Source organism: Cavia porcellus, unplaced genomic scaffold, assembly GCF_034190915.1.
Source record: "Cavia porcellus strain 051 isolate PalLab524CR breed Dunkin Hartley unplaced genomic scaffold, mCavPor4.1 scaffold_26, whole genome shotgun sequence".
Lineage (NCBI taxonomy): Eukaryota > Metazoa > Chordata > Mammalia > Rodentia > Caviidae > Cavia > Cavia porcellus.
In genome coordinates, this window is record NW_026947509.1 from 13,979,373 (window position 1) to 15,132,805 (window position 1,153,433).

The 1,153,433-nt window shown below is 38.7% G+C and overlaps 4 protein-coding genes, 1 long non-coding RNA gene and 1 pseudogene across 29 annotated transcripts; 3 read left to right on the forward strand and 3 right to left on the reverse strand.

Moving 5' to 3' along the window:
- Positions 1–271,568: 271,568 nt before the first annotated feature.
- On the reverse strand, positions 271,569–379,714 carry Cep170 (centrosomal protein 170). Of its 9 annotated transcripts, XM_063237541.1 has the most exons (21): positions 379,480–379,714; positions 357,189–357,334; positions 354,656–354,745; positions 344,003–344,084; positions 334,293–334,348; positions 334,040–334,202; positions 331,671–331,805; positions 325,185–325,661; positions 320,359–320,522; positions 319,882–320,178; positions 311,004–311,153; positions 308,142–308,265; positions 303,722–305,557; positions 297,492–297,729; positions 291,536–291,713; positions 289,050–289,220; positions 286,210–286,298; positions 276,380–276,473; positions 275,364–275,415; positions 273,710–273,835; positions 271,569–273,225 (listed from the first exon to the last, which is right to left on the reverse strand). In XM_063237541.1, the coding sequence occupies exons 2-21, from the start codon at positions 357,291–357,293 to the stop codon at positions 273,215–273,217; spliced, it is 4,638 nt and encodes a 1,545-aa protein (XP_063093611.1). In that variant the 5' UTR covers positions 357,294–357,334; positions 379,480–379,714; the 3' UTR covers positions 271,569–273,214. The 9 variants fall into 9 exon arrangements, with proteins under 9 accessions (XP_063093611.1, XP_063093610.1, XP_063093609.1 ...); XM_063237540.1 differs by having other exon boundaries at positions 271,569–273,835; positions 297,492–297,621; XM_063237539.1 differs by having other exon boundaries at positions 271,569–273,835; positions 291,617–291,713.
- Positions 379,715–379,942: 228 nt separating this feature from the next.
- Sdccag8 (SHH signaling and ciliogenesis regulator SDCCAG8) lies at positions 379,943–574,322 on the forward strand. Of its 7 annotated transcripts, XM_063237547.1 has the most exons (19): positions 379,943–380,659; positions 383,386–383,562; positions 385,652–385,819; positions 389,074–389,226; positions 390,658–390,743; positions 393,963–394,076; positions 398,366–398,491; positions 404,761–404,892; positions 406,308–406,372; positions 408,944–409,132; positions 416,315–416,453; positions 423,546–423,698; positions 434,541–434,675; positions 438,246–438,362; positions 468,749–468,891; positions 499,985–500,112; positions 502,249–502,357; positions 511,876–512,007; positions 525,672–526,830. In XM_063237547.1, the coding sequence occupies exons 5-19, from the start codon at positions 390,732–390,734 to the stop codon at positions 525,940–525,942; spliced, it is 1,965 nt and encodes a 654-aa protein (XP_063093617.1). In that variant the 5' UTR covers positions 379,943–380,659; positions 383,386–383,562; positions 385,652–385,819; positions 389,074–389,226; positions 390,658–390,731; the 3' UTR covers positions 525,943–526,830. The 7 variants fall into 7 exon arrangements, with proteins under 7 accessions (XP_063093617.1, XP_003474285.1, XP_063093619.1 ...); XM_003474237.5 differs by lacking the exons at positions 383,386–383,562; positions 385,652–385,819; positions 525,672–526,830 and adding exons at positions 566,450–566,576; positions 574,000–574,322; XM_063237549.1 differs by lacking the exon at positions 385,652–385,819.
- LOC134473370 (uncharacterized) lies at positions 420,566–463,227 on the reverse strand. Of its 2 annotated transcripts, XR_010043621.1 has the most exons (6): positions 462,913–463,227; positions 453,353–453,584; positions 432,231–432,463; positions 430,019–430,117; positions 428,479–429,626; positions 420,566–421,203 (listed from the first exon to the last, which is right to left on the reverse strand). It is a non-coding gene; the product is annotated as an uncharacterized LOC134473370 (long non-coding RNA). The 2 variants fall into 2 exon arrangements; XR_010043620.1 differs by lacking the exon at positions 453,353–453,584.
- Akt3 (AKT serine/threonine kinase 3) lies at positions 573,969–826,660 on the reverse strand. Of its 7 annotated transcripts, XM_063237554.1 has the most exons (15): positions 813,094–813,244; positions 782,832–782,887; positions 781,972–782,120; positions 709,867–709,992; positions 684,410–684,521; positions 676,644–676,788; positions 670,572–670,703; positions 657,582–657,647; positions 656,143–656,211; positions 628,524–628,646; positions 621,397–621,525; positions 611,343–611,557; positions 604,600–604,687; positions 583,987–584,089; positions 575,767–579,269 (listed from the first exon to the last, which is right to left on the reverse strand). In XM_063237554.1, exons 5-15 carry the CDS (start codon positions 684,508–684,510, stop codon positions 579,184–579,186), a joined length of 1,257 nt encoding a protein of 418 aa, XP_063093624.1. In that variant the 5' UTR covers positions 684,511–684,521; positions 709,867–709,992; positions 781,972–782,120; positions 782,832–782,887; positions 813,094–813,244; the 3' UTR covers positions 575,767–579,183. The 7 variants fall into 7 exon arrangements, 5 of the variants coding, with proteins under 5 accessions (XP_063093624.1, XP_063093621.1, XP_063093623.1 ...); XR_010043619.1 differs by lacking the exons at positions 781,972–782,120; positions 782,832–782,887 and adding an exon at positions 573,969–574,557 and having other exon boundaries at positions 578,334–579,269; positions 813,094–813,255; XR_010043618.1 differs by lacking the exons at positions 781,972–782,120; positions 782,832–782,887 and adding an exon at positions 573,969–574,557 and having other exon boundaries at positions 578,296–579,269; positions 813,094–813,255.
- A 64,106-nt stretch (positions 826,661–890,766) lies between these two features.
- LOC100724867 (receptor-interacting serine/threonine-protein kinase 1-like) lies at positions 890,767–898,288 on the forward strand (annotated as a pseudogene).
- A 124,695-nt stretch (positions 898,289–1,022,983) lies between these two features.
- On the forward strand, positions 1,022,984–1,031,546 carry Zbtb18 (zinc finger and BTB domain containing 18). Of its 4 annotated transcripts, XM_023566935.2 has the most exons (4): positions 1,024,650–1,024,667; positions 1,025,489–1,025,572; positions 1,027,895–1,028,582; positions 1,028,695–1,028,917. In XM_023566935.2, exons 2-4 carry the CDS (start codon positions 1,025,560–1,025,562, stop codon positions 1,028,702–1,028,704), a joined length of 711 nt encoding a protein of 236 aa, XP_023422703.2. In that variant the 5' UTR covers positions 1,024,650–1,024,667; positions 1,025,489–1,025,559; the 3' UTR covers positions 1,028,705–1,028,917. The 4 variants fall into 4 exon arrangements, with proteins under 4 accessions (XP_063092826.1, XP_063092825.1, XP_023422703.2 ...); XM_063236755.1 differs by lacking the exon at positions 1,024,650–1,024,667 and adding an exon at positions 1,023,104–1,023,121 and having other exon boundaries at positions 1,027,895–1,031,546; XM_003474242.5 differs by having other exon boundaries at positions 1,027,895–1,031,546.
- The last annotated feature ends 121,887 nt before the right edge of the window (positions 1,031,547–1,153,433 follow it).

Genomic DNA, 1,153,433 nt, shown 5'->3' on the forward strand with positions numbered 1-1,153,433 from the left:
GTCTCTTTACTCTGTTGGTGGTTTTTTTTTTCTGTGCAAAAAGCTTTTTAATAAGATGGGATCCCAGTTGTTGATTTTTTGTGATAGTTTCTGTGCAATTGGGGTTGCATTCAAAAAGTCTTTGCTTGAATGTCTTCAAGAGTTTTACCTATTCTGTCTTCTAGCAGACTTAGTGTTTTTTTTTAATATTTAGATCTTTGATCCATTCCAAATTTAGACTAGTGCATGTTGAAAGACAAGGGTCCAATTTTAGTCTTTAGCATATGCAGAGTCAGTTTTCCCAGTAACATTTATGAAAGAGACTTTCTTCCAGTGAATGTGTTTGGCACCTTTGTCAAAGATAATGTGGCTCAGTATGTCTGAAGTTGTTTTTGCAACTTTTAATCTGTTCCATTGATCATCAGGTCTGGTTTTGCCACTACCGTGCTATTTTTATCACAGTAGCTTTATATTATAATTTCAAGTCAGGGATTGTGATGCCCTCTGTTTTATCTTTTATTGCCTCTACCATTCTAGGTATCTTCTGGTTCCACGTGAAGTTGAGGATTAGTTTCTCTAATTCTGTGAGATATTCTGTTGATATTTAATATCCTCTTCAATCTTCTTTGTTAGACTACTGTAGTTTTCAAAGGAGAGGTCTTTTACATCCTTCATTAGATTATTTGCTAGGAATTTAATTTTTTTTGGATGCTATTGTAAAAGGTGTTTCCCTGATTTCTCTGTCAGTGAGTGTGTTATTCATGGACAGAATGCCTATTGATTTTTGAATGTTGAGTTTGGAATCCAGTTACACTTCTGAATTTCCTTGTTAAATCTACCAGCTATTTAGTGGAAATTTTGGGGTCTTCTATGTATAGTATCATGTCATCTGCAAATAATAATTTAACATTTTCCTTTCCTATCTTTATTTTTTTCATCTCTATCTATGTTCATTAGGAGAATTGGCCTGTAATTCTCTTTTATAGTTGGGTCCTTCTGCAGTTTTGCTATCAGGGTAATACTTGCTTTTAGAAATGAATATTGCATCCTTTTCAGTTTCACTGAAAAGTGTGAGAAGTAGTGCTGCTAGGTCTTCTCTAAATTTCTTGCAGAATTCAGCAGTGAATCTGTCAGGGCCTGGGCTTTTCTTTGTTAGGTTTTTATTTACATCTTTGATTTCACTGATTGATAATGGTTTATTTAGGATTTTTGTTTTCTTGATTCAGCTTTGGTAATTCATATGTGTCTAGGAATCTGTCTATTTCTTATTTACTTTCCATCTTATTAGAATACAAATTTTCAAAGTAGGTATAGATGACCATCTGGATTCCTGCAAGGTTGTTGTGATTTCACCCTTTCCATTCCTAATTGCATAGATTTGAGTGTTTTCCCTCTTTTTTTTTTTTTTTTTTTTTGAGAACACTGGATCAATTTTACTTAACCTTTCAAAGAACCAACTCCTTGATTCATTGATTCTTTGTATTGCTTTTACAGTCTCCAGTGCTTTGATTTCTGCTCTGGTCTTTATAATTTCACCCCTCATATGAGTTTTTGGTTTAGCCTGTTCTTCTTTCTCTAGAACTTTGGAGTTCATCATTAAGTTATTTATATGCACTTGCTCTTGTTTTCTAGTAGGGTATTTACTGCTATAAATTTCCCTTTTAGGACTGTTTTCATTGTGTCCCATGAGTTCTGGTATGTTATATTGTCATTATTCAACTGTGAAAATAGTGTAATTTCTTCTTCAATTTCATCTATGACCCATTGGTTATTCAGGAGGGTGCTATTAAATTTTCAAGTGTTTATAAAGTCTTTGTTGTTTCTATTGCTATGGATTTCCAGTTTTATCACACTATGGTCTGATAATATGCATAGGATAATTCAAATTCTTTTCCATTAACTTACTATGTTCTTGTAGGTAGTATGTGGTCTGGTTTGAAAATTGTTCCATGTGCAGCTGAGAAAAATGTGTATTCTAATGCTGTGGGATGGAACACCCCGTCGACATCTACTAAGTCCATTTATTCAAAAGTTTTACTCAGTTCCAATTACTCACTATTGATTTTTTGTCAAGTTGATCTTTTTTAAAGAGAATGAAACAAAACAAAATAAAGCAAAAAAAAAAAAAGCCAATCAAATTAAAACAATGAAAGTGAAGAAGACTTCAAAGCAGGATACTTGGAAATCACCAATGCTACCATAATGTTTCTGTTATCCTCAAAATAGCTGTCCATACCATCAGGCATAATAAAATCAGCCAAAGCAAAACAAAAGAAAACCAATTAAAATAAAAAAATGAAAGTGAGACAGGACTTCAAAATAAGATAATAGGAAATCAACAATGGCTACCATAATATATCTTATTATCTTCAAAATAGTTGTTGATATCATCAGACATAATAAAATCAAAAAAACAAAATGGAATAAAATCAAAGAAAAGAAAACAGAGAAAATGATACAAGACTTCAAAACAAGACAATACGAAATTAACAATGGTGACAATTATGCCTCTTGTTATTGTCAAAATGGCTGTCCACACCATCAGACATGGGCATGTAAAATCAACCAATCATAAGAACTAAGTAACGTTTTACTTCTATTGTTATCTGTTCAGAAATTTCAGTGTGTGACTTCTAATTTCTACTATCTCTGTTTCTCTTCAACTTGTTCTGCTGTAGCTCTGAGATTGTATTTAGCACCTTTGTGTTGACATTTTCCTATATTTCTCCAAATCAACCCACTGCTGCCTCCCGGGTGCCTCCTGCGTTTCCTGCTGGTCCCTCAGAGCAAGGGATTTGATTAGGCACTTAGGTTCCGCTGATTTAGGGTTTCTGGGGTGGTGGAAAGGCATTCTGTCTTCAAGGTCTGAAATTCTATCTTTTCCTTCATTCAATCTGCTGCATATATTTTCATTGGAGGTTTTAATCCCCTGGATCTCTTTTTGTGTCGGTTTCATTTCTCTATGTTAGGCATTTTTTATTTCTATCTTCTTTCTAAACTCATCTATTCTTTTGGTTGTATTATCTCTAATATCTTTGAAATTAAGCATCATTTCTTTTTGTACCTGAGAGATCATTTTCTCTCTATAACATTTTCCACTTTTTTTTTCCTGCTCTTTTCATTTCAGAAAGTTCCAGTGTTTGACTTCCGACTTCATCACGTTGTTGGGTTTCAGGCCCGTCGTGGGTAGACTGGGGGTCTGGGGCTGCACCCCACCTCTGCTTCTTGCCATTTTCCACCTTGTCTTTTTCTTTTGTTTTGTCTTGTTAATGCCTGATAACCTCCCATGAGACATAGCTCCACCAATGAGGCCTCCCTCAAGGAGGAAAGAAGAGCTATTAAACAGAGCCAGCAGCAACTCCCAGTTCTGATCTCATTTGCTCATCTCTAACATGTCTCCAGGCCAATTGCTCTCTTCTGTAGGAGGACTGAGCCCTCCGCACTCACCACCAGCCAGTGTGGACCCTCACACCCAACTGCTGTGTCTCTGTGGAGGCCTCCAGGGTGGCCAGCTGCTACAAAGGGTCCACAGGTTCAAACTGCTCCTCTCATGAAGTCCCATCTGAGGGGGAAAGTGCCACTGGTTACTTCCCCCTTTCTTGCTAAAGTCCCTTTCTTCACTCTTTCTGTGAGCCGCAGTTTACACTTCAGATTCTTCCTGGATCCAGGGGATGCACTTCCCCCTCCTCCTTGTCCGCCTCATGCCACCGCCACACTCCAGCATCTCAGCCTCTCTCCACACTCAGCCTCTCTCTGAGAGGCTCCTTCTCTGCTGCACCACCTTGGTCTCCTTCCCCATGAAATATACTTCTATTCATCCTCTGTGTTTTCCATGAGGCAAACATAACCTTTAGTCATATGATCATTTACAAAGCTACAGTGAAAATCGGCGGTTTGGGCCCAGTTATTTTTGATCCTCCAGGAAGAATCTGAGAAAACATGTATTTTTATGATACCTGTTAAAGATATTCCTTAAGATTTTGAATTGCAAATATTCCAACACATCAGCATAACTAAGTTAGTGTGAAATATGCCATTTCAGAGTTCATCAGTGTAAGACTTATGGGATAATCTGGTTCATGTTGGCACCTGATTTTCAATTAGGTGCATCTTGGAGGAAAAGTCTATACCAGAGCAATAAGAGAGAGAATTTCAAAGCAGTGTCTCCATTTGTAAATGCTATGGACATGGGATTTTAAAGCACAAAGTTGCCTTACAAACCATTTAGTTCATCTTTATTTTGCAGACAAGAAACTCAAGGAATAGTCATGATAAAGAGATTCTGTCATTTCTCCCTAATTTAATTTACTTTCTTTCTAACCATCAACTACCCAAGGATGGAAATACTATGAATTTAATTGATTAAGCATCCAAGTCGTTGATGTAACCCTTTCTCTAATGAATGAGTCTACTGTGCATTACTGGGCATGGGCACTGCCTCTTGTATGTATCTCAGTGACTAATATACTCCAAAGCTGCCTCAGCGGAGCAGGGGAAGAGGCCATCTCGGTCTCCCTCTTCTTTGACTTTCGTTTTCCAGGGAGGCTGTGTGTCAATGAAATTAGAAACCGCTTCACCTCCTGAATAGAGCAGCCCACATGCTGGTGTGGAACAACTTCCTCTACCACAGAGGCTACCAAAAGTAGCAATATTTTAAAACTTCCGTTGAAGTTTAGGGCAAGGTAAGTGGTGCACACTGAGGGGCCAGTTAAAAACTCATCCCCTAACCCACCAGAGATACTGAATGCCAGCCTCACATACTGATTCTGTCTTGGCTGCTGTGCCTTGAGGGTAGAGTGGAAATAGACACAAAGTAAATGTTAATAGCAGGCTGCGGAATGGGCCAGGGTCTCTAATCTCAATATCATGAGACATTCAGTGAACTCTAGTTTTTACCCCCTAAACTACAGTCTGCTAACTGACTTCATGATGTTTGACCATTAAACAGACACTACCTGGAAAGGAATTATCTTTGTAAATATTATGCATTTTGCTCCCTTATTCTGACTGGTTCTTTTCCTGAGAATGCAGAGGTGACTAAATAACCAAATTCAATTTTATCAACATTTACTTTCTTCTTCTTCACCCTATCTTTTCTCTCTCCCATCCCTGTTTCCTTTCTGTCTTACTTCTGTCCTGTGCATGCTTCACCTGTAAGAGTAGCTTTCTACACAAGCTGTTCTGGATTCTTTTTTTGCTCCACCTGGACCTCAGTAGACACTCCTGAAGCTTCAGGGTCACTTACCTGTAGCCCCTGTTCCACCACCTTCCTGGTCCCTTCTCTTAACCAGTCAGCTAACTCTTGCCTGCTGTATTGTCTCTATCACATCAGAACACAGGGATGGTGCCTGGGGGAGGCAGGCCAAGGGAAGGTGATCTGTAGCTCCTCCTTATCATGCCCCTTCTCATGCAGGAGGTTTTTCAAAATGAGCTACATGGCGGTTCAGGAAACATTCATGCATAGAGCCAGAAAGTAAGCATTTTAAGTTGTGCAAACCATCCAGTCTCTGCCACAACTTCCCAATTCTAGCATTATAGCATGGCCTTACTGTAGCATTTATGCAACAGTGCATTTCAGATCTGAAATGTCCCACAAAGGTTCATTTGTTAAAGGCTCAGTCCTCAGCATGGCATTACTGGAAGAGGTGGAACCTAACAAAAAGTCTTTAGATTATTGGAGATCTGCCCTTCAGGCAGGCAGCAGGACCCTTGTCTCTTCTTGCTCAGGTGATAATTTTTGCTCTATCATGTGCCCCTACTCTGTTGGTTCCCATCTGTGATGTACCTCTGCAACAGCACCAACTGGCCATGGAGTGAAACCTCCAACACTACTGAATAAACCTTTTCTCTGTATAAGTTAATTGTCACAGATATTTGTTGCAGCAACTGAAATCTGACTAACACAGATAATGTGTAAATCAGTAAGTACGGACATGTTCTGATAAAACTTTGCAGTATGCACTAAAATTTAGAATTCACAAATTTGCATATATTGCATAGCATACCTCTTTTGTCTTTCATTTAAAACCATTTTCAAATGATCTTTTTAAAAAGGTCTTTCAGTTTGCAAACAAATAAGGTTAGGTCTAGCATATAGGCCATATTTGGCCAGCCCAGACATACACGCTGTTCACGGTGAGTCTTTGAATGTGTTTTTCCTGGATGTGCGTGAGACATAATTTGAGAAGCTCATCCATGTTATAGTTACTTTTTATTCAGACTATATTAACAAATAACTCAGTAGACTTATAAGCCAGCTCAAATCAGTTTGTGAGCAAAAGAGAATATACCTAAAATACTATAACTAGTTTTATTTGGTAAATAAGATTTACTATACATCAATTTTTCCTCATATAAATAATTTACACAAGTATTAGTCTTGAAAATTTTCATCATTTGAATAGACACACGTTGATCGTATCATAGTCCTGGTTTATTCCCTACAAATACTGATCCAAGTCAGAGCTCTAAGTTCCCTTTAAAATGCTACTTGATTGCTGACATTCAAAATCTTTGTGGGCTTCAGTGTGTCTCTCCCATCATCTCTTCTTCACAGTGGTAACACAGTGCCGAAGCCGTGCTCAGACCCTGCAGAATGTCCTGTGGAAGTAGGTTATGCGGAGTGCCTTTGTGCTTGTTAGGAATCCTTCCCCATGGCTTTCAAATACCAAAATATGTAAGTACTACTGAGGATATGATTCTAGTAAAATGTACTAACATGTAGTTGAAAAATCTTAGTGACTCTTTTCAAGTCCTTTATGAATAATAAATATGGGACCGAAGTCATTTAAAAGATTGTTTATTTCATAAGAGTTCCTTCGACATAAAGAGGAGAAAAACATCCAAAGTGAACACTATCTTTTCAATAGGCCCTCTTACCAGCAAAGTGACTCAATTCTACATGTTAGAGTGCAGAAAATATTACTCAAGTTAATGTCTTAAGCCAGGTCATTTCATGAATGTTTGAGGACCACCCTGATATTGTCAACATCAAATCTATGAATGTTAAGGTGCCAGGGAAAAAGGAAAGCCTGTAATGTGTTAAATTATAGAGCAGTTGATGGTGTCACATAAATATAAATAAGAGATCTTAAAAGTTGTCCAAATATGGAATGAGTTGTCAAGGTAGCCTCTTTCTTTAGACCTTGACATCTGAAGGAATGATCCAGGAACTGGAGGGTTGAGTCAGGACAAAAACTTCTCAAGTATTCTTAGAACAATACAACCTTTTCTTAGGTATATGTACCAATAAATCCAGATAAACATAATTACTATGTACTGCAAGCATATGCTAATTTAAAAAACTTATAAAACTTTCCTAACAAAATCCTAGGGAATACACCAATGTTTATAAAACAGAATGGATTTCCTAAAAAAGCCACTATAACTCTTAAGAGTTTATGGAAGAATGAAACTAATCCTGGAAAGACCTGAAATGATCCCAATTTCTCTACCCATTTCCTGGCTCTGAGACAGGACACAAGAATTCAGAAATATCGGGGAAGATCCTTGACAAAACAGAAACAAGTGAAATCTGTGAAGCTCAAAAGTCAGCTCCTGGAAATTTGTCTTTTACTTCTTAGGAAAACATAGCTAAATGCTAGTGTCCCTTTTAACATCTGAAAGATGAGGATGGTGGGAGATTGAGCAGGAGATATTGCTCCCAGATACCTCCACCAACCCCAGGATGTGAGCGTAAAACATGAGCACCACCAAGGAGTTTGCATCCTTTGCTGAGAAATCAGTTGGTGCATTTCTACGTGTGCATAGGAGAGATGCAAACGGGAATAGGAGCAAGCGTGGTGTAAGGAGCTGCACATGGGTGCCACGCTGAGAAGGGTGGAGTTGTGATGATTAAATTTGGTGCAAAATTGGCTAAGACATCATGCTCAGATAATTGGCCAAACAGCAGCCTAAACATTGCTGTGAAACAAATTTTCAGATGAAACTAATATTTAAATCAGCAGACTCTTGGTAAGCAGATTATCTTTCATATTGTTGATGAGACTCATCCAAGCAATTAAAGGCCGAGAGAGAGAGAGAGAGAGAGAGAGAGAGAGAGAGAGAGGAAGACTGATATGTGTTAAAAAAAAGAATTCAAGTCTTTTCTGGGTCTCCAGCCTACCATGTAATTTTAAACTTGCCAGCCTCTATAATCACACAAGTCAATTCCTTCAAATAAATCTGTCTTTGTGTATACACATTCTGTCAATTCTGTACCTCTAGAGAATCACGACAGATACATCACCCCTCCCAGCTCTCTCTGAATGCTCGATTCCAGCCCTGCAAGCTCAATCTTTCTTCTCTACCATGTTAACATACCAGACACCACTTCAGGTCATTATCCCAATCATTTCCGGTCCAAAGTGTCATTAACCGTGTGTGTGTCCATAGCATGAGTTTCAGCAGGACTGAGTCAATGGGCCAGGTAGGGGAGTAAAGTTGCACGGCCCGGATAAAAGGAAAAAGCAAAAATAAAAATGACCCAAAATAACATTCAATGTTATATCTTCTCTTTAAAAGTCTCTCTGCCATAATTATAACCCTGTATTATGTTTTTGTCTATCATTATTGGCATTATTTGGCTCCTTGTTTTTCCCAACATACACATCAAATAAATTTCAGAAAGTAGAAAGCATGTCAGCTGATTCTCTCCTGCAAAAAGACACTAAAATTGAACAATAGAAGTGTTTTCTAGAAATAAATTTATTCACTTGGGACTTTGAAAACATTACTTAAGTAAATAAAAATAAAAGGAGAAACAATAAACTATGTGAAAATAATCCTATGAAAAGCAGCTGAGGCAACAGCCATGAGAATCATTATCATAAAATGAATTTTTAGGAAGTATAATAAAAATGAATAAATTCTTATAGTCAATTCAGGAATCAACTAATCATATAATAAACTTTCAAAATATAGAGGAAAGATTAATGAAAATAGCAGAGTTTAATGAACTCATTTAATTAATAAAAACATGGTAAAAGATTTCATTGCAAACTACAAAATAAACAAAGCTTGTGATATATCTGTTTAAAAAACATACAAATAAGAATTTTTAAAAATAGGTCTGATTTAGAAGTAGGAAGAAACGTTTACAATTTACGAAACTATCAAGTACAAAAGCTTAACAATAAATTTGACAATCTACATGAAATGTACAATTTTTTATGAATGTGTAAGTTGTGTAGCTACACTATTATTTATGAAATAGATTATAGTCAAAAACCTAATCATGAAACAAAATAAGAAATATCCTCAACAAATATTTATAATACACCAGACCAAGCAAGTTGTACCATTATGTAAGAAAAGAAATTTTTTTCTAAGTATTAAAATTTCTAAGTATTAAATTAGTAATTAACTTCTAAGTATTAAAATTTTTCCAAGTAGCAAAAACAGAAAACTTCATAACCACCAAAAAGTAATTTCATCTTTGAGATGCAAACATAGGAAGAACAATATAGACACATCAAAATGTTTTTAATTAGTAACTCCAATTTAACATGCCTTAAGAAATTACTCAAAACCAATTGTGGAAAGACTTGAGATGCACGTCATTTTCCCACCCATTTCCAGACTTTAATGTATGACATGGCATCAAGAAAGATCAGAGAGAACATGGTAGACAGATAGCAGCAGCTACAGAGGCTCTCTGAAAGACCCAGCTTAGAATTCAGGAATGGTGCGGAGTAAGGAATCATAAGCAAGTGGAGATATGCCCTGCTGACCTAAGAATGAACTGGGCTGAGAGAAACCAACTTGGAATGCAATCCTGGTGCTATAACAGGAACAGAAAACCCTCAGTGTGGAAGCTGGAGCCCGCGCCACTGGAAGCCGCGATTTGGGTTTCCTGCCACGCGGTGGCTGCGTCTACATCCGCTTGGCAGGGAGAGAGATGCTCGGAAGCTCTGAGAATGGGAATCGGCGAACGGAGTTGAAAACAGGACGGGCGGGGAGCTGTGCATTGACTTGCGGTGAGGTGAGTGAGAGAAACTGACACTCTTCCACAGTTTAGGAGACTCCAGCGGAGGACATTCTGGAACTGGGCAGACTTGCGGGAGCAGGGCGCTGCAGCGACTTCAGCCACGAATCCCCTTCTCAAGTGGGATTGGTGAGCAGTGCCTAGCCTATGTGACGCTGCTGGCTGAGACCCAGTAGGCTAGCACAACCCAGATCCCAGAGCCTAAGGGTGGCCTGGAGGGGCGGGCCCCGCATAGGCTGCCTGGTCTGCAACTTCCTGGTGTGCTGCTGTGGGTGGGAACACCTAGCCGGCGCAATTCCATCAGGCTGTGGCTGACAGGGAGAGAAGCTGGGCTTACTATATATGCTTGCATATATAAGGAACAAAGAATATGGGAAGAGGCAGCAACAAGAAAGGCCCTTCGGCCCCCAATCCTGAGAAACAGGCAATAGCGGACACCGCACCAATAGACATAAAGCGCCATCTAGAGAGCCTCATAGCTCAGTTCAGGAATGAAGTTATTAATGACCTGAAGCTAGAAATAAGCAGAATAGTTAGAGAAATGCTAAGCACCACCCAAGAAAAAACAGTTGGTGGAATGGAAGAACAGAAAAAGAGGGGAGAATTGTTTGATGGAGAAAATAGAGAAAGCATAGAATACGTGAAGCAGGTTCAAAGAGACTACCAGGAAACTAAAAACTCTATCGAAAACTGGCATAACAGCTTGAAAGAAACTAAGGACAAACTATCTGAACTGGAGGGCAGATTTGTAATATGGGAGAATGAAATGAAAAACTTCTTAAAAGTAACAAAGAAACAAACAGCAATAATACAAAGACTAGAAGATGATAAGAGGATCTATAACTTAAGAATTAAGAACATAAAAGAAGAAGTAGGGACACAAACAGGTGAACTACAAAAGCTACTCACAGAAATAATCCAGGAGAATTTTCCTAATTTAGCAAAAGGTAAAGATACTCAGTTGTATGAAGCATACAGGACCCCAGCCACCCACAACCCAAACAGAGCAACACCCAGGCATATAATAATAAAAATTCCAGAAATTCAATACAAGAACAGAATATTAAAAGCTGTCAGAGACAAGAAACAGACCACTTACAAGGGAACATCCATCAGAATTACAGCAGATTTCTCTGCACAAACCATCAAATCACGAAGAGCGTGGGGGGAAATAATTCAAGCTTTGAAAGATAATAATCTCCAGCCAAGATTGATGTATCCTGCACAACTATCCCTGGAAATTGATGGAAAAACAAGGTGCTCCCAGGATAAAGAGGAACTGGGGGAATATGCAACCACCAATTCAACTCTACAGAGAATACTGCAGGATATTCTAAAAAAGAAAAATACAAAGAATCCATAAATAGTGGCAGAGAGGCCACAATGAATGGAGCAGAAAACAAAATGAAGAAGACAAACTGACAACTGATGACAGAAAAGGAGCTCAACAGAAATGAGGCAGAGAAGATTGGATGATAGGAGCAGTTATTTTGGAGAAAATGACATTTTAATAGGTAATACTGATTTAGTATCATCTTGTTTTGAAGTCTCATCAAGCTTTTGTTCTTCTGTCTCCATTGGTCTAAACAGGTTGTATCTTACTGGATTTTATTATGTATGATAGTATAAGCAAAAACTTTTAAAGACAAGGAAATTATACAGAAACCATTGTTCATTTTCTGTTAGTTGATTCTAAATACCCTGTAATGCTGTCATTCTCTTAAATGATTTTACATTGTTTTGATATATTTGATGCTACAGTATACGAAGTTACACTCAAAGATTTCAAAGAAAGAGACAATATGGTACCTACTTTTATGTCAGGATTATCTTGTGGTGAAACAGTATTCTGCTTAAATGGTTATGTTTTGATCTGCGCTGTTTTGCTGTTATGCCTTCTTTTATCTCAATCTCCACTTCATTACTTACTTTTTTATTTTTATCCTTTTAATTAAGGGAAAAATAAATAAGAAATAGCAGGATATATTATAGTAACCCACTTTGACTTTCCATTATCTTGATTTAAAACCCTGTATTACTCTCACCATCTTGTTTTTGACTGATGTCCCCGTATTCTGTTTTGCTTGATAGTACCAGGTTCGAAAATTTAGGCAACAGCTGTGAAGATAGTGAGATTCATTATGACGCCCATTCTCGTTGACTATTATCTACTTTTGAAGACCTATAATGTCTCCAATGTTTTGGTTTTGTCGGTTTTGTTCTTTACTGTTTTGTTCAATTTTATTATAACTGATGATATAGGCAATTCTATTAGAGATAGCGGGAGGCATTATGGTAACCATTGTTGATCACCTTGTATTATGCTTTTACATTATCTATTATGTCCACCCTTGACTCTGTTTTGTTATGTCACATTTGGTTCTACTCCCTTCCAAAAAAGTAATAAGAACTGTGGGAGCAACAAAACCCAAAATGTGTAATTGTCATTGTACAAAAGAGAGGAAAAGAAAGTGATCTAAATGATATCACTGCATGTATATTTAAGTGTATAAGATAGATAATGATATCACTGAGTTTTGTTGGATCATTGAACAGAACTGTTTGCAGTCTCACTGTTGGAATGTCCACTTTACAAGCTTTAATTTTGTGACTTGAACAATTATTTCTAAGATAACAATATGCAATCCATTAACTAGTGATTTCCTACTGTTTATTTTTTTCTGTAAATCTGTATAACTTGTACCCTTTCTCTGTTTTTTTCTCCTTAAATAAAATTTAAAAAAAAAGAAAGATCAGAGAATGTCAGGTGCTCAGCAAGCCTGAAACAAGTTAAATCTGGAAAGCTCAGAGCTCAGCTCCTGAAGACTTATCCTTGGTTTTTAAGAAAATATCACTTAAAGCCAGTATCCCTTCCAATGTCTGCGAGATGAAGATGGATGGCCGAGTGGAGGCTGATACAGTCAGAAAGCTAGTGTTTTTCCTGCCTAACACGTTTCTTCCTTACACCAATCTCTAAGTACTTTTGTAATAATGCCACTGTCTTTAAGGAGTTATACTTTGCCCATTCCATAAGACCCACCCTCCAATCCCCAGTTTGCTTAACAGTGGTGTGATCTGACCAAAACCAGACCAATCAGATCCACTCTGCTTAAAATCTGGTTCTTAAAAAAAATCCATAAAGTAATGAAGACCATTAAGATCATTTAGATGATGGGGCACAGCCACAAAAGGGCCCATTCATTTCTGTTCCTCTGCTCCTCAGAGGAGTCCTTGCTCTTGGCCTCCTTCAGTCATTTGGGTCAAAGCATTCCCACTCTTGCATTTCAATACATGTCATTTATTTCTATTCAGTGACTGTATTTCTTTTTTTAAATTTTTATTTAAAGAAAGACTAAACAAAACAGAAAATAGGTAGAAATAATACATATGTTCAGAGAAAAACTAAACAGTAAGAAATCACTAGTTGACGTTTACATATTGTCGTTTTACAAATAGTTGTTCAAGACACAAAAATGGAACATGTAAAGTGGGAATTCAAACAGCGAGACTGCAAGCAGTTCTGTTCAAATGTCCAACAGAAACTTAGTAACATGGTTGTCAATCCTATACACTTAAACATACATGCAGTTATCCATATCTTCATTTATGTTTAGATTGAATAAACCCAAGCAGGCTAATATCCCTCCGAACAAAGAATAATATACAATTGCTGGGTTTCACATTATGATACATTATGCTGATCACATTTCACATTTTGCTGATCCAGGATCAGCACTGGGTATTTTAGTGTCTTTTTTTCTTCAAAGTATCTGTTCATTTCATCATGTGTCATAAGATCAGTTCTCACAAATTGTTTATGGATTCTACACATGCATGAGTCTTAACATGTATTTCTATCCTTTTTATATTAGAGGGAGAAATAAAACAAAGCAAGACAAAACAAAACACATTCCTATAAACACATGAAATGAAAAAACATATAAGACCATTGTACAAAGAGTTCTACCATGGTTCTTGTGTTGTCTCTTGTTATCTCCAATAGAATTGGCTATATCATCAGACATAGTATAATTGAATATATCAGTACATAACAGTACTAATAAAAACACAACTTTGTATATAGTATAGAACTTCAAAAACTGATAGTTATCAAACCAGAATGTGTATCATGGAGTCTTGTCATCTTCAGTGTAGTTGCCTATACTCTCAGACTTGATACTATCAATCATATCAGTTTTGAATAAAATCTTCTCTGCCTCATTTCTATTATGCTCTTTTTTCGCCATCAGTTGTCTGCTTATCTTCTTCATTCTGTGTTCTGCTCCATTTATTGAGGCCTCTCTGCCATGTTCCTGGAATCCTAGCACTTTTCTCTCTAGAATGCCCTGCAGTATTCTCTGTAGAGTTGGATTGGTGGTTGCGAATTCCCCTAGTTCCTCTTTGTCTTGGAAGCATCTTGTTTCTCCATTAATTTCTAGAGACAGTTTAGCAGGGTATATCAATCTGGGATGGAGATTATTTTCTTTCAGGGCTTGGAATATTTCATTCCAGGCTCTTCTTGACTTGATGGTTTGTGTCGAGAAGCCTGCCATTATTCTGAGGGGCCTTCCTTTATAGGTTATCTGTTTTTTGTCTCTAACGGCTTTTAATATTCTGTTCTTATATTGAATTTCTGGGATCTTGATTATTATATGCCTGGGTTTATCTCTGTTTTGGTTGTAGGTGGCTGGAGTTCTGTATGCCTCATACATCAGAATATCATTTTCTTTTCCTATGTTTAGGAAGTTTTCCTTAATTATTTCTGTGAATAACCTTTGTAGTTCCTTTACCTGTAGCCCTGCTTCTTCATTCACATTCTTTATTCTCAAGTTATAGAACCATTGTTATCTTCTAGCCTTTGTATTGTTATTGCTTGTTTCCTTGTTATTTTTAAAAAGTTTTCCCTTTCATACTCCCACATTGCAAAACTGTCTTCCAGTTTGGATAATCTATCTTTAGTTTCTTTCAAGCTGATTTGCCATCTTTCCATAGAGTTTTTAATTTCCTGGTAATCTCTTTGAATCTGTTTCACGTATTCTATTTTTTTTAATATTCTTCATCAAATGGTTCTCTCCTTTGTTTGAGTACCTCCCTTCTGTCTGTGTCTGCTTGACGGGTACTTAGTATCTCTTTTATTAATCTTCTTATATGTTGCTTTACTTGGCTACATATTTCACTTTTGAACTCATCTATGAAGTCCCGAAGATATCTCTTTATGTCCACTGGTGCCATATCTGATATTGCATGTTTGCTGTTCTCAGTCTCCTTTGTATTTACCTGTCCTGGGTCAGTGTTTTCAGGCTTGGGACCTGGGGACTTTTCGTCGTTGCTTTCTCTTCCCATCTTTTTTGCTTCTTCCAGGAGGCCCCAGTTTCTTTCTTTGTTAGTTACAATTCTTTTGAAGTTCGCTGGTTAGATGACCCTTCCCATTGCCATGTGCTAGTGAGCTGCAGACAGGGACAGCATATGCTGGCCCCTCCCTTCTGGATCAGTCAAGCTGCTGTGGCCTACACTGTATTACTTTGCGGCACCTCCCTTCCAGGTCAGTTAAGCTGCTGAGGCCTGCATTGTATTACTTTGCGCAGCCTTCCCTCTGGGTCAGTCAAACTTCCGAGACTTCACTGGGTTAGTGTGGTTAGTGTGCACCACCACTGTAGGGACTTGATTTTGGATAATCTATTGGGTCTCAGCCAAGTCACGTGACTCAGGCCTAGCTCACTCCCGTTCAGGAAGGCAACAACTGACTGAAGTCACTGCTCTCCCTTGTACTTGCCAGTCCTGCCCGGTCCCAGAATGTTGTCCATTGGAGCCCCCCTTTCTATGAAATGGCTCTACTCCCATCACTCACCACAGGTCAATGTAGGCACCCTACCAACTCAACTCTCTGTTCAGCTCACTGACTCCCGAACTCAATGTAACTGTGCCTCCAGTGAGTCGAAGCAGTGGGACCTCGGATGGCAGCAAGTCACGGCAGGACCTCAGATGGTTGGTAAGTTGCCCGCTGCGGTGGGAACACTGAACCTTTAGCTATTCCAATAATAGCACTGGGACTGTAGTTGGTTGGTTCTTCTCACTTTAATTTCTTCTTGGGAAGAGAGAATTCATCTCTCTCTGTTTGGGGCTCCCCACTCTGTATTATGTTGAATTCTAAGTTGACTATCTCAGGGAGCCTCTGTAGCCAGTTGTTATCTATCTGCCATCTTTGCTTCTCCCACCTCAGTGACTATATTTCATTGCTTGTCATGAGAGATAGTTAATTCAAACAATGTATCTAGATATGTGATTTACTTATATGAATAAAGATAGAGAAAATATAAAATATCAGTAGAAGTCTGAAAAACACATTGTCCTGGAATCCCTGTATAGTGCCCTAGATAAGACAGGTAAAGGTAGGAACTAATTAGGTGCAATTATTATAATGACTCTGTAACTAGAGTAATGCTTTGAAAATCATTTAGTATACCGCCTTTACCCTAATTTTTGAAAGACAAGTAGGAGCAGAGATTATAATGTGATTTTACAAAAATACAAAATGCAGTAATATTCTAACAAGCCAATAGGATCATTGTTCTTTTGGGTAGAAAACATACAGTCTTTCCATGACTGCAAAGTCATGTGAACAAAAGTTACAAGAAGCAAGTGTAAAATAAACCTTTTCTTTTTGTGGGCTTGGAAAGGAAGTAGATGCACAAGAACGAAGTTAGCAAACGCTGACCTGATTTTCTTCTCTGGCCAAGGAAAGGAAGAGATGTACAAGATAAATAAGGATGAAAGTGAATGGGATGTCATGTTTCCTCTTCCATTTCTGGAAGAATAGGGTACCCTCGTGTCATAAAAAGGGCATTAAAATGCATCAAAGCAACTGGAAGATATGTATAGTGAGACATTTTTAATTAAGTTTATTTTTAGTTGCAATCCAGTCAAGTCAACAACCAAACTTCACCATAACAACATTTGTTTTTGCTTCCAATCAGCAAGTAGAAAAAAAAGAGATCAATGATAAACAAAAGGAAGAAATTATATTTACCCTCAAAAATAAATGCCAGGATGATATGAATTTTATAACCCCAGCCCAGTTCATCAGGAAACTAAGTTAACCATAAGAAAATTATTAGAGTAAAGAGAACTAAGAAAGGTGGCTAAATAGAGACCTACATATAAGTCAGAAATTTTACTAAGTACTAGAAACAGCCAATTAGAAATAAAATTTTAGAGAAAGATCCCATTCATAATACATCACAGTCTCCCTTTACCAGATGTACTAGATATGTTTAAAGAAAATAAAATATTATTTTAGAGAGTTAAAAGAAAACCTAAATAAATTAAGAGACACAAGATGATGTTGAATGAGAAGTTTCAGCTTTTAATGTTGAACAAATTTCAATAAACACGGTGGAGTTGAAAGAATGATCTTGAAGTTTATCCAGAAGATTATTTAATAGATTTTTAGGAGGAAAAATATTGCTATGCAAAAAATTAAGATGTGTTATGCACATGTACCAAGTCCCCACTAGGAATATAATTATGTACTGCAAATATGTATGATTGTACTTTGAGTTGTGAACTTAATTCATCCCATGATTCTAGTCAGCAACCAAACTGGTTGCTAATCAAGTCAAATTTCCCTATCATGTTCAAATCACTCAGTGCAGAGCATGTGAAAAAAAGCAAAATTTTCCAGGCCAAATTGTTCTGGAATAGAAACACTAGTATTGAAAACCTCAGGTAGTCAATGGTTGGTTAAATGTTGACCTTATGGAGAAGTTTGACTGGGTTCTCATCCAATTTGGATTGTGACCAGAATCACAGAGAGAACTGAGCTTGTGAAATGAGGTGCCGCTACTAATTAAAAAATTGAAGAAAATGAAAAATAAATCAAGCATCCTGGTTCTGATGTCCTCATATCCACAGGACCTGGCTTAAGTTAAACATAAATAGATACATATTAAATTTTTAAAGATTGTTATGCAGTGAAAGGAGGAAGGAGAGTTTTACCATATTAAGTATTAAAACATATTACAAAGGAACTATACATAAAACACCTCTGATATGGATATTAGAATTGAAATATAGGTAAGAAAATAAGAAAAGAGCATCTTGAAAATGCCAGACCAGTTCTTATTTCAGGGAATTAATATCTGACAAGATTTGGGTTTTAATTAATATCTGACAAGATTTGTTATTGTTGAGGTAAGCTGAAGTTGTACCTAAAGAAGATCAGAGAGAGTTGCTGTGGAACAGATTGTTGTAATCACAGATTCCAAAAAGGCTTTAGATTGGTTTGTCAGTTTACTATTTAAAATTTAGCTGACCTTGGAAGGGACAGTCTCTCTACTGACCTTGGAAGGGTCAGTGAGGCCCCAAATGTCAAAGCATCAAAATACAGAAAATAAATCAGGCATGATGACACACACCTGTAATCCTTGTACTCTAGGAGGCTGAGGAAGGAGGGTGACAAATTCAAGTCCTACCTGAGCAATTTAGTGACTTAGCGAGACCACGTCTCAAGACAAAAAATAAAAAAGGTTAGGAAAGTAATCCAATGTGAAGGCCCTACATCTGGTCTCCAGTGCTGTAAAAACAAGCAAGCACCACCAGAAAATAAACAGACATGGTTAACACAGAAGGCTTTCATGTCAATGGGATAAGGTTCATTCATTGGCAAACTGACTTCCCATGATTAGCCATCAATTCTGTGATGCTATGAAAATGTCTAACTCTTGCAACTTAAAGAGAAATATCAAAAAGAAAAAGCATCTCAGTGAATTCCTAGGTAATGGAAATAGGGAATCAGGAATGAGCCAGAGTCTAAGCTTGAAAAATGAGCGCTTCTCAGAGGCTCTGCTGCCCTTGGCCTGCTGGGCATGTGGCTGAGCACAAGTCCCTGGAGGTGGGCTCTGAAACATGATCTGTGGGGACGATGCTGTTTCCCAATCAGTGACGTGGAACTGAACTCAGGAGCACGTGCAGCAGATGGCTGACACAGAATGGATCTCAGGACGCGTCAGAGGGGCTCGAGAGCTCCACGTTGCTCTGCCGCTCTCTAAATCTCTGTTCCTAGGTTAGCCTTTGTTTTCTAGTGGAAGTCAGGACCAGAGAAACCAATGAGCCGGCAGGGGAGGCCAAATTGAAAGGGAAATTAGAATTTTAAATAACACCTGCCAAGGATGCCCACCAAGGCCAGGAGGATATTCCTCGGTCCAAACAAGCTGATAGCAGAACATTCTCTTTTTTATGTAAGTTGTCTAATAGATGACTTTAAAATGTTCCTTTGTGTAACCCCTTTGTATAACTGATGGCCTTGTGATGTGTTAAAATGCAGCAGAACATTTTTTCTTTGTATAACTCATGCTTTGTATAACTGATGGCCTTGCAATGTAACCTAAAATGTTTAAACTCCCTTAGCAACCTGTGATGCCACCCAGCCCTCCAATCATACTGCACCTAATCTATCTTTGTACCTCCCACTCATTCTCACCATAAAAGCCCCAGACCCCCACCAGCCAGGGCTCTGACTCTTTAGAAAAGATCCCAGTGAAGCTCACCACCAGTGTAACACAGGTTGTGAGGCAGGTGAACAGGGAGCTCCTGAATTCAGCATCACTGCCTGGTGGCCCAGCTGGGCACAGTCTGCAGGCAGGGACAGAGCCAGGAGGCATCTCATAGTCTTTTCCAGGACTGGATTTCTTCTGATAATGCCTTCGATTTATAACAAGTGCTGGCCTGCACTGCTATCAGTGTCAGTGTGCAGAGCACACTCACCAAATCGTGATACCTCGAGGCCTCCTCTCCCCTTTTGCCTTGGAAAGCCCTTGTGTGACAGGTGTCCTGCCTTAAACCCAGAGAAAGAAAAGAAGATACTGAACTGCCAAGGAGAATCTGAACAAACAGACCTGGCTAAGTCTCCCTCCACTGGCTTCTGCTCCTTTCCATCCCTGCTCTGTAAAACCTAAGCATGAATCCAGCTTTCCCCACTGTGTGGGCTCCTTCCTGGAGGCACCCCAGGGTCACATAAAACTTAAATTGCAAGCAGCTGTATGCTTTTCTTCTTCTACTGTGTCTTTGCCAGTATTTTCAGGCTCAGCCAGGATCCCTGGAGGTGGTCAAAGAAACCTCCCTCTAATGCTCCAGTACATAAGTAATCAGTCAGGGTTATAAAGGCCACCACAGTGAATGCTATGGGGCAGGCGAGGGGAGTCCGAGAAACATTTTAAAATGAAATGTAAAAGAAATTAACAAATAAAGATGATGAATACTGTTTCAGTCTTGTAGCTAAATAGGAATAAAGTCTTACAGAAAAATTATTTGGAAAATGTAGGCATGTACAGGTAAGAAAGTCTGTCTCTGTCTGTCTGTCTGTCTCTTTCTCTCTCTCTTTCCCTTCTGTCTCCCCTCATATATGAAACAAAAAGGTTACCAATATATACTTTAAAAATCTTAAAAACATAAATAGAAAAAATTGGCAAAGGGCATAAACTGGTAATTCACAATAGACTAATTTTTCAAAAGCCTAATGTCTAAAACTAATGAAAATAAAAATTATCCTTTCTACAACTCAAAATACAAATAAAATGATAGTCAGTTTTCACATCAACTTGTAAATATTATAAAAATGAATAGAGGGTGCATTGAGTTTGCTCTTAAAAGATTGTATCTGTGCACTTTGCCATCACTTCTGAGGATAGCTAAAAACATTTTTTGCTACATTTTATAGGCATGGCTGGTCCCCGGCAATACTCAAAGCATTTGGAGTGGCGTGAACATACCATGAGTGGTCATGAGTGTCACCAATTCAGAATATGTAAGAATAGGCGTTAAACAAGAAAAAATCTCTAAAATCTTGCTGCTGGTATATATGAAAGAAATTTTATACAACTATTTCCAAACTTGATAGTAATTCTAAATATCCCTAGGATATTGCCAGTAGTGAGTTCTGGATCTTAATGTTTTTTAGAATGTTTAAATTATACTTGCTAGAGGAAAGATTGGACTACCTCTCTAGTTTCTGTAGAAACACTACAATGGTGTCCTAGAAAGAGATAATCCGAGAATGCAGATCAAAAATATAGGAAAGAAATATGATAGGTATATCTGGTATTCCTTTGTCATGTTTGTTGACTATTTAATACTTGAATACTAAGGGAAGAAAACAGGAAGGGCACAAATCCTCTGGTTCTATTCTGGGCAGAGACTTTCAGTCTTCTCAGTCTGTATTTTACCTCCACCCAAATCTGAGCTAAGATTTGGACCTGCCTGATCAGCAACTGGTTTCACAAAAAAGGGAGCCAAGGACCGAGAACTTTGTCTTTGTGTCAAAGGAGAGGAGCAAGAAGGAGCCTTGAACCTCATCAGTCTAGGGGACCTCATCAGCCTAGACCACCACCTAAGCTTGTGGAACATGTGTCACTTTGGAGTGTCATGTTGGCAGGAGCCCCTAAAACTCTGAAGTGAATTAAATTGATTCTCAGGACTTTCTAACACATTCAGTAGTCCTGGGATCAAGAAATCAGCTCTTAATTTCCATGTAACCTAATCTTCAGCCAATAAATTCAGACAATCACCTTGGAAGTCATGAAGGTTCACCACTGGAGATGCAGGGCATCAAAGAGGGCTCAATTCCAGGTGCATTAGAATGAAAATGACATGTGCTGTCCAACTGCCAGCCGACGCAATGCGTCCAAGGCTTTAACAGAATCAGAAGAAAAGCTTGCCCACATCAGCTGTCCTTGCCAGCTGTCCGAACTGATTTTTCCCCAGTTGAGAGAAAAGAACCTCGGCTCTTCCAACACACTGTAGCCAAATAAGAAACAAACCACCAAGGCAGAAACTCCATTTTATTACCAGGTTATCTGAAGATGCTGACCTTCATGTATTTTTAAGTGTGTCACAGATAGATGATTTCCCAACTTTTATTTTAAGATAGACACGTAAACAGTCACAAAAATAATACATTCATTCTCATGTTATTTCTTCCACTTTCCCCTAATTGCACCATGATAAATAATTGTAGTCTAGGATCACCACATCAAAGACAAGATATTCAGTTAAATTTGAATTTCAGAAAGCAAGTATTTTTAGTATGAATAAGTTCTGATGTCATGTTTTGGATCTATCTGGGGCTTAAATTCAATGACATGCCCTGTGTTTTTATTTGCTAAATCTGGCAATCTTAAAGATAGTATTGAAATCAGGAAATTTTGACATTGGTAGAATATAGACAAGACTATAGAACTTATTCAGTTTTTACCATTTTATATACATCTATTTTATAAACACACATCATTTATAATTTTTTTAATATCAACAACAAGAACCAAAAGTAACTGGGGATGTGATGCGGGGTCCACATAACTGCACCTAATTGCAGTCTTTGCTCTGGCTGGCTGAATGAGCTGTGCAAAACCAGTAGATTTGGGGTTCACTCTCATCTAGAGAACTTGATTAGCTTTGCACCTTTCTGGGGAAGGTCTTCCCCTTGAATTTCCTTTGTTTTATATCCCCAGCCCATGATTTCCCAAGTGAATAGCCACTTTCATGCTTTATAACAAGGAGAGTCAAATTTCTTCCCTTGGGCTATAATTTATATTCTGCAACCCACAATTCAATATTCAATCTCTTGGATGATTATCTTTATTTTCTTTGTGAACAGTGGTGCTAAAAATAGGAAAGGAAAGCAGTGCAGGGAAAACAAATCAAACTTCACACAGCCTACGCCATGCCACCATGCCAATTGGGTAGCTTTCTTGAAGGATCACTGGGCAGAGATACAGGGGCATTAGTAGGTAGGCCAGCAAAGGGAGGAAGGAGCCATGCCCACCGCCTCCAGCAGGCCGCGTCAGCACAGCACATCTTTGCCTCTCAGAAGCAACGTGCTTTAAATACAAGGGGATACGGCCTGCTTGCAGAGGAGTTACAGGGAGAGAATTCCATGAAAGACAGATTATAGCCAAATGGTACCCCGAGTGACAAAAAAAGAAATCTGCAAGAACTTTGATTCATGCATGACCACAGAGACCAAGTAAATCTTCTGGAACCAGGCATCTAGACCCTGCTCCTATGTCCCTGCCCCTATATGGAGAAGTCTTCCAGCAGTCAGACTGCAACGAGCCACTGGTGAACTTTCCACAGCACCCTGTAGAAAAGTGAGGACAAATGAGAATTATGGTTCTTAAAGATAAATATTTCAATTTAAAGGAATGTCCTTTGCTGTCATTTCTAGGATTTATCTGTAATAAGAAGCCCATTCTATTATGAAGTGATGATAATAATGACCAGAGTTTTTGTTTTTTGGCTGTTCTTCTTTGGCAAATAAAATCAAATGTGAACTTATCACATTTGATTATAGTTTCAAGAGCTCCGTAACACAATATGAGAAGAAGCACATATGCCCTGAACGTAGGGATTGGCTGGGGCAGCTCTGTTCCCCCCACATGCTTCTCCTTCTCCTGCATCCGCTGCACTGTCTGGGGGCACGTTCTCCCCACCATGATGGCAGAGCTGCAAGAGAGCAAGCCTGAGTCTTCTTTTAGCCAAAGCAAATCACACACTTGAGCCCTAAATCAAAGGACGCAGAAGTGCACGCCACCCAGAGGAGGGGAGAGCTGGGACTCATCAGCCATCCTCCAACTGATGGCAATGATAGCAGCTGCATTTTCTCCCAAGCTCTGCTGACGTGAGAAACACAACTGTTTGAGAATCACAGCCTCAGAGGTCATCTCTGATCTGTAAAAAAAACCCATAGAAAATAGTAGTTTATGAAAAACAGGGGAAAGAAGAATGAGATTAGAATTTATCTCTACCAGTACTGCAAGTCCCATGAGGCTCTGACAATCCAGCTGAGAGGGTTCTGTTCATGTAGCTCCCATTTTAGGAGCTCTGATGTTTCAATGGGCAACTCACAACGACTGTGCTGTATCTGTCATGTGTTTATGGCATTTTTGATCAAACAGTACTGAGTTTATTTACTCATGACCATCGGAAAGAAATTTACTCTCCAGAATTCTGACTGATATCATAGATAATGGATTAACCCAAGTGTGGTGGATCCAGTTTCCATCCAGGGAAACCAAAATCTTTAGTTCATTACCAATTCATCACCTAAATGCTCCTCTGTGAAAGATCACACTCTTTCAAGCTTGTTCAGGTTTGACTTTGTCAGTCAAATACTTAAAATACTTCAATACCTTTTAAACTTTTAAAAAACATTTTAAACAGTGACAAGAAGATGCACTGGAAATCTATCATCATAGACTTCAAGTCAGAAAGTTTAAAAAACAAACATTGAATATTCAGTGAAGCCCAGCATTTTGAAAATTATCTACTCACCTACTAGAGCTAGGGTCTTTGGAAGACTTGATGGAGACAAGTAGCTTGAACTTAATCTCAATATTTCTCTCTCTCCCTCTCTCCCTCCCTCCCTCCCTCTCTCTCCAAACTAAGCAGCGAAAATGGGATTTAAATGTATGTCTCTGTGTTTTGAAGCACTTTTGAACAAAAACAAAGCAAACCTGGAAATTATCTCTTAGCCCTGGGAAGAACATTGTTCAAACTTTAGCACAAAGCCAGGAGAGAACAACTGTCTCCTCGTAGAGGCCAAAATGCCTTCTCTTTGTCAAAAGAAAGCACGGAACAAACAGCTGCCTGTAACCCAGCCAGGGTGCTGCGTGCAATCACACCGGAAGGAGGCAAAGGCCTTTTGTGTTCTAACCAGCTGCATCTACCGTGCTTTCAAAACAGTACATGCTCCTCAGTTTGCTGCTGCACAGCTGGGGTGCCTGGCATATCTGCTCTTGGGGGCCCCAGAGGCTGTGTTCACTTTAAGAAAAGGTCATATGGACACAGTAACCTTCACCGATTTCACCAAGGATTGGCCCAAAGAGGAGTTGGCTTAGTTTGCATCAAGTAAAAGCCCTGCTGAGACACGGGAAGGGACACTGAGAGAGGAAGCAGCTGAAGAAGTGGGGCCTGATCACCTGGTAGATCTCTGGGCACCTAGTGTTTTGTTCTATTTTTTCCATAAACAAATAAACTGAGTTCCTCTCATCCAGAGCAAGTGATGTGTCCCATAAATACCAAGTGGCCCAGGTGTTTGGCTGAAACCAGTGATGGGCCTGGATGCTTGGGCTCTGAGAAAAACAGAAAGGGCATTAATCTGCCAGAAAGATGGGCAGCGGGAAGCCAAAGTTCTCTGGCTTTGCAAAAAGAAATAGGAAGAGGAAACAGGTGCATCACAATTCTGGGATCTGAGAAACAGTTGAATGGTAAGTGACATCTCATGGCGGTGGAAAAGCTGAATCCCAGCCAGCAGAGAATAAGCCAGGAAGCCCCAGGATTTTGTCATGACCTTCCCAGGCCTCAGCAATTTTCAACGCCACACATGTCTTGATGGAGGCTGGAACAAGCAGGCCGAGCAAAGGTGTCTCCACAAAACTCTAGACACACAGACAGCCCCTCCTGTCCAGGTAGCAATGCTACTGCCAGTAAATGAATCCAGGAAAGAGAGTGGATGGTTCATATTTTAATAACTGTCACTGGGCTTAAAGACATGCAGGTGTTGTATAAGTCAGGATGGGCCAATGGAAACAGGTGGTTTATGAAAGCAATGTTCACATTGCAAAGTTTTTTTTAACACTTCCTCTCGCCCCAAGCTTTTCCTTGACATTTTAAAAATATATAGGTAAGATATTATAAAAATATATTATAAGAATGTGTAATGTAAGTAAGATATTAGGAGAATTCTGGGGCAGAGGAGCGGGTCTGGTGTCTAACTGAAGAGTCTTGAAGGGCTCAGGACAAGCCTTGGTCACATAAGGAGACCTTTTCTCACACCAGGGCCTCCAAACTCTTCTCATCTCCTTCACCTATACCAGCTGCCAGGGTCCCTTTCCTAGCCACCTCTGTCACTGTTTTGTACCTATCAACCTAACCAAACTCTAAGTCAAGTCATAGCGGTGATTATCACCCATCCTGTCATTCCTAGCCTGCAGAATGGACCCTATCTCTGCCTCATCTCTGAGCGACAGGAGATGGGCCTCAAATTTTTCCTCTTTCCCTTCTTCCTCCCTGAAAGCTGGGTCGTAAGTAGAAGCTGGAAAGTGTGACCTGGCACGCTGAGGTTAACGTGCTCCATCTCCAGAAGTTATCACTTCTCTGTCTCCCATCAGTGACATAAAACTATTGTCTCCTAGGACAATATTAAAGCCTAAAGCCTACAGTCCGATGGGGCAAATAGCTGATGTTTCAGTTTTATTTTTAAGAGGCTAGGTGTCGAATGTGGGTTTAACATTTTGCTTAGAAAAATAAAAAACAAAAGACCAGACTCCATTTATTCTCCTATCTTTTCTTTTTCTCAAAAAACAAACAAACAAAAACAAAAACAAATTCACATCAGATAAAAAAAACCTAAACTACATGAAGTTTACAAAATTAACTTTTCTACAAGTAAATAGTTTTAATATTCAAGATACTGAGAACCCTACTTTATTATTCCATACCTTTGGAATAAAATATTTAAAATGTAGGATGAAATTGTTTTGAGCTGTTTCACTAAAAGGAGGTAGACCAAAAAGAGCACTTGCATATTAACATAAAATATTTATTGGGAGATCTGCCAGCCCTGTGATGAGGAGAAATGTCTGCAATTTTTATTACCAACAAATTCCATTAAATGTGTGGTTTGTGGCCATTTTTGGCCACTGTTCCGTGCTAGGAAACTAACCTCAGATTGTGGAAGCTATATTTAAAGATTTTTATCAACCATCCCTTGCAAAGAATTAGAACATTCCAGAAGCTGCCAGTGATTAGGAAGAGACGAAGGACCAAAGAGCTATAAAAAATTAATTTCATTACTTGTTTTGTTCAGGAATTGAAGCCCTGTATTTCTATAATCCATGAACTTTTAACAAAGATAACAAGTGAGAAGAAATGTTTTCAATTTTTAATTATCTTGCTCAATGCACATTTCCTGACCTAAATCCGAGTTCCCCTCCTCACCTCCTTCGGAGTCTGTTTATGAGGTACCATTTCATCAAGGTTGAATTCCAAAGGCAGAGCATCTGCCTCGGTGTTTGCCTCATAACATTGTCAGTAAATGTTGGGCCCTTAGGGTCCTAGAGGCAACGCTAGATGTATCTTTTTAAAGTTAACTCATAGAAAGATAACTGGGTTTTCATGCATCACTGGGTTCAGGAGTACTAAAAAGGCAGATGGGGGAGAAGCGAAGAATCACTGAGTCTTCAGCTGAAAGAAAATTCAGGTGTTTGAAGTTAACCCTTTCCTTTTAAAGGCACAGAGGTGAAGTGGTTGCCTAGTGTCAAACAGCCAGGTCGCTACAGCAGTAGAATTGGAGCTGAGATCCTTGACTTGCGGCTCTGGCTTTCGTTCACCACCCTTTAAAGTCATTATCTACATACTTTATCTGACTTCTTTAAACCTGCATCAGATCTTAACCCTTTGAAGTGTCGCTGTGTTCTGGCCTCCTCTGCCCATTGCTGGTGTCACTGCTTGGCTTCAGCCCCTCACTGTGTCTCGCATGGATGCTGAGGCTCCTGCTCCGCTGTCCTGCCACCAACACCCCCCTCACGCCAGCTTGCTTTCTGTGAGGCTACAGAATCACCCACCCAAGAGAACCACTGGGATCACATCGTGTTCCAGTTTAATCTGGCTTCCTGTTGTCTTGGATGTCAAGTTGAAGCTCTCTACACTCATGTAGAAAGTTGTTTGCAAATGTGTAGCCTCCCCTCCCACGTGCAATCCCCCAGGATTCTACTTCAGTCCCAGGGAATAGTTCATGTCACTTTCCTCTGTTCACATAATTTATTATAGTCCTCATCTAACTGGCAATAGATCCCACTTGTTGGATTATTGGAAAACCCTTAGTCATCCTTAAACAGCCATGTGAAGATTGCTTTCTTTCAGTTTTTGTAACACTTTGGAAAAGTGTCAACTCGCTTTGGTCACTAATAATCTCAGCTGGTCCCCAGTCCCACTCTCCGTCATGGTTTGCAGGCCCATGCGTAACCTCCTTGGCCACTGGATCTTGCAGATGCTCAGGTGGCTTCCGTGTGCCTCATCTCATTTCTGTGCTCCTCTGAGATTCAGACCTTTGCTGTCTTGATGATCAAAGCTGTCTTTTTTTCTAACACAGGTCTCCATGGATTCATGAGTCCTATGTTACATCATCTCTCTTTTGTTCCACCCACAATCCTTTTTTGGCTTCCAGAATGACCTCCCACACCAGGATTCTCCCCCAAGGGCAACTTACAGCCTGCACGACCCTCTCACTCAGGTACAAGGTCAGTGTAAAGACAAGTGTGGAGTTTCTCACACAAGGATGGATGCAGCCGTGGTGTAAGAAGTTTCTGTGATTCTTTGCTCTTCTCATTTCTTTTCATTTTGTTGTTGCTGCTGCTGTTTTTCTTTTTGTAGTGCTGGGAATCAAGTCCAGGTCTCCTGCATACTAGACAGATGCTGTATCACTGAGCTAGTGATCTCCACCACCTCGTTAGACTGAGAATCAAGGACAAGAACTATGATTTCTCCTTTCAAGAGCAGTGCATGGAGACAGAGATAGAGATAGAGATAGAGATAGAGATAGAGAGATAGAGACAGAGGTAGAGGTAGAGATAGAGGGATAGAGATAGAGATATCAAACGAAGACAATAGAGTCAAAAGAAATGAACTATAAGTTAGATGAGGAGTCAATATAATAAGAGATCCTTCTGGTCTGAAAAGTAAGTCATTAGTGTAATATTATGATTTATATGAAGCAGAAATTAGACACAGATGCTTACCTCTTATTTTATTATAACAGAATACAGTATTGACAATGACAAATCATTCAGTATTTTATTCACCATGTTCTAGTAGGTTATGCTGTGGTAACAACCCAAGATCTCAGTGGCTTAAAAGAGCAAGCATTTCCCACCCACTGTGCATGACCAATGTGGATGCATGAGGGGCTTCCAGTTGGTCTAGGACTAGCCTGATGGAGGTTTTATGTCAAACAAGGTTTGCATGAGGGTTAGAAAGTCTCTGACAGACGATTACAAATATATCATTTCCACCCAAATTCATTTCAAAAAACAGTCATGAAAAATATGTGATGGCTTCTTTTGTGGAAGAGGAATTTTTTCCCCATGCTAGTGAAACTGTTACTCTCACTACTTACACAACTATACCTAACTCCAAAGAGACATAGAAGAACAAGTCTAGACTATACCTGGAAAAAAGGAAAGTGGGATATTAGTAGACATGATAACGTCTACAACCATTCATCCATGGTGACCACAGATGCAGTTCCTCTTCCTCCTTCATGGAAACACATCTCCTCACACTCCTTTTCCGGTGCTATACCTTGGGGACCTGTGCGTTGGGGATGATATATTTCTAGTTCAAGAGGAATTACATTTGAGCTGTTATAAAATCAAATGTGAATTGCCCATCTACACTGGTTTCCTGGAGTTGACCCAGCAAAGTGCTACAAAGGTTATACCTCAGTGTGCCTTAAATCTTATACTTAGGGTCACCAGGGTTGGCCTCCCTCTAAAACCTGTAGAAGGAAATCCTTCGTTGTTTGACTTCCTGACTTCTGATGGTTTGCCAGGAATTACAAGTGTTCCTTGATTTATGGCCAGTCTCTCCACAATCTCTGTTCTTGTTATCACTTGCAGTTCTTTCCTACATCTGTTTTCTCCCCTTCTCCTTCATGTGAGGACATTGGTTACACTGGTTTAGGGTACCCTAATTCAGTGTAACCTCATCCTAACTTGATTACATCTACAAAAACATTTTTTTTCCAAATAAGGTCCTACTCACAGATGTTAGAGATCAAAATTTCAACATATCTTTTTGCTGGCAACAATTCAACAGATAACTCCTTCTGCTGACCAAAACTCCTTCGTAAATAGACCCTATTGCCATTACCTAGAGATCATGAACTATGGGTTCCATGCAATAACTGGATAAGACTTTGGTGCTGACTCCCTTTAAGAGGATGTTTATGTAACCTGCGTGGATGAAGAACAGTGAAACCAATATTTGGTGTCAAATGTGGGACTATGGTAGACATTACAGCCCCTGGTAGATGTTTCTATTTGTCTTCCATTGAGTCCAATATTAGGCTTACACTCCTCTGGTCCCATGGATCTGTGACCATGTAACTTCATTGAAACCAATGAAATGTAAGCAGAAGCGACTTGTTATTCCTGGTGCTAGAAATTAAGAACCAAAGAAATATTTTCTCCTTTGTCTCCCATGTTGACAAGTAACTTGCTAGATAATGAAAATTACAGAATGAAAGTCATTGTGTGAAGATTCCATTAAGAAAAGAACCCTAACAAGCACATTTGTACAATGAGTAATAAATGGATCCCTGTTCTAGGATGTGCATAGTCTGTAACACAGAAATTTTATGTATATATGGATAATAAAATTCTTCCATATGATCATCAGGAAAGCATATACAACTATTTTTATTACTATTATTTGCAGCAAAAAAATAAGAATCATTGCAAATGTTCATGATTTGTACAGTAAAATAAATGACTTCTATATACAAATTAATAATATAATTTATAATATAAAGAAAATGAATTATGTAACTACAAAAGGCAATATGGATAATTTTAGAGACATAAATTTAAGCAATTATAAAAGAATATACAGTTATGGTTCCAGTTCTATAATCCTGCCAGAATTAATCAGCATATTGTGTAGGGATACAAAAATATGTAGTGAAGAAGAAGAGAATAAAATTTAGCTAATTACTGCCTTTGGTGGATATGAAATATAACGTAAGGGGGCTGGGGATTTAGCTCAGCAGCATAAGTGACTGCCTTACAAGCACGCAGTCGTGAGTTCAATCCCCAATACAAAAAAAAAAAAAAAATATATATATATATATATAATAGAGGGAGGCATACAGGCAGCTCCTGGGTATGACAGCCTATTACCTAGCACAGTTGGTGAGCAGATGGGATTTACGTTAATATGGTTTTTACAGATAACTTTCTTGTACCTTTTCCCAATCTGTATTTCACAGCTGTGAAAATGAAAGCAAATATGAGGTAAAAATATATAAATAACATTATAGAATGGTCTTGTTGGAGTTTATCCATAGAGTTAATTCTGTAGAAGTTAACTCATGATTATAGAAATGATATTTTTCTAAAAATGATAATTTTAGTGTACAACTAGTGATTTATATACAACTCGCCACATATCTTTAATAAACAGAACTTACCTTTAACTTATAAAACTGTTTGTTGCTTTTCCTTTGTGAGATTCCTTTGTGAGATAGTCATGAAAAATACATGACGTCTTCTTTTGTGGAAGAGAAAAATTTTTCCCATGCTAATGAAACTGCTATTCTTGCACCATTTTCTATTTTTCCCTTTATATTTTTTAACTGTTTTAGTGGTATTCCTAAAATAAACTTCTTACCATAAATGCTTTCCTTAATAAACTGAAAAAAATCTCACCACCTTCCAAAACAATGCCCTTAGAAATTTTTATTCTCATATCTTCCCTGTTGAATTTTGAATTTCCTTGTTTGCTCTTTTTAAGGGTATTGGCTGATTCCATTTGTTAAAGCCTATAAATTGTACAGACAATGCTCGATTTACATGAAGGAATGAAGTCAACATAGCAAACTGTTTCCTGCCTTATTTCTAAAAATTTCCCTAGTCAATTTCTGGAAGCAACCACAGTGTCCAGTAGGTAGCCACTGACACGAGGCAAGATCTTCCACTGGCAAAAAGATTACAACCTGCCAAAGTCTCAACTGATCAGTACCAGTTTTTTGCAATAAATTATTTTTTTATTGAGATATTTATGTTTTCAAACAAGGTTACTGAATACTTAATAAACTACAGCCAATTGCAAATACAGATTTTTATATGCACTGGGGAACCAAACATTTCGTGTGACTGACTTTGTCATGTTAGTCCCTTTATTTCTGTGGTTTGGAACTGAACTCACAAAACATCTGAGGTATATTTGAAATTATTTTATATTCTATATTTGGTAGTTCTAGTATCAAAAGACTTTTGAATCTGAATTTTCATAGTCTGTTTACTGTTACCTTGTGCGTTCCTGGATGAACTATTGTGAGATGATATTTGGTTGCTCTTTATCCCTGGGAATCTTGGAAATCTCTTCCAAAAGGACTTGTGTTTTCTTAGGTGCACACTCCAGGTGGCACTGGTGGCCTCTGACCATTGCAGCCCCCGTGGTAGGCCAAGGCAGGAGGATCACAAGTTCAAGTCTAGCCTAGAAACATAGACTCTGTTTCAAAATTCAAAAACAATAATTTTAGAAAAGGCTGGAGCAGCTGAAGGTTTAGCTCAGTGGCACAAGTACCTACCTGGTAAGCACAAAGCCATAATTCAATCCCCAATATCCACTCCCGGCCCCAAAAAAGGCTGAAGATATAGTTCAGTGCAAAGACCTTAAGTGCAATTCCTAATGCTATCTACCCCTGCTAAAAAATCAATCATTTATGTTTGTTTATAATTATATCCTTCTCTCTGGTTAACTCACCTTTTGTTAATAGTAGTAAGGAACTTTATAGAATTCTTTAATTTCTTCTAAATGCAGCAATATGTTAAAAATTATGGTGGTTTGTTTTACATTTTGTTCCTTTTTAGCCCAACAATTCTCCACAGTATAGTTTATTGCACTACACTACTCTTTAATTGTGTTTAATTAGACTTACTTTTCATCTCCAGAAAATAAAAGGGTAGGCTAATTTATTTTGCTTCATTTGAAAGTATAAGAATTCATTAATTTCTTGAGTTAATACCCAGGGGGCTTAGCTAAACATTGTTGAATTTTTCAGAGGCAATTTAAGACTTGCTCTCTGACCTAAGTGATAATTTGTATGCTAGTCTTCACTGTACATTTTCAGAACCACCTGGCCTGTCTCATTTCTCTAAATTTGAATCTTTTTTGTTTTCCCAACTGCTTAGAATTTGTGGCACGATTCGGTGACCCTTGCCACTACTACCAAGGGCAGTAAAAGATTTTAGGAATTCAGCGTAGGTAGGGCCAGCCCATTTTAGGAATAGCTCAGGTCATGGTTGGACACTTCCCTTTCTAGTAGTTCTCTCCATCCTCTGTCCCCACCCAGTACCTCCAACAGTGTAAAAACTTAGCCCTTTAGGGACTTGAGTCTCAAAGACTCTGCCCAGCTAGACCCTGCCTCAAAACAAAACAAAATGAAAATTAAAAGTTTGGAGATATAACTCAGTGTGAAGCCTTTGGGTTCAATCCTTAGTATGAAAGTAAAATAAAATAAAATAAAATAAGATAGATGCTTCTTTTTATTCCATCTGAGTTCACTTCTTGAATTTGGTCTATGCTTTAATGAGTGTCAGTCATGTGCTAAGGATTGCTAGACATCAAGAATATAACTGCAAAAAGCTGGGCTCCCTGCCCTCAAGGGTATAAGGAAAACCTAATTCTAGGATGATAAATATCAACTCAAATCGTCAGTTAAGTTTGGAAGCTGAAGGACGCTAGAATGAAAATAATTTTGCAGCCAATAGACATATAGAAAAGATGGCATAATCTGTCACAATAACAGATTAGGAAGAAAATAATATAATTATCCCAATAGATAATCACACCATATACGTATATAGCCTGATACATACACTGTGTGGGTATGTGCGTGCGCAAACATATTTATCTATATGCGGCTCTGGTACTGAGTTCAGGTATCTACTTCTGTTCTTTTTCATATTTGCCTTCCAGTCAAAATGCTCAGGTTCATTTCCAGTAAGGTGGTTGCTGTTATTCATCTTCAGCAGATGGGCTCCATGCTACAAGGTCTTATCAGTGTTTTAACGTCTAATTTTTCAAAGACAGCTAGAGATTCATATTTTATAAGAAATGTCCCATTTTTAAAATTACAGCAAGCTATTCGAGGTTTATTTGTTTAAAATACCATGTAATCCAACAAAATGCATCTGAAGTACAGCTGGGATATCAGTCCAGGGCATACTTGCTACCCTGGATGTAGCTGATTCCATGATCTTTCACCAAAAAACTTGATGTCTTCCTGGGTCTAAATTTGAGTGATCTCTTGAAGTAAGTTGGTGCAAACTCCCAGGGTTCAGGGCCACTCGGCAGAGTTTCTGGAGGTGACAAGTTAAAGCTACTGCTTCTTCCTCATTTGAAGGTGCAAAGTGGGCTCTCACATCGTCCCTTACTTCTTGACAAGGTCCTGCCTAATCCAGACACCCATGAGGTGACTTTTGTTACTTTTCCTATTCATGCTTCACCTTGTAGCCAGAGAAGTCATGCTCATTCTCAGTTCAGAGCCTTTGAATGAAATAATCTCCTCTGGCAGTATTTCTTCTCCCCTGGAGCTGCTTAACTCTTGCCCATCCCTCAGATCTCAGCTTAAATAAGCATTTTCTCTTGTTTTGTTCTGTTCTTTGAGACAGGGACTTGCTATGTAATGCAAAGTGGTCTTGAATTCACTAAGTAAAGGAGGCTGACCTTGAACTTGCAATTCTCCTGCTTCACCATCCTGAGTGCTAGGATTATAGGTATGCATCTTGCCACTCACATCATTTACTAAACACTTTCCTAGCATCCCAGGACAGATCAAGTTGCCTTGTGACCTAAGTCAGGCTACCTGTCTATAGGGAGTTCAAGGAATTTCAAAATCAATCAAGAAGAAAGATATTACCAGAGAGGCACTAGCACACAACAAGTTTTGCATCAGATTTTGGGAAGGGACAGTCTCTCATGCCATGAGTCTGTCCAGCAGCTTACCTCTGTCCAGAGAGAAGAGCAAGTAAACTCCCAGGGGAAAGGAGGCTCAAAGAGAAACCTTAGCCATGACGCTGTTCAGCAGCATAGTGGGAGTCTCCTAAGGGCAACAGCTCTTGCTTCTCAATGGGTAACACATCAGTAATGATGGACAAAACTTCATAGGCCAAATATACAGATGCAAAATGGGTGACTTTTGCTGGTTTGTACTATCTTTTTTAAACAATTGGATGCATAAAAGTTTAAGTTTGACACCAGAAAGCCTTTGAGCTAACTGGTTTTACCATGCAATGAAGAAATAGGCAACCAGGGGCCACTGAACAGAGCCCATGGTTGTGTCACTTACATAACAGTGTTCAGGAAGGGGCATCTGTCTGTCGATGTGGCTAGCAATGCCTTTTGCGATTAAGGCTTTAAATAAGCTTCACGGGTGAATATACATGATGTCTGGAGAGCCCACTTCCCCAAAACTCTGTGTGTTCAGTCACTTACACCAACATAACTTCAAGTGGTTCAAAAGATGTTGTGCTGGAAAGATACAAGATTCTAAAGCCAAACACCATACGGCAGTTCACCCAAGGTGACCACTTCACAGAGGAGTTTTCTCATATCTTGTACAGTCTTCATTTTATAGATAACCAGGGAAGATTTTGCCTTCATGAACTGAGATGTTACTATATTTAAGTTTCAGGTTTATGAGGAAAAAACATATCTGTACAAAAGATTAGAAAGATAAATGATAGGAAGATTTATATTTACATCTCTATACTCATGTTAACATGTCAGTCGAACCTTTTGTTTTAAGTCAGCTCAGGTTACTATAACAAAATACCACAGACCGGGTGGTTTACAGAACAGAAATTTATTTCTTATAGTATACAAGCCCAAAATCAAGGCCAAACTGACTGAGGTTTACAGAGGCTGCCTTCTTATCCCTGAATGGCAGAGAGAGATCTTTTCTTTTGTGTCTCTTTATGTAAGGACACTGAAACCACCCATGATGGTGACATCATCAAACCTAAGTAGATTTTGCAGGTCTCATCTAAAATATCATTATATGGTAGATTAGGACTTCAATATATGAATTTTAGAGGAATATAAAAATCCATAGTAAGTCTCAAAATACGCAAATCTCAAAATTTGCACAAAGTATAAACCCCTAAAAAGCAAAGCTGGCTCCCCAAGAAGCACTGCTTAAAATATAGGCTCCTTAAGAGGAATAGCTAACAGCCATAAGTTTCAGGGTTTCCTGGTGGGATGACCAGTTCTCCAGGACACTGGCGTTTTACAAGGTTCTTTATTTTCTGAAACAGTGCTTTTCAAAATTGAATGTACACCGGGATCTCTTGAGCAGCTGGGTAGACTTTTTATTCCCAAGCTCAGCAGACTCTGATGCATAAAGTTTGGAAACTTGGCTTTGGAAATAGTGCCCATAATTCAGCAACCCTTGCCCCACACTGTTGTATGCTCAGGCTCATGAGCTTGTGCAGGACGCCTCTCTAAATTTAAAAAAAAAAAATTCTGGGAAAGGAAATCACAGATGCACTCTCAAGTAAAAGTATCAGAGAAAAGTGATGCATCCAAGTCAAAAGCCACATGGCAGCAGGTATAAACGGCAGGTGTTTGGTTCCATGGCAGCAGAGTATCGCTAAGTAGCCTTGTCACTTAAAATCACATCATGAAGCCAGGGTCTAAGGTACTCTATCCAGTAATACTCTGTGTTGCTATGAGAAACTTGTGAATCATTGCTGACCCAGAGGAATCTAAAATATCTCTTCCATAATAGGATGTTTTATTTTTAACTTTACAAAATTTCCTTTCCAACTATTAAAAATGATGAGTAAGGAATAATACAGTAAAAAATAAGTCAGAAAGTTATAGCTGCCCTGCTCCACAGGGCCTACCTAGCATTCCACAAGGATGGGTTTTTCTTTTTTCTTTCTTTCTTTCTTTTTTTATCAGTACCGGGGATCAAACTCATGACCCCACGCTTGCAAGGCAGATGCTTATGCTGCTGAACTAAATCCCCAGACCCGGATGGGTTGTCTCTTACCCACTTCACACAGAGCATGTTATGACAATAAGAAGAACATATTATTAATTACCAAATGAGCTATCTCTTATCCATGAAATCAAGTTATATATTCATCCACGTCATTTCCTGCAGATATTTATTTAAACAATTATTTATGCAGCCAAAACATAGCTCAATTCATAACACCATTTTTTGGAGTTCTTCTAAGTCTTCTGCCCTGAGCACTATCGGTAGACTCTTGACATAAAAAGCTTTTCTTCATTTTAAAACTGTAACCTGGCAGCCCCCACCTTCTCAAAGACATTGAGAATTCATAAGCATTAAGTCATGCCAAATGATCATTTTCTTATCTAATTGGTTATGACATTTCACTTTAAATTAGAAAATAAAAGGAATTGTCGATAGAACTGGGCTGTAGTTTGAACTTGGAACATCCCCCAAAAGTCCTTGTGATAAAGGTTTGGCCTCCAGTCTGTTGCTCTTCGGAGAAGGTAGAAACTTTAAGAGGTGGAGCCTACTGGGAGGTCTTCTGGTCCTTGGGGGTGTGTCTTTGAAGGGCTATGGCACCCCAGTTCATTCCTCTTCTTCTCTTTTTTGCCTACCATGAGATAAGCAATTTCATTCTGCCATACATTTCCACCAGGATGTTCTGCTTACCACAGGCACACAGTAACAGGGGCAACTCACTGTGCATTAAAACTTCTACAACTGGGAACTAAAACAAACCTTTTATCTATATGAGTTGATCACCTCAAATATTTGTTATAGTAATGAAAAGCTGATCAATACATTTATTTACTCAATGTGCTAAGGAAGATTGTAGATACAAGAAAAACAGGCCAATATTCAGAGTTACTTTAATCATAGAAGTAGAAATAATAGAATGTTTCCTCAATCATCTAATGTTTTTGCTTTGTACTGCAAGTTGTCACTCAGTATCTCTTTTCTGAGGTATAATACACTAAATAATTTGATATAAATTAGGCACAGTGATAGCCTAGGGAGTGGATTTCCATCTCATTATTGAGCAAGAGCTGTCTCCTATGGGCAGTAAGTTATCAACCCCAACATATCATTAGCTTCATCATCTTAGCAAATCATTTCTAGCTAATAGCTGAAAATTGATTAAATGGGATGTTCTATGTCAGGCAGCCCTAGGAATGATGAGAAAATAATGGGTTTCTTCTTTAGGCAAAAAAGAATAATTAACAAAAAAAGAGTTGCTCAAGTTCAATTATTTAATGATTTGCCAACACGATGAGTGATATATTAGAATACAGAGTGTCCAAGTCAAGATTGATCTGAGGCAACATGAATAAGCAAACTCAAAGAGAAGGACACGCATTAGTTATAGCTTTTCTTCTATTTAGTTCAACTTCAAGCCCTTTGTCAGGCAAAAACCTTAATACCTGAGAGACCAATAATGAAAATTCCCCTGTCTTAAGAAGTAGGTCTTTAGACTCTCATAGAGTTTATAAATTTTGAAAATCTATTACTAACTTTCCACCTATAAATACTGGAACAGGCAGACTCTTAAGTAACTTGAAACATTTGAGTGGCTTTAGGTATTAATTCTCAAAGAAGCCGCAAGAATATGTACTTTCCCATTTGAGTCTCCAACAAGACCATGAGAACTGATTTATTAGAATGAAGAGTTGGCTACAGAAGCTCAATCATAATCATCAAAACCTACTTTGCCTGTTCCTTTGTCCACATGTGGATATGATCTTTTTATTTTACATAGGGGAGATAAGTGTTTTACAAAGCAAGTTAATCTAAAAATTAATATTAACAGGACATATGCCAGATACTTAAATTTCTTAGAAGAAAGGCACTATAGGTAAATTGTCTTCAGCCTAGTTTGTTGTTAAGAGAAACAGAGAATTTATTCTTAAAAATACATTTCCAGGAAATGCTTCACCAATTTTAACATGTATAATATGTCCAGGAGATTTTGCTACACTTCAGGCTCTGTTTCTATAGGTTTAGGTTGAAGCCTCTGATTCTATTCATCCAACAAGCTCCCAGGAATGTGATGCCATTAGAATAAACCCTGTGAATCTTATTTTGTAATACAATAATTCTTGTAAATCTGCTTTGTAAATGAGAATGTACTTTGTAAAGTATTTCAATAAAGAGAAGTTGCATTTATTAAAATAGTCAAATTACACTGTATTTAGATATAATAAGAGCTTTAAATACTTCATCTCTTAAGAGTTTAGTATTTGCAAATCCACTGTATTAGCAAATGCTGTCTGCATGTTTTTCTGTGCCCTGCTTCTTTAACATCAGCAATCTAAGACTCATTCATGTGTGTACTTATATTTATTCACAAGAAACTTGCATTTTGTTATAAAAAAATCAAAAAAAATGAATTCAGATCTCTAAATAGCACATTCTATTGAAAAGTAATCTGTAGATTGATGTCTATAATCTAAATGTGGGGAAAATATTAGTAAAAAATGTATCAGAATGTATTTATGGCTCTAGAATCAACAAATATTTTTTAAAAGACCAAAAGTACAAATCTCTAAAATAAACACTGATTGAATTCTATCATATAACAATTTAAATTGTCACCTATTATTTTTTAAAAAACTTGAAACAAGTGACAATAGTTATAGTACATGCTTTACACAAAAAAATTAACATCTATATCTCATAAAGAACTCTTAAATTCCTGAGAAATGGTAAACAATACAATAGAAAAGTAATTTAATAACAGGCATGTCATATGAGGAAAATAATAAACTGCTAATGGTAAAAGTCAGCCTTCTCTCACTGTAACAAAATACCTGGCACAGGCTACCTGTGAAATAAGGACAGGTTTATTTTGGCTCATAGCTCTGAAGATTCAAATCCAAGATTAAGTGGCCCCATTGATTTGAGACTTGGGAGTGCATGTCCTAACAAGTGTTCACATCTGAAGCCAGGAGGGAGGGAGGGATGGAGAGAGGGAGAGAGAAAGAGACAAACAGACAGACAGACAGACAGACAAACTGGATTCCACAGTATCTTTTCAAGGGCACCTTTAAAATTTTCACAGCATCTGCCAATGCTGCCACCCTCCAGGGCAGCCTGTTCTTATGGGCATTTTAGAGACACCAATTTAAATGGTAACACTAAAGAGCAGCCAAAGGAACTCAACCACACTTATATTAAGCTACCATTTTATACTCACCAGATTGGCAAAAATGTAAAATCTAACACAAGGTGTTGGTAAGAACAATTCCATTAATTATATGGCCACAAATTAGAGATATAATTTTACAGAGCACTCTTGTACCTTCTAGTAAAGTTCTGCTCTCTTGTCCTCTGAAATTCTGTTTCTAGGCAGGAACACATATAAATGAGTGCTTGTTGCAATATTTTTTATTAAGATAAAGACAATGACCACTAAACTGAGCAATAAAGAGGTCATTTTCTTGCCAGATAAGAGAAGCTTCACAAGTCAAAAAACCCACTGAGTTGTTTACTAAGGTGGGCAAAAAGATATCCATGGAGGTTGTGCTAATTATAAATCAGCATTTCTGCTGTAAATAACATAAAATAATTCTGTATATCCATGCACTTCATTAAAACAGATTAGTAGTAAATGTTAAAAAGCATCACTGAACAGCTAAAACCAAGAAGTGGAGCTAATCAGGGGTCTGTTACATTGGTCATTGTCTTAGTTACTTTTTACTCATCGCTGAGACAAAACACCTGATGCTCAAAGTTGGAAAAGAAAAGGTTTATTTTTTAAAGTTTTTGGAGGTTTCAGTCCATACTCAGTTGGCTCCAAGGCAGGGTGGCATGGCAGGGCCACAGTTCATGGCGGCAGCAAACAGCAAGGCAGAAACCGGCAAAAGAGCAAGACACACCTTCTTCCTGCCATTACATCACATCCTGGCTCCACCCCCATGTGAGTGTAGCACTGACACCATCAGTCCAAGAACCATACAATGAACCAATCACAGATGTATAATGTAAATGCATGAGGCCTGGGGGCCACTGACATAAACTATGACAGTCATATATAATCCTTCTAAATAAAGCAAATTGCTCGTTTCATATAAGAGCCCTTTGGGATGAGTCCACATTGGGTAGTGATGGTAACAGACATAGTAATATGTTGGTTTTACTCTAAGCAGCATGGACTGTGTTAGCTGTAGAAGTGTGCCTTGTGTTAATTAGGTTGACAGAAACATCTGAACCGGAGCGAGTCTGGTGCCAACAGGTTGCCTTTCAAATCAGGAAGCTATCACCGATTGGAAATTTCTAAGATCCATTCATTCAGCTGAGATGCCACTAATTTAGCAGAAAGATTTAAAACAAATTTTGGTGTTTACTTATTACTACAGCTATTTGGCCTACCATCAAGTAAATATATTTAAGCCATTTCTGATGTACATTTATTACTTGGAAGACAAAAGAGACTACTGTGTTTCTTATTATCAGGGAAAAGATTTTAGTTAAACCACTGAAGTTCATCTTTAGATGCTTAGAATCAGTCATAGTGAAATGGCATTTAGTATGATGTTGCCTAAGCAAGGGTTACTGTTAAGTATAAAATTCTTCATTTGGAAAACTACGCAGATCAAATATATGTTTATCAATAGGGTAGATATAGTATAGAATGCATGTCATTAAAACACTCCACAGTTGTTAAAATGATCCAGATCCCAAAATATCAACATAAATCTATATCTAAAATTAAATCTTTGAGCAAGAAAGAAAATTACATAATACTACATGTACTATAATTTGTGTGTTTCTGTATGATTCACATATTCCTAAAATAAAACATAAGTTTGAGAATTGTTTTTACTTGTTAAACAACTGCACAGATAATAATATAAACAAAAAATTTCTAAAACCATAAATTATTCTATGATGCAAACATAAAACTGGAATTAAATCTGTATTGCCAATCTAAAAATAACAGCTATAGGAAGTTTTAAATAGAAGAACAACCTCCTTCCCTATCAAATTCTGTGTCATTTCTCAACTCCACTGGCTTCTAGTTTAATGGGATAAACACAGTATTCTGCGAAGACTTCTGATAGATTTTCTCTTTAACAAGATAAAAAGTTGCAGGAGGCCAAAGATCAAGAGTACAAATATAGGCCCCTGTGTCTTATTAAAATTTTTATTGAGATAATTATAGAACAGATTAACAGGAAGTTAAAAAGCATAATGCACTGAGATCTCATACACACTTTAACCCACTTGCCCCTAATGGAAAATTTTATAAAAATGTAGTGTGCCATCACAATCACAATCCAATTGGAACTGACTTGATACAGTCTACTAATCTTACTGCAAGTGCTCATTACTTCTATTCAAGACTGTGTGTGTATGGAGGAGGAGGAGGGAGAGAGAGAGAAAGAAAGAGAGAGAGAGAGAGAGAGAGAGAGAGAGAGAGAGAGAGAGAGAAAGAGAGAGAATCAGGTACTCTGTATCTAACACCACAGGAAAGCCACTGAATTGTGCCAAAATCACAAAAATCTTCCACATTGGCCTTTTATAATTCAGTTTCCCTTCCCTGAAAACACAAATCTGTTCCCCATTTGTATCATTTGTGATTTAAATAATGTTATTTAAATGGAAAAGTACAGTATATAACCTTTGCAGTTTGGGTTTTTTTTTTTACTCAGTTTAATTCTCTGGAGATTCATCCGAATTGCTGTGTGTCTGAATGGTTTGTTCCTTTTTTATTGTTCAGTTTTATTGCTGAGTTGTTCCACAAAAATACTACAGTTTCTTTAACTGTTTATCTACTAAAGGTCCTTTCGAGTGTTTCTAGTTTCTGGTACTATGAATAAAGCTGTCATCAACATGAGTATCAGCTTTTTGTGAACATAGATTTTTTATTTCCTAGGATAAATGAATGGATAATCCAGTGAGAAATGGCACAGAGCTAATTTTCCTGAAAGAAGTCCTTTAAGCCCAAGTGGACAGATTTCTCAAAAATGTAAAATACTTCAGAGGGGAAGAAAATAGAAAAATGACAAAAAATATGAGCTTTGAAATAAAGATGTCTTCAATTTAAAAATCCTTGCTTTACTTTATATTTACTGCTGTTTATTGAGTGCTTACCAATAGCTGGATCTTAGTCAGAATGATTTGTATTTCTTTATTAAATCTTCACAACAAACCATGAAGGCAAGAATGGGATTCAGGTTGTTAAATTAATTGCTCTGAGTCACATACTAAGTGTCCAAACAGGGATTGAAACCTAGATAGTTTAGTTACAGATCCAGCACTCCAACTATGCCATTTTTCTGCCAGACCACCTGGGATTAGGAAGGATACAAACTCTCCAAGACCGCCCTTTCCCAGATGTGGTCAGTGTTCCTCATTTGATTATACTGAACACCAATAATAGCATGAGCAAAATAGTATAATCTAGAAGTACTCAGCAGATGAAAGCTATATTTAATGTGAATAATATTTCCTTTTAAAAACTAAGGTCTATTCAGTTTTAAGAGGGCAAGATTAAAGTGATCAAGCAGAAACAGGTCAAATTTAGCCCTCTGACCTAACTCTGGTAAGAACAAGTGTGCTTGGTATCTGATCTCTCAATACTTCCAAGTTTTAGATTTATAGGTGTTCACGTTCCCATCTCAAGAACACCTTGCCTTATCCATCAAAACCTGGTGTCAGTTCAGCTGAGTATCAACTTTTTGTGAACACTGTGAACAATGATCTATAATGAACAGAATTTAAGCTACAAACTGAAGAAAAATCAAGAAATAAATTGCTAAATTGTGAAAGAATTCAGGTGATCTAATGTGCTATTCAGTGAAACATTATTTTAAAAAATCTCATTGCTAGGTAATCTCTCTTCTTAATTTTGAGACACAGTAATACCTTGTTTGTTGCATTTATGTGCCCCCCTGCATTTACATACCCATCACAGGTCAGTTTAATAGGCCTAAATTTTAGATACAGCAAAAATTTGAAGCAAGTACATAGAGTTAGCTCCCAAAATACGTTTCCCCCTACCTTGAATACTATTATTGATATCTTAACTGATCTATGTACATATCAGAGGCAATAATGTTTCACCATGAAACACAACCAGATGTGACAACCAGTTTAAAAAATAATTTGGCAAAATACAATAAAGTTGAAGTCACACTCTTTACTACTCAGCATGTTACTGTTAAGTGTAACTGAGTATCAGGGTCACAACTAATATCCTGCCACTTCAGTACTCAACCACTAATTTTTTTTAAAAGAAAATTGAAACAGAAATTGGCAAAGTAGTGATCAGCCACAAAATTTAGTCTCACCAAGATCTGGAATCCAGACACTTTTTGAAGAGGAAAAAAATGAAAGCAGACTACTAGGAATCAAGAAGAAGCTCACAGGGATATTAGAAGCTACAGAAAAGTTGGAGAAATGGACCATAATGTAGAGAAAAAAACAAAGCAGTGTGAACACACTGGGCTCCTAGGAAGGAGAAGCTGCTTCCACAGATGCAAGGAAAGGGCCCATGGCCAGCAGCTCCAGGGAAAAATGATGGACAAGATCAGCAGTATGGGCCCCAGGAGGATACCATGACTGCTGTGAATTACAAAAGCTGGCGTGGGGGTGGAGTTCCTCTGAGGCGACTCCTTCTACACAGTGGGCTATGGCTGGAGAGGGAATCCAGTACAGCCTCACTCTATTGCCAGAGACTGCTTGATCAGGTGGCATTTTATAAAAGAGTTGATTATTTAAGCCTGAGACTCAGAACAACTGCAAAGCAATTTCACTTCAGGGTTCCCTTGTCTAACCCTCCCACAGTGACTGGGTAAGAGATAGCCACAGGAAATAGTTATAGAAAGGGAGTGAGCTAGGCACAGAATCCCCGAGAAGTTTTAAGTCTGGCCATAAAGGACACAGGCGTCACCCTCTGTGGTGAGAAGCCAGGCCAGGCTTGGGTTGTTTACAGGCGAGCTGGATCTAAAAGTGCCAGTAATAGGAACCTGAACCCTTGTCCTGCTGCCTGCGTCCGGCACAGACAGGAAGTCAGTCTGCATTTCCTCCTTGCCAGTATGAGGAAGGATACAACTTAGCATGGACAGTGCCACAGCATGAGAAAAACAGGGGCCTCCAGAATGGGGAGGTTGTGTCTCACCAACCCACAGATTGTAAAGCAAAGCATTAAAAGCCATGACTGACTGACTTCCAAAATTGCAGATGCAGGAAAGAAATCACTCATTCAAAATTATGGAGACAATTATTTTTTCTGTTTTTGGACTCATTTCCTTTCTTTATCTCTTTCTTCTTCACTAGTTTCTTGGGACTTGGGAAATATTTCTTTCTCCCCTTTCATTTTTTTCTTTTTCATACTTTTTTTCTTTCCCATTCCTTTTTTTCCTTTTGATTTTTCTTAATTTTTTATTCTTTGTATTTTTCTTTTGTTCTGTCTTCTTTTTTTATCTTACTATTCTCAGTTTTTTCTGTTATCTTTATCTAATTTTATAAGTATCTTTCTCTTCCTTAACAGAATCCTTTATCTTATTTTTCTTTCTTTCTTCTCATCTCCCATTGTTTACTTTTTCAAAATCTCCTTCCTTCATTCTCTTGTTCCTATTCCCTCTGTCTTTACAAGTAAAATTATTGTTTTATTAATCTTTATATGGATAACTCCATGCTGTTACTATTAAATTTTTTAATTGTTAGTGGAGGTGTGGTTTTCACATTTAGTAATTATAGATATCTTCTCTCTGGTTAGGGTAGTAAATGATCGGTGCTTATAGTATGTCAATATCCAGTTTGTCATAGATGATATTATTGTTGCTGATTTACTTGTTTTGTCAGGGTTGCAGAATTGTTGCTGTTAATAGGTTTTGCCTGTATACCAATATCAGGATTACCTTTGATCATTAACAATACTGTGACCCATTCCCAAAGAACTAGATACTGGGCCAGTCACATTTCATCTCCCTTCCCCAAATTAACAGACATGGTTTGATATTGGGATAGGGGCAAAAGGCTATGCCCAGAGTACATCATTGAAAAGCAGACATTAAACTAAAGAGATACTCATACGAACAGCAAAGTCTTTCCACTATAAGTGCCTGCAAATCTCAGCATAAAACAATAAAAACATGAGAAGACAGTGCAAAATTCCCAGTTGCTCCAAAGCTGATGTACAGGGCATGAAGATGGGGGAAATTAAAATATACAGAGATGAATTATTAGAAAGAATAACATAGATGATTACAAAACAGATCAATAAGGTGCTTACTAGGCTCACCAAAGATATAACTAAAAAGATAATGGATTTAATAAAGAAAAAGACCAGGGAACTTAGAGAAAACACTAATAAAAAGGTTGCTGAGCTAAACAAAATGATACAAAATGTGATTAGTTTAGCAAAGACCATGAAAAGGTTGTAAACAGAAATTCAGATTAAAAATTATATTGAAAGTGTGCAGCAAAAGTAACCGATGTGATGGCAGGGTGTCTGAATTAGAAGATTCGGCTGCTACAAAAAACCAAATGCAGAGACCTTAAAAACAACATGATAACAAGAAAAAAAAATGGATCCAGCTCCTGATAGGTGACACAAAGACTAAGATTAATTGGAATAAATAAAAAATCAGAACACACCACAAATGATGTAAAAGAACCTCCTACAGACATACTAGCAGAAATTTTTCCAAACATAGGGAAGAAATTTACATACATAATAAGGAGGCATATGAAAACCCAAAGCCACAGTCAAAAGACAGCTCTCCATGGCACAACATAATCCAAATCCAAATCCAAGAAGTCCAACACAAGGAAAAAATCTTAAAAGCTTTTAGAAAAAGCAAAAAATATAATTACAATTACAGCAGACTTCTCAACACAAAATCTAAAGCACAGAAAAGCTTGGAGTGCAGTATTTAAAGCTCCAAAAGAAAAGAGCTTCCAATTCAGATTTATATACTCAGAAATACATGCATGATCATCCCAATATGCACAGAAAAAGCCTTTGGCAAAAATCACAAACATCCTTGAACCAAGGTCCTTTTATATCTACTTTGAGTTTTTATTTCAATGTGACAAAAGGCATTTTTGACAAATCAGTAGCCAATGCTGTATTAAATAGAGTGAAGCTGAAAGCTTTCCCTCTAAAACCAGAAACAAGACAAGGATGTTTGCAATCACCACTCCTGTTCAATCTCATTCTCAAAATGGTAGCAAGAGCAACCAGGCAAGAGAAAGAAATAAAAGGGATATGTTTGGAAGGAAAGAAGTCATGCTATCATTATTTGCAGATGACATAATCCTCCCAGATGATCATCTATAGATGATCCCAAAAATCCTGTAAAAAGATTTCAATAATTCATAATAAAAGTCAGCAGCATAGCAGGATACAAAGTCAATATACAAAGACTAGTAGAGTTTCTGTACACTAAGAAACTCACTTAGGAAACATGCGGAAACAATATCATTTACAATAGCATCAAGAAAAATTAAATACTTAGAAATTAACCTACACGAGGAATTGAAAGACCTCTACACAAAAACTCCAGGACTCTGAAAAGGGAGATGGAAGAGAATATCAGAAAAATGAAAGATTTACCCTGTTCCTGGAGAGCCAGATCTAGTATTCTCAAAATGGACAAACTTCCAAAGCTGATATACAGATTTAACACAATCCCATTCAAAATACAGGTAACATTCCTCACAGAACTAGAAAATACAATTCATGTGGAACAGAAGAGACCTAAAATAGCAAAAGCCACCCTGCAAAACAAGAGCAAAGCAAGAGGCATCACAATCCCACACTTCAAGTTATGTCACAAATCTACAGCAATAAAATCATCATGGTACTGGCAAAAAAAAGATATGTGGTTTAATAGAATAGAATAGAGGGTGTAGAAGCAACTCGGGGACCATTCGGCTACCGGATCTTTGATAAAGTTGTCCAAAATTTACACTGGATGAAAGATAGCCTCTTTAATAAAACGTGCTGGGAAAATTGGCTATGTTCAGAAGATTGAAGCTGGACCTATATCTCACACACACTAAACTAAAACCAAAACTGAGCAAGTGTCTAAACATAAGAATAGAACATCTAAATCTTCTAGACAGTAAAATAAGTAAAATTCTTGAAGATATAATACTTTCTGAACAGAACTTCAATTGCACACAAAGAACAGCAAGAATCAACACATTAAAAAGCTTCTGCACAGCAAAGGAAACAACAGATAGTAAAGAGACAATGAACATAAGGAGAAAAAATCTACCAACTACTCTTAGAATATATAAAGAACTAAAAAACTTAGACCTTCTGAATTACAAGAACCAATCAAAAAATCTGCTATTGAAATGGACAGTTCTCAGAAGAAGACATACAAATTGTCAGTAAAAACATGGAGAAGTGCCAACAGCTCTGGCCACTAGAGAAATGCAAATCAAAATAAAACTGGTATTCTATCTTACTCCAGAAAGAATGGCTGTCACCAAGAAATCAAATAGCAAAGACTGGCACAGATGCTTGGGAAAAGGAACCACCATGCATCGCTGGCAGGAGTGTAAACTAGTACAATTATTATGGGAATCAGTATGAATACTCCTCAAGAAACTAAAACCAGAAATATCATTTAGACCCAATTATTTCCCCCACTATGGTTCTTCCAGAAAGACTAAAAAACATATATCATATTATAGTGATACATGCACACTCACATTTATAGTTTCACAATGCATAATAGCTAAATTTTAGAAGTGACCTATGTGTCCACCATCCATTCACCAGGTGAACAGATTAAGAATATCTGGTATTCATACACAATAGAGTACCATTCTGCCATAAAGAAGATAGAGATGAATGATTTTCAAGAAAATAGAGATGCCTTCAGATAATAAGTGAAGTAAATCAGATGCAGTAAATTACCATGTAATTAAGTATTACATGGTTTCTCTTATATGAGAAACCAAAAGTAAATAAAGAGCAAAGTAAAAGCTTAAATATTAGAAATAGGGAGCTAGATCTTTCGTAAATGGGAAGGGAGCCAAGTGATGGAGGGAGGAAGGTGAGAGAGGAGGAGAAGGTGATAAGGAAAAGAATTCAGATATATGTTGTGCTCATACCAACTCCCCACAAGGAGTGTGATCACTGTATACTAAGAAATAAGCTGGAATAAATCTACCATAACCACATTTTTTAATAAAAATTGCTCCTAGTGAAAGACATTGCTTGATCCCAAAATAAATTCCTTCCTGGGAGAGGCTTATGCCCAATATGGGGATGTGAAGAACAAGTCTTCTTATTCTGATCTGAGACAGCTTGAAGAACAGTCTCAGCTCCAAACCTGAGGCTTCTGTTGTGACCACAAAAGTTCCCTTTCTCCCTCTATCTAATCCTGCTGCATTCAGTTATTACAGGTGATGATCCAGAGAGCACTTCCTGTTGAATATCCTGTGTACATAAACTTCAGAATCTTCTTTCTAATGAACCAAGTCTAGACAATGCCCTAGAGCAAACTCCATCCAATTTGCACCAAGATCCATACACATAGACATTGAAGCAATAACCAAAGCTTGGGAACAATAAAAATAGTCCTTAATATGAAAATGGACCAATACACTTGATACATGCAACAGCCTAAAATATTATTGAGTATCTATAAGGCACTGCCCTCTAACTAAGCATCAGTGAATGAAAATAAATATCCATACCTTGGTGGAACTTAGTTATAGTGAGAGAAGAAAAGTAGAGATGGGCAGAAGCCCCTTCCTTTGTCTGGAGGAGGAGGGATCCCAGGTTCCTGAGGCACCTCGGCCTGTGCCCAGCCCCGCCTAGCCATCGGTGTGCAGAGGAGGAGCTGCGCGGATCCGGAGCGCCTGCAGAAGCCCCTTCCTTTGTCTGGAGGAGGAGGGATCCCAGGTACCTGAGGTACCTCGGCCTGTGCCCAGCCGCGCCTAGCCATCGGTGTGCAGAGGAGGAGCTGCGCGGATCCAGAGCGCCTGCAGAAGCCCCTTCCTTTGTCTGGAGGAGGAGGGATCCCAGGTTCCTGAGGCACCTCGGCCTGTGCCCAGCTGCGCACAGCCATTGGCGTGCAGAGGAGGAGTTGGGCGGACCCGGAGTGCCTGCAGAAGCCCCTTCCTTTGTCTGGAGGAGTGAATATTTCTGCAAGCAGGGAGGGATCCCAGGTTCCTGAGGCACCTCGGCCTGTGCCCAGCCGCGCCTAGCCATCTGCGTGCAGAGGAGGAGCTGGGTAGATCCGGAGTGCCCGCAGGAGGCCCTTCCTTTGTCTGGAGGACTGTGGATATCTCTGCAAGCAGGGAGGGATCACAGGCTCCTGAGGCACTGCGGCCTATGGTGAGTACCCTAACCCGGCTGCGATCCAAGAGCTGTGGATCTACCAAGGGGCAGGTGGGCGCACAGTGTCCCTGAGGCCCAGCTTGTCTGGAAACGCGGAGTTCTGAACAAGCATAGGAGGGCCATTGGTTTTGCAGGCCCAATGGCCTGGGGTAGAGTGGTGCCAGAGTCTCAGTAGCTGCAAACATAGAAGGGGATTTTCAACAGATACTGAGGAGGCTTTCAAATAACACTTGAAACACAGAAATATAGGAAAATGACAAAACGAAAGACCGAATTACAACCTCAAACCTCCAGCCCATCTCAGGAAACCCTAGGAGGAATGTATTTAGAAGAAAATATATCCCATCAACCTCATATATCAGACACAATAGCTACTGAAGTTGACAAGCAACTCCAGGAAGCTTTAAAGAAATTCAAACTCAAAATAATTTCCCAGATAAAAGAAGAAATGATAAAAGAAATGAAAGAGATTCTAAATATAGCTAAAGAAAACACAGATAAAAAATTGGAGGAACTAAACAAAAAGATAGAATCCCTAGATGAGCAATATAAGAAACAAACAGAATACATAATGCAGATACACAGAGATATACAGGAAATAAAAAACTCCACTGAAAGTTGTAAAAACCACCTTAATGAAAGTGAAGATAGAATTTCAGACCTTGAAGACAGGATTGCAGCTAGTGAACAGGAAAGGAAAGATCTTTTAAAAATAACAAGGAATCAGGAAACAACAATTCAACAACTGCAAGACAATGCAAAGAAGAATAACATAAGATTGATAGGGATTAATGAAAAAGAAGGAGACAACATAAAGGATATCAAGAGGATATTTAGAGAAGTAATAGCTGAAAATTTCCCAAGCATGAGATCAGAAACTGACATCAGGATCAGTGAAGCATATAGAACTCCTAATAGTCATAACCAAAATAAAACTACACCCAGACATATAATAATCACCATCCCAGAAATCCAGCACAAGAATAGATTATTAAAAGCTGTCAGAGAGAAAAGACAAATCACTTATAAAGGAAAACCTATCAGAATCACAGCAGACTTCTCAGCACAAACGATAAAGTCAAGAAGAGCATGGAGTGAAGTATTCCAGATCCTAAAGCAAAATGATTTCCAACCAAGACTGATATATCCTGCAAAACTATCATTCAAAATAGATGGTGCAATACGATACTTCCATGACAAAGAACAGCTGAAGAACTTCATGAACACCAAACCAACCCTGCAAAAAATATTGAAAGACAGTTTAGATACACAAAGGAAAAAACCACTAAGCAAAGCAAATAATTAAACAGAACCGAAAGATAAAGATGCAACAGCAGAGAGATAAGATTCCTACAATTAACCAACATTTAACAGTAATAACCATTAATGTAAATGGTCTCAATGCACCAATCAAAAGAAACAGACTAGCAGAATGGATCAAGAAACAAAATCCAACCATATGCTGTTTACAGGAAACCCATCTAACCCAGAAGGATACTCACAGACTGAAAGTCAAAGGATGGAAAACAATTCTTCATGCAGCAGGAATCCAAAAAAAGGCAGGAGTAGCCATTCTGTTTGCAGACAACGTGAACTTTAAACCAACAATGACCATAAAGGACAAAGAAGGTCACTACATACTCGTAAGGGGAAAACTCCAAGAGGAAGAGATAACTATCTTAAATATATATGCACCAAACTCCAGAGCACCCAGTTATATAAAACAATTATTAACAGAAATGAAAACTCAAATTATCAGTAACACAATTGTAACAGGAGACCTTAATACGCCATTGACACCAAGGGACAGATCGACCAGACAGAAAATGAGTAAAGAAATAACAGAACTGAATCATACCTGTGAACAAATGGGTTTGATAGACATATACAGAATGTTCCACCCAACAACATCAGAATACACATTCTTCTCAGAAGTACATGGATCATTTTCTAAAATAGACCATATATTAGCTCATAGAACATATTTAAACAAGTGCAAAAGAGCTGAAATCATCCCTTGCATGTTATCGGATCACAGCGCTCTGAAATTAGAAATTAACGATAAAAGATACTGCAAAAATCCCACAAACACATGGAAACTGAATAACACACTCTTGAGTAATCAGTGGGTCACAGAAGAAATTAAAGAAGAAATCAAAGAATACCTAAAAGAAAATGAAAATGCAGATACAACTTACCGGAATCTGTGGGATGCAATGAAAGCCGTCCTGAGAGGAAAATTTATTGCACTGAGTTCCCACATCAGGAAAACAGAACGAATACAAATAAATAACTTGATGCTACACCTCAAACAGCTAGAAAAAGAAGAGCAAGTCAAGCCCAAAGCCAAAAGAAGAGAGGAAATTTTAAAAATCAGAGCAGAAATCAATGCAATAGAGACTAAGAAAACAATCCAAAGGATCAACAAATCAAAGAGTTGGTTCTTTGAAAGAATAAATAAAATCGATAAGCCCCTAGCCAACCTTATTAAAAAAAGGAAAGAAAAAGCTCAAATTCATGCAATAAGAAATGAAAAAGGAGAAATCACTACAGACCCAATAGAAATACAGAGGATCATCAACACCTATTTCGAAAACCTCTACTCTCAAAAGTTTGATAACACAGAAGAAATAGACAGATTCTTAGAAGCATATGAAGTACCAAAGCTAGATCAAGAGGATGTAAAATTGTTGAATAACCCAATCTCGGTTACTGAAATTGAAAATGTAATCAAGTCCTTACCCACCAAGAAGAGCCCAGGCCCAGATGGATTCACTGCAGAATTCTACAAGAAATACAAAGAAGACCTAATGCCGACACTCCTCAAACTATTCAATGAAATTGAAAGGGAAGCAATCCTTCCTAAGTCATTCCTGGAAGCAAATATCACTCTAGTACCAAAACCTGAGAAAGACCCAACTAAAAAAGAGAACTATAGACCGATCTCCCTAATGAACACAGATGCAAAAATCCTCAATAAAATATTGGCAAATAGGATCCAGAAAATCATCAAGAAGATTATACACCATGACCAAGTGGGATTCATCCCAGGAATGCAAGGATGGTTCAACATACGCAAATCAATAAATGTAATCCACCATATCAATAAAGCCAAAAATAAGAATCACATGATCATTTCTATAGATGCAGAAAAAGCCTTCGATAAGGTCCAACATTTATTCATGATAAAAACTCTACAGAAAATTGGAATAGATGGTCTTTACCTCAATATAATAAAGGCCATTTATGACAAACCAACAGCCAGCATCATACTAAATGGCCATAAATTGAAAGCCTTTACTTTAAAATCAGGCACAAGACAAGACTGTCCTTTATCACCACTCCTATTTAATATAGTACTGGAAGTACTAGCCAGAGCAATTAGGCAAGAAAGAGAAATAAAAGGGGTAAAGATAGGAAAAGAAGAAGTTAAGTTGTCATTGTTTGCAGATGACATGATACTCTACATAGAAGACCCCCTAAGCTCCATTGAAAGACTCTTAGATACAATAAATAAATTCAGTAATGTGGCTGGATACAAAATCAATACTCAGAAATCAATAGCATTCCTATACACAAACAACAATACCACAGAGAGGGAAATAAGGGAAACTGGACTATTCACATTAGCAAGCAAAAAAATGAAATATTTAGGAATTACTCTTATGAAAGAAGTGAAAGACTTATACAGTGAAAACTATAATACACTGAAAAAGGAAATTGAAGATGATCTCAGAAAATGGAAAGACATCCCTTGCTCATGGATAGGAAGAACAAACATTGTGAAGATGGCCATTCTCCCAAAACTGTTATACAGATTCAATGCAATCCCAATAGAAATACCATCAACATACCTTATAGATCTAGAGAAATCACTCCTAAATTTCATCTGGAACCAGAAGAGACCTAGAATCGCAAAAGCAATTCTAAGCAGCAAAGACAAAGCAGGAGGCATCACAATCCCTGACTTGAAATTATACTACAAAGCAACAGTAGTAAAATCAACATGGTATTGGAATCAAAACAGAGCTGAGGATCAATGGAATAGATTAGAAGATACAACCACAACTACAAACACACTCAACCACCTTATCTTTTTTTTTTTTTTTTTGTCTTTTTCCTTTTTATCGGTACTAGGGATCGAACTCACGACTGCCTGCTTGCAAGGCAGGTGCTTATGCCGCTGAGCTAAATCCCCAGCCCTCAACCACCTTATCTTTGATAAAGGAGCCAAGTAGGTTCACTGGAAGAATGACAGTCTCTTTAATAAATGGTGCTGGAAAAACTGGCTCTCCATTTGCCGAAAACTAAAGCTAGACCCATGTCTATCACCATGTACTAAATTAAAATCTAAATGGGTCAAAGATCTGAATATTAAAACAGAAACGCTAAATCTATTGGAAGACAAATTGGGTAGAAACCTTGGAGACATAGGAGTAGGTAGAGAATTCATGAATAGGACTCAAACTGCACGGGAAATACTTCCCAGAATCAATAACTGGGACCACTTCTTATTAAAAAGTTTTTGCATGTCAAAAGAAATCTCCAGCATAGTGAAAAGAAAACCCACAAACTGGGAAAAGATTTTAGTGAACTCTCTCTCAGACAAGGGACTCTTGTCTAAAACATATAAAGAATTAAAAAAACTCAGACCTCCAAAATTCAAAGATCCAATCCAAAAATGGGCATCTGAGATGAATACGCAATTCTCGATGAAGAAATGCAAATGGCAAATAAATACATGAAAAAATGCTCATCATCATTGGTCATTAGAGAAATGCAAATTAAAACCACACTGAGATACCATCTCACTCCTGAAAGAATGGCCAGGATCAAGAAAACCAACAACAACAAATGCTGCAGAGGCTGTGGGAAAAAAGGAACTCTCCTGCACTGTTGGTGGGAGTGTAGACTGGTACAGCCTTTGTGGAGGTCTGTCTGGAGGTTTCTCAAAAAGTTGGGATTGGAAATCCCATTTATTCCAGCTATTCCACTTCTAGGCATATTCCCAGAAGAACTGAAAGCATCATACCACAGGGATATATGTGCACCTATGTTTATAGCAGCACAATTTGTAATCGCCAGATCTTGGAAACAACCCAAGTGTCCATCAACTGAGGAATGGATAAAAAAGTTGTGGTATTTCTATACAATGGAGTATTATTCAGCTATAAAGAAGGATCGCATTGAGATATTTATCAATAAATGGGCGCAGCTTGAGACCATACTCATAAGTGAAATAAATCAATCTCGCATGTATGAATACCGAATAGTTTCCCTAATGTAAGTAATGATTCAAATATATAAAAATATGTGATAATCATGATTCCCCATTATGTGGCCTTGAAGCCTTATAAATTTTTCACTTATTAATTAGAAAGGCTTTATTCTGGGCTTTTTGATATGGAAATATTTGAAGCTATAGTATATGAAGTTTTATCCAAATATTTTAAGGAAAAAGACAGACACTATGGTAACTACTATTCTTTAAAAAAAATTATTTAGCTATTTCTTATGTTTATTTTAATTAAGGGAAAAATTTTAAAAATTAGGATATATAATAGTAACTCTTTTCGATCTCCTATTAACTTGTTTTGAAGTCCTGTAATACTCCCAAGATCTTGTTTTGACTGATTAGACTCTGTTCCATTCTGTGCGATAGTAGCAAGTCTGAGGGTATAGGCAACTAATTTGAAGGCAATAAGATTCACAAAGATGCCCATTCTGGTTTGGCTATTGTCTCCTTTGGAAGTCCTGTAATGTTCACAATGCCTAAGTTTTATTGGTCTTGTTCTCCACTGTTTTGTCCAACTTTATAATATCTAATGAGATAGACAATTCCTTTTAAGGAAACAAGAGACAATGTTGATAACCATTTTAATAACCTTGTACTCTGTTCTACATCATGTGCTATGTCTATCCTTGGTTTTGACTTACAGCTTTGTTTTGCCATATTTGACTTTATTCTCTCCCCCCCCAAAAAAAGTAATAAGAACTAAGGAGTAATAAAATCCAAAATGTGTAAATTTTGTTGTAAAAAAGAGAGGGAGGAAAAAAAAAAAGAGCTCTAACGGATATAACAGCAAGTGTGTTTAGGTGTGTTAAATAGCTGACTATATTAATGTTTTTGGATCATTGAACACAGCTGTTTGCAGTCTCTCTGTCTGAATGTCTACTTTGTATTCTTTGATACTGTGATTTGAGCAACTATTTCCAAGATGATAATATGTAATCTATTAACAGGTGGTTTCTTACTGTTATTTTTTTTTGTAGTTCTGTATTATGTGTAACCTTACACTGCTTTGTTTTGTTTTGTGTTTTTCTCTTCTTCCTCTTAAATAAAAAAAAAAGTAGAGATGGATGATAATGATGATGATGAAAAAGAATAGATTGACGGATAGGTAGAGAAATAGGCACAGGCAGGGTGTCCAATTGATGAGAGGGAGGAAAAGAGAGAGAGAGAGAGAATAGGAAGTTTCTAAGCACTTAGCAATAAAGAAATTTGGATGAAGTTCATATTTCAAGTGGTGTGGTCAGGATAGACCTCACGAAGAAGTCAAAATCTGAACAAAACTTAATGAAGGTGGGAGAGGAGTCAAATGGCTTTTAAGGGAAAGAGAAGTGCACAGAGAAAGCATACCCAAAGCCAAGGAGCTGAGGAGTGATCTGACTTGGTACCTTTGAGTAACAGTCAAGAGGCCAGAGGCCAGTGTCAGAGAGGGCAAGAAACAGGAGCCAGGAAGACCTAAATCCAATGCAGAACTTGAGCCTTTGCCCTGAGTGAGGTGAGGAGCAGTACAAGAGTTTTGTGCAGGTAAGTCTCATGATGCCTGTTAGGCTTTGAGAAGGATGATTCTATCCGTTGTGTTATAAATATGCTGTAGAGACAGTGGTGAAATCACAACAGAAGCTATTGCAATAATCTAGGCAAGAGGCCACAGTGCCTTTTGGAAGGTTTGAAGCAGTGAAAATTAAGAAAGAAGGCTGGGTATAGATGATAGGACCTTGGGGTTTACTGATGAAATAGAAGCAGCTGGGGAAAATGACTCCAGGAATGGCGCCAAGATGGTCAGGATGATGAACCAGAAGTCCAGAGTGGTCACAAACTGCATTAGAAAAAAATGCCAGGACACTTTCTTTGAAGGATTCTGATTGGGCTTTTTAACTTTGATCCATTAGGCATGTAAGAAAATGTTTCTACTCTGCAACAGGATATGGGAGTCTTGATATATGGGTTCAGGGAGAAGTCTGGGCTGGAGATGTAAATTGAAGCTCTATCAGTATGTAGATGGCATTTAAAGTCATCAGGCTGGATGAGCTCATCAGGATAATTAGTCTTGGTACAGAAAAGAAAAGGGATACAAGGGCTAAGCTCTGTGTGTGATAAAAAGATAGTATGTGTAACTATCTCGTAATTCTACTCTTGTATATTGGGTGTATATTGGGTATATTTTGAGTACACACTCAACACATGAATGAATCAGTGAGTGAGTGAATCATTATTGGGCTTCTGCATAACTTTTTATGTGAATAAAATGCTTTAATTATTTTTTAAAAATTTATAAACTACTGTACACATGTATATAGACTGACATGTATATGGAGTGTAACTAGCTTTATTTGAAGTGCTCAAATTTAATAAAATTTCACTTTTGTGTTAATTAAAAGTAACTGGAACACAAATAACATGGAAAGGAAAAATGATTCCATAGGACTAGAGAACCAGGTCAAAACAAGGATTGAATAACACCACCAAATGTCACAAAGAAATCAAAATAAGATAAGAACTGATAAATGTTCCCTTGAATTAGATAATTGGAAGTTCACTGACAGAAAGAGATACTTCCAGTGAAATAAATGAGAACCCCTAGAAAGAAACCACAATCAGAAGAAGGATGCCTGTGAATGCAAAGAGAAAAATCAGTGCATGGCTAGGATGAAGGGAATGGACACGCTGCTGATGGGAAGGAGGCAGGGGGCAGGGAGCTAACACCCAAGGTATTTAGATGATTGGATAATTGATGCAACTATGTTTGTTGATATGAAAGGGAAAAGATTTAAGTGAGATTTGCTTTATCTCAGAGAAAGAAATAATGAATTGCAAATATGGGTTTAATCCATAATTATTTAGAGAGCTAATTGAGAACTTAGATTGTATTTCTCTCCCTGAGGCAGGAGACATGTGACACAACCCAGAAGAGAAAAGGGAATTTGAAGAGAATGGCCAATATTATAAACCTACCATGGAAGGACCTGTGGAGGAGCTTCTTTGGGGGTTGGAAGGCATTGTCAAAGATTTATCTCTGATCAGATATGAGACCACAGGATGGCACCAATTCAAGTAATTTTGACACTTTTCTCAGAAATCTTTAGCAACATGGATTTAGAAACAGAGATGACAGCTGGTTTGGATTGGTTCTCAGGCGTGGAGGTTCAACCAATGATGATAGAAGATCAAAGGGGCAATAGGATGGTTGAACTGATTAAACACTGGCTAAACAAAGAAGGAATGATTTATAATTATTTATTAATGGAAAAAATGAAGCATTATAGAATTAACCTTTGTAGAACATTGAAGAATAAAGTGAGAGATAAGATTGAGAGATTTAGAAATTTGAGAGATTCTTACCTGAAAAAGTGATATTGTTCAGGTTTTTAGACATTGGAAAAGTCCTGGGCAATGAGAGAGACTAGGGAGCCCTCCAGTATGGTGGTGGTATGGGTTAGAGATGGAGGATATTGATGCTGAATGAGTTGAATATCTACAAGGATATTCATTGGATCACTCAGTTCCAACACCCACATTCTCATAAGTAATGGGCAAGACCAGAAGGATGGGGGAAATCATTACCAGAGAAGACAAGAGTGGATGGATGAGCCAAGGGTCAGGAATGTTCCAGTTCTCTAGAGAGAGAAATCTGCAGTGTCTAATGTAGTCAAGAATGTGAGGAATGCTGAGTTATCTGGTCCCAGAGATCAGGAGGAATCTCATGTATACTTCTTTACTGGCACATGCGGAGGTCCAGGATTCTTTCTGAGGCCTGATGATATCATCCCAAGATTCCAAATGGAATTATTGTTGAAGTATGTCTTGTGGTTCTTGGATGCGTTCAGCAAAGGTAGGAACAAATAGAGGAAAGGAAATCTCACCCTTGATGACAGGAATTGGCACATGATCCAAAGGATCAAAAGGATTTGATTCCAATACCAAGATTAAGTTTGTGTTCTCTGGGATACCATCAAGAGAGACTGGAGATGTAAGTCTGCAGGCGGGCACCCTGGGACCACTCAAGGGGAGCCTACTCTTAGCCTACAAATAATACCAGCAAGTGGAACTCAGCCATGGAGGGTGGAGAAGGAAGCCTGAGTCCATATTTCTCAAATAGACTAACCTTTCCTAAAGTCCACATCTGTTCAGTTATGTGAGTCAGTAAGTTCCCTGTTTCAGTTTTGGTCGGAGTTCTAACTGGTTCAGTGCTGGGCTATGAGGTGCAAACATTTCAAGCAAATCAAGGCTGTAAGGAAATATGTGGAAAGCAGAAGCTGCCTGAGCACACGCCTTTCCCTTTCAGTATCTTATTCTTGATTTCCTGTCCACTCTGGTAATACCTAAAGATTCTCTAGGTAGTTGCTATGATTTGAATCAAGGCTTTCCTCTCCAAAATCCATGTTGAAACATGGATGAACATGAAATCCATGTTAATTGTCATTACGAGGTATTAAGAGGCAAGACCAGATGAAATTTTTAAGAAGTAATCAGGACTCTGCCCTCATGAATGTATTAATCTATTCATGTAATTCACAGGTTAGTGGGGTAATAATGGATTCTCTCAAGAGTGGATCTGCTATAGAAGCCAATTTGGCTATGTCTCTTAACCACTCTTGGCCATGTGACACCCTGTGCCACCTCAGGCTCTACCAACAAGGCCATCATAGGATGTGGCCCCTCATCCTTGAACCAGAACCAGAATTCAAAACCAACATTTCTTCAAATAACTTACTCAGTCTGCAGTATTCAGTCATCAGCAACAGAAAGTTGACTAACACAGTAATCCTCCCCTTACTTCAGGAATAATGGTATATATACAGAAAGCCTGGCAGTCTACTCATATTCCTCTAGAGCTCCACCCTCTGTCCTAGACACTCTTGAAATTCTTACAAGTCAAACAGAAATGGGTTCAGAAGTTCCTCCTTGGCCCTGAACTAACTTCTTGTCAACAGATTCACTTTTCTCTGGAAAACTGAGTTTATCACACAGGTATAGAGTGGTTATTTAGAATAATAGTGATAAAACTATACTTGAACTAGAACAATGCAGTCTCACTTGATGTCCTATTGTTTACCTGTGTTTCATTTAATAGTCTAAATTTTAAAGGCAACGGAGGAGGCAAGAAAACAAAATGGGAATTTCTTTAGAATAATAGAATAATTTATCTTGAATAAAGTTTGCTTATCTTAAAGAAGATAAGCAAAAGAAGGTTTTTATATATTCTAAATATTTTATCACTACTGATAATGTCTGTAATGTAGAAATAGACCTATCCAAAATTTAGATCTTCAGGAGGACAAAAACTCGCAGGACTGGGACAGTGTTTGTTTTTATCTTCCTTTGTTTCTTTTTGTGGTGCTGGTGATCAAAGGCTTGATCTAGGCAAGCATTCTGCCCCTGAGCTGTACTCCAGCCCTGTTATGAATTTTCATGTTACCTATAAGGCAATCAGAATATGTAAGTTATGCCCTGGTTCTTTGTAGGCCACTAGAATCAGACTTTCTCCTAAATCTTTTTAGAGTGTAATAGAGAAAGTTCTATAAATTTCAGAAACGCAAGGATTACAAAAACAGAGAATTACCTAGTGGGTCAAGAGCTGTTTAGCAGAAAAGAGGCAGAGATGATTTCATCTTAAGGAAGTAGAGGTTAAGCTGCTCTTTGAAGGAAAGAGAGTGGTGTGACAAACCGAAGGGAGATATCTGAGCCATCTGTCACCTTGAGGGGTAGGTCCGCCAGGCTTGGGGGTGGAGACAGAACTGAGGCTTGTTGGCCAGTCTGCTGCAGTGTCTCTCATGCCTGGGGTTCAACTTGGTTTCCAAATTTCACCACTCCCACATTCCTCAAGCATCTTTTCCTAATGCCCAGAAAACCACCTCAAACTCCACACTGGTCCTGCATTGTCTGCTCCATTCACTATCCCCTGGGGAGTGTGAGAGAGACACCATAAAGGTGACGAATTGACAAGAGCCCTGAGGCACTGAAATTTAGGAATAAGCATGTATACAGCTAGTGGTGATGGAGATGTGCTTATTTGGGTGACTAGGTGCCTGAAAGGAACATCAGGATTGGCGTTCAAAATAGGGGTTCCCCTGAGTCTCCTGAAGGAGCAGAGACGCATTTGGGCACCGACCATGATGTAGGCCTGCCTGAGCGGGGCCAGTGAGGGCTGGAGTTGGCTATTTTTATCATCTGTGACATCGATGGTTGAAAATTGCTGGATATTGCGTGAGAGTTCCCTCACAGGATTCGGATGAATCATTTTCCCCAATCACGGTTCCGAAGCAAACATTGTCTTACACATTTGTGCCAGATAGAAATTTCATTAGAAGTCTATCCTTGGGGTGTGTACTTTAGACCAGTATATCACACATGCTCAGACCTGAAATCAGAACCTTGAGTTCAGGTCCCTGCCTCACCCCTGCTGGCTCATAAAAAAAGCTCTGTTCGATTCTCTCTCTCCCTAGGCAGCAGAGCAGATATTTCACTCTAAAAAGTATCAACAGATCCAGAGAAAATGAATAATTTCTTATTACATTTTTTACTTCTTTACTTGTAAAACATAACACACACACACCACACCCTAAAGATACAAAAAACAAAACTCACCCAAGTCCAGTAAGTGTTATTAAAATGCCACCAATGTACTTCCAAATTTTTGCCCAGAAAACACGCTATGAGTCTAGAAACTCAGTGAACATGTGTTTAAGCTCATGAACTATTTTTAAGTTTCTTGATTCTTGTTTTAAGGATAAATTCTATGGTGACTGAGATGGACGACCCAAAGGAATTATATCTGGAATTGTAAAATTATATAATTATAAAGGAATTTTACCTCTATTTTCATTCCTTCATTATAGTAGTTATTGAATGCATACTATCTTCACAAAATGCCTTCAGAAATTGTTATGACTTCCAAGGAGTGAACTCCTCCTAATGCAGCAGTTTGTTCCTGGGCCCCAGAGACATGCACAAAATGAAGAAGGTTGGGGGAAAGGAAGGTACAAAAGTACATGATCATTCTCTTTGAAAATGCAACAGAATTCATATAAATATTAAAGCTTTGAGTGATCCTAGCATTGATGGAGAATGTCTAATGCCCTAGGCATTTAAACATCATTTCATTTAACACACAAACAACACTTTGAGGTAGGTAGGTTTTGCTCCCTTTTACAAATAAAGAACTATAGCTCCCAAGCATCAGTAATTGCTCAAGGTGAACAGAGCTGGAATTTAAACTCGGATTTGTTTGCTTAGAAGCATGGGTCCTTAACCTTATGTACAGCTGCTCCTCTGTGTCATGAAAAATTAAGAGAAAAGATTGTTTTTCAGAGAAGATAAAAGCAGACACCACTCGGAATATTAAATCTCCATTGTTCACAAACTGGACATTTCTCTGGCAGACTTTTTGCCCTCTTCATTGTGAACTGAATATTCATATAAACCTGTTAGTGAGGGTGGGGAGTGGGGAGAAATGGCTGTCTGTCTTCAGTAAGGACAGTGTTTAGTTCTCAGTGAGTAGCAAGAGTTTGTAGCTAGTCATAGGAACCAAGAGGTAGGAGAGATGAAGCAAGCTTCAGGAACCCCCAGAGCCTCCAGGAACTGTGAAAAGAACAGCATCAGCTTGTGTGGCCTCCCCCTATTCATATCACCTCCTTCTTCAGTTCATCTTCTCTGAAATTTGCATAACTGACTCCTCTTCTATTCAGTCATTTGTAGCAAAATGGATGCATCTGGAAAATACAGCCTTGAGAGCAGTAAATCAGACATACAGACCTGAGCACTGTATGGTATCTCTCATTTGAGAAAGGCAAAGTACAAACTAAGACAAAAACAAAGGAAGAACAGAATGAGACAAGGTGATAGATCTCTTGCAGATGTGAAGGGTTCCTGAAGACCAAGGGCAACGGGTGCGGAGGAGGAGGAAATAGGTAGAGCGAAGATACACAAAATCCTAATAACTTCGATGAATGTAGACATTATATGTTAAAAGGATGAACTAAGATTAACAGTATCAACAGGAAGAAAAGGGGTTAAGGGAATTTTAGAAAAAAATAAGCTGTGGTATGTTCGGGTACCAGTGTTTATGGATTAAGAACTGATAGTCAACTTAATGCCAGCTGGATTACATCACCATGGTGCTGAGTGTAGATGTTCCACCTGATGGAAGTTTCTAGCACAAATACAGATGCGGAAAAGGAGAAGCTAGGCGTTGAGGCATTGAGGCATTGTGGGTTCTCCTATGAGTTGCTGTTTAAGCCATTGGTTCTCCTGGAGAAGCTCTCATGGAGAATTGTTTCCTGGCTCCAGAGAGGAAGATGTGTGCCGCTTGGTCTCCAGAATGGGCTCGTCACACTGGCTTCCTGGCATGTACCCTACTGTGCTTGTCATTGGAGGAGCGTGGGGCCTCCATGTCACTGAGGATGACTCTGGTGCCTTTCAGGACAGCCCTGGTCTTTGTTGTGAGTGTAACTTCTCGGCTCCAACATAAACCCTCATCCCACCAGCACAGCTCCTTCACCCTGCTGGCATGGACTTTCTGGCTTCTACTGCTGACTTTTGGGCCTTCTTGGCATGGATCCATAAGAGACTGGCATGAGTCCTTCTCCTGGGCTCTAGACCTCCAAATTGGACTTGTGGGAGGCATTGTCATGAGCCTGGGTTTTCATCTGGACTCATTCAGGACATTGTTGTGGGATTTAGGCCCTTGACTAAATATTCCGTCTTTGGGGTTGCGGATAGATTTCCTGCAGTTTCTTGTGTTAACTCTGGGTGACCATCATAAAACAATATTATAAACTCCATGTCCTGATTTTAATTGTTCTCTGCACAACCCTGACTACAACAACCAGATTCCCAAGATGACTGTAAAATTCATGTATAGCAAACATGTACTAATAATAATGTTAAAAAAGAAGCACTGTGACCAAATTTCCTCAGAGCTATGGTTCAAGGAACTGACACTGGTCAGAGGAATCCAACAGAGGAGGGGAAAAGAAAAATGAAACTGCAAGTTAAGAAGAACAAAGAAATAACTAAGACTCTAGGGGCTGGGGATTTAGCTCAGCGGCATAAGCCCTTGCCTTGCAAGCAGGCAGTCGTGAGTTCGATCCCTGGTACCGATAAAAAACGAAAAAAAAAAAAAAAAAAGACTCTAAATATAATTCAAGTTCTAATGAATACAAATCAAAGCAGGGTCAGTCAGGCCAGTGATTTCAATAAAAAGGGCTCATTAATGGGCTCCTGGAACATGACATGGGACAAACTTAAGTGATAAGATCCAAAAATGCAAGCATTGGGAAGAAAGAGGAGCAAAGTCATGAAGAGGTGATTGGCCATTAGGGACAAAGATGGACAATAACTCAAGAAGAAGAATTCCAGGTGGAAACCACAGGAAGTAGCAATGAAAAACCACAAAGAGGCAAGTGGCAAAAATGAAGAGGCAAAAGATAGGGTGCTGTACCTCTAAGTTAAAGAAGAACCAGCACTTTATCAATATGAACTCATTTAGTCCTTACAGTAATTCAGTGCTGTGAGGTCAGAAGTACTGTTAATATAATTCACAGATGAGAAATTAAAACACAAGGATTTGAACTCACTTGCCAAGTCACCAGGTGGAAGATGGAAATCAATCAGGAATCAGAAGTAGGGGGACAGTGGTCATAGCTTCCCCTTTGCTGCCTGTCTGTTTTATTACATATCAGAAACCAAAAAGATGCAATTATTTGATCTCAAGGGTTATACTTACCTTGGAAATCATTTTTTATTATCTAAATCCATGCATCAAAGCAAAATATATCCCTCTGAGCTGAATTTTGTCCTCCCTCAAAATTCATATGTTGAATTCCTATCCTTAGTACCTTTCAGAATAAGACTATATTCGTATATAGGGTCTTTCCAGGGGTAATTAAATTTTAAAATTAATTCCAATCCAATATAACCAATGTTGTTTAAGAAGAGATGATTAGGACACATTAGGAAGACAGGTCTACGTGGAGACACAGGGAAGAGATGGCCATCTCCTTATGTTCCCAAGAGAAGGAGGTGGAGAGGCCACAGGAGAAACCAACCCTGCCAACAGCTTGATCTCAGACTTCTTGCCTCCAAAATTGTGAGAAAATACGTTTCTGTACACTGCTCTGTTGTTTCAAGGGGGCCCCAACTCTGGGGCCATGGACTGGTGCATGTCCACGGTCTACAGGAACCAGTCCACTCAGCAAGAGATGAGAGAGTGAAGCTTCCTCCATGTTTACAGTTGCTTCCACAGCCCACATCACTGTCTGAGATCTACACCCCATCAGATCAACAAGGCATCAGATTCTGACAAGAGTGCAAATCCTATTGCAAACTGGCTGCACAGGATAGAAGGGGTGTCTTTCTTGGATTCACTGCAAACTCATCTCCCAACTCTCCACCTAACACCCTCACCTGTGGAAAAATTGTCTTCAAGGAAACCAGTCCCTGGCTCCAGAAAGGGTGGGAGCTGCTGGTTTAATCCAGTCAGTGTGTGATACTTTATTACAGTAATCCCAGAAAACTAACCTTCTACACAACTGGTGGGCCAGATATATTCAGGTTGATAAGTGGGAAAATAATTTACATTCTTTCATTTTTGAGAATGAAGACAGTAAAAGTACAAACAGAGAGGATAAATGGAATTGAGATGTTATACGAATGCTATATATTGCTTACAGAATGGTCAAAGTGATAACTGAAAATTTGTGAAATTAAGAAAAGATACATATAATCTACAGAAGCTACCAAAAATATTATATAAAAATACAAAATTTAAAACCCAATAAATTAGATACATATTTGATAGAGAATAGTTATTATAACAAAGCACAAAAGGAAAGCAACAGAGAAGAAAAGGAAAAAGGGATGAATAAAAACCAAATAGCAGTATGGGAGACCTAACCACAAGGATGCAGTAGTTACAATTACATTAACATGGGCTGCGTTTCAATTTACAATAAAAAAACTTGAAGACTAGGTAAAACAAACAGACAAAGACCACAACCATATTTTTTTTACAAAATATCCTTTAGTTAATTGAAAAATAGGATATTAAAAGAATGAAAATATATGAACCATTAAAACAGTAGCCATTGATCACACAATGTCAAGAAGTACTAAAGGGAAGCGGGCTGTCATAGTGATCAAAGAATCATGACCTGAAGTCAGAATCCTAAAACCATAGGCACAGATTAACACAGATTCCAAACACATAAAGCAAAAACTGAGAAAAATAGAAAAAGGCAAATTCAAAATGATAGTTGGAAACGTAATCACATCTCTCAAAAACTCATAAAACAACACAGGCAAAATGCTAATTAGGATACAGGAGATTTCAAAAGTAAAAACATTCATATTGACTTAACTAAGATATGTAAGACACTATACCCAACAACAGCAGAACACATATGCCTTCTAAGTACATAAGAAACATACAAAATAATAAATGACAAAAAGCCAGAAAGTTTCAACAAATTTCAAAGGATAAAGAATTATACAGGGTATGTTTTATGATCAGAATGGAGTTAAATTAAACATAAACTTTAAAAACTAATTATGAAAAAGTTAATTATGAAATTCCAAATATTTAGAAACAAATATTAGATACAATTCATGAGTCAAAAAATCACAATAAAAATTAGAAAATAACCTAGTAAGTGATAATCAAAATTCAGTGTGTAAAATTGGTAACATGCAGTACTTACTGTGTGATTTTTGGGTTTAAATCATATAGCTAAAATGAAATGAGGTCTAAAATCAAAGATCTGAGATTTTGTCATTAGAAGAAAAAGGAAAAGCCAGCAAGTTAAGCTCAAAGAAAAAAAGAGTATTAAGAGCCAAAATTAATGAAGTAGAAAGCAGAACAGAAAAACTTTAAGTTGGCTTTTGAAAAGCAGTCTTTAATACAAACATTGCCTCTGTCACCTGCAATCAGTTTGAACATTTTGGAAAGTTCTTTGCATTATTCACTAGGGAGAGCTAAACATATGACTCAGCAGTTGAATTCCTAGCTGTCTACCTACAAAAGACTGTATGTGTGCATCTTACAAGGGTTACAGAAGCTCAACTCATTAGAGCCAAACAAGAAACAGCCTCAGTGTCAATCAACAGGAGCTTGGAAAAATAATGTGGCCCATCATCCAGTGCCATGTCACAGGGCAAGTAGACTCTCAGAGGAGCCCCTGCTATGAGCATCAGTAGGAGGACCTCTACACACTTAATAAGGGGTGAAAGAAGCCACCCACGTAAGAGTATGCAGTACTGCACCATTTATACAACAGTCACAAGTCAGAGACTAGCAGGGATAGAAGTCAGAACAGTACTTACTTCTCACTGGGTAGTAATACCCTGGGGAATGGCATGAGGGCATCTTTGGGGTTCAGAATATGTTCTAAACCTGAGTGGAGGGCATGCCGATGTATATACTACAGATATATGTAAAATGCACTGAAGCGTATCCTGAAGTATATTACACACTTTAGTGTGATTATTTGATGTGTCAGTTTGAGAATTAATATTAGATACAATTCATGAGTCAAAAGGTGGGAAATACAGTCATAGGAGTACACTGAGTGCCCTCAAAATCCCACTTTTCTCCTTTTGTCCTTTCTTCATATTTACTTTCCTCACTCCCATGTAGGTAATCTACAGCCTAAGAACTTTTTTAAAGCCCAAACTGCCTAGGATTGGAATATTATTCAGTGTTACAAGTAAATGAGCTATCAAGCAACAAAATACATATTTCTAAGTGAAATAAGCCAATCTGAAAAACTTCATACTCTAGAATTCCAGCTCTTTGACACTTTGGAAAAGATAGCACTATGACAACAGCAGTTGTTAGAGGCTCAGGAAAAGAGGGGAGACAAGAATAGGTAAAGCTCAAGGAATCTTTTTTTTTTTTTTTTTTGATTGGGAAATAAACTCAGAGCTTCACATACTGAGCTCAGAGAATCTTTTGGGAGTTGAAACCATTCTGGATATACAATATGTAAATGTAATCATGGCACTTCATTGTATATTTGTGAAAGCACACAAAACTTATAATACAAAGGTAAACCACGACCTAAGTTGTAAACTTTAGTTGGTAATAATGCATCAATGTTGGTTCATCAGTGTAACAAGGGAACTACACTTATACAAGATGTGAATAAAGTAAATAAATTGTTTATTGGCAAATAAATATGGGAACCCTGTCCTTAGCCAAGCAACTTTTCAGTAAACTTGAACTATTCCAAAAAATTTTTTCTTTCCTCTTTTTGCCTAAGAGAATATATTTTTATAGGTATCAGGAATCAAACTCAGGAGCTTGTGCTTGCCACGTAGGTACTGTTGTGCTAAAAAAAAAAAAAAAAAAAAGCTAAAATACGAAGTTAAAAAGATTGTTATTAGCACAAAGAGCTTTGTCATTCTGTGTTATGCTTATCGCCCTAGTAACCATGTACCTGGAACACCGACCACACAGTTATAGATTAATTAACTGACACGTCGGCATACTGTTCTGTATGCGTCATCACCTTAGTAACCTGTTTTCTGTGTCAACCTTTGTTCCCTTTGTGAGAGACAAAGGATGCTGTGTCAACCTTTGTTTGCTTTGTGAGAACAAATGTTCCTAGAATTAGCAGACCACGGGCTATAAATTTTTTAAAAAGGGGGACTAACCACCAGCTGTGAAATGTCTCTGACCTCAAGCAAAGGGAAACAAAGGCCTTCCCCATTCTTGCTCTCATCATGTCAGTGGTTTAATCACTATAAAAATCTGTCAAAGTTCTAACCCAGTTGCACATCTTAGCGAACTCCATCTGCACTGTGCCGCTGGTGCCAGCTTAAATAAAAGTGCTTTTTTAAAAAAAGACATCTTATCCCGGTTTTTTTCTTTTTCTTGAATAACATTTTGGGGCCTTGTTTTGGGGGTACAGCAGGTTCTGTACCACTGAGCTAAATCCTTGGCATAAATTTTGATAACAATCACTGGTGGGTATTGGGGACAACATGCAGAAAGACATTAATACCACTAGCTACTCCCATTTCCCTAGCTAGTGGTGTGGGGAGGAGATATTGGGAACCCCAGGGCAAATCCTTTCCTCTCCTCCACTGCTTGGGAGTTGCTTCCCCAAGAAGCATGGGTTCCCTCTGTTCCTCCAGGGACAGGCTATGCTTCTGGCAGCAAAGCTGCTTGTAACCAGGTGGCAAAGCCTCTCTGAGTCTTGTGTTCAGTGCTAGGAAGCCACATTCCCCATACCTCCTTTATCAACAAAAAAGATATTTTGATTTTCCATTCATTCTAACACTTTAAAAAAATTTTTTCTCCATCAAAGTACAATTGAGGATAGGAATAGAGTGACCCTTCTTTGGAACTCTTTGAAACCCAAATAGTGGGAATTTAAAATGAATATTATCCTCTCATTGTTACATTTTAATTTTAATTTTAATGCATGCATCAGTGGTGGGCTGAAAAGCCTAGCTTCCAATGAAGGCATCCTATGAGTTTGCTAGAGGTGGTGTAAGCCTCAAGGGAACTGCGTGTTCCTCTGTCATGGGTTAAGTTCACTCAGAAACAGACTCTGAGAGGACCTGTGTGCAAGAAGCTTGTCAGGGACACTCTTAGGATCAGCACCCAACTGGAAGGATTAGGTCTGGGTAGGAATCAGAGATCCGGGCAACTGTCTGAGAGAGACTTAGCTGAGAGCTGTCAGCTGCTGACCATCCAATCAGCTGGGAAAGCAGAGCTTCTGTTCTGAAAGGGAAATCTGAACAGTGGACCAGGATCAACTATTTCATCCCAGATCAGACTCTGAATACAAGCTTCCACAGAAGCCTCTGGGAATCTGTTGTTTACAAGTATATAGCTTATCAGCTTGAGATTAAAGAAAACTATGAAATAAGTTTATTCCAAATATATTTATGTTAAAATTTAAAAATCAACTAGAGTTTTAACAAAATATATTTTTAGTAATATTTATATTCTTAAAGAATCTGCCTCTACTAAAAGGACTAAGTAAAATAGATTATCTTGATAAGCATCTCATTACTATGTCCAAGGCCTCATGGCTACTGTATAACATATAACATTTTATATGTTATCCTGCATGTTATCTCTCATTATTATTATGGTGCATTGTACTCCCAAATGGCAAAAAGGATTACTGACTCAAACATGGTGCACTGGTGCATCAAAATAGTGACGAAAATAAAACCTACATACAACAACTCAGAATAACATGATAAACATGAGGAGGGAAAGAATTCTAGTGCTGTGGATATTCTAAAACAAGTGTGGGGGTGCCCTCACTGGCCTCTCTGCGTGTCTGGAGGACTCTGGATATCTGCGCCCAGTCTGCTGGAGTTCCCTCAGGCTTCCAGGTGCAGTGAAGGGGAGAGGTGGGTTTGAGGCTTCCACATCAGCCTCCCCATTCCCGGCTTCATTTGGAGACCTGCTGAGCTCCCGATAGGTGGGCTGGCCCACACTACCAGCCTAGCCCAGCCTGTTTAGCTGCCGCGCCTGGCCATAGGTCTGCAGAGGAGGAGCTGGGCAGATCTGGGGTGCCCTCACTGGCCTCTCTGCGTGTCTGGAGGACTCTGGATTTCTGCGCCCAGACTGCTGGAGTTCCCTCAGGCTTCCAGGTGCAGTGAAGGAGAGAGGTGGGTTTGAGGCTTCCACATCAGCCTCCCCATTCCCGGCTTCATTTGGAGACCTGCTGAGCTCCCGATAGGTGGGCTGGCCCACACTACCAGCCTAGCCCAGCCTGTTTAGCTGCCGCGCCTGGCCATAGGTCTGCAGAGGAGGAGCTGGGCAGATCTGGGGTGCCCTCACTGGCCTCTCTGCGTGTCTGGAGGGCTCTGGATATCTGCGCCCAGTCTGCTGGAGTTCCCTCAGGCTTCCAGGTGCAGTGAAGGGGAGAGGTGGGTTTGAGGCTTCCACATCAGCCTCCCCATTCCCGGCTTCATTTGGAGACCTGCTGAGCTCCCAATAGGTGGGCTGGCCCACACTACCAGCCTAGCCCAGCCTGTTTAGCTGCCGCGCCTGGCCATAGGTCTGCAGAGGAGGAGCTGGGCAGATCTGGGGTGCCCTCACCGGCCTCTCTGCGTGTCTGGAGGACTGTGGATATCTCTGCAACCAGGGAGGGTCCACAGGTTCCTGAAGCACTGCGGCCTGTGGTGAGTACCCTAACCCGACTGCGATTGAAGAACTGTGGAGCTTCCAAGGGGCAGGTGGGCGCACAGTGTCCCTGAGGCCCAGCTTGTCTGGAACTGCGGAGTTCTGAGCAGGCAGAGGAGGGCCACTGGTTCTGTAGGCCTAATGGCTTGGAGTAGCGCGGCGCCAGAGTCCCAGTAGCTCCAAACATAGAAGGGGATTTTCAACCGATCCTGAGGAAGCTTTCAAATAACACTTGAAACACAGAAATATAGGAAAATGACAAAACAAAAGACCAAATTACAACCTCAAACCTCCAGCCCATCTCAAGAAACCCTAGGAGCGATGTATATAGAAGAAAATATATCCCATCCACCTCATATATCGGACACAATAGCCACTGAAATTGACAAGCAACTCCAGGAAGCTTTAAAGAAATTCAAACTCGAAATAATCTCCCAGATAAAAGAAGAAATGATAAAAGAAATGAAAGAGATTCTAAATATATCTAAAGAAAACACAGATAAAAAATTGGAGGAACTAAACAAAAAGATAGAATCCCTAGACGAGCAATATAAGAAACAAACAGAATACATAATGCAGATGCACAGAGATATACAGGAAATAAAAAACTCCACTGAAAGTTGTAAAAACCGCCTTAATGAAAGTGAAGATAGAATTTCAGACCTTGAAGACAGGATTGCAGCTAGTGAACAGGAAAGGAAAGATCTTTTGAAAATAACAAGGAACCAGGAAACAACAATTCAACAACTGCAAGACGATGCAAAGAAGAATAACATAAGAATGATAGGGATTAATGAAAGAGAGGGAGACAACATGAAGGATGTCAGGAGGATATTTAGAGAAGTAATAGCTGAAAATTTCCCAAGCATGAGATCAGAAACTGACATCAGGATCAGTGAAGCATATAGAACTCCAAACAGTCATAACCAAAATAAAACTACACCCAGACATATAATAGTCACCATCCCAGAAATCCAACACAAGAATAGATTATTAAAAGCTGTCAGAGAGAAAAGACAAATCACTTATAAAGGAAAACCTATCAGAATCACAGCAGACTTCTCAGCACAAACGATAAAGTCAAGAAGAGCATGGAGTGAAGTATTCCAGATCCTAAAGCAAAATGATTTCCAACCAAGACTGATATATCCTGCAAAACTATCATTCAAAATAGATGGTGCAATACGATACTTCCATGACAAAGAACAGCTGAAGAACTTCATGAACACCAAACCAACCCTGCAAAAAATATTGAAAGACAGTTTAGATACACAAAGGAAAAAACCACTAAGCAAAACAAATAATTAAACAGAACCGAAAGATAAAGATGCAACAGCAGAGAGATAACATTCCTACAATTAACCAGCATTTAACAGTAATAACCATTAATGTAAATGGTCTCAATGCACCAATCAAAAGAAACAGACTAGCAGAATGGATCAAGAAACAAAATCCAACCATATGCTGTTTACAGGAAACCCATCTAACCCAGAAAGATACTCACAGACTGAAAGTCAAAGGATGGAAAACAATTCTTCATGCAGCAGGAATCCAAAAAAAGGCAGGAGTAGCCATTCTGTTTGCAGACAACGTGAACTTTAAACCAACAATGACCATAAAGGACAAAGAAGGTCACTACATACTCGTAAGGGGAAAACTCCAAGAGGAAGAGATAACTATCTTAAATATATACGCACCAAACTCCAGAGCACCCAGTTATATAAAACAATTATTAACAGAAATGAAAACTCAAATTATCAGTAACACAATTGTAACAGGAGACCTTAATACACCACTGACACCAAGGGACAGATCAACCAGACAGAAAATGAGCAAAGAAATAACAGAACTGAATCACACCTGTGAACAAATGGGTTTGATAGACATATACAGAATGTTCCACCCAACATCATCAGAATACACATTCTTCTCAGCAGTACATGGATCATTTTCTAAAATAGACCATATATTAGCTCACAGAACATATTTAAGCAAATGCAAAAGAGTTGAAATCATCCCTTGCATATTATCGGATCATAGCGCTCTGAAATTAGAAATTAATGACAAAGGATACTGCAAAAATTCCGCAAACACATGGAAACTAAATAACACACTCTTGAGTAATCAGTGGGTCACAGAAGAAATTAAAGAAGAAATTAAACAATACCTAAAAGAAAATGAAAATGCAGATACAACTTACCGGAATCTGTGGGATGCAATGAAAGCCGTTCTGAGAGGAAAATTTATTGCACTGAGTTCCCACATCAGGAAAACAGAACGAATACAAATAAATAACTTGATGCTACACCTCAAACAGCTAGAAAAAGAAGAGCAAGTCAAGCCCAAAGCCAAAAGAAGAGAGGAAATTATAAAAATCAGAGCAGAAATCAATGCAATAGAGACTAAGAAAACAATCCAAAGAATCAACGAATCAAAGAGTTGGTTCTTTGAAAGAATAAATAAAATCGATAAGCCCCTAGCCAACCTTATTAAAAAAAGGAAAGAAAAAGCTCAAATTCATGCAATAAGAAATGAAAAAGGAGAAATCACTACAGACCCAATAGAAATACAGAGGATCATCAACACCTATTTCGAAAACCTCTACTCTCAAAAGTTTGATAACACAGAAGAAATAGACAGATTCTTAGAAGCATATGAAGTACCAAAGCTAGATCAAGAGGATATAAAACTGTTGAATAACCCAATCTCTGCTAATGAAATTGAGAATGTAATTGGGTCCTTACCCACCAAGAAGAGCCCAGGCCCAGATGGATTCACTGCAGAATTCTACAAGAAATATAAAGAAGACCTAATGCCGACACTCCTCAAACTATTCAATGAAATTGAAAGGGAAGCAATCCTTCCTAAGTCATTCCTGGAAGCAAATATTACTCTAGTACCAAAACCTGAGAAAGACCCAACTATAAAAGAGAACTATAGACCGATCTCCCTAATGAACACAGATGCAAAAATCCTCAATAAAATATTGGCAAATAGGATCCAGCAAATCATCAAGAAGATTATACACCATGACCAGGTGGGATTCATCCCAGGAATGCAAGGATGGTTCAACATACGCAAATCAATAAATGTAATCCACCATATCAATAAAGCCAAAAATAAGAATCACATGATCATCTCTATAGATGCAGAAAAAGCCTTCGATAAGGTCCAACACTTATTTATGATAAGAACTTTACAGAAAATTGGAATAAATGGTCTTTACCTCAATATAATAAAGGCCATTTATGACAAACCAACAGCCAGCATCATACTAAATGGCCAAAAATTGAAAGCCTTTACTTTAAAATCGGGTACAAGACAAGGATGTCCTTTATCACCACTCCAATTTAATATAGTACTGGAAGTACTAGCCAGAGCAATTAGGCAAGAAAGAGAAATAAAAGGGGTAAAGATAGGAAAAGAAGAAGTTAAATTATCTTTGTTTGCAGATGACATGATACTCTACATAGAAGACCCCCTAAACTCCATTGAAATACTCTTAGATACAATAAATAAATTCAGTAATGTGGCTGGATACAAAATCAATACTCAGAAATCAATAGCATTCCTATACACGAACAACAAAATTACAGAGAGGGAAATAAGAGAAACTGGACTATTCACATTAGCAAGCAAAAAAATGAAATATTTAGGAATTACTCTTACGAAAGAAGTGAAAGACTTATACAGTGAAAATTATAATACACTGAAAAAGGAAATTGAAGATGATCTCAGAAAATGGAAAGACATCCCTTGCTCATGGATAGGAAGAACAAACATTGTGAAAATGGCCATTCTCCCAAAACTGTTATACAGATTCAATGCAATCCCAATAGAAATACCATCAACATACCTTATAGATCTAGAGAAATCACTCCTAAATTTCATCTGGAACCAGAAGAGACCTAGAATTGCAAAGGCAATTCTAAGCAGCAAAGACAAAGCAGGAGGCATCACAATCCCTGACTTGAAGTTATACTACAAAGCAACAGTAGTAAAATCAACATGGTATTGGAATCAAAACAGAGCTGAAGATCAGTGGAATAGATTAGAAGATACAACCACAACTACGAACACACTCAACCACCTTATTTTTGATAAAGGAGCCAAGCAGGTTCACTGGAAGAACGACAGTCTCTTTAATAAATGGTGCTGGAAAAACTGGCTCTCCATTTGCCGAAAACTAAAGCTAGACCCATGTCTATCACCATGTACTAAATTAAAATCTAAATGGGTCAAAGATCTGAATATTAAAACAGAAACACTAAATCTATTGGAAGACAAAATAGGTAGAAACCTTGGAGACATAGGAGTAGGTAAAGAATTCATGAACAGGACTCAAACCACACGGGAAATACTTCCCAGAATCAATAACTGGGACCACTTCTTATTAAAAAGTTTCTGCATGTCAAAAGAAATCTCCAGCATAGTGAAAAGAAAACCCACAAACTGGGAAAAGATTTTAGTGAACTCTCTCTCAGACAAGGGACTCTTGTCTAAAACATACAAAGAATTAAAGAAACTCAGACCTCCGAAATTCAAAGATCCAATCCAAAAATGGGCATCTGAGATGAATATGCAATTCTCAGATGAAGAAATGCAAATGGCAAATAAATACATGAAAAAATGCTCATCATCATTGGTCATTAGAGAAATGCAAATTAAAACCACACTGAGATACCATCTCACTCCTGAAAGAATGGCCAGGATCAAGAAAACCGACAACAAATGCTGGAGAGGCTCTGGGGAAAAAGGAACTCTCCTGCACTGCTGGTGGGAGTGTAGACTGGTACAGCCTTTGTGGAGATCTGTCTGGAGATTTCTCAAAAAGTTGGGACTGGAAATCCCATTTATTCCAGCTATTCCACTTCTAGGCATATTCCCAGAAGAACTGAAAGCATCATACCACAGTGATATATGTGCACCTATGTTTATAGCAGCACAATTTGTAATTGCCAGATCTTGGAAACAACCCAAGTGCCCATCAACTGAGGAATGGATAAAAAAGTTGTGGTATTTCTATACAATGGAGTATTATTCAGCTATAAAGAAGGATCACATTGAGATATTTATCAATAAATGGGCGCAGCTTGAGACCATACTCATAAGTGAAATAAATCAATCTCGCATGTGTGGATACCGAATAGTTTCCCTAATGTAAGTAATGATTCAAATATATAAAAATATGTGGTAATCATGATTCCCCATTAGGTGGCCTTGAAGCCTTATAAAGTTTTCACTCATTAATTAGAAAGGCTTTATTCTGGGCTTCTTGATATGAAAATATTTGAAGCTAGAGTATATGAAGTTTTACCCAAATATTTCAAGGAAAAAGACACTATGGTAACTACTATTAAGTCAGGTTATAAGGTGGTGAAGTACTAGGTTATTGAAACAGTCATGCTGTGACCTCTATTGTTATATTGTTATGTCCTGTTTTATCTCAATCTCCCCCTTATTGTTTCAAAAAAAAATTATTTAGTCATTTCTTATGTTTGTCTTAATTAAAGAAAAAATTCAAAAAAATTAGGATATATAAATAGTAACTCTTTTCGATTTCCTATTAACTTGTTTTGAAGTCCTGTAGTACTCCCACGATCTTGTTTTGACTGATTAGACTCTGTTCCATTCTATATGATAGTATCAAGTTTGAAGACATAGGCAACTACTTTGAAGACAATAAGATTCACTAAGATACCCATTCTGGTTTGACTATTGTCTTCTTTGGAAGTCCTGTAATGTTTACAATGCCTAAGTTTTATTGGTCTTGTTCTCTACTGTTTTGTCCAACTTTATAATATCTAATAAGATAGACAATTCTTTTTAAGGAAACAAGGGACAACGTTGATAACCATTGTTGATAAACTTGTACTCTGTTCTACACCATGTGCTATGTCTATCCTTGGTATTGACTGACAGCTTTGTTTTGCCATATTTGACTGTATTCTTCCCCCCCCCCAAAGAAAGTAATAAGCACTAAGGAGTAATAAAATCCAAGATGTGTAAATTTTGTTGTAAAAAAGAGTGGGAAAAAAAAAAAGAAAGAAAAAGAGCTCTAACGGATATAACAGCAAGTGTGTTTGGGGGTGTTAAATAGCTGACTTTATCAATGTTTTCGGAACATTGAACACAGCTGTTTGCAGTCTCCCTGTTTGAATGTCCACCTTGTGTTCTTTGATACTGTGATTTGAGGAACTATTTTCAAGAAAATAGTGTGTAATCTACTAGCAGGTAATTTCTTACTGTTATGGTTTTTTGTTTTGTTTTGTTTTGTTTTGTTTTGTAGTTCTGTATTGCGTGTACCCTTACGCCGCTTTGGTTTGTTTTGTGTTTTTCTCTTTTTCCTCTTAAATAAAAAAAAACAAAAACAAAAAACAAAAAAAAAAAACAAGTGTGGATTTTGAAGCAGCCAATAATGAAACACATGAACAGGAAGTAAAATAATGAATACACAATGACTGTATTTTATTTGTTATTTGCATCTAGGGCTTCTGGTATCCCATCTGCTACAATTCCTTGTCAACTACTGGTACAAAATTGTGGAACAATGTTGCACGGTTTGCACAGTCAGACCTCTAACTCATAATCCAATTAAGATGTTCTGAAACAAGTGTAAAATAATGTTTTTTGTTTCAAAAGTAATGGATGTAGTCACGGAAAGACTAAAACCACAAAGCCATCATTCATTATATTTCTTAGAGCAAAAATAAGACAAGCTTCATAACTGCCAAATGTCTTCTAAAACAAGAGCATGGTTCATGAAATGATGTGCAAAAAGAATGCAGAACAGGCACAAATTGGTTTTGGCACAAATACTTTCTCAAATCGAGCTTTGAGTAAAGAAATGACTATTGATGTGAAAGAATTTTCACTATCCTATGTGTGTACAAGAAGACGGTTTCCTTTAGGTGCCACTGATGTACAAAGCAAGAACCGGAACTTGGCAATGTACACTGCATAGGTGTCTGGTTTTTTAAATATTTTCCCTGTTTATTATTAACATAGTAGCAATTACTTAGTGGCTTGCTTTTTAGATTAGAAAATATATAGAGAGATCTTAGTAAGAAAGCTCCAGTCCCCAGCACGGAAGAATAAATTTCTTGAGTAGAAGCAGTCTCTAGCTCAATTTTTATGCTGTTTTGTTAACAGAAAACAGTTGGTGATTGATGTTGAGCTAATGTTGAAGAAACTGAAGACTGTAGAATCACTGGGGCTCCTTAACATGCATGTTTGAACTTTCTGGTCAAAGAAATGAACAGCAAGAACAAGATCTTGCTACCATCCACAATTTTTTTTAAAAAATGCTCATGGGAGTTTCTGAAATGAGAAAAGAAAAAAGAAAACGTTTCTTTATGATATGACAATTGCAATAAAGATTATCTCTGGGATTTTAAGTGGCTTACTTGAAGAAATTGTCTCAAATATCATAAATAAGCTAGATCACATTAGGACCCAAGTATCATTATTTTAATCAGGATTTTTAAATAGTCCATCTAATGAATTAAATAACTCAGTTGTTAAGAATTTAAGTATGTCCTGTGTTTCATTTTTTTCTTTTACTTATTGGAGGAATAAATTAGTCATGTACTATGAAAAAACATGTAAGGGAATAAATTGTCATGTAGCATTAAAAACATGTAAATGTCTAAGTGTTATCAGTATTTTTAACCTCTGGAAGAGCATGCGGTCAATGAGTTAATTAATAATCTATTTGCTCCTATCTCCCAAGATACCTTTGACTATTCCAGCATGTTATTGTGCCCAGTTCTGAGCGCCAACAGGCCTACCAAGTGCTTGCCACCATTCTGGGTAACTATACTGTGAGTTAGGCATCTCTAATTAGAGTGAAATAAAAAGCAAGAAAGGAAGTTGGCATGGAATACAGTGATGGCCCAGGTACTCTGCCCTCAGGCTGGACTTTGTGAAATTTGGAAACATCATTCCGCTTACTGATGTAGGATTATATCATCATTTTATATTTTTAAAATATTTTAAACGTAATTTAAATTTTCATTGTTTAGAATTCATTGCACTAGAATTCTTCACAATTTCATTAAACTACATCATTGTTTAATTTTAAATATTGTAATGTACACATATTCTAAATTTGTGATGATTTCTTAAAATTGTATTCACCTGAAGCAGTGGTCCTATTTGCTTTGAATTGATTCATGTTTAGCAAACACTTGAGAGACACCATAAAAGATGATTCAGAAAATATGATAACAACTAAGTTCTGAAACACCAGCAATTAAATGCAGAACAAGTTCCTTCCATCCCATGTTAGTTCAGTTGCATAAAGTCCCAAAGATAGCACTGGCACAGACTTCATGCCTCAAAGATAATCCATATGTGCTCCTCTGCCCATCCCGGACACAAACTATTTATCCGATTTTTATATGGTGACCAGTGAGATGAGAACTCACTGGCCAAGCAGAGAGAACTTTTCAAAAATCAAACCTGATCAAATTCCCACTATTCACTATGCAACAGCCAACACTCTTCTTTGTCTTTCATGCTCCTAGCATAGCGATCAAAAGACTTTACTTGACAAAATGTCTGGTTTTGAACATCCTGTACCAGCCACACTGTCCTTTTTTCCACAAGCCTTGCTTCTCCATACAAGAGACCCTTCTTACAGTATTCAGGCTGCTTAGCAGAATCTCACATCCTCTATCCCTTCACCTGGCTTAATCCCTTCTGTCATTGCTTCGTGAAGAAAACATTGTCTAGAGAGAGCTATTTCTTTGATATTAACTCTCATAGACCCTACTTCTAGGCTAACCATTGTGAAGTATGTCTGTTGTTAAGGTTGTTATTGTTGTCAGAAGTGTTGTTGGCGTCTTCCTACAGCTTCTGATAGTTCAGGAGCTCAGTGAATACTTCGCTAAATAGAAACAATTGCTGTATTTCGAGTGGAGCGGGGTCTTGAGTTGGTGAGATGCAATCAGATTTATTGGGGCTACAGCATGTTGGCAGGTTTGGAACAGAGTGAGAAGGAAGAAAAGAACACCCAGGATATTCTTGCTTTCCTACAGGCAAGAAGTTATGATAGATTACTTGGACGATGGTGGTAGAGTCACAAATGCATGGATTCGTTTTTATTTCAGTGCAAAAAAAAACAAAAAAACAAAAAACAGATGACAGCTCTTGATAATGGTGTGAGGAGATATTCAAGGAGGATTCCTAGGACTCTGAGCCATTTATTTGGTAGAGGGTTAATCTTTACGACAAAAACCCTGGAAGAGGGCCAACATAAAGATTTGTGTTTCCTTGGCTGAAGGGGCTGAGGTGAAGCTTCTGGGTATTTGTGGACTTACTGAAGACTTAGAGAATCAGGGTTAGTTTTCTATAAGACAGTTTTTGAGTCCTGGCACGAAGGGGCCAAAACTTCCTTGTGCAGTAACTTACAGTTGTTTTTAAACTCCTGGTGATTTGCAAAGCTACTATAAGTCTTAGAAAACAATACAAATTGAGCTCAGGGTGCCAGCATTTGTTGCTTTACTTACTTTTGCCTGGAAATTGGTAATTATAAATGTATTAACGTTGCACAGCATATCTGAACTGCTGACTGTTGTCAAGGTCTGTTTTTGCAACTTGTTCCCCAGTTTAAGACCAGAGATATTAAATGATTAAGAAGTTTTTGATCCTCCTATTCCTTTAATATGTGTTAATAATAATAGCAATAATAGCCACAGTAATAATGTCTGTTTCTGAAAAGAATGAGCTACGTATGACATTCTTGAAACACTATTCTGAGTCCACTGTGATCCAATTCATTTTTTTCTAATGGGCCCTGGGAGCTTTCCACTGGGTTTCTCCTTGGTTCTCTCTGTAAAGAGACTGATAAATAAAAACCCACCCATTGTGGTATATGATATTTTGTTGGTGCTACAAGAAAGAATTTATGAGACATATATTCTGTACTCCCACAGGAATTTGGAAATAAGGCTGCCACCTTGGACTGAAGTAATTAAAACAAAATCCCTGATGAATGAGTTTATCTGTTAGTAAAAAAAATAATAATATCACAGAAATGAGCTGGGACTAATCTCAAGGACAAAATGTGTGACTGTGTTAGCTTTCCAAGGACAGTTACAGTTTGGTACCACAAACTAAGGGGTAATTTAAATAACAGATATTTTTCCCTCTCAATTCTGGAGTCTGAGTGCAATGTGTCAAGAGAGTTAGCTCTTTTCGAGGGTTCCAGGAAGAATTTGTCCCCAAACTCTCCAGCTATGGTGACCTGTTTACCTTCTCTTTTGCAGATGCATCCTCCTAATCTCTGCTTTCATCTTCTCTGTGTGTGCCTGTCTGTCTCAGCATCTAACTCTCTCCTTTTGCATTAGTAAGGACATGGTTATGCTGCATTACAATGACCATCCTAACTTGATTATCTTCCAAAATCCTATTACCAAATAAGAGCACATTCATTGGGGCACTAGGGGTTAGGGCTTTTACATCTTTTAGGAGGAAACAATTTAATCATTACAAGATAGTAAAGTTGAAATGCTAAAAGGAAAGTCTTGTATGGAGAGGACTATTGTGATCACAGCAGGACTTGGCTAGGAGCACCCAGATGGGCCAGCCAGAGGGGAAATATTCCACAATGCAGCAGAGGAGGACCCTGGGTCAGTGGATTACTTTGTAAGGGGTAAAGCCACTTTTCTCTAATGTGATCTTAAACAATAACATACAGAGTAAACCAAAATAAAGACTGAGGGTGTTAGAATGCTTGCCAAGCATGCATAAGTCCCTGAATTCCATGCCTAACACTACAAAAAAAGCAAGCCGGCAAACAAACAATAAACTTAGAGCTCTTCCAGTGGCACCTTAAGTAGAGCACCTGTCACCCATTCAGGATATCATGGCCTCCTGATAGCTTTAATCAGTTAGCTGTGACCCAAAGACCAACCAACAAACAAAAACCCTCTCATCCAAGATGCTACTGGCCCAGCCAGTTCCCCTCTCACTGAGCAGTCATCCCTGCATGTCTGAGGACCAGTAGTTCTAGCACAATTCAAATGCTCTGATGCTCAAATCCCTTGTTAAAAATGATACAGTAGGCTGAGAATTTAGCTCAGGAGTGTAAGTGCCTGCCTGCTAAATACAAGGTCATAAGTTAGACCTTTGGTACCAAAAAAAAAAAAAAAAAAAGGCACAGTATTAGCCTGTAACCTATGCATAGCCTCCAGTATATTTTAAAATATTTCCAGATGACTTATAAATGATGTAAATGCTGTATAAATAGATGTTATACTGTCTGGGAGAAAACGTCAAAAAATATATACACATTCATAGACATAATTTTAAAAACATTATTGATGTGAAGTTGGCTGAACCTGCAAATGTGGTATCATAGATTCAGAGGGCAGGCTGCATATGCTAACCAAGGAGTCTTCTGGTTATCACAACTGAAAGAGGTTTGGCCCAGGCCAGACACCGTAGCCGGTGAAGCCTTAGAGGTGGAACTAAGGAGCCTTATCTCCCCCACCCCTAGGCATTTACCTCTGGTGCCAAAAGTATACCAGCTACTTGTGCATCCCTAATGCCTCTCAGGCACCACCCCCAACCTAAGCTACATGTATGCCCGCACTCCACGTGTTCCACGGAGAGATCTCGACCCTGGGGGGAGATGCCATGCCCCAAGGGATTGGGGGTGTCTCTTCCCACATTCTCAAAATAAACGTCATTTATATTTCATACTTCTTATCTTTTCAGCCGCCACCGGTCTCCCACAGTTCTATCAATATGCGACCCTGTCAGTGTCCCCGCAGGAGGAGATTATCTTGATAAACAGTTCCAGTGTACAGTCTGTGCAACAATTGCATTTCCAGTTGTAGGGTAGAGTATTGGCATTCTGGTTTATACATTGGTTTTGCCTGCTTTGTCTGCCCTGTATCAGTGTCCTGAGAGCCCCTGTAACTTTTGATGTAGTGGCCATGTACAGAATCCATAGCTGCAAAGCACTGGAACAGACCCCGAAGACCCTATGAAACAGTGGAAGCTCAGGAAGTCTGGCTTCAATTTGCTAGACACCCCCAGAACGACCTCCATCTCATTGCTGTCAACTGACTTCCTCCAGTTAGAACCTATCCTGCCGCCCAATGCAGCTCCAGTGCCCTTTCATTTCAAACCACCATTGTTCTGCATCAGTTCTCAACCTCAGCACTACTAATATTTTGAGTCAGATACTTCTTCATGAGAGAGGGGGCTATCTGCACTTTGTAGGATGTTTAACTACATTCTTGACCCTATGCACTACATGCCAGGAGCACTGCCTAAGTCATGACAATCACAAATGTCTCCAGGCATTGCTAAATGGTCCCTTGGAAGATCATTCCCCGTTGAAAAACACTATTCTAACTGAAGACAACAACCAGGGAAACTCTTCCTTATATTTGGTCCAAAGGAATTGTTAGGTTTGAAGGAGAATTGACCTATACGTACTACAAACTACTACATGGTTGGCTAGTCTCCCATATAAATTTAATTCTAAGCCAGGTTTCACTCCTGTAAATACTCCCGAGAAATGTTGTTGTATTTATGAGGGAAAATCCTCATCTGGTTAAGAAACAGATTACTCATTGGTAAAGTACTTCGCTGCCTATGGTGGTTAGGGTAGGTTTCCTCAAGGAAGTTACATCTGGGTATGAATTCTGAAGTATGAAGAGGAATTTTCCAGGTAGCTGAGACAGAAAAGAGAACTACAAGCAAAAAGGAAAGCTAGGGTAAAGTACGGGAGCCTAAACTTAACCACTTGACAAGACAGTGCAAATACTTATGCCAATTTCAAATGAATCAGGCAAGCGAACATTTAAAAACATATAAAACTGTATGTTGTGTATAACTCGAGGACCTTTCTATACAAAATTGGAAGAGAGACAAATTGCAAGTGAGAAGGCATCAGTGATTTGGTGGCTACAGGTATGGGCTCATCTGTACAAGGAAAGAGGAGCTCCAATATCTCTGCTGTTGTTGGTCCTTGGGTCTGAGAAGTGCTACCATTTGGATCTGGAATGGTCCATGAGAGAAAGGCTTGGTTCCCAGTATGACATTGTTAGGAAGTAGTGAAAAATTTAAGAGGTGGAGCCCATGAGACATCTTCATGTCACTGGAATCATAAGTCAAGGGGATAGTGAGCCCCAGCTCCTTCTGACTTCTCTCCTGCCTTCTGGCAAAGGTGAACAGCTTTGATCTGTCTTATACTGCCCACCACAATGTACTTTTTCATTTATAAGGGCAAATACTTGCCAGACTAAGAAACAGAATACTTATTAGTAAAAGTAGTCATTTATAAGTCCAAAAGCAACAAAGACAACCAATCATGGACTGAAACCTCTAAAATCATGAGCCCAAGTACTATTTCTCTTCTTTTAAAGTTGGTTTTCAAAAGTATTTGTTGTAGTGAAGAATACTGACAAACACAGTGTGAACTTTTTTATGTCAGAATATTTATGTTTTTATTCAGAAAGGCATAAATAATAAATATAGCTCATGAGTTTGAGGTACTATAAACCATTGCTAACCCTAACCCACCACTGCTGAGGCCATAGACAGGGTCATCTCCTCCCTACCTCTCTTTCTTTCCTCCCTACCTCTCTCCTTTATCATTCCCAATTTTGCTGGTAAAAACACTTAACACAAGCTCTACTCTCTAAGCAAATTCTATAGTGAAGAGTGTTGTGAACCTCAGCACTGAGCTGCCTAGTAGATCTTCAGAACTTGCTTATCCCGCGTAACTGAAACACTGTGCCCTATGATCATCATCTCTCCACTGCCCTCTCTCTCCAGTCCCTGGTAATTTCAGTTCTATTCTCTGTTTCTAACAGTCTATTTTACATTCCAAACATAAATCAGAGCATATATGCATCCATCTTATTTCACTTAGCACAATGTTTTCCAGGGCATTCTAAGTTTTTTAATTGGCAGGATTTCCTTTTTCCTTAAGATAGAACAATATCCTCCATATGTATATAATGCACTTTCTTTAGCCACTCATCTGTTGATGGACATTTATGCTGCTTTCATATCTTGATTATTAAGAATAATGCTGCAATACACGTGAGAATACAGGTATCTCTTCAAGAGTCCAGCTTTAATTCCTTTGTGGGCATATGCCCAGCAGTGATGTTGCTGATTTATTTAGTAGTTCTATTTTTAGAACTACTATTTTTTGTGAAGTCTGTACCAACTTACATTCCTACTAAGAGTGCACTTTGGTACACTTCTCTACATTCCCACCCACAGTTTTTAAAATTCCATCTTAACAGATGTGTGGTGCCATAGTATGGTGGCCTTGATTTATGTTCCCCTGATTACTAGTGCTTTTAAGCACCTTTTCATAATACTGCTCACCATTTGTATATATTCAGATCCTTTACTCATTTTCAATAAGGTTATTTGTCTTTATGCTACTAAGCAGTGAGACTTTCTTATATATCTTGGATATAAACACCTTCTTAGGAAACATTTTAACAGCTTTATGGATGCTGACTTTATGTTTTCTACCTTAATATAACAAACCATATTGCTTATTAAAAATTTTAAAGTATTTATAGTAATGCTTATATGTTGTAAGGAATCTAATTTTAAAGTAAAGACATAGAGACAAATGATCTCAAATGAGCTTTTCCCTACAATTTTAATTACATATTGGAGAAATGGTTAATTTCTCTATTAATATAGACTTCATGAGCCAGCCTCCAAAATAGGATTTCATATGCTAATTATAATGAAGGCTGCGTACCAATAATACTGTACATGGCCTGCCAGGTCATAACGTCCCTGTTTCATTAGCACTACAAAAACTGGTGTTTATTTTCCAAAGTTTAGCTCCAAAGAACATGTCAAAAACATTAAGATAGTAACCTCGGGATCTGACCTGGTGACTCAGTGCTCTTTTATCCCTCCATGTTGATGGCCCTTTGCTACTGGACCAAACCAGTAGTTTGGCCCCAAGGCCAAAACTAACTCTTTAAACTTAGTACCAATCAGAAAACTGGCTTCCAATCCTGATGGGAGATTGCAGGAAAAGGTTATTAAGGAAAATAAGCTTTGGACACATAGTGATTTACCAATTTTATATATTTACTTCTGATTTTTCTTGCCCAGAACATTTCTAAAAGCAGAAATAGTGCAGATACTCTAATTCAGTATCTAAAGGGAATGACATTTCTTAACTATGTCAGTGTTATGTATATGAACTTTATAGTCTCCATGTATTTTGTAAAATAAGCAATGTTTAATTTAGTTGAAATTGAAGAACAAACATAGAACTCAAATTTAGTTATTTAATGAAAACCATAGAGAGAAACATGATGCCAACTCAAAATCTTTTAGAATCAACTAAGACAATCATGTGTTTTTCTTGTACAAATTAAGAGGGAAAGAAGTTAGAGAGCTTCCAGAGTGGACTTAGAATCCAAAAACTTAACATTGACCTGAGGCAGAAGTTTGACCCCATCATTACTCTAAGATATGATGCCCTTGTACATGCTGAAACATGAAATTATGTTTTATCCATCCAGCCCTAAATCATCAGTTAATTTAGACAAATAATGAAAAACAAAAATTAAATAGTTTGTTTTATTCCTAGAAGACAAAATAATTAACTCTCTGAATTTTTCATAATAGCCAGAGACAGATATATTGTACTATGCATAGACCCTCTGTGGATTTGCAGATGATCATGTCGCCTAGCATATTCTCTTTTATGCCCTTTAGAATCTCCCTGAATGACAAAACTCTTCTGACACTTAGTACCTAACAGATTGTTTCAGCCCCAAACTCAGAACACAGTAAACTGTGGTTTGAACCCCATTGTGTATTCAAAAGACCCAGTTAGTGTGTGTGCATCTCTGTTCTACTAAAACTTTAAACAATCCAGATGTTCGGAGTATGGTTAGGGTTCTGATTAATGGAATACTGTTTTTCTTTCATCCTGTATCATTAAAAGCAATTCTAAATTGTGTTGGTGCTTGCTCTGCCTTAAACATCAAAACTTATCAAAGACCTGCATTCAAACAATCTTTCTGGCATCTCAAAAAGAGAAAGTTTCTATTCAGGCTTCCCCGTTTTTTAACTGTGGAGCTGTCCGGTGGTGAAATCCTGAAGGCCAGTGCAGTCATTTTTAAATATAAACCCCAAAGTTCATCAACTTGATCTTTCACTCTCATTCAGCCTTAATTACACTCTGCATTTTTTAAATTTTTATCTCTCTACTAGCTATGCTTATTTATTGACATGGACCAACCTGAACTAGAGTTTATATGAAAAAAATCAAGTCAGACAATTTTGGTCTCTTGAAGTAAACGTGTGTGTGTGTGTGTGTCTCTATCTGTCTGTTTGTGTGCATATGTGTGTGTATGTTGCCTTTGTATTTTGTCCATAAAACTAGGCACAGGTTTATCAAACTGTGTATAAGTGAGAAAGTACAGACCACTTAGGTGCCTTGGGTGCAGATTATAACTATTTCACGTGAGGAGAAAATATCAAGGGGAAGACGACTAACAATAAATGAGAGATTTAGTTTCTTGTCCCAGCTACTTGCTGTGTTTGAGATCCTGAACAGTTATTTAACCTCAGTATGGAAGTTTCTCAATTTATACAAAGAAAGGGATGGACTTGTAATTATCTTTGAGTTCTTTGCTTTCTTGCTGTTTTTTACAAATCCATGAACTTCTTCAGCAACGTTCTGTCAGTGGGAAAACACTGAGACAAATTTCTGAGACTAATTTCAATTTCTTCAGAATTAGTTTCTTCTCTAACACAGAGAACACATTATGATTTTTATTTCTCTCTTGGAATCTTACTTCAACCAGTGTCATCTTGTCAAGAACACTTTATGAAGAGCAACTCCACAAATCCACAAATCCTGGTAATCAGAGAGATGAGGGGGATTTTTGCACCAAGGATCAAATTCAGGACCTCAAATGCTAGGCAAGTGCTATACCATTGAGCTACATGCTAGCCCAGTATAATTTTTCTATAAAGAAAAACATGAACCATTTTGGTTTTCATGTCTAAAATATTTGCTAAAGTCCAGAAAAGCATAATTGCATTTGAAAAGAGCCCATTTGGTAGATTCCACTGAACTAAAAATCTGAAATCATTTGTCCTTGAATCTACCACCAAATTGTGGAAGAATTTCTGAATAAATGGAAGTTTAATTTCAGTCTAGTGATAAGAAGAAAAGAGCATCAAAAATTATTCTGGACAAAGATGCTCTATCACTACTTCTTAGTGTCATCCACATGTTTAGAAAAAATTATCAATCAGAACAAAATAGGAAAGAGTTATTATGCACTTGATATAATAATTCTGTGTCAATTTTTATATTCTTTGGGAAAATAATGTATATAATTACCTTTCTTTATATATTCTCAGTTTTGAATTTAAATTGGTAATTTGTTAGCAATAATAAATCAAAAAAATATTTCTACCATAAAAAGTATAAGTAAATTCCAGAAAGCACATGATCTTTGCAATGATAATTTTTATGTCTGCTGTTATTGGCCTGTTAGCTTAAATCCTAAATTTAAGTGCTTTGGAGTGTTTTCACAGTAGTATGCAAACACTCATTGGTCAGAACTCAGCATCACACTCTTCCTAAGGGTGCTGTTACAGTCTGGATGTGGAATGTCTCCCAAAGTCCCATGTATCACCAACTTGTGGCATTGGCCAATTTTTCTGTCTTAAATGTCAAATTATCAAAGCCCTGATATTCACTGTTTCTGGAATTTCAAAAATAGAGTTTCAATTCAGGTTTCCCATTCCTAAATTGTGGAGCTGTCCAGTTCTGAAATCTTGAAAGCCATTGCCCAAGATTTTATTCATTTTTAAATGTAAATCTGAAGTTTATTAATTTGATCTTTCACTCTCATCTAGCATTACACTCTGACCAAATGGGCAGAGGCGAAAAAATTAAGAGGCGGGGCCTCTAGGGAGGAAGTGACATCACTGGAAATTTCCATCTCATTTTTTTTTCTCTCTCCTTCCCCACCCCTCTCTCTTTCTCTCCTCCTTTTCCTCTTTCATCTCCTTCTCCATACATTCATTCCCATTGTGTACTGTCCTGCAAGAGGCCCAAAGGTCACAGGACCAAGTGACCATTGACTGAAACTTCTGAAACTGAGAGCCAAAATAAATCTTTCTTCCTTTTAAGATGATTTTCCAGTGACAAAAACCAACTAAATCTTATGTTTTTTCAAAGAAAATTTTGAAAGTATAATCTCAATGCAAACCTAAACCACACATATACACACATGCACGCATGCATGTGTACACAATTGACTACCTTCCACATATGGATGAAGGAGAATGTCACAAGACTGTTATTCCAAGTCATTCCATCAAGCAGAAAAGGCATGAAATGTCTTTCAGGTGACTTTCATTTATATTTAACTTTCTTCTTTAGAGTACTACACATCATCTCTTTTTGCTTTGCTGCTCCCTTAATATTTTTTAAAATGAAGAAACTCAAATCTCCTCTTCCATTAATAGATATTTCTGCATTTGGATATCTGCCTGTTCCTTTCTCTATCCTCAAATAGAATCTTTTATGTAAAAGTGGGTCACAGAACACTGTTAATGTCAAATCATTCAAGAGCCATTAATTCACCTTCCAGGGTTTAGGAAACAATTCCCGAGATTACTAGGAAGCAATTTCAGGTAGGAAATGCTTGTATTTCTAGTACACTTCCCTAAGGAAATGTCTTTGTTTGAAGAAAATGTGAAATTTAAAATAGTGTGCTTGTTTTCTTTCAGTGGCTTCAAAATTCAAAAATCTTAAGACTCCAAAAACTAAGCAAATGTAGAAGTTTATTATGGTACACATTTCCCACTGAACAGTTTTGCAGATTACCTTTTTAAAATTTCTCAGACCCAGAACAGGGTGGGAAAACGTGACGCTCTGAGCTGAGCATCAGAAAATCTAGATTTAATCTCTGATCATCAGGCTGTGATAGTCCCACACCATTTATTGGCTGAATTTTTCTCTTTTCAAAATGTGAAATATAAGTTGGAAGGTTATTTAGTTTCCTTTCTGTAATTCAGTTCATTCAGCCCAAATACATTTACTGATTTCTGATCTTGCATCAGGGTGGGAAAATAACAAGGTACAGCTATGATGACCTAAGAATTCAGTGGGGTGACCAACATCCACCATATTTTAATTTCACTGAGTTATCTGGTTCAGTGGTTGAATTCTGTTGACCAACAGTGAATTAATATGAACATACTCTGAAGTACGGCGGTATCTGCTAAGGATGACCATCGTATATAGCAGCTATCCTTCTTCTCACCCTCTTGCATATATGTACCTCCATCCACACACAAGTATATGCACTCAAGCAGTTTCACATCATAAAAAGATGACTATTAAATCAATCAGTGAATTAACATCCACCATATTTTAATTTCACTTAGTTATCTAGTTCAATGGCTGAATTCTTCAACATAACCTAATTGCTAGACTTGTGGACATATTGCAGGAAATCCTCCAGTCTGATCACAGAAAAGAAAGAAAATTTAAAATTAAGTACAGTTGTGGGTAACAAGTCAAAGACATTTCAGTTGTGGCCAATTCTGAGAAAACATAACCACCTTGCCCCAGTATGTACCATATCTTAGAGGTCATCCTGTCCAAACTCAAGTATGAAGTTGAATTTCTTTGCTTTAAAATGCTGTCTCCTTTAGGAGTGCTGCAGCTCTCCTAATCACTGCTTGCTTACTGCAAATTAACTAATTTTCTTTTTTAGAAAACTGAGAGCAAAATGCAGCCTCAGTGATTCAAACCTCTCTGCTATAAGTGGGAGCTGTGAATATGAGCCCACAGAGGATCTGGGAAGGGGCTGGACTTAGGATCCAGAGAGAAAGAGGGCTGTAGAGGGTGGACCTAAGACAGAAGCAGAGGCCTCTGCAGACAAATTCATAGCTGAGACTTAAGAATCCAGCTGACAGAAGGACAGAAGGACAGAAGCCATGAGACCATGTCAAGGACCAAAAATGAAAACTCCTGAGACAGAATAACCAGGTTCAAAGTTAAGGGTACTGTTCTAGAAATTTAGAACTGGAATATAAAGGGGCATAGGCAATTCTATAGAAAGCCACGTGGGGAACCAAATTCATAAAGAAATGTGACATAAAAGAAACAAATTAAAAGGAGAGGGAGGAGAAATTGATTCAAAATATGTAAGAATATTGCAAAGATTAATTGGAAAATATTTTAATGGTCTTTTATCTCTTCCAAAGGACATGAGAGGAAGAAACACATCAGCAAAGTCTTGCATTCTGCTGTCAACTGATTTAGTGCCAAAATCACGTTAGCTCCTACTGACAAAGTGTAAGGAGCACCAATTGTCCCCATTTCTCTGGTCTAGTTTCTTCCCAGTGCTAGATCTCCATGCTCCGTGCATGTCTCCAGAGAAAATAGGATGGGAACATCGATTTTAAAGACTAGGAAAGCAACTAAATTATCAAAATGACATTTTAACTCCTAGTTTACTCACAAACATCTGAGAAGTTGCTGAGCTGAACCTCTCCCGGCTGGACCCCTTTGCACTAACCACACACTCATGAGCTGCAATTACTCTTGCTGTTTTGTCCTGTATTCACCTCTATATATAATGGTCCAGGAGGGACATTATTCAGTCTGCTCTGGTGGGTCCCTGTGCCTATCAGAATCCTTAATACATAATGCTATGGTTTGGGTCTAGAATGTCCCCCCTAAAGACTCATATGTTCAGAGGTAGTTGGATCCTGGGGGTGCTGTACTTACCCAGGAAAGTATTCATTAAGGGATTTATCAGTAACTGTTCTGTGAAGATGTGGGACCTGGTTGGAAGGGCTATGCCATCATGGAAATGTCTTTGGAGGGTGCATCTCCTCCCTTGCTCCTTTCTTCTCTCTCTGCTTCCCTGCTAATATGAGGTGAACTGCTTACCTCTACAATACTCTTCCACCATGATGTGTGCTTTGGAATGGATCCAGCTGACCCAAGTCTAAGGCCCCTGTACCAAGAGCCAAATTCAGTTTCTCCTTCTCTAAGTTGTGAGAGTCAGGTATTGGATAACAGCAAGGGGAAAGCTAACTAATACACACATTTATTAATAAAAAGAGCAAAGTATCTAACCCATCTTGTATATCCACCACCTAGGGTTGATCCACAATGACCAACCAACCAAGTTTCTTCAAGCACAAATTTTGTTCTAAAGCTGTTTTGTCTAAAAACAAGCTCCAGACAACAGAATATTCTTAACAAAAGTTCCTTACAGCTAGAAACACATGTTTTTGTGTGTTTCACTTTTTGTGGTACCTCTCCGTGTGAGGATTTTTTTCAGAGGTTTTTTCCTCACTAGAAAATAATTGCTTTTTGTTTTCCTGCCCTTCAGGAGCCCATACTTTGAGATACACTCTCCCTTTACACTCTTTTCTATCTTAAAGTGCAGCTTTATAAAGGTAGAAAAGATAAGGAAACACAAATTCGAAAAGATGATGACAGAACACTTTTGTCTGGATTTTAACTGGCAACGGACACTTGGGATTAAATCCTACTTGGAAACTTAAGCTTAATTAGTGTTCCTTACTCCAAGGGGACCCTAAAAGAGAGGATGAAAAATAGAGGTAGGAACAGTAGGCTATGGGGGGATATACATATATTTTGCTCTGTTACAGAGATATACATGAGTATCTTCTAATATAATTTGGAAATATTTTGAAAAAATGTTTTTAATTTTTTAAAACATTTTGTAGTATACCGTTTTAAATCCTCCATCACCTTGGGATACCCAGGGGTTTCAGAGAGTGAATGGACCACCTTCACATAGACAGCACTATGTGAAGAAACAGGAAACTGTCGGGTTGGCCTCCAGCATTGTATATCAGTACCTTGGGTACCCTTATTCACCTCACCTAGAGGTCACTGAAGAGAAAGGAGTAGCATCATTATATGGAAATAAGACTCAGCTTAACTAATGTTACAACAATTGTTCTGCATTCAGGGGGAGCCTCCTACACCTCACCAGAGGATCTAAAGAGCCATTTGGTACCCACAGCAGAGTGGACATCCATGGAGCATATGTGATGATTAGAGTCCTAGCCCTGGCCTATTCAGTTGCCAGGTACAGTCATGTGAAGGATGGCCATACTTTTAGATGCCGGAGTCCTCACATTGATTCCTCCACTTGTGAAATAAGAGATGTCATTAGGAAATGCCAAAGAGAAATCCTTGAAACTGTCCCCTCCCTCTCTTCAAACATTGTAAACCAAAAAAAAAAAAAAAATACCATTTCTTGGGTGGAATAGCTGAATCAGTGCAATTATTGAAGATATCAAGAAGCAGTAGTGAACTTCATTGTATTCTGCACTTAATTGTGCAATCATACCACTTAAATATATAGATATACTCTGGTCAATAATCACGGAATACTACAAACATAGTAAGAAGCAGCCCAATTTTAGCGTTGTGCTAGGAATGTTAACCTTGTTAGAACATATTAATACAGCATCTTAAATGGAATGTGGCTATTGATCTTGTAATTACATTCCTTTTTATACCCCATAAAAAAAGGAGGACCACGAAATGCTCACACTCACTCACGAAGGATAGATGTACACATCCACAGTCTTTATCCGGAGCTTTTAAGACTCCTGTTTTCTTAGTCATATTGTGAGAGAAACTCATTGTCTACACATTTTACAAAGCAGCACACTAGCCAGCTATGTTGATGACATCACATTACCTGGGTCTGTTAGGCAGGAAATGGAAGGCATTGGGGATGTCCTGATGAGACAAATGCCCTCTAGAAAGTGAAAGATAAATCCTACAAGGATCAAACCACCTGCCAGCTTGGTGAAGTTTAGGAGGTAGGCCAGGATATCTGCTCCTTCAAGACAGATTTTTAAAAAAGCTTCCACATTTGTATCCCCTGCTACTGAGAAAGAACACTGTTCTTGGTGAACCCCTTCAGATCTTGAGGTAGTTGCGCTATGACAAACTTGATAAATATGCTCCCAACTCATTGGTTAGTAAACTCCAAAGTCTGACAGCTCTGATTGGAGCCAAGAACAAGAGAGAGCTCTATATTGGACCAGCTGTTTATAAGGTGCTCGTGGTAACAGTGGTAAAGACACTGCATTGGAGATCTGGCAAACTCCCATAGGAGAGTATCAGGAAAGACTCAGGGTTCTAGAGCAAGACTATTTGAGAATAGTCCCTAGTTGGCTAGAGCTCATAGGGGCTGAGCTCTGACTTTAGATCATGAAGCATCCATGTGGTCATAGCTCTCTGTATACTATCAGACCAAGTCATAAAGCCATGTGCACACATCAGAAATGAAATGTACAAAAGAGATGATATTTCTGGAATTGGACATAATTGGAATCATCAGACACAGTAAGCTGCGTGAACAAGTGGCTGGGTTCTACCATGACTTAATCTGTTCCCACAATACCTCCCCCCTGCACCTTATTTCTCACCTGTGGCCTAATACTGGAGCGCTGTACAACCTGTTACTAAAGGTAGAAAAGTCCTGTGGCTGGTTCACAAAGGTTCAGAGCAATATACTGCTGTGAACTTCAAAAAGAAGAATTGCTACTACACTATGTTTTCATTCAAATATAGCCTTGAAAAGCCAGTGATGAGAGGAAGCTTCCCAATAAGCACAGCTTCAGGAGATGCCTCTGGCCATCCACTGGCCAACAGAAAGAATGAATATATAGAGACCACTGCCCATTAATTAAAATCCTTATCTCAGTTGTCAGAGGTTAGAAATGTGCAAAATTGCAAGATGAAATCATAGGAAACTGGATATTTCTGGATGGAATTATATGGAGATAAAATGACAGACTCTGTGTGTTGTACATTAATGCCCACCAAAAGGGCATTCAAGCAAAGAACAGCCACATGAGCAAATGATTCATTCAGTAAAATAAGATGTAGTCTTTGCCTATTCAGTACTGCACAGTGTGGGGTTTGTAGAGTCTCATCACAGTGTTACAGACAGAGACCATGCATGGATCCAAAACTCTGGGTCACTCTCACCACAACAGATGTAGCTACTGCCCCTGTTGCATGGAAAACCTGCAGAAGAGCAAAGAAACACAAATATTGCACCAGGGTATCTGATAACCAGAGTGGAATATCACAGAACATCACCTTAGATCAAAGGATCCACTTTTCAGCAATGCACACGCAGCAATAGGCAATTATAGAAACAGGAGTCCTACAGTATAAAATTGGAATGACACAGAGCTACTAGCCTGATAGGATGACGGAGCAGTCACTTCAAGGTACAACTGAGATACTAACCTGGAAGATGACATCGTGCAGTGTTGACACTATGGAGCTGGAAGTCAAGGGGTAGAAGTAGAAGTGGCATCGCTCACTCCCATCAGCAGTGCCACACTGGAACCTACCCTTCCTTGTCTCCATGAACTTAGGCTCTGAAGCCTATCGACCTGTTGAGGACACAGTATAAGTCTACACATAAAGTTATGCCTGCTTTCTGGTCATTTTAGGATTTTCATTCTGGTAAGCAAACAAATTTTGAGGTCAGCAGGTTAACTAAGCAATGGCTAGAATAGTTACAGGAGGGATATATTTGAACTCAGACATCCACTGAAGAATGTGTTGGTGTTCTTCTGACCAGTATCAACTGTAGATAGAAAATTAAGTCAACCATGTGATTATCCTATTCTCACAAGGCAATGATAAGGAGAGGCTTAGAGCTGTCAGGATAAACACCTGGATTCTCCAACGCAGCAAGGTGCCTATGTCAGCACAAATATACCACAGTGAAAGGAATCTGGAATGAGTGATAGATAAAGGAAGTAGTTTCTACAAATCACAGCACCACCTGCTGCAGCAGGTGATTAATTGCATTAATTTTCCCACTGTTATGGGATGATCTGTGTCCCCTCCAAGTTCATATGTCCAAACCCTGACCCTAGTACCTCAGACCATACCTACATTAGGGCATGTGGCATTTAAACACATAGTGGGGTAGTCAGCTTTCTGTCATTCTAACAAAATACCTCAGATCAGCTTGTCAAGAACAAAAGTTCATTTTCTCTTATGGTTCCAGTTTCCAATCCAAGATTGATGGTGAGACACTGGATTCCAATGAGGCAGATCAGGAATACATGGAGGAGAAAATACGCTGATATCACAAGCCAAGGAGAAAGGAGGAGAAGGAACAGGTCAATGCTGTGATCCTCTTCAAGGGTGCGGTGACTCAAGTACTCTAAGACCCTCCCACAAGACATTACCTCCTGGAGATCACACACCTCCCAGCACCCCAGGATCCAGGCCTTTAGCATGTGAGCCTTTGGGAGACATTCTGTATCCAAACTAGGGCACGTAGTTACAGTGAGGCTTTGAGGGGCGGCCTCAATCTAACTGTATCCTCATAAGAAGAAAGGATTGAGACCCACAGAGAGATACCTAGATCCCACATCCAGAGAAGGCACAGCAACAGCACAGCCATCTGGAAGCCCAGGAGAGAGCCCTAAGAAGAACCAAACATGCCTTGGCCATGGCCTTCAGAACCGTAAGAAAACTGACATCAGTCATTTAAGACACTCAGTCTGTGGTATGTTGTTAGGGTGATCCTAGAAAATGAACACACCTTCTAAACTCCCACCCTAAAGTTTTCCACAGGAACTGTGTCCAGGAGCCACTTTAGGGAATTTGTGACAATACTGAAGGAACTTATTATAGATGCACATGGTGAATCTGACCCTGACAAAGAGTGGACAGGGCCAGTGTCAGACTCTAGGGTACCTTTTGCTATCTTGGTGTATCCTTTAGTCCTCCTGCCTCATTGTACTTTGCTTAGAATGACTCTTGGGTTCAGTGAGTCTTCAGGTGCACACATGCACACATTTGTTGGTTACTTTCCTCTTGCTGTTGAGACACAAAGTACCTAAAGTCCAAAGTGAAGCAAGGAAAGTTTATTTAGCTTACAGTTTTTGGAGGCTTCAGTCCATACTCAGCTGGCTCCAAGGCAGGATGTCATGGCTAAGCGGCCACCCATTCACAGTAATCATAAATAAAAAGGGCAAAGGAGAAAGCCTGGCTCCTTCTGACTCTTGTATGCTGGCTCCCCATGCCTGGGTGGGTGCAGCACTCACACCACCAATCCCAGCACTACATAATGAGCCAGTCACAAACGCTAGATTCAGCCACCTCCAAGATTGCATGAGGCTTGGGGGGGGGGGTATCTGAATGCAAACCATAATAACACATTGATTTCCCATCCAAATATATTAACAGTCCAAGGAAAGGGAATGTAAGTTAACATTTCCTGGGAAAATTATGCACCTAAAACAGAAACACTTTCACCAGAGAAAATTGATATGTCAATATATTCTGATTCCAGACAAATAGAATAATTATCCCCCAACACCTCTTTTCAAAGATTTAGCTGTCAAAGACAATGAGTTAAGTGCAGGATATGGACTGGCAGGTCTTTTGTTCATCTGATCAGAACAAACAGAAGGCAGTCCTTTTATGTCACATGGAAATGGCAGCTCCTGTGTATCAGAGACAATTTGGCCAAAGATGTTTTGTTTTAAATCCCTCCTCTTTGATGCTAAGAGGCAGTGAGTTCTTGCGAACATTGACCTCACTCTGTAGAAGGCTCATGGCTATCTTCAATTTGGTCCCTTCTCTTTCCTCAAAGTATTTCCATTTCCTTATCTCTAAAATAAACCATCCCAGCTATCTCCTAGTTTTGCAGTAGGAGGAGGGGAGATGGCTTATCTTTACTTATTTAAAGATATATGTTCCAGGAGCTGGAACTAGCTCAGTTTTAACACAGAAAAAAAGGAGTCTACGAGAAGGGGAGGGCAGAGATGATATCAGCACATGTGACCACAGAACAAATTCCTACTTTCAAGTTTGCTTCTAAGTTTACTTTTTAGCTCCTAAAAGAAGGCAAACATGTTGTAGTTGCCTGGCTTTGGTTTCATAACAACGCAAGGTTCATAAATTTATCCTTATAAAGCTGTTATCATTAAATACACAGATCCCTCTGGAAATACTGTTTCACTCCCTCAAAGTACCTGGATCTGGAAAGGTCTGAGAGCCTCAGAATCATTTCTGCAAAGTCAGTGAGGAAGGGACAGCAGTGGCTACCATTACCTCCCCTTCACTGGTGGCCTAAGCCTGGCTGCCCAGGGATTGGAGAAGAAAACCGAGCTCTCTGATGTGTGCCCACCAGGCCACTGGGGAGACATTGCAAATACGTAATCAAAACAAGAAAAAGGGTAATGGTGATGGAGAAGTAACAAAAATATAAGCTTAGGTTTTCTATATTTTTCCAATTGTTTTAACAAAGTTTCTGACAACTAAGTTTCTGTCATTGAAATTCACCTCTGCACTTATGAGCAGCACCAAAAGCAGTAAATTCCCCTTGGAGTGGCTGCCTGCTGCCCTACAATGAGCCCCCAACCTATTGGATAGTGCTGCCCACACCCAGGGTGGTTTTCCTCACTCAGTTCTCTGACCCATAAGCCAATCCGTTCTGGAAAGACCCTCACGTTACGCCCAGAAGTAGCTTTACCAATTCTCTAAGTATCCCTCAATGCAGTGAAGTTGACATCCAGAATTCACCACCACAGAGGAAATATCTCAGTATGCCTATGAGCCCTGGATACCTAAGAAATGAACAGATATGACCATCCAGTGACTCTCCACAGGATTTCTCTCCCACTCTGCAGGGTGTGCCTCTTACCAAGTCCTCCAGCAGCTTAGCCTCCCCTTGTGAGATATATATATATATATATTCCTGATGAGTAAGACACTCTAGTCTACTGTCTTGGTTACTTTTTACTCATTGCTGAGACAAAATACCTGAAGCCCAAAGTTGGGAAAGGAAAGGTTTATTTCTTACAATTTTTGGAGGTTTCAGTCCACACTCAGTTGGCTCCAAGACAGGCGGGCATGGCTGGGCTGCAGTTCATGGCAGCTGCAAACAGCAAGCCAAACCAGCAAAGAGCAAGACATGCCTTCTTCCTGCCATTACATCATGTCCTGGCTCCACCCCTAGGTGGATGTAGCACTGACACCATCAATCCAAGCACTAGACAATGAACTAATAACAAATGCACAATTCAAACTCATGAGGCCTGGGGGACACAGACATAAACCATCACATCTACTGTATATGATTGAAGGCTATAGCAAAAGATATTTAAATTTTAAATCTTATTACATTAAAAATTGCTATTAACCCTCCTCAAAATAAAATCCTCCCCACTTTGCAAACAGTTATACTATTATTTTTTTTCCAGTTTCTAAAGCAGTACTGGAAATCCTCTTTCATGAGTCTGGTTGAACTGTAAGAGGCTGCATCAATGTCCTAAAACCAGTAAAAAATGTTTACCTTTTATAGTGGCTTTGACTTTGTGGAAGAGCCAGAAGTCACACAGGGCCAGACCTGGTGAATAAGGTGGTTGAGAACGCACTGTGATGTTTTTATGAGCCTGCCTTTCTATCTGATGATACTTAGCGGTGGTACTCACCATCTTTTTGATAACATCTCATAAAAACACTCACTGAAGATGGGATATTTATCCCATCTTCTGTTCTCAGTGAAGGATATATTTTGAGAAGTATCAATAGCAATGTGTCTTTTATCACTATTTTTAGTGTAAATATTCACTATACATATTTATCACATCTCATATTCAGACAAAAGGCAACAGAGTAAATGTAGTCATGCTGCAAATCTAAAATTTTTATATGTAAAATTGTTTATTCTATTAAATATCAAATTGTTTCTGATTCTCTTTAATAATTAAGATAGAAACAGAAAATTCATTGAACAAATAAATCGAGTTACAAAGTGTACAAAGTGCCTTAGGCTGTTGGAACCTGCTCTAGGATAAGCTCCCACAGTCAGGAGGTGGTGAGGGGTGGCTTCTGCTTGGTGGAGGTTACCAAACTTGTCTAGTTTCTGCAGGGTCACATCAATGAATTGCTCAGATACAATGGGGATCACCATTGCTGCCTTCTTCACATTCTGAAGCCTGTACTAATCTCTTCCATCCCTTCAGGAAGCAATATTATTTTTATCCACTTCAACTAACCTGCGGGGAGATCTGGAGCCAGCACACGCAGCAGAATGGTCCCATGTTGTGCCAAAATAGCCAGCCCTACGTGCTTCCCTGTGGTTCAGATATTAGAAGCTGACCGCCCTGAGAAAGGGTAATCTCCCCTGAGGAAGGTCACTGCCACTGAGCGGATCCCAAAGGAGCTGCCAGCCGGAGGCCGATTGCTTGCCACAGCCCAACAGCTGAGACCATAAGCCTTCCTAGAAGAGGAGTTCGGGCCAAGTCAGTTTCTGCCTATCACATGTGCCGTGCGTTGTCCACACTGAAATCCCTGTGCGGGGAAGTTCCCCTGTAGTGAAGACTTTCCTGGTTGTGGGGCAGGATGGTGGTAGAGCTATTTGTAGGCCTCATTCCAAACAACTGCTAAGACTATTTAATCTACAGCAAAAGTTACACTGAGCATCAGTGAGTGAGTTACAAACCAGATACTGTTCCAAGCATCCTGCATGAGTTTTTCTTTTTCACTTGATTTAAAGAAAGAATGAGCCCCTTTACAGTTACTATGTCACCCCAGAAGGGGAGCTAAAGGAGGGGACGTAACTTGCAATCAGAGTCATGCAATTAATAAAAGTAGATCTGAGTTAACATCTTACTATTTTGTAACATTGTATAAAATTACTAAATTTTGCTGTGATGACTCAAAATAAATAAGCAAATGCATGATGACATAGGACATAATTACACTACTTAGTATTTGCTTGCTGATTAATAACACGGAGAACTAATTCTGCTTTATCATTTTGTTATTTTCATTATGAGTTAATTATTCTTTATAATTTCTAATGTTTGTGAATGGCATCAAATCTTTTCTTATTATCATTATTCAATTAAAAGCAATGTCCCAGTTTCTATCCTTCAATAAATCCTGGAGCAGTGCCTGTTGAGTGAGTATATGTGGAAAAGAATGATAAGACAGCCTCTTATTCTAAAGTACAGTGAAGCAGTAGAAACAGGCTGTACACTAATTTTTTCTCTACAGCAGCTCAAAAATGGCCTCTCTCTCTCTCTCTCTCCGTCTCTCTCATCTCATTAATTCTCAAAACCTCCCTATGAAGATGGCTACGGAGGATCTTTGTGTGTTTCAGAATGAAGGGGAAATAAGTGGATGGATGAAGACAAATTGAAATAGCAGCAAGAGCTTGTCTTATTAGAAACTGTCTGCAGTGCGAGAGCTAAAATCAGATCTTAATTCAAAGATAGAATCAGTAGATGATTTCTCTCGTTTGGGGGGCAGGTGGGAAAAGAAGCAAAGAAGTGTTTAATGGATAACTTGTTTTTAATCTAGAGAGGAGAGTTGGCAGCTATTTGGATGGGTATTCATTATATGAGCTGTACTTGCCTTTATTTTTCAAACCTTTAAAAACAACAATAGCAAAACAAAACTTTTGGAGGAATCTGAAAACAAGGAAGGAAAAACTGTAAAGAAAAAAGATTCATTTTTATGCAAATAAATAACTCTTCTTCCTGAAAAGAAGTTTTTCAGAATCAATTTATAAACATAAGCATTCCTCAATTATTCTTCCCCTACTTCCAATTTTAGAAACCAACATGAGAGACAATATCCCAAACTACAGAGTGTTAAACGTTAGGGACCTCTGATCTGATCTCCCTGCACTTGGAGTCTTTCCTTGGTAATAAAGGCACTGAAATGTCCTGTAGCAAAAAGCCAAGGAGGTGTCGTGAGGTGAGCAGTGCGCTGCCATCCTTAAAGCAGTGGTCACATGGCATAAAAAGGACAGGCTTTGGAGCCGAAGTGACATTTTGTCACTAGTGATGTAACTTGGACAAGTGCTTAAATCTCATGCCTTATTTTTCTTATCTGCTTATGAGGGTATGAAACATAGCTTCTGGAATCTCCTTAGTGCTAAATGCAATAGTTTACATATAGTGCATGAGATTAAGTAACACAGTTAGTAAACACTTCCGCCTCCCCCTCCTTTGCTGGTAAACTGTCTTAATAAGGAAGATTTCTCTGCTGGAGAAGCTGAACTTGTGAGGTCATTTTCCAACACAGCACTTTCCACACAAGTCCTTCTCTGCAAATGAGCAGCGAAGGTTATGCCCTCTGTCTTGTTGACTGTGCACAGCAATAACCAAGGCTTCTCACCTCACAGGCACTGTTGGGAGAGGCAAGGCACATGCCGTGACCTGACTCCTAAGGTGCCTCCAACCTGCCCGGTGCCGGCCTGTGTACTTTCTCTGATCGGGTGGCCCCAAAGCAGTGAAATGAGGTTTCCTTGCCCTGAGACTCCAGGGCCGTGGGAGGCTATCATGGTAACTAAAGGCAGGCTGAGAAGGGCGTGGAGATAAGAGAGGCCTAGTGACACACTCAGAATGAAAAGGCAATAGAAGAAATCTAGTGTGTGATGAACTCAGGGCATTTTCCTAATGACCGCATTTTGTAGAATCCACAGGACCAGTTTTCTCACAACAAAATTAGGCAGAGTTTGCTCCATCACCTGAAATAAAGGAGGTTAGGGAGGCATATTTACGTGTGGCTGAAAGCTCTGAAATATTTCTGGAAGGGAGAAGTAACAGCTTTTTCACACATGCCACCTTGTTAGGTCCTCGTGGGTATGAATGACCTCTACTCTGCGGAACAAAGAAATCTAACTCTGCACACAGCCCACTCCACTCAAGCTCTCTGCAGCTCCTCCCTGCTTAGAAGCTGGGCACAAGTACATCGATATTGTCCAATGTGATTCCCATCTTTCCCCCTGGTCTCCAGTCAAGACCTTCTTCCCAAGACTAGATGTTATGCCCATGTTATTTACTCCTTCAGAGAAATTATAGCAACATCAAAAGCATTTTTATCATCGCATTAACAGGGGAGTTGACTTTTTCACACTGTCTCTCATACGCATAGCCAAAACGCCTTCCAATATCCTTTTTCCAGCTACATATCTGCATGAGGTTTAACTTTTTTCTTGTACTTCAACCAAAACAACATATTGCAATTCCTCAAACAATTATTTAACATTTGTTTAACCAATATGCTTGCCTAGCAAATTTATTTTTACTTTTCACTTGTGATGGGTTGAAAACCAATGGTCAACATAAACACCAGCTGAGCAGAATCAGCATGGTGCTGAGTGTAAAGGGTCCACCTGAGGACTGTTACCAGCATAAAAAAGGAGAAATGGAGAGGAAGAGAGTAACATTGTGGATTCTCCTAAGTGGTGCTGTTATTTGGAGCTGTTGATTCTCCTGCAGGAATCTGTCGTGCTGGCTTCCCTGATATAAACTCGGCTGTTATGATTGGAGGAGCTCAAGACCTTGTCGCTAAGAATAGCTATGGTTCACTTTGGGGGAGCTCTGGTTCTTACTTCAATTGCTTCCTGGCTCTGGAGGGGAAGATGTGTGCTATTCAGTCTCCAGGAGAAGCTTGTCACACTGGTTTCCTGATATGAACTTGGGTGTTCTCATCATTGGAGGAGCTGGGGACCTTGTAGTTGCTGAGGATGGCTGTGGTACTTTTCAGGGCAGCCCTGGTCCTTTTTTTTTTTTTTTAATAAAGGATTTTATTTAAAGAGAAAAAAAGGCAAAACAGAAAAAAGGGTAGAAGTAATACAGAATTTCAAAAAAACAGATAGTAAGAAATCACTAGTTGATAGATTACATTTTGTCATCTTAGAAGTCGCTGTTCAGGTTACAAAATTAAAGCATACAAAGTGGACATTTAAACAGTGAGACTGCAAACAGTTCTGTTCAATAATCCAACAAAAACATAGTAATATGGTTACCTGTTTTACACACTTAAACATACATGCAGTTATATCCTTTAGAGCACTTTCTTTTCCTCTCTTTTTTATAATAACAACTACACATTTTAGGTTTTATTACTCCTATAGTTCTTATTACTTTGTTTGAAGAGAATAAAACCAAATGTGACAAAGCAAAATGGAGTCAGTTAAAACAAGAATAGACATAGTATATGATGTAAAAACAAAATACAAGCTGATCAACAATGGCTACTATGATGCCTCTTGCTATCTTCAAAAGAATTTCCCATATCTTACAGAGGGTAGGATTAAATATACCAAAACAGAACAAAACAGATCATAAGGAAACAATTTTAAGAAACACTGATTTCAAAGCAAGTCCACTGGAGATCTTCACTGTCTTATTGTCTCTAGTTTTCTTCCAATTAGTTGTCCCCATCTTCACATACAGTGAATACACACTGAACATTATAGAACTAATCTGATCATAATAGGGTAATAAAGGCTTTTTAGGTCTTCAAGACCTGACAGTGGGGAAGTCAATAGTGACTGTCATAATGTCCCTCATTCTCTTCATAGTAGCTGTCCTTATCTTTATGTACGCTGAAATTGAGCATAAGAGACTAGACTAATACCACTCGGAGCAGTGAATAATAGTTTTGCTAGATTTTATATCATAATGTTACAGAATTAGCACTGGATTTCTTAGTGTCTCTTCTTCAGAGTATCTGTTTGTTATATCGTGCATTATATAATCTGTTCCTGTAAACTGTTTAGAAATTCTCCCCACGTGTGAATCTCTACATGTATATCTATCTTTTCTGTATTATAGGGAAAAACAGATCATAACAAGACAAAAAAACAAATTCTTAGAAAAACATGAAATGAAAAAGACATATAAAACCACATTATTAGGTGACATACAATAGTTACTATGCTTTCCCTTGTTATTTTCAATAGAGTTGCCCACATCATCAGACATATAATAATTGAACATAGCATTACATAGCTATTTTAATTAAAACACAACTTTGGAGATATTGTAGCACTTCAAAAGCAGTTAATAATCAAACCGGAATGGGTATGTTATTACATCTTGTCATCTTCAGAGTGGTTGCCTCTACTCTTAGACTCAATATTATCAAGCAAACCAAATTCGAATAAGATCAGTTAAGGCAAAACAGCAGTTTAGCAAACCAGCTTCAAATAAGATCAGTCATAGTAAGATAATGTAAGTAATACAGGGCTTCAGTTTAAGTTAATAGGAAATTAAGGATAGTTACCATGGTATAGCCTGCTATTTTGGGGATAGCTATCTATGCCCTCAAATCCAGTATGAGTATACTGATCTGAACAAAATAAAGTCAAACAAAGCAGAGTGATAAGATTACTGTGGCTTTTAAATCCTGACACACTATTTAACAATGTCCTCTGCCTTCTTTTTTTAGGCAATTTCTCACCTTTTCCTTTCTCAGGATGCTTTGTATATTTTGAGCCCCACTAACTCCTTTAGTTTTTAGATTAAGGGGGCAACCCCTTAATCTATCTATCTGATTGGTGCTGAACCTTTTTACCCCTGAGCTTGATCTTGAGCTGTACTCTTTTACTTACTAAAGCCACAAGGTTTTCCTTCCTTCTAGCTTTGTAATTCTATATTGCACAAAAGTGTCATAACTTTCCAACCTATCTGCTGCTGCTGGACGCGTTGTCCCTATTTCTCTTTGGTTCCCTGTCACTTAGAGCTTCATTTTCTCATCTTTGACTTTCAGTTTATTAACCTTCTTTCAAGTTGAGTATATTGCCTATTCAGAGCATCTCAGTGGATCCTGCCTCCTAATCTACTCTGCCTGTGTTTCTTTTTGTTAGTATATCTAGGCTATGTTAAAAATTATAGCTCACCTTCTCTGCCTCAACTCTGCTATTCTATTTTTCTGCTATTATTTGTCCATTTTTCTCCTTCATTCCACTGTCTGTCCCGTTCATTGAGGCCTCTCTGCCACTGTTGCTGGAATCCTGGTATTTTTTTTTCTTCTCTCTCTCTAGAATATCCTTCAGTATTTTCTGTAGGATTGGGTTGGTGGCCCTGAACTCCCACAGTTCCTCTTTGTCTTGGAAACATCTTGTTTCTCCATTAATTTTGAGAGAGAGATTTTCAGGGTATGTTAATCTTGGTTAGAGGTTATTTTCTTTCAGGGCATAGACTATTTCCCCCCAGGTTCTTCTCAATTTAATAGTTTTTGTTGATAAGTCTGTTGTTATTTTGATGATTTGCCCTTTGTAGGTGATCTGCTTCTTTTCTGTGGCCACTTTTAATACTCTGTTCTTGTGGTGGATTTCTGAAATCTTGATTATTATATGTCTGGATGTAGATCTGTTTTGGTTGTAGTTGGCTCGAGTTCTGTATGCCTCATTTATCTGGATATCATTTCTTTTTCCTATGCTTAGGAAGTTTTCCTTAATTATTTCTGTGAATAGTCTTTGTAATTCATTTGTGGTTACTCCTGCTTCTTTGCTTTCATTTTTTATTCTTAAGTTATAAGATCCTCTTGTCATCTTTTAGCCTTTGAATTGTTATTTCTTGATTCCTTGTTATTTTTAGTAGGTCTTTTCTTTCATGATCACACATTGTAAATCTCTCTTCAAGTTTCAAAAGGCTAACTTTTGTTTCTGACAAGGCATTTTGCCAGCTTTCAATGGAGTTTTTAGTTTCCTGGTAGTCTCTTTGGATCTGTTTTGTGTATTCTAGATTTTGTTTATATTCTTCACCAAAGGTTTCTCTTCCTTTTCTGGGTTCTCCCTTCATCCCTCTGTGAGTTCTTGAGAGAGGCTTGGCATTTCTTTAATTAACTTTTTATTTCTTGTCTTATTTGGGTTAGAATTTCAGTTTTAAGTTCATCTATGAAGTCACGAATGTATTTGTTAATGTCTGTTGATGTTGTGGCTAACACTGCATGATTTCTGGACTGGTTCTCTTCTGTATTTATCTCCCCTGGGCTTATTTTCCCAGGGTTAGTGGCTGGAGGTTTTGTCTTATCTTTTGCTCTTGTCGTGTTTCTGGTTTCTTTCAGACAGGTGTGTGGAGGAGGTCTGAGGCTGTCTCTGTATTCCTTACAGTTTTTCTAAAGCATGCTGGCTGGAGGCTTGCTGCTTTCTCCTATTTGCTGATATCTGAGGTGGCATGCAGGGATGCTGCCTTGGTCCTTATTTTGAACACTGCTTCTTGGCTGCAGTGCAGAACCCTTAACCTGCTGGCACAGATCCTTCATGCTTGGCATAGACTTTCTAGCTTTCACTGATGATCTTTGGGCCTTCCCAGCACAAATCTGTAAAACAGATTCTCATGAGTCATTGTCATGGGGCTCTCAGCCTCAAATTGGACTTATGGAGGACATTGTCATAGGCTCTAGGTCTTCAACTGGACTAATTCAAGACATTGCTGTGGGACTCTGGACCTCAGCTGAATTGTCCAGGTCTTTAGTGTGTGGACAGATCTCTTGCATTTTTTGTATTTACCTCTTGGGTGACTATCACAAATAATAAGATGAATTATGTATCATGTATTGTCTTGTTCTCCTTGCAATCCCTGGCTACCACACCACTTGATGTGTCTTTTAGGGTGCATTTTTTTCTTTTCCATTTCCTTGATGAAAATTCAGGCAGGCATCATAACTTACCTGGTAACTTTTGTTAATTAAAGAGAGATCTCTGGAAATTAACTAAAGTACTAAAATTTCTAGAAAGATCCATTTTTAAACAAAGGTTTTTCACCGTTCTCCATCTTGGAACCATTGTAGGCAGGAAAACAGTCTTTAGAGGAAAGTGTTTTTGGACACTTCTGTTTTCCTTTCTTCTAATCCTCTTTCCCTCATCTTGCTAATTTGTTTCTAGCCCTCTCAGGGTTGGAATTTAAGGGGAGCAGAAAACTTCTGTATATGCCAGGCCTGCTAGGTGTGTCTTCAGGGGACTCCATTGTCACCTAGAGCCTCACAGTGGAGAACGGAGGCATCTCCGCTCCAAGGGTTGGTCACTCTTTCTCTAGCCAACTTGTCAACCAGGGCACAAGTATCTCTGCAGAGACTTGAGATGTGTTCAGGAGTCTACAAGATCAAAGCCACTTTCATATTAATAGTAAGATGTGCCTTGCCTTCTTTATGTTCTTTCTGACACACTTATCCAGAGGCTAATGATGTGTCCACATTATCTAACTGTACTCTGCAGGTTGAATTTTGTTCCCATACTTCAACCAAAACATACATTGCACGATGTTAAATACAGAAGCAGAATTCTAATCCTATGGTCTTCAATTAAGCTAGACATTGAAGAAAGTTGCAAAAAGTATAAAACATTGGGCAATGAATGTGACTTAGGAGTAGAGCACTTGCTCAGAAGGTATGGACTCCACCTCCAGCATCCCCAGGACCTGGATTCCATCCCCAGAACCCCCACAAACTACAATGTCATTCTGTCTGAATTTCCCTTTAGAAAATTAGCTATCTTTTAAATTTCTGGTGTTAACATATGAGTTTATTGTTTTTAAATGAGTAAATGAACATTTTAAATGTTTTCTGGTTTAATTTCTAATACAATTAGAATCGATAGCTATAAACGTTTAAACCAAAACTGCTGTGTCCTCAGTTATTACAGTAACTTTCTTTTTCACAATATAAAGAAGCCCTGAGACTAAAAAATTGAACCTTAACATCCTCCAAACTGTCTGCTGCTGGATGCCCCTTCTAGGCAGCCCTCTGAGCAGGGAACAGGGCTGCCTCTGGCTTCTGCACTTGTGTGGCCATGTCCAGCCATCCAGAGCACACTGTACATCAGCCGATTGGCAGCACAGTCTGTACTTATGCAGTTTAATCTCCTGTGCAGCTGCAAAGAAGCTGCTTGCCTCAGATTCTGCCCCGTTAGATTCTCAGGGTGAGCAGACCCCTCAAACGGGCTCTTAACTTGAAGGTGATAGCATCTCTCCCAGCTTTCCTATCATCAGGATTGGTGACAACCCTACACTTCTCCCTCCGGGTTCTCTCTTCTTTGCCAGCACTGCTTAACACTTTCATATCTACAGCGTATGGATTTTCAACTCCACCTGCCAACTTCTTAATATGATGCTTTCATTTCAGTTTTGGTTTTGAAGTCTAATTTACTTACTGTTGTTCATACTCACAGGTACACCTTGACCATCTAAACTGCAGGCTACTTCAGGGCCTGATTTAGTCACCTTTTAATTCCCGGAACACAAAGCTGTAATGCTGATTATATATTGATGGAATTTATAGAGGATAATTCTAATCTTCTGAACAAAAAGATCATCGATCAGAAGGGAGAATCACTGTCAGCATGAGTTCTTTTTCATTTTCCTGGCATCTGTTCTTTGAGATTCACTCCAAATTATTGGTAAGGAAATTGAAACAATGTCATGGGAAAGATAAATCAGAGGACTGCCAGAGATGAGAGCCCAATCTCATGGCTTAAATGAAGCTCTCGAGTGAGGCCGCGGTGATTTAGGAACATCATGAACCTGTTCCAGGGAAGGCAGCTGTGAGTTTAAGACAAATTGTTGACTGCAGCCATTTATGCCATCCTTCAAATCACCCCAGAAATGGTACCCCATTACCTCCCATATTGCTCACAGATGTGGACATCTCATTGAATCATAGAGCATTTGCATAAATAGGAACCTCAAATGTCTTCTGTACCAAGCCCTCATTTGCAAGTGAACAGCATGTGTTGCTCAGGACTGCAGGGTTAAGCAGAAGTACAGCACCTCATTCTAGAATTCCTCTACGCTCTCAGCCAGCATCTTCTCAACCGCACCCAGTATGAATGTTTCTGGTTATCAGACAATGATATATCCTGACTGATACAGGGATTGAGTCTGAGTAGGAAGAGAAACTTCCAAGGAAAACTTGCAGAAGGAAAGAGAGGCAAGAAGACAAGGAGAGAAGGCAAGTGATAAACACGGAGAGATGGCCCCTGGGTCATGGGAGGAACCACAACATAGCTATGAGCACACAAGTTTAAGATATGCTTAAAGAAAAAAAAAACAAAAACAAAAAACATTTTTGATATGGTTTATGGATGGATGCCCCCCAAGTCTCATGTGCTTGGATGGGACTTTCAGAGGCGATTGGATCATGTGGGTGGGATACACATCACTAGATGAGTCTACTGTTGAGTTTACAGCTAAACGTGATGTTGGGTGGTGAAGTCTGGTCAGAGGTGGGGCCCTGGGGCCATGGCCCTGAAAGGTCCATCTTCCTTCCTGGCCACCTTTCTCTGGTTTCTGCTGCCATGTCCCTCTGCCAAGCCACCCTGCCTTGGAGCCAGTTGACTGTGGACTGAACCTCTACCAACTGTGAGCCAAAATAAACCTTTTCTCCTTTAAATTGTAGATGTTGGGCCCCACCTACAAGAAAAGTGCCCAAAATGCCTTTCTATCTCCCATTATTCTTTCACTAGAAGGCTGTGTGTTCATTTTTTAATTTTTGGAAAATGTTACAAACAGCACCTCTACCCACCTCTTATTTCAATTCATTATTTCACTCTCTTGCAGGGTAAAGTCAGGGTCCTGCTCCAGGCTGCAGCCAAAGTGTGAGTCAGACTGTATGCTCATTCAGAACAGCAGATCCTTCCTACAGTTCATACCAAGTGTTGGCAGAATTCAGTTCCTTATGGTTGCATAACTTATAGCAGCTCACATCTTCAAGGCAGCAAGAGAATGTCTCCACTGCATCAATTTTCTCTGACTTCAGGAAATTCCCCAGACCAGCTTATTGAAAGACTGGCCTATTTAGGGCAGGGTCATTGAGGAAATCACTTTTATTATTAATTTAAAGTCAACTTATCATGGTAGTAACCTAATTATAGGGTCAGATCCCATCATATTAATTAGTTCCACCCACACTGGAGGAAAAGGGTTATACAGGATGTGTACACAAAAGGGTAGGATTTGAGGGAGCATAATAAAATTCTGCCTACCACAGTCCACCCCCTGGCCCAATGATGTATGTTTTTTCCAAATACAAAGAAGATTCTCTTAGTGTTCCATAAGTCTCATCTCATAATAGCACCAGGTCAAAGTCCAAAATCTAAGTTTACCTTTTCACTGCTCTGTATATTTGTGGACCTTTAAATCTCATATGGTGAAACTTAATCACCAATGTAATAGGATTAGGAAGTGAAATTTGAGTAGGAGCTGTGGACAGAACCCTCATGAATAGGACTGATACTTTATAAAGCAGGCCCTGGAGAGATGCCTGGCTCTCTCACCATGGGAAAACACAATGAGAAGTACCATGTATGGCCTGGAAGTGGCTAAGATTCAAAACCTACTGACTTCCCATCTTGCAGACCTGTGAGAAAGCAATTGCCACTTTTATGAAATACCTAGCTTAGGGTACATTGTTAGATTAGCCCAAACAGAATAAAATAATCATATATGGTTTTCTAAAAATGAAAATAACAATTCTATCCAACTTTCAGTGAAACAGAAGTAGATTAACTACTTTTAAGCTAGAAGATATTTAGTCATATGGCACAGCTGCCCCACGCCTGTCCTCCAAGGTATCTCCTGCAGGTTTTCATATCTGCAATGCTTCTCCACTTCTGTCATGAGAAGCTGGAATTCCCCAGAACACACAGAAGAGGAGAGAGGCTGTCCTCTCAGGAATACACACATCCAAGATCTGATCCTAGGATTCTATCAGCTACTTGGGCTTGCCTTCATAATTTGCAGAACTAAAAGACATTGCTACAAAGAGTTTCTGGCCTCATTTATTGGACAAACTAAGCATTGAATCCAAAAGTTCCTCCAGTTTCTCATATACAAGAAAAGTGTGGCAGGAGTCTGACTAGACAACTGGTTATTCCTGAGACAGCAGGAAGAGCTGACATTTGCACCCAATGTTTAAAGGCACTACTGCACTTCCTTTGAATAAGAATAGTCTGATTTTTGTTTTATTTCCTTTTACTTTCCATGGCTGTTATTATATCATATTTAATCTTCAGACTGAATGTCACAACCACTTTTTAGAGTGGCAAAAAAAAATACTGGTAGAGTCTACTTTAGGATTGCATGAGACTTATCAAGATTTATTAGATTCATTTATACAGAATAAGCATTAAAATATTGTCTTCCTCTTCAAATATCTCTATTTATTTGGATCTTGATTTATTTTCTTCAAAAGGGTTTTATTGTTCTCTTTGTACAGATCTCATTTCTTATTTAACTTTACTCAGATATTTTATAATTTATTTACTGTTATAAAAGGAATTATTTTTTAAATTTACAAAGTAGTTTTGTTACTGTCTCAGAAAACTATTGATTTTTTTGTGTGTGTTCACTTTAGGCCAAACACATTATAGAACTCCTTTATAGTATACAATATTACTCTAGTTGGATCCCTAGCTTTTTAGTATATATAATCCTATCATCTACAAATAATAATTTTAAAATTCTGTTGCAATATTTATACCACATGTGTTTCTTTCCTCAAATTATGATACCTAGGACATCCACAATTACTCAAATAGTAATAAGAAAAAACTCAGACTGTGATTGGTCTTGTGTCATAAACAATTTGAGATGTACATTTTTTACTGAGTTGAGGAAATAACTTTCTTATTTTGTCACTGGCTAGCATGAATTGTTGCTTCATATGAGATGAAAATTACATGCAGAGTGGTTCTGTTTAAACTAAAGTGAAAGTTTATTAGTGGAATAAGTTCGGGAGTCTGTCCTAACAGTACAGGTTTACTTACTGGGCAAGGCAGGCTGCTCCATAGGCAGAACCTCAAAAAGGACACCAAAGCTGGCTACTGCCTAGACAGAACAGCCCCAAAGAGTCTATTTTATTTTTCTAAGATCTCAAAAAAATTTCATTAATTATTTTTCAAGAAAAAATTGGATAGTTCTAGTAAAAGGAGGAAAGCCTTTAGTGTGCACATGCCTACTTACACATCATCCAAAATGTGCTTGCAAATGTATTATATCCACCTTTTGGGTGGAAATCTTACTATGGACATGCATTATGATGAAGGTATGATTAGCTTCAAGGTCAGCTCTTGGTCGGGGCCAGCTTCACTTTTGCTCAAAGCAGTCGCCTCTCACTGCATCTCTCTTCCTTATCTCAAGGAATCCAGTGGCTTGCCTGCTTAATTAAGAGCTTGATTTGTTTTCTGCCTATTATTACCAAAACTTGTGTTTGTCTGTTTTTCTCTGGCTGTGGCCATAAATTTATGCCTGATCATTCTCTATCTCAATTTGATTTTATTTTAAAATCACACATGGATAAGCACTTTATTAAAGATTTTTTTGCCATCCAATGAGATGACGGCCATATACATGGATTCATTTTTGGATTTTGGACTATATTTGCACTCCTGGAATGAAATCTACATGTAATGAGGTACATTTTGTTTAAGGTTTTTGCATTCGTATTCAAAAGTATAATTCATTTGTAGTTTTCTGCACTATCGTTAGTTTTCGTTTTTTATGCTAAAATCATGCAAATAATTGGAAAGATTTTCACCTCCCTGCAGACTCTAGAAAAGTTTGAGTCACACTGCAATTATCTATTCTAAAACTTGATGGAATTTAATTATGAAATTGTAGAAGCCTCGTACTTTGGAGAATGTAGATCTTGACAACTGTTAAAATGCCTTTCAGGATAACTGGCTTATTTTGTATGTAGCATGGGATTAACTCAGCTGGCTTAGCTTGTCCAAAACTGCATATTTGCGGGTGTTCAAGACTGGCCCCTGCCCAGTGCCCAGTAGACAAGCCCTGATTTCTTCAGATATCCTATAGGGAAAGAGAGTCTTTGTGTACCCAGACGTGGTCATGCCAGACGGCTTATGCTAATACTGTAATTTGTGATGAGTGCCAGTTTTTGTTTATCTGGGACACTGGGCCATGTTGTATCAGTTTGACCTCTAAACAGGCTGGAAACCAAATAACTAAAGTCAGCCTCCTGGATGGTCCATGCTCACGTGACTGAACCTCAGATAAAGCCCTGAACACCAAGACACAGGTTACTTTTTGCATTTATCTAATTATTTTCTTCCTGCTGCCTTATTTATGTTAATTAGTCTTTTTTTAAATTTGTGAACTGAATGCTTACTTGACATTTAATCTTCTTTTTTAAAAGTCAAAAAAGAAAGTGAGTGCTCAAGGTTACACATTTTCTTGTCATTTATTTGGCCAGGTCTATAGGTAGATTATGGATGTTTGTCTAAGGTGAGATTGAGTGAGTGGCTCCAGGATTACCATTATGCTTTTTAAAATTTAACTACTATAATGTAATATACAGATCATTCGCTATGCCAAATGTTATTTTAAAAATAAAAATATTATCAAAGATTTTATTAATTACTGCTTTTCCCATCCCCTTTTGATTCTTTTTCTCCCTGCCAGCACCCCCTCTTCATCCCCAGCACACCAGAATTTATTGTCATATGCTTAACTTCTGACTTGCTCTGTTTTGGGTAAACTAATATTTTGGTACTTTGTGGCTTAAAGAATACCAAAACCAATACAACATACAATTCGGCAATATTTCAACAGCTTCAACAGTATTTTTTAAATTACTTGAAAACTTACAAAGTATTTAAACAAGGACAACAGGATAGAACACAAAATCAAATCACTTGATGTTGGTATTCTGAGATTATGCATGATAATGTTCCCTTGGAATTGTTCCTTGTTACTTCATCATTGGAATCAAAATGGAAAAATGAAGCAACAAATATAGCAGTAGGAACCTCCTTGTATATCCACGATGAAAGTATCTCACTGCGAAATTTTGTATACTTCATATACTGTGTTATATGCAGAAGCATTTTAAATTTTCAGAAGAAAGTAGGAAACAGTATCTTGAGAAGGATGACTCTAGCAGATTGTAAAAGCTTAAATTGTTGGCAAACTTGCGCCTAAAAAATTAGATGCTAATTAGCTATTTAAACACAAAGAAGAAAGCGAAGTGAGAGAAAGAACTAGAAGAACAAGGCTGTCTAAATAGTAACAACCCACAGGGATCCAGAATGCTGCGGAGCTAAAAACTTAAAGCACTCCTCCAGCTCCTCACAAACAAAAGGAAGGAAATACTCTGAAGTCTTCATTCCAATAATGTAGAGACCCATGTTTGAAAGAATGTATTTACCAAAGAAATTGCCTTTTTTAATTAGTTCATGCTTTACCGATTAGCATAAGAATGCTCCAGTAAAAACACCTGACATTTTAGTCAGCCTGAGCAGCTTTTCATGGGTAAATGCGTAGCTTTAGGATTTTTGAGATTTGAAACCTCAGGCCTGAACCCCAGAGTCTGAGGCTGGGAACACAACTGAGGGTGGACTTTGCAAATCAAACCTCCATCCGTGATAGTAAATGTTACTCTGACCTTGAGACCACTAAAAGAGTGGAGTGCAAATGGCTCACATTATTTTTAACTGAACTCTTTTTCAAATACCAATGGCTCCCTGGGATTGCCAAAATAACTTAAATGCCCTTTATAGGAAAAGTTTAGGTCATTTTTGTCAATGTGCTCACATAAGAAATGTAAAACTCTCATCCTGCTGGGCCTATTCACCCTCCTTGAGACTCAGGGTCACATTCTTTGCCTTCCCAGAATATCTCAGTTCCAGAAAGAGGCAGAATAATGCAGAACATCAAGATCCTACTCAGTCTGTCTCTCATGTCTTTCTCCCCTCCCAGGAATCAGGAGTGTGCCTCTGTTTTGAAGGTGCTAATGCAACCTCTTGTTTTGACTCAGCACCTTTGTTAGAGTATTCTGGCGCAATAGAGAAGCAAAAAGTACAAAACAAACAGATTTACTGAGGATGTGGAAAGGAGCACACAATCCATGGCAGCTAGGCTGTCTTCTTCAACCAGATACAGAGAGGCAGAGGGTTATATGACCTCTGATCGAAGTGCACATGGGGCGGATATTGATGATGTGTGAAGAACCGATTGGAATTCTCTGTGCAGGCAAACAGGAAGAGGTGTTGCAATTAGGGCTGAAGAAGCAGCAGGAAGTGGTAAGCGTTCTGCTTTGGCCTTCCGCCACATTAGACCACCGCCATTAGTGTACAGCAATTTATACTCGGGCAAGAACCTTTCAACCTTTCCTTCCAGGCCCTACCTGCAGGAACTCTGCTTTAGTTCCAATATCCTTCACGCCCTTGTGTGTTTCCTTAACATAGGTCTGCCTCCTCCATACCCAGTGTCTCTCTTGGTGCCCTGCACTGTTGGTAGAACCATGCACACCGCAGCTTTCACTCAAAAATGACTTACTGGGCATCTGTTAAACTCACGGCACTGTAGTAAGCAAGGACAGAGGATAATAAAGAGTACATAACATACCAAAACTAAATAATCTCAGCACAATGGAGACAATGAAGAGAGGATTAAAGAAAGTTCTTTGGGCTTACAGAGGAAGGAAGGAGCACTTCAAGAGAAAACAGCACAAGTTTCACATAGGAAGAATATTTTAGAATGGACAGGATTCCTGTTGAATGGATATTCCCCCAAAGAGACACAGCCATATAGCTTTGAGAGCATAAGCTCGGGGAATGCCCGGAGTTTGGTTGGGAAGATCGAGGAGCACAAGCTATAGTACACAGCACTGGATGAGGAAAGATGGGGAAGACTGTAACATCAATGTTATAATAGCGTATTATTTTACATCTTCCAAGAAATGTATTCAGGCATCTGGTCCCAGGGAAACTTGAAATTAATCACTCTCTTTTTGAATGCTACTTTTCTAGGGTCAAATTTGGTTTCTCCTTTCCAAAAGAAATGGTACCTGTGGAAATTGCTGATCATTTTTCCAGGGTGCTGCATGACTCTCTCAATGGCCTTGACCTAATTGATTTATTCCATCTTTGCTCTGGTCATTCCCCAGCTGTAATGGACTTAATTAACCATTTTATAAGAAGAAATGCATTGCATCAAACTCAACCCCAGAATGCCTGCATTATTGACCACCATCACAACAAGAAACAAAAGACATCCTTGTCATAAGAAAGAGTTACAGCACACACAGTTCTGTGAAAACACTGAACAAACACAAGAACAGAATGCCATTTAGTAAATGTGAAAGCAAATTGTGTGCTGGAAAAATCATTGATTCTGTGATAACAGTGTGCCTTACTGCAGTAAAGGGAAAAATAACTGTTGTTTTGAGGTGCACTTTGATAACAGGCGGTGGGAGGCTGATGGGAAAACAAAGCAATAAAAGTGGCTGTCTGGGAAATGGTAGAATAGTTTTAAATGAGATGTGTGAATGGACCACAAATGTCTTCTTCCAGAAAAACAGAAGAAATGTTTTATATCAAAAAAAGATGTTTCAAAAGGATTACTTGGATTACATTAATTCTACCTCTTTCTTTTAAAAGACCTTATAATAGACGGGGGAGGTGGCTCAGAGTTGGAGTATTTGCCTAGCATATGTGAAGTTCTACAAAAGACATCATAGGAACTGAACAAATTCTTTCTGTGTATTCATCTATTTGGTATTTTAAAGTATTCATGAGAATGTGACTCTTAAAATCTTGCTTTAAAGAAAGATAAGAAGAATGCTAAGAGATGCTTTCTTACCATAAAGACAGTGGTGACTCATTCATTCACAAAGATTTATTGAGACTGAATTTTGCTCAGGATTAAACCATAAAATTAAAAGAGGTACTTCCCTACTGTACAGTGGGAACACTCTTGCATAAACAGAAGTTTATGTAGAAGAAAGTACTAAGCACTATACTGAAAAAACGTACAAGGCGCTCTGGGAGCATGAAAATATTTATTCTAGGATGTGCATAAAATGATGTGTAGAAATGACCCAAGTGTGGATGAAAAGAAAGTATTTTACCAGAAAATGGTTATAAAAGGTACAGACAACACTTATTGACTGCTGGAAGTTGAATAAGTCCAAGGAAGCAGGCCAGGAGCGAAACAAGACTGACAAAGTTGGAGGCCACATGCTGGAAGACCTCATGTGTTATGGTCAATATTTAAACTTCTCTGAAAGCCGCAAGGAACCAATGAACTATTGTAAAAAAGTAAACAGCACATTCGTGATTGTGTCAGATCAGTTATGGAATGTGAAGTGTATACAGGAAAATTCAAATGTGTATTGGAAAAATGATAGAAATCAATGCTATAATTCTAATAAAATTAGTGGCAAGGAAGATACAATGGAAAGAGTCCATCCAAGAAATATAAAGAAAGTAATTCTAGAGATATTGGTGCTTGGTTTAAACATGGAGAGTGGAGCAAAGGGTTTCGTGACACAGTTAATGGTGTGTGACGAGGACAGAATTCATGCTACCCCCAAAATATGGTATTCAAGGTATTCAAGCAAGCAGATACAGGAGGGTCACTCTTCTCTTTCCCTCACCTTCTCCTCTGAAAAAGGTCATAAAACCTCAAGAGGTTATGCCCTCACTGTCTCCTATCTTTTTCTTCCTAAGCAAGTCATAAGACATGTATTTAAGAAGTATTCTCCCTAAATGTGGAGGAAAAGAATATCTTTATCTCAAAGTAACACTGAGAAGAATCTGAAAAAATAGGACTTTACCTCTGTGTACTACCATTAAACTATATATTTTTCTTTGATCATATTTTTCTATGACTATCTCCTTCTTTATCAAACTAAGCATGAATCTGCTAGCCTACCTGTATCTTGGGGTATTTGTTTTCCTAGAAAATCTCTATTACATAATATTTGTATAAAATAAATATGTATATTTTTATTTTACTAATCTCTTTATTATAGGAATGTCAGCTTTGAACCTTTAAATAAAGAAGGTATTTCTTTTCTCCTACAGTGGTCAACTCATCACATACAAGGGATCCTATTAAGATTATCAGCTAGGAGTTTAGCTTAGTGACATAAGTACCTGCCTGGCAAGCACAGCATCACGAGTTCTACCCCGGGTACAAAAAAAAAAAAAAAAAAAAAGCCAAAAATAAAGTTCAATTTCATAAAATATCATCAATGGGCAAATGGATAAACCACATGTAGTATTATACACAATGGGATATTATATCACCTTAAAAGGGAAGCAAATTTCTGTCATATGTAATTAAATGTAGCTAGGGAACGTTATGCTTAATGAAACAAGTCTAGCATAAAAAGAGAAACACTATGTGATTTTACTCATATGTTATATTAGTCAGCTTTTCATTACTATGACACAATATCCAACACTCACAACTTAAAATTGAAGAGGTTTACTTTGGCTTATGGTTCCAGGAGATCAGGTCCATGGTTAGCTTGCTGCAAGGCAAAAAAAAACATCATAACATCAAAGATGTTTAATTAATGACAGCCTGAAAGCACATCAGAGAATAGTGCCAGAAAAGAATTTGCCAAAGTCCATAGTACCCAATGCCATGCCTTGACCCACCCAGACACATACAGAAGTGTGCTTTTCTAATCTCCTGGCCATTTCTTAATCAAGTCAGGTTTACACATAACATTTAACATTATATAAACAGACAGTTCTGTTAGAATAGAAAAATGGTTACCTTCTATTCTCTGAGAAGTGGTAAAGACAAAGAAAAGAAAAATGTTGATCAAAGAGTACAGTTTCAGTTAGACTGAAGGAGTAAGTTTTAGTGGTCTGTTAACTGCACAATAATACTAATCTACTGGATAGTTTGTATGCGCTTATGTAATTTTTAAAATAATTTTATTACAAAAAGTAAGTTGGTGATGTAATTATTTAAAAGTTTGTTTTAATTTTTATGGTGATATGTAAGGCAAAGCATTGCCCTGTACTCCATGAATACACACAATTTTTATTTGTTCATTAAAAAATAATTTACTTTTGAAAAATATAAAAAGATTTTTATCACAGAATATTTTAGTCACAAAAGTTATAGAATGAAATATTTAAAGTGCTTAAAGAAAAGATCATCAAAGAAGAATATTACATCTTAAAGAATAGTTCCTTCAAAAATATGGGAAGAATTAAAAATCCAGTCAAAGAGAAGATGAGGTAGATACATAGATGAAGAGAGAAACAGACAATTTTGCAATAATAGTCAAAGATTTCAATACCATGAACCCTACACTGAAAAGAAGGTAAAAAGAGTCATGCTGAAACCAATAGATGATAGGATTATACAGCTCTGTGAATAAATGAAGCCCTCTAGTAAGGATAAATATATGGGAAATTATAACCTGAGTAATTTTGATTTGTAATTTTGATCTATAACTCTATTTTTTAAATTTTCTGCAAGACTTAAAAACATGTATAAAACTATTTTAAATGCATGTTATGGCCACACAATGAGTAAAAAGATGTAATTTGTGACCTCTGTAACAGAAGTGGGAGTCCCAGGAGCCAAAGGTATGTGAACTGATGCCCAGCACACAGGAGAAGTTTTGGAATGTCACTCAAAACCTGGAAATATAAGAATATGACAAAATGAAAGAGCAAAATGCAATCTCAGACTCCCAACTCAACTCTAGCAAGACTAGGAGACATGGACATAGAAGAAAATGTAAGCCATTCACCTGAAATTCCTGAAATGATAACAACTGAAGTAAAGAAACAACCCTGGGAAGCTAGAAAATAACTCAGATCAGAAATAATCTCCCAGGTAAAAGTAGAAATGATAAATGTAATTAAAGAAATGCTGAACACATCTAAAGAAGACATAGTTTAAAAATAAGAGGACCAATGCAAAAAGATGGAAACCCTGAATAAGCAATATAAGAAAAAACAGAATGCATGAAGCAGATTTAAAGAGATATATAGGGAAATCAAAAATTCTATTGAAATAGCAAAACCACCTCAGTGAAAGTGAAGATACAATTTCAGACGTTGAAGACAAGATTGCAGCTAGTGAACAAGAAAAGAAAGTTCTTTTAAAAATAACAAGGAATCAGGAAATAATAATTCAACAGCTGCAAGATGATGCAAAGAAAAACAACATAAGATTGATAGGTATAAACAAAAAAGAAGGTGACAACACAAGTGATATCAAGAAGCTATTTACAGAAATAATAGTTGAAAATTTCCCAAACATGAGAATGGAAACTGACATACAGATCAATGAAGCATATAGAACTCCAAATAGCCATAACCAAGATAAAACTATATCCAGACTTATAATAATCAACATAAGAAAAGAATGTTAAAAGCTGTTAGAGAGAAGAGACAGATAATCTATAAAGAAAAGCCTATCAGAATCACAGCAGACTTCTCAAAACAAACAATGAAGTCAAGAAGAGCACAAAGTGAAGTATTTCAGATTCTAAAGGAAAATGACTTCAAACTCAGACTGATGTACCCTGGAAAACTGTCCTTCAAAATAGAAGAAGAAATAAGATACTTCCATGACAAAGAACAGCTGAAGAACTTCATGACCACCAAACCAATCCTGCAAAAAATACTGAAAGGCACTTTAGATAGACATAAGAAAAAAACCACTAAGCAAGGCAAACAATTAAACAGAGTAGAAAGAATCAGCAGAAAGACAACATGTCAAAAGTAAACCAAAATATATCAGTTATAACCATTAATGTAAATGGCCTCAATTCACCAATTAAAAGAAACAGACTGGCAGAATGGTTCAAGAAACAACATCCAACCATATGCTGTATACCAGAAACCCATCTAACTCAAAAGGAAACTCATAGATTGAAAGTCAAAGGATGGGAAACAATACTTCATGCAACAGGATCCCAAAAAAGCAGGGGTAGCTATTCTGTTAGCAGGCAATGTGAACTTCAAACCAAGAATGATCCACAGAGATAAAGAAGGTGACTACATACTATTTAGGGGAAAAATCCAAGAACAGTTAGCAATCTTAAGTATCTATGTACCAAATTCGGGAGCACCCAGCTATAAAAAACAAATATTAACAGAAATAAAAAATCAAATAAGCAATAACACAATTACAACAGGAGACCTTAACATGCCATTGACACAAAGGGACAGATCAACTAGACAGAAAATCAACAACAACAACAACAACAAAATAACAGAACTGAATCACACCTGTGAACAAATGGACTTGGTGGACATGTACAGAGTGCTCCACCCAACAACATCAGAATTTACATTCTTCTCAGCAGCACATGGAACATTCTCTAAAATAGACCATATACTAGCCCACAGAACATGCTTAAGGAAATGCAACACAATTGAAATTATTCCATGCATGTTATCAGATCATAGTGCCATAAAACTAGAAATTAATGACAAAAGAAATGTGGAAATTGAGTAATATACCCCTGGGCAATCAGTGAGTCACAGAGGAAATTAAAGAAGAAATTAAACAATATCTACAAGCAAACAAAAATAAAAACATCTTACCTGTGGGATGCAATGAAAGCAGTCTTCAGAGGAAAATTTATTGCAGTGAATTTCCACACCAGAAAAGCAGAATGAACACAAATAAACAATCTGATGCTATACCTCAAACATTTAGAAAAAGAAGAGCAGGTCAATCCCAAAGCCAAAAGAAGGGAGGAAATTATAAAGATCAGAGCAGAAATCAATACAATACAATACAGAGCCAAGAAAACAATACAAAAAATCAATGAATAAAGAGTTGGTTCTTAGAAAGAAAAAATAAAATTGATATGCCCCTAGCCAATCTTATTAAAAAGGAAAGAAAAAGTCAAATTTATGCAATAAGGAATGAAAAGGGTGAAATCACTACAGACCCTGTGGAAATACAAAAGATCATCAGTACCTGTTTCAAAAACCTCTACTCTTATAGGCTTGATAACACAGAAGAAATGGACAGTTCCTAGAAACATGTGAATTACCAAAGCTGGGTCAAGATTAAAATTGCTGAATAATCCAATTTCAATTAATAAAATTGAAAATAAATCCTTGCCAATAAAGAAAAGCCCAGGTCCCAGATAGATTCACTGTGCAATTCTACAAGAAATTCAAAGAAGATTTAATGTCGACACTCCTCAAACTCTTCAATGAAATTGAAAGAGAAGCCGTTCTCCCTAACTCATTCCTGGAAGCAAATATTACTCTAATACCAAATCTGAGAAAGACCCAGCCAAAGAAGATAACTACAGGCCAATCTCCCTAATTAACATAGATGTATATTCTCAATAAAATTTTGGCAGACCAAATGCAGCAAATCATCAAGAAGATTACACACCACAACCAAGTGGGATTCATCCCAGGAATGCAGGGATGGTTCAACATACACAAATGAATAAATGTAATCCTCGATGGGTCTGGGAAGATGGCAGAAGAGTAAGCAGTAGAGTAAACAGCCTCTCTGAGAGAAACAGTCCAGGTGCTGGAATATAGCATTCTGGAGAACACAAGAAGGAAAGAAATGGGTTCCCTCAACTCAGGAAGAAACTAAACTGAGAATTGAGGCCCACTGAAAGAATTAAAAAAAAAAACAGAAAGAAAAAGAAAAACTTAAACAGAAGAAGGTGGTAGCTGGCAGCACTTTTATTAGAGTCAGAACTACTTTGCCAGAAGCATTGTTGGAACCCAGAGATGCATGGGCACAGTGAAGCTGGTGGCTAGCAAGCCTGAAGGCCTTCGCAGGGAGACAGAATGGTGGAGAGGAGCAGCAGACCAGAGAACTGCACTGGCTGGCGGTGAGTATGTGGAACTCAGTTCTCCTGTGGGAGTGGGAGATTGGCCGGGCACCACTTTGAGTTAGGCAGGATAAGACTGAAGACAGAACTTGCAGCCGGCTTCCTTCAGCCACTCCTAGCTAGGAGCAGACTAGAAATTGCTTGGACTGAGTGCCACCCCTCTGTGCAGTCCAGTAGCCACTGTGGAAGTGTCTGCAAAGCTATCCCTAACCAACCCCACCTGCCTGGCATATATTAACTTGGTGAAGACTCCCTGTGGTTAACCAGCTCAGAAGGGAAGGGCCAGCCTGCCTTGTCCCTACTTACATTCCAGTAGCCACCAGCAGACTGGGGAAAGCAACAAACAGCAGAAATACCTAGCCAATACACTTCAGAGTAATTATAACCTATATAGTAAGTGCCAGGGACCCTGCTACCTACTGGTCTGGAAGAACAAAAGGCAGCCTCTGGCCTGCAACTCAAGCAGTGCTGGTCCAGGAGATGTAAACACAGAAGAGATCAGGAGTTGCACACCTGCAGTTTTTGAAGCAACAATAATTGAAATAAAGAAACAACTCCATGAAGCTATAAAAGAACTTAAAACAGAAATACTATTACAGGTAAAAGAAGATATGAGAAACATAATAAAAGAATTGCTAAGTACCTCTAAAGAAGACACAGGTGAAAGAATAGAGGAGCATAGAAAAAGCAGAGCAACCTTCATTGAAGAATATAAAAAATTTAGAACACATGAAACAGACTCAAAGAGATTCCTAGGAAGTTAAAAACGCCATTAAAAGCTGGCAAAAATGCTTAAAAGAAACTAAGGATAGACTATTAAACATTGAAGACATGTTTGCAGCTTGCGATCACAAAAGGAACAATCTCTTAAAAATAACAAGGAACCAGGAAGTAACAATACAAAGGCTAGCAGATGAAAAGAGGGTCTAAAACTTAAGAATAAAAAACATGAATGAAGAAGCAGGGATAAACACCAATGAAATACAAAGGCTATTTACAGAAATAATTAAAGAGAACTTTCCAAGCATAGGAAAAGGAAATGATATTCAGATATATGAGGCATGCAGAACTCCAACCAGCTATAACCAAAATAGATCTACACCCAGACATATAATAATCAAGATACCAGAAATTCGACACAAGAAAAGAATATTGAAAGTTGTCAGAGAAAAGAAATAGATTACCTATAAAGGAAAACCCATCAGAATCATGGCAGACTTCTCAACACAAACACAAATCAAGAAGAGCTTGGAGTGAAGTATTCCAAGTCCTGAAAGAAAATAACCTCCAACCCAGATTGATGTATCCTGCAAAACTATCTCTCAAAATTAAGGGAGAAACAAGATACTTCCATGACAAAGAGGAACTGGGGGATTCATGATCACCAAACCAACCCTACAAAATATACTGAAGGACATTCTAGAGAGAGAGAAAAGACCATGGTTTCAGGAAGAGTGGCAGAGGGGGCTCACTGAATGGAGAAGACAGTGGAGTGAAGGGGAAAAGTAGACCACTAATGGTAGAAAAATAACATGGCAGAGAATGTTGACTATTATCACTAGTATAGATGGCCTTGATTCACCAACAAAAAAGAAACACAGGCAGAGTGGGTCAGGAGATAGGATCTATCATTATGTTCTATATAAGAAATAAAATTAACCCAAAAGAGGGTTTATAGACTGAAAGTCAAAGTTGAGAAAACAATCCTCTGTGTGACAAGGAACCAGATAAAACTGAGGGTAGCTTGCCCATCAGCAGCAGACTGGCTAAAAAGCCATAACACTTTTATATAATGGAAAACTACTCAGCTATAAAAAAGAAAACCTTGAGGCTCTTGTAGGTAAATGGATACAACTTGAGATCATGCTCAGAGGTAAAAAGGTTCAGAATCACTTAGGTGAATAGCAGGCTGCCTCCCTAATCTAAAAACTAAAGGAGTTATCGGGATATAAAATGTACAATGTACCCTATGAAAATGAAAGAGGAGGAACTGTCTAAAAGGGAAGGCAGTGGCCATTGTTAATCTTTTATCATTATTTGAAACCCATATTGTTTTCATCGTTCTGTTTAGTTTGGTTTTATTCTGTTCCAGTTTGTCTTCTTGTATTAGATTTGATGGCACGGACAGCTATTCCAAAGATACTATCATTTTTGATTTCTTATTAGCTTGACTTGAAGCTCTGTATTGCTTTCACTGTCTTGTTTTGACTGATTTTACTCTATTCTGTTTTGTTTGATAGTATCAAGTCTGAGAGAATAGGTAACTACTTTGAAGACAATAAGATTTACTGTGACACCCATTCTGGTTTGACTATTATCTTCTTTTGAAGTCCTGTAATGTCTCCAATGTTTCATTTTTATTGGTTTTGTTCCATACTGTTTTGTTCAATTTTATTATACCGGATGATATGGGAAATGCTTTTGAAGACAGCAAGAGGCATTATGGTAACCACTGTTGACCACCTTGGTTTTTTTGTTTCTACACCATGTACTATGTTCATCCTTTTGTTTTGACTGACTCTATTTTGTTTTGTCATATTTGGTTTTATTCTCTTCAAAAAAAGTAATAAGAAGTGTAGGAGTAATAAAACCCAAAATGTGTAATTGTTATTGTAAAAAAGAGAGGAAAAGAAAGTGCTCTGGGGGCTGGGGATTTAGCTCAGTGGCATAAGCACCTGCCTTGCAAGCAGGCAGTCATGAGTTCAATCGCTGGTACCGATAAAAACGAAGAAGACCAAAAAAAAAAAAAAAAAAAAAAAAAAGAAAGTGCTCTGAAGGATATAGCTACATGTATGTTTAAGTGTGTAAGATAGATAACCATATTACCAAGGTATTTTTCAGAATTAAATTTTATTTCACATTGATAGAAACCATGAAAAACATTTCCACTTTTTCACATTACAATACAGTTCAACGAAATGCTTCTTTCTATAAATAAGATCTTACTGATTTGTGTAATTGAAATAAGTCTATGTTCTTCAAGGTAAAACAAAATGACTTAGTAGATGGTTGTTTAAAATTTTTAAATCCCAAACACATGCCTTCATTATAAAAATAAAAAATAAATGTAATCCTCCACATCAACAGAGCCAAAAATAAGAATCACATGATCATTTCTATAGAATCAGAAAAAGCTTTTGATAAGGTCTAACACTTATTCATGATAAGAACCTTACAAAGAATTGGAATAGATAGTCTTTACCTCAATATGATAAAAGCCACCTATGACAAACCAACAGCCAGCATCATATTAAATGGTCGAAAACTAAAAGCCTTTACCCTAAAATCAGGAACAAGACAAGGATGTCCATTATTTACCACTCTTATTCAGTATAGTGCTGGAAATACTAGCCAGAGCAATTAGACAAGAGAGAGAAATAAAAGGAGTAAGGATAGGAAAAGAAGAAGTTAAGTTATCATGACTTGCAAATGACATGATACTCTACATAGAACACCCCCAAAACTCCATTGAAAGATTCCTAGGTATAATAAATAAATTCAGTAATGTAGTTGGATACAAAGTCAACACTCAAAAATCAATAGTATTCCTATACACTAACAACAAAATCACTGAAGCCACACCCTTCACAATAGCATCCAAAAAAATGAAAAACTTAGGAATAAATCTAACAAAAGCAGCAGAAGATCTATTCAGGGAAAATTGTAATACCCTGAATAAAGAAATCAAAGAGGACCTCAGAAAATGGAAAGACATCCAAGACATCCGTTGTTCATGGATAGGAAGAACAAATATTGTGAAAATGTCCATTCTCCAAAAATTGTTATACAGATTTAATACAATATCAATCAAAATACTACTAGCATACCTCACAGATCATTCCTAAAATTCATATGTAACCAGAAGAGACCTAAAATAGCAAAGGCAATTCTAAGCAACAAAGGCAAGACAGGAGGCATCACAATCCCTGACTTGAAGTTATACTACAAAGTTACTGTAATAAAATCAGCATGATACTGGAATAAAAATAGATGTCAAAATCAATGGAATAAATTAGAAGATACAATTATAAAAACACTCAACCACCTTATCTTTCATAGAGGGGCCAAACACATTCACTGGAAGAAAGATAGTCTCTCTAATAAATGGTGCTGGAAAAACTGGCTCTCTACATGCTGAAAACTAAAACTAGACCCACATCTATCGCCATGTACCAAACTAAAATCTAAATGGATCAAAGATCTAAATATTAAATCAGAAAAATTAACTCTGTTGGAAGACAAAGTAGGTAGAAATCCTGAAGACATAAGGGTAGGTAGAGAATTCATGAACAAAAATCAAACCACATGGGAAATACTTCCCAGAATCAATAACTGGGATCACATTTATTAAAGAATTTTTGCATGTCAAAAGAAATCTCCTGCATCACAAAAAGAAAACCCACAAATTGGGAAAAAAAGTTTAGTCAACTGTCCCTCAGACAAAGGTTTTTGTCTAAAATATATAAAGAATTAAAACAATTCAAAGACCTAATCCAAAAAAGGACATCTGAGATGAGTGCACAGTTCTCAGATGAAGACATGCAAAAAGGCAAATAAATACATGAGAAAATATTCACATCATTGGTCATTAGAGAAATGCAAATTAAAACCTCACTGAGATTCCTTTTCACTCCAGAAAGAATGGCCAGAATAAAGAAAACTACCAACAACAAATGCTAGAGAGGATGCAGAGGGAAAAGGAGCTCTCCTGCACTGTGGTGGGAGTGCAGACTGGTGCAGCCACTGTGGAGGTCAGTCTGGAGGTTCCTCAAAAAGCTGGGATTGGAAGTCCCATTTGACTCAGCTATTCCACTTCTGGGCATATTCCCAGAAGAACTGAAGACATCGTATCACAGTGATGTATGTGCACCTATGTTTATAGCAAGTACAATTTGTAATAACCAGATCTTGGAAACTACCTAAATTACCATCAACTGAGGAATGGGTAAAAAAGATGTGGTATTTTTATACAATGGTGTACTACTCATCTATAAAGAATGATCACACTGAGATATTTATAAGTAAATTGATGCAACTCGAGACCGTACTCAGAAATAAAATATGTCAAACTCACGTGTAAATACCATATAGTCTCCTTACTGTAAGAAATGGTAAGAGAACATAAGATACAAAATAATCAATAAATACAGTGAAAGGATAAGAATTTGCTTAAAGGGGAAAAAATAATATCTCAGGGAAAATGAAGAAAAAAAAGGAAAGGAAAAGAAAAAATATCTAAAATTATATAAACACACTTAGGTTATCTAAGGTGATTTGCTACAAATTCTATAAATTCTTGGAACAAAAAGCTAACATTCGTAGGATTGGAACAGTTGTGAATATTATTGCATGGTGATCTGAGGAACTCTTGAAGATCATTATGTAAAATAACAACCCTAGTTATGCTCCAACCACCTTGTTTGGAAGGCCTATTTTGTCAGTGTTTTGGGCTTTTTGGTATTGTTATTTATTTGTCTTTTTTGTTTTGTGTTACTCTAGGAATTTGTTTTGTTTTGTTTAGGTATACATGTAGAGACTCATACATGCATAGAACTTCTTCTAAACAATTTATGAGAATCGATTATATAATGCATTATGAAAGGAACAGCTATTTAGAAGAAAAAGAAACACTATGGTATCCAGTGCTGATTCCATAGCATCATGCTGTGAAATCCAGTAATACTATTATTATTTGTTTAGAATGATTTTAATCTGTTTTGTATTATTTAATTTCAACATACATGAAGGTATGGACAGCTATTTTGAAGAGAATGAGAGACATTATGGCAGCCATTGTTGACTTCCCTATCATCTGGTTTTAAGGCCTATAATGCCTTCATTATTCTGTTCTGATCAGTTTAATACTATTTTGTTTTGTATGAATTCACTGTGTGTGAAGATATGAATAACTATTTAGAAGAAAACAAGAGACAATATGATAGCCAGTGATGGTCTTCTGTTGTCTCACCTTAAAACCTGTGTTACTTACTTTGTTTTCTTCTGATCTTCTTTGTTCTGTTTTTTTTTTTAATGTTTAGTTTTACTCTCTTTAAAACAAAATTTTAAAAAATAACAGGTGGGGAGACAAAGCTGGAGAGCAGCAGTTTTAGTAGGCAGTTGCAATTAATAAGATACAAATTCAAATTAGACTAGGTAATACAACTTAGCGATGTTATAGGTAATTCCCATGGTAAGCATAATTAAAATCTCTACAGCACATACACAAGAGAAAATGAGAAGACAAGCAAAACAATTAACACAAGAATTAGCTAAACACAAAAGAAGGCAGTAGTGAAGAACATGAGAAACCAAGAAGCTATAAGACACACATAAAACAAATGGCAAAATGGGCAGAGGTAAGTCTAAGATTATTGGTAGTTATTCTAAATTTAATCAATAGGACTATCCAACTGAAAGACAGAGATTGTAGAGATGGATTAGAGAATGATTATAAGAGACTAACTTGTTGTTTATAAGAGACTAACTTAAAACTAAAACATAAATATATTAAAAGGGAGAGGGTAGGAAAAAAGTCATGTAAATAGTAGCCAAAAGAGAGCTGAAGTAGCTATATTAACAGGAAATGAAATAGAATATAAGTCAGAGTCAAAGAAATATATCATTTATCAATAAAGGGATCCTATAGTCAAGAATATACATTCTAAATGTATGTATCAAACTACAGAAATTCAAAATATATGAAGTAAATATTTACAGAACTGAAGAAAGACAGTCCTGTAATAATAGTCAAAGATTTCAATACTTAATAGATAGAATGCCCAGTCAAAATTCAATAACAATAAAGAAGACTTTAACAACATCGTAAGTCAATTAAGCCTAATAGATATATACACAACACTCTACCCAACAACAAATTACATGTGTCTAAGTGTACATGCAACATTTTTCAGCATTGGTTATATATTAGTCCACAAAACAGTAAATTTAAAATGGCTTAAATTATATAAAGCATCTTTTTTAATCACAATTAAAACCACAAGCTAGTAACAGAACATAAACTGAGAAGTTTATAAGCATGTGATAATTAAACAGTATTCTCATAAACAAGTGAGTTATAGAAGAAATCAAAAAGAAAGAGAAAGAACTTAAATGAAAATACAACACTCAAGGCAGGACGCAATGAAAGAAGTCTTGAGTGAAATTCTAGCTATGGACATACACATTAAAATAGAAGAAGGAAATTTAGGTAACCTAAATTCACACCTTCAGGAACTAAAAGAGAGTGAGCAGGCTTCACACAAAGCTAGCAGGAGTAAGGAAGTAATGAAGAATAAAGAAAGATAAATAAAAGAGAAAACAGAAAAACAAAAGAGACATTCAACAAAACCTCCCCAAGACAATTCTTTGAAAAGAGTAACAAAATTATCAAGCTTTTATTTAGACTGATTAATAAAAGAGAATGCTCATCAGAGGAAGAGTCTTTGCTTAACACGTCCAAGGCCCTGGGTTCTGTCTCCAGCAATGCAAAGAAAAGAAAAGCTCAAATTACTAAATCTAGAAATGAAAATGGGGCATTATTATCAACCTCACAGAAATAAAAAATTATAAAAAGAATACTAAGAACAATTGCACATCAACAAATAAAGTAACCTAGATGAAATGACAAATCCCTAGAAGTATACAATCTACCAAAATTTAATTGTGAAGAAACAAAAATAGATCTACCACTGGAAAAGTGATTGAGTCAAATAATCAAAAACGTCCTCAGAGGAAAAAATCATCCTAGAGACATGGCTTCACCTGTGAGTCCTATCAAACATTTGAAGAAGAATTAAACTTTCTCAAACTCCTCCAAAACATTTTGAAAAGGAGGGTCAGTTCCTAACTTTTTCTGTGACCAGCATTAGCCTAATATCAAAGCTAGAGAAAACACTGTAAGAAAAAAATCACAGATCACTATCTCTAATATTGATGCCAAAATCCTCTACAAAACTCCGTTAAACATAATTCAGAGCAGATACCAAGGGCTACACATCATGATCAAGTGGAATTTGTTCCAGGATGCAAGAATGTTCAGTATCTGAAAAATCAGTCTATTTTATATACCAAATGTTAAAAAGGAGGGCCAGAAAGCACAGAATTTTATCAACTGATACAGAAAAAGCATTTGACAACCTTTGATAATAAAAAATGCTTAATAGAGTTGGAACAGAAAGAAACTTCCTCAGTATATTGAAGGGTATATATTAAAAATTCACACAACATCATAGTCAATGCTGAAAGATCAAACTCTTCTCTCTTAAGTTCAGGGAAAATGCACAGATACATGCTTTTGCAACTTACAATCCACATAATAGTAGAAGTTCTAGGGCAGGGGGTATAAAAAGCACCAACACTGAACATAAAGAAACAAAATTATCTTTTTTTGTAGAATACACAGTCTTATGTACAGAAAGCTGGGTCACACCTGCACGCCAAGTGCTAACAAATTTAGCAAAGTCACAGCACACAAATTCAAAATGACAAAAATCAGTCGCATTTCCACACTCACAGCAGTCTGAAAATAAAATAAAGAAAATAACTTCATGTACAATAATACCAAGACCATAAAATACCTAGAAATAAATTTAATCAAATTTTCATCTTATGCACTGAAAATCATGAAACACTGCTGAAAGAAATTCAAGAGAACAGTGCACATTATGAACTGAAAGCTTTAATATTAAGAGAGAAATGCCAGAAAAGCATTCTCCAGATTCAAAGCAATTCTTATGAAAATGTGAATAATGCTTTGCAGAAACAGAAAATTCCATCCCTATTCCATTGCAGGACTTAAATTTCAAAAAGACCGCTTTCTCTATATTTTAGAAATTTCTACAGAACTGCTGACCCAACACAGCCCACTTTGTAAGAGCTACAAAGACCAACTGTTGATGTGATAGGATTTGAGAAGTCTTCCTTAAAGTTGTTCCCTTCTTCTTGCTTCAGGGTCAGCATTTAGCACCCTTAGAAGTATTCTGAGGTCATATGCATTTTGAACTCTGTTAAGACCTCCTGCTTCCTGAATGTAAATAAATCCTTTCATTAAGGCACAAATATCACTATTGCATGGCACCAAGCAGCTGCCAAGGACTTGGGTAAAAATAAAGTCTGTTTCCCAAAATCGAAAACATCAATGGGCCAAGAAGCCCCACTTGAGATTCCTGCTGGGCAGCAGGACATGAGAGATGACCTGTGATAATCTTTCCCTACGTACCCAATAAATAGCCAAAATTCAAATTCTGGTTCTACTTTTTATTGGCTTTGTGAACATGAGCAATGCCTCCAGCCTTAGGGATGAAAATAAGCTTAGAGGTCTCAATCCAAGCCCAGACTCACTAAAAACGTCTCCTGTGCTACAGGCCTGGCTGGAGTCAGTCCATTCTCTAACCCCGGAAGCCTACTGGTGCCACATGCTGTTCCAGGACCGGAGGGCTCAACAGGAAGTCCACGCTCTTATAGAGCACATTGTCTACCAGGGGAGACAGTGACAAACTAGCAAATAAAAATTTAACATCCTGGGTGGTAATGAGTGGGAGGCAGAACAGTGACAAAGTGCTACAGAATGGAGGAAGTAGCACCCTGAGCAGGGACAGAAGGGGCAAGACCTCGGGTGTTTAGACAGGATGGAGACAGTGACTTACCTAGCCGAAGCAAGTACAGTCCCAAATTCCTTACATAGATTTACTCTTTGAATAGTCATAAAAGTTGCACATTACACAAGCTTTGAGTACCCTCATTTCACAGGTCAGGAAATTGATGCACATAAGAGCTAAACAACTTGCCAGTGAAACCCAGCTAGCAAGCGGCAGGCTGGGATACTCAGGCTGCCCGGCCCAACCCCATGCCCCACCCATCATGCCAAGTTAGCTCTCTGAGGATGCACGGTCCCAGCTATGGGAACTTGAGTTTAGGCACATTCAGCAGTGAAGCGCAGGTCAGACAGACCTAAGGAGCAGCCACTGAGCAACAGAAGGAGGAATACAGAGTTACAGTCAGAGAGGTGGCTTTGCTAGATCTTATTGGGACTTGAGGGCCATTGTCGGACTCAGGAGTACTCTCAGTGGGATGGATGCTCCTGGAAGATTTCTAGTAGAGAAGCAACCTGAATTTTCCAAGGTCTTAAAAAATTCCTCACAAGCTGCAAGATGGAAAATAAACTTCAGGTGAATGTACCAGTTTTGTTTTGTTTTTTATGATTCTGGTAATGGAACCAGGGCTTGCTCTCCCCCTGAACATACTAAGCATTTTCTCTACCACTATGCTTCCCCCAAGCCCTATAAATTAAAAGTCTGACACAGATCTTACCAGAGTAAAACTCAGGTATACGCAGGGTTGCAACCTTTTCTGATGCTCTAGGCCAGGGTTCCATTCCCTGGTGGGGAAAGATCCTATCAGCCTCTTTTCTGCCTCCCTTTGCCACTTCTAAGGATCCATGTGATTACTCTGAATAATCCAGAGTAAATGATCTTAAGTAATTTGGATTATTAATCCTAAATAACCTAGGATTATCTCTCCATGTCAAAGTCCTCAGCCCAATCATATCTGCACAGGTGTAAGGATTGTAAACTATTGCAAAGTCAGGTGACTAATGCTGGAAAATTATCCAGGACATATATTGTTGAACAATGCACATTCTGCGTTTTACAAACATTATTTCATTTAAATCTTGTTTTACATTTCTGGCAGTATATTATCATAACCCCTACTTTATAGCTGAAGAACGTAAGAGTTACCATTTACCTAAAGTCAGGTCACTTAAACATAAGCTGGATTCCACTACTTCACCATATTACTGCAATAATAGAATCAAGAACAAAAGGTGATGCTTTTTTAAAAGATTATTTTAAACCTGTCAGGATAGGATCTAAGAGATATAGCAGGTACCCATGGTAAGAGGCAGGAAAGCCTAGACTACATCCAGATGATCAGATCTTTCAGCACAGCTTTGAAGGACAATGTAAAAACCCTGCAGACGAGTCAGACTGACTCCCCAGCATGCTATACTTCTAGACATTCCTGTGGTGGTGAAACCCATTATCTGCAAACATCCCTGTTATTCGTATTTATGCTCGGCTGGTAATAGGCTACAGATTGAAACTTTCCGGACAGCTAACTAGACATAAAAGATAAGTGGAGAATGAATACTTAAATATATATTTCCCTTGACCTATTTCTAACAAGCTATTTACTGGCTACTTCAGTAGAAAACTCATTAAAGATTTTTCTTCCTCCATAGACTTTCCCCATTTCTTTCTTTCTCCCCCCCCCCCCCCCCGCCTAGCCTACCCTTTTAACTAACTCACCTTTGTTTAATGTGTTCAGGCTTTAGACTGCAGTGCTATCCAAATCAGATCAGATAATGCCTCAATCACTCATTTTCAGAGACTTCCTAATGAGGACACTTATCTCCGCTGCACAGAAACGCACATTAGTTTGCTTGTTTCTCTTCCCACCAGGGAAGGTACACAGGTGGGCACTGGGCAATCGAGCTAGAGCTCCTGCAAGGACGGCTCCAGGTGCCAGGAAAAACAGTTATATTGTTTGGAAGGCTGGTGAAGAGAAGGCTTCATTTCATTTCATTTTCTTTGCTTTGTTGTGCGATATTTCTTATGCTGTGGATGTAAGTACAAATCTTATAGAGCCGCATGATCCTCCTCATTTACATATTTGCACACTCAAGGGAGTGGCAAGTACGCAGAGAATGAGGTAGACACCCCCTCTCAGGCATTAGGGTTCTGTGGTTTTCAGAGCCCTCTACTCCTCTTGTACAGTAATTATCATTCCTGAAAATTAGGGGCCACCCAGACCAAAATCACAGTGAGTGATTCTTTGTGAATTTCTTTAGAGTGAAGAGGACATCATAATTCGGCATCCTCTCCAAAGTCTTTGGAGGAAAATTCATAATTTTTTTCTGATCACAGCCAGAGAGGTAGACAAAGTGATCTCCAAGCTATCACTAGATGGCCAAATAGAAGTCTGCTGATTGTCACCCTGTACTGCCTCTTCCTTGTAAATAGGAGATACTGGGGCTGGGGATTTAGATCAGTAGCATAAGCACTTGTCCTGCAGGCATGCGGTTGTGAGTTCGATGCCCAGTACTGATTTTAAAAAAAAGCAAATGAATAGGAGATACTTCCAATGTTCAGGGGGTGCAAACACTGAACTTCGTACCTTATCTCCACAGTAAACACTGTGTTGGAAAGAAATCGCTCTTCCAAGTTTGACTCAGACTAAGCTACTAACAAACCTTTCCTCAAGGTGTCTGCTTTTCTTCGAAAATCAAAAACTACATCTAACAGAAGTCTAAGAACAGAGATACTCTTATTTCATGTGTCTTAAAAGAATCTTTAAGCGCACTGGAATACAATGGATTGGTTCTGTTTTTCTCTTGTCTTGGTCCCTGAATGGAAAGACCAAAAGAAAAGAGGCCTGCCTTTCAGAGGCTGTACTTGAAAGGACAGATCAGTGTCACCACGGGTCCATCAGGACCCTCTGTAGTCACATCTATTAATATATTTTAATATGTTTAGGAGATTCCTTCCTAGAGGGATAGCCAGCAGAAAGGTGTTTCAACTTTTCATTTTTAAAACATTGCCAGTTTCCATGGAGACCAAGGTAAAACTGCTGCATGGATTTTTCTTGTAGAAGTCAGAGTGACATCATTACGCCTGAGGAATGCAGGCACCTCTGTCTTCCAGCCTCCCCTCTTCAGGCTACCGCCCTTGGTTATGCTCTCCAGAGGCAGCAGGCATTGCACTGGAAGCTTGAGAATGCAGACGCCACTACAGCCACAGTCAAGGCCAGCCACACCATTTGTAGGACCCGGTGCAAAATGAAAACAGGAGTTTTGCCCACAAAGCAGGACAAAATGCTATTAAAGGAAACATAAAGCTTTACCTTTCCTTCCATAGTCTCTCTCTCTCAACTTGTAATGGTGCTTTTTATTTGCAATTTAATGTTGTTCTATGCAAAGCAAAATAGAAATTTTCAATTAGTAGGATGAATTTCACTGCTCACTGCATACCATTCATCTTTAGAATGCCAATTTTAGATGCAAATGCAAAGGCATTTAACTAAGGCAGAATCACAGAAAGTACAGAATTCCTACTTCAAAGCTTATGCATGCATCATGCGTGCACATTTTTTTTACCACCAGAACGAAAGTGCTGCACAAAGCTAACTTAATATCTTTTTTCACCTTTTGATTATGTACACATTTTGCCAATTCTCTGCACCTTTGAGATGCACTGATATATACACAGGAAGACTGACAGCAAAAGGAGTGATGAGTTTCCATCTTTCTTTTTCTTTCCATCGCATCTTTTTCAGTGTAAGTGGTTGGCTAATACAGAGGAGCAACATACACATGCACAAAAAGATGACATTGCTCTTTCTTCATGCATATTTCTTTAAAAGTTTTTTCCTTTCTTTGTTGGAAGAAAATTCTAATCCAAATGGAAAAAGTGGCCTTTTGGGGCTCTGAACAGTAAGCTTGCATTTGTACTTACTAATCCTCACCTTGAGTCTCATGAACTCCTACGCTTCCTGGGTCCCTGGAGATTTGTACTTGTAAGGCATGGCAGGTACTATATGTTCATGGAGTGGTAGAGAACTGTGGAAACACATGGTATACATCTCTCCTCTGCTCGTGAACAAGCTCTATCATCATATTAGACATTCCTTATACATCACAAGTTCAAGGATAAAATTACTAGAGATGTCAAGATAATAACAACAGAGTATTCAACTCCATGCACAGAGCTCTTAATAAACAGGGATTTCTATGGCTACACAGACCCATAAAACAGGTTCTAAGTTGAAGACTCTAGTTCCTTCCCCTCCTGCTTAATAAAGTACTTACTGATGACTAATTTTCTCCTCTGTAAAATGAGGGCGGAGCATCTGCTCCAAGGTGACCTTCAATATAAAGACTTTGCTTCTTGACTCACGACTAACACAAGTCCCCAGAACTGGTAGCCCAGCAACGAGCATATGATGGAACCTTCAGCTTGCGTGGCCTTCATAAGTTTTACCAACTAGACATGGAAGCACCTGACTCATATCTGTGCTTTCTCTTTCCCATCCAACTCCTACAGAGCTCAATTTGACACACATTTCTGACATAGACCTCTCTGGGATAATTATTTAAAACAGGATCCTAAATCCTTTCTCCCATCTTCCCGCATACACCTAGAATCAAATTCAAGAGTATTTTTATCTTCAAACAAGTTCCAGAAACCTAGTCTTCTAATTCTTTCAGTGAACAATGGGAAACTCTCAAAAGATGTCTATTTTAACCAAAAACTGACATCTGATCAAAGAGACTGATAATTCAGTGTAACATTCATGGTCTCCCATGATCTGTGTGATGCATGCACCGTACAAATGGAGGTAAGATCAGGTGGGCAAAGGTACAGCTGCAAAAATATGTGACTGATTAACAGGCCAGAAAGGGCCCACCTGCCTAGAGGGGAGCTGTAATCAATCTTCCTCTATCGAACTTAGTTAGTTTTCTCACTTCTGAGATAAAATACTGGACACCCAAAGTTAAAGGCTTATATTGGCTCTCACTTTGTAGAAGTTTCAACCTATAATCAGCTGGTTCCAAGGCTGGGTAGCATGGAAGAGGGGCATCACAGAGGAGAAACAGTTCACAGCAGGCAGAAGATAGATGACAGAAGGCACCAAGATGTGACTGACAAGCATCCTTCTGTCCCTTATACCTTATCTAAGCTACTGGCCCTTAGGATAGGGAGCAGTCACATCCTTAATCCTGGTGCCCTTAATCCTAGCACTGCACCATGAATCAATCCCAGTGTCACACACTGTAGATCCAGCCACCTCTGAAAAGCCTCACTTGTAAACCATCAGAAGCTCGTGGAGGGGAGCAGGCATCTAGATATAAACAATAACATCAGCCAAAATAGCTAACATAGTCAACTTACAAGGAAGAAATGTTTATTTTGGCTTACAGTTTCAAAAGTGTCAGTTCATGGTCAGTAGGCCCATTGGTATAGCAGAATATCATGGTTGGGAGTGCATGGCAGGGCAAACTGCCCTTCCCATGGAGGCTGGGAGGAAGAAAGAGAGGAAGAGGAAGGGCCAGGATCCCAATATCCTCCTTCCTGGGCATACCCCCAGTGACCTAAGACCTCCCACCCGGCCCCATCTCTTAATGTTTCCGCTACCTCCGAACAGTGCCAAAGAGTAGACTGCATTTAGCATTTGGGCCCATGGGGGACATTTAAGGCCCAAACCACAGCAAGGAGGCTCCAGGTGATGGATAACTTCAATCTGCAGTCCCAAAAAACATATCAAAACACACTGTCACCCCAAGTGACCTCTAGTGTTAGCAGTATAAGAGCATAGATGGGTTTTTACTTTTGGTCAAAACAAAACTCAGATGAAATTCCTTGTAGATTCAACCTGCCACACAGTCTAATTTCTTGACTTCTTTTCCTCTAACCTCGATTTTCGATGTAGTCAAAAGCATCTTTGTTTTAAACTGACTGGTTGATTCAGGCAAAATTTAAGTTCCTCACTGGAACAAAGTTAGTAAATTGGGTTGTTCACTCTCCCAAAGATAGAGGCTGATTGAGTGAATGTTTCACTTGGAAACCAATCATAGAGACCTCGTGTAGACACATTTTAAGATTGCTCTTTGCTAATGCCCCTTCTCAGCCAGTAATCCCTCCAGAATACAGAGGCCTATTTCCAAGAAATCAATATAAAAAAAAGTGAACAGCTCAGTGTTAGAATGCAATACATTCCCTTGAACAATCCAGATCAAAGTACACAGAGACTTGAAACCTGATCAGTTTCTGGGGCAGGGTCTATGTCACCAGCTTCTACAGATAATGCTTCTAACTAATGGTATATTGCAGAAATCATTGTAAGAGTACTTCTTATCAATTTGTCAATGCATATGATGTTCACTTTTTAAGTGAAGAGGAGCTGAGCTGTGTGCCTAAGTGTGATGTATGTGAATTAAGGAATAGGAAGGTGGTCACAAGTAATTTGCAAATAAGGGGAAAACAGACTGCAAACCTTTGTGTGTGTGTGTGTGTGTATGTGTGTGTGTGTGTATGTGTGCATGTGCATTTTGAAGATAAAATGAACCTGATGAAATTCTAATTATGTTATTATTAACAGAGCTTTATTTTTCAGATAGAATAGTAACTTCTTTTGCACCTCTGTGCTTTTCTTAAAGAATTTCAAACCTGTAGTTTGCTGTCAAAATTACAGCTGTGGTCGTTTCGGTAATTTATTACTACAAGATTTGACCTTCATTCAGCTAACTACTGACCAAGAACTGAAATTTATGGGAAGCAGAAACCTACAAGAAAAAAAGCTTATTTTTGTAGCTTGGTTATATTATATTCCCCAAAGGATGACAGTTACTATCTCAGTAAATTTCTGCAGTTTGGTTCTAGCATTAAATATTAAATAAATATTATGGATTTGCAAATACTGATTTGGCAGAAACTTGTACAGCCCCAGAGTTAGCTTATATTCAAAACTGCTGATTTTGCTGTGACTTTCTTCCTTGGAAGAATTATGTTACATTATTGCATTTACTCTATTTCTGGGCTTGTATTAGCCTTTAAATCTCTGCAATAATTAAACTTTAAGGTGCCTTACCAACAGCTGCAGGATTATCTCACCTACTCAGTGCTTACATTTCACCTCAAGTCCTAACCCAAGTTTTTTTTTTTTTTTTCAGTCAACCACTGCTTTCTTGACAACAGGGAGGGCTCATTATTTTAACAAATAAATATTGAACATCAAATATGTGGCACAGTTTTAAACACTACATGATGTACAAGGAGGAGCAAACCAAAGTCGGCTGCACTTGGTGATCAGAGGTAAAATAAACAAGTCAACAAATAGGTATATTTCAAGTGGTCATAAACACTAGGAAGAAAATAAGATCCTATCGGATCTTCAGACTGCAGGAGTGAAAATGCAGACTCTGCATAACTATAGGGTATGGCTGCCCTCCAGCTGCGGACTCACTAGGGTAGCACCTTTTATTCCATCGATAAGATATTAAGATGCACAGTCTGGAATCCCTGCTGCAGAGGTTGACTAAGAGGAGGAAGAGATGCTATGTTGGATCTTCAAGGAATGCCTTTATACAGAAACGGCATTTGAGCTGAGACCTAAGTGATGAGAAAGCTCCTGTCATATATCAACCTGGGAGAAGAGCATCCCAGGGAAACAAAACAGTAGACGCAAAGACTGTGAGGCACAACAGTGCTTGGTATGTCTGAGCAACAAAAGAGGACTAAGCCTGGAGCACTAAGCGGGGAGAATGGAAGACAGTGGGTAGGGGATGCAGAGCTCTGCACATCCAGGGCCCTGCAGACCATAGCAAGGACTTGGGATTGGCTGGGGTCGCAATGGAGAGTCCACTGGAATAAAGTGAAAAGTCTGATTCCTGCATTTAAAAGACTCATTTCTGCTTCTGCGTGGAGAAAAAATTAAAACACAGAAATGGAAGCTGGGAGACAAGTGACTGAGACAGAATAATCTATACAAAACTTGCCCAAGTTATTTAACTTCTAGAGTGTGTTTTGCAATTTATAGCATGACAAGAACAACAATCAAGGTACCTATCTACAGGAGATATTGCTAGAGTCAGGTGGAAACCATGTAAGGGGAAAAATTTTGCTGTGGCTTAAACACAAAGTATCTCCCAATGAGTAATGCAGTGAAGGCTTGATCCCTAATGCAGCAGGATCCAGGGGCGGGGCTTAGAGAAATGATTTAATGATGTGAGTTTTCCTTTCATGGTGGATTAGTCCACTGGGAGGTCATAATTCCACGGTATTCCTGGGAGATGGTAGCAACAGGAGGTGTGTCCTACCAAAAGTGGTCGTGGAGACATGTGGTCTCCAGCTCCTTCTTCTTGACTCTTTCCCCTTCTCTGAGCTTCCTGGCTGCCCTGAGAGGAGCAGCTTTCCTCTGTCACTTCATTCCACCACGGTGCTTCTTCTTCACCATGGCTTAAAAGCTATGGAATTGTCCAAACATGGACAGAAACCATCAGCCAAAATAAATCTTTCCCCTTTTAAATTTTCTCAGGTATTTATTCACAACAATGAAACACTGACTAAAACTGCTTTAAAAAACACAGAGCATGAAATACTCTACATGCATCCACAAATTAAAAAGCCACTCATTTCTAATCATTCTAAATGATTAGGAAATACTATACAACACTGCTTCTTACCCAATCCCCACTCATTCTGCCCCCTATCCATTGACTCTTTTGAAGCTGCCATGATGTATTGTGATAGAAAACATAGATTATATTATATCGTGCTGAAGACATAGAATCACAGCACGTAGTCCGAATTCACATTGTTGGGCATATGTCTCTTGAAAATGGCTAGTAGCTGGTAATCTGTTCTCCACATGGAAACTATTTGGATGAAACCCAAATACCTTTCTGAAAAATACACACACACATACCACATGCACATATATTATGTGAGCCAAAATTTCTTCAAGAGCCAGAAAAATAAACATTTCATTTAAGAACCCAGATAAGTTCATTTCTCAATATCTAATATACATTTTTTTCTTTGGGAAATGGGAAGAAAACATTCAAATGAGAAGGGGAACTAGTGAGGGTGGATGGGGAAAGGAAAGAAGGGACAAGGGGAAAATGAGACTAGAAAAAAAGTGGAAATAACCCTTTTGTAAACAAAGAGGGGAAGAGAAGTTGAAGGAAGGGGAAAGGAATGGGAAAAAAAAAAAAGAAGAGACAAGATAAACCATGTACAGGCACAAATTCCCTGTGATGAATGTTATCATTATGTATATCTAAAGTATACCAATAAAAATACACTTAAAAAATAAAGATCCACACCAGGTAAGTTCAGAAGTCAGTAGAAAGGGAAGGATGGGGAAAAGGTAGAGAAATGATTTAATGATGCAAGCTTTCCTTTCACGGTGGATTAGTCCACTGGGAGGTCATAATTCCACGGTGTTATTGGGAGGTTGTAGCAACAGGAGGTTGCAACTAAGTACTATTAGACAGGACCGAGGAGTCCTAGTGTGCTACTTCATAATACTACATATAGTGACCACAGATGGACACTGCTGTGTACTATGTGTCTCAGAAAGATAGTAGAAAGGATTTTGAATGTTTTCACCATTAAGAAACAACCAGTGTTTATGGAAACAGATGTGTTTAACCTGGTTATACAATGCATACATGCATCAAAACATCACATGGTACATCAATTTTGGTTTTTATGTATTAAAAATATATTTAATTTCTTCAAAAGAATTTAGATGACTGACCTCTTCACCAAAATCTATCTGTTTTGAGTAACAATCTGTTATTCAGGTAAAATTCATCACAACTTGTCTGAATTCTGTCACTAAACTAAGTTAAAAGGTCACACAACTGGAAATCCATTCACCCAACCAGCATGTAAGTCAGTGCCCACCCTGGGCAGCAGTTTTTCAGTTGTGTGAAGCGACTGCTATTTCCCTCATTTTACAGATGGAAAACCTAAAGCTTGAGGAACTGCATGAATTAATGAACCACAGAGAATAGCAGCCCAGCGCCCGGGTGCAGCTGTCTCTGAGGTCTAGATTATGTACTTGCTTCTAACTGAAGCCTGTGGGAGGAGGTGGTAGGCAGGCCACAACGAAAACGAATGCAAAATCGAATATCAAAGCAAAGAGAAAAATCCCTACCAGAAGAAAACCAAGATAAAAGATTTAGCCTTTGAAAACATTGTTGTCTATTTCTCCTTCAATGCACAGAGGCAACAGTTAGAATCTGAAAATAAATCCAACACGCTTGCTTGGTGATAAAGAAAATGTAATTTACTTTATATTTCCTGCACTCTGGTTTCCAAGTGAGTGGGCAGGGGGAGAGCTTAGCAAAGCAATCCGTGCAATTCGTTCTGAAAAGGTGAGTGGGTGTTCACACAACCCTCTCAGGACAGGAGACTCAAGCAGTACAGCTCCTCTTCCCCAGGGAGTCCCAGCTGTCCCACACCCTCTGCTCCATGCAGCTGGACTGAGGAGCCCAGCAGCACCGATGCAAATCAGGAAGGAAGTAAAATTCAACTTCCATCGTCTGCAGCTCTTGCCCAGTCACATCGTCACCCCTCTTTTGGGGGCCAGGCCCTCCATATTTAACTTGATCACAGGATGGGGTTAGACATTCATTCAGAGGGAGGCATCCGTGGTGCGTTAGAACGTGACGTCTCAGCAAAGGCACTTTCCTCCATACTCTTGCTCTTTGGTATAAAGAAGAGGGATTATTCAGTATGACAGAACCCTGAAAATGGTCCCTAAAATATTTCTGCCCAGCAGTTTTAAAAGATGGCTTTGATCTGTATGCCTAGTAACCCACAAACCAGCAACCTATAAACCAGTTCTTACTGGAACCAGGTGTGCAGAGTGACAACTCGAGGATTATTCATTCTTCTCAGTTCTCCCTAACATCTACCTAAATCTGCCAATATAGTTTCAGAATAACACTTCTCTCCTCCACCTCCCACCCCATCTTGCCCCATACACAGACAGACAGACACACACACACACACACACACACACACACACGCACACGCACACGCACACGCACACACTATAAATGTGTTGCAAGACCCTCGGTCTGTCCTGCTCCAAATTGCAGTCATCTAATTAAATTTCTAGTGAGAAGAAAAGAAAAAACTGTGAGCTGTCTCCACTTACTTCCTTCCCTAGATTACACACAGAGCTATCTTTTTAAACCCATGTGCCCCAGAAGATAGCATTTGTCACTTGATTGCCAGACTTACTTCAGCCTTTTAGGAGGCTTGGTCAAAGATGTCTTCGAAAAGTCACCAACTAAGTTCTTGTTTCTGACTAAAACTTTATCACTGGGCCTTAAAGAGGCAATTTAAAGTATAGATAACTGTAAAGACTCAAGAGATTGATAATGTGGCTATTTTCCCAGCAACGGGTTTGCCTGGGGGCTTTCTTGCCCAGGTCATTTAACAGGATGTGTTGCTCAGTGAGAAAAAACGCCATGAGTGATTATCACTTGAAACAACCATATGAGGGCAATGAATCCTGAGTATGTGTCACCCATGAGACAATCATTTCCAGAGAATGGATGTGATGCTTGGTATTCCTTCCCCTCCCATTCTGATCCAACATCCAAAGCTCTAATATGTAATGTATTCTTGAATGACTTCTGACTTTTTCACTGGTTTAAGAGCCCATTTGGACTATATGCCTTTTCACTTCTCCTCCAACTCAAAGGCATCATTCCCCAAAATAAAGTTTTGACCAAAACAGCACAACCCTAACTACACATGCACTGTCGCTTTAAGCTCTTTTGTCTACCCACCCTCTGCCCTGCTCAGCTGACCCTTCCATCTAGTTAGCCAGTCACCCCCAAGACCCACTGTAGGAGCACCTTCCATGTGGGAGACACTGGGAAGTTTTCAGGCCAAGAAGCTGCCTCATCTCTGACCACCAGAAGGCCAGAACCTAGACGGGGAGGCTGACGTGAAGCTCTCCAACAGCACCACATCTATGAAAGAGGAAGGTACCATTAGATGCTGGGAGAAGGCAGTGAAGGAGAGGTCGCTCAGTCTGAGTGAATCAGGAAGGGCCTTTGAGGAGAGACTATGTGGCTGGGAACAGCACAGATGCTCACCAGAGAGGGTACAAGGAACGGAAACCAATCAGTAGTGGCAACTGTCAAGCACTGGGCATTCTTACCCTTGGGATCCTGCATCAGAACAAGCTCCATCACTGGTCCACACCACATGTACACAGAGCTTAGCCTCTACACACTGAGAACCAGGCACTTACCCTATCAGGAAACCCTCCTTTAAACCAGAAAAGGATTGCTTCTTCTGTCCTCTTGGACTCCACTTCAGAAAAACAAATCTTTCCTGAGAGCACCCTTATTCTTCACTTTAAAGTTTCTCTTTCTGAAAGAAAAGCACTCAAACACCAAAGGTTCCCAGGGGGGATAAAAAACAGAAACATCATCCCAGCCAGTAATGTACACAAGCTCCTACTAGTTCTCAAGGCAGTGACCACAGTAGTTCTAGTAGAAATCACTAAAACTTAAGTCTTTTCTTCAGAACCACTAGCACATACATTTTTAGTGCTAACAAGTATCATTAAGGAGATCATAGCACAGAAAATTCCACCCAAGGCTGGAGAGTCAAGGTCTAGGGTAGCAGTTTCCAAAGCTGACTCTACATTAAAAGCACCAGGGAAGCCCTCCATATAAGAATGTATGCCACGGGGTGATGGAACCACTGTTTGGAGGGGAGCTCCCTGTAAATAACTCACCTCTCCTGGTCCCCTGTAACTTGGCTCAGATATCACCAGTCCTCTGCTATGTTCTGCTCTTTTTCCTGAAGGAAGTGACCATTAAATCTCAAAACACTGTCCCTTTATCATGCATAAAATTCAGTCCTATCTTGTTCTTAATGTCAACCAATTAGACTGTGTCAAGGGGCTTCACTGTGCAGCTCTTTAAAGGTCCCTAAAGCTCCATGGGGGGATATTCTTAAAACAATAGAACTACTGTGCTTACTTACAGATCAAAGTATGCTACTGAAGATGATGAAAGCAACTAGAGCTATCTGTGGGGAGACCTGTTTCTTCCTGCTAGAGAAAGGAAAACAGGTTGGAGTTGTTAACCATAACAGCCATCGTTTTAAAGCATATTTGATATGACGGGTGTCTTACTTGCATTCTATTGTTTGATCTTGTCAAGGAAAAAATCAAAATGGACTATCACTGGTTGGAACACTTCAAGTAGGGTCTGGAGATAATTTTTAGCCTCACCTCAGGCTCATAAGCAGCTGAACTTTTGTACAGAGCAGCAGACACTCCCACCTCCAGCTGCGAGGTGACCACTGAAACAATGTTGACCTCTGACCTTCCTTTCATACATGATCTCTCCCCACAAACCACCCAGTCTCTGAGATGTCCCCAATCCTTCTCAGAAAGGACAGTCTAACTTCTACCAGGACCAATCATAAACCCTGGCTAATAAATGATGGAATTACCAAATCCTTTATAGATTAAAGCTACTCAAGTAGTCAGCACTTTGTACAACTTGGCTACATGTTTCCTACATTTGAATATGTGTTTTTCCAGATTGCAATTCTAATTAGCCCCAAATGGATGTAGTTTGCTTTGTTCTTGAGTAAGATGGTTTTATTTCAATTGAGGATCATCACAACAAACCCATTTTGCAGAAGAAAAACCTAAAATTCAGAGAGAAGAATTTCACTCAAGGTGACATAGTTGTTGAACAGAGACTTGAGCCTTCCCAGAAGCTCCCTGACAGATGTGCCCTCACTGTAGCACTCGGGGTGTGTTGATAAATGTTTAACACCCAGCTCTGCAAATAGGAAAATATCCCCAATTTGTATAGTGTGCCAGTGACCATGGTGAAAACACAGCCAACGAGGCTAATTTCACACTCCCAATGGTCATCACCAAAGGTATCACAGGGAAGAGTGTACAGTGTGTATCACCATGTGATAACGCTGCCCATAGTGACAGTGGATCCTTAACCCCAAGAGCACAGATAACAAAGTGTGATAAAATAAATGAGAAGTAATGCATTTTATTTATTGTCTGTTTTAAAATGTTATATAATTCTGTTTAAATCATTTCATTTTTATAATAGCTACATTTAATGAATAACCAATTTGTGTAAAACTCCCCAAAAGCCGGTATAGGCCAGCTCTAGCAAACACACAACTGCCTCTTGAATGTACCTTAAATATTGTCCAGACTTAAACAAATCATGAAAGAAAACATCAGAATAAAAATAATGTAAGATATTATTCTTTAAAGAAGGCAGAAATTTTAAGAAGAAGCTGGGACTCAACATCACAGAAGCAGACATTTCTGTTAAGCAATAAGATAATGTTTGGAGAATCTAGATACATTTGTCAAGATCCAGATACAGATCTTGGTTCAATAAACAAGATGATTAGAGGGCACATGGTGGTCGCTGACTCCTATTGTGAAGTTATAAACAAAATATAAGTCTAATAATTTCTTATAAAGGAAAAATATGTAATAATAAGGAATGAATACCTTTTTTAATTCAGGAAATGTTTGGGATGGTTTGGGGAGATAGAACGATATCTAATGAATACTAAATATTTTTAGATTCATCACTGATTTTCAAACAATTCCCTGCCTGAATATTCATATGAAGATTTCATGACAAAACTTCGTGTCGGTCCCTTCTGGTGTAAGAAACAGGAACAAAGCTGCCCCACCAAGACCATGGAGGAGGTGGGACTCAGAAACCTGAGTGCTGGATTCCAGGCTCTTTTCACTTACTGGCTTTTTAATTCAGAGTCAAATTAATTTGCTCGAGCTTCAGCTCACAGGCCCCCCAAATAATGGTAATCATGTCTGCCCATCAGCCTGCTTCTCAGTGTAATACACATTCTAATGACAGTAGAAGCTGGTGTTCCTAGAATCCAGGTCAGCCTGGGACATTGACTAACCCTATAACCTTTTGTCGGGCATGGGGGCTACAATAACAAGCCAGACAGATGAGGTCCTTGACCATGAGGAATCCTCAGTCTACCATGAAGCAAAAGGTGTTCAGCAAAGGGAAAAACCTGTGTACAATGTATGAGTTTCTGTGGTCATTTCCTGTTCAACAACATCCACTGACAAAGTTGAGATTTGAAAAATAATCCATGAATATCTAGAGCTTTGCAGGATTTTCTAAAGAGCCTCTTGAAATTCAACTTTACACCACCAGGTAAAATGAACTGTGTTTATGTAATTAATGGGGCAGAGTTACACTGAGATAATGATTTTCATAATTAAAAAGACTCATCATTAGCACTAGTTCCAAGGCAAAATAACTTCTTCTTGACTTTTTTCATTGTTTTAAGAAACAAAATAGATTATTTCACTACAAATACACAATGCATAATTATATGGTGAAAAAAAACAAGATAAACGTCTAACAGTGTTTTCATTTGTCTTCTGTGACTGGGGTTCGTGACAAGGTTAGTTTTAAGCTGTCCCCAGAATATTTAGCCTTATATATCTGGCTTTCATTTGCATAACGATAGGTTTTGGTTATTGTACACACTGTCAAAAAATTCTGAAAATCTATTGTTACTTGGCTTAATGGCCCTTGTAAACTAATTTACAGTAGGAAAGCTAACTTCAGGTCTTCTCTCTTCAGTTTATGTGAAGTAGATATTAGTATATCACTGTCTTCTAGCTATCATCTATCATTTATGGGTCCTTCTAGGACAAAGAACTTGCCACATTATGGCTTTGGTTAAGAAATATCTGATTAGAATGGCCCAGAAGGAAAAGGGAATGGAGTAGACAGTATACATCCATGCTGTGAGCTTTAAAAAGCACAGATGTATATTTCTATCCAGATTCTGCATTCCCCTGATGCCTCAGTGTGACCTTAGGCACATGTCTGATGTTTGCAATCCCTTAGTTGCTTCATCTATAATAGTGACTACACCAGGCAGCTCCTGTGGGGCTTCCTCCTCTGCAAACACAGTGACATGGCTCCCTATGGGTCATGACTGTACCCAGTAATTTTTTTACCTTGCTATAACTGGCACATCCCAAGGTGATACTGGGCTCAGCATTAGGCAACTCGATTCTGTTTCCTAGAAGTGGAATATCTGTTCAGAGATACAGAATTCTGGGAAAAGAAGAAGAAGAAGAAGAAGAAGAAGAAGAAGAAGAAGAAGAAGAAGAAGAAGAAGAAGAAGAAGAGGAAGAGGAAGAGGAAGAGGAAGAGGAAGAGGAAGAGGAAGAGGAAGAAGAAGAAGAAGAAGAAGAAGAAGAAGAAGAAGAAGAAGAAGAAGAAGAAGAAGAAGAAGAAGAAGATGATGATGCAAACACAGATAGACAGGACACACCATGTGCCAGACATAGATTGGTTGTGAAAGTTAATATTTAGGGGTTACTGAGAACATTCAGTAACCCCTAAATATTAACTTTCACAACCAATCTATGTACTCAAAACCAATCTATATACTCACTATCACTGTTTAACAGATGAAGACATGGGGACCTGGAAAGTTTGAGTTTAGGGTACATTAATGGTAACCCTCTGGGGAGAAGATGCACAAAGTTCTCTCACTTGGGACCTTAGCATTGCCTCAATTCTCAGTTTTCAGGGTTTGGCTCTTTGGATTCCATGAGTCCTTAATGGTACCTTAATGTTTTTTAAAGAAGAAATCTCCTCTTGGACACAGGCAGGTTGTCTGCAAATAAAGAAGGTTGTAAACAAAATTTGTTAATGAATGTAGTATCAAGATTAGACATTGTTTAGGCAAAGAAACTAATAAAGTGCCTATGATAATTACAAGAGAGAACAAAGAATTTTTATCACTGAACCATCGCCATTACCCAGCTCTGTCTCCCACTGACTAGGCCCTCAGAATATTGCAGTAACACCATGAATGATAGCAGAGTTTGAAAGATTGTTCTGTGCCTGGCTCAGTGCTACGGGCTCTGCTTATATTATATCATTTGCTATCTCATTTGATTCCTGCAGGCCTCTGTGTGGTAAGTACTTCCAACGTATCTGTTGTACACGTGGAAGTCTAAAATATTTAGTGATCTGACCAATACCAGCAGGAAAAGTTGTCTTGTCTTGTAGGTTATACAATTTACCAAATGTAAAAGCTGTCAGTCCTCTCATGCCCGTAAATTTGTAGCTAGAAACACTGAACACAGAAGCTTGAGTTGTCAACCACATGGAGCTAGGTCCTTGAGGTGGTCAAAGGAGACTAAGGAGGAGAGATTGGTGATTGGGAACAGAAAGAAGGGACCCCCCCAGTACTATCCAAGTTCAGCTAGGGCTTGACAAGAAAAGGGAAATAATCTATTTGCCAGGGAAACTACCATCAGTTGGAACCAGGATGATTTCCTCTCTGATCATAAATGGCAAAATCTAAGAGTCATTAAAGGCAGCATTGAAGGTTTCCTACAAGACTTTGTAGGGAAGTTGTATAGTGCTTTGTCCTGCCCACACGGCTACACTGCGAGAAGCCAACTTGGAGGCCTGACTGTCTGATTCAGAAATCCGAGCCTCTAACCCACAATTCCATACAGCATCCCCTGCAACTGTGCAGAGTTGCTGATTGTTCTAATTTTCATAGCTTGCTGCCTTTCTTGTCTGCATTTTTTTCACAACAGTCCCCAAATTCTCTTCCAAATCCACCTCTGCCTTCAAAATAGGCTCAAATATACCCTGCTGTGCTAAGCCTTTCCAAATCTCTCCAGCCTTAGCTCTCCATCTCTTCTTGACCTTTGCAGTAGGCTAAATGTTTATCTTCCCCCCAAATTCATATGTTGAAATCTTAATCCCTCCAAGACGATGGCACTAGGAAGTGTGGCCTTTTGGAAGTGATTAAGTCACAAGAGCAGGACAATCTTGAATGGGATCTGCACACTTATACAAGATCAGCACTTACACAGCTCCTATCCTCTTCTACTGTGTGAGTACACCATGAGTTCACAGAGAGGAAGAACTTCTGTACTAGGCAAGATGTCCTCACCACTGAATCTGCTGACACCCTAATCTTGGACTTCTCAGCTTCCTGAACTAGGAGGGATAAATTTCTATTGTTTATGAGTTACCCAATAGAAGGTACTATTATTATAGCCAAAACACTCTTAGACACCTTCAGAGCACCTTACCTCTCTAGCCATACAAAATAAATTTTGCGTCGGGGAGAACATGGCGGACAGACAACAGCAACTACTGGAGGCTCTCTGAAAGGCTCAGCTCAGAGGCCAGGAATGATGCGGACTAAGGAGACACGAACCGGTAGAAATATGCTCTGCTGACTCAGGAACGAACTGGGCTGAGAGAAACCAACTTAGAATACAGTCCTGGTGCTAAAATAGGAACAGAAAAGTCTCGGTGTGGAGGCTCAACCCCGCGCCATTGGAAACCGCGATTTGGGTTTCCCGCCACCCCGAGGCTGGCTGCCTCCACAAGCGGCTCAGCAAGGAGAGACGCGCAGAAGCTCTGGGAACGGGAGTCTGCAAACGGAGTCGAAAACAGGATGGACAAGGAGGCGTACACGAAAACTGACTGGTGGTGAGGTGAGTGAGAAACTGACACTCTACCACAGTTTGACTCCAGCGGAGGACTCTCTGGGCTCGGGCAGTCCTGTAAGAGCAGGGCGCGGTGGCGACTCCAGCCACACATTCCCCTCTCGGACGGGATTGGTGAAAAGTGCCTGGCCTGCGTGACGCTGCTGGCGGACTCCCTAGGCTGGCCTAACCCAGATCCCAGAGCCTGACGGTGGCCCGGAGGAGCGACTGACTCCCGCGTAGGCTGCCTCCTCCGCAACTCCCTGGTGCGCAGCGGTGGGCGGGAACAACTAGCCAGCGCAATTTGATCAGGCTGTGGCTGACAGGCAGGGAAGTCAGGCCTCCTATGTAAGCTTGCATTTTATAAGGAACAGATAATATGGGGAAGGGAAGCAACAAGAAAGGCTCCTCGGCCCCCAATTCTGAGAAACAGGCAATAGTGGACACCGCACCAATATACATTAAGCGCCATATAGAGAGCCTCATAGACCAATTCAGGAATGAAGTTATCAACGACCTGAAGCTAGAAGTATGCAGAATAGTTAGAGAAATGCTAAGCACCACCCAGGAAAAAACAGATGGTGGAATGGAAGAACAGAAAAAGAGGGGAGAATTGCTTGATGGAGAAAACAGAGAAAGCATTGAGTATGTGAAGCAGGTTCAAAGGGACTATCAAGAAATTAAGAAGTCTATCCAAGACTGGCATAACAGCTTGAAAGAAACTAAGGACAGACTATCTGAACTGGAGGGCAGACTTGTAATATGGGAGAATGAAATGAAAAACTTCTTAAAAATAACAAAGAAACAAACAGCAATAATACAAAGACAAGAAGATGATAAGAGGAGCCATAACTTAAGGATTAAGAACATAAAAGAAGAAGTAGGGACACAAACAAGTGAACTACAAAAGCTACTCACAGAAATAATCCAGGAGAATTTTCCTAATTTAGCAAAAGATAAAGATACTCAGATGTATGAGGCATACAGGACCCCAGCTACCTATAACCCTAACAGAGAAACACCCAGGCATATAATAATAAAAATTCCAGAAATTCAATACAAGAACAGAATATTAAAAGCTGTAAGAGACAAGAAACAGACTACTTACAAGGGAACACCCATCAGAATTACAGCAGATTTCTCTTCACAAACCATCAAATCACGAAGAGCATGGGGGGAAATAATTCAAGCTTTGAAAGATAATAATCTCCAGCCAAGATTGAGATATACTGCACAACTGTCCCTGGAAATTGATGGAAAAACGAGGTGCTTCCAGGATAAAGAGGAACTGGGGGAATTTGCAACCACCAATTCAACCCTACAGAAAGTATTGCAGGATATTCTAAAAAAAGAAAAATACAAAGAACCCAGAAATAGTGGCGGGGAGGCCACAACGAATGGAGCAGAGAACAAAATGAAGAAGACAAACTGACAGCTACTGACAGAAAAAGAGCTCAACAGAAATGAGACAGAGAAGATTGGATGATAGGAACAGCTATTTTGGAGAAAATGACATCTTAATAGGTAATACTGATTTAGTACCATCTTGTTTTGAAGTCTCATCTAGCTTTCGTTCTTCTGTCTCCAATGGTCTAAACAGGTTGTATCTTATTGGATTTTATTATATATGATAGTATAAGCAAAAACCTTTTAAAGACAAGGAGATTATACAGAAACCATTGTTCATTTTCTGTTAGTCGATTCTAAATACTCTATAATGCTGTCATTCTCTTAAATGGTTTTACATTGTTTTGATATACTTAATACAGTATACGAAGTTGTACTCAAGGACTTCAAGGAAAGAGTCAATATGGTAACTACTTTTGGGTCGGAAATATCTGGTGGTGAAACACTATTCTGCTTAAATGGTTATGTTTTGATCTGCCCTGTTTCGCTGTTATGCCCTCTTTTTTCTCAATCTCCACTCCATTATTTACTTTTTTATTTTTATCCATTTAATTAAAGGGAAAAAAATAGCAGGATATAATATAGTAACTCACTTTGACTTTCTATTATCTCGATTTGAAGCCCTGTATTACTCTCACCATCTTGTTTTTGACTGAGGTTCCTCTATTCTGTTTTGCTGGATAGTATCAGGTTCGAAAGTTTAGGCATCAGCTGAGAAGATAATGAGATTCATTATAACGCCCATTCTCATTGACTTTTATCTACTTTTGAAGACCTACAATGTCTCCAATGTTTTGGTTTTGTCGGTTTTATTCTTTACTGTTTTGTTCAATTGTATTACAACTAATGATATAGGCAATTCTATTAGAGATAGCGGGAGGCATTATGGTAACCATTGTTGATCACCTTGTATTATGTTTTTATATTATCTATTATGTCCACCCTTTTGACTTGACCGATTCTGTCCTGTTATGTCTCATTTGGTTTTACTCTCTTCCAAAAAAGCAATAAGAACCGTGGGAGCAATGAAACCCAAAATGTGTAATAGTCATTGTACAAAAGAGAGGAAAAGAAAGTGCTCTAAACTATATAACTGCATGTATATTTAAGTGTATAAGATAGAAAATGATATCACAGAGTTTTTTTATTGGATCATTGAACAGAACTGTTTGCAGTATCATTGTTGGAATGTCCACTCTACAAGCTTTAATTTTGTGACTTGAACAATTATTTCTAAGATGGCAATATGTAATCCATTAACTAGTGATTTCCTACTGCGCAGTTTTTTTCTCCTGTAAATCTGTATAACTTGTACCCCTTCACTATTTTTTTTCTTTTCTTTTCTCCTTAAATAAAAAAAAAAAAAAGAAGCATTATGGCATGTCCCCATCCACTATATTGACTGTACATGGCACCATGTTACTTCTGAATGTTCCCCAAAATCAAAAAGACCATGAATTTAAACTTCCTGAATTGCTTCAGGACATTGGGGCATCCAGGATAGTGTACCTAAAGACACTAAGAAAACAGGACTTTCAGAACTGTCTCATAATCCAAGAACAATGGAATAAGTGTTTGAAGCAAGAGAAAATATTTTCAGATGGATTAGTGGCAATGTCTTTTATTGTAATAAATTTTAAATACTCACTGTATGTTTACATCAGACCTCATATTATTGTATACCATTCAAAAATGAACTTAGAATGGATTGTAAACTTCATGTAAGAGACAAAAGTAGAGAAATTATAGAATGTGAAATAAATTTTCTACAGCCCTGAAAAAAAAAATAAAAAAATAAAAAATAAAAAATAAAAAAAACAAAATAAATTTTGCTTGGCATAAGAGCTGGGTATGTATCACCTCTACCAACTGGAGAACCCAAGAAGTCCTCATATTTTATGCACCTTCTGCTTTCTTCTACCCACCCCCACAAACACTTCCAGCAGGGCAGTACCTTACATTTAGTAGTCAAAGAATAAGCAGAAAAAGGTCAGTCAGAGGCTTCAAACAGTCATGGACACATCATAGCCTCGGAGAAAATGCAAAGTGGAGAAGCTGCTCTAACGCCCCCTGCAGGCCAGGAGGCCAGTTTGGATCAGCCATTAAATAGGTAAGTCATCCAGTAGGGTTTCTCCACATGGTTAATTTGGTTTTTAATTTGAATGCACAAAAGAGAGACAGACAAGTTCCCCTGGTTAAATCACAGGCTTCACCATATTTACTTGGGTAATTTTCCCTGGTGCTAACTTGGTCAGGAAATGCTTTCACAGTTTGTACCTCCCAGCTTTCTGTGCTGAGTTTGGCAGTGCCAGCGCCCCCTGGTGTTTACAAGGTCAGTGGTTGCTGGGGGGGGGAGCGGGGGAGGGCGCGCGAGGGGAGGGTGTTACCCGCTGTGGGCCTGCTGGATCTCACACAGCTTCTAGGTTGGTCATCAAATCCCCAGGAGAAATCTATCTAATCTGAGAGGTAACATATTTTACAGAGAGTCCAGGGAAAACGTTATAAGTAAAGACCGTGTTAGAACTTGTTAACTCAAACCAACATTGATTAACACCAAGGGGCTGCAAGCACCAGACACAATACCTCCGAGAAACTTTCCACAAAGCCTGACAGAAAACAACCTGACAGCCTCTGCTTTCGTCTTCCTCCGGCACTTTTAACTGTGCTGCTGTTAACATTTACATGACATTAGTGGGGGTAATTGCCTTTTCCCTTGTGGTCAGGTCTCAATTTTCATAAGAAGCATAATATCCAGGAGTGAGTCAAGGTTAGTCTGGTGATCAAGTAGATTCACCCTTTAAGCCTTGCAAATCTCCCTAGATGCAGACTACATATGAAATTCCTGCTCACAGAGCTTAATAAAACATTTCCATGTGCAGAGTTCTTGGGCAGATTGTATTATTTCTTTTCTTCTACATACTTTACAGTTCTTTCGCCCTCTTAAGTGCTTGGAAATTTCAGGAGGTAAAACTAGCCTCTTTGACTCTCACAGTAATTAGTCTGTGGCTAACCCTCAGGTTTCCAATAAACCAGCTCTCCAGTTCATATTTCTATTGAACTCTATCCAAACAAACAAAAATCACCCAGAATCAAGTAGCTCAGATTCTACTTCCTTGAAAGAGTATTTTTATAGCCCATCTTAGTATCACCCAGAAACTAGCCTCCTGTGCCCAGCATTAGCTGTTTGCAATTCTCAGTAAACACGCTGAAACACAATTATATTTTTATTGCCTATCCACCTTGTGTCCAGCCCTCTCCGAAGAAGAAGGCAAACACAGGTGTGGTGCTGGTGTGTGGTTTGAGTCCACTGCAAGGGATTGCCAGACGGTAGAATCAAGGAGCTGAAGAGTTGCAAGGAGAAGGAGAAATGAATGAGGCAGACTTCTGGATGGGAGACTGAATTTGTGGTGAAAATGGAAGAATGCTCAGAATAGCAGGAAGGAACAATCTAGAAGCAGAGGAGACATGAAGCTGGGAATGCGCCCAGTGAGCTCAAGCTTGAAGAACCCTGAAGGACGGCACTGCTGTCATGGGAAACAAATTTGAGAACAGGAGCAAGATTTCAAGAAAGGATCTTAAAAGTGTGCTTGGGGACTCAAAGCCGATAAATGAACTTTTTTCAGCGTCATCACCTCGCTACACAAGTAGACTAATTCCCTTTTACATTGTTGATTATGTCTTTTACTTACATGCTGGAAACCTACTGAAGTCTTACTGGATATTTATGGAGTGTTGGCTCTGCCAGGCGCCCTGCCTGGGGCTGGAGAATCCTTCCTAGGTGAAAGTGTTGGTCTTACTCACCAAGAGTCCTCCTTTGTATGAAAGGGATGGCATTCCTACAATTATAAGCAGTGTTTTTCTTTAGGCAGTGAAATTATGGATGGATTTTACCTTCTTTGCAATTTTCTTTTTTTCCAGTTTTCTGCACAAAGAAAAGATTATATTATAGCAAAAATAACAAAAATGTCTATATAAAATATCTGATGTAATAAATAATACGACAGAGTTGATGAACAGCGTGTTTGGGGAAAAGGGATAAGATTTCCCTCATGTCAAGAAAAAAATATAAAAGCTGAAAAACAAAAACCAAATTAGTTTTGGGATGAGATTATTTTCAAAGATATTCACAGAGAGATACTGTACAGGAAGTTTCTCAATTTACCCAAAAGACAATGGCAATGGATAGTGTTCTAAATACACAAGCATACCGTTTGAGAACCACCCCAGCAAATGCCTGTCAAGGACAGTTTGAACCCCTGCTCCTTCCATTATCAGCCTCTAGAGAGCTCTTCAAATCACATCTCCCACAATGACCCCAAGCAACACAGGAACACCGAATGCTTCTCTATTGCCCCTGCCTTCCCCTTTGGCTGGCTTGCTCTCCTAGTGACAACAGAGAGTGACCGGGTGCTAGTTTAAAGGTGGACTACCTTGGCTTGCTTTCTAGTTTACCCTCTACTGACTATGACCTGAGGCTAAATATTGACCTTTCTGAGCCTCCTAAGCCTCATTATCATCTGAAAAATGGATTTGTGAAGAGATAGATAATAGAGAGACAGATAGATAACTTTCTTTCTAGTTACTGTGCTACCATGCTATCTTATCTTATATTTCATGAAAAATATAACTGCACATACTTTTTAATAATTGACTATTTCTACAAATATTCTAATAAAATACAATACCCTATCATCCTTTTACCTCTCCAACTCCTCCTCCTTGAAAGCAAAAACCTTCACCTCTTTTAACAAAAGTATTATTAGAATAGACCCTAACTGGCCAGTTGTAGGTATTATCTATTGGTCTCCCACTGTGGAGAAGGTGAAAGTGGCTCTCATCACCTACTCCCATATTCTGCCTGTGAACCATCTTATTAATCTGTCTTCACAATCTGATAATTTTAATTGAGTTAATGTTATGGTTTGTATCTAGATGCCTCCTCAAAACCTCACACGGTCATAGGTGGCGCTTTTCGTACGTGGCAGGACCTAGAGTGTGTGATGCTGGGATTGAGGATGCAATGCTGAGATTGATTCATGGTGCGATGCTGGGTTTAAGGCTGCCCCACTTGGGTGTGAGTAGTAGCCACCCTAAGGGAAGGCAGCCTGGATAGGATGTAAGGGACAGAAAGAAGCCTCTTGCCACCGCATGCTTCTTTGCTGCTTTGTTGCCTTCCGCCCACCATGAACCATTTCTCCCCTATCCTATTCCTCTGTCATGCAGGGGCACCCCGCCTGGGAGCCAACCAACTGCGAAGTGGAGCCCCTACATGCTGTGAACTACAGGAAACCTTTCCTTCTGTAGCTTTGGATTATACTTTGGGTATTTTGTTTCAGCAGTGAAAAAAGTAAGATAATTAATAATCAGGATTTATAATATTATGACTCTATGAACTAGTGATTTTTCGACCTAGCTCAGTAATTCCTCTTAAGACATTTGAAATGTAAAGCAGTATTTGGTCTGTCAGCAGATTAAGAATGGGGGAGCTACACCCCTGGCATTGAGTGAATGGCAAGCAGGACCACTAAAGTTACCCTAACGGACAGCAGGGGTCTCCAACACCCAGGTGATGGGCCTGTACCAGTCCAGGAACGGAGGTGAGCAACAGACTGGAAAGCAAAGCTTTTTCTGTGTTTATAGCAACTCCCACCATTCAGATTGCCATCTGAGTCCCATCTCTTGGCAGATTAGTAGACATTAGTTTCTGATAGGGATGCAAACTCTCCTGTGAACCACACATGCAAGAGATCTAGGTTGTGTACTTCTTAGGAGAATGTAATCCTGGAGCCATCCACATTCACATCCCTACCCGATCTGTGGAAAAACTCTTCTGTCAAACTGATCCCCAGTGCCAAGAAGATTTGGGATTGCTGATCCACAGGACACTGCTACACAACCAATGTCCAAATGCCAATGAGCCTTCCTGACAGGCAGTTAGTACTATTTCCAGCTAAGCCATGCAGTATATGATGATTAATTTTTCTTTTGGGGGACAACTTTTATTTTATCTAAGATTAATCATTATCCTGATGTTTTCATTCTTTTCCTCTAGAAGCTTTTATGATCATTGCATTGTTCCTCTATATTCTGATATTTCATAGGGATATACCTTGGCCTGTTTTGTGTTGAACTTCTAGAGAATAAATATTCTGAATATTTCTGTATTTTAGCACTCTATTGCTTTCTGAAAAACTTTTTATTGTACCAGGGATCAAACTCAAGCTGCACACTTGCAAGGCAGGCACTTAAGGTTCTGAGCTAAATCCCTGGCTCTGAAATTGTTTTTGAATGGTCTTCTTCAATTTACCATGATTTCTTCTATTAATCCGTGTTATTTAAGTTTTGAGATCTTTAGTTTTCTAATTGAATTAATATCTTATGTTTTAACATTTTTCTTTTGATCTATTTCCAGGAATATTTTCATTCCGATCCATCCACTGAGTTGGTTTTGTTGTCATTGTTGTTGTTTTTCTCCTGGTTACTAATATTTCTAGTCCCCAATCCCAAGATCTTTTTGCTTTCTCAATGTTTCTATTTTACAGTATTGTATTCCAGATTGTGAATGTAAATCTTCTTTCACTTTTTAAAACAATTAATAACAAAGAGATTTTGAGTTTCCATTTTATTTCTCCTTACATGGAAATCTCCATGCTGCTTTTATTCTGTTTGTTATTTGTCTTCTTTTCATAATTTATATTATAATTTTAAAAGTTGAGCTCAAATATCTAGTGATATCTCACAGTCTCTCAACATTAATATGGATGCTAGAAAAGTAATTAAAAAGCTTTTTGTAGAAAGATATGGACTGTATTATGCACAATGTAATCTACCCCACAATGTAATCTCTCTGTATTATTTCTTTACAAATGCATGTGTTATCATCTTACTTCCTTTTTTAAACTAGTAAAATTTCCACAATAAGATCCTTTCTGAGTACTTCCTGAGGAACATAAGGTTGGCTGTCAACTCTCCTAAGGACTCATATAGTATATAATCTTTTATTTTGTTCATCTATTCTTATACTGCCATCTCTTCTTTCCGCTGTAGCATATAACCCCAGTCTACTGACCCATTGTATTAGTCCTGTCCCTGGGACAAAAAAAAAGAAAACAAACAAACAACCAGTCAAAACATAAAGGAAGAGGGGGTTATTTTGGTGTACAATTTCAGTGGGTTCAGTCCATGACACACTGGTTCCAAGGCAGAGACAGCCTGGTGGAAGGGTCCAGTGGAGGAAAACTGCTTATCTCCTGGAAGCCAGAAAGAGAGAAGAGAGGACAGGGCACAACAATACCCTCTTCCGGGGCATTCTCCCAGTGACCACTTCTAGCCAGACCCTATATCCAAACAGCGCATTTAGCTATGAACTCATCAATAGATTAACGCGATGAATATAACACTCCCATGATCCAATCCTCCTCCAATAGACCCATCTCATAAAACAGGAGACTTTGCGGGGACATTTAATATCCAAACCGAGCACTCTCCCTAGAGAATGAATCATCAGTTGTCTGTAGAGTTCAGGTAAGGCAGTAGCTATCTGCATGGAACTGGGGACTCAATTTGAAGTTCTGTTTATTTCTTCAGCTGACCTTTGGGCAATGCTTCTGTGTCACCGAGACCTCATTTCCAGACATAACTGACCCTAATGATCCCCGAGCCCCTGCAGCAACACTAGAGGGGAAATATCTGCAGTATGTCAGGTGTTTTTCTGCTTCCTCCACTGCCATCTTACACCTGACAAGCGGGCTATTTTCTCATAGCTGACAGATCAGATATTACTCATATTTCTCTTTTTTTGGCTTCTAAGTTAGTATTCCTGTTTTGTCCTCTTATATCCTCATTATATTTGTAGGTTTCATCTCTTTGTTTAAATTTCTTTTAGTCATTTTAGTGGGATATTTGAGAAGAAGTAAAAATTAGGGGTAAATGGAATCCATCATCATCTTGGAGGTCCTATGATTCATTTTTTACACAGCAGCCAGAGTGATCCTTTAAAAATTCAAATCATATCCTAATACTACCTAGCAGCAAAATTGCCAGTGTTTTCTCATTATTGGAACAAGATTTAAGCTCTTTATCTGGCTTATAGTTAACACAATCTGGGTTATCACAATCTTTGACTTCATTTTCTACCTGATGGTCTCTTATTCCCTAGGTCATAGTAACTTTGAACTTTTTGTTACTTGACATGCCATTTGCTCCCTCAGGGTCTTTGCACTTATTATTCTTCCTCTTGGGAAGGTGTGTTTCTACAAGTCCTCCAAGTCCAGGCTGCTTTTGGTCACTCCATTTTTAGTTTAAATGTCGCTTTTCAGAAAGATCTTCTCTGACCACCTAATCTAAAATAGCCAATCAGTCACTTAGAGCACATTTCATTTAAATTTTCTGCATAGGCTTGATCATTATTTAAAATCATTCTCGTTCACCTGCTTATTTGCCTTATTTATTATGTGTTTCACTCATTAAGAATGAAAGATCCCTGAGAGAAGGAGCCCTATTTTCTCATTCACTATTTGTGTTGATAACTTTTCTCTCTTTGCTGAGACAAAATACCCAACACCCAACATTAGGGAAGGAAAAGTTTATTTAGCTTACAGTTTTTGGTGGTTTCAGTCCATAGTCAGCTGGCTCCAAGGCAGAGTTGCATGGCTGAGGGGTGACTGTTCATGATAGCTATAAACAACAAGAGAAAAAGAAGGTGAAAAGGGAAAAGCACACCTCCTTCCCTCCTTTATATTGTATGCCGGCTATAATACAATAATACTATATGTGCCCCTGGGCTGGTGCCGCACTCATGCTGCCAATCCCAACACTAGACACTGAACCAATCACAAACGTTAGACTTGGCTGCCTTTGAAGAGCTCACCAACCATGGCCATATGAGGTTTTTAGGGGACATCCAGATATAAATTATAAAACTATTTTATCTTCAATTACTCAGCATTCTTCAGGGAAACAGATCCAATAATCTGGAAGTGTGGGGACACACACACACACACACACACACACACACACACACACATACGTTGAATATCTGATTTGAAAATCCAAAATCTAAAATTGTCCAAAAATACAAAAAAATTTTGAGTGCTGTCATAATACTCAGAAATTTTGAATTTTGGATTCTCATTCAGTAAATGTTCAATTGGTAAAATCTGTATTAATATTCCAAAACCTGAAGACTTCTAGTCTCAAGCATTTGGGGTAAAGTGTGTGTGTGTGTGTGTGTGTGTGTGTGTGTGTGTGTGTGTGTGTGTAGAGACAGAGACAGAGACAGAAAGGGACAGACAGATTTACAATATCAGATTACCTCACATGATTATGGAGGCTAAGACACTCAAACCCAGGAAAGGCAGGGGTGTAAGTTCCAGTCTCAGCCTGAATCTGGAGACAGAAGATGATCCCAGCTCCAGACACTCAGAGAGAAAGAATTCTTTATTACTCAGCTTTGATCTCCTTAGTCTTCCTATAGATTAGAAAAGGCCTAAACTAGGCCTGTGCACATCAGGAGGGCAATCTGCTTTATTCTGTCTGTCTATTAAAATGCAAATATCCTCCCAACACACCTTGCAGACACATCCAGAATGCCCTTTATTGCTTCTCAACCTTTTGACTTCACAATGCTAACCAAACCAAACAAAAATTAACCGTCACAATGCCTGACTGCATTCAGCCAATATTGTTGAAAGAACAAATAAACACGTTTTCTGACCTTATCAGTGATAGACCTGTTGAGATGCACTTGCAAGTGAGTGAGAACTTCCCTTTGTGTTGCCCATACCGAACTCCTGACCCGATGCTCCTACAGAGTTTCCCCACTGCTGGCCCACATAGCCAAAGCCAGTCTTCTCCCTGGCTCACAACCTCTGCCTTGGCCCTGCTGTCTTGCTAAGCTCTTGAGAAAATTTCTGAGAACTTTGCTTAATTTGGTCAGTCATCCTCTCCCAAACTGGAAAAGAGCCTATGGAGGGAGACCTTTAGTGCCTCCGAGTTGCCAAAGGGGACTTTTGCAGAGACAGTAGGAGAAGTTCTGAGCACAGAGTTCACCAGGATTGAAAATGCCACCTCCATTACATCAGCATGTAACCTTAAACAGCCCACCCCACGGCCCTTCCCCAAAGCACTACCATAGCAATCTTCTGCATGTTCAGTGGATAGGACACTTCTAGGAAAGCTTCTGATTGGCAGCACAGCTTTTTGCACAGTGCTTTTCAACTGGTATGTTGCACATGGCTCTCTTCTTGCAGAAATTGCTGCAAACATTTGGTCCATGAGGCATATTCAAAAAGTATAGTGATTACTGAATAAAAGAAGACACATTGTCATTAATCCCCTTCAAAATAGCCCCCTGTGCTTTGAACATGCAGATCATCGCTCTTTTCAAAGCATCTCTCATTATAATAGGTTGTCTTCTACCTTAAATATTCACTGTATCTGTTGATCATCTCTTGTATTTTTGAAAGTCCATCTTCTACTGCTGTATTGATCAAAACAGAACTATCTAATTAAGTGGTTGTGGAAGAAGTGCATCATTTCTAGGTGCAAGTTCACAGCTGTTTGCTTTGACAGAATATAATCCACCTCGAATGCAGTGGTAAATTACACATCAAGTATTTAACTTGTCACAGTGACTGGGGGTGGGGAGGATGGAAGTTTCCAGAATAAGGATGACCGGAGCCGCGGAAGACAGGAGGCCAAACTCGAGCAGGATCAGCTCTCAAACTTTATTACGTACAGCGAACCGGACCTAACAAGGTCCGCCACCCTCAACGTTGATTCCTCTTCCGCCGTTGGGGGCAGGAACAACCTCTTATAAGGGGAAGCAGTATCCAATCACAGAGAAGCGCGCCTAACAAGCTGATAGGCTAGCGTCACGGGTAACTGGGCAGATATGACAATTTGGCGGGCTTGTTCAGGCCGGGAAGAACCCGGAAGCAGGAAATGGGTGCCATCATAGGCGGCTTCCCACATCTCCCCCTTTTTTATTTATTAAAATAGGATGGTCTGTGGGTTCCTCCAAGGTGTCTATGACCTTGTTGCTGTTAGACACCTAGGAGTGGGCCTACCTTGTAGGCCGAGGCATGAGAGAATGTAGAGGTCTATACCCTGCTGTGCATCACCCTGTTTTGTGCATATCCTTGCGCCAGGACCATGCTCAAGGTGAGTGGTTCATTTTTTCGCAGGGCCAGGCTTTTGTGAACCGAACCTGGATGCATATAGACATTCATTCCTGCCTTCCCCCCAACCTTTGGGGCGGATGGCACTGCAGTACCCTTGGTCTCGCATCTCAATGCCAATAATTTGACTCCGGAAGGGACCCCTGGCCTTATAGGCCATGTATATCTGAGTGGAGCCTGTCTTAGGTTGACCGGGAGGGCTTTTCCCGTCTTACCCGTCATTGGCTTGCCCACTCAGCTCTTATAGCTGATGTTCTGCAATGTGAAGGAGATATGCGGCGGCCTGCTGGCCTGATGGGCCACCTGCTGCCATTTGCATGGCTGCCATAGCTGTGATCTTAACCTGCTGCTGAGTTTGTATGAGGCGATCTAACAAGCATTTAATAACCATAAGCCCCACTAGGAAGGCCACAGCAATCAGGATCCAAATAGTCAGGTTGGGCCAGGAGAACCAGGAGGTGACGCGTTCCCACAAACTGGCTATAACACTGCCTAAAGTTGATAAATCGAACCTGACTGGACCTAGTTGGATACCATCCATATTGTCAAGTTCCTGACCGACTATGAGGGGCAAATTGTGAAACTTAGGTAGGTAGGTGTCTTGCAGCCAAGCTGTCATATTAGGAACCCACAGAATAGAAAAAGCTCCAAACCAGACATTTTAGTTTGTAGATGGTCTCGGGCGCTGAGCGTCGGTCCCAGAAGGGTCGAGTTGACTTGTGTCCGCGGGCTTATCCTCCTGTGCTTTCTCAGGAACTGGTGGGGAGTTTACTGCTCGCGTCAATCTTTCCGGGACCCACAGCGGTTCGCGACCTGGTTCCTGTGGGAAAACACAAACCGCACCTCGGGTCCAGCTAATCACTGGATCCGGGCCCATCCATTGTCCTGTAAGGACATCTTTCCATCTCACCAGCCCTTTGTCGGCCGGGGACGGGTTATTGTGCTCCATGGCAGGGGAATGATTATTGTGATTAAGATTTAAAAAATTTATGGTAAAGAGTGCCAATGATATTCTTCCTTTGGGCGTTAGGCCGTGGCCACCCAATTCACGGCACAGGCGTGTCCACTCTTCTAAGGACCTATTTTTGTTAGTTCTTAGGACATCACGGCACTCCTTAGTGCACTGTTCAAAAATCAATTGTTTTATGAGAGGGTGAGTCGCCTCAGCATCTGGAAAAATCCTGTTAGCGGCCTCAAGCATGCGGGCCACAAAGTCTGAAAATGGCTCTCCCTGCCCTTGTATAATTTTTGTAAGGTGACCCGTATGTTCTCCCTTTCCAGCCAGCCGTCTCCAGGCCTGGAGGCCACAGCGGCTAATTTGTTCATAAACCTGGCGAGGGTATTGAGTTTGATCTTCCTCAAAGGCTCCTCGCCCTAATAGCATATCCCTGTTCCACTCTCTCTGGTTATTTTCCCTGTTGGCTGCCGCCTGCTCTACACAGAATTCCTCATTCCAGGACTTCCAATCTAAATATTGTCTGGGGGAGAGGCAGGCGCGTGCCAGCTGGGTCCAATCTCCAGGAGTTAAAAGCAGACCTGCCAATGCCTCTAAAAGCGCCATGGTAAATGGCGCATTGGGCCCATAAGCTGAAACTGCGTCCTTGATAGTTTTAAGTTGTTTAATTTCTAAGGGCTTATAATATCCTCCTCCTCCCCTGCCTCCTACTTGTACCGGGAATGCATGGAGACCGGAACACTCAAAAGGAAGCCGCGACCATACCCTCTGGTGGAAGGAACGTCCTCCTCCCTCCCCAGATGGGGGCGCAGAAGGCAACCCAGGAAGTAGCTCTCCCTCTAACCAGGGCGGTGCCATAGGTTGTGGTGGCAGCCCAGGGAGCAACTCCTCTTCCGGCCACGGCGGTGCAGTGGGGCCTGGCGCCCTGAAAGGGGCGATCGTGGGTCGCGAACTTGCCAAAGGGCGGAAGGGCTTAAGCTCCTCCCGTAAGGCGGAGTAGCTCGGGCAGGGTGGTGTTTGGTTCCCCTTTTTATCTTCCCGAGCCCTAAGTTCCTTTTAACGGTGTAGGAGGGTCATGCTTAGCAAAGACGACCTCCTCTTCTGAGCCTTCCGAATCAGAATCAGAATTAGAGCCCTGAGGGTCCTCCGGAGACCCACAATCGGCAGTGGCTCCGGGCTCCTCTGAGCATTCCGATCGAGCTCTATCAAAAGCCTGTCGGGCTGTATTAGCGAAGCGAAAGCAAAACAGATGCAAAGGGAAAAGAAAAGAAAAAAAAACCCAGCGTCCACTCGTGTGGCGCTCAAAATCTGTTAGGTGCGTCCACCCAACCCAGGTGACCCAGTACTCACCTGTCCCGGGAACCGCTGTATCTCACGTAGCTGATCAGGGTGAAGAGAAGAGGTGCTCGGGGCCTTCCGTTGTCATTGGGCCAGGTCCTCCGTCGTACCGCAGGCGACAGCAATCGCACCTCCCGGCCGAAGAGGCACGTCGCTGAGTCTTTTATTCCCCGTACGGGGGCCACCAGATGACCGGAGCCGCGGAAGACAGGAGGCCAAACTCGAGCAGGATCAGCTCTCAAACTTTATTACGTACAGCGAACCGGACCTAACAAGGTCCGCCACCCTCAACGTTGATTCCTCTTCCGCCGTTGGGGGCAGGAACAACCTCTTATAAGGGGAAGCAGTATCCAATCACAGAGAAGCGCGCCTAACAAGCTGATAGGCTAGCGTCACGGGTAACTGGGCAGATATGACAATTTGGCGGGCTTGTTCAGGCCGGGAAGAACCCGGAAGCAGGAAATGGGTGCCATCATAGGCGGCTTCCCACATAAGGAGAGACTTTTTGCATGTATTTAGTGTAGCTAAGATACATGTGTCTAAATATCTAGTGACTCAGAAACTCTCTATGGCCTCAAGACTGAGTCCTTGGGTAGCTCTTTGTACGAAAGCTGGGATTCTTAGCATTAAATTCCCTGGTGTGGAAATATCTTTGTTCCTCCAAAAAAGGGCGCCAGTCCTCATACTTCCTTGGAAAAAACGGTCTCGGAGATCCTCCTCCTTTGTGCTTTTTGCCTTTGATAGTCCCATATGCACACCCAGCACAGCATTACTCCTGTGCTTTACAATTGTCTATTTTTCGCCTCCTCTGCTAGACTGGGAGGTCCTGAGTAAACAAGCTGTGCTTTATTCCTCATCATACCCAAAACCAATGTCCATAAATTAATTTATGTCCAATGACCACAGTTAATCCTAGCAATAACCATAATAAAACTAAGAATAATAAAGATGTTGGCAGTCTAAAAAAGATAGTCTGACACTCAAAACATGCAGTGGAGGTTTAAATTTTTAAAACATATTACTATAAAAGATACCTTGCTGTTAATCCCACTCACAATATCCACCAACACCACCCCCTGCCATCCTTGCTTCATGTGCAGTGGTCCTATTATTCTTGCCGCTTTCTGGATCTGGAAGAACTCCTTCCTTATGAGATCTGATCCAAGATGCGGTGGACTGCTGCTACCGAGTGCCATCCAGTGGGATGGTAGGTTTATAAAACACTAGGACTATGGTGTGTTCCCCTCCACCATATTCACTGAGTCTAGCAGTGTATGACTGCTGGCTCTCAGCCTGTTACAGAAAAACCAATATCAAACTGAAAGGAAGACTCTCCGCACCAAGGTGTTAGAAGACAACTTGTCTATTAGGCTAGCGGGCTGATGGAAATCTCAGTTCCAAATCACCAGCACTGAGGCAGTTTGGGGTTCAGCTTAAATACAGTTTGTAAGCAGGAAAGTACACGGCATTAAATGTTTGGCTACACAGATTAAATTAAGTCATATATTGTCAGGTAAACTAACTCTAAATATATTTGCCTAAAAAGAATTGTTTATCATGACAGGAACATCCTGGAGAAAAGAGGGGCTCAAGCAAAGCAAGCAGAGCTATACAGTACCTTTGACTGGGTGACTTCTCACCACTGAAAGCCCTTCAAGCCACTTAGAAGCAATGCCTTTTCTTAATTAAGGGAAACATAAGCTGGCAATAGTCCAACTGGCCCAGTGCATTATCAGAAGAGAAGCAGCTGGACCCAGACAGTCCAGGCTGAACTTAGCAGACTGGCTACAGGACAAGCAGCAAGAGCGTAGGCAGAGGCTACTATTTGATTTTGACTTTAAATTACATGTCTGAAAGTTTCTTATTCTATAACTGAGCCTTTACTAATCATATAATGTGCCCCAATAACCCAAAGTCAAAATGACTGGAAAGGGAAATGTTTCAAACTCAATTCAAGATATCGAGGCAATACAACTCACTAAGACACTCATGAAAAAGGCTTTTTGGAACCCATTTACAAAGAGGCAAGAATGATGAGACAAATGTGCTTGAAGTGAGTGGGAGGAGTATTTTTAGAAGTATTAATGTCTATCACTGTAGTGTTATTTTTTAATGTAAATGTTCACCCTTTCTTTGATCCCACTCTCTGAGTAGTCACCTGGTATACCCAATCTCAGCCACAGTAAGCAGCTCTTAGGCAACCTCAGCCATCATGTGCTAGCTATAGAGTGAAAAATAGGAAATATTTGTCAGAACCAGTATGCTCCTTTCAAAACTGCTTTGCAATATTCAGAAAGTACTGGTGATTACAGGAATGGGAAATATACTGGGTAGTTCCTGGTTTGCTGTGAGGATTTGTGTCTCTCCTCCTGCTCCCACCCTAGAGCAACTTTGCACACATGAAGTCCAGAAAGCAAATAGATATCTGAAAACACCATAATTATGTTGATATCTCTTCCTACCTTTTTTCCAACACAAAAAATCTTGGCAACATCAGACATCACCCAAAGACTGTAATGTGCTCAGTGGTCACTGTGTTTCTCAGGACCCAATGGATGTGGAATGAATTTGGGTGCAGGTTCTCCTAGATGACACCTAATTCAGATCATACTTCATTCACTTATCAGAACTAAGAATGTCTTTCATTTAAAAGGTTATATTTCTTCTCTTAGAATCTTCACATTCCACAAAGAAGCTTCTGATAGTCATTCAAAATTCTTCATGTTTTCCCAACTATGTATTTCCTATAGCTCCCACTAAAGACTCTGCCATTCATTTATTAGATGCCTATCTAGTCAAGCTCAAAATCCATAGCAATGCTAGAAAACAGAACTTTGGGACATATCCCAGTTCCCAACTTGGGTTTAGCATTAATAGATATGTAGAACCTTATCATGTTAACGCACCTGAGAAGTTTCAAAGGAACGAAGGAACTTGATATCCAGTCTGAAGTTGTGAATTCTGTCTGACAAGACAGTCTGTCTGGACTGAAGATAAGATTTTGCCTTCCTTTTCAGCAAGAAAATGAGAGTTGCTCACCCTCAGCAGAGCATGCCTTCCCAAAGTCAGCCAAGGCCAAGGAGGATGCTCTGCAACTTACAAACATCGGATGTGGAATCTCAACCTCTAAGAGGCTCCGGGGAAGAGCAGGGCAGGCAGGCATTCACCGTGTCCTGGGACAGACGAGGAGACAGACTTCCCAGTCTTACTGCTTACTCTGCTCTTCGTTATCCATCCACACGAGGCAAAAAGTCACAGACATTGTTTCAACTCTGCCATATGATTTAAAGCGTAATCCTAGAACATTTCACCTGTGTATGACTAAGCAATATTTGCTATTCTTTTCTTCTCCTTTAATCTTTATTCACTATAGTTAACACATTCAAAAGTAGCACAAAGGCATACTGAGGTGAGGGAAAAAGGAGACTACCTGGCTCCCTGCCCCTGAACAGAACATGATTTTCTCAAGTGTAGATGCCAAATGCAGACTCATTAACATGGCATCTTCCTCAGAGAACTCACCTGACAGTTCACCCAGTTCCCACCTACCTGCACAGAATTCCTGCTGCTCTTTCTCAGAAAAGGGTGATGAGATGGCAAGATCTCTCTTCACTACCAGAAGAGAAAGGTAGCGAGTCAACAAACCATCTTCAATCAAGCGAAACGTCTAAAGTCCTTCTAGATGTCATGGTGTGGATTTTAAATTTGACTGAAATCTTCTAATCTGCTTGAAGGACAATAAACAAGAGAACCAAGGAGAACAATCTGTCTCTTCTGTTTGTATGAAGAGTGAGCATGGATCTCTTTCAATTTCGTGCAGGAGTATCTAAAACGTCATGGAATCCCAGAAGGAGTTCATTTGCACAGAAATATATACTTGCCTTGGCCAAAGGGAGTGAGACAAAGAGCGTGTTCTCCTTGCAGAATATACAATTTAAGGCTAATTTGGTACCTGATACACAGAGGACAATCACTCAATAAATGCTACTGACTGGCAAATTACAATAACTTGAAAAGCAGTTTGTATGCTCCTAGATTTGATAGTTTCTTAACCCTTTTCTGTCTGTTTTCAGGTAGCCACTTGAAGCATCATCCTCAGCGCTTTTTGTTTTAAAGAATAAAGTCCTTCGAGGTTCTTTCAGCCTATTAGGATGCCTTTTAATATCACTTACATTAAGGCTTACAGTCAGTGCATCTGAGTAAATGTAGTAGCTGTACCTTCTGAAACTTAAACAATTCTCCTTCACACTGGATTGTCAGTCACTGAGTACGCAGAAATCCAAGCCATCATCCCTCATATCCCAACTAATATTTTGCCTGCCTCAGTTTGCAGAAGATTCCAAAAATCACAGAACAATCACCATTTTTTCTTTTTCTTTTTCTTTTTCCCTCATTTTTATCGGTACCGGGGATCGAACTCACGACCGCCTGCTTGCAAGGCAGATACTTATGATGCTGAGCTAAATCCCCAGCCCCTGAGTTAAATCCTCAGCCCCAATTGCCATTTTTTCTTCCCACACAGTGCTGCTACATAACTTGACATCTCTACTATTTAGATGTATTACGCAGTATGACTAGAAAAATTCCAATGTCTCTTAGAGTGAAGTATGTCTTTTCAACATTTCTTGGTCAGATTGAAATGAGCTGATCAGTGAAAGGGGAAATTAAAAGGTACAATAGTGAGATGCATTGATTTCCAAAAAGAAACTCCATATTCTTTATTTAGAAATGATACAGAATTTTTGGCCAATCACATAACTGGGCACAGAAGTTGAGATGGGGTGAGAAAGAAACAACAGGTACCACTTGGCGAGGGCTGAAAAGTACTTTTTTTTTGGTAGGGGGAAGGGATTGAGTTCAAATAAGAGTAAGAGAACTAGAAAAATAGCCATCATGTGCTTGAGATGCTGAGAAAGGCAAGTGGGAAAAACATTTAATGAGCTCACTCTGTATTAAGAATGATCACTCATAATACTGAAATTTCTTTTCAAATATTGTTATTGAAAGTCAGGTTACTGTCCCTGTGAATACCTCCCTGTGCTAGGCATGGGCCACCAGGGCCACTAGTTTTATGTGAATTTAGAAGTTTGTTACAGTTTTTCCCAACTCTTCTCTACCAATTGGAAATGTACTTCAATGTGTCAGGTTCTTCATTTGTCCCAATATTGGCTGATTAGAAGCTTTATCTTAAAGCTTTAATTCCACTGCATCTGAAAGTGGACCAGCACCTCACAGTAAATCTAACTCACCCTAATGAACTGGAATTATTTTTAAAAATGAAGGTGAAAATTTCTGTAATTTTGAAAAGTTTAATTAATTTTAAAGTTTAAAACACAACTATATAAGGGGCTGTATAGAGTCTCTTCAATTTTTAAATGTAGACGTTAACACTCTTTTTTTGTAATAGCTTCATTAAAATGTAATTCACCCACTTAAAGTTAGGTACATTGGGGCTGAAGGTCTAGCTCAGTGGTAGAGCACTTACAAAGCAAGTGTAAGTCCAGGGTGCATCTTTAATAACAACACACACACACACACACACACACACACACACACACACCATGTGTAATTAATGATTTTTGATATATTCACAGAATTATGTCATTTTCATCACAATCAATTTTAGAATACTCTTATAATTTCAAAAAGAAACCCCAGATTATTTTCCTGTGTCCTTTTTAACCCCTCAACCTTAAGTAATTAATCTGCCTCTGTAGATTTATTTACTGTGGATATTTCTTACAAATACTTTGATAATATGTGGCCCTTTGTAAATGACTTCTTTCATTTAGCATAGAATTTTCATAATTTATTCATGTTATAGCATGTATCAACTATTCTTACATACCTTTTAGGTCAAATAATATTTCTTTGTATAGCTATACCACATTGTCGTTTATTTATTCACCAACTCATGGATATGTGAGTTGTTTCCACATTTTGACTATTCCAGTTATAATATGCAATGCTACACTGAACATTCATTATAAAGTTTTTGTGTGGGAATACGTTTTTATTTCCCTTAGGTAAGAAACTAGAACCAGAATTGAAAAACCATGGGAACGCTGCATTTAACTTTTTAAGGAACTGACAGACCATTTTCCAAAATAGCTCTACCATTTCACATCTCAGCAGCATCTGCAGATTGTAATCTTTCCACATCCTCACCACCACGTGTTTTTTCCTGATTTTTAAATTGCATCCATTTTAGTGTGTATTTCATTGTGATTTTGATTTGTATTCCTGTAATGACTAATGATGTCAAGCATCTTTTCGTGTACTACTGGCTATTTTTATACTTTCCTTAGACAAATGTCTCCTCAAAACTTTCACCTATTTTAATGTAGGTTATTTGCTTTTTTAGTTTTGAATTATGGGCTCTTTATACATTCTAGATTCTGATTCCCCATGCCCACCTTGCCTCTCAGTTACTTACACTTTTGGACTATTTAGCACAGTATTTATTGCCAAATTCAAGGTCTTGAAGATTTACTAATATCTTCTTTTCTAAGAGTTTTATAGTTTTACCTCTTACATTTAGGTCTCTGATCCAATTTGAATTAGTGTTTTATATACTGTGAGGTAGAGATCTAACTTTACTTTTTAATACGGATATCAAATCACCTTAGCATCGTTTGTTAAAAGAGTTCTGCTTCCTCACTGAATGGTCTTGAAACTGGTGTTAAAAATCAATTTATCATAAGATGCATGGCTTATTTCTGGGCTTTGAATTCTTTTTTTTAACTACATGTCTATAATTATGCCATCACTCCCTTGATTACTATTCATTTATAGTAAGTTTTGAAATCAGGAGTATACGTTGTCCTATTTTCTTCTTTTCCCAGACTGGCTTAGCTATTCTGAGTTCCTAGAAATTCTGCTTGAAATTTAGAATTTGGCTTGTCAATTTTGACAAAGAAACCATCTAAGATTTGGATGGTGATTGTGCTAAACTATAGATCAATTTGGAGAGACCTATAATTGTGAAAATATTAGAATTCCTAGAAATGAAATATCTTTGAATTTATTGAAGTTACTTTTCATCTATTTCAGTAATGTTTTTTAGTTTGCAGAATGTAAGCTTTGCATTTCTGTTAAATTTATTCCCATGTATTATTTTTTTGATACTACTATAAATGTAATTGTTTTATAACCTCATTTTCAGATTGTTATTGCAATGTAGAAATACAATTAATCTTTACCTTGTGTCCTTATATTTTAAAATCTTACTGAACTCCTTTATTACCTCTGACTTTTAGTGGATTCCTTAAAATTTTCTCTGACAATGGTCAACTCATGTATGAATAGAGATAGTTTCACTTCTTCCTTTCCTATCTAGATGCTTATATTTCATTTTCCCTGTGAATTATTCAGCTTAGATCTTCCAATGCAATTCTGAATAAAGTGTCAAGAGCAAATAATCCTTTCTTAATCTTCCAGTTTTAGAGGGAGAATCAATCTTTCAACATTAAGAATGCTATTAGTCATAGGGTTTTTGTCGATGTCTTTAATTGGCTTGAGAAGCTTCTATTCTTCAATTGCTGAATGTTTTTTTATCATGAAAGGATTGGGTTTTTCGAATGTTTTTCTATGCAGTTGATCATATGAGTTTTCACTGTATTACTATGGTGTATTACATTAAATTAATTTCACATTGTGACTTTGATTTGCATTCCTGTAATGACTAATTTATCCTTCCTCTCCAGGATAAATTCCTGCTTCGTTGTACACACCACACCTTGTATATGTTGCTGGATTCCATTTTCAGGTACTATGTTGAGGATTTTTGAAGCTCCATTTGTAAGAGATATTATTCTGTAATTCTCTTTTATTTCAGTATATTTGGCTTAATATCAAGGTTATATTGACCTCATAGAATGGATTGGGAAATATCCTTTCCTTTTCAATTTTTTGGGAAAGTTTGTGAACATTTGCTATTGATTTTTCTTTAAATGTTTGATAGTAAGACATTTACTTTTTATCCGTAAATGTTTGTTTAGAGACCAGCAGGTGCAAGGTGCTAGGCCAGGCACTAGTGCTAAATAAGTTGTCACCCTCAAAAGGCCAGCCTTCTTGCCTATTTGAAGGTGTTTGTTTAGACAACTGCAGCTTAACTATTTCACTTATTTGCACCCTTCCTCATATCAATTTAAGATTTAATGACAGTCAAAAAGAGATAAGGACATCAGTAAATTTAGTTTTCTGGACCCGATCCAGGCTGCACTTAGCCTGGATCACACTGACCCATATCCCACCTTGTATACGGACACATTCATTTTATTCTTCACTCTCTCTCTCTTTTTCTCTACACAATAATTACTAACTAACTCTCTCAATCGAACCCAGGATTTTAACACCCCCTGAAATAATCCCTGCTGCCATGATTACCAGCAAACCTGTCATCTTCCTTCGAATTCTTCCATCAATGTCTTCTGCTTCTGAAAGCATGAGAAGAATGCAGGCGCCGTGCTATAGGGAAGGCACTCCTGTATCCTATAGGGACTGTCAGGGCTTTCTTTGCAACCCAAACCACAGTATCTTGACAGTTTCTACTATAAATATGACTTGTTCTGACCTTGCCTAGAGATTTGTCCCTCAGGGGTTATGGAAACTTGTTTGTGTTCAAAGTGAGACAGCTGAATCTCTGCCACAGATTCTGGGGCTGGCCGCCATGACCTGAGGTCACCAAGGCTGGACAGAGTCTTAAACTGCATCTCCAGCAAAAGAACACAATGTGTTCATCCTAGGAAGAGAAGAGAATTCAACCCAAGGCATCCATTCAACCCCCTTTGACAGAATAATTTCATGCTCTAAGTCAGGTTTCTTCCAGACAAGTCTTCCTTGGTGCCTGGCAACAGTACTGATGATGGAATATTCACAGCACACCTCTACAGAGACGACCACTCATGGCTCCAGTGGTCACATCCCATGCAGTTCCTTCTCTGCTATACATTCATGGCCTTCCACAGGTATGTGTTGACCACTTTCTGTATACCAAGGACTATGCCAACTAATTAGGACATAAGAAGGCAGTGCCCAGACTTGGTGGGAAACTTCCAGTCCAGCAGAGTGTGTAGGATAGAGTACTTGCTCATGGTTTAATCCTTATCACTGCAGAATCTAAACAAGAAGAGCTTGTGACCTCATGAAGTCATGAATTGATTAAGGCTTCAATACAATTTGACAATTTGAATGTCAGTCTTCATATGCCAATTTGGTTGGATTAAGAAATACCTAGTGTCCTAGCATGATGGTACCTGCCTATACTCCCAGCACTCAAGAGGCTGAGACAGGAGAATTTCCATGAGTTCAAGGCCAGCCTGGACTACATAGTGAGTTCAATGCCAACTTGTACTACAGAGCAAGATCCTACCTCAAAAAATAATGCATACTAGATTAGTAGAGAACACTCCTGGAAGTGTCTGAGTGGGTTACAGAGCCGTGGCCTTGGGTACCATAGATGATCCCTTAGCCACTCCTCTGGTGCTGTTCCCAACTGTGCTTCCTGGCCACTGTGTACTAAGCAGCTTTGCTCTGCCTTGCCTTTCTACCATAAGATTTCTCCCTTAAAGCCAGCCAACCATGTTCTGAATCTTCTGAAGCCATGAGCTAAATTAAACCTTTCCTGCTTTCAGTTATGGGCACTGGATATTGGGTCTCTGTGATGGGAAAGCTGACTGATACACAATGTAATAATATAAATGGGAGCATCCATATATTCCACCGTAAAGGGAATAAATATCTCTGAGCCCCTCTGTGTGCCAGACACTGTGCCCGGTATTAGAACACGACATGGAATAGGACACAACCTTTTTCATCACAGTGGGCTAAATCTAGTTGGTAACTCACCACAACTCTGTCAAAAAATAATACGTTTCTGAAGAAACCAAAGAAAACTCTAAACCAAAGGGATTGCTATTATAGAACACATAAAACCTCTGTTTAAGGCACAACTTAGCAATTAACAGTGTTCTGTAAAGACTAAAGTGTTAGCTTCTCCCTTAATTTGATGTGTTTCATTTCCAGCTGGAAGAACAACATGAAAGACACTTCCTCCAGACCGATACAGGGCAAGTCATTTAATATTTTTAATAAAGCAGAAAACACTATAAAGAGAATCCTCCTTTTGGACAAAATACTCACTTAACATAGTTTGGTCTTTTCCTGTGTTACACTATCAGTTCCGAGGTTTGCCTTGTGCCTTCTCTGTGGGGATGGTACAGCAGAATCAAGTGTCTGGGAAGAGAAACAGCCACTGGACGAAGTCCCAGCCCTGGAGATGGGAGGCTCATGTGCTGGATATAGTTCTGCCCAGATCCTGTCCCAGGAGCTCACACTCTAAGATGGGAGTGAGGACAACATTTTAAGGTATTTTAGGCAAAAAATGAAGTCCCAATTAAGCTCTGTTAGGGCAGGAAACTAACAAGGAGGAAATAAAGTGTGACCAAAACTGCATGGTTGATTTGCCTATGGCTGTAAAGGTGTCCTTCTTTGAGAATCCTGTCTCCTATGTTACAAGGTTACATGAGAAAAACAAAAAGATACTTGGACATGAAAGACCAGCTACTTAGGTATGCATACAAGTTCTTAGTGGCACTGAAAGAATTGTCCTACTGGAGCTCAAGGTAGGTGCAGGCCTGGGAGGAGAGGGCTTCAGAAACCATTTCCTCTAAGGAGGAATAGGTGAAGCCAGAGGGGAAAATCCACAGGGCTAATGAGTTCTAAAGGAGAAAGTCCTGCTCCTCTGCACCTTTCATCAGGGCCACACACTTCCCTCCCATTGGTTGTCATCTAATTTGTGGATACGACAATCACTTACTTTATGATCTTCACATATGCTGCTGCTTCTAATGGGACATTCTCACCCCTGGCTAATCACCACTCACCAATCAGGTCTCACTTTAAGTGTCAAACTTTCAAACTCCCCTCTCGGAATCTTCATCTAACCAGAATGCCTCTGTAGGTCTCACTCACGGACTCTTACACGCATTCCCTCCAACGGCTTTTTTCAAAATTGGTGCTTATGGATTTGTAATCTAGTAGTGAGGACCAAATTTATATATAATAATATGGATTAGGTTACTAGTACCAGTCCATGGTGGTATATTACCTAAACAAAAGAAAGAATCACATCTCTTCATCACCGTACATCCTATATTCCCTGCCTAACTCTACGAAAAATTTGAGATGATTAAAAGATTTGAAGGATGAGAAAGATTAAATTATTTTCCTAGATAACATCTAGGACCAGTGGGAAGAAAACTGTCCAAGACTGAGATAGAATAGAAATGCCTGATGCTCCCCTAGAAATATTTTGTATTTTTCTCCCATGGCTGCCTTATAACAAGCCTGACAATACCCATTACCAACAGTCTCTCTAGCAGGTATTTATTTTGGATACAGCAGGCTTGAGACCCAGACCTATGCCATACGGCTCCACCCTGCAGCCCCTGAATTATCCACCCTTCCGCAGCTCTCCTCTATCCACGACACCCTTACCCAGGACCAGTGTCTGACACTGTATATGTGAACCCACTTTTTCTTCCTTCTAAGCAACCTTGCTATACCCTGTTTACTGTTTTTAGCAGTTTTAGCCTGTTTATTGTTCCCCCATTACGCTGAAGCAAAATTCTAATAAAGCTTCTTCCATATAGCATATTTTTGCCTATGCATGATTTCTTTCTCACATAGAGAGAGCATGCTGAACTGAGCTTTTAGTACGACTAATGGCTTCTGGGATTAAAAGTAGCCAGTACCTAAAACCAAATAGTTACCAAACATTGCAGGTATTAGAGAGCAACACAGAGTAATGGAGAATAGCTGGGAGCCATCATCCACAAGAGACAGAACAGTTTCTGAGCACTGATAATAGCTACTTGCACAGAGCAGCGAGGAGCCCACTAACATTAAAATAGCTGATAGCTGCTGACATCTAAAGCCCAAAGCTGTTAACATTAAAAGAGCTACACTTGGCCAGCTTGTGATTTCTATACAAATTAAGCAAGAACCCTCAACTGATGGGTAAAATCTTAGAAGCAGGAACAGGGACCCTTCCAGTTAGAGACTCCCAAATAAGAGGGCAGACAATGACCACAATTATCAGCAGGCTCAAGAACCAGCCCATGTCTCATGTGAGGCTAAGAATCCATGCCAACTGCTGATAAGACTACAACTAGCAGACTTTTATTTCCTTACCTTCTAAATCTCTGTTGTATCTATGATTAATTATCATGTATACTTTCTAAATTATATGTCTTAATCATCATGCCAAGGAGTTTGCCACATCAATAAAGATGGAGCTCTCTGTCACCAGTAGTGTTTGAGCAGAAACAAGATGACCCTCCTTGAACCTGAAGATAAGATTTGTTGACCATCACCTTATGGTCCAAGTACTTTGCTAGATGCTGAGAATTCAGAAGGAAATAAACAAAGCTTCTGCTCTCAAGGAGCTCCAAGTTGATTAGCATTTTTAAAGTAAGTATCTAGACTAGAAGATCTATAATAATCCAGATGGGAATTTATGGATCAAGTTGCACTAGTTACCTAGAAAACTAAAGCAGTCCATTGTGAGAACTTTAAAACAGCATCTTCTCTGCTCCTTCCACTGCACCCCATGCAATCACACCCCACCATCTACCTGCAGGCACCAGCACCAGCATCTGTTATATGGGCCTAAGTTGGTAGGTGGTCTCTGAATTGGATGAATGACCTGCATCTGGGACTTGGAATCCTGGTGGTAGAGACAACCTTAGGTGAGCTTTCTGGAAGACACCTAGGAATTCCAAGATAATAAGATGGCCCTGGTGGAAAAAGATAAAGTATAAAAAGAAGGTTCCAGAAAGGAGAAAATATTAGTGTGCTCAAGCAGCCATAATATGGTTTAACAAGCTGGGTGGCTTACATAACAGAAATGTATATTCTTATGCTCCTAGGGGCAAGAAGTCTTAGGCTAAGGTGTTTCCTGGATGGATTTCTTTGGAGGTTTCTCTCCCTGACTTGCAGTTGTCTGCTTCTCCCTGTGTCTTTTCGTGGTCTATCTTCTGTGTGTCTGTATTCCTAAATTCTTCTTAAAGAACACTACTCATATTGAATTAGAACCCAGCCTAGTAACCTCATTTAAATTTAACTCTTCGAAGCCCTTATCTCCAAATATAATCACATTGTCAGAGACCAGATTTTAGCATATAAACACAGACTAGCCCATAACAATGAGCAAGCAGAAGACTGAGTACAAATCCCCCCCGCTTCACAATTTTTTCTTTGAAATCAACTCAGTCTCTTCTTCATAATCCTATCTATAACCCAGGCTCTTCTCATTCATCCTGTCTATTATAGTTTTATAGTAGTTCCTAATACATGGATGACTCTAAGGGTAGAACATCTGAGGGTAGAGTTTGTTAAAATCCAGATTCCTGGGCTCCATCTTAAACCAATGCATTAAAAACTATTTTCTGTTCTCATTGTGTTTCTCATGGTTAGTTAGGTATGTGAACCACTGCTTTTGACACAGCTAGACCATACCAGCCTATTTAAATGACAGCTCTACGTCGAGAAGCTTCTCAAAGATTTTTTTTAATGCTTGTTGTTATTTGAAGACTTATTTCCCACTCAGGTCTCAGTAACCCACGGAGACCTTTTGCCTGGTGGCTGCAGCAGTGACCCACTGGCCTGAGACCAACGGCAGAGGCCCAGATTTAACTAAGCTGCATCCTCTTGCTGGCTTCTCCTCACAGGTCTAGCTGCAGCAATATTTGCTCCTTTTCCAGTGATTGGCAGGGTAAATACCTTCACGCCAGCAGCCAAGCTCAGTAAAATATTCTTGCTCTTGAAAGACACCAAACAGATAGTGAGAGATGATGAAACACTAATTAGTTTCATCTGAGCTATTGTTCATCAGTGAGTTAGTGGGCGCATATTGCCAAATAATTTAAGGCTTGCTATCCAGTCCAATTGGTGCCCACAACAGGAAGAGTCTTTGCAACTAAACAACAGAACTTGCTCACTTTTCTCTTGGCCTCATGTTTATTCTTCACTTCCTCCCTTGTCATATGAAGCAGGACTATATTCCAACTTGCTTGTGCTTTAGAGCTCTCTCTCTCTCTCTCTCTCTCTCTCTCTCTCTCCCTCCCTCCCTCCCACATCCTTGCAATATGTTTTTCCCACCTTTCTAATGTACAGGCATTCTTCATGGACCAAAAAAAAAATCTATTTAGCCTTAAACTAGTGATCCAAGATGATCAGCAGTAAACACCAGAAACGGGAAGATGTCTCCTTGCACTGGCCAAGACTTCTGTATTTTTGGATGTTCAGTGGTCCAGAGAAAGACTAGAATCCCATCAAAGCTTGGGAATATATAGCTGTAGTTTATTGATGATCAGATGAGAGATTCTCTCTCTCTCTCTATCTCTCTCTCCCCTAATTTCGTTCAAATAGTTTCACACTCTAGGTGAAATATTTGAGTGAGTATCAGTTTTCTGTATCTGGGGAAAGAATTGGGTCTTTGAGACATGCTGGGATATTCTGCTCTAAACTTACCTTAGAGAGCTCTGACAATAATGTACCATCAAACATAATTATTTTAAACTCACACTTAGCCTCTGTAGAACTTGACTCTCAACAGTAAATTACTGGAGTAAAGAGCTTTCCTCTAAGGGATGAAATTGGGAATTAATAAGAAAAGAAGAGCATAGTTACTAGTTAAACTTATTTATTTTTAATCTAAATGTTCTGCTCGGGAGAATAAGGAGGCCAAAAAGAGACTACATGTGACCGAGGTTAATATTATACCTTTCTAACTAAGCAATAAAACTATAATAAAATCTCTCTATCATTTAATATCCAAAAGGACAGCTATAAATCTCAAGGCCTAAATAGCTTTGGAAATTTCTTTTAGAGAGTGTATGTCCTCAATCAAAAGGCTGTGGGCTGGGCACTTGTTCCTGTTTTATTATACTTAGTCTTATTTGCTCACATTTTGAGAACATAAATCATATCTCCATATGCCTGCTACAGGGCAAAATCAGAAAGCAAATCTTTGCTTATTAGCCATTTTAAATCTAATGAAAACCTTCTGATTAAACCCTTTGGGTTCACTTTTTGTTTAACCATAAAGAAAAAAAATGGAGGGGAGAACAGGAAGAAAAGTCCACTGCTATTTGAGAAATAGATCACAAGGCCCTATGGATCAGCTTTTTTCTTAGATCTGTTCATCTTTATACAACTAAGAACTCCTGGGCGTAAAATCTACTAGGAATCATATGCAGCAACCTGGACTCTGGCCAGAAACCATAGAGTGAATGGCTAAGGACTTGACCCATATATTTTTAAGGTACCTTGAAAAGAAAAATCTTTAAAGATGCTCAGTTCCCCCGGTGATTCATGTAGCTGGGCGATGGTCCAATTAGGCTGGCGAATATCATTTTCCATGAACCATCTCTCAGCAATGGGCAGGTACTTACTACTTTTAAAGAAAGCCCTAAAGGGCCTCTTCTTGGGCTTAAGACCCAGCAGCTCTCAAAGAATGCCATCTCTGCCTGGCAACCAGAACAAACCGTACAGTCTACAAAAGACACCACTTTCCAGCTGTTCGGAGAATTGAACTGTAAAGTAACCTAATGATTCAAAACCCGGGTGTTCCAAAGAGATGAACACACAGTTATTTCATTCACAACCAGTAGATCAGAAGAGGAAGGAATTTCCAAAAGAGGACGGAGAGAACCAGACAGGTTTAATCAACATTTCAAATTTTCCAATCAAACTAAACCACCTTTTAAAAGATCTATAAGTCACTTGACAATGGCTCACTGATAACTAATGTTCACTATATGCTAAAATTTACATCTCAATTCTTAATCCATTGACTACAGGAAATGAACATTTTTATAGATAAGGAAACCAAAGCTTAGCAAAAAAGAAGTAATTTCCCGGATGTTAACTAGTCTACAAATGCCTGTAGTCCAACTGACTCTTCCATTGCTGGTCATGGTCAGAATGAAAATTAGGGGAACTGAATTGCTAAATTTTTCTGAATATCTGAGGCAGATTTTCTTTTAAGTCCTAAGAAATTATTGGACCATTTCAGGGAAATGACAAAGCACAAAGGGTTATATATATATATATATACATATATATATATATATGCCCTCAATTTGACTGCTTAAAATCATCTGAATTGATTATTTGAAGTCTTACAGGAATTGTGTAGAAAAATTAAAGATACATGAAGATCTCTATTCCTTGAAAGAAATATTTGCATGCCTAAACTCCTGCATAATCAATCTTGGTTTCTTTTGCCTGAGGTAGTATACATCTTAAATTATTGGAAAAGTTATTACAAACATAGAATTCAAGATGTAGATATTGACTCCACGCAAACCCCCTACCTGGGGATGTTACAACAAAACAAATCTAGATTATTTATCATACTCTATACATCATTGAGAAAGGTTTAATATTTAGTATTTAACTCAATTTGTTTCACTGCTAAAAAAGAGAAAACTTATTTGCTAACATAGATACAAAAGTATTTTTGAGTGGAATTAATTGTTTTGTTTCAGTGCTTTGGGAAAAATACAAGTTCATGAATCCAATTTAATTAAAGTCCATAGAAACAAATCAATTCAGATGTCAAATACTCTGGTTTCTCTTCAGATAGTATAAATCTTTCACCTATTAGCAAGATGTCAATATTCAGATATGCATCTACATGTATAAACATAAAATACTGATTTTTTCTGGGAATCCTTATGAGACCTCCAAGTTCTTTCATTTCTGACCCAACAGAATATTCTAAACTTCATTTTAAATAGAAATTTCCCTTGATGGTGCCATTAAATACAGATCAACAATCAATCTTCAGCCTAAGAAAGCACTGAATCATACTTTCTGTGTCCTAAAATATAGACAATCATTCCAGATTCCAAAAAACTCATGTTGTAGTACAAAACAGTTTGCTTAGCATCCTAGAGATATTTTATAAAATACTATAAGGTTTTTTAAACTGCTGTGATTACTTAACAGCTATTTCCAAGAATTTCATTATCATTTCCTTCTTTGATATAAAGCAAAGACTTAAGGACTTGACTGGAGGTTACTCAAAATATGAGCCATCCCTGCTACTAACTAGACGGCAGATGATGCTGATGGTGATGGTGATAGATAATTACTAAATAGGTAGATAATCACTAAATGCTTTTCATTAAATAAGTATCTGATATAATAGACACACAGCTTTAGTAAGAGAAGATCACTATGTTTTGTTTTGTTTTGTTTTCTTAACTTCATAGATGAGGAAACAGAGGAGAAAGAATTTAAGTGACTTGCTGTAGGTCACCGGGCTGGAGAGTTTGCCCTGTAAGTAAATCCAGTCCTGCAGCCCCAGAGCTTTATCCTCTGTTCACTGTGCAGCTTACCTTAACTCCTGGAGTTTACCATCTTTACAGAAGCTTTGAAACTCCTTGTCAGACATTCTTAAACAAAAAATTTAGACCCTGGCCTAAGCTTCTGGAGTCCTAGTAAGTCCTAGCTGTGGGAGCAAAGTACATGCATAAACGAAGCACATTGGAATCCCTCTTGATCCTCCACCACGTCCAAGTATGAACCAGTAAAAAGTCTGGAACAGTAAAACACGCAAGCTTACCGCTTACAGCAGCACAGGGGCAGCCTTGAGCTGATACTGAGGAGTGTTCCTCGATCTAGCCTTTACAATTTGTTTAGGAATCACTGCCTACTACCATTCTGTGCATCAGAATTTACCTGGCAGATACTTTGTGAAGCAAATTCATATTGTCACAACAATACGTAGACATTGAGATCTCAAACACTATAAAAGATTGTTAAAAACATTACCATGTCCTTTAAAAAAGATACAATTGAACACTTACTAACTGACGTCCAATCCCAAGTTATGTAGCTGCCACCTTGAAGCTGCCTCCTGATGGATTATTTTGACGCAAGCCCATGTATGAAATCATTTTATTTGTAAATGTCTCATCTTGTGATAAAGAGTCAAGGGGAAAAAAAGCCAAAGAACCAGAATAGCATAACACTTCCAAATGTTTAATCAACATTCAATTTTCTCTGATTGACTCCTAATGTTTTTATACTTTCTTAAATGCCATTTTCGTCTTTGTGGTAATTACAGGTCATTATTTTCCAATGTCTTCTGAGATACTGATTGATTTTGAGTAATTTTTAAAGAGCACCCTATCGACTGATAAACCTTCAGAACACTAAGCTCTACTGAGTTAAACAAATTTCTTTATTGCTGGTTTTCGTAAGCCTTTAATATGCCAAGGTGCACCGAGGCCTTCAGCAGAGGGACCGGCTATGCAGTAGTTCCCAAATCTGCCTGAACATGACTTCTTCTCCTGAAAGATATCTTAGGAAATATTGCCATGGAAGACTCCACTTTCTTTCTCCTCTGCGAAATCCAGTAGGGTTGATTCTGTCCTCCTAGAAATCTCAGTGGGACTCAATTTCATCTCCAGGAAGCCTGGGTGCTGTTAACTAAACAGCGATTTCAGAATAACAGTTACAGAGTTAGCGTGCGGGTAGGGTAATGACTACATTTTCTGCAAACAAGTTTACTGCATGTTGGAATGATAACTTGTTTGAAACATGATTGAGCAAAATGCAGAACACCAAAGCCAGCGCTTCCTAGAAAGCAGACTGCAGTTAGACTTTTGGATGAAAAAAAAAAAGCAGCTCTCCATCCGGAAAATAGACTTTCTGTGTAGCAATGTTCATGCTATGCTTTTCAAAAACTGATAGGATCTATTACATACAAAAGGAATTTTGTATCACAATGACTGGAAATAAGCAGTCTAATAAATGCATATTTAAATCAGAAATAAAGAACTATTCAAGAAATTTTATCACTTTATAAAAATAACAAGGCAGAACATGTGGAATTAGGAGTCTCCCAGAGACTGGAGATGTACTAATTTTGCAAAAGGAACAGGCTCACAGAGTTACTTATTCTAGCTCCAGTACTAAGTTATCAGTTGTTCTTGAAGCTTGTGTTATATTTCTAGCATTTACTCCAAAGTCCTAAAACCAACACCAAAGAAAATGTTTCTTGTAGTTAGCCCAGTTTGTGTTTCAAAAGGAAGATAGCTATTTAATTAAGTCCCTTTCCTGTGGCTGGGACATAAAACCTGACATTCACAACTTAATGGAAGAGAGGTTTAGTTGGTCCACATTTCCAGTATGTTCAGTCCGTGGCTGGCTGGTTCTGAGGCAGACACAGCAGGGTGGAAAGGCACAGTGAAAGAAAGCTTTGAACCACAGGAGCCAGGAAGAGCAGAACAGTAAGGGTGGGCAAGGATAAAAATGTGCCCTTCGAGGTCAGGCTTCTTAGTGACCCGCCTCTTCTGACCAGGCCATGTTCCTAACAGCACATTCAGCTATGATTCAGCTAATCAATGAATTGATTCACTGATGAGTATGGCAACCCCATGTTCGATCACCTCCAAAAGTCCCACGACTAAATATGGGAGACCTTTAGGAGACAATTAAAATCTAAACCACAAGCATGAAAATGATTCCTGGTAATGAGGATGAGGGAGGGAATGGATAGCTGAAAATATTAAGCTAGCATTTCTTTTAGTTAGCCCAGATGACCCTGGTGTCTTTGTGAATCCCAGGAACTCACCTTTCAGCAGGACTAATTCTTGTATTTTGTTTTCTTGGTTGTTTTTGACTAGTCATTGTTTTGGTGGTAGTGTTGGTGATACTGGGGATTGAAATAGGGCTAGTCTCTGAAAATCACCTCCACACTCAGATAATGTGATGGCATATGTCTGCTGAAAACTTTTCCATATCCTCTTTAAGGACAATAATAAGAGTTCAGTACCCAGGGGTTTATGTGTTGTTTCAGGATTTTACTTAGCTGTCTTGCTTCAGTTTGGGCAGAAACAACAATCAACTTGAGTGATGCTAATTGGAAGGCTGGTTGATTTCTATTTTCTTTTGCATCAATTGCTGTGGGAGCAAAGTTAGAAAAGTTTGTTTTTGCTGGCAGGCATCAGGAACATGACTGCAATTACCACCTTCTCATTTTCCAAGCTAGAGCTATAAAGAGTGAAAGATGTCATGAGTCCTTTCTCTCCAGCAACACTCTGGAATTGCTAGTCTGTAGGAGTTTCTCCATTGCTTCTGGTTGTTAATGAAGTTCCTGTATTGAAGCTTTAGCACCAGAAACCTTCCACACACTGAACCCTGGGCACAGAGGTACAGAGCAGGGTTCTTGACCTTTGGGTGTTTGCAGTTTAACTGGGGAAATATGATTAAAATTATAAATCATGGCACTTGAAACTCTTTTCTTTCTGATTTTTATTAGGAAAAAAACCAACAGAGAAGCTACAGGAATAGCGTATATTGAGCACCACCTATACATCCTCATGATTAAAACATAAGAGCCACCATGATTTGCTTTATTGCTCCGTGTGTGCTGGTAGAGGTTGTGTATGTGGGAGAAAGTGAGAGGGAGATAGACACAGACAGAGGATAATGAACTAGAAAGTTGCAGGTATCAAGACATAACTCTAAATAATTTAGCTCCATCTCTTAAAAATAAGAACATTCTCTTATTTAAGCATAATTTACCATATCTGTTATGGTTTATGTCTCAGTGTCCCCCCAAAGCCTCATGTGGTCACACATGGGACTTTTTCAGAAGTGGTTACATCTAGTGTGTGTGTGATAGGATGTAGGCTGTGCAAATACTAAATCAATCCACTGCCTAAGCCCAGGCCCTACATAGACTATAAAAGGGTGGGAAGAAACTGCTATTTCTTGCTCGCTTGCTGCTTTGGCTGTCTTCTGCCTGCCATGAACTATTTCTCCTCTGTGGTGTCCCTCTGCCACCCTGCCTTGGAGCCAGCCCAACTATAGATTTAAACCTCTTTTGAAAGGCAAAATTCCTTTTCCTTCAACTTTGGGTGTTAGATATCTTGTCTCAGCAATGAAAAAAGTAACTAAGGCAATATCTAAGAAAATTATAATTCCCTAGTATCCCATGTATATTCAAATATTCCATCTTGGCCCCAAAATGTCTTTTAGACTGGTTTGTTCTAACTTAGAATCCAATTATGATTTATACTTTATTTGGTATTTTGTAATCATGACCATGTCTCTTTTTTCAGGACACTGGATCACTGACTTTTTGAAGCAATCAGGCCAATTATACATTGCCTTATTTTCTGGCTCTGATTGCTTCTTTGTGGTATCCATTAACTGTTTTTCTCTGTCAATGTTCCCTATAAACTGAAAATTAAGCCCAAAGGCTTCATTAACCAGCTTAAATATGTTTGACAAGAAAACTTAATACTTTCTTACATTGCTGGTAGGAATATAAGATAGGCATCAGCTTTGGAAAACAGTATGTCCCTCAGAATATAAACATTGTGTTACCATATGATCCAGCCTCCACTGCATGGTATATATCCAAGAAAAATGAAAACATATGTCCAAGTAAAAGTGTGTACAAAGTTTTCATAGTATCCTTATTAATAGTAATCAAAAAGTAAAAACAACTCAAAGATCTATTAACTGGTGGGTAAACAAAATGTACCTATCTACCTAATAAGAAATTATAAAAATGATTCAAGTGTTTGCTAACTGATAAAATAAATAAAATTTGATATAGCGACACCATGGAATATTAAAAAAGAATAAATTCTTGGTACATAGATGAATCTTGAAAACATGCAAAGTGAAAGAGGACAGTCACCAAAAAGTCACATATAGTATCTTAGAATTACATTTACATTTAGTGTTCAGAATAAGCAAATCTGTAGATGAAGAAAGGAGATTAGTGGTTGTCTAGGACTGGACTGGGAGAGAGGGATGTGGAAGAGACTGCTAATGGGTATGGGGCTTCATTGGAGAGTGAAGAAAATAAAATGATGATTGTACAACTCTGTAATACAAAAAGCATGCAACTGTTCTGCTTTACACAGATGGATGGTGTGATATGTGAATTATATCTCAATAAAGTTGTTGAAAAACACTTGCATTGGTGGTGATTCGCATTTTATATTGTCCCACATCAAAAGACCTTAAATTCAGGCTGTGTGTTTGTTAAATGATGCTTAGTTTTATTTCTTGGTTAATGGGTGACCTTGGCTTTCGTTTGAGGGAGGTTTCACTTTCTGCCTAGACATTGTGAGCAGTCTGTGGAATGAGGAATTAAAAACTCACACAGAGCCTGTTCCCCAGCATGTGACCTGAGGCCGGAGCACACACTGTCAAGCCTTGCCTGAATCAATCATTTCACCAGCAATTACAGAATGGTCAACACTTTTTGTTTTGTTTTATTTTACAGTTTCAAAAACTCAGATGGTTGGACAGATTTTGCAGGGCCACTAGGCAAGTTGGTTCTGTCAACCTGATGGGAAACTTTCCTAAAAGAGGATGAACAGCTGCGTGCCCTTAACAATGCCCAGGAGAGTTCCAGGTGTAGCACAAGAAAAACTCCTCCCTAAGTATAGAAAGTGGGTGAAGTTAGGGACAACTATTTGTAAGAAGCTAGAGACAGTTAGATAAGGTAGATCTCCAGTGGACTTGCTTTGAAATCTGTATTTCTTTAAATTGTTTTTTATTTTTTTTTTAAATGTTCTGTTCTGTTTTGATATGGTTAACCTTATCCTCTTAGAGATGTAAAACAAATAGGTGGGACTGATAATTATATTACGGAGCTTTTGTTTGGCCATAGAGCAGAATGGTTTGTAGGGTCATTTTTTTTTGAATGTCATTCTATATACTTTAATTCTATAACCTGAACAGCCATTTCGAAGATGACAATTTGTAACTTATCAACTGGCAATTTCTTACCTTTTGTTTGTCTGTAATTTAGAATTATTTCTACCCTTTTTTTTTAAATCTCCATGTATTTTTTTTCGTTTCCTTTTCTTTAAATAAATTAAAAAAAAAAAAAAAAGTTCAGAGGAAATACACTGTTAATGAGCAGGCAAGTTTCAACGAGTTACAATCTACTGCTGAAAACCAGGAGCTCCATAGCCATATTGCCAGGACTTAAACACTAGTGTTTGACACTTGCTACTTATTCAATCTGGTGTGAGTTGCCTAACCGTGTGGTGCCTTAATTCTTTGTCTGTAACAGAGAGACAATAGTAACACTAACTGTGAAGGCTTTTTTTTTTTTTTAATTAAATGAGTTTGAGAATGTGAGAATTGTTCCTGGCAATAGCGTCTTCAAAAATTTTGGCTGTCATTAGATTCCACAAAATGTTTGGAAGCAGTTTGCAAAGAATGAGAGTGCTGCAGAGGCTAGCAGCAGCCAGCTGGTTTCCTTCTGAAAACATGGCGTTGCTTCTGTTACGTAGACACCCGTGGGAACTGCTGCTTGCAAGAGGCAAAGTAGACCCCAGAGAAATCAGGATTGGAACCGAGAGATCTGAGCTGTAATGTCACATCTGCCACCAACTACTAGGTGATTCTTCTCGGAGCCTCAGTCTCTACTGTGCAAAACAAGAGGTTGAACTAATTCACTTCCGAGGGCCCTCCCACTTCTGGCAGTGGGATTGTAGGGCTCTTGAATGGGTACTGCAGCCAGTCTGGCCTGCTCAGGATGCTCACATGATACAGAATCAGCTTTTTAAAATTTTGCTTCCCAGACACAACTTATCAATAACATGTTGGCCAGAAAATAAAATTTGGGTGAAAAATGTAAACCTGTGGTTGCATGAAGGTCTTTTTGATGCTCATAAAAACACAATAAGAAACATATCTAAATGTGTATGTTATATTTATTACTGAGAAATAACAGACAGAAAACAGTAAACCTGGCATATCCACAACTTCATATTTTATATCTGCTACTTTGCTTTTTTTGCATGTCGTAGGATATAGCAGATACTCACTCAGCAAAGAAAACTTTGGCTGACTGATAGCACAGCCTATAGTGGAAAAAGACAGTTGGAAAAATGTCTCCAACTTGACCCATTATACTAAATGCTAAGTTTGTGATGGTGTTCTGGTGAAGCATTGGTCGTTTTCTTTGCTACTTATTTACTCTCCCTGGGTGAAGAGAACTTACATGGCCTTAGCAAGGTCCATACAATGAGGAGTCAAATCCTTCAGCCAACACTCAAGTGAATGAGCCTTCTTAAAGCACAGCCTCCAGCCAGCTGCCTTTACATAACTGCAACCAAGCAGCATCTTGGCTACAGCCTCATGGAGAGACCCGGAAGCAGAACCACACACCTAAGCCACTCCGACATTCCCTCCCTTCAGAAATTTTATGTAAAGACAAAGAATTGGCGTTGTCAGCACTAGACTTTGGATTATTCTATGATGCAGCAATAGATAAGCAATACAGATGCTTAAGTGAATGGTCAGAAAATGTCTTGCCTAAGTATGAACCCAAGGAGTGTCGATATCGAGACAACTTTCATTTCTCCCTCTTTAAATTCTCCAGTTGCTTCTTCTTTTGATTGTGTCAGGAAAAATCCTCCATGGGTTATTTTGTTGCAGAACTGCCAAAAAGGGCAATGAAGATACTAAGGAAATATGGCGTGCACCAGCTCAGATCAAGTTAGAGACCTGGGCAGTCCAGGCAGCTGGAGGAGAAGTCCCCACACATCATCCTGACTGAGACAAAGCACTCTTCCTTCTTTCCTTTGCACAGTTATAATAAGCTGTCTGTCTTCTTTTCCTTCTCTTTCCCGCTCCTTCCTTTTTGCTTAGGGGGGATAAAAAGGAAAATGTAGGTTTTTTTAGTATCCTCAATAGGCTGCAGAGTAAGCCGTTATCTAAGAGAAACAGGAACATTTCAATCAAGGCTAAAGTGATTTCTTTAAGGATAAAGAGCCAAATACATCCGAAGTAGAATTTTCCAGGAAAGGAACACATTTTGTGTCTAGCTCCCAAGTTAGTTTATTGGCTAGTCAAGAAGCTGGACCACTGATGACGTCTTTTTCAGACTAGCTTGAATAATTTGATTTGTTTCAATGCAGCATAAACAAATCCAAGCTTTTGTTAAAAGCTGTAATATTAGAAGTAACACTGATTGCTTTATTATCAAACAATTAACCCCCAAATGCAAAATGGCTCCAAATACTATAGAAGCACATTATGTACATACATGCAGCCCACAACACATGTTTGGATCACCAAGATCTCTTCTAAATCAGAGAGGCTCAAACTTTTTCCTCTTGTGGCTCCACCCTCATGCTAGTCAGCTTTCTGCTACTGTAATAAAATATCTGGCATAATCAAGTTAAAAAGAGGAAATGTTTATTTTGGTTCTTAGTTTTGGAAGTTTCAGTCCTTGAAGTCAAAATCCCATTTCTTTGGGACCTGTAGTGAGGCAGCCCATCAGGGCAGGAAGGAATACACAACAGAACAAGCTGCTCCCTTCGGGGAATACTTCAGCATAGGAACACAAGACAGAGAAAGAGAGAGAGACAGAGACAGAGATTCACAACCCACAGCCTCCCTTGAGGGCATGTGCCCAGGTCCCAGTGCTCATTGACTTAGACCTAGGTCCCATTTCTTAAAGGTTCTACCATCTTCCAATAGTGCCCAGCTGAGAACCAGCCTATGCAACACTCAGGCCTCTGGGAAATGGTCCAGATCCAGAGTATAGTAACCATCTCTCACTTGTTGCTTTCAGGCTGTGTCCTTGTTTGCACTGTGCCAATAAGCAGAGAAGGCACACAGGAAGTGCATGTTAGCAGAGTCACAGGGCAGGCCTTGAAGTAGTATGCATCACTCCTACCTATATGTTATTTGCTAAAATCAGTCCCCGGGCCTCCACTTGACCATAGAGAGCTGGCGTGCCCAGGAAAAGGGAGACAGATTCTGAAACAATCTGGTCAGGCTTTGCCACAGCACCAGTATCATCTACCTCCACACAGCCACAGATTACCTCCTCTCCTCCTCCTCCTGGACCCTCTACATACCCTTACTTGCACCCCATTCCCCTTCCTCTCTGCTCTGGGAGAACCTCTTCCCGTGGCATTACCTCCAGGTATCAATGTTCATGAGTCTCTCCGTCTGACGCTCCGTCAGCATGAGAAGGGCAGACAGCATGTTTTTTGTATGCGGATCACAATACCTAGAAAACTACAGGGACTCATTTTGAAAAACAAGGAAATAGATTGAAGGATGATAGAATTTTACAATAGGACCAAGTGAGAGAATACAGATAATTGTGTTGCGGGACCACCCTTTGATAGAATGTGAAGAGGAAATATAAGGGGCAGCATGGAAGCTCTTCGGCCTCTGTAGACTGTCCATGGAGGACTAAAGTGCCTCAGCAATTCTAATCCTGACATAGTCTGGTAGTGGACAGTGTGAACTCTGCCTTCAACACAAGTTTCTGAAATGCCCAGTGTGTACTTCCAGGACTCCCAACAGGGGGACAATTGGACTTGGAGAGAAAAATGAGAAAAGAAAGGTAAAATTTAAGAAAAGATAGTGATGTATGCTCTAAAGTTCTGCAGTTGCCCATCCTGTCCTTGATTAGTGGTGTGTCCTTGTTAAGCCATTTAATCTTTCTGTGCCCCAGATTTCATGCCTATGGACTAATGATGTCGGGCTAATTTGTCTCTCATATCTAAAATTCTAAGATTCCTTGAATTTGAGCTTTCAATCCCCCCTAGGAGGCAGTTGGCCACCTCTCTCTGAAGCCTTTGAACAAAATGAGATGACCTTAGGAGACCAGCATGGGTTGAGTGCCTGTGCTGTCAGCCAAGCTCTTTTTGCATATGGAGGAGATTCTAACATTGCCTCTATTTTATAAATAGTGAAACTGATGCTTCTAGAAGTTGACAAACTTTATGAAAGTTATTTTGCTGCTGAGGGTGGAACCAGGATTTGGGCCCTGACAGGTGTTTTTGTCCTGTGTGCTGAATTTCTGTGTTCAGGTTAGCAAGATCACTGGCTGGCCTAATTGGGTCATTTTCTACTTATAGATTTTATACATTAAAAAAAATTGTGTGACTGGCCTGGAAAGGAGAAAGAAGTAAACCCTGAGCAGAATAACATTTCACATTTTTAATATCTTAGATTTTACACAATGGTTCCCGCTTATCCATGAAGAATGAATTCCAAATCTCCCAGTGGACATTCAAAACCATGAAACCATGGATATAATAAGCCCTACATATTTTTTCCTACGCATAGGTATGTACCTATGATTAAGTTTAATTATAAATTTAGCATACTATAAAATTAACAGTAAGTACTAATAATGAAATAGGGCAATTAGAACATGACACTGTAATAATATTGCCAGCATGACTATTCTCGTATTCTGAGGTTATTATCATGTATAAAATAAGGATTATTGGAACACAAGCACTATACTTCTGCAGCAGATAACCAAAAGGGTTACTAAGTGATTAATGTGTTAGACATCGTCACATCACTGGGACAAAATACGTGATACTCACAACTCAAAAGAAGAGGGATGTATTTGGACTCCCGTTTACAGTCTCTGGCTGGCTGGCTTTGAAGTGGAAATGGCCTGCTGGAAGAGTCTGGTGGAGAAAGGTCCTCACATCCTGGCAGCCAAGAACAGAGAGAGAAGGGAGGACAAGGGACAGAAGGGAGGACCTCTCCAGGTCACACCTCCCAGGGCCTGTGTCTTCTGACAAGCCCCACCTCCTAAGGGTAGGGTAAGTCTAGTGCCCCCCCCAATCTTCCAAACACCCCAGTTCTGAGCACATGGTGTGGGGCATTTTAGCTCTAAACATAACAGGTAGCAAACAGCATAACTAATACCATCTCTGGTAGAACATGATTTTATCAGACTGCTAAGGTGCACAGTTTAAAACTTACAAATTGCTTATTTCCAGATATTTTTTCATTTAGGATTTTTGGACCATGGCTAACTGGAGATCATTGAAACCATGGAAAGGGGAACTGTAGATAAGAGGGGACCACTGGAACTGCACCAATAGGGCTCCTGTGTGTCTAAGGAGAGCTTTTGCATGTGGGAGGAGGTGTTCTATCTCTCAGCCAAAGGAAATGTCAGTTGCTTCAGAATATTTTCTGCATGTGCAGAGCCAACACGGTTTACCTGAACTTAAATAAGAAGAAAAGTTGAGACAGCGCTATTTCAATGGGGTTTTGTTTGGCTTGGGGCTGTTTTGATGAATAACATTGCCTTTTGAGGGAGCAGCAGCAGGACGACATCACAGCTTACAATCCAAGAAGCTGCCTTGGTGCTGCATTGTGCAGGGACCCACGTGGTCTACAAGCCACTGCTCTTAGGCAAGCAGTGACAGGGGCTCATGAAGAGCCAAGTTCTGCAGGTAGATCGCCTGGACTCTGTTTGGATCCAGTGATTTTAAGGGAGTGACTCTTGCTATCTCACTTTCATCACTTGAAACTAAAAATAGTGAAACAGGGGAGCTCAGTGGGGTTATTAAAGATGTGGCACAAATTAAAATATGTAAAGGGCCAATGAAAGTGGCTGGCACACAATGAATAATTAATTTGGACATTTCTTGCAGGTTTAGTGATGGTATTATATTCTTTTCTCAAAACTTTGATCTAAGAACTTGGGAGAGAAAAATTCAACCCAAAGTCATAAAGTAAAAGAGTGACACAGATAAGGTGGTGAGAGAGTGGGACTGGAAGCCAGGATTCCTCCAGGCACATCTGGACTTAGATTCACAGGCATTCACCTGGCCAGTCTTGCCCAGCCCAGGTCTGAGCCTTGACACCATGTTGTAGTCAGTGGTTGTGAAGAGAACAATTAGAATCAGGACACAGAATTTATATTATTTATGATGGTCACCCAGAGTTAACACAAGACAGTGGAGGAAATCTGTCCACAACATTAAGACTCAGAATATTCAGCCAAGGGCCTGGATCCCACAGCAATGTCCTGCATAAGTCCAGATGAAAACCTAGAGCCCAGGACAATGCCTCCCATGAGTCCAACTGGAGGCCTAGAGCCCTCGAGGACTCACACCTTTCTGTCTTATGGATCCATGCTGAAAAGGCCCAAAGGTCAGCGGTGGAAGCTAGAAAGTCTATGCCAGCAGGAGATGTGCTGGTAGGTTGAGGGTTCTGAGCCAAAGCTGAGAAGTCACGTCCAAAACAAAGACCAGGGTTGTCCTGAAAAGCACCACAGCCATCCTCAGTGACACGGAGGTCCTGAGCTCCTCCAATGATAACAGTCAAGTACATGCCAGAAAGCCAGCGTGACATTTCTCCTGGAGACTAAACAGCACTCATCATCCCCTCTGGAACCAGGAAGCAATGCTCAATGTAAGGACCGGAGCTCCCCCAAAGTGAACCACAGCCACTCTCACCAACAAGGTTCTGAGCTCCTCAGATGACAATGGGGAAGCTCACACTGGGGAAGCTAGTCATGATGAGCTCCTCCAGGGGAACCAGCGGCTCAACAGTAACAGAGAAACTCACAACACCTAGCTTCTCCTTCTCCACATCTCTATTTATGCTGGCAACTTTCCTCGGGTGGAACATCTGCACTCACCACCATACCGATTTAATTCAGTTGTTGTTAAGTTGACCATCAGTTTTTAATCCATAACACACCAGGAGGCTTTGAGTCAAAATCATAAGTTCTAACTCAGTGCAAAAGGGCTGGGTTCAATTTCCAGGAGAGAAAGACAGAGAGATAGAGAGAGAGAAAGAAGGAGGAGGAGGAAGAGGAAGAAGAAGAAGAAAAGAAAAAGGAATGAGGGAAGGAAGGAAGGAAGGAAGGGAGGGAGGAAGGAAGGAAGGAAAGAAGGAAGGAAGGAAGAAGGGAAGGAAGGAAGGAAGGGAGGGAGGAAGGAAGGAAGGAAGGAAGGAAGGAAGGAAGGAAGGAAGGGAGGAAAGAAGGAAGGAAGGAAGGAAGGAAGGAAGGAAGGAAGGAAGGAAGGAAGGAAGGAAGGAAAGAAGGAAAAGAAAGCCAGCCAGGGACAGTTTCTACCTGGTGAAACAGTTTATAATTCACCAGGGTGCTTTGTTTCCTAATGATACATCCAACTGGATATATAGCATTGTCATTGAAACTGTTTTTATCACCTTAGGTAACTTCACGAAAGCCTGGGGATGTATTAATAAATATAGGGTTGACAGACACGTAATATAAAGTAATATCAGGCATTTCCCACAGCTATTAATGGAGGCTGGATTCCAGGGACAGCACAAAATCCTATCAGAGGGAGCCGGCCTACTGTATTATTTTTATGTAGGTTCAGATGCTGGTGATTTCTCATGGGGTTGTAGAGTGTTGCTTTATTTCATTGGCTACACCCCTGGTACTCTGAGCCTCCCATTTCCTAAAGGAATACCAGCAAATAACTTTCAGGCAGCAAAGGGAAATGCATTTTCCCTTCTCTCTGTCCTTTCTTTTGTGGAACAGAAATAGCTTTCCTTAGAGTGGGCTCTGCTCTCTCAGACCACATCCTGATCCCCGGGGGGCGTGAGTGCACTGAGACAAATCCCACCACTATTCGGAGCTGGGCCACCTTTTTTGGAAAATGTCCCAAAAGGCTCATGTGGTAAAGCCTTGGCCTCCACCACTGTTGGGAGGTGATGGGTTTCTTGGGTCTCTGGGGTTATGGCCCTGAGGGGGACTGTTGTTTCCTTTCTGCTTCATTTCCAGCCATGAAGTATTTGGCTTTATGTTCATTCTATGTTGTGAGCCATACACCCAAGGCAATGGGCTCAATCAGTCATGGACTAAAATCTCCAGAACTGTGAGCCAAAATAAAACTTTCCTCTCTGTAAATTGTTTATTTCAGGTATTTTGTTACAGAAACAGAAAGCTGATGAACGTAGAGTCCCTTTCATTCATTAAGATTTAGTTTAAAAAAAAAAAAAAGGGAGCTGGGTGCCATGGCACATGTCTGTGATTCCCAGTGACTTGGGAGGCTGTGGCAAAAATACAGCCTAGTTGAGGCTGCCCTGGGCAACTTATTGATACTCTCTGTCTCAAAATAAAAAAAATAAGAAGTGCTAAGCGATAGAAGGTCTTTAGGTTCTATCCCCAGTAGTAAAAATCACATTAGAAAAAAAGACCAGGAGACAGTTTATACCAGCAAGGCAGTAGACACCAACCCTAATGGTGAGACTGGGTCCCGGATAAAGGTGATTATGACACAGAAAACTAAAATCACAGAATATGGAAAATACTCCAAAGCCTAGCTTGTGGGTGACTGAGCTCCAGGCTGAGATGGTCTGAGTAGAGCAGACAGATGCCACGAAATCCAGCTGGCAGTGAGCACAATCAGTCAGGCAGAGGGAAACACCATATAGGGAAGAGGCAGAAAGGAAAAACCCACGGCAGTCTGAAGCCATGGCAGGAAGAAAGTTCAGTCACATGGTGTCTTGCAGTGGGAGGGGATCTGAGTGTAGGGGCGCTGCTACAGACACCAGGGGAGTGTGGGTGTCCATAGCTTCTCATCCCAGCACAGAGGTTGCCAGCCAACCTGCTCTGCTCCTTTACTCACAGGTGTTCAGGGTAAACTGGGTAGCGTGCAGACCCTGGCCGCACACTGCTCCTCGTGCATGGTCTGGAAACTTCTGGGGCTCTTTGCAAGTGACAGAGTTAATGGACAGCCTGGTTTCCAGCACCCCAATTCTCAGGTATGGAGGACATCGAGTTGGTGGGTGCGAGGCAGTCCCACATTAGCAAACCAAATATTCATCTAAACCATAGAGAGACAGAGCTCAACCTCCTGGCTGATCCACGCAGTTCTCCTGGTTGGACAGAGATAGAGAAGAACTTAGGACTAAAACGCAAAAAACAAAACAAAAGACTTTTACATCCCTCTATTCTTAGGCAGAATCCAACAGCAGCAGCCTGGAGGAAGTGATTGTTTCCAGTATACTTCTGTATCCACACCTCCACAAAAAAGGATACTGGGCTTGTTTCCTTGCTGAGCAGTGTGTGTGCAGGGTGTGGGAGGCCCTCTGAATGTTAGTTATTATTTGTTTTGCTTCCATAGTCTCCGCTTGTTTTGTTTTGTGCTGTCTGCCCACAGCCACGTTCGATCCACAAGGTTTTCGCTTTGTGTTGCTGCTAGTTCATTAAGTGGATTCAACTTTCCTATATCTTCTTTCATTTTCCATTTATGTTCCCTTCTCTTCTTCCTTTCCTTCTCTTCTTCTATTCCTTTCTCCTTTCTTTTTTTGTTCATAAATATCATCATTAAGGGCTTTTGTTTTCTTTTTTCTTAGCCTATACTACTTTATGACACTCTTTTCCTGGGATAGTGAAATAGTGGAGAACTTTTTGAACAACTTTTAAATTATATGTTCATATATGGTTGATTCTTTAGATGTTGATATTACTGGTAGTTATTCTTTCTGTGCAGAGCAGTGCTACAGATTGTACCTAGTATTTTGAATAGGCTGAGTGGGTGCTTTCATCCTGATACACACCCACAGCCCAGTGCATGCGCAAAGAGAAATCCACTTATCGAAAAGGTCCCCACACAAAAGTGGCAGAGTTACTCACCCCAACTGATCTGCAAACTTCAACACAAAAACACAAGAATCATGACAAAATAAGCCAACAAGATGTTTCCAAAAATTCACAACTCCCCAAAACCTGATCTTTCAAATGATGGCGTAGATAAAACTCCAAAGAATTTTAAAAATAGATACTTAAAATGATCAATGACATGAAAGAAGATAGAAATAAATCAATTATTAAAATAGTAAAGGAGCTCAAAGAAGGTAAAAATGAATAGCTGAATGAATTAAGGAACACAGCACAGACCACTGCAGTAAAAAGACAGAGGTTCTGAAAAAGAATCACACAGAAATCCTGTAAATAAAATCCTCAATTAGTCAAAGAAAAACCTCAATTGGAAGTCTCAGCAGTAGGTAAGTTAAATCAGAAAAAAGAATATAAGAATCTGAAAACAAGGTTGATATACTAGAATACTGAGACAATATTTTTAAAAAAGAATAAGAAAAAAATAAAGAGCACTTTGACAACTCTAAAAGAGCAAATTTAAGATTCACAGGAAGAATAAGAAAGTACAATGGTATGATGTCTTTATGCTAATGACATTAAAAAAACCTATTCACTAAAATTAAAGCATAAAATTGACCCCATCTGGGGAATAAGTTGGATACCCAGGTATGGAGGCATTTAGAAATTCAAAACAGAATTAACCAGAAAAGAATCTCTCTGCTGCAGCGTATCAAATTTTTAAAAATTCAAAACAAAGAAATAATGTTAAAGAGAAACACCAAATCATTTACAGTGGTGCACTTGTCAGAATAACAGTTGATTTTTCCACAGAAACACTAAAGGCCAGGGACATTTGGAAAGATGCACTTCTAACCTGAACAAAAATAACTGACAGCATAGACTACTAGTCCTGTCTTAGTTACTTTTTACTCTTTGCTGAGACAAAGTACCTGAAGCCCAAAGTTGGGAAAGGAAAGGTTTATTTCTTACAGTTTTTGGAGGTTTCAGTCCACACTCAGTTGGCTCCAAGGCAGGCGGGCACGGCTGGGCCGCAGTTCATGGCGGCTGCAAAAACAAGCAGGAACCAGCAAAGAGCAAGACACACCTTCTTCCTGCCATTACATCACATCCTGGCTCCACCCCTTTGTGGGTGGAGCACTGACACCGTCAATCCAAGCACTAGATAATGAACGAATAACAAATGCACAATTCAAACTCGTGAGGCCTGGGGGACACAGACATAAACCATGACATAGTCCTCAGAGCTATCCTTCAAGACAGAAGAAGAAATTAAGATCTTCCAAGATAATTGTCAACTAAAGAAGTTGATGACCACTAAACAAGCACTGCATAAAGTATTTAAGGGAACATAGCAGAAGAGGAAACTCACAACCACAGGACCAAGGGAAAGAAGACATCTCACCAGGAGAGTAGACAAATGGCTGAAAATCAGAAATGGATCAACACTAGAAAAAGAGCAAAATGACAGGAATTCTACACACCTTTCAATAGTAACACTTAATGTTGCACATGGTCTTAATTCTCCAATTAAAGAAAGATGTTAGTAGATTTAATAAAAAACAAGACCCAACTATATGTTGCTTGCAGAAAACAATGGCACAGCCTCCTGAAAAGACAAATACAGACTGAAAGAGAAAGAATGGAACGTTATTCTCCAAGAAACTGAGCCCTGAAAGAAAGAAGTAGCTATATTGATAACTGAAAAAGTATAATTCAAACTAAAATTAGTCTGAAAAGGAAAAGAAGATCCCTAGACATTGGTAAAGGTAAATTTCACTGAGAACAGATAACATGTAAATATGCACACACCAAATGCCAGCATGCTAAATTTCAAAAACAAACACTACTTGACATAATAGGTCAAACAGACCCAAATATACGCACCATGGGCAATCACACACCTCGCTCTCATGAATAGATAGGTCAACCACTCAAAAAAATCAATGAAGAGACATCCATGTTAAAGAACCCCTCCCGGCATATCAAATTTTTAAAAACTCAAAACATAGAGAGAACATTAAATGATACTGTAGATCAAATGGACTTAGCAGACATCTACAATGTTCCATCCTTACAACACACATTCTTTTCCACAGTCCATGGAACTTTCTCCAAAATACACCACAATTTAGACCATAAAGCACATCTTAATAGGAATATTAATAGGAATTTATAAGAATATTAAATAGGAATTTATAGGAATATTAATAGGAATTAATAGGAATATTAAATATATTGAATATAAAAAGGTAAAATAATCTCATGGATCTTATCCAAGTGCAAAAGAAACCATAAAAACTACACCAACATATAGAGATTGTATAAATCTCTATGATACTGAAAATATCTAGAAAGAAATTTAAAAATTTCTAGGATCAGAAGCCCGTTCCTTTGTCTGAAGGACTGAATACTTCTGCAAGCAGAGAGGCATCGCAGCTTCCTGAGGCACCTCAGCCTGTGGTGAGTGCCCAGCACAGTCTGCCCAAATCTCAGACTGTTCCGGACCCCCCAGGCTTCTGGGTGCAGAGAAGTGGAACAGTGGGTTAGAGGCCACTACAGCTGCCTCCCCATCCCCCCCCCCCCCCCCCCCCCCCCCCCCGGCTACACTTGGAAGTCTGCTGAGCTCCTGACGGATGGGCGGGCCTACACTAACCCCCGAGCCCAGCCGCACCTAGCCATCTCCTGCAGAGGAGGAGCTGGGCGGATCCGGAGTCCCTGCAGAGGAGGAGCTGGGCGGATCCGGAGTCCCTGCAGAAGCCCTTTCCTTTGTCTGAAGGACTGAATACTTCTGCAAGCAGGGAGGCATCGCAGCTTCCTGAGGCACCTCAGCCTGTGGTGAGTGCCCAGCACAGTCTGCCCAAATCTCAGACTGTTCCGGACCCTCCAGGCTTCCGGGTGCAGTGAAGTGGAGCAGTGGGTTAGAGGCCACTACAGCTGCCCCCCCCCCACCCCCCCCCCCTACACTTGGAAGTCTGCTGAGCTCCTGACGGATGGGCGGGCCTACACTAACCCCCGAGCCCAGCCGCACCTAGCCATCTCCTGCAGAGGAGGAGCTGGGCGGATCCGGAGTCCCTGCAGAGGAGGAGCTGGGCGGATCCGGAGTCCCTGCAGAAGCCCGTTCCTTTGTCTGAAGGACTGAATACTTCTGCAAGCAGGGAGGCATCGCAGCTTCCTGAGGCACCTCAGCCTGTGGTGAGTGCCCAGCACAGTCTGCCCAAATCTCAGACTGTTCCGGACCCCCCAGGCTTCCGGGTGCAGAGAAGTGGAGCAGTGGGTTAGAGGCCACTACAGCTGCCCCCCCCCCCCCCCGCTACACTTGGAAGTCTGCTGAGCTCCTGACGGATGGGCGGGCCTACACTAACCCCCGAGCCCAGCCGCGCCTAGCCATCTGCCTGCAGAGGAGGAGCTGGGCGGATCTGGAGTGCCTGCAGAAGTCCCTTCCTTTGCCTAGAGGACTGTGGATATCTCTGCAAGCAGGGAGGGATCACAGGCTCCTGAGGCACTGTGGCCTGTGGAGAGCACCCTAACCCGGCTGCAATTGAAGAGCTGTGGATCTTCCAAGGGGCAGGTGGGCGCACAGTGTCCCTGAGGCCCAGCTTGTCTGGAACTGCGGAGTTCTGAGCAGGCAGAGGAGGGACACTGGTTCTGAGGCCCAATGGCTTGGGGTAGTGCGGTGTCAGAGGCTCAGTAGCTCCAAGCATAGAAGGGGATTTTCAACAGATCCTGAGGAAGCTTTCAAATAACACTTGAAACACAGAAATATACAAAATGACAAAACGAAAGACCAAATTACAACCTCAAACCTCCAGCCCATCTCAGGAAACCCTAGGAGCAATGTATATAGAAGAAAATATATCCCATCCACCTCATATATCGGACATAATAGCTACTGAAGTTGACAAACAACTCCAGGAAGCTTTAAAGAAATTCAAACTCGAAATAATCTCCCAGATAAAAGAAGAAATGATAAAAGAAATGAAAGAGATTCTAAATATATCTAAAGAAAACACAGATAAAAAATTGGAGGAACTAAACAAAAAGATAGAATCCCTAGACGAGCAATATAAGAAACAAACAGAATACATAATGCAGATGCACAGAGATATACAGGAAATAAAAAACTCCACTGAAAGTTGTAAAAACCGCCTTAATGAAAGTGAAGATAGAATTTCAGACCTTGAAGACATGATTGCAGCTAGTGAACAGGAAAGGAAAGATCTTTTGAAAATAACAAGGAATCAGGAAACAACAATTCAACAACTGCAAGACAATGCAAAGAAGAATAACATAAGAATGATAGGGATTAATGAAAGAGAGGGAGACAACATGAAGGATGTCAAGCGGATATTTAGAGAAGTAATAGCTGAAAATTTCCCAAGCATGAGATCAGAAACTGACATCAAGATCAGTGAAGCATATAGAACTCCAAACACTCATAACCAAAATAAAACTACACCCAGACATATAATAATCACCATCCCAGAAATCCAACACAAGAATAGATTACTAAAAGCTGTCAGAGAGAAAAGACAGATCACTTATAAAGGAAAACCTATCAGAATCACAGCAGACTTCTCAGCACAAACGATAAAGTCAAGAAGAGCATGGAGTGAAATATTCCAGATCCTAAAGCAAAATGATTTCCAACCAAGACTGATATATCCTGCAAAACTATCATTCAAAATAGATGGTGCAATACGATACTTCCATGACAAAGAACAGCTGAAGAACTTCATGAACACCAAACCGACCCTGCAAAAAATATTGAAAGACAGTTTAGATACACAAAGGAAAAAACCACTAAGCAAAGCAAATAATTAAACAGAACAGAAAGATAAAGATGCAACAGCAGAGAGATAACATTCCTACAATTAACCAGCATTTAACAGTAATAACCATTAATGTAAATGGTCTCAATGCACCAATCAAAAGAAACAGACTAGCAGAATGGATCAAGAAACAAAATCCAACCATATGCTGTTTACAGGAAACCCATCTAACCCAGAAGGATACTCACAGACTGAAAGTCAAAGGATGGAAAACAATTCTTCATGCAGCAGGAATCCAGAAAAAGGCAGGAGTAGCCATTCTGTTTGCAGACAACGTGAACTTTAAACCAACAATGACCATAAAGGACAAAGAAGGTCACTACATACTTGTAAGGGGAAAACTCCAAGAGGAAGAGATAACTATCTTAAATATATACGCACCAAACTCCAGAGCACCAAGTTATATAAAACAATTATTAACAGAAATGAAAACTCAAATTATCAGTAACACAATTGTAACAGGAGACCTTAATACGCCATTGACACCAAGGGACAGATCAACCAGACAGAAAATGAGCAAAGAAATAACAGAACTGAATCATACCTGTGAACAAATGGGTTTGATAGACATATACAGGATGTTCCACCCAACAACATCAGAATACACATTCTTCTCAGCAGTACATGGATCATTTTCTAAAATAGACCATATATTAGCTCACAGAACATATTTAAACAAGTGCAAAAGAGCTGAAATCATCCCTTGCATGTTATCGGATCATAGCGCTCTGAAATTAGAAATTAATGATAAAAGATACTGCAAAAATCCCACAAACACATGGAAACTGAATAACACACTCTTGAGTAATCAGTGGGTCACAGAGGAAATTAAAGAAGAAATCAAACAATACCTAAAAGAAAATGAAAATACAGATACAACTTACCGGAACCTGGGGGATGCAATGAAAGCCGTCCTGAGAGGAAAATTTATTGCACTGAGTTCCCACATCAGGAAAACAGAACGAATACAAATAAATAACTTGATGCTACACCTCAAACAGCTAGAAAAAGAAGAGCAAGTCAAGCCCAAAGCCAAAAGAAGAGAGGAAATTATAAAAATCAGAGCAGAAATCAATGCAATAGAGACTAAGAAAACAATCCAAAGAATCAACAAATCAAAGAGTTGGTTCTTTGAAAGAATAAATAAAATCGATAAGCCCCTAGCCAACCTTATTAAAAAAAGGGAAGAAAAAGCTCAAATTCATGCAATAAGAAATGAAAAAGGAGAAATCACTACAGACACAATAGAAATACAGAAGATCATCAACACCTACTTCGAAAACCTCTACTCTCAAAAGTTTGATAACACAGAAGAAATAGACAGATTCTTAGAAGCATATGAAGTGCCAAAGCTAGATCAAGAGGATGTAAAACTGTTGAATAACCCAATCTCTGTTACTGAAATTGAAAATGTAATTAAGTCCTTACCCACCAAGAAGAGCCCAGGCCCAGATGGATTCACTGCAGAATTCTACAAGAAATACAAAGAAGACCTAATGCCGACACTCCTCAAACTGTTCAATGAAATTGAAAGGGAAGCAATCCTTCCTAAGTCGTTCCTGGAAGCAAATATTACTCTAGTACCAAAACCTGAGAAAGACCCAACTAAAAAAGAGAACTATAGACCGATCTCCCTAATGAACACAGATGCAAAAATCCTCAATAAAATATTGGCAAATAGGATCCAGCAAATCATCAAGAAGATTATACACCATGACCAAGTGGGATTCATCCCAGGAATGCAAGGATGGTTCAACATACACAAATCAATAAATGTAATCCACCATATCAATAAAGCCAAAAATAAGAATCACATGATCATTTCTATAGATGCAGAAAAAGCCTTCGACAAGGTCCAACATTTATTCATGATAAAAACTCTACAGAAAATTGGAATAGATGGTCTTTACCTCAATATAATAAAGGCCATTTATGACAAAACAACAGCCAGCATCATTCTAAATGGCCAAAAATTGAAAGCCTTTACTTTAAAATCAGGCACAAGACAAGGATGTCCTTTATCACCACTCCTATTTAATATAGTACTGGAAGTACTAGCCAGAGCAATTAGGCAAGAAAGAGAAATAAAAGGGGTAAAGATAGGAAAAGAAGAAGTTAAGTTATCATTGTTTGCAGATGACATGATACTCTACATAGAAGACCCCCTAAACTCCATTGAAATACTCTTAGATACAATAAATAAATTCAGTAATGTGGCTGGATACAAAATCAATACTCAGAAATCAATAGCATTCCTATACACGAACAACAAAATTACAGAGAGGGAAATAAGAGAAACTGGACTATTCACATTAGCAAGCAAAAAAATGAAATATTTAGGAATTACTCTTATGAAAGAAGTGAAAGACTTATACAGTGAAAACTATAATACACTGAAAAAGGAAATTGAAGATGATCTCAGAAAATGGAAAGACATCCCTTGCTCATGGATAGGAAGAACAAACATTGTGAAGATGGCCATTCTCCCAAAACTCTTATACAGATTCAATGCAATCCCAATAGAAATACCATCAACATACCTTATAGATCTAGAGAAATCACTCCTAAATTTCATCTGGAACCAGAAGAGACCTAGAATCGCAAAGGCAATTCTAAGCAGCAAAGGCAAAGCAGGAGGCATCACAATCCCTGACTTGAAATTATACTACAAAGCAACAGTAGTAAAATCAACATGGTATTGGAATCAAAACAGAGGCGAAGATCAATGGAATAGATTAGAAGATACAACCACAACTACAAACACACTCAACCACCTTATCTTTGATAAAGGAGCCAAGCAGGTTCACTGGAAGAACGACAGTCTCTTTAATAAATGGTGCTGGAAAAACTGGCTCTCCATTTGCCGAAAACTAAAGCTAGACCCATGTCTATCACCATGTACTAAATTAAAATCTAAATGGGTCAAAGATCTGAATATTAAAACAGAAACACTAAATCTATTGGAAGACAAAGTGGGTAGAAACCTTGGAGACATAGGAGTAGGTAGAGAATTCATGAACAGGACTCAAACCGCACGGGAAACACTTCCCAGAATCAATAACTGGGACCACATCTTATTAAAAAGTTTCTGCATGTCAAAAGAAATCTCCAGCATAGTGAAAAGAAAACCCACAAACTGGGAAAAGATTTTAGTGAACTCTCTCTCAGACAAGGGACTCTTGTCTAAAACATATAAAGAATTAAAAAAACTCAGACCTCCAAAATTCAAAGATCCAATCCAAAAATGGGCATCTGAGATGAATACGCAATTCTCAGATGAAGAAATGCAAATGGCAAATAAATATATGAAAACATGCTCATCATCATTGGTCATCAGAGAAATGCAAATTAAAACCACACTGAGATTCCATCTCACTCCTGAAAGAATGGCCAGCATCAAGAAAACCAACAACAACAAATGCTGGAGAGGATGTGGGGAAAAAGGAACTCTCCTGCACTGCTGGTGGGAGTGTAGACTGGTACAGCCTTTGTGGAGGTCTGTCTGGAGGTTTCTCAAAAAGTTGGGATTGGAAATCCCATTTATTCCAGCTATTCCACTTCTAGGCATATTCCCAGAAGAACTGAAAGCATCATACCACAGTGATTTATGTGCACCTATGTTTATAGCAGCACAATTTGTAATCGCCAGATCTTGGAAACAACCCAAGTGTCCATCAACTGAGGAATGGATAAAAAAGTTGTGGTATTTCTATACAATGGAATATTATTCAGCTATAAAGAAGGATCACATTGAGATATTTATCAATAAATGGGCGCAGCTTGAGACCATACTCATAAGTGAAATAAATCAATCTCGCATGTATGAATACCGAATAGTTTCCCTAATGTAAGCAATGATTCAAATATATGAAAATATGTGGCAATCATGATTCCCCATTATGTGGCCTTGAAGCCTTATAAAATTTTCACTTATTAATTAGAAAGGCTTTATTCCGGGCTTCTTGATATGGAAATATTTGAAGCTATAGTATATGAAGTTTTATCCAAATATCTCAAGGAAAAAGACAGACACTATGGTAACTATTATTCTTTAAAAAAATTATTTAGTTATTTCTTATGTTTATTTTAATTAAGGGAAAAATTTAAAAAATTAGGATATATAATAGTAACTCTTTTCGATTTCCTATTAACTTGTTTTGAAGTCCTGTAATGCTCCCACGATCTTGTTTTGACTGATTAGACTCTGTTCCATTCTGTGGGATAGTATCAGGTCCGAGGGTATAGGCAACTACTTTGAAGGCAGTAAGATTCACTAAGATGCCCATTCTGGTTTGACTATTGTCTCCTTTGGAAGTCCTGTAATGTTTACAATGTCTAAGTTTTATTGGTCTTGTTCTCTACTGTTTTGTCCAACTTTATAATATCTAATGAGATAGACAAATCTTTTTAAGGAAACAAGAGACAACGTTGATAACTATTGTTAATAACCGTATACTCTGTTCTACATCATGTGCTAAGTCTATCCTTGGTTTTCACTGACAGCTTTGTTCTGCCATATTTGACTTTATTCTCCCCCCCCCAAAAAGTAATAAGAACTAAGGAGTAATAAAATCTAAAATGTGTAAATTTGTTGTAAAAAGAGAGGAAGGGGAAAAAAGAGCTCTAACGGATATAACAGCAAGTGTGTATAGGGATGTTGAATAGCTGACTATATTAATGTTTTTGGATCATTGAACACAGCTGTTTGTAGTCTCTCTGTTTGAATGTCTACTTTGTATTCTTTGATACTGTGATTTGAGCAACTATTTCCAAGATGATAATATGTAATCTATTAACAGGTGATTTCTTACTGTTATGCTTTTTTTTGTAGTTCTGTATTATATGTAACCTTACACTGCTTTGTTTTGTTTTGTGTTTTTCTCTTTTTCCTCTTAAATAAAAAAAAAAATTTCTAGGATCAATCAATAATGGAAACACAGCATAACAGAATCTGTGGGATACAATGAAAGTAATTCCATCATGGAAGTTTATAGCTATGTTTACCTATATCAGAGAAAGAAAGATCACTGACACATACCTGTAGATCCATGAAACAAGAGTAAATCAAACACCAATTGTAGCAGAAGAAAAGATACAAAAAGATCTATGTAAAAAATAATGAAATAGAGAATAAAAAAGCAATACAAAGGATCAGCAAACCAAAGTCAAGTCCACAGCCAAATCATATTGTACTGCAATAAACTGAAAACATTTCTTTAAAAATCAGAAACAAGACGAGGGTGTTCACACTCACCATACCTATTCAATACAGTACTTGAAAATTTAGCCAGGACAGTTAGGCAGGAACCTAATGGAATAAAAAGGATACAAATAGGAAAAGAAGCCCTCAAACTACACCTGTCTGAAGATATTGTGACCTGTTACATCCTACAATCCTACAAATTTCATCAAAAGACTTTTAGATTTGATAAATAATCTCAGCAAAGTGGCTGGATACAAAACCAACATGGAAACACCAATAGCTTTCCTATACACCAATAATGAATCCCCCTCAGAAAGAAATCAGGAAAACAGTTCCATTCACAATCGCCTTAAAAAACAAAATGCCTGGAAATCAACCTAATCCAGAAGGTAAAAGACCTCTGTAATAAAAATTATAGAATGCTAAAGAAAAAAATTGAAGACATTAGAAAATGCTAAGACCACCCTGTTCATGGATCAGCAGAAATTTTATTGCTAAACCGACCATATTACCAAAGCAACCTATGAACTCACCGTGATCCCTGTTAAAATACCAACAATATTCTTCATAGAACTAAAAAAATCCTAAAATTCATAAAAGACCAGAGCATAAAAAAGAAGTATAAAAGACCCAGAAGAACCAACGTAGTCCTCAGCAAAGCAGAAACACTAGAGGCGTTGAAATACCTGACTTCAAATTATGCTACAGAGTTACAGTAAAAACATCGGTGTGGGGGCTGGGGATTTAGCTCAGCGGCATAAGCGACTGCCTTGCAAGCAGGCAGTCGTGAGTTCAATCCCTGGTACCAATAAAAAAAAAAACAAAAACAAAAACATCAGTGTGAGTCAGGTACACGCCTAGAATCCCAGCACTTAGGAGGCTGAGGCAGGAGGATCATGAGTCTGAAGCTGGCCTAGGCTACACAGTGAGCTCAAGGTTAGTCTGGACTACATAGCAAGACCCTGTCTAAAAAAAAGATCAATATGGTACTGGTATAAAAATAGACATGGTCTTCCATTGGTCTACAGTGGAATAGAACTGAAGACTGTAACAATACCTAACTATCTTCGGCTGTCTGATTTTTCACAAAGGAGCCAAAGACAGCCTTTAAGACAAATGATGCTGAGATTGACATGCACAAGGTTGAAACTAGATCCTTGTCTTTCCTCCTGTAGTAAAATCCCTTCAGAATGACTTCAATATAACACTGGAAAGTTAAAAACTGCTGGAAGAAACCACAGCAAAAACAGCCGAAGCCATAGGTACAGGTAAAACTTTCAGAACCCGATCTAATAGAGTAGGAAATATAAGCAAGAATCAAGAAATGGAGCTGCATCAAGGGTTAAATCTTCCATACAGCAAAGAAAGCAATTAACAGAGTGATACAAAACGGGAGAAAAGTTTTGCTAGCTAGCTAAGGGATTAGACTATACAACGAACTCAAAAATAGCCAAAATAACTAATAAAAAAAGCTAATGAATTGAACAGAGAATTCCCAAAACAAGAAGTACAAATGGCCAACAAATGTGTGAAAAAAAAAACATTGACCATCTTTAGCCATTAAGGAAATGCAAATCAAAAGCCAGGGAGACTCCATCTCCCCCAGTCACATGGGTGCTGGTGAGGATGTGAGGAAAAGGAGCTCTTCTGTTCCGCCACTGGGAATGTAAACAGGTACAGCCTCTATGGAAATCAGCAAGGAGATTTCTCAAAAAACAAAAACAGCTAGACCCTGGCTATGTGACTCCTTGGTATTTTCTCAAAAGACTCAAGAAAATGATATGCTATAAAAGCATAATGATAATAATAGTGATATATGCATAAATGTTGATAGCATCACAATCCACTGTAACTAAGCTACAGAGACAACCTGCACTCTCACGAACACAGGAACGGATAAAGAGAATACCGCATACACACATCTTGGAATATTACTCAGCCACATAGAAGAGCAAAATCATTTAATTTGCAGGGAAATGGATATAACTGTAGACATTAAGCAAAATAAGCCAGTCTCAGAAAATTACATATCATGTGTTTCCTCTCTAAAAATAATAAGCAAAGGAAAAATGGCAAGAGACTAGGAGGTAAACTTTTAGAGATGGAAAAGAGATTGAAGGAGGGGGAGAGGAAGACAATAAGGTAATAAAAAAATCAAAATATGGTGTGCGCACATATCCATATACTAAAACAAAGCTCATTGTGCAGTATTACTAATATGCATCAAGAAAAGAGATTTAGTAAGAAAATTTAATAAGCTGGTACTGACATGATATTGAACTACTCGATTCTTTGAGGACTCGTGGAGATAATCATTTTGTATGATAAACATGTTGATGACTGACTTACTACTCAAATGTGGAACTCTGCTTTGGCACTATCGGTACATAGCCTACAACAGTTATATGTATGCTAAAATACTAGTTCATCTCTGAGGAATGATCTTCAAGAAATGAAGAACACTTGGGGATAGCTCAAATATGTTATGGCTTTTATAAAGTTGAGGGAACAGAGAAGAAATGACATGACATGTATGGAAACCCCATGTAGCCTGGTCACTGAAAAATTTTTTGATTAGGTTTCTAAAGTCCATTTGATTTTGCTGATTAAAAATAAAGGAAGTCATGCAATGAATTCAAGAAAAAACTCCCTAGTAGATAGTGTAGATCAGGACAAGAAGCAAACATAGTCTTATCTTATCCCACAAGCAAAAATAAAAACAAAAAGTGAAATGGATGGCCATGTCACGCACTGTGCTCCCACAAAGATGCAAAAGAGTCTGGCATTGCCTCCTGCCTGGACATTTTTCACTGGGTCAGATGTCAATGTGTTCATCTGGTGGGTATTCTCAGCTAATGCACTTTAAATGACTCACTCAATAATCTGATGTGTTTCTTTCTATAAGATTCTAAGATATTTCATGAAATACCATTTAAAAATTCATATTTCTGTGCACCAGATGCTTTCCTGTTGTTCACAATCGATATTGATTTTCTGGCAAGAGGACACCAAAGGTAGCTCTTCAGAAAGATCTCTTATTTATAGTCCTACATCTTCAGTAGATGGAGTAGGGAGGAAATTTGGGGTTCTTGACCTGAAATCATGGTAGCTTCAAAGTGCCTGGACCACCTGAGTTGCTGGCAACATTTACAACCAAAACCCACTGTGGGCTTGAGACAAGCTGGACAGAACAGTGACCCCTCCCCCCACCATCCCTTCCTGCCTGATGAATCTTTTATCCATTCTAAGCTGAGCCTTCAGCTGGGCCTGAAAACTTCCACAAGTGAAGACAGGGAAACTCTCAAAAGGCAGAATTGAAGGTCCTGTGGTCCCAATGGTCCTGCTGTTCCCATTCCTCAAGTCCCTTGGAAAAGCGCCTAGACCCTGAGAGGTTTCATTCTGCCTTTCGTCCATTCCAGAGGGAGAGCAGACAAACCATGATGGGTAACAAGTTTCCTGGGGTGCTTAATTTTCTGGGCGAAACAGACATATATCACTGTCTTCACCATCATTTTGGATCGCCAACTACTTGAAGCAATCCAGATTTCAATCCAGATTCCTTCCATCTTGAGCACAGTGGAAAGCATAAGCCAGCTTGGGCTCCACGGCTGCAGAGAGGGAGGACACAAAGCCAGCTGTGTGGGCCCCGTGTGTGGTTCTCTCTCTGAGCACTCGCTCTGGAGGCTGCATCACCTCCGTCTTATTCCCGGGGTGCCTGCACATCAGTCTGTAATTGGCATCTTATTAGGACTTCAGAGCTTTGTTTTTCTCTCATCTAGCAACATTAACCCCGTGAGAAATAGCTCCTGTGCAGTAGCAAGTATGCTCTTAGTAGAAATTGGTCTCACCTCAAAAGCAGGCAGCTAATCTCTACCCGACGCAGCATGGTGCAGACACAGGAGGCTCTCCTCACTGCCCAGGTCTGCTCCAGCTCTGGAATGTGGGCCAGAGCGGGAGTTCAGAGCCTGGCCTTGGCTCCCTCTTGGCTTCTTCCCTGTCATTAAATCAGCTGTCAGGTTGCAGGGTCATCTCCAGCAGGGTGGGGAGTGCATTTCCTATAGAAACAAAGCGCAGCCTCTTTTGTGCCACCCACTGTGCTGGCGGATCCAGGCTTACCCTGGCAGTGCAGCCTGGTAGGAGGAGAAGTGCTCTGATCTTGTAAGAGTTAGCATGAAATCATCTCTGACAGAGGCAAGAGCTTCAGTTAAAGAAGTCTCCGCACCCTTGGTTATAGCTCAGTTCAGATGATCTTCTCCCACTCTGGATTTCAAAGGAAATTTTCCTTTTGCTCCTGGGTTCAGATGAGTGATAACAAGTGGTCGCCGGAAGCTGGCCTCAGAGCAGCGGGGCTGATGTGGCTGAGAGGTCACGGGGTCCAGGAGGCCACAGGACTCAGAGAGAGGAGTTGACCCAAGAGAGGTCTAAACAGATGACAGAATGCTGTCAGCCTGAGTCACTGTCTGAGTCACATCATCCCTGTGCGGAGTCCAGAGTTCACAAACTACATGGGCATTTTCTGAGTGGGGATCCTCCATACTCAGTCACTCCTCTTCTGGGGAAAGCTCTGACTTTCACTCTGGAATGCACCACCCCTAAATCTCAGTCTAAATCACCACCACATCCCAGCCCATCAAAGCCAGTGCCGCCCCGCTCAGGAAGGTCCACGTGACCTCATCAGAGCCATGGCGAGTCCAGGAGACTTTGAATCTGCTGGAGTATAAAATCTAGAGCCTCTGTTGTCATTCTGCGACTGAAATAGAACCAGCATGCAGAAGATACTGCCAAGTGAGGTGGCAGAGAGAAACTGCCTCCACTGGTAAAGTATATGCACCTGGACTAAACTGGAACTGACAACAGTTTATTTACAAAATTTGATGATACATACTCTTTTCGTTTAAATCATTCTGGATTGGGTTTTTATCCACTAGTAAGCAAAGGGCACTAATGATACAAGTGAACACACATCAGAGATCAGAAATGGGGAGTACTCAGAATCATAACCTCAGCTCATCAGGGAGGCAAAGCAGCAGACAGCAGGAAAGAAGTCTAGGTCCAATATCCAAGCCCTGGACCAGTGCTCATCAACCTTTAATGTACAGAAGAGCCATGCAGAGAACTTTATAACAGCAGAGATTCCAAGTCATTCCCACAGCTAATTCTGATCCTGAAATCTGAGTTGGTGCTTCGATTACTTTTCTCTCATTACAAAAACAAAATACTCAGCATCCAAAACTAAGGAAGGAAAGGTTTATTTAGCTCACAGTTTGCGGAGGTTTCAGTCCATAATCAGCTGGATCCACAGCAGGGTGGCATGGCACTGGGGCAACATTCATGGTGCAGAAGACAGCAAAAGCACCAGGGCAAAAAAAAGGAGGGTGGGGAACAAGCTTCTTTTCCTCCCTTATATTGTAAGCAGGCTACCACCCCACACACCAGGGCCAGTGTAGCAACATACCATCTCTTTGCCTTCCTTTTGCACAGACTGAGAATGTTTACAAAGGGAGGACCTGGTTCCCTGCTGAGTCTCTTAGTTAAACTTCTAAACTTCTCAAATATAACAGTTGGGAACAAACAATCTGGTTTTTAACCAGTATCCAGGCAATCTGATAGCAGATGTTGTGAGGAAATTACTCTGCAAAATGCTACCTATACTGTGAACAATAGAGAACAGAGTTTGAGTCCCTGGGATGAGGCAAGAGCCACATGAGAAAAGAGAATATTAGGGCAGGGCTTAGAACAGGACAGCAGAGACAGACACGGCAGCAGAAGTGGGTGACTATAACACTCCATGAGCACATGGATCACAAATCATAGCGTTAGACCTGCAACATCACACAGTTCAAGGAAGTAGGAGTAGTGGCTGGATCTGAAGCACCATGTTTACAAATACTAAACTGCACCTACCAATTACCTGTCTGAAGTCCTGTTTAGGAAATTAAAACTCACAGTGTCTAAATTACATTCTCAAAGCCATAGGCCAACTTGTCCAGTAGCCTAGACTGGGGTCCCAGTCTACCTGATGTCAAACTGTAATCTATGTGTTCTTAATTAAATGCTTCAGAGAAATTTCTAGAAACATTATCTTAGGGTCAAATGGCTTGGATATTTTTTAAACTACTGGTATATAATAGAAAATCCCCTGGGCTGAAGTTATAGCTCAGTAGCTCACTGGCAAAGTGCCTGCCTGGCAAGCACAAGGTCATGAATTCAATCCCTAGTACAAAAAAAAGAAAGAGAAATTATAAAAAAAAAATCCCTTTCCCAAAAGGTTACAAAAATTTAGCTGGACCTGGGGCCAACAGACTTTAAAAAATATACAGTATCTAATATTGTACTCTGCCAAATATGAACAGCTATCTTTTCATTACACATATCGTGTCCTACCCACTTCTCAGAATCTCTTCGTACTATTACAACAATTAGCAAATGTGATTACTTCATGGTTTGCAAAGCACTTTGACACCCTTTTCATCTAACAACTGTGAAAGAGAAGACTCACTATTACTATACTCACTTGCAAATCATGCCCAGAGAAACTGAATGATTTCTACAGGGCCTCATAGACCATGAAATAAAAACCAAGGTCACTTATCCCCCAAGCCAGTGTCTCTTCCACACAGCTTCTTCCTCCAGGCTGCTGTCTAGAATGGACCATCTGAAGGATTCTGACTCAGTTCTGCTGATGGGAATGTCTGTGATGGATGATCCTTTTATGAATCTGATAAAAAATGGTAGTTTTCCCAGAAAAAAAAGGATGCATACTGGCACCCCAAAGATAACAAACGCACTTTCAAGAGGAAGGAAATCAAAAAGACCTTCATGCAACAACCAATAGATAATAGATAAAAGACCTGAAGTTAAGATTTAGTTAGTGCATTTCTGATAAACACATTTGTTACACAAAATTCTAAGAGAACTCTAATGACCCTAGCTCTTACATAATCTCTGGGTGTGATTTAAACCCATCTATCAATCCCAGGATTTTGTTATGGCAAAACAATGCAAGAGAGAAATTTTCTGGGTAGGTCCAACATAAAAACATGAACCCTTTGAATCCATATCTAAGGGTCTAAGGTTTAGAAAGTCAGATGTGAAGCATGGAAGAAATCCCACTCTATATGGTAACTTTTAAAAGGGCTGCTACCCTTTTGAATGTTACATTTGTCACGTGCCAGACCATTGATGGCAGCAGATCTAAGCCCACATATAAAAAGGAAAGTCCTGTGGGCAGTCTTGAGGACTTATCAATAATGCTAGTCAGCTCCAGGCCTAGGAGAACCGACAGGATTAGATTTATGGTTTGTGTCGTCTCTTCTGGGTGGAAATCTGATGCAAAAGCTCTAACATTCTCATTCTGGAGGGTGGCTTTGCTAAGACACCCACCTGCGTATTTGGACTGAATCATTACTGGTTTCCCTCTCCCTTGATGGGGGAGTCCTTGTCACTCACTACCCGCTCTCAGCTGGGTGAATCAGGGGACTTTTCCTATGCTGTCAGTTTCCTTCTCTGTAAATGAAATAAGAACATGGTCTGGAGATGGCCGGCTCATGCCGTGTCACAGTGGTCAGGGTTCTGTCCCTAGTATGCCATGCTACCAAAGCATCACCTGTCACACTTGTGCTCATTGCACAGAAACGTACCTGTGTTCCCCACACACACCTGTCACTGGCCTGCTTCCCCCCACAGGCCTCAAGGCTGCTCTCATCTGTGCTGACAGATCTGTGAGCCAGCCCCTTTCTCAGGACTCTTCTTGTTCTCCATCTGGTCTGAACTTTGGAATCCATCGCTAGGGACACTTTTTCAATTGCTAATGCCTGGTTCCAGCTCACCTCTGAGGTTCTGATTTTGTTGGTCTGGGTGCATGGCAGTCACTGGGATTCTTTAACTCTCCCTGGGTGACTCCAATGTGCAGCCAAGTTTGAGACTGCAGGAGCCCAGCTGGTGGTGCAGTCAGGGCTGTGAATCACCAGGCCATGGTGATTGGCCACACCAGACCTTCGCCTCATCAGCACTTGTTCGATCCATTGGAAACCATGAAGGGAGAGGATATCACCGAGGAGGCATGAAATTAATGACAAAAATATAACCCAGAACCTAGCCCTGAGACTAGACCTGAGTGTCAGATGAGGACAGAGGCTGTGGCCTTTACAGTTTCGAGCTTCCTGCAAAGAATCGAGAGGCCAGGACCATCCTGGTAGGTTCTGTGTGAGGCCTCCCCAGACTGGCGGTCCACCTGGTCCTCTGTTCCCCTGCTCCTCTGCAGAACCCTTTCCCTGGCAGGCTCCAGGACTGTTCAACAGCCCCTTGGCCTTTTTTCCCTCGCTCACAAGTGGAATGGGAGGTGAGTGTTGAAACAGTTAAAACATAGAGTTGATATTTAACAGCCTCAGTAATAAAACAAGATCTAAAAAAATGTCCTCAACACTTCAATAAGAAAAAGCAGGAGTGCTTCAAGGCCCAGCCTCCAAATTCTCCATGACCTAGAAGCTTCTGGAATCTTCTTTGTGTTTATGGCATGGGGGGTGAGTTGTTTGTTTGTTTGAGATGCTGTGTTCTCAAAGTCATTCTTTATCTTTCCTGATAGTGCTTTGCAAACACAAGTCCTACAAACAGGTGAAACAGGCTGATTATTCAGGTTGCTCTAATTTCTGCCGTGCCCTCCCCACTGAGATTCTAATTCAAACAGGTACAAATGCTGATTTTGTACCAGGAATTTTAACTTAGCAGACCATCATGCGACAGTTACTCCCGGTTCCCATCCGAGTGAAGAAACCCTTCCTGCTCTCTACAGTCACTCCAAGGAGACTCCGGGGCATCCAGCAGCTGAGGAGCTGACACTGGCTCCCAGGAGCTGACCTCTGCCTCCTCCTTCCAGGGCAGGTCAAGTGACATCCTTCTCTCTGCCTTCAGAAAGTGTGAGTAAGATTTTGGCTGCCAGCAGCGCGACTGCTTCCAGCAGCTTTGTCTGCCACTGGGCCCGCTTCTCTGTGCCAAGGACCCTGGAACAAAGGAAGTGCAGCTGTTTCTGAAAAGTCCTCCCAGTTCTCCAGGCAGAGCAACACTCAGGAATGTAGGCCGAGGCACCGTGGAAACACTGCATGGCTGGTGGGGAGAAAACATGTCCACAAACACTGTCCCTTCACAGCATGAGCTGCCACGGGGGACTTTTTTTCCTGTGTGTATCTGTCTCACCACAGTGTAAACTCCCTGAGAGCCAGGACTCTGCTTACTGCTTAATCCAAAGACCATAACATAGTGTGTGACATGAAGATGTTCAATAGGTGTTTGGGATATGGGAGAGAGGAAGGGAGGAAGGAAGGAGAGGAGGAGGAAAGGAAAAAGGAAAAGGAAAGGAGGAAAGGGAAGGAAGAAGGGAAGAAGGGGCAAGCCACATACAGTATGGAGTTAGAGAACTCTAGGTTGGAATCCTTTCTGTGAATAATCCTACCTGTGCAAAGCCATGGCTCAGTTATTTTCTGGAGCCTTTCTCCTCACCATATACCCAGTAATAGACCTGGAGTAAAATCAGTAACAAATGGAAGGGCTACTAGAACTATTAGGTAATCAAAACACAGCAGTTAATAATCTGCTTACATTATGAGTAATATTATTAATCATAATCAAAGTTCTAAACACAACTCAAGATACACGTACTGACCTCTAGACAGAGCTTAGTGGATAAGGGACATTCACCAGTTTGCCTCTGTTCATTACGCGGATGTTGGTCGCCTCTGGATCCAGAATACTCTTCTGTTTTCCCAATTAGGGAAAGGTTCAATCTTTGACACTCTTCTTTCCTCCGTTGTAAACCCAAATAGGGTCCCATCCTTTCTCACAAGATCGGTGTCTCAGCAGTTGAGTTTATCGCATGCCCCTTAACTGACCCTGGTCCAGGATCCTCTTGCCAAACAATGAACCTCATGTCACCCATCAGACACATGTCCTGGCCCTGCCCTCTTTAACTCTAATGGGAACCTGAAATTTCTCTGAATCTTCCCCAGTCTATTTGGTGAAATAGTCAAAGTACAATTTTTGAAGAGTAAAACAAAATTTTCATACGTAAGCACTTAGGGAGATTTATTTACTTCATAAAAGAGACAACCAGAGGACGGTAGAACTGTTCCAAAGGACAATCTGAAGGACAGAGATTTACATAAACCATAAGGAGCAGCAGGCTGAAGTAAGTGCACTAATTTAGAGACCACATTGGTTAATGCGCTGGAAGGCAATAAAATCTTTTATGGGAAGAAATCATTTACATCTCTACCAGACAAAAATGAGCATGTAACTTTGGAGAGTCTGAGTCTTAATCAATACTAAACAGGAACTCAAACAAAAGTGTATTTCCCTAGACAATTGAAAAATCTTTAGGAGTCAGTTAGGTAATGTTCCAGGATGACATTATTCCACCATCCTATTTTTATGTATAAGTTTGAGATAATATTTCTGAGTAATCCCCTAAACTAGTGGACATCACTACAGTAGTCAAAATACGGCTGTGTTCCAGGTTCCTGACATTGTCCCCTAAAACTCACTGTCTTGAAGAGGATACCTGCCCAGGTCAGTTCAGATGTCTATCCCTGATCCAATTATCCAGTGCCCAAGCTTCTGTGTGTTAGCTGTACACCACTATAGCAAACTACCTGGAGTGAGTAACTTATAAAGATGAAAGATTTATTTTGGCTCACAGTTTTGGCAATTTCACTCTATAGTTACTTGGCCTCGTTTTTTTTTTTTTCACCTGGTTGCTAAGCAGCACACCATGGCAGAAGCCCATGGTGGAAGAAAATCATCCTCTCATCACCAGGATGCAAAAAAAGAGAAAAAGAGAAGGGCTGGAGCTCTAGAATTTCCCTTGAAGTCACACCCCCAATGACCTAAAGACCTCCCCCGGGCCCTGCCTCTTAGAACTGCCTCCTTTACAGCTGTGGGGATTTAAAGCCTCCTCTTCTCCAGAGAGCAGAGGAAACATTCAAGCTAAGTGACAGCCTGCACCAGGGCAGGACAGCCTACTTGGTGCTTCTTGGAGGTCATGAGGGCAGGGTGGCTTCCCACCCTAGTGTGGCAGGTGAGGGAGCCCACTTAAGTGAGGATCCTGACCCTCCTCATCCCACAGGTTCACCTTGAAATCCTGTGTGGACTGGATACTAAAACTACCATTTACAAGGTTACAACAGATGGTATCCTTTGGGGAAGAGTGAATAGGGCTTTCTAGATCTAATTGGCTCTCTTAACATCTTCTGGAATGGCCAGCACTTTATCAGCAGCCTTTTTCTTCTGATTGTAACTAATGGATCTATTCTGAGTAAGGACATGTACAAATTCTTTTGTGCTTCCAGGAGGAGATGAGAAATACAAAGTATAATTATAGAATTATCATTGTCACCATTATCTCCCATCAGCACATCAGTCACAGTGATAGTTTTCCAAGAGAAAATGTAATCTGTGGTGCAAATAGCCACCAGTATTGCATCTAGGTTCTCTTTAGGATTTTGGATGCATAATCCACAGACCTTGTGGCCCCATGCAGAGGGTAGGGAGTAGTATTTCCATTTGCTGAATAGAAAGAAATTGAAATGGTATGAAACAAAGATAAGGCAAATATTCCTTGTTCTTCCATCAACTCTGTATCCAAAACCAAACCCAATCAACTTCAGTGTTTCACCAAACACCTAGAGCCACAGAAAGAATATTCAACAAAAAGGAGAATTAATTTAGGTCCTGTAAGAGTCTTCTCATTTAATCAGGTATTGTTTAATCTAGACAACTTACTTTTTCAAAGAATCTTGCCCCATCCGATTTTGGAGCATATAAAATACATGGCCACTTCATTCATCGTTTGGCTCAGAGGTTCATTGTGGGACCAGGCTGTTTTTAGATCAGAAATAGCAGGAAGTGGAGCAAGGTAAAATGCAAAAGATCTAAGGACCTAGGGTCAGATGTGAGCTAACATCCAGACGCTGCCAGGTACCAGCTCTTAGGAAAATCCTTCTCATTCTTTGAGTCTCATCTTTCCTTCTGTGAGGAAAACAAAAACAAAAAACATTTCCCTGAAATATCACGGAGAGTCAGAGATTAATGGACACAGCGCACATAAAGCACGGCAAATGTCTGAGGGGTAACAAGCAGTTGATGAATGGTCGCTGTCACTGTAATCAGCCCAAGGGGAGAGCAGTGCCATCTCTCACTCAGGAAGAGCTTCACAAAGAAGACCTCTTCTACTCTACCCTCTTCCAAGGCTCCCTGTCTGTGGTTTAGGGAAGAAAGCTATGAGGGGGTGAAGGAAAATGGGAACTTGGGCATGAAATGCTCTCAAGCCTGCAAACATGGCTTTGCATCTGTTTGTCCATGTCAGTAAGTTGGACTTGCATCCTTTACAAGATGTGCTATTTATCAGGGTGAGTGTGCACCAAACCTGCAGCTCTGGGGGATGGCAACAATGTCTCAATCATCTTCTTGCCCAAGTCCCTGGCTCACAGTGAACAGACAAAGAAAGGTAAGAGAAGTCCCAATGAGTAGAAATCTTAGCCATCCTGTCTGGATCCTACCTCAGCTCTCTGGGATTAGACCCAGCTGTGTAAACCCAAATTCCTGGAAACCCAAACTCCAAAGTCACTAGATTACAGAATTTTCTTGGTAAAATAAGTTCTGAGTGGGCTGGGGATTTAGCTCAGTGGCATAAGGGCCTCCCTGGCAATATGAGGTCATGAGTTCCATCCCTGGTACCACACACACACACACACACACACACACACACACACACAAAGTATTTTGTTAAACAAATTCTGAGCAAGGTATTTTAAACAGTATTTCTCTAAAAAGAAGGACTGAACCCTATATTTGGGGAAATATCTGACTTCTTTTATTAATGTATCAAGTCTTACAAAGATAATCTCAGTGTTCATATATGTTAGCTTGGGTAGGGGACCAAAGCACAGGAATTGTTTTGAATGATTCACACTAAGCCAGCAGAGTAGCTCAGAGTCTGGCCTAGAATGGAAGAATCGAGGAGAATAGGACTGCTGAGTGTGTTGCCTTTGCTAAGAAGCTTCTTTGAGGCTTGGCATTTCCTGCACACTAGATACTCCATAAGACTGGACACTTTTCAGGGACCTCCAGAAGGGGAGACAGTCTGCAAGTGAGCAGATCTAGAGCCTCTCTCTCTCTTTCCTCTTTACATTTAAGAATGGTCAGTTCTGGCCTGACATATCGTATGCTGTTCAGACAGGCATTAATAGAGCTGTGACTTTCAGATCTGTTTCCAAAGAGGCTCATGTGCCAGGCTGGGATCAGACTCCCCCAGGCCCGCTCCACCCCACTCTTCACTATGTCCTCACCAACCTCTCTGCCCAGTCTCTTTTTCCTCAGATGCAGCAGCTCCTGACCTATGGATTATGAATTCCAGTCATATAACTGCTATGATTTCATTAAGAAAAGAATAGTGTTGTTTTCATTTTCTTTTTCAATCAGTGCACTAAAAAAAAAAAAAAAAAAAAAATCCCCTCCCACTCTCCAGTAGACCAAAGCAAGGATGCTCAGAATAACAGCATCTATTCAATTGGTCCCTAATTACACTTTGTGTCCCTCAGCCCTCACGAGGACCCTCTGAGGTGGCCGTAAATATCCTCATTCTTAGGTGGAAAGTGGAAACTCAAAGGGTGAAGTTTATTTCAGGCTCAAATTGCTTCAGATAGCTTGAGGCCCATGCAGCTAGTGTTTGATCCCAGGTCTAGAAAAAATAGGGAGAGGCGAGAGAGGAGGAACAGGAACTTTTTCAATAAAGTAGAAATTATTTATGCAACCAGCACTTGTTAAAACCCATGTTTCTGGAAAATTTCCTGCCTTCTCATGACTTCTTTTCACACATAGGAGCAATTAATAAAAAAATCCAGAAAGATAATAACGTAAAATCACGTAGCAACAAGCACTGAAATCAAGTAAACTAGAGTAAGAGGTCACAGGCTCCTGTGCAGTGCTCTGGGCAGTCAAATGTGACAAGGCTGGTTGTTCAGACAGAAAGACCTAATAGAAAATGAAAAAACAGAAAACAAAAATATCTAACAGGAGCCATGGGACCCTTCTCAGTCTTGTGCTGTTGGCCTGGTGTCTGGCTCAGCCTTGCCGTCTCAGAGGCTGGCATAGTCTGGCACCAGTGTGGGACAGAGGGGAGCTGCAGCTGGGGACACTAAGGAGACGACTGTGCATAGCTGTTCCCTGACTCACTGTTTATCTGTTTGTGAGTGAGGTAGGGAAGATTGAAGGGGCTTGTTTTATTATGAAAGCCAGGCTACTTTGTCTTGAGGTCTAATGGCACCCTCACTAGCTCGGTCACTTGAGCAAGTTCCTTAACCTCTCTGTACTTTCATCTCTCAAATAAAATAAAATAATGAAATAAAAAGGAATAGTGACAGTATCTACGCTATTGGGATGTGTTGAAGGCTAAATGTACTGATATGTACAAGACATTTAGAAGCCGTGGCTGGTAGCTTAAAAGCTCTCAAAAATACTAGGACAATAAGCCAGTATCTGCATGTATATGTTAGTCAGCTTTCAATCACTGTAATAAAACACTTGAGGGAATCAATTTAAAAAGACAATGTGAAAGCTGAAGAAGGACAATGAGAGGAGGAGACGGGGTAAGCAAGAGTAATACGAAAAGTGAGTAGATCAAGGTATGTTATGTGCAGATATGGAAATGTCACAATGGTACCCATTGCTTTATACAGTTAATAGGTGTTGATAATTATAATAACACTGATATTAGGCACTGATAATTATAATAAACATTAATTTCTTTTTTAAAGAGAGAAGGTTTGTTTGGGCTCACAGTTTCAGAGATTTTGCACTGTGGCCATTGGACACTTTGCTTTCTGGCCTATGCCAAAGCAGCATATGATGGCAGGAATGCAGAGTGGAGTGAGCTGCTCCCTGCAAGGTGACTAGGAAGTAAAAGGAGGAGACACGATCCCATTCTTCCCTCCAAGAGCTCCCCTTGAATGACCTGAAAGCTCTACCCTACCTACCTCTGAAAATTATTCCTTACCTCTGAAAATCCCTACTACCTCCCAAGAGCACCAGACTGAGGGTCAAAGCTTTAATTCATGGCCTTTGAGGGACACTTCAGGTCCAAACTATAGCAATGTGTGTACACACACATACACACACCAGTGTGTACAGCAGTGAGAAAAAGAGAAACAATCTCTAAAATCTCTTCTAGAACTCAAAAAATTTATTACATGTTGTCTGATACTTTACATAGATAACTGTCCTGGAAAGAATCAATACTGTTTTCCAATTTCCTATCTGATTTTATAAAAAGAGAGAATACTGAGGTAAACAGTGGACTTCTCAGAAAAGTCACATTATGCTGATAATCACTGTCTATTGGAACGGCCACATCCAGGTAACGTTAAAGTCACCTAAAGTACCACATGTGATTCCCCGGTTAAAACAAACCTCCATTTCTTTGTTTCTGCTCATTGAAAAATTAGAGCTAAAGATAAACAATACAGTTAAAAAGGCATAACTCTATATTGGCTTAATAAATTCTCTTATGAAATCAACTTGAAAGCGTTATCCATTATAAACAGGTTTCTCATTCTCCTTTGAACTTTACAGTTAATTTTGAAGATCAGCATTTAGCTTTGTGCAGGAGAAATAGAACTCTGGCTTTCTGAGTCCCTTCAATCAGAAAGGAATTTATCTACGTATTTTAAATTGGCCATTATCCATCACCTCGACTGTACTGTAACTTCACTTCAGCTCGTTAGACGGAGTCCTCTCTATAAAACTGCCCAGCAGAATTCTCCAAGTGAATGCCTCTTCCACAAACATTTTTAAAATTCTAAACTTATCTTCTTTCCTTCCCAATTTGCTCTCTACCTTTGGGGCTGATCCCACTCTCCATTTATTTTCCTCATCCATGTAACATCAATCTTTCCTTTTTAATCTCTCTCAACTCTTCAAACCCATTTTCTTCTCTCCAAAATCTTCTCCATGCCCCAGCCCATAGCCAGCTCTTAAGTAGATTGGTACATCAACCGCCCACGGACCCTCAAGGTCTTCCTGTCTCCAGTCTTACCACTGGCACATCAACTGTCCACACAGTTGCAGGAATAACCTCCCAAATGGATTACCTAGCATCTCTCTCCCTTTTTTGAATACGTGGCTGTTCTTAGGACTAAGTCTACACTCCTGGCCATGAGCCATAAAGCCCTGACATTCTGGCCCTTTATCTACCTCAGCCCCAATCAACACCACTTCCCTACCCATAGTCTACTAACCACCTGTCTATGTGAATAGGATGTAAGTGTTTCATTCCCCAAAATGCTTTTTCAGTTATCTATTTCTGTGCAACAACAAATTCTTTTTCCATTATCTATTTCTGTGTAACAGCTGCCTCAAAACTAACCACACTATTTTTGTCTGGCTTCCTCATTTGGCTGCATTCCGTGGAAGAGTTAAAGGGCCCGACAAGTCCACCAGAGCTTCGCTCATGTGACTGGCTGGATGGCTCTATTCTCTTCCAGTCCATGTCCACCCTGAATCTAAAGGTGTAGGTAAATGTCTCTCAATATCCATAGTGCAGAGCTAATCAGCAGAGTCTGGTTTTGGTTTAGACCAAAAGACACGTCCATCAGAACTCAGCCTTCTTCAGTCCCCGTGTTGAAAGTTCAGCATCTCCAGGCTCCCCGGGGCTGCAAAAGTCTCAGTCTGTAGTATCTGCTCCAAGTCAGAATCATAGCCCATGTGGAGCAAATCCCAAACTTCAGGATAACCGAGGAAAGAGCAGACACTTCCCAGAACACTCAAAGGCAAACCAAGTGCATGAATTCAGGAGAAATACGCACACATTCATTATCACATGTTTTGTACTGCTTGGTGCGGCTGAGAGGAACAAAGGAGACCATGCACATTGCTGGTGGGACTCCTCCAACACAGCCTGAAAGCTGATGCTACTGCCCAAAGACTCAGGGAAGCACAGCTGGAATTTAGCTGTGTCTCCCAGCTAGACTGTGGGCCAGCTCAGACTTGGGCATGGTGATAGGTTCACAGAGAAGCGGATGTCAAACAGGAAAGTTTAATTAAACACTGGGAGATTTATAGATGCCTGAAAAGTACAAACCGCCAATAGTGAGAGGAAAATAACATCATGATGATCTCATCTTTATGTGAGTCCTTCGTTGCCTAGAAACTGGGATTTCCTTGGGGATGGTGTGGTCAGAGGATTGATGGAAGCAGCAGCCCTGGAAGGCAGCTGGGCACTCAGCCTGGGGGAGGGAGCGCATGAGGCAGGTGTCTGTGTGCTGAGATGGGAGACAGGAGCAGTGCCACAAGATCTTTCTATTCTGCCCTCATTAGATTATAACAAATGGCCGATCTTCCTAGTCAGTACAGTGGGAGGAAATCTGCAAAAGTAATTTCCAATACCCTGTGGGATGGGTGGAGAAACATACAAGGCAAATAACTGCAGGGAGTTATTGAAAAATGGCTTTCAACTTGAGTAATAAATTAGCTCAAGCACCCACTCTGAAGGGCAAATCTGAGACCTGTACTTCAGAGAGCCAGGCCATCACTTCTCCACTGTCTGAGCTGACAATAATTCAGCAAAGTCTCTAGTACCCACAACAGTGAGCTTTCAGCATATTTTTTAAATGATGAGCACCATATATGGACTTTTGGAGTAAAGGAGTTCACGTGTTTTTCTTTTCATCTGGTCTTTTGCATTGTTTTTAACATAGCTTTTTTGCAGGTTCCAGCAAGCTAAGTGGGTGGCAATGAATCTGGTTTTTTATTTAGTCTCTCTAATAAGATAGCAGTTTGGTAGTCTAATGCCTAACAAAAGCAAAGCTGTTTACCATTGAAATTGTATAGGCTACCCCGTGAGTTTGTGTTTAATCATTATGCTTCCTGCATATGGAGCAGAGAGGCAACATGATGTGGTAGGAAATGGGGTAAAAGAATAAGAATGCTCAATCCAAGACCTTCCATTTAACTTACAGTGAACTGTAAAGAAACACTAGTGCCACCTTTAGACAAAACTACATGTCAGCCTCCGTCTGGTTTCTCATGCTATGTCTGGATAGTGGGTGAATTGTAAAGGAAACGGTGAAGTCCGCGACTGAAATCGAAGGACCTGACTCCTGATGAGAATCCTTTGCAATCTCAAGGTGGTGCAAGGCATCACATAGTAAGAGGTGTACATCCAAGAAATAGAGACACTGGCTTTGATACCAGGCTTAGTGTTGAAACAATAGTCAACTTATTAACCTGTTAATCATTAACCCTTTAATCCAAGAGTAGATTAACCCATTCATGAGGGTAGAAGCCCATCCCATTACATTTCTAAATACCCCTAACGTATGACTTTGAGGATGAGATTTCTGCTATTATAGGCCCAAAATGTCCCCCAAATTTTTCATCGTGGAGGATCCCACTGATGAGTTCACAGCTAAATGTGCTATTACAAGGTAGAAGTTGGCTAGAAGAGGCAGGTCACTGTGGAAGTGACCTGGTAAGATATATTCTTGTCTCCGCTCCTCCCTCCTTCCCTCTCTGCCTCTTGACTGAATTATGTTGAGCAGCTTTCCACTGTCATGTTCTTGAATGAATGGCATTCAAGAAATGAATGCCATTTCTTTTTTGGCATCAGCCACTCATAGACTGAACCCTTTGAAAGTGTAAGCCAGAATAACCCTCTCTTCCTTTAAATTGTGTCAGGTTTTTTGGTACCACAAATTGGAAAGTGAGTAATATAGTATCCAATGCATGAATTTTGAAGGAGAAAAGTTTAAACTGTAGCACAGTCATTGGTGGCATTTTCATAATGGGGCACTGTGCTTGCTTTGTGCTACCTTTTATGTCCTAAAAAGGGTCAGCACCTATAAGAACTAGCCTCAAGCCTCGGCTTTTAGTTATTATGCTTCCAGCAAACTCTGATTTCTTAAAAAAAAAAACTTTGCTTTCCTAATAAGCATTGGCCAGGTTTCTGTGAGACATAAACTACTGCTTTCTTTCCTCAGTTCATCAAGAAATCATATCAAATACTGATTTAGTGCTCCACTGATTTGTAGATCAACTTGTTTTCATTGTTCTACAAATTATTTAATACAAAATTAAATTGAACTATGTCAATTCATTCAATTAAATTGAATTATGATAATTTAATTGTTCAATGAATTGTTTCAATTATTCTAAAAGGTTATTTAAATTTTTCCTCTGGTCTACATGATTCAGATTTTAAGCCTAGGTTTTGATATCTCATGCTATTTAGAGACTGAGTCCATCAAGAAAGACCCCCTCATTGCGCCCACCATGCCAAAGTTGCAAAGTGGACCTTTGGGAGGAAATTTACAATTATTTCTTTCCATTTAAGCTTCCACTCTGATTGGACATGTAGAAAAATCACACAAACAGGATACAGTAAAGTCTGTGAAACCAGCTATGAATGTGTGCCATGGTCTTCATTCAGGCTGATTCTCCTTTGCAGAACTAAGGTGTGACTGCAATTCCACATCGTGCTTGAAGGCAAACAAAACAATGGGGCTCATTAGGCAGTGCAACATGAACAAAAATGGCACAGCATTTTCAGAAGATTCTCTAAGAGTCTAAGACAGAATCATACTTTTCCTGCTTGTTATAGACTGATTCCCAAAAACTTGGGTAGTAGGCAGAGACCTTTGGGTTAAGCAGAGAGAGTTTAGGAACGTTGTTAACACACATAACCTAGTTCATCCTAATGAACCCAATATTAAAGCATGTAAGAAACAAATCTGTCAATGCTGAAGGAAGAGTCTTCCGAGTCCTGGGTTGCAAACCTCAGAAACTCGCCTGATGATAGGAAATCAGTAAACCTTAGTTCTAGTTAGTCTCCTCTAACTCCATCCTAACGTGACAGAACCAAGTTCCTTGCTTCCAAAGTCAGGAATTTCCCTCACAACTCAACTTGCAGATGGCTTCTTGAAGAGACTTCACTCAACTATTCTCCTGCTGTCGCTGCTGAATCATTCCAGTTTTAAAAGTTCAAATTTATCCCGGGAGCTTACTTGTAGAAAAGCCTACAGGTTTTCTCCAGAGGCAACATGAGCATCTGAATCCTTCTATCTGAAGACCAACAGCAGCAGAGAAAGGAAGTGGCAGTATCAGGAGACAGGAGGAGACGCGAAGCTGGGGGGTCACGCGAAGGTCTTTGCAAAATGTGATTTTCTGTTTGGGTCAATTTCTGTTCTGCTGCCATTCAGAAAATATTGTCAACTGGCTAACTGATCAATGTGCTCAATTAATTTCATAAATAAAAAGTCTCCATAAAAATGAGGTGATGCTTTTCTGGTGTTTAATACACAAGAACTTGTGTTCAAAATAAGGCAAGTCTGCTTCAGTTACCAGTGACGGAGGAGAATTGGGTCAATGTGAGTTCTCAGGGACAGGTTTTTAAAAAGCCAAATATAAGTAAACTTCAGGGTGTGTGTGTGTGTGTGTGTGACAAAGAACGAAGTAAGGGAGAGAGAGAGAGAGAGAGAGAGAGACCAGTGGGGTGGGGGATGGTAGGTGTCCCCAAGCCCTAAGAAAAAAGCTAAGCACCACCATCCCAGCCTCAGCAGCCTCCTGACTGCTGTAATAGCCACTCTTTGGGTACCCGCTGGCATCCCTTGGGATTATTCCGTGCTACATCTGAAAAATAATGACAAATATCCAATATTTATATTCTCAGTTTAGCAGAGCAATTAGCTAATTCTTACATCGCTTTATCTTTATGGTCAAGCATAGGCATTTCTTAAAAGATGCTTCTTTTAGCTAAGACCCTTTTGCCACATGACACTCCTGTTCCACCTTGCCAAGGACCCAGCTCCAATTGCAAGTTCTGTGTGACAGTGAGTGTTGGTCAGTGGGTCAGTGTGACTGTGAGGGGGAATTTTGGTGGAGTGTCACAGGATTCTGCCTTTCCTCTTGCAATAATCTGTTTGGAGTCTGGCTAAAAAATACAGTTGATACTGAAAATTTTAAAAAATTGTATTATGTTAAAAGACACATTGCCATTATTCCTCTCAAAATACTCCTCACTTTGAACATGCTTATTCCAGCATCTTTGCCAGTTTCTGAAGCAGTTCTGAAAGTCCTCTTTCATTAGTATATTTAGTTGTGCAGAAAGGTTGTCTTGACGTCCTGAGTCAATTCAAAACATTTACCTTCCATGACCTTTTTGATTTTGGGGAGGAATTAGAAGTCTCATAGTGCCAGGTCCTGTGATTAAGGAGGTCAGAACACACTGTAAAGATTTTACAAGCCCATCTTTCCCCTGGATGACCCTCGGCAACACATTTACCATATTTCTGATCATATTTTATAGAAACATTTACACAAGAGGACTTCCAGATCTGCTTTAGAAAGTGGCAAGAACAACGAAATGAGTGGGATCAAAGCAAAGGTCAGGATAATGTGTCTTTTACTGCAACAATTTATTTTAATTTAAGCACTCACTGGACCTTTTGATCACACCTTGTACTTAGGAGAGGTGTACAATGATACCGGGGTGCTCCAGAATGGAGTTGTCCAGAAATATGCCATCCCAGACAATGTCTTAGTGAATCCAGGAAGTATTTTTTATAGTTCTGATTCTCAACCTTGTAGATGTAAAAGTTGATTTATCAACATCTGAGAAAAAAATAAATCTTCCTGGAAGCGAAGTCATCACACTAAGCATACAGAGAATAATGTATAGACCCAAGTTATCAGATTATACTGGCTTCTTTGCAGTCTCATGGGCTGAAATGTTAGATTCTCCTACCAAGTACTTGCTCTCCTGCCAGGTGGAATTACATGAGATGCTAAATATAATCAAAATAATGTTTAATGAGCAGGGAAATACAACAGGGAAGTTAACGAGATAAATTTATAGGAATATATCACAGTCAAAATAACATAAAGCAGTCTCTCCCATCATAAGGATAGTCTTAAACAACGGGGCAGTAATACTAAAGAGACTAAAATAACTCGTTCACTTTGGACGGTTCTTGGATTTGTGTGATCCATTCACCTTCAGTTAAGACGTATACAAAACCTAAGTAAGCTGCGTGCAGGGGTGCAGGCCTGTAATCTCACCTACATGACAGGCTAAGGCAGGATGACCACAAGTTCAAGACTTAATCTTAGCAACTCAGCAAGACCCTATCTCAAAATAAAGGACTAGGGTGTTCCTAGCACAGAGTATAAAAATGTTACCAACCATATTATTTAGTCATAATATTATAAAAATAGAAATTACAACATGGACATCTAAAATCTCTTAAGTAACATTTGTGTCTAAAAGTAATCAAAATAAGATTTACAGAATAACTTAAAAATGGAGATAATAAGATCACATAAAAATATGACTACAGCAGAATGAAGGCACATATATTAGGCATTCAACAAAATATTTATAACAGATTACTCCTAGGAAAGTGGAAATAATGCATGAATAACTGTGAAAGCAGGAGCTAATAAAGTAGAAAACAAAAACATTGAACTAATGCGTACATCAAAACAGTATCCTTTGACAAAACAGACAAAGAACCCTGAATTGGAGGTGAGAGAGGACTAGAGAAGGTAAGAGAAAGAGAAAGATAAGAGAAATCAATGAACAACAAAGGCAGAAGAAAAGTCACTTCAGGTTTATCAAAGGTCAAGAAGAAATGTTCTCTGTGCCACCTTTTCAAATGACTGCGGTCCCCGCTAAAATGATTTTCCCTCTCTCTCCAAGTCTGAGGGACAGTTCTCTTCTCCATCCCCTGCCCTTTCCCACACACATCATCATCTTAGACAGTTCATGCTCTGCTCGTTTTCAAACCACGCCTCTTAAATGGCATTCTTACTTCTTTTTGATATTTGTGTTCCCTCCTGTGTAAAAAGCCACCATGTACTGAATGCTTCTCATGGGTCCTAAGGGCTTTGCGGTTTTAGGAAATCCACAAAATTCTTCTGGCATTGTGTCTATCTTGTAGATAAAGAAACTGATGCTTGTAGAGTGACTTTTCCAGTGTTGCATATTAAGTATAATTCCATCTCCTCGAGAGCTGAGTTTTCCTCGTGCTGCTATACTGCCTCTCCATGGATGGAGACAGAGATAACATATTAAGAAATCTGCACACAGCTGGAAGATTTGGGAGAGGGAAAGCAAGACATCAATAAAATCAAGAGCCAAATGATTCAGCAACTAGAAATGATTGGCTAATGCTAGCTTAAATAAGCTAGCTAATAAGCTAGCTAAATAAGCTAGCTAGCTTAAATAAGCTTTCTAAGTATTCAGTTTAAAGTACTATATTTGAGAGTTTAAAAAACTATTTTCACCATTTGGAATCAAGAAAATCTTTGCTCATGAATTTTATGTGAAAAAATCCTCAATATTTCAGTGATTCATATGTATGCTGTATCTGATAGGGTCCTGGCAGGAAATGGTTGAATTCTCCAAGCGTTAACCTGGAGTTGAATGACAAGTCTGTTTACAGAGTTCAAGGATTAACTGGACTGTGGTGAGATACCCAGGGATTGGAGCATGGCTCCCCAGCCATTGCTGAGGCCATGGGTAGCAGGGTGCACTGTTGTTATATTTTAAAACGATTCTGAACATCTTTGCTTTTACTCTGAACATGTTGGCAATAATCTCGCACTGGCCAACTTCAACCACACTCGGAAGACCCGGAAGAGCTAAGAATCGCATCAGCAAAGATCAGTCTCCTACGGAATCTCACCAGGAGGACAATTGTGCCGAGCAAAGCAAATGAATGGCCATCACATTCACTCTACTCCATCAGAGAGACTCAGATAAGAAAAATTCAGTGTAAAGTTTATTGATACATATTCTGTGCTTTGATCATTAGAAATCTAAGTCCTGTTCATCTCCATCCAAACCATCCTCAATCTGATACCTCACAAAGAAGGAAATATATACATGAAAAGTGAGTCCTAAAAAAGACAACTAATATGTCCACTATTACAAAAACTAGAGTGTTTCCTCTTGGATAGAAAAGATTCCAGGAAAGGTGAATAAAAAACACTCAGAAAAACAAGTAGAAGGACTAATTTGAAAGCAGACATTAGACACATGTTAGGGAATTATAGAAAGCAGGATTTATTTCAATATGAGGAATAAGTTCCTGATCTCTAGACCTATCCCTCAGTGACACGAATCACAATTGGTGAGAGTACTGCAATTCCTGTCACTTACAGAATTCAGCCAAGGGGTGGCTGCCATCTGCTGTTGAGGGTGCTATAGAAGAAATTCCTGCATTTGGGCTTGGAGAAAACTTCCTTTCCCTTACTGCCCTAAGATTCTGACTTAAGGACTTGATGCCAGTTGCATACACACAAAGACTCACTTAACACAAGACTGTCCTTCGCCTCAGGAGCTGGTAATACTCAAAGTCAGATTTTTTTCTCAACTACCAGCACATAGACATTCAGCTATTAATTCTTCCATACTGTTGTGATTGTGAGTACCTCCCAAGGGCCATGTGTTGAAGATCTGGTCCCTAGCCTGTGGTCCTATTGGGAGATGGTGGAACCTTTAAGAGGTAGAGCCCAGTGGGAGGAAATCTAGTCACTGGGGAAGCCCTTAAAGGGGAAATTGGGAACCAGGCCTCTTCCTAGTCACTGTGAAGTAAATAGGCTTCTTCTCCATGAGCTTTAGCCATCATGTACTGTGTTGCCAAATGTCCAAAGCACCAGAGCCAAATAGCCATGGACCAAAACTTCCGCAATCATGAGCCAAAATAAACTATTTCTCCTTGAAAAGCTGATGACCTCCAGAAACAAACTTTTAGTGTTGCCACTTCTCAGAGAGACTGATAGGAGGAGGTAATTAAACACCCTGAAACTCTTTAAATCCATGCAAAAAAACAAAACATTAATCAAAACAGAGCAGTTGTCTGCTTAAATTTAGGGATTATGTTTTATCTCATTTCCGGGCAATCACTGTGACCAGAGGAGCTTATCTACAGGCAGGGTGGAGGTCTACAGAAAGTATGATGTTTGCAGACAGAGGAGCCAGAGCCTTACTCTAGAGAAGCTTCAAGAAAAATGGTGTAGAGATTACACAGGTAACTGTGCATAGTCTATTCAGAGGGAAAAAAAATCATAAATGTATATGTGTTCTAGAGAATTGAAAAAATACATATCCAAAGAAATAATGGTCATGTATACCTGGTGGCATTGTAGTTACTTTCTATTTTCTTCATTTAATATATTTTGTACATAAACATGTATTTTAACAAGAAAAATTATTTTCTTCTGTGCTTTTAAATTTTCTTTGTTTAAGAAAGAAGGACGCTACATATTTCCATTGCTAGGTGGTCTTTTAAACTCGACTGTTTTGGAAGGTTGACCTCTTCTTATTTCTTTCACAGTTTGGATTCTGACCTAGAGGAGGACATAAAAATGTTGATTTGAGCCTGGCATAGGGGTGTCATCTTCTCTACTGGGACAGTTTCATGGGTTGTGAACTAAGAAATGACTTCAGTAATAGGAGCATTAAAAACAGAAGTGCAAGTGACCCAAGACAGATAACGGAGAACAAAGAACTAGTCAGGAAAAACAGTGGCCTTTAGAACACACACACACACACACACACACACACACGATTAATTACCTTTTGAAATGAAGCTATGCTCCATTCTGTTTCCCAAGCTCCTATATGCAATTATAATGCAATTATAATTGAAAATTACTTTCTTTTATAAAATCCAAAGGTTCCAAGTAATATACCAAGGGCAGAGTGGAGGCCTTGCTCAGGCCTATGGAAGCAAAAAGGTACTGTCTCTAAAGAATTTTTTAAGAGAATAGTAAGAGCTGAGGGTGCTTAGAAGTAGAACACAGTATGTGCAAGGTCCTAGGTTCAAACCCCAGCAATACAAACATAACTACAGTAAAACTACAATTAGATATATCTGCATTTTAAAAATTGTCTATGTATTAGCAATGCTATCCTGCTTGGGGTACATTGCTAAGAACATCATAAATAAGTAATAAGACTCCATATTGACAGAGGATTTCTTCTCAGGTCTTGATGAAAGAAAGCTTTTGTGATTTTTGGTTATTTACTCCCCGCCCCTCTTAGTTTTTGCATTTCTCACCTTAACACCTAGGCTTCTCTTTCACTTTATGTCTGTATTTTCTGTTTGTGTGTGAGGGGAAATAAACAGAAATACAAGTTAGTGGCTCACTTGTGACCCAAAGTTTTGCAAAGAACAGATTCCAAGATCAGAGAATTTCTGTTTATTTTTTTCATTATCATATTTCATCTTAACTGAATTTCTAGTCACACTGTTTTTTCCTATTTAAAACATTTGCCCCTGAATTTTCTCTGTTGTTTGAAGTCCTTGCTTGTTCTTCTCTTACTCTTTCATTTACATGCAAATTTTCTGCAAATGCTAGGGTTTGATCACACAAAAACAAACACCATCAAGATAAATTTTATTTCTTATATACTGTATGTTAATTTCCAGGTGTCTTAAGATAATGTTGTTTTTCGTGCTTTTAGAATTGTATCACACCACAAGACAGCACAAGACTAAGCACTCTATTATATCTCTGATGGCATAAGTTTAATATACCCTCAAATTTCACATGGCTTGAAATATCTACAAAATATTTGCTCCCCATTTTCATTTATGCAATTTTTAGTTTTGAAATTCTTTTCACGTAACTTTGAATGCCAAATGCAGGGGAAATAGAGTAACAATTTTATTATTGAATATCTGTTCTTCTAGTTGAATAGGGTTTATCTCATATTAACCACAATGAAATCAAGACAGAAAAGAGTATTTTGGATGTATAGACGCATAAAAACTCCAGAATTTCAACACTGTACAAATAACTAGGGAGAAGATGAAGACATTGAAAATGCTAGAACATGTTCTACAGCAGAACCCAGTTACAATCTACTTAAAAATAAACCTTTATAGCATTTTTCTTCTAGTGCTCTATTCCTTTTACATAACATATAGAATCTGTTCCCATTTAAGGTATTATCAGGAAGTTAACAAATGGAGGCACAATAAGACTACAGGTGCCTTGGTTTCGATCATCCAGCTTTTAGCCTGGCTTATTTAGGAGATTTAGTTGTATAGGGGTCCATATGTTTTTAAACAAAGTTATTGGTATAATTTCAGTCACATTATAAATTGATAACTCCTCAAAATAATCACCCAGAAAGTTAATTTTAGGTGATCTCATCACGAAAAAAATAAGTATATGAGGCAATACTTTTGTTATTGTTGAATATAGCCTCCCACATTATACACAAGTGTCAAATGTTATGCTGTGGACTGTAACTCTGGTACAATTTTTATTTGCTAATTTAAAAAATACATTTAAAATTTTTTATTATAAAACTAACAAATACAACTTATTAATTACATACTGCAAGTCAGGCACAGATTGGACAATTATCATGTTTAATTCTTTATTCTTGAAAGTAAGCTTTACTGGGCCATTTAATGTTTGGGGGAAATGAAGCACTTTTATTCATGGATACACAATTCAATAATAAATGTTAATATTTCCTTTCTCTAACAACTCTAGTATTAAATCTATTCTATATAATTTGACAATACTAATCATCACTAGACATAACTTAGTGTTCCCTACAAAAATGGTGTGTTTCTGATAGAGATGCTGAGAGACAATGTTTATTTTTAGAAAAAAAGTTTTTTTTATTCACCTTCCAGAGTTATCAAAGGTTCTTTAAATAGACATTCAAGTGACTGCCCTAAATGTTATAAGACAGATCAATGATCAATACTGGAACACAACACCCATTTCCCCACCTCATATTCAGTTCTGCAAGCTCTCAAAGCAGTGAGATTTATTTGAAAAATTTTTTAATTACTAAAAATTCTGGGGGAATAGTTCCTTAAAAATGGGATTAATAACAGTACCTCTGCAACGCTGATGATGATGACTGAGAAATATTGTTCCAGAACAGCCTAGAAAACTCCTCATATAGGTTTTTGTTTTGTCTTAGGTTCTTTTGTTGTTTTGTTTTAACCCACAATGGCAAAGGCTCTAGTTGCCTCCCAGTTGCCCCTCTTTCTTGTTTCTTGTGGATACAACCCTGAGCTCAGCCAGGTACATGGATGCAGGAATAAAAGCCTGATTTTCTAGGATCCCTTGCAGTCAGACGAAGTCATACAAATATGTTCTGGCTAATCCACACAAGAGAAGTGTTGTGAAGGACTTTATAATATAGGCACCCAGCGGGTGTATCAGATAGAAGTGTCATCTGGAGAAGTACTCGGGTTCTGGTTCATCTAGAAGGAGCACAGTTTTCCCTTTGGATTTTCTTCTTTCTCCTTTCAGTGTGAATCATAAGTGTGAAGGCTGAAGCCCCAGTAGCCAATCAGGGAACCCTAAGGTGAACATAAGGAGGAAAGCCACATGGTAGGCTAGGTATGAAAAGACAGAAGGAACCTGGTTACCTGGTGCCTGTGAAGCTGTTCTGCCAGACCTGGATGATCATGTCAAACTTGGTGAGAACCAGCAATGGTAGTCTGGGGGAGCCAAGGCAGGAATTCCATTACATGCAGCCTAGCTTTATCCTAAACAGATACAAACAGCATACAAATAGTACCTCAAGACACCAGCACAGGAGAAGTACATGCTCTCATACCATGGAAAGGTTTATGCTAAGAAATGGAGTTGAATCAGAAATCCAGAGTTATGCATTAAAAACTGGTGGTCAACTTAACACCAGCTGAACTGAATCAGAATGGTGCTGAATGTAGCTGGCCCACCCGAGGAAAGTTTCCAGACTAAATAGAGAGGAAAAGCTTAGCACTGTGGGTTCTCCTAAGTGTTGCTGTTGTTTGGAGCTGCTGATGCTCATGGAGGAGGTTGGCCATTATCATCAGAGGAGCTGAGGACCTTGTTGCTAAGGATGGCTGTGCTTCACTTTGGGGGAGCTCTGGTCCTTATTCTGAGCATCGCTTCCTGGCTCCAAGAGGGAAAGATGTGTTCTGTTTAATCTCCAGGAGAAGTTTGTCACACTGGCTTTCTGGTAAGTACTCAGCTGTTCTCAATATTTGAGGAGCTTGGGACCTCATTGTTGCTGAGGATGGCTAAGGTAGTTTTCAGGGGAGCCCCACTCTTTATTTTGAGCATCATCTCTTGGCTCCAATGTAGAACCCTCAACCTACTGGCACAGCTCCTTCATCTGCTGACACAGACTTTCTAGCTTCCACCACTGACTTTTGGGCCTTCCCAGTGCAGAAACATACAACAGACTCGCATGAGTCATTGGTGTGGGCTCTAGGCCTCCAGTTGGACTCATGGGGGCATTGTTACAGGCTGTAGGTCTTCAGCTGGACTCATGTAGGACATTGCTGTGGGATCCAAACCCTTGGCTGCATTTCTAGGTCTTTAGGGTTGTGGACAGATTTCCTTCACTTTCTTGTATTTAACACTAGGCGACCATCACAAACTAATATTATAAATTTTGTGTCCTGGTGTAACTGTTTTCCTTGCAACCCCTGACTACAACATCCAGGAAGGAAAAATGCCAGGGCGACACCCTCAGAAGTGAGCAGAAGACAGTTCTATCCTTTGGCAAAGAAAGAGTGATTTGGTGGTCTCAAGCCAGCCCACTGACTAAGAACAACTAAAACCACTGAGCAGAGTATTTTTTACGTGTTTAAGAGCACATAAAGTTATAAAGTTAGAGCTTAGAGAAGCTGAAATTCAGAAGAGGTGGGAATCCAGAAAGGCAAGTCAGCTCTACAGAGTCATTCAGGGTCATTATAGCCAGCAGTCAAGAAGCAAAAACAGCAGCCAACACACCATGGAATACAACAGAGACACCAGCAGCTTCATCCTATCAGAGAGGCAAAAGTTAGCATTCTGGGCCCTCTGAGGAGTGAACCCTGTTAAACACCTCAGGACTTTAATTGGAACCCCAAACAGCTTCTCTGGGAAATTTATCAACTCTCACAGGAAATAAAAACACACTTCAAGAAATCTCTACTCCTGACTTGATCCCATCTGAGCCCAGTTGTTTGCCTGCTGAAAATGTAAATTTTATCAGAAGTAAGCTCTTCCTGAGTTGCAAAAGTCCTCTACACAGGATTTTATATACTAGGCATACAAAGTCATACAACATAAATACATAAATAAAGACAAAGGATTAATCACAAGAAGGCAACCCCTAGAGACAAAGAGATTGAGATTATAAAACAAGAAATTAAAGTATAAAGTGGTAAACTTTGGCAGAATACTGAAGGCGATAAGAGAACAAATATAAACCTGAAAAGTCTAGTGAGTAAACTTAAAATACTAGTGGATGGGTTTAACAGCAAATTAGATAAAACTGGAAAGAAAATAACTAAACTTAAAGACAAGTTGAAAGAAAATAAAGCCCTAAGAAGTAAAGATGAAAAATTTAGAAAAGATCTTACATATCAGACATGACAAAATGTTGTAATTATATCTAATAGCTATAGCCATATATATGTTTGAAATATACATATTTAGAATACATATATATATTTGAAATTTCCCACCTCTGGTCACTGAAGGGTCTGGGTATAGCAATACCTCAGTACCAGTGAGACATCCATTACCTACATTGTAGTTTTTAATAACCATCCTCAACTAAAAGGAAATAAGGCTCATTGAAGAAATGATAAGTTTAATATGGGGCTGGGGATTTAGCTCAGCGGCATAAGCACCTGCCTTGTAAGCAGGTGGTCGTGAGTTCAATCTCTGGTACCAATTAAAAAAAAAGAAAGAAATGATAACTTTAATTGATACAAAAATGATAACAGAGAAGAGAAAGTATGAAACAAACACAGAATATCTGTCTGCACAAGGAAGTAAGGCAATGTTCAAAAAATTGGGACGATATGATAAAAGAGATGCCAAGCCAGCATTTGAGACAATTTGAACAGTAAGGTAAAATAAAAACAATAATGGAATTGTGACCTAGTGAATGATGTAGGAATCTGTGACGCCCTATTAGCATAAATAATAAATATATTGGATTTTGAGGGGTAAAAAGAGATTTGCATACTCTTACAGTCCCTTCTCAAGTTGCATATTATTTACCAAAAGTGTAGCTTGACAGACAGAAGCTTGATAGATCCACTTTGATCAAATGGTCGATATGAGAATCACTGATAAAGTAAACTTAAATTACTCAACAAAGACACTGAGAAAATAAAGCATCATTTTTGTCCTATCCCTACAAAGAAGTGTCTACAAGACCTAATGATGATGAGATAGTGGATAAACACAAAGTGAGGGACATTCTGCAAAACAATTGCCAGTAATTTTAAACAATGGCAAGGTCATGAAAGTCAAGAAAAAGTAGAAACACTGCTCCAGACTAAAGGGAAATCAAGAGGCATGTAAACTAAACTCAGAATTCTTGGCTTGATCTTTCTGATATAAGACCATTATTGGACAGATGTTCAAAAGAACACCAAAGAGATACCTATTTATCACTATTCAGCATACCAAAGAGAGACCCGCATGCTCATGTTTATTGTGGCACGTAGCAAAGGTGTGGAACCAGCTTAGATGCCCATCAACAGAAGAGCAGATAAAGAAAATAGGATGTATATGGGGTATTACTCAGTCATTTAAAAAAATGACATCTTGCCATTTGAAGTAAAATGGATGAAACTGAGGATAGTAAATAAAATAAGCCAGACTCAGAAAGACAAGATCTTGATATTCCCTTTCATGTGGGAAGCCAACAAAGGTACCTTGGATGTAGAATAGTAATTATCAGAGTTGAAAAGGGGAAAGAGGTAGCTAAAGACAGGTTGGATTTGACCAGTGCATTCTGTATGTATGTATGGAGCTATCATCCTAAACCCCTTGCATACATACAATTAATACTTACTAAAATAAAATAAATTTTAAAATATAATTTGATAAATAAATAAATTCAAAAAGAATGTTGTGGCTACTGATGAAATTTAAATGGTGCCTAAGGATTAGAGGGTAGCCTTAAGTTAATTTCCTGATTTTGATGGTTTCACAGTAGTTTTGTAGAATGTTCTTGTATCTGGGTAATAGTACTACAATTTTCAAGGATGATAGAGGATTATATCAGCAACATAGCCCTAAAAGATTCCAGAGAAAAAATTTATTCATATTATTTCAACTTCTTATGGGCTTAAAGTTGTCTTCTTCTCCCAAATGAGTAAAAATTTTCCAAGAAAATGAGGAATATCAAGTCACAGATTCAGAAAGTGCTGTAAAACAGAAGTATGAATATATGAAAAGTCCCCCTCGGTACATCATCATAAACCTAACCACAGACTCCATTTCTAGCTTCTAAGACCAATCCCCCTACTCTTTCACTAGCAGGATTCTCCAAAAATTGCTGCATGTCAGAGAGCAGTCCCAGGGACATTATTCATTCCACTGGTAGGAAAAGTTCATTCCCTATCCTCTCCCAAGGTCTTCCTCTGTTAGTTCAGGGCTTTGGTGAAGGAAACATCTACTTCACTCAGTGTCTTGAAGCACATCATCACAAGGTCCAAATGGTATGGTCACAAAGGTCCACTGAGGATGGTAAAGGCTAGGGTGTTTAGTGTTCAATATTTCTATCTTCACGATTCTCAAGGAGGAGCTGCACCAAATCCATTTCTTATCCAGGGATGTTTTCTATCTTAAGCTAAAGAGAAATGTTAAACATCTTGCTATATCAGCATGACATTACATTCATGACCAAATTTTTAGGTAAGTTGAACAAATAGCCAGCCTTTGAGGACAATAATAGTTCTTCAGATATAGGTAAGACAATCATATTCTTGCTGTCTCTGTGTTACCCTTTATTCTTACATAGCCCTGTTCAGCTATAAATTACATTGTGACTAGGAATAGTATAGATTAACATAAAACTTTGAAGGAAAATTCTTTACAGAGCAGATACTTCATAAAGTTCATTGGTTGGTGGCTTGATTGGTTGACTGGTCATTGTTTTAGTAGCCTGGGACCTGAAATCCATTCTAAGTGGGGAAATCCACCAATGTGTGGATGTTGGAATAGAACAGGACACAGACAGTCAATGGAGCATGTGACCTGAGCTTGGAAAATTACAGAATTCTTTGAACTGGGCAGAAGTAACGAGGAAGTTTTATTATGACTGACAAAGAAAGTGGCCTCCAGTGACTTTCTCGAGGGTGGTGGGGTAGCTCTGCAGCAGCTGGGCCACTGGTATTGGTGACTCATTAAGCTGGGTGTTTTGTAACCTATCAGAGATGTTAACTGTATAATTTATTTTATTTCTCAATATTTATTTTCCAAACTTACTTCTCTACCCAGTCCATCAAATCCATGAGCTGTCTGATGTTCTTCTAAGAAATTCTTCACACTGATATCCACAAAGCTTGTTTTCTACTATTTATAACAAAGAAAGTAAATACATTCAGCTTTTAATACTAAACAGTTTATGCTTTTTATTTTTTAAGGAAATCTGTTCCAACAGTGAATCAAACTCTCTACTTCAATGCATAACACAGCTCAGATCGAGAGACAGTGGGCCATTCCCACCTCTGTGCGTGCTCCAGCCATCATGGAGGCTGCCCACAATGGGGAGCCAGCAAAGGCAGGGAAAAGGAGCATCCAGCCCTGCACTAGCACACCCAATGGCCACCATCAGCTACCCATATCCATCACTAGCCAGGAGAACCAAAAAATCACACTTCAAAGAAATTGTAGCCAACATGAGAAGTGCCTGGGAACCCACTATCCACTTGTCCAGAAGAGCTCAGGAATGTGTCAAGAGAAAGAAGCCTCTGCCTCAAGCACAGCAAGTCCAAGAGATGTAAACATGGAAGAGATCGAGTGTTGGGTATTTCTGAAGTAAAGAAACGACTTCATGCGTCTATAAAAGAAATTAGAACAGAGATACTATCAGGTAAAAGAAGAAATGGAAAACATAATAAAGGAATTGTTAAGCATCTCTAAACATGTAGATAAAAAATAGAGGAGCATGGGAAAATGAGGGAAATCTTGAATTAGCATTGTAAAAAGATTCAGCATACATGAAACAGATTCAAAGAGATATCCAGGAAATTAAAAACTCCACTAAAAGCTGGAAAAACCACTTGAAAGAAACTGAAGATAGACTTTCAGACCTTGAAGACTGGTTTGCAGCTTTCAATCATGAAAGGAAAGATCTCTTAAAAATAACAAGAAACCAGGAAATAACCATTTAATGACTGCAAGATGACACAAAGCAAAATAACTTAAGAATAATAGGTGTCAGTGAAAAAGCAGGGGTCAACACAAATGGCATTAAGATTCTATTTACAGAAGTAATAACAGAAAACTTCCCAAACATGGGGAAAGGACATGTTATATAGATAAGTGAGGCACATAGAACACCAGTTAGTCATAACCAAATTAAATCTACACCCAGACATATAATAATCGATTCAAGAAATTCAATACAAAGTCAGACTATTAAAAGCTGTTAGACAAAAGAAACAGATCACCTCTAATGGAAAACCCATCAGAAACACAACAGACTTCTCAACAAAGACCATCAAGTCAAGAAGAGCCTAGAGTGAAGTATTTCAAGTCCTGAAGAAAAACAATTGCCAACCCAGTTGATGTACCCTGCAAAACTATCTTTCAAAATTAATGGAGAAACAAGATACTTCTATGACAAAGAACAACTGAAGGAATTCATGACCACCAAACCAACCCTACAAAGAATACTGAAGGACATTCCAAAGACAAATTTTAAAAAAAGACCATAGGTCCAGAAACAGTGGCAGAGGGGGATCACCAAGCAAGGCAGACAACTGAATGGAGGGGAAAACTAGGCAGCCAACAGAGGAAAATAGCATGGCAGAGATGAGCCAGAGCATGTCGGCCATAACCATTAATTTAGATGGCCTCAATTCACCAATAAAAAGAAACACAGGCAGAGTAGATCAGGAGATAGGATCTATCAATACATGTTATACGTGAAACACATTTACCTCAAAAGGGGGTCTATAGACTAAAAGTCAAAGGAGAGAGAATAATGCTTTATGTGACAGGGAACCAGAATGGTGGTGGGGTAGCTTGCCTATCAGCTGCAGAGTGGATAAAGAAACACATGACATTTTTATACAATGGAAATCTACACAGCTATAAAGAAGATAACCTTTAGGTTCTTGTAGGTAAATGAGTACAACTTGAGATCATACTCAGGGGTGAAATGGTTCAGAGTCACGTGGGTGAACATCCTGTTGTCTCCCTCATATGAAAAACTAAAGGAGTTAGTGGGATCCAAAATAAATATTGTGAAAGTGAAAAGGGAAGAAATGTTTAAAAAGGGGAAGCAGTGGCCATTGTTAATCTATTACTGTGTTTTGAAACCCTGTATTGTTTTAGTTGTTCTGAATAGACTGTTTTAATCTGCTTTGTTATTTTGATTTTATTATATTTGATGGCATGGACAGATGTTTCAAAAATAACAAAATATATTATGGTTGCCATTATTGATTTCCTAGTACCTTGTTTTAAGGCCCTATAGTGATTTCATTGTTTTGTTCTGATTGGTTTTATTCTGTTTTGTTTTGTTTGACTGTATTGTGTCTGATGGTATGGGCAGCTATTTTGAAGATAACAAGAGGCATAACGGAAGCCACTGATGTTTCCCTACTGTTCGTTGTGAGGTCCTGTATTGCTTGCTTTGTTTTATTTTGATTGGTTTTTTTCTGTTCTGTTTTCTTTTGTTTTGTTGTGCTTGAAGGTATGGGCAGTTATTTTGAAGATAATAAAAATATGATGGTAGCCATTGTAGATTTCCTTTCATTTTGTTTGAACTCCTGTACCATGATCATTATTTTGCTTTGATTAACTCTATTCTGTTTTATTTCAATTGGTTTTATTCTCTTCAAAATAAAAATTAAAAAAATAACCACACACACACACACATGCACACACACACGGCTTTTAACTAAATCTATCTGCTTAGTCACGTTTTAGTATTTCTTTGAGCTGAAATTCTCTTCCTGGGCAACTGCACATGCTCTCTGTGGACCTTAAAACCAAAAATCGTTACCTCTCTATCAGCAATTCTAAGGTTAGAAAAACAGGGCAGGCATTCTTTATGGGTTGGCTGGCATTACTTCTGTGCAATGACTTACCCTGATAACTTTGTTTCTAAATTAATGTTCTGAGACAGATTGGCCAACAAGCCCACTTGGTTAATCAAATTCCTCTCATGCTCTCCACTGGTTCCTGACTGCTGGAAGCTGTTCTGAACATTTCTTACTTGTCAATTACTGAGGAAATCTAAGTTCAGTTTGAAATCTGCTTTGGATGTGCCCGGCACCCAGGGAACTCTGAGATGCTGCTCTTTCTCCACATTTTATCTCGGTTCGCTCTACCATCTCTGTACTCATGCAATGCCCACTGGCAGCCCATTAGAGCTCGAGTGTGATGCTCAGCCTCTTGATGTCCTGTCAGACAGCACCGTGGAGTGGCACTATTTCCTGCCCATCACATTGACAGCTAGTCTAAGAAATAGTTTCTTCTTGGATCTTGATTCCAGAGTGAATGTGGCCGATGTTTTTTGTTTTTTTTTTCCTCTCTTATATTGCTCTATCTTCCCCTGTCTAGTAGAAAATAGATAAAATTCAGGAGGCAGGAGAACAAAGAGACATAATTCATATACTCCCAGTGCTTACTAGATGTTAGATTTCCAACCAGGGATATGTGAACACATATAATAATATTATCACATATTTAGCAGCTATCCTGTGCTATGCACACTGCAAATGGCTATGCATACATTCTGTAATATAATTTAATCCCCCTAACAACTCTATGCAATAAATATAGTCCTTATTTCACAAAACTGAAGCATAGGGAAATCAGGAAATGTGCCCATTTGATATAGGCAAAATTTGAGTTCTGAAACATCCTCAGGCTACTCCATGTGACTACTTTGTCAGACAAGTGTTATAATTGTATTTGTACAGAGTACCATGAGAGCATCCAGAAATGTTCCCTCAGAGCATCTCCTATTTCCTAATTCCCAGAACTTGAGAATAAATTAACTCATAAGGAGAAGGAAAATTAAGGTCACAGATGAATCTAGATTTGTTTAATCAGCAGAATTTAAATTAAGAAGAATATCCTGGATTTTTTGGGCAGACAGACTCTAATCACAGCGGTGCTTTAAGGATAGAAAAGGGACGCAAAAGTTCAGCAACAGAGAGAGGGTAGAAGATGTTAAGCTGCTGACTTTGTAGACAAAGGCAGGAACCATGAGCCAAGGACTGTAGGCAGCTTCTAGAAGCTAAAACAGGCAAGAACAGAGATGGTCCCCTAGAGCCTTCAGAAGAAGCAGTGGCTGACAAAACTTGAATTGAATCCAGTGTAACTCATTTTGGATTTGTGGTCTCCAGTGTATAAGACAATAAACATGGAAGTTTGTGATAGCAGGGAGAGAAAACTAACACAAGTCCCCTACCTCGGGGGGTCTGGGAGAATTGAATTAATAACCAAGAATTGAGAAAGGTAGGAAACATCTGGTAGTAGGAAGCTCATGCATGACACAGCATGATAGAGAATACAGGGGTTCTGGCCAGGCTGGACACAGGGCACAAGCTGGGAATGACAGAGGTGTCTCTAGATGAGTATTATAAACCAGGACAAAGAGCAGAGATTTTTTTTTAATCTCCCAACAACAGGATAACTATTATAGGAGTTTTAAGCAGATTTTGACATTTTCATTTTAAGAAAGAACACTCTGGTTATATTGGTCAACAACACCATTCAGTAAATATTTATGGAATGTGAAAAATGGGTTGGAAGAGGACCAGGTAAACTAGGAAGAAGGCTGCAGTTATCTAAGCAAGAGATGATAAAAGCCAGAGAGAGCTTAGTTGGAAGACATAATGGACTTGAAGGATATTTAGGAGACACAGTGTGTATGGTTTGATGATTTGTGGATGATTTGTGATGTGGATGTCAGCAAGCTTTTCGATCTGAGAGGATGCTGTTGCTGTCAGCCAAGATAAAAAGAATGAGAAAAGAAGGATATGGCCTATCTTTGAAAGGGGGAAATTATTACTGTTTTGAACAAATGATAGTGACAATTGCAATCTATCAAGACCATATGATGTGTTAGCTTTTATATACTTTTTTTCATTGTATATATTTAGGGTAATTCAGCATGCAATTTTGATATACATAGTAAAATAATTACTACAGTTAAGTACATTGACCCACTGATCACCTTGCATACTGTGTATCTGAGCACCTGAACTCTATTTTTTCAACAAGCTTTCAGTATATAATACAGCATTATTAACTATAGTCTTACTATTGTAAATTAAAATGAAAAATCTCTGGGCAAATAAAGCCAGTTGAGCCTTAAAAGTGACTTTAATTTTGCTTAATTTGCAATTACAGCAAAATCTAACTTGGGCTATTTCTTGTAAATATCTATGTTAAAAAATGAAACAAAGCTAACCAATAAGAAGTTATCAAGTAATCTATATAGTGAGGGACTTTCATTCTAAATTACTAGTAATCTACATATATGGACAGACCAAAAAGGCTATTACAGCTGTAACCAAGCAAATATTTTCCTTGATTTAACTTCATATTCATCCTCTAAAGATTTCTTCTTACATTTCTTTTGGGTAAAGCTCCAAGCCACTTGTGGGTTAGAGAAGTATCATTCATGAATTGCTGCTTTATCCAACAAATCCTTTATAATTTTATAGTGCCTCGGTTTACCACTTAACAGTCCTCATTATATACACTAGATGCCCAGATTTAGGCTTCTTATATAACTCTGTAAGTCTGACCTACTTCTTCTCCATTTCCTCCTTACCCCCATTCTGGTTATCATCGTTGTACTGTATGTGTTCTACCTTTGAGATTCTACACACATGAGTTTATGCAGCATTTTTGTATTCTGCAACTGGCATATTTCTCTCTGTGTAGTATCCCCCAGTTTCATCCATATTGTTTCTAGTGGCAGCATCTTCTTTTTAAAGACTGAATAACATCCCATATACACACACCACAATCCCTTTATCCTTTTGTCCATGATTGGATACTTAGGTTGTTCGCACATCCTGGCTATTGTGAATAACACTTCCACGAGAGTAGAAGTTCAGGTATCTTCTCAAGGAGATAGGCGCTGATTTCATTTCTTTTGGGAATATACCCAGAAGAGGGGTTAGAGAGCCTTATGGTAGTTCTAGTTTTACTTTTATGAAGATGCTCCATACTATTTTCCATAGAAGCATTTCCAATGTACAGTCCCACAAAATGGTACAGTTGCTCCTTTCTCTGCACCTTCACTGATGCTTGCCTCAAGTCTTGTTGATAGCAAAAAGGACACAGCAAGGTGTGAAGTGAGAGCTCACTCATTGTAGTGTTAATTTCCATTTGGTGATTAATGATGTTGAGCGTATTTTCATATACCTGTTGACATTCATATGCCATTCTTGAAAAAATATCAGCTCAAGATTTTTGCCCATTTTTAAAACAGATAATGTTAATACTCTGCTGTTGAGTTATGTGAGATGCATTACCAGTTATCTTTTGCAAATATTTTCTCTAGTCCAGAGACTGTGTTTTCCTTTTGTTGGCTATTTCCTTTGCTTTTTAGTTTGATATAGTTCCACTTTTTTTGTTTGTTTGCTTTTATTGCTTCAACTTTTGGTGGAATATCCAAGGAAACATTGCCAAGATCAATATCAAGTTGCTTTTCTCCCGTGTTTTTTTTAAGGAGTTTTATGGTTTCATATATTTAATCCATTTTGAGTTGATCTTTATGGATGTGTAAGATAATGGTTCTGTGTGACAAATGGTTCTGTCAAGTTTTCTTGACTAAGGACAAGTTTTTGTTTATTATGAAAATATATGTGTAATAGATTATATCTGCTTGGCCGTATAAAGGAGTATGATTTCTTTCTGTCACTGTAAATTACAGATCTCCTAGGAGATCGTTCAAGGTTCACATCACATTCTAGTCTAATGTTTATTTAACAAAAAGCTTTTTATTTCTCTACTTCCTTTGTGAATAGGATTTCTGTGTTGGGAGAATGTTTTTGTTTAGTTACATCTTTCCAACACATATTCCCAGAGTGGCTTGCATGGGTGAAACTCCCCCTTGTTTCTGTGACATCACTGTTTACTGTTTTGTCCTAGGTCACTGGCACAGGTTGACCTCTCCCCCTGGTGCATTTGTTAAGGGCACAGAGAGACTGCAAGTACGGGGGTGCTAAGTAATGGTGCTGAATTTTGAAGAAAGTGAGATGGGGAGTCACCAGCCAGTTGAAGGATTCACTTAGCAGCAGACACAGAGGGCTCTTCCTCTAATGGAGGCAAGAGGGTAGAGAAGGAAGGATGGGAGCTTGCAGACTTGAAGGATCCTGAAGGAAAGGGTAGATGTTGAATATTTACATTTACTGCTCTTCACAGACTATAGTAAACTGGAGGCAAAGCGATCCATTAGCAGAGGACCTTAGTTCAAGAAGCTTAGGAGAAAGCAAAGAGATCGAGCATTGTGATTTAAACCCAAAGAGATGCGTAAGACCCAGGTTGACATCATAGCATTGTTGTGAGGTTGAAATGAGTTGATGCTAAAGATGTGATGTCTTTGTGCTGCTCAGGCTGCATAACAAAATGCCCCATACTGGAAAATTTTGTATAGAAATTTATTTCTTCACAGTTCTGGAAAGCGGCCCTTGCCAGGTCAGGGTGCCAGCATGATTAGGCTCTGTCCCTGATGTCCAACAGATGCTTCCTTGCTGTGTCCTCATGTGGCAGAAAGAGATCCTCTCCCTGGTGCCTCTTCTCATAGGTACAAATTCCATTCATGAGAGCTCTACCCTCATGATTTAATGACCTCCCAAAAGCTCTGCCTCCAGATACCACTACATTGGAGATTAGATCTGCAGCACAGAAATTTAAAGGTAACACATTGTGGCTGTAAGGGCATAGTATCTACTTGACTGGTTTTGACATCAGCCCAGGAAATCAATAGAGCACATTTCTGAGTGTTTCTGGGTAGGCTGTGCAAGTGTGGCTTTAGGATCTATGTCTGATCTTTCATTCCTTCCTTTTTGGCACTGTTTCCCTGCTCCCTTCCCAGGAATCCTGAAATGAGAAGCTCTCCTCTGCCACACCCTTCCACCATGATGCTTCTGCCTTGGAGCAAACCAACCACATCTGAATCCCCTGCAACCATGAGTGAAATCAAACCTCTCCCCCTTAAAGTTGTGTGTGTCAAGTACTGGATCTCAGCAACAAGGAGACATACATTCAACCCATCACACATGCCCAGCATATGACTTAGCAAACAGACAGTCAGTAAATGGTAATAGTATCACCCAGGTTCAGACAAGCAAACACTGCAAGAAGGTGCATGGTGAAGCTTGTTGATCCATTGAACAGAATAAGAATAAAAGAGACTCTAGTGTGGAAGCCAATTCCTTTTACAATTCAGTCCAACAAGTGTTAAGTACCCAGTGCATTCCAGGTATGGTGCTAATATCTTTATACAGTTTAACCCATTTACTCCCTTTGGTCATTTATGTTAGGTTTTATCATACTCATTTAACAGATGAGTAGATTGAAACTCAGAAATCATGCAACTTTCCAAAGTTTCATGGCTAGTACCAGAGAACTAGGGTTCAAATCTTGATATATTTGACTCTTTAATTCATGTTTTAACCACTTTAACCCCAGTAATGTTCTTAACCAGCGCCTCTCTGAAAAAAAAGTCATTCTCAGGCAAGATCAAATTTGAGCTAGTAGGTGACTCAAGAAGGTGGAAAAACACCTGCCATGGGAAAATGCTTTTAACATATTAACTGTAAAAAAATATAGAGAGACACTTTGATGCTTCATGGGCATCTTAACTATCTCATCCACCTGGGTTATTCCTGTCTTTCACTGGGTCTGACCAGTCACTGCACCTGAGATATTGGCAAAAGCCACATGGCCATCTATAACTCTACCTGGTAGAAAACCAGAAAACAGGTGGCTCCCTCACTTTCTAGCATAAAACAGTGACAATTCGGGTTACAGTACTGTACACTCACTATATTTGTGTCTAGCCCCTGCAGAGGACTGCAGGGAACTTCTGCAAATTACTGATGGAGTAATTAAGTTAAACCCAGCAGCTATAATTTCTCTTAAGTGAAAACACCTGAGTCCTTCTTGCCAGGAAAAATATTGTACCTTCAACTTCACAAAGCTTTCATGAAGATTAATAAATTGAGGTTTTAAAAGGTGGTTGAGAACTCTGGATAATTATCTACATTGTAGGATTTAAAAACCAAGGAAGATTTGCATTATTGAGGCACTTATTTGAATTACAAAAAAACAAACAAACTAGAAGGAGTACTGAGCTACATATTAGCCACTTGCCCCTCGAGGACTTAAAATGTAGCTAGCATGACTGAGAGACTGAACTTACTTTTATTAATTTAAATTTAAATAGCCGCATATGGCTAACGATTATATAATACACAGTATGGCTTTAGAATAATCATTAATTAGGAAATTTAATATGCAAAGAGTCTAGCCATGGAATGGTAATCATGATAACAATTACAACGACACATGATTAAATTATCATTATAAATATTTTAACATCTAGAGGACAGTTTCCCAATTAACACTTTCTCTCAAGGAAATATGGAGAATAATAAGATGTTTGATTAAACAACACTAAGAAGGGCTTGAAATTTTAAGCCTCATAGCAGTAGTTTCAAAAAGCGCCTATTTTGGGACAAAGCATTAGAACTAGATGCTATTGTTTATGTGAGGGGTATGATAGGCTTTTGCTATCACATCTTGACTTTATTCTTTGTCCCTCAACTGCCCTGTCCTTTGTTGTTTTGCCACTGATCTGCAATTCAGATTTAATCAGGTATCCTATATTTCTACTTGCTATATCCGATAACCTCAAAGGTTATCAGAAGACCCTAAGAAACAATTTCTATGATAGAGCCTAAAGCAATTGTTCAAAAACACTTTTATAAGCATATGAGAGCTGAATTTTATTTTGCCAATACAGGGACTCAATCTCTGGGTCTTTATATAGAAGACCAAAGCAGTATATTCTCATAAATGTGTTTTAGACATCTAGATTGATATCAACTTGTAGTCATGATAATTAATGAAAATAAAAATTTCAAATTGGGAACCAATGATATTGTTTTGGGGCCTCTGTGAGGTACCATTTAATGATAAGAGATCATGGTAAATTGCTTGCCTTTCATGTCCAGAAAGCAAAGAGAAAGGATGGAGCGAGGGTCCCATACCCCTTCAAGGATGCACCTCCAATGGCTTCCCCATCTCCCAAAGGTTGTACCACCTCCAAGTAGTGCCATAGGCTAGGAACCAAAACATGAACACATGAGTCCTTGGGGGACATTTAAGATCCAAATTATACCATTCTCCCAGCCAGAGTACAAAAGACTCATATTTCATTAGATTCATAGAGGGTTTTGCCTCAATAGAGAAGCAAAATTAGCCTAGAATAAAGAAATGATACACTTAGTAGTTCATACATGCAACCCCAGCTATTTTGGAGGCCTAAGCAGGACGGCAAATTCAAAGTCAACCTGATAACTTAGCAAGGCTTTCTCTCACAATAGAAAGTAAAAAGGGCTGGGGATATGCTTCAGTGTGAAGGCTCTGCATTCGATCTTCAGTACTACAAAATTTAATTAGTTAATTAATTAATTGAAAATTGCTCTGATTACACATAAGAAAAATAAGCCTCAAAAGAATTAGCCTTCAGCCAAGCGTGATACACGCCTATAGTGCCAGCATTTGTGAATCTAAGGCAAGAGGATCATTGCAAGTTCAAGGCCAATCTGGGATACAGTGAGTTTAAGTCCTGCTGAATTACATAGCATGACCTGTCTTGAAAAAGAAGAAAAGAAGCTGGAAATAACTACAAATAACTACAACATAACTGCATCCAAGAACAAAGCTCAAGAATGTTATAGCAATGTTATAGCCACTCAAAAAAGTAAACATTCAAAATGTTTACTATCTAACCAAAAATTACAATACAAGCAAAGAATCTTGTATTGCAAAGAAAATGTGACCCATAAAAAGGAGAAAAATTAATCTCTATAAGTGGACAGCAAAATGGCAAAGATGATAGAATTAGTGGATAAGAGTAAGAAGTGCTATTAATACTATGTTCCATATGTTTAAGAAAATAGAGGAGAGATGGTATATATTAAGTAGTCATTAAAAATATAAAGACAGTTTTAAACAAGCCAGTTCAAGCTATTAAAAATGAAACCTACAAAATCCAGGAAAAATATGCTAAAAGGAAAAGGGCAAATTAGACATTACAAGAAGAAAAATTAGTCAAACTAGACTTGCAACAAAAACTATCTAAAATGAAGCACAGAGTAGAAAAATAGACTTCAAACAACTGCAGCATTGACAACTTTGAGAAGCTTAAAGTATATGTAATTAGAATCTTAAAGAAGAGGTAGGGCAACTGGAAAAACAAAATTAATACTTAGAGAAATACTAGAAAAATCCTAAAATTATGTGGAAAAACAAAAGACTCTTAGTTTCCTTGTCACTGGGACAAAATACCTGACACCAGCAATTTAAAGGAAGAGAAGCTTATTTTGGCTCATATTGACAGCCCATGGTCAGCTGGCTGCAAGTCAAGACAGTATAGTGGAGGGGCCTAGGTGGAGGAAAGCTGCACTCCTCAAGGCAACCAGGAAGTAGAGTGTGCGGGGAAGAGCCAAGGGAACCCTTCCAGGTCACACCTTGGTGACCTTCTCTTCTGACCAGGCACTGCCTCCCAACAGCAAGTCAACTCTTAGCTTCATAATCAGTCACCTATCAAAAACCCCACTTCTGAGCACTTAAGGCTCTTGAGAGTTACCTAGATATAAACCATAACAATCCTTAAAAGCCAAAACAATCATGAGCAGGAAGAGAAATGCTGGAGTTATCACCATATTTCTTTGTAAAACATACTGCAGAGTCATATTATTGGCATAAAAGCAGACCTGGAACTGAATAGAAGATCCAGCAATAAATCCATGCATCTTTAGCCAGCTGATTCTCAACAAAGGATCTAAAACCATATATTGGAAAAAGGATAGCCTCTTCAAAAATGGCATTTGGAGGGGCTAGGGAGTTAGCTCAGTGGCATAAGTACCTGCCTGGCAAGCATGAGATTGTGTGTTCAATCCCTGGTACCTAAAAAAATGGGATTTGGAAAACTGGATTATGTACAACATCAAAGCTGGAGCTGGGTATGGCTGTGCATGACTGTAGTCCTTGTAATCCTAGTACTTGGGAAGTTGAGGCAGGAGAATTGCCACAAATTTGAGGCCACCCTGGGATACAGAGCGAGCTCAAGGTCAGCCTGGAATATTTAGTGAGAACTTGTCCTAAAAAAAAAAATCAAAACTGTCTACCTATCTCTTTTCCTATACAGAAGTAAACTTAAAAAGGATACAAGACCTTGATACAAGATTGAAATGTTGAGCAGATGTGCACACACACATACGCACACAAAGAAATTAAAAACTACAAAACTCCTAGAAAAAAACATGGGGGAAACACTTCACAATATTAGAACAGATAATTATTTACTGGAAAGGTCTCCAAAAACAAAAGCAAGAATTGAAAAATACATATATGTATTGTGAGGCATTCATCTGACAGACAATTAATATCCATAATAGGTAATGAATTTAAAAACTTACACAAATAGTACAACAATAGATGAGCATGGCCACTATGGAAAACAGAATGGAGTTTCCTCACAAAAACTGAAACTAGAACTACCATATGATATAGCTATTCCACTTTTCTTAGTTACTTTTCTTTCATTGCTGAGACAAAATAACCAATGACCAAAGTTAAAGGAGGAAAGATTTATTTAGCTCACACTTTGTAGAAGTTTCAGTCTAGATAGTTGGCTGGCTCCAATGCAGGTTGGCACATATCAAGGAGGTAATAGTTCATAGTGGACAGAGGGTAGCAAATCAACAAGCAAGGGGTCTTAACAGTGTCTTTCTGCTCCTTTTATCTTATCCAGACTACTCACATTCCTGTTGCCCTTAAGCCTACCATTGCTCCATGAATCAGTCCCAGCATTCCACACTCTAGATTCAGTCACTTCTGAAAAAGCCCCACCTATGACTGCATATGGCTTCTGGGGGTTATCTAAACACAAGCTATAACATTACACCCTAGTACCTCAAGGACTTATTTGCTTAAAAAATCCAAATTCAAAGTCTCCTCTGAGATTTAAACCAAATTGTTAGCTGAAGGCCCCCATACAAATGAAAAGAAAGTTAAACACTTCCAACATTCAACAGCACAAGATGGACATTTCTATTCCAAAAGTTACAAACAGGGGTTGAAAAGGGAATCAATGCAAGTCCAAAATCCAGCAGAGTAAATGTTAAGTCTTAAAGTTTCATGTGCAATCTGTGGCAAAATGTGAACTCCAAAGGATTTGGGTGGCTCTGTCCCTATGGCACTTCTAGTGATTGCAGTTACCATGTCTTCTATCTTGAGCTAATTCTGCCCCCTCCTTGTAGTTTCCCTCAGATGATCCATGTTCCTGGCTTTTCCAAATAGCTGAGGTCTCCACTGCACCTCTGGCTTCACAGTCACACCTTCACACACTGCCCTCTCAGGGGCACGTTGCCTGGCCTCTTGGGCCTTCTGAAATCTGGGTGGAAGCCTTCCTGACCCCACAGCTCTTCTATTCTGCATGTACCTAAAACCAGCATGATGTGGATGATGCCAGTATTTGCTGCCAGCTAGAGGAATAACCAGGCTTCCTTCTCTCTTGGATGTAGGAACCAGTGCCTGGTAACCAAATCCTGAAGAATAACTTCCCTAGGCTGCCACTATTCTTGAATGGCATGCTATGGGGCTGTCTTTCTGAAGCAAAGATTTTCACCTTGGCAATTTTGAGGCTACAAAGGATAGAGTACTGTTTTTTGTCAGATCCTCAGACCATCTTTTCTAGTTTTCTATTCCTTCTCAGCAATCAAGGTCTCCTCTGTTCTATCTTTGCAGGCTGCCACTTTACTGGAGCTTCCTTTCTGTCCAAACTCAAATGTTTTAAATCATTCTGCTGGGCTCTTTGCTCTTGATTGTCAACACAAATCTGGCTAAAAGTCCCTACAGTAGCCATATCACTGCCTCAACACTAGACTGCTTTGAAATTTCTTCTGCCAGATTAATTAGTCAACTGCCCTTAATCTCAGTCTCAGGCAAAATCTCTGGACATGACCAAACACAGACAAACTTTCTGCCCAGGCATAACACATACCATCTGAAGTCTAACAACCAGTTCAGTTCTTCTTCCTAGCTAAAATCTCCCAAACTTGATCTTTACTGGAAAGATTTCTATCAGTCTTCTGATCTTCTAAGCCTTGATCAGAATCTCCCATCTAGTACAACCTAAGGCATTCAAACTCTACTTTTTCAACTGGCATCTCTAAACCTTTCTAGACTCTCCCACAAGCCAGTTCCAAAGGCTCCTGAACCATAAGGTCAGGCATAGTCACAGCAGCTAGCCCACTTTTAATACCAAATTCCATCTTATTTTTCTCTGGTTGTTGAGACAAAATAACCAATGCCCAAATTTAAGAGGAAAAGTTTATTTGGCTTCCAGTACAGAGAGTTTTCCATACTTGGCTGACTCCAAGGTAGAGTGGCACAGCATACAGGGGTAACAGAGAAGAAAGAATTCACATCAGAGAGAAGATAGCTAAGCAACAAGGAGTCTTAACAGTGCCTTCCTGTCCTTTTAATCTTATTCAGACTACATAGGGCCAGTAGCACTCACACCCTTAAGCCTAGTGCCCTTGAGCCTAGTGTTGCACCATGAATCAATTTCAGCATCACACACCTAGATCCTGTCATCTCTGAAAAATCCTCACCTATGACCATATGAATCTTTGCGGGACATCTAAACACAAACAATAATAACATCACTCCTTGGTACATACTGAAAGGAAATGAAGCAAGAGTATAGAAGAGACACCTGCACACTCATGTTAACAAAATATTTGCAGATAACATTTTCACCTGAAAAGAGAAAATTTGGAATCAGTTTAATTTGGGCCTCAGAGTGTTTCAGTGGCACTAAAACTGGTAAGCGTGGTGGCCCGAGTTCTTCAGTGACATGGTGGCAAAGGAACCCCATTTTGAACAAATAGTTTGCAGCAAATATGATTGTAGAGCCATGCTTGATGATATGAGGGGAAGAATGTGCAACACCTGAAAGGAACATCTGATGAAAACAGGTGGAAAACAGCTGGTACCAGAAGTGGGAGGTGGGCTTTGGGAATTATTATATGTGGGAACCAAGTGGGAAACCATACATCTCATATCACCACTGTGACTACCACCAGTACATCCACATGAAAGAGGCATAGGGCACTGTAGCTTCAAGTTCTAAATACTGAGAAGATAAAGGGTCATAGAGATGAAGCAAAAGCCTATGTTAGGTCATTCAAGCCTCATAAAATTCGCAAGAGATCTTCATTACTAAAATAAATATCTGTGATAATCAACTTACAAAGAGAAAAAGTTTACTTTAGCCCACAATTTTAGAGGACCCAGTCCAAAAATCATGCAGATCCACAGCTTTTAAGTCTCTGTTGGAGGTACCATATGACAGTGGAATGGGAGCACACAAGAAGAGCTGGGAAGCAGAAAGAGAAAACAAAAATCCAAATCCAGAACCAGACAGGGTCCTATAATTTCATTTTAGGGATCCTCCTCCTGTTAAAGAATTCCCACCAGTCCCCACCACTGAACAGTTCTGCCTCCTCCCAATAGCACTGCAGGCTGGGGACCAATCCTGGAGCACATGGACCTATGGGTGACATTCAAGATTCAAACTACATTCAAGAAGCCTTAAGAAATTTTTGTGTTACTGGGAAGAAGAAGATTTCTGCCTTCTATATTCCAATTCCAAATTTGTGCACATTTTCAATTTCTTATTTCCAGAGGATGCCACGACACAGATTTGGCACCAGCTTCCTATTTCCTGTAATAATTGCAGTCAAACTTTTCATCCTTGCAATGATCTTCTAATGTAATTAGAGAACCACATTTTCAGAAGGTTCAAGCTGATAAAAGCAGCCTAAAAGTGAGGACGTGCTGAGGATCACTGCATGATGTAGTGAGCCAAGGTCATCAATCAGCATCAATCAGGCAACACAGGTGGCCCACTTCTTAAGCACCATTTTGGATGGAAGACGTGCACTTAAGACATGCGATGGGCTTTCTGCCTGTTGACATAATTGCATTTGCCCAGAAAGAACTAATGGTTTCTCAGGATGAGAGGATGATGGCAAGATAGAAGTATCGGTTAGTGGGTAACTGACAATGAATGAGGTTTTAGTGCCATTTATCAAGAGTTAAATCACACATGGATGATTTCTAGGCATAAGTACATCAGTGCTTGGATTTCACTTCAGGTCTCCAGGGGGAATTTGTGATTAACAGACCACCATAGCTTTCGCTTCTTGAAAAAAAATCCCAGAGAGCCACAAAATGTCAGCACTAAGAAATCTCCTGTACTTTGCCTAAAATTATGATTGGTCTTTGCTAGTCTTATATTTGACTCGATAGAGAATTTGTAACATTTGACTCACTGTTACAAATTATCAGCAACAGTCTTTGTCAAGCACATAAAGCTGCTAATTACTCTTATATTAGGCTTCCTAATGAATCTATGATGCAAGTAATTAATTCACTGTCACACTGAAGCAAACTTACTTTCCTAATTCTGCACTCCAGCAAATGTAAAAGTTGGATCTGATTCATGAATTCATTAACTATAAGAGACTGATTTTTTTGGCCCCAATTGTTCAACACTCCCTAAATCTATAACTTTTGCCATATTCATTTCCAGCTCTTTCCACTAATTATGTAAATTGTCCTAATTCATAACTTTAGGCTCGGCCATGTAACTTTCTTTGACTAATTGGATGGGAGCAGAAGTGATAGTTTGTTATTTCTGGGCATAGATTTTAAAGAGATACACATTTTCCTTTTCCCTTTTGGGCTCCTGCCATAGCCAGGAGACTATGTGCTCACTATCCTGCAAGTCCAAAGAGGATGAAAAATGTGTGAAGCAAAGCCTGCTTCACTAGTCTAATCCCAGCCAACTTCAGCTCAACCCAGAGAAGATTGGTCCATCCTCATACTGGCTTTCAGCTCCTGGATAAGATTTAAGTAGTTGTTTTAAGCTGCTGAAATGGGGACTGGTTTGTAAAGTAGCCAAAGCTAAGTGATAAATTATTGATTGAGCACTGCGATGTGTCACACATAGGTTAGGAACAAAACCTACAGAGGGAAACAAACCACGGTCCTCACACCCCAGGAGGGGCCAACCTTACCTGAAGGCCTTGCTCTTCACCATAAGAAACTGCTGTCCAAAAGGGGAGTCTACGCAGAGTCCCCAGCTCTCAGGCTCCAGCATCAAGGTCACCTTATTCATGATTTCAACACCATTCTTGTTGATGATGACTGCCGTGGCAACAGAGAAAGCCAGTTAAAAAAAGTATAAGAATTCTTATGAAAGTCTGAGTAGATAGATTTTCAAAAAAGTTTCTTTTTTGTTTTCCAAAACAAAGTCATTTAAAGATCCCACAGATTTAATTTGAGATGCTGAAAAAGCTACATAAGAAATTCCATGTAAAATCCTTTTCTTTGTAATTTCTGAATCATCAGGGATTCTCATTTCTCCTGTCTGTGGTGCTACACCTACATCAGCACTGTTCATCTCCACGCCTTCTCTTTTTGACCCTCAGATCTGATACTACCAGCCCAAAGGCCACTGTCTGCAAGACACTGCTCAAAATGGCAAGTTTAGTCATGCACAGTGGCCCACACCACAGTTCTATTTACCCAGGAGGCTGAAGCAGGAGGATTGTTCGAGCCCACTTATTCACATTTTCTTTGGGCAACATACTGAAACTCCCCCATATCTAAGAAAAAGGCAAGGCTTTCTTGAAGCTTCTGAGGATGAAGTCTGATAGGATTTACATGGATTTATCCTCGGTTTCTCATCAGCAGAGCTTGGCTGGTTGCTAAAACTGTGCAAGCTTCTTTGCTCCATCTTTCAACAACATCTCACTTGATATCCTGATTCTTGCCTCTTGACTTGGACTGTGGGCACTGCTCTGCACACAGCAAGTATCAAGGAATGTTTCTGGAATGAACTGATGTCACTTCCCAGACCCACACCTCACTCTGCTCCTCTTGATCAGCTACTTAGTGTGGTTCTCAGCACTTGCCTGATTGTGCAAGTCCTTATCTGTCTTCACCTAGATTTGGAATACTCTTTACTTTCCTTCCTCCACTCACGTGTCCCTCTGGGGCCAAAAGTATTTAGGGCTGATCCTCTAAGCTTGTTGTTCATTGGAACCAACAGCTAGTGGGGAATCAGAATCCCAGGCAGCCTCTTTGCTATTGCTGAGAAGGATGTGAGCTCGCACAGCCTCAGCACATCCTCAGCACATCCTCAGGAAGAAGAAAGGATGTGGAGGAATCTGAAACCTGAGTTCTATCTGGGAATACTAACCAGCCGCCGGTGGCTAGGCCAAGGCAAAACAGAATCAAATGCCATCCCAGAAATGTCAATAGTCACAGTGCGGCAGGCATGTTTACAATGCAAATCTAAGTCACTTAGAATTATTGAGGTGTATTTCAGAATATGCAGCTGCTGGCTGTTTAATAGGGATCAATAAATCATTCCAGCACAGAACAAAATTAAAACTCTGCATTGCCATCTGGAGTTCACATGCTGATTAGAAACCAGCTATCTGATGTAGCTACATTTCTCCTCTTGCCCTATTTTTAAAGAATTTCACAGTATTCCAGAAGCACAAACAATTTAGTAAACCAGATTTTTAAAAAGGCATATAATGTTAAGTATATAAATCATATGCACAAATTGAAATAGCACATGGCTTCTTTTACATGAGAAACCCAAGATATAAATAAAGAGCAAAATAAAAGATAATAGGGGAACAAGAAATAGAGAGAGGGGAAAGGAGTGAGGGGGGAAAGGGATGAATAAAAGAATTGAAGGAAAAAAGGAAATAGAGCTCCTGCAAATGAAAAGGTGATTGAGTTAGGAAGAGTAGAGAGGTGGTGGGAAGGGAAAGAGATGAAAAAACAATTAAGGTGTGTTATGTACATATACCAACTCTGCACAAGAAGTGTGATCATGTAGTATCTGCATGTACTATGAAAAATAAATACTTTTTTAAAAAAAAAGACATAAGTGAGAATGCAGTTTAAGTTTGGGCTGCATGTTTAAAAGTTGTCAGACATGGAACAGGTCCTGTTCTGTTTTTCTAAATGGAATTATTTATTTATTAACCCGTTTAACTCTGGAGTTCTACCTTTTTTTAAGGTGACTTAATACTAATTGCCATTTAAACTCACTGTATGCTGGGGACAAATGAATGGAGGTTATGGAATAGTATCCTTTACCCAGTAAATACATGGCAAAGCTGTGTTGCAGGGTGAATCTAGAATGTTCCCCAAAGGGCCATGTGCTAAAGCCTTCGTCCCCAGCTTGGTGCTGTTGGGAGGTGCTGGAACCTTTAAGAACTGAGGTCTATTGGGAGATCTTCAGGTGACTGGGGGCGTGCCCTTCAAGGGGATTATGGGACTGCACCCTTCCTTGCTCTCATTTTTTTCTTCTTCACGATGAGGTGACCAGTTTTGCTCTGCTTTGTCTTTTTGATAAAGGGGCCAACCAACCACGGACTGGAAAATGTGAGTGAAAATAAATCTTTCCTTTTTTAAAATTAACAATCTTTAAGTGTTTGTTATAGTGGCAGAAAGCATATTTTAATTCAATCAGGAAAGCTGGCATGTACAGGAGTCCTATGACAAATACTTTTCTAAAATCAAGAATCTTGCCAGGTGTGGTGGCACAAGCCTATAATCCCACTGCTCGGGAGGCTGAAACTGAGGCAGGAGGATCACTCTAACTTGGGCTACACAGTGAGAAATTGCCTCAAAAAATAAAATAAATACAAATATTTTAAAATATAAATGATAATTATCTTTATGTATTATGGTAAATAAAAATTTCACATGGATACACAGAACACTTTTTTGAACCTTTCTGATGTACACATAACTCTCTATTGCTTTAGTCCTTGTATTTAACTTTACTATACCCCTAGACAGTCTATCCACATACCTCGTACAGGCCATCTTGTTAATTAAATCCTATTAATAGCTATTTCATGCTATGAACAATACAAACATCTGTATTTGTTAAGCAGATAGGTGTCTGGAGGATAAAATTTATATTATTTAACATAGCAACCAGGAGATATATACCTCTTTGGTATCAATAGCTGACACCAAATGAAAACATGAAGCAATTCAGGAAAGGGTTTAACTGTTTTCAAGAATGACAGATCCACTAATGGTATTCTCTAAATGACATTGCCCTGAATTATGCAAGACAACTAACATTTTCTATCCTAAATTCTCCTTCAATATCATTGTCAGAAAGAGACTCACATACTACACAGACCAGTGGTGGGATTGTGGAAGTCAAAAAAGCCAGTAGCCTCCAGATCTCTTTACCATTTCTGTCACCCCATTCCTGGCTTCTGTGTTTCTGCTTCAAAGGTTTCGGGCATCGGTTCCAGCGCCTCCTATGGCAGCGGGCTGAAGCAGTGAAAAGTCAGTAGATTTCCAGCCTTTGGCAAAATGTCTTAACTGGGATTGGAAAGGAATTTTTTTCCACATTAGAACACAAGAATCCTGGATCCTGAGAGAGGATTTTGGTCTTGAAAACCTCAAAACCAGACTAAATTGCTGCGGAGTTGTGCTCCCTATCCTGCCACGCATTCCTCCTCTGAGAATATGAACAAATGAGTTGCCCAAAGGGGAAATACGGGAAAATAGCTTTCAAAATACTATGATGGTCACATAGTAGCTGCCATCTAAACAGCGTTTGTAAATGTTTAATACTTTTTTTTCTGGAGATGGTGCCATCATAGTTAGTTTATAATGGCCCCACCTGAAATACGGGGCAGAGTGAAATGGTGAAGTATTAGGGTGAAGCGTTAGGACTAGAAGATCTATGAGAGAGGCAGCTCACGGACAGTAACATCTGAATGAAAAAGGGACACCTATCTACTTGGTCATTGTTCAGATAGGAAAAGAGGCATAATTACTGTAGTAATAATACAAATCTGCTACAAATCTGGGGGAAGACAGAAAACAGAGCAATAGAAGATGGCCACAGAAAATGAACTCCTACGACAGGAAAATAACTTAGAGATCAGTTACTAAGCGCCTCCTCCCCTTGCTGCATTATACAGATGAGGCCAGAGTTAAAATCACGTGCCCCAACCCAGAAAACATGTAGCTGCAGAATTCTTACCACTTCAGAATGATTGTTTGCCATCAGTAGAGTCTATTGTCCTATTTTTACTGAAACTAGAAGACTACAGAACCCTTGAGTTTATCCTGTTAGCTGACTAGTACTCCATTATATAAAAAATACCACATCTTTTTTATCCAGTCCTTAGTTGATGGGCATTTGGGTTGTTTCCCAGATTTAGCTATTACAAATTGTGCTGCTACAAACATGGGAGCACATATATTACTGTGGTATGATGTTTTCCATTCTTCTGGAAAAATACCCAAAAGGGGAAGAGCTGGGTCAAATGGGACCTACCTCCAATTCTCATTTTCTAAGGAATCTCTATACCGATTTCCATAGTGGTTGTACCAGTCTACAGTCCCACCAGCAATGAAGAGTTTCTTTCTCCCCACACCCTCACTAGCACTTGTTATCAACTGCTTTCTTTCTGGAGATGGAATCTCCATGTTTTAATTTGCATCTCTTGAATGATTAATGATGTTGAATTTTTTTTATATATTTATTTGTCATTTGTACTTCACCTGAGAAGTGCGTATTCATCTCAGATGCCCATTTTTGCATTGGAACTTTGAATTTTGGGGGCCTGATTTTTTTCAGTTCTTTATATATTCTACATGGAAGTCCTTTGTCTGAGGGATAGTTGTGTAAACTTTCCTCCCATTCTATGTGTTGTCTTTTTATTGTGCTGGTGATTTCTTTTCACAAGCAAAAATTTTTAATAAGACGAGATCCCAGTTGTTCATTCTTTGAAATACTTCCTGTGCATTTTGTATTTTGCCCATGAACTGTCTGCCTACCCTTATGTATCTTCAAGATTTCTGCCTACTTTGTCTTCCAGTGGATTTAATGTTTCTGTTTTATTATTTAGATCCTTGATGCTTTTTGACCTTAGTGCATGGTGATAGACATGTGTCTAGTTTTAGTTTTCAGCACGTGGAAAGCCAGTTTTTCAGCACCATTTATTAGAGGCTTTCTTTCTTCCAGTGAGTATGTTTGGCCCCTTTGTCGAAGATAAGGTGGCTGAGAGCATTTGTAGCTGTGTCTTCTAGTCTGTACAGTGATTGTCAGGTCTATTTTTTTGCCGGTACCATGCTGATTTTATCACAGTAACTTTGTAGTATAATTTCAAGTCAGGCATTATTATGCCTCTTGCCTTGCTTTTATTGACCAGTAATTCCTTTGCTTTTCTAGGTCTCATCTGTTCCCAAATGAATTTTAGAAATTTTTTTTAGATCTGTAAGATATGCTAATTGTATTTTGATCAGGATTGCATTAAACTATATAAGAGTTTTGGGAGTATGGCCATTTTCACAATGTTGGTTCTTCCTATCCATGAGCAAGTGCTATCTTTCCATTTTCTGATATTCTCTTCTATTTCCTTTTCCAGGGTATTTTCAGTATATAGACTGTTTACTTCCTTTGTTAGACTGATTCATCACAAACTCTCAAGTGAAGAGGAGCTTGACGTATATCAAGCCCTGAAAAAAGAAAAAAATCTTCCAATCCAGATTGAATTCCCATTCAGGATACTATAAAACTATTTTTCAAAATTAATTGAGAAATATTTCTCTAATATTTGACTAATGATTCTTATAATTCTGGGTTAAGTGAGGCAAGACCTAGTACAGTATCCATAAATAGTAGCTTTTCACTTTAGAGTGATGGTGTTGAAAACTGATAAAAATACTGACTTTGCAAGTCAGTCCTGACTTGTAGTTCTCCCAGTGTGATTCAGAATGAACTCAATTTATTCATGAGAAAGATGCCACTTTTTTCCATTAAAAAGAAAACAACACGAGCTGAGGGTGTAATTCAGTGGCACAACACTTACCTAACATGCCGAGGCCCTAGGTCTCGTCCTCCCAACCCCACCAAACACAAAACGAAACACAAAAACTCACACGTCAAAGGTGATTTTATCTATCTCAATATCTAATAAGATGGTAAAAAAAAATCACACAGGAAAACCCATCACACACATACACAGGCAAGGAGGAATGCACCTGAATGGAAAATTTGCCTCTGAATTGCACACTTCTTCCTCTTTTTTCCCTTTCTCCTACTCCTCTCTTCCTCTTGGAACAGCTTGAGATGAAGATGGACTACATATATGACACTGGTGCCATAAGGTTATGATGGCAGCTGAGGGTGTAGCTAGTGGTTAATCACCTGCCTCATTTTGTGCAAAGCTCTGGGTTCCATCCACAGCACCATAAAAGAAAAAAATCATAATGGAGTGGGGAAATTTCCTAGTGATGTCATAGCTGTCCTAACATCATGACACAACACTGTGGTGACACTGCTGTACATCTACAGTGCTGCCAGTCATAGAAACACACACACAATAATGTATAGTACATACTTGATAATGCTAGTAAGTGACTATTACTGGTTTATATACTTGCTCTACTTCGATTTTTATTATTTTTGAATATACTCTTTCTACCCACTAAAAAAGTTTGCTGTAAAGCATTTGCCAACTAGCTCTGGCAGCAGCAGTTATGTGTTCCCTCACTCTCTCACCTACATCAAGAATATATACTCAGATATTTACCATTGAGCGTGTGTAAAAAATACACTGTATGTTTAAAAGATAAAACTACCTAATGGTACATTTCTCAGAATGTGCATTCTGTTTGTTAAGTGATATATGATTACACAGGATGTAATGTGTATCTTAATAACTATATATAGTCACATAAAGTGTACAATTCAATAGCTTTCAGTACACAGCTGATTATATAGTTGTATAATCATCACATCAATTTTAAGTGGTTATTAGCCAGAACCCTGTACCCTTTAGCCACAGCTTCCCAATCCTTTACCCTACACCAGCATTGTACAGTAGGTAGTCTTTTGTGACCAGCTTCACTGACAATAGTATTTTCAAGGCTAATATATATTGGAGCATTTATCAATAATTTTCTTTCTTTTGTGGTCAAGGAATAGTCCACTGTATGGTCCATTTCCTTTTACACTACCTGTATGCTTAGTGAGTTATTTTTCTCGAGAGGTGAAATATAAAATTTAAAGTCTGAGTTTCAATTTCTCTCTCAGCAGATAATCTGGTTTATACATTTTCTACATCTAAACCATCAGCTCTAATAATTTTGTCTTCTGCTATCTCTACTTTCAGTAAAGTTATCCTGGTTAAAAGTGAACCCCAATTAGTCACTGGCTAATTTTCCACTAAATCAGACAACCAACTCCTATGAATCTCTTTAGAAAAAATAGATTATTATTAAGACCCCCAGCCAATTATGATATGGTGGCCTGGGGGCAGGTTGGAGAACACGTGCTTAGAAATGTCAAAGTAAAACACGGCAGTTTCAGCTCTTCTCAGCAAACTGTATGCTATGGCTTAAGTATGTTCACTCAGATTTTGTCTGTTGGAAACTCGATCCCCAAATACATACAGCAGTGGTATTTGGAGGTACTTTTTGGGAGATAATAAAAGCAGACATGGTCATTCCAATAAGGGCCCCCTGGGGAGTCTTTTAGTTTTATGAGACTTGAGCTAATCCATACCAGTTCTGCCTCAGCATATGGTGCCCCTGCCATGTTATGATATGGTAAAACCTTCACTAGAAACTCAGCAGGTGCCATGCTCCTCTCAGACTTGCTAGGCTCTAGAATGTAGACTGAAAAAAGTTCGCTCCTTTCTAAATTACAGAAACTGGACTAATATACTGTGGTAGATCCAGCTCAACTGATGAATGTCCTTTTACCTACCAATACTTGGGTGTTCTTAGGGCTTTTGGCCCTTTCCTTAAATAAGGGGGACATCGTAGCTGACCACTTGGTTACTCAGTGGTTCTTCCAGAAATTACATTTCTAAACAGGCACCCGAGGAAAGGCTTGATTTGTCTCCAGCAGCCCTAATAACAAAGCACTCTGTAGCATCTCCCTTTGAGATTAGAATTCTTATTTTTTCATTGAAACCATCCATCCAACCAGCATTTTTAAAAAACCAATTCAGTCTGTAAGCCACACACCAGGGAGAGGAGAACAATCTGGACCCTTCAGAGCGAAGCATCAGTGTAAGAAACCAGGAGGTCCTCCCTGCTATAAAGCACCCTGAGGAGTTACATACACAACAGTTAAGAGGAAAACATCCATGTCTGTTTTAATATAGATGAATTTTATTGAGAAATAATTTACATGTATTAAAAGCACCATTTAAAGTGTACAATTTGGTGTCTCATCAAATGCTTTTACTCCTGTAGCTACCACCGTGCCCAACTCAGCTTTTGTGCTTTTTAAGTATATTTCCTCTTCCCCAACCCCTACAAGTACCCATCTGTTATCACTGTTTTCTAGAATTCCACATGAAGTGAAACATTCTTAAGCTCAGCGTAGTTTTGAAATTAGTCCACATTACAACATCAGTAGCGTGCCTATTAGCTCATATTATGAACATACTACTAACTGCTTAATCTACTTAGTTATAGGTTATCTTTCCCACTTGGGGCTCTACAAATACAGCTTCTATAAGCACTGTGCATGTGTTTCACTGGACTTGTGATTTTATTTTTCTTGGGAACCTGTATAGAAAAGTGGAAAGGCTGTTATGATAGATGTTTAACTCTGTAAGGAATTCTGCCCCATTTTGCAAAGTGGTTACACAATATCCTTATCTTTTTAAAAATGTTGTTCACCTCACCAAGTTTATATTTAATAATTTGAGATAGTTAACAAATCTGTAAGACAATTAACAATTTTTTCCTTTTGAAAGGAAGATTTTGGGGATACAATCACGGACACAGACAGGTAATGGAAAGCAGACAAGGTAAAAGTCTACATATCTTCCTGTAGATGAGAAACAGCTGAAAGTCACGGCCAAGAATGACTCCATCACTGTGGAGGACTTTTGGAAAATCAAGTACAAAATAGGCAGTCGGAGCTCCAGATATTTGGGTCTTAGCACAAAAATTGTAATGAAAATAGAGCATGTGTGTGCATTTCTCCCACTTCAAACATAATGGAAATTTCTCTTTGGAGAATCCGATTTCTACTCCCCTCATTCATTATAGCAAACTGGCAATGCAACCCCACCCCCCATTTTATCTACATGTCTGGGTCCATGATGCTTCACCCTTGGTGGAAATACTGCACCTCATTTTTCTCTATAGAATCTTCAGGTTCATAAAAGGCTCTTTCACTGCACAAATGGTAGCATATCTTGTAATGACCACAGACATCAGGATTATGAGGGTTCTTCAGCTTTGGAGAACTTCTTGAGCTGGAAATACCACCACTTACAATGAACTTCCAAACTGGATTATTCGTAACTGTTCTCTCAAGAACCACACTGTGGATGATCACCCCATGGACTCAGTTATGATCCAGACAGGCCATCCTGAATATGCACATAGTGCCTAACATATCAAACAGGGTGAGAATCATGGAAGGTAGTTACAAAGAACATGGACTTCCAATTCACATAGAACTTGATTCCAACTGGGCTCCTTTATCTCAGGAGGCCTTAGTTACTAACTCTATCTCTAACATAGGAACAGTAACAGCTTACTTACAAGAAGTATGAGAACTAAAGCCTATGAAGTGTTTCCTATCTTTGCCCAACTCCTTCTCTGTGTTTTAACTGCCTCAAATATAAAGTGGTTGAACCACAATGTGTAATATTTCTAGATCTAATATACCACGCATCAAAACAAAACAAAAAAGCCTTCAGTTCAAGGTTACACCTGGTGGCACTTGTAATAGTAATAAAGTTAACAGTAGTAACAACAGAAGATTTCAGTTAACAAACGCCTCTACTACACTGCACTATGCACAAGAATATTACACTTAGCACCAAACATTGAAAAGAAAAAAAAAATTAGCCCCAAGTGCTGAAATGTCCTAGAGTAATGGCCCAGCACCCCAAAAAGCTTTTCTTTATGGGGAAGAGACAGAAAAAACAGTAACAAAGGGAACTGCGAGGCTAACTACATTGGGAGGACAAGAGGGAGCATGGAACACATTTCAGCTTAAGAAAATGGCTAAGCAACCTTTGAGTTGACAACGATTAACTATGGTATTCGCCACAGCTAGAAAGCCCTAGAGTTGATCCTTCCTTGGACAACCCTAGAATTCTGCTACTTCGTGGAGTCTTCTGGGGAACATGGAAACTGAAGCATGCACTTACTTAAAATCTACCATTAAGCTGTATGGCACACTGAGAGTGGCTTTTATGAAAATCAAGAGACTACAAGCCCAGAGTAAGGGGTGTGCAGCGGAAACAGGGAGGTTACAAGTCCGACCACAGAAAACTCTCGAAAACAGAATAAAACTGTACCTAACTGAATCAGCATTTACTAAGCAGTACGTACTTACTTTGCAGGATGAAATGAAGGAAGGAACTACAGGAGGAGGAAGGGAAGGAAAGGCAAGGATGTTAAGAAAAGGAAACAAGTTACACTACGTACATGTTAACTCACTAAGGTGACTGTAAAATGCATGCATTGTAAACATAAAGTGCACATACACTACAAACATACTAGCAGAATCAAATTTTAAAACATAAACATTGAGCTGACCAAAAACTAAAAAAGCAGCAGCCCAGTGAACTGATAGCTAAGTAAATAGCTCAGATGTAGGGCAGAATGTGGTTGCTCCCTAACCACCTATTTAATGTTTAGTTTTTATTGTTGATGTGAAATCTATGGTCTATGAAAGCAGTGCTTTGTTCCTGTTCAAGGCCAGGGAGGAACTTCAGTGCTGCGAATGGCTCCTGGTTAAGTGTTGGGCACTAGGTACAGGACATATCTGTATAGGAGACCTAATCTGGGCCGTAACTAGGTCCAAGGGGTAATGGGAACATGAGGAGAAGACTACATAACAAAGTACTAGAGAAAGTTTTCATCACAGAAAAGTATTTTGTGAGAGTCATTTGAACTGGGAGAGACTTAGATAAGAATTTCAGTTTTGCAGATGAAATGTTGCAAGAGTTCATTTTACAACTCACAGGAAATAAGTCTGGATCTCAAACATCTAAAACTAGTTTCCTCTTAAAAAATTACAACCCCTCATACAGATATGACAACCAAATCCAAGGACATGAGGAAAGTAAAATGCCACAAAAACTTGGAGGTCCAGGGTCTACCTACGAAATGATAATTTCAAGGATTAGATGGGAAGAAACATGCCTGTATGCAGAGTCACAGCCACTGCTGTGGTGCCGTCATAGAGGAAAGCTTTATGAAGAGGCTGATGGGATCTGGAACAATGGAAGGGCGTGGATAAGCAGGAAAAGGGAGGAAACACAAGCATATAGGGAGATTCAAAGCTCAAGATAGAGCTTGTAAATGGGGTACACAAAAATAAGACAAGGGCTGGATTGTGGAAAGTCTCAAAAGGTCTAGCTGTGACACTTGGAATGTTTAGTAAGGGTGAGACAGCCAAGATTTTTGAGCTTGAAAGACATGATGAAGTAAAATGAGGCCCAACTGATGCCTGTCAAATTTAAAATATCCACGGTATTTTAAATTTCTACTTTTCCCCAAAAAATATATCATGGCCATAACGTTTTATGATGATAAAAATTTTGTTTGTGAACACCATATCAGAGTATTAAGTTAATTATATTTACAATGATTTGCTAATATTTTTTCCTCAGTGAAAATGCAATCACATATTAATTATAGCTAGAGCCTTGAAAAATGGTAAGTTGTTATTTGGTAAATTGATGAGTATTAGTAAGTCATAGAAGAAATAAAATATATAATCATTGCATAAAGTTCCAGAAACACTTTATTTAAAAATGGAGTTGTAAATGCATACCAAAATAACGTAAGTAATAAATGTAACAAAAATAAATAAGGAGAATAATGTATTCATACAAAATAAAAATAACACAGTAAAAGGCCAAATGTTTATAATTGAACAGAACTGTGTAAACAAACAATAACATAAGCAGATTCTAATATTTTCCTGAACTCCTTACCTTTCTACTTCCATATGGATGTAATCAGTACCCAAACATTAAATAAAAGAGGGAACAATGGTGATTATTTTGTTCAACATTTTCTTAAAATGGTAGACCCTGTTTTATTTATACCTTCAAAGCATCTGTATCTTTCATGTTCTTTAAAACTTTTTTTGTCCTCCAATGAGAAATTTTGTTTTACAAAGAGAACAGTTCATTTACCTTCTTTTACTTTAAAGAAAAATAGAAGATTCATTATACAACAGACTTGTTTTTACAACTCTTCAAAAAGATTCTGCATCTTTATTAACTGATCCAACAGTACAGGATTTTAAAAATCTTGTACAGATTTCAATTGTAGAGTTACTTTGTTTTTTAAAACAAATGTAGCACAGGTTACTGCTGAAACATTAAAGACCATTCGATAAAAGTTGCAATTTAATCTTTATAGACTGATAAGGTCTGGGGAAATCTAGGTCTACTGATAATAACTGAATTAAAATTTATCCAAATTATAGTGTTCTGGAAACACAAAGATAATTACTTTCATTTTAAACTTGTCCAGGTATAAACTTACTGGAAAGAAAAAGAAAAACCAAGTTTACGGAAGATATTTTTCACAGGCTTTCTCTTTAGTAGCATAAGCCCAAAGCCTTTGTCATTTTTGTCTTGCAGGGTCCCTCTAAGCGTGGGCAGACTGAGACAGGATTCACTATTGGGTCCTAATGGGAAACACACAGAAGCATTTCACTGGTTGGGAGAGAATCTATCAACTATTCTTATGACTACCAGTTCTCCAAGTTTCCTAATGAAAAAATTTTAATCTCATGATCATTTCAAGGGGAATTTTTGTCATCACATATAAACTTGGTAACACAGACCAAGATACGTGTTCTTACTTTTAAAAATATACTCCACCTAAACAGTCTAGTTCAATCTTTCTAGTTATCATTTAATCTAAAATGAGAGAAAAAAATCTTGTTTCCATTTAAAAAAATTGAAAAAAAGGTGCCAAATCGATCTTTTTGAAAGTGGAGTAAACACTGTGGAGTTAAAACAAATACAGTATTATCTCCTATGTACAAAAAAAAAAAAAAAAGACAGTCCTTATGATATATAGATATGTCCACCTACCACTCCCAGTAAATCTTAGTGCAAACATAATAATCTCCGTAAACCCCAAGACAAGTTACATAGCAACAAAGTTCTATAAATCACATCTATGTTGGAAAATTTCAGGACACAGATGACCATTGTGAAAGGTCTGCTTTACCGTAGAGAGCAATATATCATCGTGTCCAATGGTAATGAGTACTAATAAAAATCCTATTACTAAGAAGCAAATAGAATGTTAGCAAATCTGTACAGGTGAAGAGGAAGTCCATTTCAGGGAGCAGCTTGGCACAGGAGACATGGGGGCTCAGAAATGTTGGATATTTAGTTTGCTTGTAGGTCACAGCATGGCTTAAAAAAAAAAAAAGAACAAAGATCTATGAAGGGAAAGATGCAATGGTATAATTCAGTCTGAAAATCATAAAACCACAAAAGGCAAAACTGCCACAATCTGCTTTTCCTTATGTGTTCATCAAGTGGTTATCTAAGTTGTTTGAAAGACTGATAAGACACTACAACATAGGTTAAAAAAATAAATAAATAAAATTAAGAAGACAGGGATAACAAGATTGCAGTTGATCAAGCTGCCTTGTTTTATGTATCAACACTATGGTGCTTCCAATATTCCTAGTTTTTCCACAGGTAATTCCTCTGCAACAATCAAGAGCAAGTCATTCATGTACTGTAACATCTTCCTCTTCCCCATCAGGATTGAACCTATTGAAATGTATACTGAAATCAGCCTCAGATTCGGCATTCTCAAACTCAGCTGAGACTGAGGCAGCAGCAGGATGAAGAACCCTAGCTTCTGGCTGGCAAAGTATTGGTGTCTGACCCGGGCTGCTGTGGTTATTCACAGGACTGGACTTCTGTTTTGGAGGAGATGGCAAAATAGAACTGGGAAATCCCATGTTATTCAGAGCTTCCAAAGTTCCATCTGGGTCAATCATAGCATTGATAGCTGAAGAAAAATAAAAGTAGTTGAGCAGTTAAATTTGGATATGAATATTGTTATGATTTGTGTATGCAATCTTTAAACATGGCTAATCCTTCCCATATTACATTTAAAATCCAAACTTAGTAATTCTGTGGCTAATCTATACTGCAGATTATATATAGACTGAATGCTTTTTGTATGTCCTACATGGGTTACTTATGAGCATTTCATGGACTATACAATAAGACTGTTATGTACAGATGTGGAATTCAAGAAAGATCTTTCTGAAAGCTACTCTCTTAAGAAGATGTTGAAAATATCTGTTATGATTTTAAATATACATTGCTAGCCCTACTTCTCAGTTGGAGAGTCAGGGTTTACTCGCTAAAATGGGGTTTTAGCTACCTCAAGGCTGGAGGCAGAATAGCACCCTTCAACACTGCCACAGCATGTTTGTCATTTTCACTGGCCAAGTGCTACAGCTGCAGCTGAGCACAATACTGAGCTGTAATGTTCTTCCACAGCCTAGACATCAATAACTCAGGGCAGCCCCAACTGGCCAAAGAGAGCTGCTACCTCCATAGGAAGGGCTGTGGAAATAGTGAAACCAGTTAGTGCTCCAAAAGGCCTTTGAACACACAAAGAAGTTCTCAGGCAGTGATTTTCCACTTGGCATCAAGCACAGTAAGGAGCCAGGGGAACAAAGCACCAGAGATATAAGAAGCATTTAGAAGCCCTTTCAAAAACATGCTTCTATCCTACCAGCTAACAGTGACTGTGTCAGCAGGCCACTTTTACTTATGGGTGTGGATCACAGCCCTTAGGTGTGATGGGCCTGAATAAAGGTTAGTAAGAATGTCTTAGAACCAATATATAATGCCACTACTATTCAATCAATAGAAACTCGTACAATTAGCAGATGGCTCTGGAATCTGCTTGTCATACCACTAAGGACTTCAGGGTCAACACAAATAGTCGTTAATGGTTCTAACATGAAGCAAAACAGCGTCTCTGTCAAATTTAGGGGGCAAAGAGTCTCCTTCATTTTTTTCCTCCTCCTTTTCTAATCTTTAATCAACATGCACTCACACTTTGAGGGACATCTGAACAACTACTATTTGTATCAGTATATAAGTTCATTTGAAGTTACATTAGCAATACAACTTTTGTCAAAACAAATGTTACTTATCACTAAGCATTTTCAACTGTAAAGATATCTTTTGCCATATTAGTTTATATTTCAAATTATTATTTATATATTAAATATATAACAATTAGTTTACTACAATTAGTTACTGCAATACTGTAATAACATCTAGCCTATGGTCAGACCTAACCCCTAAAATATGCTTAAGATTTAGTTTAATTAAATCTTTAATTTGTTTATATCAGATTTCAGAACAACTTTTATGAGTAATTTGGAAGGACAGAACTCTGTATTTTATACACATTATTATATTTAATCAAATATTGTCCTAATAGAATGCTTAAAGAAACATCTAGAATGCACTCCTTAACTGTTGGCTCTTTATGCTTTTGATAGTAAATTTACCTTGTAACTGTTTTTCAACTCTTTTTAGCTCCTGTAAAATAGAAGAAATCTCCTGCAGAAAAAGTAACAAAAATTAGCTTAGAGGAACTAAAATTTTTTCAAATGACAAGCAATCAATCTCATTTTATTTAAATACATTATCTATAATTTTAAATGTTTTAAATAAAATACAATATGCAATGAAAAATTATGGTACATACTAAACAAGACTCAAATTTAGAATTTTTATTAACAAAATCAAGTAACTTTTCTACAGGATAATTTCATAAAGGGTGAAAGGTATATTGTACTTTATACTGTAGAAGCAACTATCTTAAAAAATTGTATCAATGAAACCTGCAAAAACTTTAAGATAAAATGTCTAAGGGTTTTCTTTAAAACAATGCATGAAGTGCAGATTCAATGTTAGAATTATATCTGAGCAATAAAAATACATAAACTTAAAAAAGGAAAAAGGATACACGTACTATGTCATGCAAATGAAAATAACTCACGTCAATTTAATACTTAACTTTGGCTTCTATTTCAAAATCGCTAACTATAATATGTAATTATAAGATGTATTAACTATAAGATGTATTAATTACAAAGACAAGAGCAGGGCATGGTCGTGCACGTCTGTAAACCCAGCACTTTGGAAACGGAGGCAAGAGGATCAGCATGAATTCAAGCCACCCTGGAGTACATAGTGACTGTACCACCAGCCTGAACTATATAGCAAAAACTCTGCTTAAAAAAAGAAAAAACAGAAAGAAACAAACAAAAATCTGAAAAAAACCCCCACAAGAACAAGATGTGTAAAAGAAACACACACGGTTCTTTCTTCGTATCCTCTGCCACTTTGAAATGATCATTTTAAACCTTGGTGGACAGTCAGCAGAAAGAATAATACTGCTCAAATTTGTGTATTCATAATTTTCTTTTGCAACATAAACCAAGAAATACCTCAAAACAAGATTATCATTCCCTTAAAATTCTCCTACTAAAATATTTGAATCTCAAGAAAAGTTACCAACCATGCTTGAGGTTTTCACAATAGGGACTTCACTTTCAGTTCTTAACTTGCTTTCTATTTCATCCCAATTCCGATCTTTGTCTTTAAATAATATTCTGTAAGTCAAAAAACATAAGCATTTTAGTTTTCATATTTCAAAAACCAATCACACTTATGTTAGCAATAACAAAAATGAGTTTTTACAACCGCTGCATGAACTGAGAAATCTCTAACCAACAGTACTGATTATTTCATGGATGTAAGAGATTTGTTTTTGAAAGGTAACTAGTTACTAAAATATTAGTATCTAAGTAATACTTATACCCTTTAATGACTATTATGACTAATACATTAATAACTATAGTACATCAATAAATTAATGTTTATCTCATCTGTGAAAATCAAATATAAAACATGTAGATTACATCCTCAAAATGTATTATCTGTAATTAATAATATAACCATTACTTACAAAGAAAACTTCACTGTGGTAGAATATATGTAGCATAAGCATAAGTAAAATAAAAGTAAGAAAAGGCTGAATTAGGTATAAAGAATTGTATCTGTTAAAATCTCTATGCAGGAACAAATGAGCTTACTGCTGGAATAAGGTGTGAGCATTATTTACAAAACTGCAAAATGGAGTTCTTACTGTGCTAATTCTATAAAAACCTTGATTTGTGTTAATGTGTATGTATATAACCTTTTAGGAGTTGAGATATTATATACATACATATATATACTTTGGATAAAAGTAATTCACAATGAAGGTAACAATCCTATTTTAGATATTAAACTCAAATATCTTTTTAAAAACTCAAATATCTTAATGAAGGAAATACTACAAATTTTAACTTGTCTTCAAAGTGCACCCATCTTTCCAATATTTTAGAATCTCTGAAAAATAATTCAACATTTTGTAAGGATTTAAATACTAGCAAGCTTTATATTTCTTCAGTGAGTCAGTCTTAACATAAACATCACTACTACCCAACATTAAGAGAGTTATTCCTACTGGAAGTTGATCAATATTTAAGTAGTAATTATATTAATATTCCTATTGCTATTTCTTCAAAGATCAACATGCCAGCTTTTGATTAATATCAAACAAAGCCTGGAACATCTGCAATTAGACATCACTCCCTTCAGGAAGGCAACAATGAGTCTAGAATCTGATGTAATCTCACCAACAATTAAATTTTCTAAACTCAGAAGACTACTTATCCTTATCAGCCATCTTTTTTAGCGCTGTTATCCTAATGAACATGGAGTAAAAAAATGAGTGTTATGCTCCTTTCTCAGTCCGTGCAGCAATAAGGACTGGAAAGAAGCAGGAGAATAATGGTTATTTCATGGGCCTACTTAAAAACGAAATGGACGTGCATAACTGAGGCAGCACTGCTTAGCCAGGTAGTGCTAAAATTCACGGGATTCTGCCAGGGGGTTGCTAGTGAAAAGAGCGCTTGTGCTTTTAAAACTGTTAAGCCACAGACATTTCACTTTTGGTAAAAATGTGTTAGAATGGTGCCCTAAGGTTCCTTCCGACTCACAAAAAAACCACAAGAAACAAAAAATGGGTCCTGAGAAGGGATAAAAAAATTTATTCTAGAAGACAAGTTGTAAATATCAAAACACAGATTTAAGAAGCCAAATCTATAATTTTGGCTTTAGGAAATGAATTCTGATACAATCTTATATTCAACTTCTAAGGAAGCAAAAACCCACACCAAGAAATTATTTGAGACCAGACTATATTGGTTACAATTCTGTTTTTGTTTAAAAGTCATTATAAATCTGCAGGAAAACATCAATTTTCAAAGTGATCTTTACATTACATTTAGATTCAAAATAGCAGGCCAAACTTCAGCATGAAGACACATTAAATTCTAAAGCTCATTTCATCCAATGATTTAAATTTTAAGCTAAAAATCAGTTTTAATAAACATATTAGCTTTAAGGATGCAAACAAAGTCTTAGACTTTCATTCTAAGTCCTCCACAATCTATTTTCTAGCACCGTTCCTGAACACAAGCAAACAGAGGTCGCAAGCAGCCTACAGTGTGTGGCTACATTACATACCACAAGGAGTCACTTTCACATGGAATACAATGAGAATGACGCAAAGCTGTCTTTGTATGAATACTTTTAAAAATGAATCCACAAGAAGTAAACAACTTAAATATGGAGACTTTCAGGGGGCGGGTCTCAAATTCATGACCTCACACCTGACACGCAGGTGCTCTGCCACTGAGTCCTGGACACTTTTTTTTTTGGTCTTTTTCCTTTTTATCGGTACTGGGGATCGAATTCATGACTGCCTGCTTGCAAGGCAAGCGCTTATGCCACTGAGCTAAATCCCCAGCCCCTAGTCCTGGACACTTTTAAAGTGACCCAAATAGGCATTGGACAGTTTAAAAGGTCTGGCACAAATTTAAAATCCAGGCATTTCCCAAACTACTCTGACGGTTTCCATGAAAAAGGCCTAGGCCTCTCTATCTCTTATTTGGTTATCAAAAATCGTAACTCCCTTTAAACACTATTTTTTGCACAACCACTTCCCTGATTATCTAAAGTGGAAGTGAGTCTTTATTTCTCTCTTACTCTTAATGAAGCACTACTACATCATGTGCTGATCATTCACTAGTATGTTCCTCACCTTGCCACATGATTATAAATTTCATTGTGTTGAAATGATGCTTTATATCCTTTTTGTATTTTCCATGAAATCTGCCACAGTATTTTACATATAGAAAATTCAGTGCTCGAATTGTGGACAGTTCAAATACACGGAACATTAAGTATGTTATTGTGATGAACTCTTTGGTCTCAATTTTAGTGATATAGAAGCCATAAAAAAATATTTTTCTACAGATAGCTTAGTGCACTCTGAAAAAGAAGCCATGTAGCGAGCGGACAGCCTGAGTAGTACAAAGCAAGCCATGCCACAGGACCATGAGACTCTCGTGATACTTTTACAGGTAACACTAGTGTACCAAAGACACTAACTTAATAGTTTCCCATTTTTTTTACTATGAAGTCTAAACTCCTTAAATTCTGCCTACACTGACCCATACTAATTTCTCCAGTGTTACGTTTCCTGAGTCTCCAGCCCTTCCATGCCACTGACTTCTCAGCTAACTGCTCCTCCTACCCATCAGGACATTTTCTCATCATCAGTATAGAAAAGTTTCTCTTGTTCACCCATGATCTCATCAGCATTTGTTATTATTTGATTTCCTGATAACAGCAAAACTTTCTGGGGTAAGAAGGAATCTCAGTATTTTCTATTTTTATAAATTTGGATTTCTCTAATTGTCAGACATGTTTAACATATCTTCATGTGTTTGTTGGCTTTCTATACTTCTGAGAAGTGTCTATTCATTTTAGTTGCTCATTTTTTGATTGTGTTTTTTATTTAGGATGGAGTCTAATTTTTTTGAGTTCTTTACATATTCTAAGTATCAGTCCTCTATTCGAGCAATAGCTGGCAAAAAATATTTTTCATTCTGTTAGCTGTCTTTTCACTCTTTTGGTTGATTCCTTCGCTGTGAAAAGCTTTTGAATTAGGTATAATCTCAAACGTTGATTCCTGATGGTATTTCTTGTGCCACTGGGATTCTGTTCAGAAAGTCCTTGCTGACGCCCTATGTTTTCAAGGGTTTTACTTCCAGCAGTTTGTTTCTGTTTTAATATTATGATCTTTGATTTATTTTGACTTTATTTTAATACATGGTGAGAAACTTGTATCTAAATTCAGTTTTCTACATGTGTATACCTAGTTTTCCCAGAACTATGTATTAAACAGGTTACCTTTCCTCTACTGGATGGTTTTGGCCCTTCTGTCAAAGATCAGATGGCTAATTATGCCTGGGGTTGACTCTGCATAATTTATTCTGTTCTACTGAGCTCCAGGTCTGTTTTTGTGCCAGTACCATGATGCTTTTATCTCTGTAGCTTTGTAATATAACTTGATTTAGAGATTGTGATGCCTCTTGCTTTGTTCATGTTGCCCAGGATGGCTTTTGCTATTCTAGGTCTCTTCTGGTTCCATATAAATTTTAGGATAGTTTTCGCTAGTTCTGTTAGGTATTCAGTTGATTTTCTATTAGGATTGCCTTATACCTATTAGTTTTGATAATAAAGGCATTCTGACAATATTGTTGTATCTACCCCCAAATGGCCTGTTTTTCAATTTTCTGATGTCCTCTTTGATCTCTCTTTTTAGAGTACTGTAGTTTTTTTTAGAATGTTTTTATTTTAAAGAGATTAAGCAAAAGAGGACATAACAAAGCAAATCAGAACAGAACAATTTAAGCAACATAATATTTCACCAGAGGACAACCCAATATAACAGTAACTACCATAATGTCTCTTTCCTTGAAACAGTTGAGCATAACTTCATATACAATAGTATCAAACATAACAAAATAGTATAAAACCATTCAAGAAAATTAAAGTATTACAGGGCTTTGAGAACCAAATAACAGAAAATAAACAATGGCTACTATATTATCTCATTGTCCATAAAAAATCTGTTTATAATATCACACATAATAAAATCCAGTAAGATACAACATGATAGAATCAATGGAAACAGAAGAACAAAAGCATTGTAGGACTTCTAAGCAAGATGACATTAAATTAGCACTGGCTACTATGTCTTGTTTTCAAACTAGCTGTTCATACCATCACAGAAAATAAAATCAAACAAACCAGGATAAAACCATTCCAACTAATGAACGAAAACATTATAAGGCTTCAAAGCAGTGTAGTAGGGAATCATGATTACCATAAACTCTTATGTACTCTTATCATTTCTTACACTAGGGAGACTACATGGTATTTATAGATGTGAGTTTGATCTATTTCGCTCATGAGTATGGTCTCAAGCGCGCCCATTTATTTATAAATATCTCAATGTAATCATTCTTTATAGCTGAGTAGTTCTCCATTTGTCTTAGTTACTTTTTACTCGTCGCTGAGACAAAATACCTGAAGCCCAAAGTTGGGAAAGGAAAGGTTTATTTCTTACAGTTTTTGGAGGTTTCAGTCCACACTCAGTTGGCTCCAAGGCAGGCGGGCATGGCTGGGCCACAGTTCATGGCGGCTGCCAACAGCCAACGCGAACCAGCAAAGAGCAAGACACACCTTCTCCACTACATCACATCCTGGCTCCACCCCTATGTGGGTGGAGCACTGACACCATCAATCCAAGCACTAGACAATGAACCAATCACAAATACACAATACAAACTCATGAGGCCTGGGGGGCACAGACATAAACCATGACACCATTGTATAAAAACACCACAACTTTTTTTATCTATTCCTGTTGATGGACACTTAGGTTGTTTCTCAGATCTGGCTATTACAAATTATGCTGTTATAAACATGGGATTGCACATATATTACTGTGGTATGATGCTTTCAATTCTTCTGGGAATATGCCTACAAGTGGAATAGCTGGAACAAATGGGACTTCCAATCCCAGCTTTTTGAGAAATCTCCAGACTGACTTCCACAATGGTTGCACCAGTCTACACTCCTACCAACAGTGCAGGAGAGTTCCTTTTTCCCCCACAGTGTCTCCAGCATTTGTTGTTGGTAGTTTTCTTGACCCTGGCCATTCTTTCAGAAGTGAGATGAAATCTCAATGAAGTTTTAATTTGCATTTCTCTAATGACTAATAATGATGAACATTTTTTCATGCATTTATTTGCCATTTGTATTTCTTCATCTGAGAAGTGCGTATTCATCTCAGATGCCCATTTTTGGATTGGGTCTTTGAATTTTGGGGGTCTGACTTTTTTTTTAATTCTTTGTATGTTTTAGACAGAAGTCCTTTGTCTGAGGAACAGTTCACTAAGATTTTTTCTCCCAGTTTGTGGGTTTTCTTTTCACTAAGCTGGAGATTTCTTTTGACATTCAGAAACTTTTTAATAAGACACGTGATCCCAGTTATTGATTCTGGGAAGTACTTCCCGTGCGGTTCGATTCCTGCTCATGAATTCTCTACCTACCCCTATGTCTTCAAGATTTTTACCCAATTTGTCTTTCAACAGATTAGTGTTTCTATTTTTAATACTCAGATCTTTGATCCATTTAGATTTTAGTTTAGTACATGGAGATAAACATGGGTCTAGTTTTAGTTTTTGGCATATAAAGAGTCAGTTTTTCCAACACCATTTATTAAAGAGACTGTGGTTCTTTCAGTGAACGTGATTGGCTCCTTTATCAAAGATAAGGTGGTTGAGTGTGTTTGTAGTTGTGGTTGTATCATCTAATTTATTCCATTGATCTTCAGATCTGTTTTTATTCCAGTACCATGTTGATTTTATTACAGTTGCTTTGTAGTATAACTTCAAGTCAGGGATTGTGATGCCTCCTGCCTTGCCTTTGCTGCCTAGAATTGTCTTTGCTGTTCTAGGTCTCTTCTGGCTCCAGATGAATTTTAGGAGTTATTTTTCTCGATCTATGAGGTATGTTAATGGTATTTTCATTGGGATTGCACTGAATCTGTATAACAGTTTCGGGAGATTGGCCATTTTCACAATATTTATTCTTTCTATCCATGAGCAAGGGATGTCTTTCCATTTTCTGAGCTCTCCTTTGATTTCTTTTTCAGGGCATTATAATTTTCCCTATATAGATCTTTTACTTCTTTCGTGAGATTAATTCCTAAGTATTTCATTTTTTTGGATGCTAGTGTGAATGGTGTGGCTTTTCTTATTTCTCTCTCAGTGATTTTGTTGTTAGTGTACAGGAATGCTATTGATTTTTGAATAATTTTGTATACAGCTACATTGCTGAATTTATTTATTATACTTAGGAGACTTCCAGTGGAGTTTTGGAGGTCTTCTATGTAGAGTATCATGTCATCTGCAAATAATGGTAATTTAATTTCCTCTTTTCCTATCTTTACTGCTTTTATTTCTTTCTCTGTCTAATTGCTCTGGCTCGTATTTCCAGTACTATGTTGAATAGGAGTGGTGAGACAAAGGACATCCTTGTCTTGTGCCTGACTTTAAAGTAAAGGCATTCAGTTTTTGGCCATTTAATATGATGCTGGCTGTAGGTTTGTCATAGATGGCCTTATCATACTGAGGTAAAGACCATTTATCCCAATTTTCTGCAAGGTTCTTATCATGAATGAAGGCTGGACCTTATCAAAAGCTTTTTCTAAATCTATAGAAATGATCTTACTTTTGGCTTTATTGACATGGTGGATTATATGTATTGGTTTATGTATTTTGAACCATCGCTGCATGCCTGGGATGAATCCCACTTGGTCTTGGTGTAAAATCTCTTTGATGATTTGCTGCATCCTGTTTGCCAATATTTTATTGAGGATTTTTGCATCTGTGTTCATTAGGGAGATTGGCCTGTAGTTCTTTTTTTAGTTGGATCTTTCTTAGGTTTTGGTACTAGAGTAATATTTGCTTCCAGGAATGACTTAGGAAGAATTGCTTCCCTTTCAATTTCATTGAAGAGTTTGAGGAATATCAGCATTAAGTGTTCTTTGTATTTCTTGTAGAATTCTGCAGTGAATCTGTCTGGGCCTGGTCTCTTCTTTGTAGGTAAGGACTTAATTACATTTTCAATTTCATTAGTAGAAATTGGGTTATTCAGCAGTTTTACATCTTCTTGACCCAGCTGTGGTACTTCATATTCTTCTAGGAATCTGTCCATTTCTTCTCTACCTATGAGAGTAGAGGTTTTTGAAATAGTGTTGATGATCTTCTGTATTTCCACAGAGTCTATAATGATTTCACCTTTCTCATTCCTTATTGCATGAATTTGAGCTTTTTCTTTCCTTTTTTAAATAAAAAGTTGGCAGGGCTTATCAATTTTATTTATTCTTTCAAAGAACCAACTCTTGATTCATTGATTCTTTGGATTGTTTTCTTAGTCTCTATTGCATTAATTTAGTACTGTAGTTTTTTGTGATAGAGGGCTTTCACTTCCTTGCTTAGGTTAATTCCTAAGTGTTTAATTTTTCTTGAAGCTATTATGAGTGGTTCTATTTCATTAATTTCTCTCTTGGTGGGTTCATTATCAGTGTACAGGAACATTACTGATTTTTACGTGTTGATTTATCCTGCCACCTTGCTAATTCATTAGTTCTAGAAGTCATTTGGTGGAATTTTTTGGTTTTGGGGTTTTTTTTTTTTTTGCAAAAGATCATGCAGTTTGCAAATAAGGATAGTTTGGCTTCTTTTTCTTTGACTGCTTTGGCTAAAGTTTCAAGTACTATATTCAACAGGAACAGTGATAGTGAATATGCTTGTCTTGCTCCTGATTTTAAGAGGAAAACCTCTCTTTTTCCCCCTTTATTGTTGTTAGTAGGTTTTTTATAAGTTGTTTATAGCAGATTGTGATAAGTCTTTCTATACCTTTCTTCAAGGTTATGAATGGATACTGAAATTTGTCAATGGTATTTTTATATCTCTTGAGATGACTGTGATTTTTGTCTCTGCTTCTTTTTATGTAATTTATTATATGTATTGATTTGTGTATGTTGAACTATCCTTGCATCCTTAAGATGAAGCCTATTAGGTCATGATGTATGATCTTTTTTAAATGATCTGTTGCATTCTATTTGCCAGTATCATATTGAAGCTTTCTGAATCTATGTTCATTAAACAGACTAATCTGTAGTTTTCCTTTTTAGTTGAATCCTTGTCTGATTTTGGAATCAAGGTAGTGCTAAAGCTATAAAATAATACTTGACAGATATTTACTTAAGGAGAAATTTTCCCAAGGTTAACACATTGATTTCAAATGTAGAAAATTTAAATTAGAGAGGCAAAAGAAGAAGGGGTGGTATTAAGGAATTTTACAGGTTATGTATCACCTGAATGGGAAACAGCTTTTCTTCTCCTCACAATCATACTGTGGACAGTAAAGAGTATACTAGTCCTGAATCAGATGGTAAAACTGAGGCTAAAAGCAAATAGGCAAATTTCTCAAGATCACATAGTAACTGGCAAAGCTGGAACACACCCTCTTTAAGTACTCTACCTATTACTACTCATCTTCTCCCCTCATTTGATTAGATCCTGTTTTCTTCTACCTCCTGCACTCCCTAAACACTTATCTCTCTAATTCTTCTTAATCACTCTTTCCTAGGAAAAGTCAAACTAAAAAGAAAGCTATTTCTTTCAATTACTTATTTCAACTAATATTTGCGGAGTACATTCTCTATGACGAGAAACTAAAGGTCATAATGTTCAATATAATACAGTCCTGATGTACAGGAGTCAGGTTAGCGAAAGGCTCAAATATTGAAAAATACTGTATTTCAACATATTCAAATAATAAATGTTTTCTTTTTAAACTTTTATCGGTACCGGGGATCAAACTCACAACCGCCTGCTTGCAAGGCAGGTGCCTATGCTGCTGAGCTAAATCCCCAGCCCCTAAGTAATAAATGTTTTTAAAAATGTGAAACTAAAGCTGTAAAATTCATATAATGTTTTCATGTTCAAAAGGCTGTCATAAATTTAATCAGTCTTACAAGAGCTCACATACTATCACCTCTTTACAGTGACAAAGACAAAACCAGAGTAAAGTTAGAGGCCTTACAAAAGTAGTCTTAAATCTATTAATTTTAACCATTTCAATTTTTCTGTGGAAAAGAAAAACATTACTGGTTATTAATAAATTAACTGATTATAGTTGTTGAGTCTCAATTATAGAAGGGCTGCTATTGAAGACATTTGTTTAGCTTTTAGTTAGCTATACTACTTGTATCTAAAAAGAAACCTGGCAGTGACAGTACTAAGATTCAGTTTCAGAGACTTCACAGTGGTAGCAGGTAAATGAAAGCAAGGTCAGGGTAACAGGAAGTACCTGATTTTTCCAGCTGTTTTGTCTATAGATTGTCGTATCTTTCTAGAGAACTGAAAGACGGACGACAGCAGCAGATTATCTCCCATGACCTGAAACATCCACAGAGGAGAGTGGTATTAAAACATTACCACTGTACTGTATAACTACTAAGAACAGCCACACCCCTCATGACTTACAGGCATTTAATACTCATGTTGGTTTTAATTTAAAAAAACAATGAAGACTGTAACAGTAATACGTATCCAAATTGAGACAGAAAAAAATACTATTAACAACGGAATTCCTCTGTTGAATAATTTGTCAGATTTCCTTACTACATTGTCATAGCATTTTAATATATTTTATCTTTAGTTATTATCATGAATCTGTTTCTCATACTTCCATTACAATTACCACAAAAGGAAAAATATAAGTCCTTTGGGTATTAAGACAGAAGTTTTACAAAATATACTCAAACCATACAGGAAGATTTATGATAGGTGTGGTACTACCCTGGTGGAAAATTATTAGGAGAACCAGGAGTCTGCAAATTCTGCCAAGAACCAGACAATGAAGACCTAAGGTTAGGAGGGCCATTTATTTAGTCTCTGCCACAACTCAGCTCTCCTGTTGCACAATGCAAGCAGTCACAGATAACACAGAAGCAATTAATAACAGCTATGTTATTTACAAAACAAGTGGCAGCCTGGATTTGGTTGGTAGGCTGTAGTTTGTCAAGCCCCTGGTGACTCAGAAAAGCCAAAACTAGTGCAGTATACTTGAAAAAGGAGCAAATTTGAGTCTTGATGTGGCTTTCAAAATCAGCCCCTCCACACTGTCAGAACTGTGTCCAGGTTCTGTAAGAAGACGTAGGAAATAAGATATGGCCTTGTATGTCATGATGTTTTAAAGAAGGAAAGTACATAGGAAATACTATTAAATATTTTATAAGAAAGCATATACGGAAATGCTAAATTTTGTGATGCAGTGCAAAGAATTTTAAAGAAAATGACTTCAGTGAGGGTGATATGAATAAAAAAGTGATCACAGAAAAACTGTAACTGGGGGAAGATATGATTTGAATTCAGTGGAGGCTAAAAGCTTACTTAGGACAAGAAAAGGAACATAAAAGGTAAATAAAGGATAAAAAGGAATACTAATTGGCTTATAGACCTTGTGGAAAAAAGTCTGAAGTAGGGGGTATGGAGGGGAAGACACACAAATTAGGAAGGAAAGAGAAAGGACAGGGTAGTTCAAAGAATGACTGTAACAAAGAACAGGGTATCTCTCTTTTCTGCCCCATGAAGCACATTCAGTATCACAATGTGATAAATACATTTCTAGCATCAACCTTGAGGAAACTATTGATTCTAAAAAATACATATATTTACTCCACATAGTTTTTATTACATTTAAAGAAATCTGTCTTCTTAGACCTTAGGGTGGATGAGTATGAGTAGATTAGTGGATAGGCCTTTTTCCTGATTAAAAGCAACCAATCAACTACCATGCCAGCCTAGGGAAAGTGTGTTGTAAAACTATTTACTCTATTGCAACTGTAGCTTTGGAGTCTGTATATGTTTTTTCATTAGGCAGATCTTTTTCTTCTCAGTACTATTAAAAACATTCGTACTATTGTATACTAATTTTCAGATCCTTAAAACCCAAGGATCCAAGGATAATCACCTATGATCATCTCTTTTCTTGTTAACTTTTTCCCCCGTACTCTCCCTCTACATCCTCCTCTAAACCTGCATCATCTCCTTGTATTGCTCAAATAGTCCTTTCCTTGGTGCTACTTGAAATAATTCTCTGGTGAAAATATCTCTGAATTTTCCCCAAAACTCCTTTCATCTATTTTTCCATTAACCTTTCTTTCCTTGACTTCTCACTCATGTATTCATTTTTACTTATTTTGAGATAGGGTTCTGCTATGTTATCTAGCCTGGTCTCAAACTCTTGGGTTCACATGACTTCCCTATCTTGGTTTCCTAAACAGCTGAACCCTCATGAAATTGAACTCCCCCCCCTCCATATTTTGAGGGCTTCCAGTACTTGGTGAAATATTGTTTGTTTACTTTTACTTTTTGCAGATTTTTCTACTGACTTGTTTTTGCCTCGGTTACTGACTGTTATGACTATGCTCAGCTGCCTTGCTAAAGACTCATGGGATCATTGACAGGACCTTTGGAAGATGACTGGATTATAGGAACATTATAGGTTACTTATTGTTAGTATGTGGGTCTTAGTTGGAAGAGGCAGGTCACCATAGGTGTGACCCAGGTTATGCCTCCTGTCCTAGTTCTTTCTTTGACACTCTGCTTTCTGTCCACTATGCTATGAAAAGCCTTCCCTCTACCATACCTTTGTGCTGTGCAGCCAGCTGACTATAGACTGAAATATGGGGCAAAGTAAACTGCTGTTCCTTTAAGTCATGTGTATCTCAAGTTTTTTGTCCCAGCAAAAACGGAAATGGCTAGGACAGTTCTTATAAGATCAATATAATAATGTAGGCTGTATGTACTACAAAAAATGGTAACAAATCTTTTTAGATTTCTTCAATTACTTTGGTAAATAAAAGTACAAAATTTTAATATATTTAAATTTATCTTTTAAAGTTCAATCTTTTGGTGTCCTTTTAAAAAGCACCTATTAGTACTACAATGTTACATTTTTTGCTAAAATGAACTTGTTCTTATCACTGAAGAAATTCATTTGGAGTTCATTTTCTGTATGTGAGAACACATTAGAATGAAATTTCATTCTCTCTAGAAGAACTTTTCCCTCAGCCCTTACTAAATAGTTCCTCCTTTTCTCATGTGTGGGGCACACCTTCTCTGCCAAGTCTACTGTTCACTTACTTCATCCCTGCTCCAGGTTCTCCGTCTTGTAATCGTTAAGTGATCAGGAGGCTCTGCTCCTGGAGGTCTTGGGTCACCAGACCGACCATTGTTTCCTTCTGGTGTTTTAGAATGAACTAATGGAGGGATTTTTCGGAAGTTGAGACTCTCATCAAAAACACGATCAACCAACTAATAGGACAAAAGCAAACCCTTATAAGAACAAAATCATTTGGAAAAGCACAGGTACTGGCATTATAATTTTTATGATTAGAAAAGTTATTCAACTCTCAAGTAGTAACAAAAAGAAGCATGACACTGGCAATAAAGCAATTATTCTTCATAAGTACTTCACAGGTATTTCCATGATAAAATAGATGTTCATCTACATAGATCTTATTTTTGGAATCCACAGTATGCAACTATGTTAAATTCAATTCTTCCATTGAATAAAATTTTTTTTAAATGAAAAACAGATGCTAAATAGAAAAAAAAAACACTGAAAACAAAACAAAACAAAACAAAAATCCCAGAGCCATGCAGATAGACAATGAGCTCATTTTACTCACATTGCCTTACCAGTATAAAATAATGTTTCTTTTAATATTTTATCTCATTTTTCCTTTTTTTCTCCCATAATGCAGGTACCAAATTTCTTCACAAGATACATTAATTGCAAATTCCAATTAAGTTTACAAAAGAAAAATATTTAAAGCTATATATATTTTGATTTTAGTCAAACTCTGAACAATGTTACGGAAATTACACATTCTAGTAAAAATGATACACTGCCATCTACAGTGCAAATTGTGGACATAAAATACGAAGTAACTGGGGTTTACTGAAGAAGAAATAAACTACTGTAATACCCTGAAGTAAAACAAAAAGGAAAAATGGAAGTCTGTTCAATGAAATGTTAAAGTTATTTTACTGGGTCTGAGTATAATCACATTAGATAAAATTTAGTTAGAAAGCTAAGAAAATAACATCATTTTAAATGTACTAGAGTAATGTGTATGTCTTGCCACCAAGAAGATCCTTTTGTATTTTTACCAATAAGGATGATTTTATATACAGATACAACTGACCAATATAGTAGCAAAACTCTACACAGACTGATGAAGCATCATTTATTAAATTAGTCAACGTATGAAGGAAAACAAACATTAAGTGACCGTTAAAAAATAAAAAAAGAAATGTGACAGAAAGCAACTGAAGAAAAATACCAGAGCAGTGTACTGGAATCAAGTCTGCCATTTTAGGTTACTGTTTAGAAAAGCTATCAGTATTAAGGGGCTGGCAAAATTTTTCTTTAGTGACATACAAAGAATAGCTTAGGCTTTGCAACTAGTCTCTGTTTCAGTTACTCAATCTGCCACCACAGGACAGGAACAGCCACAGACAAACAAATGAGTGTGGTAATGATTGATAAAACTTGATTGATGGGCCCTGAAATGGGAATACATATGACTTTCATATTATGAATTATTATTTGTCTTCTTATATTTTCAATCATTTAAAAACACTTCTAGTTTTTAGGTCATATGAAAACAGTCAGTAAGACAATAGTTTGCCAACCCCCAAACTATATACATTCCTTTTATATGCTGGTCCTTTGCTTGCCGTTCTGATCCAGATCAAAATAGCCAAAATGGCCAGAAAGCACAGACAATCGCCATATACGGGGATTCAATCAATTGAGGAATTATTTTTTGAAGAATGAATCTAAACTAAACATGTACAAGCTTTTTTTCCTTGTGTGTCATTCCCAAAACATTTCTTTTCTACTTACATAGCATTCACATTGTATTAGGTATTGCAAGTAATCTGGAGATGATTTCAAGTGCACAGGAGGATTGTACAAGTTATGTGCAAACAGTGTACCACTTACTATAAAGGGACATGAGCCTCCCCAGATTCTGATATCTGCAGAGGGGAAGAGAAAGTACTAGCACAAATCTCCCATGGATACTGCAGGACGCAAGGTAACAACATTAATTTACAGTTAATCATATTTTGGAACAGTGTTGTGTTAATGGTGTCTCCTAGAGCTGTATGGCAGGAGGCAGAAGTTTACATATGCTAACATGTTCCATGATATTCTGTATGTGTGTGTACAATTCTTTAAGGTAGTAAAGACTGTATTCTCTCTTTGCTATTAGAGACGCTGACAGTTTAACAATGAAAGTGTCTTTTTAATAAGTATTTTCATATATAAACTTTACACAATGATTTGTCAAACTTTGGTTTGCTTTGTAAATTTATATACACGGTTCAAGCAAAGCTCTGGACCAGAAATTAGCAAGCAAAGTGCTTATTCTAAGTGACTTCACACCTTCATATTAATAGACCAAATATTAGCGTTTACTGGTTTTGTTACAAAAACAAAAGAAACTGTTAAAGCAAAGTTGGAAAATGCAGAGCTTCATGCAAATAGGGAGGGTGGACATAAGTAAAATAAACTAAGCAAAAAGCTAAAAGCAAAAGAAATAAAGAAAAGAAAGAACCTTATGCATTTCTCCATGAAGATCTCCTACCTCTTCTCTAGTGTCTATGGCAGAGCCAGGGGTGGTGGCAGCAGTGCTTACTGTGGTACTAGGGGCAGTGCCTGATGAAGTCACTGAATCTATCTCTCCTGCTACATCGTTGATCTCCCGAGCAATGAGAGCAAGATCTTGGCTGATCCTGGTATTTTAGAAAAGAAGTTTAATTCCATTAAATAGCAACTCTAAAAACAATAATTTATAACAATTATATAAATTGTGTATCTAATTAAAGATCTATACTTCAAACTCAAGTTCTTTGGAGATGCTCTTAACTATTTTAATACTCAAATCTTAAAGATTTTAAATCCAAAAATTAGTATTAATGAAACTAATTCCAAATAATCTGTAATGTGTCATCTTGAAGAACAGATAACATTCTAAAATAGAAATATGGCTTTAAATTAACTCATTATTCAGTTTAGAGGTCACAGAATTCAAAGTGTCTCCTATTGATTAATATTTTTCCCGATGTCCAACTGGTACTTGGCATTTCCTTCAACAAGCAACAAATCACAACTGCTATCAGTATCTCAAATTTACCATCATCATTTCTTCAAAATAACTAGTTCTATTCAAACCACAATACCATTTTTATCAAGATCTTAAAAACCATATGCTATTCTATTACTTTAAAATATTTGGCTAACTGCATTTCAGTATAATTGGAAGTCTTAGCAATTTTAAGTGTTTCTTTATGTATTTACAAACCGTCTGAGACAGCTCCATAAGCTTCACAAGATGGCCAAAGAGTGTATGGTATTAAGGAGTTAACAACCCTAACAGCACTTTCTACTGTACTTTATGTCATCTGAGGACCACAAGTTCTTGTGAGGATGGACTTAGCTGATTTTATCAGGACCCGTTCTCAGAAGAGGTGAGTGGGTTGCTCGTGACCTTAGCTCAGGAGTAGCTAAGGCAGGAATAGATCACAGGATGAGCATGAATTTCCATATAGTTGTTTGTTTTCAGCCACATAGATTGGTGAACTGATTAATTGCTACTGCTAATGATAATTAAAGGGGAAAACAGGTATTTTTCTTTTAGCATTTTTTGAAACAGAAACTTACAAAATCTACTACTACTGTGCCTGTGTTATTCAACAAAAACTGCTATTTTATGAGAAACACAATTCTCTCACATTAAGCATCCACTGAACATAAAACTGTAGGTGGCTACTTCTCTTGGAATGGCAGAATAGTCTTAAAAGCATAGAAAAATCTTCTGCAAAAGTAAGTTTTTAAAACTTATGCAAAACAGTTTGAGGGACAAAAATTTCAAGAAACGTATAGTAGTAATTGTGTAAAAGTTTAATCAGATTTAAAAGGAGCAGCTCTGTTGGTAGTTTATGGACCAACACAGTAATTTATGATGACTTTATTAAAAATGAGTTAATTTTTCTTATTTGCTTGGCACTATGATAGATTGCAAGGGCTGCAATGGTTAAAAAAAAAATGTGGTCAGCATCCCTGTACTTATGGAGCTTAGGATAGTGTGCACCATTGTAATACAGTAAGTACCTCACAAAGAAGCTTTGCATCTGTATCAGTCATCTTATTTTACAGGTAAGAAAAAAGTTCAGGAGAAGCCATGTGAGTAGTTTAGGGCATGGCCACAAAGAGTAGGAGGCCTGAATAGATCTCACTGTGTCATACTACATTTCACATTACTACTCCACAAATAGGTTTTCTCAAAAGTATTAACTTTGGCCTGGTTATTTTGAGAATGGATTTGAAGTGTTCCCTTAAATATGAGCACCTCTAATCTGAGAGGCTCCAAAATCCAAAACTTCTAAGCAAAAGCATAACATCACAAACTGAAAATTCCCTAAGTGCACAGGTGTACATAAAACATAAATGAATTTTGTGTTTAGACTTGGCTCTCATCCTTAACCTGTCTCATTGTGTATTTGTGAGTACTTCAAAACACTAAAATTTCCAACATGAGAAGTATTTCTAGGCCCAACTTAGGATAAAGCATACTCAACATGTATAGTCAATGCTTTCATGAAATAAATGAAGTAGGATGAAAAACAAAATAACCAAATTTTGTAAGACTGAACCAAAGAAAATCAATATATCTAAAACTCTCATTTTTTAAAGGTTTTTTTATTCTGCAGATTTATATGAAGACCTTTCTCATATTTGTAGAAAGCAGTACGAATTCATTAGAAAAAAACATGATCAATAACCATTTCCACGTCATGCAGTAAAACTGTTTAAACCGAGCACTTTCCCCTACGTATGCAGAGTGAATGCAGGTCCTCAGTGTTGCCGGGCAAGTGTTCCACACCTGAGCTAATCCCTGGTCCTTCTGATTTTGAGACAGAGTCTTGCTAAATAGCCCAGACTAATGTTTACTTTTTGATCCTCATGCCTCAGCCTCCTGAGTAGCCAAGATTATAGACATATGCCACCACACCTTCCTTTGACAATCAATACACAGGTGATACCTATTGTTAAGGCAATAAGGTATCTTAAAAGCATTCTCTTCATCTGCTAGCATGTATATGTCAGCTTTCTTGACACATGAAAATTCCTATCTTAAAGTTGACTCAATGATATATAGTTAAATTAATTTAAATTATATTGCTTTAAAATTTCAGTTTCTACTATTAAAAGAAAGTTTAAAGGTGATTAAAATTATCAGGAAAAAATTATAGACATCTTCTAAATACATCAATCTAGTGTGTTTAGTATTCACACGGTTGCTGAACCCAAGCTCTCACACTAATTTTTAAAATGTTTTCAGATTGTACTTACTGGAGCATCTTATAGCCATGTGTTTCTTTACAACTATTGTATCTGGGCCCTGTCTTTAAACTTCTAGGCTTACAACCTCTGCTTCCATTTTCACTCTCCATTCCTTTCAAATCTAAAGAAAATCTAAAATAACACAAACATTTGGGCTTTATAATCCACCTGCTTCCTTTATAGCCTCAGTAAAAATTTAAGCATGGAAATTTTAAAATGTAACACATACGTCACAAACTCCATTTTCCTTACAAAACTTTAATGAAACTATAGTACAAAAGGAACAAAATTGTTGTTAAGATCTGTAACAATGGTGCTTGTTTTTATATATTCTTGAGTGTCACAATCTCTGGTCCAATTTCAAAATTTTCACAAAAGTATACATTATTTGTTAAAAAAAAAGATGAAGGATATATTCTAAGGCATAAAGTCTATGATTTTTTAACATAAGCCATCTCAAAAGCTTCCTTCTTATTTAAATCAATTAAAGGTTATTTTTCACTTAAAAGTTGTACCCATATATACTTAATTTCATTTTCTCAGTCTCCTCAAAATAAATACTACATTATGTCTATGAGAATGCTTAAAAGCTCTTTGCTAAGTGATGGAGTCTATGGATATAAAAGATTTGTAAGAAACTTATGTATATTTGATCCAAAACAATTCTGCAGAGTTATGCACTAATCAGGACATCACTTTTGCAAATGAAACTCAGTAAACATGAAGCTGCAACATTACATTGACTCTATCTTTAACGCTCTGGGATAAAATCTACAATAAACTGGTTAATTTTTTTTTTTTTTTTAAATTGGTACCAGGGATCGAACTCACGACTGCCTGCTTGCAAGGCAGGTGCTTATGCCGCTGAACTAAATCCCCAGCCCCCAAACTGGTTAACTTTCAAAACACTGCTAACTCCTAGAAAATATAGTTGAATGATATGATGGCATGTGTAATAATGAATATGAAACACTGAAGAATCTTCAAATGCCTTGTGATTCAACTGTGAATTACATAATCTTCCAGTGTAATTTTTAGGTTTAAATTATTTGTTGACCAGTAAAGGTGGTATCTCTTTTCAATAAATGATGCTTTCAGTATGCAGGTTTTCTTTAAATGATAGCAGTAATCCATTTAAAGGAACAAAATTATTTTTCACATTTTATTTAGTTTGTTACTGAGTCTTCTGAAAACAATGTCTCACATTATGCTAACAGAACATCACACTATATTAACACTAAATTTGTGTGTATGTGTGGGGGGTAATACTGGGGATTGAACCCACCAGAGCCTTTGCACTGAGCTACATCCTCAGTCCTACTTAATTCTGAAACACGGCCTCACTAAGTTGCTCAGATGTGATATGAACTTGTGGTCTTCCGGCCTCAGCCTCCCAAAGTGCTAGTCTTACAGGCGTATATTAACTTTCTGTTTTTGCAGTGCTGCAGATTAAACCCAGGCCTTCCTGAGTTACACCTGCAGCCCAGCAATCTATTTCCATGCTTTATATCTTTCCTTCCTTTTTATCTTCAATTAAAAAAAGTTCTCTGGCTCTGAGATATGCAATTGAAAAATTAAAATTCCAAACGTGTGTTTCATTAGCACTGCACTACTGACAACATTGAGGGGAAAGAAAGATGAAAATCATCAAAAGACTGACAAGGCTGGGCCCAGAACCCTATTACACATGATTAAGCATAAAGACAAGGTAACATCGCATGCATAACGAAATGTAAACCAATGAAAATTAATGCACAGCCACTATTCCTTCTTTTCTTTGTATTATAACTCTTTTCTATTTGGGAGAAGGAAGAGGCTTTAATTTAGAAAAAGGTTTGTCTAGTTTAGGTGCGAGAGCTTGAAGGGAGGCTCCTGAGAGTGGACAGACGAACCCGCTCTAGTTCCTGTAGGCACCACTCATTTGACCTCGTGCCAGTGGGTATTTTCCTTACTAGAAAGAGAAAATGGTGAGACACGCAAAATCTGCTCTTGTCTGTGTGCTCAGAAGAACAGAAAACAAGATTCTCTCACTGCGAGCATTCTGTGAAGCCACAATGATTCACGGATCTCAAAACAAACAGAAAATCATATTTATATATTATTAAATTTAACTAGAACTTGTCTAACATACTCCAATACTCAAATAACTCTCATAAGTTATTTGCATAATAAAACAAAAATGTTTTAAGCAGTACATTGAGATCACAAGGTCATATTCTTTGAAAATGAAAACAACTACGAGTGAAGTCATGTAAAAACGGAAATAAAACCTAAATATTAAACTAATGAACCACAAAAGAAAAATCACAATTCACAGAAGTCAACAAGGCAGAAAACAGATAAAACACTATGAAAGTACAGTAAATATTTGTTGCTGTTTTTAAAACATCTGTGAACTATGAAGTATAAAGCTTGAAGATTAACATCTTAGACGCAAAAATAAATTCAGCTCACCTATATATTAAAAATGTATATATCTAATACTATAATATTAGGTAATATATCTAATACTATAATAAAATTTAATATCTTATAAACTTCAAACAAAAACTTACCTTTTAACCAGTTAATTATAATTTCTCTTCAGTACCCAACCATAATCAGTTATTAAAAATCACATTTGCAGCATGAATTTTACTTTCTACCTAATCTAAAAGTAATAGTGAATACATATTATATTCAAAGTAATCACATTTTGATTTATTAAGGGGTTGAACAAACTGTACTTACTGAACTCACAAGTATAGGAGAAAAGTCATCTACTCTAATTTGCCCCAGAGGACATTACCAACACAATTCTAACCAGTAGGTAGGAAGTTAAAAGGAAAGTAATCCTGCCTTCATGATTCTTAATTCTGCAGAGCTGACAATATCTTTCAAAAGTTACACTTTATCATCAGCAACTTTACTAGACATTTTAAATGGGTAGGAGGACCAAAATAATTCTTCAACAGATTCTACGGAATTTGGTAGCACCAGCATTAAATAAAAAATTTTAAAATAAAAAGTAAAAGCTGTGGAGAATAACTCAGCTGACAAAACTGAGTTCATCACCAGTGGATTAATTTCTTAGACCATTAGTACACAACAAACATAACTAGTTAAACTTTGGTACCAAGTTGAATGTTGAAAATTTTCAACTTTTAAAGATCCCTCTCACAACCAACCTGGCTATCTCTTCGCGATGAGCAGTCCAGTCTCGGATGTAGTCTTCCTGCTCTTTGATCCGGTGCTTGAATGAGGAGGAACTAGTAGGCATTGCTGACCCAGAGCTCTGCAAGCGAGTAGTTTTCAGGGCTGGAGAAGTACGCAGACGGGTATGTTTAGGGGAATTACGGTTTGATCCAAATTCATCTTCTGAGGTGGAAGCATAATCAGTAGGAAAGCGCCTCCATCTTGAATTTACTAAATTAGTTTAATTATTAAAAAAAGAATTATTATGTTATCATTTAAAGGAGATAAAATAAAAATCATGATTTCAAAACACCATGAGAGTGCACACACAGCACAATTTTCAGTAAGTGACACACATACCTCACATAAACTATCAGTCTACTATTCCTAAATAAAGAAACATTACACTTTGGTGATTAAAAACAATGAATAATTAGAAATAATTGAAAGACTGTGTTTTCCATAGTGTAGTGAATAAACATTGAGATGAAAAATTTCACTAATGATAAACAACTATGCAAGCTCTATTCATAAATGTTTAACTTGGGCATTTTTAAATTGCAAGTATTTCTTATTTTGAGTGAAGGTATGGAATTTTTTTAAAGAACGACAGCCACAACACCAACAACAACAAAAAAAGAAAAACAGGGAAAAGATTTCCTCATGCCACATGGACTTTCAACATGGAGATGGTAAAAACCCTCTTTTCCCAACATACAAATGTGCATAATTCCTGCAGTGGAAATTATGCCCTTATGGCAGAAAAAAAAACATTACCTCTGTCATTCAACATCCTGTTATGCTATGGTTGGAAAAAATCTTTTTACATGGTAAAAAACACAACAAAGCATCCTCAGTACAACACTGCTGCTTTGACACTGAAAGCATACGGTGAAAATAGACAATGGCATAAAATTTACAAAGAGCAAAATTACAAGCTATTCTCACAACCATTAACATTTAAGGCACAGAAAATACTGTGATTGGTCGCATTAAAGAAAGTGACGATCACTTTCTTAAAGGTTAGTAAAAACACTTAAAAATGGTAGTGCCAACACATCTGAAAAATCAGAAGACAAATTAATGCAGACATTTCACTGCTGCTGTTAATATGAGAATCAAAACATACAAATAATTTGTGAAGCATAAATAGAAGGACAGATAATGATAAACTACAGGAGGCAGAAGCTAAATCTGTTAAATTCACTAATCTTTGCCTATAAAAAATTTAGTATTTTTGAATTAATTAATTCATAGAAAATATTTTTTTCCTTAAACCTAGTAAAAAGCAGGTGTTTTTGCTACTTATGGTAATGAAACCTTGGCATTTGCTATGGGTTCTAATTATAACACTAGAAGAGTTAGAAGAGTCCGAGTTTTCATTCTTTCCTCTTCTCTTAGGTGCTCGCTTTCTCTAACTGCCTCAACTGGCATAGATGGATGAAGTTCGGAGCTTCTTCATCCTTCCCCACTACGTTTTATACCCTTCTTATTTTTTCCCTCGAAAATTATATTTTTGCATAAGGCCGACTCATTTCTAGATATAAGAAAATTCTCATAAACTGAATTTACTCTACGATTTGAAAAGTTTTATAAAAAGTTTGAAATAGAAGAAAAAATGTTTAGAAAAGTTAATTTTGATATTTTATAATATAATTCATAAATCAGAAAAAGTTCATCTTCCAGCTCTGATTTCCTGTTTTATGGGGAACCTCTGGTCATCATAGTTGTAACTGAAAAATGCATAGAAAATAAAACCAGTAACAGAGAACTGTAATTAAGCTGTAGAAAATAAAAACATAAGCCAGTAATGCGAAACTAAGGTGATGTAGAGATAATTTTGCAAGAATGGCATTAACGGCTGATACATTTCCCGAGTGGCAGAACACAGTACAGGAAAGCAGCACAGGACAGTGAGTACTAATGCATGATAAATAGTACGTCGCCACATTACAATTAAAGTTTGACAGTCTGAATCACTGGATTATAAAATAATTATATTTTGAGAAATGATAGTAAAAGAAAAACCTTTTCACAAAATTTCCACTTAACTTTGTAAGTTGTTATGTAGAAGAATACTAAAGCCTCTCATAATAACCCTTAGAAAGCAACCAAAAGAATGTAGTATATTTTAAAAACTGGAATATAACATCTTTAAGTTTGTTCTTTAAAACTGAGGGTAAAATCAGTATGAACAGGCAGGAAAATGAAATACAATTAAAAAATAGGTCCAGAGATATCTTGCCTTGCTTACATGAAAAAACAAATTTAGTCTACTGACTACCAGAGTTCAAAACCCATTCTTTACTATGCTAAGTGTTCTATAACGGACAGAAAAGCTTTTGTTCCCCCATTCTGAATGCAGCTATTTTCTTTTTTTTAAAAAAAGACATCTTTAACTTCACATGGAATGCATTTTGCTGATTTCTACTGATCTTCACAAATAATTTTCTTTCTTTTGAAATTTATTCTCCTTATAACAATTTATAGAAATCAATTTCATTTTATATGATTAGGTTTGTCTGATAGATCGATATTACCAAGGCATTTAGTGACATCACTAAAACTGAAAATCTGTACTGGAGGTGTTTAAAATGTCAATCTCTAAGAGAGTGTTAGTTGAAGTGCTTAATAACACATACATTAAAATGAGGGAAAGCCTCACGATGGTCTTAATTTGTAGCTCATCTGAAACTCAGTTACAATATTAATTATAAAATTTATTTTAGTTACAAAAGGTACAACACTCCTTCTTGTGGAATAAACTACTCTATTCACTATAAAACATACTATCATCCATAATGTTTACAGAGTTAAAAAGAAAAAAATACTCATAGCCTTTACCTGTCAGTGTTCTGACTTGTAAACTAAAATTTTACTGACCCTAAAACACATTATGACTACAGATTAAGCACTGCAGGTTCACACTATATTGGGAAATACTATATTACTCCATTGGGAAATTAGACAACTAGCATGCTTTGCTTGTATATTGAGCTCACATGAACATATAGCAATAAAATTATTTAGATAAAAAATTTCTGACAATGCTTTGTTTTGGCTTTTAACCTGGATAAAGAATTAAATTAAGCCTTGCATATATGACATTTCATTTCTACTTTTATAAATTATGAAGATTAAAAAGGAAAAGCAAACACTCTAAAAAAATTCTAAACACATTAACATAATGCCTGTACTTTTTAAAGTGGCACATAAATTAAAATCTACTGCTTTATTTTGATAATTCAGGGTCCTTAGATTTTAAACATATCAAAATAAATATGGATATTTCAACTATAAGTCAGTACGAATAATCACTGAAAGAATTTGGTGAGGGAGCAACTAAATTCCCACAGTCAAATTATATCAGAGAAAATAAATTTTACCCCAGTATTTCCAATCTTCAAATTGGATCATACACATTTACTTATAAAATGTAAGATACAGCCTAATATGGAATTATCTCTAATAATCACATGTGCTAGGTTCAGTTAATTCCAAGATCTTTAAAGTTTATAATGAGCACAGTAACACTGACCAGTATGATTTCACATTCTTTTAAATCATATTGCAAGAGCAAACACTTTTATTTTCTTTTCCTATTTAAGGTTAAGTTACCTTAAATAGAAATGTTATCAAAGATACCTCAACTATCAAAATCAAACAGGTATGTTTGGGAGATTTGTTGTTTTTTTATGCTTTTTGTTTTTTATACCACTTATTCTTAAGCAACTATTTTAGAACCCTCAGGCGGATTGAAAGAGGGTCGTTACTGTTCTTCTATTATAAGGTATAATGCTATAAAATGGACATCTTGAGGGAATCCAAATATACAACTTTGGATCACCATATGGCTTTAGGTCCACAAAATGGAATGGAAAATATAAACAGTGTGAAATACCAGAATTAGAAAGATTTTAGAAAACACCACCAAAACTGTCATATGGTAATACTGACCTTGTACATACTGATAATTCATTAGATTCTAGTTGTCTTCTGGAAAATAGAATACGATCCTATTCCTAGAGCTAGAATAAATGTGGCAGAAACGCAACAGAATAGGAATCAAAAGCCTTAGATTTTCAATCCTTCCCTTTCAGGGCTGTATGTGCAAGGCAGACTGTTTTATCTCCATGTTTCTGTCTGCACAATAATTCTTTTAGATCTTAAAATTCATAATTGTAATTATTTATTATATTGCTAAGTCAATATGAAGTGCAAAAACATGTATCTCAATTTTCATTAGGAAATCTATTTAAGGAAGCCAAGGTTCTCCTTAGACAGAAAACTGATTAACAACAGAAAACAAATTTCATGGTCTATACAGATAAACATCTCACAGCTACTTATTAGATTTGATAATCCTCCCTGGGCTGCATCTCAAATAAACCCCTATTACAAACAAGAAGAAACAAAAGTACAAATTCACGAGGCTAAGAGCTAGTCAATCAGCACAGAAAAATCATGCCGAACTACTCAGAAACATACAATTCTATGGAGCTTAAATTAGGATAGAAGATTTCTTAAATATTTTACTTTACTTAGGTAGAGAACAGGTAAGTAAAGCAATCAGTGTGATGGAAGAAACTTTTATCAGGGAACACATCATTGAACGCAGCACAAAGGAAATGTGAATTTAAAAGAGGACCCATAAGAAAACACAGTAACAATGCTGGGCACACATAAACCAACGGATGGTAGTAAAATACTTGACAATAATTTCATAAACCACTTCCAAAGTTTGAAGTGTGGAAACAAGGACCAGAGTAGTAAGAAAAATGCCACCCAGTCTTTTTGGAATGATGACTGTATGTGCTCTAACTTTAACCTATATCCACTCCTACTACACCGCCAAACACTGAACCCGCAGAGATGGAAAGGTAAATGGAGTGGAGGAAAGCAACAGAAAAGAGGAGAAAACAGAGATGAGTAAGGGTGACATCAACAACATATACAAAATACCATCAGTTTGGGGTCGTGTAGGATGTACTGTGGCAGATGTAACAAACAAAAATCGAAAGATTGTGGGCCAGCTTCTCTTCACTCGCAAGACTTGAGGTTCACTTAGATGTTTGTTGACTGACAGCAATCATAAATCTTCAAGTCTTACAACACCTGGTCTCCCTCACTGGCCTCTGCAGCCACGCCCACAGTGAGGCTGTTTATGAGGCAATAACACTGTGCTTATACAATATACTCCAAAATTCACTGTTATTCTGAGAATCACATATGTATTCTCAATGACTTCAGCTTTGACTGTGTAGCATAAAAACTGACAAGTGTGCCTAAAGCAGTTAAATTTTGGTAGGGAGTGGTTTTTGTAGTTATTACATTGAATTATTACAGTTAAACATTGTAACAGTATTTTCTGAGATAAAATTCACAATTAGTTAAATAGCCCAGTTTGACCCACATATGCAAGACTGCCTCAATGAATCCATCTTCTTCCACTGAAATAAATTAAGAGTTAGTTTTCATCCGTTCCATCTATAAAAAAAAAACTTTTAAAATGTGTAAGTAAAATAAATGACACTTTAACTGAAGAATAAAATACCAATTATTTCATTTAACTCTGAAAGGACTAATTCAGGGTATACTGCTTTCATTCACGTTCAGATGCTGTTGGGAGTACAATCTTCATTCTTACTTCATCCAGATAACTCTAATGTACTTTTGTTTTGTTTCTGGTAGTGGGGACTACACCGAAGGCCTTCTCACTGAGCTGTACCCCCAGCTCTTTTGAGACAGGGTTCAAGCTGGCCTTCAACTCACAGTGATCCTCTGAGTGCTAGGCTTTCAGGCCTGTGGCACCATGCCTAGTCTCTTTAAAATTTCTCATTTTGAGACAGAGTGTTGCTAAACTGGCTAAAATGTACTTGAACTTGCCATTCTCCTGCCTCCGAGAGTGCTGGGATTATAGGTATTAGCAACCACAGCCACCCCTAATATACCTTTGACACAAAAATTTGGCTATGTCCATCAATTAATTCAATATGTATCTAATTTTGAAATTCTATTTTGCCCCAGAACTTAACTGGAAGTGTTTTAACTTCTGAATTTTCTATATGCTAAGTTAAATAAAATTATTTTAGAGGGGAAAAAAACCCCCTCTAAATCATAATCTTTCTTTTATGTATTTTGGGAAGACCACTACAAATTTAATTTTTAGAAAAGGAGCCCCAAAAGAGAACATGCTGTTATTAAAAATTTGGACCCAATTTACCTGAAGGAGAGCCGTGAGCTGAGGACATACTTTTGACCTTGGAGTCTGACAGTCGAGAGATACTGTTAGCTCTAATTCTAGGAGAAAACTTATCTGATGGTACTAATCTGGCTCCACTTCTAATGATGGCTTCTGCTGTACGTGAAGAGGCACTACTTCTAGATATTGTGGCTTCCGAGTCACTACGAGCGGATAATGAGCCAAGCCTCGTTCTACGTGGCTGAGCCAGTAAGTCAATCCTAGATATATTCCGCCTCCCTGTGGGTGGTTTGGATGTTGAACTTGTTGTGGATACTTCGGAGGCAACAGATGCTTTGTCAGCATCTGCAAGTTCACTGTCTGAAGCTTCACCAAGTCGCGCTCTGCGTAAGAGGGAAGTCCTGGTAGGTCGTGGCCTTGGAAGAGTGGTTGATTTACTGCATGAACCAGATGCCGCAAGAGAAGTCTTAGATTTTGTTCCTTTACCTCCTTCCAGTTTGGAATGCACATGCTCATCTGTTGAGGTAAGTGGAGTCCTTCCATGAGGTTTACAAGAGTAAGTTTCCTGATCAGATGACATAATATCTGAGATAGCAGAATGAGGTACACTGGAGGTTTGGTCATCATCTGTTAAATCTACTGAAGGCTGCCTCATTCTTCCACTGGATTGGACAAATTTACGACCATCTGCTCTTGAGCCTACATCTGTGGAACGACTTTTTGTTTTCTTTTCAACTTTCTCCCTAGCACCTGAAGATGATGACCTTGTAACATCTTTAGAAGGAGAACCTGTGGAACATCTATCTTTATACAGGCTAGTGAAACTCTTTCGCTTTTGAGTTGACTTTCTTTCGGTCTCTCCAGTAACCAAACTGATTGTACTGGCTGTATCCACATCGGATTCTGGTGAAATAGAATTATCTCTGTTATAACTGGGAGTGTCTGGGCCTTCATCAGTTTTATCTTCTCGCAGTTTAGCTTCAAGAAAAGCCATTACTGCTTCCGTGTCTTTTAGAATAAGTGTTGTGTCCATACTAGAATCAGTTTCCAAAGAGTCACTTCTTTCTCGTAGTCTACTTGCAGGTATTAACGCTACAGAAGGAGAAGTAGATGAAGTCTGTTTATTTATATGGGGAATGAGTTCTATGGGTATGTTTGGGGTGGGTTTTTCTATAGTAAAGCTCCCCTGCCGCACTAAGGACTTAGAGGACTCCTTCTTATCTCCTCCTCCTTTCGTACTCTGACTTTTCACCATTTCTTCAGCCTTCCTTCTCTTGCTCTCACTTTGCATCAGTCTTTCTCCTTTGCTAGTAGAATGCCCTGGAGTTTTTTCTGGAAGCTGCGACTCTTGTTTAGAAGAATCCTCCTTACATTTCTCTGTCTGACCTGAAACATTCTTTGAAGACAATTTAATTGGTGTCCACTGAGCCTGCTCCTTTTGTTCTTGTTGTTGCTGGATTTTAGCCAAGGTCTGCTTTACCAAAGAAGCTTCCTTATCAGTTTCATTCTTCTCCTTCCCAGGAGAGGAGCTGCCTAAGTGAAGTAGGGTTTTATTATCTCCACTGGTTTTAAGAGTCTCACCATTTACTGCTCTGGCCATCTTATTCAGGGCCCTATCAGCATCTTGTTTGTCTCTCTGGTAAACCTGCGCAGGTGTTTCCTTCTCCTGCAGTTCTGTGTCCTGTTTTTCTCCAATCTCTGACCTCTGAGTTAAAACCTTCACTCTGGAGCTCTCAAGAGACCTTTCTTCACTAGGAAGCTGAGGGAGAGTTCGTCTCCTTCTCTCTCCCTGACTAGCCAAGGAAGTTGCAGAGCCAGTACTTCTCAGTGAAATGCCAGATTCACCAATACCTGTCTCTATTAAAAAAAATTAATTAGGGCAACAAAGTATCAGGCTTTATTGTATTATCAAGTATAAGTCAAAAATGACTGAAATATAAAATAAATGAACCATCGTTTTGACTAACTGGTTTAAAAAGCAACTATAATTCCAAATTGCACAAATTAATAATCTATTTACAGAGGATTCAGGAAAGCTAATGTATGAGATGAAAATTAGAGTCACTTGTGTATTTATTTTTAAAGAGAGAACTACACATATTTATGGTATAAAACATAACAATCTTTAGTATCTGTGTCTATAGTGGAATGACAAAGTCCAGATAATTAACATATCAATTACCTCATATTAAATATCCTTTTTGCGTGGGTGGTAAGAATGTTTAATATCTACTGTTTTAGCAATTTCCAAGTATACAACACATTGTTATTTACTACAGGCACCTTGACAACAAAGATAATTTGACTTAAATCTACATTTGGTTGTTCCTTTCTTTAGTTTTTTAGCAGTCAAGTTCACTATGTTCGTTCTTACTTTTGTAACTTTCTGTCCTTAAGGTTTGTTCAAAAAACACAATCTATTTATATTACAGAATTATACAAACATTGCTTAGTAAATACTGTGTCTGCTATAATTTCAATTACATAGTAGAGAAAAATAATAGACCTAGTTTTTATTAGTATTTTTGTCTACTTAATATATTTGGATTGTCTAAGTGAAATGGAAAATGCAGAACTTTTAACAAGTTTTTAAAAATTCAAAGCTGATTAAAAGTATGTAAAAAAAAACTAAGTAAAAATATAGAAACAGGGTATGTCATAATTTTACAAACTAAGCGATTTTTGAATTGTCTTCTCACATAGTAAGACCTCTTACAGAAATCCACAACCACTTGCTTTTTTCCAAGTAGAATCTACAGAAAAAATTGTAGTTTTATGCTTCAGCATGAGAGAATTCTAGACTACTTGAGGAGAATGTTTCTAATTTTTAAAAAATGGAATGTATTTGAGAAAAATGAATCTTTTTCAGGGACATATAAATTAATATATAAGGCATCCTAATGTTTTAGGAATAAATACAAAAAATACTAGCTATAGTTTCCATTGGTCTTTTTTTCTCCTTTATAATCCTAACAGTTTACTATTTAAACTTCACAACAACAGAATGGTTACAATATAAAAAAACACTTATTTAATTTTAATCATGTATCTTATTTGTTTATTCTTGAATGTATATACGCCCTATGTCTTTAGTGATAACCAAAGTATTTAAAATGCAATGGCTATTTTATTTTTTTGTACTTTTAGTATATTGCTATAACTATATTTAACAAGAACATTTTAAGTAATTCCTAAATGGATTTATCTACTTATAAATTCATTTACAATCTGACGAAACAGAAATAAGAACGTGAAAGCTAAGTAGTGTATTATTTTTATAACAAGTGTTGAATTTTGTTTTTCACAGGTAACTCTTAATAATTTCCCTATGGATCCTTTGTAAATTTATCTTGTCTCTGATATTTCCTAAACAGTGACCAGTTTATATAGAGCACCCTGCAAATACTCTATTACCCCAAAGATTATTGGTAATATCAATTACCACTACTTTTATGAAAAATGATATAGCTTCTCTACACTATTGAGTAGTTTTCTCAAATACTTGCTAATTACAAAATTTTTAAAACAGAGTTTGAGGTGCCACAAGAAAGAGACAAAACAAATTTCATTTCCAACAAGAAAAAAATTTAAGTATAGACAAAAAACCACATATAAATTTTCTTTGTAGGTCATCTTTTTAAAGCTTTTTCTTTTTTTGAAGGTGAAACCATAAATGAGTCTTTACCTTGGATTTTTAAAAAATTTAATTATAAATTAATAATTTACAATGGTTTGTTGGGTACTAACAGACATGATTTAAAAATGCAGTATGTAGAAAAATTAAATCAGCATTTCAAATTCATAATTTATATATGATATAGGTAAAATGATACATGTATTTCATATATAAATTATCTTAGGTTGTCATTATACTTTAGGAGATGTATATTATCAACCAAAATAAAATTATTATATTATACTAAGATATTCAAATACCAAAAAGAGTAGAACAAGTTTTAATTTAAAGGTAAAAGCACAGAGTTACTACCCTTGAATAGCAGAAATTTGTAACTGAAAAAACAAAAAACCTCAGATTAAACTACTGAATCCTAGCAGGTGTTCATTACTCTAGGACATTTCAACTTATTACGCACACAACCTTTTAAAGAAAAAAGACTTTTGGGGCTGACAGTATAGTTCAGTGTACAGTGCTTGCCTAGCATAGGTATGAAGGTTTGATTCTTAGTGCCACAAAATAAAAATCTAAAAAATCTAATATTTGGAAATTTCCCACTCTTCAAAATCTTTTACAATATAAAATACCTAAAAAATTTAGATTTTTACGTGTAAAACATCATGTATGTATTACAAACATGAAAACATGTGAATTGCTTATTTATGTGTAATTTACTTCATACTATACAGATCTAGATTATTTTAAAAACTGATTTATGAATTCACAAAAAAGAGCTAAAGAAAAGGTAAAGAAAGAGGAAAATACCATTTTCTAAAGGAACAGGTGCAGACAATTCCACTCTTTCTTCCTGATCGTGCCTTGTATGATTAGCAGCCAAACTAGCCCACTGTGAAACCCAACGTTTACTTCCAGATGCAGAGGTGCCTTCCTAAAGAAGAAAAACAGGAGAATTCAATTATGTCATCCAGTCAAATTTCATTCCCACAGAAGAGAATTTATTTCAGTTATATAAATATGTCATACAAAGCCACTGTTAAACCTTCTTATGTACTACTTATTAAACTTTCTCACATATACAACAGACTATCCCTTTTAACTACAATATTTTATCACTATTTTGGATATAGTATAATTCTCTATACTTCTTAAATACAAACAACAGTACCAAGAAAAATTCTTTGAGCTTAAAACTTACTTGGTTGCTAGATCAGCACATGTGTATCACAGCTTTGCGGCTAGACCAATGGAGTGCATTCTACTCCATTTTAAGGAACAAGGAGTCTGAAGGCCAACACCCGAGTTATTTGTTAGCCCTCCAAATGTCTCCAGGTAGTCAGATTCATTCCAAGGTCTCATTACTAAATCTGCTGGACCACATTTTTAGGGATTTCAAAACCCCAAGGTCATAAATTTCCCTTTATAGGCTGGTGATTTAGCTCAGCAGAGTAAGCGCCTGCCTGGCAAGTGTGAGGTCATGAGTTCGATCCCCAGTACCAAAAAAACCCCAAATAACAACAAAAAACCCCCTCTATAATAGTTCAAAATTTGCAAAAGAAGCTAATAATCACTCAATCTTGATGAATTTTTCTGTATCAGTCTGATTGTAGACCTGCTTGTGTTTAGACATGTCCTTAAGAAAAGTGTTTTACAAATCCTTCTTTTTAAGAATGAAACAGAATCCTTTTATGGCTCCATGGACTTATGGGCATACATTAGTAATTCTTAAGGGCAATCTAGGCATTCAATTTAGAAGACCAAGAGCTACAGAAAAAAAAGTATACATATATTAGTATATATACTTTATATATATAATATATATATTAGTATATATTTACATATATAATATATACTAATATTGTATATATTTTATATATATAATATATATATTATATATTATATATATAAAATTAAAAATGGTACCTCTCGTTAAAAATCTAAGTCAGGGCTTCACATTGAAATGGAATAACAATTAAGAGAATGGAGAGCTATCACAAGAAGTTTAATTTTAAACTGTTAAAAAGTGCTGGGCCTGGGGCCGAGGATATAGCTAGGTGGTACAAGCATCTGCCTGACAAACACAAGGTCCTGAGTTCAATTCCTGGTACCAAAAAGACTTCCAAAACAAAAACAAAATGCCAGGTATGGTGGCACATGCCTATAATCAAAGCACTTGAGAGGCTAAGTTAGGAGAACTGATGTGAGTTCGATGCCAGCCTGAACTGCATAGTGAGACCCTGTCTCAAAAGAGCAAAATATAAATAAATAAATAAGCTGTTAAAAATAAATCTTTCATCAGAAGTGTCAGCTTTATCATATTAAAGATGAACAGCAAAATACTGATGAAGACCTTATGTTATTTACACACTGTATAACTTCAGAAATAGGTTAAAATACCAAATAAAGAGAATGCCAAAGCCTAAGGGATACCAAAGCCTGCTGAACCTTGACTTACTTTCTAAAGTTTCGTGGTACCTGCCCATGTTTCTCAGGGAGGTATTTCACAGACAAAAGGAACTATTCCATTAAGTATTATAATGACTTGTTAGATAATTTCTACATATGAAGGAATACACAGGCATTATATAAAACTTTATTTGCTATGGATTAAGGAAACAGAGAAAAGAGGAGGAAGTCTATGTAAATCCACATTTACCAAAACCATTCCCCAATTAATTAAAATATGAGTACATCAAATAACTATTGACTGTTTTCAATAAATAAATATTTGTAAAACAAAAACCAGAATAAAATTTTTCCAAATCAAGGAAGAATAAAAACACTAAAATAGAAAAAGTTTTCAGGAAATGGCAAATCATGAAGACATAATTTTAACATTAATAAACCAGAAGTAAATAAGTCTATTTACTTCTCTATAAAATATTCTGTCTATATTTCACATAAATAAAAGAAAATGTATACACACTTTTATTCATACTTTACATATGTTTACAACTCACGTATATAAACCAGCCCTTTTTGTGAAGGGCAATATAGCACTAGAAGTAAGAGAATGGATTAAAACATTGAAATTGTTCAGGGTTCAAATTCTTGCTCCACAAACAAGCAAAATCTTGGCCAACTTTATGTCTATGTACTTTGGTCTCCTCCTTTTAGCATACTGAAAGGCTCCATCAAGTACTAGTTCCTTCTGATTTATGTATGCATTTAACATTTTTTGACACATCAAAGTGTAATAAAATTTTGAAGCCACAGCTATCCTAACCAAGCCATCTTTAATTAATCTCCTATTATTCTAAATACATCCAGGACTGTACTATGTGACACTTATCGAAGCACGTAAGCTGTATCTATCAGGAAGTATCTTTCACATGTTTTGTAGCATGACACGGTTCCCAATTCCACACACATAACTTCTTAAAAAGTAAATAGCAATGTATATTCCTTGTTTTGTCACTTAGTGCTAATTAGAACAATGAACACATAGCTTTTGCTTACTGAAATTTTTTCCTAACAAATAGTATTAATTTAAAAGAGCATAATAAAACCCAAAGAAACTTTAGTTGCTCCAGGCTTTCCTCAGAAATTGAAAATCTAATTTTTAGAAGTATTTCACAAGAGGATATGCAGCAATTACTTAAAGTAACGTACTTTACAAATGATAAAGTCACTTTATACATATAAAAAGTATACAGATACAAGGCATACCTCTGAATTGTGAAATCCAGATGTACTCAGTGGTTTTCTTTCTTCCATTATTATGGCAGCAGAACTGAGAGCCCAATCTTTTATCAGATCTTTATGCTTTTCATTGATAACAGGCCTATTATAATCCTGATTGTCATCCACTCCGAACACCTAGAAGAAAGTATTTTATAAATGAAAGGCTGAGCACCAGATTAATATATGAATATTATCATTAACCTCAACACCAAGTAAAAATATTCTAAATTCACATGTAATTTCAATAGTATGGGAAATTTGTTTAATGACAATTCAATTGGAGAGGTAACTGGAGAAGAAAACAAGTGGTTCTGGCTTATGTCAATGTGAACATCCTTTTTAAGTACACAGCAAATATTCTGGTTGATAAAAGTAACAAATATTCAGGGTATTGTATTTGGGATTTATTAAAATATCTAACAATGTTAAATATTCTGACAGTGCAAAGACTTAGGAAAGAGTACCTCTAGAGATTTTTGGTCTATTTCTTTGCTCCTTTATTTTTGAGAAATATGTTGAAAACCTAAGGACACATGAGTTTTCCTTATCTGTTATTTCCCTATCAAATGTTATACATATACTTTTCTAAGGTGCCAAATAACAGATACAGTTGTAATATTTTGGTATAGAGTATGGTATTATTCTCCAACTCTGACTAACAGTCAAGTAACTTTGTTTAAAATCAGATTCCAGAGCCTAATCACAGAGACCATTAATGGTCAACATTTCTTAAAAGTTCTAAACACAGAAACAAAGCTAAATGTGGTGGTGCGCGTCTATAATCCCAGCATTCAGGAGGCTAAGGACTGGAGTGGAAGCCCAGCCCAAGTAGATGAAAATAAATAAAAAGAGTGGGGAACGTGGCTCAGTACAAAGGAAGGATCTGGGGTCAATTAATCGTTTGCAAAAACAGACTAATATTCATGTGCTTTTTTTTTTTTTTAAATGGGAAAGACCTGAGTTTTTCTCATTTCCAGACACATGAAAGGCCTTGAATATTGCCAAATACACCAGAAAAAGTTTTAGCCATTGTTATAGATTGTCCCTGCAAAGCCTCACTCGGTGGCAGTTTTTTGGAGGTGGCTGACTCTAGGGTTCCTGATCCTGGGATTAAGCTTTGATGGACTATAAAGCACAAAAAGGATTCTGCTGTTTCTTTACTGCTGCTGCTTTGCTGCCTTCTGCCTGCTCTGCCTTGCCATGGACAAAAAGCTTCTCCTCTGTCGGGGCGCTGCGTTGGAGTCAGCTGACTACGGACTGGAACTTCCACAAACTGTGAAAACAAATAAACCTTTCCTCTTCTAACTCTGGGTGTTGGATATTTTGTCTCAACAGCAAGAAAAGTAGCTAAGGTAGCCATATACATTTTACCATGCTATTACACTATTACGTCTATACTTGGTTCCCAATACTTATTCTTTGTAGTTTATTACAAGAAAAATAAGGTCTGAGGTGTAGCTCAGTGCTAAATTACCTGCCTAGCTTGTGTAAGGCACCAGGTTTAGCTCTCAGCACAGCTTTTTAAAGAAGAGCATCTAAATTACTAACTTGGAGAAAGAATATTTAGAACATAACCAAAGTGAGTCTTCATTTTAAGAAGATAAAAAAAACTTAGATTTAAATATTTTTCTAGAAAAAAAATTAAATAGTTATATAGAAATAGCCAGGCATGGAGGCACATGCCTATAATCCTACCAATCTGGGAGGTTGAGGCCCAGCTTGGGAAATTCAGCAATTTAAAGAGAAACTGGCTCAGAATAAAAAATAAAATGATGTCGGGTCTGGCTGAGTATGAAAGCCCCAAGTTCAATCCCCAATACTGGAAAAAAAAGAAAGTGAGGCATTTGATAAATTCTGAAGTTGATATTTAGTAAAGTAGATACTGGAGTTATAAGTTTTATAAAACTTGAAAATTTTACCACTAGATGGCCTTATTAATTTTTTTTCATTAAATTTTTAACAAGCTTCTGTGTTTATTAAAGGTAGGAACAGTACTATACCTTACAGTGTGAGTGTGGAAAACTGACAGAACATAGTAGCCAATTACTTAATAATAAATATTTTCAAGGACTATAATTTAGTCTATTGAAATATTCAATATTTGATTTATCTTTAAGAGCAAATTGTATATTATTAACTTCAAATATAAACAGAAGAAAAAATATTTTCATATAAGTATAGAAAAAAATTCAATATACATATATCCTGTCTTTAATCCCATATATAAAGGTAGCAAATTATAGCTATTCAAATGATTTGTTTATATCTTTCAAAAGAATTAAATTATTCCTCACTCAAATCTGTGAATTCCAATTTTATTGATAGTTATGTCTTTGTAATTTTAAAGAAAGTAAACTTGTCTCAGATCTGGAGTAGAACATAAAAAATAACTACATAAGGTTACTTTTACTTTTGCATCTCTTTGTGTGTTAATTATCTTAGGTGATGTAATTACTTGTTGCTATTAGATTCTCATCTGTACCTAAACCTTGATTTCCTCAAATATCTAAGCAGCAGAAATTTCACATAAAGTACAGAACACTTCTCCAAATCACTTCTGACATTATTTTGAAATGACTAACAAAAGACATACAGAAAACTTATGTTTTGAGGAAGGGAAGCTGACACTGCAAAGCGCATCCTCAGATGACTTTCTACAGATTCCTTTAAAAGAACTGGAGACAGCTAGTCATATCTATTAGAGAAGTAACTTATTTTTTTCTAAACAAGTGGTAAAACAGGGAGACTATTGTACGAGGAAAGAAACATTTAGATTTTACACCTGTATTTTGATAGCATTTTGAAAAATTTATGATAGCAATGAAATTTCAGCTTGAAATACACATCCATTCACTTCTATGTCCAGGCAAACAAACATTCACGTGACAACTTTCACATGAAAACAAAAAATATACTGACTACATACTTTAAAGCGAGCATATTTTACACATTTAAAATATATACAACCAGATATATGATCTAATAATTGATAGAACTGGAAAGTTCCTCAAAGCAGAGAGCAAGTTTGCTAGGTTTGCCTATCATTACAGATTCTTTCCTAGGTGACTTTGTCCACACGTGTTACACTCAGGGTTTGCAAGGAAAACAGTCTAGCACAGGACCCCATCTTCCCCTCCAGTTCGTCTTTTCATGCTGCTGGCACAGTCCTCAGGGCACCCAGCACCACGCTCCCTCAGTACAGCTGGATGTTACAGGATGACCATCACTTGTGAATCCAATGTAAGACTTCACTTCAGTCAGCAATTACACAGACAGCTTTATTTTTCATTTCTCCTCTTAAGTGGTCCAAACTAATTCAAATTCGATTCTCTTCCACTCTAAATCAAAACCTCAGTGGATCTCTCATCCAGTTCTGACATCTTTAGGCTCTAGCCTATAGTGGGGATGGAGATGAGACTGGATAGCTGTCTAATTTTTTTCCCTCTTGTCTGGAACCTGCATTCCCAATCTGTCAGATAGTTTCCAATTTTTCCAGAATATGAGAAAAAGGAAGGAAGAATACATAGTAATAAATGTTTCTTCATGAACTGATACTATGAGAGCTCTCTGGGGTCTGACTGTTAAAAACAATTCATTCGTTTTGGGGCTAAGAATGCTCAATAGGACTTCCTTCTCCATTCTAAGAATCAGTCTTTATCTCTAGGTATGTACATATGATACACAATATCTTACACTGGGATTTCACATCTATATTTCAGTGGCTACTCTAAACAATTTGGATTCTTAGGGAAGTATGATAGGTACTTCCTAACTATGGGTTAACTTTTACAGGGGCTTTCCAAATAAATCTGTATGAGTTAGTTCTTGCTCTGAAGATCAAATTTTAAAAAAGAATTTAAAACAGGGAAGGTCACCTGAAAAATCATGCAGGTGGACCCTGTAACTAAAACTATATTTCTGTAAGAACCAGACTATACTTGCAGATTTTGGTTTTAAATTTAAGGAAACTACAAATTTTCCAGATAATATACAAACCAAGCAGGCTTGGGCATTACAAACCAGGCCTATAAAAATTTCACCTTGATTTCTTTCATGACCACTTTATTTTCATCATTGTTACTATGAAACCTGAGACTGTACAAATTCCATAGTTCCCAATTCTAAAATTAGAATGGTTGGGAGTGGGAACAGTAGTATACCAAACCTTCCATGACAGTGTGTATTTTTCCTACTGAACACTTGCAAATAGGTCAAAAATATATTAATAATAAAACATCCTGGAGGCCTACTTACTGTGACAGTAAGTAAAGACCAACAGGTAATAGTGAGGAAAAGACTGTACATCTGAATATGGCAATATACAGAGCAAAATGATGATCAAATATCTTATTTATTATATTTTAAAATATCCAGATCAGGTAGAAATCAGAACTAACTTTTCCATGGAAATGAAAAGGAAAGCATAAATTAAATACCTAGCTTTTATAGGTTTATTCTGAAAAAGTAAGTTAAGACATTTCAAAGCAAAAATATAATCAAAGTTCAGTCTCCGGTGAGAACTCTTTTCTCTAGAACAAGGAAGAACTTTCTAGTTAAGAAGAGCAAGGTCTCCACCAATTCAAATCAATATTAGAGAGTTCTATGCTCTACAAAAATACTAACACATAACTATGTAACAATGATGCAGAATTCTAGCCACTAGTGTCAAGCAAGTGAATCAAGATGATTTAAGAGGAATTTTTTAAAAGCTTCAACTTTCTATAAACATTTGACTTCATTTCAAAAAGAAAAATCCCCAAAATCCAAGGGAATAAACTAATGATTATGAATATTTAATGTGATTTTAAAACGTATTTCTAATCAACTTTTAAAACATACAATGGTGAGAAGAAAAAGCTCAGAAAAGAATTAGAGATAAATTAAATAATTTACCATGGTGCACACAATAATAAACGTACATCCATGCTCAGAGTAGCACTATTTACAATAGCCGAAAGTTGAAATAAACTAAACCCATCACTGGAAAAAGTTATATAAAAAGTGGTTTGCCCATACAATGACAATTATTCAGCCATAAAAAGGAATAAAGTACTAGTACAAGTTACAACATGGGTGAAATTTGGAAACATTATTAGTGAAAGTACCCAGTCACAAAAGGCATATACAGTATGATTCCACTGATATGGAATGTGCAGAATAAACAAATCCAGAGATCACCAGTAGTCAGGAAAGAATGGGAAACAGCTACTTAATGAGTATGAGATGTCATTTGAAGGTGATGAAATAGGCTGGAATTGTACACTTTCAATGGTTAAAATATTAATGTTATGAGAATTTTACTTCAATTATTTTAAAAGGCACCACACAACCCTATCTTCTTTCTTTATGCCTCTGTGTGGATAAACCATGCTCTTAAATGTCCACCTTCCCTCTTAAATGATCTTGTGTCCTTGATTCTCCTTATTCGTTAAGACTCATTTGTATTTTGTTTCATTTTTTGAGATATGGGCTCACTCTGCAGATCAGGCTTGAACTCACTGTGTACCCAGGAAGCCCTGCTTCAGCCTCCCAAGTATAGTCATGGGTCACCATGCCTGGCTCATAAGAATCTTACATCCAGAATCTCTTCTTTTTGTATCACTTTTCATGTTCTTCTATATTAGTGTCATCATTTCTTACATGTTCTTCTATTATAAGTGTCATCATTTCTTACATGCTGGACCATGTCATTAATCTATTTAAGTTTCCAACAATTCCTTGCTACCTTTGGCATTTAAAAAAAGGACAAAAGTTCTGAGAATGACACACAATCTACTTCATGGATTCCTGCTTCCTTTGTATTAAAAAAATAAAGGATTAATTCATTAGTATGACACACAAGGGACTTCAATCTCTAGTCTAATCTCATTTTCCCCAAAGTAATCCTGGTTGTCTGAACAATTCCAACTTGCTCCTGTTTTTGAATAGGTTATTTTGTATTTTTGGGAAACTCTATGTACCATATTTTCTACGGGATTAAGTACACATGCTCAAAATTAGCTCAGCTAGCTATTAAGCTAGTATTTACAGAAGACATCTTATACATTTGTACTAAATCTTTGTAGTCGTGGGTTTACATTTCTTTCTATTTCCCCACCTCTAGGGGAAGGACACAAAAACCAGGGAACTAGCCAAACAGTGATAATGCTTATCATTAAAATGAAACAAGCTGATGAGAGTGACTACATCAATTTCTTTGGACTGCATAGCTAAAGTCTAAAGACCCCTCCAAAGAAGCAATGTTGAATCTTAGATCTCTTCTTGGAAACTACTTTTCTTCCAACAATTTTTATGTATCAAAGCATTTAGCATTTAATTTTATTTCTATCCCACTATACACTAATTTCTTATACACTAATTGTTTTTCTTTTTGAATTACCACATCCCACATCAAGCCTGGTACATTACCAATGCAATAAACTAGTTCTCTAATTCTCCAAAAAGAAATCAAACTATATAAAAATTTTTTAAGAATTAAAATCCACTGGAATTCAGGATAGATGACAGCTGATGATTCTTATTTTCTTCACGCCCAAACTTCAAAAAGGAGAAAACAGATGACAGAGCTCATCCAAGAATCCGATATGATGCCTATATCTACTCTTCCCTCCCAAAGTACTTCTTATGCTTTGTCCTGGCCATTCTTAGTCTGTTTTTCCACAGGTTACTTCATCCTTTGCAGAGATCTGATTCCTGGTTCCCTGCTTTTCTTTCCCCGGAGCCCAACTTTAGTTAGCCTGAATCTGACTTCCAGTTCTCATCATGACTAAAGAACTCAGTTCTTTTACTTTGGTAGTCAAGAGATAATGTTATGGCTCTTATTTTCTCTGCAGTAGGTTCTCAGCTCTGTTTTTTGGTTTATACAAATGAAGAACAAATAAACTATCTATTCTATCACATACTACTGTTATTCCTTTAAATGAATTCTGTTCTACTATCTTAAGATTTCACTGCCCACAGTGTGACCATACAACTTGCCCTCAAAACTTAAAAGACTCCTTGAGAATGGAAAATGGATGTTCATGGTAACTATAGAGCAAGGTGTGAACCCAATTTTGTGGGCTCATCTCTATCCAGAAGTTTCTTAAAAGAGTTTAATCTTTAACAGTGACTTCTCTTTGGCTTTTTTGACCTAGTCAGTTTAGGATCTCACACTGCAACTTCCATTTGGGCTTCATGTTTCAGTACTGAAATAAATTTTCAGGATTTGCAGTATCCTGTGCTGGGACTGCTGTGTGGAAACACCTGATAGAGGTAACAACAAACACAGCTAATCTTTTTAGGGCTCCCATAAGATAAACATTATGACCAGCCTTTTTTTTTAATTGACTTTTTTGCAAAATCTAAAATAACTTTTTCCATTTTTACATAAATGAAATAACATTAAAGAAATTAGTATATCCAAGAGCACACAGAAGTACACGCAGTTTATGTTTAATCCCTGGTCTATGTACCTGTAAGTGCCATGCCCTTAAATACTGTACTACAAGTAGTACTATGTAACCGCTCATTGTAAAATAATCTTTTAATGGAAAAAGCATCAATAATTGAGTGAAATACTGAATGCTTAAGCTTTGTGTTTCTTTTTAACAACCATAATAACACTGCTTACAGAACACATTCCCTAGACCAATGGGTCTCTAAAAATGTGAAGTTGTATACTTCAAAAGTAAAATATTTTGAACATGTGCTCTTCAATAAATATAAGTTTAGATATTATATACATGCATAATGTAGTAATAAATACTACATACTCTAGAACTCATTCCAAAAGAGAAATAAGAAATCAAAAAATATTAATGATAAACATAACTAATATTTTTCCTGCATCCCAAAGGGTTATCTTGCCTACAACCTGAGCGATCACACTAGAAATTCATCATCTAAACTAGTGCATCTTGAGTGTTAAATTTGGACACAAGCTATCTTTTGAACTTCTTTTTAAAGCAAGTTCTGATTCAGCATGTTTGGGCCGGGTCTCCTAAATGTTAACATTGCTTACCCAAGGGGCATACTCTGAGTAGAAAGAATTTAAATAAGGGATTGTTGTGTATCCAAATTTGGGCTCTTATTTTCCAGGAGATTAAAAAAAAATAGCTGATTCTAAAGTCAACTTTCCATTATCATGGCCAAAATTGAGGAAAACTACTTTTTTTTTTTTTTTTTTTTTTTTTTTGGTCTTTTTCATTTTTACCGGTACCAGGGATCGAACTCACGACTGCCTGCTTACAAGGCAGGTGCTTATGTCACTGAGCTAAATCCCCAGCCCCGGAAAACTACTTTTTAAGCACATAACAATCCTTATACACATCATCCAAGTACAACAAAGAGTATGTGTGAAATAGAGATAACCATGCTGACTGGGCACACACCTGGCTAAAATGAACATAATATAAAAATCTTCATTTTGTTTTCATAACCTGCTTTTCTATCACCAAACACAGTACTGAACAGAAATAAAGGAAATAAAGACAAAGGTAACTAAAATACATATTTTTATCTAACATGAAATCACACAGAAAATCTGTGGCTAACATTTACATTTATATTATCAGACATAAATAAATGCAAAGTGAGAATGCCAGAATATATTATTCTTAGAGCCTATTTTAAATTTATACACCTTTAAAATATCCAAGCAGTTTAAAAGTATAAGACTTTATATATGAAACTCAAGAAAACGTGGAATATAAGCAAAATGAAATCAGAAAACATTTTTGGTCACGTTGGTCTTATCGCTAACAAAACCCCTAAATTCCAATGCCACTGACTACACAAGACTAGGTCATGTTGACTTTCCAGTAATTTCCAACAGTCAAATATACCATACAGCTACGATCATACTCAAATTTCAGTTATTTACCTTGTCAATCATTTTTCTTGCTTCCACTTCCTCACTGTTGGGGTTCTCTAACTCAATGGTATAAGTACCCTTGTCACTTTGGTCATCATCATTATCCTTTTCAGAAGTAGCAGAAGTAGCGTGATTTTTTAACATTTTATCCATCTCCTGGCTTGGTCTGTGCCCAAGACTCCCTGAACTTCTTAATAATGCAGTTTGTAGGAAGGGAATTGACACCGATGGCTCCTCTGATTTCTGTTTTAACAATTTCCCATGTGGAACACCATGCCCCCCTCCTCTGTGATGCGCAGAGCTAGTCTGTAAAGACAAAGAAACCACTTTGGCATCTGCTGTTGGAGACTTTGCTTTTTCAAGTTTTGTATGTGGTGCAGTAGGTTCCTGACACAAGATTCCTGTACTTTGAGTAAAGGAATATGACCTTCTTTTTCTGGGATTGTCTTCATCAAAGAACGCAATCATAAAAGCAGTCTGACTTACAACAGCTGGGTCTTGATGCTTTTCAGAGGCCTGGATCTTCTGCAGTTTTTTCTGCTCTGAATGGTGGCGCCTCAGATGCTCCTCCAAAGTTGCACGCTTGCTACAGCGTCTGTGAGCCCCAGCATTCTCGGAGTCACTTTGTGTACCATCATCATGTTTATTTCCTGGACACAAAAAAGAAATTGCATAATAGAAAAGAAAAAACAAAACAAAAAACCCATGTAGAACACTAGAAGCATATACAAAGGTGCTGTTTGTTTTGGCTCCTCCCCCTTTTCAATCTGAAGTCATATGTTCTTTTCAGTAACAGGCTCTGCAAACTTCCCTCGGTTCTAATGGCTACATTCAAATTTTATCAGCCAACAATGAGTTCTTTTATAAACAAATAAATAGGATTGCTGTTTTTTCTCCAAATCTTAACTTTATAATGATTCATCAATCCTTGATAGAGAAGGGAGCTCTATCATGCCATAGTTTGTATTCATAGTGCCAGCAGATATTAATTTTGTCTTCTAATATTCTGTTTTTAACAACCAAAAACCTGACTCCACCATTAGACAGCAAGACAAGAAAATGAGTGATAAATCTGAAATACTTATTAGTACACAGAATAGAGAATATGAGTAACTCAAAAATGTGATGAATCTTAATTGGCAATGATATTCAATACTTTTAAAAGTTCACCATGTCTTTCCTTTTTAGTGAGATTTAGATTTAGTATCCATTAATAAATGCACGAAGTGTTTTACCTATGAGAATTAGTAAAACGTGCATTTTGATTCTAAAATCTAGTGGCTTCAAAATGTTAAATAAAGAATGCTTATTAAGAGGACTGTCAAGAAAAGAACAGCCTACGAACACTTAAATAAATCTAACTGCCAAACAATATGGTGCTAAATATACCTAGATGTTGTCTCTAACAAACTTTTCAGTTAGAATATTCCTCAACAGTGACATATCTCCTTTCTAACAAATGTTTTTCTATATAAGAACAAGAAAAAAACCCCACTCATTTATCTCCCTTCTGTTAGGAAGTGATGTGACACTACAAAAATTATTTGATCTTTCAATGATTTAAATTTTCTATCTAAACAGTATATTAGAATAATGAAATAATTATATTATAGCATGAAATTAACAAAAAGTCAAGAGTTATGTTATACAAATTTTTTGATGGAGTCACAAATCAGGGGTTAATTGATACCTTCACTAGAAGATATCAATGAAATCTAGTGGAATGTGTACTGGTATACTCCAAAGCTTCCAGTACCAAATCTGATTTTCACATTTCCCTGAACTACAGATTTTAAGATAAAACCTTGCTAAACAGTGTGCTAAACATTATTTTGTATAGGGAAAAATAATGATCACATTGAAAGACTAACGGAAGGAAGGGACTGGGAGAAGACATGTCTAGAGAAAAAGCTCGAGTTTCAACAAACACAGGTTTGTTCCTACTGAATTTAGAGATTACCAAGTGGCAGTAATAATTGAATATGAGAGGAACAGCTGTAAAAAATGTAGTATACAGCTTACAGTAAGAGACAGCAGTAGAACACAAAAAAACACAAGGATGTGTTAGGAACATAAAGAGAAACAAAAGGGAAAAATAAGATCAAAATAATGAGATTGAAGAAGTATTCTCATTAAAGGGATAATGATTAGTATTACAAAAACCAGAAACTACAAACACATTTTAAGCTCTTAAAATTACTGTTTAAAATGTAACTGGAAAAGCAAAATAGGTGCTGAATTAGTGGACTCTGCCTCAGATAATTTAAGAGTCATGGACAACAAGTGAAAAACAAAATCCAAATTAACACCACTAATTCAAGAAAAATTCATTGAAAACATACTTAACAGTCTATTTCATTGTTATTTGGACACACTGGAGAGGTAACCAGCTTGTAAGTGCTGGAAATAACTCCAGCATTTCTTGCAGAAGATCAAATAACTCATAACAAACATGTCCAAATGTTTCAAAGAAAATGCTGCCTTCTACAGTTTGATTTTTATTTCAAAATACCAAACGTTGGCGTTCGGTGGTGTCAGGCTAACTTTCCCATAACTTACAGTATAAAACTTCTCTCACATATTAGCCATTTATTTTTGTCACATTACTACTACTGCTTGTATTTCTCAGTGTTACACAAGGAGAAACCTCTGATACATAAGTTGCCATTTTCTGTTTTTATGCAACAAGAAAGGTTAACTAGAAACTCTTCCCATCAGGTTTCTTTATTCCTTCTCCTTGTCCTTAACCATGCATAAATACACGCAAGTTCCTGTAATATTTTGGGTAGGTCAGCTGTACTTAGTCAGTAGCTGAAGCCAAAAGAAGCTGCAACTCTCCTAAAGAGTGAAAGTGTATGGGCTTTGTGAACATTATTTTCCTCACTGTCCCAAAGCGCGTGCACTTTACTCTTGTAGGAGCAAGGTGTTTTGCTTTTTATTTGTTTTTGCCTACTGTCAAATTTTTGACCACTTTAAACGTCTGCTGCCTAGTTTTTATAAAATTGGTACTAGTTGTTATCTAACTATATTTAGAACTTGAGTCCTTTTAATCATCTAAACGGTGTGAAACTATTGGCAAACTTACTCAACCATAGCAGCTCCTTTTGAGAAAGTCATGTCATTTGTAATTAAATCCAGAGAAATTAAATGGGTTTACCTTGAATTAATATTGTGCAAAACACTTTTTTGACTATCCCTAGAACAGCCTAAACGTTGAGTCCATAAGAAGAGTTCCCACAATGGAACATCCTAGAATATATCTACTTTTAAATCAACTTTGAAGAACAATAATAATTGATTAACTTCTACTAAAGCTCTAAAAATCTGCAAATAATGATTTATGTAGGGCTACAGTGTGCATGTGGACATTAATGACTTTGGAATTAGGTTTGTAAATATGCCTTGCTCAAGAGCAAAAAACATTAAAATGATACTTAAAATAACAGCTAATGTAGAAAGCAGTTATAATAACTAGAAAAAATCTGCAAATAGTTTTTAACTGTTTTAACAGTTTTTAACTGTCCAAAGGATCTTTTAAGTTCATTTTTGTATATTTATGAAGAGTTTTAAAGGACACTAAATTTTCAAGCTTCATTTGCTATCTCTTATTATAGTATTATATCAGAATTATCCAATTCACACAAATCATCAGTTCCTAAATAGGTAGCTCGTATTTGTTAGCTTTACCCACCACATATATACAAAGTTCTTAATTATGTATATTATCTAGTAGAAGGAAAATATCACAATTATGTCTCCAATTACGTACATAGGTAACTGATGACTTACAATTAAATATTTTAATAGTTGTCAACAAATAATTATGTAATCACATCACCTCCCTATCCTAAAAGGTCTTAGAATACCATCAGAAATAAGTATAAAATACTATTTCTTCATGACTTGACTAGAATGCCAGGGCATAAGGAATGAGTTAACTGATGGTACGTGTGTGACTGTTCCATCAGGCAGCTTTGGATTAACTTTATTAATGTAAAGAGACTAATAAAAGTGATTAGACCCAGTTGTAGCATCAGAGGTTTAAGCATGCGACAGGACAGTCACCCATGTACCACTGGGGTTCAAGCTGCCCAGCAGCTACACACAGGAATCAATGCTTCCATTTTGAATGTGTTAAACCAAAACCGTTCTCATTCCAGAAGGAAGCCATTCACTGTGCATTCAAATTACTCAATACCTGTCACGTGCTCGAGTCCCAGATAAAGTGTTAAGGATTCAAAGTTAGCAATACATGGTCTCTTATCTCAAAGAACACTTTTTTAAAGAGCTCATTAGTAACTAGAGTAACATAATTATTGAATTAACATACAACTGAAATTTACTCAAAATTATTCCTTTATAAATAGCTTATTAATAAATAACATAGTAACAGAAATCTGTACTCGAATGATTTCAAAAGCTGGGTGTGGTAGTGCAAGCCTGAAATCCCAAAAGTGAGGAGGAGGCTGAGGCAGGAGAATCAGTTCGAATTTGAGACCAGGCTGGGTTGCAGAGCGAGTACAAAGCCAGCCTCAATTATACAGCATGACACTGTCTCAAAAAAGAAAAAAAAATATTCAATAAATAAGTTTATTTGGCAAGACCAGATGGAAAAAAATTAATTAGCTGACACTACCAATGTAAGATATAAAGTTTTTAAGAATTTCAACTGAAGGCTAATGGAGATATATTCACTACTTCATAAATGAACATTCAACTGCACCCATCATAAAATCTCACTATGAAAGTATTTTAATTAATTTAGCAAATATCTAGTAAGTATTTCTAAACTAGCAACATTTGTTTCATCAGTATTCACTGAGAACAGTTTGAAGCACTCCATTAACAATGTGACTATAGTATTTAAGTTAAACTTTGGCCCACACCAAATGGTGTACAATTGATTTCCAATTTATTTAGATATTGATAGCTTACTGGCAGTATCATAATAGAAACAAATTATATTTTTCTTCTCATTAAATCAATAAAATGATGAGAACTGTCTTTTGAGGAATTCTACTGATGAAATGAATAAATTTCCTATTTCCACTGGCAAAAGAAACATATTTAATGGTATAAAAAACATTTACTGAACCCGTCTGGTTTTGGTTAAGAAAACGAACACAAAGGCTGTTGGAATGACTAAAGTGGACATGGCTTACAGAGGCTGTTGCTTTGGAGCTTTGAGATGAAACCTGAGTTTGAAAAAGCAGCTGTTTTTTACCACACAATTTTTAATGGTAGCTTGGTAACTGAAGACAGAAGTTTTTTATTACACAATAGGGAGTTTGGAAATGATCAATTCACTTTACCTTTTAACCTTTTCAAGTACACTGGAACGTCACTTTTAATACTTTTGGAATCATCTTCTGTTCTTTCCCACACCATCTGGGGAGGGTTGTTTTGTGCTAGCCAGTCAGCTACTTTGTTTTCTGGTGCCATCATTCCTGTCTGAATTCCTGGCAAGTCTTGAGTTCCAGGAGAAGACTTCTTTGACTTGTGGCGTTGCTCAGAAGTGAATTTTGTCACATGGTCTCTAATAGTTACCTTTCCTGGGGTACTGTCATCAAATTCAATGGTAAATGAAGCATGCCCTGCACCTGCTGTATGGGAACTTGGTGTGTCTTTTGTTGGAATTTCATGAATAGTGCTCTCTGTTATTTGTGATGGTTGCTGAAATTCTTTTGTAGGGATTTCAAAGTAACTTGGTTCCCTACAGAAAGGAAAAAGTACTTCTTCATTTGCAGCTGCAGAATGTTCCTCAACTTGCTTGGCATCTGTGCTGCACCCTAATGAGAAAAATAAGAGAGAATTCAAAATATTTGGAAGCATCTAGCATTTGAGGGCAATCAGTAATGACCAATGTATTACTTTGTAAGAATCAGAAAGCAGATCACAGTCTGGATGAAAAACAGCATTTATATCTTACAAAAAAAGAGAGAAGAAAGAATCTTGATAGAAGGTAACAGCAATAGCTAAGGATAACGAAGCAGTTAAATGATGGAACCTGTGTGGGAAGGTCCAATAATTTGCCCAACACAGATCAAGAAATCATCAAGGTGCAAAGGGACTGAAATTATATGTAGATGGAGATACATGATATATATAGCAAAACAACGATAGAAAAAGCAAGAATTTCCATCACAGTGATATATCTGAAATGTCTATGAACAAATGCAGAGCTCCAATGGAGAACTGAAACTCTTCATGAGGATATAAATACGAAAAGCAACATTCGGAAAGTAATGATTCCACTTTTCATTCCTTACCATTACATCTAGAGATACTACTTTTAGGATTACAAAAATATATGATCCTTGGAACAAGACAGGTACAGTTCATAAAAACTAAAGAGTGGTTAAAGATGAAATATGTGATGGCTTGCAGCATGCAAATTCAAACACCAACATAAAAGAAATCAGGTAAAAATACTTATTGCCAGCCAATAACTTTGAAAGAAAACTAGTTTTCATTTCTATATAGCAGAATGTGTACAAGTGTCAAAAACACTTGAAGGAAAGTTGAATCATAAAGAGCAAGATTTAGAAGGAGCAAGCAACTCTGGAACACTACCAGTATTCTTTAGTTATCTCAGAACCAAACATAAAATTATGAAAACAAAGGCTTTTATAAATAAAATGCATAAAGATATATAAATGAAAATGATAACTAAGATGCTTTAAGTATATGTTATTAGTAAAAGAACTATAAATTCTCAAGATAATCTATTTATTAAGAATGAATTCAAACAAAACACATTTCCGTAGGGCTCAAACAGAAAATTTATCAGGAAGAAAAGCAATACTGCAAAGAAAATTAAATTGATTCTAATCATTTTCTAATTAAGTATTGGTCTTTTGAAGTAGCTTTTCAAATATTACATCCTGTAGTAATTCATCAGGTACTGTAATATGAAAAAACCATAAACATTTACTTTTAGTGAGCAGAAAAATGGGATAGTAAAATCCATGTAATCAAAAGTGTGGTGTAGGATATAGAAGGCAAGTTTCATTTCTAAAATCATCATCGTCATCACCATCTATGCAGAGGGCAATAATTTTCGATGTAAATATTATTTCACTCAAAATTTACTCGGTTTTGCTTGTCATCAAACATGAAATAATAATACTGGTGGGGCTGGGGATTTAGCTCAGCGGCATAAGCGCCTGCCTTGCAAGTGTGTGGTCGTGAGTTCCATCCCTGGTACCAATAAAAAAGAGAAAGACAAAAATAATAATAATAATAATAATAATAATAATAATATTGGCAAACTCAACACTCTCAGAGTAATTACAAAGATAAGATGAAAAACAATCCAGAGCAGACAAATGGCCTCAAAAGCAGAAGTACCCCAGTATCATTCATTTTATAGAGTGGTCTTATATACTTAAAACACTGCTCAAGACACCAGTGTAAGCTACCATAGATTGAAATCAGATGTTCATGATAATTCTGAGATGTAAAGAAATAACTTTTATTCAGCCTTCTCTAAGGTTGATAATATAGGTAATGCATGCACTAGAAACTTAGTAATAAACCATTTAAACAAATGTCAGTTATAAAAGTGAAGTTCACTCATCTGGAAAATTTATTATGTGAAGGGAGACAAAATTCCTTGAAGATGATAAAAACAGACAGAGTGAGGACCAGCTAGAAAAATTATGAGAGATCTTCTAAATTGGGATAGAAAATAAAATCTTCCTCACCCTGGACACTGAAAAAACACATTCTGAAATTTACTGATTTTCATTTCTCTTCAAATCTTACTGTTTATATCAAATTAAATTACATGGTACTGTATAGTATTTGTTTATACTAGTATTTTATTAATAGCCTTAATAACTAGATTCAAAAATTATTCAATAACTAGCTCTGCTAGAATTCACTCCATATAGCTAAATATGAAGAGCAATTTGGAGACACCTGCTTATGTTAAGGTATTTTATGACTCTATGATCTTTCAAAGATACCTGCAATACATACAAACAAGCCAGAATAAATGTCTCCTTCATTCTTCTGTACTAAAGTAAATATAATATTCAACTACTTCAAGATGACAAAGACTGTGCTTATAATGGCTCATTCTGGTTGAAGGTATCTACCCAACCTAGCCTGCTCAGGCACTTCAGGTTACTAACTTACATAAGAATGAATGTGAAATTCCTTTTGCTAAAAAAGTGCTATAACTTGAAAGCCTCCAAATTTAGTCTGTTTGGATTAAAAATCAGCACGAAAGAGTCAAGAATTTACTATTTACAGTTACATGTCTTTTTTAAAAATGTATGTAACACTTAAAGGCCCTTAATTGTAATCTAAATTGATGCTGAGAACAAGTTAAGAGGTACAAGAACACAGCTGTAACTAAACTAAGGACTAATTTTCCTTAGTAAGATTCAAAACACACAACTTTGGGAAAGCACAACTGCTCTAATGTAAATATTTGTTTCTAGTTTTTTAGGCTGTATGATCAGTTGTGTTAGGAGATTCTGGAGACATGTAGAACTGGCAACCAAGAGAAAAATAAATTTAGTTTTTAACCAAAAGAACATGTTTAGAGCATAAATTATTAAACTAATATATATCCCATAACTTCAAAATTTATAAAATGTAAACCCCTAAAAATATTTTAACTTCAAAATGATCAAATTAAGTAACATCTGATATACATTATCTGACTATAATTTCTTCTGGCATCATAAATGATTTCAGGTCAATAAACATTTTCCCTCATCCTGTATTTAAGAAATCTGCAAACTTTAAAACTGGAGCAGTAGCACCCTCAAGGTAATATGAGAGAACAATTAAGAATTTCATTCAAGGGCTGGGAGTGGTAACACACACCTGTAATCCCAGCACAATAGACACCGCAGCAAGGTCACTGTGAGTTCAAGGCCAGCCTGGGCTACATAGCAAGACCCTGACTCACAAAACAACTATGACAACAAAAACATAAAAACAACTCATCAACAATTAATAAAGCTGAATCTGACTTTAAGCTATTAAATGCAAAACATAAATCACTTACGCTGACACATGTGGGACCAATTTCCAAGACCTATTTTTTTGGACAGTTTAAATTTCTGCACCCAACGAGTACATCCTTTGGAAATGACCGTGTGTGGGGGGTGGGGAGAGTTTGCACACATAAGTATAATGATCACTAAAATTTCAACTGCTCATGACTGGACTGAGGTTGAGTTCATGTCCCAGCTCTATTATTGGCTTGCAGGGGTGATACTGGTTAAGTAAATTAGTACCACTGTGTATCAGATCCTTTTTAGGTATTGCTGTATTAGATGCATGCAAAGCAGTGAGAGTGACTGAATAAAGCAAGCACCACTGAAATGCTAGCTATTATTACCAATCACAGTTACATCTCCAGTACAATAATTATACATTTATTTCACTGTATTTCAGTTGTTTTGTGAGTGTGGGGGAAAAAGAATATTCTTGATAGTTGATAAAAATCACTACCAAAATTATTTTTCAAATTTGGGAACAGTTAAATTCAGAAAACAGCTAATGGTGTTTTTTAAAACAGCTAATCAGTTAATGTTTTCCTCTCCCTGTTCAGATGGCTCAGTATAATACATAATTGGTCCTTAAGGAATTGAGAGATTGTTTAAAGAGACTGTTTAAAGAAGGCTCATATACATATACTGAATGAAAAAAATGTCACATGCATTAGCAATACATACATAGATACATCATTTATAATTTAGTATCTCTTGATGTCTGTTTGTATACCTATAGTCCACCAAAAAGTACATACATACACACACACCAGGCAAAGAAAAAACTTGTATAAATATTTTAATATTAAATTTTTTGAGACATCATGAAATTAATACAAATTACCTCCTGCCTGTGCAGTTACAAGAGGTGCTCACAGTGGTGGCCGTTCCTGTCCAGACATTTACTAGCACAGCAAACTGCTGAAGTGTGTATACATTTTTTGGGTGGACTCTGTATTTTCTAGTAAGAGAACAACTGGCAAGAATCACTGTAACTTATATGAAGATGCTTCGAAGAAGAACACTAAAACAACAGATAATCATATATGCATTTTATGATAAAATTTATGATCTTTGATATATAAGACTTAAAAAGTTTAAGATTTATTTAGAAGGCAAAAAGGAGGCACTATTGTTTCTTGAAATAAAGATCAGTTTAGACGTTTGATGCAAAATGAACTGCAAGAGGATTGAATAGAAAGTTCAAAGTTCAATTCTGATTCAGTGGAGAAAAAGGGCATCAAAAGCAGGTCACCTATCAGACAAGGTGAAGACAAGGGAATCCAAAAACTTTTCCAAATAAAGATGACATTCTTGATTGCCTTCTAATATCCTTTTCCTGTTCCTCCTTCCTCCACTGACTTCAGTATTCTATGGTATTCACTTTTCCCTGATGCAGCTCACTAGCCTTAGGGAAAACTAACTCCACAGTCAGTTTACAGGAACAAGAATGATGTCAGGATAATCTCACATGATATGCAAAGGCGTGATTCAGAAATAAGCAGGTGACCCACTCTGGAACCTGTGAGAGGCCAGTAAGAAGAAAGATGTTAAGAGTTTTGGGGAAAAGTTTTCAAATCCCAGGAACTTTCTGGAAAAATCTTTGTTCTTTTCTGTTGGATGTGATTAAAACAGCATGTTAACCTGTGTGCTGCAATCAGGCAGCCAGCAAGCATGAGGGGAAACTGAGTACGCAGCCACTGTGAACTGCAAGACCAGCTAGTTGAACGCTGTTCAGCAGATGTGGCTGGCACTGATGTCCCTGACAGGATCAGCTAATGTGAGCCAGTATACTTCCTTCCTGTTTAGCATCAGGTAGCAGTTCCTTCATTCACCTCTGAAGGCTGGATGTATAATATAGAACGGTGATTTGGGTATGAAGAAAACTGTTGGTGAAAGAAGAAAGCTATGTCAGAAATTTATTTGCAAAGTTGACAAATTGAGTTTGGGGCACCGTAAGGTCACGTTGACAAGGCCAGCTTTCTTTACTTCTATTGTGGTACAATCAGAACACATCTAAAAGAACAGTGCTTTTATTTCCCATCTAAGAAAATTGTTGTATTTATCTTGTAAAACTAGGGTCAAAGGCAAAAAATTGAGAATTCTGATGAAGTTTATCAGACTTAAGTCTTCCATACTGAGCCTTGATTCTGTACTTAATTCTTCCAGTTTTGGATCCTTATCTGCTGTTACCAATGGAAACTGGCTGCTCCATCTTTCTGTTCCGATGTCATTTCAATACCCTTAGGTGACAGACAATTGAGACCTCTATTTCCTGATAAATCTTGATTTTTCTGCTTTACAGTTTACCAGTGAACCACTCTATCAACAAAAGAATATGTTCCTTGACTACTAATCTAAGAATATGATTTACAACAATTTCTTCATTCTGGCTGCTGAACTCAGTAGTCTTGTTGCTACCATGTTTTAACACAATGAGCACCCTCAGGTTTTAAAGAAGTTGTAATTCCATTTCACATTTGTGAACACAGGTGAAACCATTCATTTTAAAATATGAGTATTTGCTTGTGAACTGAATGAAAACAAAACTCATTTATACACACTATTTTGGTCAAATACATTTTAATAATTATTTTAAAATATTTAAAATATCCCAGGTATATCATTAACCTATACGTTTTAGCAATCTAATAAACTGGAAAAATATAAAGATACTTTGTTCAGAGCAGGAGATCACCTCTTTTTTGGAGTAGACAAATTTTTGCTTAGACTACAAGTGCTTCCCAAAATATCCATGTATCACAATCACTGAGATATTTTTACCTGATGTTCCAGTTTCATGACTTTTGTCTTCAGGCTTGCCATTTGACTTGAAAGCTTTTTGGTCCTCTTCCTCATCATCTCCCCACCACGATGGCTGCCCATATAATGGCGTGCCACGGGGCATAGCAGAAACATCTGGAAAGAGGTGGGAAAATCTGTCTACAGCAGATGAAACAACAACAAAATACACTTTTACAGAATGCTAGAGCTGTCTAGCTGATTAAATGCAAATAAAGTGTAGTAAAAACAGCTGAAAAGTGCCCTCCATTAAATCAGAGAATTTGTAGAATCATATATAACGTTGGACCTGACTTAATATTTGCACTGGTTGGTATCTTAAGTAATATATCCTACCAGGTTTTTGCTAAAATATTAAAGAGTTCTAGGTACATACTGAATCACTTACAACAAATGACTTTTGACTTGAATATTCAGGAAGTCAGTGCCCTCAGCAGAACAAGACTGTTGAAACTAGGCAGTATTCAACTGGGGAAGAATAAAACCAGTCTGATCAGAACAGTCATTAAGCTAAATACAAAAGCAGAAACTAAAATTTTGGCATTAATTGCCACTTTCCAGCTTTTTAAAAGTTTAAGGGCATTGCACAGCAAACTAAATTTAAACTAATTTTTTAAAATTTTATGGAAAAAAGTAAAATGAAATTTCCTAAAATAATAGGAGAATAATGATAGTTAATATATTACATGTTGTTATCCTTAAAATAGTTTCTGAGGGTATATGGGCATAAAAATTTCTCCAATTGTCACTAGCACAAACCTTCCTTTTTAATGAACTAAGATATCCTAATACTAAAACTGACTTTCATTTTTTTCTTTTTCTGCATGCCCTTTTCTCTTTTCACCCGTCCTGGTTCTTTTTTCCTTTTGAACAATTTCTTCCCATTTCACACTATTTATTTTACATTTCATACTGTATTTACTTTTTCAGTTTCTCATACCAGGGAGACAATATTTACATGAGTCTGATGTGTTTCACTTCTGAGTATGGTTGCAAGTTTCATATATTTACCTATAAAACTCTCAAGTTTATCCTTCATTACGGCTGAGTAATACTCCATTGTAGAAAAATACCACAACTTTTTTATCCATTCCTCATTTAATAGGCATTTGGATTATTTCCAAAATTTAGTTATTACAAATTGTGCTGCTATAAACATGGGTGCACATATATCAGGGTATGGTGTTTTTAATTCTTTTGAGAAGATACCAGAAGGGGAATAGCTGGATATAACAGAACCTCTAACTCTAGTTTTTTAAGGAACCTCCACACTGATTTCAACAGTGGTTGCACCAGTCTACACTCCCACCAACAGTGGAGAAGGGATTCTTCTTCCCCATAACATCTCCATCATTTGTTATTTGTTGATTTCTTGATAATAGCCATTATTTAGGGGTGAGATGGAATCTCAGTGTTGTTTTAATTTGTATCTCTCTAGTGACCAGTTCTGTTGAACTTTTTTTATATATTTATCTGCTATTTGTACTTCTTCATCTGAGAAATGTGTATTCATCTCAGATGCCCATTTTTGGATTGGGCCTTTGAATTGGCGGGGGGGGGGTGGTGTTCCTGATTTTTTCAGTTCTTTTTATGTTGTAGAAGTCCTTTGTCTGAGGGACCACTGGCTAAATTTTTTTCCCACTCTGTGGGTTGTCTTTTCACTCTGTTGATTTCTTTTGTGGTGTAAAAGTTTTTTAGTAAGATGAGATCTCAGTGTTTGATTCTTTGAAGTATTTTCTGTGCAGTCTGGGTTTATTAACTTTCTACCTACACTTGTCTTCAATATTTCCATCTACTTTCTCTTCCAGGAGATGCAATGTTTCTGTTTTTATATTTAGATTTTTGTGCCAGGGATGCAGCTCAGTGGCACAGCACCTGCCTGGCAAGCATGAGGTCCTGAGTTTGATTCCTGATACCACCCCCCAAAATTTAGATCTTTGATCCATTTTGACTTTAGTGCATGGTGACAGACATGGGTCTATAGTTTTAGTCTTCAGCATGTAGAAAGCCATAAACTAGATTTTTACATTTGAACAAATGTGGTAATATCTAGCACCTTAAAAGTGTTTGTTGAATGAGTTTATGTATGCAAAATATATTTTATAGTTATTGAAGTAGCATTATTTATTAGCTTTTTCCTTTTATTTCAATTATAATTCAGAAGAAAAAGGCAAAAAGGAAGTAATAGTTCTATGAACTACAATTATAAATTGTATTTTCTTCAAGTATTTAAATTATGTATTTCTGTTCAATATTTACATGTAAGTGCACACGCACATAACTGCTCTGATGTAATTATGTTTTATAATACTTTCAACAAACATTGACTGTTCTCAAAGACAAAAGCTTACCCACGGCTTTTTCCTCAGATTTCAGGGCTTCTGTAGGTTTATGCTGCACTTCTGTAGCAGCATCTGTTACCTTTGACTCAATACTTTTGGCACACGCAGATTTTGGTAATTCTGATTCTGAAGATTTCTGGGACAACTGAAGCTGAATGGTAAATTTCTCGTGCTACAAAACATTTAAGAATGAAAATGAGACATCTACAAATGAAATTATCTGTAGTGAATGGCAGATTTGCAAAGGAGGGAAAAATTTTACCTTAAGAGCTTCTTCTGGGACTCTCATTTCCCCTCGTACTACAGTAAAAAGATTTGTATGTAAACAAGGCTAAGGATGAACAGAACTTCAAAATTCAGGCATTACAGTTTTAAAAAGTTAAAACATGATTTAGAAACTGTCCTGTTCAAAACAGCAAAACAGTGCTGCAGAATTACAATATATCCCTCTTAATGTTAAAATATAAACATTTTTGTTTTTAAATACTAAAACTCATAAAATCTAATAAATATTACTAACTTCAGCTATTGGTCTTTAAGAAGCAATTAACTGTGTGACTATTAGGAGTATAATATTTTCAATCATCAAAAATATGATGTGTACAAAGAAGCAAAAACACTTGGATCAAATTATGCTGATGGCTATTAAAAAAAATAAAAGAATACTAAGTGATTACCCAACAGAAAATCTTCACAGAACTTACTCAGACTTTCATAAGATTGATAAAAGTGAAGTTTATTTTGCAAGTGCAAAAGAAACACTATAATTAGGAGCCATACAACAACTACAACCTTCTCTTTTCCCATGTACTGCAATCAGGTTCATATTACATTAACAAACAACTGATCCTACTCAGATTGGAACAAAGTGCTACAGATAATGGATGCTTTCATTATTATTATAAAAAGAACAATGTCTCTGTATATTTAAAAAGATGTACTCATTAAAGAGTAGAGGTCACATTTCCCACCATTACTTAATTCTGAATGAAAGGACCTTTATAACCATATGTGTTCTAAATTCTACTCTTCTTTGCCAATTCAAAGCACTCATCACTTCAAGGGCAAAACACTGGGAATAAAGTCTTTCCAAGAATGATGGAAATAGTAAACTCTTAAATATGTTTTTAGTCTGTGGTTTTACTTGTTAAAATAAAAAACTGGATTTGTTTTAGAACTGTAAAGAGCTCTGCAGAATATACTGCTCAATTCAATTATCTTTCTTCTTGTTTTATAAAGAACTTGTAATTGGAGAGATAGAACCTAAAACAAGAATCTGATTACAGAACTCCAGAGCTTTCTTATCATTTTATATTTTTCCTATAGTTTTGAAATACTAAAAATTTTCTTTTCTGCCAAGTACACATGCTGATATGTATTTGCTAGTACACATTTCATCTTGAAACTGAGTGTATTAAATGAAAAATAAAGTCTAGTACATTTTTTAACTCCTAAGAAATTCATTAACAAATAGAGACAACGATCATACTTTCAAGGGAAAAAATTCTTTTTAAATTAACAATCATTTCTATTTTCCCAACGGAAAGAATTTCAGCTAGTGGTATGGACTTCTTGATGCTTCAGGTATAACTTCTCAGAGTGAAGGTTATTCCTTACTTGCCTGGGACTTAAACTTGCCTTGCTCATAAACTCAGACATATTTCAGGTCAGGGAGAACTTGCGAGGCCATTTATCTCAAGTTCAAACTTAACCTCCAAACTCTTGAATGTGGAAATAAAGACAACCTCAAGAAGAATTTACCTGAAGATTCTAGTATCTAATTTTGAGGATGCTATACGTGACTTTTACTGCCAAAGTTACCTAGCTTTTGGATATTCTCAATAGGATTATAATAATCTTTTTTATTTAACTAAAACTCTAGTAAGAAAATAATTATGATAAACTAGATGCCATACTGTACTAATAAGACAAATCCTAGGAGATGCCAAAGTTAAATACAATCGATGAGAGAAAATTGTCCAAGGGAAAATTTTTTTTATCTATTTGATTAATTTTGTTTTCAGGAAACAAAGTCATTTTACTTTTGGACAACTTTTCAACAACTGATACTAACTTTTCTTCTATCCCTTTTTACTCAGTGGCTCATCTCTATTAATCCCTTCAATTGCATTATTTTAAGATTTGAAAGTTATCTAGTTTTGAAATTTGGAAAGTGTGCTTAAGATTTGACGATATCGACTGCACTAATCTGTGAAGGTCTTTGGGTGAAAAGATTTTAATTTTTAATTATGCTTATCTCCCTCCTGATCATGTCAGCAGCTATTATCTAGATTGCTTAGCAAACAGTGCCACAGTGTTCCAAGTATACAAGCTATAACAATATTGGTTTATTTTTTCCACTTTCTAATACTGATTACATCATCATTTTGAATCTATTACACATTAACAAACAACTTCCTGAGGAAAAGATATGACTCCTCATTTTAAGAAAAAAGATACTAGGTTCTTATGATTTACATGTTGAAGATGATGCTAAGCAGAGATCTTGAGATTTGAAGCATTTAAGCAACATATTAAGTAATTTCTGTCAAACAGGTAAATCACAACATATGTTGATTTTACTTCTATCTCAATAGTGGTTCCTTCTTAGTCTTCTTTATTAGATCCTCACCTCTCCAGCTTCTTAGTATTAGAATTATCTTCAGTCTTTGGACATTTTATACTTACTCCCTTGATCTCATACAGATTCAAGATTTTAAATATTATTTACACAATGAAAATGGTCAAATTCTTATTAGCTTACACTTCTCCCCTGGATTCAACTGGTATATTCTGGACAAGATGAAATACAAGTAACCAGATTAATTCTCCCACTTTGAAATAACCAGAAAATGAGCAAAATATATGGCTCGCAGATAACTGGCATCAGGCTACAAAAGACAAAGATGGCTGAGAACACGGAAGTAAATTAAGATGAGTCTAATAACTGCCTTAATTGCCTACCCTGAGAGAGTTTACAGTATACCCTGCAAGGGGTGAAATTGAGGCAGAGATTGACAGACTTTCTGAGCTGTGAAGGAAACGAAGTTAGGGGACCAAGTATTTAAGAGAAACTACAGAGAACCTCAGGGTCCTTTAAAGGATTTCACTACAGCACTCAGCTGATCATGGATCAGCATACAGAAAACTCCTGAGGGCTGGGGCAAGAACCATTTGAAAGTATTAGAAGTAATCCTATCCAGGGTTCACAAAGGACAGAAACAGTACCAGCCTCTGGAAAACCTCATGACTCATAAACCACTGGGTAAAGCAGAAGTCAACAAATTTTTGCATTAAAGGGTCGCACAGTAAGTGTTTTAGGCTTTACAAGATTTTTAACCTATCAACTCTGCTATGATACAGTACAAGCAGTCATAAAAATATGTACATCAATGAACACAACTGTGTATCAATAAAACAGGTTGCATATCAGATCTAGTCAATAGGTTTGGGGATTCCTATAGAGTACACAGAAAGATTGTAACTCAGAAGAGGGAAAAAATTATTCCACAAACTCTCTCTCTGTAAATATAGTACTAAACATTGAACGTAGGATCTTTGACTGAGCTATATTCTCAATCTTTTACTTTTTTTAAGATCCCGTTGCACAGGTTGAGCTTGTGCTTGTGGTACCTCTGCCTCAGCTTCTACAGTGCTGGATTTTTAGACTCCCATTACCACATTCAACTAAATTAGCAAATTTTAATAACTTATGTCCCAAAACAAAGCTCAGAAAATTTACAGGAAAACAAAATATATGTATGTAACATTTAACAAGATAAATTTAAGAGTACTGGGAATCTAATAAAATTATCATGCTGGGGCTGGGGATTTAGCTCAGCGGCATAAGCACCTGCATTGCAAGCAGGCAGTTGTGAGCTCGATCCCTGGTACCGATAAAAACGAGAAAGACAAAAAAAAAAAAAAAAAAAATTATCATGCTGCATGGAAAAAAGAAACTCAATCAACTGTAATCAATCTAGAAATGATATAAATGTTAACAAAGGTGTTAGAATGGTTATTAAAATCATATTACATGTTCAAAAATAGAAACTTGGAAGACATGAAAAACAAAATCTAGGTTAAACTTCTAGAGATGAAAATTACTGTGTGTCACATGAAATATTTTCTGAATGGGTTAATGGCAGATTAAACTGTATCTAAGAAAGATCAGTAAACGTAAAGAGCCAGCAGTAATAACCAAATCACAGAGGAGCACCAACAAGCTATGAAATGACTTCATGCAGTCTGATGCACATTTAATTGGAGTCTTAGAAATATAGGCAGGATAAAAACAAATACTTGAATAAGAAATTTTTAAAAATTTAAATTATAAATGCATAGGTTAAAGAAGCTCAACAAAGTCCAAGCACTAGGACCATGAAGGCACATCATAATCAAATGGCTCAAAATGAAAAATTAAGGGAAACAACAAAAATGAGAATATGGTGGAGCAAAATCTTAAATGTACTAAAGGAAATGTTGACCTAGAATCTTACACTCAGCACGAATAACTTTGGATCACCAAAGTAAAACACCTTTCCAGACACGTAGGAGGTGAAAGAACTGATCACTACCAGCATCCTGACACATGTCTGTATTCCTAGCACCTCTTGGGCAGGAAGATCTGAACTATGAGGCCACTCTGGAATACAGGGAGACCCTTTTACCAACAACGATCATGAAGATGGAAATAAACACTGAAGGAATACCTTCAAGCAGGTGAAAATATGAATCTGTACAAAGGAATGAAGAGCACTAGAAATGGGAGCTCCACACATATAAGAGTACACAATATAAGAGTAAAAATACATTTAAAATAAGATCTTTATGAAGATAACTCTTTACTAACAAAACAGCATAAGGTTTATGACATATGAAACCATTGCACAGAGGTCAAGAAGAAGAAAGCATACTACTGTAATTTTCTTATACAATACGAGAAATGATATGTCAACTGCAGACATAATTCCAGGTTACAGATTTAAATCCTAAAGTTAGGTCTAAAATAACTTTAAAAGGGGAAGAAGTTATAGCCAATAAGCTAACAAAAGAGGTAAATGGAATCATTAAAATACTGAACAATCCAAAACAAACTTTAGAAAAAAGAAATACAGAACATAAAAGTGACAAGACAAACAGAAGACAAATGTCAAGATGACAGATTTAAACCTACATCAATTATCACACTAAATACGAACTGTCTCAAAGCCCAAGTAAAGGAAGAAATGATCATACTACATTTAAAAAGAACAAGAACATACTGCTTTACTTTAAGTGTAAAGACATTAACAGGTTAAAAAATAAAAAATTGCTAATTATGCTAATCAAAGAAAGCTGGAGTAACTATATTAAAAACAAGGCAAACCAGATTTAAGAGCAAGTAATATAAGGAATAACAAAGCAGGTCATTTCATGATAAAAGTGAATTTAATTTCACATAATTTCAAAGTGCATACACCTCAAAACAGAGCTTCAAGTTTCACAAAGCAAAACTTGTGCAAGGAGAAAAAGGCAAATCCATATTCAGAGGCTGAGATTTCAAGACCTTTCTCCATACAGGACAAGTAAGACAACAAAACAATAAATTTTTTTGGCTTTAACAATACTATCCAGCCAATTTGACCTAATAAGCATTTATACATTCTAACCCAAATGCAGACTGCATACCCTTTGCAAGTACATATGAAATATTTACCAGGCTAAATCAAATTTCAGTCCATAAAACAAGTCTCAAAAACTTCAGAAGGATTTGAGATAACACAGTGGAACCGAATCAGAAGTTAGTAATAGAAAAATCTCTGAAAAACTCAAAAAATATTTGGAAATGATATAAGCAGCTTACTAACCTATGACTCAAAGAGGAAATTAGAAAGTTTTCACAATATTAAAGGAATACTTACTGGAAATTTTATTAAACTGAACATCTGTATTAACAATGAAATAAGGTCTCAAGTGACCTCAACTTTCACCCAGAATGAAATGATAATGTCGGAATACAAATAGAAAACAAAAATAGAGAAAAACCCCAAGGTCATTTTTGAGAAAAATGGCTCTTCTCATGTTCCCCTCAAAGCCTATTTTACCCACAGAATTCTCTGTATCAATTAGTGATAGCTTAGTATTTCCTAACAACAGTTTTGGGTCAAAATGTTGGATTCATCTTTTGACTTTCTTTCTCACTTTACAATCCAATCAGAAAATCTAACTGGCTCCATTTACAAAATATATACAATATCATTTCACTTTTCTTACTACCATCATATCTACTGTCCTGGTTCAAACCTCCTTTAAGCACTTGGACTACTGCAACAGAACTGATGTTTTTGCCCTCCACGTCTTCACTCTCAATCTTCTGTGAGTAGGAGCAGTCTGAGGAGCACCTTAGACATAAGCCCCCATCAAGTCACTCTTCTGATTAAACACTCCAAATGGTTCCCCAATTTGTTCATAATAAAAGCTGAATTCCTTATAATAGCCTATTAGGGGTGCTATTCCCAGGCTACAATATATTAATGTCCTTTGCTGACTCCAGCCACATTGGCTTTCTCAAACATGTTTTTATTTCTTTTTCCAATTAACTCTTCTATCTCCTTGAAATGTAATTTCTCCCAAAATCTGTATGGTCAGCTTTTCTCCACATCTCTGCTCCTCTGTGGGTTTCTCACTGAGGACTTGGAGAATATTCTTTTTAAAACTTTAATTTCCCATACACCAATGCTAGTTCTCCACAGTCCTCTTTCACCCCTTGTCCCCAGGATATCACTAAAATGCCCACATTCTTTTTTTTTTTTTCTTTTTCTTTCTTTTTTTCCGGTACCGGAGATCGAACTCACAACCACCTGCTTGCAAGGCAGGTGCTTATGTCGCTGAGCTAAATCCCCAGCCCCAAAAATGCCCACATTCTGTATGCTTTGTGCTCCCACCAATCCCATTAAAGTGTAAATACCAGGACAGTGCCTATAAACTTTATATCCCTAGACCCCTAGACTATGCCTGGCATGTAGGAAACATCTTAATAAAGGTGAAATGAATAAACTTGGGCTTCCTTATTACCCACATTTTTGGCCACTAGAAGACTGACTAGAACTATAGCATTTTGGTACCCTTATGAATATACCGCCTTGAAAATTTGGATATTTCACTGAATACATGTCCTTCCATATCATTTAATTTCTCTATTATGAAAAGACTTATGGCAAATAAATAGTTTTTCCTAGTTCTAATCTATTAAGGTGACATTCTAGTTAAGAGTGAATTTTTACCAACGTATAGCAACTTTTAAATGTTATTAGAATTTTAATATGAATAGTTTCTTTAGTATAGCTAAATGTAGAAATAAACCAGATTATAAAATTTCATCCAATATAGTAAAATTTCTGCTACTGTAATAGCTTGATGTTCATGTATGTACCTAGCTCAGAATCATAAGCAGTAAGAGATGTTACTTCACAATATTAAATGAGGCTTGTCTTGCTATTTAAAAGATAATTATTGCTCCAAATTGACCATTTATAATAATCATTTGTCCCAACAATTTTAGACGTTAGAAGCTAGTACATAAGAAAATGTTTGCTACTAAGAAAGTATCTCTATAAAAGTATGAGTTATTTCTTAATAGTTCCTTTTCTTTTTTTTTTGAGAATGGGACTCTTGGGTACTTAAACACAACACACAGTATACTTGTACTTGATTTTTGCTAAAATTCATCCCAGTGATGACTCACTCATTGATCAAGGGTTTATTTTATGTTAATTCTTAATCATTTTATGTGATAAAATATTTATAAAGATCTAGGCTGGGCGTGGTAGCTCACACCTGTAATCCCAGCACTCGGGAGGCTGAGGCAGGAGGATCCTTGCGAGTTCGAGACCAGCCTGGGCTACAAAGTGAGTTCAAGGCCAGCCTGAATTGCAGAGAGAGCCTGTCTCAAAAAGACAAAAAAAAAAAAAAAAAAAAAAAATTATAAAGATCTAAAATATGTAACAAAAAACATGTATATTTATGGTGCTCTGTGTTCCCTCCAGCCCAGAGTAAGTTCTAGGAGAGGGATATAATCCTTTGGCTCTTCAAATACAAATGAGGTAAGATGTGCGTATAAAACTTTTTCTAATTTTAAATATAAATTTCAAAATTACTTCATTTGCATAAACTTTTAAGTACTAGTACATGATTTGCAAAGAATTATGGTGTCCACTTTAATGGATTAAGAAATGCCTAGGGGTTTAGTGCAGCACTGTTTCGAGTGTGTCTCAATGACTGATTCGTAAACTGCCAACTGAGGGGCAGAGTCAGGCATGGTGGTACACACCTGTAATCCCAGCACTCAGGAAGCTGAGGCAAGAAGATTGCTGCAAGTTCAAGGCCAGTTTGGGCTATATAGTGAGGTAAAGGCCAGCTTGAGCTATAAAGAGAAACCCTGCCTCTAAAACAAACAAACAAAAAAGCCAAAACCTGAAGGAGGAAGACCCAATTGAGGTGCTGATGCCTGGATGAAATAGGAAAGGAGGAGGAAGTCCTCCCTCTTGCTTCATCGAAGAAGCTTCAGTCTTTGCCACGGTCTTTCCATGTTTGTCTCCAGCTCCCTCAGGGTTCTAGCACAAACTCTTCAGCTGTCCAACACAGACCTTTCACGTAGGAGGACTCTGCAGTGAGCTCTAGGCTTTCAAATGGATCCTCCAGCTCTCCTAGGCACAGACAGACTTCGCATTTTTTCATGCCTGACTCTGCAGGCAGTCATTTGCCTTGCTTTGTAAATCCTTTATATATGTATGTGTTTCTTCTCTAGAGAACCCTAACTGATTCATAATTTTATAGTGTTAGTACTTTGAGCATCAACTCTAGTTGAAACTACTCTGCTAAAGTGATAAAGCCCATTTTGGTTGACAACATTTTATATGTTCGTTATTATCATGATCCAGATAAATGCAGTGATTCAAAAAACCAAAACTCAAGAAAGACATTCAACATAGTATGGAATATCTGCATTTTAATTAAATTTAAGTTCTTTTTACAAAGCTTCTTGCTTTGAGCAAATAGGTTTTATTCTGCTTCAATCATGTTTCTTCCCTTCACTAGAAATTCTTCATGCTACTCCATCTAGCATAATATAGCTATGTCCGTAATTCAGTTATCAGACTTAGTTTTCAACAATTTTACACACTAAATGCATAATGCACTTAACCAAGGAGTATCAATCTTAAAATATATACTTAGGCAATTTTTTAGGCAATGTTAATTATTTATTATTTAGGCAATGTTAATATAATTCATAAAACAGTAACAGCAGGTATGAAAGGAAAGATAGGTTTAAACTCCTACAAGCTTCCTAGGTATTTGTTTTGTGTCATTGTGACTCACCTCAAATGAATTCCTAAGTTGGACAAAAACTTAACACTCCTCTTTCCTCTCCCTAGTTTTTGATACCTAAATTACACATGTAACTGTAACACAGGGACTGCTGAAACCATACAAAAAGAGGGGCAAAGAAAAAACTGAGTCCATCAACTTTTCTAAGACTACTTTTAGGGACAGATCTAGTAATTTTTAAATTTTTAAAAGTACTTATTTTTCAAACCAAGAATGGTAGTGCACACCTGTAATTCCAGCACCCTGGGATACTGAGGCTGTGCTCATTCATAACTTCTAGCCTAGCCTAGACATCTTAAGTGACTTAGGAACACAATGTCTCAAAATAAAAAAATAAAGGTTCAGAGATGAGGCTCAGTGTGAAGGCACTGAGTTCCATCTGTAGTACCACACTCTCTCACTCTCTCTCTCTCTCTCTCCATATATATATATATATATATATAAATATATATATTTATATATATATATCATGTATTGTTTAGGAGAAAATCTGACGAAGAATTCTATCACATTAATATTGTAAATTCTTATGTCTAAGAAATGTTAACTTACACAAGTAAATATTTTGAATAAATTTAATAAATGCACAAAATTAGATAAGGATATCATAGCCAAATCTCAGCTTATCTTCAAGTTTCAAGGTGATGTAAGTCTGTTCTGGAATCCTTACATCATTCACAAAAGTCTACAAAGAAAAAAGAAAAACATTTATGTTAAATATAGAATATTAATTTTCACATTCCAGATATCACCTTCTCCAACCTGATACTTAAAAGTACGTATTATGTGGTAGCTTACAAAGTTTGTGTATCATTTAGATGTACCATGCATGCTACAGTGTGATAAATTATTTCCTATTGAGCCTCTTATCTCTGTTCCTGCTGACATACAAAAAACATGGTACTGCACTACCAACACGTACAAAAGCACAACAAATTCTAAAAGTGTTGGCAAACAGTAAAGACTGAAATACTGAATTCTTAATGTACCATGAGGGCTCACTGGACTCAATTTATGCTTCTTTGAAAACTCTACTTGTGAAAACTGGTATTCTATCACTTTTATTCTAAGAATTATTCCAAAAAAACAAAACGAAAATTTACTTTAGGAAATAGAACAAAATGCCCATAGGTTCTTTGCATCATCTTATGAAACCAAGATATATTATGGGGTCATAGAGAACAAAGATTTTTCTGCTATCTTAAGATTCTGTTATTTTGTCATCATGGTAATTATTTCATCTTTAATTTCTAATAATGCTAAAAATGACCAAAATACTAAAAGAGTAACAAAATTTTTAGAGTAGTATTATCCAACAAAATATATATACAGAGTCCACCAAAACAATGTATGCACACTTCAGAAAAAGAAAAATAATACATTTATTCAACAGATGTTGTTACTCTTGTTGGGGGCCACTGGAGCTTGTTGTGTATTCTAGAAAACCCACTACACTGCCTGCCCTAAGAGAAGAAATTGAAAATGTGTGTGCAGCAATTTCAATGGACCAAAGCTACCCAAGCAGCAGTTTGCCATACTAATTGGAGTCTGGAAACCAACAGCCACCACTTTGAGCATCTCCTGTAATTAAAGCGGTCAAAGGTAACTTGTTATTAATCCATGATAAATGATACACTTAGTACTAAAGTATTTATGCATGTTTTTCTTTTCCTGCAGTGTGCATACATTTTTTTGGTGAACTCTGTATACTGCAAGCCACACATCTTGCCAAATGTTAAATTTTCCAGTGGACATATAAAAAAGTTAAGAAAGGGGTAAAATTAATTTTAATAATATTGTTTTAACCCAGCATACCCAAATAGTGCCATTTTAACAATTAATATAGAGTTCCGTGAGAACATGGCGGACAGATAGTAGCAGCTACAGACGCTCTCTGAGAGACCCAGCTTAGAATCCAGGAATAGTGCAGAGTGACAAGTCCTAAGCAAGGGGAGATATACCCTGCTGACCTAAGAACGAACTGGGTTGAGAGAAACCAACTGGGAATGCAATCCTGGTGCTATAACAGGAACAGATAAAGCCTCAGTGTGGAAGCTGGAGCCTGCACCATTGGAAGCCGCGATTTGAGTTTCCTGCTGCTGGTGCTGTGTCTGAATCGGCTTGGCAGGGAGAGAGACACGCTTTAGCTCTGAGAGTGGGAATCGGTGAACTGAGTTGAGAGCGGGACAGGCAGGGAGCCGTGCATCAACCTGTGGTGAGTGAGGGAAATGGAGACTCTTCCATGGTCTAGGAGGCTCCAACAGAGGACATTCTGGGACTGGGCAGACTAGCCGGAACAGGATGCTGCAGTGACTTTAGTCGCGTATTCCCCTCTCAAGCGGGATTGGTGGGGAGTGCCTGGCCTGGGTGATGCCGTGGACTAAGACCCCATAAGGTAGCCCAAACCAGGTCCCAGTGCCTGGTGGTGCATCCTAGCACTGAATCCTTCAGTAGGTTGGCTGACCTGGAGGGGTGGGCCCAACAGAGCTGCCCAGGTCTGTGTCTCCCTAGTACACTGCAGTGGGTGGGAACACCTAGCTGGTAGATTCAAACAAACTGTAACTGACAAAGAAAAAAAAAAAAAATGGGCCTATTTACACTTGTATGGAAGAAACAAAAAATATGGGAAGAGGGAGCAACAAGAAAGCATCCTCGGCCCCCAATCTTGAGACCACTGATCCAGGAAAGGTAAATACAAAGGAAAATGAGGACAGAAAACATGCTGTATCAGACACGGCACCAACAGACATAAAGCGATATCTTCACAGCCTCACAGATGAGTTTAAAAGTGAAGTATTTAATGAAATAAAGCAAGATGTAAGTAGAATAGTTAGAGAAATGCTAAGCACTGCCCAAGAAAAAACAGATAGTGAAATGGAAGAACAGAAAAAAAGGGGAGAATTGTTTGATGGAGAAAACAGAATACGTGAAGCAGATTCAAAGAGATTACCAAGACACTAAAAACTATTGAAAGCTGGCATAACAGCTTGAAAGAAACTAAGGATAGATTATCTAAACTGGAGGACAGATTTGTAAAGTGGGAGCATGAAATGAAAAACTTCTTGAAAATAACAAAGAAACAAACAGCAATAATACAAAGGCTAGAAGATGATAAGAGGATCTATAATTTAAGAATTAAGAACATAAAAGAAGAAGTAGGGACACAAACAAATGAACTACAAAAGCTACTTGCAGAAATAATCCAGGAGAATTTCCCTAATTTAGCAAAAGGTAAAGATACTCAGATGTATGAGGCATACAGGACCCCAGCCACCTACAACCCAAACAGAGCTACACCCAGGCATATAATAATCAAAATTCCAGAAATCCAATATAAGAACAGAATATTAAAAGCCGTCAGAGACAAGAAACAGATCACTTACAAGGGAACACCCATCAGAATTACAGCAGACTTCTCGGCACAAACCATCAAATCATGAAGAGCATGGGGGGAAATAATTCAAGCTTTGAAAGATAATAACCTCCAGCCAAGATTGATATACCCTGTACAACTATCACTAGAAATTGATGGAAAAACAAGGTGCTTCCAGGATAAAGAAGAATTAGGGGAATTTGCAACTACCAATTCAACTCTATTAGAGAATACTGCAGGATATTCTAAAAAAGAAAAATACCAAGATTCCAGAAATAGTGGCAGAAAGGTCACAAGGAATGGAGCAGAAAACAAAATGAAGAAGACAAACTGACAACTAATGACAGAAAAAGAGCTCAACCGAAATGAGGCAGAGAAGACTGGATGGTAAGAACAGCTATTTTGGAGAAAACGCCATCATAATAGGTAATGTTGATTTAATATCATCTTGTTTTGAAGTCCCATCAAGCTTTTGTTCTTCTGTCTCCGTAGGTCTTAACACGTTGTATCTTCCTGTATTTTATTATATGTGATAGTATAAACAAAAACTTTTATAGACAAGAAGATTATACAGAAACCATTATTCATTTTCTGTTAGTTGATTCTAAATACCCTGTAATACTGTCATTCTCTTGAACGGTTTTACATTGTTTTGATATGTTTGATGCTACAGTATACAAAGTTATACTCAAAGATTTCAAGGAAAGAGACAATATGGTAACTACTTTTATGTCAGGATTATCTTGTGGTGAAACACTATTTTGCTTAAACTGTTATGTTTTGACCTGTGCTGTTTTGTTGTTATGCCCTCTTTTATCTCAATCCCCATTTTATTATTTACTTTTTTATTTTTATCCTTTTAAGGGAAAAATCAATAAAAAATAGCAGGATATATTATAGTAACCTACTTTGATTTTCTATTAACTTGATTTGAAGCCCTGTATTGCTCTCACCATCTTGTTTTTACTGATGTATGTGTAACAGATTTACATTTTTCTTTCTTAGGAAGAGTGAAATAAAGTCTTTAAAAGTTTAGACTTGTCACATCTCAAGTGCTCAACAACAGCTACACGTGACACAGTGACTACATAGTGAAAAGCAGACCTAAAAGGATGATGCAATAATGATATAAATCATGGTTTTATCATCCTTAGGTTTTCTTATTGCAATGCCTAAAAACACTGTACCAGGTTTCCAAGAAAATATAAAAGACCTTTGTAAGTTTTTGATGTCACTGTTAAAGAACACAACTGAAAATTAAAAATTTCTAATTTAATATCCACACAGTCAAGGAGGGAAAAAAAAAGAAGTTATTTTTCATTTATGAGATACATAACAAAGACAGCAAGCACTCTATGCTCATTTATAATGGTAAAACTAGTAACATAAGCAAAACTATCATAACATGTATCTTCAAATGAAGACAATCCTACATGAATTTTCTCTAATGCATTAAACAGGAGAATATTTCTACAGACAAAAAGCAAGGCATTTTCATCCAGTCAGTTGATGAATCTTACAATACTTTCTAGCAAGAATTTTGCTGGACATGGTGGCTCACGCCTGTAATCCCAGCACTCAGGAGGCTGAGGTAGGAGGATCATTGCAAGTTTGAGACCAGCATGGGCTGCAAAGTGAGCTCAAGGCCAGCCTGAACTGCATAGCAAGACCCTGTCTCAAAAAAAGACAAAAAAAAAAAAAAAAAAAAAAAGAAAGAAAGAAAGAAAGAAAGCAATTTTGATGATACTGCTCATCCCTTTTCTTCCTACCTACTTAGCACATTTTAAAAGTACATGATACACAAAATAGGCAAATACAAAGGTTACTAGAAACAAAAAAATGATGTAAGAAAAAATTTATCGGACTGATCTACTTGTTCATAAATTTGAAGATAAAAAAGTTTCTTAATTACAGAAGAAAGATAAGTACCCTCCTTAATAAGATTATAAGCTATTAAGTTAAAAAAAAAAAAAAAACACTTTTGACCGTGCAAGAAAAAAAAAAAAAAAGAAACAGCAATAGTAAGCTAGAATCAACTAGAGCTTGGTCTGACATCTGTAATCACTATTTATAAAACAGACACACATCCAAGTGAACACATGACAACTAATGATCAGTTAGCTGCATTCAAAGAACACTGCCTATTCTGTGTGTCATGCGCTTTTAAAATTTACGAAAATATGAAATGGAAGTTTGTAATTATTATGCCTAAATATTTATTTCATGATGTTTTCATTATCTTTTCATTCTTCTGTAAGTTATTTATAAAGATATATACAAAATTAAAAGGGGCCAACTAGACACAACTGATAAATGGTGACGACTAGTTTACCTGACATCCTGGAAGTTAAAAACCTCAAATTTGTTACAATTATAGAACACAGAAAAAAAATACTATACTTAATTGTGCAAAATGTATACAAATAAACAACAGAATGTTTTAATAAACTGAACCTTTTAAAAGTTAGTTTTCTCTTTATAATTCAAGTTTTTTACAAGTTATTTTGACTGACATGGCCATACTAGCTGGCTTAGGGAGATGAGGAAATGGGAAGATAAAGAATGGCTAGGGAGTTAGAAGGGTTCTAATGATGCATAACAAGGCACACAGGGGGACTATGTTGTAACAGTCATGTCCTCAAATTTCTGTGCATACCTAGCTCTTCGTAATGTGTCACAAAACCAACTTGAAAGAAATGAACATCTGAATTTCAGTCACAGACAAACTGATAGTTCAGTACTACTGAAACTCTAGACCATACCTTATCATGATTTATTGTTAATTTTAAATGACAAGCTTCCTTCTGCCATGATGAACAGAAATACTGTAATGTGAGGAAAATCCTAAGTCTCTCAAACTTATAAACTCTAATTTAAGGTCTGTTTCTAAAACAAACATTTAAAAGCATTTTAAAATTTATTCTTTGAGTTTACCAAAATATACTCAAAAATACAGAAATGATGAGGAAAATAAAGGAAAAGAGAATAAAAGAATATACTGATTCAGTGATATTTGGTCTGCAGAAGATAAATAAGTATACTTTTTAAGAGCCACAATACAAGTCTGAGCCAATCTTACTTAAAAGAGTATCTAATAATCTGGAACACTATCTTTTACTTAAAAGACTTACAATGACCTCTCACACTGACTTAAACCCTCTTATCTATTATATGTCTTATGTACTTCAGAACTCATCAAACATATAATGTTAACATCTGCCATTTAAGGCAGAAATATTCCACAAAGTCTATTAAAGCTTAGGAAGTAAGTCACACAGAGCAGCTCACAAAAATGCAAGTGAAAACATCTGAGAGGAAAAACAGCCTCCCCCTCGGCGTCTAAAATTACAAAGAGAAATTATCAAAGCACAGTTGAGGCAAAAATAATCACAATACTAAATCAAATATGCAGCATGTTAATCAAATACAGACAAAAGGTTTTGTTTATATTTCAACATCATTTGATCACACCTCTAACTGGTAGGAAGGATAAGTAAGAAAAATGAGACACAGAAAGGGAAGAAACAATCAATTTCAGGGTGTAGAAGTGGTAATGATGGGATTTAAACTCAAGTCCTTGAACTATTCCATGGGCTCTCCAGTTAGGTGCGCAGCCTAAACCAGTTCTCCAAACCACTAACCCCAATTGATAATATAACATAATTAATAATATAAGATCATAAAATGTATTATACATATTATGATGTGCTGCATGTATTATAATTTATAATTTAGCAGGGCATCCATCTCAATCACTTTGCCAGACTCCTCTCTTCAGTAACCCTTCCCTGTGAGGACCATTCTCCACTCTGTGCCATGCTGGCCTGGTGTTAGCAAGAACTCCAATGTGAATAGGGTACACAGTAGGAGCTGGAATAGATTGCTGGGATGGGGGTGGGGGAAGGCACACCACAGCAACAAAGGCAGGTGTTATGGTTTCTGTATGTCCCCCCCAGCCCTGCCAGCTCCATGCACTCATAAGAAGGCAGCTGAAACTAGTTTGTGATTGGCGCAGGGTCTAATGCTAAGGGTGTGTTACGGCCTGCACCAATATAAGGGACAGAAGGAGGCTTGCTTTCCTTCTTCCTTCCTCTTGTTGGTTTTGCTGTTTTCGGCCATCATGAATGGTTGCTTCTCTGCCACGTGTCACCCTGCCTTGGAGTCAACCCATTATGTACTGAAATGTACATAATCTGTGAGCTAAATCAATCTTTTCTCCTCTAACTTGTGAGTGTTGGGTATTTTGTCTCAGCAAAGAGAAAAAGTAACTGAGACAGCAAGACTGGAATAGGATCAGAGAGGTAGGGAAGAATACATGAGGGTCTGCAATGATTAAGTACTCCAGCAGGAGTCATCAGAAGGAACTAAAGGCAAAAAAAAGGGTTCTCATAGAATGAGAAGGCTTCAGTAGTCTTGTTAAAAAATGGTCCACTAAAACATCAGAATCAGTTCCAGCTTCCTTTGGCTTACATAATGTCATTTCTGGTATAGTTTAAGATCCCTTGGGAAGTACATTTTGAGATAGGGTGAAAGGAAGTAGGAGGGAATGTAATCATTTTTAATGTGAACTTAGTTGGTGTCATTCTTTAAAATATAACTGTTTAGTCACTGAAAAGCATACACACTATAGTCTACTTATTAGTAAGTAGACTATTAATAAGTCTGTTGACTTTTCGTTATAACCATAATAGCAACAACATTCACTGGATACTCATTGTGTATTGTTTGAAGTGTTTAAAATTATTATTTCTACTTTTTCAATAAATTTTGAGGTAGGATTGATTATTTATTTATTTATTTATTTATTTAGAGAAAGGGTCTCACTTTGTGTTCAAGCTGGCTTTGAGCTCACTTTATAGCCCAGGGCGCTTTATTTCTATTCTTAAAAACTGTGGAACAGATTCATGGACTGAAGGGAGAGAACAAGGCCACACCAGCAAGCAAGCCCAGTCTGGACACCAGCACCATGCACAGGCGGCCACTGGACTGAAAACAGCCATACCCCAGCCCCTTCTGGCATCCAGGCTAGTAAACAAGAAGTACCAATCCTCCCTTCCCCCATAAGCAACCAGTTTATCCAGAAAAACACAGGCTGTAATGATAGCCATTTGAGTTGAAACACAGTTGGATGCGGTAAGGCTTTGGTGCCTCACTAACATTTCAGGTCTAAGGCCAGTGATCTTGATCATAAGTTCAGAGGATAGAGTACACAGTGTGGCATCTGGGGGTAGGGGGTCTCCTGAGAGCTGGAGTCATTGTTGATTCCCTATGGTCTTGCTTTGAAGTCCTACATCGTTTCCATTGTTTTGTTGGGCTGGGTTTTATTCTCTTCTCTTTGTTTATTACATTAAGTCTGATGGCAGGAGCAGCTATTTCAAAAACAGCAACATATATTATGGTAGCCACTTTTGGACTTACTATTGGCTTGTTTTATTATTCATTGTTTTGTTTTTGTTTCTATTCTACTCTGTTCTGTGTGATATTTTTTACTATGTCTGAAGTTATCTGCAGCTATTTTGAAGACATCAAAAGGCATTATGGTGACTATTGTTGATTTTGTAATATTCTGAAGTCCTGTATCTCTTACACTGGTTTGTTTTGATTGATTTTACTGTTTAATCCTCTTTAAAAACAAAACAAAACAGAAAAACAAGTGAGGAACAGAGAAGTTAAATAACTGGTCCAAGGTTACATCATTAGATTAAAATTAGGCTCTTTACCACTACAATTTTGTTCCATCTATCTCTGAAATTACCATTTCTAACCTGACCTCAAGATTCTATGATTGCATAAATATTAAGAGTAACTGGCTATCAAATATAGTCTACAATTTCTTATGAAAAAAATGCACGATAGCCGGTACTTCATGTAATTCCAACATCATATAGCTACCAAAATCCTTTGTGGCATATTTCCTAGGCTTTCATTTGGGTAAGAATACACTTATCATTTGTGTAATGCTTTAGAGTACTGTAGTAGGCAAATATTCACATGCACCATCACACTGAATGAAAATAGTATTATGGAGCAGAATATTTCATAGCCAAAGCAGATTATCTAAATTTTGAACTGCATCTTAACTGTTATAAATGTTATTTTGTTACATTTCCTATACCTCAGGAAAAAATATCAATCTATATAATGAAATTTATTTTTAAAGACAGTTTCCCCACTTTAGACTGCTGGTAAACTACTAATCTGAGATTTAAATCCAGACTTTAAATTCAAGTTCAAAAGGAAAGTCACTCTCTATGACTTATTATCTTTTGTAAAATTATTAAGCATAATCAAATAGAAGCATGGGCCTAGAAACTTACATTTCACTTGATTTTTTAAACCACCAAATAATTTTCATATTTGATCACATTCTTTTAAAAGACATAAAGACACTAATGTAATTCTCACCATTTCCTAAAATATAACATAAGGATATATAAGAATACCTCTGTCAACAAAATGAAATTTTTTAGACAAAAACCCAGATTGTAACAGTATAAAAATATTCTACATATAGAAGCAGACTAACATTTTTCTCTATAAAGTCTTCAAGAAGGAAAATTAATTCCATTCAAATCGCATTCACTGGGCTCATGCACCATGATACGCACTTTGTACGGGGCACTATGGTTATAGTTCCAGAAGCAAAAGGTACATGAACTCTCTAGTTGCTCTCAACCCAGCACAGAGACATAAAGTAGATTTAATGTATTACTGAAAAAATACACAAAATAAGGTACTAAAGAAAGATTTATGTATAGGTAGTTTGTAAATTTAAAACAAATGTAATATTATTTACAATTGTGCTGGTAATTTTTTAAATGAACTGAACTAAGTGTATCCCAACTGCTACAAACTTCCACTGCTTTTCAAAATTGCATTTAACAGTTATAAAAAATATATGCACAAATTTGAAAACTGAGATGTAAAATACGCATTTTGTTTTCTGGTTCTGAATTGGCCTGTTTTTGTTTTTTCTTTGAGACACTTCTTTTGAATGCATGTTCTGTTGGTTTTATTCAAGCCCGTTTCTTTCTCACAGAATATAGTAAGGGTGGCAAGCCCATGGCAGGTGTGCCATAGCTGGCTGTTTGTCATCAGCGCTGAAAGGTTTGCCATTGCTGGTATATACAATCAGAAGAAAACAAAATGAGAATGTTTTAGCATTCTCTTATATTCTGTGGCTACTTATATCGTGTCAAATATGGAAAAGCCGTATGAAAAACTAAAAAAAAAAAAAACCACATTGCAGTAATAGAAAAATACTTTGAGAAGCCAAAGAAGAAAGAACAAACAATGGCACTTTGTATTATTCTACCTTTTTTTTACACTTTTTTTTTCCTTTTTATCGCTACCGGGGATCGAACTCACGGACCGCCTGCTTGCAAGGCAAGTGCTTATGCCGCTGAACGAAATCCCCAGCCCCTATTCTACCTTTTTTAAGGTAAATGGTTGTTTCAGTCTTTCACAGGAGATGCTCCATTATCTGGCATCAAACCACAGTTCCCATATATATTCTAAAGTGAACTCCTATGTTTCTGCCCTCCAAGAGTGTTTTCTGCATTCTTACTACCAGGATTTTCTACTGTTCTCCACATAATGCAGCCATACAATTAGGCCAAGCCTAGGTCTCATCTCTTTAATGAAATCTTTAACCATTATAGATAATAATAACCAACTACTTTCTTAATTTTTGTATTTATCCCTTAGTTTCTTAGGAACATGGAGCTAGTTATATATTTTATTATATGGCCCCAGAAGTGCTGCATCCAGCTAACATTTCAAAGTAAAATACAAACTAAAAAAGGAAATACATTATAAGTAGAGAATGCAACCTAACTTGTCTTCTTATTCAAATAAGGTAAAAAATAAACTGGTTACGTTACCCCATTTAGGCTGCCTAAATCTTTCACCAAATGCTCATCCGTAGAGGCATCGTAATTGATTACAGCATGTTGCTTATCCACACTGCGAGACTGAAAGGAATTTTAAAAATTTAATTAATATAAGAAAATGGTACAATAAACGCTAAACAAAAGATTTTTGCTTGTGGAAAATACAAGGCAAGAAAAAAGCAAAGTAAAAATAGATTAAATTAGATTTATACTGTGCAACTATACAACACAAACTTGGCATCATTCTGCAAACAGGACAGTAGCCAAATTTTTCAAATATTCCTCTGCTAAGTTGCTGAATGTATCAAGTTACAAATTTTAACTTTTTTGAAACTAGGTATATCTTATTATAAAAAAGTACCTTGTATATTTTCTTCTTTCAATAATGAAAATTATTAACATAAATTATATAAAGAATCCAAAAACTTAAAAGGAAAAAGGACATAATATAGCATGTTTCTAAATAAAATTTTCTTCACTGAAAATCCAAGTTAAAATTGAAATTGAAAGGTGACATACAAGAAAGTCACAAAAAATGAACTACTGACACACTATACGTTTTATACTTACTATAGGAATTATTGACAATTTTAAAAAAAGGAATTACTAACCTACCAAAAAAAATTTACTGACACTATAGTATACACACACTTCAGAACTTTGTAAGTTGTTTAGAAACAAAAAACCCTTCTTAATGAACAATGAAACTATAAAAACTGATACAACAAAGAATGACTAGTCAAAAGAAGAAAGAATATGCAAACCACTGAATTTGAACTCAACTATTTATTATAGGATAACTGCAAACCTTTGTATATTAAAAGCAAAGGTGATAACAAAATGGAAGATGTCGCTTCCAGTTTGCAGTGCAAAATGTAAAAAATTTGTAAGTCATTTCTTCCACTTTCACAGTAAGAAAAATGTTAAACTAAACATCTATAACTCTGACTGGGAATGGTGTCATGCACAACTCAGGAAGCTGAAGATGGAATGATTATGAATTCGAGTTTGAGATCAGACTAAGCAACATATCAAAACCCTAACATCAAACAAACAAAATTCCAGATCATCTTAATTCTAGCAGAGCCCAAACTGCCACTCTAAGGACAGACAGACAAGCAAATAAAAAGAACACTGGAATCACCAACTAGAATAAACTTAAACGTTAAAAGATTTGATAGACTGGAGTGTGGACCACCTTGAGGTATACAACACTCAGGGGCACAGCCTTAGGAAAGCCGTCACTCCTTCATGAGTCTCAGCTCCACGGGCTCTGTGAAGGTCCCAATGTGGAAAAAAATGCTTCCACCATGGTGACAGGAAAAGTAGAGAAACACTCCCAGAGCATTCTGTTCTGCTAATTAATTAATTGCTAATTAATTAACTGCTTACTCACCAAAGCCTAACCAACATAGATTTCACCAGACCCTAGCCCACACGAGAGAACAAAAACTCCTGTCCCTTCTAGACTTCCTGTTTCACTTAAATGTGTAGAGCAGAAAAAAGGTCACAACTTAACTAAAAGACTGAAAACTAGTGATAGCACAATAGGATGTGTTGCCTCTCTATCACCACGTGCACAGAGATTTAAACACACACACACGTATGACAACAAGAACTGCAGAGCTCAAACTCTATGTAAGGAGTTTCTAGGAAAATCTAAATAGAAGCAAACAGTAACGCTAAAAAAAATGCTAGCGACACCTCAACTATAAAAAGTACAGTCTAATTCCTAGCCAGGAAAGCAACAGATTAAAAGATCAGATACAAACCCTATTAGAAATGATAACCATTACATATCAGTACCACTTAGAATTAAAATTGCCTTCTCCAACTGGCATAACATTCCATGTGAAAAAGTTTTATCCCTTCTTCCCTAATACAAAGCTGTGAATTAAACTATCCTTAGAAAGAGATAATATATTACCTAAAGCAATCTGCCTATAAAACCTACACATTCATTATGCATGCTTGTTCCTGAAAGTTTGAAAGGTAATTTTGGGGTCTGGCTTTCTCTGAAATCTCAGTTTCTCTAGAACAATTTACTTATTTCAGTATTAAATGGAATACTACAAATAGCACTTTTACTGCCACTTCTCTATAGCTGATCTGAAAAATCATCTATTGTGGCAAATGACAACTAATTGTGACACTGGACCCAAGCCCTTTCGTGGAGCTGTAAAATGCCCAGGCTAGGCCTGAGCTTGCCATCCTCCTGTGTCAGTCTCCCAGAGTGCGGGGTGACAGGCAAGCAACCACCACCCCTGCTAACAAGTCACAGCTTTAAAGTATGTAAAATGAAATCTCCTATTTAAGAATAAACTTCTCCATTCTGAGCTCTCGTTTTTCAAAATATAGTAAGTCTAAGAAGTTATTTTTAGACGATTTGAGGGTAAAATTAAACAGAAAAAGAGTCAGAAAATTTTCAAGTCTGAACAGTGTTGTTCTCGGAAGAAGTAGAACAATACATATTTTATGCTAATTCCAAGATCTGAGCAGACACAGAGAAAGCTGACACAATTACCTGAAGCATGAGCTCACAGTCATCTCTTCCAACAAAAATCATTTCTCGTGGCAGCCTGTGGCGAGTGCCTCCACTGCTCACCAAAAACCAGGATGTTAAGCTCATTTTCTGCTTCGCTTCTAAGTCTCTGGCAAAGCTACGTCATCCTGCAGAGAAAAAAAAAACAAAACACAAATTCAGATATTTTTAGTGCCTCCTCACCAAAGCCTGTAGGTAAACTAAGAATAGAACTAACATCCCCATCAATACTTACAACTAACATTGCCCAAATTTTACCAGTGAAGTATGGCACAAACCCACTGAGAAGTCAAACTGAAAAAACGAAGAGATGAAGCCAGGTCTAATGGTTAGTGCCTGTAGTTCCAACTAGTTGGGAGAATGAGTGACAAGGACTAGTTGGGCCCAGCCCAGGAGTTTCAAAACATCCGGGGCAGCATAGCAAGATCTTTCTCTTTAAAGAGGAGGAAGATGAAGAGGAATGAAGGGAAGGAAGAGGAACAGGGGAAGCAGAAGAGTAAGAGAATTAATAGATATGTGGCCAACTAGTGAACAATACAGGCCTCTAGAAGAGCTCACAAATGTCTAGAATCCTCAAGGAGATGCCAACATTAATATGATCTGAATATAAAAAATAAAAATATTACACAAATAAATGCCTTAGCTTATCAATGGTTTGAGAGACGAAGCTAAAAATGTGTATTATCCAATTATGAATTATAGAGGCAAAGAAATTGCTTGTTTTCCAAGTATAGAACAAGTGAGTGCAGTATAAATTGTTCTTTTCTCACATGTATTTTATCTTCATAATATATTTGTTTCTTACAGTAAACATTCTTTTTTTTTTTCAGTACTTGGAATTAAATTCAGGATCTCTTATTTGTGAGGTGTGCACTGTGCACTGAGCTATATTCCCTGCCCACAGCAACCATTCTTAAGTTTTTTCTTAGGCTGTTCTTATGCTCTTAAATATTTGTTTACATGAGTTACTTATAATATTTATGATATTAAAAACAAAGAAATTGGTATTTAATTTACTTAAAATAACAATAAAAGCAATTTATAAATTTACTGTGTCTATGAAAACCTGTTATTTTCCAAAACAAAAACAATTATGAGAAAAATAGCACTATTTTAATTTTGTAAATCTTTTTAATGTCTTGCTTAATATAAGATGAAGCTTTGCATTCATTCCATTAACATACATTGTTTAACTTGAAATACAAAGAGCCAGGTGTGGTGGCATACAAGGCCGGCCTAGACTGCATAGTGAGGCTCTGTGTGGAAAGACCAAAAAAAAAAAAAAAACAGGGAAAGAGAGAGAGAGGGAGAGAAGGGAACTTTTGTTTCACAGAAATAATTGGGGAAAGGGAAGTATGTTTTAAGTCTTTTCAATAATTACAATTTTCTTGTATACTACATCAAAATTTTGTTAAATGGTAAGTTTCTTGAAGATTATTTATAACATAAAACCTGAATCTTCTTCTTTTTTTTTTTTTGTCTTTTTCTTTTTTATCGGTAACGGGGATTGAACTCACGACTACCTGCTTGCCAAGGCAGGCGCTTATGCCGCTGAGCTAAATCCCCAGCCCCAAAACCTGAATCTTAATCATAGTCATTCACACTACATTACATGAAAATCTATCTTCCAATTTGATGAGAATCTAGTATCATACACTGGCCCTTTGGAAAATATTGTTTTATAGAGCTGTGCAGATCTTCCAAATACCGGCATGTTTCACTGATACTACTTTTAAAACTCATTCATTACTATCAGCACCCATCTCTAGAAGTATTTAAATATTAGGCAACTATTAAGCTCACAGTGAAAGATTTGCTAAAATTTTAATTTCCTCTTTCTCAAATCTTATAACTGTTTTTTAAAAAAGTCATGTCATTTTTTTCCCTTGAGGCTTATTGTGTCCGACAAATACCTGAGTCTACACAACTTCATAATTCTTCTGTCAATAACTGTTTGAAATAAAAATGCATTTTATGAAACCAAATGTATGGCAAATTCAGCTCCCAAGTTACACAGTGACAGAACATGTTTTCCCATGATACTCTGGAATACCATATAAGTATTTTACTTATACAACCATCTAGCTACAAAGAATTTTTTTAAAACTGACTCAAAGGCAAGTTTTAATATGCTTCACACTTACCACTTCATCAAAGACATTTTTAAGTAAAATGAGATTTTTAATTTTTTTCTTAACTGCAAATGTGTAGCCATAATGAGTTCTACTACTAGTAGTAGTATTACTACTACTGGTATCACTGCCTTGATCTATGCTAATAAGCCAGCAACTTTACCACAAATATTTTTATGCTGTGAAAGAAAATGCCAATACAACAGAACAAGGTAAACAAAAAGTTTTGATGCTATTATAAAAAAGGCTTTGATTCCTTGAATTCTTGAAAGGGTCTTGAGGATTTCCAGAAGTATGCGGATTGCAAGCTTTGAGAATCATTATTCTAGAGAATGTGGCTTTCACCTCTAAGGGAAGACAGACCGAGTCCGAATCTGAGCTCTACTACTTTTATTCTACACAACCTTGAAAAGCTATTTGTCTTATATGCCTTAGTTTCCTCTTCTATAAAATGAGAAAAATGATAGCATCTACTCAAGTTTTGCCTAAGGAATCAAAAGAATAACAGTTTTAAGTATTCTCCCCAGCATTTGTGATGCACTTTGAGAAGTAAACTACAGTAGAATGAACTATTTTCTACAATAAGAAGCTATCTAAATATTAAAGCAAAGTCCTATAAAAAGTAGAACTTCATATTATAATAAAATTCTATGTATTATAAATCTACATATACATGATACACATTTCACCAAAAGAAGCATATAATTGTATGAAAATCAAGTCTTAACTCCCTTCTCACTTTATTCAATTAATACGGTCAACTTATATGGATTACTGTCTCCCATTTACCCAATTCCTTAATGCAGATGTCATTAGCCAGCAACCCATTTTCTGTTAATTGGTTTTTAGCATTTATTTCTCTGAATAAGAATATATTCTTACTGTGAAACACAACAAAGAATCAAAATTTTATCACAAAAAAACCTTTAATTTGCATTTGGCATGTACAAAGAAGAAAAATTTTAAAATACTATATAAGTAAGTAGGTCAATAGGCTAGTTGGTCATATTTATTCAATAAAACTGAAAAAAACCCCAAAAATATGTTAAAAGAAAATGGCTAGCCAACATGAAAAAAGACTTCTATAGCTAAAATTACAAAAGACTAAAGAAAGAAATTGAAAAGACAGAAAAAAAATTGAAAGACCACAGTTCAGCACAACTAATATTATGAAAATGGACAAATTAAGTAAACAATCTACAGATTCAATACGACCCTTATTAAAAATTCTTCATAAAACTAGAAAATATAATCCTAAAATCACATGGAAACATAAAAGACACAGAATAGCCCAAGCAGCCATGACCAAAATAAATAACTAGAACAACATAGTATTTTTAATTATAGTGTAATTCCTACAGCAAAAACAATATGGGATAGCACAGAAACATATAGACTCATAAAATAGAACAGAAAACACCAGAGCAAATTGAAGATCCTTCAGTCATCTGAGTTCTCACAAAGGGACAAAACCATGTTACAAAAGACAGTCCTCTCTATAACAAATGGTGCTGGGAAAACTATATTCATTTGTTCAAAATTTACCTTGGCTCCCCCCAGTATTGAAACTGTATCAAAATGGGTCAATGACCTTGATATACAGTAAAATCATAAACTTTGAAATTGCTGAATGAAAACTGAGAGGAAACAACTTGGAAGTTATGGGAACATGCAAAGAGTACCTGAGTTAAGACCACAATAGCACAGCAAATAGTATCAAACATCAACAAATGAGACATGCAAATTAAACTGATGGAGTAAAATGACAAATGTAAGAGAATGTTTCGTAGTTAGTCATCTGATAGAGGATTAATATAAAACTTAAGAGAAAAAAGAAACTCTTCTGTGTTGTCTGTGCAAATGTAAACTAGTATAATCACAATTATGGAAATCAGTATGGATTGGAGAGTCTTCAAAAATTTTAAAAATAGCTCAACCAACAGGTAGCTAGAATAGAACAGAAAATTCTCAAAAGAAAAACAAATAGCCAATAAGTACGTGCAAAAAAACACAACAACAAAAATGACCCAATCAAAAAATGCAAACGGAATAAACACTTTTGAAAAGAAGAAGTATAGGTGATAATAACATGAAAAAATGCTTATCTTTAGCTCCCAATGAAATTTTAAAAAAATTCTGAAATTTCATCTTATCCCAGTCAAAATGGCTCTTAACAACACAAAAAACATCAAATGCTGGCTCTAGGTTTTGGTGCAAATGTAACTACAACCACAATGGAAATGTACGGAGATTCTTCGAAAACAAAGAGTAGAAATTCTATTTGACCCAACTGTACCTCTCCCTGAGTATAATTTACAAAGTGTTAAAGACATTTTACTAGTAATACATGCATACTCACAACAGCGCAATTCACAAGGTGGAATAAAATAATAAACTTACCTCAAAATTGTTATTTGAACCTTCAATAAAGGTTATAAACGGAAGTGAACTTAATAAACCACTACATAAATTAACATAGGTTTGTACAACTTGTACCACTGTCGTTTTACCCTATCATACCCAGTATCTAGAATTTTAAAAAAATGAAGTATATAAATGCTGTATTCTTATTTCACATCTTTATTCTTACTGAATTCCTAATAGAAAATATCCTTCACAATGAAAGACTCCAGTCTTTTGAAGCCATGTCTTTCTGAAAATGACAGAAGTATTTAAGACTGCATTTCAGCTAAGGACTAAACATTAAATAAGATGCCAGTCATGTTATAAAAGCAAATACACACAATTTTCTGTAACCTTTTATTTGTAACAGCATCTTTGGCCACTAAATACCAGACATTATTCTAGGAACTCATACACATGAGAAGAATATTTATATGTAAATATGTTGAAGCATATAGTTGAAACTACAAAAATTCTGTAAGTTATGGGAAATTAAAATAAACATATACCACTTATACAAGATGACTAATTTTATAGGGTATTATAAATTGAATTCAGTTTTTCTTAATTCACAAGTTCTACACACTTAAATTTTAGGGAGAGAATAAAAAAGACAAGAAATTCTTACTCTGAAAGCAGTAAGAATAGTCAAAAAAAATGGGTAAGATAATTTCAGTAACATTTGGAAGGAAAAAACAAAAAGTATGATGCAACAGTTGTAGGGTGGTGCTCCTTAGGCTGGGTGGTCAAAGGAAAATCTCTGGAAAAACAACACTGGCTTAAAACAGTTTCACCTCTGTTGTGTAATTAATTTGATCTAGGACAGGTAATGACATATACTTTTGGGAGACAGTTATGTACTTAAATCCCCACCTTCATTTTTACAGTTACTCCAAAACAAAATAAATCCACATCTGTGCTATTTTTGGATTCTTACCAAGATACTTACTCCCCGCTCATATGAACAAACTCAGAACTGGGAAAATTTTTGCTCATATACTTATCATTATTTTGGAATGAGTACTCTGTATTTTACATTCATTATCTGCCACACATATAATGAATTTTTTACATGCATAATGAATTCTACAAAGCAGTTACAATAAATATGTATCAAAACTAAATATAATTTAGAATTTAAACCTGAAATAGCATTAAAATTAAAAGAAAGTTCCCTTACAAACAAGTGAAAATGGCATTCCAAACTTCAAGCCTCTTACTCCATATCTTATTTCATTATATCTATTCAAAAGAAGACTTGGATTTGGTAAGAAAAGCTAGCAATTTAATAAAACCCTCCTTCATAAAATTCATTTTTATAAATGTTTAAAATATCTAAAACATGCTGTATTTTCACACAAACTAGGCACTAAAAGTTATCAAGTTTTCTCTGCTAGTTTACGAACAATGTAGTCTGACTTGCTTTTGTAGGAACTGTACAATTCCTGGTAAAACATAATTCTCTTGTTTTACACAACAAATCAATTAAGCTTAGATTTGAACATGTATTAAGTTACTGTCTGTGCAGTAACTGTTGTCAGTTGTTAATTCACATTCTTCCATTTAACTCCTAAAACAAGCATGTGACAAATATTTTTTCCTTAAAAAACTGAAGTTAAAGGTCACAAACCTAGGATTACTAAACAAAAATCATCAATATTCAAATCTAAGACTTTTTTTATTTTTTATTTTTTTGTCTTTTTCCTTTTTATCGGTACCGGGGATCGAACTCACGACCGCCTGCTTTCAAGGCAGGTGCCCATGCCGATGAGCCAAATCCCCAGTCCCAAATCTAAGACTTTAGATAATATGAGTTAGACTTTTTTCCACAACCACTATCTCCTCTTTTTCTTAACTATATCTTAAAACAAGGGAGATGATACTGTTGCAGACAGCCGAGTTACTTAGAAATATTATAGGCAATGAGACAGGGCTAGGTCCTCAAAGGAGCCAGTGTATAAGCTCAGATACCTGGCTGGGGGGGAGGGGCTCTGGGGGCGGAGGCAGACACCTCCTGCTGTGGGACAGGCCTCAAGACAAAAAGACCAAACAAATGCATCCATATCCTGAGGACTGATATTGTAAATAGTTCCCTATCACCCTGAGGAAGCCTGGAGTCACCATCCCTTTCCCTAGGGAAGAGCCACTGCTCCTTAAGAATGCCCGCTTTCTACTGGACTGGCTTCCCCATTTGTCCTTAATGTATTTAATTTTACCTGAACTATTAATCTTACTGGCTAACTGTAGTTATATCCCACCTTATCCCCTTCTGCTTCGTGGGTTCCCAGTCTTTACCCTACCTTGAACCCAGCTCGTCCTATGATTTTGCTCTATAAAAGTCCCTAGAAAAGACAGAGTCCTTGGCAACCTACTAGGGACCACTTCAGTCTCACAAATGGAAACTTTCTTTCTCTCAATAAATATATTCTATTCTTAACCTCCGTTGTTACTAAAATTCATTCTTCGATCTTAGAGACTATGAACTCGCGGACATAGGAGGTTGGGAGCGTCATTTCCCTATATCAATACCAGATGCATAGTCTCAGATTTAGCTGAGTTTGAGTACGACTGGTAAACAATGTATTTTTACCTAGGAACACGTTCTCTGAAACCATCTTTTTGAGCAATATGTACTGATAATTCATGCAAAATACAGTCTCATGACAATCACCTCTTGGCCACCTGTTTTGCCCCAAGCAGGCCCCAAGAATATGTAATTAAAACCAGAGACTAAAATCATCTGACCAATCTAGAGGAATGAAGAAAATTTAGCAAATGAGGGTACAGCATAAATCAAAAACCTAGACTCTAAATGAAATGTAAATTACATTTAGGGTCAATTAACACTTATGAACCATAAAAACTCTGTTAGGTCACAGGGCATCAGAGCAGGAATAAGCAGACAAAACTATCTCAAAGAATGTATTAAAACTTTGGGAGACAGTGACAATCAGAAGATAATAAAAGAGCATCAGTTAAGGATCTATAAAATCCTGAAATCCAATTGTTTTTAATATATTGTTCTTAGATCACTGTAACAACGTCTATTTCTACTTCTGTCTGCAATAGATTTTGAGCACATTACTACCTGATGTGCCATTTAAAAATGGCTCCTGTTGTTAATACCTTTTATCCACAATGTCTTTTTTTCTCATTCCTGAGACAAAATACTGGCCCAAAATTAAGGAAGGAAAGGTTTACTTACCTCAGTTTGTAGAGGTGTCAGTCTGTAATCAACTGGCTCCAAGGCAGGGTGGGTGTGGTACAGGGGCAACAGTTCATAGCTTGGAAGACAGCAAAAGCAATAGGAGCAAAGGGTATATGTCTGTATGTGTGTAAAGCAAGCCTCTTAGGACCCTGATATGATAGGAAGACTGGGGCCAGCATAGCACTCACACCATCTTCCTGACCTCCTCTTACAAAGGCTAAGGATAAGGGCTGGGGATTTAGCTCAGTGGCATAAGTGCCTGCCTGGCAACTGCGAGATCCTGAGTTTGATTCTTGGTACCCTGTACCACAAAAAAAACAAAAACAAAAACAAAACAACCAAGGCTGAGGATGTTTACAAAATTAGGCTCCTGGCCCCCTACCTATTTAAGCTTCTAAACTTCTCAAGTTGACAAACATAGCAGGCATAAACAGTTGGCCTGTGGCATGTCCTCTATACCCTATTGTGCAGAACTCTGAGTCATTTATTTACACTTGTAGGCTTCTCAAATTGACACAATGTATCAACCGTCACAACTATACATTAACTTTGAGAATTGGGTATAAACGATTTCCATCACATCAGTTAATACATGAAAACTGAAATGGAATTTCAAAGAGAATTATACGATATTTATATACGATATTTAAAGTCTCAGAACATGTTTTAAGCAAGAATGCATCTTTGGGGCTGGAGATTTAGCTCAGCAGCATAAGTGCCTGCCTTGCAAGCAGGCGGTCGTGAGTTCAATCCCTGGTACCGATAAAAATGAAAAAGACAAAAAAAAACCAAAACAAACAAACAAACAAAAAAGAGTGCATCTTCTGTATGTATCTCCAATGCAGTTTACTGTATAATGTTGTTAACTGCAAGAGTTGTCACTATAAGCAAGATGTGTGCATGGAACACGCAGTTGTCATATGTGAACACTGCAAGCTTATGTTTGTGGTACAGTTCTATCAGTATTTTCATTGTGGTTCATACTGTAATTTGTTCTTTCAGGTTTTATAAGGAAGTACAAAACTGATGTGAAAATGTTGATGTCTAAACCCACAACACATTGAAAATTTATTAATTTATTTTATTGGCATTTACATTTCTGTTAACTAGACTCTGTATAGTGAAGTAAGAATCTCCTGAAATAACAGCAAGACACCACTGAGATGTCAACTATGCCCTACAAACAGGCCAGGAAAATAAAAGGTGTGTTGTCAGTATAAGCAATGCATACAAATGGAATGTGCTGCTGTCCGGTGTACAGACTGCTGAGAATGTGGTAACTGAAGCACATTATTATTTTTGTAGAGTGCTATTGGTATTTTCATTGTACTTCCTATAGAAATTCATCTCTGATGTTCTCTTTACAACTATTTACACCAAAAAAAAAAAAAAAAAAAAAAAAAAGGATCAGTCAATTTTTAGGTCCCCTGTCTGAGAGACAGCACAAATCATGGCAACCGTTCAAAACTGCCTTGATACTGCATAGCTCCTTCTTCCCAGAAGCCCCTATGGTTTCTCCCTCCCCAAAGTCTGTGCCAAGACTCAGACATGTAAAGGTTTACCCAATCCTCTGCACTCTCACAAAATAAATCAGCTCACATCAGTCCCAGAGCCCTACCCCCCATCAAAGCCTATTATCAGGCAGAACCTGCCCTTTGTCTGCAGGGCGAGCTGCCACAGCCTTCTCTGTGGTGACTCCTTCTGTGCCCCTCCTCATTAAACTCTTTTCTTATCTACTTGCCTCCTCTCTTTAATATTCTGCACTGCTCTAGATTGAGTACAAATCACTCAATCATCAATGTTGCATATTGTGATGCTTTTTTATAAACACTCAGTAATTAAAAATTCTATTTTTTTTTTTGTCTTTTTCATTTTTATCGGTACCAGGGATCGAACTCATGACCGGCTGCTTGCAAGGCAGGTGCTTATGCCACTGAGCTAAATCCCCAGCCCCAGTAATTAAAAATTCAATACTTTATTTTTGTGATTCTTTCATGTTAAGTACTCATTGTTTAATAAAACTCATAAAATTAAAATTAATAATTCATCAAAAGAAATATTCTAAAGACAGACTCATGTTTCTGTGCCTTATGACAAAATTAGGTCTTATGGTCCAGGAGCTAAAAGTAAGGAAAGTCTGGCATACACTATATAAGAACCCCAAGGACATTATGCTAAGTGAAATAAGCCATCACAAAAGTGGTATGATTTCACTTGTATATTTCAATACTTGAAATTATGAAGACAGGAAGTAAAATGCTAGTTGCCAAAGGTGAAGGAAGGGAGCAATGAGGAGTTGCTGCTTAATGGCTACAGAATTTGTTTTACACGAAGTGTTATGAAGACGAATCATGGTGATATAGTGCAACATCATGAATGTACAACTACTTAACCACACACTTAACACGGTTAAAAAGCAAATTTTAGGTTACATATATTTTACCTTAACATTTTTAATTGGTAAAAAATATTAGTAATTCAAGAACAATCATTAGGAAATAATACTCCAAGCTCAAATGAGTATGACCTATTTGTTTTCAAATGTTAATTTTCCAAAAACTTGTTTTCTGCAATTCTGCCTTTCTTTCCTGTCCAGCCCTGCTCTTTCTTCTCACCATCTCCATATGTCTGCCATACATATCACACACATCTGTTAAATTCCTGTGACTCTGCTACAGTCTGAATGAGGGTACCTCTTACAAAATTCATGTGGAAACTTAATCCCCCCGCAACAGTATTTAGAGATGTGGCTTTTGGAAGGGGGTGAAATGAGCTGTCTTAAAAAATGGTGGAGGTTAAAGAGAGCACTCTTTTGTCCTTTGTGCTCAAGAAGATACCTAGATGATGCCATCTCTGAGCGATGGGCCTGTATCATCAGACATTGAGCCTGCTAGAACCTTAATGGGCTTCCCAGGCTCTGGACTGTAAGAAATAAATTTCTACTGTTTTCACATTTCCAATTCTATGGTATTTTCTCCTAGCAATCTCTATCTTTACTGTATACTACACATAAACGTCAATTTCTTTGACTGTTACCCTTATTTCTTGGTGAGTCAATCGGCCATAAAAAGAAAACTAAAAAATAGCCTAAATTTTTTACATACACTTTTTTTTTTTTTTTTTTTGCCGGTACTGGGGATCGAACTCATGATCACCTGCTTGCAAGGCAGGTGCTTATGCCGCTGAGCTAAATCCCCAGCCCCTTACATACACTTTAAATAATAATCTTTGAAATTACATAAAGCAAACACTGATTTTTACAAATATGCGAAATGAGACACTAAGATCAAATGCCTTGTTCAGTGCCATGAGCTGGATAATAACAGTACCAAAGCCAGACTGGAGATCTGTCTTCGTATGCAAAATATCCTTTTATTTCACCATGCATTATGGTACATGCCTGTAAATCCAGTCGTATGGGAGTTTGAGGTAGGCTGATCACAAATTCAAGGCCAATGTGGGAAACCTAGTGATTTAGTAATACTGTCTCAAAACAAAAAATAAATCAGTTGGGGAAATAGCTCTGTCTGAAGTCCCTGGGTTCAATCCCCAGTACCATCAAAACAAAACAAACAACAAAAATAAAAACAAAAACAACTTAGTTTGTAACACACTGACACAAGTATACATCATTTTTGTCATATGCAATCTCTTATCTAGGAATAAAACTCTCAAGGTCACCTTAAACTAATGATTCTCACATACACCTTAGAAACACCTGTGAATACATTTTTAAAGAGTGTACATGTGGTCAAGAGTTAACTTTCAAGTGTTAAGAAGAAGCAAGTTGATTGCTTTTTTCAATTCTAGTCCAATCCAATCGGCTAAACTGACTATATATTACTAAGTAATCAGGAGAAAATTTTCAGGAAATTTTGTGAGTCATCTTTCTAATAAGGCTATTATACTATTATAACTTATTAATATCAAAAAATTCCACACAGCAACACAAATATCTATTAGTACTATTTGCTGCATGTTTCCTTAAGTTTCAGACACTGGCATAACTGTCAACTTGACTGGCTCGGGAACTGTCTCAGGGATTAGTAAAGCATGGGGCTGGGGATTTAGCTCAGCGGCATAGCGCTGCCTTGCAAGCAGGCAGTTGTTGAGTTTGATCCCTGGTACCGATAAAAAAAAAAAAAGGTTTTAAAAAGGATTAGTAAAGCACAGTTCAGGTGTATGAGGGGGAAGCAGAGGTGTGACTCTGAGTACTATATCTGGTCCTTGGTTGCTCTCTGCTGCTGCTCTTCTGCTGTGCTTTCTGACCATGGTAAGTAACTCTGTTCTACTACCCCCACCTCCTTCCACAATGTTTCTGTCTTGGAACCAGCTAACCACGAACTGAATCCTATGAATTGGTGAGCCAAATAAACCTCTCCTCCTTACAATTTTGGGTAGTTGGGTATTAAGTCCAGCAGTAGGAAAGCTGATTAATAATGGAATTGTATGAGGTGCATCTGATATTGAAATTAGTGTAAGTCAATAGTTTTCACTTAAACATCTAGATTTAGTACCTCAAGACTGGAATTCAATCATTACAAATTTGGATAGAGGAACGGGCACCTATTTTCTTTAAAATTTTGGATGTAAATTATGATGAGCATAGATTAAAAAGCGCTAACAATAAGATGCTTGAAATTCCATTTTCATTCTGTGGATAAGAAAGCTCAGTTTTAGAAAGATCTAAATGAAAAGAGAACTGTGGAAAATACTACTTATTCTGTATAAGGAACCTCTGAACATTAAGATGAAAAAGTCAATGAAGTGTGACTTTATATTATTTGGAAATATTACAGAATATGAATAGTGAGTTCTGAATCACAGATTCTATTCAATTCAGATCAAGTGCTCAAAACTACAGATTTTCTCCACATCAACACTACCAAACTAGAAAGTACAAAAGAGAAAAGGCAGGCTTTTTAATCAACTTAAAAGACAATGTTAACAACCCTGCCATTATGAAAATGCTATTATAATTGAAACAACTGGGTTATAGATTAAACACAGGACAAAAATGTTTCACATCAAAAATTCTTAATGTAAACTGAACTAATGGCTAAAATGTAAAATAAAAATATGTTGCAAGACTTTTTAAAGCTAATAATGAGCTTCCAGAGTTTTTTTTAAAACTTTATCATAAACATATATTTTCTAAACTTCCCACTGTATTCCTTCAAGTTGGATTGGACAGGCTGATAACATGAAAGGGTAGCAGTGTCATGAGTGGGTTCTAACTGTGAAGATTAAATAGAAGGAAATAGAAGAGATAATAGGTAGGGCAAAGAAAAAATAATGTGCTGATTTTAGCACGCAGCAACTACAGAAGGGATGTATGACTCAGCTTTCCCAACACTTCAGTAAAATACCTGACAGCCAAATCCTGAAGGGGAAAGGCTTACTTTGGCTCCTGGTTTCAGAAGGTTCAGTCTGTAGTTAGCTAGCTGTAAACTGGAACATCATGACAGAGGTGCCAGGAACAGCACCAGTGAGACATATACCCTCCAAAGGCATGTCCCTACCTCCAGCTGGAACCCACCTAATAGCACATTCAACTGCGGACATCAGTAGATTAATCCATAACACATATGATCTAGTCACCTTTCTAGGAGTTTCTTAATCTACTTGAGCTGACAATTATGCTTAACTGTAATAAGGGGCTACAAACACAGCTCCAGAACAAGAAGGGAAACGACAAGTCAGATATTAACACATTCCCATCTACTTTAACCCCTGGTGGTATGTACATGACAGTCCCATCAGTAGGTTGGGACAGAGCCATTAAATGACACAAGCAGTCCAATGGCAAGTCATGTGTATATGGCCTCACTGTGAATGTGTTAAAATTCTAGTGACTAAAATTCTACTGACCTCTGAGAGAGAAGTAAAAGAAATGGTTGTCAGACAGCATTCTTTGATAAAATATTCCTATCTCTCACTTTATGTATTTGAGGGACAGGGAATGTTAATTTGGAATTAACTTAACATCCTTGAGCAAAAAAAAGATGCCAGGTTCTATTAATGAACTATAAACACTATTCACAATAATCACTATATCTGCCTCTGCTGGCTACCAAACAGCCCCATTCCCTTGCTTCTAGGCCACACTCCCCAAATTTCCCAAGTTTGCTTTCCCCTTCATTTAACTGCGTTCTTTTTGCTCCTACCTCTTCAACTTACAAGTTGTGAAATCTTAATTCTTTACAATAAATCCTTAACAGTCTAAAATTTGTTATATGCCACTCAGAATCTGGGTAAAATTGTGTTCTCTCACTGCAACCAAAAGATCTTATTTTCACTGATAGCTAAACACAGAATTCTTCAAAAAAGGAATAGTGGAAAGTTGAGATTTTTTTAAAAACCATTCTTCTTTAATAATACACTGACCTCCACACAAACACACAAATAAAACAACACCCCTACACCAACGGAAGGGATAACTCAGTGCCATCATTGCCAACACTGTGAGCTAGCTCTTTATAGAAATGCAGAGTACACCACTATAGACAGAGTAAAAAACTTTTTCATTTTTAACTGTTGTGTGTTTTACATAGTAGGAGCTGTTGGGAAATAGTTTAACGGTGCTGTGGAAAACATTCAGAAAACTTAAAACTGAAACAATCAGCCCATAATTTAAGAATATTTTTCATACATGCTCACGCATACACATAAGCATAACTAACTACTCGTATCTGCAATTTATTTTGAAATACATCAAAATTTAACATGGACTGATAACAATAAGTGGCTAGATCCTCTACTAAAACAAAAATACTAAAGAACAAACAAGTTTACTAACTTCCTAGTCAACAAACTAGTATATAAATGTATGCGGTTTTTAAATTAACAAATTAAAAACATAAAAATCGTAAGTGGTAATTCAAAAAATTCACTGAAGGACTATAACTATAAATTTTTGACAATTTTCTTCTTTAGGTTAAAAGAATATAAACACATTTTTAAAATTTACATAACAACCCTAACTATAATTTGATCACAAATTCAAAAATCTCAACTAAGAAAATCACACAAAAAAGAAAACAACATGATTCAAATAGAAATTTAAATATACCTAAAAATACCATCAAAAGCTAGTAAAAGACAAAACATGTTCCAGTGTACTCGTTATCTTTGAAGTCAAACATCAATGTGTTCAATGCACTCTCAATCAAAACTTCAGAAAGGAAATTTTAAATGACTGATAAAATAATTTTAAAATACATTTGGAAAAAACCATAGATGAATAAATTCTAAAGTCAATGCAATGTACACATATAGGGAATCATCTGTTACTTTATAAACAAATATTGTGACTTACATTATAAAATCATAGTAATATGCATGCCAGAAAACAGGTAGATGGAATAAAAGAAATGATTCAGAAATATTACCTCATATTAAAAATCCATTTTAAATGGAGAAAGTAAAGAACCATGCAATAAATGAATTATACCAAGACCAAAGGCAATATATGCCTAAATGCATTTTAGATGAATTAATACATTGTATGCAGAAATTCTAAACACAAGAAAAATTGCATGTATTTAACAAAATTTTGTGCAGTATGATTACTTCATAAGGGAAAGGGAATGAGAAATTTGGCTATCTACACATCAACATTTTACTGAGCAAAAATAACATTTAAAAGGGAAATGATAATGTGTAAAAACATTTACAACATATATGACAAAAAAGTTGTTACGACCGTGATAAGCATTCCTTCAGAAAAAAATGAGAAAAAGGATCATACATAGGCCCATTCATGAAATCAACCAATCTCAGATTAAAAATAAAGGGGAAAAAAAGCATGCCTATGTAGGACATGTAGTTTTTCTTGTCAACATTCTCTTAACAACACTGTATGACAATTATTTACACAACATTTATATTTTATTAACTATTATAAATCTTACTAGAGATGATTTAAAGTATATAGGAGGATCCAAAAGTTGAAGCAGGAAGAGACTGTCACGAGTTCAAGGCCAGCCTGGTCTACACAGTGAGTTTAATAAAGTCAGTCTAAACTGCTAGCAGAAAGAAATTGAGAGAAAGTAAAACCTATTCCTACAGAGTCAGAATGAAAGTATTTTGTCACTTAGTCAATATATTTCTGCAAATCTAACAATGAGAAGGTAGTACCACCCTTGGTACAGTAAGTACCAATTAGTGCCACTGTGAAGATATGATTTCTTAAATAGTATTCAGGGAGTAAAGTGATGGATTAACTCCCTATCTATAAAAATTACTTCCTTGGCTTCTGCTGCACCACATTCTTTTAGTGTCTTCATACCCTGTTGGCCACATCTTTCAATCCTTTCCCATGGCTCTTTTTGTTAAGCTTTCAAAACCAGTGACACAGAATTTAAGCATCTTCAAATCTCTCCTCTTAATTCCTGGCCTGTATATATCCACTTGATATGGATGGCTAATAAATATTCCTAACTCTACATGTCTAAAGCTTTTGTAGCCTAGGTCACTCCAACTATTTAACACTCAACTCCTATGACCATACTTGCAACCCCTTCAGCCTACTTGTATTATCCATCAAACTGCCAGAGCCATTTAAAAGTGCAACCCAATTCTGTCATTTCCTTGCTCAAAACCCTCCCAAGAATCCCCACAGTATTTAAATCCATCAATAAACTCAATCCAATCTCAACTCCTCCCTACTCTTCACTGACCTCTAATTACACTGGCCTCCTTGTTCTCCAGATTTGTTCAATCTTTTCCTTCCTCAGAACCACAGTCCCTAACCAGAGTATTCTCAACCCAGATACCCACATAGCTTGCTTCCTTTCTTAATGCAAGTCTGCTAAATGTCTCTCTCTCAGAGACACCCCACCCACTTCAAAATAGCAGCCCTCTAGATATATATATATATATATATATATATATATATATATATATGGCTATCTCTTGAGTTAAAGAAGGAAGGAGGCTTACAAACACGTACTACTAGTACATGCTTATACTGTAAAAAATGACTTACTGGTTCAAAGAAAGTGATAAAACCGCACACAAAGAATGAGTGGAAGGAACTTTCAAATTACTTCTTTTGAAAACACTGAAAGAAGCTCCCAATACTGTTCCAACTAACTCTATTTTTTGTTGAACTTATTCTGAGTGCTTCCCAACTTTAAGTCCTTCCCAAATTTGAGCTCTTTCTAAATTCCAGGAACAGGGAGCCCTGTAGCTTACTGTGAGTGGAACTAAGGCTGACCCAAGGGAAACCAAGCATCTGAGGAGAACCAAAGTGCCTCCCTCAAGTGATACCTAACAACTTTCCAGGACTTGAAGAGCCAGACCTGAAATACTGGTCACCAATCACAGAGCAAGACTGTTCGAGGATGTATATTTTTTGGTCCTTCCTTTGTACTTCTACTATGTAATTCCAAAGCTCCTGTCAGTGCCCAAAGTCAGGGCACTGGTCCCCATTTCCTGTGTGGTCCCAATGAATTATAAATTCTTTTCTCACTTCACCACAACTCATCTCTCTGTGATTTGACAACTGAGGCAGCAGGTTACCAAATCTGGTGGGGATCCTGCCCTATCAGGTTTCTGGCTAGAATCCCAGCTTGACATGCACTGATTATTGAAACATTTGAAAGTTCTGGTCCCTTGCAATTTAAAACTATGATATTTAAGGGAGCCCTTCCATCATTCACTATCCCTTTATCTATGTTAACTCCTTCTTTTATTCTTAGTACAGGGAAATGAACCCAGGGCCTTTGCATTGAGGTACAACTCCAACCCTTTATATTTTTTGTTTCAAGACCAAATTGTAAAGACCAATTGCTAAATTGCTAAATTGTAAAGACTGCCCAGGCTAAGCTTAAACTCAGAATCTTTCTGCCTCAGCCTCCAAACGTGCTGGGATTATAGGCTTGTGCCACCAAAATGGATGACTAATTTCTTCATTTAAGTGTACATTTATTCATTTTACCCACCAAACTTATTCACTGCATAAATTTAAAATTACTTTACCCAATTCCTTTATTACTTAATATACCACTTTTCTCCTTAATAAAAACAAAGTATCCAAACAGTTTTCACTATTTGTCACCACCCCCTCCTCAGCATATTTTATGTAACACTTAGTCTATTTATAATTCTGCATGACTTTGTCCCTGGCTATATACACAGCCAGAATGCAGACATCAGAGGGCTGGTTTTTTAAATTTATAAATGTCAAAAAAGCCTGGAAGGGAAGCTAATTCCTTGGACAATGAAATTATGACTCAAGAAGATCTCAAAGGTTTCATGAGGTAAAATTTAATACAGAGTAAAGGTAAAATATTGCCTAACAAACATCAACCACATGTACATAAGAATGGAAAGATCTGGCTAACTGTAAAGATACTGCTTCATGTTGACATTTATCAATGGTTTCTACATGAACTTTCAAAAATCAAAATACAGAACTGCTAACTTTTTAGTGCTTAAGAACACCAATTAAATCAAAACAAAAATCCACAACCAATATTAAAAGAAACTTATCACCTACTAAAATAATCATTTCATAAAGGAAGGCTACTTTAACATTAGAAGAACGAAGTACAGAATTTCAAAAAATAATCCCTTGAGTTGTAACAATATTACTTGAATAGTCTTATTTTGCACTTATTTCTGCTTAGAAATCAGATGTCAATGTTATTAAACAGCTGCTGCATCTGTAGACTGTAAATGAAAGTGTATCTCTTGAAATAAAGGGAGTTTCAGTACACTCTGTATTCAGACCGTAACTGCAAAATTAAATATGGAAACAGGATCAGAACAAAAACAATAGCACTGACATGACTAAATCCAGCTGACAGAGATGAAAAAAGAAAAGGAGACCGTATCATATGAAATTTTAAATGGTAAAACATTTAGAAAATAAAAGCATCTAACAGAGAACTAGTATACTAAGAAAAACCTTACTGTATGTCACTCCTCAAAACAGAATAGTAACTTGAAGATGCTAAATAGCAAAGCAGAGAAGAGCTCAATTTACATAACATCTTTCTATTAAAAACTCTTGAAAGCTAAATAGGTTTTTTGCTACATGCAGGGAGGGATTCATAGGAAGTGCTAGATTCAATAAATCTCAGGAATATTAGCAGTAGGTGGCACGCTGTATGGATGACTTACAAAGCTTTTTCCAATTCTGAAATTTAATGAATCACAGGAAGGGAATAAATACTACCTCCTTTAAATTGCTAGATGAGTAGCAATAATAGATGAGTAGAAAGGATTTAATCAAAGACAAAGGTACAGTTATAGGTTGTACAACTTATTACATAATATGTAACACAAACAGATTTCACTAACATTGTGCTTCAAAATTTTTCAGCTTTAAATGTATAAACACCTTAATTAAGAAAACTGCTGCATAAATTCAGTATGTACATACATGCACCCACAAAGCAGGTAGGGGAGGGGTGAGTCTGGCATTTAGTTGAACCATACATTGTAGGCATTCACTCATTCAAAAAATTTCTCCTCATAAAAGGTAATAGTTCTATGGCATTTATTAATGACACATTAAATAACAACTTATTTTCTGCTATGTCTCATTTGTTTTTCAAATCTAAGCAATGCATGTTTCAGACTCTTCCACTGCTATGCCATCACTACTTGTAAGTACTGTTTATGATGTTTTCTTTAATCTTCCTTTTGTTGGTTACTTTGCTGCATTTTTTGACATAAACTTAGTCTTAGTACATACTGACCATTATTGACTCTGGCTAAAAAAATTTATACTGTTGCACAACCATTTCAACTAAACTGGACAATACAGATGCATCAGATTAATCAACTACAGATGTTTTTGTATTCTTTTTATACCTCAAAATGGCTTACTTATTGCTGAATATTCCTTGTGAAATATTTAAGTAAATAAAGACGCATTCATTAACGAGTACTCATTGTTCAAAATCTTCATTACTACATGTCTAATGAAAAAAGATGGTCCAAGACTTGTCCTCATTAATAATAAAACTATTTCCTACTGAAACCAATCAACATTTAATGTAACAATCAATGTTATTCAACCAAGCATTTTCAGATGGTAATTGATCTTTTATTCTTCTAGAATAATCTGCAACTGTTCAGATATTTTAGTTATCATTTAAGTACCACACATTCAGATACTTAAGAGTACATTGCTTAACACCCCAGTAAGGAAGAAAAGAACAATTACAATAATGAATATTTTTCAGGAACAGAATTTTCTTTTCGTTTGTTTGTTTGAGTACCAGGGATTGTCGCTGAGCTAAATCCCCAGCAGGAACTGACTTTTTTAACACATAGGAAATATTTAAGAAACATGTAGATTACTTACTACAATCTTTCAGAAAACCACTAAATTTACCAGTAAAGTTATATTTGAAGTTTCACTGAATATAATTCTACAAATTCAGTTGAATTACAGATTATCTTTCTTTTTAAAAACTGGTTGAAATTTGAGAAGTGAACTGTGAAGAAAATGCCTGTAATCCCAGCATTCTGGGAGGCAGAAGTAGGAGGAACTCAAGTTTGAAAGGCCTGCCCAAGTTCACGATTTAAGGAAAATTCGTCTCTAACATTAAAAAAGGTTAGGGGCTTAGCTCAGGGCGAAAGCTTGGTTCAATTCCCAGCATGGTGGTGGTGGTGAGAAAAAACCTTAATGAAAAGTACTCTATGTGACAAAACCCACTCACGTAAAAACGTAAGGGTAGTTATCTCTTAAAAGGCAAGTTCAAATGGAAAATAATTCCTTAAGGGAAGAAAACTTAACTTTATAGATTTCTATGTGAAAATGTTATTTGTAACACTTTATACAGTTGATCACGTTATCATCAACTTGAAGGTGAATTTTAAACATTAAACTCTACTGCTAGTAAATAGTAAGGGAAACATTCTTTTCCTTACATAGAAAATTACTTTATAACTGAAGTTCCATTTTAATAAAATCACTTTAACATTAAAGAGACAAAGACTAGGTCTATACAACTGTGAGAATCAAATTCATTGATACAGAGACTTAATGAGCATCTCTGCCTTCCACTAGTTTGGGGTGGAAAGTAAGTTAACTTTCAAGTTTTAGAACGTTTCTCTTGTCTCTGCCAAATGCTCTTTAAGTAAAACACAAAATTCTATTATCCTACACACAGATCTAAAAGCAGGTCTGGTTTTATTCTTACAAATGGCAGAAATAAAAAAAAAAAAAAAAAGGTTTGTAACTTGCTATTTATCAATGCAGTATTTCCAGAACTTAAATTTCTAAGTCTTTAAAGCTTAAGCAGCTAGGGTTTTATCAGTGAAGATCTAGATGCATCATGTAACTTTCATTATTTCTCCACCTGCTCCTCCCTAATGTTCTTCATCCTTTCTTCTGCTTGTTTTAAGCAGAATTGGCAGAAAAGGGCTCGAAGCTTTGTGTTTAAGACTCAAACTATTTTAAAAGATGCGTTTTCAACCACATGTATCCTCAACAAATTCCTGCCAAACACCTGAATTCTCTTTGACAGGCTAAAAATAGTTTCAGAAACATACCAAGCCTATGTCTTTTATTGTCTAAAAAAATAAGTACTAAACATGTATTCTAACCTATTCCCTTAGGAACAAGAATGCCTTGCCCACACAAAAAAACAATTCTATTTGTTCATTTCCCTGCTACACAACAGCTTCCTTGTCTGGCCTTCCTGCCCAGTCGTAATTTCGTATTGATCACCCTAATAGACTAGGACTCCAGGTATATATAGTCTCTGTCTTCTTTATATTCTTGGGGAAAAATAAGTAAAACTCTACTGAAAACTAGAAACCAGAAATTTGGGGGATTTTAAAATGTAAACCCCATGTTTTACGTAGCTGCTAGTATGTACAAAAATGGAACGAAAGTATACCAAAACGCTACGTTTCAATCTTAGGACAATGAAGCCCACAGGAAGCCACTCTCTCCTCCCCTGGGTTTACTACGGAGCCGGAGCCAAAGCAGGGTGCAGTCGCCCGGCTGAGTGCATGACACAACGTCTTTGACGCCCTCCCAACGTGGCCACCAGGCTTGTCCTCTAACCTACCCCAGACCGGCTCCCACCCCGAAACCAACATACAATGGGGACGGGCACACGGCTGGCTCCCGGGATGGGGAAAAACCCTGTACCCGGTGGCGGCGCAGCCATTCCCTCAGATGCTCCGCCCGCACCCTCCGCGAACTGCTACGGCGCAGGGGGAAGGGCTGCACAAAGCCAGGCGGCGCGGAGAACGACTCCACTCGTTGCGGGACGGCAGGGACGGTGGCGGCCGGCCAGGGGCAGCCGGGAAGAAGGTCGTGGGACAGGCAGGACCCGGGCGGCCTGGTGGAGGTGGGGGATGGGTGCCCGGGGCGGGGCGGCGGGGGCGGCGGTGTCGCCGCGGGGAGCATCCAGGCTGCGCCCCTCAGCCGCCCGGGCCGCGTCCCCGCCCCGCCGCCGAACGCTGGCCGAGCCCGATCCCGCTACCGGTCTGAGGATCCGAGGAGGAGATGGTTCGGCCGCCAGCGCCCACACAGAGCGGCAGGCGCATCACTTACCCCTCACCGCTGAGAGAGGGACCGGACGGGGGAGGCGGGGCGCGTTGCGTCCCGTGAGTCCTTAGCACGCCGTCCTCCCCCCACCCCGTCGTCGTAGTCCTTGTCGTCGCTGCCGCCTCCGGTGTTGTCGTCGCCGCCGCTACGGCCGAGCCGCAGGCCCCTTCGCTTCGCTGGGCAGTAACGTTATTCCACACACGCCCTGAACATAGCGGTAACGGCAGACAGCGGCCGCTTAGTGCGCAGGCGCCTAGAGAAAGGGCGAGGAGCCAGGCCCTATCCCCTCCTCCTGCTCAGCCCCGATGATCTTTTACTGCGCAGGCGCCAGTGCCAGACAATGAAAAGAACTTGTGTAGAGGGTCTCACCCAACACGCTTCCCCAGCTGCCCACTGCGCAGGCGTGCCCCCCAAAGACCGGCAGGAACAATGAACCGGACCCTGGCAAAGTGGGGACGGCAACCAACGCGGACTACATTTCCCAGCGGGCAATCCGCCAACTCCCAGCCGAGGTCGGATTGCTGGGCATGCTAGGAGTTGTAGTGTCAGCCCCTTCACAGAGGAGGTTGGAAAACTTGGAGCTTCTTTGCTTGAGAATTGACTTTACCGTTTAGATAGACGTCGCAACTGAAACAGGTTTAGAGTTTATTACATGCTTCCTTCAGAAGCCTCAGGGGTCAACTACAAATGAGCACACTTTGAAACGTCAAGTCCTTTAGTGAGCCCTGTCAGCTGGATGATCCAGACAACGCAAGGATGGGAAGAAGGCGGGACTCAACAGGGCTGGGCTAGAGTGAAAGGATTGGAACCTCCCACAGTGTCTCTTGGCAACAGGCTTTGGCCGCCAAACCGCCCAAGCAAATACCCTCTGGGAATTGTAGTGTATCTAGAGGGCCCGACGCTGTAGACTCCGAGCCTGTGAACTACATCTCCCGGCAGCCACCGCGCGGGCCACAAGGTAGGAGGAGTCCCCAAACGCTCAGTCCGGAGTTCCAGGCTCCCCAGTGACAGCAGCGGCAAGAAGCAGCAGGCATTCCCTCTGTGCTAGGCCTGTCCTCCGAGGGAAGTGCACTGGACATCTCCCCACGTAGCTCCCATCTTTGGGCCCAGAGTCTGTGCATGGCGAAGTCCCTAGGGAACTCTACCCTGGAAGAGAGTCTGGGGCAATATCAACGGAGTCTCAGGGGTGAGTTGCTCCGAACCTCTGTGCCTAGTGCCTTGGTACCTGGGGCCTTAGTGGGAGGGAACAGATCAGGTCCCTTCCTCACACCTCATTTGGGCTTCAGCCAGGCTGCAGAGGAAGATAGATGTGGCTCTGATTTTTGAGTCTCGTAGTAGTTTCCTGACTCAACAAGGTGTCCTGATCTTAACTGAGCATCTGTCTCAACTCGTGCCAGCAGAAACCTGTCGACGGCTCCATGCCACTTATGTCATACTTTGCCGTAATCCACTTCATTCATGATTTACACTTTTTGGACCAATTATGGTGTCACAGATTGAAGGTGACTTCAAGACCAGGGGAAGGCAATGGCAGTTATTTTAATCACAGCAGTTTGCTACTTGCATGCAGGAAGTCATTTAAAACTTACAACAATCTTGTGAATAGTTTTGTTTTACACACGAGGAAATAAAAATTCAGTGAGGCCAAATTATAGGCCAAAGTCTGCACATCTGGTGTGTAGGAGGGCCAGTTATTAAAGTTAGGGACGTTTGCCTCCCAATTCTATTTATTTTTAGTTAATTCAAATTTTCTTATTACAGTACTGATGGGTGATTATCAGCTGAAATGATGTGCTACTATACAAGAAATTGGAGAGGTTTAATGATGCTTCTTCAGAATGAGAACTGTGGCAGAAAAATTAGAAGACTTTGTTGCTGGCAGATTTGTAATATTATTCTATGCCTACAATTCCAACACTAGGGAGGCTGAGGCAGGAGGACTGATTTGAATTCAAGGGCAGCCTTGGCTACATGGTTAGTTCAAATCCAGCTGAGTTATATGGTAAGACCCTGCCTCAAAAAAAAAATGATTCCTACACAGTAAATTATCTAAAATATTGAAATAATAGGCATATCTTTGGTGCCTTGGAAGCCTCAGAGTTTAATTTAAAATCAGAGGTGATTTGGATGGTCTCCTAGCAGCATGGTTAGGTGTTTCATTTACAGTATAGTTAGCAACCCACAGAATGGCTGCGAACAACTTAGTAATTGGGGAAGTTGGCAAATAATGCCCCTCCTATAATTTAAATCCAATGCATGAAATATAAAATAAAGTAGTCTGTAACCAAAAAGAATGAGAAAAACCAAAATCATGGACAACTCAGATTCGTTTTTAAGTTCCTACATACTTGCATACAAAGATGTAATATTTTTTAGAAAGGACAGTCATCTCTAAAAATGAAGTATCTGAGCCTTAATGGCAGAATAATGTCTCCTCTATTGCTACAGTGTTGATAATAGATACAGTCTTATCAATAATACACACACACACACACATATATATATATATATATATGACTCACCTAATCTGGTCGTTCCAAGCTACTAATGTTTGCATAGATAGACATAAACAAACAAAAAATGTAGTATGACAGAACATGTAACTTCCATATACATTTTTGTAAGCTAGTTCTCTGTTTTCCTTTCAAGACTTTGATGTTTCAGCCTCTAGACACCTTCTGGTATTTATAGGGAAGAGTTTAATGCAGTCAAAGAAGACAATCTGCAACTAGGAACCAGTGATTGAACTTAACTTTGCTCATAACTGTTTGACCTTAGGTAGTTTAATAAAATGTTCTTGGACTTCCATTTCCTCATTTGTAAAATGAAAAATTTGGAATAAATGTGGAGAATTACTGCTTTTAGAAGCCAAGCAGATGACAAAATGTGTGACAGAGTCAGCAGAAGACATTAGGGAAAGGAAAGCTTATCATCAAACTGCATAGATTATACTTTTTCTAAAGCAATGTCTTTCTTACTTCTTCTCCCGACTCTTTTTCCCTCCATGACTTTGTCCAAAAAGAAAGTCAAGCAAAACACACCCAAAAGCCTAGTTCCCCTTCTGGGCACCACTATCTCCCCCTTGGATTGTGAATGTTTGTTTATTCCATCAACACTCACTTGGACTGTGTAAATTATAAAGGCTGTTTCTACCATATCAAAGTAACACTAAGGAGTTGGATTAGGGACAGCAAAAGGGACAAGGTGAATATGGGAATGAAGTATATCCAAGGAAGGCCTTTTTTTTTTTTTTTTTTTTTTTTTTTGTAAATTGCTCTAGTTCAAGAAAACCAGAGATTGAGTTGATGTTCTCTGTTGTACTGTGTCTCATTGGCACATCTTTCCAGATTCTGTCAGGAAAGGGCTCACATCTATAGAATGGTTATGTTAATCTTAGTTTTTAGCTAGTGAATTAGCCAGCAATGATATCATCTGTATCTTTGGCGGACTTAAGAAAAGGTGTACAATTAAAATGAAACTTCTTTTTCTCTGAATTACTCATAAAACAATTTTTTCTCAAATTTTTCTGGATATTGGTTATACATATATGTATAGGTGTATGTATATAGACATATACATACCAGCTTTTACTTTTTACAGTTTAATAGTTTTAACTTTTATCACTATATTTTGCTAGAATGAAAATAAAACTGTACAATGAGGTGAATTAGAAAAAGAAATGATTGAACAAGAGGAGAGTGTTTAACTTGTCCTTGAATAATCTAGAACCAAAACTAGAGTTTAGTGGCATGAAATTGTAAGGGCACTTTCAAATGTTCTTGGTTGGAAAAAGGCACAAGATATGGAGATTGATTATGTCTTCTCTTGGAATGTTCAAAGACTTACGCTTCAATCAGATCATCACTTTATGCTAGAATTTTCATCCTTTTACTTAATGCTATCTCTTTTCAGAGACCAAGTATAGAGAAGATAGCTTGAAATGCATTATGCATCTATTAAAGCAACCTTGATTTGAGGGAAGTTCATCAAACCCACAGGAATATTTAAAGGAATGGAACAAATACTGCCCCATGCTTTAGGCCAAAAACCAAAATGAAGTGAAATGTGAATTCTGGGTTCTCAATTACAGTAAGTGTAACACCTCCCTTGATATCTATATTAGAAGTACTCCATCCTGACTGTAATGTCTCAGGTTGTGCCATGGTCACCAGCTTCGCTATAGAAAAATAGCTCACTGTCACACCCATTCTTTTCCAGAGTCAAGCATAGTCACAATGCAATAAATAATGTATGATAAGAAGGATCTTTGTAATACTGAACTATAATGCTGTGTTTATCTCAACCAGGGATGAGTCTTCTGCCAAGTGAACATTTAATAATGTATGGGGATATTTTTGATTGTCACAACTGGATGTGGGGGGAAGTGCTAGTGGCATCTAATGAGTAGAAGCCAAGAATGCTGCTAAACATGCATAGCCAAGCTCTTACAATGAATAATTATCAGGTCCAAAATGTCAATAGCGGGGCTGGAGATTTAGCTCAGTGGCATAAGCGCCTGCCTTGCAAGCAGGCAGTCGTGAGGTCGATCCCCGGTACCGATAAAAAGGAAAAAGACAAAAAAAAAAAAAAAAAAAAAAAAAAAAAATGTCAATAGCACCAAAGCTGAGACACCATGATCTAGAAGCAGCAAGGCTTTGCTCATAGCTTTTGTTCCACAAGAATCCTACTTGAGAGTAATTACAGATACAGACATTATTGGCTGATGATTTTACCCACATTCTTCTGCCAGTATAACTACAGTTGCTTCTTTATCAGTGGAAGTGACAGGTGCATAAGTCCTCTCAGTTGGTGCCAAAGAAATGCCAGGTAAATCTCTCAGAAAGAATATAGCCAGTCTCTTTAATTTGCCAACTCTCATTCATTCGTCATTCATGAACTTTTAGACCCTGCTTTATTAAAGATGTGTACATTCATGTACATACACTCATAGCTGTTACTACTGATGCCAACCCCTTTAGCACATTTTCAGCTATTAAAATCTTATGATAGAATTTTCTTCGAGATTTTTTTTTCATTTTTGTACTATGCTTTTAATGTCACTATTATACTTGCTGTTTACAGAGCTGGCTTTCTCTAACTTTGGATCGTACTTTGTTTTTCTACCTATCAGTTCCCTAGTAAACTGTGAGAACAATCTTCTACAGCCCAGTCAAGTTTTGACAGACCCATGTTCCCCTTACCTTTCTGTGGTTTCATTTTTCTGCTTGTCTATGCTAGTCTAAGCTTGTGTCAGGAACTTCTGCACTGTATCTCATATCTCAGCCTAGGCAATGGTTCATTGCTTGTTTTCTTAAAAGACAGCTGGACGCTTCACAGGGTGGTCTCATCTCCATGGCACTTAGGCAGCTCTCTTTTACATCTCCCAGGACAGATGGAGGATGTTGAAATTAATAATTCACAGTATGCATGTCGTTGATGATCCTTTGTCTTAGCTTTCCATTGTATAATGAAGTACCTGAGAAAGGAAGAAAGGTTTATTTGGACTTACAATTTTAGGGATCTTAGCCAGTGATCTGCTGGCTCCATTGTTATGGACCTGTAATGAGACAGAACATGATGGTGCTGGGAGTACGTGGCAGAAATGGACCCTCAATACATGGCAGCTAGGATGTACAGTGAGAGAGTTAGAGAGGAAGGATTGAGGACAAGATATACCTACTTCCTCGAACTCAGTCCCATCTCCTATTAGCCTTTTCAGCTTGGATTCCATGGATGAGGTTAGTGTTCTCACGATCCTCTGGTCACTTCTCTCCACTCCACTTCTAGCACTATGATTTTGAGCATCAAGCTTTCAACACAAGGCCTTTTGGGAGCCAATTGAATTCCAAACCATCATATCCTGTCTAGATGCAGATATACTTGTGTGTTGTTCAGAAACGTCTTTTTTGTGTGGTTGTTCAGAAGTACTTGATGAAGAGAAGCTCAATAGTGAGCTGGGACTTAGAACTAAGGGTATAAGGAAACTGGACTAAGAAAACGAGTGAGACAGACTGAAATTCATCAGCAGTCATTAGCTCAAAAAACCTTTAACTGCTCGTTGTACAGATAAATGCTTGGCTAGTGGACTAGCAGAAATGTTACTTACATTATGTTCATGTGGTCTGTAGGACTCAAAAGTCCTATTTGTTTTCATATTCATAATTGTGTTTATATTCAGCCTGTGGTTGATGCTGGAAAGATGACTGCAAGATGCATCATTCTGAAATACCCCACTGTCCTCTGAGGAGAACAAAGGAAATGAGTATTCCTTCTATTCTTGGATAGATTAAGCTGTTCTGCGTTAACGGTGGGATAGGAAATGATAACTGGAACTCCTGTCTAAAGTGTAAGTAGCAGATAACTGCATTCAGTTGCTGTGGTTCCAGTTGAAGAGGGATGAGATTTCATCTGTCTGAATGTTATCATTCATCCCAATGTAACCCTATGTCATAGTCATAATGTGCAGTTATATGTATATTTGAAAAACACTCAGCAAGTTTTGAACTGCTATATTGAATTGACTTTAAAGTGTCATTTACCTCCTTGATCTTAGGTGTAGGGCATAGTTCTTATAAATTCCTTTTCTTCTCTGATCCTAATAATTGAGTCAGTTATTAGAGTAAAACTACAACCAAAACAAAATAAAAATCAAAGCCTGTATATTGTTATTCTTTGGAATAGTTGTTGAGTTCAGTGTCTCATTATATACATAATCTTATTTCCTTATTGCAACTTAATAAAAAACACTCTTTATTACAAGATATCTTATATACTTCAATAATTCCAAAAAATTAAGTAAGAGTATTGTAAAGAGAACTAAAACCTTATTTTGTAATCTGATGAAAGAACTCTACCTATAGGGATTTTCAACTTTTTTTTTTTAATTTTAGATACCATTTTCCTAATATAGCTTGTTAGCTTTTAGTCAAACTAGATATAAATAAATTATTATCCGTTGTCTTAGAGGAAACGTCATTTGATAGCTCTGTGGAGTGCACTTTTAATGTTAGTCAAGCCCTCTGTTTCCTTTCTAATGGATGCAATAAAGGCAAGTACTTTATTCTTAGATTTAAGGGCATAAATCAAAAGCTCTGAGAACTAAATTGCTTATTGTCTAACACTTTGATTTTCCTTTTTCCATTGACAAATCTCTTTAGAAGTGCTGAGTTACTGAAAAACTATTGCTGGTCTTCATAGTACATCTTTTTTGGGCTTCCTTACACTTATGATGAGTGAGAGGTGACCAGGCCTGGTTGGCAGATGACACTTAGTTTGTGTTAAGAGAAAGATGGGACTGGGGATTTAGCTCAGCGGCATAAGCACCTGCCTTGCAAGCAGGCAGTCGTGAGTTCGATCCCTGGTACCGATAAAAAGGAAAAAGACAAAAAAAAAAAAAAAAAAAAAGATACAGCTGTGTGGAAATAGGCTTGGTTTAGAGAAAAACGTAGTGATAAATTCAGTGCTTGTGTAGGCAAATAATAGAATTTCATTGTTTAACTTAGACCTGAAAGAGCTAGTCTCTTTATTTTAATCAAGGCAGAAAATAGGGTTGTTGTAAGTAAAGAAAGTGCATTAAATACCTTTTGGAACATGGAGTATTTTTTTTCTATTAAGTTACATCTTTTTCCCACCTGTCCTGAATTTTGAAATTAATGAGCTTAGAGAAAATGGAATCTGTTTTACAAGGTCCTGTAAAGCATAGATTTATATGTATATGTTTCCATATTCCATATATGATTGGTAATGAATCAGGTCTTTTTCTTGGCGTTGCACTTAAATGGCCCCTGGTGCTGAAGTCCTCTGGCCACTCCACAAGACTGATGGCATGGGGGTAGGGACACTGGGGAGCAAGTGAGGGACCTCTCTCCTCTACATGTAGTCTCAGGGCCTCTCTTTTTCTTGTGGCCTCTTCATAGGTCTCTCCAACAGGGTGACCAGCTAAAAGCAAACATTTCAAAGCAGAGGAAGCCAAAGCTGCCAGCCCCTTTAAAGAGGAGGCCTTGGTCCTGCATGATGATCTTTCACTGCTTTCTACTGGTTAATGCAAATTATAGGCCTAATCATTATTAAACTGGGAGGAGACAAGAAAGTGAGGCAGATTTAAAAATAGCCTTGAGGCTATTTTTAAAGATGAGCTGTCATAGCAGTATCCCTTAAATACATTTTAACCTGCAATCCCAGTACTCTGGGAAGCTGAGGAAGAAGGATCACAAGTCTGAACCCAGCCTGTCCATTTTAACAAGACTTTGTCTCAAAATAAAAATACATTTTAAGAGGGTTAGGATCATGGCTCAGTGTGAAAGTCCTACATTCAGTCCCCAACACAAAAGAAGGAAGTTAACAAAACAAAACAAAGCCTGCCTCTTAGGCTTTAAACCATTCAACAGGTGATCAAAAAGAACAGTACATGTTTACAAAAAGTATTAAAAGGCATTCCCATTAATCCCCCTCAAAATATTTCCCCTTTTTTCAAACATACTTATCCCATCATTCTTGTGACTTTCTGAATGATTCTAGAAGTCTTTCATGAGTGTCTTTGTGCAATGTGGTAATACAGGGTTGACTATTGCTACTGAGTATCAGCCAATGGAAAGACAGGCTCATAAAAACATCATTGTGTGTTGTCTCTTCCACCTTATTCACCAGCTGTGGCATCCTGTGACTTCTGGCTCTTTCCAAAGTCTAAGTGACCATGAAAGGTAAACATTTTGAATCAGTTCAAGACATCAAGGCACAATGGTGCATCTAAAAATACCAAAGAGGACTTCTGGAACTGTTTCAGGAAGTGGCAAGAACTATGGAATAAGTGTGTCCCAAATGAGGAAGAGTATGTTAAAGGGAAGTTAATGGCAATATGTCTTTCATTATAATACATTTTTTAAAAAATTTAAATAGCATAATTTCAACCATACTTCATGTATGTGTGCTAATTAGTGTCAGCCTCAATCCCCGAAGTGGTCAGTTGTACTAACCAAGACTCAGTACATAAAGTACAGTGAGTCAATAGCAAATAGGGGTTACCACCACAAGCACTTCAGCTGTTCACATCTTGATCAAAGCTAGGCCAGGCATTTTTTGTCTCCTGAAGGGGCCTGAGTATCCTCAAGGAGGAAGAGGCAAGAGGTTTTGCTCATATTAACAAGACTGAATCCCTCAGGCTGGTTTTACCTGCTCATTCTTGTGTCTCAAGGCAGGATAAGGAACATTTAGGCACTGAAAAAAAGGAGAAACTATTCTTGGGTTGGTTTTTGCTTGAGGGCAGGAAGAGTTCTGCTTTTCAATCTTGTTTGCTGGTAGCTGTGTTAAAGCACTTATCTTGCATGCTTGAGTTCCTGGCTTCTATCTCCAGCATTTAAAAAAAAAAAGTGGAAATCTGCAATTGCAGTGACGCTAGAGATCATCCTATCTAACCTCTAACCCTTAAATTTAGTCTTCTGTCCCTTATTCTGGCACAGTCCCCAGCAAGCAGGAAACAACTCTGGTTTTATGCATAAAGTGCCAGAAACAGCAGATTCTCTTTTTTGAGACTGCCTTCTTGAGTAAGTGTCCTGTGATCACTTACATTTATGGGCTCTGAGTTGCATCAGATTTTTGTTGCAGAGCGTGCCAATAGAAGCATTCACCAACTAAAATGTGCCCTGAGAGAAGGTGATGATACTGTTGAAGAAGAAGCACTGGATCCTTCCTTTAGCGTCAATGCAGGACATGAGGACACTGAGACAGCGTGGCGTGAATTGCAGCATAGCCATGCTGGTGAGTACAAGTGTCAGTCCTATCCTTGTTTTGTAGGATAGCTTTTTCTATTTTGAGACAAGCTCTCATTAAATTTCCAAGTTGTCTAAGTTGGACTCAAAGTTGTAATTCTCCTTCCTTAGCCTCATAGAGTGTTGGGATTACAAATGTGCTGCACCACCCCTAGCTAATTCTTAGTTCTTAAGAGGATGGGATTATCTTATGTATGTTTCCGACAGTAACAGAGTTCTTGATGCCTAGTAGAAATTTAAGCAATATTTGTTAGATAGCTGTAGGATAGGTGAAGAGAAACCATACTACTCACTTTTCCATCACTATAACGAATACCCAAGATAGATCAGTTTACAGAAGGTTTATGTAGGCTCTGACTTTTGAAGGTCTAATTTCATGATTCAGTGGCTCTTTGTTTTGGACTTCTGGTGAGACAGCACATCATGGTGGGAGTATTAGTAGTGCAAGACCCACTTGACTGGAGACCAGAAAGTGAACCGGAAAGAGGAAGGGACCAGAGTCCTTTTCTTTCCTTGGAGGGCATCCTTTCTATATTAGCAGGCTTTCTTGTGACTGAAACATAAATCCCAACACCTCCAATTTAAAGCAAGAGAGGTTTAATTTGCTCATGGTTTCAGGCCATGATCAGCTGGCTCAGAGACATCATGGTGGAAAGACACAACAGGGCAAAGTTACTTAGTTCATGGTGTCTGGGAAGCAGAACTGAAGGAGTGAGGGAGCAGACATAGATGCCCAAGGTCACTTTCCCAACCAGACACATCTAGAAGTGTGCTGTACCCATCACTAAGGAAGATCCCAAAGCCAATCAAGTTAAAACTTTACCCTAACCTCAATACCAACAATAACTGGAAGAAGACTCCCTACTAGGCTGTCTTAGTTACGTTTCTCTCCTTGCTGAAACAATACCCAATAGCCAAAATTAAGAAAGGAAAGATTCACAGGTTTTAGTCTATAATCAGGTAGCTCCAAAGCACGGTGGCATGGTATAGGGAAACACTTCAAGGCAGCAGGAGACAACAAAAGCAACAAGAACCAAAGAACGGGGAGAGCAAGCCTCTTTTCCTCCCTTGCACTGCAAGCAGGCCATCCCCTGGAGGGCTGGTGCAGCACTCACACCATCTTCATGCCCTCCTCTTGCACAGGTTTAGGATGCTTAAAAAGTGCGGGCCCTGGCCCTGGCTGAGTTGCTTAGTTAAACTTCTAAGCTTCCCACATGGACACTTGGTCAACCATTACATAGGCCGTGTGTCTTAAACGTTCTCCCACCTCCTATAGGGCCACGTTGAGGACTAAGCCATTGATACATGGGCCTTTAGGAACATTTCAGGTCTGAACTGTATCATAATCATGGATATCAAGCAAGGTTAATAAATAAATTTTTTTATTTGTTGTTTGTTTTGTGTGTGTGTATGTGTGTAGTTAATCAGCTCAAAGCTTTGTTGCGCCAACAAGCAAGTAAGGAAATTGAGATATCACCATCAAGAAGACGAAAAATGTCCCCTTCGGTAGGTAAAGCATTAGGTTATAAGTGTGTTTTGTACTATTTGTTGTAGACAATTTAGAATATGTAATAATAGAAAGTATTAGAAAACCTTATTTTGATTCTATTTTGATTGAGAAAGAGACTTCTATTGCAGAAGGAATATATTTTTGACTTTTAATTCATTATATGTAATTTATTATTTGTTTTAAAAGTGTTGGCAAGAGTACAGTTTCACAACTATTGAAAATATAGAAAAGAGACAATACATTTAAAAGCATAATGTTAAGTAATACTTACTTATGGTGCTGGGATTGAACCTAGAGTCTAGTGCATGTAGGCAAGTGCTATACCAGTGAGCTACTACCAGTGAGTTTCCTGGCCCATTCATTTCTTTTTTAGAGATCATATCTATATTTGGAGTTTACTTAATTAATACTTTGGTGCACCCACCTTATCATACATGATTTTGAATGTCAAACCTAGAATATGCACAGCTATTCTACATGTTAAAACACATAGTTGTAAAATAGTGTATGAGAAATCATGCTGTATTTCTTCTGAAATAATTTTTTATTGGTTTGACACAATGTATTATTCCTGATTAAAGCATTTTATATACTAAAGGCTGAGATACATGTGAGGGGTAGAATTCTGGACTAGGTCAAAATAATAGACTGGGCCTTACGTGTAAATAAGGCATGTTAATATAGTCTCTAGAAGGATTTGGGCCTATTGCACAGGAATTTTGCAGCAAAGTGAGAATCATATACATAGAATCCTTTAGATATCTATGAACTATGACACAAATATGTGCCACAGCAGCAAAATCATTATGTGTGTGATAGTTAAATACAAACTACATGCTGAAAACTGGAGACCTAACACTCTTGCTTTATTCACAGTTGAAAGGAATTCTTCTGTATTAGCACCTAACTCTGCCTGATACATACTTTTATGCTTAATTTCTACTTTATAGAAAAGCACAGGAAAAAAGAAACATGCTCAATATTTATAACTATAGGTTATAATTTTAGTAAAACATTGCATCAGTCAATGAATTTATTACGGTTAAGATCTGGTTTATAGAATGCTCTTAAGTACACAGAGAATAGCATATCTTCAAATCTGCTAGCTGAAGTTGCTGTATCTGTTGAATTTGCAGACATGCTGATTAGCTTTTTAAAGATGAAACTGAGCAGCGATATTATGGAGCTTATTGAATCAGAATTCTCTTCATGAAGAGAATTCATTTAGTATGCATATACTGTCTATTGTACTTTACCACGGCACAGATTTTTTTTTATGAAGATATGTAAAAGAATGGAGTTTAGACTCTAAGTTTATACATATTACATAATCATAATAATTATATGTAACTTTTTAGGATTATACCTTTAAAATGTACATTTATAACCAGTATGAGATATAGAAATATATGAGTATATTGAGAGTGACATTGAATCATTTGTAAGATGAAATATGTATCTGGCCATTTTAATATGTGGCTATCCAAATAATAATAAACCCTTCAAAGTATACCAAAGTATATACCAATTACTTATGCATGTTTTCTCCGCAGTATCAGCTTTAGCATCCTTATTTTTTACATTGACTTCCCTGTCTGTATATATGTGTATTAGCACAGCTATCCCTCAGTATTCATGAGGACTTGTTCCAGAAGCCCCTGTGCTTAAGTCCCTGATATAAAAGGACATAATATTTGCTTGTAACCAATGTACATCTTCCTTTATACTTTAAATCACCTCTAGATTACTTACGATATATAATATAACGTGCTATATAAGTAGTTGTTATAGTATATTGCTTAGGGAATGATGAGTAAAAAAGAAAACAGAAGTCTGTGCATAGCTTTTTTCAATTTTTTTAGTCCATAATTGATCGAAATTGTGAATGTGAAACCCATAGACGTGAAGGACTGACTGTACTGTCTGTCTTCTAGACTTATTTGTACCAATGTAGAATGATTACAGTTAATTGATTTCTACTCAGCACAGGTGGTTCATTTAATTAAAGTTACGTTGGTGTTGGTGTTATAACTCAGTGGTAGAGCTCTTGAGTAGCAAGTATGGGGCTCTGGGTTTCATCACCAGTACTGAAAAAAATAAGTAATTTTTAAAAATAAAGTTACTGGGGCTGGGGATTTAGCTCAGTGGCGTAAGAACCTGCCTTGCAAGCAGGCAGTTGTGAGTTCAATCCTTGGTACCAATTAAAAAAATAAAAAAGTAAAGTTACTCTGATTTTTAAATTTCCAAAGTCAAAAAAGCAAAAGTGTATTATTTTGCCTTGGAGCTGGTATTTATCGTTTAGAATTTCTGCTGGACTAAGAAACAGAAACTGATTAAGAAACAGAGACTAATTAAGAAACAAAGACTAAGAAACAGAGACTGATTAAAAAGTAGACTGTTTTGTCTCAAGCTTTCCTCTAAGTTTAACTCATTTACTCTCATTTTCCCCTTTTTTTCAGATTTTCCCTTAAAAAATCATTTTATTTTAAAAAATCATTTTATAAACCATTTCACAATCACTATAAGATAAGGAAAAGTATACACTGAAAATAATTCCCAGACGTGCTGCAGAGCTAAATACCATTAGAACTTTTTCTGGAATCCCTTCACTAGGATCCTCAGTGCTGTTAGTCACTAAGTTATGTATGTCTCTGCTTTAGGGCTCACATGTTGCCAGTTCTGGGCTCCAGAACAACATACTTTCAAAATCCCTTGAGTACTAGTGTCAAAAACAAGACAAAAAGCAAAACATATTTTTCAAATGAATGATTCTGAGATGGAATATTATGTCATTGACATACATTTGGCATTAAATGCTTGAGTCTCTTTTTTCATGAACTGATCTATGATATCTGCAGTTTCAGCTAGCAGACTTTTTCACAGCAGTTTCTTAGAGTTGGCTATTTTATCTCAGAATTACTAATGGGACATCACGTGGTCAGACAGCTCAAATAGGCTGTTCATTCCCAGCCAGTTATGCCACTCCAGCATTTTTCCATTTGCCATGTGCTTTTAATAACTGTTTTCACTTTCCGTCTTTAAAAATGATATTCATATCTCTGGATCTTGTATATTTGTGGAATTTACAGAGTGGAAAAATAAATACTGCTGGCTGCATTATGATATATGCTATGTTGATTGCGTATCATTGCTATATTGAGTGTAGAGATTCGCTGGTACATCTAAACATCCTTAATTTGGCTTTTTTGCCATAGAGGTCATCAGAATATGAGGAAACCAATATACCTACTGTGCACAACCTTGTTCCTATCATTAATGACCAGTCTCAATACATTCACCATTTAGAGGCAGAAGTCAAGTTCTGCAAGGTAAGTTTCTTGGTAGTTTAATTCTATATAAATTTAAACATGAATATATCAATTATATCATAAATAAACATGTGCTATTAATAGTCTTCATGTTATAGCAATTCCTTGACATTGTCATTATAATATTATTGAAAAATTGATGTATTGCAGAAACTTGTCAGACTTGGGAGTAATATTCTTGACTATGCCTTTCCAAGTTGCTAAATTTCTCAGCAGTCTATTACTATGTCTCATGATTTCATAGTATCCTCTCATATTTCAGAATTTTTTATCTCTCTATTTACTGTAGCCTAGTAGATGGCAAATGATTTTGACTACTAATACCAGTCGTTCTCCCAACATCTTCAAGCTGTGGTTCAACAATAGGGGATTCTAAGCTGGTAGACTAAATGTGTTTCCATTGTCATTACTGAAACTTTTACCTGGACTTTGAAACAGAATGAAAAATTGGATAATAATTAATATCTCGAAATCAAGTACGTCACCTATAACTTATGACACCAATTGGTTATATTGCTTGACTATATGTAGTTTACTAATGTCATTAATGCCAATTAGAACCTTTCTGCGTTCCAAATGTTTTAGGGGTTTTTTGTTTGTTGTATATTTTCTTCCTTTTATATTTTCCTTATTAGTGTATAGGTAATACGAGTATATAGGTAATATGAGTGATCTATTTAGGGGGTGTCTGGTTTGCTGCAAAATAGTGAGTTATATGACATTTTATTGAATTCACTGGTATCTTCTGTATCATGCATTACATTTTTAGTACTTTGAGTGGTCTTCCTAAGTGGAAGGCCAATATATAACTTAAGGAGCCTTTAGATGTTTTATTATATTGATTTTATAAAGGAATTCCTGATCCTAGTGTTTAATTTTCTGGTTTTTTTCTTGGAAGATGCAATCATTAGTATATAGGTTTTCTGGGATTACCAATAAAGCCAAAATAATATCCTCATAATTACTCCAACCCTTGAGGCATAAGCCTGAGTACAGCAGACCCATTGTTTGTTTTGTACTGTAAATTTGTGCTTTATCTTTACAGTAGCTGGTTGTATGTCTCAGTACCTTTCTGAGACATACAGAAAGCAATCTATGTACTTATCCACTTGGTATGACAAATGCAAGGTCTATAAACAAATACAAAATTGTCAAAACAGGATTTAAACCCATCTTTATGCCCAGCTAACTGGCTTTAAATATGTTTACCCAAGCATTACCCAAAAGACCTATACCACTTTAGGGTTTGTTTTTAAAAAGCTTTATTTTGATTTTTCTGGTAGAAGTAGCCCAGTTCAATACAATAGCACATGAAAAACCAGATTTGCACATTTCAGAGGTCAAAATAAATTATCATAACTGGCCATGTGAGCCAAAGTTCCTGTGCCAATGAGATGGAGCAGGAATCTACTGATACAGACACAGGGAATGCAGACCTCCTTACCTAAGATGATAAAAAAAATAGCAATATGAGAGCACATTTGACTAGTTGAAGTGTGAAATAGCCACACAACCAAATGGAACAAAACAATGTTAAAACTAGGTCCAAAAATATAGTGAAGGTGTTGGCATGGGTGAAACAATGAATGGAATGCCAGCACTCCCATTCAGTGTTGGAAATTGTAACAGATGAAATACTACAAGATGCTTTGAAGTACACAAAGCTGAAATGCAAGTAAAACTTTCTGTATGCACTAATCACTATATTCAAAAATATATTTATTATGACACCTCACTAGCTGAACTGAAAGCATTCATGAGTCTGCTATACTTTTTACGGTGATTGTAGAAATGTAAAAAACTTACGGAAAAGCACTGGGTCAAAATATGGCATTAAAATGTTTGTCCTTGTAGATGTGAAGACTTACTATGCTTTCAATTTAGACATTTATCTTGGAACTCAGCCAGCAAATCCTTATTCATGTAGCAATGAATCAAATGCTGTCAGTGAACAGACTTGTTGCTCCCCTCTCCCCAACTAGCAAGAATGTGACATTCAGCAATTGGTTACTGATTTCCAGTTGATGTTATATTTTCTAACAGAGCACAAGTTGACCAGTGCAGGAATCAAACACAGAAACAAAGCAGAAATTCCAAATGAAATGTTGCTATTTCAAAACAGAGAATTGTATTTAGTACAATCTTTGGAGTTCCAAAAGATATAACATTGGCCTCATATAATATGGCAAAGAAAACAAACTGGTGCTGGTGATGTTAACATTTCACCATGATGGTAATATTGATGGGGAAACCTCAACAAAATAGAAGCCTGAGATGGAAACTTTCAACAACAAATCTGAATGTGGAGTTGATGTTATTGATGAATTACACAACAACTCCGATGTCACTCAAAACACAAAATGTTGACCAACAATTGTGTTTCACTCAATTCTAAACATGTATGGCATAAATAGTTTGATAATTTACAAAAAAAACCCAATTGCAGAATAGCATAGATAAATTTTATTAGAGGATTGAGACTAGAGCTCTTAAGAGATCATTTATAGCACAAGAAAAACAAAATGTTTTTGCCCAGGAAACTACACAAAAGAATCATGGAACAGTATAGTAGAAAGTCCAGATAGAAAGGCTACTCATATTTTAGTAGCTGGGAAGTAAAGAGGGGGAAAGAGTGGGAGAAAGATACACCCTTCCATGTCATACCCACCCCCGTGACCTGCCTCTTATAGATGCGATCCCACATCCTAACAGCATATTCAGCTCTGAATTTGTCAGTGCATTAATACATCTCTGCTGTCTTAAACCACCAGTAGTGCATGCATGACTGTCCCATTAGGTGTCTTATACCAATGGTGATACATATATGACTTTCCATTAGGGAATTTGTACTGTCAAATGGCACTATCCCATGCCTCCTGAAAGGGTCATCACCCATGTATCACCAGTGGTTCAGAGCCACCCAGCAGCAGGACATATAACTCATGGCCCCATTGTAAATGTGGTAATTGACATGATCCAGTAACTTCCAAAAACCAACCTTCTGAGTGCGGGAGGCATTTGAGAGAGATTCTTGATCTAGACTAACATCCACCCCTTGGCCTGAAAAGATTCATGTCTATTTTTTTATGCAAAATATATTAGCATATCTCTAAGAGTTGCCAAAGTCTGTTACAACATTGCTGAGAAGTCCAAGTCTAAAGTCTTCTCTGAAACTCAAGCAAACTCTTAGCTGTGAGGCCCTATAAAAATCAAAATGAAAATTAAACACTACCAAGATACAATGGCACAAAGTAAATATTCCTATTCCAAAGAGGAGAAATCAGGGAATAGAAAGGAATGGGGCCAAAGCAAGACTAAAACCTAGCAGAACAAATGTAAATCCTATAACTACGTGCAGCATCCACGGCACAGTGTGGACTCAAATGGGTGGGGCAACAGCACCCCATAGCATTGCTGCTGTAAACTTCATAGTCTCTTTTTTGTGCTGGATTTTCTCATTGTCTGGGCCTTCTTCAGCTTCATATTTATAGCTTCATTCACTGTTCTCTCAGGGCCTCACTGTCTGGCATTCCAGGCCTCCTCCTAAAATCCAAGAGGAAGTCTCCTCAGCTTCACAGTTCTTGCATTCTGTATCCCCATAAAATTAGCCCCATATAGATGACACCAATGTCTGCCAACACCTTGAGCAGTCTCCAGACACTCTTGTATCATGCCTTCTTGGGCTTCTGTGTACTTGGGTGGCTGAGCACTATGAAATGAATGCTGGGAATCCAGTTCCCTTAGGCAGCTTTTCTCATGCAGGATCCCTTAGGCTGTCTTCTCAAAGTCTTTCTTTTCTGGAACAGTAAATTGCTTCACTCACTATTCTCCCCTGGCTAGAACTTCAGGAATAATCGCTGCATCTATCTATCTATAGCTTTATCTCACAGTCTTCTCTTTATCCTCACAAGTTCTTGACACTTGGTCATTAGTAGTAGTACAGTTTATCTTACTTTTCATCAGTCTACTTCATTGTTAGGAATCGCTTAGATAACTATCTTAAGGTCTTTCCACGAGCCTCAGTCCTTTGGAGAAAAAAAATGGTCAGAAACTACACATATTTGTGATACAATCCTCTTAGCAGGCTCTCAATGTGCATACCCTCCAGCCTTCTGTTTGTATATTAGCTAAAGTTTAGGTTTCTTTTCTTGTCTACATATAATTGCAATATTTTAGGAACTTTATTGAGTGTATTGTCCATACTGCATATCATGCTAGATCCTGTAGTAATCATAAAGAAAGACATAGCTTAAAAATGCTTAACATATTTGGTTTCGATTTTTTTTTAGGAGGAACTATCTGGAATGAAAAATAGGGTACAAGTAGTTGTACTCGAAAATGAAAGACTCCAGCAAGAACTGAAATCTCAGAAACAGGAGGCGACAATGAGAGAACAAACACTTCTGGATGCATCTGTGAGCATTTTTAAAACCATAAATTCTATTTTAGTTTGGATATTCCTTTACATTCTCCCCCCAGCCTTTTGAACTCCTTCTATTTTCTCCTTGATATTTGGCCAAGTACTATCTATACTGGTGTTTGCTTGATGACTCAAAAATTAGAATTCACTGTGGTAGAATGGATTCTCAAGTGAAATCATGCAGTGATACTTAATATTTACTCCAGTTTCTTCTCTGAGCACATCATTGATGCTTTTTGCTGTGTAAAGAGTGGATCTGAAAGCAGGAAGCATGTGATGTAGGAAGAACTTTGATCAGTCTAGAAAGAACCTTCCCTTAGATCTCTGCTGGATTTGTCTACATTTTTATGAGCTCTAAAATCCAATATGTCTAATCAACAATATGATATAGCAAAAACGAATATTGTTCCTAGGGCCCATAGATCAAAGTGTTAGTCTTAATCACTGTAAATAAGAAATCATTGTTCAGTAATAGGTTTTGTTTGTTTGTTAGTTTGGCAGAACTCAGAAACAGGATGTAACAAGTGGTTCTGTAGGGCTCTGCGTGGCTGAACCTCCTGAGTAATTCCTTTACTAGTAATTGAGAAGATTCACTATATCAGCAATTAAGAGCATAGATTCCTAGACTTCATGCCATGTCCTGAGAGTCTGATTTAGTTGATCTGGTTGGGTCATAGGAATATGAATTTTTATCAAATTGTCTAAGTGATTCTAAAGTCTGTTGCCTATAATTTGAAGAACAGTGGATCAGATAATTTCTATAGTTCTGTGACACAAAATTCTTGCAATAATATTTAGTGTAAACACTATTAGTGTAAACACAAATATTTAGTATAAACACTTTTTCATCTTCTTATGACTGGTCAGAGATACTTTTAGATTGTGTTTTTCATTATTTTGCTGCAGGACACAGTTAAGTCATAGATATTCCCCTTTCTGTGGCAACTTCAACTTTCCATGGGGAAGTTTCTTGCTTTGTTTTGTGTGAGGTACTAGAGGTTGAACTCAGGAAATGCTAAATGACATCCTACCTCTTTTTTTATGTATTTATTTTTATTTTATTTTGAGGGAGGTCTCACTAAGTTGACTAGGCTGGCCTGAAACTTGTGATCCCTGTGCCTCAGGCTGACAAGTAGCTGAGATTACAGGTGTGTGCCAAGGTGCCTGGCCATCGGAAAGTTTTAACACTTCCCTGTTGCGGCTTTAATTTGTAATGATTTGGGGGTTTTGATTTAGTTATCTCTAGTAAATCAGCCTTGATACTTTCTTTAGGTATCTTCTGGTTTCGCTTTTGGAAAGTTTTTTTTCTATTCTGAGTTGTTTTATTTCTAGTCGAGTTATATTTGTTAGAATTTACTTTTGAGAAGTATCTGTGTTAACTCTGAAAAATAAGATAGGCTGATTGGTATTTCAGTTTATTTTTCCATAATTCATTTAAGTTTGTAACCGGTTATTTTTCGTTCACTACTCAACTTTTTTTTCTGAAGATTTATGTATCATTACTAGTGCTTTTAAATTCTCACTTGCTTATTATTTTAATGTCAGTTGGAACAAGATATCACCATACAATGTTTTTAAAGAACAAAAATTACCTAAAAGTTTCTCCTTAAGAAAATACAGTCTTTTGCTGTCTTTTAAAATATGAGGCACACACTCAATTATTCATAATCTTCAGTATTTATACAGTGCCAAAGAAGTGGAAGAAGGGGAAGTGAAGTGAGAAAGGAAATTAGGCAGACCAGTGAATCAGAGGGCAGGAGGAGTGAGTAATTCAGAAGAGGAAGGAAATGAGGGTAGCAGCCCACATGGCTGGCAGACTGAGCACAGAGAATTTGCTAAGGCAGTCATAGCCATAAAACACACAAGGTTACAAAGAGGTTTTCTACTCTTTTCTGTGAAATTCACATGAACTAAAATATAGTGAAAATACGGATATAATTGTTGCAGATGTGTCCAGAGACGATGGTGTGGATTTTAGTGGTATTTCTTCTGTATTATTTATTATCATAGAATCGTTACTACCACTTTTTCCTGTATAACTAAAAGTGAGGCATTTCAGCATTGTATGCAGGACCTGATATGGGGACTTTTATTATCCACAAAACTTTCCAGAATTTCTTGAATATAGAGATCAAGAAAAATGATCTTTTCCAGACAAGAGAGACTTTTTTTAACGAGTGAACTAAAATGTTGGTGATAGAATTTGCCATCACTATTTCTGACTTGAGTTCTGATTTTCACCATAATGTCCTCTTTGGAAAAATAACTGAAACAGTTACATAGTACTAACTAATATTTATTGTAACCACATGGTTATGACATGACAGCACTGCATCAAACATTTTATATGATTTCAGTTTCATAGCAGGCAGATAAGGCAGTGGTATCATTTGTATTTTCAAGAAGGAAAATTAAAATAACTGGTTAAATAACTTAAATAAAAAGTTTAATGTCACAGAGCTACAAAATGTCAAATCAAAAACTTAACTGAATAATTGTCTGATTCCCCAAATCCATTTACCTAGTCTCAAATTATGCTGCCTTTCTACATAAATCGGAAGAGTTCATCAATATTGAATGAAATCACTTTCATAGCAGAGAAGAAAAGACTATTCTTTTTGGTGTCTCTCACTTTTAGCCCTGGAGTTGGACAGTGGCCAACAAGACTGTTAGCTTTTGGCCCAGTTTAAGAAGCTGAAGAAGCAAGCAGATGATTTTTCATGGTATGAGGGAACTGAACCTCAGGCTGTACACATGTGAGGCTAGCATTCTACCGCTGCACACACCAATCTCCTTTCTATTTGTGTATTTTTATTTTGAGAAAGGATCTTGTTAAATTGCCTGGATTGGTCTCATTCAGTCCTCCTGTTTGATCCTCCCAAATAGGTGAGATTACAGGCATTTACCTCCAGCTTCTAGGTGATCTTTTAAAAACTGAAATTATTCAGACTACCTTTTATGCCTATCTTCGTTTTTCACCAGTGTTCTATAAAACTTACCTTCAGGGAACTTTTTTCTAGAGTTCCAAAGTGATTTGAAATAAGTCATTTATTAGAAACTTTGACATCCTTCACTTGGACTTTTTTTTCAAAGCAGAAAATTGCTGAGCCATTTATTTTTATGTTTGGCCTCATCCCTTCCATTGCTAATACTCCTTCAGTTAAGATACATGAAGTTTTTAATTATCCTTAAGACTTAATATGTTTTTTGTACCTTAATTAAATGCATTCAAGTTAAAAATCTGTGAAAGAACAGAGTGTCCATTAGAGTATTACTTCTTCCTACAAAATAATAATATTTTATATTCTAAGTCAGCTTGGTCTATAAGCTTTCCCCAGTTTCCCTGTAAGAAATTAGAATCCCCTTCTGCAATGACTTCAGAAGTGTCTTTGAATGCACTAACGTGTTGGGAGATTGGCCTCCGCTACACAGTCGACTGTAGGCTCATTAGCGTAACACACTACACTCCTCCAAAGACCCTTATTTGATTCTCTAGCTTTATCTTCTGACTTGTACGATCTTTAATTTAATCTAGTAATTGGTAAACCCTCCTCCAAGCACCATGCTCTTTCACATCTGTATGTTTTCTCAGGTAGATTTGGTCTTCCCTCCTAGAATGATTTGCCATCTGCATATTGTATCAGGGTCAATATGAAACCTGTAAATTTTCATTTGCTCTTAATATCCCTTTTCTGTTCTGGCATAGTCCCTTGTGCACACTTCTGACGTAGAACCTACCTATTATATCAAAATCATCTACTTTGGTGTTTGTTTGGTGACATTTGGACTGTAAACCCTTCTTGGCTGAGATGGTCTTGTTCATTTCTGTCTTGGAACCTCTTGGCACAGTTTCTGATTACATTAACTTCTGTGCACATTTGCACTAAAACAGAAGAATATGAAACAGAATCTCAGATTACTACTAATGAAAGTTGAATTTACCCCATTCTAGAATGATATGACATTGTAGTATAATTCAGTGCTGGGAACCTTATGAATACTATATCCCTTATGAGTACCATAACCTTTGGTCCATAGCAAGAGTTCAATAATTATTTGAATTAAATTAATGTATTTTAGTCCTTTTTGCACATATAAATTTACCTAGATCCTTACATTGCATATTTCAGTGGATGTTTAGAGGGCAGAGAATAGCTGTCAGTTTATACTGACTGACTGAAGTTGGAATAGGTATACCAACTTCAACTCAATAAAGGCATGTTTTATTTGTTTGGCAAACTTCACACCAGTATTTAAGTGAACTAAAAGTCTGTTTTGTCTTTTGAAAAAAATTTGGTAATAAGAATTTGCATTTTCACATGGAAACCTTTGATTGGAACTTAGCAGTGACTGATTCCTTTGCATAGGACTTATTTCCTCTATTTCCCATGGCCCCTACCACTCCTTTTTGAATCGCCAAGTCACTTCTCTTTATTAGCACCTTAAAGGCATAATTGCATAATGGTTTAGGAGATTCAAGGAAAACTATTCTTACCCCACTTCTGACACCAAATGTTTGAGTTTTTTTTTTCCTACATGAAGTCATTTTACATTACTCTGTAGACACCAACTGGGTGTCTAGTGATTCAATTTTGACACTCGTTACCCATTATGGGCATCAGAATCCAAAGACTAAGGACTCAATCTCACAAAATTACCCCATACTTTAGATGCCAATACCAAGTAGTCAATCTCCACATTACTCATAATTCTGTCTGACTTAGGTACAAATTGAGAGTTCCTGCAACCCATTCCTCATACTGGCATTTTGTTATAATAACTCAGATAATTTAATGAAGCACTTTGCATGCTATTACTGATTTACTATAAAGAATTTAGATGAACAACTAGATGAAGAGGTAGCTAGAGCAAGGCCCAGAGCTTCTGTCCCCAAGGAGTTGAGGTGTGTCATCTTCTTGTCACATGGTTGGGTCCACCAACCTAGAAATTCTCTGAACCCCATCACATAGGATTTTGTGGAAGCTTCATTATGTAGAGATGACTGATTAACTTACTGGCCTTAGATAAGTGAATTCCCCAGCCCCTCTTTCCTCTAGAGAGAGAGAGAGGGAGTGATCCAAAAGCGCTAGTCCTCTCATTATGTCTTGTTCTTTCTGGCATCCCCTAAAGCTATTTAGGGACCCCGCAACTAGTTATCTTATTATCGAAATATCTTTTTTTTTAACATAGAATTGAACTCAGGACCTTGTACTTGCCAGGTAGGCGCTGTGCTGCTGAGCCATATCACCAGCAGTTATATCATTATTAGGAAAAGATACTCCAAATATTATATTAAATATTATATTTAATATATAATATAGCATTAAACGATCTCGTTCTCTCTGTCTCTGTCTCTCTGTCTCTGTCTCTGTCTCTCTCTCTCTCTCTCTTTCTCTCTCTCTCTCTTTTCTTTTTGGAGACAGCTCTCATTATGCATTTCAGGTTGGCATTACAGATTCCAAGGTGGCCTTGAACTCACAGCAGTCCTCCTGCCTCAGTCTCCCAAGTGCTGGCTCAAAAGATGTTCTTAACTCTCAGAAAATTACAATGATTTTAGGATCCAGAGACAGAGATAAAATAATACATTTCTTACAATTTCACAATCATGAATTCTGGAGCCAGATTGCCTGAGTTCAAATCTTAGTTTTTCCTCTTTTTAGTCACTTCCCACCTCTGTGACCATTCATAAGTTACGTGAAGCACATAAACCAGTGTCTGGCACATGGTAAACAACACATGGACTTGCAATCGTCATTATTATTAGCCCTGCCTCTATAAAATGAGCAAAATGAAAGACTAAGTAAGAGAAGCCTGCATGTTTCAAAAGTGTATGTCTTAGGGCTGGACCTGTAGCTCAGTGGCGGATCACTGCCCTAACATGTATGCAATCCTAGGTTTAGATCATAGTACCACAGAGAGAGAGAGACAGAGACAGAGACAGAGAGAGGAGAGGAGAGGAGAGGAGAGGAGAGGAGAGGAGAGGAACAGAAAAGAAAAGAAAAGAAAAGAAGAGTGTAAAGAATAATTCCATTTGGCAAAATTAGTGACATCCATTCCTCTTTGCTCGTATTAGGACTATTGCCTATACCTGGTGGAATATGACTATAATAAGCTGAAAATATAAAATGATTCTTGACATGTAATTTAGAAGCATATGCTTTTTTTCCCATTGAACGTGGTTGAGAATCAGTATTCCACTTGTAAAGTATGCATGTTTATTTAAAGTTGAATGCCAATTGCAGTTACTGGCACATTTTATTTTAGGGAAACATGCAAAATTCTTGGGTTACAACAGGTGAAGATTCCAGAGTGGAAGTTGCCAAGAGATCATTTTCCCATGGCGATGGAGATATTCGCAAAGCTGCCAGCGAGGCTGAAAAATGGAAGCTAGAACTGGTAAGTATTTGGATGCTTTTCTCATATACCAGCTTTTTATTTTTCTGTTTTTTACTTTTTTATCATGGTTAAATGTATGTAGGGCCAGGGATGTAGCTCAGTGGCACAGCGTCTGCCTTGCAAGTGCAAGATTCTGAGTTCAATCCAAGGTACGTATATATAATTTGCCACTTTACTTTAAATGTGTGGTTCATGTGCAGTAAATATATTCACAGTGCTATATAAATCATCTTCCAAACACCCTGCCTGTTAGTGCATGAGCCCTTGGAAAAATATTCTCAATCAAAATTGTAACAATTTCATTTTTATTCTTATTTGTTTCCCTTCTTTTTCTGTCTTCTTTTAAAGTGAGTATTTTTGTGATTTCCTTTTATTTTCTTTTATTGATCTGAAATGATCTTTTGCACCAACATTCCCTTGATTCCTCAAATCAGAATCCATGATTTATTTTTTAGTATATTTTTTCTCTCCGGTCAATCATAAAATTCAGTCATTTTAAATCTCTCTTATTTAAATATCTTAATACTTTATTAAATATTTCTGTACTTTCTTTTGGATCCTTATTGCTTGACTATTTTTGTTCACATGCAATGACTTATTTGCCATTTTCTCTTTCTCTATACTTTTGATTTAAGATTCAATTTGATAAAAAGTTGACTATGTGAGTCATGTGAACAAAGATCTCACTATATATTTTTATCCTCACAGCCCAGCCTTACCTATGTATCCTGTCTTCAACCATTTCTCCACCTAGCATTTCACATTCTGATAACACTGATCTACAAACTATCCAGAAAAATAGTGTTTATTTTCTGCATGGCTCACTGGAGCAATTATATATAATTGAAATTCTTCATCTATTTTTCTGTTTCTTCCTAAAATATAAGCTTCTTGAACTTTGGGGCTCTTTCATGTTAGATACCAAATAAACACTGATTGAATAAAAGAATAATTGAAGACCACAGTCTTATGGATGGTATACCATTTGGCATATCATCATGTAACTTGTAATTTTACCTTTTATTATTTATTGAACACATATTGTGTCAAATATACTGCAGTCACAATGGAGGATTTCCCTTCCCACACCTGTAATATTTGAACTTTGCTCTTGGGAATCTAATAGGTTACAACTTGTTTTTCTCAGTCACACTTTTAAGATTAAGATCTGATGTATGCTATTTTGAAAGAAAAAAATGTGTCAGTAATCACCTTTTTATGACTCAATAGTTTTCAGTAGGTATTTATTCAGTAAAAATAGAAAATTTGGGGTAAGATAATGTTTTCTAGGAATATTATTTTGCTTTTTTTACATAAAGGAAAACAATTGAGTTTACTATCATTAAAACTTGCTTATAAAACAAAGGACATGAAAAAACTGGACTTCTTTTTTTGTTTCATTTTCTGCTCCACAGGAGAGTCTAAAACTTACATACCAATCAAAAGGTGAAATTCTGGAATCTCAATTGACATCTTTGAGGTAAAGTGAAATCATCCATTAGCATCTGTATGCAAAAGCATAATGATTTTAAAATATTTGAATGTTTAAGGAATTACCAGTATTACCCAGTGTTAGAATTACTTGATAATATTTTATATGCAATATAAAAATTTATTCAGATTAGTGAAGGCTGAAAAGCATTTTGAGTCCTTTTCGAAATTTCGTTTCTGAGAAACAAATGATAAAGTTTATCCCTATAGTTACAAGATATTTGTATTTTCTTCTAGAATAAAGATTGCTAGCTATTTCTATGAATTTCACTTTTACAGTTAAAGTTTTTAAGATATTCTTATGCCTTTCATAGCTTACTCTGATGAGTTTTTAATTTCTGTAGAGAGTTTTACTCTTTGTTAAGAAACCTAATATTTAAAAAAATAGTCTAATTTTTGCTTTCTTGCTTTTTACCTTTGCTTTTAATACCTGTTTGATTTTATTCAGTTTTTGAAGTAATATACTTCTGGTTCATTAGACATATAAGAACGTAACATACCTCATTCAGAACTCAATTATGCCACATTTAATTACATTAAGAAACCAACTTGCAATGAATTAGACTTTGTTCTCTGCATTCTTCTGTTTCTTCTTTTTAAAATTTGAATATGATTTAAGATTAAAGAGGCATTTTCTTATAGAAAGGATAAAATTACTATTCCAAAGCTCTACCTATAAAGCTATTATTTTTAATTTTATCTTTTGCCAGTTTAGTAACTAAATCTACTTATATGTTTTGGGGCTGAACCTGACAGAAATTAATAATGGAACACTTAGACTTTAGAATATGCTTCCAGATGTCTTACTCTAGAGCCTTTGAAAATCAAACTTTGTCTATATGATACCGAAAGGAAAACTTCACTATGTTAGAGATGCTATCTTGAAGTCAGAGTGAAAACGCCCCACCCCAACTTAAAGCTATTATTACACTAGCTTTTGTTAATCCTTAGATTAGCCATAGATCTTTCCATCTCTTCTGCATTCGTAGAGAGCCCCCAAATTCCAGGAGTTTAAAAAGTGCCTGACAGCCAAGTGTCTTGGTTTTTGGCTTTTTGTCTATGATGGCTACCAAGTTAATGATAGCTATAGTCCCCTGGGTATAGAAATGCTGACAATAGGATAGACAGAGCTGAACATAAAGTGGCTAGCTTTAGCAGCTCGGGAACTTATAGTATTGGCTCCTTTTTAGGGTAGGGAGTTGGTTTTTTAAAAAATATACAACAGGAGCTGGAAGTGGTGACACACGCATGTAATCCCAGCTACTTAGAGTCTGGTTGAGGTAGGAGAATTGCAACTTCAAGACTAGCCTGGGCAACATAGTAAGACCTTGTCTTGAGAATATATCTCTGTGTGTGTGTGTGTGTGTGTGTGTGTGTGTGTGTGTGTGTGTGTGTATGTGTGCGCGCGCAAACTTACAATGGGAAAGAGACACTAGGCAACAAAGCTCAGGTGCTCAAGTTGACTTTACCAAAGCATTACTGCAGTGGTAAGCAGAAACACTGAAATGACAGTCAGATTGGAGGCAGATTTGTTTACGTTGCCAGGCACTAATCAAGATCGTTCCCAGAGTATGAGGACCTGATCTCTGGTGGGCTAAGGCTTCTACATATAAACAAGCAGGAAGTAGAGAGGCGGAGTGGCTTTTCAGTTGGAGATTGGTTTATATAATGTGCATTATAGTGACCAGCTATGTAACACAGTGACAGCTGTGTCTAAGCAATCGGAACTGGACCATGAACTATTAACTGAACAAATAAAAATGCAAGTATACTGGCCAGAGGAACCACTTTCTATGAGGAAGGAAGAAAATTCAAGTCATGTACTGGTCATGTAATTCTAAAAAGGCCAATTTGCAGAAAATTTTCATCTAGAATGAACCAAGAACAAGCAAAATTCACGCACACGTGCGAGCACATGCATACTACAACCATTTTCTCTCAGCCCTTTCTTTAGCAACCTGCATACTTCCAATTAAGAGCTGCTGCTTTTGAAATGGCTGACAAATTGTATTTGACTTCTTTCTGTAGCCTACCTTCTTTTGAAACAACTGTTTGCAGAATTTTCTGGTTAGATGATTTTTAATACTTGCCTCCTAAAAGGGAGATACTAAATTAATCACAGGTAAAATTCAAATTCTTTACACAAAAAGTTTGCATTTGAAATAGGGTATTTCCTTCATCTCAATGATGTTGTATTATATTGTCTCACCCCTTCATTAAGGGAAATATTTAGGGTTTGTTTGTGTTTTGTGGACAGTGTACCAATGAGGTAGGATCCTATTATAGGAATCTAATTTGTTTGAACATTTTACAGTGACTTGAATTAATTATTTAACACATTCAAATCTTATTCAGTGTGTCAGTTAGGATAATCACACCTGCGTTTCAGGATTGTGGTGGGAATTAGTAAGGTATTGGTATTGTATATACTCAAAGGGAGTAAGGTAGCTATCCATACAATTAATAATAGTAGTAATTCACTATGATGATTCATTTGAAAGTAGTATACTGTTACCTGGTGACCTCATAGTTGTTGGTTTTTTTTTTTTTTCCTTCTTAGGAAAGACTTAGCTGAATGTCAGAAAAATTGTGAAGATCTTAAACAGCGACTAAAGCATAAAGAGTCTCTTCTTGCTACTAAGGTCTCCAAACACGTTGGTGGTCTTTGTTTGAAGTGTGCTCAGCATGAAGCTGTTCTTTCCCAAACCCATAACAATGTACACATCCAAACCATCGAAAGACTGACTAAGTAAGTGTGCTTCTCCACACAGGGCCTTTGCCAACATAGAAAACTCTTGTCTTTAAAGGATGTGTGTTTATGCTAAATCATATGTGATTATGCTAAGCTTCAAAGAAAGTAGATTTTAAACATAACTTTATTGTAGCTTCCTTGAAGAAAGATCGGGTGGTTTCAGCTAACTGTGAGTAACCATATCACTTTAGGCCAAAAATATTTTCTCTTGGTTTCAGCCTCATGTTGAAGGAAAAGAATTCAGCTGAATTCTCTTTATAGTTCTGTTTAGTTCTATGCTGTAATTCTAAATCTACCCCAATTCTTAACAAGAAGGGGTGTGGTAGGAATTTCTCCGGCTTTGCTTGGGTTTCCCTGTCCTAGTGTAGGCGGAAGGAGTTGTTACCCTGCCTTCATCAGGTGCCTGTGGTGAGGAACATTGTGAGTACAGGAGGGACCATGCATCATAGTGGTAATTGGAGAGTCGCCCAAGGACACATTACACTTGAGCATTTAGGTTGTCAAAAGTCTTCAGCTAGGCTGAAATACTACAATTCTGTGTGCACCTTTTTTGTTCCATTTTCACTGTTCTATTAGAAGCCTTTTTCTGTGAAATTTTTATTTAATGGAACTTGAGGATTATAGCATTCAATAGTAGTTTGGAGTATGTGTTTTCTCATGCTCTCTACTTTTTTCCCATGTTCAGAAATCACCTTCTCTCTGCTCTGCTCACTTCAGTAGCCCAAACATCATTTCTTTTTGGAAGTATTTTCACTAAACACTACCCCATTTTGTCCTCAACTGACTATCATTCTCCTGTGATTTTATAACATATTGTGTACACTGGAGGCAGCAACTATGTTTTGTTTATTTCTCTAGCCCTGGTTCCTAGCCTGGCCTGCAGTAGGTCCTCAGTGTTTCTGTTTGTGCCTTAATTCCTTTATTTTAAACGTGGTAATAGAGCCAGGCATGGTGCTTCATGCCTGTAATCCCAGGACTCAGGTGCCAAAGGAGGGGTATTGCCATGAGTTTGAGACCAGCCTGGCTACGCTGTGAGATTGTGTCTCAAAAAGTTTTTATAAATAAATAAATAAAAATAGTAATAAACATACCTAACCCAGATTATATTTTATGGGCCTTTAAGGAATATAATGTTTAAAATACTTCCTGACCTATGTTAAATACTAAGTAAATACTGAAATGCCTTGGTACCTTCCAAAGTGCAAGACCACTCAGTGTATCTGATAGCTTCCATACATGGTTGACCTGCTGGGTACTATATTAAAAACTGAATCTCTAGTATGGACTGGCTGATATGTTTTATGATCTGCACAGATGGTTCTGTTTTTGTTAAATATTATATTGTAAACTAGTATTACATTACTGTATTCATATATATTTAATATAACCATTAACTATATTAAACATAATTTCTCATCCCTATAACATTTAGTGAACGTTTATTATTTGCGGGGGGCTGTGCCATGCAATATAAAAACATAATTTCTTAATTTTATCATTTTTTTTTGCGATAGATATTATTACCCCATATTATAGCGAGGCAAACTAAAGCTCAGCTAAACTAAAACTTTCCAACTTTCCTGTTTATATTTGCAAAAAAGATAATAGAATTGTATCTTATAAAAATAAATTCAAGATAGGTTATAGAGCCAAATATAATTCAGACCATCATGAATTAGAAATATAGAAGATGTGTTAATAGTCTTGAACTTGTTATAGTGCCAAGCATGACACGAAAAGCAAAGATCATAAAGGAAAAAAATGACATATTTGACTCCATCAAAAAAGAAATTTATGGGCTGGGAATGTAAGTGAGTAGTTGAGTGCTTACCTAGCATGTACAAGGCCTTGAGTTGCATCCCTAACACTGCAAAACTAAATAAATTGAATTAAAAATAAACTCACTATAATAAAATATTTCAAATTCGGTGAAGAGACTGGGAAAAATATTTGCTGTACATAACAAAGTATTAATGAGAATATAAAGAATTTCCTTTAAAACAAACAGAAAACAACAAAGTGCCCAGTTGCACAGTAAGGAAAAGAAATTAGTGAATGAGATATCAGTACACAAGAAGATATTTGTTCTGCTAATATTCAAAGAAATTCAATCTCAGGAAAGAAAAACCAGCCATCAGAATGGTAAAATTAAAGAACACTGATCATTCCAGGAGGTGTAAGTTCATAAGTAAGTGAGTATTTTCATATACTGCTAGTGGAAATGTAAATTAGTACAGCCCCTTTGGAGGATAATTTAGTACTATTTATTTAATATTTAAATTATTCATTGTACTTTAAAAACTACAATAGAGAAAAACCTTATGACATGCATAATTAGACACTTATGGGGAATGCTTTTTTGCAACATAATGGTATAAACAACCTAAATATCTTTCAAGGAGAGTAACTATGATTTGGATAAACTACATGTTGTGTATAGGGTAAAAAAAAAAGGAAGGGGGAATTTAAGTAGATCTATCTGTACTAATATAGGACTAACTCCAAAATATATTATTGAAATAAAATAGCTAAAGATAAAACCATTTGTATTTTCCATGGCCATATATAGCAATATAGCATATTTTCTTTAGTTTCATGCATATGCACAGAAAAAGATGTAAAAGAATAGACATCTTATTTTTAATAGCAGGTAGTATTGGAGAGATAGAAAAAGGCATTGGAATTGAGTTTGATTGAAATTGGCTTGTAACCATATTGGTAACTAATTTTGCAAAGACAATATAATGAAAAAAACCTTGAAGAAAAAGCACATTACATGCAACTCAGATAAAAAGAGACAGAGTTTAAAACTAGAACAAGAAAACCAACCAACAAGTGAAAGACAGAGTTTCTTCCTCCTACTGTATTTCCTTTCATATTATCCATCCCTGTAGGTCATGAGAAAAATATTTTAAAAGGAAGCTACAATGTTTATATTGGTTCCAAGTCTGGCAGTGATTTAGAAATTGGATTCTTGCTCAGTTATATTCCTTTGTCTCTGTCCTAAATTTGATCTCAGGCTCTTAAAGTTGTGTCAACCTACTTAGTTCAATTTATTGCCTTGTCAGCATATCCTTGTCTCATCTTCTGCTTTAATAACAGAATAGAGTGAAAGTTTTCTGCTCTCATTTTCATCTAATGTTTTCTTTGTCTGTATGCTTCCCTTGGCTTAAGCTAGTGTTCAGCTTCTCCCAACATGTGAATTGCACAATATTGACTATTGAGTGCCATACTGACTTTGTAGGGTAGCCAGCCCTCTGTAGGTTTAGATTTCTAATTTTATGCAGTCAGAAGCCTGACCCCTCAAAAATCTGTTATCACAGTATTTACTACAAAATTTTAATGTGAGACTAAAAAAATTGTGCCCTAAATATGGTAAATCGAAAGAGTTTGCTGTCTTGGAAATGTACTCTGGCACCACCTCTAAGCTGCCTTGTTTAGTATGTACACTTTTAAAATCACTGCATGGTCATCATAATGGATTTTCTTTTGGTATATGCATGAGTGTAATATACTTTGATCATTTCTGTTCCCCATCTCCCCCTGTTTACCCTCACCCCAATAATCTCCCTTCTTAGAATGTACTGTTTTAGCTCTATCACACAAAAATGATCTGTGCCACTGACAAGGAGGAGATCAGACATAATTTGGAGGCCAGACCACCCATATATTTGTGGTATTTTGTTAGAGCCTTAGGGACGTTTTGCCAAGTATATTAATGACTGTTGATACATTTTTATCGCTGATATTTTATACTATCTTTGTAGTGCTTCTGAACTTCTTCCTTTCACCCGGACCTCTTTAGGCCATAAGGGAGGTTAGAGTAACCCTTTTTTTTTTATTCTTTTGCTTGCTGCTCAAGTACCTTCAGTGATAATCAAGATAGAAGGGCTCTATATTGAATTCCTTGATTGTAGTTCAAAATACCTTGGAAAAAAATTCAGTGCTTTAAAAAAAAAAAGAAAAGAAAAATAATTACCATGGAACTATCCTGGGTCTTCAGGCTCTCTTGTGATTTTGGGTGGGTCACTGGCAGTGTTCTCTATAGTTGGCTTTGAAAGATACACAGGAACTTCCCAGAAATGAGGAACAAAGAAATGGGTGTTTGTTTTTTTTAAAGTAGTAGAACTCATACTTAATGTTATTTAGTGATGCTTAAAATCAATAACAAGGAATTAAGAATTATAAGGTACTCCATATTTCAAGATAAAACTCATATATATATATATATATATATATATATATATATATATCAGGCAAATTTTCTACTTAGTTTTAAACGCTTGGCTGGGATTATTAAGAGACCTTTTCAGTCTTTTTTCCTGCACCAATTGTTCCACTAAGTTCCTTAAATGTTTTGTGCTTGTTAGTGTATGTGAGTCCATGCTTTTCTACCCTAGAACTGACACTCACACTCTACATCATCTCAGCTGCCTTTCAGGAAGCTCACAGAATGCTGAGAGGTTAATACTGTGTTGCTTGCTCTGTTTCTAGAACTTCCTTGGTCACATTCATCAGAACATTCACATGATGATTTTTGGAAGAACTTTTGCCTGCCAGATGGTAATTGAGAGGACTTCCCTCTCAGTCTTCACACTGACACATCCTGTGATCCGTGCAACTGTCTTAATGATGGCCTCCCGCCAGCCTGGCTCTAGGCTGGCCTTGTGACCCTGGGAGCTCTGGGGTAGGACTACAGTTGCCTAGGGAGTTACCCTGGCTGGCTGCAGTTGACTGTTCCTGAAGAGCAGATAACTAGTAGCCTGTTAGATCCTAGGGACAAGCGGGGCTGAAAAACATGAGAGGAGTCAACAGAGTGACTGTCGGATGAATATGGGAATGGGTCCAGAAGCTAGGCATTGTGTGCCAGCCCAGGGATTCTTATTTTTTGAGTGCTTACTATTTTATATATGCTGAGTGGGTTAAAAGAAAAAAAGCAACTGCAGTGTTAATCTTAAATTGCCAAAATGGCTTTCCCCAAGCTTCCTGTATCAGCTATCGGCCACCTGGAAAGTTTTGTCAGAAAGTTGGAGAGCGTTGATCCAGTGGTTCTGCACATGTGTAGGGAATCCTTTTACACACTGCTAAATGCTGAGCTTGTTGATAATGTTTTGGGGGGTTCATTTTTATTGATTTTTTTGTAACTCAACAATTTAAAGTTGTTGAGTTTATGTTTTAAAACACTTTTTAACTAGAGTAACTAAACTCATTATTTTCCAATTCTAAATATCCAGATGACTCTTTCAGTTTCAGTGCTAGAATACTAGGACTGGAAAGGAGATTTACCTCACTTCTTTTGATGCCTGGCTGTTAGGAATCTCTTTATTCGTGCGTTTGCTCTTTTGTCACTTATTACCTTGAGCATTTACTCTGTGACAAATGCTCCCCTTGATAGGAGACCATCCTGGAAAGAGATTAAGTATCTGTCTTAAACATGAATCCCCCTTTAAAAAGCAAATCTGCCTGATTTTGACCTGTTAAGAGCTGTTAGCACACTTAGATGAGCTGAGCTATTTTATCCATTGTTTTTATTTAAGCTTTATAGTGGCATAGTATCAGGCACACAGAGAATGTTCTAGGGAGTCTTTTGGAAATGCAGATAAATATAAATTCAATTTTGCTTGCATTGAATTTATTTTTTACTTTAGCGAAAAAATTTCATTTTGCTTTGATTCTCCCACTTTTTCACATAATGTTGTGCTTAATTATAGTTAATCAAGACAATTTACTCCTTTTTTCATTTCCTTTAGAGTAAAAAATTAATGTTTCTCAATTTTAAACCAGTAATTTCTAAAGAGTGTCAGAATCCTTTGAATTTTATACTCATAGCAATTTATTCATTTAACAAAAAAGCTTTATGCAATTGCTAATAATTTTACTTTGTCCAGTATTATATGTTTCTTAAAATATGGCTGCTTTCCAAATAACACAAACTGTTCAAATTATTTTACCTTTAAGATTTTTAAAAATGGAGTCAGTGATTAATTGCAATTCAGCGTTTATAATCATCTGAAGTATGAGTCTTCAAAGTTTGCTAAATTAAAAGAAATCACAGCTGGCTGTTTTCTGATGGTTTAGAACTTGGCAGTGAAAAGGGATCTGCAAGCATTTACTCCTGTTGAATTTGAAACAGTTTAAAACCTGTACTCTTTAATAAAGCATAGAATACCATATGTAACAGCCCGACATACTTTTTCTTCTTGGCTTGTTTATATAGAAAAAGTTCCCACCTCACTTTTTCTTTGGTCCACTGGATATTTTTATTCAGCCGATAAATTCCAAATACTTTGGAAATTTTATATGGGATTTATTTAACCCATGGGATTGGATCCTTACTGTGTTACATGCCAAATCATTTTGGCATTCTGTTCACTTCTTCCCCTAATGAACAGTTTAACTTAGGGGATTTCTGAGAGTTGCCGGGGGGTGTGGGCTACTTGGCAGTGACCAAACCCAGTGGGATAAAGTTTTGTTAAATTGTGAAATTAATATGCATAACCAAGAGTTTGAAGGTTTCAACAGTACTAGCCTTTGAAAGAAAAGAATGTGTTCATAAAAGCTGAAAGAATTTAACTGAAAGAGAAGAATCTAAGAGAGGATTGTGAAAGGAGATAAAAAAAAGGAAAAGACATACTTGTTCAAATAAATGAGAGAAAAATCAGTGATATTAACAAAATCTTGATTGTTTCCTCCTCTTTTATTTCCTCCTCCTCTTCCTCCTCTTCTTCATCCTCTTCACCCTCTTTCTTTTTTAAAATGAAACTAGGGTTGGCTTCTCTTCAGATGACATAAAATTTTATTTAGTCCCTTCTTTAATCTTTGAGATAGAATACCTATTACTCTGTTGCTTTTTCCCTTTTCAGCTTCCCTTCCTTTCTCTCTAACTAATTTCCTCTCTTTAGGGCTCCCCCAGCAGCCCTCAGTATGCCAGCCCTTCCCACAGTGGGCTATTGTCCCATGCAGATGCCGCTCGGCCACGAGTGCTCTCAGCCTTTCTGGCTGCCAGGCCTGCTGCTCGCCAAGTGAGGACAGAGGCTCATTCTCCGGGCTGAGCCTTGCTGTGTGCTGAGCCGGCCCTCCCTGGCTCTCCTATCATGTACCAGTGCTCCCCCGCCCCGACTTAGGAGCACGCAATCATTTGATCATTCCTTCTTTTGAATGTTCCTTTTGTACTGACAGGGAAAGAGACGACTTAATGTCTGCACTCATTTCTGTAAGGAGCAGCTTGGCAGATGTGCAGCAGAGAGAAACAAGTGCTTATGAGCAGGTGAAGGAAGCTGTGCATATGACGGAGGAAGCCAATTTTGAAAAGACCAAGGCAAGTGTAACAGGATGAAGATAAAGGCATTGTAGAGCCGCTGTATTTTTTTCTAAATGTGTCTGCAGTTATTCTTCCATAACTAAGCTTTTCCCAAACACACAAAGAAAATACCAATATGTTAAAGTTGCTTTTCTAAACTGAACCAATTTGCTATTTGGAGAATTCTTATTTCTCTGCAAGTATTCTGTTATATCACAGTGGACCCTTGACTTATGAACCCAACTTGCTCCCAAGGGCAGGTTGTAACTCAGGTTGTCCATTGAAGGCCCAGGCTCCTTTACACAGCCCTTAAAGCCCCTCTCCTGTCTACAGGCAGATTCTGTGTCCTTTCAGAGACATTGGTCCAGGATTTCTCAATTAAGCCCAGATGGGAAAGGAAGTGGTAATGTTCCTTCCAGAACTCTTTAAGGGTGAAATGTGTATCTGAGACCATCTGGAAGCACAAGCAGCCAGCATTCAAGTCATAACTCAAGACTTTGGTTGTAAATCAAAATTAAAATTCCAGTTATAACCTAAGTTTTTCGTTATGTCCGGCTGATCATAACTCTAGGGTCCACTGTACTATTTAAAGATTGTAATACAATATGATAAAGTGCTTTGAGAGACTTGTACGCCTAATATTTTTGTCTTTTTATTTGCTCCTTTTTTCAATGCTATGAAAATCTTAACAGTCATAGTCAATCATTTGTATATTTTTTATGACTAAAGACAGTTATTTTTTCTCAGTACCTGGGAAATTTTTAGAACATCTGCATATGCCAAACATGGTAATATACATATATTTAGTAATATCTTAACTATGAGTTTGAATCCATTGTAAGCTAAGTCAAACATGTTTCATAATGATGATAATGACAACAGTAGTTAACACTAGTGATTGGATACTGTTTTGGGTTCTAGGAACTTTGAATAATAGGTTACTCTTGAATCGTCTTGATTTGTTGCTGCATTTGAGAATAATCTTCCTGATTCATTGCTGTGTTTGAGGATGCAGCTTAAACCAAGGGTGGCGAATTTTTTTAGAGCTTTCAGTGATACATGCAGCCTGCTTCAGTATGCATGCCATAGGTTTGCCACCATCGGTAAGACATCAAGCCATTAAGCCATTAAATTGCTTTGTATTTTTGCTAAATTGCTTTGTATTTTTGCTGACCATACCTCAAATGATTAATAACCACACAAGTGGCTAGTGATTACCATAGTGACAGTGCAGATATAGAATATATTCATTTGGAAGTTATGTTGGATACAGGTACTAGTTGATCATCTCTAACCTGAAGTGCTTGACTCTGAATCCCTCCCTCCCTCCCTCTCTCCATCTCTCTCTCTCTCCTTCAGACTGACCCAACTCCCTCATGTATTTCTTCATTTGTCCTGAACTCTGTCACCATCTTCTGATGATATTCTGACTCTCAATCTCAAGCAAAGGCCCGCTGCCATTCATTTCATGTGGCCATGCCGGAGAAGTTAGCATTTACTTCTCTCTTCACTGCCATTTCCAGGCCTTTGTCTTGGCACCTGCTCTTGGTTAGCTTCCTCTTTAAAATTTGCTTACCACCTCTCTTTTGAAAAAGATCAACCTCTGTTCTCCCTAATCTCAATGGAAAGTGCCCATCTAGAAAACACTCCTTGATACTTCTTAAGAGCTGTAGCGTCTGAGCCTTTCCCCTCCATCCTGTCTCCTCTCCTGAAAGGTATCAACGTCCATGCTGTTAATAAAACCAGCAGTAAATAACAGCTATTAATAAAACCAGCTGTTCATAAAAACCAACCTTCTTCAGCCTCTGTAACTCTTAATATTTAACTCTAACTCTAAAATCTCAAATTCTGATGCCGCTCTCTAACCAAAGCTTTTTGTCTTCTTCCTGGTTAAATCTATTCCATGTCCTCTGGTTCTCCAGCCTGTCCCTTTTAGATCTCTCATTTTTTCCTTTTGTGTTAGGGCTGGTCTTCTTCCCGTCTCACTTAAATTTGAATTTTAGAATCTCAAATAAAACTCCTTATATCCGCCCCCCCATCTGCCCCTCTCTGTGTTTTCTAACTCAGTGAATGGTACCTTGTCCTCTGCAGTGTCCTGACAGGAAACTGGTTGTCATCCTGGCTTCCACCTTAGTTTCCAACCAGTCACTAAGTACAAATTCCTACTTTCTGAAATTTTCTTAAATTTTTTGTATAATTTTTCTTGCCTACCAAATTTATGCCCAGCTGAAAACTACTCCAGATTACATTTATCAAAATGTATTGTTATTGCTTATTAATCTCTGTATTCTTCATTAAACTTTGAAATCTTTGACAATAAGAAATTGGCCCACCTTGTGCACTGTTAAACTGCTAGCACCTTGCACAGTGGTGAGCACATAATAGGGACTCAGTAACAGCTCCTGAGGAGTTCACCTCTGTCCCCACTAGCTCTCTAGAATTCCTCTGGCCTTACCTTGCCAGTTTACCTGCTTTGCCAGTTGCTAGGGGAATTACTCTCTTACACACATGACTTGTTTATCGCTGTTTTCAGCCTACCATCCATTGCTGGATGAATTCGTTTAAGTCACTCATTGCGTTTCACTGCTGGCCTTCGGTACTTAGTCAAAAGCTGCTTAACTGTTTTTTTTCTCTGCAACTGACTACATTATACACTCTACACACGAGCCCCACTTCCATACTCCGCCACTTCCAATCCTAGCACCTCACTCTGGACACATGACCCATTTCTCAGTGTCTTCTGATCCCTAACATGTCACTTCCACTTATTTTTTCTTTGTTTCTGGGCTTCCTCTTTCCCAAGATGAATATCTTCCTCTACGATCTTCATTTCTTCTGCTTAGAGGGTCTTGGGCCCTCACTCCCTTGTATCCACTACATCATTCCTGCATCCCCTTCCTCCTTCACCCCTGCCTTCACCCCCAGTTCCCTATAAAACTGCTGTCTCTAAAACAAGAAGCAGGCTTCAAATGACTTGCTTCCCCTGAGTTCCTACCATCATGTCACTGGCAGAACTTACAGTTGTCTACCTGGTGGCTTCCCTTTTACTTCTGATCACATTACAGCGGGTTTTCAGTAAATCACAGCGTGATTTCATGCGACTGAGTTGCTCATGTAATGATCTCTGGGCTCTTTCTGATTACCAAATCAGGTGACTTCACCTCGATCCTCACTCAAACATTCGTGTAGTGGTGGAAGACACTAACTGTCCTATCACAACACAGTGTAGCATCTTTTCCTTTCATTTAGCTCATTTTCACTCTTTTGGATCATCTTTGTATGGTTCTTACTACTCTTCTGGTTTAATTTGTTTTCCACAGCCCTTAAATAGAGACAGTCCTCAGAGGTGTTTCCTAGACTTCCACCCATGTTGGAAGTCTCTCCTGCCTCAGCCTTCTGAGTAACTTGTATCAAGTTTTTTTATGCAGCGTGTACAAACTATTGCAATTGCATGATAGTTGATTTCCCTCAAGTTTCTTCACATGTTTTACATTGTTGCTTCTTGGGCTTCTGAATTCTAAATCTCTGTATTCAGGTAGCTCCCTTCTTGCAGTAAAATAAAAGACAAGTTTTTAGCAGATCTTTCATAGTAGTCTGGCCCTGATCTATTTTCCCTAGACTTAATTTTCACCACACCCTTTCATATAAGCTGTTACCATTCCCAGAACATGAACTACAATTGACCATTTTCAAGAATTTACTCCTGCTAATGTTTTTTTTGCCCTGTGTTGGTCTGCAAAATAGCTATTTAACAGATGACGCTCATCTCTGGTGACACAGTTCCCAGAATTTTCCTCCAGCCTTGTCTTATTTGAATTAATCTTTTCCTCCTCTGTGTTCCTACTGAATGTTATAATATTTTCATGGCTGTTTATATAGCTATCTCCACCAAAAAGCCACAAAAACCAGGTCTATGACATCTATCACTGTATTCCTCACAGGACCATTTACATATTAATTGCACAGTTAATGTTTGCTGAATAGAAGCTATTCATTAGTTTTAAATATTACTGTGGAATTTTGCAATTAATGCTTTTTAAAATTTAACAGTTAAGAACAAACAAGGCATTGTATATTATGAATCTAGCATTCTTCACTGAATTAGTAACATAGGGTTGATTACTAAGCACTTTACAAAATAAAATACAAGGCTAGTAGTTTTTATTTAGATGTGTTAAAACAGGTGAATTTTGTTTTCAGAGAATATTAAAACATCAGGGTATTGATACTTTAATTTGAAATTCAACTACTACTTTTATTACTGAGCTAGGAAATAATTTGTTCTTTAGTTCCTTGACATTTGTTGCCATCTAGTGTGCTATTTGTGTATTGCATGCTAAGTAGGTAGGAGTGATAGTTATACTGTGTATTTGCATTTATAGTGGCAGAGCAAATGCCCAAGGATTTCTGTAAGGAAATAAGTATTTAATCTGAGAAGATTACAGTATGTTGATCAGGCCAGCATACAACTATCACGAATAAAGAAATCTCCCAGAAAAAGATTGAGTAGTGAGTCTTCTGAGAGGGAAAAAGATAATTTCCCAGCGTCTCAATACCGGTAGTGATTCTGATGGAGGGAATGGGAGAAGCCACCACCCCAGAACTCCAGGAGAAATGCAGTGCCGGCCTAGTGACGTGGTCATCTATGAAGATGTCATCTCACTGTAGCTGGCTGTTCACTGACCTCATTGTTACAAACTCAATCCTTTTGCCTTTGATGATGGCCAAGTCGACCATAATGGGAAAGGAGATACAATCAGCTGGAATTCTGAAAGACAAAAGAGGGAACCCTGAACTGAGTACAGGAAGAAACAGTAGTGCTGACAGCTCATAAATATTTAGTCATAAGGAAGTCCCAGATCTTCTAGTGAGGTTCATTATAAGAGAAATATTTTGAAAGGATAAATTGATTTTCTATTTCCAATAATTACTAACCATTAATATTTTGTTCATTGTGACTAGATTTAGATGTTAATTAAAATCAAAGAAAATTGAAGTAAAAGCTCACCAGGATTGTGGTCTATGTCTGTAATCCCAGGACTCTGGGAGGCTGAAGCAGGAGGATCACAAGTAAGAGCCCAGCTTGGGCAACTTAGTTATTTTAGTGAGACTCTGAGTCTCTGTCTGAAAATTTATAATAAATCACAGACTTACTGATTGGGAATATAACTGTATAACTCAGTGCAAAGGCCCTAGGATCAATCCCCAGTGCCTCAAAACAACAACAAAAGTGAGAAAATAGGAGATCACCAGTTATACATGAAGAGACACCCATTATCAGCTGTTAACCTAGTTTTTAGTTTTTTTTAAATTTTGAGATAGGGGTGTCAGATTGAGCTACTTCTCCAGTTCCTTTCAGGTTTTATACTGCGACATGGTTTTTTCCGCAAGTCACAGAGTTGCTCAGGCTGGGCTCAAACTTGCTATTCTCCTGCCTCAGCCTCCCAGAGCGCTGGGATTGCAGAGTGTGCACCACACCTGGCTTATTTTGTGCCTTCTGCAGAATCATCTTATGTAGGTATTCGGCCTCATCCTAGCAGGATCTTTATTCCTTGTCCTGAACTGAGTAAATTCTTTAGCTGCTCTTCATTGGAGCCCGGTTTTTAGTTCTTCAGCAGTCTCCTGCACTTAATCATGCTGATTCCCGAGGTGTTCTTCAGTTGAAAATTACAGATTGGATGCCTGGCTTTGCATTCAGTAGTGATTTTATTCATTTCTACATGTAGTGTTCAGTATATCAGTCAAATTAGTTGATGTAAAATATTTTTCACAAGAGTAATTGTATTTTGAAGCCCCAAAGTTACTGATTCATAATATTTAAAACTCTAAGGGCTTCAATTATGGAAAAATCATGCTTTTTCATTTCTTTTAAAATCTAATTTAAAGTTTTCTTTCCCAGGTATTATCAACTAGAATTTAGATTGGGACTAACTCCCTAGGGGGAAAAAAAAAACTTTTGTCATTTTTTTACTTAATTTGACATGATAGAATTTTATCCTCATACTGTACGTGTGCTAGGAGCATAGAATCTTTGCAGAAGAGATCAAAATTCCTTTTGACGCTTATTGCTTTCTAGATGAAGGAAAATTCATATGTCCTAGAAAATGTTTGTCTGTATCATACCATTCACCAGAGGGAAGTGTAACAGTACATAAGGCAAGTGTATGCTGAGACTGGTTTCCTCACCGTTACCAAAAGTGTGACTGTCAAATTTATAATCACAATATGTAAGTCACTGCAGACTTGTGTTGCTTTCTGCCAGCTGATGGAAAAATAAAGGCTGAGCGAAGTGGATGTTAAAGATAGGAGTGGCTGGGATGAGACTAAGATACTGTAACACCTTGTTTTTTTAGGAGTTTTTAAAATTATGATTTTTGAAGCTATATTTTACTATGGAGCATCATATCATATAGGAAGGTATTGTTGTAAATGGGGACAAAAGGACATTAGAGAGTTTTTATTTCTGGAAATACAGAGTGGGAAATTTATACTGAAGGACAATAATGAACTTTTACCAGAATTAGAATCTTTATAAAACTAAGGAATAAATTGTGCATTGAGTCTTTCCTTTTACTTTTGATTTCTACCTAATTTCTATATTAATTGTATGTTTTAAAGGAATGAACTAAATTTTATAGTTCAGGAATCTTTGTTAATATACGGTTAAGCAGTAGGAACTTTTGTGTAATAAAATACAACACTCAATCTTATTTAAGAATTCTTACATTTACCCCTTAAAGTATTCAAATAATTCTTATTTTTGAGGCCATGAAAATCAATCACATTTATATGTTTGAAATAGCACTAACATGATATGATTAAAATAATAGAACAGATAGTTTTACTGAACTGTTTTCAAATTCTGACGTGTCTGCCGCCCTCAGCAAGGGCTGTTGCGCGAATTTTCTAGTTGCTTGGTTAACATAGCCTTAATTCTGAACTTTGAAATAGTTCAGTAAATGTAACAATTGAGTACTGTGTAAGTGGCTCATAAATGAATACAAAATCAGTCTAATAGACTTCACAGTGAGATGTAACTTTTAAATCAATCAAGACTTAGTCTCATTCTGCCCCCTTCTAAACTTCTCTTCCACTCTCTTCCTCGGGCAGGCTTTAATCCAGTGCGAGCAGCTCAAGAATGAACTAGAGAGACAGACAGAGCGACTAGAAAAAGAACTTTCATCTCAGCAAGAGAAAAGGGCCTTCGACAAGGAGATGATGAAAAAAGAAATAGCAAAAGAAAGGGAAGACATGGAATCTAAGGTAACTTGTCATGCACGTTGGAATGCTCGTGATAATGGCACAGACAAATCTAGGGGCTACCATTCTTTCTTGGGTGAACTTTAGTTTTTAAAATGTTTCTAAATCAAATGTCTCATAATTTAGAGTTCATTAAAAATTGCATATTATTTCATACATTTCTCATTGAGGTTTATTATCTGACTTTTTGAAATAAAATGATCGGTTGAATTCCATATATTGAAATTCTGAATTTACTTTAACCCTGCTGTTTTGTTCTGTTTTTTTTCTCATTCATGTTTGCCAAAGAAAAGAGGGTTCTCTGAAGATACCTAAACTTTATATTTGTCTAAATGAAGGAAAAATGCCCCCCTTTTATCTCAGAACACAAATTAAACATGCATAAGATATAAAACATTTATAAGAAACCAAGTAATCAAGAAAAACTGATTACACATGTCATAGGAAATCAACTCAGACAAACGATATGATGAATAATGGCCATAACCAGATGAACAAATGGAGGAGAAAAAAATTAAAGACAAAAGGAACAGATAATAGAAAATCGGCAATGTTTAAAAAAAAAAAAAAGTAACAATTTGGAACCTAGCTGTAGACCAGGGAGCATCACAGCAAATATTTAGAAAAGGCATATTATGGGGTATATAATGCCCACATTTATTTTTAGGAGTATTTCTACTGATCAATTGTTAATTTTAATTTTATGAGTTTACTGTATTAAACAATGTGTACTTAGGAAAATAAAATATCCATAAACTAAAATATTAAATGTTTAATATGTAATAAGTATATAAAAAAACAATGTTTTTAATATAAACTGCTTACCTGCTTACAAAATCTAGAAAATAGCAACAGAAATACATTTCTATCTGAACTACAATGAAAATACACACAAAATGTATCACGGAAATAACCTTTCCTTCAGTTATCACAACAGTCGCAAGACACTGCATGTTCTGTACACTTAGCGTTCCTTTCCTGTCTGACAGATCATCCTTGTCTCCTCTCCTGTCTTCCTCTTTTATCAAGGGCTTCCTATTATATCATACAAGGTTCACTTAGCAGGAAAACGAAATATCAATAAAACAAAATATCACATATACATTGAATCTATAGAATAAACATTAACATTTTCCACATCAACTGTTTGCTTGATAAATCTAAAAGATAAGAAATAAATTCCTGTGTGAACTACAATGAAAATACAAATAAACTCTGCTACAAAAAGAATCTTTATTTCAATTATCACACCTAAGGCAGTTTTCACACAAGAATAGCATGGCCCATACACAAGTGTCACTTACACTGACAACACCTGTGGTTTGTTTTCCTTCTTTGGTAGGACATATTTGACATCTTGCTAGTCTTCCTGCTTTCTTAGGAGCTGCTTGCAATGTCTCACCTGTCTGTTCTTTGATCTGATCCAGAATTCTTTTGAGGAGTTCTTTGGGCAGATACATATGTTCTTCCTCTATTGTAACTGATCATTTATCAATTCCAGTGCCAATCCTCTAAGAACATTTCCCCATGATATTTTCTGCTTGTTATTGTCTTTGTAAACTATGCAACTATACCTGACATGTTTAGGATTGAGTGAAACCCAATCACTGGCCAATGCCTTGTATTTCAAGTGGCATCAACATCCACTCTGCCTTTCATTTTGGTGTAAAATATGATCATTTCTGACTTCATTTGTGTTGAGAATTCATTATCATTGTTTGTTTGTTTGATTTGAGACAGTCTACCTATGTGGTTCAATCTAACCTTGAACTCACTGTGTAATGCAGGGTGACCTTGAATTTAACCAATCCTCCTGTCTAAGCCTTCTGAGTGCTGGGATTACAGGCATGTGCCATCATGCCAGCCTCACTATCAATATTATCATTATAGTGTAACATTGATAGTATCAATATTGCTTTGTTTTTCTTACCCATGTAGAAGACCAATGTTATGTCTTTCTGAAATCCAAAGACTATTGTGAACTTGCAACGTTTTTTTCAGGAATGTCGGCTTTGTTTTTGGGAATAGTTCTTATGCTGGTCAACTGGTGTTCTTTTAGCAAATGTAACCTCAGTGGGTAACTAGTAAGCCAATGGGAAATGTGATGTTTGTGTTACTTTTTAAAATAGGTGCAAGGAGGCTCCTCATAAAGTCATACAGTTTATTGCTGCACAAAGAAAGGCCTGGTGGCTGAGTTTCAGGATAAATTTCTAAATTCAAGGTGCAAACTGTCTTTGCATCTACCAGGGCATGTATTTTATACCATATTTGGAAGGTTTATTGGACATACATTGCTGAAAGCTCCAACAACCATGAAATGATGAAAGTTGTTTGGCAGTTGTCACGTGTTCAGATGGTGTATAAATTGCTTGACAGTTTGAAACAAAGCTTTCAACAAATGAGTGAATCATAGCCAAATTGTTGAATATTTTTCTTCCTTGGTAGACCATTTTGAAGAAAACCAAACCTTTTGAGTGTCATTACTGTATGATGAAGTCCTGCTAGGAAGACTTTTCGTTCAGATAGGTGATCTGATAAATATATTTTTGAGGATTTCCATTGATGCGTATAGAATGTTCTACTTGTATTGCATTATTAGTGTATTTCAAAATATCTCATAGCGTACTCTATTACCAACAGTTTCCAACACTGGAATGCAATATTGGCTTCTATCTAATAGGATTCACCCTTGGCAAGAACCTAATAACATTTTCTGACCTAGTTCTAACATTGGATCATGGATCGTTCAGATATGCATGACCGTTTTGTAGCACTTTTTTTGGTGTGTGTGGCAGGGATCAAACTCATGTCCTCGTACTTGCCAGACAGGTGCTTACACCACTGAGCTAAATCCTCAGCCCATTTTGTAGCACTTTGACTAGTCAAATATTTATTTACTTTACTATTTCTTCCTCATCTGAATCAAGGTCTTCATTCTGTATTTTTCTGTCATATATTTCCAACTTCTTTGGCTTACATGATCCTCTCAGTAGCTGAAAGTTATAAAAGCAGATTTTCATGCAACATTGTACTGAATTGGACTAATTCTACAAGAGAAATCAAAAGAAGAAAACATTTAATAACAAAATGTAGTATGGTGCTTACTGTGGGTGAAGCTCAACCATGACATTTTGATGCACGTATGCTCACCTTGTCATGTGTTGCATCAAGTGGGTCAACACAAAAATTGCATGCTGTATTCCCCTAGCACAGCTACTCAAACACACAGCCAGTTATCATTACACTAAAGCACATATTTTCATTAGAAAAGTACAATACGGGTGTCTATGTCCCATTATGAAAACTGAAGTTAAAATTGCTATAACAGAGTGAAAACAACTGTTTTTAAAGTGGGTGCACAAATATTTTTTAAAGTGAACTCATAGCTTGTCCCCTAAATTCTGCGTCATCATACTCCAGTGTGTGACAATTCTCATGCAGCAAATACTTACTGAATATGCACTGTGTACAAGGCAATGTGCGGGCCTAAGGATACAGAAAAGGAAAATGACAACCTCTGTTCCTTTAAGTGTTAAGGGTAAGCTGAGGCATGTGCTGTAAACTTCTTAGTCGTCTTGATTTTTTTAAAAAGTATGTCAAAACTACCTACCTTTGCGCCGTGGATTGGTGATCTCAGCTGGTGGAAGTTCCACTATAAGTGGCCCCTCCGCTCTCAGAGTCTTTGTTGTCCATACTTCTCTCACTGCTCTCTAGCGGTCCTCCTGTGCATACCTTTCTCTCCCATTGTTTCAGCATTCAATGTGTATTAATTGGAGGGGCCAGAGTTGTGTTAGTTATAGTTGTATTAGTTAGTATCATTACCTCATGAAGTACATTAAGCAAATACTCTTATAAGTGAGTTTTCAGTTACGATTGTGATACAGCCTTAAAGATTTAAGACAAAGTACTGTGAGTGTGGGTAAAAAGGAAACCTGAAATAGTCTACAAAGTCGTAAGAGACTTCTCAGAGAAAGGCATTTTGAAATAAGACCTAAAAAGTTTAAGAAGACAATCAGATAGGGAGAAGAGACTTTCAAACACAGTAAAATGACACACCCACAATTCTGAGGATGAAAGCACTGTACTTTCTAGAAATTCAGAGCATATCCCCATGACTAGAACATAGAGGGCATCTTAATTGTCTCCTTGCTGGGACAAAATGCCTGACACCCAAAGTTAAAAGGGGGAAAGGTTTATTTAGCTCACAGCTTGTAGAGGTTTTATGCTCAGCTGGCTCCAAGACAGGGTGGCATGACAGAAGGGCAACAGTTCATGGTAACAGAGATCAGCAAAAGCAACAAGAGCAAAGGGGGAGAGGTAAACCTCCTTACCCACCTGATACTGTATGCAGGCTGCCCACAATAGGGCAGGTGTAGCACTCACACCCCCAATCCCAGGAATGGACCATGAACCAATTACAAACTCTAGATTTGGCTGCTTCAGAAAAGCCCACCCCTTATGACTGTCTGAAGCTTTGGGGGGACATCCAGACACCAACTATAACAGGGAGTGGGGGACAGAGTGGTACAAGATGAGTTTGGAGAACAAAACAAGTACCCAACCATGAATGGCTTTAAAATCTGTGTGAAAATTTTTAAATTCTATCCATTAATTTATGAATGGCTTTAAACTACACAGTGTCATAATGCCAATTATATATGAGAAGAATTATTTTCCCTAGATTATGAGGAGAACCAGAATTGTGGGTGTCTTACTTTTCGCTCTCGTTGCTGAGACAAAATACCAATGCCAAACATGAAAGAAGTAAAGGTTTATTTCTTACAGTTTATTTCTTGGAGGTTTCAGTCCATACTCAAGTTGGCTTCAAGAGAGCATGGTATGGTGAAGCAGCCATTCATAGCCACTGCAAACAGCAAGGCACAGACCTGCAAGACAGACACACCTTCTTCCCACCATGACATTGTTTCCTGGCTCCACCCCTAGGCAGGTGTAGCACTTACACCACCAATCCAAGCACTAGACAATGAACCAATCACAAATGCTAGATTTGGTCGAGTCTATAATTGCGTGAGGCTTGGTGGCCTCAAGTGGGACATCAAGTGTGAGGCAATTATAGTAGTTCAGGCAGGAAGGGATGGCATCTCGGATCGTTTTCCAAGGCTGTTGGCTATCACTTTTATACTCTTCCTCTTTACTATGCCACATTCTCCCTCATTCTCAGAAGAGAGCCTTACTTAATAAAGAAACTTGACTAATAAAGAAAAAGCCATTAGCTGATAACTACTTCAACTATTTATCTTCTTTCTCACCTTTGCCATGAAATCATGTTCACCTGCATCCTAACCATGTCAGAAGGGGAAAGCCTTAAGTCTAATATTTACCCCTGCTCCCATGGCTCAGCCCCTTTCCCAGCTGAAGGAGCTTGTTTCTTATGTCCTTCAATCCTTATCTTCAACTTTTCCTTCGCTGTAGCGTTTCTTATCATCAGGAAAATCCCAATTTTCTCCACCTGCTCAAAGACACACTCTAGTCTAGTAGATTCAATCTTTAGTACATAAGAAGGTACAGAAATCTCCTTGCCCAAACTGTGCTCCAAACCACCTACCTCAGAATATCTGCGGGTAGATCCAGGTGTACACGTTAAAGCTGCCCACATGATTCAGCATGCTGCCAAGGTTGGAAACCACCTCAGCAATCCCATATGCCTCCTTGCTCTTTCTGTTACTAATTAAGTTTCCTGCAAAACTTGTTCATACATACAGCCTCTATTTTCTTACCTTCCATTTGCTCTTTACCCCGCTCCACTGCGGCTTCTGTGCCCATAGCCATTGAGATTACCATTGCTGTATTCACCCAAGATCTTCCTATACTGCATATACTGATTTTTTCCATTTTTATTCTCCTTAAAAGTACTCTTTCCTGGATTTCATGCTATCCATATTCTTAATTTGAAAAAATGATATTGTGTACCTGTGAGACAAGGAAAGAGACACATCTAGAAAGCAGCTTGGTGGAAGGTTCTGTAGTTTAGTTAGCCGTGAGATATATTTAAGAATCTTTAGCACTACTGTGACTCCAGTTCCATATATGTTATATAGACTCCTAGATCTTTAACTTTCTACTGAACTCCCAAACCAGCTTTACTTCCTGTCTTCCTGGTTCCAGTGGAACCACTGTTCATCCAGTTACCCAGCACACAAATCTTGTCACCTTCCCCTCCTCACCTTCTCTGCACGTCTCAGCACTGCTAAATTCTGGGAGGTGCAAGCCCTCAGCATTTCACGCCACTCTGTCCCTCCCTCCGAATGCTGCCCCTTAGATGGTTCCTGCAGCCCTTTTGGTGTCCTTGCCTCCACGCTCACCTCTTTTCCATCTGTTCTCTCAACTTCAGCCAGAATGATATTTCTAAAATGAACATCTCAGTATGCCAGCTTTGAAGTTCTTTCATGTCTCTCTGCGACCTTGGATAGAATTTAGGATCTTTTACCATAACATAAGATTCCACTTCGTTTCTCTCTTTGGCTCTATAGTCTCTTCTCGCTTTTGTTTTTTGTTTTTTATTGCCTCCCCACAGTGTGGCCCTCCTCCTTCCCCAACATGCAAACATGTCAATCCCTCATAACGTTTCTTTTCATTTTTGTGATTTTGCATGTGGTTTGCTCAGGACTGGAGGAATGTCCCTTTGTCCTCTTTAAATGATCCTTTAGAGTTCTGGACACCACTTCCTTTTACAGCTTCCCAACACTGAGCTGGGATTGTCTCCATGGGTCCCCACTGCTCAATTTATTGCAAGTTCTTGAATAGTTTGCCTCTCCTAAGTTACTGTGAGTCCCTTGAATGAATAATCTAACACTGTTTGAGGGTACTCCTATCACATAAAATGTGCTCAGATGTATATTTGTTGAATAAATGAATGATATACAAGGAAAAACAAAAGAAGCCCTAAGCCATTGAAAAGATAAGCATAAAATGCTGAGAGTCAAGAGGCTCAGAACTGATCCCTGTCTGCAAGGAGTCATGGACACCTTTGTGGACAAGAAGGCATTTTAACTGAACCTGGAAGAATAGGCAGGATTTAGAAATAAGAAGTATAGAAAAATAAGTGTGGCTCACGATCAGTGTGAATATGCAATGGAAGGAGATGAAGCAGAGAATTGAGTATTGTGTGTGAGAGAGAATGGCATCGATAGCAAAGACCAGCTATTGTCCACACCTCAGAAATTTTTGTTTTGGGATTGTTAAATGCAAACCATTTATCTTGCTGAGTAGTTCTGCAGTATAAAAATATGCTGATGAAAATTCCTGATAAGAAAGGGTAAAGGAAGCCTGAAATATTCCTGGCCATGTGCCGGGTGCATTCATGAATAATAGAACCTCTCACTAAAACTAACAGTGAATAAGGTGACGACACAAATGTGATACATTTCAGAGCCTGAGTCATTCAGCTTTATTTTGCCTCTAGTAAGCTTTGATGTCAAGGCCCTGTCCTAAAGAAAGAGATAGGAATCAAGACTTGACAGTGGGCCTCGCATTGAAGTAATTGTTCTTCCAAAGAAAGCGGGTTTGTAGCAAAAGGGATTCCAGATTGAAGCCAGTTTGACATTTCTGTGACCTTGGCATCTTTTAAACTTAAATTTTAGAAGTAAAAACTAAAGCTGATAATACTTCATGAATTTAGGATTAACTAAGATGATCTTTTGAAAGTGTCATAGTGCCTAGTTCATAGTGATCACCAGATAAAATTTAGTTTGTGACTCTTATCATTCATTCTTATTTTAGAGAAAAAGAGAAGTAGCCATGTTGGATAGCTTTCTTGAAACTTCATACTGTAAAAACAGAGAAGCTTGAATATAAAACCTAGCTTTACCTTTTATTTATGATTTTGAATGTCTTGAACAATGAATTTTCTGAATCTCATTTCAACTGAATTGAAAATTAATCCAATTTCCAATTATATTTGGATTAATCCAAACCCAATATAATTTGTTATTTAAAGAAATGGAAATAGAGAATATATATCACTCTGCATAGCATAGAGCATAATCTACTAGAGTAATCTACTAAGCAGTTAACTATAACGCTGTAATGCTAGGTAAAGTTAGTGCTAGAGAAGACCTCCCGGCTTTTCTACCAGGAGGAGCACTAAAGAGACTTATTTTTCACTTATGATTTTTCCTCTTCCTTTTCTTTCTTCTTCTCTTTTTGAAAAATCCATTTGTGTTGGAAGCTTTAAGAGAGCAGGTATCGTCCACCCAGACTGTTTTGCATCATTCTGCAAACATGACTTGTTCTGAGTGTGTTTGTTCCCTTCAGCAGTGGTCCTTGGTTGCACTGAGCCCATTCAGTTATCCACAAATAACCGAGTGAACTAACAAGCTGAATGGCTACCTCCCTCCACACATTTCCTCAGTTGGTTCACTTGACAATAGCACATCGCTAGAATCCTTAATTCTGTGTCTCCTGTACAGAAAGTACCACTTTCTACCATATCCAATCCACGAGGGACTGCTTTGCAGTCTCCCAACCTGGGTGTCCTTGTCTCTTCCTTGCCCCTGTCAAAGTTTAAGGACTTACCTGATGTCACCGTCTTGGACATCCAGCAGTGTTGCAGCTGTGTCTGTGTTCCTTCTGGCTCTGCAACAGATGTGAGTGGAGAAGCTCCTGCAGTGTGATGCTGACTTCCAGATGGTGGGCGTGGGGAAAAGAAGGTGTGACAACAGGAGAGGAGACCTCAGGAAGGGGTGACAGGAGGCAGCAGACAGGTAGTGGGCAGAGGAAAGAATTGATGGGTGGCAGAAGGAGGGAGTCTAAGGAAAGATGAGTTACATTCCTTGTAATAGAAACTGACTCAGAATTTACAATTAGCAAAATAAATGTCTGCACATTTACTTCAGAAACTTTACAACATTAATGTTACCATCAGGTAGAGCTCCTCATAAATATGTAATACATGATTTTTAAATAACTAGTTATTTAAATTTGTTGTCATGATGTGGCTCCAAAGAACCTGTAATTACATTTTCGTGATATGAGTAATCATGAACTCGGATTCTTAAAAGAAGGAAATTATTTTGATACTTGTGATTTGTTCTGTTTATCTTCTTTTGACCTTTAATTTTAGGTTGAGATTTTTATGTGCAGAAGAATACTTTGTAGTTTGTTATTAGTAAGGCTAATTTTATGTGCAAATTAGATTTGTAGATAATCTTTTGTTAAGGACATGTAAACAACCATAAGTCAGATATATAATTATCCACACTCTTCAGAAAAATTAATTAACTCATCTTCCTAAATTAAAAATAGCTACCAACCTCATTTATTTTCAGATGGGTCAATTTAGCTATTTATATAATTCAAAGGCAGATACTTATCTTGGTTTTATTGCCATAAAGCTTTTAATTTATCGTAAAGGTCTTAATTTTACCACAAAATAATAGTTATTGACTTTAAGATTGAGATTTTAAAATTGTCAGAGCAGAATGGTAAATTTCCAGTATCACTATTTCTAATTTGTTACCAGATCTTGTTTTAACAGATAAAAACTGATATCCCTATGTTTTGCACTGGGTTAGTGTTTTTTTCACTTTAAAACTGTAATTCAGCTAAGAAAATTAAGAGCCTTAAACAGTTTGACTCACTGAAATAGAGTAAAATATAATTTGAAAATCTATAAAGGATAACGCTAAGATCTAGAAACCATTTTTGACCTTGAGGGACTAAAACTAAGCACCTGATAGTCACCACGTTCCTTGAAAAAGTCATTTATTTTAACTGTTAATTTTTCAAACATTTGGTACCTTTAATGAACATGCCCTTGCAGAACTTCTGTCTAATGAGGAAACAAGTGCCCATCAAAACAGGGTGAGAAGTACTGTGCCACAAACAGAAGTCAGATGACCAGGGCGTACACACTGGGTCTGCTGGAGGGCACGGGCCAGAAAGCTGTAGAAGAGGGGCAACAGCCAGCCAGAACAGGCGTGGGGGCTGCAGACCACAGGCGTGAGTGCCCGGGACGCATTAGCTGAGTGTCAGCCTTTTGGTGTGAAGCAGCATCATTTCATACTGGTAACTAGAAGTCAAGGAAGAGGAGAGGAAATAACGGTTGAGCTGAGTCCTGTAGAAAAAATAGGGGAGCTCTAGATAATGGGAGTGCAGGTGGGGTTTTCCCACCAAAGGAGCTGCATTAGAACTCTCCTTTGTTGGTATGGGGTTTGGGGAGTAGAATTCGTGTAGACCAGTAGCACTCTCTATAGATACCTTTTCTTCTCCTCCTCCTCCTCCTCCTCCTCTTACTCCTCTTCCTCCCCCTCCCCCCTCCTCCCATCCCTCCCATCCTCCTCCTCTTCCTCCTCCTCCTCCTCCTCCTCCTCCTCCTCCTCCTCTTCCTCCTCCTCCTCCTCCTCCTCCTCCTCCTCGTACTCCTCCTCCTCCTCCTCCTCCTCCTCCTCCTCCTCCTCCTCCTCCTTCTTCTTCTTCTTCTTCTTCTTCTTCTTCAACTCTCTAATCAGTCCTTTCATGGGTCCATCTGGGGCAAGGATCCATGAGTTGTGTGATTCCTCAGTATCTCCTCTGAGATTTATTGATGCTGTCTGTTCCATGACTTAATTGTATCTTTAATACATGTCATCTTAGAGAGTCTAACAAAACTTACATTTCATCAGCTTAAACACTTTCTATACTAATATTAGAGCCTAGGGGAATGAGGGGGGAAGTACACATTTCAGGTTAAAGGAGACATGATTTGAAGAAGTGGAAAGTAGGTGTACCCTGCCCACAGAGAAATGACTTAACAGAGTTGAATGTCCAAAGTGGGATGCTAATAAACTTTTAGTATGTATTTTGTCAAATATTTTTATTACTCACAACTTTTATTTCCTCTTACAGATGTTGATCTTATGTCAAAATGTTGCCCAACTGGAGTCCCAGGTTGAAAAAGTTACAAGGGAGAAAATTTCTGCTATTAATAAACTAGAGGAAGTTCAAAACCAGCTGGCTTCTCAGGAAATGGATATCACAAAGGTGAAAAAACAGATTTTAGTTTAATAATTACTTAAGTATGTATTTTATTTGGAAAGAAAACTGTTTTTGAGGCCAAGTTTCATTATGTAGTGTAGCCCAACTTTGAACCTCCCGTGTAACCAAGGCAGGGCTGATCTGAAGCTCAGTCTCCCTGCCTCGACCTCCTGAGTGCTGGGATTACAGATGTGTACCACCATGCTCTGAGAGGAAACTTTTATTAATGTGAAAAGCTCTTACTACTCTCAGGAATAAGTTGGGAGTGGAAAATGTTTATTATTTCAAGAACAGTAAAAATCTGTTAGTCACTCAGCAAATAATTACATACTCTCTACATCCCCCTTTGGTGGGCACTGAAAGTTCAAAGATGAATTAGATACAGAGTCCTTGAAGAGCGTAAGGATTAAGTGGAAAAGACAGACTGGTAAGTAAGAGTTGCCTTTTATTATTGAATATTTGCTAAAATTTGTATTCTAAATTAGGAATGTGGTCATTTCAGCAGCACATATACTAAATTAGTCAGGAGTGATTTTTTTGCCATAAATGACATAGGCTTGCTCTTTACAATAACTGTCAAAGATGTCTGTTGACACTTGAAAAGTGTACTTAAGATAAAAATTATCTTTCTCAGGGCGGGGATTTAGCTCAGCAGCGTTAAGTGCCTGCCTTGCAAGCGCACAGTTGTGAGTTCAATCCCCGGTACCAAAAAAAAAAAAAAAAAAAATGTATCTTTCCCCTACTCCTTTTCCAATTTGGCCTCTAATATCAAGGCTCTAATGTCACAAGTTTTTGTTGTATTTATGTTTCAGTGTATATACTAAAATACCATCATGTCAGTGCCATGGACATCACTAATTTTTAAACCAAGAACTGAAATGTTTAGTGTTCTTAACTGGCTAAGGTTACTGTATTAGGTTTCTATTTTAATAAATACCAGAAGTTCACCCAGGTTCCAAGTCAGCTACTTTAAAACTAAGAATCTAAATGTGGGCATAAATAATACAAGACATGAAATCACTGTTAATAGTCTTCATCATTTAGATAATTTGTTTAAAATTCAAACCTATTCTTTGTTTTCCTAAATTTTGACAGTTTATTGCCATTATTGTTTTGTATTTCAGTAATTAAAATTTATTTTAACTTACATATTGGGAAAGAGAGTTTCCCCCTCAACCCTGTCAATTTCTTTAATTCTCCATTTGCTTTCTAGAGTTCAAGCTAGCTAATGTTGAAATTTAAGAAGCTTGTATTTGTCTGTATACCTTTTTGTGGTTTGTGTGGATGGTATTTGAAGCGAGGGGATTGGGCAGAGAGATAACCTAGATTTATAGGTGAAGTCTATGGTGACAATTTTCAGTTCATTATAGAAGGTAAACTTTCTGTAGAAATAGAAGTAATAAGTGAGTGAGTTAATGAAATACAGTAACAAAGAATTGGCTCTTGTCTCTAGAACTATCTGAAAGGACTCAAGAACCCCTAGAATGATTAGAATAAAGGGTCTTGAGATTGCTTCCAACAATGAGATAATATAATTCTGATGAATTAACTTGTTGATTTATTTAAAATGAAATTTGATATTATAGTTAAACAGCAAATGCTGAACGGAAAGTAGAAAGACAAAGGAGCTTTAAAAGTAAAATTAAGAAAAAAATTTAAATAGACCCTCATATTTAGACATGTATTACATAATGTTTGTGCTGGTATTGTGTAATCGTTATTTTCTGGCATTACCAATTTGAGATTTTTCCACTTTATTCATATATAAATCAAGCAGATTGGAAAGATGAAGAATTGAAAAGGAGAGTAAGTTAGGAGCCTCTAATTTCTGCCACTCTTAGTTTTTAAATTCTATTTACCTTTAAATAAAAAAAACTTTCTGTAAATTTACATTTTTTAAAAGGGAAGGAATAAACTCACACATTGAAGGCAGCAAGATTTCAAGTAAAAAGTTTAGTAAATTTATTCTTGTTTTAGCTTTCTGAGTGCCACAGTGAAAAAGCATAGTGACTTTTTCTTCCATCTTGTCACTTGAACATAGTTTTGTTTTATGCTTTCTCGAGATGGAATCTCGCTAAGTTGCACGGGCTGCCTTTGAACCCTTCTACCCCGTGAGCAGGAGGGCCTGTAGCACGTATTACCATGCCCAGCTAGATTTACTTTTCAGATGATTTTTTTTACCTAACCATTGGAAATGCTGGTTTTATACTTTAGTATATTCTAATGCCTTAGTAATGATGACACTAGTTATTATTTTTGGAAAAGTATTAAATTGAAATTAGGAACATATGATCTTTAAAAATCTGTTTTTGTAAATCAGAAGCAGACTTATATATTAATTTCATGACAGGTTCTCAGTTATGTTAAAAGACCTATAATTTCTTCGTTAGAATTCACTAACCTATATAACCAATTTAAAGAAAAAAAACAAGAGCCCAAAAGTCACCAACCTTTTTAAGATAATGATAAATGTATGAGATGATTTGTTGGTTATAGATTGTATACTTTTATACACATTGTTTTAGTGTACCACATAAAAAGCTCAAATATCACGTGTTAATGAAAAACAAAAATAAATTATCAAAAAATTTACCTGCTAATTGCATTTTCCAAATGTATTTTTGTCTGTAGAGGCTCTGGACTGGGAAAAAGTGCAAATTATATAAAGAATGATATATAACACTTTTAAATATTATGTGTATTCATCATTTAATGGCATATTACAATTACTTAAATGTTCATTTTCGTTTTTTGTTGAATGTTCTAGTCTTAAGTGTAGAATGTGTTTAGTTCTAGTTTATGAATTTTGCCAGGAAATATTCCTTAATTTCAGTAGTACTATGCACTTAATAGAATAAGATTGTTATCTACAAAGTAGGTACTATGTACTACACACTAATTATGAATAATATAGTCCATTAGCACTATATAGAGAACATTTCCTTTATAAATTTCCTTAAAAGCCTAACTGATAAAATTATTAAAGGAAATTTTTATAATAGAGATTGAATAACAATAAAAATTTATAAATTGAGTGAATAACATAGCTTAATGTTTTATTTACTTTTTTTTGAGGTAATGAGATTGAACCCAGGAATGCTCTACTGATAAGCTACACCCCAACCCTTTTTTTATTTTAAGGCAGGATCTTTCCAAGTTGCCTAGGTTGGCCTTGAACTTGTGATTTTCCAGCCTCAGCCTCAAGACAGCTGGGATACAGGCAGGCACCACTGCCCTGTTTTTTTCACTTATTTTACCTAATTAAAATTTGGATGATAATGCATTTTGCTTGATAATACTCAATTTAAATGGTTACTTTGGGGAACGTTGCTTAAATATTCATCTTAGATTCTTTATGAGTTTATCTGTAATTTGAAACTGTTAAACTCCATGATCCCTGATAATGCCTCCAAATGTTAACAGGCTCTATTGAATATTGTAGTAGAAAATGTCATGTTTAGATGTAAGTACTCTTGCATTTCTTCTATACAACCTCTAGGGGGCACCAAAAGATCTAATTGCAGGGCTTGCGGGGTATCTTCAGCAGCTATTGATCTAGTTTCTACAATCTAACAGGTGTGTGAAGAACTGCGCTTCCAGTTGAGTAAAGCCCAAGTGGAGAAGGATGAGGCTGAAAAGGAGCACAAAGTATACAGAGTAAAAACTAAAAGGGATCTTGAAATGAAAGATCAGGTAAGGGATGGCATAATTAAAGATATCATTAACATTCTGTCTGAAGTTAATGTTAAGTTTTATCCCTAAGTTATTTATCTGTCTTATATTGTTTCTAACTAATGCAGTGACCTAGTTTATACTATTAAAAGCTTTTCATTTATAGTTGCCTAAAATTATCACCTTCCGCAGGAAGTAGTGAAAATACAACTGCATGCATAGAAAGTGCCAATCTGACAGGTCATAAATATACATTTGGATATGTGTATCTACTACTCACAAAAGTTAAGAAAATGTTCTAATGCACAGTTTGAACCTAAAATATATGAACATAAAGTTCTTGAAAGCTGCCAACTTGCATCCAATTTTAAATGAAAAAGTTTAAAATGTGTAAGATGAGACGGCTTGATGTGTAAATATGTCAATCAAATTGATTGTTGGCAGAGTGAGACCAGTTTTCACGAAGATAACCATGAATATGTTTGCTTAGGGAGCCTGAATACAGTGGAATTAGAAACGTTAGAGAGGAAAATGCTGCTTGGGTTAGCTTCAGCTTGAGCAGATGTTGTATGCTGTAACTTTATTGAGGCCGTGTAGGTGCTCCAACTGACAGCACAGATGAAGTTTTTAGAAAGGCACGCTAAAAGCCCTGTTTTTAGTTTACTATTTTTATGCTCCAGCATAGGCCTTCAAAGGTTTGCATGCTTTATATCTCATAAAAGCAGGTTGTTCATTCTGTTAAAATGATTGACTTCTTAGTGGCCATATTTTAAAGAAATTGCCATAATTTAAAAGTATGTAGCTCCAAGTAAAATGTTTTCAAGTATATTTCTAATTTGAGAGGTTTTTTTGTATGTCTCATTGTCCCCACGTTAAGCCCCATTAAGTCTTCATGACCAAATGATACGAAGACAATTAAGAAAAGTATTGAAATGAAAGTGTTAACAAAATTTACTGCAAAGAGACTTTTAAGGCATGACTAAAATCTTTAACACTAATTTAAAATCCAGACAACCAAACTAAAATTCTGATTTTGTATCACTGTATTCAGTGATGCATCTTTAGAGAATTTTTTCACCATTAACACTATAATGAAACTACATTATTTCATCCAGTTGGGGGCGTGCCTGATAACGGAATGGAAAATCCTTTCTATCTGGTTCTGAAAGCCTGGGACTACAGAGTCAAAGAGGGAGAACTTTCCTTGGCTGGTGTACTACAATTTTAAAGTTATACTAGCATAATCGCTAGCATTATTAAATACCTCTTATATAGTTGTACAATATTCTGCCAGCATAATATTTTGTACTAACTGGAAAAGTACAACAGTGAGGAATCTGAATGTTATTTAAAATTGTATTACAATGGTTTAGATTTAAAAGAAACAGCATCAATGAATATAATATCATTTGTAAATGAATAATTGTTTTAAAGTATTTTTTAGCACTCTATGGCATTGGATATAAAGACTACAGTTGCAAGACTTTAAAGGAAGAGTATTCATGTTAGACATTTCCTCACAATAGTGAATTACTAGGCATTTTCATAATGATTTTTAGTGGTACATTTTCAGATAGACACCTCATTTTTTTAGGAGGTCACAAGGTTGAGAATAAAACCTCTGAACAGAGACAATTGTGATGTGCACTTGTTACCATTTTTTCTTGGACAGAATTTAAGGAAACCTTATAGATACTCTTTGAAACTATTTTGTATTGGACAGATCCAGAAAAGAAAGTAGTAGTGTCTCATTCCATGGATGATTTGGAGTTGCAAAGCAGCAATTGTTCTTTGGTCTTTCAGCCATGACCTGACCTTCTGTCTATAAGACCAAAGAGCTATTTTGCTTGGCCACCATCTGCACTCAGGAGAGAAATTTACATTTAATTTTTAAAAGCTGGATATGTTGAGCATTTATCTGAAATACCTACAATAATGTGAAGCGTGTTTAATTTTAAAGTATTGCCTATCATATAACTCAGCTAAGGAGAAGTCTGGCGCTTGATTTGCAAACAAGTATTCCTTATGATGCACTCATTTTATTAATATTTTAGTTAATCTGACCATTCGATAGATTTTTAAAGTAGGCGGGAAGCTGTGAGATTGGAATGTGCTGAGAACAAGAGCTTTTTTGATGTGTACAAAATAGGGCAAATGGTTGACCACCAAAATGATTTTCCTTGTGACCTGAGCCTTGACTCTGGCATAATTAGATGGAAAGGTTACGAGAGTTAACAATGGCAGTTTCTTCCACCCACTTTCTTCCTTTCTTTTTTATATTGTGTCAGGAACCGATGGGCAGATTATCCTTCCCATCAACTCCTTTGTATCTCTTCCATGAGGAGGACTCCTGACAGCCTCGCAGGATGCTTTTTATATGCACACACACACACACACACACACACACACACACACTTACATTTGTATAGAGTAGAAGAAAAACTTGTGCCCTAATTTTTATCAGAAAATTTCTGTAACTATAGGCACACATATACATCATCATGAAAATTTAAAAACATTTGAGGGCAAAAAGACTATTAGAACAAATCCCTGAATTTCCGTCACCTGTGCTCAACATTTTGCTAGGCCTCTTCCATCTATTTCATATTTTTCCCTCTCAACTCCTTCATCTTCCTTGTCACTACCTTCATCTTTTGTCATCATCTTTTTCCTCCCCATTTTCTGTCTTCTTTCTTTACTTCGCTTTTTGCAGAAATTTTATGGTCAGTCTTAAACATTGTGTTTGTTATTTCACCCATGAATACTTCAGTGTGCATCAATGTGTATTTTTACAGTATCACTGTGCTATTATTATACCTGGGAACAGTAACAATAACTCCTTAATATCACATCAAATAATGCCCAGTGCCATGTTCAAATTCTTGGTTTCAAAAATGTTTTTAGTTGGCATATTAAAATCAAGAAAACAGGTATGTTTTTGCACATTAAAGTGTAACATTACTGCTCTCTTTAAAAGGAAATGAAAGGCACTCAGACAGATTTTAGGTTTTTTTGTTGTTGTTCATTTTATTTCATAATGGCTCATTGTGCTTAAGAAATGACACATCCTCACTCAAAAGGAATATGAATTAATCCTGTGGCAGAGTCTTTGAAAAAATGACTTCCTTATAGGATTCCCAATCACTGAATCCCAAAAGGAGCTCCTTAGACTCTGAAACTCAAAATACATAATTTCATGTCCTTGTATTTAACATTTTGGAATGTTGAGGAAGCCCCTGGCATTATCAGGGTTAACTGACCTCAAATAAAGGATGCATAAATGGAATTCTCTTTCTCTATTTCCATTTTGGTAGATAAATCTCAAAGATGATCTTTTATTAGGGCTCTGTGCAAAGTAAAACTACAGGGTTCTTTGTTCAGAAATAAAGAAGTGGTGCTAAAGGTACTAAAATATAAAACTTTTTTCTTTCTTTTTAGTCTTCTTCTTTCCTCTGTGTCGGTGTTTTTTAATTTGCTCTTTAACTGCTTTCTCCAGTTAAAGATGGGTATACAGATGGAGAAGTACAGATCCCAAGGGGTCCTGGGACTGCGGATGCACATGTGGCCCATCAGCTTCTGGTTCTTTTGTCCTCCAGCCCCAGGACCCACACACCAGGCCCTCAGGTAGTGGGGGAAGTCTGTCAGGCCACCCCGCGAGACTGCAGCATCCACACTGCGTCACAACTGGTGCTTGGATCAGGAAGAGATGCAAGGCTCACACACAGTCCATTGAGTGTGCTGTGTTCCTGCCAACCCGGAGCAAGGATGGTCCCTCCATGTCCATCCCTAGATGCCACAGATGGACACATTCAACCCCCACACCCCTCCCCCTAAGGCCCACATCTGGGTCCCTGTCGGGGGCAAAGGACAAGAGCAGAGCACAGTTCCCCACCCAGGACCTGGAGAGCAGCAGGAGCAGGGCAGGGGCAGCAGAGAGGAGGCTGGCGGAGAGCGTGCTTCTGAGACCGCCCCAGTGCAGCAGTGAGGGCTGAGGCTCCGTGCGCCATCACACTCTGCTGACCAAACACAAACTCCAGTGTAAAATCATTGGGAATTTCAAGACACTGACTCCAAAGTCTTGCTAGAGCAGAGCCCTTCTGAACAGTGCCTGTGTGACTGTCCTGACCACTTGCCCATGAAGCTGCTGTGATTACAGATAGAGGCAGACTTGATAGTTAGTGAGCTTATCTACGCACCCACCTACATCCGCAGACATCTGTACCTATGTAACGTGCTCACACACCCTGTGTCCTCAGAGGGGGATTCACCAGCAGTAGCCCCCAGGCCAACTCTGCCTTGCCAACTAGAACACAGCTGTGTTGTTTGTATGGTACCCATTGCTACTGTCCTGCTACAACAGCAGACTTGAGGAAGTGTAGTGGAGGCCAGATAGCCTGCGAAGCTTAAAACATTTAGTATCGACCCATTACAGAAAAAGTTTGCCAACCCTGGTCCTGGATATTTATTTTAAATCATAACTTAGGAGTTTTAGAATTTTTTACACTTCAACAATACATCACACACATCTCTGGTCTCTTACTCATCAAATAGTAATGCTGAATGAGTGTACCACTGGCTGTGGCATTATTGCCTTTTTAGTGACACATGCCTTTATAATAGCCTGAGTGAGAGCATAACGCCAATTTTGTTTTATATTTACAATTTAGTTTTGGGTTAACATCAATTTAATTTTTCAGAGATAAGAATACTGACAGAGAAAGCTTTTCTGATAGACTGCAAACACTATAAGTTTGGTGTTGTAACTGGTGTTGAGTAAAAAGCATTTAAGTTCAAAATTACCTTCATCAAATAAAGTAATTATTTAAGAGTAGAACACAGGTACAAAAGAAATAGACTAGAAAAGTTTTCCCAGAATAAATTAAGGCAAAGAAGGATTGGGAGCTGCTCATGTCTACAGGAGTATGATCCAGCACTTTAATACTGACATTAAGCATGGAGTGTATCATTGCAGGAATTATTTCCTAAGTCCAGTTGACTTAGTGAGATTGTTTGGAGAAGTACATGTACTTATAAGGCTCTTGGAAAAGATGAGAGATAGTGTTGTCTGTCTTGAAAGTCAGTCCTTTGCAAGCTAGAGAGAGAAAAGGAATAAAGAAAAGTTGAAGAGGGGCTGGGGATTTAGCTCAGCGGCATAAGTGCCTGCCTTGCAAGCAGGCAGTCGTGAGTTGGATCCCTGGTACCGAAAAAAACAAACAAAAAAAAAAAGTTGAAGAACTGTATTCTTTTACTGAGGACTGAAACATTGCTACACTGTCTTCAAGGATTTGATAGATTCTTTCAAGGAGAAAGTTAAACACCTGATCTTGATCTTCAGTATGAAAAGAGCAAGAACAAAACTATTAATTACGGCCACTGAGAACCACAATAGTCCGAAATAAGCATTTTCTGACAGAAGATTGAAACAGATTGTTGAAATAGCGTATAGAACTTTCCAGAATTTTAATTTTCAATATTAACAACAATATGATTTATCTGAAGACCCAAATAATGGGCCTCTGAGTCTTCTATTTGATTCTGGAAACATCCTAGCAATAGATCATCACATCTGTCAAACGTGGGTAATGGCAGTGTTGGTCTTTTCTACTTGTAACCTGGCACCTACAGATTAGAGTAACATCTTACTCAGATCTGTTATCTGCTTCCTGTCTGTGAAGCTGTGTACTCTCTTCAGCAGGCTGGGATAATGGGTGAATTCTTGAGAGCTAGACTTTAGAGACTCAGCCAGCTATCACCTGCAGTCTCACTTCTGTCTTTACAAAGTGACTGACTGGGAGGGGGCCACTTGGGCATGCCTTTTGCACATGCAATCACTCGTCCTGGTGATGACAGAGCTACTCTCCACTGTTCTTCACACTCTCTTTCAGTGCTGTAGGTTTAGCACATTCCTGTCCCTGCTCCTTATGTACAAACAGCAGTTCCAGAGGGCGTGGCTTACTCGGACCAGTAGACCAGACACTTGAGGGAACAACTACAAGACCAGGTCCTGCCCTTAGGGAGTTTATATTCTACTTGAGGAGTCAGAATACACATTTGAACATGGCTTAAGAATACTTGCAAAGCAGCATATTGACAAGTGCAAATTAATGTAGTGTGAACTTCATGCTGGCTACAGCCCATGAGAGGGAGAATCTGGTTCCATGTGTGTGATGCAATAAAGCTTTTCTTATAGCATCTTCTCTGAGTCTGCCCTAAAGCATTGTTCAGCATACTTAGAGAAATTTGTGTTCTTCTCACAGCCAAACCAAGAATTCTGAGAAAATTTTTAGGCCAGAGTATGTCTAATAAATCAATCTCTTTTGTTCTTATTCTGGTAACACTTCAGTGGGAAAATAGGATTTATTGGATTATTGAAGTAATTTACAATATCTGCATTTAATAAAAGTCTTACATTAATGAACCTATTATTTTTCTAAAACCATGTGAAATTAGTTTCTTCATTTTAAGTCATCATTATGTTGATAAAGTCACAAAATGAGCAGTAAAAAAGAAGTTTATTATTTTTATACAAAGAAACAATTTCACATCAATCCAGTGAAATAATACCATTTCAGAGATCCCTGGGCATTTAGTAACTTGTTGAGTTGAGTAGTTGATTTGAGCAGTACATATGTGTCTCACCATAGAAACATATATAAATTCATGTGCTAAAAAGGTATTAATTTTTACTTGTTTGAGTTGCTAGAAAATATGATAATGCTATAATCACTTTAATTAATTTTTAAATAAATTGAGTGGATAAATAAAAATATCTGAAAATGACAATTGGAAGCTATTTAGGAAATAAGAGCACAAATTGGAAACAAAATATGCCCAATTAGAAATTATATGCCTTATGAAATAAATATTTGAAATGAATGAAATATATGAAATAACATGCCTTATGAAATAAATATTTGGAAGTACACATTTGCCTCTGAACAGGAATATAAAACTATAAACTGAATATTTTTGTGTTTTAAAGTACTCCTTAACCTTAAAGAAACAATCCATGCTCTGCTTTCAGTGGATGATAACTATTTTGGTCCTTTAAAGTTTTTTGCTTGCTTCTTTTGATTTTAAAAGTTGATTCCCCAGGCTGACCTGCAAGTCTTGCCAACTACCTTCTCAGGTCCCAACGCCACAATTCTAATAGCTATCAAGTGGCAGCAGTTCTTTGACTGTGTCTCTGCAGGCCAGCAAGTCATTAGCCACAAGACATCTACGTATTTTTTTTACAGTCCAAAAATATTAGTACCAGTATCCACTGTGAATATCACTAATTACTACACGTGTACATATTTAAAAAACAATATTTATTATATAAACATAGGCATATTAACAGAAGCCAATCATTTTCATCTGTTTTACCTTCCACATTTTACCCATATGCATATGTAATATTTGTAAGTAGAAACATAGCCTAGATTTAATTTTGGTTTTTGCTTTTTTCACTTGACATTATTTTAAGCATTTTTCTGTATTGCTTCATATTCTTTATAGTGATTAATAGAGTTGTTTGCATTTTACTTTTTAAGGAAAACAATAGTCAGATTTTGAAGAAAACAAATACACATGTAGAACCTTTTTGTTCTGAACCTCACTTGTCGCATTAATTCAGCATCCCTATTTAGAATGCATTGTGCAGGCCTCTAATGAATTTCTGTGAGAAGGAAATATGAGACAGGTATACAAATAAATATGCAGCAAAGAGAGCATAGTTACTTATTAGCAAACTACAAAAGGATCTCGGGATGTAGAAGACGATGGTTAGGATGTTGCCAGGCAGAGATGGAAGAGGAAGATGAGGGTAGATGGTCTGCCATGGCAGCTGGAGTCATGGGATGGGGTTGTGGCAGTGGGAAAACAGGATACGCTCAAAGAGCATGGGTATCTTTTGAATCCTTAAGACTTTTTTTTTATAACTGACCTCAATGTCTCAACTGTCATGTGTGTTATATTTTGCCAATAGAAAAAGGGTTTCTAAAATGCTCAGCTTTTTAGTATAATTGTCTGTTTATCACATACTATATTGCTGTCCTCAAGCAGAGAAGTTAGTTATATTTTGAAAGTATTCTCATGTATTTTAAAATTTTACTTTATATTTATATGCAATGAAAGGAAATGTGTGTGTTGTTCATGCGTGCGTGCGTGTGTACTGGGGATAGAAACCTAGGTTTGGAGGATGCTAGAGAAGTACTCAATCACTGAGCTACACCCTAGCACTTACCTACCTTCTTTGTCAGTCAGGGTTGCCAGGCTGTTCTCAAAATCAGGGGATGGTCTTCCCCACCTTAGCCTCTTGAGTTGCTGAGACTATAAGCAAGCACACACCTCCATTTCTGATTTCCACATTTCAAGTAACTCACAATAAAGTATCCCTTTATTAGCAGTTGTACAGTCCAGTAGACCTAGTGTTCTAGAAATAATGAATTATCGTGATTCATGAAGGACTACCAAATGATTTGCAATAGAACAAAAAATAGATTACACAGGGTACCACTTTTCCAGTTAACTATGAGTCCAAAGGCTGGATTGATTGATTGTGTGTGTGTGTGTGTGTGTATCTTAGGAATTGAACGCAGAGCCTGGTTTACTCTAAGCACACAGTCTATCTCAAAGACTTTGAGTTCAACTCAAAGACTTACTACTTGCTTTTGCATACTTTTCAGTGCCTATTTTCCTTGAGCTGAGAGATTTAAATAAGTGATAGCTAAGGTTTTCTCTAGGTCTAAATATTTCCTAGAAATATAAGAAATATTTATAGTAATATTTATACTTAATTATGAGTAAAATATTAATAAAATCAAAAATTACATGGAGTCTCAATTTCCACTACTCTCATTTTATAAATATGACCCATTTGCTAAGATTATAAGAATGAATTTTTGTCAGCAATTTTAGATCATACTCTTTTTATTATTAATAATAATAAAATAATGAAATGGATAGTCTTTAAAACAGTTGAATTTAATTATAAGACAAGTATTGTTTAATTCACAATCAGGATGAAAACCCCACGCTACATTAAGAATTCAGTTCTACTGGAAAGATATTAGGCAGCAGAAAACTCTCAAAGGTAGTGTTTGAGGAAGTAGCTGTTCTATGCAAAACTTGTGAAATTAAATATTCATAGCCAGAGATTTTTGTGTTTTTAAATTCATGACTTAAAAGACTCATGGTGGTGTCTTTAGAAATGCAGCTTTAGAAGCTGGTGTTTTCACTTTCTGTTCTCACTTGATGCCCTTATCAATACTGCCATGGAATGAAATGCTCTGATATTTCCCTACAAGGTGACCAGAATGAGAGCACATTGAGTTTCTGGTTATAATGCTTTCTAATCATCAAAATGAAAGGAGAGCATTTTTAATCCTCGGGGATTTCACAGATCCTTCACCTATATCCCTGAACCTCACAGGGGTACAGTGTGAGATAAGATGCTTTAGACAGAAATTCTAGGTCCAGATCTAGGCTGCTATTGATGATTAATAAGTTTCAAGGTATTTAGACTTTATTACCCTTATTAATGGTCAGTTTAGTGTGAACTCTTGTTGATGTTGACTACTTAAGTGGGTTAGTTGCACTAACATTTAGGGGAAAAGATAAGAAAGTCGCAGATCTGTGTTTTCTGGTCTGATGTCTGTCATTTTCTGAGAATTATGGGGTTTCCTATGAAGAATGGCAAATTCTTCTTTTCCACTTAAAAGTGAAGTTTTGTCTTTCCTATGATAAAAAAAAAAAAAAAACAATCATGCCAATAGTAACATGAGCCAGTCCTTATGAGTTGTGCCATGATAGGAAGTTGTCATGAAAGTAAAAGGTGGCCAGACACCGTGACACGTGCCTACATGGGAAGCTGAGGCAGGAAGATCACCAATTCAAGACTCATGCGTAGCTTAGTGAGCCCTGTCTCAGAAACACAAAACCAACACTAATAATAAAAACCAGACAAACAAGGAACTGATTCTATCTTTCTGTCTCTTACAGAGTAACAGGCTCCTCTAGGCGGGTATAAAGCACCGCCAAGTCCTTTGAGTTTTAAGCTATTGCTAGTAGTTCTCTGGCGAAAGGAAAATGGGAGACTTTTAGGGGGGGCCATCAGACCATCAGACTATGAAAGAGCAAAAATTGTTCCACTGGAAAGATTTTTCCCCTTTGAAAATGCTGCTGTTTTTTCTGTTAGACTCTTCTTTATCATGTTCAGAATTTTCTGTATAGAAATCTCAATTCATTCACACTGAAAAGTGATTGTCATATCCTTGTTGTATTAGAAGAAATTTTAGACTATCACTTGCAACTTATCTTTATACCTAAGTTTATCATACAGTAATGGGGCTACCAGATGTTCATGGTATTTAAGCCACGCGAGGCTATCATCTGTGACAAAAACTGGACATGTTTTAACCTGAAGGAGGAGTCAGGTATGTTCGCCCACTTTCCTGTAGTATAGCAAATGTCTGAGATAATCAACTTACAAAGATAAAAGGGTTTTTTTTTTTTTTTTTTTTTTGTGCTCACTGTTTTAGAGGTTTCAGTCCCTGATCAGTCAGTCTTGTTGCTTTTAGGCCTGTAGGAAGTCAGGAATGTGTGTCAGAGCAAAACCATTCACCTCATGTTAGGAAGGGGAAAAAGAGAAGCAGAGCTATGGCCCACTGTTCCTATGGAGGGCACACTGCTGATGGCCGGAAGGCTTCCCTCTAGGCTCCACCTCTTAAAGATGCCACTACCTCCCTGTGGCAGCATGCCTAGGACCCAGGCTTGACCTCATGGACCAATCCTTTGTGAGGACCTTTACCACAGTTTGGATATTTAAGGGTAAGATCCAAACTAACATCAAGGCAGACTATGCATGGACCAAATCGCGTGCACATGCACGCACACATGGACACCTTTCTATATATCTTACTAACCTGGAACCAAGAAATACGATTTGGTAATGATTTTTCTTGAGCAGAACCTGAAGTTTGCGGTGTCAAAATATAGATTTTAGCATACTTTAGACTTACTTCAACAGCTAGAGGGTTAAAAGAACCGTAGAATGCCTAGCTGTAAAAAGAAAAGGAGGCAGGGGATCTGAGGAGGAAAAAATTGGGAAGATTTTAGAAAAAAGCAGTCTAAAAGCATTTACACTAAGAGTTAGGCTTTTGCCTCTATTTATCCTGCTTCATGTTCTGTTATAAAGAGGCAGGAATGACCACAGACCCATCAGTATAATCCATCTGTGTTTTCAGAAGGGAACCACAACAATGAATTAAAAAGAAAAATGAAAAAAAAAAAAACTATCATTGTTATGATCCACTTGTCCTCCACACCATTACTGGTGGTTAACAATAACTTTTTGGGGAAGTTATTGTTAACTTTTTTATATAATTTGCCTTTTTCAGAAAATACCTTTAAACAACCACATAGCAATACAATTTATGAAGGCAGCTTTTCCCTTTAGTACCTCTTATTTCAGTGGCTACATATAAAAGATTGGAGGGAGAGTCTCAGGTAATAAAGAACAATTGTTTGTTGGGGACCAGGAGGCAAGAAGACTTATCACTTAATCCACTGCATCATTTTATAGATGATAAGAATGTGAGTGAGCTGAAAGTAATTGCCTTATTTCTGATTTCTTTAATAGTTGTTGATAACCTACTATGTATCACACCTCGATAGACACAAAGGTTTCAATGAGAAATAAAATAGATTTATAACTCCTATAGTCTAGTGAGGACGTTCACTGCAACGAGGGCTCTGTAAATGGGGTGATGTACTTGGTGGGAAAATGTTTAAAAGTTTCTGTGTGTTTATAGTTGATTGAATTTCAACAAAGGTAAGAAAATAAGCAAAGTGTAGTCTAGTCTGCAAATGGTGCTTGGAGAACTGAGCACCCATGTGGAAGAATGAGGTTGAGGGGGCTCGAGGATGTAGCCCAGGATCAGAGCGCGTGCTTGGCATTTGGAAAGGCCCTTGATTCAGTTGCTGCCACCACCACCAAAAACAAAAACAAAAAAAATGAATTTGAGTTTCTATACATGTGCAAAACTTAAGTCGAAATGGTTGCACAGGCTAAGAATTCAAGCTACACTTGTAAAATTCCCAGAAGAAAACTTAGATTACATTGTGATCTTAAATTAGCAATGGTTTTATAGATATGACAACAAAAGCCTGAGATTCACATGCGCGTGCGCACACACACACACACACACACACACACACAATACATTTGGCATTATCCAAGTACTTATGAGCTTCAAAGAACACTATGAAGAAGAGAATGAAAACACAGCCACAGAATGGGAGAAAAATTTTATAAATTTTGTATGTGTATATATATATATACATATATATATATGATCATGGACTTGTATCTAGGATAAAGTATACTTAAAACTTAATTATAAAAAGGAAACCCGATTTAAAAATAGAACAAGAGCCAGGGATTTAGCTCAGCAGCTCAAGTGCTTGCCTGATAAGTGCAAGGTCATGTGTTCAATCCCCAGTACTAAATAGATAAGTAAATAAATAAAAATGGGGAAAGATCTACATAGACATTTATTCAGAGAAGCTATGCAAATTGTAGGTAAGCACATGAAATGATGCTCAACATTATTAGCTATCACAGAGATACAAAACAAAACTAAAATGACATACCACTTAGAATAGATAATATCAAGTATTGATAACAATGTGGAGAAAATACTCTGCTGATAGTATTGTAAAGTGGTGCAGCTGCTTTGGAAAACAGTCTAGCAGTTTTTCAAAATGTCTAACATAGAGTTAGCATGTGACCCAGCAATTCTCCTCCCAGATATATGCCTAAGAGAAATGAAAACATGCCCACACAAAAATGTGTGTATGAATGTTCATAGCAGCATTTCATGATAGCCAAAAGCTGGCAACAACCCAAATGTCTACCAACTGAAAAATGAATAAAGAAAATGTATATACAGCATTTAAAAATGAAAAATAGAGTAGTGATACATTTTATATCATGAATAAACCTTGAAGACATTATGTTAAATGAAAGAAGTCACAAAAGGTAACTTGCTGTCTGATTCCATTTATGTGTCCAGAACAAGCAGATCTATACAGACAGAAATGGCAGTGATTGACTAGACCAGAGGGGCTTAGGAGAGGATGACAGTGACTGCTGATCATACAGGGTTTCTTTTGGAATAAAGTGTCCTCAAGTTAATTAGAGTAATAATCGCCAACTCTGAGAATCTACTAAAAATCATTAAATTATATATTTTAAGTGAGTGAATTCTATGGTATCTCATTTATGTCAATAAAGCTTTTTTTTTTCAGAAAAAAGCTAGTGTAAAGCGAGCAGAGAGTGGGAAAGTAAGGTTATTCTAGCCAACGAGAAACCACCGCTGTGCCCACACTTGGAGAACAAAACGGGGTGCAGCAAATAAGGATGGAAGCGTGGAGCCCTGGGGAACTGGAGTTACTTGGCAGAGTGGCCCTAATGCAATGATGTTGGTTTTCTGTCTCACTCTTCATGTCACTGATACTCAGCACAGAGAAGGTGTGTCGCAAATACTTAGCTGTTGGTTAAATGAATGCATCAGTAAATGAATAAGTGAACTGCAAACCATCTCTAAATAATTGGTAATAGAGCCAAAGCTAGCTGACATCTTCTAACTCCTTGTTAATTAGATCTTTGTTGTACTTTGTCAGGTAGAAAGCTTTAGAATCAGAGTAAAAGTAGCTTTTTGTACGATGGTATTCATTTGTTTAAGGCAATTACCTCTGTACGTATCCAACCACAATATCAGCTTCATGAAGTCACTGTATGTCCTCTTCAGTCCACTTGAGTAACACGTTAGCAAAAGCAAAGTGTGAACTGCATGGCATTCCTTTTCCATTTGACAGTGCCAAGTGGTTTCCCATTTGCATTTAAAGGCATGGATCCAAATTTATTTCTAAGTTTATATGACGGCATAATCTCACCACTGCCTAGTTTTCCACTCTTACTCACCTGGTCTTCAACCAGTGGAGTCTCACTGGTTTTCCTTTACCCAGAGCCTTTGGGCAAACACCTACCTTATGCTTAGTATTTTCCTCTCCGTTTCTCACTTGTCCACCTCTTTTTCTTTTAAACTCCCCTTAAAAGTTTGCACTTCTCCAGCTACTGTCAGTCCCATAATGGTGCCTCATTTCTTTCCTTTATTAAACTCATTATAATTTATTGTTTTATTATTATTTACTTAAAAAGACCTTTCTTTTCCATTGGAATGTAAGTTGAAGGCAGAGACCCTTCTGTATGTGATTCACTGCTGTATCCTGTGCTCGGGTGCCCCATGTAATTAGGATCTCAGTAACTGGATGGATGAGTGGGTGGGTAGAGGTTGTGACTCTCAGGTCCCAGAAGTGGGCTGCCTGTAGAGCAATTCTCATTTGCTACCTACTGCTTGGTGAACTTGGACAAGGGAATTAATATATCCAAACCTGGGTTTCCTCCTTTGTAAAATGAAGGCAAGTATAACTCTCATTTTATAGAGTTTTATAAAATTCAAGTTAATATATGTAAGCCTCATAGTACAACACATGATATGTAATAATTACTTGATACATATTAATAGGTATTAGAACTAGTGTTGTTAACTTTTTTTTTTTTTTTTTTTTGAGACAGTGTCTCACTGTGTAGCTCAGGCTGGCCTCAAACTCACAGTGATCCTCCTTGCCTGGGCTCCTGAGTGCTGGGATTATAGGCATCACCGTACCCAGCCTGTTGTATTCTTATTCACATTCTCTGTAATTATTTTTTCTCTCAGCTGATTGGGTTCTACTTTGTCTAGTTCCTTTCTTGAGTTACGATGATAATTGAATGTAATTTTGGTGTGGCTGCCAGTACATGCTTACATTAACCTTACTTCAGAACAGGTTGTTTCTTGGGTTGATTATCAGATGTGTGTCTTTTTGGATGTTTATTGAGGTTAAATTCAATGAAAATTCCTAATACCAAGTACCTACTGCCCATCCTCAGTCCCCCGCACAGTAAATTTGGCATTTGCATTTACCTCTCTGAAACTTGGCTATGTTAGTTCAGGGCTCTTGTATCAGCTCACCAAATTCCTGTTAGATCTTGTCTTTGACGTACAGTCATAATAAATTATTCCCTTCACATATATCATAGGCAGATCTGACCAGCAAGTCCATGGTGTCCACTTTAAAGTCAATACAGCAGGGCTGGGGATTTAGCTCATTGGCATAAGCGCCTGCGTTGCAAGCAGGCAGTCGTGGGTTTGATCCCTGGTACCAATAAAAAGGAAAAAGACCAAAAAAAAAAAAAAAAAAAAAGTCAATACAGCCTGAAGAACAGCCGGAGCCCTGTAACTTGTCTCTTAAGACCTCCATAGAGTTTACCGTGTTCTGTTTTGTTTTCCATGTGATTTAATTGATGTTTGAGAACCAAATTGAATTTTCTTTTTAAAGAACCAAGCATTCTTTAAAAAGTTCTGGTCAAATTAAACAAAAAACCATTTATTTCTGTGCTTCTTATGTGTAAGTGGTGTGGCATTGAGCACAGGATTACATTGAGGCATCGTGGAAACTTAGACATAGATGACAAAGCAATCAAAGTGCCTTTGAAAATATTAGCATTTTTGGAGTTGGCAGGACTTGAATATGTGTGGGAAAACTCCCAGTGGAAGAAGAAAATAAGAATGGGCCTGACTTAAATTTGAGTTTGTTCTTCTAACATAGGTGAATGGGCTAAATTGGGAATATGAAGAATTAAAATTCATAAAATTTTTTGGGATTTCTCAATTGATTCTAGTGAGCTAACCATTACCCTAAATTTATCTGTTCTATGCTTATTTTATTTGTTTTTAGGAAAATAAGTAAAACAAAGAGTTATATCTTGCTTTTCTGTCACGGCATATAAATTCATTAAAATATATGAAAGTATTTTCTAAAGTATGAAAATTTATTTACATATATAGCACTGTTGTGATTGAATGTATGGTCAATAAATTTACTCATTAGCATGTGAAAGCTGGTAGTTTAAAAGAACTGGCCTCAAAGTATTTATTAACTAAAGCATCTATTTCATACTTAAGAGCTGCTTTCTAAAATTCGCTACAAAATATAGGTTATCTTTGAGTTAAAACCTTAAGTACAATCAATTCTTCAGTTCCTTAAAAAGAATTTTACAGCAATATTTACATAACCTGCAGCTATAGTGTATTTTCTAAAAACTCCACATAAGGTGAGATCACGTACACCATGTCTCAGTACGGAAGGGTTTTTTTTCAGTTATGTCTCTATAAATAAACCTAGTTTTGTTGTTAAAATTTGCTGTTTCCTCCTCACATAAAAGCATCTCATTAATTTGAGTGAAAACCCTCCAACAAAATAAGGTTAAATTGGCCAGTTTTCCAGTGGAAGAAAATCCATCTTATGTCACCAAGAAGCGGAGTAACAGCTCAGAAGTAAGTGACCGCAGTCTTGTTCAGTGGTCAGAATGTTTTGAGTGCAAGCCGAAGTGTTCAGGTAAGAGCCTGGTTCAGTGTTCGGTATGCTGTCAGTAGATGCTTAGCATTGTAGAGGCGAGCATGAATACAAATTCTGTCTGTAACCAGGTACACGAAGGAGTAACAGAAAGTGGGTGAATGGAAAGAGCTGACTTCAGAAAGGTTTATTTTATAGGGAGGAAGAGGCACTTTGTTCTGTGTTCCATTGTAGTGTTCAGTTACCCAGACCATATTAATTGGGTTTCCTTTAGTCAGCTGACTGAAGTTGATTTAATGAAAACTTAAAATAATTAGAAACAAAAAACTGGGAAAATGTGAATGAGTGAGGAAATAATATACATTGCCTTATGTAGCTAGTTTTTTTTTTTCCAGAAAACAATCTGAGTCTTAATTTTAGTGTCAGATTTTGAGAGATTGACAAGGTTTAACCAAGATAATACACAGACCAAGAAGAAAAAGTTCTTGTTGAATAACACTTGTCAGATGAGAAACAGATGATGTGTTTTCTTTTATTGCATTTAAAAAATTGATTGTTGCCAATAGACATTCTTGTAACCAAGCTAACATTGCAGTCTGGCACGAGTCCACAGTTGAAGGGAATGAGTATCAGCAAAAAGTTAGGAGCCTGGGTTCTCATCCAGCTAAGTGGACTCCAGTGAGTGGCATAATCTCCCTGGACCCTGGAGTTCCCATCTCTAAAATGGGGGTTGGGGAGGGAAATTAAAATAACGACTCATTATTTATTCCTAAGACTGCAGTTTCCTTTCCTTTTATTTTTATGATGACAGGGAATGAACCCAGAGCTGGATGTAGGCAATGTATCATTTATTTGTAAAGGCCTGTATTTTTAATAAACAAAATCTTGATATAAATAGGAAGTTAGTTTATTTCCAAATGTTTTCGGATCCTTTTGGTAGGAGCGTACTTTAGAACAAATACAACTAGCACAATATTTGAGGAAGAAGAATTTTACTTGTGAAATTAAAAAATATACATTGAAGTCTTGAAAGTACAAAATAACCCCAATGTTTCTTAGTCTGTTTAAGAATCAAGTATTTAACTGATTATTTCCCAGAGAATTCCTCAAAAGTAACATTGAGTATGTTTTCATTTGTAGCAGTAGAAAAGCAATAAAAATGTGTGCTTTATCTAAGAGACAAAACAGTTTTGCCGGAATCCTTTGTTTTTCTGGTCAGGGAGTAAATAAGCCATTTTTATACAATAATTTTTTGTTAGATGATACCATAATTGAAGACAGTGCTTACTATTGAAATGACTAATTATTTAGAATTTTCTGTTATTAATTTTTTTAAATTTTGTTTTGGTTTGGGTTTTTTGTTGTTGTTTTGCAAATTGTGGTCTTTATGGTTGTCTGTACTTTTATATCCAAATATCTAATTCTCTGAGAAGCAAACCTACATATTGTGCTGATATGTCTATAATTATAGACTGTGAGGAAATAATACATTTGAAGCATTAGTGAAAATATAGGAAAGTGTTAAAATTATACATTGCAAAGATTTTTAGGCTTCTTTAAAATAATGGTGTCGATTTTTAACAAACTTTTTCAAAAACTATTTGATTTAGGATTATAAAATGTCCTAAGGATTTTAAATCTCATAATGAAAAACTAAAATCATTGTACGTATAAGTAATAAGATATTTTCTAAACTGGAAATAAATACCTCATATATTTAAATTTACCTATACAGTTTTTCTACAGTTAAATCTGATGTATCTTTAAGAGGAGCAATGTTTTAGTTTATTTAAATCTATTTTGCTTTTATAGAGGGTGAAAACATTCTTACCTTACTTGAAAAATGGCTTTTACTCTGTTTATAAAATTGTTTTACAGTAGTTTTTTTTATATAGTCTTGTTTTTTCTGTTTAGCCACATTTCTATACATGGGGGACACTGCAGTAGCAACACTAATTAGTAAGAGGACAATGTTAACAAAGTTATTTTAATTTACATTTTAGTGTATTTTCAGTGAGTTTTTCAATTAGAATATATTAATGGCTTTAATGTAGAGGCAGAATGAGTAATACTATCTCAAGATATAATAATTTATAAAGTGACAAAATTATGGTTAGACTTCATTTAATATGAATCCTACAGACTTAATAAGACATTTGCTGTTGTATTATTTTAAAGAACTAAACAAGAATATTGGGCTGATTTGTTACTACTTACTGTAGCCCAAATGATTAAAAATTTGAGGAGAAAATATGGTAAATTACATGTATCATTGGACTTTTCATCAAGATGATAAATTTTTTATATTTTAATAATTTAAAAGGATAATGAGAAATGTGGAATAAATTGGATATTGTACTTGTATAGTGTGTATGTATATACATGTGTGTGTATATGTGTACATATGGATGTGTATATATATAAAAAATTGCCTGGCCAGCTGAAATCACACACACACACACACACACACACACGCAATGTCTTGCACATATTATTTGTTCAAAAATATTGTGTTTAAGTAGTTTTTTCTTAAGAAAAGGAATTATTTAAGAGAATAAATTAATAGTTTACTCTCTTAAATTGGAATCTTTTTTTCTTCAGATGACTTTCTTAATTGGTGATAAAACTATTTTCAAGTGTTTATAAAAGTCAACAGCTAAAGTGAACATTCTCTCTATGCCTGATAATGGTTTCTTGAATTCTGGGTTACTATTTTTAGACTGTTTTACTTCAGTAATTCTTTTACCTATCAGTTTTTGTACTTAGTATGTTATTCTTTAATGAGAGAAAAGAATATAAAACAATGTCTTGGACTGTGAAAAGACCATTCTTTTTTATTTTGGGATGTCCCACAGAAAAGAGCTTCCTGTTTTTATTACAGTTCATTTTGAGAGAAACAACTTCAAGTTCATTTTTCTTTTCAGTGTACTTCTTGTAGCAAAGAAAATACTTTTGAAATGCCTTCAAAAGGACTGAGTCAAAGTGTAGTGTAATTTTTTTTTACACAAAGTAAACTTACAGTGGTTATAAAAAGAAAAAGAATTGTGTTAATTTGTTAACAAACACAGATCAAGGTTTCCTTTGTATGGATGACTCTCACCTAGGACACAGTAGGATTACCTTCCACTAGCCATCCTTATCTGCCTCTGCCCAAGGATGATGCACTGATTTTCAGGGAACAGTGCAAGCAATCATGGTTTCTTCTGGGCTCTTTTTTATAAGCTAATGTCCCCAAGGCAACTTAATTAAATAATATGTTAATTTGAATGTATTACATATAATTTATATATGCACACATAATTATATAATATATACATATGTGTAAATGCATGTTTGTAGATATATATGTATATAAAGTTAATTTTATATAAGTGTTTTAAGTGGAAAAATGATTTCTCCTTTTATAATATTGGACTGTTGAGTACACTGATGATATAAATTTCCTTCTAGAGAGAAGCCAAACTGTGTCCTGTTTTCAGCCTTTCTTTATTAAAGTTATAGTATGGAAATTTTCTTTTTATGCATACCAAGCAAAGGAATGTAAACCTTCATTAATCTTTTAAGTTATAGTCTCTGTACACCAACACAGTAAGACAAGCATGTATAAATGTCTCAGTACAGTATTTTATGGTATGAGAAGTAGAATAGATTGGATTAGCAGTTGGTAAAACAAGGTACTGCCAAAGATCCAAAGTGTTTTGAGTTTGCCAACTTTATTAACATAGCTCTTGTGATATAGCTGTGAAGAGAGCATAGAAGCAGTCTCTTGGAAAGTAGTTCAGTTAGGAGGGTTTGTAAGTGATTGAGCATCATGCCTAAGACAGCTTTACCCATAGAAACAGAGCAGAGTAGTCCCCCAGTAGTAAGTCATCACTGGTACAGTTAATTCGCATCTGGGTGCAGGGGTGTCAGGGAGCTGTCATCTTTGCAATTGCAGTAGACCCTTCACATGTGTGGAGACAAATCCCAGTATCTTCACCAGTGGTAGCAAAAGTGGTTAGTCCTTTCCATTTAATGTAGTAAAGTATAATTGACTTGATACTCTATAATATTTATAAGGAGAACAGAAATTGTTGATGAAGTTTTGAAATAAATCCTACTGCAATAAATAGTGTATTTTATTTCAGTGGAGTTCCATTTCAGGAGAAGTTTGTATTCTAAGTTAAATGTCAAAGGTAAATATTCCACATGATCAAAATTGCTCATAAAAATTGATAAATTGATCAGAATAGCTTTGATGTTTTTGTATGTATTAATGTGTGTGTGTGTGTGTGTGTGTGTGTGTGTGTGTGTGTGTGTTTAATCTCTATCCCTCCCACATGGGAGACATTCATGCCTTTTCTCAAAAATTTTAGCTTACATCATTTTACTTCCATTGTTGAATTAGCTTGCTACTCATACAAAAGTCAGATTAATAAGTTAGCTTATGTTTGGGGATGATTTTTATATGAAAAATACACATATTTTGCAAATGAAATTACACTCAGCGGGGTAAGACACGTATAGCAGGGAGGTAAACAGGTACTGTGATTGACCGAGGGCTCAGAAAGTCAGGCCTCACAGTTCTAACGTTTGCGGAGTGCGTGGTGGGCAGAGTCACCCACACTTCCTCTGCTCCCTCTTGCCTTTGCTCATTGTTATTCCAATATTTCTCTTGCAGTAGTGTTAATTATGAACCATATGATTCTGGGGCCATGACAAATGAAGACAGAATAAAACGTACCAGGTAGCAAGGGTGATGTGAGATTGCATCCACTGAGGCCATGGACCTAACTCGGGCAGAAATGGGACCTTGGAAGTAGAAAGCAAAGGCCACAATCTGAGCAGGAAGCAGATGTGCTTCTAAACACGTGAAGTGTTTTCTTCATATCATAATGATTGGTAGCTATCTTTTTATACTTTTTTAGTTTTTGATGTATTTTCTGCTATTGCAAAATTTATTCTCAGATAATTTAAAAATGTCAACATCATTGATAGTGGACAAAAGGCATAGCCAACAATTAACATGTTCATGTATTTGATTTCATTATTTTAAGAACTTTCCATTCATTTCAACATTGTCTACTTTAATGTCACCTCTTCTTAATATGCAATTTTGGGTCATTCTTACCCATTTCAAATGTGATCAGAGCTTCCCCAATCAATCTTAGTCATGTTTACCAATAACCTAACAACTGTTGCAATGCATCACTTGAAAAAGGTCTCATTAAAGCTTCTTTTTTTAAGCTTCCCACCAATCACATTATATTTAAACTTTTAGCTCACCCAATGTTATCTTAATGCAGTGGCAACAACCCTATACTACTCACAGCAGCAGTCATAAAAGATCCGGATCTCTCTATGACCTTTACAACATGAATGTCTTAAGCATTCAATGCCTACAGCTTTGTTAATATTTATCTTATTAGAATACTGAAAGCATGATAGAATTAGGGGCAAAAAAAAAAAAAAAAGCAGCTCAGTGTTTTAAAGAAAAAAAAAAACAACTTCCTAAATGGCCTGTTATTTTATCTATGATAAATAAAAACCTAGATTCATGAAACTGCAAAGCAAGCCCTTTTTCTTCCTTGTAGCAAGCATAAAGCATTTATTGAATTGGTGCAGAAGGGAGCTATCATCTGAACTTTTATGTAAATTACCACAGAAATAGCACTGCTTCCTTATTTTGCCCTTGAATCTTTTGACATGAGAGAATAGTAGTGTAAACTTACTTAACCAAAAAGCCTACTTATAAGAATGTAATACTAGCAACCACCTTACATCTGATACCTTAACTTTGGTGTTTTACACACACATTTTGAGAAAGTCTCATCTTTTCTGCCATAGTTGCATCTCATCTGTTTGGAACACATGTTTTGGCCAAGAGCGACTTTAGTTCTGAGGAAGTGCTTTTAAGTGTTCAGTTAATGCAACTTTTCTTAACATTATGCAAAGAAAAAACTTCCTTAAAGTTCTTCAAGTAATACTTGCTTAGAAAACAAGCAAGTATTGCGCCACTGGAAGCAATTGGAAAGTTGAAAAGTTCCCCAAACATCTATTATCTGTTTCATTGGAAAGAATATGAAAGTTCCGAGTTGACTCATACAGATATGGAGAAATGCTATTGTAAAAGATGTAGACCGTAAAGCCAAGGATAAAGTAAATCCAAGCTCCAGGACTTCTTCCCAGTCAGTCATTAGCCCTAAAGTCTCATGGAAATGCTTCTTTAAGGTGAGCCATGGCCAGGGCCTTGCAAATTGTATTTGGTGGCATGCTATTTGATCCAAGTCACCTGAGTTTTATCTTCTCCCAATGGTTTTGTAGTACTTGTGTATTTTTCATATGCCAAACTGTAGGTTAGAAGTTTTAGAAAGCAGATTGTGTGTCATTTACTTTTTATTTTCTGTTACATTTAGGTTTGTGTAAGGCAACAATATGGTACAGTGAAAAGCACTGTATAATCTTATATGTTACCTAACGTCTGTGAGCTTTAATTTTCTCATCTATAAAACAGAAATAGGATACTTATTTTACAAGTAAGAATCCAATGAACACAAAATGAGATTTTAAAATACAAAATGCTTAAGTAGTGCCTAAAACATAGTAAGTATTCAAAAATAATACATGATGTCAGTGTTGCCATTAGATCAGCAATAAAAACGTTAAATCAGTGTTATATGCCATCAACAATGATGGTCATGAACAGAATTTCTAGAATGTTATTGGCAGCCTTCTACCTATCTAGTGTAATAAAGGGGACAATCATTTTGGCCATTTTTAGATGACTTAATTGTTACTTACCATATCCTTTTATTCATATAGGATGGTTCCCTAAGAATCTAGTTTTGAGAGTGAGTCTTAGATAAGTTAGATTCTCTTTTCTTATATGCTAGACCAGTACTATCCAGTAGAATTTTCTAAGGAGATAAAAATATTTTTTACGTACATTTTCCAGTATGGTAGCCGTGACTACCAGGTGGCTATTGAAAACTTCTATGTGATTAATTCAGCTAGGGAAGTGTATTTAGTTTGAATAGCTACAAGTAGCTAATATAGCTCTAGTCAAAAATATATTGATTTGATAGAATTTATCTTAGTATCTACAAGTTAATAAAATTATCAGCTGGTGAATGCTAGATTTCCAATTTCCATTATTTTTGTCCACACAGAATTTGATGAAAACTGTTATTCATTTCTCAAATGACAGATTGTTATGTTTCAATTTTCAATATCATATACTATATTACTTTTCATAAGATAGTCTATGAATTCATCTATTGGTTTCTGAGTGATAAATTCACATTGTCAAATTTTGTCAGCTTACCACAAGTTCTTCAAAGTGTGCAAGGATTTCTGGATTCCAGTCTTCTTACTGCACTGAAAAATTTTTTTTCTTTTTTCCACATTCTCATCTTGTCTTAACAAATGAATTGCTATGTTATAAATGGTAAAAGGATTTTTGAAATCTCATAATATTTAGTGGCAGGAATAAATCAACTTCATTGGATTCTTAATAGTTCCTTTTTCTTTCCAGGCAGTTATCTTTTAAGACTAAAGTGAGATGCAATTTTTCAAATAGGTTTTATATTAATTTTTGTATTTTTTTCCTTTGGAGGTCAGAAAAAATGTGTAATAGAAATTCTCAATGAAATGCTTTATTTGGTTCTATTTAATTTATATAACGTACAGAATTCTCTTTAAATTGCAGGATTATGGAATCAACTGTATATATAGAAGCCAAAAAACTTTTCCAAAGAGGACTAGAATATGAAGAAATAGAGAATATGAGACTGCACCTCACATAATAAAGATTAGTGAAATGCTTGTTATTGATATGTGTGTGAATGTGTGTGTGTGTCTCTAAATTGTGCTGTAAAGTGGGTTTCTTACTGTGGATCTTGGTTTTTTAAAAGATTGAAAGCCATTGCATAATAGATAGACTTCTTTGGACAGTCATTTAGTCTCTTTGACCCTCAATTTCTCATGTGCATAAAAAGGAATAAGTAGTTTTATCTTTTATGCAGGTGTTTCAAAGATCAAATAATATTCCAAAGTGATGTATAATTCTTAACATGTCTTATTCCTTTAAAGTCAATAATTCTTTATTAACAAACCTCAGTAGCTTACAGTAGCAATCAAGTATACTCACGTTTATGAGTCTGCAGGACAACTGGCTGGTCTAGCCTGCATTTGCTGGGTGTCTGCTTCAGGCTGTGGGTCACAGGTTGCCTGGGCTGTGGTTTGGGTTTGGTTCCTTTCCACTTGGATTCTTTCTGTGGTCCACGCTGAGGAGCAGCAGCTGCAGAGAGCATGCTCCTCTTATGGAGAATCACCAGAACATGAAAGCAAAGCCAAACCACATAAACATATTTACGACTTCTGCTTACATTATGGCCATGAAAATTCCATTAGCCAAATGAAATCATATGGCTAAGCTCAAAATCATTTGGGAAAAATTGTATACCCTATTCTCATTGGAAGGGAAATAGGAGTATTTTCAGAACAGTAGTCTACACTATTATATTACCCAAAAGTCACTGCCTCCACATTTTGTTCACTGCTTCATTTTCACACATGAATGTACAGCCAAGACCCATCATGTCTTTGAGGTAAGGCTAGAAGATAATACACTGTTTAAAATAAGTCAGCAGCTGTAGTGTGGGTGGGACCTTGCTATGTTTTGAGTGTAACCTCCCCTTCAGTAACTTACTTTTCAGTGCAGTCATACTTGGAAGTAAGGTTTAGCTCGAATGCTCTTCTTGCTTTCATTAGCCTGGACTAGGTACTGCAAGAATGGGTTGTCATAAAACAAGGTTGCCCCTGGTATTCTCTCTCTCCTGTGCACCCCGCTTGCCTATTTACTGTCCCCTGTGAGTTGATATAGCACAAGGACTGTCCAGAGGCAGCGGCCCACTCATGGATTTTCCAGTCTCCAGGATCATGAGCCAAAAATGAACCATTTTTCTTTATAAATTATCTAGTCTTGCATACAGTATTCCATTTTAGAAATGGAAAATGGTTTAAGGCATACCTGGAGGAAATTAAAGCAATATATTTTGCATAGAAGGCAATGCTTACAGAAAGATATAAAAGGGTCAGTGAAAACAAATAGATCATGAGAGTGGAAAATATGTTTTTTTTAAGTTCAGTGGAAGGTTTGGAAAATAAAATGAGTCTTCTAGAAGTTAGAATCTTAAAACAAAGAGATGGAAAATGTTAGGTAAATTAGCTAATAAGCACAACAAAGCTAACAACCAATGTATACGAGTTCTAGCAGGAGAAATATTTAACTATATGTCATCAAAATAGCTTAAAATAATTCAAGACAAGGTCCTCAAACTGCAGAAAATATGCCTTTAGATTGTTTTTTTTTTTTTTTTTTTTGTCTTTTTCTTTTTTATCGGTACCAGGGATTGAACTCACGACTGCCTGCTTGCGAGGCAGGCGCTTATGCCACTGAACTAAATCCCCAGCCCCTAACCCTTTAGATTTAAAAAAAGGTCTACTGAAAATGTTGGAAATTATAATGGCATAGGCTTTTTAATTACAATGTTAGGATCTTGAAGAAAGTGAAATGATTCACTAAAAATCCTAAGTGAAAATTTCATAGAATTGTATGCCTAGCTAAACTATTGACTGTATGCATAAAACAGCAGCGTTCTCAAAGCATTTTCAAACAAGGCATACAAATAAGAATAAAACATTTTTATATATTTTTTCTTATGAAAGCTATCTAGAGAATGTACTTCAATCCTCCCAAAAAAAGTAAACTGAGAAATAGGATGACTTGTGATCCACACGATGGGAAGTTCTAAACCCAGCACAAAGAGGGTTTAACATAAAACAGAGATCAAAAAGGCCAGATGTAAGACACAAAGGACATAGTGGGACTTATGCTTCATCTGATCTTTGACTATTTGAAAAAATAGTATTTGGTAACTGTTTTAATTCTTAAGGGAAACCATTAGTTGCCTAGAAAAATGAACTATATCAACACTAGGTTGCTGGATATAGTGGTGCATGCCTGTGGTCCTGGCTGCTGATGAGGATGAGACAGACAATTGGATGAGGCCAGCCTGAGCAACGTAGTGAGACCCATCTCAGAAAAGGCTATTAATTCCAGAAATAATAAAATAATGTATAAAAACTAACTTAATGTAATGCTTGTTATGGTAGTGAACAAATTTACTGTAAATAATAATGTATAATATTTTAACCAAAATTACTATGTGGGAGCATAAATTGTATTTAGGTGGATGATGTAAAAGGCTTAAATTGTTACTGGTTTTTCTGAGACGGGGTCTTATTATGTTGTTCAGGTTGGTCTTGAACTCCTATACTTAGAGTGATCCTCCTGCCTCAGTTTCCTGAGTATGCTGGAGTACAGACATGTGACACTACACTTGTTACCATTTTTAACATAGGAAATCAATAGATAATTCTGATATTGAAAAATCAAGAAGTAGCAATATGTCATTTAATAATATATAGATAAGTTAGAAGAGTTGATAATGTACCCTTGGGGATTAGGTTGAGAGCTTGACAAACAGCGGAACATGGGTACTGCTCTTCTTTGCCAAGAGCAGTTGAATACTATTTGACTTAAATTGAGTGAATTACTTTAGTGAGAAAATATAATCAATAATAAAAACAAAAGTACATATATCTATGATTAACGGAAAACTTTCCACAAGGTAGAGGGATATAAATAAAGAGTAACGCGGTTCCCTCTCTTCCTGTTCCATCGCTGGACCTGCTCTCCTATTTCATCAGTTTCAACTTCCGGTCACATAGTAGGCGAGCATTCTCCAGCGAGCAACATCCCCGGCCCCTGTCTGTGCGATTTGAAGTGGATCTTTTGGTAGAGCTCTCTGGACCTGCCTTTGCCCATTTGGCCTACACATGCCCACATCGGCTGGATGGTAGACACACAGGTTAACAGCGTACTGTGAGAGGAGTGCACAATTGGCCTATGACTGTGTCTGGCCTTTCATCCCTGAGCCACCATGTGCAGCCAAGGAAGTGGCCCTGACCTAGTTGGGTGAGGCGAAGGATGATCCTGCCAGTGGGAGCGTGGCGTTTCTGGCAAGCGCTTTCACTTCTAACTGTTGGAGTTGGTGCCATGGCAGATTTTCCTGACTCAGGGCATAAATGTTGAGTCCTAGTCCAGCTGGTTAGATTATTTGTTGGTTTTGATTATCTGTACCAATAAGCTCTTTTGCTGGCCTGGATAATCAGAAGCAGGCAGTAATTTTCCATCTTCGTAACAAAAATGCTTTTTACATTTGAAAATTATAAAACATATAGTTTTATTCAGTTTTTACCAGAAAGCTGCTATATAAAGAAGGAGGAAATTTGACTGACTCTAAGCAAGGACTCTTTAGGGATAGTCAAATACCCTTAGGCAGGTCATTTTTTCTACTTACCACCTTGCTGGTTTTGAAATGTATTTTATAGTTCATATGCGCGAAGCACTCAGCTAACAACTCATTATCCAGCCAATCTTTTGAGTCTTTGGAGCTTGCTAGTTTCCCTTTCATTTTAGGCTGAAGACCCTGATGATAGTCAAATGACTTGTCCAAGGTCTCACAGAGTTGAAAAGTGCCAGAGCTGTGCCTAGAGCCCTGATTTGTGTTGGCTGTTGGATCTGTGTGTTGTTTCCCTCTATATGTGACTGGCTTTCAGTGTAACCTCTGACTCTAATCACATGAAATAAGAGAGCAGTTGATCTATGCTTAAAAATGTAACTATCAATGTGAGGCATATACCATATGAGGTTATAGCAGGGTGTTTACAAAAAACGTCATATCTATATTTTTTTTAGTGCTGGGAAATTGAACCTAGGGCCTTGTATGTGGAAGGCAAATGTGACATCCAGCTCATATCTTCCTTTTGAAGAAAGTTTGGAATTTTATGATTCTTCTGTCATTCTTACTATTTTCTCAATTCTAAATGCTAGATTCATCTTTGATTTCAAGTACCTGTGCTTATATTCTCATTAAATCAGTGCGCTGTCTTTATATTTCTGTTTAAAGTCTCTCTACTCACCCTATCTGGTCTGGTTTCCCTTCTGTATTCTTTTCCACTTTAATTTGATCTTTCACACTGGAGTAGTTTGTTTTTTTTCTCTTTCTCTGTCTCTTTTTTAGCTTTGCCTCTGTCATATGGCATACTCTTTAAACCAGTTAAGTATCTTATTAAGAAAAAATACAGCTTTATTAATTCATAATTCAAGACTTTTTTTTGGTACTGGCAATCGAAAGGACTCTTTATAATGAGATCTACTGTATCATTCCACGAGTTTTTGTGCCCTCACCCTTTTTCTCTTCTTGTCTGTGCTAACTTAGACCTCATCTGTCTATGGAGGCATGGATTACCATGGATTAACAACTAATTTTTTTGTTTATATGCTTTGCATTTTGATAGTTGTTTTATGTCTATATTATTTATTTACTTAGATGAACTGTTAGCTTCTGAATATAGATATAGGAACTCTATGTCCAATGTAGTATTTAGCATATTTTTTGAACATAGCATCATATGAAAAATTTTTGAAGTTTTAAAGTCAACATATAATTGCAATTCTGTACTTTGCTTTTGTTAATTTCATAAATGTTAAACAAGTAATTTAATAGACATTATTGCTTTTTATCTCTAAACACATATGTGATTGAAATAGTATAAATTTAATAATAAAATATTTTAAAGAAATCAGTTATATTTAATATTTTACTCTGAAAGATACTGCAAGTCTACTTTGAATGAAAGTAATGAATTCATTATTACATTGTTTAAGGAAACAATATTTAAGATTTTACATAAATTATATTATGGTAATATATACTTTTGATGTGAATAACCTGGATATAGTGTTATGATTTTAAGAAAATATACAAATGAATTGTTAAATTTATCTTACATGATGTATTAACTATAGTTGGAGATCATTCAACATTTTGAGTAATGACATAATGAAATTTAAAAATATGTTTAGATGCTAACTATAAAACACTCAGCTTAGCCAACTTTTTTTTCTCAAAAGGACATTGTATTTTTGTGTATCAAAATTGTTTCTTACTTCCTCTTAAATCTGAAAATATTTTTGTACTTTTTTTTTGTTTTAGCCTATCTTTAAATGTTCAGATCTATTTATTTTCTTTTGCTTAGTTTCATAAGTGTTGTGTAATACATATTTCTACTTTACTATAAAAATGATTTAAAACTGTATCCTATATCAGTATTTTTTTCTTTGAAATACTTAAGTTTCAGTACAATAAAAATAATTTCTTTCTGAAACCAATCATTGATTATCATTTTTATATACTCATATTTATTGGTCTTACAGTGGTTTTGTTGCTTTTTCAACATGCAAATTTTAATGTAATATTGCAGTTCCAAATTTTCATACACTCCTAAGCTTAAAAGTTCTCATGTTTTATTTTCTCCAAATGATTTTTTCAAATAATACTGAACACTGTAATAATGCCTTCTTGTACATCAAACATTTTTCTAAAAGATAAATATTTTAACCTTTAATCTGGTTTTCATAACATCCAAATGAAATTGCAAATCGTATCTTTCAGAATAAAAAGCCACATCTTTGGTATAAATCTCTGAATGTATCTGATCAATCTCTTACACAGAGAGACTGCATTTTGAAAATCATGGCATTTTAAATTACAGTGACTTTTTAAAGGCAATGAGACTTAGAATGGAAGTACACACCATACATTTTGACTTCTCTCATTTAATCATTTCATTTTTAAAACCAGATTTCATCTCACATCCAAAGCAACCTTACTAATGTGCATGTCTGGATGTGCTAATTCCCTTTGTCATAAAACAGAAACTAGCCTGAATTTTCTAATAATTTTTCATCACATTAAAATCCAGAGGAAAAATTAACATGAGATAATTTTGAGTTTCAATGCACATATTTCATACAGATGCTTTTTCTCCCCCCCCCCCCTTGCTCTCCACCTAAGGAAGTAGAGAAATTGAGACTAGAACTGAGTGAAAGCAAGCAGCACGTGGAACGGGAGCAGCAGAAGGCAGCCCGGGCCAGAGAAGAGTGCCTGAAGCTGACCGAGCTGCTGGGCGAATCCGAGCACCAACTGCACCTCACCAGGTACCCCTAATCCCATTATGCACCCTCGCCCTGATTCCTTTCCACTGATTTTTTGCCACAGGCTTCCCAACAGTTGTTAGACTTGTCTTAGTCATCCAGTTCACACACAGCTTTCAGGCATATTAAGAAAAGTGGAGATGTGGTAAGCAAAACACCCAGACATGTGAATGATAAGTGTGGCAGAGAATTACTGATATATTACAAAACCTTTCATCTACCATGCTCAAATATTTAAGCAATTCTCTATCAATATAAGCAAAATGACATGATTCTCCCACCATCACGGCAACCTCTCCTGTTAATTCTTCGTCTGATAAAAGCACTGACATGTTGGATCTGAAGAATACATGTAGGGAAATAAGTGGATATGTCAGTGATGAAAGAGATAAAGAAATTCTAAAATGCAAATTGAGGTGGAGCCAATACAAAATAAGGATCTGTGTCCTAAAGGGTGTAAGATTTAGAGATCAAATAGATTAGTATTGTTCATGTTCAAATCAATATAATAACCAGGCTTTTACCATTGAGATTTTAGATTGCATTGTTTTCATCTTGAAATACTGCGATGTGATTACTGTTGTAAATTTTAGTAAACATATAAATCAACTCTAAATTAAGACCATTTACATTGCAAGCGCTGTATTTGCTGAACTAGAAAAACACACACATACCTAAATACACACACAGGGAAAAATCAAAAAGAAAGAGTAGCTATTTTACTTTACCACTTAAGTGGTTCTTTCTCACTTTGAGTTTTAGTGCAGTTTTTCAGTTTTCAGATCAAGCCTTTGGGCTTATTCAGTTCTTAGAGTTTTTCAGTTTTTAGGAGAGAATTTTGTCTAAATACACATGTAAGTTTATGATATTTGATTTAGTTTATAAAATAGAAAAACACTAGGCTTCCAATTATAGTACTATGTTGAATTTAAACTATGAAAGGGGACTGATCCCTTTTACATTAAATTTGACAATGTAATTCTAAGCACGGTATGATAACAGATGGAGAAAAGCACCACTTGAACAGCCTGCATTTGGAGAAAAAATATTCTAGAGGTTGGTGAACCTCCCAAAGTTTTGGTTTGGTGTTAAGATGCCTCTAGTTCTGTTAAAATCAAACTTTGTTAAGAAAAAAAAAAAAAACATTTTGTTGTGATAATATTCCAAATGGTTTGACACCTTCCTTTTTAAACAGTGAAAGAAAAAGAAAGAAATTAAATCCTTTATACATAATGATATTTGAAAAAAGAACTAATACTTTTATGAGAAAATATTGCATAATTATACAGAATAATAGCTATTTGTTTAATGTCTGTTTAATGTATTGCCATTGTGGAACTGAGAATATAATACTGACATAGCTCTGGTTATTTAATGTATAAAGTTTCAGAATTTAGCTTCAGCATGATAATGGTACAGTTTGTCTTTTCTGTCAGATTTGTATTGAGTACTAACCATTTGTGTGCTAAGTACTAGTAAACCACAGAAATCGGACAGCTTTTAATGTCTTTGGCTGAGCTTCAGTAAATAAATATTAATGCTGGCTTTGCCCCTTTTGCCATTTTATCTTATTCAGAGAGTTAATTACTGAAGTCAAAGCCCGTAGAGAGTTTTCCCGAGCAGTATCAATTTGTAGTGTTTGACAAGATCAATTTCTTGCAAGTAGAGTGTATTAAGATGCACCAACAGCTGAAAATGGACAAGTGGTAACTAATTCCTTTGTTCTTAAGAAAAACTGTTTTGCCTGGTTCCATAAAAAGCTTTTTCCATCAAGCTTTAATTAACCAATTCTACAAAAATTTAAACCTCTTTTTACAGAAATAAAACTAAATTACCTGTGTTTTAAATGTAGTACTCTTTGAAAGCATTTTAATAGCTTATGCTCATCATTTATAAGATCCACATTCATAAATCTGAAGATGACAATTGGTAAGGAGCCCTGTAAATCTCTACTTTGCACTGAAAATGTGACGTGATTGTGGAACTAAATACTTCTCATACACTTTTCTAAAAAAACAGTTTGTTAGTGTTCATCATTGTTTTTTGATTCAGTATACTCAGATGTGGTAGTGAAATATTGCATTTTTCTTTTTCAGGATAAACCAGCTAAAATAGCATCTCACCATTGAGTCTCAAAAATCTTAACTGGCATATTCTTGTCACAGTTTAAAATCAAATATGAAATCTATATTATAAATGAAATCCATGTTATAAAGTAACAGTGAAATCAGCATATATGTTGTTAAGATCAAAGAAAATTTAAAAATTGAAGTGGAGATCTGTAGATCAATCTGAAGGAAAAAATGTGGTGTTTTTCTTTATTTTGATTTAAATTAAATTTTAAACATAGAAAATAAAAATTCAGCATTTGCTGCAAGACCCAGTTGGTGGCATGTAATAGGCATTTAGTCAATATTTACTGAACATCTACTATCTTTGAAGTACAATTGAATCAGATTTCCCCATAAAGTCAATATTGAACCTAGCCATTGAATTTGCCTGGGTTCTTAACCAGCTTCAGTTTGCAACCGAGGTACCACTGCACTCTACTTCACCCTAAGAGCATAAGACGACTCCTTTCATATCCTTAGGCTGCTTACACTCCAGTAAAGGAGCCAAATCTATAAGTGTAGGTGTAATAAAGTGTGACAGTGGTGCTATGGTAGAAGCAAACATTACTAGGGGAGCATGGAGGAAGGAGTGCTGGCTCATTCTGCATGAGGGGAGGTGACGATGATCAAGAAAGCTGAGACTGAAAATGATTGTTGGGGTGGGGCAGATGTTTGGCAGTGATCTTGATTACTTAGTTCAGGAATATGAGTTTTCAAAGTGGAAAAAGATGGGCTGGGTGGGTATACCAGTGCAGGGGCCAAAATGTGCAAAGACCTAAAGGCAGTAGAGAACATGAACTGTACAATCAGAGTAGGTATTTAGTGGAAAATAAGACTGAAAAGGGGATCAGGATCGAGAGGAAGGGCCTTGGGAGTCTTGGCTATTCTGAGACTAATGCATTGGTCTCCATGCATTTTCAGCTGTCAACATGATGAGCTTTCTGGGGTCCTGACTCATACCGCAGTGTAGAGTGCACTTGGAAAGGTGATGTGGGAGACATGGCCGGTAGCTACAGCCCATGGGCTACATCTGCTAAACGTTTGTTTCTGTATGATTTATAAGCTAGGTTGTTTTTTGTTTGTTCGGGGGACAAATAGTATTTTGTGGTCCCAACTTTATGAGAAGCTGAGAGATAGCAGGATCACATGAGCCCAAGAATTTGAGGCCGTCTTAGGAAATAGGCTTAATAACGACAATAATAATGCTATTATGTACTTAAAATGTTATTAAATAGTAATAATGCTACTATTATTATTACTTAAGTGTTGTGAAATGTAGGTACAACTGTCCATAATATATGATATGCAACATTATAGCAAAATTAAGTATGGTCCTCAAAATCTAAAATATTTACTGTCTGGCTGTTTGCAAAGAAAATTAACCAGTCCTTAAGAGGCTGTTTAATTCAAGTAAGAAGTCAAGGGAGCTTGATAGATTCTGTGTGTTTTGTAACTGCAAAGCATTATGAAAGTAGACTGAATGAGGGAGCAGTGATTAGCAGGGGCCCTATAGAGTATAATCATAGTTGTCCAGTCGGATAGGAATAAAGCTCTGGGCTATGGGTGTACCCGTCAAATGGAAAGAAAGTCGTCTATTCAAGAGATATTTAGAGAAGTAAGTAGGAGACAGAATTAAAGGTGACTGCTGTTTCCAGACTAAGTTGACTGGATAAACCTTTAACCCAACCAGGAAACTTAAAAGAGATAGCAGAGAAAACAATACATTTTGTTTAGACCTTTAGGTGAAGATGTCCAGTGTAGGTTTGTTGTGAAGTAAAAGGTCACAACTAGTGGCTTAGATCTAGATGCTTTTACGTAGAGGTATTGGCTGTAGCTAAGGAAGTGAGTGAAAGCACGTACTGAACTCTTTAAAAAATTCTTGGCCGTGCTGGAGATTGGACCCAGAGCTTCATGCACATTAGGCAGGTGCCTTACCACTAAGCTACATTTCAGTCCAAGCTCCCTGTTTTGAAGTTCTGTAGAAGAACCAATAGGAGACTAAAATTGAGTCTTTGGACACTTGTAAGAAAATAACTAAAAATGATTCAAAAGATGCTTTAGTGAAGTAACCAAATGCTATTAAAACTGTATACTATTCTTAGAGGGTTCCCCAGGCAGCCTAGGACTGAGGAAACCTACATCTTTTCTAGGCATTCATTATCTTTGCATCTTTTGACAAATGGCTTAGCTTTCTAGGCCTACTTACTTACCTGGAAAATAAGGGAAGACTAGATGTTTCTAAATTTCTTACTAACGCTGATAATCAGTGATTGTAACATTTAAAATACCCTATTCTGTAATTCCTACATCTGGACAGTAAACATTTAAAATTGCTTTGATTATCCTTTGTGTAAGATATTTCTTTATTGGACTTCAGAGTAAATACATAGAAATGTCACTCATACCTGCCACCCACGGGTTCATCAGAACTTAGGCTCTGTGGGTCTCTCAGAAGGGTGGTGGAAACAGCCTCTGAGCACCCTTCTGATCTCTTTTGCTAGCCACTGCCCATCGGACATGCATATGCCACTGCCTTGATTCTATTGCTCTATTCTCAAAACCTTTGTGATGCCACACTCACTCACAAAGGTTCCAAATCACTCCGCTTGGCATTTCAGGTCATCCGATAGATTCCAGCCTGCCAGCCTTATTTCATCCCTACCAGTTCTCTCCTGCTGATTCCTAGCCAGAGGTGGTTCCCTCTGTAGGTTTGGACTTCTCTGTCCTTTTGCTGTTCTCTACACCTTGGTTATCCTTTTGACCTTTTGTGGCCCTCCTAAACCTTACCTTCTTTTCAGGGACTCTCTGAAATCTGAATCTTTCTACTGTAACCCTCTCTGATAACTCTGCCAGAGGGAACCTTGTCCCTTGAATCCTTCATTACCTCTGAGGGAGGTCTCTGAGGCTGAGAATATGTTCATCTTGGTGTCCCCCTAGTGTCGTGCTGCATGGAGGTCTTTTAAAAGAATGCAACGGTACCTAACCGCGCAGAGCACCAGCGTCGTGTTCCGGAACCTGAACCGAGTGCCTTTCGCTTAGCCCTCACACTAATTCCACCGAGTGCAGGTGCCTGGGTTGTACAGCTGAGGAAACTGAGGCACAGTGAAGTACAATGAGTCATCTAAGGTCACACAGCTGATAAGTTGTGGAAGCAGGTTTGGAACCCAGTAATTTGCCTGCCAAGCCTATCTCTTATCCATTACACTGTAATTCCGTGTAAATTGCTAGGGAAATAGATTAATGCAATTGTTCCCAAAAAGACAATTGAGAAAAAATCAACAACGTACATTTGTAGCAGAAAAAAGTGTGAGCTCTTTCTTTATGCACTGATATAAATACATGTCAGCGAATTTTTATCTTTTTATCTTTGGCTTGGGCTTTTCCTAAGAAATACTTTCCCCTGGCCCACTATTTACCTTAGTCATATAATGTATTATAATACAACTGTCATTCTTCTCTACTGTGTTACTTCATTCCTACCAAAAGGGAAGAGGAATTTACAAAAAAAAGAAGATTCCCGCACATACTTGTTTTTAACATGTCCAGGCATTTTTGAGGCTACAGAATTTTTAAATCTCCCTCACAAGGCTGTATTTTCACATACATGTGGATCTGTGATTTAGCTTGCTAAAACAATCATTTCTGAATGTTTACATGAATGATATTAACTACTTGGAGAGTCAGATACTCTTCCACATATCTGTTGTACCTATAGTGTAACAAATCCTTTCACAGCCTGCATCTTTTTCTCTTGTCCAGTCTGGAGGAGAACTATAAGAAGCCTTCTTTTGTTTAATTATCAGAGAATTTAGAGTTGGAATTGCCCTAAGTGCAAATGGAGACAGAATTTCCGTGAAATGTGCAGGGGCCTGCTGCTATCAGCATGTGTGCCCTTAAGATCCGTATTTCTTCTTTTACACAAATGATATTTCAGCAATGACATAATTCAAAGAATTTCTCAGAGCAGGAACCTAAGAGACCACGAAATGAGTATCCTGCCATGACTCACATTTGTGATCCAAATGGGAGGCTCTGACCTCTGACCTATAGCAATTTGAACTACCATATTGTATCATTTTGGAAGTTAGGAAGTTGTACAGCAGAGGAGTCACAAAGTTATCCTATCATGATGGGCAGATTAACTGGGGAGAGGGATTAAGGCATCCTCCTCAGACCATTCCCACACATTTTCATTCCACACAATGACTCTTGTAACTGCTTTCTAGAGTTTGATTGCTTGATCTCTTAGACTACCTGTGTGGGTTAGGACTTTTTGGCTGAGGTGTCAGAAACCCCCCACGGAAGACATGATGAGTTGTTAGGACACAGCTGTGTCCCTTCCTGGTGTGGGCCTTGGGCCTTCTTGGACCCGAGACTCAAGGCAACCACAGTGTGCTGCCAGATTCTGACTTCCCAGAGCCTCGATCCATTTCAGAATGCTGGCTACTTCTTTCAGATTTTTTACACCACAAAGTCCCATCCTTGAGTCTGAAACTGGAGATAAAGCAGATGCCTTTGTAAGAATGTGACTTCCTAGCTCCTATGTTCCAATTTCAAACCTTTCAGTTCCGGGATCACCCTGTGGAAGCAAATGGAGTCACAGTCACACAGTTCCTCCTGAGCACCCCGGCCTGCAGCCTTAGTCAGACTACGGGAAGCAAGAGCTGAGTCACAGCAAGCCAGGGGTGTCCTCACTAGGGAAAGGGGTCTGCATTCCGGACAAGTAAAAAGCAGGGGTCTGCTCTGTCACCCCATCTTTTAAAAAAAATATAATCTCTGATTTTTCCCTTACCTATCAAATGGTTCAAAGTGGAAAAGTACTTCTCCGCTCATGCCTGAACTCTCTATCCCCCTTTGCCACACGCTGCATGTCCAAGGCAGCATAGCCAGGTGTTCACAAGGGTGCTCTGTTGTTGCATGTAGAGAACTCTCCAAGCATTAAACAGGAGGTCGAGGGCACATAGATGAGTACTGAGCACATGCCAGCTATCATGCCTGGTGCTGTGCCACACTGCTGTATTAAGTGAGGTCCATAAAGAACTGGTTGCTACTGGTCTGTGACAAGGGAAGTATAAAAATTGAGAATAAATACTTGGAAACTTTTCTATCTATTTTATTTTTTCTTAGTTTGATGGTTCTAGGGATCAAACCCAGAGCCTCACACATGCTAAGCATGTGCTCTACCACTGAGCTACACCCCAGGCTCCTAACATCAATTTCAGATTACTGCTGAGCATGGTGGTGCATGCCTGTGATCTTACACGGAAGGCTAAGGCAGGAGGGTCACCGTGAGTTCAAGGCCAACCTAAACTATCCTGTCTCAAAACAAAACAAACAAAAAATCAATTTTAAATTGCTACAATTTCCAAGTGAATGATCAGTGAGCTTTTCGGAGGAGGAGGGGTAACTTTAAAAAAAAAATAGTGTGTAATTCATTTGTAATTTTTTTTTAAAAATAATGCTTTATAAAGAATTAGAAATTAAAACAAACTGATTTTTTACCACAGTTTTCTTCATCCTAAGAGTGAGCTGACAGAAGAGCAGTCCATTAGAGATGAGGATGCTGAGTCTCAGAAGTTTGATGCTGTGCAGGTGGGAGAAAGGACTAGGCAGGGCCCGAACCAGGTCCGTCAGCTGCCTCAACCACAAAGTATAAAACGTATTTCAAAACTAGACGGAAAGACCTTTGTGGCTGTCAAATCCCAGGTCAAGGGCCAAGGACCAGTCCTCTTCTATCTCTGTGTCCTCAGCACCAAGTTTGGCATCAGTTAGCAGATTTTCTGCACATGTTAAACAGATTTGCTTCTGCTCTTTATTGTTAGGGAAAATTAAGAAGGAACGTTGCTCATCTATTAGCTTAGGTCAACAAACCCAACTTTGGCCCTTTGTTCATGTGAAGAGGGTAATATGACATTGGCATGTATTCTTGTTATTCTACAGTGAACTTTATCTTTTTTTTTCTCCTGAGCTTTATTCAAGAATTTTTAGCCTAAAGTTTCCATTTAAAAGTTAAGCTCATTTTTTTCTTGTACTCTTTTCATGAATAAATTAAGCAGAGAATGTGTCAAAAATAATTTTAAATGGATATATGTGCAACCAACATCTTCAAGGCTCAAAATAGATGGCCTTGGTGCTGTTATAAATTGCATCCTTCTTTTCCTCCCCCCACCCAGTATCAGAGAAAACAGGCTGTCAGAGAGCCAGGAAAGAAAAGGCATTTCGCTTTGCTTTGGTGGACCCCACGCTGCCTGAGCCTCTCTGCTCCACCTGTCTGACAGGCGAGGCACCCCGGTCTCCATGTGGCCTGGGGTGGGCGAGGTTAGATTCAGAGGCTGCCAGGAAATATGTGTCTCCAGGTTCTGCTTAATGTTCCCTGGCTCACTCCTCTCGGTTAGGCAAAGCCCGAATGTGTGTGCAGTGAAAAGCGAGGCTGGGGATGTGCTCTTCTCCCCTGCCACACAGGCCCGCAGCCTGGAGTGTGGCGGTAGCAGCAGCCAACTCATTTTCTGAAGAAGCCCAGAGGAAACCAGGAAAGTACTGCCCACACCACTTGCCTGACACGACAACGATGAGCATCAAGTTCAATAAAACTAGGAGGAGGAATTTGTTTAAGAGACAAGAACTGGACTGTTATCTTAGTAAGAGTATTTTTCCATTAGAAAGTTCTAGTCTCCAATATTATTTTAGGATAAAAGAAGTATGAACTCTTTTATCACCCTAATGATGTTCAATTTTTTCCTGAACCAGCTCTTCCTAATTGCATGTATTCAATAGGATAGTTACTAGGCATTACTCATTTGTCATTTAATGTTTCCCTAATGAACTCAAATGTATATTCCAACTAATCACTGATAAATCCTAGAATCAAAGTTCATTAAGGATCCTGAGAAAGTAAGAGGTTTGGGGAATATTCAGTCTCCCCAGTGACCCATGCCTGATAGGGGCCAGGGCCCAGTTCACATAAGCACATTATCACATTACTACTCTGTTAGCACAAACAAGCAAGGATAAGACAATCTCCAGAACTCAGAATGGGTACCAAATTGTTAGGAGACAGCTTTGGACCAGCCTGGAAAGTCGCTGGGGGAGGCCTCTCTGTTCCACCTTGGCTCTGTGTAGCCCAGCAACCGCAGGATAGCTGGGACAGGACTGAGCACTTCTCTACTTGACCAAGCCAGGAGGGTGGAGAGGGGCAGACAGAGGCTGGTGGGTCTCATCTCAGAAGAAATCATTTCCCAGGGAGGGTGCTAGTGCGGAAGCTCTGCATGCCTCTGGCTCCCGCCTTGTGCCTACCTTCAAGAAGCCTGTTCTAACCAGGCGATTTACAAAAGAGTATATCCAGAGTTAGAGGAGTAATTCTTATAAACATAACTATATCCCCCCAAAAAGTGTACAGAAAAACAAGTCACTGCTGGAATATACTCAAGGGGTGGTGTGCATGTGTTTGAGATAAGGTATTACAAGTGAGTATTTGGCAGCTGTTTTCCAGCGGCTGATCTAAAAAGTGGTCAGAGCTTGACACTTGTCCTATTTCTGTTTCTGATTATGTTCTGTCACCCTGGGAAAAATCTTAACTGTGATTTTATGAGGATATATATGAATATGCAAAATCATTTTAGCACATTCAAGATTCTATAAGTCTGAAGCGTTGCTTATCTATTCAGGGACTCTAATGCTTTTAATATGAATTCTTGTAAAATAAATCAATTAGCAGTCAAAGTGCATTGATCCAGTCTGGAGAACTTAGGGACAATTGAGAGGATGATCAGATTATTCCAACCCTTTATGGGAAGCTTGTGGTGTTGACAAATTAGGGGCACAGAGAATATATTGTTAGACATATTATTTCCCATTTTCTAACCCTTAAGTGGTCTTCTTTGTGTCATGAAGGAAAACCACTTGTCAGTCTTGATTTTAACTCTGCATCAGAATGGCGTCTAATGGAAGCAGCTCTGCAACCCGGGGGCCCTGTAAGTTCTGCTTTGTTACACTGATGGCAATTCTCTGTTCTTAACCTATTTCTGAAACCAGGCATTTAGTCAGAATCATTCACTATTGAATTAGTCAACAATGTTTGGACTGAGGAAAGACGATAATTGCATTAAGAAATAATAAAATTCATCAACAGTGAAAAGAGAGTCCCTGTCAGAACTGTTGAGGAACCCAAATTCAGATCTTGCACGCAGAGCGATTTGTGCTAAGAATTATTTGTTGAAAGGACAAGGACAAACGGCAGCATGAGACAACTTGGGTAACTAATAAACTTTTTAGTTGCTGTTTCATATGTTTGCTTTTCATTAAACTCAGGAATGGTTGCAACTATGTTGTTGTGATTCAGTCAACATTTATTCCTATCTGTTTTTCATATACAAAGGCCTAGGGATGCCAGAAAATAAACTGTTAATGGGGAATTAACTTCGTTGGCATGCTTTCATACTTATCTTCCAAATTAAAGAAAATGAAATGGGCAGAAACAGAGTGTAGATTACCTCCTTTTTGTCAAAAATGGTGGGAATTTGAAAATTAATAATAAAAAAGGGAACAGATGCAGTAACATGCCAGAGGGAGATTAATGTGGAGAGTAAAATCTGTGAGCAACAAAACTGAAGCAAACTGAATCAGTGGGAGGTGGTTGTACAATCAAAATCAGGATAAAAGAGAAATTACAAACAACCCTGCACTTGTCAAAGTAGTAGTAATGAAATCCTGACTCTGCCAGCAGTGAGAACCTGTGTTAGCACTTTGGGGTAAGGATGGTAGCCGGGTGCCAGGTAGGAGGGCAGTGTTAGGTTGCTGGGCAGCAGCCATCTTGTATAGAACAGATGGCACCGAAAGCTGGCAGGGGAGGGGCTCCTTAGCAGAACTAATCAGACAGTAACAGATAGGGCAGCTGGGAAGACTGACCACCGAGAGGGAGTCTGCGGGGTAGCCGAGTGCCATGATGTTTGCAGTGGTGTGCCCATTGGTCTGAGATAAGACCTTGCAATGTCTTTCCCCTCTACGGGAGGACTGAAACTTTTCTTCAAAAAGGAAAATTGAGTTGCATTATTTCAAACGTGGGGTCTGGGGGGTGGGTGTTAGCAGAGCGATTGGAAAGGGAAGAGTTGTCCATCTCTGACTTTGTTCCATGGGTTTTTCAAGCCCAGCTTCCCTGGAAATTTCCTTTTTTTTCCCTTTTTATTGGCTGTTTGTATGGCTCTGCCGTTCTAGTTACAGTGTGGCACATGGAATGATCACTTTATATATTTTATGCATCAAAGAGTTTGCAGCATCAAGGCTATAATTAAAATTAGACAAGATTTTTATATGACTTCTCATATATGTCTTTCACAAGTGAAAACTAAAAAGCAACCATATGATACATGCATTTTTCCTAAATAATTCTTCATAACCTAATTTAGGCTATGTCTGATTCAGAATCGCTTGCCCTTCTTTTTTCCCCATGTAACTGTAAATTGAACATCAAAATAGAAGTGTAATTTTGAGCCCAAAACCTTAAAACAAAGTCATTCTGCAAGAAATGAAAAACTGACCTGATAAATTTAATTGTTTATTGAACGAGTCGTAGCTCTTTAAATGGAGAGTTGGGACATTATGCTAAAACTTTAATAGAGAAATCCAGATCCCCTGCATCTGTTTTTGAACTTGTATATTTCTCTGTTTTTTCATGGAAGGTTTATAGGTTGGCTCAATTTATTCATTTTGGAGGGGGAGGGGGAAACATTATCAAGATTTGAAATAGGTGGTATAACACAGCCATATGCTATTTATGCAGCAGTTTCTGCAATAAATCTAATTTGGTGCTGTCAAAAAATTAGACTTATTTGATATAGCAGCACATTAGTAAATGATTGTGGCAGATTTAAAGTTGTCATTTAGTCCCTTCTTCCCCCTAAAAGAATCTCACAAATTCATCTCCCCCTTGATCAACTCTGAAAATGTCTCAGTTCTTTGTCCTGCAGTCCTGCAAATATTCCCACATTTGAATGAAGTTCTTGCTTTACGGTGACTGAGGAAGGAGTGGGAAAATGAATATCCTCTCTTGTTAAAAGACATGAATGTGCAGGCAGAAGTCAACAAACAAGAGAAAAATAATAGTATTTTCATCACTTGTAGTTCTTAGAAAAACAGAACCACTAGTCTCATTCAAAATGTAGATAAATGAAGGTCAGCTCCTTATTAAGGAGTTTAAATGTTTTACCTTCCGTCTTACACCCATCTGCTGTTTTAGGAAAACGTGAATTACGGAACGTGAACATCAGCTCCTGTCTTCACCTAGCAGTGCCCTTAGAAACGGCTTTCCTCTTCTGTGGTGTAACTTGGCAACGTTAATTTAATGCTTCTTTTTACCCAGTCAAATTTGTTTTAGGTGTTTGTATCAAACTATCCAAACTTTTTTCCAGTTTACCTGTTTAAAAGGTAAAATAAGTATATTATGTATTAAGCAGATAAATATTCCTGTCTCTGAATTCCTAAATTACTCCATCTGTAAAAATAAGCCTCATACTGTTTCCTTTTTTCTTATGTTTGTGTAGTACGGAAAAGTGTATGTGTGTGAGCGTGTTCATGCATCCATGTGTGACTGTAAGTGATGTTAAAACCGAATGACTTTTTTTATTTGTTTATGGTCCTATCATACCAGTTTTCCAAAACAAAGAGGCCATTGTATTTTTGAGGTGCTGTTTACTAAGAATGAAAAACTCTTTTGCGGTGATTGAAGCAGCTTCTATTAAACCAGCAATTTGCTAACGCTCCTTTCTTTCATATAGCAAATCAGACCACGGAAATGATCAAATTACCAGCACTCTTTCAGTGCCATTCAGAAGCAGGGATCCAGGTGACCAACTACTGTCATCCCCTGATTACACTAAAGGGAAGAAAAGTATTAACCAACCTGCTAACTAAATAAGATAACATTTTTAGAATTTTCTGTTACACTTTAATATGAAAAGGAGTGTGCCTCTTTGAACCCCTATATTGAATTCAAGATCCACATATTGAGTTTCATTATACATTACAGAAGAAGGATTTATATGACACAGGGAATTTTGAAGGTTAATAATAAAGTGGAAATCACAGCTAAAAAGTAATACTGTACTTGGATTTTAAACGTTTATTTTTAGTTTTGTTTTTATGTTTAGCATCACAGTGATTTTCTTTTATATGTAAAATACCTGCCCTAACAAAATATTTTTAATAAATTATAATATTTAGTAAATTAGAACTTTAAGATTCAAATTTTAAATTCCATTTATTAATAAATCAGCTTTGAATTCTGTCAGCAAAAAAATGCTTTAATTTTTATATTTTTCTAAAAATAACTTAGAGAATTTTTCAGATTTTATTGGTTTTATTTAAAAGCATATCTGATAAGATTAAATCTTAGGAAAAATCTGTAAAACAAAAATACCTTGATGAATAGAGTGTCATTCGTGTTCACAATTCCAGTAGTGCTTTAATTACATTATTTTCCATAATTTTCTCTTAAAAAGAAAAAAAACAAACTTCTCTCACCTCTTAAGAAATTTGAATTGAGGTGTTGATTTTTCCTTTACCTAAAGAATATAATTATCTAACATACTGGCAAATAATTCAGGACATTGATTTCATGTCTAACTTATGAGAGCAGTGTGAGTACTCAGTAGCTGTGTATAACACAGGATAAAGCAAATTGAGAGTATCATTTTTATCCAATTTCTGTGAGTTTATTTTTTTTTTCAGAGAACTGGTCTAGTGATATAATTTATATTTCTTTAGATAGATTATGAATTTGTTTGGCAGCATGTATTATTTCAGCAGAACTATATTTTTTAAATGCTGGGATTTAAAGTATACATGAACTGATTTATGTATTATGGGTTAAGTTTTCCAAAGCAGTAATGGAGCCGTGTGTTAATCTATACTTATAATTGAAATGGTACATATTTGTACATTTTAAGCCTTTCAGTGTAAAATCTCTTAATTGGAATACTCTCTCCCTTGGCTAATTCATTAGTGAAAATATTTATTCCTCAAGTTAATGCTATATAGTATGAAGCAATTTTTACATAGTGTAAACTTGTTTGTGATATTTTGATTTCACTTTAAAACTTTTATTTTGCTTCTTATACATATAGTTCATACTCAATATAATGAGAAGAGCAGGCACACATGAAGAAAATACATGTCAGCTGTCTGGTTTTACAAATGATCATTAAAACACCATGTCTTACTACTTTGACTCCAAATTATTGTCTTGCCGAACCCAAAAGTAATTTTCACAAGTATAGTACACAACAAAACTTCATCTTCTGCTGTTAGCAGTAGAGGATTTAAATCCATGCCGACAGTTCATTTGACAATGACCTTGAGGGGCTTTGCTTCTTGAAGAAGAAAGCAGAAGCTTGCGGTAAACAAAGTTCACTTCTGACAGATGGATTGAATGACAGAAAGGTTGCGAGTGCCAGAATAGCCCTGGCAGAGGAGGAAATGTTCAGTGGAATCCAACAGGAGAGGAGGTGTGAACAGGTGCAGGGTTGCTGACGGAAGGGGAACCAGATGGAGGGAGCCAGAGCCAGTTTATTTAAAGGAAAAGGCAGAAAACATTGAAAGGCTGTGCGATCAGTGGCTAAAAGTGTTCATAGAGGAAGGTAAAAATTCACAAAGCAAAACGGCACAGTGGGGTAGCTAACACTTAGCATAATGGTAGTAATTTGTGAGTTTAGTTTGGAAGTTGCAATTGAAATACATTCATCTTGGCGCTTGACACCATCAAATATAGATATTTGAAAGTTGTTTATTTTTTAAGTTTCTAAGCTTGTTTTATCCATCCATTAATTTAATTTTTTCCAGCCAGAAACTCCGCTGTGATAATACTAAAATTGTGTCGTCAGCTTGCAAAAGAAAAAAAAAATTAAAGTGAAGGTTAGCATTCCATTCAAATTTATCTTGTGATGCCTCAGTTTTGTTCACATATGGGAAGCAAATGCATGCACTGTCGGGTGACATCTGTAATATCCAAGACATTTGCAGTGTTAGAATAGATGCTGTTGGTTGCTTTTGTTGTTTGGAGTCTCTGTTCATTTGGTGAAGTCCAGCAGTTTCAGCAAAAAGAATGTGCTTGAAAATATACATTTGCCTGCCACGATCTGCAGGTTTGTTTCTACTGCTGAGGTTGCCCTGATTTTGGCTGACTTTTAGTGACCTGCCTTGAGGCAGATACCTGCAAGCTCAAGTAGAGTTTACAATAGGAACAGAATATAGTGGGGCAAGGAGAGAAAGAAGACTTTCTTATTTTATCAGACCTGTTAAACTTTCTTCTCTGAAGAGCAGACATTCTTTTTAATATGCTCTGATGACATCATGTTTTGCCACTTATGAGAGCCCTATCCACCCGTATTATCCTTGACGTTTTCTGCCTTGTGTTACCAACAAGGAAATGCTAGTGGAGGATGAGCTATTAAGAAGCGATCACCAACAAAAAAAAATGATGAAAGTGAATAATTATTTTGAGTTTTTGAAAATCTAATTAATTTACCCACAGAACTTTGTGCATAGTTTCATAAATATTAAATACACAGAGTAAATTAAAGGAGTACTATCCTCACATTCCCTGTGTCAGAGCAGCCTGGATCAAATAGACTGCATGTGATTAAACTGCAAGATTTGGGACATTTTGAATTTAGAGATAATGGTTAGGACCTATAGCATGCTTTTGTAGGTAAATATTGTGAAGTGAAATTTGACAGCACTTACGGAGGTTGTTTAGTTGCTGCTATTCATTTATGTATGGAGATCAGCACTTTTGATTTTAAGTTTGGACAAGGTTATATATACAATGTATTGGAGGGGAAAGAGTGATTTTTTTGTAGTAAAAAGAAAATAATCTGTATTTTAAAATATCTCTAAAATATCACACTTATTTTTTCTAGGTACTATTCTTATTAACCTAAAATTTTACTTAAAATTGATTGTAGTATACTTGCATCAATTGCAGTGAACTGATTTTACCATCTCTTCCATGATAGTTATTGAAAACCTTTATGTAATACAGTAATGCCACTAGCATGATGCTGCTGTGTAAGATAACAACATAAAACTAACCTGAACTATGGGATTCAAATGGAAAGAAGAGAAGAGGAGGAAAAAAGAAAACTCAACAAACAAGCCTCACAATTCTATTATCATTTGACATTCACATCGCAAATTAAGTTGCAAACTTTCTTTTTTTTTTTTAAATCTTTTTATCGGTACCGGGGATCGAACTCACGACCACCTGCTTGCAAGGCAGGTGCTTATGCCGCTGACCTAAATCCCCAGTCCAAGTTGCAAACTTTCAATAGATAGTACTATACTAATATCTTTTCAGAAATACATACACTTACTTGTACCCAGCATAGTGTCTTACACAGGGAGAGGGGGAGTCTTAAGGTTTTTTGAATGAAGGGATAACACATTGATTGCTATTAAACAAGTATGCATTCAGTATTTTCTGAGTACATGTTCTCTTCCAGCTGCATTAGGCACTCATTGTTTAAATTTTTAAAATAAAGAGGCCATGATCCTCCTACATCAGTGCTTTACAACCCAGGAGATAAGGTTTATATAGCTACATATGTGTGTTTGTGTGTGTGTAAAATCCAGAAGTCAGTGCATAGGTTTTTAAACTTAACCCTAACTCAAGATTAAATGAATGGATGGATGAAAGTATCCATCTAGTCCAATTCCCATTGTAATGTGAGACTTGAGATGGAGAAACTAAGGGACTTGCCCAGACCCAGTAGTTACCTAGTAACAGACAGCAAGGAGCTCTATGTCAGGTGCTTCTTCTGTTTTCTACATTGTATTTCTTTGGACTCTTTGATAATAAGACTTCCCAAATAAATCCATTGAAATATTTCATTCAAGTCTTTTACAACCCATTTCAGCAAAGGAAAAATATTTTCTTTTTTGGATTTTGGCACACGGTTACTAATTTTTTAGACAAAAAAAAGCAGAGGCGCTTTAACTTAACAAAAAGCAATTACCGAGTGTGTTCCTTGGAATTCTCCTTCTGGAAGTGATTGTAAAGACAGCTCCCCCATACTCCCTGTTCACTCCGTGACATAAACATTACACATATTAACTCAGTTAATGCTGAACACCGCTACCAGGTGGATTCTTCCATAGCCACATCTTACAGATAAGGAAATGAGGGCACACAAGGTTAACACCTTGACCCCTCTTGCAGTGTTGCTGAGTGGTGGAGCTGAGATTCAAGCCTGGATTCAGGCTACAGGCTCCAGTTTTATTCACTATACTCTATTGCCTCTGAAGGTAGATGTTGCAAAAAACAAAACAAAAAAAGAGGTAGAGGTTCTGTGGCTAGTTTCTTTTGGAAAATTATATTATATAGGTTCTTCACCACAGGGCTTCTCAGAGCCTTTAACATGTTAGTGCACTTTGTGAATCTCTCAGAAAAGAATTTAGTTCGCAGTGTTCTCCAAATTTGCATTACTGATGGAGACTTTTCCTTAAATCTCTATCCATCTTCCAGGAATCAGGTTTTTAGGAGTACATTCTAGGAACAAGCAATGTAAATTAATTTGTGGTATGACAACTGAAAATTACATGAGAATTATTTTCATATCTCATTTGGGCATCATACTTTCCCTCGCCCCACTTCACTTTGATTATTATAAAAAAATAAAAAAGCACCCATAGGGTCAGGCATAATAGTGTGCACCTGTAATCCCAGCTACATAGCGGCTAAAGCAGAAGAATTCTAACTTCAAGGCCTGCCTTGGTGACTTAATGAAACCAAATAAAATTTAACAGCTGGATTATATCTTAATGCTTAGAACACTTGCCTGGAATGGGTTCAGTCCCCAGTACTGGAGAAAAAAAGAGAGAAAACAGATAGGTGGGTATCTTTCAATTTAGATTTAGCCAGTCATTTAAAAAGAACTACTGGGTGAGGAAGCATCTTTGACCATTGCCTGAAGAGTAGCTAGCAGTTTCCTGTCTCAGTCACCTATCAATAAGTTCTTCATATCTACCTGTCCCACCATTGCTTTTGTGTGTTCATAGTTCTGAAGATACATTTGACATTTAAATAATAAAGTGCCAGTACTTTAATTGAATTTAGATAACATCCAGAGTATAGTTCTTTAAATCAACTTTCATAGAGGAAGATGTTCAAGCAGATTCTTGTGTGTACAGACCCTTTGAGACAATCTCCTGCCAGGAATCGTTAGCACAGACTCAGAGTACAGGGCCTTTAAATCAGACTCTGCCATAGATTTTACTGTCCTTCAACTCTCAACAAGCCAGTTTTCCTCCCTATTGTGTGCCCCCTTCCTGTACTCTGAAGAAGTTTAGCACTCAGGATTTTCCTGCAGATACACTTAGAGGTATCTATAATAACTTCAAGCAGCTTCCCCTAGCAAGGTTTTCTATAAATCGCTGTTGTAATGGTAATGGTGATTGCAACAGGAATGCTCAAAAGAACTCACTGTGTGCACCTCGCTTTTCTACCTACCCTTCCTTCTGAGCTCCCCAATTATACTTCCAAGAAATTAACTCTGGCAATTTTTATGGAGGTTTGAAACCATCACTAGCTTCTCTGTATTCCTCTAGGTACAGATAATGCTTTGCAAGAAGTGAAAACTAGAAAGGCAACAGATTAACTCAGAAGGCAGTAGAGTAGCTTACTAAACTGGCTGACAGATTAACTACATAGTGAACTTTCCTTAGGAACTTTGAAAGCGTTAGTTTCTTGCTATAAACAAGTAATGATAAGATAATTATTGGAAAGAATTATCCGATTATCCAAAGAAGGAAATCCATTGGGGGAAAAAGTTTGAGGGAATCTATTATTTCCCATTTAAAAATTATAGTAAGGGCTTTGAAATAAGAGATTTTCCAACTGTATGTGTCTTCACTTATTACAAGTCTACAATCTATGTATATAACTGCAAATCTTTCTCTAATTTTCCAGCTTGGGTACTTGCTTTATAATTTAATTTTAAATCTTAATGTGTTTGAGAATTGCTTTAAACCAGATCTGACTTGCCAGAGAGAAAAAATTAAAATGTATCATTTATTGATTGATTGCTTTGCTAAGAATTGAGCCCTCGTGCATCCAAGGCAACCATTCTGCTCCTCAGCCTTATCATTCACATTGTATAATGTGCTAATGACTTGACCTTTAGTTCTCAGCATTCTATCAGAATTTGTTTCCTCTTTCAGATAGTGATGAGTGGATTACTCAAATGTGAAACTTATCAAAGTGTCATTTAAGGTAGCTTTTGTTTTTTATAAAAATTACAAACTTCTCCATCTTTGCAAGGCATTCAACTATGGTGGTTTTGGCAATATATTATTTTTATTTGTGAACCATCAGGATTATAAATGATGCTTCACTCTAAGAAAATAGACAAAGAATTATGCTCTGAACACAAGTAAAATGAAAGCTACAGAATACAGACTACATATATGATTTTAAATTTTCCAATAGCCACATTTTAAAATTAAAAGGAAACAGGTAAAATTTATTTTAATTACAAAATTTATTTAACCCAATACATAGAATATGGTACTATTTCAATATGTGATCAATCTGCCAAATTATTAGACTTGTGTTTGACTCTTTTTTCCCTAAGTCCTCATATTCTGGAGTATGTGTCATACTTACTGCACATGGTTCAGTAAGTGTCCAGTTGCTAGTGTGGCCAGCAACTTCTGTATCAACCATCTTAGCTCTACGTGTTTGTCACTCCACTTTCCTGCAGTTCCCAAGGCCAATGCAGTTGGATTATTAGGAGTAAAAAACCTGAATTCTGAATCATAGGAATAATTTAATAAAACAAGGAAATCATGCCAACATTTTCTTTATTTGGATAGCCATATCAGTACTCACTCTGATTAGTCTTTTCCTGGTGAACCACACTTCAAGAAGGAGAGAGGAAACTGCCATTCACTGGCCATTATTTGAAGAGCAGATGAATAATTTACGTACTGGCATCGTATTTTAAGAAAATCCATGTCTTACTAGCCCATCTTTGACTTGTTAAGAGTTGTTAAAAATAAATTTGAAAAATAAGTAATCAGATGTCTGTCTATGAATTGAATTTAAAACTTCACAAATGGTTAGCTGGCCTTGACATTGGTGGTTGCTTTATATGGAGCATCTCACATAATCCTGAACATATCATTTTATAAATAAAAATACTGAGACTGTGACCAATACGCAGTCACCTAGACAGCACACAGCTGGTACATGGTGAGGTCTGAGCCCAAGAGTGTGTCTAAAGCACAAGCTCACATCCACCACGCAATACCACGTCCACTGTGAATAAACTGGGATGTAAATCCTGACACTTTTCTGAAGCAAATAACTATCCCAAAGCTCTTGTACTATTCTGTGCTGGATTGATAGAATTATCCTAAGGCATCACTTAAGAAGCAAAGCAAGGGGCTGGGGATTTAGTGCAGCGGCATAAGCGCCTGCCTTGCAAGTGTGCAGTTGTGAGTTCGATCCCCAGTACTGATAAAATAAATAAATAAATAAAAATTTAAAAAAAAAAGAAGCAAAGCAAGACAAAACAAAAATAGCAGCAAATCATAGCAAAATAACCAATAGAATACTAAAGGCAGGTCAGTTTTATTTATTTATTTATTTATTTATTTATTTAAGGTTCTTTAGAGGAGCTTCTGGAAACTTTCTTGGCAATAAATATTATTAGGTGCTTTCTGTTTCCAGTCATTGTGTTAGGCACTTAAAGATAGAACAGTAAGCATTGGTCGTTAGAAACTCCCTAAAAGATAATATAGCAAAAGGTAGAGGGACTACCTTATATTAAACTGTGAACTTTAATTATTGAGAGCTTGTTGTATTTGGTGTAGTTTGCTTAACAGAGCAAGGACATAGTTCATATATTTTAGATGTATTTCTACTGTTAAGGGTAAGAATTCAACGGGTCTAATACCTAGAAAATTCCCTCATGTAAATACCTAATTTCCAATCTTTAATGTAAACTAACTACTCCATTATTATACTTGAGAAGTAAGATATCAAAATACATGTAGTAATTGTAATTCTTACTGTTATAGTGCATTTCTCAGTAAATTTGATAGCCACCAAGAAACTGACATATTCCCCACTGAGTAATAGGCTGTATTCATTAATTTCTAAAACATTTCAGTAATAGAAGTTCTCCAGTTAGCTGTACAGTTGGATGAATATAACCATTGATAGATTATAGAAATGCCATTGATCCTACTGATACTTGATTTGCAGTTACTCAGCTCAGAGACTGATAACAAAGAATATGTAGATAAACTGATAATTTCCAGAGAAGAAATACAATAATGGACTAAACTTGGCTTATACAGACTGACCAGAGATGGAAAATATGACTTCATGACAATATAAAGATGCAATGGCAAAATCACGGTCTAATTTGTTTTATGTAATAGGAGATTTGTCTTTAGTTTTTAGTTTGGAGAGTTTGCCACATGGTACTATAAAATAGGCTATGGAGAGTTTTACCAGCTCTCAGGAACTTTGTCCCCGACAGTCACTTACCATGAGGCACCCCCAAGCTACTGAAAATACGCAAGGTTAAATAAAGGCAGTTTCTGCGTAGCGGCTACCTGTGGTATCCACTATGCCTAAAGAAACCATTACACAAATTGCTCTTACTATTGCTGTAGTAATAAGTGCTTTCCCTGCTTCTCATGTTGTCCCTTCTCCATCTGTTCCCCACACTGCCGCCACAGTGATCTTTCTCAAGCATGAGTGTGATCACAACACTCCCCTGCTTAAAACCCTACATTGGCTCCCTATTTCCCTGAGGATGAGGACCTTAAAAATAGCTTCAAGTTCTGGCTCCTGCCTCCATCTCCAGTCTCATCTTTCTTCAATAATCTCCCTCCACCAACTGCTCACTGCTATCCCACAACATACACACTCCAGTCTCCAGTCTGCCAGAATGGCTGCCGTTTTCCAAAGGCACCTGGCTTTCTCTCCTCCCTGGGTCTTTGCACATGCTGTCCACTTCACTTGTCACAATTCTGCTCTCATTCTCGGTGTGGCTCATTACTGCGTACGTTTTAAGCTTCCTAAACATCTACTCACTGTCCCCAGTTAGTCCTCATACCTGTCCTGTCCACTTGTATGATAGCAGGGATTTATTTTGATATTTACCACACTCTCATAATTGCCTTTAAAACAAACAAACTTGTTTATTGCATTTTAGACCGTAAACCCTTTGGGAGGATACGTCCCTGTACTTTTGTGGTTGGCGCAGAGTGGTTGCTTAAGTGTTTGTTGAAGGGTTGAGCATTATACTGTTGGATTCAGCAACCCCCTGGTGGGGCAGTGCCATGGAATGCAAAGCACACCGGACTTGGAGCGAGAAGACAGGCTCTGATTCCAACCCCACTCCTTACTCGCTAGCTGCATGACTTTGAGCAAATCCCTGTACTCCCTAAACTGAGGATGCTTTCTCTGTCAAATGGGGATATCTCCTCCATCTTCCTGCCTCCCAGAATTGTTAGGAGGAAAAGAGAGGTCAGTGCTTCTGAATGTGCCTAGTAAAACAGAAAAGATGGGGATGGTAAGAGTCTGTGGCTGTAACCAAAGAACAGAAACCTAGCTCAGTAGTAAAGTGCTTGCCTGTTGGTGTGTGGCCCTGGGTTCAATTCGTAGCACTCTAAAAAAGGAAGAAAAAGTTGCAAGGAATTGGGAGCTGAGCAGGTGTAATAGAAGCAGGGAGCTAGTCGAGCATACCCTTATTTGCCTAGAAGGTGAATTTTCAAATTATTATGGAGATATCCTGAGAACATTTCAGGAGGGAAAAATATTTAGGAATGTTTTTGTTAAACATTCCCTAGCACTTTCAGGGAAGCGGGGAGGTGGGGTGAGGAGTACCAGGAACCAAACTCACAACCTCACGCTTGCCAGGCAGGCACAGTGCTGCTGAGCTGTTATCCCTGGCCCATTTCCTTTCCCTTACATATATATTTCTTTCAAAGACCTTGACCTTCTTTTAGTCTCTGCTTTTCCCTAGAAGTAACTCATGCTCTGATCTGGTAATTCATATTTTAACACTGCACTTAAAAGTTCTGACATACTTTGAAGTGAAAGAAATAGAAATAATTTATTCTAGGAAATATGAAGGGAATCATTAAGTTTTTCTTTGCACCCTTGAGGGCATAGGGATTATAGAATTGACTTCTCTCTGGTTTCCTTTCCCTGTTCGTTCTCTCCCAGTGTTTCTACATTTGTTCAAATATGAGAATAGAGTCCCAGCTGGTACTAAACAAGCACAGGATTTTTGGTTCTTCTCAAACTGATGTTGTCTACTAATGCTATGATTGGTTTTGTTTTGTTGTGACTGTTAATAAGAAGAAGACCAAATCAAATTCTTGGCCAGATGAGGGATGTTATCACTTTCTCCTTACCTAGTCAGGAGACAGGAGGGTACTTAAACACCTGTGGGGAAGTTTATTGCTTCATGACAGTTATTCACTTATCCACTTGTTTATTCATTTATCGAGTATTTATTAACTACACAATTATATCATGTACTTTTGCTGGTTACTGGAATTAATTAATGGGCCAAACAAAAGTCTCAATTTGCCATGGAATCACTTTCCAAATAGATATACACATCTTTCCTGGGAGCCTGAAATCATCTTGAAACAGAAGATGTGTTAGTGATACCTTTAAGTGTTTTTGCAAAGGTCAGTATATTTCTTTGAAGAGGATATAACTAATTAATGCTGTCATTGTAGGAAGAATTGATCCAGTAGCATATGGGACTAGCCTAGGATTTGGCTGTCAAGATAGATAATATGGGTATTGAATGACTCACACACATATGGATAATTGAAATAAGACTCATTGCATCTTTTTAACCTCTCATTATTCTGCATCTATGATAAGTAAGAGATTAAAGCATAATAATTCACTGCGGACTTTAGGATCTGACAATCCTGTATTTCCTGGCTACACCCTTTAATAGTTAGGAGACTTAAACAAATTGTCTAACTTCTGTAGCCTTAGTTTCCTCATTGTAAGGTGCAAGTTATAAGAGAACCTACCTTATTGGGTTGGTAGGAGAATTTAAAAAAAGTGCATAGAAACAGCTTAGCTTTTTGGTAAAGATTAATATATAGTAGCTTATTAAAATGGTCAGTCTTTTAGGATAGGAACTTTAGTAGTACAAGTTTGCAGTACACAACGTTTACATTCCTCATTGCAGTTAGTAATGTACGTAACACATTTTAACTCCTTTCTCATCCCCTTCCCCTCCCCTTCCCTTCCATCTCTTAATCCCTTTCCCATTTGAGGAAGACGTATCTCCTTACTTCCTATTATCTTTATTTTGTTCTTTATTTATAATTTGGCTTTCTCACAGAAGAGAAACTGGGTAATACTTAAGGTTGTGGCTGATTTATTTCATAACTTAATGTTATGTTCTCAAAGTGTATCCATTTTCCGACAAAGAACTAAAGTTTATCTTTTTTCTGACATAGTAGCACCCCACTGTGTGTAAACACCACATTTTCTTTATCCATTCAGTTTTGATGAATACTTAGGCTACTTTCAAGATTTAGCTATTAATTGTGCTGATGTGAACACACAGGTATGCACGTATCACTGTAACAAAACACTGTATCTTTAGCTCTTTCAGGAAGATACCTAAAAGGAGAATACCTAGGTCAAATGCGATTTCTAGTTGCAGTGTTTTGAAGAATCCCATACATTCCCACCAACAATGTAGGAAAGTTTCTTCCCCATCCCCTGCAGCCTTGCCAGCATTTATTACTATTTGATGTCTTAATGATGGCCATTCTTTCTAGGATAAAATGGAATCTGTGTTGTTTTAATTTACATTTCTCTCATGAATGGCCAGGGCAAATGAAGTGAATAGACAGTTCACAGAAGAAGAAATATAAATGGCCAATAAATACATGGAGACATACTTAACATTGCTGGCCATTACAGGATGGGCTTGTTTGTTGAAAGAACTCCAGGATTAAAGGAATACAGTTACTTCCTAATGGTCACTTAGGTAATAAGGAGGTGGATGCTGTACCCCGGGCCTGTAACTCTGTTAGCTTTTTGTGTTTCCCATTGTCATAACTCCCAGCACACAAACAGAATCAACTGCAGATGGCATGTGTGCATTTGTAAAAAGAAAGAAGGAAAACAAAACTCTTAAGAAAATATTTAATCCTAGTTACTAGGTTTACCTTCTGTAGATTAGCAATTTTGAAACTCTTTCTACTTATTCCAAGTTTGAATAAATGAGTAAAAACATGTTGAAAATAATAAGGGCCAAGTTTCTCACAATTGGGAAAGAAAATTTACCATTATGGAAAGACAAGTTCTGTCTAGATTGTTAGACTGCAATTGGAAATATCAGTATGAATGTATAGCATATATATATTCATATACTATTTTATACTATATTTATATTCATACCCTGACTAGATCATCTCCTCAGGTGACCTAGAACAATGACTTTGTAGTAGCAATGAGCACCACCTAGTGATATACCTTGATTTCTAAATACCATTTCCTCTAAAATGTTCTTTGGGCAAATGCTGATTTCAGCGGTAGTTCAGGTGCAGTGTGTGTTCAGCCTGCAACATTTTGTGTCAGTAGAAAGCCCACGAAGTGCACAAGAATAATGGAGACATGTCACATGAGAGCCAGCTTGAAGGGGATCCCATGGCCCAAATGAGTTCGATTTAAACATAAATAAACTTTAGTGGACTGTAACCCATTAAATAAAATAAGAATCCATAATTCCATGCTGATGTCAGCATATTAAAATTGAAAGAGAAAGGGAGCTATTCCTTCTGGGACAGTGTCAGCTAACATAAATAGAGAAAGAATGAAGGAATAGAAAATTCATCACCGAATGTAAAATTTGATGAGGAATAAGATATTTCTATAATTTAGCATCTTCCAAAAACTTACAGAGGGGGAAACAGTAACTTTACAGTGAAGGGTCCTGGGGGAGCTCACCTAAGCAATGGGGTAGTAGGGCTGGCTCATACCAGTTCACAAAAGCTGCTGGTATGTGTTTCTTCCCAGCTTGATGTTCAGTGGTGTCACTTTGAGTACTTTAAAACAGACCATGGTGGAAATATTTATACTGAAAATTGCTAAGCACCACAGATGACTGCTTCTCTCCCCACCTCTCCTACTAATCATGAAATACTTTCTATACTACTCATGATGTAGATCCACTGATCAAAGCTCATATCACTAGCATTGGGACACGTGGACAGTTTGTTTCTGAAATCACAACAGCAAGAGTTCCTCCCTGTTGCATCTCTCTGTAGGCCTTCGAACATGGTTTCAGCTAGTAAGCATGTTATAAATCTCACAAGTTCTTTTTGTTTGTTTGTCTTTGCAGCATTGGGCATTGAATCCAGAGCCTTGAACATGCCGGGTAAATGATTCAACCCACCCCTTCCCACGAGTTTTCTCACACAAATATGCTACAAGGAGACACTTTTTAACCCAATAGATTGTGTGCCTAATACTGTCACGTCCAACATAAGGAAAAAGGTGACGTAGACATGGCAGATGGGACAGTGCTTTAGTGACCGCCACTCCCAGGACCTGGTGCTCAGACTTGAGGGATTCATCATTTCTGTCCCAGGCTCATTGTGGAACTTGAAGATCATCAGAAACTCTTAGTTCCTCAAACAGGTTATAAAATTTAAAAAAAAAAATTTTTTTTTTGTCTTTTTCCTTTTTATCGGTACTGGGGATCGAACTCACAACTGCCTGCTTGCAAGGCAGGCGCTTATGCCACTGAGCTAAATCCCCAGTCCCAAAAATATTTTTTAAAAAAATCTATTTTACAAGTCATTTAGGCTCTGTGGCATGGACATTTTTCAAATGACAAGATTTAAAATGTTGTGGAAAGTGGAGTGGTAAATATCATTATACCCATTTTTAGGAAATACAGTCAGCTAAAACTATAACTGGAAAAACAGACCTCATGTACCTAATGTGTGCTTGAAACCTAGCCAGTACTTGTCCATGTCTTTTAAGTCTTGAGTTTTTGTCAAAAAACAGTAGTGTGGCCATTGGGTGTATGGATTACAGATGACATGGATACCTTGAAGAATAAAAGTGGATATTCCTGTGCTAGTACATTTGCTTCTTTTTAAAATCAGCGTAAATGTAAATTTAAATACATTAACAGTCACAAACTTTAAGTGTACAGTTACATATATTTTGACAAATGTATACAGTTGTGGAACCATCATACTCATGATACAAACATTTTTATCCGGCAGAAATTCCCCCAGGCCCCTCCCTACCTCCAGGACCTGGCAACACTGATCTTTCTGTCACTCTAATGTTTACTTTTCAAGAACGTTATGCAAATGAAGTCATAAAATATGTCTTTGGTGTCTGGCTCCTTTAAGCTGATTGCTTTTGAGGTTCATCTAGGTGTTGTATGTAGCAGCAGCTGGTTCCTTTTATTGCTAGTATTCCTAGCACTCCTTTGTAAGGCTGTACCACAATCTGTTTATCCATTTAGCGTGTGATGGGCATTTAGTTTTTTCCCAGTTTTGTCATTGTGAATAAATCCTGCAGTCCTGTTTTAATCACTACCAAAAACTTCTTTACCTCCATTCATTTCTTTTGATTTCATTTCGTAAAATAAGTCTATCTACAAGATGCATTAAATAAGATCATTGATATTTTGAGTGAGATTGAAAGAAAGCCAGGTGGAGAAGACTGAATTAGTTTTCCTTTACAAGGTACCCATACCCAGCTAAGATTACCTTTCTGTGCTTTGGTAGTTTTTCCCTCTTTGCTTTCCTATGAAGTCCCACATCCACCTTCTCCTTCCCAGTTTAAACTCACTACAAAGGCAAGAACCATGTCTTGTTTATTTGAATCAGTGCCTAACAGTGTCATAATGGAATCATGATAAATATTTAACAGATTGATATGAATTCTTTACTCCTTCCCCTTGGATACCTAAGTAATTTTTATTACTTCTTCCTCTAGAGCAATGATGGTGAACCTTTTTAGAGATGAGTGCCCAAACTGCAGAACCCACCTATTTATTGCAAAATACCAACACAGCAATTAAACCTACATGCTGGAGTTTTAGTTCAGAAAAAACAACTCATACATTAACATCCCTTGTTGTAAAAGAAAAATAACACACGTGCCATAGGTTCACCACCATTGCTCTAGAGTGTTATAAAATAGGTTTCCCTGAGGAAAAATATTCTTGATTCTACCTTCACATTTAAATTATTCACTGTATAACCTATGAGTGGGTTAAACGCTTTATGAAATTCAGATGCAGGATGTTTGTTGTTTTTTAGCTGTAAAGTGAGGTCTTGATTCGATGAAGCAAACTTGAGATTCCCTTTCATTTCTAACATTATGAGGCTTTATAAAAAGTCAGGAGGAGCCTGGAAGGAGATGAGGCAACAGAGGAAGGAAGAGAAAGGGGAAAGGAAGAAGGAAAACAATAATATGCCTTGTTTTTATGGTCTTTAAATAGAGTTAAAGTGTGAAGGCTGTACAAGGAGTCAAGAAACATGCATTGAGCAGGGGATGGTAGCTCATGCTATAATCCCTGAACTCTGGGGGCTGAGGCAGGAAGATCAATATTTGAGCTCAGTCCTAACACTTTGATGACTTAGCACAATCCAGTCTCAAAATAAAAAAAAGAAAAAACTAGGAATTGCAGCTCTGCAAAGACCCTGGGTACAATTCCCAGTACTGCTAAGAAAAGCAAAATCAAAAAAAAAAAGACAAAAGGCACATTGACGTGTAACTCAGAAGAGTTTTTGTTCTAAAAGTTGATGGCAGGATTGGCAACCCCTCTATATTGGGATACTAAAAGTCCTCGTTTGCAGTGGTAGTCTCAGTGATGACTGTTTTCTTGATATAATTATTAATAATGCCTCCTTTTTCATGCATTCACATATTGATTTTGAACAGTGCATTTTATGCTTATCCAACTACTAGGGAACTCAGAGCCCCAGGGCTCCCCACTTGTCCCCCTGCTCTGACATAGAGTTGACCTGAGCATGGCTACTGAGTGAGGGTACCTGGAGCTTTTTTTCAAGTTGCTTCCTCTAGCAGAAGAGTCTCCAGCTGACAAAGCCACTAACAAGAACTCTCTTCTAAATGTCTGAAGAATGTTTACCTCCTTTGCATAAGAGCAGTTCCTCTAGTTTCACTTAAAGGCCACCCCTGCCCTTTAACGGCAAGGGTGTAAGAACGTCCAGCCATTCAACATCCAGCACTCACCTTCTGTGTGCCAACTGCTGAGCTGGGCTCAAGGCAGAGAGAGACAGAGATAACGAAAGGAAGCAGGCAGGTGAGCCAGTAAACACACGGGATCAACCCTGTCTTGTAGGGCGTGCCCAACACATATTGAGGTCATGGAGTGAAGGAGAGTTAATTCAGGAGATAGAGGCCAGAGAAGGGAAGATTGTGAAGCTAATCTGTAAAGAAATATCATCCGTCATGCAGGGGATTGGATGATGGGCAGGGGGTTTTCCAGGAGAGGAGGAGACATGTGCAATGATCCATAGCCAGAAAATGCGTGGTGTGATAAGGAAGGCAAAAAGTAGCCTTGTCTGCCTATCCATTTGTTGCAATATACTAGTTTGGAAGTAAGTGTGAGACGAGACCTTGGCCCACATCCAGGGGGTGTTGTTAGAGCGACCAGAAGGGACCTCATTTCACATTTAGTGTGGACCCCCGATGATTCCATTTGAGTGAGGTGTGGGTGTATTTTCATTCTAGAATTTTACACTACAACGTTACCACATGCATTGACCAATTTCAATACAGGCTTTCCTTATGTTGTTTTATAATTAGAAACCAGTGAATTGAAGTTCCACAGCGGTACATAGACTGGTAGTGATAGCTTTATGGAATTGTTTATTTTTAGTTTGGCAAAGGCTAGGCAGTAAATATCTCAATTAGTAAACTAAAGCAGCATGGATGAGAAATGCCCACAAGGAGATCAGGAGTTAGAAAAAACTATTTAATTGAAGGAAACCCTCATATTGCTTACTTGAGAATCAATTCGTGTGTGTGTGTGTGTGTGTGTGTGTGTGAGAGAGAGAGAGAGACAGAGAGAGAGAGAGAGAGAAAGAGACGTGTGCATATATTAGTGAGTGGTACAGATGCAGTATCAGTATCCATGGTGCTACCAGCAAGGAGGTCTTTTGCACAGCCAGGGTTCTAATTGCTTAGCAAGTCTTCCCTTAGGAGTCACTGAGATTGGGTAACGACCTAATGAATAGGTCAACATCTTTTTGCAGTAGGATGGGATGTGTTCTGTACTGTAGAAGCTTTTTACTGTGCCTTTTCTTTCAATATGACTCGAGAGATTTTCTTACAAAATGCTGAGGGAAGTTATGCATTTTCATTATGTGTGAAAATATTTAATAAAAATATGCACATTGCACTGCAGAATTTACTGGCCTCTAGATAGTCTTCTGAACTATCTTTGAGATTCCATTTTAAATTCCAGAGAAAAATCTTTAAGTGACCTACAAAGCCTAAATTTTAAGAATGTAAGTTTTACTTACACTAGGAATTAAGTCGTGCTCTTTGTAGAATTCCATGATCTTTAGGAAATAGTGACCATTTTAAAGCAGAAGGATTAATTTAGTAGCACAAAACAGTAAAAAAATTTTACAGAAAAAGAGGGTATGTATGCTTTAAAGTTACAGAATATCACGTTTCACCTGTCTTGATTTTTTAATTTTAGAATTGCATTCTTTACTTCTTTTGGACTCGTGGCATGTATTTCACAGTGTAAGAAAAGTCCTTGGGATTTTTCCCTTCCTGGGGTTGGAGGTTGGATCTGTGCAAAGATTGTTCTTTTCTCATGCTTAACAATTTACGACCTATCAGCTCTCTGTGCTCCACAGGGACGGCGATGGAGGTTTGTGTGTCTGCAGATTACATTTCTGTGTGTCTCCCCTCTGTTTCACAGACTGCAAAAAGATAGCATTCAGCAGAGCTTTAGCAACGAAGCAAAGGCCCAAGCCCTTCAGGCCCAGCAAAGAGAGCAGGAGCTGACACAGAAGATACAGCAAATGGAGGCCCAGCATGACAGAACTGGTAGGTGGTAGGGAAAGATTAGAGCCTGGGCACTCGCTCACAAGCCAGGCCCACGCCTTACTGTGAAATGACATCAGGAACACCTGTAACCTTTGGCTGGCCGAAGGGAGCAGATGCTAACTACACCGGAGATTCCGAATTACATATTAGTTAGCGTTTAAAAGAGAAAATGGAAAGTATTGCCCACTGTCTGTTGATTTCGGAGTGCTGCTCTCACATCTGTTGCACCATCTGGATTATGAGTTTATTTACCTGTGTTCAAGAAACGTAAAGCTGAGAGAGACCACAACAAAGTAGAAAAACAAAGGGCTTGTTTTTGGCTGGGTTTTCAGGCACACATGTTATATAAAGAAAATAGCATCAGAAGCTCTGCGGGAAATGCTCTGAGCTTACAGTTAGAGTCTCCTGAATAGCATTGAACAGTTCCCACAGTACACACATTATAGCTACTCTAAAAGCCTAATGAGTTTGCTTCAGCATCCAAACTGGAGAAAAGCTTTAGCCATTAATCGGTTCTTAATTCACTGTCGCAGCTGGATGTAATTCAGTAGCTCCAAATTGATATGTTCCTTTATTTAATCTTTGCAGCTTCGAACATTTTTAGCATTTGTATGATTTCCCCACCTCCCCCAATCCAATCTAGAGTGATGTTTAATCCTATGCATTCTTCAAGTTCTCACAACTGCTGTTAAAATTCACTAATACAAGGCATTGACCACAGCTGGCAGCTTGGCTAAAAATTGCCATCTTTCATCACATTGGCACGATTCCGCAGACAGAGTTGGCCAGCAACTCTTTACCTTTAATTTGAAAGTAAAATGCACTTTGAAAATAGGCAGTTTGATTTGTTCAGTCAGAGCATTCTGTAGTTCCTTTCACTTCTGAGTTGTGTGTTCACAGACAGTGTTAGTCAAAACAAGACAGTGTCAGTCATTACAATTCCACACCACATACTTCGGGCTGATTGTACTATTAAAACAAAAGTTTAATTGATCCTGTCTCTTCCCAAAAAATGTTGCTTAATTTTAGTGCCTTGATTTATTTTGCTTTGCATGCTATATGCTTCTTTGGTAATCATTAACTAAAATTGAAAAGGCATAAAGGGCCTATTAAACCTTATACTTACAGAGGTGATAGTCGCCATATTTAATGTATAATTGTATTTGGTGACACAGTAAAAAATTATTTCTTACTCCATAGGTGAAAAATCACTAACATGTAATATACTAAATAACCTGTTTACTTATAAAGAAGCAAATGCCATAATGGCTCACAATTCCCTCTAGCTCTTTCAGTAGAGATTTTCTTCTCATAGCATTTGGCCAGAAGAAATGAAAATTCACCAGATTCAGTAGATGTTTTTACACTAAAAACACTAAGATGGAATTACAGGAAAAATTATTGTTTGCCCCCGTGCTAGCAAAATTCTAATGATCAAGAATCTTAGGTAGACTCAGCATTACATAAGTGTTTTTAACTATTAAATCCACCTTATGAACATTTTCATTTATTTTGCTTGCACACACACACACACATACACACACTTACATCACTATCTTAAATTTCCTTGATCAGATCTTCATTGAAGCACATGCTATAGACAAAAAGTTGAAAATTCTAAGGGAAATAGCATATTCCACCTTCATAGTTAGAGAAGTGCATGCAGGATTCCAGCGGGGGAGGTGCTGGTTAACTGCTCCAATGCGAAACATAAAGCAGGATTTGCAGTGTAAAAGAGAATTCCTTGATGGTTTTAGCTTTGAATTATCTGGTTGTAAGATTTTTGACAGTTTATAGTAAAATTGTCAAAATAAAATATAATATCTTGCATATTACAAAAGCATCTATGACTCCACTTGAGGTATTTGACAATTTATGAACATGCTAAACTAAAATGTTGCACCAAGCTGATAGGATCAAAAATGTTGCTGGTGTATAATTTTATTATAAAAATAAACATCTCATAAAATTCTGTGTCTAAAGGACAATAGGTCCTTTAACTTAGGATAGTGAGAGTGTTCTAGTGGCTTCTAGGAAATATGTAGTGATCTAAAGCACTTTACTACTGAGTGTGGAAGCATCCAAAGCTAAAATAATAAACATCTGATGTTGGTGGGGGTTTATTGTTATTCCTAGAAAGTGAACAGTATTCATTGATGACCTCCCAGAACACGTTTTTGATAAAGTTAAAGGAAGAGTGCTGTTCATTAGTCAAGAAAATGGAGCAGATCTCTCAAAAAAGCAGGTAGGTAAAGTCACACAATACTTTCAGACCACTGTTTGATTACTGTTCTTTTTTATCTTAAAAAACAGCATTCCCAGTGTTAAAATCTAATGTTAAAATTAGATAGCTGTTGATATATTTTCTCTGTATGGATATTTTCTTCTTTTTTTTTTTTGAGACATGGTCTCACTATGCAGTTCAGACTGGCCTTGAACTCACTTTGTAGCCTAGGCTGGTCTCAGACTTGCAACAATCCTCCTGCCTCAGCCTCCTGAGTGCTGGGATTACAGGGTAAGCCACCACACCTAACTCTGGGTATTTTCTTAATTGTCTGTACAAACATGTTGATATTTCTCATACTTATATATTCATCCTATTTTGACTGCTTTAATACTTAGAATTGAAAAATTAGGAAGTTTCTGAAAATAGAAGGTAAGATGAATCAAATAGTTTTAAAATCTTCTGTTGATGTAGTTAACACATTTTAATCAATTATTATCACAGTCCTCTTCAAACACATGTAAGTTATCTTTAGACCAAATAATTAAGGAAATTAAAGAGATAAAGGTGCTTGATGCACATTATTTAATTCACACAGCAGCTTGAGGCAGGGATTCTTGTCTTCTTTTACAGATAAGGAAACCAAAATAACTGATTTAAGTAATTAGTGAGTCTGTGAACCAAGATTCTTGCCTAGGTGTTTCTGACACTAATGTCAACAGTGTTTCTTACAATAATTACACTATTTTATATTTACTGCTACAGAAAAGTCAGGTTAGCCAGATGTGGTACCATGCACCCGTAGTCTCAGCTGCCTCCTACTCGGAAGGCCAACACAGAGGGCTACTTAGGTCTAGGACTTTGAGGTCAGCCAGAGCAACATAGTGAGCTCTCCTCTGTTAAAAAGAAGAGAGAAAGGGTGGGGAAGAAAAAAGAAGACAAAAGACAGGGGAAAAAAGACACTACAGTACTCAGTGCTGATCCCGGTGTGTCATGATGTGAAATCCAGCAATACTATTTTTCTTTGTTCAGAATGATTTTAGCCTGCTTTAGTTTGTTTAATCTCAACATAAATGAAGATATGGATAACTGCATGTATGTTTAAGTGTATAGGATTGACAACCATGTTACTAAGTTTCTGTTGGACAGTTGAACAGAACTGTTTGCAGTCTCGCTGTTTGAATTCCCACTTTATATGTTCCACTTTTGTATCTTGAGCAACTATTTGTAAAAGGACAGTATGTAAACATCAACTAGTGATTTCTTACTGTTTATTTTTTCTCTGAATGTATGTATTATTTCTACCCATTTTCTGTTTTGTTTAGTCTTTCTTTAAATAAAATTTTTTCAAAAGGACAGGGGAAAAGAGGAGAAAGGGAAGAGGTAAATCAAGGAGGATGGAGGGCAGAAGGAAGGAAAAACGGAGAGAAAGAGTAAAGAATTCAGGCAACAGTAGCAATGATGAGAGCTGTTAGGAAGGAAAAATTAACCTTTAAATTTGTATGAAGTGAGTGAGCTGCCTGAGAACCGAGGTTAACCTGCACTGTGTGCTGCTGGGCCCTGTTTTTCCTCCTCTAGATCCTCTAGAGCTTATTCCCTACAGGTCTAGTAAAATTGAACTTAAGCTTCTCTCCAGCTTTTCTTGCTTCTGGTTCCTCCAGCTCCTGACTACAACTTTATAAACTGAATGTGTTCCTTTGTGTTTGACACATAGATGGCACTCAATACATATCTATTGAGTGAATGAATGAATGAAACCGCCTGACTTCTATCTTCTGTTAGTCTGTTCCTGTATGGTGATAGGAAATATGTAGGAGCAAACACTATAATTCAAACAGAACTAGGTTTGAGCCAGGAATATGTCTCAATGACATAAGTGCCCACCTAGCAAGTGCAAGGTCCAGAGTTTGACTCCCGGTACCAAAAACAAACACACAAAAAGAATTAGGTTTGCATCCTAGTTTGCCACTTCACTGTGTAACGTGGAGTACGTTGCTTGATCTCCCCAAACCTCAGTTTCCCCATCTGTAAAAGTATTTCTAAAGCTATGTTGTAGGATTCTTATGGGAATGGGAATTGTGTCTGTAGGAAAGGAGAGATACACGGCTTCATATACCGATGTGCCTCAGTATCCCTGGGGGATTGGGCTCAGGACCCTCCTGGATACCAAAGTCTGCAGGTGCTCCACTCTGTCATTTAAAATGGATGCAGAACACACAAATGCACAAGTCCGCTGTGTAAAGCACCTGGCATGGTGCTCAGCCTTTAGCAGTACACACTAGCTGCTCTGCTGTCGTTGGTGATGTGTCTTATAAGGGTTTTGACGGATCATTTTGTAAACACTTCACCAGACTCCTGCCGCCTTTTCCAGGGAAGGTCTGAGTGCCATTTTTCTGATAGACATAACGTCCACATCACAGTGAAAACCTTTTAAAGGCCACAGCAGCATCCAGAAAAGACAGATCTGGATATGTTGCAAGTCATGCTCTGGCAGTTGTATTGATAAATCCGATGAATTAAAATGAGTGCCTATTGTACACATTGACTCAAGACTAAGGCCTGGCAAGTGGTAAACATTCGATCAGTTGCTATTTATAAAATTTAAGATTCTCTAAAGTTTACAAAAGTACATTTGTGTGCCTCACAAGAGGAGTAGGTAGGATAAATTGTGGTGTTAGGGTTGTTTGTGTGCCTTTAATCTTTCATCAATTTAGTCTTGTTTCTCCCTGGCTTCCTAATATAACATGTTCAGCAACTCACTCATGCCAAATTTAGCTTTCATATTACCAAATTCCACTTTCATATTACCATTTGCTTTGAAACCACCTATAAAACTTGAAGGGCTAAGTGCATTTCTTTTGAAGTAAAAATTATAAAAGTAGTCAGCCCTGTAGAAACCCTCCCAGAATGTGCTTCTACCTTCTCTGTGCCAAACTTTTAGGGTAAATAATTTCCATTTTGCTTTGAACTTTAGAAAGTGTTTTAAAGTTTGGTCACTGTAACAACTCAGTCTCCAAAATAATTACAGTAACCATGGTCCAGATTCTCTTCAGAGTACCACAGTAAAGTTTTCCCTAAAAGCAGGTGTATTTGCTTTATATTGATCAATAATTCAAAACACCTTTTTTTTTTTTTTTGCCTGCCTTTCTTTAGGATCAACATTTCTCTAAGAGTTTTAAGTTATTCAAAATGCCACACTAACCAAATGGACTCCTACTATTTAAAATCAGCTTTTTTGCACACAGTCACTAGGAAAGCTGACAGCCTGGGCTCACCATGCCCGGATCCTCTTCCTCTATGCCCACCCTCCTGCTAGGCTGCTCTGTGAAAGCATTTTGAAGTGGTACCTCTGTGTGTGTGTCTGTTGTATGTGTTTTCTCCCCACGTAGACGGCAAGTCGCATTGTGACAGTGAGGACTGCTTCTGTTCTCGGGAAGCCTCCACAACGATCAGCACTGTTCTTGCTGCACTGTGTATTCCACAGTGTGCATGGAGAGGTGTTTGCAACCCCAGGCTTTGTTAATGGTGCATCCCGTTTTAAAACTCAAAATGCATTGCCGATTCTGTGCATTTTTATAGCTTGTTTTTGACCATCAGGCAAGAGAATTAATTCCATTTTGCTTTTAATTGGCACAAGGCAGACATTCTGGCTGATTTTAGTTGAAGCACAGATAAACTTAAGTTCACCCTTCCGTCTGTATTCCCCAGTACTCTGAGCTCTTATTGCAGTTATGAGGTTGTTTTTGAAAGCGGTAAATGGAGATATTTAAATATCTTTGGTCTAACTGTGATTTTTCTTTATCAAAGTGAAGGAAGTGTTCCCTTTCCCCAGGCACTTAGATGAATCAGCAGTAAAATAGCAATGCAGTTCGCAGTGCGATCTAAAACTCGGCCTGGGAAGAGCTCGAAGGGTTGGGCACTGGCTTGGAATGAGTCTCTGCCAGCATCGGAGTGGAGATCCTGGAGATTGCTGGAGGTCAGGGATGTGCTAGATCTTAGCCTCTCTCCACTTGCGCACTGACAGAACAGGAAAGAGCACAGAACCAGGGTTTATGTGGTTTTGCTTCTCTTCTTTCTTTTCCGTCATTGTCACTTTCTGGGTTGCTAGGCTTGTGGATTGATGTCTAACACTGCCCATTGTGTATTTGTAATTTGCGTTTTGTAATTAAGAGGAACAATGGGAGTCCATGGGGTCTCGTTATATATAATGGTTGGTTTAATTTGTTTCACTTCTATCTTGTTAATTGTAAATTGATCATTAAGATTTGAATTCTAATCTGTCACCAGGGTTGTGAGTATTGAAGCTAGAGCAATGATCCTGGTTTTAATCACTGATGATGAGAAACAAATTTTATAATTTTGGTACATATTGCAGTTCATATATTTTAACACTGTCTTTTATGGTGTTATAAATATTGTTAAATGACTTTTAGTGTAGTTTTACTGTGTGGACTATAATGTATAAATTATATTACTGTTTTGGCAACAGTAGGTATCCAACTGTGTGAGTTTAATTGAAGTAAAGAACACACACCCGAATGAACTATATTTTTTCCCCTGCATGTTTAGATGATGTTAGAGTGGGACAAAAATTATATTCTGTAAGAGGAGGTTTATATTGGCCTTCTGCTAATTATTATTGAAAGTCAAACCAGAATCTAAAAGAATTAAAAATTAAGGTATTATATTTTTCCTTTTAAAAGCAATTATCATTGTACTCTGAATTATAGTAGTAAAGCATCTTCTGTTTTGTGCACATGCAATTACACAATGTAACTGGTATATTAAAATGTAGAGAAAAGTCTATGCTTCTGTAAAGCCAGAAATTACCTAAATTTTCTAGGAAAATGGATTGGAGTTAATTATCCTTTTATATGAGACTAGGACAATCATGCCACAAATATATCTCATAACTAACATAGAAACTTGTAAGTTTATTTTTTGAAATTTGCAATTTGATAATTCTGTGACTGTATTCTGAGCTCTGCAGAAATAAAGGACAGCGTGTATAGCCATATACCAAATTTTTAGTGGACAAAATGGAATTTAGCAAGAAAAATACTACTATCAATAAAGAAAAATATGCAGAGCAGAAAAGGATTGTTACAGTAACACATGTTATAGTAATATGCACTTTATAAATAACTTTTTTTGATTAAGTAAGACATCTTCAAGATTGGGGACTAGGAAAATACAAAGAATTAAGGAAAAAATTACTATAGCACTACTGTGTAGGAATAACTACTGTTACCTTTTAACATATTTCCTTTGAGTCATTTTCCATGTGTATGTAAATGTATCATGTGCACAGACATTTATATTATGATTAAGATTGTGATAAATATAATTTTGCATCTGCTTTTTACTTAATATCTCATTAATGAACATTTTTCTACATCAGTAAATACTCTGGAAACAAAATTTAATTGAATCATCTGCATGCATAATAATTCATTAGACATTTAACACATTTCCAGTTTTTAACTTTTATGAACAATATGACAGTCACTGTACAGCAATCTGAATTTTTGTAAATTCCCTTAGTAGAGAAGTCTAAAAGGGATTTGCTGGTCTGAAGATTATGAATCCTTCTAAAGGTATTATTGTGTGTTACTTAAATATTATACTAAGTTCTGTTTACTATATATATCTTCATGTCACTATGTGACATTAAAAATAGAGTTTTTTTTTTAAAAAAAATGAGAGGCAATGTTGTGCGGTGGGTGAACTACACTGTAAGAATTGGAAAGACCAGCTAATCACCATTTTGGGTCACCTCCGGCAAGTCATTTAACTTCATACTGACCTCACAGCAAAAAAGGAAATAAACAATTATCTTCTCAGTAAATCTGGCTTGTTAAAGGATGGATTCCACTATTTGGTATAGAATCAACATGCAAAAAAATCTGCCAGTATTATCTGGATTTTTTATGCATTTCTTTGAATAATATTGAAACTTCTATGTATTTTTCAAATATTTATTGACCCCTTCTGTCTCTTCTCCTGCAGAATATTTTTCATGTGCTTTGTATTTTCTGAATTGTGATTATGTTGGAGTGGTGTTATCAGTTTAATGATGCTTGCCATTTGTGTTTTATTTTTTGTAAATGTTTTCTTAATTCTTTATATTCTTAAAATTTGTATCTTTAATTTTAGGACAGTTTTATGTTCACATTCCAACCAACTTCCTCCACTGTCATTTTTTACATTTTTTGTTGTATTAAAATTTTTTAAATAAAAATAACTTTTAAAATGTGCACATTGTATAAATTCCTAAAATATGAAAAGGGCAAGTTTTCCTAATCCTACTACCCATAAATAATGAATATTAATCTTTGGTGTGCATGTTAAAAGATGTCTTTTAAATTGTAAAATGGAATCGTATTATACATGCTAATTTTTAATGTTTTAATGTTTTTCTTTTCTCAACAATGCCATATTTTTTAAGTCAATAAGTTACACTAATAAATAGCCTCGTAATCATAACACTATCTTGATTTCCTAGGATAGAAGTGATACATAATCAGCTGCCTGTTGATAAACTTATAGGTTAACTTTCCAGATACTGAGTTGCAAGCTTTTTTTTCTAGAAATGGTACTACAATGAATATCCTCACAGAAATCCAAGTTTTTTCAAATACAGTAGATTTTTATATGTAAAAGGTTTACATTTTTGTATTATAGAATCTTTTTTCTTTTGTGATTTTTTTTTTCCCCTTTAGAAAACACACTTTTGCTTGTAAAGTTCCTGACAACAAATAAATGTTCTGAGTTTTTTCCTTATCTAACTTGGCATTTTTTCTTCTTTTGGAATTTATTTTAATGTATAATGTAATAAAAGATACTAATTTTGGAAGGAGTACTAACCCAAAATTTCATTATAATTACTTCTCAATTCATTTACATTATACATAATTTTGAAAGGAGAAACAGAAATTAATTCACTTTTTCAAATATGAGTAAATTCTTAATAAGAAAAGCAAATCTGGATGAGTACTTGATCTGAACTTGAAAATGAGATAAGCCATGTTCTCATTTATAATCTAGTAAGAAAGACGAGACTTAGAGCACAATTCAAAAGAATAAATTGTAAACTAATGTATGCATAAAGGCTAGAGATAGTTTCAAAAAGTGTGCTGACATATTGAGAACTGCAAGATATTAATCTGTACAAACTTCCTTTGGGATAACACTTGAAACAGATAAAAACAAAGTGAGAGTGAGGTGAATTAAAATGGAGAGAGCACACCATTCATGTGAGCAGCTTGGTCTTTGGGTAAGATTTCCCTTAGCAACTCTAAGTCCTTTATTGACAAAAAAGAAAAGGAGAGAAAAATAGCGCTTAATAGAGAAACCTTTCCTTTGGAGGATATCAATTTTACATCAAGAGCCTGTAAACTTTAAGAAATAAACTAATCATTAATCTGGAAGCTATTGATAATATAGGAGAATTTTAACCCTTTTCTACCTGTGAAGGCAGTGAGGCATGAGGAGATGGTAACAGCAGCAAGTTGGAGTTGAGTTTAAAAAATGACAAGGATACAATTTGTCTTGCATAGGTATCTTTCTGATTTCCCAGTTTTGAGACTTGGGTTGTCAAACATGACACTGAAAATGTAGTGTATGCCCCAAGGAACGTCAACCATCGCCAGAGAGGGTATCTGTGATCCCAAATAAAATGTGTGAGCGAGGGAAAGTGGTACCTGATTCAGCAGAGTGGAGAAAGGTGAATCTTAAGAGTCTACACGGGGGATGTGTTTATGTAAAACAAACCGATCTGCTCTCAATTCTGGAAATACTTGGAAGACAGAGGTAGGATATAGGGGTGAAGCCGGAATCGCAATTTCTTCTTCACCCCTTGCAGCCAGATGACTGCTCCTCCTCCACATAGAAGATGAGGGCTTCCTCTCAAGAGGTTAAACCAGGGAGCTCTGGCTACAGTAGGGGCACAGAAGTTAGAATAAAGGGATTAGGAGAGGTCTGCATTCTCACCCTCTATTTCCACCCACCTGCTAGGCCTCAGACAGTCCAGGTGGTACCCGAGAGCAGGTGGTACATTAGAGGATCTTCTTAGGAAGCAGAGTGGCCACAGAGATAGGACAGTGATTCTTGGGCAGTGTCCCATTGGAAGAGATGACTTGCTACTCAACCACCCACTAATCTGGAGAAAATGAATGTACAACGTGCACATATATGACTAGGATAGCAAGGCTCAGTATTTAAATAGTCATGATAATGTAAATACTGATATTAATTAAGCCCCAGCCAACAGTCTGGTAATTACACTAAAAGCTAGAGAAGGAAGAAGAAGGAGACATATAAAAGAAATTCATCTACTGTAATAAGACAGTAGAAATTGCTTACTAAAACAAGAGTTAGTGGTCTGAAATATGGAAGTAACTGTCAGAAGAAATAACTTTTCCAGAACTGACAGTATTTGTCACCGCTTAGCTTGATTGAGGGGGGTCACAGCACAAAAGACTTCTGTCTTTCATTATCACACTTGTATTAACCAGGGTTCTCTAGGGAAGCAGAAACAACAGTGATCTATTGATGGATTGATTTAGACCTGGACTGATAGGGACTGGGGATTTAGCTCAGCAGCATAAGCGCCTGCCTTGCAAGCAGGCAGTCGTGAGTTCGATCCCCGGTACCGATAAAAACGAAAAAGACCAAAAAAAAAAAAAAAAAAAAACAAAACAAAACAAAACAAAACAAAAAACTAGACCTGGGTTGATCTAGATCTAGATCATTCAGTACTTAGAGGAGAAAAAGGAAGAGAAAGAAAAAAGAAGGGAAAAGAAATTTAAGAAGTTGTCTTCAGCGTGTGAAAGCCTGGGAAGTCTGAAGAACCCAGGAGGAGTAGGGCTCCAGCCTAAAAGCACTCTGCTGGCAGGAGCCCTTCTTCCTAGGGGAGGTCAGCCTTTGTTCCGTGAAGGCCCTCACTTGACTAAAGGAGGCCTATCCACATTATGGAGTATAATCTGCTTTACTCTAAATCCACCAGTTTAAATGTTAATCTCATTGCACAAAACACCTTCACAGAAACATCCAGAATAATGTTTGGCCAAATATCTGGGCACTGTGGCGCAGCCAAGTTGACACATAAAATTAACTATCACAGAACTATTTGATATTCAACCATATGCCATTAAATTGGCTATGTTAACTAAAAGAAACTCTGTTATAGAAATTAGGCTTGGGACTGCTTCTTTAACAGCTTGGTGGCTGGCCTATAGTAAGCACTCGGTAAATATTTGTTAAATGAGTGATGGTCTTTTTAAAATAGTTGATCATTCTAATTTTTGAATTGTTCCTTACGGAAAGCATTTCTATTAGAATATGTTATTTATTTATTTTCTGACACTTGAGCCCCTACGAGGAACTTCAAAGTTTCTGAAGATTTTCTTTTACATAAAATAATTTTGTTATTCTGTTACGCTTAAGCCTGACATTTAAAATAGGGTTATACAATAAAACCAAACTCTAATGATAAGAACTTTTAATATCTGTGATTTCTGTGCTTTAACCCCCTCTAGATCTGAAATAGCTCTGCTGAGTCAGGAAAAAATGTATACAGATCATAAACTGGAGAAGTTACAGAGAAGAAATGATGAATTGGAAGAACAGTGTGTCCAGCATGGGCTAGTACACGAGACAATGAAGGAGAGGTAATAAAGCTTTACTGGTCAACTGACGTGTCCTATACTGAATGTGTGTGACCCACCGCACAGGAGAATTGCTGTGGAATAAGTGTAATTTAGGACCACTGTGGTACTGCAGGGGTATGTTGTAACACTTTTATGTCTTTAGGCTTCCTCGATGTAGGTTGTTCTTACTGTATGCACAGAAGAGAGAATATTGTATTTTTACTAAAGACATAGAATTAGATTTAGCATGGAATAGTGGGGGGAAACCATCCATCCTTCAGGTGGAAGTTGTCCATATTGTAGTACAGGAGAATTTCAGTACTTTTCTTTTGCGAACTAGGTCTTAAATGTTTTTTGCAAGATAAGACAGAGTAGGCCTAAAGAGATTAAATATTTCATCAGCAATTACTGAATCAAGATCTGACTCCAGATTCTTTGCCTCTCTCTAGTGGTGTCATTTGAGCAAATCTCCTAACCCCCTGAGCGTATTTCTTCACCCATAGATTGATGCTTATAATGCTCATTGTGATAAAAAGATCAAGTAAAAGCACCTGCTAAATGTCATCTTTTGAATAATAGCAACGGACTGAATGCCAATAAGCAAGTATTACTTGTTTCTCTAGATTTAAAAAACTTAGCAAGAGACTAATAATGTACTCAAAGTCATAGAGGGAATGAATGATAAAATTTAAGCTTGAATCTTGATATTTTGACTTCAAATTGTTCTTCTTGTGCAGCATTGAGGAATTTCCTTTTGGTAGTAAACATAGCTCCTAATTATTTTTTGTAAACGTGTCAGTTCTAATGTCTGCATAATATGGATTTTCAAAGAATAAAAATCTGCATATTCTAAAGCCCACAATGAATTTGTTTCTATAGACTAACACCTCCACAAAGAAATAGTGTGCACGGCAACAACCAACCTTCCATGGAGGTGTCTCCCTTGGCTTCCAGCATCCCTTCATCACCCCATTTCTGGCCTTCTGTTTCAGAAATGGTTGTTAATATAATAGAGGGAAAATTAAAATCTTTATAGACTCCTCTTATTCTTTTAGTGTAAAATAAATATAACATGAGAGAGGCTGGAGGGTGCTGTATGTTTACAACTTTACTTTTTGAGTGGATAGAAAAGAGAAAGTAATGTTTTTTTTTTCAGTTACCAACATACTAAAACAAAGTAACAGTCATTCATTCACTTGTTAGAATACTTACTTAAACCCAGCCACTGGGTCAGCAAATTTTTTCTGTAAAGATCCAGAAAGTAAATATTTTAGGCTTTGCAGACTGGACGTGGTCTCTGTGATAGACTTCTTTGTTTTGTTTAGGACCCTTTTTAAAAAAGAAAGACCATCCTTAGCTAGAGAGCTAACAAAACAGGAGAGACTTGGCCCAAGGGTTAGTTTACTCCTATCCAATTCAACCAAGGGATCTTACCCATACTCCCCTCATACAGGCTTAAACCCAGGGCACTCTTCCACTGAGCTACCCTGCAGTCCTCTTTTAAATTTTTATCTTGAGACAGAGTCACTCCAATTGCCCCTGCAGGATTCAAACTTGCTGCTGTCCTGTCTCAGACTCCTGGGATGCTGCAATTACAGGCATGTGCCACCGGGCCTGGCTTCTGTTTCTTTTCATGTTAGTATATTGCGTTAGAGTTGGCAGAAAGCACCCCTGACCAAGGACCTTGAGTCACATCTGGGAAGTGACTGTCACTACACTAGTGTGTCCATTTCCAAATGATGTTCTAAGGCTTAGAAAGATAAGCTTACTTAAACTTAAGGTGAAAGTGCAAATTAGTGATTCATCTCTCTAACAAATATTTATTGATAGCTACTATGTGTCACGTTCTCTACCATGTGGTAGATGTGACAAAGCAAAGTCACTATGGTTCCACTCTGGTGGAGCTTACATCTTTATAGGGAAGATGGATATTGCAAAAGAATTTTGTCAGTGTCTATCTAATTACAATTATGACCAGTTCTATAAAAAATAAATTGTTTTGTGGTATAAGCATATCTAAAAAGGGGACTTGCCTGAGCACTGAAAATTTCAGTGAGAAAATAACAATTAAATCTATAAGTGATAAGGTGGGGGTTGTTAGCCTTGTACTGTAGGAATTGACTAATTGCACCCTAACCCACAGCCCATTTCTCTATGGCCTGGAAACATGGTTGTCTTCATTGGTGGCTGCTTTACTCCATAGTGTCAAGGTTGAGTAGTTGAGTCTTTGTCTGCAAAGCCTACTGTGTTTACTGTCTGTCCCTGTCCTGGAAAACTTTGCCAGCTCCTTAAGTAAAGAAAGGAAACTTTAAAGTGGAGGGTTCTTAGGTTAAAAAAGTGTAGTACTTTTGAGAAAGAGAGAGAATTGTGTGTTTAACTAAAAAAATAAGGGAGAAAAAGATGGAGGGAAGAGGAAGGATGTTATGGTTTGAGTCTGGATGTTCCCACCCAATGCCTCATGCAGTCATGGGGCAAGTCTTCTAGAATTTGTGATTGATTCATCAGGTGTGAGTGCTACACCTGCCCTAGAGTACAATACAAGGGACAGAAAGAGTCTTTCTGTGCTTCTTTGGCTCTTACTGCGTATGCTGTCTTCTGGCCACCTTGAACTGTTGCCTTCTGCCATGATCCATTCTGTCTTGGATCCAGCAGATTATGGACTGAAACCTCCACAAACTGTGAGCTAAATAAACCTTTCCTTTCCTAATTTTGGGTCTCAGGTATTTTGTTTCAGCAACAAGAGAAAAGTAACCAACACAGGGGACAAGGACCAGACCTATAGGCATTTACTACAGATTTTTAATTGTATCTTGTTGCCAGTGATAAGAAGTAAAAACATTTTTTTAAAAAGGGAGAATGATGTAATCAGGTTTGCATTTTTAAAATAGCCCATAGTAGATAACAGTGTTAGTTACTGAGAACTAGAAAACATTCCACGAAGCAGGTTCGTGGTTGAGGTCAGCTGGGATGGGATGAGCAGAAGCATTACACTCTGGCCCTGCTGAATTTAATGATCAAATGCACTGTTCAAGTGGGTGTATTGAGTAGCAGGTGGGCATAAGGGACTAAATTCAGGGGCTATGTCTGGCCTGGAGATAGAAAGAGGTCATGAAAAAGAAAGAGAGTAAGAAGAGAAACTTACTGATCCTAAGAAACACCAACACTTGTAAAGGTAAAATTGGAAGAAGAGGTTGAGAAGAAGCAACCTGAGAAATAAGTAAACACTAAAAGAGCCTGTTGTCACATAAACCAAAGGGTGACACTGCCTTCGGGGACAAGAAGTGATCAACCAGCTGCCACTGAGCTATTAAGCAAGGCTGGAAAGAATCTGTCAGGCGTGGTGACAGGCACGTCACTGGTTACATTAACAAAAGCAATTTTAGGTGAAGAGTGGTTGCAGACACCAGATTAGAGTGGATTGAAAACTGAGTGTGAGCTGAAAATCTGAAGCAGCAGGTTGAAATCGCTTTTTCATGGGATTTGGCTTCTAAGGGAAAACAGAAAGCAAGTGAGGGACTAGTTGTGGGGGCAGGTATTGGAAAATGATGTCTGATTGGGGGATTTTTTTTTTTTGTTTTGTTTTATGTTGGAGTAGAAAGACTGAAAATATCATTAAAACTGTAAAGGTCAAGAAAGTTAAATTTTTCAGCCGATAGTTTGGAATCTCTGGTGTCTGCATAGGCAGGTTGGGGAATTCATGTTAAAAATAGCATAGCTGTTTTTTTTTCTATTTCTACTTTAAAGTAAGTATTGATTCACATGCCTCCCCCTGGGCAGTAGAGCCATGTGAGAGCCCTCTGCCTCTACAAAGTGAACAAGGCCCAGAGTCAGTGACCCTCCGTTGAACATGGCCATTCTCTCATCTCTGGTCATGTCGGCAGTCCTGGGTGCCTTGTCAGTTACATAGTTCTGTGTAGTTCTTTCCCTTTTGTATAGTAATGCATTGTTTCGTATACAGAAAACCATTGTCTGACCTGAGGCTTCTGATTGAAATGTAACAAACCAGTAAAAAGTTTAAATTTGATAATTCTTCTGTAAACTAGCCTCATTATGGTCTTTCCCAAATCCTCACATTCTGTTTTCCTAGTGGAAATTTTATCTTCAAAAGCTGATGTTAAAAATAGGATTTATGGTATTGATTTTTATGTAATTTGACATTTTAAGTTTGAGGAATTAAGGCCAGTCATTATTTTCAGAGAAGTGCTTGAAAAATAGAAGCCTGAAATCTTAGCCTGTTCTCTGTGACTTAAAAGCAAAAGTACCAGCTGAATTACACATTTAAATCAAAAATTCCAAAAAAATGTCATAAAGCTATTTTTGTTTTGATTCTATAATATGGATTTAATTTCAAATCTACATTTTAGATTTAGATTACAGTTAGATACTGTGGTGCTAGAACGTACTTATGTTATCGGCCAATTGTGCCTTTTCTTGCATAATTAATACATTAAGGATTTAATTTATGTAAATGAAATAGTGGCACTACTTATTAGATAGGGAATTATTTTCAAAATAAATTTTAAATCATCTTTTCACTTATACTTACCTTAAATAAGGTGTTTCTACTTAAAACATTTGTCTTTATCATATCTTGCAACAATAATGAAATGATTTAGTAAATCCCAAAGGGAGTTCATAAAACTGTGTTTCCATGGAAGGGTTTCAGAGTCAACAGAAATCCAGTGATGCTGAAGCAGAGAAAGACAATGTTGCAGGTTCCTGAGCACAGAGGTGGGTGGAGATAGCCAGCACTGAGCATGGAGGAAGAGAACATAGGCTGATAAATGCAAGTTTGTGCATAGGTGTTGGTGTGATGAGCTGCGGCCCAAATTAGTTTATTCTGTGTTTAGTGGGCATCTATTTTGTAACAACTTGGCCAGGAGATTCCCTAGTTGCCTGGTATGGTTGCAGGTGTTCTGCCTACTTCACCTGGTATATAGACATTTTTCTATCATTACTGCAAATACTTGAGATACTGAGTTTACAAAGAGAAAAGGTTTGTTTGGCTCCATTTTAAAGCCCCTAGTCCACGCGCAGTTGGCCTTGCTGCTTGGGACCTATGGCAGCACATCAATGTGAAAATGTATAGCAGAACAAAACCACTCACCGATGGCAGTGACTGGGAAATATTAAAGAGAGAAGAACAGGCTAAAATCCACTGGTGCCTTCATGCTGTGCCCCTCATGACCTGTAGACCTCACACTACACCTGATCTCTTAAGGGATCCACCCCTGTGCCAGTAGTGCCAAGCTGGAGACCAAGCCTTTTTTAACACGTAGACCTTTGGGAGACCCTCACCAAAGCATAGCAGCTGGCCAAGGCATTGGGAGCCTCAGTGCAGAGCCACCATAACACCACCTGCTGTCTCCTGGGAGATCCCCCTGGGATGCTCCTATTCCTCCATAAATCCCAGAACCAAGGAGGAAGGATTTGGGGGCCAGCCTACTTTGGTAGCCTGGGCAAGACTCAGTTGGTCTGAAATGTTTTGTTGTCGTTTTCTTGAGTTTTTATTCAATTTTATTTTCAAACTCTTGTTCTCTCCAGTTTATATAAACCAAAAAGCTTGCTGATAGTAGAGATGGGATTTAAGCTTAGGAAATTTTCTCTGTCCTTAAGGAAATTTCTTGAGTTGGACATTTCTTACTTAGAAAAGCGATCAATATATAGACCAAAGGCCCCTGGGTAGAGATGGCTAAAAGACAGATCCAAAATTATGTCTTTTTCAATTCTTATGAGCAGTTTTAAAGCCTATTCAGTGCACATTTTAGAAATACTGAAATTTGGTTTGTGTAAGTGGAAGCACCTTACAGAGAACCCTGACATGGTAATTTGCTGGCTGCTTGCGGTCCAAGCTCTGAGTTGAACTTCCACTAATCTGTGGGAAGGGCACTTAGTTACTACGTTACATGTTGTACTGAGGTCATTTTGGCTTTCAGATGCTGCTATTCTTGCTTAACTGTGGTTAATTTGGCTTCAGCATAATAATTTAGTTTGTTTGGGGTTGTTGTTTAACCCCCTACAGCACACATGCATCAGTGGTGCAATGGTTTTCTAACAACCACGTTTCAAGTCCTGTGTGGACTGTAATTCAGCAGTGGATCATCTGTATCCCTTTGCTAACACAGATGGATGTATCATCCTCGCCTCCGATCCCCTATCACCACCAATTTTCTCGAGACAGAGACTCCTTTGGTGATGTGCTGCTTATGAATCTGTTTTCATAATTGACAACAGGCTATTACAAGTAAATTAACAAAATTGCTGGGTTAGTCTCAATTTATATGCCATTATGCTATGATATAAAATGATAATCTTTTTATGAGGAAAATGGTGGTTCAGATATTGCTAGGAAAAGAGCTTATTACATCTTGTTTCTTTTGAAGTTTTTCTGTATTATCTTCAGGTCATAGAAATAGGTGAATTAGGTTGCTTCCCCTATGGGATCTAACAACAGTCTGAGAATATTATGCAGAGGAAAGAAGAAAAGTATGATAATCAGAAACAATTTAGAAAAGTTGACCTCTTTCCCCTCCAATTATACCAAGATTATAAACCAGCTGAGGTTAAGGATCAATCTCTTGCAGGGATTTTAAATTTTTTCCCTGGTGGAAGTATTCACAGCACAGAGAGTGGTAGACATGCTGAATCAAGACTTCTTTTTCCCCAGAGAACTGGCCTTTAAATAGTTACCTTCCTTAGTGAATAGGCTGAAGCTTTCTACGCATCGCCCAGAGGAAGGCATTATTTTCCTTCCCTCTTTTTTCAGAGATTTTTTCTGTTCCTTCTTCAGAAGCTTTAAAATGCTTTTGCTGTATTTGAAAAAAGAGGCTACTGAGTGGACAGGATTTTGTGCCTATGCCTGGTTGGCAGGGAGAATGGCTGCCCGTGCACCCTGTCTTTCTTCTGAGTATCCAGTAGAAAGGCCTGCAGAAAAATGCTTCGGAATGAGTGTACCGGGAAGTAGTCATACACACCTGTAAGCCCTGCTACTTAGGAAGCTGAGGCAGGAGGAGCGTACATTCCAGGACAACCTGGGAAACTTAGTTGAGACCTTGTCTCAAACATAGAAAAGGCTGCTGAGGATGTAGCTCAGTGACAGAGCACTTGCCTGGCATGAGCAGAGCCGTGGGTTTCAATCAGTACTGTGCCGGTGGGGCGGAGGATGTGTATGGCTTCCCTTGTCCTCATGTCTGAGGTCCTTAGGGCTTCAAGCCTGATCACACTAGTCTAGAAGAATCCATTAAAACTGCCCTGATTTCCTCTCACCTACTTTTATACTGGCTGCTTCTCTTTCCAATCATCTCTGGAAGATAAAACAGCTCAATATTTTGTCTGTCTTCAGCAAGAAGTTTTTTCACTTGATTACCTTGCATTGTAAATTCTCTGATTGGTCTCAAGGATGTGAGACTGTGGAACTTTGTCTCCTTGTTAGGGTGGAAGTGAATTGTGAGTGGAAGGGTATGGGTGGCTTCCTACCTCCCAAGAGTAGGTGGAACCCTCAGAAGTCAGATCTAGAAGAGTCATTCACTTGAATCATGTAAAATATTTAGGGTTTATTCTGAGCTCGGTGGAAAAGGAGGCTTTGAGGCAGTTTGAGTAAAAAGATGAAAGAGATGACAACGTTAAATATGGTGATGTTAGCCTTTTAACCATTGTAACATTTGTCTCGTGCTTGAAGAGCCAAAATGCCTCCGTTACAGCTCTCTTGCTTATCATGTCCCATCTTTAACTTTGTAGTTTGTGTCTTTGTAATGCCTGAGATAACTGAACTTTTCATTTTGCTTGCATATTCAGACTACTTGAACTTGTATGACTTATTTCTCTGGTTGGTATCTCTGTATCTGTCTTAGCCAAGACGGTGGCTAGCCAAGTTCAGTGGCACAGACCTGTGACATTGGCACATTGGGAGGCTGAGGCATGAGGAGTGCAAGTTCAAATCCTGTCTGGGCACCTTAGTAAGACTCTGTCTCAAAACTAAAAACACAAAAGGGGCTGAGAATGTAGCTCAGTGGTAGAGTGTGTTCGATCTCTCAGTAAAACACACACACACATCAAACAGGGATTTCAGTGACCATCATGCCAATTTCTTCACTCCTATTCTCTTAGAACCTGGGCAGTGATTGAGTGTTAATGTAATCCCATGGCATCCACAGTGAGGGAAAGAAAGTGAGAAAGGAAACAAGGTCAGACAGTGTATCACCATACGGTGCCTACTTGATAAGCCACAAAACTGAAACCACACAAATGTTTTTCAGGCTGCACCAGAAACTGTGCTTCTAAATAGCTCACTGGAGGGAGGAAAGGAGAGGGCTTTGTCTGCCCAGCTTTCTCTCATCTCGTGGGTCCAGATTTTCCCCATGGGTGATAATTCCCCTGCACTTCAGATTGTCTCAAACAGGCCTCATAGCAGCAGCTTTAGAAGCCAAATTTGAAATTCTATGATTTGGCATGCTGTTGAACTCCAAGTGGCAGAAGGAGCCCAAGACTTGAAATGTGCACAGTAAATCCCACGTGGCAGAACCAAGAGGCTACCATGGAACGAGGGAGCTCAGAAGCAGCAGCAAGGATTGAGGACCCAGGAGAGTGGCACTGAAAATGAACCTGGTGCATCTGTCACAGCTAATCATATTTGGTCGTGTCGGCCTCTAGGCCAGCCCTTTAGAGAGCTGTCGTTATGGATATCCCTTATCCTCTAGATAGCTTTGCTTCTCTAGTCATGTAGGTCTACTGATTACCCTTCAGTAGTTATGAGCATTCCTCTAAATGTGTCTATTTGTTTTATTTTATTTTATTTTTAAAGTAGTAAAATACAACAGAACAAGACAGAATAAAGCCAACTAAGATCGTACAGTGAAATAGGTACAGAACTTCACAGCAGGTTACTGGGATTACAGTAATAGGTATCACAATATGTTTTGTTATCTTCACAATAGTTGTTCTTTCAATCATGTATATCGAAATAAAATGAAATACAGAACATTATAGAACTTATCAAAATAGAATATTGAATAGAGCAGTACCATGAATCAGAATAAAGCAAAACAGTAATAAAAATATTTGTCTTCAAAGAAATGGTAGAAGGAAATCCTCCGTATTTGCTATGGTCAACCTCCCAGGAGATGCTCAGATTTCTGGTTCCCATTTGCTAACGGGGGGACAGGAGAAGGGGAATAGAGGAAGTGGGATTTTGACTCTAGGCCGTGCACCAGTAGGTTCACTATTGCTTAGCAGGGAGGCAGGCTGGTTGCTTGGTTTCCCAGCTTCATAAGTTCCAACATGGTGGATTTCAGAAGACACTGGTGATTCTCCCGCTGGAGGGGCCGTAGTCTGCCACACCACAGCCACTTACCAGGGAGGGGAGTTGCTTGCTTGGCTTCCCAGCATCCTAAGTTCCAACATGGCACAGATCTCAGGAGCTGCTGGTGGTTCTCCCCCTGAAAGGCTAAATGTGTCTATTTTAATGTCTATTTTGTTTTCTTCCTTCTTCTTCTGGAGTCTACTCTGACCTCTCACCTATAAGCAAGCCTGAGCACTAGAGTCTTTGAAAAGATTTCACTGTGGTACGAGCTGCCCAACCAACCCTTTCCAGAGGCATCTTTTCCATTTTATCCAGGCTCTCAGAGTGATTAATATTTATTTCTATTTTTTATGTCATTTTACTTCATTTAAATTAGAAGGTATTACAAGGAAGTATTACATCTTTCATGAAAACATAGCAAGTTATAACAAGAAAGAATCTTAGATAAGGAGGCAAAAGCTCTGAATGTATGCTAACCGTATGATCTTGGACAGGTCAGATAAATGTTCAGCCTCAAATAAAATAACGATTAAATACTATGACAAATAGTTATGAGGGTCAAACCAGACCACGTGCATGAAAGGTTTTGAAAAATATAAGTGCCAAATAAACCCAATACAATAGTGTCATATTCAGCTAAGAGTCATAGACTCTCATCATGGAATCTCAGTGTTTCTCTCTAACATAGATTAATATTTTTATTAGTGAAAAATCTGTACCAGTTAAGCAATTTTAAGTATGATCCTCAGAGCAGTTCTACTGGGGTGATAGCACTGTCTTCCTTGTTCAGAGCTGACACTCCCAGAGGCTATGTGACTCACACATAGCTTAATATGTGACACTGCAGGTGTAGGAATGCAGGGCTGTCTGCTACCAGAACCCACGCTTCTAAACACTGTCCTATGGTGCCTGTCCCAGCTTCCCCAGTAAGCCAGCTTCTGACCTAGGCCTGGACTCGAGGTCCCCAGAGTCCCTGCCCACAATGCTCCCCGACAGATTTTCCCACTCCAACTGGCTAGCGATCTTGTTACAACAGGAGTCAAACTCTCAGCTGGGGTGTTTCAGATGAACGTGCCTTAGTGATCCCCCCGGTTACAGCAAGACTAAATGAGGTTTTAGAAAGACTTTAACTACTACTGGAGCGTGTGGTGCCAGTGGTTAAGAACAGGCGGTTTCTGGAGATTTTCTGCCTGAGTTTGCTCCAGCCTCACACTGTACCTGCTGTTGACCTTGGGTGAGTTGCTTCACCTTCTCATGAGTAGGCCGCCTGGTGTGGAAAGGCAGAAAAGAGCAGTGCTACCTGAGTAGGTTGTCATGGGCTTAAGTGAGCCTCGGAGTCTGTGCAACATGCCCAAAGCAGGTGTGCTTTTGTGAAACAAAATAGTATGTTCTTGGGTTTCATTCGCAGTTCCAGCTTAATAGCATCTCACTCACTAGTCACCCAGAAATACACCAAAGGAAAAGAAAAACACAAAATGGCAAGCCTTCCTGTAAAACCAAATAAGCTCCTCTGATAGGACACATAAGCCTTATTTTTCTCAGGAAGTCATCTTAGACCACCAGTGTGAAGTTTTGTTCCGCAGTGGACTCTTTGCCCCTGTCTTGGGTAGGCGTGCAGTATGTGCCTGTCAGAGAGCACTGGGCCGGCTCCAGGAAGAACTGCCCACGTCCCTGGCCTGGCTGGAAGGCCCCCAGGTGGACTGGTAGCCATGGCAGCACCACTGCACTGTTAGCACTGACCCTTTGAGGGTCCCAGAAGAGTGAAATCGAGCCTCGCTTAAATGTCCTGAGTTCATGGCTTTGAGGCATGCTATGTTTTTTCATTTCTCTGCTAATTGTAAATGCTGTAACTTCTGAGATTACATGAGGAAAGAGAAGTCTTTTGTGCGTTTTCAAAGTGTCTTCCTTTGTTTAGTTGAATGTATATATTTGGGAAAGAAAAAAGCACAGTCATGCATTGTTTTGACCATGTATGACATGCAGCCTGCTAGTGATGGATGTTTAACAGATCAGAGAAAATGTTTGGTTTTGGTGGCCACGCCTTGATGATATTAGTCATACTTTCAGGGCCTTTGTTTTCTAGAAATTGGTTTTTAAATAGCTATATTCTACAAAACAGTTTTTTTGTTTGTTTTTTGGATATGAACACAGGCAGACTCACTGTCTCCTTATCCAAAAGGAGGTACTTCAAAGACATTCTGTATAAATATCGAAGAGCAGCATTAAAGTAACTTTTGAGACACTCTTTTCCATTAAATGTCAATTTCAGTGTTTACCTGCTAGGCAAATGTATCCCTAGAAGAAAGTAGACATCCATCTAGCGTCTTATTGCTGACTCTGGCTGCTAATTGAGGCTTGTCCCCCCTCTGCAAGTGGGGTACGGGAGGACGAATGGACAGATGGGCATTTGAACAGCTAAATGTGCTGCTCATCTTTCTGAGGTATTTTCTCATCAAATAGCATGATTTATCTGATTTCTTCATCTGCCCCTTCTTTGTCTCACTCTCTCACATTGTTTTCCTCCTCTCTTTTCGTGGTTCTGTTGCTTTGGTTCTTCATTTCTAGAATAACCACTTCATTTGCAGAATGAAACCTGTAATCAGATTTCATATTCCTGTACAGTGAAATGGTGTGTTGGAAGTGGCATGTTATTAAAATTCACAGTTAGGCTTGTATCCAAAACTAATTCTTACTAATTATGAAATATGAAATCATAATCAACCAGCTAGTTGCCAAAAACATGTGAGTCTTTTTAAAATATAAATATATCATTTAGTCTTTGGGCTTTCTTAAAACGAGGTTGTTTTATGCAAGCCAGATCAGCACTTAGGAAGAAATCGATCATAACTGTCATTGCTAATAATTTATGGCTCTCACTAGAATTTCTAAACTTTGGTATAGAAATAAATGCCTTATATTCAGCTTCAGTCTTTATCATTATAGAAATCCATCCAAGACTTTTTTGATGAATCACAGAGAAATATTTACTCTCTGGCCCAAATCTTAAGTTATTCTCTATACATAATCCCTATGTGTATATTTAGATTAATACTGCCAATATTCCCTGGCAAAAAGAGTCTTTCAAGACTGAAATTATTACATCTTATGTTTTCATTTCCTAAAATACCTCAAATTAACTACAATTAAGGTAAATCTACAGTGACCAATAGCTGAGACGTGAATTTGTGTCGTCAATGGTTTATGCATTGTATCAGGGTGATTTTTATACCTATATTAACAGTGTTTCCTGATGCAGAAAGTTTGTGACAAGACCTTTGGAGGCTGACAATTTTAGGCAGATGTGGATCTATACCTTTGGCTTCTCTGGTTATAATTTCACTATAAAAATGTCACAACCATCTGGGTAGCAAATGGCTGGGTCTGCCTCTCCCTGTGATTAAAAGTATAGAGGAAATGTGTTTGACATCAAAGGTGCTGGATTTATACAAAAGAGCTATGTCAAGTGTAACTCTGTGGCATGTGGCCGGGATATGTCTAACCAACTTTCTGAAGTAGCCTTCCCTTAGACATTCAAGTGAGGCATTCAAGAGTGTCACGGTACTAGTGGATCGCATGTTGGTTTTACCTTCAGGGTTAAGCCCTGCTTTCCATAGATAACCTGATCTGTAGAAAGAGAGAGCATTAGAAAAACAAGCAGATCCACAAAAGTCCTTTTTACTAATGTGTTTGGTCTTGCCATTTTTTCAAAGAAAACCCCAACTAGAATCTCACAACCGCAGAATCTTCTTATGTAGAAAGTTAAAGTTAATTTCTTCTACTTGGTGAAAAGCCTATTAACCTTTTTTAGAACACTTTAGAATCATTCTTAGGACCATATCGCCTGTGTGATTTATGTAAATGTTTGGCTGTTGTACCTCCAGTTGGAGCTATTAGAGTTTTGCTGATTTGCTTGGCATAGCTCCAGGAAATAGTCCATTAAAATTCAAATCCTTTCCCAATAATTGAGACAATCAATTTACATTAAACAAGGCACACTTATAATTTTATGTACAATTTAAATTCTATAGAAAATAATCAGTGTGCAATAAAGGGGGACACTTATTTTGATGCAAAGGGGTGTTTTTATAGTCTGCATCAACAATTCCTTCATATTTTCAAAATAGTTCCCTCATTATCTTTTTTGTAGAGCAGCTCTATTGTATTTAATTTTAACAGAGGACCAGGTCCGTGCCGCGTGTTTGATAAGCAATGTGCCTCTCTCTCACTGGCATTTAAATTGCAAGGGTCGAGAAAGAATAAGGTGGTACTTGTTTGCTGCTTAATATGGCATAATTCCTATAAAAAGGGTAAGCAAAATAGATTTGTTTCCTTTATGCCAGCATTAGTGAAATGGCATCATTTTTTCGGCTTTACCTTTTTGTAACAGACCAGGTACCTATTGCTCTGCCGGGGCTTGCATGTCAGGTCCTAAGAAAATCATTCAAAGGGACTTGGAAAGGGATGCATTGGATGAAGTTTCCATGACTGCATGGCTTTGTGCTGCAAAGTTCCCAGGAAAACTTCAGGTCCATCAAGTCCTTGCAAGACAGCTGGACTCCTGGAACATACCTGAGTCTTCCACAGTCCTCATTTGTAAGCTCCCAAGGAGACCGGTGTTGTTGGTCAGGAAATCGAGAACGTTGGAGAAATATTATTAGGAAGAATACAGTAAAAATAATGACAAGATAGAAAACAAATCCTGTCAGAGCCCGAGAATATATTTGGCTTCCGCTGGCTGTGTCTGTCTGTTTCCACAAACGGTCCAGAATAGAAACCGGATGTTTAAAATCGCTCTCTCTTTCACATGCTCTCCTCCCCTCCTGTCTTCCTTCCTCTTCAGTATTAGTAGACTTACTATTTTTATTATTTTTTATTTATATTCCTAGTTTTCAATATTTGCCATTTGTGTGGATAACACATTAATTTTTAATGAAATATTTTCAGACTCTTGGAACTCTTGGAATAACTGAATCGTAAAAGAAAACTTGAAATTGATGTAGACTCCCAAGCAGCGAATAAACTGAATATGACACTTGTGTTACTTTCCCCGCTCACAAATGGTTATCTTAAAAGATTGTGTGTATTAAGATGTAAATCTCTTGTTTTTGTCTGGGTCTAATTTACATAATCTTTGTGGTACTATTTTAATAAATAATCAAAGTGAAATGAACTTCTAAATAATGTGTTAGGCAATGTGCATCAGTAATTTTCTCTTTATTTAGAAACATTTTTGACAAGCCACATTACTAGGAAAGCAATTCAGAAGTGACTGTAACTGAGTCTTGGGTTTAACTTTATTTTAATTGTGTTATAGAACTAAGGTTTTAAGAAGTTGGCATTTTTTTTTTCCCTGAGTAGCTCATTTTCTTGTAATCAATGATTGTTTTTGTTCTGTACTGGTATAGTTAAAATTGATACTGGAAATTATTTAGAGTTTTTTTTTTTTGTGTGTGTGTGTGTGTATACACTCTTTGCAGAACTGCAACTTTCTGTAACCTACTTTGAAACTGTGAATTAATGTTCCTTCCAGAACTTTTTGTAGAAAATATAGATGGTTAGAAACATAAATCTTTTCTCATTCTCAAAATACTAGTTTCATTTTGATAATTTAAATCTTATTTCAATCATTAAACATGATTAATTTCATATTTTCTTCTTTTTAAAAAATTTAAATTTCTGAAGGATTTTATTTTTCTCAAGTAAATTTACTTTTGGCATTTTATATATTCTTTTTTTTTAAATCAGTACTGGGGATCGAACTCACAACTGCACACTTGCAAGGCAGGCACTTATGCCACTGAGCTAAATCCCCAGCCCCTATTCTTTTTAAATAGCTTATCTATTGTATCCCTAAGTACTAATGAATATATTAAGGAGCCCTATCTATGTTAAATGAGCCCAATTATATAGAATGGCTCTTAGAGAATCAGAAGAGATCTGAAAATATATTAGGCCTAACTTTTTGTCATCTCCACCCATTCCCCATCCCTATTCCTGATATACACACTTTAGAGGAAACTAGACTGTCCCAAAGAGATAAGATGACCTCTATGACCTAAGTCAGGTGATGAGTTCGAACCTGCATTTTATGACTTCTGGTCTTGTGTTTTGCACTCTAATTTGTATGTTTGTAGGAGTAGAGAGATGGACCAGTACTAATAATCTAAAGGAAAATGTTGAATGGACATGAAACAGCTTTAGCAGAAGCTGTCTTGTGCAGTAAACTAGAGACCAATGCTTTATGGTTAATTGGAAAGTTAGGAAACCATGACAAATGATATCTAAGTGAGCTCACATATTGTCTTTGTGTACGGATCTTCTGATTTGGAGCACCACCTGTTCCTGGATAGACCACACCCAAACTGCATCCTTTATTGCACCCATTTTTGTTTTCCTAAACCAAAAACATAAACACACTTGGAAGCAACATCCACGGAGAATTTCCTATTTTAATAGCGCTTTCCCTACCAAGTCTTTTACATGTGTTTGATGCACTCTTCATTTGACAGACTTATTTTATATGGGGGAAAATTCAGTTTTGTTGACTCCTTCTAAATCATCCCACTTTGTTTTCATGGAATCAGCAGCTCTTTTTTTAACAATCATATTTCTGAGTTCACTAAACATTTAATTGCATTTATGTAAGCAGCATAAGCAGGCTTGGGAAGAAACACAGCTGACTTTGGGAATTATAATATAATTGGTGGGAGCAGAAGTGCCCATTTGTGCCACAGAGTAGCAGTCATTCACTGGCCATTGAGCTTGCCAGTGAGCATGAGTAGGCTGCAGGCAGCATCCAATATGCTCGACAGAAAGAAGAGGAAAGTGTTGGCTCACTTGGTGACTAGAGTAAGTGCACAGTCCATTCGAAGAGCTGCTAAAAGACAAGTAAAAGTATACAACATAGTAACTGACATTAAGGCAGAATCTGCGTTGCATGCTTTACGAACAGTCTTTCCCTTTGTGTCAGAGAGAGGCCAATTGGAGGCAGAAGAAAAGGAATATTTTCTGTCCTCTTTCTGCTTTCTCTTTTTCTGAGATAGGAATTCCAATCTTGCCCTGCCTGGAAGCTGAGGCAGTGAATCATTCTTGTACCAAGCAAACTCTCCACCACTGCTTGGCCTTCTGTGGATCTGTCTTTCAGGTGAGGGTTTTCTACTGTCCAGCTGGAGATGCTGGGTGCTGTAGGCTTTTCGAGACAGGGTCTCACTATATAGTTCAGGCTGGCTTTGAACTAACTATATAGTCCAGGTGGTCCTGAACTCAGTTTGAAACAGAAATAGGTCCTAGGGCTTGGTTATCTCTATTTTCGCCTATCTGGCTATAATGAACAAGAAGGGCAAATTTTTCAAAGTTCAAAAACTCTCAGAAATTTGTTGTTGTTGTTGCTCTCTGCCATCTAGACATATCTAGATTTGTCTCTGAATACAATGAGAGAAATATGATGTTCATTCATTCACTAATTTATTCATTCATTGACTAGGCACACAGTCTTCATGTATGTATTAAGTTCCAATAGGAAGGAGAGACCTGTAGGGGGCTTAGGAATTGAAAGCTGCATAAGAGTTAGCCCTTGTCTCTAAGACTCCACGGTTCAGGTGTTCTTGCCTGAACTCCCCACAGCCTGGAAGGTCTTTTAACTCACTGACTGGAGATTCCTTAACTCTACTTTGTACATTCCTGGAGCCTTTATGCAAACAACAATTTGATCAACATACAGGATATCATCATTGTTAGACTATGAATTTAAGAATCGGAACCAAGTCCTAGTCATCACTATATCTTTTGCACACAACACAGGACCTGGCACTTGGAGGGCAATCTTTTTAATCTCCTTTTTAAAAATCATCTTTTCCTATGCCTCCAAATTGCACAGTTAAAAATGGGACAGAATGAGAAATGATGTGCAGGTATAACATTTTAAAATAACCTGTCATCTTTATCTTCACACTTAGAAAGCCTGCCCATGATATGTGTGTCTAATTACTGTCATTAAATAATATAAATCTAAAGTTTGATTGTATAATAATGTGTACCAGCGGGCACTCAATAAATATTAATCATAACTATTAAACGTGCTTTGATCTCATTAAAATAAGATTGGCTCCCTCTGTCTATTTAGGCCGTGCAAATATTCCTTCTGTTACAAGTTGGTCCGTATTTTTGAAGGTTTGTAGATCATGTTTAATGGAGCTACTTACTAAGGCTGTTAACAGTTGCATAAATGACTTTGACTTTACAAATTTTATGACAGTCATTTGGAACGAGTTATACGTTCTCCAAGTTGTTGCTTTCCCCAGTGGCCTGATATATTAAAACATGATTGTGAAATTGCAAATTGTAATCGTTTTTTAAAACCAGCTAAATTTAGCTTCGCATGTAATGCTACTGATTTGTGTATCATAAGTGAAGGAGGTAATACAGCATGGAGGCTTAGAAACACTTCTTTCACCTAATCAGACAGAACAGCCTTTGAATAATGATCCTTTTGAAAGAGACTTCCATTTCTTATTCAAAGCAAATACGCTTAACTTCTGTATCTCTTCTATTTTAGAATAATTACTTTTGCGGCCCATGTGTGAAAATGCCCCATTTTTTCCCACAAGGTCCTTAATGTATAGCATTCAAGCGGTATTTCATGTTTCTTGTTAAAGTATGGGACCGTGTTCCTGGGGAGGTTATCTTCAGTTGATCTGCACTGGATCATGGCATCCTGGACTCTTTACGGCTTTTTGCCTAGAGCAGAGAAACCTAACTGACTGCAATTAGGGCAGCCAGGCAGCGCCCTGGCCCTTTTCCAGTCTCATCTTGGAACCCCAGGTCTCCTCACTTCAGTGCAGAGGGAGGATGCTCCAAGGTAAGGGTTCAAAATGTGTTTGGGTCTGATCTCCCCCTGTCTCACAGAACTACTCTACCAGGCTGAGATTTTTTAAAGTTGAGTAGGACAGGGATGACAAAACCTTGAGCTGTCACTGGAGGCCAGCTTCCCCTAACCTGAGGCTGCTGACCGCTTCCTCTTTTCTTCTGTTTTCCAGTGCTTAGAGCACTATGTATTCATGACTTTTTGCATCCACCTCATTAGAATTGTGAAATCATCTTTGTGAATCAAGTGTTATCAATCTACAAGTCCCTGTGTATGCAACCACTGCATTCTCTAGGATCTGGCATTGTTTTGGTTTAAAGTTGTAGGCACTGATTAGGGTTAATGCAGGCTGATTTATATGTGTCCTAGCTCTTCTTCCAAGCCATTAGGATGTGAGCTCACCTGGCTTTGGCAATGGTTTTGAGCTGTAGGACGCTTTGGTCCATTTGAACAAACAAAAAAAAACAAAATAAATCCCAAAGTAAAATATCTATTACATACCGAGAAACTTGCAAACCTTGGAGATACAAAAGCTAACACTTCTGATGTCCAGGGATTCATTCTTGTCTTGTTGGAGAAAGACAGGTGTTGAGCCCTTGTGCTGGCTGCTTTAGTAGAAAATTCATGTAGCAGAGGCATACCCAGCCTGGGAGAATTCCGGTGAATTTTTTTTTTTTTTTTTTTTTTTTGGTCTTTTTGAGTCAGGGTCTTGCTGTGCAGTTCAGGGTGGCCTTGAGCTCACTTTGTAACCAAGGCTGGTCTCAAACTTGCCAGTGATCCTTCTGCTTCAGCCTCCTGAGTGCTGAGATTGCAGGCATGAGCCATCATGCCTGCTAAGAGTGAATTTCTTGAGGGAAGGGATGCTAGAACTTGATTTTCAAGGATGTCTGGATGCATGCCAGACAGAGGAAAACAAGACAAAACCTCTAGAGGAGAAAACTGCATTGTGGAGGGGAGGAACTAAAAGCAGGAAGACGGGGAAGCAGGCTGTGCTGAGCTGTGGCTCTGCGTCCTGCAGACATTGGGGAGCCAAAGCCGGGTTTCAGATAAGGCACGGGAGCACATTTATATTTTTGAGTAACTCACTCTGACGGTAGCATGGGGTGGATTTTGTGGAGCCAAACAGAGAAACTAGATAGGGAATGATGACTGCCTGAAATAAGATACAGAGAAGCATGGGATGGGCTGAGACATGTCTGAGAAGTAAAATCATCTATCAATTGATGAGAGAAGGGAAGTGAAGAAGAGAGAGGAATTGGTAGTTCGTTTGTCTGCTTGTTCCTATTATCACTGATACCTATTTACCTGGTTTAATGTCTGGTGACATTCTTTACGTCCCTGCGAATTAAGTCACAGAATGCAACCTGTGATTTAAACATGGCATTTGTTAGTCATCCATTCATTCATTCAACTTTTTTGAATTAAGTCTACATTTTTATTTTAAAATTTGCATATACTTTACTTCTATGACCAAACTAGACTTTTTTTGACAAGAAAATCTCAAGCAGTGGGTATCAAGAATTGTGTTGAAAGAGAAATAGAGCCTGACGGATAGCCTGTTCTTCTCTAACTCCTAACATTTCTCAACTATGGCCTTTCCTCACCACCCAGCCAGGAAGATCTCTTCTCCCTGCATCGTGGTGGTCATTGTTTGTTTGTTTGGGTACCAGGGATCAAACTCACGACCTCCTCACACTTGCCAGGCAGGCATTTATGCCACTGAGCTAAATCCCTGGCCAATGGTAGTAACTTTTATCTGTGTGGTTCACTTCACAATACACTCCTCATCCTCCTAACGCTGTTCTTGGTGCTAGGTGGATGAGTCCTGCATTATTACAGCACAGTAGATGATAGCGTTTAGTGTAAAAAGGGTAACGATACTTCTTTTTGGAAAATTTCTACTAATTATGACTCCACACAATACTATAGTTTCTAAGAGATAAACACTGAAAAATATTCAAATCAAAATAATGAATAATCAAAATGTCTGACCTTGAACAATTAGTTACATAAACAAGTTTCCTACAATGGAATTTTAAAATGCCAAGAAAATGTCGTGAGCAAAAACTACTCATTGACAAAATGCTCAAAATATATCTTCATGGGGGGCTGGGGATTTAGCTCAGCGGCATAAGCGCCTACCTTGCAAGCAGGCAGTCGTGCGTTCGATCCCTGGTACCAATAAAAAGGAAAAAGACAAAAAAGAAAAGAAAAACCTTCATGGAGAAGTAGGATAAAAGTGTTATATATTATTCCATTTTCACATACACAAAATGCAGAACGTCATGTCTGCTTCTTGCTCTGTCTTGCTTATCTCACATATGTAGATTCAAAGTTTGCCCCGTGCAATTTGCACATAAGAATTTAACATCTCCTTGAGTTCTGCACACTTTATATGCACAAAAGGTCTCGTGATCAGCACAGATTTTGCTGAAGATACTGTATGAAGATGGAGAACATTTATACCACACATTCCAGAGAAACAATAACAGTCTCCCTTAATACCTGTTTCTTTCCTCTGAGGTCTTTTTCAGGCTGCATTTCTGCCCTGGAACTTTTTTCTTTGCTCCTGATCACTCTGCCTTCTTTTAACTTACTAATTTTTTGTCTTTTCATATTTCCTGGAACCACAGACTTCTTGCCCTTTTATAATGTAGAACAATACAAGTCTACTCTAGCTCTCGCTTCAGTGTATGTATTCAAGCATACAAATATTCAAGCTAGCTTGGGTCTCAAGAAGTCAGTTGAACATTACAATGTCGTGTACACACACACACACATGCACGGGCACAAGTAAACTTTATGGAACAGCATTTACCTTCACCATTCCTTTTGTAGCCCATATTTTCGATTTTTGCTTTTAAAAAGCTGCCTGTGGCCTGCTAAATTAATTTTCTGATCTACTAACCAATCTGGATGCAGTTAGAATACTCGTAACTTTGAAGGCTGTCTAATGACCTTCAGCATGCATCTTAGGAATTTCACTTATCAAATTATCAGATGACTTCTTCCTGACACCTAGTGAATAAAATTTTCTGTATCTTGTCACACCCAAGTGTGTATGTGCGCGCACACACACACACACACAAAACGGGACACACTCCAGAATGCGCTGCATTCGCTGTCTGTGTTCAGTGGAATTGTTAGTGTATTTTCTTTCGTTGCACTGAGCTTGCATAACTTTTGTGAAAGGAAATGTAAACAGTAAGAAAGCAGAGTTGCTTCACGTTTTGTTTTTCTAGGAAACCTCCCCGACCAACCTTTCCAAGCAGGGTTAGATCCTGTAACCTTTTTTTTCCATTTGCCCTTTTTATTTTTCTGTACCCCAAACCTTATTATTGTTGCCTTATAATAATGTATTTTGATATGTTTTTAAACCTTTCTGTCTTGGTTTGTTTGTTCATTGCTGTCACTCTTCCCTCTTTGCAGTATAATTTCTCCACTCCCCCCCCCCAAGTACTGAGGATTAAACCCAAAACTTTCTCACTTAATTATATTCTCAGCTTTTTTTTTTTTTTTATGCAGGATTTCACTAACACATCAACTTACAAGGACTAATCTCAAACTTGTGTGCCTCCTCCCGGAATACAGGGATTGTAGGGGTGTGTCACCAAGTCGGCTCTGCAGTCTAAGAAAATTTTAGATTTTCTTAATCTAAAATCCACTGAAGCTTGAATCTTCAGAAAATGTATGCAGAATTTAATGTTTTATTCTTCCTTTGGGAGAAGCAGGTCCATTTATTATTTGTGCGTCTTCGTTATGACAGACAAAGGTTCTAGGTGTGTTCCTTCATGATCTCTCAAAGCACTGAAGAACTCGAGTCTCTGTTCCAAGACTCACCCCATTGGTCTGTCTTCCTTCTGTGGGATGTGAGTGTCATGAGGTGAAGACCTTGTCTGTCTTGTTCACCACTGACTTCTTACTCCCTGGAATAGTGTTTGATATATGGGAACCAATCAAAAAGGGATGTTTTAAATGATTGGGCACAAAACCAAAAAAGACATTTATTTCATACTCTTATTTTTCAAAGCTGATTAAATATGTTGCTTGAGGGAGCAAAAAGTAACCAGAAACTTGTAAGACTGAGAATCTATCCTTGGGTGGAAGGGGTCAAAAATTGGCCTTGGAACAGGCTTTGATTTGGTGTGCAGGTGGTGTCTCTTTCTTAATCTTGTCCTTTAGCCCTTCTCTGACCTTAACTCTCACTCTTCTTGGCTGGCTCATAGCCCTAGCCCAGGTGTGGGGGTCCATGCAGCGTAAAAGCTCAGGTCTCATGATTCTTGGGTTGCAAGACATGGCAGCACTTCTGAGTTTGATTTTTCCCCCGGCTGCATTTAATACGGCTCATCTTGTTTTTGAAGGTAGTTTATTCCCTAGAAACCAGAAGGGGTGTTGTTTAAATAGTAGGCTGATGTCTCAATGTAACATATTGGCCCACTAAGATCCATAAGAGTGTGAATCACAAACCGGCCTCTGTGTATTTCTGATACAGTGTGAATGTTCTAGATGTAAGAAAATCCTATTAAGAGTGAGCAGGTTGTCTCACTTCGCCATCAATCATATTCTGAAATGTTAACTTGGTAGAATAACTTCTCTTCTTGGCTAACTAGATTCTCATAACGACAGCACAATATTTTTAAATCCAGGTAATTTGGCCTCTAATCCAAATTGTAGTTGATTTATTTTCTTTTGCACATGTTTATGACTGGAACTGTGTGTTTAAAGTTCAACTTTGTGTGTGGTATTCCTGTGATAATTTCAGTACATAAAGTATGATGTTTACAAAAGCCAACCTGAGACCAATACAGCAGTTTAGCAGCGAATTCCTACTCTGGGTACTTAACAATAATTGGGACTTTTCTATTGGCTTTGCATATACTCAGATTAGTAGTAAAATCTAAGTACCGTCCCGTTTGGTGAACTCTTACACTTCAGACAGTCACAAATTTGCTTCTGATTGTGCTTTTCATTCGCACCTAGCTCAGATTCTTGCCTGATGCTTTTTTAAATCCTCTAATTTACATACTGTGGTAAATTTAAAATGAGAACAGATGAATGCTGCTAAACTTTTCTGTTTCACTGATGAATATGGTATTTTGCTTCAACTATCTAGCTGTTATATATTCAATGACCTTTAAAACGTGAAATAGATACTTCTTTTCATATATACCATACAAGATGGATTATTAGTATTGTCTTGCTTTTGAGACTGTGATTCTGAGACACTGAGGCCAAAAAGAGAATCTGAGAATTAATTTCTACCAGACTAAAATGCAGGGTTTTATTGTTCATGGAGCTCATACCTGGGCAGCTAGGCAGAGGGGCACCATTCATATTTGGTTATCCTGCCTTTGCAGGAGGTGATGTACCAGCCTAAATGCCCTGCGGTCCCAGTACATCATGGTCAGTGCTGTTGTGCCCCCTGGGGCTGGAGTGCTGTGGTTCGGATAAGTATCTCCCAAAGGTCCAGATATTAAGGAAGGGACCCCATCTATAGCACTATTGGAAACTGGCAGAACCTTTACGGGGTGGGACCTAGTGGGTAGAAGTTATGTCACTGAGTGTGACCTTCAGGGGGATACTGGAGTCCCAACCCCTTCCTCTCTCTTGTTGCTTCATGACCACCAAGAGGCAAGCAATTGTGCCCTGCCACCTGCTCCCTTCCGTGATGCTCTTCCTCCACACAAGTGTAGGCTCTCAGGCAATGGGACAAGGAAACAAACTGAATCCATGAGCAAAGTTAACCTTTCTGCTTTTTAAGTTATGTCAGGTGTCTTGTCATAGTGGTTGAAAATTGATGAATCCAATGTTAGAACAAGTATGAGTAAGAAAAGAGGCAGTATTTCTTTAATGATTAATAAAGATTTGACTTCAGCTAAGTGTAATATTACCTCATTTATGATTATTCCTAATGTTGATCTTGTCCTATCAAACAGAGGCTTGGAGAAATTAAATTATCAAGTAACTGAAATATCTAAAATCCACGCTTTTGGTACCTGATGCCATCCTCCTGGTGCCAAATCTGTGTCTCCACTTGCTTGTGGGTCCTTAGAGAAAAGAATGATTTTGTTCATTACTGCAACTTCCACAGTGAGCAATAGATCACCTCACATTAGACAGGCCTTCATCTAGCGGAGATTCAGTATCCCATAATAGTGTGTTACCCACTGTGCTGGGTGTCTGAGTGGCCAGAGAAAACTTCTTAGATGAAACACTTGATGGAGTGAATAAATCTTTTATCACATAATATTATAACATTGTTCATTTGGCTTTCAATAACCAAAATCAGGTTTTTAAAGTTATATACACTACTTGGAGTAAAAATTCGATCAATTATAAGAGAAGAAAAATCTAGGGCACATTTTTTAAAGAGAAATACAATTTTTTAAAAAGGAGTAAAATTTCTATTTCATCATAAAGGAATGAAAATCATTTAAAGCTTTAACAAAAAATTCTTAAGAAAATTTTAGGTTTTGTTTTATATTACCATAAAAAAGTGGGCCAGTTGCTTAATATTCACTTGCTTTACTTCTATCAACTTGATCATACTTGATTACACTAAGAGACTGCTGGCTCTGAAATTTAATAAATAACCGTAATTCAAAGTCTCTGGTGCTGAATTCAGATTGATAGAAAGCCAAGCTGTTGCCACTATATCTCACTTTAAACAAACCCAATATATTAAATCCAGATTTATAAAATGGATTAGTTAAGTGGTTGTTCTTCACTTAGTGACATAATTTGTTGTAGTAAATTTCTTTTGTAATGCTTAATGGGAGTCAGTTGATTAGAAACCTGTATTATTTGCCACATTTTAAGTGCAAAGTACATTTAATAACATTAGCCAACAAACCAGCAGTTTTTCATTTGTCCCCTATTTCCTAGAAAACAAATAAATCGGTCAGAATAAGCTCTGCACTCAAGGCGTGCATGTTCTCGGAGCGAGGACCGGTAGAAGTGGGTGCTCTCAATGCGAGCGGCCTGGGAAAGCTCAGAATTCAGGCTCCCTTCTTTGATTTCCTGCCTTCCAACTCCCCCATTTTCTGGATGAACCAGGATTGTGCCAAATGTATCATGGTGGTCACTGTCTCTCCTTCATTTGCTGAAGACTGGCATGACTGGATCCTTATGAGTAGTCACTGGGTCCTGTTCTCATCCTTGATTCTACCCTGGGCAGTGCAGAAGTTCATGGGTTAGTTAGGTCAGTGGGTTGGCAGGGATGTTGAAAATATGGGACCCTAGCAGACATGAACACTCCAGGGGGATCAGCATAATGAATCTGCTAAAATATAGTCAGATGGAAAATTTAAGGATATAGTATCAGAGTAAATAGTACTTTTTAAAATGAGCACCTCCAATTATATTGCTCAAAACCATTTGATGAATTAGTATAGGAGAATCAGCTTAAGAGAAAGCAGGAGAAGAGAAATTAGAGTGAATTGCCAATAATTATTATTATGTGACTATATAAAGAACACTGATCTTTGAGCTCTTCTTTTTATACCAATATTCCTAGGTCAATGAAGATCATTTCGAGCATTTAAAGGGGGGTGGACAAGTCGTTTGTTTTGAGGGGAAGCGGGAAGGCTGTTTTCTTTTTTGTTTGAGGGCATTCTTCTATCTTTGTCTCTTCTTTCTTGCTGTCCTTTTCCTGGGCCTTGAGTTCTGCGCATATTTACCTTTCTTTTGAGAACTGGACTGGAGGAACTAGAGTTCAACCCAAAATCTTTTGGGAGATGCTGCATGTTTAATAAATGTTAAATGCCCTCATCACACTGCCTTATAAAGAACATTTGTTTTTAAGGCGCTTTGTGCATTCATCTGAGGAAAAAAGGAATGAAATCTGTCTTATTCAAATTCCAAATTTTAGGGAAGCAGATTGTCACAGAATATACAGTAATGCACTTCCAAAGAGGAAAATGGTGGAGAAAGCTAGGTATTTATCACACATGCTAGAAACAGCACTGTATGAGTAGAAATGGACTTTTCTCTTTTGGTGAGATATGCCCTACTTTATACCAGTTAGTGTATCGATTGCATTATAGTTTTTTTTCTTTATGGGAAAATATTCAGATTAAGCATGTGTTTGTTCTGTTGATGCTGAAGACATAAAAGAAATGTCATTCTCAGTGTTTCCTCAACAATGCAAATTATAAAATCCAAAAAAAGAAAGAAATGTAATTGTCCACAATTTATGTTTAATAATTGGTTTTATAACCAAAGCACTATTCTGTTTTTAACCCATCATTTCAAGTTGATAATTTTAAATATAACATTTTTAATCCATCATTTAGAGCTGATTATTTTATTTTTTTATTTTAAAGAGGATAAAACAATAAAACAAAAAAAAAACAGTGTAAGAGATACAGGACTTCAAAACATTAAGAAATCAGCAGTAGTTACCATAATGCCTTTTTATGTCTTCAAAATAGCTGCAGATAACTTCGGATATAGTGAAAATCAAACAGAACAGAATAGAATAAAAACAATAGAAACAAAACAATGAATGTGATAAAGGACTTCAAAATGAGCCTATAGTAAATCCAAAATGGCTACCATAATATATCTTGCTATCTTTGAATAGCATCTCCTGCCATCCGATTTGACATAATCAAACAAAACAAAAGAGAATAAAGGGGCCAGGGATTTAGCTCAATGGCATGAGGATTTAGCTCAGTGGCAAGCACAAGGTCGTGAGTTCAGTCCCCAATAGAGAGAGAGAGAGAGAGAGAGAGAGAGATTAAACCCAACCCAACAAAACAATGGAAATGATAGAGGATTTCAAATCAAGACCATAGGGAATCATCAACAATGGCTGCAGCCCTCAGAAGATCCTTCCTAGATGCCACACTGCGTACCACAATCCTCTGAACCTATGTAGAGCTGATAATCTTAAATACAATATAGGAGTCCAGTAGAAAGTATACAAAAAGGACCCACTCTTTAAGTGAATGAATATTTGCTTTGTTTGGCCTGTCAATTTCCTATTACTGACTTCCTGTATTAACTGGAGTCGGGCTTTGAGAAATAGTCTTTCAAATACATTATTTCCCAACTTAATGCTGTTTACTAACTTAATGCAGTCCCTGCACAAATGTAACATTTGCGATGCCTGTGCCAGAGTACGGTGTCTGGGTCTGTCTTTTGATTTGTTTTATAGAGCCTCGTCCTTAATACATTGACTTCAGTCACCCAGAGTTGATTCTTGGAAGAGAACTCATTTCTGTATTTCCATAATTGAGCCTCACGTGTGCCTTGTGAGTTTCAGCGGGGACCCTCCAAGTCCTCTGCTAAGTGGCTATCAAGGGTGACTGTTCCTGTTCACAGTATGAGGAAACCAAGAGAGAGACCTGAGTGACAACATTGCTGCTAGTCTGTTATGTGTTCTCTTCTGTTTTCTAAGTAGATGACAAAACAGAGCTTTGGCTCCGGAGCATGCCCAAGTTCTCCCTCTGTGTCAGAAACAGTCAAATATCCTGGTGTGGACAGAGATTTCCCTGTAGGCAGGGAATAAAGGCTAAGTAGGCACAAGACAAAGCTCCCGCTGAGCTTGACTTTGGGGTGAGTCAGAGCAGCCCACTCATTTGAGAAACATCTTTATGAAGACGCTAGATTGTTGGGCACACATGATCTTAAGGGCTTTGCTGTAAGAGCAGCTTGGCCCTACCTCTAGCCTCCCTGGCCCAGGACCCTATGGCAGCTTCTATTTTGTGCTTCAGAGTTTTTTGGGTCCTGTCCCAATCCTTGATCCTCCACTTCCATAGTTCGATGGCATTGAACACCATATTAAATCTCTTGCTCCCATGTAAAATTTTTCTGACACCCCTTTAATAATAAGCATAATTATATCATTGTTCTAACAAAAGCTAGCCTCAGAAGTGCTTACTAGGTACCAACCGTGCTTGTAATAATTGAGCTTTATGTAATCATTTTGTTCCGCAGCAGTCCTCAGACTAGCGTGAAACAGGGCACAAATTGGTGAAGTAGCTGGCTGAGGGTCTGTAGCTATTGCATGATAGTTGAGGAGCTCCAAGCCAGGCGGTGTTTCTTCTAATTCTACAAAAAGGGGTGGTGATTGAAGAATCTTAAGAACACCTCAGCTCCCATACAGCAAACTTTTTTATAGCTCTTCCTGTTGCAGTTGGCTATAGCACACTGTTTTATGTGCCCATTCTGTGTTCTCTGAACTGTTTTTTTGCCACTAAACTGTTACTGTTGTCTTCCAAGGACCATCTGATCCATTCCAAAAGTGAATCCCAACATATCTGCCATGCTCACACACTCCTAAGCCTGAGGATCCTATTCAGGTGGAATTTGGGAGTTTTTGTTTTGTTTTTTGCAATGTTACAAATAGAACCCAGATCCTTGTGCATGCTAGGCAAGAGCTGTACCACTGAGCTACATCCACCCTCTGTGTAAAATTCTTGTGTCCTGGGGCTGGAGATTTAGCTCAGTGGCATAAGCACCTGCCTGGCAAGCAAGGTCATGAGTTCTGCCCCTGTATCGAAAAAAAAATTCTTGTGTTCTGATAATTGGATGGAATGTGATAAAGATGATAAAAGATTAGCATTTTCATGTATGCTTTTTGTTACCTTAAGTTTGAGGCAGATTTTTAGAGACTGAGAACCAAAAGAAGAGGATAGTAATCTGAAATAAAAGAGTGGAAGTAAGGGCACTTTAGTAAAATCTTTTCTTCCTACAATAAAAGGAGGAAATCTTACTTATTGACAGTTTGCTGTGATGTTTACATAACAGTACCTTTGATAGCTCCTGTTACTCCAGTTTACAGTTAAGGAGGCAGAGCCCCAGAGGAAGGCAAAGGGACCGTAGTGGCAGTGCCCAGCAGGAAGACAGAGTTGATACAGGGTTGCCCAGCTGCACTTCTCAGGCTCTGACTCTCCTATGGGTACGTCCAGTGGGACCCAGAAAACCGGTGGCTGTGTGTGGTGGGACTTGTGAAGACAAGGTCCCATGAAAGCCTGAGACCGAGGAGACACTTCTAGGGAGAAATAAGCCACCAAAAAATTAAGAGCATCACAGAAAGGCTAAGCGGGGGTAATGATTGCAGTGCAAGGAAGTAAAATCCACCACCTTTTGAAAGAGTGTGGATGGAAGGTGAAGATAAATATTAGGAAGCTACAAGTGTCCAGTCATGCTTTGGAGTGTGCCAACACTTCCATCTTTTACCACCCCAAGGTGGTAATTCAGAACTTCTTAGATAACTTCATACTAATGGATATCACAGTCACAGTAGCGTTTATTGCTTTTTTTTTCTATTTTGTTCATTTTTAAGACTTTTTCTGTTTTTCCCATTACCACAATATTAATGATATTAATCTAGCAGAACATGATGTTATTGTACTCACCAGTGTGGCATATATTAGATTTATAAAGAATGTTTTTAGTGGAGCAATTTGCAGCTGTTAGTAACATGCATGCATTTTATTATGGTTGTTTTTGGTCATCCAATAGGCAAAAATTTAAGGGAACTGGGCCAGGGATATAGCTCAGTGGCACAGGTGCCTGCCTGGCAAACACACGGTCCTGAGTTTGATTCCTGGTACTGGAAAAAACAAAATTTAAGACAATTAACAATGCATTGCCCTCTCCGACAAACGCGCCCAGAATGGACAGTTTCTTGTTTTAAACCCTAAGCGAGTTACTTTCCAAGGAGGCTGTCAGAGAGGTCGCGCACCATGTTTGTCTGTTTCCCTGAGGGCAACCTGCAGGCATGGAGTCTCGCATGCGGGGAGCGGTCACTCCAATGCTCCTGCCTCACCCAGCACTGACCACTGCCTCCCCACTGTGGGACCTGGCCAGTTCCAGCTCTCAGAGTGCTGAAGCAGGTCTTGAAGAACGTGCGAGTGGCCATCTAAACCCGGCTGGAGATGCTTTGGAGGACCCAAAACCCCATTACCACTTTCATCAGCTGAGGGTACTGCGGCTCCACTGACTGTGACAATGTGCCTGAGGCACGTTCATTATGAAGAAAGAGATGGAAGGACTGCTCATGGGAGCCTGCTTCTCTCTCAGCGATGTCATAGTCACACAAAGCCCCGACCTCCAGCTTCTTGGGTAACTTTTCTCCCTTTTCCTAACTGTGTGATTCCCACCAGCCACGTGTTGGGCATGTTCCATTTCTCAGCGGTTGAAGTCTGCAGCCCCTTCGCCTGTGCCTCCCAGCACACCTGAAAGGAGCACCGTGCTCGGCAAGCCACTGCCTGTTGTGTCTTATTGCTTAATTATTATACCTATTTAATGCTACTTAGAACATTGTCAGCTGTTGAGAAAAGGTAATTATCACTAGCCAAATGAAAAACACTTTTTCGGCTGCCTTACGGATATACATTTTACTGGTACCTTGATACATAATGAAGCCTGATAGCAAAACTTTTGCTTGTCTCTTCTTCAAGCCACAGCTGTTTCCCTGCTAAATTCATCCCATCTGTCTTCCCTTCCGTAAAGCTGTAGGCAGTATAGCATAAGTACAGAAGCAGTTCAGTGCTATTTTGGATAAACATAGCTGAAATTTGAATCTTTGCCATTTGCGATGCACACATTTTGTTTTACTGCTGTAAAGAGAGCTGTCAAAATACAACTACATGGATAATTTACTAAAATACAGTCAAATGTAAGGTTGATCAAAAGGAAAGTACATTGGGTCAGCCTGACTATCCTAGTGCTATGAACGGTGTTTCAGACCTCAAGGTCCCCAGGAAATCTGGCTGGGGTGAGCAGCATCTGAAGTCTTTGTTTTAATCCTGCAGACCAATTACCAGGAGTTAGCAGTTCTTTGTAACTGTGGCATAATTTTCAGAGACTGTAAGAGGCTCTGGACTAAGAAATCCACTTTCTTAATCTCCAAAATCACATGTGTTAGTCGGAAACATTTTTTCTTTCTTGGCATGACCTGGCAGAGTTGAGCTACATTAGCATTCTGCTGTTTTGAAATTTATTGTCTCAAAATGTTTGTCACCAATGAGACAATCTATTTAATTTCCATCTTACTCAGTATGGCTGGGCTACTGGTGCACCTAAATGTACCATTTTGTAGTTGGTTGGTTTTTTAATAATACGCAATGCTTTGGAGCCAGTGGAAGCGTTTTATTAGATGAATTCCTCTTCTGAATACTGAGACCTTTCACTACCATCACAGGGATAGGTTTTTTTGTTTTTGTTTTTGTTTTTTTTTTCTGAAAGGCAAAGGTCTGCTCTAGGCACAAATGAGCTATCACTTCTTTGAGAGGAGAAACAAGTATCTAATAATACGTTGGTGACCACTGTGGCCCAAGCTTGTAAGATGTATTTGGACTTTGGTTTAAACCAAAGCAAATGAAACCCTACATCTCTGGAAAGGGATCTCTTTCAATCCAGTGATTCCTTAGGTTCAGGCTTAGATTTGCTCTGCCTCCTCCACCACTTATCAGCCCTGCATCCATGCAACAAAGCAGGAAGAAGAGGACGGAGGGGCCTGGAAACCAGGCTGAGGAGTGGGGCTCTCCTCCTCCTACCCTGACCCTTCACTCCAGGACTCAGTCACACAGCTGCCCCTGAATGCAAGCAGCCAAACACATGGTCTAGAAGACAGAAAACCTGGATGATGGTAAACGTTGTCGCTCTCAGCCCCACCACCTCAAAAATCACCCTCAGCACACAAATGATAGCAAAAGGGCAACTCCAACATGCAGAACTGTAACGCAAAGTATTATCATTTTTTTAAAACAAAGGCTGTGTGACTGTGAAAGTGGCATCTTTCACTAACGCAGGTCTGCAGAGTTCGCTGAAATGTGAACCCTATTAACTATGAACCTCCTTAGAAAACCCCGCCTTGTTCTCCGCTGTATCCCAATAGCCAGGAGAGAAGACACTGTAGGTGCTCAGAAAGTATTTGTTGAATGATGTTATATTTTCTTCATATTTGCCATAAAGTCCTACCTTTTGGTCAGTTGGAAAACACCAGCATCTGTATTGTACGTTACATTTATACAGCGCTAGCAAAATCATAGTGCTTCTGGGTCCCCAGCTGCTGCCAATAAAATTGTTTTCCTGGAAAGTCTCCAAGGCCTTTTTTACACCAAAGCATTCCCCTCTTTCATTTAGTTTTCTTTTGCAAAGAGAGAGACAGACAGACAGACAAACAGAGACAGACTCTTTGGAAGGCAAAAGTGACGTGACTGTCACAAATGCAACCAGCTCTACTTAAACTGGAGGTGGAAATGGCAGTACCTGCCAGTGGTTCTTTAAAAATCAACTAAATAAAAAAAGGAAAACAAACCCATGCACTTACCCTGTGGTGCCATCTGATTCGGGGCCAGCAGGTGTTTCAGTCTAGTCCACCATGATACTATCATTAAGATCTGTCCTTCAACACTTATCCGTGCCAGGAACTGTGCTGGATACCCTGGGTACCAGATTTTGTGCTGTCTCCTGCACTAAAATGAGAGATTCAAGGTGCTCACATGTTAGAGGAGGAGAGAGGTAGTCGTGGTACAGTATAGTAGGAGCCATGACACCCACCTCGTAAGAAAATGCACAGTACATGCAGAGGAGTATATGCAGAAGTGAGCTTCTCTTAGGATTTTCCTTGAGTTGCACACTTTAGTAAACTGTGTCAGACTTAAGAGCTAAGATGAAAAGAAACACATGACCTCTGGCTGGCTGCCTTTACGTTCCCAGTATCACCTGGGCCTTTTAGCCTTCCTGACTTCCCAGCATCCAGTGTGGCTTATTTCTGTGGCGGCCAGCCCCCAAGAGTGCCCTGATTCAGCCACTTGTCTATTTCTTTTTCTTTTTGGTTTTTTAAGAGTCAAGATCTCACTATATAGTTCAGGCTGATCTTAAACTTACTGTGTGGCAATGCATGCTGGCCTGGAACTCAAAGCGATCCTCCTGCCTCAACTTCCCTAATCTGTCACTCCTGGTAAAGCATATACAGCACAATGTAATCGCAGCATGAGTCTTTTACGTATTTTGGAAATGAACAAATAATAAACATAAAAAATGTTATCAATAGTGACAGACTTACCATTTGCAGTGAGTTTTGTTTTTCTAGTAATCCATGGACATCTTCTCCCTATCTTTATGATCAGAGTAGAGCGCATGCCTTGGCTCCATTTGCACATGAAACGCTCTCTGTCATCTCATGTTGGAAAGCAAACACGACCATTCCTTCCGATGGCCGTGTGCCCACTTATGCTCAGTAATGCTATGTCCTGGAAGTGCCCTGAAAGGAACTGGTGTGAACTCTGTTCCTCCGAGAGTCAGCAGGTATGGCAGGAGAGGAGGATGGAGAACACCTTGTTTAGAGCACGATGCAGCCAAGTCTTGTCCACCCAGGTTGTTGGCGTGGTTGGACAGAGGGGTGTTCGCAGTGGGGAGCACTGTGCTAGCACGGCTGATGGACACCCGACTGTTGGGGTGATACTCATCTTTATAAATTCCGGCTGAAGGCCTGTGTTGGTACTGGTGGTACTTTTAAGCACTTTTTCTGAGTGCTGTTCATTTAGGCTTTTCAGGGATGTGACTGTGGGGGCTTACACATCCCTTCCCCTCCTCAGGGTGGGCCAGGTAGGGTGCAGTGAACTATGATCATTCCTCTGCCTCCATCCTGCCCAGGGGAGGTCACAACTTAAGGATTCTGCCTTCTGTTGAGCAGATCATTCCAGTGGACCCGAAGTGTTCAGTGGACTCACCTATCAAGAATGTTCTTGACAAGCTCATGGTTCTTGACAAAGACCAGCTCATGGTTGTCTGAGCCTGTGCTAAATATTTCACTGTGCAAGTCAGGCTGTACCACTTACTCAACTAGGATGCCACAGAGTTACTAAAGACTCAAATTAATACACATTATCAAACATATTTACACACACTGAACTATTTCAAACTAGTACTGCTGGGATAAAGCTGAAAATAATACTGTGTATTTACATAACACCATTAACACCTTTCATTAGGGAAATCTCAAGCCTGCACTAACTAAACTGCGTGCACTCTGCATGGTGTGTAGGAAGCAGGGTAGCGCAGTACAGAAGTTGGTGCTGAGAGAGCGGCCCACGCCCAGCCTGAGGAGGGCGGGCATTCGAGTTCAGGCAGCCTTATCTGGGGACCATACCCAACCTGCCACAGATTATAGACTATTACGCTTCTGGATGTCATTTGCTGCTTTTCTAATCTAAAGTCTGTATTTTACTTTTAGGGCTGTAGTAGTGACTTCTAATCTGGTCATTTGAGCCATTGCTTAATTTTCCCAAGGCTCAGCTAAATACAGTTTCTTTCTTTCTTTCTTTCTTTCTTTCTTTATTATTGCCAGAACATTTTGCACACAGCGGATGGTCTGTTCTCTGGAAAGGCCTAGAAACCTGCAGGCTGGTCAGTAAGGAAGGCCAGGGTGAGCCCTGGTCTCTTCTGGGAGGATCAAGGCTGCTGGGCACCTCCCGTGATGGGCCTGGCCCAGCACAAAGACCTTTCTAGAACTTCTCAGGAGGCCCAGGGTAGGCCTGGAATGGGATGCGGTAAAATACCAAGAACCAGTGTGAACACAGCATAGCGGCAGACCAATGGATGTTGTGAATTTTTCATCTTGAATTGTGAAATATCCTGTAGTAATGTCTTTCTCTCTGTAAGTTTTGCTCATAGCAGTCTCTATTTTGGCTTAACCTCTCAGATTTTCAGATAATTTAAGTGTCACAGTTACCCAGGATAAGATAGTTTTCAGACACTATAATTTAAATGTCTCTGAAGCATAATAAATAGAGCTTTGTCTGAGTTTTGGGAATAACGTTTTCTTCCCAAACAGCTGTTCATTTGTACTAACAGTTTTCTCTATCTCTAGAAGATAAGCAAGGTTTCCTTCTTATATGCAATCCTGCCTTCCTTTTCCTCCTGTTAGCTGTGCTCAGTCAGTCGCGGGGTATTATTTTTATATACCTGTGTGCCAGGCTCGGACACCTTGCCTGGCCTCAGGGGCTCGTAGGAGCAAGCCCGGCCCTCACTGGCTCCTTATCCACGGGACCGAATCATCACCCTCTCTTTGGTGGGCCTGGCCAGTTTCACCACCTTCTGGATTCATCAGAGACCATTTTTGTAAAGGTACTTAAATACCAAATGAGCAAATCTTCACCCCATCTTAACAAGCTAGGCAAAGGATCCCTGGTTTTTCATTTAAAGAGCTCTTATTAGCACGCAAAGGATGGCAGTTTATGAGGCTATGGTGAAATCACTGATCGCTAACATTTGGAATATGTCAGTGTTAGATTTTACATGTATGATTTCCTGTTAACCTTGGGATACACGTGGAAGATATAGCACTAAAATCCCATCGTGGTTTGAAGAAATTGAGGCTCAGAAAGGAACAGTGTTACAAATCCCAGTGGCTGGTAGGCTGGGCCTTATGCCCTTTGCTACTCAGTGCCTCTGAGGTTCAGGGTAGGGAGGGTATTAGAAGCACAGGGCCAAGCCCAGGTGCAGAAGTCTAATCCAGCTGTACCACTTCGTGTGTGCCCCTGGGGACAGACTACTCATTTCAGGCCTGGTCTTCCCCATCTGTACAATGGTAACAGTCGTGTTATCTGCTGCCTGGCATTTGTAAGAATGAGTCACTAAACGTTCGGAACAATGCCCAACTTACAGTAAATACAAATCTCAGCTCAGTGAGCGCTCAGGAAACAACACATAACACAAAGTCAGCACACGAACCGTGTCCCAGGAAGTGAATGCTAATGTTAGTTCAGGTCCTGTTCAGAGTGGACACACTAAGGAAAGCACAGTCAAGTCTGATAGCAAAGTCCATCCTCTTGATGCCAGTAGCAAAGTTAGGAAAAAAAAAAAAAAAAAAAACAGCTCTTTAGTTCTCCTGGTACAATCCAGAACTTCTCCAGCCCACAGAGTTAATGGAAGATAGTTTAAAATGTCTGCCTCAGTGTGACCCTCCGCTGGACAGGAAATAGGTTGGTCTCTGCTCTTGATAGGAGTGATCACACAGAATGTGCTTTCCAGAATGCTCTCAAGAAGACCTTAGGATTTACATCTCTCCCCTTAGAGCCTGAAACCTTAAACAGCACTAAGCCTCAAGGAACCCATCTTTATTCATGATCAGTCTTGCTGAGTCCTACTAGTTGCTTTTGACTGTCTGATGCCAGCATCAAAATTTTATGAATTTGGAAGAACTGGGGTGCTAGCAGAAACTCCCAGTTGTTTAGGTCCTATTCTACTCTGAACTGGATTGAAGTCAGCAGTAAAATCAGGAGCCAGGAGGTTGTAGAGAGAAACTGCAGAGGACTCAACTGACAGAAATCAGTCAGGCTCTGTCCCATCCACGAGGGAGAGGACAGAGCCACCTGAGACTGCATCTCCATCTCCTTGCAACAGAAGCAAGAGGAGAGTTCAAAAGAGAAGCTTGGTGGCTTTATTTGGAGAGTTGTCTGGTGAAGCACATATGTGCACCATAAATCCAGATTTCACTTACACCCGCTCACGTCTCTTCATGTCAGCATCTGATCTGCAGCCTCCAAATGTTCTAGCATTCCTTGCAAATTTTGCTTTGGAAGCCTTCTATTGATAGATGGTTAATTTTTATTGAAAGATTATTCCCTTTCATTTCATTTTTATTGAAAGATTATTCCCTTGATAAGAAATTCCTGACACTTGCAGCAATGCTAAATCAGATTCCAGATATACAGTGACAGCTGTTGGTGTGTGTTTGTGTGTGTGCATTCAAAAGCATCATGTACTGACCTGCTACGTTACAAACAGCACCCACTTAATTTCTAACTATGCTGTCAGGCTGTATAGTTAAATACATATATGTATTTGTCTGTCTGGATAGACAGACACATTATGCGTGACTCAAGGACTCTAGATTTTGCTGGCATATGCAGAAATGTGTTAAGGACAGGGATTTTTTTGCTACGAAACTTCTTTGACAAATGCCCAGTAGCTTTCTGCACATTTCATGAAGCGTAATGTGGTATAGACAAAAGGACATTAGATTTTAAACAGAAATCTGTCTCCTCATGCTGTCTTCGCTATTTAACAGCTAATGTTAGAACTGTGGTTTTAGACTGAAGATTGAGTTCCAGCTTTGCCACTGTTAACCTGTGTGAATTTAGGGAAGATATTGGTAGCATCTGTCAGCCTGTTTCCTGTATCCGTAAAATGAGGGCCATAATAATATCAATAATACTTTCCTTAGTTATTTCTGTTATTGAATCTCAATTACCTCATTCATTAGGAGAAACACCTCCTACATTACAGAGTCGCTTTCAGAATTGAATGAGCTAATATATGTGAAAGTCACTTTGTATAAGCTGTGAATCACTCTATTAAAATAACGATGATTTATTGAGTATCTACTAAGTTCTAGTAACTCTTGATGAAAGCTCCAATTTTTACAATAATACTGTGGGGTAAGTAGCATTATTTTATAATGCAAATGAAGAAACAGGAGTACAAGAATTTGCCCAGTATCAGGGGCTGGGGGTTTAGCTCAGTGGCATAAGCACCTGCCTTGCAAGCAGGCGGTTGTGAGTTCGATCCCCAGTACCGATAAAAAAATGAAAATGACAAAAAACAAAGAATTTGCCTAGTATCATACTCAGACTTTAATCTGGATCTGTTGTAAATTCATTCAAACTTGCCATTCTGCATAACCACTTCTCCATGATAATAATTCAGAGAATTGCTCACAATACTTTGTTGTTCTTATTGATACAGAATTTGATTCATATTATCTACTTTGAGTCAATGCATCATCTTTGAGTATATAACATCCATGGCATACACATGTTAAAATATTACTTTTGATGAAATATACAAGACATACTCATTCAAAACTTGCATATGTATCTACCCACAGATATCTGTGCTGCTAAACCGTAGGCTATGCATGCAATTCCAAGAAAAAGAACATGTCAGCAGTGTCCTAGACAGTGGCAGGGTAGTTAAAATACATTTGCTGTCTTCAAGGTGAGTAATGTGAAGGGCATACATTTTTGCATAGATAATTCGCATTATAATAAAATATTTCAATACTTTTTAGGCCATTCCTCATGTTTTTGCATTTTAGGTTACATGAATTTTCATTCATATCGTAGATCCCATGTATGCTGAATTTGTAATGCGAAGCCCCTGCCTGCATGCTAACTAGAGCAGTGATCAGCTCAGACTGGCCCTGGGCGCAACCGTGAGGTGAGCTAACCCTGCCCAGTGGCACCTGCAGGACCAGAGGGCCTTAGGGAGACAGGCATGAGCTCTTGGATGTGGCCCCTTCATAGCCGCATAGATTTGCTAAAGTTTTGGAGTGTTTCGCTTTTTTTAACCTGGTAGGCCAGAGTCTGTCCTCTTCTGTTAAACTGGGGTAACAATGTTCACTTTTCAGGGTCTGTGGGCAAGTAAAGAGATGTTTCCAGTAATCGACACAGTATCAAAACATGGGCTTCTCTTTCCACCTTTGTCATTAAAAAAAAAAATCTTACTTTTGCAAAACTGAGTAGTAATTGGCTGTGCCCTATTTGTGCCACGTTTGGGTAACAAACACAAGGGCCAAACACATTTCCGAGGAAGTCTGACACTGAACTGTTTCTGGATGATGGACTGATACCCAGGACTGGGTGGCCCCTGTGGAGCACTGTCCACTCAGTGTTTTGGCCACCCCTCTGGAGCTCTGAGGTGATAATACGCCCTTCACTCCCACCTCTCAGGGTTTGCCCCAGAAGCCAGCATCCTGACTGTCACCACTCACAGGAAGCTCCCAGCTTTCACTTTTAGTTCAGAAGAAAGTGCTACTTTTCCAGTGTCTTTTTGACCCCAGCCTGATTGAGTATTTTTCTAATGCTCCCTGCTTCCCAGCGGCACTAAGTTACAAATGGCCAGATTTCAGTCATCAGGAGAGGAGGATGTATTATTTTTTGCAGCCTGTCTCATGGGGGCCGGATTCCAAGGAGGCAGCCCGTGTGCGCACAGGCCAGGAGAGCCAGGATTTCAACAGTGTCAACAATCTCTGCTCATCATACCAAAAAGCCCTGTGTCAGTGCCGACTCATTAGCATACAGCCGCGCCTGCTTGCTAACAAAGCGAGCTCCGGGTATCTGCCACTTTCTCAGCTTGTCTGTCTTCCCTGACCAAAAAGAGGCAAAGAAATGGCTTGCAGCAAGGATGCTGTCCCTCCCCATGGAAGAGAGCATCACAAGGGTTCCCAGAGAGACCGCTTTCGAGTGGTTTTAAAGTAATCACCCTTTGGAGAAAGGAGGCCATCCATCCTTCATTTTTCTAATCTTGTTTTAAATCATCAAGAGGCAAAAACATTTCACCATGTTACCTAGTTAAAAATGACCTAGCCCTGACTAATTCCTGGTCATCCCTTTAATAGGTTGTTTTGCTAAGAGTGCTTAAAAAGAGCTGTCCAGCTAGGCAGGGTACACTGGTGTGCCCTCCTTCCGGGCTGTCTCTATCCCTCTTTTGTTGGGGGATGGAGGGAAGAAGAAACGTACAAGCAGATGTGCTGCTAGATCTACAGGCTTCTGCCAACCATATGGCATCTTAAAGAAAGATGGTTGGAGCGTCTGGATTAGCAAAGAGTCGGGATGGGAAGCCATGTGTCGTGTTGGTACAGGCAGTTGTTTGAGCTCTCTCTAAATGGCTTCAGGAGATTGTGTAATGGAACAAATGGTCCTGCGAGCCCAGGAACAGCCTTGCCGCTGCTGGAGAGGCAGTCGGCCCTGGGGCGGGTACTGCTTCCCTCTTCCCCCCCAGTATTATGTATTCTTCTTTTAATGTTCTCTGAGCTCTTGAGAATTGACTAGAACTTTGCAACTTGTAATTTACACGCGTAAGTTCCCCATTTCCAGGTCTGGCTGAACTCTCCTCTCTCCCGGATTTGGTGATTTACAATGTCCTCTCCCTTGGCCTTCCAGGGGTCCAGGCTCAGTGCACCAGTTTTCAGTGCCTCCCAGCAAATGCCATTTTGGTGGAGGTTGTCCGGCTATTAGTGGGAGGTGGGGGGGGACCCTACCCTCCCAACAGCATTCCCCGAAACCCTCCAGTGTTTCCAAGATGGAAAGTCAGAATTTTATGTGGTTCCATGTGCTTAGTAGATGAGAGATGTGTCCCTTTACTGCTTTGGACCAAATGCACCAGGTTTTTTTTAAATGATACAGTAAACTCTGTGGATAATGAGGTCACAAAGATATACCATTTACTCAGCAATTGAGGCTTCAAGAATCTATTCCATAACCCAAAACTTGAATATCAGTTTAAAAAGTGAGCCACTGTGATACTGACAGCAGCACATGGGCAATGTGTCACCTGTGGGCAGATACTGAGACCTCTGTTTTGGGGCGTGGCTGCAGAAGGCCAGCACCTTCCAGCTAGAGCAGATCTGGTGAGCGGGTTCTTAGCCAAGCTCTTTGGATATTTTGCAACATCTTAGGGGAAAGAGATCTTACTGTGTTGCCATTTCAAGGCCATTGAGCATGCAGTGCAATATCTTGAGCAGCTGGGCGAGCTCAGGCCACTTCCTCACTGGGATAGCTAACCCTGGGGCTTCAGATAGTATAGTGTAAATCATAGTTAATGGGAGGTGAATGGCTGGTTGATTAGTTACTCTGTCTGACCGAAGTATGAAGTCATCCTGGTCATTACTGCTGCTGCTCTCTGGCTGGTTTATGCTGCCTAGAGTTCTGTGAATATGGACACCTCCTGTAGTGTCTGAGTCACACCCCCATTCTCACAGTCACTGACCCCAACTGCACAGGTACCCCATGATGAGATCAAGGAGCAAATGCCACATCCAGACTGAAAATAAGTAACCTGTGACCTACGGTAGGAAACAGGAAGCAATCGTGTCCATCACAACCTCTCTCCAAGGAACGGCAGCAATGAAAATACATTCTGATTTGTCTGCTGCGTAACAGTGTGCTTTGCACAAAAAGAGAAACAAAACCTAGGTACCCCAGGACTGGGATCCAGGAGGAGGAAAGGGTACAGTGTGAAAGCCGGTCTGCAGACCGCCATCATTGTTAGGTTCTTGTGCAGACAAAGGATTCTTACTCTCTTTAAACAAGGTCATCCGAAAATCGTTTGGCTATTTCTGCCAACTTCTTTCATAAAAAGCTCTTTTCTACCAAGATGAGTATCACTCAGAAATTTCAGAGGAAGTCCTATTCTGTGTTTGGGAATACTTCGTGTTGAAAATGTATTCTTTTCTCATACACAGGTGTGAAACACTTGCCCTTTTTCAGAGCTTATATCATGCTGCACATGTTTAAGCGTTAGAATATTCTTACTCTGCTTTCTGAGTTTAGGATCCGTGTGGGGGTCGAGGTGTCTGGAAAGCCTAATTTCAATTGTTATTCACCAAGTGGAAGAAACAACCACCTTAATGCCTTTTACCTTCCAATTGTACATGGTCCCAAATTTGTCAGCCTTGGAGTTTCTTGAAACAATGCAATTAAACGGCAACATATTTCCCAACATTCTTAATTAAGACAGTGACTGAAAAATGTAGATTAACAGCAGTTACTGTTTTTATCAACATATTTTCTCTCTTGCCCGCCACACTCACATCCCCCTCCCCCTCTCCCTCCTTGCTTTAAATGTCTGATGTCAGTTTGGTCCACATGTACATTATGCACATGGCACTGAAGAAACAAAGTAAAAAATTCTCTTTTAATTCTGAGCTGCATGCCCAGCGCCACATGCACTGTCTGTTACATGTCGCTTCTTATGAGGTTCATGCTGGGAGTTTCTTTTTAAAGGCAAAGTGTTTCCGAAGAAAGAGTTCAGGTTGGGCAGATTGTGTTAGAAAAATCTCACTGTCTCAGAGTGGAATTAATATACTGATTATTCTGTGCAGGCTCAAACTGGCAGCGTGTGCAAAAGTTCAAGTGTGTCTGGGAATTGCAATATGGAAGAGCATTCTAGAGAATGAGCAGAGACAAAGAACTGGCAGCAGGGCTGAGAAGTGAAACTAATGGAAACTTTGTAAAGAAAGGGAGGGAACCCGGTGTGAACAACTGTGTCCTAAAGCCGTACTCGGGGACCATATTTTTTTCTGGACTCCAAAGTCCTGCTTTCCATGTTACATTTTAGGATTGACCTTAAAAAAATCAGCGCAATCAGATGGGGGGCGGTCGCCGAGCGCCTCTTTATTTTCACTTCCGTGAGCCCTTAGATCCTTGCCAGTTTCAATTAAGTCACATGAGAAGTTTAATCACTCCCTAAAAATTAAAACGGGCTGTAATATTTCTTTGGCTTCTCTGTTAGCCAAGATTCCCCCCCCCCCGTTTAATTAAAATCTGGGTCCGCCATCCTCATCAGCAAACAATGATCGGTTTATCTGTTTACAAATAAGGAATTAAAAAGTAAGCGGCACCTCTCCCACCACGGGGGAATCAACCTTCTTTTCTCACTGCTTCTCAGGGGAGAGAAACTGGGACGTGAGCACGAAGTTAATGAAGCTTTCACCCATCTCGTCCCCCAACTGCCATCTCGCCCTAACCCTCTCCTTCTGCCAAGGTCCGGGCCGGCGACCCCTGCGGAGCGCCCGAGCCAGCTGCTCCGCGCCCAGCGGCCCTGCCCGAGCCGCCCTCCAGGTGCAGGCGCGGGGCTGGATCGCGAGCCTCCGCCCCCAGGCCCAGGGCCGGGGATGCGGATAGGGCGCCGCCTGCTTGTCCCTAGCGCGCCCCGACGTGGCCTCCTCCACCTGCAGATGCAGCTGCCCCGCGCGGGGTGGCGCCGGGACGCGGCGGGCACCACAGGAGCTGGGCGCGGGCGAGGCTGCCCTGAGGCTGCACGGCCCCCCAACTCAGGCAGTGTCTGAGACCGAAGCCATTTCCTGGCAGCGTTTACAGTGGGGTGGGGGGTCTACCTTCTGTTTGGCGGTTGCTCTTTTGTGAAGCAGAAAATTATCTCCAGGGACCACTTAGGACACAGGCTCTCCCCTTGCCATGGGGCGGAGAGGGGGACAGTGTCAGATCCTGCCTCTGCACCCCTTAAAATGAGCCCATGCAGCAGGCAAGGAAGAGGGGGCTCCGGAGAGGCCCCCAAACTCTCTGGGGCCAGGGGCCTCTGCCTGCAGCGCTGTCCTGCGGGCCGCAGGGCCACTGCTCCAGCTCCGCAGGGCCTGGCCTCTGCCAGCGCAAGCGCCAAGGAACTGGCAGTTCTGAGGCACAGACTGTGTGCCTGGCTGGGGGCTTTTGTTTTTTAAATGGAGGCACTGTTGTCCGCAGGGGTTTCCCAGCCTGCACAGCAGGAGCAGGGGCCAAAACTGGGCACCGTGGCCAGGGCTGTGAGAGGCTCCAGCTGCTGCATGCTGTCACCCAGAGCACCCCTCTTTGCCTTTCTCTTCTGCCTGCTATTCAGAAATCTTAATTTAGGCCAGATGCCTATTTTGTTCTCAAAGGAAGCCAGTCCCTTCAAGGAAGCAGGCCTCCCTGTCTCTGTGCCCTGCCCTGCATTTCCAGGCCTCCCCGCTCTGCCCAGGACTGAGAAGCGCTCTGGCTGGAACAGGTGAAAGTTGATGGATAGCAGAGACATGGTGCTAAAGTGGCAGATTCCAAAGCAATCATAGTTATTTGCTTTCTCTGCCACCTTCCTAAAGGCCACCTTGGCTTCCGGGGCTGTGGGCCATTGTGCTAACTTAATTCTACTTCTAAAAAATGTAGAGCCAGGGGCGCTGGAACCCTCAGCAGGTTCTTCTCCCACTCTGAAAATCCAAAAATTTGCAGCCCAAATATTAAAAAATTGACTTAGCTCGTTCCTTCTCCCCCACGGAGGCACAGAACTGGGCAGCAGCGGGCTCATCTGCTGCAGGAGCCCGCTAGAAACCAGTGAGCCCTTCAGCGGGCCCTAATCACTCTGCTCTGTCATGGACTTTCTAGCTGGAAGAGTTATGCCATTGTATTATCCCAACGCTCATCACTGTGTGGAGGACCCCCTTTTACTAAATGATTTATTACTCTTAGCAGAATTCCTTTGGCTGCAGATTTTATTTTTGAGTCACTCTGTTCAGCTCTATTGGGCGCCTTCAGTTACCGTGGCAACCAGCAGATGGGGTTCTTTGACAAGGGTCAGCGGGAAGGCTGCCTCGGTGTAGACAGCAGAGGAGCTAAATGAAAAGCTTTGGGCATTGACAGTTCTGTCGTGGATGGCCAAGAGTTGTTATCAAATTACTTGCATTAAAACCTAATTAAGATGTGTGCCAATAAGTGCACCGTAGTGATCGAATCTGGTTACCTAGCTGCTGTGGGCTCGCTCTTCCTTGATCCCTCCTGTGTGACCAGTTTGCCCACCCTAAGGGTGAAGGAAATTGAGGAGAACCTCACTTGCTACACTTCAGAGTTTCTGGGAGCAGCAGGAGAACCAACAATACCATCCCGCCAACACCTGAGGTAGTAGCTAAGCCCTGAGGGACGGACGGACTGCAATCCCTGAGTCATGTGTCTTCCCGAAAGCTGTTGTTGCTTTAATTGCAAAAGCATCCATCAACATAAAAGCAGTCTTTTAAGGGTTCCAGGTTAAAGAGGTCTAAAGAGACAGGAGACTAAGTACAAAGAGTTTTCTGATAGGATAAAGGGAAAGGTCAGGTGACAAAATTTGGAATTGCCCAGTTTAGGTAAAGGTTTATCAGTTCTGTTTACCCCTATTGATGATTGACTTCTGTAAGAAAAGAGCTTTGTCTTCAGAAAATCTGCACTGCAGCATCTTGGTGACTCGAAGAAGTGCAGCACAGTGCTGTGTGGTATCCGCCCAGGGCTCAGGAGGCTGAGGCAGGAGGATCACTTGAGCTGAGGAGTTGGAGACCAGCTTGAGCAACATAGTGAGACAGTCTCAGAGAGAGAGACAGAGGTGTAACTAAATGGGGGCAAGATTATCACAACAGGTGAATCTGGATAAAGGTATGTAGTGTTCTTGGTATGCTTGCAACATTTTGTAGGTTCACCATTATTTACAAATAAACTTCTATAGGGTGAGGTTGCTTAGGTTTCCGAAGAGGGAAGGCTTTGCAGTGTGGATTTTCCCAGAAGTACTTCTGTGTGGGTTTGATTCCAGTCCACCCAGGATTCTACTCTACAAAGATTCTGATTTGAGACAGTTTCCATTCTTCTGCCCTGTTTTATTTGCACAGCGGCTCTGCACTCACTGTGACTCTGAGGTTGCTGAAAAAAAAAGGTTGACTCTTCCAAGTCCAAAATTCCTTCCTTCTCCTACTCTCCTCTCCCCTTTTCCCCTGCAGTGGTGGGAGTCGGACCCAGGACCTCACGTGTGCTAGGCAAGCCTCCACCACTTGAGTGCACATCAAAATAAGTGGTCCAGAATTCTCTGCATGTCACCGCCTACCCTTGTTGTTCCGGGCATCAGGATCCCTTGTGCAAACCCACTGCTTCAAAGGTATGACAAGCTCAGCCAGGGTCACAGCACCTGTGCTTTAAAAGGGCCCAGGTGACAATGCAGCTCTGTCCCCAGTTCCTCAAGATGAAAGCATGGAGCTCATTGATTGGAGGCACCATTTTAAGCAGCTGGTGTCAGAGCCCTGGTGATGTCAGGGATTTCAGGGATCCTCAAGCAGCCACAGTGCAAAGCCACAGCACCTGAACACCTCGCCCTTTCAGGGCAGGCACTGGCCACGGTGCAGGCAGCAAGCTTCCCCCAAGTGGCCTTGCGAGCCTCCTGCTTTTGCATCCTCTGTGTCAACCATGGACCATGGACAAGGTCTTTACTGGCCCAAGTGTCCCAGCCCAGGACCTGGCCTCACACTGTCTGTCTCTGCTCTGTGGCAAGGTACGAACCAAAACTGAGGGTTTAGAACCTTTAATGGCAACTGGAAGAAGATCCCTTATTTATAGTATACTTCATGAAGCCATCAGCGTGCAATAATCAGAAAAGTAAAAAGAATAAAAAGAACACACCAAATCCGGTTTTCGCACTGAGCTCCTTGGAGAAGCACTGCTCAGGGACTTCGGCCTTTGTCACACCTCAGACCCAGGGAAAGGAGCCTGGGCCAGTGTCTCCCCTTTCCCGGGGTCCTTCTCTTCCACCTGTGTTAGTGTGGATGCAGGACTTCAGCAGGCCTTTTGCCCTCTGCTTGTGTGGGGGTGCTGGGGTGTGCTGCTGGGCAAGCTCCCTACCACGGAGCCACACTTCTGGCTCTAAAAGTCCATTTTTAAAAAGGCCTGGTCTAGAGGATTGGGGTAGAGCTCTGGGGTAGAGCACTTGCCTGGCATGTGTGAGCCCAAGTTTGATCCTCAGCATCAAAGAAAACAAAAGAAAGAAAAAGGATTCTGAAATATTGCGAGAGATCATTGGATTCGAAGTCAGGAGATGTGAGCTCCGAGCCCTAGGTTTCCGCAGTCAGGCTGCGGGATCTTGCACGACCCCTTGTCCTCTCTGGGCCTCCTAAGGGGCCAGGCTGTCTGTTCTGGGGGCGCCGCTCAGCTCTGACACCACGAGACTCCTGTGGCGAGAAGAGGAAGGTCCTTCCCGTCCTCGTGCTTGTGTGCCATCAGCCTCCCGTCCTACCGCTGCAGCCCAGTGGGAGCTTTGGGGAATGGAAGTGGAAAGGGCAGCCTGGGAACATAAATCCTCTTTATGAAAGGTGTAAACTCTCCCCAGAATCGCATATCTTCAGGATGAATTACTCTATTGAAATCGCAGTCGAACAAAGTGGATCTGGGCAAAGGAGACTGAAATGGCTGCGTGGTCACTGAAAGTGCCCAGACTTTCTACGTGAGGACAAAGGGCTAGGAGGAGTCCAGGCCCCTGAGCACGCTGCCTCCCGCACTGCTTCTGTGTGACCGCATCCATGAGATGGAGTTACGGAAATACAGCAGCAATGTTTAATTATTGGAACAAAGTATACAACTTTAAATTAGCATTGTTTAGTAGCCAAAATTAATTACCTAAAGCAGTAATTATGGTAATTGGATTCGCAAAACCTCAACTTGGTGTACTGGTCTGACTGCATGGCTGGTGACAGGAATGTAGCAGGATTCTGTAAAGTCACTGCTGTGGAAGGGCCGAGCTGGAGGAAAGCGAGGTTCTCTGTTAGCCTGAGGCTGGCAGACTTTCTCCAAAGGGTCAGGTGATGGATAGGTTAGGCTGTGTCGAAGTGACTTGGCCATTCTGGTGCAAAAGCAGCACTAGATAATATAAGCATGAGAGGAAGGCTGTGTATCCACGAAAGATTGTATAAAGGGGCACCGGAAATTGAGTTTCATACAGGGCTCACATATTAGGCTCTTTTTTGTTTTGTTCAATTACTTGAAAATATAAAAGCCATTTTCAACTGGCAGAGGGTACAAAAATGGGAAGAGAGCCAGGGTGGATTTGGCCTGTGGTCTGAGATTTACTGACCTGGGTTCTGATTCATCCTTTGTTTTTCATCTGAGGAAACCAAGATTCAAGCTGATCCCAGAATGTGCTTAAGTTCTCATGCCTGATGCCAAAACATTGTAGGAACAGACTAGGATAGTTTTCATTGAGGCAGTTGGTTGTTTTGATCCAAAAGTGAAGCCACACAAAAATTATTCTCCAGATAATTCATTTTGTATGTGTGATTAATGCTGTGAATCCTAAAGGACCAGTGGTTTTAACACTTGGGAATTCATGGGAACCACTCGGGGAGGGCTTGACATGCTCGCTGCTTGGCCTAACCCAGTATTCAGGGAGGCGCTGTTTTTTCTGTTTCATAAGTAGGGGACCTCATCAGTGAGGGAGATCAGGCCTCCAGCTCAATGTGATAGGGCTTTAAATTCATATCCTCTCTTTTTAAGTCCAGAATTCATTCACTGATTCTACAATTCTTTTAACTAAATTGCATTGGCAGGCAATCAGTATCTTTTTTTTTATCAGTACTGGGGATCAAACTCACGACTGCCTGCTTGCAAGGCAGGCGCTTATGCTGCTAAGCTAAATCCCCAGCCCCCTAGGCAATTAGTTTCTATGTTATACTTTTTCTGGGACAAAATTGTGACATACTAAAACACCTGATTGTAGGATGAAATCATAGGTCCTAGATTTAGTATAAACATTGATTAGTTGCCTGCTCATCCACAGCTTAAGTGGCAGGCAGCTTGCTGAGTGCCAAAGACAGAGCCTGAACAGGAACCTGCTCTCACCTTGGAACCTGCTCTTGCCTTGGAACTTAGTGGGGCAGTGGAAGGGGTGGACAAGCAGTAACCATGGCCAGCAAGGACTACCAAGCCTGATGTCACACCTAGTGCAGGGGAGGGCATAGGGGGACTTTGTAAGGATGGGGTGAAGTCTTTTTTTTTTTTTTTTTTTTTTGTATTTTTCTTTTTTATCAGTACCGGGGATCGAACTCACGACTGCCTGCTTGCAAGGCAGGCGCTTATGCCGCTGAGCTAAATCCCCAGCCCCGATGGGGTGAAGTCTTAAAGGCCCAGCATCTAGAGTTGGTCATGAGGACAGAAAGCAGACGATGTGTGTGTGTGTGTGTGTGTGTGTGTGTGTGTGTGTGTGTATGTGTGTGCGTGTGTGTGTGTGTTGGTTACTTTTCTCTTGTTGCTGACACAAAATACCTGACACCCAAAATTAAAGGAGGAAAGGTTTACTTAGCTCACAGTTTGTGGATGTTTTAGTCTGTAATCAGCTGGCTCTAAGGCAGGGTGGCATGGCACAGGGGTGACAGTTCGAAGTGGCAGAAGACAGCAAAAGTAACAAGAGCTGAAGCAGGAACAAGCCTCTTTTCCTCCTTTATATTGTAAGCAGGGTCCCCAAACCACTCCAGGGCACATGTATCACTCACACTGTCTCTGTGCCCACCTCTTGCATCCTGCATGGCAGGATGAGAAGTCCACAAGAGAGGCCCCCAGCCCTCCTGCTCAGTTGCTTACAAAACTTCTGAACTTTTCAAGTTTATGCAGTGTATCAACCATAACTCTGTGTGTGTGTGTGTGTGTGTGTGTGTGTGTGTACACACGCAGTGGCCACAGCAGGAGGCATTTGTGTAGCGTGGTTAGTAGCAGCCAAGACACCTGATGGAGGAGAAGAAGATGGTAAAGGGACAGGGACAGGACCGGTTAGGGTGGCTTCAATAGTGCTGGCTCCACCCCTTCCTCCTTCTGAACTTGGGGAGTGACTTCCTCCTCTGTGCCTCAGTTCCCCGGCCTGGAATGTGGGTAACATGCTTGTAGTATTGTGAAGATAAATTAGCTCATGAGTACAAAATACTTACAGGCCTAGGCATTGGGTAAATGCTTGGTAAATATTAGAGCACGGTACTGGGAAAAGCACAGAGCTGTATGGAAGCCACTGTCCTCACTTCCACACAGTGACGTCTTCCTGGGAACTCACAGGGCCTGAGCACCTTGAGAAGAGGAGAGGAGAAGCCATGAAACATGCCTTTGCCCTTGTCAGAGTGACATAGGGAAGGGGCTGTGGTCTGAAAATATTTCAGAACAAAAGATTTTACCATGAGCACCAAGAGGAAAACCCCAAGACAGACACCCCCAGGAGCCCATAAAAAGCTCCCAGGTAAAATGCCTGAGTCCAGTAGGCGTGTGAGGGTGCCAGGCACCCTGGGGACAAGGATGCTGACCTGCAGAAGAAAGGCTCCTGTAGTGGCCCCAAGGGACAAAACTAGGTCCCCAAGTGCTCATTTGGTTATTATACCTCATAACTTACTTATACACTGCATATATTTTGTATGTATCACATACAACATAAAAAAATTTAAATATATGTATTCACTTGCTTTCACAGTATTCATAGCAAATGAATGTCTGAAGCACAGGACCAGAGCTGGCAGCTTGCACCACTTCTGTTTTGCATAAGATATTTTCCCCAACCCACTCAGCTTTATAAAGTTGTTTTGTATTTCACCACTTGCTCCTTCTTATCTTGAAGTCTTGCATATTTTTGTGAAGTGGGGGTTCTGATAATGCTGGTAGGGTGTGGCTACGAGGATCTTCGTGGACCCACCCACAGGGATGAGCTCGCCCCCTCTACCTGGGAGCCCCGGTGGGTTTGTCTGCATCTGTACCTTCAGGAACCTGGGCCTCTTTGTTGCCATGGTAACCTTGCCCTTCTGAGCCTGAAATTGCAGCAATGTCTTGGCACAGAAGGGTGCGGCCCTGCAGCGGGGACAGCCGGTCTTTTTCCCCAGGGTCCCTGTCCTGCTCTGGAGGGCAGCTGGACACACCTGCAGGCACTGACAGCATGGGCCCGTGCCCCAGAATGGGACAGCAACCACAGGGTGGGCGTGACACTGCCCGGAGTGGCCTTCCTGTGAACTTGCAGACCCAAGGTGAGGGTCACAGGGTCACAGGTGAGGATGGGGTGGGGGAGCACAGGTGCTTCATGGGGAGGGGTTAGGAAGCCTAGCACAGTCACCGGTGTCAGGGCTGCTCGGTGCAGGCGCTACCCACACCCAGTTGTCAGGAAGCCCTGCCGGGCAGGACCAGATTTAAGCTGGGGAAGGAGTCTGAATTAGGGGCTGGACTCTGCAGTCCCATGGTTCTGCCCTGTCCTTGGCAGGGAGCCTTTGTGTGGTCTGTAAGCTGCCTCTTTTGGGGATGCAGCTTTCATACACCCCACAGGCCCCAGAATGGCAGGGCCACTCATCACATCCACGGTTTAATGCCATGGAGAGGGCACAGGACAGGAACCCTAAGAACAGGAACCCTAAACAAAGTGAGAAAGTGCAGTCTCTCAAAATGACAGTGACACTGGGGCTTGGCCACTGAACAGGAGCTCCTCACCCTGGGAGGACAGGAGGGCAGAGTCCCCGGGACATGAGGCCAAGGTGGCCCTGGGCCTTCCCAGCTCAGTCTGGCTGTGTGTCCCTCACCCCAGCTACTGTCCTTCTCAGCACATGGTCCTGCCCTCAGCCAGAGGGGATGCAGAGCCCCTATCCCCTGCCAGAGGCACCTTCTGGGGGACTCCCTGCCCTGGACGAGCTTCAGCTCCAGCAGGCATGGCCTGCACAGCTGAACTGCAGCCCGGCTATTCGGCAGGAGGTGGCAGAGCTAGTCCCACAGGCTGCTGCATGCGCCCTCCCCCAGGCGCGTCCCTCTCTCAGCCTCTCTGGGTAAGGTGCCTCCTGGCCAGCGGGACAGAGTCTGTGTCAGTTAGCTGGGCTCTCTGCTCCACTGGGCATGGCCCACTGCAAAACTGAAGTTTCCGACTCTTCAGTCCACCCTTTTGCAGCCCCGTGCCCCACCAGACCAGCATCCGCTCATCTCCACATCCCAGCTTGCCAGCTGGGTGGCTTTGGACTAATCATTTGTCCTGTCTGCCTCAGTTTCCTCATCCTTAAAGCAGAGATAACAATTATTGCCTGGTTGGCCTCATGGAATTGTCGTGAGCACTAAAGTTAATACATTGCTAATTGCTTGCTGTGCACACGGCAAGTGTCCAGTGCACGGTGACAGCTTCCTCCTAAGTGGGCCAAGCCTTTGTGACCCTTCGCTGTTTAAATTTAGCACCTGTTGGGTAGCCTTGGCACTGCCAGCCTCTCAAGTGGCCAAGAATGCCTTGAGGGCAGGGGCCATTTGTAACTCTTTACTTTTTATGATTTGGATCCTAAATGTCTCCTACAGAGTTGAAGTTGGTGGTCTCCAGGCTGTGGCACTATGGGGGGTGGGGAGGGCCTATGGGAGGAACCTGGGGTACAGGGGCAGCCCTGGGAGGGGCAGTGGGACCCTGCCTTCCCCTCTCTGCTGTGCTGCTGCATAAGGCGAACAGTTTTCTCTTCCCCGTGGTGCCAGCTGTGGCTGTCACAGCCGGGGTTGGCTGACATCATGAACTTGGGTCTTGGTAGAGCCTGGACAGGAAAGGCCACTCCCAAACGGAGGCTGCATAACCGCAGGGAGGGAAGACCTTTCCGAGAGGAACCTCCTGCAGTGTTGGAGTTGGTGTGGTGGTAGCTGGAGCCTGTAATCACAGCTCCTGGGGAGACCGAGGAGGAGGAGGAGGAAGAGGATGGCTTGAGCCCAGGAGTTTGAGGACAGCATGAGTGACAGAAGTAGACCCTTCTTAAAAAGAACCCATCTGCCTCTATCCGTGGCAGTCTGGTGCAAGCTGTGCCCACTGGAGGACAGGTTTCTCGGGATCTGACCCCCCACAGCAGCCACTGCTGCTGCAATGCTGCCCAGCACCGAGTCTGCTGTTGAGTGGCCTCTGAGTCCCTGCAGTGACTGCAGCAGCTGTCCTGGCCCAGCAGGGGCTCTGCAGGAGGAGGGTGCAGGCAGGCAGGAGCTGTGGTAGCAGAGCTGTGGGCAGCGTTTTGGGCTAGGAGAGCAGGCTTTGGCCCTGTGCGTGGCCCTGGAACAGGCAGCTGTCCCTCTCCTGAGCCCAGCAGTCTGCAGGACAGTTCTCCATTTAATCCGAGCACAGGCCTAGGGACCACATGGAAAAGAGCTGTTCTTGGTGCCTTCCTGCCTGGAGCCTGAGTGGAGTCACCTGTTTATCACAGGTTTCAGTTCCTACCTCGGTAGCACATAGCCTGTGGTCCTCTCCGTGGACTTGGTTGGAGGGGAAAAGCCATTGTAGGGGCTGCGGTGCTCAACTTCCAATGCCTCTTGCCTCCCTGGTCTGCAAGCAGGGAACTGCCTTCTTTGGAGAGGAAAAGGCTGCTCACCTGGCGGCCTCTTCAAGGCACGGCTCCTGAGTGCCACCGTGGGGCAGGGTCTCCAAGGAAAGGACATTTGTTGGCCATTTGAGAGGACAACCGGGCATCCTGGCCAGGGACTGGAAGGCCGGAGAGCTTCAGTCTGGTCTGCCCCACTTGGTGGCTGAGGTCCTGAGACTCAGGAAGATCTGCCCTGCACAGCAGCACGCTGGGATGGGGTGGGTAACATGGGCCCCCAAAGTGGTGATGTCTCGGCTTTACCAAGGAAGAAGGGTTCCTCCTCCAAGATCACAGGCAGGACGCTGCACTGATGCAGGAAAGCGCTCATGCCTGGACAGTGTTCACGGGAGAGGACAGGGCTGGGGCCCTTGAGTGAGGACTGCACCAAACACTGAGAAGAAAGACAAGAGACAGGCAGGGGACAGGGACAGGGCTGTACGCTTGCGCTAGAGTCTGGGGAGAGGGAGAGCAAAACACCATTCGGGTTGTGCAGAATGCATTTCTCTGTGGTCAATTCTGCCTAGCCCCAAGGCCAAGGTCCTAGGCTTCCACAGCTTACCAGAAACACCGCGCAGGGAGCTCCCTGCAGCATCTGCAGAGCTTCTGGGAGCTCTTGGCCTGCAGTTTAAAATGCATCTGGAGCTTTCGAAGTCCTCTGCTTGCGAAAATACAACTCATTCTGCCCATGGGTGCTTTTGACTATGAGGGCTAAGACGGGGCACAGCTTGCGGTGCTGGGTGCTGCCGAGGGTTAACCCAAAGCCCACACTTCCAGGGTGAGGGGCTGGCTGCCTGCAGGAAGCCCTCTGTGGCCAGCTGAGGGGATTAGATGGTGTGAATTAGCGGGTCTAAGGAGGAGAGCCCATCAGCACTGACAAATTTGGTATCTTTAAGGACACCTGGTGAGCAGCTGGAGCTCGTGATTGATGGGTAATTAGTAACGGAAAGTCTTAGATCAGGGTGTCCATCCCTGGACCCACTTCTCCAGCTGGGGCAGCCATCGGGCTGAGCTGGCTGACAGTGGTGGCTCTGGGGCTCTCCTGCTGACCTCTGCCTATGAGTTTCGCTTTAGTTTTTCCTCTCTGTTTTGTAAGCGTGTGTATTTTCTAATGGGCAGTGTGCTGTGAGGGTTCACATTCAGCTTAACAAGTATGTGCCCAGGTCCTGCTGAAGGCCAGAGCCCCCAGGGCCCCCTGGAGCTGCCAGGGATGTGCACTGGCACCGACGTGGGCCTGTGTGGGAGAAGTTAGGTCACTGGGTGTGGCCGTAGTGGAGAGGAGGAGGGGACCCTGTCCCCTTCCCATTTCTGCCTTCCCAATCTATGAGGCGAGGCCTTGCTCTTCCATGCACACCCGCAGTGTGTGCTGCCTCGGCACAGAGCCAGAGAGAAGCCACAGACTGAAACCTGTGAAACTATGGCCAAAAGAAATCATTTCCTAGCTGGGTGCTCCAGGCGCACACCTGTAGTCCCAGCACTCGGAGGCTGAGGCAGGAGGATCTTTGCAAGTTCAAGGCCAGTGTGGGGTACAAAGTGAACTCAGCAGCAGCCTGAACTGCATAGCAAAACAAAAAACAAAAAAATCAAAGGAAGAAATCATTTCCTTTGTGCATGTGAGTAGATGACTTCAGCTATTCTGTCACAGGGACAGAGTCAGCTGACTCTCTCCAGAGCCCCGAGTCACACCCCGTCTCTAACATTGTCCTGGCTTCTTCTGCAGGCTCAGGCAGCTGGATCAACACAGCCAGACCACAGCCCAGCAGCTGGTGCAGCTACTTGGCAGACAGAACCAGCTTCTGCTGGAGAGACAGAGCCTGTCTGAAGAGGTGGACCGGTTGCGGGCCCAGGTACGGGCGCCCCAGTGAGGGCTGCAAGTGCAGATGGGGCTTATGGCTCTCATGTAGGGCTGCACCCCAGGTTCCTAGCATCACCCATTCAGTCAACTCCGAGCCCGCGATGGTGCCTTGAGACCTGAGGCAAGCGTGGTCCTCAACAGACCCTTGGGTCACCCCGCCACATGCCCTTGAGGGATGGGGATGGGCTGGCAAGGACAGGCAGGCCTGGTTAAGGTACTCTCACATGCAACCCACAGGCCTCGTCCTAAGTCATCAGTGAGAGTGAGGGGGACACTGGGGCTCACAGGTCGGCTGCTGTACAGGAGACACTTGACCTCTTCACCTCGAGCGAGCCAGCAAGACTGGCACCATTACTTCCATTTTGCAGATAGGGAAACTGAGGCTCAAACAAACCTATGCAGCTAACAAATAGTGCTACTACAAATAGAACCCAGCCCGAGTCAACGGCCTTGGCCTTTCCCGCCCTGGTTACATCACTGGGGGGGGAAAGGTCCAGGTGAGTTTGGAGCTTGGAATGAAACCTCTTTTCTTCTATACCACTGGCTTCTATCAGAGGGGCTGTGCTTCCTGCCCAGTGGGGCAGTGTTTAGGACACAGAGGCACCGTGTGGGCTGCTGGTGGTATCTGCCTGGGCCGAACTGCACCGTGGTGCTCCGTGAGGCCCAGGACTCCCTGCAGCAAGTGCCAGCGATGACTCCTGAGCAAAGAGTGCCCGGAAATTAAGACACCAAGGAAAGGTCTCTCTGTCACCTTTCAAGATGACCACACTCTGAATGCCATCAAGCAGCTGTGATCACGGACTGTCCCCACACCCAGGGCCCCTGCACAGCAGTCATTTGTTCCTAGCCTTGGGCAGAGGCCTCAGTAGGAAGGGCCTCACTGGGAAAGGGAAAGAGGCAGCCGCCAGTCTGAGCCGTACCTGCAGAAGCAGGGTGTCCCTGGCATGTGTGTGATAAACACACTAAGGTGCCCCAACGCCCGCCAGCAAAGTATCAGGGCCAGAGTGGCCAGAGAATAAGTCCAGGTAGTGGCACTGTCATGAGATCCCAGCCATATACACCTTTTCTGTGCCTCAGTTTCCCCATTTGCACCAGGGCTTGTGAAAAGGGTATTCTGAGTGGTGAGCAGCCCTGCGAGGTCTAAGGACTTAGGCTAAGGAAAGGTCGCGTGTGGTTTTTGCTTTCCCTCCAGGGAGGGACCGGGGAGGTGACCACCCTGGCAGGCACAGGGCCAGCCTCTTGCTGGGTGATGAGGCTCCTGTCGCTTTCCATGGAGGGTCCCCAGCTGACTGCTTGAGTGGCTTTTCTGGGCTCTGGAACCCAAAAAGTCCTGAGGATTGGGCCCAAAAAGCCTCTGAATGAATGCAGGCACCTGGGCTTCCTGCAGCCTCAGATCAGGGTCTGGGGACTCGGGCGCTGCCCTTCACGCCCCCGTGCCTGCTCTGCTGCCCTGTCGGACCTTAGCTTGGAGCATCGACTTTGGAGCCTCTGGTTAATTTGCACAAAATGCATCTTTAAAAACTTCCAAGCCTCAAGAACCTCCTCTGGAAAGCAAGTCTTCCTCCTGTGCTGGAGGGACAGAAGTGGTTTGCCCGCCCTATGCCTGAGCCATCTGACACCGGCCCATCTGGCCTTGCAGATTCCCATAGTACGCTTGGAGTTATTTTCAGAGGAGCCTGACAAAAGAAATTTGGTAGCGGAAACGTCTGCTTTCTACGGCAGATGCCACCATAGTCATCGCAGAGCAGGGCCCAGCCGGGGACCGCTGCGCATGGAGGCTCAGGGTGGCCTCGCTGCAGCAGCGGCCAGTGCCCCGGACAGGTTCGCCACCCCGGCTGACCAGAAAGGTACTTCCGGGAAGGTGTGTCCAAGAAGGTGGTGTTTCCGGGAAAGCACTTCCGGGGAGGTACTTCCGGGAAGATACTTCTGGGAAGGCGTTTCCGGGAAGCTGCCACCCAGACTCCTGGCCATGGACCCTCCTGGCCACCTAAGGCTCACGGCTGGCTCCATCTCCGGTCTGGGGATGGTGCAGCTGAAGGTGTCTGCTTTCTCCGTCTGGATGAATGAAGCGTAATGGCTTAATTTTGTGTGTTAAACTCTTAAAGACCTCTGTCCACTCAGTACCGGAAAGAGAATGGGGATTTTCCGGCCTGCTCAGAAGCTGAGTCACGTCCCTCCGATTCGCTCCTTCATTCTCCGGAGTCTGCTGCCCTGAGCTGGGGTCGCTGAAGTGGCCCAGGGTGACCCGTGGTCTCTTGTAGGAAGCATCCAACTTGCTCAGGGCTTGAGCTTCTCAAGGCTTCTGCTTCAATTCTGAAACCCACAGACCGTGCGTGCTGGTCCCTGTCATGCTCTGGTGACTCGGGCATCCGCGGTGCTGGTGCACAGTGGGCCTGCCTGAGCCGGGGAGGGGCTCCGGGCCTGGAACCCGAGCTCGATCTGGCCAGGCGGCACACAGGCTGTGCGAAACTCGGGCCTCGCCGTGAGGGGAAAGCCTTAGGAGACGCCTTGAGGTTGTGAAATGGCAGTAACTGCCCTGCGGGAGAAGCAGACAGGCACTGTCCCGGCCGGACGGTGACTGCGACCCTCTGCGACCCGTGGGTTACACTGAGTCTCCCCACAGATGCCCAGACAGGCAGGGCTGGGGCCCCTCTAGGGAGGTAGGCTCTGGCAGGGGTGAGGCCGAGCATAGGTCCCAGGGGGCTCGGGCCAGGCGCTTGGGGGCCTAACATCTGCCCTGGAAGGGTGGCAGCAGCAGCTGAGGAATCAAGGGCGTTCTGGGGCAGAATGGCATCCGGGCTGGAAGGCGCAGAGTGTCTGTCCGCGGGAGCGTCCCGAGGGCTCCCGCGCCTATCGGTGACTCTGCTCGCAGCCGCCTGGCGTCGCGGATGGCTGCGGCCCTGCACAGGCTGCTGGGCTATGTCCTTGCTGTTCGGGCTGGGGAGGGATTCCCTCCTAGGCCCTCGGTATGAATCACTTACAGTTTAGAAAACAGAGTCGGAAGCTGACTTGTCAGTGGTTAATCAGTTGGCCCCATGACTTTTAAGCATTCTTGGCAGCAAATGCACTTTCTAATTTGATTTAAACTTGTGCATGGATCCAGCAGCCATATGTGATTATGTTCAGGATCATCGACATTATCTCATTACACCAAAGGACTCATAGAATGGAGCTGAAACACAAGCAGGAGAAGCAGACACAGACTGCGGAGGGCAGGCGAGGCCACTGGTGAGCAGGGGCGGGGCGGGCTATCGTCCCGCCCAGAGCTGCAGCAGCGGGAAGGGGCAGCCCGTGACCCCGCGGCAGGCGCCTTGCTGGGCCCTTCTTGGAGACAGGAGCTTAGCCTAGCTGACTGCAGGGCTCCCACAAAGTTAGGTACCTGCAAGGCAGGTGGTGCCTGAATAGAACAGCAGATACACTGGATAAAGTAAATCACAAAGCCTCCTACCGATCCAAGATTTTTTGGAAAGAATTCTAAATGGATGAAAACAAACAATTTGATTTCAACCAAATTGTTGTTTTTTTGTTTTTATCCTGACTTTCACCCGAATTGTCAGTCTCAAAAATAAACACTGATACATTCCCAGAAAATATTTTTCAAATAAAAACTGACTCTGTTAAAGTTTGCCCTGATTCTTTCAAAACTGTGTACAAGACACTGTCAACCAAAGTGACTTGCATATTTTTTTTTAAAATAAACTTGAACATATGCAGCTAAAATGTCATTAACTCCCTGCTGCCTGAGTGGTTTTAAGGGGTGACATAAGACCCCAGGTGCTGCGTTTCTAGCTAAGGGTCTCAGGACCCTCGGAGAAACTGTGCCAGCGATGCACACCCAGGCCAGCCTGCCACGTGCCCCCCCCCCAGGCCACCTGTGTGCCCTAACCCGAAAAGCCCAGTGCTCCACCAAAGCCAGGCTTGCTCTGCTGTTCACAGCGCACTCTGTCCGAGGGAATCCGCTCAGAAGAAGAGTCATGGAAGGAAACTAAGCTGAATTTTATAAGGCTTCAGATACATTTGTTCCACTTATTGCTTCTTGAGTCAGACATTACATTTAGCAATATAAATTCACAATCAAGATTTTAAAGGGAGCTAAATATTTTAATCCAATTAGACAAGTGAACAAAACACTGAATATTACATGTAGTGTAGATAAAGTGGTTCTTGCCTTTAAAAGACTGTAATTCCGTCACATTACAACCCCAAATGTCAATGTTGTCTTCGTTTTTAACGCTTTCAAACACGAGGCAGCCAGAGGCTCCACTCTGCTGTTGATGACACTGTCTGTCCTTTGGGAAGGCTGAAAATCTATTTACCATGGAAACATGGTTCACATAAAACACAGACACCTGCCCCTGTGCAGAGCAAGTGCTCATGCCTGGGGAACTCCGGGAGCCGGGAGATGACGCGCTTGGATTCCTCGAGGGGCAGCACAGGTGGGCGGTGCTGGCGCGGCCTGGCCTTGGTCTCCCCAGCCGAGCCCCTGGCCCTGGTTGCTCACAGGGCCTGCAGCGCTTGGGCTGCTCCCCATAGAGAGCCGCCTCGAGGGCCACAGCTCAGGCACAGCTGAGGGGAGCGGGCCTTGACCTCTGGCCGCTGCAGCCTGGACCCGGACATCAAGGAAGGCGGGTGATATGCTGCCTACCGCAGTGACCTCACTATGAACTCCTGCCCTGCTCTGCAACTGGCCAGGGCAGACTCCAGAAAGGCCGGTGAAAGGGGGACCCCAGGGGTGATGGCTCCAGAGCAGGAGCAGGGCTGACAGGTGCCTTCCTGCCCTGCGGCTGCATTTCCCAAGTACTAGGCCCACCAGGGAGGTGGCCTCGCCCATTGCTTGGTGACCTCCCAGGTGACTGCTGAGTCCTACACACAGGTGGCCTCTCAGCAGCCAAGTCAGAGCAGGCTGGATGCGAGCCCTAGAGCCTGTGGAGGTTGCATTGTCTGGGTTCATATATCCGCTCCGAACCCCTTCAGTTATTAGTTTCCACATCACTGATCCTGGTGCCAGACCCAGACTGCCCAACTCAGTTTCCCTGGAGGAGGAACTGGTGTTACCTGCAGCCCAGCTCGGATGGCAAGGACAGTGGGCTGAGGGGACGCACTGAGGACGCCTCCAAGCAGGACGAGGCTAGGGAGGCATGGATGGCACTGAGAAGCCGAGGAGCAGGAATGCAGTTCTTCCCCACAGCCTGGGCAGGCGAGGCGGTCAGGGCTGCCACGGAGCCTGTCTTGGGCCAGCTCAGAAACACCCAGGAGGCAGAAAGCGGCTCTCTGGCTAAGTTGGATCGCTGGCCGCTGTCAGAGAAGGGGCCACTGCTGTTGCAAGGCCACCAAGAGCTGCAGACAGAGGAGAAGCAGCAGGAGAGGACTCGCAGGACGATGGTGGCCAGAGCCTGCAGTGCACGCAGCACTGTGACCTCTCCTACACTGAAAGTAAACTCCAGAAACAGGCACAAGGGCCCAGGGTTTGTGGCAGAGGCTCAGGCTTTACAGTGAGATGGAAGTGACCGGTGAGCACTGTTAGCTTGAGGGCAGGTGCGTTTCTGTGGCCTGGGCAGCGTTTCAGGGAGCAGCTGCTGTAGCACCCAAGGCAGAGGAGCCTTGATGACACACTGAAAGGCACAAGGACAGCACAGTGGTGGTCAAGCTGCAGTTGTCTCTTTGGGCAGCGAGAACATGCAGTCCCGGGGCAGGAAGGGTGCAGCCAGCCAGACACATGCATTCTGATGCCCCGAGCAATGACAAGGGCAGGACCGCAGACTGCTGGGGCCTGCTGCCTCGGGGTGCCAGGCTGCACTGCAGAGCGCAAGGTAGGCATGGAGCATGTGCCAGGATAGCTCCAGCAAAGCCAGGGTCACCCAGTATGGCTGAGACAGAGAACGATTCAGATCCTGGCGGGAGCTTATGACAGGCCAGCGCATAAGCAGGAGGTGTGGTAAGGTACACCGAGGGTGAATGCAGGCTTCCCGTAAGCCCAGATCAAACAGGACACCAGCAAGGACTGGGACAGCCGTCTGGCTCCAGGGGGGAACTCGGGCGGCTTTCCACTTGCTCATGTCAGGGACCTCACATCTGTGCCACCCTGCGAGGGCCACGAGTCGGAGGTGACCATTTCAGCAGAGCTGTCGAGAGCCGGTAGGGAAGGGATGCACGGATGATAAATGACTGCATGGCCTGGGGCCACGGGCTCTGCGAAGACTCATTAAGAGCCATGCCGCACTTAGGTTAAAACATGAAAACAAAAAACGAAAATTTGCAACCAAGTTTGTTTATTTCTGGCCTTCCTCTGTTCTGCATCCTGCGTGGGGCTGTTTTTTTTTTTTTGGTTTGTTTTTGTCTTTTTCATTTTTATCGGTACTGGGGATCGAACTCACGACCACCTGCTTGCAAGGCAGGTGCTTATGCCGCTGAGCTAAATCCCCAGCCCCATGGGGCTGTTTTCTATCCAAATCCCCTGTGAAATTCTTTTGAGATATGGTCATGGTGGGTTATGTGTGTCCTTGTACCCTGAGTACTCCTGGGGTCCCTCACGGTGGGAAATAGAGGCAGCCAGGCCACTGGGGACCAGCTCCTCCAGCGTCCCCAAAGCAGGGCAGAAGGGACACCCAGCCAGTCTTTACTGGGCAGAACCACACCGAAGGAAGGGAATGGGGTAGGTCACACAGGCTGGCACAGGGGACTTGCTGTGACAGCCTCCCCAAGCCCAGTGACCTGGCTGCTGGGGTGGAAACCCTTCAGTCACAGACGTGGTCAATGGGAAGCCCCTCGTTGGTCCCTCACACCCCTGAAGCAAGGCCTCAGACTACTCAGGCAGTTTCTATTTCAGTTTCACTGTCTCAACTTGGAAATCCTAGGTCATCCTGGCAGCCCAGGGGACCCCTGTGGGCCACGCTAGGCCACTGCTCTTTTCTGAGCACAGGACACAGCCACATGGCGGCCAGGCTGGGCCGGGCTGGCACTGCCATCCTCTTTACCTGTGTGTGGGAGCCCGAGCTGGGCCCTCTGCATGCCAGACATTACTGGGCTCAGGGCAGGGGCCTATCGGTGCCCACGGTGCTCTGGGTGGGTTTGGGCCGACATGGGCAGCAGGCCGCGCAGCCACGGTGGGCACTTCCGGAGAACACCTGGAGGCTTGGCTCCTCTCACTCCACCAGAAACTTCCTAGGGACCCTCAGCTTGCATCCTGTCCCTGTTCCCCCGTGTGAACAGCTCCGGGCACAGCCACAGCCCACACTCACACGTGCCTTGGACTGGTGTGAAACCTGGCATACAGCCCTAAGTGTGTGTCTTCCATGCTTTTAGCCACACGACACTTTCATCAAACTTAGTAATAAAAGGTGACTAAATGAGACAATGAGAAGAAAAATCACATTGAAGCACACAATCTATTTAAACTTTTTATTATTTTTTTCCAGTTACCCAGCATGCCACAATCTGATTGCTGACCTGGATGAAACAGTGAAATAAATGATTTACAGAAAGATATTTACATTCATCCGATCTGTACTTAATATGCCACAACACACCACAACCTTCCCAGGGCGACACCACCTTGGACTGCATGGGGCCGGTCCTCGTGCCTCGGTTTCTGTCCTGCGCTGCGCGGCTGGAGCTGGTCTGACCGGATGGGGCGGCTCCCAGCGGATGTTCTCGGAAATGGCTTTAAGTCAGTTCTGAGATATGCTCATTGTTATGCTCGATTATAGACAGAAATTTTAATAAATGAACTTTTTAAGGACTTGAATTGTAATGTTTCCTCCTTTGTCTTATAGCAGTGATGAACAAAACACACCCAAAAGGCACATATTTCAGAGAGGCCAAAGTGTATAATTAAGGACCAAACTTTCTTCCTGCACTCGTTTTCTCTTTCCCTTCTCGTGATCTACCACCGTCCTTTAAACGCCATCCACTGCTTGTCATCCTACTACTTCGTGCACATTCAGGAGACTCCAGGAAGCACTGCTCTTTCCATTCTGTGAACAACAACAACAACAACAAAAAATAACAGACAGAAAAAGGATCTTTGGCTCGGTGGTGTCAGTGTTTTCCCCCCACAGCAGTACTTGAGCCCGCAAATGTACTCAATGAAATTAGAAAATGTACTTAAGAGTATATCAAATATCTGTACACAGATGATTATTTTCGTCTAAAATAGTATTTCTACTATACATAGTCAAGCTTTCAAATGCTTTAAAGGAATAAAAATGGACACTGAAAATCCTGCTTATCCGAGGACAATGGAACAGTGAAGGCATGGCTGCAATGGATGGCCCTGGCCGGTACCCCGCACCGGGCTCCGACAGACTCAGGTCCCCCGGCCTCGCAGTGACACAAGTAGCCTGGAACCCACGCAGAGACCGCCACGCCCACGTGCAGAGACATCAGCACTTGCACACAAGTTTGCGGTTTCATCAAATGTGCCAGACATAAAGACTGTCACATAAGTTATTTTAACTGTCCTCAATTCTGTTTTAGGTATACTGTGAATAAATTATACAATATTCTAAAATAGCACCTTTAAAGAATTATAGAGGTCACTTTATTTCAGCCTCCTGGATCTTCAACCCGTTGTTTTTAAGAGAACAGCACATGTAAAAATGCCCCCAATCTGGCTGCGTGACACACACAGATGCCTGCCTGACTCTGGTCCCAAAGCCACTCTGCTCTGAGTCACAGGAGTAAAGCCAAGGTCTACAACAGCAGCTTTATGAAGTAAAATCAGATGGCCCCACCTGGACGAGTAACAGAGCGGACCGCAGTGCAGCCGCCTACTGAGCCATCACCCCTAAGCCATCACCTGCCACAAAGTGTTAAAACACTCCTACGAGGGAGGCACGCAGAGCCGAGCTCCGCTCAGTCCCACAAGGCTCCGAGGGTGATGGGGCCCGCACGAGTCCCCAGTCTGCCGGGATCTGTCTCAGCCCCAGTGCTGTGCACCCTGCGCCTCCCCTTCCGATAAAGTCCTTCATCAAACCTCGTGTAACTGCACTGCTGCCTTTTTACTGAAGTAAAAACGATCCTGTGTGCTTCTGAGCTAAGAATAACTTACATACTGGCTATCACATCTTATTCTGGACAGGTTAATAGCAAGTAGGACTGTTAAAAACCTTTTCCCCCAGAAAAGCACAGTATTTCATTCTCTGAGATTTCAGAACCACATTCAACAACAACAAACAGAGAAGTAGCAGATTGACATAGTGCTTTATTTAAGCTGTCTGTACGAAGGAAAATAATGTGCATCCCTATCAGATACGTGTAAAAATACTAAGGATGTACAGTGTACAAAAACAGTTTCTTGTAGTTATTTCACATCCTTGTGGGTCATATACTTAAGGAAAGAAACAGTTTTAGGATGACCAACAGCAACAGTAATACAGTTTCTTGGGTTCATAATTGTATCTGCTCAAAACCCTCACCCAGATGACCGAATCTTTCGGGGATCTAATGAAAGAACTAGCAAGGTCAAGAAATGTCACAAACTAGAAAGCTACAGGGAGGTAATTCGATTACCAATTTAGAGGTTTTCTCTTTATTTAAATAAATACTTTACATTTCATGCTTGCCTGTAATGCACTACCAGGAGCAGGAGGAGGAAGTCCGGCTGTGATCAGTACAGACGGTAGCAGCAAGTGCGCACACGGAGTGTGGAGACAGACCCTGCAGTTAGTGAGGGAGGCCTGACCTTTGAATCTAGAAGAAGCAAGTGGCCCCGCGAGAACAGTCAGCTCTGAGAAGCCGGAAATCAGGTGTGCGAAATGGAAAACATACTGAGTAATGCTGTGTCATTAGTGCAGAAAGCAAAGCTGTGCACAGCCCTTGCCAGCGGTCCAGGCAGAAGTGGCCAGTTTCCTCCTGGATGGCTGCCTCAGGACGAGGTCAAACTTCTTGACAGCTCGGGCTGGAGTCTGCCAAGGTGGAGCTGTACTTGGATAGGAGGAGTCCAGGTTTCCGGCTGCTCCACCTGCCAGAACCCAGAGCTACGGCTACAGGCAACACGGGAGGCTGCACAATCTCCCTCTGCTCGTCTCTGCGCTCTTTCACGCCTCCGTGCCCAATGACTGGGATCCGGGAGTGAGAGGGAGGGAGGCTCAAAGTCAAGCCAGGAACACGCCTTCAGTGATACCTACGGCCTGGGGGATGACTGGGCCCTGCACGGGGCTGGGGACTGAGGACTAACGGAGGAGTGACTGGCCTGGGGCACTGCAGTGCCCATCATCAATCTTTATGAAGCATCCTTGGCCAAGTTCATGGAAATCACCTTCAGTTTGGGGTGGGCAGGGGGCACCAAAACAACAAAAAGCCGTGTGTGCCCACCGTCCAGTGCCACGCTTCCTCTACAGGGACCAACACCCTGAAAGTCAGCCTGTCTCAGCTTTCTTTTCTTCTTCTCACCTGTTTCTTTCTTAGAAAATGGATGCAAGACAACTTAAAGAACATACCTTCTAGTTTACTTTGTCACCGTGAAACATTCAACATAATTCCAAGTGAAAAAAGTGAATCTATAGCTGTAAGAATGACCTGCCATTTGCTGTCACTTCCTACTTAATACTAAGGATGACAGTCACTCAGGTAGGACTGTGAAAAACTAGGCTAAAATCTGTCTGAGGTGTCTTAGCTGCCGTAGTGAAATGCCCGTAACAGCGGCAGCCCCAGCGGCCCACCCACCGCCAGCAGTGGTCTCAGAGCTATCAACCCGCACTTCCAGTGTCCAGAGGCGAAGACATCTGCAGGTGGATATGAGTCACCCCCTAGAAAGTCACTTGCTGTCTCTCACAAAGCAATCATAATACTATGTCGCGATGTCATCTTCTGTTTGGGAGCTGTCAAGAGTTTAGCTAGAATAAATCTTCATGATCATCTCAGGGGGCTGGCGCCCTCCGGATCACCACAGGCAGGGCTCCTGCCCTTGGACTTCACAGGCTGCTTTGGAAAATGTCAGCTCCTAGCACCAAAGGGTTTAATCTGAAGATCATCATTAATGAAGGAGAAAGATGAGGTTTGCATCCATGTCCCCTCTCAGTGAGAAATGTCAGGATTTGGAGACATGAGTATGTACAGAAAAAGAAAAGCTAGAGGTGGTCTTTCTGTTTTGTTTTCCCTGATGGCTTAATTCAGTGATAAATGTACCTTGATTAGAATAAACACACCAGGCTTTATCTTTACTACTTTGTAAATGCTCGCAGTGTGTTCCTTTTGTCAAGTAAAGTTTGTTTCTTAACATCACTCAGGTCTCGATTTTCCTCATCATGTTACACTGCCAGGTCACCCTAATATTTTAATTCTCAATGAACAAACAGCGACAGCTATTTGTTTCATTAACCCCTTAGCGTGAATTGCTGATTTTCTCATTTTCAGCACCAAGGGGTTAAACGACGGCATCTCTTCTCCCAAAGCCAAATTCTAATTGATCTGCACAATTGCAGAGCCTTATCCAAATTTTTTTACACAGGAGAAAAAGTGCATGATTCTCATCGGCGTGTACATCCCTTGCACATGGGTCAAAAGAAACTGTAGTAAGTCTATTTCATGTAAGTTGGAGCTGCATTTGCTAACATGACGTACAATTCTCATTACTAAAAAATAAATACTACTGCAATACAAACAAAATCATGAAAGGACATTCAAAGTTTTAACATCTCAGAAAAAGCTAATCACCTAGAACTGAAAAAGTAAAAAATTAAAACTAATAAGGCAAACACCTGTTGGTTTACCTTGGTGTACAATTTTGGTGAAAGCAGGATCATTATACCTGTCTACATTCTTCAGCCATCAGAGGTGATAAAGATCAAGATGGGAGAAAGGTTGCCAAGCACAAGGAAAAATGCTCTGTGGTGCACGGTGTTTGCTGAGACCCTGGCTCTGTGCCTGTGCCTTCGCTTCTTGGTAGAACAATGTCCGCTCGCCCATGATTGCCTGTGAGGTTTGGACGTCCACGCGTGATACTGGGCATCCGCTGTAGTATCCGACAGGAATCGGGAACATGTGTGTGTATCTCCCAGTTTTCAGTCCTCGCAAATGCTTCCTAATGAATCCAGCTAAACCTCAGTGACGTACACTTTAGCTGTGTGCACACATCAGATTTGCTCTGCTAACCTTGTGCATGTGCACATCACCACCCTTCCACAACTGCTTGTTTGGAAACAGAAACTAAATCTTCTTAAGTCTAATTAGTTTTTCATTTATCTTCTAGAAAGTTAAAAAATATACCTAGAATCAGTGTATCTCATTTAGCCTTCACTGTTAGGGAGAAACAAAAACTAAAAGATCAAGATGACAATTTGTGCACAGATGAACAATGGTGGGCTCATGACTTCCACAGATTATAAAATTACTCCTTAAAGTTGCTATAATAGTAAGACAGTAGCAGCAACAGCATGAGACCTTAGACTGAGATACAATTTCATGCAAAAACAAAAACGGGAGTGTGTCTGTGTACGCGTGTTCTCATGTGGGTGAGAGGTGGCGAACAGCCGAGGCCTTCGGCCCGTCGGGAGGTTGGAAGTGCCCTGCTGTCTGTGAGAGCGAGGACTGGTGGCGATGTCCGGGAATCATTGTCAGAATAACCTAAGATGACAGTGAAGGAGCAGAATGGAACAGGCTTATTCGCGTCCACTCGCAGAATAGGAAAACTGAGGGAAATGTGGCCGCCTCTCGTTGTCCATGCAGTCCATACCATCTTCATCGTCTGCGGGCAAGAAACAGCCATTTTAATTTTATGCTCATTTTTGCAACATTCTGTCTGGTGTGTACTTTAAATTTCTAACATGAGAAGAATTAACAGGGACATCAGTGCCCCTAGTGTGTTTATCAGTAGAACACACAGTAATTATATTTCACAAGTTACGTCCTCTTCATAAACACAGCCTATAAAGAATACTATGAAATCACGAGAGACACCGAAATTTTAAGATTCAATAAAACTGTGAAAAATATTATTGAACAGAATTTTTAATATAAAATCACGTTTAACACCCTTTTACTTCATAAGGATTGCAAGCTTGAGCTCCGGCTAAGTGACTTCCAGCTAAAAATCTTTTTTTTTGGTCTTTTTTGAGACAGGGTCTCGTGCCACGCAGTTCAGGCTAGCCTTGAGCTCACTTTGTAGCCCAGGCTGGTCTTGAACTCCAAACGATCCTCCTGCCTCAGCCTCCCAAGTGCTGGGATTACAGGCATGAGCCACCACACCCGGCTCCAGCTAAAAATCTTAATGGCATATACTTTAACTCGGTCTCAAAATACAAAGAACTGGAGAGGAACTCAGCGCGCACGCCCTGGGTTCCATGCCCAGTACCTCCAACACCAGCTCACAACCAACGCCGAGCTCCACAGAGTTCACCCGGCTCTTCCCTAGGCCCTGCAAGGACAAGGCGCAGGGCCCGCAGCTGTGTGGCTCAGCGCTGCACAGCCTGGGCCGCTGGGGGCCGCACGCAGTCGGTTATGACCAATGAGCAGATTCCTCCAGCAGCACCCACGGCGGCCCGCCTCCAGCAAGCGCACCACCGGCTATGCGCAGCAAGGGGTGCAGTGCCAGCCTTCCCGCATCCCCACCTCCCACGGAGCACCGATTTTGGGCGAAGGGAGCAAGGCAGAGGCCTGCACAGTCTCTGCACCACGCCCGCCGTGCCCAGGACTCCAAGAGGAGGGCGCTGTGCCGCTGTCTGAAGGGCAACGCGCCTGCCCTTCTTCCCTTACTGCTCACTTTCTCAGCTTTCTTCTCAACACAGGAGATGCTCAAAAGCAGGCCAAAGTGGCGCAGAGCAGAGTCGGTGCCCTCCAAGGCCAGTGGAGGCAGAGACCCACTTACCAGGCAGACCCGGCCTGGCAGACCTGGCACTGTTGGCACAGGAGGCCACAGGGGTAAGGGGCGCTTGCAACAATGCCACGTCACAGGGCAGAAAGCCTCTCCAAGGAAAAACAGCAGAAACCGGAGCGCTCTGGGTGTGACAGGTGCCAATCACGGAGCAAATCAACAGTTTCCGCAAATAGTTTCTGAGATTCAACAGAGGTACCCAGGACTCCTCCTGCCTCAGCCTCCGAGCTGCCTGCCTGTGGAGGGTCAGCACGGCCTCTGCTGTCACCACAGGACCACCTCACTCTGCCTCTGACCAGGAAAACCCTGAGTGTCACATACACCAGGGGACCACACTGGGCACCCTGAAAGCCCCTGCTGGGACCATCCCGGCACGGAGGACGCACAGCCAGCACCACCTCCCCAGCGCATCCCTGTCCAACTATACAGCAACAAAAGCTCCCAGATCTCAAAGAAATTCTATTTTTCTCTAAGGCGGCGGCAGAGGACCATTAATGAATATAACGAAAGACAACACATTCCAAAATCTGTTCAATTAATTAACACCAGTGAGGACAATCTGGCATGTTTCTGCAGCTGTTTGTAGAAAATGGAACATTTTGCTTTTCTTAACTGCTGATTTGTTCTAAAAAATAACTTCATTCTGTTTTCTAAAAGCAAGGTGGCAAGTGGGAAGACAGTGACCCGAGAACAGTACTGCGGAATTGTCCCCACCGCCCACCCCCATGTGGCCTTGGCCTCAGTCTCCCCGACTTGCTTTTCTGTGTCCATAGGGGAAGCCAGGCTGACTGGGGCTGGTGGACTCGACACCACAGGTGGCCGAACCGAGGGGCAGCACCAGGTAGGCAGAAGATGGCATTGTGCCTGTCAGCCCCACACCAGGCGACACTCTGAACTGCCCAGGGCCCAGGGGCATGCGGGGCCATGTGCCACCTCTGATGCCCAAGGAAGACAGCGCTCCACAGCCCAGGCTGCGGCAGGGTCCAGCCCGGTGGACCCTGTCTCATTCCAAGGGGACCCTGTCTCATTCCAAGGGGACCCGCCCTGCCAAGACACGTGGGCTTTCTGACGCGATCCACACCTAAAAGGTCGTATTCTGCTATCTGTACAAAAATGACACAATATGAAAAACACTATGGATGGCTTCCTTATTGCTAGCAAAGCTGAGGAACTAGGTTCAAAGTGTGTTCTAGAAACGGTGGTAAGGGAGCAAAGGCCTCTCCAAACACCCCGTCTCACTTCAGATGCTCCACACGGGAGTGAAAAGCCTCTGGGGACAAGCCCTGAGGGAGGCAGGCGAATCCAAGGGCTCTGAGGGCCCCCGCTAAGCTTTACAATTTAACCCAGTCCCGGAAAAGGCCCTGGCTAGGCATCTAGTTTCTACTTTAATTTGTTAGTTCCCACGTAGATTTTCTAGCTGGTCTGCTGTGGTTTTTCTAGTGCTCCATTTCTAGACAATTCCCTCCCTCACTTCCCCACCTCCCCCATACCCCACCCACACCTTTGGCTCTGATACTGGCCAAACTGTCACCTTTCCTGTAACACCACAGAAACCCACAGTGTGGGCTGGCCACTGTGGTTTCTGAAATGTCTGGAGAACTTGAGGCGTCCTTCTAAACACATGTCTTCTCGAGCACATGGTAGGGCAAACAAAGGGCTCCTAGAGGTTATCCAGCCCTGCCGTCCCTTTCCCGTAGGACAGAGTGACCTGCCACAAAGTGTCCCCAAACAGAGCCAGCAAGTAGCACAGAAGAGACAAGAGCAGCTTCCCGAGACCTGAGTCCATCGTCCCTGTCTACCAAACTGGGATTCTGCATTTAACTTTCTGAAGTAGAAAGTGCGCTCACTACGTTTCATTTGCAGCATCCACCCATTCTGATGACCTCCACATTGGGCTAGCCGTCCACAGGGGCCTCACTAGTGTCTCCTCCCAGCATGGAGCAGCTGGGTCAAAGGCAGCTCTCTGAGGAAGGGGCTCTCGGGCTAAGCACGGAAGAACAAGGAGGAGCTGTGCTTGCAAACATTTGTGACCAAGAGCACCAGAGGCCAGGGGAACAGGAAATGCCGAAGTCATCCCTCTGACATTTCAGAGTCATTTCAATGCCTAGCGAAGTGCGAGAGATCAAGGTATGGCGGGCTGGCGGGAGAAGATGGAACAGGAAATGGCCAGAGGGCTGGAGGGCCCTGGTCTGCCAAGCTGTGCGAGCCAGGGAATCCAATGCAGCCGGCACCAGGAGCCACCAGAAGGCAGGAAGCCCAGGATTGAGGGTCTGATTCCAGTTAGGATTCTACCCAAACACCGGGGCCAGCGCGTGCTCCGTGGTGGAACTGCCCAGCACTGTGAACAGTGACACTGCCGCGTCCACGCTAGGGCAGGGGCCAGGGCCTGTGTCCAGTGTGCCTACTTAGACGGCCCTTTGTCATGTGCCAGGACTCCGCAGGCTTTCCAGACGCCTGGCTCTCCGTGTTGCGGAGCTCCAGTGATGGCACCCCACCCCTTCAACACGCAGGCATCTTGAACCTCGGCCTAGGCACTGCCAAGCTGGTGTGTACTACACTAACTAAAATAGGACCTTGGCAACTCAGTTTCTCTCTGTGTTTCAACTTCTGCACTTTCAAAATGAAGGTGAACAACTCTTTAGCTTGCTGCAGATCTGAAGGAACGGAAGAGCGTTGCCCAGAAGCACCAGTCACAGGGACACTGGCACAGGTCTTGCTGCAGAGCCACGGAGCCCGGGCTGTGACCTGTGGTCGGAAGTCGCCCCCATCTACCTTGCTAGACCCAACTCTGCTTACTGAGGCCGGATTTCACCATGTCACGAGGCTACTGCGCGTCTGAGAGCAGAGAAGAAATGCAGGAAACCCAGGGAGAGGAGGACCGTGGGAGCCGCAGATGCGGGCCTGAAGGATTCTGTCACCTGTCTCAGAATCGCCCAAACTCCATCCGATTCCCTTCTCAAACCAGTGGCAGACAAAGACCTTGTCAGCATGAGAACATTTGCAAGTTACATCTGGAAACTTCTTCTTTCATTAAAGTCCTCTGATGCTTAGTAGTTCTCACAAGGCAGGGCTGATCCACTGATACACAGTGTGAGATGGGCGTGGACATACATCTTAACAGATTTTTATTTAATTTATACATATCAAAACTAACACGAAATACAATTATGTGTTCAATGACTTTACTGCTGAAGAGACAGCTAATTCAAAAAGAGTGACTCTATTTAAAATGAACTTAAAACTGCTCAGTGAGGGGAAGTCGCAAGCTGGTGCAGTTCTGAAGGGGGCACGTGGCACTGGGCTGGGCTGGTGACTGCGCTTGCGGTCTCTCTAGCTGATGTCAAAATGGTCCGCAGAAGGGCGGTGGGAAGGGCCATGCCTGTGACCTGGTCTACAACCCTTTCACATGTTGTATTTTTCTACTCAGAAGAGCTTTTTTTGTGCATACCTTTTAATATTTCCATACCAGGGGGCTCTACAATCTTAGATGGAAATTAAAAGTCACTGTGAAATTTGACCTTAAAAAGACAATCATTTTTACTAACAGTTTGCTCCAATCATTTTAGAATGTCATCGGTCACCGTCTACTTACATTTTTCAGGTGGTGTTATTGTAATAGTCTGAGCTGTGAATTCTTCATCAAAGTATCTGGTGTCTGTCTCAGATGTTACCTGAGGCTTAAAAGGAGGCACAAGCTGTACGAAGAAAGAAAACAAGCTGTTAGCTGAATCCAGGGCAGGGAAATCAATTCTAGGCTGAACGTGGGAGCAAAAGCACCAAAGGCAGAATCTCTGTGTGAAGTGGACAGACAGAGCGTCTGCTTCTCAGTCTGCAGTCTAAAGGCACCGCAGGCAGTCCCTGTACATACAGCTCTCCACATAAAATCCGAGTGACCATGGGAGCCACACTGCTAGGGTGAGCGGAGACTACGGGAAACTCCACCCTGATTTCTTTCTGGTAACAAAACACAGGCAGCATCATATAAATGCCAATGACCATGACAGAACACGCTCTTCTAGCGCAGAAGCACCACCTTGCTGGCTTTCTGTCCTCTCTTCCTGCTGCTCGGCAGGAGACTAACATTACAGACACGAGGGTGGCTGGAGAACTCAGGACACTCTGCCAATGATCGCTGTCCCCAGCCCCTTTGTATTACAGGGTCTCATCTTCCTGCCATGGCCTCCCATGTAGCTGGCATTACAGGTGTGCCACAGCACCTGGCAGGAAGGCACAGCTCACAGTCGCTCCCTGCGTCACAGAAGGCTGTCTTTACACCTCATGAGGAGCCCTGCTTAACCGAGACAGGCATTGGTGCCCATTCTGCCTGGGTGCAGGGGTTCATGGCAGCCTCTGAAGCCAGACGCAAAGTTTTTTCCTGATCCTCAAAGATGTCCATAACTAAAACAAGATTCAGAGCAACTCCTCTGGGTGGGCTGGGGCTGCACTCTGTCAGGGGGTCCCACTGGGGCATGGGCAAGAGGAGCTGGGCAGGGCAGGGAGCCCAGGTGCCGGGCTAAGCTCTGGACTCAGAAGGCCTGCTCTGATGGGCACCATTCAGCACAGAATACAACCGCCACAGCAACAGGAGGGCAGAAATCAGCACAGAAACAGAAGTACATGACTGGCTCTAGGTGAATGCATTTCCCCACTCTCACTACTGCACAATTCATGTTACATCAGCCAAAACACATGGAAATTGTTTTCTGGACAAAGAAAATATCACAGTATTTGACACATTATATATGTGTATATTATACACATTTCCCAAAATTCTTTAAATCACCTCTAGATTATTTACAATGCCAAGCAAAGTGTGAATGTATGCCCCCCGCCAAAGTATTCTCTGGGCAGATTACATTTTAAAATGTTAGTGGGGTGACCAGTTAAAAGTACGTTTTCAAAGTAAAAATCGGTTTATGGCACACATCACAAGCGTTGGAATCTTCTTTCCGCCATTCTGTTTCCCCAATTACAGTTATTTTAATGTCATCAGCACGAGCAGGTTCTCTTTTGGGGGTGGACCCGAATTCAGTCCATGTCTAGTCAGTACCATTGCCACCAAGCAGCACCCAGTTCTCCTGGCCTGGAAGGCGTTCCCCTGCAGGCTGATGAGTCAGAGCCAAGGGACCCGGCAGGCCAGCCCTTCCGAAGGGGGAGCGCTTTCCCTGTGGATCACACAGCACACACTCAGGAGCACCAGAGGTGATCACGCGTGCTAAGTTTTGGGTTTGTTTAGAAAACCAAGAGATAATTGCCCCTCCTGGCAGGAGCCTGGGACTCCTCCAGCTGTAAGCACGCCAATTCCTTCCACTCACTCTCCAGCCATTCCCCAGTGAGACCTTCACCTTACTGTCAGAGGTGGCCCCGCTCTGTCTTCTCGTGGGCAATGGAGCAGGCTCTGCTCTCCTGTCCCACCCTCACCATCTGCTTCCTTTTGCAGTCAAAAATCTAACTCTGCCTTCAAGTTAAGGGAAAGCTTCGTCCTTCCCGATGAGAAAGACAATGGTCACTTACATCTTTAAAATCCCGAAACATCTTAAAACAGTTTTGAAACATTACAGGGTTAAATCTAACAGTCTGCTCAAATGCCATGTCAGTCCCGAGGACTTCCCAACTGTGTATCTCCAGTGGGCACCTCCACGTCACTTTCTAGCCCCTCATGCTTTTTCAAAACTTTTTCTTTTTATCTCACTCTCAATAAAATACTCATGGAACTTAGGTTTTCTTATGTCCATCTTTTTCTTGTTTCTTCTTCTTGCAAAGAAGAAACCCAGGGCCTCTGAAGTGTTCGGCAAGTTCTCTTCCTGTCCTATGGTGTCACTCTGCCCTCTCTCCCATTTCCCATGCTCCCGTGGACAATGACAGACATCTTTCTGTCACAGCAGATGTATTTGCCAAATTTTAGGATTCTAGGTTTTTAACCTAACATAAATGGGACCATACAGTATGGTCATTCCACATAATTTCTTCTGCCGTTCCTCCATATCACTGCATGCATCAGGAGCTCCTCCACACACTGGATTTCACTGTAAGTGATGTACATGTGATCCAAGTTGCTTCCAGCGTGGGGTAAATACCAACAAAGCTCCTATTAACCTTCATGTACAAGTCTGATATAGACAAAGACTATTTAGACTTAGAATTAATTTCTTTTGGATACACAGCAAAGAGTAGAATGGCTGGCTTTTATGAAAGGTCTATATGTGCCTTTTCAGGAAGCCACTAAGCTGTTTCCTTTTTTTCTTCTTTTTGAGGCAGGGTTGCACTATGCAGCTCAGCATGGCACTGAACTCACTGTGCAGCCCAGGCTGATCTTAGCTCCCAGGGATCCTCCTGCCTCAGCCATCTGAGTGCTGGGATTACGGGCTGCACCACCACACCCAGCTTCACAGTTTCCAAAGGCAGCTGCACCATCTTACTGTAGGCCACAGTGCCTGGCGTCCTTCCCATGCCTGCTTCAGCCCTCACAGCACTGGCTTGGGCCCGTCTTTTGTATTAACCGTTCCACCGTGGTAGTGCTTCACAAGGGCTTCATGTTCACATTTCCCTCGTAAATAATGATGCCAAGCATTTTCACAACTTTATTTCTCCTTTGGTGAAAACTCTGTTCAACTTTTGAACGTTTTCTTCGTGTCATGGTCTTTACCATTTTTTTTGTACGTACACATGCTTGTCCTTTGTCAGGTTTGTGATTTGCACATATTCTTCCAGTTTTCAGTCTCTTAATTGTGCTTTTGAAGGAAGGAAGTTCATTCTGATGAAGTCTGACTTCTTCTTGTGGCTCTGGTTTTGCTCTAAGAAATGTTTCTATAACCCAATACCACAAAGCCTTTCTCCAGTGTTTTCCTGTCAAAGCTTTACCTTTTAGGACTAGTCTATTTGCAGTGAATATATGATGGGGATTTTTCCCCATTTGAACTTTGACATCAGCACTGTGCAGTGAACCGAATGGCCACTTTCCTTGTACTGAAAGTCAGCTGACCATACAGGGCTGTGCTATGGTTTCATACATCAAGTCCTAACGTCAATGTAGGTCTTTCAACTCTATTATTTTTTAAGCTGTCATCTATCAATTTCTACAAAACAGCCTGTTAGAACTGTGATTAACACTGTGTTGAATTCATGTATCAATTTAGAAATAAAACATCTTAAAAGCATCTGGTCTTCTAATCCATGCATATATCTCTCCATTTATTCACATCATCTATAATTCCCTTTGGTAACATTGTTTTCAGTTTTTATTGTAAAGGTCTTTCGTATTTTCTGGCAGACATACAGGTACTTTATATTTTTCTTGCTGTTGAAAATGATATTTTTATTAATTTCTATTACAGCTTGTTAAAACCGTCTTTGTACTCTGCAGTCTTTTGTGTATCTTGTATCAAGCAACAAATGAACTAAACTTTAGTAGATTCCATTAGATTTTCTAAATACTCTTATGAATAATGAAAGTTATTTCTTTGGTCTGCAAACATTTTATTATTGTCTTACTTACTATAGTGCTAAACTTTCCAGTACAATGTTGAATACTACAGTGACTGTCTTTGCCTTGTGAAAATAACTTTCCAAAGATATTAGCTGTAAATTTTTCCTATATATACTTTATCAGGTTAACTAATTTTCCTACTTACAATTTACTGGAAGTAATTTGTTTTGCTTAAAATAAAAAATGCACACTGGATTTTGCTGATTTTTTTCCCTACATCTAAGACTTTTTGCATACATGTTTCCTAAGGAAACTGGTCTATGCTTCTCTTACAGTATGTTTGATTTTGGTATCACGTTAATGTTAGCTTCAAAGAATGAATAAGGAAACATTTTTTCATCTTCAGTTTTCTGGAAACATTTGCACAGAACTGACACTGTTCCTGAAGTGTTGGGTAGAACTGACTGAAGCCCTGTAGGAAAGCAGTCTTCTTTGAGAGAAGGATTTTAGCTACAAATATAATTCACTTAGGAGACAAAATGTCCCTTATGACTTTTAATCGTATCTATTTCTTCTTGGTAATCTGTGTCTTTCAAGAAATTTGTCCTCGTCAGCCAAACTGTTGACTGTTCTGCAATAAGGTTATACAAAATATTTCCGTATTATCCACTTACTACTCATGGAATCTGTTGTAGTATCATCACTCTATTTCATGATAATAATCTGTTTCTCATTTTTTTGCTCAGCCAGGTTAGAAATGTATCAATTTTAAAAATCTTATCAAGGAATCAGTTTTTCTTTTATCATTTTTCTCTATTATGTTTAATTATCTATTTCACAGACCGTTTTGTTCAAATCTTTATTACTTCCTCTCTTTTGAGTATAGTAGGCTTAATTTATTGACTTTCATGTTTCTTAGGAGAAAGCTAAAGGCACTGATCTTAGACCTTTCTTCTTTGATATAATTATCTAGCTCTATAAATTCCCTCTGAAGTATTTTATCTTACAGCTGTACATCTTGTTTTCTTTATAAATTCTTATCAACTGTGTCTTTGATCCATGGATTATTTACTGTTATATTTAGTTTTCAAATATTTGGAGGTTTTCTATACCTTTCTGTTTTAATTTTAAATTGCATTTCCTTGAGAGACAACAATGCTTTAAATAATTTTAATCCTTTAAAGTTTAAAGAATTGCTCTCATTTACATTGCTCAGATATAGGGATGAGAAATTTCAAACTGATGGTAGTGAAATGATTTCCCAAAGATTATACATTTAATAGGAACAGGTAAACCTAGGTCTTTTGACCTCAGTCGTCCTACTACAGTACTTACATACTAAAGACTCTGCACGAAATGCTTTTGTTTTTGACATGTTTCAGCAAACATTAGCTAATGTCAAGACACTCACACTGGCGCACATTCTCCTATCTCTCAACCCCACAGAAGCAAGAGAAGACAATTCAATGAAATACAAATACCTGCAGAGGAAAAGCAGATCTTTATGTGTACAGGAAAAGCTGTGGGGTAGAACTTACAAAGTACTGCGACAACAATCAGATTTATTCCCACGTAAATCATTGGGGATGCCCAAATTCCATTTCATCACAAATTTGCAAACTATACGTCTACTTTAAGCAACAGATAAAACATTTTCAAATATTGTGTTATATAGGCTGAATCTTGCGTTCTGTTTTAGGTTAAAGACCTAATCCTCACTACCTCACAGGGTAACGGTATTCGGTATTCAGATGTAAGGCCTTGAAAGAGGTGACTCAGTTACTCTTGGAGGAGGGAGGATCGAGGAGGAGGGAGTTGTTGTTGTCCAAACACACAAAGTACCCTTAAACTGTGAGGAGAGGCCACACGCCAACACGGGGGAAAAAGCAGCAACAGCAGAGCAAGGGAAGAGGACTCCATAGGAGCCAACCCTTCACCCTGGATTTCCAGCCACCCGCAGGACGAGAAGACTCCTCTTGATTAAACCGCCCTGGCTGTGGCACTGTTACAGCAGCCCTAGCACAACAGCACATCTCCTAGCTTACCTCTACACTACATATTCATCTCTTCTTTCTTTTCCTCCGGTCACTGCTCCCAAAACACTCCTGTATTAACTGGCATGATGTAAATTCCCACTCAGAAGTGCTAAAGCACTGATAAATAGTGCAACTACTGTGACCATTAACTGTGACTGGCAACTTGACTGGATTAAGTGATGCCAAGCAGATTAAGACAGCACATTTCTGGCTGCATCAGGGACCTGTATGAGGAATTTCACATAGGCCAGCACACTGAGCCATTTAACTATGGCTGGCACCACTTAAGAGGCCTGCAGCATGGCTGGAAAGAAAGGGAAGAAGCAAGAAGTCAGCTTGTGTCCGAGAAGCTCTGTTCTGCTTGAGCGGGTGCACCTTCTGCTCCTGCCGTCACCTGGACACCAGCCTCCAGTGTCCTCGGCCCGTCAACCCACTCTCTTGCTAGTAACCCTCCAGGGCACTTTCAGGCCTCAGGCTGGCACTGGATCTTGTCCTGCTCGCTCTGTGGCCTCTAGCCTCTCAACTGAGTTGCTACTGGATCTTTGGGCTCTTCAGTACAGAGAGGGGTCGGGGAGGGGCATCCAATTATACCTGTGTAATAAAATCTCTTATGTAACTGCTATTGATTCTACTTCAGCTGGACAACCCTAATCAATACAACTGTAAATCTGAGCTTTTTTGTGCCACTCAGTAAGTAGCTATTAACTGTAAACTCGACGCATCTTCCCAACAAATGCATTACATTTGGAACAGACTTTTCTTTGCTGCTCCAGGAAAGTGGGGAGACCTTTAAGAGGCAGGAGCCTAATGGGATGTTTTCGAATGCTGTGGGTGAGCCCTACAGAAGGTGGACTTATGATATTTATTCCTCTTTTTTTCATCTTCCTAACTGCCATGAGCCAAGTAACCTGCTCTGCCTTAACTCTGGTAATGAGGTACTCCCTCACCATAGGTCCAAGGAACAGGGCCAGCTGTGTGAGACAAGCATTAAATTCTTTTCCTTCTTGAGCTGACTACATTCCAGTAACAGGAAGCTGACATGGAAAACCGCTGCAGTCATGGAAAGCTGACTCGGATCAAGAGGCAATTTCTTTGCAATCTCTAGTCCACATCACGGCAATGAACACTTGCTCCCCGCTCCTCTTTTCCACACTCATCGTCTACCAGATTTTAAATGCTATCAAGTCACTCGAACACTCACTGTCCGTGTAAAAGTGTCTCGTGTTTCTTGATAATGTAAGGAAAAGGACAGAAAGATTTTTCTTACACAAATCAGAATGAACGATATTTGGTATTTCTGTTCTCAACAGCAGCATGGGTGTATGAACACCAAAGTCCCTGAAAGACTTTCCTCAGCAGCAAAGCAGTTGCTAATAAAATCTATCTATGTTTGTTCTTCTATTTTCAGTTCCAAGTTAAGAAACACAGAGCAGGACTTGAAACAGTCTAGGAAAGCTAACACAGACAATGATTAGGGTACCTTCATTCTCTTAAAACTGTGGCTGTCTACTATTTTTGTTTTGGTTTGTTTGTCTGTTGAGACAGAGTCTCTATGTAGCTCACGTTGGCCTTGAACTCATAGCAAGGCCTCAGTGTCCTGGAGCACTACAATTACAGGCCTGCGCCACCATGCCCAATTTTGTTTGGTGTACATGCATTATAGCACTTGGACACACACTGTTTTAATACAAACTGTCAGCACTACCGAATGCTTAGATTTGCCAAATAGTAAAATAGCATTAGAAAATAGGTAAGGTTAGGTGGAAACTCTGGTTTATTTAAACTCTACTTTTCATGAAAAACTGATACATATGCTTGCATGCATGTATTGGAAAAGCAGAAGTGTGGAAAGAAGCCTCAGACCTAAAAAACAGATGACCTAAGATACACATTCTTTAACTGCATTACAGGCTGAGCTTTGCCATACCAATAAATTCTTTGGCATAAAACCAGAAATTCAAATAAGTATAGTATTTTTCATTTATGCAAAACCACAAGACAGTAACATACTGTTTACCTTGACCTGATTTTATTTTAATTTATTTTATTATTATTTTTTTTGATCTTTTTCATTTTTATCGGTACCGGGGATCGAACGCACAATCGCCTGCTTGCAAGGCAGGTACTTATGCCGCTGAGCTAAATCCCCAGCCCCCTTGACCTGATTTTAAAAAGCACTAGAGGGCTCAAGATACATAGCACACTTTATATATAACTTCTGTATCATATGCTGGACACATCAAAATTAATATTTTAGCTATGCCAAACATTAAATATTTTAATTGACACATACATGTTTCCCTGCCAAAATTTCGAAGAGCTTTTAAATGTATTATGTGGATGATTTGTACTGTTTAAAAAGTAATTTGCATAAATTTAAACTCTTATTTTCCTTCTTTTTGATAAAAATCTCTCATTTAAAAAGAACCATGCCTGTAATCCTTGGGAGCCATTTGGGAGGCAGAGGCAGGAGGATTACAAGTTCAAAGTCAGCCTAAGCAATTCAACAAAATTGTCTCATCATAAAAAATAAAATAAAAACCTTACCAGCATTCACTGTACTGTCCATCTAAGTATGGGTGATGCTGTTCACCAACATCGACAGATCCACACTGCTTCAAGACTGCAGGTCATGCTTGGAAAGGAGTCACTTCCAAAAGTAAAGGACCCTCTTTGATGAAACACAGGGAGCCTTTTGAGAAACAGGCAGTAGGGATACTACGTCTACTTTGATGGCAGTATGTTTGGACAAGGTACAGTGTTACAATGCTCTTCGTTAAAAAAAACCCGCGCTTTGGCTCCTCCAGCAGATTCATCAGCACCATCCGCGTTGGCACTGGCGGACACTAACTGCTGCTTCAGGCTAGCAATGGTCAAGAGCAGGAGTAAACAACGAATGAGAATGTAAACTGGAGAGAACGACAGAGGCCGTCTCCAACTTGCAGGCTGCTGTCCCCATGTTTAATGCTAGGATTTGATGTTCACAGGGCAGGAAGCAGAGAAGGGACAATGCAAGAAATGCAGGGAGAGAACAATGAAGGATAACCCAGAAGCACACGCTGGAGCCCCCAAGGGCAGACTGAGTGCCATCTCAGTCCTATGGGCCCTGACCGTCTGACGTGCATATGCTGCAAGAGCCAGAGCCTTGAAGAGCTAAGCGCATCCCAGCTCAGCACGCACACAGGCTGAAAGAGTATTTGTGGGTGGATGGCCAGATGCAGCTCTGACCACCACTCCATGCCAATGCAATAGATTAATGCGTAACAACATGAATGAGTTACAAACTGGCTGCTGCATCTATCCTCTGAATTTTGTACAAGGATCTCATACAGTGAACTCCAGGTCTGGGAAATGTGGCTCAGATGACTCAAGATGGCATATTACAAAAACCACCTCTCACACACACACTTGCACACACAGATATTCCAAAAATAACTAGCAAAAATGGAACGTGCCTCTCATATGAGAATATTTAAATAGGGACTCATTGAAGTATCAATTCAAAATTTATATTCAGTGAAAATACCCTTCAAGAATCAAAGCAAAATTCATAATCTGATAAAAGCAAACTTTTTTTGCCATCTGCACTGTAAGACATGATAAAGAAATTCTTCAGACTAAAGGAGAATGATATCAGAAAAATACATGAATCTTCAAGAAAGAAGAAACTAAAGTGTTCTAAAATTAGGTAATGGCAATGGCTGCACAAGCCTGTGAATAACCTAAAAACCACTGAGGTGTAAAAATACTTTAAAGGGTGAATGATAGCCATAAAATAAAAAGGGTGATTTAAAAAGAATAGCGGGGGCTGCCACTCACTAGCAGGCATCAGCCTCATGTGTGTTAAGGTGTGGGTCTGATCCCTGGAGCCCACCCCAGAGAGTGGGGACAGGGAGACACAGAGAGAGGCAGAGACATCCACAGAGAAGCATGCACAGTAAATACGCAGAAAGATGACAAATACTAAAGTTCTAACTTATAGACAGAGACAGAAATGAAAACTAATGTTCAGATAGGATCACAGAGGTTTAAAGAATAAACTCGAGTCTTAACATTAATAAAGTATGGACGATTTACCTACAGAATAGGAGAAACTATGGGTACACATTTAATCTGACAAGAGGTAAGTATCTGCAATGTATGAGGAACTCACACAAGTCAGTAACAAAAAACCTCACAGAAGCCAATTAAAAACAGGCCAGTGATCTGGGTAGGCAATATCAAAAGACAGTAAACACATGGGCAAGTACCTAAAAAGTGCTTGACACCACTAATCATCATGGAAATATATGTAAAACCTACAATAAGAACGAACTATTATTTTTAAAAAATAACAAATGCTAGCAAGGAGTTGAGGAAAAAGGAAGCCTTATATACTGTGTGGGGTATGTAGAAGGTACAGCTATTTTGAGAGCACCATACAGGCTCTTCAAAAATCTAATGTAGGGCTATCATATGAGCTAGCAGTCCTATTTCTGCTTATTTATCCAAAGGAAATGAATCAGTTTATCACAATGGAATGGAAGTGAAAATCATTAACAGAGAGCTGTAAAATTAGAAAATCCTTCAGATTAAACAACACATTTCTGAATAACAGGAAAAATGAAGTTTCTAAAAAAATAAAAGTATTTCTAGCTAAATGAGAATAAAGTACACCTTCTTGAAATTTACAGTACACAGAGCAAACAAGCCAAGTCTGGGAACCAGCGCCATGTACGGGCTGCGGCTGGACCAGAAACAGCCAGAACCAATCCTCTCCCCATGAATCAGTGCCATCTGCAGACTGGGAGGAGAGAGAACAAAGGCACACCAGTAAACAAGGCCAGTCTGGGAACCAGTGCCATGCCATGTGCAGGCCGCTGCCAGACTATATCCCAGTCTCTCCTGGTGCATGGGCTGGCAAACAAGAAGTACCAATCCCTACCCCCTGCCCCTAACAAGAGACTGGCTTATCCAGAGACACACAGGCTGTGATGATAGCTATGCAAGTGAAATGCAATTGGATGCCTGTGTTGCTTTAGTGCTTCACTAACATTGCAGGTCTAGGGTCAGAGGATGGTGGTACAAGGTGTGGCATCTAGGGGGGATCTCTTTCTGAGGGTTGTGGCCATTGTTGATTCCCTATGGTCTGATTCTAAAGTCTTGTATCATTTCCAGTGTCTTGGTGGGTTGGGTTTCTCTTTTGTCTTGTTTATGTTAAATGCAATGAGAAGTTATTTCAAAGATAGCAAGATATATTATGGTAGAAATTTTGGATTTACTATAGGCTCATTTTGAAATCCTTTACTGCATTCATTGTTCTGTTTTTATTGTTTCTAATCTGTTCTGTTCTGTTTGATTTTTACTATGTCCGAAGTTATCTGCACCTACTTTGAAGACATCAAAAGACATTATAGTAACTATTGTTCATTTTATAATGATCTGAAGTCATGTACCTCTTACACTGGTTTGTTCTGATTGGTTTGTTTTATCCTCTTTAAAATAAAAAAATAAAATAAGCTTACATTACACAGAGAAAGCAATGGCTAGAGGAAAACACATACAGGCTTGGTGGTGGACGCTTCTAATTCCAGTACCCTCCAGTACCCTGGGAAGTTGAGGCAGGAGTTTTGCAAGTTTGAGCTCTGCCTAAACAAGGAGAAAAATCAACAAAACCAAAAAGCGAACCTTTGCAAAGATAAATTTCATGAATACCTGCATATGTTGACTGTATTTCTGCATGTTAAGTCCATTTCCATCAGCTCTCTTTGCATTTTAAGGTTTCATATAGATGTTATTTGATATGTGTTTACAGTTAATAAACTGTCAACTTGAGAAGTCTAGAATTTTAAGTAACTCAGCAGCTCTACATCCTGGGATGTGGCAGAGAAATCCTTATGTTCTAGGATGTTGTTCACTGAAGAGTTTACAAGTTTAACTAAGTGACTCAGCAGAGGGCCAGCGTCCTTACTTTGCAAACATCCTTAGTTAATAAGACAGAGCACAGACATGATGTGACTGCTATGCCCACTCCCCGGGGTGGTAGGCTGCTTACAATCTAAGGGAAAAGACAAGCTTGCTGCTTTTGCTCTTAGTGATTTTGTTTTCTGCTGTGCTAAACTACTGCCCCTGTGCCTTGCCACTCTGCCTTACAGCTGATTATGGACTAAAACCTCCATAAACTGAGCTAAACAAACGTTTTTTCCTTCTTTTTCAATGTCAGGTTATTTTGTCTCAGCAACAAGAGAAAAGTAACCAAGACAGAATCTGGTACTAGAAAAGAGGTCACTGCTGATTATCCCTGACCATGTGGTTTGAAAGCCTTCGGGTACAGTTTATGGGAAGAATCTAGAAAGGTTCTTAGATGTCACCTGAAAGAGTAGAGCTGGAACACCTCAGGCTGTTCTGTATGGGAGAGTCTGGTCAGAGCTCAGGAGACCAGAAGGCTGGTAGAAATCTGGCTCTGGAGGTTTCTACAGGGAAGGATCACACTGGTTGTTGGAGTCCAGATGATGTGTGCTATGGCTTGGCAAAAACTTTGTCTACATTTTGCTCATGTCCAGAGACTTTGGCTGAAGCTAAGATTAAAGATGATGGACTAATTAGTCTGGCAGAAGAAATTTCAAGGCAGTCCGATTTTGAGGCAGTGGCATGGCTATTGCTGGGGATTTTTAGCCATTTATGCTGCACATCAAGAGCAAAGAGTCCAGCAGGATTTAAAATGTTGTGAGTCTGACCAGAAAGGAAGCTCCTTCCAGTAAAGCTGTGGACTGCAAAGAGAGGGCTGAGATCTTAACTGCTGAGAATGAACAGAAAAATAGAAAAGATGGCCTGAGGGCATCATGAGAAGCAACAAATCTCCACCCTTTGAAGCCTCAGAACTGCAAAAGGCAATGGCTTCACTTTGAGGAGAAAGCCACAGAACACCATGTTCCAGAAGGACAGCAGCCACATTATGTTCCAGAATGATGGTGGCTACCACATCAGGTTCCAGAATGGTAGTGGCATAGAGAATCTGTTCATCAGAATCAGGTTTAGAGTGCCCAGTGATCCTATAGCCGAGAGAAGAAAGCCTGGCTACTGCTCCAGCTGGCAGCATACCTTGGCATCACCTACATGGTGTTGGTTTTAGGCACATGCAGAATGCAAGAGTTCTGAGGTTAAAAAAGCTTCCACCCAGATATCAAGAAGGCTTGAGAGTACAGGCAGTGTGTCCCTGACAGAGCAGTGTGAAACTATGTGTGAACCTCATACAGGGAACCTAGAAGTTTCAAAAAGCCAGGAACATGCATCATCTAAGGAAAGCTGCAAAGATTGAGCAGAGGGGGCCTAAGAGAGAAGCCATGGGAGCCACCACCACCAGAAGTGCCACACGAGGGGACACACGGAAGCCTTCTGAAGCTTACAACTTACCATAGATTGCTTTGGATGTCCCACTACAGGAAACACAGGACTTAACATTGGTCCTGATTGATTTTGGACTTGCTTTGTCTCTTTCATTTGTGTTTCCATTTGTACCTTTTGGAATGTAATGTTTATCTCGTACAACTGAATGTTGGGAGTGTTTAATTTTCTTTTCATTTGTACAGTGGCTCACAGCTAAGAGTTTGCCTTAAATCTCAGAGGAGACGTGTGAATTGTACTTTTCAGCAATGCTAAAACTGATAGGATTTTGACAATTCTTAGAGATGGGCTAAATGTCTTTTGTATAAATGATAAGCATAGGCTTTTGGGGGACCAAGGGAAGAATGTTATGGTTTGTGTCTGGTGTCCCCCCCCCCCAAAGCCTCATGCAGTCATGGGGACAGGCTTCTAGAGTTTGTGACTGATTCATGGTCCAATGTTGGGATTATGGGTATGAATGCTATACCTGAGGTGTGTAGCCTACAATACAATATAAGGGACAAAAAGAGTCTTCTCTGCGTGCTCCTCACTTTTTGCTCATTGCTTCTGCTGTTTTCCGCCACCATGAATAAAACTGCCCTCTGCTATGTGATACTCTGCCTTGGAGCCAACCAGGTATGGACTGAAACCTCCACAAACTGTAAGCTAAATAAACCTTTCTTTCCTTAATTTTGGGTGTTAGGAATTTTGTCTCAACAGTGGGAGAAAAGTAACCAACACAGTATGAAATTTTACTTTTTCATTAATGAATACATACTACTGTCATGTGTGCCAAAACAATATACTTGCAAAATTTAACTTGTTAGTGTTCCTGTTACATGAAATAATAATAATCATTAACATATGCATTACTGCCATCAATCATTCTTCAGACCAAAATCTCAAACACAAAGTAGAAAGTTGTGTTTTAGACAAGTTCTACCACAACATTTGTATGACATTTCTCAAAGGATTTTGACATATCTTCCAAAATGTGTCCTCAAACCATGTTTCATTCTTAACCATGGATATTCTCTAATACTTCGTCTTTTCTGCTCCAAAATTCTCCCCTCCTTCTCTCTCATTCATTTTCTTATTCCTCTCTTTTCCTTATACTAGAGGTAATCCACATCCAAAATTCTAATTAAACTCTGAATTCCTAAACATACACATTCTTTCTTAGTCTTACTCTCAAATCCTAGGACTGTATTTCTAGCCCTCCAACAATTCCATTGAAATTATCAAAATCATCTATGATCTTCCACTTTAAAACTTCTCTCAGTATTTTCAGACTAAAATAACAGTTTTAATAACATCTTGGAAATACCTACAAAACTCACATTCTTTTTTTTTCATTGTCCTTATTCTTCTATAGTAAAATCTCTGTGACTTAACACTTAGACAGTACACCAGTCTCTTAAAAATACAGTTCTTTTTTCCAGGGTCTTCTCCCTGAAAATGGATACTATTAAAACTCAAAAAGATCAAGTTATCTAAAGCTATGTTCTTACTTCAGGTGGCCAGTACATAAGCAAACCTATGAACAACCAACACTTTAAGAAGATGCCACCTTTTCAGTTTTTGCATTCAAGTTTCCATTCACCATGGCTTCCTGGCTCCTCCATGCAGAACATCTCCACGCACGTCCCTGCTTTTGCTTTTCTCACATTGTTGTTCCCTTCTTAAATGTCACATTTCCATTATTTCCAATCCTATACTTCCTCCAAATGTATTTTTGTTTTCTATGAATCTTTCCAAACCCAGAAAATTCATGCTTGAGAAGTAAAGCTAAATTAGCCTTTGCATAAAGACTAAGACAAAAGAAACAAGAAAGAAGAAAAAATCCACTGGAAGAACAGATCTATATAAAGGACTTGTATAAGGGTACTGAAAATTTTCAGTCACCTTTTTATCCTATATATCAAAATATAATCACTGTGCATTGTGATGCTAACTTGTGAAAATAGAAAAAAATGGTATCAAAATTTTTTAAGAAAAGAAAATCATGACACCATAAAGAATGGAAGAGGAAACAGAATTATGCTGCAATATGTGATGTAGATATAAGTAGACTGTGATGATTTAAACACCTATATTACAAACTTTAGACACAATCTCAAAACAAAGATACACAGCTCATAAGACAATGAAAAATGAAATCATAAAAATTCTCAATAAATCATAAAAGTGTAGACAAGAAAAATGTGAAAAATAGCAAGATGAGATATTTAAAACTGTTAATAGACTACGTATTATGTTTCATTAAAAATTGTTTATTACCCAAACAACACAACATGGTATCTAAAACTTCCATTTTAAATACAACTGAGAGAATTAAAATGGTAAGAAAAACATATTACACAAAATTTTTTAAAAGCTGGGGCTTGGGATATAGCTCAGTGGCACAGCACCTGTCTGGTAAACCCAAGGTCCAGAACAAAAAAACAAGAAAGAGAAATAGAAATGTAAAAAGCTGAGTACTTATATAAACATCAGACAAAGTTTTGGGAAACAACAATAAATGCCATGGATATAGAGAATGCATCTATATCATAATAAACAGGTAACTTTAGCAAGAAGACATAATTAAACCTAAATGTTAATGTAGCTGATAATGAAGCTTCACATTACAGCTAGGGATGTGGCTTCGTGCACTGTGCTTGCCCAAGGCCTTGGGTTCCACACCAGCACCACAAAAGCAGAACAAACAAATAATAAAGCCATCAATAAACATACCAAGTTGAACAAATTCATAATTGTAATGGAAGGTTTCACCAGTCTCTTGTTAGCAGCTAATAATACAAGTGGACAGAAACACGGATACACTCTGTGTGAACTCTACTGTTGGTCGTCTCGACAGAGCACAAGCTCCACCTTCGCAGAACCACCTTGGGAGGGACCCATTACAGAAAAAGCAGAACTGGGGTTCTTCCCAGGGCACACAGAACATATACCAACACAAACCATCTTCCCAGTCATAAACCATATCTTGATAATTTTAAAAGTATTAAAATCACACTCTCCAACCGCAAGAAAATTAAGCTAGGAATACATCAGAGAACATGCAAAAAAATCCATATGTCTGGAAATTAAAAAAACTAGAATTATCAAGTAAGAAATCAGAAAAGGAATTAAAAATACTTTAAATGAAACTGTATTAAATTTTCCCAAGAAATCTGTAAAGTGTATGTATTCCTATAAAAGGCAGGCCTCGAAAAAGGTATTAGTGCTCTTCTGCCTAAAGAAACTAGAAAAAGAACAAAGTACGCTCAAAAGAAATAATGAAATAAAAGGCATAAAAAATAATAAAAGGAAAAAATAATGAATTTCAGCACAGCAAAACAACAGAAGGGAAAAAAATCAATAAAAGCAAGTTGCCTCTTTATAACCAAAACTTATTCCCGAACATATTATCATAACAGCTCCAATACTATTTTAAAATTCTCTATCAAAATAAAAATTCAATGCCTAGGTAGAGTCACTGGTAAATTCTACTGAATCACTGGGCAATCAAGACAACAGATTCTAAATACACAACTCTATCACACCAAAGAGGAGGCAGTGCCCCCTCAACCTTGTTCAAAAAGACAAATGTGATCCTCAAATGAAAATCATACAAAGACATTCCAGAAAAAGATGACATCATAGTATCACTCATAATACTTACAAAATACACTGTAACAAATCTAGAAAAATAAAGTAAGGCTGACCCACAATGAATAGGTGAGGCTTTCTCAAGGAATATGAGCTTCCCTCAACACTAGAAAATCTTACTGATTGAGTTTTAATTCATCATTTTAAAATAGAGGGCCACATGGTCATTGAAATAAATGCAGAAAATACTTTTAAATTATGATTAAAAACTCAGTGAACCAGAAACAATTTCCTTAAGCTGATAAAAGAGGTATTTTAAAAACCTTCATAATGTCATGTAACATTACATTTAAATAATTTTAGGCTTAGAGAACACTTATAAAGATAATATAGTTACTAAGTACCTCTTACCCAACCTTGATGAAATTTTAACATCCTACATAGCCATCCTATAATTATCAGAAACTAACATCAATGCAATGCTATCAGCTAAACAACCATTACCAACTTTATTCCTCATTCTTTCCCACGAAACCACTTTTTCTACTCCAGATTTCCGTCACAATCCCATGCTGCATCTGGCCACCGTGCCATCTCACTCTTCCCTCCAGGCAGGAAAATGCTCCACTGTTTTCTGCTAATCATGAGGCAGACACTGAGTTATCTGACCAGGCATTCTGAAGACTGGCCCTCTGGTGTGGATCCCCATTCCTCATCTTTTCTCATGATTCTTGAGGTTTTACATTTTGGAGAAGAGTCCTACGTAAGTGTTACTATCTTCTCCAAAGCTTACTGATGGGCTACATGATGTCAGTATGTCTTACTACTGGTGATACTAACCTTGATCACTTGGTGAAAGTATTCCCTGCCAAGTTGCTCTGGTATGTGTAACGTGCCTGGCTGGCTGACTGGGGTGCTGGTGCACGCCTGCCCTAGTCCAAGTGCTCTACCACTGAGCTTCATCTCCAGCTGGAGGTATTTTTATCTTTGTAAGTAATGTTTTGGGGAAGCCATTTGAGACTATGAAAATATCCTCTTAAACGTTGGCCTACTCATTTTACCATTCGTGGGCCGACCCCTGCATGCAGCGGGTGATTTTCTCTTTCTCTCACTCCTTCTACCCTTATTAACCGGAACTCATCTGTAAGAAAGACATGCCCCTTCTCACTACTTCTTTTTTCAATCATTTATTTAGGAAGTATGGGCTCACAGGTGTTTATTTGATTCTTTAAATCATAAACTAAACTGTATTTTGTTACTGAAATTGTTCCACCTTTGCCACAGGCTTGACTCCTTTCTATCTGACTTTTTAAAAAAGCTCTTCTGAACTTTCTGGCATGACAAAATATCTCAGACTTATCTTTTAATTTTTTATACCAGTCCCCAAATCAATCATTTCAGCAAGGAGCTTGGGTTCCTTTCACTGGTGCATGACATCTAGAAACCTGTGTCTGGCTGCTAGATGTGCTCATTAACTCCTTTAGCTCATGAGCTAAACTACCACTGCCAACTTTACTTATAGAGTGCACTGTTTTTTCCCCCACTAATGCCATTAGCATCACACTTAACATTGAATCTGATGGAAAAACGTTTTTCTAATTTCATAAACAAACCCAGAACGTCCATTTTCACTATTTCTGTTCAGTAGTGTAGTCAAAGTCCTAGCTGACATAGTAAGGCAAACAAACAAAATACATAAAGATTTAAAATAAACATTTTATTTATGTAAGGTTATGATTATCTATGCACAGAATCATAATCTACCAAAAAAGATGCTAAAAGCAAGATGTGAGTTTTGAAAATTTACAGTACAAATTGATACAAAAGATCAATTATTATTTTTATACTTGCAGCAAAGTGAAATTAAGTTTAAAATATCACATCAGATGATACTCAATACTTAATCCAAAAAATATGTGTGAGACCTAATCACTGAAAATTACAAAACATAACTGAAAGAAAAAAGGCCTCCTAAAAATTGGGGATATACACTGTGTTTATAGATCTGAAGGCTTGGTGTTAAATCATAAGATTTAACACAATCTTGCCAAAAAAAAAAAAAAAACCCTAGCAGATGGACAAACTGAACATAAAAATCTGTATAAGTCTATTTAAACATTTACCTAGATGAATTCCTACTAGAACATTTGCTGCAAGAGCATTTTAAAGCCTGATAGCACTGAAATGATCTTACTGTGATGTGGGAGCCCATAAAAGGGACCTGCTTTTCTACAAAGGAAGCAAGAAGCAACTCAGGCCAGTGTCTAGATTTTAGGGTAGTGATGGTCTCACTTTTTTTTTTTAATCTTTCTGAGACAGGGCCAGGGCAAGCCTTGCTTCTTCACTGGTACGTTGGCGGATTCTCAAGACCTTTTCCTCTACGTGAGGACAGTGTAGAAAGGAAACCATCGCACTGTATCTTTCGTTCATCGGAGACTGAAAAGGCTCGTGTTTCATTCATCCCTTCTGTAAATCAGTCGTGCCCAGTAATACCAGAATCACTGTCTATTAAACTCATGTTCTCTTTCTTTTATTCTGACCAGGGATTTTTCTGGAGACACAGCAGGATCTTGACCTGTCCTGGGTTCCTCTACAGTGTACTGACACAGCTCGAGAGGAGTTTTCTCAAGCACACATCCATGCATGTCACACTGACATGAACAATGCTATGAACTGAATATTAGACAGTTTATATATAGCTAATGAACATTTAGTACATTTAAGAATAATCAATGCTTCTCATAAGAGCTGTGAAGAAAGTAATACCACAACATTTTAATACAACACACAAACTCAAAATAGTTCAGTTTGTTTGACTTGAAGCTTTGAATTGAAGTGTTAAACACAGTGTAACTATCTCAAATGCTTGGTTACAAGAAAGGGGCAGAAAGTCTGCTGTATTTCCAATTGGCAACAACATACTGTGGAAATGAAATACCAGTGTCCCGTCCCTTAGCACTCCCACAGTACTCCATCTCTATTCAAGGAGCAAGCAGAGGAGAGTATCTGGTACAAAACTAACACTAAAAAATGTGGATTGATAAATGTTTCAGGGAATGAATCTTAAGGAAAGCTGGCATAACTGAAATGGATGGGCTAATAATAATTAGACAAAAATTCTAAATAAATGAATTACTGAAATTAATTACTGAAAATTTCCTATTAAAGTTTATACAAGCATTTAAAAATCAAAATATCAAAATTATTGCCACTAGTAATATTTGAGTATTAAAAAATATTTAAAAAGGTGGAGCAAATACAATGATCTCATGTTTCTAAACTCAAGTATAAATCACAAAATTGGGGACAATAAGATTATAATAAAAATAAAGATGCAACGGGGAGCATCCATTTTGTAGGCTATAAAGTTCTATTTCAAATGAGAGGTCTAAGATACTGAAGTTATTATTTTGTTAACTATAAGAACTATATTCCTTTTGGAATAAGAATTTACATTATAATTTTTTGATAGTTTTTCTAAAGAAAAATGTAACATTGACATATTTTATTTTTCTCAGTGAAAGAAATAATGAGAGGCAAACTACCAAATTACTAAATGAGAAAAAAGAGAGATAATTCTTTGAAAACAATAAAATTTCAAGAGGCATTTGGGGAGTACAAATGATAAATAAAAATTCAGGCTAAGCAGCTGAAGAATCACCTAAGTATCACAGTAAAATGGAAAATGTCATTATATAATTAAACTTACTTACTTAATTTTTTGCTATGTATTTCTTTTAGCAGTGCAGCCAAAATATATACATACTATGCTAGAGACATATCCTACCTTTTTATCATATACATCTTGCCAGTTTACTCCAGAGAAAAAACTGTGTCTCATAATTTCTTTTGCATCATCTGGTCCTCCACCAAGGCTACAAGGACAGAAATAAAACTAAATGAGCATAAAATATTTATATTAAACTACTACATTAAGTTTTTGTGAAAGTAACTTTTGAGTAATAAATAATTCTTAGAATAGTCATTAAAATAAAAAGCTTTTGCTGTTGGCTCTAATTTTTCTCATGTGTTATTAATAATAATTAGCTTCAGAACAAATAGAAAAGAGCAAAGACTGTAGATGGACTTGAAAGAATCAAGCACTGTTGGTACTTAGGAGAGATACGGAAATGAACAAATACATTTATGTTAGTTTTGAGAGTCAGAAATAGCATATAGAGCACCCAGAAGATACTGCTATTATCACTGTTATTTAGTTCTCTAAATTAGTTTCCTTTTTCAAAAATAAGTCAAAAGTTACCCTTGTAAAAATAAATTATGAAATAGTTTATTGGAAAATAATTTGTGAAGTAATGTTATAAACAAACTATTTTCTTATCTCCAAAGAATTCCACAGAAACATCATTCTTAGTCTACACAATATTACAATATACTTTGTTTTATAATTTGAGTTAAAAATTTGAAAAATACTCTTCTCTCCCTCCCAGTTTTTGGAGACATTCTTATTTACTTGAGCGATATATGGCACAAAATAAAGTTGAGTTGTTTTCTAATATAGGTTATATCTGACAGTAGGAAAAACATAAAAAACGGAGGATAGAGAAAAGAGAAAAAAATGAAAAGAGAAACAAGGTAAAGGAAACCAATAAAATCTAAATTTAGCATATCATACTTTCTTTGGATTTATTCATGGTTAGAAATTATGTGTGCTGGTAACAACACAACAAGCTCTCTGGAATAAATTATTCATATATATACAATTTTAGTATAAATTTTACTGAACCAAATTTACAAAGATCAATAAAATTTACAATTTTTCCACAGGAATCTGTTACTAATTTTTGCTGAATCACCAGAGTCAACTATGGATACAGTGGCTTCTAATTAGTTCTTATCTGAATGCTGGTTCACATTTTTGTTTATATTAAGGTCAAAGACGAAAGTGAAACAACAGAAACATTCCTCAAACTTCCCTTGTGGGTCCTTCATGTGAGTGAATTCCTTGTTGAACAGCCTAACAGTTTTAGAACAGAAGAATATTCAATCTACTTTTTGTGCCATTTATAATGTAACAGGTGCATACACAACACACCTCTGAGTTTATTTTAACACACACTGTTAATACTTTCTCTGTGACTCATTTTAGCATGAAAACTCTGGTCTTCTGTTTTGTAATAGTATGACTGCCACACATAATGAATACATTCATTGAAGGGAGCTGGGCCACGTACACGTCACATCTCGGTCCTTTCTACTTCCTCCCCCTGCCCTTCCATTCCTGGATTCCCTTTCCATCCCCAAAAGATCTACCTACCTATTTCCTTCCATCTTTAAATTACTTCTACTACACTTTGGGTTTCTCATATAAGAGAAACAGTATGACATTTAACTTCTGTGACTAGTTTAGTTCTCCAGCCACATGCATTTCTGTACAAAAACCTCAGATTCATATTTCTTTATAAGGGGGCTGAGGAGCAGTCTGTTGTATATATGGTACCACATTTTATTTAACCATTCATGTTTCTCCATCACTCTTTTAAGTATAAACATTCAAAATGAGAAATCAAACTCAGATGTGGTGTTGGTCATTTTTGACAATATAAATACTCTCACTATGGCCAATTTTAAGCAGCCATAGTAGTTTATCTGTAATTATGAATTATTTTCATAGAGAAGTAACATAGGTAATAGTGAAATGTAACAGAAGTATTTTGAAGTGATGTTTTGAGTATTTATTACCCTTGCTTTGCTATTCATACTTATTTTGTAGAGTCTGCCAAAAAAATGTATACATCAGGAAAATAAAAACTTGCACAAATATTTTAATACTACATTTATTGAGACATTGGGAAATTAATACAAGGTACCTTTGCCTCTACAATCCATGGTGAACTGCTGAAGTGTGCATACATTTTTTTGGTGAACTCTGTATTTATAAATTTTTTTGTCTTTTTCATTTTTATTGGTACCGGGGATCAAACTCACGACCGCCTGCTTGCAAGGCAGGTGCTTATGCCGCTGAGCTAAATCCCCAGTCCTGTATTTATAAAATTTAACTTTTTTACAGTAATTTTTTATACTGTTGTAGTAAACACTTGGCTCACAAAATTTGCAAAACTTTAACAACTAGTTACTAACTCTAACATGCCACTTGGTAGGAAGAAGATAAAGTCAGTCACTGAAAGTAATTATGCATTCTAATGAATTCTGGAAACACAAGCCTGGGAAGGACCTAGGATCCTCTGACACACTGTCAGGATGCGAAATGAACAGTCAGCTGACACCTGAGTGTCTGTGATGATAAGCAGTACCCACAAGTGGGGCCTCCTATTCTCGGTTCTATGCAGAATCCTTTAAACGAACTGCATGCCAGAGACAGGACTTTCAGATGGCTTCAGATCGTAACAGTGACGTTCAGATGTAGAACCTTCAGCCAGCCAATTGTGTATCTAGTTAATGCTTAGCATTTTGCTTGCCACCCTGTTTTTCATCCTAGTTCAACATGTGCTGTTCTCCCCATAGTAGACTGCAAACTCCAGAGAGGGTGGAGATCAGTAACAGGTCTTCCAAAACACATTCTAAGCTTCTGTGTAGAGAACTAGAAAAACAGAAACACCTAAAACACAGGTTTCCAAAAAAAATTTAACATTTCAAAGTAAGCATCAAAGAGGTCTACATGAAAAAATCAGAATCTTTCCTACTTTTTCACCTACTTAGGTAAGTTATAGTTTTACTGTTCACAGCTTTAAGGCTTATAGCCTATAATAATGTTTGTACTTGAAATACACAACATGATGTGTTTGGATTAGAGAATCATACTCATTTAATAGATAAAATATTTTAACCCAGGTTCAGTCATTCATTTGCATGTGAAACTTCAGTACTTTACCAATGTTTTGGCTCTGGATATAGTCACCATATTTATCAAACATAGAGGAAAGTGCCATCCATAATTACTACGCAAAGTTTAAGATTATAATCTTTGATTGCCATTTTAGAAACTGAGAGACATTTGTTAACACACACTTCAAGTGTGAAATTGTCAAAGTTTCAGTATCAATGGCTAATATAAACCTAAGACTTAAAAGTACACTTTCAGCTGATTTATTTATGTCTAAGAATATAAAAGTCCAATATGAAAATGTCAAACTAAATGCTTAGATCCTACAGATTTTTTTTTTTTTTTTTAGCACTGGGGATTGAAACAAAGGCCTTCTCATTGAGCATGTTTTATTTTTATTTTGAGACAAGCTCTTGCTAAATCAGTCACTTGCCGGGGGCTGGGGATTTAGCTCAGCGGCATAAGTGCCTGCCTTGCAAGCAGGCAGTCGTGAGTTCGATCCCTGGTACCAGTAAAAACGAAAAAGACAAAAAAAAAAAGTCAGTCACTTGCTGAGGCTGAACTCACAATCCTCTTTCTTCAGCCTCCAAGAGAGCTGGGATTACAGGCAGGTGCCACCATTTCCAGCTTTGGATTCTTCACTGTTAGAGACACCACAGAACTCCTATCTTCTTAGTATACTGAATGAAACATGAGGTCATGCTTCTCCTATAAATACTACACTAGAAGACAAAGGAGGGGCTAATGGAATCACAAAATAATGGAGAAAAAGAAATAAAAGCAAAATGATGACTGACCCTTTAATTGACAGCAATTCATAAAGAATACCAAGAACTTCAGGCAATACTTAAGGTAGGCGAATAGGAGAAAAAAAGAAGTATACTGTTGCACTGACTCTAATTATGTTTCCAAAGGCTTTTCTAGATCCTCTTTCGGCTTTCTCTTCCTTCTACTTCAAAACTTGATTCCCAGGACTCTGTTCCAGGCCCTGTTTTCATACATTCCTATCCTCTCCACTATTTTCTTGCCTCCAGCTTCCTCTAAGATGTTCATGGCTCTCAAAGCCATATATTCAGTTACTAGGTTTCTCTTAAGCAAGGTTGAGTCACTTTGGACTGTCTGACATTTCCATGTAGGTTTCCAACAGAACTCCCCAGCTTGGCATATTAAAAGTTACTATCGAGCCCCAAGGAGCCTCTTCCTGTGTGCCTACTGCCTGTGTGTTAACAACGTACGTATGTATATACGTATATATATACATACATACATATATATATATATATATATATATATATATATATATATATAAAATAGTTAAGATAGTTATATAGCTGGTTACTCTTGGTTCATTAAGGGGAAAGTTGTATGCTAGTAATGCCTATTGTATTCCAAACAATTACTGTGAATATAACATTATGCGATGTGTCGATTGTTGTTACTCTCCTACTAACCTGTCTTGAAACAGTTTTACTGTTGTTTCTTACTTTTTTCTGCTTAAATTAAAAAATAAAATAGATTTTAAAATGAAAAAAAAAAAAAAAAAAAAAAAAAAAAAACAACTGCTACCATCTGAACAAGCTGGAAATCCATCTTACAGCTGGAAAGCCCTGAGGCAGCCCTGACCCCGTACTTCCTCACAATTTCTGTTTAATCATTCACAAAGTTCTGCTCACTGCTCACCAGAGCTTCCAGGAAGGACCCACATCTTACCTAGATAATTCCAGCAGCACTGGTAACTGCTGTCTTCCTGCCCTCACTTTCTAAACTATCCACCACAAAGCTGCCAGAGTTACCTTTACATAACACAGATCTTACAACACTGTCTCTTACTTTTAATCTCTTGTGGCTTCTCATTCCTTTCTGAATCAAGATTAAATATTTCCTAAGAAACATAAGGTCCTTATAATCTAACACATCAGCTTCGTCTCCCAATGTTACCCAACTCATAGTCTACACTCCACTCACTGAACTTCTCAAATGCCATGTTCATTTGCAATTCTAGCTGCACTTCACATGTAGATTTCTCTGCTTGAATGCCACTGCAAACTAGCTCCTACATGAGCCAGCGCAAATTCTCCAGTACCCCAGACAGAAAAAATTTCAATCGCGATTTGCACATAGTTTGGTCTGAACATCTGTGAATATGTGCTTTGTGTCTCTCATTATTCTGTGAATTTCTAGAGTACAGAGTTGTTCATCTTAGTCTTCCTTGCTTTCCCTACACTTTAATTCAGTGGTGAAGGGGCTTGATACAGTTACTGTAAAAGAAAAGGGAGCCACAGCTGCCTGCAGGAATCAGAAAAGGACAGAGTAAAAAGTCACTGCCATTGAGATGAGGCCTAGATTAGCTCCCAAATCGAACAGGTAAAATGAGAGACACAAGTTACCTAACTAGACTAAATGGAACACATTTCAAACTCTGAACTGTGAAATTAATGCACTGTAAGTAAAATACCAAATACGCAGCAAGAAATACGGTTTCCACTCGTTTCATCTGAACTTGCTGTGAGACCCTGGGTAAATCACTTAATCCCTCTCCAGGCCTTTGCTTGCCATTCCATCAAACAGAAACGTGAACAGTATCTATCCTACCTGCTGTACAAGGCTTTTGAAAAAGCAACATAATGTGAAAGCATTCTTTAAAAGAAACCAAAATTATTTTACAAATAAAACGTCACACCTCAGCTGTTAGGATTATCAAAGACCTTTTCTGAATGGGTCCTCACAAAACAAAAGCATGGTATCACATTTATTATGCTTACTTCTGCCGAAGGTTCAGTCATATTGCTTATAAAGTTAAAGGGTAGAAACATGCAACAAAGCATTTCTAAAGTCCATAAAGTCCATTTTCAGGATTCACTTAATCCTTCACTTGTTGATTCAGTCTGTCAATAAATACCTGATGAATACCAATCATAAACCAACATTGTAAGAGAACACTCTGAATTGGCGTTGTGGCCAGTTCAAAAACACATGAAGTCATCTATCTTCCAGATGCTTAGGATTTAATAGACTTTCACAGAAATTCACAGATGAATTTCATAGAAATACACAGATGCCTACAGATGGGAGGGTCCACATATTCATATATAAGGACAGATACTAAGGAACATTTTTAAATTAGTAGCAGTCATTTCACATGAGTTATACAATGTATGTAGATATGGATGAATGTATAAACACAAAGAATGCTGTGGCTCACCGAGCAAAGCAGCCAGGCTCTAGGACTCTAGGTCTCAGACGTAGTTACAAAAAGAGACACAATGTATAAAAGATTTTTTTAAAAAATGTTTTGCTCTTTGTTTGCTGTCAATCCTTTCAGTCATGCATGGAAAAGGGAATAATATTTTCAAATGACAGAAGAATAAAAAATGCATTCTCGTAGGTTGGGGGCCGGAGGAAAGCACACTAACAGGCCTATTCCTCCTGCAATGTCAATCTGCAGAAACAGAAAGGCTGACTCAAAAGAGCCTCCCATGCCCTCTGGGCTATGAACAAACTGCTCCTTCATGGCCAAATTCTCAAATCCTTAGTTGTTAAATCTGCACAAAATTTCCAAGTCAGGAAACAGTTGATAAAATGTTCAATTGTTCTATATTACAAGTAAAAATAAGTCAATAGTCTCAGTGGAAGATGTCTACACCAAATACATTATTTCTGTGAGTTAGAGTTGAATTCTGCCATATCAGAACCTACAGCTACATTCATCAGCATTGCTTGAGGCTTACCGTTTATTTGGATCCTTTATCAAGAGCCCTGAAAGCAACGATTTTGCATCTGAAGAGAGTGTTCGTGGAAATTTAATGTCTTCCATTAGTATTAGTTCAAAAAGTTTCTCATGGTCCTGGTTGTAGAAAGGTAACCTTCCGCACATCATCTCATACATGACAACCCCCAGGCCCCACCAGTCCACAGCGCGGCCGTAGTCATTGTCCTCTAACACCTACAATGAAGTCAGCAAAATGATTCATCACTACACATTAACTCGAAAGCATTATCCATAAGACTTACGGGGTTTACGTAATAAATGCATCCCAATCAGAAGCCTTTAGTCTATTCTGAGATCCTGTAGTCTATGAAGCATTCTACAAAATGGACAAATCACACCAAGGATGTGGAATGCTCAACGTATATTCGTAAATGGTCCATGTTTAAAACAAACAAACAAACAAACAAACCTGTATTATAAAAAAATAAAAACCCAAGTAAATAAGTATACAAGGATAAAATTAAAAATGTTAGTACATTTGCATATGTTCTCCTAGGTCTACTAAACTTTTCATCCTGAGCCCACTAATGTGGACTTGAACAATTTAAACCTACACTGTTGTGGCTGTGGAGCATGAAGTGTGCCTTACACATTCCTGCCTTAAGACTTAAGTTTTTTTTAAGGTGCAATACAAATCAGTAAGAGACAAAAGTTACAAACACAATGTAACAATGAGGAGTTCAAGGCATGACAACCACTAAAGTAAATTTGGAAACTTCTCCAAGTCTCTGTATCTTTAAACTCAGAAAAATAATTAGTGCAGTGAATATAAGGCTTATTGTTTGTAGTAAATATCAGTATCCAAAGTCTCAGTAACTAAGTAAAATTTGTATTAAAGACAACAAAAACCAGACTAGTGTATGTCCTTGTATTTGTTTCTCAAGATACACTGCATGCAAAAAAATTAAGTGAAAAAACAATATGAAAGTATCATTTTGGTTATGTTAGACCAATCTGTTAAAATTAACAACACAGCAACTTACATATGCCCCAGGCAAAACTTGGTTTCTCATTCAATGGTGTACTGATCTATATGCGTATTGCAATATTTTATTTTAAATAACTCTATTTGAATAATCTTAAAGCTCACTTCACTCCTTTCAAGTTTTGAGAAAAACAGATCAAGAAAACCACAGACATAAATTTCATCAATTAAAAAACCATGTATTACATGATATAATAGAAAATTTAATAAGAACAAAGTTGTACTGTTCCAAACTTTCTTGCATGAGTAAATCACAGCAAGTCCAATTATTGTTTCTGTAGGAATCTTTTGTTAATCACAAACTAAAGACAATATTTTCTGAGGACAACAAATTCTAGTTTTCATCACTGGTCAAAAATATTTCTATTTTCAATTTGTGTGTAGTAACATAAGAACAAATAAAAACCAAGATAACCTAAAGAAGCATAAAGAATTCTACACATATTATTATGTTAAAAGAAATGCCGCACAGATCATTTTAAAGTAATAGTGACTTTCGATGTTGAGGGATCTAGCCCATGGCCAATGAGTACAAGATACTGTTTGTAGGCCACTATCTAACCGATACTGTTTTTTACCCTATAGCAAAAAAAAAAAAAAAAAAGCTAACCAATTTTTATCTGCATTCCTATAACACCAACAAAACAGTGGCACACAGGAAAAGGAGCCAAATGTGGTTTTTAACCTCTTTTTTCATAAAATCATAAAAAGCATAAAAGCTGGATTAACTACCTCCCGAACCCACATTTTACCAGCCGGGTTCTCATCCCCAGCTGGCAAAACTGGCAATCCTTTATTTCTGTTTAAATACCTGGTTTGCAGCCAAAAGGGAAAGTGAGTACATAAAAGGAGGCTTTCTTTTTCATTTTTGAAGAGAAAAAAAGAAACTGAAAAATAAAACTGCATGGTTAAAAAAAATCTGCTTGATAAAGTATATGGTATCTAGCTTTGCAAAATAAATACTGCTTCTCAAAAATGGTTTTGCTTCTGAGCATATATGCTTTACCTGATTTACTGATGTACAATGCTATAATTAGTACTGTTTGCGGTATCACTTGGTAGTGAACAAGACTGATGTACTGTATTGTCTTACTGACATATAAATGTCAGCAATGCTGCAGAGAAAATACCCTAACAACGTAGCCACCCTCTCTACTTAGAAGATTTTGCTATCAATTAAAAAGATTTTTTTAACTTAACTTCTACCTCCAAACAGCTGTAAAGGAAACACAAGAAATAAAAATACAAGTGATTACAATATTCTGCATGTGGATATACAATATATAACGTGTTTCCTCTATTCATTCATATTATATCCTTTCTCTCTCCCTAAATCAAAATCACTTCAAAACACAGTATTGTGAAATAGTTTAGAAAGCCATCAAAGTCAAATTATTTCAAATCCAACGGACTTTTAATGCTACTTTTGGAAGAGAATTCTCCTCTACTCAAATTCTTTTTCTAACATTAAAGTAACATGTAAAATACACACTTTTTTAACATAAGAGTTTAATTCTTACAATTTATTTCTCTCACACGAAAGCTAATTTTTCTCATGATTACTGTAAAGGCTGAGACAAGGGTATGACAAATGGTGATATAAAGTAGAAGTACAACAATGATACGGTACATTCCAACTCCATTAAAACAATCAGCTATCAAACAATTTGTATATAAACACAGTTCAAACATATTCCTAGAGAAAACATCCAGTAAAAGACATCTTCATAAATTTTTCCATAAAATCAATATTACTGATTTTTTAATGACACCCATAATGTAGATATGAATGCAGGTACCTTGCCCTTTGTAACCTTACATGTACCTATTCCTTATACCATTATTTAACAGAAATGCCCCACCAGATGAAGGACAAGAAAATCTGAAACACTGAAAGTATACAAATGTTAAATGTAATCTCATCATTACATCGAATCAAAACCCAGAGTGCAAACTCCAGGAAAAAAATGTTTAGTTTCAATTTTTCCAGGAGTCAGAAATCAATTTACTTTCAGATATAACACAATTTAAATTTCAAAGAGCTCACAGTAAACATTATTTAACATCAAATATTCTGTACTAACCTCTGATGAAGATACTTCTATTTATAAACCAACAAGGTGAGAAGAAAAACCCACCATGAATATGCTGTTAAATAGCGACTAATACCAAATGATGCTAAATATGAAACTATTTACTTATATATATTTATATATATTTTACAATTCATATACATATATAAATTTAATGTTCACAATATGTTTATCTAGCCAACAAAGCATTTTCAAAAAAACACTCATCCCAGTATTTTTTTCACCAATTATGGTTTACTGGAAGGCGGAAGGGACACCTCTCCCCGCTTTGCTGGCCAGGCCATACGATGCTCCCAAGGCAAGCAATTACAAGGAGGCTACAAAGACCCTGGTGTGGGTTACTGCTCAATCAATAATCCTGACAGAACAGATGGGGAAATCAAACATCTAAACAAACTGTCTGCACACCTATGTTGTGAAAATAAACTGCGAATTTGGGTGAACCAATTTACTACTAATTCAAACAAATTTTTCCTGGTAGCCTTATATTTCAGGTGACTAAAGGTGAGATACGTATGGCATAGAATCATTTCTAGGAGCCCTTTATACGTTTTCAACGTCACAAGTGTTTGCTACAAAGTAATGACTGATACATCTTCTAATTCAGACTTTAAAACAGATTGTACTTTCAAAAGAAGTATTTCAAGTCGTAAGACTTACGAATTTCAGTTTCTCCATAAATATGTATTTTATAACTATCAACAATTAAGGGATAACAATTCTAACACTTAAGGGATAACACTTAGCCGTTTACCATGAATTAGAATGTCATCAGCTTTATGGCCACCTCTTAGAATTCACATCGCTTACACTGCATTTTCAAAAGCAAAACACAGGGTAGAGAAGCAAAAATTTTTAAACTAGTGCAAAGCTGAATGGATACAATAATGGTGATCAAATCATACTCACACATATCTTCTCACATATTTTATATACTTCTTTTTTATTCTGAAGCAACAGACATTATGAAAGCCCAAGAAACTGGGTCACTGTAACCCCAGTAAAAATAGCTAAAACACTATACAGCATCACTAGTGTTCCAAGTTTGGGTATTTTTAAAAATATGTTCTTATGCTTTAGATAACTTGAAATTAAACTTTTGTGTTTTACCTAGAATTATACCAAATATATTAAAGCAAAAGATCAAAGATCATAGAACTCTGAAAGAAGTTTATATGAAAAAACTAGTGTGACTCCAAGTAAAACCCACTACTGACAAATACTGAGAGATGTGAATTTCAGTTTAGTTCACATTTTTATCAATACCTAACTATGGGACAAAATGAGATGACTGCTGTTACCTGAAACAATAAAAAGTAGCACTATAGTAAACAATTAAATAGAACATGTTCAATCTAATAACAAGCCAGTTCATACACAGGTTCTTAAAAATGAATTCTAAACACAAGGCATAAAACTGCTATTTGACCTAATCATTATGATCTAAAAAGGATCTTTTCAGAAATACCAGGAAGATGAAGGTTTTCAAAAGTACTTCTGGAGGACAGGCATTAGGTGAATTACAAATAACTGAATAAAATGTTAAGGTTGTACACAGTTTCACAAAGATTAAAACCACTCTTTCTTTGCACAAAATGCTCTTAGAAGTTCTAAGACAAATGTTATCATGTGCAGGAATACAGAAGCACACTGTCCAAAGGATAATAAAATGTAATTGTATGTGTGACTAACTTTACATGCAGATTAAATATCCAAACATTTCTACCTTTGGCTTTATTCATTTCTCTAAACATTCCCAAAAGATAATATTGAAACAGTCTACAAAATGACATTTTTTACATTCATTCTCTGTTGAATTTAAAGTACATAAGTACAACTCTGCTTAATAAATTTCAGTCAAATTAGGGCTTTTCTTTCCACCTGCATTATCCATGTTAGCCTTTACTAATGCTTTTTCTAACTCCTTAGGAAGTTAATATGTATTTTTATTTCTAATTTATACAGAATTTAATTTCCATTTATATTAGATTACCGAAAAATAAGTCTTTGTATCAAAATAGTTATCATAATATTCTGATGTATTTCAGATATTTTCAATGAGATATTAAACATAGATTTCTAAAGAAAAATAAATAAAAATCATTTATAGGGTTCTATAATAGGGTTCTAGAAACTAAGACAAATGTATCAAAAATCACATCTTCAGATGCTGGGGGGAAATCACTTTACATTTAGATACAATTATGTATTTTTCCCTCAACAGTCACTACAGCTAGATATTTTATATTTCCCAACAACCAAGTCATTTTTTTCCAATTTTTGTTAGCTCTAACTTATCAAATAATTTTTATTTTTACACTATTACAGAAGTGCATTTCTCTAGGTTTCCAAAACCACCTTATTCACCCTTCCCCATCTGTCACCATCTGCTTCTTTTTAGCATGTACTTTTTGTGTGATCACATAAGCATGTGAAAAATAACTAACATTCAGATGATTATCTGCTGGTACATTTGAGGACTGGGCATAATAAAAGTGAACTGCCAAAACGTACTTAACACTTTTAATTTTGTTGGGTCTTGCATGTAAGCTACATTTGATTTTCAAACTGTTTTACAGTTGGAAAGTTGATCAGGTACTGCTAACTCAAGAGCAAAGCTGAGACTCTAAATAATTAGCACTGCATAAAATGGTTTAGATTCATAGGAGCCAAAGCAAATAATACAATTTAACAGTAAAAGAGTTTATATGTGATTTCTAACTTCATTTATAATTTCTAGGTGTGAAAACACAGTATAGGTTACAAAAATAAAAATCCTCAAGTTAATTTATGTTCCATAATTTATTACAGAGCCAGTTTTACTTTCTACTAATGTACTAAAGAGTAAAAACACTCTCATTTAAAACTATCTTTTAAAAAAAGTTTTACAGATATTACACAGTAAATGTATAGTTTATACGCCTGCTAGGATAGGATCTCTGTAAACTCTTAAAAAAACAAAAACAAAAAGCAGCGGGAAAACCCCTAGTCCATTTTTCCTCTAACAATAAAGACATATAAGACTACTGAAGTTGGAAAGCCACACTGTGGACCCCATTCTTCACCAGGAGAGTTAAGAGAAAACAGTTACTATTCATATTATGACATTTTTCTCACAGACTTTAATAACATAAGGTGCAAGAATACCACTGCTAGTTGAAGTAGAGGTTGCAGCAAGAGTTCTGTGTATTGCATACACAATTCTTCTGCAAGAGCAGAAGAGAAAATATCAAGTCATTCGTAAGAGAAACAGTCATCAACAAAGCATTCCAGATCAGATATGTAACTACTTACCTTGTTATCAAGAAAAGACTAGTGTTAAAAAATAGCATGTACTAGAAATTGCAGCATTTGAAGGGAGGAGAACAGAAAAGCTCCCTTCAGCTCCTGTCAATTCCTCCCTAACATTGACCTTGGTACTACCACATTACCACCTTGCCTGCAATTCAGGACCCACAGGATCCAATCCTAGTCCCCGACCTGTACATTGGTCTCTTCTCCTGCTTCAGTTAGGCTTTCCTAGCAAATGTAAGTATATTCCCTTTTCTTCCCATTGCACTGCATGTGATTCTAATGGAGTTATTTTCTTGCACAGTAACTATTTGCCATATCTTACTTACCAGCTTACTAAACAGCAAGCTATCTGATGACAAAAAACCTTTCTTACTGCCTTTGTATTCCTAACATTATCATTTCTTTAATGAATGAATGATTATGTGTTCTTCACTGAAATGGTCCATGGTAGAAATGAGAATAAAACAGTTAAAGTCTTAGTTTTTCAAGTAAGGGTAAGTACCTTCCCAGTCACCCTGAGTTAATAAAAATACAGTATATGATGCGAATATTTATTGAAATTTACACAAGACGTTGGTTGTTTCTAAGTTTTGACTCCACAGACAGTATCACCTCTTCTATGGTGTCAAGATTTGAATTTTGAACTGATGTTTTTTTATAGACAAAATCTTTCTAATACTAAAAAAAAGGTAAACAGACTTATTTTTAAAAGGAAATTGATAATTTTTGTGAACTGTATACTTTCTATTTAGAAAAAATTGAACCCGCATTAAATTCTTGCTTTTGTTCTTCAGTTGATATCTGCATGGAAAACAGTATCTTTGTTTCTTAGGAGATCATCTGTTTCTGAAATGAGATGTATTTATCTTCTTCAGAAATAATTCCCCTTAATTGTGACACAACTAATTTTGGTACTCTAAATATGGTATATTATCATTCATAGCAAAAGTACAGCAAGGGTAATTGAACTCTTGAGAAACAAAGAACTTGTTTTTCCTGACATTCACAAAAACAATCCTATCATGGAAAATATGATCTTGTATTTGAAAAAACAAAGTGTTTCTAAAATTTTACCTAATTCAACTACATAAATAGATTATTTTAAACTCTACATTTTGTAGCAGAAAAAGTGGTATTTATGACAAGAAAATAACTGGAAATTTACTGCATTTTAAATATCAGCACTTACAAAAACTCGAATTTACTCTACTTCCTAATTTCTGTTGATTACCTTTTCCTGTTGAGTATTTAACAAGCATATATTTTTAAAGTTACATTTATTTACATTTGTGAGTGGCTTTGAAACTGACTTTCTTGGGCCATTATATACATAGATAACAAAGTAAAAATAGGTCAGGTATAGAGGTGCATGTCTGTACACCTTGAGAAACTGAGGCAGAAGAATTGTGAGTTTAGGTCAATCAGAGCTTTGGTCAAGGCCAAGCAGAACTAAACAACAAAAACAACTACCACCAAAACCCAAAACAAAAATAAAAGTAGGCTTCATAGTCAGACAAACTGACAGATCCAATTATATTTCTACCAGTTCCTAGCTAACAAATGACATCTTCTGTTCTATCACCTTTCAAATGCTAAGTGTCACGGAAGTTAATTCCAAGTATCAAAGCAAACAGTAGTTGCAACATATGTATACAGTATGTGGCACACAGAGGCCGCTCAAGAAACAGAAATCCTAGCCCATTAAACTTCCCTGTTTGGCTCTATGAACAATGACCTTGGAATCTAAAGGAACACTGAGTTCTTCTTGCCGTGGGACTTTCACATTAGTTGTTATTACGAAGTTCTTCCTGTATCTCAAATATCCCATCCCATCCCATCTCTATCTGTGGAAGAGTTTATTTTACAAAGATGGCTGCAGCAACACTTCCCACCCTACAGGTTCTTCTACAATGGGAGGTAAGTTCTGTGTCTCTGAGCAGGCTTTCAACGGCTTGAGGGTTAAGTACATGACAGAAATGATGCTTCTGAAAGAAGTGATAAAAGGAAGTGCATACATGAATGTTCATAGTATTATTTGTATTAGTAAAACAACAGAAATGAGAAAATCCACCAACTGTTAAATAAATAAATACAATGTGATATCCAGCCACAGTGGAGTATTACGTGGCTATTGGAAGGAAGGGAGTAGCAATAATACGATGAATCTGGAAGATAATTTTCTAAGACAAACAAGCCAGAAGGCTCCATAGTGTACAATTTCACTTAAATGAAATGTCCATACCAGGTAAATCTATAAATAAATGAAATGTCCATAGTAGGGGGAAGGAAATGGGGAGCTAGGAAGTATGGGGGTTTCTTTTTGGGATGGCAAAACATTCTACAATTAGATAATGGTGATGGTTGCACAACTGTATGACTATAGTAAAAAAAAAAAAAACCACTGAATTGTAAACCTTAGAAGAATGAATTCTATGACGTATGATTTATACTCTAATTATAAGAAATTTACTATAAAATGTACTTCCGAAATGTCAAACTTCCGACAGGTTACTTGGCAAAAAGGAAATGGTAAGTAAGCAGGGTCTAACTGTTACCCAGCACATTCACTGCTAGAGGTCAGAGGCGAAGAACTCTGACCACTCTGCAGCTGTCGCTGTAAGAAAGCTGAGGGAGGCCAGCTGTAGCCCTGCTGTGAGCAGCACTAAGATACCGCAGGACAGTCAGCAGCAACTGGGAGATGTACGCATGAAGACTCTCCCACTCCACAACTCCAGCCTGGAGTCACGCAGTCACCCCCTTAATCTAAAGGCCTTTTGCCTGAAGCCACATACACTTGTGTAACGGAAATAAACTTTCTCCACTTGCATTCCTGTTGCAGAAAATCCACAATAACATCCAATGGTATTTTACCACTCAGAATGGGGGAGTTTGTTACACAGCAGTAGTAACTAGAGCACATCAAATAGCCACCTCATTCACCTTTCCTGTTATCTGTTGTCTTACCCTCTATAAGAAAAAAATTTAAAAGATATAATGTTATTTCTTCTTATTTTGTCTTCTCCATTAGAAGTATATTCTCTGAGAATAAGGTCCTTTTCTGCTTGTTACTGTAACCATATCACCCAGAAAAATTCCCAATATACAATAAAATATAATAAATATTTGTTGAATAAACTAAGGAACTATTGTTGAGTCTTTAGGACAAAGAGTTACTGACTTGGAACTGCCACTGATGTGAACTCTAAAATGTAGGTGTAGCAATCTCTTCACAAAACAATTACCAACACTTACGTATAAAACCCCATAGTATTATAAATACAATGATCACTATAATCATTTTTCTAAGCCTAAGACAATTTATAAGGCTCAAAACATTTTTGCTGATATCATTCAATTATTACATTTTAATAAATGACACAAATGGGCATAACCAAAATATAAATCCATAGTCAACATATAAAACTGATATTGTCTACTAGATTACCTATAAGGTTCATAAAATTTAATTTATATATAATCTTGGCCCCAAAATAGTTCATTATAGCAATTCAAAGCAAATTAAATTTGATTCAGGTTGAAACCCAGGAAAAAGTATTGCAATTTTTAGAAAATGCTTAAATGGTTGCCTTTGCTAAAACACAGCATTGATGTTCTTTTCATGTGAATGTGTGAAAGCCTACCTCTGGTGCCAGGTATTCTGGTGTGCCACAGAATGTCTTCATGGTGGCTGCATCTGTGATCCCTTCTTTGCAAAGTCCAAAATCTGTAATTTTTATGTGGCCATCTTTATCCAGCATCAAATTCTCCAACTGCATTTTAAGAAAAATGACAAAATCTGTTCATTAGTCTTCAAAAACAGGAAAATGATTTTTTTAAAAACTTTTGAATACTGAGTAGGGTATTTTGAAAGAAGAACATAGTTGCAGTTAACAGAACTTTTGACATTTACCTTGTAGCTTCATGTATAAAAGGAAATTTACTTCATCAAACTCTCATGATGACAAAATCACCAATCTGTAAACCAGTGAAGGGATGTAATAGCTTTAAGAGCCATGAGCATGTAAATTCTAAGAACTGAAACCTAATCAGCTTTTCAAAGCAAACATTAATCCTTTTTGTCCAAATAAAATGTAATTTTAAAAAATCCCAACGAGATAAGCATATATACAGATGATTTTTAACAATTTCTTTTGGGAATCTATTGCTGTAACAAAACACTCAGAATTTGGTGCTGGCTGTAAATCAAACCTAAATCTTATTTTGTATGGTAAGGTGATACTCTCTCTTACAACTCTCTGTAATATAGAAATACAAACCTTTTTAAACATAAAAAGAATGTCAAAGTCAAACATTCAAAAGTTAATAAAATATACAGCACAAATGCTAGAAAGTTGAAATCTCTTTGAACCCACTAACTCAAAAACACCAAAGAGAATCTTAAAGATCTAAGTGGCAAGACCATTTGCCTCAACTGAAAACTTAAATATAGAAGGAGCAAGACTTTTTGCAAAGTCCACACAATTAAAAATCACAATAGCAATGAAAAATCTGAACTCCAAGCTATGATTATCCTCATGGAAAGACACGTAGAAGCTCAGTTGAGATTATACAACCATTATACAGAAAAATTACAAAAATGAGAAAAATGTGTTAGCAGGATGAAAAATAATTAACCTGTAACTGAGGTGTGGATACTTACTCTATTCCTTAATTTTTTTCCTTTTATTATTTTACTTAATGGGATGACATTTCAAAGTGCTTACTTGAACTCTACAATCAATTATCAAAAGACAGCATTCCACATCAGAACATATCAACATATGAAATATGCTGATATACTCTCTGCCATACTGTCACATATTTTATAAAGCAGACATTCGATACAGGTTAAGTAGGTTGTGTTCACTGAACAAAGATCAGAACAGACAATTTCTTTACAGTAGTGACACAATGAGTTGCCTGATGCAAACAAACACTCAACACATTTCAGGCACAGCACACTTCAGAAAGCTAAGTCTTTCTTCAACTTGTCCACAGAGTTGAACACACCTTAAATATACTACTGAACCTTTTTAAAAATAAGAAGTTTTTTGGGGGTAATCCAAATTCAGGTATCTTGTAGCATCCTCCTACCATCTAGAACCTAGAAACAAAGGTTAATTTACAATAGTAAGTCTTAAACACAAAATCCAATCAGTAACACCAAGAAAGTTTCTCTTCTTTCCTCTTACTTTTTAAAAATCTCCCTTAGTCTGTCTTTTTCTTTTTCATACCTCTGATTTCACGTTTTCTTGTCTTTCAAATACCATCCCCTCATCCTCCCTCCCCTAACTTGCCACAGTAAAAGAGAGACGCATATATTGAAGATTCTCTTGGTTTCTTGAATTAAAATGTACATGCCCCATTCTTAAAAGTATGCTTATTGTTTTTCTATATAAAATGTTGCAAGTATTTAAAATATTGCAATAAAATTTTTAAAATATTTATCTTTTAAATCAACGTATTACATGAAATTCTCTTAAAATTTTAAATAATACATAGTAATACTGTATTGGACAAGATATGAATGCATTTCCATCTCATTCCATTTCCATTCACATCTAATTTAATATGCATTATTCCAATCTCCTCACATGCAGTACTTCATGGACATCACAGCACGCCCTATGTTTCCACACACACTTGGACAAAGTTAATTTGAATGGCTGTATACAGAAGAGTCAATAATGTATAAACACTGGTGAGGTGTGGGTGCACGCCTGTTTTCCCAATTACTTCAGAGTCTGAGGTAGGATAATTGCTAACTCAAGCCCCGTCTAAGTAACTTAGCAAGACCCTGTCTAAAATTTCAAAGGACTAGAGATGTAGCTTAGTGGTAGAGTGGGTGCCTAGCACTGCCTAGTAGAACTGAGTTCAATCCCCAACTTGGGGAAAAAAAGTGTAAACACATTTTTCAACATTAAGATATATATTTTATAGATATATTTAAATCCTGACTTACATCTGATTTGCTACACTCATATCTAAGCTCTGAGCATCATGCCAAAAGTTAAATGATAAGGGATAAGATAGATGCAAAGACAGGGTTGATAAATAGTATGACGAGGGGGCTCAACTCTTTCCAGATTGCCCAGAACTGCAAGGTTTCCTAGGATACTAGAAAGTGCTGTAACTGTCACCTTACTTGTCCTATAAATCAATTTAAAAAATTAAAGGTCCTGGGTTCAATCACTAGAACCACTAAACACACTCTCTGCCACCCTCTCTCAAAAGAACAACAAACAAAGATACAGGAAGAAATGAAGCCTAAGGGTGACTAAGAGAAGAGCAAGGGTCACGGCAGTGGGGCCAAGTCGCAGACTGCAGACGCGGCAGCGGAAAAGACAAGCATGAGACCAGGGTTCCAATCCTGGGGTTTACGCTGAATTTGAACTTATCCTACCTTAGACATATTATTAAATTCCATGTGCCTCAATTTCATCCACAAAACAAGGTAAATAACAGTAACAACCCAATAGGATAGTTTTAAGAATTCCATGAGATATTAAAAGGAGAGCTTAAAATGTTAAATATTTAATAAACAATCTTTAAACGTGGAGAATTTAATAGCCAATTTTTAAGTTATCAAAATATTGTAAGCTCTTCCAGACAACAATGTTTGAAAAGAAAGAGCAAAGTTCAGGAATGGAACTCCTTAAAACCACTTTGTCAGTTCAGTGACTTCATTAAAAGTGCTTTTCAATGGACAGTAATTTACTTTGAATACAATAATAAAACACAGATATTTCATAATTTTCAAGCCAATTATTTTACAAGTGTTTTCTTTATCTCATCAATTATTTCTCTTTTCTTACCATCCTAAAATCTCTTTCTGGTAAATGACAAAAACAGCATTAAAAGTATAAACAGAAATACGGCACCTTAAAAAAATACTCAAATGGGAAAAAAAAAACAACCCACCAGTCTACACTTGCATAAGAATATATCAGAAAGGTAGGGAAAGATGCAATCTTGTTACAAACTAGTGATTTGCACCAGATGCATTAACATGATTTCTTTTAAATAAAGGTATAAGAATTATTAGCAAGGTGATGCATGAACCCGTGAAATGCACAGAATCACCTAAATGTTTTTTTCAAGGCATATCAGTGACTTAGACATAACAAAGACACCTGGAGATCACCTCCACAGTCCATTTGCAATAATGTAACTGTGATGTTCTGTCATAGATGTTAGGACCCTTTGACTGTGCAAAAGGGAAGGAAAATATTTACAAATGATGAATCTTTGGTTCTTTATCCTGAATCTCAAGGCTTTTCTTTCCCTGATTAGCCATAAAATGCAAAATGCACATCGCTACTGTCTATTCCAGCACTATTGTAAAACTGTAAATGCATCTGTTTTGTATCCAAAATCTCAAGACAAAAAGAGAGCAGGGTAGCACGTGTACAGCTGATGGATGCATCTACTGACAAGAACAGGGTGAATTCAAATAGGAGATTGTGAGGGAAAAGATTATGTATTAAAAATGGGAATAATACTATCTGTCAGTTAGAGGGCTGTCACTTGAAATGTTTACACTTTTAGGGAGGGCATAAGGACAGCATGCACATGGTCTAAGTTTTCCCCTTGCAAGAAACCAAACAAACTCATAAAGCCTTTTGAGGAGACCAAAAAAAAAAAAAAAAAAAAAATTAGACAAAACATATCCATGGCAGCACTTTTTGCCTAGTTCAAATGGACAGGCATTATTTCAAAGAGGTCTTGATTCAGAGCATACATAAAGAAATGGTAGACTATGAAATTTGTTTTTCCTTTGTGCTTTGTGGGTAAAAAGTTATAACAAAGTTATATATTTCTTTCTTCATTTGACGGTACCTAGAATAAAATTAAACTCTGAAAATCTCAGCTGTCTTTTATCTGTGCTTATTAATCTTTTATCACTGCACACTTCATGCTACAATAAACATAAAATTTGTAGGGCATTCTGCGATCAGCGGACAGACTACCCACACTCAGAGCTAAGGGACTGGCGCCTCCTTTGACTACACTGCAGGCTGAGGGAGGCCACGGCTTGGGCAAACCATAAGCCAGATGGAAAGCTCTGTTCCTACAAAGGCCAGGCTATCCACTATACAAATTGATACCCACTTGCCACTTGCCCAGGATGGGTTACTAGGAAACAGGAGCCAACAAATATGTTAACTTGCAGGTGAAAAACGTATCTGAGACATTCCTTTGCTTACATCCAGTGGCTTAATTTGAATTTTAGCTCTACAAAGATCTACAGTTAATCCAATGTATTCACCTACCTAATTTCATTTTAACTCTAGGAAGACAGAGTATTGAGTGAAAAATAATATTACACCAGGAGCTAGAATTCTTGGTACTATGCTTTGGACCTTGATTGTACCTCACTATTCCCTGAGCCCCAAAGACCCAGGAATTAAAGGTTCCTAGGGCAGCACTGGGAGTTTTCACTGGGAGGCAGTGAAAACTTCAGGTGATGGGGTTCAGTAGGGCGGTGTTCTCGAGAGGGAAAGTGGAACCCCAGAGCCTTTGCTTCTTGGCTGATGAGCTGAGTTTATTCTATTGCACACATGCTGCCACCATTACCATCCAGCATCCTCCTTGGGGCCCAAAGCAATGAGTCAAGCAGCTCTCTAACTGAACAGCCCAGACCATGAGCCAAAATAGGCCTCTTCTCTTTGTAAGTCAATCATCTCGGGTATTTTGTTATTGGGATAGAAAGCTAACCCATGGGTTCCAATAGTCTTGACTATGTCACCAACGTTGTCTATTACTGTGACTCACCTGTAGGCTTGAAGAACATCACCTGTAAAATGTAGAACAGCTCTCAGTTTTTGTGACCCTACCTACATGATGTCATTCTGTTATGCACACTCCTGTGTATTACAGACACGAGTAGTTGTGTGTGCCCATCTGAACCTGTTTTCCTACACTGTATGTCTTCCGAGTACACACCCTCACACGCTGCATGCCTTCTCTGGTGCACACTCACTTGAATGTGTGCTACATACTGACTCAGGACTTTGAGTTACGGCTATGTTAGAAAACAAACCTGGGAAGAAAGACTGCTTTGAACTGTCCAGTAAAGTTAGCGGTCTCTACATATTTTCAATACTCACTGATTATTCACATAAATCAGGTACTTTATGCAATCCCCTAATCAGTTTAGTCTAATTCCATCATCACTAAGGATGAGGTAATAATAAATAATATTATTCATTCCTAAGGAACTTCATTATACCAGTACACTGATACAGTTGACTACCAATGGTTAATGGAGAATACTGATCAAAAAGACTATCCTAGATATTATTCTATAATCAATGAGCCTAGTAATCAAATAAACATTTTTCCCATTAGGTTTTTTAAAATTAATTAATTGCATCTCTGACTCCAAGTATTTTTGGTCTGTTGCCCATTACTTGAAAACTATTCTTATTTCCTAAAACCAAGGTCACTTCTATTCCTCCTCCCACAAACAGGATTCAGAAAACATAAAGTGGGAACGGACTCAGGAACAAAACAGAACATTTCTGTGTATATTTGGAAAATTAGTAACATATTTCGTTATGTCATGTAACTAATCTCTTTAAAAGTATCTATCTATATTAAATGCTATCCTTATTTCTAATTACAAAAAGATTCAAGCTAAACACAAACATGGATAACTTGTTTTTAGTCATCTCTAAACTAGGTGTTTTTACAGTGGGTTTTTCCTTAAGTGAAATGAGCGTATGGGGTAAATTTTTTTGTTTGATATATAAGTCATTTCACACAAAATAAAATTTCAGAAAATTTTCAGGTAACTTCTTACAAATCAAATCATATCATAAATAAACCAGTACTTGATCAATAAACCAATTATGCAGAATGACTTACGTGATTTACTTTTTAAAGAAGTGACACTGTAACATTTAGGAATTTGTCTAAAAAACTTCCTAAATACATCAACCATATTCATAACAATGGCATGAGGCTTACCATTCTATGCAACCTACCTCAGTAAGCTGTGGTATGTAGACCAAATCTAGACCACAGTCTGTTTGTAAATAAAGTTTTATTGCAGCACATTTGCCTACCAACTGGAGTAGGATTATCCTCCCAAAGGGAGAGCTAAATAGCTTCAACAGTGACTTCATGAGGAGAAAAAACTAAAATATTTACCATCTTGCCTTCATAGAATGCTTGCCTATCCTAAGGTCTCAACATAGAAGAATTTAGAATACTTGAAACTCTATTACCAATGAAAGAAATACTGCACTTTTAATATAGTGAAAACCTATGCAAATCATTAAAAGGCTATCGTAAAATGTTTAAGGCATTTAAACCTAACAAAAAGTTAATAGTCTTACTATAAAAGTCTTACTATAATAGTCTTACTATAAAAGTTCCTTCATAAACATTGTACTATTAGTAATTCTTCACAAACATAAGCATGTGAAGTTATAAAGTATAACTTGCAAAGTTACCTGATTTTTACTCAGATGTTTAACATTTCTCCAATTATAATAGTTATAGGAAAATAAAACTACTGTCAATTGTAGGTTAGAGGGGAGCACAGTAGTCAGGCAGAAATTATTTTGTATACCAAAAGTTCAGACATAAGGGAACATTAGTGAATAAAATTTCCTGTCAAATGTGGCAAACTATATTCCTAAACAGACTGCTTTCCTCCATACCTAAATCTGCTTTTCTCAAAACTGTGTAACTTTGTAATTACTTTGTTTATCCCTATAGTCTCTGCAAAAACAAATTTTGATTACTTTTTTTTTTTTACCTTGAGATCACGGTACACAATCTTTCCGGAATGTAGGTAGTCCAAGGCTGAGACAATTTCTGCACCATAGAAACGTGTGCGGTCCTCAGAGAACACCCGCTCTCTCGACAAATGGAAAAACAGCTGCAGGGTAAACAGCAGGGACAGGATTGTAATAATTACTGATTTAGTGGGGGAAATTAACACAAACATAAAACACCTCTCATCACCATATTGTGATGATAGATAGTGTACTCTCAGTGGACACTAAGCACTCTTAGACAGCAGCTGGCTTATCTTTTCAGGTTTCCAAGGGGAAACTGCGAGCTGTTAAACCAGCATTTTAATCAATATACCAATCTTGTTTAAGGCATTCTTCTTGCTACCCATTTAACCTTCAGTTACAGAGGAAAAAAGTACATTTCGTTAGAATGCATCTTCCCCTTGCCGTACTGTGGCATCCTTCTTCTAAGGCCTAAGAATGGAGACATTAAAAACAAATTAACACAAGCATAGATGTAGTATTTTTATTTAATCTACATCTGATTTCCAAGAAAGGACTGCTAATTTGCTGAAACCAATTCACATGAACCTGTTAGTCTTCAACTGTTGATTCATCCTATCTCTAGAAATAAATTCAAAGTTTTAGTCAATAATTGAGGCAGTGAGAAACCTTAAGGCTCAAAGCTTTTAATCTACTTTAATAACACCCCAAATAGGCCAAGAAGCTATTAATCCTGTTACAGTTCTCAATCTATATCTTTTTCTTTTCAGTGATATTTAACTATGATGCCAACCTTTTATCATACAGTCACTTAAAATTGAAAGTCAGTTTATTTCTTAGTTAACCACTACTCCATCCAACAGGCACGGCCACTTCCTCAGTGCTTCCTGTGAGCAAACACCCAGCCCCAGCTCTCTACTTAAAAAACAGCAAATAATCAGCTCTTTTCTCTATTCAACACCAAGCATGAAGAAGGAGTGTCAAGAACCATGAACTAACAGTTTTTATTGAACTATTTCACCATAATAAGAAATCTGCCAAAAATAATGAAAGATTATTTTTATAGTGCTAAGTACAATGCCAGTTAACATGTTAGGTACTCAGTCCATACATGTGATTAAAAACCAATAAACCATCACAATAACCTGAGCTACAATGTCTTCATACCAATCAATGACTCATAATGCTTCCACAAAACTGCTAAGAAAGATGTCTTCGATGCAAAACAGATCATAATTTCAAGTACTATAACATAAAATAGGTTCCATACAGATCCCTTTTTCCTGAGAGAGAGCAAGTACAAGGGTGAGAGCAAGTGAGAGACAGAAATTATTTTAAAATTAAAATATTTGCCACATAGACTCTAAATTTTAATGCACCCTACTATATTGCTGTACCTTACTAAATTTAAGAAGGTAATGATGGAGACCACATTACTGTGCTACATAATACCAAGAAACAAACAAGTTATTACAATTATGACATATACTCTCAGAACAGAAATATTAACTATATCTAACAAACGATTGAATACAGTACATTCAAAATCAAACCACTTTATGTAATTACTCAGCAACACTTTTTTTTCCAAGATAGATTCTGTATTTTTAATGATATTGAGACAATGGAAAAGCTGAGCGATATAGTAAAGCATTACAAATCAATCTGTGATTTTAAAGAATTAGCAAGATGTTAGAGATTGTATAATTTCTGCAGTCAAATCATTGTTATTCAAAATTTATTCATTTTACATACACAAATGTATATTCACACATCACTATCCACATAAAGACAGGGAGTACAAAGAAGCATGGATCATCAGTAAAACAATTCCTAAGAACTTCTAAGTGAAAGTAATATCCACTATGCTTTATACAAAATATTAGTAACTGATGAATAAGACTCTGTGATATCTATGTAGAGTTATGGTTGTCTCCTAGTGGGACAGACAATGATTAGGATTCTACGTTTTCTTAAATGTCAAGTCTACTACTGTTCATCCACTCTACAAAACATATAAATCCTCCCTAAATTAATATAATATATTCAAGATTCTAAATCTTTATTTAGATCATATATTTTCAGCTTGTCTGCCAGCCAGTTTTTATAAAGATATCAGCTAAAAAATTTATAGTTAAGGGCAAAATTTCTATTTATTTCTCAATCTGCTGCCATCTGATGTCTACCCTTGTTACTTGGGATTTATTCTTAAGTTAACAAACCACCTCTTAATTGCCGAAGTCAACGATCTATTCACAGTCTGTATCACTTCTTGCTGTTCTGGTGCTTAAGGTATCAACTGCTCTCCTTTCTTGAAACATATTTTTTGGCTTCAGTTAATGCAACTCTCATGATTTTCCTCCTGTCTGGTTCATCCTTCTCAGTCTACACCTTGGCATTAAACCAGCTCTCCAATTCTATACTCATTTAGTGAGCATCAATTATTTTGAAGTTACTCTGTTGGACACTGGGAAGGGAAAGATAGGAGATCAAGATGTAATCTCTTATTTTTATAGCAATGATTGTGGTAATGTTCTTCCAAGTGCATACTTATCTCCAAATTCAAGATACACACTCGAAGCAAGTATAGTTACTTATTAAAGTGGTTAAAAAAAGACATTCCCTGCCATTAGGTCTTCTAACCCAATGAAAAAATGCACTAGACAGTTATAAGTTTTGTCATTCAGACATTAATGAGGATTTGAAGACAAAGTGATTACACTGGAATGATTTGATGGGGAGTCACAGATAAAATATATTTCATCTAAAGTTGGTAGGATGGGATTTTTCACAAATGGAAAATAATTGTAAGGTAAAACTACATAACATTTCTACTTAAGATTTATCCACTTTGTATCTCTAGCACAGTATAGTACCTGTGCATAATAAGTAACAAATCTTTTTGCATTAATTGAAAGGCAATGGTGAAAAAGAGCCCAGTTATTCAGGACTTTGACCATCATGGTATGATCATGAACTTTACTGCATAAATAAGCAGTTTAAGAGTTTTGGGATAAGAAAGAAAAACACAGAAAAAAAGCCTAACTTTAAAAAGACAAATGTGGCAGCAATGGGAGAAAAAAAGGTTTCTGGGACCACAGTCAGGCTAACAATTCATAAAATCCAACACAAAAAGTTATTTTCACATACTTAGTACAAGCTGCTTTGAAAAGCTATGGACATGAGAGAAAATGGGTACATTTTCACAAGGACATCATAATCTGGCAAGAATAGATATGTATTCTACTAAAACTATGACACTGACCATAGAGCAGAGATACATTTAAAGAATGTTTGGGAGCATCAAAAGTTACATTTGAGCTGGATGAGAACTTCTGAGGGATATCACCAAGGGTGGCAGCAATGTGTATTTCTTTTTTTTTTTTTTTTTTTTTTTTTTTTCATTTTTATCGGTACCAGGGATCGAACTCACGACTGCCTGCTTTCAAGGCAGGCGCTTATGCCGCTGAGCTAAATCCCCAGCCCCGCAATGTGTATTTCAAAAGACTGGATACTCCACTGGGAACTGGCTGCACCAATGGGTCAAGGAAGAGATCTATCATATGGAGCCTGCTGCCAGCTGAGTAGATGTCACTGCCAAAAGATAGTGAAAAAGAATAGGAAGGGAGTAAAAACAGTTTTATTTTGATCTGTTGAAATTTAAAGAAGCATTTGGTAGTATAGATTTGGAACTATGTATCCCAAGAAGTAGGTACAGAAGTAATTTATAGAGAGGAAATTGTTAAAACCGGAGAAACAAAGTACATACCCTACAAATTCATGAAGAACTAAAAAAAAGAACTATAGGCAGAATTTTAGGGCCATTAAAAGAGAGGGAAAAAAAATAAAGTAGGATTAATGAGATGGAGTACTAAAAGAAGTACAAAGGTAACCAAAATATAATGCCTGAAGTGAAAAGAAAGTTTTAGGAAAAAACAAACACTTATTGAAACTAGAAATTAGGACATTTGTTAGCTTCCAGGAAACAGATTTAAGTAGGTTGAAATAAGAATATGAAATAAAGGAAGAAATGGTATATGACTCCTTCAGAAAATAATGAATGAGATGAGCCAAGGTATTATTTAATCAGAAGATTTATGATGCAATATTAAACAATACTTTTAAGAAAAACTTTGGCCTGAAAAAACATGAGATTAGTCCTAAAAGTATCTGCTTTTTGCATAAGAGAATTTTCTCACGTTATATAGGGAAAGAAAATCCCAAGAATAACTAAGAGGTTCCACTGATAAGAAAAATGTCAGATTTTGAGACAGTGAAGTAGATCACATTTGCAGGACAGACCACAGTTGAGACTGCCACCTAATACTAAGCAATGTATGGTAGTTTTGAGCCTGATGGGGACACAGAGAAAAGGATCGCAAGCTGTATGTCTATTAATTCCTTGAGCTGACAAAGCTGAGAGATATTCGGCTTCTAAGCAGTGAGAAAAAAATCATTCCTCAACACTCAGGTATTTAGTAGAGCTCTCAAAAGTCAGTAAAAGCTACCTCTACACTGCCAGTTAACCAGACTAAAAAATATCAGTGACATTTTCAAACAAGAAAGTAGAACAATGAGGAGTTTTCTTTGAAGCAGGAAAACAAAATGTAAAAACTCACGTGAAATTCAAATTTCCTAGCCAATGGAACAGAATGATGAGTCCCCAAATAGACATATACATAAATGCTAAAATGTAAACTTGAAAGGGGAGAGGAAATTTTGAACCATATTATCTAATAATCAATTAATACATGTAATTCTTATACCTCAACAGCAAAAACCCAAATAAAGTGGTTACAAAATGGGTGAAGGTCCTGTATATATTTTCCCATAAAGACTTAAAACTGGCCAACAGGTACACGAAAAGTGCTCAAGATCACCAATCATCAAATAAATAAAAATCAAAACCACACTGAGCTATTATCCTACACTGCTTATGACGGCTCTTTCCAAAGTGACAATAACCAGTACTAGTAAGGCGTGAAGAAAGGGGACACTTGTGCACTATCAGTGGGCATGGAACCTGGGAAAATAGGACCGAGACTCTTCCAAAAGTTAAAACATGATCCAACAATCCCACTGCTGGGTATATCTAAAGGAAACAAAATCAGTATCTCAAAAAGATATCTGCACTCCCATATTCACTGTAGCATGAGTCACTAAAACAAAGGTGGGAGTGCAGATATATCTATTCTAAAAGGCAGAATCACTTAAACACACACTGACAGATGAATGGATAAAGAAAATATAGTGTGCACAGACACACACACAACATCCACGGTGCAATATTATTCAGCTCTAAAAAAAGGAAACCAAATCCTACCATTTGTAATAAAATGCACAGTTGTGACAACATCAACAGCGATCACATTATGCTAAGTGAGATGAGTTACAGAAAGACAATGTTTATGCAGACTTTGAAATAGTCACACTCATAGGAACAGATACTAGTACAGTGGCTGCCAACAGCTGGGAATGGTGGTAAAACGGGGAGACTCTGATCAAAAGGTACAACTTCTAGTTATATACCCTAGAGATCTAATGTACAACATGACAACTGTACTGAACAATACCATGTTGCATACACTGCATACTTGAAATCTGCTGACGTTGAAAACTGCTGGTCAATTAATACTCAGCTAACCTGACTCAGCATGGTGCTGGGTGTTCATGGCCTGAGCATTGTTGCCAACAGAATGAAAAGAGAACTGGAGGGGAACAGGGTGCATGCAGGCTGTTGCTTTTCCTCAAGAAGCTTGCTGTGTTGGCTTTCCTGGTAAGAACTCAACTGTTATCACCAGAAGAGCTCAGTACCTTGTTATCACTGAGGATCACTGCTGTTTACTTTGGGGGAGCTCTTACCTTCACCTTGAACTCCAGATCCTGGCTCCAGTGAAGATCCCTTTACAGATCCTTTGTCCCACTGGCACAGACTTTCTAGCTTCCACCACTGGGCTTTGGGGTTCCCAGCACAGGTATTTTTTTGTTTGTTTGTTTTTTTCATTTTTTATCAGTACCAGGGATCGAACTCACGACTGCCTACTTGTAAGGCAGGCGCTTATGCCGCTGAGCTAAATCCCCAGCCCCTTCCAGCACAGATCTTTGACACAGACTTACATCAGACATTTTTGTGGGCTCTAGGCTCCCATTTGGACTCAAGGAGGACATTGTCAAGGGACCCAGCTCTTCAGCGAACTCAATGCAGAACACTGCCATGGGATCCAGGCCCTTACTAGATTCTTTTGGTCTCTAGTGTGTGGTCTCTTGCACTCTTTTATATTTAACTCTTGGGGTAAATTTTATAAAACAATCCTATAAATTATATGTCCTGTATTCTATCTTTTCCCTTGCAAACCTTTATACAACACATTTTACAATACATATATCAAATCATCACACTGTGTAATTTAAATTTATAGAACTTCATATGCTCATCATAGCTCAATAAAGTTGACAGAAAACAAATTTTTGAAAATTCTCCCAAAACAACTGATGTAAAATCAGTAATTGCTACACATAAATACAAATATATATATAACCAACAACCAAGAAAAAAATCAGTTGTTAGAAACATACCTACAAATAAGAGATGATGGAATTAACACTTACATGAATAAACAAATATGATTAAGAGAAATAAAAATAGAAAAAAGGAAAATTTAGAGATAAAACAAAATCTGTAAGAATTTTCTAGATGGAATTAACAGATACTGAAAAAAATATCAATATATACAAAATTTTAGAAAAACTACAGAAATGGGGCTGGGGATTTAGCTCAGCGGCATAATCACCTGCTTTGCAAGCAGGCGGTCGTTGAGTTCAATGTCCGGTACCGGAAAAAAAGGAAAAGGAAAAGAAAAAAAAAGAAAAACTACAGAAATTAAAATTGTAAAGAAAAGCAAAAAGATTCAATGACCTATTAGACATTATCAAGAAGTCTTATGTAAATGTAATAGAAGTCATTAGAAGGGAGTGAAAGGTATTTGCAAAATAATGCTTGAAATTTTCCAAAACTCAATAAAAACAAATATACTACTTTAAGTGTCTTAATAAACTCCATCAAGATGAAAATTCACATATGAATGAACACTCAAAAGATTAAGCCAAAGCACATTGAAATTAATAAGAGAAAAAGAAAAACATCTAAAATATTCTGGAAAAAACACAGTAACAAATTGGATAATTCCCCAGATTTTTTTTTTTTGGTCTTTTTGAGACAGGGTCTTGCTATGCAGTTCAGGCTGGCCTTGAGCTCACTTTGTAGCTTAGGCTGGTCTCGAACTCACAACAATCCTCCCGCCTCAGCCTCCTGAGTGTGTGAGCCACCATGCCCAGTACTCCAGACTTTTCCCCAGAGACTATATAACAAAACAGAGCAATGGAACACTACGCACATAAAACCAAAAAGACATCATAAAATTCCATAATCACTGGAGACATCCATAAAATATGCAAGTAAGGGGCTGAGGATTTAGCTCAGCGGCATAAGCGCCTGCCTTGCAAGCAGGCAGTTGTGAGTTCGATCCCTGGTACCGATTAAAAAAAAAAAAAAAAAAAGGAAAAAGGAAAAAGACAAAAAAAAATATATATATATACATACACAAGTAAGAGACTTCTGCTTTGGTCAGCATTGAGTAATATGAAACCAAATTTACAATTCCTCCTTCAACAACTAGAAAACCACATAAAATAAACAAAACAAGAACTTTGACCATTAAGTATCAGGCCTGAGAGAAACAGGGAAAAAATAAGATGATAGCTTTGATTGTTCAGTTTGCTGGTCAAAAGAACACTCAGCCTGTAGCACATGCAGAAAAAATCAACAAAGAATCCCCTCAGATCTCTGAGTTAAGAATACAGAGTTTAGAGACTGGGAAGATCTAAGTATGCAGTTAAAATGCACAAGGCAGATAGCCACAATAGCAAAGAGAGCCAAAGACTCAGAATCTTCAATGGGCTGCCTGGGAGTCTTTATTTAATAGCAAGTATATGCAAGGAAAACAGTAAAGCCAAGAAAGGATCAGATGTAACAAACACGAACAACATAAAAAGGCAAAGACACTTCATTGTCCTCACTAGGAAAAATGGAAAACGGTAGCAAGAAGTATGGAGTCTAGGGGAATGTCAAGGAATCTGTCTCAGTTGTACAACAGCATTAATGCCAAAGGCTATTCCAGATCAGTGTAACTAAATTTAAAAGCAAACTTTCAGCCTGGTGTGGTAGTAACAGGATTGCAATGCCAGGTCTTTAGGAAGCTGAGGCAAAAGGATTACAGGTTTGAGGCCAATCTTGGCAACTTAGTGAGATCCTGTCTCCAAAACAAAACAACACAACACAACACAACACAACACAACACAAGCTGGGTGTGCTGGTGCATGCCCATGGCCCCATCACTGTGGAGGTGAGTTTCAGGGCAGCCTGGGCTACACAATGAGTTTAAGGCTATGCTGTGAATTACACAGCAAGACTGCCTTAAAACAAAAGAGTTGGGATGGTAGCAACAAATAGTTTGAAAGGATGACAAAAGGACAAACAAGGCCTAACACCATAGTTTTTTGAATTCTAAAAATTCCAGTATCCCACAATCTAAATTTATTATGTGGTATCCAACAACAAAACTCACCAGAAATAAAATAAATAGGAAAATAAACACAATTCAAAGACTAATCAATGAATAGCAGAAAGTAACACAGATGGCATAATTACTATACCATAAGATACTAATGTACGACATAATCCAAAACTTCAACAGGTAGAAGAATATAATAAGGAAAAAAATGGAAGATACGAAAAAAAATCTCAAATCAAGCTTGAAGGAATGAAAACTGTGATGAAAATATACTGTGATGAAAAAAACTGTGATGTAATTAACAGTATGTTGTACATTGAAGAAGAAAGTATTAGTAAACTTAAACATACAAATAAAAATAAAAAGATCTGGAGATGTGGCTCAGGGATGGTGTGCCTCAGATTTAATCCCTAGAATCAAAAACACAACATTGACAGGACTGGGGATGCATCTCAGTGGCACAGTCTTTACCTAGCATGCAGGAGATCCTGGGTTCCATCCTTACCACTACCAAAACAAAGCAAAACAACAAAAGCTCTTTTTTTTATTCTATTTTTTTTAATCTTTTTCCTTTTTATCGGTACTGGGGATCAAACTCATGACTGCCTGCTTGCAAGGCAGGCGCTTATGCCGCTGAGCTAAATCCCCAGCCCCAACAAAAGCTCTTAAAGGCAGGGGTGGCTGAAAACAGCAGGTCCTCTAACATATCCATTTATATAGATTAAGTGACGACAAGAGAAAAGAGAACAGGAAAAAAGGAATATTTAAAGCAAATCATAAACTAGTGAAAAGAAAGTGACAGAGAAATGCCTAAATGTAAACAAACAGAAGAAAAAATAAGGCACAAGGAACAAAGACACAGATTTCTTGTGAGAAACTGCATAAGCCAAAAGAAAATGAAGTCACATCTTTACAGTATTGTAACAGAACCAACAAATTAAAATTCTATAAAATTTTGCTTTAGGCTCAAGGAAAATAGTCCAGATGGAGAACAAGATCTACACAATGTCAAGAAGAGACTGGAAAGAGTAACTGTAGGGGAGCACAAACTTATTTTTCTAATGTTTTAGATCTTTTCAAAAGACAGTTGTTTAAAAATAACAGTTGGTGGCACTTGTAACATGCAAAACTAAAATGCAACAATACACAAAGTTTGAAAATGAAACTCTACTGGTAAAAGGATCTTAGGATATATGTGAAATAGTAAAATACAATTTGAGCATAAAATTGGGAAAGTTAAGTATGAATTTTAAAAATGCAGTTTCTAATAATACTGGTGAATTCTACCATCTTTTAAAGATGAAATAGTAACAATTTTATGCAAACATTTACAGAAAGTAAAAGTAGAGGGAACACTTGTCAACAGAAGCATGAGGTTATGCACTATCTCACTAAAAGCCAAAGTCATCAGACAATATAATGAACACAGATCAATATTCCTAATAATCAGAGACACACAAGTCTTAATAAAACTTTATCAAAGGAAGATTCTAAGAGAAAAAGATTGTATGATCATACCAAATGAGGCAGAAACTGCTGTTAAGAAAAGTCAATGCCCACTGAGACTAAGATTTCTTCAGTCATGTATGACAAAGGACACGCATGAAAGATTCACAGCTAACATCACATTTAATAAAGGCTGAATCCTTTCCCTCAAACATTAAGAATATAACCAGGTGTTCAACACTTCTATCAACTTTGTACCACATTGGGAAAAGGTTGCTTTCTCATGGCAGTGTGCACCTGCAGCCTGGGATTCCAACATGTGGGGAGCTGAGGCTAAGAGGGCTGATAAGGAGGCTCAGACTGGGCAACTTTAAAATGTAACGATTTAGTGACTAAGTCTACTTGTCTTAGTGATTTGTCTCCAATTCAAGGTCAGCCTGAATAACTTAGTGAGACCCCATCTCAAAATTTCATTAATTTTGTAAAAGGGCAAGGAGAGCCCACCAGTGTGCTGGGGATATAGCTCAGTGAAAAAGCACACGAGATATACGTATAAGGCTAAGTTAATTCAATGCCCAGTACCTACCTTCCCTCCCCTCTCTCTCTCTCTCACAAACACTGCTCCAAAGAAAAAATGATTTGTTTCCCAACCTAATTCTATAATTCAAAGTTTATATTAAAATATTTCATTAAAATCATATTAATATGATTCAGCGTTAATAGAGTCTTCATTTGCAGGATAAAAAATACTTTTAAATGGGCATTAATTCTCAAGGAAATAAATTTAAAACGTGTCTATTATGACATGTTAGTTATAAAATGTTTTAAATATCAATACAATAAACACTAGCATTTCTTAGCCTATAGAACACTACATTGTAACAATAATCAAAAAGCTACACAGTGCTATCTTTGTATCCTAATTATGTATATTAATTATAAATTATTGCTATCACAGTTATAATAAACATTATTTTTTGAGCACTGCTCTTTCCTTGGCAATATAATAATTTATAAGCACCGTATCACCCCTCAAAACAATCTTATAAGATAAGCACTATTATGAGTGCCATCATGTAGATAAGCAAACTGGGGCTTAAAAAAGTGAAGCTTGCCTGGCATCCCATAGTAAGCAGCAGGACCTGGACTCACAAGTCAGTTGGCTCTGAAGTATATTATCTTTTCATGATTCTTGCAGTTTCTACTACTTTGCGGCAAAAAATAAATAATCATTCCTTCAAGAAATCTTATCTCATGTGTCTTCCACAGTGGCCTCGTATGGACTGGCAGAGCCTTGCTTGGAATCCAGCTGTTTTCAGTATAGAAGTGGACAGGTTGGAAAATGCAGCTTTAGCCAGTCTGGCCAGGCCTCTTCTCAGTGGCTGTTCTTTGACTTTTTTGTTAATTAGCTCTCTACACAGGCAGTTCCATTCCCCTACTCTCTCTTTAAAAAAAAAAAAAAAAATACCAGATCATGTAGTGGTTGTCTTTTTGTCTTTTAACTTTTCTTTATTTTGAAGAGAATAAAACCAAATGTGACAAAGCAAAACAAAGTCAAAACAAAAGGGTGGACATAGTACATGACGTAAAAAAATAAATACAAGGTGATCAACAATGGTTACCATAATGCCTCTTGCTGTCTTCAAAAGAAATGCCCGTATCATCAGGTATAATAAAATTGAAAAAGACAGTACAGAACACCACCAATAAAAACGAAACATTGGAGACATTACAGGACTTCAAAACAAGATAACAGACAAACCAGAATGAGTATCATAGTGAATCTTACGGTCTTCAAAGTAGTTGCCTATACCCTCATACTTGATACTATCAAACAAAACAGAATAGAATAAAATCAGTCAAAACAAGACAGTAAAAGCAATACAAAAGCTCCTCTACTCTTTCACTTGTGTCTTCTTTAGAGGTGCTTAACAATTCTTTTATTATGTTCCTCGTATCTTCTTTTACCAGTAATAGTATTTCTGTTCTATGTTCTTTTATAGCTTCGTGATTTCAGTTGCTGTTGCTTCAAAAACTGTAGGTGTGTAACTCCAGATCTCTTCTGGAGATTATATCTCCTGGACCAGCACTGCTTGGGTTACAGGCCAGAGACTGCCTTTTGCCTCTTCCTCTTGTCATGTTCCTGGTTTCTCCTGGACAAGTGGGTAGCGGGTCCCTGGCACTTCCTGTACTGGTCATAATTACTCTGAAGTGTGTTGGCTAGGGATTTCTGCTGTTTGCTGCTTTCCCCAGTCTGCTGGTGGCTACTGGAATGTAAGCAGGGGAGGGGCAGGCTGGCCCCTGCCTTCTGAGCAGGTTAACCACAGGGAGTCTTCACTACTGTAGTGTGAGCCGGGTGGGTGGGGTTGGTTAGGGATAGCTTTAGGGAAACTTCCGCAATGGCTATTAACTGCGCAGAGGGGCGGGACTCAGTCCAAGCAATTTCCACCAGTCTGCTCTGAGCTAGGAGTGGCTGAACAAAGCTGGCTGCAGTTCTGTCTCCAGGCTTTTCCTGCCCAACTCCAAAATGGTGCCCCGCCAATCTCCCACTTGCACGGGAGAACTGAGTCCCACACACTCACCACCAGCCAGTGCAGTTCTCTGGTCTGCTGCTCCCCTCCGCCACCACGCCTCCCTGCTAAGGCCTTCGGGCTTGCCAGCCACCAGCTTCACTGTGCCCGTGCATCTCCGGGTTCCAGTAGCGCTTCTGGCACGGTGGTTTCTGCTCCGGTGCAAGTGCTGCCAGCTACTGCCTTCTTCTGTTTAAGTTTTTCTTTTCTTTTTTTTTTTTTAATTCTCTCAGTGACCTTCAGTTCTCACTTTAGTTTCTTCCTGGGTTGAGGGGACCCATTTCTTTCCTTCTTGTCTTCTCCAGAATGCTATACTCCAGCATCTGGACTGTTTTCAGAGAGGCTGTTTACTCTGCTGCTTACTACTCTGCCATCTTCCTTCCCATATTCTCTTGCCCCATATTCTCTTTGCCATCAAGCCTCAAACTAAATGCTATTTCCTCAAAGAGATCAATTTATAATAGGTTTCCCAGTATTATTTCTTATGCCACAGTACTTTGTTCATTGCCATTGTAATAATACATCTCCTACTGGAAGGCATTACTCTATCATTTACCTAAGGAATTTTATGACTACAACAGAATAAGCCTGATACATTTCTGAGTGAATAAACTAACTTACATGGAGAATATATCTATGCTTTTTAGTTCAACTATACCATCCCAACTGTTTTGAAGAAAACATGTGGAGATGACATCTGATCATTATTTTTGTTATATTGATAACTTCATGAGTCAAAAGCTATCAATTTGTATACTTTAAATATGGGCAAATTTATTTATAATTTATCATCATACTTTAGTAAAGCTATTTTAACAAAAATAAGTTTAAGACAAAATTAGGATTGTCCCCCCAAAATACTAAGGAAACTTACAGCTATTATCTCCCTAAAACAAAAGTTTAAAAGAAGTTCTTCAAAGAAAAGGAAAACGCAATAAAAGTGTGCATCTAAGCCAATTCAAATCTCAGTCTACTCAAAAGTTCATGACCTAGAAAAAGACTTGGTTTAGCAACAAAAAATGCTGAAAGGTCTTGCTGTATAATCCAGGCTGGCCTTGAACTCACACTGTACTGGTAGGCTGGCCTCAGCCTCCCAAGTGCTTGGATTACAGCTTTTCCATTAGCAAACTGTTGCTTACCACAGTGCTACCAATTATTACTATAAATGCTCCAAAAAGAGCTTTCTTGACTTCCGGGAGAACATAGGGGGTAGATAGCAGCAGCTTCGGAGGCTCTCTGAGAAACCGCACCTAAATCCAAGAATGGTGCCAGGCAAGAAATCCTAAGCAAGGGGAGATATACTTTGCCGACCCAGGAACAAACTGAACTAAGAGAAACCAACTGGAAACTCAATCCTGGTGATATAACGGGAACAGATAAGGTCTCAGCGTGGAAGCTGGACCCTACGCCACTGGAAGCTGCGATTTGAATTTCCTGCAGCCTCTGCTGCATCCCAATTGGCATGGCAAGGAGAGAGGTGCGAAAGCTCTGAGAGTGGGAAGCGGTGAATGGAGTTGAGAGCGGGACTGGCCGGGAGCCCTGCATCCACCTGCGGTGAGTGTGCGGATTGGGGATCCTTCCATAGAGTAGGAGGTTTCAGCGAAGAACCTACTGGGTCTGGGCAGACTACCTGGAACAGGATGTGGCAGTGACTTCAGTCACATATTCCCCTCTCAAGCAGGATTGGTGGGGAGTGCCTGGCCTACGTGATGCTGCTGACTAACACCCAGTAGGCTAGACCAAACCAGGTCCCAGCGCCTGGAGGTGCACCCTAGCAGTGAAGCCTTTGGTAGGTTGACCTGGAGGGGCGGGCCCAGCATAGGCTGCCCAGGTCTGTGTCTCCCTGGTACACTGCAGTGGGCGGGAACACCTAGACGGCGCAATTCAAACAAACTGTAACCGTCAAAGAAAGAAACTGGGCCTCCTATATATGCTTGGATAAAAGGAACAAAAAATATGGGAAGAGGGAGCAACAAGAAAGGGTCCTCGGCCCCCAATCCTGAGAAACATGCAATATCAGACACGGCACCAATAGACATAAAGCGCTATCTCCAGAGCCTCATAGATGAGTTCAGGAATGAAGTTATTAATGACCTGAAGCAAGATATAAGTAGAATAGTTAGAGAAATGCTAAGCACTGCCCAAGAAAAAACAGATGGTGGAATGGAAGAACAGAAAAAAAGGGGAGAATTGTTTGATGGAGAAAATAGAGAAAACATAGAATACGTGAAGCAGGTACAAAGAGATTACCAGGAAACTAAAAACTCTTATTGAAAACTGGCATAACAGCTTAAAAGAAACTAAGGATAGATTATCTGGAGGGCAGATTTGTAATATGGGAGCATGAAATGAAAAACTTCTTAAAAATAACAAAAAAACAAACAGCAACAATACAAAGGCTAAAAGATGATAAGAGGATCTATAACTTAAGAATTAAGAACATAAAAGAAGAAGTAGGAACACAAACAAATGGACTACAAAAGCTATTCACAGAAATAATACAAGAGAATTTCCCTAATTTAGCAAATGGTAAAGCTACTCCAATGTATGAGGCACACAGGACCCCAGCAACCTACAACCCAAACAGAGCTATACCCAGGCATATAATAATCAAAATTCCAGAAATCCAATATAAGAACAGAATATTAAAAGCTGTCAGAGACAAGAAACAGATCACTTACAAGGGAACACCCATCAGAATTACAGCAGACTTCTCGGCACAAACCATCAAATCACGAAGAGCATGGGGGAAAATAATTCAAGCTTTGAAAGATAATAACCTCCAGCCAAGATTGATATATCCTGCACAACTGTCCCTAGAAATTGATGGAAAAACAAGGTGCTTCCAGGATAAAGAGGAACTAGGAGAATTTGCAACCACCAATTCAACTCTATAGAGAATACTCCAGGATATTCTAAAAAAGGAAAATACCAGGACTCCAGAAATAGTGGCAGAGAGGCCACAATGAATGGAGCAGACAGCGAAATGAAGAAGACAAACTGACAACGAACGACAGAAAAAAGAGCTCAACAGAAATGAGGCAGAGAGGATCGGATGGTAGGAACAGCTATTTTGGAGAAAACAAGACATCATAATAGCTAGTGCTGATTTAGTTTTGAAGTCCCATCAAACTTGTATGCTTCTGTCTCCATCGGTCTTAAAAGGTTGTATCTTATTGGATTTTATTATATATGATAATATAAGTAAAAACTTTTATAGACAAGGAGATTATACAGAAACCATTGTTCATTTTCTGTTAATTGGTTCTAAATACCCTGTAATAATGTCATTCTCTTGAATGGTTTTATAGTGTCTTGATATGTTTGGTGCTACAGTATACGAAGTTATACTTAAAGATTTCAAGGAAAGAGACACTATGGTAACTATTTTTATGTCAGGATATCTTGTGGTGAAACACTATTTTGCTTAAATGGTTATGTTTTGACCTGCGCTGTTCTGTTGTTATACCCTCTTTTATGTCAATCCCCCTTTTTAAAAAATTATTTAATTTTTTCTTTTTATCTTCTTAATTAAGGGAAAAATAAATAAAAAATAGCAGGATACATTATAGTAACCTACTTTGATTTCCTATTAACTTGATTTGAAATCCTGTATTGCCCTCACCATCTTGTTTTGACTGATTTTCCCCTATTTTGCTTTGCCTGATAGTACCAAGTTCGAAAGTATAGGCAAAACTGTGAAGACAATAAGAATCATTATGATGCCCATTTCGGTTGACTATTACCTTCTTTTAAAGTCCTGTAATGTCACCAATGCTTTGGTTTTATTCTTTACTGTTTTGTTCAACTTTGTTATAACTGGCAATTCTTCTTAAAATAGCAAGAGGCAGTATGGTAACCATTGTTAATCACCTTGTATTTTGTTTTTACATTATCTATTATGTCCATCCTTTTGATTTGACTGACTCTGTTCTGATATGTTGCATTTGGTTTTACTCTCTTCAAAAAAAGCAATAAGAACTGTGGGAGAAATAAAACCCAAAATGTGTAATTGTCATTGTACAAAAGAAAAGAAAAGAAAAGAAAAGAAAGTGCTCTAAAGGGTATAACTGCATATATGTTTAAGTGTATAAGATAGCCATATTACTGAGTTTTTCTAGATCACTGAACAAAACTATTTGCACTCTCACTGTTTGAAATTCCATTTTATATGCTTCAATTTTGTAACTTAACAACTATTTCTAAGATGAGGATAATGTAATCTATTAACTAGTGATTTCTTACTGTTTATTTTTTAAATTCTGTATTACTTGTATCTTTTTGTTTTTTTCTTTTTCTCCTTTAAAAAAAAAGTGTGCATCTATACAAAGAAATAAAAAGCACTGGAAATAATGAATTTTTCTCATTTACCTTTTTGTATTTGAAAGGTAACTGCTTACAGAAAAAAGTAATAGTGGACACACTGTTATAAACTCATTAGAATATCTGATGAAAATAGAATGGAAGACTAAAGGTAAGAAAAAGATCTATGCTCTTATAAAGGATCTTAAAATACAAGTGAGGTGAGACCACATGATTTGAAATCGCGATGACAAAAGACATTGTTCGAAACCCCAAAGCTACCACTATACCAACAAAACAAAGAAGCAGAACTAATTCAAAGAAGAATAAAAATAAAGTTAAAAAAAAGTCAGTACAAGGAAATAAATTTACAATACAATACAAAATTTACAATACCAAAGAAGGAAGATATTTTATAATAAGGAACACACCACACAGAGGTAATCACAAGAAATAGTAACACTTGGGGCTGGGGATTTAGCTCAGCGGCATAAGCGCCTGCCTTGCAAGCAGGCAGTCGTGAGTTCAATCCCTGGTACCAGTAAAAAGGGAAAAGACAAAAAAAAAAAAAAAAAAAAAGAAAAGAAAAAGAAATAGTAACACTCAATCTAAACTGTTTTTATTGTAAATGCTCTAAGCACTCTTTAAAAAAGCAGAAATTACCAGATTAAAAATTTTTTTAAAGTATAACCTAATTGGGGCTGGGGATTTAGCTCAGCAGCATAAACATCTGCCCTGCAAGCATGTGGTTGTGAGTTCAAACCCTGGTACCAATAAAAATGAAAAAGACAAAAAAAAAAAAAAATAGTATAACCTAATCTTAGGATGGTAGAGGAACATGAACATGGGAACACAACATTCATAATTTTAACTTAATTCTGCTAATATTTGATAAAGTAGACATTACCTCATCAACTATCGTGCTCCAATAGGCATCCATGGAACACTCCATCCAACACACAATGTACATTCTTTTAAGTACACACACACATTCAACACAAAAAACATGTTTGGGGCAAAACACACAAAATATATTCTGGGTCAAAAACCAACTCTTAGTAAGTTTAAAAGGATATAAACTACATAGTATGCTCTGTGAAAAAGGTAAATTATACTAGAAGTAAAAAAAGAATAATATATAGGCGTCCTGGACAACTTGGATATTAAACACTACTTAATCCATTTAAAACAAAGAAAACAGGAGAAATCAGCACATCGGAGGAAAGAGTAACAGATACAACAAATAAAAATAACATGAAATCATAAATAACATTTAAAATACGCTACAAATATTAACAAAGAAATCATAAAAATTAGTGTCAAGCAGGAAATTTATGATATTAAACACATAAAAAAAGAAAAATAGGCTTAAATAAATGCTCTCAGCTTCCACATTAAGAAACTACAAAAAGAAAACCGTTAAATCTAAAGTAACTAGAAGACAGGAAGTACCTCAAGCAAAAATCAATTAATTACACACTTGATATGGGAAGAAAGTACAACCTACAGCTGATTTTTGATACTACTAGCAGATTGCTGAGGTGGGAAGGGGAGCTAAAAAATGAGGGGAAAAAGAGGAGAGAGAGGAAAGGGAAGTAAAATGATCAAGATCCAGTATGCATAGGTACTAACTCTCCAAGGTGAGTGTACTAATTATGTATTGTAAACATATACTAAAAAAAAAAAAAAACTGAAACTATCAATAACCTAAATGAAATAGTCTGGATATATAAAAATCCTGAATATATACAAACTTCTCAAAAAGATGAATGCCTGATCTAATATTTTCTTTTCAAAATTTCAATCTATTGTTAAAAACCTTCCCCCAAAGATAATTCTTGGTACCAAATTAGACTGGTGGATAGGGTTGTGGCTCAGTGGTACAGCACTTGCCTAGTATGTGTGAGGCCCTGGATTCTATCCCCAGGACCACCCAAAGGAACACAGTGAAAAAAGACTAGTAATATTTAAAGGAAAAAGAAGAATGTATGTCAGGAAGTTAGCATTCCCATGAATCCAAATTCAAAGACATTATCCTGGAAAGGGGTACAAAAGATGCCTAATGTGATAATAATCCTAGTGACTACAAGAGGAAACAATTGAAGACAACACTAGGAATTGAACCAAAGGATGCTCTACCACTGAACTGTGTTCCCAGCCCTTTTTGAGACCGTGTCTCAATAAGCAGCCCAGGAAGGACTTGGAACTTCCAGCCTTCAGAGCTTTGATTACCAGTGTACACCACTGTACCTAAGACTTAAAAATTCTTAAAGCTGAACAAAGTGAGTGTGATATGGTGGCACACACTAATATTCTCAATACTCAGAAAGCTCAGACAAAAGGATTACAAAGTTCAAGATCAGTCTAGGCAGCACAGCAAGATCTTGTCTTAAAATAAAAAGAGCTGAGAATGCACCTTAACATAAGACTGTTTGCCTAGCATGCACAAGACCCTGGGTTCAATCCCCAGTAATACAAAAGAACAAACTGAATACAGCAATGTACCAAAAGGATAATATAATCAACAAGGGTTCGTATTACAATGAAAATTTGGTTTAACAATCAAAATCCAAACAATGAAATTCAAGATACTAGCAAAATGAAGATAAAGAAGCTAATGACATCACAATTACAGAAAAATTCTTTGATAAAAATGTAATGTTCTACCATAAACTTTTAAATACAAAGTCCATCAAACTAAGGGAAGAAAAAAATGTATTCACCTTGATCAAGGGCATCTAGGAAAAACCCACAAACTGAGCCTGGAGCTACACACTTGAAATCCCACATATTCTGGATACTGAGGCAGGAGAGTCACAAATTGAAGGCCAGCCTAACAGCCTCTCAGTAGAACTTGCCTCAAATTAAATAAAAAAGTACAGGAATAGAGCTCAAAGTCAAATTAAAAAGATCCAGAGTAGAACACTAATGTAGCATGCAAGCCCTGGGTTCCATCCCGACTACCCCAAACAACTCCCTAACACCACCAAAAAAAGTTACGGACAACAACATACTTAATGGTGAAAGTATGGATTCTTTCAATATAAAATCAAATATTAGGTATAGTATCTTATCTCACCATGTTATTTAGCACTGTTCTGAATATTGAAATGAAAGAAATGTTCTTTACCATGATTGCAGTAAACAATGTATATTGGCTTAAATTCACTGAATTATATATTCAAAATTGATGAACTACACTGAACATAAACTATGTGAAACTAAGGATTAAAGTGTTTTAAACAAAAATATACATAAGAAATAAATTCCCTATTACAAAATGGAAAAACAAATCACTGAATGGGAGAAACTATTTGTAAAACATGTTATGATAAAGCATTTATATATACCTAAAATATAAAAAGATAATACAGTATCAAGAAGAAAGCCACAGTTAAGAAAAAAAAAAAAGGCCAAGATTTTAACAAGATGTAAGAATTGTAAAATAGTATAGACAAAGAAGTTCAATATCAGGAAATTCAAATTAAGATATCACTATGCACTCACTAGAATTAGGATACTTTAGGGTAATTATTATAAAAAGACGACATACCAAGTGCAGTGATGCTATTGAGGTGGGAAAACAAAACAGCACAGCCAATCTGGAAAACGGTGTAGCTGTTTCTTTAGTTTAATATAGCAAATGACACAGAAATTGCATTTACAGGTATTTACCCAAGGTAACTGAAAATACATGTTCACATAATGATTTGTGCTGAAATTAAAAGAACTCTTTATGTAATAGACACAGGCTGTCTGTATAAATGGATCATGGTAAACAAGATCATAGAAATAAACTACTGAGATACAAAATAAGATCAATCAATTTTTAAAGTGTGATGTTAAGTGAAAAATGGAGAGCACAAAAGACTATATATACTATGTCTTTGGACTATAGTTTTTGCTATTTAAATATTATTTTATGTCATTGTCCTGTTTTTCTTCCTTTGGGTCTTCAGTTACATATTACTTTGGGGCGGGGATAACAGAATGAAGCTTAAACCCAGGGTTTTCACACTGAGAAACATCCCCAGTCCTTTCATTAGTTTTATTTCTTCACTTTGAGACAGAGTCATGCTAAGTCGCCAGGTTTCTGAGCCTGGGTTTGAATTCACAATCCTCTGCAGCCTACCAAAGGGCTGGGATGCCATGCCCCACGCTGTCTTTCCATGTACCCTCCTGAAATGCTTACTTGAGCGTAATTCAACCTCTATTTAAGAAATCATTTTACCATGAAAAGTTCTGACAATAAAGACACTTACATATCTAAAAGGTTGGTGAAATTTTAAAAGTCTCTATGAAATTATACTTTTAATTTAAAAATCACCCAAATCACACCTCCATAAATTAGTAAGTGGAACTCAAATGCTGACTGCTGGCACTTCTGTCTTATGTGAATTTAAAATGAGATGTTTTAGGTTCATAAGACAAAATGCCAGCCAAATAATAAGAAATCTGAATAAATATGAGAGAATTGTAAGAATGACATGAAGCTGAAAGATATATCCAAAACATAAAATGAACTTTACCAAAAAAATTTCTACAGAGTATGCAATGAACTAAGTATGGACAAAAATAGTAATTGAAAGTGTTAGGTTCATGAGTACCTACATAGAGAATGTAAAAGAATTTTTAAAAAATCAGTTGAGTTACCGGTCTACACAAGTATTTCCCTTTACCCACCAATGAATCTCTACTTCCTAGAGATTTCAGCCTTGTGAGCAATCACAAAGTCCAACTTACAGACCTGTAGAAATAAAGCTGTGAACGACATTTTGGGGAAGAGTCCTAAATATCAAATGTTTAAACCAAACTCAGAACCCCTTACTTTTCAGTGTACTTTTTTCTCCCCAGGACATTCTTCTACTTCCTACACACATTTAGAATTATCTAAGCTGTTTGTAAGAGCTTTGTTTTCCCACCTCAGCAGCATCACTGCACTGGGTATGTCGTCTGTTTATGATGATAATTACCACAATTCTAGTGAATGCATAGTGGGATCTTAATTTGAATTTCACAAGTAAGTAATGATACTGAACTTCTCTGTCTATACTGTTAACATTTTAAACATGTTAGCAGCAGTGTGACTGTTCACATTACTGAGAGATTTTACAATTAATTCTACAGATGTGATTTACTGTCCACGAAAGTTACACAGAATTCACATCCCTGACTTTGTTCAGCTGGACACCAAACTGTCCCTTGTGCATTCCACACTTCAGTCAAGGGCCATGCCTTACAACAACCCCCAACAGGTGAGAGTCCGAGGTAGTCTGCTTAGAAACTACTAAGAATATAATCCAAAAGACATTTTTCAGTTGTTATATTTCATATGCTCAATCTCTAAGGCTTTTCCTGCCCAGAACTTCCTAGACTTCTCTCATCATTAGCATCTGTCTTACTATGGTATCTACAGGTACCATTTCTGATGTGAATTACCTCCCTCCCTCACTTTGGCTCTGCCCACCTCAACTCTTCTTTTTCTGAATCCAGCACTTTTATATTGCCAGAGCTTTAAACTATTATTTTTATTATTATTATTTTTTGGATATAAGGTCTTGCTAAGTCTCTAAGTGACCAGTGTAGGCTCCTGCCTCAGCCTCCCAGAGTGATGGGATAACAGGTACGTAACACCAAACCCATCAACCAACATTTCTTCACTACCTTTCCTCAATTCTAGCACTGATGCTACCTACTTGTTTCAGTGATGTGACTCTTATGCCTACTTGGTATCTCCTTACGCACCTGAAATCCAGGATGATCCCAGAATTCATTTCTCTTCCCATGTTTCCTATCTTTATGAATAGCTCAGTATCCACATCATTCTCCAAGTGGGAAACAGGAAACTGTATTATACTTCTCTGATTCTCAAGCTTCTTCGTGAAGAATGGTACCAGAATGTGATTCCTTCTCAATAACTGCCTCGTGTTTATATCTGGTTACCGGAAACCTCCTGATTGCAATAGCATCCCAAGTATCTTCCTTACTTCCACTTTTGTCTTTTCCAATTTAAGCTCTGAACCGCTACAGAGCAGTTTTATAAACATTTCCTCATAGAAATTCTCCCAAGATGCACTACTGCCTGAGACAAAATTTAAATGACTCGGGGAAGAACCATCTCCACGTGACCCTGACTTCCATACTTCGTGGGCTTTCCACCGCAAAACTGCGCCACGCACGCTGAGCGGTGGAGACAGGCAGCACACTCCTACCCAGCCTACACTTCCAGTCTATGTTCTATGCAGGAGTGCCCTCCTCCTCATACCTCCTGGTAGAACCCGTAAGCTTTCCGAAGACACAGCTTAGCCACACCATGTTTCTTACGCCACCACCCTTTCCACTGCTCCTTCTAGAGTGATTCAAGTGCCCATCCTCCACAATCCCACAGCAATCACTACTGCCATGGCGAAAAATGGCACAATCTAGTGTGCATGTATTGTCCTGTCTACCTGCCCAATCAGACACCCATTTTCTTAAAGAAACAGTACACTATGTCTTCCTTACTTCTTAATCCACAGAAACTGAGCCCAAAGAAGCTGTTCATTAAACATTTAATAGACAGGGTAGCGTTATACCTCCTTGATACAGCTTAGCATACATGCAAGGCCCAGGACCAGAAAAAAAATTTCAATAGTTGCACAGACAACAGTAGAAAAGGTTCAATATATAAATTAATAAAATCACCCTTGAGGGCTAAGGGGTTAGCTTAGTGGCACAAATGCCTGCCTGGCAAGCACAAAGTCATGAGTTCAATCCCCGGTACCTCTCCCCACTCCCCACCCCCCACCCCCAAAAAAATCACCCTTGAAAATTCCTTAGAAAGGTATTATACTTGAGACCAACATACTGTCATTTTCAGTATGCTTAAATCTAGTAGTTTTCTATCACTGGAACAAGAAAGAATATAGTTTAGGTGATAAACCTGTAGTTAAAATGCACTTAAGCTTTATAAAACTTCATTTTTGAGCACCAAAGTTTGTAACTCTGTCCCATGAAACATTAACACTGAAAACATGCACATTAGAATAAAAGAATAATAAATTTAGGTCTCTCATCTGGAGGTCTCTTATCCTATAAATGCATTTACTGAAAAGAACGGCAACTGTTGTGTTACTTAGTTCTGTCAAAATTAACCTGCACTGAGCCCAGTTCTTAGAATATAAAATACATGAAATCATGATGTAGTTGTATTATACTAATATGACTAAAAGAAGCTAATATTGGTTTTTTGCCACCAATATTTCTCTAATTCATTTCCCTCAACATTTTCTACGGCTTTAATTAATATTGGCAAATAGGAATAACAGCAAAAATGGCCATGAACATGCTATACTCCAATGCGGTCTATTAAGCTGAAGGAAGTCCACACAGTCATAAAAATGCAAAGGAAATACAAGGTAAGGGAATATCTCCACTGCAGTATTTATATTACAATATAAACACTGCAGAACACAGAACAAAAGAATGCTTCTGTTAATTAAAAATAGTAAGTATAAATTAATACTGGAACTTTCTTTAATGAGCCTATTAAAGAAGCTTATTGCAGGGCAAATATTGGATAAAAGAGACCTAAGTATGCTGCCATTTGGGTGAGAACTCTCAGTTTTCCAGACCTTACTTTTCAGTAGGCTATCATTCAGCTCATCTCTTAAGATACCACATGGATGACCACCATGGAGTATGTCATGGTATACTCCTAAGTGCAGATCTGCATGTACATCTGCAGTTCCCATTACTATCTCTAAAACAATAGTTCTATATTTGAGGAAACATCTTAAAAGTAGAAGAAATGGAAAAATGTATGTAAAGCAAAGCCAAAATTAATATTACTACAAGGATATAAGACCAATTTCCCCCTCAGAAATGATAAAATCAAGAATTGAAATAGCCTTATTATGTTCCTGGAAGAACTAAACTATATTACATCAATCGTATTTGTTTTTCTTTTTATTTCTGGGAGAGGCAGTTTACTGCTGCTTGAACTTAGGGCTACCACTGAGTTATACCCTCACCCATAAAGTATATTTGATAATCTAAAAAGAAAGTTGAGATTACATATACATAAAAATTCCACTTTCACTAAAACTGTTAAATGTAATTTAAATCTTTTATCTCATATTTAGCAGTGTTATTATTACCTATGCACTTTAAAATTATTGTCATGCATGGAATAATTTCATCTGCTTCAAAGTATCAAATAACATAGTCCTTATCTAAAAACTATGCTTAAACAAACTCTGGAGAGAAAAAGGAAGATGACATGCCAAACAAGAGGAGTAAGATAAGAGTTTCAATGCTAAGGAGAACCATCTGGCTAGTTTGGAAATCTGCTTTTGTGTGCAAAAATTTTTTCAACAATCATCAATTAATTAATTTCATAAGTATTCTATGTTTAGAATAAAAGTAGGAGTGCCTGAGAGCTCCTTCTAGGAAGCTTTCTCTCCTCCATTCCTGACAAGTCCCAGGGCATGGCAACTGTGCATGTGACACGGGACATACTTCACACTGAGCAGGGCTTTGTATCTCACTTTCCCCAGTAGCCTACAAACCCTTTAAAGGTAAGACCTCCGTTTAATTCATTTACATGATACCAGTATCTATAAGAGTATCTTGCATAGATACTCAAAAAATACGCACCTTATAAATATCTGCAGATACTCTACTGAATTTACATTTTCAGTCCTTCCAAAACAAATTACCTAAGTATTAATACTTCGTTTTTCTTCGTATTTCTCAGTACTTACTGTTTTACCTCTTTTGTTCACTTCTCTTCTTCCTTTTTCCTGAACTAATTTGTTCTATTTATTTGTTCAAAATAAACCAATGTCTCAATTTAGTGCCTCAAACGCTTATCTGGTAGGCACAAGGTCATGAGTTTGATTCCCAGTACAAAAAAAAATCCAATAAATATCTGTCAAGAACCTATTACATACCAGATAGAATGTGGTGTGCTGAGGTTAAGCCAGTGAACACACCCCTTAGGCAGCAAAGAGTGGTGGGGAAGAACAACTGTGATAAGCATTTCAATAGGTGTGAATACAGGAGACTACATAAAAAACAGATGCATGAGACAATGGTTTTCTAAGTTTTTATTATCAGTTTATCAACTTCTCTATATTATTTTCTACTCTGGTCATCTATTTTTTAATTATTAAATAGGCAACAAAGTATGTCATATAAAATACAAAAGCCACAAAATACACGACCGAAAAGTAGCCTTCCTCCGGCTCTCTCTCCTGCCACTTAGTTAGTATCTTGGGCATAATCACAGCTACCTGGTGTCTACGTACATGCGTACTCACATACATGCGTCCTTATTTTCTTCTAGCACAATGGAGTTCACGCTATGTGCCCTGCTCTGTTTCCTTCAGTATCGGCCCAGATTAAGAGGGCCTCCCATATTAATGGACATTGCCTCAGACTGACTGCGAGTGCCCAGTCCTGCCCGTCTGGGTTGTTCGTGTCTGATGCTCACCCACCAGTGACTCTCTACTCCTCTCTGCCTGAAATACATTCTTAAGTCAGATTCCTAGGTGAAATCTCATTACGCCTACCTTAAATGCTAGATTGCTCATACAGCATTTTATTAATTTATAGCATTTAGGTGTTAAGATTTTTAATTTACAATGCACTTAGAAGGAAAATTATTATAAACTCTTTCATAGCAAGGATTTTATCTTAACACATTTAGATACACCCACACCATATAGGCATTCAAAATGTGCTCAGCAAGTGAAAAAAGATTTTTGCTTGCTTTGAGTGAATTTCTGTGGTGCTGGGGATAGACTCAAGGAGCACTAAGCTGTATTTGCAGTCATTCACACCTAGTCTTTTTGGTCTTGCTAAATTGCCCAGATAGCCTCAACCTTGTGGTCCTCCTGCCTCAGCCCCCGAGTAGCTGGAATTGCAGGTGTGTGTAATCATGCCCAGCTACACAAATGAAGTTTTGAGTGAACTATTTCTAATGTATCAAATGGGAAAATATCCTATACAGGATATTTATTTTGGAAAATAGGAATGTTTTTAAGTTCCTAAGATATAAGCTCCTATTTAATAATTAATTTCAGAAAGCCCAAAATGTACATACACAATGTAACTATTCTCTAAGTCACATTTTTCTTCACACTGATTTTGCCCAAAAACAGGATAAGGAAAAAAAGAGTAAATAAAATGTACTACTAAAATGACTGAATTTCACTTCAATACTAAAAGATCTTGTCAATCTCTTAAAATATCATCACTCGAACCTACTTCTGTAGCTATTATATAGAACAAAACTCAACCACAATGTGCCTATGAATTGAGTTTAAAATAGGCAAAAAAAACTTTTTACAAATTTCATAGAAAATCTACTTGATGAAAAGCTTTATAAAGCCTTATTATATTTCTTGGGTTTTTTGTGTTTCCAAAATTGAATAACATCATCTCAAAACTCATATTTGTCAAATTTTTTACATTTAAAAATACAGGGAAAAGGTGAATATGATTATCCTTTTAACTATATAAAAGTAGTTACATAAAAAAAAACTGTAAAATTTCATTAGAAATTGTTCCTTTTAACTATATAAAAGTAGTTACATAAAAAAAACTGTAAAATTTCATTAGAAATTGTTCAGCTCCCATCTACCCAATAGTTTGAAGCGCTATAGAAATTCCTATTTAGTACAGAACTGTTATAATTCTTACGTTAAATAATGTTTGTAATGAAAATACTACCAGGCAAATATTCAATTTAGTTCTTGACTCACCTCTCCCCCATTAACATATTCCATCACAAAACACAAACGGTCTTTTGTCTGGAAGGAGTATTTCAAGGACTTGAAATGAAAAAAAAATTGACATATTATAATCTTACATTTTTATTAAAATGGAATCAGAAATAGAACCCTTAAAATAGTAAGCATGATTGATGAAACAAATTTCTATTGTTTCTTACAAGTCTATATTTGCTTCTTAAGAATGCATAAGAAAGTTTATAAGAAATGCAAAACTATGTTTTTGCTTGGTAATGTTTCATTAGAAGATAATTAAAATTATAATATAAACTTAATGAATACAATGAACATTTCTCACTCTATCGTGCCACACATTTGAAATTGTATTGCTCCTCAAAGAGTCCATCCGTGCAACTTACACTACAGTCTACATACCTCAGGAATATACTTCTTATGCTTAAGTCTCGAACACAATTTCAAATAACTTTGTGCATTCTGGGTATATAACATGACTCAACTCAACAAAGTTGGTTCATGTAGTTTTATACATTATAAAAAGATATCACAATGTTATCATATCTAGTGGCACTTTTGAAAATTCTTACTTGAGATGATTCCAGAACTTTTTAAACAGGTTCTACTTTGGAAAGTCTGTATTTTTTATCTCAATTTACTTGACTAGAATCAGAAACACAAAGAATCTTCATAAATTATTACAAGGAACCTAAGAACAGACTAAAAAAATCAAAATAATCATACTACATGCATGAAAATCACAGTTTATACTTTGTGTAGTGAAGGAAATGGAATAAGATTAATCCTATGTTTAGTGAACTGAGTATTCCTGTATTTTTTAAAGCAGCCTCTCCCCAGAAGAAGTCTTTCTACCAAATATAGACAACTAAAATCTCTGGCTTTCATGTTTGAAGACAGTAACTGCCTGTTCATTAAAATATGTACCCTAATCCAATAAAGATAAAATCTACACTCAATATTAAAAAACATTTTCTCTTTTCTTTTTTTTGTCTTTTTCTTTTTTATCGGTACCGGGGATTGAACTCATGACTGCCTGCTTGCAAGGCAGGTGCTTATGCCGCTGAGCTAAATCTCCAGCCCCTAAAAAAACATTTTCAAGTCTATCATTTTCTTAGTGAATTCTCTAAAAATGCCAGGAATGATTTATTTACTCTACAGTTATTTTTTAATGGCAAGGAGAGTGATCAGAGGCGGGAAAAGAGGTTCAAAAAGCCGTTAAGTGGTAACGGGGGTAAATATAAGTGCATATGGACATAAGGTTAAACTACACATTCCAACAATTTAAATTTTTTTTTCACTCATGGTCTTTCCATAGAGAAAATGGCAAACTTAAATAAATGTTATCTAAAATGTTATTTTTCATAGTCTTGCTTCTATAACAAATTCCCTTAAATTTAAAATGCTATGATTATAACATCTGTCTTATAGTCACTTACTGTTAAAAACGGATGTCTAGTGTTCTTTAATACTCTGCTTTCAGTTAGAGTGTGTGCCACTTCATCCTACGGAAGAAAAATGAACTATTAAAATATATTCTAAGCACTGATATAACAAAAAATGCAGTATTTTTCCAAAATCAAGAGAGTTTACATTCAGAAATATGAGAAGATGTAAAAGCTCATTAGCATGAGCGTGCTCCCTTTATTGTGCAGCTGCTCCTCCCCCATCAAAGTAATGATTTAATTCAGATGGCTGAAGGCATAAACGCTCATAAACTCATACCTGATCTAAGTATATCAATGGTGACGTGAAAATCAGCAAGAAAATTTATCACAGATAAATGAAACTGAATAGTATATTTTTCCCCTCAAAGAAGAAACTTATCCTATCGCATATAGTAAAATACAGTAAGATACAACATGTTAAAGCCAGTGGAAACAGATGTACAACAGCTTGATGGGACTTCAAAACAAGATGATATTAAATCAGCACTAGCTTTTATGTTGTGTTGTTTTCTTCAAAATAGCTATTCGTACTATCACAGATACTAAAATCGAACAACCCAGGTTAAAATCATTGCAATTAATGAGTGAAAACATTATATGGCTTCAAACCAATATGATTGGGAATCATGTTTACCACATACTTTTATGTATTCTTATCATGTACTATATGCAATAGTATAAACAAAATTTTTTATAGGCAAAGAGATAATATAGAAACCGTTGTTCGTTTTCTGTTAGCTGGTTCTAAATACCCTGTATTTCTTTCATTCTCTTGAATGGCTTCACACTGTCTTGATATGCTTGATGCTATAGTATACGAAGTTATACTCAAATAATTCAAGGAAAGAGGCACTATGGTGACTACTATTGTTAGATTATCTGGTGGTGAAACACAATGATGCTTAAATTGTTCGGTTCTGACCTGCGTTGTTCTGTTACAATGTCCTCTTTTATCTTAATCTCCCCCCTTTTTAAATTAATCTATTTTTTCTTATTTTTTTTCAATTAAGGGAAAACTAAATTTAAAAAATAGCAGGATATATTATAGTAACTTTTTTATTTTCTTATTAACCTGATTTGAACCCCAGTATTGCTCTCCCCATCTTGTTCTGTCTGATTTTACTATATTCTATTTTGTTTGATAGTATCAGTTTGAGCGTACAGGCAGCCACTTTGAAGGCAATAAGATATACTATGATACCCATTATGGTTTGACTATTATCTTCTTTTGAAGTCCTGTAAGGTCTCCAGTGTAGGTTTTATTGGTCTTGTTCTGCACTGTTTTATTATACCTAATGGTACAGGCATTCTATTCTAATAGTACAGGCAATTCCATTATACCTAATGGTACAGGCAACTCATTTTAAAAATACCAAGAGGCACAATGGTAACCACTTTTGATCACCTGGTATTCTATTTTTGCATCATGTACTATGCCCATTCTTCTATTCTAACTGACTCTGTTTTGCTTAGTCACATTTGGTTGTATTCTCTTCAAAAAAAAAAAAGTAATAAGAACTGTGGGAGTAATAAAACCCAAAAAGTGTAATTGTTATTGTAAAAAAGAAAGGAAAGGAAGGTTGTCTAAGGAATATAACTGCATGTATGTTTGAGAGTATAGGATGGAAAACCATATTACTGAGCTTTTGTTGGATCATTGAACCGAACTGTCTGCAATCTCACTGTATGAATGTCCACTTTATATGCTTTAATTTTATAATTTGGACAACTGTTTCTAAGAAGACAATATGTAACCTATTAACTAGTGATTTCTTACTGTATATTTTTTTCTTGAAATTCTGTATTACTTGTATCCTTTTACTGCTTTGTTTTTTATGTCTTTTCTTTTTTCTCTTTAAATAAAAAAAAGAAACTTATCAGCTAATATTTTAGCACAGGATAGTTAAGTGTTTTCATGTTTGTAATGAATTTTATTCAAAGACAGATATATTTCAGTAAAAACCATAAAATCAAATCTCTTATGAGAAAAGCAGTTATTAAAAAGGGAACACAGATCACATGTTTTAATTCTAAATTACATATTTTGGAAAGAAAAGTGTATTTTTCCTTGTAGACTTATAAAGTAGTTTGTGACAAAAAAGTCACAATCCTTGTACTCTAGATAAAAACACTTAAAATGAGCATATATTTCAAACCAAAAATACACTAGAGAATGTATTTCCCCGGTTTTGTTTCTAAACCTCATTTTGACATCAAAAGTGAACTAGGAAAGATTTTCTTCAACATATGGAGAACAGGAAAGAAGTTTCATTTTTTTTTAGATGTTTCATATTTCAAAAGTAAAGGAAGACAGCAACTAGAAAACGAACAGCATCTCCACCCTGACCTTTGCTTCTGACAAGATCCTAAACAAAGCCCTTGCTGGATCAACTTAACACTGTAAATAAATCAAAAGTACATATTAGAAGGGAAGATGGGAAACATAAAACATCACAACACTGAATTTATTATCTTTACAAAAGCATGTGTCCTTAAACTTAGAAGACAAATGAGAAACAAAATGATCAAAGCTAACATCCTAAAATTATTCTAAGAGGGTAAGAAAATTATGTTTGAACCAAAGTGACATATAATTAACAATGCAGTATTTAAGCCAGAAGAGTCAAGACTAACCATAAAACCACTTGTTTTAACTTATTTGATGTCAGCTTAATTAATGGCTCAGACAATTTGAGAATCACTGACATCATTCTGTGATTCTGAAACTATAGTAAAATTTTAATATAACATAAATTAAAAGTAGAAATGATACAAGAATTTTATACACCGGCTAGCAAAGCAGTTAACATTCAGCAGATATGTAATAACTGTTGGCCTGCTTTGCATAGGAAAGCATTAACAGGTGTCACATCTGTGGGAGTTCATTCATTCATCTATGCACTATTTCAACAAATATGCAAAACGTATGTTTTAAGCATTGTTCTATACATTGTTCTATACTGAAGAAAGAGCACTGAACAAAACAAAGGTCCCGCCCTCATGGAGCTTTCATTTTATTTATGGTACCTGATGTGAACCAAAAAAAAAAAAAAAAAAAAGAAAGAAAGAAAAGCAAAGCAGCGGATATTATGGTTAATTAGCATCATATAGTGAGATGAAATACATAATTGTGCTTAATGAAAGTGGCTATTCTGTGATACACAGGACCAAATCCATTCATCAAAAAAACAAAACCCATGACATGCACTTATTAAGTGCTAAGGGCAGTGAAGGTATAAAGCGGTTTAATAAAAAATGATGAGATTTGTTCATGGAGTTTAAAGACTAATAGTAAAGACAAAGAGGTTGTAAATCACTAGCTTCATAAATCATAAATTCTGGTAAGTACAATAAGGAAAAATAGGAGCCACACACCGCTTAAGTGCAGAGACGGAAAACCAACGCCACTAGAAAAGTGCAGCTAGGGAACGTGACAGTGTGAGAGGAAGCGGGACTGAGCAGACATAGTGTCATCCGTGTCCCATGAAGTTCACTCGTGCTCCTTCTGATAAAGACAGCAAAAACAGAAGACCACAACTGGGAGAACTATTACAGTACTCCAAAAAGAAATGAGATGACTTGGACTACCATGTTAGGAGCAAGAACTGGGAACAGGAATAATTTTAAGCTATAAGCTACTTTTGAGACTTAAAATCAACAGAAATATTCTGAAACTTATATACCTCCAATGTGAGTGAATCAACACAAACGTGTCTTTATGAGCAGTGAGGAGGAGACGCACAGGGGAAATACTACTGGTTTGGGAGGCGAAGCAAGTAATGAAACTCATTTAGAACTACATAGGTTCAGTGCTTTAGAAAACATTTCCAGAGTATTTGATCCTATTTTGTTAAAACTGACCCATCACATATGATAGTTATATTTCAAAATCACTTAGTAAGTTTCATGAAAGAAAACTATTTTTTTCCTAAATTCTATAATCTGTGTAACCACATGGAAGAAGCCAAGTAAAGGCGCATGGAGACAAAAGCTACAACAATAGTTCTTTGTTGCAGGAATGGAATTGGAATGAATGCAGTGTACACATCATATGCATATATATATGCATTTTCTAACATATCTTACATCTGATTAGAAGTTTTCCCGTTAATGCAAATTTAATGGGTTGCATTTCACATACTAATTAGTTTCTGCTATGAAGATAAGGTATGCACAAGCTAAAAAGTAAACACAGATGCCAATAATTTTTAATTACAGTTAAAAGCAACATGTCAAAACAAGAAGATAAAAATAACAGTCATAAAACTTAGTAACTAAAACAACGTGACATTTTAAAAAAATTCATTACTAATCTTAATTATAAATCAAGAGTCTTATAAATGGCTGGATATACAATAAAAGTTGCTTTTGAAATATAGGCTTTCATATATTCATTCATAGTGAAATATTAAATAATGAATTTCTACAACTAATTTCTTTCACAGATTTATGGAATGAGATTTTGTTTCTTCAGGACGTGAGGCAGAAGAATAAAATAGTCCTTTCTCCTATTTACCCAATCCTCTCGAATTTATTACTCATCTTCTACATCTGTTTATGATACTACAAAGTAACATTACTGAAATGAAAACCAGATCATTTAATTATACTGCTTAAAATTTTTCAGTGTTTCCTGTGTCATTCATTCAGAGCAATAACCATTATCTTTGTAATACAGTCTCTACAAGTACTTAAAATAATCCTGTGCAATTTTCTCTACACCAGTTAAGGTAGACACACAATTCACTATTCAAAAAAACATGCAAAGCATGCTCCTTCCTCAGCATCTTTCAATTACCATTGCCCCTATTCAGAACACTCTTTCTCCATTATGTCTCAAAAGGCTGCTTCCTTGTCCCCTTTGAGTGCTTACTGAAATTTCCCCTTCCAGGGAGCAGTCCATCATCACTTTATTTAAAACTGCAAAAGTGGCAGTCATGGTGGCACATGCCTGTAATCCCAAGCACTGTACTCTAACAAACTAAGGTAGGAGGATCACAAGTTTGGGCCCAGCCTGGACAACTTAGTAACTTACTGAGACCTTGTGTCAAAGTAAAAAATAAAAAGAGCTGGGGATCAAAGATAACAGATTCTGGCTAGGGTTCACTAGTAAACCAAGGAGAAAGAGATGATAATGATTGGTCCAAAACATGGGTTGATACTGTATTTTAACAGATATGTGTAAAGGAAAGGGTTAAGTCAGCAAGACTGAGTTGCTCAAGCCTTTCTTATTGTTCCCCAACAAGGCCAATCTTTTTTTTTTTTTTTAAACTTTTTATTGGTACCAGGGATCGAACTCACAATCGCCTACTTGCAAGGCAGGTGCTTATGCCGCTGAGCTAAATCCCCAGCCCCAACAAGGCCAATCTTTACAACTGGCATTTGGTCAGCTCTGAGCTCTTATACTCTGTGCTTTAGTCTGTTTTGTATTGCTGTAATAAAAACCAAAACCTAAAGCTGGATAGTATGCATATTAAAAAGATGTTTATGTGACTACGTATTCTGGTGGCTGGAAGATCCAAAGAGTATGGTACCAGAACCCTGGTAAGAGCCCCACTATTCGCATTACAACATGGTAGATATATAGGTCAATATGGAAAGGGCATGCATATAAAGCGAAAGCCTAAGGTCAAGAAAACCAAACTCAAAAACAATATATTCTCACAGAAAATAACCCAGTCCTGTGATATATGACACCAACTTGCAAGACAGCAGTAATCCATTCATGAGGATCTGGTTACCTTCACTAGTCTCTGCTTCATACAAGCTCTGCCACCTCAAAACTGGCACACTAGGGACCAAGCTTCCAGCTCATGAACTGTATTCTATCTGATACTAGTATTTTTGTACAGCAGAGGACTATATGGAATCAGTTCGACCAAATAGTTTATGCTAACCATGGAATGAATGATGAAGGCCATGTGCCCAGTCTAACTTTAGGAGCTGGAATCTGAACAGCTCAGGGCGGCACGCAGGTGCAGCTTGCCCAGGTGTCTGACCTCCAATAAAAACCCATATTAAGCTGCTTTGGTTGACAACACATGAGAAGCAACGTGACACAGAGTTGTTAGAAGAATTAAATGCTTCCATGTAATCCACCTGGAATGCTGAGAAGTTTGCACTGTGGTTTCTCCCGGGCATTGCCCCATAAGCTTTCCATTCCCTGACATTAATCAGTATTGTGTCACCAGAAAAAACCATAATCAAAAGAACACACCTACATTTCTGGGTCTTGTGAGTCCTGAAACATTGGGCCTAGCGAGTGTTCTTAGGGGACCCTGACACTGCTGGTATCAAAAGTAGGGTTTGTCAGAGTAGCCTTTTTTTTGTTTGTTTTGAAAAGTATCTCTTTTTTGCAATTTCTTTTTCAGGTAAATATCTCTCCTTGTCTCTCCTATCACAGGAGAAGGGTCCTGCACATTACAACAGGCCAAAGAAGTTTTTAGGAAAGACAGTATTTTTAAATGACCTATCATAATTTTTTGATGTTCTTGAGAACATTGCAAAGTGGGAAAAAGACAGGAAGGAGGAATGGTACTTTAAACAACGAGGCGACATTAACCTTATTTAGGTTGGTAGTGTATTTTCTATGTTTTTCCTCCAAACAGGTATGAAAGTGGTTCAAGTGTTCCACATGGACACTTTTCTGTGTCTTTTGTTTATGTTGAAAACTCCCAGCCAATGTTTGCCTAACCACTCTGGGCAGCCACAAACAAGGGACAAGTATCTCCCAGAAATACTGAATAGGCAATTGAACCTCAATTTTTGGTTCTTTAAAACATGACCAAAACAATGTTTAGAAGAAGGAAGGATGACAGGACAGGTGGTGATAAACCTCTGATGCCTAAATGAGTATAAAGTCAGCCAAGGATGAGAACACTGGTACACTAAAAATCAAATTTGAAAATGATAGCACCAAATCTCAAGGCATTGGATCACTAGATACATGAACAGTACAAAATAAAGAGAAGCCAGTATGGTACACAATCCACTGGCAATTTTTATACCTTTAGTAACTAAATGAAAGTAATTAAGAGTAAGGAGGGTACACAAACACTAGTGTTGAAAAAGCTCAAATCTCATACCATCAGAGCTAGGGCATCTAGTCCATGGGCTACTACCAAAGAGAAAATTCAAGTACTGTACCATTTCTATGGCTTCTGTTCTCAAGAAAGTATTCCAGGTACAGAGTGCTAAAACAAAACAAAAAAACCCCAATGAAACCAGAGGGTGATAGGAAAGAGTTACCCCAATTTGTGGATTGGTATCATCAGGTTCTGAAAACAAGTTTTACTAAAATGAGTGACTAATTTAGGGGTAATATCTTTGGTTTTGGAATCCTGCAGCTGCTTGGGCTGATACAGGACCCAGAGCTTACAAATGAATAATCACAGATGAATATATATGATCTAAACATACACATTGTTCTCAAAAGGACATCTAGTACAGTGGACTGACCAAAACCACATAAAGTTTGTTTACCCTGAAAAGAGTTGTTGTCTTCCCTCCTCTCCTTTAAATGTCAAGTGGGGGCTGGGGATTTAGCTCAGCGGCATAAGCGCCTGCCTTGCAAGAGCACAGTCATGAGTTAGATCCCTGGTACCGATTTAAAAAAAAAAAAAAATGTCAAGTGACATCTCCAGATGAAGTGGCTGATGCAGTGCCATGAAAGCCACGCAATAGATGATCACATACCCCTTAGTCATGCCATGGTCAATACCTTGACTAAAAGGGAACTCTTCTGCACAAGCACCTGATATAACCTAACTGCAACAAACCCAAGCAACAATTAAGAAGTTGTATCAGACATTTTTAGCTTCTTCGAGGGCTCATACAGATGCCAAGAAAATGGGGGTGAATGACTCAGGGAAGAGGGAAAGGCTTAAGGGACAATCAAACCAGTTATTCCCAGGATGGTGAAGTTTCAAATTGTCACCAAGGAAAGGAATGAATAAAGTGAACACAGATGGAGCTGACACAAAGGACTTAATGCAGCACTATCAGTAACTGGGAGGAGTGATCAGAACCCTACTTGGTTCCCCAACATTAATACTTCTAAACAAACACACTAATCGTACCTTAATTTAAAGAAATATAAAAAACTGGGATGTAAAAATGATAACAATGAATTTCACTTCTGAGGCAAATTAATCAGGATTAAATTCACGGAGAACCAGGCTAGGCTTAGACCAACCCCAGGCTAGGGACTGAAGTCCATATGCACATATATGGGCAAAGTAGGGTTAAAGAAGACACCTTCTAGGGGGTTCCTGACATAAGAGTCCAATGCAATGCGATTGCAAAACCTGTGGTGAGGTCCTAACAGGGGCTACAGTCAGACTTGGAGGGTCTGCAGATGAAATTAGGGACAGGATTAAAGTAAAATCTGGATGAAAGTGAGAGTGTTTGAAGAGACTACATCCACTTTGCCTGAACATGTTACTGGGAAGGATGTCATGCCTGACTAGGGATCACATCAGCTGCTGTACTACAGAAGGACACTGGTTGCTTTCCCCATAGCATCACCTATAGCCTCCACAATGCTTAGTATGGTCCCAACAGTGCCAAAAAACAATGAACTAAAAGAGACTGACACTCATGTTTGATCGTGATGATTTTTTTTTTACTGGTTCCAATTTCAGAGGAAACAAAACAAACCTAATATGTCTTTGAGTGAGAATGATCCTAATTTTTATCTAATATACTATCTTATTATATGTATTCACCATCTTTCTATCATAATTTGTTTAGAAGGAATTTTAACTTGACACAAGTTTCTGAATACAAAAGTGTACTATACTGATCTTATGACATCAGAAACTTACAAAGACTGACTTACATGCAGTAGTGACACATAATTCTGGAGAACAGAGGATAAATACATCAAATATCCAAGGGTCCACCCAAACTATAGAATTCTGATTAATAAATTCACCAGGAGCTATGTATGGTATTTAATAGGGAATTAAAAACTAACTGCTCATATTTCTTCCCCATGGAAGTACAAAAGAACCATACTTGCTCAGGATTTGGGGGTTCTGGACAACACAAATTTCAACAGTGGGATTAGTGCTACGTATGAGCCATAAAAAAAACACTTATAATCTGAATATATTTGAATGGAAGGCTGAACAGCAGGCTATATTAGAATTTCAGTGGCACATCAGTATCTTTGTAGGGCCTGTGGTCCATGCTTACAGGTAATTTTTAGAAATAAAATATCACTCGAGCAATTCAAAAACAACTAAGGAGATGAAAAAGAATAGCAAACTGAAAGATAAAACAACTAAGGAACAGACCCTAAGTGATGGTGCCTGGGAGCAGCCTCAAGTGGACCAACACATGCACTGTGGAAGTGCCAGAAGTTAAGAGAAACAATGGTTGAAATCTTACAAATTTGATAAAAGACACAAATATCAATATCCAAGATACTCAATAAACACTAAGCAGGATACAGATAACCCACAGTGAGACTTACACCACTCAAAAACAGGGACCCTTGAAAGAAACAAGAAAGAAGTAACTCATACAGGGATCCTTAATAACAAAAGTAGGCTGATACAGTCCAAGTGCTGAGGAAAAACAAAAATCGACCAAGAATCTGGTACCTGGCAAAGGATCTGTTCAAAACGAGGAGGACTAGGGGAAGATCCTAGTGCTCAATGGTGGGCAACTGCCTAGTGTACACAAGGCTCAGTGTTCCAAGCCTAGCACAACATGCACGCGCGCGCGCGCGCACACACACACACACACACACACACACACAGAGGCACACACACGCACAGAGGCACACACACAGATCATATTCTCAGGGAATAGAAGCTCAGAAATGCACTTACGACTAAGAGCTGCACTGTACAAAATACTAAAGAGAGGCCCTTCAGATTAAAACAAAAGGATATTAAACTAAATTGAATTTGTATTAAGATCTCTAGAAAACATAAATGTGTGGCAAGTACAGAAGTTCTTATCGTAACCTTGGATTTTAATGTCACCTTTTTTTATACATAACTTAAGAGACTAATATACTTAAGAATTACTAGTTTCTGTTTTTAGATACATAATCACAAAAGATATAATTTTAACACTTTAATAAATGAAAGTTATTAAACGAAAAAGAACAGAGCTGTGGGGAAACAGTTTCTATGTTTCTTGTCTTTAGTTACACAAGCTCAATGTCTGGTATTTTTTCAACATGTTTACTTTTCCAGTCATTTCCACTTTGGGAAAAAGCCAATAATTGCAGTGTCAGGTCTGGTGGATAAAGCAGGTAAGAACACACAGCAGTGTGTTGCAGCCTACCTATCTTTTGGGTGGCACATGGCAGTAGCATTTACCACATTTTTTATCACACTCATGAAAGCTGACTGCTTCAGAATATTCAGCAGGGGCTTAATGGCAGAGTTTCTTTCACTGTAATTTTTTAAAAAACTTTTAAGAATTCACTATATTTTGTGATCTTCCCTTGTATAAATGCTATCATGAAAAAGAACAAAGATCAGCAGGGACAGTAGTAAGTGTTTGTAATCCCAGCACTCTGGGAATCTGAGGGAAGAGAATCTTAAGTTCAACACCAGCCTGGGCAATTTAGTGACTTACTGAGATGCTGTCTCACAAAAAGGGAGGGCTGGTGAGGCACTAGATGTAGCTCAGTGCGAAAAACTTGTGTTCAATCCTTGTAACACCAAAAAGCAAAAAAAGGTCTCGAATCAACATCCTAACCTTATAATCTCAGGAACTAGTAACAAAAAAAGTAACACCAAAGAAAGCACAAGTTAAAAATAAATATGAGGACAGGAAACTAATTTTAAAAAAAGAACAAATGAAAAGTTGACTCTTTTTCAGCTAAATTAAGGATAAACATATAAGGAATGAAGAAAATTGAAAATCATCATTAGAATGCCAAAGTCATAACCACTGAAATGAGATTCACTGGTAGATATTAAAGTTAGTAAAACATTTTAAAGGAAATGGGACATTCAGTCTCACAGTATTGCCCTTAAGATATATTTATTAATTACGAAGGGAAAAATCCTAAAATACAGTATTTTAATCAGGGGATAAAAGTTAAATTCAGCAGTAAGAGAACATACCAACATCATTTTCTCCCTGATACGTTGCTCTGAGAAGAACACATTAGGATTTAAATCTCAGCTCTCAACACATTCCAAAATTTCATAGTGGTTGATCATTTTGTTATGAATAAGTGTACTTTCTTTTAAGAAACTGGTAAATGATTTGTTGGGGAAAACAGGAAGGAGGAGCTAATCAATCAGGTTAGGGTTTATCATTCATGAAATATACCCAAATATGTAGAGATACTAAAAAAAAAAAAAAGTACAAGTAATTAATGAATCATATAGTGTTCTGACAGGATCTTCTCAAGTCTGATATAAGTTGGATCACAGGAGCCCAAGTGAGTCCAAAGTATAAAAGGAAAACAAAATTGAACTATCTTTACTGATGTTTGATTTATACTTGGCAGTGTCAGTAATAATAGCAAATACTTGTACTTTCGTTTTTGTACTATTCTAATCTTAAATTTATTCCATATATAATTTTGAAGGCTTAATTATGATGGCAAAAACTATTACATTTATAAATATAAACCAAACAGGAACAAGAATCATTAAGTGTTAATATCCCCATTTTGTGGTTAAAGAGTATAAAAAGTTAAGTAATTTGAGATTGTTTCATATAAATGACAGAGCCTACTACACTGTACCACCTTCCAGAAAAAAATATTGGTTTAATTAATAATAAGTGCAGTGTATATGCTAAACACTTTACTTATCCTAATTTTCATAATATTCCCATCTAATGGGTTTCATCCTGCCAGTTTTACAAATGAGAAAACTAAGGCTCTGAGGGGCTGGCTGACACAGTAGGACATTCAGGATGCCCAGCCTCTGTCTGTTAACTATCACAAGTGTCTCTTAGCCTCAGTCACTGCAGTGAGCAAAAATGCCCTTCAATGTATCCAAATACCACCTAGGGAATAGGGAATACTCCATAAAAAAACTGGCTTTTAAAGGTTATTAGGTAAGGTATAAATGCAGGCCTCTGCAGCTACAAAACAAAATATTCTTTCTAATAGGAGATGCAGACTTGAGGAACTAAGATTGATGCATCATAGCTAGGAAATACGCCATGATGGGGGAATGTAGTTTCATGAAATATATGATGCAATACACTCCAAAAGAAGAAACAATAGTTTAAAGTAGCTGAAAGTTAAAGTAGTCTATAAAACATACCATAATATTGTGTGTTATTTGTTGATTAAGACGGAAAGCAAACACCAATTAAGTAAAGTATATCAAATATTCCTGAGGGAACTAGTATTCAATGTAGAACACTGAGTAAAAAATTACTGTATCAATGTGTTAAATATTTGTAAAGCTCTAACATGAAAAAAAGCTCTCCATGATGAATATAATCATCATGTACCATGAACATGTACCAATAAAAATTAAAATTAAGAAAAGTAAGGTGAAGAGGTGAGGAATTAAGATGCAAAAAATTTTAAAGACTATTGTTTCTTTTAGCTTCATTGTCATATTTTCAAATCTATTTAAGATCCATTCCTACTCAATGTTACATCAACTCTGTAAACTAAGAGTACAAAATCATTTATGCTATTATAATCAATCTTTTAGTAAGAATTCAGAACACTGGAAGAAATATTAAAAAACAATACTAGTAAATAGCACACATCACAAATATATAGTAAAAACAATCTCCTAAGCACATAAAATATTTCTATTTCACTAGAATAAAATAGCTTCGGTATAATTTATGCATACCAAAAATGTTTGAAAAATCTTGTTATCAATATTGATAGGTATATATTGCTATAGCAGTAGCCTACCAAATATTCTGAATGTGTAATGGAATTTTTACATCTTATCACTGCATGAGTGATTATAATACATGTGCTCACTGCAAACAAAAATTTAGCCATCAACTCCTATAATCACTTACCTTAGCAATAATGACTTCTTTCTTCAGAATCTTCATAGCATAGTACTTTCCACTTGCTTTCTCTCGAACCAAAATGACTTTCCCAAAAGTGCCTTTACCTAGTAGTTTCAAATAGTCAAAATCATTCATTGTCTGGAAAACACAAATCAAAAGATCTAATATGAATGAAATGTTTGATATAATTTATTGGTAGCATCTATATATCTACTTGCAATGTCCACTCAAAAAATAAATTTTGTAATTCTATGTATCCCTGAAAAATAATCAGAATGACATCAGTTGTCATCAGCAACCAAGGATGCTAAGAATAATTTCAACAGTTTCTAACAATGAAGAAAACTATTTTGAACCTAGAATTTATTCCACAGTTAGTCAAATTATCAGTCAAGTGAAAGATCAGAGGAAAACTCATTTTCACCTATTTCTAAAGAATGCCTCAAACCTCAGAACACTGTCTACTAATCAAAAGTGTCCCACACACATTTCCAAATATGTCTAAGGGAACTATTCTTCGAACAAGCCTCTTTATTTCTTCTAGTCCTGGGGAGTGAACCTAAGACCTTACACATATTATGCAAAACTTTTTTTTTTTTTTGGGGGGGGGAGATAGGGTCTTGCTAAGTTACCAAGGCTGGCCTCAAACTTGCAATCTTCCTGCATTAACAACCTTAGTGGCTAGGATTATAGGCATGCACCATCATACCTAGTCAAAGGAGCTATTTAAGAATGTATTCCAGCAGAGTAACAGTGCAATCCAAAAAGAAAACGATATAAAAAATGTTGAGCACAACCTTGGAGCTCAGTTAAAAAATCTAAGGAAGACAGTGGCTGTAACTTCTGAAAAAGCAACCAGTGCGGTTCAGCAGGGGAAGGGAAATAACCTAAGAAGAATGTCTTTTAACGAATCTGCCTATTTTAAGTTTCATTTTCCATTCCTATTTCTAAGTTGAGTGATTTCCAAGATTTTTCCAAGTAGATTACTACTTGTTCTCCACCTTGCCTCTGTGTGGACTTCTGTTCTGTTCTACAAACTTCCAAATTTCACAATCTGTTTGCTTATATATAGTACCTCCTTCCTTCATCCAGCTTTCAAACTGAGGATCTGTCTCCTTTTAAAATTCTCTATTACTTCAATAGACTCTTCATTAAAGGGAACCTAACTGTGTATGCTCAGTTTGTTTTTTTAAATGTAAAATCAGTTTAGATATTTATGAATACCACAGCCAAAAGTCAGCAACATTCTCCGGATATTTGGGGAAGGCTTTTGTGGATATCTCAGGGAGGCCCATGTGTCAGCAGAAGGTAGCCATCAGAGATCTATGCACAGAACTCCTCACAAACGACAAAATCACGAGAAATAACACTCTTGTTGTCCTAAGACACTGAACTCAGGATAATGTGTTCCACGGCAATGAACAGATTAGAGACAGTGTTCTCATAACCAAGTTATAATATATCATTGTATTGCTGAAAATATCTTTTAGGTAATACCTTTTTCCTTCTTTACTTACAAGTACTAGGAAATAAGACTCACTATATCTTATTACTAAATATCACAAAAAATAAAACTGAATCCTTGTGTATAATTTTTAAAGTTCTTTATGACATTTTCAGGTGAAAAGCAATATATAAATATATTACTATATCCCTAAGGATTGTAATTCTAAGGGACAATGAAGTCAAAAAAATATGACAGCTTTAACTCTTTATTTTTAAGGTTTCTTATCAGTTTGTCAGCCTTTAAAAAAGAAATTTTAAAAAAGGAAATTAATCTTGAAGTGCATCCAATAAAAAAGCATCCTATATAATCAGAAAGAGATTGCACATCTATTTTGACAAAATTTCAGAAAATTAAAACGTTATCTTTTATACCAAATACTAATGTTTGCAACAGTATACACATTAATTATCTAGTCTATAAATGAAATACAAGCTATTATAAAATGTTTTTCTTTTATTTGATTTCAGAGGGAAAAGATATAAGACTGTAATAAAAAATGGGTACATGGATATCCTTTAGAGAAATTAATTTTCCGAAATCAATCCTAAGAATTTAGTAGGGAAATACTCTACACTGTTACACTGCTTCTCTTGCCTATTCATGTGGCTGCTGTAGTCTAAGAGATGTATATGCAGCAAGTATTTAATATATTCAAATCACACACATCCAGAACTTAAGGAAAGAAACTGTGAGTCTACAAATTAGATTTAACAAACAAAAACATCAAGGCCAGCCTGGGTACAAAGTGAGTTGAAGGCCAGCCAAACTGCATAGTGTGACCTGTCTCATCAAAATAAATAAATAAGTAACAAAACAAGTATAAAGACGGACTCTTAGGAAATTTACTTTCTGTCCACATCCTGCAGCACTGCCCATGAGGAAGAGGTGGAACTAGTGTAATTAGATAACTTCAGCACCACTGGACTACATCTTGACTCCCAGGGGAAGAGGGCTGAGGCTAGAGCCTGGATACCTCCTCACTCAGGCCATTCAGCCACTCTACCCCCTCAACTACACCCCTGGGCAACTTACACAACATAGAGTACGCCACCCTTCCTCTTCAGAGGCTGATTCTAGTGTGAGACCCTGTGATTTTAGCAGGTCCTTCTATCACTACTTCTACCTCCTCTCCTTCTCTACATTCTAGCCATTGCTGTGTATTAATACAGAAGGGTCATGCAGGAGATGATAAAATCAAATTGCAAGAATTAGAGCGACACTTTCCAGGAATGTATGAAGTACTGTTTATAGTTTAAATCACTGTAACCAGCTGGTTCCAGAAAGGCCTGCACTGAACAGTTAAAAATTAAGTAGGCTTTCCTTTTCAATTAGCATTTTATCTTCAGATACTCTGCTCCTTTGCATACCTGACAGAGTGGGTATGTAAGATGGCAGCTTGGCATACCAAGAATAGGCACTTTTGACTCCTCTAATCACATTCCTCTGACACATCATCTTTTAATTTAAAGCAGGCTGCCAAGCCCTTGTTTCATGTCTCCACCACTCATCCTTTCTTCTCCAAGAGTTTTACCTGGCAGAGCTGATTCTACGGCAGTATTCCACAGTTATGGTAGGTAATCGCCTGTCTACTCCAAGAGGCAGAGATCGAGACCACTTTCAGCACAGCCACCATAATCAATAATCAGGAGCTATTTTTTAAATCCTATTGCCTATTTTCAAAAAGTGAAGAAAATGTGTCCTGTAAATTTTGAGGATACACATGGTTGTGCTTTAATGTATTACAAGATAAAACATCTGAACTTCTGCAATTCTTTGTTTGATAACTGACTTTCATAAAGAAAACAGCTCTAGAGAAGCCATTTCATTTCACAGATGTCACAGTAACATTTTGCTATGATCAGTTATTACATCCATGACATAATAGTATATAGTACAAACATTACTTTTCTATACTCTTTCATTCAAAGTTGTTTTATTTTGTTTAAAATGATATCAAAAAAGAAAAATGGAAATTACGTATCATTAAGACAGTGAGTCCCAAATAAATTAAAAATATTTCTATCAATTTTTTTTTCATTTTGGAGACTCAGTTTTAGTAAAGAATTCTAAATCTGTTTTGGAAAGATGTAATCTTCATGCGGCAAAGCAGGATAGTAGCTAACACTAACAGCTAATATTCATTATGCATGTACTATATGAGCACCTGACACATTTACACCTTACAGCCATGAGCTCACTACCACTACTACCCCTCTTTTATAGGTGAGGGACTTGAGTGATGACAGGATGAAGACCTCCTTCCCAGCATCACACTCACAGTCAGCCCTCTGACCCTGTGCAAATTGTAGGCCCCCACTTTCTACCACTATTTCATAAAATTAACACTCTATGGACTGTTTGAAGAATATCATTAATTAATACACACATTGCATTATGTTCAACAGTGCTCCATAATATTTTGAGAAACAGTATAATAATCATGAGTATAATTTGTATTATTTCTAATATAAGTTGGTTATGATAGAAATTACAGATTCATATATATGAACCAAGAAAACAAAATAAGCTGTACACTGTGTCTAATTAAAAGATCACCTATGCTTGATTAAAAATTCAACTTTTTTGAGAATCCAGTAACAATTATATTTTGAGACAGGATCTTCTTAAGTCACTGAGTTGACCAAACTGGACTCAAAACTTGCAAACCTCCTGTCTCTGATGCCCAGAGTGCGGGGATTACAGCAATGGGCCACCATGCCCAGCTGGATGACTCGCCTATAAAATAGGGTAACATTAGCACCTACCTCAGATGATTCTTATGTGGACTAAACGAGACAATACATACAAAAGTACTGCTCAGGATGTGCCACAAAACAAACATAACAGGACAGTTAGTGATGGGGAGGAGTTACAAGAATATTCACACTGGTAATTAGAAAAGAGGAAAATCATTACGCCATTATAGTTACTTATAAACACTTTAAATAGAAAAAAAATCTGTTGTATATTTTTCCATTTTCACACATTTTAAAATTCTGTCTCTTTATTCAAATTTTTGACAATTTCCATATTCATTTCCAAAATTGTGTACCTCAGACACCACACTTCAAAGTAGGATATTACAAATTCTCCGTTTTTAACCCTTTTCTTACAGTATGTTATTAATCTGCTATGGAGATTTTTAGAAATTCTAGAGAATTTAACAAGGTACAGCTGGTATAGTTTAGTTTTGAACAGGACAGACTAGAATTCAAGTGCAGATATTAATTTGACTTGGTGTTAAATTTACCACAGTAGTCAAATATCAAGTTCATTATGTACTTATGTATATACACTTGCAAAAGCAGCTTTCTTATCTGTGAGTAGGTGGATAAAGTTAGGTGATTTTTTTCTTTTTGACTTAGGAACAAGGTGAGTTAAAGTGCTCTAAGTAATACTTGGTTCAGCCAAAAAAGAAAATAAGTTTTCAAAGAAAACAGCAAAAGTATGCAGGCATTTGACCAAGATTAAGCATAAATATCTCAATAAAAACAAAAACTTAAAGAATAACTAACTTTGTAAGCTATGACTATATAATTTCATTTCGTTCACACACTTAGCACATGGAAGAGGAAAGTCCGAATCAGAAAGTTTTTAACCACTGTGCTAATCCAAATTTCAGAGTATGGGCATAGCTCAGTGGTGGAATGTTTTCCCAGCACCACAAGTCCTAGATTCAATGTCCAACAATGCCAAACAAAACGAATATATCTCAGAAAGCAAATTTCATGCTAATACTCTAAATATTTATGTTTTCTTACTTGAAGATTCCTTTACCTATCTTATAGTAAACATATTCTTATATGAATAGTATTGACCTCTCCTTTTCTCTCTCTCTCTTTTTGTGAGCCTAGGGCTTTATCAATGAACTACATTCCCAGTCCATTTTTTATTTTGAGACAGGGTCTCACTAAATGGCCCAAGCTGGGCTTGAGCTTGTGATCCCCCTAACTCAGCCTCCTAAGGAACTAGGATTACAACTGTGTAACAGCAGGTCTATCTTGTCCCTTTTCAATACCTCAATCTTGATTAATCATGTAATAATCATTTTTTACTTAATTAAGGGAGCTGTCTTTTTCATTTTGTATAGCAGTGGAAAACATTATTTGTATTTCCCATAAAAATATAATTTGCACTTATTATTCTGTAGCAGTGAAGAAAGGAAAAGCCCATTTTTCTTCATTGGCTCAGAATAGCTACTAAAAGAAAACCTATTATTTCTAAGACTGTTTACTTTCTAGCTGACCAATCAGGACTAACACAGCCATTTCTGCAGAAATGGAATGCCAAATAGAGACAAATCTAATCATTAAGGAAAATATAATTCATGAAGATGTATGACAGTACATCAATCACGAGTCCCTCAAGAGCCTTATCAACATTGAGTACAAAAGTGCTGGTCAATGGTTTAGTTCTAAGGAAGGCATTTCGGAGTCACATGCATAGAAAACACCCACACCACTCATATCACAAGAAAACTGGCTGAGACATCTCTGCAAATGAGAATTTTTAGCATATGTCTTTCAGACAAATAAATGCTGTGCTGAGTACAACGAGCCATCATTTCCTACCTTTCTTTTATGATGGGTCGTAGAAGCATCCATCTCTTCCTCTCCTATGTTATCGATTTGTGAAGTTGGACTGCAATTCATTCTCTCCTCTTCTTGCCTCTGCAGTCTGTCTGCTACTGCCTGAATAGCTTCTGTCCATTCTTCCCTATTAAAATGAGCAAAATGTGCCATTAATGGAAGTTGATAATGATTTTCAAAATTTTACAAAATGTGAGATTAACACAAATATAGTTTATTCCTTAAAGTTCCCTCTAGCATCACCAAAAATAAAACACAAAGCACATCATTATTACTCAAAAACAATAATACTCATTTGGGCTTATTGGCTTATGTACTATTACTTTAAATTCCTTTCTGCATTTCTCTTTTCACCTAGGACCACTTTTATTATGTTTAAAGAATACTTTGGTAGTTAGTATAGGTGTGCTAATGACAAATTCTACAGTCTCTAAGGAAAAAAACTGTAATGCAGTTCAGGAGGCTAAACCTAGAGCCTTTGCATTGAGCTAAGTCCTCAGCCCTTTAAAAAAATTCTTTTATGTTTTGAGAAGGATCTTGGTAAGTTTCACAAGCTGGGCTTCAACTTCCCATGTTCATGCCTCAGGTTCCCAGAATGCTGAGATACTGGCATTGACTCTCCATTCCCAGTTGGAAATATTTTAATTTTGTTCTTGGAAAAAAATTTTTCCTAATATTTACTTCCCTCTCAGCACTTTGGTGGTATCATTCTATTATCCCCAATTAATACTGTATTCCATGCCAATTTTTTCTCCTGTCATATCAACTTTTCAGTCTAACTATCACTCTTTTGAAAATATGTATTCTTTGCCAATAGCATTGGTTTTTAACAGTCTCATGGGACTGGCAATTTTCTCTATATTTTACCTGTTGGGATTTATAAGATTTTTGAATGTGTCATTTTATCTCCTAGTCTGTTTAGAACATTTTCAGTCACTACCATTTCAAACATTTTCTTCGGCATCCTCTCACACCTTCTGAGACTCCAATTATGTATCTGTACAGAACCTTACCATGTCTTCTTTTGTCTTACACTCTATTCTAATTTTTATTTTCTGTCCTTTATCTCTGCTTGTTTCATTTTGATAGTCTGTTCTGCTATCATTAAGTTCACTAACTTCCCCAAATGTGAGGCTAAATGTTCTATTAAAGCCATTAGCACTCAATTCCAAATATTTTATCAGTTTTAAATTTTTGATTTGGCTTTTTTTTGTATTTTCCATCTGTCTGCTGAATTTCCTGACCCAAACATATTTAAACATACCACTCCATAGTTCTTTTAATCATTGCTGGATAGCTCCATTGTTGAAGCCCCATGAATTTGATTCTACTGTCTGTTTCTTTTCCTCTGCGGTTTTGGTCATCTATCTATGCATGAAATTTTAGATAAGCCTTAGAAACTGTTCACAAAAAAAAAAAAAAACCAGATAATTTGAAACTTACTTAGACACAATCTTTTCTTACAGAATATTTACAGTTGCTTTTAGCAAGTTCCTAAGAGACCAAAAAAACCAGATCAATCTAATCCAATTTCAGAAATGAATTTAAGGCTGGACTTTTATTCTCCCAAAATAAAACTATTTCCATTTTCTCTTTTCGAATATGGTATAGTCCTTTCAAGTATGAACCCCTAAGCATAGTGGTTTACCATGCCTTTTCTTTGGCAGGCCATGGGGATTCAAGAATATGGTTCCTGTCTCTAGGAGTTGGTCAAAATCCCAAATCACAGAATCTCTTCTGGAAGTGCCAGCTATAACAAGGGAAATGAACACTAGAGCTTTGAAGTTTTAGTTCCATGAAACTTCAGCTTTGTTGCCAACCTGATGCTTTTTCTTTTTTCTTTCTTTTGTAATATATCTTGATGCCCCTTTTACCAGTAGTTCTTATTTGAACTACAGACTACTGGTGAACTGCCATAATTGCACCAAAACCTTTTCACAATTTTGGGAGGAGAGAGAAATGCCTGCAAAAGCGTACTGCGCCAAAAAGCAACCCATCTTCAGATTTCTAATACTAAAATGCAATCAATGTGCAACACAGAATAAGACACCCTATGAAGCAAATTATTCTTTATATACTACTACTAATAAAAAAATAATTTTCACAAAACTGATCACTTACTTTTTAGTGAACAGCTCAACAGGTGTGCTACTAAAATTCAAACATACCATGGCTTAGGAAAGACTTGCAGTCTGATAGGGGAAACCTTGTTTTTGTGAAATTAGTAGTAATAAAGTGTTAAGGGTAAAGTCATACCAGAATACACTAGTACCATGGTAAGTTTGTGACTGTTGGAAGAAGATGTACAAGGGTTAGTGATTATCAACACAAAGGAAAGATAAGAAGGCAGATAGGGTATTTTTGGCAATAGGGACAAACAAGAAGGAAAACTGTAGCTGATGTGGCAGCACAGGATGGAATCAGTACCCGGGAGATTGAAAGTGATTCAATATACACAGAACAGGAAGAGGAAGGAGAATATCGCTGTGCACACAATGCCCGGTCCCTGGATGTGGTTGTGAATGTAGAGTGAATGTGAATGTGTAGTGTATGGAATGGCTGTGACACATTGTTTACCCATGAAAAAGAAAACCAACCTGAACCAGTAATTTGTGGGTGACCATCAAGACATAATGAAGTACATGTTAAAAACTGTACTTAACAGTGAATAATTTGAAGTACATTCACTTAAATCAGAGAAAAAACAAGTATATTTGTCCTCACAAAAAGTTTTAAACCCTGCCTTAAAATGGAAGTCACTACTGGAAAGGAAGAGGCAAAACTGTTGTTTACTGATGTTAGGTCTGCAAAAAACCAAATGTTTGAGGGCATATTACCCCAAAGTTGACATTATTAGAAGGTGGGGCCTCAGACCAGGATGGTAGAGTCCTCACGAAAGGGATTATGAAAGGGAACCTGGAGAACTCTACACTGTGTACCATGTGAGGACACAGAGAAAAGGCATCCTCTGAGAACAAGAAAGAAGACCCTCATCACATCTGATCTGCCAGCACCTTTACCTTCAAATTCCCAGCCTTTGAAACTGTCAAAAGTAAATTTCTACTGTTTACAAGCCACCTAGTTCATAATATTTTGCTACAGTACCCCGAAGAGACTAAACATATATCTCAATTATGAGAGAAAGAAAGAAAGAAAGAAAGAAAGAAAGAAAGAAAGAAAGAAAGAAAGCTTACATATAAACTTAACAAAGGATGTGAAAAACTTGTACAATGGAAACTAAAGAATAAAAGCAACACAAATAAATGGAGAGATATTACATGTTTACAGATTGAGAGTTTAATATTGAGGTGATAATGCTACCCAAAAGTGATCAACAAAATCAATGCAATTCCTACCAAAACCCAAATGCTATTTTTGCATACCTAGTAAAAGCAATCCTAAAATTCATAAAGAACCATAAAGAAGACTCAATTGCCAAAATAATCTTGAGCAAAACTGAAGTCAATATACTCCTTGACTTAAAGTACATCCTAAAGCAACAATAACGAAAACAGTATGCAATTGCACACACAATGGAACAGAATATGGAGCTAAGAAATAAAAGCATGTATATGAGGTCAAATGATCTTCCACAAGAGTGACACACATATAATGCAGAAAAGATAGTCTCTTCAGCAAATCGCGCGGGAAAACCTAGATATCAACATGCCAAAGATAAACTTTGAGCCTTATTTTACACACACACAAGTTTTAAAAACAAGACTTGCAACTATGAAACTCCTAGAAGAAAAACATAGGTGAACTCATGACATTGGTTTGGGCAACTATCTTTTGACTACTATGACACAAAAAGTATGGTCAACAAAAGCAAATATAGACAAGTCAACCAAAAAATTTCTGTGCAGCAAAGGAAACAAAGCATGGGAAAAAAAAGTAAGTGTAAGGACTAGGAAAAGATTATTTGAAAAAATATGTTATCCAAAATATATAAGGAACTTCTATGACTCAACAGCAAAACCCAATTTAAAAATGTACAAAAAGACTTAAAATATTTAGACATTTCTCAAAGAAGACATACAAATGACTCACAGGTATGTGAAAAATGTTCAGCATTACTATCATCAAGAAATGCCATGTTGCTATACAAAAAGATAAATTGGTGACTTTTATAGGTAAGGGGACACAACTGAAGGCCATACTTGTAAGTGAAATAAACAGGACACCAGACTCTCATGTGCAAACACTACATTGTCACCCTAGTGTGAGCTGAAAGAGTAATATAAATAAAATCTAAAATGTACAAAAGATATTGTAAAATGAGAAGAAACTGTTCAAAAGCAAAGAGAAACTGGGATAGAGGAAAAAGGAAGGGAAAAGAAATATATATATATATATATATATATATATATATATATATATATACACACATAATAGTTAAGATAGCTATTCTACTGATTTCTCTTAATTCACTGAAAAGAAAGGTTTGTGCTAATATTGTTTGGACAATTAAATCTCTGTATCTTGTACTTTGAGTAAGTAATTCAAAGGTAACGATATGCAGTGTGGTAACACCGTTACTCTTGAAGTATCTTGTTTTGGAATTTTTTTTCCCTTTCAAATAATAGTAAATGAAAAAAAAAGAAATGCCATGTCAAGAACCACACTGAGACACACTAAGACAGCCATGATAAAATGAAACAAAATAAAAATAACAGGTGTTAGTAGGGATGTTAAAAAAAAAAAAAGAAATCCTATATATAACATTGGTGGGGAAGTAAAATGTGCAGTTACTGCTGAAAACAGTATGAAGGTTCTTCAAAGAATTAAAAACTAGAACCACCATAGGAGTCAGCTATTTCACTTCTGAATACTTAGCAAAGCAAAACCAAAAATACTGAAATAAGTTACTCAAATAGACATCTAATCTCCCATGTTCAGTGCAGCACTATTCAAAACCATCGAGAGGTGGAAATAACCTAAGTGTGTATCAACTGACAAATGGATAAAGAAAACATGACATTCAGATACAATGCAACGTTCTTTGGCCTTAACAAAAGAGACTCTATCATTTGACACCATGGATGGAACTAGAGATCATTATATTAGTAAAGTGAATCAGGAACAAGTACTATATGATCTTAAGTACAAGGAATTTGAAAAGTTGACAGCAGAATGGTGGTGAGCAGAAGCCACTGACAACAGGAAGGAGACCAAGAAGGAAAAGGTTGATAAACGGGTACTGAGTTACAGTTTCATAAAAAGCAAGACACTGGTGTACTAGTAGGGTGACTATAGAAAACAATAATGTTTTGCACGTTTTAAAAAGCTATAAGAAAGGCTTTTGAAAGTTTTATCTTAAGGAGATGATAAATGTTTGAGGAGTTTTAAATGTTTAACCTTATTTAAATTACAATTTGCACATGCATTGACAAGGGTATTCCATCAGCATATCTAATTTTTATATTTGAGCTTGTTGATTAAATTCACTTAATATGAAAACGTACAGCACTCGGCAGGCTGATGCAGGAGCATCACTGTGGGTCTGAGAACAGCCTGGGCAACAAAATGAGTCCAAGGCCAGCATGAACTAAATAGTGAGACCCTGTCTCAAAAAGACAAAAAAAAAAAAAAAAAAAAAGATAGAACCTAAGAATATTTTGATATAAAAATAATACAGAGAGCTGGGGGTTTAGCTCAGTATAAGCCCTGTCTGGCAAGTACAAGGTCATGAGTTCAAGCCCTAGTACAAAAAAAAAAAAAAAAAGAGTAGTAATAATAATACAGGATGTGGTGCTCAATTAAAAGTTTTATAATGTTTCTCTAATTAAAACCATGTAATATGAGCACTACAATGACAGATGAAAAAAGATAAAAACCTAAAAGCCCAAGTACTTATGCATATATCCTATCATTTGTGAGAAAAGAATGAACTGCTGAATAAGAATGGGACAACAGGCTCACTAGTTAGAAAATCGGTCCAATCTTATGCAATGAAATGATTGTAAGATAAAGCTATACATTTAGTTAAGAACATGTGAGGATTTTAGATTGGGAGAAATACTGAAAATGGACAGTTTTTGTAACTCTCACTAGCCTTTACTATGTCTTCATCAACATTTAGTTATACAAAGTCTTCAAACACCAGCTTCTAGAAGGATATAGTAGAATACACTCCCCAATGGCAAAAATAAATATGCTGTTTTACATTTTTACAAAAGCTGCATCTTCTATTTTCTTCTAGTCATAATACAAATGAAAATTGATTGTTCAAAAGAATAGTGTTGTATTATTATAGAAACAGCAAAGGATTTGAGCATCTTAACGTTTGGCAGAAATTCAGCTTTGTAAACACAAATGGCAAAATGAGTCATGCTTCAATGAGAAGCTATAAATCCACTACAAGAATGGTATTTTCAAAGACTTCATATTGACAGTCAGTCAGTCTACAAACACGGCACTGGGCCCTAGACTACGTGCTGTAAGACAACAAACCCCAGCCATAGCAAGGAAGACAAGATGCTTGCTATCAAGAAGTTTAAAGTCTAGTGAGAAAGTTTTATAGTCATGATATACTAAAATAAAAAGCACAAGAATATAGGTAAATATATAGCTAGGGCATCTACCTAATGCACATTAGTCAGAGAAGGTTTATAGAAAAAATACAAAGGATATATAGAAATTAGCCCAACTATGGTTACGGTTTCTACAAGCAGATTGAAAACACAGTCTATGAAAAGCCCTGTGAGAGATGGCACAGGAGTGGAGTGAGAGTCAGCTGGCAGTGGAAAGGAAGACATAGAACTGAATCACATGAAAGCACAAATGCTTAGCAAAGGTTAATGCTGGAAGTACAGGGAAGAAAATATCAGTCTCACTCTCATTACACCACGTAACAGTTTACTGATCAAGAATAACTGAAATAATACTTTAGGGCTAGATTTGTAAGCTGGGATTAACTCCCAGCACCACACAACAAAGTAAAAGAAAACAAAATAAAAACAAACCAATAAAAATGCTACCATTTATTAGTATTTTTTTTTAGACTCTTTTGGTCTTTTTAAAATCCTAGAAAGAGCTATTACAATAAAACTTCATTTAATCATTTGGAAAATAAGGTTAATAATGTTTAACTTCGTAAGTTGCTAATCAGGACAACTGTGCTAACACACAAGAGCAGGAAAGTAAGTTTGTGGGTGCAGTTGCCAGCTCCACCTGGCTTTCAGGCCACCAGACACAAGAACATGGAGACAGAACTGGGCGATGGGAAAGTGGCTGCAAAAACTGTCTCCAAGAGGATGGAAACACAGCCCACATGAAGCTGGTAAGCTGCTTACCAGTTAGTGGCTGCTGCCCCCCGCCCCCCGTCAGCAATGATGAAGTCCATGCCAATCAATTCCAACGCCTCTCCCCATAAGGCTTACATCAAATCTCAGAATCCTTCTCAACAAAGTATTCCAAGCCATCACTTGCAATGAGAAGGGTGCACTACTTGAAACATTCTGCTGTCATTTTTGCTTCAGAGCTTCAAATATGAATACAAGCAACTCTATACTTTTAAAAATGTAGCTTGATTATCAAATTATCTTTCTAAAATTGCCTTTTAATTGTTAAATGGCTTGTTTGCTCATACCAGAAACAGAACTATTAAGAAATAAGGTATTTTGCAAATATATTTCCTTATGCAAATATATTTCTTTGTAAGTACTAACAGTGAAGTCAGTTACAAATATGGCTTTAGATTGATTGTTGCTTTTTCACAGAATGGAAAAAAAAAACATGTCTCTTACCTTTCCTCTGGAGTATCTACATGAAATGTTCTTTCTATAACAGTGGTCCACTGGAGACATCTGATAATAAATGTGTTTGGCTTTGGTCGTTCTGTTTTCATTAACTGGCATTCTAGAAATAAAATATCTTTTTAAATATATGTATTTTTTAAATCATGAAGTAAATAGTTGAGAACTACAGAATTCTATTCTAAACAAAACACAGCAATGATCTCACAATGTTCCATGGATCTCTGCTCAAGGCCATGTTCAACTGACCTTAGGATTCTCTTCCAATTCACTGTCTTTCTGGCCAGTTCAATCAACTAAATTGAGCCGTTTATGTTCCCCCTTACTCTTTCTTCTATGTGCAGCTTACTTGCAGCCATTCCTGCTAACTTTGATGTCTCGTATTTATTTTACCTCATCCATATGCCGTCTTCAACAGTCAGTCAGACTCATCCTTTAAGGGTCACATCAGATCCTATTGCTTCCATGAAGCTTTTTACAGCAGCTGGTCGCAGACTGACCACTTCCTCCCTTACTTCTCATTACTTACTACTGTATCACTGTTTTTGTTTGTTTATTTTTGATCAGCATGGTCCTGCCGTATTACTTATCATTCTAAGAAGTTATCCTTTATCCCTATCCTTTTATGTAGAAGATTGCCTTTATCTCTTAGTACCCATGACAATTAGAGGCACTCAGTCAAAAGGAATTAAATTTTGCCAAGAAATATGTAAGAATACTTGAAAGAAAAACTAGCACAGTAGCTCAAAATATGGATTCTGATACCAGATTGCCTGGATAGTTTGGGTTTCTTTTCTATCAATAATTGTACAATCTTAAAAAATTAATCTCTTTGGTCTTCAACAGTTAAATGAGAAAGAGCAGTCCCTACATCAGAACTGGTAAAAAGATTAATTATAAATTCACATAATACTTACAAATATACAGCACATAATAAGTATTCAATATGCACATTATTATTATTGGATATACAGCTGAGTTAGACTTTAAACTAATTTACTCCTAGATAGCAAATTCATCTTACCTGCTTCATCCATTATCCAGTATTAACCACTATCAACTACCACTTCTGTCATTAAAATCCAAGTCATTACTTCCATTAATTTTTTTATCAGATTCCTCACTCAAAGAGACCACGCACCTATGCTTCTTTGCTTAACTTTTTTATTCTGACAATTTCACATTGATGGTTTTAACCATCACCTTTCATTTACTCAAAATTCAAGCTTCTTTTCATGTTGGAAAATTTTAAGACATACATGTCAATTTTAAGACAAATTTTAAGACATACATGTCAATTTTAAGACATACATGTCAGGAGTTAGAGAGGCATTTCAGTGACACAGCACATACTTACAATGTGCAGGGGTCTAGATAACTCCAGGCTCTAAGAAAAAGACAAGACACATATCTAAATATTCAGGGTATAGACATGTGTACTTTGCTGAATTACTAGCATCTCATCTTAAATCAAATTCACTATCTTTTCCCTTAAATCCATTCCTGCTTCTGGCTTGCCTAATTTTTCTACCACCGAGACTAAAACATGGAGTGATCTTCCTTTTTCACAATAGTAAGACTTGTCTTTATTTGGTTTCTCAACTGAGACAATTCCATTGCAAATTTTCAGTGGCCAATACCTCAGTCTCCCTAGCTGCCACACCAGAATCTCCTAACCTGAGATGTTAACAATCTGCCTCAATTACTTAAAGCCAGAAACCAGTCATGCCCTCAATGAGCTCCTGACCTCTCCCACCCATGCTCCCTCTGCCAATCGCAGCCGCAGCTTGCCCGTTTGGCCTTCCCATGACAGCTTTCCCATGACACCTTCATCTTTTCAACTGCTCAAGCTGAAGATGCTGGAATTGCCCTGGGGTCCTCACTTACATTTCAATTTCTCCTTCTAGATATCCTGTTGGATCTGCTTTCAAAACATTTCTAGTTTTGATCACTTCTCACCACCTCACTACCTCAAGACTAAGCCTTTGTCATCTCCCCAAATCTCAGAAGAGTTCTCCTACTCACCACTGCAGTTCATTCTCAGTACAACAGCCAGACATCTTAAATATTTTCAAGAAACTTGAGTAATGTTTCAATTCACTGAGAATAGACAAAAGCTTTAAATGATCAGGGATCCTCCTGGCCCACTGCGTGTCTAACTTCCTTCAGAGGCACTTTCAGACACCAGTCGTCTCTGCGTTCTCCCCCTGCTTAGAGCCCTTGGTCAAGCCGGCCTGGCATTCCTCTCCTTCCCCTCATGTACTCAGAGGTAAATGCCGCTTTTCCATCACATTTTAGATTAAATCCAAGGTCTTCATACTGAAGCCTACCTTGGCCATCCTTTTTAATGCCACAGTCTGCATTTCTTAGGATTATCCAACTTCTCTGATTGGCTCTACTTTCGACATAGCATCTTTTCATCTATGACATTTACTGTTTAAATGTTCCTTAATTGTCTGTTTCCTCAACTAGAATATTCTGGCATATTCTCAGTGCCTGACACACAGTATTTTTCAAATGATTAATTCTGGAAGTAAACATCTAAGGTAATTTTGATGACACAGGAAAGGAGAAAACACCTTTCCAATCTAGACAAGAAGGGACAAGATTTCCCAGATGAGTAAATGGTGGCTCTAGGCTACATAGTTTAGTGAATGAGTAGTAGAGAAGAGAGGACAAAACTAGGCACAGATAAAGTTATGGTTATCAATGCAAGTGGAAACTAGTAGAAATTAGTTCTATTATTTATAATACAGGCATGCTTCTATTATTTCTTCCTATAATTAGGGTGTGAAGCCATCAGTTAAAAATACAATTGAAAGGGGATGCACTGGAACTTTGAAAACAAAGAAGGTATCAAATACAGTTTTAAGAAAATAAAAGAACAGAGACAACGTAAGTATGTCCTGACCGATCACAGCATTGAAGGCCCACTTAAATTTAATGGACAAAAACCAAAAGTAATACCAGAGAGCACAGTGGTATATTTCTCCCCACATACATCTGGTTGCTTGGGAGCAGCAGAGGAACATGAAGGATAGAAATTAACCACCAGGCTGTATTTTAAACAAGTTAGGTTTGTCAAAGCAAAAAGGTACAAAAGAGGATAAAAAGAAAGATAGTGATTCAAATAATCATCTAAGAAGCTTAAAATGTCTTTAAGGAAAATGAATGAATAAAGAAAATGCAGTATTTATACACAATGGAGTAAAACTCTACCAAAAAGGATACATCTGAGTCGTTTGGAAAATGGATGCACCATGAGACCTATTGTTAAATGAAAAAAATCAGACCCACAAGCTTCTGCGTGGTTTCTCTTCTATGAGAAACCCAAAATATAAATAAAGAGTAAAATAAAAGATAGATAATAGGATTTTTCATTGTGTACTGGAAACGTACTAATAAAAATAATTTTAAAAATGTGTTTGGATGCAAGAGAAAATCGGGTGGCATGTTAGATAATTAAAAGGTAAAGAAATTGATAGATGATGATGGTCAATCAAATCATAGTTAAGCCTTGTACAAAAGTTTTTAAACCACAGGAACTGCTCAGTATACCAACTGATACTACTTGAAACATTAAAGTTTTAAAATACCAAACACACTATACCAATTTATATTAATAAAGGGTCCAATTTCTTGTCTTATCTTGCCCAGCAGTCTTACTCTTTCTGATTTTCCTCTTTGTAAAACTCCTACTAAATTCTAGGCAGTGGTTTACGTCCTTTTCCTACACTTGTTTAATAAATGTTATTTTGATCTCCTTGTAAGATGAGTTACTTAAAAGTTAAGAATTATGTACATAATTCTACAGCATGAGGCAGTAATACAAGGTAAGAGCACAAAATACACAGTAATTGAGGTATCAACTGAGCGACCTTTAATGTAAAGAATAGAGGACAGTTAAAAACAGGTCTGACAAATACAATGCAGAAAGCACTATGAGAACAGGAGCAAGGGAGAGCAAAAAACAAAGAAAAAAAAAATGCCTGGCCTAATGTCACCCATTTCAGTTTCACTCAAGGTCTCACTGTGGTGATATTGAGAAAATTAAAATAGCAGAGATAGTAGACCTTGAAATTAGAATAGCAGATCAAACCCAGCACCTATCACACATTAATAGCAACATGTCCTAGTCCAAGTACTTGACATCTCTAAGCTCCCAAATTCTTTATCTAGGTCTATCTTAGTTACTTTTTTTGTTGCTGAGACAAAATACCCAATATCCACAAGTTAAGGGAAGAAAGGTTTATTTAACTCACAGTTTATAAAAGCTTCAGTCCATAACTGTCTGGCTCCAAGGAAGGGTAACTTGGTGGACAGGAGTAACAGGGAAGAAACAGTTCATGGCAGGCAGAAGGCAGCAAAGTAAGCAATGGGCAGACAAACCTCTTTCTGTCCCTTGCATTGTATCCAGACCATCAGGATTAGGGCAGTGCCAAACCAATCACTAGACTGATTTATTGATCACCCAATCTTCATCCTAATACCCTTAACTCTGGCACTGCACATGAATCAATCACACACTCTAGATTCAGATCCCTCTGAAAATGCTCTACCTGTGACCACATGAGGCTTTAGGGGGACATTGAGACAAAAACCACAACAAAGTCTTCGTAAAGTTCACAGTCTGATGAAAATGTGAGATGTAATTGCATACAAATAAGTACTATAAGAGAAATAAACCTATAAAAATGTTTTATACTAGAGTAGTACCATCATAGAGCTATATCCCCAGCCTACTTTATTAATTAAGATGGTCTCATTAAATCAATAAATTACCCAGGCTGGGCTCTAACCCATGATTCTCCTGTCTCACTTTCCCAGACTGCTGGGATTACAGATGTGTACCACCAAGCTCATGCTGTAAAAATGTGGTGGTTAACACGCAGACTGTCCAATACTTTCTTAAATGCATGGTTTCCTTTCAGCTCTAAAGATTTCTAAGTCAAAGTAGGCCAAATTAAATCCTACAAACAGAAGTGGAAGCTTTGGATAGAGATTCTACAAAGCTATTTACACGGGGCAGAGGATGTGGCTCGGTGATACAGCACTTGCTGAGCATGTGCAAGGCCCAGATTTGATTCCCTGCACCACAATGAATTAAGGTATTACACCAAACGTTTGTGGTTTCTGGAATCATTTAAGACACATTAATAATTTAACTCATATGTGCTCTTATATAAAATAGCAGTTAGGTGATTATTACTGTATCGTGATACTTTTCAGTATTTGTTACATTGGTACTTACATTAGATAATAAACTACTCTCAGCAACTTGAACTAAAAAGCTGAACTTAAAACATTCTGCTTACTTTACATCATTCTCAGCCACACATGACAAAGGTTATTCAAAGTTGTAAGTACTCTGCAAACTTGAAAGACTTGCATTATGCCAGACCAAACAATATATCAACTCAAAAGAAATTTTTGGAGATCTGTTGAGATTTTATTAAAAACTTTAAGACTTTCAAACTATTGAATCACTTAAATACTAGTTTGATTCTATTTATGATTTTTTTACATTGAGTGTAGAATTTATTTTAAAATAAATTATAAATCACTTATAGCTAAACTATATAACTGGACTATAACTGGTCTAAAACACGCAGTTTGTGAGAACTTCTGTCAAGGTTTTCTGCATCTAACCACATGCTCTTCTGAAAAGAATAAATGCTAGTAAAACTGCATTTCAAAATCAGTAATCATCCATGAAAGCACTGGGAATGCCCAGTTCCTCTTTGAACTCTCTCCCTACTCTCTCTGTGATTAACCTTCCTGCCTTCGATGAGAGGTTTTTTTCCTAAGAGGAAATCCAGGATAAGTCTCATCTGATAACAATGTTTGATGTGGTGAAACCTCCAATGTGTTTGCCCTGGCTACAGAGTGATGCACTGGGATAAGGACTGTCCCCTAGCAGGATTCTGATCTGTCACATTTTCTGTTTCTCCAGGCAGGAGGGTAGTAGGAGGTTGTTCAGAGTTAGCTGAAAGCCAAGAAGGTAGCAAGGGCAGCAAAACAAAAGCAACAGGCCCTCTGAGTTCTTTCACTACAAGGTTACAAACCCCACAACTTGCATGAATCCAGGTTCACATTTGTAAGTATTTTTGTCTGAACCAATTCATTACTGAGAGACAACATATATTTTTCCATATATGTAAATGGGAGATAAAACAAACTCTTATGTTTTATTTCACAACATAAGGGATTCAGCAAATGAGAGATATAAGATTGTGTTATTAACATTATTTCCACTCAAGAAGATGTTTTTCACTTTATGACCTAAAGTCCAAAATCTGACATTCTAATTATTATAAATGTACTAGTTTGGTATTTACATGGAATACTGTATGTGGGTTTAAATTGAATCTGAAATTGCAACACATACATATACTTTTCAGATTCATAATTGAATCTGAAATTGCAACACATTCTACCATATTTAGTTAGTGAATATAATAACCATGGATATCACTATTTGCCAAAAAGCACATTTCGAGAGCCAGGATTTTCCACATTAACATTTTTCTGTTGTCTACCCACCAAATCCTGCCTCTCACAAGACAAATGCAGTTCAGAATAACTGTTCTTTGCATATTCTCTGCAAACTTCCAATTTTAATACACTGTGATCACTTTGAAACAATATTCACACTACAAAAAGGACACAAGCATTTACTAACAGAAAATTTTAGAAGCTATACAACATCTAATGGACAGTATTAGGCATCCTGGTTTCTTGTTTTGCTTTCTGCAATACAGTAGCTACAGACTTTTTAAAAGGTAGTAAAATGTACATAACATGGTACACCAGCTTAACCAGTTTAAGTGTGCAGTTGTGTGAACAAACTCACCTTGTTTTGTAAACAAGTTGCTTTTCAGCCTATTTTCATCTACAAATCATACATACTCAACATGAAAGAATTCATAAATAAAAACAGACCAGAAAACCAAAATCAACACCAATCCCTCAAACAAAAACAAAATCCCTCAAAGTTCCCCCAGGAATAACCACATGTTTTAATGTATATTCTTTTACCTCTTTATGGATTTACAAAAAATGAGATTATAACTGTATTACATGCTGTCAATATATTTCATATAGATTTATATCATCATACTTAATGATGGCATAAGACTCCAAGACCTACACCAAGGTAAGCAGACTGCTCATTTGAAATTGCTTATATGTTTAAAATAAATATGCATGAAACAGAGATAAACTCAGATATAACAGGATGATACCTAATCAATTCATTACATGACATGCTAGTAGGTACCATATTAAAATCTAAAAAATAATCATGAGTTCTATTTTTATTTTAATTAACAAAAAGTAATTTACATTTGAAGCTTGATGAGGCTGGAATAACGAAATTTTAAAACAATTCAAAAACAACACACTTTAAATTGAAAATTCTTTGAGGGAAAGGTTCATACTATTTGATTACCTAATGCTATGCCTTAAACAAAATCCACCTTAAATAAGTAAATGGAATTGTTAGCACTGGCTCAATTTTATTACAATTCTATGCCTTGGCTAACTTAAGTTACATTTTTTTAAAAAGCTAAACAAAGCTAGATGAGGTGGTATATAATCCCAGTATTCAGAAGGCTACATAGTTAGACCCTGTCTCAAGAAACAAACTTATTTTCATTTAAAATCTAAACAATGGTTTATCCCTAAATCAATAATTGATTTAGGCAAAGATCTAGGGATGCTAAAATCATTACGTTAAATAACTGACAACTGAATATGACATGTCAACATGCCAACCTACATATTATCTGCTGCCAATCACAAGGGTGATGCTAAATTTTACAATGAAGAATGAAGTTCTTGTCACCTGACACCAGTGAAGAAAAACAGTATCACTAACAGCTGATCAACCAAATATTAAATACCTATTAAATATTAAATAGATATGATGCAACATGAAATACACAGAATCACCAACAAAATTTTCTTGGCAGAATGTGAATGTGAACTTAATGGACTCTTTTTATCTAACTTGAATTTATAATAAAGACAAAGAGCAAAAAGTTAAATTACACCTCATAGAAATAAGAAGATTCCAGAGAAAACTTTCTATAGCTATCTAGCCTGGTCTTCTCAGTAAATAAATGTATCCAAAAGGGAACAGACCCTGGGTCAGACAGAACACAAACTCTACAAAGCTAGAAGAGACTTAAAAACCTAACAAGTAATATCCAAAGCAGCATGCCATCTTTGATGTACAGTATTACCGTTTAAACAAAGAGTAAAAGATATTTTTGCAGAGAACAATGGGGAAATCTGAAAACAAATGTTTTTTAGAAAGTATTGAAAATTTCTAAGTTTCATTAGGTATAATTACTGGTAATTGTGCAAGAAAAGCTCATTTTAAAGACCTACTAAAGAAGTGTGGAATATGAATGTCACAATATTATAACTTAAATATTTAAACAAAATAATGGTAAATGTTAATTGTTAAAATTAGGTAATAAGCATATGGGAGGTTAAATGAGCTATTTTCTCTACTTATCTGTATGTTCAGAATTTTTCAATATTCAAAAAATCCCAAAAATTTCCTTCAATCGAGGATTAATTAATATACTGAGTATACAGGTTGTTTTAAATAAAATGCACAACCTACCTTAAAAAAAGGACATTTCTAGTCAATGGAGCTCACTGAACTCATGTTACATTTTAGAATATATCACCGGGCATTGACGTTTAAATGCATAATTGTTAGAACTATCACTTTATTTTATATTGACCCTAGAGTGCTGCTTTCTTGCTCCCTAACTGCCCTGATCTTTTCACTAATGACTCAAAATCATTACCCACAAGAGTGGCCTTTGCTACCTATTCCCTAATCAATGAGTGAAACTGGTTTTCACTCACAGTTATTTTTCTTGTTCTCATTCCATGTTATAAATTTATGCTATGGGCTCCTTATCCTCTGAATCACACCACACTGGCCCTTGACTTCCATGACACTGCTCTGATTTTACTACCACGTCTGACCATTTATTAATGCCTCTTTCTCCAAATACAGCCCTCCCTGAAGCTCAGACCCTAATACTGTTACTCTAACCTTTGTAAATTTAGAAATTAAATAATGATTACGCATACACCATGCAAAGCCTAAATATTGGGAGTACAAAAGTGAATAGAATTCCTTTATCCTACAGGGCTTATATTTTACTGAGGGAATGGGTAACCAATGAATGAAGGATATAATTTGTAATGCATTAAGTACTTACAAGCACTGTACTATGAATAAAAACTAGGAAAAGGAACAAGAGTGAGGTGGAGGTGGTAATATTTTAAGACAGAAAAGGTGCTTTTTAATGGAAACGGTACCAATGCAGAGTCCTGGGGGAAGAGTGAGCTGAAGAGAACAGAAAGAACAGTGACCTACAGTTGGAGGAACTCATGTTCAACAAGCAACAAGGAGTCCGGGGTGCCAGAGTAAAATAAGAAAAGGGCAGGAGGTGAGATGATACAGACCAGCAGTGAAGGAACGTCCAGTATGAAATGCTGGCCAGTTCAAAAATGGTAAATAAAAGCAACAAGAATAACTTTTTTTTTCCACGTGGTGCTGGGGATTGTACCCAGCATGTGCATGTGCCAAGCAAGCACTCTAGCACACTAAGAACAACTAAGATTTTTTTTATTTTATGGAAAAATAAAACAAATTTTCATAACCCAAAAAGAGAGTAACAGTAGTTATTACAATTTATACTGTGATCTTCAAAGTACTTTCTCAGTACAGGACATAAAAGAAAAAAATTCTTATGAAAACAAAAACATAACAAACTTTCTTTTCAATGAAGTAACACAGAAGCTACACAGAGGAAACAGAAGCTGGCAAGGACTCTGGTCCTGCACAGGGAGCTCCCTGCATTTCCAGTCACCACCTGAAGTTTGAGGACTCTCAAGCGTGCAATCCAGTCCCAGCTGTCCACTAAAGATCCATCCCCACGTGGCAAAGCGGAGTCTCTCTGTAGAGACCCGATCGTATTATTACGTTACTCCCAACACATCCAGTATTGCACACGTTGTGTTTTAACCATCCAAGCTGAAAATTACTATGCTAGTATAGTTTCCTATTCATTTTATTTCTGCATCATCTCCCTAATCACCAAAAAAACACTTCCTCAGTCACGTCTGAATCATCCTCTCGTCCAATCCTCATGGCCAGCCAGCAACATTCACATTAACAGCTCTTCCGTTACGTCTCTTGCAACCATCCCTTCTTTGCACTGCTGTCACCCAAGCCGGGAACTTACAACCAGAATCTGGATCGCCGGAATGGCCTCCCAGATGGTCCTCCTTCTCCAGCCTTCTGGCTCTCCAACTTGTCCTACATACTACTGGCTAGATTAGTGTTACCCAGATTCTCTTCCCACATATCATTCTCCTCCTCAAAAAATATTCTACTTTGTGCAAGAGACTTCAAACTCCTGAAGTTCAAAGCTATTCGTAATCAAGTGTATATATCTGTATTTTTAAAATAAGGATGAAAAACATAATTTAAAAAATATTTAAACCCTAGTCACATTCTTGATTTCAGAACAACAGCTTTAGCATTCAAGAAATATCTTTCTTTCCCTAGAGAGATTAGATTAAATTTATAAAGAATTTCCCCCCTTTGGAAACATACAGAAAGTAAACAACAGGCCCAGAGTACAGAGTAAAGCATACCCGTCTAAATAAACAATGAATTTCAGAAAATCGTAAACAACCCAATCAAATAATTTCTGTAAAATTATACATATTCTAATCATTATTAGAATCTGATCTCTCCAGAAAACACTCTCCAATTGCTTGAAACTTTTAAGAAGGCATAGATTTCTTCTTTTCATTCAAAGAATTCTAATTCTAAATGAAGTTTAGAAGGTTTTACTCACAGCCACAAGGACATTGCTGGGGCTTTCTAAGGAAGGAAGGAAGGAAGGGGAAGGGAGGGGAGGGGAGAGGAAAGGAAAACGGTGAGGGAACAGAAGGTCTTATTTTAAAATCTGGTTTAACTGATACATGGTAGTGTCAAGCTAACTAAAGAGACCCCTTAAAATAACCAGCTCATTTCTTCTTCCCTGTAAGAACAAGGAAAAATATCTTTCTAGATCTTTGCCAGTTTAGTTCAGTAGGGAAATTCTGCTTTCTATTATATCCTCAAAAATTTATAGTTTAGGGAATAATACTAATTTTAATATATTATCAGTTTCTACACCATATTAAGACTTCACATACAGTATTTCTCACTTAACCTTCTCTAAATTCTAAAATATTTTCATTATTTCTGGTTCATAAATTTAAGAAAAAAGAATCTGTTTAAGTTATTTGTTCAAAATCATCAAGCCATTAAATAGAGAGGTTTAAAACTTAAGTCTCACATTCAGGTTATTTAGCTCTAAATTTTTGGCTTTGCTTTTTCATCTGTCTTAGAAATGTTGGTTGCCTATTACAAAGTAAGTATATTTCTTTATAATAAGCTTTATATATTTTACTTGCACGTTTTAGGCAAATAGACAGAACACATTATTAAAATATACTTTCTCCCAAAGAAAACTGACTAAGCCTGTTATTTGGTATTCATGAACTAAAAATAATTGTCACCTACCTTGAGAACATAAAAGAAACAATGACTACAAGACTGGGAAAATTCTGTGTGATACGTAACACGTCAAGGAATATTATTTTCCAATTTTGTTACAGAAATTACATTTGGAAAATTTCATTATCAGATTATTCAAACAAGACTAAGAGAATATTGGAAATATTTATTGGTAGAAATGTTAAAAGGCTTGCTTTCATGAATTAACATGTAGCCTGAATTTCTAGAGTCTGATAACATAAATTATGCAGGTTGGCCAGTCTAAGTCAATTTCACTTATGCCTTAGTCATAATAAATCGTAACTCAAAATAAAAGGTGATTAATAGTTTTCTGCTAGTCTCTAAAAATTCCAAGAATTTATGAAGTAACAGTAAATTTATAAATGGTACATTTTAACAAAATGTTGCATTTCCACAGGACTAGTGTGAAATTCAAAAACAATGCATTTGAATGGTATAAAAAGAGAATTAAATATTTATTTTAAATTACCTTATAAGAATATCATAAAGAAATAGAAAGTTTACTAGTGCATTTTTGGAAGCAATAACTGTTGCTGGTTGGCTGATTCAATTATCATGAATTATTCTGGCATGTTTCAAAAGCATTGCCATTTTAAAACATAAAAAATGTCTAAAAATGCAACCACAGTAATAGATGCTGAGTGCATGGGTTGGGGGATGAGGGAGACAAACAATAACAAATTGGTCCAAAAGGACACTGCGACTTCATAGTTGGAAGACTATTGTGCTGACAATTAGTAACAGAGGAAGCAGAGCACAAAACAAATGAATGAAAAAGGCTGAACTTGCAATGAAAGACCTTATTATAGTGCAGAAACATTATTGTAATAAAGGGGCAATGTACTCTCCTCTAGAAAATTTCCAAACAGGCACGCTCATCTCTTTTCTCTTCCCCTGCATTTCATTTCTTCATTAGCATCTGGTTGTGTATTATTTCCAGCCAAACAGGGCTTCTCTATACCTTTTCTGAATTTCAAACTCTAAGAGTCCTTCTCTCCATTCTTGGCCTTGGGTCTCATTTAAATTTTACCTAATATACAATAAATGCTTCAAAATTAAGGTATGGAAGTAGGCAAGATGGCAGTGATTCAGTTTACTAAGAACTGTCCAGAAACAACATGACACATGTCCCTCAAGTCTAATTTGTACAAAAACGCAATGACTGTATGATTTATCACAAATATCCAGGTGATTCTGCCTCCAAAATTTAGTGCTTGCCTTGTGACTTCTTTGATAAAACTAGAATAGCAATTCTGAAATCTTTCTTAAATGCAAATGGCCAAAAGCTCTGAAATAGTTCTTCATTTAGTAGGGGTAATGACAAGACTTGATACTGACAAACTAGTGTAGACGCACTACACTATAGGCTATACCTTCTGAACTGCCCTCATCAGAAAAACCTGTCTCATCAGGTCTAAGAGGGTCACAGAAGCTTTCATCAGCTGCAGGGACTGCAAAGCCACTGCCTTGAGGCCTGAATGCAACAGGTTTAGAACATAGCTCCACCAGTTAAAACATGCATCACCATTGGGAAATTTCATGAGCAGAGTTTTTACAACTACATTATTCATCTCCAAGAATGTTAAAAGTATTGACAATTATCTGTACAATGCACTGTACAACAAGGAATAATTTGTTATTATTTCTCAAAACAAAATGATTCAAGAAACAATCTATTACTAGTAATAGATCAATCACTGAATTTTAGAAGAACAATGAACTTTAGAAATTCTCAATCGGGGGCTGGGAATTCAGCTCAGTGGCATAAGCACCTGCCTTGCAAGTGTGTGGTCATGAGTTCGATCCCCGGTACCGATAAAAAAAAAGAGAAAAAGACAAAAAAAAAAAAAAAGAAAAGAAAAGAAAGAAAGAAATTCTCAATCTAACTTCTTCATATAGACAAATTCTGAATCTCAGGATAGGTAAAATTACACAGTAAGTTTCTATCAAATAATCTAGCCATCAGACCAGAATAGTAAGAGTCCACTATTAATCCACTGTGTATAATACTTGGCATACCTCTAAATAGTTTCTATGGGTGCTAACTACATACTATTTGAAAAGAGTTGTCTCTGAACCCTATGTATGATTAAATACAGTATTCAAACTAAGTATTAGATGAAAATTCAAATCACCGTTTTGGTACTTATTGGCTTTGAAACTGCAAAAGTTTTTCATCTTTCTAGGTGTGTTTGATTATCTAGTTTTTCTTCTTTTTTAGTAGTAATGAAAGGTATTTATGTCATAGTGTTCTTATGATGAATACGATTACAAAAATAAAGCACCTAGTACATAGAAGGCTTTTAAAAATGTCAATTCTCTCCCCTTATTTCCACAAATCTCTCTTAGTCTCCTAATAGAAGGGTATTAAACACCAAACATAATAGGCATATAATCACAGCTCTAATTACAACAGCAAAAAGTATATAGTGTTCCTTACTTTCTAGAAACTAAAAATTTTATGTTAAAAATGACACCCTAAAATAAATATTCAACAAATAAACCAGGTAGGTATCTGTACTCAACCAAAAGTTATTTATAAACTTCTCAAGTCATCAGTAAGCACTGTCAGAAAGGCATGTAAACAGAATTATTTTTATCTTTCCTATACTAAAGGATATCACAGAGAAAAATCCTGGGATCAGTAATGAGATAAAATAATAGTATCAAAGGAAGGCTGAAGTTGGATGGGGTTATACCCTCAGCCTAAATGCCTAAAAATATACAATGAAAAAATTTTATGGAAATCCACATCACATTGCAATATAGACGGTGGGTAGTGAATCTTCAGGTACACTCTTATAGGAGAAGAGGCAGATTTTAAAAAAATAAACAGATATAAAGAAATACTGTATCCTCTTCCAAGCTAAAAGCTGTAGTTTTGAACTTTCAGCTTTAAAAAATTGCCCTTACAGTAGGATTTTAAAATGGGGCACTTATTTGTGTCAATGAAATTATTTATATACTAGAAAAGAAGATAAAAAGGAGTGTTATTATGGCAACTGCACAACCAACTCCCAGTAAGTTAACAGGGTTCCCAGAGCCTAACTGTGACCTAGGGAAACAAAGCACCTGCTATGACTAAGGCATTCTGTTAAATGTTTCAACTGCCATATTTATTTCCTATCATTTATTTTTCCTTCTTTGGATCTTTTTCATTCTAGATAGGAACAGGGAAATACTAAACCATCTGGAGCTTTCATTCATTTCTGAGAGCTTCATATCCATTTCATTCAACAGGAAAGAAGACAGCCAAAGTTTCTCAGAAATAATTTTTCAGATTTATGCTATTCTTGTTACTAGAATCCACTTCATCTTTTGAAATCTTGTTTCTCTGAGTAATCTTTTTATTTCTACGGAAGCTGTTCTTGATGATCCCATCTTTCATGACCCTTTCCTTTCCTAAACTCCAATGGTGTATTTTACTTGTAAAACCTTCTTCAGAACTTAACCATAAAATATCTCAAACTCTCGATTCTAAGTGTTTGGAGAAAATTTTTGCAACCATGCTATAAATTTTTCAAAGCCATTGGTTTCATCATTTATCTGTGGAAAACTGGGGTGAACACAGGATTACAAGTTAGCACTCTATTAACCACCACTAGGTTTTTAAATTCCGCTCTGTGCTTGCCACATAAATGACCTAAAGTGTGTCACACAACTTCTCGGAGTCTCTTAAAAAATGAGAACATAACACTTATCTCACTTATTTCTGAGATTAATGTATGTGAAAGGGCTTGCTACATAGAAACAGTCAAAGGAAGTTCAGTTTCTTCCTTATGTCCTTCTTTATTCCCCCAGGACCTGGTATAATGTTGAGAACATAGTAACCCTTAATAAAAACCTTCCAAATATTCATCAGAACTTAAAACTTCCTAAAAAAATATAAGTATTCATTTTCTTTTTTTTTTTTTTTTTTGTCCTTTTCATTTTTATTGGTACCAGGGATCAAACTCACAACTGCCTGCTTGCAAGGCAGGCACTTATGCCGCTGAGCTAAATCCCCAGCCCCTAATGTTCATTTTCACAATGTGTGTTTCCAAATTGTATGACTAAATCATACACAAACAACAATACACATGAGAGGAAATTTCTAAGCAGTAAGTGTGTAGGGTTGTTAATTTGGGAAGACTAGTCAACAGTAAAGGAAAGTGTCAGAAGTAAAAGTTTCTAAAAGTCATTTAGTGAAAATAATTGTACATAGTGTGTTCCTTTTCTCAAGCAGCTAGAGGTAAATGACAGCTGACTGCTGACATTAGGAAAAGTTAAGTGACAGAGGAGAAGAGAAAGGAGACAGGAAAGGAAGGAGGAAAAAGCCAGGTAGGAAGGATGAGAAGAAGGAAAACCATTTATGCAGGGATGTCTTTTATGTCCTAACATCAGTTAAGGTAAGCTACAGAAGTTGATCACTTTTTCCCTGCCTTTCCCCTAAAACAATCCCCGTTATATTATCCTCTACCTTCAGGGGTTAGCACTTAGCAGTTAGCTCTGAACTCTTTTAATTTTAATCTTTCCCCCAATGGAGGGTAGCGAAGAGATGACTTTTGCACTGAGTTATGTTCCAAACACTTTCATTTTGAGATGGGTCTAGCTATGTCTCTCAGATGTCCAGGTTGAGCTTGTACTTGTGGATCCTTTGTCCCTAACCTCCAAGAAAGCTAGGATTACAGGCATGTACCACAACCCATGGCTCTAAGATACCCTATTAAAATAGCCAGAAATATTTGAGATTATCTTTATTTTTTAAAATACAACTTCAGAGAGTAACTATTAGTCACATAAGTGTTGTACTTTGGCCACAGTGATCTCTCTGCAGGGGACAAAAGAGGAATAAGCAGGTCTACCTTCTTATGGCTAGTCCTGAGAACTAGCTCCCTAAATTCCTGGCATTAAACATAACAAGGAATAACCTACTCCCAACCCCTATCCTTTGCTCTCAACCCCAAAGGACAGCTGTAAAGGGTGCTTGCTGCTTATCACCTAAACAGAACTCAACAAAGCGGTTTCTTCCTCACTTTAACACAGTTACAAAGAGGATGAATGACTACCATTTAACTCAATTCGGCAAATATTACTGGGCATCTTCTGTCTTATATTAAAACTTTCATTTGTATAACACTTTGAAACTTAGAAAATGTTTTCACATACACATTCCCATTTAATCATTACCTGTTGTTCAAAGATGAAAAAATAAAGATTATGAAGTCGTTTTCCTAAGGACACACAGCTAGTAAAGAAATGAAAGTAAGGTTCAAATTCTAGGCCTTCTGACTCCTAAATCCAATGACTCTCCAGTACATAGTTCTATACAAAAATTTAGATGACGGTAATTGTCTTCTAGAAGTTTGTTTCTTTTCATTCCATATAAAATTCCATATTCCTTAACATTCAGATCAATGGGACTCAGAATCTAAAAAAAGATTAGCTCCAATGGATATTAGGAAAGAAGAGTAAGACACCATGGAAATTTCTACCAAAGATACAGGCTCTAACGTAAAAAATCTCAACAATTTGTCTACAATCGAGGCAGCATTGAAATAGTGAAACGAATAGTGACACACACACATAAAAGTGTATTTTTAAAGGACACTAATGAAAACTCAGAAACCCTGAGGCTGCTCTCACCAGACCTTGAAAGTTAAGACTTAACACACAGTCCTGTCACAGTAATTTCCAATAAAATGAGATTATGTTTTTTGTGTGTTTTTTCCCCTCTCTTTGGTCACATTGGACCAATCTGACAAGAGGAAGGAAACAAGTGACTCTGTATGGTACTGTTACCTTGTAATTTCCTAAACCATAAGTTCATCTTACAGTGATTTTTACAAAGATGTTCTCCATTCCAAACTCTGAATTTGTTTTATAGGTTATGTTTTGTAAAAAATATCAACATAATACCACCTAGGATAATGAATCTGAGTCAATCTGATTAACTCTGCAGTAAGTTATTTTACAATTTTTTTGATTTTTTGAGACAAAGTCTTGCTTTGTATCCAAGCTGGTCTTGAACTCACTGTAATTCTCCCGTCTCGGCCACTTGAGTGCTGGGACTGTACAGGCATGCACCACCCTGCTGACTATAATACATAAGTTTAAGTAAGGTTTGTATCCTTACAGTGAGATAAATTTAGATTTAACTTTCCATTTACCTAAAAGTCGTATCACAATTAGAGATAGCAACATACCAAACCTTCAAATGATTAAATATACTAGATGGTCTCAGAAATCACTCAGAATAAAGAGGAATTCTGTATGAACCGAACGTAACAAGATATAGCAATTTATATTTAAAAATACGGACTAGTAAATGTAATACAAGTAAAACTGAAAAGATAGTAAGGTATACAGCTATAATTTTGGCAAGTGGTCCTGGATATGCAATACATCAAAAATAATAAAGCTTCTCCTTGGGAAAAATGGAGAAAACTTTTGAGAATTTTTTTCTAAGTGAAGAGATGGTATCAAGCAAAGGAACTCTTCCATACACACTTATCCTACACACTACTTCTGGATACTACAGAAAAGAGAAAACTGTGGGGAGGGGTTACACTGGAGTGGCAGTGATGCGAGTGCACGGGAAGGAACAGGAGGCAATAACTTGCTGACTGACTCAGGATCCAATTTTCTAACCTCATATCCCACTACTGCACATAAGCTTTTTTTAAAATCAAATCAGTATTCAAGACCTTCCACAGTCTCACTGCATTCTGTTTAATCTTAGCATTTGCTTTCTCCAGTATAAATTCTCAATCCAGCATTGTTTATACAATTCACAAAACAAGTGGTTTCTTAATTCCTGACTTCATGTTTGCTTATGTTAACCGCTGTGATAACATATTTTCTCTTCCAAAAACCTATCTTTTAGGGCTGTTCCTAATCTCACGTCATGAATAAATTTATAATCAGTTACCTTAGCTTACTTTATCACATTACTTCTTCTAATTTCTACAGCATTTATTTCTATAAAACTCACCTTGAAAATCAATCCCGTATCTCCTCCCGTAGTTAAGTGTTCTATATGATTGTTAGCCAGAGTCATGGTCAAACTCCTACATATAAACACTGTGTTGTACAGTTCTTTTACTATCCTGTATGGGTATCATGATCAACAAACCCTTAAAAGTGAATTATTCTGACTTCTCATAATCCATATATATTTACAGTTTATGAGATTTTGTAGATGTGTGGGGTTATTTTTGGTTGTAATACATATTTGATAGGACTAAGAATCAAACCATTAAGTGTCTGCTCTATTCCCACGTTTCTTCAGTGGAAGCATTAGTAGAAGTAAGCTTATTTCTCTACATGCTTAAACATATCAAAAGCTAATATTTATTCAGAGGTAAAGATGATGCGGGGGTAGGTTTAAATCTCGTAAATTCCTTACTTCCTTACAAAAAGAGAGGAAAAATGAGACAGAGCAAACATTTTGTAACTCACACTAATCTATTCTTTTAGAGAAGATTCGAGAAAGGTTTCAGAGAAGAGAGAGGTGGATATTTTCAGGGTGAACAATACTTGCAGCAAGCATCAAGGTGAAATTCAAGGAAGAGCTTCTTGAGACATAGCAGGTTCTTCCCCACCACAGAGAAGAAATTTTTCAGAAATAAGCTGAGTCCAAAATATATAGGCAAATGTTCAAGTTCTCCAAAGAGGAATTATTTTCACTTGGGAGCTGAGCAAGCTAAGACTTCAAAGAAAAGCTGATAATTATTAAAACAGTACAAATAATGACTACTGAGTAGAAAAGCTATAAAAAAAATTTGTTTTTCAGAGTACCTTTAAACAAAGCTGTGGGACAATGTGTGTATTTTACATTATTTTGCAGTAAAAATGTGTGTTTTCTGTACACAGATGATCTTAATCTATAATCATTAGGAATTCATCAAGTCATAATTCTGCTCAGAGATGTATTGTGCTAGAAGCAACCTTTTTTCAATTGACATCTCTATGGCACTACATTTAGAAGGCACTTTCACATATGGTTCCTATTTTACCTTCCCAAAGAACAATCAAATACTTCCCTCTTCCCTCTCCTGTTTGTGGAGTTTTTCTACCTGCCCAACGACAGCTACTAGGTGTTGGAAAGTAGACCCCAAATCAGGTCTCATTGTTAAACCTTTGAAAAACGCATGTTCTTAAAAGGCCCATGTGTAGATGTTTGATCCTGGTGAGGCCTAATGGGAATCTTTAGGTCCTTAGGACACCCATGAAAGGGACTCTGAGCCTTGGTCCTTTGTTTCACTTCCTAGCCCTCCAGTGAGCAGTTCTGCTTTGCGTGTATCCCACCATGATGGACTTCCTCACACAGGCCCAACAGCAACAGGGTCAACCAGTCATAATAAGAACCTGCAAAACTGTGATCCAAAATAAACACTTTTCTCTTTATAAGTTGATGCTTCTATTTAAGTGTTTACTACAGTAATGGCAAGCAGACTAACACTGCACTACAAGAGGCTAAAGAAGAGAGAGGAGTAACATTTAAATGATAGTGGAATGGTGTATAATTTTGATGTTTAACTATTATTGCCCTCTGAAGCAGATTGTGTATTTCCAAAATACCTAAAACAGGAGAAATTTGGACTGTATGTTTGCAGGCATCCCCCTGAAAACCAGTTATTATGCCCTAAAATGTAGGCACTAGGAGACATAAAATAAGATTAAGCTCTTTCCCTTAAAATAACTCACTTATCAGTGGATGAAGCATACACATGAACAGGACAGTCACAAACAATGTGATAACAAAAGTGCTAAGAAGAGCAGAGAGGAATGATTTGGAAAGAATGAAAAAAGAAATTTAAATGTTTAAATTTAAATTTAAACCTGAATGGATCCAGGCTTCTGCTCAACTTAAATGTAAAAAACTTCCAGGCAAATAGAGTACAGAAGGACATTACAACCAGAGAGAACAGCATAAACAAAGGCTAAGAGTAGAAAAGTAGCAAAGGTTGTACAGGGAAACTACAAACAATTCAGTCCTGCTGAAGTGTATGGTAATTGCAGAGCAGAGGACACATGAATCAAGAGTGGAAAGGAGTGGCCAGATTGAAGAGATCCTTGTATGATATACTAAGGAAGCTGAACAGTGAAGACATGATTTAAAAAAGATCATTTTTACAGGCATGTGCAGGAAGATTGTCAGTGGAACAGACTGGAAGCAAAAAATCTAGTTACAAATCTGTAGCACAGATTATGAGGGCTCATTCCATGGGAAAATACATAGCAGGTATGAAACATAAAAAAGCATCTAAGGGGCCGGGGATAAGCTCAGCAGCATAAGTGACTGCCTGGCAGGCGCAAATTCGTGAGTTTGATCCCCAGTACAAAAAAAAGCAAATAAATCAGGACCACGATGGGATAGAAAGCAGAACTAAGATGTGAATGGGAAGAAAAGGCATGGAATGGATCCAGGTTTCTGCTCAACTTAAGAACTGAGATATTGAATACAGTGGAAGAAATACACAAAAATATCGTAAGTTCAGTTTAGAGCATGTCAAGTCCAAAAAAAAATAGAGATGTCCTACAGCCAAGTGAATATTATGACCCAGCACACAGCAGAGCAGTCTAAGCTGAACAAATACAAGTGTGGAAGTAAGCTGTACATGAATTGTAAACAAAACCCTAAGAGTCAAAGTGACTAACAGACAGAAGATACAAAGTACAGGGGCTGGGGATGTAGCTCAGCAGCATAAGCGCCTGCCTTGCAAGCAGGCAGTCATGAGTTTGAACCCTGGTACCGGTAAAAATACAAAAAAAAAAAAAAAAAAGAAGATACAAAGTACAAAGACTTATTGGCCAGAATTTCACTAAATGCCAACATTATGTACTATGCCAAGGAAGAAAAACCAAAATAATGAGAAATCTCAGCCATGTTTATAGCAGCACAATTTTTAATAGCTAAATCTTGGAAACAACCAAAATGCCCATCAACCAAAGAGTGGATGAAAAAGATGTATTTTTATACCATGGAATATTATTCAGCTATAAAAAGGATGATCTTGAGGCCTTTATAGGTAAATGGAGGCAACTGGAGACTATACTCATAAGTGAGATCATATTTATAAATATCACATTGTCTCTCTGGTGAAAAAAGTAATAAAAACTATAGAAGTAATAAGATCTTAAGTGTATAATAGCTATTGCAAAAAAGAAAGAGAAGCAAAGTGCTCTAAAGGAGCATGTATGTTTAATTATGTAAGATAATCCTATTACTAAGTTTTTGTTGGATCATTGAACAGAATGGTTTGCACTCTCATTGTTTGATTGTCCACTTTCTATGCTTTAATTTTGGGACATGAACAACCATTTCTAAGATGACAATGTATAATTTGTCAACTAGTGATTCCTTAGTGTAGCGAGCGGCTCAGAATGGCTGCTGTTGTCCTGCCCCTCCTACCTGAGGGCATTTTGTGTGTCAGCCTACATTTCCCATGACCCTCCCCTTGCCTACAGTACGCATGACGTGAGCAACTTCCTGCTTCAGCCTACATCTCCCATAATCCTCTCCTGCTTACATCATATGTCCAGATGTGACGATGACCTATCAGATAACATTCCGTGCCCTCTTCCTGCCCCATTTGCCCACCTCCACCCTATGTAAGTTGTAGCCATTTTAAGAATAAACGAGACTTGAATGGAATCCTGCCTTGTCTCCATCTCTCTTTTCTCTTGCCCAGACCTTCATCCCCGTCCCTTCTCCAGGCGAGGCCCACGGACCGATCCGCGGGACGGATCACCTTAGCTTTAATTTGTTTTGAAATTTTGTATTATTTCTATCCTTTTTCTGTTTTGGGGTTTTTTTTCCTTTAAATCAAAAAAAAGAAATCTCAGGACATAATGGGAGAGATTATCTCAAGAAGGAGATGGTGATCAACAGAGTAAAATGTAGTCTAGAAATAAACTCAGGGAAAAATTACAGCTCAAAATTGTCTACTTAAGCATCAGGTTCATGAGTACTCCCCAAAATGGGGATTTTGGCATTCAAGAAAGTAGTAGAAGCAAAAGGACAGAACCACTCTTCTTCCTGCCTTTCTCCCCTTCAAGTAGGTCATAAAACCTAGAAAGGATTTTCTGGCTTTTCTTTAAAACAGCTCATTTTCTTTAATATCCTCATTTGAGAGATAGCCTCCCTGTACCTGTAGGAAAGAAACACCTTCATCTCTGAAGACAAAAGAACACAGAAGAAACTAAACCAACAGGCCTTGCAAAGTTCCTCTCGCTTATTACCACTAGGTTGTATTTCCTTTCTCCATACTTTCCCACGATTATCTGCCTCTTCATTAACCTAAACATAAAAGCACACAAGTTGATGTCTCCAGGGGTCTTCATTTCCAAAGGTTCTCATGCCAGGTACAACTTACATTAGATGTCTCCTCTTAATCTGTCTTTTGTAACAAAGACTTCACACATGAACCTAGCATGGAAAATGCTTCTTTCTCCCTATAATAGAAATTAAGTGGTCACTGAAGAATTCATTAAAAGTGACTTCAATCAAGTAGATGAGGGAGCCAGACGGCAGTGGTTAACAAATGCAAACAACTGAGCACAGACTGTCTGGAAAATTTTAATCATAGGCAAAAAAATTCAAATTTTTTTTTTTTGGTCTTTTTCGTTTTTATCGGTACCAGGGATCGAACTCTGACTGCCTGCTTGCAAGGCAGGCGCTTATGGCGCTGAGCTAAATCCCCAGCCCCTCAAATTTTAATGAAGATGATAAAGATCAACTCTAAAATGCTTTGCAGTTCCCATGCTCTACTTTTTTCCAAGTGGCTAAAAGTATTATTTGATAAAGTCTATTAAAACTCCCAAAGATTAAATTTGAAATAAATTTTAGGTATCCAAAAATGGAGCATGCATATTATAGCTCTTTAACATTTCCCAGTATAGTTCAGAAATACTTCATAAAATGATCTTTCTGGACAATAAATAAAAAAGGAGACAGAGGAAAGAGAGTCCTCTCTTGTTCTAACTATACCCTGTCTTAATGTTTCACAAAAACATTTTTTGTCACTCTCTGCCTGGAAATCCTTCTCCTGTGTTTTAGTTTAACTTCTACTTAATCTTTAAAGGCCTATTCAAAGTTCTCCTTACAGGCTAACAAACTATATAAAGTTCTGTGAATTTAAGTCTTTTGGCCATGCTGTACAAATCACAGCTTCAGAGAATGACTGGCCCAAAGTTATATTCAAGGCTTGGGTGACAGCTGAAATGGGAACCATTTCTTCAAATTACTTCCTTAGGTAATTATTATTATTCAAGGTTACAATAAGTCAAGATTTAAAAAGAATGTATTTATTGTGAGGTTCAAATTATTAACAGTCTTGAAAACTAAGAAGCTAGTCTACAACTTGTTAGTTTGAGCCAAGTAAACTAACCTGATTATACAAGTAAAGATTACAGATGTCCACTAACATTTATTTCATAGATAAGCTGGCTGTCAGTCACTAAACAGGAGCTCTCCCCATGATGCAGCACTCATTTCCGCCTCTGCCAGTGGAAGTGTTGGAGCAGATGTTGGCAGACTGTGACATACAGTATATCTTTAAAACTTGGTGGGGTGTGAAATTTCATAAGGTCAAAAAATGCTGCATTTTCATCAGCAGATACAAGAATTCTGTATTTTTATAAATTATCTCAGACAAACCAGTAGAATGCTAGTAAATGGACAATGACTTTAGATGGGACTTTATAATGTATGATGCTAATACTTTAAATGACAATTTATATCATTTTAAAGCAAAAGTTCACTCATGATCTTTAGAATAAACTGTTTAAATCAATACAAAGTATGAAACATTTCAATTGGTAGAAGGATTTTAAAAATAACTTCCTATAAAATAGGAAATACTAATAGCTAATGAACATCTTGTTGAGGGAAAAGATTCTTTAATACTTAATATAGTAATGGTCTCCTTTTTAAGAAATGAAATCCCTACACACAGGAATAAGTTAGAATTTTGCAGTTAGTATAGTAACTTAGCATAGTATAGTATAGTAACTTTAGCATAGCAAGTTAGTTTTTTTATCACTCAAATGTTTGAAGTCCTTTGGCTTATCTTTTTCTTAAATGGGGGCACAAATAGATGAAAATCACAGTGAATGAATTAAAAGTCTAACATTTAAAAACTACTATTTTCTTGGACTTATTTTGTTATTTAACTGTATTTTAGCTTTAAATTTCTTGAATATATTTTCCAAACATGGCTAACAACATACAAACAAAATAAAACTTATCTAGTTAAAAAATTTATCTCAATGATACAGATAATGACATAGTAAGAACTATTGTTATTATCATCATCATCTTTCAGTTTGCTTTGTGCTAGGTTCAAAGAATACAAAATTTCTAAATAAATGATAAACACTGTTAATATCTGTATGGAAGAAACATGAAATCTTCCCAGAAAATTTTTAATATATATCACTGTATTTAATCATACAATCAATCAAATGACCTAGACAGAATCATTTTTATGACAGAAAATTTTGATTAGAAATATACTAAGCACTATAACACCTCGTGACCAAGTTCAAAGGTCTTTGTTTACATTTTATAGAAAAAAACCTTGAAGTACATATTTAGGAAATTATATATTATATTTGACTTCTAACTGTGAAAAATACACTATATTACACTGTATAAGATTATATATTAATAATTCTATATTAAGATATTGAGACTTCTGTCAAAGTTGAGAAATTCTGTGGTATATACATAAACATATACATATATTTCTAAAGTCTTCTAATATACCTGGAGATATTTGATGAAATTACACAAATAAATAAATACAAGGTGAATCAACAATTATACTTAACTTACTTGCCACTGAAAAATTGTTGAGGGGATAAGGTAAATCCACATCTTGAGGTTTCTCTTTGTATCCTATGAATGAGCCATCTGTCTTCAAAAGGAAGTATCTTGGCCTCCAGTTTTTTATATACTCTCCTATGTGAAGAAAGTCAGCACATTAATACTGAAAGAACAAACAGCAGTTTTTAATACATAAATTAAGGTACAACGTATGTCCTGCAACACTAGCTTCCAAAAATTTAGTTAGGCAATTTTCTTTTAACTTACCTTACAAAATAAATACCCAAGCCTACAATTAAGATTAAATAAAAACCCAAACATATTTTGTTTTTAATGATTTCATACTTTTGACAATTCACTTGAAGCATTCATGTGAGTACACATTTTGTTTAGTTTTTCATTTTATCAAATGATTGCCAGAGGTTATTTCTGGCCATTTTAACAAGACTTGATAAATCATCCACACCTTATGTATAAATTTTGATGAAAAACACATCTTAAAGAAAATGAGTTTCTCTTCCATGTACCACTGATTCATTGCATAATTTTTTAAAAATAAGTTACTCTATTAAATTGTGGTAATAATTTGTTTTTCATGCAAAAATAATCTTTTGTACAATGCAATAAATAAATCAAGAAAAAGAAACAATTTAAGTTAATAAAATCTAAAATCATACATAAATCAGAAGAACACACGCATTGTGGCTGCCTCAAGGTTCTGAAATGACTGGAAGGATTTGCCTTTCATGGTCATTTTGATGTCAGGGAAGAGACACAAGTCGCACAGTGGCAGATTCAGGGAATAAAGTGGATGAGGGCATAGTGTAATGTTTTCGTTTGACAGAAATTGCTGCATATGATTTGACTCAATTCAAGACAATGACGCAACTGCAAAAAGATACTCAAGAAAAAAAGACTTCCAGAACCGCTTCAGAAAGCAACAGAAACAATGGATACGTATGTTCCAAGGCAGAGGGAGTTTGTTGAGGAGAATGGCAATGTGTCTTTTAGTGCAATAAATTTTATTTTTATTTACACATCACCATATTTGTTGATCATACCTCACAATAACCAACAAACATACTTATTAGGTTTATAGATAAGCTTCCACTTAGCATCAAAACGAACTCCTACTTCTAAGAAAAAGAGGTGCTCCACGGTACCACAAGAGCTGCCTGATGACTATCTGGTTTCATTTTCCAGTCCTTCACTGGATCTTTCTATTTTGCTATTAAATCTCAAGTGCTGAATCACAAAACTAGTCCCAACCCAAGAAGAGTTCTTTGCAAACGTGAACTTTTAGGTTATCCCTTTCATTTCACTGAGTCTTCATATATGCCAAATTATATTGTGATACCTATACAACATCTTTGACCAACTGTCATCAACTGGCTTTAGGTAACTTCTGAAAACTGGGAGAACTCTATAAATTACATCAAGAACATAACTGGCTCCTGCCTCCATTGCTCATGTTAAGGTGCTGCTCAATGAGCACTGTGTATCAAATACGACTTTTAGAAACAAGTTATTCAGAATAGGGGGAAAATGGGCTTCTAATAGATTCATTCATCTGAAAATACCTAAATATCATCAGGTGTGGCATAGCCCTGTAAATCCAGCTACTTGGGAAGCTGATGTAGGAGGATCTGAAGCTCAAGGCCAACTCAGGGAACTTTGAGAGATCCTGCCTCAAAATAAATAAACCAAGAATGGTGGCACATGCCTGTAATCCCACCAATTGGGAAGTTGACGCAGGAGGCTCTAAGTTTGAGGCCTGCCTGGGCTACACAGGAAGAACTGTCTGAAAATAAATAAACTGTGTAATTCACTGATATAGTCCATTGATGGAGTACATGTTTTTTGTACCAAAATTAGTTTTAAAATCTGTACAAGCACTAAGAATGCAGCAATGAATGAATGCAGTCATAGGCTACCTCATGAAGTTTTAAGTCTCACAGGCAACTATGAGAGTGGAACACTGGAGAAGAGGAGGATCCGGTGAGAAACTGGAAGCTGGATGTGGTGCAGAGTGACTATAGTCCCAGCTACTTAGGAAGCAGGAGCAGGTGGATCTAAGTTGGAGCCCAGCCTGGGCAACATGGCAAGGCCACACCTCAAAAAAAAGAAAGAAAAACCTCTAGCAATTTCTCCCAGCATTTCAGGCACTCCAGAATGTCACAGTGTGTGATGGCAAACTCCTTTCTTTCTTGGCATTTCCAAACAGCAGCCTTTATACCTTGAGAAAAAAGTGCTCAATATTTGCTGGTTTGATGTGTTACTGTAACAGAAGGGACTGGGAGGATGTCAGCATATGATCCTTCAGTATTTCATGAAAGAGTTTTGGTTCACTGATGTCCTGATTTCAAAATGAGGCACTACACCCACTTATCTCTGAGAGATTTGTCTGCCTTGAACTGGTCAACATCACCACTGCAACCGGCCACATGGAAATTGTTTACAATGCTGCTGATTTTGTGTTGGGCTTCCAAGATGCTGTAAAAGCTTTCCAGATGTAGCTACATTCCTCTGCTTTACTACATATGTTACCACATGATTATTTTGAAAAGTATATTATACTTAGGAAATTTTGCTTCTACTGCATAATGTATGAACTTGTCACTTTTACATTAAGTATAGTTTTTATATCTACTTCCTAAAGAAGGCTAGGATCCATATTTTGCTTTGAAGTTAAAGCAGTGATGAGAAAAATACCTATGCACTGAATATCACAAATGTTAGAAAGATCCCGATATAGCCAGTCTGTCATCAGTACTTTATCTGTGTTACCATCGTCCTCTGCCTTCCAGAAACTGCCTGGGCAAAGTAATTACCAACTACCGCTAAGAATTCTGAATTTGTTTGATCATATTGTGTAAATTGGCTAATCAAATCCTGGATCCCTTTGTCTTTAGGAAACATGTTTTAAATCCAAAAGTGGTATTTTTTAAATTATTCTTTCACATGTATGAATATTCTGATAGAACTACAGTATTAAATGTTACTGGGGGGAGAAGAGAGAGAAGATAAGAAGAAAAAAGGGGGAAAGAGAAGGAGGGGAAAGGGAGAGAGGTGGAAGAGGAGGGAGGAGAAAGCATCCTCACAAACTATCCAACAGAAAACAGCATCTTGGCAATTTAATGAAGAATAAACCAAGAGATTAGTTTACATAGTAGAAGATATGTTGTAGAGAATTACTCAATCTGTACTCAGCTTCCTGCTGGGCTAAATGTGAGCTAAATTATTATTTTGCTTACATTTACGCCCTTGGTAGACTATGAAAGCTGAGCTTTCTTTTTAATTTGCTTCTTCATTACAGCAAAAAGTCTCCAATTCTACCCTGAACTGAACAAAGTATAGACATGGAATTTTACTATTGCAACAACAACAACAACAAAAAAAAAATAGACCATTTAGAAAGATGCTTTCACCAGAATGTTATAATTTCCTTATTTTAAATTTTCTTTTGCTTTTCTTATATTTTCAGTATTTAAATAAAGGTAGTATTCCACATTATAGATACAGTACATTAAGAACCTTAATGAATATCAAATACAGAGGCAATATGCCCACACCACAAACCTAATTACCATGTTATTTCAGTACCTACCACAAAGCAAGCTGGCAATAGCCATTAATTGAATAAACCTATTGCTATTCAAAATAAGGACTACAACGATATCAGAAAAGCTCCTTTAAACAGTAGTATCACTATAACACAGTGTAGCTCAATTTAAGTCTCCATCAGCACACACCTGATAGATCCAATGTGCAACAATGGTCGTCTTATTAAGGCAGTGATCAGGTTCTGGCCAACCAGGCTTGTATGGCTTGTTCATCAGGAAGAGGAGATTTACACCAGCTGGAGAAACTCTCAGGTGGCTCAACTCTCTCAGGCCACCAATGTATTAAAATCACTGCCTTAGGGGCTGGGGATTTAGCTCAGTGGCATAAGCGTCTGCCTTGCAAGCAGGCAGTCGTGAGTTCGATCCCCGGTCCCGATAAAAAGGAAAACGAAACACTGCCTTGTAGCAGTGATGGGGAACATTTTCGAGATTTCAATGACACAAATAACCCACTGTGACACATGTGCCATAGGTTCATCACCACTGTCTTATAGAATAAAAATAAATAAAGGAGCTCGAAGTTTTCTCTTAGGACCCTCACAAGGAATTTCTCCTGTAAATTTAGTCATATGGAACCTATAATGTCAATGCACCAAACCCAGGAACTCCACTACCCTGGGGGTGAATCCACACCCTCTTTGCCGCCTCTCTTCCCACCTTTGTTCTCCTTAGACAAGACCCGGATTGAGACCTGCATCAGGACAAGTTAAGCAGTGAAAGGACAAAGTGGTGAGGTAGAAGGAAGAAACTTAATGGTCCACAGACAAGCGCTGTACTCAGGCTTTACCCTCAGGAGATCTTTCAGCTAACACAAGAGATGGGCGCTACAGTGCCCTCTGTTCACACACAGCCACAGCAGGCTAACAAGACACAAAGAAGAGCTAGTGAAGGGCAGAATGGGACTGCCAAGGAGATCCACTTTGAGGACAAAATTCCTACTATTATCACTGTTCTGGCGCTTCCAAAGTGGTGTTCTTCAGTGGGTGGGAGGCCACCCTGAAGCTAAACTGCCTCAGTTCAAACGCCATTTCTGCTATTCAATTTCTTCATGTGTGCCTCAGCTTGCTCTTCTAGAAAATGGGGACAATAGTAAGGGAGAGATAAATTAATACTTATAAGCACACAGAACAACACTAGGCTCACAGTAAGTATTACATAAACATCTGTTACCAAAATAAAATATTTTATAGAATGGCTTGAGGAAACCAATCAGAAAAGGTTTATAAAATACATTGCTTAATATATGCAATACGTTAGTTTTTACAATAAAGTGGAAGGTTATTTCACTCATCCAGATTATCACCACATTAGTTGAACAAAGTAGGTAATGGCTATTTGAGGGAAATTTTCAATTTTTTGATATTCATATTAAGTCCTGTTTTCTTCCTTCCTTATTACTAATATTAACTGCATATCACTTATGCTTAACCGAAACATCTAGATAAAAATTGATACTCTTGGCACACAAAATCCTTTCTTAATTTGCTATCAAGGAACTCTAGAAGAATAAATATTAAAGGAAATTTATTGAATTTACTATTAACTTTTTAATGTTTCTTTCAATTTATCACATAAGAAAGTTACTACCTACAAAAAGAAAAAAGCAAGGGCAGATCTCATTAATGTGACATCAAGTCTTTTCCACTGTTTATTTTTTTATTGCACAAGTTAACCATCATTTAATCTCAAATACTCTGAACTCTGTGACATTATAAAACATAATATTAGACTTTAAAAAAAAAATGGAACTGAACTCAGGATCTTGTGCTTACCAGGCAGGTACTTATGCCACTGAGCTATATTCTGGGCCCTAACATTAGGCTTTTAAAAGTACTTAGAGAATAATAGTATATTTCAACTTTTGGTGTATTTATATGTAAGTACTGCATATCCATTGAATAAGCTATTCTTGATTTGTATTTTAAAGATGTGATTATACTCAAATTTATAAAACTCAAGGAGATATATGCTTGTTTCAAAAAAAGCCCCCCATATTCAAAACTATGGCTTCAACTAATTTTGGATGCTAGAATAACTACTATCAAAAAAAAAAAAAAAGCAAAACAAATACAAATAAAATCTTAACTTTCCCCAGTAATTTTTTAATTCTCTTTACAAACCCATTAAACATGGCAATTGATGGACAATCTTCTGTTAACGTTTTCTCAGGAAAAAAATAAATGTGTTTAAATGTTGTCATCAATTTGTAATGTACACATAATTTCATATTTTTCAAAGAATTGGGAAAAAAATTAATGAAATGCAACCATAAACCAAACAGTGATTATTCAAATAAATTCAATCTCTTTCCTCTAAATAAGCTTACAGATCAGAGAAATGCCAGAAAAGCTGATTCTCAATGTTAAAAATGAATTTACTTACCTTGGCCCTCTGAGGGCAGTATTACCTAACACATAGAAATTTCAGCAACTTTTACCTATCAATGCAATAAAAATTTGGAAAAAAACAGGAAATAATTGGCTCATTATACATAAATATATGTACCTTCATCATTATTTGCACCTCTACAAGCATAAAAATGCTTTTCAAATGTTTTTGGTAACTTTAAACAAAAGTTTTCTTAAAAACCAAGACCAGGAAAGAAATGTTTCGAAGCTTCATATTATGGAAGTCATCCAAAATAAAACAAAATGCAAAGTTAGAGAAATGATTTTGCACTGTGTAAATACTAAGTTCCTATTGTAATGCTCTGTAGAATCTTTTTTTTTAAAAAAAAAGAAATTGTGAGACATTAGAATATGCAGTCATTCACTAAAGATATAATAGTCAAAAAGATTAACATTACCTGCAGGATTTCTTCTAGCAGCCGATAGCCAATAGGCTCATTTACTATAAACTGCTCATTTATTAATAAAAGATAATACAAATGACAAACTGGCAGTATAGGGTCAAAGTACTACCTTAATTTTCATAATTTAATTTGAAAGTGTGAAAAATCTTTCCATGGCATAAGGACTATAAATTTACTTTGTAGTAGATACTAAGTCAATACGACCAGGTGTTTTATTATTTGCCTAAATCACAAGAAGCAGAAAAAATGTTTCATACAATTCACTTAACAAGGACTTTCTAAACAATAAATAACCCTATACAATCCAATTATGTTACAGAGCTTTACTTTAAAAACATAAAGAGTGCTAATCAGGGGCTGGGGATACAGGTCAGGCCTCCCTGGCAAGCTTGAGGTTCTGAGTTCAAGTCTCAGTACAGAAAAAAAAAAGCTAATCTTTATGTTACTTTTATAGGTAAGTTAATTGGTGATTATCCAAGTTATCCAAGTTAAATATTCACATCACTAACCCTATAAAAAAACAACAAACTAGCTTAAAATAGTGACTCAATGAAGGATATTTTTTAAAAGTGCTACAATTAAATAGCAAATTTACTTCTACACAGCAGATCGCCGGGTACATGGTTGTCATTTAGAAGAAATGTGTCTCTATATAGATTTAAATTCACTTTTAAGAAAAGTTCTTGCTTCTATATAAACTATAAATTACAGCATATTCTTTTTTGTTTTAAAGAAAAAAACAAAAACAATAGTACAAAAGTTCAAAACAAGATTTTAGGAGAATAATGATGGCTACCACACTGTGTATTGTTATCTTCAACACAGCTGCTCATATTACAAGATATAAGCATAAAAAATCATCAAACAATATAGGCACAACCTTTCTTTTTAATGAACAGTAATTAGTAGTATAACTAAACTATTTTGTGTGTGTATGTATGTATGTATGTATGTATTTATTTATTTATTTATTTTCCCTTTTCTCTTCCTTTTTTTCTCTTTTCTCCATTCCAGTTTCTCTTTCCTCTTGAACTGTTTCTTTCCACTTCACAATATCTATTTACATTTTGGATCTTATTTAGTCTTTCAGCTTCTTACACTAGGAAGACAAAATGATGTTGACACATGTAAGTTTGATTTATTTCATTTATGATTATGGTCTCAAGTGGTATCTATTTACCTATAAAGCATGTTCTCTACTTGGAACTTTCATTATCCAGCATAACCTTGAGGACATTAGGTTTTTAAAATCTGTACTGCAAGAATTAAATAGTACTAGTCTCAAAGCATACAGGATCATGAATAGTTTAAGCACAAAGAATTAAATTCCAAATCTTTTCATATTACAACAAAAAGAAAAATAAGCTCTTAAAGTAAACAGAACAGATAACTGAGAAAGGGAAAGGTCATTTTTATAAAATTCTTTTCTATAATAAATACACGCGTGCACGCATGCACGCACACACACACACACACACACACACACACACACACACACACATACATACAATATTTAAGTTTAAATATCTCTTCAGAAAGATGCCAGGAAACAACAGCTGTTGCTATACAGGCTAAACTTGAAAGTATAATATTATAAACTTTTCTGCTGTTTCAGTCTCAAACAAGTAAGTGACTGGCTTAGCCAAAAACCTTAACAAACTTCACGGTTTATGCCTTTCCTGCCATTGTATCTTAATCATCTTCTGTTCTAAAAAGTGCTACGAAGTTTACCAACATCTTTAATCAGATTTTCTTGAAACTAAAACACATTAAAAATTTTAAGCCAAAACATTTCACAAGATGCCTTAAAGAATATGTCAGACAGCGAAATAGTCTGTTTTCAACATACTGGCCAATATTTTTAAAAACTACTATTCATGCAAGATTTTTCTGAGGCACAATTCAAGTACATCTATGTATTATTAAAGCTAGAAATCACTAAAGCTGTTTTTGTTATGTAATCCTGAAAATGCACCAAGTACAAGTTTTCATTCATTGCAAAAATGCCTCATAGTTTTTTAAAGTTACATCCTCATCTATGAGATACAAGTTTATAAGCTATGAGATTTTCCGATATTCTTACATTTTTTGTTATGTGAGTTTTTTTTGCAAATCTTCTATAGTTAAAATCAGATTGTAACTTTATCAGTACATGAATACTGGTATCCATCACTTGTGCTATTAAATATTAAAATATCCTTAAGTTAAAACGGACTGCATTCAAAATGGGAATATATTTTTCTGCTATTGCCAATTTACGCTCTGAAAATAAAATCAAACTTGTTAGTCTCTATACCTTGTCCTATAAGCTCCTCTTAAGATACTGAATTAGACAGCTTTCTTAGAACTATCATATCCCTTAACTCATCATCCAAATTTACTGAGCAAATGCCTAAAGAAACAATTTGAAAAAAAAAAAAAAAAAAAAAAAACTAAAACTAAAAGCAAAACAACCCTCACCGAACCAGCACCTACATCCCTGTGGAAATTCATCATACTCTATTGTATTTCCTGAACCCCTCAGATCAACCAAACCCACTTCTGCACACCAGGAAAAGTTTTGCTTGTCTCAGCATTTTCATTCCTCCAGAGCTTGATCAGTTTCTTCATCTGCACAATAAAGAGTCCTGGCAATCAAATAATGCTTTAAAACTCAATGAGGAAACAAACAAGATTTTTAATATTTAGTCACTAGAATCATTATATTTTGTTAATTATGTGTTCTAAAATCTTTTGTTAAAAATAATTATAACCCAAATACAGCTAAAGTACTGCCATAGTAGAGAAAATTGTAGCTCCAAGTTATATTGCTAATGAAAGAATTAAAAACAATAGCATAGTGAATTTAAATAGAAAAATGGTTTTACAGGATAAAAGACAAAACCTAAGTGAATAACCACTCACATTACACTTCCAAAACATTTATATATTCAATGGTTTTATCCCTACTGTCTTTAATCCATCACTTTCCTTCCAAACTTATGAAAAGTCACTAAATTAACAAAAGCTCCTGTCTGTGATCGTTCCCATAAACGGTCCCTAGAACTATGTATGCTCATTTTGGAATAGCCAGGGGGCATTAAATGAATACTCCAACTGCAATAATTGCAGACCTCTAGACTTTCACTAACACCTATAACAAAAATATTACTACCAGCTACTACTGAATTTTCTCAAAATATTCCAGATATATCATCTTAATATTACTTCCATTAAAATTCTTCAACAGCAATTTTCCTGTAAAAAGAGCAAGAAATTCACTTTCAGTGACTTGCTTAAAATTTATTTAGGGTAAGTGATATTTAAATCTGGTCTGAGTAACTTAAAAGATACTTAAAAATGCCTTTACTATTTCAACTATCATACTTGTACACTTGCCTGTACTACTAAGATTCGGCAATGGCTCTAAAGAGAAAATTTGACTACTAAAGCATAGATAAATTGGCTGTCAGCTGGTTATTAACATCCTTACCACAGGAAACCACTCTCGCTTTAAGAACACCTCTACCTGGAAAAGTGAGTTGCTTGCTCTAAATTCAGGATTGAGTATCAAGCTATAAATATATGTACATAATTTACAGACCTATGGACCTATTCATGGCCTTCTAAATAAAAGAAAAAATACAGAAGATAAAGTAGAGGTCTATCCTTTTTTAGAAAATATAGATCAGAGTACCTGGAAGGGAACCAACAGTGAAAAGTTTCTAGAAACTGGATGTGTCCCTATTTCTTTATAAAGGGCAGAAAACCATCCTTTCAGAAAGACATTACTCTTCACATAAAGCTCTGTCAAGTATGTTGGCCTTTCAACACACTTTAGACATTTTTGCTTTGTAATTATCCAACAAACCCTTAAATGTCTTAGGAAAACATGAATTTACCACAAGTTAATGAGCACTCTATAATTCTGTACATTTTTTTATTAAGTAAACCTAAACCAGAAAAATAGTCAGGGGACCTCTTTTCATTTTCTAGTCATTTCATTCATATTGTAATTAGTTTTGAAATTTTACAAAAATTCGAGGTACTGCAGAAAGTATTTTTGAAAGATTCTAACATTCTCAATTTTTCAAGGTTAGAGAAATAAAATACATTTAAATAAATGCACTTGCCTATACCTAAACAACAATATTACCATTGCATTTAAAAACATTTCAGATATATTAAATCTCTAATGAGAAAAAAGGAGCAAAGGAAATACACAACCAACTCATTAATGCTTGATGAAAATGCAGGTCCATCAGTTATAGGGAAAGACAACCAAGAAAGAGTATTAACCCAAACAGTCCAGTTACCATATAACTTTGCTTCAGAAGTAGAATGTCTTCAGAAGTACAGCATCAAAGTATTATGGAATTAGTAAAATAAATTTGGTATTCTCTAACTCATCCCTAGTGGTAGGCTACAAAATAAACTCAGTTCCACATGATAGTTTACTGACTGGTGTTAAACTCTTAATATACACATTACAAGCAAGTCAACTGACTACTTAATCAAAAGCATCTGTTATCATTATTAGCTCACATCTAAAATGAACCAAAGTGGTTTGCTACTATCTATATACAGAAATAAGAAAGTTTGTACTGTCATTAAAGAACTTGCTTTCTCAAACTAGATGTGAATAAGGGCGGGAAGAGGAAGTATTAAACTCTAAACTAATTAACTAAATAAGGGGAGGGGGCATGCAGGAAAACAATGATAATTAGTATGTACCCTTGGTTAACCAAATCCACACATACATTCATTCTGTATATGCACAAACATCAGCAGCATCATAAACCATCTCAAGTTCTAGCCATTATTCAGTTCGACATCTGCACATGTTTATGCGTCTCTCCAAACAACCTCTTGAACACCCTGCTGGAGCTGTCATTTTTTTCTTCTCCCTATCTGGCAGATGGCAAGTCAACAATCGGCATCAACAGCAGCCGAATATCTCCCCCTCCATCCTACCCCCCCTTAACAGACACAATAATAACTTCTTTGTGCTTCCCTACAATGCAGCTGCTTAAACCATTTCGCTACAAGGCTGCTTTGCCTTAATAATAAAAAAAAAATCCCTTCTGTCAAGTCTAAAAAGCAGCATAATGTTAAGCAAGCTAAAGCCACAGCACAGCTGCAAACGGGCAGACACATTGACAGCTCCTCCCTTAACAAAGCCCTGTGAATTGAAGGGGTTCATCTGAGGCTCACACAGTAATTAGTATAAAAAAGTCCGACAGCCTCTATTATGCTAAGGCAGAAAAAAACTGGACAGAACTGGGCTGCTGTTTTGCGTCAAGAGTTCTGCTGCAGAGTAGATAAATCATGTTGGGTTTTTTCCTCTCTTTTTAAAGACAGTAATAAGGAGGATGAGAGAAGCTAATTTGAAAACTTGGACACAGTAATTGTACCATATGGTGAGCATTTATCCTTTCTGAAATGCACGCTAACAGTCACTTACATGCACACTGCTTTGTTTTACAGTTGTTATTCTCTCTACCATATTCATAAAATGGATTTGAATATCTGATACTCAAGAGAAGTTGTGTGTAATTAGCAACCTAACTGCCTAGGTTTAATTTATCAGCCTTGCACTGCAATCTAGTAAAACAGCAAAACAAAATTAAACAATGTGTCCACTTCGTAAAATGTTTTTACTTTCTAAAAACCTAATGAACGCAAGATTCATTGGATAATTTCTAACAATATTTTGAAAACTCCAACACAATTAACCGTAACTTTTGTAAGATATCTACAGACCAATTTCAAAGACACTGTATCACCACAGAAATGATCTTTCATCAAGATAATCTGATTTCACTGATGTACATATGTAACTCTCATCTATCTATACTTAATCTCTTTGCAAGTGTTCTAAATTTTATTCAACAAATTCTCTGCACTCGCTTATTAACAGTTATTAAGTACTATGTGGCAAAACTTGGGCTAAGCACAGAGAGAATTATACAATATAGAAGTTTTCACAGGTATAAAAAATTCTAAACATAAACTATCTTTTGTTTACTTCAAAATTCTGTTAAAGATTGCTTACTGTTTGAAAAAAAAGACCTAAATAGCATTAGTACATTGCTTACCACTGCTCAAAATGAATTTTTTGACAAAAAAAAAAAAAAAATTGCAAGTTTGCTTAGTAATTTAAACATGTAAATTTGTTTTAATGCCAGCTATGTCCCTTCAAATAAAAATGTTACACATCTACCTACTACAAACTACATTCTAAAACCCTGCCTGATACAACTACAGCTCCTTCTCCTGACAACTACAGCTCCTTCTCCTGGGAATCCTTCAACATCAAATGAAGTACAGCACTGGACTGAATTACTACAATTCACATGTGAACCTAAATATCTTTCTAATTAATTTTTTGACACATAAAAAGTAAGATATAACCTTTAGCTCAACCCAGAACTCAGTCTCTATTAAAGCTTGAAGTAATCTATATTTTCAAAATGCATACATAAATGGAAATAACATCCCAATACTTCTCAGGAAATTGTGACATTACACAGGAAATTAAACAACTACATTCAGGAGGAACAAGAAATCCCATTCAACATGTACTAGTGATAATTTTCCATAATGAATATGGAATTTACACTTTATCACTTAACTACTAGTATAGTGGCTTCCCTTAGTAATACTTGTATTGAACCATGTGACCAATTTACGTTCAGTAAAAAACACTTTTGTATACTGCTTTACAATTCATTAAAAATTTTGTGTGTTGGATCATAATTGGTTTGACATACATAGGCATTCTGTTTGGGAAATACGTGATCAGGAACACATGTCCAAAGCTATAGTGTCAAACCACGTGAATTCTATTGTACTAACACAGTCATGGCCCTATCTGATGTTAAACAAAAAAGGGATTGATCTACTGGGCAGGAGGCGGGGCTTTCCTTCTCTAAAAATGTACATAGAAACATTATATAATAATCATTTTTGTTAAATGGAAGAGATATAACATTGTCAAGAGACAGGTTCAAAGATGTGACTAAATGACTCATCTCTTTATTATATAATTATAAAAAACCCTATCTTAGTGGAGAAACAAGAACTTGATTTTACTGAGGAAAATCAAGCCTAGGATATGTTTGCAGCTGAAAGGCCCACTTAGGTATAATACTTAAAAGTGAATATAATATCTGAAAAATTAATGCAGTAAGGATGGACTTGACTTCTAAAATGGCATTTTGTAACAGCATTTGATGAAGTTTTTCTTAACTAAAGCTATCAATTTCTAAACTATCTGAAACCATCTTGCATTATGTCAATGATCTAAGTGCAAAAAAATTAACTTCTATTTTGATTTTAAAAAGTTATTTTTAAAGCATCTTCTATCAAGAAGCATTTGCCCAGAGGACAATTTCTTAAGAAGAATGCTTTCCTTGAAATACACAACTCTGACAATCCTTTATCTAAGGAGAAATGAGGAGAACTACACTGAGACAGGACAAAGCTGTAAGAGAAAGTTAATAAATCTGGATTATAGAATAACAGGTCTGGCAAGCAATCTTATGTTTTGATTTACCTACAATTTACCTTTTAAGAGCTCATATCTGTTACAAAAGTGACAAGATATTTTCTTATTAAATGTGATAAAATCAATTTCAGAGTTCCAACACGTATCCAACAATTTATAACATATTTTATAATCCTCAATACTTGCAAATATCTGCTAAAAAACTGTGACATACCATTAAAAAAACAGAACACAGTGGTCTACTGATATACTAACTGACAGCCAACCCTGATCTAAGACTTGTGAAATGCAAGATAACTAACAGATTCATATGGACTTCCTCAGTAGAAATTCAAGCAATATGTCAGTTCACAATAAACTTTTCATTTCTCTAATAAAAGCAAGTTGAACAATGAGAATATATTCATAAAACTTTTAAATTTGAGGGTCCAGAAGTTTAAAAAAAATTACTTAACATTTTATAAGGATAACCAGGAAGAAAAGAATGTCTAGGGTAGTCCCAGGGCAGGCCTAAGCCAAAGATATACCTAATACTTGTCTTTAACCTTAGTAGAGCTCTTTCAGCTAGAAGGAACAATGCCCCACCGAGCCCACTATTATGATAATGGCTTGCTTGTAAGAACAGGAGCCCTCCTTATCTAATGAAAAGGGGTTTTATAGGTAGACCTTGCACAGGTAAGCTCTGGAAATTGATAGAATCACATTCTGTTCTCCTGTTCAGGCAATCTGAGGCTCTGTCTTACTTTCCTCTTCCAAGGCTAGATGCATCTCTCAACAGGTGTGCTGCACTTTCCACACCTTTTCTTTCTACCCTACCCACTAACTTTTCAGGCTGCTCACAGGTTTTGAGCCCCTCATAAACTCAGTTTGCCTAACCCTTACTGGCATTCTAATCCTGACACACACATTATGGCTTCACTTAATCTCCTATTCAGTCTTTGATCTCCCCAATTCCTTACAGGAGTTCTTGGGTAAAATGTTAGGAATCAGCTTGCCTGGGCAGGAATATCTACCCCTCCTGTTTTTAGGAGTAGAAAGGGCTCTGGATGGAACAATGAATAACTGGTATCTCTAGCACACTCAAGACAAGAGAGGGACAAACTTCACAGAAGTGAGAGGGAAGGAGGGAAGAAGGAAAGGGGATAGTAAAAAGACTTCTAGTTTCTTGGACTAATCTCAGCAGTTGAAAAATTACTAGTAATCAAAGGCTCTATGGAATAAATCATTAAATATGTCAAGAAAACAAAAATTTATGAAATAGATGATTTATATTTTTGTATGATTACCAAACAAAACTTTTCAGATATCCAGACAGGACTCATGTGAATATGTGGTTTACAATTAGTACATAAAACATGTCAAGTTTTCACACTAGTGGGCAGTTTTCACGTAATATATTGAATAATACGAATCCTGTGGCAGAAGCATATAAGTAACTTCCATATAATTTCAACTTTTTAAAGACACTTAGTTACTACTACCGTTTGTAGTACTGTACATTTTTAAGAAGGATCATGTCTAGTGGCTTTTCAATTGTGGTCAAGATTTTTAATTTTCAGAACTGGGCTTATTAGAAGCACTGAAAAACAAGTAAGGATCTAAAAAGTTACTTTGTATTTACTTTGGTTTAACATTTATTTTTTCAGGGATTTAGAATTTAGTTCATCACAATAAATTACTAATACAAACACTAGTAAGTCGGTTAGTTGGAGAAGCAGTACCTACTAACTGAAATAATATTTTCTCTTCTCTGGTAGGTAATACACAAAGAATAACAGGGAGATGTTTACCTTGAGTCTCAAAAAGCTGTCCATATCTGATGAAAGAAGAGGGATACTGAGCTTCCTATCACTGGATGACCATCCCTCAGAGACATTATCAAAGAAATCTAGATTTCTAGTAACAGACTGCAACAAATTGCCACTTAAGCCATTTTCAACACTAAGCTGCCAGGATACTATAATTTTACATATTTGTAGATCAAATTTTAGAGCTGCTAAGAGGCATGCTGCCCACACAACAGTTTTTTTGACCTCAAGTCCAGTGCTACCCAGCCAATTTATATTTTTAAAAAGCATGCACTCTATATTATACTTGTATGAAATCTTACAAGTCTCAATTTGCCTTTAATAGCTCTGCTATTTTAAAACTAAAGTATAAACCAGAATATATTTGTGTTGACTATACAACATATCTGTGAACCTCTACGCTATTAAAATATAAGAGTAGGCATAAAGTAAAAGAGAAGTACATTGGGGCTGGGGATTTAGCTCAGCGACATAAGCACCTGCCTTGCAAGCAGGCAGTCGTGAGTTCGATCCCTGGTACTGATAAAAAGGAAAAAGACAGAAAAAAAAAAAAAAAAAAAAGAAGTACATTATTTTTTACACTAGATGCCAGGCACAAGAAGAAAGTCTGTCTTCTTCAACTAGGGATAGCAATTGCACCCACAAAACCAGCAGGACTCAACTGAGATAGTCTCTTACCACATAGTAAAGAGAATTTCATCTACAGAGGAAACAGCTATAAACAATGAGTAAGAAAATCCCCACTTCTTCTAGCCATTGCTAAAACGTGGATGATGTGTTGCTAAATTAATGATTCTACATGTTCTCTGTTACTATTTATGTAAGAGATGAAAATTAGAAACATCAAATAGTATTCTTTTAATTTATACTTATTACTAATTCATCACTTTAAAGCTTCCCTCAAGAGCTAAGTCATAGACATTTTCTCTAAACAGCTAAGTCACAACTGTTTTACTTATCTTCTTACCTACTATCTGATAAAATCCAGTTTTGAGGTTCAAATGGTTATATGGCACCAATTGCAAATATGAAGAATATTACCCTTTCCCTGCTTTTTTTTTTCTTTTCTCCTTAAATAAAATTTAAAAAAAAAAAAGAATATTAGTAAAATAAACTGAATTTTTCCTTTTAAAATATTATATTCAGGGCATAAGCAAGTCGTGAGTTCAAGCCCCAGTACCGATTAAAAAAAACTATATTCAATATTTCACAAATCCAAAATAAATAAATTTCATCAATTTTTAGGCAATGCAGATATACAATGCACTGATTTTACATATACCTATATCAAATATAACCATAATACTGTACCCAAGAGAATGACTCACTGGAGAAATAATCTAAATTCCAGCACACACAGGTTTGTCATTCTATTCATTTAACCATTCTACCTTTTTCTGAACAATATATATTAAATAGTCGTTGTAATAGAAAAAAAAAAAAGAATCTTACTCGCAAATTGCATGTGAAATTCAGCAAAATTTCTTTGAAAACCTCTCTAACGCTCAGAGACTAGATTTTTCCAATTTCATGTCCCCTACTCCTCCAATTCCTAAGGATTGCTCTGTGTTTATTTCCCACTGTGACTCCTGTCTCTTAAGGCTTGAGGGGAGGGGGATCAAATCGCTAACACTACGTTGTACGTTTCTCTCATTGTCCTTTGTCTCCTCTCAGTTCCACACAATACTTTCTCAAACTAGAGTCACAACCAGTTTCTCACTCCTCAGTTTAAATTTGTTTTCTTGACTCTTGGTTGTAACAAAAATTAAACTTTGAGTGAACTATATTCACTGTAACCACTCGAGTATATTAGTGAAGGTAATTCTGGCTGCTGGGAATAAATCACGAGTCCTTAACAGCTTAACAAAATCAAAGTTTTACTTTCAGTTGATAAAAATTTCAAACAAATGTTCCTTCTCAGCGGATGTTTCAAGGACCAGGTAATAATTCAATGACTCAGACTTTGTCCTTCAATAGGCTCTGCCAGCTCCTTGGTTTAATGAGTGTGATCACAAGAACAAAGGCAAAGAGGTCCAAACACAGGAAATGTTTATAAGCAAACCTGGAAATGGCAAGCATTAACTGCCATGTTGAGTAATTCGAATAGCTGGAATTCAGTTTAGACACACCTAACTGCAAGGAGGCTGGGAAATGGAGCTCAGAGTCCTGCTGGGGCAGGAGATAGGGTCAAGTGGCATATGCAAATGAATTTAGGGGGAACAACTAGCATCTTCTATATCCTTGATGGAAGTGCTACACTGCACTTAAGTTTCTGTTACATTATGCTTGCATCTGAACAGGTCACCCACTTCATAAGAGGTACCCACTTCAGAGAAGTAACATACAGTATACTGAAATAATTCCATTAAAGTATTTCCATCTAAATTAACATTTCTGAATCACATTCTACACATTTGTAGTGCTTGAATGTGTATAAAACGCTAATAAAGAAAACAATTACCAAAATTTGTCTTACAAAGGTATTGTCTAATCACAGAACTTTACCATTCCCAATGACCAGTTCACCTCCAAACCAAAGGCTAAATAAATAAAGTCAATGAAAGCCCTTTCACTACACAAGAAAGTTAACTAACTCTTCCAGACTACCAGGATAAACATATTCCAAAATGAAGAGCCTGGATGAGAATAACCTGCCAAACCTCCACTGGAAAAGATAAAAATTTTCTTTCTAAATGCAGAGAAACAACATAAAGATTCATTATTTTCAATAAAAATTCAACTAAAGAAAATAAATAACAAAAATTATATCTTTAATACTGTATATTAGAAATAAGCAATATGGAAACAAATTATCACTAAAGAAATCTCATCCAGAAAGTAGTACTTTTCTACTAATGAAGAAAGTCTGAGCACTCATTTTCAAAATTACCAGTCACTTGTTATTTTCACTTAAAATGTAGATGGTGAAACGATTGATATATATGTGGTATTTTTTAATACATCAATATACAAGTCACAGTAAGATCTGAAAAACAATTTATAAAACTGCCTACGTGTTATGATATTGTAAATATACCATAAATATTTTATCCAGCTCTCACTAGGTCCTTTATCAAGAGGCATTATTATGAAGAAGATAAAAAACATAATTCCAATATAACAAAAATAACACTGGTTGGCATAGGAGAGTGTTTTGAAGTACTTTCTGAATACCTCAGTCTCACACTCAAATCAGGAGCATCTGTCCACCAACTGTCAAGATAATGTCTAGCCTTGGAGTTTTCCTAAATTCATCACTATTCATACATGCCTGTCACTACTCAAAAAAGAAGAAAAAAAGACAGCCACACTTTCAAAGCTGTTATTTTTTGATGTGTCCGAGTAGATACAGTTCAGAGTCTATCACTTTAAAGCCAGTCTACTCTGAGTCAACTACCCACCCTGTCCTCACATTTGAGAATGCAAGTGAAATTTTCTCTGCAATTCTCACCATACTACTGATTCACAGGTCTCAAAGTACAATCCAGGGATCAATGCCTGTGGAAAATGGTGTAACAAAGAATAAACTGTTTACACTGGCTGCTTTTAAGGTAACATTACAAAATTCAACTTAAAAGTTGTCTCTCTCCAGAAGCCTCATTTAAAATTGAATCTTACAAAAATGTACTTTGTTATTCCCCAAAACAGGCAAAATCAATTTCACTGTATATATAAATATCCTCAAATGCTTTTCACTTAGAAATGCTTTTCTGAAGGGCTAGGGATATAGCTCAGCAATGTAAGTGCCTGCCTGGCAAGTGCAAGGTCCTGAGTTCCATTCCCAGTAGAAGGGGGAAAAAAAAGAAGAAGAAAGAAATGTTTTCCCAAGCCATTGTAACAGTGCTGTATGAGACAGAAGAAAGGACTCTGGTCTTTGAGATCCTCAAAGTGAAAAGTCTACACACGATAAAAATATAAAGTTGAGGACACAGCTCAGTGGTACAGCACTTGCCTATCATGCACAAGGCCCGTGTTCCATCTCCAGCAAGGGAGTAGGGTTGAGGGTTGGAGGTTGGATTGGGGTAAGGTTGAAATACAAACAAATTGAATATGAAACAGAACAAACATAATAACTGAAGAGGGGAAATATGAAGTGTTGAGAGAGAGAAAAAGAGTATCCCTTTACTGAGTGTGTAGATGTGCTAGTTTCTACTTCACGAAGTACAGATTCAGCTGGTTACATCTCTATTTTTCATACTATAAACCTACATACATTAGGGAATTATAATCAAACCCAAAATTAAAAATCAACGAGTCAGTTTTCAGAGATAATTATTTAAATGCAAGAAAAATATTTCTCTACAGTACAAAAATTATTGTACCGTAATGTTACACTTTTAACATCTCTAAACTGAAATATTCTTAGTTTCTGTCATAATTTAAGTGAATTAGTTTTAAATTTTAGTGTAAATATAACCTAATACTTAACGTAAATGTACTTATCTTCTAGGATCTCAGATCTAGAAATTCTAATTTTAGTTTCTGAAAATTATACTTTCAACAAGCATTCCAGGACACTCTAGAATAGGTGAACTAGGGCTTAACTTTTAAGAAATACTAACTTAAGAGCTAAATTTTTTCTTATTGCAAAAAACTTCAATTTTAAATTTAATCCATATTTAAGTCATTCAGCAAATCTGTGGTCAACAAAATACTTAACACATACTGAGATACATGAATAAAAGGCAGTACTTTATAATACAAAGGGGGAAATCATGAACACAAGTAATGAAATTATGGTTAAGCAGAAAAAGAAAAGTTCTTACCAAGTGCTAGCAAGAGTTCCACAAGGGAAAGCTGATATCCCGGGGCAACATAAGACAGAATAAAACAGCTGAAACTGCAACTGTACTCTGAAGGTGGGGTAGGCAGGATTTCACCAGCCACCTAAAGTGAAGACAGTACTCCAGGACAGTTCAGCTCTATCTGCAAAGGTACAGGATAAAGAAACTTCACGCTGCTGTCCAGAAAAGGTGATCCATCCGGCTGGGTAACAAACAGCAGAACTCAGTGGTTTTTTTTGTTTTGTTTTGTTTTGTTTTGGTGGTCTCTAATTCAGAGATAAAAAAATATAGTATTCTGCAGTATCACTGCTTATTGCACAGTGATTTGAAGGAGTCAGGCAGGTCTTCTAGGATAACTAAATAAAATGTTTAAGAGTTCATCTATCTTTACCTTCCTTTTGAAGGCCTCTCTGGCTGTTTTAATCCATGGTTCAAATATATTAATTCTTCTAAAGCATTACTGCCAAGAAAAATTAGTAAAATTAGTTGGCTTATGATTTTTAGCTACATTAATGAAAAGGTACTTTTTACATTTTTCTAAGCAACAGCAAAAGTGAAAGGTGGTTATTTGCATTTGCTCATTTATCAGGCACTTAGAAGAAGACCAGGAAAGCTACTATCCTTTTTAAAAGGTTACTTCTTATAAAGACCAATAAAGACCAGGCTGGGATTTGATATCTATAACATTAATGTGTCTACTGTGCTGCTGGGGGCAAATGAACTTTTCAAGTCAATTCTGACTGCTCTGTAGCTGGATGCTACAATAAATCTTCAATATGATAAATCTGTCACTCAACAACCCACTCCCCAATATGAAGGCCAAATCCATTTCAATTATTTGCAGACAATATCGGACACAATATCGGAGCTAGACTGATGATACTGTGTATGTTAAAGGACTCTTAAGTAAACTCCAAAGAATGAGGTTATTATCATGTGACTTACCCACTGAATATACAAAATGAACTTAACACACACAACGACTTAAAAATACAGCAAGTATTTAATATGGTTGTTTCGTAATATCTAATTCCAGTTCTTCTCAAAACCAAACAAGAATTTTCTAACAGTACTGTTTCAAAACAGCATATATCAATTTTCCTGAAAACTGACTAGTTGCTCAGCTTATTAACCAGTTAACACTTGGTTTCTCAATTCAGAAGAAAGTTCTTTATCACCAGGCATTCAGTCCCATGGCCACAAAGGAATTGTCAAGAGTAACACAGGAAGAGAAATGAACCAAGGGCATGAGGGTAAAAACAGGTCAGAATGGCCACATAAAAAGTTGAAATTGTCCTCCTTCATCGTTCTCACAGCCCCTTATTAGCAGAGCATCCTCATGAAAAAGCATGAAAGGATTTGGTAGGGACAAGGACAGACAGCAAAAATGAAACTGTTGTATCCAGACACCTAGCATCCTTTAGCAGATTCTGACAATATAAAGTCAAAGCAAAGCAGTTTTAAGATTCCACCAATCACATCTGGTTTAGGCAGATGCGTAAGTGGTCACCAAGACTCCCTGCCTTACCAGAGTAGAAAGATGTCAACATTGTGGTACACCCTCCCTTTTTAGTCTTAAACAGATTCCTTCCACACCCCCAGGTTTATGACAGATGTGAGCAATTCACAGAAGTATAAGTGTGAACACACTAACGTTTAAAAGGAACCCAACCTACATAACACATACTAAGGTCGAATATACATTCCTGACCAAAATCAGGATAAAGGAACTAAACCAACATCTGTCAAAGGAGGTAAAATAAAGGACTGACAAGGAGTAACATTTAACCCAAAGGCCGCTCTACATAAATCATGCTACAATACCTAAAATTTTATTAGTGTAGGAATTCTTGTCCTAATGGTAATTTATAGATTGAAACATGCAAAGCTGAAAACCCTATTCTTCTTGAAACAATAGTGGTATTTTGAAGGCATGAAACCGAGTTTCACATCCTCATAGTCAGAAAAAGAACCCCATCATTTATATTTTAAAGTATTCCTAGCAAACTAAAAACAAAGCAAAAAAAACAAAGAAATGCAACATCATAACTATTTTATAAGCAATAAACTTAAAAATAAAATAAACTTTAATACTGAGAATTTTAATGTTCACTTGATAATTTGTTAACATTTTATAAAACCCAACTTAGCAATGGAACCCAGCTGCCGCTCTCTAAAACCAAGATGGGAAACTGCCACTCCTATGTCAGAAGTCAAATGTTGTAATCTTACGAAAATAACAACTTCAAGAAAACCACATACAATTCCAACACTGAGTCTTTGATATCCTGATTCTTAATCAAACACACACACATAGCCACATACTCATCCCCACCTTTACTACTCAACCTTAAGCCAATCTGGCTGTTAGTGCATACTGATGGATTTCAAACACAAAAATCTGTGTACACATGAAAGATGAAGAAAACAAGTATTAATAACTGATCTCCAGAGAGTAGATTAGAATGTATTTCTACTTTCCCCAATGAAAATGGGTCATTTTTTAATACCAGAATAATTTTACTTTCATCTTACAAGTATTTTTAATGTCTCCTCTAATGACATCTTCCTAAGCACATTAAGTATTTATACGTTTTATAAATACCTCTGGAGTATGTGTATAGCATATAAATTTATATGTAAGTATCTGGGACATTAAAAGCTATCTACCAAAAACCAAAACGAACCAAACCAAAATGAAAACAAAAGAGGGCCAGGGATTTAGCTCAGCGGCATAAGCACCTGCCTGACAAGTGTGAGGTCGTAAATTCAATCCCCAGTACCACAAAAATAAAATAAATAAATAAAAAAGACAAATGAAAACAAAAGAATGCAGTGTTCTGCTGTAGATATACATTATGCTGTCATAGCTGTACATTTGTGTTTTCTACTACCTATACTTTTAAATTAAATGTCATAGCTATACCAGCAACAACAAGGCAATCAAGAAGAGACAGTCTACAAGAATTTGGAAAGCATGTGTTTTCATACAGCGAGAGCCAAGGACACAAGCAGAAGGGGTACCAGGGAAGACCCTGTGCATGCTTACTGAGATCTCAATTGAGCAACAGCAACAAGAGCAAGTTACAGTTTCCTCCCTTCAGGCAGACAGAGACTTGGAATAGCTGCCTCAATATTTAAATCATTGTATGTTTTAGGCTCCCCTTAACCAAAAGAAGAGTATTCTATGAAGCAAGAGAAAAACAAAGCAAGTGGAACTCTGAAAGACAACATTTACACTGCCAAGTATCATGTAACCATCGGCTCATGTAACCATCACATTCGTAAACTAAAGGTTCTTGCTTCTTATTCCGGAACATATTTTGAGTCCAAAGAAATAGTTTAGAATTCTAGCCCCACAGTTTAGTGATCTGTGTAAACACAACCAATTAATGCCTCAACCCTCAGGATTTTCCTTTTCAACTATAGGATCCTAATATACTTCTTGTAGGGCCGTGAAAAGGATGAAATAAAGTATGAAGACACTTAGTGAAATGCCTGATTAAACACAGTAACTTATAAAAATGGTTTTTAGTTTCTTTACCTAAACTTCACTTACTGCCTTCCGAATTTTGATATTTATATGCTACTGTGTTGTTTACTTATTCTTTGTATAGGTTTATATATTATAACCTAAATAAATCTAGCTTCATCTTAACTTCTCAATTAGACAAGGCTACAAATGAAAAGACAACAGCAAAATCATATATATGGCAAAACTTTGATCCACAACCAAACCAGCTCTGGACTTGGTCAATGACGATCAGCTTTCCTAAGTTTTACACCTGCTTCTAACACAGGGCCAACCAGAGAAAGCTAAAGATGCTTCACGTAACATGTCAAACTCAACCTACCCCAATCCAACAACATCTGTCACAGCGCATATGAAGCTCCCTGTCTTTCTCCAGTTAAAATTTCCCACAGCGCCTGCCTCCCCTGGGGTCTCTACTACTGGGAAGTAAGTATGGTTGCTTCCCTTGCTATGCCAAGTCTTCGTCCTTATTTGGGTGGTCTGCACTGATTTTCACACAATAAGAGGGCATATTTGACAGGCCATTCATGTTGTTCTAGTATATAAGAAATAAAATTTAAAATGCTCCCCTTGTGCACCTAAAAAGATCTGCATGTCCCACTTTAGGAAATGCTACACTGCATATGGGTTATAAAGATTGGTGGTTGGTTACTTTAATGGTTCAGTCAAATCAGTCAATAAAATTTCTAGAGAGACAAAGGCAAAGGCAATAAATACCCTTTACAATCCACATAAAAACATCTTTTCTATTAACAAAGCCAAATCAGAGTTTCTGACACTGGACAGTGCTATCAGAATGTTTTCAGAATTAACTTTTAAAAGGAGAAAAAATACCCTTAGATTTCTAAAATGCTAAATTAATGACTGACCATCTGTTTATAACTTCACTGGATTAGAAATGAAACCCTGGGTTGGTCTAAGGATGCATGGAGTGGGAAAGGACAAACAACACAATAGCCCAACAGATTTTTAAAGGGCCTGTGACTCTTGTTTGCACTTGTATTTCAAGAAGCAAACTTTCGAAAAGTTAATTTGTATAAACCCAAGTTTTTGTTTCACAAAACTGAAGAATAAAACTAAGGACAATAGGAATTTAGGAGAGTGTTTTTTAGAAACAATAAGGGAAGAAAAGCTCTTGGGGGATACCAACCAAGAGGAATAGGTGTCCAGTGTAGTGTTTTGTTCTACATTGGCCTTATATAGATACACAGAGTGCAGGGTCTTGCTTTATAGGAGGTGAGCTTAAAAACTTGCTGTTTTAATATTTTTCAGTTTGGTCTGGAGGGAGGAAGGAGCTGTTAATTACATTCAGTGCAGAGGGTTAAAAGTCTTCTTCCTAGGGGAACCTGTCCTTATCTCTTTTTTATCTTAATCCTTTGTTTCTGTGAGTTTTTAAATTACCTCTAGGTTTGTAGGTTTTTAATATACCTTTCCGTTTAGCTTTAAGAAATAGCTCTTAACGGGTACAGGCTTCTTAAAAAAAAATTTATCAGTAGGCTACTCTATCTACTTATAAACTAATACAATTTGAAGTCTGAATAGTCCTACAACCAGATCGTTTAATAATCTGATGCAAAGTGTGAACATTAGGGAATAAGAGACTGTTTTTGTTTCTTTGCTTATAGGATATGTGTACATGTCTTTTTTTCTTTTTTCTCTTTGACACAAAATGTCTACATGTCTTAAACCTAGAGTTTCTTATTGGCTTTGCTTGAATATTTGTTTGTTTTAACTAGCCTAAAACTCCTCCAGTGTGAACTGAATTGAGCTGTACAAAAAGTTGAATATTTCTAAATCTTTAGAATTATAAAATATGTCAAGTCTGTTTTTAAATAATTATCTCAGACCCTAGTCTGAAAATCTGAAATAATACTTATTAGCGGTGACTTTAAAGACTTGCTAGATAACAGACATTGGTCCATTAAAATGAGTGAAAGTTTCTATACTTATAAAAATTTAATTCTAGTTCAAAAGATTAAAAAATAAATAGCAATGAATAAACAAGTACTCTCAACAACTAAATGGTGACATATCTGTTGTTCTGTGCATTTGCCCATCATTATTGTTATGGTTCTACAAAGACTCCAGTGCACCAGACTGTAGCTAATTATGTATATTCAAGTGATTAGCAAGCACTTGTTGCCTCTTTCACACCACCCTCCAAACAGCAGCCTTTGAGAGGAGAATAGACTGCAAATTTATTGAGAGAACACTGTTAATCCTTTGGGGAGGATGTAAATGTAAACAGGACTACTCTACATCAAGGTGCTTTGACAACAACAATCATCTGCATAAACACATGCTCAACAACAAACAGGTGTTCTATTTCACAACTAGCACCCATTTGATGCTTTCAAGTAAGCATTATGCACAAACTGTTAGAAGTACTTTGAAACCAGCTGCAATTACTATAATTAGCTGCTTTCTTGCACTTTATTTCCTTTTACCTGATCAGTAATGTGCTACGCCAATTCATAAATGACCAGGTTCAATACTTTCTCTCAAGAGTTGGGAAAGAGGACAAACTAGACTCAATTCAAAAAAATCAGCCAGAACCTACCATAAAACAGACCAATCAAATGTACTAAAAGTAAAACTCCTAATTTCTGTTTTGAAGCATACATAGTAAGACAAAAAAAAATAGCTCTTTTTCAAACACTGTTTAAACTCAGAAGAGGTCTAACTTATTGGGTATTGACTGAATAAAAGGGGAAAAGGAGAAATATTATAAAAGTCTACTAAATACAGATTAAGTAAAATAAAGTGCTAAATATTCAAACAGAATACTATGCAGTAGTTAAAAGACATGACACATCAATAGCTGTGGCTGTAACTACAAAGTCTGGATAGGTACAACACAAAATCATAATAAAATATCCAGATGCAAGAGCTAGCTATCACTTAAAAACTATGTAACTACAAGCATAAATTCTAAAATTAGGATTTTCAAACAAACTTTTAAAAAGTGTATTTAAATTTAAAAATAAAATTATAGTACAAGAAGCATTGTCTTAATCACCCTCAAAATGCTCTGTGCTCAACTTTAAACATACTTAAATCTATCATTCTTGTCACTTACTGAAACAGTTCTAGAAATACCTTTTTGTGTCTTTGCCAGACATAAACAGAAATAAGATGAATGCTGTTGAGTGCCAACAGAAAGACAGGCTCAAAAAACATTAGAGTATGTCCTAATCCACCTTATTCACCAGTTACTGCACCATGTGACTTGTGGCTCTTCCAAAAAGGTAAAATTACTGGAAAGGGAAACATTCTGGGTGGATTCAGGAAATCAGAGCAGCCACACCATGCAACTAAAGACATGAAAGAAGACTTCCAGAACTGCTTCAGAAAATGGCAAGGATGACAGGAAAAGGACATTTGAAACAAGGGAGAGTATTTTGAGCTTAGGGATTAATGCCAATATATCTTTCACTATAATAATTTTTTTTAATTTTAAAATTCACCAGTTTCCAATCATTTCTTGTACAAAGTGCAGAAAATACAAAAATTCCCTTTGGCAGGACATCTCAACAGGAGCTAGCTGGCAGAACAGAGACTCCTAAATCCATTACTATTACAAATAAAGTGTCAAGCATCCGAGGACCAGGAATGTGTCAGCCCTATGCCATTGTATATCCTCGTAGCACCTCAAGGAAATAGTATTTGATCAATAAGAAATTCATAAATGGATGCATGAATGAATGAACGCACAGATGAAAGCTTATAAGAAAGCCCAAACCCTGGAATACTGCTTAGAAAAATATAATTACAGTGTTAATTATAAAAGGGAGTGACAAACCGGGTGTGGTGGTACACACCTTTAATCCGAGCACTTGGGAGACTGAGGCAGGAGAATCACTGCAAAACCAACAACAGCCTGAGCTAGAAAGTGAGCTCAAAGCCACCTTGAACTGCATAGTAAGACCCTGTCTGAAAAAGAAAAAAAAGGAGGAGCAATACAAATGTTATTCCATCAAATTAAAATATTTGTAAAAATATTTTAGTAAGATATTTGAAATTTTAACAGGCTATCCATAGTTAGCAACACTATTTTTCCTTTTTTTTGCAGCACTAGGAACCAAACCCAGAACCTTTCATTTATTCACTAAGCAAGTATTCCAGCATTTACCGCTACACTCACTACCCTCAGCCCAGCAACACTATTTTATTCCTGAAAAAATAATTTGTTCTTTTTCCCCTAATAACATTTTCCAACTTTTTAGTATTGAAGACTACTATAGTATATCTAGCAGTAAACATAGCACATAAATGTCATTCTTATCATCCTCCTCATTACAGTTTTCATTTTTACTAGCTGTACAGCAACTTCAATCCTTTAATGACTAAACTATAAAAGTAGGCACATGTTCAACACAATCACACATGGAAAACAAAATGAAAATCTAATCAAAGAGTTAAACTCTAGAAGTAATCAGGGGAAAGAAAATGATGAGTAACTAAGATTGTGTCATGGGAAAATAAGTAGAATACTAGAATAAACTTGAGATTGAAAATAAATTATTTCAACCAGGTGTCGTGATGCATGTCTGTAACCCCAGCACTAGGACTGCTTTGAGTTCAAGGCTAGCTTGGGCTACAAAGTGAATTCAAAGCCAGCTAAACTGCACAGCGAGACTCTCGTCTCAGAAAGATCCCCCCAAAATAATGTTATTTCAAATATTAAAAAGTGAAATTATTTTCTTCTAGCCAGTGCTAAATACAAACATACCTAACTAAATATTAAGTACTATATGGTAATAGACAATTTAGTAACAGGTATATAGAGAGTAGACTTACAGTTAGCCTAAACCACTTGCCACATATTTACTTTAAAAATATAAATCTTTTTTTTTATTTGTAAGACAGAGTCTTGCTATGTAGCTCAGGCTGGCCTGGAACTCACTGTGTAGTCTAGGTTGGCCTTGAACTCACAGCAATCTTTCTGCTTCAACTTCACAAGTACTGAGATTTTAGGGATGTGCCATCACAGCCGGCCTGGATTTAAACTTGGCTCTTTGTCTTATTATCAGTGTAAACCAGATAATAGTAATCACTCTGAAATCCCACTTCTTTCACTATAAAAATTGTATAACATAATAATCCCCACCAAACAAAAATTTTTGGAAGGCTTAAATTGCATAGTACATGTATAAAGCAACTGGCATAATGCCTTACATTTACTATAATGAGCATTCATTGTTTATTAGAAAGTACAATCACCAATCATTATTAGCTGCAATAATCAGCCTTCAGATTTAAAAAAAAAAAAGACCTTAAACAGATATATTTGATGCCCAATGTTAGTTACCACAATGTACTAAGGAAATGAGGCACATACTAAGGAAGGCTGAAAAGGCTGTCCTAAAAGAACATGAAAACCAAATTGAAGAAGAAACTAACTCTAAGATTTAAAAGTTAGGAAAACAATTTTAGAGTTGTTTTGTACTTCAAAGGCTAAACAAAACAATAGCAAATAAACTACAGTAATAGATGACGTTGAATAAATTAAATAGGAATCAACTACAAAAAGGGCATATACCATTTAAAACAAGGAAGGTACCAACATTTTGCTTAAGATTCATGAAAGAAAGAAGCCAGATCTCATCTAGTTCCATTCAGAGGGGATGCCACTCATATTTTGCTACTTTCTTTCCACCGCCCTAACAGGTAACACCAATGTAACTGGCACCTCACAAACAAACCCATTTGCCAAACCAATGAGCTATGGCATGCTATCTGAATAATAGCCTTTGTAAAGCATTATCTGAACACAGAGTAGTTATCTTCATGGGATCCTTTCTCACAATCTACTCCTAATGGAACACCTCAAGCTTACAATCTCCTTTCACTTCCAGAAACATGTGATACTTCAAGTCTATATCTTGTTCATTCTTCCTCCCATAACTTGCTTTCCATTCATATTGTACCAGGTAATGCTTGCTTCAGGTTTCCACTTAAACTTTACAAAGTGATTCAAAGTCTTTTGAGGCTCTATAGCATACAAAATGTTTGAGCTGGAACAAAATCATTTTCTCTGTATGTCTGTATATTAATCTGCAAAGGGGGACAATTGTACTTGTTTATACCTTTCTAAGGGCAAAATGAACCTTACATAAGAGAATACATGTAAAGCACCCAAGGCACTGCTCAACACACATTAACCACTCAATAACGTACAGCTAGAAGCTATTCCCAGACTCTCTAAATCTGATAAGTCGTTTTTACTACATTTATTGCTTCCTATGCATATCATTACTATTTATCACTATTATTAATTCCTTGTTTCATCACAGTATTTAACAAAGCACAGATTCTCTTACATTTTGCTAAGGAAGATAAAGAAGTAGAAAGCAAGAGAAAATACTGAGTATTCAAGACAATTACAATCAGTGAAAAGGATAAAAGGCAATGGGTAGACTCCCTTGAGATATTAATAAAATAAACTCTTGTCCTCCGAATGATAATACTCTCCTCCTAAGCACAAAGATTGTACACTAAAAGTAAGACAACTGCCACAACTTAATCGATGGCAGTGACGAGAACAGTATTTTGTTATAAATCAGATGAAAACACAATCAAGGGCAAACAGAATTCCCCAGCCTAATGTGAGAATAAAAAACATAAAACTGTTCTATTCTGTAAAATAAGGCACAGTTGGAAATTAGGAAGATTCCAAAACAATGAAGTACTCTGGTCTCTTCCTACAAATTAGCTGTTTATGTTAAAGTAATATAGAGCAGGAGTATGATCAGAGATTACGATAAACTGTAATATACTCAAATTGCACCAACTACATCTATGGCCCAAAGAAGCTAAACAGAAGAAAGCAACAATGAATAAGCTCTTCACCAAAAAAGAAATGTTTGTTTTTGCAGGTTAGCTCCACCATTTTTTTCACATTTGCATCCTAATAGTTCTACTTGGTCTCCCCATTATGCAACAGTTCTTTACAATACAGCCAGCTACCCTGACAACTGGGTTCCTCTGCCAGAGTGGCTTTGTCTAAATCCTAAAGCTGTGCTTGGCTTTGCATTGAGCCCAGTGGCTGCCTGTGATGTGAATGCCAATGAAGAGACAGACCCTGTCGTCTAACAAGCCAGAGACTAAAAGGTCTCTTTGGGGTCAACAAATTGTCTCGACTACTTTCATAAGCTTAAGAGACTGGAAAATGAAGACAGAAATGCATCTTACTTCTTAGGAGGACAACAGAAAAAAAGTATAAAATGTGTAACAGCTATCTGATACTTTAGTGCTTCAACTTTAAATTAGGGAGAGGTCTAATAAAACTTCACCATGTAAACAAAGTAATTGTTCCTTTTAAACAAGAATATTAACAAAAAGCAAATTAAGTAAATTTCATATTAACAAATGTGAAAATGTTTAGACCTTATACGCTCAAAAGTATTATAAAAGCCTCGGGTGTGCTTCCTGCTGGTCTACTGGAGATAAATAGAGAATGACAAGGTATAAAGAGGGAATTACCTACAATTCAAGAAATGAAAAATTATGTAACTTTAAGAAACCTAACCAATTAATAAGTAATATCTGCTAAAAACAAACATTAAAAACACTAATAAACTTCAATAATAGCACAATAATACAATCTTAACTGCATAATTTTAAATTGTCAATAAAAAATAATATATGTTGCTTTTGTCGGTTTACACATCTGAACATGTTAGTATTCAACTAATGTACACTTCCTTGCATTTTAGTGGAGGTTCCCCTTTTCTTTCTTAGAATAACGAACTCACCATCTCTTCTACTTAATCAAATGCCAGATCCTACCTGTTTACCCTCCTAGATAGCTCTGGAATTCATCCACCTTATCCTGTACTACCACAACTCTAGCACAGATCATGATCATCTTTTACTTGGATTCTGGGGCAAGCTTCCTAAACTGATTTCTGGCCAGAATGGTACAACAGATACATATAGGTAATTTTCTAAAAGTTATAATAGCAAAAGGAAAAAGGTAAACTTAATTCATGTAACATAGTTCAGGTAAATGTATCCAAAATACGATCCCTTCATCATATACCAATAGAAAAATCCAAGATCTTTTATTTTTTTCTATGATAAATCCAAAGTACTATGCATTTTATTTACACCTATAGTATGGCTCAATTCAGAGCCCAAAATTTCAACACTTAAAATGAAATATAGTACTATCAAAATAATAAAGAAAATATATATTGATTCAATTTTTATACTGAAATGTTAAAATATTGTTACTTGTTCCCCAGCCACACTAGCCACATCTCAAGCGCTCAAGGCCCTTGAGCCACCTGGGCCTGTGATTACCATGTTGGACAATGTAAGTGGAGGCCTTCAACTTTTGCTTCTTCCAACCCAGATGCTAACAATTTTAAAATGCAAGTTGTTCACATCATCTAAGATTTAAATGACTCTCTTCTAATCTCATGGAAAATCCTAATGTCTTAACAAAGGTCACGTAACATCGGATTTCTCTTCCTTTTCTAGTCTCATCTACCTCCTCCTTCCCTTTTCACACAATGCTCTGTCCCTCTGGCTTCCTCTACAATAGGCTGTCAGTCCCACTAAATACCCCTAGTTCTTCAGATGGTAAGAACCAAGTCGCTCTTACTCCCTGCTGTATCCTCTTGGTTTTTTTTGTTTGTTTGTTTGTTTGTTTGTTTTTTGTTTTGTCTTTTTCATTTTCATTTTTACCGGTACCAGGGATCGAACTCACAACTGCCTGCTTGCAAGGCAGGCACTTATGCGGCTGAGCTAAATCCCCAGCCCCTGTACCCTCTGCTTTTATCAAATCCCTGGCACTTGTTGTCACTCAATAAATGAATCAATTCACAGAATAATCTGTGCCATCCTAAATGTGCTGAGGGCAAGCACCTTTGTCTCCACAGGTAGTTGGAAGACAAGGGTCCTCCTTAGGATGCATCACATGATTTTACTACCAGTAACAATAATAGAGTGGCTATAAAGGGAAGTATGACAAAATGAACACTGAAATTCAAACAAAGTTGGAACATGTAATACCAAAATAACACTTCATATTTACAGGTTTTTGTAAATCTACTGGAAGGGTAGAACATCTGAAGATCAGAGAAAATTCTAGAGCCGGGGAGCTAGTGAGAACCTTCCTCACCATTTCTTATAAAGGGAGTTAATTCATATAATTCCAGGTTTCTTTGCCTTTAACTCTGGAGAGATGGAGTTGTTCTTGTTTTTGTAATCTAGCAAAAAAAAATTTGGAGGAAAAAATTCTTGGTATGCAAAATTAAACTCAGACTCTGTTTTCCCTTCGGAAGCTGGTAGGCTACAGAAAATGCAAAATTGCCTTTATTCTTCTACTCAATGGACCAGCAATACTAGCAAGGCTAGAAGCATGTATTTCCAGATAAAAGTTTTAAGGTAACACAACCATGCCTATTAGTTTGTATGTTGTCTAGGTTATTTTCCTAAACTACAATCACACAGATGCAGAGCTACAATTGTAACAAAAACCATACAGCCTGCAAAGATATTTATCTAGTCCTTCACAGAAAAAGACCCTTGCTCTACAGCATTTTACTTACACAGCCTGCAATGTGCTTGGAAAAATATACAATTAACTTAGTGGATCACCTCACTCTTCCCTTACCTACGGTTTTTCTTTCCATGGCTTCCATTGCCCATGATTAACAGCCTGACAATATCAAAGAGAAAATTCCAGAAGTAAATAATTTGTAAGTTTTAAACTATGTTGTTCTGAATAGTGTGATGAAAGCTTGTGCTATTTCATGCATTCAAGGTACTAATCATCCTTTTATCTGTACTATATATGCTACCCATCCATTAGTTAACTTAGTAGCTATCTCAGCTATCAGTTCTACTGTCATTCTACCTACATTTCTCAGTAATTGTATTCAAGTCTTTCACAGCAACCTAAGCCTATGTCACAATTCCTATAATCCCTTCACTTCATTCCATCACAGAGACAGCATCATCTCACATCATAAGAAGGATGATAAAGATATTTTCAACGAGAGACAACATTCAAATAATTCTGATCACAATATATTGTTAAAAATATCCAGCCTGGAACAGTGGTGCGTGTATAATGCTCCTGCTAAAGCAGGAGAATCACTGTGAATTCAAAGACAGCCTGGGCTACAAAGTGAGTTCAAGGCCAGCCTGAACTACACACACCAAGATTCTATCTCAAAAAAGGGGGAAAAAAATCCTATTTTATTTCTATTGTTATTAATCTTTTATTGTGCCTAATTTCTAAAAAAACTTTTATCACAGATAAGTATGTACAGGAAAAAGTAACTATAGAGTTTAAAACTTATCTGTGACTTCAGGCATGAATTAGGAGTCTTGGAACATATATAGAACAAATAAGGGAGTAGGTACTCTACATACATTTTGGGCTGAAATTTTACTCTTCTTTTGTATCTAAAATTGTAGAGAAAGCCAAATAGGAAGGAGTTCAGTATTTATATCCTCTAGAAACTCAAAAAAATTTCATCTATGTAAACTTTCTTGGAATATCAGTAAAGTTCTAGGGCATCAAATTTGAGGAAACAGGTCTCAGTCAAGCCGGGAAGTGCTTTGAGAAAACATTTTAAGGAAGCAATAGCCCTATAGCTAGGAAATTTATGTAACTATCCTATAACTATGTATAATTATGTGCTCTTTGTATTATCAAAAAAGAAAACTAGCAATATAAATTCAAGTCTAGTTCCTCAAAGACTTTCAGGGTTTTCAGGTTAGGTCCTTTGTTTCAAAATAATGTACCTGGGGCTGGGGATCTAGCTCAGTGGCATAAGCGCCTGCCTTGCAAAATAATGTACCTATATATTCTGTAGAAATTTTAAATTTTTAGACATTAGTGATTTGTTTCCTTGAATGTTTCTCTGCCATTCCTTCAAAATAAATAAATTAATATTATGCAAGACGTGGCACTAGACTAAGTCAAGTGACACTAATAAGTTTTTCCAAACACTAAGTAAGAAGTATTCACATTTTCTCTGGCCAGTGTTCTTTAAACTTAAAGACATTTTTTTAACTACTGAATTTTTAAAACTACTGACAATTCTATCATACTTTTAATTTACTTGCAAAAATATAAATCTTTTTTTTTTTTTTTTTTGGTCTTTTTGAGATAGGATCTCACTATGCAGTTCAGGCTGGCCTTGAGCTCACTTTATAGCCCAGGCTGGTCTCGAACTCACAACAATCCTCCTGCCTCAGCTTCCCAAGTGCTGGGATTACAGGCGTGAGCCACCATGCCTGGCATAAAAATACAAATCTTGAGAGTAATTATCATGAGTTTAAATAGGAGATCAAGATTTTGTCTTTTTAGGTTTACAGGACACTGGCCAATAATAACTTAAAAAAGATTTAATTAGGTCAAGGAGAATGTTGCATATTTTCTTCACATAATTTGGGAGGGGATGTTGCTGAGAATAGAATCCAAAGGCTTTGTGCATGCTAATAAACACTCCATACTGGCTCATATCCCCCACCCCTCATCACATGTGCTACATATCTCATATTTCTACGCTTTCTACCAAAATTGCTCAAGTAATTTAATGCATGAAGAACTATAGACATGATCAAATGTAGGGTTAAACTACCTTACAGTCAGGTTGACTATTGGTTGAACAAAATCAAGTACACAAGAGAAATTAGAGTTTTTAAAATATAAATTTGTGAAAATAATTAAAAATGAAAGAAATCTGAAGGGACTTTATTTTCCTAAATATTTAACTCAGTTGGACTACACCATGTATTCAAAGTTATGCAAAAATACTTGCAGAATACACTACATTCTTCATAATCTTCAGTGTAATCTGTTGAATACATTCTTATGATAGTTATCATTTTCATGAACTAAAAACTTTAAAAAGTAAATCAAATTAGAATCGAAATTTAAGGGATTTCTTGTAGATAGTTAAATATGATTCTTAGATAAATAGAAACTTTAAATATTTGTTTCATTTTTTAATTGATAGTATGATTTTTTTTCCTAGCATAAACCTGTTTCTCCTCATAAGCATACTCTCCAAATTCTTTCATGCTCACAAAAATCACAGATTCAAGTCAGGGATGGTGGTGCCTGAATTCCAGCACTCCAAGAAGCTGAGGCAAATTCAAGCCTAGTTTGGACAGTTTAGCAATTTAGTAAAACCCTGTTTCAAACTAAAAAAGAAAAAAAGGAAGGCAGATGTCGCTCAGTGTGAAGGCCTTGAGTTCAACCTCCAGTACTTGAAAAACAAAAATCACAGGCATAAAAAATATTGCAAGGGCCCCAAAGTATCTTTTAAAAAAATGTAGACTATTTATACTGAACTGAAACTGCATGAGGTTATTTAATAATGTCTATTACAAAAGACAAACACTACAGTAATACACAACCTAAAACATATACATGTTCACTACGGCAAGAACAGAGGGCAGAAAGGAGTTACATCAGCTCCCCTAGTTGTCTCAGTCCAAAGCACAACACAGCATTTTTGCTTACAGTCCAAAAACTAGTCAACTGGTTCCCATGTAACTGCAAAGAAAGCTGGAAAATGTAGAAACACATGAAAAGTATCTCAGAAACATAGCTCTCAAATATGCTCAACAATTTCTAAACTGCTCTAAATGGTGAGTTGTGTAACTGACCATTAAAACTAAAATTAGGCACATCAATTTAAATTATCTTCTCTACAATATCTAGTATATTTTTCCTGGCAGAAAAAATGTACACTACTTATTTAAACTAGCTCATTTTGATAACTCTGTTTTGAAAAATAATAGCAATAGCTAGTCTTAATAACACTTAAAAATAAGCACTGAAAACCAACTTTTTTCAAAGAACTACACAATTTATCAAACACAGTCATAAGACAAGTGATTATGTTAAAGGTTTTAGATAACATCTAATTTACAATGTCCCTTAATATAAAAATGCTTGCTTGCTTATGTACTTATTTGGTCTGGGATCAAATACAAAGTCTCCTGCATCCTTAAGCACATGTTGTAACACTGAGCTACTTTCCCCACATAGGTTTATTTTAAATCCAACTGCCATTAAAATTATTGAATGTTAGCACTCCAAATGAATGGTCATCAAGATATTGCAAATTAAAACTATGGAAACATTATATAGCAATGAGCATGAGTAAAGTAAGTACAAAACATAGAAATGTTTCACAAATACAATGTTAACAAAATGAAGTTATGTGATTTCATATTCAAAAACAGGCAAAAATTAACAGGGTTTGGAGTCATCCAGTTAGCATCACAGAGTATAAGCACTGAAGGTATAGCAAAACAGGTATTATATTGTGTGCTCATTTTGTGAAAATTCAAAAAGCTGCATTCCTACTGTTCTTTTTATATGTATTTCATATTTTAAGAAAAAGTTTACCTTAAAAAAAAAAAGTTGGGGGCTGGGGATTTAGCTCAGCAGCATAAGCGCCTGCCTTGCAAGCAGGCAGTCGTGAGTTCGATCCCCGGTACCGATAAAAAGGAAAAAGACCAAAAAAAAAAAAAAAAAAAAAAAGTATTACTGGCAACAAAAACAGAAACTCTTATTTTTGCACCACCATCTGTCAGCCCCGTATTCCTCACCAGGTTCACCAGCATGTTTAGAAATGGCCGTTCTCATTACCATGTGGGCATCTCATTTGTGATAACTGAACTCAGGAGTCCTTGCTCATTAAAAAATATATTGGCATTAATTTGCTCACAACCATGTTCTTTTACAAGTGAAAAGGAAGTTTTTGATTTTTTATTCTGGTGGAGATTAAATCCAGGGCTCTATGCACGCTTGGCAAGGACTCTACCACTGAGTTACATTCCCAGTTCTGAAATTCCATATAATGACCTTATTAAAGGTTTTAGCTACCAGAAAAAGTATAGAGCACATCATTTTTAGGAAAATGAGATGATACACGATTAAAAAAATTTTTAGAATATTACAGTATACTAAAACATGCATAGATTTGAGATATAATTTAGGTCTATTAGGGCTAGGGTTAGAAAAAAAGTATCTAAAAATATCTAAATTTCATATAATTAAAATGTACTCCCATCTTTACAGTTCAGTAAGATAAACATACTTGTATCTTCCATAATGTATTTCCTCTAAGTAATCCCAACACAAGACTGTACTTGATTAAAGCTAGGTAAAGTTATGACAAAACTTACGACAAATTTGAGAAAATTTCTTATCAACTAGTGTATCACTGAGTTAGTAAATCATTAACTGCCTTTTGTTTGGGTTATTTGTACCCTCATTTCATTAACAAAAAACAGAGATGAAGAAACTTCCAAGTTTGAAAAACTAGATCACAGGCAAGACTGTGGACTTAACCTATGAATTCTGGTCTGCTTCAAATACATTCTATACAAAAAATGAGGAGCTCTATCACCATTACACAGTTATTTAATGCTTTGTTGTTCAATAGTTTGTTTTGTCTTTAAGAAATAACAAGCTTTTTGGAACAGTGAAGGCAGGAGGGGTGATCTTTCCTTTGATAATCTCCAGTAAACTTTAGAATAAAAATGAATTAGCAGGAACAGAGGACAAAGAAGGCATCCAATATTTTCAGCCGTGCATTTTACCTCTGGAGAATTCTTATTGTCATGAAGAAATAAACATGAGGTTGGGGTGGGCAGTACAGGAAAGGAACAACTGCAAGCTGCCATGCTGAGTTTAACAACAATCATCAGGAGGGGCTCTGGGAGCTCACCAGCTGCAAAGTTTTTGTGTTAGACTGTGATTCCATTGGGAGGGTGGGAGCCCCTAAATAATGATGTCAAAGGGGTTTTTACATGCCCAGGAAGCTATTTTAAGCAAACAGAAATCTACATTTGTTCCTAATAGAGGTTAAGGCCTTTGGGGATTAGAGATGGAGGGTCTAGATGACTATTTTCCAAATAAACTCGCTGTTCACAGCACAACGGAATAGACTCCTGAAACGGTATATGTAATATTTTTATTGCAAAACATCAAAGAAATAAAATGAACATTCTTCTTGTGCAGAGTCAAAAAGTTCACTTTGAAACTTACATAGCAAAATGAATTTGAGAAGAAAAAAGAAAGTTACGGAATAAGAGAAATTTCACTAATGAAGTATGTCTGCCTCATATTTTAATGCTTTTTTAAAAAAAGTCAGATCCTGCAGTTCAGAGTAACTGCTTCAACAATTCTGGAAAAGCACAATTAGGATGCCATTGCTAAGAAGTATTTATGGACTTGTTTTCCTTCAGCATTCTACCCAGTACATCTCAGCCAATATAGCATATTCACATTCACTATTCAAAAAGCAAAATGAAGTTTTTTAAGAAACAAAGAAAGAGATTAAAAGCAAGCATCTTTACTACTATATGTAATATATACCAAAACAGTACTTTAACATTTAGTCTTAAAAAACAATGAGAATAAGTTCCTACTCAAGAGAAAACCTTATAATCTCAAAGCAAGTTGCCATATGTCTTCTATTTTTAGTTAAGTATTTTTCCCCTCTCTGGAGCTTATCGGTCTGTGCCACTGGTTGGTACTTGATGCAAAGGATTTTCCCAATTATCATTAGCTTTTATATAGATTATAGCAAAATAGTGCAATTCCAAATAGACAGGTCAGGTACAGTAAGAAGCATTACAGAAAATCATATTAAACTGTGAACTGACTTTGTCAATAAATAAACTAAAACTCAAAAAGGTAAATTAAGACACTTAAGACACAGGATAGGTTTTTTGTCAACACAACTAAAAATGCTTTAAGATGATAACGGGCCACAAATTAGGAAAGCCCAGTATGTCTGCCTAGGAAAGACTAGGAAATGAGGACTGTAGAAAATACTGGGTAGCCCTATTACAGAAAAACAATCTATTTTTCTACTATAATGATCTGCAAGTAAGTGTTCTAAAGACACTCAACAGTTCTAGGAATTCTATAATCTCACATATATCCTCTGTTAAATAAAAAAAAAGAACAGAGAAGGACATAAATATATTATTTAAAATACAGAATATGTCTAGACATTGATATTTTTATCATCATCATTATGGTAATGTTGGGATTTAAACTCAGGGCCTTGGCATAGAGTTATGATCCCAGCCTTATTAATTTACTTATTTATTTTGAGGTAGGGTCACACTAAGTCACTAAATAGCCCAGGCTGGGCTCAAATTTGCAAACGTCCTGCCTCCACCTCTCAGAGTGCTAGGATGATAGGCGTGCACTGCCATGCCCACTTGAATATTGTTTATGTATGTTTCTGAGGAAGTCAACAGGTTTTGGTGGTCAGTTTGTCTGGTTTTGCATGCCTGTTTAAAAAAATTGTATTATAGTAGCCAGATGTGGTGGCACATCCCCGTAATCCTAGCATTTAGGAGGCTGAGGCAGGAGGATTGCTGAGTTTGAGGCCACCTTGGGCTACATAGTGAAACCCTGTCTCGAAAGAGAATTTATCTCAGTGGCACACACGCCTGCCTGACAAATGCAAGGTCATAAATTCAATCCTCGGAACAAAAAAAAACTAGAAACAAAACAACTATATTACAAAGCTGTCCAAACTGGAAGTTTCAAAAGAATCAAGTTGAGAAAGAGTTCTAAATAGGCAGAAAGTCTGATAAACTTTCTAAACATCACCTCTGGGTAGATACTAAGTCCTTCCCTCTAATTAAGGGCAAAAAGATCACAGAGTAAAACTTCACACTCACAGATTTGGTGGTGATACTTACCATCTTGACCACTTAGTACCTGTAAATTAGTAGAAATTAGTACCTGTAAAACCAGAATCAACTTAGCAATATATGTATGTATGCATAAGAAAACAATCTCAAAAATTTTGATGTAAATTTCAGAAAAGCTTGTTTAAAGTTCGCCAGAGGAACACTAGTGTGATTAACAGAACAAAAAATAACTTAAATGCAACAACAGTATTAATCACTTTCAAGTGTTTAAATCTGAGCTTCAAAGGAGGCATCCCCTCAAAAGTAACAAAAAACAAGGTACCTGGAAATAAAGAATAAACCTTCAAATACCCTTACAGATTAACATGGATATAGTGTACACATCTGACTTTCAAAAACCTTGTCTTACGGAGGAGTGTCAAGGCAAGGGTTACCATATGAGTCAGACTGACATCTAGTGGTAGGTCTGCTGAACAGTAAACACAGTGCTTCATATTTTATTCCTTGTTAACATCAGCAAACAGTGCCTAGCACAGTATTCTTTTTTTTAAATTTTTTTTATCGGTACCAGGGATCGAACTCAGGACCACGCGCTTGCAAGGCAGGCGCTTATGCCGCTGAGCTAAATCCCCAGCCTCTAGCACACTACTCTTAACACTATTGCAAGAGTACTCTACCTTTGATGTTGTAAGCTAATATCCCAATTTCTCTATTTGACTTTCTCCCTCCTTTTTCTTATCACTTCTACTCCATCCTCTATGTCCCAGTGAGTAAACACTCATCCCTGTGGTGTCTCTTCAAGGAATCCATGATTGGCCTATATTTTTTTCATTTACTTTTTCCCTCACTGAACATTATACCAATCTCCAGTGCAGGTATAATATAGAATCTATTTTGTGTGTAACTCCTCTGGACTGTTGTTATATTAAATCATGAAATTAAACCAAATATTTATAATTCTATGCAACTCTGGGAAATTATTTTGTTCATCTCTATTTGACTTAACCATATGATTATTTTCCAAAGCAACTTTAATCTATCTTCTTTATCTTATTCAAATATCTCATCCCCAAACCCTGTTTCTCTGGTTCTATACCTTAGCTCCCAGGAAACATGTAAACCACTAAATGTGAGTAACTTCAACATCCCACCTCTTCACATGAAAACTCTCATTTAAAATACACTCCCTTTCCCTGTGTCAAACAGAGATGCATATACCCTCTTTTCCAAGGATTAATTCCCTTTCCCGTGTCCCATGTTTATCCATTTCTAAAACTTGGTTGTCTTTGATTGAATCTTTAGACCTTCTCTCAGCTCTATGACATCTTCACTACAGCCTATGAATATGCTCATGTGCATGCATCCAAAAATCATCTTTCTTGAATCTCCTGAGATCAATTCTTTCCTTTTATCAAAAAATAACCTCAAAGGAGTATTTATGAGTTTTTCTATTTCTTTAATATTTACTCATTATCCAACACCAGCCAATGTGCTTCTTATGATCATCACTCTCTTGACACTGACCACTTCAAAAATCATTAAGCTTGTAAACAACAAGATCCTCAGTGGGACCTTCTTCACAGGCACTATTCTCCATAGGTCCTTATGGGGTACTGTGATAACTACTCTCTCAATTAGCTTATACAGTGCAATAATTACTTTTACTCTTCCTATCTCCTTTGAAACCCTTCCTCTACCTACTTCTTCTCATACAGCCCAAACATAACATGGTCCCATATTCTTCAATAATAAAGAATAAAAGTCTTGTTTCCATGAAAAAATGGTTCGAGCAGTAAGTGCAAATTGATTTACCTACGAACTAAGCCCAAAACTACATTCTGCTTATCTACTCTACTTCCCTCTTTTAAAAATGCTTCTTTAAACCACTTCATTTAAACTTGCCCTAATTATTTCCAATCACAATTAGTGTTTCTAACGTATCACATTTTATATTAACATCTTACATTAGATGTGTCCTAAGTCCTTGAAAATTCCACCATGTTTTCCTGGAAATACCGCATGCCCTCCCATCTGGGCCCCATGCAGTATTTCACAAAGGTAGCAAGCTCAGTGCCTCTGTCCTGCAATTTTGAGTACTTGTTCAGAATGCTTTGACTCTAAATACCCTTTACCTCACATAACATGATTTCAGTAAATGTTGCTGCTCAAAGTCAATACTTAAATAATTGGTCATACCATATTCCTAGAGACGAAAACTGAATTCCATTGTTTGTACCTGTTAGGCTATAAACACACATAAGAAGTGAAATAATTCTTTACGAAAAAGATTAATTTTCTAATTCTGAGCTATCTGACCCAATCTTTCTTGTGGGAAATAATCTGTCACATTTTACTTTGCACCAAACAAGATATACTTTTCTTAAAAAAAAAAAATGCTTCCTAAAATAAGACTAAAACTAGTTCTAGGAATTTATCAGCCCAGAATCATGAGGAGTAACAAATTTTAAGCATCTATGCAATTTTATACTTCAAACACATTTCCCACTAGCAAGTTTTAATGTGTGCAAAAGTCCACTTATATACCAACTAAAGTATATCCAAGAATAGAAGAACTGGACAGTCTCACCAAATCCTTGGATTTGGATATAAGTATGAAGCAAATATTGTAATTAAGCAATATTAAGTATTCATTATATGAATGTGAAAAACACAATTATACCTAAATTTTATGTTATGTAATGGTTTTCTGGGTTTTTTACAGGACTATAAATATATATATATATATATATTCTGCTACGTGGACCTGGCAAATGTAGTCCACTGTTGGGAGGGGAAGCACTTTCATCAAAGAGGTATACTCTGGAACCCAAACCGAGAAATGCATAACGGAGAAGGCAGAAATATTTGTTGAATGGATTTTTGTCTATATGAAGAGCTGAAACAGGACCCAGCCCTTAGGAGGACAGAACTTGCAGAGCAGAGAAGATACACAAAAGCAGCACATGGCTACTGAGACTGAGTTCTTGGGCATCAAGGGACTCAGGCTGGCTGGTCTCTAGAAACTTCAGTGCTTGGCTAACAACTGTCTAAATACATTGTGATTGGCCAATGTACTATTCACATTGATATCCTACCCAACCAAATCTCTTACTAGCTGTAGGAAAAGATGGGGGGAACTAGAGTACTCTATACTCTATGTAATCACAGTCAGCTGTTGAGCTGGATTAATACTGTGTACAGGATCTGAAACAGCTTGTTGGAGACTTCTTTTATTATAAAAGGTAACTGAAAGTTTCTTTAAGTACAAAACTAAACATTGTTAAGAAAACATATTTAAGAAAAATCTCAATTTTAAAAGGTACAAAAACATGTATGCATCCATATATGTACCTGAAAGGTATATCTATTAAGTGATAGGACAGCAATTTTAACCAGTCCTGAAATATTGAATTAATTATAGTAACCATGAATAATGCTTTCCGAACAGCTTTGATTCTGAAATGAACATTCTTTGTATTTGATGACACTAATTCAGCTTTTTTGTGGTCAATGCTATAAATGCTACGGAAATTATGTACTGCCCATGTTCATTACCTAAATTTCACATAATAGTAGGTTTGTTAAATTAATTTTTCCCTAAAATAGATAAAACAATTATTCCTTATTAAGGATTAATCACTTGCCAAATTTAATTCTCCAAAACAACCTCATTTCAATTATGCCAGTTTCAGATTCGTTATTTTCAACTTTTATTTCTTCTACCTCAAATACAATTTAAATTTTTAAATAATATTTTGCAAGTAGTCACTTGGTTTACAAATGGTTTATAGTCTTTATAAATTCACTAACAGATTCTGAGTACTCTAAATGGTTTGCTCCAGAGAATAATGCTGAATTGGAAGACAATGCCACAAAGGTCTAGTTTATTCACTTAAAAAGTATTGGTCAGTATTAGCTGGCCCAACGCTAAATCTAAGTCCCTGGAATAGAAAGGGCAGGGGGTAAAGTAGGGATAAAGTTTTTATCTCCCTTCTCAGGCACAAAATTGGTCTTATGCAGACACTTGAAATGGGTGAATGACCTTAATGGCATAATTTAATCTCCTTCCCCAACAAAAACTCATCTCTCACATTCTTTTTTGTTTCTACCAGTTTCAAGGTCTTCATACTCTTCACTGTGTCATTCCATCTTGATCTGCCTTAACCTCCCTAAATATTTCAAATGTAGGATGAGTCTCTGCCATCATCTGATCTCAGCAGGCAGTAAGAAGAATGTAAACTCTTTAAAGACAAAGTGAAAATTTTGAAATAGCATGACTAACTTAAACTTATAATTTATGGGGCTTTAATTAAGAAATTAAAATGATAGTATTTTTAAAAAATAGCCAGTGAAGAAAGATATGTAGATGTACAGAGCTCATACATAAACTGATGGGCACTGACCTAAAAATAAGCTTTTCCGTTTTATTAGAATTTCTTCCCTTTTTTCCTAAATGTACTGATTCTCAAAATCTAGCACCTGCACAATTGACCCTAAAAAGAAAACTGGATTCTTTGTTGCAATGGTAACAAAGTCCATTCATGCATATGAATAACCCAAGGAAATCAGACTTTGATAAGACATAGATATCCAGCTGAAGAATTTGTTATTGTATGTACAAGACAGTTGTATAACAGCTCTTTTGAGAAGTGTCGATAAGTGTCCACACATCTGGAAGAAAAATAAATGGCTCTTTCCAGGACATGCAAGCAAACATTTCACCATGCTATAAGCCTCAACAAGCCTCTACAATTATACTCTATTTGTCTACTACCTTAAATACTAGAGTGTCAGAACTGAATAGGAATTTTGAGACAGGTTATACAGAACTACCAGATCTCAACTGAAAAGCTGCAGTCTTCTCCACAAAGTCTCCTATGAAATCAAGATGTGTTTCATATATTGGTTTTATTCCCTGAGTAAAGCTATAAGTAGTGTATGAAAGTTTTAGTGTATGATTTTCCTCATTTTTACCTGTTGTCCCAACTTGGTTATTAAAAGTACACTACTAACATGTTCCTGCTGGCTTGAACCACTGGTGATACACGCATGACTATCCCATCAGGTAGAAATTAATAATGTCTGTTAGTCTTTGTATCAATAAAATTAATAAAAAGTCTACAAATGGATCAAATCTAGTTAGTTGCTTATATATAAATAATGACTGCCCAAATACAAATATTAATACTATTAATATCAATTAAAAAGTTATAATTATAAATTTCTTTCTTTTTTTACACTTTTTTTTTTCTTTTTATCGGTACTGGGGATCGAACTCACGACCGCCTGCTTGCAAGGCAGGTGCTTATGCCGCTGAGCTAAATCCCCAGCCCCATAAATTTATTTCAATTAAAAGAAATGTATTTATAGTTCTAGATAGTTTAGCAATAATTCTCTAAATTTTAATGTGGAAATCTTAAGTTTAAGGTTACTTATACCATTGCTAGTGTATATAATACATATTTACAACTGTTGTATCACAAGTTAGCTGTGTAATAACTTTTCATATCATTTCAATGGTTTACTTAAGGAACTACAATATGATCACATCTGGTCTGCTAAATCAATGCCTTTTTTGCATTATTGTAGTCAAATAATACTCCCTGAGAAACAGCAGCAGCCCCCTGTTGGGACAGTCATTCATGTACCACCAGTAGTTCAAGCCAGCTGAAAGGATCAACTTCAAATCACAGTAGCACAGTGGAGAGACGTGAATTACAGCCCTTCATGAACGTGTTTTTTAAACTCCCAAAAAGATAGTGGTTTGTATATTATAGTCAGTCTTTCCTTAAAGTAAAAGACAATGTCTTATATGCTTCTTTTCTCACATCAAATACCTACTACATACTCAAAAAAACACTTTGATCTGGCTGGGCATAGTGGTGCATATTTGCAATCTCAGCTCTCAGAAGGCTGAGGCAGGAGGAGTATAAATTCAATATGGGTTTGGACAAATTAGCAAAACCCTGTCTCAAAATACAAGTAAGAGGGGTTGGGTTTAGCTCAGGGATGAAATGGCCCTGGATTAGATGATTAGATCCCCAATAGTGCCCAAACAAAGATAAGAAAAATCACTGTCACAGAAAGAAATTAGGATTCCTTGGAAAAGAGTTGATTAAAGGACCCAAGCAGGATTTTGCAAAATGAGTCTGGAATATCTTGCTGTACCAAAGAATAAAAGATGCTCAAAGAATGATGAAGACATAGTACAATTAAAAAGAAGTATGGAAGCGCCCTATTAGCCACATGTGAGAGAGTTCCATATCACAATATATAACAATAAATAAAGAACTGTTAAATTATTGAATTAAAAAAACAAGAATCCATACGGGTCTAAATGAATTAATGAGTGAAAAGATGTCTTATAGCAGAATAACTCATGATTACAGGAAAATAAGGAATTCAAAAATCACTTGTTGCAATCAAGTCAGGCAAGAAACAATAATGTTAATACTAATAGGTAAAAGTTTGATGAGAACATGATTATTTAATTAGTCTCATGTTTCTACTTAGAATTACTAAAATGGGAATACTTTCACAGTGGTGAAAATAGCTACTACCTTCATTAAAATAATCAAAATTACCAACAGTAGTAGTGGATTAAATATCAACTCAGCATTCAATAAGAACAAAGCATCACTTCTGAGATATTGCTACTGAAAATATAACCTAGATCTAAACATGAAGAAAAATCAGACAAATCCAAATGGCAAGACAGTCTACAAAACAAATGGCATGTAACCTTGAAAAGCATCAGAGTCATAAATTGTAGTGACTGATGTGTTAATATCAATTTCTTGACTTAATATTTGCACTCTCCTTATATGAGAACATTTGTATTTTTCAGGAAAATATGCCAATGTACTAGGAGTAATGACTCATGAAGAAAAGCATCGTATGTTCAATTTTTCTAAGTTTGAAATTATTTTTAAAAATAAATAAGAGTATAAACTTTTTTATTGTTTCTTTGTATTTTGCAGATTTAGTTAACAATTAAAGTTCTTAATTAGGTTCTGGTAATAAATTGTATTCATTCATTATTCATTCAACAAGTACTATATGCCCTACTCTTTGACTGGCACTGGGAATCACAGTAGGAAAAAGGAAATAAAAAATCTTGCTTTCAGCAGTTTACATTTTGATGGAGAAGAAAGCAGGGTGTATAGAATAATAAATGCTAAGGAGAAAAACACAAAACAGGAAAGAAGTAAACATAAAGCTGTGGAGGGAGGAGTAAAGTCTTAGATTATAATTATAACAAGGCAATCAATCCTGGGTGCATCACTGAGGAGGTAATGTTAAGAAAAATCAAATGATTAATTTTAATCATTTATCATTGTGATTAATAGAGCAAGAGCTTTCTTAACACAGAATACAGCAAGGCCTTGAGATGGGAAAGGTCAGGCAAGTTCCAGGAATGCAAAGCCAGAATGATTAGAGCATGAAGAACAGGGAGGGCCAACAAGAAAAACAGGTCAGAGAGAGGATGAGTAGCCAGCCAGAGGCTGCAGATTCCAGAGGGAACTCTGGTCTTTACTATGGGTAGGATGAGAAGCCACAGGGGTTTTCTGAACGCAGGAGTCATGGCATCTGACTTACGTATCAATAGGGCTGTTGTGTGGAAAGAAGATAAAAGGGGAAGGTAGACAGATTCACTAAGGAAAGAAGGTAACAACAATTATATTTAACTTCTCCAGAATAGCTACTCTCATATTATAAAGCACAATAAAAGCCTGGGCTGAGGGTATGTTCAGTGGTAGAGTGCATATGTAGCATGCATGAGGCCCTGGGTTCTATCCTGAGCACACAACAGACAGAAAAACGTAAGTGGAGGCTAAATTAACACACCATAGTATTTCCTATCCAAAATATTGTAATAGTTAATGATTAATTTATGAATTAAAATGATTTTTAAAAACAACTAAACAGCCAGGGACTGATTCCAAATTCCAGGTCTTGTTTTCATTTTTAAAAATATCAATGTATTTCTTACATTATCAAAATAATCCAAAGGCTACGTCTTAGTGTAGTCTACAAAATGTACCTAAGAAGTTATTCGGTCTTATAACAACTATAGTTAACTATTTCAAACAAAAGAACAAAAAAGAAAAGATGATAATATGAAAATCATGAAAAGGCAAAGAAAATTAAGAAAGAAAAAAGAACCTACTTCCATAAATGTAAGATTAGGTAATTCAGACGGACATTCCACTGAGAACAATGTAAGATGTTGGACAAAATGAGAACTTTGATGAAATAACTCCCACAGAATTTGGAAGAACTAATGGCTGTTCTCTAATAATGAGAAAACAAAAAGTAAACTAGCTCTTGCACTGATCTGTAACAAGAATTCTTATTATTAGAGCAAACCATGAAGACTTACTAGTCCCTGAACTTGGATTACAGTGCTCCTGGACTTCTAATCCCTGTAAATTATCAGACAGATACAAAATGAAATACTTGTGGGGTAAGTTAACTCTATTTAAAGATCCGTAATTCTACATAGAATTTTTAGGCATTTACTTTTTAAATTTAAATTTGTATTTTTATTAGTAATCTTTGCAGTATATAATGATTACACTCATCATGAGCTGGTACACATACACAGCACCTCTTAATTCTTTTAACCCTCTTCTTCTGCCATACTCCCCCCTCCGTCTCTTTGTCTCCTCTTCTATAAAAGTTCTATCTCCCTGTTTCCTATTACTTATCTTCTTTTCTTTGGCTCCTTATTTATATTTTGGATTTCTCATGTAAAATAAACCATATAATACTTAAGCAATGTGTCTGATTTATTGTACTCAACAGAGGGTTTCTAAGTGTGTTTTCCTACAAATGACTCAAATTCATCCTTTATAGCACAGTAGTACTCCAAAGTGTGTACGTATCACATTTTCTTTACCTGTTCATCTTCTGATGGACACAGAAGCCACTTCCACAATTTATAAGTTGAACTGCTATAAACATGAACAAGCATGTATCTCTGTAATATGATGTCTTTCCCTAAAAATAACTTTCAAAACCATGACCAGAAAACAATCTTCACTGTTCAGGGTTCTATTTATTAAAAATTATTTCTAATCCAAATATCATGCTCTAGGTGTTCATGGTCATTTGCAAATATGTGGCAAGTAGCAAATAATCTGAACTACCTGTTGCTCACATTTTCAGATTAGTGAACAGGAGGTAGCCCTTGTCTTGCCGCTTCAGCTCTTTACTAAAATCAGTCTCCTCTGGGTCTTATACTTAGTGCCATGTTTTTCACATTTTTGTGCTTTCTGTAGGTTACTTTGCTCTTTAAAACAGCCTCTACACATAAAAGTACTGTCTTTTGTCCTACAATGCAAGAAGGCTTTGATGTGCCTTTCAGAGAAAACACATGTAGTTTGAGCCTCATTCAGGTGTGAGTTCAGTGGTGGTGGCCATAAATTCAATGTCAATGAATCTGATAGTGAAAGTATCAGACACAGAGTATAAATAAAACAACTAGCATTATTCTATGTTCAAGCAGATAAAAACCAAGCTTCAAGTTTTCATCAGTGAGGTATAAAGCTATACAAGTGAAGTGACTAACATGAAAGGAAACAGAAAGTTGAGGACTGAAAATACAAAGCCAAAAATAAGAACTCAAATTAAAAATTAACCATCATTTTAAACAACAAGAAATAAACAGTGAATTGTGACACTGTCAAAAGAAACTATCCAGATGAAGCACAAAAGAGACAAAAAGGAGATAAGATACACAAAGTATGCATACAGAAGATTTTTGAACTTTTTAATGGACATTTCATATGAATAAAAGTCACAAGAATTGTTTGAGGAGTCAATGGCAAATAATTTTTCTGAAGTGATGAAAGATATTAATCCATATATTCAAAATAGCTACTGAATACCTAGCTGGGAAAAGAAAAGGCAATGAGAAAAGAACCCATATTTGAGCAAGAAGTTTCTTAAAATTAACTCAAAAAAAGGGAGATTACCTCCCAAAGTGCAACAGTTAAACTAAGAGTTAATGTGTCAGTAATTAAAATAGAAGCTCAAAGACAAAGGAACACCGTAAGTGAGTACAACCTAACATAAAAGTTTACTAAAGTAAAACTGTTCCTCTAAAGTGTAGGCAAGGGCTGGATTGGAAGCTCAATGGCATAAGCATCTGCTTTCCAAGTGTGTGGTCCTGAGTTCAATCCCTGGTACCCAAAAAAAAACAGTGTAGGAAAAATAAATGTATTTTCAAAAACTAAAAGGCATCAACAGATAAATGAAAATATGAAATGTGACATACACATACATTAAGAGAGGAAACTCTGACACACCCTACAACCCTGAAGGCATGCTAAGTGAAAGTCACAAAAACACACTTAAATATTAAAAACAACAACAACAACATACAAAACACTATGTCTGATACACAGTTAAGACTAAATGTCAGCTATAAAGGTGTATCCATTAACTTACACATTACATTTCCTTAAGGAAAAGACTTGAACATACTTTAAGGAACATAGTAAGTATGCATTTTAAGAAATATAGAGTTTTTTTGTTGGAGGAAAAACGCACAGAATTCTGCTGTCTCTTTCTTTATTCTGCAATTTGTCTTACTGTCTCAGCTACTAATGTGAATCCCAACCCCATACCTAGAAAATTATGATTCTAGGACAATTTCTAAAAGTCAGTTTTTTTAATGATTCCTAGCAATGTAAATAAATACAATCATCCAAAATTACCCCTAAAATTCTGAAGGCTATGTTTAATATCTTTTTTTTTTTATATGTTTAATATCTTAATAGTGTCTCTTGAGTTTTGTCATGTACCTAGCAACAAACTTATATGAAAATGATGAATTTAAAATGTTTATTAAAATTAATCTTTCATTCCTAAAGGAAAAAATAATCTTTTCTCAAACTAGATTGCTGATCATCTGTTCTTAAATATTTTCATGTCAACAAATATTAAAATCAGACAGTAAATTTATTGTGTAATGTTTTTAATTCTCCCTCATTTGAACTCCTTTGTAATGATTTAATCAACCTATCACACCATTTTGCAGATAAGAAAGATAATGTCAAAATTATCTTTTTATCTGACTGATGTATTATCAATGATCCACCCTCTACAGATGGCAACGAAGACATCCAAAAAACTGCTTCGATGTGAGACAGTGCATCACACGCCACGCGAAATGGACTGTTTTCCACATTATTAATAATACTATTAACATACTTTCCAACCCTTCTTTTCAATCATAACTCCCTTCAAGACTTACCACATGTCAGAAAATAAATAAGATGTGAAAGCTTAAAACACTGACCTTGGCACATCTGGCAATGCAAATTATACATGGCAAGGTAAAATTGTTGACACTGTATTTAAAATGTAAATCTTCTCATCTTCCAAAATCATTTACTCACTGTTCCAGAAACATTTCTAGAATGAAGCACAGCTTTCAGGAACAAGGCCAAGTACTTTACAGTGAGTTTTAAATGTTGGCTTATAGATCTAATATCTGTCATTTACTTATTTTATGAAATAAAGGCCGACTTATCTGAACAGAAAATATTTTAACAACCTATGAGAGCAAAAAAGGAGATATTCTCAGTAAAACTAATGAACTATTAAATTGAATGAAATATCAATTTTCCTATTGAATAAAAAATTACCATCCTTCCATTCTTCACCAAGTACTGTTCTTCTATTCTCCCTTAAATACTGCTACTCACTATACTGAACTATATTCCTTATTGCTGTAATTTTAAAAATCCAGTGGAAGTTTAGTCTTTTTATAATGAAACTAAAACTAGTCAATTTCTAAATTATTTTTCCTACTGAAACTCTAGGGGCTTTTTTGACACACAATAAGTATAATCATCTTATCAATTAAAAGTTATTTAAGGTTTATAGCCCTAGAATAAATCACAACCGTCATTTTTCAAACTTGTAAGCTGTATTTCAGAGAATTCTGTTACCTTTAAAACTGAGAGTCCCATATAGGGAATGTAGGGGGAAAAAATGGCCTAAAAGTACTGCCCAAGGGAGACTGCCGGCAAAAAACGTACTGGAGGAAAGGAGGATAATAGCGTAATGGGGATAATGGGATCAATCTTTCATGAATATCTGTCTTCTTTATTGCCACTTAAAACAGTTCAGTAAATCAATGTGAAACATTTCTAGACTTGTTAAAATCTTGCAACAGGGGCTGGGGATTTAGCTCAGTGGCATAAGCGCCTGCCTTGCAAGCAGGCAGTCGTGAGTTCCATCCTTGGTACCAATAAAAAGGAAAAAGACCAAAAAAAAAAAAAAAATCTTGCAACAATATAAAAAGTTAAGTAACATTCTGATTAGTATATTAAGAACAGAAAGCAGAACATTAGTAGTAATTCTACAATTAACTCACCATTATTAACTAAAATTCTGGAGTTTACCTGCCATTTTCCTTAAGGTTTAAAAATATATTCCCTTTCCATTCACTTCAATTTTAGACACACTATTTTTGCTTTAATTTGACTTTAGAAGAATCATAATGCACTGCCTTTGCTTACTTTTTCCTTTTTTCGGACCAATCAGCAGAATACTGGAATTAAGTTTGAAGCTAACAGAAACACACTCCCTATTGCTAGCTCTGTGGCACAACAGAAATATTTTTATCCTCTAATCTTCTTTCACTATGGAAATCTTTGCATGACAGAAAATTTTACACTTTATACCAGATTATCATCATATAAATTTTGGTAAAAATACACCTATAAAAAATGAAAAGGTGAGGCTGGGGATATGGTTCAGCAGCATAAGTGCCTGCCTTGCAAGCAGGCAGTCGTGAGTTCAATCCCTGGTACCGATGAAAAGGAAAAAGACAAAAAAAATGAAAAGTTAAGTCTTTACATGTTATGTCTACTTGCAAAATATTTCAAATTTTTCAAAATATGTTGGACACTATTTTAACTAGACAATAAAAAGTTTTAACTGCTCTTTAACCTGTCACTTTTATGAAACAATGTTCAAGAAACTGGGATTAGAACTCTTATATAAAAGGGATTAGGAAGAAATTATTATTGTCAAAATGCAAGCAGTGAATCCCTAAGAAACAAAAAAATATACTCATGCTCTATATCAAAGTAACATTTTTATAATCTCCATTCAAGGGTAATCAACGTGAACTGAGGGTAATCAGTATGTACTAAGAGTCAGTCCCCATTTAATTGTGTAAGTGTCATATATACATAGTCTGGGGGGAAATGTCTGTAATTTTAAAGAGATCTTCACTAAAATTCATGCCAATTTACACATTCATATTCACATTTTGAATGTAAATTGTTAAATCCTGACTATCTACCTCTATGAAACAAAATCAGTTTTAAAATGCATAGTAACAAAGAATGGCAGGGAAACAGAAGAACCCAAAAGTCTATATTTAACTGGCTGCTCAGTCATTAGAAAGGTGCCCCATAACTACCATATGTTACTGAAATATGTTATCACACCTACAATTTCATCATATGTCTCCCAAGAAATTAATTAGCTCTAACTTTTTCAACTTTGACAAAAACGTCTGCATCAGTCAGATTACTAGCTGTTACAAACATATCAAAATTCAAAGCTTTCTTCAGCTTGTACTTAACCTTTTAATTACTATTAATCATTTAGCAACATTTAGAACAGCATTCATTAGACAGATGTCTACTTCTAGAATTCTAAATAATGTAAATTCATATATTTACTTTTGGTGCATGCTTGCTTAGTGATTTAAAAAAACTAAACTGAAGTCTAAGCCCATTTACAGATATATCATTTCATAACTGTATTTAGGTTAATGAAAAAATAATTAAAATTATACTTTCCATAAAAATCTAAAAAATCATTAGATTGTTACTATAAAACTTAAAAAGAAATTTAAGATACCTATAAAGACTTTTCAAGCAATAGAAACAAGTGAAGAAAATTTTCATAAATATCCTGTTGCCTACCAAACTTAAAAAAAACACTATTGAAAAAAATCGAAAGCCCAGGATACCCTCAACCATGTAAAGCAGTTTTCACCTACACCATTTTATTTACAATACTGTGTGAAGACTACCAATGATTTCTTATAGATTCCACAAATATATAATGAGTAATGAAAAAAAACTGAACAAAACTCCTGCTCTTATAAAGTTTCATGGAAGTAAAAGAAAATGAGCATGCTAAGTAAGTATACTAATACAGTATATAAGCAGTGCTAAGCCTTAATGCTTCCTGATTCCTCTAAGAACAGCAATGCTAACACTGGCTTCAGTAAAACTATGCAGGACACTACTGAATTCATCTTTTAATTATCTCTGCTAACAAAGTAATGGATAACCTATAAATAATTTCTATCTACCAAGGAATTAAACTGAAATTCAAGTTACTCCTGTAGCTGAAGTAAATTTACAGTTAATCAGAATAAGGACAGCCTCAGAACAGACAAACTGACAGCTGGTAGGTGTCAGTATTCCCTTTGCACTTAACCTGGGTTTTGCCTACTGCCATAGAAAATGCTGCCTATAATTTATACAATTTTTTAGCTGAAAAGAACCTTAGAGATTATATAACCTCTAGGAAGATCACCCTGACCTCTCTGAGGAGGCATATATTTCTTCCTCTTCATTGCTAAACTGCATAAAAATCAGGAATGATGTTTTTATTTTTGTATTCCCAAAACCTATCCTAAATCTGGTACAGAAGCAGTCTGATTTAACTTTTCATAAATAAAAATATTTGTATAAAGGTCGGTCTGGTGGCGAAGCAGCAAATAGTATCTAGTTTATAACTGCCATGAAATTACCTGCATTACGTGTATATGCCTTGCTCTCAAATGAGAAAGCAGTACACATTTTTAATCAAAAATATTAAGGTCTCACTGTTATGTTAAAAATCTAGTATATACCAAACACACAGAAATGAGTAAGAGTGGCATTATCTTTATCATCACAGAAGGTGCACTCTAAGGGGAGAAACCAAAAAAATTTTTTAATTGAAATTAGTTCTATAATGAAAGAATACCTGTTAATTTGACAAGTTCTACTGGCTATATTAGAGTCTCTAAAAGATAATCTTGTATAGGATTTACTGCAAAAGAAAGGCAAAATCCACGTAGATATTACAGGAATACAGGTAAAGATGTTAGAGGTCAATTTAACATTTAATCAGTCTTACAATGTTGCATGTACTGTGGTGAAAACACATAAAACTCCATCTTAGCCACTCAAAGAGTTTGAATTCTAACAGAAGAAAACATGCAAACATGTCATCCTGACCACAGAAAAAAGCATACAGTTTATTGAGGTACAGCGAAGGACACTTCACCAACCTGTGTTTTCCAAAGTGAAAAAAAAAATGCTTAGAATAGGCAATAAGAAATGAAAATGGGAGAGGGGCTGGGGATTTAGTTCAGTGGTGTAAGCACCTGCCTGGCAAGCACAAAGTCGTGAGTTCGATACCCGGTACCAAAAAGAAAATCGAAGAAATGAAAATCACATATATTTTGAAGGAACAGGAAACAGCACAATATAATAGCACATTCACTAGGGATTGAAAAAAATGGGAGATGTTAATATTTCTAACTTAGCTTTAAAGAAACCTAGTGTTTTGTCAGTATACAAAAGGGGAAAGGAAATTTGATTATTAATCAAAAGAAGACAGTCCCAGGTTTGAAAATTTGAATTTATTACAATGAAATTTCCATTGGAAAGTTTTAAATATTCAGCTAGAATACTAAAAAGGTTCTTTTGTTCACTAGTTGCTACAGTTATGATGTTGAATGTCCCAGAAGTCCATGTGTTAAAGGCTGTGTTTCCAGGATGGTGCTATTAGGAGGTGTTGTGGAACTTTTAAGAGATATAGTAGAAGGTCTTTAGGTCACTAGGGGTGACCTCCCTAAAGGGGACTGACAGGCCCAGGTCTCATTCTCTCTGCTTCCTGGATGCTGAAGTGAGAAGTTTATCCTGGCACAACTTATGAGCTTCCCTGTGCAGCAGCTCAAAGCAATATAGCCACTTGGTCCTGACTGGAAACTCCAGAACCATGAGCCGAGGTAACAGTTTTATAATTTAACTGCCTCAGTTATTCGGTTATAGAAACATGAGAGTGATTAACACACTAATTTAATAAACACTTGGGATTCACTGACACATGGAGAATATGTACAGGTAGAACCACAGACAAGCTAAAATTTTACACTGAGGGCAAACAAGGCTCAAGACAAGGGTAATGCTGGAATATAGTCACATCTTGTGGGAGGCAAGAGAAAATGTGTCAGTAAGAGTACTCCAAAAAAGGGATGAGCCAGGAAAGTCAAAGAGAAAAAATGGGTGTTTCAATAAGGAATGGGTAGTCAATATCATTAAAATAGGTAAAACTGGGTAAAATGAGTAAAACTAAGGCAAAGGACCATGATAAAAAGTTTTTATTATGCCTAAATTCTAGTTAATCAGAATCATAAAGTGAGTACAAGAAATAAGGATATATGGACCAAATTCTTACACCATCCATTTTATTGTTATAAGCCCAGGAAAATGGATATATAAACAAACAAATCTATAAATGAATAAAAGCATTCAATTAAATTAACAGATAACATTTTAAATAATTTTTCATCCAAGAGTTAAGAGAGATAATCAATCCAGGAACTTAAAAGTCTGAAGCTGGTGCTGATCACTAGTGTGGTTTTACTGTTCTTTTTTTGTTACCTATTCAAATTTCTTTCTTAATATTTTAAAAGCTAACCGTAACAGATATTTGGATCTTTCCAAAATTTTCAGAGTCAATAATGATACTATATTTTTATATAGTCAACAATTTTTACAGCTTCTGAAATTAACCTCAAATTCTCCAAAGAAACAAAGTAGTAAAATTTCCATAGGCTGAAAGTTTGGGAAGTTGGTTTTAAAAGAGTATAAATAGGTAAGAAGAAAAAAGCATAGACAATTCTAGAATTTAGTTCTGGTTTCACAAAAAATTTTAATTTGACAGTCAAAAACTTAAAAGATTTATAGAATCTAATTATAAAATATAAATGCTGTATTCCCTGGAAGAGGCAAAACACATGTTTTATAGTAAGTATTAATATATTGCTTTACATCTCTATAAAAGGCCTCTGACAATCTAGAATGAGCTTATACCAGCTACAAATAAAATTGACTTTAAGATGTTAATAAAAATTGTAATAAAAATTTATTAAGATGTTAATAAAAATTTTTTTCCTTGTTTCTATTGCTATCACTTCTCACTTTAGTTAACTCCATTCTTCAAATCTCTGCTTAAATTCTTGTTTCAATAATCTGTCCCTGTCCAACCCAGTAGAGCAGAATGTCACCCTGCATCCTCCCACTCAACCTTCTCTATATTATAAGCCATTCAAAGCCAGGTGTGATGGCACAAGCCTATAATCCCAACATCTGCGAGACTGAGGCAGGAGGACCCTGTGAATTTGAGGCCAGCCTGTGCTACACAGCAAGACCCTATCTCATATCAAAACAAGCCATTCATTTTTAGTTGAGTTTCACATGCTTTCTGAGGCTGAGATATGACTCATATCATAAAAATCCCATTTTAAAGCATTTAATCCCCAATTTTTAATATATTCACAAGATGATGCACCTATCACCATTAATTTCACAATGCTTTATCACCTCAAAAAGAAATACCCATCAGCAGATGCTCTCTGTTCCTTACTCTCCTCAGCCTCTAGGAGATGTTATATAACTATTTCCGTATTAATGAAATGAGATAACATGTGGGCTTTTGTGTATAACTTTCCACCTAGCACAGTAAGGTCTCAAGGTTACATAGGATAGTATGCCTGTCTTCATTCCTTTCCAGTCTGAAAATTTTATGGATATACCATATATTCACTCAATCGTTGATTGGACACTAGGGCTAGTGTGGACCACTATGAATATTCACATGAGAAGTTCTGTGCAAACCTACAACTTCAGTTCTCTTGAATCTATGCCTATGTGTAGAACTGATGAGTCACCATATGACTTCAATTTGCATTTCTCCAATGGCACTGAAAACTTTTATTTACCATTGGTTGTTTATGTAGTATCTTCTTTGAACATATTATGTATTCACATTTTCTGCCCATTTTAAATTGTGCTACTTGTCTTCTTGAACTAAAATTTTAATAGACTTAAAGTACTACAACCTTATCAGATATGTGATTCTTTAATTATTTTCTGTCATCTGTGGGTATTTTTTTCACTGTAATGATAGTGTCTTTTGAAAAACTAAATTTAATTTTGATAAAATCCACTATATTTTTCATTGACTCCTTGTGCTTCTGATGTCAAATCTAACAAGCACTTGCCTAATTCAAGCTTGCAAAGATTTACTGTATGTGTTCATGTTCTATAATTTTAACTCTTTACAGTTAAGTTCCAGATCCATTTTAATTATTGTATATAGTGTTAAGACACAGACCCTAATTCATTCTTTTGCATATGGAAACCTACTTGTCCCATGATTATTTGGAACAAAACTATTCTGTTCTATTGAATGGTCTTGCTACTCCTGTCAAAAATCAATGGACTGGGGCTGGGGATTTAGCTCAGCGGCATAAGCACCTGCCTTGCAAGCAGGCGGTCGTGAGTTCAATCCCTGGCACCGATAAAAAAGAAAAAGACAAAAAAAAAAAAAAAAAATCAATGGACCATAGATGTACAGGTTGATTTCTGGATTCTCAATTCTCTTCCACTGATCTCTATCTATTCTTGCACATCTCTTTTAGACTGTAGCTAGCATGGGACATAAAATATGAGAAGCCTGCAAAAAATATGTTAAATAACCAACCGTCAATAGTAAGCCCAGTATCTAACAAATGAGGAAACTGAGGCCATAAAGAAGTTAACTGATGAGATCAATGGCAAAGAACAAATTAATGACAATCCAAAACAGGACTAGAATTTGGGTCTTCTAATTTCAGTGCAGGCTCTGCCACAGTATTTAGCTGCTTCTCAGGTAAAACTAACACCTGTCATGTGACCATGAGGATCTACACGTATAGAACATGAAGACAGATGTGTATAGTGCTCACATCACAACAGGCCCCTCCATAACTGCCGATCACCAAAAAGTCTCACAACCGAAACAAGTCAGAAAATAACTTTTCACAAAGCATCTTTCCCTCCAGACAACTGTTCTCTACCTCACTTTCAGCTCAAGAACCCAGCTACTTCCTCTTTTAATCTGCAGATTATTGGAAATAGAAAAAACCATTTGTGTGACTGTAAAAAAAGGTGAACAAAAAGGGGCTGGGAAACCATCTCTCTAGGGACATAACAGGAATTTTGACAGTATGTAAAGACACTGTTGTATGTACTGGGTACGGTAAAACCAAAGGATAAAAAGACTATGAGACAATGATTTACTGGTAAGGGGAAGGCTCTGGAGTCTTCAAGTCCTCATTGGAAGACGTGCCTCTTTCAGTCACTTGGGTTTTCTGTGCCTCTCAGTTCATGTTTTACAAACATGAACAAGAATATCAACATCACAATCTCACCTTGAGAGTTACATGAAAATGTGTAAAATGGCCTACCACAAATAGCCAGGTTATTATTCTAGGAATGTTTATTCTCTTCCTATCTGATTGTAATATTAAGGGTAGACTAAAAAGCACTCTTCTCTGAAAGTATCTTCCCCAACAGATGTCGGTGTTTGAAGTTTTACCATCAGAAAATTCTGTTAGATTTCAAGAGCCCCAATTAAATGTAAAATAATCTATCAATATTTAAGTTTGTCTATTAATATTTTAAGAAACTTATCAACACCTTAAAGTCCTGGAGCCCTCTTTTGACAGTAAAAAAATGGAAAGAACTATGGATCATAACTACTCAATGAGGCAAGTGATGCTATGTTCTGACTTTCCCAAAACAGCCGGCTGTGTGCTGTGTGAAATGTGACAAAATGATGCACAGATACCAATGTTAAGTATACTAGATAAAATTTATTTTTTAAAACTTCAAAACCATTGTATCACTACAGACTCAACAAAACAAATGTAACATCTAAACTTATACTTTGCATTGTATTCCTGTTAATTATTAGGAGCAAATACTAGCACTTATTTTCCCAAGTACTATTCCAAATTCTCAGGCCCTCACCGCCCTCCATCTTATGCATCCCATGCTTCCTCTCCGCCTATGGGCTCTACCAAAGAGGGCTCTATAAAGCACATGTGGAGACAATCACTGCCAAAAATGAAAGAACAGAGGTTCTTACTAGTTGCAGAAAGCTTAATAGAATCAGACCTTAAGATTCACTAATTTAGAGGGAAAAAGTCTAAATTCAAAAACCACAGAGTAGGAATAGGTTTTTTTATTTTTTTAAATTTTAAAATATCAAAATATGCTTAGAGTGCAAAATATATGAAACACAACTTTTCAAAAATCAGCAACACACATTTAGTATTATTTATAGATATAAGATCTAATGGCAATTCTGCTTCCCAAGCTCAAACAAAAAGCCATCCTATCACTAAAATAAAAAAGAATACAAAAATTTGGGAAAAAAACCTGAAAGCTTCATCTTAAAGGTGGCATATGAAGAATATTAAAGCTTATTTTCTTGACAGGAGACGTCTGTAAACCTGATATTTGCACCTGTTTCCTTCCCTAATACTACAGTGAAGAAATTATTACTCAATAGCATGTCCACGACCTTGCTCTTCCTCTTACATTTTCTTTCTTAATATTACATATTCTCCATCAAGATGGAACATTCTCTCCACTATCCACTAGCAAAATTTATGCCAAATTAAAATAATAATATGTATAACCTTTTGTTACTTAAAAAGTGTTGAACACTTTTCCATAATATTGTAACTGCAGTATAAGGTAGTATTGTGGACTGAATGCTTCATTCCTTCCAAAATTCCTATGTCGAAGCCCTAATCTCCAGTACAATATACTTGGAAATAGGGCCTTTGGCAAAGGATTATGGTTAAATGAGGTCATAGGGATGGAGCCCTGGAGACGGATTAGGGCCCTACAAGAAGAGGCCCAGAAAACTTCTGTCATGCTCTCTCCATAGCCCCACCACACTGGTACCCTAATTTCAAACAACCAGCCTCCAGAACCGTGAGAAATAAACTCCTGTTGTTGAAACCACCCTAACTACAATGCTTTGTTATAAAGGCTTGAATAGACTAATATAGACAGGTGCTATTATTTCCCAATTTTACAGATGAAAAAGTTACAGCTTAGACTATGCAACCGCTCTACTATAAATCCAGAGAAGTGGTAGAGCCAGGATTTAAACTTGACTTTTAACCAATACTATCCCACTGATGTCTCTTATAAGTCTGAGTGCCTAACATGCATCACCAACTTTGCTAAGTACAAAAAACAGTAAATAAAGGTGTCTCTTAGCAACTCACATTATATAGGCAGATGTATATATATTCAGATATATATATATATATATATATATATATATCCAATTATATAGTCTACACAAACTTTTAAACTGTCAAAGAATGAGCTCCTTGAGAAATCCAGGAACCCAAGAAATTTTTACTAAAATAAAACAGAAAAGCTACCAAACAATATTATAATGTGGTAAACGTTATGAGTGAGTCAAAAAGTAAAACAAAGTTTCCAGGAGGAAGCACCTGTGGGGGTGATCACATTGAGGCAGGTTAACAGTATGAAAACTTAGAAAAGAAATAAATGTAAAGCAGTCAAAACAGAGAACAGTCAATGATATCTGGAAGGAATTTATTAGACTGCTGCTGGAAATCACTAAACTCTAATTTGCCTTTTCAAAAGTGAATAGAATATCACTAAGACAAGTCTACATTGAAAGAACTACAGGACAAACACGCAACTTGACAATGTGATTGGATGCAATTTATAATATAAGTTACATTAAGAGGGGTCTCATCTCATATGTTCTTCTTTTTCCATTAAGCAAAAAAGTACAGTAACAATCTTGTCTGTACAAGATTGATATATTAATTCTGTGTTCAAAAACATTTAACAGCCCTATTCTGCCTGCAGTACTTAAACTCCTTAAGGTACAATGTTACATCTCTCACAGTGTGCCTCTTGTTTTTCTTTTCTCCCTAACTCAGCTCAAGTCACAAGTCCTCTGTGCTAAAGTTATCCCAGATTATTAGCTGCTTTTAAGCAGTCCCTGCCTGTTAAAAAAGAATATTGCCACCTGGCTGTGGCCCTGTCTTCAAGATTTATGGCACAGACTTCCTAAGAAAGTATGACCTTGCCTGTTAGCTCAGTTACTACACTATATCTTAAGCCAGCTACACTCCTGGATATCTCTGTTACACACTTAATTGAATAGGAGCACACAGCTATAATCTTAGCACTCAAAGAGGATAGAGTTCAGAAACAGCCTGAGCTACACAGCAAGTTCAAGCCTGGCCTAGATTATTGAGTGAGAGCCAATCTCAAAAGGCAAGCAAGCAAACAAACAAACAAAACAAAACTATAAGCTATGTGAGAGAAGAAAAGCACAAAAACAAAGAAAATATATCAAAGTAAATTTCTGAGTGTCCAACTACAATAAAGAATCATTACAATACAATGCAATAAAAGCAATGATAGGTAAATACATAATGTATGATGAGATAAGCATCTAACTCAGCCTTGCAGAGATTCAGCACAGCTTCCCAAAGATGACACAAACGTAAATATTGCCAGGCATAGTGGTGCACACCTGCAATCCTAGCACTCAGGAGCCTGTGGAGAAGGTCTCCAGGAGTTCAAGGCTAGCCCAAACTACGTAACACGACCCTGTCTCAAAAAACTCAAAAAAAAAAAAAACCAAAAAGAATATGCAGATAATATACATGTAACATAAATATCAAACAGTATGGAGAAGAACCACAAAAATTCATTGTTATAGAACGTATAGTATAAAGCTAGGAAAGCAAAGCATGATCCTAACAAAAAAGGATTTGGTTTTATGTACTACATTAAGGACATTATGCTGTAGAGGCCAATGACTTGGAACTACCAAGTACGAACGTATGATGTTTCAAAACTAGATTCATGTCAAGGTGAAAGTCATTTTTAAAACTGAGCAAAACAGTTAGTATATTCCAACATCAAAAATCAAACATTAAAAATGTACTTTGGTGACAAGAGTACCAAGTCAAATGTGAAAAACAAAAAAGGGAAGATTTGCCTTAGAGAGATCAAGATTTGCTATAAAGTGGTGCTATAAAGTGGCATAAGAATGAAAAAATAAGGGATGTCTAGCTCAGTGATCCCTGCCTGTAATCCCAGCACTCTGTAAGGCAAGAGGACCACAAGCTTATGCCGAGTCTGCGCAACTCAAGAGAGACTCAGTGAGACCCTGCCTCAAAATGAAATGCAAAAAGGGTTGGAAATACAGAAACTAGATGGTGTGCAAATAGGGAAAGGAGAGAAAGGGAGAAGAGAGGAGGGAAGAGAGGAAAGGAGAGACTGGGAAAAGAGGGGAGAAGGGAAAGTAGAGAGTAGGTGGAGCAGGGAAGGGGGATGAATATGTATGAACCAAAGAATGAATGAAAAACTTGTTCTTTTCACACAGTGCTGAAATGAAGAAGTCCTACATCAAGAGACCAGCAGTTTCAGTGTCTGTTACGTGCACATTCCTCATAGGTGGCAACCTCCTGCCATCTAGCAGACATACAGAGACCCCAAAACAAATCACATAAATCATACAACTTGGTGATTCAAGTTAGTCAATAAATAGAATTTGGACAATTATTATACTTTAGATATTTTATAAGAAAATGTAGTAGATTCTAGTAATTAGCCTCCAGGATGAACTCCATATTCCATAGAACCGAAATATTTTCAGATTTAACATAAATAACATATATCTTCTACAGTCACTAGTACATTTTTTAATACTATGTTCTCAAAATGTTTTGGTGTTGATACATGGAGGTCTGATTTCTTTATTCTTACTGCTGGGTGATATTACATGTGAAAATGATTCTACTTAACTATTCTGTTGAAAGACCTTTTTCATGTGGTGGTAATTTTTTTCTTCATAATATAGTGAATGTTTCAGTATATTCTCATATGTATTATCGTGAGTAGAAAATTTCCAAGTAATAGAGTATGCCTATCTTATACCTTTACTGGATTTTGGACATTGCTTTATAAAGTGATCATTATCAGTTTACTTCCATTAGCAGTTTATGAAAATTATTATTTCTCTATGCCTTTGCTATTGTTTTGTTTTTTTTATACAACCTGTTTCAGTCTGAAAAGATAGTACTTTTATTTTAAATTTACATTCCTTTGGTTATTGGTAGAGTTTCTTATTCCTTTTTATGTTTATTTCCACTTAATTTTTCTTATAAAATTCTTTTTCTGTCATTGTCTCTCAACTCCACCTTGTTTTTTGTAGTAGGTGATGTTTTTTTCTTATTGAATCCTTTAGGTGTTTTAGCTATTAATCATATTGTTGAATGGTGTAAATATTTTCCTTCAGTCTGAGGCTTTTCTTTTTTGTTTTATACTTTCATTGTACCAACCTTTTTCATTTTAGTATAGACACATTTACCTGTTTTTTAAGGTTTTACTTCTGGTGTCATATTTAAGAATTTCTTTCCCTACAGTAAAGTTACAATGACAAATCACTTTATTAGTTGCTCATTGCTACATAGCAAATGTCTATTATACCTATTTGATGAAAACAAAAATCAGTTCTTATTTCTCTGTCTTGAGGCTCAGGGATATGGCATGTGGTTAGGAGTTTCTGGTCCTGGTCTCATGAGGTTGTAGTCAAGACATCCAAAAGGCTGACATTATATCAGGGTTCAAGTTGCTAGAGAATTTGCTTTTAAGAATAGTTTACTCACATAATTGGCAAGTAGGGGCCCACTGTTGTTGGCAGATAGCTTCAGTTCTTTCCGTGGCCCCCTGCGAGGGCTACTTGATTGTCTTGTGATGTAGAGACTGGCTCCTACAGTGGGCCATCTGAGGGAATATCCGGAAGGAATGCCACACCAGCCCTCAGCCCTGCTGATAGGTTCTGTTTACTGTTTCTGTGCACAGAAACACTAAATGGATGGGTTTTTCTCCTGTACCAACCAGTTTTTCAGTTCTTTGAACATCAACTGGTTGACCTGCAAATCAGTTGAATTTAGACACTATTCAGAATTAGTGCAGATTCCACACATGAACTACATGTATCAGTTTATTGTACAGGATATTATAATGAATTCAGATGAACAAACAGCTAGTTGAAGACTTAGAGTTAGATCTAAAAGATTCTGTCCTGTAGAGTTAAGAGTCTGCCCTTTCAGCATGTGGATGTCTTAACCAATGTGGACTCTCTTGTAAGATTTTTATATGTAGGCATGATGGGTCAAATTCCTGGCCATTAACTCAGATTATGGCCCCTCCTCTTTCCACACTGGTTGGAAGTGAGGTGGGGTTGAAAGTTGTAACTCTGTAATCCTGCTTGGTCTCTGGCCACCAGCCTCTTATTTGATGCTATCCATCACTAGTCATCTCATTAGAAAACAAAAAAGATATTCTGGAGATTGTGAGCTTCCTTGGAAAGCTCTTGTATTTAAGAACCAAGGACTAAGACCAATAGCATTACAAAAGATGTTCTTGGAGCTTTCTGCCAGGAACCCCAGGAGCTGGGAATGAAGACCTAATCTGTGAAGATAGAACATTATATATATATATATATATATATATATATATATATATATACACACACACACACACACACACACACATATTATATATGGGCTCTCTCTATATATATATATGTTGTAGTCAGGGCTTATGAGGAGAACAACTAAAATCAGAACAGGGAGTTTTTAATATTTTATGATAGTCACCCAGAGTTAACACAAAGTGCAGGAAATCTATTCACAACACCAAAGACAGAATATTCAGCCAAGGGCCTGAATCCCACAGCAATGTCCTGCATGAGTCCAGATGAAGACTCCGAGCTCATGACAATGCTTCCCACAAGTCCAATTGGAGGTCTAAAGCCCACAAGAAGGACTCACGCCAGTCTCTTTTACCAGTCTGTGCTGGCAAGGCCCAAAGGTCAGCAGTGGAAGTTAGAAAGTCTATGCCAGTGGGGTGCAGGAGCTGTGCACACTGGAACCGAGAAGTCATACTCAAAACAAAGACCAGGGCTGTCCTGAAAAGCACCACAGCCATCCTCAGGGACATGGAGGTTCCAAGGTCCTCTGGCAGTAAGCACAGTACAGTACATGCCAGGAAGCCAGCATGACGAATTCATCCTGGAGACCAAGTGGCACACGTCTTCCCCTCCAGAGCCAGGAAGCAATGCTCGATGTGAGGACCAGAGCTTCTCCAGGAGAACCAACAGCTCAAACAGCAACTGGTAGGAGAACCCACAAGGCCTCAACCCCTCAATGCCTCCCTTCTCCTTCTCCATGCCTCTATTTATGCTGGCAACTTTCCTCAGGTGGAACATCTATGCTCAGCACAATGTTGATTTAATTCAGCTGGCATTCAGTTGACGATCAGTTTTTAATCCATAACTATATAATTATATATATATATATATGTTTATACATCGGACAATGTCAATAATAAAAAGTTACATATAAATGCATGGGGATGATAAACACTGAAGTAAATATAATCCTCTAGACAAGTAGAGAAAAAAGAGAGTAAGATGAAAGTGAAGCATAAACTCCACATTTATCTTAATTTTTAAAAGCTCTGATGATAAAATATAACAAAGCTAGGAAACGGAAACACAAGCATTTGTTTTATTTTTTTTTTTTGTCTTTTTCATTTTTATCGGTACCAAGGATCAAACTCACGACCGCCTGCTTACAAGGAAGCATTTGTTTTATTGTTCTATATATTTTTCTGATTGCTTAAATATTATATAATAAAAATATTTTAAACAAAAAGTGGGATACTGGTAAAAGCTATGAAAACAAAATGAGTAATGTGGTGCAAGTGAGAGAAGAATAAAAGCAAACGTTAAAATAGATTTGAGTATTTCAAGACTGAGAAACAGTCTGTCAAGAAATAAACAGTAAAAACTCCTTCAAGAAGCTTAGAAAAGAGAATATCAGCAAAGTGTAACAGGCCTGACAAGAAAATAAACAAAATCGGGAGCTGGGGGTTTAGCTCAGCGGCATAAGCACCTGCCTTCCAAGCAGGTGGTCCTGAGTTCGATCCCCGGTACCAGTAAAAATGAAAAAGACAAAAAAAAGGGGGGGGGGGGGCTGGGGATTTAGCTCAGCGGCATAAGCACCTGCATTGAAAGCAGGCAGTCATGAGTTCGATCCCTGGTACCGATAAAAAACAAAAAAAGACAAAAAAAAAAACAAAACAAAACAAAATCTACTTGATGAACAGACACATACAACTGGAGTAAATCCAGGTTTTAGTGGAACTGCAATCTCATGCAACTAAAGTCTTAAGGACTACAAAATTATACAAATGAAATTTGACCATAAACATTTATAGTAAGAAAGCAAACTATAGAAAATCAACAATTTTAAATTGGCACACCAAAAAAAACCCCTAAATATCATAATATTTTTAATAAATAATCCCCAAGCACAACTCCTTATATTAACTTTTTTCTACTTGTCCTGGCTGTATGAATTATCACTGAAAAATATGGCCACCGTTTAAATTTTTAAAAATTTGTTATAGCAAAAAACACTTTGCATTAATCCCCTTCAAAATACTCTAATTTCAAATACACTTATCCCATCATTCTTGCCATTTTCTTTTTTTTGTTGTTTTTTTTTTTTTTGTCTTTTTCTTTTTTATCGGTACGGGGGATCAAACTCACGACTGCCTGCTTGCAAGGCAGGCGCTTATGCCACTGAGCTAAATCCCCAGCCCCCATTCTTGCCACTTTCTGTAGCAGTTCTGGAAGTGCCCTTTCATGAGTATATTTAGTTGTGCTTCATGGTTGTCTCCATGTCCTGAACAGATTCAAAACGTTTACCTTTTGTGGTCATCCTGACATTGGGGAAGAGCCAGAAATTGCATTGAGCTAAGTACAGTGAATAAGGGGGATGAGGACACAGGTGATATTTCTGGGAGCCCCACCCTTCTGCTGGGTGGCACTTGGCAGCAGTGTTCACCAAAGTTTTGACAACATATCATGAAGACACAACAGAAGACTTCCAGTACTGCTTCAGGAATAACAACAAGATAACTGTGTTTGAAGTGAGGGAGAAACATTTAAAGAGGATTAATGACAATGTGTCTTTTACTGTAATACATTTTTAAATTTAAATATTCACCGTATATTTTGATCAACCCTTGTGTAGTACTTGACTACCGCTTCATGGCAACACTATGTATATAATCTCTGACCACAGAAAATAATTTGGTTTTTCACCTAGAATGAGACTGAAAATGTGTTGGTTTGGGTTTTTGTTGTTTTGGGTTTTTTTTTTTTTTTTTTTTTTCTCCTTACGATACAGCCTAAACATTAGGATCTTGGTTAATGCCTGTATTTTGATGTAGTAATGCCAGCTGAGTTTGCAGAGTAGACAGTCAAAGGTTCCTGGGAGATACTACACTGGTTCAGCTAGTAATAAGTACAAATGGTCAGAATGTATCCCACTCATTCTCTTCTCAGGATTCCAAAACTGCCTGTGCCCACTCCAACACAATCTGAAAAGATAGGAGGTGTGGCAGGTAAGAAGAAAAATTGGAAAATTAGTGACCTTAACCAATTAGGTTCAGCTTCAAAAGAGTTTAAGAGCAAGAGGCCTTAAACTATATTAGCTTCAGGGGACGTCTAAGTCATTCTGAGCAATAATCATCACAAAAAATTTGGACTTTTTCTATTACATGAGACCAAAAACAAGTGGTAAGTTTTAATCAAGGGATCTAAATTATATTTTATTAAGAACACACTGAGATATGTGTTCTTATTAAATGCGTACTGACTGCACTGACCTTAGGCTATGCACTAAGCCTGTTCACAAAGGGGTATTCAAGCACGAAGAAGAACAAGTTATAAGTTCACCTTCTGAAAATCTGGGGATTTTTTTTCATCTCTATATTTAGAACCCCCAGATACACCAATCCCATGGTTCCCATCATTTCAACTCCCTAAATGATCTCTCATGAAAATGAAAATAATAAATTTCTCAACAAGTTTATTGTTGGGAGTATTAACAGCTAGTTAATAAAGAATAGCAAGATACTCAGTTTCTGTGTTTTTATAGCTCATTTAGGAATAGAAGCACTGTTGCAGCTACATAGCACCAGTCTAAAAAGGCTGGCCTTTCCGCTTGTTTCAGGGAGAATCTCAGTATCCTCAAAGAATCTCCTTTCTTCTCAAATTACTTAACTAGCAACGCAGTGCTGACAAACAACCAAGACTCTTGAATCTAACAGGTAAGTATGCAATAAGCAAGTAATATAAACTAGTCAATCATGAGCCCTAAAGTTGTAAGTTTTGTAGGCGGAGATGGCAAATGTTACTGGAAGCTTTTGAACCAGAAATGCTGCAGGGGTGCCATTCCTCAGGCTTCAGAACTTATACCCTGTCTCCTGCTCTGTCCTTGAACTTGTGCTTGAAAAGTAGCATCACATCATTAAGAGAAGCACACCCCAGCAGCTTCTCACCACACCAAGATACCCCTGCCACTGAAATGCTAAAGGAATTACTGTGTCGAGAAAATGAAGGTGAAAAAGGCAAAAAAAAAAAAAAAAAAAGAGCCATATATTAATATGAAAAAAATGCTACATGGAAGAGCATAATACAGAGAGAATACTTAAAATGACTGAGTAAATACAACCAACAAAGGATCAGGCTATGCAGTAAACCCGGGTCCCATGGTGGTTGATATAGAAAATTGCCAGCTATCGCCTTGCCATATATAATACTTAACTAAATAACAGGCGATGACAATGTGGATTTACATATTCAAATTCAATCACATACTATGAAAACCTATAACCTAGTGAGACAACTTGTAAGAAGCTACAATAATTTTTAAAAATTCTTTTCGAGGAAAAATTTTCAGAAAAGGGAAAATAAATGCTACGCCTGTATAGTTTTTAAAACTTAATGATGTCTACAAAGTCTGTTAACAGAATCTAGTCTCTAGATTCCCTCTCCAACACGTCCCCTTGTTAAAAGCTTCCTCTGGTGTTCTTTGATACTGTGATTTGAGGAACTATTTTCAAGAAAATAGTGTGTAATCTACTAGCAGGTAATTTCTTACTGTTATGGTTTTTTGTTTTGTTTTGTTTTGTTTTGTTTTGTAGTTCTGTATTGCGTGTACCCTTACGCCGCTTTGGTTTGTTTTGTGTTTTTCTCTTTTTCCTCTTAAATAAAAAAAAAAAAAGCTTCCTCTGGTTTATTCAGTGACTGCTAGATGTAAGATTTAGCTGTAAGCCAAGCAAGACAACACATACCTGTATCCCAGCACTCTGTAAGTTTAAATCCAACATGGGCAACTTATGTGCCCTTGTCTCAAAATTAAAAACAAAGAGCTGAGGATTTAAGCTTAGTGCAAAGGCAGTGAGGAAACAGCAGGGGAGGGAAGGGAAGGGAGGGGAGAGAGAATGGAAGTGGGGAGAAAAGAAGGTCTCTTTCCTAGTCTAGAAACTTCTATGCTTCCTAAACCACGATCTCAATATGATTTTATTCTAACTTTGGTTAGATCAATATTTAAGGCTCATATCAATATGACTGCATTGAACAGAGCTCAGTCAAGTAGTAAACAATAATTACTTTATCCTGCATAACAGTTTGTTTTCCTTAGAATATAAGATTTCTCATTTACTTAGTTTTCTACATACTTATCCCCATGTGCTTACCTAGCACACATTTATCCCTCATTCATACCTACTCTGGTCTGAGGAAATACTTCTGAATATATTTATTCTCATCAGGTTTCTACCCATGTCACCTGGTCAGAACTGAGGACCTGGGGCCAACTGCACTGCTACTACCCTGCGCATTCCCCTCATCCCTTCCCTGGGTCTGAACGCTCCTCCTTTCTCAAAGCTACCTCTTCCTTGATACATTTCCTGGTTCTGGCAGACTACATTCTTCAGTTCCTAAGCATTGTTTGTGAGAGATGAAATTTTTTGAGGCCTTATGTCTCTAAAACTATTTTTACTCTCAAATTTGATTGGATAATTTTTATTTAGAATGTTGAAGGCACTGCTATTCCACTGCTTCCTATTTCCACTGTTGTTGAGAAGTCTGAAGTCATTACGTGTGAATCTTGTTCTTTATATTCTATTCTACCTCCTGGGGAATTTTCCATTTTTTCTACCAATCTCCAAAAATATTGTTCAATCTTTGTTCTAAAATATATTTATAAAATATTTGGCAAGAATAATATAGTTTAGTATAACTTAGTGTTAATCTACTTTCCATCACTATAACAAGATATCTGGCATAATTTAAGAGGAAAGACTTATTTTGGCTCACAGTTTAGAGGTGTCAGTCCATGGTCAGCTGTTTCCATTTCTTTCAGGCCTGTGGTGATGCAGAAACATGTTGACAGAGATGGTAGAGGAAAGCTGTTCGCCTTGTGGCAGCCAGGAAGCAGAGAAAAAGGAAAAGAGCTAGAGAAGAGGCTGCAAACCAGAAATATTCCCCATGTTAGACTCCTAAAATCCACACTCTTCAACTAAGCCCGATCTCCTAAATTTTCATTATCTCCAATAATTATGATCAATGGATTAACCCTCTAATAAAGTTAGGGCCCTGAAGGCCCAACTCATCTTCCAAAAGCCCCACTTCTGAGTGCATAAAACTTTTGAGAGACATTTTAGAACTTTTTTTTTTAATACCGGGGATCACAGGGCGAGGTGGCTCACGCCTGTAATCCCAACACTTGGGAGGCTGAGGTGGGTGGATTGTTGTGAGTTTGAGACCAGCCTGGGCTACAAAGTGAGCTCAAGGCCATCCTGAACTGCATAGACCCAGTCTCAAAAAAGACAAAAAAAAAAAAAAAAAAAAAAAAAAAAACCCAGGGATCGAACTCATGACTGCACACTTGCAAAGTAGGCACTTATACCACTGAGCTAAAATCCCCGGCCGACATTTTAGATCTCAACCATAACAAATTTATAAATTCTGGTATAGACAGACCTCTTAATATTTTTTATCATATAATATTAAAGAATAGAAAACAAGACACAGGAAACTCCTTAAACCAGACATATTTAAATTTGTTTTACAACTAGTTTTAATAGACATCTTGGTAAAGATAAAAAGATTTGTCACTGAGAAAGATGATGACAGCTAAAATTTACTAAGTAATTACTACATGTCAAGTATTTTACCTGTGTTATTAATTCTCACAGATGACAAGATCTGTAATGTGTCCAGGATCATATCTCTGGGAAAGTAATATAGCCAGAATTAGAATTAAGGCTTGTCTGATTTCAAGAGTAAACCCTTTTAAGCACTCTGATAAAGTGCCATGTGTTCACAAAAACCTGTCCCCGGGCACGTGTTACCCAGTCTCCCTTCTAGTCAAACATGACCTTTTAATTAAGTTCTGGCTGATATATGGGAAACAAGGAGTGCCACTTTAAAGCCTGTCCCATTAAAATATCTCCTCCAAGTAATCTAGTATTTGTTTTTTTGGTTACTGAAAACAGTGATGAGCCTACCAATCAAGAATAAGAGTTTTGGACTTCGCTGAGCAAAAAACTTAAATTATAAAATCCATTGATATTTGAAGGTTACAACAGTCAACCTCAACACCATATCACCTCAATAAACATAAAAGGCTGGGGTACATAAGTCAGGCATATTAACTATCATGACCTATGATCAGTATCAAGAGAGTGATACAAAGTTATATTTATAAAACAAAAAAAGCTATTTGCTCAGAGAAAAACTTTAAGATAGGCTGAATTAGAGTTCCATCTCTCATTTATTAATCTCTTTTCAATTTACTAATTCATTCTAAACCTAAGGATCCATCTTACCTTTAAAGGATTAAGAAGCAGACAGATTCTGCAGCAAATACTGGAGTTTTGAAATAGCAATTACAGGCACAAGTTACATAAGAACATTAGATTAGTTCAATGTTTCTGAAACATGTTCCACAACATGATAACCATGCTGTTCTTAAACACACTACTGCTATTATATCTCTATCCTCATTCCCCTCAGACCCTAACTCACAAGTTTTATAAGGAGAAAAAAAGCATGATATAATCACTTTTTGGAATTTCATAATGTAAGCTTTTCAGAATCCTAAATTAATGAAAACTGAGTATTAACAAAACTTGGAGTTTTATTTCCCAAACTTAATCAAAGACAGTGATCTATTTTTGAAGCCTACCTATTAATAATATACACTTTAGGAAAGAGTATACAATCAGTAAGTTACATAAGGGAAAGGAAAATTTCTTATTACTCTTTGTAAACATATATGATGAACACTTATGCAGGGCTATATCAATACTAGCTATCACATATTTTGGTCACATTCTAAAAGCTATCTCAAAATACCAAACACAATTCTATTTATACTTTATAAATTAATCTCTACCACAAATTCATGTGTGTGTGTCTGTGTGTGTATGTTATTCCAACTCCATGGAATATATCAAACACTTGTTTGTATCCGAAATTACATTCTCCCACAAAATACAACATACCTGGAGACACATCCAACTTGTTATGCCTTTAAACAACAGTTACTAAAAGCAGAATATTAATTAAATGACTTTGTAAAAATGGTGAAGTATCACATAGCAATAAACTGTTACTTAACATGGGTATTATAGTATGAGCACTAGATCCAAAGTGTGTGCTTTCTGTTAATGACAAGAATTAAAATAAATTTTACGATAAGTAAATAGTGAAGAAATATCTTACCCTTCCTTCTTAACAATTTGCTTGACCCTAAATAAGAAGAGTCATTTATTCCAGTCCCCTTCCCTCAATAGGGACATGAGGAAGAAAAACATTCTGCCACTGGGTGGGGTCAAGAACAAACTGTGCCCCTGCAGGCTTCACTCAGAGGCTATGGGCCAAATGAATCAACATGTTTATCTGCTAACATAGCTGAGCTCATTTTAAAGTGGTTAGATAGTACTTGAAAGGAAACAAACAAGCAAACAAAAAAGGCATTAATAAAATTTGAAAAACAATTTTAGCAGATTTAGTCAAGGTGTTTATGAAAAGAAAATTAATGAAATAAAATTTCCATTGTGTTAAAATGTTGATTTTCACCTGAAGATTTAAGGAAACTCCGGCTCTAAAATATTTGATCTAAGGGTCAAGGATAGGTTGACTTCTTGGTTCTGCCAGCAGATTTTAAAAGTTGCTTCCTGTACTACGGAATGTTCACTGTTCTCACACAAACAATAATAAAAGTCATTTATTCAACCACCTCAATTAGTTTTTCCTTCCTTTTAAATTTACCATTTAGTAACAGCAAAGACTACAACTATAACCCTCACAAGCACTATGAGCTTTTATTTGTTGTTGTTGTTACATTTCTACTTCTTTATTATTTGTGAAGCAATACTGTTAACTCATTCACTTAAGAAAATATATTCTAAATATTAATTATGACCTAAGCATAAAAGAGAAATGTCAGCGAAGAGAGGCGCTCTCTGCCCTCTCAGACTCCTAAAAATATATGAGGCACAATCAAAAAATACACTGCAATAAAAGGCACTTTTCCCTTGCTTCAAACATACTTCTCCCATCATTCTTGGCACCTTCTGAGGCAGTTTTGGAAATCCTCTTTGTGTTTTTAGTCACACTGTGGTGGCTGCCTTTGAATCAATCCAAAATGTTTACCTTTCGTGGTCATTTGACTTTGGGGAAGAGCAGGAAGTCTCAAGGTGTAAGATCCAGTGAACAGGTGGATAAGCAAACAGCCTGATGCTTTCACAAGTCTGACTTTCTGTTAGGTGGCATTTGACAGCAGGCTATTTACTGAATTTTTTTTATTATACATTGTTAAGACACTCATGAAAGAGGACTTACAAAATTACTCCAGAAAGTGGAAAGAACAATGGGAAAAGTTGCATACACATCAAATAAATTCAAGTCTATCTGACTCCAAGAATTCATATAACCATTTTAGCACCCACAGCTTTTTCCCCCCTCCACAGAAAAACATACAAAGTGATTAGGTCTCCCTGAGAACTCACCAATGTTCAGTGCATAGCTGATAAAATGTCTCTTAAATTTTGCTCTTGGAATGTGAAAATTTATTAGTATTTCAAAAGCATCAAGTCTGAAACAACCACTATATAAAACTTGGAACATATTCCTAATTTACATATTGCTTGTAATTTCTAGTTTTCTTTTCAGTGTTCCTGTTAATGGCCCCCCAAAATAATTAGCTACCCTGCAAAATATCTCATACACAGTAACAAGGGTAAAATATATAAAAGAACAAGAAAACAAGAACCATATTTTAATAATCTGATTTTTCTAGTGGAAAAGAGCATACTGCTCAAAAATTTAGAACCACAGTCATCATTAAATAGATGCAGATTAATTTTTGACTGCACAACTACTCACTATATAGGATGTGTTGCTATTTTCCCAGCTTCACTGAGTTAGTTACCAATCATGCATGGGGTCTTGACTTTCAGTAAACTGTTCATTTGCTGTAATCTCTCATCTAGTTCTCATGAAACTCATTATTTCTGTTTGTATTCCCTAACTATAATTTTTAGTAGAGAAACAATGTTTTCTCACAAATATCAGAATGCTTTAATTTTTTTAATCCCTTAAGTATGTTTTTATCCTAGTACCATTTCATTTCATCCACATACCATTCCCTCCTCTACTTCTTCATTTCTGTATATGTTGACCTCTATTTTTACGCTTATGGTTTCCCTCAAATGCTCAACAGTCTTGTGCTATTAGTTCCTCTTTAAGAATAAGGCCCCAGCCAGGAATTTAGCTCAGTAGCTTAAGCGCCTGCCTGGCAAGCGCAAAGTAGTGAGTTTGATCCCCAGTACCAAAAAAAAAAAAAAAAAAAAAAAAAAAAAAAAAAAGAATAAGGCCCCGAAGAGAACTGAATAAGGCCAAACAACTGGTCAATTCCCTGGGGTCAATTCTCAATGGTGACCTCCAGGACCTTAAGGAGCCACCAGTCTTCCACAGCAGGTGGACAGGACCAACCTAACTGCAGAGTCCTGGAAGGAAGTAGGGCTAAGACAGCCCCAATTCAGATGCACACCTTCCTTGTTTTTCCTGTTTTAAACTAATCTACTAACTCCACTGCCTCTGGTTTTCAGGGCAAGTGAGAAAATAAAGGTGTAACCACTCTCTCATTTTTAGTCACAAGTCCTTATATAGCTCTTTTGAAAACTACCTCAGGATACTGAATATAAGGTCATCACAAGCCCTTAATATTTCTCAAAGGATGACCACAAAACTTCATCAAAATAAAAAAAAAAAAAAAAACTTCATCAAAATCTACTGGAATGCTCATCCTAAACAAGTGTGATGGGTGAGTTGCTTTGCTTTTGTTAAATGAGAATCAGAATGAGTCTGCCTAAAACTTTCTAATAAGCAGCTTCCCAGTGTACTTAAGAATAAAAGCCAATCTTTCCGAACCTAAAATAATAGTGCCTGTACGTGCCTACCTCTAATCTCATTTAATAGCTTTCTCTCCTGCCCACTAGCTTCCACTACGTCTCGGCTGTCCTGGCCTTCTGCTCATTCCTTGTCCACCATCCAGTATACTAGCATCAGAGACTCCACACTTGCTCTTTCCTCTACTTGTAACACTACACTTCTAGTTCTTTGCATTGCTCCTTTTCATTCTTCAGAACTCAGCTCAAAGGTGAACAAAATGCAGTGAATCCATACAATGAAATCATAATTCATCCTCAAAAAATTTGGAAATTCTGACACATACTACAGGATAGATGGACATTGAAGACATTATGTCACATGAAATAAGTCACAAAAAGACAAACAGACAATCCTTGTTTAACAACAGTTGTGCCACTAGGTTGTTAACTGAACTGGTCACTAAATGAGTAATTATGTTACAACATTTAGTACATTACATTAAGAACAAAGAAATGGTCAAAGTAAACTCCAACTTGATGACTTTGTCTAATTCTTATGCATAGTACTGTAATGCATAATGAAACATAATACTACAGTATTGTACTCTACAGTACAATCAGCAAAAAATTACAGTACCATATAATCAAAGTATACTGTGCAAAGAAAAGAGGTCTATAAATGAGATGCACGGAACTGTAGTGCCCCCAAAAATGGGTCATTAAGTCCAAGAACCAGCTCCTAAGTCTGAATAGTTTGCCTTGGTTGTTAAGTCCAAACAGTCATTAAACAGCTAAGTTTTGAAATGAGTATATTAAACATTATCAAAATAGTTCAATGAAAATTTTTTTTCTTTAGAACACATGTTCTCCAGTAATCTTTAAAATAAAATATAGGGTCTGGGATACAGTTTGGCAGCATATGTGCCTGCCTGGCAAGCACAATGTCCTGAGTTCAATTCCCAGTACCAAAATAAATAAATAAATAAATTTTTAAAAATAAATAAAATAAAATATAGCAACCACCAACAAGTCATCACATCAGCTGGGTTCAGGCAATGATGATCCCTTAGCACATCACAAGGCAGGGATGAAAATTACTCAGGATATCTTCTGATACAGCCATGATATAGGAAGTGTCCATCAATAATCATGGTTGCAAAAACAGATACAATGCTGATATGATCTTTAGCAAATCAATGAATTACCTAGTCCTATATTTCCTCACATGCCTTTTCCTGGCATCTTAGCAGCTTCCATGAATTCTTCAAGCTTACATAGATCATGCAGTTGTTATGCTGGAAACTGTGTTCTGAATATGCGACTTTCGCTCATTAAAATGAAGGAACTTCTGCAGGTAATTACAAGGGACCAAAGAAACTAAAATACTAATTATAAGATATTACAGAACCATGAAACTACTGCTTCACTATGTAAGTATTTGGAAATGCCAAATATCCTTGACACAAGACTGGCATTAATGAAGTCAATGCTGTCTGCTTCTGCAGTACACACCTAAGGGGACAGAAAGGCATATGAAGTATACAGCAAAGGAACTTACTAGCAGCAGCTTAAGAAAAAAGTTAAACACATAAAACAATCACAACAACAATAAAATAACAATAATAACTAACCCTTCAATTGTTTCCTGCGGTCAGAAGTGTCTGTAACCCTTGAGAAAATATGTGCACCTGTAGGATCCAAGACATTTCTACATATCAAAAAGATTCAAACGTAACATCACTTCCATATCCAAGAATTTATTTACCTCCAAATGAATCAATTTTATTATTACCTGAGGAACTGCTAGCTGTAAACATTCCTTAGAAGAATAAAAGAGGGCACTGATAAATTATTCTGGCCCTCCGACACAGCTGTTTTGCCTGTACCACATATGATCAACAGGTGATCAACATATGATCAACGCAAATCCTGCATCAAGGCAGGAAAACTATATATGAGGTTACCTGTTTTGCCACAATATCCAAATATGTCACTTATTTTTCTCCAGTATCAGACATTACCTATAGAAATAATACATATTTTGAAAACATTTGTCTCTCATGAATGTTGTATGTATTTGTACAACCAGCTTAAAATACAACCAGCTTCAGGAATTCCTCATTTCACAACCAAGTTCCTGGGACTAAGCTGTAACTGGTTGCTAAGGGAAGAATTACACAGAGTATGAACAAAGTGAACTCCAACTTGATGACTTTGTTTTTATTTGTGTAACTCTTACATGCAGTACTGTAATACATAATGGAACATGAAACTACAGTACAGTACTATAATCGTACAGTACAATCTGCAAAAATTACAGTGCTGTATAAACAAAGTATAATGTACAAAAAAAGACACTGGTGCTCTGTAACCAAGATGTACAGACCTGTACAAAAAAAGTCTTAAGTCTCAACAGCATGCCTCAATCTTAAGTCCAAACAGTAGTTCAACAGGCAAGTCACTAACAAGGTATTATAACTCTTCTTCATAAAGTATCCAGAATAGTCAAATTCAGAAAGAATGATGGTTTTGGAGGCCTAAGAAGAAATGGAGAACAAGGACTTATGTTTAATGAACAGAGTTTCAGTTTTACAAGATACAACAGAATGATTTACCCAATGACACTGAACAATGCACTTAAAATGGTTAAAATAGTTGTTATATACATTTTAGCACAAGTTTAAAATTTCTTTTTAAAAAGATTTTAAAAAAAGAAAAAAGAATCTCTTCAAAGACTCCTTTCAAGATTATTCCTCTTGGGGCTGGGGATTTAGCTCAGCAGCATAAGCGCCTGCCTTGCAAGCAGGCAGTCATGAGTTCAATCCCCGGTACTGATAAAAAGGAAAAAGACAAAAAAAAAAAAAAAGATTACTCCACTCAAATTTATCTCCTTCCTCTGCTAGGATCATATGTACCAGGGCTTTTTTTTTTTTTTTCCTTCATAGCACTTACCATTATACCAAAGTATCCTATTTAATTATCTGTTTATTATCTCTGTATTCCAATTACAGAGCAGGCACCTGGGACACTTGCTAATATTACCTACATAATAAAACTCAAACATTGGGTGGATAAATGAATTAACTAGCTTCCAGGTTGCTGTCCAAGTCTACTGTGAGAATCCTGCAATTCCTAGACACTGACTTATACAAATATAAAACTTGGTATTTATGACCCAAATAGCATTTCCTCCACCGGCCTAATAGTCAGCACAGTATTGAAAGGGTTTTGGCCCAGATGGGACACTGTAGCCAGGAAAAACCTCAGCCAGAACCAGGGGCTCCTGTCTCCCCCACCCCTAGAGATTTACCTGTAACTCTATCTCCCCCCACCCTTTGGAATCTGCCCCTGGCTCCAAACGTGTGCCAATGAAATACCTGTGCATCTCTAATGGCCCTAGGACACTACCCTAAGCTTAGGCTACTTATACCCCCCCCCCCCACGTGTCTGCTGGAGAGATCACTGGACTTCAGCGGCAGGGGATGTCAGTCATCTCTCTCTGTGTTCTCAAAATAAAGGCCTCTTTTGTTTTATACTTTACATCTTTTGGAAATAATCCCATCAAGTATGATGACCCTTACAACAGAAATTACGACAGAAGGCCTATTTGCTTTTGACTGGAAGGTAAAACAGTGGGAAACATATGCATAACGTTTCTAACATTTTCATCTAGGAACAGTGGATAATATGTTCCTTTGTTGTGGGAGACAACTCCAAGGACTCCCCTTGAATACAAAACAATTACTGCACCTCTGATTAATTATTTGGAGATTTATTTCATTATACTGATGTGTAGAGAGCTAGCTGTGGTATTTCCTTCTCTCTTCAACTGGCTTGAAATATTGCAAATAAAGCTAGCCGAGGTGCTGGTATGTAATCTCTAAAGCCAACAGACAGTCCTGTTTCCTCAAATAGTGTTCACCTATAAAGGATATGAGCACAGCAGGATGTTAGAGCTAATAGCTCCGGGGAGGTCAATGGGGTAGGAGCCAAGATAGAGGCAGGGCACAAGAGTTTGCATATCAAAAACCAAAGGGACAGCCTCCCAAATTCAGTTGCTACCTTAGATTATGTAAATTGATCCTTCTACAAATCTTTATCTCTGCAATTTACAGAGATGCCTTTCCCCCACCTGGCCAGACCTTAGATTATGTAAATTGATCCTTCTACAAATCTTTATCTCTGCAATTTACAGAGATGCTTTCTCCCTCCTGGCCAGCCAGCTCAAGTCACTCACGTAATTCCTGCCATCCTCTCTGTCCCTCATCCCTGAGCCACCCACCTTCTTCACAAGATAATAAATTCTGGGAGAGGCCTAGAATCAAAGCCTTTGTCTGCAGCTCCTTACGAGGATTGGATTTAGGACCCCTTGGCTGTCCTTAACTTGGAACATGTCTTGGTGTCTTTACTCTCGCCATGGGTTACATTGGTGGTGGCAGATTGGAATTAACTTGCTGGGATTCCAATAACATCTAAATGGGATTACAAATACAACTTTCTGGATTGTGAGGAAAACTAGGAAGAGGATTATAATACTTGGATGACTGAACTCATTATTTGGCATTACAATATTTTATCTTTAAGTGATTTAACATACAAGCTACTAGATGTTTTCCATATCATAAGGATGTTTAATGATCTATTTTATTACATAATTCAAGTGTTAGGTCAGAAAACAAAACAAACTTCTGTTTCTGGGCTTCACTTTACCTAATTTTCTACAAGATTTTCTTCAATTTATTTTCTCTCTCATCTTTCAATTTCACTTGGTCAGTTCTACAGCCATTTCTAAGGAGTAAAGAAAAGTGTTTATCACCCCATTCTAAAAATTATTCACATACTTTCATTGCACACTCAACCTCTAGTCCTCTATTTCCCTTCACTACATCAAACTTCTTAGAACACAGACTTTCTCATTTTTCATTTACTCCTCATCCAATTCCTTAGTAATATGATAGTAAATTCCTTAACACAGCAATTGTGTTCTCAGCACTCCTGTTACTCAGCGTACTTCCCCATCTGTTCTAACTTCTGCTTCTCCTTCCAGATGACTTAAATTTTGTTCTTTCTAAAAGGATGAATGAATGGAGGACCAAGAGACCCAGACAGGTCTGGGTATGAACCTGGCTGCAACACAAACCACATTTTTCTGAACTTGTTGCCTCAGGAACAGGCTCTTGAAAAGGCATATGTGAATAAGGGCAGGTACTATTGTCCTTCACCTTTAGATCTCTGAGCCTAATATTCTGGTATATGGTAGACAGTATCAATAAAAGTCTGCGTGGGGGTCAGAAGAAAAGAACAGGTCTTATTCATCTTTTTATTCCTAAGTACAAATCAAAAATAACAGAACCTCAACTAATGTTTGGAAAATTAATTTAATATACTGCACTATTACTACTACATAAGGTTGTTTTAATTTCACTGAACATTTGCATTTAAAATTCTGATACCCTGTGCACATAGTTTAAAGCTCTGGTTTTAAAAACCATACTGTTAACTGAAGTTGTAATTGCTGACTTATTAAACAAATTCAGTTTTATAAAGTATTAAGCAATGAAAAAATAATATACTTTAATATTCTGCAATTTCTAGATTGAGAAGGACAGGAAATGGGAAACAGGTAGGAAAGAAATGTGGTAAAGTTGGAGTAAATATGAAATGTGGCGGAAATAAAAAAGAATACTGAAAACTGGAGATAGGATAGTGAAATAGCTCCATAAATCTCCTTCATGACTTTTTGATCTAAGAAAAATTTGTCATAGATTTTTAAAGTTTCAAAAGCTTTTTATAAACTCTGATTTTTATTACTTAAGAGAAAACATCCCTAAATTTAAAAACAAAATCTACAAATATATGTTGCCTTAAAAAATGTTCTTTCCAGGGGCTGGGGATTTAGCTCAGGCGCATAAGCACCTACCTTGCAAGCAGGTGGTCGTGAGTTCAATCCCCAGTACCGGTAAAAAAAAAAAAAATGTTCTTTACAATATTTCAGTGGAAAACTATCTAGCTTTTTGGGTTTTCTGTTTTCTTTGGAGGGGGTTACTAGAAATTGAATCCAGGGGCTTTGCATTGAGCTACATTCCCAGTTCTTTTTATTATTCATTTTGATATAGGTCTCAGTACATCAGGTGCAATCCTCCTACCTCAATTCCCATGCACTGGTATAACAGGTCTTTACCATCATACCTCATCTTCCTTTAGCAACACGAGTATATTAGGTGCCATCTACCACATTGTTCAGAAAATCCCCTTAGCACTGTGTGGATTTTTCCTATTTCCCATGCTATTCCTGGTAACAGAACTGCTAAATTCCTGCCACTACAAAAAAAAAAAAAGGGTCTGCTTTACTCAAATTTCCAGTAATATTTTTATTTTTTACATTCCTTTAAGGCTCCACCCAAAGCCTCCCCAAACATTAAATGTCTACTTACAGTCAATTCAAGCTCTTCCAGTTTCACTACAAACCTATACCTACTTCTGAATTCCAAAGATAATCCTACATTTCTGTTACAGCAAAAGCAAAACCATTGAGCTCAAAACCTGTATTGTCTGTTGCTGCATAACAAATCACCCCAAAAGTTAGCACTTTAAACACAATGAACCTTTATCACATAGTTTCTGTGGACAGGAGTGGCTGAGCTGGATAGCTCTCGCATCTGCAGGCATTATTTTGACCTGGACCATAGTCCCCAAAAAGCCCTACTTGGGTTAGGTCTGCTTCCAAGAAGCCTTGCTTCCATGGCTGAGGCCTTTGGTTTGTAATTTGCACCAAGTGACAAAAGAAACTTAATGGCCACTCTATCTTTACATGGCTCAAGGTGTTGTTTCCCCAAGTTGTACATAAGATTGAATTACATTTTGAACCAGCACATCAACAACACATCTCTAGGGTTTTAAATCACAAAATTTAATTAACTGCAATTTTAGAGGTAATCTGCTGACATAAAACTTTGTGGTAATTATCAAAGGTGAAGAGCTCAGTCATCTACTAGACCCTAAACCAAAGATACAGGGTCTTATTCAACAACATAACATAGAAGAAAAAATACCTTATTTTTGACACTAACTTTACTGACTACCAGGGCTATGATTTATGTTCTGAATGAAACTATATAAGAGATTCAATAAAAATTAGAAATAAAAGATAAAAAGTATCTGAAATGTAGAATATACAAAAAGAAAAGAACTACTAAAATATACAAGCATAATTGAAAACAAGGCCTAATCTAAAAGCCACTCACAGAAAAAAAGTTTGCATCAAATAATCAGAAATTTGCATCAATAAAAAGATGACAAACTATAAGAATTCACTGAGAAAAAAGGAAAGACGAAAATTAAAAGGAGTTAAATGATAAGGAAGACAGGCAAATCCCCAAAGAAAACAAGGCCCTTTGCATGTGACAGATTAAAGGAAGCCATAAATTCACTGCCATTCTTTCCATTAAAAAGATGGACTCTTTTTCTACTTCTTGCATCTGGATTGGTGAATCCTGTGACTTCTTTGCCAAATAAGATCCAGAAAAACATTGTACCACCTCTAAAAGCAGTCTTTAGTAGAAGCAGCAGTTTCCCCTCTTACATGCCAAGTGCATACTCTACCAAGCACATACTGTAAAGTGGCCAGGCTGCCCTACTGGAGAAAGGCAATACGGAGAAGAATTGAGGCATTCTCAGATGCCCCTCAGCACCCAGGCCCCGAACAGGGAACAAACATTTTAGGACCTTCCAGTTCATTCCAGCCAAGTTCTAAGTGTGGCCCACAGTGACCTTAAGTGAGATCACTGCAGAATTAGAAGAAATAATAAATTATTGTTAAGTCACTGAATGCAGCAGCAAATGACTGACATAATTCGAGGCATATTCCTGTAATATGTAGGATGGAATACTTATATACCAAGTCCACCCTAGAAAATAGTATTTTAAGCTGCTTGAAGGCCCAGCTTATTTCAAATGCCTTGCTAAAAAGTAATAGCTTTTCCATTTCTATCATTTACTTACTTCAAAACATATTCTAAATTCTATCCATGGAGTAAGTCAGGCAGGAAGCCTAAATGCTACAGTTTAAAATATCTCCAAATTTTACTGACATCTACTTTAAAATATTTTACCTAGTTGTCTTTAAAATTCCAATTATGTAAGGGTATTCACATTCCTTGATTTACTTATTCAACAATGTTACCGAACTTACAACTCTTCAGATATTGAGAGATAAAGATAAAACAGAAAATATGCAACAGATAAAGAATCGAAATTAAAATTTCATCACTCCTCCAACTCTACAAAGAGTTGATCTCTACCTCGTCTGTATTTCCAAAGTACTTTTACAAATCTCTATTTGGTAGAAATAACAGAAATAGCAGCTAACATTTATGGAGCACTTATTTTGTACCTCGCTTAGTTCCAAGTCTTTTATACAACTTAACTGAGTTCAACCTCACAATAACCTCAAAGAGGCAAAGAAGCACTAACATCACCATTTTACAAGATAAGCAAACTGACTGACTCATTCGCAAGTCCTTTTTCCCCAAGATCCTAAGACTTCTTAAAAGCAGGTGACCTGCCTCCTTTTAATACCCTCAACTTTCTAGTACCTATTTCCTCTACAAGTAAATACAGAAATTAGTTTCTCCTTATCCCAGATCGGATATGCTCATTTATTATACAAAAACAATTTTCCACTTCTCAAAAAATGTAGAGCACTAAGTCCCTTTTGATATAAGAAAAAAAACTGGTTTTGCTAAAAAAAAAACTCTTAAGAAAAATGAAAAATTAACATAAAAATTCCTCAACTCATTGATAAGCATAACTTTGAAACTTTCATAAACAAGTCTCATTTGATAGTAACACATCTTATTCAGTACTATTTTAATGAAGTCCTTAAATATCACAATGATGACTACACAAATCAGGATTATATAGTTTTTTGAAGTTTATAACACAGTAGTAGGAAAATTAGGGATAATAAGCTCATTAAAGTATTTGATGTTAAGAAAGAAATCAAGTAAAAAAAAAAAAGAAGTAAACATAATACCTAATACTTCAATCTAGGTAATCTGAATACTGAGGACCTAATCAGTACTATTTGGGTTGGTATAACTCGAATCACAAACTATAATTCCTGTGACATTGTCACTGTAATTTCTCATTTAAGAACAAAAAAGAAAACTCTTACATAATTAACCTGATACACACTCTCACGATCAGATTGCTCGCTAGAAAATGAAATTTGGATTCTGCAAAGAGAATAAATCCAATCTGGGGACCATTTTACAAACTTTATCTCTAAATCACTGTCACTTCAGAATATCAAATCTTTTTCCAAGAAAGAAGCATAAACCTAGGACCAGACAAAATGACATTTTAGAATAATCTCCATAGTAATAAATTTTAGAAATTGCTTCCGTACCAAATTTTTAATCTGACCTCTAGAAAGAGCGCCACCTGTGCTAGAAATTAAAATGTGAACTGAAATACAAACATAGTTGTAATTACCAACAACTTTTTGTGGCAGACATCAATAGCTAGCAAACGTAACATAATTACCAAGCACTTTCACCTTTGCCATTCCCCACCACAGAAACTGAAAGGGAAACACTCACTTTCTCAGTTAGAGGCAGTTTGTAACCCAGCTCTGAACATGACATAAAAGGAAGACTGGCAGTGACCTTTTGAAAAAGCTTTGACTTTCCTGCTCTCAGGGACAGTGGCTAGCAACAGCCATAGCTCATCTTGAAGAGAGCTGTAATGCTTAATGCTACAGCCATCCTGAAACCCTGAAACAAACACCAAGTGAAAACTCAGCTGGGCATGGTGGCACTGTCAATAATGCCAGAATACCAGAGATTGCAAATGCAAACCCAATCTGGCTAAGTAACTGAAAAAGACCTTGTCTTTAAACAAACAAAATAAATTAGGGCTGGGGGGGGGGGGGCTCAACTCTAAAACTCAGTATTATAAAATCAGCAGACTTGAATCTGAGATGATTTGGTCCTGATCTACTTATTAAATAACCACCTACTTTTACCCTTAAGGGTAGCATACTGCTAGTTTTGGTTATTCTGAATCGAATGCTAGTCTTGTTAACACATTTCTAAACATGAATATTACCTGAAATTTCTTTTATGAAAAAAGTTCTAATGCTTATATAAAAATAGTGCGACAAAAGTAGGAAGTCCTAAACATGTTTTCTTAGTCATTTTAAAAAATAAAACAGTATTTTAAAAAATGAAACAAAAAGTCTTACTATTGGGAGATATGCACTTTTAATATTTGGTATAGTTCTGTATATGTACCAATAAAAAATTATGCTTTTATCCCTGTAAACTAGGATTAGATAGACTATATTACATCAATATTTACACAACTCAGTAGCATTTGAGAAAACATAAGGTTTTTTTTAATACAATATGTCTTCCACCACTCACACCAATGTACACATACATTCTCCATATCCCACTTCTCACAACTATTAATATTTTGACAGCATGCTTGTTTTCATGATTTATCAGCTTTAACCACATCAGTTCCCACTGTGAAAGTGAGAAATTAAGTTCCTTCTGACCAACACCAAATAGGTACCTGAAAAAAGCAGTAGGCTAAGGGATGTAGCTCAGTGGGTACACTGTGCTTGCCTAGCATACATGAGGCCCTGGGTTTGATTCCCAGAACTACAAGCCAAAAAAAGGAATTCTTAAAAAGACAAGTATTCTGTTTAACAGAAGAAAAGGAGTCTAAATATTAGTAAATTTCAAGTCTAGCAATATTCTGACAAATACAATAAGAGCTGCTGTTTATTAACTATTCAGTATATCCCTTGCACTGTACTAAATTAATCACACATTATGAGATCTTTGATTTTTGCAATCATATAAAACAGACCCTATCATTATCTCCATTTACATTTCCAGATGAGAAACTTAACCTGGGAGGTTGTGGTACACGCTTATAATCCCAACTGCTCAGGAGGGCAGTAAGTTTGACTTCGGCCAGGGGAAAATGATGAGACTCACTCAAAAAATTAAAAAAGAATGGAGCTACACCTCTGTGGTAGAGCGCCACTGGTTACAAGTCAGGGCAGGGGGTGGGGAGCACGGTTACAGATGAGAACTTACAGTATTTCACCCACAGTCACTAATACATGTCAAAGTCACAGCTAGAAGTTTATCTTCTTAACCACTGCACTAAAGAGATATATGAGTACTTAATTTTTTTAATCAGATGGACAAGAACTAATAACATTCCCTTGAGAGCAAGTTCTATCAAACTTCCTGTTTTCTTTTTTGAGTAAGACTAGCATGGACAAAGCTATAAGGTATATTCTTAAGTGAATATGGTGCCCTTTATGTAAACTGAGACAAAAAGAATTTATAAGTTTATACAAAGTATAAAAGTCTCACTTCTTTATTCTCCTTTCTTAAACCCTCCTAATTTCTTCAATTCCATTTTTTTCTTTTATTTTGTTTTATGGTACTTCACACTGAACCATATCCCCAGGCCACCTTCTTTATTCTGAAAGATCTCACTAAATCTCTGAGTTGCCTGGGCAAGGCCCTAATTTAGAGTGCCCCTCTCAGAGTACTAGAGTTACAGGCATATACCACCACATCCAATGAATTTTAGTCTCTTAACAAGAGGTAACTACTACTTACAGATTGGCAACTATTTTTCTAATTTTGAAATACTTAAAAGAAAATTCTGGTTTTATATTGGCATATCACAGTTGACCATGGTTATCTCTGAGAAAGAAAATGGAAATAAAGGAATTACATCATACTATATTTAAGGCTTGTAGTAACTGCTTGAACTTTTTACAAGGGGCTTTCATATTACTTAGATAATGCAAATTTTTAACAATAATAATAAAAACCACAAGTTAAGAGTTTGTATGATCTCAAAGGAAAAAGTTAGATATACTGATATTTAACAATTTAAAAATTTCATGTGATAAAAATACATTGTTATGTTAAAAGGTATATTCCAATTTGGAAAAACGTGAAATAATAAAATGATTAACTCTTCTTGACATCTGGGCTTTGAGCGTGCTGCTTGGTTCTCTGAAGACAGTATGGGACTATTATGTAACAATAACAGACATGGCATGCCATCACCATCACCATATTCTAGTGATTAGAAGAAAGTTATACATCCTACTTACTCTTTTGGGGTTTTTTTTTGTTTGTTTGTTTGTACCGAGGATCAAACTCACGACCTCAAACTTGCCAGGCAGGCATTTACACCGCTGAGCTAAATCCCCAGTCCTGTCCTACTTACTCCTAAGAAAGAGTTACACGGTGGCACGGGAATCACAAGGACCATTTCAGAATCTGCCACATCCACTGACAGTGTTAAACAATTCTTTCCTACCTCTCATCCTATTAACCCAGATTTGCTACTCTCTGTTTTACTCCAAAGTTTATCAGATGAGATATGATTCTGTGTTTCTGGGTATTGTTGACACAACAGAGAATAAATTTCGGAAGAAAAACAGTCTATAGGCAGAGTGTGGTGACACACACCTGTAATCCCAGCACTCTAGAGGCTGAGGCAGAAGGATCCGGAGAGTTTGAGGACAGCCTGGGCTATACACTGAGATCTTGTCTCCAAAAGAAAAGAAAAAAAAAAGGAAAAGAAAAATATCCTGAGTAAACAAAAAGCTCTTGCAAATAAAAACATCAAATTTATAAATTTTTTTTCACTTTTTTTTTTCTTTTTATCGGTACCAGGGATCGAACTCACGACCGCCTGCTTGCAAGGAAGGTGCTTATGCCGCTGAGCTAAATCCCCAACCCCTCAAATTTATAAATTTGACTAAAGGTAAGTTTCACATAAAAATGAGGAAAATTTATTTTTAAAAACTTTTTCAAAACTCAAAAATGGAAAGTAAAATAACAATGCAATAAGGAAACATAAAAGACCAATGCTCAGTGACGGCAGTGGTGTATGAAAGCAAAAATTACATAACAGCACTAGGAATCCAAACTAGTAACATCTGCACAATCTGACCTGTAGAAATGATTTGCATAATCAACATATACAACAAGAACTCCTAAGGGTAACACTGGAAAAAGTGTTTGCAGTGCTCACTAGCACTGAGGACTTCAGTGCAGGGTGATGGACTGTGGGTCAGGATAACAGGGAATCCCATGGGGGTTTCACCTGCACTGACCACATGGGCAGCACTGCACTCACTTCCGTGTACCATGCTTTAAGAGAAACACTGATAAACACGTGTTTCCACAGCAGACACCAATACCCTGCAGAAGAAGGCTGGAAATCATGTCACACAATAAACTAAAAACTGAGAGCATTTTCCTTAAAAAGATTTAAGGAAAGCCATTATCACAATCTTACAATATCTGAAGGTCTAGCAAATAGAACAGAACTTGTTATATATACCTCCGAAAGACCAGTAATACTCAGAACTGCTAATTTTATAAAAAGATATGCTTTACACAGTGAGACTCTAGTCACCCACAATGTCTGAGAAGAAAGATACATCAGAAACACAGTAGGAAGATTCTTTACACGTTTCCAACGTTAGGTGTCACAGACTCAGAAATATTTTTTAGCTCTAAGACTAAAGCAAACATTAGCCATAAAGTATACATCAACCTTCCAGAACCATGAAAGCTCCATTTTCCCACACGTGTGTCTTACTTTGTAGCTTTGGATCCTTTCCTTCCATACTAATACATTCTGGGGCCATTCTGCCAGGCTGCCTTTGCCAGAAATAACTACTCAGTCAATTCTACCAATCCTTATTCTGTTGACTCCATTCTGAAACACACAAATCCTACAGAGAGACAGCACTGCCCTGACTAAACCCTATCCTGACTATTGGCTTTTATAACTATAATCTAGTCAGTGCTTCCTGCTTAACATCAGCAGTCCTAATTGCAGTTCTTTGCCCTGATAATCTGACATACTGCTGTCTGAACTCTTAGAACTATGATTTTCTTCTTCATTCACTGATCAAATACTGATTAAGTAACTATGTTCAAGGTACTAGTGGACCACTTCTGGGTAAGAAAAACAGCACATAGACACACAGTTCCTGGTATCAGCAAACTGACGGTGGAAAGAACACTCAATATAAAGCCCATGGGAGGCAAATACAAGAAATTGCTACAAGACTGTAGAAAACAGAAATCACTCTTAATTGTATAAGGTTGTGATCCGGGAAAATATTGAGGTGATATCAGAATATGGCCTTGAAGGACACAGGAAATTTTCATTGACAAATAGAGGGAATAAAAGATATAGTAAGCAAAATACCTATCATAAACTGAAACAATAGACACAGTGACAAGCACATAGTACATCAGAAGACAGAAATTACTGAATGCCAACAAAGGGAATTTCTTTATATCAAAGGATATAAAAACTATTATAGACAATTACTCGGAGATAATACAAGTTCAAGGGGCACATCGTCCCTGTACACCCTACTGAGATGCACAGCATGAAACAACATCATTCAAGGAGCATAAAGATTTTACAAAGCACTCCTTTTCTATTCTCACTGTATTTAAACTTTCCTGCCCAATAATTTGGAGATCCTCCTCCCACCAAGTACTAACTAAATATTTTTAAATTATTTCAAAACACTTCAATGTATTCTTGAGTACTAAAAAAGAAAAAAAAAATACTAAGATTAGCAATAAAGAACTCTCAGTGGTCCTCCTCTATCCCTGTCTCAAAAACTAAACCAGTTTTTTTAATTTGCAAAATGAATGCTGTTACTAGTCAACTTACAAAGTCTCCTCTGGAGGATTTAGCTCAGCGGCACAGCTGGGGATTTAGCTCAGCAGCATAAGTGCCTGTTTTGCAAGTGCACGGTTGTGAGTTCAATCCCCGGTACCAATAAAAAAAAAAAAAAAAAGTAAAAAGCAAAGTCTCCTCTAGCTAGAAATTCTATAAATGCACTTTTAAACAAATTTTTCTTCATAAATCTAAAAATTAATATTCCTATCCCTTATATACATTAGATAATACTGTGAATTACACATATTTTTTTTTTTTTTTGTCTTTTTCCTTTTTATCGGTACCAGGGATCGAACTCACGACTGCCTGCTTGCAAGGCAGGCACTTATGCCGCTGAGCTAAATCCCCAGCCCCTAATACTGTGAATTATAAAGCTTAAATTTTTTCATCTGTATTACATATAAAATACTTATCTCACAAGTTCCATTACTAGTTAATAGTAACTTTTATTAGACCGACTCACCTGCATTTATAGAATTTTTAATTCTGCATAAAACATAAAAAACAACTACTTGAGATGAGCATGAGGATGCACACTTGTAATCCCAGCACTTAGGAGACTGAAGCAGGAGTGCTGTGAGTCTGAGGCCAGCATATACTACTACCTAGCGAGATCCTGTCTTAAAAAACAAAAATGACAACTATTACTATTTGAATGCAATAGAAAGCAGCAAAAGAAACCACAAACTAGAAGTAAATTGGTTCTTGAGAGAGGAACGTTGTACTAAGTGAGTGGCTTTCTAGTTGAGAGATGAGGGTAGACAGCCAGGACTTAGAGAGCAGGCCACGTTCTATCTGAACATTAGATAATGAAGCTCAAAGCTGCCAAAACGGGTGCAAAGTGAGAGAATGTGCTACAAAAGAGACACAGAGAGATCCCTGAATGCTCCAATCGTGAATAATCCCTGAGTCTTGCATGTATATAAGAAAATTTCAGCAAACCTGAAACAGAAGGCAAACTTGGAGATAAGCAGAGTTGTAGCTGCTCTTTACAACAGAATAAAGTGAAGAATTTCAACAGAATCAAGGTAAGCACCAGTTAGATCAAAAATCAAGTCCTCAGGCGGAAAAAAAAAACCAGACCCAGAGTCTGTACAGTATTATCAGAATTAACTGTATACAGCTGGAAATTATCGTATTTATGATAAAAACAGTAAAATGTAATCACAAGCAAGAAACAAAGCAGTCAACACAAACCAACTCCAAGAAAATCCTGTCACTGGAATTAGGAGACATGACGTTACAGCAGTTATTACAAAAACAGTTCAGGATCTAAGAAAATACATTATCACAATAAATTAAGAGATTCAGATTCTCACCAGCTAATAGATAGCAGAGAAACAACCTATGAAGAGTAGGATGGAAAATTTCACAGTATGAATTAGCCAACTAAAAATGGCCAAATTTAACACACAAAATAAGTATATAACAAAACCAATAAAAAATATTAAAAAGATACTAAATCTTTGTAAGGCAAAAAATAGGAAAAAGGAACAAAGAATAACAGAAAACTCAATCATATCAATAATTACCTTACATATAAATGGTTCTAATTCCCAACTAAAAGGTAAAGACTAGCCAGGCACAATATGTAATCAAGAGACTAAAGCAGGAAAACCGCTGGTTCAAGGCCAACCTGAGTAGTTTAGTGAGTTAAGAGGCTAGCCTAGACCGCATAAATTGTCTCAAAAAATAATTACATAAAAATAATTTTAAAATGAAAATTTAAGAAGATGACTGTCAAATTAAATTTTAAAAAATATCAAGACCTATATCATCTCTACAAGAGAAGCAGTTTAAAACAAAATACTATTATATTAAATGTAAAGAGACACTTGAAAAGATGCAAGCTTTAGTCCTAAAAAATACAAGTGATTGTATTACTATCAAACACACTGAATTTCTAGAAGAGGATTACCAGAAATAAAGATCAAAGAAGGCAAATATCAAGAAGATATAACAATTATAAATGTAGATGCAGGGCTGGGGATTTAGCTCAATGATGTAAGCGTCTGCTTGGCAAGTGTTAGGTTGTGAGTTCAATCCCCGGTACCAAAAATAAATAAATAAAAATAAATGTAAATGCTTGTAGTAACGGAGCTCCCAAATACATAAAGAAAAAAGGTATAACTAAAGGGAAATGGACAGGCTCATAAGCACAGTTACAGATTTCAGCACCTTCTCACCAAGTGATAGAATTAGAGAAAAAAAATCAGTAAAGATACAGAAGATATGACTCACTACTAACCATCCAGACCAGGCTTTTATAAACACTACACCCACAACAGCAGAAAACTAAAACAGACCATATGGAGGGCTATTAAAAAAAAAAATGAAATGTTCAAATAACTGAAATCTGACAAATTGTAACCAAATATAGAATGTGAATTAATAATCTAACGTATCTATTAAACACCTAGTGCATACAAAGATTCTACCAGATTATACCACCTAATATAGAATATAAACCAATAACCCAAGATACTAGAAAACTGCTACATGATTTGAAATTTAATAACATTCTATATAGCCCATGATTCAAAGAAATCAAAAGGGAATAGAAAATATTTTGCACTAAATGATAATGAAACTACATAAAACTTATGGGATACAGTTAGGCAGTGAAGAGAAATCAGAAACTGTAAGAGTTTCTATTTGATTTTTTAAAAAGGCCTAAAATACACTGTAGTGTCTAAGAAGCCAGCAAAACACAAACAAAAGAATAAAGAACAAAAGCAATTATAAAGAAAAACAAAGCATGAAAAAAATTAACAAGAGCGGGGCTGGAAATTTAGCTCAGCCACATAAGTACCTGCCTTGCAAGCAGGCAGTCGTGAGTTCGATCCCTGGTACTGATAACAGAAAAAGACAAAAAGAAAAAAAAAATCATCAATATCAGCATTTAATAAGAGATATCATAGATACCATCAGCATTAAAATGATACAGGAATATTAGGAAAAAAATTTTTAAAGAACAACTTCATGCCCAATGCCTTGATAAACAACCATGAAACAGATAATACTTTAAAAAAACAACATTTTTCCAAACACAAGATGAAAAAGAAAATATAAATAACTCTATACCTAAAAAGAAATCAAATTTATTATCAAAAAATGGGCCACAAACCTCCAAATCACATGGCTTCACTAATACAATTTATCTATTCACCTTATGTACATTTCTTCAAAAATAAACAAAATACTTCTCAACCAATTTTTATGACTTTTTTTCTTTTGGGCACTACTTGGAATTGAACACAGGGTCCTCAAGCTGAATCTACAACCCCAGATCTTTTTTGAGATAGGGTTTTCATAAATTGCCCAGGCTGGGCTTGTACTGGAAATCCTCCGCCTCAGACTCCCTAGGAGAAGAGATCACAGGAATGCCCCACTACATCAGCCTCCCAATCTAGTTTAGGAAACCAGCACAACTGACCAAAATCTGAAATGAAAATTACTGATTAACATTCCAGTAAATGAAAAACAAACGAAGAACCTCAGCAAGCTATACATAAATCCAACGTAACAATATAATTTTAAAAACACGCCATGACCAAGAGGCATTTATTCTAGTAACGACTAATTTATCATTTCATCATATTAACAGAATAAAAGGGAAAAAAATCAAATAATGATTTCTATAAATACACTGAAATCTTTCTAAACTAAGTAAGCATTTATGATTATAAACTCTCAGCAAAGCAGAAAGAACTTTCTCAACCTGAAAAAGAGCAATAGTGGAAAGCCAACAGCTACTAGGATACTCAGCAGCAAAATAAATGTTTTCCCAATAAGACAAGAAATAATGTAAAAACATCCATAACTACCACATTTATGCCACCTTGAATTGGAGGGCTCACCCAATAGAATACAACCAGAATTAAAAATTAATGCATAAAGATTAAACAAGAAGAAACAGAACTGTAGCTCTTCACAGATGACTTTATCATCTATGCACACAGTAGCTTACGTTAAGTGTCTGAGTATGGTTCAATGGAAAGTGGTTCCAGGTTTGGCCCCCAACACTACAAATTAATCAATCAACTAATTAATTTAATTAAGCTACAAGTTACCAAGTCAACAGAAAAGATTCCAGCTGTTGATTGAGGACTAAATTTACATGTGTAAACAATAGCAACTTTATAATTCTATAAATAACTCTAGAACGTATACAAAGACTTCTCACTTGATAGTTCTCTTCACTGAGCTCTCAGTTAAATTTTTCAAATAAATACTAGGGAAATTATAAAAAACCAAATGCCATATTATTATAAATATGAAGTTGAGTCTCAGAATTTCAATGCCATTAGAAAATATATGTATAATTTTCCTATGTTTATTCTTCTTTTACAGCCTCAACAGTCAAAGTGAGCTTCTCCAATTTGCCACGTGGTTTACACAGTCACTGCCACAGTGCTCTACTGTCTATGGAAAAAGCCTGCTGCTAGGTAGTAAACAGGAAATCATAATGTCATTTTCTTTCTCCTTAGTCAGTTTATAATGTATTTCTAAAGTAACTTTGTGACTAAAACCTGAACACAAGTACAAACTGGGAAAAGTGAAATGCCTTTATCAGTCCCCCAAAATGTGTTTTGTTGTCCCTAACAACTTGTTAAGTTTTACTAGATCATAACAATCATACATTACAACATAACCCAGTTCATAATCTTTATGTGCTAAAGGTACATTTTGCACAGCAGAACTAAGCAATCTTGCTCAGAATTATCAAAGTCTACCTCATCTAAATAATATCAGAATATTATGACAAATTTCAATCAGTAGACAGTTTGTCGATGACCCTGAATTGGAAACTCTAAGAGACAGTTACTGAAAGCACAAATTTTGACTCTGCACACACACAGAACACAAAAGTATAATTTGTTTAATGTTAAACTAACACAAAGTGTAAGAGAATAACACAAACATATATCCAATCTTTTCCCTATAGTCTTAGCTACTAAGCAGACTAACACAGGAGCACCATTTGACCCCACATCCAGCCTGGACAACACAGCAATATCCTCTTTTTTTTTTTTTTGTCTTTTTCCTTTTTATCGGTACCGGGGATTGAACTCATGACTGCCTGCTTACAAGGCAGGCGCTTATGCCGCTGAGCTAAATCCCCAGCCCCCAGCAATATCCTCTTAAAAAAAAAAGTTTTTAACAATCTGTTGTTAAATTTATTCTAATTTCACATTTTGAACCACCTTTAAATTTGTTCCAATTTCAACCAAGTTACTATTAAATATTAATTTGTTACCAAGGAACTGATTTTTCATACTTATGTAAATCTGAGTGTCCACACAGATCCACTGTGACTTGGCTCGCAGGATAACATGTTAGGAAGATGGTGGAAATTTTGGAAATGGAAGGTTGGGTACATAGTGAGAGGTCCCTATCATTGGAAGCATGATCGTGAAAAGTAGTTCTCATAGAACCTGTTTAGTCCTTGCAAAAAGATTGTTATAAAAGGAGCAAGCCTGGTCCTCTCATCCTCTCTCTGCAGGTAACTGCAAATATGATGGCTTGTACTCCAACACTACTGTTAGCCATACACTGTATATGCCCTTGAACCTCTGAAACTGAGCTAACTAAACTTCTTCATTAAGTAGCTTGTGTCAGGTACTGTATTTCATTACTACATCAAATGCCTGGGTTTTTAAGAAGCAATATTATTAAGCAAATAAAATTTTGTAAACTATAAGTCTTTGATTAAAATTAAAATTTTAATTCCATAATTTAGACCTTTTAAACTTTTTTTTTTTTGTCTTTTTCGTTTTTATTGGTACCAGGGATCGAACTCACGACTGCTTGCTTGCAAGGCAGGCGCTTATGCCGCTGAGCTAAATCCCCAGCCCCTACCTTTTAAACTTTTTTAATGTTCTACTTTATTCTTGAATAGGAAATATTATACTACCTATATAACGCAACTAAGAAAACTAAACTTAAAACATTGTTTAGAGACTTAAAGTTACCTAGAACATATCTACAGGCTAGTCTTTGAACAAAAGTATTTAGTAAGCATTTGATACCTATGCAGATGCTCCCTGCATTTTTTTTGTAATTTTTTTTTTTTTTTTTTTTTTTTTTTTTTTTTTGGGTACCAGGGATCCAACTCATGACCCTGCGCTCGTCAGGTAAGTGCTTATGTTACACTACGCTAAATCCCCAGCCCAATGCTTCCTACATTAATGTGCTACCAATTTATAAGGTGACCTTCCAAGTCCAAGGAAGATCATGTACTCAATATTTTTTTTCTGTTTGCTACATGCCATTTTTATTGTCATTTCTAACACTAACAACGTTATCCCAAGTATACTCAATATTCTGCAACTGTTCTAGAAAATAAACAGAAACACATGATTTTGCTATTAATACATTAATAACAACCAAGGTTATTCAGCACTAGCATGTCATTAATGACTAAGGTTAAAAAGCATATAATCTGGTATTATTCTACATAATATCAACTATTTTTAAGTCTTTCATTTAAGGAAAGGTTTATAAGGAGAACAACTTAATCACATAAAAAGCACAAATAAAATCAGATTATCTGAAAAAGAACAAACTGATTAAAAACACAGACTTGAGGGGAAAAAATAAGAATTGTATTGTGACTTTTTTGCTTGTTTCTGGTGCTAGGGATTGAATCTAGAGCTTCAAGCATGCGAAACATGCTCTAACACTGAGCTACATACACCCTGACTTCTAAATAGTTCTTACTTTTTCTATTACTATCTTTTTTTTTTTTTTTTTTTTTTTTGTCTTTTTTCGTTTTTATCGGTACCAGGGATCGAACTCACGACTGCCTGCTTGCAAGGCAGGCACTTATGCCACTGAGCTAAATCCCCAGCCCCTCTATTACTATCTTGTACTGATACTGTCATTAATTTTAAAAGTCCCCTACACATATTTTCTTCTAGTGTTACAACCTCATTATGAGAAGGTTTTTATTTTCTAACAAGTACAGCAAAGGGCGGGTGATAACAATTGGCCCAAGGTAAATAGACAGTATATAGTACATTTCTTGGAAAAAGTTCTTTGCACCAAAATAATGCCAAACAATAAAACTAAAAATATAAAATATTAATAACTGAAATTTTCTGAAACGCTGAATTAAGAACAGAGGGGCTGGGGATTTAGCTCAGTGGCATAAGTGCCTACCTTGGAAGCAGGCAGTCCTGAGTTTGATCCCCGGTACTGATAAAAGGACAATAATAGAAAAAATGACAAAATTCATTTTTCCTAGGTTTCAGCTAATGCTTTCAAGAGTATAATTATTACCATCACAAATCCTAACTCAGTGAAATCCAGTGTGTCATAAATACAAGAGGAAATTATACAAATAAAGATTATACAAATAATTATACAAATTATACAAATAAACTACCAGTTAACCCAATCCTTCTCATAGTTATATAGGCAAACAGCAGACACCTAAAGAAAAAAAAACACCCCCCCAAAAAAACTCATAATAAAACTGAAATATATTCAAACAGAAAAAGAAAACTTCAAAAGAAAGTCTAATGAATATCCTAAGATTAAAAAGATTATAAAAGCAAGTGACTTGTCAACTAGGACAATTACTCAGAAAAACAAATAAAATTTTTTTAATGCTAGACTGAAAGAAAAAAGAAAAAATCAAGAAAATTAATCAGAATAAAAATTTCTCATTTTTTCTTAAAAAAAAAAAAAAAAAAAAAAGACATAGGGGCTGGGGATTTAGCTCAGTGGCATAAGCGTCTGCCTTGCAAGCAGGCAGTCGTGAGTTCAATCCCCGGTACCGATAAAAAGGAAAAAGACCAAACAAACAAACAAAAAAAGACATGGAAAATGAAAGAAAAATTGGGAAGCAGTAGGTTGATTTAGAAGCTACAGAAAATAATACACAGAATAAATGGGAAAAAAAAAAAGATTTCCCAAAACATACAACAGACCTAAGAATTCATGTTCAAAGGATCCACAAAACTTTTATAGAATGAATTGAAAAATTAAATTTCCTAATTGTGAGGATAAAGATATCAACCCAGAAAGCTTCCAGAGAACAAAAACAGGTTACCTACAAAAAATAGGCAATGGAATCCAACCTTCAAAACTAAAAAAAAAAAAAAAATTTTAAACCTGAACTCTACACCCAGCCAATGTAAGTACCAGGTGTGAAAATGAAAAAGAGATTTTCAAACATTATGCTGACAAGCACCTACACATACTCCTTCTGCAAAATCAGTTCAAAATATATTGTAGAAAACTATAAATCCACAACCAAAAGAAAGGAAGGAGGTCTAGGAAATCACAGAACTTCACAGAATACAATAAAATAATATGATGTTAGTTGAACATCAATATACACAAATGTCTGTTTACCTTACAATATCAACAAATGATAGGACTTAAAAGCTGGATAACTAAATTCTGAGATGATGATGGCACACAAGGTTTTACCAACAGGAAGGAAAATGTAGCAATTAGAAAGTTCAGGAAAAGCAGCCATGGTCCAAACCAGAAGCCAAACTAAAGTATGGCAAGATTTTGACTACAAGAAAATACATGAAATCCCTTTCCTCTCTAAGTAATCCATCATACCATAATTCTTCATATAATCATAATATTGTTTTCTGCTTTCCAAAATTAACAAGCTTAACTACAGACCCCCAAAGTATAAAATAAGTGTTGGGGAGAGAAGGTGAGGAGAAAAATGGTTAGGGATGCTAAATTTCTACAACTTCCAAAGCATTTAGAGCTAATATCTAAATATTCTCCTGTCCAACAGTTTGACTTGAACTATAAAGGCAACAAAAAAGAAAAAAGAAAAGTGGAATCACTATTACCAGACACAGTGTGGCCCACACCTGAGGAAACACTTAGGGAAGCTGAGGCAGGAGGATCACGAATTTGAGTCCTCCATGAGAACCTGTCTCAAATTATAAAAAACACTTGGGGTGGGCCTCACGCCAAGGTCTAGGTTCAATCCCCAGTACTGCCAAAAAAAGCAGTATTCAATTATTGATTATTTTTTACAATGGAGAAATACCAGATTACAGGAAAATGGCTAGCCACAAAGTTTAGTGTTTTATACATACAATTTGGATAATGATCAGAAGAATTAAAAACAGATAAAAGTCTAAAATGATTACTCTTAGGGAAGAAACGAGTTGGAACAGAGGAGGATAAGATTTTACCTTTCATTTTATACTACAGTACTATTCAAATTCCTACATCTATGACTATTACTTCTCAAATACACATAACACACACACAATCAAGATCTGCCTTCTCTGATTAGTACAGGAAAAACACTGAGAAATTCCTAATTCATAATTTTCTATACTCCATGTACAAAATACTAACCTTCTATAATGATATTTCAGATAAGAAGAAATTAAATAGACTCAAGAACCACCATAAGAGCTAGGGATTTAGCTCTGCTGTTCAAGCACTTGCTTGCAAAGCACAAGATTGGGAGTTAGATCCCCGTACCAAAAAGAATCGTCCTAAAGCCTTAATAAACATGTGGACATAGCAATATCTTACATTTATGTTAGGCTGTCAAAATATATCCTTATTTATTATCTCATTTAACCTTCATGACAATGTTATGAAATAAGATTTTAGAGATTACCAAAGTAAAACTTTAAAAGGTTTAAGTAATTGGACATCTCCCAAAATACAAAGTAGGAAAAGTAACATAAATATAATAGGCAAATTTAAAAATAAACAACAACAACAACAACAAAAACTTTCAGAAAAAAACTCCTCTGGAGTCTGAAAATGTTTCCAAATTTATGAGAATAAAATGAAACTAAACGTAACAAATGTCACCCACTTTGAAAACAGTTTGGCAGTTTTAATAAAGTTAAACACACACTCTCACCATATTACCTTGCAATCTCATTCCTAGGTTATAACCCAAGATAAATGGAAAAATGCCATACAAAGACATACAGTAAAACGTTCATAGCAGCTTTATTTATAACAGCTAAAACTAGAAACAGCCCAAATGTTCACCAGTTTTTACACAGATGAACAAATAGTAATATATTCAGATCTTGGAATACTACTTAACAATAAAAAAGAACAAACTAATAATATACACAAAATGGTATCTTAAAAGTATTGTGGTATGTGAAACACATCACACACAAAAGATGACAAACCGCACAATTCCATTTAAATGAAATTCTAGTACAGCAGAATTATAGTATCAGATAACACATTAGAGGATGCCAGGGTTGAAGGACAAGGACGGCACTACAAAAGGACACAAAGGAACTCTCTCTTGTGATGGAGATCTTATCACCACTGCAATTTGTTACAACACTGTAAACATTTGGCAAGATTTATCTTATAGTTGCTTTATTTTATTTTATCTTATAGTTGCTTTATTTTATTGTAATTATGTAAATTACAACTCAACAAGGCCAATTTAAAAGCACAATACACAATGACATTTCATTATTTACAACAGCTTTTCAGTGTAAATACAGATATCCTAATAACGTGAAGACCAACATTTAAGAGGTAACTTTTAACCAGGAAATAGATATACAGAAATTAAAGACTCCTAAAAATGGAAAGAGTCCAAATCCCATTCAACTTGGTGAAGTGGGTAAACAGTGATTGCCTAGTAGTCCAACTGTAGATTTCTAAAAAATACACTGATCACATAAGCCAGGAAACACATATGATAAGCTGAGCTTTACATTAAAAAGTTCTTAAATACAAAAAAAATAAATAACGCATATATCTAAAGTAAGAGTAAATAGAAATACTGCAAGTACATAATGAAAAGTAAAAACATAAAATTAAACAAACATACAAAAAATTCTTGTCCTCATGTGGCTTTTTTACTTTACTTATCTAACTTAGGCTACTTTTAGATCATGCATCCATGTGAGTGCAGCCCTCTGCCACTATCCAAATTGGTTTAATTAAATACTTTATATATTTACATGTCATTAAATGCATAAAAATAGACTCTAAGCATTAAATGATTCTGAAGATACCTCTGTGGATTGCAGAATTCATGGACACCACAGAAAAACACAACACACCAGAAAGTCAACTATGTCTTCACAACTCAATTATAAATTATCAAAATCAAGAATTTCAAAGAAATCTGTAATAAGAAACCCTACCATGCATGTAACAAATCATTTTTCTCTTAACAGACACAGCACGTTTCACAGCATCAGAAAAAGATCCGCTTCCAAGACACCACTCACTGTTTCACACCATCACAGCCATGCCATTTTCAGCTTTGGTGAACACTTACCCCTCTTCTGAACCCAGCCTTCTTTCACAATGGTAACATCGCTCATGATGGCTCCCCTCTGACCCCCAACTGGAGAAATGGTACTCTGTGGTATCAGCTTTAGGGTTTGGATTCTCTGCTGCTGCTGCCCTTCCCACTCTCTAGTGATGACTCAGCCTGGAAGGAAGTATTGAAGAAAGAATTTCTTTTTTTTTTTTCCATTCTTGCAACTTACATAGCAATAACAAACAACTAATTCTTTGTAAATGCCTTCAACTGGCCTGACTTCACAAAAAAGTCTAGCTCTTCAAACTGGAGAGCTTATTTATTAAACAGTTCCATAATGAACGGCATTTCCCTGGTCTTGTGACAGATTTCAAATGACAGTGAAACTTTTAAGCTAAGAGGCTGCAATAAATGTTTCAAGAAAACCACTGTCACACCTATGCAAATAATACAGAAAATTTGTATGGTTATATGTGCTTAAGAAGAAGAGAAAAAATGAAAGTTAAGTGGCTTAAATCTCTGTAATTTCAGAAACAGTTATGGCAAATTATGAATATTTTTAATTGTTATGCTTCATGTAAAACTCAATGTATCCAGAAACCAACATTTATTGTTCCAAGAAACAGTTCTTGTAGATTACAGTAAGTACCTAATATAACTTTTTTAAAATACAGTGCATGGAGAAAGTGAAACAAAAGGAATATGAAAGTAAAAAAAAAAACAAAACAAAACTTAGTAAATGTGTTAAGAACCATTCATTATCAGTACTTTCATCTATCATTCTCCAGTAATTTCCACAACAATCCCCTTAGGTTAGCATTAACCTCTACTGGACTTCACAGATGAGGAAACCAAAGCTTGAGAGATGAAGCTACCTGCCAGATTTCAACACAGGTAATGGGTAACAGTGCCCAGATCTGAGCCCAGGCTGTCTGACTGCATAATTAAATTCCAAACTGAACTAATTCCAAACTACACAGCCTTAGGATAAAAGGAAGCCAGAAAACAAACTCTACATATTTATGAAAGATGAGCCACAAATTTGGCACAACATTTTCAGAAAGACAAAGCAAACATGGTAGAGTTCAAAAAGTTTCAGGAAGACAAAGCAAAACACGTTCAATGTTTATAGTACTCAGAAAGATTTTTAAAAAGAAGAGATTGCTCAAAAATACAGTATCTCCTGAGACAAAAATTACAACTATGTCCCATGGGACTTCATAAACTATATCAGAGCACAAATAAAGTTCCCCAAAACATCTTTACATATATAGCAACAAGTTTCATTTCTACCATTCTTCATTAACCTAAAAAGGAAAATGTTAACACAAATTGGGTTAAAGCATTTTTACATTTCCAAAAACATGGTCCAGGCAATTGAATGTTATATAGTCCTCCTAGAAGGCATAAATTTCAGATAGTCAAAAAAATATATGGATAGACTATATAACCATACTATTCCATGAACTTCACATTCTGTGATAAATAGCACAGAGCAGTAAATTCAAGGTTAGAGTCCCTAGCTAGTACTGAACTAGATTACAGGTCTTTCTCCAATGCAAATTAAGTATGGAGCATAATCATTTTGCAAGCACCAGTGAAGACTAAACATTCACTAAACAGCCTGGTTAAATAGCTTGACAAAGGCTGTATGGCTAAATAGACTGTCCTTGCCTCATGTGCCGTGAGATCAAAGACAGTACCTACAGTAAGGCCTGGACCACTCAACAACAGAATAAGGGCTTGCTGCTGTAGAGTCAAAAAAGAATATTGGAATCTGGGTTTATTTCCCCAAAATACTGTATATTTGTCTGACAGAATACTAAATTAGAGAAATTCTAGGAAATAAAAATAAAATTATTTGGTCAAGTTTAGGAAAATTCTATAAGCCATGCCCCCTTGAAGCATCACTAACATATCACATGTTCTAAAATAAATATAAATTAATTTATTCCAGCAAAATCTAAACCAAATGCTGCCACAGGAAATGGTTATATAAGATCCACTCACCATTTTAAAACAGCTTTCCCACCCACCCAAACAAACAAACAAACAAAAAACTTTAGGACTAGTAAACTAAGTGTTAACTCACTATATAAAGAAGTATAAGTTAAGGCAGAAGTGCACAACAATGTCATTAGAAAAGTTGCATGGTAGTAGCCTTTCTCTTTTGGTATACCTGTAACAAAGGACCCCACATCCGGTAAGGCCATTCTTTTGTTTCTAACTATAGCCTGAGTAAAAGAGAATCTGTATCATATTATTCTTCCTGATGCAGGTGGGAAATCAGAAAATAATTAGCAATGACAAAAAATTCACAACCAATAACTCTGTATTTCTTATTAAAGTAATTTGCACTAAAATATCCTTGTATAAAACACTAGAAAAAAAAGTATTTTCCAAATTGATCCTATTTTTAAATGGATGGTTTATTATCAGAATCTTTGTAATCATGTCATCATCATGAAGTGACTTGCCCAAACTCACACAGCCACTGTATGACAGAAGCAAGTCCAGGCAACCAGACATACAGGGCTTTCTACTGGCACTGCCTCTTCAGTACAAAGCAATACTCTGAAACATGCACATCAGTCAGTTCCATTTTACTGTTGATAAACTGTGCACTCAATCAGTAAGACAAAATTTACAAACTTCACCAGTGAACTCAAGAATTATGGGGATGGTTTTATCTGCTTGCATCTTAAACTTTTTACCAAATTCTGTAACAATTTTCAGCTTTAAAAATTTCTCCTGCCCAAAATTCTTCAAACAGAATTTACAGGCTGTCATAGACATACTATTATGATCAACAGTCTAGAAATAAATGCTTTCTTATGCTTTTTTATATAAAAGCATGCTCTTTGATTTAATTTTCTGACAGTGGCATACTCTTGCAAAGAATCATCTACACTCTCCCACTCAGTCTTCCCTGTTCTAAACACACTTAGTCTGCAAGATGAGCTGGAATTCTGCCATCTGTTTCCTAGGGTAGAGCAAACTTCACCTCCTTCTACAGCCCTAATTTCTGCAGAAATGAGTTACAATGAGTTATATAACAGACAAAATTCAGTTTTTCATTTAAGCTTATTGCATTAAGTATTTTATTGAGTAATCTATTTTTTCCATTCTTAAACAGTTTCACATAAAATTGATGGCAGATTCCATTTAGAACGTATACAAACCAGTGTTTTTAAACATACCTTCAGGAATAAAGAATTTGATGACAATAACTGCATTTGAATACCATTTTGTAATATACAAAACATTTCACATCTTTAAATCTGTTCAATTACAATATAAATTACTAAAGCAATTTGACAGTGCCTGACACTTAAGATGTTCAACAAATACATAATAAATGAATGACTGGATAACTGAAGGAACAAAGATGTAGCTGTAGATAGCTAATAGTGAAAAATAGGTTACACATATGAATACTTTAAGTCAACAGAAGATGTTATTATGCCATCTTAAAAACAAAACTGAAGTTAAACATCACAGAAGTATGTATGTGTAAATAACATAAATACTGTTTACTATTTATCAAAGTATGCTTTCTGTAGACCTTACATTGTAAGGACTAGAGCACATTAAAACTATCTTTTTTTCTTGGCATTTTTTGACAAATTTTGTTGAGATCAGATCTCAACTCCAAACAAAATAAACAGCAATACTAACTAAAATTATTAACAATTTAAGATATTTATTTATAGCAACCAGCTATACAATTAAGCGACACTTAAACTTCTTCAAATGTCTTTTAGAACCATTCACTCAAAAAACAATACACATGTATTTATTCAGTCTCTTGGCCCTGCTTCCCGCAAACACACACACACACACACACATTCTGTGACAACAACTACACTAAGCTACAAGGAGACAAGAAAAACAAAGCTTTTTGTTTTGGTTTGGTTTTTGGTTTTTGGAAACAATGTCTCACCCTACAGTTCAGGCTGGCCTTGAACTCACTATGTAGTCCAAGGTAGCCTCAAACTCACAGGGATGCTCCTGTCTAGACCTCCTAAGTGTTGGGATTACAGACATGCACCACCACACGCAGCAAAAAAACATATATATTTTTTTGTAGGCAGCTGAGTTAGAAAATATTATAAGCAGTGAGACAGGACTAGGTCCTCAAAGGAGCCAGTGCATAGGCCCAGATACCTGGCAACTTTGGGGAAGACAGATACCTCTTGCTGTGGGCCAGCCTCAAGACAAAAGACCAAACAAATGCATCCATATCCTGAGGACTGATATTCTAAATAGTTCCCTATCACCCTGAGGAAGCCTTGGGTCACCATCTCATCCCCTTAGGGAAGAGCCACTGCTCCTTAAGAATGCCCACTTTCGACTTCCGGGAGAACATGGCGGACAGATAACAGCAACTACCGGAGGCTCTCTGAAAACTAGGCTCAGAAGCCAGGTATGGTGCGGACTAAAGAGACATAAGCAGGAGGAGTTATGCTCTGCTGACTCAGGAACGAACTCGGCTGAGAGAAACCAACTTGGAATGCAGTCCTGGTGCTAAAACAGGAACAGAAAAGCCTCGCTGCTGAGGCTGGACCCCACGCCATTTGGGTTTCCCGCCGCGCGGTGGCTGGCTGCCTCTACGTCGGCTCGGCAAGGAGAGAGACGCACGGAAACTCTGAGAACGGGAGTCTGTGAACGGAGTCGAAAACAGGACAGGCAGGGAGGCATGTTCTGACTTGTGGCGAGGTGAGTGACAGAAACTGACACTCCACCACAGTTTGACTCCAGCGGACTTTCTGGGCCCGGGCAGTCCTGCGGGAGCAGGGCGCGCTGGCGACTCCAGCCACACATTCCCCTGTCGGGCGGGATTGGTGAAAAGTGCCTGGCCTGCGTGACGCTGCCGGCGGACCCCGTAGGCTGGCCCAACCCAGATCCCAGAGCCTGACGGAGGCCGGGAGGGGCGGGCCCCCGCTTAGGCTGCCTGGTGTGCAGCAGTGAGTGGAAACACCTAACCGGCGCAATTCGATCAGGCTGTGGCTGACAGAGAGAGAAGCTAGGCCTCTCATATAAGCTTGCATATATAAGGAACAGAGAATATGGGAAGAGGCAGCAACAAGAAAGGCTCCTCGGCCCCCAATTCTGAGAAACAGGCAATAAAAGACACCGCACCATTACACATAAGGCGCCATATAGAGAGCCTCATAGACCAATTCAGCAATGAAGTTATCAACGACCTGAAGCTAGAAGTATGCAAAATAGTTAGAGAAATACTAAGCACCACCCAAGAAAAAACAGATGGTGGAATGGAAGAACAGAAAAAGAGGGGAGAAGTGTTTGATGGAGAAAACAGGGAAAGCATAGAATACATGAAGCAGGTTCAAAGGGACTACCAAGAAACTAAGAAGTCTATCGAAGACTGGCATAACAGCTTGAAAGAAACTAAGGACAGACTATCTGAACTGGAGGGCAGAATTGTAATATGGGAGAATGAAATGAAAAACTTCTTAAAAATAACAAAGAAACAAACAGCAATAATACAAAGACAAGAAGATGATAAGAGGAGCCATAACTTAAGGATTAAGAACATAAAAGAAGAAGTAGGGACACAAACAAATGAACTACAAAAGCTACTCACAGAAATAATCCAGGAGAATTTTCCTAATTTAGCAAAAGGTAAAGATACTCAGATGTATGAGGCATACAGGACCCCAGCCACCTACAACCCTAACAGAGCAACACCCAGGCATATAATAATAAAAATTCCAGAAATTCAATACAAGAACAGAATATTAAAAGCTGTCAGAGACAAGAAGCAGACCACTTACAAGGGAGCACCCATCAGAATTACAGCAGATTTCTCTGCACAAACCATCAAATCACGAAGAGCTTGGGGGGAAATAATTCAAGCTTTGAAAGATAATAATCTCCAGCCAAGATTGAGATATCCTGCACAACTGTACCTCGAAATTGATGGAAAAACAACGTGCTTCCAGGATAAAGAGGAACTATTTGCAACCACCAATTCAACTCTACAGAGAGTATTGCAGGATATTCTAAAAAAAGAAAAATACAAAGAATCCAGAAATAATGGAGGTCACAACGAATGGAGCAGAGAACAAAGTGAAGAAGACAAACTGACAGCTACTGACAGAATAAGAGCTCAACAGAAATGAGGCAGAGAAGATTGGATGATAGGAACAGCTATTTTGGAGAAAATGACATCTTAATAGGTAATACTGATTTAGTATCATCTTGTTTTGAAGTCTCATCTAGCTTTTGTCCTTCTGTCTCCAATGGTCCAAATAGGTTGTATCTTACTGGATTTTATTATGTATGATAGTATAAGCAAAAACCTTTTAAAGACAAGGAGATCATACAGAAACCATTGTTCATTTTCTGTTAGTCGATTCTAAATACTCTGTAATGCTGTCATTCTCTTGAATGGTTTTACATTGTTTTGATATACTTAATGCTACAGTATACGAAGTTGTACTCAAGGATTTCAAGGAAAGAGATAATATGGTAACTACTTTTAGGTCAGGATTATCTGGTGGTGAAACACTATTCTGCTTAAATGGTTATGTTTTGATCTGTGCTGTTTCGTTGTTATGCCCTCTTTTATCTCAATCTCCACTCCATTATTTACTTTTTTATTTTTATCCTTTTAATTAAAGGAAAAAAATAGCAGGATATATTATAGTAACCCACTTTGACTTTCCATTACCTCTATTTAAAGCCCTGTATTACTCTCACCATCTGGTTTTTAACTGATGTTCCCCCATTCTGTTTTGCTGGATAGTATCAGGTTCGAAAATTTAGGCATCAGCTGTGAAGATAATGAGATTCATTATAACGCCCATTCTCATTGACTTTTATCTATTTTTGAAGACCTACAATGTCTCCAATGTTTTGGTTTTGTCGGTTTTATTCTTTACAGTTTTGTTCAATTGTATTGTAACTAACAATATAGGCAATTCTATTAGAGATAGCGGGAGGCATTATGGTAACCATTGTTGATCACCTTGTATTATGTTTTCACATTATCTATTATGTCCACCCTTTTGACTTGACCGATTCTGTTCTGTTATGTCACATTTGGTTTTACTCTCTTCCAAAAAAGTAATAAGAACCATGGGAGCAATGAAACCCAAAATGTGTAATAGTCATTGTACAAAAGAGAGGAAAAGAAAGTGCTCTGTACTATATAACTGCATGTATATTTAAGTGTATAAGATAGAAAATGATATCACAGAGTTTTATTGGATCATTGAACAGAACTGTTTGCAGTATCATTGATGGAATGTCCACTTTACAAGCTTTAATTTTGTGACTTGAACAATTATTTCTAAGATGACAATATGTAATCCATTAACTAGTAATTTCCTACTGTTCATTTTTTTTCTGCAAATCTGTATAACTTGTACCCTTTCTCTGCTTTTTTTTCTTTTCTCCTTAAATAAAATTTAAAAAAAAAATTAAAAAAAAAAAAAAAAAAAAAAAAAAAAAAAAAAAGAATGCCCACTTTCTACTGGACTGACTTCCCCATTTTTATCCCTAATGTATTTAATTTTACCTGAACTATTAATCTTATTGGCTAACTGTAGCGATGTTCCCATCTTATGCCCATCTGCTTTGTGAGTTTCCAGTCTTCCCCCATCTTGAACCGGTCCCGCGCCATGATTTTGCTCTATAAAAGTTCCTAGAAAAGAGTCCTTGGCAACCTACTAGGGACCACTTCAGTCTCTCAGACGGAAGCTTTCTTTTTCTCAATAAATATATTCTACTCTTCACCTCTGTTGTTCCTAAAATTCATTCTTCAATTTTAGAGGACATAAACTCGTACCAGACATAGTAGGTCGGGAGTTTCATTCCCCTATATCATTTTTAAATCTCTTCCAAGCCTGTAATACAATGCTGCTAAAGTGTGTTCATTTATGACCTTGCCTGACTTAAAAATACTTTGTGCAGTATATAATGCACCCACAATTCTGAACATAAGAAAACTCTGGCCAATCAATAATGACACTATTTCCCTAGTTATCATAATAATAAGCTAATAATAAGTATATAATAATTGTATTATAATAAGCTACTGACAAGTAGCAAGATTATCTGTAACTGACAAGATATGAACTCTCAAGTAAATATAATTTAAATTTGTTACACCAAATTATCTTCCAAAAGTCCAAAAAGGCAACTGTTTTTAGAATAAATGAAAATATAATTAAAGTATCACAATGGAAGATTAAATGTAGGTTGACATAAAGGCACTTAGCAATTCTCATCATACAAGAATAAAATTCATCCGGGGATTTAGCTCAGTGGCGTGTAAGCACCTGCTTGATGAACACAAGGTCGTGAGTTCAGTCCCTGGTACCAAAAATAGTAAGAAGAAGAAGAAGAAAATTCATAGATTAGTAACTTCCTACATGTTGATTTATAAATTAAAAATCAGAATACAACTCAGTAACTTTCTCTAAATATTAAATCAGATTACTATTGTATAGAAGAATATAGTTGCTTTGCATCAAACTTTTTATATACTTTATATATGCTAACCAAACTGAGCTAGTAACATTAATGTTCAAATACAATGGAATGGGGCTGGGGATTTAGCTCAGTGGCATAAGCGCCTGCCTTGCAAGCAGGCAGTCGTGAGTTTGATCCCCGGTACCAATAAAAAGGAAAAAGACACACACACAAAAAAATACAATGGAATGTTATTACTCTGAATTACAAATCATGATCAAGGATATCTGCAATATAATGCTATGGGATTTTCTGAATTTGAAGAGGAGAAACGAATGTTTGCCATACACAGTGCCATCAAACTTTTGAAAGAATTCAAAGGAAAGAAAACATAACTGAAACAAAAAGAAAATTCAAGACAACTTGTACTTCAAATAATCTTGAAGTGCTCTTTCCCTTTCAAGAGTAGTTACCCTACTTAAAAGTACAGAATAAATCTTTAGCCTTCAGATAAAATATGACTTCTTTCAAACTTCCAATTCTTAAAAGCCAAAACCAACTTTATAAACCTTAAAATACATCTCAAAAGCAAAGCATTTTCTCCCTTTCCCATTCAGTGCATGTGAGTATCATTTCAATCAACATATCCATTCTTAAAAAGCTAATAAACAGCTTGCACTCTCGGATATATTTAATAATCTAACTTAAAGCAACTAGGAAAATGCTTATCAAATTCCTGTTTCACCTGAACAAGTTGTTGATAAATTATCCCTTCCATTTCTCTTGTATGGTGTTGATTTGTACCCACATGAAGTCACCTGTAACAGGGCATGTTGAGGATTACTACTAAAAGAACTTTGATTGTAGATGTATATTTGCAATATACATACAAAATCATTCTCCAATCGGCCTCGACAACCTCCTTAATAATAGGTAAAATGAAAAGTCTATACATACACATAAATACAATTGACCTATCATTCATTAAATGGAAGATTTAACTTGACAGATTTTACTGAGATTTAAGCTGAGAGCTAAGAGTAGGTCTGGAATCCTGCAAGAAACTTTCACAAGAGTACACGAGAAACAGCACTGGAAGACCAAGAAACTTGTCCCACTATGCTCTACCAAGAGTGATGCTGCTGTACAAGGTACAATACCTTGAACTCTCTTGTGTATCACCTTCCTTGAAGTGTAGCACCAGGGGAACTATAGCTTTATAGCTCTTTCACAGCTAATATTTATGACTCAAGTTTAAATCTATTGAGTATCTACTTCATACACAGATGGCATCACAGGTGACAGTATCATCATTAAACAGCTACTGTCCTTAAAAGTTTAATATATATCAAGCAGTGATTCAACTCAGACAAAGTATGGGCTAAACTCTGCTATTGGCAAAACACTTTCTTGCCCCTCATCAAACAGGCTTACTTTCTTAACATAAGAAATGAGAAAAATTCTTATCGGAACACCTTGTGCTTTCTCCTAGTAAGTCTTTTCATTTTCCCCAGAATATTAGCAAAATATACTAACTTAGAAGTGTGAAATATCTGCAACAGCTAACACATAAGTACAAAACTGAAAAAGAAATAGACCTGAAAAATACATCTGTAAGTCAAGAAGCATATATTAACTTTGTTCACTACTATTTGAAGATTATATGGCAGAAGTAAATACGCATCTTAGCTAATGAAAGATTATGAAGATACAATAAAATGTATGAGCAGCTGAATCCCTTTAATTTGGCATCTGAAGCAACTGAAATGAAAAAATGTTAACATCTGGGCATGGTACAGCATAATTAAAATCCCTATTAGGTGGCTGAGGCAGGAAGATCACATCTTTGAACCCCAACCTGGACAACTTAATGAAACTTCACTCAAAAATAGAAAAAACTACGGATGTAGTTCAATAGCCAAGTGCCCCTGGACTCAACCCTCCAATGCCCCTAAAGCAACTTGATTCTGCAGACTTCCCTGTACTACAGTATCCAAATTTGGTGCTGTGACTTTGACATTTCAAGACTAGACACAAGAGAAAACACTAAAAGATAAATGCTTTAGAATTAGAAAAGTTGAGAAGGGAAATTTTTATGCCTCATGTGAAAATCACTTTCAAAAGGCTGTTGTGAAAATTAAATACACATAAAGCACATGTAACAGTGTATGGCATTATATAAGTGCTCAGCAGATCTAGCCTAGCCTTAACTGGAAATTGAAGAGAAGCCCCTCATATGTGAAACACCATAATCAAGTATCTGTTAAGTTGTGTGAAACCAGGATTTAGAACTCTGATGCACAAGCTGAAAATTGGAGCTAAGAAACAATTGTAAATTATTTAAACATCTTAACTCCACTCTTCCAAAAAAGTTATGTGCATTATTAACTTACATTAACTTAAAAGTACAAGTCAAACTACAAAACAAAATAAAAAGCATTTCCTGTTCTTGGATTTTAACTTTAAAATGGTTTTAAATTTCACTTTTTAATGATTCGAAGTTAATCACAAATATAAAAACAGGATCCTACCAAATTGTGGTAAATAGCCAATTAACTGTTAACACTGTCATAGCATTCCAAGGACAAAATCTTTATCTAAACAGTACAACAGCAAAGCAAAGTGTAGCCAGTCATCTTTTCACAAAAATGCAAAGTAAAAGTAAACTTCCACAAAAGCAATTTATAAAACAGGTTCCCCTTTTTAAAGAAGCCCAAATAGTTGGAAATTTCCATGTTTAAATCAAAAGCTTGAGTTTTAAAAATCCTAACTTCCTACTTTGCACAGGACTCTACACTAAGTATATCTGTCCCTTAAGTTTCACCAATATCTTAAATTTGCAGATTCGGAAACCTATACTTTCTAATGATATCATCATCTCCTGAATGCAATGTAAATACGTTTATAACCAAACTAGCCCCTACACACAGTTCACTGTAGTACTTGCTAAATAAACATTATCTCTGACATACCCAATTTAAAACTAAGAATCAGTGGCAAGATTACTAACTAAAAATTGACTTTCGGGATGGAAAAAAATTCACTAACATTATTGAAAGGCTAAGCATAGGAGACAAAATGAATTTGAATTACCGTTTCATAAAACATTTTGACTAGTTTCAAATTCTGTATGAAAATATACTGCAAATCTAGTACAAATATACATACAATTGAAAACTAAAATCCTACCTACTACTTTCATCTAAAATCCAATGCTGTCTCATTCATATGGTGTGTGCTCTCCTTTACTTTAAAATTAGAAGCTCAAACCAGATATTTTTGGGGTCAACCCCAGTAAGAAAAAAAGGGATATCCTCAAATATAATAAAACATGTTTACCTACTTAAGAAGAAAGTCTTTGTAAATCTTACATATAACTGTGTATCCAGCCATATATCTTGGATAATTTAAGGAAAAGATACTTTAATAAAAATATTTTCCTGTTTTGGGCAACCACCTCCTGGAATATTTCCACTCATTATACATATTCTGCAAAGGACACTCAAATCCTTAAGACTAATCTTCCTTTCCTAAACTGTCTTTATTGGATTGTCTACCTTTGGCCTTTCTAAATTTTTAAGTGACTACACAAACTAACATGACTGAGTTACCACAATCAAGATGCAATGGTTGTCTAGCGATAGTACTAAAATGATATGTGCCGTTTTACCAAATATGCAGTACTTGTCTAAACTGATGCTTTGACACATATTCTATTTCTTTGGCCTCTAGATGAACTAAATACAGTCCAAAGTGTGAACGTTTCTTTAGTACTAGAAATATTGATCCATAGATTTCCTTGTTGAATTTTTACTTGACAACTGTCAACTGATAACCATTGTGCATTCAACCAATACTACCCTGGCGAAATGAGTTTTATTTTCATGAAATTATTTTGATAGCGAAATATGAGCATTCTAGCTTTGACTTATGGGTAAAATTTCCTCTGCTTTCACAAGACAAACAGTAAATGCCGATCCTAAAAAACCTGGCCCCAAAGAGATTCGTTATCTCTAGCCCAACTCTAGATTCCCGGGAAAAGGGATGATCTCCGCCTGGACGTCGGGGTTATCTTATCCACCAGCCAAAACTGCAACTTTGGGCTCCGAAGAGCCCCATTAGCATCATGGCTGATGCAGACCGCTGCGCAGGAGGAGGTGGACGAGGAAGAGGCTGGTTTGTTTACTTGCAGCCCGAGCCGCCGCCACCGCCACCGCCAGCAGCGACAGCATCCGCGGATCAGCCAAACCCAGCATCTTCCGCACATTTCTATTCTTAGCACACAACTCCCAAGCGGATCAAAACCCCACTACTATTAAAAACACAGACAAGCTCGTTACCCACCTCCCACACGCACACCCCCCGCCCCGCTGCGTTGTCTCCTTCCGAGTGCGGCGGCGGCGGCGGCGGCGGCGGGGCGGGGTGCGGAGGAAGGAGACCCCGGGAACGCCGGTGCATCCTCGCCGCACCCCACCCGGCACACGCAGACAGCCTAGCAGCGCCCAGCGCGCGGCAGGCGGCCCCTCCCCCCACAAACACCGACCCCGGCGCCACACGCGTTATGTAACCTCGCCCCCACCCCAGGCCACGCGCCCCGGAAGGACCGGGGACCCGGAGCGCGGGGCGCCCAGAGCCAGGAGGCGCCGGGCCGGGGCAACCCAGACGCCCGCGGTACCGCTAGGCCGGGGACACCCCTCCCCCGGCCCCCCGCGCGCCACCGCCCCCCAGCTTCCCCCGGAAAGTGAGGAGCAGCCGGGGTTCTCCGCGCCGCGCCGGGCATCCCCCGGCCTCCCCACCCACACCCACACCCACACCCGAAACCTCCGGAGACCCAGCCCCCGCCCACACCCCCGGCGCGCTGACAACCCGGACGCCCCCGCCTCGCCCCACCCGCGGCCGCCCCCAGACCGAGGGAGGCCGGGAGGGGCCCGGGGCCGGGCCGGGGCCGAGGGGAACGGAGCTAGCGAGGAGGGACGGGAGTGGGGGGCGGTGGCTGTTACCTGCAAAGGCGGCGGCGGCCCCGCAGCTGCTCGGGCGGTGGCGGAGGATGGAGCTGGGGGGGCGGGGGGAGGAGAGGGGGCGACTCGGGGGTCCCCCCTCCCTCCTCCTCCCCTCCTGTCCTCCCCCCACCCCGCAGAGCCTCTGGCCCCCTGCAGCCCGGTGCGGCCGGCGGGAGGGGAAGCGAAGGGCTGCCGGGGAGGGAGGGAGCCGGCCGGGCCGGGCCGCGGAGCCGAAGCGGGAGGCGGCGGCGGCGGCGGGAGGAAGGAGGCGGAGGGCGGGCGGCGGCGGGGGGAGGCGGAGGAGGAGGCGGAGACTCTACATGGGAATCGGATATCGGCTACAAATTCAATTCATCACCAGAAAACACCGCTCGGGCGGGGGCCGGGGCGCGCCTGCGGGGCGGGCGGGGGTTCGGGGCCCGGGGCGCGCCCGGCGGGGGCGGGGGTCTGCGGCCTGGCCGGCGGCCGCGCCCGCCTGACCCGAGGGACCCCGCGGCCGCCTCCCCGCCCCCTGCTTCCTCCCGCTCGGGGCCGCCGCGATCCGAGCTCGCCGCCGCCGCTGCCGCCGCCGCCGCGGGGCTTGTTGTTGACTTTAAGGAAAACTCCTGACGTCAGGAGCTGGCTCTTGGCGACTGGCGGGAGCGGCTTCCCCGCGTCCCCGGTCCTGCCCGCCGCCTCAGCTCCCCTCCCAGCTGGGCCCTTGTCCTCAGGCTTCCCCGCGCCCCCCGAACCCGCAGCGCCCCGCGCCCCCCCTCCTCTCGCGAGAACATCCCCCCAGCCAGCCAGCCAGCCAGGGCCGGGAGAGGGGGCCGCCGTTCCCGGGCGGGAAGTTACGGGCTTCTCGGCGCGCGCGTGGCCCTCCGAGGCCGCCCGAGGCCGGACGACAGGGGCTCGCCGCGGCGCCTACCGCGCGCCCCTGGCCCGTGCTGCAGGCGGGAGCGCGCGCAGCCTCGTAGCCGCGCCGCACCTGAAGCCCGGGGTGGGCGGGGCCCGACCGCACCCCCTGCACCTGAGGAAGAGGGGCTGCGGGTCCGGGGGCGACCCGGGCCTGCGCCCGAGCGTCCTGGGCGACGCGTCCGCGCTGCACGCGGGGCAGTTCGCCTCCCGTGAGACACAGGTTGCAAGTGGGCTCGGAGCTGACTCTTAAAGTCACATTCGTTTTAGGGATATTTTCCTGGACTTCGGGGAAGCCATGATGTTATTGCAGTCACTACCAAGACACCATCTCTTTCTTTTGAAGTTCGAGGCTCTTGAGAATATATGTAATGGACACACTGTTTTTCCAGAACACTGTATTTTACCATCTATCACACTCCACCATAAAGTTTTAAAGGAAGTTTTTGTTTCTTAAAACCATGTTTTGTCTCTACTAAGAACACCCAGCCAGTACACACATTAATCCGCCCTGTGGCTCTAGCCTTGTTGAGATACTTGTTGTTTTCTCCCGTTGCAAGTTTCTTGTGGACGCCATTAGTTTCTCTCTGCAGCCCAGTCCCTCCTGATAAGCATTTCCTTCTCTGCTTCTGCAGGTCCCCCTCTTCCCTATTTTGCAGGGAGTTTTATTGGTACACCTATGACCACATTTTTTCCATTGTAAAATGCACATCTGTTGGGATTGTGGACAGGAGTAAGAAAGAAAACGCGTCTTTTGAAAGTTTTAATGTATTTTTTCCTTTTATAAGGGAAATTTATTTTGCCTGACCAGTCTAAACAAAATTTGTCTTTTGAGCATACAGAATTGGGCTGGGGATATAAAAATAAAGATACACAACCCATCTTGAAGTCCTCCAATACTACCTTCCCCCTTTTTCATATTTCTCAACAAGCAATAAGTTGATCAATAAGCAGACTAAAGGCATGATGGTGCAAACCTGTAATCCAGCATTTGGAAGGCTGAGACAGGAGAGTCACAATTTAGCCCATCATGTGTGCTTTAGGGAGTTGGGGAGACCCTGCCTCAGAATAAAAAATAAAAGAATTAGAGGTGTGGCTCAGGAAGAAGGCACTGAGTTCAAACCCCAGTACCATAAAAATAAACAAAAATCATGGACTTTTCATAATTCTGTTGTCTGTCTACATATAAAATATACATAATTCCCGTCATTATCACACTGTAACAGTCTCTACTAGAAAATTATTTGGTTGAAGTTTACTTGCTGTAAAACCCAAAAGTGGATCAGATTTTTATTATATTGTAGTACAACGCAATTTTAAGAAAACAGTCTCAAAACACCAGCACTAAAAAATGCCAAACTTTTAAAAATATTTTACTCAGAGAGTATTGTGGTATTCTTAATTAATGATTTACTAGACATCTCATCAATGAAATTTCATTTGTTTGCAACAAGTGATCTCACAGCAATCCTCTTGCCTCAGCCTCCCAAATGCTGGGATCACAGGTGTATGCCACCACACCTGGCTCTAAAACTATTTTGTAAATTAGACTTGGCTATGCATGTTTGAAAGATTATAAACTTTCACTATTTTTCTTCTAGAATACTTTCATAGATTTCTATAATAAAGCTGCTACAAAAAAAACCTACATGATCATAAACCTATAGGAGTATATTCGTCATTGTGCTAAAGTCATGAATGACAGAAAGTATCCACTGAGCATTAATATTTAGGCCCAAGTTCCTATCATTTTGGAGCTCTAAGGTGTCCAACTTATAATCACATCAGATTATAGTGGGCAGAAGAGAAAGGCATGGAGGATGGTTTAAGGAAGGTTTTATGACTATCACTTCCACTCACATGCCCCTAGTAAGATCTCTCTCAAGCCAGCAAACTATGAGGCAAGCCACCAAATAGGTTCAGTTCAGGAAGAAAAACAAAAGATTTGGGGAATGGCAAGGCAGGCTCTGCCCCAATTGGTTTCTGAAGTAACTATATTGCTTCTATAACTGTAATTAGTGACTAGATGATGAACAGAGAAATTTCCCAAAAGGCATGACTTAAACAGAGACCAAAGTAATATACTATGGACAGAATGTTTGTGTTCCCCCAACATTCAAATGTGGATTTCTAACCTCCAATGTGAAAGTACTAGAAGTGGAGGCTTTGGGAAACCATTAGGTCATAAGGATGGAGTCCTCAAGAAGAGGATTAGTGCTCTAAAAAAAGATGAAAGAATTCAGATCCCCTCTCTCTGCTCTCCATTGTGGGAATATACAAGAGGACAACTGTGTGTAAACCAGGAAGCAAGCTTCACCAAATACTAGATGAGCAGAGAACTGGACCCTTGAACTTCTAGCCTCCAGGATTTTGAGAAGCAAACTAACTCCTGTGGAAAAGCCACCCAGTGTGTGGGATTTTTACTACAGCATCACAAACTGACTGTAACAAAGAAGACTCCACTGCACTAGCTATCAGTACCAACTTCTCTTTTGCATGGATGTCTTTCTTATAGCGTAGGCCAAGTGCCTATTTCAGAACATGCAAGCCTTCGGGAGGATCAGATTATGTCACTAATCTGGTGTCATCGAAAGTGGACTACTTAAAGCGTGGTAGAATTCTCTCTTACTTCACTGTCAGTTTGTGTTTCTTGCTACATAACGAAAGTATGAATGAAAATTTTTTCATTCATATTCTCTCTCTGAGAATATGTTGACCACTTATGCAGCCTGTAGGTATTACACTTTATATGCCAGGACACGTAGGTCACAGAATGTTATCACAATTAACTGTTTATAAAGTTTCATGTTAGAATTCATGTTTTAATTCCAAAGCAGTAAGCATACATTAATATTATTCCCGGCTGAGTGGCAGAATCAACTAACACATACATATTGTAATCTCAGAGTCTCGTTTCAGTATATATTTTATCTTCCTGAAGTCATGTGTGTTTTTAGTTCAATCTGCCCTGTAGAGACTGGACTTTCCAGGACAATAGCTAGCTATGAAATAATGACACTAAATTTCCAACCTTCACCTGGGTAATCACCTAAATTCTTTCTTCAGTTATCTTATATAAATACAGTCCTGTTCCAGAAAGTTTCCCCATCTGCTCAACAACACCATTTCTTCTACTAAGGAAAGTACTTATAAAATCACCTGAAAAGTTTCAAATCCACACTTGACTTTCTTCTAAATCCATGATGAAGTCTTTCAGTTGTTGATTCTGTGCCATTTCATTAAACAATACTGATCTGCTTTTTTAGTAAGAGAAAGTCCAGTCTGAGAATTTTTCTGTTGACCTTCAGACAAAACTATGGTCCCTTAAGTTACAAGCACTATGTAGATTCTGTAATGACATTTTAATCAAAATACTGAATTTGCTTTAGAATTCAATCCTTCTTTAGGCAAAAAGCCTTAGGTGGGAGAACTGTCCCTATTTCTCCACCTTATTAGTCAGTCTCTGGATAAAGGACAAAACAGTTCTTACCCAGTTGGCACCATTGTTAGCCAGCTTTGCCCTGACTCAGCCTGACATGCAGGACCTGCTACTTGGTGTGTATGGGCTGGTGCAAAAATGGTAACTGCAGGCTCCTTGTTGGAGAAGAATTAAGACTTTCCAGATGGTGACAATAGAACATTAAACCAAGGGCAGGACCCTGTACATTACAGGTCCCTGGAGCTGCTAGTATGTGCTTAATCAAGGCTGGTTATCAGAGATTCTTAAAGGGTTGCTCTTGTCTTCTCTACCTTCAGTCCCTATGCGGGAAGCACCTTTCCTTTCAGCCTGCTACTCCTAATTACCCCTCAGCTTCTGTTTTCCTCTGTCTGGTAAGTTCTTCCACATACACCCCATCCCACCCCCCCACCCCCCGCCCACCACACCAGTGCATAAGGTCCTAGGTGGATTCAAGATGCCTTTAGACCAGTTCTTTCTTTTCCCAGGCTATAGGAAATACTCAAACAACCTTTGCCCCACAGGTCATTCTCTCCCTCTTATTCTGCACAGAAGTGGTTGGATGGCCTGTTTTCCAGCTTCCTGAATGGACGTCAGACATCATTCCACAGACTCCCCCCATCACAGGGAACACGTTTCAAGCTGCCCATGCTGCACAGAAGCCTCCTGCTGTAAACTGAACAAGTATTTTCCACCTCTTTCTCCTAATCCCTTCTCAAATCTCACTTGAATTTTCCCTACTGTTTTGTACCTCATACCTGTAGATGAGAATTTTTGAGTCTTAGACTAGGTTTTGTAACATTTATTTTGTAATAGTGACCTAGCTAGAGATTTCATAATTTTTTAATAACTTATCTTAGGATATCACTTGAAATGTCAATGTTAAATCCTATTAAAAAGCATATTCTGTCTGTGGCATAAGCGCTGTCTTATTTGGATGTGTGCTCACATGTGTTAAAAAATTATCAGGTATTACCAAATAAAATATATTTAGATTAACAGGTGTTCAAGCAACAAAATTAATTAAAATAGTGCTTCTCTACATTTGTTTGTATTTCTGTTGGAGAAATACGGTGCCAACAAATTTGCCTTTTCCAAACATTATTACCTTCATTAATGTTATTAAATATTTTTAGAGATTCCTGCCCCTGATGAATGTCTCAACTGTTTTTCCTTTAAAAATTTAAAATTGAACATAATGAAAGTTTATCTCTGAAGATCCATCCCATGATGTGGATTCTACAAAATCAAAAACAAAAATACAGAAGTATAATTTGTAGGAGAGCTGGCCACTGGAGGACAAAGGTTAAGCTGAGGAGCACAACAGCCATGAATCATAGCAGGTGAATTCCTTTTAAAACAACGTGAGACTACCTTGATTTCCAAAAAGGAGTTGTCATCTGTATTAGTCATGTTTCCATTTCTAGAACAAAATGCTTGACATATATAACTTAAAGGAGGCTCGCAGTTCTAGAAGTTTAATTCCTTGGGCAGTTAGCTCCAAGGCAGGAACATCACAGTGGAAGGGCATGGTAGAGAAAAGCTGCTCACCACCCAACAGCCAGGAACCAGTGAAAGGGAGTGAATCCCAAAAGGAAAAAGACCTACCCTTCAAAAGCCTCCCCACTCCTACCGCCTTTTCTCCAGCTCGTCCCCACCTCCTGTTAGTCATTCATTTATGAACTATGAATCCCATTGATTCACACTTAAGAGTTTTTTTTTTTTTTTTAAATTTTTTTTGTCTCTTTCTTTTTTATCGGTACCGGGGATTGAACTCACAACTGCCTGCTTCCAAAGCAGGCACTTATGCCGCTGAGCTAAATCCCCAACCCCTACACTTAAGAGTTTGTCATCCTCACAAGCCAATCACCTTTCCAGGTGTCCCCTCGTCAAATCAAATTGACAATCAAGATTAGTCATCATACCTTCCTTTGTTGTATAGCAAGGTATGGAAAATTCAGAAAATTTTTAGAGGTTGGTGTTTAAAAAAAAAAACTGCTCACCTTTTTCTTATTCCACCCACAATGCTGTTGTGGACTTTGTGTATACAAGATTCAGAGAAAAACAATTTAATAAACAAAGGTCATGCTGACCTGCATTAGAACCACCCACCCCTCATCTCTTCTGAAAAGTTACTTCCTTATAGCTGTTTTCTTCTCCCAAATGCTTAAGAAAGTCCTCAAGTTACATGTCCTTCTACAACTGTAATTTTTCTTTTTTCTTTTTCCTTTTTATCGGTACCAGGGATCGAACTCACGACAGCCTGCTTGCAAGGCAGGTGCTTATGCCGCTCAGCTAAATCCCCATCCCTGCAACTGTAATTTATAAGCAGAAGCTTCAGTAGATAAACCATCAGGCATAATTAAGAAAGAGTGAAGAAACGGGCAAACTCTCCCAGCTTTATTATTCTTAAAGCATTTGCATCTTAATTATCATATCATTTTCTCAAATTCCAGGTCAGGGTTTCATAAAACTTACTTGTATATTTGCTCAATCCTCTTGTCTTCTCTGATAAAGTTTTTTTAAGCCTCAGATCACACAGTTCATGTGCTAACTTTCATTCCAAATTAATTCCATAATCATGTGCTCACCCTACACAAAGATTGAGAGTCGATATGAATATAATATGGAGACTGTTCAAGATTTTCTATCAGCATGAGAGACCAGCATAAATAAGAAACATAAGTAAATATTGGATAAACGAATATGGAAATGTACCATAGGGAATGATTAAGAATGGACTAGGGGGAATAAGTCAACCTCAAGAGAGGTTAATGACACTTTGGATGAGTGTTAAAATGAGATCAAAAGTCAGAGATCAAACACTAGAAAAGGCAAGAGAGAAACCCTCAAGAAAAATGGGTTCAGGAAAGATTTCAGTGATGTAGAAACATTTGAGATGGACTTGAAGAATAATTATGAGAGGGAAAAGGATTCTGCACAAATGCAGAAGAAGAAAAAAAGGAAGTCTCCCGAATAAAGTATGATGGAGGACTGAGTGTTGGTTTGATGGCCAGAGGGGTGATGGAAAGAAGAAATGAAGAATGGTGATGCTCTGAATTCTCCCTTTCCAGCACAGGTGTGTGTGTGTGTGTGTGTGTGTGTGTGTGTGTGTGTGTGTATTATGGTTGTTACTGTTTATTTGGGGGAGGGAGATTCTTAAAGGCAAGATTGTGAAGAGAAAATAGATGACCCATTTTAACTAAATTGAAGAAGATGAACCATTTTGTCAAAATGGAAGGAAGCCTGTTGGATTTCTAGGTTAGGCATACTAGTTGCTGTGGTTTAAATGTTATAGTTCCCTGCAAAGGTCCAGGTGTTAAAGGCTTGCTCCCCAGCCCCTTGTGCTCTTGAGAGGTGGTAGAATCATTAAGAGGCAGGGCACTCAGTGGGGATCATAGACCATAGTCCTGTCCTCTTTCCTTTCCTGGCCACAAGGCAGATGGCTTGGCTGCACTTTCTAGGCCTGTTGTGATGTGCTGCTTCACCCATACCAACAAGGCCAGCAAATCATGGACTGCGACCTCTAAAACTCTGAGCCAAAATAAATCTTTGTTCTTTACAAGTGGATCATCTCAGGTATTTGTTTTATTGACAGAAAGCTGCCCAACACAGTAATTAGCACAATGATTGACATAATAGAGTACTCAGACTATGCTGAGTATTGGACTAAACATTCTACCAGAATCAACTGATTTAACACCAGAGGCATTTGGGGATATGGAAATACAGAAGTCCAGGACTTCTTGGTCTGAAAACAGAGGTCTGCTTTAGAGCTAGAGTAAGGGACACAAAGCAACATTGTGACACAAGACTAGAGCTATGGGAAGCACCCTACACTGGAAGGCAAAAGCAGAAGGAGAAAAACCCAGCCATAATAGGTAAGTCAAAAAGCAGAAGGAGTTATGAAAGCCAAGGTAAGAGAGAGTTTTAAAAAGAGGACATTGTTTGATAATGTGACTGCTACACAGAGGTCACATAAAAGATCAGATCTGATAAATGTCTACTGAATTTTACAAATAAGTAGGAAGATACTGGCTTCTGGGTAGAAACAATTTTGTGGAGTAATGCAATTGAAATCTTCAATAAACTGAGTTAGAGAGAAAATAGCAAAGTGAGAAAGAGTATAGTGGCATGATAAGAACTGATGCCTATCAAAGCCTACTAGGAGGCAAGTTCTGCTTCCCATTCCATGTAAAAAGACAATATAGTCTCTGACTTGTAATTTTTCTCAACTTTATGATAGTGTGAAAGCAATGCACATGTAGTAGAAACCATGCCTCAAGTTTTGATTTTTGATCTTTTCTTAGACAAGCTATATGTGGTGTAATATTCTCTTGCAACCCTGAGCAGCAGGAGCAAACCTCAGCTCCAAATCCACCATGCAGTCACACAGGCAAACAGCTGACACCCACAGTGTTCCGTGTTGCTAAGCTTGGATGTTCAGTAGCATAAGCTTGTTAAATGCACTTTCAACTTAATGAGATTTTTTTCAACTTCTGATAGGTTTATTGAGATGTGATCACATCCTGGAGCCCAGCATAGATAGGAAGCATGACGAAGACAGAGGGAAAAATTTAATAGTGACCATACTTCATCGTGTGGAAGAGGAAGGCCCAAATGATAATGCTAATTGGATGTGTGTGGAATGAAGACGGAACCATAGCCATATGTTTGAGTTCCTTGAACATAAAATTATACGTTTTGCATTTGAGTTCTTTCAACATACTGATGGACAGTGCACCCACTGCCAAGATCTGCACCCCTGACCTTTCAGAATTGATGCATGTCTTACCCTAACCCCTGGGAATGTTGGGCCCTGGTACCTCTTAATTAAGTTGTCTTTCCAGGAACTTCCCTCTACTGAGAAAGCGACTTTATCTCAGAGTACATCCACTTCCCAGTGACTTTGGAGTCTGAGAATGCACAGTTTAAGCCCCTGTCTGAGTTCAGGGTGATTCTGTGGCCCCATCTATACTCCAGCATTGTCGACCTTTCTTCTGATCCCCATGCCCTGTGGTCTTTTACTGTGATTGCACCACACTTTTAAATCTGCCCAATTCTTCCTCTTTCACTCCCTTGCTGGTATTTATCCTGGCTTCCCTTCCCACAAATATCCTGCAGATCATCTCCATCTCAGAGTCTGTCTCATTGCAAATCCACCTTCCGAAAATACGAGGAACACCATACGACTGCACCAGTTCCTTGAAGCAAGGGCAGTACTGTCAAAAAGACAGCCTCCGCTGTCTCAGTGGGCCATCTGTTTTTTGTGATGAGAACAACTTTGTTTCTTCCTCTCTCTTGTTTCCTTGTGGATTCAACTCCTGGCCTGTCCCACTCCTTACTCCTTCATTCCAACAGGATCTGATGAGAGACTTTAGTGGGGAAACATCTGAGCACTTAGCTCATTTTGGTGTACACCCCGTTTGAAGAGCCAGGTGGTCTGAATGCTTTCTTGTGTCAAGAGGCCTGCCCCTCGGGAGTGGCCTGTGTTTTCTGGTTCTAGGGTAAAGTGTTAGCAAGTACACTTGTCTGCAGGCCCAAGTGAACCTTCTCTAATCTAGCTTTTACTAATGCAAAGCTGATATTTTTCCTCTCTATTGGCAATTTTGTACTGTATTCTTCTACCTTTAGGAGGGAAGTAAAACACTGAGTGGCTCTTTAGAATGAGAAATAACAAGTAAGGGGTGTCAAGGAATGGGAAGAATAAGCCTGAGTAGAGGGTGGGTTAAGGAAAAATGTAATTTAGAAAATGTCTCTGCTCTAGTCCTGTATGCAAAGCAGCTCTTTCCCAGGAAGGAGTGACTCACAAATGGCACCTAACCAGGCTCTCAGTTGATAGAGTTAAAACATCGTTTCTTTATTCTCCAAATTTTTTGGCTTAATTCAAAAATTCATAAAGAACCAAGAGTGTTGGCTTTGTTACAAAAGAACTGCACCAGCATTTTGCTGAAATCAGTTTTACCATTAACTTAATTACATTTTATTTCTAAAAGATAAGTATGCTGAATGAATCTTCATATCAAAACACCTATTATAGGCTTGCAGAAGCGACTGTAAGGATGACAGTATTTTTATTAAAGCCTATTTTAAAATTACTTTAATTTGACCTCACTTTACCCCCAAATTATGGTAGGAAATAATTTTTCAGGCTTAGTCCCAATTTAAGTGTGGCTCTACAGTTTTTCTGTAGCAAAAAGTTACGATAAACTTTTGGTTTGTTTTCAGAATAAACAAGATGACAAGCAATTTATCTTAGACCAATAAAATGCACCCTGTGTTATATGCTACCAATTGCACAGTTAGTGTAATTCCGCTTCTGATACTAATTTTTATTAACAGGAAGTAATGAGGTTTCAAGAGCTATAAAACATACGTTTGGCTTTTCTTATCTGTTTGGTTCAGTGTTCGGCTTTTTCCAGTGCCTTTAATTATGGATTAAATGAATCCATATGTCATTTATTGCTTGCCCATCATATTGCATATTAATAAGGCTTTTATCAATTTGTTCTAAGACATGCAAACTTCATACAAAAATGGAAGCTATGCAGCAATAAACGCTCATGTTTTATAACACGATGGTAAAGTACAGGAAGTGAGAGGGACGGGGAGGAGCCTTCAAGGTTCCTCATCTCCTGTCACATTCTCTGCCATGCCCGAGATGAAGGATGTGTGGATAGCTGGATGACTTTGCTCTGAGGTGATGATGGGTTTGCACTGAGCTATCGACACTCATACCTGGGCCTCTTGTGATCAATGACACTCAATTTGGAGACGACTGACTGGGGTTAATGGTGCAATCTGTGGCTTTGGAACAGAGTTCTTCTCTATGTGAAACTAATTGGCCCATATGGGGATTAAACTGGTAACAGTGTCCTCATTTGTCAACCCATCTACTCAGCATTTGACTCCAGTTGTGTTTGAGGACTGCTCCGAGTTCAATCAATGTCTTTTCAAATCAGACCATCATAACTTCAGAAGGAGAAAGAGGCAATTTTAGAAATATCAACCCATATGACTGCAAGAAAATTGTTGTAAACCAAATAATAAATACCCTACTGCCAATTGTTCTTAAATGCAGGGAACATCAGGAGGTAAGTCTGTTTCCCATTAAATATTTTATTCAACTACAAATTCTGGAATTTCTTCCAAAGGACATACCTTGAGACCCCAATCTGGCTGCCCAATGACTGCTTGGAGGATTGCCACCCAAATACGCAGCTTTTCCCCAGAGCATCATTTATAAAACTGGGACTGGACCCCCTTTCTCTCACTGTATCTTTCTTTCTCTGTTTACTAGGAGCCTTTCTGTAATCATGACCCTACATTTACCAATTTACCAATTACAGGATCAATGTCTTGCCTTTGAAAGAAAAAAATCCCAAAACACTATTATATGCCACAAAATAGAAGCTAATTTTTTATTCAGACTTAAAGAATTTATATCAACAACATAGCACAATTCTAATTCAAAATTTCTTTTTTGATTAACTTACATTTTCTTTCCTAATTTCCTTTGTGATTAACCCGATCTCTTTGTCTGATTCAATTAAGACTTAATATCTGACTAATCCATACAGAAAAAAGCCCAAATTATCAGTTAAATGTGATGAGGTAGGACTTAAATTATAGTGGAAATAAAAAAAGTTAAACAGGAAGATTAGTGCACCATGAAAAAGTGACATGATAGCCACATTTATATACAGTAGAAAAGCATTTCTTGTATGAGGCCCCAGTTACAAGCAATTATAAAGTGAGCACCTCTGTAACTACCACCCAGATCCAGAAAACACAGTATCAGCAGCATCCTAGGATCCAGTGTGCTCTTACCCAATGAGAGCCCCTCTACCTTCAGGAGAAAACACTGCTTTGTCTTTTGGGATAATCCTTTCCTAGATCTTTATTATAGTGCTCCTCCATTGAATCAATCCCTGAATAAGTTTTTCTTTGAATTTCTTTGTTCTCAATATTATGCATTTAAGATTCAGCCATTGTAACTGTGTTTTTTCATTTTACTGTGGTAGGACACTGCACTGTATGAATATGTCATGATTCTTATAGAAGTTTGTATATTTGACAAAATTTTAAGTAATGTCTTTCTAATGTCTCAGAATCTCTAATGTCCTCTTTTTCATTCCAGACATTGATTATTTATGCTTTTCACTTTTGTTTAATGTTTTTCCACCAGAGTTTTGTCAATTTTGCCACTGTTTTAAAAAATACAGCTTTTTATTTGACTAGTTTTAGTTGATACTTGTTTTGTGATACATTCATTCTTCTTATTTTACTATTTTCTGTCTACAACCTTTAGTTTTATTTTGTCTTTTTGTCTATAACTTTTTGAGGTGGATGACTAATGCATTCATTTCCAGTCTTTCTTTTTTTCCTATTCATATATATAAAATTACATCTTTTTCTCTAATAACTTCTTTCATGATAGCTCACATATTTTGAGATGTCAATTTGATATTTTTGAGATAATATTTGTTATGATTTCTTCTTACAATTATGTTTCTCAATTCTCTAAAATATGAGAATATTCATTGCATGATAGTACATTTAAAATTTGAAGATTATGAAGGCTTGCTTTATGGCCCAATTTTTGTTCAATTTGTGTAAATGTTCCATGTGTGCATAGAAAAAAATGCAAATTTTCTGCATTTGGATACTGTGTTCTATGTATGTGCATTGGGGCATTTTTTTTTTTTTTATCGGTACCGGGGATCGAATTCACAACTGCCTGCTTGCAAGGCAGGTGCTTATGCTGCTGAGCTAAATCCCCATCCCCTTTGGGGCATTTTTAAAATTCATGTTGGGGGCTGGGGATTTAGTTCAGCGGCATAAGTGCCTGCCTTGCAAGCAGGCAGTTGTGAGTTTGATCCCTGGTACCCATTAAAAAATAAACAAATAAAATTCATGTTGAGCCAGGCATGGTGGCATACCTTTAGTGTCAGTTGCTTGGAAGGCTAAACCAGGAGAATCACTTATTCCGTTATAAGGAAAAAAATTGTTATTAAAATATTTTATATTTTTAATGACTTTTTTTGGTCTCCATAATCTATCAGCTACCTAAAAACGTATGTTTAAATCTCCCATTTTGAAGTGAATTTTTTTGAAGTTTTGTCAACTTTTGGTTTATATATATTTTAAGGCCAAAACACATAACATTCAGAATTCTTATGGATTCTGGATAAATTCTTCATTATAAAGAGACCTTCTTTATCTCTAATAGTGCTTTTGATCATAATGTCTTTGTGTCGTGTTAAAGATACAATCATCCATCATTTAATGATGGGAATACGCTCTAAGCAATAGGATGTCAGGCAGTTTCATCATTAAGTGAATCTAATAGGTATGCAAACCTGGAGAGCACATGACATAGCCTGCTAGAACCCTAGGTTACATGTTGTATGTGTATGTATTTGTCTTCACATTCATGTATGCAATATATAGCTATATATGGTGTAGTAGTGCTGGGGGTATAGCTCAGTGGTAGAGCAGTTGCCAAACCTATATGAGGGTTTGATCCTTAGAACGGTGATAAAAAACAAGTCATATATTGCTCTTAGTGCCAATATGAACAGAACAACATGAGGTTAAATTCAGCACGAAGAGAAAAATTGATGCAATCACAGAACAGTATGAAATGCATGATGCTACTGCCCCTGCAACATAGCATGCTGTTTAACAGTAAGCTTCTTGGTTATAAGTAGGCATATACAACGCAATGATGATTGGAGTACAGCACAGTGACTACATAAACCAGTGATAGCCGTATTATCGAGTGTTATGTACTGTACACAATTCTATGCACTGTACTTTTATGACTGGCAGGAAGTAGGGAGAGAGAGAAGAGGAGAGAGAAGACACAAGAGTGGTATAGAATCACACACACACATATATATATATGATATACACATATAGAAATGTATATACATTCGCATGTGGCTATTATACTTATGTGTGACTATATTACTTCTTTTGGTTAATATTTATACAGAGCCAATGTTTTGTCTTCTTACTTTAATTTTCCTGCACATTTGTGCTTTCTATGACAGCTTCCTTGCTTTCAGCGACACATATCTTTAGGTCATCAGTGAATGATAACTCTGGGATGTCAATGAAATGGGTGTTGTCATAGTCTGCAGTGGCATGGACCTGTTCATGGGATGTCGCTGGGCTGTTCTGGTCAAAAACCTCATCGAGTTCTTGAAGGATTCTTTCCAGGTCTTCACCAGGGGGTGTTTCTGAATTCTGGGTGAGTACCATCCCAGGGATATCACAGGATCCACAAGTCATCTCCATAGGCTTTGAAAGTGGAGTCACTTGGCTCTGGCTTGAACCTTGCTGGCTGCTTTCACCACCAGCGGCCAGGGGCATGCAGAGCTGTGGCTCAGGCAAGGGCTGGGCTATCGCATGCTCCCTGTAGGGATCAGAGAAGTTCTGCAGGAAGTCTTCAATTTCTTCAAGTGTCTCTAAGTAGGAATTCATCACTTTGCTGTTGCCTGGAGACTGAAGCAAATCTTCACATACAAGGATCAAAGTCAGGGGTCCATCCCAGCTCAAACCCTTACTGGACACATCCTTCTTCTCCATCTCATGGATGCTATCCTAATCCACCCACCCTCATCTCTTGCCTAGATGCCTGCAACACCTCTCACACCTGTCACATATACCACCTTCCAGTGCACCTTCCACACATATGATAACTTCTCTGCCATGCCGGTTCTGCCCATGTGACCATCTCCGGGGGGAGGGGGGGTGGCAAAGGTGCAGATGGATGCATGAGTGCCCTGTCTCCCTTGCAGAGATCTCATCTCAATTTTTCCAAAGATGCCCAGCTCCCCAGACATCTTACCAGAGTCTCCCATGAAAGAATAAATTTTCAATCATTATCACATCCCCTGCCTACCATGACCCCAGGATAGAGGAGTCCTGATTGATTGATTTTGTGCTTTTCTGAGACAGAGTCTTGCTAGGTAGTTCAGAACTTAAACTCAAGCCATTTCTCCTGCCTCAGAGTGCTGACTTTATAGGCATTCAGTACCATGTCCAGTATTCATGATGAATATAAATGGAGAAAACAAAAATTCAGACAAGTGAAAGGATTCATCCCAGGTGGAAGGCTCTTAATGTAAACTAAACCTATTTGGCTCTGATCCTCACAGACTTGCATCCACTTTGAACATTTCTCCTAAGGACTCTCCAGTGAGTTTTGCTTCCTGATCACATCCCAGAAAAGACCAGCTCCCAATAACTACTTTGCTATAGACTAAATGTCTAAGTCTCTCCCCAAAATTTGGATACTGAGTTCGAACCCTTGGAGGAAGAGTATAAGGAGGGGTGGCATTTGGTAGATGATGAGGTCAGGTGATAAAATGCTCTTGAATGCCATGAGGGTCTTTCAAAGTGATGGAAAATACACAGTATTTTGTTCTCACTGCATGAGGACACAGGGGGAAGGTGCCTGCCTGTCCCCCCAAAAGACTCATGTGCTCATAGAAGGATGAGTTTGAGATGTGGCTGGACCCAGAGTGTGTGAGGCTGGGATTCAGTGTGTGATGCTGCAATAAGCAGTGTGTGATTCCTCGGTTAGTGCACTCCTTGGTTTGGCATAGTCCTGACTGTAGAAAATGGGAAGGTCCAGGATGGGAGTTACCTACCCTGAGACTGATTGGTCTGAGTCAAATACAAAGAATAGAAAGAGGGCTGCTCTAGTAGCTTGCCGATTCACTGGGCTGGTTGCCAACATGCTGCCTTCTCCTGGTCGTGACCTATTGATCCTCTGCCATACCAACCTGCTTTGGAGCCAGCCAACTATGAAATAAAACCTCTGCAAACCGTGAGCTACAATCAGCCTTTCCCCCTTTTCACCTTGAGTGCTGGGTATTTTGTCCCTGCAAAGAGAAAAGTAAGGAAAATTTATGCCATTTATGAACCAGACAGCAGATCGTGGGCCACTGATTTTGCAATTTCAGACTCCGGATCTGTGAAACATCAGTGTGGGTTGCCTGTAAGCTACTCAGTTCATAGGATTTTATTATCCGAGCCCAAATGAGATAGAATAAGTTATATTGCAAGCAGCAGCTTCTTTGGTGCGGTGCAGCGTGGCTCTAGTCCCAACTCAGCAAGCTGAGGCAAAGAGATCGCAAGTTCAAAGCAGTCTAAACTTCTCGGAGGTAGAAACCTAACTTCACATTGCCAGGCTCTAAAGTTCTGTTCCAACGATAGACAAGTGCTTTTAGCACTGAGCTATGTTTCTAGCCCTTTTAAAGTTTTTTATTTTGAGACAGAGTCTTGCTAAATTGCTTAGGCTGGCCTCAAGCTTGGGATCCTCCTGCTTCAACCTCTTGTGTAGTTGGGAGTACAATTGTATACCATCGTGCCTGTCTTTGATGTGAATTTTCAAAAGTGAAGTTTAGCAACTTTGTGTTTCAGTGAGAGGATTTTGTTCACTTATACTTAATATAACTATCAACAAAAGTTGGGGTTTTTCAAAAAGAGTACTATCCTATTTGATCATATGTATATGTTCTTCTGTCCTAGGCTTTTTGTACTCTTAAAAAATGTGACACTTATTTTCACGTTATTTCTGTAGCTCACCAAGAAGCTTATTTGCAAGATCCTGGCTCATTAGAAGGACCTAAAACCTCTGGCAAAGATGATCATCAGATATCAGAGCTGCCTACCTTTTAATAAGGTCATTTGCTTGACCAATATAAGTTCCTACCATGGCAGAGCCTTACTGTGGTATTTCCTGCCTCCCTTAAGTCCCTTGGAAATATATAGAATCTTATAAGACAGGGTCCTTCTAAGATTTGTTTTGTAAGCAAATCTTTCAAAAGAATAAAGAAATTTGGGAATCCAGAGATACAACTTGGCATCACAGCACCTTCCAGGCAACACAAGGTCATGAGTTCAATTCCCAATACCAGGAGGAGGAGGAAGAGAAGAAGGAGAAGGAGAAGCAGAAGGAGAAGAAGAAAGAAGGAAGAAGAAGAAGAAGGAAGAAGAGAAGAAATTGGGTCTGGGCAATCTTTTCAGCTGCTCTTTGCCTTCGAGTTTCTCTGAGGAGCCTAACTTTAACATATCTCTTAACCAAACTTTTTTATTTTAACTGTCTTCTCAACTGTTTATTTTAAAAACATTTTTGCTCCTCTCTTGGTTTGGCATTTATTCTTTTTTATCAGTTATTTTGGTAATTCCTTCAGAAATTGTAACATACAAAATTAAAATTTTAAGCCTAAAAGTTAATCAATACTTGTTCTATCCTGGAACAGTTGGAGAGACAAAGGCCTAACAAGTAAATAACATTCAAACTGTATTTCCCCACACCTACCAAATTGGTGTACTTTGGAAAAAGCATATCTTAATTTAATATTGCTTTAAAAAACCTCCACAAAAAAATTAAAAAGGGGCTGGAGATTTAGTTTAGCGCCAGCTTTGTAAGTGCGCAGTCATGAGTTTGATCCCTGGTACCAAAAAATTAAATAAAATAAAAAACCTCCACAAGAAATTATTACCTATTACCAGTACTTAGGCAGCTGGGAATTGTTTTATTTATCCAAATATTTACTATTTTCTTTCCTCTCCATTCTTTGCCCGTCTTGGATCATCCATCCATCCTTTAGCAGAGTGCCTCTTAACTATCTATAATGAAGGACTTATTTTTTGTCTTTTAATCCTCACAGGTTAATTTTTTTAAAAAATGCAACATGAATTAATAAAAATTAAATCTAAAAACCAGACTTACAAAATGCAAACTGTATTACAGGAGTCAATAGATACACAAGCACTCTGTCGCATGACTACAAAATATTCAGAATGCTTGTTCCTAGTCTCTAGACTTTTCTCATCTGGACCAGTAGTGAAACCTCTCCAATTGGCCTTAGTCTATGGGCCTAACTTTGAGTAACTGCTAAATATGTTTCTGTAAGAATCTACATGCTTGTAATATATTCGTTCAATTCTTGCATGTTTGAGAATGTCTTTTTAAAACCCTAATTAAAAAAAAATAAACTTTTCTGATATAATAGTACAGAAAGAGAGAGAAAGACAGACAGCAGGTAGATGTCATGAGGCTACACTTGCTATAGTTTGATTTTTAGTATCATTCAAAGGCCCATGTGTTGAAAGCTTGATCTTCAGCCTATGGAAGATCTATTGCTTGGTGGTTGAATCTTTAAAAGTTTGGGCCTAGCAAAAGGACGTTGAGTCCTTGGGAGTGTAGCACCCAGTGCTCCCCAGAGAAGCAGACTTAATACATACGTAAAGATTTACAAAATAGGTTCATACCATCTGGGTGCTAGGGATGAAAAGGAACCAGTCAAAAGTCAAAGGCCTGGAGCTCACCTCAGAGTCCTGTGCAATTCCAAATCAGGGAGCTGAATAATGTGCTGGAAGCTAGGAGGTGAATGTCCAAGGAGATGGAAGTCCAAGGCGATGGCAAAGACAGGAGCTCCTCCGAAGAAACAGAAGTGACACTTCCTTCTTCTTTCTCCTTTTATTCCATCCATGCTACAAGCCTATTGGTTGGTGCCACTCACACGCAGGGTGGGTCTTACATTTTTGTTAAAGCCTATCTGTCACACCCAGAACTATGCTAAGCCAATCGATTGGGTGTTTTCTACTCAAATTGACCCCGCAGCTAACTATCACAGAAGGATCCCTCAAGGAATCATTGTGACCTCTTCCCCTTCTGTCTTTGTTTTCTGGGTGTCATGAGGTGACCAGCTCTGCTGCCACACATTCTCTGCCATGACATTGTGCGATGTTCCAGGCCAACAAAACAGGGCCAAGTGACCACAGACTGAAACCTTTCTGCAAATGAGCTAAAACAAGCCTCCTTTAAGCTGGCTTTCTCAGACATTTTGTGTCAGAGATGGAAAGCTGACTATCACAGCTGCTCAGTAGCAATCATAAAACAGACCTGCTTGTATACGCAACACTTCAGTCAAAATACTAGCAGGCCTCCGGGGTTCCTCAGACTCCTCTCATAGCCAATGCCCTTCTCCCTAAAAGCAATCATACTCTTTATTGCCAACGTTGTAAGTTAATTTTGCCTGTTTGTTAAGTTTATACAATTGGAATCATTCTGTCTGTATTTTTTTTAATATGGCTTATTTCTCTCAACATTATGTTTGCAGGATTTGTGTGTTGTTGTTTTGTTCATCATTGTCCTATAATATTCCTTTACATGGCCATGTCACAATAAAAAGAAAATTCATCTCATTACAGATGCCCATTAGATTGCCTTCACTTTGGGGCTATTGTGAATAATGCTTCTGTGAAAATTCTTGTATGCCATTTGACACACAGTTGTATGCATTCTTCTGCGTAAATATCTAAGAATGGAAATGTTGGGTCATAAGATATGCACATGTTCAGCTTTGTGGCCCCAAAAATTTAACCATATGGAAACCCACCTTTATTGAAACTGGGACTTCTGTTATTTGTATTTTGCAACAGAAGATTGTTTTTTAAGGTTGATTAATCGTTCCTATTTAGAAATGTATTCAGAGCTTCAACATAAATTTTGTTAAATTACAAATTTGTTTTGAGTGCAATAACTCTGCAGCACATATGTGTGTGCATATTTATGAGCATAACAATTTACAGATACAATTATTATATTTGTCTAATTAATGAATATTATTTTATATTTTTGGCCATTTGATGAATAATTCCTTTTCCAGTAATTCAGTTGTACTAGTGTGGTATAGAAAGGCAGTGTTTTTCTCTTTTGATAAAATACTAATTTATTCTATAATAGTGAAAGTTTATCTTTTTAGTTATATCATGGCAATTGGAACAATGACTGCCATGTTAAGTTGTTAACATTCTGTGATTTAAAAAAAGTAAGAGATTCACTACTTATAATAACCAAGAAATGCAGGCAAATGAAGTGTTTATCAAATGATGAATGGGTTAAAAAATATGGTGTACATACGAAATGGAATGCTACTTAGCCATGAAATTCTGCCATTCATAATAACATGGATGGAATTGGAGATTGTTATGTACATGAAATAAGCTGGGCACAAAAGGATAAAGCTGTATGAGCTCCCTCATATGTATACAATTCAAAAAAGTTGATTTCATAGAAATTGAGAGTAGCATGGTGGTTACCTGAGGCTAATCAGAATAGGAGAGATAGGATTAAGAAGTTAGGGTGTGCTACTGTACTAAAAAGCTAGAAGAGAGGCTTTTCAATATTTTAATAATAAAGAATAAAGAGAGATTATTAAACATTACACAATGCATACATGCATTAAAACATCACATTACCCAGTAACGTTCAACTTTATGATTTTATGCACCAGTTAAAAATAAATTTAGTTTTAAAAATTAAAAATATTTTAAGAAAGACTACAAGACTATAATTGTGAGGGGCTGGGGATTTAGCTCAGCGGCATAAGCGCCTGCCTTGCAAGCATGCAGTCATGAGTTCGATCCCTGGTACCAAACAGTTTTCATGCAGAGTCACATAGATCATGTGCTTAACTTTATAATAAACTCCCCAATTTTTTTCCAAAGTGGCTACACCATTTTGTATGTCTACTAGTGATTATACAGGAGTTCCAGTTTTTCTACACGCTCATTAAAGCTTAAATTGTATTAATTGTTTGCCCTTCTAAAAGGTATGTCATATTATCTCATTTTGGTGTTAATTTTAATGATGTTGAGTGACTTTTCTCGTACTTATTGGATACACTTGCATCTCCTTAAACCATTTGACCACTTTTAATTTATTAAAATGTGAGAGGCTGGAGATTTAGCTCAGTGGCATAAGCGCCTGCCTTATAAGCATGCAGTCATGAGTTCGATCCCTGGTACCAATAAAAAAAAAAAAGATAAAATGTAAGCAATTTTTTTGGTGTTCTGTATACAAATCACTTGTCAGATAAGTGAATTCTAGTATTTCCTCCCAGTTAGTGATTGTCTTTTATTTTCTTAATTTTTTAAAAGAGTAGTTTTTAATTTTAATCATATCTAATTTACTGATATTTATGCTTTTTGTATTATAGCTTAAAAGCCTTTATATGAAGATTATTCTTTTTCGTGTTCTTCTAAGTGTTTTATTGTTTTTGCTTGTTGCATTTTGATCTATGAATCACTTGTAGTGATTTTTGTATAGTATGAGGCAAGGAGAGAGGTTAATTTCCCTCCATGTAAATATTAGCTATCCCAGCATCATTACTGAAAAAGACTATTCCTCTCACACTTTTTTACACACATACACACACACATACACACTAGGCAGTTGTAAGTCTTCCAACATTGCTTCTTATTTTCAAAATTATTTTGTTATTCTAGGTTATTTCTATTTCTATAAAAGTTGTAGAGTCAGCTTATGAGTTCCCACCAAAAAAATACTGCTGGCCTCTTGATTGCATTGACTGTCCACATCAGTTTATGACTAGCTAATTTCTATTGAGTTTTCCAGTCCACCATCATAACATATGCTATGGGTTAAGCATACAAATTTCATGTGTTCGAAACATAATTCCCAATACAACATTGATGAGGGTGGAACTTCCGAGAGGTGATTAGGTCATGAGGGCTCTGCCATTAGGAATGGATTAATGCCCTTATCATGGGAGTGGCAGCAGTGGATTCCTGATGAAAAATGAGTTTAGCTTTCATTTCCCCCTGCCCCTCTCATCCTCTCTTGCCTTTTAGCCTTTTACCATGGGATGAGACTGTAAGAAGGTCCTTACTGGATATTGGTCTCTTGCCTTGGACTCCCCAGCCTCCAGAACTGTAAGAAATAATTCTCTTTTCTTTATAATTTACTTGATGTCAAGTGTTCCATGACAGCAGCCCAAAATGCACTTAGCATATTTTACCACTGATTTAGGTAGCTTAAATTTTCTCTCAACAATATGTTAGTTTGTAATGCATAAGTCTTACATATTTGTAAAATTTAATCCTGAAGTACTTAATGGTCTTTGAGTCTATTATAAATGGTACATTGCATAAATTTTAGTTTTTAATCATTTGTTTCTACCATACAGAAATAAAAAATGATAATTGCATATTGATTGGTATAATTGGATTTTACTTAATTAATTTCTAACAAACACCCTATGTGCATGCTCTTATCATCTGCATATATATTTTCATTTTTATTTCAAATCTGTTTTTTTTTGTATGATTTGCCTTTTTACACTGATACGCAAATGATGGGCTGGTGTAGTTCACTATTAAGTTAAATGTTATCTGTAGTATTATTCTTGTTGCCTTTGGTAAAATTGAGAAAATTTCTATCTCTTCCTGGTTTGCCAAGAATTGTTGGTATAAACTTCTTTGGAATTTTGCTAAAAACTTTTCCATGCCTATTGGGATAGTTACTTGGTTTTTCTCCTCTGTTCTGTTAATACAATAAATTACATCAATTGATTTTTGAATATTAACAAATCTTGTATTCCTTGGATAATTTCTACTTGGTGGTGTTGTTTTACCCTTTTAATATACTGATGAATTTGATTTATTATTATTTAAGGAATTTTGCTTTTATTCATAAAATGTATTGGTTGTAATTTTTTAAAGTAATGTCTTATATTAAGGGTTATATTGTCTTCATAAAATGAATTGAAGGGTTCTCCATATTCTGTTTTCTTAAAGAGCTTGTACAGAATTGGTATTATTTTTATTTTAGATTTTTGGTAGAATTCACCAGTGAAGCTCCCTTCACTTTTTTTGTGGAAAGGTTTTTTTTTAAAGTTAGTTTTTAAAACCAGATATGAGGGCTGGGGGTTTAGCTCAGTGGCATAAGCACCTGCCTGGCAAGTGCAAGGTCATGAGTTTGATCCCCAATACTATAAAAAAAAGTGGGGTTTTTCAGATTTCCTGCTTTATCCTGTATTAGTTGTCACTTGGTGATTTTTAATGAATTATCCTAGTTCATATGAGTTGTTGGATTTATTGTCAGAAAGTTAATCATAATATTTTTCTACTCTCAAAGTGTGTCCATTTATAGTAACAGCCTTCTTTCCTTTCTGATGTTAACAATCTGAATTTTGTTTATTTTTTAACCAAGCAAGCTAAGGGTTTACTAGTTTCTAATGTGTATATTCTACCACTGAGATATACTCTCAACCTCTTTTACGACTTCTTAAATTGAGTTTTCACTTTCAAAGACTTTTTAAAAAATTGGAATAGATGTTTAATGCTTCAAAATTTCCACTGATGAGTCTCTTAACTGTGTCTCAGATATGTTTTTGAATCATCATATGTTTTTAACAGTTTTTCCCCTGTATTTTCCCTTTAACCTAAATGGTATTTACAGGCATTTTTTAGGAGAAAATGTCTTTCTGGTTTTTATTTCATTTTTTTTTAATGGAATATCATTATTGTTACATAATTCTTTGACATTTATCGTATTTTTCTTTCTGGTCTAAGATGTGATCACTTTTCATGAATGTTGATAAGAATTTGAAAAGTAGCTACATTTTCTATCGTTGGGCTTGAAAGCGCAAATTATGTATTTACAAAGCTACTTTATGATATGAGACTTTGTGTGTCCTTTCTTAAACTTTTATCTCTTCTATCTTCCTGGTTTGAGGAGTTTGGTAAATTCACGTATTTATTGTCCTTTTGTCACCTGAAGTTTTTGCTCTATGCAAATTCTTGCTGTTTTATTGGACGCAAAAATATTAATGTGTTATTTCTTTGCTGTGCTTTGACATTATAAAGTATTTTTCTATATTTTTAAATGTTTTTATTCTGAATTTCACAAGGTCAGACCCTCCATCTGTGATCTGTCATTTAGTCTTAGCTCTGGATATGAGTGGTTATTTACACAGTGCTCAAAGCTAGTCCTTGTCTGTGTGTCTCAAGCCTTTTGGGTCTTTAAAACTATAGTTGATTTTTGTAGAAGTCTTAATGGGAACAGTATTATGGTAATATTTGCATGTTTGTAACTGTTTAAACATAATCTCCTACCTGAAGTTAATTTTACCTGGCTATTGCATCCATGAATTACATTTTCTTTTGAGTGTTTTAAGTGTATAACTCTATTGTCTTTTGGCCTAAAAAAGTATTGCTATAGGAAAGTCAGATGACAATTTACTATTCTTTAAAAGAGTTTTAGCATGTGCTAAATGTCTTTTTTTTTTTTTAATCAGTACTGGGGATCAAACTCAGGACCATGCTTGCAAGGCAGGTGCTTATGCCGCTGAACTAAATCCCCAGCCCTAAATGACTTTTTTAAGAAGTTCCACATTTTCTGCAGAATATATCTCAGCGTGCTGTTAGGTTTGATTTCTTAGAATGTAGGTGCCCTTTCACTGTACAGTTTCAAGTCATCCTTTGTTTCAGGATGATTTTCTTGAGTTGTAATTTTAAAAAGTTTTCTTTTCTGTTGTGTTGGGTTTTTTTGTCTTGTCTTGTTAAATATTTTTCAACAATCATGTGATTTTTAACATTTGGTTATTTGTGGTTGCTTTTTGTTATTTTTTTTGTCATTGATTTTTGAATTTTTACAATTTTGATACTTTTTTCATAAGTTTTACCACTTAAAATTTTTCTGTTTGCTATAAAAATTATAGTTTTTGTATTTTAATGGGTGGTTTTTCTGACTTGCTTTTTCTATCCATAGGGATATGATTATGTTCTCTTTTCTGATAATTTTATATGAGAGTCAACTATCACCTTTACTCAGTTGTTCATTTTTTTTTTTAAACGAAATTAGCTTTGCTATGTTTCTAGGAGAGGCACAGAAGAGATTTCCTTACTTTACAAATCTAGAAAAACTGTGTGTTTTTCTTTTTCCTCTCCAAAGTGACTTGAAGTAACTTCTGAAATTTGCCCTCTTTACTTCCTTAGTTACTTTCCCAACTCTTAACCAGCTATCTTTATTTGCTCTTATCATTCACATCCTGCTTCCTTTGGATTTCTTTTACAAGATTTTATCTTCAGTATGGGACTCTGTCTTGTGAGGCGGATGTGGCTTATTAATTTTCAGACTGCATTCCAACGGGATGGTCTTGAACTTGCCCGTGGATTCTGTACTCCAGAACCTCCTCCCAGCTCCAGCTGTGTTCTCAGGTTGACCGTGCTTTGTAGTGAGCAGCAAGCACGTGGTGATTCTGTGGCCTTGTGACCTCAGAGCTCGTGGAGGGTCGTTGTCACTGCTTTTTCCTCTAATGCAAGTGCCTTGGCACTGCTCAGACCTCCTTGCTGTGGGTGTTGTGGACTTGGTGGATCTTGGGGACACTTGGACCCTTTGTCATCTAAATGTGTTTTGCACATCATGGATCTTTTGTTTTGTTGCCTCAGCTTGTTTTCATGTTTGCAGGAGAATTTAGAGAGATTAAGATTATCAAACCTACTGTATATTGTATCTGGGGCCACCTTCTCTCATTTTCTTTCTTTCAAATTTGCAGTCCTCCTGCCTTAGCCTCAGGAGTGCTGAAACTGCACGTGTGTGCTGCATTACCCAACACTTGATGCATTCTTTCTGATGCTTAATTTGTGCTGCCTTAAACCAGTGGAAATACATTCAATTAGGCTTCTATTTCCTTTAGCCAGGACCCCATTAGTTCCTGACAATTGTTTTCCTTTATAGCACAAAGGACATTCAAGGCTTATTGAAGACATTTCCTGATCTAGATTTTGAACAGATATTTCTACAAAGAGCCTGAATTCCTTTTACTCATGAGATTTTTACATTAAATGTATCTACTTGGGCTGTGAAGTGTTATCTTGAAAATTCTAACCTGTCCTTCTCTAACAATGTTCATAATGGTAGTAGGTGTTCCCATTAAGGCCACTATCTCTTGATTAAAGAAATACAAGGGTAGATACAGTGAAATACAGTGAATGTTTAAGTTCAAAACTTCATTATGGTAAAAGATATGTTGCCCTTAGTTTCCCTCAAAATGCTTTTTTAAACATTCACTGTACTTTTTCAGTGACACCTCAAAGGGAATAAAAATACTAGGGAGACAAGATTGTATTTGAACCCCAACTGGAAAGAAGAATCCATTGGGTAGTATAATGTGAAGTGAAAGAAAAGCAAGCAGCAGGAAAGCAATGACATTTCTTGGGTCTCTCCTTTGTCAGGTGGAGGGTTGGGACTGAAGCAAGTTAGGTTCTTTAACCCTTAGAAAAACCCCGGGGTCAGGTAGACATAATTACTCCAATTTTACAATGGAGCCAGGGATTCGGAGTATTTATTTAAGTTTATCCACCAGTTTATCTTAGACTGGCTAACGTTGTACAGATATGGGAAATATTCTGGTCTTAAATCTGTGGCCTTAAAATTTGTTTAAAAACAACAGCAACAACCCAGAAAGCAGAGCACCTGAAACTTACAGTGATTTTACAATTACTTAATTAATTAATTAATTTTGTTTGGGTTTGCTCAGCTTTTTATGTCTATAGGTTTCTGTCTCCCAGTTGAAAAGGTTTCAAGCAATGTTTGAAAGTTTTTGCAGCCTTGTGGTCTCTCTTTTTCAGAATGCCAACGGCATGAGTATCTTTGATTATAATCTCCAAAGTTCCTGAGGCTCTGCTTGTTTTTAAATATTTCCAACTATTTTCTTCATTATCAGATTGGTTAAGAAGATTTCCCTGATTCTACATTTAGGGCTTAAATTCCTTCCTGTGTCCCCTCCATTTTACTGCAGAGCTCATGAACTGACTGTTATTTCATAGTTCTTTTTGAAACTGTATTTGTTTTTTCTCTATAATTTTTGTTAAGACTTTTAATGTCTTTGCTGAGATTTTGTTTTCATCGCTGGGGATGGCTTCCTCATTACTAAGGAGTACGGGCGGAAGTTCTGGCTTCCCATAAGGCCCTCTGAGACATACACGATGGGTAGGAAAGGGTGGCTCTTATTGCTCCCCCTGAGGACTCCACTAATGCCACAGGACAGGGGTGGCTGGGCTTGTCACTGACATGTCTTAGTCTATGAGGGCTGCTATGATGAAATACCATAGACCGAGTGGCTTAAACAATACAAGCTAATTTTCTTACAGAGTCAGAATCTAGAAATTCAAAATCAAGATTCCAGCAGGGTTCAGTTTCTGGTGAAGGCTATCTGCTTGGTTGATAATAGATGCTTTCTTGAGTCATCACAAGGTGGGGGAAAGAAAGAGACAGACAGAGAAAGAGACAGAGACACAGACAGAAAGGGAAAGAGAGAAAGAGGGAGAGGGGGGAGGAGAGAGAACACACTACTTCCCTGATGTCCCTTCTTAAAAGGAGACTATTTCTATCACATTAGATCCCTCCCTTAGGGCCTTGTTTAACTTTGATTGCTTCCTTATGGGTCCTATCGCCAAATATAATCATATTGGGGACTAGGGTTTCAACATATGAAGTTTAGGTGGACACAATGCAGCCCACACAGTGGGGTGGTGAGTGTCATGAGTCTCCTTGGGGTCTTTCTTTCTTTTTTTTTTTTTTTTTTTTGTCTTTTTCCTTTTTACCTGTACCAGGGATCGAACTCACGACTGCCTGCTTGCAAGGCAGGCGCTTATGCCGCTGAGTTAAATCCCCAGCCCCCAAAATAAAAGGTTTCTTTTTTTTTGTCTTTTTCCTTTTTATCGGTACCGGGGATTGAACTCACGATTGCCTGCTTGTAAAGCAAGCGCTTATGCTGCTGAGCTAAATCCCCAGCCTTCGTTGGGGTCTTTCTAGCAGGACAGGTGAGGGGAAAAGGAGAAGCATCAGATTGCTACAGAGTGGGGTGGTCTTCACTGACTCCAGTGTCATGAGGGTGATGGGGACAATTATTCTTGTGATTATGGTAGGCCATGTAGGACTTGCTTTTTCAGAATGATTGAGTTGCCCTTGCTGGCTTTGACAGGCAAGCTGTTATGCTATGAGAGGGAGAGGAACCACATGGAGAGGAACACACATGGTCCTGCCAACAGCTGGAAAGAAGGTGGGAACCTTAGACCTACAGCTGCTGGGTACCTGGAAGGGGCCTTTCCGAAAGGAATGTGGCCTTGATGAGACTGGATGGCAGCCTGCGAGGCTCTGAGACAAAGGCTCAGCTAAGGGACATCTGCACTCCTGACCCACAGAAGCTGGGAGATAATAACGATATTTTGCTTTAAGGCACTGCTTGTGGGAATTTGTGATTGTACAGTACTCCAATTTTCAATTCGCTCCTTCCTGTCTGTGATCTACGTCACCCCACCATCTCTGTTTCAATGACATAAACGAGGAGTAAATATAAAGATTTTTAGACATGATTTGTCTAAGCAAAATCTGACAAAAACTGGATACATTTCCTACCATATGAAATAAGTGGGCTTATTGGAGAATAGTCTTCTCTGCCAAAAGTTGGAGGAAATAACAAAGGGCAATAAAATTTAATATCAGAGGACATGGCAACAGATGGACTGTAGGCTTAAAAAATGAATACTGGAACTTCTAAGGTGAATGAATCTTATGACTACATATGAAAGACAGGTTTTATAAGTATGCAGGAAAAAAAGCAAAGTTGAGCTATCATGAAAAAGATTGAGATTTTTTTTAAAAAGTTAAAAGGCACAAACCTATGATTAGCATCAAAAAACGTACATCTCTGCCAAGAATTTAATCAAGAAATAAATAAAGGAATTTTAATAAGGCAGATTCTAGTAACAAAATGTCTCCTCTCAAGAAGCATGAACAGCAAAGCAAAATCACTGCGGAGCAAATGATCATGCTGGCACTGGTGCTAAAATATCCTGCAAGAAACAAATTTCCAGTCCAGAAGCACAAACATGCCACTCACTTCTTGCCCACTTCAAAAAAATTCCAAAAGTCAGGTCCAAGATGCAGCATGAATCTTGCGCTAGCCAAACATCATATTATTTTCTCCTCAATTAAATCATCTCAGTGAGCTGCAAATGCTGCTTTTGTCACTAACCGCTCCAGGTGGGCCTTGTTAGCTCCCGGTTTACCGCCAGATTGTTAAGCCCACTGCTCAGCTGAGTGCTGTCATTTCCCCCTCTTCCCACGTCCCCTACCTCCACCCTCCTAAATCACAACTGCTCAGCTCTCCCACTCTTCCCTCGTCCCTCCACCTCCTCAGGAGCTTCCACATGGCCTCGCATGGGGGAAACGAAATTCTCTTACCATTCTGACATCACCTTTTCCTACATGCGCCTCTCCCCAAAGCTCAGCTCTTCAGGGAAGGTGACTCTGAAACTATTTTAATGAGTTTAAGGAACACGGAATTTACTGATCAGAGTAAGTTCTCTTTGATTTCGAAGAGATTCTACAGTTCCTTTCTTAAGCATCGTCCTTTTCTCTGTATGTTCCTGGGTGTTGATGGTTAGATAAATATGAAATATGAGAGCCAAACAGGCAAGACTAAGCCCAGGGACTAGGTTCTAGGTAGTGTCTCCCCTGTTTTTAGAGAAGGAACAGCATTGTTAGTGGACTGGTAAAAACAATTATACCGAGAACTTAGCCTCCACTTCAGAAAATTGTATTCTTTAAATAATTTAGTTATTAATCCAGAATATGCATCCTGCTTGCTGATTGGGTGCTAGGCATTACTTACTGCTCCATGTATGTTGACAGACTTTCCAAGAGACCATCAAGATTAAAAATAAAGGAGGGCTGGGGTGCAGCTCAATGATACAGTGCTGGCCTAGAATGCTCAAAGTCTTGGGTCCCAACACTTTTACATTCCCAACCCCCTTGTACAACCCAAAAGGAGAAAAATAGAGACTGTGGTAGGAAATGAGGAGAGTTCAGTGTTAAGGAGTAAGGCAGGAAGGGACTGACGTGGTTAGGGAATGTAGGGTTAATTTTATGTGTCTGCTTGACGGCAGTGAGGAATGCTCAGGTCTCTGGTGACATTATTTCTGGGTGTATCTGTGAAGGTTTGGGTGGAAGAGGGTAACATTTCAACCAGTGGATTGAGAAAGATGCCCTCACCATTGTAGGTGGACACCATCCAAGGACCCCACAGAAGAAAAGGGTGGGCACAGGGTGAATTTGTGGTTTCTTCTTGAGTGGAAGCATTGTTTCGCCTGCTCTTGGACAGTGGTGCTCCTGGGTTTCTGGCCTTGGGCCTTGAACTGGGACTGAAAATAATGGCTCTCCTTGTCCTTAGGAATGCACCAGGGACTTCCCTGGTTGTCCACTTTATAGACAGCAGATGGAGGGGCTTGCGGGTCTCCTTAATTACATAAGCTGATCCCTCATGATAAAGCTCTTTCTGTTTGTATTGCTGTCTAGGTAGCCACCTACCTTTATCTTAGCACAGTGATGGCAAAGCTTTCAGAGCTTTCAATGCTACAAAAAGTGGCATGCGTGCCACAGGTTTGCCACTACTGTTCTAGCCTATTGGTCCTTTTCTCTGGAGAACAGGAAGTCCTCACTAAGATGATTTTCATGGCATCTTTGGTGTGTGTGGTTTTTGGTCTCTGCTGTTTGTCTCTTGGTCCTTCATCACTTTCGTGGCTGTTTCACTTTCATACTCCTAACTCAAAACAGGCTTCTCTCAGTCTTTTTCTTCAGAGGACAGACTACCTGCCTTTATAGAATGGAAAAAGAGATGAATTTGTACTGTGTGATGCTGGGCAGCGTGGGCTCTGTGATCAGATTTTCCTCTAGCTTTGAATTGATTCTGCTTTTCAATCATGCAAACTTATATGTATTTCTTCATTTTTTTTTTTCATAAAAAGAGTGTAGCATGGCTCATGCCTATAATCCCAGCATTTGAGAAGCTGAGGCAGAAGGATCATTGTGAGTTCGAGACCAGCCTGGGCTATAAAGTGAGCTCAAGGCCAGCCTGAACTGCATAGCGAGACCCTGTCTCAAAAAAAAAAAAAAACAAAAACAAAAACAAAAAAAACTATAGCTCAATGGTACGGCATGTGCCTAGCATGTGTGAGGTTCAAGATCCAATCACTAGAAAGGTGATAATTATGGTTCCTAGATTCTAAGGTTGTCAAGAGGATTAATTAAAATACTACATGCACAATAATTAACTCAGTGCCTGCTGTACAAAAATTAATGAATGGGGCCGGGGATTTAGCTCAGTGGCATAGGGACCTGCCTGGCAAGCACAAGGTCATGAGTTTGATCCCTGGTCCAAAAAAAAAAAAAAAAAAAAATTAATGTTAGCAGTTGCTGTTATTGCTTCTTAAGTGTATTTAAGATAAGCAATCTTTCCGTGTATGTGTGTCTGTGTGTGTAAAAGTTGCTAATTTATGATTCTTCACACTCCAAAGAATTTAGCATCTGATAAGTATGATTGAGTCAAAAAGATCATAGTTTATTCCATTACTGCCAGATGAAAAAAAAAAAAAAAAAAAAGATCATAGTTTCTACCAGGTGTGGTGGTGCGTACCTGTTATCCTAACTATTCTGAAGGCCAAGGCAGCAGACTTCCTTGAGTCTAGGAGTTCAAGGCCAGGTAGAGCAGCATAGAAAATCCACATCTCTTAAAAATTATTCATTTTAATCACATATATTTTACACAAATGTATTTCTTTACTGCAGTGGATTTGTACATATGTTAAAGAACAGCACAGTCAGTTGGACCACAGTAGAATTAAATTGAAGGAGACTGAAGGACCCAGGCAAACATAGTTCCCTTATCACTAATCCATTGGTAATCCCCATTTCTCCCAACCCCAACGGTCCTCTAGAGATTTTTCTTTAGAATTCAAGAAGAATTGGTGGGCTAAAAGAAATCAAAGTCCTCCTAGATGACCTCTATGTAGAGCTCTGAGATTGTCACTTAGATTGGTATTAAAAGTTTCCCGAACTGCAAGATTCAGCTACCATCCTTCAAAGATAACCTTACTATTTCTGAATCCATGAAACCCATCTACTTAGGTTTGTGTGAAGTGTACTTGGACTTCTGCACAGCTTCTGAATTTGAATGAGTAAGTATCTTCTAGACACCTTCATAGCATTTGTTATTGGCTCTCAGCCTCTAATATGATTTTGCTATTGAAGTGATTTCCTGAAGAATTTTAGCATCTTTCCCTTCAAATCCCTTTTCTCATCAGAAAAGACCATGGCTACCAGATTAACCTTCGCAGGTTGGTCACAAGAATCTTGGTTTTTAACCCAACCTCCTCACTTGATCATAACTCTTTGCCCTTTAGACTCAAAGCCTTGCAATTTCTAGTTCAGGCATAATCCACTCAGTGGTTCTTCTTTCATACTTTCAGAAAACCTTTACCATGATGCTCACATGTCCCATCTTTTGACAAGGCCACCTTGTACTGGATGCACCAACCTGAAGGTAGAAACAGTAACTCTTTCCTTGGCCATCAAAGCATCCAAGATGCTGCTAGACACATTTGTAGCTGCTCAAGAAATTTCCCTAAATCAATAAACAAAATTTAATTCTACTGATTTACTTGCTGCTATGTATGGTAAGACTGCTCCTTAATACTGAATAAGATCTGCTATGTGATTCCATGTGAAATTTGCAAGGTCTAAAAAAATAGGTAGATAAATGGTCTCATTGTTGTAGTTACAGTTTAGTAGGCGGTATTTACATGAGCAGCATAGAACTATTTTCTGGCCTTAAAGGTCATGTTACATAGTGAAATGGTTCTCACATGTGACACTGGAAGGTGGTGGTCAGGCCGTAGCTCTGAGTGTGTTAACTGTACTGAGCTACTTGTGTACCTACTTTGCTGTCAAAGTCCATCCCATGGTTACAGCCCAACTTTAGGCTGCATGTACAAATATTACAGTGAATGAAGAGATGAAATGCATATGGAGAAGATCTATTAACAAAATTTAGGCACAAAATTCATAAGTCTTAATAAATATTTTAAAAATAAAATACAGTCCATCTGGGAGAAGCTTAAATTTTATATTCATTCACAAGGGCGATCCACTTACTGATTCATAGTCCTAACTTCCTTTACTAATTTGGAATAATTAGTCACTCTATGTGACAATGCAAGCATTGCAACTAAAGGTCTCTTGTATTTTTGATTTGCATAATTTGCGAATACTATCTATAAATATTATGCTATCTATAAATACTATCTACAAATATTTTCTCAAACTTGGAGGCTATATAATGACAAAAGAAAACCCAAGCCAAGTATTTGTGTGAGACGTGTATTTCTTTCAAAGATTTTAGAGTTTTATATTTATTTATTAGGACCAGGGATTGAACTCATTTATGTATTTTATTTAGTCTTTTTGACACAGGGTCTTGCTATGCAGTTCAGGCTGGCCTTGAGCTCACTTTGTAGCCCAGGCTGGTCTCAAATTCCCAACAATGCTCCTGCCTCAGCCTCCCGAGTCTGGGGTTATGGGCATGAGCCACCACACCCAGCTAAGAGTTTTGTTTGAAAAGAAGCTCTTTTTTTCCCCCTAAGGTGAAATCATTTGGTATAAATATCCACTTGTTTGCCAAAATTTTACTTCCCCTCTTACTTGCCGTCTTCAAATTAAGCTTAATAGGGAAAAGGTGTTCTAGAGAAACTGCTCATTTCAAACTTCCCAGGAGGTGCTATCTTCCTCTCCGAGCTGTAATCTTATTTAAATAGCTAAGACGGAAGTGGTAGTTTTCTATATATTTATTTTTAGTCTGAACAAGTACTCCTGTGGTGTAGACTTGCCTGGAAGTAAGGTAGGTTAGGGTGAGGTCTAATTAAGCTCTTCAATTAGGGTAAAAAAAGTGTATCTCACTGTTTACCAGACTGGTGTCCAATTCATGGATTCAAGAAACCCTCCTGCCTCTGCCTTCTGAGTAGACAGCACTAGAGTTGTGCACATCCACATTTAGTACCTACTAACAAGTTTTAATGGTTAAAATATTCCCCCCAATCTTTTGATCACAAGATTTCCAGAACAGGCTTCCAGAGAAATTTACTAGAGCTCTTCAATGCTATTTTTTCTCAGAAGCACTTATTATCCAGACTATCACTATGGAAGAGAAGACAAACAGCAGAGGGACAAATTTCATTGGCCAACTGGAGTCCTGGAGATGGGGCTTCTGGAAAAACAAAAAAGGACCTAATAAAAGTTCTGGGCACGGCATTGCACCATGTCTGTAGACTCTGGTCAGCATGCAAGGGACTGCTGGCGTTTGCTCCTGTTCTCCACCCTCCATTGGCACCCTCTGTGACTACGTATAGAGCAGCAGTACTGTGGAGTCTGCAGCAAAGGACTTGTTTCCCAATCTTCTTTCCATGTCGCTTTGAATTTGCAGCGAGCCTCATTCTATTTTCCTCTAAGGGACTTTACAGATGTGGAACTGAACTCCTGGGTGAATTCCTCAGTGCTCATGCCTTCCTCCATGAGCACATGTGACCCATTGCGGAGCCCTGCTGTGAGCTACAGTAGCTGCAAGTCAGTGGCCAGGAGGCATCCTGCTCCTCAGATCCTGGCTTCAGCTTTTAGGACAGAGGCAAAAGCTTCAGAAGCCTGAGTCATGATGTGCTCTTAGTAATTTTGCTGGAACATCAGGGAAGAGGTGCTTGGTACTGGACACTGCTTGTGTCTGGATGGAATTAGGGCTGTTTGCTTCCCCTCAAGGACTTATTAATCACCGAAGACTGCAGTAATAAGGTTGCACCACATACAGCATTTGAGGAAGTGAGCAATGCCAGGGGAGGTTTATTTACCACGGCTGCTATTTGCCCTTTCTCCTACAGAGAAACAGAGGTATCGATCAGATTTTTAGAGGCGAACGTCCTGAAATGAGTTCACTGTGCTAGCTTAGGTCAGGAATATCTTCTATGATAGCTCAGGAAATACAAGGCTAGAAGTCTTGGAGGACTGCTAATCTGCATGACAGAGGGCAGATTATAACACACAAGGAACCCAAAAGAGGTAAGAGTTGACTTCTGGTTTAAGTTCTGTTAGACTTTTAGGGTAGCAGAGCTGACCTTCGATATATGTTATTAAAAAAATCATTATATTTCAAACGTAAAGAGTGAAAAATGAAAAGGGTCTTAAACATTAACAACCCTACCTTCCCATTCCTGCCACTACATTTCTAGCACCATAAGAGACCAAAAATTGGAAACACTTTGTACAGTGATGAAACTGGGGAATGAAGCCTACAAATGATTAAAGGTTAAATTAAAGCTGAATTACAAGATTAGTGGGAACAATATAGTCAACATTACATTTGTATGTATATAAGCTATAACATTTCCTGCTGTTGTTTTTTTTTCCTTGACTGAACCTATACAGATAGAACAATGGTTTTTTTTTTTTTTTTTTGTCTTTTTTGAGACAGGGTCTCACTATGCAGTTCAGGCTGGCCTTGAGCTCACCAGCCCAGGCTGGTCTCGAACTCACAACAATCCTCCCATCTCAGCCTCCCGAGTGCTGGGATTACAGGCATAAGCCACCACGCCCGGCTAGAACAATGTCTTAAGTGGACATAAAACCAAAAAGTGAATTTATGGGCTTATGTTCAAGGATCCAGCTTCAGGCTGAGTTGCATCTAGCTTCATAAATGATGTCATCAGGATTATCTTTCTCCATCTTTCAGCTCTGCAATTGGTTTCCCTCTTTGATGGTTCCCAGCAGTCATGCGTTTACATTCTTAACTTGGTTATGCCTAAAGAAAGCAAACTTCTCTCTCGGAATAGCTTCAGCCCACTTCCTGAAACTGAATCTCATTGGATTGACTTGAGTCCGGAGCCCATCCCTGAATGAATTACGGTAGCCATGGTGATGGAATGTGCATGATTGATCAAGTCCAACGTGTACACACTCCCCAGGGCTAAGGGACTGAGAGAGGGTGACAGGCTGGTTCCCCAAAGGAAAGCAATGGGCCCTCATCAGAAGGAATGGTAGGTGCCCAGAAGACAAAGCAACAGGTTTACACTTCAATTGATAAATACCATGGATTTTTGTTTGTTTCCTTTTGCTGCAGAGGATGGAACACATGGCCTCCGGCATGCTAGTACTTGGCTCTCATTGGGCTATAACCCCAGCCCTACCTTGGGTTTTTTAAAGAGAAAGGGACCTTTTTTGGCAAAGAGTTCTTTATATTCAAACACAAGCAGCCTCCTTAAGGAGTTATAGGCTTATCCAAATGTTTTCTCTGATTCAACATGTTTTTGGAACATCTTTTTTTTTTTTTTTTAATTGCCTCCTGAGTCCATTTAAAAACTATCAAGCAAAATTTGTCTCATTAATTTACAGTTACACAACATTTTGCTGGAAACATCCAGTCCCATTAAGTAGATTAGGATTCCTTCTCCATTTGAGAATAAATATGCAAAGTAATGTGTGTAAAACAAGGCAACAGGAAACTTCAAAATAAGAACTTTAAAACCAATCTGAAGAGAACAATAGAACCTCCACAGCACCTATTTTGAAAGGCACAACAATCACTCCGTGTAAATAAGCATAATCATTTTAAAGAAGAAAGCCGTGCAGAGAGCTTGGCTTTATTTTTTCTGGGTGTAGCTGCAGAAGGAGCCAAGACTTTTATGAGCTTGTTGCTGGGACTAAGTTTCTTCCCGCCTGTTTGGAAGAAGCAATGGTTAAATATCAAGGAGCAACTTGTCTACCAACTTGTCTACTAAACATCAAAAGTACTGTGCTCCTCCATCCTCAGTAATGCCAAGATTTGAAAAGGGTGCTCCTGAGCAGATGGTTTGACAGACTAAAGCATTACTTTGCTGAGCCTCCGTGCTTGCTAATTAATTCTTCAGTTTACTCGGGTTTAAAATGATTGTTCAAAACAAGACATCCCTTAAAATAAATGCTAGGTGAAAGTCTCAACACGGTATTGATTATTAAGACGGCTGTTTCAAACAGCTGAGGGTTGTCATTAAATAACAGAATTGCCTTACCTGCTCTGTTGGTTTAATTAAGCTATTTCCAGTTTGTAGAAAGATTATCTACAGTTTTCATATTTTTGTTCTTCTGCATCGCGTTTGGGTTGTCATTAAATAACAGAATTGCCTTACCTGCTCTGTTGGTTTAATTAAGCTATTTCCAGTTTGTAGAAAGATTATCTACAGTTTTCATATTTTTGTTCTTCTGCATCGCGTTTTCCAATTTTCTAACTAGAATAGTAAGCAGAATTGTCTAGTAGTTTCATTTTATAATCCAGATATATAATATAGTTGACATTTATTACTGGAAAGACAGATTTTGACTCGGATACCCTGGGTATTAAGAATTAAACACTGTAAAGTCTCACAATGACACTTTACAATGTTACCATGTCTCACCTAACTTCTGTATTCCCTCTTCCTTGGAAAATAGGAAAACTGGCTACTTAGCTATCTCATGCAGAACAGTAAGAGTTAATGACCTGTTACCAAAGATGTTGAGATCATGTAATATTTTCACTCTACAGATTAGAAAAGAAAACCTGAAGTTTAAGGTTGTTATTGCATTGAATTCTTAAAATTTATTAAAGGGATTTGAGGGTGGGTTCGTTCTTTCTTTCTTCTTTTTTTTTATTAGAATCCTGACACGGAAACTAGGTCTGTGCCCTTTGCGAGCCATGCAACTATTTATTTAAAACAGTCAAGGAAATCTCAGAAGCATCTTTATAATGAGATAGGCTTTCTGAGTGTATGTTATTTCCTTAGAAAAACAAGCACATTTTGAAAGATGTAATAGATAGAACAGGTTGCTAGGCTATTGCTGCTTGAAACTGTAGCCCAAAGGCTTGAGATGTAAAGAAATTCATGATCTAATAACTACAAAAATGGCATCAGAGGCACATGATATAAATAAGTGAGTAGGTGGGGGAGATGAGGACATGTTGGTCAAGGACACAAAGTTGCAATTAGACAGGTGAATAAATCCTGAAGATCTATTGTCCAGCTTTATGACTGTGGTTAACAACTTGTGGTTTACATGAAAATTGCTACAGAGTAGATGTTAAATATCATCACGACAAAAAAAGTCAAGTATGTGACATCATGCATATTAGCTTCAATCATTCCATAACAATAGGTGTATCAAAATATCCACACTAGACACCATAACTAAATACAATTTTTGTCAATTTAATAGACAAACATATTATAATAGAAAAACATAATGGGTATAAATGAAGTCAAGACACACTTGCCTTTTCTTCCAGCTGCTTTTGGGCTTTCATGAACATCTCTCTGTGCTGTGCGTTAAAAGCAAATAAAATTGACCACTGTCTTCTCCCAGTTCATTGCCTGTCACTTGTCTTTTTTACTTTTTTGTTTGTTTGTTTGTTTGTTTTTGTGTTTTGAGACAAGGTCTCACTGGGTAGCCTAGGCTGGCCTCAAACTCGGGGTGAACCTCCTGTCCTAGCCTCTGAGTGCTGTGCCATCACACCCACTTACCTTTGGATACTCTGAACAGCAAAGGACTTACATTTCTTCCATGAACTTGCCCTGCTTTTTCTGACCTTCATGGATTTATATACGCTGCTTCCTTTTCTGCTAATAGTTTTCTTCCTCCTCCTGCAGAGCCCTGCTCCTCATTGCTAGGTCACGAGAGCCTTCCTCAGCTGCACTGGTGCCTCCTGCTGGGATCCTGTCCTGCCCTGGACAACACAGGCACATTGTCACTGCATGGTGGTCTTGCCCACCAAGCTGTAGGTTCTTCAAAGGCTCCAGCCCACATGCAGTGGTTCAGAGAAGAAACAGAAGAGAAAGAACTGAAAACTGCTGGGAATAGCAAGGTAATTCCCTGCTACCCCTTCTGTATAGACTCTTGAAGATTCATGATGGCCCTGATAATTGCTTTCATGGGTGTTCATAGAAGGAACTTTCTAGGAGAGACCTGACAAATGAGTGAGAGTTTTGGGGCCACAGGAGGTTGGGAGTGTGTAGAGCTGGGCATGTGCAAGCGCGTGGTGTAGGCCAGGTTTCCTAGGCTGCCAAAGGGACAGAAGCAGAGGCCTAACAAGAGCTGACAGGGCCAGAGGTCACATCAAACTCAAGACCTGAGGTTTCATCTTAGAGGGAGGGGGAAGGCTTTGGGAATTAGGAGGCAAGAATGCTCCCCAGACTCGTATTTTGCAGATTCATTTGCAACCAAATAGGAGGGTTATGGAAAAGGTAAGCAGGCTTTTTAGAGTTTTAAGCAATAGACATTGCCTTCATTCATGGGGAGTGATTGGAAGATTTGCAGGAAAAGCAAAGGAGACTGTCTCAGTTACTTTTCTCTCATTGCTGGGACAAAATTCCCGACACCCAATTAAAGAAGAAAAGGTTTATTTAGCCCCCACTGGAAGTTTCAGTCCATAATCAGCTGTCCCCACGGCAGCGTGGCACTGGTCAACACTTCAAGGCAGCAGCCAGCAAAGCAAGGAGAGCAAAAAAAGGGAAGAGCAAGCTTCTTTTCCTCGCTTATATTGTATGTGGGGCCCTAACCTCTGCCACCCAGAACAGATGAACCACTTAGAAAACCTCTGTGCTCTCCTCTTGCACAGGATGAGGATGTTTACAAAGAACCCTGGCTCCATGCTGAGTCTCTCAGTTAAACTTCCAAACTCCTCAGGTTGACACAATGTATCAGCCATACAGAGACCAAACTACATCCACCACTGCACAACAAGACTGCAAACTGACCAAATAGTGCTGTTCCTGGTTCTACACCGCTCTGGTCCCTGTACTGTCTTGTTGTCTACTCAGCTCTAAGTAACCTGGTGTCCCCCACCAGAGACTGAGCTGCTTTTTGCAGCCTCTGCATCCCAGCTCCCAGCTGGGAGGTTTGTCTGGGCTGGCAGCAGCTTCCAGGCTGGTGCGGTTCTCCTGGGCCAGCCATCAGCAGTGTATTGGGTCAGATTCTTTCATCCACTGAGGCCAGGGCTACACCTGTGGTAACCATAAATGGCTTGGCCTACAATCCTCCAAGAAGGGAACATAGGGTGGTCACAGGCTAAGACAGTGGAGCCAAAAGGCTCTGACACCGTTTGAGTGTTAACCCCAGACCCACTGTTGAAAACTTTATTCTTCCAGTCAGCCCTGTTGGGAAGTGAGGCCTAGGGGAGATGCTTGGGTCTTGGGGGCAGAACTTTCAGGAATCAACTAACGCCATCTCCCACAGGTGAGTAAGTTGCCACTGTCACAGGCCTGCAGTAGTTACCCTGAGAGAGTGCTGTTATACAGCAAGGTTGCCCTGTGTTTTGTCTCTTCCATATCCGTCTGTTTGTCCTGTTTTCCCCTGTAATCGGAGGCAGCACAGGGCCCTTACCAGATAATCCATCCTCACCCTCCAGTCTTAGGTCTTTCCAACTTCCAAGACTGTGAGTTAAATGAGCCTCTTTTCTTTATAATTTACCAGGTGTCAGGTATTCTGTTATAATGTCAGAAAATGGACTATATTGGGCATACACAGACAGAGGCTTAGACCAGAGACAAGAGAAAGCCTTTTGCAAAGTTGGAGTTGGGTGAGGACAGAACACAGACAGATAAAATGTATATGAAAAAGAAAGGATGAATTAAAGCATATATTCAGGAAGTGAAATTGGCAGAACTTGGGGATATAATCAACTGGGTTTGGGACATGAGAATTCGGCTGATAAAGGGCTGGGTATGTAGTTCAGTGGCACAAGTGCCTGCCTGGCAGGCACAAGGTTGTAAGTTCGATCTCTGGTACCAAAAAACAAAAAAACCCCTAAAGATCTTGATAGGGAATTTGGTTGTTGAGCCTTAACCGTGAGTTAATGGTCTTTAATATCTCATTCCCAAGTAGAAAAAGGCTGGTTTGATCTGGCAATAGCAAATTAGGAAGCACTAGAAACAAAGCTGTGTATCTATCCGGAAGGAGGATAGATAGGCTCAGGATGTAGTTGTTCTTCAGGATCTGCAGGAGCTCAGGAGCGGCCTGGTCTGCAGACCTCGGCTGGCCACCGTGATCAGCATCCATCAGGAAGACGAGCAAGGGAGTGTGTGGAAAATCCGAGGAGGACAGGCTGGATGGAGAGAGAAGCCACCTCAACAGCAGGTCACATGGACCAAGGTCAGGCTGCCCGCTGGGTGATTCCATCTCTGGGACACACAATCACAGTGAAAGTCCTAACATTCTAAGCACTTATGAGGTAGTTTTCCAGCGAGTCTCCAAAGGCATTTATTAATTAGCATATTTACATCTCTGATTTTTTTTTCTGTTGCTTCTTGCAAGATTTGGATACATGCCTGAAAACTTCTCATTACGTCAGATATTTCTATCACCTCCATCTCTTTAGGCTATTAAAGCTATAGTATACAAGTGTGTAAGTGGGACAACAGATTAAAGTAATTTTTACCTATTCATCTCCCCATAGTTAGCACCTCTTGACACATAATCAAGACCTTGAATTTGCTTACTTTTGTCAATACCTTATTTTCTGTCTGTATCTTTTATAATGCAGTACTTCATTAATTTTAACCTTACTGCTTCAAGTTAAAAAACATCTTTCATATATTTTGGAGGGCAATATCTTTCTTAAAATAAGTCAGTCTAAATAATCTGATGTTATTTGCTACATCAGTAATGTCTCCTGTTTTTATTTCTACGATGAAAACAAATTATTGATAATTTTTTGATATTTTTAGCTGCACACTGAGCTACAGCCAAAGACTCCCAGGATGCTGCTTTTCAGTTGCAAATTGTGACCCACCAGTGGGCTATAAAATCAATTTATTTTAAAACAATCAATTTACTTCATGACATAAATTTTAAGAAAACTAAATGAAATAGAATAGAAAGTATTTTAGTGTGTTACATACAGAGTTGGTTTGCTTTGTAAAAATTTTGCTTCAGCTAGGCATGATGGTGCACTCAGCACTCAGGAGGCTGAGGCAGGAGAATCCTTGCAAGTTTGAGACCAGCGTGGGCTACAAAATGAACCCAAGGCCAACCTGAACTTCATAGTGAGACCCTGTCTCAAAAAGATAAAAATAATTTTTTTTTGTTTTAGCTGTATATCAGTGTATAACTGCTCCTGTATGTGGGCACAGAGTGTATGTGCCTATAAGGTTGGGATATAAAGTTTATTGCTAGCTATAGACTGTACTTTTAAAAAAAGGCTTAATTTTGAGAAACATCAGGTCAAGCACTTCTTGGTTGATATACTGTAACTGATTCCCTCTTAAATCTTATCCCATTGTAAATTATTTTTTCTTCTTGGTAACCCAGAATTTAGTGTAGTGTCTCATGTGGGCTAGGAACCCAGTAAATGTTTGTTCAGTAAATGAGTGGATGAATGGATGAGCTCCAGCATTGTATAGGTTAATTTTCCCTGGACTTATTATCCTACATTTGCTGATGTTCGGGATAGGCTGTGATACAGGGAGAAAATAAGGACAAGAAATCAACTCAGTCCCTCTAGGAGCTTTAAAAAAGGAAACCTGATTTAGACAGAAACAATTATTATGCATTTCAGCCACACTACTGGGCAGAGAATGCCAGAAACACTAAATGGAAATGCTATGTATAGCACATTTATAAAGTTCTGAAATATTATCATACAGCCACAATCTTGTTCATTCCATTTATAGGGAATATTTCATTTTTAAAAAATTCTTTGTTCTGTGAAGAACCCATTTATTCTGATTCTTAAGCTTCCATTGAAAATAATTCAGCCTGGCACATATAGGTTGATGGCTAGGAAAAACAAAGACAGATATAATATTTATATTTTCCTCTCGTTCCTGATGAGCAAAACCGCAGAGCTCGTGTTTCTCAGACACTTAGGTCATGCTTCTCTATCCAGTGACACCTTTCCAGCGGGAGCTGTTCTCTCTGGAATGAGCTAAGTTTAGTCAGGTTCTCAGATGGAACTTGAATGCCGAGAAACTCACAGCTAATAGAAATAAAAAACAGCAGATGAATCCCACAGCCCTAGCAAAGAGCAGCTGAAATCACTGTCTGTGGCATCCTGAGAAAGGGAATCTGCCGCCTATTACACCTGAGGGAAGATGTCAGACACGCTGTGTGGCAATATCCAAACAACTTGTGCAATTTTGTCAGTTGTGAAAATTTACAATGGAGTTTTTCTAGTTCATTTTCTTTCTTTTTCTTTCTTTCTTTTGTGTTAATGGACTGAAATCATCATATGATTAAGCGACGAAAGAATCAAACCATTTTTTTCCCCATCAAAACCCAAAACAGTTGCGGAGGCTCTCAAAATGTAAAATTATCCATAGTTTCACAAATAATTGCTCATACACTTCAGCTAAATAGCATTATTTAGCTAAACACATGGTTTTGTCCAAATACAGTTTATATAATCACAGTGCCTCCAGGTTGAAAGGGCTTCTAGATTACCATCAAGTTTTAGCCCAACCAACTGGTACAACTGGTGTGGGTCTTAGAGGAAGTTTTTCTGGTTTGTGGTAGAATGAGAACCCCAAGGACAACATAATTATGCTTTCAGAACTATTCTTTGTTCTGAAGGATTGTAGCTATGTCTGTGAGTGTGTGTGTGTGTGTGTGTGTGTGTGTGTGTGTGTGTGTGTCTGTGTGGTGCTGGGTACAGAGCATAGAAGCTCATGCATGTAAGGCAAGCACTCAAGCATTGAGCTGCCTTTGTTGGTGTTAAGATAATTCTGTTCATTTAAAAAAATGAAATTATGATGACAGTTAATGATTATTTTAACATGGGGGGAAGGTTGGTAGTCCTTAAATGGGGAGTATGATCAATCCTAAGCCCCCATCTCTCCTCAGTTGCTTGGTAAGTTCATTTAGCTCTGCCAGAAGCAGGGGATGTGACTCCCCCTGGAGACCACGCACCTGGAGAGAAGGCTTTCAGGATGCTCTTTAATATTTCTTCGAGCATCCAAAAGCGCTCTTTATCACGGATGTATCTCTCTAGAAGTCCTCCCTAAAGGTCCTATTATGAATTTTGTGCCTGGGAGGAGGTAATTAATTATAAAATATGCAGAACTGCTTCTTTCTTCTTCTTTTTTTTTTGACAAGGCTTATTCAGATATAGTCTAGATTATTTTAATGACCCTCTTTACAGTATATGCATTATAAATAATATTATTAAAATGAAAAGACTTTTGTTGAGCCAAATTGCTCCTTGCCCCTTTCAAATGATTTTTTTTCAGTTTTAAATAATTCTTCCAATGGAAAGAAACCCCTGCAAGAGATAACTGAAACATATTTTGAATGTATTAAATAGTATTAATTTTTACTTGAGAAAATAGGTTGCCAATAATTTCAAATGGCCATCCTTTGAAATGTGATCTTTAATCCTGACAGCTTCTATTAGTTCATAGCCGTGATGTTAAATTGTCTTTGCAGTTTACAAAGCTGTCTGATATCATGGTCTCACTTACTCCTTATGATGTAGGCAGGGAAGGATTGTTATCTTTATTTTAGAGTTGGTAAACTTGAACTGAGAAACAGTAAATGACTTGCTCAGGCAATGTAGCAGGCCAGAGTTCTGTCCTCAATCTCCTGACTTCAAATCCATAGCTTTCTTACCAAAAGGAAAAACCCCATTCGGGTTAGAGAACTAATTTGCTTCCTCTTATATTTAAGTTTGCTAACATCTGATGTGAAATCCACTGAAGTGAAGATACATCAAAAAAAGCACAGATCAATAGTGAATCTCTGGTAAACAGACTTTTAGGTCAATTTGTTCTATGTAAACAGAGTCAAACAAACAAGGAGATCAGTCTCCTACTGTTCTGAGTACACAGGCATGCTCAGTAAATATTGTTGACAGACTGCGGTGACAGAGTTAGCTCACAAAACTAACCAATCAAAAAGTTGTGATACTTCTGACTTGATACAAACCCAAAAGCATCTCAGAGAAAATTCTAGATGTGTGTGTGTGTGTGTATAGTTATATGCATATCTGTGACACATATAATTTCTCCCAACTCAGCTTATGATTTTGAATGACCAAGCCCAAATAAGCTTTTCTCTCATAGTTTTTCTTTCATAAGAAAAATCAGTTCAGAATAGTAATAGCAATTAGTATTCTGTAACAGCAACCACCGTCAGCTGCACCGGCAGGCTCCAAACAGCCGAAGCCAGAACCCATATGACAGAAGCTCAGCTCTTTTTATTTATTTATTCTAAATGAATGTGGTCTGTGCAACTCAGTGGCCTGGAATTGTCATAATAAGGGCAGGATGACTATTTCTGCCAGGGAAAATGGTTATTTGCTTAGCTAAAGTTTAAGACTATAAAACAGACTACTATGAAACATAGAATTGGCTTATACCTGCTGGTTTTAGGAAGTCACCTATGTTCAACAGTTTCTCAAGGACAAGAGAGAATTCGTGCTGGCTTTATATCAAGAAGCTAACTCCAAATAGACAAGAGAAACAAAAGCAAGAGCAGGACCAATAGATAAAAGAGCCCTTGTTAGTGGACTAAAGCGGTTGCTACAAATAGGACAGCGGAAGGAGAGCTGGGAGGGGGGAGAGTGAAGCAAGGTCAAAGAAGGATGATATCAATAGAATATCTCCAAATAGCACAGAATGCAGCGAGAAGTAGCAGCAGATGTCAGTCCAGCCCAATGTCAACCCCTGTGGAGCTATGTAGAAAGACTTGGAAGGAAGCAGCATCGCTGCAGTTGCTATTCAGAGTGAAGAGGCAGCAAGCGATACCTTTCTCCCCATGAACTTGCCCCTGACCACGACCTCATCTCCCTTCGGACTGGCCCCATTCAGGCTTCTCGTTTTTTCTTTTGATTTCAGATCTTTACTCTCCTCCTTTCTTTTTGATTGCCTTTCTTCTTCCAGACTCTCTGGCTGCCAGTGCTGACTCCAATCCTCTCCCCACTGGCTGTTCTTGCCTACGCCACCAGGTATCTGCTTCCAGATGCTTACCGTGGCCCCAGCCATCTTCCAGGACTGACGATGTGTATCTAGGAGATACTATTTCCTGCGGCACTCAAAAACTTCCCATCGTGATTTTAGATATTACTGGCATGGATTGACTTTCGTAACTGTGGAGGAAAGCCAAGAATATATGAAGGAAGTCTGTTTTCAGAGTTCATATCCCTTAATTTTAGTGAATGGATGTGGGTGAAAACTTCGTCTCTTAAAAACTGCCTAAATTTCATAATTATTTCATTTTCATCCACTCACAGATGGCTTTGCCCTGGGTGTAAAATTTGAAGAGCCAATATAAAATGATACTACCTTTACTCTGGCAGTTAAATTTTAAATTTCAAAATGGGTTTTCAGAACCTTGGAGAGCATCAAACTCAGCCCTCCGTTTCCCTCACTGGAGCCAGCTCAAGTGTAGGCTGATTTCTCTCGGAAAAAAATGTGAAGAAATAATGAGATAAGTTGACAGTGAAATTTGTAAATTCTGCAACAAAAAAAAATGCCTTCTGCAATGACCTATTTTTATAATTTAAATTCATAAATTCTGTGGTGTGGTGCTTAAGAAGATGGATGTGGAGTCAACAAGACAAAGATTCAAGGCTAGATCCTGCCAATTCCTAGTAATGTAGCCTTGGGCAAGACAATCTTGCTAAGCCTTAGCTCTTATTGTCTGTAAAATGGAGCTACAAATAGTAGCTGGCTTCTTCTTTCCCTCTTTCTGTCTTCCATCCTTTCTTCCTCCCGTTCTTATTTCTTGTGTGTGTGTGTGTTCCTGGGAATCAAACTCGGGACCTCCTACTTGCCAGACAGGCACTATGCCACTGAGCTAACCACCCCCCCTTCTTATTTCTTTTCCTTTCCTCTTCTCTCCCTTCTCCCCTCCCTTCCATTAGATCACATGCCCATTTGTTCTCTCAGTTACCATCCATGTGTCCAGTCAGCCAGCCAAAGCTCCAGGGGTTTCTTTCCTTCTCTCCACGCCAGACCTGTATCAGTAGAGGCAGAAAGAAACAAGACACTGTCATTGCCTGCGGAAGAGGTACTTACCACAGTGGGTGAAACCTAGAAGTATCCATCTGAAGTAGAATATGGTTTGAAGACTTCAGGTGTTGAAGTCTTTGACATGGCTTTTCCTTGTGCCTTTCTCAAGAAACCTGGACCATGCATTCATTTCTTGCTTTCACATACACTCACTGGACATCCACTTAGTGCTGGGAATTGTGCGATATGTTTGAGATATAGTGATGAACAAAACGACCTAGCATGTTTCCTCTCAGGGGGACATTTCTTATCAGAGGGATCTCAGGCCAAATCAGAGTACATCTTCCACCAATGGGAAGCTGAAAGAGCTAAGCTTCTCATTTCTAGATTTTCCTTGCAGCCAGGGCCTAGGCTCATAGAGACTTGGACAATTAGACTCTTCTGCCCCAGACTTCTGATAAGCATCTGATGATAAAAACAAACAAACAAACAAAAACAGTTACGGTGAGTCTTCCTGGTAAAGCAACGGTAGCTACAAAACTCACTTTCCAGCTAACTGTGAACTGAATTCCCCAAACTATGAGCCAAAATAAACCTCTCCCCCTTTAAGCAGTGGGTACCAATTATTGTGTCTCAGTGATAAGAAAGCTGACTAATACCATCTTTTGAATAATTTTTCTTCTTAAACCAACTAGTTAGTTTCTACTTTTGCATTAAGAATCTTGATGTCTGGTCTGACTCATAGCCCAGATTCATACCTGAGAGCCAGGTGGTCTTGGGCACTTATTTTCTGTGAGCTCAGGTTTCTGATCTGTAAAATGGACACTACAGCAGGTGATAAAATATCACAAAGTGCTTATCGTATCATATTGTATCTTGAACATAGTAAGTGTACAATATATTTTAGCTCCTATAAATGTATTTTAAAATTATGAGGCCATGAAAATACAGAAAGGCAGCAAAACTTGTGAGTGGACGTTTTGACTCTACCATTTACAACTTGTTTGAGTTTTTATCTCGAGTGTCCCCCAGGGCCCATGTGTTAAAAGCTGATCCTCAGGTTGGTGTTAGTTGGAAGTCTTGAGGTCATCAGGGTGTGCCCTTGAGGAGAACTGCGGGGCCTTGGTCCACTAATTTCATTTTTACATCTTGGGCATGATGTGGGTGGTTTTGAGGTGGTATCTTGCCACAGGTCCAAATGTAATGGTACCAGTCAATCATGGACTAGATAAACCTTCAAGATAAACCTTCCCTCTTTATCAGTTAGTTATAATGGGTATTCTGTTACAATGATGAAAAGATGACCAACACACTCTCAAATAGGAAAAAGATGGTCACATTTATTTTAATTATTTTAATGATTGAAAATATGATTGTGCTATAAAGAGGCAAGGGAGCTTTATGTCAGGGACTTTTTATTCCTGTCTTCAGAGCATTAAATGAGATTTCTAGGTCCCTGTTTTTTTTTTTTTTTGTCTTTTTCATTTTTATCGGTACCAGGGATCGAACTCATGACCACCTGCTTGCAAGGCAGGCGCTTATGCCGCTGAGCTAAATCCCCAGCCCCTAGATCCCTGTTTTGTGAAAACGTCAAATGGAGAATACGTGAGAGTGACTGAATTTTTAAATTTCGACTTGATATTTATGTAATATCTACATACAGACATAGAATCCCGAGGCATAAAGATGCTCAGATATCTGTATAACAAGGTCTGTGACTAGCTAGTATGATCCCAAGCATTCAAAATTTAAGTTTGCTCTCTTATTTCAAACATCTTCATTTAAGATTCTTACAACTCGGAAAAAAAAAAAAAGATTCTTACAACTCTCCCCAAAATAACTGAGTACCCACCATTGTTCAAGATGCTTTTGTGAGAGTCTCTTTTTACTCTTGTGTCTTTCTTATGAGGCACTTGTATCTGATCTTCAAGCTAAGTCCTTTCACAGAAAACAGAACCAATGTGCATTGTATGTTTATGGTTAAATACAGTGTGGACCAAAAAAAAATTAGTCTTTTGGAATATTTCTTTATGAGAACAAGGACAAATAGAGGTAGAATTTACATGATACTCTTTGATTTGATACTAACATCTTGCAATTAAAAAATTCTAAAGTTATTGCTTATGGTTTGACTTGGCTGCTGTCTCATTCTGTATTGTTTAATCCTAAAATCTGTATAGCAGGTGTAAGTTCTACATAGCTGTCTAAGTAATTCTGCCAAAAAATTGGGAAATGTTATAAAGATCTTAAGTTTAGGCAATATAACTTGAGTATAGTCTGAAGACATCTAGAAGGATATCTTTCTTTTTTGGGTGCCTGATAGTCTTCACTCAGAATGAATTCTTTTTTATAACTAGCTTTCAAACCAAAAAAGCTTGGTTAGTAAAAGCCCTGAAATGGACAAAAAATAGAGCATGAAGACTTAAATGGCTTTACGGATGGGATATTTGGGATGAAAATTCTAGCCTATTACATGAAGGTGTGTCTAGTAGAATAGTTAATGTGGAACAATACTTGTAATAAAACCAGACAATCATTAAAGAATAGAACAGCAAGTGACTGGGAAAAAAGGGGAAAACTACAGGACAGAGACATGTGAGCTCCCGCAAGATTATTAAGAAATAAGTTTGTATTAGTCAGCTTTCTGGTCATAAGGCACAATACCAGACCATCGGAACTTAAAGAAGAAGACTAAAGTGACTTATGGTTTCAGTTGATTTACTCCATCAAATGCATCCAAGGCAGAAGTTCACAGTAGCCAAGAAGAAGAGCAGGGGTACAGTGCTGGAGAGGAAGAAGCCAGGGACCACATACACTACCCAGGGTTGAGCCTCCATGATCCACACAAACATCCAGAAATCTTTTGTACCAATCCTCTGGGAGTTGCTTAATTTAGCCAAGTTGACACATCATCTTGTGATTAATGGTGACAGCTGGCAATGTATTACCAGACATATCTCTTTAAAACATACCTAATATCCAAATAAAGACAATGGCAAATTTTTAATTCCACTTAACCTGATAGGAATATCCTGCACATGAGTGGGAATGCATTAATTCCCTCCCCAAAGTCTCAACAATTCCAGCATTTTTCAAAAGTCCAAGCCAGGGGCTGGGGATTTAGCTCAGCGGCATAAGCGCCTGCCTTGCAAGCAGGCAGTCATGAGTTTGATCCCCGGTACTGATAAAAATGAAACACACACACACACACACACACACACACACACACAAAAGTCCAAGCCAAAGTTTCTTCTGAGATTCAAGACAGACTCTTAGATGTGAGACCCTGGAAAAATAAGAAAACCAAGCCATATGATCTCAAGGTAAAATGACACAGGGTATACATTCCTGTGTACTCCAAAAGAGAGGAATAAGATGTTAGAAGAGAATCAGATCAAAGCAAAACCAAAATCCAGCAAGGCAAACATTAAGTCCTGTAGCTCAGTGACCAGCATCTGGAGCACATGGTGATGAAATGTGAATTCTAGAGGGTTTGGGTGACCCCAGTCTTATAGTCTTACTGGCTGAAGCGCATATAATCTCTATCTTGGGCTGTCTCCAATGATGGCCTGACACTTTCCTCAGCAGACATTCTGTGTTCCTGGAATCCCCAACATTCTGGCATCTTCACCTTTGGCTTCATTCTCCTAGCTTCACACATTTCAGAGGCTTCTTGCCTGGCCTCCCAGACCTTTGTTTGAAATCTAGGTAGAAGACCCCACGATTCCACAATGCTTGCATTCCGAATCCTGGTAAACCCAGCCTCACATTGATGTTCCCAAGGTCTGCCTCCAGTTTAAGTAGTAGCCGGGCTCAGTTCTTGGATGGCTGAGCACAGTGAAATGAATCCTGGCGAACCAATTCACTAGGCAGCACTTCTTGAGCCGGGAGTGTAGGGGCTCTCTTCTCAAGTAAAACGTTTCCATTTTTGTGCCTTGAACTTGCAATGAGTGATCCTTTTTAAAAATTTTTTAAATTTAATTTTAGAGGAAGTAAAACAAAACAATAAAAAGAATCAAAGCAGTGATAAGACAGTAGGAAATCTACAACAGTTACTCTATTGGCAATGAGTGATTCTTGAGATGCTCTCAAGACATCTTTCTCGTCCCAGTTCAAAGTACTTGGTAGATTTTTAATGGTGCTAGCCTCTTCAGCAACCATACCTCCGCTGGCTCCAACTTTACACATAATTCATTTTGGACAAACTAAGTTCTTCAAATTTTTCTGCCGATTTTTGGCCCTGATTTTCACTATCAGTCAGGCTAAAAAGAGTCAATAGCAGTCACATCACAGCCTGAATGTTGAGCTGCCTTGAAATATCTTCTGCTAAATTACTTTCCTTAATTTCAGTCTCATGAAAAATCTCAGGTATGGGCAAGATGTAGAAGAGTATTTCTGCCAGACTGTAACAAACATGCCAATGAAGTCTCTGATTTGGCTTTTAATGATCTGAATTCCTGTCAGAATTCTTGTCTTCTGAGCTCTGACCAAAATCACCAATTGACCTCTCCTTATAGCATTCTAAATCTTCTTTAGCTTACTTCTTCATCCATTCCAAACTCCAGCAAACCAGTTCCAAAGACTTCTGAACCACATGGTTAGGTAAAATTACAACAATGACTCCACTTCTCTAATACTGGTTTTTGGTATTAGTCAGCTTTTCCATCACTAGGATCCAGTATCTGACACTCACAATTTAAAGAAGAGTATTAATTTGGCTTATGCTTTCAGAGGATTCAGTCCATGGTTGACTGACTCTGATGCATAAACATCATGGTGGAAAGGTGTGGTGGAACACAGCTGCTTAGTTTGTAATGACCAGGAAACAGCAGATGGACAGTGCCAGAAAAGTTGGAGCCAAGGACCATGTACAGAACCAAAAGTCAAAACTCTATGACCTACCCCAGAACCATGCTGTTGTGGTTTGGGGTTGTGAGGACAATTAGGACACAGAATTTATAATACTTTTTATGATGGTCACCCAGAGTTAAACACAAGAAAGTGCAGGAAATCTGTCCACAACACCAAACACCCAGAATATTCAGCCACGGGCCTGGATCCCACAGCAATATCCTGCAGGAGTCCAGATGAAGACCCAGAGCCCAATGTTCCCATGGGTCCTATGATAATGTTTCCCATGGGTCCAGTGTTTCCCATGAGCCCACAACAAGAACTCATGCCAGTCTCTTTTATGGATCTGTGCTGGAAAGACCCAAAGGTCAGTGGTGGAAGCCAGAAAGTCCATGCCAGCAGGGTGAAGGAGCTGTGCTGGTAGGTTGAGGGTTTTACACTGGAGCTGAGAAGTCACGCTCAAAACAAGAACCGGGGCTGTTCTGAAAAGTACCACAGCCATCCTCAGTGACAAGGAGGTCCCGAGCTCCTCTGACAGTAATAGTTGAATACATGGCAGAAAGCCGGCATGACAAGTTTCTCCTGGAAATTAAATGACACATGTCTTCCCCTCTGGAACCAGAAAGTAATGCTCAAAGTATGGACCAGAGGTTCCCCAAAGTAAACCACAGCTACTCTCATCAACAAGGTCCCAAGCTCCTCCAATGACAGTGATCGAACTCACCCTGGGGAAGTCATGACGAGCTCCTCCAAAAGAACCAATGGCTCAAAACAGCAACACTTAGAGAACCCACAATGCCATGCTCTTCTCCACGTCTCTATTATGCTGGCAACTTCCTTCAGGTGGAACATCTATGCTCAGCACCATGCTGATTAATTCAGCTGGTGTTAAGTTTACCACTAGTTTTTAATCCATAACATGTGCTTTACTAATCCTTTGATTAATGTAGTCAAGTTAATGTCATGATTAACAGTCATAAAATTCTTGGGAAAGAGGTTTCTGTTTACTTAAGAAATGTGTTTAAGGGCTTTGGTCAATAAGAAACTCCCTTTTTAAAGTGAATAGCTAGTATGGTTCTTTAACAAAAGTCTATAATTATGGAAACTGCATTTCAAAATTGTGTAGGAATAATTCTTGTGGGGCTTACTTTTTCTTTTTAAGTTTGCCTCCATCTGTTGTCTAGCTGGTGCTGAACTCCAAAGCTCAAGCAATCCTCCTGTTTCAGCTTCCTGAGTAACCAGAGATTACAGGAATATGCCACCACACCCAGACTGTGGGCTTATAATGTTTGCCTTAAGCACTAACAAATTATTTTTTCTCACTGCCTCAGTGATTCATATTTTTGTATTTGAAGTTGTGACAAGTTTTATTAAAATTACTAATGGAAAAATCACCTGCAATGAAGGAATTGTGTCTATCAGCTTTAGCAGTTGGTTTTCATGATTCTAGAATTCTAAAAGAATTTTTCAAAGGATGAAAAATATCACTTTTCTTGTTTTATTAACATTCATGTTGTTGCCTCTTATCACAACTGAATCAGAATGCAGTTACATTCTCATTTTCTGCTTCTAAGAAATGTTTAAATTACTATTTTCCTTTTTGTGTTATAGTTTCTTGATCTTTTTGTTCCTTGTATTTTGAGATTTCTTTTATTCAGGTGCTACGTCTTTTACTCCATAGCTCATTTTTTCCTCTTTAATCCTGTTATTTGACATTCTTTTTACAAGTGTGGTTTGAAAATACCCTCTTTCTTTAGACAAATTAGTTTTCTCAAACACAAAAACTTCTTGAGGGTTGTGATCTGTCAAAATAGTGTGCAGAGGTAAAGGCATCAAGGCTATTATTTATCAATGGAAAGTGTGTGTTTTCTTGTTTTGAAAGATGTGAAAATTATCCCTAAAGAACAGTGGAGATCTCAGCTGAACACAGATATGAAACTATTTCAGCGTGATTACTGGGGAAATGATTCATTCAGTTGCAGGGCTAGAAAGAGAGAAAAAGAATTTATGGTATAAAAGAGCTCTTAGTAAATTCTCATTGTCTACAGTAGCCAATTCTGTGAAGGATGTGAATTAAAAAAAATGAAAATGAAACAACTTTCATTCTATCTGGCACTCAATGCTATAAGACAAAATAAGATCTTTGTATGGAACCTTGACATTCTCTGTGCTTCTTTTGGAGAGCGTCTTGCTACAGTGGCCAATGAAAATAATAGTATCCAGAAGGCCAGCAATGTGTCACATATTCTTGTCGCTCAGCTTTCACAAACGGGTATGGTAGATATGGTTACCTTTGGGTACAATCCAGAGACACCGAATGAATTTCCAACACACAACACTGGTTAGGAAAGTAATAAGAACTTGAACCAGACCTGATCACCTATCTGCAAAATCCATAACCTTTCTGGCCTGCATGGATTGTGATAAATGGATGGTGCCACTCACCTTTCCATCTCTTTGACAAAACATCAGAGAAAACCAACTTAAAGGAGAAAAGGTTTATTTTGGCTCACGGTTTCACAGATTTTAGTTTATGGTTCACTGGCTCCATTAGTTTGGGTCTGTGGTAATCAGGACACCATGACAGAAGGGTGTGGCAAAAGGACCAGGAGGGTTGGGGAAGAGAGAGAGAGAGAGAGAGAGAGAGAGAGAGAGAGAGAGACTGAGAGAGAGAGAATGAGAGAGAGAGAGAGACTGAGAGACAGAGGCTGAGAGACAGAGGCTGAGAGCAAGATACAGTCCCCAGAGACATGCTCCAGGACCCATTCCCTTCAACTAGAACCCTCTTCTTAAGTTTCCAGCATCTCCCATTAATGCCATCCATTTATGACTTCATTTATACACTAACATACTGGTAAAGTTAGAGTCTGAAGGATCCAGTCTTCTTCCACAAGTCCATCGCCCGGCAACTAAGCTTTCAGGCTTCTGGGGAATGTTTTGTGACCAAATCATAACATGGACCCTGCATTTCCTTTCGTTTTTCCCAAACACATTTCTATTTGTGCAGAGAGTATCTTTCTGTGACTTAGACTGAAACCCAGTTTTCTGTTTGTGTAATCAGAAGAACACTGATCTGATGATCACTGCCGAGGTAGAGAGATTCAGAGAAAGTAAGGACTTGATGGGAGGGGACTGACTAAGCACATCCCTTGTGGTGCGGTGGTTTGAGGGATTATTATTAATCTTCAAAAGCATTACCTATGAAACAGTTGATTAAGCATGTATTTGTTCGATGCATTTTTATTGATCTATTATGCAGTTTCCAAATGAGATGAGACAAGACAAGATTTCTCACTTAGCTTACAGCCTGGTGGGGAAGACGGGCAAGAGACAAGCAACAAACACATACTCAGACGTTACAGCTTGAAAACCACACTGTTGATGGTACTGGAGCTGAGGACAGAAAGATAAGGAAGCGGAAGCCCAGGAGAGAACCTAGAGAGGTAGACAGAAGTGAGAGAGGGTGCAACATCTCGAGAGGAGAGCAAGCCTGGGGTGTTCAGGGCTGGAAAACTGTAAGGCTGAGTGGACCAGGGCAGAGCAGGCTGCTGGGGGAGATCCAGAGGTCTCTGGGTGTTGTTTACAGAACCTGGCAATGGAGGTTGAGAGAAAAGGATGAAGAAATGAAGATCGACTCTTGGTAGGGGCTGGGGATTTAGCTCAGCGGCATAAGTGCCTTCCTTGAAAGTGTGTGGTCGTGAGTTCGATCCCTGGTACCGAAAAAAGACAAAAAAAAAAAAAAAAAAAAAAAAAGATCGATTCCTGGATTTTCAGGGAAGCAGATGAGGGAATGATGGAACCATCTACTGAGGAACTGGTGACACAGGGAGAAACAAGTTTGGGAGGAAGATTAAAAGTTCTGATTTGGACAGTAACATCAAAGTATTTATTTGATGGCCACTGAGGACTTAAGCAAGTTGGAGCTGTGATTCTGGAGTTTGGGGAGGAGGCTAATAGTAAAAATCATTTTAAATAAGGGAGAAAAGTTGACCCCATAGTAATATGTATGAGTCTACTGACTTATTAGCAGTGGCTCTAATAACTCCTAGCAGTGGGTCTAATAACTGTCCTAATTTTAATGTTGTGAGGAACCATTGATCTGCTTGGAAATATCCAAAAAGCTATTGTAATTCCAAAACATCTGTGATTATCATTGGTGGTCAAGATAAAAATCTTGTCCTCTGGTTTGTTTGATTAGTGAAAATAGAGATGCTATATTTTTCTGTGTCCCCAAAACTCCTGAGTTCTCTCCAGGGAAGTTATGTGGGTCTATGGGTTCCAGATTAAAAGTCTAGGTTCAACAAGAGCCTGGAAAGATACTTTGTACATTATAACCGGGAAATAGGTAAGGCGGGGACCAGTAAAGATAGGTTTGTAATATGGATGGCTTTTGGTTTCTCTAGAAAAGCCAAGGTCATCTGTGGAAATACAGAGATTGGAAAGGAGAAAGAAGTATGTGAGGAATGACACAGTTACATCTGAAAGAGAGAAGCCAGCTTTAAAGAAACCTACTAGGCCTGTTAGACTGTGTAGATTCACACCAAGCATACAGATTCAGAAGGCAGCCATGTGGTTTGAATCCAGGCCCTGACATTGATTTCCTGTGTGCCCCTGAGAATGTTATGCAGGGTCTTTTCACTTTTAGAATGAATAATAATTTTGAATATCACATGGTATTGTAGTCAGAATGAAAACTTAATCCTAATGAAGACCTGGGTTTGTTTCTGAGGTAAGGTAAATGGTTACAAAATGTAAATCTTTATTTTTTTTTTTAACATTTATTACATGACCTTGTTTGGTGCTAGAGAATCAAACCCAAGGCCTTAAGCATTGCTAAATGTGTCCTCTACCTCCAAACTATAGCCCCAGCACAAAATGTTTAATACTAGAGTTGTAGCTATGGCTGTGAAAATAAGCACATGGATTCAAAAGCTATGAGGTAGAACTGGTAAGACTTTGAGATACCCGGGGAAAGGGGATGGTGAGAGAGGAGAGAGAGCTACTTGGACAGTTGGAATAGCTAATAGATGGTGGTGCCATGTTTGTGCAGGAGAATCATGGAATTGCAGGTTTGTGGTAATGGATGGAGAAGATAAGAAACTGCCAACGTGTCCAGTGAGGGCTCATATAGACAGACCATGGAGGGCTCTAGAACCCAAGGTTAGGGTCTGAGAGTGCTGCACCTCTGTGTTCCAGGTCATAACTTAGGTATTTGTTTTGATGGATTTATTAGAAGCACATTTTTCTTCCTCCTCTTTCTTTCCTTTTTCTCCTTCTCCTCCTCAGTCTTCTCTTTCCTCTCCTTCTTTCATTTCTATTAGCCCATCTTTGCTCTGGTTAGTATGAGGAAACATTGATTTCCAAAGATTAACAACTTGAGGATATCAATTATTATTTACTAGTAATTCCTTATTGAACTCTCTGCTATGTCTTCATTCCTTCTGTGTTAATTTCTCTACTTTTAAACTACATTGAAGGCAAATTTCAATAAACTTACTGGAGATTCCACAGGTATAGAAGGACTGTGTTTTATTCGCTCTTGTTTCTTCGGTATCTAGTTCAGTGTTTTTGTATATGTAGTAGGCACCCAATACATTGAGTTTTTGAAAGATTAAAAGTATAAAACACCTAGATGGAGTGGTGTGCACCTGTAATTCCAGCTACTTAAGAGATGATAGCAGGAGGATGCAAGTTTAATTCAGTCTGGACAACTTAGTAAAATTCTATCTCAAAAAATAAAAAGGACTGAGGATATAGCTCAGTGTGTAGGCCCTGGGTCCAATCTTACTAAAAACAAAACAAAACAAAATGGGAGGAAACTGCTACAGCACTAAACCAAGAGTATAGGATTCTTAGGCAGGAAAAATGCCAGAATTCCCCTTCAAATGGAATATGATTTGAAAACCTAGTATGTACTATAACAAAGGGATCCTGAAGCACATGAAATAGAATATTAATATAGACAGGTGGTTTTCCTACTGTTCTTCATTAAGATATTGTTATTCAAACTTTTAAAATATATTTTAATATCAATGTTATTATAGTTTGGACCTGAAATATCCTTCAAAGACCCAGGGGGAATACTTCCTGCCATAAAGACAAACTTCAATCACTTGTAGAGAAATGGATGCACTTTGAGACCATAGGGTTTTTTTTCATAAGTTATTTTTATTTTGATGAATTTTGGGAGTACATTTTAGATATATACGAGGATCACATTCACTAGAGGGAGTTTGACCCGTACATGTTACATGCAGGTTCTTCTTTTTTCCTCAATCCCCCCTGCTCCCTTCAATCCCTCTTCCCATCCTTATTTACAAAAGCTTTGTTTCCATTATTTTTTCTATTTTCTTTTCCCTTCCTTCCTTTTCTTCTTCCCCAACCCTTGTTCCCCTTCCCATTTGAGTATCTTCTGCCTATTTCCCAGTTTCTATTATACGTTTTGGTCCTTATTTATCCTTTTAGTCTCTCACACTGGAGAACAATACCTTTTATATAGATGAGTCCTTATTTACACACTCAGTGTCTCACACCAGATAAACGATGCAATCTTTACACGTGTTTCACTTATTTCACTCAAGTGTATGACTCCATAACGTTAACTGAAATAAATCAGATACACAGACTTAAATATCATGGTTTCTCTTACATGCGAAGTTCAGAGTGAAAATTAAAAGTGAAATAAAAGCTAATAGGAAGTAGAGAGGTAGCTTGTTCTCAAAAGGGAAGATTATCAAACATAGAGGGAGAAAGAAAAGATTTGGTGTGTGTTATGTACAGGTACCAAATCTACAAGGACTGTAAACCTTACACACTGCAAACGTACAAAAGAGAAAAAGGAAGGGGATATGATAGGTAGAGGCAGGAGGGAGAAAAGGGAAAGTGGATAAAAAAGTTAAGTGTGTTATGGATTAAAAACTGATGGTCAGTTTAACGCCAGCTGGATTACATCAGCATGGTGCTGAGCATAGATGTCCCACCTGAGGAAAGTTACCAGCATAAATGGAGACGTGGAGAAGGAGAAGGGAGGCACTGAGTTGCTGAGGCATTGTAGTTTTATCTACAAGTTGCTATTTGAGCCACTGGTTCTCCTGGAGAAGCTCTGGTCCTCACATCCAGCATTGCTTCCTGGCTCCAGAGAGGAAGACGTGTGCTGCTTGGTCTCCAGGACAAACTCCTCACACTGGCTTCCTGGCAGGTATTTGACTGTGCTCATCCTCAGAGGAGCTTGGGGCCTCCATGTCGCTGAAGATGGCTGTGATCCTTTTCAGGACAGCCCTGATGTTCATTATGAGCGTGACTTCTCGGCTTCAATGAAGAACCCTCCAGCTCCCAGTATAGTTCCTTCACCCCGCTGGCATAGACTTTCTAGCTTCCATTGCTGACCTTTGGGCCTTCCTGGCATAGATCAGTAAAAAAAGGTTGGCATGAGTCCTCCTTGTGCGCTCTGGACCTTCAGCTGGACTTGTGGGAGGCATTGCCATGAGCTCTGGGTCTTCATCTAGACCCATGTGGGACATTGCTGTGGGATTCAGGCCCTCGGCTGAATATTCTGTTTTTGGTGTTGTGGGCAGATTTCCTGCACTTTCTTTTGTTAAACTCTGGGTGACCATCATAAAACAATATTATAAATTCCATGTCCTGATTCTAACTGTTCTCTGCACAACCCCTGACTATAACAATGCATTATATACATGTACCAAATTCCCACAAGGAAAGTAGACATGATGTACTACATAGGTGTACTAATAAAACTCTAGGTGTTAGAGCCTTAGTCACCAGTGTGATGCTATTGGTAAAAACTTCAAAAGGCGGGGCCTTGTGGCAGGCCTTCCACTCATTGGGGGCATGTCTTTGAAAGGGATATGGGGAACTGTCCTTGACTTCTTTCTCTCTCTGTTTTCTGGTTACCATGAGGTGAGCCACTTGCCTTAACGTGTGCTCCCCACCATAATGTGCTACCTTGCAACAGGCCCAAAGCAATGCTCTTCAGTCACATACGGAAGTGTCTAGAACTATGAGCACAATGAACCCTTGCTTTATTAAGTTCATTATCCCAGGTATTTGTTACAGGAACAGAATGATGATTAATACAGGCCTCATAATCAAATGGAACTGCTTTTTGAGTTAGCAACATTTTAAAATGCATGTTGCTTTCCTGATTCATTTAAGATATAGCAGTTTTAAATTCTTAAAGATAATACTTGTTTGCAATACATAATGACAATCATTGTGAGGGATTGGCATATGTATGTATCACATTTTAATCCATTTTATTTCCTCTCCCCTTCCTCCCCTCTCCCTCTATCCCTTGATCCTCTTCCAATCTTCAGAAGGTCTACCTGCCTCTTTCCTATAATTTTTTATTTTGCTCTTTAAGTTATCTGTACTTTGGTTTTCTCATGTAAGAGAATCTATGTGATATTTAGCCTGTGTCTGATTGATTTTATTTAGTATATAGCCTCAAAGTGCATCTGTTTCCTACAAATGACCCCAATTTATACTTCTTCATGGACAAATAGCACTCTATCATGTATACGTATGCTGCATTTTTTTATCCATTCATTTGTTGGTGGGCATACAATCAGCTTTCAAGATTTAGCTAGTATAGGCTGTGCTGCTATAAACATAGGTTATGCTTGTGTCACCATAATATGATGCCTTTAATTTTTTTAGAAAGATACCAAGAATGGGGGGCTGGGGATTTAGCTCAGCGGCATAAGCGCCTGCCTTGAAAGTAGGCAGTTGTGAGTTCAATCCCCGATAACGGTAAAAAAGGAAAAAGACCAAAAAAAAAAAAAAAAAAAAAAAAGAAAAGAAAAAGAAAAAGAAAGATACCAAGAATGAGATATAGCAGTTTTTAAATCTATGTGCTGTATAATATGGTCACTGGTATACTATTTTGAGACACAAACACTGGCTGGACACGATAGTACATGCCTTTAATTCCAGAACTCTAGGGGGCTGAGGCAAGAGGATTCCAAGTTTGAGCCCTGCCTGGGCAATTTAGTGACTTTGTAAGATTTCATCTCAAATTAAAAAATAAAAAAGGGCTGGGATTGTAGCTCAGAGTGGAGGGCCTGGATTTAATCCCCAGCTCCCCCCCCCCATAACAGTTATATAAGACTAGAGAGTTGGTTTCAAATCTTAATTCTGTATGTAAATGCTATGGGTTGAACTGTGTCCCCCCAAATATACATTGAAGTCTTTATCTCTCTTACCTCAGGATGTGAACTTTTTGAAAACAGGGTCATTTCAGCTGTAATTAGTTAAGATGAGATCATACTGCAGCAGGATGGCCCTGAACTCATTATGACAGTGTGCATGTAAGAGAAGCAGAAAGACACACAGGAAAGAGATGGCCCTGTGGTGACAGAGGTAGAGGTAGGAAGGCTGCCACTTCACGCTAAGGAACGCCAAGGCATTGCTAGAAGCCTGGCGAGGCCAGGAAGGATTCTCCCCACTGGATTCAGGAGGTCCAGTTCTGTGGACGCTGAATCAGACTGCTGGCGTTCAGAATCATGGGTCAATCACTCAGTTGTTTCAAGACAATCAGTTTATATTCCTTGCTTACAACAGTCCTGGAAGCAAACATAGTGCGCATTGGTGGTCTTTACAACATGATCACTTCTTTTATTGCTTGTTTAAAAATGACTTTTACAAGGCTTAATTCAGTGGCATCCAGAGAAACCATCAGTTATGAGGTCAAACCTCCAGAAACAGCAATTTAAATCTGTGTGAAATTTGTTTGCCTTTTTTAAAAAAAGAGGGTAGAATCAGAATAAAATCAAAACAAACCAGTGTAAAAGATACAGGACTTCAAAACATTACAAAATCAACATAATGCTCTTGATGCATAATGCTCTTGATGTCTTCAAATAGCTGCAGATAACTTTGGACATAATAAAAATCAAACAGAACAGAACAGATTAGAAACAATAAAAACAAGACAATGAATGCAGTAAAGGACTTCAAAACAAGCCTATAGTAAATCCAAAATTGTTACCATAATATATCTTGCTATTTTTGAAATAGCTGTTCCTGCCATCGGATTAGACATAATCAAACAAAACAAAAGAGAATAAAACCCAACCCAAGAGAACAATGGAAACAACATAGATTTCAAAACAAGATCATAAGGAGCCAACAGTGGCTGCAGCCCTCAGAAGAAGATCCCCCTCCCCCCATGCCACACTGAGTACTGCTATCCTCTGAACCTGTGATCAAGATCACTGGCCCTAGACCTGCAATGTTAGTGAGACACCAAAGCCCTACTGTAGCCAATTGCATTTCACCTCAAATGGCTATCATTACAGCCTGTGTTTTTCTGGATAAGCCAGTTGCTTATTGCAGGGGTGGGAGTGAGGGTAGTACTTCTTGTTTGCCAGCCTGAGAGCCAGAAGGGGCTGGGTCCTAAGTATCTGGCATTGTAAGTATGCATCACCACACCTGGTGTGTGTAGTGATAGTGTACTAAGCTTAGCTTTCGCAGCTGCAAACTCTTGGACTGTCTTCTTCGAATGTCACTTTTCTTGCACGGGCATTTGCCAAATACTGGATGACAACACCTCCCAGTTATATTCTCTGGTGAGAATAGAAGACCATGCATGCTGTGCTCTTGATGGAAGGACATGCTCGTCTTTGAGGACCACATACCCATGTGGCAAGCCTCACATTCTGCTGTGAACGTCCTGAAGACTGATGAATATTCTCACCTACTTGAAAGATTGTCCCATCTTCTATTTTATCCTTGTAGAAGAAATAGAAATTTATTATTTTTTTAAAAAACTGAACGTGTTAGTTGGGTATAGTGGGGGTGCATTTATAGTTCTGGCGACTCAAGAGGCCGAGGCAAGCAAAATGCGTGAGTACAGATATCAGAGGCCAGCAACATAGTGACACCCCTTCTCAAAACACATTTTATTTTCTTTTATTACCCATTGTAATTTGAATTCATTGATGATACATCAGACAACCCAGAAATGAAAACTTGCAGTCCCTGGGTACTGAGCACTGGGAGCACATGTTTTTCCAGAACAACTCACTTGTACTATTCAAAGTCCTCAAGTTCTGTTCTGTTACCAGGAGATTGTAAACAGGTTTCCTCTGTATGGATCACCCTAAGCTAGTTAAGAAATATATTGATGGACATCTAGATCTGTTTCCATTCTCAATGTTTCATCAATTCTTTCATCCAAAGTATTTGGTATAAGTTGCTTAAGATAAAACTCCACAGCTAGAACAGATGGTTAAAAATGTACATATTTTAAGGCTTTGTGTGTACACGTGTGTGTGTGTTTGTGTGTGTCGTACTGGGGACTGTATCCAGGGCCTTTGCACACACCTTTATCCTCAGTCCTTTGTATTTGGAGACAGGGTCTCCTAAATTGCCCAGACAAGCCTTGAACTAGCAGTCCTCCTGCCTCAGCCTCCCAGAGTGCTGTGGGTACACCATCGCTTCCAGTTTCAGGCTTTTTGATAAGTGTTTCCACATCATCTCTTACAAGTATGTTTCAATTTACTTTCCCACCAGCCAGCAATAAATGAAGTGACACACTGTGCCATTAAGTATTTGCACCCAGCCTCGCCATGAGAGGTAAAATTGCTCTCTCTTCCTCTCCCTCCTTCCTTCTCTTTTTCCTTCCTTCCTTTCCTCCTCCTCCTAGCTCTCCTACCCCTCCTCTGTGTGTGTCAGGAATTGAACCCAGGACGCCAGCCACTGTAAAGCTACACCCCAGCTTCATGTATTTACTCATAAATGAAAGTGACTCCCTCCCTCAACATGTTCTGTGCAGTTGTCTGACTAAATTGCTCCAAAACCTTAGCAAATCAGCCTGGAGTTTCTGGATTTTGTTTATTGCCTTGCTGTTTTTTGAATTATTAAATTATTCACAGGTATACAGCACACCGCACTTCAGCACTTTCCAGGGTATGAAGGAGATCACTGGTCACCAATTAATAACCCCTGCAGGGCGCCTTTCTTCAACCCTCTAACTGGAAAATGGCTGAGGCAGACAGTTGGTGCCTTTTGCAGCTGTTTCTGTCTCTGTCTCTCTGTATGTCTCTGTCTGTCTCTCTCTCTCTCTCTGTCTGTGATTTGTTCTGAGATTGGGATCTCACTCCTGGGCTTTCTGACTCAGCCCCCTGACTAGCTGGCGCCACAGGAGCCCCTCTATGCCCAGCAACTGTGTAGATTTTACCCCTCCTTCTCTGAAAACAGGAGCCTGGGACTGAAGCAGGTGGAGGCTGGGGCAGAGACATCTTCCCACTGGGCCAGGCCGGGCTGGGAAAGCTGCTCCGAGCAGTGAACGCCTGGGCTTCCTGTGGCCAGTGGTGACCTTCTCAACCTTCTCATCTCTGCACGAGGCGGCTGGACGCGATGGGCTTAGTCGAGGTGAAGGCCAGGGCAGGTTTTATTAGTGGCAGGAGTCACTCCCATGATTTAGTGGTGAAGAATGTACAAGTGTACCCCAGAGGCCTGGCCACACCTCCAGTGCCCTCTGGGCTCCCTCATGCCTCAGTTTCCCCGTATATAAAATGTACTTACTTCAAGGGGTTACTGGGCACTCCCTGGAAAACTTAGAGCCTGGCACTGTGAAAGCACCCAATGAGGATTGGGGGGTGGGGGGGTGGGGCTCAGCTGTGGAGTGCTGGTCTACCGTGCTGGACCCTGGGTTGAAGCCTGAAACAGTACTGCACTTGTGAAAAAGGAGCACGGATTTATTCCCATTAGTCTGAGAGGCTGAGGCAGGAAGATCACTAGTTCAAGCCCAGTCTGAGCATGTTAGGGCTTTAGCGAGACCCTGCTTCAAAATAAAAATAGAAAAGGGGCTGAGGTGTCAGCTTGGTGAGAAGGCCCTGGGATCAATCTCAAGTAGTAGTTGAATGAAAAAGCATCAGGGGAAATTTCATACGTGCAGGGGTGGAACAGAGGCGAGTGGGCAGGAACTGGCTGGGGGCTTGGCACGAGCCCATCTTCCTGCACCCACCGCGCGGCCAGTGGCCAGTGCGGCTTCTCCTGCGCCTTCCAGCGGCCCCGGGCCTCGAGGCGGCGCCCGCCCCGGAGCCGCGCAGCCTGGTCGGGTCGGCGCGCATTGTGCACCGAGCTGAATGCAGCCGCGGCGCGGGCTCGCACGGATTAGCCGTGCTTTCCCATGAACTACAAAAGAACGCCCGAATCTGGGACGTTTGTCATCAAGGGGCGGGCTGCTCAGGATGCAAGGTAACCAGGCTTTCCCGGCCGGCCGGCTTCAGGCTGGGGGGACGTGGGTCACTCTAATCCTTCCTGTTTATATTGTGAGCGCGTAGGCAGCGGCGCGGCTTAAGCTTGCAGTGGTAAATGGGAATCGCCGTGCAGGCATTCCTAAACAGCTACGTCCTTGGGTGCTTTTCAGTGTGCTTGTGGAAGGGGCACCGCTGCCTCCCATGTATTCAGCCCCCTCGCTCCCGCGGCTGCAGGGCCCCCCGCCGAAGCACCCCCAAAGCTGCCTGGTTGCCCACCGAAATCATTTCCCTGATTTATTTCTTATTTTCCTCATGCCAACAGAAAGTGGGCCTTCACGCGGGTGTTAGCAATGCTTCCCAATTTGCCCATGCTTTGGGGTGATTGGGGAGGGCCCTCACAAAGACAGGCATTCCCTGCCTCCCTACTTCCATCTCCCGAGTTGGAACAGGGGGTATGTATTTATTAATTTGGTATTATTATATTATTCTCCATACCCCAACCAAGCCATCAGTGCTGGGGACTGAAATCAGCTTCCTGCATCCCAGGCAAGTACTCCACCACGCTTCACGAGGCCTAGAACCTGCATTTTTAACAAGCCACGTGGTGGTGGAGTCTATGGTGCTTGGTTGAGCCTTCCCTCCAGTCTGAAGCATTAGCAATAGTGCTGATTGAGGAAGGTGGTTTGGGGAAAATGGAACTGCATCTGCCAACAGCAGAGGTGACATAGACCTTACTGGCCAGTGCAGAGCAGAGAAACCATTTGTTCCCAGAGCACAGACTGTGGTTGGTATTTCTGCAACAGTGATGGAGAAAGTGCTTACTTCTAAACTTTATTTGACCTGGGAATCTGACGTTTTTATTACCCTAGTAGAAAGCAATTTGGAAAAAAGCATGATATAGTAGTTGATTTAGGATCTCTGCAACGGTACATGCATGTGCTCATGTATACACAAACACACACTATGCAGTGCTGGTATGTATCTCATTAATATAACAGATAACTAGAGATGCTTTTCTGGGGATTGCAAAATATCTTAGATAAAGCCTTATGTAAAAGGTAAATTCTTAGTTTTAAAAAAATTAAATAAAAAAAAAATTCAAAAAAAATAAAAAATAAAAAAATCTAGGCTAATTTGTGAATGCTTGTTTCATAATAAAATATAATCATTTTGCAAATACATTGTAAAAACACAGAATCATAAGGCTTTTCAATATAATCAACAGTGTCGAGAAGTCTTTTGAGATGCCCATGGGAAAAAGTTCTACAGAACTAAAATGTAAGTAACCAACCTTTCTACTGTGAGCCTGTTAACTAGTCAGTGACTCAGAGCTGAAGTATAAGAATGGAGAGAGGCACATTGATTTTCTCCAACTAAAGCAGTATTCAAACTTGGGTTTCTGTTTCGTAATTAAAGCTTCAACTCTTCTGACAAATTAGACAGCAATACATGCCACCTCTGTTTACTTTTTCTTTTTTTTTTTTAATCGGTACCAGGAATCGAGCTAAGGACTGTGCGTTTGCAAGGCAGGCGCTTATGCTCCTGAGCTAAATCTCCAGCCCCCTACTTTTCTTTTTTTACCCTCGGTGCATTGCTGAATGTTTTGGAGAAGTCATTCTTTTCTGTCTGCATTAACAATTAGCTTCACATCTGCCTGGAAGGATTTCTTTATGCCTGGACTGGGAACACTGCTCAGTGGTAGAGTGTGTGCTTAGCATGTGTGAGGCCCTGAGTTTCAGAGAAATTTTTTTAAAAATTCTGTTAAATTTGGGGGACTCAATTCTCTCTGGAGCTTCTACATTAAAAAAACAAAACAAAACAAAACAAAAAACCAAAAAAACCTTGTTCTCAGCAAATCCTTTTTTGATCTGAGCCTGCCTGTTTCTTTCAGATCCTGATTCTCTTTAATAACTGTGATTCCGCTCTTGCATTAGGGTGTTCATTGGTTTAATGTCAGTCTTTTTCACCTCTTCAGCACATGCACATGGAAGACCATATGTGTGAAGCTCTACAACGTACCCCCACAATCTAATACATACTAAGTGCTCAATAATATTTGTTGGGGCTGGGGATTTAGCTCAGTGGCATAAGCACCTGCCTTGCAAGCAGGCGTTGTGAGTTCGATCCCCAGTACTGATAAAAAAAAAATAATATTCATCAAGTTGGTGAATAACATGTGTTTTCATAAATTGAATCCATAATCCTTCCACAGATCAATAACTTCTGGTGTTCATATTTTAAATCTTTTGGGAACCCTTCTGATGGTGTAGCTCATTGGTAGTGAAATTGAGTTTGATCCTCAGCATCAAAATAAATAAAAATCTGAATTTCTTTACATGATTGCACAGAAAATGATACAATCATCTTGTTTTTAGATCATCTCCTTTCATGAAGGCAGGAGACATGCTTTTCCGCTAAAGGATGTGAAGGAGCTTTAGAGCTACTTGTTACCTATAATTAGAAACTTTTAGTCCTTAGAGTTTTTCAATACTGAATTCCATTGCTTTTGTATTTTTCCATGTCTCTGGGCACAGCTATTTCAACCGAGCAATTGCCTATTGAGTGCACATTAAGTGCTCAGTCCTGTGTTAGGAAAGAAGAAAGATGTGTTGCCTGTGTTCAAAGAGACTTTTGATCTCCTAGAGGAAATTATGTATGCAACAAACAGCAGAGGACTGAATAGTAAAATCAGAGAGTAGGAGGATTTTAGGGAAAAATGTAAAAATTTGGGTGCAAAAGTGAGTGGACAGTAGAGATAACTTAAGGATGTGGGACTTAGCCTTTGCAAAACACAAAGGACAGGTTAGACTAGGAGAAAGGAATAGGTTACAAATGCACAGAACAAAGTCCAACTGCAGGTGGCTAGACAGCACCGCAGTTACTGGAATGTTGCTTTCACACACTTTGTTTTCAAATGTCTGCAAAAGAAAGCAAAGGACACTTATTGAAACTACCTGGTCTCAGAAGTATGGCTAATAAGCAGGATGCTACTATCACAAACCTTGAGACAGTACACATGATGTCACACCAGACACCTCGGATGGGAGGAGGCCGATCCCTTCTAAAATCCTTACTAAACCTGTATTCAAAAAATAAAATTACTCAAAATTCTGAAGTATTTTATTTTTCTTTAAAAAAAAAACCCAAATGTTTTAGAGTGCACTCTATGTGTAGGAGCAAGAAATCTCTATATTTTAATTTCAACATTTAAAAATATTTTTATTAGTACACGATTGCCATATGTAATGAGCATATTCTTCACAGGAAGTTTGTACCTGTGCATAATATGTCTTAATATTTCTTTTTTCATTCTTCCCTTGACCCTTCCTCCCCTCCCCATTTACAAAAGCGTTGTTTCCATTTTTTCCCTTCCGTTCTGTTTTCTTAAGCCCTATTTCCTTCCTCCCCACCCTTGTTCCCCTTCCTAATTGAATATGTTCTTCTTGCCTCTCAATGTCTATCTTCCATTTCGTTTCATGTTTATCCTTTGGGTTTCTCACACAAGAGAATCAGTGTGATATTTAGACTTGCGTGTTTGACTTATTTCACTTAAAATTATAGACTTTGAGGTTTATCATTTTACCTGCAGCTTTTTATCAGCTACTCCTCAGACAAAGGACTAACATCAGGATATATAAAGCTAAAACTATTCAGACCATCCCTTCCAAAATTTAAAGACCCAATCCAGAAATGGGCATCTGAAAATAATAGATACTTCTCAAAGGACTAAAAGTGGCCAATAAATATATGGAAAAAATATTCAGCATCATTGTGTTCACTCAAGAAATGCAAATTAAAACAACACTGAGATTCCCTCTTACTCCAGAAAGAATGGCTATCATCAAGAGATCAACCATTAACCAATACTGACAGGGTTTTGGGGGAAAAGGAATCTTTCTCCATTGCTTCTGGGAGTGTAAATTGATGGAACCACTATAAAAATCAGTATGGAGTTTGCTCCAACCACAGAAACTAGATTTTCTGTTTGATCCAGCTATTTACCTTCTGGGTATCTTCCTGAAAGAGTTACAGTAAAAGCATCAAACTGCAGAGATATATTCATACCCATGTTTGTAGTAGCACAATTTATAATAGCTAACTCTTAGAAACAGCCCATACGCCTACCAAAAGATGAATGGACAAAAAAAAAATACAGTATTTATATACAATGGATTACTACTCTGCCATAAAGAAGGATGTAGTTGAGCCACTTTTAGGTAAATGGATGCGCCGCAAGAGATCCTTATTGCCCCTCACAGGCAGAAACAGGAGCAGGAGCAGAGCCATAGTCCCTGTGCTGGCCAAGTGCACTCAGTCCCCTGGGATAGGTGGCATAGCAGAAGGGCCTCCACAGTTGGTGCCTGTTGGATCCATGCATCATGTTGCCGGGCAGGTCCGGGAGGGTACAGCACTGGACTGGGTCAGCTGATGGGATTGTCCCATCCTCCCTCACTCCTGATTGGAGGAGGGAAGGTGAGAACAGATGGAGCCACAGCTGCATGGGGAGGCTGCTGGGTGCCACTGTGGAGGATTGAAACTGCTCCCCAGTGATGGAGGAGGATGAAGAGAAAGACAACCATGTGCCCATGCTCAAAGATCTGTATCCCACTATCTGTAAAAGGAAGGGTAACTGCAGAGGCTCTTGAAGCAACGTGCTGCTTCTGCAGAGAAGCTGTGTCCTGAGATCTGAAAATATCCTCATTGGTAATGCCTTTTGCATTAAGATAGCTGACCTTGGGGCTGGGGATTTAGCTCAGCAGCATAAGCGCCTGCCTTGCAAGCAGGCAGTTGTGAATTCAATCTCTGGTATGGATAAAAAAAGCAAAACCAAAAACAAACAAGATAGCTGATCTTGGCATTGTTTCCTTTATGGTGCAGAGCAAATTGGTTAGGAACACAATGAACAGAGGAAGTTGAGAGCATCCCTAAGAGAAATGTGCAAGTATTTCTAAGGAAAACATTCCTGAGAAAAACTCCGAGTTACCCAGCCCTGCACCTCCATGACATCAATGCCAGGTCCATGGAGAGGTCAGATATGTATGGCTTTGGTGTAGTTCTTCAGGCAATATTTGCAAATAAAAAGCCAAATGAGAATCCAATCTGCAGGGAAACGCTATTGATAGGCATCAGAGCCGGGAACAGGCCGGTCCTGGGCGAGATCATCTAGCAGTGCCTCAGGGGATCATTCTTCTCATAGAGCCCTGCTGGGAGCAAAACCCGGAATTTCAGCCCATATTTCCTGGTACTGAAGAGCAATTTAAGCCTTTTTCTTTCTTTTTTAATTTTTAATTTAATTTACTTTTTTTATGGTACTGGGGATCGAACTCAGGACCTCACGCTTGCCAGGCAGGTGCTTATGCCACTGAGCTAAACCCCTGGCCAATTTAAGCCTTTTAATGTATGCCAACTTGAATAATTTGTAGATGTGAAGAGTTTAAAGAATGGCAGGTCAAATTCAAGAGCAGCCTGGCCCCCTGCACAGTTCCCAGGGACTGGCGATGGGACCTGTGGAGGAGTCCTGGGTTTCTGCCTCCCTGGAACACCAACAAGATGAGCATGCATCCATGCTGCAGGGTAAATTCCAGGAGGAAGCCAACTGTCATGTTTTGGCAGCCTCATGGACAAGCAGACGAAACAGCAGCCCAGACAGAGTGTGGCTTATAACATAGAGGAGGAGAGGAGACGAAGGGTCTCCCAGGACCCCTTTGCACAGCCAAGACCTTATGAGAGTGCTCAGAACACAAGGGTAAAAGGTCCTGCTTATCCCAGTGCAACTAGTCATAGTAATGCAGGATACCAGCCAACAGGGCTCACCAGCCAACCCCACGTACCGCACTGGAACAATGAAGTCTATAATCTACATGGACTTGGAACAAGACCATTGGATCCAGGAACATCAGGTGCAGGAATTTGGTATGGACTAGATCCAAGCCAAATGCCCAATCTGTATAAAACTCCAGTGCCTCAGACCAACCTAGCAGAAGCACACTGACCCTTCCGTACTACTCCTGGCCACCAACAGATGAACTTCTAAAATGCAGCATAAGCCACAGCACTGGCATCTGGATTGGAAACTGTAATTATATGTAAATCAATGGAATGAATTCACAACTAGACAATACATGCACAAACTTGGAAGCGGGGTCAGCTTGTAAGTACCAAGTTATCTTTGATAACACCACCAGTCTGACTGAATCATCTAAACCCAGCCAGGGAAAACCTGGGAAAGCAATGGAAAAACTGTATCTGTCAACTGGGCTTCACAGACTCTTGGATGGATGAAATTGGCCATGACTGTGCAGGAGATGGACTCCACACAGAGGTCTACCAGATGCTCCAAAAGCGAGGAAAGGCAGTCGGGGGCCACAGTGGGCAAGCTCACCTGGGGCCTCTACCAGTGTGACAGGAAGAATGTTCTGTACCTCTGGACACATGTCACCCAGAATTAACCTTGGATGGGCTTTCACTGAATAAAGCAAACCCCTTGCTTTGGTGAAGAACCATGGGAAGCATTCAGAATCTGTCCTCACTGATAGGGTTGCATCTCTGCCTACAGATAATTTCCTGCATTTCAGATCTAGAGAGTAGGAAGAGAAATCTGTAGTCAATGACCTAGTTTCCAGAAAATGCACTCAGGAAGCCTCTTAATGGCTCAGGACCTATCCAAAAAAAGAAAAAAAAAAGAGTTCCAAAAAGGAGGGAAGAAGTATTCAAGAAGGGTAATTTTCCTACAGCTCTTGCCATACGTAGACTTTGGATATTTGTATTTGTTCATGCAGTTTCCTGGGATTTTGACTGAGTGAGACAAAGTGAATGTAAAATAAACCAACCTTCTTATTTTGTGTTCTGCACAGACATCTCTTATAACCAAAATTCTATGTTCTGTCCGAATGTGTTTTCTTGTAATGACAACCACAGCTCATCCCAAAATTACAGGATCCCTTAACTTCATGTCAAATGTTCTAGTAGTCACTGCAGGCTTTAACAATTATGTGCCATTCCACTCCATTACACGAGGCTATAAAGTAATTGAAGCAACATTAATAAGCACTTTAACGAAGAAAAAAATACAAGGGGGGGAAATCAGGTTTTCTTGGCAGTTGCTGCAAGGATCTGAAGGTAATTGTGACTACTACCAACATTCCTGATTTTTTTTTTTTTTTTAGTTCTTTTCTAGTATCTAATCTTTTCTGCAGTGTCAAAGCCTATGTGTCCTAAGCAGGCAATGCACGTGCAAGAAGACAAGCATATATGAGGTCTTGACCTCTGGAATGGTCATAATCTTTGAGCTGATCACTGTTTTGCAGGTGATGCAGTTTATCCCACTGTGCTGTAGAAATAAGTTCGTTTTTTTCTTTGCACCAGGAAGTAAAAAATAACAGCTTGATTTCCTCTGGCACTCAAACTTTCAAAGCCCATCTGAAACTCAGGAAAGAACTAGAGGAATAGAAGCCTGAAGACCATGCAGATGGTACCCACTGCACTTAGCTCTTCCAGCAGGGAGAGAGGGAGGAAACAGAGAGGGCCAGTCTGGCTCTCAGAAGAGATGCTGGTGTCTTGGGTTGATAATGTATTGTTAGGTCTGCTGAATGCCCTGCAGCCTCGGCAAGCACATACAAGTACACATACACATGCAAACACACACATGAAGAGCAGCCTCAAAACAAGGCTTCTTATCTTTGGCACTGTTGACATCTTAAGCCAAAGAAGTCTGTTGTAGGGGCTGTTCTAAACCTTTTAGTATGTTTGTGAGCATTCCTGGCCTTGCCTATTACATGCCACTGATGCTAGATTCCCCTCTTCCTGCCACTAGTGTGGCAAAAATGTCTTGAGACATTGCTACATGTTTGTTGGATGTACAGAATTGTTTAGCTGATAAAAAGCACTGCTGTCAGGGAATGAGCCTCAGTTAGTATTTTACGCAGGATCCAGGCTTCCAGCATAGCTGCCATCCAGCATCAGAGCTGCAGTCAGAAAGGAAACTTAGAGTGGGAAGGGCTCGGTCTCTTCTGGGGGAGCCTGGTGATTTCTAAAAGCCTCCTGAGTACTTCTATTGTGATGCTGTTCTAAATTCTCTAGATTTAAAAAAAAAAATTATGCATCCCATAGATTTTTTTTCTTTATCGGTGTCAGGGATCGAACTCACGACTGCCTGCTTACAAGGCAGGTGCTTATGCCGCTAAGCTAAATCCCAAGGCAGGCGCTTATGCTGCTGAGCTAAATCCCCAGTCCCGTCCCATAGATTTTTGAAATAAAATTTTATGTCTCGCATACATACATACAAAAGAAATATTTATCTAAAATTCAGTGATACTGGGACTGGGGATTTAGCTCAACAGCATAAGTGCCTGCCTTGCAAGAGCATGGTCATGAGTTCGATTCTCGGTACCGATTTTAAAAAAAAGTGATCTCCTTAAAATTCAGTCATACTCTTAACTTTCATTTCAAATTATTTTTCTGGATTAAAATAAAATAAAATGGAATACTTTTAATAGTTCAGAGCACAAATATCATGTCATATTTATTATATCTTTTATATAGCTCTCAATTTGTTTGTTGGTTTTTTTCTTTTTGTTCCAGGGATCAAACTCATGACCTTGTGCTTGCCAGGCAGGCACTTACTCTGTTGAGCTAAATCCCCGGCCCTACATCTTTCAATTTCTGTATCCTTGACAAATACATTGAGATGTCGTCAGTGATATAGACCAAATGTTAACATTGGTTAGTTCTGAGTGAGATTTATGGTGATTTGTTGGCTTTCCTACCTTTTAAATTACTCATTTAAAAAATAAGCACACATCACTTTAATTAAAACCATTAAGTCACTGTTGAAATACCTACCTCCCCATGGGGAGAAGAGACCCAGAAAAATAACTTGCTGATACAATTGTCTGCTCATACTCTGGTGTCCTTCAACTGTTTCCACTTCACTCCTGAGGTGAATTTTGATTGGTCCAAACCATTCCTGCTGACCTCATTTCCTTTGCCAATGATTGGTTAAGCGTGGGCAGTTGATAACTTTATGGCCAATTGGATATGAAAGGAATACTGCCAAGCAGTGACCTTCTGTGAAAGGAATTTTTGCTTTAAAAACTAGAGAAACTCTTCATTTTCCACCATTACACCTGTTATGTGAAGATAAAAACACCTGGAGTTATTGCAGCCATCCAGTAACCTGGAGACAATTAGTCTGGAGACAAAAGTCATTGTGAGAGTGAGACAGCAAAAAGACCGAGACTTTTGGGTCCTTGATTACATACATCTAGGTCCAGCCACTGATTAATGCTCTGAATTCCAGCTCTACCTGTGGTTTTGTGATGCATAATAAATGCCCTAAGGTTTGAGGTATATTTACCTGGCTTCTTGTTCTTGTCACTGCAAGAGTCTCCGCAGAACATGTTGCCGTGGGAAGCACTGTGACATGTCCGTTAATCTGGCTGTAGAGACAGTCTCATAAAATTTTCTGCAGTAGGAGCCTACGTAGAATTAGAGAAAAGTTCTATTTGTTATAATTCCATGGGCTGCACTGCAGGCCATATCTTCATGCCCAGAAGGTTGCCACTCAGGGAAAATCTACTCTGTGGAGTGCTTAACCTCATGTATCCCCACCGCAACCATAGGCTTGCTTAACAGAAGAAAAACCCAAAGCCCAAAGATTTCAAGAGCAAGGCCTTGTTAACAAACATAGAGCCAGGATTTGAAACCAGATCAAAGTTCTTTTTTCCTAGCTGCCATTGGCTCCCCGCTGTCAGATTGTTCATCCCTGTCATGCAGTATTTCGGTAAGCCATTCAATTCTAGAACCAAAGAAAATTAAAAATTCATTAAAATTTCATTTTTAAATGGGTAAATTTTGACTCTTGTAAGCTATGCCTACAAAAAGTCACTCTTATAAATTTTTATGCCAGTGTGGGAAGGAAGGAAAAGGGCTCCAGAGCCCTTGCTGGCTCCCAGGGAATTGTATCCTTCCAGTGGGCCCTCTTGCTTGGGCCACAGCCCCCAGTGTGGAACAGCGGATCAGGCTCAGGAGGTGCCCGGGCTTGGGTCGGGACTGTATCGCAAGGGCTCCTGTGTTAAAGGCTCGGCCTTGCCGGGAACTGATGGACTTTGTCTTTCTCGCTGCTCTTTTCCTCTTTTCCAGCTGCAAAGTGAGTGATTTTGCTCCACCAGCTGCTTCCATCGTGATGCTGTTACAAGTCCATAACAATCGCCAGTCAGTCTTGGGCTAACGCCTCTGAAACCCTGAGCCAAAATAAATCTTTTCTCTTTACAAATTGGTAAGTTTTAGGTTTTTATTTTTTGTTTTTTTTTCTTCCCAGTAATGGAATGCTGACTAACAGAGTAGGTGAAGCATTTTTTGCAGCTGAAAGTCCTGGGGCCAGGGTGGGTAGGGGTGTGTGGGGAGCTGGGCAGGAAGTGCTACCATAGCTGCAGAAGTGGGAGGCGGGGCTTCCGGTTCTCGCTTCTCACAGTGAGCTGGGAATTCTTCTTGCTTACTGATCTCATAAGTACAAGTTCCAGTCGTGTTGTGACTTCAAAAGTAAAGCTACTGAATGTGCTCATAGAACTGTGCACCAAAGTAATAATAATAATAACAATGATAATAATAATAATAGTTTTTTTCTTTATGTGAATCTTTATGATAAAGCTGAGTGCATGCACCACTGAATGGATTTGTATACCGACTTTGCTAGGTGATATAGAAAACAGCTGTCCTGTTGGATCCAGAGAGCAAGGCCTCAGCCTGGGAAAAGAAATATGATTTTTTTCCCTTAGTGTGAGTCTCTGAGTGACAAGTATCCAAAGAGGACATGTAAGTCCTGGTCATGCACAGAGGTAGGCTGAGGATTAGCAGAAAGGAATCTCAGGTGTCCGGTGCCAGGAGTTTAAGAGGAGTAACTGGCTTACTGAAAAGCAGAGCCATCCCAAAATGCAGGTAGAAACTGACTTCACTTTCTTTTTCCCCTTCCGATCCCATTAAACTTAATGTATGGTCTCACCTTTCCTGCCCTTTGGAAGAAATCTTGGTCAGATCACTCAACTTTACAGACTATATATAACTATATAAGTATATATTTATATATATTTATGATATATATTCAGTTTCCAACTTTTTAAAATTATAAAACTGCACAATATTAAAAGTGACTATTTAACTATATGCTTTAAAATATGCCATTTGGTGGGCACTTAGTACATTTACACTGTTTTGGAGTCATCATCATCATCATCTTCTTCAAAACTGTTTCATCACTCCCCACTGAAATCCTGTTCCCATGAAATAATTCCCCATCTCCCTGACAATATTTTGGCCCCTGAAAACCACCATTTCTTTCAGTATTGATGAATTCAGCTATCTATATATCCCATGTACAGCATTTGTCATTTTATGACTGGTATATTTCACTTAACTGTCCTCAAGATTCTTCCGTCTTATAGCATGTCAGAAATTATTTCCTTTGCAGGGCTATATAATATTCTGTTGCATGGCCATACTTTCTTTATCCTTTGATGGGTTTATGAACACTTGAGTTGCTTCTATCACTTGGTTATTGTGAATAATAGTGCTACATGCATGGGTGTACACATGGGTATACACGTTTGAGTCCTTGCTTTCAGTTATTTTGAGTATATTTCCAGAAGTGGAATTGCTGGATCACATAATTCTATTTTAATTTTTTTGTGTGTGAAAAGTCATCCTGTTTTCAACAGTGGCTGTGCCATTTTACATTCCTTACTAGTTATTCTTAGATAACCAAAGTCCCAGTTCAGTCAATCATGCTGGAAATTTCAAATTTAGTGAAATTCCAAACTGTGACATTTCCTTCTTACCCTGGCCTCTGCACTTTGGGCTCTTTCCTGTTGCTACTCAGAAGCCCTCGGGTAGGGGCTCATTCCCCTCCTTGCATTTCTCTCCACCTACCAGCTGTTGCTTTGGAAGCCAGGCACTGGTTGGGGTGCAGACAGCGAGGAGACACATTGGGGTCTAGCCCTGGTCCTCTGTGGATAGGACCACCAGCAGGTCTTTTTAGGTAAGGTAAGGTCTTGCTATTATTATTTTTTTAATGACAAATGCAGACTGGGCCTTTCGCATGGTTGGTCCATGCATAACTTCCTCCTTGTGAGCTCTCTGGGCTTTTCAGCTCTAGTTAGGCTCCTGTGTTCTAAATTTGCACTCTGTCAGAGCCAGACACCAGCCCCTGTTTTTCTAAATTCTGGTGGACCTACATCAAACTGTTGCAATGGTTTTCTTTAAGTCTCCTTCAACCCAGGCCTAAGGTGGGGTGAAACTCTCCCCCTCTCCTCCATTAAGCTGTGGAGATTGCCAGTGGCTCTAATAGTCAGTCCTTGGCATCTTCTTCACTTCTAAAGCCTTCAGGCTGGTGAGGAGCTAGCTATAGTGGTGGAACTAGGCTGTCTTTTCCCTTCAAAGGTGGGTGAGTGTTTTCTTCTAGTGCAGGATTCACTTTTTAAAAATTATAATTATTAACATGTATCAGTTGTATAAAGTAATGAGGTTTCCCTATGACAAATATCATAATGCATTGGTTATTGCTACAGTGCTATATGCATATAACGTACTTTGAGCCTATCCACTAGGACAAGGTTTCTTAACTACAATCCTATGGGCACTTGGGAAAGCTAATTCCTTGCTGTGCTAAATATTTAGCAACAACCTGGCCTCTACCTGCCAGATTCCAGGAGCACTTCTTTTCCCAGCTGTGACAAACAAAAACCCATCTCTAGGCACTGCTACAGGTCCCCTGCAGGGCAAAATCACCCCTGCTTAAAATGAACTACTTTATAGACTTGGGATGCTTTTAGCTATTCGCATCAAAGACCAGCTTGATCATTCCATTGCAAATGGCTTCTGATGTACAGAGGTGAGCTAGAGCCAGGCTGGAGGTGGACCCCAGGAAGACTGACAGGAAACCAAATTGCAATCATTTCTGCTTATTCCCTCCTTCTTATCTCTTAGGAAAAGTGTTGCAACCTGACCTCAGCTGGAGTGCAAGAGATCAAGAGGAAGTGGAGGTGGCCACACTCTGGCCTGCAGGGATGTGGAACCCCTCCTCCTCCACTGACCAGCCCAGATGAGGCAACCTTGCTTGTGGGAACATTGATTATAGGGAGCATTCACAGGGCCTCAAGATCCCAGTGCTTCCCACAATGGATTCCCCTTCTCTGTCGAGCTGGGCACATCTAACTTCCTTCGTTTCTTTTTTTTCTCTTAGAGAATCAGCAGGTTTCTTATAATGTTCCGTGAGGGTCAGACAATGAGTCAGAGTAGAGCAGAGGAGTGGGTTAAGTGTACCATGCCTTAGGTTGGGCCCTTCCCAGAGGTGGACAGAGGTGGGCAGGTGGGGCATGATGACCTGATGGTCAAGCAGGAGAGGAACCCTTCTTTTAAGGGAAATTGTCTGTCCTCCCCCCAGTTAAATGCATCTGATGGAGGTTTGTGGAAGATAAAGGAAGAAGGGACCCTTGTTTGTTACCAAGGGGCTCACAGAAATCGCAGCTCAGTCACAGGGGCCCACGGAGTCCTCATCTCTGGCCTCTGCCTTACCCTGTTGCTGGTGAGTGAAGTTGCCATGGACTGTGCCTTTGTCGTTCCTAGCTCTTATCCTGGAGACTGGAGCCATGGCTTCAACAGTCCAGCGAGGGAGCTACACGGAAACTCACTTGAGTTTTCAAATTTTTAGTGAAATAGAAGCGGATGAATCGATGCACAATTGCAAAGTTGTTCAGGCACAGAAGGTGATGGGCGAAGGCTCAGAGATAAAAGCATAACAGACAGATGCTGTCAGAAGAATGAAAAATGATATACACGGAACATTAGAAGAATGAAAAATAATAGGGAAATGCCTAGAAAGACGTAAAAGAATCCAATTTTGAATGTAATATCCCAGCTGATGTGTAGGTATTTTACAGTTTTATAAAGTCCAAAGAGATTCCATGTGATAAGATGTTTTGGAGAATGGGGAGGAGGATGAGATGTGGGGTTTGGGTTACACTGACGGATGGTGTTCTTCACCTATCCAGTAGCCATTTGTCCACATCTTGTCCCCGGAAGACGTTGGGCAGACAGTTCATTCTAAAAGTGACTCGTGAATTTATTTTTGTTTTACTAGAGATTGGTCTAGGGATGGACACGAGATTCAGAGTTGCCGTAAGATGCCGGGGGAAGGTTACAGAAGGCTTTCCTTCCTCTGAGTGAAGAGTGAAGCTCTCAGGGGCAGTGTTTGCCTCTTTCTTGTTTGCTGGGATGTTACAAGGGTGACGCCATGATGCCTGGTGCATTGGTAAGTAACTGTGGGCTCTGAGCTGACAGCATGAAAAACTAGCATACGGAACATGGTGGGACAGAGGGATGGGGAGAGTTTGGACCCACAAGGGTACCCTCGAGCTGCTGGGCCACCCCAAAGCCACTCGGCCCTCTAGTCTCTTGAAAGGGTAATAATGAATAACATTTTTTCCTCTTTTGGTGCTAAGGATCAAACCTGGAGCCTCACACATGCAAAATGCACACTCATAAAACTACCTATCAGCCCAGCAGTGCACAATCGTGATAGCTTAAGCCATAGTGAATTGGTTTCTTCCTTATGCCCTAACATAGATCAAGGGAGTACAACAACCAACTCCTATATATGTTTATATTTCTTATATATTCTTAGAATATTCTTATTTTTAATTGATATCTAGTAATTCAATACATTTATTGAGTACAGTGGGACATTTAGATCATATTTCAATGTATAATGATCAGATCACAGTAAATGGCAGTCGTATATTATTTCTTTGTTTTGGGAACATTCAAAATCCTCTTTTGAAAGATATATTACGTTAATTATTATAACCATGGTCATCCTACTGTGCTATAGAATGTTTCTTATTTCTTGGCTATTCAATCAAGTTCTTAGAGGATGACTTGCATTTTAAAAAAATAAAAAGTCCTGAGAACTCAGTAAAAGGTTATGGAAAAATAGAATTCTTTACAAAAACAACATACTGCATACATGTTTGCGCGATATTGTGCGGACTGCTGAGGCTTAGAGAAACATTTTATAATGTCTGGTGTTGTTGATATTGGACATGGTTATCTTCCTCTCTGCCCAGTGATGGGCTCCCACTGTGAAGCGGCCTCTTACTTTTCTCCGCTTTTTGTTCTGATAATGTTAATGATCCCTTGTATGACAGACACAGAAAAGAATGCAGGAGACAAATGCGGCAATGCATTCAACTCACAGAAGGATTTAGCAAGTCAGTCTAGATTACAAACCCCTCGCTGGCAAGGTTATATCTTTGTGGTGATTTGTTCTCACCTACTTGAATTATTGTGCTCTTTTTCTACGCCAACAGTAGTCTCCGAGTTTAGAGTGACTATTGCTGTTTGTCAATAAAGGTTTAGTGGCCTGAGGTTTTGATTTGTGGCTTTTATTGTATAGCTAGATATTTTCATGTAGTTCCGATTAATAAAACATGAAGGAATTTCTAGTAGATGCATGCGCTCTGCTTTGCTCTTTGAGTGCATATTAATTACATGCATACATCTTCCTTCTAAGAAAACAGACTCACACAGACAGCTCTGAGCTTTCATTTTCTGCCCAGCTTCCTGTTGATTCTTCTTCTATTTGTTTAAGGGAAAAAATCTATAATAAAAAGAAGTATAAGCAAGTTGGGTTTTGTTGTTGCTTATGGCAGAAGAATTATTAGAGTTGCTTTTTCATTCTTCTGTTATCGTGGGAAAGAGCAATATTGGCATTGCCTGGGACTGAAGGTCATGCTGCCTGGCTTTGTGGGGACAGATGGCCATTGCTCATCATGTTAGCAAGAAGCTTGATGCTCACTTCTGGACATCAGCTGCTCACTATGTATATTAAGTGATAATTTAGCTTCAGGTGGCCCCAGCCCTGATGCTGTCTGATCTCCTGCCACCTTTATAGGAAATATTTGGACAGCAGTGCTTGCTTTCCTGTCCTCCTCTAGGAAACAAAAGCAGACGCTTCAACAGAGTGAGTAAGAATAATCATAGGTATCATCGATCAGTGGGATTTTGATCCTGACTGATTTTATCTGATTGCTGGGATTTTGCTTTGCTAAGTAGGTGTTCTGAATTTAGAACCCCAAGGGACAATTTTGTTTGATGAAAAAGCAATCAAACAAACCAAACAACCCCCCCCCCCAATCCTGTGAAAATAAAGTAATGAGAGCCCAGGGCTGCAGTGGGAAGGAGCCAAACAGGGCAGGGGTTGGGGAAAGACAATATTCATCAGGAGCTGGACCATTACTTGGTTTCAGAAAAGTATCACCTGCCTCGGTTGTTGTGGCTTTATTGATAAATTCTCTGCTTCTAAGTAACTTAAAGTTTTCTGGAGCAACTACATCATTCATCCTCATTGAATTTGTCTAAATCAGCGTCTTTGTGGCTCCTCCTTAGCTGTTTGTTAAGGCCTGTGTCCCAGGTAGAAACATGTATTCCTTTTATTTCTTTAAAATATTCCACAATCATCCAGTAGATAATAGTGTCAGAGAGAGAGCAAGACAGCGAGAGAATATGAAATTATGGAAGGTATGGGTAGGATTGAAAGACTAGAATCCAAGATGGTATGGAGATAACGTGAGTCATAAAATCTCATGCTTCTGCAAAAACTGATAAATTTACATCCACATTTCCTGGTTCCCAGAGCAAAATGTGAGCTACTGTAGATGGTGTAATCAAAGGAAATAATCTCTGTTTCAGCACACACAGTTTCACAGGGAAAAAAGAACATTACTTTTTCAAAGATACAAGTTGTTCCTGAATGTCAGCCCTTAATCAGAGCCCCCACATACCTCCTCACGGGCTATGGAGACTCATGCCCAAGCAACAAGTCTGTGTAAGCTTTCTGTCACTGTCACAAAATGCCTCAGACAATTTATAAGGAGAAAAGGTTTGTTTTGGCTAGGTGTGTTAAGAAATTTCAGTCTGTAGTTGATTGGCCCTATCACTTCCTGTCAGGCTGCTGTGTATCTTGGCCAGAACCTGTGGTAAGGAGGTCTGCTGATCTCAGGGTATCAGAGAAGCCAGGAGAGAGAAGGGGCTAATTAGGGTGCTCTGTCCTTCAAAGGCATGCCCCCAATGACCTCACCTCCTTCCCCTACGCCTCACCTCTTAAAGGTTCCAGGACCTCCCAGCAGTACGTAGCCTGGGGTCCAAGCCTTTAACACATGGATCTTTGGGGGAACATTTGAGATTCAAATGATAGCAAGGCCACAGCCATAAGTAATAACAAATATATGAGCAGGCTTCTTACGGTGCCAAGCGCAGTATCAGACATCACTGGAGTTGCCCCCTGAGCCTGTGTCACAGGGCATCCTGAAGAAGTTAGAAGGTGTTTCTTCCAGAAACTCTCTGCTGGACAGGGCCAGGTCTTCTTTGCTTTTTCTAGGGAACCGTTTGCTCTCAAATGTGTTACAGAAGACAATTTACATTTCTAGGCCAGCTACATGCAGAATTTTGCAGCGTTCCACTAAGCTTTCCTGGCTGATTTTCTCAGATATGCGGGGGTACAGGGCCCTTCAACAGCAAGGGTGAGTGGCAGGAACCTTCCCACAAACTGCACAGCCATGACCTAGGCAGTGAATGATGTGTGTGTGTGTGTGTGTGTGTGTGTGAGAGAGAGAGAGAGAGAGAGAGAGAGAGAGGAGAGAGAGAGAGAGACAGAGAGAGAGAGAGAGACAGAGAGTTAGTTGTTGGGTCCCTTACCCAGTCTTCATGCTTAAAAAAGAAACAGGGCTTCTTTTTCTCTTCACAGAACAAGATAATATAAACCTAGAACCATTTCTTTCTAAGTTACAAGGAAATACTTGTGGGACGCAGCCTAAATTTAGTAGCATAGTTAACACTGCTCAAGGACAAGGAGGCTTCCTTGAAGCAGGGGCTTTTCCAAAGTCTGTCTCACTAACAGCGGTTTCTCCAAAGGGGTGATAAGGCACTGGGGTTCTGTCTCAGGAAGTGGGTTTCAGGCCACCACTCCAGGGATGACTAGACAATGCGACATTATTTTACACTGGGTGAGGCCTTTCTACTTTGCAAAGTACTTGCAAACACATTTGATTTCCACCACATTCCTGAAAAGTCAACAGTGAGCGCCCTCATTCCTGATAAAGAAACTGGGGCTCAGAGGGAATTGAGACACTTGTCTGGGGGTGGAGTTAGAATTCACCTAAAAAACCAGGTGAATTCCCCAGGCACGTCAGCTAGCCTGGTTTTCACAGAGTAGAAAAGCAGTAATCCTCTGGGGAGTTTCCCCATTCAAATGAAAGTTTCTTTAACACCTCTGTGCTCTGGGGTTCTCATCAACAAAAAAGGGGGAAAGACATTATGTATTCATACCCAGCTGCGTGAGATTAAATGATATAATTGCATTTGAGCATTTAGAAGCAGACTTGGCACTTAGACAGCTGCAGGGAAGGTGCGTTAATAATCTCTTACCCCACCCCACAGATTTTAACCAGCAGCTTTCGAGAACAACAGTCGTCTCCAGGGTAGAAAATTCAATTCCAGCTCCCCTGATCTACACTTATTCTCGGAATTTTGGACCCATTCCTGGCATCCTGAGCAATAAGTAAACCTGGAGCTAATTCGAATTCGTTCCCCTGGGACTTCTTAGCAAGGCTTCAGGGGGTTTCTGTTGTTGTAGTTTGAGCAGAGCCACTTTCACTTTTAGGGTCCCCGAAAGCGTTTTCTGTGTAAGCACGCGGCTAGGCCACTTCGTGGGCTCATTTGCATGCATCGCCACTCTCGGGCCGGAGTGTGGGAAGAGCCGCGCCGGGCTGCGCGCCGAGGAGCCCGCCGGAGTCCCCGCCGGAGTCCCCGCCGCCGGCCCCGCGCTGCCCCGCGCGCGACACTGGGGGACTTAACGAGCCGGCCGTCTCCGGCGCGCCTTCGGACCTGCAAAAGGGAGAGGAATTACAAGGGCTCGGTGCTCGCCCGGGCGCACAAAGAGGGGATTATGGCCTGCTGGGGAAGGGGGCGAGGCGGCTGATAATGCAGGCTGTAGCCGGCTCATTCCTCTCGTGCCTTTGAAGATTTCCGCGCAGCCCGCGGCCCTGGGAAACAGCGCCGGCCGGCCGGGAGCTCAGCGCCCCGGGCCCCGGGCGAGTGCACTGCGGAGGCCTCGCCCAGGGCACCGTGCACCCCCCCAGGCCGGCCCGGCCCGGCCCCCGCAGCTCTTCCGAGGGGTGCAGAGGGTGCAGGCTCACGCCTGGTCCTTGCCAATGCGGAGGGCGCGGGCCAAGTGCGCAGCAGACCTGCCACTCTGGCAAATGTCTAAAGGTGGTGGTGGGGGGGGGGGGACGGGGAGCTAGAGCAAGCCATGCTCAAAAAGAAAACTCCAGATATTTGAAATCGGTTTTCAAAGTAGGAGTTTTCTTAAAAGGCAAGTGCCCGACTGATGGATCAGGGGTTGCAGAACTTTCAATGACACGGGAAGCAGCCTTTGGTGCCAGGTCTGGCATGCACATTCTCTGTCATTTTAAAAGGCAAGAGGAGCGAATCAAGAAAATAATTACAAGCATGGTTAGGATTAGAATCTGGGTCTCTGTAGCTTATGTTTACAAAAGTGAGTGGTTACTCAGAACCACAAGAATGCTGATCATTCAGAAAAAGCAAAAAAAGAATGTTGGTCACTCAGAACTACAAGAATTCAGGATTTTTTCTTTTTTCCTTTTTTGAAATGAGGTCTGGCTATGTTTCCCAGGCTGACATTGAGCTCTTAGTTTCAAGCGTTCCTGCCTCAGCCTCCCAACCAGCTGTGACTACAGGCACCAGCCAGGGGGCCAACCTCTTATCCTTTTGTGCTCTGTCAGTGTAGCCTTTGACCATTCGAAATGTTGGAGCAGGACATTGTCCTTGCGGAGGACAATGTAGAGGTGGCAGACAGAGAAACAGGGTGCCTGAAGAATGAGGGTCCTAGCTCAATGATTTCAGTGCCTGTGAGTGGAAGGAAGAAAGATAGGTTGGTGACTTCCAACGCTGCTGTACTCAGTGAGTCCTCAGTGGGACTCCTTTGGCTGGAGAGGCAGGGTAGAGCAGGAGGTGTAGGCCCTGGGTAGGGTGGAGTGGCTGGAGGGTGTGGCTGAGGCTGAGCTGTCCAGGGCTGGGCATGAAGTCTACCCTCTCCCAAGTGGGGCCTGAACAATCCCCCCTGCCTGGCCCTCCTCCCCAGAAATCTCTGTGCAAGCTTATAGGTGAAGTAGTGCATCCCCACTAAAGCTCTATGTTCTACTGGTCACGATGGTACCCTTCCTATAGAAAAACCAATCAAACAACAATAATAACAACCACAGCAACATTAACTGCATTGACTGGAAGTTGATTGATTTTTTTCTTTCTTTCTTTCTTTTTTTTTTTTTAACTATAGCCAAGGATAAAAGGCTGCTTTGTAGGAATTCGCTTCTAATTAGGTGTGCTTTGTTGACAACTATGCAGAAGAATCAGCAGGAGGCTGTTTCAGACTTGAGTCCTGTCTGTTCTTCTTACTCTGACCTTGGATGAGCACCAGTCTCTCTATCCTGGGCTTCTTTCTATGGAAAATGAGGAAATGTGATCAGCTAAAAATGATAGCACACCCACAGTATGGTTACTAAGTTAGACACTTAGAATTAGCTGGGTACTTAGAATTAGCATCAAACTTAAATTCAGTGGGAGAAGCAGTTATAAAAGTAAGAAAGAAAGAGAATTATATGCAGCAGTAAGTGTGGGGTTAGAAGTGACTGAGTCAAGGAGATGTAGAACTTCAGCTGGATGGAGCCTTGTGGGAAGGCCGGCAGTTCTCAATCTGTGGTCGTCATGGGATGAGGTGAGAACCTGAAACCCTTCCCCAGTTCACAAGCCAAGATCAGCTTCTTTGCAAGACTAAGATTTTGTTTTCCATCTTTTATTGTACAGTAGTCTCCCTTTTATCTGCTATTTCTCTTTCCATGGTTTCTGTTGACCATAGTCAACTGCTCTGCAAAAACATTAATTGGAAATTTGAGAAATGATTTTTAATTTAAAAATTGCCACTATTCTGAGTATCATGATGAAATCACTTGCTGTCCTATTGTGTCCCACCAGAGTTTTGATCATCCCTTTCTCCAAAATATCTGTGCTATATATGCTTCTTTTCTTTTGATCACTTAGGAACCAGTGTGATTGTCAGATCTTATAGATCAATGAGATATTTTCAGACAGACAGACAGAGAAAGAGAGAGAGACCATGTTCACATAACTTGTTACAATATATTATTATCATTGTTCTGTTTTATTATTATTGTTAATGTATTATTGTGGCCAATTTCTAAATTTTTTTTTGTTTTTTGAAAAGATCTCACTTTGTCATTTAGCCTGGCTTTGAACTCCCTGTGTAGGCCAGGTCGACCTCAAATGCCAAGCAATCTTCCTGTCTTAGCCTTCCCAGTGCTGGGATTACAGGCATGTAGCACCATGCCTGGGCAAATTTACAACTGCTATAATATGTATGTATGTACAGGAGAAAACAGTGTAGCTAGTGTCAGTGTTATCTGTAGTTTCAGGGATCTACTTGGGAGTCTTGCAAAGTATTCTCCTTGAATAAGTGGGCACTACTATGTCTGCTTTTTGACTGATGAGGTTAAAGCTATAGTAGATAAAGCTGCTTGCACTTCAGCAAGTATCAAGTAATGGCACCAAATTACACATAGAAGTGATTTCTTAACTACACATTCAGTATAAAAACAGCATTTCACGTATAAGTGTCCTTGAGGCACTAAAAAAGTATTAACTTTATTTAATGTTCATCCTTGAATCATTTAAAAATATTTGAAAGTGGGAAGTGTGTTAGTGAGCTTTCTATTATTGTAACAAATATCCCAGATGATAAGTTTATAAAGAGGCAAGGTTTATTTTAACTCACAGTTTCAGAGAGTTCTGCCAATGACCAGTTGGCCTTTATTGCATATGGGCCAGTGAGGGGGCAGCATGTCATGGTGGGAAGGGCATAGTGGAGTGAAGGAGCTCACTTCATGGCAAAGATATGAAAAAGAGGACGAGAAGCAGGCATGATAATGACTCTTCAAGGACCTCCCCCCAGTGGCCTACTGGGCCCATCTCTTAAAGGTTTTACTTCCTCCCACTAGTGCTGTAGACTGGGAGCTAAACTTCCACTAATACATGGACCTTTGGGGACATTTCAGATCAAAGCTACTGTAGGAAGCCACATGCCAAAATATTATAGCCATCTTTAGGAAAACCATTTGTACAATTATTTAAGTTGCTAGCTAAACTAGCCACTTTTTTCATGGAGTTTCACTTTTACTTAAAAGGTAATTGATGGAAAAATTATTGCTATACAAACCTGGATAACTGATAGACATTTTCTCAAAAAAAAAAAAAAAAAAAAGAAGAAGAAGAAATCCTGTCATTTCAAGGAAAATAACTGACAGTATTTGTTGCCAATAATAAAGTTTGAGCTTTGATGTGAAAATTAAAATTTTGGAAAATTATATCTCCCACTTTGACATATTCCTGGTGATTTTCTCATGAGATCAATGTTGATATTAATGAATGTGGTATTTTGACTTTGTACAAGGAAATGTGTCATCAACTCAGTGAACTATTATTTTCTGAGTGATCAATGTACAAGATTAGAAAATCATGAATAAGTAAAAGGCCATTCTAAGTGCATATGTGCAGTGGATTTTAATGTACCAGAACAGAAAAGTACATTGATACAATTTCACACTGTCACTAAGGTTTTAGGACCTACTATATTCCCAATGTTGATATAATAGCCGAGAAGAATTTACACAACTATGAAAACACTATTAGCATTTTTCTTGCTCTTCCAAGTATGTGTCTGTACATGGCCAAATTTTCTTCATATACTTTATCTAAAATAATATATCCCAAAAGATTGAAAATGCTAGAGAAATAGGAATGTAGCTATTTTCTCGTAAGCAGGACATAAAAAATATAAAACTAACACCGACTGCACTCATCTCTCAAATTGTTTTGAACAAATCTAATTATTTTTCATAAAAATATATGATTTGTGTTCACATTTAATGAATTTATTACCCTTATTTAAAGGAATGAACAAATTAAAAAATTCTCAGCTTAAATCTCTGTTTTTTTTAAAGTCTCAAGGGTCTGAGAAGTAGTGAAAATATTTGAGATTCCTGAAATGGGATGTTCAGAAGGGCATGTCTGTGCTGAGACTCAGAAGTAGAATATTCCTCAGGAACTAGAGAATGAGGGTTTAAAGGTGAGAAAGGCTTGACACTTGCCAAAGGGAAAAAAAGCCACACAGGTTTATAGGGATTATTACCTTAAATGAAAAGTGCACATGAAACTTCTTGGCATTGTGCCTGGCACATAGTTTGTGGTGAACTACTAATTAGGATCAGATTCTGCAAGGCTGCCTGGCTAATGGCTGGATGCTTGCAGTGGGTACACACATTCTGGGCTCACTGGCAGCTCTTCTGGGTCACTGAGTAGCTGGATCTCTTAAAAAACTTCCCTTTGTTCTTTGGCTACTCTGCCAATCATTGATTGTGTGCAAACATACCCACCTTTCATTCTCAGCTCTACAGAGTTAACTCCAGGCCAAATAGTTCACCCGTCTGAATCCCAGGCCCCTCTTCTGTACAATGGTGGCAAAAATCCATGTTTCCTTCATAGGTTTTTATGACGATCAGATGAACAATCATGTGTGAAAGCAATTTAGAAACTATAAGGAGCCTGAGTATCTAGCACTGTGCTTGCACAGTCCAAAGCCTCAATAAACATTGAGTGAATGAATTGTGCTCAACAAAATATACTACTGTGCTCCATTCAGCAAATGTATTTGAAAACACCATCCCATGAATCAAGCCACCCAGCGTAGTATCTGGGGAAAAGTTCCTAGGGGCTCATGGTGACTTTCTAGAGCTCACAACCAGGTAGTCGTAAATATAGTCACTGTCCTCAGATCTTAAGACTTGACTCCTAACAAATCAGATGAGTAAGGTATATTTAATAAAGACTTTTTCTTGTTACTTACCAAATATTTTTATAATTTATGCAGTGGAAAGTGCAAATCTTACAAACCTACCAAACTGTTTCATTTCTTTCTTTCTTCTTCTTCTTCTTTTTTTTTTTTAATGTATGGTTTGCCTATTCTGTTTCAGACAATTTCTGCTTCAGCTCCCTTGTGGACTGAGATTAGGAAGAAAAAAACTCCAGGAGGTGGGCCAGTTTAATGCTTATACTCTTACTATTACCTCCTGGTTTTTAGGGTTACTCATAGGATATGCTATACTTAGGGGTAAATTCAGAACATCTTAAATATTGGTGCTTCTTAAGAGAAGTGGCATCTTGTTAGAAGATCAGTTTTTAAAAAAGAAAAAGAAAATTAAGTCTGACAGGCAGAAAACTTACAGGCTGCGACATAAATACCCCCTAGTGCTATACAGCCAAATGACAAAGAGGAAATGGATGTCACAGAGGAGAATGCAGGAGGTAGCATTGATTTTTCCTACAACAGGTCTCTATTTTAAGAAGTCTTATTTTAGTTTTTTTTTTTTTTTGGTGCCGGAGATCAAACCTAGCTCATACATGCTAGGTAAATATTCTACTACTAAGCTACACATCCAGCCCTGATTTAATACTTTATAACAGCATTATTGTCACCTATTTAGCTCTAAATTTTACTTAATCAATTACTCATCACATTTCTTAAGCAGTTTGCTTCCATCTTTCTACTCATTCATGTTCTAACTTAATATTTGTTTTGCTAGAGTACTTCCTTGAGTGCATTTCCCAGAAAAAGAACAAAGTGGAATTTTAAAAATAAAGCAGAATATTTTGCAAGAAGCCTTATATAACAAAAACATTTTTATTTTGCCCTTGTGTATGTAAAATTTATTGTCAAGCATAGAAATCTTGAAGCAGATCAGTTTCCCCCAAGAAAGTCTGAAACATTGTGTGTTGATTCTAAATTGACTATAGGATAGAACCAAAATGATTTTCTTTGCTTAAAAGGACTTTATGACTATCAACCATTGAATGGATAAAGAAATTATGGTATTTATGCACAAAGGGGTTCTACTTTGCCATAAAGAAGGATAAACTTAAGTAATTTGTAGGAAAATGGATGAATCTTGAGATCATAATGTTAAGTGACATAAATCAGACACACACGCTTAAATATCACATGGTTTCTCTTAAATGAGAAATCCAAAAAAAAAAAAAAAGATAAATAGTAAGAAATAGGGAAATACATCTTTTGCAGATGGGAGGGAGATCAAGACATGGAGGGGATAATGAGTGGGGAGGGAATGAAAATAGCTAGCTAGATAAATAAATAAAGGCGGTGCCAGCTGGGAGTGAAGCTCAGTGGTAGAGCGGTTGGCCTGGCAGGTGTGCACCCTCGGTTCATCCACAGCAGCAGAAGGAAGGAAGAATGCGAGAAAACAGAAAGAAGAGAGGAAAAGAAAGGAAAGGAGAAAAAAGAAAAGAAGAATGCTCTCGTCTGAGGGTTTCAAGGATTTTTTGTTTTTTATTTATCTGAAGGAAAATATCCCAAATATGGCAGGAGCATCAAGCTTTTTTTTTTTTTTTTGTATTTCTCAATTTTCTTCTGGGAAGAAGTTAGTCTTCCTGATGAGATGTTTAAGCACTTTAAAAATAAACTTTAATGAGCTTAAAGAGAGCCTACCTCTGGGAAATTAGGTGCTCATCCACCCAGCTGACCATTAGTCAAGAACCTAATGATCTTTAACCAGATCGTTTCCAGCCCCTCCTTTTTCCCAGTCTGTGTGACTACTTCAAGAGGATTCTTTAAATTTGTCTTTTTTTTTTTTGGACTCTTCTTTTGATTTAAGTTTGAAAGCAAACTCCGATAAGTGTTTATAATTCAATTTTCTGAAAAGTTTTTCTTTTTGATCTTTTATTTTTGGAGTTCAGAAATGTTCCTGGAACATGTCTATGTGTGAAAAATGGATGACATTGCTGTTGATGAGCCAGAAATGAGGAAGGCATGAGAAAGCCATTAATTACTTCCAGGATGTCTAACACCTGCAAGCGATGGGAAGCCTTTAAGGCTGAGGAGCAGAGAGAGGGGTGGGCAGATGGTTCTGGGGATGGTGGTGTTGGATTTGTATTACTGTAACAAAATGTCTGAGATAACTACTTTGTAAAGATAAAAGGGTTTTGGGAGCTCACATATTTGGAGATTTCAGACACTGATTGGTTGGTGGCATTGCTTTTGGGCCTGCAGTGAGGCAGCACATCCTGGTGGCAGTGCTGGCAAAACTATTCACTTCAGGGTCGGGGCAAAGAAGAGAGGAGAAAAGGTGGGGCTGGCATCCCACAATTCCCTCCAAGCCACACCTCGGTGACAGGAAGACCTCCCACCAGGCTCTGCCTCTTAAGGGTTCCAGCCTCTCCCAGTTGCAACAAACTATGGACTAAGTCTTTAACACATGCGCTTTTGGGAGACACATATCCAAATCATAGCAGTCCTAAACAGCACCTTACCAATGGCTTGTTAAAATCTGGGCCTTTGAAGAGTCAGTAGTAAGGGCTGATTTGAACCATTCTTTTCTGTCTCCAGGGGTTCCATACTTGAGCTCCACTGCAGATCAGCTGGATGAAAGTTTCTTGGGTTGGGCTGAAGCATCATGGCTGTTGTTTATTAATCCTCCAGTTGACTCCAAGGTTGAATACCACTACGACCGTATTTTGTTGCTTATAGATTCCTCTCAGTTATTCTTTGCAGGTGCAACCCCCAACTACCACAACCTTTGTTCCATTTCCCGTTCCTTGTCGCCACAGAGTCGCTGCACCCAGAAACTTAGTCATCAATGTAACAATTACTTGTAAAACTTCTTTCTATGACAGGACCATGTTGTATGATGGGCATCTTCCAGAGAGTATATACGTAAGCACTTTTTCCCTTTCTGTTTTGGATCCTAAAGGCACTGCTTCTACATTTTCATTGCCATAACTGCCTGGACACAGGATGACTTGCTTGTCTCTGAGTTCCCCATGATAGTGCTCCCCCATTCCTATTGCTAGCCACTTAATTACTCATGCTCACGGTTCCTTCACTGCAGTTATGTGGAGTGATGTGAACCCGTGGCCCCAGTGGCTTGGGAGGCTAAGGCAGGAGGATTGCATGAGCCCAGGAGTTTTGAGGTCAGCCTGGGCAACATCCCAAGACCCAGACTCTTAAAAAAATAGATGGACAGGTAAATCGGTCGCGGGATCCCTGTCTGGCTGGAGATGGTAGTTGCATAGTGACAGCCCCTCTGCCATAGTTCTTTACCGAAGCACAACCACTCTGAGTTAAATTGGTCTTTGGCTATTGCAGCACACTGCCACTGGAGACTCAAAATGAGCAAAATATCCACATGGATGCAGAAGAGGAAAATGCCTCTAACATTGGCTCTCAGAGCTTCTTGGCCTATATAACATCCCTTCTTTCTCTCACCATTCCGACGCTTTCTACTGTTGTTTTCTCATGAATAAGGCAGTGAGACTCTTTCTACTTATCTTCTTTCTTTGGGTAGACAGAGCCAGGAGGCACAACAGAGAGACTGGGAATTCAGTGTATATTTGGCCGAGTATAAAAGGGAATATACGATTTTGTGGTCAATTTATTTTCACCTCATTCATTCTCAGGGGCACATGGTTTTCGCCTCATTGATTTTCTGTGTTCATTGACTTGAAGCCTGCTGTTTATGGGAGGTTGCTTCGTGTCTTCTCAGGCCATCTCTTTTAGTGCTTTGGCAACTCTCTGCTTTCAGCTTGAACTAGTTTGAACTAGTCTCAATGACTTCCTACTTAATACAACACATCTTTTTAGCAAAAGTGTTATGTACTATATAATCTTTTCACTGTTAGGTCTCAAAATTTGTGGGATCCTACACATTATTGTAATTTAGTTCGTCCATTGCATACAAGGTCATGGAGCTGGGGAGGTTGAAGAATTTGCCCAAGGTCACACAGCTGGAAAAGCAACTTGCTGCTGAGAGAGAGAGAGAGAGAGAGAGAGAGAGAGAGAGAGAGAGAGACAGAGACAGAGACAGAAAGGAGAGAGAGAATATGTGGGTTAGAAGTTCTCCTGTGCAGACTTATTGGGTCAACATGGGTCACATGCATGTCCCCAGCTAGGAACAGTAGCTAGGGGAAGGCCCTAGACTGTGTCTTTATTCCTAAGCCAATCTCTAGGAGGCACTGTGATTCATTCACGCCCACTCCTCCAGAGTCGGGAGTGGGGTCAGTTTCCTATGTGTCACTTGAGTTTCAGGAGGGAGAGATTAAGCTTTTCTTGGTAAGAAAGAAAGGAGTGGGTGGGTTGGGTAAGTAGTCAGGTGTATCCTCCACAGCAGAAGCCATTAAATAGCCACTTGGATTCAGAAAGTATGTGGCCTGAAGTCTACATGTAGTATAGTAAATGTAGTATAGTAATGTCCAACTCTTGGCACTGTTCTTATTTCTACTTATCAAAACCTGGAGACTTGTGGACAAACTATATCCTTCGAACTATTCCTGTATTGTAGAGAGAGGGGATGAATGTGTCCTCCTGCCCCTGAAAACCCTTCCCAGGAGAAAGGAAGTAAGGGGGTTCCCAACCTGACTTGCAGACGAGTGTCTGTGCCAGGATCAGGGTGGAATGCAGTGTCTACCTGAGAGTACAGCTGGGTGGAAGCCCTAATGTGACCAGGCTGAGCAGGAATCCTTATTGCCTAAAAGAGATTTTTGAGCTAGCACGGAACCAGAGGAAGATTAGGAGCATCGTCTGAAAATTCTTGAATTAATTGTAATCTTGAATTAATTATAATCCTCTCTTGCCAAGAAAATGACTCTTTTCAGATGGGGCTGGCAGTGTGTCTCACCTTTCAGAACAATGATGAAACTCCTCCCAGCTATGTGGTTACTCTTTTCCTAGGTTATGCATTTTCTTTCTTTCCGAAGTTATTTATCACCATCCATGACGTCTAGTCTCAGGGCAGAATTCCCTCCCCACTACAATGCATTGTTTTGACTTGAGGCCACTCCTGGAACTTTTTACTATTCTGTACACTGCTCATCTCAATTTATTGTCCTGGCCTTGTGCTACTGCTCCTTTGGGTGTGTTTGATGCAGCGCGCTTTGAGGTTTGTGAAAAAGCATTTTCCAGAAACTTGCAGTTAGATAACATCCTGGGTCTCAGTGATCCTTTTTTAAGCATCGCCACCATCTACATTAATCATCCTGTTTCTGATGCATAGACAAAAGATGTGGAGCTGTTTCTGTAGGCCTCAGGGTGGGGGCCGTTTCTAGGAGCTGTTTCTCCCAGTCTGGAGAAGCAGCTTCAGTCTGAGTTGTGGGGGCGGTGTGGAAAAGCTTTTGGCTCCTGAATTACAATAAGGATTTGAATCAAGAGAGCCCACAAAGATTCTGCCCATAAAGCTGTTTCCCTCTCATTTTCTTTTTTTGGAAGTGAGGCCCCAAGTATTAATGTTTTCCCCCCTACTTGTGATTTTGCATGTGGAGTGCGAAAAGCAGAGAGTCTCAGAAAGTATTGTATTCTCTCTGTCTTTCTCTCACAACTCATTTGAGTTCTGGGAATGCTGGGGAGTGTGTGTTGAGGTGCTGGTGTGTGCTGAGTCTGGGTGGTACTGTCCTGTAAACTGGCGTGTTCTGACGTTTTTTCCAGAAGTGTGTGGTTGCCCACGATGCTGCTGTTTCCATCTCTTGGCTTGGGTGTTCCGATGTCTTCCCTGGCTGGTTCAGCCTGACTCCGTGTCCTAGAATCAATCCTGAAGCTAGAGATGTCTGCAGTCTCAGCCCTCTTCACTGTGAGAATTAAGTTGAATGCTCCTGCAGACTCCGGATGCCATGCTATGCACGCCTGGTAACTTTCCACGCCTTTGTGATCCGCCAGCTCCAAGGGGGAGCCCTGGTCTCATGCCTGCCCCTTGGGCTCTGCAGTCTACTTTGCCTGGTGATTTCCCCCCCTAGCAATGGCTGCCTGCTTCCCCTAGCACCCCTTCCTTTGGTGGTCTCTACGAAGCAGAGTTCTGTCCGGTCTCTACGAAGCAGAGTCTCTGCCTGCTGGATGCATTTCTTCACAGCATCCATGGCTCTCACTAGCCTTTTCCCCGGAGCCCATCAGTATTCTCTGTCCCCTAATTTGGCCAGCAGGCTCAGCTTCTACCTGACTTCCTATTCCCGAGGGCGTGATTACTGCCTGGGTTTATCAGCACACTGAACAAATGAGGTCAGGGACTGTCAGCATCCTGCTTGAACAGCTAGGTCCTTTGACACAATGTCTTAGATCAGCGGTTAGAATAGGAGGGCTGTAGATGCTTGGACAGTGCTGGGATATGGCAAGGAATCCAGGCATCCATATGTCCACCAAGCCTCTCATGAAGCCTGAATGCAGAATGTCTTACATAAATATACTCATTATATTTTGAAAATGTGTGTAGATGCTTCTGTATCTAATTTAATTAGACATAGATCTATTTAAAAGCATGACTGAATTCATAACATTTTTCTGTCATTGTGTATCTTCTCGATCAATCAACAGATACCAAAAATACAAGTACAGCTCAGGATGATGTTGAAGTCCAAGAGAGGCTGCTTTTACAGTCATTTTTTGCACTAGTTGGCTCTCACCACTCTGCTAGCTCCCTTGGGTTGCAGTATGTCCTCTCCTTCTAGTGGCAAAACTCTTGAGAAGCAGTTCATTCTGCATGCAATGTGAATCTCTGTGGGCATTTTTCCTGCCAGCCACAATGGGTTAGGTTGTCAGGGTTAACCCATTGTAAACTATTTCAAAAGCTACATTGAGGCAAATTAACAATAGAGCTGTAGGGGCCTCAGAACCACTAAACATGGTATGACAGCCTCACAGCAAATGTTTTAGAGAGAAATAGTCCTCATTTCTGAACTGCTATGATTAGGCTTGGTCACCAGCCTGTGCTGCTATTGAGAGGAACTTTTCATAGGAAAGCCCAATAGGAGGAAGTTAGGTCATTGGGGTGAGCTGGCCAAGGGGATATTGAGACCCTAGCCCCGCCCTACTTTCCAGCTGCTATAAAGTGAGCAGCCCCTTCCACTCTGCTCCTCTGTCATGAGGTAGGATGTTATCAAAGCCCAGAATAGGACCAAGTGGCTTTGGACAGAAACCTCTGCCCAGTTCGGGTCAAAAGAACCCTTTTCCTCTTGTTAAGTTTATTCTTTCAGGTATTTTGTCACAGCAGCTGAACTCTGACTAACACATAACTTGTAAGTTCCTAAGTTTTGACTGAAGTCTCTAAATCTGTCCATATCCTTAGAGGCTAATGGAGATCTGGGTTCCTAGAGATTTCCAGACATATGAAGAAAATACTTTGCTCTCATTACTCTTGGAAGCAAGTTCTGGCTTCTAAAATACCCTGAGCCAGCATCCATATAAATATCCCATTCTACAGGAATGAGCAGAAAGAAAAGGCAGCTGGAATGAATAACTTTCAAGTTAATATTTTGCCAAGGCTAATCCAAACTGGACCAGGCTGTAAATCTCAGATGGAAACTGGGGTTCCCCTCCTTCACCTCCAGCCTCTCTATTCTCCACCTATGCTACATTCCTAATAGATCTAGGTATAAATCTGTGTTACTGGCTGAGGAAAGTCCCTAGATTTGGGCAGAGAGGAGCCTGGTGTTGAATCCAAGATACCCTATTGGCCCTCTGTGGCTCTGAGGTTATTATAGTGACCCAGAGATGTAACAGGAACCTTGAGAGCAGAAGACCAAGTCCCAGAAGCTTTGTTCAGCAGCAGGGTGGGAGGAGTCACCCCACCTTCCTTTGGTCCAAAGGAGCTGTCCCTGGTGTTGAAGCAGACCAGCTGCTGCCTGTCTCTGGAGAGTTGTGTCCACAGAGCCAGTGTCGGAGGATGCCATTGCCCAAGTGGAGCAAGGCCCCAGAGAGTACTTGGCAAGACCATTTTCAGCCTGCTATGGGGTGAAGTACCTTTGGCCACCCTTTCTGAATCAGTAAGCAAGCACTGGAGAGCCTGCCTGTTGGGGGAAGTTGTAGGTAGGAGAGCAAATAAAAGCCTTGGAGTTGCTACACCATCACCAGTCATCTTGTAAAGGAAAACTCTTGAACTCTGAAAGAGGGGAGGGCAATATCCAAGGTCCCTTGTTTCTGCCTTCTGGGGAAGAGCTCTACTACCAGCCTTGGAGGAACGTTTTGTACCTCTCGTAGCTGGACTCGAAGCACCTATAGTGAGCCACAGCAGTAACAGCCGTCCCTCAGATTTCCACGCTGGGCTGTGCATAGCTCAGTAAAGACACCCATGACTCTCACCTTCAAGGAGCTTTGAAAAGAAAGAAGAAAACAGACAAATATATGTGTAATTACATACTTTGAGAAGGAAACAAAATACACACAGATTTCCACAGGAAGAGTGCTTTTAAAGTAATATTTAAGCCTGAGCTATGAAGGATGAGAAGGAATCAGGCTGCTCATGAGGGGAGACAAGGTCTTTGGGCTGAAGGAAAAGTGTATTCAAATGATCTTGCTTCTTTGATGAACACTGATGTTTTCCTGTGAGGTGAGGTCCTTCTAGTAGAGTGACCTCCCTGTCACCTGATGGCAGGAGAAATGCTCAGTGGATGATGGATTAAGGAGTAACCGAAGTCCCAGGTTATCATTTTCAAGGGAGGTAAAAATGCTCAGAAATCTGTCTTACTAGACTGGCCTTGAATTTTGATGCCTAGTTTTTCCATTAAGACTTTCAGTAGTTCTATGATTTTTTTTTACTACCAAATGGAATTCTATTTTGTACTATGACATGTGCCTTTAAAACCAGAAGAGAGCTGTATTCTCAGTGGGTAAAAATGATTAGAAAGAGGATGTCTTAGAAAAAACAAGGAACCAAGCCAAAGCAGAGACAAGGCTCTTATCTGCACAACCCCAGATTCTGGTCAAGAAAAGCTCAGGGAGATCAGAGAGGAGTCTTAATCTGTGATAAGCAGATGGGGAGACATAGAGGGTTATTGTCCGTGGTGGAGCCTGGGACGAGCCTAAGGGATTGGATTTGGGAATGGAATTTTCTAGGCCAGATCAGCCTGCCTGAAAGTGTGGTTAGTCTGCATAGGGTTATGATTTTGTAGGCCTTTTATTCTTAAATAGGGGCTATATATAAAACATTTACATTATGTTTATCTATGTGTGTATGTCTATAGGTACAAACACATGAAGACTATCACACAGTGACCAGTGCAGAATTGCTAAGGACCCTCTTAGGGCCCCAGAAGAGACCTGGGCAAGGGAAAGGCCCAAATCCTAAACTTCATTATTCTCAGCATAATCCCTTTGCACATGCATGAGGCCAGCCTCTTTCTCTCTATGAAGACCCTCTGTTCAATACCATATCACCTGACTTTACTCAACAGAAAAAAAGTACCAAACTTGAATTACATGGTGAGTCTCTGCTGTAGTATGTGTGTGTGTGTGTGTGAGAGAGAGAGAGAGAGAGAGAGAGAGAGAGAGAGAGAGAGAGAGACAGACAGACAGAGAGACACACAGAGAAGGAAAAAGAATTAGGCTGATGTTAATCTCCAGAGAGGCCGCCAGGAATAGAAAGGAGGAGGAGAATGAGCCAAGCCAGGCAAGTCATGAGTGTTCTGCCTTAGCAAGAGTGCTTGATGCACTTAGGGTTGGATTAGTTTCATCTATAAAAGGGATCGTCCTCACGGTTGGAAATTCGCACACGATCAGTGTGTCTTAGACTTGTTTCCAGAGGCCTCCCCTTTCCAGGATTCTAGTACTCTCAGCTATCCGTAACTGCAGACCATCCCTTCCTCTTCCCTTTATCCTACCATGTTGGTGACTAGAATTTGCCATCAAGAGAGAGAGCCAGAAGAAGGTCTGCCTCTGCCTGCTGGGCACCGCCATGGGAAGGCCCTTTCCTCTGTGTGCCCAGTGTGGAATCCCAGTGTTCTAGGAACAGCAGCAGAGGAGGATCGCCAAACAAGACAGGAAGTTGAATGAAGGGGAAAAGTGAAGGGCTAACAACAGGATAGCAGGGCAGAGACAATGTATGCTGGTTGTGACCATTAATGTAGATGGCCTCAGGCCAGCAATAAAAAGAAACAGGGAGAGTGGATCAAGAAACAAGATCCACTGATATACTGTATATAAGAAACACATGTAACTGGAAAGGAACTTCATAGAATGAAAATCAAAGGAGAGAAAACAATTGTTCCATGTGACAGGAGACCAAAAAACAAAAAAGCAAGAGTAACTTGCCCATCAACCACAGAAGGGATGAGAAAGATATGGTATTTTCATGCAGTGGAAAGCTATCCAGAAATAAAGTAGCATAATCTCAAGGCTTCTGTAGTAAATGGATGCAACTGGAGATCATGTCCATGGCCAAAACAGTTCGAACTCATATGTGTGATCCCTAGCGTAAGAAACAGAAGGAGTTAATGGGACCCAAAGCAAAACAGTTAATGTAAGAGCAAAGGGGAGAAAATACCCGGGAAACTACTGTTAATTTCTTATTGTCTTATCTTGAACTCTTGTATTGTTTGCACGATATTGTCAGGTTTGGTTTTGTTCTGACTTGTTTTGCTAGAGTTTATGCTGTCAGATGGTAGGAGTAGCTATTTTGAATACAATGGGATATGTTATGGTAATCATGGCTTCTTATCTTGTTTTGAAGTCTTATAATGCTTTGATTCATTGATTTGATTGATTTTATTGTTTTGTTTGATTTTATTATGTGTGATGGTATGAACAGCTATTTTGAAGAAAACAAGACATTATGGCAGCCACTGCTGATTTACTATCATCTTGCTTTGAAGTCCTACCATGCTTTTGTTCTTCTGTTTTGACTGGTTATATCCTGTTGTGCTTTATTTGATTTTATTATGTGAGATGATATAGACAATTTTTTTGAGGAAAGTGAGATATCATAGTAGCCATTGTTCATTTCCTATTATTTAGTTTTGAAGTCCTATAATGCTTTCATTCTTTTGAATGTTTTTATACTATTTTGTTATGTTTGATATTATTGTGTGTGAAGGTGTGCTCAGCTATTTTGAAGAAAAGAGACATTATGGTAGCTACTGTTGATGTCCAGTTGTCTTGTTGTGAAGTGCTGTGTTGCTTGCATTGTTCTGTTGTGATTTGCTTTGTTCTACTCTCTTTTGTTTTATTCTCTTTAAAATAAAAAAAAGAATTTTCCATCAAATCTATAACATTTCTAAACAAACCTCTAAACTTTAATACCATCTTTCATGTTTTCCCTCTGAATGTATAAGCACACAAATCAGATCTCTTTTCTGGGGTGACTGGTAACTCCTTTGATAAATTTTAAGGCAGTGAATTTATGTCCAGATTGGAAAAGCAGACCTCGTGTACTGTCTTTTCTAAAACTAGTTTTTTCATTGAGCCAAAGCTCACTGAACATTTGCTATGCACTGGATACTGACTGAGTTAGGCCTTGGGAGTCCAGGGGACAATTAAGAGAAGGTGCCTTCATGAAGATACCTGCCCCTCAGTGGGAAAAGAGACTTCAATTATCTGTGGAGTGTGGCCAGTATTGTGTGGAGCCCAAAGAGGGACTCTGGAAAGATCATCTAGAGGAAACCAAGGAAAGATTATGAAATGTTGAGACCCTCAGATGCTGGTTCCAGCTGACAGGGGCTCTACTCTGGGACATAAGTGTGACATGTCCTTCCCATGCTGGCCTGTGGGAAGTCTCTGAGCAAGCTTGACCAGACAAGGTGACAGCCAGTGACTCACAAGGATTGGCTCTCAAGGCTTTGGTGTTTTGGCCCTGGATCAGGTTATCTCAGAGGTCTTAGTTTATTTGGTTTTGGTTTTATTTTTAATTTGCTTTTCTCTTCTTTTTCCTTTCTCCTTTTATTCTCTGTGTTTTGAGATAAGGCTCATGTAAGAACTTAGGCCCATTGCCTTGTGCAAAAGAACGTGACATTTCAGCTATAGTGTAAGAAGTGAGTGCTTTATATATGTCAAGTACTCCCTGGGAGTAACTTAAACACACAGCAAAGTTCACTAATTCTTTCAGATCACTTGAAATACCACTTAAAACACAAGTGAGGAATGTCAAATCATTAGTTTGACTGCTTTCTGCTAGAGGCATATACAAAATTTCGGTTAATTTTAATTTGACAGAGGCAGTTCTTATGCGTGATTTATACATGTTACCAGTCACTAGGGGTATCTCCTCCTCTTAAAGGGATTAAAACCTACATTAGGTTTTAATGGTTTAGATCTAAAATGCTTATTATGGTTTAGATCTAAAATGTTCCCAAGTCTCACGTGTTCGGAGGGCTCTGTACTCATCAGTGAATTCATCTGTTGATGAGTTTAGTAGCAGCAGGCATTGTTAAGAGATGGGACCTTGTTGAACCTAGGTCACTGGGGACCTAACCTGGAAGAGTATATTTTGTCTCAGGCTCTTCCCCCTTCTCTCTGTGCTTCCTGGCTCCCATGAGTTGAGTATTTTCCAGTACTATGTTTCTCTGCCATCCTGTTTTCACCACGGAACCAACTGAATGTGGAATGAAACCATGAGCCAAAGTAAAGATGTTGTAGATGTTTTGTCTCAGGGATGGAAAAGTAGTTAATAGAGAACTATTTCGCATGAATCCAGATGAATGCTGAAAAAGTAACTACTGATATATGCGTGAGTCTACTGATGGAGAGCAGTGTGCAGTGAGACTGACTTTGAGAGAGCAGAAGATATGTTAGTCAACTTCCCCTTCAGTGATACACAATGTCTGACACCTACAATTTAAAGGAGGAAAAGTTGGATTTGGCTCATGGTTTCAGAGCATGCAGTTCCTGTTCAGCTAGCTCCAAAGCAGAAATATCATGATAGAAGGGTATCATCTGGCAAAGCTACTTAGTTCATGAGAATCCAAAAGCAGAACAGAAATATACAGCCAGAAAGGAAGGGCAAAGGGCCAAAAATGGTACTCAAAATCGTGTTTCCATGATCCATCCAGTGACTCCCAAAGGTGTACTTTACTAATCTTACAGGCTTTTATTAATCATATCAAACTGACATAGCAGGGTTAATTGGGCAAACAGACTAATTTACTAGTGTCAAAGGTTTACTTTGGACAGTTTGACTGCCTTTTATATTTGCAATGATTGTTAGTATTAAGCTGGAAGATTGGGACATACCTAGAATGTTAAAGTGGTTGTAAATCCATTTGTTCATGATTCTGGTGTCCTGGGGCTAAAGCTCACTCACTTGCATAGCTTCATGAGAAAAGAAGGATTGTAAATGTGACTGTCTCAGCAGGGCGTGGTCCGGAGAAATGAATGCTACAAATTGCTCTGAAAGCATTTTACTGTGAGTATATGAACTGAAGGGTGAGGGAGCAGTTAAATCTTGCTGAAAGAGATGATCACATAAAAATGTAACCCCTATGGCAATTCCTTGCATAGCAATATCAGGACTTTGCTAATTTGGATCACATGTCTGGTCTGGGCATCTATGTCCAAATTTTTAATAAGCTTTATGATACTGAAGCAAAATACCTGAGATAACCAGCTTGAAAGAGAAAAGGTTAAATTTGACTCATAGTTTCTGGGACTCAGACCATGCATGGTTGGTAGACTCCATTTCTCCTAGGCCTGTGGTGAGGGAGCTCATCATGGCCAGGACACGCAAGAGAGGAAGCAGGGGAGGCCCAGGTCCCACAGTCTCTTTTAAGGACTTGTCCCTAATGGCCCAAGAGCCCTCCTAAGTCCACCTCTTAATGTTTCCTCCTGTTCCAAGTAGTGGTATACTAGGAAATAAGTCTGTAATCAGTCTTGGTGGAATATTTGTTCAAACTATAACCCCAGTGAGACACCTAGGTCAGTTCTAGTGTTTGACATTAAGACAACTACTAGGCTTTAAATATCTCTGCACCTGGATTTTCTGCCTCTAACATACCATATTTTTGCAGTGGAACTCCTAAGCATTTTAAATGACTAATTATGGAAGTGATACAAACTTTACTGCCAAGAGCTAGTCTTTAGGTACCCAGAGGTGTTTTCACCTTCATTTCCATGTCTGTGTTGTTATCTACCCAGCACTATATGGTGTTTCCCTCTCTCTAAGGCTTCATCAATACCATGAGCAGGCTGAGGTCACATGGTAAAAATTCAAAATAGGGCTGGGGTGTACCTCAGTGACAGAGGACTTGTTTAGCATATGTGAGACTCTGGGTTCCAGCCTCAGCACTGGAAGAAAAAGAAAAGCTCAAAATAAAATTAAATAATGTCAACATTTTCAAGTTTGCAGACCTTTTACTTTTTAAGGTTGTACTTTAATGTTATAATAAAATACTTATATTTCATGTAACTATAAAAATGTCCTTTGTTAGGAAAACTTAAGGTACTTTAGATTTCTTGAAACACACATACATATGTTTTTATGTCTCCTTTGATTACCAAGCACAAAAGCTAGAACTTGCCATTTCTTTTATTGTGGGGTAAAATCTGTCTTCCAAAAAAAGTAAAGTCTTTGTAAATGCAATAAAGCAAAGATCAGGTCATACTGGACTAGAGTGGACCCTAGTCCAAGTGATACTCTTCTAAGAAGAGGGAAATTAGGACATGGACACAGAAGGCCACAAACCAAGGAATGGTGACAATCACCAGCGGCTAGGAAGAGCAGGAAAGTTCCTCTTGTACTGCCTTAGAAGGTGCAAAACTTTGAACTGGGACTTCATGATTTCAGGACTGCAAGAGAATGAATTTCTCTTGTTTAAAGCTGCCTGATTCATGGTACTTCACTGAAGCCCTATGGAACTAACATATTTTCCTTTCCCTAAACTTGCATATTAGATATGGAGTCCTGATGAAAACTAACAATGAAAACGGAGTTGTTTGTGTCAAGTCTTAACAAAACAATAAGCAAAGCCAAAAGACTGTGCAGGAGGAGATCTCATGGGTGTGTGTGACTGACAACAGGAGCCATCATAAAAGACTCTGCCAGAGCCACAGCCTGGCACAAAGGCCACCACAACCTTCACAGAGAATACTTCTGCAAGGACATCTGCCTGTCCTATTTGGACTAATGCCACCCTTGTTATTGATCCTGTATTCAAGGACAATCGATTCGGAACAACTTATGCAATCTCCCTCATACCGCCTTTAATAGCTTTCTCTTGTCTCTTCCTCTACAAACATTCCTATTGTAACGTTCTACTGTCCCTGATCTACTGTTTGGATTCTAGTTTTCTTAGTCTTAATCCTTCATACTGATCTTTGGAGAATCTCTATGAGTTACATTGATAGTGTTTGCCTTTTGAAGGGCCATGAACACTTAGGCTTATTTCTGAACCAGACAAGTTGGATCATACAAATGACTTCTTACTTTATAGAACACAGAGAATTCCAGAGAAAAAGCAGCAGCCAAAAGCTAAAATCTCAGTTCACTGAACCTTAGTGAAATAGCCCAATGGATATTAATGAGACAGCCTAAGGGATTAATCAGGGAGGATTATGATGCTTTTTGTTACCAAAGTTGATGAAACAAGGTTACCTGGTTGATCTTTAACAAACATAGCTCCTTGGTTTGAACTTTGGTTGAATGACTTCAGAGGAAGTAGTGATGGTACTTGGTATAATTTCCTGTTTTAATAATTTGTGGTTTATAACTTTCACCCACTGGAAGACTTCTTGTGTTTCTCCTCTCCCTACTAGCCAAGAGCTTTGTCTACAGTTAGGATAGTCACCCACATGATGGCTGGTGGTGTCCAGTTTTGTCATCGAAATGATAACCCATGTGTTCTCTCCAAAGTGTAGAGACAACCAAATTTTATTCTATCTTATTTCAGTTTGCAAAATTAGGCATTATTAAAAAATATTAATATACTGACCATAAGATAGCAGAGTGAATAATTTTTTTTGATACAGGAGATCGAACTTGGGACCTCATGCTTGCCAGGCAGGCACTTATGCTGCTGAGCTAAATCCCCAGCCCCAGAGTGAATAATCTTATAAGAGGATATAAGAAAATAAACTCCTCTATTCAGCTCAGGTTTTAAACATAACAGATTTCTAAGCATTATATCATATGTTTACATCTCAATCTTGTGCTTACTCTCTGTTTTTGTAACCCACAAGAAATGTGAAACCTGGGAGGGCTATGTGTCGCTAGGAATCGGGACATTGACTATAATAAGATGCCCAAGGAATGCGGGCTACCTTCCAACTAAAGATGTTAAATAAGCATGTAGTAACCTAGTAAAGGAGACAGTATGCCCACAGAAGGGACTTGGTCAAGATAGAAAATAAGGTTCGAAGAAGCAGCATTTGTCCTGGGAGGAGCACTGATGGTGTTTAAACGGGTAGCTCCTTCTTAACTTGATCTTTTGAGCATGACTCACATTTATAATGAGTTACATTAGCATGTCATCTAGGTACTCTGATGGCATCTAAAAATCAGTATGTCCTAAACAAACAGTACCCAGCACACAACAGGTGTAAGGAAATACTTTTAAAAGAAAGATGAATAAATAAACCATCTGCTCCACCAAGCCTCCATTGCTCTGAATCTCTTTTAGAAGTTAATGCCACTAACATCCAGATGAAGCTATAGAGTTAGAAACTGTTAAGCCAATTGATGTGTCTTCTGACATTGTCCATATCTTAGTGACCAGCAGCTCACTAAGAAAAACAAACAAACAAAACCCCACACACCACCTGGTCTCCCTGGAAGGTGAAAGCTTGGTGATTCAAACAGTGTGAGCTGAACAGGAGAAGTTTTCCTCATTTCCTGCAGGAAGCTTGAATCCCTCCCTCTTAAAGTGCTCACAGCCATCACGTATCTGACTCCTCAGCCAGGAGCTATGTCCTACTCATCCCTGGACAGTGCGCAGTCTCCATCCTGTGGAGGTGCAGTGGATGAGGGGAGCGAGACAGAGGTGAATGGAAGGGCACTGTGCTGGGGTGAGAGGGAGAGCAGAAGGCACATAAGGGCAATCTCCACTATCCCTGGATGACCAGGTCAGATCAGCAGCCACAGAGGCTGTGGATAAGCACAGGGCTCAGGGAGGGCACCAAGCAGAAGTGGGGACAGCTGGCTGGCAGTGGGGTGGCCGAGGCTGGCAGTATGTGTTGTGATCCACAAGTCCTTTCCAGAAGCAGGTGAGCGTCCACTGGAAAGAAATTGGGGAGGGGTTGAGCTGTAGCTCAGTGGCCCAGTATTTGTTTAGCACATGCTAAACACAGTAATTATTTAGCACATGAGAGCCTGGGTTCCATCTGGGAATTGCCAGGGGAGGGCAACCTGGTGACAGTTGGGACCGGCAAAGTGAGACAGTGAGCTTGATGCCCAGCTTCATCCATAAAGTCCACTCTGGGCCTTGGGGTGTCCGGGGTGCTTTGAGACATTGTTAGGGCATGAGGCTCTTTAGCAAGTCAGAGGGGACTGATGGGTCTCTTTGTGGCAACGGTTTAGTAGACCTTGTGCCTCAGGACAGTTAACTTCGATCACAGATCATATCCAGGGTTAGATGAAACATTTCAGGGAACGAGGGGTGTGGTAAAGAGATAAAAAATGACCAAGGCATGCTATAGCCATGTACAGCCCTCCAGGGCAAATGCAACTATCATGTGCTAGAAACACATACTAGTAAACATTGGGGGAAAAAAGAAAATAAGACCATTTAAACCTAACAAAATAAGGGCTGGGGATTTAGCTCCATGGCATAAACACCTGCCTGGCAAGTGCAAGGTCGTGAGTTCGATCCCTGGTACCAAAACAACAACAACAACAACAACAAGATAAACCTAACAAATTTATTGGTAGGGTCTGCTGCCAACGACCTGGGTGTTTCCCAGTGTCACTATCAGCTGGTAGCTGGACTGTCAGGATTACTCTTGTTCTCTTGGCTTGTGGTTCCCTAACGGTGGCCTGTGGAAAGTGCCACTGAGGTTACTCCCTAGGGAGGAAGATGGAAACCAGATAGGGGGCTTCTCTCCACTTAACACAGGGTACTCTCTTAGTCTGAGATTACTTCCCTCTTTTATATTCTAGAGCTTTAAAAATGTTCTTTCCACCGAGGACATAGTTCAGTGACACAGCTCCTGCATGGCAAGCACAAGGCCATGAGTTCGATTCCCAATACCTCCCCCCGAAAATGTTCTTTCTGCTGAATCTAAGCATGAATAAAAAGACGAATTCTGAATATGTAATGATCTACAAAACAACTTCTCTTTCTTTAAAATAAAGAAATAAAGTATCATGCAAAACAATTGTTTTTTTTTAAAATCTTAATTGGCTTTATTTTTCATTGTAGAATTGGGCAGCACTTAACTCTATAAAATAGAATAAATATCCCAGTTTTTAAAACGTGGAAGGACCACTGAAGGTACTAAAGAGATATAACCAAGAACAGTGAGAAATTTTTTTGTGTGGTGCTAGGAACTGAACTGAGCGCCATCTCTGTGCAGAACAAGCGCTCTGCCCCTGAGCTACACCTCCAGCCCCACTACCAGGTATGATGAATGGAACCGGGCTGTATCTTAGACAGAGGAGAAAAAAAATATTTTTTTGCAGTGCTGGTTACTGAACCTAGGGCCTTGCATATACTATGCAAATTCTCTACCACTAAGATGTATCCCAGCAGGAAAAAAGATTTATAAAAGACATTTCTGAAACAGTAGAGGGCATAAAAAATATGAACTGTTTATTTGGTTGTTAGAATTCATTTTAGTGTGCATGTGTGTGTGTGTGTGTGCGCACGTGCACACGCGCGAGCATGCGTGCATGCATTTTGCTGAGGGTTGAGTTCACAATCCTGTACATATTATCTATACCCCATCCCTGTTCTACTTGTAGTGTGACTGTGTTGGAGAATGTTTTATTTGCCCTTTGGGGTACATGAAAATGTGGCCAGGGTGGCAGCAGCATAATGCTTGCAACTTTCAAATGATTCTGTAGAAAGAAAAGTTAGAGATAAAATAAATGTGCAATGTGTCCAGATATAAATAATTCATGAGAATAGGTAAAGGGAATATTGGTATTTTTTTCATGATGTTATTCTGTCAGTAAAGACCATCTTCAGAGAATAAACTTGTTAAATTTTTGTTACATAAAATTTTCTCAATGCAAAGACTTCCATGAAAAAGTACTGAATCATTTCAAAATAAAAATCTAGATGAAAATGTATAATTCCTCTTGATAAAATTCTTTATTCATAGTGTATCTTTGGGCTCTCTTGCATAATATAAACTACTTCAATATAAGGAGTTTTAGAGATAAGAAATCTCTTGTAAGAAATGATAATCATATGTGGTATTTGCTTTGCATTAAAAAAATACAAAACATGGTAACCACCCATTGAGTCTTCTTCCTCACATGCTGCTGATCCAGAAATCTAGCTGTCTAGGGAGCGCTGCTCCAGTGCTGGGCCTGTGCAGTTCATGCTATTTTCCAGCATTCTTTATGATGTGGTACATAGAGAAGATAATAATATTCACACAGCCAGGAGATTGAGGCTGCTAATGTCTGAAAGCAATTAGCCCAGAAGCTCTGGCTTACCCCACGGTGCAGGGGTCACTATCCTGGCACCCCCAGGAACCATCTGGGCCTTACAAGTTTGTCATAGTCCACATGTTGGGTAACTCTGCTTCCATGCACAAAAGTGCTATGAGCTGCTTTCAACACGCTCTGAAATGATTGCTCCAAAAAAGCCATCTATTGTATGTTCAATACGCTATGGATTTATACTTAGGATCCTATGACTAGATTTGGATCTCACTCTGTACTTGTGATTTCACTAAATACCGGCACAGTGACCCATCTCTCAACACATTCCCGTCTGTATCATCACTCATCCCAGCACTTGTTGTGATTGATCTTGTGTTGTAACAAGGTTAACAACGAGGCAAACTCCTACAGGAGCAGATGGAACAAACTCAGGAGCTAATGTTCTATCTCTGGATTTTGTGATTCAGTCCAACTCAAATGGATTGAGATGAAGCAAGAAATGGCTTTGGAAACAGAAGCTGAGACAGGAAAAGTTAACCCAGGTTTATCTAGGTCTTCTCAATGAAGTAATGTTTCCTGTTTAAAGTTCAACATTCTGCAAGTCTAAATATTACTTTATATTTATGAAAGTTTCCTCCTCAGAAGGCTGTTTTGGTCTTGGTTATTGGTAGGGTTCTGAGAATGAAATCCCACTGCCTTGTGTATGCTAGGCAAGTATCCCACCTCTAAGCTGTGTCCTCAGCTAGGAGGCTGGCTTCAAGAAGAGGACAAACACTAGCTTGGCTTGGACAAGTGTGTTTTGTTTCATTTTGTTTTGTTTTTAAGCCTTCCAGGGCATTAGAATATCCTGGTAAGTGTTTTAAAAACACAGACATCTTAGAATTGGGGTATAACTCAGTAGTAGAACATATGCCTAGCATGTTCAAGGCTCTTGGTTTCATTTCCAACACACACACACACACACACACACACACACACACGTGTACACACACACACCACACAGATACCTGGTGCTCATCCCCCAGAAAGTCTCACTCAATTGCTCTGATACCCTTTTTTTGCAGGTGGAAGGGTTACTGGAGTTTGAACCCAAGGTCTCACAGAGACTAAGCATGTTCTCTGCCTCTGAGCAACACCCCAGACCCTCATATTCTGTTCGTTAAAGCCTGTGTCCCCAGATGATTCTAATGAACCACTGAATATTGAGGTTTTGAATCAGAAGATGGTAGGAAAAAAACTGAGAAGTATAAAGTGCTTTACAGGAGCTGGGGGCGTAACTCATGACAGAGCAGGTGTCAGCCATGTTCAGTGTCCTGAGTTCAATCCCCAGCACTGCAAACAAGCAGACAAAAACAGTGATTTAGACATGAAGTATGAGTTTTATGACATAATTATAACTTTCTTTCTCTCTTCTTCATCTTATAATTTCCCAACATAATTCATTCTGGAACCCCAATGACCTCCTTCTTGCTATTACTCAGGACCCGTATATCCGTAATGGGGACAAAAGCATCATGTGGAACATACCTGTATCACTAGCTGTGAATGTTGATATAGGATATACTTTCTTCCCAAAGTCACTTATGTGTTCGTGTCACTTATGTATTTGCTTTCTTCCGTTAACTCGGGCACCTCAGCATTCCCTGCGTCAGTCCAGTGTCCGCACTGTGTGCCAGGGAAGTGGCCAGCAAGTCAAACTATTGGCCATTGCTTAATTCCAGATTCATATCCCGACTTTTTTTTTTCAGAATAACAAAGTTCATGGTTAAAATCATTCAGGCTAATAATGACATCAACAATGGTGATAACGAACACACAATATTTACTGCCTATTAGTTAGATCCCACTCTAAGTGATGTATTTGTACCTGCTTACTCATTCAATCTCTCTTGGTTTGGTACAGTTACTATCATCCCTGTTTTATACTTGAAGACATGAGTCACAGAGAATTTGGTTCTAGGCTTGATTTTGCCATTAATTAGTGGTATGAGTTTGGTTATACCACCTAACCTCTCCGGATCTCAGTTTTCTTGCTGGATTAGCAAATCTTTATGACTGCTTTCTATTTGATGGTTCAGTAACTTTGTGAATCATTAATTCCTAATGCTCTCTGATTGCCTTGTTTCATTTAACCAAGACAATGTGCTTCCGCCCATTGATCCTATTGATTTGGTGCGGTAGGGATTTATTCTTTTTCTATGGTTGCCCTACTTTATTTAATATCAACCTCTGTCCCATTTCCTCAAACTCTTCTACATTTTGACAGACTTCTGTGTGTAGATAGCTTGTCTACATATATCAACACTGCAGTTGAAGACTGCCATTTAGGAGCCAAATACAAGTCTTGGAACATTAGTGAGTCAAATAATGTCATTTTCTTGAAAATAACATGATGTAGAAATGAGTGAGAAAATGATGAAAATGACAACAATAGCAGCTGAAGTACTCAGTTACATTGAGGCCGTGACATTTCAGCGTAAGTTATTACCTCCTTTTATACTCTCTAAATGAATATTGATCGTGCCACTGCTACCATTCTCTTGTGATGTAAAGAATGATATAGTTTATGGTGTACCCAACAGTGACGCAACCGAAAATGTTAAGAGTTTTCACTCTTCTTCCAAATTTGAAAGTGAGATTGGGAAATCAGGAGGACAAATAGTCACGAAAAGAGGACTGAGACTTTTTTTTTTTTGAATAGCCAGGGAAGTAATGGGCAGACTTCACACTCCAGATAAACAACTACCTTTAGGTAGTTCTCTTAGATCTCTTTTAAGTGAAGTAGATGTAGTGACTGCAAATTTCTAAATCATTCAGGTCTTTTTTTTCTGCTTTTCTTTTGAAACCTTGAAATGTGTAGTTTCTATTCTCTATGTGCAAAAACCAAGGTCTCTCCTGTTCCCACATCAAGAACTTACATAAAGAAGCTCAGAGAGACGATGAAAAATCCTCTCAGCTCTTTATGCCCACCTGGCAATTCTAGCACTTGGTTCCCTATTTTCCATGAAACCATGAAGTTTGTGGCTTTCTCCAAGTGTTGAAGTGACTCACATCAGTGAAGGCGGTAAATATGTTGGGCCAAAACACCATCGGAAACATCTTTGTCAGCAGGGAGCAGAAGTTATATTAATTAAAATGTACTGAGAAGGTACAGAGTGCACTCCCAAAGAGTCACAGACTATTTTAATCCTAATTAAGGATGTTCCTTCCTAGCATCTTGCAACATAGGGAATTAGAATTTTAAAAGTTTATAGCATTTCTAGGAGTAAGGTCAACAGACTCCAACTGGATTCTTCTAGTAAAGAACTGGGCATATTTTGATGGAAAGCTTCCATTTTACTGACTGGATATTCTTTTCAATCTCATCTTCATATTCAAAGATAAGAAAAGGTTTGTAGTGAAAGGATCAGAAATAGGTAAACTTGGGTAGGAGGGTAAAGGACTTGAGACATGGAGAAACAATCACTGATGCTGCATTGGAAGATCATGTGGAATGGGAAGGGAATCTGCCTGGACAGGGACCCTGGAATTTGCAGACACCACTGCCCTTGTAGGTCTGGGGCCCCAGCAAACGGGCCCTTGTCTGGAGAGACCAGATATTACAAGGAATTTTTACCCTCAGACCTAAATTCAGCTCCTTACTTTTAGGGTAGTATGTTTGGTGATTCACTATAGAAACTTTGTGTTTCCTGTATCAATTTGAGAATTGGACAAAGCTGTTGAGACATTTCTTCACTGTAGCTCATGTGACTGCAGAACTCTGGATTGACTGGGACCTGACCAAGAATTTCATCAAGAACACTTCCAAGCCCGAGGGAACAGGTGCAACATTTATCCCTGAGAAAGGCAAGTTAAGTAACCTAAGTGGTACCTTCACTTCCTCTGGGCCTGTCTTTCCTGATTTTTAAATGATGGTAGATTCATCCTCCACCTTTGAAAATGATTTTGAAGGAAAGGATTTGGGTTAAAATCCAAAGGCTGAGCTTTTGAGCCTCCTTAAAAAGGCTTTTCTGAATGAGAAAAAGAGAAAAACAAAGTTATATTTTGGTTTGTGGCAATGTAGAATATTGAGGTCATGAATGTGAAAATACTTTTTTCCCTTTGATTTTTAAAGTTGGAAGAGCCTGTGAACAAGGATGGCTTGTGTTGGCAATAGTGGAACTGACATTTGGAGAGGAGAGAGAAGTGTATTCTAGCTGGAGGACAAGATCCTCAGCTTGCTTGGTTCTACAGGAAGCAGCAAGAGAGGAGGGTCTTACCCTACCGCCCGGGTGCACCCTTGCTTAATACTCTCTGGAGCAGAAAGCAGAAAATGGGAGGATATGACATAAACATTAATCCGCATGTTTAACTCTATCAATTAAAAGACCAATAAACAGGAAGCTTAATGGGACATTATGGCACAGATTACTCTAATCAGCTTACCATATTGATTTCTGAGCATTCTCAATTTGTTTATCAGAACAAAGTTTATTCTTTTTTAATTACTTTGCCAATTTGTTGCTGTGTTCCGTGGATTTTGTGACACAGAATTTTACATCACAGGAAATTCTCTACCACAATTAATGCTGAACTGGTTGTCATGAGCTAGTTTAATATGATCAAAATAACATCAACTGCTTCATGTTTTCAGGTACAAAGTTGGGGTTGCAAAGAGATGGATGGATAGAAGTAATGTCATTGTAAAGGGGATTTTTGCCTGGATTCAATCTGAATACATCTCAAAAAATTGTAAAATAGAATCTACCAGCTAAAACTAATGAGCACAAAACTGCATTGATTTGGCCCAGGGTGGACAAATAGAACATCTGGCATATTTGGCACCAATGACACAGCTGGCATTGTTGGAAACGTTTCTCCAGAAGGTACAGATGCAGAAATGGGAGAATTGGTACAAACAGTGCAGATGGAACACTTGGAACAGATGACAGTGGGCAGAGCTGGCGATGCTGGCACAGGTGTCATAACCTCAACAGCTGGCACAAGTTGTGACAATCCTGGGATTTCTTAGTACAAGGCACATGTTCATTTTGGCTTTGGCTGCAGAGAGATAAGAGCATTTTATAATTAGTAAATGTGCCATTTAAAAAAGAACTTTTTTCCCCTCCATCCTTAAGGACATCCACCTCCAACTGTTAAAGCTTGGAATGTAGAGCATTTTTGCAAATTAGAATTTCCCCGAGAAAGCCATAATTGATAAATACAGATTTCATAGAAGAGGCAATTAGATAATTTTGTTCTGGTATAGATAAAATTCATGAATGGAATTTCTTTATAGGAGTTTTGTGAGAAATAAAGGTCAGATTTTGGGAAATAGAAGTACATTTTGCATTTAAATGAAGTTTATTTGTTATCAAATTAGAGGGTTGTTTCTGAAGTATAATGACAATTTGCCATTTATGTGAAATTTCCTACAGAATCACACTTGAAGATATGGTATAAAATTGGAAACCTGTCTACAGAACAGGTTGGGAAAAGTGAAAAAATACTAGAATATAAAATACGGAAAATCATGATATTGCCACTTTCAAATACCAATGAGACTTGGCTCAAAATTTCCACTAAAATGCTGAACATTAAGGCTTGCATTAAAAGTACAACACAGTATAATTTTTGGGCAGTGACATTTAATACAAGATGAAAAGTTGAAGACAAAGCAACTTGTTAGTAGTTAGAAATCATTATTTTCTGTCAATATTTTTATTTTTATTTTTTGTTTTTTTGAGATAGAATTTTGCTATGCAGTTCAGGCTGGCCTTAAACTCTTAGCAATCTTCCTGCCTAAGCCTCCAGAGTGCTAGGATTACAGGCATGTGCCACTATACCTGCCCTCAATATTTTTATTATAACTAAAATCTTTCATATCATGGGATAAATTAAAAAGACTTCATTATAAAATAATAAAAACTTAGGCCAGGGATTTAGCTCAGTGGCATAAGTGCCTGCCTGGCAAGAGCAAGGTAGTGAATTAGATCCCAATACCAAAAATATATGATAATAATAATAATAATAATGATAATATTTATTTAAGAAAGGATTAAGTAATAGGGCCTTAAGTTTTGAGCACATTCTCTTAAATATAGTAGGTGCTCCATAAAGTCTTTTTTTTTTAAAAAAATGAATATGTGATTTAAGAAAATTAATATTTTAGAATCTTTGAAAACAAATCAATAATCAAGCTCAGCATTATAATCTTAATAGAGGAAAACAAAGAAAATGAGGCCTCAGCTGTCATTAAGACCACGAATTTTACACACACACCCCAAACACTTTTTTAAAGACCTCCTCAAAGGGAATTACAGATGAGGAAGATGGATTGGATGTCACCTACTCTAGGCCGTCAAGTAAATGCAAGATTCTTTAGGGTTTTCCAGACTATTTTGAACTAAAAATCAGCAAAACACATCAGGTTCCATTCATAGGCAATGCAACACGGTGCATATTTTATGCATATTCTGAGACTTTTTGGAAGCCCTTAACAATCAGGGTTAATTATTTCTCATTGGATCTCGAATTCTTGACCATTAAACACACTCTTTGTTTCCACATGGCCCTGCTCATTGTTACCTGTATTTAATAAAAACAGCTATTTAAAAGGCATTTAAACTTACCTGATTTCAACTGTTATTATTTCTACTTCTCTTGAATGCACGTTGAATGCAACTCAACTACTCCTGCTGTTCAGAACTTGCATTCCATCATAAACTTTGGTTCATTTTCTTTTCAGTGTGCTGACAAAATTATATCTGCTTAAAACAGATAGAATACTTTAATAAGTTCACTGTATTTTGTGATGTGGAACAACCAAGAAATGGAGGAGAAGGCGGCGAGAGGGCTTTCACTGTTCCCTCTGGGCACGAAGATGGTGACAGATGGGTTGGTTCACAGGAACAGGCGGGAAATGTCCATCTTCGCTTGGTTGAAACGCTGCTTCATGGCTGAGGCTCAGATGAGCACTGTTTCCAATCAATAAGTACCTTATGAAAAATGATCAATTCAGGATAGGACACATGGAGGATTTCTAAACTTTGGCATTTGTGGGATCCACCAAAGTTGTGGTGGAGGATGAGGAGGGTGAAGGCGAGTCGCTCCTTTGAAACTCTGCCCTCTTTAGGAATTCAACCAAAATGAAACATGAAAGATGCAATCTGCCGCAGCAATTTGTGTCCTCTATCCTTGTCTCAGCGGTTGTCTGTTTCTAAACACGTTGAACTTTCCTGTTTGGCGTTCCATCGCATGTGAATATACTTCTTCTTCTCTTAGCTGCAAGACATTACGATGTGCTTTTATTCAGCAGCTACCCCACATTATGCCTCTCTGGTCTCCCTGGAGGGCCATGGCGAGCTGCGGCGAGCTGTGGGCACTGGGATTTATGAGGTCAGGGTGCGACCAGAGGCTGTTTCGGGTGGGGCAGCTTCTCTTCCCTGCACATGGCAACTTAGGATGCATATTCTTCCTGAGCCTAAGAAAAAAAATATCTGTTATGTTGGAGAGGTGGTGAGTAAAAATAAAACACACCAGAAACGAAACCATTTACAGAGAGAAAACGAAAATCTGAGGAAAATTTATATGTTAATCTCAAAACTTGAGGAAATTTTGCATCCAGATGTCATCTCTTTTCATCTTCCACGTATTCTTCGGATCTTTGGCCTCAAGGCCCTAAGACCCCACAGCCCCGCTCCTCACTTTGGAGCCTGAAGAAGCAGTTTGTGGATTAGATGTGACACCGAGAAGCCCTGGCAGTGAACCGTTTGGTGCAAAGTCACTGGTTTCCTGTGTGACGATGATTAAGGTGTGAAGATCTGGAGAGCAGAATGGGGGATACAAGGCTGGGGAGCTGAGAGGGGAGCAGAAGTGGAGAGAGGTGGATTGATGGATACTAAGTTATAGCTACAGAAGATTAAGAAAGTTCTGGAGCATTGATGCACAGCAGGACAACTGTCAATAGGGTATAAATCAAAAAGCTAGAAGAAAGGATTTTGAATTTTACCATATAGAAGTGATGAATGAGGAGATAGATAGGTTTAACCTGATTTAAACATGATGCCCTCTTTGAGATATTTAGGCTTGGTTAGGTTCAAGTGCAATTTTTAGGCAAGAACAATTCATAATAATGGGTATGTCCTTCCTGCTGCATCCCTTTGTAGGCACATGTTCTGCATGTCCCACTTTCTAGTGGTGTTAAAATTGCTCAATGAATTTAGACTGTATATAATCCTTAAGATTACTCTCAAGCTTCCCTCCACAGATAAATATTACTAACATTATCCCAGTGTCTCTATGTAATCACTAGGGAGTCCTTTCATTGTAAACAAATATTCTTTGGATCATTAATATTCATTTTATTATCAAATTGGCAATGGAAAATATCAATTTTACACACACACATGCCTTTGGAATTTTTCCACAGCATATTTTACATGTATTTTTCTTGCTTATACATTGTGGGAGGCAAAATCTAAATAACATGTTCTGCATATCTAAATATTCAGGGCATTTTCAGGTTGACCCATGAATATGAGATTAGATCACTGAATGATCAGGATGCAACTGTAGAACTTTGTAAATATTTGAAATCTGGTTAATTTCAGCCACATTTGCAACTGAACGAGGTCAACTATTCATTGATATGTAGCCTGTCTATAAGTGGACATCTCGTGTGTAGAGGGCCTGTCCAAAGCAGAAAAGCAACAGGAGTCTATTCTACCTGTTTGAGGGGTTGACACAAGCTTTGGTGTCAAAAGCTTCCCACAATCTCTTTTCAATTTACCTGACAGAGGACAATTTGATTGACCTAGTAATTCTTTTCTTCTTCAGACATTTCCCTCTAAACTCTTCCCCTTCTTATTTTTTAAACTCACAGGAGAGCTGGAATTTTATATGGTTTCCCCTTTCTCTTTCTTTCATTCATGAGAATGGAGCAATTTGGAGACAGGCAAGGTACAAGACTTTATTAAAATATTCATAAATAAGATCCTTCAACGTGATTCCATCCTCCCAAAATACGAAAAGCTTTTCCCTGGGAATCATCCTTATATCATGGTCTGTCTCTCTTTCTTTCTGATGCTTGTAAACCTAAGTGGGAAGAATTTATATATTAGGCTCTGCAAGTTTTCAACATGACTTCTGTCAAAGACCTGATTTTTTAAAAATCGCTTTTCTGATTCACATATTCCTGTATTTACAGATACATCTAATTAGAAATAATTGTGAAAAAAATATATTTAAATAGAGATATATATTATTTCCCTTATGGTGTTTTCTTAATATTATAAGAACTGAAACCATTAATGTTAGAAAATACTATTTTTTTCACTGACTGGTATTTATTTTGGGGAATTTTCTCTGTATATGGAGAATATACATGGTGTTTTGGGGAGAAGAATTTAGGGAAAGATTAAGAACTTGGATGGCCAGGTGTAGTGGTGCATGTCTATAATGCTAGTATTCGGGAGACTGAGGCAGAAGGGTTGCCACAAGGTCAAGACCAACCTGGGCTACATAGAGAGTTCAAGGACAGCCTGGACTACACAGTGCGGACCCTGGCTAAAGCAAGCAAGCAAACAAACAAACAAACAACTTATAATTACTGAATCAAGAAAGAAAAAAAAATGAAGAGACATCCATATCCTTAATGTTCTATGGTTTGTAATCACTATAAAAATCACTATAAAAAAGATTTTGCCAATCATTTCATTAACTTTACAAAACAAAGTGAAATATATTTCAAGTACAATAACCACAAAATTAGAGATATAAGGCAATACCTTAAGAGTAATTAACTGTTCAAGGCTGGGATGTAGCTCAGTGGCAGAGCACGTGTCTAACATGTGTGAGGTCCTGGGTTAGATCTCTAGTACAAGAAACAAAATGTAATTGTTTAAATATCACAGCACAGTTTTAAGAAATTCATAGACTCCTTAAGAACAATAAAAACAACAAAAAGCAATTCCTGGTCTTTGGTTACTGAAAGACTGGGAGATGGACTGGAAGCTTCAGGGAAATCAGGCCTCATTTCATTTCCCTAACGTTCCCTAAGTCTGGAAGTCTCTGCTTTTCAGCCTGTTGGGTGCACGCCCTCAGCAGAGCTGAGACTTTTCCTTCTTTTTTTTTTTAAACATCCAACTCTAAATTTGGGCCATTTCTTCTTTTTCTCTTCCTTTTTTCATCCTCCATCTCCACAATGACAGTAATTGCTATCTTTTGTAATTGTTCTATCTCCAAATTGGCTGATTAAGGGAGAGACACAGCTGTCCATCAAAATGGTGCAAAGTGGCTGAAGCAGCCTTCCCCCGAGCTGCAAAAAAGTTAATTGCACTTTGTGAGGCTATCCGGGTAGGAGAGCCGCTGAGAAGGGCCCTGGGAATCCCTGTTAGTGAAGTTCTTTTTTGAGCATGTCCATTTGTAACCTGGAAAAAACTGTAGTAAACAGCGTGTTAATTAGATTTGCAGATGAAATTAAATCAAGAAGCTTTGGAAACCAGCGAATAAAGAGAAGTGCTACACAAGGTTCCTAAGGTTAAAAATATGGGAAGGATCAAATGAAGTAAGAATTAAGCAAGGCAGGAATAACCCTGATGCTTTGAAGTGGGTGGGGGAGCTATAAAAATAAGCAACTAGAGGTTTAAAAAAAATCAGAAAACAGCAATGCCAGAGAGACCAAGCGGGGAGTGGAGAACTGTTTAGATGTGTTTGCAGTACGCCATGGAAGCTAACGTGATTTGGGCTGCACATGTGGAGACATCACATCAGGAGGAAGAGGTGGAGTAATTCAGTACATTTGGCAAAAACACACCTGGAATATTGTGTCCAGGTCTGAAAATCCCGGGAGCAGAGAGACAGGAACTAGAGGGAAATTAGCAAAAAGCAACAAAAGTGATTAGAATATGATGGGTTGGTTTATAAGCAAAGTGGACCACGAGATTTGGTTTAACACAGCGACAAGCACAGAGCATTTATATTTAAAGCTACTTCTCCAATCTTTTTACATATACTATCCAAGAATTATTAAAATATAATTAGCATAGAAGTTTGTACTGTAGCTTAAAATGGAGGACTAAGGACTCACAAGAAGGAAAATTGGTGAGAATAAAGGCTGAGAGATGATTATATTTTCAGGGGAGTTCTAGAAGGGTTGCTGCTGAAAAATAAGAGTGTGTTCTCATATTTTTATTACAAAGCCATTAGATTCGTGCTGATCATGACCCTTGAGTCCTGAAGAATTAAGTGGAATCATTCATTTATCAAGACCCCAGAAATCTTCCTGGGTGCTTCTTTAAGAAGTCTCATTCAGAGGTGGTCATTTTAAATTTGATTTCAGCGTATGCCCCATGTAAATCCTTATGTCAGATGGCTTAGTTTTCCCTTTCTTTTTGGTGCCCCTGATATCTGCAAAACGCAGTGTCCAAATGCGATGATTGAACTGCTATGATATCTCCATGGGTGGCAGGAGACTGTCATTTAATCTGCGCATTGGCTTCTGGTGGCAAAGGAAAGATAAATGAAAGTTTTTTTTAAAAAAAACATCTCAGGATGATAGTTGGAGGAGCAGCATTTTGTACTAACTAATGAGGCTAATTTGTTCTTAAAATACAAGTTGCTATGCTTCTTAAATTAAAATTCACTTCTGATGTAAATACAGAAGATATAAATATGGAGAAGCAATGTATGCTGTATTTTTTTTTTAATTTTGCAATTTGGAGCCCATTCTAAGAGGAACTGTTGGAAAAGTGATTTTACTCTGTAAATTTGGAGAGATGATAAATACTTCCTGGTTTCAAACACATGGAAGGACCCTGATTAGCATTAGTTTTACAAGGAGGAGCAGATGAGAGGATGGTTTCTTCCTGGCTAGACTGTAAAGGACATTGTCCTAGAGATTGTTATAAATCATGAGTCTCAATTTGCTCATCTGGAAAATGAACGTGGGAGAGGGCATTGCTCTCAAAGTAATTAAAAAGAGCACTGACAAATGCTTTATTAACATTTTGATATTTAATTAAATTTGCCTGGGAGGATGCTCTTAATTCCTAAATCTTCCCGTTCTCTGTGGTGAGGAAAGTGATGTTCTTCTATGGTTTTCCTATGGCAGGCTGTCTCATTCTTTACCTTTGGAATGTTAGAAGGAGCAGGGTGGAGTCTTTCCATAAATGAAAGCAAACAACAAAAGGAAAGACTTTAAAACTAAATGGCATTAATTTTCTAAATTCTATTCTATCAACTACTTAGAATAACAGTTTGGACCACATTCTAGAAGAAACTGACACTCTCTTAAAATGGAGCAATAACATTTAATGCCTAAGCTAACAAATTATTCAGGGCAATTATCCAAAGTCTCATTTAGCATCTAATTCATCTAAGGGATTTGTCCTACCCTGTTTCTCAAGGCTTTGCTTCTTAACATTGGACTCTGGTTCTCAACATGTAACAGAAAAATTAGCTGCCACAGCCTAATCTCAATTGAAATTCAGATCATGGGGCAAGGTCCAAGCTATGTTACTTATATGAAATCACTGATGAACTATGCCTGGAATTTTGAATGAATCCGCTGTAGGCAAATTTTTTCCTTTATGATACTCAAAATTCACATTGAAGCAATTAAAACCATCACTCAAAGGAATTTCAATGTGTGTTCACACTGCCTTTGGAACAGACCAGAAGAGAGCCAGTAGGACTTTAAGAACAAGAGCCCTGGAACTAAAGATTTTTCCAAATAGCTTTGGAAACTCTGTTAACACTTGCTTCCTTCCTCTGTTTTCTTCTTTTCGGTGGAGTTGTTAGAAAATCATGGTGCAGCTAACATTAAAATTGCAGGAAGTGTCTCCCACAGTAGAGGGGGCTGGATCTAAGTGCGGAGTGTGGCCTGCAGTGCTGACTTGCTAGACAACGCTGTCATCAGCAGACTCCTCACCACAGCCGCCGAGGCCCTGCCTGCTATGACAGCTGTTTATGTCATCAGTCTCATGCTGTACCACTGACCTCCTAGGTCCAGGCATGCTGGCATGCTTTTGCTAGCTTGGATATCATGCTCTTCTCTGCCCCAGGACCTTGCACCTACTTTTTCTTCTATCTGAAATACACTTTCCTTAATTAAAGTGCTGCTTTTTCCCTTTCTTTGTCAGCTGAAATATTACTGCTACATGAAACATGTTCCCTAGCACTTGACCTCAGATAACCCACTGCTGCAACCTTCATGGCTTATTCTTTACTATATCTCCCTGATCCCCCCCTCCAGCTTCCTTTTCTGCCTCTTCTTCCTCGTTTTCCCCAAAGCACTCAGACAAATGATCTTTCTTGTTTGGTTACATATTTAATGGCTATTCCTGCCCTAAAATGCATGTTCCTTAAGAGCAGAAGTGTTGTCTTCTTTGTTCTTGGCATTTCCTTCAGTGCTGAGAACGTTGCTTGGTCTCGAGGGTCGGCAAGTAGTCTTCAAATGTTAGTCAAGATTTTAAAGAGATAGCATACTATAAACCAAATAGTGTAATCTCTTTCCCCATCCTCCTAGTAGTCCGGGAAGTTTATGATTGTGATCTCATTGAAACATTATTGGAATCAGGCGAGTTAATTTTAATCTATCACCTCCAGTGCACCTCATGCTGAGAATAAACACATAAAGACATATTTATAGTTACGGGCAGTCAAGGGATCCTGAGTCCAGTCCAGGTGAGGATTCAGGGACCAAAGGACTTGACCCAGGGCCTCACCAGAATTTGTTAACTCATGGAGAAGGGAGTGGCTTGAGGATGAGTGATGCTGAGATGGGCAGGAATTACATGAGTCTGTGAGCCTGGTTTAGCTAAGATGCCAGAAGACATCGCTGCCATATGCAGAGAGAAGGATGTGCAGAGACACCAATCTGCACAACTCAACTGGGGTAGCATTTAAATGTTTAGGAAGCTGCTGCTTTTGTTTCTAATGGTAAGCTTTAGTGTCGTGGGAAGTTATAGCCTCTCATCCTGAGTTTTGAACCCAGTCGATATTGCTGGAGCTATGTGGCTCTGTCATCCCACAGAGCTTAACAATTTACAGGAGGACACGAGGTGAGGAAACAGGAAACTGTTGACTGACTTCAGAGATTACACATCAGTACTTCAGCGGCCCTATTTACACTGCTTCAAGCCAATTGAAAGGAGAAGGAAATAGCTTAGTCAGCTCCCTATAGATCAGTACATGGAGATAAGACCTGATTTAACTAATGTGGAGGTAACTGTTCTACATTCAAGGAGAGCCATCCAAATGGTCTTCTATAAAATCTCGTTATATATATTAAAAAATTTCTACTTGAGGACATGGAGGATAAAAAGTGACATTAAAAACTTTTGCCTTAGAATACACCTAAAGCATGTTTATTTGTTTGGTTTGGTTTCAGTGGGGGGGCTGAACTCAGGGCACAATACATGCATGCTAAACATATCCTCTACCACTGAGCTACACCTCTGAACCAAGGCATGCTTCTTCAGTGCAGCAGTATGGAGATATTGGAATATAATAAACATTTCCAACTTAAACAAATTCATCCAAATATATACACTGATGCCAGAATAAGACCATAAAAAGTGCAGTAAGTCAGTAGTTTGAGTTTTTGTAGATGTAAAAGAAATTGGAAGGCTAATGAAAAATATATCTGGAAGGTTCTTGAGGCCAAGGTTCTTCATTCTGCTAGTCATTTTGGATCCTGTAAAACAATTATAGGCCATGAGTTGGGGTTTCTGAGAACATGTTAACCACTACTATTCTACAAAAGCTTGTGAATGGGGTGAGATAGAATGAAGCATTGTTAAAACAGGTGACAGTGAAGGGCTGATGGGAAGGATGTAGCTCTTGTCTCAATAACTGAGCATGACCCACACAAGGAACTAGAAATTACCACCTGGCCTTTCCCAAACCACAGAAGCCTGACAGGAGGAGTAAGTCTGAGGAGATAGAGGAAAGAGGATTTCAAGGGCATATGGAACAAAAAACAGGTTTCTTCTCCCAAGCCCAGTAAATCTAGGTGCTATAAAGACTCTGGCCAGCTATGTCATGGTTCCAAAGGAGGCAAAGGAATTTCCCACAAGGTCTTTGCCACAAGGGCAAGGGGAGAATCTGTCTACACGGCAGCAGTGTCTACAAGGCCCTTTGTAAGTCTCAGGCATCATGTCAGTACTGTGTGTACAATCGCTCAAGATATTTCCTTTCATCATTCTCATCTTTTACAGATAAAGAGATTAAGAAGGAACACCTTGCCCAGGATCGATCAGTCAGTGGTACAGCCTGTGTTTGCACTTTGACAGGTAGCTCAAGAGTCTGTGAGATTAAGAACTCTAGTCCCTGAAGTCTTGGAAACTTCTTTTGCTTTGAGAACCCAAGGTCTTGTGAATACTCAGTACACACTCTAGCACTGTGCTACACCCCAACTCCTGAGAGCTTGATTTTAAGGAGGGACACTTTTTTGTCACCCTCTTGGGTGGATCTGACTATTTCCAGAAGCAGGAACACCAAAGTCAAATGTTAGAGAGTAATTTAAAGGCAACAGGGCCTTAGAATGCTTGCAAAATGTGATAAAATACGCAGCAATCCAGATAAGCCTCTGCTATCTTCAGAGGGCTTGGATGGGGAAGAAGCCTGGCCATTTCTGAAAGTGCCCAGCACTACACAGAGGGCTGAAGGGGACACATTCATGATGTCCCGAATGGGGTCCACTTGGGGTCTCCTTTTGCTGTCAATGTGATGCTTGATCTCAGCTCTTGTCCTACAGGTTCTGCACACAGTAAGGGGAGGGGTGGCACACAGAGCAGAAGACATGGGCAGTGGCAGTCTTGGCTTTGAATCCCGTCTCTGCCTCTTACTAGCTGTGTGATGGTTGATAAGCAATTTTATCTCTCTGAGCTCCATTTTCTCATCCACAAGGTAAGGTTAGCAAGTCTTGCCTTCCAGAGGTGTTGTGGGCATAATTACTGAAATAAGAAACGTGAAAATGTCTACCAGGTGTGTGGGACATTTTTTATGGTTTGGATCCAAAGTGTCCCTCAAAGGGCTTGTGCTGAGGGCTTGGCTGCCAGCTGAGAGGCTTTTAAAAAGCGATTGGATCATGGAAGCCCCAGCCTCACTGGTGGATTGATTATTAATGGACTTCTCCTTTGATGGCGTTATTGGGATGGAAACTAAAGTATGGTGGAAGGAGGTGGGCCACGGGGGCCTGACCACGGACTGTATCTTGTCCCCAGTCCTTTGCTCTCTAGTTCTGGTTTCCCCACTCCTTGCTTTCCGATCACCATGAAGTGAGCAGTTCCTCCCCGATTTGTTCCCCTGCCGTGATGTGTGTGCCTGCTGCAGACCTGAAAACAGTGAAGCCAGACAACCATGGACCAAAACCTCTGAAACCACGAGCCAAGGCAAAACTTTCCTCCTTTAGATTGTAACTCTCAGGTATTTTGTCACGGTGATGGGAAGGTGACTTTCACTGCACTCAAAAGCTATTTGCTTTCTCTCCCAAACCAGCCAAATGCTCACCTATAAGAAACTGAAATTATGTTCAAGAAAAGAATCTCGCATAGTGGCTTAGATAGTGGCGTGTGCCTGTGGCAACTCAGGAGGCTGAGGCTGGAGGATTGCTTGAGCCCAGGAGTTTGAAACCAGCCTGGGAAGCACAGCAAGATCCTAATTCTTTAAAGATAATAATAATAATAACAATAATAATAATAGAAAAGAGGAACTGGAGTGTGGATCAGTGATAGGGCACATGCTTAGTATGCATGGAGCACTGAATTCAATCCCCTCCTCTTAAAAAGAAGGAAAGGAAAAAAAAGAAAAGAGGTGAAAGGAAGGAAAAAAGAAAGAAAAGAGAGAAAGGAAAGAATAAAAAAGAAAGGTAAAATATCTTCATGGCATCTAAGTTTCTCAGCAGAAATAATGGAATACACAAACTTATCATTTTGGATTTGTGTGAAAGAAATGGAGGACCCTGGGCACAACTCTAAGTCAGTGAAATCCAGGTCACCATTGCTAATATTTTCATATCACCATTATTAAAGCTAGAGACCCAGAGTTAGTGTTAACAGTGTGTGTGTGTGTGTGTGTGTGTGTGTGTGTGTGGCATTGGGAATGGAACCCAGAGTCGTGTGTCTGTTAGGCAGTCTGAGTCTGAGCCACTGAGCCACACCCTCAGCCCTTTTTAAATTTAATTCTTTCTTGGGGGCAGGATTCACTAAATTGCCCAGGCCAGTCTCAAACTTGCAATCCTTCTCCCTCAGCCTCCCAGGAGGCTGCGATTACAGGTGTGATGCTCCACACTCGGCTCTCTGTCAGTGTTGGGTGAAATGTGATGGGAGACAATGCCTTCCCTGATGACAACAAGAGAGTGAAGCAATTAAACTGGATTTTACCCCTCCAGAGTCCACCGTTTGTCTCTAAGTACAGTCAGTTAACACAGATAGCACACAATGTACCAATAATGAAAATAACTCTGCGAGCAGCGCGGAAGTAAGTTGGGGCTACTTCCACCCACACAGAGCTGAATTTTATGTGCATATAAATGAGCTGCTGTGAATGAGAAGTAAGAAAGGAAAGGCTGAGACTGGGGTACACCTTGAGAAGAAACCCGAACATCTCCTTTCCTTCCATCGTCCAAAGCAAGAGAATGGACGCAGGGATGTCCCTTTGGCAAGGGTCACCACACTCAGCGTGCACAAAAGCCTTTGGAGGCTCCCAGTGTGAGCACTGCAAACTCACTAGATGTGCTTGTGTGTGTCCTTATTCAGGGCACGATTCACTGGCAGCAGGTGCTCGTTCATTTTGATAAATGTCAGCTACTTAATATTTGCTTTCGAGAGAGCAGGGTGACAGACACAGGTCCTGCCCTCACTGAACTCAAGGCCCTCTCGGAGCATGCTGGAAGGCGGGAAGCTTATAAGCATCAGAGTCATTGGGGCTGGATTTAGCCCCAGCTTCCTCTCCCCTTGTCAGTTAGGGACGGCTGGGCACCCGGAGACATGCTCCAGATGTCTTGCTATCATCGAGCTGATGTAGTCTCCAAAGGGCCCCCAGCCTCCCACCATACACAAGAAGACAGGAAGCCTGAGGCTTCCAAGTGGCACCCTAGGGGCTTAGGAAGTGCATTAATGCACTAATTGGGTACCACTGTTCTGCTGCCTTTCATGCTGCTTCCAACCCTGACCACTCCTCTTTTCTTGGTGGTTTGCTTTCTGAGAGCTCATTTAATCCAATATCCCTCTCAGTCAATTGAATGAGCGTCAAATCACAGAAAACGCTGAGGCGCTGTCCAAGGTATCAGAGTTAGTTACTGCAAATGGCTAGGTTTGCTCCATTTCTGCTTCTGTGATATCTCCCGCATACAGACAGAAGGACAATGGCAGAAAAAAAGATGATAAGTATCCTTAATGGAGTTTTGAGATACAAGATGTTTGTCATTTCTGTGAGGCTGTGTTCTCCACATTCTTTTAAAGTTTTTAAAGGGATGTGTCCGATTGAGTTGGGTTGGACAACATGAAAATCTTTCTTTTTATAAATTTTATTTGAAAGACAAAAAAACCCCCAAAATTTGAAAACCAGATAATAAGAGGGTAACATGATGGTTAGTACATTGTGTATTGTTATCTTTAGATTAGGTACGCAGAGTACAAGATATTGGCATTTAATTGTCCAAACAATATTAGCACAAACCCTTTTCAATGAATTAAGAGAATTGGTAGAATAACTGTCTTAACTATCTTTTACACACACACACACTTACTTTTTCCTTCCTTCTTTTCTCCATCCCCATCCCAGTTTCTCTTTCATTTTAAGCTTCTTCTCATTTCACAATCTCTACTGCACATTTTGGATCTTATTTACTCTTTCAGCTTCTCACACTAAGGAGACAATACGGTGTTTACACCAGTGCATCTTGTTTATTTCACTTACAAGTATGGTCTAGCATTGCATCCATTTACCTATAAAAGTCTCCAGTTTATACTTCTTTATAGCTGGTTAGGACTCCATGGTATGAAAAGACCACATCTTTTTTATCCACTTCTCAGTCGACCGGCATTTAGGCTGTTTTCAAGATCTGGCTTTACAAATTGTGCTGCCTTAACCATAGATGCACATATATCACTGTGGTGCAATGTTTTTAATTTTTTCTTCTGGGAAGAGAACAAGAAGGGGAATAGCTGGGTTAAATGGGACATCTAATGCTAGTTTTTTGAAGAATCTCCACACTGGTTTTCACAGTGGTTGCACCAGTCTACACTCCCAAGAACAGTAGAGAAGGTTCCTTTCCCCCAGCCTCTCCAGCATTTGTTATTGCTTGATTTCTTGATGATAGTCATTATTTTTTCTGGAGTGAAATGGAATCTTATTGTTGTTTTAATTTGCATCTGTTGAAAGACCAGTGATGTTGAACTTTTTAAATATACTTATTTGCTATTTGTTTTTCTTCATCTGAGAAGTGTGTATTCATCTCAGATGCCCATTTTTGAGTTGGGTCTTAAATTTGGAAGATCTGCTATTTTGAGTTCTTTATATGTCCTCAGTAGTAATCCTTTGTCTGAGGAACAGCTGGAAAACATTTTTCCCCACATTATGGATTGTCTCTTCACTCAATTGATGATTTCTCTTGCTGTTCAAAAGCTTTTTAAGGGGCTGGGGGTTTAGCTTGCCTTGCAAGCAGGCAGTCGTGAGTTCGATCCCTGGTACCGGTGACTGGAATTTTATTCATAAAGTCTGCCTACATCAATATCTTCAAGAGTTTTACTTATTATATCTTCTAGCAGATTTAATGTTTCTGGTTTAACATTTCGATCTTGGATGCATTTCAAATTTAGTTTAGTACATGATGAAAGATATAGGTCCAATTTTAATCTTTAGCCTGTGCAGAGCCAGTTTTTTTCCAGCATCATTTATTAAAGAGCCTATCTTTCTTCCAGAGTATGTGTTTGGAACCTTTGTCAAAGATAAAGTGGCTTAGTATGTCTGGAGTTGTTTCTGCATCTTCTAATCTGTTCCATTGATCTTTGGGTCTGTTTTTATGCTAGTACCATGCTGTTTTTATCATAGTAGCTTTATAGTATAATTTCAAGTCAGGGATTGTAATGCCTTGTTTTTGTTACTCAGAATTGCCATTACTACTCTAGGTTACTTCTAGTCCCAGGATGAATTTTAGGATTGCTTTCTCTAATTCTGTGAGATATACTATTGGAATTTTGATGAGAATTGCATTAAATCTGTATAACAGTTTCAGAAGAATGGCCATTTTGACTATTTTGGTTTTTCCTATCAAATAGTAAAAGATATTTTTCCATTTTCTGATATCCTCTTCAGAGTACTGTAGTTTTCAATGTAGAGGTCTTTTACATCTTCATTAGATTGATTCCCAGGTATTTCATTTTTTGGATGGTATTGTGAATGGTGTTTCCCTAATATCTCTCTCAGTGAGTTAATTATTCATGTTTAGGAAGGTTATGGACTTTTGAGTATTGATTTAGTGTCCAGGTATTCAGTTTAGTAATAAGCTACTGAATTTGCTTATTAAATATAGCAATTCTTTTAGTGAAGTATTTGGCATCTTCTATATAGATTATCATGTTGTCTGCCAGTAATAATAATTTAACTTCTTCCATTCTTATTGTTGTTTGTTTTAATTTTTCTCTTGTCTAATTGCTCTGGTTAGAGTTTCCACAACTATGTTAAGTAAGAGTGGAGACAGTGAACATCCTTGTCTTATTTTTGATTTCACACAGAAAGCTTTCAGTTTTTGTCATTTAGTATGATGTTGGCTCTTGGTTTGTCATAGATGACTTTTATCAGATTGAGATAAAGAACATCTATTTCAGTTTTCTGTAGGGTTTTTATCATAAATAGGTGCTGGACTTTGTCAAAAGCTTTCTCTGAATCTGATCATATGATTTCTGAGATGATCATATGATTTCTGTCCTTGGCTCTGTTAATATGCTGTATTACATTTATTGATTTATGTATGTGGAATCACCCCTGCATCCCTAGGATGAATCCCACTTGGTCATGGTGTATAATCATCTTGATGATTTACTGCAGTCTCTTTGTCAGTATCTTCCTGAGGATTTTTGCATCTATGTTTATTAGGGAGATTGGCCTATAATTCTTTGTCTTAGTTGGGTCTTTCTCCTGTTTTGGTATCAGGAAAATGCTTGCTTCCAGGAATGAATGTGAGAATACTGCTTCCTTTTCAATTTCTTTAAAGAGTTTGAGAAGTAGCAATGTTAGGTCTTCTCTAACTTTCTTCTAGGATTGTGTCGCTAAGCATAGTCTTCACTGTGCCATCTCTGCAATCTTTTTCATCTCTGCAGTTATTTGACAAATTATTTCTAATTTGATTTTTTCCAAAGCCTCCTTCAATTGCTTTGTTGTTACCCCTTCAGCGAGGCCAGGTTGTTGGTTTTTGGATTGTCCCACCTCACTTTCCCCTGGGTTTGCCTTTAGTGAACTGGGTATCAGGGGTTACATCTTATTTAAGTGTGTTCTTTTCTTTCTATTAGTTTAATTCCTGGGATGATGCTTGTAAATTGCCTATGGTGGGTTGTTTTATTGCTAATATTTAGAATTCTTAGGTAATGAGTACTTCTTTAAGGTATATTCTAGGTGTAGCTAGTTTTCAGGTTTTGAGTCTCCTGGAAGATGCTACATCTTCAAGGTGTTGGTGATGAGAAGTTGCTGCTTGTTTGGCCCAGTCCCTGGTTCTTTGGCACTGTGCCACAGTATTTTCTGTGAACCTTAGTCAATATCAGTCATGGAACACCAGGAAGAATAGCTTTTCACAACAATTATGTCATTTTTGGCGATAGTGATACCATTAGTGTCAAACATAACCTAGAAAATGATACACTGAGCTAACCATTAATTTGCCACTTTTAACTGTATGAATTAAATTTGTGGATATATATAACAAGATCTAAAACAAAACAGAAAATGATATGCAGTATACAAGTGCTTAATATGTCAACTCTGTCCTTAGAGGTTAAATTTGAAAATAGGTTGAGGAGAAAAGAGAGAAGTGGAAGAAGAGAAAGAGGTTAGAAGTTAGGCTAGAGGACCAAGCGGGGTCATGCTAATTTTGGGAAACTGGTACAGAAGACTCAAGGGAAAGAGAGAAGGAAGACATAAAAAGAAGAACAGAACAGAATCACAACCACAAAAAGTCTAGAAACCATGTTGATACACTCATATAAAAACAAGATCAAACAATGAGGGAGAAAAAAAAAACCCAAAAGCATAGCAAACACAGAACCACCACTACAACAAAAAACACACAAGAGAGAGAAAAAAAGAAAAGAACAGATAAATGTTCACTTCCAGGTTTGTCTGCTGTCACTGTAGGCAATGTGTGGAGACACAATCTGTGCTGAACTATCCCAGCAAGCCAGCAGTAGCTTTTTGGTGGGGTTGTGGATAATTTCTTCGAACTTGCATTTTCTAGCCGAGACCATACTCATTCAGAGCTGCTGGATGGGGCTGGCAGGTCTGAGTTCTGAGCTCAGATGGCCCCTATCTTAGATGTCTCCTGGCCAGTCACTCTCTTGTGGGAGGACTAAGCCCTCAGCACTCACCACCCGCTGGTCCTTCACATCTACCGCTCCTCTCCACTGCTGTATCTCCATGGAGGCCCCTGGGGTCACCAGCCATCACTGTGTGTCTGCAGATTTGAACCACTCCTCTGGCACCATGAGTCCTGTCTCAGGGAGAAAGCACTGCTGGATCCCTCCTTCTTCGTTGAAGTTTCTCTCTTTACTCTCTCTGTGGGCTCATGCTTGAGGTCCTTCCGCCTTCTTGTCTTCCTCATATTGCTGTATTCCAGTGTCTGGACAGCAACTTTCAGAGAGGCTCTTTCTCTGCTGCTTACCAGTCTGCATCCTGGTGTTTCCCTCAAAATCCTTCTTAATCAATTGATAATAATTATTTATGATCTGCTGTGTCACGGTATTGTTTTAAGTCTTGAGAGGGATTTAGAAGAGGTTTAGATGTGGTTAAAATTTCAGGAAATTTATGATCAGTTTAGTTAAAGTGACAATATACACAGATGAGACAATCCAAGCCCAAGAAACCCACAATATTATTGTTAATTTTTAAGGGGAAAATTGCATACATACGTTATTTTTGAGTTCTCTAGGCTTAGCATAACTTTGATTAAAGTGACTGCATATTGTTTTCTATTTTTTTCTTGTTGTGGTAAAGATATGTGTAATATTTATCAAAAATATTGACATTTTTAAGGTCATAGTTCTGTGGTATAAGTGTAAATGTAATCAATTAGAGTGAATGGAGAAATTGGGAAGGGTGTGAGAGCTGAAAAATCTCTTGCTCTCCATGAGATATGACTTGGTTTCTTATTCAAAGAAAGTGGCTAGGACTGGGACAGATGGAGAGGCAAAATTTTGTCTGGCTGTGGCATACCAGCAAGGTTTACCTCTACAGCCACATGTAGGTTGAAATTTACACAAAATATTTACTCTTATCTCTTCTGGCTCTTATGTGAAATAAGGCTTTATAAACCAATACTTCTGATAAATGTGGATATTGAGAGCAAAAATCTAATTTTAGGTCAATTTAGAACCATGGAATCAAAAACTCTCTTAGGGGCAGAATTAAAGAATAGCTCATTAAATGTCACTGTTAATTTTTTGCTCCAATTTCTTATTTTTCTATGTAATAAGTGGTCCAATTCTATAAAAGTATCAATTTCTCTATCATCTATTGCAGCTGCTACTGAGACCTTCTGTCTTTTTTCCAAAACTAAAAATTTTTGTAAAGGTTATATTTTTCACCTCAGGGATGGCCTGATGAAAAATACGTTATGACATTTCAAAAAGAACTGGATATTGTGCTAAGGGAAATGCAAAGTAAAGTAAAAATATAACAAAAACAGAAACAAACTCCATAATCACACTGGGAAATTCTGATCAGAGTTTACTATAAAGAGTGCCAGGATAAGATGGGTGGGGTGGTACAGTTCTATAATCCCAGCTAAGTCTAGGAGGCTGAGGTAGGAGGATATAAATTCAAAGCTAGCTCGGATAGTTTAACAGATCCTGTTGTAAAATAAAATAAAAAAAAAAACAAAACAAAACACTTGTCTAGTTTGCATGAGACCTGGATTCAATCACCACCACAAAACAAATCAAAGCCAAAGCCAAACAAAGCAAAACACTAGAAATAGCACTAGAATAAACTCAAGGAAACAGGAATCAGAACTTTAGAACTCCTGGGTTTAGACCCTGGTGCTTAATGTTCTTGGCCAAGTCACCCTGGTGAGCTTCAGTCTCCCTGACTCAGTCAACCATGGAGCAACCGTCTTCTCCATTCAGTGAATGGTGAACTTACGTGAAATGAAGATGATGCTCCTCTTCCAAATTTCCAGCATTTTGTTGAGTTTCAAAATGGATTGTGGCATAATAATAAGAAGGAAAATGTTACTAATACAGAAGCTATGTAGAGTTAATGGCATGAGCGAACAAGTAGCATTATAAGGTGGTTTGTTTTGTTTTGTTTTACAGAATCTTTGTTGCCCTGTTGCCCAGGCTGGTCTTGAACTCCTGGGCTCAAGTGGTCCTCTTGCCTCAACCTCCTTAGTAGCTGAGACTATATAGCCACGCTACACCCAAGTTATTCCTGAGGCCCATTTAGATCACAAAGGCTGAAGGTGCAAATTCTGGGCATGATTTAAAAACTGCCACCTGTGGGACTGTGTGGATTTCTTTTCTGTCTCCTAAATAAGCTTGTCTTCCTGTGTGTTTTAACCACGACTCCCCTCCTATCTTTCTCCGTGCAGAGCCCCTCAGGTGGCATTTGCATTTTTGTTTTCAAAGAGGGAAATTTTACAAATAGTGCTTCACTTTTATTTCAGCTTGAGCTGTTTTCTCCTGGGAAAACAGCTTTTTGCTTGGCAAAAATGGATGTGAAGCATTGGCGGAAACGAAAGGCCGTTTTCATTGCAAAGAAAACTGCCTTTTGCTTTTGCCAAAAAAAGCAAAACATATGAGACAAAACCACAAATATTTCCCTGTTTGCAAACCCTGTGAAAACGTGATTTTTCACTAGCGGTGAGAATATTTTCCCACACTACTCTTCCCACTTCTAAAAATCATGGTTTCAGTGATAGAAGTCCTAAGTCTCACCTCTACCATCTCATTGTTAGAATCAAATATCATGAAGATTGTTGTTAAACATGTTCATTCTATTTTCCATCAAATGTAGCATTGGAGGAGACGTGGCCCTTACCTAGTGGGATTAAATCCCAACAAAGAAAAATGTCAAGTTTATTGAACCGTCATGGACCATTAACACTGGGCAACAAAGGTCAAAACGAAAGTTGTGGGAATTCAGTTTGGATTTAATAAAAAAGATGTAGCTCCATGAATAAAGGCTTTTAGAACAGCAGTGATAGAGTATAAAAGGGTGCCGATCACACCCTGTGGAAGAAAGTGCACTGGATGGATTGGAGAGAACTGGTTTCTAGCCCTAAGTGTTCGTCAAGTGGGTGTACAACGTCCCAAATTTCAACTTCATGGAGTCCCAGATTTCACTTTCCTGGGACCTCAGTGTCCACTTCCCTCTTGTGTAAATGAAAAAATGCAATGAAATGACCATTCTGATCGCTTTAAGTTCTAAAATATGCACAGTAATCAGATTGGAGCTATTTTAAAATGTAGAAATTGAGAATATCAAGGAATCTCTACTAATTGGCTCTCCTGACTCCAAAATAGTCTATTAAAATCAGGGGGTTACTTTGCCATCTTTCTTTTTTTCTTTTTTCTTTCTTTCTTTTTTTTTTTTTTTTTTTTTTTTGTGTGTGTACTGGGGATCAAACTCACGTCCTTGCACTTACCAGGCAGGTGCTTACACCACAGAGCTAAATCCCCAGCTCTGGTTTTTTTTTTTTTTTTTTTTTTGGTATCAGGGATTGAATTCATGACCTCACACCTCCTGGGCAGGCACTTACATCACTGAGCTAAATCCCCAGCCCTATTTTGCCATCTTTCATGATTTCTGTGAAGTATTCGTATAACAAATTTAATTGAGAGTTTGGTTGTGTCTGTGACTGTGCTTAATATCAATGTTTTTCTTACATTTACACAAAGCTCTTCAGACTGTAATGAAGTTAGGTTCTTCTCATTTTCCCTGGTGAAATACCAAGCATGTATTCACTATTTTTATATCACCTAAATATTTAAAATACTAATATAAGTGTGACTAACTCTAGGCAATAAATTTCTAAGAAGCACGATTCAGACAAGTTTATGACAGATGGAAGAATATTTTGAAAAATATTTAGTTTACAGAGCAATTTTATGATGAATATCTTATCAAGTAAGAAAATGCTTTATCAAATAAAATATCACCCTGAACAAATTTATTTCATAAAATCTAACTTTCTAGATATTATAGAAATGCTCAGTAGTTCTCTGATGTTTTGCACCCTTTTCTTTCAAATTAAGACCTTTCCTGTCTTTCTCTTTTCCTTACTGTTGGCATTAACCACCTTCCAGGGAATCGTCTAGAACTTCTGTCCCAGAAAGTTGGTTATACGTGAATGGGGAGAAAAAGGCTCTCAAACTCCTGCCGGCCTGCCCACTGCTGTGTTTCCTATTCCAGTGGGCACTAGTGTTGCCCTTGCTTTACCTTCTCAATCCCAACTTTCCTGGTACTAGACTTGATCTCCCTGGACACGTGCAAAGGAGGGAAAAGGGAACAAAAGGAAGGGCAAAGTCCAGCAGCTCTGGCTGTTTCCTACCCGAGACCATGCCCTTGCTAGGTGCTGAGCTCAGCTCCAACCCCAGCCTCTGCTCTTGTCTGCAGCATCTTCATCCTGCTTAGATTCAGGGAAGGGAGAGACAGCATGCCGTGCCATTTTGCTAGTGTTCATTTCCAAATACGAAATAATTATATATTATTTGACTTAAACCAAAGCTGTTCCAGCTTTGGATTGGTTGAGTATTCAGAGTAAAAAGTGTAAGTCACAGGATTTTAATTGTACTTTTATAGCTTTTATCAACAAAATGAGTGTTTTAAAAATTCGATCAATGATCAGATTAATATTTTATTTCTGTAGAGCCCAATCAGTAACTCTGCTTTCAATCAGATAAGATTCAGCTGGTTGACATTTGACTCTCAATATCTAAATTTAGAAATTGGAAAAGTACTTATGAGGATGTCTGTCTGTACAATTGCCAGCCCTGACCTCAAAGGCAACCCATTAACATGGATGGTTTTTGGTGGGGGAGGTTAAATTTGAATCATTTCTTCATTCAAAAAATATTTATTCTGTTCCAGAGTAATGCTAAGATCTCCATACATCATTCTTTTGAATGTGGGATACCCAAATTTTTTAAAGTATAAACTGACCATGTATTTCATTGCAATGAATGTGCCAACAAGAGAAAGTCCCATTGTCTTCTTGTTCTACTAAAACTGTTTCTCTAAGAAGGTTTTGTCCATGTTATCCTGACAGCTCTAGTTCACTAGTACTTTGGTGGTCCTAGAAACACTGTGTTAGAAGAATGGCCACTAGGACCACCAAAGTACTAGTGTTTCTTTAGGCTACTCCCTTTCAGACTATGGTACAGAAACAGGGCATTTGGGCCCATGCCACAGGAGACCAAGAGCAGAAAGAGAGGGAGAGCATCCCTAGGCAAATATCTGGGCACAGCAGAGCTATTTAAAACACAGATTCTGGGATCCTTCCAAGAGATCTTCAACTAGTGTCTCTGAGCTTGGCGCAGGGGGAAGGGAACACTGGAAAAGTTCAAGGCCTTGGCTATATGTGGGTGTCTCCCCTGACACCCACAGAGACCGGGTGGAGGCTACATATGTGGGAGAAGGAAAAAAGGACTGAACAATGAGTGACATTTCAGGGTCACAGGAGCCATCACACATAATGAAAACACATTAAGAAGTCAGCCGAGTTTTAAATCTTGAGACATAAGATTATACATCAGATAATTCAATTAATTAAATAAGATTAAAAAATAAATTCTCATTAAACACATTCAGTAAAAAATTCAGTGATCGCATAGGCCTGAAATCACAGCACTCAGGAGGGTGAGGAAGGAGGATTGCTGAGAGTTTGAGGCCAACCTGGGCTACACAGCGAGTTCCAGGCCAGACTCATTCAAAGTGAAACCCTGTCTCAAAACCCAAAGCCGGGGGAAAGGGATTTAAAAAACTGATAAATACATGAAGCTATGGAATCCTTGCTGGGGTGACTAATGGAAAGAACATTAAGAGTTATATATGGGATGGGTGAAGAGATGTGCTTAGTGACCCAGGATCCAGAACACTGGGCCACAGTAGAGCTTGACTTTTAATTAGAGACTGGTATCTGTTGTTATGGAGTGAGACCCCCCTAAAGAGTCCCCTGATGATCTGAGTGCAGTGGCACAAGCTAATATCAGCTACTTGGGAGGTTAAATCAGGAGAATGGTGTGTTTGAGGTCAGCATGAGCAATTTAATGAGGAGAACTTGTCTCAAAATAAAAACAAAAAAGATGGGGTGTAGTTCAGTGGTAGTAAAGTAATCTTAGGTTCAATGTCAGTAGTGAAAAAAAAGGATTCTATTGATGATTGAGGGATGATTTTGAAAGGTACTAAGGGAGAGTTGCTACAGTTTATTTATCATTTCCGTCATTTTAATGAGTAGCTCTGTGTGGCATATTTATTGCTCACCAAGTTCGGAAGGATTCTCCAGTTCTAGGCACTGTCAATGGTGAGACTGGAAAGGTCAGAACACTTTACTTTGGATCTTGAGTGTCTTTCAAAGGTTCATATGTTAAAGGCTTGGCCCCCAGCCTCTGGTGCTTTTGGGAACCTTAAAAGGTAGGGCCGGGCTGGAGGAAGTTAGGTCTTTGGAACTGAGCCCTTGAAGGAGATACTGGGACCTGGGCTCCTCACTGCCCCACTTTGATTTGGGCCATCATGAGTAAATGAAAGATGGCTACACAGAGATCATCCAGGGCCCACTGAAGTTTTGTCTGTGTTTTGAAAACCAATGGAAGTCACTGAATGATTTTAAAAATCAGAGAACAGATGGAAAGGCTCCTCCATCACAATGTAGAACAGAGATTGCAGTAGGGTGGTCAAGGCTGCAGACAGGACAGTTTCCAGATGCAAGGTGATGGTTTGAACTGAGATGTACAGAGGTACCAGAAATGGACAGATGCAGGGCTATTTAAGTGATACAATAGGATCAGTAATCATGATGCTGGGTTGGATGTGGAGGTGGGGAAATTTGAGGGAGAGGGAGCGGACAGAAATTGCCCCTAGATGACTGCCTTGAATAACTAGGGACATGATTGTTTCCCTTACTGTGAGGCAGAGCCCTGAAGAGGTTAGTGATGAATTGTGATAGTTACAGTAAAACCATTTCCTGTGATTATTTCTGCCCCTCTGTTGTCGAACCAGCTGGCCACTTTGGTTATCTCCACATGTCCTTAATGGTCCACTTTGCTCTAGCTGCAAAGAGCATTGACTCATTGCTCAGAGGCCTGATCTAAAGAGGAAATGTGTTCTGAACAAGTTGCTGACCAGTATGGAAAGGGCATAAATAAGGAGGAGGGGATATGAAAGTACCAGGTCTTGCCCTTGCCTTGGTGGGAAGATGAAGATGGGTGGTGTAGTCTTGGAAATTCACCAGATGGGAACCAAGTCACTCACACCAGCCTCCTGGTTTCCACAATCCTTTTTTCCCTACTCACCCAGCTTCCATGCATTTATCAGAGCTGGCTAACAAGCACTGCCTGGTTTTAGTTCTTTTTATTTATTTCTGATTCCTCTGAAGTTTATGAACAGAAAAATGTTAAAAAGGCAGACAGAAGACATCACTCAGCCAGACAGTGATATTTATTGAGCCCACAAGTGTACAAAACACTGGACTACTGCCTTGAAGAGGTAGAAAATGAATGTCTCCCAGGAAAATAAAGGGAGCTGTAAACACTTGGGTAATCCATAGATAGTACAATTAACTCCTGGGAAACTGAAGAAGGTGTGGCAGATATTCAGCAGGTTCAACAGAAGCTGAGAGCCTAGCAGAGCACTTTCCTCTTTTATTCTCTCTCTCTCTCTCTCTCTCTCTCTCTCTCTGGTACTGGGGGATCAAACCCAGAGCTTTGCATAGCCTAGGTAAGTGCCCAGTCACTGAATTGCACCCAAGACTTTGCTCTATGAGAGGTGTGCTAACCAGTTTTTAGTCACTGTGACCAAATACCAGATACTAATTGCATAAAGGAAGAATGGTTTATTTGGCTCATAGTTTCAGAGGTTTCCATAGCTAGCTGACTCCAAGCCAGAAATATCATGGTGGAATGGTGTTGCAGAACAGAGATACTCACCCCATGAGAGCAGAAAACAGACAGTTGGAAAAAGTCATCTAGGAAAAGATCAGGAATCAGATACAGGCCCCCTTACCATATGGGCCCCACCACTGATTTCCTGCACCTCCCAATAATGCCATCAAATTAAGATCTCATCAGTGGATTAATCCACTTGTCTTGTAACTAAGCCTTCAATACAACAAGCTTTTCAGGGGACAGTTTAGGTGACAGCCAGAATGTGAAGAGAGGGCAGGCAGGTGCCTGAAGTTTTTAAGGGAATATGAAAGCTACAATTTATAGTGTGAATACTTGTCTTCCCCCCACACTGGAAAGTATGACTAAAACTCCCAACCAGACTGATAAGCTGCTGAGGCAGATGACAAAAATACTTTTTTTCTGGAAAGCATTTCCCTGACTCCCTTCATCTTAGTTACTTTTCTCTCGTTGCTGGGGACAAAATAACTGATAGCCCAAATGAAGGAAGCAAAGGTTTATTTAGCTCACAGTTTGTGGATGTTTCAGTCCATGCTCAGCTGGCTCCATGGCATAGCGTGACAGTTCATGGCTGTGTAGACACCAAAACAGCAAGAGCAAAAAGAGCAACAGAGAGGAGCAAGCCTCTTTCCCTCCCTTATATTGTATGCAGGCTGCCTGCTCCAGGGTGGGTGTAGCACTCATCACCAGTCCCAGAACCAGACAATCAACCAATCACAAACTCTAGATTCAGCCACATTCACCCCTGCCCTCTTGTTATGGGTTCAGAACTGGTGGTCAACTTAATGCCAGCTCGCATTGAGTGAAGATACTCCACCTGAGGAGGGTTGCCAGGATAAACAGGTAGAGAAGAAGGGCGGTGTAGAGGGTTGAGGCGTTAAAGAGGCATTGTGGGTTCTCCTATGAGTTGCTGTCTGAGCTGTTGGTTCTCCTGGAGAAGCTTTGGTCTTCACATCAAGCATTGCTTCCTGGCTCCGGAGGGGAAGACATGTGCTGCCTGGTCTCCAGGATGAACTGGTCACGCTGCTTCCTGGCACGTACCTGACTGTACTTGTTGTCCGATGAGCTTAGGGCCTCCGTGTCGCTGAGGACAGCTGTGGTGCCTTTCAGGAAGCCCTGGTCTTAGTTGTGAGTGTGACTTCTTGGCTCTAGCATAGAACCCTCATCCCAATAGCACAGCTCCTTCATCCTGCTGGCATAGATTTTCTGGCTTCCACCGCTGACCCTTGGTCTTCCTGGCACGGATCCATAAAAGAGACTGATGTGAGTCCTTCTTGTGGGCTCTGGACCTCCAGTTGGACTTGTGGAAGGCATTGTCCTAAGCTCTGGGTTTTTATCTGAACTCATGTGGGATATTGCTGTGGGGTTTAGGCTCTTGACTAAATAATCTATGTCTTTGATGTTGCGGATAGATTTCTTGCATTTTCCTGTGTTAAATTATGGTGACCATTATAAAAATATTATAAACTCCATGTCCTAATCCTAGTTGTTCTCTGTGTACAACCCCTGACTACAATACCTCCCCACGACTGCAAGAGGCTTTGCGGGAACAACCTGACTCAAACTATAACCCCCTGCATGTATAATGTTACAGAAAATAAAGTTCACTTTCCCTCTTTGGTGAGTGAGTCAAAGGTTTGAAACTATTCAAGTCATGCAGAAAATGTTTTTCTAGGTCTCCTCCCACAGAATGTTAGTGTAGAGCGGTGTGCCCAAACTGAGCGCTGCACACAGCCTCGGAAAGCTATTGATGTGGCCAGACAAGAATGTAAATTTTCACTGCTGCTTTTTTTTTATAATGAGATCAGAAATTGAACCTAGGGCCTTCACCCTGAGCTGCAACCCCAATCCATTTTATTCTTTTACTTCATTTACTCTGCCATAAAGAAGAATAGACTTACGGCAATTGTGGATAAACAGATGCACCTCAAGACCATAATGTTAAGTGAAATAAAATTTACACAGTTTCCCTTACATGAGAAACCCAAAATATATAAAGAGCAAAATAAAAGGTAGATAAGAAGAAATAAGGAGAACTTTTTCAAATAGGAAGGAGAAAAGGTTCGGAGGGAGACAAGATGGAAAGAATGGAAAAGGGGAAAAAAAGAGATTTGAAAAAATGGAAATAGAGGTTTTGCAAATGGGAACAAGAACTAGAGGGAACAGAGAGAGACCGAAGGATGAGACAGAATTAAGACGTGGTGTGCACATGTATAACCTACTGTGTCCTGCAAGAATGTACTAATAATAATTTTAAAAAAAGAAACAAAGTAGATCACCACCCTTTTAAAATTTTGAGACAGAGTCTCACTAAGTTGCTAAGTGGCCCGGGCTGCACCCAAACTTGTGATCCTCCTGCCTCAGCCTCTCAGAGGGTTGAGACTGCAGGCCAGATGTGTTTGGCAAGATTGTAAACTTTTCCATTATTGTGTGATTTTAGCGATATTTTTCATGACCTTCTTGTGCAGCGCTTAAGCAGGGACCATGTAAGGGACCGCAGAACACTCTATGGGGTAGGGATAGTGCAAGGCTAACTGTCTCTCATGCCCTCCATACGCATCAGCGAAATAAAAACCTACACGTATCAGATGTTACATACAGTGACTACCAATAATATCATTTTGACCCCTTGTGTGTGTGCCTGTGAAGACGTGCGTTTGTTGTTAGTTGGTAGATATATAAGTTTTCTTATTCAGTTACAGAATTTGGTCATCAAACCAAACACTGATGTATTAGGTTCACGAAAACGAGGTCAAATATCCAGTTCCATGTTGCCTTCCTCTAACAATGCTATAATAAAACTATAAAAATAAAGAGTTTTGGTACTAGGTACAGTAGCTATATTACATATTTCTATGCAGCTCAAGGTAGTTTGTCTTGGGCAGCTAATCTGAAGATAACAAGATATATTATGATAGCTATTGATGATTTTCAATGATCTTACTCTGAAGTCCTGTATCACTTTCATTGTTTTGTTTTGACTGGCTTTCTTCTGTTTTATCTTGCTTGGTTCTATTCTCTTTAAAAAAAAAAAAAAACAGTTAAAAAAAAGACAGTGTATCTTTACTGCCCTCACAAGCCAAGCTGTTGAACTCTAATGGTGTAAAGTAAGCAGGTAAGGACTTTCCTTCCCTTGGGATTAAAAGATAATAAATGATTCAGTCCGTACATGGGGTTAGCCACCAGGTCACCACAGCAACCCTATCAGCTAGAGATTGCTCAGTTTTACAGAAAAGAGGAGAGAGGGTCAGAGATGTTAGCCAGCCAGGACAGGACAGAACAAGCTCCAAGCTCTAGGACACTGTGTCATCTCCTGTCCTTGGCTCCCTTTCCCTGCCTTTGATCCTTTTTTCCCCTAGAGAGAAGTGATCTGCCTGAACTGCACAGGCCGCACAGGGAAGGCAGCAGGCCCTCAGGGCAGAGGTACTCACGTGGGGTCTTGGACCTGCAGCCTTGCAATCATCTGCAACTTGTTAAGCATGCAAATTCTCAGACCCCACCTCAGAACTCCTGCTTCAGTCCATCGGCACTGCTATCATACGTTTTGCCAGAGACTGTTGATTTATGATAGAGTGTACTCCTCACAGCTCTTCGGGCTGGGAAGGTTAAGATCAAGATGTCTCCGTTTCAGTGACTGGTAAGAGCCTGCTTTTTGGCTCATAGGTGGCTCCTTCTTGCTGTATCTTCATCTGTGGAAGAATCCCTCACACTGTTCTATAAGGATACTAATCTCATTCGTAGGGCTTTATCCTCATAACCTAATCGCCTATCAGAGTTCCTACCTCCTAAGTCACCACTCTGGGGGTTAGGAAAGTAATACATGAATTTGGTGTTAGGACATAGGCATTCAGTCCATGCAACCACTGAGTGTGAAGCTCTGACATGCAGCCAGCCATCTGGGGGCTGAAAGCCCTCCAGGTGGTTCTTAGGAAACCATTGACTTAGAGGGACTTTGTCACTAGGACCTCTTGTAGGTGCACTCGGGAATAATTCCGAGAAGTAACCAGAAACTCTTAAGGTTTTACCTCAGGTGGCAGATCATTTCCTGGAACTACAAAGGGACCTGTGCTTCTGGAGGTTCTCTGTGAGATCAGGGGCAGGGCCACCAGCCCCTGCCATGCCTGCGGTCTATAGGTTTCCATGTTAGAGGCAAAGGAGCCTTGCCTCTTACAAGATGTTACGAAACGGGCCATTGTGGTTTTCCCTCAGCATTTCAGAGGAGTTCATCCTGGGCTTGCTTTGTCACATTCACCTTCTTGTTTGAATCCTCCCCTGGCAGAGAGCAGGTGCAGCGGAGGAGAGAGGGTGTCTCCAGTGAGGTGGCATCCCCAGGATGATGGTGGAGGGAGGCTTTGGGTTTGAAAGGGTCGGAGCCCCACACCTGAGAAGCCTTAGGAAACCAGAGATGACAACCTGAAGAGGAGACCAAATAGGCCCTAAAGTGGAGGGGGGCAGATGCAGCTGTTAAATGATGGCCTAGACCACAGGCAGCTGAGAACAGCAGGGAAGCCAGCATCTGGATGAATGTTAGGATCCCGGCACTGCACATCAGAATTATCTGGATGAAATGATCAATGTTAGGCCACTTCTGGTACAGTTTGGAGTGATAAAGTGATCAATTGATGGTGGTGCTGGGGATTGAACCCAAGGCTTTTGCAGTAAGCAATATCTTAAGCTTGCTTTACTTTTTATTTTGAGACAGAGTCTTGCTAAGTCATTGTCTCTGGTGTGCCACCACACCTGGCAGTTTGAATCCTGAATGTCTCCCAAAGGCCCATGTGTTAAAAGCTTGATCATCAGCCTATGAGGCTATTGGAAGGTGGAGGAACCTTTAAGAGGTGGCACCTAGCAAGAAGTCTTGAGGTCAGTGGGATGTGTCAGCAAAAGGGACAGTACAATCTCAACCTCTTCCTTCATCTCTCTTTTCACTTCTTGGCCATGAGTTGAGTAGTTTTGCTCCCCCATGACATGTTGCCTTGCTTCAAGCCCCGAGAGCAACAGGGCTAACTGACCATAGATTGGAACTTTCAAAACCTCAAGCTAAAACAAACCTTTTCTTTTTATAGGTTGATTATTTCAGGTATTTTGTTACAGTGGCAGGAAACTGACTGATGTACCTTCCATCTGTTACCAAATAAAAAGCTCTGGAGTTGGGTGCCCAGAAACCCATTTTTAAAAAAGTTCTATAATGGGGGAGATTCTGATATAGCAGATCCATGACAGTTTCTTTGGAAACCACTGCTGACTTCTACAGTACTCTCGGAATCCACTCTGCCTAAAAGCTACACATGGGATGGGTCACGGAGAGTTTGTATGCAGTCATTGTAGTCATAAGTAGAACTTTTTAATTAGTTACTGTGTCAGTAAACTTCTTTATTAGTTACTGTGTATTATGGTTTATGTCTAGATGTTTCTCCAAAGCTTCATGCACTCATAGCTGGGGCTTTGGGAGGTGACTGGGTCATGGGGTGTGACAATCCTCAGGAGACTAGTCCACTGATGAATAGACAAATGTGGTTTTGGGAGATGAACCTTGGTTGGAGGAGCTTGGTCACCATGGGAAGGGTTTGTCTCCCTTATTCCTACCTTGATTTTTCTTTCTTTCTGTTTCTTGCCATTATGTCTTGAGCAGAAAGAGAGTCTCCTCTACCATGCCCCTCTATCGTGCTGCCTTCTCTTGGAATCAGCTGATTATGGCCTGAAACTTCTACAAACTGTGAGCCAAAATAAGCCTCTTCTTCTGTATCTTGTGGATATCAGGTATTTTGTCCCAGCAGTACAAAAGTAACTAAGACCTTGCGTCAGTCACTTTAACACCTGACATGACTAGTGTATAATGAGAATGGTTTATTTTGGATCAAAGTTTTGAAGGTTTCAGTCTATGGTTGGCAGCTTTTTGGACTTTGGGCCTTTGGGCTTGTGGCAAGACAAAACATCATGGCAGGAGCATCATGCCTGGGGGCGGGGGGAGCAAAGCTGTTTGGAGCGAAGGACATACTCTTGATGACCTAAAGACCTCCCACTAGGCCCCACCTCTTAAGGATTCTATTATTTCTCAATAGTGCAAAACTGGAGACCAAGCCTTTATTATATGGGCCTTTAGGAAGCATGCCAAATCTAGACCATAGCAGTTTGCATATTGATGTGGATGTTTTAACAGAAATCAAAAGCAGAGATTAAGCCAGATAGCATATTTATTTCTCGTGTACATGAAAGTCTGAGGTGATGGGGCATCCAGAGTGGTACCTTGGCTCTGCTCTACAATGTTACCCCAGGCTCCTGCCATCCTTTGGAATGCTGTCACTGTCCACATCATCAAAACTGGCTCCCTGCAGCAGGTCAGAGCTCAGAGGAGGGAAAAGGAACCAAGATAAGCAGCATCCTTTGGAACAAATAGCCCCAAAGTTTCAGAGGCACTTAAGAATCTCTTCACATGTCCACATCTGTTGTCAAGAAGGTGGGAAAAGGAAGTCTTTTTTGCGGGGGGGGGGGTCTTTTTCATTTTTATCGAACTCACAACTGCCTGCTTGCAAGGCAGGTGCTTATGCCGCGGAGCTAAATCCCCAGCCCAGGAAAAAGGAAGTCTTTAGTTGGGTAACCATTGTCCAGCTAAAATATTGGGAGTTTTTTTAAAAATTAAAGTTAAGTAAATATTGAGAGCCAATCAAGTATCTTTATAAGTGGCTTGGAGTCATAGTACCTCCCTTCCTAAGCTAACGTGCTCTATCATTATGCTCCGTTCCTCTCTGTCGCTTGCATGCCACCTCCCTTTGGTTGCATGTATGACCGTCCACGTTGGAGGCCTCTCAGAGGCTGTGACAAGGCTTGGGGCTGACATACAGGATGCCATGTTTTGTTTTGTTTTGGCTTTTTCCTTTTTTATCGGTACCAGGGATCGAACTCACGACTGCCTGCAAGGCAGGCGCTTATCCCGCTGAGCTAAATCCCCAGCCCCTGGGATGCCATGTTTTTGGTTGCTTGGATCTACGCTTTCTAAAGCAGGGAGGGAAGGATGAGGGTGACATTTAGGAATAATAAATTGCAATGATTCCACTGGCTCTGGACTGAGTCTTAGTATCTGTTTACACTCAATTTAGAAACTCCCTTGGATTCTTGAAACAAGAATTACCCCATTTTTGTTTGCTTTTTGGTTTCCACTGGCTAAGTGTATATTCATCTGCATTTCCTCTTTATAAGCATCTATGTCTATGACTGATCAAATCCAATATTTACCTTACTGTGCCTTGTCTATCACATATTCTGGTCCACAAAAATTGTGAAGTTTAATGGCAAATGATTAGACATAATTTTAAAGACTGTGATCTAGAAGTCAAGCACAGCTTATGATAGACTTTCTAATATCTAATGCAAAATAATGAACATTTATTGAATGAATGACCAATTAACTGTGCAGTTGTGGAGAAGCAGCAAATTGTTTTAACAAGGTCCATCACTGAGAAAGAAAAGGTAACATGCAAGAAAGACTTCATGCTACTGCTCTGGAGTCCTCTGGTTCCCAGATGTCTTAGTTACTTTTTATTTGTCACTGAGACAAAATACCTGATGCCCAAAGTTGGGAAAGGGAAGGTTTATTTCTTACAGTTTGGGGGTGGGGGTTTCAGTCCATACTCAGTTGGCTTCAGGGCAGGGTGGCATGGCGGGGCTGCAGTTCATGGAGGCTGCAAACAGCAAGCAGAAACCGGCAAGAGAGGGAGACACACCTTCTTCCTGCCATCACATTATATGATGGCTCCACCCCTAGGCAGGTGCAGCACTGACACCATCAATCCAAGAGCAAGACAATGAACCAATCACAAACGCACAATGCAAATGCATGAGGCCTGGAGGCCATGGACATAAACCACGATACCAGGCTCCTGTTTCATGTCCTGTCATGCTACTCCAGCTTGCCAAAGCTGAGCATCTGTGGGCTGATCACTAGATCAGTCTCACCTCCCTGTATATGTGCTTTTGAATTAGCATAATCTGGGGTTCTCAATAGTTTCGCTATTAGTGTGAAGAGATGGTAGGTGTATAACAATGTCCTTCTCCTCACCAGGTGCCAGCAGCAGCCCTTTTCCAGTTATGATAGCCAAGCATGTCTGCAGATGTTACAAATGCCCCCTGGGGGCACTCTCTGCTGGAAAGCACTGTGATAGACCCATATAGACCCTTCTACTAGGTATGCTATACTTGCTGACCATGAACTTGTGCAAGGTCTTGGGGGCAATCAGGGCTTTTCTCTTGGGGATGCTGGTCCTTTTCATGTGTCCCAGCTTTTGCAGGGGTAGACTTGTCTTAGTGAGAATATGCATCTTGCTATTAAACTTCTATAGTAGAATGACAATTTTGCGTTCTTTCTGATTGTCAGACATATGGTTCTGACTCTAGTCTGAAACAACAAACCTTTGCATTATGTCAGTGGTTAGAATTTTTTTTCAAGAATTAATGAAAACCTGGAACCTCCAGGGCTCACTGAATTTCTGATGCCTTAGAGGCAGGTTAATCAACATGTTTATATTCTTATGTACCCGGTTAGGTACAAACTTAGAAGCGTTGGGGAAACTTGTTCAAATGCATGTTTTGGCTCCACTTCCAGAGATTCTGACTCAGGAGATTGGGTAGGACTCAGGAAGCTATGTTTTAAAAGCCCTTCCAGGTAATCCACGGGCTATATTTTGAGAAATGATATTTATTTTTTCAAATATTATTTCTTCATAAAATTAGACAACCACAAAGACAAGCAATCTTGAAATCTGTATGCTAAGTGCTTAAACTTTATCTTTTTTTTGGTACCAGGGATTGAACTCACAACCTCATGTTTGCCAAGCAAGCTGCTGAGCTAAACCCCCAGCCCTAAACTTTATCCTTTTCCAAAAAATTTTTGGAAAAATTTTTTCCTTTATCTTTTTCCAAAAAAAATTTGGAAAAATTACTATGGATGCATTTTATTTCCACTTAAATCTACTTGTTAGCCAGGCATGGTGGCACATGACTGTAATCCCAGAACTCAGGTAGGCTGAGGTAGGAGGACTGCAAGTTTGTGCCCTGCTGGACAATTAGCATCTTGGAGAGACTCTGTCTCAAAATTAAAATTAAAAGAGGTCTGAAAATACAGCTCATTGTGAAAGCCCTGGATTCAGCGCCTATTAGCAGCAACAACAAACAACTTGCCAATTTCTCCTAAGATCTGATCAATTTCTAACCCATTAACAGACTTTAATTCTCTCTGGAGCACTTAACAAGCTTCAAAATTGCTTATTACTTATCTCTTCCCTTTAGAATTTAAGTTTCACGAGGGCAGAAAGTATGTTGTTTTTTTATTCTTCACTGAATGTACAGCTCCTTGAACGATAATACCTAGCATGTCTTCTCGAGTGCCAGCATCTATTTTCTCTGAGTGCGGACTTCCCTAACTCTGCCTAACTTGCCTATGCCTCTCACTGAGCATCCTGAAATTCTTATTCTGTGACAAGAGGTTGATGACCTACTCTCTGTGTGTTCTGGAGGAGGGGTGAGTGGAGGTCCCCATCTCCTCCTTGGGAGAGCTTTCTGGGCCCTGCCTGGTAACAATAAAACCTCCATAAAAACAGTAAATGATGAGGTTGTAGAGTTTGGGGGTCGATAAATAAATGGCAGTGCTGTAAGTGTGCAGGTGTTCGTGGAAGCTCCACCATTCCCCACACACTTTACCCTACGTATCTCTTCCATCTGGCTTTTCTTGAGTTGTATCTGTTATAATAAACCAGTAAGCCTAAGTGTATGTTTCCCGGAGTCTTGTGAGCGGTTCTGTTCTGTTATCTAACCCAAAGAGAATGTAGGATCCCTTTGATTTGTAGCCAGTAGGCAGCACTGGAGGCCAGACCAGACTAGCAAGTGGCTTCTGCAGGAAGGGTGGCTTTGGGACCAAGTCCTTAGTCTGTGGGACCTGTGCCAACTCCTGAAAGTCAGTGTAAGAATGAGTTACACTGTATGACATCCGGCCAAGCTCATCAGGAATTGGGGAGCTGGATGGTGTGGGAACCCTTCTTCCTATGCACACATTAGACGTCAGAAGTGAAGTGGTGAGCGTAGAGGAAACAATAATTTCTTCTCCTGTGGCTTCTGTTTTCCCTGCTCATGCTGGTTTCTGTCATTGTCCTCTCCTTGTGTGATGTCCCCAAGGTTTTCATACACTGCCTGACACATGTGCTCAGGGTGCTAAGCACGGCTACCAGTGCTTGGCTAACCTCCCACCACACATCTCGACACAGAGAAAGCAAGAGCGAGGCCGAGACGTGGAAATTCAAGAAGAGGTGAGCCCTCGTCTCGCTGTGCTCAATGTGGGCACATCCTGCCTCTCCAGGCCACCATGCCAAGTGTTGTGTCGGTGGCCTTGACCTTCCATTATTTTTAAGTAGCTGTAGCCGAACAAAAGACAAATGAAAACTTTCTCTGCTTGACATTGAAAAAATTACTGGCATGTCTTATGGTAATTCATTAAAGAATTCTCATTCATCAAAACAATTCATTTTTGTTTGAAGAGGCTGAATAAGCAGTTTCTTGCTGATTTTACTGTCAGCCTCTCTGGCCACATGTGGCTCCAGTTCATTTGCAGTGATTTTATTCCTGAAATTTTAAGAGCTTTTGGTGGGGGGGAATATGTGGAATATTTTAAATCAAATGGGGCTATTTTACTCAGATACTTTCTTATAAGCTCATTTTCTTCTTTATCTTCTTTTGTTTTACAGTTCTAACACCCAAGACTTACATTTAATCACTTTTTTAAAAAAGGAGATAAACATTGAGTTGAGTTTTTATTTCTTCAGAAATTAAAATATACACAATTGATTTGAATTTACTGCTGAACTATGCCTAGGAGATGATCTCAGGATAGTTTACGAATGCTCTTTGTAGCAGGAGAAACCATCATTCCAGAGTTTCATAGGATCTTCAGCACTAATGAAATTTTGTAGGTGTGTGATTTACAAACGCCTTCATCATAAATCGTATCTATCTGGTTAATTCTCAGAGATAGTTATGTCTAAGCATCACAAAAATATAACTTTGGACTTTTCCCAAATTTTTTTTCTCAAAAATCTTTAGTCGGAATCATAGCTCAGTGTCTCATTTGCATTATTCATGTGATCAACTTCATCTTTTAAGAGACTCTATTCTTCCCCTTCCTGAGCATTTCAGCTTATTCTCCAGTAAGCCCTGCCCCAACTGAGTCTCCATGAAAGATTTCAGAACCAGAATTGCCAGATCATACACTTCCAGGAGAAGCCAGAAATGTAAATGTCAGTGTGAAATACTGCAATTTTAGAGGTGGTCAGTTATTTAAAAGTTTTAAAGATCACCCCTCCCCAAAGCCTGTAAATGTCCCATAGTCACTAGAAATTCTTTTATTTATGCTTTAACCAAATTTACTTCCATTAAAATCTGATTATACCATACTGACTTTCCTCTGCTTCCTCAGCACTTGGCCTGGGGCTGTGTGAGTTCCAGTGGGACCTGGAAGACACCCCGTGTCCCCCAGGAATGCTCATGTAGGCACTGGACCCCAGCACTCCAGGGAAAGAGTGAAATGGAGCCAATTTCACTTGGCCTTGAACTTCACTGATGGCTTCCAGCGGTGGCTCAGGAGATCACTGGAGGTCAGAAGAGGGGCTCTTCTTGCTGATGCTGGAAGACAGCGGCTGAGTTTCAGTATCTCTCCATTTCCCCTGGTCACTTGTCTGGTTCCTTTCTGCCTCTGTTACTGCAATATCTGCACTGCTGCTGCCAACACACGGAGAGGCTGTGTACAGACTCGGTGCCTTATTGCATGCACACGAACATGCATGCATACACGCACATGCACTCACACACACCCCTACATGGACTCACACACAGACATACAGAGAGGTACAGTCATCCACATCCACACCTACTCATGTAGATAAACACACACACACTTATGCAGATACACAGCTCTCATTTCCTGGCTCCTTTTCTTCTTCTCACTTGTTCTTGATATTTATTTTTACTTTATTTTTCTTATACAAAAAACATGATGCATATGGGATTTCCAGGACTGCAGAGAGGATTAAAGCAGAGGTATACCAAAGTATACAATCATCACCCAGGCCACTCATCCCGGCTTCTCCAGCTCCTCACACCCAGCCTTTGTTCTGGAAACCCCAGAGAAGGATGGAGCTTGACTGTTTCAGGAACGTTGCCATTGGGCCCTGGCTCAAGCCTGTACTGCTGGCTTCTCCGCTTACCTCAAGGGCCCTCTTGAAGCCTGCTGACACCCTCAGGATCCTAGGAGGTACTTGCTTCCCTCTCCAGTTCCTGCTCCTGCCCTATAGCATCCCAGCTCCCAAGAATCTGGGCAGACACTGCATGGAGATACATAGGACCAGCTATGGGGATTTCCATAGCCCATTAATGGTCAGTGTCTCTTGGTCTTATTGCTACTGTGAGGTGTTTGCTACAGGGAAGGGGAGATTTAGACAATCAGGAGTTAACTGTATTGAAATAATATACCTTGGACTTCTATAGTTCTTGTATATTTTGTTTTTATGGCAATAATTCATTAAGTAAAAGTCCAAATACATACATATTTTAAAGTATTCTTATAGTTGTCACCTCATTTTTATTTTTACAAATGAAACCTCTGGCTTCACTAGTAAGATATTGTCATTCCCTTTTAGCAGATTAGAAAAAGCATGCAGAAAAGGCTCAGAAAGGCTGACAATGAGAGATGAGAAGTCCTCCGAAGATACTCCCAATGTCAAATATTAAAATATGATATTGGCTGCCATGGCTTTTCACTGAATTGCACATACTCTTCTCTATGACTTTACTTGTTTTAACAAAAATGTATTTAATTGTGATTGATACCTATACATGTGATTGAAAACTTACAGTACAGTTGACTATGGAATTACTCTATCTGTAATATAACTCAATGAGTGGGAAACTAAATACTACAATTCTTTTCCTAACTATAAAGCTCTGTTTGCTTTATCTAATTAAATTGGGCTAAGCAGCACAGCAGGAAAGGTAAATGTGAGGTATTTGTGTGCCTGTTTGTGAATTCTTTGCTAAAAAGCTTTTAATGTAACATACCAATAAATTATGATCTATCAAACTCTTCCTTTGGAAAGCTGTACAATTAGGATATTTGAATTACAAAATAACCCTTTTTGTTTTACATCTTGATGTATCTTACATAATTGTGACAGTATTGGAAAGCTGACTAGCACAGTGCTCTTGATGTAATATGATGAAAATGCCACTTTACCCTTTTGGTCTTTCTCTCTCCAACCCTAGAATACCTGTACAATTATAAGAAAAGCATCAGGCAAATCCCAGTAGAGAGATATTCTATGAAACACTTTTCCAGTGCTCCTTAAGACTGTGGAAGTCATTAAAAACAAGGTAAGTCTGAGAAACTGTCACAGCCCAGAGGAATCAAAGGAGTCATGGAGACTCAGTGTAATGTGATATCTGTCCTGAATGGAATCCTGGAACAGAAAAAGAATATTGGCAAAACTAAAGGTATCTGAATAAACTATACACTCTAATTACGTAGTATGCAATGATATGTCAACATTGACTCATTAATTCTAATGAATATAATGCAGGATGTTAATAATAAGGGAAATTGGGCAAGGGATATATTGGGACTCTGCCTAATATCTTCCTAATTATTCCCTATAGTTAAAACTGTCTCTTAAATGAAAGCATTTAAAAAAAAATAATCATCTCCTTTAAACGAAAGGGCAGGGAAGACAAGTAATGAAACAGTTGATTTAGCAGATTAGAAATTTTGGTGACTTGGATACTCTCCCCCTGCCTGCTCTGCTCCCCTGACATGGGCTGACCTCAACCTGTTGGTGTTACAGTTGTATCAGGGTAGTGTCAGTGTCTGTGACACAGACAAACATGACAACATCCAATGAGAAGATAGGGACAAGCCCCTGGAGGATCGCCCCATAGGACCATTAGCCCTAATTGGTAGCAGATCTATTCCTGAGCAAATCGCTGATAAGATAATGAGGTGATCACAAGAGTCCACCCAAAGCAGTCCACCCCCTTTGAGTCTTGGGGGACTCAGGACCACTGGGCTTGTCCATCTCCTGAGGAACTGAGCCACTGTTCAAGCTGCCATACAGGTGGAAGCATAGCTAATGCCCTCCTCACTTGGGTCATGGTTATGTCTGTTCTCCAGCTTGAGCACACCTTCTGGTGCCTCTTAAATCCCATCCTCTTTGCGTGTCCATGTTGGTAGTTTGTGTAAATCACTCTGATGGCCAGTCCTTAAGGATTCTATTTTAAGATGTGGGTATGTTATTTTTCTTTTTTCTTTTTAGTGGTTGCTTAATGGCTTCACCGCTCACTATAACTGCTGCTTTCTCGGAATGAAGAGGAAAGATGCTTAGCTCAGTCTCTGCTTTGATATCGTTCAGATGCACTTAGTCATGGTGCTTTCAGATTGGCACTCCATTGTCTGAAGCTCTGATAAGACAAAACATTTCCCCAGTGGACTTCATCAGAAAAGAGGAGATGGCATGTACATAGAACAGATCCCCCTCCAAACTCTCTAAATGTCTTTCCAGTGCCTAAATCCTATTATGCTACTACTTTCTGTCAATTTCAACTTCTCCAAATGGTGGTAAATATTTTTAAAGTGGTAGATTTTCTGCTTGCTGTAATATAGTTTCAAGCAGGTAATACCATAATTATTTGTAAATGATTACAATCAATAATTTGGACCCCACTGTCTTTTTCATAAGGCAAGGTTGGAGAAAATCATTAAAATCACAATAGATAAGCCATTTGTGTATTCAAGTGAGAACAATGACGGAAATCATGGTTGCCTTTTCTGCTAAAACCAAGAAAAAAGAAGAGACAAGGTGAGAATGACTGAAAGTTGAAGGCCTAGATCTTACACACGCACTTGTCAAGAGTAGTGAGTGCCATTGCAGTGTTTGGAATCCACTAGATCCTGAAGGTGGGTTATACTCCTGAGAAAGGGGAATCTATTCAAGGGGGCAAACGCACCAGACAAAGAGAGAATATCAAAAACCCAAATTACTTCTTGGCAAGTGATATAAACTGAATTCAAGGAAAGAAGTGGAGTAAATTGCTCCTTCCCTCCAGACCCCACCTCTTACTTCCCTTTTCCCACAAATACAGACAATAAGCAAACAATAAAATAGGCAAATAAACAATTATTTAACGATCACTTCAGGGCCTCTGTACCTCTTTCTCTTGCCCAGATCCCCAGAAGGCAATGATATAGAATAAGTTTTATAACAGTTAAAGGTCCTAGCTCTGAAAGGGGGAAGTTGTACATGATTAAGTGAATGTGTGTGTGTGTGTGTGTGTGTGTGTGTGTGTGTGTGTGTGTAACTAATGAAGGGCAAGAAAGAGAAAGCAAGACACCAAGAAAGAAAGTACAGGATGGCCATATTTGAAAGGAGAATGTTTTGAGTCAAGTGATCTGATCTCCATCTCATCTAGAAGCTGCTTCAAACCCAAAGGACCTCGGATCATCTCTGCAGAGACAAAGATGCTAGGACAATGTAAAGGGATGGGAAAATGCTGGGAATCAGCTAGTACTTGATTGCCAAGGAACAGATAAAACTAAGAGAATCCAGTTTCTTCTCCATCCCTCCCAGGTATGGCTCTTTGAGCTTTTCTTGATAAACTTTTTACACATGAATGTGTTACAGAATCTGTCACCTGTCCTGAAACAGTTGGTGTAGGGACAGTTGGTGTAGAGTAGGCTTTGGGAATTAGATGATTTATATTTCTTGGAATAATATCTTGAGAAATTGTTTAAATTTCCGCCAATGATGAGTTGTGATGCGAGAATACTAACACTGTTACTATTGCTACTAATAGACTGTTTGGAGAGTTTAGAGTGTGGAAAGAGAGTACTAATTAAAAGTAGGTTGGCATCAGATAGCTCATGCTGAAGGCTACCAATGCATTGGAGAAAGACAATTAACCCCTTTGAATGATAATCATGGATTTAAAACCCCTTTGGAGCATATGGAGAATTCTCATCTCCTGCAGTGAGAGCCAACACATAAAAGTAAACAAAAGAAAAGGGTGAGAATCAGCTCTAGGACTTAATTATAAGGTTAATGGAGTTTCACAGAAGACAATTCTCAATATCCACAAGCTTACTCTTTCAAAGTCATGGCCTTAGAACCTAAAGGTTGAAATGAGGACATCTGTGTTGGCCACACAACAATCCTTGAAATCTTGATTTTCCCCAGTCCTAGCGGCCTGCAGCGGTGGCCCACTGCTTTCTGGCCCATCCATCTTCCCTGAAGGATGATGCACAGGTTTCTATCTTGCAAGGCAGCACATGGTTCCTCCCCACTCCAGACACTGCACCAGGTTCACCGTACCAGACTGATAACTAGGATCAGGTCAGACATTATTTGGCTGAGGAAGTGTAAAGGCCTGGTAAGGGAGGAAGAGGTTTTATGCTGAAGAAACTGTGAAATTACTAAACTCATTCTGCAAAAGTTGAGAAAGTGTACCTGTGGTTGGATCCTGAGAGTGCTTTATCAAGGACAATAAAATGACCAAGTAGGATTAGAAGAGGTTTCTTCATATGGCTCTCCACTCCTGTGCTACACAATTACACATTTCATCAAGGATTCTGGGTGATTACTCCCTGCGAATGTACAGTGGGGTTGGTTCTCAGAAACATGGAAACAACAGTGCACTACACCAACCGAAACAGAACTATTGGAGTTTCTATAGAAAATGATGGAGAGAGAGATGGAAAAACTCAGATGACTGGACACGCTAGACTGGACATACTATGAAAATCTAGAAGAAATACCAGCTGACCATTGTCGATGTCCGCTCCCGGCCGGCAGGAAGGACACACGACAAAGTCTGGTAGTGGACAACCTTTTCTTTTTATTTTTCTTCTCCGTACAGCCTGCCCTGGGTTCTCCCAGCTGAAGCCTCCTCTGGTCCGCTCCCCGCGGCTCCTTTTGTGCTTCAGTCTGCCCCAAAGCCTCTACCGGTCCGCTCTCCGCGGCTCCTTTTGGGCTTTTACTTCTGGGCTTCTACCTGGCTTCCTCTTCCGCCCAGGGGTGGCACCGGTATATATACGGGTACAGTGTCCAATCATGTTAAAGTAAGCAAGGCAAGCTGATTGGCTAACATCATCAGTTGCCAGGCAGACTATATTGTTGAGCGGGTTGCTTACGCGGTAAGCAGGAAACTAACATATTCGATGGGAGGGGTAATCTACCTCAGGCTTTGCTCTTTACCACAGGCCGCACGTCCGCCGCGCAAGGCGAGCTATCACAGACGCGGCTCCCAACGACCATGCCACTTTGGGAGGCTTGGAAGGATGCTCCAAAAGGTGAGAGATAAATCCCCAAAAGATTCAGATTCACAATGAATACATAAGGATCCAGTGTTCTGAACCTATCAGGACAGGCCCTCCAAAGCAATATGGAATATGCTGATAAGACAAGCTTCAGTGTTGCTGGGAAACTCAGCTTATCTGTCCTCTGTAGACTCTGCTTCATGGCAAAACTGTGCTTCCTCACAGCACTGAGGAGGACAAGATCCCCAAGTAATTAAGGCCAGGTGATCGGTTGAGAGCCAGAATGAAGTCATTAAGAGTGCTGGACAATCCTATGAGCAGACTAGATGCCAGCTGACGAGGGTATTGCTCAGTTTATAGATCAAAAGAAATGAAAGGTTGTTTATAAATGGACCCATAAGTCACCATAATCACTTAGCAGTTTCTATGCCTGGCCCTGTTTTCAGACTTGGAATCTACTTACTGTAAAAGGACCTGAGACCTTAGGAGGGAAGCATTATATTGCCCCAGAAACTCCATATGATTATGACATATCCAGTATTTCCCCAAAGGAATATGATGCTCTTTACTCAGGTAATCTTACACAATGGGAAAAGGGGCACCAAGACATTTCCAGGATTCTTAGACATAGATTCTGAGTTTACATGAATACTGGAGGATTGCAAGTATTTTCCTATTCCTCTTGTTGGAATAGGGCATATTGGGGACCATGTACTAAGTGGTAATAAGATATGGTTCATTGTGAGTCCATGGGTCCATAACCCCATCAAAAAGTCATTCCATTAGTCTCGAATGTATCATTGGAATGGACATTCTTGGTCTATGGCAGAAGCCCATGCTGATTCTCTGGTTTGTGAATTCACGGAATCACAAATCAAAGTACAGAAGGGTTGGGGCTGGGGATTTAGCTCAGTGGTATAAGCGCCTGCCTTACAAGCAGGCAGTCGTGAGTGAGTTCGATCCCCAGTACCGATAAAAAGGAAAAAGACAAAAACAAAGTACAGAAGGGCAAATAGTAATAGTATACTTCAAAACTGCTCCCAATCCTGGCCAAAAGAATAAATGACAGTGGAAACCGTATCACATCCTAAGGAAAGTGGTGGAGATCAGTGCAGCCTACCGCTAATCCTAGACTACACATAATTCAACAATCTGAGCCTACAAAAAATGGAGAAGTTCTGGGGGATACTAGGTACAACAAAACTAAATTCGTGTAAGTAATAGCCCCACTTCTTGTGCTATTACAGATATGGTTTGTTGTTGTTTTGCCAGAACATAGAAATACGTCCTCAGGTACAGGGTATGTGGCCTTTTCCATTCCTGATGGAAGCGAGTATCAGAAGTTTACATGGACATGGAATGGCCAGTAGTATACATTTAAATCTTACTTCAGACTTATGTTCATTCTCCTGCTGTCTGTAATAGTCTAGTCCAAAGAAAGCTCAGACTGTCCAGACTTTTGAAGAAGATCAAACCGGTCCACTAATTTGATGATATCAAATTAATATGTTCATGTGACAAATTAGAGACTTTTCTAAGACATGTTCTCCAGAGGGTAAGAGATAAACCCTATAAGGATTCAGGAATCCAGTATATCCATAAATATTTAAGTAAAACACAATATTGTTGCATTTGTAGTTCCTTTCACTAAGAAAAAAGCACCTTGTAAGCCTTTTAGGAATCTGAAGGCAGAATTTCCCCACCTGGAAACATCATCCTGATGTATTTACCAAGTGAAACGGAAAGCTATCAGTTTTGGGTGGGACACAGAGCAGGAAAGGTCTCTCTGTCAGGTCTATGTAGTGGTGGAAGCAGTCCTGCTGCTTGGGCCATGTGAGTAGCAGCCTCTCTGTTATTAGAGGTATCTGTGGTGGGAAAAGATGCCATGTTTATGGCAAGCCAATAGGAGACTCACAATGAGGACCCCTAGGGTTCTGGAGCATGGCCATGCCATCTGCAGCAGAGAATTACATATCATTTGAAAGCCCAGCTCCTGGCATGCTAATGGCCTTGGGTGAGACAGAGTGTCTAACTATGGCACGTGAAGTTACCATGTAGCCAGAACTGCCCAAGATAACCTGAATTCTGTCCAGTTCATCAAGTCATAAGGTCATGTGGGCCTAAGAGCAGTTCATCATCAGATAGAAATGATACATCCAAGAATGAGACATAACCAAGGCAAATCAGCAAAAGAAAGCTACACAAGCAGGCGGCCCAGATCCTCAGGTCATCACCACTGTGACACTAGCTCCTCTCCCTTAGCTCATGTATATGATGATCACCTGTATGATCTTCAAGATTGCATGATGTCTAATTAATTAACTAATGGAGAAAGGAAAAAGCCAACTTTGGTCTGTGGAAGAGCCAGATGAATTAGTACATACAGGTAAAAAATGGATAGTGATTACATGATAACCCCTCCTAGGAGATGAAGTATAGACAAGGGAAATCCTTTCAGTAGAAGGAACTTTGAACTATGCACTTGGTAATCTACTTTTGAGAAAAAAGAAGAGGCCCATATGATTTATGGGCAATGGCACTGGTAGGCCAGGCCTACCATCATCTTTTAATGTGATCTTTAATCTAAAAGAGGATCAACTACAGAAGAAGCACTAAACAACCACAAAGATAAAATGGTTCACCAGTCATTGTCAGCCAACCTCTATCATTGGACACCTAAGGGCTGGTACAATCAGTGCATAAACATGGTAGCTAAGGATTCAAGGCTCTGTATGGGCTCATCTGCAGGCAGTCCCACTAATCGAGGATGACTTAGTCATCAGTACTGTTGAATATACGATCTTTAAGCCACAGTGTCAATTGTCAGGTGGAGTGTTATTCCTCAAAAAGACCAAACATCCCCTTAAAGAGAAGTTGATTACATTACACTGTTTTCATTCCAGAAGAGGAAGTGATTTATCATAATTAGTATCTATCTATATGTATTCTATGTACAGGTTTAATTTTCTTGCCTAGAGGATTTAAGCTACCATCTGAAGGTCCAAAGTGTTTGTTCCATTGTCATGGTAGCCTATGTTGCATAGCGTCACACAAAGTAATCCACTTTACAACAAAGAAGATATAGCAGGAAGAGTTTGACCATGGCGCTATACTAATCTGCCACACACTGTGCAGCATAAAAGCTGCCAGCCTGATAGAGAGCTGGAAGAGAACATGCTGCCCTATGGGACTCCATTCTCCAGGATGCAAAGTCAGTGATCACTGCACCATACTGTGTCTCCAAAAGGTAGAATCTGGGCTCAGGGTGAACGGAGACAGGAGACAGTCCCACCCACTGTGCCTCTCAGTGACCTATTTGGGAAATTTGTCATTCCCATTCCATTTTCTCTGGCTTCTATGAAAATAGAAGGTTTGGTTCCAAGAAGGGGAAAGCTTCTACCAAGGGGGCAAAGCAAGGATCTCATTAAACTTTGGGTTTATAGCTGGTGCCTATTCCTCCAAGGTCCTTAGGCCCAAAGACTATAGAGAGGAAAGGAATCACCATTCTAGCAGGAGGAGTTGATTTTGATCATTATGAGAAGGTAGAGCTGTTACAGTTGGGCAGAGGACAATGTGTGTGCACTCAGATGACCTATATTGGTGTCGACTGATGCTTCCTTGGCAGATTTTGATGATAGACAAGCAGAGTTTGCACAGCCTGGGAAGTGCAGGGTGATAAATGCATCCAGCAGGTAAGCAGTCTGTATCATCAGTGATGCTGGCAATATGGCGTGGGTAGAGGAGGAAAGCAGCAGCGTGGGCAGTTGTGTGCCCACGGACAGCGACTGCAGCTCATCCCACTCCTAGGTATGGATCATTCTAGAAGAGACGATAAAAATCTTATAGGCATGATTCCCAGCTGGGGTGAAATTATTACACAAAGAATTTGTGAGCCCAAGTGCACAAGGACTGAACACACTACATGTTATGGTTTAAGGACAAGATCCTCACTCAGGACCTAGGCACCCTTTCTTCAGCCTCCAGGAGCATTGACTGAAGTCAGCTCACAGGTGGCCCCAGCCAAAGTGATGTGCTCCAGCCAAGCTATGCCTCTCCCCAGGCCCAGTGCATATCTAGTGCATATCCAGTGCTTGATGGACACAGGGTGAGAAGGCCCAGCCCCTTTGCCTCTGCTCAGTCTAATTCTGCAGGAAGCACCCCAGCTCCAGAGCACTCTGTGCAGCTCACTGAGGCCTCTGCGGCCACTGTGCCGAAGTAGACTTCTCCTTCTACCCAGTCTGGCACCAGGTATGGGTCACCCAGTGCTGCTCTTTCCCATAAATGTGTTGGGGACACATCTTTGCCTCGGGGGTCTGTTTAGTAGGGGGGCCCAGGCTTGAGATAGGCTGACGCTGGCTCTCTAGTAGAAGACCAACACAAACAGAAGGGGAGTATCTGCTTTCAATCAGTATCTGCACCAAGGACATGACAGCACTCCTTTCGGGTGGTTTAACCCTAAACTGGAACACTGAGATGAATGGCAAAGACTTAGCTAGAGCTGATCATTTTATAGAATTTCCTAACTCGGGTGTCAGCATGTTCGTACTGCTCCTGCCCACGCTCTGTCAACCCACTGGCCTCTCTCCATGCAGGAGCTAAGAGAACAAACATTTTTGGTTTAGCACTTCAATTGTGTTGCAGCAAAAATGCAGCAGTCCTCAAACAGAGAAAAACAAAACAATATCAAAACCACCGGAAACACTAAGAAGTGCTACCTTCCCAGGCAATCACGTAAACATCCATAACTACCTCACCTGTTTTAGTAGGAGTTACTAATTTTTTTTTTTTTTTGCACTTACACACTGATCATAAGATCTTTGGCAAGTTAAAGGAAATGTTCAAATTCCAATTTCAGAAAACTTGTGTTTAATTCAACTTTCCGTCCTCTGACTGGACTCAAATGCTGGAGAGGACAGGAGACAACAGTGACGTGGTAGGCGAAGCTGGAACAGGTGTTTAAAATTCACTGCTATTTAAAATTCACTGCTAGGTAAAGAGTCACACTGAAAACTTTGCTTGCTTGTTGGGTGATGAATATTTCAAACTTCTGCTTCTCTCTCTCCCCTACCCTTGCTGACAAAACTTTTTTTTTCCAGCAGGAAGGCACGACCATTCTGCGATACTGCCAAATATAACAAACATCTACAGATGGGCTGGTCTGCAGCTGGAGGCTTTAACTTTGTAGTATTTATTTGAAATATCCGAGCCAGCAGAGCAAGGCTAAGGCACAGTGGGCACAATTCACAATGTTTTGGCTCTGGAGCAAATAGCAGTTGAACTTAGTTTTTTCAGCTAAAATGGAATTTATGCAGATGTGCTTTGCACTAAATTCATTAAACAATTACATCCTGGTGCAGTTTTCACATTTTTGTAAAGGATCTGCATAAGCACTAATTAGATCTAAAACAATGTTACTGGGCAAATTACAGTGCCGATTGTTCGCCTCGTCTTGCATTCGCATCTGCTTTGCAGAGATGATGATAATTTAGGTGCGAGCCATACAAATGCTGGTTTCTGTTACATTTACTAGAAATATTTATTTAAGACGTACTATAGATTAATTGATAATGTAAGCATTTTCAAAGAGCCTCCAAATGTTTTCTCACCGACATTTACTGGTAAAATTCAGTCTGTGACAAATACAGTAGCTGAAACTTCTCACAATTGCTAACTGGCATTTTCCTCTGTGTGGTTTGCTATTGAAAGGCAACTTTGCATTTCATTTGGCTTCAAGTACAAGCTGGGTTCGCTGAAGTACAGCAGTGCCTTTCAGAGGGCCGCGTTTGACGTAAAGGCACACAGACGCTCTCCTAAGCAGCTCACAACCCACACTGCCTCTCCTTTGGTCCATCGGTTAAAAAGGGTGACTCTGTTTTGCGAAGTTATTCAATGTCATAAGAAGTTCAGACAGGGGAGCACGTTTTCTTTCCCCCATATTTGTCTTTCTATATCATTAAATGTAGGAAGGCATATTAACATTTAAACAAAATCAATTCTGCAGATGTGAGGACATTCCAATAGGGTTTCTATGGCAACTTTGAATGTAGCAATTTCATTCAGGACTTGCTGCAGCCTAGGAGTCACCTCCATTATTGCTGTTGTCCTAGACACTCCTCAGTTCGCCTGGCCAGCCGTGCATTTGAAGCCCTGAGAGTAACCATTCTACTCTCACGAAGGATAACCAGTACTACAACTAGCATTATCTCCCCCTGGGAAGGAAGCCAATGCGGTGAATCAGTCTGGTTGCTGGTTTTCTAAAAACCACTCCTGTTGTTGGACTTTTTAAATGGTTATGCTTATTGTTTGGTAGAGCCAGCCGTGAAAGACCAAGCTCATTGTGGATGCCAACAAAGAGTAAGAGGCAAAACTGAACTCCAAATGTAATCAGTGCACAAATCCAGGTTCAAGATATTTGGAAATATCTCTTCTTGGTGCAGGAATACTAATTATTAATGCAAACCAGTAAGTATTAATAGTGCTCTCAAAATTTAGCATTCAGGGTCACTAGCTGTAGTAAATTGTTTCTCTAACCTTTATACGTGAGTTTTTCCATTTCTTTCTGTGCTCTTTTAGGTAAGAGAGATTGTAACTAGAAGGGTGATAATAATTCCTTCTACAGACTTATTTGGTAAGCCTGAAACTGCTGTGCTGGGTGAATATGAAATTATATCCTCTTTAAAGGAAAACATAATTTAGCACTAACTTGGATGTTTAAAGGTAAAACGCACCACGCCTGAGAAAGCAGGTGAAGTGTGTTTATAATAAAAATATGACTTCTGAAGTTCAGGAAGAGACAACAATCAGTATTTCCTCACTTGAACAACAAGTTTTTATTGCTTTACCCTTGGAAATTATTTGATTCTATGCTTTATTTCTCCTTTGTGTTTTACTAGAGGAAAAGAGGAAAATAAGTGAGATGTAATTTTCACCAAATTAAACATAACTGTGAGACCTATTTCTCAAACGTCCACACATTGCCTTTAGGCTGACAGCAAATGGAGAAAACTCTAACCCAACCACGGGCTGTTATGAACAACTGGAAGAGGTTTATTGTAAGATTTTCAGTCTTTTTTTTTTTTTTTTTAATTGGTACCGGGGATTGAACTCACGACCGACCGTGCACTTGCAAGGCAGGTGCTTATGCCTGCTGAGTTAAATCCGCAACCCCACATTTTCAGTCTTAACAATGTTAGTGGCTCCTGCGGCTAATGAAAGGCCTATGCAGCTTCGGAAGAGATAACTAAGTGAAACAACAGAGTTCTTGGCAAAACTGGCTTCACTCTTGTATCTTTTGCCAAAGAGTATCTGTGGATGCTACTACTCACCGTTCTTTTCTTTTTAAGTCCCTGAGTAGTGGCCAGGTCGGCCTGCCAGTGCCTGGGGTAACTCTGGTCTGCACTTATCCCCTCCTCTTTCCTGGACTTCTTCCTTCTCCCTTGGAGCGAGCATTTCTCTGTTGCTTCTTGGTGCTGTGTTTGGCACTATAGAACAACACAGGTAAGCCAGAGTTCCTGCCTTTTGGTATTCACATCATAATGGGGAACACGCACAAATCCTTATCTGGCAAAGTGCATATTTGATGATCTTAGGTTATTTGTTGGGGAAAATCCAGAGGTTCGGTGTTAGATGATTTAGGCATTTTCCATTTGGTGAAGTGAACCCAGTTTTATGAGTTGAAACATATTAATCAACAGAATATTACGCGTATAAACTGAACCACCTGCTAATGTCCTCCCAAGAAAAATACAAACTAGTTATAATTGAAAATGCCAAAAAGTTCCTCTGTTCCCAGAGTGTCTTCCCATATGGCCCTGTAGAAACTGCCAGCATTAAAATTTCCTCTTCAATGAATCTTCTTTAAGGAGATTATCCCTTTAACCAGTTTAACTTTATGTTAACCAGATTAACTTTACATCATTGGGATTCTCAGGCACTGCTGGTAGGAATTTTCCAGCCAAAATGTTGCTTCTACACTGGCCGTGTAGCTAATTCTCTACCTGCAATAGTGTCATCTGTGAGTCCCAGACAACAAGTGTTCTGTGTGGGTCAACCTTTTGTTACTATGACAGAATACCTGAGAGAAACAAGTTAAAAGAAGGAGAGGTTTGTTTTGGCTCACGGCTTCAGAAGTTTCAGTCCATGGTAGATAGATTTTATTACTGTGGACGTAATATATCATGGCACAGTATATCATGGCAGGAATACGTGGTAGCGGAGGTCTGTTCACTTCATGGTGTCTGAGAAGAAATAAGAAAGATAAAAATCTCCCATGACTCTGGCATCCCCTTTGAGAGTGCTCCCACCTTGTAAAGGTTCTGCCACCTCCCAATAGTGCCACAGGCTAGCTCTTCAGCACATGAGCCTCGCAAACTATAGCTAATTTACTGCTCTGCATAGAGGAGGAGATTCTCACATTTGTACTCCTGTATCAGAAAGGCTGACACTACAGAGAAATGACCCTGGGGAACATTTCAAACTATACGGTAATAAATGAGACTGCTAAATCTGAAAGGAATTTAATAAAACCATTTCTACTCATTACTTTGCAGTAGAGGAAAGACAGATTATAAGGGGAGAGGGAGCAGGAGCCCATCAGTAGCTCAGACAGTGCTGGGCATCTGAGGATCCGGCCTCACAAAGTACTGGAGAAAGTGTGAAGGGTGGGGTGACTTGGAGTTCATGCTGGGTATCAGCCCTAAGCCTTCCTTTAAAACATTCAATAAAACACGCATGTAATGAAGAAGTTCGGTACTGGGCTAACCTGTCCTTTCTCTAAGCATCATCATACCTTAGTCAGTTTGCTAACACTTGAAAACACCTGCTATGTGCCAAGCATATACTGGGTTTTGAGAATATGTTGGTGCTCATGACACATGGTCCTCCCTGCCTCCAAACTCTGCTCAAAGGAAGCTGGAACAATATCTGGCATTCCTCCTCTTACCCTCAAAGCATGGCACAGCTTCTGCTTACTGGCAGAGACAGGAACCTAATCAGTACAAGTCAGTAGGCAAGGAAACAACACAAGTCCAAAGGAGAGGCTGCAACCTAATTTCTCTGGAGCATAAAGGATTAATACGTGTTAACTGAACCATGAAATCTAAAGAAGGCTTTCAGACAGTGGGAATGGCATAAGCAAAGCCATGGAGCTGTGAAAAGACATGGTGTTTGGGAAAAAACTATTAGCAATGTGGTATCAGTAAATCTGGGTGCTTAAGATGGATCACAAAGAGATAAAATTTGTGTTGTAGATACAAATCAGACTCATGATCTGTGCATCACCCTGAGGATTGTGGGTTCTCCTCTATAAGTAGTGAGAAGTCCTGTGCAGGGTTTAAAGCACAAATCTCTTTCATGTGCAGAGTTGTTCAGGTCCTTATTATCATAGTACCCACTATGTACTGAGGTTTTCTACTTGCCAGGTGAATATCTATGTGATTTATGTATCTTTTCTTGTTCTACAGAAGAGAGAACCTCCACATGGAGACATTAAGAACAGTAATTTGCCCGATACCTCATTGCTTCAGGGAGGAACTTGGACTTGACCTAGGTCTTATTCATTGCAGCAAGAGGCAGGGACAGCCTGCAGGATTCACAGAACAAAGTCATACTCTCCAGATTTGGGACATCATTCGACATCAGGGAAATACAAACCATAACCACAAGATACCACTTCATCCCCACAGGAATGACAAGAAGAGAAAAATTAGATAACATTAAGTGTTGGAAAGGATGTGGGAAAATCAGAACCCTTACCTGTTCTGGTAGAAGTGGACAAAGTTCCTTGACTGATTCAATACAGAATTACCATATGATCCAGCTATTTCACACCTAGGCATATACTATAGACTGAATATTTGCATGTCAGAAGCCATAAGTTAAATCCTAATGCTCAGTGTGATAATGTTGGTCGGTGAGGCCTTTGGGAGGGGATTAGATCCCAAGGGCTCCATGGATGGGATCAGTACCCTTATAGTGGGAAATCGGCCACCTAGGAGCCCAGAAGTGGGCTTGCAGCAGACCCTGCATCAGCCTGCGTCTTCATCTGTGACTCTCCAGCCTTTAGGACTGTGGAAAGTAAAATTCACCTGTTCGTAAACCACCCGGCCTATGGTGTTTACGATAGCAGCCCAGAGGCCAAGAACAGTATCCATACCCATGAGAAAGGAAAACACCTGTCCACATCAAAAAGTATACACAAACATTCACCGAAAGGTGGAACAACCCAACTGTCCATTGATAACTAAAGAAATAGACACAATGTGGTATGTATCTATATAATAATTTTGTTTTGGTCATAAAAAGACTGAATATAGGGCCTTGAAGAGATAATAGTACAGTGATGTTCACACACAGTTATTCACAATGATCAAATTTATAAGCATTGCCAGAGTCCATCCAGGGATACACAGAAAAACAAAAAAGTGGTATATCCACAAAACACAGAACGGAACATTACTCAACCTTGAAAAAGGAAGGAAGGTCTAATATACGCTATAATATAATAAAGGACCTTGAGAACATCAAACTAAGTGTATGTGAATCAGAATATAAATATGATTCCACTTATAGGGGACATATAAAGTAGTCAAATTTATAGACAGAAAGTAGAGTGGTGGTTGCCAGGGGTGAAGGGTAGTTTGGATCAGAAACTATTGTTTAGTGGACACAAAATCACAGTTTTAAAAGATGAAAAGAGTCCCAGAGATGAATTTTATAACAATGTGAATGCTGAGTAAACTTATTTAAAAATGGTTAGGATGCCAAATTTAATGTTATTATATGTATTTTACCACAGAAATTTTTTTTTTTTAAAAAGCAATGCTGTCTGCATTATTAAGTGAATATCTGACAGGACAGGATAAAGAGCTGTCTTTGGTCCCCTAAAGACCTGGGACAGGATTCTGCTCCTTTGCATATGACCTGGGAGCTCAAATGTCCAGCTCCAGCTACTCAATTTCTCTAAGATGCAAGTGATAGGGTAGGGAAGATCTCTTCATTCAGTATTGGAACAGTAAGTAAAATAAAACTATTCTTATGTACATTTATTTCTATTAATGCTACTTTAAATACCACCCTTGTGCTGAGGATTTAGCCCAGTGGCTCAAGCGCTTGCCTGGTAAGCCTGAGGTTGAGAGTTTGATCCTTGGGACCAGAAAAAAAAAAAAAAAAAAAAAAAAAAAAAAAAAAAACAAAAAAACAAAAAAACAAAAAAAAAAAACAAAACCAAAAAACCAAAACCAAAACAAACAAACAAGCAAAAACTACTCTAGCATGTATAAACCCAGTGACTATGCCAGATAAAATACAGGGCATTCAGTGAAATTTGAACTTAACATAAACAATGAAAACTTTTTAATAACTTCTTCATGTGTACCTCCAAAGTTATATCATACCCTACACAACACTTCGGACAAACTTACCTGAAAATGAATTTTTATTGTTTATCTGAATTCAAATTTAACAGAAGTCCCTGTATTTTATTTGCTAAATGTAAGCCTTACCCATAACATTGTTATCAATCAAATAAGTGACAAAGGTTAGCTCTATAGAGAAGAAAAAAACACCTTCTCTGGTCATTTTTTTATTCTTGTCCAATTTTTGTGTTTAACTGTCATCAAAGATGCAGGATGGGCATATGGCTTGATGATCAAAGTGACAACAGATAATGGGACTGATCTATTAATCTTCTAGTTTACCTCCTAATTATACTTGGTTTTAAATCAACAAAGCCATGAATAAATGCCCTGCTGTATTTCCTCTGTCCCCATTAAGCACTGTGGAAAGTCCTTGCCCAATCTTCCTCAAAAGTAAACTTTTAACTGCAAAGACGGTGACTTTAATTAAATTAGTAACAGTGAAGACAGCCGTCTACAAAACTTTAATGAGCGATTCTCCATCCATCTTGGAGCATCCAAGACTCTGAATGTGATTTCAATCCTGCTGGCTCTACTGTCATCAGAAGCGTCTCCCGCTGGGCTAGTGCTGTGTCCTTCAAGTGGAGTCCACTGGGAGAGACAATGGTCACCTTCACCAAACAGAAGCACAGCAGCCAGGCCTGCTAAGGCCGTGTCATCTATGCGTACAGATTTGTGTGACCGGCGGGATAGGACCCCCTGTTTCTCCGTGAAAGGTGCCATTTGATTTCCTGAGACAGTGGAGTGTAGTGGGGACAGCCTGGGTACCACGGAGTCAGAGCTCAGTTCAGATTCTGCTGCCCATGGGGCCGGATGTGAGCAGCACGCTGCTACTGTGGCCAGACAGGCAGGGAGAGGGCCCCTTGAGAACAGATGAGGAGCCCATTAGAGAGCGGGTGTGTGTGTGTGTGTGTGGCAGTGCCATGCCTGTGCCAGTGTGGAAAGGGCACTTTGGTAAAAGCCACCTTTGGTGTCCTAGGGCCTCAGCTTCCCTCCAGATTAAGGGGCTCAGGGATGGTGGCTGCCTTCCCCTGGGTCCTTCTCCCTTGCCTACCTGTGGCACCCACTGAAAAACCTCCTGACTCAGCTGTGGAAAGGCCCACGAGATTGTCGTGGACTCCCACGGAGTCCAGAAGCCGCCTTCCCACCCTCTTCAGCCGACACAGGACTTGAGGGCTTAAACTGAGTATCTATTTTATTAAAATGAAAAAAGCCCAGTTTCCTAAAGCTTTTAAATTGTAAATCTGGTATTTATAAATCAGATAAATTTAATATTAACTAAGAGGAAATGCTTTTGATTAGTTTTCTTTTCTCTTTTAAAGTTAAATTTATTTATTCAGGGAGGTGGTATCAGGAATTGAACTCAGGACCTCACCTTTGCCTGGCAGGTGCTGTGCCACTGAGCTAAATCCCTGGCCTCAAGCTCACTTTGTAGCCCAGGCTGGTCTCAAATTCACATCAATCCTCCTGCCTCAGCCTCCCAAGCGCTGGGATTATAGGCATGCACCACCATTGCCCAATTTAAATTTATTTTTGGGGGCTGGGGATTTAGCTTCAGTGGCATAAGCGCCTGCCTTGCAAGTGTGCGGTCATGAGTTCAATCCCCGGTACCGATAAAAACGAAAAAGAAAAAAAATTTATTTTTAACTAATATATAAAAACATACAAGTTGTCCTTATTGATTTGATAACTTGTATTCATTGCAGAATTGGCAAGTTTTTGATTGTCTCAAGTTGAAAGGACTAAATTTCCATTAAACCCTGAAGGCCATTTACCTTAATAATTAGTTTCATTTTACACTGCAGTGATAAACTTCATACACTTTTCTTTCTGAGCAATTCAAATCTCTGCTCTGGCTTAAGTTAGTGACCCTAGCAAGTAAAATTTTTCTTTTTTTCTGCTAGAGGGGACTGAATCTAGAGAGTGAGTCACATCTCCAGCTCCCTGTCCACCTTTAAAATTTTCAGATAGGATCTTGCTAAAAGTGCCTGAGCTGTCCTTGAACTTTCCATCTTCCTGCCTCAGCCTCTGGAGTGCCGGGATTACAGGTGTGCTCCCCGGTATCCCGCTCTTCTGACGGTTTTAAAAGTTTTCTAAATCTGGTAAATTGCAAATTATGAAGAATATGACCCCCAAGTTCTAGCGAATATTCTAACTGTTTACAAAGAAAGTACAATGGTAAGCGGGTAGAAATGGGAGGTGAGAAGCCGTGGAGCCCAGGAGCCGCAGGCAGGGCTGAAGGTGGCCTGGGCGCTGGGCTAGCGCAGTCCCTCACCCCTGTGCACTCAGGGAGGGCGGGGAAGGGATTGCTGGTTATGATGCATATTTCTGAGATGTGTCTAGAAGGAGCTGGGATCGCAGCTAAGATTCTATCGCTAGTGTGCAGGCAGGGAAAGCACAGAAGCCCGGCTGACGCTGGCTTGTGGAGGCACAGTGGAAATGAACGGTGGGCCCAGAGAAGCCATCAAGGAAACAAGTCAGCCAGCCACCTGTGGCTCTGGGCCCTGCTTTTCAGCCCGTGGGGGAGCTCAACGCTGACCTCCACCTGCTATGGTTTCACTGTGTGTCCTGACGAGCTCTTAACTTTTGAACTTGTTTCCCTGGCCGCCAGATCATGACGATAATAATAGTTTCTAACAAGCTGAGGGAAGAAAATGCTGCTGCTAAGAAAGTGGCTCGTATTAAAATAAAAGTTGAAGCCGGTCAATGATCAGTGCCACAAAAAGTAGGGGATGAAAAAGGACGGGGGAGGAGGGTAATAGGCCTGGGATGGAGGAGCACAGGCTGAAGAGACGCTTATATAATCAAGACCATTTGTATGGATCGTTAAGCAAGGGTCAGGAAAGTAGGTGGAGGTGGGAAGGACCAGGGGAACCAGCAAGACAGCCCGGAGCCCACAGCCTCAGCTCTGAATGTCAGCCACACACTGTTGGAAGACTTCATAAATGTTAAACAACAAAAGCAACAACAAAAGTCATAATGCTTTAAGATACTGAGTATATACTGAAATTCAAATTCCCTAATTCAAATTAGCCAGGCACGGTGACTCTCGTGGGTAATCCCAGCACTTGGGAGGCTGAGGCAGGAGAATTGAGTCCAGTCTGAACTACATGGTGAGACACTGTCTCAGAAAGACAATAAATAAGTAAATAAATTTAAAATTTTTAAAATAAGATATGTTATATTAGAAATTAGCTCTTTTATCTTGATACTTAGAAATATTAATTTGCATACGTGGCTTTTCTTGTGGGTGGGTGGGGCATTGCTGACAGTCTTTAGTGAGACGAAGACCAACTAAATTTCTCATCCTTGAAGTGGCAAGAGAAGAGAACCCAGGGAGCTCACCTTCCAGTACTGAGACATCATGGAGTTGTCAGCGATTCTCCATTTCCAAACAAAAAGCATCAGATGGAATAAGGTTCAGGTCCAAAACGCCACATCACAAGTCCTCGGGCCATAAGGCGTTGGGAGTTCTGAACTGATCAGATTTTAGAAAGGCAGTGTGGATATCCTAGCGAGGTGTGGGGCAGCGCCCATGGACACTCATTTCTATAGTGGACACACAGGCAGATTCACAGTTAGTGGGGAATAAGAACTCCAAATGTTTTCGCCCTGCTCAAGATAAATTCAGATGCTGCTATGGCTTGAATGTCCCATGAAAATTCATGCTGAAAATTGAATCTCACGCTGGGCCATTACGAGGTGACTGAGTTGTGTGGGCTCTGTTGCTATGGCTGGGTTAATCCTGGTTCTGGCCCCCAACTCTTTAGTACTGTGGAAGACAATTTTTCTACTAACTGGAGGCAGAGGGAGAGGATGGTTTTGAGATGATTCAAATGCCTTACATTTATTGTGTGCTTTATTTCTAGTATTGTTACTACATTTTGACTTTATTTATAGCATTATTATTTTCTCATTAACAGAGTGCACAACCTAGATCCCTCGCAAGTGCAGTTCACAGGAGGGCGCCAGCTTCTGGGGGAATCCAGTGCCAGCTGATCTGACAGGAGATTGAACCCAGGGCGCATGTGGGTGGGTAAATACAGGTGAAGCTTCCCCCACTCACCCACCCTCACCTCCTGCTGTGTGGCCTGGATTTTTTAACAAGCCACAGACTGCTGCCACTGGATTAATGGATCAATGCACTGAAGAATCCTCTCAAGAGTCGGTCTTTTAAGAAATACAGTTTGCCTTATCTCTTTTTTCTATCTCATTCAACATGTGGTGCTCTGTGCCACTTTAGAATGCCACACAATTCCCATGAGCAAGAAGGTCGTCACCAAAGGTGACCCCTTCACCATAGACCTCTCCAAATCCAGAACCATCAACCAAATAACTTAGTATTCTTTATCAGTGATCAAATTTCTGGCATTCATTTAGTTACACAAAGCAGATTCAGACAGACAAGACATTAAGTGAGTTTTGTGTTCACTTGCCAAAAATAAAAACCGAATCTGTTTGGTTGTCAGAGCTTTTATTTTTTTATTTTTAATTTTTTGGGCATTGGGCATTGAACTCATGACCTCATACTTGCTAGGCAGGCACTCATGCCACTGAGCTAAATCCCTGGGCCTGTTGGAGCTTTTAGATTCTATAACCCAGAGGTGCACATGTGGGCCTGCATTGCCAAGGGCAGGACATGGTCAGTCCATACCTAAGCTGGCCTTGCTGGGGTGATTACGCCCATAAACACTGCCCCTGTACATCCTGTGAATCCTAGAGAGTCCAGCTTTGGCACAGGTTGTTAGCCAAGATCTGAGAGTCCTCTGAATCTGAGTTCCTGAAACAGCCAGACTCGGCATCCACTGTATTCTGGTGTCTCTTGGGAGCAGCATAGGAAACATTTCTGCATTCTATTTTGGAGCATAGTGGAGAATCTAGGTTTTCTTGGTGTTCTATTCCACCTCCTAGTTTGTGAATTCATTTCTATTCAGCAAACACTGTAGTTGGTCAGAGTCCGCTTTTGAGATAGAGACAATATAATCTCTATTTTGTAGATAGGATGAGGTCCAGGAGCATTTGGGAATTTCTTCAAGGACACAGAACTAGCTCAGTGCCATGAGTATAACTTCCAAGTGTACGCTCTAAACCTCTATGTCACACTCCCGTATCATATCCCTATTTGGTCTGGGAATATAACTCAGTGATAGGATACTTGCCTAGCATGCATAAGGCCCTGGCACAACCACCCTGCCGCCTCCGGAAAAGGAAGAGGAAGAGGAAGAAGAAGAAGAAGAAGAAGAAGAAGAAGAAGAAGAAGAAGAAGAGGAGGAGGAGGAGGAGGAGGAGGAGGAGGAGGAGGAGGAGGAGGAGGAGGAGGAGGAGGAGGAAGAGGAAGAAGAAGAGGAAGAAGAAGAGGAAGAAGAGGAAGAGAGAGAGAGAGAGAGAGAGAGAGAGAGAGAGAGAAAGGAACACCAGATTTATAATAGATTAAACACAAGGGAAAAATACTTTTTTGAAACAAGAAGTAAATATAATTTACTTATCCTGGAGAATTAAACTACATGAACTTTCCATCTGGGGCCACTTTCTCCTAACTCAAAATAAGACTTACTATAGTTTTATTTTTAAAGAACTGGCAACTAAATGGGAGCTTGTTGCCCCAACAATTGCATATTTTAATAGAAGAATTTATAATTCAGTAATGTTTATAAGGGTAAACAGGATTTGTAGAATTTAGGAGTGATTTACATTATAAAGAACTTCCTTACTCTCTTCTGTGCGTGAATAGGCTTAAAATATGGTGATGACTATTATTGTTCACAGTGAGATAGCGCTTACTCGGAACATGCAAAGTACTCTAAAATCACAAATTAATTGTTAATGAGAATATTGCTCTCGAAGAGTTATTTTGTTTATAGAGAATCTGATCATTTCATAGAAAAGACTCTATTTTGCATGTTGTCATACTTTTGGATGAATAAACAAAGCCAGCATCTGGCCAAGTCAGGGGTTATTTCGGATTTCTTCTTTTCAGTTTCAGGTATGATTTAACTGAAAGGATTCAGGATGCAACGATCAATAAAGATCTTGTAGTGGGTTGGGAGGTAACTCAGTGGTACAGGGCTTGCCTAGCATGTGTGAGACCCTGCGCTCCATCTCCAGAATAGCAAAAAAGAAAAAAAAGTCTTGCTAATGTTATAGAAGAGGGGGATCAAATGCATTTTGGTTAGAAGCTCATACTCAGCAAATACATCTATTTTTATACATTTTGCTTTTATTTTATCTTCATTTATCAGTAATAAAATTTCCTTAGGTATCTGGGTGTTCCAAGAAGCCAGGTATGGGGTGGGGGGCACTTATAACAGCTGAGAATCCCAGAGGAGTCAGTGTGATGATGACACTGGTTGAGAGTAAAAAACACAGGGGAGAAGTTGATCTCTTTCCACTGCGAGATTTATCTGCGCTGAGTGAATCTATTATTAATCGGCAATGCTCCTTTCATCTCTATAGAGCCTGTGATTTCCTGTCTCATCTAAAAGTCCCAAGGAAAACAGACATTTGTTAATGGTATCAGACAGCATAGGTTATGTTATACTGCAGTTAAAAAACAACCTCAGATCTCAGTGACTTAACACATAACAGACCAATTTCTCCCTCTTGAAGTCCGCTGGGGGCTGTGTGACCCTGCAGGTGCCTGCTACCTGCTGTATATCAGCAATCACGGCTGGTCTGCAGCTCTGCATCTCCACAGGAGGCCTCCTTGACCACCTGTGAGGGCTGAGGTAGCTGGAGGGCCAGGCTCTTCCTCTTTTCCGTTTCCACCTGCGAGAGTCACAGGTTCCACCGCCCATCAGGAGGAACTGGTCACATGGTTCCTCATAAGGCAAGATGTGGCGAGGAACATGGTCATGCTCGCCAAAATGAGAATCATTTATCCAAAAACAAAAAGGTTTCAGTACCTTTCTCTCAGGGTAAACTCAAGGAGTTGTATTCTAAATAGAGGATTTGCTTACAATATTATTATTAGTATTATTAAATGACAGGATGAGCATAAGCTACTAGAGCCAGGATTGCGTGTGTCCTGGTGCCCTCCATACTCTCATGGCCACGGCCATATGGAAGGAATTCAACAGAATTCAGTATGAACCTTTAATTTCATAAGGCATTTCTTACTGCTCTTCTTTCCCAGCTTATCACATCAAAGGGCACTCTGTAAGTGTGCAATCACTCCTCCCTTGCTGTAATTCGTCTCGGTGAGAACTGGACGCTCTAGTCCTGCAGCTCTGGTAGCAGTTAGGAGACAACAGGAGACAGATAAGGTGCCTCTCTGTCTTACGGGTCAGTGCTGCTATTGTTTGTCCCTAAGGTATCTGAATCTCTTTTCTAAGAAGCAAACTAGTGTTCTGATAAATTTTTCATATTAGACCTCCTGGTCAAATCTTTTGCCAATCCAATCAATAAGCATCCTCCCAGTGTAAAATGTTCCGACCGCCATCAGCGTGAATGCTCTTTGTTTATCTCCCGCAGTAATAGTAACAGGTTTGTCCTAGCCGCACGTTGCATCTCCTCTGGTTGTCTGGCCCGTCGATGGCATTCCGGCTTGCTGAGGCGGTTCAGCCCTGCAGCATTGCCCAAATAATGGCTTATCTTGATATTTTGGCTTTGGGCTTCTTAGAACACACTCTCATGAATGTGCAAATGGTCCTTGGCTAGGCTCCTAAAAAGAACTTGTTTTGCCTGCTGCCTGGACATCTGACTGCAAAGTCGGTGATATGTATTATTAAGGAAATGTGAATTTAACAAAAATGTGCTGTGGTTTATGCACTGTTAATCTTCTTCCAGTGGCTTAATGATGTCAGGATTTTTTACTAACTCTTTGCAGGTTACATATTAATTTGAATATATGTGAGTAACTGGGTTCTTTTACTTCTCTGAGTGAAATTGTTTATGCAGGCTTTGTTTTTCTCCTCTAAGCCTGGTGTCATGCAACAAAACCCTTGTACATGCATGGTCATATTTTCATCTATGTGCAGGCTGCCCCCTTGGGGTTTGAATATAAGTATTTGCTGATTTTCCCTGCCATATACATTTCAGTACAAAAAGTTTCATTTAGATGAAGAAAGGCCTGGGGGTCTGAGGGGGTATAATTTTTCAGTAATGAGCTTAGAATGTATCAAAAGGTAATGGGCAGTTTTTTTATGGACTATTTATAAACTACTGAAGGGAGAAAAAAGCACACTCTATTCTTGCTATTAGGATAGGGCAAACTAGACAAAAAGACTTTGTTCATTCATGTTTAATTGATCTATATCAAAAAGTTCAATAGATGAAAATCAGTATTTCAGAAAGATAACCAAGCCAAATAAAAAAATACCATACAACATTAATTCCAAGTCATCTTTTTCCCCCCTCTGCCTTCAGTTTAATAGAGTACTAGCAATAATAAAGGAGCCTGGAAAATGATGATTCCATTTTTGAATTATTTGATAGCTTTGTAACTGCAGTCCAGTATTTTTATTTCAACCAGCCTCTCGTTTGAAAGACCAGATTATTCTTAACTGGATGTGACTGACTTCCTAGTTTATCTAAATGAAAAAATAATCATATTTCATCTTACTCTAGCCACTTACATGCTTAGAGAGCATTAATTCTTTTAATGTGCTAAACGAGTATCCAGATTGTTGTTTATGGTTGTCTAATTATTAATAGTCCACCTGTACTTATGCAATCTTTCTTTTTTCGAGTGTTCATACGTTCACAGAATCTTGGTCCAAATGCTTAGGAGTTGAGTAAATTACTTAATACAATGACACACTCTTAAGATATCCAGACTATTCCCTGTCTCTGGGAAGGTGGGGACAGAGACTTCAGCCAAGTGAAGTGGTAACCACTGATAAATGAGGCCATGCATTGCGTATTTTCATGTTGTTTTTCACTGATGCAACAAAATTCTCAAGATAATCAATTTAAAAGCAGAAGATATTTATTTTCACTAGTGATGTTAGAAGCTTCAGTCCCTAGCTGTTTTGGGCACGTGGCGGCACAGGGTGTTGTGATGGGAATGTGCAGTAGACAAAGCTTCTGACCTTACAACAGCAGGATGTAAAAAGGGAAGGCCAGGAAGAGAACCAGGTGAGGTGGCGCATCCCTATCACCCCGGCTATTTGGAAGTGCATGTCTGCAGTCTTAGCTAGTTGGGAAACTGAGGCAGAAGGATCACTTGAACTCATGAATTTGAGACCAGTCTGGGTATCATAGTGAAAATTTTTTTTTAAAAAAAATTGACATAAAAGGATCAGGGTGACATATCCCCTTAAAAGATAGGCCCCCAATGACCTAAATTTCTCTCCTTGAGTTCCACAAGATCCCAGTAGCACCAGAAGTTGGGAGCCAAGCCTATAACACATGAGCATTTAGGAATTAAGGTTCAAACAACATCACATATCCAGGTGATGACCAAAGACTGGGACAACTACATTCAAATTTTAAATAATGATGCCTTTTGTTCCACTGCAAATGCAAACCAGACCAAGAGTTCTTGATCGTTAGTGAGCAACACACTCAACACAGAGGCTTGTAAAGGTACACACATTTGAGTTTCATGTCCAGATTTGGATTCAGTGTGAGGTGGAACATAGCAACGTTATTTTGAGAGTAGCCCCTAGATGGTTCTGATAAGCAGTAAAGGCTGTGAGCTGGAGACAGAGGCCCATGGTCATACCAACCCTGAATATGTGAAAACAGCTTTGGGAGAAAGAAGGGATTAGCCCAGTTCTGGTTCCACACCAGAACACACGAGAAGGCTGAAAAATTTCTGATGGTTTCCTATAGCGCAGATTCTCAGAGGCTGAGAGATCCTTCTTTCTTCCCAAAGCCATGGAACTCAAGCACATGTTGGGTACTTTTTTGATACACAAAAATTAAATAAACATGCCATTCCATGTTAGAAACTTTATTCTCTACATCTCCTTAGACATGTGGGAATTGGCTTCATCCAAGTGGGCTTCCTGCTGGGGCCGCAGAACCAGGTACAGGTACAGCTCACCAAGGTCCAAGATGGTCCCAGACTCTGGAGCCTGCTTATTTGCTCTGTTCTTCTCTTGGTCCCGTGGGGGTCTGGTTACTTCATTTATTATTCACTACCTATTTGAGCAAGGTGTGGTGGCACATGCCTATAATTCTAGAACTCTGGGAGGCTGAGACAGGACGATTACCAGTTGAAGCCCAACCCAAGCAACTTAGCAACTTAGTGAGATCCTGTCTCAAAATTAAAAAATAGAAAAAGGGCTGGAAATATAACTCAGTGTGAAGGCTCCAGCTTCAATCCTTGGTACTATTAAAAGGAAAAAAAAACCTATTTGAGTGGCCACTGTGTGCCAGATTTATTATGTAGGTGAACTAAATACTGAACCCAGTAACCTCAAAGGGGAGCATTTGGAAACAAATAGAAAATAATGGAAAATTTTTTTATTTTTAACTTAAAATTGTTACTGATTTTACAAAAGAACTTCTGTATAATGTGTTTTTTAACCCTATGCAAACATCAATACTTCAGATTTTTCAGGTTAATACAAGATTTTATCCATTTTTACATTTCCAGTAAGCAAGCCAAAGCACTAAAATTTGCTTTATATTTCAGTTGGAAGTTTGCTAATCCTTAATATCTTGTCTTCTGTTGATCATCTGCCTCAAACCTCTGGAAGAAAGCTGAACTTCAAAGAAAATCAAACCACTGTTGTTGCACGTAACTGCAGTCCCAAAGGCTCACGAGGCTGAAGCAGGAGGATTTAAATTTAAGGCAAGCCTGGAAGTTTAATAAGACTACCTCAAAATAAAACATGAAAAAGACTGGGGATATAGCTAAGTATGGTAGACCTGGGTTCAATCCCCAAAATATTAATCATCTTTTCTGTCGTTGGGTCAAAATACCTAGCACTCATATGTAAAGGATGAGAGATTTAACTTGGTTCATAGTTTGGAGGGATACAGTTCTTGATTGGCTGATCCAAAGCAGAAACAGCATTATGGAAGGGAATAGGGGAGGAAAGCTGCTTACCTCATGGCAACCAGGAAGTAGAAAAGGTAGGAGTAGGAAAGCAAACATAGGCAGATCTCTTCCAATTAGATCCTATCTCCTAAAGGCACAGTTAGCATCAACTCTCCAATGGATCAGTCTGCCAATGAGTGCAGCACCCCTTCCAAAACTCACCAGTGGATCAGCCCACCAAGGAATACAGCATCCCATGATCCAATCACCTTCCCAAAGCTCACCTCTGAATATATGAGACTCTGGGCGGACACTGTATACCTAAACCATAACATCCAGCATCTTTTTAAAAAGTCCAACAATCAAAGGAAATAACTTAACAATAACATTTTCTAGGTAGTTGTGAAAGTCAAATCTGTAAAATGTTTATAAAAATTCAGGCATCTTGTGATAAAATGTGACAGACAATAACTTGTTTATGATTCTTGTCAAACTGAAGTAACATCTTGGTTATTTTCCTTTAATCTGTTTTATTTTGGTCTCAATCCTGTTTTCTCAAATGAATTGTCTTGATAAACAATTAATTCAATAAAACCATTATAATTGACTTAGGGAGGAAAATAGAGATCAATCATTTTCTTCACCCTTCTATCCATCCACCAGTTTAAATACCATCTATCTATCTATCTATCATCTATCTGTCTGGTTTTGGTGCATCTTATCAATTAAAATACTTGTTCTTATTTTACACAAGAATTAAATATCATATAGTTACAGTAGCCTATAAAATATCCAATGCTAACGTAAAAAAATTTAAAACTCTTTTCTGTCTCACTGACCAATTATTCTCCCAGACTACTCCTTTCTTATATTTACCCCCAGAATACTACTTACATGCACTTTAACAATATTGATCCCTACGGAAGCTTCTCTTCACGTCCTCTAAGATGCTGAAAATGATTGCTCTCCTCATGGGAAAAGAGTAACAAGCAGGAAGAACAAAGGATCCAAAGAATAGCAGCTGACCAGAGCTTGGCTGAAGCCACAGCACTTTCAGGACTTCAGAAATATTAGAGAAACAATACATTTTTAAAATTAAAAAAAGAAATATTTGCATTTCAAATTGATATTTCAATATCAACATGACTTATAAAGAGTTTTTCGTTGCATATCTTAGTTACTTTTCTCTCATTGCTGAGACAAAATACCCAACACTCAAATTTAAGGGAGGAAAGGTTTATTTAGCTCACAGTTTACAGAGGTTTCGGTCCATAATTGCCTGGATCTGAGGCAGAGTGGCACAGGGCAGAGGGGCAATAGTTAAGCGTACTGGAAGACAGGAAAAGCAATAAGGGAAGAGTAAGAGAGAGATGAGGCTCTTTTGGGTCCTTCTGTTTTGTGCAGGCTACCTGCCCTAGGGTGGCAGTAGCACTCACATCCATAATCCCAGCATTGGACCAAGAGTCAATCATACACTCTAGATTCAGCTACTTCTGAAAAGCCCATCCCTCATGACAGCATGAGTCCTTGGGGCACGTTCAGACACAAACCATCACACCACACAAAAAGCAGCATCCTTGAGAATGTGGCTCTTGTTAAATAGATTTTTATGCAAGAAGTTTAGGGCCAGGAGTTTAGCTCAGCAGCACAAGTGTCTGCTTGGCAAGTGCAAGGTCGTGAGTTTGATCTCCAGTACCAAAAAAAAAGTATGAAAGAAGTTTATAACAAGAATGTTGTAAAGTATATTTTATGTTTATTTTTCAGGTAAATGCGAGCTGGTGTTTGTTTCATCTCATCTTTTTGGAACACAGATAAACTAAATTTTTCAAGCTATCTTATAGTTAGTTTGGGGCCTGTGACTGAGTATATCCCATCTGTGGAAAATAATCAAATTTCCAATGGTGAAACTAGACCAAAAAACCAACCAAACAAAAAAGATTTGGTCTCTGAATAACTGCATGGAATAAGGATTCCCACCTTAAGCCATTGTGTTAGAAATAAGCCTTTGTGAACTAGGAAGAGTGAAAGGGGAAAAAACAGTACAGAAAAGGGGAAAAAAGCAAATCAGTTATACTATCAGCATCTCTTAGTTCACTAAAAAGGAAGATTGGAGTAAATGTCAGTTTGAGACATATATGCCCATATCTTATTCCCTGAGCAACTCCTTTAAGGATAACAACATGAAATGTATGAACTACTGTTATTCTCCCATTATTTTGTTATAAAATCTTTTCTCCATAAAATAAAATAAATTTTTAAAAAAGAGAAAAGAATAAGCCTTTGCTTATTAAGCCACTGAGGTGGAAGGGTTGGTTTTTCCAACAGCTGGCATTACTGACTGTTATTGTTTGGATTTTAAATATCCCCCCAAGGCCCACATGCTAAAGGCTTGGTTGCCTTTGGTACTGTTGGGAGGCAGAAGAACAATTAGGAGCTGGGGCCTAGCAGGAGGAGGTTAGGTCACAGGGTACACGTCCTTGAAAGGAATACTGGCACCCATCCCTTTTCTCTCTTTTTGTTTCCCAGCTGCCATGAGGTTAGTTGTCTTGTTCACTTGCTTCTACCGTGACGCACTGTCTTGTCACAGGCCTAAAATTATAAATCTTTCCTCCTTGTATGTTTGCTACCTTGAGTATTTTGCTTCAGCAACAGAGGGCTGTACATTTTTCCAAGCTAATGTTATTAAATGTAGTAACTACATTGTTGTTTTGTTTTTTGTCTTGCTATGCAGTTTGGGCTGGCCTTGAGCTCACTTTGTAGCGCAGGCTGGTTTCAAACTTGCAATGATCCTTTTCCTCAGCCTCCTGAGTGCTGAGATTACAGGGTGCACTACCACGCCTAGCTAAATACATGCTTTTAAAGCATATTAGGATCTTCTATTTACACATAACCTCTGTTATGTTATTATACTTACATGATATTACATTCCACTTAAAAGCAGAGACCTTGATGGTGATAGATGTCGGAACTTCTTTTGTGTTTTAGAATATGCATGCAAAGCCTTAGAATCATTCAGATGCAGTAAAGAAACTTCAAGTAATAAAATATAATTTACTGCTTTCTTTTTATATCAATAACCAATATCTATTTTTATTTTTAAAATTCAGAAGAGTACAAATAAAACACAAAAATCACCTATGTTCACTTTACCTAGAATTAATTTCTTTCCCATTCATTGTATTTTAATTTTTAAAATAAACATGGTATGTATTTAAGAGGCACCATGTGACATATATACGTGAAGAATATATATAGCGAACTGATTACTATAGCCATTAATTAACATATTCATGTCTTCTCATAGGCACTGATTATGTGTATGCAACATAGCACTATAATATTAATTTCAGCCTCGTTTGCATGGGGTTAGAACTTATTTATTCCATACAATTGTAATTTTGTGCCCTTTGACCAAGATTTCTCCACCTTTGGTAACTACCATTCTATTCTCTGCCTCCATGTATTAGAGTTTATTGATTGATTTATTAGTTTTCCTTACTTTGGTGTGTGCTTGAATTTGACTTTTTAAAAATCCCACATATACCAGAGACCATGTAGCAGTTTCCTTTCTGTGCATGGCTTATTTCACTTAACATATAAACTATGCTTATAATGTCATGAATGACAGGATTTCCTTCCTTTTGAAGGATTAATAGCATTCCAGTGTATTTTTGTATACTACAGTTTATTTATTCCTCTACTGATAAGATACTTAAGTTGCTTCTCTGTCTTTACTCTGTACTGTTTTCATTGCCTTTGTATATATATCCAGAAGTGAGATGGCTCAATCGGATGATAGCTCTGTTTTTAACTTTTTGAGGAACCTCATCGAGTTTTACATAATAATTGTATCAACTTACATTTGCATTGACATGATTTCTTCCATACAGAAACAAAGTTGCGAAGTAGACAGTACCCGGCTGGTCTGCTCACTTTAGGAAGTCATTAAATGCAGAAAGCTTCTTCCAGCTCAATTGTCCAACCTGCCTCCTGGTTTTCATCCTCATCCGTCCATTGTGTCAGCCCAAGTTCCAGCCATCGTATCTGTACTTCAGATAATAGAAAGCAACAAAAAGAAGGGCACAACAGCCACACTGACTGTCTTTTAATGAGGCTTCCTGTAAACGACACAAGGCATTTCTACTTATATTTCTATAACTTGTCACATGGTTATATCCAGCTGCAAAGGAAGCTGAGAACTGTAGTTTTTATTTTGGGGCAGTCATGTACATGGTAAAAATTGAGTTTTATGATTAAAGTAGAAATGGAGAAATGATATTGATAGAAGACCAGAAAAACATAGTATAGCTAATAGCTGCAAATATAAGAATTGTGGATAAAAATATACGCATCTGTGACATAGATACCTTTTTTTGTTTGTATTACAAATATTTGGCTGGGGATGTAGCTCAGCGGTAGAGCACTTGACTGGCACCCTGGGTCTGATCCCAAGCATTGTCTAAAAAAGAAGATGTGATATGCCTAAGTTACCATTTCACCCTGGTCTTAGCCCAATAGAACTCTGTAGGCAGTGTACTAACTATTCTCTAGTGTTGGAGGCATAAGCCTAACTATCAGAAAGCGAAGCAGAATAATAATTTTGTGCATCAGCTCTGTAGAAATAATCACATACACATACAGTATAAAAACCTGTAGTTGTTTCGATATAAGCAGGGTGATGTGGTTATAGTGTATTGATCGGTGGATTCTCTACCCTGTGCATGTGTTGGTATGAGTTACAAGAACTTGCTGAAATCCCATTTTCCATAATGCCTATTACTGTGTAGAACTAAGGAGAAATTCTGGTAGAATGTATAAATTTAAAATAGCACTTTTTAAGTTAGACATATGGTAGACATCTTTGTATTTCTTTTGTGTACTCTATTTTCCAGGTGAAATATATATATAACACTTTATTATTTGGTTTTTAAAATTGTGTTTTAAAATTGTATTGTCTCTCATTCCCCATCCACCTATTTATAGTTCAGCACTGTATTTGGCCACATTACCCCTAATGAAGCAGAATATTTCATGATAAAGATTTGAGGATTTGAGTGTCCTTGGGATCAGATATTAAGAATATCCAAAAACTGACTTCTAGGAAATCAGGTCTCTCTTAATTCTCCTCTAATTCTACGCTGAATTTATATGCCATTCTTGTCCTGTTCGTGCTGTAGAAGTGGAAACCAAAGCTTGGGGATGATGGTAACTTGCTTACAGTCAGGTAGCTAGCTGCAGCCTAAGGTCAAAGCAGATGATCTGATGACCTTCAAGCACTGAGTTTCACTTCTTCCTTCCGTGGGTCCTTCCCACGTCCATGATCCCAGTAGAGTAGAGATTTCCACTGGGTGCCTTCCAGGAGCTTTGTTAGAGATGTGCTCATTCCTGTTTACTTAGAAAAATAATGTAATAATATGCAGTGATTTAAATATTGCACCTGTTATCCATGGGAACACCAATCCCTGAGGTAAAGCAGCATCAGGACCAAAGAAAAATTAAGGAATAGGGTGTTCTTAGGCTGCTGACAATTTTCTGTGGACTGCTTTGCTCACCACGACAGACGACACAGATGGACTAGTTCGAGGTGAAGGTGTGGTGGTGGCGGGTGTCTTTATGCTTGCCTTGCTATGAATTAACCATCAAAAAGTTTCATGTGCATGTACTCGTTTCCTCTTTCCAACACCAGATCATTTATTGACAATCACGTTCACATATTCTAGGCACCAAGGGTTGGTTCCGTTAAGAAGGAAGAAGGAAACTGATATTGTTTAATGGATCTCTTTGTGCATAAAAAGAACTCCCTCCCACACGCTGTCCTGAATTCCCCTCTTCCTCTTCAAAGTTCTACTTTTTTTCCCAGAATGTCTGTGTGTGCCATATGACAGTGATTTTTTGCAGTAATTGCTTTATTCTTCGATAAGAACCTTTACAATAGTGGACTCCTACAATACTTATGTGTGCATTAAAGCTGTTCCAAGGCAAAAATCGAAGCTTGAACACCGTCCGTTTTAACAATCTTTAAAATGTGAGCAGAAATTTTGACTGGTACCCTGAAACTTTTAAATGACAATACTACTACTATTAATTTTTTTTGTTTTTCTTTCTTTCTCTTTTTTTTTTCATCTGAGCTGTTACTCTTTTAGATTGATGACAAAGATTTCAGAGAAGACGAATCATGAATTCAATGCAGTGTTGCAAGCTTACCAAGAAAAAGTACGTTTCATTCTGTTTTATACGAAAGTCGGCAGAATTCTTTGCAAAAGCAATGTTGAATTAAAATGCTCTCCAGCAGGCTGATTGTGAAGGGGAAAGGGAGTCTCCACAGCCCCAAGCCTCAGTGGGCAGCATAAAGGGAAGTAACCCATCTTCCCTGAGAGACCCCAAGGAAAAGATCCTGGTAGCAGGAGCTTTATTTTACTCACTCGCAAGAGCAACAACAAAATGATACCACAGACGAAAACTGTCATGTCCCACCCACTCCATCTGTCCCATGCACCCACAGCTCCCCTCATTCTACAAATTAATCTTTCACACATTTTTTAACAAAAAAAGTGTTAATGTTATAAAGGAAAAAAAAAAAAACAACCCAAGGAAAACAGAAAGGGCTGTGTAGAAAATAAATTAAATTTAAATTTGATGGCAGTTATGACTTTTTTATTGACTATAAGAGCAAACAGTCACATCAAATTGGTGCCATTGGCATATAATTAAAACTACAGGGCACCCTTAATGATCTCTGACAATGATCGCGTGTGTGTTTTTTTAAATATATCATGCACATTTTGTCCAATTTGGGCTCTTTTTTCCTGTTGCTTTTGTCCTCTTTCTGAGTGGATATTATTCATGAACTGAGTCTTTATTATCTATTTGGCCATCTGCATACTATTGGCCATGGTCCCCTGTATTGTAATTTTGAGTGAAAATAAGGACTATTGGAGACTGCAACCCTAAAAATAATAATGCTAAGAACACAAATGTAAAAAGTGCAAAGGAAAAACATTCGGAACGGAGGTGAGGCTCTGAGGCACATGGCATGGAGGTAGGGAAAAAATATAAAATGTTCCTTCCAGTCATGTGGGAAAACAGAATCTGGGTATTTATTTGGACCAAACTAACATCTACTTGCTTTGATAAGACAGCAGGCAGTTCTGATTGTGATGCCTCTTTGTGCTTGAATGTCTTCCAAAGAAAAAACAATCCTTTGTTTGAGAAGTGCACGTACTTTGTAGTGGGGTGGCAGCCCCAAGAATAGCCAAGCTCACCAGGCACTGAATCCCTTGCTTTTAATTTAGTGAAGGCATATTTTTCTAAAATGTTAGAATGATAGACTGCATTAATTCCAATTCCAATAAAAACCAGTGAGCTGAGTATCTCGCACAGTGGTAGAATCCTTGTGCAGCATGCTTGAGGCCCCAGGTTCTATTCCTGGCACAGAATAAACAAGTAATTAAGTGTTGGCCAAAAGAGTACAATTAAAAACTTAAGCAATTATTTTATTTCTAAAATTTTGCTTACTTTTTTGGGATTCTATTTCGCTTTCTTTTTCTCTCCCTTTGATCTTTTCTGTCTGAAATTCTCTATATCAAGATCAGTTTACCTTTTTTCCTCCCCTTTACTTGTCAGATCTTTCCTGCAGCCACTGGAAAGCCATCACAATCATCTGACTGAAAGATGAGGAGGAATCAGCAGACAACCAGCTTCTGAGAATGGATACAGAAGCTGTATTTATGACCTCAAATGAAAATATGTAATATTCTATTTGATTTTTAATGTTTCTTGATATTTTTTGTTTTCATTTGATACTATTAAACTAGAATAATGTTCAAATAAAGCTGTGCTTTCACACACACACATGGCACACACACTTGGGCTTACTACCAAAGCAAGATGAATTCTGTCAATTACCTTAGTATTGAGAAAATGAGTTATTTACTTACACTTAATAGTCATTTAAAATAACTTTATTTTTGTATTTGTCCTTCCCTCCAAATTGGTTCATATATGTAGATAGCAACAACCTAAAAAACATAAAATCTTCAAATTTTGAAAGTTCCAACTAATCACTTTAATATCCATATTGATTTACCTAAAAAGAATGAAGAAGTTCTAAAATCAAGAGCAATAGCCCAGTTTCAAAAATAGCCACTTGTGTATTTGCTCATGCTGGGTAAAATTTAGGCCATATATCTTCATCTATTTTCACAAACTATTAAGAATTAATTTAATTATTTAACTTGTATTGGGAGGATACGCTGATCATTAAAAGTGATAGATTTAATTTGTTTATTTTTAAGACTAGTTTGAGTATAAATTTTAACTCTATCCTATTGAATGACATGCAATGTTTATATATGTTATAAAATTTATGTTTATGCAGTAATGTGTTACCTTCATGAAATTTGCAGAAAGAAAAATCCGATGTTATTTTACATATCTGTTTTAAGCCCGAAAGTTCCACTAACTTGGTATAACCATTGATATTTTGAAATCTTATCCAGATGTGAGTTCAATAATATGGCATAAGGGCTGAGATGTAGCTCTGTTATAGAGCACCTGAATTTGATCCTCCTACCACAGCCAAAAAAAAAAAGAGAAGCATATACAGAAAAATGATATCTCTCCTTGAGAGACTAGATTTCTTCAAAAAATAAACTCAAACTCAATTTCTTCCCTTAAAAAAAAAGTTCATAGTCTTGAGCATTGACAATTGAGTCAAAGTTTTCAGTCTTGCAAAAAAAAAAAAAAAAAAGGTGATTAAAAAGCATGAATTTCAAAAATCTTTTAGTGCTGTGATGTGATAGAAATTGTAACAATATTAACAATATACTTAGGTGAAGTGTTACGTCATTATCACTTGTCTCAGTCCTTCTCTTACTCTTCCTCCAGCCTCCCCTCAAAGTATTACTGTGTGTTAAATGCAAACATCATCTCTTAACCATAATTTACCTTGCTCTGAGTCTAACTAGAAGTTCTGGGGCAGAGTAACGAATGCAGCCTTGCTCTGCACTGACTCTCATTCTGTGGAGCTTCAGAGTTGTTTAGAAAGGCAGAATTGGAGGAATGAGATACTCCTTTACTTGGATGAAGTGTATGCTCCTTTTTGAATATTTCTAAGGCTGCTTTTAAGTGTCACAGACCAATAAGCTCAAAAGCTGTATGGGAAGAAAAGATCTCAAATTTCTGACCAGATCCCTCCTTATGGCTGTGAGAGTTTAATTTTCATTTAAACAACAATAAATACAGACATCAGGGTTTGAGATGAATTATGTAAGCCCTTTAGCCATAACCGTTCCATTCTGCCACCAAATGAGCTGCTGTTTGCACTTTGTTTTATGGGCTCTGCGAAGCCTGTGTTATTATATCTGCCAAATAAAACCCAGCAAACCATGCAAATGAAAATATAATCTTTTATTTCTCAGAGTCACAGAATGCACCCATATATAGTTATATTGATTCCTCTGTATCAGATTTACTGCTATTAGGATCTTACTGTCCTAAAAGAATCTATAGAAGGGGAAAACACCTCTTGCTTGGAAGCATCTTCATTTCTATCCACCAGTGACTTATACCTTTAGTTGAAGCTGCACTTGAAAAGTCAGGAATAACTCTTTTCATATTTTTAGCTTGTCTATGCGGTTCAGTTGAGATCATGGACTTTTTATGATAAAGTTTTTCAAAGTATGGCAGATTCTAATTTGTTTGAAAACATTGGGGCCCCTTCTCATTGTTAAAAAAGATGAGGCCTCTACTACCTGGGCTGGCCTCAAAGCCCTGGGCTCTTGTGATCCTCCTGCCTCAGCCTCTGGAGTAGCTGGGACTACACTTATAACTACTGGGTCCATGGCAGTTTGTTTTTTTTCCAGTTTCAGCATGGCCTAAGTATCTGAAAAACTGATTTAACAAACTGATGATGAGCTAGCTCTGCAACTCACCAATCTTAGTTTGGGGCCTTCGACCAGGTACCATTTCAACATTTTCTATCAAGTAATGGAAATAATAGATCTCATGCTTGTTCATTCTGAGGACTGACTCCTCTGTAAAAGGTGAAATATGCTTTCTTTTCTTTTTTTTTTTAAGATAAAATCTCACTATGTTTCTCATGATGACCTCAAATTCCTGGACTAAAGCAATCATCTTGCCTCAGCCTCTCGAGTACCTGGGACTAGGGGATCATACCATAGCACCCAGCTAGATGGAATATTTTTTACAAATGTTACAGGATTTCTATGATCTTCTCAAGGATAAAATATGTACTGTGTTTGTAGAGGGTACTACTCTGATGAATCAGAGTACTTCCAAGTATATCAATGGCCACTTTTTTTCTACATATAAACTGTATGTTTCACTTTGTTCTGGATTTGAAGGGAAGTTTGAACATATAAAGCGCTGACTTTACCTCTAACCTCTGGAAATGCAAAGGCAGAAGTCATTTTTTCCCATTTTCCCCTCTTTTCCTTCCCCTTTTCCCCACGTCTTTCCTCTGTTGTTCTTTCCTTCCCTTTTTTCTTCCTTATAAATATTTCTTGAATGCTTATTATGTGCTAAGCAGCATTCTAACAGCTAAAGGTACAGCTGTTTATACTATAGAAAAAGGCCCCATCCTGAGAGCTTATGTCCCTACCAGGAAAGGCAAGAAATGAAAAATAGGGTGCAGGATGCAAGAGACCTTGGGTTTGATCTCCAGCATCACAAAAATAAACAACCAAGCAAATAATAATATCATGTATCTCAGATCATGAAAATTTTCCTTATGCACTTTATCAATATAGTTCGCCCTCGCTTCTTTCCAGTGCTAACTTAAACATTTGCTATCATATGAGCCAGATATTTTGAATGGAAGCTGATGTGCCTAGTACCAGGCAGCATGTATGACAGGGTTCAGTCAGTGCTGAGTGAATACATTCATTCCTAAAATGTGATTAGTTATGATAACAAATAGATCATATCCCTCAATGAAATGTCAATGCAACTTCCTATTTTCTCTGTAGAGTCAATCTAAAACTACCTAATGAGTGAGCTACGAAGCTTACATTTTACTTACAAATTTATTTTGTATCAAGCAAGATCTTATTGGGAAAACCAATCTAATGACATAGACACACACACACTGATTAGAACATTTCATGTCTGGAAGAGTTAAGTACTATACTATACTAAGTATTCCTGGGACCAAGTCCATCCGCAGTGACTCAAAAGCCAATATTCTGGAGACAAATTGTTGAGAACTTAATTCAAGCCTAGGAAAATGGAGTGAGCTGTCTTCGTTAAAGCACCATGTTTGGAGCCTCAGATACATGAAGAGACATTTGTAGGGAAAAAAGACAGATGCAGTGGTTTAGTAGGTAGAAAGGCCACATGTTGAGTTGGGTTTTTGTCATCCAGGGTGTGTGTCTCCTCCTCTACCTGGGGCTGGAATATTGCAGCTCTTGATCTCTTGGAGCTGGTTCTTATGTTTGCTTTAGACATTTTACTTTTTTGCAAGTTAAGACGTGTGGCAATTTGTGTGCTTTATGTTAGTTGATATACAGGATTAAAGAATAAGGAGGGGTGTTACATTTTCTGATGTTATTTGAAGGTCACCAGATGTGCTGAGCTCTGTAAATCTAAAGGAAGATTATTTAGTGTTTAACATCTTAATCGTTTAGGTGAGGCTTTGCTTTAGAATTGAGAAGGCCAGGCAAAGGGAGGGGAAGCAGAAGTAACTGCCAGGGACAACTCCCAAAGGAGCGGCCACGGTTACACAAGTCTATTCCAGCCCTCTTTACTTTGGGGCTAGCTATTTCATAAGACATTATTTATTGACAATTAACGAGACATGGTTTGACAAAAGATAGTGGAATAGATGAGCAAAGCCCAGAAGGAGTCCTGGCATCTCTGCTTTCTTTATGTCTCTGCATGTGCCATTTCCACCTCCACAGCCCTCTTCCCTCAAACACTTTCTTTCTCTTTACTGTTCTTCAATCATCCCACATCATCACAACCTAACTGCTCCTTAACACCCTCCCTCCTCTCCCCTACAAAACTATTGTCCTTTATATTGCTATTCTCCAACTGTCATTTGTCTCTGTCTGAAATGCCTTTGTAACTCAGTCTCTTGTTCCTGCTCTTCCTTAGAGAGTCCATGGCCCTAAACCTGTCTCATATTTGAAGTCCTGAGCCCTGACTTGGTGTTGTGGACTTCTTTTGTTGGTGCTGTTTCTGATTTGCCTGTTCTTTTTTGCTGTGGCCTTGCTGAACAGCCTCGGTTTTACGAAATAACTTCAGAGCAATGGGTTCTCAGCTAAACACATGCCAGTACATTAGCATATACAGACAGAACAAAGAAAGCTTCAAAACCTCTAGGAAGAATTAAAAATCTGTTTTCTCTGAGTTGATATTCAAGAATCAGTTTTCCTATTGTCTCCATAAAGTCATTACTGCAGATTCAATTTAAAATGCTTATTTTTACTGAGTTTAATTTAGATACACATTTGCATTGTAAAATGGGTACTTTAAAAATAATCATTTTAGTCTTACGCATAAATGTTAGTTCTTTGTAAGAGAAGCAACTTCCTGAGTTGCATGTGATTCCTCAGGGCAAAGTAAATTTCTGGAGTGAGATTTAACCTTCTGTCTGCTCTTATTACTGCAAGTAGTTTGAATTTGGTATGTACCAAGACTTTTGTGTTGAATGTATAGAGTCTCTTTATAATCAAGGATTTTAATTAAGTTATTTATATTACAAATGCATACAAGTACTATGTATTTATGAGGCATCAATAATAAAGTATCACTGAAAGAAAAAACTCCGTAGTTTTCAGTGAGTTCACAAAGACATTTATACATAATGAAGTCATAAATATAAGGAGGAATTATATTATTTCATGTATTGTTGACATCCAACACAAGGCAGGACATTTATAAGAATTATTATGATGCAGTTTCATATTTCTCCAAAGTATTGCAAGTTCCCAGATAACTTCTAATCTGTATTATTTTCCTTTCTGCTGGTTCAAGCCCATAAGGGTGCTGTATTTAGGAGTGAGGTAAGCATGAAAGGTTTATATTTTTATTTAAACAAAAGAATACATACTTTATGTTTTACAGAAGTTTAGAACAAGTACCTCTTAAAGAATTCCATGAACATCATAGGTTCATATTAAATCTCTTTTTTAAAAAATCTATCATCTGGAAGAGTCATATGTTCAGAGAATTTAAAAATTAAAACCAAAAAGAAGCATATACATGAAATAAATACATCTTTTAATTTCCAAATCAATTATAACATCTGGTTTTTAGATGCCCTGTGTGGTTCTCAAGGATAGTAGGCTTGCCTATACGAATTTATTTTATTTAGAGTGACATTTAAATAATTTTTAACTGACTGACCTTCTGTAAGTAGATGGCAGGAAGGTATTCTGTGTAGCAAGAATGAGTGGCAGTTTGGGGTTCAAAGTTCCCTGGGGTGAGCAGATGTCACACAGTGGAACAGTGCCTCCCTAAATGTGCAAGGGCTGGGCTCCAGCCGAAGCACGCGCACACACACACACCTGGGATCATATATGAAGTAATGACGCATGTCTTTATAGCACAGAGTTAACTGTGAGAAACACCATGAAGCGTTTTTGAACTTCTGTGTGCCAAAAGGTGCAACGCACATGAAGAAGGTCAGGTCTATCAGAGATGGAGAGAGAAAAATCGAGGCCGGAAGAGAGAAAAGGTGTAGATTGAATGGCTACTGAAAGCCCTTTTTTCCTAAATTCTTTGAAGTGGACAGTTTTAGTCTAAGCAGAGCCTCCTGCCGACATTATGCTGTTTATAAAAATACCAATTTACAATAAGCAACTGAAAACTGGCTTCAGCGGAAGGACTCTTCTGGGGACAACTGCGTCTTTTGCTCATCTTAACCCTCAGCCAGTGAATGACTGGCGTGGGCGTGGACTGCTTCAGGTGTGGGGCGGGGGACCTGGTGCCTATGCAGGTCTTGAGGGTTTCTCCTCCAGAGATTATGAGGACATCATCACTTTTGTCTTCAAGGCTAGGAATCAGGCTGAGTGATCTCCAAAGTCAGACTGATCATAGTTCAAGAACTTACCAAATAGGTTCAAGTGTCACAGAATCCATAACCCAAGGGAAGATGGTACAGAATGTGCTCTGGAGAATTATAAATATACAAACACGTTTAAAAGTGCCGCTCCCTGTCTACTTTATTGTAATGAGTGGTCCAATTTGTTCATTTACTTTCTTTTCTCAGCATCTCAGCTGTGTTTCTGTACCTCTTTCTCCCTTTAGAAAACATTAACCTATTCATTTCTGAAATCCAGGGATGGGGTAAGGGACAAAGTGGGGCGACATGGGGGTAGGAAAAAAGAAAAGCTAAGTTAACAGAGTTTTAGGTATTCCATGATATGAAAAGTGAGCAGGTTTAGCAGAAGCTTGAGCAAACTTTTCGTTTAGTGTGTGCTTTTCTCTCCATAGGTAAAAAATCACAGCCAGATAGTGTAGCTATTCTCAGCTACTCAGGATGTTGAGGCAGAGTCCCCTTAGCCCAGGAGTTTGAGATCAACCTAGACAATTCAGTGAGACCATTAAAAAAAATCAGGTTAATTTATACTGTAGTTTGTTACATTTCATAGTTGTTACAATATAAGTATCACATACTGGAATATCTGATCTTTTGTGATTTACCTCTCTCAGTTTTTTAAAGAAAAAATTCCAAGTAGGCATGAAGTTAATATAAATTCAGTTTTCAAAATTAATTTTATTGGTAAATTTCCAACATGATCTACCACATAAAGTGTAATAAAAATACTTTTTTAAAAAGTGATTTAACTTGTGCTCATCCACATTTAACAGTTGAACATTCATTTTATGGAGTTATTCAACAAATTAAATTTTATTTGGTCTGTCAACATTCGATTACTGTTAAATTGTTATTGGTTAAATGCATGTTGCTAAAATATAAAACTTATTCTCTGGCAAGAACTCCAGTTATGAATGGTTAGATTATTCTTTTTTAATTTCAGGACTCCCACAAAAGTATGAATTAATTGGAACTGTATAGGAATGATATTCTTACAGAGAGAATGCAATAGTGTATTTTTCCAATATTTTACTATTGGTACTTTTTGAATTTCTCTCAACTTTGTGAGGAAAAAAAGAAGTAGATTGTCAATGCTGATACAAAGAAACAAACAATAATATCACCTCCAACAACCACAACCACCTGTCAAGTAGTTTTGTATCATAGTTAATTTGCAAAGCCTGCTGTCTAGGGGTGAATAGACACCACTTTAAGTTTGTTTAAAGGAAGCATTTAGACCCTCAATTTTTACCTTCTATTGTTCCAATGGTTGCAGAACAGATACAGTATTTATTATGCATTATGATACATCTAATAACTGTCAGAATGTTGGCAATTTGATGACTATCTAAAGGGGATTAAAAGTATCACTTCCACAATGTTTATAAGTTCAAAATGTTCAAAATGAAGCGGAGAGATTAAAAAGAGCAAGGAAAAAACAACTGCACCAGGGACCTTGGATGAGACTGTTGTAGTAATCAAGGGGTGACATACTACCTTCCTTAAATATCCATTTAGTCTTTATTTCCAGTTCTCAAAATGAATCAAAGTAATGAGGGTTAGAAGGAAAAAACAATGGTCACAGTTTGATGCACAAATGTCTCCTCCTCCACATCTGTGGGATTGTCATTCTACTTGTAGACACATTCTGTAAAACATTTTATTAGACTTGAGACTTTGTTCTCAACTCCATACACTTGGGTATCTAAGCTTTTTTGTGGATAACCTGAACACTCTAATTTTCTCATGAATTTGTTTTATATCCTGACACTGTCAATTACTTGACATTATTTATCCAGAGATCTGCTAACTTTATTTTTAACTCTTAATTGGTGAGAAACAGCTTTCAAAATGCAAACACTTCTTTTTCCCCTTTGGACCCCCTGCACTTCTTGGTAATGCATGTATTCTTTTTTTACTTTTTTCTCTCGGTATGGTTCATCCATCAGAACATTTTATAGATGTTCCTAATTTGAAACATGTGAAACTGAAATGGGGCCTTTTAACAAAAGACTGGAAAGACCCAGAATTTATCAACAGCATGGATACAACATAGACTTCGTGTAATAAAAATAAATTCTAGTTTACATAGGATAGCCTTGACCTCAGTGGTCAGTGTCCATGAGGACACACAGGTTAAGGACAGAGGCCAGAACATCACTACTGTTACTTCTATCAGGACATCTTGACTCTGCCGTTGCAGTTGCAGGAATTTCTCGAGCTCCCGTTTCAGCTCATTAGCAATTCAACATGTCTGATTTGCCCACACCAGACTTTCAACTTTACCCATTTGACCTGGAACAAAGCGAAAGCACATTTTGCACAGTAGAAAGGAGTCCTGGCAAGTTGGTTAGCAACAAGCTTGCCAACCCGAGTTCGGTGAGCAAAGAATAAACACATTTCATTTAGACAATTACTCATGTATCGACTTCCTCACTGTGCAGTTTTCCATTGCATTTGCTTGAAACTGCCCCCTCCCGCGCCCCACGCTGCTATTCACCTTTTTGTCGCAATTCTTGACCTAAGAAGATTTAACATTTTTCGAGAGGAGAAATTTTGCCTTTCTTCCTGGCTGTGGCCAGCGATCAACACAGTCTGAGAAAAAAAGGGACTGCAAAAGTTTATTTGAAGGAAGGGAAAAGCGACACAAGTCTAACATCTTCCCTGGGTAAAGTTGTGGCATGTTACATAGCAATTAAGGAATCAGCTAAAGCATCTACAAGTAACAATTTTACTGTAATGCCCTAGCATTTGGTCACCCGAGAATTTCTCGGAACAGCGAAAGTATAGACGGAACGCGAGTGTTCCAAGGGAAATCGGGCGCTCGGCTCTGCCCGCAACTGGACGATCAAAGACACCCAGAAGCTATGCTTCCCCAGCCGCTCGCCGAGGTGCACCTGGCCGGACCCCGCCGCGCGGCGCAGAAGCGCAGACAGGCGGGAGCTGTGCGAGGGCGCGGACGGGGCCACCTAAGGCCGGCCTCCAGCCCCCCGTGTGCCCAGCCAAGCCCCAGCACGTTTAAAAAGTGTATTTATGGTCACCACGGTGCGCACCGAAAAGCCTGTTCTGCACCCCCGAAGTGCGCGGGGACTCGGAGCCTGGAAACAAGCCCCTCCCAGCGCAGCTGTCGCCGCCGCCTGCGGGCTCCTTTCACTTTCTCACGGCCAAGTCACCCAGAGGGGCGCCGCTGCCGACACCGCCGCTGCGCCCGTGGACTCCGCCCCGCGCCGCTTCGCTACCGGCCCCCCGCCCGCCCGTGCCCCGCCCACTCCAACAGTTAACGCCTGCGATTGGCAAGCACGGGCGGCAGCCCCAAATGGCCTCTCCCATTGGCTGGAGCTCTTTGTCAATCCGCCTTTGGCCCTCCACCCCCTCCGCCCTCTCTGAAACGAAGCCCTCCTATTGGAAGAGTCTGCGGCTTGGGGGCGGGAGGGGAGCTCCGGTGCTGCCGCTTTCGGTCAATCGCAGACTCCTAGCGCGGGCAAGGGGAGGAGGGGGGCGGGCCGAGCTGAGGGGGGAACATCTGGCCGGCGCCGCCGCGTGCGTGCGTGGTGCGTCCTCCCGCCCCCTCCTCTCCCCTCCCCTCCCCCGCGCTGCCCCCCCCGCAGCCCCCCCCCCGCCGGCCCGGCGGCTCCGCGTTCGCTCCCTCTCTCGCTCCCTCGCTGTGTCTGGCAGGCTGCGGCCGCCGCTGGGCTGCTGCCATGGGGAGCCGTTGAGAGTGGGGCCCTCTTCGCTCCGCCGCGCTCCTCCGGCTGCCAGCGGGGGTGGGAGGGAGGGGGAGCGGGCGACGGGGCCGGGGCTGGGGGGTGGGGGGGCCGGGAGGGAGGGGGGCCTGAGGAGGAGGAAGCCCACCAAGTCCGGCGGCGGCGGCGGCGGCCGGGAGGAGGCGGAGGCGGAGGAGGAGGCGGAGGCGGAGGAGGACGCGGCGGCGGGGACGCGGTGACTTAGGGCCGCTCCGTGTGAGTCCCGCGCCGGCCCCCGGTTCCTGACCCGCGCCCGTCAGCGCCCGGGGTCCCCTGGCGGGCGGATGGGGGCGCCAGCTGTGCAGCCGGCTGGCGGGGTAGTGCGGGCGGCCGGGCCGGGCCGGGCCGGGCCGGGCGCCCCCGCGAGTGGAGTTAGTTTGTGCGGGCGGAGCGGCGGGGGGCGGCGCAGCTGCGGGAGGCCGGGCGCGGGGCCGGGGCCGCCGCAGCTGCGGGGCGGGCGGTGCGGACTCGCCGGCGCGTGCCGCGCCCCCCCGGCCGGTGCAGCTGCGGCGCGGGGCGGGCTCGGCCGGTGCAGCTGCGGCGGCGCCTCTCGGGTGCGGAGGGCGGCGGGCTGGGGGAGGGGGCTTGGGAGCCGCCGCAGCTGCAGTGGCGCCCGGGACGGCCGCGGCTCCGGGGACCGTGCAGCTGCAGTGCGCCCGGGGAGGGAGGGGAGGGGAGGGCAGGGGAGCGGAGGGCGCCCCTCCCGGGCCGGGCCGCGCCGGGCCGTGCCATGGCCGTTGCCGTTGCCGGGAGGCCCCGGGGCTCGCGCGCGGTGGCGTCGGGGAAGCGGTAGCAACCGCCCTCCTCCTCCTGGCTGCTTCTTGCGACTTTTCTTTTGTTGTTGCCGTGACCCGGGTCTGTTTTCTTGGCTGTTGTTGAAGGTGTTTTCCTGCTACACCGGCTCTACGCCCTCCACCTTCTTCCCTGTGGTTTTAACCTTCCTCTTTCCCCGTGTGCTCTTAGCACAAGCAGCTACGCAAAGATTTGCATTTCTTCCCCACTCGGCACCCCCACCCCTACCTACGCCTCATTGAAAAACAAAACCCCAACCTCTCAGAACCTCTATGGGTCCGCGATAGCGAGAAGTGAAGGGGTTGATTTGTGGAGTGGGAGTCGCTGGCCCATTGCGGTGCTTGGGGCTCATTAAACTGTCAGTCACCCCCCACCCCACTGGGTAAATGGGGTGATTAATGCCTGATATATTGGTATGGGGCGAGGGCATTTGTGGAGAATAGTTTGTGTCGCTTGGGGGAAGAGTGGCTCGTGAACAAGGCGTTCATAATTATGTCATTCACCGCGAAGTTAGAGAAAGTTAGGTTTGTGTCTTTGGGAAAGTGAAGACAAGACCCAGTGGTTGGGTTTTGTCGTCCTTTAACACTTTGCCTCGGTTTTCTAGTGAGATCTCAGTAGTTACCGCGGGGGCTGGGACCCCTGCGCCTCAGTCCCCAGCTCCTTTTTCTGTTTCTCACTCTTCCAAGTGTCTTGTGGAAGTGTTTGACATTCATGGATGTCGCAGTACCTTCCAGGGCGCTGGTCAGCTCAGCCCTGGTTACATCGCCATTTCATCAGCCACTAAAAAAGACCCACAAACCAGCTTTAAAGTTCCCAAACTTACTGGACCTGTCTGGCTCCCTCCTCCTTCCTCTGAAAGGTTTTCTTGTGATCATAAACATTACAGCGTGACCCCCCCCCCATGTTATGGGACACAGATCAAGGGAAGACAAGGTTCTGTTTTTTCTGCGCAGAAAGATCAGATACGCAGGTACAGCATTCATTTTAAGTGACTGCAGCAGGTTGTATCAGTTTATTAATTTGTCTCATTGAACTGAAATACTTTCCAGGATTTCAGAAAGTACAGCTAGCTTGTTGATACTGAGACTTGAAATTTGCATTAGCTGTGGCAGTGTGAAAAATTTTCCTGAGAAGGTAGTTGTAGGTAAGTTGTTAAGTAAGAGTGAAATAAGGTGAGCCAGGCTGAATAGTTCCTAATAAGCCTGCCAGCGTTTCGGTGGTGTATACCATTATCTCCACAGGGGGAAAAAAAGCCCGGCAATAATGTTGAAATGGGACTGGAGATGTCAAATGGGTTGGTTTAAAAATATCCCCAAGCTGCCTTTGAAACTGAACGTTGGAGTTGAATAAAAGTGAATCTGGATTTCCTGAATAGCACCGTGGCTTGAGTGTGCTGTCAGTATGTAAGCCAGTCCACCAACTTAAGACAGAAGTGTTGCTATTCCATAAATACAGTAGAACTCCATATGCTGAGTTTTTCAATTTCTTCTGTTAGAAAGTTTGGAAAAAAAGGAAGACTTTGAAGTATTTTGTTTATACTAACAGAAGAGAAAAGTTCTCCTAAGAAAAAGCTGGTGGCAGGAGTGTAGAGGAGTAGCATATGGCATTAAAAGGAGCACAGCTGGAGGTAGCATTTCCATCTGAACATGATGTCAGAGCAGCTGACAGCCTGCCATCCCTCAGCCTTTTATTCTAACACACAGACAGGGAGTTAGTGTGTGCGGATCTGTGGTGGAGAAGGTATCTCATTCCTCTCTAACATCATCTCCACTTTGCATCTGTCTCTCTTAGTCTGCTTTTTTTCCACCGATGTAACAGACCTGGAGCCAGGAAGACTCAGAGGAAAGGACTTAATCAGTTTTATGTGTCCTAAAGGTAGGAGTAGCAAGAGATTAGATTGAGCATATTTCTGTTTTGGTGTTTTGTTTATTTAATTTTAAAAAAATCACATTACTTTTCTAACCCAGTTTAGGAATAATATATGAAATTGAGCATTAAATAATACTCTTACTGGAATTGAAAGTCTTGGGCTTAGTTTTAATTTTTATCCCTTTTACTTGAGCAAGTGAATAACTTTAATACATGGAAATATTTCAAGTTTTGAAATGTTAAGAAAGACTTTGAAATACTGTTTTTTGGGATCACTTTGGATTAAAATGCTTTTTTGTTCACTGCTATTTAGATTCTTTTGCTTGAGGGGGGCAGAAATGGTGAACTGGAATCCAGCATTCAACTTATATGAGAAGATTATTCTAGTTAAGAAGCTAGATTGTTGTGTAATTAATTCCACTGTGAAACTTTATTCTTCAAAACATTCAGCAGCACTACTGAAACATACAGCTGTAGTGCTTTTGAAACCGGAGGTTTTTTAAGATGAGGAAAAAAACAAAAAGCAAAAAACCAAACTTTTGTCTTCGTGAGAATAGTTTGACTGGTTTTCTCATTTCTCTTTCAGATATATATTTAAGAGAGCTTTTATTTCAGCATAACAATAATTATTTGCAGGAGTTTTTGTGTTAGCGACTAATTTAGAACTTGTAGATTTGAGCTGCCTGAATTGGCCAGACAGCTGTAATCGCACTCCTCTATTCTTAATCTCTTTATCTGGGCAGCAGCTGCCATATGGCCACAGTCAGCTGGATCAGATGTTTATAAGCTTCCTTCTTCGTCCCTCTCTGTCCTCTCAGCCTCCTAATTTGATCACAGCTACCTTGTGAGCTGCCCTCCAATCTTTATTTTTAGCCCTCTCAAGGATTAGGATTGATGTTAGCTGTGGGGCACTTAAAGTGATTGTATTGTAAATCTTGGTTTATTCTAGCAGTGGCATCTTGCAGGATGTATCTGGCGTTAGGGTGAAAGTTTTAGTCTGTTTTGGGCAAAGCTTAGAAGTAGAAGGGAAGTAATTTCTGAATATTAGGTTAATCTGTATTCGTCCTCAAAATGCGCTTGCTGAGATGAGTGGTGCAGAACCTTGGTTCTGGTCACATGAAAGGGGAAGTCAGGTTTTTTTTATTTTTACAGTTTACTCACTAAAGTTGAATTTTGACCCTTCCTATATCTTTGCCTTTCCTCTCTCTCCTTTTCACCCTCCCTTACCAGAAAATAAGGCAAAGATGCATAATTGAATGAATAGCAGCTAATGGGGAAAAAAAAAATATGTCAAGTTGTGTTGAAACAAAGTATATTCTGTTGGGAGGAAGGCTGGCAGAGCCTGGAGGGAAAAAAAGTTTTTCTAGAAAAGCTTTAAAAAAAAGTTGACTTAAAGCTTTTGAGTTTTATTTGAGTGGTATGGCTTTGTCTTAAAATTTTTGAGTTAATTTTAATATGGAACTTGTTTTACCTTATAGGAGATCAAAATTTAGATAAGAATTTTTAGAGTTAAATAGAAACTCTTGGTTCCTAATACTGTTGATATACAGATTCTAGCAAGAAAAAAAAAAATAGCCATTTTTTTTCTCAATTCGTTTAAAAAAACTTTGGATTTGTTCATAGTAAAGATGATCTTTTCCATCTGTTGGCATAGTTCCTTCTGATCCTGTGAATGTGTGCTATACCTGCAAATCTTAAGGCATTAACATCTGTTTTTATACACAGGGCTTTTGTTGTTGTAACACTCTGACTTTAAAAGTAAGTTGTTTGCTGATTTCTGGACTAACTGTGCGATTTCTTTTTTTTCTTGACTCAGCCAGATGCATGTATGTGCTTAAACCGTGTACTGTCAGGTATCAGAAGTATGAAAAAAAATAGTTGAATGAGTTTTCTTGAATCTTCCAGAATATATCTGGGACTTTCCTTTGTTCATCATACAAGTTTTTCCCTTTGAAATTACAACTGTCTTGTAGTTTTGTGGGGAACATAATTTGACAAGTAGGGTTAGCTAAATTTCTTCTGAAAGAGATCTAAATTGTCCTCAGTCAGAGGCTGGAGTTAAATGTAGGCTTTGAGAAAAAGTTCAGGGCCAGTGGAACTGCATCAGAGACTATGTGCTGGGATAAGGAATTTTGGAAAGTATACATTTTTCTTCCTAAATTTAGTCCTGTGTGTGTGATTTGTTAGTCCATGGGTGATAAGCCTGATTAAAATTCAGGGGCATGGATGCCGGCAGCCAAGGCAGAATTATTATCGTTTTATATGGGGACCAGAGTGCTGAAAAGTTGTTCCTGACGAGGTTCTAATGAGAAATTCCTCTTTTCCCAGGTTATGAAGACAGTATGGAGTTTCCAGACCATAGCAGACATTTGCTACAGTGTCTGAGTGAGCAGAGACACCAGGGTTTTCTTTGTGACTGCACTGTTCTGGTGGGAGATGCCCAGTTTCGAGCACACCGAGCTGTACTGGCTTCATGCAGCATGTATTTCCACCTCTTTTACAAGGACCAGCTGGACAAAAGAGACATTGTTCATCTGAACAGCGACATTGTTACAGCCCCCGCTTTCGCTCTCCTGCTTGAATTCATGTATGAAGGGAAACTCCAGTTCAAAGACTTGCCCATTGAAGACGTGCTAGCAGCTGCCAGTTATCTCCACATGTATGACATTGTCAAAGTCTGCAAAAAGAAGCTAAAAGAGAAAGCCACCACGGAGGCAGACAGCACCAAAAAGGAAGAAGATGCTTCAAGTTGTTCGGACAAAGTTGAGAGCCTCTCGGATGGCAGCAGCCACATGGCAGGTGATTTGCCCAGTGATGAAGATGAAGGTGAAGATGAAAAATTGAACATCCTGCCCAGCAAGAGGGACTTGGCGGCTGAGCCTGGGAATATGTGGATGCGATTGCCCTCAGACTCAGCAGGCATCCCCCAGGCTGGCGGAGAAGCAGAGCCACACGCCACAGCAGCTGGAAAAACAGTAGCCAGCCCCTGCAGCTCAACAGAGTCTTTGTCCCAGAGGTCTGTCACCTCCGTGAGGGATTCAGCAGATGTTGACTGTGTGCTGGACCTGTCTGTCAAGTCCAGCCTTTCAGGAGTTGAAAATCTGAACAGCTCTTATTTCTCTTCACAGGACGTGCTGAGAAGCAACCTGGTGCAGGTGAAGGTGGAGAAAGAGGCTTCCTGTGATGAGAGTGATGTTGGCACTAATGACTATGACATGGAACATAGCACTGTGAAAGAAAGTGTGAGCACTAATAACAGGGTACAGTATGAGCCGGCCCATCTGGCTCCTCTGAGGGAGGACTCGGTCTTGAGGGAGCTGGATCGGGAGGACAAAGCCAGCGATGATGAAATGATGACCCCGGAGAGCGAGCGGGTCCAGGTGGAAGGGGGCATGGAGAGCAGTCTGCTCCCCTACGTCTCCAACATCCTGAGCCCCGCGGGCCAGATCTTCATGTGCCCCCTGTGTAACAAAGTCTTCCCCAGCCCTCACATCCTGCAGATCCACCTGAGCACCCACTTCCGGGAGCAGGATGGCATCCGCAGCAAGCCAGCGGCTGATGTCAACGTGCCCACATGCTCGCTGTGCGGGAAGACTTTCTCCTGCATGTACACTCTCAAGCGCCACGAGAGGACTCACTCGGGAGAGAAGCCCTACACATGTACCCAGTGCGGCAAGAGCTTCCAATACTCACACAACCTGAGCCGCCACGCCGTGGTGCACACACGCGAGAAGCCGCACGCCTGCAAGTGGTGTGAACGCAGGTTCACGCAGTCGGGAGACCTGTACAGACACATTCGCAAGTTCCACTGTGAGTTGGTGAACTCCTTGTCAGTCAAAAGTGAAGCACTGAGCTTGCCTACTGTCAGAGACTGGACCTTAGAAGATAGCTCTCAAGAACTTTGGAAATAATTTTATATATATATATATATAAATAATATATATATATATACATATATACATATATACATAGATCTCTATATAGTTGTGGTACGGTCTAAAAGCAGTCTTGTTTCCTGGAACTAAAAAGTTGGGATCTTAACTTGTTTTTGCACTTTAGAATAATAGCATGAGAATCTCACTAATTTAGCATTCTGATAAAAGAAACTTTAGAGCAAGTCAGAGAATAGAGGGGTATCTTTCTTTTGAGGGATAGGTGAAGTAAGCCAATAAGAACCTTCTCAACAAATTGTCCTATCACAAAATGCTTTCATATGGCTTAATTTTGTTAACACTGCATTGTCTTTTGAGTTTTTGTGCCCCACATTTTTTTTTTTTTAAGTAGAAATTCCCTCCAGTTTTATTAACCTCTGTGTCTCAAATTGCATGAATCTTTTCTGGCTGTTGGGAACCTGAATGCTTTTAGACCCAAATGGAAAATTTCTGAAATGCTGGATTATCTATTTTTAAACAAGCAGTTGACTTAAAACTTTCTGTGGCAACTTCTGGTTTTCTGACGGTTCCCAATGAGAGAAATTCTGAAGTACACTGGGATCACTGGGACACTGTCTTTGTGAAAGTTTGCTTGGGATGAAAAAGGATATTGCAGCTTCAGCAGTGTTGAACTGTGTGTTTAAAAATGTGAATTACTGTTCTTGTATACTGTAATTGATTACATGGGCTGGGGGGGGTGTCAAAGAACTTGACAGGTTGTGTTGATGCTCTTAGTTGAGTCTTGAAAAGTAAATATTAACGCTACAGAAATGCATGAGTTCAATATATTTTTTGTCTTTGTTTGCATTGTATAACTTTAACGAGTGAGTTTAAAATTATTTAATTTCCTTAGAAAAATAGCACCATTTGGAAAAAAACTGGTGTTATGAAGAACGTAAATGCACTGTTTTTATTTTTATTTTATATAATTTAAATTGACTTTCCCACTGTTTTAAGTTGAAACTGTTAAGCTGAATAAAAACTTAAGCTGCAAATTGATAACTTTGCTACATAACAAGGAACATATACATGTTTACAAACGGCTTAAAAGATTTGCATGTGCAGTGTGCATTTATAACAAACTTCTAATTGCACAAAACCCATGCCAGCTCAAAGTTTAGGTGTACACATTTACCCAGTTGAGCATTTTTAGAATAACTACTGCACAAATTGACAATAGGTCATTCTCTCTTTTTTTTTTTTTTTTTGCTCCCCTTTTCTTTCTCTCCCTTCTTTCTTAACCTCCCCCCCCCCCCAACTCATGAAAAGATTCTATGGACTGAAAAAGCCCCAGGCTGAAAGGACTGGACTGCCTTGATTGACATGGGGAAGGGGGTTAGTAGACTATGTATCAGCAGCAGAGGCTGCAGCCCCATGTGTGGTTTTAATGACCAGCACACAGGGCAAAAGCATTTTGCACAGTGTTTGTTTTCCTGTCTTGCACTTACAAATAAGGTCTATGGGAGTAGCATGGAAAACGTTTGCTGTTTTTCCCTTTTTTTTTTTTTTTAATTGCTTTTGTTTAAAATTTGATCGCCTTAACTACTGTAAACATAGCCTATTTTTGTGCTTAAGATACTGAATGGAAAACTCCATTGTGTGTTGCTGGACTGTTTTGGAAATATTTGGTCAAATGTGTGTTAATTTGGCTGTAATGGCATTTAAAGCAAACAAACAAAAAAAAGCTGTGAAAATGGCCTTGGAGCATTATCTTTAGTTACTTGAAGAGTTTCTAGGTTTTTTTTAAAAGCAGTTTATGTTAAAATAATTTTTATTAATTTAGAGAAGACAATCAATGTCTGTGAGAAAAACGGACTTTCTTTTGGATTTTCTTTTTGTGGTCATTGTGAGTGATTGCTTCTTCCTTTTCTTAGTTTCACATTCTTCCTTTGTTCTAAAACTTAGACTGACATCTAGCTTTGACAATCATAGTATGTTTTATTTTCCTGAGGGGGGAATAACTTATAATGCTGTTTAGTTTTGTACTATTGGTGTGTTGGTGAATTTTTAAACTGTGTGCTAACTGCAATAAATTATATGAACTGAGACTTTCCCGTGTATGTGTGTGTGTGTGTGTGTGTATGAGCGTTTGTATTACGATCACGTACTAAGTAGATTCTAAGTATGTATAGTGCATGATCTCCTTAATATCGGTTTTATTCAGACATGAAATTGGAGTGTGTGTTAGACCACCCAAATAGAAATGAGCAAACATTGCTACTTTAAATACACATCTGAAAAATATGACCCGTTTTCCATAACTGCAATAAGAATACTGAGGTAATTCCCTAGAAACTTGTGTGAATCCATGAAACTTCAAGTGGCAGCATAGGGTTTTCTTGATAGGCTGTCCAACTACTAGTCCATACACCATAAAGTCACTTTTCATGTGTAATTTTATCTTAAGTTGATTGGTCAAATCTGTGTTCTGGTTTAAGTGGAAAATTGAAGGAGACCGGATGTCTTAATTTGGAAGACTGCTTGGCTAATGAGTGGATTTGTAGGCAATTGAATTAGCTGGCACTCAGTTGTTCAAGATTAGCTATATGCATCCTTGTTACTGGGAGAACTTGAACAGTCCCAGGAGTTAATTCTCAGATTTAAATTTTAAATGTATGTGCCATTAAAAGAACTCTGGTCCTTACCTTTTGTGATTGTCCCAATTTCAAGCCTGTCTTGTTGGGTATATGTCAGGATGAGAAACATTGCGGGTTAACCAAGGGAATTAACTCTCATGTGTGCAGGCGGAACTGCAGAGGAATTGTCATGAGTGGCCCTAAACTGCACACAGGGTTAGGTACTGACCAGAGAGATTTTGTTAAGCCTGAAATCTAACTGTATATAACTTCGAATCCTAAAGATGCATATTAAAATAGTTACATATGTTTATGTTAAATGGTGTATAATAAGGTTAATATTAGAAGTGGAGTAAGATCTGGTACTTGAAAATGTATCACACTAATACGCACCCTGATTGCTTTGTAATGGGAATCCACAGAGATTTTGTCCTAAAGCACAATTGAAATTTACAATTTGGAATCCTACATTTCCCCTCTTACTGAAAACATATATGCAATTCATACTTGGTCTTAACCAGCCAGGCGTTTCACATGAAAAGAAGATACACATTTGAAATCTGCAAAATAATTTCATGAGCAATTATAAACTTACAGAAAGGGACATTGATTGACACTTTGGATTTACCTGTAGTAAATGGTCAGGGTGACGATGAGCCTCCTAAAGATTAGTTCACTGTATTATTTTAGTACCACTGGCCTTCTAATTTCAAATGAGCATTACCTTAACAGGCTTAGCCAGATACACTCAGCAAAACAATATTTTGACATGAGATTTGAAAATAACTTCTTAAAACATTGCAAAATTTAAAAAATAGTGGTTATACAAATTGCCACACTTGATAAGTTAGATGCAGAAATCAGTTTGATACACTAAGAAAATTGGTTGCAGAATCATGTTAGAAACCATTAAAATGGGTTCCTCCTTTGACATCTGGCCTGATCCATAAGTGTATATTAAAATGTGGTTTCACTTATTTTTGAAAACATCTGTTTCTTTCAGATAATCAGTCCCTGGATCACGGTGGACGCAGCACTGTTGTACTCTAGGAAATATCTAAGAAGCGTGTAGCGTTAGGATCCTGGTTTTGGATTTCCTTTCCAGTTAATTCTGCTATCAGATTAATAGGTGAAGCTTTTCTTTAACAAACTTGACACGAATATTTACAGTTTTGGAAGATTTGAAAACGGTGAACAGTAAAAGTATATAATGGCTCACATAATGATGGGACTCATTTTTCCCGAGGAGATCTCTTGTTTTGAATTACCAACTGTCAAAGAAAATATTTTTTTTAAATCTAAGACATAACTCTACTTTAAAAATCCCTTCATGTTTATAGATAAATACAAATTATAGACTTGAAAATTCTCATTGAGTCTATTAAGATTTTTTGAAATGGTCTGAAGATCTCAAAGTTTTTTATGATTCATTCCTATAAAATTAAAATGATGTTTGATTTTCAATTGAAAGAGAAAAGCTTGTAAATGCTTCTAGGTAGAAAACTCAGGTTTTAAATTTTAATTTGTAGATAATTAAATTTTTACAAATATTGTTTGCAATGTTTGAAATTTCTGATAAAATACAGTGAGGCAAGTGTGAATCTAAAAAGTGCAGGGAAAGAAAAGCTCCATGCGCACTAAAGTCTTTTTGCCCTTAAAATGTTAAAAGTAACAGCTTTAAATTATTGGATTTTTAAAAAGCAAATAGCTTTTAAGAATTTCATTTTGGCTTGAGTCCAAGTGTATTACACAAACAGGATTTTGTTCCTTACGTGAAAAATTTTCTACCTTTTACCTACAAAAGCACGGCAAAACGTCTTTGTATGCGATCCTCAGTCTAAGACTAAACCCACTTGCCTTTAAGTCAACTTAGTTCTATAAAAAGAAACATTTATGTTTGTAGCCTTCTCATCCTTGCTCAAACTTGCTTAACATTATTAAAGGATAGCAGAGCAGTCAGATCTTACAGAAGACACTGAACATTTTTTAGAAATAGTCATTTTCAGAGACACTTTAGAAAGTATTTTTGCAAACCAGCTCCTTTAAAAAAAAAAAAAACCTACTAATTAGCTTTGTAATTTCTGTGAAAGAAGCTGAATTCCAAATATAAAACATTGCGTTGAGAAAGGCTGAGGTCTTGGAAATAAAGGCTTGAAAGTTTTTTCCTCAAGTTCAAATATCTTATTATCTACCTACTTATGATAAATTGTTGAGTTTCCTAGATAATTTGAGCATGTAGATTTTTGTTCCCTAAAATAGTTGAGCCTTTGAAAGAAATCAATTTTTTGGAAAGGGATAAATTATGCAGTTACCTATCCTAATTCTATTCTAATATTTGCTAATTAAGTGTTCACCAAAATTTTTGGTTTTATGTATGATACTTAATCTTTGATGGGTAGTTAATAACAACAACAACAACAAAAACCCTTTCAGACCACAAATTTTCTTGAATTTGTGGCTACATATTCCCAAGGGAGACATTTCTTTAGGAATGGGTTTGCAGTTAAGTTTGTGACTTGCTATAAGGAAGCATTCTCTCTAGTTAGCTTGGCAGAAAAGGACAGAAAATCCACTTTGGCTTTAAAATGTAGCACATTAGTAACAATTTGAGTGAGGATATTTAAGAGTGGCTTTGAGAGGCCGTGTGACACCCATGGAGTCCATTCACAGAAATGACTGGCTTACAGTTTGTTATGATTGTTAATCATTAAATCAAATAGCTTTTATTAAATGTCAATAGGCATGTTTAATATGCCTATGTAGGAATTTTAAGGGTCCTATTACCCCAAACATCCAAGCCTGTAAAGTGTATGTGTGTAGTTAATATGAAATGTAACATGGAAAAATGCTTTTGAATATTGGTAATCTAAGATAGATTAAATCTGTTGTTTGAGTACATAATACATGTATAATGCTGAATCTGAAAGAATAACATAACCTTATTTATGGTTCTAGTCAAACCAGAACTAACTTTTGATATGGGACAGAGCTTTAAAGAATGTATCTTAATCATGTATGGTTTATAAAAGTATGTTAAACTATAAAAAATAATATTCATTTTATTTAAAAATCATAACAATTCACTTTTAGAAGACTGTTAAAGACCTTAATGTTTTTGTCAGCTTAATGCTCTGAAATGATTTCTGATCAAAGAGCATTTAGGTTTTCCATCTGAATCTCTTAAAATTCATCTTTTAAAAAAGAGACTCAAAATATACATATACCTTTTCTATGGACCTTTATATCATAACATGAGCTCTTTAGTAATACTGAAATGTTAATTGCATGCTTCTTGTACAGATAGCAATGTCTCCTAAAGATGTCAATTTGAATATTTTTTGGAAACACGTAACAGTAGAATAATAGATAATTAAAACATTGAAGAAAAATATTCAAGGCTTGGAAGCTAGTGCTACTATAGAAGTTAGTACAATCTATTTATATTTAGTGTTTAAATATCCATTTTTCTAATTTCCAACTTTGTCAAATTCTCAAGTAGAAGAAATTTAAGCATAGAACCATATTTGAAGAAAATCTAATTCATACAGCTATTTCTATAATACCTGGCTTGGAGGAAAAAGAGGTCTCATGCCTAAGCATGCGAACAGGACAGAGGAACAGCACAGGTATATATTCAAAGCATAATCATTGTAGACGAGCCTGTAGTATAAAATTTGCTTGAAGATCTTTTCAAAATCCCTAAGATTTTGCGACTGAATACATGGAAAGAAACTGAAGTCTGGCAGATAAAATATTCCTTTAGGTTCTGTTTTCTTGTTGTTGTTGTTGAGACTCAAACTAAAATTCTTACTTTGTAGCCTGCTCTCTATGTTTTTCAAGGTCCTTTTATTTACTAGAAGAGGGTAAATTTTATGCATCGAGTGATTTTGACAGCGTTGCACAACTGATTTTTCCAGCCAACTTGTTTTTGTATATGACTTTCTACCATTTTGAGAAAATGGGAACAAATTTGAAATGAAAACTACATTTCAGATTGGCTCTATTACCACATTACTCCACGCATACGCTTGGAGGGAGCCCTAAAAAACACAGAGGAAGGAGCAGAGGTCTTGCTAGGTGCTCATGACAATAAACAACACCAACGTGGGTGAAGTCCTTAGGCTGAAAGTGGAAGAAAATTAGGGGCTATAGTGGGGCACAAAGAAGTTTTGCTTTTCATACTAAGTGCGAAGTCTAGAAAAATGTGATTTCTCACATTCTATTTTTATGTTCTTTTACTTGAGGGATGCCTCAGAGCAGTACTAAAATCACTTCTGTGCAAAAGCGGGAGGCAGGGAGGGCTTGTCATCGTTTATTCAGTTTGCTTTGTAAAGGTGCTTATCTTGCAGTAAAAATAATAATTTCCTCAAAATACAACAGGCAGTTTGTAGGCTTGACCAGTATGAGAATTTTAAATGATTGAAGTGTTTGTGTTTAAAAGTCAGTCAAATAACACCCTTGAAGAATGAAGCAATCAAGTCTCATATTGTAATTTTTATTTACTGATACATATATAATTTTTAAAAAATCTGTCCTAAAATAACATTTAAGTTTTAGAAACAAAAACAAGTCCAAGTATACATCTGTACCCTGAATTTTGAAATTTGCATTCTGGACTGCTTTTAGATAGTGAATTAATTTTGTTATTCAAATTATAAAAACCCAAGGGCCGGAAAGGCCCAATTATTCCCCATGATTTGAAGACCTGTGCCATGTGCCTGATATTTCTCCTTACAGTGACTGCTTCACATGTTCTTCTGTATGGAAAGACAAACCTAAAATCACTAAAATGCAGAACTCGAAGGGGCAGATGTGAGTCCCTGGTCTTCTGTCCTAAAAGCAAAGGAGGAAGTACAGGGATAGGCTTGGGGAAGGGAGGCAGGTCAAGCCCTTGTAAGCATTTCATCCATTTTTGAAACCTTTGGAATTTATCATTTTAGAGATGTGATCCTTTTCTCTTTACAGACACAGAAAGGTTAGATTTCTGCACTAAGTGCATCTTTGAGCTAGTCTGCGCTGAAATGCACATTTCGGTTGAACCTCACTGATGAAATTTGTATGATGCAAGTCTATATTTACCATGACCACACTTAACCATTGTCTGCTCTATCTATTTACAATTAGCATCTGTGGTTGGAATGATAGTCTCTCTTTCCCTGATGGTGACCCTCTCGATTATTTAACAAATATATACAATAGGACGTTCTCTGCTGGTGTCACAGAGGGACATGTTTTGGCTTCTGTCTCTTTCCAGCTCAGCAAGAGCCGAAACCCTGGCAGGATTCTACTGACTGACATGGTCTCCCTCAGTGCGCCCGGCTCTGAAAGGGTTGCTTGGATTTCCAAAACCTGTTATTTGTTCAATCGCAACGAGCACCGCTCCTTGCTCCTTGCAGGCTGGGAACTTCGGGGCTGTCAGAGCTGCAGCTGGACATACAGGAGAGAGAGAAAAAACAAGGACACGCAGCTGAGGGTGGCAGCCGTACAGGAACCTCAAAACTTGTTTGCTGCTGAAATGGGAGAATTGAACATGTTTCCACTTAATCTGAATATTGGCCTTGGTTTCTTGGAATGTTTCTCACCTCCTCTCAGCATCATCTACTGGAAAGAAGGCTCAAGGGACGTTGGGGCAGATCTATCAAAGCAACACCAGAGGAATCCCACCCGCTACCTCTCTTCTCCATTAGTGAGACCAGAATAATAAAACACTTCTTCTTCTTTGGAATAATTTGAAAACACATATGCAGAAGCATTAAGCTCTCAGAGAAAAGATGCTATGTAAATTCTGAGGTGACAACTATTACAATCATTCTTTTTAACACCAAGATGGTATTTTTCTTTATCACAAAGCCTTGCTACCAATGTGAATTTTAGTCAATGTGGATCTTTATGATTTAAATTCCTGGAGCGCTAGGAGTTTCAAATTTGTTTCAGTTTTAAGCAGGTCCCAAATGAAAGCAATTTTTATATGCAGTGTGAAAGTTAAGGTAATATAGTAATGAAAAAGAATCAACATGCTCAGGTGGGTTTGTAAGTATGTATATGTTTAGATGTGCAAACCTTATTAACCTTTGTAGCATTTTTGGTCCATGTTGACAAATTTCTCAAAGCTCTTTCTGATTCATCTGGTCCAAAGTCTAAGCTGAATACAGATGTTTTTTCTTTTGAAGCTGAAGAAATGAAGACTGCAAGCTTCATGTTTACTCTTGTATCACAAGTATAAAAAAAGTATACAGAATACATATAATGTTAACAAACAGGGTCAGTTCTCCAGGAAAGCACACGTATTAAAACAATTTGCCCAGAGATTTAAAGGATTAACTCCAGTCTCACCAGGAGAAGGTGGCACATGCCACATCAGAGCCCAGAGTGTCTCACGCCTCATATCATCTGCCTGTCACTTTGTGTATCGTTAGGGCCATACTGTAGTGCAGTCAACCTATGGTCAGATCATACTAAAGGGAATCAATCCTCTCGGAAGAAGATACAGCCAGTGAAAGTCCATGGGGCAGTGGAACGTGCTGCTGCTGTGTGCAGCGCTGGTTACAAGTACACAGTGAGTAAATACCGCAGGGATCAAAGTTATGATCCAACGTTTACTTCACATAACAGGGCCAAGGACTGGCTGGCTTCAGGATCCCCATTCAGTGTGTCCACTCTGCTCTTTGATGAATGCCACTTCACAAAGGCATTCGAGCTATTTTTCTTTTCCTTCTTTCTCTCCTTGCTATAATGGTACAGATCTTCCTTTTCACTTTATAATTTCCATCAGTTTTTATGAAGGCAATGATTGTACAACATGTCTCTGATAGAATAGTTCATTCAGTGTATATATATGTAATAGTTTGGGTTAAAAAAGTTAAAACCAGTAAGAACCAAAACAAACAAGCACCCCCTCCAAAAAAAACTTCCCTCTGCTTGATGCCATAGACAAGAGTCCAAAGGACATTAGCTGCTCCATTGCACACATTGGAAGGGAGGGTTTGCTGTGAGCTCAGTCCTTCTAATGGACTGGCAATTCTGTGAAAGGGTTAGAAGATTTTGTTTAACCATTTCTGCATGTGTTTTTAATGAGCTCTTGATGGTTTATAACAAAGGCCAGGTCATGCGTTTTGTAGCCTTCTCCGACCTGATCCCTCCCTGCCAACCTGCAGAGTGGCACCTGTGCTCCTTGCCTGGCTCACCTACGGGAGCCAAGGTAGTGGGCCATCGCCGGGCCTGTCTTCATGCCAGCGATGAATCATGCAGTAGGCAGAGCGGAAGGAGTCTCTTTGTTGATAGCTTTCCATCTGGACTTTGGATATAGCTGATCCTTCACGTAGAGTCCTGGTTAGCTGGAAGGGGCTGCTCGAGTGAGCTCCTCCATAAGGAATGAGAACTGTGTAAAACATCAGGAAAGAGCTGCCCAGGATTTTATTTCCACAGCTCAGAGAGGCCCTCTCTGAGCTCCAGGTACCCAGGTTTGTGAATGTGTATGACTGATGCTTTGACAAGTGAGTATTTACTAGTCAGTAGGATCATTTATAGCTTCATTCAGATAATCCAACTGGAGGACACCTGAATTAATACATCTAGCTCAGATGGCAAAAGCTAACCCCTTTTCACAATAATTAAAATAAACAGTGCTATTAAGATGAATTTCAGTTCATCATGTATAAATGTAAGAAGCTCTGTAAAGGATGGTGTTTTGTGATTCATGTAGGCATAGGATGGATGTCTGATATGCTTTCCACAGCTATTTAAGAAAAAAAAAGATGATCTTAGGCAGGGGGTAGAGTTATGTGGTATGCATTGCACCATCCAGGCTGTGTCTCGGCCAGTACAAATTTTTCTTTCTTTCTTTCTTTTTTTTTTTTTTTTTTTTTTTTTTGTGAAAGATTACTTCTTGGCAAACTAGATATGCAAACGCCAGAATACAGTAAAACCACATTTAATTGGACCTACTTGCCAACTTCTTGAACACAGCTTGGATTATTCCACTGGAGGCTGCTTCTGTTAAAAGCTGGGGGAGGAGGAAGTGGCATATTGACAAGGCCTCAGATAATTTTTTTTCCCTCTCAAAGTACAATTATGCAATGAGCCAAGTTTGGAAGTATTTTACTATGTTTAATAATTATTATTAAAGATATTGTAAAACATATGCATTTGTTAAATGGAATGTAATAGGAGTAAAATCATGTCATAAATTTCACTTCGGATTTATTTTCCTATTTTGTGTTTTATTTGACAGCCTTCCAGATTGATTCTAGCCAAAACCATGCACTCTAATACATATCCTACTTGATATTAAAGTGCGAATATGGGTAATTTATAGAACCCGAGTGAGAACAGTTTCCCTGCCTTAGCCAGCCTCCATGGACTTGCCACCTTTGTTCAGGTAGCAACTCAGAGAAACTGTGCACAGACATACTAAGGATGGAGCAACCCTCCGCACATTCTTGCAGATGGAAGCTCCAAACCTCACGTTTTTCTGGGCATCTCGATTATTCAAAGAGAATCGGGGTAGAGAGAAAGATAACTCTTCCCCCCGGATGCGCATCTAGAGGAATCTCTGGAGATGGGAGCTCACTGGCCAGCAGGGCTACTGCTCCGGTGACACTGGGCCTCAGGTGATGAGGGATGCTCAGGTACAGCAGCAGCGCCACCCACGTGGAAAGTTGACATCAGATTGCTGCCCCTCTTGAGCTTCAACAAATTTCTATTACTGTGTCTTTACGGCGTCTTTTCCAAGGGGTGGGAGAGTTCCCCTCGGACTGCACTTCTTGTAATTGAACAAAGGTGCCATTGCTAATGATTAGCAAGACACTTGGGGTGGTTTGCGCCGAACTCCACCTGCTCTGTGAGCTCCCCATGATTTTCTCACATTCCCACTCAAGCTGCCTAGCAATCCGGGCCTCCCTTCCAAGTGTGGTTATGTGTCAGTCTGACTTCTGTGTGTGCTGCAGTTTCATTGTTTCCTTTGCCCGCCCAGGATGAGTGACCAGAGGAGGAAGCAGGCTGGTGGTGACAGGAGCGCAGGTCTTTGCGTCCACCTCCCTGCCCACTGGTGGGCTGCCTTCCCCTTCTGTGAGAGTTCTCGGTGGCAGCTTTCCCAGGTGTGCTCTGAATGTGCTCCCTGGGGCCCCAGGAAGCCCCCCTGCAGCCCTGCTGCTGTGTAGGGGACTTCACAGTGCAGTGACAGCGTGATGCTTGCATGTGCAGAGCGGACACGAGGACATCTGGACATGCTGCAGGCATTTGAAAACCCTGCTCCACTGGCCCCCAGTGCTTTGAAACTTTCTCCCTCAGATTTCTTGGACATCCACAGCCTCAATGCATGCAGGGCAGTCCAGGAACTGAGAGGTTCAGAGAGTACCTGGGAGCCCTCTGTACAGACCTTGTTTCTGAGAGGAACCAGTGAGGGGCGTAGCATGCACTCTGCCCTCAATTTCTCATCTAACAGGCTAGGCAGTCTTGAGCAAGTGACTTCATTGCTCTGTCTTTCAATAAACCTTTTAGACCAAATGACTCTGAGGTTCTTTCCAACTTACTCAGGTATTTTTTTTTATACCTGTTTCACTGAAATGCTAATTGAACTTGAATGAGGAAATATTTTCCAATATGAGTAGAAATGGTGACTAATACACTATTAGGCTTCTGAGGCTCTTGGGATAAAGGCACACTCACTCTGATAAGGGAGGACGCGGGTAGGGCTAGTGAGCCTTTCTACAAGTCTGTGAGATTTTAGTATCTAACCGCATTTATGTCTAAACAGGCAAGCCATGTGCGGATCATATGCTTTCTTGTCTACGATCAAACCTAGTGGAATTTTGTTTAATTTTTATTTAGTAGAGGAAATCTAAGAGAGCCTAACTACATATAAGACAAGAGCTTTTATACTGAATATTTACTTTTAAGAAAGGGGATGGGGCAGTACCACCTGTGTTCTTTTGCTGTTGGTTATTTTAACTAGCAATGAACAGGTAGAGCGGGCTTCTAGCTAAGAAGTGATTCTTACTAGTCCTTGGGAAAGGACTAGCTGCCTGCCTCAGCTTTCACAGAGTTTTGTTTGGACAGCTCCAGGCCACCTTCCACACAGTGGCTTGCATATGAAAACATTGATGCTGATAGACGTGTGGCTTCCTAGGAAAGAGTAACCAAAGTCCACTGCTTGTGGATATGGCACACAGGATTTGGAGTGTCCAAAAGGACCGTGGATAGGCCGAAGGGTCAGAGGTCATTTCATTCAGGTATTCCTCAAATGAACGTGCATCACACTTGTACATGGTTTCAAAAGAAGGCCCAACTCTTAGTGATAATCATAAACCCATGGTGCACTATTGGTAGCCAGGCTCCTAACCTAGTCATACCCTGTATTTCTACCATGCTCTCAAACATTCCAGGTTGGAGGAAGACTACCACAATCTGATACAAAACAGCCCAGGAGAATGACCGCAGACTATTTTGTGTAGGAGACTAACTCAAAGATCCCTCCAGCCCCCACCCTTCTGAAGTCACCAAGTAAAATGGTTGAGGAATTTTAAGATTGGCATGTCAGCGAGACTGAAATAGGACTATGTTCTCATATTAGTTAAAAAATCTTTTTGTTGTAAGGAAGAGAAATCTTAAGCTGGTTTAAGCCAAAAAAGATTTTTTTTTTTTTATCATAAGGCTACTTGGATTCAGTAAAATCCAAAAGAGGAATATGGATAGGCCGTGGGAGCAGCTAGCATGAGGCGCTCAGAGGCTGCCTGGATTTGCTGTCTTTCCCCTGCCTCTGATTCTCTTTCTGCTGATTGGCATTTTCTATTCCTCAGTCCACATGGTGGAACAGGGCTGCCAACTGCTTCTGCATTTACATGTCTTCATTTCCAGACACCCAGAGAGAGACTGACTTCTTTTTGTCAGTTATAGTTCCCAAATCCTGGGGGAGGACTCTGATTGGCCTGTCTGGGTCAAGTGTCCATCTCTCGACCAATGATTGTTGCCAAGGGTGAGGTCCATTGCACCAACAGGCAGGCAGCCCCATGGTGCCATATGTACGCTGAGGGACCTGTGTGTCCAGCGTGGTCAGGGACAGGGGAGCAGTTCCCGGCAGATAGGGAGCCAGTTCCCTGAAATGAGGCTGGTGTTGAGCTCACAAAAGAACAAGGGTCCGTTATGTTTCTCACTAAATTGAAAGTGAAACTATGAGAAAATATTTATTTGAAAATGAGAACAATGGATTCTCCCTGATAAGCTACTAGCAATGAATTTCTAACTCATGGGGAAATGGTTAAGTGAAATTTAACTATTTTTTAAAATACTGTAAAGATTTTTTACATTTAATTTAGTTCATTTAACCTCCCTCCATTATTATTTTATAATGTTGTATAATGAGCATACTCACATACAAGTTTCTGAAACCTTTACCTGGATCATCCTGCCAAGGCCCTAGGAACCAGTCTCTGAGTTTACCTTTCAGCTGTTTAGTAGCCTTTCAGGTGCCCTGTAGTGGGGCAGGGGATAATTAGACCATGGGACATATGACAAGCACATTGTTCCCCTTTCTTCTTAGCAGGGACTCTCTATGTCATGCATGAACGGCAGGTGCAAAATATACGCTTTCTTCTGGGACACAAGGATCCTCAGATGAGGAAAGGCCACACGAGAGTGCAGTTGGTGTGAACTAGGCCCTCAAGCCTGAGCAAATAATGACCATGAGGGAGAACATCAGCCGCATCGCATACTAACCAATCGTCTCGAGTGCTGCCAACACCATACCCCAGAAAGGAGCCTTTCTTTTGGAAGGAGAGACCCAGCTGCAGACACAAAGAGAACAACACAGATTGGATCTAAGTGGCAGGGACAGGCTGTTTGGCTGTGTGGCTTGTCACTCCTTAGGTAGACTTGATCCTATTGCTATAGTGCAAAATCCTCAGAATGTACAAGAAAAAGAAGCTCCCGATTAGAGTTGGGTTCTCTAGGACAAGGTGGAGAAACATTGATTCAGAGTGTCACAAAGCTTGCAGGAAATAAAGGTCAGTACTTCAGGCACCATGGATTTTATCTTTGTTGCCAGGAGTCCAATTATTGTGATTTGTATTTGGAAACTTTGGGGACCTACGAAGGATGTGGCCTCGTTCCCAGCCTCTGTTGATCTTCCCCATGCCGGCCTCCCCACTTCTTGGCTGTGTGTATTTGGATGTGCGACCAATCCATCAAGCCGCACTTCCTCATTAAAATAAAGATTTCATCAAGTGCTGCTTTGAAGGACAGTGAGGACTGAGAGTTGATACCCTCCAAATAGTGGGAGCATTGTCTCTGCTAGGATGTGTGCAGTCACAGGGGATGGAAAATGAACTCAGGCTAGCTAGAAAAAAGAAGGGAATTTATTAATTCATGTAACCAAGAAGTCCAGGAGAGATGACAGCTTTGGAAGTGGCTGGATTTAGGAGCACAGATGTTAAGTCCTCGCATTCTCTCTCTTTCCCCTCCCCATTACTTTTTTTGGGTTTCTGTCCACTGCTAGCTGAAGATAGGCTTTTCTTATGTGATGAGGGAGATGGGCATGGACAGAGGTGGCTTCATTCCAGCTAGTGACCTCAGAAGGAGGGGAATGGAACCCTCTGAGCATCTGTGTTAACTCCAAAGGGCCAGGATAGTATGCTCTATTACAAGTCAGTCATGTGTCCTGGGAGTAGGGTACCATGTTTGGGCAAGTTTCAGTGATCACATATAAGCTTTAATTTAAACTTTCCAGCGGTAGAAGTAGGGCTAGAAAGTTTGGAGGGACGGAAAGTAGATTTTACCGGGAAGCGAGGGATGATGACAGTTTTTATTTGTGAGAAGGAAAATTTGAGTTGAGTGCGGGAAGAGAGGCAAAAAGATGCACAGAGAGTAAATATGTATTAATACTGCATGCTTGGCCCTTGGGATCCAGCAATCCCTGACTTCACTAAACTTATAGCCAAGCGAGCAATTTTAAAAGAACTCTCCTAAAGTCATCAGTGTTTTGACAGGCTTAAAACAGAGTAGTAAGTAGGAACCCATCTCAAGCAGGGGCCAGGGGGCCGATGGGCCAGAGAGTCTTCAATGACAGCAGAGCAGGGGTTACCCACATAATGGGTAAGCAAGTGTTCTGGGCAGAGGGATAAACAGGGAGGACCAGGTAAGCCAGGGGACTTTGAGGGGGCTGTTCATTCCTTCTTGGTCCAATCAACCTAGCTGGAGCCCTGTGGATGGGGTATAGGTTCCCAGGGTTACTGGAACAAATCAGCACAAACGTGGCACCTGGAAACCTCAGTCTTGCAATCATGGAGAACAGAAATTTAAAACTGAGGTGTTGGTAGGGCCATGTTCCCTCACAGAAGCTCTGTGGGAGAATCTTTGTTTGCCTCTTAAACTCTCATTTCTGGTGGCATTAAGTTTCCCTTGTGGTCACACCACTCCAGTCTCTCTCCATTTTCATGTGGTCTCAGACTCCATGTCTACGTTTATCCTCTGTGACTCTCATAAGGACACTTGTCATCAGACTGAGGACCTACATCCTTAACTTCATTACTTCTGCAAAGATTGTTTGAAAAAAAAAAAAAAAAGACAGTTGATCAAAACATGGTCATGTTCACCAGGCTTGGGTGTTAGGATGTGACTGTATCTTTTCAGGACGCACCATCCAGTGTACTTCAGAGAGGACAGAGCCACGGTGTGTTGGACTGATGGCAAGGGCCAAGTTATGGGGGATCCAGACCTCATTCTAAAGGCTGGGATTCCAATGTACATTCCAGGAAGAGCATCACTTATTTTGTGGAAGTAGGCAGTGAGATGGGAACAGGATGTTTGGCTAAGATGTCAGGAGCCCACTGTGATGGTCCAGGTGAAGGCAATGGACTTTGGGCTAAGGTGGCGGCCTAGCTGGGGATGGAAAGAGGTATTGAGATCATAGAAGCCCTGGGGAAAACAAGCCAGCAGGACTTGGGGAGTGATGGTGGCCCATGGGTGGTAGACAGCAGGGTAGAGGAGCAGGCTGGATCATCATGGATGATGTGTATCATTCTGATCTTTGCACTAATTTTTCCTAATGAGAAGAATGTTGGCTTTGGAACAGGTGAAACCTGGAGTTAAAGTGCAGTGCCTCTATCTTTCAGCTTCTTGACTTTGATTGTGTTTTTATTTCCTCTGAGCCCCAGTTTTTCTTCTTCATAAAATGGAGGTAATGACACGGACTTCATAGGGCTCTGGAAAGAATTAGCGGGTGATGTATGTGGGGACTGTGCTTGGGTCCACAGCACGTGGGCAACCCAGATGTGCTACTTCTCCTCCTTCCTCTTGCTTCATCAACTTCCTTTCGGTCCAGTACTCCCCCTTAGTTACCTGCGCTGCCCTCCAGCTTGTTTCCCATCTGCTTCCGGGGCAGCTGGACTCGTCCCACCTGCAGCCTTTCTCCCCTGGGAGAGCCCACAGCTCACCCTCTCCACTCCTCTGGAACCTTCACTTATGACTCCTAAGTAGCCCCGGCCATAAAAGCAGAAAGCTGTGAAAGGCTGACCTGATCACCCTGAACCGGAAGCACTTCCCTGCTGCCGCAGTGGGTTGGGTTAACTCCTTTCCTGCTGTGCGCCTGTGTCTGCTCACTCTGCAGACACCCTGTAGGGCCAGGCTCTGCCTCACTTGGGAAGACATCAAGCTGAACACAGCAGTGGCTTCCACCTCCTGTGGCTCACTAATTCTCCAAAACAATCAAATCTCTCTCTGCAAGTGAACTTTCCAGATTCACTAGTTTCACGGCCTCACTCTCTGGCTTTACAATCTCGAGGGGTAAAGAGAGAAGACAGCCAGGAGGAGCCCAAGTTAGTCTCCAGTCCAGGGATGAGAGGACACTAGGAAGCAATGCGGGGTCCCAGGACAGAAGTTTCCTTAGGAGAGCAGGTCCCGGCCCACCTCCCGGACACATTTCTGTCCTCGTTTGCTGTGATTTCCTCTGCCAGTTTATCAAAGGCTCCATCCCACTCATACTGGTTGCTCTTAGTCTGGTAAGCTGAGCTGACAGGACTAACATTTGACTTATTTATGATGATGTTTTAAGTATGAGCATGGGGTTCTTAGGACCAGATGCACAGTGTAAAAGTTCTACCCCACTGTGCCCTATGAAGGAGGTGGCTTGCTCTTTTGCCAGTGGGAAGGCTCTGTCTTCCACCTCCAGGCGGCCTGAAGCCTGTGGTTCTCAGTAGAGACATAAATGCATTGTCACATGGAATGCAAATTTCAGAGTCCTCTTCAGAAAGGGAGGGTCTCTAAGACTTGCAGCAAAGTTCTAAGAGACTGATTTAAACCTACTACCTGGCAGAGATGTTGACAGTATAAGAAGAAACACTGAAGTATGATCCGTGGAAGTCAGAATTTTAGGGGGAAAAAATCAGAGGAGTCATTTTGGTAATGAAAGATGCATGAATTTGTTTTCTCACTAAGTACTGTGCAAGGCACTATAGGGTTTAACAAGAAAAAAAAAAAATTGTCCCTATCCCAGAGGACCTAGGAGAGACCAGAGAGGAAAAGCAAGTCAAGGAGCTTGCTTTGAGAATCTTCAGGTGAAACAGCTGGTATTTAATGGGTGCCTCATGTTTGATGCCCCCAGGTGTTGTTCCATACAATTCCTGCTAATGTTTCCAATTTTAAATTGCTATTGACACCCATTTTGCGGAAGAGGAAACTCCCCCAAGGACCAAGATCTCAACTTAGATTTGCTGACTCTGAAGCCCAGTAAATCTGCCGAACAAATTCTGCCTAACAAATTCAAGTTAAAAAGAAAATGAGTAAAAATGATACAGACATGACATGTATGTGTGCCAATTCCCTAAAATGAATTAATTATTATATATCACAGACATCTACTAATAAAAAGTATGAGAAGGGACTGGGATATTACAGAAAGATTTTTTTCCCAAAATTCAATTCTTTCTTCCTTTGCACTTTGAATGATTCTAGATGCTTTATGATAGCTGTGGATCAGCTTCCAACCTGCACAATTTCAGGACAACCACAGCGTATTGCAGTCTAGCATGTGACTTTGCTTGCAGAAGCGGTTGTGATCGATCTAGCAGGGCTTATACCCACAGCTTCTTTTGTCCCCATTGGCTGACCCAAAAGTTCATGTGAGAAGGCCCAAAAAGAGACATTAAAGCAAAAAGGGATTTAGAGTCTTTCATTAGAGAGCAATCTCATCAGCCAGATGTCCCATTGTGCTGGGGTGGACATGGAGACTCAGAAGGAAGTGGCTGCTGTAAGGTCACAGCTGCTCACTGCTGGGGAGATGGGGCTTGGGTTAGCTCCACGCTCTTTCTGCCTTCTGGTGCTGCTCTGCTTGGGAGAAGAGATGGTTCTACCTCACGTCATCTGGAGTCCATGAAAGGAATGATCAGTTGTCCCTTGTCTGATGGAGTAAACAGCAGTGTAATCATTTCCAATTGCATATGTGCCCTTTGGTGCCCACAGCCAACCTATCTGTGACAGAGTTGTCTGGTGCCATGTGGACCAAATTAGTCAGCATCTTGTGCACTGCTGGATCAGTTTACATTTAATTGAAGTCTGACATCTCCTGAGCCGAGGTGGCCTTGCTCTTGCTTTCTGAACGCAATGTGCAGCGTTGGCTGAGGAGTCTGAGTTTCATCGAGAAGCCTGTGATACCTGAGGGAACCCGGCCCGTCGCTCTCTGGGGTGGTTCTAAAATGGACAACGGACTCCATGTGTCGGCTTCCTTTGCTCCCTTCTCTGAAGTGAGTTTTTCCACAGGTGCAGATCCTGAGGCGTTGTGGCTGGGACACCCAGAGGAGTCCTGTGGTGCCAGGCATGCCTCTGCTGTCACTGGCCTGGCGATCATGCAGCAATCGCCTGTTTCCCTCTCTGGGAGTTGAGGAGGAGGAGAGAAGGGAGTTGGCTTGATGCCTGGCACGCAGCAAACTTCCATCAAAGCACCCGCTATTACTATTGCGATTGTTATTATCCTCACAACTCACACTGCTTTCGCGCCACCCACAGGATGCTGTCCTGTGAGCCTGGGCCTGGAGGAGAGGGACTGAGACAGGGAAACAGGCGGAGCAGAGCAGCCGAGTGTGAAGGTGGGGGTGGGAGGTGAAAGAGCCCACAGGCTTGCTGTGCTCAGCACCTTCCCTCCGCCTGCAGAGACCCCCCACACACACTGCTCCCCTGATTCTGGAAACCCTGGCTGCCCTTCAGAGCCCCACCTCTCTCTCTGCACAGCCATTTCTGCACAGCCACTGCTTGGCACCTAACCGGCTGTTCTCATGAGCTGCTCGAAGCAGTGGAGACCTTACTATGAGCCGGGCATTTGCCACTTGCTTTTTAAATTTTTGCACCAACCTTAAAGGCTGGTACTCTCCATGGGATGTGCCACAAGAAGCACTAGAGCTCTAGGCTTAAGTGACTTGTCCAAGGTCACCGTGAAGTGTCATCAGAGAGAGCAGGCTCAGGGCTGTCCCACTCCGAAGCCCACAATGTGTGCACCAGCTGCAGATATCACTACTGCTGCCTGGCACCAAGGTAAGCCACCATCAGGACCTTCATCTGACAAGATCACCGGGGGCGCTGGATGATTTCTTTTTCTTATTTGCACATTTCTGGACTTTTGAGTCTTTTACAATGAACCTGCATTACAAATGTAATGAAAAATAATATTAATGGTGGACACCATCCCATTGGGTGTACGTCATCTCATTTCTTCCTTTCATAAATCCAGGAGAGGGGTCTATGAGTATTGGTCTCAATTTCTAGAGGAAGGATTTCTAGAGGAAGAAGCCAAGTTGTCAAGATGTTAAGTTATTCTCCACTGTGGTTGAGTCAGTAGTGGCCAAGGAGGCTCAGACCCACATAGGTCTGGCTCCCAAGGTATGTGCTGCAGACCACCGTGCATTGTGTTGGGTCTTAAGGAAGCAAGAAAGCTCCATTTATATAAAATATACAGAACAAGCAAATTCAGGGGGACAGAGGCAGATTCATGGTTTCAGAGGCAGGAGACAGAGGGCAGTGGATGCAGGGTGACTGCTAGTGGGTGCAGGATTTTATTGGGGGTTTTTTTGGGGGTGTTGAGGATGTTCTGCAACTAGAGCATGAAGATAATTGCATTGCTAAATGTCCTCATGCTAAATCTAATTCATTTGTATTTGGTCACAATAAAAAAATTTTAAGGCAAGAAAATAAATCTATAACTAATCATTTCCAAGAGCAGTGCATTTTGGAAGCTCTAATCTGATTTCATGAATGAAAAGAAGCCCAGGGAAACGGGGAACCCTAAAAACCTAACATGGAATCACATGGCCATTGGAACTTACTCTGCCAAAAGTGTCGGCAGGTTGAAAGATTCCACCACCCTAGGGCTCCAGCGCTGCATGGATTGTAAATGTCATCTCATCTAAGGCTCATGATAACCCTGGGTACAGTTACTTTTGCAGTAGCCATTTCACAGATGAAGAGACTGAGGTAGAGATGTTAAATGATGGTATCCAACATCATAGCTCTAGTAAGTGGCAAAGCTGGGCTTTGACTGCAGGTAGTCTGGCTGCCAGCTCCACATGCTTTCCTGTGACTATGAGAGGTCTGTGGGCTGGGCCAGTACCTGGGAGTGCAGCACGGTTTGACTTAGCTCCAAGAAAACATTTCCATCTCTGTTTTTCTAGCTTTCATCAGTAATTGCTCGCCCAACAGAGACAAGTACTTCTGATACGTGGAGCTCTGTGAAACTGCTGAGTGCAGGTATCTCAACGAGGACATACCAGAGGATGACGAATCACGTTTAAAGGGACCTTATGCCCTGAAGGCTGCTGTGGGGGACTGACAACTGGTGGTCAACTTGTAACAGCCAGCTGAACCGAATCAGCATGGTCTTGGGTGTGGACGGCCCACCTGGGGATTGTTGCCAGTAGCATAAAAAGAACTGAAGGGGAAGCTCCTAGAGAAGCTTGTTGTGCTGGTTTTCCTGAAGTGAACTCAGCTGTTTTCATTGTTGAAGAAGCTCAGGACCTCGCTGCGCTGAGGGATGGCTGGTTGTCTTTGGGGGAGCTCTGGTCCTTACTTTGAGCATCACTTCCTGGCTCCAGGGCAGATTCCTCAGCCTGCAGGCACAGCTCCTTCATCCCACTGGTACAGACTTTCTAGCTTCCACCACTGACCTCTGGGCCTTCCCAGTGCAGACTCTCCATACAGACTTGCATGAGACGTTGTTGTCATTCTGGGGCTCCAGTTGGACTCATGGAGGACATTTCCACATGGGTCCTAGGTCTTCAGCTAGACTCGTACAGAACATCGCCATGGGGTCCAGCTCTCGGTTGGATTTCTCAGGTCTCTGAGGTATGCACGGGTCTCCCACACTCTTTGGCATTTGACTCTTTGGGTGAGTATTATAAAATAATCCTATAATTTATGTGTCCTGTATCAAATCCTTTCTCTTGCAATGCATTGTCTTCAGAGGGAAAAAGATGTGAACTCATTTCCAGTTCCGTGAACAGGAGAGCCTGCCAGGTCCCTTGACAGTGGTCCCATCTTTGGCTAGCACATGGCTGCTCTCCTCAGCAGCTGCCCAGGATAGGTGAGCAGGAGGACAGCTCCAATGAGGTGGGGTGAGACAAAAAAGCCAAGCCCACCATCCTTTATCACAGATTCCCCTTAATGTCTCAATGGGCCTGAAGCTGTGCTCTGTGTGTGTGTGTGTGTGTGTGTGTGTGTGTGTGTGCAAGACACCACTGCAAACCACTGTTGATTTCATAAGTCAAGTTCTCTTTGAATAAATAACCACAAAAGTGACAATAATAACCTCATGCTATGCAAATATCCACTCTCCATATGAGGGTTTGGGTCAAAAGCATGAAGACTTAGATCCTAAATCTTCAGAGTACAATGACAGTCAGAAGCCAAAGGGTTCCTAGAAGGTTTCTGAGACTCAAGTATGCAAGGACTGTCTTTGTGTTGGTTGGTGGGGTCCCCTAATCTGTCCAGATTAGTTTTCAGGGGCTGGGTTGTAGCTCAGTGGTAGAGGGTGTGCTTAGCATGTGTGAGGCTGAGTTCCACCCCCAGCACCTAAAAGAGAAAGAAAACAAAAAAGAAACCCGACAGAACTTACATTCCAGATCTATCCACAACTATTTCCTCTGCTCTGCCGGTGTCCCACGCCCCCAACACCCATCTGGCTGGTGCATAGGATTCATCGTTGTGATATCTGCGTTTCTCGCTTATCTGTCTTCCTGCCCATGCCTTGGTGTGTGCTTTGTTATCTTGTGTGTAGGACATCCTCACAGCCTCCTCATGGGGTTTTCTGGAGTTCAGAGAAAAGTTTCAAAAGCACCAGTGAGCTCAGCTCATTTCCTTGATCTAAATCCATTTTACTTGCAGAATGCGCCACCAGTTCCCCAGCCCACTACACAATGTGCCCTGGGATAGATTCTGTGGAACCTATTACTCAGTACCTATTCAACACAGACTTAGTGCATTTCTCTGTGTGTCCAGCATGAGGGCCCCTCCGTGGACAGGACAATGGAAAACGAAGTCTGGGTTGCCTTTCCCCCAAGATCTTGGTATGCGATGGGTTACAGCTGAAATGTGTGGACATACGCAGTATGATCAAAATATATGGAGAATGTTCAAATTTTTTAGATGTATTAGAAGAAAAGACACATTGCCATTCATCTCCCTCAGAATATTTCCCTTCTGTTTGAAAACATTTGTCCCATTTTTCTTGCCTCTTTCTGAAGCAATTCAGGAAGACCTCTTTCCTGAGGGACTTTTTCAGGTTTGAAAGTTGTTGCCACCTGACAGAAAAGCGGGCTCATGAAAGCGTGGTGTCCTCATCCACCTCACTCATCAGATCTGGTACCACGTGACTTCTGGATCTTCCTCAACGTGAAAATGGTCATGAAAGGTGAATGTTTTGGATCCACACAGGACAGCAAGGCAGCTCAGAGAGCCCAACTGAAGTCACTCAGGAAAGAGAACTTCCCGAACTGCTTCAGAAAGTGGCAAGGATGGTGTGACAAGCATTTTTGAAGTGTGTATGTATTTTGAGGGACAATTAATGTCAGTGTGTCTGTTACTGTAAGCATTTTTTAAACTTTTGTTTAAACCTTCATCACATGTTTTGATTGTACAGAGCCCGGGCCACTGTGAGGTTAGAGAAGGCTTTGCTTGGTTCTATCTGAAGAAGGCCCAGGAGGGAGGAGGTGGAGGATGTGGTATGAGATGGACAGGGAGGTGGAGAGGGTGCAGGATAGTGAGGACAGTGAAGTAGAAGCACATGAGCAGATCAGCATGGCCCTGGGCTGGGAGACGGGAGGTGAGGACAGGAAGGGGAAGGTCCAGGGACAAAAGCCTGAGGGTGTGGGGAACCCAGACTCAGGGGAGGCCATGTAGCCTTAGCAGGAGAATAATAGCACTGTTTGCAATTCAGGAAGATCTTTTAGCCGCAGTTTGGAGAAGCGATTGGAAAAAAGGCAGGCAGGAAGGTTCATCATTGTGGCACTAGGGAGCTTGGTGGCCCTGGGGTGGGGAGGGCATGGAGGAAAGAATGGACAGATGGGAGAGAGATCTGAGACACGGGGTGGGCGGGTCATGGCCATTATTTGATGACAAGTGTGAGAGAGCAGGAGGTGTCAGGCCTGTGTGGCGGGGGTTTCTGGCTTGGTCGCTGTGTGGGCTGTGCCATTCTCTAGGACATGAATGGGAGGAGCTGGTCTAGGCTTAGGTAGGGGTCACCATGAGAGGTGGTGAGCTCAGGTGTGGGCATTCTGACAATACCTGTGCAATACACAGGAGGAATGTTTATCACGATTGGGAAAAACAGAGCCTCACCCGGAAGCCCAAGGGATAGCAGAAGTGAAGATGCCTGGAAAAGAGGCCGAGCAAATGGAGGCACAGAGGCAGAGGAAAACCTGGAGAAGCACCACACAGCGGTCAGGATGCCAGGGGAAGCAAGATGGGGCAGGAGTGCCAGTGGTTGTGAGGCAGGAAGTCGCTGGTTGTTATGGGAGGGGCGCTGTGGAGCCAGGTCGCAATGTGACAAGTAACTCTGGAAGGGAGACCCTGGGAGCAGGGAGTGAGGACGATGTGTGTCAAGAACTTGGGCTAAGAACAGAGGAGAACAGGGAAGGCCTGACGGGAGAGGAGCACGCTTCAAGGTTTCTGTTCCTCCCTCCCCTTCCTTCTGCCTTTTTCCTTTTCTCCCTCCCTGTCTTTTTCCCTCTCTTCCTCTTTCTTCCTTACTTCTCTCATGTTCAACAGAGGACTCATGAATCCATCATATTAGGGCGGGACCAGCAGAGCTGAGCGGGTGAAAGACAGGTGAGAGAGTCGTAGGGAAGCAAACACGAGCCTGATGAAGACTGGTCCTGGGAGAAGGGAGAGCATTGCTCTTGCCATCAGGAAAAGAACAGGAGGGCACAGATGCTGATGAGACCGGGGTTTGGGCCAGAAGTTGGGGATTCTGCCCTCTCATTCTGTCTAGTGTTCCCTTGATAACTCACATGGAAAAGCGCCACACACACTCCTGCTGTAGTCAGGATTTTGAATGTCACCCAAAGGCCCATATGTTCGAGGTTTGGTCCCCAGCCTGTGGTGCTACTGGGAGATGGATCCTATAGGAGCTGGGCCTGGTTAAGTCACTGCGGGCTGACCATGAAGGGGAAGTCCAGACGCTGACCATTCCGCTCCTTCTCTTTGCTTCCTGGTTGCTCAGAGGTGAGCAGCTTGCTCTGCTGCACACGCCCTGATGTACGATGCCACTACAGGCCCGGGGCAGTGAATAAACAGACCGTGAAGCAGAGAGCCAGAATGAACCTTCCCTCCGTATACTGTGATCTGAGGTACGCTGTCACAATGACAGGCACCTGACTAACCCGCCTTCCCACTTGTATCAAACTTTCTCTATTTCTCTATTTGCTTAGCAGTCTCCTCCTTGGTATACACCTTTTGTTCCATTTTAAATGCAGAGGTGCCTACAGATTTTGTGTACAAATAGGAGAGGTTCTTTGACAAAATTTAAAAATGTTACTTTGACAAACTATAAAATACATGAAGACATGAAGGCATATGTGTGGCCCTTCCTAGGACCACGAAAGGAATCTATGTAAACTAGGAGCCCTAAAGTGGGTCATTAGCTGTATGTTAAGTCCCTTATGTTAAAATCCCATCTAAACTTGATCAACAACGGCAAACATAAGACAAGAAAAGAAACCCCAACATGGACAAAAGCTTCTTCTATGAAGTCCCTTGGATCAGAAGGAAATGAACAAAATTCAACATCTCCATCTACAAAATGGAGCTGAGGGCACCCACCTGCTGCCATGTCCCGAGGGCCAGTTTGCATACTTTGCTGTTAGACTCTAAAGACCTTAAACATGTTACTTCTGAGCTCTTCACAAGGTGTATCTTTGTGTCTTACATATCCTGGGAATTCAATAAGTTTATTGAGTGAGTAAACGGATAAATGAACTGTGGTGCCTGAATCACTTCCATAAGAAGGAAGATCATGGCTAGAACTCCACCTACATGAGTTTTCTAATTGATGCTGTGGATTCTTGATACCCATATTGGTGGTGACCTGTTAACAAAAAATTTTGATGGCAAAAAGCACACATTTGGCTCAGGAAGCAGAACTCAGAGAAGCCTGGGCTGGAGATCTGAGCCAACCTCCAGAGATTAGTGGTATTAGGAACCTAAAACAAGGCAGTCCTGAGCATTGCTTGGGTTAAACATGACAAATTAAAACACCCCTAAACCAGGCAAAAGCTGTCAGATGCAATTCAGGAAGACAAGTCTAATGAATATGTAGTATAATATGGGTTTATTTCTTACTTTATTCATTTTGAATATATTGCTGCTTTGGGAAAGCTCATCTCCCAGAGCTACCGTATGGGGGAAAACATTTCTCTATTTACTTTTCAAAGGGCTGTTATGAAGATTAAATGAAAGAAAATTATGTAAGAGTTTTGTAAACCATAAACTCTACATAAATATTCTTTATTATTTCTATTTGTTACTATCATCTTTATGTTCTTTCTCTTCCTCCTCTCTTGGGAACCTCTCTTCTCCCTCCTCTTTCTTCTCACAGATCCTATGTCACAACCAGTCTTGCTGAAGTATCACCATTCCCCAGACGCATCAATGTGTTCCTAGGACTCATCATTCTGCATGACTAGGGTAGCCTACACCCTAGGTCTGGGCTAGTTAATCTTTTGTTTGTTCTTCAGGTCTGGGCTAGTTAATCTTTTGTTGCTATAAGCAAAACACCTGAGATACTCCACTTAAAAAGGTAAAGGTTTATTTTGGTTCACAGCTTTGGGGGGTTTAGTTCATGGTCAGTTAGCCCATTGTTTTGGGCCTATGGTAAGGCAGCCTTCATGGTAGGAACATGTGGCAGAGGAAGCCCATTCACCTTATGGCCAGGCAAGAGAGAACAAGAGGAAAAGACCAGAGTCCTGGGCATGTCCCAAGTACCTCACCTCCTCCTACCAGGTCTCACCTCCTAAGGGTTCAACACTTCCCGGTGGCCATCCAGGCTAGGGATCAAGCCAGGAACACATGGGCCTTTGGGGGACATCCTGATCCAAGCTATGGCATTCGAGTTGGAGGAACAGAGAAAACACCTCACTTATTTTTATCTCTCAGTACTGAGAACAATTCCTGGCACATAGTAGGAGCTCAGTAAATGTTTGTTAAATAGAGAATGCTCTCAAATGATAGGAAGAATTTCTTGTATTCTTTAGTTGCATAGTCTTCCTAAAAAAAGATGAATTTAGTTCCCCAGATGTTACCTTCCTTTATTATTCTTTAGATGGCAAGATCATAAATATTCTTTGCTGCTCTAAGACTCTTGAAAGAAAAATGGCTCATTTCCTCTGGTTTTCCTGTAGGAAACTAGAATATCCCTATTCTGATATAACTTCTAAGCCAGCTTTGATATCACACTTGGGAAGGCAGATTTTTGCAGTGAAAAAGCCAAGATAAGATAGATAACCAAGGATGTGTGTTTGAATCCTGTAATCTTATCTAAAATGCTTGATTTCTTGGGGTCTTATTTTCCTCCTGTGTAAACTGAAGATGGTAATCTTGTCTTCCCTTCCTTCTGGGATATGTTCAAGGTCAACAAGACAGTTCAGGAATCTCCAAAGCCTTGAAACCTTACACTCTCTTCTTCCAGTTCAGTCTTCCCAGGGAGTGTCTTAGTACACACAAAAGACATTTATTGATGAATTTTGGTAAAGGGCCACAAAAGAAAAGGAAGTACTAGGAAAATGTGGAGCAAGAGCTCTCTCTGGGGTGAGGGCACATTGGTGGATGGCTGTTACCAGGCAGATTATTCTAAGAATAGGGGCTTTACAGCATGGAAGACAGAGTTCCAGGTCGGCCCTCCTCCCTTCCTGATACAGAGAAGCCTGGTCCCACAAACCCATTTTCTACTGTGTTACTGAATCCATCTTCAAAATCTATTCTTTCTACTTATGGGTGCCATCTCTGCCATCTTTATCAAAAACTCTCCCTTAACCCCCTAAAACCCGTTCCTTCCTTTTCACTGCCCAGCATCTTGACAGCGTGGAATGCTCACTATCCTCTTTTCTTTCTCTCATGTTTTCTGTTGTTACTCTCCAATTTCACCAGGCAATCAGATTGGGAAGAACCTCCATGCCCACATCTCTAAATCCAATGGACACTTGGCCATCTTTATCTTATTTATGACGTGACTGCCTCCTCTTTACAGGGTGTTCTTGGGGTGTCTGTGATAGCACAGTCTCCTGATTTTCCTCCTTTTCTGTGGTTGTTCCTTTTCTCTCTCTGCTATGAGTTGGCTTCTACCCCAAAGAGTTACATTCGAGTTCTAGTTGCTGGCACCTGGAAATGTGACCTTATTGGGAACTTGGGTCTTTGGAGATATAATTCAGTTGAAATGAGATCATACTGGATCCTAACCCAATCACTGATTCCTTATAAGAAGAGAGTAATTTAGACACAGACACACAGAGGGGAGCAACTAAGTGATAAGAAGATTGGAGTGAAGTGTCCACAAAACAACTGTATTATTCAGCTTCTCTGTCTCTGGGACAAAATACCTGGTGTCCGTAATTTAAAGGAAGTGAGATTTAATTTGTCTCATGGTTTTGTAGGATTCAGTCAATGGCCAGCTGGCTCCAAGGCAAAAGCATCATGGCAGAAGGCACAGCAGAGCAAAGCTGCTTAGTTCACACTGGCTGGAAAGTAGAGCAGAGCAACAGTGCCAGGGAGGAAAGGTGAGGGAGCAGACACAGACCTCAAGGCCACATTTCCATTCCTCCCTTCCAGTCGGGCCTTCTGTTTGAGCAGCATGTTAAACTATGAGCTGATCGATCCAGTCATCTTCCCAAAGCCCCACCTCAGAATACATGAGCCTTTTGCAGGACGCTTTGGATCTAAATCACAGTGAGAAGGAATGCCAAGGTTGACCAGGAGTCAGTGAAACACAGAGAGAGAAAAAGAAGGGTCCTGTTCTTGAGCCGGCTGGGAAAGCATGTCTCTGCTGAAACCTTGATTTCAGACTCCTGGCCTCCAGACCTGTGAGAGGTTAAATTCCTGTTGTTTTAAGCCACCAGGTTTGTGGGGCTTTGCTACGGCACCCCGAGGAAACCATCAACCTATGTTAGATATGAATTGTCATAGACACTTAGTTCCAGTCTTCTATGGCTTTTCTGTGTATCTTCTTCCCCAGGCCACCTTCCCTTCTCTCCTTTACACTTGGCTTTTCTCACCTGTCAATCCTACTAATCTCACAACAGCTCCACTCAGACTTTCCCCCCCAGGGAAGCATTCTGCAGCAGAGGCTTCCCGTGGTTCCCCTTCCCTTTGGCATCCCCTCTCACAGGCCAGCTGCTTATTGCAAGCTGCTGCTCCCTGCTGGGAAGTCTCTCTCTTTCTGTTAAGGTCAGGCAGAACTTGGGAGAGCTGGCATCCTCCAGAAGCAACCTGCAAAAACAATGGGTGGGAGTTGGAGAGCACACAACCTGCTTCCTCACCCTCCCATGACCTAGTCCAGTGATAGTGCACCTTTTAGAACTTGCAGTGGTACAGACAGCCTGCTGTGGCACGTGTGCTGTGGGCTTTTCACTACTGACCTAGACTGTCTCCTGGAAGCCCCAGTGGACCAAATTTGCCCACAGTAACCTACTTATTAACCAGCTCCATGTTGTTTCTCTTTGCTATCTCTTCTCTACTTTTCTACTGTGCTCCTAAATAGAGATCACCTGCCAAGGAGTGTGCTTGTACTAAAGTCCTTACCCCATAGTCTACTTCCGAGGAAATCTAATCAACAAACTTTATTGGAATTGCCAGCCTGGGGCAGGTTCTCTGATGATTCTTTTTAATAGCCAATGAGGCTTGGCTGCTAAGATGCTATTTCAGTTTTCTTGCATACCTCTTATTAGATGAATATTGTACAATCAGTTTATTTGTATGCCTCTTAATTCTGTATTTTGTGTTAGCTCTGGGGATAGCAAACAACAGACCTCTGGCTAAATTCAGCCTTGATTATCCATTTCCATGTTGTCTATGGCTTCTTTTGGGATATAAAAGCAGAGCTATGGAGTCTCAACAAAAACTTTTTGGCTCACAAAGCTGAAATATTTACTATTTGGTTCTTTACTGGAACAGCTTATTGGCTCCTGTGTTAGACAGTAAGCTTGTATTAGTTAGCTTTGGCTGTGTAAGAAGCTACCCCAGAATTTTATTGTTTAAAACAGCCAGTATTTATTTAGCTCGCAATTCTGTGAGCTGGCTAGATAAGTTTTCTAGTCTAGGTCTGATCAATTGGCTTGTGCTGAGTTTACTAATGTATCTGTGGTTGGATGGTGGGTCAGATGGAGGAAATGATCTTGGGGTGGTCTTGCCCACATTCTAGAAGTAGGGAGATAGCCAAGGATATGCCACAGATCTCTCACCATCTTGTAGGCTTGCTTGAACTTCTTCATATAGTGGTGGTGGCAGAGGTTCTTTGAGCCTCCAGACAGGACAAAGCACAAGCATCTTTCAAGCTTCTTACCTGGCCAACCTCTTTTTGGTCAAAGTCAATCACACAGCTGAGTTATAGTCCAGTAGGAAGGTACCCACAGGACACACAGGACTGTGGCTACACAGCAAAAGAAGCTGTGGCTATTCACAGGTTACTACTAAGCTCAAGGGGGGTAACCTCTATGTATCTGTTCACCATTCTATCCTCACCAAGCAAATAAATAAACTTTAATTGTTTGAATAACAACTACCTTTTGGTAAGCTCTTGCTGTATACGGTGATCTGTGCTGTTTTAAATATTTTGCATGCATCATGGAATGCTTTGGATGTTGAATGTCTCCCAAAGGCCCATGTGTTAAAGGGTTTGTGTCCTAGCCTGGTGTAACTGAGAGAGTAAAGGCTTAAGATGTGGGGCCCAGTGGGGAGGGAGGTTAGATCTTTGGGAATAAGAAGTTGAAAGGGACAGTGGGACCCTGGTCTCTTCCTTGTTTCCCTTTTGTATCTTGGCCATGAGTCAAGTGGTTTTGCCCAGCATGTGCACCCTAGTGCAGTGTGCTACCACAGCCCCCCAAACAACAGGACCAACTGACTACAGAATGAAATTTCAAAACAAACCTTTTCTCTTTATGAGTTGACTTATCTTAGGTATCTATTTCCACAGTAGAAAGCTGACTAATATATAGAGATTATGAGTACCATTTTTACAGACAAGAAATCTGAGGCTCACAATCTAATAGCTTGCCCTAAATAATGAAAGGAGGAAGAAGATCAGGATCAGAAGTAGTAGCAAATTCAGTTCCAGAGGCCGTGCTGTTAATCATTATTCTAGAATGCTGGTTTTTTTTAGTCACAAGTTTTAAAAAAAATTTTGTAGGTTAAAGATGTCTTCCTTTACTTTAGCATTTTAGTTTTAAAGTTGGAGCACAATGGTCCCCATTTCTCCCAGCCTTTCCTGTCTTGCTCCTTGGGAACTCAGAAGTCCTGTTAACACCTCATAATCAGCCTCCCATTCCAGTGCCAAGAAGCACTTGTGATTTGAACAGCTAACTAGTGGAGCAATCAACAGCTCCATACCTAAAATCACTGCTCTTGACAGGTCAGTAAAGTTGAGGGCCAGCATTCCACTCCAGAGGGCAATAAATCCAGCCTCAAAGGTAGCTGCTGAGAGATGCTGAAACCACTGTTATCTCATCACTTGGACTGAAAGAATCCCTGGATCAAAACTAAAATAGGATCCAGTCAACACAGTCTACTAAATGACCATTGTTTTCGCAGAGTTCAATAATTAATCAATCCCACCAACATTTATTTAGCACTTACAGTATTCCAGGAATTATGCTATTCACAATGGGAGAACGTAAGTGAACAAGAGTCCCTGCTGTCAAGATGTTCTTTTAGCCAGATAATTAATTATTTGACAATGCATTGAAGGTACTGATGCCCAAAGAGTACCCAGGAGGACCAACGAACTCAGTTTGAGTGGTGCTGGTTGAAGGGGAGGATGGGAAAGTCTCTTACAGAAACTTTAGAATCCAATTCAGGATTCAAACAAAATTTTGTCTCTGAAACAGTACAATCAAGTGGTCAAGTCCATTGGCTGAGGGGCCTGACAGATTTACTATTTCTGGCACTTGTTAGTGGTGCAATTTTGGCAAAAACAACTTCTCTAAGCTTCAGTTTCCTCATTTCTAAAATCAGCTAAGAATAGCGCCTGTCTGGTAAGGTTTTGTGGGGTTTAACTAAAAAAACCATGTATGTCAAGTGCTTTGCACAAGTTGGGCACCTACTAAATGTCCAATAAGTGATAGATTTTATTGATGGATGAGGTATCAGTAGTGCTGGCAGTAGCATCCCAACCCTATTCATCATTCTTTCATTCATTTAACAGATATTTGCTAAGTGTTTGCCATATGTCAGACTCTATAGGGAATACGAAAATGACAAGACACACATCAAGTCTCTTAAAAGACCTCAGTTTAGCGCAAAGAAGACTCATACATAAATAGCTACCCTTCCGTCCAGATCCAGGCTAGCTCCCAGGAAGAAAGGCCTGGGATTATCCTGCATATAAAGAATGTTTTACCCATCACATATGTAGCATTTTCTCACTTGGACTATTTTGAAAAAAATTTTTTTTAATTTCAAATGTATTTCCCATTTTTCATTTGTAGTCTCACTTTTGTCTCTGTCTCAGTGCCTGGTCCGGCTCTGATCCCACTCTTTTTGTACTCACCTCTGACTGATATTCCCCCTGTGGATTATGTATTCAGGGACCTTCTAGGCAAATATCTGTCGTGACAGCTCGAGCAAAAGCCTGACCCCACAGTCATCCTCAGAGGTTGACCAGATGGCAAACTGAAGGTAGCAATTGAAAAGACTTTTAAGGGAGAATGGAAAAGTGCCATGGAGGGTCCGGGGAAGATGACCAGCTCAGACGCCTCCATATCAGTTTGGTGGTCAGAAGGCAGCGCACTCCTTTGTGGTGTTCGTTTTTGTGCAGTGCAGAGCTGTCCTGGCAGCCTCACATCTGACCTCACGCATCTCTTTGCTATCACACCTCTCTGATATTCCTTCAGAGCCTTCGGACTACATTTGATGTCTAAATAACCATCACTTTCTCTATTAACTCTAGCAAACTAGTTTCAGCCATGGGAAATTAGAAGCTAATTTTCCAATAAACCCTGTCTCCAGGTATAGTTCACAAAATCAAAGAGGAAAATACCTGCCAATCTAATTTATTGTCATAATCAAATGATGCTAAATGGCTATTTATGGGATGAACTTAAATTAGGGAGTTATATTAGAAGATTTAGCCCTTGCTAATTATTTAATGATCAGCCACTTTTATGTTGTCTCTAATTTTGAAACTATAGATCAGTTTGAGATTTATAACATCCTTTTTTTAAGTTCATTCTTTCCTGAGTTACACTGTTACTGATTGAACATTGGGTTTACCTGGATTTGTATAATGGTTTCTTCCTGTCATGGCAACCTGGGGCATATCAGCCACCCTGCATCTTGAGGCTTAAGATGTGGGGCCTGTGAATGGGAGAAATGATTCTGGTTTTGCAGAATTGCTATAAGAATAAATGACATGGCATTTATGAAGACACTGCCAAATAATAGTAAGATTTATTCAGTGCTTAACTTGTGCTTGAAAAAGTTCCTGGCATATCCAGGAAAGATTATATTCATTAAGTTATTTAATTTTTTACAAACCCTAGGGAATAATTATTATACCCATTTTACAGATAAGAACAGTGAGACATCAGAACCTTTAATAATTAAGTTCTCACATTGAATAAGCAGTAAAGCAAAACTTTGAGTCTAATTCACTGGCTCCAGAGCCTATAAATTAACTACTAAAATGTATGTCTAGGGCAGTTTGCTCCAGAGTGTCTCCTAATTCAGTGCTCAGGGCCATAGTGGATTCTCAGTAATCATAAATACAGCTGGCCACTGTAGCTCTCAGTGGACTGAAAGTTCTTCTGAGGACAGCGAGATATGTATGTGCCTCTGTATCTCTCCTTCACAGTGGCGAACAATGGGCTTGAGATAACACAAAGCCAGTGCTCTCTCTCTCTCTCTCTCTCTCTCTCTCTCATTCTTTCTCTCCCTCTCATTGGAAGGATGAGGGTGAGATTAGAAGAGAAAGAGGACAGAGGTATGATACAGATTACTAATTCCGTAAGTAGTTGGAAGTCTAATGATCACGATGTTTGTGGTGGAAAACACCTCCTCTAACACACACCAGTTCATCAAAGCCAGACTAAACCCCTCTGAGATGACCTCAGATCTGATAAATATATACTTTTTTTGGTGCGGGGAATATTGGTAGGTAACAAAGAAACAAAGTCAGAAGTTGGTGAATTAACATCTGAAATGCAGTTAGGATGAAGTCATACCTGCACTCTGCCAATTTTCAATTGCTTCCAGCATCTTGATGCCACTTGCCAAAATCTACCCACCTCACACACCAGGCACCTCTGCCTCCTGGTCATGTGGCTGGAAAGCCCATCTTTGAATCACCCTCCCGTTTTAGCCTCTGCCCCATCTAATCAGCTCCTCAGACCTTAGATTTGTTCTTCTCTTTGTCATCCCCCGGGTCCCCAGCTCCTCTCTTCCTGTTGTCCACCTCTTCCCTGGTTCCCTTCTCGTTATCACCCTTCTCCACTCATCTGTGCAACTCTGTTACTTTCATTTTTTCTGACTGCAGTTCTAAGCACAGCGTTCTCCTCCCGGAAGATGCTTGGCGATCCCCATAGCCTCCTGGAGCACATGTTCCTTTACCTGGAGTTCATGGGGCTTTATCTCATGGCTTCACTGAATAGGCTTAATTTCCTTTCCTCCCGTGCCATTCAAAGGTGCCTTCTGCACTCTAACACATGTGTATTATTTTTAATTCTACACACAATGCCTCCTCTCCTTCCCTCTAGATCTTTTCTCATCTGTCTTCCAAGTCACATAAGATGACCACTATTTACTAGATGGACTCAGAGATATGTCACTGAGGGTCATGGGTTTTCTTTAATTTCATTTCTCAAAAGATGTAGTATCAGAAACATTCTAGCCATCAGCTGCTGACACAGTGCAGCAGCTTCTTCACTGATTGCTATGCTTTTCTTCGTGTCTCATCAATGTATCGTATAGCTAAAGTTTGTCTTTTTGAAGGACAGGTGTGTCTCAGCCTTTCTTGGGGCTGTGCTGAAGAAGGCTTCTTCGAACTAGCTGTGATGTATTTGCATGGGAAGAGCAGCAGGGCTGGCTGAGCATGGAAGTAGGTGATGGGAGTCGGGATGGAGGAGCAGCTACATCCAAGTGTTGAGGGTTCACTTCTTTTGGCCTTGTTAGTCTTCAAGTGTCTTGAGTAAGGTGCAGATTGTTTCTCTCCTGAATAGCATCATAATAGGTCTCAGTAGATAGCTCTGGACTCAGTCAATAGAGAATGGGTGATATTTTTGCTTAGGAAAATATGCTCAGCTATAGCTCATCTAGGATATAATGATAGAGGTCTACCCTCTACCATCCTCCTGCGGATAACTAAGAAGAAAATCTCATTCCTTCCTGCACTCTGCAGATTCTAGGGTGCTCCTTGCCTGGGATCCAGTAATCCTGTTTGCTTTAAACACTTAAGTAGTTTAGTTATTCTAGATGTCTGTAATTCCTGTGCTAAGTAATGGGTTCCATTTCTTACCATGCTATTTATTTCATCTAATCTCTTATAAATGTTTCACACGAGAATAACTCAGAATAGGAATTCTTCCATACCTAGAATTTCCCTCAAAATACAGACCCTTTAGTTGGATATGTATCTCTTTAGGACTCTAGGACAATTTTTCTTTAACAAAAACAAAAACAAAAAAGTCTAGGTCTTCAATATTTTATCTGAGGACTGTGAAGAATTTTGGGATGTTAGTCCATGACCATTTATAGCTGTATCTTTTCATGTTAACAGGGAAAAATTGAGAGTAGCCTACAACTTTTGCAGACTAGAGGTCTTTCATATAACTACACAATATCACAAGAGTATTTTGCTGTCATGTGAACAAGCAAAAAAATCATAGACTTGACAAGCAGCTATTCAAGACTCCTAACTGACAAGTTACGTTTTTTGGAACACCAAAACACTGAGTGTATGTTCATAGCACTCAACTAGGCAAAGGTGACATGGTAAAATGGAGAAAATAAGTCAAACCAGGTTTTAGTTAACATTGTCCTTGACAGATTTAGAGGTGATTTTTGCTGCTAGAGGTAACTGTGTTCCATAAAGTCACATTGAACTTTGGATTAAGGGAAGGTTGACTGTTCCTCCTAAGGAGAGATACAGGGTAAGATTCCTTTGAGCCTCTGGTCCCCGCATTGCTGTCAACTGATCAGCACATTCCCTTGTTTTAATGTGTGCATCTCTTTCAAGTCGCTGTACGTCACATATATTGTTGATTCATTACCACTGAGCTCATGACCCACCCCAGCAACTCTTGTCCAGGTAAACCAAGTCCGTCCCCTGAAAGACTCATCACAGCCTTCTTGCCTTTAGCAATGCTAGGCAACACTGCCCTTTGGGGCTATTTAAAACCACAACAGCACCAAGAAAAAGCACAAGACAAAACGCGGCAGTCCATAGACCTCAGAAAGGATCCCTGTTTATAGTGTGCGATCTGAAGCATCAAGGCAAAGCAACATCGTCTTGTCTCACCTCAGCTGGGAGTATATATGTCCCATGATTTAAATCTCTATTTAAAAAATGTGTATAGTATATGTTTGTGATGCATAATGGATACGTTCTGTGTGGGGAACTGCTACACTTACGGATGGCATCTCCATCTTTTAGACCCCCCACCCCATCCCCTCCACCACCAGGCACCCTTCCCATCCCCATGAAGTCTGTCACTGTGCACGTCTGGCGAGGACGGGGGAAGCCCGGCGAGTATTGATTCTGGGGTTACAGGAATTCAAAGAGTCGGCAAATTCACAACTGTGTGAATGTTGAGAACAAACTGTGCATTCTAAAGGCATGTTAACAGCAAATTATAAGATTTACAAGACAGAACAGAGAGCAAAACAAAATATTGGAACCCGACCAGATATATAATTTGCAGGCCCAGTGCAAGATGAAAATGCAGGATCCTTTGTTGGAAAAGACAAACAGCAGAGTGAGGACCTAGGATGGGGGCTCCCTTTTTCCTGCACAGTTCCCAAGCCCCCAGTGTTGGCTCTGACCCTGACACTTAGATTAGTACAACCTGGGGAGCAGGTTTTGGGACTGAATCAAGGATGCTTTTGTGAAAGTGACAGCATTCAAGTGAAGTCTGGGATGGCTTGAAAAAGTCACTCAAATGAGTGGCTGAATGCTACCAATTCCCAGGATGCTACGACAGCCACAGGTGGGACAGTCTGAGTGTGAGTTAGGGGCTCCACAGTACAATGACTGTGTGACATTTATTGACCTGACCGTGCAGCAGGTACTGGGACAAATACTCCATATTATCTCATTTAATCATTGCAACAACCCTGGGCAGGGTTATGCCATATCACCCCTGTTTTTGCAGGTGAAATGGAGGTAGTGTGAAGCTAAATAACTTGCCTTTCTGGCCCCCAACTCCCACATTAAATCTCAACCCATCCAGATTTCATTGCCTAGCTTTGTAAGGGGCCACCTGTGTTCATCTCACTATTGATGACACACAGAGGTCACAGAAGGAGTAGCCCAAGCCTGGGAGGGTGCCTCTCTCTCTAACCTACTCCTCCATCCTACTGGTTCTTGAGAAGAAAACTCCATCATGCAGCCTAGACACAGCCAAGGACCCCTTTTTTGGATAGCCTCTTAGAGTCTACAAAACATTCCCACCTTACAGGTTCTTACAATGGTCCCGGGAATTCCTTATGCAAATTATACAGGAGGGAAACTGAGGTAGGATGAGTTACACCTGCAGGGTAGGCAAGCTGATGAGTTGAAGGCTAGAACTGGAGGCCAGATCTTCAAGCCCAGGTTCAGTCCTTGCTCAGGGCCTTTTGGAGGCAAGTCCACTGGTCTCCTTTCATCCGCAGTGTTGCTCTGTGTGATTTTGGTTACCCACATCAACCGCAGTCTGAACTTGCTAAGAGGGAAGTCTCAGAGATAAACTTCTCTAAAGTTTTAAGTTGAATGTTCTGATTAGCATGACACTCCTGATGTTCACCCAGGAATATGAATCTTCCCTTTGGCTGGTGTATCTCTCCATGTAAGCAACATGTCATCTCATATCACAAGAACAAGGAGAAAGAGAACAATGCAATAAGATACACAGAGATAGAGACAGAGAGAGAGAGAGAGAGAGGACATTCACATAACTTTCGTTATAAGATATTGTTACAGTTGTTCAATTTTATTATGTCATTGTTAATCTCTTATTGTGAGTTATTTAAGAATTAAACTCCATCAGTGTATGATAAGGTTGTGATATGGATAGGAAAACCAATCTATATAGGTTTGGGATTCTTGATGATATCAGGTACCCACTGGGGGTCTCGGTACTCCTGCTCATGGGTGAGGGGAGAGCCCGGTGTCTACAACTGGAGGTGCTGGTTCTCCTCCACCCAGAGCCTCTAACAGAAATGGCTCATGTGCTCAGGTTCACTTGGCCAGTGGTTCTTTAGTGGTAGGGCAGGAACACAGAGTGTTTTGAAGTATGATTAATACTCAGAATAGTCTACATGACAGGAATCTGCTGGCAGTTCAGGCTCAGTTTGTGAGCTGAGGGAATTCTACAGCTTCTAGGAACAGGTTAATTAAGCAAAGTTGCTGGAGGGGCCTCCCTTGGTACAGGGAAGGAGAAGCAGAGCTTCTAGTCCTTGCCCAGCACCGCAAGGCTCTCTGGATCGGAAAGAGGAATCTTGGTTTGGTTCTTGCTGCCTTGGCTCTGATCACCTTGCTGTGTGTCCCAGCCAGTGCTCTGAGGTCCTCGTGGGCCCTCTGTCCTCCATCAGACCTAAGGGGACCGGAGCTCATTCCCCTTCCAGCAGTGGCAAGGGGAGCGGGGCCAGGTCCTTTGCATTCCTCGCTGAGCTGGGCGGTGGAGGGGAAGGGAATAAAGAGAGAGGCTGGCTCTGATTTCCAGTATTAATGGTTAGCGTCTGCCGAGGCTATTTGCACTGTAAACGAAATTAAACGACAAGAAGCAGAGATAAGCAAAACAACCCAAATGATCAAAAAATCATTCTGATGGTGGGTGTCCAACTTGCTTTCTCTCGACAGCAGAAGTCCAAGTGTGTGTTCCTATTAGAGAGATGGGCTACCGGGCACGATACCTACAGAGTCACTTTTCTCAGGGACACATGCACGTGCATTCATTTAAGGAAAAATGTGTACTTGATGGCCCTGAGAAGTGTCACATGTCCACATAGTAAATAGTGCATTTCACACATAGTGAGGGGTCTGTATCTCAAACATAAGTCAGCAGAGATATGTGAAAATCATCCAAAGAGATGAGCAGAAATCCAACAATTTTGTTCGATTAAGAAAGGAATAATTCCATGGTAGCTAAGCATCCTTCTGTCTCATCAAGAAATTTTGTGGTAGACAAACTTTTCTATGGGAAGTTTTGTCTACAGTTTTCCATCTGCTGGGGTAATCGTTATTAATGATGCTACCATCTTACCATCCTGGGCTGTGATAGTTGTCAACTCCTCGGTGCTAAGCAGGGTCGGTTGTGGGAAAGAAGGATGTACCTGAGCGGCTTGGATGGTGTATCTTGCACAGCATGTGAGAAATTTCTGAGCTGTTAATACCACATTCTAAAAGGAACATAAAATAGGATCTGCAAACATTATATTTTCTAAAACTCACCCGACAGATTTTTCTGAAATCCTGTTTGAGCTGGGAAGTTAGTTTCCTGTCCCAGATGCGTGTACATTGAGTTTATATTCATCTCACATTCCAACAGAAAAATTCTTGTTCACTGTCTGTACCATGACTTTGAATGTCTTGGTTGTCACTGAATGCACATGAGCTTCATTCTCAGGGGGCTACATCCTCAGGGGAGAGGCAACTCCTGGATCCTTGGGAAACTAACTTTGTCTCAAGCTGCCTCTGAGTTGGAGGTCTGTGAAAGTCAGTGTTTTTTATTTTGTATTTTTTTGGTGTTGGATATTGAACCCAGAACCTGTGTATGGTAAGCACTTACTGTACACCTGCGCCACACCCAAGCCCTTCTTTGACAAAATTCTTTAACTTTGCATTACTTTTAGAAAGTAACTGAACTCCTTGGCTACACATGGAGCCATTTACAGATCTCAAATCCTAGTTTTGTAAGGCAGAAAGCAGAAGGTGAAAGTGGACAATGGCAGGCAATTTACAAATATGACTTTGAGCCTAAACACATTATATTTCATCCTATTAGGAATAACAGTGAAGCAATTGATTTTATCCTCTCTTTAATCCTCAGCCCGCTAATTCCCTCCCTTCTGGGCTGTGTAACGCATCTCTCAGTACATTTCATTCCAAAAACAGAGAGAATTGAGCCTAAGCAAAGAAGTTTATCGTACAGTAAGTGATACGCTGAATACGTTCAGACTTCATGGATATTTTTTTTATATCTCCTCATAAGGAGTGGAAATTGCAATAATAAGAAGAACATCATTAAGATGGAGCAGTTATTAGATGCCAGACCCTGTGTCAAGCAACTTACACACGCTGCATCATTTCACCTTTACAGCAGTTTGGTCGCTACTATTATGGTCCTGTACCAGGGAGTTTTAAGCAACTCATCTGAGGCCTATAACTAATAAGGAACAGAGCTGACATTTGAACCTCAGTTTGTGCGATGCTACATTTTATGCTCTTCAGTGCCGCATTCAACCAAGTGGGTTTCTTGCAACAACTAGGAATGGAAGTTCAGGACCACATGACATCTGAGAGAATGCCTTAGTCTAGAAAAAAAACAACTAAATATTTGCAGTCCTCTGGGCACTTAAGAGATTTCTGTGTTAACCTGGACATATCCAGAAATGTGGAGCACCTGAAGATGACATTGCCAAAGATTTAGATTCATTAGCTTTCTAATTCTTTTTGTGGCTGTTTCTTTTGTCTTTTGCATTGCAAATTTATGGTTAGGAATCTGCATTACTTTCTTATAGGACTTCCTGGTTGTTCTATTTGACTGACTTTCGTATCCCTCAAATGTGATTTTAAACTCTTGGTCATTTGGTACTACTCAGACATCTTTTCTTGGAGGATCTTTTCTTTGTACTCTTTAAATTTCCCCTTTTCCATATATTTTCAGAATAAGCCAAGAATCTCTCCTGAAGAAGGCAATACCTATTTTTATAGCTTATTGCCTATAGTTTGCTCTGCATCAGCCTAAATTCAGTGTCTCAAACGTTTCCTCTTTTTTTTCATCCCCACTCCCTTTGTTCACCGTGCTCCTTTTTCCCTCTCCTCTTCTGTGCTAGGTGTTTAGCACCATTCTTCTCCCAGAGGAAAACAGCTCCTCCAGGAAAGGGGAGGTTCAGCTTCCCAAGCATGGCAGCAGGGGAAGCAACTGAGAAGCGTACATCTGAAATTGCTGATAGATGTAGAAAAACCTGGTAGGATGGATGAAAACTGTGGGATCCATGAATTTTCTGGGGCTGTGTTCATTACTCACGGAACTTTGGCAGGTTGAGGCCTGCACACCTCTCCCGGAGGATGAGGGCTCCTGCTAATGGAATTCTTCTGTTTTCCTAGGGCTCTGTTTTGTTTTTTGGAGTCAAACTACACAAGCGAGTGGGGGTGGCAGCTGCCCCTGCTGCTCCTGCCCTGGCGTGGCTGTGACCCTTCTCTCTGCATCAGCATCAAGAGGAAGCTGTCATCCTGGGGCACCCAGCGAAGCCCTCCACCCATCTCCCAGAGCACTGTGTTCTTTCCCTACATTTCTTTCCCCGTTAACTATGAAATCCCCAGGAAAGATGATGAAAACACTGCTAAATGGATACATTTCTGCATCCTGATGGCAAAATTGCATTTTTTTCTTTCACTGCTGGGGTTTGAGCCTTACCCATGCTAAGCATGGGTTCTATCACTGAGCTTTTACCCCCAACCCCAATTAATTTTCTTTTATTGGGGATTTTCTTTTGGTGACTGTAGTTTCAAATGCTAATGTTACTGTAACTAATTCCTGGCAGATGATGGGTTTTTTTTTAAAGCACAATTAAATTAAAGCAGACTTTTCTTTTGGTAAACTATTTTTAGTAAAATGCATAGGATTAAAAAAAACCCCAACCCAACACTAACAATATGCTCAATCTGGATGTGAAAGTATGTTGTCAACTAAAAACCACTATACACATTTTATTAATATCATTTAAGAAATAAACTAGTTTACTAGTCTAAGAGAAATTTAACCTTGTGTAAGTTGATATGAATACATGACAAGACCTCTTTTATAGAGACCAAGTGAAAGATCTTAAACTATTAGAAATGCTAAACTGCGTGTAGACATATTATTTAATTTGCATAAAACACTACACAGGGAGCCACTATCTAAAAGGACAGAGATGACAAGATGCAGAATCTGAAACATGTGTGCTGAGAAATATCTAAAACTCACAGAGTGAGTATTTCCCAGTTTGGGGGAGGATCATGATAGAGACTGAATCCAGGCCTTTGGGGGTGCTAGACAAGTGCCCTACCATTGAGCCGTACCCTCAACCCCCTTAGTTTTCTTGTAAGAGATAGTGTCTCACTATATTTCCCAGATTGACCTCAGACTCCTGGGCTCCGTTGATCCTCCTGCTTCCCTCTCCCAAGTAGCTAGGATATGGGCATACAATGTCACCCTGGCTTGTGAGCATCTCTAATTTCTGAGTTAATTTAAGTCCTTAGACAACTGTACACCCATTCTCCAGCCTACCTAGTATTGTGGTTGAGAACCCATGAGCCCAATGGCATGCTCAGCAAGAAGAGAGGCAAGAAGGCCCTCACTCATTAAAGGTCACCTTGACAATGGGAAGTCCTTTATTCAGTGTGACTCTGCCCGCCCTAATACAAGTGGTCCTGAAGTTCCCTCTCCCTCTTTGCTACTGAAGAGAATTATGAGTTAGAAAAAGCAACCAGCCGAGAAGCGAATCCTCCCCACGAACCCGAGGTTGGCATTCCCGACTTGATTGATGGTCCTGACTGCTCCTTTCTCCCTGGCGGAGCAGGCTCAGCCCGCCCAGGACCACAGCGCCATCTCCTCCTCCGAGCTGCTCGCCACACCGCCATCCATTATACCCTCCACCAACAGCTGTTTTTCGCATGCACTCCATGCAACAGAGGCTTTTCTAAGCCTGTTTTTTGGAAAGATGTTAATATGGTTTTCGTGATTTCTTTTTGAGATCTAACTAGGTGACTGTTCTTCCTTCCTCCCCCCTTGATGTGTTTGACACCACCAACCAAGCATCTGGCTGTCCCAGGGTTAACATCTCAGGGAGTTGGACTGACACAGCCCAGTCACTGCGGGGGCCACAGCCCTCAGCCTTTGCCGCGGTGCCAGCTTCATGGCCAACATCTCGACTGGAGCCTCACTGCAAGGTGGGAGTCGCAGAGCCTGCGTCTTTGCTGTGCCCCCAGCACCCGGAACCACACAGATAGCATCAGGCTCCAACTGGAAAACAGGCTGCTGCCTCCTGTCCTTCCAGGCAATACTGTAACAGGAACTGAAGGATTCTTAAAAGGAAAACGAGCAGCAAAGAGGTTGATGCTTTTGCTATTTCCAGCAGACCGGACAGCCTACACAGAGATTCATCAGAATGGGCCAACGCACACAGCCGAAGTGTAAAGTTTTCCACCTTCACGGTAAATTTCTCTTGACAAATGAGAGCTATCCTCATGCTCCTGTAGTGAGACTTTCTCTCTGGTAAAAGAAAAAAAAAATTCTCTGAATTTTAAAAAATACTGCTTTGCACAATTTATCCAAAGAGCACACAAACGAATATTGTGATTCTCATTTTTCCCTCTGGTAAATTTCAGAGAAAGAGGAGTAAAGTCATTTTCTGTTAGTCATACAGCCAGTCCATGGTAGAGTCTATGCTGGCAGTCAGATGCTGGTACCAGTGGCACTCACCTGTAGTCCAAGTTCCTGGGGAGGCTGAGGCAGGAATATAAGAACGTGGCAAGGACCACATTGCAAAAAAACAAACATTGAAAGGGAAATGAGGAGTCAACATCTTTTGAGTTTTCAACTTGAATTTTGTACATTGAGCCTCACAAACAATAATATTCAGTAGGATAGGAGACAAGCACTGCCACCCTGTAAATTCTACGGTCTTGTAAATCTTGCAGGAATTCTTGAGACAATATAAACCACGAAGTCATGTTTTGAGTGGTTTGCCACAAAATCTGCCAGGAGAGATATTTTCTTGTGGCCCATTTGTCACATTTTGTAACCCAGAGCTATTATTTTGGTGCTGTGGGAAATAAGTTTCAATTTGTATTTGCCAAAAAAGCAAAACTAGAATTATAATATCCACGCTATGTGTGGCTTTGGGAATATGTACTTTTTTTTGTCTTCCGATGGGAACTGTCAGAAATCAAATCCAAACTGTGCCTGGTTGACAAATTTTATAGCTGTCTAAGGTTTAAAGCGATGCAGATTGTCTGAGCCAATAAGTTGATTTGGTGAGAGCGAAATGCTAATGAGTCTTTGATCCGTGCAGAGGCCAGTGAGCTCCAAGCACAGCCCCAGCCTGCACCCCTCACCCTGCCAGCTGTCTCGTAAATGCCTGCCATTGGTCACAGGGGGGACCAGGAGAATTGGGAGTGGGGCTGGATCAGTACAAATCCATCATCTCTCCAAACCCATCACTCAAGCGCCAGTCCTCCGCACGACAAAACAGCAGTGTTCTCTTTCTAGGCAGAGATGGGGACGTTACAATAAACAAAGGTTCTTTAAAAAATATGAGTGTTGGTTTTCAAGTGAGACTCTCTTTTTCTTTATGCTGAAAATAAATGTAGTTTTGGCACGTGATGGTTGGAGGATTTTAAAGGTAGCTGCTATGGTGATGTTGCGGGTAGGGGGGTTAAGGTCAAGTGCTCAGGTAAACTTGCCGGGTCCTCCACTGATCAGGAGGACGAGGTATGCCAAGCTACAGCACAGAGCAGCTGCTCTCCGGTCGGAGGCCGAAACAAGCCATAGCAGCTGGACAAACGCAGGAGGTCACGCAGTGTTTATGGAGGCTGACAGCTCTTTACACTTCCCTGGATGGTAAGATTCAGCAAAGTCCTGCACCCCTAAATAACACCAGGGCATTCTCTGTGTTTAAATCTCCTCCCAACATGCAGACCCTGGAGACACAGGTCTTTTGTGAGCTGTCGGCCTTCAGATGACTGAGTCCTCATCCTCTGCCATGTGCTACTTTTAGAAGTAGGTTATATGATGGAGGGGAGACAGTAACTCATGGCAAGGTAAAAGTAAGATGGAGAAGGTAAAATTAAAAATAACTTTTCTCTACGGTCTAGTTTCTTTTTCCAATGAAGATGCCTTTAATAGTCAACAGATTTTGATTAAATGATCACAGTATTCGGGGCATAGAGAACAAGGCGTGGTGACAAATCTGCTGAGCTGGGTCACTGGAATTCTCACATGGGCTTCATATCCTGTCTACTTCTTATCTCTGCAACATTCAAGTGGTAAAGTATATAAGCTTGTAAGAAATTATCTTATTAACTAGAAACCTATAATAAGAAAAAAACAGTGACCACAGAAAATACAGTGTTGTGTAAGATCTAGGAACCAGGATTACAACTTTTTTCTTTTTTTCTGTTTTTTTGTACCGGGGATCGATCTCACGACCAGGTGCCTTGCAAGGCAACCACTTATGCCACTGAGTTAAATCCGCAGCCCAGAAATGCAACTTTTTAAAACTGTTGGTTGTTGAAGTGGCTGGAAACTAGGGTGCATGCCTTTATGTGACAAGGGAGGCATGATACACTGGGAAAACCACGGGTGAAAATAAAAAGGGTCGTTTTGTAGCCATGTTCTCGTGTTGCATGCAAAGGGCTTGCACCTAAGACAAGACCGTGCTCTTTCTACACTGTTTTGTATTCTAGGGCAGGCTCTCATTTTTAAATGAGTTGGGTTCCAAAAGCTGGTTCGGAAGTCTGTTGTGTGGAATTTGAAGCGCTCAGCCTCAGAAGAACATAAGGAATATTCATAAGAGCAGGGCTCCTGTGGCAACCCCTGGGCATGCTGTTTTCCTTTACAGCGACCCTGGGGCCCTACAGCCCACCTATCACCTTCCTAGGCGCCCTCTCTGCCACCCATGCTGTTCCAGCCACACTGACTCACTGCTCCTTGATCTTGCCAGGCTCCTCCCACAGCAGGGCTTTGCATCGTCCCCCTGCTGAGCATAAGCCTCTCCTCCTCCAGGGAGACCTTTGCTGAACAATCCTCTCACTCCTCCACACTTGGAATCACCTTCTGTCCTTCTTGGCCCTTTTACTTTTGCAAGTAACACACAAAATACCGACTTGTTTAGTTTATGATTGGTCTCTCCCACCAGAAGTTGGGTTCGCTGGTGCAGGGATATTTGTCTATTTCATTCCCTGCTTATTCTCAGCACCTAGAAGAGTGGCTGGCAAGAAGTCAGTGTTTGGTAAATATCTGGTAAATATCTGTTGAATGAATGCAATCACTAAAATACAGACTTCAAACTTCTTCCCTGCAGCAACCTCGGAGGGTAGCAGCCCACTGGGTGACCATAAAGGAGAGGCCCAGCCCAAGTCTCTTTTCTCACCCAGAAAGCACATGTTCTCAGCCCTGCTGGCCTGAGCCAGCGGACTCCCACTGGGAAAAGATGCAACAGGTTCTCTCTTGGAAGCACAGGTTTTCATTTGCAAAATCAGAATGTCCTTCAGCTATTCTTTAAGATCTTTCAGCATTACTAACATCCATGAAAACAATGTCCATGATAATGACTGAGACGAAATCAGAGGCCCTTTCATGTCACCTGGTACTTGCCGCGATGATGGCAGATGTTCCCAGTACCACTTCGGATCTGAAGCCACACAGTTCTGACTCATGTTTCTCTGGTGTCTGCTCAGAGCTTCCTGTGGATGCCATGGGACTAGCATGTGGATCTCGTGTGCTTGGGGTTTGCTTCAGATCCAGGGAATGTGACCAAGGTGCTTTCCAGATTCTACCCCAGAGGGCCGAGGCATCTGTAGCCACCATGCGGTTCTTTCTCAGGTAGAGGTGTGGTTGGATTTCAGGACAATGGCTTCTCCAAGGCCAGGAGCAGAGAACACATTGGAGAACGTGGAGCCTCAAAGCAGAGCCCCTCCCAGCTTGAGCATAAGCACTCTCCTTTGATTTCCTCCACTGTGGCGAACGACCCATCCTCAGAAACAGTGAATGTCACCCGTCTGCTCTCCACCTTCGGGGTGTTTCTTGTTGTTCATGGCTGTCTCGTAGCCTTACCATGCATCAAAATTTAAATTTCTAAGGTTTATTTTAAATTCTCTTTTTTGCATATCAGGCAGACTTTCCTTTTTAAATCCTGAAATCACCTTTGAAATTTTAGACAAGGGCAGATGTCACTTAATGTGACTGGCAAACGTTCCACACACCATTTGTTGTGTGTGGTTGTTGTTTTCCCTTTTGCTTCTTTCTTCTTTTTTTTTTCTTCCTTTTAAAAAATCACCATCACACTATAAAACCAATTAAAACAAACTTTTCAAAGACTCTTGTTTCCTGGCTGCGATATTCCAACCTCTGACTTTTTCTGAAGCACGACGATAAGACTTTCTGATTAGCTGGGGGTGGGTTGTTTATTCAATCTGTTCATTTTATACATTATGGATACTGCCTTTTAATTTTTATGCCATGTCAGTGGCATATACTTTCTGAAATTAATAAATACAATGCATACTATCAATGTGTGAAATTAAAAAAATATTTCCATAGTTTGACATACAAAAATGTACTCACACACTTTTGAAATCTACTGTCAAATCATTTCACATCTGTACCTAAAGCAAACAGACATAATGCTAACAGCTTGTTAGAATTCAGAAATGCCACCCGCTAATCAGCCCACCTGTGGCATTCCCGGTCCATCTTGCAAGCTGCATAGCCTGCTGCCAAGAAGCTTGACAAGAAAATGTATATTAAATTATTGAATAAGATTGGAAATATTGTACAGTGTGGGATAAAGAGAATGCACAACGTGTGGCCAACGAACATACTGTACTTTTTCATTCTCATGCAGGCTTGGAGGTGACCTAGCTTCATTCCCATTTGCCCTAAATTGTGAAGCTACTCAGTCCCTGGATGCAAAGTCGGCAGCGAGGTCTTCCTTGTTGCTACTGAATTTTGTTATCTGGAGTTGGCATCGACAAAAACAGAAACCAAGACAAAGAGCAGAAAGCAAATTCCAAACCAAGTTTGACGGAAACAATCCCATTTTCAGAAAATTCCATTCTGTGTAAAGAGGAAAACAAAGAAGATTTCCTGCTATTCCTGCCATTCTTCAGAAATCACAGTAGTGATGATGTCAACCAAACCCAAAGATGAGGTGTTATTTAAAATCCTAGAAAAAGGATCTTTTGGTCTTTCTTAGGGGAAAAAAAAATTAAATAAATTTTTGTATTTTAATAAAATACAAAAGTAAAATAAAGCTGTTAAGATCTTTGGAACAGAATAGGACAGCAGCTCCTAGAACAAACCATGAGTGCCCTCTGCCCACGGCAGGAAGCTCGTGAAGTCGGCTGTAAGTGTGACACTGCACGACACGATTGCGTCTCTGCAAATTATTAATTTCTATAGAATATAAATGAATGTGCTCACAGAAGTATCTTCTCTGGGCGTCTGTGAGTAAGAAATGTCAGTTTAGCATCTGTTCTTTTAAGGCTATTTGCTCTGGGAAGGCAGTGTGTTTTGCCATAAATTTAGGTCATTAATTTGTATCTGTTCTTTGTTTATTTAAGAAACAGGACAAAAGGGCAGCTGCAGAAACATTTGGCTGTGCCGAGGGGTAGTGGGCTCAACATGCTGGAATTCTGCTCGTGACCAGCTTGAGTTTGTATCCACAGCTACAGGACAGAACTTTATGGAAACACTTTGCCAAGCCATGTGGTGCTCGGCTTCTCTTTGCATCAATACCCTTTTAATTACCTGATCCTGAGGGGGAAAAAGTTAGAGGAAGTATCTGTGCAAAGCCGAGGAACCTGAGGAGAATCAGATTTTTCTTTAAAAAAAAATCCTGGTGATAAAATGTCTGGCAATTATTCTACAGAGCATCGATATAAATTCTGCAAGTGACCTGCAAAGGTAACACTGTGACCTATATAATTTGATATTTATAAATGGAAGCACAATAATATCCAGTAAATTGATTGTTAACAATATTTAATGCTCTGAAATTGGCCATTAAGCACAGAATCACTTGAAAGGCATTATTGCTATTATGAAACATTGCAGAGGTTTTATTTATTATCATAAACCTAATGGACTCAGTAAATTAGGTGTATTTACAGAGGTCATTTGCTGCTTGTTGATACTGAATTCTAAGCACTTTCATTCGTATGGGATGCAAAACATAGTGTTTTCAAGGATGGCCCGGAATAAACAACATAGAAATAGTGCTTTAGATTTGAAACTAACAACAACAATGATGATGATAACACTAATGACATAACAAGAATGGTTAGGACTATTTAAAAGGCTATATATTTGAAAATTGCAAGTTTTCTAGATAGAACTACATCTTAGAAAGAAAAGAAAAATGAAGTAAAAATCATCTTAGGTGAATTTCAAATAACAAAGAAAAATTTGTGCCTAGAATTTTTTTTCTTGTGGAATTTATAAATATGAGTCCTGCATTTTCTTCTAGGAAATCTCTTCCACGGAGAGGGTGTGGCTACTCTATGGATTCTAAGAGTTTGCTAATGGCAGGCTGGGAGTCCTCTTCTCAACAGGCCCCTTGCTGTGTTCCTGGAGCTGTGGAAGGTATAATGGAAATTAAGTACTTCACTGGAATGTGTTTTTACATGACTAACAATTAGTGTTTCAGCTGTTTTCTTATGAAAAAGTTGTGTTTAGAAATCTGGTTAGAACTGGGAGAGCTCGTCCAGGGCGAGATCACACTCCAAGCCATTCTCTGGGACACTCTGAAAGTCCAGAGACACTCAGAAGCCTGTGGGTGTGGAACTGTCCACCCGGCAGCTGACAGGTGTCTGCAGGGTGGCCTCGGACATTCAGAGACAAGGATGTAAGATTGGCGCTGCAGCAAGACCTGTCTTTCATTTCCTCTTGCCCTGTCTCTGAAGTCATCATTAGGGTCCAGGGAGATCCTTGGAATAGTGTTCACTTGGCTTAAAGAAAGACTGCGTTCTTTTCTGCCATTGCATTGTTTTGTGCTCAGGTGATGCAGAAAAAAATTTAAGAAGTGTCAAGTTGTATCTTTCCTGGGAAAGAGCTGAAAAGATTCTTTTCAACAGGGATGAAAAAAAAAAACAGAATGAAAAGTGTTACCAATTAGATACGGGATCTCATAAGCTTTTATGGACTCCAGAATTATATTTAGAGAAGAAAATTCTGGAAAGATGCTTCGTGAATGTACACATCCTGGTCACTTTGTATTTCATGTATTAAATCCTTTGATAAACACGTGCAAGCCAATAAACTTTCAGTGCCAATGCCACCTGGAAAATAAAATATTTAAACTCTTAACAGAAACTTCGGGGTACCAAGAATATCTAGACTCATACTATATGCTTAGATTTATTTAAAACTGTCTTTTTAGTAAAAATAAATAAATAAATAAATAAAGGAAATCAAGATTATTCTAAAATAAAAGGAGACCTGAGCGTAGTAGTCTGCACCTGTAGTGGTTCTGCTTGGAAGCTAAGACAAGAGGTCACGTGAGTTCAGCCTGGGCAAACAATGAGACTTTGTCAAATAAATAAATACATATAAAATAAAGCATTCTTTAAAAATTTAAAAAAAAAGCTGGATAGGAGAGATCCTCAAAATTTATCTGGCGGAAGGAAATTGATCACTGTCTCCTTGAGCAGGGCACAAAATCCTTTGGCTTATTTCATTGGACCATCATGTTTCAACTGCGTTTAACTCTGAATGCTTTGCTTTTTATTTGACCCCGTCTAGATTCCTTTATTCTCTCGCACTGTCGGCTAAAGCCAGATGCCCCATCCCCTAGCATAGCCTAAACAAACGTGTCTGTGTTACCATTTATTCGCTCCCAATGGCCATAATGAAGAGCCATCGTATACATATGAAGGTGATACAGTGTTTATATGAGACGATCCTCGCATATCAGTTCCACTCCCACACCCCTTGACTGCTTGCTCCTCAACTTTACTCAGTGTCTTTCTCTCCTGAATCCACCTCACGTGTTCTCTATCTGATCATCATTCCCCAGGAGGGTGGTGGCCTTTAGGATGCAGTCTAGGTGTTAAAGGAATGATTATTCATTGCGATCTCCAAGCATGAAAACCTTCCTCTCCTTATAGAGGCTCAGCTCCCTAGAGAATAGTTTGGCAGCATTTTTCTCAAAGTAGAATAAAAATGCATCACACTTTAAAAAAACCCCACATGGCATCTCTCAGGAGACTTTTGGTGCAGGTTCCTTTTCTGTCAAGAGAAGAGGCAACATTGTAGTGGAAAAACATTCAATTGGGGATCAAGAGAGCTCCCTTCCAGGGCTGGCTGTGCTGGTTAACAAACACAGTCTCTTACAAGCCACCTGCCCCTTTGGGGTCTGAGGTCTCCAGGGCAAAACTTGAGGAAGACCTCAGGCCTTGAGGCTGTGACACTCTCCGAGTCTAGGAACTGGGACCCTGAGATGCTGAAAGGAGATTTTTATTAATAAACTATAAATAATAAACTAAATAATAACTCTGACTTGATGACCATGAATGGACAACTCAGGTTCTGCCCTTTTGTTATTTCTGCTTGCAAATTGCAGTAATTTTGCCATTTGTGCCAAAATTTCTCCAGAAAGAACATCTAACAACCATTTAAGATACAGTTTAAGAAATCGATTGATTTTTTTTTTTTTTTTTGGAAAGTTTGAAACCAACATTCTTCTTTTTTGGGCAATGCTTATATAGTTAAAGAAAAATAGTTAATATAATTTTGTCTACTTCATACAAAATATATGACTTACTCTAAGAAATCACATTTAAAAAAGATAAACTTTCTTTTTGATTCTATAGTACCGACAGATTAAGCCATAACTCATTCTTTCTATTTATCTGCATGCATACTTCTATACATATTTCTATACACATATTTTACATATACATATAAAATAAAACCTCCTTTTCATCATGGTTCAATAAACATCCCATGTACATATTTTGTGTTGAGAGAATTTTCATCATTGGGATGTGGTTCGAATAGCTCTGAAAAACTGCAGAGAGTCTAAAACAAAAGAGCGAGCAAAAAGCTTGATATTTTGCATTCAGAAGGGGAAAAAGAGGCAGGGGAAGAAGTAAAAAGACAAAGTAAGGGAAAGCAGATGGGTATGATTGGCTGTGAACGGGGGCTCCACGGTCCCTGCGTTGGGGACAGTCAGTGTTGGTACCTCTGAACTGAGACATTGCAGGGACATACACTCTGTGGGAAGCTAAGGTGTTTTCCTAGCACAGTAAGAGTATTGTGCCCCAATTAGTTGATGTAGCTTTTAAAAATATCTGCACTGTTGGTGCTTTGGAAAGTTGGAGTATAATTAAGGGTGGTGGTTTCGCCATCTCCAGCTCAGCACACCTTCCTTAGCAAACCCCGAAGCCCATTGGAGATGTGGGTGTGCGCCAGACATTCCCCAACACGAAGGAGGCTGCGATTGTGTTCCCAAGACTCTCTCTTCCTGCGTCCGTTAGCCAGCTCGAGTTTCTCTCAAATCAGGGCCCCACTCACAACAATAATCACCTTTTTGCTGGACCCCATTTCATTGTAGTCACAGTCCTGTCATACTGACTGTGTACCTTGCACTTTGGACTACACTCTACTAAATCTTTTCAAGTCCTCTCTGTACCTTTCTTACCACTTGATTTTGTCAATGACATTCTCTCATCTTCTGTTTCTGTGGATTGATTAAAAGACATGCTAATGTTCTTCAGTAAATAAAACATTTGCAAATTACTGGACTTAACCTAAAAGTCCTAATCCTCATCTATAAGTAAACACCATGGCTGATGGGCCAGCTCCTGGATCATTTTAACCTTTACCTTTTAAACCTTTCTAAGCTAGCAGGACACCAGCGGTGCCTATCATGTTATTAGGAAGTGTTATTATCAGGAAGTGTTTCAGGTACCAAAAGAAGTCAAGCTTGATGTGAAATATTAAACCTCACTCTAGGTATCACATAGATTTGGAAGACACACAAAGGACCTCAAATATCTGATCCATGCATGGTAATTCCTCAACCTTGTAACAGCCCAATGTCTAAATCTATGGTTTGAAAACCAAGCAGATATTAACCAACCAACTGATATGAACGTTTATTGAGGACTTACTGTATCAGGCTGTGCTTTTAGGATTTTCTGTTCATTATCTCACTGAATTTTCTTAACAAACTTCTGCAGAATGTGTTATTTGTTCCACTTAAAGTAAGCAACTTGCTCCCAATCGCATTGCTAATAAAGTCACAATTAGAGAAGGAATCAGGGAAGTTTTCTGTCCGTGCTAAACAAGACAATACTGGATTCAGACTCCTAAAGCAGTCAGATGTGGAATGTGGGCTTTGAGCCATAGCAGAAACATTTGAGCAGGACAATCAGGGAAGATTAAATATGTGGAGAGAGGGCTGAAGGACGGTTTTATTCTGTTCCTCTGGGCACCGGTCTCATGCACATAGGGGCATCTATTCATGACCTATTCAGGGGCTATAGTAAGGACATAGCTTAAATACATAAAATATTTTCCCAAAGCCTTGTGAGTCACAGGAATGTATCTTCAAGGAGAAATCACAAAAACTGTTTCACTGCAGGCTTTTGAAACAGGGGCCACTTTTTCCTTTGAACAGAAGTAGTGAAGATCTACAGGAAAGACCTGGACTCTCACCCTCTAGGATTCTGTCATTAGCACACATTTCTAAGGTGTCCGCTGGCATTATTCTCCTTTAGCAATAAACATTGGAGATGATTAGCCATATATGTGCAGGCCCCAGAAAGAAAAGCCAGAGAGTCAATATTGATGAGATCCTATTATTCTTTACCTGAAGATTACAGTTCAGATGAAAAATGGGTCACCACTGAGGGAAGGGTATGGATTAAGTAAGAAGTCTTTTCTGGATTTAGTATTTGCATACAATTAGAACAGTTTCTTTCCTATTCTGGAGGCATAAGACTATCCTGTACAGCCATTAAAAAGAGAAAAAGTTTCCCCTTTTTATTTCATCTGGAGGGAAGGTACATTTTTTCAATCATTCAAGGCTCTTAAATTTATAGCCTATTTCTATTCTGAATACTGAAGAAACAAACTAGCTTTTTGAAACAATAAGGTTTTAAAATTTTTGCATCTTGGAGTAGTTAACGGTTAATCAAAGAGAAAAATCTCTTTGCATGCAGCAGTTGAATTGGGAATTCAAGATCCACTTTAATTAATGATTCATCACAAATCTGGGTTCTTTGGGGGAAAAACAGGGGAACTATGTGAGGCTCTATTAGTGCTAAATCAGGTTAGATAAAGGGCCTATGCAAAGGTTACAGGAAGTAAAAATTTTCATAAGATTCAGAGGTCTGATCTATTGAACTTTTTTTGGTGATTGTTTAGAACTGATGCAAGCTGTCACAGATGCACCATTGTTTTTACACTAATAAATATGAGAAGGCCTAGGGAAATCTTGTAGGCTAGAAACTGTGGACAAGTAGATTTAGCTGGGAAAGCTAATTCACTGGAAAAGGTGGTCAGTGTCTTTTTGTTCTTTACTTTTAACCATAGAAAATATTATTCTGTATGGGCCTTGGATGAAACGCGGTAGCCTTTTCTTTTTTTTTTTTTTTTTAAGACTCAAAAATGTCCTAAAACCCAATACACACTACAGCATGCTATTTTAAGATAAATACACACACATAAACTGTAAAATTGAGTAAAATGCATTTTTAATCCAGGTCATAAATTCAATAAAGCACGGCCAGGATGTACTCAGTGGTATGGTGCTGGCCTACCAGTTCTGGGTTTAAACCCCAGCACCACAAAACAAACCCACAAACAAATAAATAATTCAGTAATAGTTTAAGAATGTTGGCTTCAGTTTCCTTACTCAACCCTTCCTTATGTTCCTGGACTGTCTTCAGAGATTCTGCCTTGGGTGTACCTTTTCCTTTGTTGTCTTTATTGACTTAATCTTATAATTTGAGGTTTAAAACTGATTATCCAGCTTTTTATACAGCAGTACAAATGTTTTTTTCTATTTAACACATCGCTGAGAACTGAGTGTCAGGTTTCTGTCTCATATGCTCCACAGTTCTGTGTTCTGCTGTGATGCCGGCAGAGCTGCTATAATTTGAGACAAATAGTGATCTTTCCAAGTTTCATAAAATAAATGCTTATAATTTATAGGAATTAGAAATGCAAATATTGAAACACTTCAGACTGGCACATGGTTACATTTTTTAAAATTTCAAAGGCATGGAGAATTAAATTGACCTGACCTCCCTCAAAACTACAGCTAACGTTCTGAATCGTACTTGATTGTGAATGAATGATTGGTCTCTGAAGGAGGCTGGAGGAAGTCATGCCCCTTGCCCCGTCATGTTGTCTGCTTCTGCTTTAGAAAGATGAATGCAAGATTTGCAGGGCCGAACACATTTTTTCAAATGTCCATTCAACATTGAAAAATAAAGCAACACTTAGGTGGGTATAAGCATGGCTCTGTTGGTTGTTAAAAGTCTCCGCGGTATGCCAATTGTGTTTTCCCAAATGTCTTTAAAATCTGTTTAAGTAAAAATGTCAAACACTCATGATTTCTAAAGTTGCAGGGAGCATCTGAGGTGATTCACGTTGTCAGAGGCAGCATCTTAATGAGCTGTCTCTCTCCCTCCATACCTAGCACAGTGTTTTGCTTAATAATTATGTATTTAACAATGGAATAACAGAGTGGATCTTTTCTCTTCCTTGATTATCTCACTAGGCAATCTTAGTCTATTGTACTTTACTTCCAAGTGTCTCAAAGTTCCTCTCCCACGTTGAGCCAAAATGTGGCTGGCTGTAATTTGTACCCCTTAATGCCATTCTTCAGCAGCAGTGCAACCCTTCCAATATCATGCCTCCCTTTAGGCATCTGCACAATAACATTTCCCATTCCCTTCTACCTTTGCATGTAAGGGAGCTGTGTAATAAGAAAACACTCGATGAATGCTCGGGAGGCTTGGAGTTTGGGTTCAACCTCTGCTTTAGTGAGAAATATCACCTTTGCTGGGCTGTTGAATCCCTGTGATCACTTTCACATTATACACAAAATGACATGGCAGTGCTTGACTGCTTAGCTAGAGTTGCGTTTTGGGAAATCAAACCCTCTACAAGCTGTCATATATTATGGAAACATAAGACATCATTATTACAAGAAGACATAGTTTCTAGTTAAATCAACAATCTAGTGCCCTTCCTTTGGCTGTAGTTGTGATTTGTCATTGTGCTTCTGAAAACGTAATGGCTGGCCTTAAATTCACTGTTCATCCATTTGACCAACCTTGGGCAAAGTACAATAAAAATGAAAGGAAGAAGTGAACTCACATTGTTTTATTAATTTATTGTGGTGCCAGAGATGGAACTCAGGGTCTCCAACATGCTAGGCAACACTTTACCACCAACCTATGTCCCCAGCCCTGAGTTTATATTATTTAAATCTCAGCATGTGCTGGGACCCTCATTCCTTATTTTAACCTCATAATAACCCTTTTAGGCATGTGTTATGCAGGTAAGTAAACAAAACTTTAGAAATTGTAAACAATTTGCTTATGTCATCGATGTCAACTTTCTTTTTTGCCATATTTCCCACAATTTCCATTTTCCCATTATTCCCAGAACTGGGACACTCTACCTGTGACTGGAGGATCAGATGATGACACATTTTCTCCTGACTGGAGCATATGCTAATTCGTATTAACTCTGTAGTAGTTTGAGGTCTTAGGTGTTCATTTTTATTTTCTTTCACATATCAATCTATTCAAACTATATTGGTGCGAACAGATTTGAGGATCCTAAATTAAAGGTCTATGCTAAGCTTGAAGTGGTTTCACATCATTCACCCCATTTCTGTTTAATAATTGACTAATGATCTTCATATGGAATGAATAGCAGAGTTATCAAATTTTGGTCTTTCCCACCTCCTTTCATGGATTCTCTTACCTCTCTTATTTTCATTTCTCTTTTCTGTAATCCCTCTTTTTCTTCTTCTTATCCTTCCTAAGTGAGTTGACAAATATAGATCACTTTCACATATGAAAAATGCTCAGTTATTATTAATCTGTTAAGTATTAAGACTTAGCTCTGTACCAAGGACTGTCTCAGGTACTAGGCAAATACACAGGGGTGATTGAAAATATAGTGAATGTTAGTGAATATATATATATAATGGAAAAGGAGACTTTGGAAATGATACTAAATTAAGGACCTTAAGATGAAAGGTTATCCTGGTGGAACCTTAGTGTAATCACAAGTGTCCTTATAAAAGAGAGGAGAGTCAACACAAATGGAAGAGGAGGAGGCAATGTGATGCCCAAGGTGGGCTGGAGTGATGCAGCCATAAGACAATGGATGATGGGGTTGCCTGAATGTAAGAGTTAAGAGATGGAGTCTCTAGATCCTTGGAAACCATGTATGACTTCCAACACCTTGATTTCAGCCCAGTGATACTGATGGATTTCTGGCCTTTGCAATGGTAAGCAAATACATTTTTGCTGTTTTAAGCCACCAAGTTAGTGGGTATTTGTTATAGCGGCCACAGGAACTAATACACTCCCTTGCATTTTCCTCAGATGTTTCTGAAATTCTTTTGTAATCACCTTGGTTTGCATGCTCCTCCTTCCTTTTTCTCTCAGTACATACTATTTATGTTTCTATAAAATGTATTCCGTAGGTTGTCTTATAACCAAGCTTGCCAAACTGTTACCCCTGCTTCACCCTAGTTTCTTCAAAGCCTGACATTTAGAGGTCAGATGACATAACATAATGTTTGGACAGATTGATAATGATGTTCAGGTGTCTTTCTCTTGGTGTTTTGAATGTTGATGGGCTAAGAATATGTACCTGTTGCTTTAAAAAAAAAAAAAACCAAGAGGGCTGGGGATTTAGCTCTGGGCATAAATGCCTGCCTGGTAGGTACCTGGTTGTGAGTTCGATCCCTGGTACCAAAAAAGTAAATAAATAAAATAAGAGATCTTTTGTTCAATAAATTAAAATGTTGGTACTAGAAGTTCATTGGATGCTAATAGATCCAAAGAGCTGTTAGTATGGGGGTCCTTGGGGGAAGGGAGAGGGGCCAACCGGAGACCTGGGGAAGTCTCTTTTACACTCTGCCTCTGTCCTGTATGATCCTGAGGGAATCCACCTACATCTGCAGCTCTTTATATGGAGTGGGATAATATAGCGCCTCTTCTGAATAACCTTGTCGGAGCAGGATAAGTGAGAGAGTCACAAAGTAAAAACAAAGATGCTATGATTATTTCTATCCCCTTTCCTGTGGAAAAGTGTCAGTCAGATTTCTGTCACTATGACAAAACACCTGACATAATCAACTTAACAGGGGGGGGGGATTTATTTTGGCTCATTGTTTCAGTTCACAATTGCTTGGTCCCCTTACCTTTGGGCTGGTGGTGGCACAATCAATCATGGCGGAAATGTGCGGCAGGGGAGATCTGCTCACATCATGGGGGCCATGAGGCAAGAAAGAGAAAGAGAGAAGGAATCTCAAATCCCAGTATTCCCCTCAAGGACAAAACCCTGGTGACCTAACTTCCTTCTCCTAGGCCCCACCCCTTAAAGTTTCCATCACCTCCAAATAGTGCCATGAACTAGGGATCAGTTTTTAGTAGGTGGATCTTTGGAGACATTCAAGACACAAACTATAGCCACGAGGTATTTCTCATTGGTCTGTCTAATGTTTAAAATAATCAAATTTTAGAGGAAGTATTGCATTTTTAGAAGAGCCTGGAGCAGCCCATGTATAATTTATGTGTTTGCTTTGCATAAAAAGTATTATGCATAGGAACTGTTTCAAAAGATGTACATTCAGGAATAATTTATTACCAAAAAAATTTACTTGACTTCTGCTCTTGTCCTGGTAGCATTGTTATCCACATCTGGGTTTGAGGAGGGGGATTTGGGTGGCTACTGCTGGATGGAATGGGACTGAGGAGGAAAAGGAGGAGGAAGAAGAGGAGGAGGAGGTGAAGGGAACAGAGAAGGATGCAAAGAGGAGAAAGAAGGCAGGTTTGACCTAGATTCCTTGTTTCCCACTCTCTGAACCTCGGAACCCAATTACACGGAGCTTGAGAAGGGCAGAGAATTGAACTTCTAGAAGCCTGAAATCCAAGGGTTTAAATATTCAATGCTACTCATTTTCCAAATGGTGTCACTAGGCTCCTAAAGACTCAGCTCCTAAAGCCACACCTTTGGATTCCTACGTTCTTATCTCCCAGCACGGTGACTCTTTGCCCTCTAGTGAGATGTAACTCATGTACTCTGCCTCATGCTTCTGGAATACTGAACCTTGCTATCTGATAGCCTTATGTTTTCACACTGAGGGAGGAGGAGCTGTCCTGGCTCTTTTTCACTGGGAAGCAGTGGGTGGTGTGAACCAAGAGGGTCCATGATGGTTGGGGATGGCAGTTGTAAATAACTAGTGGGCCGTGACCAGCCAACCCAGGGTGTGCCTCATTCCAAGCCACTGTAACTCAGTAATGGCTTGCAGATACATTACAAAACAAAAATAAGAGTGAAATAATATGGGAATTTTTTTTGTTGTTGTTTATTGGTTTCTCTTGTGTTTTCTAATGTCAACATTCTGCTATTGCATCTTGATATCTTCACAGAGGCTTCAATCTCTGTCCAACTTTTGTATTTTGGGGTGCTCATGGGTATTTATTAAACACCCGCTGGGTAGAGGGGCAGAATATTTAGCCCTGTGAAGAGCACAACATAGGAGCCTCAGCCCTAGAGAGGGTCCAAATGCCACAAGCTTGCAGGTGGCAAGAACTCTCCCACGACAACATGTACCATAGAATACCTGATACTAGGCGAGCATTAAGTCAGTCCTAAAAGCAGAAGAACAGAGACCCAGGGGCTCTCCACACTGAAGCCATTCATCAGGACCTCCCAGGAGGGACAGAAGGAGAGGAGACCACCCAGAGCAGCCAGGAGGAAGGTGAGGCAAGGGAGGCATTTGCCTCTGGGCAAAACTTCAGGGCTTCCTGAAAACTTTAGGACACAAAATACAAAATATTTGAATGTAAAATTTTTTTTAAAAAAATCAGTAAATTGCAAAAGTCAAAGAAAAGCAGGAGTGAAAGCACTGGTCAGGGAATGAACGCTTCATATCATGCTGTGAGGTACATCAGACTGATCTGTCCCAGAGGGTCAGAAGACCCAGGGGAGGGGAATGGGTAAAATGACAGGTGAGATAGGGAGGAGAGATGTGAGGGTGGAATCAGGAGCCACAGTGGGAACTGATAGGCAAGATTTGTCGTGTTACACGATCCAAAATGGTGGAGAGTGTTCCATAGACGCAGCGGTGGCACAGCACGGAGGATGGTTAAGGGCTGACCTGCTTTAGGGAAGCCAGTTTGACTTGATACAGAGTAATGGACGCATGTGCTCAGGGGCAGCCAGGGGCCTGGAAAAGAAACATTCCAAAGACATTGCACATAAAAAAAGCTGGCAAAACACAGTCTTTTGGGTATGAGGAAAAAGGAGAGGGAGGAAGAGGAAGAGGAAGGAGAGGAGGAAGAAAGAGAGGAAGAAGGAGAAGAAGAGGAGAAAAAGGGTGGAGAGAAGGGGAGGAGAGAGGAGGGGAGTGACGGGGAGGGAAGAGCAGGAAGAAGCATGGTGTCTGGCAGCCTTCCAGGTGTTAATAAGCCTGAACTGCCGGGGAGAGGAGACCTTTGGTAGCAACTGGTGAAGGCCCAAACAACACTAAAGGACAAGGTGACACTGTGGGAGAGACCCTCTTCTATGGGGTGGGGGGGTGGTGGTGGTGCGGGTCTGACTCCACTGGAATCAGGAGACTCCAGGATAGAGGTTCACAGCTAGGGAACAAGAGGTCAAGAATTCGGTTTTCCCACTGAATGTGTCTCAGTGGTGGATCGCTGTGTGCATTTTGGGCATAAGAAGACCTTGTTATATAGAATTGTTTGGTGTAGTCCATGGAACCACTGACGTTTATACTCTTCTGATCTTCTTTTCTCTCTACTACCATCAAACACCAGTAGTCCTTTCCAAATCCTGGAACAAGTGGAAAAGCCCCCAAAAGTATTTAAACCCTGTCCCAGGGTGTGGGTCCAATCCTCCAACTCCTGCCCATTGAGAACTTCTATTGGGAGGAAGAGAATTTAGATTCACAGAAAGAGTTGCCCAAAAGATAATAGCGTGGCAGAAAAAATGCTAACACACAAAGGTTCCCAAAGGGAGGAGAATCAGTGGTGTCAAATGTAATGGAAGGATCAATGAATAAAGACATCCTGAAAAGACAAGACAAGTGGGAGGCTGTTTTTTATTACACCTTACTTATTTCAAAACAATCAAGTGTTGTTCTATATCATCAGTGATTAGACAGCTGCGTTTTTTTTTCAGGCAGGGCCCAATGTTTGCACTTCATTATTACACACTCATTTCATACAATTGCACAATTTGAAGACCTAACCCTGTTACAAATGTCATATACTTAATGGATGCATTGTCTGTACATATGTAGGTACATGTACTATCAGCTGATCTATAGGAAGAGGATGGTTTCCTTTTTTTATATTATCTCACTGTTGTTACGCATCCATTAATGCCATCTGGGAAGCTATCTGCAGTATGACAATATGCAAATTTTTCTTTTACTTCTTTTTAAATGTAAAGAATATTTTTTGTGGGTGTGTGTGGAAATAAAAGGGCAACATCATCACTTCAAAAAGAGTTTGCCCAACTATAAATGGTAATTTTTATAATTAGCTGTAGTTAACGAGCTGATACCAGTGTCTTATCAGTCAAGCACTTTCAAGGATGTCTGAACTCTTGCCCTCTATCTCTCTGTAGTTATGTACGGCATGTCCTCTAACTTGCATAAAAGTTCTGTTTTAGAATTTTCTCTCTTGGAAGCGAAATGAAGAAGGTGATTTATATGATTATTTTTCATTCTGTTTAGTCTAGTCTTGCAGTTGGACACTTAATTTGGCATATGGTCTTTGGAATGATCACGGTTGTCCATTTCCACTGAGCTCTGTTGGTTGCTTTGAATTAAATCAGATATAATTTTGTGACTGTCTACTGAGTATTCCATCAGCATTTTCTCTAAATTGTTGGTTTTGGAGTGCTGTGTTATTCCTTTAGTTCTAGCCACCATATTTTCTCCGGATTATAAAATAAGCTATGGAATGATATTTCTATACATAAACTACTACCCTTAAAGTCACTTAATTCATCTTTGTGAATCTCATATTGTCAACAGAGGTCTTTTTTCCTTCTCATAATGTTCAAAATGATCTGCCCTTTTATGAATGCCTTGAGACTCTCGTACAAAGCTAACCGGGAGGGAGCAGATGCCTCATTCAATTCCAAATAGAAGGAAATCTGTTGTCTCAAATAATCCCTAAATTCAGACACTTTTAGACAGCTATTATCAAGAGACCACATTCTAAGAGCAGATGTGTTATTAAGGCTGAGAAATGTTATGAGGACTTCGTGATCTGACAAATGATTTCAATCTATCCAACATTTCATCTTTTAATAATTAGAGACTGAAATATCCATTTTGGGGAGACAAGTTGTGTAAGGTAGTTGGAAACCAGAGTTGTAACTAATACTTCATTTCCATGCTAAACTCTCCCTAAATAATGCATATAGGTCTGTTATATATGAAATCTGGTCATCTGATGAAAGCAATCATGATGTATTTTTATCTCTGCATTCAATCTTTAGCTCCTTCCCACAGATGTAAAATACAGCTTCTAGTTTCAGCAAGAAATGAAAAACAAATACAACCAACCTTTACTTGTCACACTTAAATGTGCCAAGTTATTTCTTCATATCATTAGTTTTATCTTTTTGCAATTACTTGATGTAGAGCCTTTTCAAGGAGACAATTACTGTAAAATTCTGCTGAGGGCTAATGCTGTCTTTCTTGTATGAGTGTGGTTATCTACAACTGACTAAGCCTCTTTTTCCTCTTGAAGTGCAATGCAGTTCTTACATTCTTGGGTAGTAGATTCTTCTTCTGGGTTAAGTGAATGTTTTCATCAGCCCTATTCAGAATCATAAAGTGTCTCATCCAGTAACAAAGCATACATTCTTCAGTCCCTGCAAACTACTTATTACCTGGGGTTGTACTTTGATCTAAAAGTACCTGAGGTTCTCTGAGCTTTTTGCATAATCCTATCATTGTCAGATATAGTAAAATTGGGGTCTGGGTAAATATCAATTATTGTAAATAACACAAAAAGCAACACAGGTACCCTATTCTCTTCAATGGAGTTTTATCTTCAACTGTACATGTATTGGGATTTAGAGTCTACCTGACTTTGCACAAAGTAGACAATAAAATGTCCTTGACCAATTTTCTTTGATTACGTGGAATTGACCTCCTGACTCGACATTTGTAGATTCTTCTGTGGTCTGAAATGTGGGAGCAGAATTTTCTACCAGTCTCCTGTGACAAGTAACATTTTTACCTTTGACTTTCATAATCACCACTTGACAGCTCGATTTTTGAAAACAAATGACATTTACATTATAATTTTAAAAAGATGTTAAATTGCCCAAATCTTAAACATGGAAATGTTGCACAACAGAAAGACTGGAGCCCCATAGTTGAGTTGAGAAGCAACTCTGCTCTTTGTTAGCACTGTTGTGGTCCATGTCAAAGCACACGGCTGGCAGGGAGCCTCAGGCTTACACCCTCTGAAGGCTGGCAGTGTTGCTCAGGGGTGGAGCACTCTTCTAACATGTGTGAGACCCTGGATACCCCCTCCAGCACTCACCAAAAAAATTGTGTTTGTTGTAGTCCAAATACTTCTGATTTCACACTAACAAATACAAACTTCATAGATATCATCTGAAATGTATTCATTGCTCATTTTTTGAGCTCCTACTATGTGCAACATAAAGTATGCAGGAATCAGACCTTCAGAGAAACTTGTAGGGTTGTGTAAAGGAAATAAGATCCTTGTGCTTCAGACTCACCATCTCTGTACAACAAACACACCTAAGAGAATTGTATTATGTGCGATCACTTTTGGGGGGCTTTTGGAAACATAGAGATAAATCCAATAGATGCTTACTTATTTCATTCCCAGTAGTTAGGAAATCAGATGTGTACATAATGATGCACAAGGAAGATGAAAGAGATTAGGTTGGTATGGGAGGCAGGACACTATCAAAGTCTAAGGAAGCAGATGACTTTTTGTATTTGGGTTATTAGGGAGGCAAATGCTTTTGATTTGAATCTCAGAGTGGGCTGGATTTGGACATGCAGAAGTAGGTACAATCTTACCCCCAACAGATGGAGCAAGAGGGAAAGCACCTAGAGCGGGGGATAAATAGATTGTGTGAAACTCCAAGCAGGCTGGAAGCCACAGAGTTCTGTTTTTGTTTTTTCCTGTTTTGTCGTTGTTTGCCTGCTAGATCGTTTTTTGTGAGACATACTCTTGATCTCATTTCTAGGCTGAAAGGGACGCATCCAAGAAAAGGTTTTAAAGGTGTGTTGGGAGGGGTAGGGAAATAATTGCTTTATTATTATTTTATTATTATTATTTAATTTATTATTATTATTAATCATGGCTCAGATGAGGAGCACAGAATAAGAGCAGGCATGGGTATTATGAAGGAAAAGCATGAGGTCAAGCCAAGAACAAGTCTATACAGAGGTGCACACAGAATTCAGGGGACCTGGGGCTGTTGTCTCCTAATGGCATCTGTGTTCTTTGCGGTAGGTTGGCCTCCTTCTGGAAGCCTGGGGGTGGAGATTGAGAAGACTGGTGAAGGTTTAGAAGCTCCGGTGAAATGGACAGGGAAAAGAGCCATCCACAAGTATACGGAGGAACCACAGAGCAGCTCTAGGAGCCCGTATGAAGTCAGGAATCATGCACCTACTACAAAGCTGGACAAGATGGTGACTTCATCCAAAAATCGAGTGGGCAAAAATCCAGGAGACAGAAACACTAAAGATAAAAGCCAAAGAGCGGAAGCTCGATAAAGGACAGATGGAGATGAAATCATTGATAAAATGATTTCAGGGAGTAAAATGAATAGGACTCAGAGTTAGGTTTGAGTTTCAGACTGAATGAGAGCTGGATGGATTTGTTTTAAATAGGAGGAATATAGAATTTTCAGAAAAGTTTGTCTCTCTGTGTTAATGTGTTAGAATTTAATTATGGTTTGTTCAATGAAAAATGGCAAACAGTATCTTTCCTAGATTTTTTAAGTAAACATAATAAAAAGGAAGTATGCAAATAAACCTTAGTAAATGCATCTTCAAAGCAGTCAAGACTTGGAAAATCATCTAACTCAAGAAAGATAAATAGTTTTAAACCAGTAAACCAACTCTGGTGGTTGCTTGGGATACTATGATAAAAAAAAAAATTTGGGGGGATCAATGCGGAACAGTGCTGCGATCAGTTTGAGGTGGCTGGTAAGTGACAGAAGTTGTAGGGAATGTATGCCTTGTGCCCACCATTCTCAGGAAGTAGGGTGAACATGAGGCTTTTGTATTTTCTTAGATACATCACCAAGGTAATATAAAATCTAATGCAAATCATTTAATCTACTATTGCAAGTTTGGCATTCCTATTCTGAAAATCCAAAAACCAAAATGCTTTAAGATTTGAAACTTTTTGAACAACATGATATTAAAAGTGGAAAATTCCACACTATGAAACTTTGCTTCATGCACAAAATTGAAATATTGCACAAAATTGCCTTTTGAGCAATGTGTCCAAGGCACATATAAAACATAAAATGAAACCCATGGTTAGAGTTAGGGTCCATCCCCAAGATATCTCAATAGGTCATTTCTGTGATGTTATGCAAAAAGCAACAAGCTCTGCCTCCTGGTAAGCAGTGGCACAAACGGAGGAGAACAAGTCAGTGTCTCCCATGAGCCTGCCAGAGCAAGGGCTGAGAATCAAACGCCCCATCCCATCCCCCCACCCATTTAGCAGCTGGAAGGTGTGGAGCACAGCTGGAGTTGACAGCAACTAAGGTACATAAAGCAACTAAATGCTTGTATTGTTGGGTTGATAATGCTGACCTGGGGCCAGAGGTCTGAGCACCTCTTGGGAGGATGACCTATGCACTATAGCAAATATGAGGGATTTTTTTCTATCTTCTCTTTGAAGGCAAAGGTTGTTTTCACTGTTTTGCTTTATCCTGATCAATTGTCTTATAATGCTCTGTTTTTGGTTTGATTTTACTATACCTGATTAAATGGACAACTATTGTGAAGATAACAAGATATACTATGGAACCTATTACTGTTAACCTGGTATCCTTCCCTGAAGTTCTGTACCAATTTCACTATATTGTTTTGATTGGCTTTGTGCTTTCTTGTTTTGTTGTATTTTACTACCTTCAAAATAAAAAAAAAGTAATGTTATGCAAATATTCCAAAGGTAAACAGCTTTTATGTAGCAAAGACAGAAGGTCTGACTTCAAATTTATGGTCTTTTCATGACTACGGAAAAAGAAACACATGAACAAATTATTTAAGGTAAGAACTTATGTTAAAATGCTATGAATTTTGCACTCAATACAAGAAAGAAATTATGATCACTGTAACGGTGGAGTTATACAACTTACTAATTGCTAATAATTTTTATCAGTTGGAAAAGAGCTTTTTAAAATGCACTGTTAGCTTTCCATTACTGTAACAACTATCTGGGACAAATTAACTTATAAAGAGAGAAGGTTTATTTTGGCTTACAGTTTGCATGTTCTGGTTCATGATTAGTAGATTTATTTATTGCTTCAAGACATCTGGTAGAGGAGGAGAGGGCAGTAGGGCAGAATATTACAGTGAGACTATTCACATGAAAGAAAGAGACAGAGAAAGAGAAAGAGAGAGAGAGAGAGAGAGAGAGAGAGAGAGAAAGACAGAGAGAGATATATCCCACAGTCTCCTTTGAGAAAACATCCTCAGTGATCTAAAGACTCCCCTTCCTAAAAGTCTCAGCACCTCCCCATACACCAAACTAGAAACAAAGCCTGTAACTCATGAGCCTTTGGGGGACATTCAAGGTCAAAACTATAGCAGACCTCCAGGTAGAGAGGACAGAACAGCATCAGTGAACATTAGCAAGTGATGTGCGAGCTAGAGTTAACAGTACTGTCTTGTTCATAATCTCTTATGCTATCAGAGCATAGATATTGGTTCAAACTTTGTCTCTTAACCTGTTGGTTAAAATGAGACATCAGTCCAGGAAATCTAGGGCTGCAGAGCTAGCTAAACACGGATGAAAAAGGAAAAAGAAGAACAAACAAGGCCAGTACTCTGAAAACTCCCAAAGTATGACCAGCCTGGAGCCTGCAGGGGGTATTTTGGGGATCCACATCTAAATAGTTTTCCTAACTCAGAAAACAAAGCTGACATATTAAGTGCTCCATTGAAGACCCCCATTATGTCTGGAGTTTCGCAGTCAATTTATTTTAAGATGTATCTTGAAAAGCTGGTGGTCCAAATTTTCCCATAGACTTACACATGATGAGAATCTGTCTCTTTATATTTAGCTGCAGGCCACCTAACAAGTTCTTAGGCGAAACACATTATTTTGCTAGCACAAGAAGAATAAATACTGTATTTGGAAAGTTCCAGTGTTCTTCTTTAAAATATCGCTGTTTCCATAGCAATAACATAATGTACTAAAGAGTAGAATAGTGTTTCTTTAGAAACCACGTGTATGGATGCATGTTCCCGTGAAGGCCTTTCAAGCATCTCACCTGCTTGTGGTCCAAAAATGGAGTAACAATAGTAATAGAATCAATCATCATCTCATGAAATGAAACGTGGCCAGTAATTTTTTTTTTCCTAGTCAGACACTGCCAGCCTTCTGCTTGTTGGTCAACTATATGGGATGTTTGAAGGCTCTATACTGTTAGTGGGTGAAGAATGAATCTATATTTATCCATTAAGTGGGCATGTCTTTAAGTACGTATTATGTGCTAGATACAGTTCCAGGCAATGGGGACTCGGCATTATTATAAAACTTGCGTTCTGATAGGGAAAACAAAAATTTCTTTAAACAATGAGAAATGTCACATTACATGCAAATATATATGTGTTTCCTTCTCGATTGTGCCAGCAATGTTTTAAATATCTTGCAAGGATAGAAAGTGAATGGGTACCTAGGAAGGCAGGGAATAAAGGGTGAGGGGAGAGGGCTGGGAGCCTTTTTACCAATGCGATGATTCCCTGATTGCTCTGCCAACAATTCTGAGGGAGGAGATCCAGGGTGGACCTCGGGGTATTAAAAATGGCAAAGGAGGCTCCTAGGGAGTTTGGACAACTAAACTATCACATATGAATATAAAGACTGGGAAAATGAGGTCAGAGTGGATGAATATTCTTCCAAGAAATGAGCATTACCTCTGAGGATTTTACGTGATCTTTAAAACACTTACTAGTTTGGAAGATTCTTTCTGAACGCTACCTCCTCCTCATTTCTCTGCAGACTTCGGCGCCCCTACCTTCCTCTGCTTCTCCAAACGTGTTTCCTGTGCTGATTTTGCCCTGCTGAGCCCCACCGTACGCTGTATTCCCAGCTCCGACTCCCAAAGCCTCCCTGGGGGAGTGAACGGGTGGCGGGAATGTCACGGCAAAGGTCGCCTCTCTGGTTAACTAATGGCCGTCTGGCATCTGGCAAGGGGGACGCGGGTCACAAATGTCTCCATGCTGGGTCTGTCACGCTGGGTCATTCAGAGAGAGAACAGTAAAAGGCTCAGTGGGCCCCCAGCCCCTCCCCGAGGCCACACATCTTTGTCTCTTACACAAGGCTCAGTTGTGCTTTCAGGAGCAAAACCTTAAGTCGTTGGATGTCTTCAAAAAAACTCCTGTCTATCTGCCCATGAGAAATGTTCTTTTGTGCAGCCTCCAAGGTGTCCTGGTCGTAAGCAAGTGGTAAACACTGGACTCTCCTGGTCTTTGAATGGTCTGTCTCACTGTCCCATCACTCTGAAGAGCCTTGGGTTCTGGGTGCTTCACAAGCCACCCTGGGAGCAGAATGAGGGGTCACAGTCAGAAATGCTGTGGGAGCAACCACCCTGTCCTCCACGTCAGACAAACGGAGCGGCCAGCCCAGATGCCTTGCTCAACTCTGCTCATAAATCAGTGCAGAGTGAGGTCGAAGAAGGAGCACCAAAATGCGAGCACATGTTCCAAGTGAAATATTTCAAAGTTTTGCTTTTGCCCCCAGCAAGGCCAGAAGTCCTACAGTGGGGAAATTCTAACTCTATCAAGGAAGTGAATTTCTGGGTTGCCAGCTACCCTGTTCTTTTAACCCTCCGTGATTCTACCCAGATGTTCTTTCTTAAATGCAAAGGCATCATTTTCTTGCCAAGAAACGGAATGATTGATCAAGCCTCCTTTAAATCATTTCATCTTATCCACCTGAAGGAGCAGATATTGCATTAATATTAATATTCTCATTGTCTCCCTGGAGAGAGAAATGCCCTTTAACCCCTCTCCCAATTACTGCCAACACCAGGGGGATATGAAGTTAGAGGAAGAAGCTACCAGTGCAGGGACCACAGTTGTTTTATTAGCAACAGCTGGCGGCAGCTCCCCACCCCATGCTATGCTTGTCACATCCAGCTTCTTGAGACTGGATGGCAAAGGGTGAGACAGCAGAACAGCACATTTCAACTTTTGCAGGTAGAAAAGGGATTTATGCTAAAGAAGGTACAACATTCAGAAGCTGATTAAATAACTGCAAAAGATCATTTGCTCTCTCCTTTGTGCAGGTAACATCTGAGCAATTAGACGAAACATATCAAGTAACTGAAACCACCTGTAGGATTTGGAAAAAAAAAAAAAAAGACTCAATCTTTCCTTCTCATTTGTCCAAGATGTTTTAATAGGAAGAAAAATATGGGCTGCATATGTCTTATATTTATTCTCACTGTAACCCTAAGTATGCTTGTGCTCCAGAGTGGGGTGTGTGGGTACCAGGGCCCCTTCTGTGTGGAGAACAGTTGACCATCAAAAGGAAATTTATGTCATTTGCCCAGCAGAGAAATAAATCTTCCTCTACTCATTTTAGCTCTGGTTCCTATCTAAGAAGCCCAAGTATTTGGACACTGTTTCATCTTATTTCATGTTTGGAATTCCAGGTAGCATTTTCAAGTATATTAAATTCACATTTGGAATGCGTATTTGACAGAAACTTTTGGCCAAACATGTGCCCTTTGTAATTGTAGTTTTTCATTTTCATCTGGGTTTCCTAATCTGGTCAAAATGGGATGAATTTCACATAGTTATTCAGTGACAGAGCAGGTACTGTACTGTCAGAGTTTTGCAATCATACCCATGTCATAAAATACCAATTCTTTATCATGCAAACAAAACATTAAATTGAATAAGAAAATACATTAATTGTAATAGAAAACGGGGATGATTAAGAAATGTATTGCTTGCTTTAGTCCATAAATAATTACTGTTGGGAAGAAAATGATTAACATAACTCAAAATATGGATTCTACCTCTTGGGAAGAGAGACTAGAATAATGTCAAATGAAAATAAATCTTGGCTTCCCTCCCTATTTCTTTCGTGTATCACAAATTTAAGGCATATAGTTCTTCCCTATGGATCAAATATTCTTAAAAATAAAAATGGGTTTAAATATAACAGCAACTCTTATAGAACTAATGTTTGATACCTCCATGGAATCTTAAGGACAAAAGTAATGATAACCCTGGGGCAGCAGTGGTCACTCTTAGATAGAGCTATGCATTCTCTGTTCTTTTTCTGACAAAATTCATAGGAAATTCACTTCACAGGAAGAAGTTCCCCCTGCTGTTGGCTTCCATGTCTCTCTGTACTACATTTTAGGGCCAGTCTGGTAATACTCACTTGCTTCTTCTAACCGAAAAAAACTACAATTTTTCAAGAAGAACAACTCCTCCATCCTGTCTTCTTTCAAAACTAGGGATCAAATCCAGGACATCCTATACCCTGGCCAAGCACTCTCCTCTAAGCCATACCTTCAACCCTAAGAGCACTGTTTTTAGACAACTTAAACATTATTATGATCGGTAGAATAATTGCTTACCCAAAGATGTCTGCGTCCTAATCTCTGAACCCAAATACACTTCAGATGTGATTCAATTGAAGGTCATGAGATGGAGCGATGAGCCTGAATTATCCAAGCGTTCAGTGGAAACAGCAGGAGTTTTTAAAAGTGGGGGAGGGCAGTGGAAGGAGTTGGCTATAGATGAAGGTAAGAGCGGTGTGATCCAAGGACTTGCTACTTTTGAAAATGGAGAAAGGAAATCATGAGCCAAGGAATGTAGCAGGCTTCAGATACTAGAAAAAGCCAGGAAATGGCCTCCCAACAAGCCTCCAGAAAAGAACAGAGATCTGCGGGCACCATGATTTTAGCTCCACAAGACCTGTGTCAGACTTCAACCCTTTGGAACAGTAAGATATAAATGTGCTTTCTTTTAAGACTAAACCTGTGGCAATCTGTCACAGCAGCCATAGGAAAGAAATCTACTGGTGATACATGTGACTTTATTTCCGGGATTCTACTTGGAATTAATGACTGTCTGTTCTTCTAGAACATGTGGTCACCAGGAAAATTCACCCAAACTCTGACCAAGACAGAAGAAAGTGCATATGGAAGGCTGAGGGTGTGGTCTGACTGAGTAAGTGTGACAAAATTATTTAGCACTTCAATTATATTTCCGGAGAGTCCCTTAGAGAAAGCTGCGATTCCAATTTCAAGAAATTATATATCTACGATGCCATTATGAATGTTTGGTTTTCTCCAGAATTTAAAGAGAATGACAATATGCTTTCACAATAATGATTTTGCAAATGGCAACAGAAAAGCTGAATTTTAATGCCTCCATTTTTGCTTAATGTGTTTATCTCACAACAAACTAAATAGACAACAGCGAACTCAGTATCTTTAATGTTATTCAGGGGCTACCTTTTAAATCTGTGGGAGAAGTCTTGATCAAACAGCTCCTTTTTGTTTCATTCTCTTTCATCAAGGAAGTTAGAGGTGGAAAAGACCCACTAGATCATAAATTAATGATCCTGTGTTAATGCAGATGTCCTCCCTAATTAATAAAGGAAAGTAAAATGCACAGCTTGGATATATCTAAGTACCTTCAGTCTGTGAGAAAGATTAAGAATTATTTAAATTGCATGGACATGAAATTTCAGCTTTACACAAAAAGTAGACTTATAAAATCCTGACTTTAAATATTAATCTTATTGAATCTTTTAAAATAGATTCTATCCCTGAGGGTTAGGCCGAACTGGGCAAGCTCATAGCAGACAGAGGAAACTCCCACAATGTTATGTCACTAGACAGAGTCCCTAACTATAACCAGTCACTATAGCTGCCTCTTGTTTTTCCTCATCCCTTTTCATGGACTGTTTTGATTTTCATCTAGTGGTTTCTAGGTACTGTACTTGGAGCTGTGAGTCTCAAAAAAGATGGATCTCCTAGATGGGGGTTTAACTTTACAAACCACTATACTTGGAAGTGGCAGCTAACAAGGGTCAACATAAATAAATATGGAAGCCAAATGTCTTTCCTGATTTCTCTTAAGAGGTTATACAGCATCATTTCTGTAGTATCCTGTTGGTTATGATGATCACCACTTTCCATGCGGATGGGGACTACATAGAGCCATCTGGGTGGTGGAGTCCCGAAGGGCCACTTTGGAAGGTGATTACCACACAAAGGATTGTTTGATTTCAATGATATTGTTAAGGTTCTGCCTTTTTATTATCTCAAGCTACAGAAGTGGAATGTTTATGTCATGTCTGTCCTCAATCTTTTATTCCAGAGTTGCAGTGCCCATGATTGGGATTATCAGGTCCTGAGTGGAAAGACTGGTATCCTTATTATAGAAAAAATACTTGCCAACTAAGTCAAGCCCATTGCTAGTCTCTTTGATTAGTTAGGATCTAAAATCTCTCCACCAAATCCTGCCTGTTGGAGGTGTGGTCCCAGGGTGTGGCGCTATTAGAAAGTGATGGAACCTTTAAGAGGTGGAGCTAGTGAGAGGAAGTAAGGTCACTGGGGTGTGTCCTGGAAAGAGATTGTGCACCCCAACTCCTTCCTATACCTTTCTTTTGCTTCTCAGCTACTTTGAGATGAGTAATTTCCTCTTCTCTGTGTTACCAAAATGATATGCTGTCCCACCACAGGCTTGAAGGTAAGGGGACCAAAATCTCTAAAAGCATGAGCCAAAATAAACCTTTCATCCTTTTAAATTGGTTCCCTCAGGTATTTTGTCACAGTGACAGAAAACTGACTAACACACTCCTATTTTTTGAAGGAGAGCTTTTTTTTCCTTAACGTAAACAGAAAAACAACAAAATACCTACTGCCTGGTATTTGGCTAAGCACTTAAGACTTGCTCTTTGGAAAGTTCCTGGACTTACATAGATGAAGATAAAAATGTTATATTCTCATTTGCATCCTTGGCAGAAAATTTCTTACGTAGCTAATGTGTCCATTGTCATGCAGGTTTCTGATGGCTGATGAAATTAACAAATGATTTAAAAATTGTTATCACGAGCCAGTTGAAGGCACACACCAGTGTCAAAGGCAATGAGACACGATTAATACCGTGTCTGTTTATTTTCCAAAGAAGCAAAACCAGGTACACTGAAGTCAAGCATATCATATGATTCATGAGTCAACAAGTATCAAACTTTTTTGTCTAAGTCAGATTTTTATAACCTTTATGATTTTGGAGATTCAGAGGTTTTTGAAGCTTTCAAAACAGGTTAAATTAAAAAAAGAAGTCTCTACAATATTAGTGTGTATTTCAAGGGACAAACCAAGTACTAAATACATTGAAAAATGTCATAGTTACCTTTAGGACTACAGTATTAGTGTGTATTTCAAGGGACAAACCAAGTACTAAATACACTGAAAAATGTCATAGTTACCTTTAGGAAACAGTGTACTAGCCAATTCCTCCATGACCTTCTTCAAAAAGTTTAAAGAAATGCTAGTGATTTTTGAGTGATGATTTTATCTGATAGCAACACCAGTTTAATCTTCCTCTGATCTAAACTAGAAGTCTTTTGACTGTTTTCTGGGATCCTGGTTTCACAATTATATGTGGACTCCTTCCCTTAGGAATATTATAAGCAGCTTTGAAAGATATATGAGAACAACTTCTGTATTAAAGCAAAGTTGTATTTTGGTAAGGTTCTAGCCAAAAACATCTACCTGGCCTGACATGTTGAGAGGGTGAACTATTTTTTGGATTTGTGTTTCTGCTGGAAAGATCTGGGCCACACAAGAACACTGTGGCTTTTGTATCCCATGATGTTCAGTCGAGAAAGTAGAACAAAGACAGAAAAACATCATTTTTCCCCATGACATTTTCTCTGAGTATGGGCCTATGTAAAACTCAGCAATGACAAGTTTTTATTCCTTCATTAATATCTATAGGAAGTGAATCTCAGTGGTATTTTGGTGACGATAATTATTTTTGCATTACTTGACCATGTATATTACCTTTTCTTGCCATTCTGCACTTATTTGAAACAAAATGATATTGTAATAACATGGTTGATATTAAACACTATTTTAAGTGAAAATAATGATCAAAGTAACAGAAAGAAGAATCAAAGAAAAATAATATACTCCCAGGCCTAATCCATGAATTCCCTGGGAAACCTTGCTGTATTCATTTGGTTGCTTAACTTCTCTCCACTGGACTGTTTCTCGTGGACTTTAATCTCTTTATCCTTATGAAACTTAGTGATTTCTTATAATAACCATGTATAGTAGAAATTACTCACTGCGCTCTACGTACCATCTCTATTTATATTTCAGAGCAATTAACAAACAGCGCCACCTCCTAACGTGGGCTCATTAGAAATCTGCGGAAGAAGTGAATGAATTGCAAGCTTGAGAAAAATAGCTCGCCTGAAAATCTTCACCACTCACTGGGGAAAGAGAGTCCCCTGGTAGAGATATTTCTACCACCTGGCAAGAAAAGTTTTATGTTGCCCATGAGCCCATCAGGCCTTCAAAACTCAAAAATGATGAACTTGGAAACAGAGGACTTGAGTTCCTCTGCCACTTACCTGCTGGGAATTAGTCCCTGACCGTGAGCAGCTTAAACTCCTGGAAGTGCTTGAATATGCTGCGGAGCCCGAGGAGTGCCTGTCTCATTCACATCTTGCATGGAGCCCACCAAACTAAAACTAAGTATGTGTCTGGACATTCCTGCAGACATACATGCATGTTGCCAGCACATCATGGGATGCCTTGTAAACTCTACAAATTATATCACAGCACTAATTTGATTTGCCATGGTTACTGAGAGGTCAGTTTAGAACATCACATGCTGGAAACATCAGCCGGGTCTCTGATCCACTGTGTTATTGAAACTTCTGTTTGGAAAAATAGATATTTAATGCATTGATTCCTTCACCTATTTAATAATCATTTATAGAAAACCTCTATGCATCAAGAATTCTGAGTTCCAGGAATGAGTGGGCAATGTTGATTCAGGTCCCCTCATCTGTCAATCTTGCTCTCTCTGTGAAGCAATCCAGAGCCTGGCAGAGATCTTTGGTACTTCTGTACTAGGTTCTACATCACCTGTGGGAGTTTACATAAAATATCACAAAATGTAACATGCATATAACAGAAATTGTGGACATTATTACAGATGGATATACTCATGTAACCAGCACCCAGATCAAAAAGCCAAAAGGCTTTCAGTGGCCCAAAACCATCTCTTAGAATCACTAACCCTTGCTCTCAAATAAAGGTAGTTGTTATCCTGACTTCTAACAGCATAGATGAGGGTTTTTTTTATTGCTTCCTACTTTCTATAAATGGAATCATATCACTTTTACCTTGAGGCATTTATAATACATTGCCTGGATTCTTGCCTCTGTAAATGTTGTGTGCATGTTCCATGGTGAGAATGAAAGTTCTTTGATGTAAGGAGATTCTGGAATATTCTGTGGATATAATACATAAAATTGGGACTCTTGGGCCTATTCAGTTTACCCCAGCCCACAGAGATGCAATTTGACCTTAGCACAAACTTGTCTGAAAATGAATATGTCATTTTCTATTCTAGGCATCATTGCTAGACACCACTCTGTATGTATGTGCAAAGTTTTTCTGGGTCAATTTATCACTACCTAATTTAACTAGCACTTATGAAAATGAGCATAAAATGTGAATTTTTTTCCCTACTATATCAATCACTCACTAGTGATTTTTTTGATCTATCTTAGCCTCATAGCTTTGTTTTGGTGACTTTATTGATTGGGAAGGGAAGAGTGTCAGGGGACCCCACCAGTGATCATGTCACAAGTGTTTTATCTTTGTCCCCAACCTGGGAAATACTCAGCTGCCATAGCACCTTTGAAAGATTCTTATACCTATGACCTATTCCATCTTCCTTTTTCGGTTTGTTTGTTTGACAGATCACCAACATTAAACTCTTGCTTAAAAGCCCAGCAAGTGATAGGCAGCTCTCCTGAGAATATTTTTCTGTATCACTTCCTTTCATTGTCTGTCTTGTTATAAGCTTTCTCAAGCCCCTGCATTCTGCTAGGCACTGACCTCTGCTGTGCACTCATGACCATAACCAATGGGCTGTTCTGAAACATAAAGAAAGAAGCCCTTGAAACATAGCTTCCTAATGGAGCCATTCTGGGAAACACTGATCTTGCAAAATCCCTAGGTATTCACCGTGGACGGCCACCCCTGAAAAGCCACGAGGAAGCCCTGCTAGGTCAGTCTCTGCGGTGCAAGCTGCTTAAAGAGCACTGAAGGAGGAGGATGACACTGGCTGGATACTAAGGGAGACCCAGCTGACAGATGGCTGCAGTACAGGAAGCGAAGGGCTCCAGGTTGTGGTGGGCAGAGCATCAGAGCTGTTGACTTGAGAGTCATTCCCAAGATTTTATGCTCATAGCTTCTATTGTTATTCTTACCTCTGTCTACTCAAGCATTAGACCTTGAGCCAGACCTGGGACTGGTATTCCACCATCCAGACATTAATCCATCTGCTGGCTTTCTATTGCTAACCCCTCTGGAGCTTTACCTCTTACAGGCAAGACACTGAGACCACCGCTTCAAGATTCGTAAGGCTATTGCTAATTCTTTCTTCTGCTTTTTCTGTACACTGATGTTCTCTCCTTTTATTCAAAAGGGAGTGGGCTCTTAGAATGCTGTTCAGCAAGAGTGCCAACAAACCACGTACCTCCCATGTCTTGGTTTTTACCTTGTTGCTTCCTGCTGCATTTTTCCTGTTTTACCAACTCGGTGAACGGGATGGGGTGGCGCGTAGTGCACCTCGGGACATACTCAGAAGCACCTGGTCTTCTCATTTGCTTTTGCTGAAAAGGTGAGCATTAGGGGTTTTCGTGCAGTGCCCAAGGGTGATTTTCGCATCTTCCTGAGTTGCCATGGCAGCGACCAACAGTGTCTCCAGTTGGACACAAGGACTTTGTATGGCTTAAACAAAGACAATGGGAAAGTATGTTTTCTTGACCCTTTGTAGGAAATCCTGCCCAACACATTCAAGAATGCAGCATTTCCCAGCCTTCTGGTAGCTCAGGTCTTTTCTCAAGAATGGGCTTGAATATCCCCGGAAAGAGCACTCATTCTCACCAAATAAGAACGCTTGGAAATTGTTGCCCAGATTTGAAGCTGTTAACATGGAACAAAACCCCACATGAATTAGTTGAGTCTTTGAGATTAAAAAGCAAGAAGACTATCTCAAGATAGACCAAAAGAAAGGAGAGAAACACTCCTGATCTTGACTCTGCTCGCTTCTCCTGTTCAGTTTTCAGCTTCTTGCAGAGTTTCTACTCGCCAAGGACCACAGGGTAAGATGCAGGCTGGACAGTCAGGAAGCAGTATTATCTACTGACATGAGAAATAACTGATTGCTTACTGTTTTTCTTTTTAAAGTCAAGGTCTCTAAATTTTTAAAAGTGCAAGCTATAGTCTCATTCCCTGGGGTCTGGTGGAAAGTCACAAAGATAGGTGACACGAGCTGTCTGTCCTGCTCTGCACTGATGGCCCTTTTGGGTGGTGACATGTCAGAACAGCAATGGTGTCTCTGAACAAAAATAATGAGAGAAACATCTGTCTCCCTGCTACTCTCTTTTCCAGGCAAATGGCACTTGTGAGGCTTATTTTAGACTTGCGAGTGCTCCCCGACAAAAGCAACAACTTCGGTGTGAACCGCAGCTCCCTCTTTCTTTGAATCTGTTGATCTCTTTCCCTTTACTAGTATTTTAAGACAGTTCAAAAACAAAGAAGACACCCACAACAAAACACACGCATGTCTTTGACGCTGCAGGATTAAGCAGAAAAGAGGTAAAGAGAACAGAGGATTGGGGTGTTACGTGGGTGCAAGTGATTCTTTGTTTTCGGTGTTTGGGATGGAACCCCCAGGCCTTGTGCATGCTAAGCACACATCGTACCATTCAACTGCACTGCCGGCCTCCAGGTCTTCTTTCCTTTTAACAGAAATTAGAAGAGACCAATGCTTTGGAAATGCTTGCATTTAAAATATTACAGGGGTTTGAAAATTGTCAGTCGATCTGGTATGAATGGAATCAGGTGAAGAGAGGTACAATCTTGTTGTTAGGGATCACAGTCCAAATGTAAGATTCTACTTATGTCTGTCTGTCTGAAACACACACACACACACACACACACACACACACACACACACACAACTAAGCCTCGCTTTCATCAGGAATTCCAGTGATGCCCTTGAGCTGATGAAAGAATGGTTTGTGAACTGAGGTCTCTGAAGCCATAAGCTAGGGCCCAGGCCTCCTGCTTCCCTGCTGAGATACTTAGAATTCTCATACAGTGAGCCATCTTTGTTTATTTTGGCTCTCACAAAACCAAGACACATTAGAGCTGCAAGGAACTCCAAAACCACAGCAATTCAAATGCCCCATTTTTCTGAAGAGGAAACTGAGGCACAGCAAAGTGCCACAGAGGGACAGAGGCAGCAGCAGGATGCCGGAGTTTTGTCTCCATCCCTTCTTCTCCCCACCTGGGCTTTCCTTCTGTCCTTTTCTTCTTTCACTGTCCCTCTGCACCCCAGGGATTTCAGTCCTAGCCTCCTCCAAGAGGCTCATGGCCTCTTCTGCTGCTTTTGTTTGGAAAATAAGGAGCACAGAAGCAATGGAAACATCAGTGCTCACCGCCTTGCAGCATCTAACTGCAGCTCCGCCCTGGGAGAACAGAAACGCAGGCTTGGCAAGGCAGGGCTGCCCTCCACACGTCTCTTGCCTGCCCTTCTGTATTTATAAAGGAAAATGCTCTGAGAGGTTTCATAACTTTTAGACATTAAATCAGGCTGATTTTTTGGAATCAGATTTAAGACTGCCTAAAAGGAATACAGGAAGAGTAGACTTGTATATGTGCAAATTTATTCTGAAAAAGATTTTGGTCAAGTTGGGCATAGTGGTGTGAGCCAGCAGCCCCAGAACCCTGAGTGCCTGAGGCAGGAGAATCATAAATTCAGGCCCAGTTTGGATAATGTAGCAAGACCTTCTCTCAATAAAACATTAAATGGGTTAGGAATATAGCTCGATTTGAAGACCCTGGGTTCAATCTCCAGTGCCAAGGGAAAAAAAAGATTTAAATTAGTAATACAAAATAATGTTTCATCCATGCAACTATCCACACCTACACCCACCCATCCATCCATCCATCCATCCATCCATCCATCCACGCACCCATCCACTCATCCATCCATCTATTCCTCTGTTCACTCACTTACCCATCCTTCCATTCATCCATTCAATAAAACTTTATTTAAACAACATCTCTGTCAGAAACACATTCTGCAAACATTCTCAGTGCTAGTTATTGAGTATACAAAAAGTCACATGAAATACTGGCAGATGGAATTAAGGATTATACTATAGTATGATGTACAACACTATGCACTGTTGATAAAGGTTTCTGCAAGGCTCTTTACTGAACACTAGAAAAGTAATCCACAGTGACAAGGAATAAATAGTTCTTGCTATCAGAAGTTTTAATTAATAAAGAGATAAGACATGTGCACTAAAAAAGTTGAATGCATAATACAATATAATGTCATTTACTCTGATGAAACTGTAATTTACAATATTTTAAAAATTGGAGACAGAAGCTACATGTATAAATACAAGAAAAGATGTAGAAGTGGTTATTGTTATTTTGAAAAGGAATAGGTCAAGATCTCAGGGTCAGAATATCCCATGGATTAAAAATAATAACCAAGAAGGAGCCCATAGTTGAACAGTCTAATGCCTGTATAAAAACCACAGAGAGTTCAGCAAATATAAACTGTGAGGGAATCTGGATTAGGGTTGATCTTCAGAATCTTAAGGAAGGTTGGGAGAAACAGGGCCATTCCATTTCACAAGTGGAAATGAAGAAAGAGTTTCTGCTAAAGGCTCATCCAACACAGTATCTCACACAATGAAGAAAAGCTGGGTTCCCTGCATGCACGCCTGGGGGGAGACTGTGGGAAGGTTGCTCCTGACCCCAGCTCTTGATACCTCCTGCAGCTTTCCAGGGACATCAGCTGATGTGTGGACGTGGCCTTTCCTAGAGACAAGGGAACTGAGTTTCTGGAAGATTTCCTCCTCTCATTTCCTTCGATGCTATCGCACAGGATGTTGGTCTTCCTGTGACTGTTTTCACCTCGAGATGCATGGTGGGCGGCCATTACCAAAGACTCCTTAGCAGGTGAAATTTTCAGATTTAACAACCATCCTTTGCTTCCCGAGTTCAAGATGGTACTAAAAAACCCTGTCGCTGGATGTCTTCTGTACGCAAGGACCATCCCCAAAAGACAAAGGAGGTTTCCAGACTTTCTTCCATGCCCTTTCCTTGGACAGTAGTTGCTGTCTCCCCTTGGGGTTTTAGTAAGTCCCAGATCCCTTCTCCTTTAGTTTTATCCATTAATCTGTAATTTTTGTTTGTTTTTTGGAGACTTAGTCTTGCTATGTAGTTCAGGCTGGCCTTGAACTCCCAGCAATTCTCCTGCCTCGGCCTCCCAAGTGCTAGAATTATAGGTGTGCGTCACCAGGCCCAGTTCGTCTATATATTTTAATGCTAGACTGTCTTTTTTCATTCTAAATTTTAATGCTTATTTAAATTTGGGGTTGTTGTTATTGTTGTTGTTATTGTTTTTGTTGTTCTTCTTGTTTGACAGACTCTCATTATATATCCCAGGCTGGTCTTGAATTTATGATCCTCCTGCCTCTGCCTCCCAAGCATTGGAATTACAGATGTGAGCCTCCATGTCTTTCATTTTTTTTTAAATCTTTTTTAAAAAATTATTTAAAGAAAGACTAAACAAAACAGAAATAGGTAGAAATAATACATATGTTCATAGAAAAAATAAACAGTAAGAAATCATTAGTTGATGTTTACATATTGTCATTTTACAAATAGTTGTTCAGGGGCTGGAGGTTTAGCTCAGCGGCATAAGCGCCTGCCTTGCAAGCAGGCAGTCGTGAGTTTGATCCCCAATACCAATAAAAAGGAAGAAGACAAAAAAAAAGTAAATTACAAATAGTTGTTCAAGATACAAAAATGGAACATATAAAGTGGGAATTCAAACAGTGAGACTGAAAACAGTTCTGTTCAACTGTCCAACAAAAACTTAGTAATATGATTGTCAATCCTATACACTTAAACATACATGCAGTTATCCATATCTTCATTTCTGTTTAGATTAAACAAACTAAAGCAGCTTAAAATCATTCTGAACAAAGAATAATAATATTGCTAGATTTCACATCATGACACTCCATGATCAGCACTGGGTACTGTAGTGTCTTTTTAAAAAAAATTTAATTATAGAAAGACTAAACAAAACAGAAATGGGTAGAAATAATACATAATTTCAAAGAAAAAAATAAACAGTAAGAAATCACTAGCTCATGATTCCAGATTGTCTTCTTACAAATAGTTATACAAGATACTAAAGTGGAGCATATAAAGTGGGGATTCAAACAGTGAGATTGAAACCAGTTCTGTTCAACTATCCAACAAAATCTTAGAAATATGGTCATCAATCCTATGCACTTAAACATACATGCAGTTATCCATATCTTCAATTATGTTGAGATTGAATAAACCCAAGCAGGCTAATATCACTCTGAACAAACAATAATACTATTGCAAGTTTCACATTATGACACTCCAGCATCAGCACTGGGTATTTTAGTGTCCTTTTCTTTAAAGTATCTGTTCATTTCATCATGTGTCATATGATCAGTTCTCATAAACTGTTTATAGATTCTACACATGCATGAGTCTTAACATGTATTTCTATCCTTTCTATATTAGAGGGAGAAACAAAACAAAGCAAGATAAAATAAAATGTATTCCTATAAACATATTGAACAAAAAAAAATATAAGACCGTTGTACAAAGAGTTTTACCATGGTTCCTGTGTTGTCTCTTGTTATCTCCAATAGAATTGGCTATATCAGACATAGTATAACTGAATATATCAATACATAACAGTATTAATAAAAACACAACTTTGTATATAGTATAGAACTTCAAAAACTGGCAGCTATCAAACCAGAATGTATATTGTTGAGTCTTGTCATCTTCAGTGTAGTTGCCTATACTCTCAGACTTGATACTATCAATCATATCAGTTTTGAATAAAATTTTCTCTGCATCATTTCTGTTATGTTCTTTTTTTTTGCCATCAGTTATCTGCTTATCTTCTTAATTCTGTTTCCTGCTCCATTCATTGAGGCTTCTCTGCCACTGTTCCTAGAATCCTAGTACTTTTCTCTCTCTCTAGAATGCCCTGGAGTATTCTCTGTAGAGTTGGATTGGTGGTTGCGAATTTCCCGAGTTCCTCTTTGTCTTGGAAGCATCTTGTTTCTCCATTAATTTCTAGAGACAGTTTATCAGGGTATATCAATCTGGGCTGGAGGTTATTTTCTTTCAGGGTTTGGAATATTTTGCTCCAGGGTCTTTTGACTTGATGGTTTGTGTCGAGAAGTCTGCTCTTATTCTGATGGGCCTTCCTATATAGGTTATCTCTTTCTTGTCTCTAATTGCTTTTAATATTCTGTTCTTATATTGAATTTCTGAGATCTTGATTATTATATGCCTGGGTGTGGCTCTGTTTTGGTTGTAGGTGGATAGAGTTCTGTGTGCCTCATATATCAGAATATCATTTCCTTTCCCTATGTTTGGGAAGTTTTCCTTAATTATTTCTGTGAATAATCTTTGTAGTTTCTTTGTTTGTACCCCTGCTTCTTCATTAACATTCTTTATTCTCAAGTTATAGATCCTCTTGTCATCTTCTAGTCTTTGTATTGTTACTGCTTGTTTCCTTGTGTTTTTTAAAAATTTTCCCTTTCATAATCCCACATTGCAAAACTGTCCTCCAGTTTGGACAATCTTTCCTTAGTTTCTTTCAAGCTGATTTGCCATCTTTCCATAGAGTTTTTAATTTTCTGGTAATCTCTTTGAATCTGCTTCATGTATTCTATATTTTTTTATATTCTTCATCAAATGGTTCTCTCCTTTGTTTGAGTTCCTCCTTTCTTCCGTTTGTGTCTTCTTGAGGGGTGCTTAGTATCTCTTTTATTAACCTTCTTATATCTTGCTTTACTTGGCTAAATATTTCACTATTGAACTCATCTATGAGGTCCTAAATATATCTCTTTATGTCCACTGGTGCTGTCTGATATTGCATGTTTTCTGTTCTCATTCTCCTTTGTATTTACCTTCCTGGGTCAATGTTGTCAGGGTTGGGACCTGGGGACTTTTTGTTGTTGCTTCCTCTTCCCATCTTTTTTATTTATTCTAGGAGGCCCTAGTTTCTTTCTTTGTTGGTTACAATTCTTCTGAAGCATGTTAGCTAGATGACCCTTCCCACTGCTGTGTGCTAGTGAGTTGCAGATGGACAGCATATACTGGCCCCTCCCTTCCGGATCAATCAAGCTGCTGTGACCTGCACTGTATTACTAGGCGCCACCTCCCCTCTGGGTCAGTCAAACTTCTGAGGCTTCACTGCATTAGTGTGGGCCACCGCCATAGGGAATTGATTTTGGATAACCTATTGGGTCTCAGCCAGGTCACGTAATCCAGGCCTAGTTCACTCCACCAATCCCGTTCGGGAAGGGAACAACTGACTGAGGTCACTGCTGCCTGTTGTACTTGCCAGTCCTTCCTGGTCCCAGAATGTTGTCCACCAGAGGCCCCTTTCTGTGGAATGGCTCCATTCCCATCACTCACCACAGGTTGATGCAGGCACCCTGCCAACTCAGCTCTCTGTTTGGCTTGCTGACCCCTGAACTCAATGTAAGTGCACCTACAGTAAGTCAAAGCAGTGGGACCTTGGTTGGCTTCGCAAGTCACAGTGGGAACACTGAACCTTTAGCTGTTCCAGTAATAGCACCGGGACTGTATGTTTGGTTGGTTCTTCTCACCTTAATTTCTTCTTAGGATGAGAGAATTCGTCTCCCTCTGTTTGGGGCTCCCCACTCTGTATTATGTTGAATTCTAAGTTGCCTATCTCGGGGAGCCTCTGTAGCCAGTTGCTATCTATCCACCATCTTTGCTCCTCCCCCTCTCCACGCCTTTCTTTTTTCTGAGATTTTTCAATTTCCTCATACTGAGAATCACCCATGTAATGCCTTCATCATGTTTTCTTGAAGCAGATTCAGGTCTTCTGGTGTTATTTGCTAGCAATAACAAACCACCACTGTAGTTGTCTTCCTCATTCCTATCTGGTACCTTGAGGAGGATGATCAAGAATTATAAATTAATCTCTTCTGCATCAGTTAAAAGACTGAATGCTCTCTCTGCAGCTTCTTCAAATCTTTCTTTAAATTAATTAATGAAAGTAAAATCAGCAAGAGATGAAGAAAACATAAATTCTTGTCAAGCAGGTAACACCTGAATTAAATTCCAGTAACCACTTTTCACATTCCACACAGACTAATTTTTGAATTTTTAATAGATTAATTTTTAAATATGTGTTTGATTTTTAATTTTGTCTCACAATTCAGTTCACTAAGTGAATAATGTCCTCTAAATTTGTGTTAAGGAAGTGGCTGGACATGAAAACAAAAATAAAGTTTCACATTTGAACATAAAATAATTTCAAAATATATAAAAGAATTTAGCATGATTTAATGCATTAAAATCACAATTTCAGGACATCGCCACAGACACAATTTCTTGATATGGATACTGCCACCAAGAAATAGTGAAAGGTAAATGACAAAAATAGCACTTGGAAAATTGAACTTGACTACCACATGTGGAAATATCTGAACTGAGAAAAACTACCCTTCTTAAACTCATGCATTAGTTATTTAAAGGCCTATCAATGCATCATGAGTAAAATCCATCTGTAGTGGTTTTAAAACATGGCTGCAAATTCTTCAGCACTCTTCCCCCTGAGAGGCAGAGTCTAATCCCTTGCCATCCACCTTTATGTGTCTGTGTGTCTGTGTATGTACTACTAGGAATTGAACTTCACGCTGAGCTACAACTTCAGCCCTTTTTAATTTTTTAAATTTTGATGCAAGTTCTTGCTAAGGTACTAAATTGCCTAGGCTAGGCTTGAATTTGCCGTCCTCCTGCCTCAACCTCCCAGAGTGTTGGAATTATAGATATGTACTGCCATACCCAGTTCTTGCCCCTTGAACACAGATTGAGTTTTCTGATTAGTGAGAGAAGGGACACTGAGCAACTTTTGAGGCTCAGGGTAAGGGTGATACTGTATCTACCTGGCTCTCTTTCCATCTTTTCTGGGATGCTCACCCTCAGAACCCAGCAGCTATCAGGTGAGGAAGCACAAGCTGTATGCAGATGCATAGGTAGGTGATCTCGTCAATAAACAAAGTGACAATTGTTTTAAGATGTGCTTATGATTTGGTTTAAAGAGCTATGGTGGTACACACAGACACAGAAAGGGCACTTGTGAAGGGAAATATTTTTTATACTCACAAATCTCTGGAAACAGAAGGCGTACCACATCATGGGGTACTACATAAGAAAACATCAGGGCTTGTCAGGAGGCAGAAAGAGGAGGAACATTGGGGAAAGAGCCTTCACTGTGGTTTCCTCTGGAAGGACTAGGAAGGCAGACCGTGTAGGTAAAGGGCTCACTTGTTTATTTGATTAATTTGTAAGATATATGGATTGTCTTTGATTATATGGTACCTGTTTCTATGGTGATTAGGGTAGTGGTCCAGCCTTTGATAGACCTAGAGAACCCAATACTGGAGGTGGGTAGATGGTTTGTATATGAAAATCCTTTGTTAAAGAATTGTACAGATATAGCTAATGTTATGTGGTCTCACTTGTAAGACTATCTTCATATGCCATTCTTTTAACAGTAGAAGAATTAGCTAGCTTTGGGGTGAGGGGCAGAGCCTCCAGTATCTATAGGACCCCAGATGTCAAAGTACCAGAATGAAAGATGCTTAATATACCAGCTGACAGTCAGCATCAACTGTTAGGCATGTAAGTGAGGAAAACTTTATAATCACTCCAGGTTCCACTGCTGTAATCTAAAAACACCCTGAATAAGAGCTATTTAGCTGTCTACTTGAGACCTACTCATCTCCCACACTGGTGACAAACAGTAATAATGAGAAATAATAGTTAGGGTTTTGTGCCAGTAATGAATGGCTTGCTATACAACAATAGATAACCAGAGCACCCTGTGTGTCAATCAGCCTTCCTTTACTGTAACAAAATACTTGAGTTAAGCAATGTAAAAGGAGAAAAGTTCATTTTGGCCAGAGTTTCAGAGCTTTCAGTCCATGACTGATTGGCACCATTGCTTTTGGGCCTGGGGAAAAGCAACAAGGAGGGATTGTCTGGTGGAGGAAGTTGCTCATCTCCTGGCAGCCAGGAAGCAAAGAAAGAAAGGAAGAGGGGCTGGGGATTTAGCTCAGCGGCATAAGTGCCTGCCTTGCAAGCAGGCAGTTGTGAGTTCGATCCCTGGTACCGATAAAAATGAAAAAGACAAAAAAAGAAAAGAAAAGAAAAGAAAGAAAGGAAGAGACTGAGGTCTTACAATTCCCCTCAAATCCACAGTGCCAGTGACTTAAAACTTCAACTTCTTAAAGGGGTTAAATCCCCTTCTTAAATCTCCTTCTAATAGTTCCTATTTGAAGACCAAATCATTAACATGTGGCCTCTGGGGAGACATTCTAGACCCAATTTATAAAGTTCTGCTTAAGATCACTGTATACATCACTTTCGTATGCTAACACACTTTAAACCTTTAAAAGAATTGTACGTATATAGCTAATGTTATGTGGTCTCACTTGTAAGACTATCTTCCATATGCCATTCTTTTTAACAGCTTAATTATGACACTTCTAGAGTGTTTTAAGCACATAGTTTGTCCTATAAGTTGCAAATTCCTATTTTGACTCAAATTATTCTCATCCATTACTATATACAAATAAAGATGTGCATTTTAGCTAAGGACTAGTGAATTTGGGAACACTAAAATTATAGGACAAGAACTGATTTGGCGCCTTCTCGGAGGACATTCACAGAAATACTTCTGTAGGGACAGAAGATATTTAGCAGCCTTGTGAGAGCTGTTCAGGGTGCAGGCTTCGCGCCTGGGTTTGCCGAGACCCCGGTAATACTGAACTCTACACTTAATTAAATATGCATCCACTGCCATGAAGAGCAGTCTTATGGCTTCAAGCCCCACTCATCAGTCTGGTTCTGCCATGAGCCAATCTGCTAGCAACACAGAGGCTGGCCCTGAAGACAGACCAGCTCGGCTCCCCAGTCCAGAAGAGGGCTCGTTCCTAGAACTGTTGCTCAGAGTGATGGTTGAAATAAGTAGCAGGGTCTTTACTCAGGGGCACTGACAACCTTCAGATGCCTCATTAGAAGCAGGAAGGGAAGTGCTTTTTCTTGCAAACAAAGGGAGGAAAAACCTACATGCTTTCCTTCTGATGTCTTTAACCATTGCTGGAGGAGAGGGCTTGCTGCAGGCCAGGAGCTGGGCGCTGCTGTGTCCAGCTCAGGCACCCCTTCTGCCTCCCTTTCTCAGGCTCCTTCATCCTACTGCCCACCCTGGAACCTCTGTCTCAGCCCTGCTGTACTGCAGATTCTTTCCTTCCTTCCTTCTTTCCTTTCTCCCTCCCCTTTCTTCCCTCCCTTCCTTCCTTTTTTGAGACAGTGCTGAAGATCAAGCCCAGGACTTGCAGTTTCCAGCCTTGACCTATGAATTTCTGATTTAAACAGGAATTCCTGATGTCATCTCAGCCTCTGAGACCCAGAATTATGACACTATGGTGGAGAGAACTAATCTGAGTGCTACGATTGGGAGGATTAGAGAGGTGAAACCCCTAATTCTGCAATCTATTGCATTGGAAAAAAAAAATACAGACAAAAACACAACTCACAGAATTTTAGGAAGCGTAATTTTAAATGCCACAAAGCAGAGATTGAGTCTAGGCTTCTGACAGTAACATTTTAATAAGTCATTATTCACACATTTTTAAAATAAAACTAGAAATTACTCATAAAGGAAGTAACTTTATGGCATAGGAAGGAGGTCTCCTTGTAGTCCATCTAAGTGACCTTGACTGTGTCTACCATTTGAGTTTCTGTACTTGCCTTACCTAGCAGGAGCTCCCTGTTGAGTGAAGGAAGGAATGGATGGGAGGTAAAAAAAAAGAAAGACATGACATCTTTAAAAAGCAAAGAAGTTACTTATGCGCCCAACCAAAGAGACCTAGGATGATTGATACTTCCTTTAACACCAAATACGAGAATAAAGAACTATTTGAGACAGGATCTATACCACTAATTAAATTGACAGCAGTGGCCAATTGTGCCTGAATCTGTCTGCTCCGCCCCCCCATCAACACACAACATCCTGCCAAGTGAATAATCTTCTCGTTAATTCAATTAAGCTGTTCAGAAATTGGTTTCTTGTTAGATACAGGGACTGGTTCTCTAGAAAGCCTCTTGATTAGATATATGCTCTTCTGATATAGGTTAAGGTTTCGGTTGAAGGTAAGCAGAGTTTTCACTATGCTTGTGTCTTGTTTCTTAATTTATGACATCAGCATTTGCTGCCTGTATATAAACCCAGAAATTTTTCTTTCATCCTGCTTTTTGTTACAAGTCTTTAACTCGCCACAGGCCAAAATGCAATCCCTAAACAGTGATTTGCATCTCTATTAAATGCAAATATAAGCATGTCTAAAAGAATTCATGTGCATACTCAATAGCACTATTAAAACCTTGACTGTACATATAGACAGAAATCACTGGATGTAAATGTGTCCAGTCAGCTAAGCAAATGCATCGTGAAACATTGGATCTATGTGAGTATCCTCAAAGCTGACACTTTCAAAGAATAAAGAGAGAATGAATAAATACAAGGGCAAAAGCTATACAGCATCTCTACGGCTCATCTACATGAGGAGCTGAAATTGCTATTTCATTATTTATATACCATAAGCATTTTAAGAAGGGGTATAGTTTTAAAATAATAAAGGCTTAGGTATAATAACACTCCCAATGTTAACAAAAGATTAAAGAAAACTCATGGTAACAGTGAAGAATAGGGGAAGTTAGAGATTAGGTCAAAAAATTTTGTAGAGAAAATCTACACTATTGTTTAGTCATTATTGTAGGAGGGTTTTTTGTTTTTGTTTTTATTTTTTGTTTTTTCAATAATGGGGTTGAACCTAAAGTCTTACACACAGTGTACTACTGTTATGGATTAAGAATTGGTGGGCAATTTAACGTCAGCTGGATTACATCAGCATGGCACTGAGTGGAGATGTTCCACCTGAGGAAAGTTACCAGCATAAATGGAGACGTGGAGAAGGAGAAGGGAGGCATTGAGTTGCTGAGGCATTGTAGGTTTATCTACAAGTTGCTGTTTGAGCTGTTGATTCTCCTGGAGAAGCTCTGGTCCTCACATGGAGCATTGCTTTCTGGCTCTGGCGGGGAAGACGTGTGCCGCTTAGTTTCCAGGATGAACTTGTCATGCTGGCTTCCTGGCATGTACCCGACTGTGCTTGTTGTCAGAGGAGCTCAGGGCCTCGGTGTGGCTGACAGTGGCTGTGGTGCCTTTCAGGACAGCCCTGGTCTTTGCTGTGTCACTTCACAGCTCCAGAGTAGAACCCTCATCCCACCAGCACGGCTCCTCCACCCTGTGGGCATCGACTTTCTGGCTTCCACCGTTGGCCTTTGGGACTTCCTGGCACAGATCCATAAAAAAGACTGGCCTGAGTTCTTCTTGTGGGCTCTGGACCTCCAGGTGGACTCGTGGGAGGCATTGTCATGGGCTCTGGGTCTTCATCTGGACTCATGTGGGACATTGCTGTGGGATTTAGGCCCTTGACTAAATAAATACTCTATATCTTTTGGGTTGCAGATCGATTTCCTGCATTTTCTTGTGTTAATTCCCAGTGACCATCATAAAAAAAATATAAACTCCATGTACTGATTCTAATTGTTCTCTGCACAACCCCTGATTACAACAACCACTAAGCTATATCCCCAGAACTGCTGGTGAGTTTAAGCCCTATGCCTCATTTCCTTTGTTTATAAAGCACGGATAAGTGTATCTATCTCATTCAAATAGTTAAAACAAATTAGTGAACTAATAAAAGGAATCGATGTGTTTAAAATACTTAGATTAGTGCCTGACATGCAATGTGTTCTGTCTTGGACATTATTGTAAAAATAAATAAAAACCAAAATTTTTGTTCAATGGTAATGTAATTCCTAGAGCAAGTCTGAAAATAATCAAAACTAAGGCAACAATCATTTTAAACACATGTTCAGGCATTTGGAGAAAGGCAAATGTGGTTTCTATTGATCTCTTGAAAGCTTCCTATTTGAAAAACAAATGGACATTGAAAGCTACCTATAAAGACAATTTCGCCTTTTATTTCGATGTAGTACACGTTTTGAAGTTCTGTTATTATGATGTCAATATTTGACCATCTTTAACCTGCTAAAAAAAGTGGAACGTGAAATGGTTCAATGTGGAACCACTGTGGAACCCACTATTAGTGGAACTGCATTCAGTGGAAACTAAAACAGCTTTTAAACTTTTGGTCTGCTGAGATTGAAAGTTTCTGGAGATGACTGGGAGACATTGTGAGACCTACCCTGTGGGAAATCAGGCCCCTAGATTTAGCCACATTTCCTGGAGTTTCAGACAAAATAGAATTTTTTCCATCATTCTTTCCTTTGTAAGCCTGAGAATGTCAAACCACCTAGACAGTGCAGGAATAGACTTTATGAATGGCCACCACAGACTTCTCCAAGTTTGGCAAATATTTATTGAGTGTCTTCTCAAAATGAACACTGAAAATATACACAGCAGCATCATAAACACTATAGCATCAGCATTTGGACTTTGAGTAGGTACTGAGAACTGGATGGTGGTCCCCAGGCTAAGTGCTTCTACACACAGCCTCTTTGAAATGTCTAGTGAGCAGTATCTCTGCCTCCGAGGAGTCAGAAGGAAACAGAGAAATACCCATGGCCCCTCCAGCATATGCCCCACTGCTAACCTCCCTCCACCGCACCTTGGAACTGATGCCAGCTGCCTCCAGAGACTGCTTCGTCTACATCCAGTGCTTCTTCTCCAGGGGGAAATCAGCTTTCATGGTAGAGTAGGAGCCAGTGCTTTATTGTGAGGGGGACTACAACAAATCACTGAGATTCAGGAACTTCCCACTTCAGTGTCATAAAGAATGTATGATACATCCAGACCTCCCTCTCCCAGCTAGATCTCCATTTAGGCCAGGAGATGGATCCAGAAAAGACAGGGTGGTAAATGGGGTCTGTGTCTTAGCTGTAGCAGTGGGGTGAGGGTACCAATCATGATAATTATGCCAATGCTGGGCTAAGGGCTCTATATACACCCAGGCTTCGTTTCCACAGAATGCCCTGGCACAGGTGCTAGCATCTCCTTCATTTTACTGGTAAGGAAAAGAAGTTGTAGACCTGTGGTATCAGAGCTGCAGAGTGTTTGAACCCATGTTTAAGTCTTACCGTGCCCCCAGAGCACTGAGCCTCTCTATCCTGGGGATGAATTGATCTGTTTCTCTTTTGTTGCCACCCTTCTCATTTTCTTTGGCTCTTCAAGTTCTCACGTATTCTGGTTGCAGGCCATCTTTGGTGACCACTGACAACCTCAGCAAGGATGCTGTCCAGCTGGAGATGCCCAAGAGTAAGATGAGGTTTTGTCTAGAAATTTGACGCGTGTTTATGTGGAGGTCCTAACAAAACACTAGATGGATCCTCTACTTGGAAACCTTCCTGTTCTCCAAGGAGAAGGTGGTGGAGCTCTGAGGGGTCCCATCCATCAGTTTAACAGCAGCAGGCTACTAATAGGTACCAGCTGGGTGACCAAGCCTTCCCGTTTACAAACGTGGACACAGAAGCCGAATGAGTACTGAGGGGCTCACCCAGAATCACGCACAGCACAGCAGGGATTAAGACCCAGGGACTTTGGATTTCTAGCCTATTGTGCAGTCTGTCAATCCCCCTGCATTCCTGCAGGAATGGAGGGCTGTATCTTCAGGTTGAATGTGAATATATTTCACTTGCTTTTGGTTTGGCATGCTGAGCCCACGGTGCAGATGGCTTCAACCATGTGTGGCCTCTGCAGCTCAGAATGGAACCCTCGTGTAAGAGGACAGGCTCCAGGAGCTGACTTTAGGAAAGGGGTCCCCTCTTCCTGCACTTACCTTGCAGAGCATCTCCTGAGCCACCAGTTCCTCAGGAGAGTGAACGCCAGCAGGGTTGGATTCAACTCCACACACTCATCTCACAGATAGGCCTGTTTCCTGAAATTCTGCGCTGTACAAATGGGAACTGTGCCCACTTACTTGAGACCAGTGCTTTGACATTTCAAAACCCAACTCCTCTTCAGTATGACTAAACCAAGATATATATATGTGACAGTGAACCGAGTGCCATATCTTTGGAAAGCCCACACTTCTGAGAAAATGGCAAATAGACCTCCTTTCTCCTTTAACAGAGAATGCAGAGAGCCAGGGAACATCACGAATTCTGAGTTTTGTTTGCTTTACCAGCAGGTAAAGTGGGGGTGGCCACGGGCTTGAGTTCACATCTTGGCCCAAGTCAGTGCTTCTTCTATGTAGAGTACATGTAGAACTTTCCAGAACTTTTTCACTGGCAAGTGCTTCCCAGGAGTGAGGCTTCCTAATCTTTTAGAAATGGCCCCCACAGGGATGCCGAAGCTCAGCTGAGTGGGAGGAACACTCAAAAGTATGAAATTGAGAGTATAAAGAGTCCAGGAACCCCTCATGTGCCTGGCTGCATTGGCTGACTTTCTTACTTTCTGTTATTAAGAGGAAGCTCTAAAACCCAGTGCAGCCATTGATTTCAGATTTTTGCATACTCTTAACATTTTTGTCAGTATCTGAATATGGTTTTATGAAAATAGTCATTGTCTTAGACATACTTAATTCAAAAACACCCACTTCTTTTCTGTCTTATGTGAAGCAATAGGACTGTTTGGACACACTCTGATGAGATCAGTTAGTTTCAGAAGGTCAAGGATTTATCAGCAGAGCAGATGCCTCAATTGAGTCTTGTCTCATGGGCCATAAAATTGTCAGAAGCACAAAAATACTAAAGCACAATATTAACATGATCATAAATAAACATTCACAGATGATTATGATAAAAAAACAGAATGCTTTAGAGTAACTTTTGTGGTTATAAAAAGAGCACCACAAAATAATAAATCTGGCAATACACTTGAGAGGCCATATGAACTCTAAAAGCTCTGAGTCAGAAATCCCTAGCAATAGAAATATGTCTACAATTTGTATTTTAAAAACATTATTATAAATCAAAGTATCATAAACACAATAAATTTGGGAAACTGCCTTTCATATAAGGCTTAGAATCAGAATTCCACCTGATAAAAATATTACTTTTTCTATATGCTGCATTTTCAAGCAGAATGTCTAAAATATCTATTGTACTGAATGTATATGACATTTATGAAACTTTAGAGATAAGTTATTCACAGAAGTTACATAATAACACCATGCCACATGTTTCAAATGGTCTTACTTTTAATCATTTGATTAATATAATTCATGAAGGGATTATTCCTATTTTAATTCTTTTGAGGGCTGTGCATATGTTTTAAGAGTTGCCTACAATCTCAGGTCCAAAGGCTCTCCTCTGATCTACTTCCTCCTACTTAGATCTTTTTAAATTGATGCATCTGTCTGCCTTCTAGAAGATCTATACCTTTAAGGTATAAGATCAAAGAGAAAGCTGGGTAGCCAAATGTGAGACACTTACTTGCTTAAAATAATTTCATATGTGACCCTCCTGCACTATCCTATGATTACTCCGATTTTACAAATGAGAAAACTAAAGCCTTAAGGGTTGAGTTGTCTGAGATCATTCAACACTGATGTGACACCAAAACTAGTGTTCTTCACTGGTCTCACCCACCGATCCACACATGCCTGAAAAAACGCCAGAGCCATTCAAAGGAACATATTGCATTTGTCTCTACAGTGGAGACCTGTACTGTCTATTACTCTAATCATTAATCGACTCGGTCAGTCATTCCTCTTGTAGTTCATCCTTCATCTATTCATTCATTCAACACATAGCTTATGAGCACCGTGTAGACTCTGGATTGTTCTGGGTGCTAGGGATGTAACAGTGAACAAGTGACCTGGTCTCTGCTCTCATAGAGTGGAGAGCCACATATTGTCCAGGTAATTACATGAATAATTACTGACTGTTGTGATCAGAGTTGCAAGGAGAACAATTATATACAGGATATGTAATATATAGAATTATTTACAATGGTCACCCAAGGAGTCAACTACAAAGAAAGTGCAGGAAATCTGTCCACAGCTTAAAGGCCTTGAAAATTCAGCCAAGGCCCTGGATTCCCATGGAAATAACCTGCAGGAGTCCAGCTAAAAACCCACAGCCCACGAAAATGACCCATGCAAGTCTATTTCATGGATCTGTGCTGCGAAGGCCCAAAGATCAGTAGTGGAAGCTAGAAAGTCTGTGCCAGCAGGGTGAAGGATCTGTGCAAGCAGGCTGAGGGTGACAATGAGGTCCCGAGCTATTCCCATGATAACAGCCAACTTCATTTCAGGAAGCCAGCATGACAAGCTTCTTCTGGGGATTAAACAGCACATATCTTCTCCTCTGGAGCCAAGAGGCAACACTCAAAGTAAGGACCAGAGCTCCCCTAACGTGAACCACAGCCATTCTCAGTAACGTGGTCCCGAGGCCCTCTGATGACAACAGCTGAGTTTATATCGGGGAGCCAGCATGACAAGCTCCTCCAGGAGATCCAATGGCTCCAAACAACAACACTTAGGAGAACCCAGACGCTGGCTCTTCCTCTCCAGGTCTCCTTTTCATGCTGGCAAGTTTCCTCAGGTGGGCCGTCTCTACTGGGGCACCACACTGATTCAGTTCAGCTGGTGTTTAAGTCGACCACCAAGTACCAATCTGTACCACTGACAATATACATTTGGATGCATGATTCCAGGAAGAAGTCTAGGGAGCTATGAGCATGTGTTAGTGAGAGCATAGTCCAGTTCCTCCAGAGGAAGGGATCTTGGAGCTCTAAGAGACAAGCTTCTAGCAGAGTGGGAATACAGCTTGGTTCTTGACTGTTCATAATGAGATGACAGCTTTGTCTTCCTACCCAACCCTAATCCAGCTGCCACTCAGAAAGGACTGTTCTCACTTCAAGCAACAACATGGCAGACCTACCTACAGAGATTTGTGTGAGATTTCAGACAAAATTCAACTATCTTTGAAGCTTGTTTAATTAAGATATTGGGTTTCTCTTCTATACCCTTTAATCTATTGTCGTTGGTCCCCTTCTCTTGCATCTATCTTTTCACCGCCTAGTGTCATCTCTTAGCAGGATTTTTGTTACCCCTTCCCTGCCTTCAGGCTTGACAGAATGCCCTGTCTAGAACTTGGCTTTAACCGAGAAGTTTCCACTCTTATTTTGCCAGCTCCTATTCATCATGCTGGTAAGGTCCCCTTTACCGTGGCGTTTTTGCATATTTTCTTGTTGATTTTATCATTGGTATATCATTGTTGCAGAGGATGTACAGAGTCAGGCAAGCAAAGACTCAGGAGACATTCAGAATCTATCAAACAATAACCACATATCTCAAGAGTCAAAGAAAGAAAGTCTAATCAAGGCAGTAGAGAGCACTAGCAATGTCTTGGCGGGGATTGCAAATTTCAGTGAGTGGATTGCAAATGAAGATTTGATACAGCAGGCAGTTGTATTTTAAAAAGAAGTTGAGTGCATTATCAATATTTTTTCAGTACATGCAGTTTACGGTCATCTTGGGGAATGGGTACAGGTACATATGACAGCTTGTTTCTTTATTTAACTGCCTCCCTCTAAGTATGTGATTCCTATAAATGCAATTTCAACTATTTAAGGGAATTTTGAAAGGAAGTGAAAATTTTATTTAAAACAGTCATAACATTTAAGAGATATCTAAGGACTAATAGAGTTTGTAAGTTGAACATAAAACTTAAGTAAAATTCAGGTGTTTACCTGGTGAATTTTAAGTGCTGATAAATTGAGTATTAATTTTAAACTCCTGAAGTCTCTGTAAAAAAAATTTCACCTTGAAAATTTCCGTTATTAGTGATTTATCAGTCTTCTCCCTCACGCTATGAGTACCTTGGGGTGGTCAAGGATCAAGTCTCACTGAAATGAGAATCTTTTGATTAATACAGATTTTTCATCAACTATTTCACCTCCTTCATCAACTGAATGACCTCTTGGTTTATTTTCCATTTACCCAGAGCATATTAAGCTAACATCTTTTTATTTTATTTTATTCAGGCAGATTGTAAGACATAAATGGTATAGAAGCTAGCTTGTTTTAAAAAACTGGCTCAGAACTCATAGGAGATATTTACAACTCAAAGCACAAGCAATACAATTCTTAGTACTTGAATCAATCTTATAGAAACAGTGGATTTTCTGAAGTCTGTAGTAGACATAAAGACCATGGGCATTATTTTTATCTACTTTTAGTCTGATATGCTGAATTGGGGAGAAAACCATTTTCACTCTCCGCAATGAAATGACCCAGGGAACTTGTGATTTATCTCAATTATATCCAATTCTACACTATTAGTGAAATTATTTGTGCAAATAGACATAACAGAGAGGCAAAAACTTTAATTAAGGCAAGATTGCATTTAAAGACCAGAATCAGAGACTAGGGATGTAGCTCAGTGGTGCGGCACTTGCCTAGGATGTACTAGGTTCTGGAGTCCATCCTAGCACTGCAAAATAAATAAAGTGAAATGAAATGAGATAAAGACTAACGTCAGATGACTTCAGGCCATGAGGGTCAGTAAGGAGGTGAAGAGGTCATTGTGCTCCATAGGAAATATTGGGGCTCCTACCAACTCATCCATCAGGGGTGACACTTTTCCACTGATTGTCCTGCTTGTTTGTCCATGATCCGTGTGGTCAGTCAGAGGATCATATTTCTGAGGTTTCTGGTTAGTCAGCCTTTTGGCGTCTCAGAACAAGTGTTCCTAAGCAGCCCACATGGACATCAGACCCGTGATTCTGAGCCAGGAGATGTTAAACAACTGGGTAGAAGGGTAACCACTGGTGTTGGACAAGGGACTGACTGGAGACAAGGAGTGGTCTGAACCACCTCTTTTGACCCAAGGGCACTCAGCCCATGCTGAGCCTTGTGGGCAGGATGTGTGCAGGGGGCCTGGGCAGCTGCTCAGTGCCAGCACAAGTGGGACAGCTGCAGAGAATAGGCCACAGAGCCCCTTCAAAAGCACACTGTGCCCAACTCTAAGCACGCAGCTTGCTGCAGACAGCTGAGAAACAGCAGCAGCAGAGGCGGCCGCAGTGGAGAGGGCTGGCCTTGAGGGAGGGACGACTTCCCATTGTGCAGCAAGGGCCACCGGGCAGAGCTGCACAAAGCTGGGCCTGGCAGCTGCACCACCAAGCCAAAAGGTGTCTTTACATGTGAATTATTTGGACAAGGCCTTCTGGTCACACGGTTTTCTTAGCTCAGTCAGAGAGGGGACAACTTTAAAATCCCATCGGATCGCATCTGAAATCAGTGTACCAGCATCTTCACCACCGTCTTTTCCTGCCTTACAATACATTCAAATCCACACTGACCTGCTCCACTTCCAGTGAATCAATGAGAGCCCAGCTGTGACGGTGCCGACCTCAGCAGAGACAACCTTGCTCCAGACCCACCCTACTGTGGGCATTCCTACTGTGTTACTCTGCTCAACTACAATTCTTTTCTCCTTGTGGTGCTTGCAGGGGATTGCACACAGGGCTTCATACAAGAGCTGCATCCTCAGCCCTTTTAAACTTAATTTTGAAGCAGGGTCTTGCTAAGTTGTCCAGGCTGACCTGGAACTTGAGATCCTCTTGCCTCAGCCTCTGGAAAGTAGCCGGGAATCCAGGCATGCATGACTGCTCCCAGCTTCAGCTGTGTGCTTGTGCTTTTGTTCCCCAAAACCAGTCTCCAGGAGAGATGGGCATCTTAGGTAGGTCTGTGTTTATTGTGGGATGCAATGAAAGTTCGTAGAAGTAGGCATGTAGGTGCTCCACCATGGAAAACTTACTTTGAATTTTATTGGTTCTCTGTCAAGAAGTAAAGTAGCACCTGGCTATTCTGCTCTTCGGCTATCTCTGTGCTGTTTGTCATAATGGTTTGCACTGAGCCTGAGCCGCTGGTGTCCGGGTGGAGCTCACTGTTGTCTTGAAGCCCGTTGGACAATCTTTTCCTTGGACCATCTCCAACAAGCATATAATTTGAGGCGTATTTTTCAGATTGAAGAACATTTTTTCTATGTTCTTGCAGCTTAGTTTGAGGAAGCTGATGAACTCGTGCAGCTCCACAGCCACGAGCCCCATGGCTCACTCCCAAGGAACTTGTAGAGAAAACTGGACTGGCTCCCACAGACACATAACTTGATCACTAAGAGTGAGTGTTTGGGATGAGTAGATAGACTAACTGGTGACATTAAACACATAAAAACAGCTTTAGATATTTGCAAGGAAAAAAATTTCCCAATCTCTCCCCGAGGGACTGAGAAATAGTGTTGTATGGGCAAGAAGCATTTGCCGTTCCATGCGGGGCTCCTAATGTCACTCTGCAGTGATTTTCTGGCTGCTTTGTCCCTGTTGTTTTCACTGGTAAACGGTTTCTCTCCTAAAATTCTGATTTTTTTTTCTCCTTACTGCCGAATTAGAAAGTGATGGGAGCATCTTCTGACATCAGGACTCCCATATCAATGCCCCATTTAGCATGCAGAGCTCTGATGCTGTTGGATGGTCATTGTTAGAATTCAGAAATGCAAACTACACTTCTGTTTTTCTTAAGTTTTAAACACAAGAGCAGAGCTAAGTAGTATTCCTTTGGTTATTTTCTTTTTAAAAAATTATAATAGACTTTGCATAACATTGGAACCATCTTAAGTGGACAGTTAAATGGCATTAAATACATTCATAATAATGAGTAACCATTACTCTTTCATCATCCTAAATAGAAACCATTTTGGTTTTTGAAGTGCCCAGATTGAATCTAAGGCCTCATCCATGGTAGACGAGTGCTTTACCACCAAGCTACAAACTAAATAGAAACTCCATCATCATCAAATATAACCTCCTCCTCCCACCTCTGATAGGCACTGTTCTCTCTGCCTCTGTCTTTTTCTGTTTAAGGTATCTCATGTGAGTAGAGTTACATAATATTCCTTCAATGGCTGGTTTATTTCTCTTATGATAATGCTTTCCGTGTTCATCTGTGTTGTAACATGGAACAGAATTTCCTTCTTTTTATGGCTGAGTAATATTCTATTACTGTATATACCACATATTTCATTTACCCATCAGTCTGTTGATGGACCATCTTTTGCCTGTTGAAAATATGCTGTCATACCTGGATGCCAGTAGAAGATAAACAGCTCAGATCTAATTGGCAACAAAGTATCTGAGTAGAACATTGAGGTTTTTCTGAGAAATTTTTAACTTAACTGAAAGTCTTCAAAATCTTTTTGTGTATGAAAATACCTGTTAACTCAATTTGTATTGTGTCAAGCTTCAAAAACTGGTAAAAAAAAAATACAGAAACCAGAGCATTTATATTGAGACTTCTAGTTAAAATCTCATATATTTTAGGTGTACTCAATGTTGTAACGAGAAATATCCAGACATTTGACACAGGCCCTCAGGGCTTTATATGACAGCAGATAGGAAGAAACCTCTGTTATTATACAAGTACTCAGCTGTTTACACGAATCATCGTATTCCAGGCTGGGCCCTCAATGTTGCATAGATGTGATAGATGTAATAGTGCATTGGGAATAAAGATATATTCATTTTTTAGGAATTACAGGAGTTAGAAATAATTACATTTACTAATAGAAATGATCCTCTTACAAGTGAAGTCATCAGACTGCAAATCCCACTAAATCACCAACTCAGCCGAGTCATTTTTCCTTCGCTTAGAAATTTTCTTCTCTAAAGCCACATAGTTTTATCGACAATAAATTTATGGGTAATGTTGTCACATTTCCACTCCTTGCTCTCTCCCTCTCCTTTTCCCTCCTTCCCACCTGCTGGGTGTCCTCCTCCATTTCTCCTCCAGCCTGGCACCCCCAGCAAGCAGGAAGCCGTGTGTGTTCACAGACTCTTATGCCCCTAAAACTCCTCTTGTCTAAGAGATGCCCACCCATTTGAGGCCTTTTCAAAGTCAGAACTGTCCTCCGCGGTGGCTTTTCCAGGTTCCAGTCAAAGACTAGTTTCCCATACTAAGAAAATGGAGAAATCTCTTAGCAGTCACCAACTTCAGACCCTCTTGGTACAAGGTCTTTTTTGGAATGCATAAAAATCTGCGCTGCAAATAATATACAAAATTGTTGGTGAAATTAGGGTAGTAGATTCTCGGGCACATACTTTACCTGTTAGTCTGAGGAGCTCAAGGCAAAATATGTTACACACCCAGGCCCTGGTGATATTAGCGTCCTGAACAGAGTACTGTGAATCCCTTCGCTCTGGCATTAGCAGAGTGGCCAGTCGGCAATAGGTGGTCACAGGTCTTGGAAATGATCAATGCATCCAGAATGGACATCTCATTCGAGGTCTATATCTAATTTAGATGTCACACTTCCAAACAAAACCCAGGCTCAGAAGACATGCATCATCCCATGCCTCCTCCTGTCCTGTACTCCTGGTCCACCCCAGTGTCAAATAGCCACACCTTACTAGCTCCCGTGATTGGATATGGGACCATCGCTAGTACTATTGCACATTTTCACAACACTTCACAACATTTCCATGGGCAAGTTCTCGTACTCTCTCTCCTTTCTCCTCTCCCTCTTTGTTTCTCTTTCATTCCCTTCCCACTGTCCCTGCTCCACTCCTGGGGAAGAAACCCAGGGCCTTAAATGGTAGGCAGGTGCTCTATCACTGAGCTACACTCCCAGCCAGGAAGTTATGTATTTTTATACAGATTTTATGGAAAGGCAAACTGAAGCTTGATGAGACTGTTACCCCATGGTCACCCAGCTTGTAAAGGGTAAAGGTGAAACCTGTCTAGAAAGCTGCTCCTCTTCCTTTGATATGCTGGGCTGGGGTTGGGACATGGTACAAGAGACTTGTTTCAGTTTAAGGGTCATTAGTGACAGCCCAAAGGTGTCCTAAATACTGTGAGTAATTGCTCAGAGGCAGCCTCTGAGTCCCTGGTGCTGATGCCTTCACCTCCCATGTGAGGTTCCCAGTCTCAATGCAATGATCAATCTCCTGGGTGGAAACTGTTAATTTCTGTTTTACACATGACTGACCTCAGTTCTTGTTGGGTGGTGCCTGCCTTTGAGAGTTTTTCTTGATGCCAGCGACTTCCTATGGGTCCACCAGCCCTGACTCAATTCCTGATACATGACACCCCTCCAGCACTCTGAAGAGAGCCTCACTTTGTTGCTCTCCCTGTCCCCAAGGTCTGGCACATAACATTTCTTGAACAAATGACTCCCTCATTCTAGCAGCCACCTACAAGGCAGCAGGCAAAAGGAAAAAAAGAAGAAAAAAGCCAGATGTCCAGCTAAATAAATGAAGCACTCAGGATGAGAAAAACCAAACTTCTTCTTTCCCTTCTGATTATTTTCTTTTAATTGTATGAACGTGTGGGGTATATTGTCATAATTCAATACATGTATAAGTATATAGTGATCTAATTGCTTCTCTTCTAACTTTTTTTGTGTTTTTCTTTTCCAGTGCTGGGGTTGAACCTAAGACTTCACATGTGTTAAGCATATCCTCTACCACTGAGCTACAGCCCCATCCTTACTTTTAAAAAATTGTTATCATGTAATGCAATATTTTAATACATGCATACAAAAAGTATTGATTTAATCAAGATAATTAATATTTCCACTTCCTTATCATTGCGTTCAAGCTCCTCTCTTCCAGTGATTCATAAAGTATATAACAGATTGTTGTGAGCTATAGTCACCCCGCTGTACTGTAGAACATTAGAATTTAGTGTTTCTATACAATCCTACCTGGGCACCACTAACCAGTTTCTTCCAGTAGAAACAAATAGGTAAACTTGATGCCCAAGTTCTCTCCCCTGGCCTGTACCCAGGTCTACGCTGTTGTCCTCAGACTCCAAGAGAAACCAGCGCAGGCTGCAAATCTCCCACCTCTCAGCCGCCTGCCTGCCTGTTTGCTCAGGCCAGTGGGTTGAAGAGCCTGCAGAAGGACCTAAAAACTCTGAAGCCTCTCCATGCTCTTCATCCACTGCATATTCTTAGCTGAGGAAGAATCCAAACACGGGCACAAAAACAGCTTTGGTGCTCACTGCCTAAAATGGGAGCTTGTTGTGTGTGTGTGTGTGTGTGTGTGTGTGTGTGTGTGCGTGCGTGTGTGTGATGTGTTTCTACAACAACAAAACTAACATTATTGTCTGAAAATAAACTTATTATTGTCTGATATTTGCACGCCACATACAAAAGCAAATGAGTTTGCCTTTCCTTATAGCTGGAGAAAGAAACTCCTTCCTTCCGGGTAAGCACAGTCCTTTGACCTACAGCTTTGTGTGTGGCCCTAATGGAGACTGTGAGCCACGAATTTTCCAGAAGAGAGTAAATAAGAAGGTAGAGGCTTGTGCTGAATCTAAACTTGAGGGTCTCCAAAAAGATGTCTCCAAAGCATATTTCTTCCTCAGTTAATTAAGCGTGAACAGGAAATTTATGAGGCAACGTGTGAAAACCAAGCAGCCATTTTTCCATTTTTCTTACCTATGGCACCAGAATGTGGGGGGAAGCAGGATTGTCCATAAATAGTCTGGCTCTGGCTAAACGGAGACAATTCCTTTCACAATCGCAGCTTTAGCATGCGCTAAAAATGACAATGCCATCCCGTGTCAATAGTTCCAGGGAGACCCTTCATTCCTAGTTACAGCAATAAAACCGCGGGTGGGTGGTCTCTGCTACTGGTTGTCTTCTTTCTGATTTCATTGTGTTCATGGAGGCCCAGTGCACTCTGGAACTCTCCGGCATTTTAAAAGCCTTTCATGCATTGGAGTGGCTTGACATTCATATTTATATATCTTGCTTGCCTGGCAGCAGCGTCTCTATTCTTGGGATCCGCATCCTTTGTGTATTCAAGGTCACACCCCATTTAAGTGGGAATTGTAATATACCCTGAGAACATCAAGCCATCATAACTCAGCTGTGCATCCAGACTCCTCTGGGTGACTCCCAATTCAAAGTCAAATCGAAAACTATGGGAAACTTGTTGAATTAATGTCATTTGAGTTTATCTTCAAATCTTTCAAATTTTCCTCTTGAAGCTTACAAAGTTTGGTCATCTTTGACAGCTCTCTTTGCAATTCTGGATTTAAAGCAAAGTAGTATTTGTCTTAATCAGAAATCTGGGCGTCTCACCCGATTCCTTTCCCTTGGTCTATGTGTTGTGACTCATGAATTCTGCTCAGAATTCATGCTGGGGGGTCTTTCAGTCACACACCTTCAGCCCCTTTTCAGTCTGTCCTTTTTACTGCCAGAGCAGCACTCATCAGTAGAACCTGAAGAACTTTCACTGCTTGGCTCCTGTCTCCGTCAGTTTCTCCCAGTGCCCCCACTCACCCCTTTTTCCAGCCAGGTGTCTGAATGGGCCTCCCTTCCTCCCATGTTTGAGTCTCCACCGCACTTCCTCCTTGTCTGAGAGTACATTCTCTTTTCTTCTTCCTGGTTAATCTGTTTTCCTTGGAATGGCACTGTGTGTATTCCTCCCAAAGCATTTCCTTTTGGAGTCCTCCGTAACTGGATCAGATGCCCCTTCCTTACCCAACATGCTCTGCGAGCCTCTCAGCCAGTGTGGCCTGCCCGATTGGCATTATTAATTTGCTGGTTCATGCTTCACATTGATTACAGGCTCCTGGAGAGTGGGGATTATCTGTTTTCTTTCTCTGGATCCCTGGAGATTCGACACAATGGACCTATAGAAAGTGGACCTGGTGCCTGTTGATCAAATAGCAAATAAATAGTACTAAACACTTGAAATAATCATTCAAGGTGGTACTACCGTATATACCAAGAGTTTGAACACATTAGAATAAAGAACAGCTTTGTGTCAGCCTTGGAGTTGGATGGGGGGAGCTGGAACGCTGACCAGGGGGTTCTGAGAGATGAAACTGCAAGACAGATGTGAGGTGTGGCAGACGCATGTTGCTGCTTCCGAGCACTCATAGTTTGTGGGGGCCACTGTTTGCCCGGGCACAGGTTGGTTTGTTTGCTTGCATTTATAGTTAGTTTGCCATTTCCCTCATAAGGAGTTGAGCAGTGGCAGCAGAATCTTTCCCTCCTCCAAGGCCACTGAGGGTTGCTGTGAGAATTTTGTACTAAACAGTACAATGAATTACAAGGGAGCCTCCAATGGGGCAGGGAGAGTGGGATATTCAGGGCTTAACCCCGCTGTTCAAGGAGGTATTTTAATAGCCACTTAGTGAAGAAGAAAAGACTCTCTGGTGTTTGACAGTGAACTTGAGACTCAATTGGATGAATATTCTGTCAAAGGATCAGAATAAACTGATGGTTTACCAAGAGCTTGGGTGGGTGATTTCCCCAGGTCTTCCTTACCCTGTCCCCTGGGGCTTCCAGGTACAGACGTGCTGGCTCCTGGCAGCCTTTCCCTGGTCTTCAGGTAGCCTTTATTTAAGCATTACCTGCGTGTTTGTGAGATTATTCCAGTGATTTCCCACAATTTATTTCAAGCATTTACTGTAGGTGGCTTCAGGAATTTTAAGCAGCATGTAAACTACAGACCACCTGCCTCAAAGCATTGCATTCAGTTAAGGTTTTCTATTCTAACGAGACAGGATAAGACATAGTTTTTGAAAGGCTGCCAACTCCCCAGAAAGGCTCTGGGTCCATAGGAAATGCCTTACAGAGGCCCTCCCTGTGCTGTCCAGATCGTCTGTCCTTCAGAAGGCAGCCCAGACCCCAGACCTGTTCCTCTCCCCTCAGACAGCCTCACCTAGCAGAGTCTTTACTCTGCTAGAGATGACTTTTGCATGGAGCCTGAAAAACCAATCTGAGAACATTTGCAAGCCCAAAGATATAAATTGCTAAATCTCTTCTAAAATCCAATTGTCCTTCTGCAATGTTGTAAGCAAGCTCTGACTCACTTCCCCTCCTGGATAGGATTTCCTCCTGGGTGTTCTAGTGCACTAGGATTCCTGGGATGCCTTTGCCATAACCCCCCTTTCTTCAGCTTGGATCCCTTCATAGTCCTAGGCCCTGCTGGAGGTGCTGCTCACCACACGACACCAGCTTCTCAGCTTTTGGCATTTCCTATATGTCCTCATCCTTGGTTGACCCCTGGAGACTGGTGCCCCACCATCTTACTTAAGTATCCCTGGGCATGGGCATGGCTGCCCCATGTCTAGAGGGAGCCCCATCATCGTGGCCCTCACTCCCACATCCCAGGCAGGGAGGCTGGAGCAACTGAAAAACCACAGAGGGTGACTCATGACATCCAGTGTCAGCTCACGCAAAAGCTCTGCTCTGGAAGGTCAGTAAACTCAAGCTCCCAAGAGTTGACAGAACTCTTCCCATCCTCATCATGAACTTTGATTACTTGTTTTCGAGTGATCAGTGCTCAGTGAAACTTTACACCCCACTAAAGCCTCTCCTAGAGCGTGGTCAGTATGCTCCAGATACTGCAGTGGACAATTAATCACCCCCAGAGATACCAATTGTGGACACACCAATATGTCAATGATCTCTTAATATTTTACCCTGAGTAGTGCCCTGGATGTTTTTGACATTTGCACAAGTATGAGTACTGTGGCTAATAATGATTACTTTTGAGGATCATTACATTTTTTGTGTGTGGTTGATGGAAAAAGCATAATTGTAGCTTTGAGTCTTTAAGATGTTATAATCTTACACGCTGATAGAGGGACACAAGAAGCAAACACAGAAGACAAGCAAACACATGCAATGCTTTTGTGTTCTTCTAAATGCCCTAAGACATGAGATGGCAATAAGAGAGAGAGGCTGAGGGATGGAGTGGGGGGCAGGTCCCTGCTTGAGCAGGGAGTGGTTGCAGAGGTGCTGTGTGCAGGCAAGAGAGGAGGCACACGGATCTGAAGGAAGAGTGTTCCACGCGATCCAGGTCGTGAGTGCAATGCTCTTAAGATGAGAATGATGGCGGTTGTAAGTTCAGTGAGGCCAGAGTACAGAGAACCCTAAGGAGGGGGTCCAGGGAGGGTTAGAACTGATGAGAGGATCCAGATTACGGTGGCCATTGTTAATTTTATGTTAGCCATTACTAAAAGACGACAGAGAGGTTTAGCCAGGAGAGTGACGTCATTTGATTTACGCTTTAGGAAAATTGCTCCATCTGCATTGTGCAACAGGAACAACAGGAGTTGGGGGGAACTGGGAAGCAGACAGGAGCCCCAGGCCATCTGCTAAGTGAGGAGGCCCAGGACGGTGGCCACGGCAGTTAAGGTGGTGAGAGGTGGTCGGTTTGGGGACTTATCCTGAGAGCAGCGTTAATGCATCTTACTCACAGATTGGGTATAGAGTTCAAGGGGAAGAAAAGAACACTCCAGAGTTTTTAGGCTGAGTAACTGAGTGGATGGTGGAGACATACAATCAAAGGGGGAAGAAAGCTCAGTTGTTCTGGGGAAGAAAAAATTCGAAGTTTCAGTGCAGACACTGTTGATTGTGAGGAACCAGTTAGTCATATAAATGAGGACAGTGAGTAGGCAGCTGGGTATTTGACTCTGGAGCTGAGTAAAACATGTGATGGTCAACAACATAAAAACATCTTCACTTGGACTGGATAAGATCACTTTGGGAGAATTAGGAAGATTCGGAAGTCAAGAACAGAGTCCTGGGATGACCCAACATTCAGAGAGACATGAAGAAGAAAAGCCACCAGAAGAAATCAACACAGAGCCAGGGAGGTAGGAGGACATAGCTTCCTGGAAGTCCAAGCAGGAAAGGGTCACCAGAAGAAGGCGGAAGTGACCAGTACCAGTACCAGCGAGAGGCTGAGGGGGAGAAGGGCAGAGACTCAAAACTTGGTTTTGGTCTTGGCAACCACAATCAAAAACATTTCAGTGCAATGAAGGGGGCAAAGGCTTGATTGGACTTGTTTCAGGAGAGACTGAGAGATGAGGTGAGGAAATGGAAACAGGGTGTAATAACCAGCATCTCACAGATTTTCCTCGGAGGGAAACACGGAAAGGAGGCCGGGAATCCCGGGATCTGGACTGGGAATCAGGAGACTTCGCGGTAAAAACCGTGGGTGACACAGATGAAATTTTATTTGCTGATAGAAACAAATAGAGAGAAATTAAGGAAGAAAGAGAGAGGATATAATCATCAGACCAAAGTCCTTGAGCACAGTGGAGAAATTCCAATCCTAAGTGGGGGAATTGGTCTTAGAAAGGAGAAGGTGTGCTTCCATGTAAAATGAAGCCAAGAGACTTTTAGCTCTAAATCCCAGCAAGGAATCAGTGGATTGGTAAAGTAAACAAGGGTTGGGGTTTTAATTAGGCACGATGATGAAACAAAGAGGTACATTGTTAATGGCTTTTGCAAAGGGTGTCTATAGTGCTGGGCTAGGAATCCAAGCTGGGAAAGGAAGTGAGAGTGTCGGGGTGGTGAGGGGTATCACAATGAGTCATGACCAAGTTGGGGTGGCCAATGGATTATGTGTCATGCTGGCACCGCAGTCCTGTTGGAAGGGGATAACAGGAAATTAACAGCAGAGGTAGGTGGGACCCAGAGCGAAGTGGCTGGCTGAGACTGGGGCGGTCTTCACTTGTGGGTGATGCTGTTTTACGACTGGCCATGGGAATGTGCAGTTAATCACAGGGGAAAAGCTCTTTTGAGCAAAAGAGATCAGGAATAAAGAGATCAAGGTGTGAGCTGGACACCAACGTGGAGGACGAAGCGCCCTTGATGCAGACCATGAGAGGGAGCAAGTTTTCCAAAGCTGTCCTAGAGGCTGAGAAAGCAGGATCCCTGGGTTCCAGAAATGAGGAGGAGCCGTGAGCAGGGAAAGGACTCGTGATATTCTGATATTCGTTTCAAAGGAAGGTGTTGGAGGAAAGAGAAAGCAGCAAAGGGCGCCAGACTCCCCAGCCCGCTTTGGGGGGTGGCTCCCTCTGGTGTGGAATAAAAACAGCTGCACAGAGAGTGCTTCACAGAAAGTTTGGTCCTGAGAGCACAGCCAGGAGTCTCAGAGAACAGGAGGCAGGGGACTCTCCAGGTGGTAAAACATGAGGTCACATAAGTTTCTCAGTGTTTCCTAAGACTGTGGCAGGGGCGTAACTGGGTCACCCCCTAACTTTTGCTCCACCCCTGAGGGCTGTGGGTCCTGGAGATGCCAACTTTCGCAACATTCTGTACGCGCTTCCTCATTTGTGTTAGGTGGATTGAGGGACTCAGGACCAGCAGCGGTGTCATCCCTTGACACACCAAAGAGACGAAGTATCAGCAGGTCACAGGGCTCTGAAAGAGTTATCCTTGTCAACTTGCCACAGGCCTGCAGGCTGCCACCTTAGAAGGGAACACCCAGAAGATGCCGTGGACCCCAACAGCCACCTCTCTAAGCTGATTCGAATCATCACAACTCAAATACAATGTTTTCAACATACGCCACATGAAAAAAGTAGCTCAGAAGTTGCTAGGTTCTGAGTGTACGCCTGGAATCCTAGCATTCAGGAGGCTGAGGCAGGAGGGGGACAGTGAGTTTGAGGCCAGCCTGGATTATATTAGTGAGGTTAAGGCTAGTCTGAACTACAGAGTGAGACTGTCTCAAAAAGAAAACAAGCAAACAAACAAAGGAGTTACTGGGTTTTAGGCCAGAAGTTTCAACGGAAAGGTTCTGAGACCATTTAGCCAAGGAAGCACTTTACACTTTAAAATCAGCCCTTTTTGTTTTATAGTATTTTTGTTATAGTGGTAATAGTCATTGCTCATGTCTAAATGAAGAACCTTGAGGTCTTTATGCCCAGATCTAAAGCGTGTGGTAATTAGGATATGAAACTCAGCTACATTCCGATAATAACTTGTAATGAAGATTCCACAACGTCTTAAACTGACATCACATTTTCAACTGGCAGAAGCCAAGTGACAGAATTTTGGGGAAGTATGCACAAAACTTTAGTGTAAAAAGAAATTTTTTTGTCCTAAGATACTAATAAAATATGTTCTCCAATAAAGTGATTTCAATACATGATTGAATACATGTACATAGCCCAATTGCTTAATTAAATTAGGGGATAGATGCAGGGAAGTCAGTCAAATATGAGGGAGAGAGAGAGAGAGACAGAGAGACAGAGAGACAGAGAGAGAGAGAGAAAGAAAGAGAGAGAGAAAGAGAAAGAGAGAGAGACACAGAGAGAGAGAGAGAGAGAGAGAGAGAGAGAGAGAATAAATTTCTGGTTGTTTGGTTCAAATGATTTGGTTGCCTGAATCCAAATGAACCCCTTGGATTAGCGAAGGCATTTGTTTGCAATTTCAGCACTCAGGAAGCTGAGGCAGGAGGATTGCTGAGAGTTCAAGATCAGCCTGGGCTACACAGTGAGTTCAAGGCCAGCCTGAACTACATAATGAGACAAAAAGATTTTAAAAACTTGAGTTTACACTAATTAGATTAGACTGCCTTCAGCTGACTAACTGAAGGGGTTGGTGATGTTTAACATTATTTTACTACGACAAGTTATGCTGTTATAAAAGGAGATAGGATGCTGGAACTGGGAACCATTATGAAAGTAACAGGCACTGGATACCAGTAATGACTGTAGCAAGGAGAGATGTACAGTTCCTTCATAGTGACGGAGTGAGGAGTGGTCTTGCACACAGGTTACTGTAGTTATGAAAATCTGGGGGTGCAACAAGCAACACAAAGACCCCACTGCACGTTTCCACACTAGCCAGTCACTAGCTACTGATCACAGCTTATCATTCTTTGGTGTTTTTTGACCCAAGTGCAGCCCAGAGTTACGTCTGCATTTGCCTTTCCTATTTCTGGACTTATTGGAACTTGATTTTCCCAATATCTCCAAGAATTTTCAGCTCCTGCAAACAGATAACTTTGGGGACTAAAAGAGATATGAAATAGATTACTACCTGCTGAATTCAAGGGAAGAATTCCTCTTTCCCGTGCTCCGGTACGTTTTAAACATAAGGGCTTTCGAGAGCCAGTGGCGTGTAGGGGTGAAGGAAAGGCTGAAATGACCTTCTCTAAACACCCCAGCTTTCCAGGATTAGAAACAGAACTGTGCTCACCACCCTTAAATTTCACAAAAAGATATTCTAGGCCTTGGCGACCTGAGATCCCTATCTAGGTTCCTCCTGCTTTCTGAGAGCATTCTGCCGTGCTATTTTATTTTCAATCTCAAATAGAATTTTGTGAAGGGACTTGGTTCATTTTATTGACATTCAAAGCTTTGGTATCTGAATGTATCTCTTTTTTAACTTCATCTCATTCTTATTTGAAGGTATGCAGGAAAAAAAAAGAATGATTTCCATTCTGGTCATTTCACGAGGAGGCAGCATGCCTACCTGAATTAGACACAGATAGGTCTGAATCCTGTGACGGATCTTGTTAAATGGAGAAGACAATCCCTAAATCAGAGATTTCTGGGAAGGCCACCCAAGATAAAGCACGCTGAGCTCCTAAGACACAGTTACATGCTCAATAAATGTAAGTATCATTAATGTTATTATCTGATGCCATATCTTGGCATTATTATAACAACTTTGTAGCTGGTTTCTTGTTTCTATTATGATTAAAGCAAATTAATCATGGCAGTCCCTTCCTTAAACACCAGTGGGTTTCCTCTTGGTTTTGGAAAACTCCAAGACTTTTATCATGACCCACAAGGATGGAGCAGCCCCGGCCCAACTCATGCCCTTGCTTGTTAGTAGAATATCAAACATCTTTCTGGGCCAAGATCATTCCCTCATTGAAGGTTTTGTCTTGTTATTTTCTCTTGTAGGAACACAATTCTCCCAGATCATAGCTGGCTCCTTTTTCATTACCTAGATCTTAGCTCTCATGTAACTTTCTTAAATAATCCTTTCCAATCAAATCTCCCCTTCATTTTACAGAGGCATAATTGGCAAATGAAAATTTTGTATATCCATGGTATACAACGGAATGTTTTGATACATGTTTATATTGTGGAATGCTCGCTACGATCAGCTAGTAAGGAGGCACGATTACCTTGTGTGTGAGAGAGAGTGTGTGTGAGAACACTTAGGATCTACTTTCAGCGAGTTTCAAGTACACAGTAAATTATTATTTATTATAGACTATGCTGTACACTAGGTCTCTGGTACTTACTCATAACTGTAAGTTTACATCCTTTTCCCAATGTCTTCTCATTTTTCCTGCCCCAGTTCCTGGTATCTTTCTACTTCCTGTTGTTATGAATTCAGCTTTCTATGTTCTATACAAAAGGCAGATCATATAGTCTTGTATTTTTAGGCCTGGTTTATTTCATTTAGCATAATTTCCTACAGGTTTATCCATGCTTTCCCAAATGGCAGAATTTTCTTTTTCTTAAGTTAAATAATATTCTATCATGCATATACATCACACTTTGTTCATCTACTCATCTGGCAATAGGCACCTGGTCGTTTCCAGGTCTCACATATTTACGTATTGCATACAGTGAATTAGGCTGCAGTGAACATGAGTCTGCAGATGTTTCTTTGAGATAGTGGTTCAATTTCCTTTAGATATACACTCAGCTGGGGACAAGTCCATCTTAGCCTTCCTCCTGCCTGATCAAAACTTTCCATCAAATTACTCCCATTTTTTCCCTAGTAGCACCACCACTATCAAAAACTGTCTTGTTAATGGAGTATAATTTTATTGTCCTCTTTCTAGTAGAAAGCAAACTTCATGAGAGCAGGATTTTGTTTTTAGCAAATGATAAGTATCTAACAAACAGCTACTAACACATGAGTCAATGAAAAAGGGAATTTACTAAAGAAATACCACAAAATCTTTATAATAACCCTTAGAACAGAAATAAAATCTATTTTAATTATAGTATAGTATGTATGCATGTATGTATTTGCAGAGTTTAGAGCTTTTAGTGGGTCTGGGTGATAAATAATATCCATGGCGATGGAGTTTCATAAATCTAAGATAATTGGAAAATCTCAGAAGCCAGAGTCTCGGGGAAGACTAAGAGAAGTGGTCTGGCTTTGATGTGTGTGCTTGGTGCAGACTGAATTAAGACTTCCTATTCACCGACTGTCTTGCCGTGGTGTAATCCTATACTCATGTGGTCACTAATTATGGTACCATACCGGAGAGAAGAAGAAAGGACCTTCATCATTCCTTTTTTTCCCCTCAGGGCCTAGTTCCACTGAAGAAACAAAAGAAAGAGGAAGGCTTTACTGGTCTGAGGAAGCCTGAACTGTCCTGCGTTTCTTTCTGCCTTTCCAGGTAACCACACAGCCTCATCCTGCGGGAGGGAGAGGGGGTGATGCGTAACTGGCCTGCTTCCAAGCCCCTTCGAATCGAAGTTCATGTGAAGAGCCACACACGTGTGCAGACCCCTCTCCGGAAGGACGCACCTCCTGCCCCAGCACACACTGACCTCTGCCTCTTCAAAGGCAAAATTTGATCCATTAATGTTCTCCTGTGTTGGTTTCATAAAACATTTGGATGGGCCCTTCTTCACAAATGAATAAAAATGAGTAAAGTCCTCGGAATCAAAGGAAAGCCAGGACTGGCTTCCAGAAGCACGAGGCAACCCAGAGAGTCCATCTGCAGCCAAACCATGCAACAGACCCAGACACAGCTTAGAGGCTGGCAGCAAGTCTGCCTGCAGGATCTGCCAAGGAGCCAGATGCTGTTGCTTCCAAAGCTTGGCATCAGGGCCCCTGATTGCCATCCAACAAAGAGGAAAAATAGGAATGATATAATGTGGTGGGATAAAACACATCCCACCTCAACCTTTTTTATTACTCACTGAAAAAAATATGGAAGATATTTATGGGAAAGTACCAATGTTTTTGGAAATATTGTACATACATTAGCTACAACACTATTTTTGCCAAATGGGAAATATATTTAAATTATGCAGTCTGCGTCTGTCTAAAAATAAATTGTCATCTTTTCTGATCAATGTATATGTCCAGGATATGGAAATGACTCTGCTAATTGAGGATGCTGTCAACCAGTGCACTTGTAAGTTACCAAGAAGTAAAGTTGTGAAAAAGTCTGTCTGTGTATGTGCATAAAATAGCAATTAATGTTGTTGTAATATAAAGTGAGTGTAAGAAGGATTGGGCTTTGAAAAAGAAGAACTATCCAGTGAAGGTGGAGTGTTGAATTTCATGGTTATATAAAGTATTAGGAGTTATGTTAGGTTGGATGAGATAAGATGTTTATGAAAAGTAGAATGTGGAATGTGATAAAGGCTGGCGTTTGCCAAGGCTCCGGGGTAGTATTAATAACCCACTACGGATGACAAAGTACTGTGCAAAGTACTGGTATGTATTGAAAATCCATTGCTACGTCTCCTTATCTAGGTTTGAAATTAGCAAATGAGTGTCACTTTAGAGCATGCTGGTAAAATTTCTATTGTTCTAAGAGTGACTCAGAATTCTACTAAAAATTAGAGAAATAAGAAAGGATAAGAAATGGCACCTTATTAGTTGGGTGGGCGAGAGGAGGGGTGTAACCAAGACCAGCACACTTGGATCTTCCCTGGATTCCTGCTCACCTGGGCTCCCACCCTCTAAGGCATGCGGGCTTCTGCAGGGCAAGGAGAGTTGATTCCAGAGGCTTCAGCTAAAATGTATACTGCTTCAGCACATCATCACAGGCAAATTTGTCATCTCAGCTCGTTGACAGGGAATTGAAAACAGGGGACAATCTGTGAGTGAGCAAGGAGACTACGAGGGCATCGAAGGCATCGACTTAGGAAGCCGTGAGGATGACGGGAGTGAAGGAGCCAGGCTGTGACCGAGGGGGACCCTGGGAAGGGAGCAACTTCCCCACTGCCTGCCAGGCTGGAGCCTTCTAGTAGTTTTTGTTTCAAGATGAGAATCTGGAGCAAATATCTTTTTAAAAGTGGGTTTTTTTTTTTTTGAAGGGAGGATCTAAAATGCAGTTGCTACCTTTCTAAGTCTCCATTCAAACATAGGTAATTGTTAACACCAATGTTATTTCTTAATCCATGATCCTTAGGCCTTTCCTATACATGACAAAGGCAACTGATCTGCACACAAAGATCACTGTAGAGGGGAATGATAGCTTCTCAATGTAAAGTTTCTGTACTTCATGAAGCTGTCACATTTCACAGAAAGGAGAGGGCTCCAGAGGAATAGCATTTTCTTATAAAATCTCCCAAAGATCTTCTTAAATCCCCCACACTGTATTTCTTCAGAGAAAATAATTGCATTAAAGGACAGATCAAAAAAATCTAGGTGTTCCAGCGCTGTCCCTCTCCTGGGACAAATTCAGATTCACACAGATGCCACTGCTCATCCACCAAAGCCCCCACACACTTCAAATAGAGACCCGGGGAGACGTTGACAGACTCAGATTTTAGACAGCAAATCTTCTCCCTCCTCTCCCCGAGGATGCAGGGATGAGGATGTTCTCTTCTGATTTCTTACTCAGTATATTATGTATGCTAAAAGGACAATAGGTAAGTGAGATTTGAGGACTTACTTAAATCAACAGTGTGGCCTTCTCATTATTTGTGCTGCTTCCCAACCTTCCCCCACGAAGCAGAAAGGAGTTTGTTATCATAACACCAGCAAAACCATAGAGGTTTGCCAAAAAATGACTTTTTAGTACATTTCCAAATTGGAGCAGGAGGTCAGGTCCAGCTCAGGTTAAAAAACGTTATGATATAAACACAAATTCATCACTGTTGCAGTTAGCAGATCATACATTCCAGAGTGTCAGGCAGGGACTGTGATTTGTGTCACTGCAGAGAATGATAAATTACCATTGAAGACAGAACAACCAGAATCACCGCCACCATATAATAGATCATGATGCACCCCGATCTTTTCCAAACGTTATTTACAGTTATCAGAGGTTGAGGACAGCAAAGCACAAATGGATATTAATCTTTGCTCTTCCGGGGCTCGGTGCACACAGGGTCCCTGTCTCTCCGAGTCTTCCTATAATTTTTTCCTACAATAGAGCAATGTGATAAGCTCTAGCTATGTGCAGTCTGTCCAAAAGGGATCAAATGTAAATATTTCCAAAAAGAAAGAGTGTTTCAAACCCCATCAATCAAAGCCTTTGAGAACTCTGTTAACTGGAGCATTCTGCAGAGGATGGCGATGTGAGAATGTGTTCCAGAAAGGAGCCACTGAAGTCAATGAATGAGGCCACACTGTGGAAAGAGGAAGGAGCCCACAGGGAACTGGAGCGAGGTGGCTTCCCTAACCTAGACCTTTGTCTAAAGCCTGAAATGGAGCTGCTCTTTTATCTCTGTAGATCTTCAGCTCCCCATGGTACAGATAATGGGTGCTTGTCTTCCTGACATCCAGCATGTGACCTCGGCCTGCGACTGTGTTCCCATGTTCGCACCTTCCCAGCGCTTGACAGTCTCATGTCTGAAGACCCCAAGCCAACTCTGTATCATACGTAGTCAGTGCCCCTGCATCCCACGTGATATGCAAAGGATATGGTTTCACTACAAAATCACTCCAAAATTATAATCTTGCTTTTGAAATTATTTGGCTGCAAGTAATTTAAATGATGGTAGGTAGTGTTTTCCTGAGAGTTCTTGTTTGTGCCTACTTGGGAATCCTTGTAAAAAGACCGAAGCTATAGATTTTCTTGTCTTAAAGCACAATGTTGTTTTCATTGCTATCGCTGACCATTCATAGCTATGGGTTCTGCATCTCTGGATTCAACTAACCTTGGAAAGAAAATATTTGGGGAGAAAGTTGTGTCTGTACCAAACATGTACAGGCTTTTTATATCCTGTCATTATTACCCAGGCAGTACTGTGTAACAGCTATTTGCATACAACTTAGATTGCCCTGGATATGATAAGTAGTTTAGAGATGACTTAGAGTACACTGCTGTAGGTTGTATGCAAATATGCCGTTTTATATCAGGAACTCAGCATTTGTCAATTTTGGTATGAGGTTAGGGAGTCGTGAAACCAATCCCCAAGGATACTAAGAAATGACTGCAGTAAATTTAGCAACTAAGTAAGTCACCATAATGCCATTTTGCAAATAAAATATTTACTAATTTCAATTTTATAGTTCTGTAGGGTCACTAGCATGTTTAATTCTTATATATTTTCATAGGTACCTAAATAAATGGTATCTAATGGCCAGAATCAGCTGTCCCAATTCTCAAGAGTGAAGCACTGTGTACAGCAGGTGGGGATTCCATTCATTAAACTGCATGCCTATGAGCCAGGTTCCACCAGGTCACTGGCTTTTCTGTAGTTCCTTCACAATTAAGCAGTCAAAACTCGTTGAGGTGCCCCTGAAATCTGTCCTTTGGTGAAGGAAACATCAGGGCAGCGCACAGCGCATGGTAGCAATCTGTCACAGCATGGCTCCAAGGAGTCAAAGAATGAAACAATCCCTCCTGTGTGCTCTTAACGTTTGACCCCACCCTCAGTAGACCTTGAAGACTTGAGATGATAATGTCTTCTGACAAAGGCTCCATCCTTCTTTCTAGACCCTGTCCATTGGCTCAGCAGTAAGTCTCCTCAGGATTTAGACTCTAGATATGACCTTTCCAACATTTCTAACCAAAGTAGAATCTGAGAGAATGGGAAAAGACCGCCTGTTTTGCTCCGTTTGAAGAGCATATATAGTTATATGGGTGGGGGCTTGCTGATCTATTTCCCGGACTTATCCTACTCTCAGAACTGTACAAAGCCACAGCCTGTGAGAAATAGTCTAACTATGCACCCAGTTGAAATAGAAAGTACTAGCAGTTCTTTTTTCTGCTATTTTTTTGGTCTTTGGTTATGCTGGTGGTGCCCTGGCTAGCTTCCAGTTCTGTGGAGGCACCATCTTGTCACCCCATCCCTCTTGCCTCAGGCAATTCGTTTAGTTTGGGACTCTGACCCTGCAGATCTGCCCCCCACACTGAAGTATCTGGTTTGACAAATCATCTTTTGATTTTGTATCACTCTATCCTCTAGGTATCACTCATACTGGAAATCTCACTCATCATGGTGCACATGGAAATAAGCTCTTCTATCTCAAAGGCATGGTTCACAATGGCCAAATTACATTCAGCACTTTAAAGGCAGCCCACCAGGATTTCTCCTGTGGCTGTTAAAATATTCAAAACAACAGCTTTGTATTTTACTTTCTTTTGATTTTCTTCCTCCTGCCTTGGTAATTTCTAGTATGACTCTTTGTTCAACTGTCACAAACTTTTGGAGGCCAACCCGATGATTTTCACATACACACTTCACCCTTACCTCCCAATATTTCTGCCCCTAACTGTGTCCTGTCCCATATTCTTTTGGTTTGTTTCTTTAAAGAGCTCAACACTATTTATTTATGTATTTATTTAGGAGGTGCTGGAAATCCAGCCGACTGACCTATTGCCCAGCACTGGCACCTTTGAACCTACAGTGTAATTAATTTATTAGAATGTTTTATTAGAATTAATTTATTAGAATCTTTAAAAAATTTCCTTACTAGGATGTTAGCTTTACGAGGACAAGGATTTTTGTCTGTTTGCTTTTTGATGTAATACAAATATCTAGAACATTTCATGACACAAGACACTCAACAAATATTTGTTGAACAAATAACTGCATAATACTTCATCCAGCCCCTAAGCTAAAAGCTTAAATAAAAATGTCTCCCAGCTAGTACCATGGACCCTCAATGGTAAGGGCTAACATTATAAACATATTCAAAGGATCTCATCTATAAGTCTTAAGCAAACTCGTAGGTCCTTTACTTTCTGGTCAGATTCTTAAAATACAGCCATCTCATTAGCTGTGTAAACATTGCAAATGAGAGAAAAATCGCCATCCGGCAGGTTCAGGGCTGTGTCGTACAGAAATTAGGTTACCTTGGTCTCAGCAGCACACCCAGTAGGTTTCCCACTTCACTGGAACGTGCTTTTGTTTGTTTAATTGAGAGTTTACTAACAACAGGAGTGACCACAGCCAATGTAACGATACATCTATTCTTTTCAAAATGCTCTTCTACAGTGTACTTCAAGCAACTTACAAAAATGCCTACAAAAGAGAATTCAAATCTAAAGGATTGCAATATCAAAGATTCCATCTGGTTTGCTTTGTTTCAAGTGGCAGAAAGATCTACACTTAATAGGTACATATCTTGGGAAGATTTTTGAGCATAAAATGAGACTCTTTGAGAAATGAGACTCTAAAATGAGACTCTAAAAATGAGACTCTTTGAGAAATGAAACAAATGCCTTGTATATGGAGGGCCCTAGTCACTGGCAGAATGTCCTTGAGGGATGAATGCCACCTGCCAGAGATGATGTCGAGAACATTCCAGGAGTGAGTGAAAGGTCAGAATGACCTTGGGGGTCTTCCCTGGGCTGGGGTTCTAAAGACCAGAGGATTATAATGACTCAGTTCCATAACTCATTTCTATTGGAAGAACAGGAGTCACATGCTAGCTAGGTGAGAGTTATGTTCTGGATCGTGAGTCTCCCCCAAAGGTTATGAGTTGAAGGCTAAGTCACCAGCCTGTGACACTATGTGAAGGGGGTGGAACTTTTTGGAGGTGGAGCCTGGTGGGATAAAGTTAGGTTTTTAGGGGTGTGCCCTTGAAGGAAGTTGCTCTATCCTCTCCCTTTCACAAGAAGCTTTTTTTCCTGTCATGATGTTCCACCTCACCACAGGCCCAAGGGCAGCAGAGACAGCTAACCATGGACTGAAACCTCTGAAACGATGAGCCAAAATAAGTTTTTCCTTTTCTTAAATTGATTTTGATTGATTAGGTATTTTGTCCCAACGATGGGATGTTAAGATAATGGGAAATTAAGGCATAAAAAAACTGCACAGATGACCCAACTTTTCAGAATGAAAATTCATGAAAAGAACACCCATATTTTTGAGTTTCATTTTTCCTTCACATCAGATATAATTAGCTTTCAAAGTGAAAAGTATCAATCAAATATGAAGGGCAAGGCAGGAGTGTTTCCATATTCTTTCTACTTGAATAAAAAGGAATCTGCTTCTTAGCATCAAAAATCACTTTTTGAATCCAGAATTAAATGGAGATAACCAAATAGGATGAACAACCATTTTTAATTGTCTCTCAGAGTAGTTGAAAAAATTTCAAAGGGAGAAGACAGAGAATAGATAAGGCAGCCTAAATGCAAAGGTATAAAGTGTGAGAGATCACCGGCTCTGGGCATGAGGTCATTTGAAAACTTAAGGTTAGCCTGAAAGATGGCACACACCTGTGATCCAGTGCTCTGGGAACGTAAGGAAGAGGACTGCAAGTTCAAGCCCAATCTGAGTAAGTTAGGAATTTAGTGAGAACTTGTCTCAAAATAAACACATTTCAAAAGGGCTGGAGATGCATCTCAGTGTGGAAGCACTGAGTTTAATCTCCAATGTTTATTGCAAATAAAACAAAACCTTAAAATTATAGCCAATATTGATAACATGATGCTTTTCAAATAGCTGTTTGTAGTGATACCTCCTACCCATTCCTTCTCCTCTAAGCTCTTGAAAGAGTCATGAAAAATAGTATTGATCCTTTCTATAAAATGGTACTTGGATCCTATATAAGGAAAGTGATCATCAATTGAAATTTGTCACAGATATCACAGTTGCTACCACTACTCACTTCCTGCTCCCGCAGGCAGTGACAGGGGCTGGAAGACATCTTCCAGGCTCCAAGAACTCTTAGCAACCCCTATGGTGGAGAAAAAGGAAGATGGGGGTGATTGGAATTATATAAATTTCAGTTTCAGGGCTATAAAATGTATCTATTACTCTTTACATTCTAGATAATTCCAAGGAAGCCCAACACCAGGAGACTACAAGCCCTGATGGAGGATTTTCATTAGTAAATCCTGAGTCCTAAGAGCTTTGAAGGTAATTCCTCTCATGAACCAGAGTGGCTACCATCCACCCAAAAGATACAAATTCTAAAGACAAAAAGATGCCAAGAGGGAAAATCACGGCTTAGAAGATTTATCCCATCCAGGATCCTGAGAGTCTTACCTCGGATAAACCCACCATGTGGGGTCTTCGGAAGCCCTGTTTCTCTTATTTACTATGCAGCTCTTCTGAGTAAAGGGCTTCTTAGCTTCACACTATTTCCTCCTCCTCTCTGCCCCCTGAATTTTCTTGCTGTCCCACATTCTTGAGGTGAACTGTGACACAGTCAGGCACTGTTAAGCTGGTGGCTGAGATTCTTGCCATCATTTCCCTGGAGGGGAGATGCGGATGGTTCTGGTGGGCAGTTATTTGTGTTTTTTGTTCTTCTATCAACTGTAACCCCACCTCCTTCCAAAATTAAGAGGCTTGTGCTGATCACTGCAAAGCTGACGTGTATCACCTCTGCCACATCACTTAGACATTCCCTCACTTGTGATTCTTCTTGACCTGGAAATCTTGGTGTTGTCCTCATCAAGAATCCTTCTATAGTCGAGCCTTTTACCCCAAGTCTTAGTGGTCCAGGGACACAGTCATCAGTGGAACAGTTGGACAGAGCTTCCTGCCTAGTTTTGGAGAACCTCTGGTATGTGGGGTCAAATACTTGCTAGCTCCCTAACTTGCTGCAAGAGTTTCTATGGATTATTTAACCTCTCTGGTCCTCAAATTGCTGCATGTGCAGAGTGGAGATGACACTGCCTGCATTACAGGTTTGTACCCAGGAATCAGATAATGGTCACGAAATCACCGCAAAGCAGCAGACATTCAGAAAAATACTCTGACAAGGGAGATTCTTTTTAAAGCTCACTTTCTGCTGGGCAATTGTTACGGTCCCCGTCTGTTTAGCTTCTTACCAGTGAGACCCAGATGGGCTGTCCCCTCCTCTCTTGCTTTTCTCTGAAGTCCTTAAGTGGATTGGGAAACCCAGAAAAGCCTCGAGCAGAAATCACCAGCCTATCCAGGGAACTACATTCCAATCTGCTCCATCTTCAAATTCTGCCACATCTCTGAAGTTACACAAAAACTGGCACAATGACTGCATTGGCACCCAGTGTGAGTCAGGTTTTGATCATTGTGTCAAAATACGCAAGATAAACAAATTACAATGGGGAAAATTTTCCTTTTGGCTCACAGTTTCGGGGGTCTTAGGCCATGATCACTTGGTTCTGCTGCTTTGGGCCTGTGATGGCCCAGTACATCATGCAGAGTAGGCATGTTCACCTCATGGTGGGCCAAAAGCAAGAGAAAGAGGTATGGACCAGAGTCCAAAGCAAGGTCTGCTTCCTGTAACTAAGTAGGCCTCACTGCTTAAAGGTTCCACCATCTCCTGGTAGTGTCCCCTGGTGGTGACCCAGGCTTTAACATACAGGCCTTCTGGGGGAAAAAAAAAAAAACCATATAGGCCATATAGGCCTTCGGGGACACTTGCAAGTGGCAGCAGACATGACCAAGGATAATTTTCCTAAGAATTAAGTAAATAGAATCAGCCCTTACTTGGCTCCAACTGTTACAGTGGTGCAGAAATCCTTTTCGATTATCTTCTTGTGAAGCTGACTTTTGCGTTTGTCCCTCAGATGAAGTCTAGAAACTCCTCGAGGGGAGCTACCAAGTCCTACACATATTTGTGCTGTATATGCAGTGCCTGGCACCGGGCTGGGCATACAGTTGGGGCCAGAAAAGACAAAATGATTAATCGAGACTGATTCATGGATGAGTTAATAAATCAATGAGTTAATTGGCTGGGCATTGGGAAGAGGGGATCCTTGAGCATTTTGTCTCATCCTTTGTATAGGATGAGGATAGAAACAGAAGGAAAGATACAGTGTGAGCAGAGAGGATTCTGAAAAAGGGGAACGGCATCCAGCAAAAGCCGGAACTAGAGGCAGCCGGAGTGGTCCCACTGTGAGCAGTCCAACTGTCCAAGTCCGGGCTCTCTGCGCCAATTCCCAATCTCGGAGCCGCCAGGCCTCCCCGGGCTTGGTGTCAGAGCCCATGCTGCTGCCGGGAGCAGTCATGCGTGTTACCTCAGCAGCCCAGGCCTCGAGGAGCCCTGCCAATTTACCTTCCGCTACATGGGCCAAGTTGCTTCATCCAGCAACTCTCCGGTCCCCTGTCCCTCTCTGACATTTGGAGGATGACAGTTCCCAGCCCACAGTGTGTAGTGTGAAGGGAAATACAAAGGCAACTCCTTTTCCTTTGGCTAAGGACAAATGACCCTCTGCCCTTTCCATGTCAGGGTCTTTGTTGACTCTTGACGCCTCATTATGAATAATTTCTGTTATTTCTGCAGGCTTATGAGGCTGCCTCTTCTTTTTTAAGGACACCACACAGATCCATGACACCAAGCCTCAAGACCTGCCCTCAGCAGCCTGTGGAAACCCCATCATGCCAAGCTGCAAATACATTTTTTGGGGTCCTACTTGTGCGGCTCTTTGCTCTTTAGAAACCCCAATTGTCATCTGGGGCTGAGCAAAGGGCAACTTCCCTGACTGGTTCTCACTGACTCTAGTTCCACTGTAAATTGCTTCTGCTTCTCTCTGTCCTGAAAGCTTAGGACTTAAGGTCACACGGGGCTTCTGCTGTGAGAACAGTTGCTGTCTGGATGAGGCTTCAAGACAACAAAGGCAGTCCTTGGACAAGCAAGCAGACCTTCCAGATGCCACTTGGTGACCACGGTCATGGTACTTTCAACTCTTCTTCAAGTCATGTGGTTAGTCGCATGTCAGACCTCTGGCTTCAAAATTTGCCTCTGCACTTTGCAGGCTGGGAGACTTTGAACCAGTTATTATTCTCTTTGTTCTTTA

Coding starts and splice junctions, on each gene's coding strand:
- Cep170 (XM_063237536.1), bottom strand. CDS start 357,293: ATGAGCTTAACATCCTGGTTTTTGGTGAGCAGTGGAGGCACTCGCCAC. Junction 354,746..357,188: donor ACTGTGAGCTCATGCTTCAG/GTAATTGTGTCA, acceptor AATTCCTTTCAG/TCTCGCAGTGTGGATAAGCA. Junction 334,203..334,292: donor TCCCAGAAGAAGCTCTTAAG/GTAAAATTTTTC, acceptor AATGTTTTGTAG/CACGAGAAATTTACCATTCA.
- Sdccag8 (XM_063237545.1), top strand. CDS start 380,593: ATGGCGAAGTCCCTAGGGAACTCTACCCTGGAAGAGAGTCTGGGGCAA. Junction 390,744..393,962: donor GACGAAAAATGTCCCCTTCG/GTAGGTAAAGCA, acceptor TTTTTGCCATAG/AGGTCATCAGAATATGAGGA. Junction 512,008..525,671: donor CACGAGACAATGAAGGAGAG/GTAATAAAGCTT, acceptor TTTTTGTAACAG/ACCAGGTACCTATTGCTCTG.
- Akt3 (XM_063237551.1), bottom strand. CDS start 813,139: ATGAGCGATGTTACCATTGTGAAAGAAGGCTGGGTTCAGAAGAGGG. Junction 657,648..670,571: donor AAGAAGTCATTATTGCTAAG/GTAAGTGATTAT, acceptor TTTCTTCCGTAG/GATGAAGTGGCACACACTCT. Junction 579,270..583,986: donor AATAACACCACCTGAAAAAT/GTAAGTAGACGG, acceptor TCTTGCCCGCAG/ACGATGAAGATGGTATGGAC.